This window comes from Bubalus kerabau, chromosome 1 (genome assembly GCF_029407905.1).
Source record: "Bubalus kerabau isolate K-KA32 ecotype Philippines breed swamp buffalo chromosome 1, PCC_UOA_SB_1v2, whole genome shotgun sequence".
NCBI lineage: Eukaryota > Metazoa > Chordata > Mammalia > Artiodactyla > Bovidae > Bubalus > Bubalus kerabau.
In genome coordinates, this window is record NC_073624.1 from 201192182 (window position 1) to 202345614 (window position 1153433).

Below are 1153433 nucleotides of genomic sequence, written 5' to 3' on the forward strand. Positions count from 1 at the left end.
CGTTTTTGAGATTGCATCCAAGTAATGCATTTCAGAGTCTTTTGTTTACTATGATGGCTACTCCATTTCTTCTAAGGGATTCTTGCCCCCAAAATAGATAGATAGTAGATAGATCGTAGATATAATGGTGTTCTGAGTTAAATTCACCCATTCCAGTCCATTTTTTGCTGATTCCTAAAATGTCGATGTTCACTCTGACATGTTTGACCTCCTGTTTGACCACTTCCTGTTTACCTTGATTCATGGACCTAACATTCCAGGTTCCTATGCAATATTGCTCTTTACAGCTTTGGACCTTGCTTCCATCACCAGTCACATCCACAGCTGGGTGTTGTTTTTGTTTTGGCTCTGTCTCTTCATTCTTTCTGGAGTTATTTCCCCTCTGATCTCCAGTAGCATACTGAGCACCTACTGACCTGGGGAGTTCACCTTTCAGTGTCCTATCTTTTTGCCTTTTCATGCTGTTCATGGAGTTCTCAAGGCAAGAATACTGAAGTGGTTTGCCATTCCCTTCTCCAGTGAACCACATTTTTTCAGAACTCTCTATCATGATCCACCCATCTTGGGTGGCCCTGCATCGCATGGTTCATAGTTTCATTGAGTTAGACAAGGTATCTTGCTGAGAGCTTTGAATTAGGGCCTTAGAATTTTCTAGAATATTTTGATTCTATATTTATGAATCTTCTATGACATACAGGGGTAATTGTGAATGTTAACAGCACAACATGTTCTGTATATTAACAAGGCCCTGATTCTCTCATAGTGATACCCTGTTCTGGGTATTTATTAAAATTTCTTGAGACATTTGAAAGACTTTATGCTTCTAGAAATTGTCACAGCTATTTAAACTGAAAATGTCTTAAAGTGAGTGAACTCTTCTGCTGTATTACACTAATTTTATGCTCTAGTCTAAAAAGTAATCTGTATATAAATTTTAATTCCTTTAGCATCTATCATATATTAACCCTCATCGCTGTTGTATCTTAGGAATACTTTTGAAGTGATCTTAAAATAAATTGTTGATAATATTAATGGAATTCTCTGATAGCATTTCCACCTACCCTTTTTGACATATTATGGAAACACTGATGACAATCAGGATGTAATTATCTAAAGCAGCAAGGGTTGCTGCTGGGCAGTCTACAATGTTTGATGATCAATCAGACAAAATAGGTATCAATTATGGAGACAATCATCTTGTGTTCATGGTTGTGAGAGCTGAAGAAGAACATCTTCATCTTGTCCTTGAAAACATTATGGGCACATGTTTCACAACTATGTTAAGCTCATAGACTACAAAATTACTTTATGGAGGCAAGTAGCAAGTTTCACAATTTATTGTCACTTTAAAAACAGTTGTTAAGCAGTCCCATGGTTATATATACACAGACTTTTCCTTTGTCACTAAATGAACTATTTTTTCATGTTCATAACATCATTTTTATGCCAATAATACTTTTAAATCAAGTTACCTGAAACATTAAAAAATAATCAGTAGTTAAAATCTTTCAATAATGAGGCCCAGTTTTTTAAATTAATGTTACAATGTGGCTTCCAATTTAGATTGTCACCTACCTGTTATGTAGATAAAGTACTGAAGTAGGTGGGGTAAGAAAAGTTGAGAAGTATAGCACTGATGTGTGTGGTATCATGACCAAAGTTATGACAATGGAGATAAAAGTTGTCAGACTGTGGAAAGTTTTGGAGATAAAGTCAACTGGATTTCCTGACAGATTGAGTGTGAAATGTGAGACAAAAAGAACTCCCAAGGATAAATTCCTGACTTGGGCTTGACCGACTAAAAGGAGATCATTTTTATTACCTGAGATGGACAACACAGTAGAAGGACATTTACAAGTAATATCAGGAATCCTTTGGTTTTGAAATGTCTATTAAACTTTAGGACAGAGGTGAATGTTTTAATCAATATACAAAAGCACAAATCATAAGTGAGAGGACTGGGAAATATAACTGTATTAAAATACAAGCCCTGAATACAAAAAGTTATTTTCAAATACACAGGAGATTTGTATTTCTAAAGAAGTGTTATTGATTCAGTTCAAAATATCTTCTAGTATCTTTCGTGGTTTACTTATGAACCCACGTGTGATTCCTAAGTGTACTGTTGAACTGTAAGTTTGGAATAATTTTTCAGATATAATATTTTCATGGATTTATTTACAGTTTAATTCTGTTGTAGTCAGAAACATAATAGGAATTGGGATAGGTAAACTTTTATCACCTTTAGTTTTACTCATTCACTGTCTCTGTAAAGGCTAACGCCCTTTTTAATACCTATTATTTTCAGTCTTATTTTGTCTTAGATTATTTAAATTTTCCAAAGAGTAACTGATGTAAGTAATTCTTACATTGCTAAAGTTAACTAATTCTAGGTGACAAGCTTGTGGTGTTATTCAACTTATGTCTATTTATTTCTTTTTATTACCAATTTCTTGAAAAGTTTTATAATAAAATACACCATAAAACAATATACATATACACACAGCAAGTTATACAGTAAATTTAAAGAATAATGAACACACAAATATCTAAAATATTTTAAAAAACAGAATATTATCATTTCCTTTGAATTTACCAATATTCCTCTCCTCAACTTTCCTAGGAATATTGTGGAAAGAAGCAAGTGGGATCTTAGTGGAATCATTTTCCCAAAAGAAACATTTGTTCAGAAAAATTCTTATACACTGGGACTATCCCTCTCTTACTGTATTTAGAAAATTTAGATGACCATATGAACATGACTGATCTAACTTTCTGGAAAAAGAGAAAAGAAACAGCAAGAAAAAGTATAAAAACCACATAGATAAGATTCCTGGTGCCTTAGGCAATCAACCTCCAAACACGTAGGAACAGCTGCCCTATGTTATCCAATTGGCTAAGCAACATGTTAGTTGACTTAAGATATAAGAGCTGGCCAAGCAGATATCAGATAAGTTGGCCCATACCAGAAGAATGATCTATCAATAATTGTAAGAAATCTTAATGATAAGGTCACTAAGTTTTGGGGTGGTTTGTTATAGAGCAAAAGTTGATTAGGCAATGGATCACCAATAGCATATGACAAGGTAGTAAAGTGATTCAGTTCAGTTCAGTCACTCAGTCGTGTCCGACTCTTTGTGACCCCATGAATTGCAGCATGCCAGGTCTCCCTGTCCATCACCAACTCCCAGAGTTCACTCAGACTCATGTCCATCGAGTCAGTGATGCCATCCAGCCATCTCATCCTCTGTCGTCCCCTTCTCCTCCTGCCCCCAATCCCTCCCAGCATCAGAGTCTTTTCCAATAAGTCAACTCTTCACATGAGGTGGCCAAAGTATTGGAGTTTCAGCTTTAGCATCATTCCTTCCAAAGAACACCCAGGACTGATCTCCTTTAGAATGGACTGGTTGGATCTCCTTGCAGTCCAAGGGACTCTCAAGAGTCTTCTCCAACTCCACAGTTCAAAACCATCAATTCTTTGGCGCTCAGCTTTCTTCACAGTCCAACTCTCACATCCATACATGACCACTGGAAAACCCATAGCCTTGACTAGATGGACCTTTGTTGGCAAAGTAATGTCTCTGCCTTTAAAGTTTTAAAGAAAGGCTTAAACCTTAGCTAGATCTTTAGCTCCAAGGAAATGTGTATGAGGAGGAAGGCTCTTGAATAATTAACAAACAAACTCAAGAAACATATTTCAACAGCTGCTACAAGAGAAAATCAATGTTCAGTTACGGTTAAAGAGAGATGTGACAACAGAGTGTTGAGCAAGTTTGGTACAGGAAGTCAAGTAAGAGAAGACTTATGTTCCCCATTTCTATACACATCCCTATTCTATCGTCAAGTGATAGGTACAAAAAAGGAGACCAGAATACCAATCAATGCCTTGACACTACAGCTACATCTCTAGACTGGCATTTGGGTAAGTAAAAAGAAGAAAGTATTTTGAGGCAACTTTGAAACATTGTAATGTTACCTCACTCAGTGGAATTTGCATTTAATTCAAGGGAAAATAAGTCTATCCGTGGGCTTACCTGATAGCTCAGTTGGTAAACACTTTGCCTGTAACATAGGTGACCTGGGTTCGATTCCTGGGTTGGGAAGATATGCTGGAGAAGGGATAAGCTACCCACTCCAGTATTCTCAGGCTTCCCTTGTGGCTTAGCTGGTAAAGAATCTACCCGCAATGTGGGAGATCTGGGTTCAATCCCTGGGTTGGGAAGATCCCCTGGAGAAGGGAAAGGCTACCCACTCCAGTATTCTGGCCTGGAGAATTCCATGGACTGTGTAGTCCATGGGGTCACACAGAGTTGGAGACAACTGAGAGACTTTCAATTCAATTCAGTTCTTAAAGGGTCATCTCAAGAGTTTTGTATTCAAAGGAATCCCTATTTGAGTGTGAAAACAACCCCAAATCTGTCTCTTCCACAGTCATTGAAGTAAGTTCATCAAGACCAGTAGATTTAATGTGTCTGGAGGTTTTGTATTTTCCCTATTTTGGGGCTCCAAAATCACTGCAGATGGTGACTGCAGCCATGAAATTAAAAGACGCTTATTCCTTGGAAGAAAAGTTATGACCAACCTAGATAGCATATTCAAAAGCAGAGACATTACTTTGCCAACAAACGTCTGTCTAGTCAAGGCTATAGTTTTTCTTGTGGTCATGTATGGATGTGAGAGTTGGACTGTGAAGAAAGCTGAGCACTGAAGAATTGATGCTTTTGAACTGTGGTGTTGGAGAAGACTCTTGAGAGTCCCTTGGACTGCAAGGAGATCCAACCAGTCCATTCTAAAGGAGATCCGTCCTGGGTGTTCTTTGGAAGGAATGATGCTAAAGCTGAAACTCCAGTACTTTGGCCACCTCGTGCAAAGAGTTGACTCATTGGAAAAAACCCTGATGCTGGGAGGGATCGGGGGCAGGAGGAAAAGGGGATGACAGAGGATGAGATGGCTGGATGGCATCACTGACTCGATGGACGTGAGTTTGAGTGAACTCTAGGGGATGGTGATGGACAGGGAGGCCTGGCGTGCTGCAATTCATGGGGTCGCAAAGAGTCGGACACAACTGAGCGACTGAACTGAACTGAACTGATGTCAGGGTACTTGGTAAATATTGCTTCACAGAACAGACTGTATGTAGGCAAATTTTGAACTGAATACAATTTTCTTATAACCTCTGTTTATATATGAAATGAAGTGAAGAGAAGTCGCTCAGTCATGTCTGACTCTGCAACCCCATGGAGTGTAGCCCACCAGGCTCCTCGGTCTATGGGATTTTCCAGGCGTGAATACTTAGTGGGTTGCCAGTTCCTTCTCTAGGGGATCTTCCTTACCCAGGGATCAAACCCGGGCCTCCTGCATTGTAGGCAGATGCTTTACCGTCCAAGCTACCAGGGAAGCCCATATAAATATAAATATAAATATATAAATATATATATATATATATGTATACACACACACACACACACACACACACACACACAAAATTCCACAAAATTGAGTTTGGAGACCACAGAGGCAACTCTCATTCCCTGCAATGATAGCAGAGCCCAACAGGAAGAAGAAAGACTCTGGCAGGGACTCAACCAAGGGAAAGCTATGGATTCTGTTTACTACAACCCTCCCAGCTTTTCCCTCTCTGTAACAATGTTCTGCTTCCCTTGCTATATGGGGACTTTACTTGGCTTGCCACAGTTGCAATACCTCTAACTGGAATTGTCTGATGATCTTAAATAAATCCATCTTTGCTGGAGAAATACCAGTCTATTTGTTTCAAGTGAACATCTTTTAGTTAATTAGCAACAAGTATCCTCTAATGAGTAGGAAACCCAGTGTTATAGAAACTACCTTTATCTGAAAAAAGTTCTTTAAATAACTTTTCATTATACAATAAAGCTATGTATTTAAATTTTTATTATTTTTAATAATTATTTATTCAGATAACTCTCTTCTCACTTTTATTTTCTTTGCCCCTTGCCCCTTTTGAAAGATTTCCTAAAAGAAACAAAAGAAGGGGAAGATACCTCAAGGTAGACATACACATACAAAATAAAGAATTTTTTTTTAATAAACTATGGGGATTATTTCGGAGAAGGCAATGGCAACCCACTCCAGTACTCTTGCCTTGAAAATCCCATGGACGGAGGAGCCTGGTAGGCTGCAGTCCATGGGGTCGCTAAGAGTTAGGCACAACTGAGCAACTTCAATTTCACTTTTCACTTTTGTGCATTGGAGAAGGAAATGGCAACCCACTCCAGCATTCTTGCCTGGAGAATCCCAGGGACAGAGGAGCCTAGTGGGCTGCCGTCTATGGGGTCGCACAGAGTCGGACACGACTGAACGACTTAGCAGCAGCAGCAGCATGGGGATTATTTCATTTTGCTGATTTTTCAGAAGAAGCATAAGAAGTAGACATACCTTAAATATCTTTTTGTTAATTCTAAAACTGAAAGAATTTAGTGACTCCATTTTTCTGCCACAAGTGACACATCAGGCAAATGATACATTTTACTGTGTCAAACCTAAGGGCAGCTGAATTCCACAAAGTGTCTTCTTGAATAGCTTTAAAATTTAATAACCTGATCAATGTGTTTCCCCGCTGGTTCAGACAGTAAAGAATCTGTCTGCAATGTAGAAGACCTGGGTTCAATCCCTAGGCTGGGAAGATCCCCTGGAGAAGAGAATGGCTACCCACTCCAGTATTCTTGCTTGGAGAATTCCATGGGCAGAGGAGCCTGGTGGGCTACAGTCCATGGGGTTGCAAACAGCTGGACATGACTGAGTGACTAAACTTTCACTTTTTTTCAACCTGATCAATAGTATTAACACCTAATGCACATATATATATATATATATATATATAATTTTTTTATGAGAACATGAACCATTAACTAATTCATTCACTCAGACAATAAACAAATATTTTGTTCAAAACCAGTTATGTTATGGAGTGAGAATAAAAAACTGACTGTGAGAAAAGCACTAGAATTCAGAATCCCATGGATGACATAAACACAGAAATGTATCACTTCAAAATTTCAAACTGAAATATTATACACAGATTTGAGATATGAAGAGGTGGTAGATAATACAATAGTATAGAATTGATACACACAATAATCTGGTAGAAGCAAGGTAGATACTCAGAGATGAGTGGAGACCTGTATTTATGGGAAGATACATTCAGGGCTTAGAGACTTGTTTGACAGGACTAGAGTACTCTGACTAGTGAGGGAAGGATGGGTATTTAGGGAATTTTATGGGGTTGTTGTAAACAATTCCATCATTTATCTATTTTTTTTAAATGGTAAACATTTATTGGAAATGGCAACCCACTCCAGTGTTCTTGCCTGGAGAATCACATGGATGGAGATGCCTGGTAGGCTGCAGTCAATGGGGTCGCATAGAGTCGGACACAACTGAAGCGACTTAGCAGCAGCAGCAAACATTTATTACATGGTATAAAAATGGGGATGACCTGAATGCTAGAATAATGATAGGACAGCCATGTACTAGACTGAGATGAACATCAGATTTGAAAGCGAATCAACTAGAATTTTTGCATTACATGTAGTCCTTTATTTGCCACCCTGAACCTGATGCTATTCAGCATCATAATATAGTGCTAATATCTGATATATCAAACATTACAATACAAGATAATGTAGCAACACTGATATTTTATTTTATAACTAACTGCCATTGTCTCAACTCTATTTTTGAAAAGGACTCTTTAGAACATGCTACAAGTTTCCCTTTACTCTAATTTTAACAATGGGAAATATCAGAGTTGTTTAGTCTAACTGGGAGAATGAAATGATGGGATATGATACTTAAGGGGGAGCAATGCTTATATAATGTCGACTAAAATATTTACAGTGCCCTGCCTTAATTGTCTTCTGGCAGAGGATTCTTCTCTAACTACATACAAACAGATTGTAGACAGGCTGTAACCAATCTTTACTCTCCCTTGTCTAACCAACTAAGGAATCCAATTTCTTGGTTTAATTGAGCTTGCCAACAAGCATAAAAAGTCTTGGCAGTGTTTGTGAGAAAATACCTCAGTGGAATTCAGATGAGATGGCCTACAAACATTAAGTTTCATTCCATTAACAAGCAAAGTATGTATTAGGCTTTCAAAGAAACATATGATATATCCTAGTTGGAGATTTTTAGTTTGGGCTAATGGGTGCATTAAGGTTTTCACAGGGGCACTGCAGGGGATGTGGTTTGGAGGGTAATAACATGAACTCAAGAGCCAAGATGCTTAGATCTGAATCATATCTTGTCCACTCATTTCCTCAGTGAAACTGAGCTAGTTATTTAAACTGGACTAGTGATTATTTAATCACTATTTGCCTCCATTTTCTTATTTATAAAATGGAGTTAATAATACCCTAGGGCTGCTAGGGAGATAAAATGAGTAAAAAGAATTAAGGCCCCTAGAACAGTGTCTGACACAGTAACACCATGTAAGTTGTATTAGTTATTTCTGTGTAATAACTTTACTATAAACAAAGTAGTTTAAAATATATCTACATTTATTACATTTATCATTAAATTGATATTTAAAAATAGTACAGACCTTTCAGAAACAGAAACGATTAAGAAGAGGAGGCAAGAATACACAGAACTATACAAAAAAGATCTTCACAACCCAGATAATCGTGATGGTGTGATCACTCACCTAGAGCCAGACATCCTGGAATGCGAAGTCGAGTGGGCCTTAGGAAGGATTACTACCAACAAAGCTAGTGGAGGTGATAGAACCGCAGCTGAGCTATTTCAAATCCTAAAAGATGATACAACTAAAATGCTGCACTCAATATGTCAGCAAATTTGAAAAACCTAGCAGTGGCAACAGGACCGGAAAAGGTCAGTTTCATCCCAATCCCAAAGAAGGGGAGTGCTAAAGAAGGTTTAAACTGAGGTACAATTGCACTTATTTCCCATGCTAATAAGGTTATGCTCAAAATCCTTCAAGCTAGGCTTCAGCAGTACTTGAATAGAGAACTTCCAGATATATGGGGTTTGGAAAAGGCAGAGGAACCAGAGATCAAATTGCCAACATCTGTTGGGTCATTAACATCTACTTCTGCTTCACCGACTACATGGAAGTCTTTAACTGTGTAGATCACAGCAAACTGTGGAAAATCCTTAAAGAAATGGAATACCAGACCGTCTTATCTATCTCCTGAGAAAAGTGTATATGGGACAAGAAGCAACAGTTATAACCTTGTATGGAACAACTGACTGGTTCAAAATTGGAAAAGCAGTACGACAAGACCATATATTGTCACTCTGTTTATTTACCTTAAATGCAGAGTACATCATGCAAAAGGCCAGGCTGGATGAGTTACAGCTGGAATCAAGACCGCCAGGAAAAATATCAACAACCTCAGATATGCAGATGACACCACCCTGATTGGCAGAAAGTGAAGAGAAACTAAGGATCCTCTTGGTGAATGTGAAAGAGAAAAGTGAAAAAAAAACTAGCTTAAAACTCAACATTCAAAAAACTGAGATCATGGCATCTGCTGTCATCACTTCATGGCAAATAGAATGGGAAAACGTGGAAGCGGTGACAGATTTTCTCTTCTTGGGCTCCTAAACCACTGCAGATAGTAACCGCAGCCATGAAACTAGAAGACACTTGATTCTTGGAAGGAAAACTTATGATAAACCTAGATAGCATATTGAAAAGCATGGACATCGCTTTGCCAATAAAGGTCTGTACAGTCAAAGATATGATTTTTTCAGTAGTCATGTACAAATGTGAGAGTTAGACCATAAAGAATTGATGGTTTTCAATTGTGGTGATGGATAAAGCTCTCGAGAGTCCCTTGGACTGCTAGGGGATCAAACCAGTCAATCCTAAAGGAAATCAATCCTGAATACTCATTTGAAGGACTGATGCTACCCGATGCAAACAATTGACTCATTGCAAAAGACCCCGATGCTGGGAAAGATTGATGGCAAAAGGAGAAGAGGGTGGCACAAGATGAGATGGTTGGATAGCAACACCGACTCAATTGACATGAACTTGGGCAAACTCCAGGAGATAGTGAGGGACAGGGAGGTCTGGCGTGCTGCAATCAGTGGGGTCGCAAAGAGTTGGACACGACTTAGAAACTCAACAACATTAAATTGAGCAACAATCCAGGAAAAACTAGGTAGGCTAGCACCAAAATTACCATATATTTTACTTTCATTTACATTTTATAAGATGAGATAAACACAAAGTGTGGTTCATTCATATATTAAAAAATAAAAATACTTATGACTTCTACATTAAAATCTTTTAATTCACAGATACCATAGGAATCCAGGCCAACTTTACTCTTAACATCTGTTAGACAAAGTTTCTCTGAAACATGTTCATTAAAAATAATGTTTCTCAAAATGTCTCACAGGAATAAGTATGCTTTAGATCTGATCCTTTATTTCTAAAGGATTTATATCCTATCATTGAGAACGCAGCCGATAATAAACAGTAGTCAATCCATCTTTTATATTTAATTATCACATATCAGTGTGTAAAATAACCTCGATGAAAGATACAATAATCCTCATTTATGTTAAGAATTCTTTGGACAGCTTACTGTCAAATGTAGCATAATAATGCTATTATTAATTATTAATATTATTACTTTTATCATTATTATTTGTTTTCAGTTATTCTCTAATCAGTCAGTCAGTTCAGTCTCTCAGTCATGTCTGACTCTTTGCGACCCCATGAATTGCAGCATGCCAGGCCTCCCTGTCTATCATCAACTCTCAGAGTTCACTCAGACTCATGTCCATTGAGTCAGTGATGCCATCCAGCCATCTCATCCTCTGTCATCCCCTTCTCCTCCTGCCCCCAATCCCTCCCAGCATCAGAATCTTTTCCAATGAGTCAACTCTTCGCATGAGGTGGCCAAAGTACTGGAGTTTCAGCTTTAGCATCATTCCTTCCAAAGAAATCCCAGGGCTCATCTCCTTCAGAATGGACTGGTTGGATCTCCTTGCAGTCCAAGGGACTCTCAAGAGTCTTCTCCAACACCACAGTTCAAAACCATCAATTCTTCAGCGCTCAGCCTTCTTCACAGTCCAACTCTCACATCCATACATGACCACAGGAAAAACCATAGCCTTGACTAGACGGACCTTTGTTGGCAAAGTAATGTCTCTGCTTTTCAATATGCTATCTAGGTTGGTCATAACTTTCCTTCTGAGGAGTAAGTGTCTTTTAATTTCATGGCTACAGTCACCATCTGCAGTGATTTTGGAGCCCCCCAAAATAAAGTCTGACACTGTTTCCACTGTTTCCCCATCTATTTCCCAGGAAGCGATGGGACCAGATGCCATGATCTTCATTTTCTGGATGTTGAGCTTTAAGCCAACTTTTTCACTCTCCATTTTCACTTTCATAAAGAGGCTTTTGAGTTCCTCTTTACTTTCTGCCATAAGGGTGGTGTCATCTGCATATCTGAGGTTATTGATATTTCTCCTGGCAATCTTGATTCCAGCTTGGGCTTCTTCCAGTCCAGCGTTTCTCATGATGTACTCTGCATATAAGTTAGATTAGCAGGGTGACAATATACAGCCTTGATGTACTCCTTTTCCTATTTGGAACCAGTCTGTTGTTCCATGTCCAGTTCTAACTGTTGCTTCCTGACCTGCATACAGATTTCTCAAGAGGCAGGTAAGGTGGTCTGGTATTCCCATCTCTTTCAGAACTTTCCACAGTTTATTGTGATCCACACAGTCAAAGGCTTTGGCATAGTCAATAAAGCAGAAATAGCTGTTTTCTGGAACTCTCTTGCTTTTTCCATGATCCAGCAGATGTTGGCAATTTGATCTCTGGTTCCTCTGCCTTTGCTAAAACCAGCTTGAACATCTGGAAGTTCATGGTTCACGTATTGCTGAAGCCTGGCTTGGAGAATTTTGAGCATTACTTTACTAGCGTGTGAGATGAGTGCAATTGTGTGGTAGTTTGAGCATTCTTTGGCATTGTCTTTCTTTGGGATTGGAATGAAAACTGACCTTTTCCAGTCCTGTGGCCACTGCTGAGTTTTCCAAATTTGCTGGCATATTGAGTGCAGCACTTTCACAGCATCATCTTTCAGGGTTTGAAATAGCTCAACTGGAATTCCATCACCTCCACTAGCTTTGTTCATAGTGATGCTTTCTAAGGCCAACTTGACTTCACATTCCAGGATGTTTGGCTCTAGGTCAGTGATCACACCATCGTGTTATATGGGTCGTGAAGATCTTTTTTGTACAGTTCTTCTGTGTATTCTTGCCACCTCTTCTTAATATCTTCTGCTTCTGTTAGGTCCATACCATTTCTGTCCTTTATCAAGCCCATCTTTGCATGAAATGTTCCTTTGGTATCTCTGATTTTCTTGAAGATATCTCTAGTCTTTCCCATTCTGTTGTTTTTCTCTAATTCTTTGCATTGATTGCTGAGGAAGGCTTTCTTATCTCTTCTTGCTATTCTTTGGAACTCGGCATTCAGATGCTTGCATCTTTCCTTTTCTCCTTTGCTTTTTACTTCTCTTCTTTTCACAGCTATTTGTAAGGCCTCCCAGACAGCCATGACCTCATAATTTATATCATTATTTAGTAAATAATTGCTTATGAATTCAGCTGTGGTGTGTAAATTAGAAGATAATATCCATTTTTAAAATGAGTATATTGTGATTCATTTAGGACTGAAGCAACAGATATTATCATGATCAACTTAAAACTTCAAAGATTTTCCTTCATTTCCGTTGCTTTAGTACAGTGTTTCAGTTCAATGCATGTCCAAAAACTAAGTATATAAAGTTTCTCTCTGAGTGACAAATGATGGCCTTGATCAGGAATAGCCATTCCTGTGTTCTGCCTCTCTATGGAAGTTTAATGATCCTGTATGGACATGAATTTAAGACAAGCTCCCAAAGAGAACAAATTGAAGTTTTCCTTCCTTACATTGGCATAAGGATCTATCTTTAATCAACAATACAGAATACTGTCATAGACAGCAGTTGTTAAAAAAAAAAAAAAAAAAAGAATTTCACTATGCATTGGCTGTAATCCAGCACTTTCTGAAAGCTCACTTTGGACTTCAGTATTAGCAAGAGATCAAGAGGGAATCTACATTAGTGTCTCCAAATGTGACTGTGAATCAGAAATAATGAGGGCGCTTATTAAATATATGAACTCCTACATCCCAGACCAGACATACATAATCAAAATCTTCAGGAGAAGAAACAAAAATCTATTTATGTGAAACATTTTATAGGAGATTTAGAAAACATTACAGGTTAGGGGACAACTTATTGATAGAAGGATACTTAACAAATTATGAAAGCTTTATAATTAAGTAAAAAGAAAGCAAAACACCTGAGGAATTTATTTTTTGATTCCTGTGAAAAAAATCCTGAAAATTAGATTTTATACTTATGCCTTTGGCATTTCACAAAATATCCACTTGAGGAATATTTTTGTATATTTTTGCAATTTCATAGTCACATACGCTACTAATTATACCATCCAATATCTCTTGATAATTTAATTCAGTGGTTAACATTAGTGATTCAATATGTAGCAAATATAGGTAAAATATGAACACATTCTACAGCAACAAGACAAAACTCAGTGTGATGATAAATGGATGGTGAGGCCATAGTAGTATAACTGAAGAGGAAACAGAAAAACAAAATATTCAGAAACTAGGTATTATGTATGAATTGTGTTTAAGCTCCTGTATTGCAAAAGAGTTGGACGTGAGTTAGCGACTAAACAACAACCACCATATAACATTATCTGACACCGGTATCTGGGACCAAGGTGTGGTCTCAGAATGAAAGCAAGGGAAAAAAAAAACAGCAGCAATGGGTTTCAATAAGCCTAAAAGAGTGATATCCAATGTAATGATATTGTTTAGAGAAATGAGCTATTGGAAAGCACTTTCTACTTTGCATTGGTATTTTATGTCTGGCCTAATACAGGAATTTTAAAATTTAGGTTAATATCTTTTGAAATCAAATTGTGTTTACACATAGCATGGTATATAACATTTAGGAATTGGGCCATGAATGTGGTTTGCATTTGAATAGACTATTCAATCTTTGAAAGGACAATACACCAGCTTCTTCAGGTAATACAAGCAATGAAATAAACTAGTAATCATTGTTGAAGTTAACCTTAACTGCTCTACAGAAGTTCTGGATTAGCATGTTACATGACCTGGCACATACAGAAACCTGTACTACAGTGACTCACACTTAAACCTGAGAACAAGATTGATGATGAATGAACCTTGTTCAAGAAAGAGCAACTGGTAACAGCAGTCTCAAAGAGGAATATCAGTTCTCCAAGTTTCTAAAGAACATCCCATTAAACTATAATCCATTGACCTGCTTGTTAATACTTGAAGGGAAATATGGGATCATTTTTTCCCCAAATAAATCAGTCAAACACAAATAATTAGTTAATCGATTTGAAAATTTTACCACTTCTATTCTTCCAAACCTTTGGCCACCTGATGTGAAGAGCAAACTCATTGGAAAAGACCCTGATACTGGAACAGATAGAAGGCAAAAGGAGAAAGGACAGCAGAGGATGAGATAGTTAGCATCACTGACTCAACGGACATGAACTTGAGCAAACTCTGGGAGACAGTGGAGGACAAAGAAGCCTGGCATGCTGCAGTGATGGGGTCTCAAAGATTCAGACACAACTTATTGAATGAGAAAAACAGTAATTCTTCCTTCATTTTATTTTTAATGATGGCCATGAATTTAAATATTTCAATCTTTGGTATTGTATCTGATTCTTCTGCCATGTGGCACAAGTTCAATCTGCCATATTAGTGCCTTTTTAACATAACCATCCAAACTATTCATTATGTTGCTGTACATGGCATTTAACTGTACCAAATTAGTTCAGCATGTAGGAAACAAGATCCAAGAGAGAATATATACCCTTTTGTTCTAGGTTTGCTGAGATATACCTGACATTTAAGGCATACAACATGATACTTTGATATATGTATATATTATAAAATGAATACCTCTAAAAGATTAGTTAACACATTCATCATCTCTTATAATTTTGGTGGGAGTGAACATATTAGATCTACTCTCTTATCAACTTTCAAGTATATAATACAATATTGTTAACTATAGTCATTCTGTGGGGCTTTCTCTGGTAGCTCAGCTGGTAAAGAATCTGCCTGCAATGCAGGAGACCCTGGTTTGGTTTCTGAGTCTGAAAGATCCCCTGGAAAAGGGATAGGCTATCCACTCCATATTCTTGGGCTTCCATGGTAGCTCAGACAGTAAAGAGTATGCCTGCAATGTGGGAGACCTGGGTTCGATCACTGGGTTGGGAAGATTCACTGGAGGAGGGTATGGCAACCTACAGCAGTGTTCTTCCCTGGAGAATCCCCATGGACAGAGGAGCCTGGTGGGCTACAGTCCATGGGGTTGGAAAGAGTCAGACACAACTGAGTGACTAAGCACTGCACACAGTCATTATGTTGAATATAAGATCCCTAAAACCTATTTGTTTTATGTCAGAAGTTTATACCTTTAATGAATATCTTACCATTTTCCATACCTCAGCTCCTAAAAACCACTATTCTACTCTCTGCTTCTATGAGTTTGGCTTCCCCTCCACCCAAGATATCACACATAAACGAGATAATATAGTTTTTTTCTCTTTGTCTGTCTTCACTTAACATGATATCCACAAATTCCATCTATGTTGTTGCAAATGTCAGAATTTCCTTTTTTAATGAGTGAATAATATTACTCCATTGTGAATGATAGTTGTTCAGTCATGCCTGACTCTTTGCAACCCCATGGACTGTAGCCAGCCAGGCTCCTTTGTTCATGGAATTCTCCAGGCAAGATTACTGGAGTGGGTAGCCATTTCCTTCTCCATTGTATGTATGGACATATATATGTATATTCCATTGAATTTATACATACTCACACACACACACACACACAGACACACACCACAATTACTTATTCATGTGTCAATGGACACAGGCTCTTCTCCAGTCTTCACTGTTGTGAATAATGCTGCAATAAACCTGGGGGTGCAGATATCTCTTCAAGGTAGTGATTTCATTTCCATGAGATACATATGCTGGATTACATGGTAGTTGTTATTTTTTAACTTTTTGAGACACTTCCATATTGTTTTCCATGAGTTGTACCAATTCACATTCCCACTAACAGCCTTATAGGGTTCTCTTTAATCCACATCCTCAAAAGCATCTGTATTTCTTGTCCTTTAGGAAACAACCTCTCCAGGTATGAGGTGTGGTTTTGAATCTCCCATCATTAGAGAAAATGAGGATCTTTCCATGTATGTTTTGGCTATCTATATGCCTTCTTTGGGGAAAAAAAAAATCTATTCAGGTTTTCTCCCCATTTAAATTTTGTTTTGCTGTTTTGATTGAATTGTGTAAGTTTCTTATATATGTTAGACATTAACCTCTTATCTGATAAATGGTCTGCAGATATTTTCTCCCATTCCTTATATTGCCTCTACACTCTGTTGATAGCTTCTTTGGCTCCACAGAAGCTTTTCAGTTTTATGTGGCCCCATTTGTTTATGTTTGCTTATTTATTAAACTTTTGATGTCATTCCAAAAAATTATTGCCAAGATTATTATCAGGAACTTTTTCTCTCTCTGTTTTCTTCTAAGCATTTGTGGTTTCAGGTCTTACATTTAAATCTTTAATCCATTCTGGGTTATTTATTTAGTAGTATAAATGGGAGTTCAATTTTATCCTTTTGCATGTAAATATCCAGTTTTTCCAAACCCATTTACTAAAACCCATTAAACTTCATTTCAAAGTGGCTATGGTTAGTCCTATGATATGAACAGGAGCACCGAGGAGACAAGCAGAAAATGAGAGGCAATATGTATCCTGCTTCCTATTCTTAACTATATTTGTTTGCACAAGCTTGTCTGTGCTGAGATTTGGGGATTATTTGGGGATAACCTAAGGCTATCTTCTGTTCAAGATTTCTACTAGGGCAGATCTAGTTCTACAGCTAGGGACTATCACTGGGGAAATCAAAGGCAAGGTTAATTTTAGTATCAATTACAAATTGGATGGTGTACTAGGCAGAATGATTGTTCCTCTGCACCAAAGATGTCCATGTCCAAATCCCCAAAACTTGTGAATATGTTCCCTTACATGGTAAATGAGACTTTGCAATGCCATTATGTTAGGGTTTTGCCATGGGGGGATTATCCATGTAGGCCTAAGGTAATTTAAGATTCTTTATCAGAGAAAGAGAGGAGCATCAGAGTGTGAGATTCAAAGATGCTATCATGCTGGCTTTGAAGATGAGTAAGGAGCCTTAAGGTAAGGAATGTGGGAGACTTCTAGAAGATGGAAAAGTCAAGAAAAGGGGACCAGCGAATAGCCAGTATCAAAATTCATTCCAAATATTGTATTTTACATTGACATCTTCAAGATACTTTCATTAAAGACATGAATAAGAAAAGTGTGTTGTTCTAGTTCCAGTTATCGATCGTTACATACTATACTACCATCAATAATTAGTGATGTAAAGTAATAACAATTGTATGTACATGGGATCTGTGATTTAGAAATGTGAACTTAGAAATGTACACAAGAGAGATGACTCTCTCTGCTCTGTGATACAAAGGACTCCTTGAGAACCCACAAATTTCTGGAGACTGGAATCATCTGGTGGTAGCTTCTTTGTTCACATATATATTAACAAGGCTGAGCTCACCTGGGCCTGTCACCTGGCATGCCTACACATGGCCACGACATGTGGTTGGGATTCCTCATAGCATCATAGCCTTATGGTACTAAAATTTGTTACATAGCAGATGGGGGAAGCTAGTGTTCCAGTGAATAAGACCTTCCACTGAAGGTCTTTCCTGATGTAACCTAGAAAACCACATAGTATCACTTAGGTCATACTCTATTGGTCAAAGAAGTCACAAATCCTATCCCAGTTCAGAGGAAAGTGACCTTAACTCCTACCTGGAAATGGAAGAAATGCAACCAAATACTTCACAGCAATTTTTCAAAATCACAGTCACTTATTTTCAATGATAATTTGGAGGTCCAAACCAGGCAAACAGCATGAGAATAAGAAATAAGAATTTAAGAAAGAATGGAAAAATATGGTTTACCATACAAAGATAATCGGAAATATGAGAGTCTTGTTCAAATATAAGACATTTCAGCAAAGTGGCTAGATAAATCAAAATTTATAGATACATAAAATGCAATTTCATCTCTACATATTCTTAAAATCTGTAAATGGGGAGATGGCCTCATTTATAATAGCAAAAAATTATCTACATGGTGAATATAAAAATCATATCCTTATTTCCCAGGATATACACATTTTAATTCAATATGGATTAATTAGCTAAATGTAAAAGCAACTTAAATAATAGAGGACAAAATCTTAATAATGTTCTAGCAGGGAGAGATTTTTTTGATGAAGTACAAAAAAGCAAAGTCCTTTCACAGAGGAAAATAAATTTGACTGTAATGTTTATAAACTATAAAGACCATCAAGAATTTTACGAGAACAAAATGACAAGCAAATAAAGGAGCAAAAATAGGAAAGGCAATTCACTGGGAAAAAAATCCACAAATGGCCAACACACATACGAAAGGTGATTTTATGTCACTAGTAATTAGAAAAATGCAAATTAAATCCATAGTCAGATATTCTCTTATCACCATTAGTATGGCATGCTTACATAATTAAACAGATAAACAGAGAGTTAAGTAATATACATATATTAAGCTATAAAAACTTGGATAAATCCTACTATTACTGAATCTCTGCAATAAAATTCACAAGTATTTTTATAATAATTTAATGTGCCCATGAAGTAAACAGATTTTCCCAAAGATACTCCCATACAGGAATGTAAAAAAGAAGCTGTAGTATGAAGATATCAGGAACTATTTCATTCTTTATGATGTAAAAAATGAACTCACAAATAATGATGACTTAAGAGACACTTTGATTTATCTTATGTAATAGAAACTCTGGAAGTAGATTCTATCCGGGTTTAGTCTAGCCCATCAATGAAGTCAAGGGTGTAGCACTTTTTGCTTTTGTGTTCTACCATCCAGGCACACATGTTTTTCACACTCACAGAAATAATACATGTGCCAATGCTCAAAGGATCATACCCATACCAAAGGGAAAAGGGAATATCAAAGGAATGCAGCTAAGAGACAATGCTTCTGTACACTTAAGCTTATTCTATTTATCCAGGAAAAAAAGGTTTTCTCAGAAACCCTGTGGCAAATCTCACTTATGATGCCCTGGGCAAAATCCAGTTGGAATTAGGCCAGGCAAACAAGTATTAGAGAAAGACATTGGGATAATTACTCTAATTGATGTTTTTGAACAGTGGTACTGGAGTAGACTTCTGAGAGTCCCTTGGCCAGCAAGGAGACCAAACCAGTCAATCCCAAAGGAAATACACCCTGAATGTTCACTGGGAAGACTGGCGCTAAAGCTGAAGCTCTAATACCTTGGCCACCCGATGCAAAAAACTGACTCTTTGGAAAAGACCCTGATGCTAGGAAAGATTGAGGGCAAGATGAGAAGGGGGATACAGAGGATGAGATGGTTGGATGGCATCACTGACTCAATGCACATGAGTTTGAGCAAACTAAGGGAGATAGTGGAGGACAGAGAAGCCCGGCATGCTGCAGTTAATGGCGTCACAAAGAGTCAGACACAACTTACTGACTGAACAACAAGCTCACTCACAGCATCTGCTTACTGTAGTATGAGGTAGAAATTAAATTACCCATGTTGATATGATAACTGATGAAATTAACTGGGTGACTTAAAAATCTCCATTTCTTTTGCACTGTATTTCTTTTAACACTGAATATCTTTAAGACATTTAAATAAGAGTTTATGGGATCATAGCAAAGAACGTGGATCTCGCCTAGCCTGTCCCCAACCCTAAATCACAAAGTTTGAATGAAATAATACCACCTCGCAAGACAATCATACACTTTCCTCTGATGATCAGTCAATAAAAGTACAAAATATAAAACCCACAGTTTAATTTGTGTTATAGTTTTTCTTCCTACATTAAGAAAATTAAAAAGCTACATGTTTATAATGGTATAATGTTTATACCTTCTTCAATATAATTAAACTGAATGCATTTCAATTAGATAGTTTATATTTTGTGTATCAGTATTCTTTTAAAGCTCAATCTGCAGGAAATAATTGAATTAAGGGTAGAAAGAGAAGATCTATTATTAATTAATGAAGATACTTTTAGTACTTATGAACATCAAGAACTACAACCATACAGATTGAGGCAGTGATTTAACTTACAGAACTATGGTTTAAGTAATTTAGCAGTTTTCTTTATGATTTTTTTCTTTTCTAACATAACCTCAAAAATTAACCTAAATCTTACTATTCACTATGAGTTAGTTTTGAAATATTTTATCATTTAATTACATACAGAATATAGAGAAGATCATTGAGGGCAAGATTCTATAAAAATTTCGGGGACTTTCATACATACATAGAGAGAATAAAATTTATTAAATTATTCTCTATGTTTGGTCAAATTTATTTTTCCCCATTAACTCTGTGTATATTTATTTACTTAGTATTATTTAGTATTTATCATTTAGTATTATTTATTTAATACTAAGCCTGAATGGCTTAGGGTTCACTTGCTCTTCTCCACTACACAAGAATCAACTTGCTCATTCAACTGTATTTCCCTTATAAGCAATTCTTTAATATGACAGTGGTGGGGATTAGAAAATGTATAAAAGGCTTGGAAATGGCTTTCACTCAGCAAATACACACACAAAAAATACAATAGTTTGACTGATGTGTATAGAGTAAATCTTCTGTGCTGGGAGCCAGCGTGAGGAACTCCGCTCATGGCAAAGGTCATGAGGAAGGAGGCCCGGCATACGCAAAGGCGGGATCGAGCCTCAGGAGTCCCCCTGGAAATTCTCGAGCATCTACCCCCAAAACCAGAGTTTGCCTACTTTACTGCTTTGTGCTCTCACCTACACCTCTGAATTTACAGGGGGGCTGTCCCCCACCACCTCTCTCTGAAAAAGAGGTAAATTACAGCTCCAGTTAATAAAGTTCCTGGGCGTGACAAGAGTGTTTTAGTTCACAACCGTGAGAGGCATGAGATGTTCTAAACTGTCTGAATACAGATTCCTTTGAGCAGTTAAAAGATTGATTAGAAATTGTATTGGTGAAGGGTATTTCACTTGTTGGGCCAATGTTTGCTGCTAAGTTTCCATATCCCTTACCTGCTGTGTCCCTGGCAGTGTATTGATTAATATAATTGCTGTAAGTAGTAGCTTTAATGTTTGTAACCTTGACCCTTGAGTTAATTCTTTTTCTTGATATAGCCCACCACACCTTTGCCCTATAGGAATGCAACTTTATCTAATGCTTTTGGAGGGTGGCGCCTGACTAATCACCTTTAGAGAAAAATAAGTTTTCTGAAGAAAGAGTCTTAAAATGTTAACAGGCCTCCAGGCCAGAAGATGATGCAAATCACCTAAACTTTTGCATATGATAAGTTTGCAGGAAGAAAGCCTGGCTTACTGCATGACTCTACCCCTTCCCCCATTATCCTCTATGCATAACTTAAGGTATAAAAACTACTTTGGAAAATAAAGTGCGGGCCTTGTTCACCAAAGCTTGGTCTGCCCCTGTCTTTCTTTCACTCACCTTCTGGCTAATTATTCAGCCTCTTTTCTCCATTGAATTTCCTCATTGAGCTATCCTTATTTAATCACCCTTTATATCCTTAATTAATGTTTAATTAAGCAGTTGTTTCCTGATCCTTGCCGAAGCCGTCCCCGCTTTGAATTCCCTGGATCCACTGGGGCTGGACCCCGGCACTTCTGTATATAGTTACTGATTATATTCATCAATAATCCCACAGCTTCCCATGTTTCAATAAAGATAAACAGGATCAATCAACTTCATTATGACTTCTGTGGGATGTTGGCATTTTTACTTTCTTTTCCCCTTTTTTCCATTTAAACAAATATTAAAATATTCAAAATTATGTTTTATAACTATATGGATATAAAGATTAATATATTAACATTACATATTAAAATACTGTTTGACCTAAAAGTTTAATATTTTCTTATAATTTTGAACTAAATTAAAGCATTTTGAGAGTTCCCATAAGTAATGAGCATCCTAGCCAAGATGTCTAAAGGCAGAGTTGACCCCAAGTCAGTAAGTAAACCTACTTTTTCCTTGAAATACTTTCTATTTTAATAGAAATTATGATAGAGGCTACTTAGAAGTTATACCAAAACTTGATTTTGGCAAAAATGTCAAATCTTCAAAATAACTCCCAGAATCGACCAGAAGTTGTAAAAATAAATGACTTGAAATCCATTCAATCTCCTGTATAACTTATGAGAGCATAAGAAAATAGAAAATGTAGAGGTGTAAGTATGACACAGTAGAATGGAAGTTGTTATGGATTTAAATATATATAATGAAGATAACTAAATTCTAACTAATGAATAATTATATTTTTACCTACTAAAAAAGTTCAGCCAATGAAAAATGAGAAACTGTGATTCCCTTAAAATGTGAATTTTATATTCCAATGGAGAATGATTATATATGCTATGAAGTTTTCACTTTTAGTGAAAAAGCAAAAACAAAACTTCTAACAGTAAAACTTATAGTAAAGAACTTCTAACAGTAAAAGGCAAATAGAGCCAAATTGCCATTCTTGGGGGGAAAAAATACCAAATAATATATGCCTTAAATAATGAATTGAAAGAAAAGTAATATGAAAATTGATGTGATAAAATAGATTATTTCCATGTAAGTGAAAATACCCAACTTGTTTCTTATAATTTTGCTACCTGCAATATTTTAATAAAGAATTTATTATGTACCATTACTGAACATGATCAAATCAACCAAAGTGTCCTATGAAAACAAGACTAGCATAATACACATTACGATATATGTTTATGCAATTCCCATTTGTTCTCACCTTAGAAATACTTGTCAGACAATCATGTCTTCAAAATTGGGTTTTTAAAATATTGTTTTCTATTATATCTTCAGACTCCAGAAGAGTGCATGAAAAAGTAAAACATGTTAAATAAAATATTTGGCATATGGATAAAAGCTGGATTATTCCCTAACTTGACTTGTCCACACTTGTGATTATATGGAAACTTTATTTACTAAACCAAGAGGTAACAATTACTGTGCAAACCACTTGTTTTATGGGAAGTTGAGTATTATGGTGGAATCCCAGGGATGGGGGAGCCTGGCGGGCTGCCATCTATGGGGTCGCACAGAGTCAGACACGACTGAAGCGACTTAGCAGCAGCAGCCGCAGAGTATTATGGTAGAAGCTATTAACAAAACATTATAAGTACTTTACAAAATATAAATAAACTAAAGGAATTAGCAAATATACTAAATACCACTACAATTCTGATAGATCTGAAAAACTGTCAGTAATGGACTCAACCGCATACTTTTTTGATTGAAGATATATTTCTGAGTAAAAGAGGAAATCAGACTATTTCAACATGACATATCAAGTGAGACACTGAACAGACAACCTCAAAGTAAGTGTTTGTGTCTGTGTGTAGGTTTGTCTTCCAGGGCAATAGCTAGCTAGCTAGATAATGGTAACATTGGCTACATTTATAAAGAACGAATTGCATCTGTATGATGCTTCTGATGTTTCAAAATGTCTATGTAATGATCAGGAGCTTAAAAATATAGATGACTTTCTCTATACACACACACACACACACACACACACACACACACACACACAGATATTTCCTGAGAAAATAAATCAGATATTCTAGATACCATGTGTATTATCCTACATCAATCTTATATGTTTATGAAATATTTGACAACATGCCATATAATAATATTTGCAAAGTTATCTTAAATGGGTTTGGGGAATGATTTTATAGATTGAAAACAGGCCCGAAATTCATAAAGAAAGGGTAATGACACGTATCATTGAATGGGATGTGGAGAATATCAGGGAGAAAGTTTTAAGGGCTAGTGTGAATGGTAATCTTCTTTAGTATTAAATTAATGATCTTGAAAGGCAAGGAAAGGGCACATCAGAGGGATGCATGAATGATAATAAATTGGCAGGTGTACAAAAGAGTAGAATAAACAGAGAAATAAATTGACCTAGAGAGGTTACAAATACAGTAATAAATATAAGAAAATGAAATTCCGCTTGGAGAAATGCAAATATGCCAGAAAAAATAATCACCCCAAATAGCAGTATTCATTGAACTTTAAAGAGGAGCACAAGTTAAAACTTAACAACTTTATAGGATAGCTAGTAAACTAAAAAAGAATTGTATCTTTGTGTGAATGTTTAGATTTCATTTTATCTAACAATATTCAACCCAGCTGCACCAGATTCTTCTCTAGAGCATCTACATCCACGATTGTTCCCTAATAATCAGTTGTCATCTAATCACGAAGTTCTGTCCAGCTCTTTGCAGCCCCATGAACTGTAACCACCAGCCTCCTCTGTCCATGGATTTCCAAGGCAAGAATATTGGAGTGGGTTGACATTTCCTTCTCCAGAGGATCTTCCTGACCCAGAGATCGAACCCATGTCTCCTGCATTGGCAGGTGAATTCTTTACTGCTGAACCACATGGGAAGCCCCTAATAATCAGCACCTCTTGGCAAGTACATTAATTAGAATTAAAGGCTTAGGTTCTAGGGCTTAAAACAAAATTAGGAAATATATATATACACACATATATATGTACAGAGAGAAAGAGACAGAGTGTGTTAAATGTGCCAAATTTCCTGCTTAATAGTTATGTTTTCACTTATTTTTCCCAACAATATTTTATGTTCATATGTAACAAAATAAAGTATCTGAAATTTCCATTTACTAGTTTACTCATAACTGATATTTCTGTGCTGAATGAAAGCTCTTTGATTTTTTAGACATATTTTTTATTTGTCTCAGAACTCTTTACCCCACTCCATATTCTATAATTTCCCACCTACTTAGAAAATAGATATAAAATGAATAAATGACATCTACTGAATATCTCCAAATGATACGTTAATCAGTAACAAATTTCCTTCTAAACTATTGTATGAAGGTTAATGTTAGTAGTTAAATTAAATGATTTGATTGTAAATCTCTCTTTCTGAAATATAGGTAATTACATAATTAAGACATTCTTCTTTCCTAAAGCTTGATCAATTTGTCCCATTTCTCAGAACTCCAAGGATTTAAGATGTCAAGTATTTTCCAGTGACTTGTTTATATACAGACTTTTTGATCCACTAATTCAGAATTTCTCAAGTATATAACAGATTTATATACATATATATAGTTATATATAAGTATATATAAACACATATATGTGTATATATATATTTTCAAATAGTTCTGTGATCTTAATATTTGTAAAAATGTGTGTATAGATACTTATATATTAATCATACCTTAATTAAGTGGTTTAAAAAAATGTGATGGTCAAGTTCACTTTTTCCTCAAGCATATCACGCCCAAACAGTCCTTTATAAGTAAACTTTCTTAAAAATTGAAAAAAAAACGAACAGAAGAATGCACAATTCAAGTGTATTTTTCAACAAATTTTTGCAATATGGAAATAGTTACAAATAGAATCAGATCAATAAACAGAACATAGTAACATATATTATTTATATATAATCATATACAATCACCTTCTTATAAAATCATTTAATTCATGACCTTCCCCACTATCCTTACATGCAACACCACAGAAAATTTTGCCAGTTTTTGAATATAAAAATTCATAGTATGCACTCTTTTGCTGTTGCATTAAAATAAAACTTTTTTTAATTAAACTTTTTATTTTGAGATAATGTAAATTAACACGTAGTTGTAAGAAATAGCTTAGGGAGGTTAGCTATACCTTTCACTTCGTTTTTTCAAATGGTGACACTCTACATAATTAAAGCACAATATAACAACTGGGAAATTGACAATGACACCACCCACCAAACTTATTTGGATTCAACTTTTCAATACAGTCATGTGTGCATGTGTGTGTGTGTTTATATGTGTGTATTTCAGTTCAGTTCAGTCGCTCAGTCATGTCTGACTCTTTGTGACCCCATGAATCACAGCACGCCAGACCTCCCTGTCCATCAACAGCTACCGGAGTTCACTCATACTCACGTCCATCGAGTCAGTGATGCCATCCAGCCATCTCATCCCCTGTTGTCCCCTTCTCCTCCTGCCCCCAATCCCTCCCAGCATCAGAGTCTTTTCCAAAGAGTCAACTCTTCGCATGAGGTGGCCAAAGTACTGGAGTTTCAGCTTTAGCATCATTCCTTCCAAAGAAATCCCAGGGCTGATCGCCTTCAAAATGGACTGGTTGGATCTCCTTGCAGTCCAAGGGACTCTCAAGAGTCTTCTCCAACACCACAGTTCAAAAGCATCAATTCTTCGGCACTCAGCCTTCTTCACAGTCCAACTCTCACATCCATACATGACCACTGGAAAAACCATAGCCTTGACTAGATGGACCTTTGTTGGCAAAGTAATGTCTGTGTATTTAATTCTCTGTAATTTTATCATATAGGCATATCCAAGTAACCATAGCTTTAGCCAAAATATAGTTCTAAGAACAGTTTCAAAATCATAAGGATACTCATGCTTTGATACCCCTTTGATAACTATCCTTTCCTATGGCATTCTCTTCCACCCTCTTACTTTCCACTCTCATTCCTATGCCCTGGGAACCACTAATCCCTTTTCTATCTCCATAATATTGTCAGTTAAAGAAAGTTACACACATATAATTGCATAGTAAGTAACTTTTAAGGTTCAGTATAATATCATTAGAACCATCTAAGTTACTAGGTTTCTCAGTAGTTTACTTCTTTATAATGCTAAGCAGTATTCTATAGCATGGATATATAATAATTTGTCTAAAAATTCACCCATTGAAGGATGTTTGGGTTGTTTTCAGTGTTCAATTATTATGAATAGAGGTTCTCTGAGCATTCACATACTGTTTTTGTGTGAACATAAGTTTTCAATTCTCCAGCATCACTGAACAAGAGTCTAATTGCTGGACCTTGTGGGAAGTGTATCTTTTGTTTTTTCAGAAAATGCCAAAATAATCTCCAGAGTGGCTATATAATTTAATACTGTCACTAGTGTATGAATGACTCATCTCTTCATATCCTTTGTAACACTTGATACTTTCATTATTTCTTATTTTGTCCATTCTGATAGGAGTGTAATGGTATCTCATTGTGGTTTTAATTTGCATTTTCCCATGACTAACACTGTTGACGTTATCTTGTGCTTACTTGCCATCTGTATATATATATACCTTAGTGAAATAAATGTCTATGTCTTTTGCTCATTTTCTTCTCGAACCATTTATTGCCTTAATGTTATATTTTATATAAGATTACATTGGTTTATACTTTTTATTGAAGTATAATTTACTGTATTAGTTTCAGGTATACAGCATAGTATCTCACTTAAAGTTTTAACAACAACAACAAAAAAGATGTATTTCCCTGTGCTGTACAACATACCCTTGTTACTTATTTTGTTTGTACATGGTGGTTTGTATCTCTCAATATCTAGCAGCCACTGGTTGGTTCTGTATGTCTGTAAGTATGTTTCTATTTTGTAATATACATTGACTCATTTTGTTTTTTAGATTCCATGTATAACTGATAGCTAGAGAAGGAAATGGTGACCCACTCTAGTATTCTTGCCTGGGAAATTCCATGGACAGAGGAGCCAGGCAGGCTATAGTCCATGCAGTTGCAAAAGTCAGACACGACTTAGCAATAACAACAACAAAAGTGATAACAGAGTGTTTGCTTTGTCTGACATATTTCCCTAAGCATAATGCTTTCTAGGTCCATCAACATTTTGCAAATTACAAAATTTCATTCTTTATTTTTTTAACCAATGAGTTTTAATCCATTGTATATGTACAACTGATATCACAGTGATATAACAAATCATAAGGGAACACTAAGAACAGTCAAATGCTAATAAATGAACAACCTAGAAAAAATGGGCAAATTTCTGGAAAAACATAATACAATCTTTCAAAAGTGTATCAGGCAGAAATAGCCACTCTGAACAGACCAATCACTAGTACTGAAATTGAATTTATAATAAATATTCTCCTATAAAACAAAAGTCTATGACCAGATGGTATCACAGGAGAATTCTACCAAACATACGTAGAGCTAATATCGATCCTGAAGCCATTCAACAAAATTGATGAGAAGGAAACATTTCCAAATTCATTCTATAAGACCACCATTACCCTGACACCCAAACCAGACAAAGACACTACAAAAAAAATTTCTGTCATTATCTCTAATGAATATAAATGCAAATATCTTTAAAAAATATTAACAAATCAAATTCAAAAATATATATAAAGAATCATACACCATGATCTAGTTTGATGTATTTCAGGGATGCTATAATGATTCAATATTCTTAAATAAACTGATGAGATACACATTAACAAGAGGAGAAATAATAATTACATGATCATCTCAATAAATGCAGGAACAGCATTTGACAAAATTTAGCATTCATTCATGCTAAATGACTGTTGTCATTTGATGTCAAAAACTGTCATCAAAGTTGGTAAAATGAAACATACCAACACAATAAATGCCTTTTTATGACAAGCCCACAGTTAACAACATGCTCAATAGTGAAAAGCTGAAAGCCTTTCCTCTAAAATCAGGAATAAGACAAGTATGTATACATTTGTATTTAACATATCATTGGAAATTCTAGCCACAGAACTCAGACAAGGAAAAGAAAAAGAAAAGTACTCAAATTTGAAGGGAAAAAAATAACCCTATCAGTATTTGCAGGTGACTGGATACTATATATGGAAAATCCTAAAGACTGCACCAAAAACAATTAGAATAAATGAATTCAGTAAAGTGGCAGTGGACAAGATTAGAATACAGAAATCTGTTGCTTCCCCACATGTTAGTAATGAAGTAACAGAAATAGAAATCAAGGAAATCATTTCATCAAGGAATAAAGTTCCTAGCAATTAGTACCTGTACCTTGAAAACTACAAAATGATGATGGAGGAATTTGAAAATGATACAAAGAAATGGAGTGATGTGTTGTTTGACTGTAATAATTAATATTGTAACAAGAATTAATATTGCTAAAATGTTCATATACCCAAAGCAATATATAGATTTAATGCATCCCCTATCAATACTCATGACAGTTTCCACAGAACTACAACAAACAATCCTAAAATTTTATGACAACACAAAAGCAATTGCCAAAGAAATCTTGAGAAAAGTTATTGAAGCCATCATACTCCCTGACTTCAGACTATACTACAAAGCTACGGTAATCAAAATAGCATATTACTGACACATATAAGACCTACAGATCAATGAAAAAGGACAGCCCAGAAGTAAAACCATGTGTTCATTGTCTATTTGTGACAAAGAAGGCAAGAATATACAGTGGAGAAAAAATAGTTTCTTCAATAAATGAAGTGGGGAAAACTGGAAAGCTACATGCAAAACAATGAGATTAGAAAATTATTTCACACCACATAAAAAATACACTAAAAATTGATTAAATACCTAAATGTAAGACCTGAAACACTAAAATTTCTAGAAGTGAACATAGGCAGAAAACTTTTTCACATAGTTTCTTTTTGGATCTGTCTTCAAAGGAAAAAAAAAAGGCAAAAATAAACAAATGGAACCTAATTAAATTTAAAAGATTTTTCACAGAATAAAACAAAAAGAAACTGTCAAAATGTATTTATTTTAAGTATCTTCCCTCCACAGGTATCTTGTTTCTTATTCAGTATGTGGCATTCTATAATGAACAGTTTCTTACTTTGAATAAAGTCTGAACATATAAAAAGGAGCTTCTCTGGTCACTCAGACAGTAAAGAATCTTCCAGCAATGCAGGAGACCTGGGTTGATCCCTGGGTTGGGAAGATGCCCTGGAGAAGGAAATGGCAACTCACTCTAGCATTCTTGCCTGGAAAATCCCATGGACAGAGAAGCCTGCTGGGGGTACAGTTCATGGGATTGCAAAGAGTTGGACACAGCTGAGACACACACACACACACACACACACACACACACACACAGAGGTACTTATTACATAACTTTTTGTGTGTGTTCAGAAATTCTTTGTCTAGTTCAATGTCCTGGATCTTCTTCTAATTATTTTTCCTTATATATTTTATAAATTTACACTCCATCCATTTATTAAGTAAGTTTTTCCCACAGAGTGCAGATTGAGAAATGTCTGTTTAAATTTCAGTTATTTCCCTGTAATACATTCTCATCATGATCTTACTAACTTTTACAAGACAGATGAATTCATGGGTTTCCCTTTTCTTACAATTAGCACAGTTTCAGATGATTACACTATCCAAATTGTTCTCTTATTTGTGAAACAATATCTATATATAGAATAATGCCAAAGCTTTGGGCAATGATATCTGTTTAAGATCTTAACTGAATCAGAATTCTGATTGTTTAAACCTCATTCTGGACTCTGTAATTTTCTTTTTAATTATGATTTTCATTTATGTCATTTTTAGCTTACATTTAGATCATGTTATCATGAAAGAAAGAGGGTGGAAAAATATGCATGTGCTCAAAGCTGTAAGATGTAGTTTGGCATCAACCACAGAAGCTCTTATGCTGGGCCTCCAGCTGCTCACAGTGCCCATGCAGTAAAACCAAACCAATTATCATAATAGAGCTCAACTCCTGTTAGTGTACTTTTTCTTAGAAATGAAATTAACTTGGAGAGATATAAGGGGGAAAAAGACAGTCTTGATTTAACAAAAAAGCAGACCAAGATAACATATGCATATATTCATGATTATAGTTAATATACATGAAGTGCTTGAATTTTATACATTGACTGTGTATATTGTTTGTCCAGAAATTCAGGCTAGGCATTCAAATCCCTGATTTTAAAACCCTCATTACTACAGAGTGTCTTATTAGAGGTGTTCTCTATTTCCTAAATGCAATATTGTCAAAGTTTGAGGAGTGTTTGGAGAGGGCAAAGCAATTTCAAGAATACTATCAATAATATACTTCCTCAGTTGCATTCTGAAAAAGTAGTAAAACATAAGATTAAAGCATTAAACAAAAAGAAATTTTACTTAATAATACTACTTCAGTACTTGGAACAAATATAAAGTTAATATGGCAAAATACATTATAATCACTTTGATATACAATTCAGTATGTTTGAAATAAATACTAATTACAATATTAGCAATTACTGTACCTTTAATAATATACAATTGGCCCTGCGATGAACAGTGATAGTATTTAGAAGCTACTACATAGCACATAATTACTATAAGTGTTTACTAGTTGCTATGCTACTAAGTCTTATGTTGAAGAGCTGCACACTAACAGAATTTATTTCTATATTTTATTAAGATTATTTATATCTTATGACCCCACTACTGGGCATATACCCTGATAAAAACATAATTCAAAAGGACCCATGTACCCAGGTTTCACTGCAGCAGTGTTTAACAATAGCCAGGACAGAGAAACAACCTAAATGTCCAAACACAGATGAATGGATAAAAAAGATGTGGCACATACATACATACATACAATGGAATATTACTCAGCCATAATGAGGAATGAAATTGGGTTAGTTGTAGAGATGTGGGTGGACCTAGAGTCTATCACACAGAGAGAAGTCAGAAAAACAAGTATTGTATATTTACACATATATGTTATATGTAGGAAAATGGTACAGATGAACCTATTTGCAGGGCAGGAATAAAGACACAGATGTAGAGAACAAACATGTCCAAAGAGGGGGCGAAAGGGAGGGTGGGACAAACTAGGAGAGTAGCAATGACATAATAACTCTACTATGTGCAAATTAGATAGCTAGTGGGAAGCTGCATTATAGTGCAAGGAGCTCAGCTCAGTGCTCTCTTATAACATAGAGGGCTGGAATGGGTGAGAGGGGTTCAAGAGGGAGTGGATATAGTTGTATATCCAGAGCTGATTCATACAGTTGTATAAGAAAAACAAATACAATATTGTAGAACAGTTATATTCCAATAAAAAAAAGAAAAGAAAACTGTAATATTATACAGTCCAGGTCAGTTCACTCACTCAGTCATGTCTAACTCTTTGTGATCCCGGGAAGTGCAGCATGCCGGGCTTCCCTGTCCATCACCAATTCACAGAGTTTACTCAAAATCATGTCCATAGAGTTGGTGATGCCATTCAACCATCTCATCCTCCGTCATCCCCTTCTCCTGACTTCAGTCTTTCCCAGCATGAGAGTCTTTCCCAGCATGAGGGTCTTTCCCAATGAGTCAGTTCTTCACATCAGGTGGCCAAAGTATTGGAGTTTCAGCTTCAACATTCGTCCTTCCAATGAATATTCAGGCCTGATTTCCTTTAGGATGGCTGGTTGGATTTTCTTACAGTCCAAGGGACTCTCAAGAGTCTTTTCCAACACCACAGTTCAGTAGCATCAATTCTTTGGTTCTCAGCTTTCTTTATAGTCTAACTATCCCATCCATACATGAATACTGGAAAAACCATAGCTTTGACTAGACAGACCTTTGTTGGCAAAGTAATGTCTCCTCTTTTGAATATGCTGTCTAGGTTGGTCATAGCTTTTATTCCAAGGAGAAAGTGTCTTTTAATTTCATGGCTCCAGTCACCATCTGCAGTGATTTTGGAGCCCAAAAAAAGAAAGTCTCTCAATGTTTCCATTGTTTCCCCATCTACTTGCCATGAAGTGATGGGACCAGAAGCCATGATCTTAGTTTTCTGAATGTTGAGCTTTAAGCCAACTTTTTCACTCTCCTCTTTCAATTTCATCAAGAGGCTTTTTAGTTCTTCTTCACTTTCTGCCATAAGGGTGGTGTCATCTGCATATCTTAGGTTATTGATATTTCTCCCAGCATCTTGATTTTAGTTTGTGCTTCATTCAGCCCAGCATTTTGCATGATGTGCTCTGCATATAATTTAAATAAGCAGGGTGACAATATACAGCCTTGATGTACTCCTTTCCTGATTTGGAACCAGTCTGTTGTTCCATGTCCAGTTCTAACTGTTGCTTCTTTACCTGCATACAGATTTCTCAGAAGGCAGGTCAGGTGGTATGTACTCCCATCTCTTGAAGAATTTTCCACAGTTTCTTGTGATCCACACAGTCAAAGGTTTTGGCGTAGTCAATAAAACAGAAGTAGATGTATTTCTGGAACTCTCTTGCTTTTTCGATGATCCAACAGATGTTGGTAATTGGATCTCTGGTGCCTCTGCCTTTTCTAAATCCAGTTTGAACATCTGGAAGTTCACGGTTCACATACTGTTGAAGCCTGGCTTGGAGAATTTTGAGCACTACTTTGCTAGAGTGTGAGAAGAGTGCAATTGTGCGATAGTTTGAGCATTGTTTGGCATTGCCTTTCTTGGGGATTGGAATGAAAACTGACCATTTCCAGTCCTGTGGCTACTCCTGAGTTTCCCAATTTGCTAGTATATTGAGTGCAACACTTTCACAGCATCATCTTTAAGGATTTGAAGTAGCTCAACTGGAATCCCATCAACTCCACTAGCTTTGTTCATAGTGACACTTCCTTAAGGCCCACTTGACCTCATTCCAGGATGTCTGGCTCTGGATGAGTGATCATATCATTGTGGTTATCTGGGTCATGAAGATCTTTTCGGTAAGTTCTTCTGTATATTCTTGCCATCTATTCTTTAACATCTTCTGCTTCTGTTAGGTGCATACCACTTCTGTCCTTTATTGTGCTCATCTTTGCATGAATATTCCCTTGGTATCTCTAATTTTCTTGAAGAGATCTCTAGTCTTTCCCATTCTCTTGTTTTCCTCTATTTCTTTGCACTGATCACTGAGGAAGGCCTTCTTATCTCTCCTTGTTCTTCTTTGGAACTCTGCATTTAAATGGGTATACCTTTCTTTTTCTCCTTTGCCTTGTGCTTCTCTTATTTTCATAGCTATTTGTAAGGCCTCCTCAGACAACCATTTTGCCTTTTAGCATTTATTTTTCTTGGGGGTGGTCTTGAGATCTGCCTCCTGTACAATGTCACAAACCTCTGTCCTTAGTTCTTCAGGCACTCTGTTTATCAGATCTTATCCCTTGAATCTATTTGTTACTTTCACTGTATAGTCGTAAGGGAAATGATTTAGGTCATATCTGAATGGTCTAGTGGTTTTCCCTACTTTCTTCAACTTAAGCCTGAATTTGGCAATAAGGAGTTCATGATCTGAGCCACAGTCAGCTTCCAGTCTCGTTTTTGATGCCTGTATAGAGCTTCTCTTCATTTGGCTGCAAAGATTATAATCAATCTGATTTTGGTGTTGACCATCTGGTGATGTCCATGTGTAGAGTCTTCTCTTGTGTTGTTGGAAGAGGGTGTTTTCTATGACCAGTGTGTTCTCTTGGCAAAACTCTGTTAGCTTTTGCCCTGCTTTGTTTTGTACTCCAAGGCCAAATTTGACTATTACCCCAGGTAGCTCTTGACTTCCACTTTTGCATTCCAGTCCCCTATAATGAAAAGGACATCTTTTTTGAGTGTGAGTTATAGAATGTCTTGTAGGTCTTCATAGAACTGTTCAACTTCAGCCTCTTCAGCATTACTGGTCGGGGCAATCCACAGACTTGGATTACTGTGATATTGCATGGTTTGCCTTGGAAATGAACAGAGATCATTCTGTCATTTTTGAGATTGCATCCAATTACTGCATTTCAGATTCTTTTGTTGAACATGATGGCTACTCTATTTCTTCTAAGGGATTCCTGCTCACGGTAGTAGATATAATGGTCATCTGAGTTGAATTCACCCATTCCAGTCCATTTTAGTTTGCTGATTGCTAAAATGTCGATGTTCACTCTTGCCATCTCCTGTTTGATCACTTCCAGTTTGCCTTGATTCATGGACCTAACATTCCAGGTTCCTATGCAATATTGCTCTTTATAGCAGCAGACTTTACTTCCATCACCAGTCACACTCACAACTGGGTGCTTTTGCTTTGGCTCCATCCCTTCATTCTTTCTGGAGTTATTTCTCCACTGATCTCCAGTAGCATATTGGGCACCTACCGACCTGGGGAGTTTCTCTTTCAGTGTCCTATCATTTCCCCTTTTCATACTGTTCATGGGGTTCTCAAGGCAACAATACTTAAGTGGTTTGCCATTCCCTTCTCCAGTGGACCACATTTTGTTAGAATTCTCCACCATGACCCATCTGTCTTGGGTGGCCCTACATGGCATATCTTGTAGTTTTATTGAGTTAAAGAAGGCTGTGGTCCATGTGATCCATTTGGTTAGTCTTCTGTGATTGTAGAGTCTCCCTCTGATGGATAAGGATAAGAGGCTTATGGAAGCTTCCTGATGGGTGAAACTGTTTGAGGGGGAAACTGGGTCTTGTTCTGATGGGCAGGTCATGCTCAGTAAATGTTTAAACCAATTTTCTCTTGGTGGACAGGGTTGAGTTCCCTCCCTGTTGTTTGACCTGAGGCCAAACTATGTAGGTAATGAAGATAAGGTCCTTCCGAAGGTTCCATGCATGCATTGCTACACTCAGTGCCTCGGACACTTCAGCAGGCCACCACCTACCCATGCTTCCACCAGAGACTCCTGGACACTCACAGGCAAGTCTGGGTCAGTCTGTTGTGGAGAAACTGCTCTTTTCTCCTGGGTTTTGGTGCAAACAAGGTTTTGTTTGCACCTCCAAGAGTCTGTTTCCCCAGCCCTGTGTAAGTTCTGGCAGCTCTATGGTGGGGTTAATGGTGACCTCCTCCAAGAGGGCTTATGCCATACCCAGGTCTGCCACACCCAGAGTCCCTAACCCTGTGGCATTCCACTGCTGACCCGTACCTCCAAAGGAGACACTCAAACACAGTTCTGCTCATTCTTTTGTGGGGTCTCTGGGTCCTGGTGTGCACAAGGTTTGCTTGAACCCTCCAAGCATCTCTGGTGGGTATGGGGTTTGGTTCTAAACACAATTTCACCCCTCCTACCATCTTTCTGGGGTTTCTTATTTGCTCTTAGACATGGAGTATCTTTTTTTGGGGGGGGGGGCGGGGGGGATCCAACATTCTCCTGTCAACAGTTGTTCAGCAGCAAGTTGTAATTTTGGAGTTCTAGCAGGAGAAGATGAGTACATTCCTTATATCATTCAACTGAATGGAAATAATTGCAAGTTTCTATTGTTCTTTATTGTTTCTAATGGTTCTTATAAGATCCACATATTTATCTGGACAACTTCTGCTTGGATAGATTAATATGATTTGTGTCTTGTTTTCAAGGATGGCAATGATTTTGTTATGTAATATAGAAGAGTATATTGTTTATAAATAGAGCAGGTTCTCTTATTACTGTCAGGGAAAGGTGTTGACAATATTTTACCTTATTTACAATTAGTTCACATCAAACATTTGAAATATGTAATAAATCTTTCCTGGATTGATTAGAACAAAACAAAATACTTGGTATAAAATTTAATTAAGACATTACATTCTGTATCAAACAGATAATAAGGAAATCAAAGTAAAATTGTTTGACACAGGGCATCACTTTAATCCTAGCCTTACACAAAGCATACATCCTACTCAACACCCACCACACCAAAAGTTTAGAAAGTTTTTCTAAACCTTTCAGGTACCCTGTATATGTTACAAAGGAACAATCAATAGTAGACCCCTTAATTGAACTCTCCAAACTTATAAACAAATGGGAAAACTTACACCTACTCTAGCACAGAACACTTTGCAAAAAAAAAAAAAAAGTAGCTTATAATGGTGTAATTGTTTAGAAAATCATTGTGAAAATTGTATAAAACATCTATCTCTAGCACCTTCATAGAAAGCTTCGGAGACAAAGCTTGTTTATTTCACTTAACAAAACAGTGAGACTTTCATCTTTTTTCTCCCTCTTTTTATTCTCTAAACACTTTCACCACTTGTTTCTTTAAAAATATATTCAGAATTATTGAGAACCTTAACTTATTAACTTAGTCACACAGCTTCCACCAGAACTGTCTGTCTGGAGACTGTATGTTGGAAAGTATAGTGATTGTTTTAAACAGATCACTGAAGAAAAACTAAACTTTGGCAAAGACTAATTCTGGAAAATCGGACACTGGATTTATGTGTTGCTTGTTCCAAAGCCACAATTTAGTGATTACTTAAAAAAAAAGACTGCATTTGCTTGAACAGACTTTTATTATGTATGCCTTTGGATTATAGTTTAATCATGTGCTACAAACAGATGATATTTCTATTATATTTTATTAATTTAGGGGAAGGCCTAATTCTTTATTGTCTCTGAAAGCTTAAAAATTATTTCAACTGGTACATTATTTACCAGGTGGTCAAGAAGTATTTCAAGTTGCTTTCTAAAAAAATTTTGTCTAGTTCTTTTGAATTGAGAAAATTTTCAGTTATTCAAACATTTATATCATCCCTTGATAAATCTCTGATTATTCCAGTTCCATGGCATAAATAAAATGACAGTATACTTATTTAAAGTTGGCTACAAGATACTCTTCAGGCAGCCAATAAATGTTGAATGATTTTATAAAGTTTATGTGACTTATTGAGTCAAACTGAAAACTACTTTCTATAGAATTTATGGTTTGCATTAAAAGAAATACACATATAAAACAAATGGAAAGCAATTTAGATATGAGTTTGACTGCTGTTTGTTGTTCAGTTGCTAAGCCATGTCCAATTCTGCACAATCCTGAAAAAATTTAACATGAAAGAGTTTCTTGAGAAACTGTGATCTGATCAACTTTTCAAAAAGTCATATCGAGGTGATCAATCTGTCAGATTCACCCTAATTATAGGGTAAATGTGCTGAAGCAGGCTTCATTAAGCTGTCCCTTCTATCATATTCTTTAATTACCAAATACTAAGATTCAGAAAATTATATGCCTTTAGCTTCTGGCTTCTGGGTTGGCAAGACATTGTTTAGACACATTACACACCTACAGCAAAACCAAGGTAAAATTAACATAGCCACTGCTCTATGGTTCACATGCTCCCTTTATCTTTCCATCCAGAGAAAACTCCATTCTAGGATGTCCTGATATCCAAGTTAGAATATAGAGTATACCCACTGCTTTGTAAAATGGCATTTTGCAAGACTGTTGTTGTCTGTTGCTGTCTGCCGAGGACAGCACCAAGCACTTTATACTTATCAGCTATTTAAACTTCATAATATCTCTAAGTTAAGTACTAGGCAACACATTTCAGATTTAAAATGAGGCTTACTATCTAGATCCCTGTCCTCCAACTAATGGGTGTTAATTTGAAAAATTCTTAACATGTATAAACCCCCTTCAACTAACAAAATACTATTCATTCACTTGTCAGATTATTGACATTTTAAATAATAGGGAAAATAGAAAAGGGAAACATCAGCAGATCAAAACTATACAATTAAAAAAAAACTGTAAAAGTGCTATGACTAGATCTTTAATTTTCTGATTCACAGGAAATCTGTTATATACAGTGAAACAAATAAAACCCTTTCATAATAACTGGTTCCAATTCTGATTCCATTGCTCTGTAACACACTGTCTTTGGCAAATCACCTAGACTCTGTCATCTTCAGTTTTCACATCTGTTTGATTAGCTTAATAACTATGTAAAATTTTGAGGACTGACCATAACCTAAATACAGAGATTGGAGTAGGGTAGCCCTCTCATAAGAAAAAGAAATATGAATTTAAAAGTGTTTCTGTATTCTCAAGAAAGACAAAACAAAATGCTCTTCTCCAAGACTTATGTGAATGACCATTAAGGTCCATTTAACATATGCATATAGTTAGATAAATAGATATAGACATAGATTATATTAGACATTGGTAGCAAATATATTTTTATATTTCCTATAAAAGTAATAGGAAAAGAAATCATTACATATAAATAAAAATCAATCATATAATCAAAATGAAAATATTTAAATGCAAAAAACATTATTTTCATATTTAAATAAGAACTGGGATTAGAGTCAGAGAATGTTAAAGCTGTATCTTAAAATATAAAGTCAAATAAATTAAAGCATAAAGTTTCTTGGAATATAAACAAAATGAATTTTAGAGACAATAAAATTATTTAATGAAGCTGAATCTAGAGATGGATGTAGAAAGTACAGTGAAATATTTTCAGAACTATAGAGAAATGAAAAGCATGGCTTCCTTTAAGATGAAAAATAAAGAAAAAGACTTACTCAAAGTAACCCAAATGTTTATCTTTCTTGCTTGGCAAAAATTGCTATATTGCTATGTTAGATGGGAAGAAAAATGAAAGACTGAATTTCACTTCTTATAAATAAAGAAAATATTTGAGTTATTGACTCTCAAACTTCCTTTCCCTAAAGAAGGCATTTGATTTCCTTCTTTGAATTTTGATATCTTTATGATTTTAATCAGGTTCAAGATAAATATTATACTTTTAAAATGTCAAAGCCCTTTGAAATAACTAGCTGATTTCTTACACAGTCAACTGCTCTGACCCATGTCTATATTATAATGATTATATTATTTACTTTGATTTAAAAATGAATTTCCTGTTAATGAAATTGAATGCCCTGCTCTATTTTTCTTGTGCTGGTTTAAAAAGTTGTAGCTTGGTTACATGAACTACATCCATGATGTTTTTACTACTTTAGCTAAGGCCCATTGAATTCTTTTCACAGAGTTTTATATATATGGAGATGATGAGTTCCTGTTTTTTCAGCTTGATGTAGGCTAGTGGTCACTATTTTTTCATTGACTTATCCAATCTACTTTTAAAGCATCAGTGTATCTTGGGCAGAATGTAGTTACTACAGTAGGGAGAATGAATAAACAAAATTCAAATAAAACTCAAAGTCTATTTTAGCATTCATAAAGATTTCAAAGTAATAGATTTTTTGGTAATGAACTACACCTTTCATAATATTCATGGGACAAAGTATTTTAACTATGTAATTATTGGAGTCTTAAATAAAAGTCAGACACAAATGACAACAAAATGACTTCAGTGAGCCTTACTACCTTGGTATAGTAAGGACTTTAGATTCATAAAGCTACTTTTCCTACTTTTTGTCACTTCAAAATGATAAATGAAAAGTTTGGACATCTCAAACTTTATTTATGTCATTCTATTTATGTCTGTTGTTATATCTGTATTTTCCTTTATAAAACATTTTTGTATAGATGCCTCCTCTATAATCTTTATAACCAGTTCATGAGGTAAACAGTTATACTGTTTAAAGTGATATAATTGAAGCACAAAAACTTTCAATGGCTTGATAACATTCATGTAGCTAGAATCAACTGAGAATCAAATCAAATCTCTCTCTGTATATACACTTGCCTTCAAGAACTATTTAGCTGACTCTCACAAATTCATATATGCCACAAATTCATTACCAGTCAGTTTAAAACATCTTCTAGTTTGTATTGTGATATCATTAAAAAGTAATGGATTATTTAGAAGTGTACTGTTTCATTTGCTAATGTTTGGGGGTTTTTAATTATCTTTTTTACACTGATTTTTCACCCCTTCTACTGAGGCCAAATGAAATGCTATCACTCTAGTTATTTGAAATATGTTCAAGCTTTCTCTATTCCCTATAATATAGTCAGTATTTGTAATTATCATTTGTACTTCTAAAAAACAATAGTATGATGTAGTCACTGAATGGCCATTATATAAAGCCAGTTAAGTTGTTTAAAGCTTCTGCTCATCAAAAGATATTTGAAGAGGGACACCACACAGTAAAGAAATGTACAATAAACATCATGTTTAACGAAGAAACATTAGAGCTTTCCCTTAAAAACTAGGATAAAGACATAACTTTGTAAACTAGTGTTCAGACATTGCTGTTAGATATGAGCCATAAGTAAAATAAGTAAAACATAAGAAGTTTAAGTTTGGAATTGAAATGTAAATGGAATTGGAACACCGCCATTATTACGGGCTTTCCTGGTAGCTCAGACTGTAAAGAATCTGCGTGTAATGCAAGAGACCTGGATTCAAGCCCTAGGTGGGAAAGATCCCCTGGAGAAAGGAATGGCTAACCACTCCAGTATTCCTGCCCACCAAATTCCATGGACAGAGGAGACTGGTGGGCTACAGTTCATGGGGTTGCAAAGAGTTGGACATGACTGATGATTAACACTTTCACTTTCATCATCATTATTACAGGTGACTATCACCTGCACAGAAAGTATAAGAAAATAATAGCTACATAGTGTAACAATAATATCTATGTAGTGTAGAAAAACAATGATAATTCCATGAAGAGTTTTGTACTAATGGGTTAGATATTTGGGGAAAAGCAGATTTATCTCACATCTTGTACTAGAATAAATACAGAAGCTGATTTAAATGTAAATTAGAAGGCTGGTGAGAAAGAGAGGAACATAAAAGACGATAGAAGAGAAAATATAAAGATGTAGTTCTTATGGTTTAAATCTATAAATGGGCATGTTCTTTTTTAAGTGTGACACCCAAACCTAGAATACACAGAAAAGAAGATGAGTGTATCTAACAAATTAAAAATAATTTAAACATTTTTCACAAAGTTTCTAAAATTAAGATTACTGTCTTGTACATGAGTTTGGGGTGGGGGGAGAAGGTGGGATGAATGGAGTATCATGGAAACATATATATATATATATTTTTTTTTTTTTTTTACCATATGTAAAATAGATAGCCAGTGGGAATTTGCTATATGACTCAGGGAACTGAAACCCAAACCAGGGCTCTGTGATCACCTAGAGAGATAGGATGGGGTGGGGGCATGGGCTTGGAAGGGAGGTTCAAGAGGGAGGGGACATATGTATACCTATGGCTAATTTATGTTGATGTATGGCAGAAACCAACACAATATTTAAAGCAATTACCCTTGAATTAAAAATAAATTAAAAGCAAAAAAGTTAACAGAAAAAAAGATTAATGTCCCTGTGTTCTCTGTATCAGTCAGAAAACAGAAAATAAAACACACAAATTATAAAGTGTTTTAAATATCTATTTTTCCTAATAAACTTCTGAATTCCATACAATTGCAACTGTTATAAGAAATTGACTAAATAAATCTCAGTTTTAAGGAGACAAAGTATATACAAATTTCTCAGTAACTTTGAAGATGATTAACAAAGAAGTAAGATTTTTCTCTGCAACTCATTGAGATAGGCTATAAAATTTCATAGGCTTCCCCAATGGCTCAGCAGGTAAAGAATCTGCCTGCAATGCAGGAGACATAGGAGATGTGGGTTCAATCCCTGGGGCAGGAAGATCTCTGGAGAAGGAAATGGCAACCCACTCCAGTATTCTTGCCTAGGAAATCCCATGGACAGAGAAGCCTGATGGGCTACAGTCCCACGGATCACAAAGAGTTGGATTCAACTCAGCACACACACACATAAAATTTTAAGAAGCAAAAAATATGCTAATACTTCTGGAAAAGACAAAATACAAATGGCATTAAGGGAGAATTTAGATAGATTCATACTATAACATAATCACACACTGTCAAAAGGAAATACATAAACTGAATGCATGTGTGTTAGTTGCTTAGTTATGTCTGACTCTTTACAACCCCAAGGATTGTAGCCCACCAGTCTCCTCCATCCATGGAATTCTGCAGGCAATAGTACTGGAGTGGGTAGCCAATCCCTTCTCCAGGAGATCTTCCCAACCTAGGGACTGAACCCCAGTTTCCTGTATTGCAGATAGATTCTTTATCATCTGAGCCACCCAGGGAAGCCCATATAAACTGAATAGAAGATGGTATTTTAAAAGGTCACTTTTTATAAGGACAAAAATAAATTTTACATTATTTGTTTATTCAATCTGTAAATATATATTGGACACCTTATAAATTCCAAGCTTCACCATCTACCTGACACTGGAGATATATCCACAAACCAAAGCTGCTAAAGAACTTACATTCTAGTGGAAAAAAACAGAAATTGAATAAATAAATATATGCTATATGACTTGGTGGTATGTACCATGAGAAAAAGTTTGCAAAGAGGCGGGGCAGTCATGATGATGCTAATGGCGGCAGTAAGGCTGTGTCAGGGCTGAGGCTGGGATGGTGGAGAAGGCAGAGAAGCTACTGGTGATGGAGGTGACTGTTGTCTTCAGGAGGTGGGGAAGTGTTGATTAGATTGAGGTGTGTCGTTAACTCTTTTATCAGTTGTTAGGGAAGACTGCCTGATAGGTGTCCTTTGAGCAGAGATAAAAGAAGGAAGTTAGCAAGACAGAGAGTAAAGTAGGACAGCAACCTAGTTGAGTTGTGCTTAGTGCTCATAAGGAACTAGAAGGAGGTTTGTGAGCCTGGAGGGAGAGGACAGAAGACAGGAGAGTATTGAAGAGTCAGTCAAACTCATAGTTAGCAAAGAAATGCAGTGAATTAGCAGATAGACAGCAGACGCACACAGGCATGCACATCTAGGATTCTTGCCTGGAGAATTCCATGGACAAAGGAACCTGGTAGGCTACAGTCCATGGGGCCACAAAGAGTTGGACACAGCAGAGGGACTAACACTGTCACTTTCTTTTTATTGCTCTTCCAATTTCTATCAAATCCTTGGAACACTGAATCTTCAAAACCTCAATTTTCTATTTCGAACACATTTTTTATTTCAAGAAAAATGATTATGGAACATGCACTAACACAAATGTATTTTTTTTTTAATGCTAAATCCCTCAATTTTAACAGCTTAGTCAATTTCAAAGGCATGAATTTGTGTCAAATCCTCGTAATTCTTTAAATAAATAATACATTTATTGATACTTTTATTCAATATTCATTTTAAATAAATCTAGAGAAAGCCAACAATGGCTCATGAGTCAATAACTAGCTTAGGTCACATATCTCATTTAGGTGGAATAAGTCAGATTTACATAAGTAAGCCCAAATTTCTGGCTCAGAATTGTATTTGATTAAATGGAACACTGCATATTGAAACAAGCAATTTTTAAATAGGATTTTTGGTGACTCTACTAAGGCTCTTTCACTAACGGTTTTCTCTACATCAGTCCATTTGGTAGCTGAGATAAGTCGATTTTATTTGGACTTGTTTTAAATTGATCTGCAATTTAGTCCAATTGAAGACCATGTAAAAGACAACAAATTTAAAGTTCTTAGGCTGAAAACTACCTTGATGAGAATTCTAGAAGACAAATGTTATTCCTCATTCTTCTGCCTGATATTAGGTCATTTATGAAAAAGATATATGGTTCTGAATCCACATTTCAGCAGACAAGCTCTGGTTAACCTTTTAATATCTGGCAAGGAGCATGAGGCATGTTCTCAACAATAGGAATAGTAACCTTTGAAATATACAGATATTACATTAATAATACATTAATGCATTCGCATCATAAAATTTAAAAAAATAGAAATAATACTGAAATAATTTTGAGCTCTACTAATCTGCCAACCCCTTATCCAGGCTAACCTATGTTATCAGTTGTTTTTTTTTTAATATACTTTCAGACATTATTTTATGTATTTGCATATAGTATAAATGTATAAATACTTGACAGATATATGATCAAATGCATCTCTGGTTGATTTGGGACTATACATCAGCCTAGTATGAGTATGAACTGACAATTATTTCAAGTTTCTTTAACTTTTTAAGGTTACTTTAAATATATTTTCTGCTTTTAACATTTATATAGGCAGTCTATATACAATAAGAAGTTACAAAGCAGATACAAGGATAAAAATATACTACAGGACTACTATTTTGTGTGAGTCTCAAATGCAAGTTTATTACATCTTACATCTTAATTGGTTTTAAAAGTAGTGCCAATGTCAACATCAAATATCATGTTCCTTATGCATACTTGCGCTTCATAAGAACCAGTATCATTTCTGTTCACTGATGTAAAAATAGCACCAGGCATATCAACTGTGATACTTGTATAAACTCAAGAGTCACTGTATGTTTGAATGAATGCACTGCAAAAATTTTTATAAATTAAATGATGTGGAAAATGACTCAGAATATCTTAAATGTCAAACTTACCTTGGTGAAATAATGTCAAAATAGTATCTATAGGAAAAAATCTATTGACTCTACAGCTCAAAACAGATTGACAACACTAATGATGTATAATTTTCTTCCCTTTAGGGTAGATTTGGACATGTGCCAGAATCATTAGACAAATGATATCCTGTTCACATCATCACATTAGCAGTAGTAGTACTACTATTATTATTATTATTATTATTTGGCTGCTATTGCAATACTTTGGTTCAGGTTTTCAGTCACATTTGCTTTAGGACCTTGGTTTCTTAAACCGTGTACAATTTCTACTCTATTATGTGAATAGCCATTTTTGGAACACAAAAGTGTCAAAAATAAAAATAGTTAACAAGTGTTATTATTTCATGAATAAGATAGCACTGATTTAATTAACTTGTAATGAAAAGTGATTAGGATATTGTTCAGTATATTAACATACTTTTCTCTTTTGCACTTCTATGTATGTTTTCCATACTCAGCACTCCAAAATGAAATAGCAATTTAATCACACTACATTCAACACTGAAAACAAAGATTCTTTATCATCCTGTTTCAATTTGATTCTCCTTAAAAACCACTATCCCATAATCAGTTTTTTTTTTTGTAAAACTGTTTTGCATTCAATTTCTGTTGACAACTACATTTCCAGTCTTTGGCAAACATAGGAGGTTTTACTCCCAAACCTTAAGATACTCTACTGCAATTCAGTCAAGGATACTTAAGGGTGTTACACAGCTCTTCACTCATTTCAAAGATGTCAGCCTTTCAGTTATCCAAACAACTGCATCAAAATACCTAGCCAAGTAAGGTAGATATTTCCTACAAAGTCCAAAAGCCAAATAAATGTTCACTGCTTTTTGACATCAACTTTTCTTTCAGTATTGAAGGGATAATCCAATATACTCCAGACTTTCACTGGCCCAGGAAGTTCAGTAAACGGATAAGTCCTTTTATTTTTTGTAGGGTGTCCCTCCCTCATCCCCATTCTCTAGGCATATGTTTTACCAAGTCATTTAGTTCAGTTCAGTTGCTCGTGTCCAACTCTTTGGGACCCCATGGACTGCAGCACGCCGTGCTTCCCTGTCCATCACCAACTCCTGGAGCTTGCTCAAACTCATGTCCATCGAGTCGGTGATGCCATCCAACCATCTCATCCTCTGTCATCCCCATCTCCTCCTGCCTTCAGTCTGTCCCAGCATTAGGGTCTTTTCTAATGAGTCAGTTCTTTGTATCAGGTGGCCAAAGTCAATTAGTGAAAGGTGTTTAGTCATGTCTGACTCTGCAACCCCATAGACTATACAGTCCATGGGATTTCTCCAGGCAAGAATACTGAAGTGGGTTGCCATGTCCTCATCCAGGGAATCTTCCCAACCCAGGGATAGAACCCAGGTCTCCTGTACTGCAGGCAGATTCTTTACAAGCTGAGCTACAGGGAAGCCTAAGAATACTGGAGTGGGTAGCCTATCCCTTCTCTTTTCTGGCAGAAAAAGGTTTATGTTGATTAAATCTTGTCTAAAAAGGATACTGGACAGTTGAGTAGCCACAAATTGACAAATTGCCATTACAATTTCTCTGTTCTTCACCATTTTAATTTCACTTCCATAGTCCCTGGCACCTTGATCTGTCCAGGAAGAAAATCATATAGCCATAAATGGAGATTCAAATTAATATTAACATTTCAGGTAGCCCCTTTACAAAGAGACTTTCCTTTTACTATTGATGTTCTTCCCATAGTTACCTGTATTTATCTAATTCAGTCTCAGACTTTGTTGAGGTTTCAGTTCAAACTGTCCCCTTATCCAAGAACCCTCCGGCAGCCCTATGTGAAATGGCACTTAACTTCATTCTGAAACTTTCTATTTATCATTGCTGCTGTGGGACTCTGTATAAACTTAGCTTTAATTTTGAAAACACCCACATAATTACAGTTGTTTCTGTGCATTTTAACCTTCTCTGGTGTTTCCTGTTCTCAATAACATTTAAATCACATCATTATGAAATGCATTTATGAAAGGTGATTACTTAGAAAGTATTAGTGAAATATTGCTAATACTTCAGAACTAATAATCGTTCATTAATTAAAATAACTATATAGCCCCTAAGTACTGATTCAATAGCTAAGAAGGAGCGTCTTTACAAAATACCTTGAAGTCTATATATTCCAAATATTCCCATTCATAAGCATTTCTAATTTTCATCTCCTTGCCAAAGAATTAGCACTGAAAAATATCTTTTAACAAAATATGGATTAGATGTGTAGGTTTTTGAACTTTTTCAAATGGCATTATATAGATGATAATGAGATACCATCTCACATCTGTCAGATGGCATTATAAAAGACAATAAATAACAAACGTTGGCAAGAATGTAGAGAAAAGGGAACCTCTTCGCAATGTTGTAGAGAATGTCAATTAGTGCAACCATTATGGAAAAACAAAAAACAGAAAGGAAGTTCCTTCAAGATATTAAAAATAGAACTACTATAGGATCCAGTAATTTGATCACTGGGTATTTTTTCAAAAAAATAAAATGGTAATTTAAAAGGATATGTGCATTTCTGTGTTCATTGCAGCATCATTCACGATAACCATGATATGCAAGCTATCTAAGTTCCCATGGATAGACGAATAAAATGTTAACTCTATGACACACAAACACATATATACACATACACACACACGATGTAATATTAGCCTAAAGGAATAAAATCTTGCCATTTGTAACAACATGGATGAACCTAATGGGCATTATGCTAGGAAAAATAAGTCAGACAGAGAAAGACAAATATCATATGATTTCACTTATGTGGAATCTAAACGTAAAACAAATGAACAAATATAATAAGACAAAAACAGAGAACTAACAGATAGAAGAAGGAAGGGGAGGGGGGGAAGAATGAAGTAGGTGAAGAAATTAAGAAGTACAAGCTTCCAGTTACAAAATAAATGAGTCATGGAGTTGAAATACATAGCATGGGAAATATACTCAATAATAATGTAACATCTTTGTACCATGACCAATGGTAATCAGACACAATGATCAGTTTGTAATGCAGGGAAATGTTGAATCACTATGTTGTGCACCAGGAACTAACATAGTGTTGCAAACCAATTATACGTCAGAAAACCAACCAACCAACCAGCTCATAGAGTGGTTACCAGAGGTAGGGAATGAGGGGAAGGGGAAATGGATGTGATAAGAAAGCTCAAAATGCATGTTTAGTTGCCCAAAAGAGCAGACTTTCAGTTACCAGATAAAGAAATACTAGTGATGTAATATAATTAACACCCCTGTGTCTTATACAGGAAAGTTGTTATCAGAACAAACCCTAAAAGTTCACACCACAAGGAAAACATTTTATTTTGTATTCATATAAGATGATCAGTTCAGTTCAGTTGCTCAGTCGTGTCTGACTCTTTGTGACTCCATGAACTGCAGCACGCCAGGCCTCCCTGTCCATCACCAACTGCGAGTCTACCCAAACCCATGTCCATTGAGTCGGTGATGCCATCCAACCATCTCATCCTCTGTTGTCCCCTTCTTCTCCTGCCCTCAATCTTTTTTTTTTAATTTTATTTTATTTTTAAATTTTACATAATTGTATTAGTTTTGCCAAATATCAAAATGAATCTGCCACAGGTATACATGTGTTCCCCATCCTGAACCCTCCTCCCTCCTCCCTCCCCCCTCCCCATACCATCCCTCTGGGTCGTCCCAGTGCACCAGTTCCCAGCATCAGGGTCTTTTCTAAGGAGTCAGCTCTTCGTATCAGGTGGCCAAATTATTGGAGTTTCAGTTTCAACATCAGTCCTTCCAATGAACACCCAGGACTGATCTCCTTCAGAATGGACTGGTTGGATCTCCTTGCAGTCCAAGGGACTCTCAAGAGTCTTCTCCAACACCATAGTTCAAAAGCATCAATTCTTCAGTGCTCAGCTTTCTTTATAGTCCAACTGTCACATCCATACATGACTACTGGTAAAACCATAGCCTTGACTAGATGGATCTTTGTTAATAAAGTAATGTCTCTGCTTTTTAATATGTTGTCTAGGTTGGTCATAACTTTTCTTCCAAGGAGTAAGTGTCTTTTAATTTCCTGGCTGCAATCACCATCTGCAGTGATTTTGGAGCCCCCCAAAATAAAGTCAGCCACTGTTTCCCCATCTATTTGTCATGAAGTGGTGGGACCAGATGTCATGATCTTAGTTTTCTGAATGTTGAGCTTTAAGCCAATGATAATGTTCATTAAATTTACTATTATTATCATTTCACATGTAATGTATATAAGTAAAATCATTATGCTGTATTCATGAAACTTATACACTGCTGTATGTCAATTATATCTCAATAAAACTGAAAGAAAACAAAAATACATTGTATGTATTTTTATGATTTTTTTTGATACTTAATATTATGTGACTGAGATTTGTGATTCTTGATGCATGTATCAATAGGTCACAGTTTTCCAATTGTTTAGAAGTGAACTGACTTATATCATACTTTATTTTGCCACTCTCCTGTGGATGGACACTATTGGTTTTTAAGTAAAACAGCATCACTTTTGCAAAAAGTATTGATATGAGTGTTCTTGTAATTGAACAGTCCACATAAATATAAAAGAGTATACATAGGTAACAATGTTATAACATTTTAGATGAATTTTCTGGTTGACATTTTAGTTAATTTTTGATGGTTGTGTTGTTTCTCCATTTTTATTGCAGACAGCATGAGGCCTCTTGCTCCCATTCTCTGTTGCAGTTTAAGACAGTTAGTCTGTCCTGTTTTTCTTGAGGGGACTTGTTCCTCTCCAATTCAGCTTATGTCACTGTTTGAAAATTCAGTTGTCTTATGATTTCAGAAGTTATATATTGTTTATTTGGCTTTTTCTCATAGTTAGAGAAGTAAAAACATTCAGTTTTATACATTCTGAGCAAAAAGTTGTAGCTCTATTATTAGATTTTAACAAAATAAAAATATTTGAGGTATAATTTTAAGATCAGATCGAATCAGCCGCTCAGTCGTGTCCGACTCTTTACGACCCCATGAATTGCGGCACGCCAGGCCTCCCTGTCCATCACCAACTCCCGGAGTTCACTCAGACTCACGTCCATCGAGTCAGCAATGCCATCCAGCCATCTCATCCTCTGTCGTCCCCTTCTCCTCCTGCCCCCAATCCCTCCCAGCATCAGAGTCTTTTCCAATGAGTCAACTCTTCGCATGAGATGGCCAAAGTACTGGAGTTTCAGCTTTAGCATCATTCCTTCCAAGGAAATCCCAGGGCTGATCTCCTTTAGAAAGGACTGGTTGGATCTCCTTGCAGTCCAAGGGACTCTCAAGAGTCTTCTCCAACACCACAGTTCAAAACCATCAGTTCTTCAGTGCTCAGCTTTCTTCACAGTCCAACTCTCACATCCATACATGACCACAGGAAAAACAATAGCCTTGACTAGACGAACCTTTGTTGGCAAAGTAATGTCTCTGCTTTTGAATATGCTATCTAGGTTGATCATAACCTTCCTTCCAAGGAATAAGCGTCTTTTAATTTCATGGCTGCAGTCACCATCTGTAGTGACTTTGGAGCCCAGAAAAATAAAGTCTGACACTGTTTCCACTGTTTCCCCATCTATTTCCCATGAAGTGGCGGGACCAGAGGTACTATTAACCATAATGACTGGTGATGAACCTAGAATTTAGGATAGTGGTGTCTGGAAGTTTTTTCTTTGTTTGTGTTTTATTTATTTTTAAGAGGTGAGAAGTCTGAGCCTAAAATGTCTTTAAGGACAGGTGAGTTTTACTCCTAGGGTTAATCAACTTGGTGGTGCGTTCAAATCTCTTAACAGTATTATTCTCTATAGTTTTAAATTCATCCATGTTTATATATCTTCAATGGTTCTACCTCAAAATAAATAGGAATAAAAATTTTCTATTTGATAATTAGATGATCATTATAAGATCATCTATTATAATATCATTATAAGATCATTATAAGAGATACCTGGAGTAACGGGCAAATTTGGCCTTGGAGTACAAAATGAAGCAAAGCAAAAGCTAACAGAGTTTTGCCAAGAGAACACACTGGTCAAAACAAACACACTCTTCCAACAATACAAGAGACAATTCTACACATGGATATCACCAGATGGTCAATACAGAAATCAGACTGATTATATTCTTTGCAGCCACAGATGGAGAAACTCTATACAGTCAGCAAAAACAAGACTGTGAGCTGACTGTGGCTCAGATCATGAACTCCTTATTGCCAAATTCAGACTTAATTTGAAGAAAGTAGGGAAAACCACTGAACCATTCAGGTATACCTAAAGCAAATCCCTTATATTTATACAGTGGAAGTGACAAATAGTTTCAAGGGTTTAGATCTGATAGAGTACCTGAAGAACTATGAACAGAGGTTTGTGACATTGTACAGGAGGCAGTGATCAAGACCATCCCCAAGAAAAAGACATGCAAAAAGGCAAAATAGCTGTCTGAAGAGGCCTTACAAATAGCTGAGAAAAGAAGAGAAGCTAAAGGCAAAAGAGAAAAGGAAAGACATACTCATTTGAATGCAGAGTTCCAAAGAAAAAGGAGGAGAGATAAAGATGTCTTCCTAAGTGATCATTGCAAAAAAATACAGGAAAACACTAGAATAGGTAAGGCCAGATATCTCTTCAAGAAAATTAGAGATACCAAGGTAACATTTCATGCAAAGATGGGCTCAATAAAGGACAGAAATGGTATGGACCTAACAGAAACAGAAGATATTAAGAAAAGGTGACAAGAATACACAGAAGAACTATACAAAAATGATCTCATCACCCAGATAACTGCAATGGTGTGATCACTGACCTAGAGCCAGACATCCTAGAATGTGGAAGTCAAGTGGGCCTTAGGAAGCATCACTACAAATAAAGCTAGTGGAGGTAATGGGACTCCAGGGGAGCTATTTCAAATCCTAAAAGATGATGCTATGAAATTGCTGCACTCATTATGTCAGCAAATTTGGAAATCTCAGCAGTGGCCACAGGACTGGAAAAGGTCAATCAGTTTTCATTCCAATCCCATAGAAAGGCAATGTCAAAGAATATTCAAACCACCACACAATGGCACTCATCTCACAAAGAAGAGAAGCTAAAGGAAAAGGACAAAAGAAAAGATATACCCATCTGAAAGCAGAGTAATGCTCAAAATTCTCCAAGCCAGGCTTCAACAATAATGTGAACCGAGAACTTCAAGATATTCAGTTGGATTTAGAAAAGACAGAGGTACCAGAGATCAAATAGCTAATATCTGTTGGATAATAGAAAAAGCAAGAGAGTTCCAAAAAAAAAAAAAAAAAAATCTACTTCTGCTTTATTGACTACACCAAAGCCTTTTACTGTGTGGATCACAACAAACTGTGGAAAATTCTTTAAGAGATGGGAATGCCAGACCACCTGACCTGCCTCCTGAGAAATCAGTACATGGGTCAAGAAGCAAGTTAGAACCAGAAATGGAATAACAGACTGGTTCCAGATTAGGAAAGTTGTATGTCAAGGCTGTATATTGTCACCCTGCTTATTTAACTTATATGCAGAGTACCTCATGCAAAATGCTGGACTGGATGAAGCACAAGCTGGAATCAAGATTGCCAGGAGAAACATCAGTAACCTCAGATATGCAGATGGCACCACCCTTATGGCAGAAAGTGAAGAGGAACTAAAAAGCCTCTTGATGAAAGTGAAAGAGCAGAGTGAAAAGCTGGCTTAAAACTCAACATTCAAAAACAAAGATCATTACATCTGGTCCCATCACTTCATGGAAAATAGACGGGGAAACAATGAAAACAGTGACAGACTTTATTTTCTTGGACTCCAAAATCACTGCAGATGGTTACTGCAGCCATGAAATTAAAAGATGCTTGCTCCAACCTAGACAGCATATTTAAAAGCAGAGACATTACTTTACCAACAAAGGTCCATCTAGTCCAAGCTATGGTTTTTTCAGTAGTCATGTATATATGAGAGTTGGAGTATAAAGAAAGCTAAGCACTGAAGAACTGATGCTTTTGAACTGTGATGTTGGAGAAGACTCTTGAGAGTTGCCTCGACTGCAAGGAAATCCAGTCAGTCAATCCTAAAGAAACTCAATCCTAAATATTAATTGGACAGACTGATGCTCAAGCTGAAGCTTCAATATTTTGGCCATCTGATGCAAAGCACTGACTCACTGGATAAGACCCTGATACTGGGAAAGACGCTGATGCTAGGAATGATTGAAGGCAGGGGGAGAAGGGGACAACAGAGGATGAGATAGTTGGATGGCATCCTTGACTCAATGGACATGAGTTTGAGCAAGCTCCTGGAGCTGGTGATTGCCTGGGAAGCCTGGCATGCTGCAGTCCATGGGGTTACAAAGAGTTGGACATGACTGAGTGACTGAACTGAACTGAACTGATACTTAATCTAATTATGCCTTAGTCCTTATTTTTATTACCATTTTAGATTGTGAGTCAAAAGGAGGCAAACTTTGTGTATTACTAATTATTATATCCCAACACCAGTGTATTTTGAATGTTTCTTGATATATTAATAAACAAAAAGTCATTTCATGTGGTATATTTTCTAAACTTTCCAGGCAAGGTAATTTCATTTCTAATTTAAGAAGTTGTTTATATATATATATATATATATATATAGGAAAATTCCAGTCTAGAAAATTTTCTAATCTTATTCCATTTCAAGGCTATTAAGAATTACAATGGCAGTGATTTACCTGTACATTCTGTTCTTGTAAAATGCCAAGTTGCTGGAGTTATTATATTAATTATTATTATGTCCTGATGTCCTGGTGATCCCCCTGAGAAATGAACTTTAGCATAATTTAATCCCTTAACTTTCTGATGAAAACATTTAGACTGCTGGAAATGGAAAATTACCAAATGTCACTCCAGTAGTTGTAGCCTTTAATTAGTATTTTGCATAAAAGCAATTTATTATCAGAAAATAGTTTTTCACACAGGATCATCACCATGAATAGCTGTATCATAGGGCTTCTAACTTTGTAAGGAAAATACATTTTAGAAAGTTATGAGTAAGTGTGTGTATGCTCGGTCATGTCCGACTCTTTGCAACCCCATGGACTGTAGCCTGCTAGGTGCCTCTGTCCATGGAATTTTCCATTTCCAGGCAAGAATACTGGAGTGGGTTACCATTTCCTACTCAAGGGTATCTTCCTGACCAAGGATCAATCCCATGCCTCTTACATCTCCTGCATTAGGCAGGCAGGTTGTTTACCACTAGGACCACCTGTGAAGCCCCTTTAGTCATCGTTTAGTTGCTAAGTCATGTCCAACTCTTGTGACCTCATGGAAGAGGGCTCCTTCTTCCATGCCAGGCTCCTCTGTCCGTGGAATTCTCCAGGCAAGAATACTGGAGAGGCTTGCCATTTCCTTCTCCAAGGGATCTTCCCAATCAGGAATCAAACCCAGGTCTCCTGCTTTGCAAACAAATAACTGAGCTATGAGGGAAGCCCCCTGCCAAGAATACTGGAGTGGGTAGCCTATTCCTTCTCCAGTGGATCTTCCCAACCCAGAATCGAACTGGGGTCTCTTGAATTGCAGGAGGATTTTTCACCAGATCTTCAGGTCTTCAGGGAAGACCTGAGTAAGATGTTGAAGAGGTATCAGTTATATAGAGGTATAAGAGGTATGAGTAAGAGGTATAAGTAAATTTGATATGCAAGCTTGAAAGAAGTACTTCATTGTAGATAAAAAGAAGTTCAGTATGAAGTTCAGTGGAGTTAATGTCAGTGATGTAAACATTCACAGAATATAGATAATTTTGCAACCAGGGTGAGAAATAAATCCTAGACAATATTATTATCAGAAAACTAGAAATTAAGTCAATAAACTTAGGTATTTAATATTTAATACTTGGTTTAGCATTTCCTTATAAACCTGAGTTTCCATTGTCTTTCCGATAGGCAAAACTCAAAAAAGATTCCTGTCCATGTTCAGGGTTTGAAAGACTCATTACTGTCAAGATATCATTTCTTCCAAATATTATCTATAGATTCAATGCTATTCCAATAAAATCTCAGCAAATTATTTGTGGATATCAACATAGTATCCTAAAGTTTGAGAGGCATAAGATCCAGAATAGCCAACACAATATTAAAGGACATAAACTAAGTTGGAAGACTGGTATCATGCTACTTCGACACTTGTTATAAAGCTAACAATAACTAAATAGTGGAATATTAGCAAAGTAATAAGCATGTAGATCAATGGAACAGAATAGAGAGCCCAGAAATGGAACAACATAAATATAATTTCAGATAAACAGATTTTTGACAAAGGAGCAAAGGCAATAAAATGGAGCAACAGTAGTCCTTTCAACAGATATGGGAAATATCTGTATACTTTCCTCCCGAATGTGCTGTGAACATAAAACCACTCTAAAATATAGTCTATTTAAAAATATATATATATTCTTACAGCCATTTAAGCATAAAATAAATGCTTCATTTTAAACCATTTTGATACTGTGATTTACACCTGAGATATTTAAGCAAACTGCTGAATAAAGGAGAATTGGGATAATAGGGTGTTTTCATATACAGCCAACCCTCAGTGTCCATGGGGTTTCAGACGCACTGGTGTACATCAAAATCTGCAGGTGTTCAAGTCCCTTATACAAAATGCCACAGTACAACTGGTTCTCCATATTTGTGGGTTTCAGGTTTTACATCCTGTGGATTCAGCAGATTTGGGAAGGAAATTTTGATTGGTGACTGGTTGAATCCATGGATGTGAAACTTGCCAATACAGAGAACTGATTGTATTTTATTGAAAAAAACATATATAAGGATACCCACACAATTCAAATCCATGTAGTTCAAGGGTCAACTGCATCTATAAATAAATAGAGCTAAAAATAAACAGATCTTGGCTATAAATCAAAATGAATTTTTAAAAAACCTATAAAATTTACTACTGGTATCATATACAAAATATAATATATCTGTGATTAGGAAATTAATTGAAAATACAATATTATAGGCAGACCTGGAGGTACTAGATTGATGAACCTTGGGTCTGCATGCAGTCAGTAAAAGATCATGCGGAGTAAAGATCAGAAGTAAAGGTTGGAGAAATAGATCAAGCCTCAGAGTTTGAAGTCAATTTAAGAAGGAAAATTACGTCCTTTAAATTTCTCTTATGTCCTTTAAAATTCTCTTGCTTAAGAAAGAAGCTAAAAATACCACAAAAGCTGAAAAAAAATTAATATCAATAGCTCTGAATGAACTTCAGGATATTGAAGAAGATTGGAAAAGAGCCAGGCTTTTTCTCAGAACCAAGATCTAACCTAAAATCTCTAGTGGCTCTTGACTGTACCAGTGAAAGCTCTCAGCAAGAAAGTCACTTCAAATTGCCATTGAGAGGCAGAGACAGAAAGAGACAGATTATGAAGGGGTGAAGGGGCATAAAAGGTCCCTAAACCAAGTGTTGTTGCTGTTGTTAATATGAAAGGTAATCAAATCATCTTGAAAAGTTTGACTACCCTGGAAAGTCTTGTTAAAGTAAGACAATGTTTTAAATCAGTTCCTCAAACTACTAAATTCTTTCTGCTAATTTCCATCAATTGATTACTATATTCCACAGAAGACAAAATAGTTTATTCCACATCCTATGAGGCAAAGGGTGAATATAATATTTAGATTTTGTTCTAAGGGTAATGGAAAAAATGCATGAGATTAGTAAGATTCAAAATGAAGGCTCCTAGTCTCTGGGTGTTTGAAGCTTCTGGTGATTACACATTTTTGCACACTATTCTAGCCCTTCCTCTTATCCTTCTATTTTTCACTTTTCTGCATTTTTTTTTTTTTGGTCATTTTCTCTTTTCTGCTCTAAGTTCTTAGGGAGAAAACACAGTCTCCTCCCGTAAAAGGTTCAATTCTACTTATGCCGTGGATCCCACCTTCCTTCTTCAGCTGCCTAAAGGATCTTCAATCTATTATCTACTTTCCACCTCTACTGTCAGTAGACATAGATCTCTACCATCTTAAAACAACAAAATAAAAACGTTTATTGTCTTAGACATTTTGTCTTTTGAGAAAAAAAATATTCCTTTGAAATGTTTCAAAATAATAATCTAAATTCATCGTCTCTAGATCTTCACATTAGACTCTCAACTTGGTAGTAGTTTACATATTTTAGAATCCTTGATGTGCTTCTGCAAACTCGGCCAGATGTTGGAAACCTGAGACCCATCCTTTATAGCTGATTAAGTTTTATCCTGGGTCACATTATTAAAATTCTGTGCCACTTCTGAACAACAACAACAACAACAAAAACTCTTTAACATCTCTACATATTATAATGCCAATTTATGTACATATCTATTTATGTTCTGATATAATTTCACTAACTGCAATTTAGAATTATTGTGGAACACTTTGTAGCATGAACAAAATTATTTGAGAGACATAACAGAACAAAAAGAAAATAACATCTTGACTATCCAGTGGTCTACATTTTTAAAATATCAATACTATGAGACATTTGAATGCAATGTGAAATCTAGAATCACCTCCCTCAAACTCTTTAGCTAAAACTATTAAATGTGTGAGAAACTTCCACCAAAGCTCATTCCATATTTTTTCCCACTCTTTATATTTCCCTTCTGTTCCTTCCCCTGAAGTGTTCAAACTACTTCAATACTCCTTAAATCTATACTCTTCTAATAAAAAGGACCCACATGTTGCCTATTTTAAAAACTTGAAACACTAATTGTGCTTAATTTTCTGTACCATGGTTAAAGACGTCCTACATCTCAGGGTGGAAAGTAAATATTTGTTGAAGAATTTTGCCTTGTTCTGGAAATAAACACTACAGGCTTCCTTTATCTTTTCAAATCAATTTTTTGGTATAGTGAGAAAAAGAAAAACTTGTCAGTATTATATATAAGAAGGTCACCAGAAATGTCATTGTCCCATTCCATCCAAAAAAAGACAAAAGGAACTGGGAAGCCTCTGACAGATTATGAAAAGGCTTCAAGGGGGACAGTGACACTCAATTTCCAATGATATCAGGAAAACTGTCAGGAGAACTAGCAAGAATTATCTTTAATAACAGAAGTCCAGAAATAATCTTTTAATAGAACAGAGCTGATTTGTCCAATATAATTCCTTCCATGGTCCCTTTACTACTCCCTGAGAATTATGACTGACAGCCCTCAGACCTCCCTTCTATTGAACCACTGATTATAACATTCTTTAGGCAGCTCTCATTCATATCCCTTTTTTGGTCCTGTTTTTTTTTCCTACTTTTTTCTCTCTTGGAAAACTTTGGAGATGAGTTCACCAAAAACCTTTTTCTCTCATTATATGAGTACTCAAGTTATACCTTGTCGAGATCTAATACAACATAAACTTTGACAGAAAGAGCAAAAGTTAAACTCCAATGATTACCATATGTTGGCATCTTATTTTATCTTGCTAAAATATGCAGCTCATTGGAAAACACTCTGATGCTGGGCAAGATTGAAGGCAGGAGGAGAAGGGGATGATAGAGGATGAGATGGTTGGATGGTATCACTCAATGGATGGCATTGAGTTGGATGGCAAACTCAATGGACATGAGCTTGAGCAAGCTCCAGTAGATGCTGAAGGTCAGGGAAGCCTAGTGTGCTGTAGTCCATGGGGTAGCAAAGAGGCAGACACAACTGAGCGACTGAACAACAAAAAGCTGCATCTTAAAGAAAAACAAATTTTTCACTGAGAGTTTCAAAATGACTTTTATTACTGGCTTTAAAAATTAAGAACTGTTTAGCTTTCAAAGCTATAGAATAATATATTTTTTAGTTTTTTAAAAAATTTGGTTTATAATTTACATAGATTTATAGACTACATTAGAAAAGAAGACCATGTGATTTTCCTGATAAAGGGGTAAGTCCTTGGACAAATTAGAATGAATTAATAACTCTGATTTTAAAACATGCTTATGGTGAAGTAAATTTCTCCTGGACCACCTCTGACAGAGTAGACAGCTGTGAACTCCAGACAGCACACGAAACTCAGCTTCTAAATGCGCTGAAGAGAAACCAGAAGCGGGTGATTCTGTGGCTGACATTTGGAGGAAGAGCATGGGAAGAGAGTATATTTCAAATTTCTGTCTTCTGGACTGAAGCCAGGCTTCTTTTAGATTAAGGCCAGACTCCAGTCAGATAACAAGAGACTGCTGAAACTCTTAACTGCCCTGAGGAAATAAACAGAATAGTATATAACCAAACCTCTTCTAGAGGTATCGAGAATCATAAAAAGACAAAACTAGAGAGGTGTTCAAAATCTGTATATAAACTCTTCCTTAATCTCCAAGCAAACCAGTGTCATACATTAGTAGGTAATACTCTAAAACGGCCAAGCTAAAGATGGAACAGAACTGAGATTTAAGCTGATGCCCAAATGCCCATGTTTAAAGTTTGAGTCCAGATAATTTAACACCTTCCTGGTGAAGAAGTCAACACTCTTCCAAAGAATACAACAGAATCCAGAATCTTCACAGCATGACATTTAAATTACATTTCTATATAATTAAATGTAACTTCTTCCCTCAGAACCCTGATTTTGGTCGATTGACTAATCAGTAGAGAGTTCATCTTGATTTACTAATATGAGGTATGTTCATAAACAAAGCTGTTATTCAAAGGAACACTTTATTATTTAACCAGTGGAATATTCAAGGAAGAGAGCAAAGGATATTATTTTGAGGATGAACAAAGGCCTTTATGTTTAAAAACTTTTTTCAAAAATGACATAGATTTAGCCTTTTGCCCATGAAAAGATTAGGCCATCTATATTTCCTATAAAATGTGTGTGATGTTTCTTTCCATAACTCTTGTGGATTTAAATATTATTTTCCAAAACTTGATCTCTCATAAAGTACTGCAGATTATATTCCTTTTAATACTAATTTACATCTTCATCTATGATAAAAATAATAATCCAACAGGAAAAATTTTCAAGTAGAGAACTTTTAATACTATGGAATATTGGGATTTCTTATTTCTGTCTAAAATATGTAATTAGCCTTATTAGCTACAGCTGATTCAAAGTAATAATTTACTGAAAACTATACATTCTTTGTGAGGGGAAAAAACAGTGTAATTAGAGCTATGTACCATTGATAAGAGCATTCTTAAACATATTTTACCTTTCTGATGATGGAATTTTAATAGTTTAAATAATTTAAATAGTTTAAATAGTTTAAATTAGTTTAAAATTGAAAAATAATGTTTAAATACAGACAGTCACATACTATAATTGAGGACTATTTTTCAAATAGAATTTAAAAGAAATGATTGAAAAGTGAAGGTTACTCATTCGTGTCTGACTCTGTGACTCCTTGGACTGTATAGCCAAGCAGGCTCCTCTGTCCATGGGATTCTCCAGGCAAGGATACTGGAGTGAGCTATCATTCCCTTCTCCAGGGGATCTTCCCAACCCAAGGATCAAACCCAGTTCTCCTGCACTGCAGGCAGATTCTTTACCATCTGTGCCACAAGCGTATTTGGTATATTCTGTTATAGATAGAAGCAAAGTTTAAAAACGGTCAATAAAAAAAGAATCCAGAATACAATATTTTTGATAGAGATATGATAAAGCTGAATGGGAAGCACTTTAACTGAAAAAAACCAAAAGGTAAACATGAACAGAAATTTATGAATATCAATGAGAAAAGCAATAAATGCTAAAAATGTGCTCTTGTACAAACCCACATACATATGCTCAATCACATATACAAGCAAAGACATATATACCTTGGCACCCTAATTCTCATGCTAATTCTTGACTGAGAGCAAATCTAATTTTCAAATTCACACTTTTATAATATTCATTTTGAGTAGATGTTAAAATAGATCTAAGTCAACCACATCAAAACATTATTTCAAGAAATAACATTTTGTTAACATAACAGTGTTACAAGATAAGAAATCTTATAATGTCATTCCTAGGATGAAACTTGTGTTATCTGTCTAAATTTTAATTAAATAACTGAAGAAAATGTTCACTTAAATTATTCAATAAAAATAGTGAAATAACTAAGCAACACTGAAAAGAACTGAAAATAAACACAAAACAATGATACAATTTTAGATATCATTATAAAGTTTCATTAATTAAAATGAGAGTTTTATAAATCAGATAATTTTCTTATCTCCAGATATTATCTTGAGAATATTAAAATTACATGCTAAAAATTTTAAGTTCCTATTTCTCTATTATAATGTCAATAAAATGTTGAAAATATATAAATCATTAAAATAATTTCAGAACTACATTATTCTTGTTCTCTAGAAATTAATCTTATGTCTAACTACAGAATTTTATTGTAAAGAAAGCATGCATCCATTTAGAGTTCCATTGGTTATGCAGTGACAATCTTGTTTCTTCCTTGATTTATTGTGGATTAAAGATTAATACAGAGTTACATAGTTCATGTACATCTTATTTCAAATCTAACGGACCTCCTAGCATTGGAGTATCCCAAAACTCATTTATTTAAACTGATTTTCTTATTTTTAATACCATGTACATAATGAGTACTAAAAAATGTATAACTCTAGACAGATCTTTTTGATGAACTTTAGCTTCATATATACGGCTGTCTATTCAACATCTACATGTGATTGCGGACAAATACCTTAAGTTTCACCTATCTAGAATCTTTCCACTCTCAAATGATGGTGGCTCCATTCTTCCTTTTCCAAACCACAAAAACTTTTGATTCACACTTCATCTTATTTGTTTCTCTCACCTCATGATTAATGAAGGAGGAAATCCCGTGGGCTCTAGCTTCAAAATATAATACATTTAAAATCTGACCATCTCTTTGACCACATTCATGTTTTACCATCTGGTTTTGAGAAAACTTCATTTTTCTTACAACAATTAACTCCTTACTATTCTTCCTATTTCTATCCCTTTCTCTCCTACTGCTCTTTTCAAGATCAAATATACACAAATTACTACTTCCTATTTTTGTCTTCATTGTCTTTGTCCACACTCAAACATTACAGTATATATATGCTGAGTTACATAGAAGGAAAAGAAGTTTATGTAGACTGTGTAAAAGATTTTTTTAAAAAACAGTAATTTCTACATTAATGCTAAAAAATTAAAAAATAATAATAAGTCTGGCTTATCAGCTTCTCTGACTCCATCTACACTGAATTCATTAAGGAGTTAATGTGCACTTTAGATGGAAAGATAGTCAAAACATTGAGAGTGCTGACTTTGCTCTGTTCAGAGAACTATCTTCTGAGTCACTGAGGAAAGAATGTGTGAGCTTTCATAGGAGGGGGGCTTCTATGGAATAACATACTTCTCCAGTTGTGGACTGAGGAGAGTTGGTGATGAGGACCAGTCCAAGCAATGGAGTCTAGATCTACATGCATTTTTACACGGAACAAACTATGATGGCAATTCTTTGAAACAATGAAGGAATCCAAATGTATGCCATTTATACAATATTTTTATCATTTCAGGAACTTTCATCCTCTAGGTCATAAACATGTCCCCAAACAACATCATTTCATTGTAGTCATAAAACAAACCACCCAAGGATAGGTTATATTAGAAAGTAGAATATTTCATCTTACTTAACTGCATAAACAGTGAACTCTGAGAAACTACCTGTCAAATAATAGAGATATTTATTGAAGTCCACCTGAGGAGGCTATCAATAAAGCAATATGCAACATAAATGTGAGACTCCACAAAAAATATGTTTACCTTACAGAATATATAATGATTAATTGAAGATTGAAAACTAAATAATTTTATATCATGTGGGTCCAAAGAAGAGAAATGTCACCAGGGCCCTGAGGCCTTTGGACATTTTCAATTAGCCCAAGGGGTCTGTCCATCAGAGGAAAGGAAGAAATACTTCAGCTTGTTCCATTTAACTTTGCCTCCATCATCACAGGTCAATTTACTTGAGATGTTTCAGGAACTTTACAAATTAGAGCTCAGAATTATTATTCTCTCCTCCTGTAAACAAAGAGGCTTTTACTGATTATCCCAGCATCTCAATTTAAAAGATTCTCTAATTTCAGACAGAGAGTGATAAATTAAGGACCTCGCCTGGTGGCTTTAGTGGAGGTGATGGAATTCCAGTTGAGCTATTTCAAATCCTGAAAGATGATGCTGTGAAAGTGCTGCACTCAATATGCCAGCAAATTTGGAAAACTCAGCAGTGGCCACAGGACTGGAAAAGGTCAGTTTTCATTCCAATCCCAAAGAAAGGCAATGCCAAAGAATGCTCAAACTACCACACAATTGCACTCATCTCACACGCTAGTAAAGTAATGCTCAAAATTCTCCAAGCCAGGCTTCAGCAATACATGAACCGTGAACTTCCAGATGTTCAAGCTGGTTTTAAAAAAGGCAGAGGAACCAGAGATCAAATTGCCAACATCCACTGGATCATGGAAAAAGCAATCGAGTTCCAGGAAAACATCTATTTCTGCTTCATTGACTATACCAAAGCCTTTGACTGTGTGGATCACAATCAACTGTGGAAAATTCTAAAAGACATGGGAATACCAGACCACCTGACCTGCCTCTTGAGAAACCTGTATGCAGGTCAGGAAGCAACAGTTAGAACTGGACATGGAACAACAGACTGGTTCCAAATAAGAAAAGGAGTATGTCAAGGATGTATATTGTCACCCTGCTTATTTAACTTATATGCAGAGTACATCATGAGAAACACTGGGCTGGATGAAGCACAAGCTGGAATCAAGATTGCTGGGAGAAATATCAATAACCTCAGATATGCAGATGACACCACCCTTATGGCAGAAAGTGAAGAGGAACTATAAAGCCTGTTGATGAAAGTGAAAGAGGAGAGTGAAAAAGTTGGCTTAAAGCTCAACATTCAGAAAACGAAGATCATGGCATCTGGTCCCATCACTTCATGGGAAATAGATGGGGAAACAGTGGAAACAGTGTCAGACTTTATTTTTCTGGGCTCCAAAATCACTGCAGATGGTGACTGCAGCCATGAAATAAAAAGACGCTTACTCCTTGGAAGGAAAGTTATGACCAACCTAGATGGCATATTCAAAAGCAGAGACATTACTTTGCCAACAAAGGTCCATCTAGTCAAGGCTATGGTTTTTCCAGTGGTCATGTATGGATGTGAGAGTTGGACTATAAAGAAAGCTGAGTGCCAAAGAATTGATGCTTTTGAACTGTAGTGTTGGAGAAGACTCTTGAGAGTCCCTTGGACTGCAAGGAGTTCCAACCAGTCCATTCTAAAGGAGATCAGTCCTGGGTGTTCTTTGGAAGGAGTGATGCTAAAGCTGAAACTCCAATACTTTGGCCACCTCATGCGAAGAGTTGACTCATTGGAAAAGACTCTGATGCTGGGAGGGATTGGGGGCAGGAGGAGAAGGGGACGACAGAGGATGAGATGGCTGGATGGCATCACTGACTCAATGGACGTGAGTTTGAGTGAACTCTGGGAGTTGGTGATGGACAGGGAGGCCTGGTGTGCTGTGGTTCAGAGTCTTACACGACTGAGCAACTGAACTGAACCGAACTGGTTGCTTAGATGGTACAGACTTCACCTGCATTTCAGGAGCCTGGGTTCGATTCCTGGGTCAGGAAGAGATGCCCTGGAAAAAGGAACAGCTACTTACTCCAGTATTCTTGCTCAGAGAATTCCATGAACAGAAGAGCCTCGTGGGCTACAGTCCATGGAATCATAAAGATTTGGACATGACTGAGCAACTAAGCACATACTCATGTAGTGATAATTCAATTCATATATGCGAACAGAATGGGAAGTAATGGCCATAGACAGTTTCCTAAAACTAAATACTCACTCAGACAGTTAGACAATATGTATGAATCAACCAGGAGCTGTGACATGAGTGCAGCCTGCTCAAAGCCATCTGCCTCTCCCTCTGACTATTCCTGCTCTGAGGATGAAGTGGAGATTCTCCAAGGGGAGAAGAAAATAAAGAGGGCTCATTACCAGGTATTTGCTTTCCCTTGCTCAAAATCATCCATTGGCTTCCTATCTCATTTAGGAAATAATCCTTACCCCTTCTTACATTAGATGGCCTTGCAAAGTATCAATTCTGACCACATCTACCTTCTTATTTTTCTTGACGCAGGGAATCTCTAAGATCAGTCCCCTCCCCTAAAATTTGCATTTTCCTGGCCCCTGCCTGAAGGACGGTTTTTCCTTCAGATTCCTTTATGTGTCTCCCTCATTTCACTCATGTATATACTCAAATATTGCTTGCTCTGAAAAGTCTTCTCTGACCTCTTCTCTACCTCTCACTTCCCAATCACTGTGACATTCTATATTACTCCCTATTGCTTTTTCTAATCTTTAATTTCAGTCAAGGCAATTATCGCTCTTTAATATTATATTCAGGCTAAAATTGTCTGTTTGTCCTTGACCCAGAATACAATGCTAGAACAAGGGTTCCCTTTGATGCTATTTTCCAAATCCCGGGTGCTAAGAACAATGTCTGGAACTTAGTATAATAAAAGTTTTTAATTAACTAACAGTTCAGGGATATGTTGAAAACGTATGAGGGAAGTTTCCCTACCTTATAGTAACATATTTAGCCTAACCTAGTTTAAATTTCATATTCTATGAGATGTAACTGCTTTCTGAAATTTACATCTGATTACAAAATATTTTTTGGAAGAATAGATAAGTCTGTCAATTACTAGCCCAGGGCCATCTTGCTCTGGATACTATTTCCTATTAAAAAATCAGTTCCAAGAAAATATACTAGAACTTTTCAAATTATTTTTTGATAGTTTTAAAAACTGAAATGTTAAATTTACAGAGAGGAATAAAGATAAAAAGACTAAACTATAAGCAATTTGTGATGAAAATGAAGTAGACAATAGCCTGATATACCAATTAGCAGTGTAGCCCGTCTTTAAGCTGTTATTTTTAAGATACTACCTGGTTATCATAATCAATAGCTACCTAAAGGCACTAGACATTGTGTAAAAAACAAAAGAGCTTAATGGTTTGTAATCAAATGATGAATATAAGACATATATTAAGACACTGAAAACAAATTCCAAACTTCATGATAAGTGGAAAAAATACATACTAGCATGGAGTGAGGAGACAGAAAATCACTATAGGCTGAGAGGGTCAATTGGCAGTAGAATAAGAAGCAAATAGAAAATCATCTGTGGTTTAGGAAACAGATGAAAGAAGAGTAATTCATCGAGGGGAAGAAGGGAGGAAAGATCACGTACAGTTCAGGCATAGCAAGTATGCAGTGCTGTTAACGAAGGGTAGTGCTTCTGTAGCAGGAAAGAGACACATCTTCAAAAGAAATGTTGGCTATATTATTAAAATGGCCCTTGTAAAGTTATGTACCCAAAAACACTTCCGAAAAATTTCTAAAAATGAAACTGCTGCTGCTGCTAAGTCGCTTCAGTTGTGTCTGGCTCTGTGCGACCCCATAGATGGCCTCCTACCAGGCTCCTCCATCCCTGGGATTCTCTAGGCAAGAACACTGGAGTGGGTTGCCATTTTCTTATAGTATTTAATCTTGCATAAAAAGAAACAAATTCATTTACAGATTTTCTTATATAATTAACTTTATTTAGATAGTTTTCTTTGTGCTGTGCTATGCTTAGTCAGTCATGTCCAAGTCTTTGCCACCCCATGGACTGTAGCCCACCAGGCTCCTCTATCCATGGGGATTCTCCAGGCAAGAATACTGGAGTGGGTTGCCATGCCCAGGGGATGGCATCCTCCTCCAGGGGATCTTCCCAACCTAGGGAATGAACCCAGGTCTCCCACATTGCAGGCAGATTCTTTACCATCTGAGCCATCAGGGAAGCCCCTTTTCTTAGTATTTGAATATATATTTGTTACCTCTGACAGCACCTTTTCTCATTAATAATAATACTTAATATATTTTAAGAATACAGTTGTGCTCTTATCATAGATTTACAATTTCAGGCAAAATTATCATAGAAAACTAGAAAAGCTTTATGAATTACTTTGTCTCAGTCATAAGTCAGAAAAATCTTTAAATTTTAATATGACTATAAAACTGTTTTCCAGAAGCTTTCCAAAGCTCTCATGTCTCCAGCAAATAGAAGAAAAATATTCGTTGTAGTATAAAATATCCTTGTCACAGCATGTTATTTGCAGGCTTGAGACCTACTATTTTTTCTCTGACATCAAACATAACATTCCAGAGGCAGAATTCTGTTCCCCTATCATTAGCATGAGACAAAGTCAAGTCTAATCCCAGGTCAAGACTTGGTTACCATTCCTAAAGCCTAGTGGTTTAGGTTCCACACTTTGCTGAACTCATATGTCCAGCTGATGTAGATTGGGGCACAAGTCTAAAATATGTGATGCAATCCTATTAACTTTATTATATTCATATTGGATTTTATGAAGATCTATTTTTAAATTTATAATGTCAGTAAACATTCAACTTTTGTCTTACACAGGAAGAAAAAATAATAATTCTGACATTCAGAATGGAGTTACACTACTGTGACTGGGATTCTTGATTAGAACAACAGCCAACCTCCCATGGAAGATGAATTCTTAAAGAGAATGCTAGAAGTACCTGGGTTACAGTATATTTTTTTTCAATAACATATACACCATATATCACACTGTTTGCTGACATATTTTGAAGTAAGTTATAAGTGTCTTTATAAAAATTATATCTTTGAGAGTAAATACAAACTAGAGCCTGTACTCACAGGTGAATATTAAATGATAATAATTATTCTAGTAAAAAATGTGTCCATTTCTAGATGCAAACACGAGAAAGGCTAGGATAGTCCCATCTTCTCTCTGTAAAGTGTTCACTGCTTAGGAAAAAGACTAAACAATTTTATATATGAGTATATTACAAAGTTATATGGGACTTAGAGATTTAGAGATTTACAAGTTGAGGTGATGGAGATATTCATTGCTCAGTGGAGTTTAGGTGTACTTAGAAGAAAGAACAGGCAGAAATGAGAAGTAAAAATGATTTTTTTTAAATAGAAAAAGAATGGAAGCAAAGAACAAAGCCACAGAGAATAGCTTATTCTTTCACATGCTTATTCAAACATTTCTGAATGCCATGTGCTATGTGCCATCCACGAGGATGTGAAGAGAAGAATCCCTACTCTATGCAGGCTATGGTGGGGAAAACAGTAAAAGACATAAAACACAGTCACAAATATAATTTAAAATACATTACTTATAAAATTCATAGTTATCACTAAAACCAAAATGCTTAAAAGAGAGAATAATGTGGAATAGAGGCTAGTTTTGAGTTGGATGGTGATTTAGTATCTTTCAGGAAATAGCATACAAATTCTGACCTGAAGGAGTTAAAGGAGGCGAACTTGCAAAGGAACAGGAAAATAACCCTTCAGGCAGAGAGGATAATTTCATATAGGCGCCAATCCCTGAAGAGGATATAAGAATCCTTATTATTAATATACCTAACAGAAGAGCTTCAAGATACAAGATATATTTCCAGAGGATAAACTGATAAAACTGTAAAGAGAGTTAAACAAATCCATAATTATAATGAACTATTTCAACATCACTCTCTAAATAATTGCTAGCGTAAAATGACATAAGAAAATAAAACCTTGAACAACATTATCATACAACTTGTTTAATTGGTGATTATAGAATACTCAACAATACCAATATTTTTAAGTGAACGCACTTAAAAGCTAGTTCATATTCTAGTCTGTAAACAGTCACAATAAATACAAAATGATACACATATACATAAGATGCTTATTGTACACAACTAAATTAGAAATAATAATATAAAGATAAGCTAGAAATTCTCAAGTATTTGGAAAGTAAATGATACACTTCTAAATAACCAGTGGGTCAAAGGAGAAATACAAATAAAAATTAGAAAATACCTTAAACTGAATGAAAAAGAAAACTAAGCACATCAAAATGTATGGGATGTAACTAAATCAGTAGTAAGAAGGAAATTGATAGCATTATATTACAAAAGGTCTAAAATCCATAACCTCAATTTCTATCTTGAAAAAAATGGAAGACTCCAAAATACAAAGAAAGAAATTAAAATCAAAGAATAATTATCTGAATGGAAATTATTGAATAGAAAAAATAATAATAGAAAATAGTCAACGAGAAAAAAGGATGGCTCTTAGATCAATAAATTGATCTACCTTTACTCAAATTGATTGAAAATAAAAACAAAATAAAGTACCATTGAAAGGAACTCTTAAGAGAGAGGGCATTAGTTGCCTCTACAAATGTTATAGAATAATAAAAATATTATGAATTATTTGTGACAAATTTGATATTTTAACTACATAAATAACTTTGATAGAGATAGTCCTTCAAAGTCTCAAACTACCAAAGTCCACTAAAGAAGAAATAATTTGAGTAGCCTTAGAGCTATTAAAATATTCCCAAAAAGAAAACACCAGAAATAATAATGACTTTATTAGTGAAATTTTCAAAAAACTTAAGGTCTAATTCTACATAAACTCCTCATGAAAATTGAATTTATTTTCTCTTATCTGTGAGTAAAGAGAGTTTTCATAATTCCCAACTAATTCTTTAGGCTAGTATTATGCTAGTAACAAAATCAGACAAAGATGACTAAAAGAAAGGAAAACTATAGACCGATATCCCTCAGAAATATGAATGCAAAAACTCTTAATTGGAATGTAAGTACAGATTAACATTTAAAAGCAATAAATATTACTGATTATATTAGCAAACTGAGAAGGTAAACCATATGGTCATTGCAACAGACTCAGAAATAGCATAGATAAAGTCTGACATTCATAAAGACTTTCATTAAACCAGAAATAGAAGGTTATTTTCTAAACCTCAGATAGGGCAATAATACTTTATGGTGAAAGACAATTTTTCATATAAAATTAAGTAAACAAGGATGTTTATTCTCAGCCATTCTACTTAGCATCATTAGATGTTTGATACAGTACAGTAGGCATGAAAAAGAAGTAAAAGTTATCCAAATTGGAAAGTAAAAAAAAAAACTCTCATTATTGACAGATGACATGGCCATATCATACAAAAAATCCTGTGTGGTCTACAAAAAGCAACTAGAATAAATAAACACATTTAGTAAGGTTGCAAAGTACAAAATCAATATAAAAAACTAAATTATATTTCTAAATGCTATGGATGAAAAATCAGAAACTGAAATGAAAAATTATTTATAATAAAATAAAAATTTTAAATAAATATAATCCTTTTAAGTATAATTATATCTAATTTGAAGAATATAAATTGAGTTAAATAGAAAAGATATGGTAATGTGACAGTTCGAATGTTTCCAGAATTTGCATTTTAAATCTCCAGTTGACTTAAGTGGCTGCTGTCTTCTATCAGCCAGAGAGTTCTCATTTTTTATTTCTATTTCTAAAATTTGATCCGTACTTTTTTCATACACATTCATAGAGCTCTATTTCTAACTGTATCCAGCTATTCATCAGTTACACTAAGGTTTCATTTTCAATTTGTAAATGAATGAAAATGGACAGCAGGAAAGGTGAATTTTCCTAATCATATCATTAAAAGTGAAGAGGATAAATCCTTAAGTTAAATATTTGCATTTTGCTGTGAAAAAAAGAAGATGTGAGCAGAAATACATACAAAGAGAGAATTTGGTTCCGAGACCAAGGACTGACCTTCAGGTAGCCTTATGGCATATGGCTGGCTCAAATGTTACCTGCAGTAACACTGACGGTAAGTGGTGGATAAATGAATACAACACCGAATCAGTCATTATTATGTATTAGACATTTTCAGACTGTTCATAAGTCACGTAGTGGCATATTTAAATTTATTTTTTTAAAGACTCACTTACATGTGCTAAGATTCTTTGTCTTATAGTATGCATACTAAAGAACTAAGTTAAGAAAAAATGATAAATTTCATATCTAGATATTTGTGTTCTTTGCACAGAACAGAGCACTCTATATAATGAGTTATAAATCCTAATGGATGTCATTTAAATCACAACTTATTAGGCTAAAGTCTTGATTGTGTGGATCACAACAAACTGTGTAATATTCCTGAAGAGATGGGAAGACCACCTTACCTACCTCCTGAGAAATCTGCAGGCAGGTCAAGAAGTGACAGAATCTGACATGGAACAACAGACTTGTTTCCTTTCAAACATACTTGAAAGGAGTATGTCAAGGCTGTATTTGTCACCCTGCTTATTTAACTAATATGCAGACTACATGATGCAAAATGCCAGGCTGGCTGAAGCACAGGATGGAATCAAGATTGCCAGGAGAAATGTCAACAACTCAGATATGCAGATGATATCACTCTAATGGCAGAAAGTGAAGAAGAACTAGAGAGCCATTTGATAAAGGTGAAAGAGGAGAGTGAAGAAGCTAGTTTAAAACCCAACATTCTAAAAACTAAGATCATGGCATCCTGTCCCATCACATAGATGAAGAAAAGGTGGAAACAGTGACAGATTTATTTTCTTGGGCTCCAAAATCACTGCAGATGGTGACTGCACCATGAAATTGAAAACAAAAACAAACAAACAAAAAGCACTTGTTCCTTGGAAAGAAAGCTATGACAAACCCTAGACAGTGTATAAAAGGGCAGAGATATCACTTTGCTGATAAAGGTCTGTCTTGTCACATCTATGGTTTTTCCAGAAGTCATGTACAGATATGAGAGTTGGAACATAAAGAAGGTTGAGTGCTGAAGAACTGATGTTTTTGAACTGTGGTGCTGGAGAAGACTCTTGAGAGTCCCTTGGACAGTAATGAGATCAAATCAGTCAACCTAAAGGAAATCAACCCTGAATATCTATTAGAAGGACTGATGCTGAAGCTGATGCTCCAATACTTTGGCCTCTTGAGGAGAAGAGCCAACTCATTGGAAATGACCCTGATGCTGGGAAAGATCAAGGGCAGGAGAAGTGGGTGATAGAGAATGAGCTGGTTGGATTAATGACCAACTCAATGGACAGGAGTTTGAGCAAACTCCAGGAGATAGTGAATAACAGGAAAGCCTGGTGTTCTACACCCCACAGGGTCACAAAGAGTTGGATATACTTAATGATGAAACCCACTGACCTGGGGAGTTCCTCTTTCAGTACCCTATCATTTTGCCTTTTCATACTGTTCATATGGTTCTCAAGGCAAGAATACTGAAGTGGTTTGCCATCCCCTTCTCCAGTGGACCACATTCTGTCAGATCTCTCCACCATGACCCGCCAGTCTTGGGTTGCCCCACGGGCATGGCTTAGTTTCATTGAGTTAGACAAGGCTGTGGTCCTAGTGTGACTAGATTGACTAGTTTTCTGTGAGTATGGTTTCAGTGTGTCTGCCCTCTGATGCCCTCTTGCAATACCTACCATCTTGACTGTGTGGATCACAATAAACTGGAAAATTCTGAAAGAGATGGGAATATCAGACTACCTGACCTGCCTCTTAAGAAATCTGTATGCAGGTCAGGAAGCAACAGTTAGAACTGGACATGGAACAACAGACTGGTTCCAAATAGGAAAAGGAGTATGTCAAGGCTGTATATTATCACCCTACTTATGTAACTTATATGCAGAGTACATTATGAGAAACGCTGGACTGGAAGAAACACAAGCTGGAATCAAGATTGCTGGGAGAAATATCAATAACCTCAGATATGCAGATGACACCACCCTTATGGCAGAATGTGAAGAGGAACTAAAAAGCCTCTTGATGAAAGTGAAAGTGGAGAGTGAAAAAGTTGGCTTAAAGCTCAACATTCAGAAGATGAAGATCATGGCATCTGGTCCCATCACTTCATGGCAGATAGATGGGGAAACAGTGGAAACAGTGTCAGACTTTACTTTTGGGGGCTCCAAAATCACTGCAGATGGTGACTGCAGCCATGAAATGAAAAGACGCTTACTCCTTGGAAGGAAAGTTATGACCAACCTAGATAGCATATTCAAAAGCAGAGACATTACTTTGCCAACAAAGGTCCGTCTAGTCAAGGCTATGGTTTTTCCTGTGGTCATGTATGGAAGTGAGAGTTGGACTGTGAAGAAGGCTGAGTGCTGAAGAATTGATGCTTTTGAACTGTGGTGTTGGAGAAGACTCTTGAGAGTCCCTTGGACTGCAAGGAGATCCAACCAGTCCATTCTAAAGGAGATCAGCCCTGGGATTTCTTTGGAGGGAATGATGCTGAAGCTGAAACTCCAGTCCTTTGGCCACCTCATGCAAAGAGTTGACGCATTGGAAAAGACCCTGATCTGGGAGGGATTGGGGGCAGGAGGAGAAGGGGACGACAGAGGATGAGATGGCTGGATGGCATCACTGACTCGATGGACATGAGTCTGAGTGAACTCCAGGAGTTGGTGATGGACAGGGAGACCTGGCATGCTGAGATTCATGGGGTCTCAAAGAATCGGACACGGCTGAGTGACTGAACTGAACTGAACTGAATGACGAAACAGGAGAAGGTAATGGCACCCCACTCCAGTACTCTTGCCTGGAAAATCCGATGGACGGAGGAGCCTGGTAGGCTACAGTCCATGGGGTTGCGAAGAGTCGGACTCAACTGAGCGACTTCACTTTCACTTTTCACTTTCATGCATTGGAGAAGAAAATGGCAACCCACTCCAGTACTGTTGCCCAGAGAATCCCAGGGACGGGAGCCTGGTGGGCTGCCGTCTATGGGGTCGCACAGAGTTGGACACGACTGACGTAGCTTAGCAGCAGCAGTGACAAAACAACAACAATAAATATCTAAAGTGATAGTATCTAAACTACATCTTATAAATGATTACATTGCATTTTTTAACATTGATTTAGGAGTTTACGGGGCATTCCAAAGCTGCACCTGTGGAAGTGAACTTAAAATGCATATTGTTCTAAAATATGAACAGATTGTTGTAACTTTTTTATAAAAGGAGAATTCAAAACTGTATTTTATAAGAGTGGAAAAATTCAATGTTATTAGGGGAAAGAGAAAGGTGCACGCTAAATACTATTTATCCATTTATTTAATTAGAGATATTTTTCTACTTGACATTAAATACTTTGATATATAAATTGAGGTTAAATCAAATCATCAGTAACTACCTGTCAGCTCTATCATGCTTACAGCTTAATTTGAAATAACATTAATTGCTTTAATTTGAAATAACATAGTGAATGTTCAATTTTATTTCAGCTATGCAAAATGTACTGTGTATACTTCTCTAGTTCATAAGTCATAAAGTGTTTATGCTATTTCTAAATGTGTTTAATGCTGCTCCTCTCCAGAGCTACAATGATTACAGTGTAGAGACAAGAGTAGTTACCTCTGACATGCAGAAGATTCTCCTTTGCTTCTTTTTAGGGATGTAGAGGAAGCAGACAGTTATACATCAACATTATATCTCCACTGGTAGTAAAGTATCTTTTATGTGACTATGATAAAATATAGGATTTTAAAATTAGACCAGCAGGAGTTATTTTACTTGTTTTTATAATGACAGTAGTCCTTATTTCAAAAAACAATAATTTCTTGCTTCAGCTGTTTTTGCCATTTAAATTTGACATCACTCTTCCCTTCATTTAAATTCTGCTATATGTATATTTTTCAGGATAAGTTTTATTTTGTACATACTTCTACAGTAGTACCGGGTCCTTCTCTACCCCATCGATGATGTTTATACTGAAATGTGCCTTCAGAAACTCAGCCTTGCTCCAGAGAGACACAAAGGCTTCAGGACATTTGATATAGAAGAGAAAAGCAGGAGTAATGTTTGTTCCTATGTAGATTTGATGTTGGTACATAGTAGAAAACCTCAAGAGATGATTAATATTTGGTCTCGGTTGCAGAGTGCTCATTTAAAATTTTGAATTATGTGCAAACTACATTTTACATACAAATATATCTCAAATAGTTCCCATTTGTGTTCTCTTCTATTAGAGGTCATTTCTATGTAAAACCATCAAAATTGCCTTTATAGGTCATGTCCATTTGACGGCCTCTAAATCCTTCAGTTCAGACGGTAAAGCGTCTGCCTGCAATTTGGGAGACCTGGGTTTGATCCCTGGGTCGGGAAGATCCCCTGGAGAAGGAAATGGCAACCCACTCCAGTATTCTTGCTTGAAGAATCCCATGGAGGGAGGAGCCTGGGGGTCTACAGTCCATGGGGTTGCAAAGAGTCGGATACGACTGAGCGACTTCACTCACTGAGTCTACTGTAGTAAATACAGTTGGCTGTAGATGAGTAAAGCAGACAGTGCTTCAGGTCCATCTTCAGACACTGCAGATCATTTCCCTCTGACCCTATCCTTAGAGTAAATTATATCATTTTTTTTTTAAAGTGGTTGTTGCTCACCAGAACTCTGATATTTATTTAGTAAATAACCTGCCTACTTCCTTTCATGCCTATTATACAATAGGAAAGGAAAAATAATCCTTTCCCTTCATGGCCACCCCCCACCCCGCACCTGGTCCAACTGTAAACACAGAAAGAGGAGAAACTGTTGTCAAGGAACTTCATCCATAGTTTCATTAACTTGTGTTTGACAATGTATCATTTTTTACTTGTGGGATGCTGCCTTAAAGATTAGGAATAGGAATGGAAAGAGGAGTAGAACATGACCAAGCAGGCACACTGCTTAATACTTAACAAGAATTATACAATGTGCCTAATAAAAATAACATGTAAATATTTTCCAAACCAAGGAATAATGCCTGAATTCAGTAGTATTTAACCATACCAAAACATTTGCTTTTTATAATCACCAGGCCATCTGGTTATTCTTTGTACATTTTCCCTCTGTTTCAATGGAATTCATTTTATGTTATCATGGCAAATTCGTATTAATTATTTGCTACTCTGGTCAAACATTTTTTTACTCTGGGAATCTTCCCTTCCCTTTTTTCTTCCGGAAAAAAGTTGGTCATTTTATTTTTTTTATTATATCGCCACAGTAGTTCCATTACAACATTAGCCAAATTCTGAATATCTGCCTTGCCTCTTAGTACATAAGCAGCTACTGGACAGTGAACATTTATCATTCATCTTTGCTTCATTAGCACCCAATAGCAACCCAGCGCATAGTGGCTGCCCCATCTTGCTAATGAATAAATAAATGAATGAGTGAATTCAGTATCACTCTGAGATAAAAGAAATAAATATTAAGTCAGAACTCCATAAACATTATGAATGTTCACTAAGTCATGTATAAGTTGGAGAAATTTTATCTAGTGTATAATAAATAATAATAATATGTATTACTGAGACTGAGAAGTTAAATAACTTCTCTTAAGATATGTATGTAATAAAGCACTGTCTGCTTTAGTCATCTACAGCCAACTGTATTTACTACTGTAGACTCAGTGAGTGAAGTCGCTCAGTCGTATCCGACTCTTTGCAACCCCATGGACTGTAGACCCCCAGGCTCCTCCCTCCATGGGATTCTTCAAGCAAGAATACTGGAGTGGGTTGCCATGATTTGGGAGAATGGCACTGAAACATGTAAAATATCATGTATGAAATGAGTTGCCAGTCCAGGTTCGATGCACGATACTGGATGCTTGGGGCTGGTGCACTGGGACGACCCAGAGGGATGGAATGGGGAGGGAGGAGGGAGGAGGGTTCAGGATGGGGAACACATGTATACCTGTGGTGGATTCATTTTGATATTTGGCAAATCTAATACAGTTATGTTAAGTTTAAAAATAAAATAAAATTAAAAAAAAAATAATAATATGTATTATATGACTGGCACAGTGCTAACTATATGTATTATGTCATCTAATTGCCACAGTTCATAAAGTATTAACTTCCATTTTAAATCTAAAGATACTCAGACTGAGAAGTTAAATAACTTCTCTTAAGATATGTATGTAAAGGCAATAAAATTAAAAAAAATAAACAAGTGGGACTACATTAAACTAAAACCTTCTGTACAGAAAAGGAAATCATCATCAAATGAAAAGGCAACCTACCAGTTGGGAGAAAATATTTGCAAATCATGTATCTGATAAGGGATTAATATATAAACTGTACAAAGAACTCATGTGATTCAATAGCAGAAAGCAAAAAAAAAAAAAAAATCTAATTTAAAAATGGGCAGAGGATTTGAATCAAAGTTTTTCCAAAGAAGATATTGCAAATCAAAAAGCACTATGAGGTACCATTTCACGCCAGTCAGAATGGCTGCGATTCAAAAGTCTACAAGCAATAAATGCTGGAGAGGGTGTGGAGAAAAGGGAACCCTCTTACACTGTTGGTGGGAATGCAAACTAGTACAGCCACTATGGAGAACAGTGTGGAGATTCCTTAAAAAACTGGAAATAGAACTACCTTATGACCCAGCAATCCCACTGCTGGGCATACACACTGAGGAAACCAGAAGGGAAAGAGACACATGTACCCCAATGTTCATCACAGCACTGTTTATAATAGCCAGGACATGGAAGCAACCTAGATGTCCATCAGCAGATGAATGGATAAGAAAGCTTTGGTACATATACACAATGGAGTATTACTCAGCCATTAAAAAGAATACATTTGAATCAGTTCTAATGAGGTGGATGAAACTGGAGCCTATTATACAGAGTGAAGTAAGCCAGAAAGAAAAACACCAATACAGTATACTAACGCATATATATGGAATTTAGAAAGATGGTAACAATAACCCTGTATACGAGACAGCAAAAGAGACACTGATGTATAGAACAGTCTTTTGGACTCTGTGGGAGAGGGAGAGGGTGGGATAATTTGGGAGAATGGCATTGAAATATGTATAATATCATATATGAAACGAGTCGCCAGTCCAGGTTCGATGCACAATACTGGATGCTTGGGGCTGGTGCACTGGGACGATCCAGAGGGATGGTATGGGAGGGAGGAGGGAGGAGGGCTCAGTATGGGGAACACATGTATACCTGTGGCAGATTCATTTTGATATATGGCAAAACCAATACAATATTGTAAAGTTAAATAAAATAAAATAAAGAGAAAAAAAATACACCAAAAAAAAAAAAAGGAAGAAAATACATGGATGGCTAACAAGCACATGGAAAGATGTTAACATTACTAATGATGAGGGAAGTACAAACCAAAATCACAATGAAATATCACCTCACATCTGTTAGAATGGCTATTATCAAAAAGACAATAAATCACAGGTATTGACAAGGATGTAGAAAAAACGGAACCTTGTACCTTGTTGGCGGGGATGTAAATTGGTGCAGCCACTATGGAAAACAAGATGGAAGTTTCTCAAAATTTAAAAATAGAACTACCATATGATCCAGCAATTCCACTTCTGGGTAAGTATTCAAAAATACTAAGTCAAAAAGATATATGTACGCTCATTTCATTGCAGCATTATTTACAAAAGCCAAGATGTGGAAACAACCTAAGTGTCCAACAATGGATGAATACAAAAACACAGTTGCATACACAAATATTATTCAGTCATAAAAAGAAGGGAATGTTGCCATTTGAAGTATGAATGAATCTTGAGGGTGTTATGCTAGTGAAAATACATCAAGAGAGAAAGACAAATACTGTATGATCTCACTTATATGTGAAATCTAAAGAATAAAAAAGAAAAAGAAAATAAAAATAAAACAAAATAAGTCAAAATGAGTGAAGAGTGTCAAAAGTTACAAACTTCCAGTTAGTAAGTTAGTCATGAGGATGTAATATACAGCATTGTGTGTACTTACTAAGTTGCTTCAGTTATAACCAACTCTGCAACCTTAGGGACTGTAGCCCACCAGACTCCTCTGTCCATGGGATTCTTCAGGTAGGAATACTGGAGTGGGTTGCCATGCTCTACTCCAGGGGATCTTCCTGACCCAGGGATAGAACCCACTTCTCTTACGTCTCCTGCATCGGCAGGCAGGTAATTTACCACTAGAGCCACCTGGGAAGCCCACATACAGCATGGTAACTACAGTTAATAACACTGTATTGCATATTTGAAAGTTGCTATGAGAATAGATCTTATAAGTTCTCATCACAAAAAGAAATTTGTAACTTGGTATGGTGACGGTGACTCCCAGATATTAACTAAATTTATTGTAGCGAACATTTTGTAATGTACACAAATATCTAATTGTTATATTGTATAACAAAGTTAAAATAATATATGCCAGGGGTGGAGGTGATTTAGTGGCTCATTTGTGTCTGACTCTAGCGACCTCATGGACTGTAAACTACCTGGCTCCTCTGTCCATGGGACTTCCCAGGCAAGAATACTGGAGGCGGTTGCTGTTTCCTTCTCCAGCCAATGTTCCTGACCCAGAGATCAAACCTGGGTCTCCTACATTGCAGGTAGTCCTGAACTGCACACAGATTCTTTACTGACTGAGCCACCAGAGAAGCCCTTAATATATGCCAGATATACAGCAATTAAAATACTCCAGGCAGGAATACTAGAGTGGGTTGCCATTTTCTTCTCCAGGAGATCTTCCCAACTCAGGGATTGAACCCGGGTCTCCTGAATTGCAGGCAGATGCTTTACCATCTGAGCCACCAGGGAAGCTCCATACTTGATATAACGTGGGATATATATCTCATACATACACACACATACATATATAATTTCCTATTCTACATATGTATGTAGATATCTATGTATCTACTTCTAAATTGAGACCAATCAGTCTGATTACAAAGCCATTATAGATTACAAAGCCATTTATTATTTAATAAAATAATTAAAGATGCTGAAAGCTATAATATTGTATTCACATTAGTAAATAAATCATGTTTTCATCACTGATTAAAAATCAGGTCACATGAAATATGAGCTTAACCTGAGGTAGAATCTCTCATTGGAGAAGGCAATGGCACCCCACTCCAGTACTCCTTGCCTGGAAAATCACATGGATGGAGGAGCCTGGTAGGCTGCAGTCCATGGGGTCGCTAAGAGTCGGACACGGCTGAGCGACTTCACTTTCACTTTTCACTTTCATGCATTGGAGAAGAAAATGGCAACCTACTCCAGTGTTCTTGCCTGGAGAATCCCAGGGACGGGGAAGCCTGGTGGACTGCCGTCTATGGGGTCGCACAGAGTTGGACATGACTGAAGCGACTTAGCAGCAGCAGAAGCAGAATCTCTCATTAGTACTAAATTAGTCAATTGAGTGTTTTCTATTAAGATCTTTCCATACATTCTCTTTCGTACCTGAATCAATGTATAGAAGATATGGAAGAGAACTAGGGACAGTATCACTACTTTATAGGTAAGTTATAATCCCATTGGTTAATTACAAGCTATTCAAATAAAACAATTAGGAATAATATAATATTCCCATATGCCTTGGACTTGCTTTTCATTCATTGCTCCCCAACCCTGTCAATTCTAGATCTTTTAATCTGTTCATTTTCTCTTCTCTTTTAGATCTAATAATGTTAAATGTAACTTCTTTCAGGATATGTTAATTCTTAACATAGGTTGCTGCTGCTCCTGCTGCTGCTGCTAAGTCGCTCAGTTGTGTCCGACTCTTAGCAACCCCATGGACTGCAGCCTACCAGGCTCCTCCACCCATGGGATTTTCCAGGCAAGAGTACTGGAGTGGGGTGCCATCACCTTCTCCATAACATAGGTTAGGATATATTAATATTTTTCCATAGCAACAATGTCTATAACCCAATGGAAGAATGAATGTACTACACTGTAATCTCCCTCATTTAGTTTTTTTTTTTCATTAAATCAGAAGTTCCATAAGATAAGCAGTAACTGCTCAATATTATATCCATAGCACTGAGAAAGTTCTATTAGTGAAGGAGAGTTGCATTACAGATTCATGTAGAAAATAAAATCTATGGGAAGGGGCAAAGGAAAACCAGGAGTCTCATCCAATAAAACCAGTAGTATGTTTGGTTACCTGGGAAAACAAAGAGCCAGATTACAAATGGTGTTGAAAGGTAGGGTTTAAAGTCATAGAGAGAGACTTTCATTATAGAGTGTATAGCATATAAGTAAACAATAAATTCTATATTTAAGTATGAATAATCTAGTCACCTAAAAGAAAAATTGATGGGAGCAGAGAAAGCCTGACACTAGATAAAAACATTAGACTTTCAGGCAATAGGTTCCATTTCATTATTACAGCTGATATTGAGAGAGTGTGGTGTGCTATACGTTTTACAAAACTCAATTCACTTACTGTGAGACTAGTTTTATTAGTCCAATTCTACATGCAAAGAAATATGTCACAAGATAAGTGTGATAAGGACTTCCTAAAATAATCTTCAATGATCCCCATCCCCCCAGCCTCCCCTCTACCCCAGCCACACACACAATATTCACAACCTCTGTAATCTCTCTCCTTGAGTTTGGCTTAGATTTGCTGAGTTTCTTCCAACAATGTCCATAACAACAAGTCAAGACAGAAGTGGTTGGATGTCATTCATGAGATTAGATTATATAACTGTATTTTCTGTTTTGCAGGCTCTCTTGTTCTCTTTGAATTATTTACTCTTGCGAAAATCAGCTGCCACGTCATGAGGCACCCCTGTGGAAAGGGCCATGTGAGTGATTTTGGAACCAGATACTTTCTCTATCCACAGAAGCCGTAACAATAACTGCAGCCACAGTCAATAGACTAACTACTGACTTCTGAGATATCCTGAGCAAGAACCACCCAGCTAAACTGTTTCCAGATTCCTGATCCACAGAAAAACAAAAAACAGAAAACAAAAAACTAAGATTTTTTTTTTCTTTTTTTGGTTAAGTATTGGGTTGAATTGTTACTCAACTGGTAACTGACATAGTAGATGAGAAGGAATTTAAACCCAGGCTCCTGAGTTTGAACTTTTCACTGTTTATCAAGATGACATTGAATTATAATTTCTTAAGGTGAAGAGGTAAAATTTATTTCAAAAGCTGAAATGTGAAGAAATATACATAAGGTCATAAAAGAAGGATGCCTACTATATAAAATTAATAAGCATGCTTATTTTTATTTAGATAATTTTTAAAATTAGAGAGATACAGTATTACCAATAAGCTATGCCAAGTTTACCACATACTGCCTTTATAGTATTTCAAACACAGCAGAATTAAAACTTGTTATTCTCTAACTTGAGCAGAGCAAGAGGAAGCATGAGAATGCTGACACATTCAGAGTAATGATAGTCATGTGGGAATTGAATGGAAAATGAAGAAGTCATCTTTGAAATGAATAGCTAATAAAGAAAATTCTTCAGCAACTCTGAATGTGACTACCCAAACTCTTTTAAAAGGTGATTTTTTTTTCCCTATAGTGTGAGACCTGATGATGCAATCAAATTCTGCCTTATATGTTAACTTCTGACTCAAGCCACTCATACTGACTTTGAGTGAACTGTACAGGCAGTGGGTAAAATGTATGTGTGTGTCCATGTATTTGTTGTGGGATCAGCTGATTTAAAATACATGTAAATACTGTTTGCATTCAAATTACCCCAGTTTACCTAAACGTCTATAGAAGCTTCCTGACAACCTCATTTTCCTGACATTGACAATTTCCTTTTTTTTTTTTTTTAATGAAAAGCAAGTGTTTTAGATCTAACTTAGGCTTGGATACGTTACAGCTATATTGCTGCTATTTAGATGTCTTCTTCAAATGTCAACATACATAAATTATATTATCTTATTATGTGATTAGATTACATATGATTTTTATATGCATAAATATAAATATTTTATCTTCATAATTAAATGTGAGTTACCAAAACAGAAGTTAGATGGCTATTTTAGTTTGTAAAACAAGTGAAACTTAACAATAAACTATGTGCTTTAAATTTCCTTGATTTGAAGTGCAGTTTATTCCAGGAGCAGTATTGTTCTACTCTACTTACTATTTATTTACTTATTTTTAATTGTGTTATAGAACATGGACCATGAGATCTATCCTCTTAAATTTCTAAGTATGCATTGAGGGACTGTTAACTGTAAGTACAATGTTCAAGAGTAGATCTCTAGACCTCTTCATTTTGTTTGAGTGAAGCTCTGTACAAATTGAATTATAGTCCCTCAGATTCATCTCCTCTCAGCCCTAGCCAACCACCATTCTACTTTCCTTTTCTATGAGTTTGCCTACATTAGATACTTCATTTAAGCAGATGAATCTTAAGGACATTATGCTAAATGAATTCAGCAAGTAACACAAGTACAAACCCTTCAATTATCATCATCTTTGAATCAACAAATTTCTTCCAATATTTTATCATAAACACAAAAGCGGCACACACACTCCCAAACCAAACTTCATACACAGGAAAACTTCAGAGACTCCCTTTTTATTATCCTATACCAAGTACTGAAAAACAGTCAGGATAAAGTCATCAGCAAGTCTTTCCATGTGATAGCTGTATACCTACAGTCTGAAAGAATGAATTTAGATGGTTCAGTCCTTGTATGTATTCTAAGATCTGATTCAGACCACTTCATGGTTCATCACTCCAGTTTTACTGATTAAGCAAACAGCTGAGCCTGCACCATTCCATCCTGTCTTACGATGGGGTAGAGACTAAGGCTTGAATGAGCATTCAATGGGCAGGTACTCTTCGTCATTTCAATAATATGTTGCAGAATATCAGTGTAACTTCAGACATATATTGAATGGAAGACAGAACCAGAGCTTAATCTTATAACTTAAAATACTAAAACACCAACAACAAAGGGCAGAAGCTAGAGAGGAGATACAAGTGCTACTGCACACATGCAGCTTATGTCATTAGACTGTAGCTCCTCTGCCCTACACCACTGCACCCATTTCATAAAAACTGAATTCAGGGGAGCACAAAAGCAATGAAAATCCACCACTGTCTGTTCTTTCTACCCTTTTTTTACTGTGTGCTATTTTTCTAATTGCCAGAGGGGGATACTAGAAACTAATAATAAGACACATAAACAAAAAAGAAAAACACAGCTGTTTCCTACCTTGCTAGGTCCTCTGGTTTGCATGCTCTCCTTTTCCCCAAACCCTGTCACAGTGGACATCTAGGAAAAAAGAAAGAAACAGTGGGCAAAGCCTCACAAGTTTCTTATTCTTTCTAAAGAAAGTATCATGAAAATTTTCATTTCTTTGCTCTCTTTAATATTTTCAAACATGTAAGCACAAAATTAGTTTCAGACGGTTGACTATTTGGAAAACTGACTGCTTTGCATCGAACTGCATTCTCCCAAATTCATACATGAAGCCTTAACTCTCAAGGAGATGGCATTTGAAGATGGGGCCTTTGGGAGATGATTGGTTTAGATGAGACCATGAGTGTGGGGCCTTCGCAATGGAATCATTACTACACCTATAAGAACAGGAAGAGACACTGGAGTTCTCTCTCTTCACCAGATGAAGACAGTGAAAAGGCCACCACCTCCAAGCCAGGAAGAGAGCATTCATCAGGAAGTAAACTGGCTCATGCCTTGGACTTCCAGCTATCAGAACTCTGACAAATAAATGTGTGTTGTTTAAGCCAAACAGTTCATGGTATTTTATTATAATGCCACAGATGACTAAGAAACTGCCTTATACTTTAGTGAAAAAAATGTTGTAGATTAGAACATTACCCCAAAGTAACTCATGTAATTTGCCATCTTTCAGTAAGTTTATTTTTAGTGTATTTAGTCAGAAAACAAAATGAAAACACCTACAATAGTACACATGTTCTAGATTCAATAGTTTTATTGTTAAAATTTCGTCTATACTACCAAAATTAACAGTAAAAAATAGATTCATTAAAACATGATTTTCTGTTTTCCTTACTTTATTCAATTTCCAAGTAAAAAATCTAATCAGTTAAGTAGCAGAAACAATTACATAAGAATACTTTCCCCATTTCATTTATTCAAAAATAATTGTATTCAAATCCAATTCTCTGAAATAGGTTAGTATTATTCTAAAATTCAATAAAGATGATGACTTAACACAGTTAACTAATACCAAGAAATATAAATAATGCCAATTTCCATTTTTTGTAGGAAATAATGTAACTATAATAGGTTTTACTGCATGCTTACCAATAACTAACTATATTAAAATTCTGATTTGTGATTTCTCTTTAGTCTAAACTTTTTCTCTACTTGATTCTTAATCACCTTAGTTTTTTATTAAAATATTGTTATCATTTTTCATAACTTTGGTATACTTTAGGTGATTTTTTCTGTCTATAATTTTATATTTATTGTCTTTGCCAAATGCAAAGATCACTCCAAATAAAACTTAATTTCTCATACACTTATTTTGCATGAATCAAATAAATCATTATAAAACCATGGCAATAACAGATCACTGAAATTTATAATATGATTAGTAACATAAGTGTTTAGTACTCAGATCAGTTCTAATAAGAATAGTTGAAATTTCTAATAATATAAACACTGATCACCATTTCCTCCCTTATAGATAGCTCAGTCAATAAAGAATCTGCCTGTAGTGCAGGAGACCTGGGTTCAATTCCTGGGTTGGGAAGATCCCCGGGAGAAGGAAATGGCAACCAACTCCAGTATTCTTGCCTGGAGAATCCCATGGATAGAGGAGCCTGGCGTGCTACAGTCCATGGGGTTGCAAGAGTCAGACACGACTAGGTGACTAAACCAAGACCATTTCCTCCAATTTTTCTGCTTCTTTTTTTTTCCCTTTTTGTTTCTTTGCTGCTTGTTTTGTCCCAGAAGGACAGGTCACACTAATCCTAGCAGAAGGTCCTAACAAATCTATCCACTAAGTCATTAGTTCAACTAAAACGCAGACAGGTAAACAATGGCTTCACAGAGGAATCTGTTACTAAGTCAGTTAGCTATGCTGATTAGCAAAGCATAGAGAGAGATATTCTTACAAAATTCCAGCAGAAAAGAGAACAAAAGAAGGACACCTTGCATGGTATTTTTCAAAACTTGCTTCGCTATACGTACAAGGACACAACCTTAAAAAACCTTATTTCAGTTATTTGAGACATTAAAGTTAATCATAGCTCATAGCAAATGATTTTAAGCTTGCACATATACTTATTCAATTGCAAATATATCTATATTTGTATATATATATGCACACATATATGTATGAGTGTGTGTTTGTGTACATATATATATGTATATATATATATCATACATACTCAAAAGATATATTTTCTGTCTAAAATTGGTGATGGTTCTGTCACTAAGTCATGTCCAACTCTTGTGACTCCATGGACTGTAGCCCACAGTGGAATTTTCCAGGCAAGAATACTGGAGTAGTTTGTCATTTCCTTCTCTAGGGGATCTTCCCAACCCAGTGATTGAACTTGGATCTCTTGCATTGCAGGTGATTCTTTACTGACTGAGCCATTACTTTCCATTAATCTTTATTACAAGCATCATATATCAATATTATGTTAAAAATGTGCAATCTGAACACTTGGCAGAAGGATAAATCCTTAAGTGAAAATACTCTGTTTTAATTAGCATAACTTTGATAGCCTGAAATACTTATTAATTTTAAAATATTTCACTTATGTAGTAGTTAGATATTGCTTATATTCTTGATTCTGGCTTTTTAGGCAACCCAAGAGGTGATAAATTTTGTAATTCAAACACTAAATGACATACCTCTCTATATATCCAAGATAGAATGGCATGTGGAAACCAAAAGAGGAATAGAACTGCTTTCCAGTCTTCCTGAACAAAATGTGCACATTGTGACTATTAGACTGGATTTAAATTCATGATCAAAGAACCAAATGCCTACTCAGATCCAACCGTATAAACATTTAGAAGGCACTTCCAGAGTGCTTAGAGACAATGACACCTGCAGACTTAAAAATTAATGAATTGCATTACGTCCACTGTATACTAGTCTGAGTTATTTAAAGAAGATCCTAAGACATGATTACTTGTGCAAGAAATTTGTTGGGGATGTGAGAAGGAAAGCACCTTCAAACCATAATGCAAGGCTGACACTTACAGAAGGGGAGAGAGAAAGATAGAGGAGTGAGTAAAAAAAAAAAAAAAATTTCAGACAATAGAAACTAAGCTTCAAGAAAGTTTTGGCTAATGCAACTAGTTTTCCTTCCCGAGTTAGCTATTGGAGAAGTTAACATCCTGCCCAAAAGAGCCTGCTTAATAGCTCTGCCATGTTCAGTCATGGCCTGAAATCTGCCTGGGGAATGTGTACCCACTGTGTGAAGGCAGCAAGGGACCCGGAGGTGCACAGGTGGGGTCAGTAAATTATGCTCCCCACATAGGAGACTGGAACAACACACTGTCATAGTCACAAGGTCTGAAAAATTATTAATCACCTATTGTTTCAAAATGCTGCCTATAATATATCAGGCCTATTTAATAGTTTGCTCTTTTGCTAATTCTCTATAACTGGGAATATATTCCAAGTAATACTGAGATAAAAAAGACATCATTTCTCTTGAAATTACTCTGCAATATTGCTGCAATTGTAATTAGAGACCTATCCAGATACTTCAGTGGTAACAATCAGATTATCCTAAAATTTATTAGGAGAAAAGATTGTGCAAGAGATTCATGAATGCTATAGGAAAACATAGAAAATACAAAAGATAAATAAAAAATGCTGCATATATAAAAATATACATTAAAAGATGAGTGACAAATTGTGTGTTATTACTAAGTATTAAACGAGTACATCAATGTAAAATTTAAAAGTACAAAATTTGTATTTAGAATATAAGAAAAGTCAGCATCTCAAATTTCTGTGAAAAGAGCGTGCAAGATAGCTAGTGTTAACATATATCACAATAGTACACTTGGAATAAAACTGAATCTAAAAATCAATTCATAACTGACTAAAACACTCCATAGAATTAGGAATGCATTACAGAAAAAAAATAGATAATACATATAAATAGGATTTGAAAAGTCTTCGTGAACATGATGCAAAACAAACCCTGCTCTTTCCTATAATAAATATTACTACATCAAAATTTGGAGGAAATGGCAAACCACTCCAGTACTCTTGCCTGCGAAATCCCATGGACAGAGGGATCTGGTGTGCTACAGTCCATGGGGTTGCAAAAAGTCAGAAACTTTTTATTTGTAAAAAGTTTCTGTTTTCCTGTAAGATTTAAAGACTGCTCCCCATTGAAATATTAACTGGAGAAACAAGGTCCCTCTCTATCCACTGATAACAGGCTTGAGTAGTTAGTCGCTCAGTTGTGTCCTAATCTTTGCAACCCCATGGACTGCAGCCCATCAGGCTCCTCTGTTCATGGAATTCTCCAGGCAAGAATACTGGAGTGGGTTGCCATGCTCTTCTCCAGGGGCTCTTCCCAACCCAGGGATTGAACCTGGGTCTCCTGCATTGTGAACAGGTTCTTTACCATCTGAGCCACGAAGGTAGCCAGGGATATCAGGCTTAGTCAATAAAGTTGGCTTTAACCACTGCCTCTGAGCAGTAGTAACGTATGCCTTAACAAAACGAGATGCATGCAATTGTTAGGAGTTGTTTTCAATCTGGATCCTGGAATAGGAAACATATGCACACAGGAAAAACTGCAGGAAGCTCACCCTTTATAGCTAGCCAGAAAGATGAAGAGGAAATAAAGTTTATTTTTGTAAGCTACCATTTTGGGTTTGTTTGTATTACATTACAAAGCAAAATAATCCTGGTGCATATGATTTGGAAGAGATAATCCTATCCATACAATTTCTTAAGACAAAATTATCTCTTCCTTATTTTATGTCTCAAAATTCTTTTGTCTCAATTAGATCTCTGGGTCAGGAAGATTCCCTGAAGTAGAAAATGGCAACCCACTCCATTCTTCTTGTGTGAAAAATTCCACAGACAGAGGAGCCTGGAGGGCCACAGCCCATGGGGTCGCATGGAGTCAGATGTGATTGAGTGACTAAGCACACAAAGCCCAGAAACACAAGATCTAATTTTGTTTTTTTTTTAATTTAAAAGCTCAGTGGTTTGGAAACTCCACACTGGCTCTTAAGGGGAAAATGTTGAGGTTAGAAAACTAGTGCTTTTTTGTTGTTGTTGTTGTTATTTTAAAAAGCATAATATTTATCTGATAACTAAAGGATTTGGAACACAATTAACAAGAGAGAGCAGGACTTCTCTGGGGGTACAGTGGCTAAACCTCCAAGCTCCCAATGCGAGGGGCCGTAGCTCCACAGTCAGGGAGCTAGATTGCATAAGCCATAGCTAAAGGTCGTTAACTGGAGGGTCCAGCATACCACAGAAAAGACTGAGGATCCTGTGTGCCGCAACTAAGACTTGGTGCAGATAAATAAACAAATAGGACACAACAATTTAAAAAACAACAACAAGAAAACAATACCGAGCATTTATATTTGGGCCAAAGCCATGAGTTTACTGTCATTTAGCATTTAGGGAGAAATCATAACAAATGTGTGGCTAACTTTCTAGGTTGCCTAAGTTCTAACACAGCATTAAATTGGATCTTTATTTTCCAAGGTACATTCCCAAAAGATGCACTATGATCAATGTTGTGGGGTCAAATGATCTTGGGAAGTACTGCTCACTACAATTACCTCTTGAAATTTTAAGTATCCACTGTTACAACTAAAGATCTTATCACCCTGAAGTAAAGAAAACTATTTGACTCAGAATTTCCTAGCTTATTGTCTTGGGATGTTCTTTAACCAATAACCTGTGTTATTCTTCTGCTAAATTGAATTTCCTGTAGCACATTTTAGAAAATGTGCAATTAGATGATATAAAGAAATAAGATGAAGTCTCATAATTTTAACTTCCCCAGAATTAGCTTCTCTGATTTGTATCTTAGACTCTTGATTTTTACATCTAGACAAAAAGTAAACACATATTTAATAATACATATATTGGCAAATTATAATAGATGGCTTTTTCTTATATTCTCAATATCCTCACTATAAAGAATATAACTATAATAAAATACTCTTGTAATAATAGAAATATTTTTAATGATGAACTTGTATATTTTTTAACACAAATAAAGAGTGTTGTTCAGCATTCAGAAAATGCAAGATCTAATTAAAAGCAAATTTTCAATAGTGTCCCTAGCAGGTTATATGTATATATTTTTTCTAAATAATAACTGCTCACTTAGAGCTCTGTTTTTACATATGTATTAATTCATAATGTTAATGAATTTTTAAAATATTATTAAGAACAAATTGTACTATTCTATCAACAGAGCCAAATTCTAGATCTAAAAAAAATTTGTATGTAACCTATTTTTTTTTTTTTTTTTTACTTTTTCTGAGCCTCTAATTCCTCACCTGCAAAGCTGGAATAATAATGAGATCTATCCCATAAGTAGTAATAATTGAAGAACACAAACATGTCATTGCCAGGGCACCCCAGTTCCCAGTTTCCTATCAACAAGAAACCATATACTTTCTTCTTTTTTCTTGTTCCCTGTTATAATGTTATTGTGGGGAAATGTCATGATGAAATCTATGAATCTAAGTTAAAATTTTTTCTCAAATCTCTCTTTCATTGTTCTTCTCCTAATACTTTTTGTTGTTGTTCCTATTGTTAGAGAGTTAGATGGGTATGATCTAACCCATCTCATTTTGTTACTATTATTGCAAATAATAAAGCAATAAACTATGAAAATTGTAATAATCATACCATTCCTAAAGTATTTTCAGACTCCTGTGTTCAAAGTACTGCTTTCCTCAATCTTTTAGATGACAGTCTAAGAGGTCTAAATTTATGTACCATTCATACTATTATCACTCAGTGATTTTTACATAAGAAACTAAAACCTATTTCCCTAACAATGCTCTCCTGTTCATTGAGTGGAAGATGCCTCAATCCTGCCTTTCTAGAAGGAATAAAAAGGGCCTTAAATCATTAAAGAACATGCTGAAATGATTTACATTAAAAGGATGATCAAGAATGGAATCTAAACCTCCTGATACCCATTGCTGTCTCAAGCTGTCTGCCTATTCTGCAGAAAAATGGTTTTACCTTAGCTAAATTGAAGTAAAATGCAGCTTGAGGGAGTCACTGCTCATGATTTCTTCTAAGTGTTCTAATATGCATCTGGCATATTTGAAAACTTTTAAACATTTCTTCCCTTTGAATGCTATTACTTATTAAAGTGAAAATTTTGCCAGCTAGATATCCCTGGTAGTTTATTTATCCCCAAGACACAGGTTGATGAGGCTGCATGTGGCAAAGCTGGTGTTCCACTTAAAAATATCAGAGAATTTACATGGTTGGGATATATAACTATTTCTGAGCATATAAACCCCCTGCTTCTATGTGTGGAAGCTCATAAAGAACATGTAGAAACTAACTGAATTGGACCCAACAGTGCTCTGCTGCTCTGTCATACATAATAATACAACATCATTTATCTTGATTGTTCCTCACAACAGAAACAATACATTTAAGAGGCACATGGGGATACAGAAAGGAATGAGATTTATGTTTGCATGTGTTTGTTAATATTGATGATTAAAAGCTAAACTGAGGAAAATAAAACTTGGAAAATAAAAATTTTACAGGCTCAGTTCAGTTCAGTTCAGTCGCTCAGTTGTGTCTGACTCTTTGCGACCCCATGAATCGCAGCACACTAGGCCTCCCTGTCCATCACCAACTCCCGGAATTCACTCAAACTCACATCCATGGAGTCGGTGATGCCATCCAGCCATCTCATCCTATGTCGTCCCCTTCTCCTCTTGCCCCTATCCCTCCCAGCATCAGAGTCTTTTCCAGTGAGTCAACTCTTCGCATGAGGTGGCCAAAGTACTGGCGTTTCAGCTTTAGCATCATTCCCTCCAAAGAATCCCAGGACTGATCTCCTTCAGAATGGACTGGTTGGATCTCCTTGCAGTCCAAGGGACTCTCAAGAGTATTCTCCAACACCACAGTTCAAAAGCATCAATTCTTCGGCACTCAGCTTTCTTCACAGTCCAACTCTCACATCCATACATGACTACTGGAAAAACCATAGCCTTGACTAGACGGACCTTTGTTGACAAAGTAATGACTCTACTTTTGAATATGCTATCTAGGTTGGTCATAACTTTCCTTCCGAGGAGTAAGCATCTTTTAACTTCATGGCTGCAATCACCATCTGCAGTATATTGTCAATTCTTCCTAATAAGCTATTAAAATAGTACATACTTTTATTGTTTTTAAAAATATATTATTGAGGAAAAGTTATATAAATGGCTGCACCCTCAAATTTAAAACACTAGAATTACTTATTAAGAATACTTTGGGAAAAACGCTTCCCAGTGGCATTCCTTGAAACACAGATAATCCTGATATATTTTTGATCAAAGATTTCACACTATAGCAGGAGACACAAGCTATGTAGATAACAACTACAACCCAAGATAGAATGTGGTAAGTGTTTTATTCAAAATTTAAATACAAGAGGGATTGAAGAAGATATGATTAACATTTGATAAGGCCATTTCTATGTAGTTTTACCAGTTTTATTAAGTTTATTTCACACAGATCTGATTTGCCAATAGTTGACATTTTTGAGAAAGTTACAAGGGAACATAACCAACACTGGAAGTGCTAAGTCCCGGACACAACATCAGCCAGGCTCATGATGATTATGCTCTTTAATTCTTGCAACAAAACTTTAAGGCTTTATTACTGGCTGCATCTTACTGATGAGGAAACATTGACCATAATCAAGTAGTTGGTCCATGATTAACAAGTGAGAAAATTTAAAAAAAAAAAAAAGAAGGCAGGATTCTTGGATGTGAAATCTTGTTCACCTTCTTGCCTCCTTGCCATGAATTTTTATTTAGGAAAAAATAGAATAATTTTATATTTTTCTTCCAAAGATTGACAGTTTCTGTTAAAGGAGCCCAAATATAAAGTGAAAAAGCTGTCACAGTTAATTATAAGGAAATGTGCAATTTTGCTATATTCATAAAAATATTATGAAAATAGTAAGTCCCAAAAAAGCAACAGAAAATAACTGACATATCTGTGGAAGACAGATTCTTAATCTTTTCTTAGTTTTTTATATGTAAACATACATACATATATGTGTGTGTATATTTATGGGCATACATGTGTGTGTGTGTATATATTAAATAGTTAGCTATGTATAATTTTCTTTCCTTAATGGGAATAAGAATTGCAGTTCATTTCATTCACTAGTTAGCGAAATTACTAGACTGACACAAGATAGAGAATAGTAAAATAGCAATTTGCAAATGCAAGTGAGCCGTGTATGGCCCCTGCCTTTCTTGTTAGTTGTATGATATATCAATGTTCTAATTATTCATGAAAATTGTATGCAATATTTATATGAAGTAAAAACTGAAACTTGCATCCCTATTTAAAATGAGCACATCTGGAGGACCACAATTTCACACACTGAACTCTTAGAATTTAAGATAAAAAGAGGAAGAGCAAGCAAGCAGAAGACACTTATACATCGAAAATAAAGAATTACAGAACCCAGATGAAACCTCAACTGGAAATCAGGTCTGTCTAAGTATGGTCAAGAAAAGGTATGAGTTGTTTAGTCAGAAACCTGTATGCACGAGCATCTAATAGGACTCTCAGAATGAACTCATCCTCAAAAATAAAGACAGCCAGATATGACAAGCATCACACATTCAGAAAGCCTCGATGATAGAAAGAGAAGAGGGATGCTGAGAATTGCAGTCAGTATAATGTGCTTTCCATCATGGACTTTTCTGTGGGTTCCAATGAGAAGAACCACTAAGAACTATAGATAACATTCTTATAACTCTGGAACACCTAAAAGCACATGCAGCAAAATGTTTATAATCTCGTAAAAATAATTTTATGCTAAAAGGAGAACATGAATCACAAATCCCAGTTAATTAGAAATATCACCCTGAGAATATTAGTACATTATTATCAAGACTCTTGATTAAGAACATATTCCCTGAGTGTCATAATAGGGGCACCAGCAGATTTGCATAGCCTGGAGTGTGCAGTGAAATCCAGCAGAGGTTCAAGTAGAATCAATGGCAAAAGCTGTGTAAAAATCACCTAATAAGATGGCTGACCAGATTTGTATTGCATTGGCCAAAAAGTTTGTTCAGATATTTCCTTACACTGTTACAGAGAAACCCAAACGAACTTTTTGGCCAAGCCCAAACATAAGCACATCTGAGATAATGCTGACCATTTTTGTAAGTATATAGTACAGGGAGAGTGAAAGTCACTCAGTGGTGTCTGACTCTTTGTGACTCCATGGACTACCATCTGCCAGGCTCCTCTGCCCATGCGGATTTTCCAGGCAAGAATACTGGAATGGGTTGCCATGCCCTCCTCCAAGGGATCTTCCCAAGCCAAGAATCGAACTCAGGTCTCACACATTGCTGTGGATTCTTTACGACCTGAGCCACCAGGAAACCCATGAATACTGGAATGGGTGGCCTATTCCTTCTCCATGGAATCTTCCTGAACCAGGAATCAAACTGGGGTCTCCTGCATTACAGGTGAAGTCTTCATCAGCTGAGTTACCAGGGAAGCATGTAGTTAATTTTTATTTGCAATGGGAATTTTAGAATATGATGGATTTTATAATTATAATTGTTTCAAGAGTGATATCAAAGGAGAGGCATGACATTTTTTGCTGTCTTGCTCTGCTTTTCAATGAATCAGAGTCTCCTACATTGCAGATGGATTCATTACCAACTGAGCTTTGAGGGAAGCCCTCTTTCAATGAACAGTCAAATAGAAAACAGAGAGATGGTAAAAAATATTGGTTTAGTCCAGTCCCTGAGAATATATGCATTTCTACTGATTTGGCAATTCATATATTTCAAACTCAATACTGTGAAGATGCCCAGAAAATTCCACATCCAACATCTGTGGTGATACTGTGCCCATGAGAGCCTTAAACTTCCCCTCCACTTGACTATACTTGAGGCATTGTTCTTCCTGCTTCTAGACCCCATATCTCTCTTTCCTAGAACATTTACTTTAGAAAGCATTTATTTGTAAATCATTTCAGTGCACCTCTAGATATAAATTGTTTTTAAGATTTCTTGCAAGTTTTATAACCCAGACGTGTCTTTCTCAAGGACTTGGAAGCTCTTCCTTTAAAATGTAATCATCAGGGAACACAGAACCCCTACCTTCCATGTCTGTGGGAAGACTAGGAGTCTAACTTTGGCAAATGACTTGCTCCAAGTTATAAAATTACCTCCTGTCATGAAAATAAGAGAGTTTATTTTTCTTTGGAGCAAAGCCAAATTATCAAAAAAGATGTCCTATGAAACTTCAACCTAGTTTTTAAAAACTCTCCAGTCCTACATTTCAAACTGCATTTCCACCCTGTTTCAGTAAACCTGAATAAAGTCTTCCTTTCTTGTTTAACTTTGTCCAATTTATCTTTAGCAGTTTTAGTTTTTACATCTAAAATATCAACTTAAACCCTTTTCCATATTTTTAAATCAGTATTCTTAATCATTTGAGATAATTATGGTCAAATTCCATTTATGGAATTTTGAAAACTTTTGTTTTATTTGTCCCACTTCTGAGCTTTCAGCCACATACAGAACTTATATTTTCTAAATCCTAGCAGGGAAGCATAAGAAAGGAGACTAGATACTGCACACTTTACAAATGCTTACCATTTCTTAGAAGATGTTTGCTATGTAAGGAAGTGTACAGAAAATGGATAAAAGATGTTTTAAAAATAATCTATAAATTTAATTGTGCATGCTATCTTCCCTTTCCAGCTGCCAAGTTAGATAAAGAACTGTCTAGTTTTGTAAATGCTTAAGGAAAGCACATTAAAAATGAATACAAACAGCCAAAGAGAAATTAAATGATGACTTAACCCAAATTTTTTAAAGCGTATTATTTCCCAAAGAGTCTCAAAATACTTGAGAAATTCAATGACTTTATGTCAGTATATCCACAATCTGTCTCATGAAACACTAGCCCTCCAAAATGCCTTGAAAAATATACTTCATTTGTCAAATAATTGTGAAAAAACAATGCATAATATATCAGCAATATGAATATTCAAATTGCACATTAGTTTATAAAGTCTGAGCATTTTGCAGTAACCCATGAGAATGTATAACTCAGTAATTCCCAATATATTTTCCTAAGAATTTTTCCAACTGTTTTAAGATTTTGTTTCTTGAGTTCATTTGATACAGAAAGCTAAAAGTACATACTGCATATCAAGTAAGTCTATATTCAGTTTTAAGACTTTTTTGTTGTTTTTTAAACTACATCTTGGTCACTATGATATTCAGGCCAGGCACAAAGATAAGCTGAGCATTCTTTCTACACTATAACCTGGATTTCATGCTGGAGAGCTACAATATGCATGAGTACATCATGATCCTGGTACGAAGAACATTAAAAAACACTAAAACTTCATTGATCTTTAATATCTCAACTGCATTTTTTTTAAAAAATAGTAGGACTTGGCTCTTTTTTAGTTTTAAAAGTGTATCTCAGCTCCTCATTTCTTGTAAAGAAAATCCAGGTGTATGCAAAACCTTCCAATCTCCCACCCATTGTCCAATCATCCAGTCAAGTTAATCTTCCCCAAAATAAATTTCCAATTTGTTTTTTATTTTCTTTCTTTACTGTTGCAAGTATTGCTTCCTCTGCCTAAAATCTCCCAGTTTCCCTTCCTGACACATTCCTATTTGTCCTTTAGGGCTCAGTGCCTGCATTATGATACTGCCTATGGCAAAATGGTGCTAACAATCCATCTCAACTTCCTTCTAATGCAAAGGCCTCCTCTGCTAGAGACTGGTGTAAATTACATTTTCCAGAATTTCGTAGCCTGGGTTGGCTAGAAGGGATCTATCAGTCAAACATGCTCTAAATTTGGAAGTCACAAGGGAGACAGAGAATTTACTTCTGATGTTATTTTTACTTGCAGATAAGGTCTGGGTGGAGTTTCCTGGAAAAACACCAGCAGCAGTTGTCATGTATAGTCATTGGCTTCATGGATGTCACAGGTACAGAGCCTTGGATCTGCTGATGAGGATTACAGGATAGAAACTGCTCCAATTCCTGTCTGCTTCTTGACTGCAGAGCAGTGACAGTTCTGGTTCCAGATACTGCTGAAACGTGCCAGTTGGGTCAGTTCCAGATACTGCTGAAACGTGCCAGTTTGGTCAGGCAGATTGACCATCATAGAAGAAGATGGAGTTCCTCAGTGGGTGAGGACTGGAGTGTGGCTTTGGAGCCATTCTTAAAAGCCCAATTTAACTTGCTTCCCCAGTTCTCCTAAAGTTTTAGCATGTGACCTAAGTACACAGCAAACACAGCTCTTTCTGTTTAAACCAGCCAAAGCAGATTCTGTTTTCTGCAACTGAGTCTTGACCTTTAAAAATGTCATATCCTCTGTGAATCCTAATTTTCTATTTCCTCACAGAACATCATGCATATTAATGGTTTTTTGTAAAGTGTATTTTTACGTCTCCCAACAGTGTCATCTTACTGCCTTGTATGACTGCTTCCTCTTCTGTGCTCTCTGAAAGGCACACGTCCTTGTGTCCTGCCTTTTCTCTGAGAGGCTTGCCATCTTTCCTAATTCTCCTGGGTTATCTTGCAACTCAGTTCCATGATGGGCTTTATCAGATTTTTTTTTTTTCCTTGTCACACCTCATGGCTTATGTGATCTTACTTCCCAAACAAGACATGAAGCTCAGCCTCCAGAGTGAAAGGATCACATTCGAACCCCTGGGCTACTAGATAATCCCCTGGATTATGTATTTAAAATATGCCTTTTCCTTGGTTAAGATGGAAGCAATTTCCTGTTAATTTCTATATTGAGTGAGATCATAAGACACTTTTGTTTGTATTATTAGAAAGTTATTTTTTTCATAATGATAAAATATTTCCAACATGCTATTATATTCATTTACAAAATGAAAAATGTATTATGATCATGTGCATAATTTACCTGGAATTTAATGCATGAGAGGAAATTATAAATTTTAATTAAAGATCTCTCATTGATTTGAGATCCCAAAATTTATCATGTGCCACAAATGACATCTACTCTGGACATTCTTTTCTACTCCAGTGGGCATCCAGCTCTTCAGATCTCACCACCTTGTTTTTCTTATTGTGATTGGATAATATGTTTAATGCCTGAGAGTTCATTACCAGTCTTACTCTTTAAAAAAAAAAAAAAAAAGTTCCATGCATTTTTGTTTTTATTTTTGTTCAGATGAAATTTTGAATTTAGTTAATTTTATAAAAATTAAATCTCATTGGAAGTATATTTATTTCAGAAATTAATATCAAGATTATGCCATCACCACATTCACAGAATAGTGTATTAGAAATTAAAGGAATTTACATGTTGAGTTTCCTTAAATTTTTTTATAATTAGTCCCAAGAAACAAACAAACAAAATATATATATATATATATACACACACATATATATCATTTTAAAATACATGCTTGTACACAAGCAAAGTCAAATAATTAACTGAACTGCAATTACTGCTTTTGTTTCAATGATTTCTTCATTTCTTTAACTCATAAAATAATAGCTATATTCTGGTTTCAGTACATTCATGTAGAAGATAATAGTAACCATTTTGGAGCCTATATCAGAGTGTAGAGTCACTTTTAATTAAACATTTGAAAATGTCACCATTAAACAATTGAAAAGTTACCTTCCATAAATCAAGAAAAATTAGCAATATTCTGAATTAGACTACCTGTACTCTACTTTAAAAAGAGATAAGAATGCATTTCATATTTTTTAAGAGATTTTAGTATCAAACAGTGGTGGATTGGAGTTTCAACTTTCTAATTATTATAAAATTTAGCCTCTAATGCTCCTAATCAGGATTAAATATATTGGCTACCTCATGGAGTTTCTGTGAAGAGTTATGTAATTAATGAACAAAACACTTATCATAGTGCCTGGTGTAGACTATCACTCAACAAAGGCAAACTGAAGATTGGATTTTATTGTGACTAATTTATACTTTTAAATACAGTTGACCCATGAACAGAGAAGGTCCACTTACACATGGAGGTTTGTGATAAATATGGTACTACAATATCACATGATCCACAGTTGTTTGGATCAAAACCAATGGACACAAGATATGGAACCAAGAACAGGGCCCACTAGAAAGTCGTACGTGGATTTCCAACTTAGAAGTGGGTCAAGTGCCCCTAACACTTGTGTTGTTCAAGGGTCAACTGTAGTGAAAACACATCTATGTATCTATTTGTTATCTATTTTTGCTAAAAAAATAGATTTGCTATTCTAAATATATACAGACCAGGTAATATCAGAACATTCACCTGACTGATAAGAAATCTATTATGTCATATTATTAATGTCCACTTGTTAAGTATAAGTGGTGGATGAAATGTGAAATCTTAAAACTATTTGCTGAGAGGCAGTTTCATGCGTAAAGTCAGTTGTTCTCATGTTATTGTGTTTTATATCTTCACGAATTCAGAAGTACAAGCCTCAACACATTTACCTAGTCACTCAGTCTGACTCTTTGCAACTCCATAGAGTGTAGCCCTTGAGGCTCCTCGGTCCATGGGATTCTCCAGACAAGAATACTGGAATGGGCTGCCATTTCCTTCTCCATCAACACATTTAAGAGGATAGAAATTATTTCCAGCATCTTTTCTGATCAGAACATTCATTATGAAACTGGACATCAATCACAGAAAGATAAATGAGAAAAGAACAAACACATAGAGACTAAACAATAAGATACTAAAAAAATCAATGAATCAATGATGAAATCAAAGAAGAAATCAGTAAATATCTCAAGATAAATAAAAATGAAAACAACATCACAAATTTTGTTGGATACAGGAAAAGCAGTTCTCAAAGGGGAATTCTACCAAACATACAAATAAGAACTTATACCTATCCTTCTCAAACTATTCAAGAAATCAAAGCAGGGGAACACTCCCAAATTCATTCTATGAAGCCTTCATCATTTTGATAACAAAAAATAAGACAAAGACATTACAAGAAAAGAAAATTACAGGCCAATATCTTTGATGAATATTCTTGACAGAATATCAAAAATCCTCAACAGAAAAACTGAATCCAACAATACGTATCAAGGATCATATTATTCTAGGGTCATGAGAATGATTTAACATATTGTAATCAATCAACATGGCACACTATATTCATTACTATATAAGAGGGAAGAGAAACACCAAAGCATGGAGTTTTAGAGAATTTACCTGAATTACTTTTATTATTTCTATAAAGTTTAAATCCTCTCTTTTTAAATGTAAATTATTTCACCATTCCACTTCTGTATTCCCAACTCATTTTTTTTCCCCCCAATCTAAGCTATTTTACATCTGTCTTTGAGGGTGAAGTTATTCTGCCAAGTACTAGGACACCAAGTTACTCTAACAGTTTCTCTCATCCATTAACAACTGGCTTGGGCTGCCTTGATCTGGCTTTCTGAAAATGTAATGGGTATGTTTGTTTTCCTTTTTTTATGCTCAGTTCTCTACAAATTTTCCAATATCTTTTGAGTTCAGTGGTTGCGTAATTAGACTATGACATCAAAAGGATCTAGATATGACTCCTAATTTAGTCAGCTACAAATGATCTAAACTTGAGTACAGTTCTTAAATGACATTATTCACTTCATGGAATGAAATTTGAATAAAACAATTCATATAAAAAGTTTAGCATAGATTTTGGCAAATATTGCCTTCAATTAACAATGGCAAGTTATTATTTACAAGACGTTTCCTATTTTCTATTTACCTAGAACAAAAGATATATTATTCAGCTCACTGGCTATCTTGTTTATGTTTTGCTTTTTTGTTTGATTGTACAAATACTTCTGGAGACGGGAATGGCAACCCAGTCCAGTATTCTTGCCTGGAGAATTCCATGGACAGAGGAGTCTGGCAGGCTATAGTCCACGGGGTTGCAGAGAATCAGCCATGACTGAGTGACTAATATAACACATAAATTTCAAATAGAATGAATATTAAAGCATAACTTGGTATTTCTATAACCAGATGCATCTCCCTGGAGGCCAAACGTTCAGTCCTTTTTATCACACATTTGCGATTTTATCTGAATACACAATATAATTTTACCACAATGAATTAATGAATGAGAGTTCCTGTTGCTGTATATCCTCAAGAGCCTTTGGTATTGTCAGATGTTGGTTATTCTAAAGTGATTGCAGTGGTATCTCATTATTTTTATGCTTATTTAACTGATAACATGGTTTTTTTATATCTATTTGTTATCTGCATTTGTTCTCTGTGAGGTGTTTGTTAAGGATTTTGGACCATTTTTAATTGGCTTGTTTGTTTTTTATTATTGAAATTTATAGTTTGTCATCTATTTTTTTTATCATAGTCCTTTTATCAGATATCTTTTGCAAATATAAGTAAAAGCATTAAGGCTAGAAAAAAAGGTCATCTCCATGGAGTTGTGAGTAGCTCCATTCAGTTAAGAGAGTGGGAAGCAAAATGGAAAATAATCTTTGTTAGGAGTGGAATAGGATGAATAATGGTTTGTGTATGTACATATGGAAATCTGGGAAGAGATATGTGAACTGAATGCCAGATTAAGGACTTAAGGTTTTATTCAGCAGGTGATGGAGAACAAAACAGGTTCTCAAGCAGGAACAGTGACTCACTTAGGGCTGAATCCACCATTTTATTTACAAGTACAATTAACTCTTGATTACCTTCTGTCTTGTTAATATAATGAAGCTTTTAAGCCTGGGTTGCTGAACACTGGCAGAGAAAATTACACAATTGTTGGAATTACCGCCACAAAAATTTATGTTCCCCAACTTTGGCAGTATCATCAGGAACAATGCCAGTGCTGCTTGCAAGTCCTTTATATACCCCTGGTCGACAGTTGTTTTTTTCTCCCCCAAAGACCATATGAAACTCTCATCATTAAGCTGTAGTCCTTCATACAAAAATTATGCAGCTCCATTTCTCACTTAACAAAGGTTTTAATGGAGCTTTTATTAAAAAATAAAAATAGGTTTTAAAATAATGCATCTATACAACATCAATTGTACCTTTACAAACTAGTGATCAAAGCAGTTTTAATTATCACCTCAAATAAGTTATTTTGAAGTAAAAATTGATCCTAGTTAATATGAGCAGAACCATTGCTTAGGTGCTTTGGCTATTTCATTTTTTATGTATAAGACCAGTTTCTATCAAGCGTCATAAATAAAGCAACTAAAAAATAAAACAGGGCAACACAGCCACCCTTGCCTCCTAGTTCTAGAATCCTTGGTATAAGAAGTAAACTGTCAGCAATGATTTCAAACATGCAATCTAGACACCAAATGAATGACAGAGATTTGCTACATCTCCACTATTCTGTGGTAAAGTACTTAAGCATTTTATTCAATACTATACACTTAGCTAAGCACCTAACAAAACCGTAATGCATTCTCCAATATACCAACACTGCAATAATTATCCTAAAATATCACCTAAAATATTTTAACCTAATAAGTTCATTTTTTCATCTTTCCAGGGTGAAGAGGCAAGGACAGGTGACATTTCAACTATAGATTTATAGTTTTATCACTGGACAATATCTAAATTTTAGTCACTGGAAAGCAATGACTAAAGAAATATCCTATATTTGTAGAAGATATATTATGTGCTCCTGGCATCAAATACTAAAATATTACAATCTATAAAAGAGGTGTACTGTGTTCTGCTTAGTAGCTCAGTCATGTCCAACTCTTTGTGATCCCATGGACTGTAGCCCTCCAGGTTCCTCTGTTCATGGGGATTCTCCAGGCAAGAATACTGGAGTGGTTTGCCATACTCTCCTCCTGGGGATCTTCCCAATCCAGGAATTGAACCAGGGTCTCCTGCATTGCAGTCAGATTCTTTATCAGCTGAGTTACCAGGGAAGTCCATAGAAGAGGTATAGGAACCCAACATACTCTTTGATAAATTCTTGGGAATGTAACTCACTTTTCTTCTTCAACATCATCTCAGTCAGTCAGAGTAGCTTGTATCTTATACACTGATATGATGGGGTCAATCAGTACCAGAATATCCTTTACCCCTGCTGATCCCCCAAAAGTTTACCCTCTTCACAAGATGACTACTTACTCTACCTAAATCACAATTCCTTTAGAAGCCTTCACCTGAAATATAAGGGCCAGAGTACCTGAAAATTACTTATAAGCTGATAAGCATCTACTAATTCATATAATTTAGGAGATGTCATCTAATTTCAGTTCAGTTCAGTTGCTCAGTCGTGTCCGACTCTTTGCAACCCCATGAATCACAGCACACCAGGCCTCCCTGTCCATCACCAACTCCCGGAGTTCACTCAAACTCATGTCCATCGAGTCGGTGATGCCATCCAGCCATCTAGTTTAGCAATACTTAAATAACTTGAGAAATAGGAGGGAAATGACTGTTATTAGAACCTACTACATAGAAAGTGCTTAATATCCTCATCAGAATTCCCTAAATTAGTATTATTGATAGCAGGAGGAGGAGCCTCCCAAGCATCCTCCTCCACACCACAGCCAGAGAACCTACTTATAATCAACACAAATATAATTATCTCTCTTCCTCTCAAGATAAAGTTTGTCTTGGTTTTTTTTCCTATTCCTAACTGAGAGAGAAGACAATACTAAGACAAAGGGCATGTAACTCTGCCTGTGAAAGGGAAAGAACAAGAAGTGACTAATGAGGCAAATTTTTCAACCCTAAAACCTCTACTATTCATTGGCTCCAAGTGGCTAAGAGGAAAGATGATAATGTATGGGTCAGAGGCTGTTTCCCAGCCCCCAGGAAATAGTTTGAGTCTAATGATGAAAATTCTCTGATATTTGCATTTTTTAAAAGTTCAAATTTACTTGGCAATCTAATGAAAAAATCATGTGCTTACAAACTTAAGACATTTCATATTGGGGAAATATGGTATTGATTGCTTACATTCCTCAAATAAGCAATAGTTAGAATATGGAAAATACGAGGTACAGAGTATTAACCACTCAGAAAAAAAGTGAATAACAATGAATTACTGAATTCATATCATTTCCAAAGAAATGTTGTATCTTTTCTTTGTTGTTGTTCAGTGGTTCAGTCATGTCCAACTCCTTACAACCCCATGAACTGAGCACAGCAGGCTTCCCTGTCCATCACCATCTTCCAGAACTTGCTCAAACTCATGTCCATTGAATCAGGGATGCCATTCAACCATTTCATTCATTGTTGAATCTCCTGCTGTCTCAGGGACTCTCAAGAGTCTTCTCCAACACCACAGTTCAAAAGCATCAATTCTTCAGCACTCAGCCTTCTTTATGGTCCAACTCTCACATCCATATGTGACTATTGGAAAAACTATAACTTTAACTAGATGGACCTTTGTTGGTAAAGTGATGTCCTGCTTTTTAACACACTGTCTAGGTTTATCATAGCTATTCTTCCAAGGAGTAAGTGTATTTTAATTGTGAGGCTGCAGTCACCATCTTCACTGATTTTGGAGCCCAGGGAAATGAAAATTGATACTATTTCCACATTTTCCTCTTCTATTTACCATGAAGTGATGGGATAAGATGCCATCCATGATCTTTGTTCTTTGAATGTTGAGTTTTAAGCTAGCTTTTCAAATCTCCTCTTTTACCTTCATCAAGAGGGTCTTTAATTCCTCTTCACTTTCTACTATAAAGATGGTGTCATCTGCATATCTGAGGTTATTGATATTTCTCCCCGAAATCTTGATCCCAGCTTGAGATCCATTCAGCTCCGCATTTCACATGATGTACTTTGTATATAAATAAGCAGAGTGACAATATACAGCCTTGACGTACTCCTTTCCCAGTTTGGAACCAGTCTGTTGTCCGATGTCTAGTTCTAACTGTGTCTTCTTGTCCTGCATACAGGTTTCTCAGGATGCAGGTAATGTGGTCTGATATTCCCATCTCATTAAGAATATCCCAGGTTATTATGATCCACACAGTCAAAGGCTTTAGCCTAGTCAATGAAGCAAAAGTAGATATTGTTTTGGAACTCCCTTCATTTTTCATGATCCAGTGTATGTTGGCAATTTGATCTCTGGTTCCTCTGCCTTTTAAAATCCAGCTTGTATATCTGGAAGTTCTCAGTTCATGTACTGCTGAAGCCCAGCTTGAAGGATTTGGGCATTACTTTGCTAGTATGTGAAATGAGTGAAATTTTGCAGTAATTTGAATGTTCTTTGGCATTACCCTTCTTTGGGATTGGAATGAAAACTGAACTTCTCCAGTCCTGTGGCCACTGCTGAGTTTTCCAAATTTGTTGGCATATCGAGTGCAGCAGTTTCACAGCATCATCTTTTAGGATTTGAAATAGCTCAGCTGGAATTCCACCAGCTCCACTAGCTTTGTTGGTAGTGATGCTTCCTAAGGCCCACTGGACTTCACACTCCAGGATGTTTGGCTCTAGGTGAGTAACCACACCATCATGGTTATCTGACTCACTAAGAGCTGTTTTGTATAGTTCTTCTGTGTATTTTTGCCATGTTTTCGTAATCTCTTCTGCTTCTGTTAGGTCCTTGCCATTTTTGTTCTTTATTGTGCCTATCTTGGCATGAAATCTTTTCTAGTAAGGTTTTCAATCAGTCTGTTAGGAAATTTTAAGGTGCCTCACAACTCTAAGAAGTGTTCTCTCACCAAGGAGGCTTTAAAATTCACTCAATAGCTAGACATTCTTTATGAAAAACTCCCTGCAAGTGACTTATGTAAACAGACTTGGGATCACCATGACCATGATAAATAGTGTATGCATCATAGTATTTAAACAATTCATTAGTGTCTGAGTCTATTTTGGAAAATTGAATATTTTTATATGCAACTAGGGTTCCTGTCTATTAACTGGAGAGATTATATAAATTATTTGAGAATCACAATGAATACCTAGATCCTAGAAGATGAAGATCACTGTCTATATTTAACATGAAAAACAAATTAAACTTTCTTTAGGCAACACTGTTCCCTGTTTATGTAATTCAAAATCTTTAAAAACCTATTAGCAATTATGGAAGTCGTTAATTATAAGGCATATAGTGTATAACTGAGCATATATTGTGAAATACATCTTAAGCAAAGAAATCTTCATAATCAAACACACAAAATATTTGCCAATTTTTTGTCCCAAATGTTTGAACTTTTTTTTTACTAGAACCTGCTAATATTCAATTATCTGAATTTTGTACTAAATCATCATCCAATCATAGTCATCCATATGAAAAAAACTACATAGAAATGTATATATGAATATATACAGTTCATACATTATTAATGAAAATATTAATAGATTTAGTTCTTTATCACTAGAATTTCTTCTAAGTAAACTTGTGTATTAATATTAATTCCTGTATTGTTTTGCTTTGCTACACGTTTCACATTAGTCTATATTAATTGTTGTCTATAAAAACACATTATTCTAATAACTATAAAAATAAGTGTTTGTGTTAATCTAGATGTTTGCTCTGGGAGTCTGAAATTAGAGATCTTTATATAGAATGCTACAAATGATTCTTCAGGATATTATAACCTGCATTGATCTGTTCTTGTTCTTGTAAATAGACACAGCTGTAAAGGTTAGAAGAAAGGTTCATTTTAAAATCCTTTAAGTAATTATTTTGAAAGAAGAATAGACAACTTACAAGAATGGACAAACATGCTATCCCTATCCAGTATGTATGATGAAATGTATATAACTACCTATCAATTTAACTGTATCTACTTGTCTATATCCATTTTTTAAATTGTTCCTAATTAAGCCATGCAAAACATAAAATGTAATACATGGTTTAGAAATATTCTGAGTAAATATATAATTGCTGATACTCATGAGATTTAATTCTGAAGACTTTCTTCTTTCTTGCTGAAAAGTAACTAATGAAATGGGAGTTGATATATATATATATATATATATATATATATATATTTAACTTAGCAGCACTGTTAACTTGACTGCATATTTTTTTGTAATGCTGGTGAAATTGGGGAAAGACGTGTGGCCCACAGAAATATCATTGTGGTTATAAATTTTGGATGCTTTTATACTAATACTTCTAGTTGTTAAATTTAATTATTATTTTAAGTCATGCTGAAAGAAAGATTAATTGGCAAATATATGAAATTTATATGGATATAACTATCTCTGCTTAAGATGAAAAAAGGAAAAATGCACCAGTGGATTCAATCTCTGTTATTTAACTCCTGAATTTCCCAGAAAATCAAGAACACACCACTCTCGCACAACACACACTCACATACTAAAAGGAACACACATTTCCATACACAAATCACATGATTTAACAAGTCTTTGTTCATTAAAACTTGTCCCTTCTTAACATAAACAATAATGACCCAGTTCTGATGGCTTTTCATAAGATTCAGTACGTCTGCATAAGTTTAAAAAGAGTTTGTTATATGTATTAACTTTATTAAATTTAGTAAATAAAAGTTCTTCAAAATTTAACATTGTGGTAAGAAAGATAAATTATGGACATCTTTTGATCATTCTAGTGATTAATTTTATGGATAATTTTTGTCACATGAGCTTTGATTGTTTACCATTTTGCCAATACATTAATGGGGGAAAAAGAAAGATTTGAGCTAAATGAATATCAATCATTTTTATATATTCTAGCAACTTTGATAAAAGATTATCATAAAGGATAATATTGAAGCCAATAAATGAGGAATTACTTGTGCTTTTTATTTTGTATGTTGATTCCCTCATCTACAAAAGATACCTGTGTTTTCCTCAAAAGATACAAGTATTAAACAGCATACAATGCATGAAAATATATTTCCCTTTGTCCATTCTTGTAAGTTGGCCATCTGTTCTTTCAAAATATATTGTCTCTTTACTACTTATTGGAGAGTGTTATAAGAAGTACCTTAAACAGAGAAGGAAAACATGAAGAAATAAAAAGAATATTGAAAGTAAAAAAAAAGCAACAAAATTCTGTAAAGCAATTATCCTTAAATTTAAAAATAAATTAATCAAAAAATAAAGGAAAGAAAAAAAATATTGATTTATTTAGCAAATATTATAAAGTGCTAGCCATGTTATCTGGCCATGTTCTAGGTGTTTGGACAGAGGTCTTGAAGAGTAGACTTACAATCAGTATTAATTATTAAAGTATACTGTATTAGGTATATTTGCAGATGCTTTTCTACTATGTGCTGGGCTTCCCTTGTGGCTTATCTGGTAAAAAATCTGCCTGCAATGCAGGAGACCTTGGTTCGATCCCTGGGTTGGGAAGATCCCCTGGAGAAGGGAAAGTCTTCCCACTCTAATATTCTGGCCTGGAGAATTCCATGTGCTGTATAGTCCATGGAGTCGCAAAGAGTCAGATACAACTGACCAACTTTAACTTTCACTTTTCAAGTAGTAAATTAGGAAGTTTCACCTGTATTTTATTAAAATATACTTAGATGAAATGTTGTAAATATTTATGACATAACAAGCCAAAACAAAAAAAAAATGAAAATAAACAAAAAAACAAAATCACTTTTAGGACCAAGGGATATATAATATTTATTTCATGGTTTAAGTAAAATATAGAGGAGACAATGGCACATTTTGACCTTCAGTCTGACCCTCACATTTCAAGGAGGCTCAGATTGTGCCTCATCACTGTTTTCCATTCTACAGCAAATTGCAATCCTGAGTGCAATTCCTCCACCTCCCCGAAGGCTTTGTCTCTGCTTTGCTGTGCCCCATTCTTCTCAATCTCACACTGACAAGTAAGAACTTAAAAGCCTGCCCAATTTACTCTAAGGGAGTTTGTCCATAACTGGAAAATCATGGAATCTGTGTAGTCTGTTGTGATATAGTACTTATCCATCATTCAAAGAAATTTCTTATTTAGTAGAATCACCACTGGTGTATCTTGGAAGGAGGAAATCTCCAAGCATCTCCAAGCAGGAGAATGTAGGCATGGATGATTGTTGGATAACAGGAAGTTTGTTTTTCTCCCCTGGGGCCTGTACCCTCTTTAACAAAGTAACAAGGAGTGTAAGATTTTCTGAGATTGCAGGAGTATGAAGCTCTATTGTTCTGAGCAGTTCCTTAACCAGACTCATCCTGATGACCAATCTGGCTGTGATTCTTTCAGCCTGAACTCTCTGACCTCTTGTACATTTTCGTCATCTGGTTCTCTACCCTTTTGCAAGAAATATTACTTTAAAGAATTGGTATTTCTGCTTAGGTTTTTGCAATACACAACTCCAACTAAAGCATTCCTTCTTATCCAGAGAGTGGATGAGGGAGAGATTCCAGATGGATGGCTAAGGAAAGAGTCAAGTGGTCATGATCTGAATTTAATGACTCATGAAAGTATAAATAGAGTGTATTTGAGATGACAGTTAATCCAACAGTACAAGTAAATAATTAGACTACATAAATCCTGACTCATATGGTACAGAATATGTGTAATATAGGTACACAGCAAAAGGGACATTTATCATGAAAAGCCTGATAGCTTTTTCTCACTCATTTCTAGACTCACCATTCTAATTTAAAAAAGGAATTTTATCTTCATTTTTGTCTCCATCAGTCTGCCTATGTGTGTGTATATGTACACACATGTGACGTGAAGTGAAAGTGCCTCAGTCGTGTCAGACTCTTTGTGACCCCATCGACTATACAGTCCATGGGATTCTCCAGGCCAGAGTACTGGAGTGGGTAGCCATTCCCTTCTCTGGGGGATCTTCGCAACCCAGGGATCGAACCTGGGTCTCCCCGACTGCAGGCAGACTCTACCAGCTGAGCCATCAGGGAAGTCTATGTATACATACACATATATTTATATGTATATATATAAATGTATATTTATATATGTATGTATATAATTTCGAAAATAGACATATAAATTAAAGCATATGCTATGGCCATAAAGAAGAGCTAGCACTTGATCCTTAGACATAGCATAAAAGTTGATTTATTTGGTAGGCATTTAAGTTGAATTTATATTAGGTAATAAAACTACTGCTACTCTAATGTTTTATTAACAAAGCTGATTTTATTTTTCAAGGTGCCTGGAAACATTGTGGTTTTCCAAGAATCCTTTTCTCAGCACTCCATTTTTCCATGAAAATATTTTTGACATGTGGTTTGGAAAGACACTGACTGCAACAACTATTTGCCAAGTAAACAGCATGCCAGAAATGTTCTGACATTCTGTCAACTGTGCTTATAAAGGATTCCCAAACAGATGTGGAAGACTGTTCAAAGAAACTCCCCAGTGAAAACAGTGTGATCAGTGGGTTAGAGGCTTCATTCTCATTCACTCTTCAGTTATTTACCCTCTTACCATACCCAAAAGGAAAATGCAAGATTAAAATAGACAATATACACAAAGTTCACCAGAACTAGTAATTTAACACCAAAAAAAAAAAAAAAAACCTCACTCAAAATTAACAGAAGATTGAGCTTGTTGTATGTTAATTGAATGCAGACACTATGGGCTATAAACAAGCTTATTTATGTCACCTGCCCTTGGTAGAAGCTTATAATTAAACTCTTTAAGGAAAAATACAGGGACATTGAATAACCATGTATTTTTCAGCATGACTATCTAGTTTATGAATAAATTGAGGGCTCAGCTTCTAGAGGTTCACAGATGTATTTTGAGTCACTTTTTTTTTTTTTTTTAACTCTAAAGCTTCGATTACCTAACTAAATTACTTATACAGCTAAGAAGAGAGTGGACCAGATAAAGGCCATCTTAATTTATGCTACTCTAACCCTAAGAGGGGGCTTCCCTGGTGGCTCTGTGGTAAAGAACCCATCTGCAATGCAGAAGATGAGGGTTTGATCCTTGGGTCGGGAAGATCCCCTGGAAAAGAAAATGGCAACCCACTCCAGTATCTTTACCTGGGAAATCCCATGGACAGAGGAGCTAGGTGGGCTATAGTCCATGGGGTCAAAAAGAGTTGGAAACCACTTAGTAACTAAACAACAACAACAAACCCAAGAGGATGGCATTTTAAATAAGGCATAATTTAAGTAGTAAAGAATCTGCCTGCAGTGTGGGAGGCCTGGGTTCAATTCCTGGCTTGGGAAGATCTCCTGGAGAAGGGAATGGCAACCCACTCCAGTGTTCTTGCCTGGATAATTCCATGGACAGAGAAGCCAGGTGGGCTATAGTCCATGGCATTGCAAAGAGTGAGCATTTCTGAGCAACTAACATTTTCACTTTCAATTCATTTGATAGTAGTGAAAACATGTGACTTATATGTTGATAGCAGCTTTATTCCTAACCGTCCCAAATGGGATGCAATTCAAAAGTCTAGAAAAAGCCATGAACAACTAATATACCCAACAATGCTTATTCTGAGTGAAAGAAGCCAGATACAAAATGTTACATCCTGTTTTATTTCATTTAGGTAAAGCTATCAAATAAATAAAACCACTGAATAGTGACTGAAATCAGTATGTTCCTGGTTATGAAGTAGAGGGAGTTTGCTGGCTTTGTGAATTTAATATAAAAGGATACTAGGGAACTCCTGAGATAAAAATGTTCTGTCTCTTGATTGACATGGTGGTAAAACAGATGAATACGTTTGTCAAAATTTATTCAATAGCACATTTAAAATGCTTGCATTTTATTTCATCTAATCTATACCTCATAAACATTTATTATTGAAAGTTAAAGTAATAAACAGTATATGTTTAAAATTATCCAAGAAATTTTAATAAGCTTTCAAGCAGCAAAGGTTGAATATCTAGATTTTAAAAGAGCAGAATACTCAAGAGTCACACAGACATAATTCAGAATCAGGTGAGGAATAATATTTCTTCTCACCAAAAATATTTAATGTTAACTATTTCTTTTATTTAGAGTAATAACTACTACTGTAGTTCCATCATCCTAAACATACCCTTGTGCAACACTTAAAACTCAAACACAAGGTAACACAAATTTCTATCCCAGATGTTCACAGTTTTACATTTTACATTTAAGTGTATAGTATGGTCTGAGCTATACTTGTCTAATATTTGTGGTTAACTTATTAGCATATGCTTGTCCTTGAAAAGGCTACCATTTCTCCATTAAAATGGCTTTGGATCATTGTCAAAAAGTTGACTGTATTTTTTAAGTCTATAAACGTCAGAAGGTAAAGTTGGTTGTCAGTGTTGTTCAGATCATCTATATCCTTACTCATTTCTGTCCTCTTATTCTATCAACTACTGACTGAGGTGTGCTCAAGTATGTAACTATGGATGTATGTGTTTTGCCTCAAATAATTTTGAAACTGTTAAGAATACAGAATAGGTCTTGTGTTTTTCCTTTTGAATTACTCTTCTATTTATATGTCACTCCCTCTTCATTGCTGATAATATTCCTTGTTCTGGATCCACCTGCCTGAAATGAATGTAGCTGCTCCCGCTTTTATTTATTTATTTATTTATTTTTGGTTATACATTTAAAGTGGTTATTGATAGGACTGAATATTCTCTGTCTAGATCTTGTCTGTTCCTTTTGTTATCATTTATTTTAGCATTTTTCCATTTGTTCTATTTGTTGTATATTTATATTTTTCCACTTTGTATGTTTTCTATGTTTTTAATTTTTTGTTTTATATCCTACTTCATCTCCCTTTTTAAATTACTCTATATACCTCTTAAAAAACACTATTTAGTGTTTAAACATATGTTTAAACAATCTACTATACAATCAAGTAAAATTATATTACTTCATGTGCTTGTAAGAATCTTATCCCAAATTTTTCTCTCTCATCCTTGGTATTATTATTCAAAAGTATGTTACATATGCTATAAATACACAATGAATTGTACTGCTTTGCTTTATTTTTTTTTTTTTTATTTTTTTTTTATTTTTTTTTTTTTACTGCTTTGCTTTAAATAGCCACTTTTAGAGCAATTACTGATAAAAGAAATATAAATTTATTCTATCTTTTAAAAACATTTTATTTTTATTTATAATTTCTTTATTTTTTCCTAGTGAAAAATTCAATGATTTTATTTTTTTAATTTTATTTTTAAACTTTACAATATTGTATTAGTTTTGCCAAATATCGAAATGAATCCGCCACATGTATACATGTGTTCCCCAGCCTGAACCCTCCTCCCTCCTTCCTCCCCATATCATCCCTCTGGGTCGTCCCAGTGTACCAGCCCCAAGCATCCAGTAGACTCATTTATGACCTGGGTCTGGGATTCCTATTAAGCACATGTTAAACTCTCTGAGGTATTGTTCCACAATTTTTATTTTATTTTATTATTATTTTTTTAATGCTCTGCTCTATATATTGTTTGTTTCCTTTCTTGTTTGTCTTTCACACTTTACATTCTTTTTATTTCAGCTGGGTTCATTTCTGTTGACCTATCTTCAAGTTCCCTGATAGCTCAGTTGGTAAAGAATCTGCCTGCAATGCAGGAGACTTCAGTACAATTCCTGGGTTGTAAGATCCCCTGGAGAAGAGATCAGCTACCCACTCTAGTATTCTTGGGCTCTCCTCATGGTTCATACAATAAAGAATCCACCCACAATGTGAGAGACCTGGGTTCGATCCCTGGGTTGGGAAGATCCCCTAGAGAAGGGAAAGGCTCCTCACTCCAGTAGTCTGGCCTGGAGAATTCCATGGACTGTATAGTCCATAGGGTCACAAAGAGTTGAACACAACTGAACTACTTGCACTTTCACATCCACAAATTCACTTATGTTTCTTTGATGTGTTAATCTAATGCTGAGCCCACGAAAACCTTTCTTTACCTCTGTTATTGTGTTTTTTACTTAATGCACTGTGTTTACTGGGTTTCTATCCTACCTGGTGCCAGTTACTTATTTAAAGCCAGATAAGTTGTATGGTTCAGTGGATACAGAGTTAAAAATTTTTATGATTCTAAGTGAGCACATATTTTCCTCTAAGTCTATAGTATGAGCATTTGTGTTATTCTTATCAGGAAACGAGATGGAACTGAAGCTTGTTGTTTTTATGGTTACACTCAGTAAACTAGAGATACCAAATTTCTTCTGTGACATTTTATTTTTCAGATGGTTCCTCTTAATATCTCCTCCGCTCTTTGACCTGAGTTCTTTCCCTGCACTGTTGTCTACGGTGATTCATGTGGAAAGCCTGAGAGACAGTTCAACTCCTTTTTATCTGTGGCCACTAGCCACACTCTTATCAGCCACACTCAGCCTTTGTTAAAATATTTTCTAGCTGAGTCTTCTCTATAGCTTAAATCTACCCAGCAGCATCTGCCTCAGTAATACAAATGCCTGGGCTTCATTTTGTCCAGCAGGTACCTTTCTTTTACTACATTATAGCTTAGTATTTGCTCTATGCTCTCCATTCTCTTAAGGGTTAAAGAAAAGTCCCTTTCAGTTTTCCCGTCTTTTTTTTGTTTGATCATAAGGTGGAAATAATAGTCTTTCCAGCCTTATGTATCTCTGAGCTGAGCCTGGACAGGGATATTTTTGAGATAATTCAGGTGACAGTTATGTACAGACTGGATTGAGAACCTAAATATTAAAATATTCCTCTCAATCAGAAAAGAGAAAAAACCCTACATAATCTGGGCCCCAACCTTATTTTTCTCACTTTGTCTCCTCTCATATTTACTCCAACTTTAAGATTACTAGTTACAATGAGCATTTCTTTCTTGGAAAACACAATTCATGCTCCACCCTAAAAGTCTTTACTCTGACTATTCACGACTCTACAGTGCTGGTCATCAGTGTTAAGACTTGCTCTCACCAATTCACAAGAACAGCCCATTTCCTCATTTGGGAGTGATAAATTCTATTAAGAAGTTAATGCCATACTGAATCATTCTTTACTCCCTCTTGCTTTTTATTCTTCTTTTCAGAAGTTGATGAGAAAGAACTCGGAAGTTTTTAGGTTGTGAGACTAGAGAAAAATGCTATTTTAAGAAATAGGCTTTAAAATAAGGAAATACAAAAGTACATAACTGGTGATTTTCCATTATTGTTTGATATCTATTCATTATTACCACTCAGTTCAGCTCAGTTCAGTCCCTCAGTCGTGTCCAACTCATTGCAACTGCATGGACTGCAACACGCCAGGCCTCCCTGTCCATCACCAACTGCTGGAGTTTACTCAACTGATGTCCATCACATCGGTGATGCCATCCAACCATCTCATCCTCTGTCATCCCCTTCTCCTCCTGCCTTCAATCTTTCACAGAATCAGGGTCTTTTCAAATGAGTCAGTTCTTTGCATCAGGTGGCCAAACTATTGGAGTTTCAGCTTCAACATCAGTCCTTCCAATGAATATTCAGGACTGATTTCCTTTAGGATGGACTGGGTGGATCTCCTTGCAGTCCAAGGGACTCTCAAGAGCCTTCTCCAACACCACAGTTCAAAAGCATCAATTCTTTGGTGCTCAGCTTTCTTTATAGTCCAACTCTCACATCCATACATGACTACTGGAAAAACCATAGCCTTGACTAGATGGACCTTTGTTGGCAAAGTAATGTCTCTGCTTTTGAATATGCTGTCTAGGTTCTCATGGCTTTTATTCCAAGGAGCAAGCGTCTTTTAATTTCATGGCTGCAGTCACCATCTGCAGTGATTTTGGAGCCTCCAAAAATAAAGTCTCCCATGGTTTCCACTGTTTCCCCATCTATTTCCCATGAAGTGATGGGACCAGATGCCATGATCTTAGTTTTCTGAATGTTGAGTTTGAAGCCAACTTTTTCACTCTGCTCTTTGACTTTCATCAAGAGACTCTTTAGTTCTTCTTCACTTTTGCCATAAATGGTGGTGTCATCTGCATATCTGAGGTTATTGATATTTCTCCTGGCAATCTTGATTCCAGCTTGTGCTTCTTCCAGTCCAGCGTTTCTCATGAGGTACTCCGCATATAAGTTAAATAAGCAGGGTGACAATATACAGCCTTGATGTACTCCTTTCCCGACTTGGAACCAGTCTATTGATCCATTTCTGGTTCTAATTGTTGCTTCCTGACCTGCATACAGATATCTCAAGAGGCAGGTCAGGTGGTCTGGCTTCTATCTCTTTCAGAATTTTCCAGAGTTTGTTGTGGTCCACACGATCAAAGGCTTTGGCATAGTCAATAAAGCAGAAGTAGATATCTTTCTGGAACTCTCTTGCTTTTTCGATGATCCAGCAGATGTTGGCAATTTGATCTCTGGTTCCTCTGCCTTTTCTAAAACCAGCTTGAACATCTGGAAGTTCACAGTTCACATACTGTTGAAACCTGGCTTGGAGAATTTTGAGCTTTACTTTAATAGTTTGTGAGATAAGTGCAGTTGTGCGGTAGTTTGAGCATTCTTTGGCATTGACTTTCTCTGGGATTGGAATGAAAACTGACCTTTTTCAGTCCTGTGGTCACTGCTGAGCTTTAGATCTATGTTATCCTCATTTATGTACCAATTATCTTCACTCATTGCAACTAAAATTTGATGAAGCCAATGATCTTAGTTTATTTCTTTATTGATTCACTGCTTTATCCTTCATGTACAGCTTCAACTTGATCAGCATCAAGTACATAGTTGAAAGTTTATACTCACGTTAAATATAAATGGCATATTTCATTATTTTAAATGTGCCATCTGAATGTCAGAGACTATGCCAGATAAGGACTAATTATAATATTAAATTCAAGGCTCTGTCTGTAATTAAGAATTTAGTGTCTAATTAATGTGAATAACATACAACAGAATGCATAAAACCAAGCTGGAGAAATTTGGGTGGAATTCATGAAATTTTCCCTGAAAAGAGTCCTGAGGTAAAGCTAAAGTGTCAGAGACCATATGACATATTCTTCCTGTAATGTTTCTGCACATGCAAATCAGGTTAAATCACCATTTTAGCAAGAGTATAAATTCTAACCCACTAGATTTCACTACAGGGGCGAGCATCATTTTCAAAGCACGCAGAAAATGGAAAATTAAGATTTTACTCTAGATTAGATCATTAAAAAAAATGGTGAGATTGATCTAATGCAAATTTTACCTCCATAAAACTAAGTAAAATTCCTCATAGAATCCTTCAAAATCCAGACTTATCATAATCCTCAATTATGAACTTTCTCATTCAGATCCCCTGTCTTTGCTATGCTGCTTTCTCTATTATCTCCCCATCTATGACATAAACGCTTGAGAACACTCTTTGTTCCTTGTGCTCACTGCCTCCAAACCACATACCATGGAACTGGGGAAGAGAGTTTCTCTTCCAGTCTCACTGCCTTGTCAGCTGAACTCTAAGTTCCAAGATTAGTTTGTTTTTCCTTCTTCTTGTTTGAAGAATTTTTTCTCCCTTTCCCTTTTCTCAGTCTCTAATTCTGTAGTTTCTAGTTCTAATCCCTCACTCTGTTTCAAAATAAGCCCAGACAACAGTCATCTGAGAATTCTCAGAGCGGAGAGAGCAAAAGTATAAGTTAATACATGTCTTTGAATTATTTGATAAGACACGCATAAGAAGGTGAACTCAATGTGACAAGCCATTAGGGGATTTTGCAGGTTTATGAGGGAGATTAGCACAGCAAAAGCAGTGTTTTAGGAGGATTAGTCTGGCATCAGAGGGCTGTGTGTATACGAGGAGGAAAAGCTCTGTTCATAGATAAGTTCTAAGCAGTTACCATGGATCCCATAGCAGGAAGTAGGGTAGTGACAGAATTTGATGAGAGAGAAAGAACTACAAGTTTCTATGCCAGGAGACTGAAAGGATGAAAACACTATTTTAAGAAATGCATATTAGAATAACGAAGTACTGAAGTAAATGTGTAGTATGGTTTCCACTGTTCTTTCACTTGTATCTATTTGCTTTTCTCTGTGATACCAGAAGGTCCCTGTAATGACTTAACAATTTTTGTAAACTTATCTTCAAAAAAGCCTAACAATAATGATCATTTTAGTGGCATAACTGTACATTTTTACAGTGTGATATCGCAATTTAAGTGATCCGTAGGCACAATGCTAGCCTTGAGAATGAATATTGATTCTATTTAACGTATTATTCTGCTATACGCCTGAGCTCTACAAGGCTCAAAACAGACTTGCTAGACTGGATTATAAAATCCAGCTTTAGGAGATTAACTATTAAAAGAAATTTTATGGGATATGATATAGCTCATAAATACTAGTAATATATTACATGTAAAAGAGCAAATGGTAAGTTAGCTGGCTGCTAAATACAAATGTAATTCTGTGAACTAAATATTGGTGAAATCTGCCAGGAAAGCAGACACTTTTGTTGTTCTCTGCCCATCGCACCCCAAAACTGAGAACTCAAAGTTAACCTATTTGATTATCCAAATGGCTTTTAAGTGTTATATTTTAAAAATAATACCCAGAGTAATGTATAATTTAATATTCTTTCTGTCAAGTTAGAAATATTTCCTAAAAGTTTTTAATATACCCTAGTGTTTGGAATAACAAAATACTGTACTAATTTTCTAATGATTTGTATATGAAAAGACATTGAAATAAATATTAAAAGTCAACAATTCTCTCCATTTTTCACTGAAGTATTTCTATCTATTTATACACACTTTTTCTTTATACCATTCAAATTAAGATGATAAATTCAGTCAAAGGAACACAAATATTATTTCATAATGGATATGACAAGGGTAATTATATTTCAAACCTATTGTTTGGTAATACTATATACGTGCCATGTATTTCTGCATGTGTAAATAATAAGACATAGTACATAAAATTGTATATATTATGAAAGAGAGACAAATATAGTTTAGACAGGCAAAATTGGCCCCAGGTTTGCAGTCTGGTCTTAACATGAAGTAGCCGAATATTTTTCCTGTTTTGTATATATGTATTAGGAATAGATGATTGCACTTAAGTAAGTGTCTCAGTTCAGTTCAATTCAGTCACTCAGTCAGGTCCAACTCTTTGTGACCCCGTGGAATGCAGCACACCAGGCTTCCCTGTCCATCACCAACTCCCGGAGTTCACTCAAACTCATGTCCATTGAGTCAGCGATGCCATCCAACCATCTCATCCTCTGTCGTCCCCTTCTCCTCCTGCCTTCAATCTTTCCCAGAATTGAGGTCTTTTCCAATGAGTCAGTTCTTTGCATCAGATGGCCAAAGTATTGGAGTTTCAGCTTCAACATCAGTCCTTCTAATGAATATTCAGGACTGATTTCCTTTAGGATGGACTGGTTGGATCTCCTTGCAGTCCAAGGGACTCTTAAGAGCCTTCTGCAACACCACAGTTCAAAAGCATCAATTCTTCAGCACTCAGGTTTCTTTATAGTCCAACTCTCATATCCATACATGACTACTGGAAAAATCGTAGCTTTGACTAGACGGACCTCTGTTGGCAAAGTAATGCCTCTGCTTTTTCATATGCTGTCTAGGTTGGTCATAACTTTTCTTCCAAGGAGCAAGCATGTTTTAATTTCATGGCTGCAGTCACCATCTGTAGTGATTTTGGAGCCCAAAATATAAAGCCTGTCACTGTTTCCCCATCGATTTGCCATGAAGTGATGGGACTAAATGCCATGATCTTAGTTTTCTGAATGTAACTAATGAACAGATTTTGAAAACAGTACATGCTTCAGTGTGTCAAATAAAAACAAATCTGGAATTAGAGAGTCTAAGTAAGTGTCTACAGCTGCCTATTTCTTACTCTCTGCTTCACCTTAGCTAAATTACAGTCAGGTTTCTCTCTTCTACCAGGTCCCTGAACTTCCAAGTCTGAGCCCGTGCTAGAATGGAGAACACTCTCCCTTTAGATTGCATCCCCCAAATGTGGTCTCCTTAGCAAGAAACGTTTCCTATCAGACCCCTCATCACACTGCTCGGGATCCCTGCTTCCCCACTTTTCCCTTATACTGCTGCTAAGTCACTTCAGTCACGTCCAGCTCTGTGCAACCCCATAGATGGCAGCCCACCAGGCTCTACCGTCCCTGGGATTCTCCAGGCAGGAACACTGGAGTGAGTTGCCATTTCCTTCTCCAATGCATGAAAGAGAAAAGTGAAAGTGAAGTCATTCAGTTGTGTCTGACTCTTCGCGACCTCATGGACTGCAGCTTACCGGGCTCCTCCATCCATGGGATTTTCCAGGCAAGAGTACTGGAGTGGGGTGCCACTGCCTTCTCTGAAGTACCTGGATAATTTCTTTTATAGGAAAGGATAAACAGCTATTTTGTGGGTTTGCTTTTTGATGTGCTGTGATCCTGAAATCAAAGTGTTCTTCATATTGCTATAGTCTTTTGAAAAACAAAATCTCTCCTTCTCTAATTCCAGATTTGTTTTTATTTGACACACTGAAGCATGTACTGTTTTCAAAATCTGTTCATATTTGTACTGTCTCATGCTTTTAGACAATTAATGACTTTGAATAAACAGTGTCCTTATGCTACAGTCTGTGGCAACTTGAAAAAATATTGTCACTTTACTAATAATGGAGTTAAAGCTACAGCTGTTTCTTCTCAGATCTTTTTTTCTCTTAATACAGTCAAGTAACAAGTTGATTTTAAATGCTACCATTTCTAATGTCAGGTTCCAAAGTAAGAAAAGAACTGTTAAGATGGGCAGGTTGAATGGTGCACCCAGAGCATTACTGTACCTCAGATGGTGGCTTGGTAACAGGAAAGTTACCATTTAATCAGAATTTCCCTATAATCCAGGATATAATACATAAAGAAGATAATGCAAACTCTAGGCAGTTTCTGTAAAATTATCTTACTACTAATTTTTCCAATATTATGATAAGAACTCCTTTAAGTTTTCAATTTCCTAGGGAGGTGGCAGCCATTATTTCCTTTGAGAATTATATTAAATTTACATCAAATTTATTCAAATGTATTTTTTTATAATGAGGAGACCCCAGTCTTATTTCTGGGTCAGGAAGATCCGCTGGAGAAGGGATAGGCTACCCACTCCAGTATTCTTGGACTTTCCTTGTGGCTCAGCTGGTAAAGAATCCACCTATTGCAATGCAGGAGACCTGGGTTTGATCCCTGGGTTGGGAAAATCCTCCGGAGAAGGGAAAGGCTATCAATATTATGGCCTGGAGAATTCCATGGGCTGTATAGTTCATGGGGTCGCAATGAGTTGGACACAACTGAGCAACTTTCACTTTCAGTTTGTTATATCCACACTACTGAATAACACTGAAAAGTTGATCAGTAAAAATTTATTAACAGAGCTGCACCTTTCCTAATGAACACTTCATTGGAAATTGAGGGTCCAAAATCTGTATAGATACAGTACAAAATCATTTTGATGAACTGCCCTAGTTTTTATGGATTTTAGATCTAAAGCAAAAAGAAAGCTGTGACTCATCCCTTAAGCAATGTTAACAGGCACGTTTATAAGCATCCAGCTTCAGAAGCTGAAGCTGATAGACTGCTCTCAGCATTCGTGATTCACCCTGAAGTCTCTGTCGACCCCAACAGCCTCATCACCACCACTACAAGCATAAACTCCCAGGCATCTTATGAGTTAGGGAAGGCCTCTCTTTCCACAAATGTAATTTTAAGGATCATGTATCTTTTATTTCTTAGAAGTGACAATTATATCCAAGAAAATCATTCTGTAATTCCCTTTTGGTCCAGTGGTTAGGACTCCACACTTCCACGGCAAAGGGCACAGGATCAATCCCCAACTGAGGAACTAAGATCTGACATGCCTAGTCACAGCCATCAAACATAAGAGAGTCCCATCAAGATTATCATTTACATTTGGGCTTCCCTGGTAGCTCAGATGGTAAAGAATCCATCTGCAATGCAGGAGACCTTGGTTTGATCCCTGGGTTGGACAATTCTCCTGGAGGAAGGCATGATAACCCATTCTGATATTCTTACCTGGAGAATCCCCATCGACAGAGGAGCCTGAAGGGCTACAGTCCATGGAGTCACAAATAGTTGGACATAACTGAGTGACTAAGCACAGCAAATTTATATAAAATCAAATTTAACCACTGAATTTTAAATATATTGAAACAGCATAATTACATTTAGTAAAATTAAAATAACAAAATTCAATATTTAGTAATAATAATTAAGAACCCTGTTATTATAATTTATAATATACAAAATAATTATGCCTTGCTTTTAAAGAAACCAATTCTTTACTATATTCTGATAGTTAATTTCCTGATATCTTATTTTCTATGGAAATGGTAACCATATTGGGAACTATTTATTGTTTCATTATTCAGTTTCAGTATTTCAGTTCTTCAAATACTTATGAATAAATTTTAAATTTTAGAAGCTACATTTTCCAATTGCAATTATTTTAGATAAAATTAAATATACTTTCTAAACTAAAGAGTCAATCTCAAAAGTATTCACCTATTTATAGGTGCAAATATATTATAGTTTTTCACTAGGAGTCATTATATTTTGGGGAAAAAAACAAAACTACTTAACTTCTTAAATATGTACATCTCATCAATGTATTTCTCATTGAAATATTGTTTAATTTAAATTTTAATTTTTTAGAGTTTCAGTAGATTTGGCTCTTCTAGTTTATTAAATGATGGATGTTGTTTACAACACAAATATGCCATAATCTTTCACTATGCAACCTTAAATAGAACTTTCTTATACTGGATGGATAAGAAAAGTAAATGACTTTTAAATATACATTTAAATTACAGACAACCTGAATATAGGATTTATAGTTAAAAACAGTCTCCTAGATATTGTTTCAACTTTCTACATTGAAATATTTTGGTAACAAATCTCTGGAGACTCTGAAATTTTTTTCTATCAATAATAATTTTTTCATAGATATCATTATTTCTGTTTTATTCAAGTAAGTTTTGATTACCTTAACATTTTAAGAATATTGTTCATATATACAATGAGTTTTAATTATTGAATAATTTATCATATACTTTTAGCTAATATGTAAGATAAATATAATAATTTAGTTTGTAATATTAATGTTTCCTATTAGGTCATGCCTGATTAGTACATAAAGCATGTCAATATTTTTAATGCCCTTTAGATATTTATTTTTATTGGCAAATAGTAGACATAGTGTTGTTTTAGTTTAAGATGTACAACAGTGATTCAAAATTATTATAAAATATTGAGTACTTTCTCTGTGCTGCACATTACATCCTTATATCTTACTTATTTTATATCTAAGTTTGTAACTTCTAATTGCCTTCCTTGATCTTTCCCTTTCCCGAACCACTCTCCCTCTGAATACTACTAGTTTGTTTTCTATGTCTGTCTCTGTTTTGTTACATTAATTTGTTCTATATTTTAGATTTAATATGTAAGTGAAAAATACAGCATTTGTTTTTCTCTTAAATTACTAAGCATAATACACTCTATGCCCATGCATGTTTCCACAAATGGCAAAACTTCATTTTTTATGGCTGAGTGATATTCCATTGTGAATGTTTATATCTATATCTATATATCGTTATCCATCCATCTGTATTGATGGACACTTAGGTTACTTCCATATATTGGCTACTATAAATAATGCTGCTGCAAACATTGGGGTGCACATATCTTTTTGAATTAGTGTTTTCAGTATTTTGGGGATACATATCCAGGAGTGGAATTTCTGGATTATATGGTAGTTTTAGCTTTAATTTTTGGAGGAGTTTCCATACTGCTTTCCATAATGCTTATAGCAGTTAACATTCCCACCAACAGTGAATGGTTTCCCTTCCCCCACATCCTCACTAACAGTTATTATTTGTTGTCAGAATAACTATCATTAAAAAGACAAGTGTTTGCCCAGCAGTGGGATGGCTGGGTCATAAGGCAGTTCTATTTCCAGTTTTTTAAGGAATCTCCACACTGTTCTCCATAGTGGCTGTACTAGTTTGCATTGGGTTCCCTTTTCCCCACACCTTCTCCAGCATTTATTGCTTGTAGACTTTTGGATTGCAGCCATTCTGACTGGTGTGAAATGGTACCTCATAGTGGTTTTGATTTGCATTTCTCTGATAATGAGTGATGTTGAGCATCTTTTCATGTGTTTGTTAGCCATCTATTTGACTTCTTTGGAGAAATGTCTATTTAGTTCTTTGGCCCATTTTTGATTGGGTCGTTTATTTTTCTGGTATTGAGCTGCAGGAGTTGCTTGTATATTTTTGAGATTAGTTCTTTGTCCGTTGCTTCATTTGCTTTATTTTCTCCCATTCTGAAGGCTGTCTTTTCACCTTGCTTATAGTTTCCTTTGCTGTGCAGAAGCTTTTAAGGTTAATTAGGTCCCAATTGTTTATTTTTGCTTTTATTTCCAGTATTCTGGAGGTGGGTCATAAAGGATCCTGCTGTGATTTATGTCGGAGAGTGTTTTGTCTATGTTCTCCTCTAGGAGTTTTATAGTGTCTGGTCTTACGTTTAGATCTTTAATCCATTTTGAGTTTATTTTTGTGTATGGTGTTAGAAAGTGTTTTAGTTTCATTCTTTTACAAGTGGTTGGCCAGTTTTCCCAGCATCACTTGTTAAGAGATTGTCTTTTCTCCATTGTATATTTTTGCCTCCTTTGTCAAAGATAAGGTGTTCATAGGTATGTGGAATTGAAAGAGACACGTGTATCCCAATGTTCATCGCAGCACTGTTTATAATAGCCAGGACCTGGAGGCAACCTAGATGTCCATCAGCAGATGAATGGATAAGAAAGCTGTGGTACATATACACAATGGAGTATTACTCAGCCATTAAAAAGAATACATTTGAATCAGTTCTAATGAGGTGGATGAAACTGGAACCTATTACACAGAGTGAAGTAAGCCAGAAAGAAAAACACCAATAAAGTATACTAACGCATATATATGGAATTTAAAGATGGTAACGATAACCCTGTATGTGAGACAGCAAAAGAGACACAGATGTATAGAACAGTCTTTTGGACTCTGTGGGAGAGGGAGAGGGTGGGATGATTTGGGAGAATGGCATTTAAACATGTATAATATCATATATGAAACATCGCCAGTCCAGGTTCAATGCATGATACAGGATGCTTGGGGCTGGTGCACTGGGATGACCCAGAGGGATGGTACGGGGAAGGAGGTGGGAGGGGGATTCAGGAGGGGGAACATGTGTATACCTGTGGTGGATTCATGTTGATGTATGGAAAAAAAAATACAATACTGTAAAGTAATTAGCCTCCAATTAAAATAAATAAATTTATAATAAAAAAAATAAAATGACAAGTGTTAGGAGCTATCATTGGAGAAGGCAATGGCACCCCACTCCAGTACTCTTGCCTGGAGAATCCCAGGGATGGAGGAGCCTGGTAGGCTGCAGTCCACGGGGCCGCTAAGAGTCAGACATGACTGAGCAACTTTACTTTCACTTTTCACTTTCAGGCACTGGAGAAGGAAATGGCAGCCCACTCCAATGTTCTTGCCTGGAGAATCCCAGGGACGGGGGAGCCTGGTGGGCTGCCGTCTATGGGGTCACACAGAGTGGGACACGACTGAAGTGACGCAGCAGCAGCAGCAGGAGCTATCACATTGTGATTTTGATACGCATCACCCTCACGACTAGTGATAGTGAGCAGTTTTTATATGCCTATTGGACATCTATATGCTTTCTTTGGAAAAATATCTATTTTTAGTTAGGTTTTTTTTTTTGACATTAAATTGTATGAACTGTTTATATATTTTGAATTATTAATCCCTTTTCAGACATATCATTTGCAAAAATTTCTGTCACTCAGTAGGTTGTCTTTTCATTTGTCAATGAAATCCTTGCTGTGTAAAAGCACGTGAATATAATTAGTCCTCTGTTTATTTTTGCTTTTGTTTCCTTTGCCTAGGGAGACAGATTCTTAAAACATTGCTAAGGCATGTCAAAGGGTATTCTGCATGCATTTTTTTTTTTTCTAAGAGTTTTAGGGTTTCAGCTTTTAAGTATTTAGGTCTTCAATCGATTGTGACTTTATTTTTGAATGCAGTATAAGAGTGTTTTCTAATTTCATTATTTTACATATAGCTCTTCAGTTTCCCACACTCTTTATTGAAGAAACTGTCTTTTCATCATTGTATACTTTCACCTATTCTGTCATAGATGTATTGACTATATGCATATGAATTTATTTCTGGAATCTCTATACTGTTCTATTTATTTATGTGTCTGTTTTTGTGCCAATACCACTGCAGCTTTGTAGTATAGTCTGAATTGCTTTTGTTCTTTTTTCCCAAGGTTGCTTTGACTATTTAGGATTTATTGTTATTCCACACAAATTTGTTCTATTTTTGTGAAAAGAAATGTCATGAGTATCTTATCTTAAAGAGATTGCATTAAATCAATAAATTGCTTTGGGTAGTATGGACAATCTAGCAATATTAAAACCTATGCTTTCCAGGGGGCACTAGTGGTAAAGTACCTGCCTGCCAATAAAGGAGATATAAGAAACCCGGGTTCAATCCCTGGGTCAGGAAGATCCCCTGGAAAAGGGCACAGAAACCCCCTCCGGTATTCTTGCCTATAGAATCCCATAGATAAGAGGAGCCCGGTGGGCTAGGGTCCACAGGGTCACAAAGAGTTGGACACTACTGAAGCAACTTAGCACACATGATACTCAACAAAAACACTGCTAAGAAGGAAGTTTACAGCCATACAGCATACCTCAAGAAACAAGAAAACTCTCAAACCCATCTAAAAGGATTAGAAAAAGAAGAAAGACCAAAAGTAGCAGAAGGAAGTAATTATTATAATAGAGATTAGAGAGGAAATAAACAAAATAGAGACCATGAAAGTGAAAGTCAACTCAGTCGTGTCTGACTCTTTGTGTCTCCATGGAATTCTCCAGGCCAGAATACTGGAGTGGGTAGCCATTCTCTTCTCCAGGGGATCATCCCAACCCAGGGACTGAACCCAGGTGTCCCGATTGCAGGTGGATTCTTTATGACCTGAGCCACAAGGGAAGTCCAAGAATACTGGAGTGGGTAGCCTATCCCTTCTCCAATGGATCTTTCCAACTCAGGAAATGAACCGGGATCTCCCGAATTGCAGGCAGCCCTCTGCATTGCAGAGACCATAAAGCAAGCAAGCAAGCAAGCAAAAAAAATAAAATAAAATAAAATAAACAAACAATGAAACTATTTTTTGAAAAGATAAACAAAATTGATCTGTCTCTAGGCAAGCTCATTAAGAAAAAAAGAGAACCCAAATAAACTAAGAAATGAAAGAGAAGAAATTACAGCCAATATCACAGAAATACAAATAACCAAAAAGAGTATCGTGAACAGTTAGTTATATGTCAACAAACTGCACAACGTAGAAGAACTGGACAAATTTCTAGAAACATACAATCTTCCATGACTGAATCAGTTCAGATTATCTAGTATTACCAGTATTAAGATTGAATCAGTAATCAAAAAACACTCTGCAAACAAAAATCCAGGACTAGACACCTTCACAGAGAAATCCTGCCAAGTATATAAACTTCACACCTATTCTTTTCAAACTATTCCCAAAAAATTGTAAAGGAGAGAATACCCTCAAATTCATTCTATGAGAACATCATTGCTACTGCTAAGTCACTTCAGTCGTGTCTGACTCTGTGCAACCCCATAGACGGCAGCCCACCAGGCTCCCCCGTCCCTGGGATTCTCCAGGCAAGAACACTGGAGTGGGTTGCCATTTCCTTCTCCAATGCATGAAAGTGAAAAGTGAAAGTGAAGTCACTTAGTCATGTCCGACTCTTAGCGACCCCATGGACTGCAGCCCACCAGGCTCTCAGTCCATGGGATTTTCCAGGCAAGAGTACTGGAGTGGGATGCCATTGGAGAACATCATTACTCAGATATAAAAAAATGGACAAAGACACTACCCAAAAAATTGCAATCTAATATTAACAGCTCTGATGAATATAAATGAAAAACTCCTCACCAAAATATTAGCAAACCAATGTCAACAATGTATAGGACTTCCCTGGTTCCACAGTAGATAGGAATCCACCTCTTGTGCATGGCACACAGGTTTGATCCCTAGTCCAGGAAGATTCCATATGTCTCATAGCAACTAAACCTGTGTACCACAACCATTGATGCCTGCATGCTCTGGGGCACATAAGCCATGACTACTGAGCCTGAGTGCTGCGACTACTGAAACCCGAGCATCTAGAGTCTGCGTTCTGCAAAAAGACAAGCCACTTAATAAAAAGCCCACGTACCACAACAAAGAGTAGCTCCCGCTGGTCATGAGTAAAAATTTTACCACAAAATCAGGAATTAGACAAGAATGCCCACTCTCCCTACTTCTATTTAACATAATATTGGAATTTTTGGACACTGAACAAGGAAAAGAAAAGACATCCAAATTGGAAAGGAAGAACTGTCACTATTTGCAGATGACAAGATACTACATATCAAAAGCCCTAAAGTTTCGACCACAAAAAACAAATGAATTCAATAAAGTTTCAGAATATAAGATTAATATAAAGAAATCTGTTGCTTTTCTGTACCCTATCAGGATATATTAGCTATCAGATATATTATCAAGATATATTAACTATCAGAAAGATAAAAGAAGAAAACAATCCCATTTATTATTTCATCAAAACAGAATAAAATACCTAGAAATAAACTTAACCATGAGAGTGAAAGGCCTATAATCTGAAAACTATAAAACACGGATGAAGGAAACTGAATATGACACTAATAAATGCAAAGATATTAAATATTTATGTTTTTTGATCAATTCCTAAATAGGACCATTTCTGTAGACTTTGTCCTTTTCTGTGGTGGTGACTTAGTCGCTAAGTCATGTTCAACTCTTGTGACCACATGGACTGTGGCCCTCCAGGTCTGGATCCATGGGATTCTTGAGGCAAGAATACTGGAGTGGGTTGCCATTTCCTTCTCCAGGGGATTTTTCCAACCCAGGGATTGAATCCAGGTCTCCTGCATTGCAGGCAGATTTTACCAACTGAACTACAAATTTACATACAGTCACAATGGCACCCCACTCCAGTACTCTTGCCTGGAAAATCCCATGGATGGAGGAGCCTGGTAGGCTGCAGTCCATGGGGTTGCTAAGAGTTGGACGCAGCTGAGCAACTTCACTTTCACTTTTCACTTTCATGCATTGGAGAATGAAATAGCAACCCACTCCAGTATTCTTGCCTGGAGAATCCCAGGGAAGGCAGAGCCTGGTGGGTTGCAGTCCATGGGGTCGCTGAGAGTTGGACAGGACTGAGCAACTTCACTTCACTTACATTATTACAAAATGGCTGCTTTATAAAGTACATTTTTGGAGTTTCCCCAGCAGTCCAGTGGTTAAGACTCAGCATTTCCACTGCAGGGGGCACAGTTTCAATCCCTCGTCAGGGCACAAGATCCCAAATGCCACATGGTGTGGCCAAAAAAAATATTTTTAGTAAATAAAAATAAAAAACATGTGATTCATATATAATTTCAATGTCAAAAATTGAAAAGGTAGACTACATTATGCATTCACTATAAAATAAAGCATGTTAATTTAAAAGAAACTATTATCAAAAGTATTGATTTGATTACTAGTATTTATGACTATTTTGTTTACTTAAACTTCTTATAAGAATTTACTTAGACCTCTATAAAAATTCACCTAAAATTTCTTTAATAATATTGACACTTCTTTCCAATTGAATTTCTCAAATTTTCTATATATTTGAAAACAATAAAAACTATAGAAATAGAAAAATAAACAATTTAATATTTGGTAACATACAGCTTTTCAGACTTTATTCATCTGTATATTGTTTTTGGCTGAAAAATGGGAAAATACCTCACAGATGTCGGGATACTTAACTTCTAAAGATTTTAGCATGCAATTACTAAAAATAAGAATAGTATCCTGCATAACTTTTTAAATTACCATATATATTAACAGTATTTTTCAAAAGTCATTTACTTCATAGTCTACATTCAAATCTCCACAATTTTCCCTAAATTGTCCTTTATCATTTAATTACATGAACCAGAATTCAAATAAGATGTGCATATTGAACTCAATCATCATGTAATTTTCGACCCTTCAGATAGCCACACAAGTACATTATAACATAGGCAATAAAGACAAATAGATCAAAATAGAAACTGAAAAAAAAAAATACCCATATAGATATTTTGTCTATGACAAAAGTACAATAATGGGAAAGGATTTATTTTAAAAAGTGGTTCTGGGTCAATTGTATAGTCATACGCAAAAATCAATCTTGACCTTTATCTCAAATATATACTAGCATAAATTTTAGACGAATTATAGATATCAATGGAATGATGAACAGTAAGGCCTTTGGAATCAAATACCGGAAAATTCCTCAGTGTTATAGTATACAGGTTTTATAAGTAAAATCCCAAACAATAATTCTATCATAAAAACTCATAAAATTTACCACATTAACTCTAACAACTATTATTTATCAAAAGACAGCAAGAGGTGAGAGTGAAGTGTAAAGGGAGAGTAACATTCAGGACACATGTATCTAAATGTAGTCCATTCTGTGGTGTGTGGGGCACCAGCATTCATTACACCAACTGCTGAGAGAGATAATAGCTGATATTGTCCACCTTAGTCTCCCCTCCTGGCAACTGTCCTCAGCTTAAGACAACAATGTTGTCTAATATCAGACCTCCTCTTATCTATCCTGCATCCAATGACCTGACACAGCGGTGTAAAGTTTTGGTTCTCATGTTTTGATTTGTTAATACTCGGCAGAGACATTCCAGTTCCAGCAGTCCAGATGAATCGTCTGAAACCTTTTCTGTGACTTCATCATAACACACTTTCTGCTCCTCAGTCCTGCTTCCTTCACCCCCCTGCGTTTTTGGTCCTGGGACCAATCCACCATAAGTTTCCTGCCCGCACCTCTACTCTAGGGCCTATTTCCCAAGCAATCAGACTTGTGACGAAGGCAAAGTATTTAAAGTTATGTAAAGATTTTCAAGTTGGTAAGAAAAAGATCACACTCTATTGGAAAAGGCACTTCGTAAAAGGAGATACTCAAACAGCTAAAGAAAATGCCTAGGATTTTTAGTTATCAGAGGAATTCAAATTGAAACTTGGTATTTCTTCAAACACAGAATCATGGCTACTATGAAAAAGGCAAACAATACAGTATTAGAGAATCTGTGGAAGAAGTGGAGCTCTCAAATAGTGCTGAATAGAGTGTATAATGGTACAGCTATTTTGGAAAACTGTTAGGTAGCATCTATTAAAGTTGTAACCAGCAATTCTTCTTTTGGAATAAACTCAATGGAATTATGCACACTGAAAAAGATACTCAATGAAAGAATGTTCCTAGCAACAGTATATGCACTAGCAAATCTCAGGGGGTAAATAGCATGGTGTGTTTCCATAACAATACTATACAGCAAGAAAAAATAACAAAATACTGTCACATGTAACAATATAAGTGAATTCAAACACTAATAAAGTCTATGTTTCTGTTTAGATATAAAGTTCAAAAGTACACAGCACTAATCAATAAAATTAGACATCACTAGACAAAAACTGTATTTGGTATACTATCATAAACCACAACTCTGGGAGGTAAACTCAGCAGCCTTACTACCAGAGGAGGAAGAATTAATTTGCCATGGAGAGCACAGTAAGTATAAACAGCAAACTCACTAGGAAAGGAATGAGGGAAACATGCAACTCTGCCATGGGATCACCATCGAACTTGGGATACCAATGGCATGGGGTAAGTGACACAGCGTGCAGAATTTTAATGGGGTTTCCAGCAAAGGAAGGAACCTATGAAAGGCAAAATAAGCCATTCTCATACATTTTGCTGGGAAATTCTGTATGCGTACAAAGAGGATCTGAGAGGACTAAGAACAAAGTAAAAGCCAAGACAGAATTTGAAAATGGTTGAACTCTGGGTGCAGTCTCCAAACCTCGCAGAGTTTCAACAGTAGAGAGTGGAATCCTTCCAGTTTCAGAAAAAAATAGTAACATAAATTCTGCCCCAAATAATTGGCTTGCCTCTATGATGTGGGAAACTTCTGAGAAGCAAAGCAAAAAAATAAAACTAAGAATTAAAATAAAAAACAAAGCATAGACATGAGCAATACACACACACCAAGGAGGAGACAGAAATTCAAAAAGAAAATTCAGAATCCACAATTGCCATAACACATTGTCTCGAATGAGTAGTTTCAATTAAATATTAAAAGGCTGGCAGAAAAAGTGTTATCTGTATTTAGGGAGTCTCACTAGAGAAATAAAAAGTCATTTTAACAACGAGAACAAAATGCATTACCTATAAAATCCTGCTTATTTTAGGACGAAAGAGCTGATATTGCAAAGCAAGCTAAGTTGTGATGGACACAAATTGCTTTCTTCTGACTGATCAGAAAAAGCAGGGGGGAACCACCAAAGATGCAGAAATAAGACATGATTAAGTTTCAGTGCATTAGAAAAGGATGAGTGAGAGCTCCCTTGAGAGTATGAAATACCTGAGTGCCTCAGATACAAGGCAGGTTTGTACCCACCTGCCAACTCTTTCACAGGCTTCAGTGATGCTCAAAAATTGTGGGAAGGGGAAGAGAATCAAGAAAGTATCCTGGTGAGACACAGGTGCACCAGGCAGGACAGAGTTCTAGAGGAGAACAGGAAAACCAAGTAAATTTTTAAGGTATTCATGGTATGGCAGATGACTGAGTGAAGGCTCTGCTGAGAGTCAAATGGCTCCTTTTGTACATCATGTGAGGGCAGAGCAAGAACATGAAAACACTCTACATTCCATGCCTTACACTTGGTGTGAGGTTATTGACAATCTGCAGTGAGAAGGGCAACCAGTTTCTGATGTCTGAGTGACAACTGTCTGACATTAGCCCTTTCTGAGCCAAGGACATCCCATCAAGTTCCTTCATCTGCCTCTTCCTAATTCCCTCTGTCATTAACTGACATCTCAAATAACCCCATGCATAAGCAATACTTAGGAGATGTTATAATAAATTTAGAAAAAGGAGTTCCCTTTCCGGCAGACCTTCAACTGCCAGTCATAGGTCAAATATAACAAATTGGTTGAGAACTCACATGCAGTGTAATCCTTCTGTAATTAACGTATAAATACTTTCCCTTCTGTAATCCGGCCTCTTCTCCAATTATCCTGCCACCATCAACCTCAGGATAGTGAAGTCCCTCCTCCGGGAGTCTCCGCTGATGTGAGACACTGATACATTCATATTGTTCACGTTTGGTGCTTGCCACTTCATTAGCATCGTCATCTGGTAAATTCACAGATTGTGAAGTGAGAGGTGACTTTGGGGAGGTCCCTTTAGGATCAACCAAAATACCATCGACCTTTGGAGCAGAGGTCGAAGAGCTGGAAGTGACCTTCCTAAGGTACAGGAATGGGGGTGGTGGAGTAAAGTAGGAATATAGGGCAGAAAACCTGAGACAAAACATCCAGCCCTCAGAGCTCAATGCTGATAAAATGGAGCTTATAATCCTATGTTCAAAAATAAACTGAGCTACACACGAAAAGATAACTAAAGCAACCACAAAATCTAGACCCAGCTAAATTACAGAATAGATGTGACTGAAATCCCCACTCTAGTGAGAAGAATAAACATGACCCTGGGGCCTCAGTACTATTTATCTCACCCCTGCTGTCTTTATTTTCCACAAAATGTCCAGTATATAATCAAAAAGTATAAACCATGTGAAAAAAGCAAGAAAATGTGACCCATTATTAAGAGAATGAATAGTCCATACAAAGTGATCAGTCAATACAGCTAGACTCAGGAAAGAGATTTAGAACTATTAGACCAGAACATTAAAATAGCTAGTGGAAAATTTAGACAATATATATGCACAGGGAAATTTAGTCGGGTAGAAATCTAAAGAAAAGAATGAAACATAAATGCTAGATGTGAAATTATGATTATCAGGGATAAAAATTCACTCAGTGGGCATAGTATTATTTTAGACTTGAGACAATAGTGAATGTTAAGACATATCAATAGAAATAATCCAAACTGGAACGAAATGAAGAAAAAGAGTGCAAAAATATTTTCAAAGTCTGAGATCTGCAAGATAATATCAAACAATCCAATATGGGTTAATGAAGTGCCAACATAAAATGTGGCAGAATAACTATGTGAAGAGATAATAAATTAATACAAGATGTCAACCCACCTATCCGAAGAGCTCATGGCTGTCCAAGCATGATCAATGCAAACAACCACAAAAGTAACGAAAACAAATTTAAAAAACTATACCTAGCACAAAATAATCATACTGCTAAAAAACAAAACCTTCAGAACAGACAGAAAGAGAAAGAAAAACATCAGATTCAGTGAAAAAATACAGTAGATACAGTGAAAGAATCTTAAAAATTATGGCTAAGGCAAAAGACAAAAGAATTAAACATTTAGGGATGGAAAGTGTGAGTGAAAGTGAAAGTCGCTCAGTAGTGTCCGATTCTTTGTGACCCCATGGACTGAATTCTCCAGGCCAGAATACTACAGTGGGTGGCCTTGCCCTTCTCCAGGGGATCTTCCCAACCCAGAGATCAAGAAGTGTAAATCCTGTCAATCAAGCAATTTTTGTTAGCAGAATTATCAAAAGGAAAACATTTGAATTTAAATAAAGGCATTCAGAAATGTAAAAATACTTGCTCTAAATACATTTTTATGTTGGTTGAAACAAAAGCTGTAGTTAAAAATCAAGTATTATGGTAATAGTGGAGAACATGAAAATGAATAGATATGCTGATAAACATAAAGGACTTACGTAAAATCTTAGTCATGTCCGACTCTTAGTGACCCCATGGACTGCTGCAGCCTACCAGGCTCCTCTGTCCATGGGATTTTCCAGGCAAGAGTACTGGAGTGGGGTGCCATTGCCTTCTCCCAATTTTAACATAAAGATAAAAATGGTATAATATTGGGCATATAGAAGTGAACTATATAATATTAATCACGATAGCACAAAGGGTGGAAGGTGATAATTTAAGCACTAATGAACCAAATTGACCTAGCTGACCTTTATAGAACACTGAAGCCAATGTCAGAATACATCTTCTTTTCAAGCACACATAGAACATTCAGGGGCTTTCTAGGTTTTAATCTTCTAACTATTTTAAATTCTTCTCTTTAAAAATATTTTTAGATTTAAAAATTGAGTGTGCAGTATTCTCCAGTTATCCAGCAACACAGAATATCTTCTTTAGTATTTCTTAACCTTCCTATATGTATTAATGTAACACACCTTGGATCATTGACCTTTTGAAATTCTCATCTGATTTTTCCTAAAAGAAGTTACAAAGGAACATAAGAACACCTTGACACACATAATCACAGAAACATATGCATTGCCTTCAATGAACCGTAGAACAGAAATTCAGTCTATTGAACAGAAGTAGCTGAAGAGATGCCCTGGAAAACCCTGCAGCAATTTTTCCAGAGCTCTCATTTCCTTCCCCATCCCCTAGGCATCACTAGCAATGTCTTGGAAGGTACAGGAGGTTAATTACATCTCAAGTGATTATTTCTCTCCTCTTCTGTCTCTCCCTTTGGCTAATGCCTCATGATTCTTTTACAAGACTCTGCTGACATCATGAATGTCAGACAGTCTAGACATCAGCTTGAAGCTTCATTAAATCATGGTTTTACAATCCCAAGTTGTTTTTGAAGTAGCCAAAGCTTTTAATGTTTACAAACAAAACACATTCTTTGTACTCAAAATTCCTGGAATATATGGAAAATGTTTACCAAACACAGTGATTTTCAGAGAGCTACATATTTTGTGTTTTGTGGGCCTATCTTTTTATTCACTTGCTTAGGTGAAAAACCGTTCCACCGGTGCCACCTTCCTGCTAAAACTGTGGAGAGTATTCTTATCAGTGAGAGTGAGGAATGGAAACTAAAATAGTGCATGCAGGAAGTTTGTATACATTTGAGATGAAGGTAACTGTCTAGATTTTAGGTGTTATTATGTCCTTGAATGTTCTTAAATAAGGATGTAGCAGCTTTCTATAATTACACATTTATTCCTCAGGACACTTATAATAATTGCCAAAAAGCATATAACCCTTTTTAAGAACATCAGTAATTAAACTCAAGATTCCCATAAAAATCACTGCAATTATTTTACTTTGGATTAGATGTTCTGAATCCCTCCCCAAATCACTGAACAACTCACAGAAGGATGATCTAAATATTTATTATGTGTTAAGAGTTAAGCCACTGCTGATGTTTCTAGTTGAGGAGGATTAGTACTTGGTCTAGGTCATCCACCGAAGTTCTGGAAAAAAGTGTAATGTAAAGAGTTAGCACAAGTTAACATGGCAATACTCAACTGACAGCACTGAACTTCCTCACATATCAGCTAAAAACACTTTCTTCCTTAATCAAGAGTAAAGATATTATGTCATAATATATCTCAAGCTTCAGTGATGTTATTCATCAACCAAGCATATACTTATATATTAATAACATAATTTACTTTTAGCTGCCAAACAGTATATTATTTTGCCCTTTAAATATGATAAGGAGCTTAAAGAATACTGTCAATACAGATAGTCAACAGTAAACAAGTTCCCAGAATTGCAAAATTAATTTTTGACTCTTAGAATTACATAGCTTTTAGATAGCAAAAAAGACATAATCTATACTATACAACACAAAAACACAAGTGTTATATATTATATTAATCAGTGAGTTAAACAAAACACCACCAAAAGACCAGAGGGTCTTCTGGTATAAACTGGACAGTTAGCTGACTCTGAATCAACTTTTGCCAATCACCTACAAACAGAGTAACAAAATAAAGATGTTTCTACTCCTTTTTATTTCCCTTTATATTTGTTAATAAGTATAGAGAAGGCGATGGCACCCCACTCCAGTACTGTTGCCTGGAAAATCCCATGGACAGAGGAGCCTGGTGGGCTGCAGTCCATGGGGTCGCTAAGAGGGGGACACGACTGAGCGACTTCACTTTTACTTTTCACTTTCATGCATTGGAGAAGGAAATGGCAACCCACTCCAGTGTTCTTGCCTGGAGAATCCCAGGGATGGGGGAGCCTGGTGGGCTGCCCTCTATGGGGTCGCACAGAGTCAGACACAACTGAAGTTACTTAGCAGCAGCATAGTAGCAAATGATACCAGGAGACCATTAATTGGAAATATTTTATACTGGTGATCTAGTTCCCAAAGTAGGGGATTTATGTACAAGTAGAGACAAGATGAACATCATGATAGTACATTCTGGAGACTGAAATGTAAATTTCTAGTAAATTAAGGGATCACAGAAGCAGAAAATGGAAGCAAATAAGAACCTAGATACTTAGTCCATTAGAAATGGAATAGAGCTTTCTAGACAAAGAACCAAACAATGAAGTGATGGCCCACAGCAAGGTAGCATCCCTCAGTGTTGTATATCTCAAGTACCTCATCCTAAGAGGAGGGTATTAAAAAAGTGTAAACATCAAGATGCACAAGGGGAAAAAAGTACTGCAAGCCAAGTGACAAGACACATTATCATGAAGTAAAGAATCTACCTGTAAAAAATGAGCACTGAAACTCAGCAGAAGCCTGTGGGGCTTCTATACACAGATTTTCTGTTCAGCCTTCATGACCTTCCCTGAGCTCCAAAGGGCAGGTTCAAACAGTTGCTAATCAAGGAAGGAGAGTGGTGCACTAACAAGGGGAGAGCAGTCACAAATGAATAGTGTAGACTAGGGACAGGATCATGGTTTAGTCTCAGCAGAATATCTTCGGGCTCTTCTGCAGAACTAACCCCCCCAACATATAGACCATGCTAAATCCCTAATGAAGAATTCTTCAGGGAAGATAGGGAGACCACCTGAGGCTAGATTCAAGGAAACATAGAAGCTTATCAGATCACCTGAGGCCAGATTCGAGGACTACTGGTATCTGCACAAACTCTGATCCTTATCAGCAACCAAGCCCTTCAACCACTGCTATAAAGTGAAAGTGAAAGTGAAGTCGCTCAGTCCTGTCTGACTCTTAGGGACCCCATGGACTACAGCCCACCAGGCCCTCCGTCCATGGGATTTTACAGGCAAGAGTGCTGGAGTGGGGTGCCATTGCCTACTCCGTTAACAGCGGCAAGGCATATTATATTTACTTGGAGCTGGTATACTTGGTGACAGTTTTAGTGCCCTCAGACACTGCGTGCTTGGCCAGCTCCCCAGGTAGCAGCAAGCGCAAGGTGGTCTGGATCTCCCTGGATGTGATAGTCGAATGCTTGTTGTAATGCACCAGGCGCAATGCCTCGCCAGCGATGAGCTCGAAACTCCTTACCAAATAAAACTCCTTACCAAATCCCACAGGTTGGGACAATTTGCAAAGGGCACAAGATGTTCCCCTGCCAGGCAAAGCAATAAAGGTATTTCTTTTCACCTTGCCCAAAATTCTGTCTCAAAGGTTCAATTCAGCACGAGTGTAGAGTACTACCTCAGTCCAATATCAACACATAAAAGCTGTGAAAATGTCACTGAATCATAAACAGAGTGCAATAAGGATATTCTATATCTTTCTCGTAGAAATAACAAGCTGATTTTACACTTGTCTGTGAATACAAATATTTGGAATATGCAAATATAAATTGACTTTCATTACACTTAATTAAATGTATCATTTAATTACAAGTCCTCCAGGCATACAAGTTTTTAGGAAAAAACAAGTATGGACAAACACACAGCTCCATTACTACAGTGGAAGTGCTCAGGTATGCTGGAGAATGGGCTATAAGCCATGAGTTATCAGTGTGTTGTGGGCATTAGTGTGTTTTATAGAGGAAATGAAGAATGCCATTTAATCTGATGGACCGTTTAGAAAGGATAAAGAATTCTGTCTTTCTCTCTCTCATGCATGCAAACATATTTGTTTTATATAAACATGTATGTCTTATGTTTAGGCTGTACTTGTCTATTTGTGCCTTATACAGTAGGATAAGAAACAGGGATAAAAGGAGAAGGGGTCAGGAGTGGTTTTACATGACAAGACTATGCTAGAATCTCATCAAAGAGACCTCTTCCCTGTAGTTCTTATCATGACTGAGAACACTAAATATTGTATCACTGACAAATTATCCCTCAGTCTCTGAACTGTTATTCTCACCAATATCTGCCCTTTGCCATCTCTTCACTCTTCCAGGGTATCTCCTCATGGTAGGAAGGATGTACTAAAACTCTACAGTACCTTTCAGAGCCCCTAGCCTAAACATGCTCTTACCAGATGCACCTTAGACCAAAGCACTATTGCCCACCCACAGCTTTTAAATGATTTGTGAACCCAGAAATCTTCCTATAACTTAGCAAGAAATGTGTATAACCTATTTACCTTGGGAACTTCTGACTTACCTAGCAGTTTTGTTTTTTTTTTTTTTCAAAGCATACGTTTTAATCACTTTATTCTTTCTACTCCAAATTATGTAAGACACCACTAACATATTGCAAGTTGCAATCTATCTCAGTAACCAGGATAAGTTGAAATCTGCAGGACTCTAAAACTGGGTAAAAGGCATCAAATGTAAACCAAGTTTGTTTCACTGACAGCACAAAAATAAAGCAAAGCAAAATAAAATAACTGCAATCGTCTTCATTAGTCACATGCATAATACAATGTTTATGAAAAAGCAGGGATTCCTTGGTGTCTCAGCTGGTAAAGAAACCACCTGCAATGTGGGAGACCTGGGTTCGATTCCTGGGTTGGAAGGATACCCTGGAGAAGGGAAAGGCTACCCATTCCAATATTCTGGCCTGGAGAATTCCATGGACTGTATAGTCCATGGAGTCAGAAACAGGTGGACAAGACTGAGCTACTTTCACTTTATGAAAAAACAATACTTATAAAAGAGAAAAGACTCTGACAAGGACGGTGCTGAGTTATGGTTTTGTTTCATGGCAATGGGTAGCCTGTATCAATGAAAATAAAATTAACATACTTGCTGTGATTACTAAAAAGTCTGAGCTTATATTTCAACAATGGATGGCCAACATTGTTTTTCAACTTTGTTGAAATATTTTCATCCTCTATCAGATTTTGCAGATAGTATCTGTTACACCAGAGCTCTGATCCTTCATTACAAACTCCCAGTGGACTACATAATTTCATTATTGAGGTGTCTTTCTTCTGTTTCTTTTACCATTCCGTCATTTTGTACCCCACACACCCTCCCACCAAACTCATCCATATTAACCAACTTTACTCATAAAACATTAAATATGCTGCCACGGAATTATGTTTAACTAAATTAAGTATATCTGCTTTGGTACATTTATCAATTTCATTTATTTATTAAGTTCTGTTTTAAAAACATGCTAAATTGAGGTATTAAATATGAAGCTGGTTCTCTTACCTGTGTAAAAGAACAGTGTACATACAGTTCTGGAGGCACAGATTTCACGACTATCCCACAGCAGCCTTTGACCACAGCCAGCTAACCCCACGTGCTCAGACATATGAATGGCAACACAGACGCTGGAAGCGTCTTCCCCTCAGTTCACCTGGGTCTGCTCCAGTTCGTGCCCTCTCTTCTCATTTCCCTCAAGTGCGACACCTGACACCCTACTTCATATTTTGACAGCTGCTTCTATTGCCTTCACTTTGGGCAAACATTTTCAAATTCTTTTCGGTCTAAGGACATCAGTTTTCTCACTCAGCTCTTGACTCAACTTTCCCTTAATTTGGATGGCCTCATTACAGGTTTATCTCCAGTCTCATTCTCAAGTTAAGTACAGAGAAGTTCACCAGACAAGACAGAGTGGGAAAAATATTCAGAAATGCAGGAAAACTATTGAGACTATGTGTCAGATATTCCCTCTTTTTATTTCTTTAGAAGATCTCTCAGACAACCCCTTGACACACAGAGAAACACACACAGTATCTAGTTAACACTGTGGTACTGCCTCCGAAACGCTCAACCGCTAAGTACTGAAGTTAATTTTTATGTTTGCAGGTGGGGGCAGGTAGGCTGTCACATGAGACTGTGAGTTCCTAAAGGGTAGAGGATTCTTCAGTTTTGCTCCCTTTACAATATTCTCTGCCTAAGCATTACTACATATGTATGCAATTAAGTTGAAGTCTGACCATTCAGGGACAAAGGCACAATCTGCATTTTCACAAGATATACCTCCCCACCCAGAGACAACAAAAAATCTGCAAAACACAGCTGAATAAATGAAGGATTCTGATACAAAAACACACAAGGGCTCAAACACACATTAACCTTTAAAAATAAATAAATAAACCAAGACATGGTAACAATGCGGAATCTCTAACCTAACTGAAAATTTTAAAATGTTTTCATATGTGTCGAATTTTGTTATGCATTACTTATTTTTCCACAATTGTAATAGAATAGTTAAAAACCTTTCTCTATATTTTTTTTTTTTTTCGTCCCCTTGGAGAAAGGTGAAGAATGAGCTAGGCAAAAACCTGTTGTGAAGTGAAAGTCGCTCAGTCATGTCTGACTCTTTGTGACTCCATGGACTATACAGTCCATGGAATTCTCCAGGCCAGAATATTGGAGTGGGTAGCCTTTCCCTTCTCCAGGGGATCTTCTCAACTCAGGGATCAAACTCAGGTCTCCTGCATCACAAGTAGATTTCTTTACCAGCTGAGCCACCAGGGAAGCCTTAGAACACTGGAGTGGGTAGCCTATCCCTTCTCCAGTGGATCTTCCCAACCTCAATAGATAATTAAAGGGCAGAAGAAACTAGAATCTTGGAGAGGGATGAAGCTACATAGGAGAAAAGAAGGGAAATTTTGAATTTCAAAAAGAACGAATTGAGGTCCAGCCTGAGATGTGTTGCTCTTTGTCTGACAGACAGCATGGGTTTTCTCTTTTTCTCCCTTACTCAAAAGATAGGCATTCCATAGTCATACTAATTTTAAATTTCTTTTTTTTTTTTAATTTTATTTTATTTTTAAACTTTACATAATTGTATTAGTTTTGCCCAATATCAAAATTTCTATGATGTGATTTTGGAAAGTGCTTTTATAAGTTTATTCTTTTTTTTCTTCTTCCTCCTAATTCTGAGCTATCTTTGGAGACCCACATCCCGATAATACTTACACTGCCTATGGGAAAAGATGGTAAACATTTTTTCTTTTTTTTGGTATATCTGGAACAGAGGACAGAAATATAGTAGATGTTAAATAAATATGAATTGGAATAACTTGGCAGACATTTCAGATTTCTTTTCTTCAAAAGAAAAGAAAAAGGAAAAAACAGCCTTAGATATGAACTCTATTTTTTATTAATGTGCTTTTCTTTCCAGAAACATTCAAAATTCTGGAAAAAGCAGAGTCTGTCTAAGAACAATATGTGAGAACTTTTCTACTTTGTTATAAGGCTGTACTCAGGAGAAAAATATTAGACAAAACTCATTTTCAAAAGCAGACAGAGTTGTAAGTTTAGATTGAATTTAAAGGAGTGAACTGAAGTATGTGATTTTTCTTCTTTGTTACCAAAGGAATTTTTTCAAACCAATAGAAAGAACTAGGTAAGTTATTCACTACAGTACTCCATATTTTTTAATGAATATGGCAAGTCAACATTTCAACATACTATGTTAGAAGTGGCACTGCCGTGAATACTTTCTAATTTTTAGTCAAAGTACTCAACTATTTTACTTTAGATCTAACACTTAAAAGAGCAGACATCTAGAAAATAGAATATGTCATTTTATTTCATTAGAAGAACTGGCTCATTCCACTCAATTTATATAATTTATTTTTAAATGAGAATTATTGATCCCCTGTCAACATTCATATTTCATTTGGGAATGTTTGATCATACATTTGATCTGAAAAAAAAGAAAGCCCATCATTTAAATATGCATTGGCTATTGGAAAAACAACATATCAAAGACAATAGCAAAAGTACACACACAAAAAACCTAGTCTTTTCATTTACTGAGTTTTGATTTCAATATTATTTATTACAACATATATATTTGATACTATTTTCTATCATTATATGACCAAATAATTACTCAATATAATAAATGAAGACAACTATAAAAAATGCTGAATCAAAAATTAATTGAATAGCAAAAGAAACATTAATTAAAAAAAAAATGAGTTCCAAAATGATAAACACGATTCTGTAGATCGTGATAAACTTAGGCTGGTGTTTCTTCTTTGGAAGGGTTTGTGATTAAATTAGCTTTTACCGATAAGAGAATAATAGTATATATGTGCTGTGGCTGTGTGTGTATATTTTTATGAAGGTTTATTTCACATATTCTACTATTAATTCAGCAAATGTTTATGAATATATACTTTCTGAGAAGTTATTATAATATGCTTTCTGAAATAAAGGAACTTAGAATTTATAAAGGGAAAGGTGGAATCTTAAAAACTGTGATCTAACATGCTGCTGCTGCTGCTGCTAAGTCACTTCAGTCGTGTCCGACTCTGTGCCACTCCATAGACGGCAGCCCATCAGGCTCCCCAGTCCCTGGGATTCTCCAGGCAAGAACACTGGAGTGGGTTGCCATTTCCTTCTCCAATGCATGAAAGTGAAAAGTGAAAATCATTCGCTCAGTTGTATCCGACTCTTAGCGACCCCGTGGATGGCAGCCTACCAGGCTCCTCCATCCACGGGATTTTCCAGGCAAGAGTACTGGAATGGGTTGCCACTGCCTTCTCCGGTAAGGTTTAACATACAGTATGAGAATTTTGGAACTGGAATTCAGAGACAGCATGATACATGGGAAACAGTTCATGCTCTGAGTCCAGATCTATCTTTCAAACTGACTCCAACCCTTGATAATGGAAAGTTGGTGAATAAATTAATCTATGTCCTTCAGTTTGTTTTTCTATGAAATCAAAGAGATTTCAAAACAAATTTAACAGGGTTACTGTGAATAAGGGCTTCCCTTGTGGCTCAGCTGGTAAAGAATCCACCTGCAATGCAGGAGATCTGGGTTTGATCCCTGGTTTGGGAAGATCAGGGCTTCCCTGGTGGCTTAGAGGGTAAAGCGTCCACCTGCAATGAAGGAGACCCGGGTTCAATCCCTGAGTCAGGAAGATCCCCTGGAGAAGGAAATGGCAACCCACTCCAGTACTCCTGCCTGGAAAATCCCATAGATGGAGGAGCCTGGGAAGCTGCAGTCCATGGGGTCGTGAAAAGTTGGACATGACTGAGCAGATTCACTTCACTTCACTTTTGGGAAGATCTGGAGAAGGGAAAGGCTACCCACTCTAGTATTCTGGCCTGGAGAATTCCATGGATAGTCCATGGGGTCGCAAAGAGTCGGACACAACTGAGTGACTTTCACTTTAGTTTACTTCACTTCATTTTACTGTGAATAAGCTTTCAGCATATATTGATTGAATATTATTTACAACAAATGGTAGAAATTATTTGGTTCATATGAATTGTGTGTTTTTACTTTTTCTTAATGCTTACCAAAATATTTGTACTCCCTTTCTGAATTTTGTCTTTCGTCGGTCAGGCAACTATAAAGATGGCAACTGTGAAAGAATCCACCTGTAAAGCAGGAGACCCAGGTTTAATCCCTGAGTCAAGAAGATTCACTGGAGAAGGAAATGGCAATCTACTCCAGCATTCCTGCATGGAGAATTCCATGGACAGAGGAGCCTCGTGGGCTTTAAAGTCCATGGGGCTGCAAAAATCAGACATGACTGAGTGACTAACACACACACACATGGTTTCTGTATGGCTTCCCTCCTGGCTCAGTGGTAAAAAATCTGCCTGCAAAACAGGAGAGGTGGGTTCCATCCCAGGGTTTGGAAGATACCCTGAAGAAGGAAATGACAATCCACTCCAGTATTCTTGCCTGGGAAATTCCATGGACAGAAGAGCCTGGCAAGCTACAGTCCATGGAGTCACAGTCACAAAGAGTCAGACAAGATTTAGTAACTAAACAAAAACAAATAATTCATAATTGTACAACTGAAGAACTATTAAGTGAGGTCATCTCCATGATTACCATCCAGATTAAATAACTACAAAGCAGGAAGAAAGTCAAACCCATCTGAGAAAAAAAAAATAAAAAAGCAAAATATATGATGTTATATATCTTCTCATACATCATAGGTAGGTTTTAAAATTATGAAAACAGTCATTTTGATGGAGTAACAGAATACAATGCTTCCTGGAAATGAAAGCAATATTTCTGGTGAGGGGGTATATCTGTTATGGAAATAATGATCTTCTCACTCATATCTGAGAATGTAATGTGCTATTATTGCAGAAGAGTAGTCTAGAGAATCATTTCTTTTCTCAGACTGTCTATTAGAATTCTTCTTAATTAACCCAGTTGTTGTTCCCATCCCTTTCAGAATAATACTTTCTATCATTCAAACACTGCAGGTGTCCCACACGCAGAATAACTCCCAGCTTGGCCCCTCACCTCTGGTATCACTTCCTCTAACTGAAATGGGGCTTTCAGCAGAGATAACTTAGTGGACTAGTACCTCAGTGACTGTTGATATCTACAGACACTGAAGAGTAAAAGAAAGGATCTAGAAATGATTGGAGAAGACACACCATGGAAGAGAAAACAAATGGTTGCTGCTGCTGCTGCTGCTAGGTCGCTTCAGTTGTGTCCAACTCTGTGCGACCCCATAGACGGCAGCCCACCAGGCTCCCCCGTCCCTGGGATTCTCCAGGCAAGAACACTGGAGTGGGCTGCCATTTCCTTCTCTGATGCATGAAAGTGAAAAGTGAAAGGGAAGTCGCTGAGTCATGTCTGACTCTTAGCTTCCTCATGGACTGCAGCCTACCAGGTTCCTCTGTCCATGGGATTCTCCAGGCAAGAACACTGGAGTGGGTTGCCATTTCCTTCTCCAATGCATGAAAGTGAAAAGTGAAAGGGAAGTCGCTGAGTCATGTCTGACTCTTAGCTTCCCCATGGACTGCAGCCTACCAGGCTCCTCCGTCCATGGGATTTTCCAGGCAAGAGTACTGGAGTGGGGTGCCATTGCCTTCTCCGAAATAAAGGGTTAGGTACAGCCAAAAATGATGAAAACACCACCACTGCCAACTTCAAAATGATAGGTCATGGGAATAGAAGCTACACAACCCAAGTAGTAATAGTCTCATTTGGCTCATTTATTTCTTTGCAAGGGCTTCAACCCCTGATTAATTTTTTTTTTACATAGTATTACTATCTCACCCTATCTAATTTCTATGTCCTTCTTCACAAAGTCTAATAATGGGTGTTTCAAACTAGGGTTTCTGTCTTGAACATATAGAGAGTAATGTGAAATAATATGTAAGCTTTTTTAGGTTATATGGAAAAGGCACGAACAATTAACTAATGCTGCTGCTGCTAAATTGCTTCAGTAATGACTAACATCTTAAACACTGTAAGAAAGACAAAAGATTGTAACCATAAACCAGATCTGAACTTACTTCATTCCCATTCACTCTTCATTCATAAAATGCATTATTAGATTCTCCAGGATCATAAACTATACATTTATTATTAAAGGAAAGAAGCTTTGTAAGGAGAAGAAAAATGGGAGGCAAAAGGCAAAATAATAAATATGAGTTGAGATGATAAAGAGCTATTCAAACATGAAGGCAAAAAATTCCTTCTCACAGAACATAGGACAAAGACAAAGCTGCAACAACCCTTGCAAAGAGGCCAGTGCTAAATAATGAACAAATAAGGCAGTGAGAGAAGTAGATGAGCATGGGAATAAAACAATACTCTGTAAACATAATTTTTAAAAGACATCACCTTCAAATTAAAAAACCTGGAAATGTGGGGAACCTAGCCTTTGAAGAAAGTTGATTTTCCTGCCAGCAGATGGATTAAGATATGCATCCACATGTGAAAAATTACAGTGACTGGTAGGTAAGGCTTTTAATAAAAATGTAAATTATATTCCTAAAAACAAGCAGAACAGAGGCAATGTTTCTTTTAAACAGGCAAGAGAAACTTACTGAAATGACAACAGCAAGCAGAGAAAAAAAAAGAAACAATTTTTGAGTAAAGCAGATGAAGAAAAGGAAACTCACTCAATTACATTCCATGTAGTCGGTTTGGTAAGTGAAAATTATGAAATAATAAGGAAATAGCTAAAGTGAAAGGAATGCATTCTAAACTGATATTTGGGAGGATTGAAGTAAACTATTTTATACAGAAAAATTAAAAAAGTAATTAACACTCAATAAAAATATAACATTTAATGTACTGAATATCAGTTAAGTTCACTTGCTCAGTCATGTCCAACTCTTTGAGACCCCATGGACTGCAGCACGCCAGGCTTCCCTGTCCATCACCAACTCCCAGAGCCTACTCAAATTCATGTCCATCATGTTGGTGATGCTATCCAACCATCTCACCCTCTATTGGCCCCTTCTCCTCCCGCCATCAATCTTTCCCAGCATCAGGGTCTTTTCCAATGAGTCGGTTCTTCACATGAGGTGGCCAAAGTATTGGAGTTTCAGCTTCAGCATCAGCCCTCCCAATGAATATTCAGGACTGATTTCCTTTAGGATGGACTGGTTGGATCTCCCTGTGGTCCAAGGGACTCTCAAGAGTCTTCTCCAACACCACAGTTCAAAAGCATCAATTATTCGGTGCTCAGCTTTCTTTATGGTCCAACTCTCACATCCATACATGACTACTGGAAAAACCATAGCTCTGACTAGATGAACTTTTGTTGGTAAAGTAGTGTCTCTCACTATTTCCATTGTTTCCCCATCTACTTGCCATGAAGTGATGGGACCAGATGCCATGATCTTAGTTTTCTGAATGTTGAGTTTTAAGTCAACTTTTTCACTCTCCTCTTTCACTTTCATCAAGAGGCTCTTTAGTTCTTCTTTGCTTTCTGAAATAAGGGTAGTATCATCTGCATATCTGAGGCTATTGATATTTCTCCCAGCAATCTTGATTCCAGCTTGTGCTTCATCTAGCCCAGTGTTTCTCATAATGTGCTCTGCATATAAGCTAAAAAAGCAGGGTGACAGTATATAGCCTTGACATACTCCTTTCCTGATTTGGAACCAACTGTTGTTCTATGTCCAGTTCTAACTGTTGCTTCCTGACCTGCATATAGGTTTCTCAAGAGGCTGATCAGGAGCTCTGGTATTCCCATCTCTTTAAGAATTTTCCAGAAGCTTTTGATTTTAATTAGATCCCATTTGTTTACTTTTGCTTTTATTTCCAATATTCTGGGAGGTGGGTCATAGAGGATCCTGCTGTGATTTATGTCAGAGACTGTTTTGCCTATGTTCTCCTCTAAGAGTTTTATAGTTTCTGGTCTTACATTTAGATCTTTAATCCATTTAGGTTTATTTTTGTGTATGGTGTTAGAAAGTGTTCTAGTTTCATTCTTTTACAAGTGGTTGACCAGTTTTCCCAGCACCACTTGTTAAAGAGATTGTCTTTTCCCCATCGTATATTCTTGCCTCCTTTGTCAAAGATAAGGTGTCCATAGGTGTGTGGGTTTATCTCTGGCCAAAGAACTAAATAGACATTTCTCCAAAGAAGACATACAGATGGCTAACAAACACATGAAAAGATGCTCAACATCACTCATTATCAGAGAAATGCAAATCAAAACCACAATGAGATACCATTTCACGCCAGTCAGAATGGCTGGTATCCAAAAGTCTACAAGCAATAAATGCTGGAGAGGGTGTGGAGAAAAGGGAACCCTCTTACACTGTTGGTGGGAATGCAAACTAGTACAGCCACTATGGAGAACAGTGTGGAGATTCCTTAAAAAACTGGAAATAGAATTGCCATACAACCCAGCAATCCCACTGCTGGGCATACACACTGAGGAAACCAGAATTGAAAGAGACATGTGTACCCAATGTTCATCGCAGCACTGTTTATAATATCCAGGACATGGAAGCAACCTAGACGTTCATCAGCAGATGAATGGCTAATAAAGCTGTGGTACATATACACAATGGAGTATTACTCAGGCATTAAAAAGAATACATTTGAATCAGTTCTAATGAGGTGGATGAAACTGGAGCCTATTATACAGAGTGAAGTAAGCCAGAAAGAAAAACACCAATACAGTATACTAATGCACATATATGGAATTTAGAAAAATGGTAACGATAACCCTGTATGTGAGACAGCAAAAGAGACAGATGTATAGAACAGTCTTTTGGACTCTGTGGGAGATGATTTGGGAGAATGGCATTGAAACATGTATAATACCATATAAGAAACGAATTGCCAGTCCAGGTTCAATGCAGGATACAGGAAGCTTGGGGCTGGAGCACTGGGATGACCCAGAGGAATGGTATGGGGAGGGAGGTGGGAGGGGGGTTCAGGATAGGGAACACGTGTACACCCATGGTGAATTCATGTTGATGTATGGCAAAACCAATACAATATTGTAAAGTAATTAGCCTCTAATTAAAATAAATAAATTAAAAAAAAGAATTTTCCAGAGTTTGCTGTGATATATTTCCCTTTGCCTGAAAAATTCATTTTCATTCCAAAAGACAACAGAAATTCTTTTTTTTTTTTTTTTACATTATTTACATTCTCCTTTGTCTGTTCTTCAGGAACACTTTATGCATCCATCCATTTGAACTCATCAAGTTGCTATGGTTGTTTGCATACTTGCTCCTCTGTGCTCCTGGGGAGTACTATGAACACAGAAATCTTAGTGAAATGCCTATGCAGTGAATATAGAGGAAAGTGAATGGTGCATTTTGCTGGATTATGATCTGATAAATAAATTGTGAAGAGTGAATAAAGCATCCGTTACTTTGCTGGGTCTGATGACAAAGATTCTTAACTTTATGAATGAACAGTAACTGATAATGACTCCTTATGATCTATCTATCAAATTGATTGTTCCTATGTATATCCTTTAAATTCTTTAGTATCAATTTAAATACATTATCCATTATAAAACATTCCCTATTTGCTCCAGTGTTTTATGACATCCCATGTATGGTTGTTAACAGTTTATATCCTTAAAGAAATGCTTTAAAACTTTTCCCATTCTCATTTCTTTTTCAACTAAATTATGATAAATATCCTAGAAGGCATTGGCTGTCTCTTTAAGAAAGAGTCCTGTTTGCTTACAAATTAAACTTAGTGCTTTACCTAGAACTCAATAATTGGCATCTTCTATTCATTTGAATAAATGGGCCATACGTCTAACATTCAGAAAAATCAGAAAACATTATTTGTAAAGAAAATAACTGTGCAGGAACTCATAACTCTCTTAAGAGAGAGAGTGTGTGTGTGTGTGTGTGTGTATGAAAAGAAATATTTTAAAAATGTTTCCTCTCCTTTTGCTTTCACTACTTTAAGAAATATAGAAATGTTTTCTTCTAATGAAGTTGGATATGAGATTAAGGTTTACTGGGAGATCTATTGTCTCTGGTGTTTTTTATTTTTTCTCCCTATTAGTGCCTTGGACTAAATCTGTAGTAAGAAGCAACTTGAGAACTGTCTTTATTGGAAAATTGAGGTCAAAATCCACCTAGACCTCCTGCAGATACACTTCACTAGGCCCTGTGATTATATTTAGACTTAGAAGCCATTGGGAATTTACTGTGCGGCATGAAAAACATTAAACTCTTTCAGATGCTTGCTCTACATCACATTTTGCAGTTAAAAAACAACTACTTCTTGTCAGATCCAAGTATATAGGTGACCCTTAAATTTTAAACCAAATTGTAGAGGTTTCAATCTAGAAATTGCTTTGATTTTCTATACAAGATAATACTTTTGCCAGCTGATTTATTTTAAATGACACAAATTTAAGGTGAGCAAGCAGTTTGATACCACAGAAATTGACACACAAACAGCGTTATTTTCCAAAATCAGAATATAAAGGTTATCATATATGAAGACTAAAAAAAAGCTGAAAAGTCAGATATAGGCAAAAGAAAAATTAGAAATGAAACAAGAAACAATTGTTTTATTGTATCAAAAAAATGGCAACCCACTCCAGTGTTCTTGCCTGGAGAATCCCAGGGACGGTGGAGCCTGGTGGGCTGCCGTCTATGGGATCGCACAGAGTCGGACACGACTGAAGCGACTTAGCAGCAGCAGCAGCATAGAAGCAGAAAATCAGCAATGGAAGGATTCTTAGAAAGAATGAAGTACTAGCCCTTCATCCACAGGGGAAAAAAAAACACACTGAAGACACTTAAAATTAACAATTTTCCCTGGGGCGTATAGATAAAAAATGAAAGGGCATGAATTTAACACCTTGAAAGTGAAAGTCGCTCTGTCATGTTCCACTTTTTGCAAAGACTATACAGTCCATGGAATTCTCTAGGCCAGAGTACTGGAGAAGGTATCCTTTCCCTTCTCCAGGGGATCTTCCCAACCCGGGGATCAAACCCAGGTCTTCTGCATTGCAGGCGGATTCTTTTACCAGCTAAGCCGCAAGGGAAGCCCAAGCATACTGGAGTGGGTAGCCTTTCCCTTCTCCAGGGGATCTTCCTGACCCAGGAATCAAACCAGGGATTCCTGGACTACAGGCAGATTCTTTACCAACTGAGCTATCACGAAGCCCATGAAATCAGCACAATTCTAATACAATACAAGTACAGTACAATTTGTATAGTACAGTTAGTGCATTAGCACAGTGCCTGGCTCAGGCATTAGCAAAGATAAGAATGTGGTTTCACAAGCCAGACTTTGTGTGTCCCTAACCAGTATTCTGTCATCTAGTCGCTAGGTTACCTTGGGCAAATTGCAGACCCTCTCTGTGCCTTGGATTACTATGTGTAATAAGGAGAGGAGCATAATTTTTATTATAGCATTATTGGAAAAATTAAATAATACACACAAAAATGCTTAGAAGGGTTCATGACACATAAAATAGGCTAATAAAAATTACCTACTAATATATAGTAAAAGTTATTATTGAGATGTTATACTATTTCTTGGCATCTACCTGTTGTGAAGTGTGTCTTTTTTGGTGTCTTATTTTTCATGAGATAAATATTAAGGATATTTATGTTTCCTCTTATCAAAACCGGTCAAGAGATATAACCTAAAATGTCAATCGGTAATAAAAACTTGAATATATTCCAATAAATTAATTTGTATAATATTTATAGTTGCTAATGGCTTAATATATTTCACTTGCCAGATACAGGTTTCAATTTAAGAATCAATCTTTTAACTACGTATACTGTAGAAGAAATGTGGACAAAAATATAGGATACTATGTAGGATCAGTAGAGTCTAAGTATACATTAAGGTCTTACCAGGTGGTAGGTTGCTTTTTCCATCTGCGAGTAAAACTAAGCACTGTGAATAGATAATAATCAATTTCACTTGAAGATTCTAATATGGGACTTCTTTCCTAATATGGCAACATGTGACCAATCTTGAAATAAAAGAAATTCTATGCAATATGATCAACCAATTGGTCTATATAATAGAATATTTTTTAAATGAAAGCAAAAAATTGACTCACAAAGTCTGTATATATATTTTGTATATTTTAATAGGTGTATGTGAGTATGTGTATTTAATCAAACACATACAAATCATCATATAATCAAACACAGAAGAGTTTTTCTTCATCTAAAAAGCAAGAGAGTTCCAGAAAAACATCTATTTCTGCTTTATTGACTATGCCAAAGCCTTTGACTGTGTGGATCACAATAAACTGTGGAAAATCCTGAAAGAGATGGGAATACCAGACCACCTGATCTGCCTCTTGAGAAACCCGTATGCAGGTCAAGAAGCAACTGTTAGAATTGGATATGGAACAACAGACTGATTCCAAATAGGAAAATGAGTACTTCAAGGCTGTATATTGTCACCCAGCTTATTTAACTTCTATGCAGAGTACATCATAGGAATTGTGGGCTGGAAGAAGCACAAGCTGGAATCAAGATTGCTGGGAGAAATATCAATAACCTCAGATATGTAGATGACACCACCCTTACGGCAGAAAGTGAAGAAGAACTAAAAAGCCTCTTGAAAATGAAAGAGGAGAGTGAAAAAGTTGGCTTAAAGCTCATCATTCAGAAAACTAAGATCATGGCATCCAGTCCCATCACTTCATGGGAAATAGATGGGGAAACAGTGGAAACAGTGTCAGACTTTATTTTTCTGGGCTCCAAAATCACTGCAGATGGTGACTGCAGCCATGAAATTAAAAGACGCTTACTCCTTGGAAGGAAAGTTATGACCAACCTAGACAGCGTATTAAAAAGCAGAGACATTACTTTACCAACAAAGGTCCATCTAGTCAAGGCTATGGTTTCTCCAGTGGTCATGTATGGATGTGAGAGTTGAACTGTGAAGAAGGCTGAACACCGTAGAATTGATGCTTTTGAACTGTAGTGTTGGAGAAGATTCTTGAGAGTTGCTTGGACTGCAAGGAGATCCAACCAGTCCATCCTAAAGGAGATCAGACCTGGGTGTTCAGTGGTAGGACTGATGTTGAAGCTGAAACTCCAGTACTTTGGCCACCTGATGCAAAGAGCTGATACATTGGAAAAGACCCTAATGCTGGAAAAGATTGAGAGCAGGAGGAGAAGGGGACGACAGAGGATGAAATGGTTGGATGACATCACCAACTCAATGGACATGGGTTTGGGTGAACTCTGGGATTTGGTGATGGATAGGGAGGCCTGGTGTGCTGCAGTTCACGGGGTCACAAAGAGTCTTACACAACTGAGTGACTGAACTGAACATACAAAAGCAAAACCATCAAACCTAATTCATTCTGGAGACTTCACTATAAAACATAAGTATTTTTCAGTCACAGCAATATGAAAGTTCATAGTATTTACATTTTAATAGATCTTTCATTGAAATTGCTTTTTCAGAAACATTCTTTTATTTTCTCTGAAAGCAGTGAGGAAACAAGTGTGTTATAAAATAATGAAAGTCTAGGCTGCATTGCTAATAATTTCAGACAGTCATTTGACTTTTTTTCTTATATACCATTAAAATATATATTTTTTTACCTCCAAATAAAACAAGCAATATAATGGCAGTGCTCACTATTTTGTTTTATTTTTTCTCTTTTTGAGTACCTACCTTCTGTGACCAACATTGTTCCTCTGTGCAAAGTACTAAATGATAGCAAGAATAGGATTCAATTTGAAATATTATTAACTTTAGCAGTCACACCAAATAATTTAAGTGATAAATACCAAGTCCTATTAAAGTGACAGAATGAGAGTTTCTATTTATTACCTAACTGATACACAAACAAGTCTTAAAGGACTATACTTTGGGGTGGGAAGCAAGGAGGGAGATGATTAGCTACGTAATGTTAGAAGAAGCTGAGTGAGCATATAATGGCAGTGTCTATTTAATTATAATATAAAAGAAAGGGCATTTTACACAGTGGACATGATTATTTCCATCCCATTGGCAAAATGATTATTCTCTTAAACTAGAAGATATTTAAATTTGTAATCATAAAATGCCCATACTTTCAAATACAGGTTTCATTTAAGTTGAAGCTTTTTTAGATCTGACTTCCCATGAAGTGATACGTTGGCCAAGCAAAGCCCAGTATTTTAGATTATATGATAGTTATATTGCCCATTCTGTAATTTAAAGTGGGATTTGTTTTTCTTCATAATTCTTGAGAACTTGGTTGACGTGACTAGACCTCTGGGAAAGTGTTCAGTTTGCAGACACACATGTTTTGAGCTAGACCCAAAATTATGACGTATTCACCAAGGCAATACCACAGAATGGGTCTTATGAGACAGTCAGCTGTTCTTCCCCAGGAAACTCAAGACATCCCCACTGATTGAATGCTTGGTTGTTAATTACTTGTGTTTTAAATGTTTTCAGAGATCAGATCAGATCAGTCACTCAGTCGTGTCCAACTCTTTGCGACCCCATTAATCGCAGCACGCCAGGCCTCCCTGTCCATCAACAACTCCCAGAGTTCACTGAGACTCACGTCCATTGAGTCAGTGATGCCATCCAGCCATCTCATTCTCTGTCGTCCCCTTCTCCTCCTGCCCCCAATCCCTCCCAGCATCAGAGTCTTTTCCAATGAGTCAACTCTTCGCATGAGGTGGCCAAAGTACTGGAGTTTCAGATTCAGCATCATTCCTTCCAAAGAAATCCCAGGGCTGATCTCCTTCAGAATGGACTGGTTGGATCTCCTTGCAGTCCAAGGGACTCTCAAGAGTCTTCTCCAACACCACAGTTCAAAACCATCAATTCTTCAGCGCTCAGCCTTCTTCACAGTCCAACTCTCACATCCATACATGACCACGGGAAAAACCATAGCCTTGACTAGATGAACCTTTGTTGGCAAAGTAATGTCTCTGCTTTTGAATATGCTATCTAGGTTGGTCATAACTTTCCTTCCAAGGAGTAAGCGTCTTTTAATTTCATGGCTGCAGTCACCATCTACAGTGATTTTGGAGCCCCCAAAAGTAAAGTCTTCCACTGTTTCCACTGTTTCCCCATCTATTTCCCATGAAGTGATGGGACCGGATGCCATGATCTTCGTCTTCTGAATGTTGAGCTTTAAGCCAACTTTTTCACTCTCCACTTTCACCTTCATCAAGAGGCTTTTTAGTTCCTCTTCACTTTCTGCCATAAGGGTGGTGTCATCTACATATCTGAGGTTATTGATATTTCTCCTGGCAATCTTGATTCCAGCTTGTGCTTCTTCCAGTCCAGTGTTTCTCATGATGTATTCTGCATAGAAGTTAAATAAGCATGGTGACAATATACAGCCTTGACGAACTCCTTTTCCTATTTGGAACCAGTCTGTTGTTCCATGTCCAGTTCTAACTGTTGCTTCCTGACCTGCATACAAATTTCTCACGAGGCAGATCAGGTGGTCTGGTATTCCCATCTCTTTCAGAATTTTCCACAGTTTATTGTGATCCACACAGTCAAAGGCTTTGGCATAGTCAATAAAGCAGAAATAGATGCTTTTCTGGAACTCTCTTGCTTTTTCCATGATCCAGCAGATGTTGGCAATTTGATCTCTGGTTCCTCTGCCTTTTCTAAAACCAGCTTGAACATCAGGAAGTTCACGGTTCACGTATTGCTGAAGCCTGGCTTGGAGAATTTTGAGCATTACTTTACTAGCGTGTGAGATGAGTGCAATTGTGCCGTAGTTTGAGCATTCTTTGGCATTGCCTTTCTTTGGGATTGGAATGAAAACTGACCTTTTCCAGTCCTGTGGCCACTGTTGAGTTTTCCAGATTTGCTGGCATATTGAATGCAGCACTTTCACAGCATCATCTTTCAGGATTTGGAATAGCTCAACTGGAATTCCATCACCTCCACTAGCTTTGTTCATAGTGATGTTTTCTAAGGCCCACTTGACTTCACATTCCAGGATGTCTAGCTGTATGTGAGTGATCACACCATCGTGATTATTTGGGTTGTGAATATCTTTTTTGTACAGTTCTTCTGTGTATTCTTGCCATCTCTTCTTAATATCTTCTGCTTCTGTTAGGTCCATACCATTTCTGTCCTTTATCGAGCCCATCTTTGCATGAAAATGTTCCTTTGGTATCTCTGATTTTCTTGAAGAGATCCCTAGTCTTTCCCATTCTGTTCTTTTCCTCTATTTGTTTGCATTGATCACTGAAGAAGGCTTTCTTATCTCTTGTTGCTATTCTTTGGAACTCTGCATTCAGATGTTTAAATCTTTCCTTTTCTCCTTTGCTTTTCACTTCTTTTCTTTTCACAGCTATTTGTAAGGCCTCCCCAGACAGCCATTTTGCTTCTTTGCATTTCTTTTCCATGGGGATGGTCTTGATCCCTGTCTCCTGTACAATGTCACGAACCTCATTCCATAGTTCATCAGGCAGTCTATCTATCAGATCTAGTCCCTTAAATCTATTTCTCACTTCCACTGTATAATCAATAATGGATTTGAATGTTATACTGAATAACAATTATGTATTGTGAACACACACCAAAGTATGGAAAGCTAGTTGTAAAAGGTCAGCAATAACAATAGTAGTAATCATAAATAACCAACAGTTGAAATGTACTGATGCTTTGCAGAGATTGGGCTTCCCTGGTGATTCAGCTGGTAAAGAACCCACTGCAATGCAGGAGACCAAGATTCAATCTCTGGGCTGGGAAGATACCCTGGAGAAGGGAATGGCTAGCCACTCCAGTATTCTGGCCTGAAGATTTCCATGGACTGCATAGTCCATGGGGTCACAAAGAGTTGGACACAACTGAGCGACTTTCACTTTTACTTACAGGCATTATTGCTTAAGAGAAGTACATTATTATGATCTTCATATTTTTGATGAATACATTGAAACCAAAGAGATTTCAAACTAATTTTCCAAAGTCAAACAGCTAAATGGAAGTGATCAGAAGTGAAACCAGGTAGTCTGATGAGAGGGCTATTCTATGAGTCACCGTGCAATACAGATTTATTTTGTTTGCTAAAAGGGAAGACTCATTTAAGATCATGACAAACCCATTGTGTTCAGCACCTGGCACAGGATCTTGAATCCTGAAGAACACGAACAATTTGTCAGATGGAATCAAAATCTGATTTCAAGATCATTAGGACCAATACCTCAGAAGTGAGTAAGCTGACTAAACAAACAACACTTTAAGTAAAAAATCAGTTCCAATAAGATTTTTATGCCCTTCAAAATAACCAAAAAGTTAAGATATTAAGTTCTGGGTATTTAGCAAGCACTTTCCAATGGGTATAATATTTCCTCTATTTCTCTTATGGGGAGTGAGTAGTAACTTTATAACTGTATTATAATAGCTTTTAAAAAGGATTTTGAATGGCCATCAATACTTATAAATCTGATTAATGTGTCTCTCTACTTTTCATTTTTGTTTTTCCATAATTTAACATACCATTTTAGATAGTCTATGTATAAGCTGTTCACCCCATTATCAAAGGAAAAGAACATAAACGTTATTTATTAACAAATGATATTGTATTATTGTCTTAACCCAGAAACGTCTTAGACAAACAATCCTGCCAGGTAATTATTTCATAAAGAAAGAACACAGATGAGCTATTCCAAAAGTTAATCAATTATTTCTAGTAGATACTTTCTAATTAAAATATCGAAATATCAATATTTAATATGAATTTTGTTGGCAGTATTATTATTATGGAGGAAGATGTATGACTATAACAACCTTTATGTTTTTTTGAAAACTGAAATCATTCCTGGCTAAGCTATATGGCATAGAACTTTTATCATAATTTTACCTATACATATAAGCAGATTCTATACAATTACTTGAAGAGAATATTGACCCTATCCTTTCCTCCTCTTTGTAGAGTTGACAGTGGTCTTTTGCACAGTTTTGTTGGTCTCCCACTTACACAAGGGATCACTGACCTCAACTCCAGTCAATAGTCAATTGAAGGATGTGTGCTTTTACTCAAAGAAGAGCTGCTCCTCAGTCACCTGTCACCCCATCTTATCCCAGGGTCAGTTGAGAGAAATCATCTTGAAAGTAGCTTGAAATGTTTCACATTGTACCTATTTAGATCATTAAAAGGGCAAAACTATCATTCTCTCAGCCACTGGAAGCATTACTAGTCACTTTGATGTTATGGCACTAGATCATGCTAAAAGTCAGAACAAGAAATCATACCATGAAATGAATACATAAATATGCCATATGGATTTTTTAAGGGGGAAATCTAATCTCTTTGTTGTCAGGTCCCCTCTCTGTGGCCCACTCTGGAAACCTGTAGAAAAACCATAAGCCTTGGAGTATCCTAGGGTGGGGAAGCAAAGTGTGAGGAACCTCTGTTGCTCAGCCCTCTGCTGGGGTCAGCTCTGACTAGGAGAATGCATAAGGAGGGGTAGCCGATAACTCCGCCAGCAGGGGAGGTGACACTAGCCAGGATGCTTGGAGAGGAGGTACCTGAGGCCAGCTGTCCTCTGGGGCCCATGGGAGGGTGATGCATCAGGGGTGAAAGCCCAGTTTGGGGCTGGGACAATGCAGGCCCTTCTTCTGCCAGTAGTCATTGCTCCTTTCCTTACATTCATTGCAACACATTTTGTTTATAAGACAACTGGGATAAATTCCCTGTAAAACAAGAAATATGAGTTTTTTGAGCAATCACTCTGTTTATATCTTTTAGAGGCTCTGGGTTACATCCCTGGGCAGTTTTCTCCTTTTTCTGATTGCCTGTGAGAATGTGAGAGCCTAATTTTTGACTCACACATCAGAGCATATGGGTCATTATGACATGATTTTTAAGCATTTCCTCTGGATTTCATTATAAACAGCCATCAATTTTTTAAATGACTAACTTTACTTTTTGCAATCGTGCATGTTATGTACTCTTTTAAAGTGCTATTTTTCCTGAATATGTGTATAGGATATCAAGTCAAGTGCCATTATGATCTTATTTTATAATCTGTCAATGGATTTGATCACAAAGTTCTCATCAATCTAAAATCCCCAACTTCATCCTCTTCAATAGCTGTGAATTCTTCTCTGAGGCATCTAGACTTATTTTCCATGATGCTTTCTAAAATTCTTACCAAAGGGTGACAAGGTTCATGATTAGAGGCCATCCATAAACTCTAGAGCTTTACTTTCATTTGGTAGATGTTAATTCTGAGACTGAAAGGTAGAGAAGGAAGGAGAATCTGTCATTTGCAGTCAGAAAGATGCTTTTCTGAGATAGCTTGGTGAGCTAATCACATGATACCCAGGCTGAACATTATGTTTAGAGCAGACAAATCTGAAATAGAAACAAAGCTCTCCATGACTACTAGCGCTCATTTGTCCTCACATGCAGGCCAGATGAAATAATAACACAGTATCCAGATCATCTTTTACTTTTGCAATCACATGTTACCAGACTCAGTACTGCCATTGTTACATCCAATACCATGAATAAAAACCAAATGCTCAAAATTTATCTACTTTTTTTTTTTTTTTTAATTTGTGGCCACGGGGTGGGGAGTGAGTCATTAAGAAAAGGTACCTACAGGGTCCAGTGAGGTAATGAAATAAGTAAACTTGCCAGAGTCTGTGGTTAAATGGAAAGAGTTCAGGTTAAAATGGATCTTTGGGTGATTGATGCCATCTGGAAAAAAGAACCCTAACATGGCTGATTATCCTGCCAGAAATATGGCAATTTTTAAAAGATATCAAATAATTTTAAAAGTATTTTAAAAATTAAAGTGCTATGCAGCCCAAAGAAAACAGCCTGCCAGTCTGTGAATTTTAGTTTAAAATGTATATAAATATTCCAAAGGACAGCCTGTGTTTTTAAAATAAAACCTAGAACATTTTGAAAATAGCACTTGTATTTAAACTGCACAGCAAATCATGAAGAGCTTAAAATATTTGTATTTGTGTAGCCATACATACATTCAATAATTCATTAGGTTACACAAGTCTGTGCAATGTTGGAGGAAAGAATGAAAATCATCTACTCTGGAGAATATTGAAACATTATCTAATAATAACAATGATGCAAGAGCATATGTTTAAAGAGATATTTAACCCTAATTTAGCATATTCTAAAGAGAATGATGATTAAAGGAAATATTGATTTGATTAAAGCTTGGATGTTTCACTCAATAAAAGTGGAAAAAGAGAGTAGTTGGGAATAATAGATATTGTCTCTGCTGCCTTTTGGGGTATATATTACTATATTTCACATGACTAGGAAATCTATCCCCAACCAACCAGATATATATAATCCAGATTTCGATTTACCAGTTTAACTAGGTCCAAAGTAAAATCATATGTTGACTTGATTTATTTTTTCTCATTTCCTGATCCTGCTATATATCATGCAACATTAGACAAGTTAATTTGAATGCTTCCGCACTGAACACTATTTATTAGGAAGTACAAATTCTGTGACAATAAGGTCTCTTTATCATTACTATTTAATTCATTCACTTACTTTTTAACCCACACTGCTTTAAAAATTATTTTCGACAGTATGGAGGTTCATCAAAAAAACAAAAACAGAATTAAAATATTATTCTTCAATCCCACTACTGGGCATATATCTGGAAAAAACAACAATTTGAAAAGATTCATGTACCCCAGTGTTCACTGAAGCACTATATACAACAGCCAGGACATAAAAGCAGAAGAAATTCATGTCTCTGATTTTATTTTTGAAACTCATAAAAATAGAGATCTTTACTACAACTCCTCAGAGAATTAATTCTATGCAATACACCTCCTTTATAATAAATATACAGATAAAATGCATAATTTCTTGTCACATCTGCCAATATAGTCCAGAGCTATCATATCAGCATAGAAACCATGTGCTGTAGTAAGTCACTTCAGTTGTGTCTGACTCTTTGCAATCCTGTGGACTGTAGCCTGCCAGGCTCCTCTGACATGGGATTCTCCAGGCAAGAATACTGGAGTGGGTTGCCATGTCCTCCTCCAGGGTACCTTCCTGACCTAGGGACTGAACCCACATCTTTATATCCCCTGCACTAGCAGGTGGGTTCTTTGCCACTAATACCACCTGGGAAGCCCTGGAGTAAATCATGGAGTAATCAATACGGCAGAGCATACACAATGTACTAATACACTGTTATAAGATGACTTATACATTTCTAATGGCATAGCTTCACCTTGAGTGAAGAGCCTAGAATATATAGAGCAGGGCTCCCCAACTTCAGTACTATTAACATATTGAGCTTGGTATTTATTTGCTGGGAAGAGCTGTGCACTAAATGTTGTTTATCAGCATTTCTGGCCTCAACACGCTAGATGCCAGCAGCTTCACTCTCCCAATAGTGACAACCTAAAATGTACCTAAATATTGCCAAATGTTCCCTGTGGAGGAAGGCAAACTCACCTATGATTAAGAAGCACTGCCCTAGATGAATAGAATGATTACACAGAATCCTCCACAAATAGTATTTCTTTCAATTGAGGCTTTGAAAGCTATTACATGGCTGTCAAGACAAGCTTATTCTGTCTCAGCAGTAGCTAGAGTACAGGTGTTTCTCAGAGATAATAGTGTCAATAAGTGCAGAGATTTAGACTTGAAAAATTAACTGCATGGATGGTGGCTAAGGGAAAAACACTTACCTGTTTAGTACAAATTCATCACCTCTTCTTGAATATCCAATTAAAGACATTCACAGCCTTTCTTATAGATAAACTTGGTTGTGTGGCATAATTGTAGCCAATAGAATGTGAGTGGAAGTGGAAAGTACAATTTCTTTGCAAGACTTACAAGAAGTAGCCCTTCTTACTTTTTTCACCACGCTTCTATTTGATGCAGAAAATGATGATCACCAAAAAGGCGGTGAAGGCCCATGATGGAAAAAACCCTAGTGCTTAAAAGACAAGTGTAGAAAAACTTACAGTCAACTAGGGACGCCAGTGCTGGATTGTGTTGCAAATAAAATTTTAGTGTGTTTGAGTCCATACACAATGTGGGTCTGTATATCACAATGGTTTAAATTACGCTAAATAACACATACACAATAGCTTTAATAGCCGCTTCCGAACATATGAAATATAGACATGTGCATGCCTTTTCATGGTTTTTACACATTAATTTATCACATGGATATTTTTATGTGGCATCATGCAAAAATAAGTTTCATAACTAAGATTTTTAGCCTCAAGGGTATTATTTCAGAATGCAGATGACACAGCTAGACAACATAGGACATGAACACAACAGAAAAAAATAGTAAACAACGAAACAAATAGATTATACAGCACAAAAAATCTAGAGCTAAAAGTTACAAAACTCCTCAGTTTTATGACTATCAACTTCCAGTCAAAGAATGTTGAAATTCAAGCAACTGGCTTTTATTTTTAAATCTCATCTCCTTTATGAAGTCTTTTATAAATTGATCCCTCTGTCCATATGATTTACTGACTAGTGTTTCTCACTGACCGTGTATCAGTGGCAACCTTGTATTTTTGACAATACTTTGTCCTGTAATCCCAAAGAAAGGCAATGCCAAAGAATGCTCAAACTACCGCACAATTGCACTCATCTCACACGCTAGTAAAGTAATGCTCAACATTCTCCAAGCCAGGCTTCAGCAATACGTGAACCGTGAACTTCCAGATGTTCAAGCTGGTTTCAGAAAAGGCAGAGGAACCAGAGATCAAATTGCCAACATCCGCTGGATCATCGAAAAAGCAAGAGTTCCAGAAAAACATCTATTTCTGCTTTATTGACTATGCCAAAGCCTTTGACTGTGTGGATCACAATAAACTGTGGAAAATTCTGAAAGATATGGGAATACCAGACCACCTAACCTGCCTCTTGACAGATCTGTATGCAGGTCAGGAAGCAACAGTTAGAACTGGACATGGAGCAACACACTGGTTGCAAATAGGAAAAGGAGTACTTCAAGGCTTATATTGTTACCCAACTTATTTAACTTATATGCAAAGTACATCATGAGAAATACTGGGCTGGAGGAAGCACAAGCTGGGATCAAGATTGCTGGGAGAAATATCAATAACCTCAGATATGCAGATGACACCACCCTTATGGCAGAAAGTGAAGAACTAAAGAGCCTCTTTATATATAAAAGCTTTGATTATAGCGTCCCCATTAAGGAATACATGTGATAATACAATATGTACCATAAACACTAATAGTTGAGGTAAATTTATTGAAAACCACACACAGTATAGTCTCTTCCTCCAACTATACCACCTCTCAAAAAAAAATTTTTTTTTTTCAAAAAATTTTGAAATAAATTACTAAAATCCAACCAGTATGTTTGGATATTGGTAAAACCATACCCCTTTTACAGGGATCTTTCTGAACTTTATGGGCCTGGTAACCTAGAAAAAATGCTCTTGTTTTGAGAACAGGGACATAACATATTGAATTCATAAAATTCATAGATAGCTGTATTGTCCTGAAAAAGCTATAGCTTCCTAAACATGTATGTAGTATGTAAACTGAAGTCTCTAAGTATCACCTAAAACCTGAAATTTCTTGTAACGCTATTAAAGGATTACCAATGAAACTGGAAATAAGAATTTATCCCTAAAGTTAATGAACTGAAATGTGTTTGTGTCTGTCATGATTTGGCTCTTGTGGAGTCTGGATGAAGAGTCATCCAACTTTTCTGTAAACAGCTACCTGGTCAAAATTTCAGGTGTTGCAGGACATTTCTTCTCCATCACGACTACTTAACTCTGCCATTCCACTGCGAAACCAGCCATAGACAGTAAGTAGCCAATGAGTGTGTGGCTCTATTCCAATAAAAATCTGTCTACAAAAACCCAGGGTGGACCGGATTTGGCCTGTGGGCCAGTTTGCTAACACTAAATCTGTCATATTTCCAAGTTTCTGTATCCATATGAGTTTTGTCTTATTCTTTTGCTTTCTTATTCTAGAACAATGAGTCATTTTACTTTAGATATCACTACTCTCTTTTCCTTGACAAAAATGCATTCTTTATTCCTTGCATACCCTTTATATGAAAAATATACATCCCGTTTTCTTCCCTTACCTTGTATACAAAGTTGTTTCCCTTCACCTTTACTCTTTCTAGGCTGAATGCCAAATAATTGATGCTTTCAAACTGTGGTGCTGGAGTAGACTCTTGAGAGTCCCTTGGATAGCAAGGAGATCAAACCAGTCAATCCTAAAGGAAATCAACCTTGAATATTCAATGGAAGGACTGATGCTGAAGTTGAAGCTCCCATACTCTGACCACCTGATGCAAAGAGCCAACTTCACTGGAAAAGACCCCGATGCTGGGAAAGACTGAGGGAAGGAGGAAAAGGGGGCAAAAAAGAATGAGATGGTTGGATGGCATCACTGACTCAGTGGACATGACTTTGAGCAAACTCTGGGAAATAGTGAAGGATAGGGAAGCCTGGAGTGCTGTAGTCCATGGGGTCACAGAGTCAGATTTGACTGAGCAACTGAACAACAACAGCTGTATTTTTACAAATTGATAACATATTTTAACTATATGTACTTCACTTTCCAGTTAAAGCTAGGAAGTAGGGAATTGTGAACTATCATATGTTAGCATCCTACAGTAGATTAGCAAGTTTGATAAATACATTAATTATAAAACTTATATTTTAGAGACATGTTTTTAAATAATACAACTTTTAAAGTGTATAACATATTCATTAAAAGACTCACACATCTTTTGTTTCTCTAAAAATATCAAAAAGTCAAAAGTAGACAAATTTAAATTTATGTTTGGCAATTAATGCCTGTGAAATCATAGTATATTATCTTATTTGGAAATAATCTAGATATTCAATGAATATTCATTTTTTTAGTTTAACTTAGTATAAACCTTTATTTTTTACATTTATTTACATTACATATTTTTAACAACAATGCTTAGATTAGATATCAGTTAGCCATCATCTTAGCTTTCTCGTTGACAAATTTTGTAACATAAAAATGAAAATGGATAGATTCCTAAGTATTTTATTCTTTTTGTTGCAATGGTGAATGGAATTGTTTCCTTAATTTCTCTTTCTGTTTTCTCATTATTAGTGTATAGGAATGCAAGGGATTTCTGGGTGTTGATTTTATATCCTGCAAATTTACTATATTCATTTGATTAGCTCTAGTAATTTTCTGGTGGAGTCTTTAGGGTTTTCTATGTAGAGGATCATGTCATCTGCAAACAGTGAGAGTTTTACTTCTTCTTTTCCAATTTGGATTCCTTTTATTTCTTTTTCTGCTCTGATTGCTGTGGCCAAAACTTCCAAAACTATGTTGAATAGTAATGGTGAAAGTGGGCACCCTTGTCTTGTTCCTGACTTTACGGGAAATGCTTTCAATTTTTCACCATTGAGGATAATGTTTGCTGTGGGTTTGTCATATATAGGTTTTATTATGTTGAGGTATGTTCCTTCTATTCCTGCTTTCTGGAGAGTTTTTATCATAAATGGATGTTGAATTTTGTCAAAGGCTTTCTCTGCATCTATTGAGATAATCATATGGCTTTTATTTTTCCATTTGATAATGTGGTGTATTACATTGATTGATTTGTGGATATTGAAGAATCCTTGCATCCCTGGGATACTATAAGTAAAAAAAATAAAATAAAATAAAAATGAAAGTGAAAGTGTTAGTTGCTTAGTCATGTCTGACTCTGTTACCCATGGACTGCAGACTGCCAGGCTCCTATGTTCATGGATTTCCCAGGCAAGAATACTGGAATGGATAGCCATTTCCTCCTCCAGGGGATCCAGGGATCAAACTTCGGTTTGTCATATTGCAGGTGGATTATTCACCATCTGAGCCACTGGGGAAGCCTCAACATGAGTTTATTTTTGACTAGTAAACTCAGGTATAAAAACTTGTATATTTGTATTATATTTAATATTGAGAATGAGTGTGTATATTAAATCAACAAACTTAAATTAGCTTTTATTTATCAAAGATTATACCAGGTCATGTGAACCTGAGAAAAATTTTGGTTAGTTTCTATATTTCTGGGTGTTTTAGGAATACTTAATCTATATAGGTATTTATTTTTAGGCCAATTCAATGGAACTGATTTTAAAATATAATTATACATAATATACATATGTACATAAATACACAAAAACATATAGCAGACATAAGCTAAAATTTTAGAGCCTTCATCTTTAAATTTTAGTCATGTCTGAGGTACAAAAATGCAAAACTCAAAGAATAGCTGGATCTAAATTGTGCTTCTGGCTGACAGACTAACAAGTTAAGACTAACTGCTCAGATGGCCAAAGTGTTATGTTTTGTGTTTATATTGGACTATAGTTGATTTACAATGATGTGTTACTTTTAGATGTACAGAATGTGGTTCAGTTTATATATATACTTGTGTATATATATATAGGTATATATATATATGTGTGTGTGTATATATATAGGTATATATATGTATACACATATACATTCTTTCTCAAAACCTTTTCCCATTTAGGTTATTATAGAATACTGAGCAGAGTTCCCTATGCTATACAGTAGGTCCTTATTGGTTATCTATTTTAAATATAGTAGTGTGTATGTTTTGACCCAAGTCCTGTAACTGAAGATTCTTTATCTACACATTGTAAAGATTCTTTTAGAGAGAAACTATTTTTGGAGTCATTTGTCTTTTAGAAACCTCTACCTTTCAATCAAAGATTGAATTCCACACTGTCTCCTAGAAGTTCGAGATCTCTCTTTACAAAGATGCCCCTTAAAGTTGGCCAATCTAAATTCAAGTTTCCCAAAAGTGGCTGTTATAAATGCAAATTATCCAAAAGTTTACCCATATTCCAAAGAGGCACAAGATTCTGGCCCATAATAGGTATACCTCCAGGAAGCAGTTGTTTTTGAAAGAGATGAAAAAAAAAAAGTTTTAGACTGAGTGAAATCCATTTTTTTGCCTTTAGAATCCCTAGACGTCTTAACCAATGAGGGCACGTGTTTTCCAATAGCTGTCCCAAGACATAGGGAATCACATGTTTCCCAGACCACCTTTAGGACAGGATAGAAAGAAACTTCAACAAACAAAATACAAGTATGCTCATTGAAATCAGAGAGCTCTAAACACAAAGAGAGTGGACCTCTGACTGAAGAGAGACTTACCCTCCAATTCCAGGGTTGGGGAGAAAGCAGTGAGAGGAATGGGCTGTGAGGGCATAGGTACCTGGTTGCTCACTGTCCTCTGAGTCATTGGGGGTCTTCTTTCAACCACATTTCTGATGCCAGAAACTGTCAAAAATCCAGAAATGGCAAAATTAAAAACCCAGATTGAGGAATAGTATTTAGTGCAAGTTTACTGTGCCTATAAGAACAGTTTGTGAATGAGGAGCCTTCAAAAATAAAAACTTCATGACCTCAAGGGCATGAAGTTATAAGGTTTATAGAGTGAAAATGAGGAAGTTGTTTACCCTTTCCAATGATTGGTTATTAAAATGGACTCTTCAGACAGCAGGGGATCAGTTAAAAGTGATCAACTCATATCAATTTGGGGAAGATGAGATAAGTCTACTTTATGATTTTTCAGAGGTTTTTTACAAGGAATAACATAAATTATGTTCCTGTTCATGAAATAAGAAAGATTTAGTTTTGTGTATGTGTTTAAAATGTTCTTTTATATTCAGAAAATTCTCAAGTCCAGTTTCCATTTTGTATTCAATTTTAACATCAGTAATCTAAACTATATTAAAGGACTGTTCTTTGATTCAATTTTATTGTGTTTATATTTGTTATTTTTAATATTCTTAAAAAGATTTTGTAGACATTTCCTTTAAAAAGGTCTATCTTATTTTCCTTGAAAACATGTTACCAAAGTCCATGATTCAATTATAAGTAAAAAAATAATGCTAATGGTACACAACAAATAACACCTTTCTGTGCTTAACTAATTAGCATCATGTAATCATAGGAATTAGATATCCTTGATGATTTCTACTTGTGGGAAGCTGCAGTTTACATGTTACTTCAGAATTTATTACGTTAATTTGCATTCAGGTATGCACCTAACCTCAGAACAAGGCATAGTCTATTATATAGTTTACATGCTGCAGATACTTATCAGTATTAAAACAGAGAACACAAGTTACAGCTGACATATGGAAACATTGTTGCAAATATTTTCAAATCAAATCATATTAAAAACCATTAGTTTTCTTTTGTGATACATCCTGGGTTACTTATGAGATTTGCTATAGACAGAAGTCTATACAATTGGCATATTTGTGTTTATACTTTTGTGTTTGCTTCTGAGAGGACAAGTTGGAGAAACAATTCAACACTTTATATTGCATTTCACAGATATAACTGTTACATTAAAAAAATTTCCACATTCTATGCATGTTTTAAAGTTAACAGTTCCCTGGTCATGAACAAAAAAGAGAAAAAGGATACCAAAAATGATTGTATGAAGGATTTTTCCCAATAATTTCAAAATATTGTGAAGTAATTAGGCTTTAATTAAAATAAATTAATTAATTAAAGAAAGAAAATAAACCAAAGTCATGCTTATTTTTTTCCCCCTTGTGGTATTAATAGACATTGCTTACATACACTGCTACTTTTCTTTAGGTCATAAATAATTTTAGGGAGATTAAGCTTATAAAAATTATTTGCATATTTGAAATAAATTGCTTTGTAAACAATATCAATGAAGGTTGTTGCTGAACCATGAAAGATGCGGGAATTCTTTGCCTTCAGAGGAGAAGAATTCAATTCAGGGCCAGAGACGAGGCTTGATCGCTCAGAGTTTTTGTACAATAGAGTTTTTTTAAAGTATAAAAGGGATAGAGAAAGCTTCTGATATAGACATCAACAGGGGGCAGAAAGAGTACCCCCCTTGCCAGTGTTAGCAATGGAGTTATATACTCTCCAATTAGTTATTACAATGAATCAAAAGAATGTCCAGAGATTGCAAAGATCTTACTAGACCCACTCCCACAGACCACATTTCAAGGTAACAGGATTGGCCAGAAGGCCCTCAGGAAGGAGAAATTGTCCTCAAGCAGGATACATTGCTACTATCTAATCCTTAGTACAGAGTTCAAGATTTAGTCCCTTAAATCTATTTCTCACTCCCACTGTATAATCATAAGGGATTTGATTTAGGTCATACCTGAACGGCCTAATGCAAAGAAATAGAGGAAAACAACAGAATGGGAAAGGCTAGAGATCTCTTCAAGAAAATTAGAGATACCAAGGGAACATTTCATGCAAAGATGGGCTTGATAAAGGACAGAAACGGTATGGACCTAACAGAAGCAGAAGATATTAAGAAGAGGTGGCAAGAATACACAGAAGAACTGTACAAAAAAAAGATCTTCATGGCCCAGATAATCACAATGGTGTGATCACTGACCTAGAGCCAGACATTCTGGAATGTGAAGTCAAGTGGGCCTTAGAAAGCATCACTAAGAACAAAGCTAGTGGAGGTGATGGCATTCCAGTTGAACTATTTCAAATCCTGAAAGATGATGCTGTGAAAGTGCTGCACTCAATATGCCAGCACATTTGGAAAACTCAGCAGTGGCCACAGGACTGGGAAAGGTCAGTTTTCATTCCAGTCCCAAAGAAAGGCAATGCCAAAGAATGCTCAAACTACTGCACAATTGCACTCATCTCACACGCTAGTAAAGAAATGCTCAAAATTCTTCAAGCCAGGCTTCAGTGAACCGTGAACTTCCAGATGTTCAAGCTGGTTTTAGAAAAGGCAGAGGAGCCAGAGACCAAATCGCCAACATCTGCTGGATCATGGAAAAAGCAAGACAGTTCCAGAAAAAACATCTATTTCTGCTTTATTGACTATGCCAAAGCCTTTGACTGTGTGGATAACAATAAACTGTGGAAAATTCTGAAAGAGATGGGAATACCAGACCACATGATCTGCCTCCTGAGAAACCTATATGCAGGTCAGGAAGCAACAGTTAGAACTGGACATGGAACAACAGACTGGTTCCAAATAGGAAAAGGAGTACGTCAAGGTGGTATATTGTCACCCTGCTTATTTAACTTCTATGCAGAGTGCGTCATGAGAAACGCTGGACTGGAAGAAGCACAATTTGGAATCAAGATTTCTGGGAGAAATATTAATAACCTCAGATATACAGATGACACCACCCTTATGGCAGAAAGTGAAGAAGAACTAAAGAGCCTCTTGATGAAAGTGAAAGAGGAGAGTGAAAAGGTTGGCTTAAAGCTCAACATTCAGAAAACGAAGCTCATGGAATCTGGTCCCATCACTTCATGGGAAATAGATCGGAAAACACTGGAAACAGTGTCAGACTCTTTTTTGGGGGGCTCCAAAATCACTGCAGATGGTGACTGCAGCCACGAAATTAAAAGACTCTTACTCCTTGGAAGGAAAGTTATGACCAACCTAGATAGCATGTTCCAAAGCAGAGACAATACTTTACCAACAAAGGTCCGTCTAAGGCTATGGCTTTTCCAGTGGTCATGGTATGGATGTTAGAGTTGGACTATGAAGAAAGCTGAGCGCTAAAGAATTGATGGTTTTGAACTGTGGTGTTGGAGAAGACTCTTGAGAGTCCCTTGGACTGCAAGGAGATCCAACCAGTCCATTCTGAAGGAGATCAGTCCTGGGTGTTCATTAGAAGTACAGATGCTGAAGCTGAAACTCCAATACTTTGGCCACCTCATGCAAAGTGTTGACTCATTGGAAAAGACCCTGATGCTAGAAGGTATTGGGGGCAGGAGGGGAAGGTAACGACAGAGGATGAGATGGCAGATGGTGTCACCGACTCGATGGACATGGGTTTGGGCAAACTCCAGGAGTTGGTGATGGTCAGGGAGGCCTAGCATGCTACGATTTATGAGTAGCAAAGAGTCGGACATGACTGAGTAACTGAACTGAACTGACCTGACCTGAACAGAGTCCAATCCAAGTTGTTAGTTGTATAATCATCTGTTCCAGGCTTAAAGATAAAAACATTTTATGTGACTAAGACTAAGGAATGTGGAGGAAAAAAAAAAGTTTGTCCTTTCCTCCTCCAGAATTCTAGACCCTTATCTCCACTTTGAGAGCCCCAGACCCCTTTCTCCTCTTTGGGGACCCTGGACTTCTTATCAATCTGCCTAGGAATTGACTCACTCATCAAGTTGAGCAAGCTTACTTGAGAAGAAAAACTAACAAAAAATTGATAATTTGTCCCTTTTGTTCATAATAGCAATCAAATGTGGGTAAATGAGAATGCTGCATGTAAATATATAAAATACATGTTCTGCTTTCCAATAACTACTATTTTTTAAGCCATTAAAAACCTCATCTTTCATATAGAATTTTTGTTTTCCAGTAAGTCCAATCTTTGTATTTTGAGCCAAGAAATTTTGCTAGTTATGTGATTATACAAAAACGGAAAAGAAAATAGTTTTAAAATGACTCCAAGGTTTTAGGCTAAATAACTAGTGGAATGTTTATATTGTTTTAAAAAATAAGGTGAGAAACAAGCTGTTGAAAAGAAAATATGAGTTAAGTTTTGAAATAAAGAGTTTGAAGTGATGGTGTTACACCCTTACATAAATTTATGCACAAAATAAATATGGAACTACTGTTTCAGTAAGAGGCTTCGGTTTATCATTATAAAGTAGGAAAAACTATATAAACTATAGTTTATAGTATAAAAACTATAGTATACAGTAGTATAAACTATAAAGTAAGCTCAGACTTAATGCATGATCTGTTTACCAAGAAGGAGAATACAGAAAAGGAATAGCTGTAATTCAAAAACTCAGCTTAGTGTTTGCATGTAATTAAAGATTGAGATCTGGAGCCAGCAAGAGGAAAAAAAAAATTGTATCTAGAGAAAAAGCAGAAAACAATATCATTATTGTTTTAATTAATATTAACAATATTGTTTAAATTAATATTAATGCATAATATTAAACTATTCTGTCCCCACTATTCAAAAATAATACAATGAACTCACTATCAACAGAACATATACTTTCAATAATTTGTTTTATTCTCTTGGTCATGGGGAATACATACTCATTTTCACTCATGATTCAAAAGCAAGACTCAAAAAAGATGCGCTAGATTAGAAGTGAAGGTGAGGTCTAGGGTAGAAATAAACCATCTGGCTTTATTATCCCCACATTGGTTTGGTTCTGCAATTGCTGACTAAATATTCAGTTTATGGACTGTACAGAACAGGAGCAACAGACACAGTGGCTAGTCTAAAGACATCACAAGCTCATGCAGGAAGGAGACATGAGGTCATATTGTTTCTACAGTAGGATGAAGCACTATATTAGAAGGGCTGAAATTAGGGGCACGAAAGTTAAGTTGGGATATGAGCAAATGATTAAAGTGTCTTACACTGTATGAGGAAGACTTTTTAAAAGGAAGAACTAGAACTGAGCATGAAGGACGTGTGGAGAAGAATGCATGGATGTTTTAATCACTTCCTATCCGTGCATTTAGTGAAGAAGGGATACACCCCCTAGGGTGACAGGGATGACCAAATACGCAATATCCAACAGTGCACAGAAGAAACAGCAGGTTGGGCTAAGTCACTTCAGTTGTGTCCAATTCTTTGTTACCCCATAGACTGTAGCCCCCCCAGGCTCCGCTGTTGATGGGATTTCTCCAAGGAAGAACACTGAAGTGGGTTGCTATTTCCTCCTCCAAGGGATCTTCCCCACCCAGAGACAGAACCTCTGTTTCCTGTGGTTCCTGCTTTGCAGGCAGATTCTTTACCGCTTGAGCCACCAGGGAAGATCATCAGCAATGGGTTAGTAATCACATGTACTTAGAACTTGGGGGAAAGGATACAAACCATGTGTTTGTATGCCCATGTGTGTCCCAACCATGTGCATATCCTGGAGCCACACAAGGGTTACATTTGGGAACAGAGTGAATGACTGGGAGCTGTGGAAGGCAGGCTTTGTGGCATCAGAGGGTGAGGGGACCCCTGGCTCCTGTGGCAAGGTACGGTTGATTTATTTGGATAGTTCTGAGGGTTGGCAGAAAACTTAACCCCACTGCTTTGGAATAAGTAAAAATTGTGCCCAATCTCTTTGATAAGGAGGTTGTCTGACTATAAGTCTTTACAGGTAGGGGCATAATGGAGAGATGAACATGTAGTTAGGCCATCTGAGACCCCCTCCTGGATTCACCAGATGTCAAGGCAGCACATAAAATTGAGTCTCATCTCTTGTCCTTACATTACTATAGAGAGAGAAAACAGAATCACAATGTGGTGATGGAAACATGCATGACCAGTGCATGAAAGACCGAGGCAGTGCCATCTGACATATATTTTAGGAAAACCCAAAGAACAGTGGAGCAAAAGAATGTGGTAAGACAATATTATTCCTGACAGCCTCAGTGATAGGTATGAATTTTCTGTCAGGGATTTAACACCTTGTTCATCTTTATTGAGGAATAAAATTTCTTCAAATAATTTTAACCAATTTTTTTGTGCTGGTATTCAAGTAAACAGTTGGCATCTTAATTACAGCCCAGAGTAAGCTTTACATTTTATAAAGTGATATCAAATTAGTCTATGATCAATAGGGGCTTCCCAGATGGCACAGTGGTGAAGAATCTGCCTGCCAATGCAGGAGATATAAAAAGTAGGGGTTTGACTTCTGGGTCAGGAAGATCCCCTGGAGAAGGAAATGGCAACCCACTCTAGTATTCTTGCCTAGAAAATTCCATGGACTGAAGACCCTTGCAGTCTACAGTACCTGAGGTTGCAAAGAGGTGGAAGCGACTAGCACATACATGATGATATACTTTAACTTAGTATTTCTTTACATAATTATCAAAATACATACATTAGCTTATCTTTTCATTCAACTGATCTGAATTTATGAGTTTATTGTACTATAACACCTACATAGCTCAAATTAAAGATTATAATATTAGTGTCTCAGAAATTCTGATTTAAATAAAAACAATTTTCTATATTACCTAGGTTTATTCATAATGCAATTCTAACCAATGTCAAATTAAATTACCTAAAAATCTAATTTGATTTTCTTTGTCTAAAACTATGAGTCAGAAAATATTTTTTGCAAAAGATTATATTGGATTGGGCTTCCCAGTTGGCACTAGTGGAAAAGAACCTGCCTGCCAATGTAGGAGACATAAGAGATGTGGGTTCAATCCCTGGGTTGGGAAGATCCCCTGGAGGAGGACACGGCAACCCACTCCAGTATTCTTGCCTGGAGAATCCCATGGATAGAGGAGCTTGGCAGGCTACAGTCCATAGGGTCACACAGAGTCGGACACGACCGATATGATTACAATCAATTCTTAGGAATACTCTTTACTAAGAAAAAAAAATCTACATATAGTGTTACTACATTTGGTGTGCTTCTCTGACAGCTGTGAAGATGAATAATATCCTCATGGCTTCTCTATACTGGGGCATATCTGCTCCTGATTGACTCCAGGGGTGAGACAATAGTACTGATTCCTGTCAGATGTTCCAGAAAGCAATTCTGAGCACTGAGGAGCCTGTCCTTTCATCCAGGCCTGTCTGGAGAGCACATAGAAAAGATTAATACAAGGCAGGGGAAGACAGCAGAATGCTCAAGGATCCTCAGGGAGTGCGAGGGGGCTTGCCTCACTTGCTGTGTCATTTAGCTACTGCAGGAAGCCAGGCCTTGTCATCTTGGAAAAAGTGTCTCACTCCACAGCAACAGAATTATAAACTCCCTGCCATTCTCAATAATAGGAAGAGTGAGTGGTTGAGAGGCTGCTCTTTAATCTGATAGACATCACCACCTGTTATTTACCTAATGCCAAAGGAACTCTCTAGTCCATGTCTTTAAAAGCCCTTGAGGGCTGGTTTACAGTGACTGGAGTGACAAATTTATTCTGTTAGTAACAGACCCTGGACACCTGGAAAGTGCCTTTGGAAAAGTGTGAGGGACTCTAGTGAGCCAGCCTTTTCCTTGCAAAGGTAGAATTAAATTTCAAGATATATATCTTTTTTTTTTTTTTTTCTGTTAATAGATGATGTGATCATCATCTGTAAAGTACATTTAGTCATTGAGGAGTTCCATTACTACATTTCTCATTAAAAATAGTACTCTATGTGTAGTGTGTATGTAAACCTTATTTTTTGTGCTAAATAGAAAGTTTCAATATCCATGCTCTAGTACTCTTGCCTCGAAAATCCCATGGACGGAGGAGCCTGGTGGGCTGCAGTCCATGGGGTCGCTAAGAGTCGGACACGACTGAGTGACTTCACTTTCAGTTTTCACTTTCATGCATTGGAGAAGGAAATGGCAACCCATTCCAGTGGTCTTGCCTGGAGAATCCCAGGGACGGGGGAGCCTGGTGGGCTGCCGTCTATGGGATCGCACAGAGACGGACACGACTGAAGTGACTTAGCAGTTAGCATGTATGATGCTAAAGCCGAAACTCCAATACTTTGGCCACCTCATGTGAAGAGTTGACTCATTGGAAAAGACTCTGATGAGTCGGACACGACTGAAGCGACTAAGCAGCAGCAGCAGCAGCAGAATCATGAGAAGAAAAAAACAAACAAACAAACTCTGAAGATATATTTTTAAGATGCCCCATGTATTTAATAAAATATGTCCTATGTGTTGTAAATTATATTTTCAGATCTTCTCTAGTCAAATCCTCTCTGCTCCATATCAAAGCAGTGAAATCATTTTGAAGAAGCCAAGTCCTTGACATAACTTGAAACATTATCTTAATGCTCACAGATAAAATCCTTAGATACTCAGCCTTTTAAGTTTAGTATTAAAGGCTCGCTTTGTCTCTGACTAAATAAGAAACCTAAGTTCATTTTTACAAAAGATACATATCTGCAAGAAATTCATTTAAAATATGTAAAACTCATTTAAAATATATTAAAATATTTTTTAAAATTATCACCCCCAGGCCAGGCCTCATCTTTAGCCAGTGTCAGTTAATTCTACCCACTCACTCAGCTGAGAATCTGTAATACTTTTAGTTTCCATTTGATTCTAATTTACTAGTCACAGAAAATAATGGCAAAATACAATAACTACAACATTATCCACTTATATCCACTTATATCACTTCTTATGCAGCAGAGACCATTAGCTTAAAAAGAGCATTTTGTATTTAAAAGCATATGTAAGGGTAGATTTGCATATGGAAGAGCTCATGGGCTCTACCCTTGACTTATTCATATTATCAGCTTCTGGCCTCCTCTTTGGCCAATGCCAATTAATTCTACCCATATACTCAGCTAAGAATCTGTGATGGTGAGAGAACTAAAGTAAGACAAAGGGACTTTGGAGAAGAAAAATGTCTGGTAAGAAAGCGGATGGTCTCCCTGCACAGTGAATGATAGTTCTCCTTCTCCAGCTTCTCCTTGAAACTTTCAGAAAAGCCAATATAAGGAATTTGGAATTGACAGGCACACACTGCTATATTTACAGATAAACAAGGACCTACTGTAAAAAAATAAATAAAAAATTTAAAAGACAAAATTCAGAAGCTTTTTCCATAAATGTTATGTACGAGATATAGCTGAAAGATGTTCTCAAAATAGCTATAGGCTGAGACAAAAATATCAAAAATATTTTTTACAATGCATGATTGAATTGGTGGGCAACTAAGAGAAATACTAGAGTACTGAAACCATGAGAAAATAGGAACTCCAAGCCAGCAGTGGAGTTAGCATTCATTCCAGAGAACCTAGGATTTGGACTTAATAGGACTAAAACCTTACCATAAGCCAGGAAATAGACTCTGACACACTCAAGAAAGTTTGCCCAGCTAAAGAATTCATGATGACGCACAGATCTGCAGAGATAACTATGTCATGGAGTGAAATCAAAGTCAATTTACAGATAATGGATATACTCACTTGTTTCAGATTTAGCCTGAATGCTGCTGCTGCTGCTGCTAAGTCGCTTCAGTCGTGTCCGACTCTGTGTGACCCCATAGATGGCAGCCCACCAGGCTCCCCCACCCCTGGGATTCTCCAGGCAAGAACACTGGAGTGGGTTGCTATTTCCTTCTCCAATGCATAAAAGTGAAAGTGAAGTCGTTCAGTCGTGTCTGACTCTTCGCAACCCCATGGACTGCAGCCTACCAGGCTCCTCCGTCCATGGGATTTTCCAGGCAAGAGTGCTAGAGTGGGGTGCCCCTGCTTTCTCCTTAGCCTGAATACAGCACAGCAAATGGGAAAAAAAAAAATGTAACCACAAATTCACTAGCATTCTCTTAGGAGCTAAAATTCTCTTCATATGTATTTAAAGCAACAGAAACAACACAAGTCAAAAGAGAATAATAAAAGCCAATACAGAAAGGATGGAACAATTTCAACTGATCTATGTTGGCAGTGTCCTTAGGTAGTTGGCAGAAATGCAAATCACATTTGGAGAAATGGACCTTGAATCCTAAAACAATCTGCACATATTAAGTTTGAGACCAGATAAGTTCAGATCATGAGCTCAGTTCAGTTCAGTTGCTCAGTTGTGTCCGACTCTTCACGATCCCATGGACCACAGCACACCAGGCTTCCCTGTCCATCACCAACTCCCAGAGTCTACTTAAACTCATCTCCATTGAGTTGGTGATGCCATCCAACCATCTCATCCTCTGTCGTCCCCTTCTCCTCCTGCCTTCAATCTTTCCCAGCATCAGTGTCTTTTCAAATGAGTCAGCTCTTTGCATCAGGTGGCCAAAGTATTGGAATTTCGGCTTCAACATCAGTCCTTCCAATGAACACTCAGGACTGATCTCCTTTAGGATGGACCGGTTGGATCTCCTTGCAGTCCAAGGGACTCTCAGAAACTGTCAAAAATTAGTAAACACGTGAAGAAACACAGCTGACACAATATTAGCAAAACAAATATCAGATTTTTATGTAGGAAACTGCACATATATTGAAATGATCAGATGTATCTTTTAAAAGACTTTTACATATGGTAAGAAAAATAAAAGATTCAGAATGTTTGTATTGCACCAAAAGAATAAGCATCAAAAATAAGCAATCTAATTTGAGAAAGAACCCAAAGGAAATTGTAAAAATTAAATACGTAATATTTAAATTAGAAATCCAATGAACTAGGAAGTAGCACAGGACAAGCAACTTAGAATACCTGTGAATTTCTTAACAAATCTGAAATTATCCAGATAAAGGCACAAAGAGAGATGAAACTGAATAAGAGAAGGAAAATGATCTGAGATAAAGTTTGAGACATCTACCATATGTCTAATAAGGTTTTCAGAAGGGAAAATAAAAAGGATGGGAACGAAGTGATATTTAGAATAATATCTGAAATATGCTTAGAATTGCTGAAAGACATCCAGCCTTAGATTTGGTAAGTCTGCTAAATCCCAAATGAGATAATAAAAACCTAGTTTGAAATAAAACCAAAAGCACTAAATGTAGAGAGAAAACATTAAATTCTATCAGAAAGACAATCTACAAAATGAGAAGTTGGCTAATACAGATATTCTAAAGTAAAACAGAAAGCTATCATACACAGGACTGCCACCTCAAATACAATTTTCAGTACAAAACTACATTCCCAGTGAAGCAATTTCAGAAATGAAAATAAGGTAACTACATCTTTAGACCAACAAAAGTTAAGGAAGTTTACTACCAAGAGATCCCAGCTAAAAGAGGTTCCAAATTTGTAAAGAAGAAAAATCAGGAGGAGGAGCTAAGATGGCGGAGGAGTAGGACGAGGAGAACACTTTCTCCCCCACAAATTCATCAAAAGAACATTTAAACGCTGAGTAAATGCCACAAAACAACTTCTGAATGCTGGCAGAGGACATCAGGCACCCAGAAAAGCAACCCAAGTCTTCGAAAGGAGGTAGGAAAAAAATATAAAAGACAAAAAAAGAGACAAATGAGGGAGGGACGGAGTTCCGTCCCGGGAAGGGAGTCTTAAAAAGAGAGAGGTTTCCAAACACCAGGAAACCTTCTCACTGCCAAATCTGTGCCGAGCCTTGGAAGCACAGAGGGCAACATAACAGGGAGGAAAAATAAATAAACAATTAAAACCTGCACATTGCGAGCCCTATGGTAACTCACCCAGCGGAGAAGCAGCGCAGAGGCCTGCATCCGCCATTAGCAAGCGGGGGCTGGGCAGGGAGGTGCGGCGCGGGCTGCATCGCAAGGATCTGGCCTGAATATCCCGAGAGCTATCTGAGTGAAATAATTTGGGCTAGCAAACCAGACTGTGGGATATCTACCACGCGAAAAGCCAGCCCTATCCTAAGACACCGCCAGGCCCGCACATGGAACAAAGGACTGAACAGAGATAGCCGGCTGCAGACCTTCTCCCTCTGGTGACAGGCAGCCAGAGCCGGAAGGGGGCAATCGCAGCCCCAGAGAGACATTATCTATAAAACTGTAAGCAGGCTTCTTTGCTAACTAAAACTTCTTGGGGGTCTGGACGGTCAACATCTGCCTGAGAAGGTGCGCCGGTTGCACTCCTAAATAACCGAGCAGCGGGGAGGCGATAAGTTGCAGCAATTGTGTGCGCCAAACACCTCATCACCTGAGCTGCTCGGATCTGGGAAGAGCACAAAACGCAGGCCCAACTGAGAGTCTGCGCCTCTGAGGAATACCCGAGTGCCTGAACCTGAGCGGCTTGGACCTGAGAACTGCAGGCAGCCCAGGGCTGGCCTCGGATGGTTCCCTGCGGAGCAACATAGAGCCTGAGCAGCGTGGGCAGGGAGGCTGCATGTGCCGTGAACAGGGTGGGCAGACCCAGTGTGGCTGAGGCACTGCGAGCACACGCCAGTGTTGTTTGTTTGCAGCATCCCTCCCTACCTCCCCACAGCGCGACTGAACAAGTGAGCCTAAAAAAAAAAGTGTCCTCCATCGTCCCCTTTGTGTCAGGGCAGAAACCAGACACTGAAGAGACCAGCAAACAGAAGAAGCTATAACAGAGGGAACTGCCTTGGAAGCTACAGGCAATAGATTAAAACCCTGTGGTTACTACCAACTACATAGGAAGGGGCCTATAGATCTTGAGAAATATGTCAGACCAAGGAACTAGCCAAAAATGAACTGAACCCACAATACTCGCAACAAAACCGGAGAAAGTCCTAGATATATTTTTATGATCATTCTTTCTTTCTCTTTATTTTTATTTTTTAATTAAAAAAAATTTTAAGTCCTCTATTATTCCTTTAATTTTCACTTTTATAACCGATTACTTTGCAAAAAAAAAAAAAAAAAAAAGAGAGAGAGAGAGAGAAGACGACCCTATTCTTTTTATTAAAGCAAACTTCATATATATGTTTTTTATAATTTTTTGACCATGTTTTTTTTCTTTTTTTTCCCTTCTTTTCTTTAACATTGTATTTTTGAAATTCCAAACTCTACTCTAGATTTTTAATTTTAGCATTTTGGTATTTGTTATCAATTTTGTACCTATAGTTTTTTTTTTTTTTTTTATAATTTCTGTGACTCTTTTTCAATTTTTCTTTTTCTCTGTTTCTTTCTCTTCTTCTTTTAAATAACATTGTATATCTGAAATTTCAAACTCTACTCTAGATTTTTAATTTATGCTTTTTGGTATTGGTTATCAATTTTGTACCTGTATTTTCTTTATAATTTAAGTGACTTTGTTTGTTTTTGTTTGTTTGTTTTTCTCTCTCTTTTTCTTCTTCTTTTTTTAACACTGTATTTTTGAAATTCCAAACTCTACTCTAGATTTTTAACTTTTGCTTTTTGGTATTAGTTATCAATTTTGTACCTATATTTTCTTTATAATTTTCGCAACCTTGTTTGGTTTTGTTTGTTCGTTTTTTCTCTCTTTCTTTTCCTTCTTCTTTTCTTTAACATCGTATTTTTGAAATTCCAAACTCTACTCTAGATTTTTAATTTTTGCTTTTATGTATTTGTTACCAATTTTGTACCTTTAAGAACCCAATCTTCAGTACCCATTTTTCACTAGGGAGCGAGATTATTGGCTTGACTGCTCTCTCTCCCTTTGGACTCTCCTTTTTCTCCACCAGGTCGCCTGTGTTGCCTCCCTAACCCCTCTCTACTCTACCCAACTCTGTGAATTTCTGAGTGTTCCAGACAGTGGAGAACACTTAGGGAACTGATTACTGGCTGGATCTGTCTCCCTCCTTTTCATTCCCCCCTTTTATCCTCTTGGCCACCTCTGTCACCTTCCTCCTTCTTCTCTTGTCTATATAACTCCATGAACAACTCTGAGCAGTCCAGTTGTGGAGTGCACATAAGGAAGAGATTACTGGCTAGCCCACTCTCTCCTCTATTGATCCCACCTCATCTCAGTCGGGTCACCTCTAACTCCCTCCTCCCTCTTCTCTTCTCCATGAAACGTGGTGAACCTCTCTGGGTGACCCTCACGGTAGAGAAACTTTTCATCTTTAACGTAGATGTTTTATCAATGGTGCTGTATAGAAGGAGAAGCTTTGAAACTACTGTAAAAATAAGACCGATAACTGGAAGCAGGAGGCTTAAGTCCAAACCCTGACTCCAGGGAGCTCCTGACTCCAAGGAACATTAATTGACAGGAGCTCATCAAATGCCTCCATACCTGCACTGAAACCAAGCACCACACAAGGGCCAACACGTTTCAGGGCAAGACATTAAAAGCAAACTCTCCAGCAACAAGGAACACAGCCCTGAGCTCCAAGATACAGGCAGCCCAAAGTCACCCCAAAACTATATACATCCCATAACTCATTACTGGACATTTCATTGCACTCCAGAGAGAAGAAATACAGCTCCACCCACCAGAACACCGACACAAGCTTCCCTAACCAAGAAACCTTGACAAGCCACCTGTACAAACCCACACAGAGCGAGGAAATGCCACAATAAAGAGAACTCCACAAACTGCCAGAATACAGAAAGGACACCCCAAACTCAGCAATTTAAACAAGAAGAAGAGACAGAGGAATACCCAGCAGATAAAGGAACAGGATAAAAGCCCACCAAACCAAACAAAAGAGGAAGAGATAGGGAATCTACCTGATAAAGAATTCCGAATAATGATAGTGAAATTGATCCAAAATCATGAAATCAAAATGGAATCACAGATAAATAGCCTGGAGACAAAGATTGAGAAGATGCAAGAAAGGTTTAACAAGGACCTAGAAGAAATAAATGAGAGTCAATATATAATGAATAATGCAATAAATGAAATTAAAAACCCTCTGGAGGCAACAAATAGTAGAGTAACAGAGGCAGAAGATAGGATTAGTGAATTAGAAGATAGAATGGTAGAAATAAATGAATCAGAGAGGATAAAAGAAAAACGAATTAAAAGAAATGAGGACAATCTCAGAGACCTCCAGGACAATATTAAACGCTACAACATTTGAACCATAGGGGTCCCAGAAGAAGAAGACAAAAAGAAAGACCATGAGAAAATACTTGAGGAGATAATAGTTGAAAACTTCCCTAAAATGGGGAAGGAAATAATCACCCAAGTCCAAGAAACCCAGAGAGTCCCAAACAGGATAAACCCAAGGCGAAACACCCCAAGACACATAGTAATCAAATTAACAAAGATCAAACAAAAAGAAAAAATATTAAAAGCAGCAAGGGAAAAACAACAAATAACACAAAAGGGAATTCCCATAAGGATAACAGCTGATCTTTCAATAGAAACTCTTCAAGCCAGGAGGGAATGGCAAGACATACTTAAAATGATGAAAGAAAAAAACCTACAGCCCAGATTATTGTACCCAGCAAGGATCTCATTCAAATATGAAGGAGAAATCAAAAGCTTTTCAGACAAGCAAAAGCTGAGAGAATTCAGCACCACCAAACCAGCTCTCCAACAAATACTAAAGGATATTCTCTAGACAGGAAACACAAAAACAGTGTATAAAATCGAACCCAAAACAATAAAGTAAATGGCAACGGGGTCATACTTATCAGTAATTACCTTAAACGTAAATGGGTTGAATGCCCCAACCAAAAGACAAAGACTGGCTGAATGGATACAAAAACAAGATATATTGTCTGCAAGAGACCCACCTCAAAACAGGGGACACATACAGACTGAAAGTGAAGGGCTGGAAAAAGATTTTCCATGCAAATAGGGACCAAAAGAAAGCAGGAGTAGCAATACTTATATCAGATAAAATAGACTTTAAAACAAAGGCTGTGAAAAGAGACAAAGATGGTCACTACATAATGATCAAAGGATCAATCCAAGAAGAAGATATAACAATTATAAATATATATGCACCCAACACGGGAGTGCCGCAATATGTAAGACAAACGCTAACAAGTATGAAAGGAGAAATTAACAATAATACAATAATAGTGGGAGACTTTAATACCCCACTCACATCTATGGATAGATCAACTAAACAGAAAATTAACAAGGAAACACAAACTTTAAACGATACAATAGACCAGTTAGACCTAATTGATATCTATAGGACATTTCATCCCAATACAATGAATTTCACCTTTTTCTCAAGCGCACATGGAAACTTCTCCAGGATAGATCACATCCTGGGCCATAAAGCTAGCCTTGGTAAATTCCAAAAAATAGAAATCATTCCAAGCATCTTTTCTGACCACAATGCAGTAAGATTAGATCTCAATTACAGGAGAAAAACTATTAAAAATTCCAACATATGGAGGCTGAACAACATGATGCTGAATAACCAACAAATCACAGAAGAAATAAAAAAGAAATCAAAATTTGCATAGAAATGAATGAAAATGAAAACACAACAACCCAAAACCTATGGGACACTTTAAAAGCAGTCCTAAGGGGAAAGTTCATAGCAATACAGGCATACCTCAAGAAACAAGAAAAAAGTCAAATAAATAACCTAACCCTACACCTAAAGCAACTAGAAAAGGAAGAAATGAAGAACCCCAGGGTTAGTAGAAGGAAAGAAATCTTAAAACTTAGAGCAGAAATAAATGCAAAAGAAACAAAAGAGACCATAGCAAAAATCAACAAAACCAAAAGCTGGTTCTTTGAAAGGATAAATAAAATTGACAAACCATTAGCCAGACTCATCAAGAAACAAAGGGAGAAAAATCAAATCAATAAAATTAGAAATGAAAATGGAGAGATCACAACAGACAACACAGAAATACAAAGGATCATAAGAGACTACTATCAACAATTATATGCCAATAAAATGGAAAACGTGGAAGAAATGGACAAATTCTTAGAAAACTACAACTTTCCAAACCTCGACCAGGAAGAAATAGAAAATCTTAACAGACCCATCACAAGCACAGAAATTGAAACTGTAATCAAAAATCTTCCAGCAAACAAAAGCCCAGGTCCAGACAGCTTCACAGCTGAATTCTACCAAAAATTTAGAGAAGAGCTAACACCTATCCTGCTCAAACTCTTCCAGAAAATTGCAGAGGATGGTAAACTTCCAAACTCATTCTATGAGGCCACCATCACCCTAATATCAAAACCTGACAAAGATCCCACACAAAAAGAAAACTACAGGCCAATATCACTGATGAACATAGATGCAAAAATCCTTAACAAAATTCTAGCAATCAGAATCCAACAACACATTAAAAAGATCATACACCATGACCAAGTGGGCTTTATCCCAGGGATGCAAGGATTCTTCAATATCCGCAAATCAATCAATGTAATACACCACATTAACAAATTGAAAAATAAAAACCATATGATTATCTCAATAGATGCAGAGAAAGCCTTTGACAAAATTCAACATCCATTTATGATCAAAACTCTCCAGAAAGCAAGAATAGAAGGAACATACCTCAACATAATAAAAGCTATATATGACAAACCCACAGCAAACATTATCCTCAATGGTGAAAAATTGAAAGCATTTCCTCTAAAGTCAGGAACAAGACAAGGGTGCCCATTTTCACCATTACTATTCAACATAGTTTTGGAAGTTTTGGCCACAGCAATCAGAGCAGAAAAAGAAATAAAAGGAATCCAAAATGGAAAAGAAGAAGTAAAACTCTCACTATTTGCAGATGACATGATCTTCTACATAGAAAACCCTAAAGACTCCACCAGAAAATTACTAGAACTAATCAATGACTATAGTAAAGTTGCAGGATATAAAATCAACACCCAGAAATCCCTTGCATTCCTATACACTAATAATGAGAAAACAGAAAGAGAAATTAAGGAAACAATTCCATTCACCTATGCAACGGAAAGAATAAAATACTTAGGAATATATCTACCTAAAGAAACTAAAGACCTATATATAGAAAACTATAAAACACTGGTGAAAGAAATCAAAGAGGACACTAATAGATGGAGAAATATACCATGTTCATGGATTGGAAGAATCAATGTAGTGAAAATGAGCATACTACCCAAAGCAATTTACAGATTCAATGCAATCCCTATCAAGCTACTAATGGTATTCTTCACAGAGCTAGAACAAATAATTTCACAATTTGTATGGAAATACAAAAAACCTCGAATAGCCAAAGAGATCTTGAGAAAGAAGAATGGAACTGGAGGAATCAACCTGCCTGACTTCAGGCTCTATTACAAAGCCACAGTTATCAAGACAGTATGGTACTGGCACAAAGACAGAAATATAGATCAATGGAACAAAATAGAAAGCCCAGAGATAAATCCTTGCACATATGGACACCTTATCTTTGACAAAGGAGGTAAGAATATACAATGTATTAAAGACTATCTCTTTAACAAGTGGTGCTGGGAAAACTGGTCAACCACTTGTAAAAGAATGAAGCTAGAACACTTTCTAACACCATACACAAAAATAAACTCAAAATGGATTAAAGATCTTAACGTAAGACCAGAAACTATAAAACTCCTAGAGGAGAACATAGGCAAAACACTCTCCGACATACATCACAGCAGGATCCTCCCTGACCCACCTCCCAGAATATTGGAAATAAAAACAAAAATAAACAAATGGGACCTAATTAAACTTAAAAGCTTCTGCACAACAAAAGAAACTATTAGCAAGGTGAAAAGACAGCCTTCAGAATGGGAGAAAATAATAGCAAATGAAGCAACTGACAAGCAACTAATCTCAAGAATATACAAGCAACTCCTACTGCTCAACTCCAGAAAAATAAATGACCCAATCAAAAAATGGGCCAAAGAACTAAACAGACATTTCTCCAAAGAAGACATACAGATGGCTAACAAACACATGAAAAGATGCTCAACATCACTCATTATCAGAGAAATGCAAATCAAAACCACTATGAGGTACCATTTCACACCAGTCAGAATGGCTGCGATCCAAAAGTCTACAAGCAATAAATGCTGGAGAGGGTGTGGATAAAAGGGAACCCTCTTACACTGTTGGTGGGAATGCAAACTAGTACAGCCACTATGGAGAACAGTGTGGAGATTCCTTAAAAATCTGGAAATAGACCTGCCTTATGATCCAGCAATCCCACTGCTGGGCATACACACTGAGGAAACCAGAAGGGAAAGAGACACGTGTACTCCAATGTTCATCGCAGCACTGTTTATAATAGCCAGGACATGGAAGCAACCTAGATGTCCATCAGCAGATGAATGGCTAATAAAGCTGTGGTACATATACACAATGGAGTATTACTCAGCCATTAAAAAGAATACATTTGAATCAGTTCTACTGAGGTGGATGAAACTGGAGCCTATTATACAGAGTGAAGTAAGCCAGAAAGAAAAACACCAATACAGTATACTAACGCATATATATGGAATTTAGAAAGATGGTAACAATAACCCTGTGTACGAGACAGCAGAAGAGACACTGATGTATAAATCAGTCTTATGGACTCTGTGGGAGAGGGAGAGGGTGGGGAGATTTGGGAGAATGGCATTGAAACTTGTATAATATCATGTATGAAACGAGTCACCAGTCCAGGTTCGATGCACAATACTGGATGTTTGGGGCTGGTGCACTTGGACGACTCAGAGGGAGGGTATGGGGAGGGAGGAGGGAAGAGGGTTCAGGATGGGGAACACAGGTATACCTGTGTCTGATTCATTTCGATATTTGGCAAAACTAATACAATATTGTAAAGTTTAAAAATAAAATAAAATTGAACTAGAAAAAAAAATAAATAAATAATAAAACAAGGAAAAAAAAAAGAAAAATCATTTGATAAAGTTATGAGACATAGAAAGAGCCAAAAAACTATATCCAAGGAAACTGACAGTAAAGGATATTTTAAAAGCAAGACAGAAGTAAAATATAAAATAAGCATTCTTAGACAAAAGTCTATTATAGATTAAATAAAACAAGTGAGTGATCAGAGTTAAAGCTTTCATAGGGTGTATATATTTTAAGATTTTAAATATATTGATCAAATTGAGACATGGTTAAGTGTCTAACTTAAAAAACTAAATTAAAATTCGTAGTTAAATCTAAACTTAATTAAAATTGATAACATTTGCTTTATTATTCAAAATAATGATTTTAGATATCACAGAAGCAAAGAATAATATTTGCAGACAGTTTTTATTAAGAGTAGCATTCATATATTGATGCTTTTAAAAATAAATGTATAAAAAAGTTTTATTAAACTATGATTTCCTTTCATTTGTTAATATGACTGATTATATTATATAAGTCTATACCAGTAATATCTTCTTTTTTAGGCTAAAATTTGCTTCATTATTTTCATAATATATCCACACATGTATATAAAGCTATGTTGTAGTTTAATTGCCCGTATAAGTATGGGTTTATTTCTGGACTGTCTATCTTTTCACATTGCCTTATGTGTCTGTATTTATGTCAGTTCAATTTGATCACTGTAGGTTTGAAGTATAGTTTGAAATTAGGGAGTGTGACACCTCCAGGTATCTTCTTTCTCAAGATTCTTTTGACTATTCAGGATTCTTTGTGCTTCCATAAAATTTTTAGAATTCCTTGTTCCAGGTCTCTGAAAAATGCCAGTGGTATTTTGGAAGGAATTGCACTGCATGTGTAGATTGTCTTGGGCAGTATGGTCATTTTAACAATATTAATTCTTCCAATCCATGAATGTAATATATTTTTCCATTTGTTTGTTTAATCTTCACTTTCTTTCATTAGTATCATATAGCTTTCTATATGTTTTTAACCTCCTTACAGGTTTTTAACCTCCTTATTTAAATGTCAGTTTTTCGCTGAGTTGTGTCCAACTCTTTGCAACCCTATGGACTGCAGCACACCAGGCTTTCCTGTCCATCACCAACTCCCAGAGTTTACTCAAAATCATATCCATAGAGTTGGTGATGCCATCCAACCATCTCATCCTCTGTCGTCCCCTTCTTCTCCTGACTTCAATCTTTCCCAGCATCAGGGACTTTTCCAATGAGTCAGTTCTCCACATCAGGTGGCCAAAGTATTGGAGTTTCAGCTTCAGTAACAGTCTTTCAATGAATATTCAGGACTGATTTCCTTTAGGATGGACTGGTTGGATCTCCTTGCAAACAAAGGGACTCTCAAGATTCTTCTCCAACACCACAGTTCAAAAGCATCAATTCTTCGGTGCTCAGTTTTCTTTACAGTCCAACTCTCACATTCATACATGACTACTGGAAAAACCCATAGCTTGATTATATGGACCTTTGTCAGTAATGTCTCTGCTTTTTAATATGCTGTCTAGGTTGGTCATAGCTTTTCTCCCAAGGAGCAAACATTTTTTAATATCATGGCTGCAGTCACCATACGCAGTGACTTTGGAGCCCAAGAAAATAAAGTCTGTCATTGTTTTCCCATCTGTTTGCCATGAAGTAATGGGACCAGATGCCATGATATTTGTTTTTTGAATGTTGAGTTTTAAACCAGCTTTTTCACTCTCCTCTTTTACTTTCACAAAGAGGTTCTTTAGTTTCTCTTCACTTTCTGCCCTAAGAGTGGTGTCGTATGCGTACCTGAGGTTACTGATATTTCTCCCTACAATCTTGATGACATTTGTATTACCTCATTTAGCACTTACAGTAATTCCATAAGTATGTCCTATTTTATCCCCATTTTACAGATGAGGAAACTCAAAGAGATACACTAGCTTATGCAGATGTTTTAGGTTCAGACTATGAAATGTGATTAGTCAGTGGTATTTTGGCTAATTTATACTGAATCACTAATTTATACTGAATCCCACCACACATATACAGTTTATAGACACTTACACAGATTCTTTCTTTCCCTCAAACACATACAAACACACATTCACACACATCTCTATAGCCCAAACAATCATCTACTTTTTGTTAAGTATTAACATTGTTCAGCTATGTAACCTCAAATGAGATGTGTATTATCAATACATTTTCTGGGACTTCAGCCAAAATATGACATAAACATAGTGTTAAAGAGCCTTAATTAACTATTTAGGTAGAAAAAGTACAAACATCTGCAGAGTTTGTTCTACTAATGCTATTCTTAAATCAGATCATTTATTGACAATGAAGAAAAAGATATCCATACAAGGGATATATCATCTTGCATTTGAGACCTACAATCAGAAAAATCATGTGTTGACTCAAATAATCATCACTGCTAACGTATGCAGTAATAGCATATATAGGGAAAAACACTGTGCTAAGTTTCCAAGTAAACAAAATATTTTCTGAAATAATGAGTGCAAAATATCATACATATAATAGCTTTGTAAAATTACTAGTCATTAAATATTTGTTTTGAATCGCATCTGAATGTATATTACAAAGAAAATTTAGCCCCAGGAAATATCAAGAACAAGTTCATCCATGCAACATTTGAAAATTTCCCTCTTGCGCATTAGCTTCATTATCACACGTCATTCTCCATGTTAAAGAGCTTATGTTTTATTCCTTAGTCAAAGTCTCTACCATTTCTCATTCATCTCTGAATTTAATTCAGTCAAGTATTCAGGACAGCACTGGCTTTTAACATAGAATAGGTTTATATCATCCTGCAAACGATTGAGTTATGCCAGTGAAACTAGTTTTTTTATTCAATAACAATAGTTAAAATGTGATTTAACAACACCATATTATTTTGTTTCTGCCCTTTTAGAGTATATGATTTACTCACTTTCATTGTCATTTAGATTAGGTCTAACTATACCCTGAACATTTGATAGCTCTTGTAAATATCTTTAGAACTAGTGCAGACTAAATGGATAACAAATTAATAAAATATTCTAACTTGTAGACACTGTCTTCAAGAATTGATTTTACTATTTTCTGTTTGAACATTTAGAATAATGGAACATATGCATTCCTATTCTATAATTAAATATAATTTTAGAATACTCATCCACAACCTCAAAACTGGAAAAGAAAGTGTGGGAAAATTTTGAGCCATCAGTAGACGATCTTAACTAGCATGGTTAGTACCTGTGTGCATGTCCTCTTTGAGGAAGGAAAAAATCTATTTCATTTATGTAGATTATACACACTGAATACAGTTGAAAACAAATGATTTTTAAACTAACTAAACCTCCTTATAAGTCTTTGAATTTCTCCCTAATTTATTTCAACAAGGAAAAACCTTTTATATCTTATATCTGACTCATTATATTTTAGACATCAGTTTAAATGACCTCTCTTAGGAGGAGGTTTATAATCTTATAATCCAATTTTATAATACAGTGTAAAGGAGTTTTCCAGAAGGTCACTCAGTCATGTCAACTCTTTGACCCTGGACTATACAGTCCATGGAATTCTCCAGGCCAGAACACTGGAATGGATAGCCTTTCCCTTCTCCAGGAGATCTTCCCAACCCAGGGATCGAACTCAGGTCTCCCATGTTGCAGGCGGATTCTCTACCAGCTGAGCCACAAGGGAAGCCCCATTAACTGTCAAATTACCCTAATTAAAAAATTCCTGTATATAATTTAGGGGATTCCCCAGTGGCTCAGTGGTGAACAATCCACCTACTGATGCTGCAGATGCAGGAGACACAGGTTTGGTTGGGAAGATCTCCTGGAGGAGGAAATGGCAATACACTCCAGTTTTCTTGCCTGGGAAATCCCATGGAGAGAGGAGCCTGGCGGGCTATAGACCATGGGATCACAAAGAGTCAGACATGATTTAGTGACTGAACAACAACAACAATATATAACATTTCTATCTGATTTAACATTTTTATTTGTATGATTATTGTGTTCTTCTATCTTCTGAAATGTAAGCTACAAGAGAGAAAGGACACTTTCTATCTTCTATATCACTATTTCCTCAATGCTGAAAGAATACAAAACTAATCGGATCTCACTACCAGTGAGAGTGAACAAGAAAATGCTGATTAATTTCATGTCTGTCCTATTCTAGACTGGAATAGATGTTGCTTGGAATATAATTTCATCACTGTCTTTATCTATTTTCTTGGAAATACAAACTCTGGCTTTTTTTGGTTAGGCTAAAATTCCTCTGCCATAAATCACTATTGATGTGGCTGTTACTTAGATCTCACATTTACTCTAAAAAAAAAAAAAAAAAAATTAACAAGAAAAAACACCTTTGACCACTCTGTTCAATTACTTGGCATCTTTTCATACTTTCCTCATTTTCAATGGCTTAAAACACATTTAAATATCACCAATTATCTGCTACTTGGAAGAGAAAAGAGAAAGCTGAAGACAAGCTACATTGGAAGTTATCTGGCATCTGAGTGCTATTTAGACTATGAACTCTACTTTTAGTTAGAAAATATTTTAAAGGCCAGCATTACACAACTTCACAACTTTGAAGTTTTTAAAAGATCAATAAGCAATAGTGATACTATAAAGGTATTACTTGTATGTTGTTTACTCTGCACTAAAACTCTTCAAAGTGTCTTATAAACATTAACTTATTTTAATATCAATAGCTATCCTATGAAGTTGGTATAATTTGCACATCCATTTTAGAGATAAACAACTTGAAAAACAGAGAAGAAATATAATCCACCAAGTGTTAAACAATTAATGTCTGATATAATCTGAATCCAGGATCTGTGGATTTAGCAGAAGAGAAGAGATATGATGGAACACCTTCATCCAATTATACAAACAAATTTTATACCAACATCATGAAATCCTGTTTAGAGTATCCAGCATTTGTCATTATTTTGGCTTAAAATTTAAGTGTCTTTTTTTGGGGGAAAAAAAAATAAAACATTTTCATAATGAAAGCATTATTGAAATCAATTTATACAAGACATATTACAGTCATCCTGAATTAATGTATCAGTAATATTTTATGTAAGGAAATATATATGAAATAACACTAAAGAGAATAATAAATCTGGCAGGATACTTGAGATGTTTTATAATGTTAACACTGAAATTCTCACAGTTCAGGTGGAATATTGCAAAAGAAAAACAAAAATTAAAAAAGAAATTTTACTAATTAACAGTATTCATTTGGCATAGCAGACTATGTTCAGCTGGCAAGTCACATCTCTGCAAATTTGAATAGCATGTTCAGTAGGTAGGTATTGGAAGCAGAATTAAAATAAGAGGCCATATATTCTTTTGACAGCACTCGACATGTGAGGGCTTCCTCAAATTATCAAACTACATGCCTTCTGTAAACCATCATTCAAACTTATTGGGTTATTATTTTGTTGACCCATCATTCTAAATAGGGCACAGGGACTAACAGCTGAAAAGTACTTAACTTCTCAGAACATATGTGCATTTTGACAGAGGCCATGACTTATCTATATTAAAAGAGTAAATATATGGGCAGTTAGTTGTTTAAGCTGGAGAAGGTAATGGCACCCCACTCCAGTATTCTTGCCTGGAAAATCCCATGGACGGAGGAGCCTGGTAGGCTGTAGTCCATGGGGTCGCTAAGAGTCAGACACGACTGAGTGACTTCACTTTCACTTTTCACTTTCATGCATTGGAGCAGGAAATGGCAGCCCACTCCAGTGTTCTTGCCTGGAGAATCCCAGAGACGGGGGAGCCTGGTGGGCTGCCGTCTCTGGGGTTGCACAGAGTCGGACACAACTGAAGCGACTTAGCAGCAGCAGTAGCAGTAGTAGATGTTTAAGCAAATGGGATATTTATTGGACATAAAGGCTTTGTGACCCTCAGATTATTAATCTGAGTCAACTGCCTCCAACATCTCCATGATAAATTAAAAAAAAAAAAAATCACCTGATTTTAAAAGTGAGCAAGTAACCACTTTAGTATAATAAAGAGTAACAAGGTAATATTCATCTGGTCCATATTAGGATGTATATACATTCAAATTAAAATTGTCCAGCAAAATTGCAGTTCACTTCAGGTTATGATATAACCATATAATTATGCTATTATATATTTTGTCCATGGCAGTTGAAAAGAAAGATATTTTAATCCTAAAATGCATTAGTCTCTTAACATAGACACACAGTAACCTAGATATGGAAGATGGTTTAAGTTAATATATGTGGCTGTCTTCATAATCACATTAAAACTTTTTTATTTTTGTCATGATTATTCTACACTCAGACTATTTGATTTGTTCTTTTGACACACTCCTAAAGGATGACATTTACATACAAATTTAGAATGCTTCCTCATGAAAAGAAAAAGTAAATGCCAAAAGTCACATTGAAACCTTCACTATTCATAGTCAAGTTCTAAATGAGCTCCTAGATATTTTATCTGAGAGATATTAGATAGATACCAGTCAACGGTTGGCAAAGCACAAAGGAATTTGGAAATACATGTCCAAATACTAATCTAAGTGTTCCTGACATTGTCAGAAAACTTCATTCATAATACTTCTAGGAAATGACTCAGCTTATGTAAAATAAATGTAAAGCAAATTACTTTCCGCTCATATAGTATTATATGAATCTTATTTTACAAATGAGGAAATCTTTGAGAAAATGTCACTGAGCAATGTTTAATATCTGAAATTTTTTGAATGTTATCCTTGAACAAGACTGAATATGCTGTGATCTTACCTGACTCCAGATCTTAACATATTGTGATTTAATTTTTAATCAATGTCTTCAGGTTCTTTTTTTATGACTATAAAACTCTAATTGATACATTTCCATGAACCACTAGGATGAAATGCAAAATTCAGGTAAGTTAAAATTATAAAATATAATCCTTTCTAAAAATGTGTAATTTTTAAACTTTTAAAAATTTGAAGTAACTTCAACTCAGGGGAAAAAAAAAAAACTGCTAAAAGGCACAAAAGATTCCATTTATCTTGTCTTCATTCTTCAAATTTTATAATATAACAATGCTTGCTTTTCCATTTTCTCTCCCCTTACCTCTTTTTCTCTCTATTAATCATTCCTGATATCAGTCAGTTTCATTAATCTTTGCAAAAGACAACCAAATCTTTGGCATTACTATGGTTCTCTATTGTTTCCTTGGTTTAATTATCTTTAATTACCTTTCTTCTGCTTTTGGATTTACTGTGTTGTTCTTTTCTAACTTAACATGGATGCTTAACTTATGAGTTTTTACCCTCTCTTTTATGTTAATAAAAAATTCAGACTTAAATTGAAGAAAGCAGGGGAAACTACTAGACCATTCAGGTATGACCTAAATCAATTCAGGTATGACCTAAATCCCTTATGATTATACAGTGGAAGTGACAAATAGATTCAAGGGATTAGATTTGATAGACGGACTGTCTGAAGAAATATGGACAGAGGAAGTTAGTGGCAACCAATACCATCCCCAAGAAAAAGAAATGCAAAAAGGCAAAAATGTTTGTCTTGAGGAGGACTTACAAATAGCTGAGAAAAGAGAAGTAAAAGGCAAAGGAGAAAAGGTAAGATATATTCATCTGAATGTAGAGTTCCAAAGAATAGCAAGAGAGATAAGAAAGTGATAAATGCCAAAAATAGAGGAAAACAATAGAATAGGAAAGACTAGAGATCTCTTCAAGAAAATTAGAGATACCAAGGGAGCATTACATGCTAAGATGGGAAAAATAAAGGACAGAAATGTTATGGACCTAACAGAAGCAGAAGATATTAAGAAGAGGTGGCAAGAATACACAGAAGAACTGTACAAAAAAAAGATCTTAATGTCACAGATAATTATGATGCTGTGATCACTCACCTAGAGCCAGACATCCTGGAATGTGAAGTCCAGTGGGCCTTAGAAAGCATCACTACAAACAAGGCTAGTGGAGGTGCTGGAATTCCAGCTGAGCTATTTCAAATCCTAAAAGATGTACTCGATACGTCAGAAAATTTGGAAAATTCAGCAGTGACCACGGGACTGGAAAAAGTCAGATTTCATTCTAATCCCAAAGAAAGGTAATGCCAAAGAATGCTCAAACTATTGCGCAATAGTACTCATCTCACATGCTAGCAAAGTAATGCTCAAAATTCTCCAAGCGAGGCTTCAACAGTACATGAACTGAAAACTTCCAGTTGTTCAGGCTGGATGGAGAAAAGGTAGAAGAACCAGAGATCAAATTGCCAACATCAGTTGGATCATTGAAAAAGCAAGGGAGTTCCAGAAAAACTTCTACTTCTGCTTTATTGACCATGCCAAGGCCTTTGACAGATGTGGACTGCAACCAACTATGGACAATTCTTCAAAAGATGGGAATATCAGACCATCTTACCTGCCTCCTGAGAAACCTGTATGCAGGTCAAGAAGCAACAGTTAGAATGGGACATGGAATAACATATTGTTTCCAAATTGAGAAAGGAGTACGTCAAGGCTGTATATTGTCCCACTGCTTATTTACTTTTATGAAGAGTACATCATGTGAAATATCGGGCTGGATGAAGCACAAGCTGAGTCAAGATTGCTGGGAGAAATATCAATAACCTCATATACACAGATGACACCACCATTATGGCAGAAAGCAAAGAGGAACTGAAGAGCCTTTTCATGAAAGTGAAAGAGGAGAGTGAAAAAACCTGGCTTAAAACTCACTATTCAAAAAACAAAGATCATGTCTTCCGGTTCCATCACTTCATGGCAAACAGATGGGGAAACAATGGAAACAGTGACAGACTTTATTTTCTTGGGCTCCAAAGTCACTGCCAATAGTGGCTGCAGCCATGAAATTGAAAGACACTTGCTCCTTGGAAGATCTATGACCAGCCTAGACAGCACATTAAAAAGCAGAGATATTACTTTGCTGACAAAGGTCCATCTAGTCAAAGCTATAGCCTTTCCAGTAGTCATGTATGGATATAAGAGTTACTAATGAGGTGGATGAAACTGGAGCCTATTATACAGAGTGAAGTAAGCCAGAAAGAAAAACACCAATACAGTATACTAATGCATATATATGGAATTTAGAAAGATGGTAACAATAACCCTGTATCAGATCAGATCTGATACAGGGTTATTGTTACCATCTTTAACCCTGTATACGAGACAGCAAAAGAGACACTGATGTATAGAACAGTCTTATGGACTCTGTGGGAGAGGGAGAGGGTGGGATGATTTGGGAGAATGGCATTGAAATATGTATAATATCATATATGAAACGAGTTGCCAGTCCAGGTTCGATGCACGATACTGGATGCTTGGGGCTGGTGCACTGGGACGACCCAGAGGGATGGTATGGGGAGGGAGGAAGGAGGAGAGTTAGGATGGGGAACATATGTATACCTGTGGCAGATTCATTTTGATATACAGCAAAACCAATACAATATTGTAAAGTTAAATAAAATAAAATTTAAAAAAAAATCCTGGGGGTGGGGTGGGGAAGAACAGGGAGCAGGGAGAGTAACTTTACAGTGGAGAAATCCGATGAACATTGCCTCAGTCACGTGATCAAGGTTACCATCAACAGTGAAAGGTCATATTGATGATATGTTTCCTTTATCTGGTGTGTTGAAAATTGTGCTTTATCTCATACTTTTCCTCACAAAACCCATCAGTCCAGTCTAAGTATGAGAGAAACACCAGGAAAATTCCAGTAGAAGGACATCCTGCAAAACACTCTTGAAAACTGCCAGGGTCAACAAAAACAAGGAATGCCTGAGAAACTGTCACAGTCGAGAGGAGCCTAAGGAGACGTGATGACTAAATGTGATGTATCCTGACTGGGAGCGTGGAACAGAAAAAGGACATTACTAAAGAAATCTTAATAAAGCAAGGACTTCAGCTAAAAGAGACATATTGTTATAATGCAAGATGTTAGCCCCAGGGGGAAACTGAGTGCAGGGCATGTGGGAACTCTCTGTAGGATCTTCTCCATTTTTCTGTAAGCCTAAAACTTTCCTGAAAAATAAAGACTGGTTTCAAAGAAAAAAAGAGTTGGACCATAGAGAAAGCTGTGCACTGAAGAATTGATGCTTCTGAACTGTGGTGTTGGAGAAAATTCTTGAGAGTTCCTTGGACTGCAAGGAGATCCAATCAATCCTAAAGGAAATCAGTCCTGAATATTCATTAGAAGGACTGATGCTGAAGCCAAAATTTCAATAATTTGGCCACCTGATGCGAAGAAATGACTCACTAGAAAAGACCCTGATGCTGGGAAAGATTGAAGGCGGGAAGAGAAAGGCATGACAGAGGATGAGATGGTTGGATGGCATCACTGACTCCATGCACATGAGTTTGAGTAAGCTCCAGGATTTTGAGATAGACAGGGAAGCCTGGTGTGCTTTAGGGATCACAAAGAGTTGGATATGACTGAGTGACTGAACTGAACTCAATTAAAAATATGTGTTATTTAGTTGTTGGGTGCAGTGACAAATTTTTAATTGTATAGTTCAAGTTGGCTACACTACTAATGAATTTTTTGTCTGCTCTACCTATTGGGTAATAAGGGATGTTTTAAGATGTATCATATGATAGTGAAGTTGTCAAATTTCAATAATTCTATCAGTTTCTGCTTTGTTACCTTGAAACTATCTTGAAACCCTGAAAGTAAATTATAAATTTCCTATCTTCCTTCAAAATTGATTTTTAAAATATATACTATATCTATCACTGAGAAGCATTTACAAATGTAGCTGGTATTGCACCCAGCATTTTTGGTAGTGCTATAATATGATGTTTCTTTGCTTTTGGACTTCAAACCCTGAGTACAGGAGAAGGCATTTCAATGGGTATATATTTATTCAGTGTTTTTGCATCCTATTTTCACAATTGAGATTTGTCTAAAATTTTTCCCTTATTAACTTATTTTTGTTTGTTCTTAGTGCCAAAAAAAAGTAACTTAATAAAATGATTTAAAATGCCTTCTCCCTTTCTCTTTGCTCTAAAATATTTTCTGTAATGTAGATACTATCATTCATTTGAAGTTTACAGTCTTCACTATACATAAAAACTTAATTAGTATTGTCTGATTAAAACACTGGGGTGGATTTTTGTATATTTATCACTATCCACATCTTCTAGCATCTCAATCCTGGAAGACTTTATAAAATGAGAATGGTATATTTTCATTATAACTTTTTCATTTATGTGAATTTTATAATCATGATTTTTCATTTACTTATATATTTTATGAGATTCTTAGGTTGCAATCATTTTTTTATAATTTTAACTTTCCCTTGGATTTTCATTTTTATTAATTTTTTCCTTTTTATAGCTGATAGTAACAGTGAAAAACATTTGGTAAATGCAAATAACAATTTCTTTTCATAATTCATATTTGCATCCATTTGTCATCTTGCTGCAGTACAATGTCAAAACTTTAAAAAAGTTCATGGATGGTGAACTGCCTCAGTCTTAAGAGACGTGAAAATATATCTGCAGTTTACTGTTTTGTTTGTTTAGCTAGGTTTGGGATTCCACAAGCAAAAATGTGTTTCTCTCAGCTCTGTGAAGTTTATTGCAATGGTAAAAGCATGAACATTGGAGTCAAGATGGCTGAGTCTAATCCCAGGTCTGCCAGTTTCCAGTGGTGGGAGTCTTAGGTTACTAATTTTACTCCTCTCCGTCTTACGTTAACTATGGTGGTTTAGTCACTAAGTTGTGTCTGACTCTTATGACCCCATGTCCATGGGATTCTCCAGGCAAGAATACTGGAATGGGTTGCCATTTCCTTCTCCAAAGGATCTTGGAGATTCCTTGAATCAAACCCAGGAATGAAACCCAGATCTCCTGCATTGCAGGCAGATTCCTTACCAACTGAGCTACAAGGGAAGCTCAAGACTGTGTAAGAGGCTATAACATTTAAGAACACAACAAGCTACCATGAATTATCAGCTCTATGAAGAATCCCTGAAAGAACTTATCATGTTCATTGTTGTTTTAAAAGGTTTCCTAGGTACACAAATTAGCCAAATCATCATGTAAGTATCATTTTTGCAGGTGAGAAGGAATACATTGTTTATGTAATTTCATAGCAAATCAAACAACTGAAAACCAGAATTCTAAGTTTTTAGTTCACTACTAGGTCAATGCCTTCAACTCTCCAACTTGGATCAAAGTTCAGTTTCTTACACTTTACTTTCAGGGAAGGCAGGGGGTAAAACACACCAAAAAACTCAATCCAGAATATAAGTGAAGTATAGCCTCCTGTCATTTTTATAATACAAGTGACAAAAAGAAATGAATTTGAGACAGTTCCAAATCCTATATTATATGTTTTCTTCCAGATTTTAATATGTTCTGGGTAAAGTTACCCACAGACAGCATTCAAAGGTCCCTACAATAACTGTATATTGACTAATAGTGTTCCATGCTGTCTCCATTGTTCATACCATTGACATGTTACAGTAACTGGGCTATAGTAGGTTGAGGACCAGGTCTACTGAACTTGGGCCCTCTCCCACCCAGCTGCTGAGGAAGGGTGATCAGGCTGCAGTGTAGATGCTTCAAATTCCTCAGGTTCACCAACAGGATTATTCTGCTCCCATCATGTCCTGGTTTGCTGATCTAGCTGGAAAGGCAGAAGATCTTTTAAACAGAGTTGATCAAAGAGCTGCAACAGCTCTCCATGGAAAAGAGAACACCAGAAACATCATTTATAGAAAAAATACTGACTATTCTGAACTTCACCAGCAAAATATAGACTTATCAGATGGATCTAAAGCTACTTACATTTCCTCAGCAGCTGATAACACTGGAAATCAAAAAGCCACCATCTTATCTGGGACTGCAAATGTAGAAGTAGGATCTAAGACTTTGGGGGAGACCTCCCATCCTGTTGAAAATGCATCTGCTCCTAGGCCTTCATCCCAGTTTGTTCAAAGAACAACGTCAGAACCTGACAATGAGCTGTTATTTGATTTTCTTAATAGTTCCCAGAAGGAGCCTACTGGGAAAGTGGAAATCAAAAATGAAAGGGCCAAAATCCCTGTTTTGCAGAGTTCTCAGACATTCATCATCAGTTCTGTGAACATCAGTATAACCACCATCAAAACCATTGAAAAAAATCCTTCTGGGAGCCAAAACCACAGTAGTTAGTTAGGCCTCTGTTTGTTTTAGAGCTAACCAAACTGGATGTGTCATCATAGCCTAAAATGTTCTGGTGACATGTGTCATCCTGTGGGAGGATGAGAGGGGAGGCACTTGTTACCTCCCTGTTGGGGAAAGAGTAGACTCTCTGAAATGTGTGATATGTTCATACATTATGTGGTATGTTCTCCCTTGTTTATACGTTAACTGTAACATGTCAATATTTATTGTACCTCTCCCATAATGGTTTTGACCAATAAATACATCCTTTGACTTTATTTATGCAGGCTCATCATTTAGCTTAGTAGGCTTATCTTTTAGAATTTTGGACACCATAAACTAGAGCTGTTATCCAGCTTTTGTTTTGTATTTTTGGAATACTCTGAAAACAGACTTTTAAGAATTTATCATCTAAATTCATACAAACTAAAGATACCATTTTCATAGTTAAAGAGTAAAAGGAAAACTTAACATTTGGCTGACTGCCCAGTAACAGTTGGGCTTCCCTGGTGGCTCAGTAGTAAAGAACCCGCCTACCAATGCAGGAGACACATGTTTGATCCCTGGTTGAGAAGATTCACTGGAGAAGGAAATGGCTACCCACTCCAGTACTCTTGCCTGGGAAATCCCATGGGCAGAGGAGCCTGGTAGGCTACACTCCATGGGGTTCCAAAGAATCTGACGCTATGTAGCTTCTGAGTACACATGTACCCATAACAGTAAGTATGCTCTTATTTGGAGTAATTCTCTTGCTATTGTATAATACATAGTATTTTGATACATTACTTGATGATCTCATTGAGTTTTTTAGACTCATAATCAATTGTACATGGTCAGGGATATCCCGCCTTTTCTTTTTTTAAAGTTCCCCACAGAATGCATGGACTGACAACATTCTAATAGGTAGGTACTCTGCATATCAGTGCTTCCCCTAAATAATTTATAGTCAGATTAAGATTCCAACTTAAGAAAATTCCCTGAAGACCAGCATTTTTTCAAGGTCTGCTGCTTTTGTCATTAAATTTCAACAAACATGAATAAGATGGCATTATCTATTAAAAAGACTTATTTTTCTATCTGCTGCAGCTGCTGCTGCTAAGTTGCTTCAGTCGTGTCCAACTCTGTGCGACCCCATAGACGGCAGCCCGCCAGGCTTCCCCGTCCCTGGGCTTCTCCAGGCAAGAACACTGAAGTGGGTTGCCATTGCCTTCTCCAATGTATGAAAGTGAAAAGTGAAAGTGAAGTCGCTCAGTCGTGTCCGACTCTTAGCGACCCCATGGACTGCAGCCTACCAGGCTCCTTCTTCCATGGGATTTTCCAGGCAAGAGTACTGGAGTGGGTTGCCATTGCCTTCTCCGATTTTTCTAGCTAGATAGCCATTATTTTTTGCAGTTAGAAAATACATAATCTAGTTTATTTCAACAACTTTTAATATAGTGGTAGTATAAGGTACATTGAATCTTCACAAGAGAATTTCAATAAATCTTACTTCTCCTTAGACAGTAGCCCCCATGATAGACCATATATTATTATTTATTACATATTTTATAACCTAAGTATAGCTACTTATAAAGCTGATCTCTCACAGTTAAAACAGTGCTATAATACATCTGTGAAGAGATTGGGTCTAGCACTTAATTCTAAAATAAGGTCCTTCACCTTCACTCATGCCTGAAGTTCTAACAACGTCATTGACTTCTTTCGTGTAAAGCTTTTTTGTCCAAGGATGACATCTTAGGGTATGAAAAGCTATACCACACTCATAGCATAAATTTCATTGGCCAGATTTGCACCAAACATGTGCTATCTGTATTATTTTCTAATTGTACACAGCAACGTACCTTGAAATCCTAAATTCAAAGAGCTCGTACTTCTTTTTCTCTGGAAAACAGGCCTTGATTATGCTTTCATAGTGCTTGAATTTTGAAACACAGTTGGCTCGCTTACCCTTTTTCTATAGGAATTTTTTCTGCCCCTTGGTTACAATTTATTCTCATAAAGTTCATTGATAGACTTTTCACTCCCTGCTTTTCATCACTTCCACTAGAAAATAAACAAATCCTCCATACAGAAACATAAGTATAAATTTTAATACAGCATGCAACCTCAGATAACTCAAGCCGTGGAAAGATTCGACACATTAAGATACATCAATCTGAGCAAATGAATTAATAGGACCTTTTCCTTAGAGATTTGAAAAGCAGGTATAAAGAGACCTTATTATATCTATGAATATGCTGATGGAAGTTGCCATAGTTAAGATACTTTCCTTAACCAACCACAAATCCCTGGGTTATCAAGTAAACGTTTTATCATACTCATTTTAAAATATAACAATGAGAGCCGTGACACACAGACTTCTCAGTACTATCATTCTATTTTCATATCATCCTGTGGATTTCTGTTCCTGTAGTTAAGTTAGGTACTTATCTCAACATTGATTGTTTCAGTTTGTTAGGGTAATTATAATTTTATATAAAAATATGAAATATGATTATAAAAAGAAAAACAGATCCTTTGCATGAAAGTAAAATTAAATGCTTTAAAAGGACTGTACAAAGGTAAGTCACTTAAAATAGTAAAATGAAAACTATCTGTTGAATTTTGTATGTTAATGTACGCAAGTTTCTAACATGACTTTTGCAAAAATATAAAATGACCAGAAACCACCTGTTACTTAATTCAGTAATGAGGCTCTAGTATGTTGATAAGACTGTTTCCAAGAATACTACAAAAAATTTTGTGAGTATTAAGAAGATAAAGTTGGTATAAGATTACTAGGTAAGCTATAAAACAGAGTCAACATCTTAAGGCACATTAAGATCATAATCTTTTGCCAGGAATTTCCAAGTTAATATGCAATTTTACCATATCTAGGGCTTCCCTGGTGGCTCAGATGGTAAAGCACCTGTCTGTAATGCAGGAGACCTGGGTTCGATCTCTGGGTTGGGACTATCCCCTGGAGAAGAAAATGGCAGTCCACTTCAGTAGTCTTGCCTGGAAAATCCCATGGACAGAGGAGCCTGGTATTCTACAGTCCATGGGGTCACAAAGAGTCAGACATGGCTGAGCTACTTCACTTTCACTTTCAGGTTTTAATTAAATAATAAACAGCAAAAAACCAAAGCACATGTTCCTAAGAATTAATTAATACTGGGACAGGGCCTATAATTGGAATCCTAGTATGACACTGAAAGAACATGCCACCTCCACGTATTTTCAAGTCTATAATAGTTTTATTAACACATGTAGGAGATGGAACTCTAAGTCTGGGGAAAGGATCACACAGAAAACTCTACAATTACACTGCTCTGCACAAATCTTTAGAAACTTGCTCCTTTTCAAAGAAATCCAAACTCAGATTTTCAAACTGGTTTATACAAGAAACACTGAAAACTTCTTTAAGGACACATTAATAAGAAGTCTATACTGGAAGACTGGCAGACAAATATAATTCACTTGCTGTGTGTCAAGGTAATTTTCTTAAAAATATGTATGTATTAATTTTATGATTTCTTCATTGGTAATGGATAACCAAGTTGTCCAGGCCATAAAGAGATAAGCACTCTACCACTCTATTAGAATCCCAAAGAGTGGGAAAGCATATAAAAGATGCAATGAAATTTACATTCTTTCATTTTTCAATTATCTTGACCATTTAACAGTTACATGGCTTTGGCACAAAAGCAGGAGTTCTGGCCTTCCCATCAATTAGCTGTGGTATTTTAATAAGTACAAATTAATTATTTTAATTTGATTTGAACAGGATTCTAAGGATTGAATCCTAGATTGAATATTCTGTAGTCTTGTATTTCTAAATTCTGCAGTATTGTTGAAGGTGGTAAAGAAGTTCTTTAAATAAGATTTAGCAAATGTATTCAAAAGATTAGACTCTATAACTCAAAATTCAGCATTTGCATTTCATTTCCAATATTTTCTGGTTATTGACTTGGTGGCAATACTCAGCATTTCTGAGTCTCAGTTTCCCTCACTTATAATTGAGGAAATAATGATATGCATTGAAGATATAGTTTGAAGATCCTAAAAATGCACATTGAGTAAACATTAACTTTGGCAGTTATTATTTAAATACTTCAATAACAGTATTAATAGGTAACAGAATTATCATTATTGAAGGGTTAAATTTAACCCTGAGAAGAAGTTTCATATTTTATGAGTCTTTTTCAGCTTGCATTTCTGAAGTATACTGATTGTTGCATAGGTTCTTAAAGATCTAGGACAACTACTTCATGAGGCCACTAGATTACACTCATTCTTGATAACTCTGTGATGATAATCTAGGAATTTTCCTTTTTTCATATCATCACTCTTTTCCCACTCTAATGGATTTTTTCTATGGCATTGTTGAAGACCTCATGCAGAAGAGAGAAATAAAAAACAGAAAGAATCTTTAGATGGGTTTTATGTAGATCAGATTAATGAATTCTAGCACTTACAGAGGGTGAAACAATATGACACAAAGACCTATTAGACAGGGACAATGGAGTTATAAGGGAGATGGTAGTCAAGTGAAATATGAAATAAATTGTGTATCATTTTCAGAGCATGCCTATAGGTATTAAGAGCTCCTTGGAGGAAACATATTATCATGAAGTGTTTTTCTATTTTTTGAAGTTTTTTAGCATAATAGTCTTAAATGAAAAAAAAAATTGTTTCAAATCTTTTCAAGGTATTACAACAGACTGTAATTCTACTTAGAAAACATTTGTATTATGCATAATATAAAGGTCCAACTTATATCCAAAGGTGAACCTGGATTATTTCTATCTTCTACTGACCATAGACCTTTTCCCTAAAATTTCTCTGGCAGATGGCCAGACTTTTTGAATGCTAAAAGTGACACTTCTCTGTTTAGTAAAATAAAAATTTTGGCTATATCCATTGATTCACATTTTGGCTTCTGAGATATATCTACTTTCCTTACTATATGAAAGTATCCCAAATGGTTTATGCAACATAAAACCACAACAATATCCTAATTGACTACTTTGGTACACATGAATCTTACTACATAAGGGCTGTTACAAAAATTCATATTCACTATTGGAAAATAAAGCTAAAAGAAATCTTAGTGATCGATTAGACCAGCTCTTCTTTTGATAGAGGAAGACACTGAATTCCAGATGTGTGAAACCACAAATTGTGCACTTTTACAGGCAGAAGTTAAGAAGACCAATCTCTTTCCTCTCTTTTTACTGCTTATATTTACCCATCCATGCCATATGAAAGGTTATTTAAAAGGGCTAAGGTTCATATACAGATGAAATAGATGGAAATATACTCACATGACCATTAAAAGAATTCAGATAACACTTCAATTTTCAGTTAACTGAAATTTTAAGGCTTTATTTTCACATTTTTATATCAGATATACCACAATTTCTGAATTTTATCTTTAAAACCTGAACGTGGGACTTTCAGTTCAGTTCAGTTCAGTTCAATCGCTCAGTCATGTCTGACTCTTTGCAACCCCATGAATTGCAGCACACCAGGCCTCCCTGTCCATCACTAACTCTCTGAGTTCACTCAAACTCATGTCCATTGAGTCAGTGATGCCATCCAGCCATCTCATCCTTTGTCGTCCCCTTCTCCTCCTGCCACCAATCCCTCCCAGCATCAGAGTCTTTTCCAATGAGTCACCTCTTCGCATGAAGTGGCCAAAGTACTGGAGTTTCAGCTTTAGCATCATTCCTTCCAAAGAAATCACAGGGCTGATCTCCTTCAGAATGGATTGGTTGGATCTCCTTGTAGCCCAAGGGACTCTCAAGAGTCTTCTCTAACACCACAGTTCAAAAGCATCAATTCTTCGGCACTCAGCTTCTTCAGAGTCCAACTCTCACATCCATACATGACCACTGGAAAACCATAGCCTTGACTAGATGGACCTTTGTCAGCAAGTATTGATATTTCTCCCAGCAATCTTGATTCCGGCTTGTGCTTCTTCCAGCCCAGCGTTTCTCATGATGTATTCTGCATATAAGTTAAATAAGCAGGGTGACAATATACAGCCTTGATGTATTCCTTTTCCTATTTGGAACCAGTCTGTTGTTCCATGTCCAGTTCTAACTGTTGCTTCCTGACCTGCATACAGATTTCTCAAGAGGCCGGTCAGGTGGTCTGGTATTCCCAACTCTTTCAGACTTTTCCACAGTTTATTGTGATCCACACAGTCAAAGGCTTTGGCATAGTCAATAAGGCAGAAATAGATGTTTTTCTGGAATTCTCTTGCTTTTTCCATGATCCAGCAGATGTTGGCAATTTGATCTCTGGTTCCTCTGCCTTTTCTAAAACCGGCTTGAACATCTGGAAGTTCACTGTTCACGTATAGCTGAAGCCTGGCTTGGAGAATTTTGAGCATTATTTTACTGGCATGTGAAATGAGTGCAATTGTGCTGTAGTTTGAGCATTCTTTGGCATTGCCTTTCTTTGGGATTGGAATGAAAACTGACCTTTTCCAGTCTTGTGGCCACTGCTGAGTTTTCCAAATTTGCTGGCATATTGAGTGCAGCACTTGCACAGCATCATCTTCTAGGATTTGAAATACTCAGCTGGAATTCCATCACCTCCATTGGCCTTGCTCGTAGTGATGCTTTGTGAGGCCCACTTGACTTCACATTCCAAGATGTCTGGCTCTAGGTGAGTGTGAGTGATCACACCATCATGATTATCTTGGTCGTGAAGATCTTTTTTATACAGTTCTTCTGTGTATTCTGCCTTCTCTTCTTAATATCTTCTGCTTCTGTTAGCTTCAAACCATTTATTCCTTTATTGAGCCTATTTTTGCATGAAATGTTCCCTTGGTATCTCTAATTTTATTGAAGAGATCTCTAGTCTTTCCCATTCTTTTGTTTTCCTCTATTTCTTTGCATTGATCGCTGAAGAAGGCTTTCTTATCTTTCCTTTCTATTCTTTGGAACACTGCATTCAGATGCTTATATCTTTCCTTTTCTCCTTTTCTTTTCCCTTCTCTTCTTTTCACAGTTATTTGTAAGGCCTCCCCAGACAGCCATTTTGCTTTTTTGCATTTCTTTTCCACAGGGATGGTCTTGATCCCTGTCTCCTGTACAATGTCACAAATCTTCGTCCATAGTTCATCAGGCACTCCATCTATCAGATCTAGTCCCTTAAATCTATTTCTCACTTGAATTGAACCTGTTAATCTTTATTCATATAAACTATCTGAATTTTATCTGAACTCTGATTCTGTCTTCCTTTATAACTTATGACATGCTTTCTAAAATTACATCACTATATTTGCTTGAATCATGCCCTTGAATAAAGATTGAATCTTGGAGAACAACACTAATCCTTTCACTAGATGTTTCAATGAATAACTGAATCAGATAAATTGCATATTCAAATAGAATCCAAAAAAATGCTTTGACAAGAAAATGGATGAAAATCAAGCAAACTTCATTAATAAATCTTGCATTAGGTTTGGAGACACTGGAAACATTTCATAGTAAGATATGTCACAACACAAACTGGGCATTATATTAGTAAAATATTGAAAATGGTTTTAAAGAATCAAAGAATGATATTTAGCATGAACTACAGATTTATTTACCCTGGAAAAGGGCATGGCAACCCACTCCAGTAGTCTTGCCTGGAGAATCCCATGGACAGAAGAGTCCCATGTGTGGGCAACAGTCCATAGGGTCACAGAGTGGGACACGACCGAAGTGACTTAACACACACACATGTCCTTATATAGAAAATTGTAACATTTATATTAAGAATAAATTATAGAAGAGAGAATTAGAAACATTCGTGCATGTTTGTCACTGGGATATATTCTCATTTCCAGACTCCCATAGACATCTCAAGCCCTGAATCTCCTATTTAGCTATCAATGGCAATTATTTGTCTGTGTCAAGAAAAAGATATTGGAGTAGAATCAACATTCAAATCAACCCTTTTTAAAAATTCTGATAAATGAAATTAAATTTCATTATAGCAAATATAAGCCTGTTTTGTCAATTCTAAGATAGAAAATACAACTTTTATTTTCTATCAATTTACATAATTACACATATGTGAGAAATCCTTGTCTTTCCTTTTCCCCTTTCTCCCTGTCTTCAACTCAATTTTGCTTGTCTTATTATATCTAATAAAAATGTTGCAGTAGACTATTTTACTGCATTAGACAACATTTTACTGGAGAAGTTCATTTTAAGCAATAGATGTTATATTTGACTTTTGTTCAACACAATGATTTTATTACTACTTCTAGTTTTGAGGAGGAGAAATGTGCCTGTTTAAAATCTGTCACCCCTAAATATACAGGGCCCTGAAATAATACAGTGTATTAAAAGTTTCTTCAAAAATAAGATACTGCTATAAACCTTAAATCAAATGTCACATTCTTGTGTTTAAAAGCAAATGGTTGTGCCCTCGATGGTATAATGAATATTAAGTAATGCTGGGAAATCAACCGCTGCCTATGAAAACGTAGCAACTGTCTACATCCCAGGGGACAAGTGACAATTTATGCCTGGCAAGCACTGCATTAATTTTACTGCCTATGTATCTCCTGGGAGGTAACTGGCAAACTACCACATTTTAAAAAAGCACATGTAAGTTTCCTCTGATCCACATCCTTTCTTGTTTACAGACATACTTTTCAGTCTGTCAAATTTAAGAGCAAAGCAACCAGAATCTGAGATATCCAAGGCCAAATTGTATTTTTCCTTTTGGATAAGAACTGAATACCATCTTCCTATGTTCTCTTCAAAATGTTTTTTAAAAGGCTGACTTTTCAGGGAATAGACTATACCTTGTTAGGACCTGTTGTAAACAATGATTAGATATATGAGATAGATTCCATATTCCTATCATTTTTTTTTATCTTGACTATTGCAGTATCTCTACTGATGTGCCAACCCATTTCATAACATTGGCAGAATACTTTATCAAAGATGCAACCTGTATTATGCCATGGTCTTCTTAAACTCCTCCATTGTTTTCCTATATATAATTCCAGCTCTATGCCTCTTGTGCCCCAATGACACTTGTCTTTTTTTCCATTTCGCAGTTAAAATTTTTATCTATGGTAATAGGGTACCATGTATAGTCACTCTCTCTCATGCGTGTGCATGCTTTCTCTCACACACACACTGAAGGTGTGTTTGGTTTTAAAAGGATTCTCTATTCGGGTAGCTTACCTCAATGATTAACAATTTACATTTAATCTTGGATTTTGAAAAGCTCTACTCTTCTATATCAAGCTTAGTTTATAAAAATAGATGGAGTAAACAGAAAGATGTAAACTACTCATACTGTCACATCAGTAGGACATGATGTAAAAGACACCAGAAGGGGGCTTCCCTGGTGAGACAATGGATAAGAATCCACCTGGCAATGCAGGAGACACAGTTTCCATCCCTGGTCCAGGAAGATACCACATGTCATGGAGTAACTGGGTTGGTGCACCACAACTACTGAGCTTGAGCTCTGGAGACCATAAGCCACAACTACAGAGCTTGCACGCGGAGTTACTGAAGCCGACATGCCCTGGAGCCCATGCTCTGCAGCAGTGAGAGGCCTGCACAACACAACGAAGAGCGGCCCCCATTTGCCACAATTGGAGCAAGTCCGTGCAACAGCTAAGACCAAGTGCTGCAAAAATAAATATCTATAAATCAATTTTTAAAAACAATTGAGTATATACTTATGAGTACAACTGATTCACTTTTTTAAAAAGACACTAGAAGTCATGACAATAATTAAAAATTCTAATCATGGTCAAACGCATTATTGTTCCTCAAGATGTCTTTGCAATGATACCTTTCAGAATGGAAAAGTGGGAAAATAAAGGAGTTTGCCTGCATATGAAATGTCTATAGATACTATTTATGAGTATGCTACTTTACTTTTGAAACTAAGCTTCCTAATCTGAAAAATGAATCATGCTAACAAATGCTCTTTTAGGTTGTTGTGAAAATCAATGCTGTTTAATAAAAATAATTGTTAGTTCTTCACAAATAACAGGCTTCCCAGTGGTGCTAGTGGTAAAGAACCCATCTGCCAATACAGGACATGCAAGAGACATGGGTTTGATCCCAGGAAGATCGCCTAGAGAAGGAAATGGCAATCCACTTAAGTATTCGTTCCTGTAGAATCCCATGGACAGAGGAGCCTGTGAGCTACATTCCATACGGTAGCAAAGAGTCAGACATAACTGAAGTAACTTAGCACACACTACACCTGACAAAAAAATGATATTCATTAACTACAACTGATACAATTGATTAACCATAACTTAAATTATTGATGGCAGAATTAAGATTAAGGTAGCATATAAAATCCTGAAAGATGATGCTGTGAAAGTGCTGCACTCAATATGGCAGCAAATTTGGAAAACTCAGCAGTGGCCACAGGACTAGAAAAGGTCAGTTTTCATTCCAATCCCAAAGAAAGGCAATGCCAAAGAATGCTCAAACTACAGCACAATTGCACTCATCTCACACACTAGTAAAGTAATGCTCAAAATTTTCCAAGCCAGGCTTCAGCAATAAGTGAACCATGAACTTCCTGATGTTCAAGCTGGTTTTAGAAAATGCAGAGGAACCAGAGATCAAATTGCCAACATCTGCTGGATTATTGTAAAAGCAAGAGAGTTCCAGAAAAACATCTATTTCTGCTTTATTGCCTATGCCAAAGCCTTTGACTGTGTGGATCACAATAAACTGTGGAAAATTCTGAAAGAGATGGGAATACCAGACCACCTGACTGGCCTCTTGAGAAACCTATATGCAGGTCAGGAAGCAACAGTTAGAACTGGACATAGAACAACAGGCTGGTTCCAAATAGGAAAAGGAGTACGTCAAGGCTGTATATTGTCACCCTGCTTATTTAACTTCTATGCAGAGTACATCATGAGAAACGCTGGGCTGGAAGAAGCACAAGCTGGAATCAAGATTGCCGGGAGAAATATCAATAACCTCAGATATGCTGATGACACCACCCTTATGGCAGAAAGTGAAGAGGAACTAAAAAGCCTCTTGATGAAAGTGAAAGAAGAGAGTGAAAAAGTTGGCTTAAAGCTCAACATTCAGGAAACTAAGATCATGGCATCTGGTCCCATCACTTCATGGGAAATAGATGGGGAAGCAGTACAAACAGCGTCAGACTTCACTTTTTTGGGGCTTCAAAATCAGTGCAGATGGTGACTGCAGCCATGAAATTAAAAGACGCTTACTCCTTGGAAGAAAAGTTATGACCAACCTAGACAGCATATTCAAAAGCAGAGACATTACTTTGCCAACAGAGGTCCGTCTAGTCAAGGCTATGGTTTTTCCAGTAGTCATGTATGGATGTGAGAGTTGGACTGTGAAGAAAGCTGAGCACTGAAATATTGATGCTTTTGAACTGTGGTGTTGGAGAAGACTCTTGAGAGTCCCTTGGACTTCAAGGAGATCCAACCAGTCCATTCTGAAGGAGATCAGCCCTGGGATTTCTTTGGAAGGAATGATGCTAAAGCTGAAACTCCAGTACTTTGGCCACCTCATGCAAAGAGTTGACTCATTGGAAAAGACTCTGATGCTGGGAGGGATTGGGGGCAGGAGGAGAAGGGGACGACAGAGGATGAGATGGCTGGATGGCATCACTGACTCAATGGACATGAGTCTGAGTGAACTCTGGGAGTTGGTGATGGACAGGGAGGCCTGGTGTTCCTTTTTCATGGGGTCACAAAGAGTCGGACACAACTGAGCGACTGAACTGAACTGAACTGATGCTGTTCACTTGCCTTCTGTCTGTAGAAAACTACTAGTCAAATATTTAGTTCCTTGTCAAGAACAATTGTAAAGTATCTGTCTGTAATGCGGGAGGCCTGGGTTCGATCCCTGGGTCAAGAAGATCAGCTAGAGAAGAAAATGACAACCCGCTCCAGTATTCTTGCCTGGAAAATCCCATGGATGGAGTAGCCTGGTGGGCTATAGTCCATGGGGTTGCTAAGAGTTGAACATGACTGAGTGAATTCACTTTCACTTTCTTTCAAGAACTATAGATAATATTCTGATTAAAGTCCTTTGAGCTGTTTTGCTGATACTTAAAACTCATATCGGTAGAAGTTAAACATATGCTACCCACAAGCACATAGACCCCAGGCCAGCTGGAACCAGAAAGCTGATGATGCTGACTCTAGATTACCTAAGCACTAAACAAAATCAGAAAAATGTCCACAAGCTGATCACGCCCTGTACTTTAAACACCATAAGACTCTTCATTATCTGTCCAAGTAGTGAAGGACACACAGTTTTGAGGTTCTGCGGCTGTGGCCTTTTTTGCCTGGCAAAGCAATAAAGCTACTTTTTTTCTACTTCACCCAAAAGTCTGTCTTTGCATTTCTATTTGGCACAAGCGAACAGATGCTGAGTTTTGGCAACATAATCAATTTAACAATGCAACTATGCTGTGCTGTGCTAAGTCTCATCAGTCTTGTCCAACTCTTTGTGACCCCATGGACTGTAGCCCCACAGGCACTTCTGTCAGTGGGATTCTTCAGGCAAAAATACTGGAGTGGATTGCCATGCCCTCCTCCAACAATGCAAGTATATACATCTTAAAAGAGACTCACTTAAATGTAAAAAAAAAAAAAGAAATTAAAACATTAATGGTTGGAAACATGTATGCCAAAAAAAAATTAGATAAAGTATTTTAATTAGATTTTAAAGGAAAAAATAAAACAAAAATATTTTGTAAGTTAAAAATACTAGGACATAAGATATAAAAATGATCAATTTCCAATCACCAAATAACAGCTTCAAAATACATGAAGCTAAAACTGACAGGAAAAAGAAAAAAGGCAAATCCATAATAATAGAAGTAGATGTTAGTACATTTTTCATAGTAAATTATAGTCTACACAGATAGAATATCAATTTAGAAAGATGTATTTGAAGGTATAAAGAGATTTTAATTTAATTGATATATGTAGAACACCAGATAACTGTAGAATACACATTATCTTTATGTGAAATTTGAACATTTACCAAGATAAACCATATACTAGGCTATAAAATCGGAGAAGGCAATGGCAACCCACTCCAGTACTCTTCCCTGGAAAATCCCACGGATGGAGGAGCCTGCAGTCCATGGGGTCGCTAAGAGTCAGACACGACTGGGCGACTTCACTTTCACTTTTCACTTTCATGCATTGGAGGAGGAAATGGCAACCCACTCCAGTGTTCTTGCCTGGAGAATCCCAGGGACGGTGGGGCCTAGTGGGCTGCCGTCTATGGGGTCGCACAGAGTCAGACACAACTGAAGCGACTTAGCAGCAGCAGCAGCAGGCTATAAAATGTTTTAACATAGTTCAAAGAATTGAAAATATAAAGAACTGTCCTCTGATTATACTATATTTAAACTAGGATTAAATATTTTAAAGACAAACAGAAAGTTCTCCTACATTGTAAATCAGCAGTATACTTCTAAATAAATGATGAGCAAATAATAATTAAAAGTAATAATTACATTTTTTTTTTTTTACTGAATGGTACTAAAAAACAGTTTTAATACATGTGGGAAACATCTAAAGCAAAGTTTACAGGAAATCGTATAGTACTAAATGTACATTTTAGAAAAGAAGAATATCAATGATTTATAATAGAGTACAAGGAGTTAGAAAACATGGAAAAATAAAGAAAACAGCAAAAATCTGTAACATTAAAATAAAATACTGAGAAAATCCACAAAATCAATGTTATTTCTTTAAAAAGCTAATAAAATTATTAATTCTCTAGTAAGAATGATAAAGACAAAAAAACAAAAGGTAGATAGAAACAATATTAGGAATGAAGGAAGATCATCACTACACATTTTTCGAATACATATTGAACAGATAGGAACAGTACTTTATGCAAAACTTTATACCAAAAAATTTTGAAATGTCGGTGAAATAGCTGAATACCTTAAAAAGCACAGCATAAAAATTACATAAAAAGATGAAAAAGCTGTCTTTCCCTTGATTTATGTCTTTCCCAGCATCAGGGTCTTTTACAGTGAGTCAGTTCTTCACATCAGTCCTGAATATTCATTAGAAGGACTGATACTAAAGCTCCAGTACTTTGGCCACCTGAGGCAAAGAGCTGACTCCTTGGAAAAGACCCTGATGTGGCGAAGATTGAAGGCAGGAGGAGAACGGGACAATAGAGGATGAGATGGTTGGATGGCATCACTAACTCGATGGACATGAGTTTGAGCATGCTCCTGGAGTTGGTGATGGACAGGAAGCCTGGCATGCTTCAGCCCACGGGGTCATAAAGAGTTGGATACAACTGAGAGACTGAACTGAACTAATGGTCACATAATCTAGAATCTCCATTCTTTGCAATGACAGGCATATAGTAAATATTTGTAATAATAATATCTTGACATGGAATGAAGAAAAGAAGTGACTAGTAATTGAGAGGCAAAATGATGAATATAAACAGACCCAGATAGAATGCAAACTTTAAAGTTAGCAGTTAAAGATTTCAAAGTAACCATGTTTAACACACTCGTGGTGGATTCATGTTGATGTATGGCAAAACCAACACGATATTGTAAAGTAATTAGCCTCCAATTAAAATAAATTTTTATATTAAAAAATAAACTTAGCTATTTAAATGTTCAAAAAAAAATTAGATTTTTCTAAAAAAAAGCAAGCAAACACAGAAATGAACCATGTCTTTGGAAGCATACATTTAAAACTTTTTGCCAATTTGAAAACAGAAATGAAATGTACACATTCCTTGAAAAAAATTATTTATTATAAGAGTAAAGTCCAAATAGTGTTTTATCTACTAAAGATAATAATTTATAATTTAAAACTTCTCAGAAAGAAAGCTCCAGACACAAATAGTCCAGTTCATTCTAAACTAATGAATTCTTTCAAACATTCATGGATGATTATTACCATCCACATAAATTTTTGAAAATCCAGAAACAGAAGAGTATTTATACTATGAAACTTATTTATATGAAGTTCAGGAACAAACTATTCAATGATAATAGAATTGAGCTCTATGTATATACACAGATTAAAAAGTATACACATATTTTTTAACATGCCCAGTAGAACACATATAAAATATGGGCAGTAACTGTAGAACAAGGGACTTGAGTCAGGATAGCCTTGATTTGATTGGTCTAGCCCAACTTATCAGGACATTTAGGAACCAACTGTCACTGGAGACCATAGATTTTCAGTGGCATAATTCCATAAGATTTTGTGGATTTTTTTTTTTTTCTTTTCTGAATGTGTGGCTTTCTCTTGCATTGCTCAGCACTTCTTACATAAGGAATGTAAGACTAATGTTTGTATTGATCCAAAGCTGAATAGGTAAAGACAGGTGCTCTGGAATATTAATGGATAAGACAAGGAGGGTTATTAAAGTGACCTGACTGGGCTAGACCAGAGAGGAAAGAAAGGAAACTTAACTGGGATGAATCATCCAAAGACAAGAGCTCTCAATGAGGAGGAAATGTATAGAAAGACTTGAGTACTTTCTGTAGTATGGATCCCAACTACCTCTGCAACTGAACTCCGATAGGGTTCAGTTCAGTTCAGTCGCTCAGTCATGTCCGACTCTTTGCGACTCCATGAATCGCAGCACGCCAGGCCTCCCTGTCCATCACCAACTCCCGGAGTTCACTCACACTCACGTCCATCGAGTCAGTGATGCCATCCAGCCATTTCATCCTCTGTCGTCCCCCTCTCCTCCTGCCACCAGTCCCTCCCAGCATCAGAGTCTTTTCCAATGAGTCAACTCTTTGCATGAGGTGGCCAAAGTGGTGCCTTGGCCTTATTCCTGCTAAATGACAAATGGCAGGGCATTCCTTCCCTCTCTGCCTCTATTCATGTGGTTCTCTATTTCAGGTAGCAATCCCCTCCAAAATACTCCCTCTTCTACAATTATGGGCATTTCTTTCTCTCAAATCTATGTGATGATTAAGTCCTTCTCTGTCTAGGACAGTGTGGGTGGGCATACAGTATAGGCCTGCAATAAATGGATGGTTAGATGAATATAAGTATGAATACAAGTGCAAGAGTACTCTTCATTTTCTTTTTTCCCTTCTTTTTATTTTCTGTGTGGGTGGTCCTTACTTTAAGTAATATACTTAATAATTAAGCTGAAATTCTCATTTCCACTAGGGAATATTTATGAAATAAAAATATGTGGTTAAAAATGAGAGAAAAATGAATTTACAAAGCAATGTTGCTGCACTTTGAAAACATCTTTATGTTTTAATTAGATCTCACATAAAAGCTGAACTACTACAGTGTTGGATATTATAGTTAACACTCTCATTAAAAGAGTTATTAAGCTCCTAATTACATGGGTTTATGTTTAGATATCAGTAAAAAAAAAAAAACACAAATTGTATAATCTGAAATAAACTAATTACACGTGTACATCCATGCATGAGCATGCCCCTTTCATGTTGTGTCACCTTTCTGGAATGCCCTTTCCCACCTAACATGGCAACTAAAACCCTACTCAAAATTTAAAGGTGAGTCTCAAAATCGAAAATTCATAGATTTCTCTGATCTTCCCTTGATTTTCATATTTAAACTCTAAACAGTCTTTGTCATTTTAAGTTTTACAGATGGGCTTAAATGTTCAGCAACATTAGTGTCTGGCATGGAATTTAGGAGAAAAGTATCTGGAAAATAATTTAATTTTAGGACTTCTAAGTATATGTATAAATTAATTTGTATAATAATAGTATCACTAACAACAAGCACTTTGCAACATCTTCAGTCACCAAGTCATGTCCAACTGTTTGTAACCCCATAAACTGCAGGACGCCAGGATTCCCTATCCTTCACTATCTCCTGGAGTTTGCTCAAATTTCCCAGGTGAGGCTAGTGGTAAAGAACCCACCTGCCAATGCAAGAAATGTAGGAGACTCAGGTTTGATCCCTGGATTGAGAAGATTACCTGGGGTAGGAAATGGCAACCCACTCCAGTATTCTTGCCTGGAGAATCCCGTGAACAGAGGAGCCTGGAGGGCTATGGTCCGTGGAGTTGCAAAGAGTCGGACATGGCTGAAGTGACTTAGAACACACACACATGCCCACTGAGTTGGTCATGCCACCTAACTATCTTATCCTTTGTCAGCCATTTCTCCTCTTGGCTTCAATCTTTCCCAGCAATAGGGTCCTTTCCATTAAGTCAGCTCTTTGCATCAGGTGGCCAAAGTATTGGAGCTTCAGCTTCAGTATCAGTCCTTCCAATGAATATTCAGGACTGATTTCCTTTAGGATTGACTGGTTGGATCTCCTTGCCATCCAAGGGATTCTCAAGAGTCTTCTCCAACACCACAGCTTGAAAGCATCAATCCTTTCGTGTTCAGCTTTCTTTATGGTCCAACTCTCACATCCATACGTGACTATTGGAAAAACTATAGCTTTGGCTAGACGAATCTTTACTGGCAAAGTGATGTCTCCACTTTTTAATATGCTGTGTAGGTTTGTCATAGTTTCCCTTCCAAGGCGCAAGCATCTTTTAATTTTGTGGCAACATACTGGGTAACATATTTGTAGTTCTCATTAAAAAAAGAAAAAAAAAACATAAATTGAAGGGTTCTTATATCTTCATTCAATAAATGATGAAACTGATTTAGAGAGAGAATGAATACTATAGAACTTGTAACAGCACCAAAGCCTGTATACTTCTCACCACTTTTTAATGCTCTTCTAGAATCCAAATGTGGCTTCTTCAAATACTATACACATAGATTGGTTCAGGATGGCAGAGCAGAAGGCATGTGCTTACCTCCTCCAATCAAAATCACAACTAGCTGTTGAACAACCACCATAGAGAGGATGCTGGAACTCACCAAATATTTACACATATATTCTTGTGGAATTGAAATTTTGCAATCACGAGGTTTTTTATAAAAGAGAAACAAGAGGTCCAGGGTTAGAAAGATTTGAAAATGCTACACATGGGATGAAGTGGCTAAGAGCTAAGGGATGCAGGTGCCCTCTAGAGGCTGACAAGACAAAAGAACAAATTCTCTCTAGAGCAAGGATCCCCATCCCCCGGGCCATGGACCAGTACCTGTCCCTGGCCTGTTTGGAATCAGGCTGCACAGAAGTGGGTGAGCAGTGGGTGAAACTGAAACTATCCTTCTACCCCCATCTAAGAAATGCTGTCTCACAAAATGGGTCTCTGGTGCCCAAAAAGGTTGGGGACTCTTGTCCTAAGCATTCACAAAGAACTCATAAGATATCCTGATGCTAGTCCAGTAAAGCCTGTCATTTCTGACCTCCAGAATTTTAAGATAATAAATCTGTGTTGCTTTAAGCTACAAAGCTTGTACCATTTATTAGGGGTAAACAATTCCTAGAGTGACTACTGTGTTTTCATTAAGTATATGAGGCTAATTCTCTTTTTCCTCCACAACACATGTGCAAAATTTTGTTATTCTGTTCCCAAAACCAGTCTCAGACTCTAGTGTGACTTAGAAAGTTTTCAATCCTTCAAAGTTGTACTGATCATGTGAGCTGTAGCATTACATTTTAAAAAAACAATTGTTATGAAATGAAAAATGGTTCCAGTAGTTTATATAATTTTCAGAAAATAATTTACGCCTGAAATCAACATTCTAAATCAATTAACTCCAATAATATTTTAAAATAATATATAAATATTTAAAAAATAATTTTAGGGAGGTAAAGCATAGTAAACAATGTAAAATAAAAATTTTCCAAGGCTTCTTAAGGGTTTTGTCCCCAAATTAAGCTTCTATTTATAAAATGTTACACAAAAAAGTCATAATATCTGAGAAGCTGTTGAATAATTAATTATGACAAAATATGCCAATGTGTTTTCTTAGTACCTGTCTTTTCTGTTTTATTCAAAGATCATTTAAACTTAATTTGATGTTATTTGTTTTTGTTGTGGTTGTTTTTTCTACTATGTAGCACAGAGAATTTTATTTAATATCTTGCAATAACCTATAGTGAAATATAATCTTGAAAAAATCATTATGTTGTACAACTGAAATTAACACAGCATTTTCAATCATAGTTTCTTCAAATGAAAATAAAAGAATTTACTACATATTTTTATGGCTTAATAGCTTACCTTTTTAGTCCTGAACATTATTTCATTCCCAGAATATACTAGAGTATATTTTTCATTCATCTACTAAAGGGCACCTTCATTTTATTCATCAATTTGATGTTATTTGAATTAAATAATCATAACATTAGAAGTCACATACTTGCTTTCACATCTTAAAGTTTCCATTATTATAGTTTTCTTTAAAAGTCAATATATTTTCAAACTCATCCTTTATAAAAATATTCAACATTTTAATCACAACATAAAAAATTTAAGATTTGTTGCAATGGCAACAAAAACAAAAATAAATGAGACTACATCAAACTTAGAAACTTTTCCACAGCAAAGGAAATCATCAACAAAATAAAAATTTACTGAATAGGAGAAAATATTTGCAAATCATATGTCTTAAAAAGAGTTAATATTAAAATATATAAAGAACTCATAGTCATCATTAGAAAGCCTACAGGTAACAAATGCTGGAGAGGGTATGTAGAAAAAGGAACCCTCCTACACTGTCAGTGGGAATGTAAGTTAGTATGGATACTATGGAGAATAGTATAGAAGTCCTTTAAAAAACAAAAAGAGAGTTACCAAATGATCCAACAATCCCACTCTTGATCATATATCCAGAGAAAACTCTAACTGAAAAAGATGCATGCACACGAGTGTTTATAGCACCACTATTCACAACAGCCAAGACAACTCACTTCAGTTCAGTGGCTCAGTCGCATCTGACTCTTTGCGACCCCATGGACTGCAGTACGCCAGGCCTCCCTGTCCATCACCAACTCCCGGAGTTCACTCAAAATCATGGCCATTGAGTCGGTGATGCCATCCAACTATCTCATCCTCTGTCGTCCCCTTCTCCTCCTGCCTTCAGTCATTCCCAGCTTCAGGGTCTTTCCCAAAAAGTCAGTTCTTAGTGTCAGGTGGCCAAAGTATTTGAGTTTCAGCTTCAGCATCAATTCTTCTAATGAATATTCAGGCCTGATTTCCTTTAGGATGGACTGGTTGGATCTCCTTTGAGTCCAAGGGACTCTCAGGAGTCCTCTCCAACACCACAGCTCAAAAGCATCAATTCTTCGGTGCTCAGCTTTCTTTATAGTCCAACTCTCACATCCATTCATGACCACTGGCAAAACCATAGCTTTGACTAGATGGACCTTTGTTGACAAAGTAATGTCTCTTCTTTTTAATATGCTGTCTAGGTTGGTCATAACTTTTCTTCCAAGGAACAAGCATTTTTAAATTTCATGGCCGCAGTCACTATCATCTGCAGTGATTTTGGAGCCCAAAAATATAAAGTCGGACACTGTTTCTACTGTTTCCCCATCTATTTGCCATGAAGATATGAGATCAGATGCCATGATCTTAGCTTTCTGAATGTTGAGTTTTAAGCCAATGTTTTCACTCTCTTCTTTCACTTTTATCAAGAGGCTCTTTAGTTCCTTTGCTTTCTGCCATAAGGATGGTGTCATCTGCACATCTGAGGTTATTGATATTTCTCTCGGCAATCTTGATTCCAACTTGTACTTCATCTAGTCCAGCATTTCTCATGATGTACTCTGCATATAAGTTAAATAAGCAGGGTGACAATATACAGCCTTAATGTACTCCTTTCCCAATTTGGAACCAGTCTTTTGCTCCATGTCCAGTTCTAACTGTTGCTTCTTGACCTGCATACAGATTTCTCAGGAGGTGTGTAATGTGGTCTGGTATTCCCATGTCTTTCAGAATTTTCCACAGTTGATTGTGATCCACACAGTCAAAGGCTTTGGCATAGTCAATAAAGCAGAAATAGATGTTTTTCTGGAACTCTCTTGCTTTTACAATGATCCAGCAGATGTTGGCAATTTGATCTCTGGTTCCTCTGCCTTTTCTAAAACCAGCTTAAACATCTAGAAGTACACAGTTCATGTACTGTTGAAGGCTGGCTTGGAGAATTTTGAGCATTACTTTACTAGCATGTGAGATGAGTGCAACTGTGCAGTAGTTTGAACATTCTTTGGCATTGCCTTTCTTTGGGATTAGAATGAAAACTGACCTTTTCTAGTCCTGTGGCCACTGCTGAGTTTTCCAAATTTGCTGGCGTATTAACTGCAGCACTTATACAGCATCATCTTTTAGGATTGGAAACAGCTCATCTGGAATTCCATCATTAACAATCTTTTAGGATTGGAAACAGCTCAACATGGAATTCCAACACTAACTTTGTTCATAGTGATGCTTCTAAGGTCCATTTGACTTCCCATTCCAGGATGTCTGGCAGTAGGTGAGTGATCATACCCTCGTGTTTATCTGAGTCATGATTATCTGGCCAAGACAAGGAAGCAGCCCAAATGTCCTTTGATGGCTAAATGGATAAAGATGTGGTATATATAAACACAATGGAATACTGTCCATCCATAAAAAAGAAATAATGCCATTTGTAGCGACATGGACCTAGAGATTATTATATTAAGTAAAGTAACTCAGACAGGGAAAGACAAATATCTTATGATGTCACTTATATGTGCAATCTAAAAAATAATATGAATGAATTTATAAAATAGAGACTTACAGAAATAGAAAACAAACTTATGTTTACCAAAGGGGAGGGGATAAGGGATGAATAAATTTGGAGTTTGGGATTAGTAGATTCAAACTACTGTATATATAAAATAGATAACTTTAAGAGCCTCCATAGCACAGAAAACTATATTCAATATTCTATAATAAATCATAATAGAAAATAATATGAAAATATGTGTGTGCATATATATATATATATATATAGATAGATAGATAGATAGATATACTTAACAGTCCAGAATAACCACAAGTTAGGATTCACTATGATAAGGAACAAAAAGTGGATATAGCATTACACTAGAGGAAAGATAATGAAGTATCCTTTGGAGGTGTTGATTTTCATCTTCTTATAAGATCTGGAATTGTAATATGCAACATAACATTGAGTAAAATGAATCTCAAGGACAAAAGAAAATGCTAATCCTATGGCATCTTTTTATCACACATTAATTCTGAGTAAAATTTTGATTGTAAACATACAATTGTAAACATACAAAGGTGAGATTTCTCAGGAAGTAGATTGATAAAGTAAGGCTACCAAGGGAGAAATTTGACTTCAATCCATTCTACCAAATAAACTGAAATAAAAGATGTGAAAATTTCAGAATATAAAATTTATCCTAAAATAGAATCTAGTTGCTGGAAGAGAAACCAAAATAGAAACCTTTATTTCTTCAGCCAGATTTTATATTTGCATAAAATATCTAAATATGATTTTTAAATAAACCTCATAAATCATTAGACTATTATAATTCTTACAAATAAATTCTATGAATGTACAAGACTACAAAAGCATGCACACATTTGAAAAGGAATATGGATTACATAGGCATTCTTGATATAAAGGACCTCTTTTAAAGCTACTTATATATTGCTTTTGTTGTTTCTTGTTGTTCAGTTGCTAAGTTGTGTCCAGCTCTTTTGCAACCCCATGGACTGTAGCCTGCTATGTTCCTCTGTCCATAGGTATTTCCAAGCAAGAATACTGCAGTGAGTTGTCATTTCCTTCTCCAGGGGATCTTGCCAACCTAGGGATCCAACCCACATCTCCTGCATTGGCAGGCAGATTCTTTATCACTTTGTCACTTTAATTTATAAAGTCTAAATTACTTTAGTTAAAAATCAAGTTCTAAGATTCTAATTTTGTGATATGTCAAGTATTTTACTAATTACTATTTCACTATTTACTGATAAACAGTCCAAATCAAATTCATTTATAATTAAAGATAACCCTAACAAAGTTGCTAATCTACTTATAATGAATATTTAATAAAATATGGTTTTCAAAAGTACATTATTATATAAAGTTAATGACCATTTAGGCTATAATTTTAAATGTTTTATTCTTATGATGTGGGGTATTCCCTGATAGCTCAGTTGGTAAAGAATTTGCCTGCAAAACAGGAGACCCTGGTTCGATTCCTGGGTCAGAAGGATCCACTGGAGAATGGATAGGCTACCCACTCCAGTATTCTTGGGATTCCCCTGTGGTTCAGCTGGTAAAGAATCTGCCTGAAATGTGGGAGACCTGGGTTCGATCCCTAGATTGGGAAGATCCCCTGAAGAAGGGAAAAGCTACCCACTCCAGTATTCTGCTCTATAGAATTCCATGGACTCTATAGTCCATGGGGTTGCAAAGAGTCAGACCCGACTGAGAAACCTTCACTTTCACTATCATTCTTATGATTTAGAGTTTTAATGACTTTAGTTTTCAGAAGACAGCTCTGATTGGAAATAACAGTAATCATAGTAGCCAACCCTTCCATAGACAAGGCAGGACATTCCTGTACTTTATTTGTGGCATTTGATATTGAGAGATAACAAGCAATTAGGTTTGTCAGATTTTGCCGAATTTTGTTAATACTTCACACTAGTCAGAATGGTCATCATCAAAATATATACAAACAATAAATGTTAGAGAGGGTACGGAAAAAAGGAAGCCTTCCAGCATGGTTGGTGGGAATGAAAACTGGTACAACTATTATTAAAAACAAAACAGAGGTTCCTTTAAAAAACTAAACATAGAATTACTATATGATTCAACATTCCCACTCCTGGGAATATATATCAGGAGAAAACCATACATCAAAAAGACACATGTACCTCAGTGTTCATCAGAGCACTCTTTACAATGGCCAAGACATAGAAAAAATCTAAATGCCCACCAAGAGAGGAATGAATAAAGAAGATGTGGTACATGTATACAATGGAATACTATGCAGCCATGAAAAAGAACAAAATGCTGCCACTTGCAGCAATATGGATGGACCAGGATGTTATGATACTAAGTAGTAAGTGAGAAAGAAAAAGAAAAATACCATATGACACCACTTATATGAGGAACCTAATAAAAAAAAATGACACAAATGAGCTTACTTACAAAACAAAAACAGATTCTGAGATCTTGAAATCAAACTTACAGTTACCAAAGGGAAAACATTAGGAGAAGGAATAAGTTATAAGATTGGGACTAATTTATACACACTGATATATATAAGATGGGTAACTATAAGGATCTACTGTATAGTACAGGGATTTTTACTCAACATTCTATAATAACCAATATGGAAAAAGAATCTGAAAAAGAATGGATAGGTATATATGTTTAACTGGTTCATTTTGCTGTATACCTGAAACATTAAAATGTATACATTTAAGAATTGAACCACTAATGAACTGAAAATCCCTTATTAAACTAAACACGCTGGAATATATTTGCTAAATTCTATTCTTTATGTTGGAGAAGGCAATGGCACCCCACTCCAGTACTCTTGCCTGGAAAATCCTATGGATGGAGGAGCCTGGTAGGCTGCAGTCAATGGGGTCGCTAAGAGTCGGACACGACTAAGCGACTTGACTTTCACTTTTTCACTTTCATACATTGGAGAAGGAAATGGCAACCCACTGTAGTGTTCTTGCCTGGAGAATCCCAGGGACGGGGGAGCCTGGTGGGCTGCCGTCTATGGGGTTGCACAGAGTCGGACACGACTGAAGTGACTTAGCAGTAGCAGCAGCATTCTTTATGTTTTAATTTGAAGGCTAAATGAGAGTCAAGTGAAAATATGGATTTGACTTTGGCTAAAAATTATTCTTTCATTATAAGAGAATACACAAACACACATATCTAAATTCAACATATTTTATGTTGGGTTTGATTATACAAAGATTATTAATAGCTTCTTCCAAAATGGGAAATTTCAAGATAGTAAGTAATTAATCTGAGTCACATAATAATATAGAACTGTGTCATTTGCTATCTCGAAGTATCAAAAAACCCCAAAACAAAATATAATGTTTAAATGTTTAGAACTCAGAAGCCCTATTTCTTTAACTCAAGAAGCCATTTCTTCCAACATACTAAAACTTTCAACAGTTTAAGAATAGGAATCTATGATCTACTTATTCAATTCGTAAGATTAGGTTGTGACAATTACATAAGTAATTGTCACATAACCATCTGAAAGTTTTGGTCAGTCTGCCAAACAGCTCTTAAGGGAGAAAACTTACTTTCATTTCCTCAAGCTTCCATTTGAGAGCGGCAGAAGTGCCTAGGGCAAATTAAGAAATAAAACACTGTTCTCATCAGCTTCAAGGAATCTGTCCTGGGTTCTCCCACTATTTGCTACTAGGGTCAGAACTAAAATGTGTCTCAAGGGAAATGCAGAGATCAGATCAGATTAGTTGCTCATTCGTGTCCAACTCTTTGCAACCCCCTGAATCGCACCATGCCAGGCCTCCCTGTCCATCACCAACTCCCAGAGTTCACTCAGACTCACGTCCATCGAGTCAGTGATGCCATCCAGCCATCTCATCCTCTGTTGTCCCCTTCTCCTCCTGCCCCCAATCCCTCCCAGCATCAGAGTCTTTTCCAATGAGTCAACGCTTCGCATGAGGTGGCCAAAGTACTGGAGTTTCAGCTTCAGCATCATTCCTTCCAAAGAAATCCAAGGGCTGATCTCATTCAGAATGGACTGGTTGGATCTCCTTGCAGTCCAAGGGACTCTCAAGAGTCTTCTCCAACACCACAGTTCAAAAGCATCAATTCTTCAGTGCTCAGCCTTCTTCACAGTCCAACTCTCACATCCATACATGACCACAGGAAAAACCATAGCCTTGACTAGACGGACCTTTGTTGGCAAAGTAATGTCTCTGCTTTTCAATATGCTATCTAGGTTGGTCATAACTTTCCTTCCAAGGAGTAAGCATCTTTTAACTTCATGGATGCAGTCACCATCTGCAGTGATTTTGGAGCCCAGAAAAATAAAGTCTGACACTGTTTCCACTGTTTCCCCATCTATTTCCCATGAAGTGATGGGACGGGATGCCATGATCTTTGTTTTCTGAATGTTGAGCTTTAAGCCAACTTTTTCGCTCTCCACTTTTACTTTCATCAAGAGGCTTTTTAGTTCCTCTTCACTTTCTGCCACAAGGGTGGTGTCATCTGCATAGCTGAGGTTATTGATATTTCTCCCATCATCTGGATTCTAGCTTGTGCTTCTTCCAGCCCAGCATTTCTCATGATGTACTCTGCAGAGAAGTTAAATAAACAGGGTGACAATGTGTTCAACCTTGACGAACTCCTTTTCCTATTTGGAACCAGTCTGTTGTTCCATGGCTAGTTCTAACTGTTGCTTCCTGACCTGCATACAAATTTCTCAAGAGGCAGATCAGGTGGTCTGGTATTCCCATCTCTTGAAGAATTTTCCACAGTTTGTTGTGATCCACACAGTCAAAGGCTTTGGCATAGTAAATAAAGCAGAAATAGATGTTTTTTCTGGAACTCTCTTGCTTTTTCGATGATCCAGCGGGTGTTGACAATTTGATCTCTGGTTCCTCTGCCTTTTCTAAAACCAGCTTGAACATCAGGAAGTTCACGGTTCACATATTGCTGAAGCCTGGCTTGGGAATTTTGAGCAGTACTTTACTTGCGTGTGAGATGAGTGCAATTGTGTGGTAGTTTGAGCATTCTTTGGCATTGCCTTTCTTTGGGATTGGAATAAAAACTGACCTTTTCCAGTCCTGTGGCCACTGCTGAGTTTTCCAAATTTGCTGGCCTATTGAGTGCAGCACTTTCACAGCGTCATCTTTCAGGATTTGGAATAGCTCAACTGGAATTCCATCACCTCCACTAGCTTTGTTCGAGGTGATGCTTTCTAAGGCCCACTTGACTTCACATTCCAGGATGTCTGGCTCTAGGTCAAATATCACACCATCGTGATTATCTGGTTCGTGAAGATCTTTTTTGTACAGTTCTTCTGTGTATTCTTGCCATCTCTTCTTAATATCTTCTGCTTCTGTTAGGTCCCTACCATTTCTGTCCTTTATCGAGCCCATCATTGCATGAAATGTTCCTTTGGTATCTCTAATTTTCTTGAAGATATCCCTAGTCTTTCCCATTCTGTTGTTTTCCTCTATTTCTTTGCATTGATTGCTGAAGAAGGCTTTCTTAGCTCTTCTTGCTATTCTTTGGAACTCTGCATTCAGATGTTAATATCTTTCCTTTTCTCCTTTGCTTTTCACTTCTCTTCTTTTCACAGCTATTTGTAAGGCCTCCCCAGACAGCCATTTTGCTTTTTTGCATTTCTTTTCCATGGGGATGGTCTTGATCCCTGTCTCCTGTACAATGTCACGAACCTCAGTGCATAGTTCATCAGGCACTTTATCTGTTAGATCTCATCCCTTAAATCTATTTCTCACTTCCACTGTAGAATCATAAGGGATTTGATTTAGGTCATACCTGAATGGTCTAGTAGTTTTCCCTACTTTCTTCAATTTAAGTCTGAATTTGGCAATAAAGAATTCATGGTTTGAGCCACAGTCAGCTCCTGGTCTTGTTTTTGCTGACTGTATAGAGCTTCTCCATCTTTGGCTGCAAAGAATATAATCAATCTGATTTCGGTGTTGACCATCTGGTGATGTCCATGTATAGAGTCTTCTCTTGTGTTGTTGGAAGAGGGTGTTTGTTATAACCAGTGCATTTTCTTGGCAAAACTCTAATATATTAGTCTTTGCCCTGCTTCATTCCATATTCCAAGGCCAAATTTGCCTGTTACTCCAGGTGTTTCTTGACTTCCTACTTTTGCATTCCAGTCCCCTATAATGAAAAGGACATCTTTTTTTGGGTGTTAGTTCTAAAAGGTCTTGTAGGTCTTCATAGAACCGTTCAACTTCAGCTTCTTCAGCATTACTGGTTGGGGCATAGACTTGGATTACTGTGATATTGAATGGTTTGCCTTGGAAACGAATAGAGATCATTCTGTCGTTTTTGAGATTGCATCCCAGTACTGTATTTCGGACTCTTTTGTTGACCATGATGACCACTCCATTTCTTCTGAGGGATTCCTGCCCACAATAGTAGATATAATGGTCATCTGAGTTAAATTCACTCATTCCAGTCCATTTCAGTTCGCTGATTCCTAGAATGTCGACATTCACTCTTGCCATCTCTTGTTTGACCACTTCCAATTTGCCTTGATTCATGGACCTGACATTCCAGGTTCCTATGCAATATTGCTCTCTACAGCATTGGACCTTGCTTCTGTCACCAGTCACATCCACATCTGGGTATTCTTTTTTTCTTTGGCTCCATCCCTTCATTCTTTCTGGAGTTATTTCTCCACTGATCTCCAGTAGCATATTGGGCACCTACTGACCTGGGGAGTTTCTCTTTCAGTATCCTATCATTTTGCCTTTTCATACTGTTCATGGGGTTCTCAAGGCAAGAATGCTGAAGTGGTTTGCCATTCCCTTCTCCAGTGGACCACATAGCAGGGGCTGCATAAACCTGCTGTTACCAGGAGTTTATTTCCACTCTTGGTTTTCTTTTAGGCCTGTTTATGCTGCCCTCAATAACAGCTTCAATATATCAATCTTTAGAGTACAGAGTCACAGGGGATGATAAGGCCCTGCATTGCCATAATCCTGAAACTTGTGGTAACATGTGCCCCAGAAATAATTTCTCATGAAGTGAGAGGACAGTACAATCCTGTAACCACAGATCCCAAAACAAGTGACTCAAGATTGACACAGGTCTTGGTTATTATTTTTTCCTTCTACGTACATGCCTGGAACAAATACAAAAGCTTTTTATCCTTTCTGATAGTTTTATCTTTAAAAGTTATTGATATGCTTGCTGGAAAATAGGCCTTCTAGTAACTATTTTGACTGTTATGGAAAATTCAAGTCACCAAAGAGACAAGGGATGATGATAAAGGCAAATACTGAAGAGTATGTTGTTGTGATCAAAACTCAACTCTCTTAATAGTGAAAATACTGGATTTCCTTAAGTAATCCAAGTCTGATAAAGACAACGTGAAGCACAGTAAATTATTTTGGTATGAACATCTTTGCTGTCCAGACAGATTATTAAAAGGTAAAGAAAAACCTTTGTGTACAATTTCATGTTAAGAACATATCATAAACTAATAAAACTTTTTGTTTAACAGAAAAAAAACACAAAATTCTAATTTTTCTAAAACTTAATTAAATCCATTCAAATCTGAGCCAGTTTGACCACACATAAAATGCCTTTCCCAAGATTCTTTTTCCACAAACCTACAACTTTTTAAAATATCCTTTCAGATTTTGTCCTGTGTTTTACATCTTTGATATTCTGAAACAGTCATTTATTTACCTTACTTTTTATACAAAGTCACTTCTTTTACCCTACAATTTCTAATAGTTTTAACTAGGTATTTACTAGAACTCTTAATCCTTAGAATCTTTAATTCCTAGTGAAAACTAAGAAGTAAATAAATGTAGACTGTTTGTTACACTAGCATTCTGTGAATTTTAAAATTAATAAATATATGTCATAATTTGCAAAAATATATTCTTCCTCATAGTAAATTTTCTTATGTACAGAAAACATGTTTACTAATAAAATCAAATGCTTTAATTCCTATGTAAATGGAATCAGAGGTGGATAAAACTCTATTAAAGCAGTCAATGTGTCAATATTTTATCTTATTTGAAAACGATCTAGATATTCAAAGACTCTCATTTAATTTAGCTCAGTGAGACTTTCAAATTTCAAATTACCAAAAAGACTGGAAACTATTTATATATATATATATATATAACATAAAGCATAATTATTTTTGAAATGCTCATTTATAAACTTTTCAGGACTGGAAAAGGTCAGTTTTCATTCCAGTCCCAAAGAAAGGCAATGCCAAAGAATGCTCAAACTACCGCACAATTGCACTCATCTCGCACGCAAGTAAAGTAATGCTCAAAATTCTCCAAGCCAGGCTTCAGCAATATGTGAACCGTGAACTTCCTGATGTTCAAGCTGGTTTTAGAAAAGGCAGAGGAACCAGAGATCAAATTGCTAACATCCGCTGGATCATGGAAAAAGCAAGAGAGTTCCAGAAAAATATCTATTTCTGCTTTATTGACTATGCCAAAGCCTTTGACTGTGTGGATCACAATAAACTGTGGAAAATTCTGAAAGAGATGGGAATACCAGACCACCTGATCTGCCTCTTGAGAAATTTGTATGCAGATCAGGAAGCAACAGTTAGAACTGGCCATGGAACAACAGACCGGTTGCAAATAGGAAAAGGAATATGTCAAGGCTGTATATTGTCACCCTGCTTATTTAACTTATTTGCAGAGTTCATCATGCAAAATGCTGGGCTGGAGGAAGCACAAGCTGGAATCAAGATTGCCAGGAGAAATACCAATAACCTCAGATATGCAGATGACACCACCCTTGTGGCAGAAAGTGAAGAGGAACTAAAAAGCCTCTTGATGAAAGTAAAAGTGGAGAGCGAAAAAGTTGGCTTAAAGCTCAACATTCAGAAAATGAAGATCATGGCATCCCGTCCCATCACTTCATGGGAAATAGATGGGGAAACAGTGGAAACAGTGTCAGACTTTATTTTTCTGGGCTCCAAAATCACTACAGGTGGTGATTGCAAGCATGAAGTTAAAAGATGCTTACTCCTTGGAAGGAAAGTTATGACCAACCTAGATAGCATATTGAAAAGCAGAGACATTACTTTGCCAATAAAAGTCCGTCTAGTCAAGGCTATGGTTTTTCCTGTGGTCATGTATGGATGTGAGAGTTGGACTGTGAAGAAGGCTGAGCGCTGAAGAATTGATGCTTTTGAACTGTGGTGTTGGAGAAGACTCTTGAGAGTCCCTTGGACTGCAAGGAGATCCAACCAGTCCATTCGGAAGGAGATCAGCCCTGGGATTTCTTTGGAATGAACGATGCTAAAGCTGAAACTCCAGTACTTTGGCCACCTCATGCGAAGCGTTGACTCATTGGAAAAGACTGATTCTGGGAGGGATTGGGGGCAGGAGGAGAATTGAACGACAGAGGATGCGATGGATGGATGGCATCACTGACTCGATGGACGTTGAGTCTGGGTGAACTCCGGGAGTTGGTGATGGACAGGGAGGCCTGGTGTGCTGCGATTCATGGGGTCCCAAAGAGTCAGACACGACTGAGCGACTGATCTGATCTTATCTTATATAATTTACTTATTAACAATTGTGTGTATTCATAAAAAGTTCACAATTAATCATTGTCTTTCTTGCTGACAAATTTTATATCAGACATAATATGAGCTTATTTGACTTTTAGTAAACCTAGGCAATAAGTTGTATGTTGACATTACATTTATTATTGATAATGCTAAAAGCATGCCTATTTTAATTAAGCCAAGAAACTTAAACTAGCTTTTGTTTATCAAAGATTATTCTAAGCTACATGAACTTTTAAAACATTTTGGTTAGTTTTTATATCTCTGAGAGTATACTTAGTTTATATAGCACTGCTTTAAGTCAATTAAATAGAGCTCTTTACAAATTAAGAGCAATACCAAATTGGCAATATCATTCAGAGGTGGAAAAATATCACAAATCTATAACACATCTACATAGATGTACATAAACAAATACAAACAGAGAACTTAACAGCTTTTCTTTTAAAAATCACAGCCATGAGACAGGTACGATAATGCAAAACTGAGCTTATGAAAGAGCATCTGCATAAGAATTGTGTTTCTGGCAGAAGGAATCAGTTAAGGTTACTTTCTCAGATGGCTTAAATGTTTTACAAATACTTTTGTTGTAGATTTTAAGGATTTTTCATTCATCTAGTTTCCAAGTAGCCTTTCACTTTTTTTCCCCTACTAGGTTTTCAGTTTTCCCTTGGCTGTTTAAAGAGAATAACCGGTACTAGTTTACTGGAGAAGCCCTGGAATCTCATTACCTCTGGAAGGTGCCAACAAGGGCACCACTAACTTGGCGAACTTTTGTTTAAAGTCTTATGGCCTCTTCAGAGTATAACAAAATTTAGATCAAGTATTAATAGACTTGAGTATTCAGGTAAAGAGAGAGAGAGAGTAGAGTAGTAACAGTCATATCAGATTTTTAGTTTTAGGTACCTCTTATGTTTTGTTAGCTTTTTGCAATAAATCTTCCAATGAATCTAGTTTGGAATCTTGAAGTCTTTTGAAGGCTCTAGCTTGTCAGTTAAAACAGGCATCCCATTCTGTTTGGAGAATACTTGCTTTCAAGTGAACTTCTTAAATGAATAATCTTCTCTAACTGCAACATTCCCCATCATGACCATTGCAATTCTAGGCTGTCTTAGTAAGATTTTGCAATTTTTGCACATATCTACAACTTCCAATGGTGTAGGTAATGGCAACCCATTCCAGGATTCTTGCCTGGAAAAATCCCATGGACAGAGGAGCCTGGTGGGCTACAGTCCATGTCATTGCAAAGAGTCAGACATGACTGAGTGATTGAGCATGTACACACAGTTTCTAAGACCCCAGTTCTTAGACAGAAAACGTGCAAGTGTGCAGGAGGTTACACACTTTATTCTTTATAAACCAAGGAATCTATTTCTTTAGCTAAGCTTTGGATCTCCTGGAGGATTAATGCCTAGGAAGGATATGCCATTGGGCAGGGAATTTTGTGGTGCTTCCCAATGTACGTAGTTGCAGGGAAATTTTCTTTAGGGTGCTGGGTGAAAATGAAGTGAAAGTGCCTAGCCAAGAATACTGGAGTGGGTTGCCATTTCCTACTCCAGGGGATCTTCCTAACCTAGGGATGGACTGTAACCCAGCAGGCTCCTCTGTCCATGGAATCTTCTAGGCAAGAATACTGGAGTGGGTTGCCATTTCCTTCTCCAAGGGATTGCTAAGGTAGTGCAAATCTAACTTATTCAGTGACCAACTTAACAGAGCAAAGGAGTCTTAAGAGTTATCACCTACAAAAAAAGTATAACAGCTTTTAAGTGCTCAACTAGTGCTCGCCAATTTTGTATCTTTGGTTTCCAAGAATCTCATAAGCAATAGATATGTTATTACTTTCATGAGAAGATTTCATCATAGAAGAAGACTTCCTACTCATTTCTAATAATCAAACTCAGGCCTACTTAGATTTTAATGTGTCATTGGTCAAAAAAATGCCAAATTTCTTTTCTCATCTCCTTGAGTTCCCTAGCAGTTTATGCTATAGACTTACCTCCAAGATTTGTGAGTCCTCTCACAGCTGCTATCTTGCTTGCTTTAGACTGAGGGGTGAAAGTGAAAGTTGTTCAGTTGTGTCCAACTCTTTGAGACCCCATGGACCATAGCTCACCAGGTTCCTCTGTCCATGGAATTCTCCAGGCAAGAATACTGGAGTGGATTGCCATTCCCTTTTCCAGGGGATCTTCGCCACCCAGGGATCAAACCCTGCACTGCAGGCAGATTTTTTACCATCTGAGCCACCAGGGAAGCCCAAGACTAAGGAGTACCCATTATTTTCTCTTGAGTTAATCCTCCTGAATTCAATCAGATATACAGTTTCTAGATGTCTGAGCACAGTTTCTGAGACCTGTCAGGACCTACCTCCCAAAGGCACTTGCCTTGCAGACTAGTCCTGCCAAAATCCCAATTTTAGCTCACTAAGAATCATTGTAAAATCCTGGAGTCTCTCACACATCAATATTTACCCTGTGAAAATTCTGGGGTCTCTCACATCACATTTTATACCTGGAAGGACTAAAACAAACTAGAAGAGCTCAGAATACAAAATAAAGTGTACTAGAGATTCCAGAGAGCAGCTGAAGAGGCAGTCAACCAAAGGGCTCTGCAGTACCTACAGCTGTGTGTAGGAACCTACCCCAGAGTCTGTAGTAGCTGTCTTCAGGTCCTTTATTCATTTATCCATAAACTGAGGGAGTACAATGCTCACAAGCAGCATAGTGGAGCTCTGTTCTCCAGGATTTGGGGGCAACAGAAAGTTTTAAAGTGGTTAAGATGCAATATGGAAATAGGGCATCATTGCCTAGAAGGTCAGAAGTTTCATGAGAAGGTCAGCAGGTCCTATTTCCCAGAGGAAGGTAAGCTAGCCACAGCTGAGATGGATTCTGATTGGCGTAGATTAGGTTTTTGACAGGTGTTTACCATAAGCACAGATTCTGGGACAGCCTCCATTTTCTGGGTCCTGATATACAACTTAATGGCACCGGCCCCATGTGTAGAAGATCTTCTAATGATTCTCAGTGCTCTTTTAATCTAGAGGTTAAAAGAACCTGAGTAATTATCCTAAGAACCATTTCAGTGGCATTGGAGTAAGATCAAATCAGTCAATCCTAAAGAAAATCAGTCCTGAATATTCATTGGAAGGACTGATACTGAGGCTGAAGCTCCAGTACTTTGGCCACCTGATGCGAAGAACTGCTGCTGCTGCTGCTAAGTCGCTTCAGTCGTATCCGACTCTGTGGGACCCCATAGATGGCAGGCCACCAGGCTCCCCATCCCTGGGATTCTCCAGGCAAGAACACTGGAGTGGGGTGCCATTTCCTTATCCAATGCATGAAAGTGAAAAGTGAAAGTGAAGTCGCTCAGTCATGTCTGACTCCCAGCAACCCCATGGACTGCAGCCTGCCAGGTCCCTCCGTCCATGGGATTTTCCAGGCAAGAGTACTGGAGTGGGGTGCCATTGCCTTCTCCGGATGCAAAGAACTGATCAATTGGAAAAGACCCTGGGAAAGACTGAAGGCAGGAGGAGAAGGGGATGACAGAAGATGAGATGGTTGGATGGCATCACCAACTGGATGCACATGAGTTTGAGTAAGCTCTGGGAGTTGGCTATGGACAGGGAAGCCTGGCATGCTGCAGTCAGACATAACTGAGCAGCTGAACTGAACTGAGACATGCGAATTTCAGTGAGATACAGAAATCTGCAGAAAGCTACTGCACTATCAAAGTTTTTGAAAAACCATTGTGCTGATAACACAAGAGAAAGAAGGCTTAGAATTATTAGTAAGTATTTTCTCCAAAAGACACATTATTTTTACTTAACCAGCATGGTTGTTTGGAAAGACTCAGGTACCAAGAGAGAAACCTGAAAGTGGTCTTATAAGGACTTAGAATCACATTTATTGACTTAAATGAAATTGTGTTTCTGTGCTTCTTATATTTTGAATATGCGCCCACATGAGACAGTGATTGGACACACTGCTTAGTATTTTTATTTGTGGTGAGAGCACCAAATGATTTTGCCTGCTTTTCTAGGACAAGTTCCACACTATGCAGGGCAGTTTCAATATTAAGTTTGATCATCTAAGATGGCCATTAAACTCATAGACCAAATCTGAAAAACATTTGTAAGTATTTAGTCACTCCTGAATAGCTTTCACAGCTAGCTAAATCATTTTCTCCAAGTGGTAATTGTTTCATTGTCCCAAGACATTTAAACCTATTAAAGTCTAATGGCCCAAGACTTGCTTTTCTTATAAAGGTGGAAACTTTTTTTTGATGCTCTAGCTTTTTCTTTATTAGTGTTTAACTGGCTAGCAGTTTTACAAAATACACAATTATGCCTATCTATAAATCACAAATCAAATAAATTCATGAAGTCATAGGTTTGGAAAAGTTCTATTTTTGGTTCCGTATTGACTTTACTGAAAATGTTTTATATATAGAAAAATAGCCATTTTCATGTTCAAATGCAATAAGGTACAATCAAGTGAGCTGAAAACCTACATTTAGCAGTGGTATTTTTGTGGTTTATTTTACTACTAATATTTTTAGTGTGTACTTAGCAGATTTTTGTTTTATTTTGATAAAACCGCTTGTCACAATCATGAAAAAGTGGTACCCTCTGGATAGCATTTTATGATTTTTGGTAATTATCTCTCTTGTAAGAGTGTAATATGGTACAGACTTTCTTATTTTCATTTTTCCTCACTATGGACCACTTTGTTATCGATCCTGTGAAAGGACAATGTTATAAATGGTACTTAGGCAGTTAAAATGTGAAAGAAAACATGACAGAACACTGAATGAATGAAAAAACAATGTTGGTAATTACACTGAAAATCTACTTAGATTCTCCTTTTATAAAGTTTAACTTGAGATGTTTTAACTTTTTAAGTACCACTTGGACAAATATCAAGAACACAGAAGAACTATAAAAAAAAAAAAAAAAAAAGATCTTCATGACCAAGATAATCATGATGATGTGATCACTCACCTAGAGCCAGACATCCTGGAATGTGAAGTCAAGTGGGCCTTAGGAAGCATCACTACGAACAAAGCTAGCAGAGGTGATGGAATTCCCATTGAGCTATTTCAAGTCATGAAAGATGATGCTGTGAAAGTGCTACACTCAATATGCCAGCAAATTTGGAAAACTCAGCAGTGGCCACAGGACTGGAAAAGGTCAGTTTTTATTCCAATCCCAAAGAAAGGCAATGCCAAAGAATTCTCAAACTACCACACAATTGCATTCATCTCACATGCTAGTAAAGTGATGCTTAAATTCTCCAAGCCAGGCTTCAGCAATACGTGAACCATGAACTTACAGATATTCAAGCTGGTTTTAGTAAAGGCAGAGGAGCCAGGGATCAAATTGGCAACATCTGCTAGATCATGGAAAAAGCAAGAGAGTTCCAGAAAAACATCTATTTCTGCTTTATCGACTATGCCAAAGCCTTTGTCTGTGTGGATCAAAATAAACTGGAAAATTCTGAAAGACATGGGCATTCCAGACCACCTGACCTGCCTCTTGAGAAACCTGTATGCAGGTCAGGAAGCAACAGTTAGAACTAGACATGGAACAACAGACTGGTTCCAAATAGGAAAAGGATTATGTCAAGGCTGTATATTGTAACCCTTCTTATTTAACTTATATGCAGAGTACATCATGAGAAATGGTGGGCTGGAGGAAGCACAAGCTGAAATCAAGATTTCCAGGAGAAATATCAATAACCTCAGATATGCAGATGACACCACCCTTACAGTAGAAAGTGAAAAACTAAAGAGCCTCTTGATGAAAGTGAAAGAGGAGACTGAAAATGTTGGCTTAAAGCTCAACATTCAGAAAACTAAGGTCATGGCCTCTGGTCCCATCACTTCATGGCAGATAGATGGGGAAACAGTGGAAACAGTGGCTGACTTTATTTTTCTGGGCTCCAAAATCACTGCAGATAGTGATTGAAGCCATGAAATTAAAAGAGCTTACTCCTTGGAAGGAAAGTTATGACCAACCTAGACAACATATTAAAAAGCAGAGACATTACTTTGTCAACAAAGGTCCATCTATTCAAGGCTATGGTTTTTCCAGTGGACATGGATGGATATGAGAGTTGGACTATAAAGAAAGCTGAGCATTGAAGAATTGATGCTTTTGAACTATAGTGCTGGAGAGGACTCTTGAGAGTCCCTTGGACTGCAAGGAGATCCAACCAGTCCATCCTAAAGGAGATCAGTGCTAGGTGTTCATTGGAAGGACTGATGTTGAAGCTGAAATTCCAATACTTTGGCCACCTGATGTGAAGAGCTGACTCATTGGAAAAGATCCTGATGCTGGTAAAGATTGAGGGCAGGAGGAGAAGGGGAGGACAGAGGATGAAATGGTTGGATGGCATCACTGACTCAATGGACATGGGTTTTGGTGGACTCTGGGAGTTGGTAATGGACAGGGAGGTCTGGCCTTCTGTGGTTCATGGGGTCGCAAATAGCCGGACACGACTGAGTGACTGAACTGACTGACTGAGCTCAAATATTGTCTTTTAAGAAAAATGTAAAAAAAAAATCACACTAATATTAACCAAAGTGCGTATATGTATGCTAAGTTGCTATAGGCAGGTTCAGACTCTTTGAGACCCTACGGACTATAGCTTGCCAAGCTCCTCTGTTCATGCGGATTCTCTAGGCAAGAATACTGGAGTGAACTGCCATGCTCTCCTCGAGGGAATCTTCCAGACCTAGGGACTGAAGCCACATCTTATGTCTCCTGCATCAGCAGTGCATGCTAAATCACTTCAGTCTTGTCTTACTCAGTGCAACCCTATGGACTATTGTCTGCAAGGCTCCTCTGTCCATGAGATTTTCCAAATAAGAATACTGGAGTGTTTTGCCATGCTCTCCTCCAGAGATCCTCCTGACCTAGGGATCAAACCTGTGTCTATATCTCCTGCTTTGGCAGGCAGGTTCTTTACCCCTAGCGCCACCTGGGAAGCCCATTAACCAAAGTAGTAAATATGAACAATGAGAGAAACAGAGTTCAAGGTAAATGCTACACCTCTGTATTTGTCCTGAAGAAAATAATCAGGAAAAATGCATATCTATTCATTTTTTATGGGTTGATCATTTAAATTCTCATTAATAAATTTATCAATTTTGAGTGAAGACTATATACACTCTAATTATATCCATTATGTTTTATTAGTAGAGAAGAACAAACATCAAATCCAGCATTAGCTTGAATTGTAAGGTATATTTATGAAAAATAGTTATACCAAAATTTTTAGAGCATTTTCTAAATCTTACTAGGCTGCTCAATTTGAATGAGTATTATGTTGTCTTAAGCTTACATTTTCCCTAATCATTCACTAGTCAAAGCTATGGTTTTTCCAGTAGTCATGTATGGATGAGAAAGTTGGAACATAAAGAAGGCTGAACACTGAAGAATTGATGCTTTTGAACTGTGGTGTTGGAGAAGATTCTTGAGAGTCCCTTGGACTGCAAGGAGATCAAACCAGTCAGTCCTAAAGGAAATCAATCCTAAATATTCATTAGAAGGACAGATGGTGAAGCTGAATTTCCAATACTTTGGCTGCCTGATGTGAAGATCCAACTCATTATAAAAGATCCTGGTTCTGGAAAAGATTCAAGGCAGGAGGAGAAGGGAACAACAGAGGGAGAAATGGTTGGATGGCATCACTGACTCACTGGACATGAGTTTGAGCAAGCTCTGGGAGGTAGTGAAAGACAGGGAAGCCTGGTGTGCTGCAGTCCATGGGGTCGCAAGGAGTCAGACACAACTGAGTGACTAAAGAACAACAAATCATTCACTGTTTTGGTGTTTGGGGAAAAAAGCATAAAGCATATTATTTTTAGCCAAATTCATTATTTTTTAAATTACTGCTGCTACTGCTAAGTAGCTTTAGTCGTGTCTGACTCTATGCAACCCTATAGACGGCAGCCCACCAGGCTCCCCCGTCCCTGGGATTCTCCAGGCAAGAACACTGGAGTGGGTTGCCATTTCCTTCTCCAATGCATGAAAGTGAGAAGTGAAAGTGAAGTTGCTTAGTCGTGTCTGACTCTTCGCGACCCCATGGAGTGCAGTCTACCAGGCTCCTCCGCCCATGGGATTTTCCAAGCAAGAGTACTAATTGTTATTTATTCAACAAATGTTTACTTATGTTTTTGCTAAGAGGCAGTTATCATATTGTCACCAAACTCAGGTTTGGCTGCTTGCTACTCAAGAGACAAGTGCTGATGTAAAGGAAAGGTGGGAGGTTGGCACCATGGGTAGAAGGCAGATAGATGCATGTCCAAGAATCAACTTCAAAGACTCTGCTAGACTGGGAAAGTACTTTTAAAGGGAGAAAGGAGAAGTTAATTTCAGTCAATCATTTGAGGAGGGAGTCAGAGTCTTCCTTATCTTCCACCATGTGGAGAATTTCTTCTGCTTGGTTGGTGGTGAGGTAACAGGGCAGTGTTCCAAGAATCTCATACTCAGCCTGAAGTTACCATCCTCTGCTTATGTGGGGGCCCTTTGCTGTTGTTCAGTCACTCAGTCATGTCTGACTCTTTGTGACCCCAAGGACTACAGCCCAGCAGATCTCCCTGTCCCTCACCATCTCCCAGAGTTTGCCCAAGTTCATGCCCATTTCATTGGTGATGCCATCCAGCCATTGCATCCTCTGATACCCTTTTCTACTTCTGCCTTCAATCTTTCCCAGCATCAGGGACTTTTCCAGTGAGTCAGCTGTTCACATCAGATGACCAAACTACTGGCACTTCAGCATTAATCTTTCCAACGGATATTCAGGGTTGATTCCCTTAAGATTGACTGGTTTGATCTCCTTTCTGTCCAAGGGACTCTCAGGAGTCTTCTCAGGGGGCCTTAGGTTCTGCCAAAGGACTCAAAGATATTATGTATATCTTGAGGAGGAACCAGGACCCTCTTTTATGACTGCTCCTCCATTGTTTCTGCATTCCCTCCCTTCTCTTACAGGCAACTGTTTGAATATGCCCTTTGGAGCTCAGGGGAGGTCAAGGAGAATGAATGAACAAGAATCAGGGGACATGAAAAGGATCTGTAACTGTGAGGGCCCCATAGGTTCTTGCTTGGTTTCAATATTAAAGATTGAGTATATATTGATGAAATACAAAAGAAAATGCTACCACTTAAAATTAGTGATAAATCCATTATGAAGTAAAATAGCTTTAATACAAAAGTATTTCAATAATTGTAGACCAAGGCAGTTTTCACTTCATGGTCAGAAAACACTACTTTGTCTGACAGAGGAAATACAAACTACGATTTCATAAAATTTTACTCTGGTGTTTGAGGAGCCATAACTGAGACTTTGTGTGAAAGTTTGCATTTTTTTAAATAACTGGTTCAGCTGTCATAATCAGGAAGAACTATTACTAACTTTGGAAACTCCAGATTTAAACGATGTTTAGGAAGTTAGACTTGCTTCCAATACCACATCATTATAACAAGGTGAAAATTTCTAACATATGGTACAGCTCCTAAATGAAAATTAATCCTAACAATTGCTATTTTTCAATGTTTGAAAATCTCACAGACAGGCCTGACAAAACAATACAAATTGAAGAAATCTGAGGAGAAGTTGCATGAGTCACAATGTGGTGAAAACTGATATAGCAGACAACCACATATTTAATGGGCCTTAATATCCAGATCCAATAGAAACAAGTAATAAAATTTCAGCTAAAATTCCCATGATGTCTTCATCAGACTGTGATTCTAAGGAAATTTCTGAGTTGAAAATAAAAGCTGTATGGATATCAATTAAAACTGAAAAAGTAATTATCGTTTGAAATGGCCAGGAAATCCCTAATATACTTAAGCATTTTGTTATTACTTTCTCTTTAGGCCCATATTCTTGAAACCAAGCAGGGCCCTGCAAGATCCTTCCAGGTGTCAAGCCTTTATGTGTCTCCCATTTCTTTCTTATGTGAAAATGGCTCCAGCCTTCTACAACTTCCCTGAGTTTCAAGGGGCAGATTCAAACAGTTACTAATTAGAAAAGTGAGGAAATGCAGAAAAAAAGAAAGCAGTCACAAACAACAGTGCAGTGATTAAATAGGGTCCAAATTCCTCCTCAATGGTTATACATGGCATTCTGACACCTATCTTTTAGTTCGTCTATAAGAACAAAGGCCCCCACCCAAGTGCAAGATGACAACTTTAGGTCGAGCACAAGTTTCCTGGAACACTGTCCTGTTACCTCATCACCAACCAATCAGAAGAAACACATGCACCCTGCAACCCTCATCCAAATTTTATCTTTGAAAACTCATCCCTGAAAACCACTGGGAGTTTAGATCATTTGAGCATGGGCCAACTGTACTCCTTGCTTGGCCCTTGCTATAAACCTTTCTCTGCTCTAAACATGGAGGTTTTGGTTTGTTTGGCCTTACTGTGCATGGAAAACACAAATTTGGGTTCAACAACATTCTTTATATATACCAAATATCCATTGGCATATCCTACTCTAATCATAAATGTAATTGGTCCAATACTCTCATTTCAGTAATGTAGCAGTAATTCAGTAATTTCAGTAATGTAGACAGTAATGTAGCAAAATGCTCTTGTAAATACCATAAAATAAATCTCTACCTGCTGCTATGACTAATGAGAAAACAGTCTGTAGCTTGCTATGTTACACACACACACACACACACACACAAATTTTATGTATGTAATACAGGACAGAGGGGCAGGGCATAACCTTTAAACGAATGAGATAACCATAGGACATGATCAAATCTGGTTAGAAATAGCAAGGTTCAAAATGGTGGAAGATTAGGTCTCCAGTGGACTTTGAACCTCATTATGCAGTCACTGTAAATATGTTAGCATCTGAATGACACACCATTAGCACCATGACAGTTCTGAGGTCAAACAAAAGCCAAAAGGTGGGTGGTGGCCCAATTCCTGGAAAGCCCAGACCCCTCCCTGAAATAGTTGGAATAATCCTCCCATTAATTAGCCTATGAAATTACCTAGCCCATTAAAACTACCCATGCTATATTTCAGGACCACTCTCATCTTCTGAGAGAGCTAGTCATTAAGACAGTATGGTACTGGCACAAAAACAAAAATATAAATAAATTTTTAAAAAACCTATATATATATAAATGGACTAGGATAAAAAGCCTAGAGATAAAACCACACACCTATGGGTCACCTAATCTATGACAAAGGAGGTAACAATATACAATGGAGAAAAGACAGTCTCTTTAATAAGTGGTGTTGGTGAGGTAGAAATTGTTAGGCAGTTAGTGTGGGAACTCTGAGACCTTGGCCTGTTTCAATAAACATCCCACTCCATTAACCTGAAACTATACCCTTTGTCCTAATTCCTGGCTCTCAAAGGAATGTGTCCTTGGTCTGATAAATTATCAGCACTCAGATCCAGGAAAGGGTAGTAATTCACTTCTGTTCCATATGCCTGAAGGAGAAACAACTGGTGATCATTAATCTTTAGCCTATACATCTGGTCCACTGTAAAATGGCAGGGGAATCATGAGAAAAGGTTGTGGGATGGTGACTTAATGTCGAAGAAAACTAAGAATCTGTGGATCAAAAGAAGCCATAAAGATGTGAAGTTAAACATAGTGACCTTTAAGCAGATTGGTTATAAATGACATATGTTAAAAGTAAGAACCAATCAAAAGTGTAAAAATCAGTACTAGTAAGGATATAAACTGCTGTAAGTCCTGCCTTTTGGGGGAACTTCACTCTCTCTCAGTATCTATGCTGAAAGCTTTGTACTTTCTCTCTGAAATAAATCCTGTTTGCCTGCTACCATGAGTGTTTGTGTGTTTGCAAAGTTCATTCTTTGGCTTGGCAAACAAGAACTCGGATTTCCATTTCATTGGGAAAACTGGACAGCTATGTCTAAAATAATGAAATTAGAGCACTTCCTAGCACCATACACAAAAATAAACTCAAAATGAATTAAAGATGTAATGTTAAGACTGGATACTAGAAAACTCTTAGAGGAAAGCATAGGAAGAATACACTTTTACATAAATACAGCAAGATCTCTTTTGACCCACCTTCTAGGGTAATAAAAATAAAAGTAAACAAATAGGGCCTGATTAAATGTAAAAGCTTCTGCACAGCAAAAACAAACAAACATAAACAGATGAAAAGACAACCCACACAACGGGGGAAAGAGACTAATCTCTAAAATATACAAACACCTCATGAAACTCAATATCAAAAAAAAAAAAAACAAAAAAAACAATGATCAAAAAATGGATGGAGGACCTAAATAGACATTTCCCTGAAGAAGATATACAAATGGCCAAGAAGCACACAAAAAGATGCTCAACATCACTAATTAAGAGAGAAATGAAAATCAAAACTACAATGAAATATCACCTCACACCAATCAGTATAGCCATCAAAAAGTCTACATACAATAAACGTTGGAGAGGGTGTGGAGACAAGGGAACCCTCCTATACTGTTGGTGGGAATGTAAATCAATACAGCCACTATGGAGAACAGTGTGAAGGTTCCTTAAAAAAACTAAACACAGAACTATTGCATCATCCAGAAATTCCACTCCTTGGCATATATTCAGAGAAAATCATTGTTCCAAAGGATACATGCTCCCAATATTCACTGCAGTGCTGTTTCAACAGTCAAGACATGGAAGCAACCTAAATGTGCATCACATATGAATGAATAAAGATGTGGTACATATATAAAATAGAGTATTACTCAGCCTCCAAAAAGAATGAAATAATGTATACCTGTGGCAGATTCATTTTGATATTTGGCAAAACCAATACAATATTGTTAAGTTTAAAAATAAAATAAAATTAAAAAATGAAATAATGTCATTTGTAACAATATGGATGGACTTGGATATTACACTAAGTGAGGTAAGTTGGACCGAGAAAGACAAATATATGATATTGCTTAGATATGAAATCTTTAAAAAATGATACAAATGAACTTGTTTATGAAACAAAAATAGACTCACAGGCTTAGAGAACAAACTTAAGGTTACCAAAGAGGAAACGTTGAGAGGATGGATGAATTGGGAGTTTGGAATTGACATACACATATTACTATATTTAAAGTAGATAACAAGGACCTTCTGTATAGCACAGGGAACTCTTCTAAATATTTTGTAATAACCTAAATGGGAAAAATAATTTGAAAAAGACTCGATACATGTACATGTATAGCTGAATCACTTGGCTATACACCTGAAACTAACACAGTATTGTTAATCAACTATATTCTAATATAAAATGATAAAATAAAAAATAAAATTAATTTTAAAAAGCACTGATTCTCATGTTGAAACCCTGAATCCCCAGCCTGAATGTGACTCTATTTAGAGCAGGGACTCTAGAGAAGTAACTAACGTTAAGTGAGGTCATATAGTGGGGCCCTGACTCAAAAGATTTAGTGTCCTTATAAGAGATACCAGAGAACATTTTGTGTGTGTGGATGTATGACTATCTATGCAGTAAATAAATATCTATGTGAGGACATGATGAGAAGGCAGCATTATATAAATGAGGAAGAGAGCCCATCTCAGAAATTGAATTTGGTGGCACTATACTTACAAACTTCTAATTTTCAGAAGTGTGACAAAATAAACTTCTGTCCTGTAAACCACAGTGGTGTTTTGTTAAGGCAGCCCAAGCAAACTAATACACTGCATATCACTGATTTTCATAATTGCTCATATGTTCTTGCTATTTCAAACATAGTTCCTTATTCATTTCCAATTTTTCATTGAACTATGATTTTTAACTTTCTAGCTCTATCCTTCCTAGTAATATAGAGAAACATGCTCCATGACAAAGTTGTCAGTATTAGTGAGTAGTTTTAGTCATCTTTTAGAAAATCCCTGGAATTATAGCCATATCTCACAGAGACATATCTGTGATAGAAGATAAAAATATCTATCCTCTCCAGACATTCCATGTTGTACATTTCTATGGCACTATATATTTTATAAACACATGAATAAATATCATCTAAAATTCCCAGAATTTAAACCTATTCCCTGCCTTACTCTATATATTTATAGAAACAAAAAATATAACAAGGCACAATTCTTAATTGTATCAGAGAATCAATCGTATCCTTAGTGTACTCTCTGACTACAAAGAAAAACTTGAACAATCATACATTTCAATTTATTGGATTAGCTTTGTGTAGTACTCAAGATATTAGTGTGATATTCTCATTTGTATATGCATGCTTAGTTATGTCTGATTCTTTGGGACCCCTTTTGGATTGTAGATTGCCAGGCTCCTCTGTCCATGGAATTTTTCAAGCAAGAATACTGGAATGGGTTGTCATTTCCTCCTCAAGGGATCTTCCTGACCCAGAGATCGAACCCTCATCTCCTGGGTCCCCTGAATTACAGGAGGATTCTTTATCACTGAGCTTCTCACAGTCTATTATTCCCCTTTGTATCATTATATTATCAATAGTGAAAAAAAATTGCAAATAACAAAAAGGACTGTAAAACATGCTCCTAAGTAAAGCATTATGGAAATGATAAATCACAATTGACATAATACAATAAGGCCATATAAAATTGCATAAATATATTTGAGGTGTGGCAAAGAGCTACAGGTAAGAGTCAGGCAGAACTGCTAAGCAGAAAGGAACTTTGAGATCTTCAGGTTAAAAAGCTTCAAGTTACAGATGTATTGGTCATTCCCCATTTGTCTCTTTATGTCCTTCTTCCAGTCTTCTTTACCTTGTTCCAAAACTCAGGATGTTGCTTTCTATAAACAAATACAAAAATATTTACCCTTTAGATTTGGTTATGTTTGAACAATGAGTTCTTAGGATTCAAAGGGTAGGAGGAGAGAGCTGTTGGGGTACAACTCCCCTCCTGCTGAGGTAGCTAGTTGTCAATGCAAGTGTTACTAGTGTTATTCTACCAAAGGCTAGGAACCCTGTATAACCATCCGATAGCTCTCCCCACTGGCTCCTTCAAGCCTAACTTCCCATACTGTTAGCCCTGGGCCTATTCATTCTTCCCTGTTGGTTTCTATTATTATTATTATTTTTACTTTACAATATTGTATTGGTTTTGTTATCTTTTAAAAATACCTTATTAAACTCATGCCAATTGCCCCCTTTTTAGTGCACTGTTCTCTGCTGGAAAATGAACTGATAGGAAAATTAACTCTTAAGAGATAAAAGTGCAAAGACTAACTTATCTTGGTCATATTATCATTTGCTTGTGATCTTATAAAAGCAAGAAGCATTAGCATAGCTATTATAAAGGCTGCTCCTCAAATACTGGATCAAAAATAACATTCAAAATTTCTGGTTTACCATCTGAGCCACAAAGGAAGTCCTTTAAGAATACTGGAGTGGGTTGCCATGCCCTCCTCCAGGGGATCTTCCCAAACCAGGGATTGAACCAAGGTCTCCCACATTGCAGGCAGATTTGGCAAAACTAATACAATTATGTAAAGTTTAAAAATAAAATAAAATTAAAAAAAAAAAAAACACAAAATTTCTAGTTTAAGATAAAACCAAGAGTGTTCTTATTTGTTCCACTGCATTAAAATGTTAGGCAAAAAGAAAACACAAAAACTGTAAGTATCAGTCTATTCTTCAGACAAGTCTCAAGAAGTTTCATAAGTGCCTTTTTATTGTACACTCCACTAGGTATCACAGGTTCTGGAAATCTGATCACAGTGACTCAGGTAAGTGGAAGAGCCTAAGCTAGAACTAAGTTCTTTATGCATTTGGGCTCTGTGATTCAATCTAGGCACTAATAAGCATAGATGATAAGCCACATGTTTTTCAGAAACTAAAGTATGTTGCCACATGGGATGATGAAAAGAGAAATCTGGAAAACAGACATGAACAATAAAATGAGTGGATTGGCAAATTTTACAAAAGCAGCAAAAGTCCTTGATGATAATAAAATGGTTAGGTTCAATACTTCTTGTTGCATATTTATCTCAAGGAAGCCACAAGGAACATGAACACCAATCCTAAGATTCCTAGTGAAGAGTGAGAGCCTGGGAAACTGTGTTACACACAGTTCAACTGAAACCACAATGGTTATGAGGAGGTTTTCTGGAGAAATAACAAGGACAATTAACAAGAACACACTGGTGGCCTTAATTTTCCAACATCATTGCCAAAAGCCACAAGACAAACGTGTGAGTGGCAATGGCTATTCTCCTCTACTAAGTTTTAACTAACAATTTAGCAATAATTTGTTACCAAAACAGCTCCACTATTCAACCAAAATTTTGAAAGAATAGTGGTTTCATTTCATAAACCATGTCACATCATTATCAAGGCAGAACCTTTTCATTTTTATAAACTTGATTCATTTCCACAAGGAAAAAACAGATTACATATAGTAATTATAATCATCAACATTTATGGAAAACCAATACATGACCTAATGAAATGAATTTTTAAATTCCATTATACACTTTCCTTGAGATATAAAGGTAATAAACTCAACTCCTTTTATCTCCTTCTAAGCTTCATGTTTCTTTACAAAGTTGTTTATATTCTAATTTTTATATGTCTGCTCTAGGAAGGACTGTAACTTTAGTACTCTGACCACCTCAGTTGTGTAACTATGTGATAGTTAATGTATGTAAACATCAGGAAATGTAACATTATAGCAGAAAGCAGAGGAAAGCCTGCTAAAATGTCAAAATTGGGTATTTTTCTTTCCTTTCTAGAATTGAGGAATTCAAAGAATGAGCTATCAGATTTCTGTTCATCAAGTCATAGTTAAAGCCCAGGGACCTAGAATTGTTTAATCCATACCAGATGTGAGGAATAAAGTTAGAAATAAAGAAAAAGGAGTCTGAATCCTGCATTCCTATAATTAAAAGAAAATGGAAATATTTTTTTCCTTTGTATTAGGGCAAAGGAAAAAGTAATACACACTTAAAACTGTGCAAGGAAATTTCAAATTTATGACACTAACAATTATTCTGCTTCAATAATATACCTGTAATCAAGATAGACTGTTTTTTAACAATTACTTCATGTTATCTGGTTTACATACCCCTTTTTAAAAGCTGTTGATCTAAAAGCTTTTCTTAGGATCTAGTAATACTAATACAAACTTTGAAACTGTTCTGATCCTTTTCTGATGTTTGCTTTTAAGATTTATCATTTCTTCAGATTTCTGAAAATATGTTCAGAATGTAACTACAATGTTACTTTCATGATCACCTATGCTTGGTCTCTTCAGTTCAGTTCAGTTCAGTTCAGTCGCTCAGTCGTGTCCGACGACTCTTTGCGACCCCATGAATCGCAGCACACCAGGCCTCCCTGTCCATCACCAACTCCCGGAGTTCACCCAGACTCACATCCATCGAGTCAGTGATGCCATCCAGCCATCTCATCCTCTGTCGTCCCCTTCTCTTCTTGCCCCCAATCCCTCCAAGCATCAGAGTCTTTTCCAATAAGTCAACTCTTCGTATGAGGTGGCCAAAGTACTGGAGTTTCAGCTTTAGCATCATTCCTTCCAAAGAAATCCCAGGGCTGATCTCCTTCAGAATAGACTGGTTGGATCTCCTTGCAGTCCAAGGGACTCTCAAGAGTCTTCTCCAACACCACAGTTCAAAAGCATCAATTCTTCAGCGCTCAGCCTTCTTCACGGTCCAACTCTCACATCCATACATGACCACAGAAAAAACCATAGCCTTGACTAGACGAACCTTTGTTGGCAAAGTAATGTCTCTGCTTTTGAATATGCTATCTAGGTTGGTCATAACTTTCCTTCCAAGAAGTAAGTCTTTTAATTTCATGGCTGCAGTCACCACCTGCAGTGATTTTGGAGCCCCCCAAAAATAAAGTCTGACACTGTTTCCACTGTTTCCCCATCTATTTCCCATGAAGTGATGGGACCGGATGCCATGATCTTCATTTTCTGAATGTTGAGCTTTAAGCCAACTTTTTCACTCTCCACTTTCACTTTCATCAAGAGGCTTTTTAGTTCCTCTTCACTTTCTGCTTGGTCTCTTAGTTGTGCCCAACTCTTTGCAACCTCAAGGACCATAGCACACCAGATCACATAGCTCACCAGGCCTCAGTGTCCACGGGATTTTTCAGACAAGGATACCAGAGTGGGATGCTGTTTTGTTTTCCAGGGGGTCTTACCAACCCAAGGATCGAGTCCCCTGAGTCACTCACCTGTGTTGGCAGGCAGGTTCTTTACCACTGAACCATCTGGGAGGCCCCATTTCAATACTGCCGAAAATGTTTTTTTATTACTTCTTAATGGCTGGTATGAATCCTCTCAACATGTTTTACTTAAGTTTTAAAACATGTTCTTTAATCATTTCTTTAGCACTTTTGTTCTTTTTATTCAGGTTTACTCTCTTCGTTTGAAACTTGTACCACAAAACTTTTAATTCAAGTTTCATTATTTCATTAGATCAATATTTCAGCTCAATAATTTCTTTAAATTTTTTTATTAAAAAGTTTTTTCTACGGTATATTTATACTGAGGTATATTTCATTGAATGTTTTACATCTGACACCAAATGGCAAAGTTTTGAGTTCTAAATTTTTTTCTCTTTTAGTGGTAGCCCCCACTCCAGCACTTTAGCCTAGAAAATCCTATGGACAGAGGAGCCTGGTAGGCTGCAGTCCATGGGGTCGCTAGGAGTCAGACACGACTGAGCAACTTCACTTTCACTTTTCACTTTCATGCATTGGAGAAGGAAATGGCAACCCACTCCAGTGTTCTTGCCTGGAGAGTCCCAGGGAGAGAGGAGCCTTGTGGGCTGCCATCCATGGGGTCACACAGAGTCGGACATGACTAAAGTGACACAGCAGCAGCAGCAGCAGCACTTTTATTAGGGAATATTTCATGCAAAGATGGTCTCAATAAAGGACAGAAATAGTATGGACCTAACAGAAGCACAAGATATTAAGAAGAGGTGGCAATAATACACAGAAGACCAGTACAAAAAAGAGCATCATGACCCAGATAATCACAATGATGTGATCATTCACCTAGAGCCAGACATCCTGGATGTGAGGTCAAGTGGGCCTTAGGAAGCATCACTACAAACAAAGCTAGTGGAGGTGATGGCATTCCAGTTGAGCTATTTCAAATCCTGGAAGATGATTCTGTGAAAGTGCTGCACCCAATATGCCAGCAAATTTGGAAAACAGCAGTGGCCACAGGACTGGAAAGGATCAGTTTTCATTCTAGTCCCAAAGAAAGGCAATGCCAAAGAATGCTCAAACTACTGCACAATTGCACTCATCTCACATGCTAGTAAGATAATGCTCACAATTCTCCAAGCCAGGCTTCAGCAATATGTGAACCATGAACTTCCACATGTTCAAGCTGGTTTTAGAAAAGGCGGAGGAACAAGAGATCAAATTGCCAACATCTGCTGGATCATTGAAAAAGCAAGAGAGTTTCAGAAAAACATCGATTTCTGCTTTATAGACTATGCCAAAGCCTTCGACTATGTGGATCACAATAAACTGTAGAAAATTCTGAAAGAGATGGGACTAGCATACCACGTGACCTGCCTCTTGAGAAACCTGTATGCAGGTCAGGAAGCAACAGTTAGAACTGGACATGGAACAACAGACTGGTTCCAAATAGGAAAAGGAGTTCGTCAAGGCTGTATATTGTCACCCTGCTTATTTAACTTATTTGCAGAGTTCATCATGCAAAATGCTGGGCTGGAGGAAGCACAAGCTGGAATCAAGATTGCCAGGAGAAATAGCAATAACTTCACATGTGCAGATGACACCACCCTTATGGCAGAAAGTGAAGAACTAAAGAGCCTCTTGATGAAAGTGAAATAGGAGAGTGAAAAAGTTGGCTTAAAACTCAATATTCAGAAAACGAAGATCATGGCATCTGATCCCATCACTTCATGGGAAATAGATGGGTAAACAGTGGAAACAGTGGCTGACTTTATTTTTCTGGGCTCTAAAATTCTTGCAGATGGTGATTGCAACCATGGAATTAAAAGACACTTACTCCTTGGAAGGAAAGTTATGACCAACCTAGACAACGTATTAAAAAGCATAGACATTACTTTATCAACAAAGGTCCATCTATTCAAGGCTATGGTTTTTCTAGTGGTCATGTATGGATGTGAGAGTTGGACTGTGAAGAAGGCTGAGCACTGAAGAATTGATGGTTTTGAACTGTGGTGTTGGAGAAGACTCTTGAGAGTCCCTTGGACTGCAAGGAGATCCAACCAGTCCATTCTAAAGAAATCAGTCCTGGGTATTCATTGGAAGGACTGATGTTGAAGCTGAAACTCCAAAACTTTGGCCACCTGGTGTGAAGAGCTGACTCATTTGAAAAGACCCTGATGCTGGAAAAGATTGAGGACAGCAGGAGAAGGGGATGACAGAGGATGAGATGGCTGGATGGCATCACCAACTCAATGGACATGGGTTTGGGTGTACTCTGGGAGTTGGTGATGGACAGGGAGGTCTGGTGTGCTACGGTTCATGGGGTTGCAAAGAGTCGGACACAACTGAGTGACTGAACTGAACGGAATATTTAAATTTAGTAGTCATGATATAACCAAAACAGATCTTTCAAGAAAATTGCATCTTTTGTTCAAAGGAAATTTTGTTTTATATTATTCAGACCCAATTTTTTAAAGACCATTTTTCATATATTGACTTTCTTTATATAGGCTAGAAGAAATATTAATTCAAAAAATTGAGGTTATATTTACTATTTTGCTGGACATTTTACTGTTATTCTTGATATTTACAATGTGATAATTTTCACATTGCTAACTTCTTGACTTATATCCAACAATTTATATCCAAATAAAGCTAGGATTTATTTGAAAATCACACTGTTAAAGCTGAGATGTAAGTATTCCATGTGTAATGTGTTTTGGTGCTTTACCTCATTTCTTTAGAGCACTTAAGATATTACTCTAAGGGATAGTATTTTGATATCTGTCTATCTATCATCTATGTAATAGCCCAGAATGTGACACAACTTCATTTCAAACACTCTCTCTGTAAGTTTTTTAAAAAGTAAAATAACAAAACACTATAAATGTCAGGACTGTGTCCAGTATATTTAGGCCCTGTTAATGACTGCCTCTCTACCCTAGCAATAGAAAGTGCTCATATTCCAACTTTATATGTGTTGTACCCTGCAGCATTTAAAATCTCCCAACTCTAGAACTGGACTATGTTTTAAACAGGGCTTTGAGGACTATTCTGAAATCAGAAGACATATACGGCTCTGACAATAAATAGAGTCCAAACCCAAAATATGGCATATAAACAATCTTAGGCTTATATAATAATGCAAGATAATAGCAGAATTTGTATATTTTAAAGGATGCTGCTTTCATACTTGCCAAAGGCACACCAGATATCCTGCAGTAGGTGAAAAGAGAATAAACCTTGGTTCATCTAGACAATGGAATATTATTCATCACTAAAAAGGAATGAGCTATTAAGCCATAAAAAGACATGGAGGAATCTATAAGAGAAAGAAGCTAATCAGAAAAGGCTACATACTGTATGATTCCAACTATATGAAATTCTAGAAAAGGGTAAAACATAGTTGCAATTAAAAGATCATTGGTTGCCAGGGTCAGGGTGTGTGTGTGTGTGTGTGTGTGTGTATGTAGATGAACAGGCAGAAGGCTGTACAAAGAGACTCTATGATATTATAACAATGGGTATACATAATACATTTGTATAAATTCACAGCATGTACAATACCAACAACGAATGTGTGTGTGTGTGTGTGTGTGTGTGTATGTGTGTGTGTGTGCAGTCATGTCTGACTCTACAGTCTCACAGACTGTAGCCTGATAGGCTTCTCTGTCCATGGACTTCTCCAGGCAAGAATATGGGAGTGGGTTGCCATTTCCAACTTCAAGGGATCTTCCCAACCTAGGAATCAAACCTAAGTAACCTGTGTCTCCTGCATTGGCAGGCTGATCCGTTAGCACGAGCACCACCTTGGGAAGCCAAGAATACTGGAATGGGTTGCTATACCCTCCTCCAAGGGATCTTTTTGACTGACGGATCAAACCCAAGTCACCTGTGTCTCCTGCACTGCAGGCAGGTTCTTTACCTCTGAGCCACAGGGGAAGCCAACAGTAGATGCTAGGGTAAACTGTGGACTGTGCTCAATCACTCAGTCGTGTCTGACTCTTCGTTACCCCCATGGACTGTAGCCCACCAGGCTCCTCTGTCCATGGGGATTGTCCAGGCAAGAATACTGAAGTGCATTGCCATGCTCTCCTCCAGGGGATCTTCCCAACCCAGGGATCAAACCCAGGTCTCCTGCATTGTAGGCAGATTCTTTACCATCTGAGCCACTAGGTAGTTAATTATAATGTGCCAATGTAGGCTCATCTTGTTGTGTGTGTATACGCACACACACACACACACACACCCCTCTCTGGTGGGTGCTGTTGATAAGACTGGAGGATATGCATAGGTAGGGGGAGGGTGTATATGTGAAAACACTGAACCTTCCACTCAATTATGTTGTAAATATAAAACTACTCTAAAAATAAAGTCTTTTAAACATTTTTTAAAAGATACTGATAAGGGTTCTGTCTGAAATTTGGCTTAGAACTTGAGGTGATTTGTAAGAGTAACTACACTGTTTTATGAAAGTAACATGGTCATCCATTTGGATGCCTTTCCAGCCCCTAGAAAAAATGTATAGTCACCTGAGGAAGAATTATCCAACTCAGTATTTTTAGATGGTTACTACATACTTGAAATCTAGCCATCTTAGAAGAAAACATCCTTGCCAATATCTGGGTGTTGTGAGTTATTGTAGATAAGAGGAGCTGAAGAAAGAAACTCAACTAAAATATAAGTTCTTCCTGCAAAGGATGAATAATCAGGAACATCATAGGACAGAATGGTCTTCCACGGGACACAGGCATTTGGCAACATCTAGAGATATTTTTGATTGTTGTAACTAGGGCAGAGAAGGAAGGGGAAGATTATTTGCATGTAGTATTTGGAGGCCAGTAACACTACGATGGCACCCCACTCCAGTACTCTTGCCTGGAAAATCCCATGGACAGAAGAGCCCGGTAGGCTGCAGTCCATGGGGTCGCTAAGAGTAGGACAGGACTGAGCGACTTCACTTTCACTTTTCACCTTCATGCATTGGAGAAGGAAATGGCAACCCACTCCAGTATTCTAGCCTGGAGAATCCCAGGGACAGGGGAGCCTGGTGGGCTGCCGTCTATGGGGTCGCACAGAGTCAGACACGACTGAAGCAACTTAGCAGCAGCAGCAGCAACACTACTAAACATCCTACAATGAACAAGACAGCTCCTCACCCCAACCACAGCCAAGAATTATTTGATCCAAAGTTTTAATAGTGCCTAAGTTAAAGAACTTCTGCCATAGACAAAAGAAAAAATCATCACATTACTAGAGAAGAACAGAAGAACATGGCAACATGATGACACAATCAAAAGCAGAATGATGTTTTAAGTCAGAATGTGGGGTGCAATTCACATTAACAGAAGAAATGTGGGAGCAAACTCACTAGGAATGCCTAGCAGAAAACAAAAGGATGACCTCACTGTGGCACAAATAGAGGTCAGAGATCTTAGGAGCATTCTGTATAAGAATTTTTTGAGCCCAACTGTTTACCATAGATTACCTCCAGGCTTCTTGACAAAGGCTCAAATGATTTAAAGGTAAAATCCCCATTGAAAAATCAATAGCTCCATAGATAACTATAAAATGAATGGTGCTAAATATAACCAATCCTTAAACTTATCTGGAAAGAGCAGAAGAAAAAGAGGATATAGTGTAACTGTGTATATTCTTCTACTTTTTATGCTCTTTAAAACTGATTTTATTTTTTCCTGAAAAAGTAATAAATCTATACCATCTTTTTCTAACTTTACAATCTGTGAATCATGAATCATGTTAGCCAATGTATCTCATCAAAAAAGACATAGCGATATATAGCTATGTATGTGTATACACACACACACACACACACACACACACACACACAGTGGAATTCTTTACCTTCTGAACTACCACTTCCATTTAAAAAGTACAATTAAACATTACAGTGGAGGACAAGATGGTGGAGGAGTAGGTAGACATGGAGTACCTCTCTTCATGGATACATCAGGGATACACCTTCAGACACAGAAGTGCATGCAGAACACCAGCTGAGAGCAGACAGGAGTACCTGATCAGTGGAAAAGAATATATAGACCCACACAAAAGTTGGTAGGACCAAGGAGCTAGGGGGAAAAACAGGAGTGTTAGTAGGACTGGACCTGCCCTCGGTGGGTGGGCGAATTGAAGCAGGGGTCTGATTCCAACACCGGGGTAATTGCCTGAGTCAGAGGAGAAACATTTGTGGCTGAGAGTAAAACAGCTCATCTGTGGCAGCCTAAATGGAATGAGAATCAGACAGTCCTTGCCACCGCATACATACCCCAGATGGCGCAGTGGCTGGGAACTGGAGTTTAGGGACTGTGGAGCAATCCTTGGGCAAGGGCTGCTGTTGACTGCAGAGAGATGGATGGAGGGGATGTGAAGGAGGAGACTGTGGTGGGAAATGCCTGTGGAGGAAAGCCGGCAGCCATGGAAGCAAGGCGATACTTGTGAGTCACGTCTAGGGGGTGGAGCCATCACCATAGCCTCTCTCTCCCCACAGGGCAGCATTGGCAGCTGAAAAATAGAGAGGCTGGCCTATCAAACGCCTGACAGGCTGAACTACAGAGTAGGACCCCACCCAGGGTGCCTATTTAAGTGCCTGATGTGCCCATCTACAGAGTAGGACCCCAGCCAAGAGAGCGGGGTGGGGGTGGGGGGTGGGGGCATGGGGGTGCCCTCTATGTGCCTTATACACTGAGCAACAGAGAAGGACCTCAGGCAAGGAAGCCATCTAAGTGCCTGAATGGGTGGAGCTATGGAGAAAGACTGGCCAAAAAGGCCTTCTGATTGCCAGTTACAAGAGGCTCGAAAAAAGACTCTGATAGGGCCCTAACATCTGCAACGGAGGCAGTCCATGTCCCTTGCACACTTGACGCCACCAGGGTCCCTGCAGGCCAAGGAGCTGAGCCATCTTTGTGTTCAACTCGCACTGGGGCAGATCTGCCATAAGCAAAAAAAGTCTTGCGCCTATGCGTGCAGGATCACTTCAGCAGTGTCCAACTCTTTGCAACCCTATAGACTGTGGCCTGGCAGGCTTCTCTGTCAGGAAGGGGGGTTCTCCAGGCAAGAATACTGGAGCATATTGGCCAATATTTGTTGCCATACCCTTCTAGAGCACTATATTTCTTGCTGCCCTAGCCGCCAACTCCCCTGAGTACCTGGTGCTGCCAGAACTCCTGCAACCCAAGCAGCTGCACCACTTCCACAGCTGGCCCTCATAAGGGCAAACCCAAGTCCTCCAGGGCAGCTTCAGGAGCAAACTCCAGTGGATGACCCACATGCAGAGGTGGAAATAAAACCACCATTGAAACCCAGGGGTAGTGTGACTAAGGAAGAAGACCCAAAACCCTACCACCAGCAGTACAAGCTGCAGATTAAATCCACACAATCAACTAGGCAGACCCTGTGTCTATGGAATATATAAAAGGTCATTGAGAGCTCCTACAAAAGAAAACACACTAGTTCTGATAGCTGTGGACATGGAGGCAACAACACAGAGGAGTAGGACCAGATTAGAATATGAGCTACCCCCACAGCAGGTCCAGAGATCAGCACAGTGTTAGAGGGCATCCTAGGGAGGTGAGGTGGACTTTGACTCCCAGTGAGGGAAAGCACTCTGATAGCAGTGACTCAAGAAAAACATTTATTATTCTTATGTTTTGACTTGTTCTATAGATTTTGTTGGATTTTCTTTTTTTTTTAATTTTATTTTTAAACTTTACATAATTGTATTAGTTTTGCCAAATATCAAAATGAATCCGCCACAGGTATACATGTGTTCCCCATTTTTTTTTCTTTTTCTCTCTCCTCTGTTGTAGTTGTCAATTTTATTGGCACTATGAAATCCAGTTAATTTTTTGAACTTTTTTTTGTCTTTTATCCTCAATCACACTTTTATTGTTGCTAAAAACCTCTGCCTCTATGCTTTTTGCAGTTCTAAGAGGCGTTTTTTGTTTTTCTCCTTTTTTAATTTAATTTTTTAAACCTATTATTATTTTTTATACATTTATTCTTTTGTTTGCTTTTCCTACTGTTCTTTTCCCCTTGCACTTAATCTTTAATGTATATAAATCTTATTCATCTACCTCTATTTAACTTTGCATAGCTATTCTTTCTTTCTTTTCTTTATTTCACTTCCTCTCAACATATTTGTTAGTTTTATTTTCATTGCTTTACTCCCCAATTGGCACATTGCTTTAGTTTTGTTTTCCAGTTTGTGCTTTAGTTATTTTGTTTTGTTAGATATAATTTTCGGTTTCCTTTGTTCACTAGGTCAATCTACTCTATTTTACTTTTGTTGGGCTGTTTTGATTTTGCTTATGGGTGTATATGTATATGTGTATATTCAGTCACACTTTTTATTGTTGTTATAAACCTTTGCATCTATGTTGGGCTTTTGCAGTTCTGTGGAATTTTCCTTTTTTTTTTTTTTCTTTCTTTTTCCATTTTTTTCTTTTCTTTTTTTTAATTTTAACTTTTACTTTTTTAAAACCTGTTATATTTTTCTAAATTTATTCCTTTGTTTGCCTTTCCTAGTGCTCTCTTCCCCTTGCAGTTAATCTTTCATATATATATATATATATATATATATATATATATATCTTCTTCATCTACCTCTACTTTGCATATCTAATTTTTCTTTCTTTTCTCTCCTCTCCTCTCAACCTATTTCTTAGTTTTGTTTTCATTGCCTTATTCCCCATTTGGCACCTTGCTTTAGTTTTGTTTTCCAGTTTGTGCTTTAGTTAGTTTTGTTCTTAACTGGTAAATAAAATTTTTGATTTCTTTGTTTGCCAGGTCAATTTATTGTACTTTATTTTTGTTGGACTGTTTTGACTTTTCTCATGGCTGTATATGTATATGTGTATATTCCATTATTTTAATTTTTATTTGCCTGATTTTGTAACTGCCATTTGTCTGTGGTTCATCTTTGGTTTCTTGTTTTGGGATATTTCTTTTAATCTCACTTAATGTCATAACAAACCACTTGTGAAATCTTTTTTCCTGACCAGAGATCAAGTCCTGAGCCTTTGGGGTGGGAACACTGACTCCAAGATCCTAGGCTACAAGAGAACTAACACTATAGGGTATCAAATAGTGATAACTCACACAATGGAAACCACTGGAATACAAAACCTAACATCATCCAAACACCAATAGCACCCTATGCAGGACACCTCACCTAAACAACAAAGGAAACAAAAATACAAACCCAATCATTAGCAGACAGGAGTACCACCTCACTCAGCCTTGCCCATCAGAGGAAAAACAAACAAACAAACCAACAAAAACTCAGCACAAATATCACCCTATAAGAAGCTTACACAAACCACTGGACCAACTTTAGAGGGCAGAAACCAAAAGGAAGAAAGAATTCAACCATGAAGCCTGGGAGAAGACCTCAAATACAATAAGTTAAAAGAAATAATAATGAAAAGGCAGAGAAATATTACACAAATGAAGGAAGAAACTAGAAGTTCAAATAAATGGAGAGGAAATAGGCAAACTATCTGCAAAAGAATTCAGAATGATGATAGTAAAAATGATCAAAAACCTTGAAATCAAAATGGAGAAAAAACAAGAAACAATGAACAAAGACATAGAAGAATTAAAGAATAAACATGCAGAGACAACACAATTACTGAAATTAAAAATACTCTAGATGGAATCAATAACAGAATAACTGAAGCAGAAGAATGAATCAGTGAGCTAGAAGATAAAATGGTGGAAATAACTGCTGAAGAGAAGAATAAAGTAAAAAGAATGAAAAGAATGGAGGATAATCTCAGAGACCTCTGGGACAGTATCAAACACACCAGCATTTGAATTACAGTGGTCCCAGAAGAAAGAAAGGGTATGAGAGGATTTTTGTAGAGATTATACTTGAAAATTCCAACATAGAAAATGAAATAGTCAATCAAGTCCAAGATGCACAAAGAGTCCCATACAGGATAAACCCAAGAAGAAACATGCCAAGACACATACTAATCAAACTAACAAAGACTAAACACAAATAAAGAATATTTAAATCAGCAAGGGAGAAGCAACAAGTAACATACAAGGGAAACCCCATAACTCAACAGCTGATCTTTCAGCTGATACTCTGCAGGCCAGAAGGGAATGGCAGGATATATTTAAAGTACTGAAAGGGGAACATCTACAACCAAGATTACTGTACCCAACAAGTATCTCATTCAAAACTGATGGAGAAATAAAAAGCTTTTCAGAGAAGCAAAACTTAGAATTCAGTATGACCAAACCAGCTTTACAACAAATATTAAATGGATTTATATAGTCAAGAAATACAAGAGGTGAAAAAACATCTACAAAATCAACCCCAAAGAATTAAGAAAATGGCAATAGGAACATATATATCAATAATTACTTTAAATGTAAATGGATTACATGCCCCAACCAAAAGACACAGACTGGTGTATGAATACAAAAACAAGATCCATATATATGCTGCCTACAAGAAATACACTTCAGATCTAAAGACACATATAGACTGAAAGTGAGAGGATGGAAAAATATATTCCATGCAAATGGGAAGCAAAAGAAAGCTGAAGTAGCAATCGTCATAACAGACAAAATAGACTTTAAAATAAAGAAGGTTACAAGAGATAAGGAAGGACACTACATAATGATCAAGGGATCAATCCAAGAGGAAGACATAAGGCAATGGCACCCCACTCCAGTACTCTTGTTTGGAAAATCCCATGGACGGGGGAGCCTGGTGGGCTGCAGTCCATGGGGTCGCTAAGAGTCAGACACGACTGAGCGACTTCATTTTCACTTTTCACTTTCATACATTGGAGAAGGAAATGGCAACCCACTCCAGTGTTCTTGCCTGGAGAGTCCCAGGGACGGGAGAGCCTGGTGGGCTGCCGTCTCTGGGGTTGCACAGAGTCGGACACAACTGAAGTGACTTAGCAGCAGCAGCAGCATGCACCCAACATAGGGGCATCTCAAAACGTAAGACAAACACTAACAGACATAAAAGGAGAAATTGAAAGTAACAAAATAATAGTAGGAGACTTAAACACCCCACTCACACCAATGGACAGATTATCAAAACAGAAAATTAATAAGGAAACACAAGTCTTAAATGATAAATGAGATGGATCTCATTGATTTCTTCAGAACATTCCATCCAAATGCAGAAGAATACACCTTCTTCTCAAGTGCACATGGAACATTCTCCAGGATAGAGCACATATTAGGTCACAAATCAAACCTCAGTAAATGTAAAAACATTGAAATCATATCCAGCATCTTCTCTGACCACACCCTATGAAACTAGATATAAATTACAAGGAAAAAAAAAAACTGTAAGAAACACAAACACATGGAGATTAAACAACACGTTTCTAAATAACCAACAGGTTACTGAATAAATCAAAAGGGAAATCAAAAAATTTCTAGAAACAAATGACAATGAAAACATGACAACTCAAAACCTATGGGGTGCAGCAAAAGCAGTTCTAAGAGGGAAGTTTATAGCAATACAATCCTACCTAAAGAAACAAGAAAAGCATAAAATAGACAACCTAACTTTACACCTAAAACAACTGGAAAAAGAACAACAACAACAAAATCACAAGATTAGTAGAAGTAAAGAAATCACAAAGATATGAGCAGAAATAACCAAAAAGAGAAATATTTGGCAAAACTAATACAATTATGTAAAGTTTAAAAATTAAAAAAAAAAAGAAACAATAGTAAAGATTGATAAAATGAAAAGCAGGTTCCTTGAGAAAATAAACAAAATTGACAAAACTTTAGCCAGACTCATCAAGAAAAAAACAGGAGAATAATCCAATCAACATAATTAGAAATGAAAAAGGAGTTTACAACAGACAATACAAAAATACAAAGGATTATAAGAGACTATTATGAACAACTATATGGCAATAAAATGGATAACCTGGAAGAAATGGACAGATTCTTAGAAAAGTTAATTCTTCTAAGACTGAACCAGGAAGAAATAGAAATTATGAACAACCCAATTACAAGCACTGAAGTTAAAGCTGTGATCAAAAATCTCCCAAAACAACAAAAGCCCAGGACCAGAGGCCTTCACAGAAGAATTCTGTAAAACATTTAGAGAATAGCTAATGCTTATCCTTAGACTGTGGAAAATTCTGAAAGAGATGGGAATATCAGAACACCTAACCTGCCTCTTGAGAAACCTATAGGCAGATCAGGAAGCAACAGTTCGAACTGGACATGGAACAACAGACTGGCTCCAAATAGGAAAAGTAGTACATCAAGGCTCTATATTGTCACTCTGCTTATTTAACTTATATGCAGAGTGCATCATGAGAAATGCTGGGCTGGAGGAAGCACAAGCTGGAATCAAGATTGCCGGGAGAAATATCAGTAACCTCAGATATGCAGATGACACCACTGTTATGGCAGAAAGTGAAGAGGAACTAAAAAGCCTCTTGATGAAAGTGAAAGTGGAGAGTTAAAAAGTTGGCTTAAAGCTCAACATTCAGAAAACGAAGATCATGGCATCCGGTCCCATCACTTCATGGGAAATAGACGGGGAAACAGTGGAAACAGTGTCAGACTTTATTTTTGGGAGCTCCAAAATCACTGCAGGTGGTGACTGCAGCCATGAAATTAAAAGATGCTTACTCCTTGGAAGGAAAGTTATGACCAACCTAGATAGCATATTCAAAAGCAGAGACATTACTTCGCCAACAAAGGTCCGTCTAGTCAAGGCTATGGTTTTTCCAGTAGTCATGTACGGATGTGAGAGTTGGGCTGTGAAGAAAGCTGAGTGCTGAAGAATTGATGCTTTTGAACTGTGGTGTTGGAGAAGACTCTTGAGAGTCCCTTGGACTGCAAGGAGAACCAACCAGTCTATCCTAAAGGAGATCAGCCCTGGGTGTTCTTTGGAAGGAATGATGCTAAAGCTGAACCTCCAGTACTTTGGCCACCTCATGCAAAGAGTTGACTCATTGGAAAAGACTCTGATGCTGGGAGGGATTGGGGGCAGGAGGAAAAGGAGACGACAGAGGATGAGATGGCTGGATGGCATCACCAACTCGATGGACATGAGTTTGAGTGAACTCCGGGAGTTGGTGATGGACATGGAGGCCTGGCATGCTGCAATTAATGGGGTTGCAAAGAGTCAGACTTGACTGAGCAACTGAACTGATTTGAACTGAACTGATCCTTCTAAAACTCTTTCAAAAAACTGCAGAGGAAGGAATACTTCAAAATTCATTCCATGACGCCACCATCCCTGATACTAAAACCAGACAAAGACTACACAAAAAAAGAAAACTATACGCCAATATCACTGATGAACATAGATGCAAAAATCCTCAACAAAATTTTAGCAAACAGAATTCAGCAACACCTCAAAAAGCTCATACACCATGATATAGTTGAGTTTATTCCAGGATGCAAGGATTCGTCAATACATGCAAAATCAAACAATGTGATACACCAGATTAACAAACTGAAAGATAAAAATCATATGATTATCTCAATAGATGCAGAAAAAGCCTTGGACAAAATTCACCACCCATTTATGATTAAAACTCTTCAAAAAAATGGGCATAGAAGGAAGCTACCTCAACATAATAAAGGCCATATATGATAAACCTACAGTTCAGTTCAGTCACTCAGTCATGTCCGACTCTTTGTGACCCCATAAACTGCAGCACACTAGGCCTCCCTGTCAGTCACCAAATCCTGGAGTTTAACCAAACTAATGTCCATTGAGTCAGTGATGCCATCCAACCATCTCATCCTCTGTCATCCCTTTCTCCTCCTGCCCTCAATCTTCCCCAGCATCAGGGTCTATTCAAATGAGTCAGCTCTTCACGTCAGGTGGCCAAAGTATTGGAGTTTCAGCTTCAACATCAGTCCTACCAATGAACACTCAGGATTGATCTCCTTTAGGATGGACTGGTTGGATCTCCTTGAAGTCCAAGTGAGTCTCAGAGTCTTCTCCAACACCACAGTTCAAAAGCATCAATTCTTCAGCTCCAGGCTTTCTAAGCCTGCAGCAGACATTATTCTCAATGATGAAAAACTGAAAGCATTCCCCCAAAGATCAGGAACAAGACAAGGGTGTCCACTTTTGTGACTATTATTCAACATAGTTCTGGAAGTCCTAGCTACAGTATTCAGAGAAGAAAAAGAAATAAAAATAATCGATTGGAAAAGAAGTAGTAAAGCTCTCACTGTTTGCATATGACACGATACTATACCTAAAAAAACATAAAGATAGTATCAGAAAATTACTAGAGCTAATAAGTGAATTTAGCAAGGTTGCAGGATACGAAATCAATACACAGAAATCACTTGCATTTCTATATACTAACAATGAAAAATCAGAAAAAGAAATCAAGGAATCAACCCTATTCACCATTGCAACAAAAAGAATTAAATATCTAGGAATAAACTTATCTAAGGAGACAAAGAACTGTACACAGAAAATTATAAGACACTGATGAAAGAAATCAAAGATGACATAAACAGACGGAGAGATATTCCATGTTCCTGGGTAAGAAGAATCAATATTTGGAAATGAAATACTACCAAATGCAATCTATAGATTCAATGTGATCCCTATCAAATTACCAATGACTTTTTTTCCAAAGAGCTAGAACAAAAAATTTCACAATTCATATGGAAACACAAAGGACCTCGAATAGCCAAAGCAGTCTTGAGAAAGAAGAATGGAGCTGGAGGAATCAACCTTCCTGACTTTGGATTATACTACAAAGCTACAGTCATCAAGACAGTATGGTATTGGCACAAAAATGGAAATATAGACCAATGAAACAAGATAGAAAGCCCAGAAATAAACCCATGCATCTTTGGGTACCTTATTTTTGACAAAGGAGGCAAGAATATACAATGGGGCAAAGACAGCCTCTTCAATAAATGGTGCTGGGAAAACTGGACAGCTACGTGTAAAAGAATGAAATTAGAACATTCCTAACACCATAGACAAAGATAAACTCAAAATGGATTAAAGACCTAAATGTAAGACCAGAAACTATAAATCTCTTAGAGGAAAATATAGGCAGAATACTCGATGACATAAATCAAAGCAAGATCCTCTATGACCCACCTCCTCCTGCTGCTGCTAAATCGCTTCAGTCGTGTCTGACTCTGTGCGACCCCATAGATGGCAGCCCACCAGGCTCCGCCGTCCTTGGGACTCTTCAGGCAAGAACACTGGAGTGGGTTGCCATTTCCTTCTCCAATGCATGAAAGTGAAAAGTGACAGTGAAGTCCCTCAATCATGACCCCATGGACTGCGGCCTACCAGGCTCCTCCGTCCATGGGATTTTCCAGGCAAGAGTACTAGAGTGGGGTGCCATTGCCTTCTCTGATGACCCACCTCCTAGAGTAATGGAAATAAAAACAAAAGTAAACAAGTGGGACCTGATTAAACCTAGAAGCTTTTGCATAACAAAAGATACTATAAGCAAGGTGAAAAGACAACCCTCAAAATGGGAGAAAACAATAGCAAATGAAACAACTGACAAAGAATTAATTTCCAAAACATACAAACAGCTCATACAACTCAATATCAGAAAAACAAACAACCCAATCAAAAAGCGGGAAAAAGGCCTAAACAGACATTTCTCCAAAGAAGACATACAGATGGCTAGCAAACACATGAAAAGATGCTCAATATCGCTCATTATTAGAGAAATGTAAATCAAAACTACAATGAGATATCAGCTCACACCAGTCAGAATGGACATCATCAAAATGTCTACAAACAGTAAAGGCTGCATAGGGTGTGGAGAAAAGGGAATGCTCTTGCACTGTTAGTGGGACTGTAAATTGATACAGCCACTATAGAAGATGGTATGGAGATTTTTTTTACAAAAACTAGGAATAAAACCACCATATGTCCCCGCAACCCCACTCCTAGGCATATACCCTGAGGAAAGCAGGGTTGAAAAAGACACATGTATCCCATTGCTCATTGCAACACTACATACAATAGCTAGAACATGGAAGCAACCTAGATGTCCATCCACAGATGAATGGATAAAGAAGTTGTGATACATATACACAATGGAATATTACTCAGCCATAAAATGGAAAGCATTTGAGTCAGTTCTCATGAGGCAGATGAACCTAGAACCTATTATACAGAGTGAAGTGAGTCAGGAAGAGAAAGATAAATATCATATTCTAATGCACATGTACAGAATCTAGAAAAATGGAACTGAAAAATTTATTCACTTGGAAGCAATGGAGAAACAGACATAGAGAACAGACTTTTGGACATGGGGAAAGGGGAGGAGAAGGTGAGATGCATGGAAAGAATAACATGGAAACTTACATTATCATATATAAAATAGCCAATGGGAATTTCCTGTATGGCTTATGAAAGTCAAACAGGGGCTCTGTATCAACCTAGAGGGATGGGATGGGGAGGGAAATGGGAGGGAGTTTCAAAAGGGAGGGGGTATGTGTATACCTACAGCTGATTTATGTTGAGGTTTGACAGTAAATAACAAAATTCTGCAAAGCAATTATCCTTCGATTTAAAAAATTAAAGTGAAAATAATAAGAAATTAAAATTCAAAAATATAAAAGACTGAAAAATTAGCAGTTTCATGGAGTCAAATTCATGTGTAAATACCCAGAAAATGATGGAAACCTGGGGTAGAGTGACAAATCATGGTTACATTTTTTATTGATTTGATAAAAATCTGTACATGTGCAAATAGAAGAAATTTAATAAGAAATTAAATTTTTTTTCTTTCTTTCTTTCTTTTCTTCTTTCTCTATTTATAAGAAAGAAAAAGGGAACTTCATGAAGACATACCATAAACAAATTGCTTAATGACAGTACTAAATAGAAAAATCATGACTAGTGAAAAAATGTGACATTAAGTACAGAGGAATAAGAATGAGGATAACAGCATTTTTCTTGTAGGCAACAATACAAAGTAGAAGAGGGAGAAACAGTTATCTCAAAAATACTGAGACAGAAAATCTATAGATCCAAAAGCCTTTGTCAGGAAGAAGATGATAATATCTGGGATGAATGACTCAATGTAAAACACTTTTCCAATGAAGAGTAACTAGAAACACTTGAAACTGAATGATAGGCTCATAAGTGATCAAAAGGGCCAACCTCAGAAACCAGGATAAGCCAGAATTGTGTCCAAGAAGATTTTGAGATTATCTACCTCAAATAATAGAATTAAGAACTAACATTTCCACTGGGAAGACTCAATTGAGGGAAACATTGAAATGGTCAAAAATGAAGTTTATACATGAGTTACTTTCACTTCAGGACGTTAAACGCTTTCATAAAAAGTAGACAGGCGAACATTAAATTGTAAGAAAATCTTTCTTTTATATATTCAGTTCAGTTCAGTCACTCAGTCGTGTCCGAATCTTTGCGACCCCATGAATTGCAGCACGCCAGGTCTCCCTGTTCATCACCAGCTCCCGGAGTTCACTCAGACTCACGTCCATCGAGTCGGTGATGCCATCCAGCCATCTCACCCACTGTCGTCCCCTTCTCCTCCTGCCCCCAATCCCTCCCAGCATCAGAGTCTTTTCCAATGAGTCAACTCTTTGCATGAGGTGGCCAAAGTACTGGAGTTTCAGCTTTAGCATCATTCCTTCCAAAGAACTCCCAGGGCTGATCTCCTTTAGAATGGACTGGTTGGAACTCCTTGCAGTCCGAGGGACTCTCAAGAGTCTTCTCCGACACCACAGTTCAAAAGCATCAATTCTTCGGCACTCAGCCTTCTTCACAGTCCAACTCTCACATCCATACATGACCACAGGAAAAACCATAGCCTTGACTAGATGAACCTTCGTTGGCAACGTAATGTCTCTGTTTTTCAATATGCTATCTAGGTTGGTCATAACTTTCCTTCCAAGGAGTAAGCATCTTTTAATTTCATGGCTGCAATCACCACCTGCAGTGATTTTGGAGCCCAAAAAAAAAGTCTGACACTGTTTCCACTGTTTCCCCGTCTATTTCCCATGAAGTGATGGGACCGGATGCCATGATCTTCATTTTCTGAATGTTGAGCTTTAAGCCAACTTTTTCACTCTCCACTTTGACTTTCATCAAGAGGCTTTTGAGTTCCTCTTCACTTTCTGCCATAAGGGTGGTGTCATCTGCATATCTGAGGCTATTGATATTTCTCCTGGCAATCTTGATTCCAGCTTGTGTTTCTTCCAGTCCAGCGTTTCTCATGATGTACTCTGCATATAAGTTAAATAAACAGGGTGACAATATAGAGCCTTGACGTACTCCTTTTCCTATTTGGAACCAGCCTGTTGTTCCATGTCCAGTTCTAACTGTTGCTTCCTGACCTGCATACAGATTTCTCAAGAGGCAGATCAGGTGGTCTGTAGGCCCTTAAAAATTTAGACCAAAGCTGAATGAAAAAAGTCAAAATGTATGGACCATTCACCAAAAAAAGGATGCAAAAATCCCTTAAGTGGAAAAAATACAAATCCATTCTCACTAAGACTAAGAAAAAGTAAAACAACAGATGCATTATTTCTCACCTATATGATTGGCAAAAATACTAAATTCAATAATATATTCTATCAGTGAGACTGGAGAACATAAATTATTTCAGATTATGGCTGGTGGGAATACCTAACAGTTCAAACTCTAAACAGTATAATTTGGTATATCAAGTAAAATTAAAGATACACTCATGTGTTTGACCTCCTAGGATTATAATCCAAAAGTACACATTCACAAAGAATAGAGAATATAGGCACAATGCTTTTATAAAAGTATTATTTATAATATGAATAGATAACTGAATCAATATGGTAATTGGCCTAAACACTTCTCTCAACTAAAGTCATCCAAAATCACTCATAGGGCGTATTGAATGGGTCACAGAAGTAAAGGAGATCAAAAAAGGCCTGAAAATTCCTGCTTCTAAATCCCAACCCCCAGCTCTTTCTACCTCTATATAAAAGGACTCATAGTCATACAAGTGGTATCTTGCATACACTTTTGGATGATTCAGTTACACCCTTCTGTTCTTAGAAATGTATAAGAGAAGCAAACACTGATACCTGACCTTTCCTTTTCTTTCTGATATTCCTCTTCCAATATTTCACCATCTGGAAAGCCACATCTTCCTACTTCTTTTTTTTTCCTACCTCTTCTAATGTGTAAACAATATCACTTCCATTCCTTTTTTCTTCCTAAGATGATATTCTCTCCTGTTATAGATGGAATGGCTGCAGATTCTGGGTGGGGATGAGGTACAGAGAGACACTGACATATATTGGTTCAATATTTTCAAAGTTCTACTTGCACTGAACTTAGTTTGTGAAACAGAGTACTGCCTATATCTTGTATAAGATTGGCAGTGCCAGAAGAATAGAGAAAACAGACAGGCTAGGGCATACTGTTTGCTTTTCCTGTTTGGTTCCCACAATGTGTAATCAATTTTTGATTATTAAGGTAATTTTCTATGACTTGTGACTATTATAAAAGTTACCATGGTGACTTTCAACTTATTGAGCTTGTCATCTAAAAATGTAATTTCCTATAAATGTGGAGAAGGTAAGGACTTCTGGTTTCTAAAATTCTTCTCTATTATTTGTGATTTTGAAATGAAGAGGATATTAGAAATGGAATTTTTGAATTGTTCATTCAATAATAAGCAGATGCACTTTAATGATCACAATCATCATTATATTAAAAACACATATAATAAAGTGAGATTGGTACATTGTTCTGTAAATAGATAGATAGAAATCATATGCTCTTGTACTTGGTGCTGAGATACGTTTAAAAAATTTCAGATAGAGCTTAATAATGACAGTCTGGTAAATCTAAAAACTCCTTTTTAGAGTAAACTATGTGATCAATGATAAACGCTCAGGTGCTATTCTTGTGGCTGTGGATGAAATGCAGCATCTTCTGTGTGCTTAGTAGCTCAGTTGTGTCTGACTTTTTGCAACCCCATGGAATGTAGCCCGCCAGGCTCCTCTGCCATGGGATTCTCCAGGAAAGAATACTGGAGTGGGTAGACATGCCCTCTTCTAGGGGATCTTCCCAGTCCAGGGATTGAACTCAGGCCTTCTGCATCGCAGGCAGATTCTTTACCATCTGAGCCACCAGGGAAGCCCAAGAATACTGGAGTGGGTAGCCTATCCTTTCTCCAGGGGATCTTCCCAACCCAGGAATTGAATTGGGGTCTCCTGCAGTACAGGCGGATTTTTTACCAGCTGAGCTAACAGAAGTGCGTTATTGCAGTAAGGGTATGACCTGCATTTCTGAATGTATTTTATTATATTCATATCATCACTAAAACATATATATCTTTAAAACTCTACTAATGAGAGTAGCTTAGTCACTAAAAAGAAATTAAACTACTCTCCATAGGCTTTTAACTGAGTCAACTTGTCCTAAAAAGCAAAATTTAAATCTTATCAGGTGTTTACTTTTTAGTTGAATTGGTGATATTGCAAGATATTTTAACAAAGCCTTGTTTTATTTGGTCATGAAGGCCACTATTAATTTACCTGAGAGTGTGTATGATTCATGCAAGTTCTTTAAGTGTAAAAGATAAACCTATTTTTAAAAGCACATATGTGACAATCTCAAATACTATCCACAATATAGTTTTCTTCAAATGGTAGACAAAAATTCCACAGAAGGATCCTGTCATGTGTGCTTCAGTCATGTCTGACTCTTTGCAACTCCATGGATTGTAGTCCTCCAGGCTCCTCTATCCATGGAATTCTCCAGGGAAGAATACTGGAGTGGGCTGCCATTTCCTTCTCTAGGTAGTACCCTTAAATGAGTTCTAAATTTAATCTGAACAAAGTACAAAAAAAAAAAAAAAAACTCTACTATGTTTCTAGCCTTCAAAGGAAGCCAAAAAAATAAATAGATAAAAGGAAAATAGGGCTTAAAAATAAGTTCATCCTATGGTTCTCAAATATGAGAACTATCAACATCTGCCTCTGAGATAACTGCAGGACTATCTTAAAGAATTTAGAGGTATTGGGATTACCTAGGTAGCTAACTACTTACCTATATTCAGAACAAACACACATCTGTCCATTTTTTCTCGTTGAAATCACACAAAAGAAACATAAATAGACTGACCATGCCAGGATGGAACTATTTTATGTACTTTATATCCTCAAGTCTCAGTAGTAGTATGACAGTAATGATATGAATATGCTTTCTTGCAAACAAGAACATGCTAACACAGAATGATGCAGTAGTTACGGGCACTGACCCTCCACCAAGTCAAAAATCCAGGAATTATTTATAGTCCACATTCCAGTACACTTGGTTCCTTCATATCTGCAGTTCTGTATCCAGAGATTCAACAAACTACAGGTCCTGTAGTTCTGTAGTATTTTAGCAAATACTACAGAACTACATTCCTACATAAGTAGACTCATGCAGTTCAACGGCATGATATTCAAGCGCAAATTGTTTCTAAATTTCTCCTTATTAATAATTATAAGATATGTCACAACTTCAAAATCTTTTTAATTATGCAAAGCATATTAAACTTGAGGATATAAAGTTTGATTTCATTTATTGGTACTACATGAAATGCTGATTAGTTTTTTTTCTTTTTTAGATAGACAAGATTTTTTAGAGAAATTTTATGTTCACAATAAAACTCAGAGAAAGGTACAGAGATTTCATGTATATCCCATCCCCCACACATGTATGCAGAGCCTTCCCCTTTAGCAACGTTCCCCAGCAGAGTGGCACATTCCTCACAATAGATGAACCCACACTGACGTGTCATAATTACTCGAAGTTCACAGTGTACCTTACCTCTTGATGTTGTACATGTTATGGGTTTTATACCCATCATTATAGTATCCTAAAAGTATTTTCACTGCCTTGAAAATTCTCTGTGCTGAGTATTCATTCCTCTCTCCTCTATCTCACTCTCGGCAATCACTAATATGTTTAATGTCTCCAAAGTTTTGCCATTTCCTGAATGTCATAGAGTTGGAATCACAAAGTATGTAGCTTTTCAGATTGCTTCCTTTCACTTAGCAATATGCATCTAAGGTTTCTCCATGTCTTTTCATGGTTCAATAATTCATTTCTTTTTAGCATTGATAAGTTCTTTGGATTTTCAATTAAAATTTTTAAATGAAAAACTATTTTAAGTCACTGTATCTATAATGGAGAACATTTTTAAAATTGCCATGAATGAGAAAGTTACACACTATAAAAATAGCATGAATTTAAAACAAAGGCACAACACTGTAATATTAGATTCAATTTTCAACATGTTTAAAACTAAAGAGCTGTCCTTATCACACTAAACAGATAATTTTCCATATTTAAGTTGGTATGTGTTAGTTTGTAAAAGGACTAGAATTTTATAGCAGAAGTATTAAACTATTATAGTTGTAAATGTAGATTTTTAAAAAATTTTATTTCATAGTGCACTTAGTTATACTGGGATTGAGGAAGAAAATGAGAAGCATATGATTTTGAATCTAAGCAGCATATAAACACGTACTTCTATAGGGAAATAAAAAAAAATCAAGTCACCATATGCCACAGATATTCAAATTATTAGTCATCATATGGAAAATAAGAGTAAGAAACAAATGCCAAAAATGAAATTGGTAGCATGTTAGAATTTTTACTCTCTTTAAACATTTAACAAAATCCACTGGGGTGCTCTTTAATATATATAACTTTGCAAAATACATGTTATACTCCATTCCCTGAAGAAACATACCTGTTATTGGAGAGATAAGGTATCTTTTTTTTTACCAATTAACAGACTGTCAAAGCTTATTATTGTTTTTAACAATTAACAGACTTTCAAAGCTTATTATTTCCATATGATTCAGCTTCAAACAAGCTGTACTAAAAACTGAAAATGAAAGAAAAAAATATTTTGAGTATCCATTGTGTGCCAAGTCCCTATTTGCAAGGTAAACCCAAAGAAGCCAAACAAAGGCACTGAAAACTGAACTGATGTTGAGACTAACCATCATTGCAGAAAATGATACAGAATTTGCACTCTGAAGTTCAGCTGATTGCATGTAAAAACATAAAATAAATATCTTCCATATGATTTTAACAGAAGCCACAGTCATTCTTTGGATTAAAAATATGTCAAACACAATTTAAATTACCAAAAAAGAACTGTTTCACAAGGAAGCAGATAACCCACAGATGCCAATCTTATGATGACACAGATGTTCAAATTTTAAGAAAAAGACCTGATGCAGCTATTATAACTGATCTATGAGGTGAAGATAAACACTAAATGAGTGGGATGATGTGTGTGTTAGTTGCTCAGTCATGTCCGACTCTCTGCAACCCTATGAAGAGTACCCCACCAGGCTCCTTTGTCCAGGGGATTCTCCAGGCAAGAATAATGGAGTAGGTGGCCATTTCTTCACTTCCTGCCATAGGGTGGTATCATCTGTGTATCTGAGGTTATTGATATTTCTCCCAGCCATCTTATTTGAGCTTGTGCTTCAGCCAACCTGGCACTTTGCATAATGTGCTCTGTATATAAGTTAAATAAACAGGGTGACAATATACAGCCTTGATGATTCCCTTCCCAATGTGGAACCAGTCTTTTGTTCCATGTCCAGTTCTAAATGTTGTTTCCTGACTTTCATACAGATTTCACAAGAGACAGGTCAGATCGTCTGTATTCCCATCTCTAAGAATTTTTCACAGGTTGTTATGATCCACACAGTCAAAGGCTTTTGGTGTAGTCAATAAAGCAAACGTAGATGTGTTTCATTTTTTTTTTTTTTTAGTTCTCTTGTTTTTTCCATGATTCAATGGGTGTTGGTAATTTGATTTCTGGTTCCTCTGCCTTTTATAAACCCACCTTGAATATCTGGAAGTTCTGGGTTCACATATTGTTGAAGCCTGGCTTGGAGAATTTTGAGCATTATTTTGCTAGCATGTGAGATGAGTGCAATTGTGCTTTAGTTTGAGCATTCTTTGGCATTGCCTTTCTTTGGGATTGGAATGAAAACTGATCTTTTCCAGTCCTGTGGCCACTGCTGAGTTTTCCAAATTTGCTGGCATATTAAGTGCAGCACTTTCAGAGCATCATCTTTCAGGATTTGAAATCGCTCAACTGGAATTCCATCACCTCTACTAGCTTTGTTCATAGTGATGCTTTCTAAGGCCCACTTGACTTCATATTCCAAGATGTCTGGCTCTAGGTGAGTGATCACACCATCATGATTTTCTGGGTCGTGAAGATCTTTTTTGTACAGTTCTTCTGTGTATTGCCACCTCTTCTTAATATCTTCTGCTTCTGTTAGGTCCATACCATTTCTGTCCTTTCTTGTGCCCATCTTTGCATGAAATGTTTCCTTGGTATCTCTAATTTTCTTGAAGAGATCTCTAGTATTCCCCATTCTATTGTTTTACTCTATTTCTTTGTATTGATCACTTAGGAAGGTTTTCTTATCTCTCTTGCTATTCTTTGGAACTCTGCATTCAGATGGGTATATCTTTCCATTTCTCCTTTGACTTTAGCTTCTCTTCTCTTCTCAGCTATTTGTAAGGCCTTCCCAGTCATTTTGCCTTTTTATATTTCTTTTTCTTGGGGATGGTCTTGATCACTGCCTCCTGTACAATGTCATGAATCTCCGTCCATCATTCCTCAGGCACTCTGTGTATCAAATCTAATCCCTTGAATCTATTTGTCACCTCCACTATATAATCATAAGGGACTTGATTTAGGTCATATCTGAATGGTCTAGTAGTTTTCCCTACTTGTGTCAATTTAAGTCTGAATTTGGCACTAAGGGGTTCATGATCTGAGCCACAGTCAACTCACAGTCTTGTTTTTGCTGACTGTATAGAGTTTATCCATCTGTGGCTGCAAAGAATATAATCGATCTGATTTCAGTATTGACCATCTGGTGATGTGCAATGTCATCTCTTGTGTTGTTTGGATGAGGGTGTTTGCTATGACCAGTGCGTTCTCTTGGCAGAACTCTGTTAGCCTTTGCCCTGCTTCATTCTGTACTCTAAGGCCAAACTTGCTGTTACTCCAGGTATTTCTTGACTTCCTAACTTTTGCATTCCAGGGCTTCCCTGGTGGCTCATAGGTTAAAGCATCTGCCTCCAATGTGGGAGATCTGGGTTCGATCCCTGGGTCGGGGAGATCCCCTGGAGAAGGAAATGGTAATCCACTCCAGTATTCTTGCCTGGAGAATCCCATGGACAGAGAAGCCAGGTAGGCTACAGTCCATGGGGTCGCAAAGAGTCGGACACGACTGAGCAACTTCACTTTCCCCTATAATGAAAAGGACATCTTTTTTGGGTGTTAGTTCTAGAAGGTCTTGTCGGTCTTCATAGAACCGTTCAACTTCAGCTTCTTTGGCATTAGTGGTTGGGGCATAGAAATGGATTATACCATGATACTGAATGGTTAGGCTTGGAAATGAACAGAGATCATTCTGATATTTTTGAGATTGCACCCAAGTACTACATTTCAGACTCTTTCATTGACTATGATGGTTACTCCATTTCATCTAAGGGAATTTAATCCACCCAATATGGTCCATTTTAATTCACTGATTCCTAAAATGTCGATGTTCACTCTTACCGTCTTCTGTTTGACCACGTCCTATTTACCTTGATTCATGGGCTTAACATTCCAGGTTCCTATGCAATATTGTTCTTTATAGCATCGGACTTTACCCTCACCAGCAGTCACATATACAACCGGGCATTGTTTTCACTTTGGCTCCATCTTTTCATTCTTTCTAGAGTTATTTCTCCACTTTTCTCCAGTGCACATCGGGCACCTATTGACCTGGGGCGTTCATCTTTGAGTGTCATATCTTTTTGTCTTTTCATGCTGTTCATGGGGTTTTTAAGGCAAGAATACTGAAGTGGTTTGCCATTCCCTTCTCTAGTGGACCATGTTTGGTGAGAACTCTCCACTATGACCCATCTGTCCTGGGTGGCCCTACATGGCATAGATCATAGTTTCACTGAGTTAGACAAGGCTGTGGTCCATGTGATAAGTCTGATTAGTTTTCTGTGATTGTGGTTTTCACTCTGTCTGCCCTCTGATGGATAAAGAAAGTCACAGTAAAGCCAAAGAGCAGAATCGTGATGACAAAGTAAAAAATCAGTAAATTTAAAATTAGATAAATAGAAATTCAATCTAAAGAAGAGAGAAAAAAAATTGTGAAAAATAATGAACAGAACCTCAAGGAACTATGAAACAATATGAACAGCTCTATTATATATCACATTGGTATCTCAGAAGGCAAGGAGAATAAATAAGTGCAGAAAATATCTGAAGAAATAACAGCCAAAGATTTTCCAAATTTTGTGAATGACAAATTTGTAGATTCAAGAAGACTGGTGAATGAATTTTATAAACATTTGAAGAATTTATAAAATGAAAAACACAAATACATTTTAAATAAAAAATATGCAAGTAAAATGTATTAATATAATGTTTAACGTTTGGAAGAGTTAGCACATGGAAGATGTTCAGTTCAGTTCAGTCGCTCAGTCGTGTCCAACTCTGCAACACCATGGACCGCAACACACCAAGCCTCCCTGTCCATCACCAACTCTCAGAGTTTACACAAACTCATGTCCATTGAGTCGGTGATGCCATCTAACTATCTCATCCATTGTTGTCCCCTTCTCCTCCTGCCTTCAATCATTTCCAGAATCAGGGTCGTTTCAAATGAGTCAGCTCTTTGCATCAGATGGCCAAGTTTTGGAATTTCAGCTTCAACATCAGTTCTTCCAATGAAATTCAGGATTGATTTCCTTTAGGATGGTCTGGATGGATCTCTTTGAAGTCCAAGGGACTCTCAAGAGTCTTCTCCAACACCACAGTTCTAAAGGATCAATTCTCGTGTGCTCAGCTTTATTTACTTTCCAATTCTCACATCCATACATGACTCCTGGAAAAACTATAGCTTTGACTAGATGGACCTTTGTTGGCAAAGTAATGTCTCTGCTTTTAATATGCATCTAGGTTGGTCATAACTTTCCATCTAAGGAGTAAGTGTCTTAATTTCATGGCTGCAGTCACCATCAGCAGTGATTTTGGAGCCCAAAAAATAAAGTCTGACACTGCTTCCATTGTTTCCCCATCTATTTGCCATGAAGTGATGGGACCAGATGCCATGATCTTAGTTTTCAGAACCTTGAGCTTTAAGCCAACCTCTTCACTCTCCTCTTTCACTTTCATCAAGAGTCTCTTTAGTTCTTCTTCATTTTCTGCCATAAGAGTGGTGTCATCTGCATATGTGAGGTTATTGATATTTCTCCCAGAAATCTTGATTCCAGCTTGTGCTTCTTCCAGCCCAGCGTTTCTCATGATGTACTCTGCATAGAAGTTAAGTAAGCAGGGTGACAATATACAGCCTTGACATACTCTTTTCCTATTTGGAACCAGTCTGTTGTTCCATGTCCAGTTCTAACTGTTGCTTCCTGACCTCCATACAGATTTCTCAAGAGGCAGGTCAGGTGGTCTGGTATTCCCAGTTCTTTCAGAATTTTCCACAGTTTGTTGTGATCCACACAGTCAAAACTTTGGCATAGTCAATAATGCAAAAATAGATGTTTTTCTAGAACTCTCTTGCTTTCTCAATGATCCAGTGGATGTTGGCAACTTGATCTCTGGTTCCTCTGCGTTTTCTAAAACCAGCTTGAACATCTGGAAGTCCATGGTTCACATATTGCTGAAGCCTGGCTTGGAGAATTTTGAGCATTATTTTACTAGTGTGTGAGATGAGTGCAATTTGTGCAGTAGTTTGAGAATTCTTTGGCATTTGCCTTTCTTTGGGACTAGAATGAAAACTGATCCTTTCCAGTCCTGTGGCCACTGCTGAGTTTTCCAAATCTGTTGGCATATTGAATGCAGCACTTTCACAACATCATCTTTCAGGATTTGAAATAACTCAACTGGAATTGCATCACCTCCATTAGCTTTGTTCGTAGTGATGCCTTCTAAGGCCCACTTGACTTCACGTTCCAGGATGACTGGCTCTAGGTGAGTGATCAAACCATGGTGATTATCTGGGTCATGATGCTCTTTTTTGTACAGTTCTTCTATGTATTCTTGCCACCTCTTCTTAATATCTTCTGCTCTGTTAGGTCCATACCATTTCTGTCCTTTATCGAGCCCATCTTTGCATGAAATGTTCCCTTGGTGTCTCTAATTTTCTTGAAAAGATCTCTAGTCTTTCCCATTCTACTGTTTTCCTATATTACTTTTCACTGATCATTGAAGAAGGCTTTCTTATCTTTCCTAGCTATTATTTGGAATTCTGCATTCAGATGGGTATATCTTTCCTTTTCTCCTTTGCTTTTTGCTTCTCTTCTTTTCTCAGCCCTTTGTAAGGCCTCCAAAAAAAGCCATTTTGCTTTTTTGCATTTTCTTTTCTTGAGGATGGTCTCAATCCATGTCTCCTGTACAATGTCATGAACCTCCATCCATAGTTCATCAGGTAGTCTGTCTATCAGATCTAGTCCCTTAAATCTATTTCTCACTTCCACTGTATAATCATAAGGGATTTGATTTAGGTCATATCTGAATTGTCTAGTGGTTTTTCCTACTTTCTTCAACTTAAGTCTGAATTTGGAAATAATGCATTCATAATCTGATCCACAATCAGCTCCCAGTCTTGTTTTTGCTGACTGTATAGAGCTTTCCACCTTTGGCTGCAAAGAATATAATCAATCTGATTTTGGTGTTGGCCATCTCATGATGTCCACATGTAGAATCTTCTCTTATATTGTTGCAAGAGGTTGTTTCCATGACCAGTCTGTTCTCTTGACAAAACTCTATTAGCCTTTGCCCTGCTTCATTCTGTACTCCAAGGCCAAATTTGCCTGTTACTCTAGGTGTTTCTTGACTTCCTACTTTTGCATTCCAGTCTCCTATAATGAAAAGGACATCTTTTTGGGGTCTAAAAGGTCTTGTAGGTCTTCACAGAACCGTTCAATCAGCTTCTTCAGAATTACTGGTTGGGACATAGACTTGGATTACTGTTATATTGAATGGTTGCCTTGGAAATGAACAGAGATCATTCTGTCATTTTTGAGATTGCATCCAAGTACTGCATGTTGGACTCTTTTTTTTGACTATGATGGCTACTCCATTTCTTCTAAGGGATTCTTGCCCACAGTAGTAGATATAATGGTCATCTGAGTTAAATTCACCCATTCTAGTCCATTTTAGCTTGCTGAATTCCTAAAATGTCAACATTCACTCTTTCCGTCTCCTGTTTGACCACTTCCAGTTTGCCTTGATTCATGGACCTAACATTCCAGGCTCCTATCCAATATTGCTCTTTGCAATATCAGACCTTGTTTCTATCACCAGTCTCATCCACAACTGAGTGCTATTTTTGCTTTGGCTCCGTCTCTTCATTCTTTCTGGAGTTATTTCTCCAATTGAGGATGCTAGTTCTTAACAAAATGATGTGTAAATTCAGTGTAAACCCTGTTAAAATCCCAGCAAGATTTTTAAAATAAATATGGGCAAGCTTATCTTCAAATTTATGTGGAAACACAAATGAATTAGAATGGCTTAAACAATATTGAAAAAGAAGCATCAAGCCAGAGAAATCGCACCACCTATTTTTAAGACATAGTCAATATCTACAACAATCAATACAGCATATGATATAAGAGAAATAAAGCGTAAATCAATGGAACAGAATAAGGAGGCCACACATAGACCCAAGCAAGTAAGACAAGCTTCTTTTGAAATGATAATTCAAAAGCAACTCAGTAGAAGAAGAATAACATTTTTATAAAATTGTGCTGGAACAACTGGACAACAGTGACCAAAAATCCATTTGAACCTTATACCTTGTACAAAAATCAAACAGAATCACAGATAAATCTAAATGTAAAGCCATAAAACCTTTAGAAGAAAACATAGGAGAAAATCTTTGAGACCCAGAGTTAAGTGCCAAATTCCTAGATATGACACAAAAGGCACCATTCATAAAAGAAAATAGCTGATATATTTGGTTTCATTAATATTTAAAACCTTTTAATCTACCCAAGACCCTGTTGAGAGAATGAAAAGACAAGCCACCAACTGGGAGAAAATATTTGCAAATTACATATCCAACAACTAACTCACATCTAAAACATACAAATAACACTCTGGATAAAAAGAAAATAATCTAATTTTTATATGGGCAAAAGACTTACATAGGTAATCCAAAAAAGACATGCAAATGACATCTGCATAAAAAGATGTTCAGCATCACAAACCGCTAGGGTAATGAATATTTAAACAGCCACAGGAGTCTACCACATACCTACTAAAGGCTCTTAAAAATACCTATACTATCAAATACTGGTGAGGATGCAGGGAAACTACACTTCTCATACATTAGTGGGAATATAAAAATGGTTCAATCACTATGGAAATTAGCCTGCAGTTGTTTTAAGAAGATAACACATTACCATCTAACCAAACAATAATATTCTCAGGAATTTATACTAGAAAGATGAAAACATATTCACATAAAACCTGCACGCTAATGTCATAGAAGCTTTATTTCCAATCCCAATAACTTGAAATAACCCAAATGCCTTTAAACATATAACACATTTAACTGTTCCACATCATACAATGGAATACTCCTCAGCAATAAAAGTAATAAATGATATATGCAATTTGGCTCATAAATCTGGCTCAATATTATAGGAATCAGGCTTAGCTGAAAATGGCAATCTCAAAAGTTTACATACTATATGATTCATTTTGTATAAAATTCTTGGAATAAAAGAAAAAAAAAAAAAGAGTGCACAGCTATTTCCAGAAGTTAACTGCTTTGTGGGACAGAACATTTATGTACCATGACTTCAGTTATGGACATACAAAAATCAACATGTGTAAAATATAGCCTTATACACAAAAACATGCAAAATGTGAGTACTTAAAAAAACAGTGAAATCTGAGTAAGGTCTGTTCTGTAGTCTGATTTATCATATTGTTCTCATCAGTCCCCTTATTTGATAATGTACTAGAATTATGTTGGGGAAGATGCGTGATGCGTACAGGGGACCCCTCTGGACTGTGGACTGTTTTTGAAACTTCTTATGAGTTTATAATTTTTACAAAATCCAAAAGATTTTTTTAAAAAGCTTAGCTCAGCTAGTATCAAACAACATAAATTTAAAAGAAAAAAAGGAATCCTACTATACTCATCACAATCATAGAAGCTTTATTTCCAATCCCAATAACTTGAAATAACCCAAATGCCTTTAAACGTATAACACATTTAACTGTTTCACATCATACAATGGAATACTCCTCAGCAATAAAAGTAATAAACAATATATGCAATTTGGCTCATAAATTTACCTATGAGCATCAGTACATGCAGATGCTCATAGGTAAAGAAACCAAATTTCAAAAGTGAATGATAAATTATTTTGCTATTTATGTCAGAGGCTATGTTGGGTTTATTTATCCATGTCTTCTTACTCTCACAATCTCCATCATTTTAGGTATTATGATCTCTGTTTTCAAGATGGGAGAGCAGACTCTGAAAACACTCAAAGTTGCTAACCAGCAATAAGGGATTTACCAGGCCTAATGTACTGAAGTCCATTTTGTCCAAATAAGTAATTTTGTTTATATGCCCATACATTTTCAATGCACCTTCTTAATTAATCAAGGGCATCATATACATACTGAGTATAATTTTATCCCTTATTGTTTCCATATAAAATCAGAGGAATGTAATATGTTACTCCTTTCCGGAATGTATCATTTCAATTATTAAAATGGAAGAAATTATCATGTTGAAGCTAATTTGTATCAATAAAGGTACATTAGGTTACAAACAGCAGTAAATGTCTCAGGCTACCTGAGGCAAACCAAGAATTTACTGAATGGTTAGTGGGGATGCTTAATAAATAAAAAAAAAAAAACACAGGTAAAACAGCCAGGCCTTTCAAAAAAAGAGGAACTGAAGCAAGGCCAGTAGTAGAGGCTCATGGGCCTTAATGTGAGTTGCAAAGGAAAACCCACCACTAACCACCACAAACTCTTCTATTTTGATTTCTCCAAGTTATTAGTGCAGATTGATCCAACATAGACTAATGTTTACCACTAGGTCAATCAGGGAAGCCAATCAGTGAAGTAATGACTTCATTTGGCTAGCCTGACTTGCCCTCATATTTGTTCTGAAGGCAGAGCCTCTTATCAAAGGAAGAAATAAAATCATTGGCAGATCAAAGCAAAAGCAACTTAACCCACCTCTTGTCTTCTATGAACTTATACACACACAGGTATACATACAGTTGTTATACATATTATTTATTTATGCAATCTCAAGCTTTAATAATTTCAGTAGGGTAAAAGCTACAAATAATGAAGAGCATCATTTGAAAGTTGAACTAATAATATTTTAATTTCCCTTTTCCTATATAGTTTTGTGAATTTTCCATAATACTTTTTAAATTTTTATTTTTTGTTTCTGCCCTTATGATTGAAGATGCTGGAGTAACAAAGAAAGATTAACATTAATTAAGATTAACATAACATGTAAATCACATACAAATATTTAAACATACAAATTACATTTTCCAAAAATTTGTAGCTTTTACAGCTCTAAAGTTATTAAGCTTAAAACTGAATTATGACCTGAATATACACATATTGATTGTCTCAGATATTTTTACACATTTCATCATTTCTAATATAAGAAGTGTTTGTGCACCTACACCTACATAAGTCCAGAGAAGCCAAGGCGGGGGGGGGGGGTGTTTTAATTGCCTTGGGCTTTATACAGTAGCTTTTCCTCTCTCAATAGTAAGAATGTCTGTCTTTCAGCCAAGTAACTGTGCAAGTGAGTATGTAAAAGGGAGATATGAGGAAAAGTTTATGTTCATTTAAAGAAAAAGATATGGAAAAATAACTTCGAGATAAATGCATGGACATGAGTACATGGGAGAAGGGGTATTACAGTGTGTACTAAATTCAGCAGTGTCCATACTTGTTTGCATCATGTATGTGTTCATGGATGTGTATGCAGGGGAAGGTAATAAAATTGGAGTTAAGGACAATTATCCGGGCTAGAGAACAAGGCTATCAGCCAGGTGTTCAAGCCCTGTTCTATGTGAACATTTTCTCCAGAGTTTGGCATCACATTTACCAGAACAACTGAAAGGAGCCACAGAGAATCAGGTACATAAGCCTTCCGGCCAACCTTACCTTGATTCTGTGGTGTTCACAGGGACTGCTGGGCTCTCATGAGATCATAGGAATGTGCTGGACATCATCGTTTGAAATCTTCAGGCCACTGGGTCTGTGTCACTGTATGAAAAATGAATCGGAGAAGGGAATCGACTCAGTGAAGAAAGCAGCTTTTCATACTTTAGTGACAAGTGTTTATTGTCACTATAGTGACAAAATTGTTGTCCAATATTAAATTAAAATATTGCCTCAATATTTCCAGTATGATATAGAAAATTGAGGGAAATTGATAGGTTCTAATTGTGACTTGTGGAGCATGGGAGAAGAGTTCTTCATTTATTCCATTAACTAAAAAGACACACTCTCATTTACTGTAGTATGAACCTGGCTTTGCAGCTTTGTCTGTATTTAATTCCTCTGCTGTTCAATTAGAATAACATGATTGATGCTGTAACAAAGAATAAGATGTAAGAAAAGTGACCCTTCATAAAAAGATATGGAGGTCCTCCAGGAAGCAATGCATTAAATTAAGTTTTCAAAAATGGTTCATGGCATAAGTGTCAGTGATATCTGCCACTTTTGAAGAGACAGCCAGAACTACTGGCTCATAGTATACAAGAAGGGAAACTTTTTCCAGAAAAAAATAAATTAAAAAAGGATTTGATTAGTTGTTTATTTCAAGTAGTTACACCTCCTCAGTAGTCCCCTCCCAGGTATGAAATCACTAGATAGATACTGAGATCTCACTCACACCCAGAGAAAGGGTAGAACCATGACGGGCCTGCACACCAACCCTTGCTCAGGATAGAAGGTCTGCCTCGGTTCTACTCTGTGCCTTCTGGGATGGAGGCAGGCCAGGGAGTAAACCTAGAGGGCACAGGACACTGGTGACCTCTGGTTTATCTAGGAATGCTTGGCCAGGTCTTCTCTGCCCCGCTGAACTGCTTGCCATTCAGTCACTCAGTCATGTCTGACTCTTTGTGATCCCATGGACTGCAGCACAACAGGCTTCGCTATCCTTCACTGTCTCCTGGAGTTTGCTCAGATTTATGTATATTGAGTTGGTGATGCCATCCAACCATCTCATCCTCTGTGGCCCCCTTCTCCTCTTGCCCGCAATGTTTCCCAGCATCAGGGTCTTTTCCAGCGAGTAGCAGAATTGCTAGTTGGGTATTTTGTCCTATCCCTTCTAAGGGAGTGGACAGGAGACATTCTCACTGGTTTGTCATCAACCAAATATTCCACAATATTCCACAAGCAAAGACAGCAAGGAAATCAAACCAGTCAATCCTAAAGGAAATCAACCCTGAATATTCACTGGAAGGACTGATGCTGAAGCTGAAGCTCCCCAGTACTTGGCCACTTGATGTGAACAGCCAACCCACTGGAAAAGAAATTGATGTTGGGAAAGATTGAGGACAGAAGGAGATGGGGGTGACAGAGTGTGAGATGGTTGGATGGCATCATTGACTCAAGGAACATGAGTTTAGTGTCCCAGACTATCCAGGAGATACTGAAAGACAGGGAAGCCTGGCATGCTGCAGTCCATGGGGTTGTAAAGAGTCATATATGGCTGAGTAACTAAACAACAAAAAAATATTCTACTTCCAAGAATATATTACTCTGAAGGAAATTATTCATTACAGTGATTATGGGACTTTGGGAGGCATCGCTGGTGGATGCCACCTTTTCTCAGAATCCTGTCTCCTAAATATTCTTGACATGATCTCTTACCCCTCCAGTTCTCACCCCTTCTGTGATCTAGTCCATAGCAGTTTCAGTTTCGTCCTTTTCTCACTTGTAGTGGTGGAGATGATATACTGTTGTTCATTTTTCTTTAGTTTGCTTAAGGACATCTTGCTCTTCTATATGGTGAGATCTGCCTTCCTCTCCACTCTCTTCAGGAGAGCAGTGGATAATATTAGAATGGGTTCTCTGCTCTTTGGGTGGTGTGCTGACAAAGATATATAAACAAAGGTAGGTACGATGGCTGCTTAGAGATGAAGCCCCTTCAATAGAGGCTGGCCTCTTTCATTTCCTCTCTTTTTAGGGGTGAGAATCAGTGTCTTTGCATGAGTATGTCTTCATGCCAAAATGTTTTTCTTTGTGGCAACCAGATGTGGCCGTCTTGATCATCTTCTTCCTTCTCCTGTTTTTCCCTTTTCTGTCCCCCTTTCACTTTAGCCAAGCCAAGGCAAGATGGAAAGCATAGCAGCTAAAGCCCTCATTGATCCCATGTTCCACATGCTTCTGAAGGTGCTCTAAGCTGGGGAAGATCCGGTAGCAGCTCATGCACTGGAAGCCACTGTCCAGGGCTGCCAGCCATTCAGGTGTCTTGGCCCTGGAACATTCCTCCAAAGCTCGAGGCTCTGGTGGACTTTCAGCCCTCTCCCTTTCATCTTTGGCTTGGGTATCCAAACTGGATTCACTGTCAGCCAGGAGCTCCATTGTAGTCACTTGAGAGGGGGTGAATGTTGTATGGATTTTTTCAGGAGAGGTCATTTCTTCCATCTGTATCTTCTTTGTGGGGGACTCCAGTCCTTCCTCTGTATCCTGTAAGGAAGCCACACCCTTTTTCGTTTGAACGTGCATGTAGTAAATTTTCATGACTCTTTTCTTTTTCGTATGTACTGATGACAACGACTTATTATTATTAACCAAATTAAATGGAGAAGAGACTTGTGAGCAAGGGGAAGAAGTCTCTCCTTGCTCCAAATCCAGGACTGGAGGCATCTCAGTGGATCCAAGACAAGTAACATCTTGACATGATTGTTGGACTCCTAGGAAAGAAAATTTCAAACGTAAGAAAACTAGGATCAAGTATGTGAAGTCTATAGAAGTTGGTGCACTGGGACGACCCAGAGGGATGGTACAGGGAGGAAGGAGGGAGGGGGGTTCAGGATGGAGAACACGTGTATACCTGTGGTGGATGCATTTTGATATTTGGCAAAACTAATACAATTATGTAAAGTTTAAAAAATAAAATTAAATTAAAAAAAATAAAAGTTATAAAGAAAGTACTACAACAACAACAAAAATAAATAAATAAATTTATATTAAAAAAAATAAAGCCAAAAAAAAAAAAAAAAGAAGTTGAGATGGCCGTGAAAATACTTCTATCTGGGCATGTGGAGTAAAAGTGCATAATATGGGATATTTCAGAATGCTGTGTGTGGCATTTTATATTTGGACTTCATGTATGCCATAAATATCTGGGAATGAGAGTATGATGTATGTATGTTCTGGGGCATACATGGCATGTCTAATGGTGAAAGGGGATGGTCAATGGGTGTCTACGTGTAGTATGCAGTGTTTCAGTATACATAAACAAGTTCAAGAGTGGTACATGTTCTTATTGTGAGATAATAAGACTTTGAGGAAGTGTATGTGACTTCTCAGAATGTGTCTTTCTAGGAAGGACTGAAGGTTTTGTGGGTGAAATGATGATTAGATTAGCAAGACTGTGTATGAAAGTGTATTCCCTTCAGGGCATATGAATTTTCTTGAGTTTGACCTAGCATATAGTGAGTTAAAAGAGGTCATATGTGTAAAGGGACATGAATTATTTATGGGATCAGTGTGTAAAGATGAATCTGAAAATGACTGGGTGAAAGAATGAGGTATAAATGTATAGCTGTGTAATGTTATTAGAGAATGGGAAAGACAGACGGAGGAATGAAGTTGTGTGTATCTGAGAGCAAAAGAGAAAGGAGAAACAGGGCCATACTTGGTATGAAGGACTCTGTGCATGCTGTTTGAGTGGGTATGAGGGCATGAGTTTGTGCTGATCTAAGGGGGAAGGTTCTGATTAAGTTCCCATGTGCATATCAGCACTGCCCCCTACCTCACTCACAGCTATCCCAGGGTTCATATGATGAAAATCAGTGCTGAGAAGCTATGTCTTATTCTTGAAGGCACGCTCCCTATTTGTCCCTTGGCACAGATTTCAGTTCTAGTCCCTCTGCCCTGACTTTTCTTGTTTTCAAAGAGAAAGTAAAGTAAACAGGGATTAGGCTAAGCAATTCAACTGCACCCCCTTTCCAAGCTCAGAGTCCCCCTTTGCATCTTCCTTACCATCCTCATCAGAAAAGACAAGCTCGCATTCAGAGGAGACGCAAGAGAAATATCCTGTGGAGGCAGAGGAAGTTTCTCCTATTATCTGACTACAGGCTGGGACCATCACAAATGATTCCGGCTGAGGAGGATCCTCCTGAGTCTTCCAGGATTCTATGGGATTGAATTAAAGAAAAAAAAAAAAAAGAGAAGTGACATTTTCTGGGATCTGTGTCCTTTGAATGGATATTACATGTTAAACATTTCTACCACACAGGAGTTTTGCTTTCATAGATATTGGGGTCACTATCCTGTGTGAAACTCCACTTACTCCAAAATGTAAATAAACAACTATCAAAATGGTGTGAGTGGTGCATGTCAGGGATGTTGTGTGTCTTGTATATGATATTTCTAGAGATGTATACAGAACATCAAAAACTTAGGCCCATGCCTGAAATACAGTATATAGTCATGAAAATTTGGATATTATTAACTCAATTTTCCTCATCAGAAATTATTCCATTAGGGGATACAGGATACATGTTTTTAATTATTCTGCATATATGTCTATCTCTATATTTACATTGAAATCTATATTGATATACATATACAGAGATATACACACACACACACATATATGGAAAGAGAGACAGATACATATAGATACTGTAAATTAAAGAATGTCTCTCGCCATCTAACCCTACAAGGATTAGCCATTAGCCATGGCAGTTGCTGACCTTTAACATATCCTAAAAGGAGTTCACAGTGGAGATCAGAAAAGAGACACTGCGCTGCAGGTCCTCACACAGTTATTTTAATGACAAAATTTTACAAACCCAGTGTCTTGCATCTTCTCACACCTAGAAAAGCACTAAAATCATTCATAGAGATATGCGCTCCTCACGACTATTAGCAACCTTCTTGTGACAGGAAGAAACTTTTTACCAAGATGTGTGTTTGACATTTATGTATCCTCTTCACCAAAAGCACATATATAATGACCATCCTCCACCTCTCCCTCCGAGTTATCTGTCTCCTGATCTATAGTTCTCAGGAAGGCCCCAGGAAAACAACTCATATGCTGTCAGTTGTTGTGCTTTTTTACTTTCTGTCAACAATGTCATTTTTGTTTCAGAGTTCCCTAGGAATTGACCATGGTGTTGCTGTTGCTGTTGCTGTTAAGTTGCTTGAGTCGTGTCCAACTCTGTGTGACCCCATAGACAGCTGGCCACCAGGCTCCCCCGTCCCTGGGATTCTCCAGGCAATAACACTGGAGTGGATTGCCACTTCCTTCTCCAATGCATGAAAGTGAAAATTGAAAGTGAAGTCGTTCAGTCGTGTCCAACTCTTAGCAACCCCATGGACTGAAGCCTACCAGGCTCCTCTGCCATGGGATTTTCTGGGCAAGAGTACTGGAGTGGGGTGCCATTGCCTTCTCTGGGCCATGGTGTTGGAGATGTTCAAATGAAGACTTCATAGACTATGAACAACTTCATAGACTTGCCCTAGACTCCTAAAAATGCATTTCTACATTTCTCTTCAGTTTGTAACCTTTCCATTCATATCCTTTAAGAATCTCTTTCAAAGAAGACAAGGGACACCTATGTGGTACATTTCTTCCCACTGATCAGAAACAGAGACCTTAAGCACCCATTGAGAAAATGGGTTAACAATGGCTATGATTGGCTTCTCTGCTGGCTCAGCTGGTAAAGAATCTGCCTGCAATGTGGGAGACCTGGGTTGGATCCCTGGGTTGGGAAGATTCCCCTGGAGAAGGGAAAGGCTACCTACTCCAGTATTCTGGCCTGGGAATTCCATCAACTGTACAGTCCATAGGGTCGCAAAGAGTCAGACATGACTGAGTGGCTTTCACTTTTACTTTTCATGGCCATGGTTGAGCAAAGGAGCTCAGTCCCAATTCTAGACCATCAATGCTGACCCACTGCCCTGATTCCTTCTCAGCACCTCCTCTTTCCCACATCTATACCACTATGAATAAGTCTGTCTACAGAAGAGGCACAGGAGATGTCATCTCAGTCTGAATCCTCTGCTGTCTGGCTGTGGCCATGGGTCAAACTCCAGACAGCAGTTTCTTCTTCTGAGCTCATGATATGTACAATAACACACATGGCACTTATCGTCATGAAATTCATGGTCTAGTTTTTGTCCAAAGTTCCAAAATCCAGGTATGCAAATATATTTGCTGGAATCATATGGCTGATTGCCTATAAGTGGCCTATACTATTTCCTTCACTTTATGAGAGGCTCCATTTCTTGGATGTTGTCAGGTACGTGCTATTCCTACTCTGTTTAATAGAAGAATAAATTCAGTGTATGTACATAAGTAAAGCACATCAGATTGTCAGCTATGGATTATCATATAAAAATCTTATTGCTTCCTGAAAGAGTTAGAATTCACAGAAAATAATCTACTGACATCTATTTCTACTCCCCAGCTCTACCTTTCACTTATTTGTTCTTGTAGAACCTTACTCAGAGACCTGAGTTGCCAGAACTTTGGGGGAACTGCTGGGTCCTAAGGTTGAGTAGGAGACTGCAGCAGGATATTCAGGATTGAGTCCAGACTTTTAACTCCCAACATTGGCTACAGCTCCCTTCTCAGGAACTAACTTGGTCATCAACTAGCAGGTCATCACTTGGCCTAGTCAGTGATGTCACTTTCTCAGTGACCTCTGCCGACAGGGCTCTGACTCAGCTCTTCATTTATACTCACCATAATCATAGCCTATCTTGAAACCTCATCAATTTAAAGATGAATTCTAGGTTCTTGGAATTTCCCCAAATAAATTTTGTATTTCTTGAATCACCTCTATCAATGATCTAAACATATCAAAAATATACCCAGTCACTTTTCTTACTTCCTCTTAATCTAAGTTTCCAATGGAAAGGACTATACCTTTAAATATACAAGCCTCAGCAAATAGGTAAATTCTTGTTTCAGATAAAATAACAAACACATTAAATCACTCCCTCTGTTTAAATGTTTTAATTAAGATTACAACAGAATTTTTATTTCTCAAATATATCTACTTTGTCTCTTAGGTCACTGAGGATGTCTGGTGGGTCATGTTAGTGTGGGAATGGGAAAATATGGTGTGTATGCTATAATTTTTAGAATTGCCTTGTACGTCCTATTGAGCACAGTTTATCTTTTTCAACAATTTTACATAGTGAATGTGGGGATGAGTAATGGTCATTGTATGTGAAAGTAGCATGAGTATGATGTGTTGGTCACACTGCAACAGATGGTGATTGCAGCCATGAAATTAAAAGACACTTGACCCTTGAAGTAAAAGCTATGACAAACCTAGACAGTATATTAAAAAACAGAGACATTACTTTGCTGACAAAGCTCCATCTAGTCAAAACTATAGTTTTTCTAGTAGTCATGTATGGACGTGAAATTTGAACCATAAAGAAAGCTGAGCGCTGAAGAATTAATGCTTTTGAACGGCAGTGTTGCAGAGGACTCTTGACAGTCTCCTGGACTGCAAGGAAAAGGGACTGATGCTGAGGCTGAAGCTCTAATACTTTGCCCATGTGACGTGAAGACCCGACTCATTGGACAAGACCCTGATTCTTGGAAAGACTGAAGGCAGGAGGAGAAGGGGACAACAGAGGATGAGATGGTTGGGTGGCATTACTGACTTAATGGACATGAGCTTGAGCAAACTCCGGGAGATAGTAAAGGACAGGGAAGCCTGGCATGCTGCAGTCCATGGAGTCACAGAGAGTCAGACACAACTGAGTAATTGAACAACAAAGGCAGTACGTCTCTCCTGTATCATGAATGATCTATGTGTCATGTACTATTAAAGATCAAGTAGTTATCTATTTGTTTGATTTATATGAGAGAGTGTGTAGGTATGAGTAATTTTGTGAATCCTGCCAAGACCATCAAAGTGTTACACACTGACCGTATGAAGGATACATGTGAGGGAGATCATGTGAGCCTCTAGCTTGTGGAATTATCTGAAGGGATCAAGGAACTGGGAACAGACAGGAATTTTAGAAGGTATCATATGATGCTTTGAATAATACTTTATTTTTCATAGCTTTTGACTTTAAAAAGTCTTAATTTCACCCCTTTTTGGTTGAAGAGTAACTGTTTCTTAAACACACTATTTTACATTGTTGACATTAGGTTTTTATTTCTATCATCTGAATTACTATAAGAAGCTTAAAGTCTGACAATATCATCATTCCTGTGTAATTATTCTGTATTCCTCTCTAGTTTTGGTAAGGTCTTTGCTACTGGGATTCTGATTTTGTGGTACAGTGTACCAAGGTACGGATTTTTCTTTTTCCTATTCTGTAATGAGCTTTCTAATAATGTTTGATTCCCAAGGATTTAGGTCTTTCATCAGTTCTGAAAAGTGCTTAGCCATCATCCCTTTGATTATCTGTCTTATTTTCTTTGTTTTACTTATAAAATTTTATTCAGAAACCTCAATACATCATATTTTCACTTTTTACCCTCTTTTGTCTGAATCCTTCCTTTATAACTCCATCTATTTCTCTGACTTATATTGTAGGTAATCCTTCAGCTCTCTCATCCTGTTCATCAGTTTTCATCTATGTCTAATTTGCTGTTTCACTCATATACATATTTTATAAGTTTTAGAAGATTTTTTAAATTTCTACAACTACTATTTGGCTACTTTGTAATTTTTTTTTCTTGATTGGGTTTTGTATTCTTACAGTTTTAATAATTTTGAACATTGTTAGTTACTATTCTTACAACATTGTTCAATTAAATTATCTTTATGATTAAAACTTGCTGTTCATATTAGAATCTACCTTAGAGTTATATTTTATAGTTTTAGAATGTGAGTTCATTTTCAGCAAGTCATTATCTATATGACTCTTCAATGTGGTGGACTGACAATCGAGAACTCTTATATTTTCTACTGTAGAATAGTACTAGTGTATTATTAGCAACAATTTAGTATTATATTAATTCTTCACTCTGAGGTTTAACTAATTATATAACAATTGTGGACATTGTGCCTTGATAAATGACATTTTCCCCCTAAAGATATGCACAGGGTTCCTCACCTGCCTCCCAAAAAAGTGAAAAGTATTTTTGATGAGTTCCTATGATGGAACACAGAGACCTAGACTCCCAAATAAGAGAGAAAGAAAAGACTATGACTGGATCTCAAGTACATAATTCCCCCAGGGGCTATGTAGAAATGTTGAGCTGCATTCCTATAGATATGCTCAAACACCCATTGCTCTGATCTGCCTATACTCTAACATTCTTCCTTTATCCTTACCAGCAAAGAAGGGAGTATAAAAAGAGGAGTCACAGGACAAGTATTCTGATTCAGAGGACATGTCTCTTCCTTCATGGTTCAGGGCACTGGACTCCGAAGAGTACACTGATGGTAGATCATATTCATGTAATTTTGAGATTTCTAGAACATGGAATAAAAGTCATAAGAATATTAGTTCCATTCTGTTCTTATATATTCTTCTCCCTAATCTACTTCACCCACCAACTCCATGGAGATACTTATTAGTACTGAATCTTCAACATGGGTGGAGAATTGCCAAATTTCAGTAATCTGTGCTTCCATCTGGCTCCTGACAGCAAAGCACCACATATTCATTAACCTTGGTTAAGGTTTTTGGTATCATTTATCTCCGTCTATATTTACCTATGGATTCTATCTCATAGAGATGTACAACCTCAAACAAAACAGTAGGCAAGTTTTTTAAAATTAACTATACTCAATTATTTTGTCACTGTTTCAACATTAACCAACCTCAGTGCCACTGGCTAACGTGTGTGTGTGCTAAGTCACCTTAGGCATGTCAGACTTTTTGTGACCCTATGGAGTATAGCCCCCAGGCTTCTATGTCCATGGGATTCTCCAGGCAAAATACTGAAGTGGGTTGCCATGAGCTCCTCTAGGCGATCTTCCTGATTCAGGGATGGAACTTGCATCTCTTAATCTCCTGCACTGGCAGGCAGATTCTTTACCACTAGTACGACCTAAGAAGCCAGGTGGCTTCATTTCAGTTCAGTAGGTCAGTCGTGTCCGACTCTCTGTGACCCCATGATCTGCAGCACACCAGGCCTCCCTATCCATCACCAACTCCCAGAGTTTATTCAAATTCATGTTCACTGAGTCAGTGATGCAATGCAACCATCTCATCCTTTGTCATCCCCTTCTCCTCCTGCCTTCAATCTTTCCCAGCATCAGGGTTTTTTTCAAACGAGTCAGCTCTTCGCATCAGGTGGCCTAAGTATTGCAATTTCAGCTTCAACATCAGTCCTTCTGATGAATATTCAGGACTGATTTACTTTAGGATGGACTGGTTGGATCTCCTTGCAGTTCAAGGGACTCTCAAGAGTCTTCTCCAACACCACAGTTCAAAAGCATCAATTCTTTGGCACTCAGCTTTCTTTATAGTCCAACTCTCACATCCATATATGACCATTGGAAAAACCATAGCCTTGACTAGACATAGCTTGTTGGTAAAGTAATGCCTCTGCTTTTTAATATGCTGTCTATGTTGGTCATAATTTTCCTTCCAAGGAGCAAGCATCTTTTAATTTCATGGCTGCAGTCACCATCTGCAGTGATTTCAGAGCCCCCAGAAAGAAAGTCTGTCACTGTTTCCATTGTTTCCACATCGATTTGCCATGAAGTGATGGGACCAGATGCCATGATCTTAATTTTCTGAATGTTGAGTCTTAAGTCAACTTTTTCAGTCTCCTCTTTCACTTTCATCAAGAAGCTCTTTAGTTCTTCTTCACTTTCTGCCATAAGGGTGGTGTCATCTGCATATCTGAGGTTATTGATATTTTTCCTGGTGATCTTGATTCCAGCTTGTGCTTAATCTAGCTCAACGTTTCTCATGATGTACTCTGCATGTAAGTTAAAAAGTAGGGTGACAGTATACAGCCTTGATGTACTCCTTTTCCTATTTGGAACCACTCTGTTGTTCCATGTCCAGTTCTAACTGTTGCTTCCTGACCTGCATAGACATTTCTCAAGAGGCAGGTCAGGTGGTCTGGTATTCTATCACTTTCAGAATTTTCCACAGTTTATTGTGATCTACAGAGTCAAAGGCTTTGGCATAGTCAATAAAGCAGAAGTAGATGTTTTTCTGGAACTCTCTTGCTTTCTCGATGATCCAGTGGATATTGGCAATTTGATCTCTGGTTCCTCTGGCTTTTCTAAAACCAGCTTGAACATCTGGAAGTTCATGGTTCACGTATTACTGAAGCCTGGCTTGGGGAATTTTGAGCATTAGTTTACTAGCATGCAAGATGAGTGCAATTGTGCCGTAGTTTGAGAATTCTTTGGCATTGCCTTTCTTTGGGACTAGAATGAAAACTGACCTTTTCTAGTCCTGTGCCCACCACTGAGTTCCCAAATTTGCTGGCATATTGAGTACAGCACTTTCACAGCATCATCTTTTAGGACTGGGAATAGCTCAACTGGAATTCCATCACCTTCACTCACTTTGTTCATAGTGATGCTTCCTAAGGCCCATTTGACTTCACATTCCAGGATGTCTGGCTCTAGGTGAGTAATCACACCATCATGATTATCTGGGTTGTGAAGATCTTTTTTGTACATTTCTGTGTATTCTTGCCACTTCTTAATATCTTCTGCTTCTGTTAGGTCAATACCATTTCTGTCCTTTATTGTGCCCATCTTTTTATGAAATGTTCCCTTGGTATCTTTAAATGTCTTGAAGAGATCTCTAGTCTTTCCCATTCTATTGTTTTGCTCTATTTCTTTGCACTGATCACTGAGGAAGGCTTTCTTATATCTCCTTGCTATTCTTTGGAACTCTGCATTCAAATGGGTATATCTTTCCTTTTCTCCTTTGCTTTTTACTTCTCTTCTTTTCACAGCTATCTGTAAGTCCTCCTCAGACAGCCATTTTTTCTTTTTGCATTTCTTTTTCTTAGGGATGGTTTGGATCCCTGTTTCCTACCTGTTTCCTATACAACGTCACGAAAGTCCGTCCATAGTTCATCAGGTACTCTATCAGATATAGTCCTTTAAATCTATTTCTCACTTCCACTGTATAATCATAAGGGGTTTGATTTAGGTATACCTTAATGGTCTAGTGGTTTTCCCTACTTTCTTCAATTTAAGTCTGAGTTTGGCTTAAGGAGTTCATGATCTGAACCACAGTCAGTTCCTGGACTCATCTTTGCTGTCTGTATAGAGCTTTTCCATCTCTGGCTGCAAAGAATATAATCAGTCTGATTTTGGCGTTGACCATCTGGTGATGTCCATGTGTAGTCTTCTCTGGTGTTGTTGGAAGAGGGTGTTTGCTATGACCAGTGCATTCTCTTGGCAAAACTCTGTTAGCCTTTGCCCTGCTTCATTCTCTATTCCAGGACCAAATTGCCTGTTACTCCAGGTGTTTCTTGACTTCTTACTTTTGCATTCTAGTCCCCTGTAATGAAAAGCACATCTTTTGGGGGTGTTAGTTCTAGAAGGTCTTGTAGGTCTTCATAGAACCATTCAACTTTGCTTCTTCAGCATTACTGGTCAGGGCATAGACTTGGATTATTGTGATATTGAATAGTTTGCCTTCAAAATGAACAGAGATCATTCTGTTACTTTTGAAATTGAATCCAAGTACTGCAATTCAGACTCTTGTTGACCATGATGGCTACTCCATTTCTTCTAAGGGATTCTTGCCCACAGTAGTAGATATAATGGTCATCTGAGTTAAATTCACCCATTCCAGTCCATTTTAGCTCACTGATTCCTAAAATGTCGAGATTCACTCTTTCTATCTCCTGTTTGACCACTTCCAGTTTACTTTGATTCATGGACCTCACATTCAGGTTCCTATGCAATATTGCTTAGCAGTTTAACTCTCAATATTTACCAACCAGAAATATGTCATAAGGGGAAAATATATATAATATAATATAATATTCATATCACTGTTTATAGTAGCCCCAGAACAAAAAGAACCCAAATGCTTCAATGGAAGATATACATCAAGAATGAAGAAACTAAAATCCCAGGCAACAAGAAGTTCACAAATATAGAAATGAGTGAAACCAGTCACAAAGTATAAATTGTACACTTTTATTTACATGATTTAAAAAAATAAAGATAATTAGTCTAGAATTTTGGAAGTCAGAAAAATTATCACTCTTTACCTACCAGGATAAAAATAGAACACCGAGATTTTGAGTGCATGTGGAATATTGTTAGGAAATGAATGATGAGGATAGCTAGTGCAGATGGGTCTGTATATGGATGAATGTGCAAGCCCTGGATGTGATGTGGTCCTGAACTAGATGACCCCATCTCAAGACTAGATCTTGAGGATACCACTACGTTTTGCCTGTTTTATTCATTTTTATTTGGAGAATGATTGCTTTACAATGTTGTGTTGGGTTCTGCTGTACGACTGTGTAAATCAGCTAGAAGTATACATATGTCCCCTCCTCTCTGAACCTCTTTCCCACTCTCCACCACATTCTAGCCCTCTATGTTGTCACAGAGCACAGGTTTGGGCTCCCTGTGTTATATAGCATCTTCTCACTAGTATCTATTTTACATATGGTAATATATATGTTTCAATGCTGCTCTCTCAATTCATCCCACCCCCCTACCTTCCCACTCTGGGCCCACAAGTATGTCCTCTGTTGACATCTCTACTGCTGCCCTGCAAACAGGTTCATCAATACCATTTTCTAGATACTATATATATATATATACACACACACACACACACACACACACACACACACACATATTAATATATGATATTTGTTTTTCTCTTTGACTTACTTCACTCTGTATAACAGGCTCTAGGTTCATATACCTCACTAGAACCAACTCACATTCATTCCTTTTTATGGCTAAGTAATACTAAATGCACACATATAAATATACATATACCACAATTTCTTTATCCAATCACCTGTCAATGGACACCTAGGTTGCCTCCATGTCCTAGCTACTGTAAATATTAATGCAATAAACACTGGAGGTACATGTGTATTTTTGAATTGTGATTTTCTCGGGTATATGCCCAGTAGTAAGATTGCTGGGTCATATGGTAGCTTTATTCTTAGTATTTTCAGTTCTCCAGAGTGCCTGTATCAATTTACACTCCCACCAACTGTACAAGAGAGTTTCCTTTTCTCCACACCCTTTCCAGAATTTACTGTTACTAGATTTTTTTTGATCTTGGCCATTCTGACCTGTGTGAGGTGATATCTCATTGTAGATTTGACTTGCATTTCTCTAATAATGAATGAGGTTGAACACTTTTTCATGTGTTTATTGATCATTTGTATGTCTTCTTTGGAGAAATGTCCATTTGTCTGTTTTAAACTGATACTGCTTTCACATCTTCCTCATGATGTAACATGCCCTTGGAAATATTAAATTCCTTTCATGGGTATGAGCTATCGCTCAAAGCTTTAGGGTAGGCTCCAATTTGTCTTTCTCCTCTCATGGAGCGATGATTACTTCTCATAGTAGTTACCTGTCTACTGTGAACCTCCATAGTAACCAGAACTACTTCATTTCTCTTCCCCTCCCTTTTTTTAAAAGAAAGAGTCCAACTTGCTCTTCAAGTCAACCATTTGGTTTAATGGTGTTTTGCACATGTTGTTTGGATTCTTTTTTTTCCTTAAAAGAATTCTTTTAAGGAAAAGAATTTTCCTTTCCTTACATTTCACAGAGGAATGCCCCCATATTACATTTTCATAATCTGAGAAAATAATTTGTCTTTATTCCTGAGTAAATTCTATATGACTTTATTCTCTCAACCCTGCATAACCAGATTTATTTAAATATTTTCCCCAATTTCCCCCTCTACTTTATGAGTCACACTTTCTTCTTCATTAATAAGAGAAAGTACTATTGGAAAATGTATAAGAACATCACTTATTTAACCCTCACTCTTAGGTAGAAGTCAAATAAAAGGAAAAATATTTTTGAAAAATAATTATACTAATCAACCACTACATATGTGACAGTAACTCAAGAGTGATATGGTATAGGTAGCTCAAGTCCAAAGCAGCAGAGACAAAGACCTGATCATCTAACATTTCTCTTTAGTCTCAGACCACCTGGAGTCCCAGAAAGACCAGCTTACATGCATCTTCCTCTCCCTCTTTCCCTTCCTCCCTCACCGCAAATAGGAAATGTGATTCTTTCCTATTTCCTAAAGAAGGAAATGTCCTTCTTTCTTCAGAACACAGTTCCCTATGCTCAGTAAAGAGGTTTAACACATACCTCTTGACATCTTTGCAAGCCTAGAGGAGTATGTTCTTTCCACGTTTCCTTTTTTGTTTCTCTTTCATGGTTCAACTCTTTGGAGAGTGATTCAAATCAGGTAACTTTCTTCCTGAAATTCTGTAGCCAGAGAGTCAGCTGATAATGACAAAGAATCAAATTAGTACATTCAAGAACAACTCATTTGAAAGTCTGTCTCCTCACCAAATCACTGTCCTGACCAGTACTTCAGAGGCATTATGATGTAAGTCATAAGTCACTAGGATCTCAGCAGGATTCTATGACCTATGAGTTACATCCTTACACTCCAGGGCTCAGCTAGTATTCACTAGATGGCAAGACTATGGCAGCCCATTGACTAGGGTGATTCCTTTTATCCAACAAAAACTCTACCATTAACTTGAATTTTTATTTTTTGCACCTGATATCAAAGCTAGAGGATAGATGACATGGATTAAATGAAGAAAATATTTTGTGTTTCCAGGGTGATAACCACATTACTGATTTTTCCCAGAGCTGAGGATAAGGCCGTATCTGAGAGCACTAGGCTTAGAACCATGCCTGTCTCACAGATATGTCTACTAATACATATTGTATTAGTGTACTACTGAACTTATGTCAAATATAAATTACATGTGAGGTGTATGTTGCAATGTAGGTGTAGATGTGAGAATATCTCATAATTCCACACAATTCTAACATTAATAAATTTACTCCACTATTTAGAATACTATCGTGAATTTTTAAAAGCTACTGTCTCATGCTACTCTTTTCTTTTTCACTTTCCCAGAGGTATAGAGAAAGAGGAAGCCCCTGTCTTCACACCCTACTGGCCCTCCCCATGAATCATGTCCTTGTGAAGCCTGAAGGTCTCATGTTCTAGGCTTCTTGTTCCAGGCCTCAGTCTATGTCATCTAGAAATAGCTGGGCTCTGTACAGGATTTGAACTCTACAGTGAGCTCCATTCTACCTCCTGCTTACCTCTGAACATGCCTCTTCTCCTAGAGACAATAAATGTTTACTTCCAAGTTCAGCAGTTACAACAGAATAAGCCCAGAATCAAGCCTCCCTTCTGTGTTCTTTGCCCCCAGTAAACCATACCCCTGAGAGTTCTCTCACTTACCATGGGCTCAGCCTTCTCATTACCACTGAATGTTAGGCACATTTACCAAGAAATTCCTAGTCTTGTTAACTATCAGAAAAAGGAAACACAAAGGTTAGATATTATCTTACATACATCAAATTGATAAAAAAAAAATAAAGCAAACTATACAAATGATTGTTAAGTACATGGTGAAAAAGGAAACCTTATGACCTAAAATAAGGTAATGATCTGTGTACTTGTGTTGGAGAATAAATCAGATCAGATCAGTCGCTCAGTCGTGTCTGACTCTTTGGGACCCCATTAATCGCAGCACACCAGGCCTCTCTGTCCATCACCAACTCCCGGAGTTCACTCGGACTCACGTCCATTGAGTCAGTGATGCCATCCAGCCATCTCATCCTCTGTCGTCCCCTTTTCCTCCTGCCCCCAATCCCTCCCAGCATCAGAGTCTTTTCCAATGAGTCAACTCTTCGCATGAGGTGGCCAAAGTACTGGAGTTTCAGCTTTAGCATCATTCCTTCCAAAGAAATCCCAGGGCTGATCTCCTTCAGAATGGACTGGTTGGATCTCCTTGCAGTCCAAGGGACTCATCTTATAAAATCAAATAAGCTATAACCCATGATATGGTAATCTCATTCCATATAGGAATCTTTACAAGGATAATAATCACAGGATTCAACTAGTAGGGAGTTGAAATTTTAGTCTCCAACTTAAGAATGGATAAGCAAAACATGGTAGGTATATACTTTCTTACTTCTATCTTCAGAATTTTAAGAATAGAAATCAAGCCCATTAAGATATATGCCTGTAGAGTGGGGCATCAAGAAGGAACTGTTGATCACAGATAAAAAGAAAGTATAATTCAGCAAAATAATTACAAGTAATCTTAAACAGGCTAGTGACTAAGGAGAATTATTAACTCAAGAGTCAGTCATTTTTAAAAAAGGAAAAATAGAAAAAATAATCTGTCCCCCAAGTAAAATAGGTCAGATTAGGTCTAGATTTAAGAGAAAGACTTGTTCTAAAGATTCCTTACTGTATTAGTTTCTTATTGCTGTTGTAGCAAACTATCACAACTCAGTGGCTTAAAATACAAATTATCTTAAAGTTTTGGAGGTCAGTAGTCCAAAATGAGTTTTATAGCTTAAAATCAGGATGTTAGCAGGATTCATTTTATCTGGAGGCTTTAAGGGAGAATGTGTTCCCTTTCCATTTTCCAGGCTTTAGAGGTGGCCTGCATTCCTTAGCTATTGTCTCCTTCCTTCAACTTCAAAATATATAACTCTACATTCTGCATCCACTGTTAACATCTCCACTCTATTACTCTCCCACTCCCCTCTCATAGGGAAGGATCCTTGTTATTATACCAACCCCAAAAGGTAATTCATGATAATCTTCTCATTTTAAAATTCTTAACTTAATCCCATCTGCAAAAGCTCTTTCCACATTTTGATACTTAAGATAACATATTCAGAGATTCCAGAGATTAGAATGTTGACTTTTCTTTCCAAAGTAGATGAGGAAGAGGGAGTTCTTTAGCTACCAAGAAACCAAGGGAGAAACAGACTGCTAGAGTAAATTCACCTATAGCAAAATATACTAAGGTACAAATATAAATCTCAAATTAAACAAGAACAATAGGGAAAAATGTAGATATATGAGTAAAACAAAGCAGAATGAATAAAGAAACTTTGTTTGAAATTTAACATAGTCCAAGGAACAGAAGAACAACTACATGAGAATCTTTCATACTATAGAATTTAAGCAACTAGATTCAGTAAAATAAGAACTCTTAAGACAAGCTGATGAGTCAATGAAAAGGAATAAAAATGGAGAATTAAGAGCAGAAGAAAATAAAATGTCTCTAAAAGGTCAAACAGGATAAATAAATCATAACCAGAAAAGCCAGAATAAAGTTTCAAATTGAAAAACTGGCATAATGATTTTAAGTGTAAAGCAAGAGATAAGTATATAATTAGAAGACAATAGATTAAAAAAAAAAGACCAACTGATATAACACAATAATGAGATGAACAAATGAACCAGAATTATTCAAGATAGGATACAGTAAAATATCCCTAGGATAAAGGAAAAACTGAAATTACAAATGAACAGGGTATTTATATATTTTCAGGAAAAAACATAATATAAGACAACTTCCAGAAATGTATAACCTCACTACATTTTTTTTAATTGTAAAGAATAAAACAAAATTCTTCAAGTATTTTAATAGAAAAAACGAGTCATTTTCAAGTGGTAAATATTTTACAACTGGCTTTGTTGTTCAGTCACTAAGTCATAACTGACTCTGCAACCCCGTGGACAGTAGCACTCCAGGTTCCTCTGTCCTCCATTGTCTCCCAGAGTTTGCTCAAATTCATGTCCATTGAGTTGATGATGCTGTGCCTCTCTAACCATCTCATCCTCTGCCATCCCCTTCTCCTTTTGCCTTTAATCTTTCCCAGCATCAGGGTCTTTTCCAATGACTTGGCTTTTTGTATCAGGTGGCCAAAGAGTACTGGAGCTTCAGTTTTAGCATCAGTCCTTCCAATGAAAATTCAGGGTTGATTTCTTTAGGATTGACTGGTTTGATCTCCTTGCAGTCCAAGGGACTCTCAAGTCTTCTCTAGCACCACCAGGACCAGGGCAAATCTGGCTTTACCCTTCTACAAAGCAACATCTATACTTGACGATAGTGGAGAACTATCCACAGATATTGAAACAAAGAAGGTGTCACATTGCTTTATTATTTGCAGTCAAGTTGTGTAGGCAGACACTGTCAAATGTGTCAAAAAATTTTTCAGAGAATATGTGTTATATGAGATATTATTGGAAAAAAGTCTTAACTCTGTAACACAATTAAAAAATGAATGAAAATACTATGAAAACATTAAAAAAATGCAATACTTCACGCCAAAGAACAGTAGAATATTGGCAGCAAACATCTAGTGGTGGAGGTGAGAGTGGAATGGGGACTGACCCAATTATATTTCCAATTATATTACACTATGCTCTATGGATCAGTTTGGATTTGAGAGCTTTCAAGCACTGGTCAAGTTCAACTGCTCTAGACTTTGTCACCTGTTCTGTCTTACCACCTGCCCCAGCACTATCTACATTTTGATACTACGTCTGTATAATGACTCTTATCTCTCTTCTTTGGTCAATTTGTTCTTCCTGTTTTGAAAATTAATATAACATCTGGGCTTGACTGTTACTGCATTTAGTCATTTAGTACAGTGAATGGTTGGTGGTTCAACTTGTAAGTTTTCTAGGTCAGGAAATTCAATGTATACATCACTGTACAGCCAGTTCAGCATGGTAGTGAGTGCCCAGAATCCTCTTTCAAGTAAATATGTGTATAACACTGGAGTGGGTTGCCATTGCCTTCTCCAGTGCATGAAAGTAAAGAGTGAAACTGAAGTCACTCAGTCATGTCCGACTCTTAGCGACCCCATGGACTGCAGCCTACCAGGCTCTTCCGTTCATGGGATTTTCCAGGCAAGAGTACTGGGGTGGGGTCCCATCGCCTTCTCCGATATATATATATAATTTCAGTTTGATTTTTTATTACTTATATAAAAACACTAAAGTTATGCTAAATGTTCAAGAGGGCTTCCCTGGTGGCTCAGACAGTAAAGAATTTGCCTGCATTGCAGGAGACCTGGGTTTGATCCCTGGGTTAGGAAGATCCCCTAGAGAAGGGAATGGCAATCTAATCCAATATTCTTGCCTGGAAAATTCCTTGGACAGAGGAGCCTGGCAGGCTACAGTCCATGGGGTTGCAAAGACCTGGACACAACTGAGTAACTAAGACTTTCTTTAAATAATATAAATCTAGGGAAAATAACTTGAAAACTTTGGATAAATAGTTTGGCATTTCTTTCTCTGAGTATCTTTTCTTTTTAAAATATTTATGTTTAATAATAAATTGTCACATCTTTGAAAGTTTCTGGTTTTTAAAGAAAAGTAATAGTCTTGATAAACACTTTCATGTGATTGTCCTGTTGTAAAATACCAGGTGGAATTTATGTGATAACTAATTAGATTATAATTATGTATAACATTAATAGGCCAAAAAACAACCAGAATGTCTTTCTGTACTTTCCTGTTCTGAAAGTACTGAAATATATTCAACAACATTACTGATCTATTTAATTTGGTACACTATCCAATTACAGTGAAATGTATATGAATATAATTATATAACTTATGACTGCCTAATGAGGTACTCTGTCCTGAAGACATTATCACAGGTCAGTCAAGGTATTTATTTATTTTTCACATATGCCCTGTAACATTTAAAGGTAACTCAGGTCATGGCATAAATTCTTTTATATGGACAGCTACAATTACATATTGAATTGATCTAAGTCAATGATAAATTGCTTCCTATTAAATTTTTAATAGGAAAAGAAGTCCTCTTTAATATGTAAACCAAAATTTAACTCCTGTAAAGGCTATATTTATGATCTACCTTGTTAATTGCTATATTTCTAGTATTAGCAGCAATAGACATTTTATTGTAACAATAGGAATATATTACACAAAGATATGTATTAACCCATAAATGAGTAAAGATGAATGAATTCATGGTCAAAAATGTGGTTAGCTTTTCTCTGGCTTTAATTAGTTAACTTATATTAAGTGAAGAAACAATGTATCTCATAATACCCTTCTAACAACAGCTTTGAAATTCATTTAGACACATCATTTCTTCTCATAAATGAGTGCTACTGGTTATGATTTATAAAGAGGAAACATTAAGAAAGCCTCAGACAGTTAGGCAATCTTCTTGGCCATATGACTAGTAGCTGTGGAATTTCTATACTTAGTTAACATAAAGTGAAATGAAATTTGTCTTTCCTTGACCTAGGAGAAACTGTATTCTGTTTTGGATGCTGACCTGAATAACACAGTGTTACTTAGAGCCATTCCTTATTAGGTTAATATAGCAGTGGAAATTTTGACTCAATAAATCAGCTCTGAGATTTTTAATAATCCTTAACTTTTTATCACTCCCAAACAGCAGATTTTGTAGAGGTCAACAACATTGACTAGAATAGCACCTGCTTGATGCCAGCTCTCAAGAGGAAGCTTAAATAACAAACTTCACACTCTACTGTAACATCCAATCTTTAACAAGTCTCTCTACTGAAGCAAAGCTGTCTGTAGAGAGGTGTGAGGCTGAGTACAAGAAAAACAGAAAGTGCCAAGAAGGCTGAGTTTTTTCACTGAAGACTCAATTGTTCCAAATGATTTTTTCCTAGGACAACTGGTGGAAGGTAGAACAGAGACAGAGGACTGGGTCGGCAAGGAACATATTAGATAGGGCTAATATCCACAACCCTTCTCTCAATCTTCTGTTTATAATTCTGCCACATTTCTATACTGAATGGGTGGCTTGAAAGGAAGCAGAAAAGCGAGGTTAGTTCCTGCAATGACATGACCTGAGTCAGTTTTATGAATATAAACAGAGTAAAGAGCATGGGCTTTGGAGAAAGCTCTTAGTTGAAACTCCAAATCTGTCAGTTAGTACCTATTGGAGACTGGGCAAGAACGCTGAATTTTCTATGCTCCAACTTTTTCATCATAGAATGATAGCAATCTATAGAGTTGAAGATTATGTGATAAAAATCTTAATATACATCCTGGATTATTGTTAGCACGTGATAAATATGTTGAAAAGGTGACTCTGTGTTGAGCATTTTCACATAAGATGGTATAAGAAATGATAAATCTAAATTAAATCAAAATGTCTGGTTTAACACTAAAAATCTGGTAAATCCAAACAAAGGACACTTGCTACTTGGAAGAAAAGCTTTGATAAACCTAGAGAGCATATTAAAAAACAGAGACATTACTTTGCAGACAAAGGTTCATCTAGTCAAAGCTATGGTTCTTCCAGTAGTCATGTACGGAAATGAGAGTTGGACTGTCAAGAAGGCTGAGCCTCAAAGAATTGATGTTTTCGACCTGTGGTGTTGGAGCAGACTCTCCAGAGTCCCCTGGACAGCAAGGAGATCCAACCAGTCCATCCTAAAGGGAATCAGTCCTGAATGTTCATTGGAAGGACTGATGCTGAAGCTCCAATACTTTGGTCACCTGTTGTGAAGAGCAAATTCATTGGAAAAGGCCCTGATGCTGGGAAAGATTGAAGGCAGGGGGAGAAAGGGAAGACAGAGGATGAGATGGTTGTATGGCATCACCAACTAATGGACATGAATTACAGCGAGCTCTGGGAGATAGTGAAGGACAGAGAAGCTTGGCATGCTGCAGTCCATGGGGTCACAAGGAATTGGACACAACTGACTGACTGAACAACAGAGGACATTAAAAATAGCTGATTTACTTTCAGCACTTACTCTGTTTAAATATTTTCACATCCTGCTTAATTTTAAAGATGGAAGACATTTTAGTCAATTTCCTTTCTTTGTTCTCCTATATTAATCCAAAATGACAATTCTCATTTGCCTTTTACAATCTTATGAAAGAACTGCATTTCTAAAATTCTCTTGAAAATTTGCATTGTGCTACTTTGATGAGTATGTTTCTGTTTTCATTTAAATGCACTTTAAAATAGGTGCTCTGAGAAATCAGATGCAAAATGTTTTATCTGTTATCTGGCAATGGCTGTGTTTTACTATCTTTAGTGCTAAAAACATCTCTTTCTATGGAGATAAAAAGATATTTAGCATTTAATTGTCTCAAATCACCTGCAGTTAAGTCTCTTTTTGAGAGTTTGCAAAACAGGAAAAAGTAATGTTGAACAAGTTTTTAATAATCTAAATCACCACAGGAGTAGTTTCTAACAGATGATTTCCAAATATACATCTTTTAAAAGAGAAATCATTACTAAAGGCCTGGTGTTAAAACTAAAGATTTCTTAGGAATCTATTTTATTTTTATTTTACTTTATTTTTAAACCGTAATAAAAACAATTTTATTTTATAATTTTTATCTGTATACCCATAATGAGTTACTACCTTAGTTTTGCTAAGAATAACTTCTAACAAAAGTGTACTATTTTATTCTTCCAATTCTATCAAGATGTAATTGACAAAGAGAACTGGATAAATTTAATGTAAACAGCATAATGATTTGACTTACATACATCATGAAATGATTAGCACAATAAGTTTGGTGCATATCCATTATCACATATAGACACAAAATTGTAAAAAAAAATATAAAAAAGTTTTTTTCTTGAGATGAGAACTCTTAGGATTTACTCTTTTAACAATTTTCATAAATAACTTAAATCAGTGTTAATTATATTTATCATGTTGTACATTACAATCCTGGTATTACCTTATAAATGGAAGTTCATATATATTTTGATTATCTTCACCTAATTCCTCCTTTCCTTAATCCTCATTTCTGGTAACCTCAAAGCTAATCTCTTTTCCCATGAGTTTTTTCTTTCTTTCTTTTTTTTTATTTAATAGGATTTTCCATTAACATATATTTAATAAAAAATAATATCTACTCTGGCTCTCTTCTTCATTGTAAGGGGAAGAGTGGTGAGGAGGGGCTGGCACTCTGCCCACCCCTAGGCATCCGGACAAGCCCTGCCTCCAAGGCTCCCCTCTACCCCCCATTTTCCAACAGGCTGTGACCTCCATACAGATGGTTCAAAATTACAAGTGCTTTAGGCCCTCCCTTGAGCTACCCCAGCCCCCCACATTGGGGGAATGGAGGAAAGGGACAGTGATGATGGACAGGGTCGAGAAGAGGGATGACAATGAGGCGGCCTCACTGCAGCTGGTCACTGCGGAACAAGTCCTCCACAGCCGGGTCAGGCAGCAAGGTGCAGGGGTTGCTCAGCGTGCTGAGCCCCTCCAGGCCCAGTGGCTCCATGTGCAGCTCCTCCTCCAGCCCCAGCCCCAGCCCCAGCCCAGCTGCTGACACCTCGAAGCCCAGCACTCAGTCCAGGGCCGCTGCAATCTCCTTGTAGAAGCCTGGGGAGGCATCTCCTGTGAGGATGATGTTAGGCCCTGAGCCATAGTGGGAACAGTGGGTTACATTCTGGTGGTTGAGGGCATGAGGGTCCTGGAGGTCACTCACTGTCCTCTCACCCCCTAAGAATTCAGGCTCTTTGGAAAAGCCAGGAGGATCCAGCACCAGCTGGTTGATGGGTTCTCCATGCTGAACTGCTCCAGGTTCCCCAGGCTGAAGTCACTCATCGATTGGTGGTAAGACAGTTGCCCACGCTCACTGGGGCTGGCTGGGTAGAGTGTCCCCTACTGTAGCTGCCTGCCCAGGGGCTGACACCCTGAGGGCTGCACTGAGCAGGCCTGAGAGGGCAACTCTGGCTGCTGCAGAGGCTTTGGGGTGGGTGGCTGGGTGGGCAGAATGAAACCTGGGAGGCTGTAATGGATATGGAGGCAGCTGCTGGTTGGTGGGCAGCTTACTGCTATCCAGAGGGACACCCTGAGTGATGGAAGACAAGGTGAGTGACATTGTTGGCAAAAACTGTTTGGGCAGTTGCTGTTGGGACCTTCTGGCACAAACTATGGGGACTGAGGGGCACATGGCCGTGGTGGGGGAAGGCCCTGGGGGCAGAAGCTGAGTAAGGCAGGGGTGGGGGTGGGGGTTGGCGGGGAGGGCAGAACCAGAGATGAAGCAGAAGAGGAGGAAGAGGAGGAGGAGAGGGCCAGGGCACTGAGCGAGGGGTGACCCAGGGAGGTGGTGGGCAGTGCATGGTGGGCCAAGGAGGAGGCAAGCAGTCATGAGGGGTGACTGTGGGAGCCCTGGAGCTGGGGCTGAGGACTGCTCAGGGAAGCTTGGAGTTTGGGATTGCTTAGGGAGGACTGCAAGGATGGGTGGCTAAGTGAATGAAGTCCTGGCACATCATAGCCCAGGCCCAGGCCCCCACTGATGCCCAGATGGGTCATGGTGTGGGTCAAACTAGAGGGACTGTTGCCCCCACTCAGGCTGAGACATGCTGTCTCCTCTGGGTCCCCCACTGATGCCCATATGGGTCATGGTGTGGTCAAACTGGAGGGACTGTTGCCCCCTACTCAGGCTGAGACAGGCTGTCTCCTCTGGGTCCATGGGGTGGGCAGTGATGGGGTGAGGTCAGGTAGAGAGCCTCCTGTGTCCATGGCAGGTAGGAGGACAGGCTGGTCAGGAGACAGGGAGATGTTAATTCCAGGGACTTCACAGGACCAAAGTCTGGAGGAGGATTAGGACAGCTTCTTAGCATCCCATGGTTTCAGCAAGTGCTTACCATCTAGCAAGTTCTTCTCAATAGACAGGACTTTGGAGTCCATCTAGCCATCCAGAAAACCTCCACGGCTGATCAGCAGAACTCTAGTGGGTGCAGGGCCTGGATAAGTGTCTGGAGGGCTGGGGTTCATCATTCTTGTGTGAAGGACAGAGTCAGAGCTTGTTTGCTTAAGTGCAGATGGTAGTCGAAACAACTGCCCCTTCTCTGCAGAGAAATTGCCCCAGGGCATTGTCCTCCACTAACTGGACTCCGGGGAAGGGGAAGGAGATAAATAGGACAATAGGGAGAGCTGTCAATGTGGCGGGGATAGTGGTGAAGTGGGGACACCATCCTTCGGGGATCTCGCTGCACCTGTTCCACCAGCCCGTGGTGCCTAGTGCTCCAAGATGAATCCAGAGGGGAGTGGAAGGGACCCTGGAACTCAGCCAGGCCACAGCCAATCTGGTTCACGTTGGGCAGAGAGCCACTATAATGGGAGCTCCTTGTGTATGCCAGCCACAGTTTTTGGGCCTGTAACTGAATGGAGCCAAAGTCCATCATCACCTCCTCGAAGGCCACCGTCTCCTCGGCCTGACACTGCTTCTGCAGCGCAATCTTCTCACTAAACTTAAGCAGGTTGGAAGCTGAAGCCGTGGCCGAACTGGCCCATTTGCTCCAAATGTCACCATCTTTCTCCCCCTTCTCTACCCACCACCCTCCAATACAAGCCTCCACCTCCGCCATGGGCCCCAGCCCAGCTCTTCTAGCCATAGCTGCTGCCACCTTTGAAGTTTTTCTTTCTTTCTTCTGAAGTATAATTGACCTACAACACTAAGTTATCTCCTGGTTACCACATATTAGTCTGATATTTCTAACTATACAAAATGATCACCATGATAAGTCTAGTTATAATTTCTCAACATGCAAAGAAACTATATTTACCATATTCCCCATATTGTACATTTCATACCTATGACTATTAACTGAAATTTCGTGCTTCTTAATCTGCCTATTTCTCTCCCCACCACCCCTCCTCTCTGGCAACGACCTATTTGTTCTCTGTATCTATGACTCTGTTTCTGTTTAGTTATGTTTGTTCATTTATTTTGTGTTTTAGATGCCACATACAAGTAAAACCACGCATTATTTGGCTTTGTCTGACATTTCACTTAGCATAATACTGTCAGTCCATCCATATTGTTGAATGGCAAGATTTCATCCTTTTGTATGGCTGAGTACTATGCTACTGTATATATGTGTGTGTGCATGTGTGTGTGTGTGTGTGTGTGTGTATATATATATATATATATATATATATCTTCTTTATACATTTGCACTTGGGGTGCCATATTTTGACTATTATAAATAATGGTCCTATGAACATTAGGGTATGCATGTTTTGAATTAGTTTTTTTTTTTTTTTTAAATCAGATACATACACAGAAATGGAATTGGTTAATCACATGGTAGTTAATCTTTTTGGTTCTTTTGAGGAAACTATATGGTTTGCTATAGGGGTTGTACCGATTTACATTACCGTCAATAGCATACAAGTGTTCCTTTTTTGTCATATCCTCCCCAACATTTGTTATTTTTGGTTTTTGATGATAGTTATTTTGAGAAGGGGGAGAAGATAATTCATTTTGGTTTTGATTTGCATTTCTCTGATGATTACTGATATCACGCATCTTTCCATGTGCCTGTTGGTTATCTATATGTCTTCTTTGGGAAAATGTCTTTTCATATGTTCTATCATTTTTTAATTGGGTCATGAGTTTGCATGTTTGACTTGTATGAGCTGCTTAAATATGATAGATTAACTCCTTATTGGTCATGTCATTTACAATTAATTTTCATTCAGTAGATTGCCTTTTCATTTTGTTGATGGTTTATTTTGCTATGCAAAAGCTTTTAAGTTAAATTAGGTCACATTTGTTTATTTTTGCTTTTGTTTCTTATGCCATAGGAGACAGATCCAAACAAAGAAGGCTATGATATATGTCCAAGAGTTTTCTGCCTGTGTTCTCTGCTGGGAGTTTTATGGTATCTGGTCTTATATTTAGAACTTTAACTCATTGTCAGTTTATTTTTGTATATAGTATGAGAAAATGTTCTAATGTCATTCTTTTATGTGTAACTTTCCAGTTTTCTGAGCACAGTTTTTGGAAAAAACTGTCTTTTCTTCATTGTGGATTCTTGCCTTTTTTATTGTAGATTAATTGACCATAAGTACATAGGTTTATTTCTGGACTCTCTTTCTGTTCCGCTGATTAAATGTCTGATTTTGTACCAGTACCACACTGCTTTTATTACTATAGCTTTGTAGCACAGTCTGAAGTCAGGGAGCCTGATTCTTCCAGTGTTCTTTCTCAAGAATTTTTTGGTCTCTGGGATATTTTTTGTTTCCACATAAGTTTTAAAATTATTTATTTTAGTTCTCTGAAAAATACCATTGTTATTTTTATTAGGGCTGCATTGAATCTCTAGATTGCCTTGGATAGTATTCTAATTTTACCGATATTAGTTATTCTAATCCATGAGCACAGTGTATTGTTTCATATGTATGTGTTATCTTCAAGTACTTTCATCAGTGGCTTATAATTTTCCAAGTACAGATTTTTTATCACTGTAATTAAACTTATTCCAAGGTATTTTAATTCTTTTGATGTAATTATATATTATATTTTAAAAATTTCTCATTCTGATATTTTGCTTTAATATATAGTCAATAAATACATGACAGATTTCTATATATTAATTTTGCATCCTGTAATTGTACTGAAGTCACTGATGAGTTCTTAGACATTTGTAGGGTTTAAGAGGATTTTTTATAGTATCATATCACCTGCAAACAGTAACACTTATATTTCTCCTTTCCAATTTGGATTATTTCTTTTTCTTGTCTGACTACTGAGACTCAATTCAGTTCAGTTCAGCCACTCAGTCATGTCTGATTTTTTGCAACCCCATGGACTTCAGCACGCCAGGCTTCCCCATCTATCACCAACTCCTGGAGCTTGCTCAAACTCATGTCCATTGAGTTGGAGATGTCATCCAACTATCTCATCCTCTGTCGTCCCCTTCTCCTCCTGCCTTCAGTCTTTTCCAGCATCAGAGTCTTTTCCAATGAGTCAGTTCTTTGCATCAGGTGGCCAAAGTATTGGAGTTTCAGCTTCAACATCAGTCCTTCCAATGAATATTCAGGACTGATTTTCTTTAGGATGGACTGGTTGGATCTCCTTGAAGTCCAAGGAACTCTCAAGAGTCTTCAACACCACAGCTCAAAAGCATCAATTCTTCAGCACTCAGCTTTCTTTATAGTCCAACTCTCACATCTATACATGATTACTGGAAAAACCATAGCTTTGATTAGAGGGACCTTTACTGGCAAAGTAATGCCTCTGCTTTTTAATATGCTGTCTAGGTTGGTCATAGCTTTTCTTTCAAGGAGCAAGTATCTTAATTTCATGCCTGCAGTCACCATCTGAAGTGATTTTAGAGCCCAAGAAAATAAAGTCTCTCACTGTTTCCATTGTTTACCCATCTATTTGCTATGAAGTGATGGGACCAGATGCCATGATCTTCATTTTCAAAATGTTGAGTTTTAAGCCAACTTTTTTCATACCTGTGGTGGATTCATTTTGATATTTGGCAAAACTAATACAGTTATGTAAAGTTAAAAAAAAAAAAAAAAAAAAAAAAAAACCAAGAGAGTTCCAGAAAAACATCTACTTCTGCTGTGGCTAGGACTACCAATACTCTGCTGAAGAAAAGTGGCAATATAGGCATCAGTGTCTAGATCCTGGTTTTATAGGAAATGCTTTCAGCTTTTCACTTTTGAGTATGGCGATAGCTCTGGGCTTATTGCAATGTTCTATATAATCTTGAGGCATATTTCTCTTTGTACTCACTTTATTTTTTAAATCACAAATGGATGTTGAATTTTGTCAAAAACATTTTATATTTATTGAGATGGTTGTATTTGTTTTATTCTTCAACTTATTAATGTCTTGTATTACATTGATTTTGCTTATGGAACTATCCTTGCATTTCTGGTATGAATCCATTTGATCAAGGTGTATGATCCTTTTAAACTATATTTGAATTTGGCTTGCTAATATTTTCTTTAAGATTTTTACATCTATGTTTCTCAGTGATACTGGCCTGCATCTTCCTTTATTTTTTATATCTTTGGTTTAGTATCAGATAAATGCTGACCCTGTATAATGAGTTATGAAGCATCTGTTCCTCTAGATTTTTTGGAATAGTTAGAGAAATATTGGCATTAACTCTTTGATAAATGTTTGGTAGAATTCACTTGTGAAGTTACCTGGTCTTGGAGTTTTTGATAGTTGGGATTTTTTTTTAATCACTAATTCAGTGTGATTGCCGGTAATTGTTCTGTTCATATTCCTGATTCAGTCTTGTGATATTGTGCAGTTCTTGGAATGTGTCCATTTCTTCTCTGTTGATCATTTCATTGGCATATAATTGTTCTTAGCAATTCCCTATTATCCTTTGTACTTCTGTTAGTTGTAACCTCTCTTTTTACAATTCTTTTTTTTATTTATTTTTATTTTTTTATTTTTAAACTTTATAATATTGTATTGGTTTTGCCAAATATCAAAATGAATCCACCACAGGTATACATGTGTTCCCCATCCTGAACCCTCCTCCCTCCTCCATCCCCATACCATCCCTCTGGGTCGTCCCAGTGCACCAGCCCCAAGCATCCAGTATTGTGCATCGAACCTGGACTGGTGACTCATTCCATATATGATAGTATATGTATTTCAGTGCCTTTCTCCCAAATCATCCCACCCTCTCCCTCTCCCCCAGAGTCCAAAAGACTGTTCTATACATCAGTGTCTCTTTTGCTGTCTCATATACAGGGTTATTGTTACCATCTTTTTAAATTCCATATATATGCATTAGTATATTGTATTGGTGTTTTTCTTTCTGGCTTACTTCACTCTGTATAATAGGCTCCAGTTTCATCCACCTCATTAGAACTGATTCAAATGTATTCTTTTTAATGGCTGAGCAATACTCCATTGTATATATGTACCACAGCTTTCTTATCCATTCATCTGTTGATAGACATCTAGGTTGCTTCCATGTCCTGGCTATTATAAACAGTGCTGTGATGAACATTGGGGTACGTGTGTCTCTTTCAATTCTGGTTTCCTCAGTATGTATGCCCAGCAGTGGGACTGCTGGATCATAAGGCAGGTCTATTTCCAGTTTTTTAAGGAATCTCCACACTGTTCTCCATAGTGGCTGTACTAGTTTGCATTCCCACCAACAGTGTAAGAGGGTTCCCTTTTCTCCACACCCTCTCCAGCATTTATTGCTTGTAGACTTTTGGATCGCAGCCATTCTGACTGGTGTGAAATGGTACCTTATAGTGGTTTTGATTTTCATTTCTCTGATAATGAGTGATGTTGAGCATCTTTTCATGTGTTTGTTAGCCATCTGTATGTCTTCTTTGGAGAAATGTCTATTTAGTTCTTTGGCCCATTTTTTGATTGGGTCATTTATTTTTCTGGAATTGAGCTGTAGAAGTTGCTTATATATTTTTGAGATTAGTTGTTTGTCAGTTGCTTCATTTGCTATTATTTTCTCCCATTCTGAAGGCTGTCTTTTCACCTTGCTAATAGTTTCCTTTGTTGTGCAGAAGCTTTTAAGTTTAATTAGGCCCCATTTGTTTATTTTTGCTTTTATTTCTAATATTCTGGGAGGTGGGTCATAGAGGATCCTGCTGTGATGTATGTCGGAGAGTGTTTTGCCTATGTTCTCCTCTAGGAGTTTTATAGTTTCTGGTCTTACATTTAGATCTTTAATCCATTTTGAGTTTATTTTTGTGTATGGTGTTAGAAAGTGTTCTAGTTTCCTTCTTTTACAAGTGGTTGACCAGTTTTCCCAGCACCACTTGTTAAAGAGGTTGTCTTTAATCCATCGTATATTCTTGCCTCCTTTGTCAAAGATAAGGTATCCATATGTGCGTGGATTTATCTCTGGGCTTTCTATTTTGTTCCATTGATCTATATTTTTGTCTTTGTGCCAGTACCATACTGTCTTGATAACTGTGGCTTTGTAGTAGAGCCTGAAGTCAGGTAGGTTGATTCCTCCAGTTCTATTCTTCTTTCTCAAGATAGCTTTGGCTATTCGAGGTTTTTTGTATTTCCATACAAATTGTGAAATTATTTGTTCTAGCTCTGTGAAGAATACTGTTGGTAGATTGATAGGGATTGCATTGAATCTATAGATTGCTTTGGGTAGTATACTCATTTTCACTATATTGATTCTTCCAATCCATGAACGTGGTATATTTCTCCATCTATTAGTGTCTTCTTTGATTTCTTTCACCAGTGTTTTATAGTTTTCTATATATAGGTCTTTAGTTTCTTTAGGTAGATATATTTCTAAGTATTTTATTCTTTCTGTTGCAATGGTGAATGGAATTGTTTCCTTAATTTCTCTTTCTGTTTTCTCATTATTAGTGTATAGGAATGCAAGGGATTTCTGTGTGTTGATTTTATATCCTGCAACTTTACTATAATCATTGATTAGTTCTAGTAATTTTCTTATTTGTACATCTCACTCATTTTCCTTGATCAGTCTGTCTAAAGCTTAACAATATTGTTTATTTTTTTCAAAAAAAATAGCTTTTAGCTTCATTGATCTTTTCTATTGTATTTGTAGTCTTCATTTATTTTTGCTCTCAATTATATGATTCATTTCCTCCTACTAACTTGTGTTGGGTTTTGTTGTTGTTGTTGTTTTGCTTTCTTTTTCTAGTTCCTTTAGATGTAAGGTTAGAGTTTGTTTTGTTTTGTTTTGTTTTTAAGATTTTTCTTGTTTTCTGATGTAGGCTTGTGTCACTATAAATTCTCATTTTAGAACTTTTGCTGCTTCCCAAAGATTTTGAGCCACTGTGTTTTCATTTTCATTTATCTTCAAGTATTTTTTTCATGGACCCATTCATTGTTTAGTAGAATACTGTTTAGCCTCCACATATACTTGTATATTTTGAAGTTTTTTTTCTTCTTTTTGGTTTCTAGTGTCATAGCATTGTAGTCTGAAAAGATGCTTGTTATTATTTCAATCTTCTCAAACTGACCAAGAATTATTTTGTAGTGTCTCATGTAATCTTGCCTGAAGAATGTTTCAAGTGCAAGTCAATATGAATTCTGTTGCTTTTGGATGGAATGTTCTTTTCAAATCTATTTGACCTAATATATCACTTACACCAGTATTTCTGTTTTGGCTTTCTGTCTGGATAATCTGTCCATAGATGTGCATGTGGTGTTAAATCCCTTACTATTATGGAATACTGCCTGTTTTTGCTTTATGTTTGCCGTAGTGCTCAGTTGCTCAGTCATGTCTGACTCTTTGTGGCCCCATGGACTGTAGTCCACCAGGCTCCTCTGTTCATGGAAGAATTCTGTTCTAGGCAAGATTTGCGGAGTAAGGTGTCATTTCATACTTGAGACGATGTTCCCAATTTCAGCACTGAACTTGCATCTCTTGCATTGGAAGGCAGATTTTTTATCACTAGGCACCACAACATTTGTTTTGTTTATTTAGGTGCTCATATGTTGGTGGTCAGAGAAGGCAATGGCACCCCACTCCAGTACTCTTGCTTGGAAAATCCCATGGACGGAGGAGCCTGCTAGGCTGCAATCCATGTGGTCGCTAAGCGTCAGACACAACTGAGCAACTTCACTTTCACTTTTCACTTTCATGCATTGAAGAAGGAAATGGCAATCCACTTCAGTGTTCTTGCCTGGAGAATCCCAGGGACGGGGGAGCCTGGTGGGCTGCCGTCTCTGGGGTCGCACAGAGTCGGACATGACTGAAGTGACTTAGCATAGCATAGCATAGCATGTTGGTGGTATGTGCGTGTGTGTATATATATATACACACATACACATACACACATATACATACATACATACACATATACACACACAGTTATTATATCTTCTTGGAATTATCCCTTGATAATTATGTTACATTCTTCATTGGTTTTTACAGTCTTTGTTTTAAAGTCTATTTTGGCTCATATAAGTATTGCTACTTTGACTTTCTTTTTGTTTACATTTCCATTTGCATAGAATAACTTTTTTCATTCCCTTACTTTCACTGTGGGTTTTTAGAGCTGAAATTAGTCTCTTGTAACTAGCATATATATGGCTTTTGCTTTTGTGTCCATTGAGTTCTTATGTCTTTTTATTGGAGCGTTTAGTCCATTTATATTTAAAGTAATAATTTATAGATATGTACTCACTGCCATTTTGTTAATTGTTTCAGGGTTTTTTTCATGACTTTCCCTTGTTACATTCTTCTCTTCCCTTTTTCTTTGCTTGTGATTTGATGATTATCTTAATGGTTTATTTAGATTCCTTCCTGCTCTTACTGTATTTATCTTTTACAGAATTTTAGTTTGTTATTACCATGAATGGCAATATAATTAAATGGCTACATTTTCCTGAGAATTTTATTATTATTTTAAATATATATTGACAGTTATTTTTCAAACAAAAAGCATGGAGCTGCACCAGTGAAATACACTTCATGATAAGTACAAATGAGAACAATGAGATAGCTGTAATGCAAAACTTGGTTCATAGAGGAAACACTTTGGAGCATATTATTAAAAACCTTAAGTATGTGCTCAATTTTTGAAAGGCTTATGTGCACATAAATTGAACACACTAAAAAAAAGACAAGAACCAAACATCTCTATAACCTTTCCAAAGATATTTAGTCAATATATATGTTTAAGTAATAGGTTATGAGGAAATATAGAAAATACTCTTTAGATGAAAATGTTCAGAAAAAGAGTATACTAATAAATCATGAGCTATAATTCCCCCAAGACAAAAATTTTAAATTGCTAGTCTATTTACCACTTGTTTGTTTCTCATGAAGTTTGAAGAGGTACCTATAATTGGTATTTCTCAGTGATCAAGCAAAGAAATATAGAAATACAATAGAATGGGAAAGACTAGGCATCTCCTCAAGAAAATTAGAAATACCAAGGGAACATTTCATGCAAAGATAAGCACAATAGAGGACAGAAATGATATGGACCTGACAGAAGCAGAAGATATTAAGAAAAGGTGGCAAGAATACATAGAACTATACAAAACAGATCTTAATGACCCAGATAACCACGATGATGTGATCCCTCACCTAGAGCCAGACATCCTGGAGTGCAAAGTCGAGGGGGCCTTAGGAAACATCACTATGAACAAAGCTAGTGGAGGTGGTGGAATTCCAGTGGAGCTATTTCAATTCCTAAAAGAAGATTCTGTGAAAGTGCTGTACTCAATACGCAAGCAAATTTGGAAAACTCAGGACTGGAAAAGGTTAGTTTTCATTCCAATTCCAAAGAAAGGAAATGCCAAAAAATATTCAAACTACCACCCAATTGCACTCATCTCACATGCTAGGAAAGTAATGCTCAAAATTCTCCAAGCAAGGCTTCAACAGTATGTGAACCATGAAATTGCAAATGTTCAAGCTGGATTTAGAGAAAGCAGAAGAACCAGAGATCAAATTGCCAACATGCATTGGATCATAGAAAAAGCAAGAGAGTTCAGAAAAAACATCTACTTCTGCTTTATTGACTATGCCAAAGTCTTTGACTGTGTGGACCACAGCAAACTGTGGAACATTCTTAAAGAGAAGGTAATACCAGACCACCTGATGTGCCTCCTGAGAAATCTGTATGCGGGTCAAGAAGCAACGGTTAGAATCAGACATGGAACAACAGAGTGGTACCAAATTGGGAAAGGAGTACATCAAGACTGTATATTGTCACCTTGCTTATTTAACTTATATGCAGAGTACATCATGAGAAACACTGGGCTGGATGAAGCACAAGCTGCAATCAAAATTGACAGGAGAAATATCAATAACCTCAGATATGCAGATGCCACCACCCTTATGGCAGAAAGTGAAGAAGAACTAAAGAGCCTCTTGATGAAAGTGAAAGAGGAGAGTGAAAAAGTTGGCTTAAAGCTCAACATTCAGAAAACTAAGATCATGGCATCTGGTCCCATCAGTTCATGGCAAATAGATGGGGAAATAATGGAAACATTGACAGACTTTATTTTTTTGGGCTCCAAAATCACTGCAGATGGTGATTGTAGCCATGAAATTAAAAGACACTTCCTCCTTGGAAGATAAGCTATGACCAACCTAGACAGCATATTAAAAAGCAGAGACATTACTTTCCCACAAATGTCCATCTAGCCAAAGCTATCATTTTCCAGTGGTCATGTATGGATGTGAGAGTTGGACTATAAAGAAAGCTGAGTGCCAAAGAATTGATGCTTTTGAACTGTGGTGTTGGAGAAGACTCTTGAGAGTCACTTGGACTGCAAGGAGATCCAACCAGTCCATCCTAGGGGAAATCAGTCCTGAATATTCATTGGAAGGACTGATGCTGAAGCTGAAACTCCAATACTTTGGCCACCTCATGCAAAGAACTGGTTCATTGGAAAAGACCCTGATGCTGGGAAAGATTGAAGGCTTGAGGAGAAGGGAATGACAGAGGATCAGATGATTGGATGGTATCACCGACTCAGTGGACAAGAGTTTGAGCAAGCTCCAAGAGTTGGTGATGGACAGGGAAGCCTGGTTTGCTGCAGTCCATGGGGTTGCAAAGGGTCAGGGAGGACTGAGCAATTGAACTGAACTTGGGACCATGCTCCATCTTGACACTTCCTTTCACATTATTCACTGGTTTCTTTGTCAGTATTTTGGCTTCTTTCTCTTATTGCTCATTAATAATAGTTCCTTCATGCTCTCTATCTTACTGACATTATCATTTAAAAATAAAGTGTCTTTGGAATGATTTTCTTATAAAACATTCTCTGATGACTTAACTTCAATAACATTTTGTCTTGTAAGTTTTGGACCTCTGACTGTATCTTTTATCTTTTTTTTTTTTTTTTTGACAAAATCCATCAAATCTTGTTGAAAAGAAGACAAACCTTTAATTTTTTATTCATAGATTTTTAGTCTGATAATAACTTGAAGATAACATTTTTAAACTTTGTATATAATACAAGTACAAAGTAAAGTACTTTTAGAGATGAAGAGATGATTGTTGACAGACTTGGAGAAGATTCCAAACCCTTTAATTTCTCTGAAAAAGAGGCAAAGTTTTCTTGCTTTTTGCTTTTCCTGTTCTACAGTTTCTTAATTTTTAAAATTTTTACATATGCCTAAAATTTCTAGGGGCTTCCCTGTTGGCTCAGATGGTAAAGTATCTGCCTGCAAAGCAGGAGACATTGGTTCAATCCCTGGGTTAAGAAGATCCCCTGGAGAAGGGAATGGCTACACACTCCAGTACTCTTGCCTGGAGAATCTGATCGACAAAAGAGCCTGGAGAGCTACAGTGCATGAGTTCACAAGGAGTTGAACATAACTGAGTGATTAACACTTTCTAGCCATAACTCTCTCTCTCTCTCTCTCTCTCTCTCTCTCTCTCTCTGTCTCTTTCTCTCTCTGTATATATATACAAGCTCTTCTGAAAATTTTCATTTACTTCTTTACTTCAGCTTTCTCCTGTCACCTCCCACATTCATGCAAAGGAGTCACTAGTTTATATCTCCAGCACTCATAGCTCTAGTCTCTCTTTGAAATTCTAATTTAAGTGAGCAAAGCACCACAAGAGATGTTAATGGGCAAAACAAAGCAAAATATATACACTGTCAGATAAAACATGCAAGTATGAGCACAAATAATAAAAGACTTCATTAAGGGGAACTACTACAACAGAGAAAATGCTCTTACCATCAAATTTATAAATATCTTAAAAGTCAGATAGAAAGGGAGTTTTTTTTTTTTTTTTTTTTTTTTTTTAATGAGAAAAACAAAACTAGCAGGAGCTAGGTGTGAAGCAGTGGGATGAGGCAGTGGCAAAATCAGAGAGTTGAGCAGCAAATGTTTTTCTTTGTAGTTCCTACTCTTGGGAGAGAGAATAAAGGAAGAGACATTCTTGTTACAGTGCTTACATAAGCTCAAGAGCAAGTCAAAGTTCAAAGGAAAGAAGAAAAGCCTAATTAAATGTTGGATAAGTCATATTAGTAGGCATTTTGCTTAGACTGTTTGGTGAGAATGAACAGTGATATTAATTTCTTATTAAGCAAATAATATTCAGATTCTTTAGAGGAAAATTTTAGTGCATCCGTCCCCAAACTTTTTGGCATCAGTGAGTGGTTTCATTGAAAACAATTTTGCTGCAGGAGGGGATGGTTTCAATATGATTCAAGTGCATTACGTTTATTGTGCACTTTATTTCTATTGTTACTACCTTATGATATATAATGAAATAATTATACAACTCACCATAATGCAGAATCAGTGGAGAGGCTATAAATACAGATAAAACTTGACTCACTTCCCGCCGCTCATCTCCTGCTGTGTGGCCTGGTTCCTAACAGGCCATGGATGGGTAGTGTCCATGGTCCGGGGATTGTGGATCCCTGATTTAGAGCATCCGTCTCTGGCATTCTCGTGGTACTCAAAGGGATCATCGCAAGGGGTGTAGCTAAGTCATATGAAGTAAGGTGTTTTCCTGGAACAAAAAGAGGTAGGGAATTCTTAATCATCACTGCTTTCCAGGTGCACAGGGATCAGGTAAAGTTCAACACTGCCAAAACAAATACCAAGTTCTGTTTTACCTCATGGACTACTATTTTACTTCATTAAAATATTTCATTTTTCTAGCTTTTCCATTCTCAACAGTAATATTACTAAATGATCAGCAATTCTGACCAGCAGTCACTCAGAGGATCTTTGAAGTGATTGCCCTTGATCAAAAAGGGGTCCAAATGGAAACATACAACGTATGCTTGAGAAAAATTATTGGCACTTTCTCACCCTCTACCCTCTTTCTGTCAATCACTGTTACTTGTACAATAACTTTTGATTTTGGAAGACTGCTAAAACATCTCCAGGGGAAAAGTCCAAAATACTTTTCTACAGTCAGATATCTCACTCTACAATGTACCAGTCAACATCCATATCGCTTTTTTTCTGTCCCAACCTCTTTACATTCCTAAAACCCCTTTCACTGTGCCTTCTAGAATGCTCTGTTACCCGCAACTCCCTATGCAACCTCAGATTCTTTTTAATCTGTCCTGTGTTCCTCACCCTGATGACATTGCTTCCCCTGTGTTCTCTCAAGTAGCTGCTTTTTCTTTCATAACTGAAGTTCCTATAGCTTGAATAGTTCCAGGGGAAAAATAAAAGCTCTCTGTCAGCATATTTATCAGGTTAACATTACATTTATAAATTAACCTATGCATAATTAATACCTTTTTATATTAAATCTACATAGCCAAAAATACCAAAAGAATTTTTTTTAAGTCTCCTTTGGTTCTGTCAGAGCATTTTAATTTTTTTCATATACGTTTTACATCTTTGTTGATTCAAAGGTATTTTCTTTTCCATCGCTGTCTTAAACAGGGTATACTTTTCAATATACTGACTGTGCCTATGTGCTCAGTCTCTCAGTCGTGTCCAGCCTTTTGCAACTTTTAATTTTATGTAACCATGGTGATCATATGGGGCTTATCTTTGGATACAATATGGTGAATTTTACTGCCACACTTTTAAGACTGAATAATACTTGTTTTCTCGGAATAATCCCACCTGGTCATAATGTATTGATCTTTGAAATGATAGAATGCCTTGACTTTTCCTCTTAGTGCATGCATTTTTGTTCACCTGTATCCATTATATAATTTAGCTCATTGGTTCTCGTCCTTTCATGATCAATTTTTTACTTGACATTTTCAGTCAATACTATTATTGTCTTATTTTTCTTAATTAATGCTTTTCATATTATTCCCTATATTTCTTCTGGTCCTATAAATTTACTTTAAGATTGCTCATTTTATTACCTTTTGGTAATAGTGGTTGCTATACTACAACACATTTTTATTTATTTTTTCTTAATGTATTTTTTTCCTAGGAACACTGACTGGTTGGCCTAGTAATTTGAAGATGAGGTTGTTTCCAAAGGGAGAGAGCCCTTCTGAAAAAGAGAGTTTTCCATGAGGTGGTCACTATCTCTCGTTCTGTTGTGCACACCATAGTTGGGGGTCCCAGAATAATCCTGATGTTGCCCCACTATTCCTAGTCAGCACGAGCCTGGATGATGTTATTTTCTGCATTAGAAAAAAAAAACACTGTGGCACCAATCCACAAAACTCAATGATAAGAAGACAGTTCAGTTCAGTTTAGTCACTCAGTCATGTCTGACTCTTTGCGACCCCCAATGGACTGCCACAGTCCAGGCCTCCATGTCCATCACCAACTGCCGAAGTCTACTCAAACACATGTCCACTGAGTTGATGATGCCATCCAACCATCTTATCCTCTGTTGTTCCCTTCTCTTCCCACCTTCAATCTTTCCCAGCATCAGGGTCTTTTCCAGTGAGTCAGTTTTCACATCAGGTGGCCAAAGTATTGGAGTTTCAGCTTCAGCATCAGTCCTTCCAATGAACACCCAGGACTGATCTCCTTTAGGATGGACTGGTGGATCTCCTTGCTGTCCAAGGGACTCTCAAGAGTCTTCTCCAACACCACAGTTCAAAAGCATCAGTTCTTTGGCACTCAGCTTTCTTTATAATCCAACTCTCACATCTATACATGACTACTGGAAAAACTATAACCTTGACTAGACGGACCTTCATTGGCAAAGTAATGTCTCTGCTTTTTAATATACTGTCTATGTTGGTCATAGCTTTTCTTCCAAGGAGCAAGCATCTTTTAATTTCATGGCTGCAGTCACCATGTGCGGTGATTTTGGAGCCCCCAAAAATGTCACTGTTTCCAATGTTTCCTCATCTATTTGCCATGAAGTGATGGGACCAGATGCCATGATCTTAGTTTTCTGAATGTTGAGTTGTAAGCCAACTTTTTCACTCTCCTCTTTCACTTTCATCAAGAGGCTCTTTAGTTCTTCTTCACTTTCTGCCATAAGGGTGGTGTCATCAGCATATCTGAGGTTATTGATATTTCTCCCAGCAATCTTGATTCCAGCTTGTGTTTCTTCCAGTCCAGCATTTCTCATGATGTACTCTGCATATAAGTTAAATAAGCAGGGTGACAATATACAGCCTTGATGCATTCCTTTTCCAATTTGGAACCAGTATTTTGTTCCATATCCAGTTCTAACTGTTGCTTCTTGACCTGCATACAGATTTCTAAGGAGGCATGTCAGGTGGTCTGGTATTACCATCTCTTTAAGAATTTTCCAGTTTGTTGTGATCCACACAGTCAAAAGGTTTGGTGTAGTCAATAAAGCAGAAGTAGATATTTTTCTGGAACTCTCTTGCTTTTCCAATGATCCCACTGATGCTGGTAATCTGATCTCTGGATAGGAAGACAAGGACATACTTAAAACCTTTTTCCAACCACACATACACATATCCTTTGCCCTGTTCCACTCCTGGATGCTGTTTTAGCAGACACACTGTTACCCAACCACCTTGTATTCATCACCCTTGATGTTTATCATTTTCATGAGTTTAACAAACCATAAGCCTCCTTAGGCCTTCTGCATCATGTCAATAATGGAGACAGTGTGAGATTTTGAGGAATCAGAAATCTCAATGCACTTTTTCTACCAGTAATTTTTTAATCATTATACTGATCCAAAGCAATTCAAATATGAAAACTGATTTAGGAAATGTAATGAAACTCCTAGCACTTGCATTTAAGCACTAGTGCTATGTTTAAAGTAAAGGAGTGACTTAGTTTAGTATTTTACATGGTTTAAAAAGATAACAAGATCAGAACTATACAATTTCAGAGTCTCTAGCCATACTCTGTAAAAGCCATAGATAAGCTCATTTGGTCTCCAGATAGCCTTCAGATATCCCCTAATGGCTATCTTTCCTAAAAATTTAAGGAAAAAGTACTAAGTTAGTTCATATTGCTACTATTGCCATCTACTAATATTCTCTGATGGAAGTACTTTTTCTCCCCAAATACAAGTATCCAGTTTGCAGGACTTCCCTGCCAGACCAGTGGTTAAGACTCTGAGCTTCTACTGTAGGAAATATAGGTCTGATCCCTGATCAGGAACCAAGATCCTACATGTCATGTGGTAGGCAAAAAAAAAAAAAAAAAAAATGTATCCAGTTTTCTTGGTGACTCAAGGGCTGTTAGAATATTATTCCTGACACACTTTATCTGTTTTCATAGTTGTTCTGCCCTCCCTAGAATGTTGCACATCTATTGCTTTCTAGAACCTATTTGACTAGGGAATGCCTGCTTCCTTCCCCACACTATCAGTGAGGGAGCTTTAAAACTTATTTAATCTATAGTTTAAAAATCAGTTATAAATCATTTATAATTTATAAATATATATAAATTACATATATATAATTTATAAATATCAGTCTATATGTCCCCTCATTTAATTTCTATTTCTACAGCTACAGTTCATTTATAATTAGTCTAATATGGCTTATTGGAATCTGTGCTTTCTTATGAGGTACAATTGATAATGGGGTGTTTACTAACAAATATCAGCTGAGCCACATTCTGGATGACTTGAGTTCTGTTCTCTCACCTGAAATTGAAATATCCTGTCCTGGGATTCTCCCCACATACTGGGGATAAGGTGTGGGATGGTGTCCCCTTCCTTTAGTTCAGAGCAGATCTCTTAAGATAATGCTCTGCCCAAGAAAAGCAACCCTGTCATTCAAGTTGGCCTCTTTCTCTCTTCCACCAGCAACAATTTCCAGGTCAAAAAGAAACACAAAAAATAACAGCACGTTAATATGAATTCACAGGTGAGTTTGGGCACTTCACTTGGAAGTCATGATGTGCCTGCCTCTGCTAGTTCCAGGTTTGTGTCCTCATTCTTCTCCCCTTCAGTAGTCATCATTCTTGCTTGCTGTAATATCTGGATATTTATATGATACTGGTGGTCTTCTGCGACCTTCCCCCACTATTCCTGCCTTCACCCCTACCAAGACCCTTATTTAATTGGTTTGCAACATGACCTGAGCATTGCAATTTTAAAAAACCCACCGACCAGATGATTCTAATATGTGTTCAGGGTGTCTAGTGCTTCACTAAGTTTTTCTTCCATTCTGCATCTAAACCCAGTTCTGAGACCAGATGTAGGTTCTTTCTCAGAGATCAGAACCAACTACATAAATAGTGGCATACTGTGCAAAATTAAAATACAGAACCCCTTTTTAAAAACTGTTAAGAATTTCAAGACTGTAGAAACAGAGTATGGAATCAAGCATGGTTTCCTTCTAGGCATGGGGCCCTGGTCACAGATCATTGATTGAGCTAGTCCTGCCTGAAGTCTAGTGGTAATACTTAAGAGGTTTCCCTCCTGTGGGTTGTATTTTTTCTTCATACTTCTCTGCTTCCCTACTCAGGCTCTTTTGTCTACTCATCTATTACTACCCACTCCAGTACTCTTGCCTTGAAAATCCCATGGACGGAGGAGCCTGGTAGGCTGCAGTCCATGGGGTCGCTAAGGGTCGGACACAACTGAGCCTCTTCATTTTCACTTTTCACTTTCATGCATTGGAGAAGGAAATGGCAACCCACTCCAGTGTTCCTGCCTGGAGAATCCCAGGGATGGGGGAGCCTGGTGGGCTGCCGTCTATGGGGTCACACAGAGTCGGACACGACTGAAGTGACTTAGCAGCAGCAGCAGCCCCCACATCCTACCTGATTTGGTTGGTAAAGGTGGTATTAAGAGCAATTTGAATGTGGTAGTGTCTTCTATCTCTTTCTTTGGATACCCACTTTCTTAAGTGTTATTGTCCTCTTTTTCTTATTTTGTTATTACTAGGAAATTTTAGGGATATTTTTAACATATAGCTTTTCCACATTTTTACCCAGAAGATATTTTTGCAATTTTGATTTTACTTTAATGTAACCTGTTACATTTAAGCAATGAAAGCATGCTTTTTGATATGAAAATTAACCAGGACAAAGAGAATGAGAAAATGATCCTACAGCTGTTCTTATATAAGCCACAGTTATTCTTAAAACAAGTCTCCCATTGTGTGCTAAAGAAATTTGAAGTATAAGGTAACTACTAGATACTTAACATGTATACAAAATTCTGTATGACTTTTGGGACTAATTTTCCTCTTGCCACACTTGCCCATTTCAATTATAGCTCCCTCCCCTTCCCTGTACCTTCCAATAACTTAAGTAAGGGACAACATAGGATTCATGTCTGGAAAGAGATACAAGAATCATAGAAACAGAGTCCATAATAATCATGACATCCTTCAAGATGAAAGCAGTTTTGACTCTGGGGTCAGGCTTGGAACTGAATTTCAGGACCTAGCATTTCCTTTCCCTCAGAAAGATGGAGCTGTCAGCACCTCTGACAGGTCCCTGCATCTTAACACTCAGCTGACCTTGCCGTGCGGTGGATTTACAATACTCAGTGAGTGGGGAAGGAGCCAACACCACTGTGATATAGTGCTACGTCAATTAAAGTGGGAGAAGTCTGCTCATTCTGGATCTCAGAAAGACTTATCTTCTAGATTGGAGCTGAAGTTTATATGACATGCAGATGTAAAATCTCTGGGAATTCAGCTGCCAGAGGCTGAGCAAGAACACACTGAAAAGGAAAATAAAGGCCTGCTAATGTATAATAGTGAGCCTAACAGGTTAATGTGATTCTGGTAGATGTAGGGCAATCCCCTTGCTGATATGATTGCTGAAACAGTTCTTTTCTCTCTTTTTAAGCATGTTCTTTCAATTCTTCAAAGCCAAGCTCAAGTGCAATGCTTAAGTAAAGTTTTTCCTAATGGAATCTAACACTATTTTTTCTTCTCTTCTCTTGTTGTTGATTCTGCTGGTGTGTGTGTGTGTATATATATATATATATATATATATATACACACACACACATACACACACATACATATATATATAATGTATATATACATACATACACATACGTGTATTCTATCCTGTTAAATCACTCATTTTTGTATGTTAAAAATACATATAAAAGGTATATGAATGGTTTAATACATGCGAAGTTTATATGATGCAAAGAGCTGACTCATTGGAAAAGACCGTGATGCTGGGAAAGACTGAAGGCAGGAGGAGAAGAGGATGACAGAGGATGAGATGGCTGGATGGCATCACGAACTCGACATGAGTTTGAGCAGGCTCCAGAAAATGGTAAAGAGACTGAACAACAACAAATATATGCACTCTTTGTCACACCAACTAGAATGCTTAATCCCATGGGCAAAATCACTGTACAAGCCCTATATAGTCATTTTGTTCCTAATTATGCTGAATGCAATGCTGTGACCCTATCATTCAACGTAAAAGTGGCTGTTGTTGGATATATGAAAAGTAGAACAGTTTGTCAATTCTGAATAAAGAATTATTTTAAGTAAATATACTCCTTGTGAATTTAGAATAAACTTAGTGAAGCTAACTTTTCTTAACCAGATTTAACCCCTACTTTACACCTGTTTAACTATACAAAAAGGTAAAGAGTAGGGCTCCCCTAGTAGCTCAGTTGGTAAAGAATCTGCCTGCAATACAGGAGAACTGGGTTCGATCCCTGGGGTGGTAAAATCCCCGGCAGAAGGAAATGGAAACCCACTCCAGTACTCTTGCCTGGAGAATTCCATGGACAGAGGAGCCTGGCGGGCTACAGTCCACAGGATTGGAAAAAGTCAAAAACGACTGTGCGACTAACTTTCACTTTCTCTTTCACAAAAAGTAGGAAAGGAGTAAAGAAAAATTAGAAACACAGTAAAGCATGACATTGTGAGAGATAAATGGAAACATCTCCTTCATTTCCCATGCCAATAATTTGAACCAAGTCTCAGAGGTTAATTTTTTTTTCTACTTATATGGTAGACGTATGTTTTAAATGTCCATCCAAACACAGTTCCCTAGGAAAATTTTTTCTTATAAGAAACAAGGCAGATCTTTGGATAGAAATTTAATATGAAGTAACAAACCAGTCAATACCTTTACTAAATACCATAGATCCACCTTGTGGTAAAAGTGTGTTTCCCAGGGCAAACGTAAAGGGATAATGAATTCTTTTTCCTAACTTTAGCACAATGGCAAATTTAGTCACTTGAATTCTAGTTTTTATAAGAGAAAATACACCAAATATTTTCTAAATTTGAATTCTTTAAAAAATATCATGTTTAATAAAGAAGAAATAACATATTCAGTTACCAGGAATTTATCAGGAAATGGGATGATTGGATAGTTTTAACAAATACAAGAAAGGTATCTTTAAAAATATGTCTTTTAAGAGATTTCTATATATTAATTTTGAGTCCTGCAACTTCACTGAATTCACTGATACACTTTAGCAGTTTTCTGATAGTATCTTTAAGGTTTTCTATATATATTATCATGTTATTTGCAAACAGTAACAATTTCACTTCTTCCTTTCCAATTTGTACATCTTTTATTCTTTTTTTTCATCTCTGATGATTATGACTAGGGCTTCTAAAATTATGTTGAATAAAACTCCTGTCTTACTCCTGAGCTTAGAGGAAATGCTTTCAGCTTTTCACCATTGAGTATGATATTAGCTGTGAATTTGTCACATTTGGGCTTTATTATGTTGACGTTTAGTTCCACCATGCCTACTTTCTGGACAATTTTTATTAGAAATAAATGTTGAATTTTATCAAAAGCTTTTGCTGCATCTATGGAAATGATCATACAGTTTTATTTTAAAATTAGTTAGCATGATATGTCACATTGATTGATTTGAGAATATTGAAAAATCCTTACACTGTTGGAATAAATTACACTTGATCATATTTTATGATCATTTTAATGTATTGCTGGATTCGGTTTGCTAGTATTGCTAGTATTTGGTGGAGAAAAATACATTGTTGGTGGGGATGTAAACTGTTGCAGCCACTGTAGAAAACAGTATGAAGTTTTCTCAAAAAAATGACAAATAGAACTACCATATGAGCCAACAACTCCATTTTGGGATATATATCCAAAAGAACAAAAGCACTAACTGGAAAAGATACATACATCCCAATGTTCATACAGCATTATTTACAATTGCTAGGACATGGAAACAACCTACGCACCCATCAACAAATGAATGGGTAAGGAAGATGTGACATATATATAATGGAACACTGCTCAGCCATAAAAAGGAAGAACTCCTGCAATCTGCAGCAACATGCATGGACTAGGAGAGCATTTTCCTAAGTGAAATAGGTCAAATGGGAAAAGACAAATACTGTATGTTATCACTCATATTGGAAGCTAAAAAATAAAACAAACTAATGAATAAACAAAAAAAGCAGCAGAATTACAGATATAAAGACAAACTAGTGGTTACCAGTGGGGAGGGGGAGGGGCACTAGAGAGTGGGGAAGTGGGCGATTCAAACTCCTGGGTATAAGATAGGCTCAAGTATGTACTTTACAACATGGGGAATACAGTTAATCATGTGTCAGATCAGATCAGTTGCTCAGTCGTGTCTGACTCTTTGCGACCATATGAATCGCAGCACACCAGGTCTCCCTGTCCATCATCAGCTCCCGGAGTTCACTCAGACTCACGTCCATCGAGTCAGTGATGCCATCCAGCCATCTCATCCTCTGTCGTCCCCTTCTCCTCCTGCCCCCAATCCCTCCCAGCATCAGAGTCTTTTCCAATGAGTCAACTCTTTGCATGAGGTGGCCAAAGTACTGGAGTTTCAGCTTTAGCATCATTCCTTCCAAAGAAATCCCAGGGCTGATCTCCTTCAGAATGGACTGGTTGGATCTCCTTGCAGTCCAAGGGACTTTCAAGAGTCTTCTCCAACACCACAGTTCAAAAGCATCAATTCTTCAGTGCTCAGCCTTCTTCACAGTCCAACACTCACATCCACACATGACCACAGGAAAGACCATAGCCTTGACTAGATGAACCTTTGTTGGCAAAGTAATGTCTCTGCTTTTGAATATGCTATCTAGGCTGGTCATAACTTTCCTTCCAAGGAGTAAGCGTCTTTAAATTTCATGGTGACATCTGTAGTGATTTTGGAGCCCAGAAAAATAAAGTCTGACAGTGTTCCCACTATTTCCCCATCTATATCCCATGAAGTGGTGGGACCGGATGCCATGATCTTCGTTTTCTGAGTGTTGAGCTTTAAGTCAACTTTTTTACTCTCCACTTTCACTTTCATCAAGAGGCTTTTTAGTTCCTCTTCCCTTTCTGCCATAAGGGTGGTGTCATCTGCATATCTGAGGTTATTGATATTTTTCCCAGCAATCTTGATTCCAGCTTGTGCTTCTTCCAGCCCAGCGTTTCTCATGATGTACTCTGCATATAAGTTAAATAAGCAGGGTGACAATATAAAGCCTTGACGAACTCCTTTTCCTATTTGGAACCAGTCTGTTGTTCCATGTCCAGGTCTAACTGTTGCTTCCTGACCTGCATACAAATTTCTCAAGAGGCAGAACAGGTGGTCTGGTATTCCCATCTCTTTCAGAGCTTTCCACAGTTTATTGTGATCCACACAGTCAAAGGCTTTGGCATAGTCAATAAAGCAGAAATAGATGTTTTTCTGGAACTCTCTTGCTTTTTCTATGATCCAGCAGATGTTGGCAATTTGATCTCTGGTTCCTCTTCCTTTTCTAAAACCAGCTTGAATATCAGGAAGTTCATAGTTCACATATTGCTGAAGCCTGGCTTGGAGAATTTTGAGCATTACTTTACTAGCATGTGAGATGAGTGCAATTGTGCGGTAGTTTGAGCATTCTTTGGCATTGCCTTTCTTTGGGATTGGAATGAAAACGGACCTTTTCCAGTCCTGTGGCCACTGCTGAGTTTTCCAAATTTGCTGGCATATTGAGTGCAGCACTTTCACAGCATCATCTGTCAAGATTTGGTATAGCTCAACTGGAATTCCATCACCTCCACTAGCTTTGTTCGTAGTGATGCTTTCTAAGGCCCACTTGACTTCACATTCTAGGATGTCTGGCTCTAGGTCAGTGATCACACCATCGTGATTATCTGGGTCGTGAAGATCTTTTTTGTACAGTTCTTCTGTGTATTCTTGCCATCTCTTCTTAATATCTTCTACTTCTGTTAGGTCCATACCATTTCTGTCCTTTATCCAGCCCGTCTTTGCATGAAATGTTCCTTTGGTATCTCTGATTTTCTTAAAGATATCCCTAGTCTTTCCCATTCTGTTGTTTTCCTCTATTTCTCTGCACTGATCACTGAAGAAGGCGTTCTTATCTTTTCTCGCTATTCTTTGGAACTCTGCATTCAGATGTTTATATCTTTCCTTTTCTCCTTTGCTTTTCACTTCTCTTCTTTTCACAGCTATTTGTAAGGCCTCCCCAGACAGCCATTTTACTTTTTTGCATTTCTTTTCTATGGGAATGGTCTTGATCCCTGTCTCCTGTACAATGTCATGAACCTCATTCCATAGTTCATCAGGCACTCTATCTATCAGATCTAGGCCCTTAAATCTATTTCTCACTTCCACTGTATAATCATAAGGGATTTGATTTAGGTCATACCTGAATGATCTAGTGGTTTTCCCTACTTTCTTCAATTTAAGTCTGAATTTGGCAATAAGAAGTTCATGGTCTGAGCCACAGTCAGCTCCTGGTCTTGTTTTTGCTGACTGTATAGAGCTTCTCCATCTTTGGCTGCAAAGAATATAATCAATCTGATTTCGGTGTTGACCATCTGGTGATGTCCATGTGTAGAGTCTTCTCTTGTGTTGTTGGAAGAGGGTGTTTGTTATGACCAGTGCATTTTCTTGGCAAAACTCTATTAATCTTTGCCCTGCTTCATTCTGTACTCCAAGGCCAAATTTGCCTGTTATTCCAGGTGTTTCTTGACTTCCTACTTTTGCATTTCAGTCCCCTATAATGAAAAGGACATCTTTTGGGGGTGTTAGTTCTAAAAGGTCTTGTAGGTCTTCACAGAACCGTTCAACTTTAGCTTCTTCAGCGTTACTGGTTGGGGCATAGACTTGGATTACTGTGATATTGAATGGTTTGCCTTGGAAACGAATAGAGATCATTCTGTCATTTTTGATATTGCATCCAAGTACTGCATTTCGGACTCTTTTATTGACCATGATGGCCACTCCATTTCTTCTGTGGGATTCCTGACTGCAGTAGTAGATATAATGGTCATCTGAGTTAAATTCACCATAACTATAAATTGAAAATAACCGTTAAAATTGTATAAAACTTAAAACAATAAAATAGACTTCTTCAGGAAAACAGTCTTTTCATGAGAAAATTAACAAATTATTTGAAAAGGAAAAAAGCAAAGAAAGGAAGAAAAATATAATGTGAAGTAATTCATGTTCATATAATTCACAAATGCAAGTTGTGGATATCAAAGTATTTTACATACACATAAACGAGGAGGGGGAAGAAAGTAAGAAATTCACGTTGAGTATAAGCAGAAGATATTAAGAAGAGGTGACAGGAATACACAGAAGAACTACACAAAAAGATTTTCACAACCAAGATAATCACGATGGTGTGATCACTCACCTAGAGTCAGACATGTGGAATGTGAAGTCAAGTGGCCCTTAGAAAGCATCACTACGAACAAAGCTAGTGGAGGTGATAGAATTCCAGTTGAGCTATTTCAAATCCTGAAAGATGATGCTGTGAGAGTGTTGTACTCAATATGCCAGCAAATTTGGAAAACTCAGTAGTGGCCACAGGACTGCAAAAGGTGTTTTCATTCCAATCCCAAAGAAAGGCAATGCCAAAGAATGCTCAAACTACCACACAATTGCACTCATCTCACACACCAGTAAAGTAATGCTCAAAATTCTCCAAGCCAGGCTTCAGCAATATGTGAACCATGAACTTCCTAATGTTCAAGCTGGTTTTAGAAAAGGCAGAAGAACCAGAGATCAAATTGCCAACATCTGCTGGATCATAGAAAAAGCAAGTGAGTTCCAGAAAAACATCTATTTCTGCTTTATTGATTATGCCAAAGCCTTTGACTGTGTGGATCACAATAAACTGTGGAAAACTCTGAAAGAGATGGGAATACCAGACCACCTGACCTGCCTCTTGAGAAACCTATATGCAGGTCAGGAAGCAACAGTTAGAACTGGACATGGAACAACAGACTGGTTCCAAATCTGGAAAGGAGTTCGTCAAGGCTGTATATTGTCACCCTGCTTATTTAACTTACATGCAGAGTACATCATGAGTAATGCTGGGCTGGAAGAAGCACATGCTGGAATCAAGATTGCTGGGAAAAATATCAATAACCTCAGATATGCAGATGACACCACCCTTATGGCAGAAAGTGAAGAGGAACTCAAAAGTCTCTTGATGAAAGTGAAAGAGGAGAGTGAAAAAGTTGGCTTAAAACTCAACATTCAGAAAACGAAGATCATGGCATCTGGTCCCATCACTTCACTGGAAATCGATGGGGAAACTGTGTCAGACTTTATGTTTTTCAGCTCCAAAATCGCTGCAGATGGTGACTGCATCCATGAAATTAAAAGACGCTTACTTCTTGGAAGAAAAGTTATGACCAACCTAGATAGCATATTGAAAAGCAGAGACATGACTTTGCCAAAAAAGGTCTGTCTAGTCAAGGCTATGGTTTTTCTAGTGGTCATGTATGGATGTGAGAGTTGGATTGTGAAGAAGACTGAGTGCCAAAGAATTGATGCTTTTGAACTGTGGAGTTGGAGAAGACTCTTGAGAGTCCCTTGGACTGCAAGGAGATCCAACCAGTCCATTCTGAAGGAGATCAGATTTCTGGGATTTCTTTGGAAGGAATGATGCTAAAGCTGAAACTCCAGTACTTTGGCCACCTGATGCGAAGAGTTGACTCATTGGAAAAGACTCTGATGCTGGGAAGCATTGGGGGCAGGAGGTGAAGGGGATGACAGAGGATAAGATGGCTGGATGGCATCACTGACTCGATGGACGTGAGTTTGAGTCAACTCTGGGAGTTGGTGATGGACAGGGAGGCCTGGTGTGCTGTGATTCATGGGGTTGTAAAGAGTAGGACACGACTGAGCGACTGAACTGAACTGATTTCCAATGAAAAAGGAAAGTTATTATAATTTAGATTGAATTTTCATAATAATTTCTTTACACCAAAATATGAAATGCCTATAAGTGAGACAACTTCTTAATAGTGATTAAGTTAACTCTGGACATTAGAAAAAGTCATGAAAACAGTATTAAATCTATTTTACATATTTTCTAGGATATTATAAATTAATACAGCAGGACATGCTAAAATTAAACATTTACAGTCTAGAATTATTTTCTTAAATATATAACTCATTTTAAAATGTCAACTAAAATATTATTATGCAGATTTAAAGTCATTTACCAAAAATTACTTTTTTATTAGCATTTTACGCACTTTGGGTACTAAACTGTTATGGTGTATTTCTGACCTTTTATGTTGAGTTCATAGTATAAATCCTAAGCTAAAAAGTCTTTACAGATACTCAAAATGCATGTTATACACACCATTTTGGGAATCAACAAGTAATTGTACTTTTTAAAAAATGACTTCAATAACTCATTCCAAAGAAATTGCTTCATTCTAATAATAGTGAATTTTAGAAAATATGTGCTGCATTTGTTCTGAATTAAAATGTTCTTCTGGTGTTTACTTATTCTTTCTTACTGTTTTCCCTAAGGATACTTATACAGTAATGTGTTCACTTATACTGGTTTACCAGAAGGAGGAAAAAAATGGGTAAAAATATACAGTATATTTTACGACCAAAACCTCCAAGATTCTTTCAAATACTGCTGCAGGGAGGCATAACCATTTTTCTTTTTGTGGTAAAATGGAAACATGCGCTGTTTTCCTTCACACAGAGCAAAATATCCATGGTCCTTTTTTCTTTCTACTGATTTCCAAAAAATTTTCCACCACTACTCATGAACACACGAAGTGGTTCTAGGGTTGTGCTAAGGTTAACCCATTATTTCATTCTCTGTTTGCTGAGATTAGTGTTGATTATTTAATTTAGAATGTTACTTTAAAAATATGTACAGAAAAGTTGCTTTCACCACCATACCGGGGATATAAATAAACATGGTAAAAACTGGAAGCAACCTATGTGTCCACTGATGGATGATGAATAAACAAACAGATGAGGTGTATATATACATACAGGTGTGTGTGTGTGTGTATACATATACATATATATATATATATATATATATATATAATGTAATATTAAGTCATAAAGAAGAAGGCAATCAGGACACATGCTATACCACAGATGAACCTTGCAGATATGTATTTATATAAAATAAGTCAATTACAATAAAAATTTCTTTGAAGGACATAAAGTAGTCAAATTCAGAAACAAAAAATAGAATGATAGTTGCCAGGGGCTGGAGGGAGGGGGATAAGGAGTTACTGTTCCGTATGTAGTTTCAATTTTAGAAGATGAAAAGATTCTGTGGATGGAAGGTGGAGACAGCAGCATAACAGTGTTAATGTAGCAATGCCACTTGAATGCACACTTAACCAATGGCTAAGCTGAAAAGTTTTATGTGATGTATATTTTACAACAATTTTTTAAAAAAAATGTTAAGTGCTCTGAAAATAAATGAGTATGCTGACCTCATGAGTTGTATAGTTGGATTTAAAATCGATCTTTGGAGTCAGAGTTATGTTTGAACTTTTTACCACAGAATGACTGTATGTTCTTAGCCTTGATGGTCTTCAATAGCAAGGGAATACGTATATATTTATTATTGTGCTGCCCTGCTACATAAATGAGAAAACATCCAGCCATTTCTCTCACAGGGTAATCTACAAGGCAAATTGTAATATGAACTATTAGGTGATGACGAGACTATATTTGCTTTATGCAGACTACTCTTTCATTGATTCAAACTGGATCATATACTTTCAGCCAAAATGAACAACTGTAGCTGGAGCACAGATGCTGATTTAAGAAGTGTGTACTTTGTATTCCTAACAATAGACAATAAACATAGGAATTAAGTAAGAAATCTGTGCTAAAGAACTGATGGCAAAAAAAGGAAGCCACAAAATTCTTAAACTAAAACTAGACAAAATCAATGCCAGATTTGCTCAGGGAAACTTGGATTTTATGCCTACACACACACACACACACACACACACACACACTTTATTACTAAAAAGTTATTTGCAAATAATATATCAAATAAGGGGTTTATACACAAACTACACAAAAGACACATACAACTCAACATCCAAAAAAAAAAAAAAACAGATAAAAATGGGAAGAGGATCTGAATAGAAATTCTTTCAAAGAAGACATAGAGATGGCTAACAAAAACATGAAAAGATGTTCAACATCATTGCAGGCAGATTCTTTACCATCTGTGCCACCAGGGAAGCCCAATAATACAGGTGTGGTAGCCTATCCCTTCTCTAGGGGATCTTCCTGACCCAGGAATCGAACTGGGGTCTCCTGCATTGCAGGCAGATTTTTACTAGCTTACCAGGGAAGCCTGATTAAAGTCACTCAGTCATGTCCAACTCTTTGTGACCCCATGGACTGTAGCCTGCCAGGCTCCTCTGTCCATGGGATTCTCCAGGGATGAATAATGGAGTGGGTAGCCTTTCCCTTCTCCAGGGGATCTTCCCAAAACAGTGATTGAACCCAGGTCTCTTGCATTGCAGGTGTATTCTTTACCACCTAAGCCACCAGGAAAGCCCAAGAATACTGAAGTGGGTGGCCTGTTCCTTTCTTCAGAGGATCTTCCTGACCTAGGAATTGAACTGGGGTCTCCTGCATTGCAGGCAGACTCTTTACTAGCTGAGCTATCAGGGAAGTGCAAGTCAAAATTACAATGAGGTATCACCTCACACCAGTGAGAATGGTTATTAGAAAATGTCTACAAACAACAAGTGTTGGGGGATGCAGACAAAAGAGAACTTTCATACACTATTGCTAGTAATGTAAATAGATGCAGCCTCTGTGGAAAATAGTATGGAGACGCTTCTAAAATTTATAAATATAACTATTATTATATCCAGCACTTCCACTCCTTAGCATTTATCCAAAGAAAACAAAAGTACTCAGTAAAAAAGATACACACATCTCCATGTTCACTGTGACATTATCTACAATAGCCAAGACATGGAAGCAATTTACGTGCTCATCAAGAGATGAATAGATAAAGAAGATGTGACATACATATTCAGTGGAATATTACTCAGCCATAAGAAGGAATCAATCTTGCCATTTGTGACATGAATGAACTATAGGGTATTATACTAAATGAAATAAGTCTGACAGAAAAAGACAAATACTGTATGATTTCACTTATACATGAAATATAAAAAATAAATGAACAGAAACAGAGTTAAAGACACAGAAAACAGTTGGCTGGCAGAGAGGGAAGGAAAGAAATAGGTGAGACAGATGAAGAGGTACAAACTTCCAGTTTCAAAATAAATGAGTCGCAGGTATGAAATATACAGGGGAAAATATAATCAATAATTGTAACATCTTTGTATGCTGACAGAGGGTAAACTAGACTTATCCTGGTAATCATTTTGAAATGGATGGAAATATTGTATCACTATGATGTGTGACAAGAACTAATGTGCTATATGGGTCAATTTTATTTCAAAAAGAAAGAAATGCAAAGAAAAATAGATGATATTTGTGGTCACCAGAGGGAAGGAAAATTGGATGAAAGCAATGGAAAGGTACAAACTTCCAGTTATAAGAAAAATAAATATTAGGGATGTATGCAATAATATGATAAATACAATCAATACTGCATCATATTATATATGAAAATTATTGAGTGAATCCTAAAATTTTTCATTACAAAATAAATAACTTTTTGTATTTCTTCAGTTTTGTATCTATATGAGTTGTTGGTTATTTAACAAATTTTTTGTGGTAAAAATTTCATGGTGTATATAAATCAAAACATTATGCTGTACAGCTTAAATTTATACAGTACTATATATCAATTGTAGCTCGATAAAACTGGAAAAAATTACAATAAAAATTTTAAAAATTAAAACTTTTATAATTAAAAATTTTTATAACAGAGAAAAATAAAGCCATCATTATCATAAGTCATGAATGCTTTACGTTGGAAAAAATATAAATCATGGCATCTTAGAAATATGATCAGGCATATTAGATTATAAGATGAACAATATGAAGTAAAGCTGAAAATCTGCACAACTTGCCCTTTACAAAAATTTGCCTATTCTGACAGGGCATATTAATTTATGCTAATTTAATTGTGATCCATGCAAAGTACAGAAGAGTTAGGTGAATCACCATATTTTCTTTTGTTTTGTTGGTAAAAGAGCTCTCCCAAGTCAACAGAAATACTATATTTATCTTCTCTAGCTAATAGATTATTTTGTTTTTAAAATCAAGATTCTGTATATTTTAATTACACATAGAATAATTATGATTTAATAAAAAGAAAAAAGATCTTTTAAATAAGTAGCAGGTAATATTAACTGCTGCCAGGTACCCAGTTAAATGATGCTGAAGCTGAAACTTGAATACTTTGGCCACCTGATGCAAAGAGCTGACTCATTAGAAAAGACCCTAATGTTGGGAAAGATTGAAGGCAGGAGGAGAAGGGGAAAACAGAAGACGAGATGGTTGGATGGCATCACCGACTCAATTGAAATGATTTTGAGCAAGCTCTGGAAGATGGTGAAGGATAGGAAAGCCTGGATTGCTGCAGTCCAGTTCGGTTCATTCACTCAGTCATGTCCAACTCTGCGACCCCATGGACTGCAGCATGCCACTGCAGTCTGTCCATCACCAACTCCCGAAACTTGCTCAAACTCATGTCCATCGAGTTGGTGATGCCATCTAAACATCTCATCCTCTGTCATCCCCTTCTCCTCCCACCTTCAATATTTCCCAGCATCAGGGTCTTTTCCAATGAGTCAGTTTTTCACATCAGGTGGCCAAAGTATTAGAGATTCAGCGTCAGCATCAGTCCTTCCAATGAATATTCAGGACTGATTTCCTTTAGGATTGGCTGGTTTGATCTCCATGCAGTCCAGGGAACTTTCAAGAATCTTCTCCAACACCACAGTTCAAAAGCATCAATTCTTCGCTGCTCAGCTTTCTTTATAGTCCAACTCTCACATCCATACATGACTACTGGAAAAACCATAGCTTTTACTAGACAGACTTTTGTTGGCAAAGTAATACCTCTGCTTTTTAATATTCTGTGTAGGTTGGTCATAGCTTTTCTTCCAAGGAGAAAGCATCTTTTAATTTCACCAGATGTGGTCACCATCTGCAGTGATTTTGGAGCCTAAATGATTCAGTCTCACTGTTTCCATTGTTTCCCCATCTATTTGCCATGAAGTGATGGAACCAGATGCCATGATCTTAGTTTTCTGAACAGTCCATTGGGTTGCAAAGAGTTGGACATGACTGAACAACAACAACTATTCAGCTAATCAAACAATGAAAGTATATTCAGTTAAACCTACAGGAAATTACAAATGTAAGTTTTTACAGACTGTTTAAGTACATTCATTTTTCTCCTTATGAGGCTAAGAGACAAAGATTAAATCCCCTCTTTAGAAGACTAAAGACACTTAGATTTCAGAGATTCACACATATGATGAAATTGTTGCATTTATTGTTATGTTCCTTTTAATCAATAGCTTATCTATTAATATGTTCTATTAATGACATGAAATTGTGTGCTTTGAGCTATCTGCATGCTCTCTCTGGTGTTTCTTTTCATCAAATTCCCTCTTAGCCAAACTCGCATCTTTCTGAGTATCTTTGAGTGACATATACAAGGACAGAACAATACTGTTCTTAACTAGACCAGCAGGAACGCAATGCTTCTATAATGCTTTCTAGACAGACTTCACCCATCTAGAAAGAATGAAAACAAATTCAAAAACCTAGAGGATAATACTGTTTTGTTTGCCTTTTTTTTTTTTTTTTTTTTCTCTAGCAGAATAGGGACTGGTATGATACAGTGAGGCATCTGCCTTGGCTGTAAAATTTAAGGGTATGCCAAAAAGCTTGGCAATCAAGATAAATAATGCTTAAAGTGATAGTTTAAAAAACTAAAACTGATGCAAAAATCCATGGGAAACAAAATATCAAGATTTCCAATAAAGATCAGTAACAATGCCTCGTAGAGCCATATTAGACCCTGAACCAAAGCAAAAAACTAATAACATCAATCTTCTTTTTTGAATTAATTTTGATTTTTTTGTCCATTTAAATTTTGCACCCAGAGGCAGGTGTGTCCCTTACCTCATCCTCATCCCACCACTGTTTTTGCTAGTTAGCTCAAAATTCATCAGATGGTAAATAAGTTGAAAAGCCCCTTTGTGAGCAGTTGACTTTCAACAGGGTAAGAGAACCTTGGGCAGTTTGCCAACAATAGCAAAAGTAGTTGATATTGATACTATCAGTCTAAGAGAGGACATTCCTTCTTTCTGTTTTTCCTCCATTTCCCACCTTCCTTCCTTCTCTTTATATTCCCTTGACATTTTCTCCCTCAAGACACAAATAAACAAATCTGATCTTGCTTTTTATATTCAGAGATAAATCAAGGCATGACCTCTGCTCTTAGACCTAGGCTCTTAGTCTTTTGTTACTAGGTTATTTTTTAATTGATAATTGGTCCAAGGACAGTGAAATCCCAAGTGACATAAAAAGTTTATTATTTATCATGGACCTCACTTTTTTCCCCTTTAGCTAACAAGTAGCAAAGGAATCTATGTATATTAGTTGAAATGTTACCATTTACTGCACTAAGCAGCATTTCAAATGGCTTAGCTAATGTATAGGATATTACATGGCCAGCTTTACCATGAACGAATGAAAAGACAAGGACTTATGGGAAGTTCTATTTTAGAGAGTACTATGAAATAATGACCCATAGGTTGGCCCTAACAGCTTTAACATTCCTCTTAATTTGCTCAGCTTTAGACAGTCTTTTTTCTTAACTAGAGTTCCCAACGTCTCTTTTCTCAGAACATTTACTTTAGAAAATTTGTAATTATAATTTTTTTTCTAACCCTCTGAGATATAAATTTTTCTCAGTCTCTTGCCATATTACAACTCAGAAGTATTTTGCTCAAGGACTTGGAAGCTCTCTTTGAAATGTAATCATGAAGTAAGAAAGTACCTGCATGGACTGATTGTGTCCTCCCAAAATTTGTATGTTGAAACCCTAATCTTCCCTCCATGGGCCTGTATTAAAGATAAGCCCTTTAAGGAGGTTATTAGGGTTAAACAGAATCATAATCATGAAGCTTTGATACAATATAACTGGTGTCCTTATAAAAAAAAAATACCAGAGATCTCAAATCTCTCTCTCTCCCCACTTTATGAGGATACAGCATTCACGGTCATCATCTGCAAGCAAAAACGAGAGTCCTCTCTAGAATCCACCTCTGCTGACACCTTAATCTTGGATTTCCTAGCATCCAGAACTGTGAGAAAATAAATTTCTGTTGTTTAAGCAGCCCAGCCTCTGGTATTTTTTTTATGGCAGTCTGAGCAGACTGAGACAGTGCCCTCCCTATGGGGTGGTTGGAGCCTATCATCGAAGGTTCAAACACAGATGTCCAAATTCTATTGGCCAGCATCCTTTCTAACCTCTTCCACTCTTTTTCCACTAACTCATTATAGTGCTTAAAAATTCTTATGCTTTTTGTCTGAGGCAATTTGAAGTCAATTTCTCTCCCTTACCTGCAATAGCATTGGATAAAGTTTTATTCACCTGTTTAACTCAGTCCAGTGAATTTTTTTTTAACAAAATTAATGGTAATCTTTACACTGGTAATAAATTACACTGGTATAATGGTAATAAATTACACTGGTAATCTGTGAGGTGAAGAACTGACTCATTGGAAAAGACCCTGATGCTAGGAAAGATTGAAGGCAGGAGGAGAAGGGGATGACAGAGGATGAGATGATTGGATGACATCACTGACTCAATGGACATGAGTTTGAGTAAGCTCTGAGAGTTGGTGATGGACAGGGAGGCCTGGCATGCTGAAGTCCATGGGGACACAAAGAGTTGGACAAGACTGAGTGACTGAACTGAACTGAATCTGTTTATTCTCTGCAATCTTTTTGCCACTTTTTTTTTTACCAACAGTATCAGAAAATCAGAGATACCAAAGGAACATTTCATGCAAAGATGAGCTCGATAAAGGACAGAAATGGTATGGACCTAACAGAAGCAGAAGATATTAAGAAGAGATGGCAAGAATACACAGAAGAACTGTACAAAAAAGATCTACACGACCCAGATAATCACGATGGTGTGATCACTGACCTAGATCCAGACATCCTGGAATGTGAAGTCAAGTGGGCCTTAGAAAGCATCACTACGAACAAAGCTAGTGGAGGTGATGGAATTCCAGTTGAGCTATTCCAAATCCTGAAAGATGATGCTGTGAAAGTGCTGCACTCAATAGGCCAGCAAATTTGGAAAACTCAGCAGTGGCCACAGGACTGGAAAAGGTCAGTTATCATTCCTATCCCAAAGAAAGGCAATGCCAAAGAATGCTCAAACTACCGCACAATTGCACTCATCTCATACGCTTCTAAAGTAATGCTCAAAATTCTCCAGGCCAGGCTTCAGCAATATGTGAACCGTGAACTTCCTGATGTTCAAGCTGGTTTTAGAAAAGGCAGAGGCACCAGAGGTCAAATTGCCAACATCTGCTGGATCATAGAAAAAGCAAGAGAGTTCCAGAAAAACATCTATTTCTGCTTTATTGACTATGCCAAAGCCTTTGACTGTGTGGATCACAATAAACTGTGGAAAATTCTGAAAGACATGGGAATACCAGACCACCTGATCTGCCTCTTGAGAAGTTTGTATGCAGGTCAGGAAGCAACAGTTAGACCTGGACATGGAACAACAGACTGGTTCCAAATCGGGAAAGGAGTTCGTCAAGGCTGTATATTGTCACCCTGTTTATTTAACTTATATGCAGAGTACATCATGAGAAATGCTGGACTGGAAGAAGCACAAGCTGGAATCAATATTGCTGGAGAAATATCAATAACCTCAGATATGCAGATGACGCCACCCTTATGGCAGAAAGTGAAGAGGAACTCAAAAGCCTGTTGATGGAAGTGAAAGTGGAGAGTGAAAAAGTTGGCTTAAAACTCAACACTCAGAAAACGAAGATCATGGCATCCGGTCCCACCACTTCATGGTAAATAGATGGGGAAACCGTGTCAGACTTTATTTGTTTGGGCTCCAAAATCGCTGCAGATGGTGACTGCAGCCATGAAATTAAAAGACGCTTACTCCTTGGAAGGAAAGTTATGACCAACCTAGATAGCATATTCAAAAGCAGAGACATTACTTTGCCAACAAAGGTCCGTCTAGTCAAGGCTATGGTTTTTCCTGTGGTCATGTATGGATGTGAGAGTTGGACTATGAAGAAGGCTGAGCACCAAAGAATTGATGCTTTTGAACTGTGGTGTTGGAGAAGACTCGTGAAAGTCCCTTGGACTGCAAGGAGATCCAACCAGTCCATTCTGAAGGAGATCAGCCCTGGGATTTCTTTGGAAGGAATGATGCTAAAGCTGAAACTCCAGTACTTTGGCCACCTCATGCAAAGAGTTGACTCGTTGGAAAAGACTCTGATGCTGGGAGAGATTGGGGGCAGGAGGAGAAGAGGACGACAGAGGATGAGATGGCTGGATGGCATCACTGACTCGATGGATGTGAGTCTGAGTGAACTCCGGGAGTTGGTGATGGACAGGGAGGCCTGGTGTGCCGAGATTCATGGGGTCGCAAAGAGTCAGACATGACTGAGCGACTGATCTGATCTGATCTGATGATTATTCTAAACATATATGAAATTTTGTTACTAAATTTGTCTATAATTTTTGTGGTATTTCCATGAAGAGAAATATCTTCCTAAAAACACTGATTTCTGATGAGCTTGTTCAATTAATCTTATGTACACAAATCTCTCTTTTTCAAATATGCTGGTGTACCCCAATGTTCATCACAGCACTGTTTATAATAGCCAGGACATGGAAACAACTTAGATGTCCATCAGCAGATGAATGGATAAGAAAGCTGTGGTACATATACACAATGGAGTATTACTCAGCCATTAAAAAGAATACATTTGAATCAGTTCTAATGAGGTGGATGAAACTGGAGCCTATTATACAGAGTGAAGTAAGCCAGAAAGAAAAGCACCAATACAGTATACTAATGCATATATATGGAATTTAGAAAGATGGTAACAATAACCCTGTATACGAGACAGCAAAAGAGACACTGATGTATAGAACAGTCTTTTGGACTCTGTGGGAGAGGGAGAGGGTGGGATGATTTAGGAGAATGGCATTCAAACATGTATAATATCATATATGAAACAAGTTGCCAGTCCAGGTTCGATGCACGATACTGGATGCTTGGGGCTGGTGCACTGGGACGACCCAGAGTGATGGTATGGGAAGGGAGGAAGGAGGAGGGTTCAGGTTAGGGAACACATGTATACCTGTGGTGGATACATGTTGATATATGGCAAAACCAATACAATATTGTAAAGTTAAAAAATAAAATAAAATAAAAAATAAAAAAATATGCTGGTGGTTTTGTGCTGCACAATGATTGATGGAAAACAATCACTTAAGTTTTCATAAAACAAAGTTTTCTATTTTCTAGAAAAATATGTTTTTTAAATAAAAGAACTGGTTTTTTTTTTCCCCCATAAAAGCTTGCAGTATGTTGCCAGAAAAACTGTTTTCCCCAGACAATCTCTGTTTTAGAATTCAAAGTCTAGTTTTCCAAAAAGCTTCAGTCTTAGATAAGCTGGTTTAATATATTTGTCTTCCCCTTTCAGTTTTCTTTAAGATTAGCTATCCCACTAGGTCATAAGAAACACAGACACTGCAAATTATCAATATGTTTTCTATTGCCTGATGAGCTGCAATAACGATAGTAATAGAGAGATAGGGGGAAAAAATGAAGGAAAAAGAGGAAGAAAGAAGAAGAAGAATGGGAGAACACTTTTCTATGTTTTCTACCACATGAGGGAAACTATAACTCAACACACACACACACACACACACACACACATACATATATATATAATTACAAAATAAACATATACAGCTATTGTATAAAAATTGCTACATTTAAATATAATTTCAGATTTACTTATATCCCAGTAAATGTAAAGATATATCAGCATTATATGAGGGATATCAATGTATCTTCAAACAAAGATAAATGCTTCAGAACAAAAGTGACTCAGCAAATGCACTTTGTTCAAAAGAAAAATAAAAGACAAGTTTACCAGTGGAACCAATCAATGAACAATGCTGCAACAGTGAAAAGTGAGTTATTGCTTCTGTGAGTACACCTAACATTTTTACTAACTTCCAAATGTATAATAATGACATTTCAGGAAAATTATAACACTTAGAGACAGATTTTTAAAAGAGAAGTTATTCCCTGAGCCCATCTCTCTCTCCAGCTATCATGATAATAAAAATCCCCTGCCCATGGCACCATTTAGCTAGCTCAACCTTCCTACACATTCAAGTAGATAGAACCAAGTATACATACATGCACACAGTAAACTTGCAATATCTTGCTTGGTTTTATAGTAAAGCATGTTTTCAATTTCTATTAAGCTATTTTCTTCTATATAGAAAAAGGAAAGAAATATAAAAGCAGTGAAAGAAATATCACATAGTTCTCACCTTTATAATTCTATTAAATTCATTTTATTCACTGAGGTAAATCTTTTCAGATGTATGAATTTAAAAGTAGTTAATATATTTAGGTGTGTATTACTGTTTGAGAAAAAGATCATATGTCTTATTCATATATGTATTATTTTATATAGCACTTAACTTTAGAATATACATAATTTTCTAATCTTACATTTTATAAATATCAGCAATAAGCACGTCTCACTTTCATATGTTGCTCTTAATTTGAGAAATTTATAAAAGCAATGGACAATATTGTAAAGAATCACATATACAGAAATGTTCTCTCTTTTTCACATCTCATGATGCTCCAACATCCAGGTCCCTATTTAGCTTGTTTTTTTTTTTTAATCTGGTTCATAGTCCTCCTACTCCACGTATATCAGAAATACCGAGAAGGACTGCCAAGCATGCAGATGTATTTGCCCAATCCCTGAAGAGTTTATTTGATAACAGCTCAGCGATTCTTGCTGACTTTCAGCAGAGCTACCTTAATTAAACAGTCTTTGACAGGTCTGGGTAAATTTCCAAATAATATAACACTTTTCCCCTAAAAAGTAAAAACAAAAATAAGTAAAACAAATGAGCATAATGTTGCTGGCATGTGGAATGAGTGCAATTGTATGATAATTTAACATTCTTTGGCATTGCCCTTCTTTGGGACTGGAATGAAAACTGACCTTTTCCAGTCCTGTGGCCACTGCTGAGTTTTCCAAATTCACTGGCATACTGAACGTGGCATTTTAGCAGCATCATCTTTTAGGATTTGAAATAGCTCAATTGGAGTTCCATCACCTCCACTAGCTTTGTTTGTAGAGATGCTTCCTAAGGCCCACTTGACTTCACAATCCAGGATGTCTGGCTCTAGGTGAGTGATCACACCAATCATGGTTATCTGAGTTATAAGATCTTTTCTGTATAGTTCTGTGTATTCTTGCCATCTCTTCTTCACATCTTCTGCTTCTGTTAGGTCCATACCATTTCTGTCCTTTATTCTGCCCATCTTTGCCTGAAATGTTCCCTTGGTGTCTCTAATTTTCTTGAAGAGATTTCTAATCTTTCCCATTCTATTGTTTTCCTCTATTTCTTTGCATTGATCACTGAGGAAGGCTTTCTTATCTCTCCTTGCTATTCTTTGGAACTCTGCATTCAGATGGATGTACTTTTCCTTTTCTCCTTTGCTTTTCACCTCTCTTCTTTACTCAGCTGTTTGTAAGGCCTCCTCAGGCAACCATTTTGCTTTTTTTTGCATTTCTTTTCCATGGGGATGGTCTTGATCCCTGCCTCCTGTACAATGTCATGAATCTCCATCCATAGTTCTTCAGGCACTCTGTCTATCAGATCTAATCCCTTGAATCTATTTGTCACTTCCACTCAATAATCATAAGGAATTTGATTTATGTCATACCTGAATGGTCTAGTGGTTTTCCCTACTTTCTTCAATTTAAGTATGAATTTGGTAATAAGGAATTCATGATCTGAGCCACAGTCAGATCCCAGGCCTTGTTTTTGCTGACTCTATAGAGCTTCTCCATCTGTGGCTGAAACGAATATAATCAATCTGATTTCAGTATTGAACATCTGTTGATGTGCATGTGTAGAGTTGTCTCTTGTGTTGTTGGAGTGGGTGTTTTTGCTATGACCAGTGCATTCTCTTGGTGAAACTCTGTTAGCCTCTGACCTGCTTCATTTTGTACTCCAAGGATAAACTTGCCTGTTACTCCAGGTATCTCTTGACTTCCTACTTTTGTATTCAATTCGTTATGATGAAAAGGTCATCTTTTCTTGGTGTTAATTCTAGAAGATCTTGTAGATCTCATAAAACCATTCAATTTCACTAGATGGTACTAAATAATATATGGAAATTATACCAAAGAAACAACATTAGCTCCTGGGGATCAAATAGGTGTTGGACTCTGTGCTGGCATGAAAGGTTAAAAAAAAAATGTAGATGGAATCTAAATGGAACATGATATCCAAAAAAAAAAATCCAGTATTAAGAAATCTGCATTTTCACATACCACTCAGATCATATGCTGCATATAAACACTTCCTTTGAAGGCTACCTTTGATTCTTTTTGCATGGACATTTTCTTTTAAAAATCATTTTTTTTTGGGAGGAAGAAATGAGAAGCTGGTACAAAGAAGTGAAGAATTTTCCATAATCTGGCCTCCTTCATCAGCATAGTCACACAACTGCATTAACCTAGTGAAGATGCTACCTTCACTGGCAAAGATTGCTTATACGTAAAAGTCTCCTGTGACCTTAGAAAAATCAATCTGGATTTCTCTTTTCTTTAGTAATAATCCTCCCTATTCCCCACTCTGAAAGTATCTTTATTTTAGTATTTGGACCATATTTGTATCTGAACAAAGAAATTTAACAAATCCTAAAAGATGTCCTGCGCAGATGTGAGAGTTGGACAATCAAGGTTGAGCACCAAAAAATTAATGCTTTCAAATCTCTTGAGAGTCCCTTGGACTATAAGAAGATCAAACCAGTCAATTCTAAAGGAAATCAACCCTGAATATTCATTGGAAGGACTGATGCTGAAGCACCAATACTTTGGTCACCTGATGTGAAGAGCCATCTCATTGGAAAAGACCCTGATGTTGGGAAAGACTGGGGGCAGGAGGAGAAGGGGATATCAGCAGATGAGCTGATTTGAGAGCATTATCAACTCAATGGACATGAATCTGAGCAAACTCCAGGAGACAGTGAAGGACAGAGAGCCTGGTGTGATGCAGTTCATGGGGTTGCAAAGAGTTGTACATGATTTAGTGACTGAACAACAACAACAAAAGGTTAGAAAAAGAAAAGCCATTGAATAACACCCACAAAATATACTGAGCAAGGATAAGCTGTAGTAGCTATCACGCCTTTCGTCTGCTTCCCTATGACCGTTTTAACTTCAAAGTTCTGTTAGACCCTTTGATTAGATTTGTTTTTTTTTTTTTTTTTTTTTTTTTCATTTTGAATTTTTTTTTTTTTTAATTTTATTTTATTTTTAAACTTTACATAACTGTATTAGATTTGCCAAATATCAAAATGAATCCGCCACAGGTATACATGTGTTCCCCATTCTGAACCCTCCTCCCTCCTCCCTCCCCATTCCATCCCTCTGGGTCGTCCCAGTGCACCAGCCCCAAGCATCCAGTATCGTGCATCGAACCTGGACTGGCAACTCATTTCATACATGATATTTACATGTTTCAATGCCATTCTCCCAAATCTTCCCACCCTCTCCCTCTCCCACAGAGTCCATAAGACTGTTCTATACATCAGTGTCTCTTTTGCTGTCTCGTACACAGGGTTATTGTTACCATCTTTCTAAATTCCATATATATGTGTTAGTATACTGTATTGGTGTTTTTCTTTCTGGCTTACTTCACTCTGTATAATAGGCTCCAGTTTCATCCACCTCATTAGAACTGATTCAAATGTATTCTTTTTAATGGCTGAATAATACTCCATTGTGTATATGTACCACAGCTTTCTTATCCATTCATCTGCTGATGGACATCTAGGTTGCTTCCATGTCCTGGCTATTATAAACAGTGCTGCGATGAACATTGGGGTACTCGTGTCTCTTTCCCTTCTGGTTTTCTCAGTGTGTATGCCCAGCAGTGGGATTGCTGGATCATAAGGCATGTAATGTTAGTGAGAAATCACTTATTTTTAAGAAAAAGAGAAAGGCTTGCTGTTTCACAATAGTGAAGGCTAAGAGAAAAATATACTGTTACAAAGCTGAAAGTAGCAAAACTATAGAAACAAAAGTAAATAAAAATGAAATAGAGAAGACTTACTCAAATCATATTTTTTGAGCCACATCACAGAAGGAAACACTCAAGAACATTCTACAACTTTTGTGTCAATATTAAGCTGTGAGTCCTATGATCCAGTGGGATTGATTTAAAATTTCAAAGTGCAAAATAACTTTATAATTATTAAGCTTTACTTTTGAATTTTACTGAAAAGTTTTATTTATGGTTTAGATGAACACCTATCTTTAGAATCTTTAAAGAAAAAACAGGGTTGGTAGGATCACATTTTCATCTCTGTTATAGAAGTACACCTGTGGCGGATTCATTTCGATATTTGGCAAAACCAATACAATAGTGTAAAGTTTAAAAATAAAAAAAAATTAAATTAAATTTAAAAAAATAAAATAAATAAATAAATAATAAAACTAAAAAAAAAAAAAAAAGACGTACTTTTCTCCTAACTTCGAGGAGTAAAATCTATCATTAGGAGAAATACTGTCAAGACCAAATGAAAATTTATAATTTAGGCATTTAATAAATTTGTTGCAAAAACCTCATAAATGGGAAAGCTCTTTTTATTAAAACTGCAAAATCTAAGTACCTAATAGACATTTACATTTTTTTAATTAAAAGATAATTGCATTACCATATTGTTCTAGTTTCCACCATACATCAACATAAATCAGCCACAGGTATACATATGTCCCCTCTCTCTTGAACCTTCCTCCCATCTCCCACCCTATCCCAATCCTTTGGGTTGTCACAGGGCACTGGGTTGAGCTCCCTGTGTCACAGAGCCTAATAGACATTTAATGAAAATGAGTAGGTTTATTGATACATCTTAGTTCCTAATCTACCATTTTTATTGCCATTCTTGATATTACACAGGGAATTTATTATTTACTTAAAAAGATACATGAAAGACATTTCCCAAATGAGTATCACGGCCTACAGAGAAGAGCTATACTCTGATAAATTGTGTCATAAAGCACATTCTCCTTAAGAAACTAAATTCCTCCCTCCTTACCCTGGGCTAGTAGCTTTTATCATACCACTGAAAATATCTACTCGTGAAGATTTGTTTTTTGCGAAATCATTTTATATTACATTCAACTGGCAAGTGATAAAATTCTGAGAGTAAACATGCTAAAATGCTATTATTTCTTTACTATAATTCTAATAATTTAACAAATCTAAACAGTCTTTGATGTTTCAGTAAGCATTTTCTTCTGATAACATTTTGTTGTTTTTGTAAGAAATGAGACCTCTGCCAGGTGCTGAAGATGTGATAGTAAAGAGACAAAAGTCTTGTAAGGAGTTTTCTATTTATTTATTTATTTATTTTTTTACTCTATTAGGAAAGTCATAATCAAGGTAAAGAAATAAAACAGTGCACCGGCTATGATAGCAGTTAAAGGGAAAAAAGCAGAACAACAATATGAAATTTTTGGAATAGGATTGAAGTTATAGGTGGATTAGCCAGGGAAAGCTTCTTGTGAGTAGAAGATCTGAACAAAGAGAGGCAGCTAGTGATATTGACAAACAGGGGAAAACATACTATAGCAAGAGAGAACAGCCAAGTCACTCAGTGTAGTGGAGCTGAGAAAATCAAAGAAGAGGAGTAGGAAGTTAAGTCAAGGAGGTAAAGGACAGCATGGCTATATAAGATCTAAGAAGTCAAGATGAGTGGGTTTTGAACAGACAGATGATCTGAGACAGCCAGAAGTTAGAAATGGAAAGCAAATCTCTCACAAAATTGAAAGCAATAATGGCCAGCACATAAAGGAAACAGACATTGTGCAAATATGATCTAAAAAGCAACTAAAAAGTAATGGGGCTTCCCTGGTGGCTCAGAGAGTAAAGAATCCACCTGTAATGTGGGAACATTCGATCCCTGAGTTGGGATGATCTCCTGGAGGAGGGCATGGCAATCCATTCCAATATTCTTGCCTGGAGAATCCCCATGGAAAGAGGAGCCTGGTGGGCTGCAAGCCATGGGGTCATAAAGAGTCAGACATGACTGAGCGACTGAGCACAGCAAAAAGTAATAGATCTAAATAGTATAAGGGGGCTTCGCTGGTGGCTCAGTGGTAAAGAAACTTCCTGCCAATGCAGAAGACACAGCTTCAAACCTTGGTCTGGCACAGGCAAAAATAAATAAATAAATAAATTTAAAAATATAAGAAGGATTAGAGAAAAAATTTAGATATGGAAAAGAAGCAAAGGAAATTCAACAAGTACAAATTCAGAGCTCTTCCCCACCTCACCTGTAAAAAACAAAACAAAACAGAATATGGGATATATATCTTTTAGAAGAAAATAACTTTCTAGAAATAAAAAAGGAAGAAAAGAAGATTAAAATATACATATTAAAAGGCATACTATGTTCTAAATAAAATGGATTCAGAATGGCTAATGCTGAAACATATTCTTAAAAAAAAAAAGTCAGTGGAATCTAAAAATAAAGGATTTGGGGAATAATGTGGCAAAACCTGTTTGACTTAGAAAAGTGCAAATGGTAAGATGACCTCAGATTTCCACTCAGTAATATCCAAACAAGTAATAATAATAATCCAACAAGATACTCAGGGAAATAAAATGTAAGTCAAGTAGCTTATTTTCACATGTCTGCCCTTCAAATTTAGGAGCTTCAGAGGGTTTTGAGTATGCAAGAATTCATTTTCATAAGTCTTTCTCAAAAAGACTATTAGAGAATAAATTTCAGACAATCAAAAATTGATTTGAAAACCACTGCAAAAGACTGACAAGAATCAGTGCATTTAAGTATAGGACTATCTATAAAACAAATGTAAGTATTAGAATTAAAACAAAGAATACAAATATGGTACAACAATGGAAAGAAAAGAATGAAAAGTTATTTTTACGTAACATAAGTATTGATTAACTGTTGCTAATTTCTAATTTTCTCCATCCAACAGTGATCAGTCTTTTCTCTTTATCCTGCTGCTGCTGCTGCTAAGTCGCTTCAGTCCTGTCCGACTTTGTGCGACCCCATAGCCTGCAGCCCATCAGGCTCCCCCGTCCCTGGGATTCTCCAGGTAAGAACACTGGAGTGGGTTGCCATTTCCTTCTCCAATTCTTTTTATCCTAGTAGGTTGTAGAACATAACCATTTTCGATATGCTTTAATGAAAGCGGGAAAGAAAAACACTTTGCAACAGGCCATTGCACGACACATACAAGAATTCTTAAAATGTTCTTTGGTTACTCAGTTCAGCTCAGTTGCTCAGTCATGTCCGACTCTTTGTGACCCCATGAACTGCAGCACGCCAGGCCTCCCTATCCATCACCAATTCCCGGAGTTCACTCAAACTCACATCCATGAAGTCGGTGATGCCATCTAGCCATCTCATCCTCTGTCGTCCCCTTTTCCTCTTGCCCCCAATCCCTCCCACCATCAGAATCTTTTCTAATGAGTCAGCTCTTCGCATGAGGTGGCCAAAGTATTGGAGTTTCAGTTTCAACATCAGTCCTTCCAAAGAACACCCAGGACTGATCTCCTTTAGAATAGACTGGTTGGATCTCCTTGAAGTCCAAGGGACTCTCAAGAGTCTTCTCCAACCTCACAGTTCAAAAGCATCAATTCTTTGGCACCCAGATTTCTTCACAGTCCAACTCTCATATCCATACATGACCACTGGAAAAACCATAGCCTTGACTAGACAGACCGTTGTTGGCAAAGTAATGTCTCTGCTTTTCAATATGCTATCTAGGTTGGTCATGACTTTCCTTCCAAGGAGTAAGTGTCTTTTAATTTCATGGCTGCAATCACCATCTGTGGTCATTTTGGAGACCCCCAAAATAAAATCTGACACTGTTTCTGCTGTTTCCCCATCTATTTCCCATGAAATGATGGGACCAGATGCCATGATCTTAGTTTTCTGAATGTTGAGCTTTAAGTCAACTTTTTCACTCTCCTCTTTCACTTTCATCAAGAGGCTATTTAGTTCCTCTTCATTTCTGCCATAAGGGTGGTGTCATCTGCATATATGAAGTTATTGATATTTCTCCCAGTAATCTTGATTCCAGCTTGTGCTTCTTCCAGCCCAGCGTTTCTCATGATGTACTCTGAATAGAAGTTAAATAAGCAGGGTGACAATATACAGCCTTGATGTACTCCTTTTCCTATTTGGAACCAGTCTGTTGTTCCATGTCCAGTTTTAACCATTGCTTCTTGACCAGCATATAGGTTTCTCAAGAGGCAGGTCAGGTGGTCTGGTATTCCCATCTCTTTCAGAATTTTCCACAGTGTATTGTGATCCACACAAAGGGTGTGGCACAGTCAATAAAGCAGAAACAGATGTTTTTCTGGAACTCCTGCTTTTTCCATGATCCAGCGGATGTTGGCAATTTGATCTCTGGTTCCTCTGCCTTTTCTAAAACCAGCCTGAACATGTTCAAGTTCACGGTTCACGTATTGCTGAAGCCTGGCTTGGAGAATTTTGAACATTACTTTACTAGCATGTGAGATGAGTGCAATTGTGAGGTAGTTTGAACATTCTTTGGCATTGCCTTTCTTTGGGATTGGAATGAAAACTGACCTTTTCCAGTCCTGTGGCCACTGCTGAGTTTTCCAAATTTGCCAGCATATTGAGTGTAGCACTTTCACTGCATCATATTTCAGGATTTCAAATAGCTCAACTGGAATTCCATCACCTCCACCAGCGTTGTTCGTAGTGATGCTTTCTAAGGCCCACTTGACTTCACATTCCAGGATGTCTGGTTCTAGGTGAGTGATCACACCATTGTGATTTTCTGGGATGTGAAGATCTTTTTTGTACAGTTATTATGTGTATTCTTGTCACCTCTTCTTAATATCTCTTGCCACCTCTTCTTAATATCTTCTGCTTCTGTTAGGTCCATACCATTTCTGTCTTTTATTGAGCCAATCTCTGCATGAAATGTTCCCTTGGTATCTCTAATTTTCTTTTTCTTTTTTTTTTTTTAATTTTATTTTATTTTTAAACTTTACATAACTGTATTAGTTTTGCCAAATATCAAAATGAATCCGCCACAGGTATACATGTTCTCTAATTTTCTTGAAGAGATCTCTAGTCTTCCCCTTTCTGTTGTTTTCCTCTATTTCTTTGCATTGATTGCTGAGGAAGGCTTTCTTATCTCTCCTTGCTATTCTTTGGAACTCTGCATTCAGATGCTTATATCTTTCCTTTTCTCCTTTGCTTTTCACTTCTCTTCTTTTCACATCTATTTGTAAGGCTTCCCCAGAGAGCCATTTTGCTTTTTTGCATTTCTTTTCCTTGGGGATGGTCTTGATCCCTGTCTCCTGTACAATGTCATGAACCTCTGTCCGTAGTTCATCAGGCACTCTATCTACCGGATCTAGTCCCTTAAATCTATTTCTCACTTCCACTGTATAATCATAAGGGATTTGATTTAGGTCATACCTGAATAGTCTAGTGGTTTTCCCTACTTTCTTCACTTTAAGTCTGAATTTGGCAATATGGAGTTCATGATCTGAGCCACAGTCGGCTCCCGGTCTTGTTTTTGCTGACTGTATAGAGCTTCTCCATCTTTGGCTGCAAAGAATATAATCAATCTGATTTCGGTGTTGACCAGCTGGTGATGTCCATGTATAGAGCTATTCCATGTTCAAGGTCAGGAGGGGCAGCCCTGAGGATATACCCCTTGTCCAAGATAAGAAGCAGTGGCTGTGCTTTGCTGGAGCAGCTGTGAAGAGATACCCCAATCCAAAGTAAAAGAAACCCAAGTAAGTAAGATGGTAGGTGTTGCGAGAGGGCATCAGAGCGCAGACACACTGAAACCATAATCACAGAAGACTAATCAATCTGATCACATGGGCCACAGCCTTGTCTAACTCAACGAAACTAATGCCGTATGGGGCCACCCAAGATGGACGGGTCATGGTGGAGAGGTCTGACAGAATGTGGTCCACTGGAGAAGGGAATGGCAAACCACTTCAGTATTCTTGTCTTGAGAATCCCATGAACAGTATGAAAAGGCAAGATGATAGGATACTGAACGAGGAACTCCCCGGGTCAGTAGGTGCCCAATATGCTAATGGAGATCAGCAGATAAATAACTCCAGAAAGAATGAAGGGATGGAGCCAAAGCAAAAACAATACCCAGCTGTGGATGTGACTGGTGATAGAAGCAAGGTCCGTTGCTGTAAAGAGCAATATTGCATAGGAACCTGGAATGTCAGGTCCATGAATCAAGGCAAATTGGAAGTGGCCAAACAGGAGATGCCAAGAGTGAATGTTGACATTCTAGGAATCAGCGAACTGAAATGGCCTGGAATGGGATATAAAGAATTTGCCTGCCAATGCAGGAGCTGAAGGCTTCAATCCCTGAGTTGGGAAGATCCCCTAGAGAAGGAAATGGCTGCCCACTCCAGTCTTCTGTTCTGGAAGATTCCATGGACAGAGGAGCCTGGTGGTCTACAGTCCACAGGGTCGCAGAGAGTCAAACACAACTGAGCACACAGCACACACCCTGAAAGAGCCAGGCGGCAGCCATGGTTGAGAGTTCAATGGAACTTTTGAAGTGTTCCCTGGAAAATGATTGGTTTGGGGCCAAGACCTCTAATCATGCAAAGTATAGAGTTTCAGAGACAAGAAATAAAACATCCTGTGGTAAGTCAAGGGGAATGATGCTAAGTGGGACAGCTTCTGCTCTGCATCTTGTATTCTTCCTATTAGAGACAAAGTGTAGTATTAAAGTACTTGCTAAGAGGACTTCCTAAACTTGCAGAGTAGTGCTTGTAAATTGGTGTTTTAACTTTGTCTTCTCTCGTTAATTCCAATACAATAGGAACTTTTGAGTAGTGGAGAATGTGCCAGAAAAGTAGATTCCATGATCCTAGGTACACTTCTTTTGAGGGAAAGCATGTTCCCTGATCAGGTCTGATATGATATCCCATGCTGACAGACTAAACATCCTGTTTGGATAATGGTGCTAACTGAAGCCCTGTAAAGATGGAAAGCAAATTCATAGTCAGAATATGTCTTTCCTATTAGAATAAATATATGACCTTTCCAGAATGAAAGGCTTCAAAGAATAAACTTGTCACTAAGTGGACAATAGGAATTCAAAGGAATGAAATGGCTATCCACTCCAGTATTCTTGCTTGAAGAATTCTGTGGACTTAGGAGCCTAGTAGGCTGCAAAAGGGGTGTCACAAAGAGTCAAACACAACTGAGCAATTAACATAGTTTCAGCAGCAACTAAATGAACCTTTCTGAAAGGGAGCCCATGCTTTTGGGCCTACACATAGCCTCCTCTCTGCCACCATGGCCACTTTAGTTTTGGGTTGAAACACTTGCTCAGTTCTGAAATTGGACAAGGAAAAAAGTAAATTTTCATTGGAAAGCCACCACTCAACTTTTAAGACATCTATCCTTACCTCCTTCTGCTGGTACAAACTGAAGGGCACCCTTGTTGGCTGCTCATTTCTTTTTCTCTTAGTGATGGCATATTCTGTTAACCATCTCCATAGCACTCCAGTCAAATTCATCTAGTTTCCACTCCTGCCCTACCACTGTATGATAACTGTATCCACCCAGCTCTTGGAGGTTAAGTGCTCCTATGTAGCCTCTGTTCCTTTCATGATTCCATCACCCCCAGCGTTATTTATGAGCCTGGGTATACCCCCTTGACCTCGCCATGAACATCATAATCCGATAGGTTTTCCAAATTTAGTATCTACTCCAGCTTGCCCACTTCTCTGAAACTTTTAATACTTTCTTCCACCAAGTGTCACTGCAATTCTGCCATTTCTACTTCACTTAATATGAACCACCAGTTTTTCCTAATGTCCTTACCAGGGCCCTAAAAGATGATGCTGTGAAAGTGCTACACTCAATATGCCAGCAAATTTGGAAAACTCAGCAGTGGCCACAGGACTAGAAAATGTCAATTTCATTCAAATCCCAAAGAAAGGCAATGCCAAAGAATTCTCAGACTACTGCACAATTCCACTCATCTCACATGCTAGTAAAGTAAGGCTCAAAATTCTCCAAGCCAGGCTTCAGCAATATGTGAACTGTGAACTTCCAGATGTTCAAAACATCTGGCTTTAGAAAAGGCAGAGGAACCAGAGATCAATTTGCCAACATCTGCTAGATCATTGAAAAGGCAAAAGAGTTTCAGAAAAACATCTACTTCTGCTTTATTGACTATGCCAAAGCCTTTGACTGTGTGGATCACAATAAACTGTGGAAATTTCTGGAAGAGATGGAAATACCAGACCACCTGACCTGCCTCTTGAGAAATTTGTATGCAGGTCAGAAAGCAACAGTTAGATGTGGACATGGAACAACAGACTGGTTCCAAATAGGAAAAGGAGTACGTCAAGGTTGTATATTGTCACCCTGCTTATTTAACTTACATGCAGAGTACATCATGAGAAACGCTGGACTGGAGGAAGCACAAGCTGCAATCAAGATTGCCGGGAGAAATATAAAAAAAATCTCAGATGTGCAGATGACACCACCCTTGTGGCAGAAAGTGAAGAGGAACTGAAAAGCCTCTTGATGAAAGTGAAAGAGGAGAGTGAAAAAGTTGGCTTAAATCTCAACATTCAGAAAACTAAGATCATGGCATCCGGGCCTATCACTTCAGGGCAATTAGATGGGGAAACAGTGGAAACAGTAGCTGACTTTATTTATTTATTGGCTCCAAAATCACTATAGATGGTAACTGCAGCCATGAAATTAAAATTGCTTGCTCCTTGGAAGGAAAGTCATGACCAACCTAGATAGCATATTAAAAAGCAGAGACATTATTTTGCCAACAAAGATCCATCTAGTCAAAGCTATGGCTTTTCCAGTAGTCATGTATGGATGTGAGAGTTGGACTATAAAGAAAGCTGAGCACTGAAGAATTAATGCTTTTGAACTGTGGTGTTGGAGAAGGCTCTTGGGAGTCCCTTGGACTTCAAGGAGATCCAACCAGCCCATCCTAAAGGAGATCAGTCCTGAGTGTTCATTGGAAGGGTTGATGTTGAAGCTGAAACTCCAATACTTTAGCCACCTGATGTGAAGAACTGACTCATTGGAAAAGAATCTGATACTGGGAAAGATTGAAGGCGGTAGGAGAAGGGGACAGCATGAGTTTGAATAAACTCTGGGAGTTAATGATGGACAGGGAGGCCTGGAGTGCTGCAATTCATTGGGTCACAAAGAGTCGGACACGACTGAGTGACTGAACTGTACTGAACTTACCAGGGTATTTAGACTTATATCCTTGGAGATTGGTCCCAAATAAATAAACTCAGAATACAATCCCACTTATACTCTACTGGCTCTTGCTGGTTGGTTTACAATTCTTATAGTGTATAAGATATCTTAGGTTATAACTTAATCCTAGTTTAAGGCCTAGAGGCCAGAAAAAAAGGTGGGATTTAATCTTAAGTGCCATACACGACTTGTAGAGAAGTATTTACACCATTTTAAGGCAATGAGAGAATTCTACCTCTTAATAGGCAAGTTTATACCACTTCTGCAGGCTCAAAGAACTCAGAGGAATCTGATAACTTGTTATTTTGGTGGACATCAATCCATTCCCATTCTTTATATCTGGGTCCCATTTTTTCCCCAACCAGGATTCTGATCTTAGAAAGCAAATCCTGAGACTTGCTTTGTTGAGAATTTAATATCTTTTGGAAACTGGCTTTTCTGATAATTAGGACCTGGGACCTATTCTCAGCTTGCTCGTCTCTCCTACTATAGGAGATATTAGCCTCTGCATGTGCTACCAAGGAAGACTTCCAGCTTTTACATTCAGCTTGCAACTGACAACTAATCACTCTCAGGTTTTTCCAGGAAAAATAATAATCTTTCAAAGCAATGATGAAAGTGGATGTATGTGTTTACTACAGTCTCCTCCTGCCACCTCAGAATATTCATTTATACTAAATATCTTCTCTTTGGGCCAAAGTTATATGGTTTTATTTATTTCCCTATCAGGGCATCTGCTTTAATATAGGAAGCATTCAAGGTTATGGCATTCCATCTACTTTATAGTTGTACCAAATCAACTTTAATTAAATCAATTGATTTAATTACAATCAAATTCTGGACCTAATTTTTTAGCATGATCTTCTCTCTTGCTTCAGGAGATGAGACTATCTTTAAATGTTGCCATAGATACCTTCTGGCTTTTAGAGCTTGCTATGAGTAAAGGCTTGACTGCACCAATCTGGTATTATTTGTCTTCAAAACTGTGATGGCAGTTAACAAAAGCCAGCCAAGGCTTTAAAATCACCATTGCCCTTACATCTTTCAATTACCAGAGCTATTGCTGCTGCTGCTGCTGCTGCTGCTAAGTCTCTTCAGTCGTGTCTGACTCTGTGCGACCCCATAGGTGGCCTCCTACCAGGCTCCTCTGTCCCTGGGATTCTCCAGGCAAGAATACTGCAGTGGGTTGCCATTTCCTTCTCTAATGAATGAAAGTGAAAAGTGAAAGTGAAGTCGCTCAGTCGTGTTCGACTCTTAGCAACCTCATGGACTGCAGCCTACCAGGCTCCTCTGTCCATGGGGTTTTCCAGGTAAGAGTACTGGAGTGGGGTGCCATTGCCTTCTCAGAGAGCTATTGCAAACTGCTAATTACTCTTCTGTTTAAACATCATCCCAGTTTACTACTCATGGAGTTCATGGCAAGAAAGATGGTAAAGATGGTCCAGAAACAGTCAATGATTATTACCTCTCTTTACCCATACTACTGAAAAAGGTTCCTTGTTACTATCTGACTAATGAACAAGTTAACTCCAGAATAATATTTCACAATTCTGTTTTGTTGGGCCACTTCCTTTACAACCACCTTGATGTGGTAGGAAAAACCCTCAGGAAAAAGAACAGAAAGATTTAGAGGGTTGATGTAGAAATGTATTGTCCCATATGTTTACTGTCCACAGTAGCTACTGAGAGTTGAGCTGAAGTTAAATGTGGGGGTGGGCGGTGGACATCAATAATCAAAAGTGAAAAGTGAAAGTCACTCAGTCCTGTCCAACTCTTTGGGACCTCATGGACTATACACAGAAAGAAAGAAAGTGAAGTTGCTCAGTCATGTCCGAATCTTTGCGACCCCATGGATGAGTAGCCTGCACTAGGCTCTTCTGTCCATGGGATTTTCTAGGCAAGAGTACTGGAGTGGGTTGCTATTTCCTTCTCCAGGGAATCTTCCCAACTCAGGGATCGAACCCAGGTCTCCTGCATTGTAGACAGATGCTTTACCGTCTGAGCCACCAGGGAAGTCATCATGGACTATACAGTTCACGGAATTTTCCAGCCCAGAATACTGGAGTGTGTAGCCTTTTCTTCTCCAGGGGACCTTCCCAACCTAGTCAGTGATCAAACCTAGGTCTCCAGCATTGCAGGCAGATGCTTTACCAGCTGAGCCACAAGGGAAGCCCAAGAATACCGGAGTGGGTAGCCTATCCCTTCTCCAGTGGATCTTAACCCAGGAATTGAATGGGGTTCTCCTGCATTGCAGGCAGATTCCTTACCAATGGAGCAATCAAAGAAGCCCCCAAATCAAAAGTGCTTCCTAAAATCATTTAATCATTCTTCTTTAAAAGGTAATTCTAATGAACTGCTTGAACATGTTTACCCTCTGCCTACTCCATAATTTTCCAAAGAATACATCTTGTTTTTCAGTCACTCAGTTGTGTCCAACTGTTTGCAGCCCCAAAGACTGCAGCATGCGAGAGTCCCTGTCCACCACTATCTCCTGGAGTTTCCTCAGACTCATGTCCGTTGAGTTGATGATGCCATTTCATCCTCTGTAGTCCCTTTCTCCTGCTGCCTTCAATCTTTCCCAGCATCAGGGTCTTTTCCAGTGAGTCAGCTCTTCGCATCAAGTGGGCCAAAGTGTTAGAACTTCAGCTTCAGCATCATCCCTTCCAATGAATACAGGGTTGATTTCCTTTAGGATTAACTAGTTTGATCTTTCTGCTGTCCAAGAGACTTTCAAGAGTCTTCTCCAGCACCAAAGTTTGAAAGAATCAATTCTTTCATACTCAGCCTTCTTTATGATCCAACTCTCACACCTATACATGATTACTGGAAAAACCAAAGCTTTGACTATACGGACCTTTGTTGGCAAACTGATGTCTCTTCTTTTTAATATGCCGTCTAAGTTTGTCAAAGCATTTCATGACTGCAGTCACCATCCGCAGTGATTTTGAAGCCCAAGAAAATACAGTCTCTCACAGTTTCCATTGTTTCCCCATTTGTTTTCCATAAAGTGATGGGACCAGATGCCATGATCTTAGTTTTCTGAATGCTGAGTTTTAAGCTAGCTTTATCATTCTTTTCTTTCACCCTCATCAAGAGGCTTTTAATTTCCTCTTCATTTTCTGCCATTAGCATGGTGTCATCTACATATTGAGGTTATTGATATTTCTCTTGGTGATCTTGATTCCAACTTGAGCTTCATCCAGCCCAGCATTTCACATGATGTACTCTGCATAGTTAAATAAGCAGGGTGACAGTATATACAGCCTTGATGTACTCCTTTCCCAATTTTAAACCAGTTCATTGTTCCATGTCCGGTTCTAACTGTTGCTTCTTGACCTGCATACAGGTTTCTCAGGAGGCAGGTAAGGTGGTCTGCTATTTCCATCTCCTTAAGAATTTTCCAGTTTCTTATTGTCCATACAGTCAAAAGCTCTACGGTAGTCTATGAAGCAAAGGTAGATGTTTTCCTGGAATTCCCTTGCTTTTTCTATGATCCACTGGATGTTGGCAATTTGATTTCTGGTTCCTCTGCCTTTTCTAAATCCAGCTTGTACATCTGGAATTTCTTGGTTCACTTACTGCTGAAGCCTAGCTTGCAGGATTTTGAGCATTACATCTAAAGATAAAATATCAATTTGAATATTTATTTAATCCATTGTTTATACTCATTTTCATGATCGGTTCAATCACAGAGATAAATCTATGACATTTGAGCCAGTCTATACCAAGATACAAATGTCCTATAAAACCATATTTGCTGCAGCATCTTAAATGATTTAACCTAGGGTAGATTTTAGTTATACTTTATCCTAAAATGAGTTTTGAAAGAAGTCTTTTTTAATATTAAAAGTCAATCCAAATCATCCCACCCTCTCGGGGAGGGAGGAGGGAGGAGTGTTCAGGATGGGGAACATGTGTATACCTGGGGCAGATTCATGTTGATTTATGGCAAAACCAACACTATATTGTGAAGTTAAAAAATAAAATTAAATTAAAAAAATAAAAAGTCAATCCAATCAACTTGCTTCAAAGTGTAGTAGTAATGATATTACACAATGATGAGTAATACACTGACTAAATTTTGAAAGTTCTAATGGAAAAATAGTAAAACTGAATAAAGAGGTGAAATCTAAATGACTGTATCTGGAGTGAGAGATAGTGAAACATCAGTGGAGAGTTGAGGAGGAGAAAAACTGAGTTTGCTTCATCATTCTTAGCTATGGTTTGAGCCATTTTTTCCCAAAAAATTCAGCTCCTTTTTCGAAATTCATTTGACTCAGTTCTAATGAGGTGAATGAACCTAGAGCCTATTATACAGAGTGAAGTAAGTCAGACAGAGAAAAACAAGTATTGTATATTAATGCATATATATGGAATTTAGAAAGATGGTACTGATGAACGTATCTTCAGGGCATCAGTGGAGACACAGACACAGAGAACAGACTGTGGACAAGGGTGAGATTAGGGGAAGGGTAGAGTGAGATGAATGGAGAGAGTAGCATAGAAGCATATATACTACCATGTGTAAAATAGACAGCCAATAGAAATTTGCTGTATGACTCGGGGAAATCAAACTGGGGTTCTGTACAATATAAAGGGGTGGGAAAGAGTGGGAGGTGGGAGGGTGGTACTAATTCATGTTGATGTATGGCAGAAATGAAATCAATATTGTAAAGCAATTCCCTTCAATAAAAAAAAAAATTAAAATTCAGCTCCATTTTCAAGATTAATAGAAAAAGTAATTGAAACTATTCTAAGATTAGTAAGTAAATTTTGGAGGGAGAATAATCTTATAATTATAGTATAAATATCTTCTTACTGGTAGACAAAGATATATGCAACTTATAACAATAACATCATTTTCATAATGATTGGATCACAGAGCAGAGTTTAAAAGTGTACATCAATACTATGGAGTCAGATAATCTTTTTTGCAATAATCATGAAAATAAGTTATCAATATTCTCTACCACGGCCTTCTTAGCCATACACTATATCCTTCTGTGATGACAAATGGTGAATATCTACTTTCTCAATTGATATTTAATTTAAAAGGAAAGTATTTTATTATCAGTAAAGAAAAAATTAGTATGCTTACACAATCTGGGTTTCATAAATTAATAACATTGAAGAAATTAGAAATTATAACTTTTGTACTATTTTCTTTAACACATAGCTTAAGAATATAAGTGAAAAAGACTATATGTTAAATGGAACAACATATAGTTAAAATTTAAACCAAAAAGGAAATTCACAAGACCTTAATAAAATTCTTGCTTCCTAAAAATATGATTTTCATTAACATAATCTACACAAATGTATTCCTTCACTTTCTACTATTTTTTTTTGCATATTATTTTCTTATTTCCCTAGAAACAGTACAAGTTATCTCAGATCAAGATAACTGTTGTCTCACATTTGCTTCGCTCACTTGTTGACTTTCTCATTGATTTTCCATCTGGCCCAACACAGTGTTTTCATAAAAGTTTAGAGAAAAGATAAAAGGAAGCATTTTATGAAATTCTCTTAATACCCTCACCTGCTTATGATGTAGTGAGCCTTGAATCAAAGGAAAAGAGGAAAGGATAATTGGATTCAAGTAAGAAGAAACAATGAATTAGAGATGACTCATGCTATCTTTGGAAAACACACATAAATTTAATGACAGTTGATGAAGAACTGTGAAGTATCTAAAAATATGAAATATAAATATTTACAACACAGAGAGCTGCTTCAAAACTGCAACCCCCTCTACTGTGCCCAAAATGATTTTGGGCCACTCTTCTCAACTGTACTTTCCATAAACCCACAAAGAAGATGATGCAAAATCCTTATTTTTATAAATCATCACAGCAAACCTATTACTTATATTTTACAGATTAAAAAATATATATACTCAGAAACATGTGTTAAATAACTTTTCCTAAAACTGGGGTTTCTAACTCTGTCTTTATATATTAAAACCTTCAATCTCATAATATTTGCTCCTGCTTCCCACAAATATATCAATCTCAACTCTTTATCTCATGTGCCCATACACTATTTGTCGTTCTCTTTCTTCCTTTGAATTCACTCCACACACTCAATTACCTTTACAGGTGATGTCTCCACTATAAGGATTTTATAGTACAAATTTCCCTTTGCCCTAAGGGAGAGAGTACACAGAACTCAGCTTTGTATATACTAGCATCAATCATTTCCCTTATGCCATTTTAAAGATAAAATCAATTTACCTTTTGAAGTAACCCTAATAGTTTGATAAATTGTTAAATTTACAGCAAAGACAGAGGATTAGATCTTTTTTTCTGAAGTATTTGGTGTATTATTGAACTCTATCCAGAGCATCTTTTCTATTGAAGAAAGTATCTGTGCCATAATCTGTGAATTCAAAATAACAAGCATAGTGCTGGCCCCAGAGCTTGTTAAATAGCTTCCCCAACACACACACACACACACACACACACACACACACACATATACACCATACACACAAAGCCGTATAAGCTTGCTACTAACCAAAAGCCTATCAAAATTCAACTAGAAAAAAAAATGGAATCCTTTTTAAAAATTAGCCCAATATTTGACTTGAAAAATTAAAAGCTAAAGAAAATTTACAAGAGATAATGATATAATTAGTGTCCTTGGATAATTAGTTTTCCAAATTTAAGTTTATACCTACAAGCAACACAGAAATTGTTTTCAAATTTTTATTTGAAGGCTCTATAATAAAAAAGAATTGCCATTTTATTTTCTTTGCCTGTATCATTATGAAATCTAAAAATATGAATGGACCAAACACAGCAAAACTCAAAGCAGATATCCCAAATAAGTAAATTGAAAGCAGGGTTGTCAAATGAAAAACAGCTCTGATGAAGGTCCCTGCATCAGATCTATGTATTTCCATATTGCATAGGAATTAGTGGATATAAAAGGACAAATATATTAAGGTTAATTGACAGAGTCATATTCAGAAACAGATTTATCTTTTTCTCAATCTAAATCCTTTCTTCTGATACAGTTTGTAAAGGAAAGATTTTGGTGGCATCTGTCCTTATGGTATAGCAGAGAACAACTCAATTGAGCTTGTAAAACTAAAATATTTTGTTCCTTCAAATTTTACATCTACATGCTTTTATAAAAAAAAATGAAGCCAAACAGATAAATTTGATTAATGAAAATATTACCCAAATCTACAAAATATATTCATACGTAGATATATAAGATTTTAGATCGTAAGGTTAATTGGTGACACACGAAATATATATCCATCCATACCATACAAACATCAAGCTAATGAAATCTTTTCTTCTCTGGTTCTGGTCTTTCTATCACTTATACCTGTGATTAAATTTTTAGGATGGCAAAGTTCTGAGAATCACTATATCATAGAAGGAAGAATTAATGAAGAGATAAGACAAAGTGATAGAACAGATTTTCTTAAAGTGCATAATAGCAGGCAAGCAAGAGCACAGTTTGAAGAATTAGCCAAGGAAATAGTAAGATAGATCAAAATAATCTTAGGTGGAGAGCATCAATTTAGAGAAAATTAGACAACTGAATGGTCCTCCTTGTGGCTCAGTGTTAAAGAACCCACCTGCCAATGCAGGAGACACAGGTTCAATCCCTGAATTGGGTGAGAAGATCCCCAGGAGAAGGAAATGGAAAACCACTCCAGTATTCATGCCTGGGAAATCCCATAGAAAGAGGACCCTGGGTGGGCTACAGTTCATGGTATAGAAGAAATGAAAATATGAGACAAATACAGAAACCCTTGGAAAAAGATCTAAAAAGAGTGTGATGACTTGTTTCAAGAGGAAATTTGATTATGTGAAAATGTTAATGATGTAATATCTAAAAATTAATAGTAAAGACAAGATAAGCCTCCTTGCTTCTCACTTAAGTTAAGGTGGTATTAGAAGACTCCTTATTTAGGCTTATACTGTATGGGAAATGGAATTAACAGGATTAAGAGTAATTGTAGTTCTGTCTACTAGATCTAGACTTCCCTGGTGGCTCAGATGGTAAAGTGTCTGCCTACAATGTGGGAGACCTGGGTTCGATCCCTGGATTGGGAAGATCCTCTGGAGAAGGAAATGGCAACCCACTCCAGTACTCTTGCCTGGAAAACCCCATGGATGGAAGAGCCTGGTAGGCTACAGTCCGTGGGATTACAAAGAGTTGGACATGACTGAGCAACTTCACCTCACCTATCAGATCTAATCCTTTATTTTCTGGCTTATCTTGGTAGATTGTACCTCTCCCAGAATGTTTGGATGCCCCTTAGAAAATGTACACTAGAAGAAAGAAGCTGTAGTTTTTTTTTTCAAACCAACCTTCACTTCACTTATGGCAGAAAGCAAAGAAGAACTAAAGAGTCTCTTGAAAATGAAAGAGGAGAATGAAAAATCTGGCTTAACACTCAACATTCAAAAAACTAAAGTCATGGCATCCAGGCCCATCACTTCAGGGCAAATAGATGGGGAAACAGTGGAAACAGTGACAGACTTTATTTTGGGGGGCTCAAAAATCACTGCAGATGGTGATTGCAGCCATGAAATTAAAAGATGCTTACTCCTTGGAAGTAAAGCTATGACCAACCTCGACAGCATATTAAAAAGCAGAGACTACTTTGCTGACAAAGGTTCATCTAGTCAAAGCTATGTTTTTTTTCCAGTATGGAAACATCCATACAGTCATGTATGGATGTGAGAGTTGGACTATAAAGAAAGTTGAGTGCCAAAGAATTAATGCTTTTGAACTGTGGTGTTGGAGAAGACTCCTGAGAGTCCCCTGGACCTCAAGGAGATAAAACAAGTCAATCCTAAAGGAAATCATTCCTGAATATTCATTGGAGGGACTGATGTTGAAGCTGAAACTCCCATATTTTGGCCACCTGATGTGAAGATCTGACTCCTTAGAAAAGACCCTGATGCTGGGAAAGATTGAAGGCAGGAGGAGAAGGGGATGACAGAGGATGAAATGGTTGGATGACATCACCGACTTAATGGACATGAATTTGAGCAAGCTCTAAGATGGACTGGGAAGCCTGGCATGCTGCAGTCCATAGGGTTGCAAAGAGTCAGACAAGACTGGGGGACTGAACTGAACTAAACTGAACTGGAGTGCAGCACTCCAGGTTTCCCTGTCCTTCACCATCTCCCAGAGTTTGCTCAAAATCATGTCCACTGAGTCAGTGACCCCATCCAACAATCTCATCCTCTGATTAGTCTGATGCTTTATGAAATTACCAACATGTCATTTCCCTTAAAGAAAGCAGTCAGTATGGAACAGACTGGGTTAGATCACCAGGGATATACCAGGTTACACCTAAAGGAACTCAGTGGCTTTGTTGCCCTGGCTTCCACCACTATGCATAGGAAGATATACCTTAGGATTCCCTTGAGTTTGAAACAAGTGTGCCACTTCATATATGACTCCAACAAATTTACCTTTAGTACAAGCCTGATGGATCAAGAATTCTGTATTCCATTTGTATGACCATTTAGCAGCTAGCTATTTTTTAATTTTGCCTTCTGCAGAATTGGAAGATGTAATTGCCCACATCAAAGTCTTAATAAAATTCACCCAACAGGCCTTAAATGATAGTAATCAGGCTATTAACCTACTTACTGAATTCTGATGTCTTTATGATAAGGAAAGCAGTATTACAAAATTCCATGGGCCTTAATATCCTTAACAGCATCTCAAGGAGACATCAGCACCACAATTCAAACTAATTGCTATGCTCTACACCAGATGAATATTCTGATATGACCCATTTAACGACCCACATGGAAACATTTCTGCCTGCAGTGATTCACTTCCTAGTCTTGGTGATTTTTTGATCTTTTAAGGAGCTGGTTTGGTTCTGGAATCTCATGGTTTAAATCTCTAGTTATGATCTCATTAACACTACTAGCTATGTTCCTTATATCCTGTCAATTTTGTAAGACAGAACTGTTGTTTCTTGCTTTATCTACTGTGTAACTAGTTCTTGGACAAAATCAGCAATGGCTAAACATCTTGAAGTCATTGATCACACATATAGCTCTATATGGATTGCATAATCGTATATAGACTATATATATATATACTATGCTATGCTATGCTAAGTCACTTCAGTCATGTCCGACTCTGCGCGACCCCTTAGACGGCAGCCCACCAGATTCCCCCATCCCTGGGATTCTCCAGGCAAGAACACTGGAGTGGGTTGCCATTTCCTTCTCCAATGCATGAAAGTGAAAAGTGAAAGTGAAGTTTCTCAGTCATGTCCGACTCTTAGCGACCCCATGGACTGCAGCCTAACAGGCTCCTCCATTTATGGGATTCTCCAAGCAAGAGTACTGGAGTGGGGTGCCATTGCCTTCTCCGATATATATACTATAGACATAGTCATATATAGTCCAACTCTTTGAGAGCTTCTGGACTGTAGCCCACCAGGCTCCTCTGTCCATGGGATTTTTCAGGCAATGCTGGAGAGGACTGTGATTTCCTCCCTCTGTGTCTCCTGCATTGCTGTCAGATTCTTCATCTGCTGATGTGGATAGCTGACTCGTGGGAAAAGACCCCAAAGCTGGGAAAGAATGAAGGTAAAAAGAGAAAGGAGTGGTAGAGGATGAGATGGTTAGATAGCATCACCAACTCAAAGGACATGAGTTTGAGCAAACTTTGGAAGATACTCAAGCACAGTGAAGCCTGGCAAGATGCAGGCCATGGAATCAAAGAGTCAGACACAACTTAGTGACTGAACAACAACAAATAGCTCTATAGAAAATTGCAATAGGACAACTCTATACATGGGAAGAAGCATAAAGAGACAACATTTTCTGGATCATAAGACTAGTAAGATAGGATTTAGAGAATTTTTAGGTTATTAACAGGGCTTAATCCAAATACAGCAGATGGATGGCCTATCAACTAAATTCTCCCCTGATTTAGGAATAAACCTTCCTAATGCCATAGGAAAATTGGTGATGAAATGTCTCCTAAACCTTAGTCAAATTTAAGACCAAAAGAGGGGCAACCATAAACAAAATAACAAACAGTGTCACTCGTCATTCCATTATACAAACAGTTAAGTCACAACGCACTGCAGTCTCCCATCTCCACCACCCGTGCAAATCCGAGGTAAATTCAAGATGAACAATGGGATTAAACTTTCTGTGCTTTGTATATACAGACCCCGAGGTAGTTGAAATGCATATCTAAGGAAGAATTTGACTCCAAATTCTTGTATCTTCCAATACATAGAAAATCATTATAATCATTAAATTGAGATATCTATTCTTTGTGCTTAGTAGTAATCTTTTAATAAAATGTATGTTAGATAACATGTATTTTCCAAAAAAAAAAAAAAAAAGAAAATACACACACACACACACACACACATTACTCCCCTAGTTCTTTGAAGCAGTTTTCTTAAATTTACTGAGAAGCTGTTTCCTGGGCCTCATAAGATTACTGAGTAAAACTTAACTCACAACTTTTATGTTGTATATTTTTCTTTACATTGATGAAAGTGTTTCTTATGACAAAGTTGAAGAAGTCTCAAACGAGTAGAAGCAGGGGAGTGTAAGAATGGACAAAAATGGGGAAGGCCTAGATAGAGTTGAATCTAGAGCTGAAAGAGTCACAGTGAAGAAGAGGGTTCCATAAGAAGTTTGGAGCTAAGGAACATTAATCATTTCTTCCTTGAGGGATACTAATTTTATAATATATTAATAAAATTTGACAGAATTTGCTTTGAATTTTGTTTAAATTTTGGAAATCAAGCATTACTTAAATTTTGCAATATTTTTAACTAGTTAGAAAAAACAGTAATATACCTTCCAAAAGAGAATTTTATTGTAAAAACTTAGTCTTAATTCTGTTATTGAAAATATTATATGAAAAGACAGTCATTAAGATTATTTATAGATAATACAAATACTATTTCCCTCTTTTTCTATCCCACATAAACACAAATATATAACGAAATAAATAATTAAATATTTCATTTATGTGTTCCTCAGAGAAATCTTGTAAGTATAGAAATATATGCATTTTTAAAAGTTGATTGCAAATATTTCTCTGCTTATCAATTGCTAAGAAACATCGCATTACTTTTATAAATATCACATTAAATTTAGACAGATTTCACTGTGTTCTGGCTTTGGCAAGGCTCCGGGCAAAACATTTTAGAATCAGAAAGTGTGAATTTTATTTAAGTGGATTAGGGCAGCTTCAAAGGTGCTGTGATTTTCTTTTGTGACATTTCTTGCAAATTATCAGCTTTTTCTGAGTTTCCAGTGGTGGTTGGATGGTGATGGTAAACAGAAAAAAAGGGTCCTGGAAATATCAACTAATTTTAGGGAAAATAACAGCAGATGCTACAAATAAAAAATCTTTACAAATCATTTTAGTAGTTCTCAGTGTTAGTTTCAAAGGGGAAAAAATAACAAAAAACACCAAAAAACTTGGTTTTCTATAAAGTATAGTAAAATCTCTCAGTCGTGTCCAACTCTTTGCGACCCTGTGGACTGTGGCCTACCAGGCTCCTATCTCCATAGGATTCTCCAGGCAAGAGTACTGGAGTGGGTTGCCATTTTCCTTCTCTAGGGGATCTTCCTGACCCAAGGATCAAACCCGGGTCTCCCACATTCCAGGCAGACGCTTTAACCTCTGAACCACAGAAATAAAGTATAACCAGTGTGTAAATACATAACTCTAAACTCTGAAACTACTCTAAAAAGTAAAGTCTATTAATTTTAAAAATAAATAAAAGTAAGTGGCTTCTCCAGATTCTATATATCTCTTTCAGTGATTCTACAAATAGTTCTGGAAATAGAGATTTATTTATAATTTACAGAAGTCATTATATAAATATCTTGCCTCTGAGGTTTTCATTAGGAATGGGTGGTGGTGGTGGTTTAGTCACTATTTCGTGTCTGACTCTTTCTGATCCCATGGACTGTAGCCTGCCAGGCTCGTCTGTCCTTGGGATTCTCCAGGCAAGAATACTGGAGTGGGTTGCCATTTCCTTCTCCAGGAGTTCTTCCTGACCCAGGGATCAAACCTGGGTCTACTGTACTGCAGATGGATTCTTCACTGACTGAGCCACCAGGGAAGCCCTAGGACTGGGTATTTAGAAAGAAATAGAGAGGACTGTTTTGCAATATTTTTCAAAAGAGCTTTCAACTTACATTTAACTTTCATATGTGTTTTGTTCAATTTGTTTCTAGTTGAAAATTTATGTCATTTGTTGAAATTGCTCTAAACTAACAGATTATTGGTTCACAGTGTTTTCAGTATTTTTTGGGTAATTTATTTGAGAGTGGATGGTATTTCTCACTCATCCTATGGGGCAAACGATTCCAGGCAACTTTCAGTCAAAAAAAAGTCAGGTGAATTATGAAAAGTCTGGTGGCTCAGAGGTTAAAGAATCTGCCTGCAATGACGGAGATTTGGGTTTGATCCCTGGGTTGGGAAGATCCCTTGGAGGAGGGCATGGCAACCTACTCCAGTATTCTTGCCTGGAGAATCCCCATGGACAGAGGAGCCTGGCAGCTACGGTCCATGAGGTCACAAAGAGTCAGACATGACTGAGCAACTAACACTTTAAAACACGCTTATCCAGTTTTAATGAAATTTAAAAATCATACATATGGACTCATGAGTGAGCTTAGGACAGTATTATGTCTTTGAGCTTCAGTAGGTCCTGTGATTCTGAGATATTATTAGTTCTCGTGCCTTAAAAACACACAAAAAAATTAACAGTCCTCTAAAACATGTTTAAGGGGGAATTCTGCTGGATAGCATGGAGATGCCCTAAATGATATAGTTGCCTACAACCTAACACAAGCAAGTTAAAGGAGAAAAGGAAAATTTCTGCCAAGAAATAATATAGGCCACTTGTGTTTGTGATGATGTCTACTATTCTTGGCACAACTTGCTGCCAAAAATCATTTAGAAAATCACGATTACTAAACTGACAAGAGCCTAAGAGTATTACAGCCATATTGCTTAATTTCATCATCAAAAATGTCAGTAACCTGCTCTGGAATATATTGTCGTAGTAACTTTATATCATACTCTTTCTTTAGTTGTTTAAACTTTTAAGCAATTGAGTAAATAATAAAAAATATAAAGCATTCAAGGAATGTAAAATGTTATTTAAATAGATAACTAATTGACCCCCTCAGGATATTATAATTAATTTCTTTAAATAAATTAAAACATAATATAATTCATAGTTGGGTCCTTAAATACCCTAAGATATAGACATTTCATTAAAATATTTTGTATTTTTATTAATGTTTTGGTCTTTAATAGTAATAGAAGAACTATCTATTGATCTTTACCAGTACTAGAAGAAGGATTATCTATTGGCTTATGTTTTTAACTAAAATATGAGACTTTTCAGAAGAATATTCTATTACTTGCATAAATTATTCAGAGAGGATTTTAATATTAGTTGTGTAAAGCTTCTCAAATTGAGTTACATTAAACTTTGGAGTATGTGTCAAGTATATGTGCATAAGTTCTTATAGGACAAACAAAGCGTATTTAATTAGAACATGAGTCTTATTCAAAGATTTACAGAGAAAAACTGAATGTACTTTATAAAAACCTCTTGATGGATATATTAGGGTAATAAAATGTGTCACTCTCTGGAGAAAAATGCAAAGATTTTAAGGGTAAATACAAAAGTGCAAAGAAATGTTATTCTCAAAGCAGGACATTTCCAATCCCAGACCAAGCTCCTGGCTCTGTCCTTTCAGGTAGGAAGGGAGCCTAGCTTTATTTTGAGAGGAAAATAATAATGGTAATATTATTGATACCCCGTCCTCTTAAATAAGTCTTAGGAAATGAGACATCATTGGCTGTAACATGAAGAAGGGATAATGAAATTGAATTTACTCATTCAATTATGTATTCCTGCACCCAAAGCATAGGTGCTGAGAATCTATGTATCTTGTGAATTTTGTAAGGAAAAAAATAATCTTGATCTCTCTTTTTATAGAACTTACATTCTAATTGGCCTATACTGTGGCATAAAGGGATATAATCACAGAAGCCTTTCAGTCAGTTAAGTACCACTTCAGAATATAATTATGTATCTGGGGAGAAAAAGGAACATGAATAACACAAAGAATGCTGTCTCTTATGTTATTTACTGTCAGGACTTTCTCTTCAAGACCCTTTCTTCTCAGACATGTGTAATGCCAGACACAGCTACACACATTTTTAATAAAGCAGATAGTACAAACTCAAACTCACCAGCTATTAGAGTCTGGGTTTTTCTTGCTGCTACTATACATTTCTGAATTTATGAGCAGTAGTATACTAGTCAATAGTTAACAACTAGCTCTCTGGGGGAAAAGGTACATAGCTATATACCTACAGATATCGGTTTATAGAGGAATATTACAAAAGTGTACTAATGTAAAGGATATGAAGCACACAATCTACAATAATAAAATATATTCATTATTGTAATGTCCATATAGACAATTAATTCTCAGAATGTTTTAGTTGATTTTTTCCAACCCCTTAAAATCGTTGCCAATTTATAGCTTCAATTGATGAACCAGTGTAGTTACAACATGAATGTTGCTTGATATTTTTCTTTAATGAGTAAAATGAAAGTGAAATAATATATATGTTGGAACTTCACTCATTTGTCAGTTATGTAAGCTACTGTTTGCTGAAGGGTTCTCCAATACTGAATAACATTTCCTCTTTTTTGTGTGTGCTATAAGAGAAACTATGACAAATATAGACAGTATATTAAAAAGAAGAGACATCACTTTGCTGACAAAGGTCCATACAGTCAAGCTATGGTTTTTCTTAGAGTCATGTACAGATGTGAGAGCTGCACCATTAAGCAGGTTGAGTGCTGAAGAATTGACACTTTCGAATTGTGGGCCTGGAGAAGACTCTTGAGAGTCCTTTGGACTGCAAGGAGGTCAAACCAGCCAATCCCAAAAGATATCAACCCTGAATAATCATTGGAAGGGGAATGATGCTGAAGCTGAAGTTTCAATACTTTAGCCACCTGATGCAAAGAGCCGACTCATTGAAAAAAGACCTTGATGCTGGGAAAGAGTGAAGGCAAAAGGAGAAGGAGGTGGCAGAGAATGAGATAGTTAGATAGCATCATCAACTCAATTGACATGAATTTAAGCAAAATCTGGGAGATAGTGAAGGACAGTGGAGACTGGTGTGCTGCAGTCCATTGGGTCTCAAAGAGTTGGATATGACCTAGAGACTGAACAGCAACAATACATAATGTAACACTTATAGACACCATGCACTAGGAAGTTTAATCTGCATTATTAACATTATCCCTGTCATTTTCTAGAGAAAAAACAAAGCACCTTTCTTCCTATTTCAAGCATATAGCATGATGTCACTGAATCACAGTTAGTTGGGAAAAGATACAGTTACCCACAATTTTGCCGTATTTCTTCCTAAGTGAAAATGCAAAGGAATAGAGGAAAATAATAAAATAGGGAAGATTAGAGATCTCTTCAAGAGAATTAAAGATACCAAAGGAACATTTCATACAAAGATGGGCATAATAAAGGACAGAAATGGTATGGGCTTAACAGAGGCAGAAGATATTAAGAAGAGGTGACAAGAATACACAGAAGAACTATACAAAAAATATCTTCATGACCCAGAGAACCATGATGGTGTAATCACTCACTACAGCCAGACATCCTGAAGTGCAAAGTCAAGTGGGCCTTAGGAAGCATCACCAAGAACAAAGCTAGTGGAGGTGATGGAATTCCAGCTGAACTATTTAAAATCCTAAATGATCATGCTGTGAAAGTGCTTCACTCAATATGTCAGCAAATTTGGAAAACTCAGCAGTGGCCACAGGACTGCTGCACAATAGAACTCATTTCACATGCTAGCAAAGTAAGTTAAAATCCTCCAAGCTAGGCCTAAACAGTACATGAACTGAGAATACAAATGTACAAGCTGAATTTAGAAAGGGCAGAGGAACCAGAGATCAAATTGCCAACATCTGTTGGATCACTGAAAAAGCAAGAGAATTTCAGAAAAATATCTACTTCTGCTTCATTGACTACACTAAACCCTTGACTGTGTGGATCACAATAAACCATGAAAATTCTGAAAGAGATGGGAATACTAGACCACCTTACCTGCCTCCTGCAAAACCTATATACAGGTCAGGAAGCAACAGTTAAAATTGGACATGTAACAAGACATTGGTTCCAAATTGGGAAAGGAGTATGTCAAGGCTGTATATTCTTACCCTGCTTATGTAATATATATTTAACCTGTATATTTAACCTATATGCAGAGTACATTATGTCAAATGCCAGGCTGGATGAAGCACAAGCTGGAATCAAGATTACTGGGAGAAATATCAATAACATTAGATGTGCAGATGACACCACCCTAGTGGCAGAAAACAAAGAGGAACCAAAGAGTCTCTTGATGAAGGTGAAAGAGGAGAGTGAAAAAGCTGGCTTCAAACTCAACATTCAAAACACTAAGATCATGGCATCTGGTCCCATCACTTCATGGCAAATAGATGGGGAAACAGTGGAAACAGTGACAGACTTTATTTTCTTGGACTCCAAAATCATATAGATGGTGATGGCAGCCATGAAATTAAGACACTTGCTTCTTAGAAAAACTATGACAAACCTAGACAGCATATTAAAAAGCAGAGACATTACTTTGCCAATAAATGTCCATTGAGTCAAGGCCATGGTTTTTCCAATTGTCATGTACAAATGTGACAGTTGGAATATAAAGAAAGCTGAGCAAAAATTGATGTTTTTGAACTGTGACATTTGAGAAGACTCTTGAGAGTCCCTTGGACTGCAAAGAGATCAAACCAGTCAATCCTGAAAGGAATCAACCCCGAATATTAATTGGAAGGACTGATGCTGAAGCTGAAGCTCCAATACTTTGGCCATCTGACATAAAGAGATGATTCACTGGAGAAGACTGGGAAAGATTGAAGGCAGGAGGAGACGGGGTAGAGGACAAGATGGTTGTATGGTATCATCAACTCAATGCACATTAGTTTGAGCAGGTTGAATGGTATCACCGACTCAATAGACATGAGTTTGAGCAAGCTCTAGGAGATGGTGAAGATAGGGAAGCCTGGCATACTGCAGTTCATGGGGTCACAAAGAGTCAGACATGACTTAGTGACTGAACAACAAGAACTACCAAATGGATTGATGCAATGAATATAAATAACTTCACAATCATAGATGAGAGAAAACCACCCTAAAATCAGAAAGCAGTAACTTTTGAGTTAATTATAACTTTTATAATTTAATTTTTAATGATAGTTGTTTTAAAAATGGCTTGCAAAGTTCCTAAAAATTTAACAATCTGCTCTTAAGAGTGCTTGTGAACCAGCTTTAGCATAGCACTGCTCATGAGCTTCTAGTAAGTCCCAAACACCTGTACACCCATAACACCCTTCCCGGTTTGCTACGAACTTCCCAGATTTTACCACTGAAAGTCCCAGATTCCAAGAAACTCTTTAGTCATAGACAAACTGGGACACTTGGTTATCCTAACCCATGGACTATCCAAAATTGTTATATAACTGTCTCGTCACTAATAGAGCTGGATACTTCCTCTGAATTTAGAGTGCTTACAAATTCCTTTCCCTTCAGTACTCATGTCCTTTGCCCCAGCTGTTTGCTAGGATGATAGACTCTGTAAGATAAATTATTGCCATGGTCCCAGACACTGTCAGATTTTGAATAGCACAGTTTTCTACTCTTCACTTCATATTTGTTGTAATTCAGGGACACACAGCCTAAGTTCATCATCTCCCTCTGGTTTATTAAAATCAAGTCTTCAGTATCATTAAGTCCTCTTTTCTTCATATAAATGAGGTCTCCCAATATTCACCTGAAAGAGCAATTCTGAAATTAAATAAGGTTATGTTCATATAATGCCTAATAGAGTTGTTCATTAAGTAGTAACTATTAAAATAGTTATTCTCAGGATTATTCCCAGTTCCTTCTTGAACCAAACATTTACTTTTCCTGGCAGCCTCTGCTGAGAGCTAGCTTTATCCCACTGTTATTTTTCAAATTTAACTCATATTCACATCTAGAAAGAACATGGGACTATGGCTTGCCAGAGTGAGCAATACTTCCCACCTTGATATTATCATGTTAGCTGGAAATCTAACCTAGGAAAAAGAGTGTAAAATGTGGGTAGTAAAGAATTCTTCATTTTTTCTCTCTTTTTTTTTTTTTGTAGGAAATTGTTTACAGAGCTAACTTGAGAGAGGATCTAAAAGCCAAGCCATTTGTCTAGAGTAGAGGTCAGTAAACCTTGGCCAGCCAACATTGTGCTGTTGTAAATAGTTTTATTGGAACATAGCCCTGCCAGTTCATTTACATATTGTCAATAGCTGCTTTGCACTACAACAGTACTTTGGGTAGTTGTGACCCAGACAAAACGGCCTATAAAGTCTGTATATTCACTGTCAGGCCCTTGATAAAGAGAAAATATTTGCCAATTCTCAATGAAGAAATACTTTAATAGTTTTGCCTGGTTAGGGGTAGATGATCTGGGATGGGGAAATGCTGGTCTCTAAATCCTTGCTTTTCAAATCAGAAAGAGGACATGCTCTTGCTCCTTCCCCAAATAAAGGCACATAGGCTATTGCTGTGAACGCATTTACCTAGAATGCACGGGAGACCAGGGCTAAGGCTATTGCTCGCTTTAACAGAATTTTCTAAAACCAAAGCCAGAGAGAGTCTTAAGAGCCTGCATTGTCAGATATTGATATGTTTATTCTGAAAATGCTGGGATGGTTTCTGTTTGCCAGGCAGCTTTCGGAACACCATCATCATTTTCCAAAAATTGTATCTGAATTTGCTGACAGTGAATGATTAACAAGTCCTATCGCCCTGAGCCAAAATTAAATTTGCTCTTTCATGAAAAAAAAAAGTCATCTTGTGTAGAGGAGTAATCATGAGTATATGCTAAGAAATTTTTATCATAGGCTGAGATTTCTACAACAAAATGAAGTATAATAACTTGTCAGTGAAAAAAATGTGTTAATTATACTGTCATTCTTCAATTGTGCTTCATTGGAAAGTTGTTAGAATTAGAACCATTTCCTTCTTAGTTTTTACGTATTTTTCCTTACATTTTCATAAAATAAAACCAAATCATCATGATTATTAATTTGGGGAAGTATGCTTTAATTGATAGGGTATAAATTAAGTTAGACTATCTGGATTATTACTCTTCAATAGTTTTTTTTTAAGTATATTTAAATAAGAAAACACATTCTTGCCTGCTGCACTGGTAATATTAGGTGTATGAATGGGGAAGCTCTCCCAAGATTGTATATCATGACTAAATTTTTTGAAAGAAAGTCAAAAGTCTCTCTTGTTGAGTAGCTGTCCTTTAAGGGTTTTCCAGTGGAAATGACAGAATTATTGAGCCAGGCCCTGGAAAGGGGTATGATTCCACCCTTCACAGAGATATGAGAAGAAAAAAAGCCTAGGATAGAATGACAGTCTACCTAACAGGCAGATCTCTTTTTCTGCCTCAGTGCACAAGTGTGGGGATAAAGGTGGGGGAAGCAAGTTGGTTGGGGTGTAGGGCCAGGCCTGAAGAAGTCTGCATAAGCTGTCATCACCATTCAGGGCTCTACCATTCACAGCCACCTCTAATCACCACAAACACACACATATTCATGGCTTCAAGAAAATTAAAAGTTAGCTAAAATAGTCACTCACAAGTACTTCCCTTGTGGCTCAGATGGTAAAGCATCTGCCTCCAATGCAGGAGACCCAGCTTTGATCCCTGGGTCAGGAAGATCCTCTGGAGAAGGAAATGGCAACCCACTCCAGTACTCTTGCCTGAAAAATCCCATGGATGGAGGAGCGTGGTAGGCCACAGTCCATGGGGTTGCAAAGAGTCAGACATGACTGAGCGACTTCACTTGGTCTTGGTCTAGTCACTCACAAGTCAATCTGAACTCAACACAGTTAAATACTGACTAATTTTCCTTCTTTCTGACTTGCACAGCCCAAAGCATGATCCCAGTGGAGCAGACATCCATCTTTATATTGTTACTCTTGACTGGGATTTAAGCAAAGTCAGTTTTAACTTATAGCACAATCTCGGGGGTGCAGGGTGGGAAGAAACAATAGGGCCTGATGAAAACCATAAAGGAAATGGATCATCCATTCTCTGCTTTAGTGCTCATGTCGTCATCGATGACAACAGAGGAAAAATAAAAGCTTTTATCTTTCCTGTTAAAAACATCCCCAATTTTGAGGGCCAATAATGTCCTATTTGAAAAGTATTCCTTCACCTACAGAAGAAAAATTAAATTCTCTTTACTGAAGTACTCAGGAATTCTGATTACAGCTTCATTTTAGCAATTATTACCCTGTGTGACTGATATGTAATGAGACATATATATGATTCGATTACAAGTGAGAAGGAGGCAGGGTTTGGGAACAGCAGCACTTGATAATTTATTTCTGAGAACCAACTCGCTATCTTTTGTTTTGATCTCTGTAAATAAACTTTCTCATTCCCCTAAAACAAAACAAAACAAAACAAAACTCTATGCAAACTGTCTAACAGTCGTAGATTTTTAAGCAAAGCACTAGTGATTTAAGATCTTTAAAACTGAGCAGAAAAATTAACACAAAATGAGATTCACTGAGGTTATTTTTCAAGGCAAAATGTTATTAAATTAGTGAATGCTTGTTTATACTAATAAGTACAACTATGCTGATCATGCACTATCAATGTGGTATCTTTATACCAACAATTTGATGAATGTTTGTTGAATGAGTAAAGAAAGAAACTATAACATGCATGATAAATATTTAGTGATATGAAGAAGGCAAATCATGTGGACAGACCTTTCTCAAGAGACTACATTTTAGTTCCCAAGTCAAATACCTATCCTGTGTAGAGGGGTAATATTCTAAACATTAAATTGAGGTTAATTTTTTCTTTAAAAAATATTGTGAAAGATTTAAAACATTGAGAACAATGACAATAGTTTAAAAAAAAGAAAAAATGTCCATAAATTCATCATGCAGCTAAAACTGTATTTGTCTCCTCAGAAGAATAATTTCACTGAACATTAGACATTTACATGTCTATGTTGAGATAAAGATAGATTTCACTCATTGTAACTGCTGAATATGTATCATAATTTATTTTTCATTCCTCTATTAGATGACTAGATGATTTCCACTGAATAAGGTTTGTAATTCTAAAAGAATTTTTTCACTGCAATGTGATCTCTGAACACATAGATCCAGTAGTATCTATTGATCAGGAAGAGAGAAAGTGATGCTTAGAAGAAAAAATTAATAATTGCTTGGACTTAATATATGACATTGGAGAAGGCAATGGCACCCCCACTCCAGTACTCTTGCCTGGAAAATCCCATGGCGGAGGAGCCTGGTAGGCTGCAGTCCATGGGGTTGCTAGGAGTCAGACACGACTGAGCGACTTCACTTTGACTTTTCACTTTCATGCATTGGAGGAGGAAATGACATCCCACTCCAGTGTTCTTGCCTGGAGAATCCCAGGGACAGAGGAGCCTGGTGGGCTGCTGTCTATGGGGTTGCACAGAGTCGGACACGACTGAAGCTACTTAGCAGCAGCAGCAATATATGACATATTTTAAAAGCTCTTGTCAGAAATAATGGTTTAAAGAAAAATTCATGTATTTGCAAGATTCAGAGCTATGGAACTGCAAGGAGGGCCTTGGAGAGATTAAGAACCCATACTCTGAGAACTATAAAACACTGATGAAAGAAACTGAAGATGATGAAAAGAAATGGGAAGATACCCCATTTTCTTAAACTGGAAGAATAATGTTAAACTGTCCATACCACACAAACAAACCTTAAGATTTAATGTAATCCCTATCAAAATATCCATAACATTTTTCATAGTATTAGAATGAGTAATTCTAATATTTACATGGAACCACAAAAGACCCCAAACTGACAAAGCAACCGTGAGAAAAACAACAAAGCTACAGGTGTCAAACTCCCCATTTTCAGACTATACTACAAAGTTACAGTAATCCAACTCTTGAGAGTCCCTTGGACTGCAAGGAGGTCCAACCAGTCCATTCTGAAGGAGATCAGCCCTGGGATTTCTTTGGAAGGAATGATGCTAAAGCTGAAACTCCAGTACTTTGGCCACCACATGCGAACAGTTGACTCATTGGAAAAGACTCTGATGCTGGGAGGCATTGGGGGCAGGAGGAGAAGGGGACGACAGAGGATGAGATGGCTGGATGGCATCACTGACTCGATGGACATAAGTCTGAGTGAACTCCGGGAGTTGGTGATGGACAGGGAGGCCAGGTGTGCTGCGATTCATGGGGTCACACAGAGTCGGACACGACTGAGCGACTGAACTGACTAACTGACTGACAGTAATCCAAAGAGTATACTATTGGAAAAAAACAGACACACAGATCAGTGCAACATAATAGAGAGGCTAGAAAAACTCACACACAAATAGTCAAGTAATTTATGATAAAGAATGCAAACTACACAATTGGAAAAATAGTTTCTTGTGTTGCTTGGAAAAGTCAACAGCTTCATGGAAAAGCATGAGGTTAGAACATTTTCTCACACAATATACAAGAATAAACTCAAAATAGATTGATGAGCTCAATATAAGACTGGAAACCTTAAAACTCATAGAAGAAAACACAGGCAGAACATAATTTGACATAAGATGTAGCAATACATTTTTTACTCTATCTTCTCAGGCAAAACAAACAAAAACAAAAATAAACAAGCAGACTCTAATTAAATTTTGCACAGCAAAGGAAACTACGGACAAAATGTAAAGACAAGCTACTGAGTAGGAGCGTGTCTACAAATGATTTATCTGATAAGGCGCTAATACATAAAATATACAAAGAACTCAAACAACTCAATATAAAAAACTGGCAGTTTCTTGGTGGCTTAGTGGTTAAGTTCTGGGCTTTCACCATCACAGCCCAGGTGCAAGCCCTGGTTGGGCATATGAGATCCCGCAAACTGCTCGCTGCTAAACAACAACAACAAACACCCAAAAGCAAATATATATATATACACACACACACACACACACACACACATATGTACATGTATATATATATATACACACACAATTTAAAAACGGGCAGAAGACCAGTATAGGCATTTTCCCAAAGACCCACAGATGAACAATGGGCACATGAAAAGATGGTCAGGATCATTAATCATTAGAGAAATGCAAATCAACAACCACAGTGAGATATCGTCTCCCGCCTATCAGAAAGGCTATCTTCAAAAAGACCACAAATAAAAAATGCTGGTGAGGACATGGACAAAAGGCAACCCTTGTGCACCGTTGCTACCAATGTAAACTGATGCAGCCACTGAAAAATCATATGGTGGGTTCTCAAAAAACGAAACAGAACTACTATAAGATCCAGCAACTCCGCTCCTTGGTGTATTCACTCCTAGGTGTATCCACTCCTTAGTATATTTCCAAAGAAAATAAAACCACTCATTCAAAAAGACATACGCACCTCAACATTTACAGCAGAATTATTTCCCATCGCTGAAATATGGAAGCAACCTAAGTGCCCATCAACAGATGGATGGATAAAGAAGATGTGTATGTGTGTGTGTGTGTATGCACACAAATATACATCCAGATGGAACATTACTCAGCTGTCAATTAAAGGCGGGGGAGGGTGGCTTCCCAGGTGGCACTAGTGGTAAAGAATCTGATTGTCAATACAGGTAGACATAAGAGATGCAGGTTTGATCCCTGGGTCTGGAAGATCCCCTGAAGAACAGCTCCACTCCAATATTCTTGCCTGGAAAATTCCACAGACAGAGGAGCCAGGCAGGCTATAGTCCATGGGGTCAAATAATGCAATTTTTCTACTTGAAACAACATGGATGGACTTGGAGGGAACTGTGCTTAGTGAAATAAGTCAGACAGAGAAGGAAATACTTTATATTACCGCATATATGATAAAATAGAGATAGACACACTGATATAGATAACAAACTATCAGTGGAATACCAGTGGGAAGAGTTATGAGGGAGGGGAAAAATTGGATAAAAGATATAGAGGTACAAAATACTAATTATAAAATAAATAAGCCACGAAGATATTGTACAGCATAAGGAATATAGTTAATATTCTACAATAACTTTAAATGGAGTATAATCTATAAAAGTACTGAATCCCTGTTGTACACCTGACATGTTGTATATCAACTGTAACTTTAAAAAAGGGACACGAAAGAAAAGAAAGGGACAGGAGCAGTCTCTCTAGAAGCACACACTGAGTAAAGGCCATGTGAGCACACAGAGAGAAACGTTGTCTGTAAGAAACTGTATGCTTTCAGGTTGACCTTGGACTTCCCACTGCGAAGGGGCATTTATGAGAAATAAATGCCTGCTGTTTAGATCACCCAACTGATGGTGAGAGGGTGCGCTTTCTTTCAATGACAATCTGAATACCTCTGCATCTCTTTTCCATATTTTTGATGAACCTTCTTTCTTGATTGTTACCATTCTTTCTATAAAGGACATTCCCTTGTTAGGGCCTGAGACTGTTCACTTTGACTGCTTACTGAAAAAAATAGCTAAGCAATGTTTGCTGACTAAATTTCATAGAAAATATTCTGAAAACACTGTATTTGGTTCTTTTTATTGTGCGTAACAATTTTTTTTTTTCTTTCACGTCTTACATCTCCTCAGAGCAGCCACATTTTTGGTCTTGGATATCTGGACTTTCCTAGAACCTGAAGGGAGTATTTGGAGTTCTGGGATATCCTAGAATGGCTTTAGTACTTCAAGAGAGGCAGGAATAATTTAACTACAGAAAGAAAGCGAACTAAATGTCAAGATTAAAGAGGAAGTAAGAAGATTCCTAGAAAAGCAAATATCTTTTTTAAAAAATTCCCTCATTGCACCCAAAGAACACAGAGCACCTGTGAGGAACAAAATAGATACCTGCAATCTGAACACTATGCTCCTTACTCTTAAGAGCCATGACCAAGGGTCAGCAACCTGGCATAGCAATGACATTGACAAATTAACATTTCTGGGGCTCCTGCTTTGGAACAGATTCACTTGGCTTGAGCCCCTCATCAGTGACCATAATGGACTGAACAACTAAAGTTCTTCCACATTTCCTGCATTACCTAATCCCAATCTTTGTGTTGGAAAGGTGGCTCTGAGAAATTACTAATATTTCATATTCTGCCAAAGGTGATGAGAGGGTAGCTGGGTTAAATTCAAGATAGAAAAGTAAACAGAAATTACCAATTACTGTCACTTTGATTACGGTAGCACACCTACCTCACAGCGTCATTATTGTTTACATATTTTATATATAGTAATGTGTATCTGTTAATCTCAAACTCCTAATTTATCCCTCCTTCCCCTTTCCCCTTTGGTAGCCGTAAATTTGTTTTCTATGCCTGTGAGTCTGCTCCTGTTTTGTAAATAAGCTCATTTATTACTTTTTAGATTCTACATATAAGTGATACAATATTTGTCTTTGACTCACTTTATTTAGGAGAAGGAAATGGCAACCCACTCCAGTATTCTTGCTTGGAGAATCCCAGAGACAGAGGAGCCTGGTGGGCTATGGTCTATGGGGTTGCACAGAGTCGGACACGACTGAAGTGACTTAGCAGCAGCAGCAGCACTTTATTTAGGATGACAATCTCTAGGTGTATCCATGTTGCTGCAAATGGCTTTATTTCAAGATGAGAAATTATGAAAGAAACAAGACTGTGTCTAGGATCTTTCTATTCACAGAGATTTGCAGTCTTGATACTTAAATTCAAATACTATTTTATAGCAGGCTATATTCTTTAAGAGGTAAACAGCTTTTTATACATGAAAGTTTATATGATCACTGTGTGAGGAATGTAATTCATATAATATAAGGTTTTAAAATGCATCATTTTAATGTCACCTTACAGCTGCTAGTCACATTATTACATACTTACAAAGCTATGTCTTTATCACATTTTTAAGAAATGAATCCTAATCATAACTTGCAATCCTGAAATATAAAAGACCCAAACATGTGCAGAAACATAAAAGAAACCAAATTTTATGAGTGTACAATATAAACAAACCTCCACTAAGGGCTTCCCAGGTGACTCAGTGATAAAGAATCTGCCTGCCAATGCAGAAGATGGGAGTTCAATCCCTGGGTTGGGAAGATCCCTTGGAGGAGAAAATGGTAACCTACTTCAGTATTCAAGTCTGGAAAATTCCGAGGAGAGAGGAAGCTACAGTCTTTGTGGTTGTAGAGTCAGATGTGACTGAGCAACTGAGAATGCTCATGCATACTGTGGTACTACAGAACCTGTCCCATGGAACTAACTAAAGGACTGCTGTGCTCCTATTTTTCCCTTTGACTTGGGTCTTTTGACTGACATCCTTTACTAAACAACATTTAAGAATGCAAAGCAATGTAGGCACCCCCTGCACTAAAAAAGGTTATTTCCATGAAATAACACACTTGGCTCCATTTTTATTTTCTTCATTACTTCATGTGAAAATATGCAATGTAATACTGAACAATTATTTAAAATATTAAATGTATGTCTACTTTGTTTCCATGTCTTAAATATAACCAAATTATAGTTCAAAAATTACACTTTTATTGTATAAAAATGGCCAAACACACCAGCTTAGGAGTCTGATAATAAACTTGTGTTTTAATCATAGGTGAAGCATATTAGAAATCATAGATGTATTTGTGGTATTTATTTTAATGTTAACAATTCAAATCCAAGATAGGATGTGTTATAAATCTTTGTTTACCTATTTTCAACTTTTTTCTCTCTATAGTATAGCAGCAGAGAACGTAATGGCAACCCACTGCAGTATTCTTGCCTAGAGAATTCTATGGGCAGAGGAGCCTGGTGGACTGCTGTCCATAGGGTCACAAAGAGTCGGATATGACTGAAGTGACTTAGAATGCATACATGCATTGGAGAAGGAAATGACAACCCACTCCAGCGTTCTTGCCTGGAGAATCCCAGGGACAGAGGAGCCTGGTGGGCTGTCGTCTATGGGGTCACACGGAGTCGGACATGACTGAAGTGACTTAGCAGTGGCAGCAGCATAGTATAGCAGGAAATATTATACATTCTTCTACATAATACCTAACATACTACATTTCTTATTTTTACTAATAAAACTTCAGTTGCTCATATAACAAGAATTGTTCCTCTCTGCTCTCTCATGGTATCTTTGTTGTATATTGTTCAGTCACTAAGTCATGTCCAACTCTTTTAGACCCCATGAAGTGCAGCATGCCAGACCTCTCTATCACTATCGCGCTGAGTTTCCTCAAACTCATGTCCATCGAATTGGTGATGCCATCAAACTATCTCATCCTCTGTAACCCCATTTTCCTCTTGCCCTCAATCTTTACCAACATCAGAGTCTTTTCCAATGAGTCAGCTCTTTTCATCAGGTGGCCAAAGTATTGGAGTTTCAGCTTCAGCATCAGTCCTTCAGTGAATATTCAGGACTGATTTCCTTTAGGATGGACTGGTTGGATTTCCTTGCAGTCCAAGGGACTCTCAAGAGTCTCCTCCAACACCACAGTTCAAAAGCATCAATTCTTCGGCACTCAATTTTCTTTATGGTCCAACTCTCATATCTGTACATGGCTACTAGAAAAACCATAGCTTCGACTAGATGGACCTTTGTCAGCAAAGTAAAGTCTATGCTTTTTAAAACACTGTCTAGGTTTGACATAGCTATTCTTCCAAGGAGCAAGCATCTTTTAATTTTGTGGCTACATATAATGTCATTGTTGCATATACTGTTCTTATATACATAGTAATCATATAACGGCTTATGTCTGCAAAAGGACCTCCAAAGGGCAGACGATTGTTTTCCATTAAAATTTTAAATTTTTAAAATAGCTTTTATTATAGCATGCCCCATTTATATATACAAGTGATAGCACTCAGCAGTGGATATAAACAGTTAAATTTTCAGAGAAAAGTGAAAATCAGCTATTAGCATTACTTCATTGTGAGAAATCTCTATTGCATATTAAAGACCTCAGAAATGTGATTATAGGATTGAAATAAAAGAACTTCAAGGGGAAAAAATCCTATTCTGTGACCTCCAAACATTTCTTGTGTCTGTTGTACTTCTTATTTTCTAAAAAATTCCTAACAAGACTATATATTGTGAATGTCTAATCCAAATGTAAATTATGAGACAGTGTTTGAATCTTCTGTTGGTTTTTCAGCATTCAATGCATACCAGATTGATATCAATACATATTTCTTACAAATGGCCAAATATAGATGTTATGCCCAGGTGTGTTAATTACTGGTGGAAAATCAAAAAATATTTCCTATACATTCTTCTTTAAGAAGAATATATGATAATGACAGACAAGAATTCATTTAATTAAACCAAGACTTTAGTAATTTTAGGAAATTTTTTTAAGGTTAAACAACTTTATTATTTGCTATTATTCTCTTTCTATATTTTTAGTTATAAGACTGGCTTCCCTGGTGGCTCAATGGTAAAGAATCCACCTATCAATGCAGGAGATGTGGATTCGATCCTTGGTCTGGGAAGATCCCACACGCCTCAGAGCAGCTGAGGCCATGTACCACAACTATTCAGTTTGTGCCCTAAGCCTGGAAGCAGTGATTACTGAGCCTATGTGCTATAACTACTGAAGCTCATGAGCGACTGGAGCCTGAGTTCTGCATCAAGAGAAGTCACTGGAAAGAGAAGCCTGTGCATCACAACTGGAAGTAGCCCCCGTTCTTCCACAAATAGAGAAAAGCCTGTGCAGCAATGAAGACCCAGCATCATCAAAATAAATAAATAAAATTTGGAAAGAAAGACATATTAGTTTCAAGTCAAAGGTACACTCTTTGTTTCTATCTTTCATCAGTTCTGCCTCATCTTTATTTCCTTCTTTTCCAAAATAATGGAATTATAGATTTCAAAGCAATGTCTTTCGATCTCAATTTATGCTGTGGGTAATTAGGAGATAAATGATCCTGCAGTTCAGTTGCTTAGTCATGTCCAACTCTTTGCAACCCCACAAACCTCAGCACTCCAGACCTCCATGTCCATCACCAATTCCCGGAGTTCACCAAACTCATGTTCATCAAGTCGGTGATACCACCCAACCATCTCATCCTCTGTCATCCCCTCTCCTCCTGCCCCCAGTCCCTCCCTGAATCAGGGTCTTTTCCAATGAGTCAGCTCTTCATATGAGGTGGCCAAAGTATTGGCGTTTCAGCTTCAGCATCAGTCCTTCCAATGAACACCCAGGACTGATCTTAGGTCACTATATTTTTAGCAAATCAGCAGAAACAGATAGTTACATAGTCACTGGGAGGTACTTTGTACCAGGTACAAATTCAAAGAGGTCATAATGGATTTTTGCCAAAAAGTTCTAAAAAGCAACAACTACAGTTTTAAAATAGCAAATAAACCAATAATAATGTTATTTATGAGATAATTCTACTCATTGTGGAAGAATAATTTTAAAATGTTCTCATGCAATGTATCCCCCCGTGTGATTTCTTGGTAAGATTTTCTCTTCTATAATGGTTGTCACTCATCTAGAGCCAGACATCCTGGAGTGTGACATCAAGCCTTAAGAAGCATCACTGCAAACAAAACTAGTGGAGGTGATGGAATTCCAGCTGAGCTATTTCAAATCATAAAAGATGATGCTGTTAAGAGTGTTGCACTCAATATGTCAGCAAATTTGGAAAATGTAGCAATGGTCACAGGACTGGAAAATGTCAGTTTTCATTCCAATCCCAAAGAAGGGCAATGCCATAGGATGTTCAAACTGCCAGACAAGTGCACTCATTTTGCATGCTACTGGGGTATGCCTTTGTTGGCAAAGTAATGTCTCTGCTTTTCAATATGCTATCTAGGTTGGTCTACTAGCGTGTGAGATGAGTGCAATTGTGCGGTAGTTTGAGCATTCTTTGGCATTGCCTTTCTTTGGGATTGGAATGAAAACTGACCGTTTCCAGTCCTGTGGCCACTGCTGAGTTTTCCAAATTTGTTGGCATATTGAGGGCAGCACTTTCACAGCATCATCTTTCAGGATTTGAAAGAGCTCCACTGGAATTCCATCACCTCCACTAGATTTGTTCATAGTGATGCTTTCTAAGGCCCACTTGACTTCACATTCCAGGATGACTGGCTCTAGGTCAGTGATCACACCATCGTGATTATCTGGGTCGTGAAGATCTTTTTTGTGCAGTTTTGTGTATTCTTGCCACCTCTTCTTTGCCAACAAAGGTCCATTAACTCAAGACTATGGTTTTCCCAGTGGTCATGTATGGATGCGAGAGTTGGACTGTGAAGAAAGCTGAGTCCTGAGGAATTGACGCTTTTGAACTGTGGTGTTAGATAAAACTCTTGAGGGTCCATTGGACTGCAAGGAGAGCCAACCAGTCCATTCTAAAGGAGATCAGCCCTGGGTGTTCTTTGGAAGGAATGATGGTAAAGCTGAAACTCCAGTAATTTGGCCACCTCATGCGAAGAGTTGACTCATTGGAAAAGACTCTGATGCTGGGAGGGGTTGAGGGCAGGAGGAAAAGGGGACAACAGAGTATGAGATGGCTGGATGGCATCACCGACTCGATGGACTTGAGTTTGAGTGAACTCCGGGAGTTGGTGATGTACAGGGAGGCCTGGCGTGTTGCAATTCATGGGGTCGCACAGAGTCGGACACGACTGAGCAACTGGACTGAACTGAACTGAGGTATGCAGAAAATTTGGAAAACTCAGCAGTGGCCACAGGATTGGAAAAGTTCAGTTTTCATTCCAGTCCCAAAGAAAGGCAATGCCAAAGAATGCTCAAACTACCACACAAATGCACTCATCTCACATGCTATTAAAGTAATGCTCAAAATTCTCCAAGCCAGGTTTCAGCAATACATGAACCAAGAACTTCCAGATGTTCAAGCTGGTTTTAGAAAAGGCAGAGGAACCAGAGATCAAATTGCCAACATCGGCTAGATCATGGAAAAAGCAAGAGAGTTCCAGAAAAACATCTACTCCTGCTTTATTGACTATGCCAAAGCCTTTGACTGTGTGGATCACAATAAACTGTGGAAAATTCTGAAAGAGATGGGAATACCAGACCACCTGACCTGCCTCCTGAGAAACCTATATGCAGGTCAGGAGGCAACAGTTAGACCTGGACATGGAACAACAGACTGGTTCCAAATAGGAAAAGGAGTACGTAAAGGCTGTATATAATCATCCTGATTATTTAACTTCTATGCAGAGTACATTATGAGAAACACTGGGCTGGAAGAAGCACAAGCTGGAATCAAGATTGCCAGGAGAAATATCAATAACCTCAGATATGCAGATGATGCCACCCTTATGGCAGAAAGTGAAGAGGAACTCAAAAGCCTCTTGATGAAAGTGAAAGAGGAGAGTGAAAAGTTGGCTTAAAGCTCAACATTCAGAAAATGCATAAAAATCATGGTTAAAGTTTAGTAATTCAGAATTTTAAAAACATCATAGTGAATAAGGAAGAAATTTATCTTGATAAAAGATACTTGTCAAAAAAATCATATAATGGTAATGTCAAAAGATGTCTCAAAAGTTAGGAGCAAGACATAGACACCTTCATCCTCTTCAACATTGTTGTAGAAAACTTTGGTGTTGGGGTCTTTTAATGGACCAGAACCTGGCAGTCTGGAGTCGACAATAAGAAAGAAAGAGAGAGAGAAAGAAAGAAAGAAAGACACAGAGACCCAAGCTCTGATGGAGCAAAGGTGCTTTAATGATCTTTCTGTGAGTATATATAGGCTGTTGTATAAGAAATTTCTTTCGACAATGATAAAGATCAGAAAACCAAAGGTACAGCAACGGTTACCAAGGGAACAAGGGATTAATAATGGTCACAAGGTCAGCAGACAATCCATATCTCAAGAAAGAGGATCGAGACTAAGCAGTTTTGTTCTAAGGAGAATGTTTACTGAAGGAGATTCAAGCCTGTCTCATCCTATGACCTCAGTCCTGGGAGTGGCCTGCCAGTTCCACTGGTTTCTGACACAGAAACTGATAAGGACTGGAGGATTTATGAGAAAGCAGCAGGCAGGAATCCTCCTGTTAAACATTCCCTGACACTTTGGTAATACAATAAGATAGAGAGAATGAGAGAGAGATTAAAAACTAGAATAAATCAAAATAAAGGTATTGCTAATTAAATATATTATATATTCATATGTCAAACCATGAGAACACACAAATTATTACAAATAGCAAGTGACTTCAACTTTATACATATGTAAGTTTATTACACAAAAATCAATTATTTCTCTATAAAAAACCTTCAGGAAATAGATATTTTAAGGTTATTAAAATAGAAATAAAAACTGTAAATCACCTGAAAATAAAATGAACAGAAGTCATGAAAGAATAATGAAAACCTTTTTAAATGTTATGGAAAGACACCAAGAAAGACTTAAAACATAGGAATATTTTTAAGGAATATACTATCTTTAGGGATTTCCCTAGTGGCTCAAATGGTAAAGAATCTGCCTGCAATGCAGGAGATCTGAATTTGATCCCTGGGTCAGGAAGATCCCCTGGAGAAGGGAATGGCAATCCACTCCAGTATTCTTTCCTGGAGAATTCTATGGACAGAGGAGCCTGGCAGGCTATAGTCCGTCAAAGTCACAAAGAGTCGGACACGACTGAGTGGCTAACACCACCACCAAACTATCTTTAATGGATGGAAAAACAATACAATAAAGATAGCAACGTTTATAAAATTAATCCTATCAACATCTGAATTGACGTTTTCATAAAATTTAAAAAGTGCTCTCCAAATTCATAAACGTAAAATACTGAGAAGAAAGAAAAGTACATTCTATATCAAAATTTTTTTTTTTCATTTTTGTCAAGTTTTAAACTATATGCTACTACTACTACGTTACTTCAGTCATGTCTGACTCTGTGCGACCCCATAGACGGCAGCCCACCAGGCTCCCCCGTCCCTGGGATTCTCCAGGCAAGAACACTGGAGTGGGTTGCCATTTCCTTCTCCAGTGCATGAAAGTGAAAAGCAAAAGTGAAGTTGCTCAGTTGTGTCCAACCGTCAGCGACCCCATGGACTGCAGCCTACCAGGCTCCTCCGTCCATGGAATTTTCCAGGCAAGAGTACTGGAGTGGGGTGCCATTGCCTTCTCCAAACTATATGCTACTGGCATAAATATAAATACATATACCAATGGGCAAAATAAATATTCATTCATTTTTAGAAGCTTTGTAGATGGAAGCTGGTGTTACAAATAAATAATGCTAGAAAACTGAAAATAGTAAAGTTGGATTACTGTTTTACTTTACAAAAACAATTAACCATGTAACAATCATATAACACAAGAAAGGTTGGGCAAAAAGAGCTGATTTAATAACTGTGGCAAACAATATTTTCACAGTATGCCATAAGACTGAAGACAAAAAGAACAGTACATAAACACTGGACTCTAGAGGATAAATTTACTTTTCACAAGGGCAAGAGCTAACGTTTCCAGAACTACTGTATGTCTATGCTGCTGCTGCTAAGTCGCTTCAGTCATGTCCGACTCTGTGCGACCCCATAGATGGCAGCCCACCAGGCTCCTCTGTCCCTGGGATTCTCCAGGCAAGAATACTGGAGTGGGTTGCCATTTCCCTCTCCAATGCATGAAAGTGAAAAATGAAAGTGAAGTAGCTCAGTCGTTCCGGACTCTTAGCGACCCCATGGACTGCAGCCTACCAGGCTCCTCCATCCATGGGATTTTCCAGGCAAGAGTAGGGTGCCATTGCCTTCTCCTTGTATGTCTATACTAAGGTTGAAAAAGAAAAACAAAACATTTTTAGGTGTGTGGAATCAGTTTATCATTACCATCAACAGATAAAGATGCTACAAATAAGTAAAGGGGAGGTGAAGGAGGATAAGATGACTTTTTGGGGTGAATTAGAGTCAAAGATCGGAGAAGGCAATGGCACCCCACTCCAGCACTCTTGCCAGGAAAATCCCATGGAGGGAGGAGCCTGGTGGGCCGCAGTCCATGGGGTCGTTAAGAGTCGGACAAGACTCAGTGACTTCACTTTCACTTTTCACTTTCATGCATTGGAGAAGGACAGGGCAACCCACTCCAGTGTTCTTGCCTGGAGAATCCCTGGGGTGGCAGAGCCTGGTGGGCTGCTGTCTATGGGGTCTCACAGAGTCGGACAAGACTGAAGTGACTTAGCAGCAGCAGCAGAGTCAGAGATAACAGTATTCACTAAACCTTATGATTATATGCATGAGGAAGTATAAAAAAAATATTTTTAGGTGTGTGGAATCAGTTTATCATTACCATCAACAGATAAAGAAACTACACATAAGTAAAGGGGAGGTGAAGGAGGATAAGATGACTTTTTGGGGTGAATTAGAGTCAGAGATAACAGTATTCACTAAAGCTTATGATTATATACATGAGGAAGTATCACAAAAATCTACACTGAGCAACTCAAAAAATATCAATTACTTCTAAAAAGCATCAATGTTATGAAAAACAAGGAAACACCGAGAAACCTTCACAGATGTTAAGAGAGTCACTGATGCCACCCAACCATCTCATACTCTGTCAGCCCCTTCTCCTCCTGCCTTCAACCTTTCCCAGCATCAGGATCTTTTCTAAGGAGTTAGTTCTTTGCATCAGGTGGTAAAAGTATTGAAACTTCAGCATCAGTTCTTCCAATGAATATTCAGGACTGATTTCCTTTAGGATGGACTGATTGGACCTCCTTGGTGTCCAAAGGACTCTCAAGAGTCTTCTCCAACACCACAGTTCAAAAGCATCAGTTCTTCAGTTCCCAGCTTTCTTTACAGTCCAATTCTCACATCCATACATGACGACTGGAAAAACCATAGCTTTGACTAGACAGTCTGTTGTCGGCAAAGTAATGTCTAGGCTTTTTAATATGCTGTCTAGGTTGGTCATAGCTTTTCTTCCAAGGAGCAAGTGTCTTTTAATTTCACGGTTGCAGTCACCATTGGCAGTGACCTTGGAACCCAAGAAAATAAAGTTTGTCACTGTTTCCATTGTTTCCCCATCTATTTGCCATGAAGTGATGGGACCCGATACCATAATCTTAGTTTTTTGAATGCAGAGTTTAAGGCAGTATTTTTACTCTCTTCTTTTACTTTAAATGTTAGAAAAGCTAGCAATGAATTATATAAAATGTGAATATTATTTTTGCCTAAGTCATTTGTGTAGAAACAGTGTCAGCAAACATATTTATTTAGTAAAATTACATTATGTGAAATATGAACTCGTTATACAACCTAACTTCCCATCAAATGAGAATTCTTTAACTGGGTTATAAAACTAATTGAATGCTTTCTTTTTAGGGATTTTTTAAAATGAAATTACAATATTTTTTTCTAAATAACTGACAAATATTTCTGGAGTTAATCAAAATATCTACTTTCATAAAATCAACAGAAAACCTGTAGAATTAAATGACAATGATCATGTCTTTAGCAATTTTCTCTTTATCCTATTTATTAACACAATATTTCACTTTGAGAAACAGGTGCTGATGAAACAAAATTTATGAAACAAGGCTTGATATTGAATTATGTTTTTAATAATCAAGACAAGAACTACATAGCTAATCCAGAACAACAGAGTCTAAAAGTAACCTCTGTTTGTATTTGTTTTATATCTCTCATTTGAATCATGCATGTATGTATGCATACATGTGTATGTGCATATGTGTCCATGATAGGATTGTTTAATAATAATGTTTATTTCATGAGCAGCCAGTTAATGGATATAGATAATAAACTATATTGGGATTTTAATTGGCTATCAGCCTAAGGCACATAAGAACTAAACTTCATATTAATTATTAATTTTCTATAGTTAAGTCAATAACCTCATTTCTTTTACATACTTCATTTATCAGGTAATCATATTTTCCCAATTTTGATTATTATAGAATCTCTGTGCTTTAGTACAATCATTCATAAATTTTAGGATGCATTTAGCATGCACCTGGAGCTTGTGTTAAAACGCAGTGTGTCAAGACCCATTTTCAGAATTCCTGAATCAATAGGCCAGGATAGACTGTGAGAATGTGAAGTTCTAACTAAGTAGTCATTAGCTGATAAAGATGCTAGAGGCACACTAACCATACATTTTTATTGTATCTGTTGGGTGTTTCTGTTTCCAGTATTAAAAGCAGGTGTTTCAAGCTTGTTTTTCTTTCTCTTGACATCCATTGTAGCAAGAAGGAATTACAAAATGGTACTTCCAAATACTTTCTTTAAAATGAATCAACATTTAAAATGAGAGTAGATTTGCAAAGTAAGACTGCTATGTTTACAAAGGTCATTCATTTCTCAAGAATTCTAAATCAAATTAACCATCGTTGGATAAGACATCTATTTATCTCTAGAACAGTACATTTTGTAAATCAATATATGGTTGAGTAAAGTATGAATCAGAGAGCTTCTGAGACAAAACAGGATTCTTCTTGTATATTGTCCTGCTTCACCTGGTGAACAATGAGAACCCATAAGTTCCCATGAACAATGAGAAACATCTGCTAAATAGTAATTTCAAAATGTCCCCATGGACATTGCTTTCTGAGTGGTATATAAGAAAGCTTTGATCAGATGCAGCTTAACTGAAAATAAAATATCCTTTTTGCCAAAAAGGCATACTTTGGGATGGCAAATTCTGTAGAATAGGAAGACATTTAATGATTATATTTAACAGGAGTCCGTGTTATATATGTATTTGGGTAGAACATTAAAATAATTATTTACAGCTTTACTTTGAAGTTATCAAATATAGTTTTTTTTTGTATCCAGTCTACATATTTTTTAAGCAAAGGAGGGATATGATGGACTATACTCTTTAAATGATTAATACATATTTTAAAAGGCAGCTTAACAAAGATGTGCCATGTTTTTTTAATTTATATTTCTAAAATATATATCTGTAAATGGATTGGTATCACATTTATGCTATTGTTTTTATCATTTTTGTTATTGTTAGTGATCTAATGGCATGGATGAGGCTATCACATCATCAGAGTCATAATAATTATATTAAAAATACTTTTTTGTTGTTAAGGTGATTTGTTAATATCATTTTTATACTAGTTTTACAACAATATGGAAAGAAATACAGTTTTCCCAAATACCCCCATCCCCATTTATGCATAGCCTCCCCCATTATTCACTTCATTCGCAAGAATTATACTTTTGTTTTTCTACCATAATGAACCTACACTGACAGAGCATAATCACCCAAAGTTCATAGTGTACCTTAGCATTCACTTGCAGTGATGTACATTCTATGGGTTTAGACAAATGTATAATGAAATACACTCTTCATTAAAATGCCATACAGAGTATTTTAACTCACTTGAAAATATTTTTATAGCTCCAAGATTTCATCAACTGATAGCTTATGATCCAAAAAGTTCAAGTATTTATCTACTTATGGCATTTCCAATAATTTGATGGAAATTATCAAACCCTGTGTAGAAAGATCTTCATCTAATAAGATGAATGCATTTCTCCTTGTCATCTCCTTTGAAAGCTTATGTAATATTTGAAATTATTGCAAATGATCATGAACTCATTGGAAAATATAAAACTAAAATACTAGTTTAGCTATGCATTGAGACTTTCAAATGGCTGTTTCTAAAATTTATTATTAATAGCAGCTATTTTTTATTAGATTTTGTTGGACCATGGTGCTACTTCATTTTTTTCTGAGAATTCTTTTTCTTTGTATTTTCTTTATATTTTAAAGTTTATAACTGTGAAATTACATAAAGTTTCTCAAGAATGGCATTTACTTGGAGTTTCTGTCCAAATTCTTTTCATATGCTATTTTAAAATACCCTTATAATCTTTTAAATAAACAAGAGGAAGGTATTATAATTCTCATTTTGTAGGTAAGGAAAAGGGCTCAGAGAGTGATGTTACCATCACTTGAAGTTCTACAACCAATAAAATTCATTTATCATTGAACACAAGCATACCTTGATTGTACTCATTGTACAAATAAATTAAGGCAATAAAGTTTGGAATATTTTATTTTCTACCAAGTAACAAAAATACAGTGATTATCTTGGAAATACAATGTTGAGTTTAGTTTTCATTCCTGCAAAGAAGCAACACGTAGTTCCTCAAACTCCTTGAGTCTATGGTATCAAGAGAAATTGATTCTAGAAAGGGATGAGGGGAGATCTCTGTCCTACCTTGGTCTTTCACTTTCATTTACCTTAAAATCTAACTACATTTTGATTTCCCTCTGCTTTTGTTTCATGGTACCTTATGGTTTCCTATTCTTCAGATTTTGTCTGACATAAAATTTATGATTATTCTGACTTTTGCCTAAAAGGAAAGAGTCTCTGGAGATATTCTATCTATCTCCTTTGACTAGTAGGTTAGTGTTTCTTTCATTTCAACTAATTTCCATTTCAGAATACACATTTAACTTCATCAAGTCCTAGATTGCCATTTGCTGTTCCAGAAAAACATCTATTTCTGCTTTATTGACTATGCCAAAGCCTTTGACTGTGTGGATCACAAAAAACTGTGGAAAATTCTGAAAGAAATGGGAATACCAAACAACCTGACCTGCCTCTTGAGAAACCTTTATTCAGGTCAGGAAGCAACAGTGAGAACTGGACATGGAACAACAGACTGGTTCCAAATAGGAAAAGGAGTACGTCAAGGCTGTTCCAAATAGGAAAAGCAGTACGTCAAGGCTGTATATTGTCACCCTGCTTATTTGATTTATATGCAGAGTACATCATGAGAAACGCTGGGCTGGAAGAAGCACAAGCTGGAATCAAGATTGCTGGGAGATATACCAATAACCTCAGATATGCAGATGACACCACCCTTATGGCAGAAACTGAAGAGGAACTAAAAAGCCTCTTGATGAAAGTGACAGTGGAGAGTGAAAAAGTTGGCTTAAAGCTCAACATTCAGAAAACGAAGATCATGGCATCTGGTCTCATGACTTCATGAGAAATAGATGGGGGAACACTGGAAACAGTGTCAGACTTCATTTTTTTGGGCTCCAAAATCACTGCAGATGGTGACTGCAGCCATGAAATTAAAAGACGCTTACTCCTTGAAAGGAAAGTTATGACCAACCTAGATAGCATATTGAAAAGCAGAGACATTACTTTGCCAACAAAGGTCCATCTAGTCAAGGCTATGGTTTTTCCAGTGGTCATGTATGGATGTGAGAGTTGGACTGTGAAGAAAGTTGAGCACCAAAGAATTGATGCTTTTGAACTGTGGTGTTGGAGAAGACTCTTGAGAGTCCCTTGGACTGCAAGGAGATCCAACCTGCCTGTTCTAAAGATCAGTCCCGTGTGTTCATTGGAAGGACTGATGCTAAAGCTGAAACTCCAATACTTTGGCCACCTCATGTGAAGAGCTGACTCATTGGAAAAGACTCTGATGGTGGGAGGGATTGGGGGCAGGAGGAGAAGGGGACGACAGAGGATGAGATGGCTGGATGGCATCACTGACTCAATGGACGTGAGTTGGAGTGAACTCCGGGAGATGGTGATGGACAGGGAGGCCTGGCATGCTGCAATTCATGGGGTCACAAAGAGTTGGACACGACTGAGCGACTGAAATGAAAGTCAGTAGAAAGTAGCATTTTGCAGGTGTTCAACTGACTTAAAGGGCTTCTCTGATAGCTCAGTAGGAAAAGAACCCACCTGCAATGCAGGAGATCCCAGTTCAATTCCTAGGTCGGGAAGATCCCCTGGAGAAAGTATAGGCTACCCACTCCAGTATTCCTTGGCTTCCCTAGTGGCTTAGCTGGTAAATAATCAGCCTGCAATGCAGGAGACCTGGGTTCAATCCCTGGGTTGGGAAGATCCCATGAAGAAGAGAAAGGCTACCCACTCCAGTATTCTAGCCTGGAGAATTCCATGGACTGTACAGCCCATGGGGCCCCAAAGAGTTGGACATGACTGAAAGACTTTCACTTTCAACTGACTTAGACATTGACATTGAAAACTTTGGTTAAAGACAGAATTTGTATAGGCCCATTAAAAAAAAATCTTCTTTTGACCTTCATACTATTTCTCTTCTCAAATCTATTGAGTTTTCCATCACTATTATCCTAGCAAAAACCCAGGTATATTCATTCAGCTGACAAATATAACCAGAGTTTGAACTTTTAATACATACACTCATGAAAAAAAAAGTGAATGAGACAAAAATAATTTTACTATTTCTATGGCTGCTCGATTTTCCTAAGATATATATGTTTTATTTAATGTTTTGAGTCCAGGAGCCACTGCTGATTAAATCATTATTGTATCATTTGTTCATTTGCTACTTTTCCATGATTGACTTAAACTGTTGTTTCTAAAACTTTTGTTTTTTTCTTAACAATTTTCTTTCTGGTGGTTGATCTCCTAAAATCAGGCAAGTGCCACTAGAATAGTATATGCCTTTGTTCACAAGGTTTTGAGCTATCTGGGACAAATCAATTATACTTGGATCATTTAGGTTTTAGAAACTTAACAATCTCTTCCAACTTGTTCCACTTGCCATCCTAGAGTTTGGGTAAAACAGGGTGCAATGAGCCAAGTATTGCCTTGGAAGAACTCAGAAGATTAAATTCCACTTTAATCAAGATGGGACTTACTTTTGCTTTCTAAGCAGTAATCCCAGAGAGGAAATGACTGAGAATAAATCTAGTGTTCAGGTAAAAATAAACACCGACCAACAGAAGGCAGGAAGACTCAAATTACTCCTGATGATTGACAGCATCAGCATCAAGCTGCTATTGACCAAGGATAGAAAGGTTTTTTGTAAACAGAACCTCAGGAAAGAGATAAGAAAGAATAAAAGTAATTAAGGAAAAGTAGTATTTAGCTGTTTCTTTCCTTTGCCAACATCTACTGTTCAAATTAAAACCATTATTCTCTTTCCTCTTATTCTCATTTTCTATGTTTCATGCTTAAAATTCAAATGTGATGTGTCTCAAGGAAGAAAATCAGGCTGAGCTGTTAGGAAAGGAAAGGAAAAAGTTGCTAACATGATCCGATGCAACTAATGAGTTGTTAGGATGAGAAATTATATAAAGAACTGACTTTCTTTCCAGGCTTCTTGTATTCCAGATCAATTCTTTACCACTAACAGGCTTTCTCCACTGTTCTCCTTCCGGAGAATCCTGAACTGTGAGAAAGCAAGAAAAGTATATTGGCCACAAGGCTAATTTGCTTTCTGCATATCTGCAGGAAAAAAAAAAAATTCTTTATACTTAAAAAATGTTTCCCAGAGACATCCTGGGTGGTCCAGTGGTAAAGAATCTGTCTTCCAATGTAGGGAATATGGGTTCAATCCCTGGTTGGGGAACTAAGATCCCACATACTATAGGGCAACTAAGCCTCCACATCACAACTAGAGAAGACTGCACACTGCAACAGAGAGTCCACATGCTGCAACAAAGAGCCAGCACAGTCAAAAAAAATGTTTTTCCAGAATCAATAAATATAATGTATATGTGTGAAATAACTGCAAACCAAATACAACAGGTTTTCACAGCTTAAAAATATCATATTGATAAATTAACAACACCATAATACAGAATTCAGCCTGCGGTGGTGAAAGGGCAATAGGGATCAGAGCCTATGGAGGCTAAAGGGAAAACAAGATATTTCTAGAAGATTAGAAATTATGTTTGAGGTTCAGAAATGATCATGGTCATTACAATGTGGCCATTAAGTTTTTAGAGCTATAGAGATGGCTATCAGAAAGACCTAAGATTTTTCTCAACCTTTAGGCAAATCAGGTATCTGGGCTTTACAGATCACTGGAATTCTACAAATGAATGAAGTATTTATAAATAATATTTCAGAAATAGATTACCAAATATATGCCTAAACTGGTCCAGCTGATGGCCCAAATTTCTCCAAAATAAATCAACTGTGTTGGCTTGATGCTCTGTAACACTTTGTGCTGTTAAAATTTGTTTAGGTTTTAGCTGAATTCCAAGTTACAGATTGATTCCTAACAGTTGGGCTAATGGAGAAAAGAAACTGGTGACAGGGAAGGTCTGAGCAATGGGGAGAAAGGGACCCCATTGATGTGAAAAAAGGCAATGTATCTTACAGGTGGGTGGTTTGACTACTTCCTAAGTTGATTAAGAGGAAGACTTAAAGGAAAATCACCATTATGCTCTAATATTTTTTATTATGCTAGAATTGAATGGTTAAAATTTTAAAATACCTGATTAAAAAATTTAATTCCTGATATTTTATTTGGAATGGTAAGAGGAAAAGTCCTATACTACAATGACTTATTTTTCCTTTCCCCTGTACTCATAGTGGAAAATTCCAAAACTAACATGGTCTATAAAACAGTACAGATATAGATCGTATTTTTATACTGAATCATCAAGCAAGGAAAAAAGAGACAATAGACACTGTCAATGAATTTTCACAAGTACACAAATTGAGTTGTTCATATTACAGAAAAATACTGTATTATAATGTATATTTATCATATAAGTATAGCTGGTAAAGAGCTTAAAACTATTTATTATTTTGCATCCTAAAAAGACTATAAGCTAATCTTACAGCTACCTGAAACCTGTAATTTTGAATGACATTCACAGAGAATACAACACTGAAAATTTTTTTAGATACTAATCAGTCAGAGATGCATGAGGCTTGCTTGAAATTCTAAGAAATTCACTATTTTGAATTTTTAAAGGTAAAAGCAGTAAACTTTCAAGCAAATTTTGCTTGTAAGCCTGAGATGAAATTATATGCTATATTTTTGCCGTACAAAAGCAGGTTTCAGGAACACAGCCATTTGCTCTTTTCGAAGGCATTCCTAGTTTTACAATAAAGTCACACAACTTATGTTTTGCCCTGTATGGTATTTTGAGTTTACTATCAAAAGAGTCTTAGAGAATACATTTAATTAGATCCCACTGTGACCTTTTCTTTCATCAGAACCTTCCATGTATAATACACTTTAATACTGGAGTTGCATACAGATTCAGCAACTAAACATATGAGCATTAAATATATATGCCTGAAGACAAACCAAACTTATGCATTGTGACAACCATTAAAACTGTGTTACATTGCTTTCCTTTCTAATCACTGTAAGCTGGAGCAGTAGGAAAGGGGATACTGTCATGGCTGAGAACCGGATTTTCCTCTATTTCTACAGAGGTGTATGACAGCTCAAACTTTATGAAGATCATGAGTCACTTTAGGTCCAATCCCACATATTTTTCCCTTTTTTCCTTGGCTTTTAGACCATATTCCATCCATATTTCATAACTTTTGAGTGCTCTGCTTGTTTTATTTAAAAAAAAAACTGAATTCATTCTTTCTGGGTTTCCATAATGCTGTTCACCTCTTCTTCTCAATATGACAACTAGATATATTCTTCTAGATCAGCATTATCCAAAATGATGTGATAAAGCTGTCCTATGCAGATTAGTTCTGAGATCTGAGTTAGGAAAGACTGAATTCTAGATTCTCCTCTTTTAGATCTGAGTTAGGAAAGACTGAATTCTAGACTCTACTCTCTTAGAGAGTCACCATATACATTCCCCATTAAAGATTTATTTAATTTTCTCAGAAAATTAAAATTAAGAAGAAGTAAAATTGCTATATAAATACATATTTATCAAATTTATTTGATCATAATTATTTTCCATAACACACATGAAAATCTTAGGGAAAGATACAGTGACAGTAAATACCATCTCAGATTCTAATCTCATGAACAGCTGCAACTCTTGACTATTGGCCTCTTACATGCAAACTATTCAAAAGGTATACTATTAACAAGAAGATAGTATTCAGAGCAGAGCCAGTATTCTGAATTATAGACTTAGAGAAAACTGTGGTTTTAATTCCTTCATATCCAATAAGCATAGGCTGCAGTGACTCAGAGATTTTCCACCAATACATAAAGTTAAATGAAGACCTTTGAAAGCTTTCCTTATTTTATAGGTATTACAATAGCCAACACTTTCTTTGTCACTCACCTGGAGATTTTTTCTATACAAAAAAGAAGAGACCATATAAAAATGGAGTATAATAAAAACTTAACAACCAACAGAATTGGACCTCATCAAGTTAAATGGCACAGTTTGAGCAAATAAGCTATGTAATACCAAAAAATATTTTTAAAATAAAAAACACTTTTAAGGTAGTGGAATCCAGCTGCAGATAAACAACTTCCTGAAAACTGCCCCTTATAAACATATAGATAGTTAAAAGATTGATCTTGAATGGCAGCTCTTCTTCACAAATATGTCTCTGAGAGCTAGAGATTCTTAAAGAGGCTATAGTATATTTAAGCCAAGAGTCTTTCATGCTAGAATCTTATTTGACTATAGCCATAATATATAGAACATAGACATGACACAACACACATACACACACGCCTACTGTGTATTTCAGATTAGTAGTTTTTTTGGTATGTTCAAAAATATTTCCTTTTTATGTTAATGATAGTCTATTCCTATTTTTCACTATAGTGGAGTCTAGCTATGAGTTCTCTTTATATAAAAATAAAGACTATGTTGAGCACCTTTTCATTCTTTAACATGGTAAGCGCCTTCCCATTTCAGGATCTTCAAGACTCTTCTCCCATTTTTACCAGGCTTCCCTTACTCTTTTTTTCAATTTTTAGCATAAATTTTCTTTTTAAGGACAGTTTTCTCCAAATTCTAAAGTTAATCTTGGCACCTTGTTTTACTCCTTCATTGCACACTCTTATTTTTTTCTTTTGTAATACTTGTTGCAACTATAATTAACTAATTATTCCCATAATTATACATTTTGTGGTTATCTAATTATCTAAAGTATTTACATTAAGTTCATAATTATGATCCCCAGTTCTTAGGATACCAAGCATATACTATGTCACCAAGAATTTTTTTTTAATAAATAACAGAAGGGAGTAATTATGGTACCTTTTAGTTTTAGTCTACATGAACATATTTATGAAGGTATTTCATTGTAACATTTACACTTTATCATCCTCTGCTATTTCAATTTTATCAGAGTGTTCAGTAACCTTCCTGTTCTTTCCTCAGACAGTTCTTGGTAGGTAAGATAACTTAGACACTCAGGATAGTTCCACCTTCTTGCTAGTACTAGTCAAATGAAATTATGATCCCCATGTCCTTTGTCAGAAAGGGCCAGTACAATAGTATTATTCTTCTCTGCTTTGCACAATTTTCCAGTTAACTCAAACAGGAGTTTCTCTCTCCTATCCATGAGAATAGACGTCTCCTAGCAGTTCTGATGGAGACGGCCATCTCCTACCAGTTCTGATGGAGACAGCAATGGCAACCCACTCCAGTAGTCTTTCCTGGAAAATCCCATGGATGGAGGAGCCTGGTAGGCTACAGTCCATGGGGTCGCAAAGAGTTGGACATGACTGAGCAACCTCACTTTCACTTTCATGCACTGGAGAAGGAAATGGCAACCCACTCCAGTATTCTTGCCTGGAGAATCCCAGGGATGGGAGCCTGATAGGCTGCCGTCTATGGGGTCACACAGAGTCAGACACGACTGAAGTGACTTAGCAGCAGCAGCAGTTCTGAATTCTTTTTCCAGTTACTCTCTAAAAATTATACTTTTTATAATTGCTGAGAACTGCTGAGTCCAATGCAGAAAATCTGAGATTGGGCAAGACTTCAAACTTAAGGATAAGCATCCTGCAAAGCTGGTTGTCAGTGGTTTGTATAAATTATTAATGTTTATGCAAAAAAATGATGAGATAGATGGCTCTGCTGATGTCTTTAAAGGAGACAAACTGAAACACAAGAAAGAAATACAAAACAACCCAATCAAAAAATGGGCAGAAGATCTAAATACACACTTCTCCAAAGAAGACATATACATGGCCACAAAGGATATGAAAAGATGCTCAACATCACTAATGATCAGAAAGCTGTAAATCAAAACTACAAAGAGGTATCATTTTTCACTGGTCAGAATGTCATCATCAAAAAATCTACAAACAAAGCTGAAAAGGGCACACAGGAAAGGGAATTCTCCTACATTGTTGGTGGGAATATAAACTGGTACAACCACTATGCAAAACACTGTGGAGGTTCCTTAGAACTAAAATTTCCTTAGAACTAAAAACAGAACTGCCATTTGATCCAGTAATCCCACTCAAAGTCCCACACAAAAAAATTTAGTTTCCCCAGAGAAAACCATAATTTGAAAATATACATTCACCCCAATGTTTATTGCTACATATTTACAAAAGCCAAATCATGGAAGAAACCTAAATGTCCATTGGCAGAGGAATGCATAAAGAAGATGCAGTACATATATACAATGGAATACTAGTCACAAAAAAAGAATGAAATAAAGTTATTTACAGTAAAAAATGATGGACCTAGAAATTATCATACTAAGTGAAGTCAGACAGAGAAAGACAAATATAATATGACATTACTCTTATGTGGAATGTAATTTAAACATGATATAAATGAATTTACTTAAGAAACATAAACAGATTCACAGATTTTGAAAATAAACATACAGTTACCAAAGGAAAAACATGGCAGGGTAGGGATAAATTAGGAGCTTGGGATTAACATACACACACTACTACATATAAAATAGATAACCAACAAGGACCTACTGTATATCACAGGGAACTCTACTCAATATTTCAATATTCTATAATAACCTCTATGGGAAAAAAATCTGGAAAAGAATGGATATATGTATAACTGAATCACTATTCTATACTCCTGAAAATAACACAGCATTGTAGATCAACTATATTTCAATAAGATTTAAAATAATTTTAAAAAAGAAATAAAATAATAATTCTCAAAGCTCCTCAGATAAAATGACCAAAAGATTCAGGGCCTGAGGGGTATGAGTGTTAATTGCTCAGTTGCATCCAACTCTTTGTGACCCCATGGACTATAGCTTACCATGCTCCTTTGTCCATGGAATTCTCCAGGCAAGAATACTGGAGTGGGTTGCCATTCCCTACTCTAGGGGATCTTCCCAATCAAGAGATCAAACCTGGGTCTCCTGAATTGCAGTCAGATTCTTTACCACTGAGCCACCAGGGAAACCCTAATAATGCACTCATATAATTACCAAAGAGGTGACTTTAGCAAAAAATATGAAATTAAGTACAAAAACTGGCATATAATAGACATAGATGAGTAGAATATAATTCATAGTTCATAAATAAAATCATACACTTATGGCCAATTGGATTTTGAGAAGAGTACCAAGTCCATTTAATGGGAAAAAAATGGCTCTTCAGCTAATGGTGTTGGTATAACTGGATTTGATATTTGGCAAAACTAATACAATTATGTAAAGTTTAAAAATAAAATAAAATTTAAAAAAAAAGAAAAAAAAAGAATTAAATTGAATTCTTACACCATATAAAAAATTAATCCACAATAAACAATAACCTACTTGGAAAAGCTAAATTCATAAATCTATTAGAATAAAATATAAGGGTTAATTTTCATTATTTTGATTTGGCAATAGAGTCTTAGATGTGATACTAACAGCATAAGCAACAGGAAAAATAATAGATAAACTGGACTTCAAAAGTGTAGAAAAATTTTGGGCATCAAAAGACCTTATCTAGAAAGTTGAAAGAAAACTTAGGAGATTGTGTCAATAGGAAATATTTGCAGATCATGTAACTGATAAGTGCTTAATATCAAGGATTGTAAAGAACTTATAAAATTCAACAACAAAAAGAACAACTCAATAAAAACCTGGGTAAATGACTTGTTTAGATCAATGAAGTTATACAAATGACTGAAAACTCAAGAAAAGATGTTCAACATCATTCATTAGTCATGAGGAAAATGCAAGTCAAAATCACAAGGAGATACCATTTCATAACGACAAGTATGGTTGCTATTTTGCTTAGTCATTCAGGTGTGGCCAACTCTCTGTGACCCTTTGGACTATAGCCTCCCAGACTCTTCCATCCATGGGATTTTTTAGACAAGAATACTAGAGTAGGTTGTCACCTCCCTTCTCCAGTGGAACTTGCTGACCCAGGGATTGAACCCATGTCTCCTGTATCTCCTGCACTGCAGGCGGATTCATTACCTGCTGAGCCATCAGGGAAGTCCTACAAGTATCAGATCAGATCAGATCAGTTGCTGACTAATGTCCAACTCTTTGCCACCCCCTGAATTGCAGCACGCCAAGCCTCCCTGTCCATCACCAATTCCCGAAGTTCACTCAGACTCACATCCATCGAGTCAGTGATGCCATCCAGCCATCTCATCCTCTGTCGTCCCCTTCTCCTCTTGCCCCCAATCCCTCCCAGCATCAGAGTCTTTTCCAATGAGTCAACTCTTCGCATGAGGTGGCCACAGTACTGGAGTTTCAGCTTCAGCATCATTCCTTCCAAAGAAATCCCAGGGATGATCTCCTTCAGAATAGACTGATTGGATCTCCTTGCAGTCCAAGGGACTGTCAAGAGTCTCCTCCAACACCACAGTTCAAAAGCATCAATTCTTCGGCGCTCAGCCTTCTTCACAGTCCAACTCTCACATCCATACATGACCACAGGAAAAACCACAGCCTTGACTAGACGAACCTTTGTTGGCAAAGTAATGTCTCTGCTTTTCAATATGCTATCTAGGTTGGTCATAACATTCTTTTCAAGGAGTAAGCGTCTTTTAATTTCATGGCTGCAGTCACCATCTGCAGTGATTTTGGAGCCCAGAAAAATAAAGTCGGACACTGTTTCCACTGTTTCCCCATCTATTTCCCATGAAGTGATGGGACCAGATGCCATGATCTTCATTTTCTGAATGTTGAGCTTTAAGCCAACTTTTTCCACTCTCCACTGTCACTTTCATCAAGAGGCTTTTGAGTTCCTCTTCACTTTCTGCCATAAGGGTGGTGTCATCTGCATATCTGAGGTTATTGATATTTCTCCTGGCAATCTTGATTCCAGCTTCTGTCTCTTCCAGTCCAGCGTTTCTCATGATGTACTCTGCATATAAGTTAAATAGACAGGGTGACAATATACAGCCTTGATGTACTCCTTTTCCTATTTGGAACCAGTCTGTTGTCCCATGTCCAGTTCTAACTGTTGCTTCCTGACCTGCATACAAATTTCTCAAGACGCAGATCAGGTGGTCTGGTATTCCCATCTCTTTCAGAATTTTCCACAGTTTATTGTGATCCACACAGTCAAAGGCTTTAGCATAGTCAATAAAGTAGAAATAGATGTTTTTCTGGAACTCTCTTACTTTTTCCATGATCCAGTGGATGTTGGCAATTTGATCTCTGGTTCCTCTGCCTTTCCTAAAACCAGCTTGAACATCAGGAAGTTCGCGGTTCACATATTGCTGAAGCCTGGCTTGGAGAATTTTGAGCATTACTTTACTAGCGCGTGAGATGAGTGCAATTGTGCGGTAGTTTGAGCATTCTTTGGCATTGCCTTTCTTTGGGATTGGAATGAAAACTGACCTTTTCTAGTCCTGTGGCCACTGCTGAGTGTTCCAAATTTGCTGGCATATTGAGTGCAGCACTTTCACAGCATCATCTTTCAGGATTTGGAATAGCTCAACTGGAATTCTGTCACCTCCACTAGCTTTGTTCATAGTGATGCTTTCTAAGGCCCACTTGACTTCACATTCCAGGATGTCTGGCTCTAGGTATGTGATCACACCATTGTGATTATCTGGGTCGTGAAGATCTTTTTTGTATAGTTCTTCTGTGTATTCTTTCCATCTCTTTTTAATATCTTCTGCTTCTGTTAGGTCCATACCATTTCGGTGTAAACAAAAAATGGAAAAGAACAAGGGTTGGCTGTGAAGTGGAGAATCTAAAGACCTTCTATTATTACATCGCTGCTAGAAGTATAAAATGGTACAGTCACTGTGGAAAACTGTTTAGCTGGTTCTTTGAAAAGTTAAATATACAATTGGTACACAATCCTGTACCTCTATTCCTAGACATATACCCAAAAGAATTGAAAAGAGGGACTGAAGGAGATATTTCTCTATCAGTGTTTATTTCAGCATCATTCACAACAGTTAAAAATTATAAACAACCTAAGTATCTATCAACAGATGAATGGATAAACAAAATGCATATATCCACACAGTAGAGTTTTATTCAGCCTTAAAAAGACATGACATCTATGGTGCTACAAAATGGATAAACCTTGAAAACATGGGTGAAAGTAGCTGGAGACAGAATGACAAATATTCTGATTTCACTGATATGAAATATAAAGAATAGAAACATTCAGACAGACAGAATGTAGATTAGAGTTTATGAAAGACTGAGTTGAGAAGACACTAGGGAGTTATTAAATAATGATTTTTCATCACCCCCCCCCAATAAATCTGAATGGTTACAGAATTGCTCTTTGGGGTAATGAAAAAGTTTTGGGAATAGATAATGATGATAGTTACCCAACACTGTGACTATAATTAATGTCATTGATTATTTTTAACTAAGAAATAGTTGAAAAGGAAAATTTTATGTTATACATATTTTACTACAGTTTAGTTAAACTAATATAATTAAAAGGGCTTCCTTGATAGCTCAGTTGGTAAAGAATCCGCTTGCAATGCAGGAGACCGCAATTCGATTCCTTAGTCAGGAAGATCTGCTGGAGAAGGGATAGGCTACCCACTCCGGTATTTTTGGGCTTCCCAATAATATAGTTAAAATATATTAAATAATATAATAAATAATAAAAATAATAAAGAATATAATTAATGTAGATTAATTTTTTACTAAGATCATGCATATATTGAAAAAATTCTACTGAAAAGCAAAGAGTGAGGGGGGTGGTCCTAAGATGGCAGAGGAATAGGACTGGGAGGCCACTTTCTCCTCCACAAATTCATTGAAAGAACATTTAAATACTGAGCAAATTCCACAGAACAACTTCTGAATGCTGGCAGAGGACATCAGGCACCCAGAAAGGCAGCCCATTGTCTTCGAAAGGAGGTAGGACAAAATATAAAAGATAAAAAGAAAGACAAAAGAGGCAGGGATGGAGATCCATCCCAGGAAGGGAGTCTTAAAAAAGAGAGAAGTTTCCAAACACTAGGAAACACTCTCACTGGTGGGTCTGTGGCGAGCCTTGGAATCTCAGAGGGCAACATAACCGGGAGGAAAAATAAATAAATAATTTAAACCCACAGATTAGTGTCTAATGGCAACTCCCAGTGGAGAAGCAGCCCAGATGCTCACATTTGCCACAATCAAACAGGGGCTAGACAGGGAAGCATGGGCTACATTGCTTAAGGTAAGGACTGGGCCTGAATGCCCTGAGGGCAACCTGAGGAAACTAACTTGAGTTAGCAACCCAGACTGTAGGATAGCTATCCTGTGAAAAGCCCTAACCTAAGACACTGCCAGGCCTACTCACAGGCCTACTCACAGCAGACAAAGGACTGAGCAGAGCTAATCGGCTGGGGACGGGCCCATTCCTCACCAGAGACAGGCAGGGGAGGGCAGCCAGAGCTGGAAGGGGGCAATCACAGACCCAGAGAGGCATCCTCTACCAAACTGCAAGCAGGCTTCATTGCTAACCAAGACTTCTTGCAATTTTGGATGGTTGACATCTGCTGGGAGAGTTGCAGCCAGAGATCAGCTCCCCAAAAGAGACACATGGCACACCTGAGAAGGTGCACCCATTGTACACCCAGAAAACTGAGTGGCTGGGACTGGGGAGGTGATAAGATGCAGCCTCCAACTGGTGGTGACTGTGCTCACCAAGCACCTGGTCACCTGAGCTGCTCGGAACTGGGAAGGGCACAAAATGCAAGCCAAACTGAGTCTTTGCCTTTGTGGAGTGCCTGAGAACCTGAACCTGAGCAGCTTAGATCTGGGAAGTACACACAACCCAGAGCCCACCTCAGACCATTCCTGGCAGAGCAACCTAGAGCCTGAGCAGTGTAGACTGGAAAAGCACACATGCCGTGAGCGGAGGCAAACCCAGTGTGGCTGAGACGATGCGAGCACTCCCCACACATGCCAGTGATATTTGTTTGCAGTGTTCCTCCCTCCTCAGAGTACGACTGAACAAGTGAGCCTAAAAAAAGTGACCACCACCGCCCCTTGTGTCAGGGTGGAAATTAGACACTGAAGAGACCAAGAAACAGAAGAAGTTAAAATAAACAGAGGGAACCACTTTGGAGTGACAGGTACAATAGATTAAAACCCTGTAGTTAGCACCTTCTACATTGGAAGGGGCCTATAGATCTTGAGAAGTATAAGCCAGCTCAAGGAACTATCTGAAACTGAACTGACCCCACACTGTCCACAACAGCTCCAGAGAAAGTCCTAGATGTATTTTTACTATTATCATTTTTTTATTTATTTAATTTTTTAAAATTTTAAGTCCTCTATTACTCCTTTAATTTTCATTTTCATAACCTACTATTACCTTGCAAAAAAAACCCTATTTTTAAAGCAAATTTCATATATATATATATATATATATATATTATAATTCTTATGACTTTGCTTTGTTTTTTTTAATATTGTATTTTTGAGAATCTAACCTCAAGATTTTAAATCTTTTCTTTTAGGTATTTGTTATCAATTTTTTACCTTTAACAACCCAATCTTCAGTACCCATTTTTACTTGGGAGCGAGATTACTGGCTTGATTGCTCTCTCCCCCTTTTGACTCTCCTTTTTCTCCACCAAGTCACCTCTATCTCCTCCCTCCCTCTTCTCTTCTCTACCCAATTCTGTGAATCTCTTTGTGTGTTCTGGGCTGTGGAGAACACTTAGGGAACTGATTACTGGCTGGATCTGTCTCTCTCCTTTTGATTCCCCCTTTTATCCTCCTGGCCACCTCTGTCTCCTTCCTCCCTCTTCTCTTCTATTCTCTTCTCTGTATAACTCCATGAACATCTCTGAGCAGTCCAAACTGTGGAGAGCACATAAAGAAGTGATTACTGGCTAGTTTGCTCTCTCCACTTTTGGTTCCCCCTCTTCTGCTCCTGATCAGCTCTATCTCCCTCCTCCCTCTCCATGTAACTCTGTGTACCTCTCCAGGTGTCCCACACTGTGGAGAAACTTTTCATCATTAACCTAGATGTTTTATCATTGGTGCTATATAGATGGAGAAGTCTTGAGGCTACTGTAAGAATAAGACTAAAAACCAGAGGCAGGAGGTTTAAGTCCAAGTCCTATGAACACCAGAGAACTCCTGACTCCAGGGAACATTAATTGATAGGAGCTCATCAAATGCCTCCATACCTACACTAAAACCAAGCACCACCCAAGGGCCAACAAGCTCCAGAGCAAGACATACCAGGCAAATTCTCCAGAAACACAGGAACATAGCCCCGAGCTTCAATATACAGGCTGTCCAAAGTCACACCAAACCCACTGACATCTCAAAACTCACTACTGGAAAATTCATTGCACTCAAGAGAGAAGAAATCCGGCTCCAACCATCAGAACACAAATACAAACTTCCCTAACCAGGAAACCTTGACAAGCCACTTGTCCAACCCCATCCACAGCAAGGAACCTCCACAGTAAAGAGGAACCACAAACTGCCAGAATATGGAAAGACCACCCCAAACACAGCAATATAAACAAGATGAAAAGGCACAGAAATACCTACCAGGTAAAGAAACAGGATAAATGCCTACCAAACCAAACAAAAGAGGAAGAGATAGGGACTCTACCTGATAAAGAATTTAGAATAATGATAGTGAAAATGATTCAAAATCTTGACAACAAAATGGAGTTACAGATAAATAGCCTGGACACAAGGATTGAGAAGATATAAGAAATGTTTAACAAGGACATAGAAGAAATAAAAAAGAGTCAATATATAATGAATAATGCAATAAATGAGATCAAAAACACTCTGGAGGGAACCAATAGTAGAATAACAGAGGCAGAAGATAGGATAAGTGAGGTAGAAGATAGAATGGTAGAAATAAATGAAGCAGAGAGGAAAAAATAAAAAAAAGAATTAAAAGAAATGAGGACAACCTCAGAGACCTCTGGGACAATGCTAAACACCCCAACATTCAAATCATAGGAGTCCCAGAAGAAGACAAAAAGAAAGACCATGAGAAAATACTTGAGGAGATGATAGTTGAAAGCTTCCCTAAAATGGGAAAGGAAATAGTCACCCAAGTCCAAGAAACCCAGAGAGTCCCAAACAGGATAAACCCAAGGAGAAACACCCCAGGACACATATTAATCAAATTAACAAAGATCAAACACAAAGAACAAATATTAAAAGCAGCAAGGGAAAAACAACAAATAACACACGAGGGGATTCCCATAAGGATAATAGCTGATCTCTCAATAGAAACTCTTCAGGACAGAAGGGAATGGCAGGACATACTTAAAGTGATGAAAGTGAAAAACCTACAGCCCAGATTACTGTACCCAGCAAGGATCTCATTCAAATATGAAGGAGAAATCAAAAGCTTTACAGACAAGCAAAAGCTGAGAGAATTCAGCACCACCAAACCAGCTCTCCAACAAATGCTAAAGGATCTTCTCTAGACAGGAAACACAGAAAGGGTGTATAAACTCGAATCCAAAACAACAAAGTAAATGGCAACAGGATCATACTTATCAATAATTACCTTAAATGTGAGTGGGTTGAATGCTCCAACCAAAAGACAAAGACTGACTGACTGGATACAAAAACAAGACCCCTATATATGTTGTCTACAAGATACCCACCTCGAAACAAGGGACACATACAGACTGAAAGTGAAGGGCTGAAAAGAAGTATTCCTTGCAAATAGAGACCAAAAGAAAGCAGGAGTAGCAATACTCATATCAGCTAAAACAGATTTTAAAATAAAGGCTTTGAAAAGAGACAATCAAGGACACTACATAATGATCAAAGGATCAATCCAAGAAGAAGATATAACAATTATAAATATATATGCACCCAACATAGGAGCACTGCAATATGTAAGAAAAATGCTAACAAGTATGAAAGGGGAAATTAGCAATAACACAATAATAGTGGGAGACTTTAATACCCACTCACACCTATGGATAGATCAACTAAACAGAAAATTAACAAGGAAGCACAAACTTTAAACGATACAATAGACCAGTTAGACCTAATTGATATCTACAGGACATTTCATCCCAAAACAATGAATCTCACCTTTTTCTCAAGTGCACATGGAACCTTCTCCAGGACAGATCACATCCTGGGCCATAAATCTAGCCTCGGTAAATTCAAAAAAATTGAAATCATTCCAAGCATCTTTTCTGACCACAATGCAGTAAGATTAGATGTCAATTACAGGAGGAAAACTATTAAAAATCCCAACATATGGAGGCTGAGGGAGAAGGCAATGGCACCCTACTCCAGTACTGTTGCCTGGAAAATCCCATGGATGGAGGAGCCTGGTAGGCTGCAGTCCATGGGGTCACTAAGAGTCGGACACGACTGAGCGACTTCACTTTCACTTTCCACTTTCATGCATTGGAGAAGGAAATGGCAACCCACTCCAGTGTTCTTGCCTGGAGAATCCCATGGACGGAGAAGCCTGGTAGGCTGCAGTCCATGGGGTCTCACGGATTCGGACACGACTGAAGCAACTTAGCAGCAGAAGCAGCAGCATGGAGGCTGAACAACATGTTGCTGAATAACCAACAAATCACAGAATAAATCAAAAAAGAAATCAAAATATGCATAGAAACAAATGAAAATGCAAACACAACAACCTAAAACCTATGGGACACTGTAAAAGCAGTGCTAAGGGGAAGGTTCATAGCAATATAGGCTTACCTCAAGAAACAAGAAAAAAAAGTCAAATAAATAACCTAACTCTACACCTAAAGCAACCAGAAAAGGAAGAAATATAGAACCCCAGTTTTAGTAGAAGGAAAGAAATCTTAAAAATTAGGGCAGAAATAAATGCAAAGGAAACAAAAGAGACCATAGCAAAAATCACCAAAGCCAAAAGCTGGTTCTTTGAGAAGATAAATAAAATTGACAAGCCATTAGCCAGACTCATCAAGAAAAAAAGGGAGAAGAATCAAATCAACAAAATTAGAAATGAAAATGGAGAGATCTAAACAGACAACACAGAAATACAAAGGATCATAAGAGACTACTATCAGCAACTATATGCCAATAAAATGGACAACTTGGAAGAAATGGACAAATTCTTAGAAAAGTACAACTTTCTAAAACTGAATCAGGACGAAATAGAAAATCTTAACAGACCCATCACAAGCACGGAAATTGAAACTGTAATCAGAAAACTTCCAGCAAACAAAAGACCAGGACCAGACGGCTTCACAGCTGAATTCTACCAAAAATTTAGAGACAAGCTAACACCTATCCTACTCAAACTCTTCCGGAAAATTGCACAGGAAGGTAAACTTCCAAGCTCATTCTATGAGGCCATCATCACCCTAATACCAAAACCAGACAAAGATGTCACAAAAAAAGAAAACTACAGGCCTGTTATCACTGATGAACATAGATGCAAAAATCCTTGACAAAATTCTAGCAAACAGAATCCAACAACACATTAAAAAGATCATACATCAAGATCAAGTGGGCTTTATCCCAGGGATGCAAGGATTCTTCAATATCCACAAATCAATAAATGTAATACACATTAACAAATTGAAAGAAAAAACCATATGATTATCTCAACAGATGCAGAGAAATCCTTTGACAAAATTCAACATCCACTTATGATAAAAACCCTCCAGAAAGCAGGAATAGAAGGAACATACCTCAACATAATAAAAGCTATATATGACAAACCCACAGCAAACATCGTCAATGGTGAAAAATTGAAAGCATTTCCCCTAAAGTCAGGAACAAGACAAGGGTGCCCACTCTCATCATTACTATTCAACATAGTTTTGGAAGTTTTGGCCACAGCAATCAGAGCAGAAAAAGAAATAAAAGAATCCAGATTGGGAAGGAAGAAGTAAAACTCTCACTGTTTGCAGATAACATGATCCTCTACATAGAAAACTCTAAAGACTCCACCAGAGAATTACTAGAGCTAATCAATGAATATAGTAAAGTAGCAGGATATAAAATTAACACACAGAAATCCCTTGCATTCGTATACACTGACAATGAGAAAACAGAAAAAGAAATTAAGGAAACAATTCCATTCACCATTGCAATGGAAAGAATAAAATACTTAGAAATATATCTATGTAAAGAAACAAAAGGCCTATATATAGAAAACTATAAAACACTGGTGAAAGAAATCAAAGAGGACACTAATAGATGGAGAAATATACCATGTTCATTGATTGGAAGAATCAATATTGTGAAAATTATACTACCCAAAGCAATCTATAGATTCAATGCAATCCCTATCAAGCTACCAACAGTATTCTTCACAGAGCTAGAACAAATAATTTCACAATTTGTATGGAATACAAAAAAACCTCGAATAGCCAAAGCAATCTTGATAAAGAAGAATGGAACTGGAAGAATCAACCTGCCTGATTTCAGGCTCTACTACAAAGCCACAGTCATCAAGAAAGTATGCTACTGGCACAAAGACAGAAATATAGATCAATGGAACAAAATAGAAAGCCCAGAGATAAACCCACGCACCTATGGACACCTTATCTTTGACAAAGGAGGCAAGAATATACAATGGATTAAAGACAATCTCTTTAACTAGTGGCTCTGGGAAAACTGTTCAACCACTTGCAAAAGAATAAAACGAGAACTCTTTCTAACACCATACACAAAAATAAACTCAAAATGGATTAAAGATCTAAACATAAGACCAGAAACTATAAAACTTCTAGAGGAAAACTTAGGCAAAACACTCTCCGACATAAATCACAGCAGGATCCTCTATGACCCACCTCCCAGAGTATTGGAAATAAAAGCAAAAATAAACAAATGAGACTTAATTAAAATTAAAAAGATTTTGCACAACAAAGGATACCATAAGCAAAGTGAAAAAACAGCCTTCAGAATGGGAGAAAATAATAGCAAACGAAGCAACGGACAAAGAATTGATCTCAAAAATCTACAAGCAACTCCTGCAGCTCAATTCCAGAAAAATAAATGACCCAATCAAAAAATGGGCCAAAGAACTAAATAGACATTTCTCCAAAGAAGACATCCAGATGGCTAAAAAACACATGAAAAGATACTCAACATCACTCATTATCAGAGAAATGCAAATCAAAACCACTATGAGGTACCATTTCACCCCAGTCAGAATGGCTGCGATCCAAAAGTCAACAAGCAATAAATGCTGGAGAGGGTGTGGAGAAAAGGGAACCCTCTTACACTGTTGGTGGGAATGCAAACTAGTACAGCCACTATGGAGAACAGTGTGGAGATTCCTTAAAAAACTGGAAATAGAACTGTCATATGACCCGGCAATCCCACTGCTGGGCATACACACCAAGGAAACCAGAATGGAAAGAGACACATGTACCCCAATGTTCATCACAGCACTGTTTATAATAGCCAGGACATGGAAGCAATCTAGATGTCCACTGGCAGACAAATGGGTAAGAAAGCTGTGGTACATATACACAATGGAATATTACTTAGCCATTAATAAGAATACATTTGAGTCAGTTCTAATCACGTGGAAGAAACTGGAGCCTATTATACAGAGTGAAGTAAGTCGGAAAGAAAAACACCAATACAGTATATTAATGCATATATATGAAATTTAGAAAGATGGTAACATTAACCCTATATGTGAGATAGCAAAAGAGACACAGATGTATTTAACAGTCTTTTGGGCTCTGTGGGAGAGGGCGAGGGTGGGATGATTTGGAAGAATGGCATTGAAACATGTATATTATCATATATGAAATGAATCGCCAGTCCAGGTTCGATGCATGAGACAGGGTGTTTGGGGCTGGTGCACTGGAATGACCCAGAGAGATGGGATGAGAAGGAAGGTGGGAGGGGGTTCAGGATGGGGAATACATGTACACCCATGGTGGATTCATGTCAATGTATGGCAAAACCACTAAAATATTGTAAAGTAATTAGCCTCAAATTAAAATAAATAAATTTATATTTAAAAAATGGAGAAAAGAAAAACAGAGGGAGAAAGACCTAGTCCTTGTTCTTTCTTTCTAGGGAAATTGTTAAATATTATCTCACAGATGTTTACAGTATGAAAAATATGTTAAACTTAGGAAAACCCTCAAAAGCTGATCACAAGAGTGAGTGTGTATTTAGAGTAGGAAATGCATCACAACAAGTTATACCTTGTAAAAAACTGACAAATGTCACAAAAATCTATACACATTAATTGACTACTTGATACATACATCTCTATTTTTTTTCCTTTTTCTTTATCTCTTAGTAGAAGTCTTAGGTGGCATGGTGGTAAGAGCCCGCCTACCAGTGCAGGAGATACAAGAAATGCAGATTCAATCTCCAGGTTGAGAAAATCCCCTGGAAAAGGAAATATCAATCCACTCCAGTATTTCTGCCTGGAAAATTCCATAGTAAATAATAATTTGTAAGCTATTTTCTATGGAGGAATAGCAAGATGATTTAGTGTTTTCTGCTTCATTTCTGTATTGGAAAGCTCAGCTCTGTGATAAGAGTTTTCATTTCCCAGGAGCTTCAATATCACTTCAGAGAATTTTTTTTTCAGCAATTGTAGTTTACATTTGCTCACCACCACCAGAACCTTCCTGTCTTGCATGTAAATGTATGTCCTAAGAGCCATGCTCATTAATCCAAGGGACTTAATTTGTGAAAAGTGAAAGTAAAGTCGTTCAGTCATGTCCGACTCTTTGTGACCCCATGGATTGTAGCCTATGAGGTTCCTCCATCCATGGAATTTTCCAGGCAGGAGTACTGGAGTGGGTTGCCATTTCCTTCTCCAGAGGATCTTCCCAACCCAGGGATCAAACCCAGGTCTCCCCCATTGCAAGCAGATGCTTTTACCATCTGAGCCACCAGGGAAGCTTATAAATGAAAGTCGCTCAGTCATGTCCAACTCTTTGTGAGGACTATACACTCCATGGAATTCTCCAGGCCAGAGTACTGGAGTGGGTAGCCTTTCCCTTCTCCAGGGGATCTTCCCAACCTGGGGATCAAGCCCAGGTCTCCTGCATTGCAGACAGATTCTTTACCAGCTGAGCCACACTTAATTTGTATTTCACATTAATTTCTGAGCTTCCTCAGTAGAACCTTATGTGGGTTTCTTTGCTACATCCTCCCCAAACACTTCAGTCTCTCAGAGATTTCAGGGTCTCACAGAAGGAAAGATTTCAAGAAAATGCTAAATAAAGCTCAAAGTGAAACTAAGCAGGACTCTGTGGGGCCACTGAGGAAGCAAGCCTTTCCAAACACTTGCTAATCATGGAAGGGATGGCATGCAGAGACAAGGGAAGAGAAGCAAAGAAACAGTAGTGTAGTTTGGGGAAGGGTCCTAGTTCTGCCCCAGGGATACACATAACAGCATCTTTTAGCTCTTACAGAACTAAACTCCCCACCAAATGGAAGATGTTCTAGAGAGAAAGTCAGAGTTTGATAACCTCAAAACTCATCAGGAGAACACATGAGGCCAGATTAAAGGAGTCAAGCTCTGGACACACTCTGATCCTTATCAGTTACACAACCTTTGAACTACTGCTACAAAACTCCTCATCAAATCCTCCTGTATTGGGACACACAGCTTTTCAGGTCTTAAGTGCCCCTGTGCATGGCAAAGCAACTAAAGTTTTTCTTTTCTACTTCACCTGAAACTCTGTCTCTGAGATTCTCTTCAGCACCAGTGCACAGAGGCCAAGCTTTTGATATCAAAATTGACCATGGCAAAGCACTTAGTCAAGCATTTTTAAAAACTTCATTCATGTAAGATTCACCCTCACAATGTTTCAAAATCCATATACCATTTTTAGGCTACTCACTTACCATTTGTTTTCCAGTTTTTTATTACTCAATCATTCATGTTAGCCTGGCCTAAAACAATTCTATTCAGAAAGTCACAGGTTTGAATTGCAGTTTATATAATTTCCCCCATCCTGCAATGGACATTAAAATACATTTATATCTCAAAAAAGATAGGGAAAAAAAGAGTCCTTCTGGGTCTGGCTAAAATTGTCTGATGCCCTGTGTGCCATTGTATTAGATGATGAAACAAAGTAAGTTATAATGATTATTTGGGAAGTTATTGATACAGGAGTAAGAAATTTCAGTGATGAAAACTACATGGAAATCTTGTTATTTTCCAAGGCCAAAGTAATTACCCTTTTTATTGCAGTGAAGTAGTGAAAACAGCTATGCCTGCATTAGTTTTCTTTTTTCTCTACAAGTGCCTTTTTTTAGACAAGAATAATACTGTTCATTAGATTATAGCAATGCTTAGTGCACTCAGAAGTCATTTTAATCAAGTAAAACACAAAGAGTGAAATTAAGTAATAAAGCAAGTAAGGGAGCCAGGCCCAGGGTTAATGAGGGACAGAAAAAAGATCTTGTTTTGGTCACTTCCTCCATGAATCCATAAAAACTTTCCACTAGTCAGTCTCCACAGGTAGACACAACCATCTTATACTTCCTATACTTTATTTCTTACCTTTTTCTCCTACAGTGCATAAGCTTCTGGGAGCACAGAAGAGGCCTTAGTTTCATACACTCCTGTACCTTGGTATCATGTCAAGTATTTGGTACTTCTTTAATATTGTTGAATAAATGGCCAGAGAGGGATAAATAAATAAATAAATAATTTATATATATATACGTATATATGAATGGACACAAAGATAAATTATTTTAACACATCTTATTAATAATCCTTAATAAAATGGAGAGTATTCCTAAGGTCAAAGACTCCATTACAAAAACGTAATGAATACACATTGAAGAGGATGAAAAAAAATAGAAATTTTTTTTTTAATTTATAGAAGACAGCATTGCTGCTGCTGCTGCTTCTGCTGCTAAGTCACTTCAGTCGTGTCCGACTCTGTGCGACCCCATAGACGGCAGCCCACCAGGCTCCCCCGTCCCTGGGATTCTACAGGCAAGAACACTGGAGTGGGTTGCCATTTCCTTCTCCAATGCATGAAAGTGAAAAGTGAAAGTGAAGTCGCTCAGTTGTGTCCGACTCTTCAGGACCCCATGGACTGCAGCCTACCAGGCTCCTCCATCCATGGGCTTTTCCAGGCAAGAGTACTGGAGTGGGGTGCCATTGACTTCTCCGAGAAGACAGCATTAGTATACATTTAACTTGGTTTTAAATCAGTTCAGTTCAGTTCAGTCACTCAGTCACATCCGAGTCTTTACGACTGCAGGAACGACAGTACGCCAGGCCTCCCTGTCCATCACCAACTCCCGAAGTTCACTCAGACTCACGTCCATTGAGTCAGTGATGCCATCCAGCCATCTTATCCTCTGTCATCCCCTTCTCTTCCTGCCCCCAATCCCTCCCAGGATCAGAGTATTTTCCAGTGAGTCAACTCTTCGCATGAGGTGGCCAAAGTACTGGAGTTTCAGCTTTAGCATCATTCCTTCCAAAGAAATCACAGGGCTGATCTCTTTCAGAATGGACTGGTTGGATCTCCTTGCAGTCCAGGGGACTCTCAAGAGTCTTCTCTAACACCACAGTTCAAAAGCATCAATTCTTAGGTGCTCAGCTTTCTTCAGAGTTCAACTCTCACATCCATACATGACCACTGGAAAAATCATAGCCTTGACTAGATGGCCCCTTGTTGCCAAAGTAATGTCTCTGCTTTTCAATTTGCTATCTAGGTTGGTCATAACTTTTCTTCCAAGGAGTAAGCATAAGTAAGCGTAAGTAAGTTTTAATTTCATGGCTGCAGTCACCATCTCTAGTGATTTTGGAGCCCAAAAAAATAAAGTCTGACACTGTTTCCCCATCTATTTCCCATGAAGTGATGGGACCAGATGCCATGATCTTCATTTTCTGAATGTTCAGCTTTAAGCCAACTTTTTCACTCTCCACTTTCACTTTCATCAAGAGGCTATTTAGTTCCTCTTCACTTTCTGCCATAAGGGTGGTGTCATCTGCATATCTGAGGTTATTGATATTTCTCCCAGCAATCTTGATTCCAGCTTGTGCTTCATCCAGCCCAGCATTTCTCATGATGTACTCTGCATAGAAGTTAAATAAGCAGGGTGACAATATACAGCTTTGACGTACTCTTTTTCCTATTTGGAACCAGGCTGTTGTTCCATGTCCAGTTCTAACTGTTGCTTCCTGACCTGCATATAGGTTTCTCAAGAGGCAGGTCAGGTGGTCTGGTATTCCCATCTCTTTCAGAATTTTCCACAGTTTATTGTGATCCACACAATCAAAGGCTTTGGCATAGTCAATAAAGCAGAAATAGATGTTTTTCTGGAACTCTCTTGCTTGTTCCATGATCCACAGGATGTTGGCAATTTGATCTCTGGTTCCTATGCCTTTTCTAAAACCAGCTTGAACATCTGGAAGTTCACGGTTTATGTACTGCTGAAGCCTGGCTTGGAGAATTTTGAGCATTACTTTACTAGTGTGTGAGATGAGTACAATTGTGCGGTTGTTAGCATTCTTTGGCATTGCCTTTCTTTGGGATTGGAATGAAAACTAAACTTTTCCAGTCCTGTGGCCACTGCTGAGTTTTCCAAATTTGCTGGCATATTGAGTGCAGCACTTTCACAGCATCATTTTTCAGGATTTGAAATAACTCAACGGGAATTCCATCACCTCCACTAGTGTTGTTCATAGTGATGATTTCTAAGGCCCACTTGACTTCACATTCCAGGATGTCTGGCTCTAGGTGAGTGATCACATCATTGTGATCATCTTAGTTGTGAAGATCTTTTTTGTACAGTTCTTCTGTGTATTCTTGCCACCTCTTCTTAATATCTTCTGCTTCTGTTAGGTCCATACCATTTCTGTCCTTTATCGAGCCCATCTTTGTATGAAATGTTCCCTTGGTATCTATAATTTTCTTGAAGAGATCTCTAGTCTTTCCCATTAACAGTTAATTTTTAGTTTCCTGACTTTGTCCCTTTCCTAATTGTCCTCTGTGTTCCAATTTGCCCTCTACTCACTGCCCAGTGTCTTCTGCTACAACCTAAAGGTCTATAGAAGATCTAAAGTTAGTGATGCAGCAGGTAAGTGTGAGATGGTCGTGGACATGAACCTTCTTTGCTCAGCCTGGGGGTCTGTACCACTACATGTGTTATTTAAGGCCTCACCAATTGAGTGTGACTAGGACTTGGGTAGTGATATAAATGGATACAGTGCATCAGGCAACAATGTGCCCACTTGGATAATAAATAATCCAAATTTAAACAACTGCTCCTCAGTAACTACCAAAACACTGTCATGGAAAAGTACAGAGCTGATATCACCAAAATTGTGATTTGTTATAGATAAACCAAAAATCATAACTCGTTAAATTTAACACATATTAAGTCTTCACAATTACTTATTTAGTAACACCATAAAGGCCAGACAAAACACAGTCACAGCTCCACTTTGTCCCTCCAGCCTCCAGTTTGTAAATTATGGTTTAAATATATCTCAACAAAATTTAAAATTTTATAAGAATATTTTTAACATAGCAATGGTTCTAGAAAGCTTTGTGGTTAGAGTACAAAATATTAATACATTGAAAAATATATTAAAACAGGGAGAGGATTAGTCCCCAAAATTATATTATACTGATTTTAGACTGCAAAACTCTTGCATACAGGGACTAGCGACTTGTATGTTTTACATGATACATTCTGACTCTTCCTTTCTCCCTCACTCTTCAAAAAAAGTTAATTATACACCTTGATTCATGGTATTGATCTGTTTATCTAGTCAATTTTTTTAGTATAGTTTACCCTTTCCCCACTCCAATTCCTTACCGCCCTAAAATAGTAAACCAGTCTAATGTATTTGGTGCATATACTGGTCTGCTCTGTATTCTAACAAACTGAACTGTTTTTGTTCTTATCTTTTTAAAGGACAGAACGATTTTTTTCTATAGATCCAGTTGTTTTTAGTTTCCTACTAAGCATGCTGTTTTCCACATGTGTGATCATCTAGTCTGTTGCCTAGTGTATCTCTGTAGTACTCCACAGAGTGCACTCACCAAGTATATTTACTCATCCTGAAGTTACAAATGTCCACAGACTCTCCAACCTGCTGAACCATAAGCAACACTGCAATAAACAACTTTTGTATGTTCCCTTGTGCATTTACACAAGAATGTTTTAGGCCTATATGCCCAGAACTGAGATTGCCAGTTTATAGGGTATATGAAAGGGCCTCCCTGGTGGCTCCATGGTAAAGAATCTGCCTGCCAATGCAGGAGACATGTGTTCGATCCCTGTGTCAGGAAGATCCTCTGGAGAAGGAAACGGCAACCCACTCCAGTATTTTTGCCTGAGAAATCTCATACAGAGAAGAGCCTGGGGGTTACAATCCATGAGGTCACAAAGAGTTGTACACAACTGAGTGACTAAACATCAACAACAATCCTTAAGTTTGTTTTGTCAATGTTCTAATTTATTGAGTATAGACAGCTTTATCATTAGCAGCTCAATATTTATTCATTATGTCTTGTTCATATCTCAGATACCTCTAATTATAATTTTCTATTTGATTTATCAGTCTGAGAGATGTGTGATAAAATGACTGATTTTTTATCAACTGTCTTCTGCAGTTAATCTGTTGTTTTACAGCTTTTGAGGCTCTGTACTAACATGTATACATATTTATGACTGATATATTATCATCTTATATTATTCCTTTTTAGTAGGTAATGAATTATTAACATCATCCCTCACAGAAATGAAATAATGGCTTTGCACACGATAAACCTTCAATAAAATTTTTAATTGAATTGGGTTAGCACTGAATGAGATAATGCAGCTGGTTTTTAAGAGTGGACAAAATGAAATTGGAGGCCTATAAATGAATTAGCATTACCAATAGGATATCATTCTGCTCTTGAAATTTCTCTGAAATTGAATATACCTAAGGGTTCAAAAAGCTTATTTATTTTGAGGTTTAACCTAAGATATTACTGAGTCTATGAAACTAGGGTTAGAACCCAGATCTTCTAGTTCAGTTTGAAAAAGAAAGAAAAAGAAAAAGGGAAGCAAGCAAGAGAGAAACTAGGAGTCATACGCATGACTAAGATTGACCAAAGACTGAGAAAATCAGATATGGAAGGATCAAGAAGAGAGATTGAAAGAGATAAAAAGAGAGAGAGAATGAATATCCCCTATCTTTGACCAGTTATTGTATGTCAGGCAGTGTTATATATTTTTCACATATATTATTTTGTTAACGTACACATACATACTTGGTAAAACCATTTCTAACAAACAAGAACGACAACTTCTGATAGACAATGCAGATCAGGCTCTTTCCAACATAGCTCTGATATTTATGGCTTAACTCTTCACAGTCAATTTGATTCAGAATGAGGACATGAGTTTTCATAAAGCATAAGCAGGTCTATTTTTAGCAGATTTTTACAAATGTTTTACTGCATTTCTAGCAGAAATAATGTACCCAAGAATTATGTCACTGGTTAGTACATTTTAGTGATATTTCTACTCTGCTGCTGCTACTGCTGCTAAGTCGCTTCAGTCATGTCCGACTCTGTGCGACCCGTAGACGGCAGCCCACCAGGCTCCCCCTTCCCTGGGATTCTCCAGGCAAGAATACTGGAGTGGGTTGCCATTTCCTTATCCAATGCATAAAAGTGCAAAGTGAAAGTGAAGTCGCTCAGTTGTATCCAACTCCTAGCAACCCCACGGACTGCAGCCTACCAGGCTCCTCGTCTGTGGGATTTTCCAGGTGAGAGTACTGGAGTGGGTTTATAATAATAAACCTTATTATAAAACCATCCTCAAATGCCTAACTAATAGCTACATGTGGAAGAAATGTACATAAGAAAAAATTCGTACCTATTGGTAACAAAAATATTTTCTGACATTATGTAATTACAAAAATTATACTATCATGGCTGCCTAAAATATAAACAATGAAAAAATTTTAGTATATTTATGTCATTTACTATGTTATAATTTTCATTCTTTGGTTTTCAGGTTCTTAATCAGAAGTCCATGAAAATTTAGGGTTTTCTACTGACATTGGTTTTCAACTGAACTTCTCATTAAAATCATCTTGAATTGGTTTTATATTACTTCAACTGGGAAAGTCATAAATAGTAAATGGGTTATAATACACGAGTTTTAGGGATTTTTAAAAAAAAATTATTTGCAAATGCTATGTGTGTGTACATGTGTAATGGTGAGGGGTTATTTAAGGAGTAAGATCTGCTTTGATTAGTGACATATTGGACTGTTGACTGGGAGAAGGCAATGGCACCCCACTCCAGTACTGTTGCCCGGAAAATCCCATGGATGGAGGAGCCTGGTAGGCTGCAGTCCATGGGGTCGCTAAGAGTCAGACACGACTGAGCGACTTCACTTTCACTTTCCACTTTCATGCATTGGAGAAGGAAATGGCAACCCACTCCAGTGTTCTTGCCTGGAGAATCCCATTGACGGAGAAGCCTGGTAGGCTGCAGTCCATGGGGTCGCACAGAGTCGGACACAACTGAAGCGACTTAGCAGCAGCAGCAGCAGGACTGTTGACTTTGTTAATATGAGATATATATATATAGCTTCAAAGAAGCTAAGCTAAAATAATTAAAAATCATTTAACCATTAACACTTTTCAACACATTATTTATTGTAAATTAATTCATGAGTGTTTTTCAAAGAGACAACGTTCAGTATAGTTATTTCTTAAGCAGTCAATATTCATGGTTGAATGACAATGTTTATTACTACAACTTACTATCAAAAGAGGCATTCTATTCCAATTATACAAATAAATACTTTATACATGAGTTTGACTTGAGATATGCAAATATGACATATTCTTTTTATTTTGTTTAAAAATAAATTCACACTAAAAGATAAACAAAATCATATGCCTTGGTTCATAAAAGACTATACAACAATTTATGAATGTGGCATGATTTTTAAGATCGTCATCTGGAGATAAGAAATTAAACCTCTTAAAAATGGTAAGTTGTTATAGTCACTTGAAAAGAAGCTGGCCCACAAACAACATTGATTATGTTTCAAGGTTTTATTTCTTGAAATTGTGACTAACTGTTACATGCAGAAAAATCAGGCATTTCGGGAATCAATAACATTTTTAACATTATGGGAAAATAAAAGCACACAAGATGTGCATGTGTGCTTAGGCACTCAGTTGTGTCCGACTTATTGTGACTCCATGGAGTAGCCAGGCAGGTTGCCCTGTGAATGGAATTTTTCAGGCAAGAATACTGGAGTGGGTTGACATTTCTTCTTCCAGGGGATCTTCCAGATCCAGGGATTGAACCTGCTCCTCCTGTGTCTCTCCCATTGGCAGGAGGATTTTTTACCACTGTGCCACCTGAGAAGTCGTGCGGCACAAGATGTGACTCATCCTTTAAAAAGTTATAAAGCTATTTCCTCATACATATAAATATGTCTTTACAGCTGGACTTAATAATCAATAAGTGAATTGTGAAAGTAAGTTGTGTTGTCTGTTTCCACTTCTGAAGGATACTTGTAGAAACATCAAGTTCAAAATAGTTAAAATAATCTATGTTATAGCTCTATACAATAAATTATAATGAAAGTGCCATTATTGTTGCTGTTGTCCAGTTGCTAAGTCGTGTCTGACTCTTTGCGACCCCATGAACTTCAGCACGCCAGGCTTCCCTGTCCTTCTCTATTGTCTGGAATTGTCCTTCACTATCTCACAGAGAAGTCCATTGAGTCGGTGTTCCCATCTAACCATCTCATCCTCTGTCACCCACTTCTCTTCCTGCCCTCAATCTTTCCTAGCATCAAGGTATTTTCCAATAAGTTGACTCTTTGCATCAAGTGGCCAAAGAACCAGAGCTTCAGCTTCAGCATAGGTTCTTCCAATGAATATTCAGGTTTGATTTCATTTAGGATTGGTTAGTTTGATCTTCTTGCTGTCCAAGGAAATATCAAGTGTCTTCTCTTCACCACATATCGAATGCATCAATTCTTCGGCACTCAACATTCAGTGATCAAATCTCATATCTTGTACATGATTACTGGAAAAGCCATCAGTCCAGTCAGTTCAGTTGCTCAGTCATGTCTGACTCTTTTTAATGACCCCACAGACTGCAGCACACCAGGCCTCCCTGTCCATCACCAACTCCTGTAGTTTACTCAAATTCATGTCCATTGAGTCAGTCATGCCATCCAACCATCTAATCTTCTGTTGTCCAATTCTGCTTCTGCCTTCAATCTTTCCCAGAATCAGGGTCTTTTCAAATGAGTCAGTTCTTCACATCAGGTGGCCAAAGTATGGGAGTTTCAGCTCATCAGTCCTTCCAGAGAATATTCAAGGCTGATTTCCTTTAGGATGGACTGGTTAGATCTCCTTGCAGTCCAAGGGACTCTCAAGAGTGTTCTCCAACACCAGAGTTCAAAAGCACCAATTCTTTGGCACTCAGCCTTCTTTATAGTCCAACTCTCACATCCATCCATGACTACTGGAAAAACCATAGATAGCCTTGACTAGATGGATCTTTGTTAGCAAAGCAATGTCTCTGCTTTTTAATATGCTGTCTAGGTGGGTCATAACTTTTCTTTCAAGGAGTAAGCATCTTTTAATTTCATGGCTGCAGTGATTTTGGAGCCCCCAAAAAATAAAGTCTGCTACCATTTCCATTGTTTCCCCATCTATTTGCCATGAAGAGATAGGACCAGATGCCATGATCTTAGTTTTCTGAATGTTGAGCTTTAAGCCAACTTTTTCACTCTCCTCTTTCACTTTCAAGAGTGAAACCTTAACCCTAACCCTTATGCCAGAAAGCCAAAAGGGTGGTATCATCTACATATCTGAGGTTATTGATATTTCTTTCAGCAATCTTGATTCCAGCTTGTGCTTCATCCAGCCCAGCATTTCTCATGATGTACTCTGCATATAAATCAAATAAGCAGGGTGACAATATACAGCCTTGATGTACTCCTTTCCCAATTTGGAACCAGTCTGTTGTTCCATGTCCAGTTCTAACTGTTGCTTCCTGACCTGCATATAGATTTCTCAAGAGGCAGGCCAGATAGTCTGGTATTCCCATTTCTTTTCAAAATGTCCAGTTTATTGTGATCCAGTCAAAGGCTTTGGCATAGTCAATAAAGCAGAAGTAAATATTTTTCTGGAATTCTCTTGCTTTTTTGATGATCCAACAGATGTTGGCAATTTGATCTCTGGTTCCTCCGCCTTTTCTAAAACCAGCTTGAATATCTGGATATTCATGGTTCCTGTACTGTTGAAGCCTGGCTTGGGGAATTTTGAGCATTACTTTGCTGGCTTGTGAGATGAGTGCAATTGTGTGGTAGTTTGAACATTCTTTGGCATTGCCTTTCTTTGGGATTGGAATGAAAACTGACCTTTTCCAGTCCTGTGGCCACTGCTGAGTTTTCCAAAGTTGCTGGCATATTGAGTGCAGCACTTTCACTGCATCATCTTTTAGGATTTGAAATAGCTCAACTGGAATTCCATCACCTCCACTAGCTTTGTTTGTAGTGATGCTTCCAAGGCCCACTAAACTTTGCACTCCAGGATGTCTGGCTCTAGGTGAGTGATCACACCATCATGATTATCTGGGTCATGAAGATCTTTTTTTGTACAACTCTTCTGTGTATTCTTGCCACCTCTTATTAATATCTTCTGCTTCTGTAAGGTCCATACAGAGCATTCTGTAATGTCTATTATTGTGCCCATCTTTGCATGAAATGCTCCCTTGGTATAGTTCTGTGTATTCTTGTCACTTCTTCTTAATATCTTATGCTTCTGTTAGGTCCATAAAGAGCATCTTTAATGTCATTCATGGTGCCCATCTTTCCATGAATATTTCCCTTGGTATCTCTAATTTTCTTGAAGCAATCTCTAGTCTTTCTCATTCTATTGTTTTCCTCTATTTCTTTGCATTGATCACTGAGGAAGGCTTTCTTATCTCTTTTTGCTATTCTTTGGAATTTGCATTCAAATGGGTATATCTTTTCTTTTCTCCTTTGCCTTTCACTTCTTTTCCTTTCACAGCTATTTATAAAGTCTCCTCAGACAACTATTTGGCTTTTTGTATTTATTTTTCTTGGTGATGGCCTTGATCCCTGCCTTTTATACAATGTCAGGAACCTCCGTCCATAGTTCTTCAGGCACTCTATCAGGTCTAATTCCTTGAATCTATTTCTCACTTCCACTGTATTTCAAGTGTATTATATACATTTTCACTGTAAGAGATTTGCTTTTGGTCATACCTGAATGGTCTAGTGGTTTTCCCTACTTTCTTCAATTTAAGTCTGAATTTGGCAATAAGGAGTTCATGATCTGAGCCACAGTAGCTCCCAGTCTTGTTTTTGCTGACTGTATAGAGCTTCTGCATTTTTGGCTGCAAAGAATATAATCAATCTGATTTCTGTTGTTCTTAGTAATGCTTCCTATGGCCCACTTGACTTCACACTCCAGGAAGTCTGGCTCCAGGTGAGGGATCACATCATTATGATTATCCAGGTCATTAAGAGTTTTTTGAACAGTTCTTCCATGTATTCTTGCCACGTCTTATTAATCTCTTCTGCTTCTATTAGATCCTTGCTGTTTCTGTCCTTTACTGTGCCCATCTTTGCATGAAATGTTCACTTGATAGCTCTAGTTTTCTTGAAGAGATCTTAGTCTTTCCCAATCCATTGCTTTCCTTTTTTTTTTTTTTTTGGTTGTTGTCGTTGTTTTGCATTGTTCACTTAAGAAGGCTGTTTTACCTCTCCTTGCTATTCTCTGGAACCCTACATTTAGTTGGGTATATCTTTCCTTTTCCCCTTTGCCTTTTGCTTCCCTTCTTTTCTCAGCTATTTGGAAGGCCTCCTCACACAATCACTTTGCCTTCTTGTGTTTCTTTTCTCTTGGGCATGGTTTTGGTCACCACCTCTTGTATAATATTACAAATCTCTGTCCATAGTTCTTCAGGCATTCTGTCTAACATATTTAATCCCTTGAATCTATTTGTTACCTCCACTGTATAACCATAAGGGACTTGATTTAGGTCATATGTGAATGGCCTAGTGGTTTTCCCTCCTTTCTTCCATTTAAGCCTGAATTTCGCAATAAGGAGCTGATGATCTGAACCATAGTCAGCTCCCGGTCTTGTTTTTGCTGCCTGTATAGAGCTTTTCCATCTTTGGTTACAAAGAATATAATCAATTTTATTTCAGTATTGATCATCTGGTGATGTCCATGTGTCTAGTCATCTCTTGTGTCATTGGAAGAGGGTGCTTGCTATGACCAGTGTGTTCTCTTGGCAAAACTCTGTTAAAATGGCCATATAATTTGTGATACACAGTGGGACAACTTAGAGAGAGTGAATATTATCAGTATTATTGATAATAATTACACGGGGGTAAAAATTGAACCTGTCCCAACAAACTGGCATGTAAGATTAACTAAACTACAGTGAACTTTGATTTCTTCCTATTTACCTCTTGTTTTTCTAGGAGAAAAAAACATGTGTCTGTATATGAAGCTCTTGGACATTCTCTACAGAAAGATTCAGGATGGCAAACTGGTTTCATTTCAAGTGTCACTTATTGATGTAATGCTTGGAGCACTGGACCGACTGAAAGGCCATGCTGGAACTTTGCAGTAATGCATGCCTTGCCAGTTTTCAGTGGAAGAGCTAATGCTACAGGTGTGGAGTATTTTCTGACTTTCATGAGGGTATGTTTTACTAGTTTAACACTTTATTTTTCCTCATGCTTCATTGGTTTCTTGACAAAATAAGTCATAATAAAAACATACCAGTATTTTTCTATATGATCTACATTAACAGTCTTCAAAACAACTCCATATGATGGATTAACATTACTGTTCCTATTTTATCAATAAGAAAGCTGAGATACTGAGAATTTTAAAAACTTCCTGAGGTTGCATAACAATCAGTAGGCCTGAGATCTAGACTCCAGACAGTCTGGCTCCAGATGCCCTATATATAACCAGCATGTTACAATTCCTTTAGGTACTGCTTGACATACTTGGAACTCTTGGTTATCAATGTCCATAATACAATTAAAAATCTAGTTTGAACAGTATATGACAACATATAATTTATATTTCAACTCACTTTAAAACTAACAAAATTCTGTGATCAGAAAAAAAAAAAGAAAGGAAAGGAAATACTGAAGTATGGAAAAGACTAGAAAGTCAGAGTCTACACAGAAGCCTTAAAATCATCTGAATTTTTTAATCCCTTTTGCTTAAAAGAATTACTTGGTTCACGTCTGTAACCACAGTAATTAGAAGGACATGTTTGACATGAGAAGATGCTCAACATTATTCATTATTAAAGAAATGCAAATCAAAACTCCAATGAGATATCACCTCACACAAGTCAGAATGACCATCAGCAAAAAATTTACAAACAGTGTTACAAACAATAAATGCTAGAGAGGATGCAGAGAAAAGGGAACCTTCCTTTCCTGTTGGTGGGGATGTAAATTGATACAGTCACTATTAAGAACAGTATGAAGATTCCTTAAAAAGCTAGAAATAAAACTACCATATGACCCAGCAATCCCACTATTGGGCATAAACCCTGAGAAAACCACAATTCAAAAAGACACCTGTACCCCAGTATTCCCTGCCACGCTACTTACAACAGCCAGGGCATGGAAGTAACCTAGATGTCCACTGACAAGTGAATGGATAAGGAAGCTGTGATACAAATAATCAACAAATATTACTCAGCCATAAAATGAACACATTTGAGTCAGTCCTAGTGAGGTGAATGAACCTAGGGCCTCTAGTTCCTCTAATGAGGTAGATGATCCTGTTATATAGAGTGAAGTCAGAAAGAGAAAAACAAATCTCATATATTAACACATATATATAGAATCTAGAAAAATATTACTGGTGAACCTATTTGCAGAGAAAGAATGGAGATGCATATGTAGAAAACAGACTTGTACACACAGTGAGGGAAGGAAAGAATAGAACAAAATTGCAAAAGTAGCATTACATTATCATGCGTAAAATAGACAGGGTAAAGTTGCTATGTATTAATAACACAAGGAGCCCAGCCTGACGCACTGTGATGACCTAGAGTGTGGGGTGTATATTCTCATTATCTTCCTAAGAGCAGGAAAGCTTCATGAGAGCAGGGACTTTCAGGGTTGTTTTTTTATCCCCCACCACTGCTCTAACCTCTAGAGGCTTTCCAGATGGCACTAGTGGTAAAGAACCTGCCTGCCAATGCAGGAGATATAAGAGACCTGGGTTTGATTCCTGGGTTGGGAAGAGCCCCAGGAGAAGGGAATGGCTACCCACTCCAGCATTCTTGCCTGCGAATCCCATGGACAGAAGAGCCTGGTAGGCTACAGTCCATGGAGTCGCAGTCGGACATGACTTAGCAACTGAACAACAATCAAGCAGAGTGAAATACCATGGGTGGTCCCTAGTAAAAACCCTGCCTTGAGATATGCAGTCAGTTCTTAGATTGTATCCAACTAGTGGTCTGATTAAAATCTGACTTGAAAATATGCAATGTTCCATAACATTTTACAATGTTAAGTCCATGTTTTCATTCCTAGACTGGTGTTATATTGTTTCAATGTATTAATAAGGACCATGTAAAAGCAGGGAAAGTTAAGGTCTTAAAGCTTCTCAAGTTATTTTGTCTTTTTTCAATCATTTCTTCAATCTGCTTCTAGAATATTTCATCAAATTATTATCCCCAATGTTGTGATGCTCATTAATTACTTAATTAGGGCTTCCCATAGGGCACTAGTGGTACAGAACCTGCTTGTAAATGCAGGAGACTTAGGAGATATGGGTTCAATCCCTGGGTCAGGCAGGGCATGGAGAGGGGCACAGCAACCCACTCCAGTATTCTTACCTGGAGAATCCCCATGGACAGAGGAGCCTGGTGGGCTACAGTCCATAGGGTGGCACAGAGTCAGACACAACTGAAGTGACTTGGCACACGCACTTTTAGAATATTTCATCAAATTATTACCCCCAATGATTGTGATGCTCCTTAATTACTATGAATTGAAGGGAGTATCTAATAATATTTTCAAGTTTCCATGTTAAAATACTTTTAAGAAAGATGTGCACTTAGCAGAAAAGTCCAAAGGATGTTACTACTTAACAGAATTTGTGTATGGGTAAATGACATTAGTACTATATTTCAATCTTGGCAATTTAGAGAGGTTGATCCAGCTATTGGTTATTATCTCCATGGTTTAAGGCTATGTCAATTAGCAGACTATGATTCAATGCTAATATTCTAATAAAATGAACAGATTTTCTTGACATATATTAGCTCTTGAGAATAAACTAAAAAGCCCAGGAAATAAATCTAATTCACTCAAGAGCTCCAATCAAAGAACTCCCATGTGGTCAATTATCAAAATCAGAGTATTTCTTACAGGGATCAGAGAGGGAAATTTTTCTATCTCATACTATTTTGTAACAAGTATATATTGTTTTGCAATTTAAAAATGAAGTAAAGATGATTAAATACAAAAAAAAAATGTTTTAAGACTGTAACTAAATTATGACTGGTACATGCAAATTAATTGCTCAGTTGATTACCTCATGCAACATTCAATAAGGTAGATCCTCTTAAAAGTTCCAATTTATAGGGGAGTTAAACAAATCACACAGTTTGTATATAAATAACCTTTCTGATATCTATTTGCATAATTGAGAAGTAGAAAATTTTCCTGAAGTAGAGTGGCTGAGTCCAAAGTTTATAAGTTTTAATTGTCTAAGTTATCAGCAATTTTGGCCCTCCAAAAACTTTAATTCTATTTACACACCCATGATCAAAGACTGCTTGCCTGCTTTCTTACAACATGCATCATTGGTCTTTTTGATTTACCAAACTGAAAAGTGAAAGCAGTACCTAATTCTTCAAAGTCTATTGCATTTATTTTATTCTTGGTAAGGTTGAACATTCTTTCAGATGTTTGTTGTCAATTTATAATTTATTACTGAAAGCCAATTTCAAGGGAAGAAATACAAATTATCAAAGGTACAGGCAGAATTCATTTTTTTTTCCAGTCCTGGAAAGAAATTTCACTTGTGGGATTGTATCTTTAATAAATGGATAGGGTAAAACATCATAACTGACCCCATGAATTGTATTGTGAAAACTGGTATTGAAATGTTTCAGTGATCGACTGGGTGCAGTTCATGTGATTTGAAGAAAATATAACCTCTACACAATTTTAAATTCTAATCCAAAGTTATGGGGCTTCCCTGGTGTCTCAGACAGTAAAGAATCTGCCTGCGATGCAGGAGACCGAGGTTTGGTCCCTGGGTTGGGAAGATCCTCTGGAGAAGGGTATAGCAACCCACTCCAGTATTCTTGCCTGGAGAATCCTCAAGGAGCCTGGTTGGCTACAGTCCATGAGGTCACAAAGACTCAGACACTAATGAGCAACTAAGCACACAGCACAATCCAAAGTTATAGATAATATTTCTGAAGTGAAATCAGCCACTAGCTATTTTCTCTTTATTTTTCTCTGAATAGTCTAAAACTCGCATATGAGTTCCAGCTCTACCTCCAAGGAGAAATATCAGTGTGGGCTCCTTACTTAACTTCTGCAAAACTTGGTTTTCTAAATTGCAAAATACAGTATAAATCACATGATCTCAATAGATTCAGGAAAAAGTATATTACAAAATTCAAAACACTTTCATGGTACACACTCTCAACACATTAATTATCGAAGAAATTTACTTCAACATAGCATAACAAAGGCTATATATGACAAGCCCACAGCTAACATCACACTCAACAGTAAAAAATTTCAAGCTTTTTCTCTAAGATCAGAAACAAGTAAGGATACCTACTTTTGTTACTTCTATACAATGCAGTACTAGAAATCTTAGAGCAGTTATTCAGGAAAAAGAAATAAAAGACATCTAAATCACAAAGGAAGAAGTAGAATTATCTCTAGCTATAGAAGACATGACATGATCTTCTACATATAAAACCCTAAATACGTCACAAAAAATCTAATAAACAGATTCTTAAAAGTTGTAGGACCGAAAAGCAACATGTAAATATTAGTTGTATTTCTATATACTAAGAAAAAACTATTTGAAAAGGAAACTAAGAAAATAATACTATTTACAACAGCATAAAAAAAAAAGAATAAACTTAACCAAGGATGTAAAAGACTTGCACACAGAAAACTAGAAAATACTGATGAAAAAATTTTAAAATTCATCAAAACTCAAAAAATTAGTATCATTTAACTAGTAATGATTGGAACTCTTGTTCAAAACTAATTTCCATTATTGTATGTGACTAAGCTTTTTAATTTCTTCAATGGCTGCTTTAATATTACTAACATAATTAATAACTCTAGGGAAAATATAAAATAATGATGAGTCTAAAGTTATAGAAAGAGAAAAGGAAATCATAAGAAAATTTTAATCGACTACTTATAAAGTTAATTTAAAATTCTCCTTTCTAGAAACTAAAACAAAGTTGAAATATAATTAGTGTATTGCTTACTTATAGAAACAAAATAAATACACTCCAAAAACAGAGCTCAAAATAGTTTTTATGTTTGGCACCAGATAAAATTAAAGCAGGCATTTTGAGAGGATTAGTGACAAATTTGAGGAAGCAGGTCATATTGCTATGAGTATCCATACAATGTAGACCACACTTGATTCATTTCAGAGCAATGTTGGGTATCCAGGGAAATGAAAAGGTATTTTAAAAGTACCATGCACCCATTGTGTTTTAGAAACTCACAAATATTTCTCATGTTTAATCTTAATAAGTATCACAAAAATTGGAAAATGCACATTAAAAAATAATCTTAGAAGTTACTCAAGCTAGTATAGCAATGAGTAGAAGAGACAGCATTCAAATCCATCTCTGAAATTATTATAGAAGGTATTATAATCAATGTGTGTTTTATAATTTTTTTTAACTTGCCTCCCTGAAGCTCATTTATTAATATTTATAATCCCTTTTTTCATTTAGAGAAGCTGATAAATCCTCATTTCCCTTCATTCCCTACAATATTCCTATTTAGAGGAATTGGACTGTCTTTTACATCAAATAAATCTACTGTACTACTGGAAATATAAAGCTGTTGGAATAAAAACAGTTGTCATTGGGCAGCTATATGACCCTGAACATTTAGTCTTTCAGGGTTCATTATCCTCAAATATAAAATATTGAAAATGATGTTGCTCTCAAGGAGACACTGCAAATGTTTCTTAGCCAATTACATAGGTGACACATCTTTAATCAATTGTAATGATTAAATATATGCAAATGTTCTGAATAATATATTGTTTCAGACCAGAATAACTAATTATTACTATTTTCAGATTATTTTACTGGTCAAAGATGGTGTTATCTGTCTCATTTAAAAATGAGTTCCAATTAGGTGTGTTCATGTAAACACCAATTTTTCATTTCTTATAATAATTAAAGATAAATTAACATGCATATAAGATTTACTAGGTGACCCTCAGTCCCCTTCTATATGAAATTCTATCAAATAATTATTTCTTCAATACTTCTATCTCAGAACTTAATACTGGTAGATGAAGTGAAATAATAAGTGAAATAATTTGGTGGCCTCTGTATAGTTTACAAAGATACATCTACCAGTCAAAGATACATCTTTTACAAGCTTTCCAACGTTTCTTCTGGCTTTAAAATCAAGAACATAAGATATGAAAGTTATACCAACATTTCATTTAATTCTACATAGTGGACTATTGTCCTACTACCCCAAATGACAGCCCCAGTTCTGTTTCCAGACTTTCTTGTGTCTATCTCTAACCCACACAGATTGTATGAAGCTTCAAGTTCTCTTTTGAGAAAGATGATAGTTAAAATATTTAACAACTTGCATGACTTATCACTACCCAATCATAAGTGATATCAAATGCAAATAACCAGACCCTGTGAACATACACTTGATGGATGAATTCAGTATTGCTCCAAGGCACTTTGGTCCTGGCTTTTCCTACTTGATGCATACTTCTCATTCCAGCTCTTCTGTTTAAGTACCAAGCTATGCCATATAGATAAACCAGGGAGAGTGAATGTGTGGGCCAAACAAATAGAATTGGCAGGTTTAAAATAGCACTTTAAAGTACTAAGAAGTTAGACAATTTTCTTGATCTGTATCCCTAAGTGAGAAAATTGTTAACAAAAGTAGGCACTCAATTGAGAAACTAAAATGGAAACAGATTATGATTTAAAATATTTTAAAGTAGGCTCAACTGAAAATATCTAAATAGAACTCTGCCTGGCAAAGAGAAATATATTTATTTTCAATACAGGTTTAAATGACCAATGGTGGCATATTTAAAGAAAGACCAAAGATCAACCTCCTGCTGCTGCTGCTGCTGCAAAGTTGCTTCAGTCGTGTCCGACTCTGTGCAACCCCATAGACAGCAGCTCACGAGGCTCCTGCGTCCTTGGGATTCTCCAGGCAAGAACACTGGAGTGGGTTGCCATTTCCTTCTTCAACACATGAAAGGGAAAAGTGAAAGTGAAGTCACTCAGTCGTGTCCGACTCTTAGCGACCCCATGGACTGCAGCCTACCAGGCTTCTCCATCCATGGGATTTTCCAGGCAAGAGTACTGGAGTGGGGTGCCATTGCCTTCTCCGAAAGATCAACCTACTTTGAAGTAAATATTGAAATTAGGGGTAAATAAAATCTTCAGAAAGAAAAAGAAATCTTACCAAAAGTAATACAATTGTGATTTTTTTACTCAGAATATAGGAATTGAAATGTGTTTAGGCTAAACTGTGTTCTGTATATCAGGTGTTGTTCATGTGCTATTTATGTGATTCTCCTAATAACACTATCTTAAGGGAAATCCTAGTCTCCATTTTACAAGTCAAGAAACTAAAGTCCTGGAACTCTAAGTAACTTCTCTAGGAATTATTAAATGGCAGAGATAGTGAAACGAAGAAGATACTCAGGCTCCTGAGCATGTGAGCCTTTCTGTCAGCCTCCATGACCTTCCAGAGTTCCAAAGGACATGTTCAAACAGATGCTTATCGAGGAAGGAAGGGGATGCAGAGACAAGGGAGAAATCAAGAAACAATAGTGCAGCCTTGGCACAGGATCCTGCTTCTGCCTCAAGGGACACACATAACAGTATCTTTTGAGTTCTTTATGCAACTAAAGTGTTAGCAGCTCAGTTGAGTCCAGCACTTTGTGACCCCATGGCCTGGAGCTCACCAGGCTCCTATGTCCATGGGATTCTCCAGACAAAGAATACTGGAATGAATAGCCATTCCCTTCTCCAAGGGATCTTCCCAACCCAGGGACTGAACCCATATCTCTTATGTCTCCTGCATTGGCAGGTGAATTCTTTACTATCTGAGCCAGCAGGGAAGCCCCCGCCCCCAATAAATAGAAGATGAGGCAATTCTCATTCCAGAGAGGTGGCCATGGTTTTTCATCCTTGAGAACCAAAGAGGCTTTATCTGGAGAATACCTGTGGACAGATAATAGGAGTACAGGCTCTGCACACATTCTAATCTTATCCAGCAACCCCACCTTTGAACCATTGCTATAAAGTGAAAGTGAAAGCAAAATCACTCAGTCGTGTCCGACTCTTTGAGACCCCGTGGACTGTAGCCATTCACCAGGCTCCTCTGTCCATGGGATTCTCTAGGCAAGAATATTGGAGTGGGTTGCCATTTTCTTCTCCAGGGGATCTTCTTGACCCAGGGATCGAACCCAGGTCTACTGCACAGCAGGCAGACGCTTTAACCTCTGAGCCACCAGGGAGGACCCTGGTGCTCAAAACTATAGAACTCCTCATCAAATCCTCCCAGGCTGGGACATAGTTTTTCAGGGTAGGCACCTGCTGTGTCACCCTTTGCCTAATAAAGCAATAAAAGTATTCTTTTCTACTTCACCAAAACCTCTGTCTCTGAGATTTGATTTGGTACCAAAACACAGAGATCAAGTTTTCAGCATCAGTAGGACATACTTTTTCTTTACCTTCTGCAGCAGAATTTCTAGAAGTATGTCTGGACAGAAAGTACTTTTCACAATCCACTGGAATGGGAAGAAAAGAACAATTACTGCTAGAGGAAATACATGTGGATATATCTAACATCTGAGGGCTTCACCTGGCTAAAACTGAGTCCCAAGAGAGTAAACACAGAAATATCCTCACCCGTAGAAAAAACTTCCTGTTAAATTATGTAATTAATCATTGAACTTACCTCTTTAGGATCCAAAGGATCCTTCCTCTCTTACCCATCCCAGAAGGTTATTGAAATTGCTGTCACTCGTGACTTGTCACTATAAAATCACCTATTTATATGTTGAAACATTCATTAACACTCACTAACACTGTCTCTGTGTTTCAGAAAATCATGGTATCCATGGGAAATCCAGGCTTTTGCAGTAGGTGGCCAACCAAATATTCAGTGCCCCCTACCCAGAGCAAATTGGCAAAGTCCTATAGAAAAGATTCATCACTGTCCTGTTTCTCTTTAAGTCACAGATCTCTAATAACTACAAAGATTATCAGCATCTTGAACAAAGGCCTTGAACCAGAACTTTCTTTGGATTCATTCTCTCTGAGCATAAAAACTCATAGGTTCAATCAAAGGCCTTATAGAATGTTACACTCTGAAATACTTCTGGAATATTTTGGAGAGTAATGTTGTTGCCAGGGGGTACTGATAATAAACTGCGCATTAGGAAGGCAGGCAGCATACTCTTAACTGTTCCATGACTGGCATGGCTGGAGCGTGTCTTTTCTAAAGAAAGCTTTAACTCCAAGTGAAGCAATAGTCTGGTTGTCACTTGCATCTATCTGCTGCACATCCAAACCGTTTTTATTTTGGCCTTCTCAAAGCAAATCACCTTTTGCAAATTGAAATAACAGGACAATGCTTTTCAGTCTCTAACTGTACTTCTTCTAAGTATTTGATGTTATTTGCCCAATTCCCTTCTGTGCTGCTGAAGCTGGATGACTGAGCCAGACACTGTCAGTGAATGACCGACCTTGGGTTTTGCAATCAAGGTCTGAAGTAAGGAAGCAGTTATCACCTGATAAGAGCTGGAATGTCAGGACCAATGTGATAAGCAAAGAGTGGAGATGTAAGAATCAAGCTTCAACTCCTGGGCAAGGTCTAACTTCGAAGGACCAGAGAAAGAAAGTGAAAGATCACAAAGTCAATAATTTAGTAATACAGAAAACAAATGAAAGCAAAATAGGTTCAGAAATAGCTAATACTATTGCTGTGTAATTTCTCCCCAAACTGACTGAACTCAGCAACCCTCCTTTTGGAATTTCTAGGTGATTTTGGATTTCTAGGTGAAAAAAACACCCTAACTCTTGGCATATGCTTCAGAGCTTTCAAGCCTTTCCTTGGAGGTAAAGCGACATATGTGTCAAGTTTTTTAAAGCTCTTTAAAGTTATCATGATTGCCTTCCAGACATTCCTCTTTTCAGAGCTTGAGGTTGGTTTTGGTGCTGATGGGGCACAAATATACTATCTCCACTGTGTATTCTGATTCCCATCATGGGTTCAGTTCAGTTCAGTTGCTCAGTTGTGTCTGACTCTTTGCAACCCCATGGACTGCAGCACACCAGGCCTCCCTGTCCATCACCAACCCAGAGTTTACCCAAACTCATGTCCATTGAGTCGGTGATGTTATTAGAGATGAAGTCACTAGTGTGGAAACACAAAACCACTAGCATTCCAACAGACAATCTATGGCACAGGAAAGATGATACAGGCCTAGTAGAGTGTACTCATGATTTGGTTTGGTCTCTATGAAGAATTCACTGTTTCTCCTGACGGATCAGATGATATCCTTCATGGACGTACAGGATGCACACAGTCTGGACCTTGTGAATTTGGAGGTTTATCTTTCTTCAAAGCATCATGAGGCTTTCAAGTCCACCACAGTGTAAAAGTTCAGGATCAAATAACAACCACAGGATGTTGAAATCACACATCCACTCTGTCTCCTCTTTTACACACACTTGATTTAGAGATGAAGTGAAGTCAGTCAATCGTGTCCGACTCTTTGTGACTCTTTGTGACTGTAGCCTACGAGGCTCCTCTGTCCATAGGATTTTCCAGGCAAGAGTACTGGAGTGGGTTGCCATTTCCTTCTCCAGATTTAGAGATGAGGATTTAGTAACTAATGGACCAACCTAAGACAAGCCTTGGGCCTATTTACTCACAAGTTGACAACAGACCCCACTGCTGGTGCTATTTGTGGTCATAATAACCCCTTATTGGAGAAGGAAATGGCAACCCACTCCAGTATTCCTGCCTGGAGAATTCCATGGTTGGAGGAGCATGGCAGGCTACAGTTCACAGGGTCACAAAGAGTCAGACATGACTGAGTGACTATCACTAACCACTTAGAGGTACTGGCTTCATAATCACTAAGATTTTTACCAGTTTCACAAATTGTGAAGTAGACTGATTTCTATTAATAGAATTAGAAATCTTGAGGACAAAAAAGGATCAGGGCAGCCATTTTCCAATTGAAGCTACAATCCGATAGCCAGAGGGCCTCTCCTCTATCTTCTGAGGAGATTCTCATCTCTTGAAGGGCAGACTGTGCTGAAAACCAGCCCAAGATACCATCATAACCAGGACAGAATTGCAAAGGAGACTGAATGCACAGTCATTTTTCAAATTCAGACTCTTAACAGAGAAAGAGTAGAACTAAGAAGTCTAAGTTAGGAATATTTGTTAGATGAACCTGAGAATCTTGACCCTCCAGATTTTTATCTGAGTCTTTTGCATTTGTAGGAATAGCTTCACTTCATCCAGTGATCAACAAATTCTTGATTGGAAACTGTACAATGACTTCAGAGGAGGCAGGTGCCTCTTACAAAAATACATGGTCTCTTCTAGATCTTCCCCAGTTGATCTCATTACAGTCAGGCAATATTGTCATGCATTAGCACTGCTGAAGTGGTAATGCAAGTCTCTTTTCCAGTAAGAAACAGCTGGCATGCCAAAAAGTGTCCATACTTGGCTAAGTTGTACTATCAGGAAGCAAGTATACACATACGTAAGTGGATCTAGAGAGGCAGACTGGAAGATGAAATAGAATATAAGATTCAATGAAGAAGAATTTTTTTATCATGAGTTCATGCATGTGTCCATGCTAAGTTGCTTCAGTTATGTCTGACTTTGCAACTCTATGGGACTATGGCCTGCCAGGCTCCCCTGCCCATGGGATTCTCCAGGAAAGAATACTGGAGTGGGTTGCCATGCCCTCCTCCATCTTTCCAACCCAGGGATTGAACCCATGTCTCTTGTATATTCTGCAGTGACAGGTGTGTTCTTTATCACTGGTGCCACCTGGGTACCCCACCTACTCATAAATTGCTATGCAGTGTTCTGACAACACCTAGAGCAAGTTCTAATCATTTGCTGGTTTGACTCCTTGGAGCAATACAAAACAAAGACCTTCAAGAAATAAGTGGAGATACTGAACTTCCTTGGTACAGATGTGATAAACAAAGTCAGAAGAATGGGAGGTAGCAATATATGGCTGATCACTGTGTGAATTTAGAGGAGATAAAGTCTCTGATTTGATCTTTCCACATTTGTAAATGAAATCTACAGAAGTAAACTATAAACTCCTTGACAGCAGATCTATGTTTTCATTCACTATCATATCTCCTACTTCTTATAAAATAGCATAATCATTTGTTGATTGGGCAGATGAAGAAATAGGATTACCATGAGAAGTCAACTGACACAATATATGAAAGGGAAAGCAAAATCTGGCACGTAAATCAGCTCACTACATGGAAGGTTATCCTTCTTCACTTCACCTTCTTCACATCCCTCTTCACTGTCTCATAATCTCTCTCCATCTCAGTCTCCATAAAGAGAACCACATGCTCTGCCCTGTTTGGAACAATTATTATCTTCTGCCTTGTCTGTTAGAATGACTTTTTATCTATTAATCCTTGCTTCTCTGCCAATGTCTACAGGGCTGTCTGCTGGGATAAGCTTTCTCAGTCTCAGATCTAATCAAGCTAGTACTTGCTTTCCACTTACTTTAATACAAAGACAAAATACTTCATCTGGAAACCAATGCCCTTTATTGGTACAGAAGAAACTGTGTGGGCTAAGAAGTGGCACTCATCAGTAACTCTGGCTAAATTTAATGTCTTAAATTCATTCCCTTATCTATACAAATTGTATACTACAGCGCATAACACAGAGGCGTCATAGTGAAGAATAAGATGGTTAAAATATGGGAAGAACCCAAGAGTGATAGGCATCAGATTAGCTTTAAATATACACGTATTCATCTCTCTAGTTACACCTTCTGTCATTTCTCTTCAACTCAATATGAGAATCACTCTAAGTATTTCGTTTGAGAGATGAAGCTGCCTAAGTCAATCTAGTTACTATCTACAAAATAATTGTTTCTTTGCATTGTTCATGTTGCCCTTTTCCTCTAGAATATACCAAATTCCTTCTTTACCATAAAATTCTGTTGTGTCTTAGATTATTCCCCAGCTGCCCCATTAAAAAGTAGTGTTTTCCTTTCCCTATTCTACAAAACATACTGGCTAATTCTGCTACAGCTTTGAGACTACTATAAAGTAATTGCAAGTGCTATTGCCCCTCATCACACTGTGTACTCTTTGAGACACCAATTTAGTTATTTCTATATTCCTCCCATATCTTAGCAGATTCTGGCTCACATACTCATGCCTAGTAGATATATCAGTGTGATTGAGTGAATGAATTTTTTAAAAAAGCTCAAATTTCATCACTTTAGAATAAAATTTTTAAATATTTAATGAAAAAGATCACTTTGACCAAAACTTATGGGTAAAATACCAAGTATCCTTCATAAACTAATAAAATGAAATCAGTACCATGAAATGAGAGTGCACCATATCAGAAGATATGGTATGAATAAATTGTTATCTAGACACTGATGAAGTTTTTCCCAAAATCCTCATGAAAATTTTAGCATTATGCAAAAAGGAAGAAAGTACAAATGTTAAAAGAGAAGGAAACGATCATAACTATGAAGCTTTAAATTGGTTTATTTTTAATATTTATGTTTACCACTTTCTAAAAAGAGTGACTCTCTTTTATTAACTCATTGACTCACATCCATATGCTTATATTTTGATTAACAGGTCCATTGTAAGAGGAAATAAGAACGAAAGGTTTAAGACTGAGAATTATGATCTGTACTGAGTTCCAGTCCAGAAGAAATAAAGAGGAAATGTAAGAATACTAGATGTAGAACGTATCAACTGATGTGATATACATCATTATCCCTTAAAGTTTTACTGCCACATGCTTAGCAAGCTTTCTCAAAATTTGAGTTTTGAAAAGAATTCTTAAAAAAAAAATGCTTCAGTTGGCAGTGAAATAAATTCACTTCTTGAATTATTATATGGGGTCATCAATGCAAAGAAAGTACATGATTAAAAAAAGGCACTTTGAACATTCAGTTAAAGGTGTCCTTATTAAAAATGATATAAAGGATTCTGACAGAGAAACTGATTGGGCCTCCTCAGATCAATGCATGATAAAGAATTTTCCACATGTAAAGAAAACTTCAGTTCAAAGCAAAGTAAGCAGATTGCAAGTACATGGAGCATTATCTATTTAACAAAATATACAGAGCCTTTCAGATCTTTTAGATGGTGTTAACTGCTACAAATCTGGACAATTTGTAAAACAGACTATAATTGGACTTTGCACAGCACTTTAAGGAAATAGGCTAAGTGCAATATATTTTAACTGTTAGCAATTAAGAGAAGTATAAAAATATTAAATATTCTAAACTTGCTTTCCACAGTCACATAGGAAAAAAAATACATGAATTAAATAAAAAATACAGAAGTAATAGATTTTCTTTTTTTTTAATTTAATTTTATTTTTAAACTTTACATAATTGTATTAGTTTTGCCAAATATCAAAATGAATACCTATGGCGGATTCATTTATATTTTCTTTTTTAACCCTTTCTAATTTTAGAAGTAATAACTGTACTGGTTCCATGATAAAAATATTAGTGCAAAAGTAAATTCTGTGTATTAGACTACACAGAAGAACTATACAAGAAAGGTCTTAATGAACCAGATAATCACAATGTGTGATCACTCACGTATAGCGGGACAGCCTGGAGTGTGAAGTAGCGAGCCTTAGGAAGCATTACTATGAACAAAGCTAGTGGAGGTGGTGAAATTCCAGCTGAGCTATTTCAAATCCTAAAAGATAATGCTGTTAAGGTGCTGCACTCAATATGTCAGCAAATTTGAAAAAGCCAACAGTGACCACAGGACTGGAAAATGTGCTTTCATTCCAAACGCAAAGAAGGGCAATGCCAAAAATATGTTCAGTCATTTCAGTCGTGTCCAACTCTTTGTGACCCCATGGACTGTAGCCTGCAAGACTCATCTGTCAAGGAATTCTCCAGGCAATAATACTGGAGTGGGCTCCCATGCTCTTCTCCATGGGATACTCCTGAAATAGGAATTGAATCCACGTCTTCTGTGGCTCCTGCACTGAAGGCAAATTCTTTACTGCTGAGCCACCATGGAAGCCCCCAAATGTTCAAACTACTATACAATTGTGCTCATTTCACATGCTAGCAAAGTTATGCTCAAGCTATCCTTTATGCTTGGCTTCAGCACTACATGAACTGAGAAATTCCAGATGTGCAAGCTGGGTTTCAAAGAGGCAGAAGAACCAGAGATCAAATTGCCAACATTCGTTGTACCATGAAAAACCAAAGGAGTTCCAGAAAATCATCTACTTCTGCTTCACTGACTACACTAAAGCCTTTGACTGTGTGAATCAAAACAAACTGTGGAAAATTCTTAAAGAGATGGGAATACCAGACCACCTTACCTGCCTCTTGAAAAACCTGTGTGCAGGTCAAGAAGCAACTCTTTGAACCAGACATGAAACAACAGGCTGGTTCAAAATTGGGAAAGGAGTATAAGAAGGCTGTATATTCCCATCCTGCTTATTTAACTTTTATATGCAGAGTACATCATGTGCAATGCTAGGCCCCATGAATCATAAGCTGAATCAAGATTGCCAGAAGAAATATCAACAACTTCAGATATATAGATGATACCACTCTAATGGCAGAAAGTGAAGAGGAACTAAAGAACCTCTTGATGAAGGTGAAGAGTAAAGTGAAAAAGCTGGCTTGAAATTCAACATTCAAAAAACTGAGATCATGGCATCTGGTCCCATCACTTCATGGAAAACAGCAAGGGAAAAAGTAGAAACAGTGGCAGATTTAATTTTCTTGGGCTCCCAAGTTAATGCAGTGACTGCAGCCGTGAAATTAAAAGACACTTGCTCCTTGGAAGAATAGTTATGACAGACCTAGATAGTGCATTAAAAAGCATAGACATCATTTTGCCAGCAAAGGTCTGTATGGTCAAAGCTATGGTTTCTCCAGTAGACATGTATGCATGTGAGAGTTGGACCAAAAAGAAGGCTGAGCCCTTTCAAACTGTGGTTCTGGAGAAGACTCTTGAGAGTCCCTTAGACTGGAAGGAAATCAAACCAGTCAATCCTAAAGAATCTTATCAACCCTGAATATTCATTGGAAGGACTACTGCTGAACCTGAAATTCCAATACTTTGACCACCAAATGCAAAGAGCCTACTCATTGGAAAAGGCCCTGACACTGGGAAAGACTGAAGGCAAAAGAAGGGGGTGGCAGAAGATGAGATGGTTAGCTAGTACCACCAGCTCAATGGACTTGAATCTGAGCAAACTCCAGGAGATAGTAGAAGACAGAGGAACCTGGTATGCTTCAGTCTGTGGGCTTGACAAGAGTTGGACACAACTTAGTGACTGAACAACAAGTTAGTGTATTATCCTGTGCTTTCAAATAATGTAATTGTGGTTTTAATTAGAACTCTTTCAATGTATTACAGAGGTTACCCTTTCTGTTATTATTTTAGGACTGTTGCCTACACTATGTAGATGTAGACCTCTATAATCCTACCAGTCTCAGCTATCAGATTTTCTTTATATACGGTGCTTTGTCCTATTTTGTGACCTAAGATAAAATAAGAATAGAAGCCCTTATTTTTCATTTCCATTGAACTCCATATTACAACTGTGCATACAGATTTCCAAGTGTGCATACTTCTTCCCTGACTGACATTCAATGATCAATTTTTCCTCTAAATCTACTGCTCAGTAAATCCATTAGCCACAGACATTTACACTCCTTCCTCTTTTATTTCCTGTGTGAACTAATCTCAATCATTTTCTTCAGATCATAAGCCTTTTGGGGAAGGTACATAATTTCTTTGCTTCAAAGCTGTTAAGGCCCAGATATATCTGCAGCTTCACACACAACAAATCACTTAGATCAACATTTAAAGTATGTTTTTAAAGCTAGTAAGACATGAGACCTGCATGCTGAAATACAATCTAATCTAAAGCAGGTGAACTGAACTCTGGAATGGATATTGTGTACCTATCTTTTCTAAATGTGCAAATCAAACTACCTGGGCTACTCAAATATTTTCAGAAAAGTATCATCTGCCAAAGTAAAAATGATAAACTGATTCATTTTAAATAGAGAGTCTATCTACCACACTTTGTGATCTTACCTATTTTGAGTCATGAGAGGAGCCTGGTGTTTGTGCATCAGTCATATGATGAGGGTCATATACTTATTAACTATATAATTCTCAGCAGTGGGTACCCATTCTCATTACACTCTCTCATAGTCATGAAACTGTGTGTTGGAATCCCTAAGACATTCTAGCCCCCTATGAGCAACTGTGGAGACACAAAATCAAATCTAGTCTGCCACAGATCTCTGCCCAACCTATATTTAAACTGTAACTCTGGATAGTCGAGAGAACTGGGCTTCCACAGGGTTTGCCCAGGATAGTTAACCCTCATAGACTCTTCCCTTCCAATATACCCCTCTCCAGAGACAGAGCTACTGTAAGTCTTTTGGGTCTTCCACACACTAATAGTGATGCTTAAATCAAATCGGTCCACTGGAGTTCCTTAAGAAGATATATGCTTCTGTCCAAGCTATAAAGAATTTTCGGGAGGTATACCCAAGTTCACAGACATAGAACTGTAGGGTACAAATGACTCAATAGTATCTCACAATGTACCTTTACTTCCCTGAGCCTACCAAACTAAAGAACTCACAGACTGGGGTAGTTTAATATGGTGGCATAGGAAGAGCCTGAATTTACCTCCTCCCTTGGGCACATCAAACATACAACTACATATGGATCAGTTCCCTCTGAAAAAAACCTGAAAACTAGGTGAATACAACAAAGAATTAAAAAATATATCAAGAGGGCTAGGAGGAACAGAAACTACTCTCACCAAAAACTCCCAGCCCCCGCATTGTGTCTCTCAGTAGGAAGGAGTCTCATCAAATGAGTGCTTTTCCCAGAAGAAAGAGGGGTTGGGGACCCACATCATGAATCCTGGCCCCTAGGATCTATACTCAAGAGACAAACTCTCAAAATGTCAAATTTAGAAAACCAATAGGACTGATGTCCAACAGTTCCAAAGTGCTGTAGGAAACTGAGACTCCTTCAAGGGGTGAATGTAGTCTCACTCATGCCAAGACCAAGAAAATCACAGCAATATGAAACGTGCCAAGACTATGTAGGAAAGGAGGTCATTTGCAAACCTAAAAGCATTGGCTAGAGAGGAAAGCACTAGTGAAAATGCTCATCCATGCTCCTCATAGACTGAGGGATTGTCAGACACCACCATCACCATTCCCCTCTAACCTGCTAGCAAAGGAGGGTGAGCTCAAACTCAGGGACAAGTGATTGCAGCACTATGTGGCCACCCTGCTGATGCCAGAAAGCTCTGGTAGTTGCAGCCCTCCCCTGCTCCCTGGCTGGGGCCAGTGGGCACAAATAGCCATAGCATTCTCTTGTTCCCTAGCTACTGTCTGCAAGTATGAACAGCTGTGACAGTACCCTGCTCACTGACTGGGGCTGGGAATCATTAGAAGTCACAGCATTATTCTGATCGACTATCTGTCGACCACCAACTCCCGGAGTTCACCCAAACTTATGTCCATCGAGTCGGTGATGACATCCAGCCATCTCATCCTCTGTCATCCCCAGCCTCAAGCAGAGTTGACATTCCCCTGCCCCCTGACAAGGATTGGTGGCTGCAGGCAGTCTTAGCATTCTCCCACTCCTAGCCTTAAGCTGATTCGCATACAAGGACAAGGCACGCTCCTCTTGCACGTCTGGAGCCCACAGGCACAAATCATATTCCTTTTGTCTTTCTGAAACAAGAAGCCAAGCCCTTCCCATAAGGCCCAGGCTGCCTAGCTAAAGCCAGCAGGCATGCTCAGTCCACAAAAGGGTATCACATGATCACTAGGCACTGGTGCTCAAGAGTGCTGGTGTTTCTGAGCTCTGTGGCACTTTAACAATCAGAAAGAATTATTCATGAGCCACTACTCCCAGCACACTGCACAGACAGCAGACTGAAACACAACCCCAATCTTCCAGTGATAAAGGCTTATTTATTTGGTCTGGAGTTTCATCAGGAGGGTCAGACTTCAGACTTCTCGCACATCTAGAGGCTAAAGAGGTAGTCCTGGGGAGACATCCTCTGTGAGAACCCACTTAGCCTACCACAGCTTGACAAAACTCCCCTCAAAAGAAGATTATACATTCATCAAAAACCTGAGTTTTGGCAAATGTCACCCAGGACACCTCCAGATCTCCTGGTCTGGAGGACAGAAGGGATTAACATTGTAGCCCCATAAGACACCATATATTTAAAATACATTAAAACCTGCCATCTGAAGATCTAGCTTTCAATTAGCCTGAAATTATGTGCTAAATGAGATTCCCTCCTTGGAACACTGACAGGTTTTGGCACACTCTCAACCACAGAGGCATGTCAAGAAACAATCAAGTAGTATAGATGTGTACAAAACACATCTCAATAAATTTAATGAGACTGGAATCACTTCCAATTATAACAGTATGAAACCAGAAATTACAAAAAAATTTGGAAAAAAAAAAAAAAGCAAACACATGAGACTAAACAACATGCTACTAAAGAATCAATGGGTCAATGAAGAGATCAAAGAGGAAATCAAAGAAATACACCTTAACATACTGAAAAATGGAAACACAACATTCTAAAATATATTAAACACAGCAAAAGCAATTCAAAGATGGACGTTCACAGGCCTATCTCAAAAAGCAAGAAAAATCTCAGATATACATTTCAAATTTACACCTCACTAAACTAAAAAAAGAAGTTCAAAATTAGCAGAAGGAAGGGAAAATAAAGATCAGAGAAAAAATAAGTGAAATAGAGACAAAAAAAAAATCAATGAAACTAAGAGATAAATCTTTAGCTAGATTCATCAAGAAAAGAAGAAAGGAGGGATGGTCCCAAGATGGTGGAGGAATAGGATAGAAGACCACTTTTCCCCCCACAAATTCATCAAAAGATCATTCGAACGCTGAGCAACTTCTACAAAACTTCTGAACACTGGTGGAGGCATCCAGTAAGGCAGCCCATTCTCTTTGAAAGGAGGTGGGACAAAATATAAGATAAAAAGAGAGACAAAAGAGTTAGGGATGGAAACCCACCCTGGGGAGGGAGTCATGGAGGAGAAGTTTCCACATGGTAGGAAACCCTCACATAGGCGAGTCACAATGGCTACTATTAAAAAGTCTACAAACAATAAATGCTGGAGAGGGTGTGGAGGCAAGGGAACCCTCTAACACTGTTGTTGGGAATGCAAACTAGTATAGCCACTATGGAGAACAGTGTGGAGATTCCTTAAAAACCTGGAAATAGAACTGCCATATGACCCAGCAATCCCACTGCTGGGCACAGACACCAAGGAAACCAGAACTGAAAGAGACTCATATACCCCAGTGTTCATTAAAGCACTGTTTACAACAGCTAGGACATGGAAGCAACTTACATGTCCATCGGCAGATGAATGGATAAGAAAGTTGTAGTACATATACACAATGGAATATTACTCAGCTATTAACAAGAATGCATTTGAGTCAGTTCTAACGAGGGGAATGAAACTGGAGCCTATTATACAGAGTTAAGTAAGTCAGAAAGAAAAACACCAATACAGTATATTAATGCATATATATGGAATTTAGAAAGATGGTAACAGCAACTCTATATGCAAGATAGCAAAAGAGACACAGATATAAAAAACTGACTTTTGGGCTCTGTGGGAGAAGGCGAGGGTTGGATTATTTGAGAGAATAGCATTGAAAGATGTATGTTACCATATGTGAAATATATGACCAGTCCAAGTTTGATGCATGAAATGGGGCATTTTTAAAGCCAGTGCACTGGGATAACCCAGAGGGGTGGGATGGGGATTGAGGTGGGAGGGGGTCCAGGATGAGGGGACACATGCACACCCATGATTGATTCATGTCAGTGAATGGCAAAACCCACAATAATATTGTACAGTAATTAGCCTCCAATTAAAATAAATTAATTAATAATAAAAAAGAAAGAACCCGGATAAAATATATGAGAATGAAAGATAAGTTACAATTGATACCACAGAAATATAAAGGATAATAAGAGACAACTATGAATAATTGTGTGGGCTTCCCTTGTAGCTCAGCTGGTAAAGAATCTGCCTGCAATGCAGGAGACCCCAGTTCGATTCCTGGATCAGGAAGATCCCCTGGAGGAGGGCATGACAATCCACTCCAGTATTCTTGCCTGGAGAATCCTCATGGACAGAGGAGGCTGGCAGGCTACAGTCCATGAGGGTCCCAGAGTTGATCACAACTGAGTGACTAAGCACATGAACAATTATGTAGCAACAGACTGAACATCCTAGAAGAAATGGATAAATTCCTAGAAACTGATAACCTGCTCAGACTGATTCATGAAGAAATAGAAAACCTCAACAGGCTGATTACTACTAAGACAATTGAATAAATAATCAAAAACCTCCCAACACACCACCAAACTGGTGATATCTACCAAACATTTAAATAAGAATACCAATCTTTCTCAAACTCTTTCATAAAATAGAAGAGGTGGGAACATTTCCAAATTCACTTATAAGGTCAGGATTATCCTGATATCAAAATAGTCAGAGATACGAAGAGAAAAGAAAATTTCAAGCTGATATTCCTGATAAACATAGATGCAAAAGTCCTCAACAAAATATTAGCAAACTGAGCACAATGATTCATTGAAAGAATTGTATATCTTGATTAGGTGAGAATTATTCCTATGATGTGAGGATAGTTCACAATCCACAAGTCAATGTGACACATCCCACTAACAAAGTAAAAGCTAAACATAATACAATCATCTCAATACATTCAGAAAAAGCATTGGGTAAAATCCAACTTTCATTTACAATATGATCTATCAACAAGGTAGATATAAAAGGCACATACCTCAACGTAATAGAGGCCATATATGGCTAACATCATACTCAATGGTGAAAAATTAAAAGCTTTTGTTCTCCTCACTCTTATTCAACATAATACTGGAAGTCTTAGCCAGAAAAATTAGGCCATAAAAATGGTGGGTAAGGCATCAAAATTGGAATGAAAGACAAAACTGTCACTGTTTGCATATGAAATGATGTTATAACATAAAAACCCTAAAGACTTCACCAAAACACTGTTAGAACTAATAAATGAATTCAGTAGATGTGTAGAAAACAGAATGATATATATTAGTAACAAAATTTTGGGTTTTTTTAAAACTAATAATGAGCTATCAGATAAATTAAGAAAACAAAATTGTGAGAAATTGCATCAGTAAAAATAGATTCATAGGAATAAATTTATCTGAGGAAGTGAAAGAGATGTACTCTGAAAACTGTGATACACTGATGAAAGAAATTGATGAGAGCACAAACAAATAGAAAGACATACCATGCTCATAGATTAAAAAAAGTAATACTGTTGAAATGTTCATACTTACACAAATCAATCTAAAGATTCAATACAATCGCTCTTAAAATACCAATGGCATTTTCCACTGAACTAGATAGATCAAAGGATTCTCATTTTTTTTTTTTATGAAAACTACAAAAGACCTCAAATAGCCAAAGAAATCTTGAAAAATAAGAAAAAAGTTGGAGGTATCATACATCTTGATTTCCCCTATCCTACAAAACTATAGTAATTAAAACAACATGGTACTGGCAGAAAAATGGACACATAGATCAATGGAACTAAATGAACCCAGAAATAAACCCATGCATATACAGTTGATTAATTTTTTTTAACAAAACAGGCAAGAATAAACATGAGAGAAAAGACAATTTCTTCATAAATGGTGTTGGGAAAATTGAACAGATACATGCAAAAGAATAAATCTGGAGCTCTACCTAACATCCATACAGAAATAAATTCAAAACAGATTAAAACCTTATATGTAAGATCTGCAATTATAACATTCCTATAAGAGAACAAGGCAGGAAGCTCTTTGAGATCAGTCTTAGTGAAAGTTTTTAGACCTGTATCTTTGGCCAAAAATTAGAGGGAAAGAAAGAAAGGAACATAAACAAATGGGACCACATCAACCTTCTGTAAAGCAGAAGAAACCACCAAAAGAATGAAAAGACAACCTGCTGAATGCGGGAAATATTTGCAAATCATATATCTGATATGGGATTAATATCTGAAACATATGAAGAACTTATACAACTTAATATCAAAAATAAGCAATAGAATTAAAAATGGACTGAAAATCTGAATAGACTTTTTCTAAAGAAAACACACAGACCAACAGGTACATAAAAAGCTATATAAAATGACTAATCATCAGGGAAATGCAATTCAAAACCACAATAAGACATTACCTCACACCTGTCAGAATGGCTGTTATCAGAAGGACAGCAAATAAGTGTTGGGGATAGTGTGGAGAAAATGAAATCTTTGTGCACTGTTGGTGGGCATATAAACCGGTACAGCCACTATGGACGTTGTTATAAAGGCTCCTTAGAAAATTAAAAATAGAAATACCACTCAATTCAGCAATTCTATAATACTTCTGGGTATTTACTTGAAAAAAATGAAAACGTAATCCAAAAAGATATACCCAACTCTGTGTTCACTGCTGCATTGTTTACAACAGCCAAGATATGGAAACAAGCATCCATTGATAGATGAATGGATAAAGGTGTGTAAAATATATATACTTGTATATGTACATGACTACTGGAAAAACAATAGCTTTGACATTATAAACCTTTGTTGTTAAGGCAATGTCTCTGCTTTTTAATACACTGTCTAGGTTTGTCATAGCTTTGAGAGTTGGACCATAAAGAAGGCCGAACATCAAATAATTAATGCTTTTGAACTGTGGTGCTGGATAAGACTCTTGAGAGTCTCTTGGACTCTGCAAAATCAAACCAGTCCATCCTAAAGGAAATCAACTCCAAATATTCACTGGAAGGACTGATGCTGAAACTGAAGCTCCAATACTTTGGCCACCTGATGGGAAAAGCTGGATCCCTGAAAAAGACCTTGATACTGGGAAAAATAGAAAGCCGGAGGAGAAGGGGATAACATAGGATGAGATGGTTGGATGACATCACCAACTTGATAGACAAGAGTTTGAGCAAGCTCTGGGAGATGGTGAGGAACAGGAAAGCCTGGCATACTGCAGTCCATGGGGTCACAAAGAGTCAGACATGACTGAGTGACTGAAGAACAACAAACATAAGTACATACATATGTACACGGGCTTTCCTGGTGGTTCAGATGATGGTCAAGAATCTACCTCCAGTGCAGGAGACCGGGTTCGATCCTTGGGTTGGAAAGATCCCTCCCAGGAGAGAATGGCTACCCACTCCAGCATTCTTGCTTGGAGAATTTCCATGGACAGAGGAGCCTGGCAGGTGACAGTCCATGGGGTCACAGAGAGTCAGAAATGACTGAGCTAATAACACTGTCACTCTTCACATATATATATGTGTGTGTGTGTGTGTATACACACACACACACACACAACATACACAATGAAATATTACTCAGCCATAAATAATGAAATCTTGCCATTTGAAATAACATGGATGGATCTAGAGTGTATTCACCTAACTAAAATAAGACAGGGGAAGACAAAGAGAAATCCCATATGATCTCACTTACATTTTGAATCTAAAAACAAAACAAACTAAACAAAACCAGACTCACAGATATAAAGAAGGGATGATTGCCAGATGGAAGGGAAATGGGGGTGTGTGCAGGCAAAGTAGATGAAGGGAATAAAGAGATACAACTCTCTAGTTATAAAAAATAAGCCATGGGGATATAATGTACATCATTGGGAATATAGTCAAAATTTTAATAACTTTGTATGGTGACAGACGGTAACTAGACTTATCATGGTGATCATTTCATATTACATGGGTAGTTCAATTTGTACATTCAGAAAGGGCAGGTACATGATAACTATTTCAGAGCTCAGTTCACCTGTTTTAGATTAGATTGTGTTTCAGCATGTCAGGCCTCAAGTCTTACCAGGTTCACAAACATACTTCAAATGATGATCTAGGTCATTTGTTGTATGTGAAAGCTGCAGATGTATCTGGGCCTTAACAGCTTTGAAGCAAAGAAAATATGTAGCTTCCTCAAAAGGCTTATGATCTGAAGAAAATGAGATTAGTTCATATAGGAAATAAAGGGACTTTAAATGCAGCTGATGGATTTACCAAGCATTTCATATTACTATTACACCAGAAACTAATATAATATTACATGTCAATTATATTTCAACTTAAAGAACTCAGGTATTAGGATCCCAGCTTTAGTCAAGTCATATGTATGTGTAGGCATTTCATGCATACAAAAGTAAGTAGGAAGAGAAAAAAATCTGGAAGTTTCTCTCTTAAGGTAATGAGTCATGTTCCAGAGAGTATGAAGGCATTGTGATTTTACTGTGATTAAATTGACCCTCTGAACGGACACTGTCATCAAAAGTTTCCAAACCTGCTGTCTTTAAAACACTGCCGGACTGGTTAGTATTACTAGAGTCTCAACCTTTTGCATTAACAAAGTGGATAAGGATTCCATTCTCTTCTTTCAAGCTTGCTTTTGTATTCTACTGAAATAAACTCCCCATCTTGCTATGGAATCCTAATTGAGCCCAACTCTTTCTAGTTATGTGGGTTTAAAAAAATAATTGTGTAATCTGTTTAAAACTTCTAATCTCTTGTCCAAGGAAAAGCTCAACACATGTTCCCTTTACAAATATTTCCTCTACTACTAAGTTGAAAACAGGAAGGATTATAAAGAGTGAAAGTCTCAAATTAGAACACTTTGGAACACCACACACAAAGATAAACTAAAAATGGATTAAAGACCTAAGTGTAAGAAAAGAAACTATAAAACTCTTAGAGGAAAACATAGGCAGAACACTCAATGACATAAACCAAAGCAAAATCTTCTATGACCCACCTCCTAGAGTAATGGAAATAAAGTAAAAAAAAAAAAAAAAAAACAAATTGGACCTAATTATACTTAAAAGCTTTTGCACAGTAAAGGAAACTACAAACAAGGTGAAAAGACAACCCTCATAATGGCAGAAAATAATAGCAAATGAAACAAGTGACAGAAAATTAATTTCCAAAATATATAAGTACCTCATTCAATTTAATACCAGAAAAACAAACAACCCAATGAAAAAGTAGGAAAAAGACCTAAACAGACATCTCTCCAAAAACATACAGATGGCTAATATGCTCAACATCACTCATTATTAGAGAAATGCAAATCAAAAAACTACAATGAGATACCACCTCACACCAGGAGAGAATGGCCATCATCAAAAAGTCTACAAACAATAAATGCTGGAGAGGGTGTGGAGAAAAGGGAACACTTTTGCATTCCCGGGGGGAATGTAAATTGATATGGCCACTATGGAAGATGGTATGGAGATTCCTTAAAAAGCTAGGAATAAAACACCATATAACCATAATCTCACTCCTAGGCGTATACCCTGAGGAAATGGAAATCAAAATTGAAAAAGACCCATGTACTCCAGTGTTCACTGCAGCACTATTTGCAATAACTAGAACATGAAAGCAACCTAGATGTTCATCAACAGATGAATGGATAAAGAAGCTGTGGTACATATATACAGTGGATTACTACTCAGCCATAAAATGGAACATATTTGAGTCAGTTCTAATGAGGTGGACGAACCTAGGACTTATTATACAGAGTGAAGTAAGTCAGAAAGAGAAACATAAATATCGTATACTGACACATATATATGGAATCTACATGGTACTGATGAATTAATTTTCAGGGCCGTAATGGAGAAACAGACATAGAAAACAGACCTGTGGATATGGGGGGAAGGGAGGAAGGAGAGGATAAGAGGTATGGAGAGAGTAACATGGAAATTTACAATACCACATGTTTGGGCTTCCCTTGTGGCTCAACTGGTAAAAAAAATCCACTTGCAATGCAGGAGTCCTGGGTTCAATTCCTGGGTTGGGAAGATTCCCTGGAGAAGGGAAAGGCTATCCACTCCAGTATTCTGGCCTAGAGAATTGCATGGACTGTAAAATAATAGTCAGTGGGAATTTGCTGTATGACTCATGGAACTCAAACAAAGTTCTGTGACAATCTAGAAGGGTGGGTTGGGGAGGGAGACGGGAGGGACATTCAGGAGGGAGGAGACATGGGTGCACCTATGGCTGATTCTTGTTGATGTATGACACAAAACCATAAAATTCTGTAAAGCAATTATCCTTCAATTAAAAAAAATAAAGTGGCAAAAAATATTAAAAACTGGAAGTCTCTTAATTGAGTTGCAGACCAGTGCTTTTGGAAGGCTATTGCTTCTGTGCAACCTGTGTTCAAACACTCTTTTGAACAAGACATGGTTGGCTTCTCTGCAATGCACTTTGGGATCTGGAATCCACAAAATTTCTTGTTGTAGGTTATCTGTTTCTAGTTCAAACTCTTCCATTCATAGCTGTTCACATACAACTCTCACTAATGGACTTGTTTGTCCAGTAAGTCCTCGGGTTGGATACTTGCAGCGTGATTCATCCAAGGTATAAGGGTTTATTTTATCATTTCTGCTTCCCTGGGAAACCCCTCATATCCAAGACTCAAACACTGGGATAACAATAAAGTCTACACCACAGCCACTTCCTGAGACATCTCTCTTCTTTTCCTTGGTTCTAGCTGAGCAGACTGCCCTTCTGCTGCTCTTAAGAACTTACACAGAAGCTTTAAACCCAGTTTCCAACTGCTATAACCCCATTAGCGTGGAATAAGACTTATTTTCAGATATGGATTCTGACAGCCAACTTCAGGAAAGTGGAAGAGCCCCTAAAAGCCTGTTATTTTACATCTTAGAAAGAAGAACATGTCTCCCTCTATAGAACATTTCTATCCATGGCCATACCCCTTAAATAACTCCTCAGTGATGAGAGTAGTTCTGTCTCACCTCATCATAGTGGCAGAACAGGACAGAACAATTCCCAGCCAGTCTGATTTTAAATTAACATTAGTATCAATGAATGCAATGCATACACTATTTTGTTCCACTTAATTAAAGCACCATTAACTATATTTCCAGGTTATTAAAAATTTCTGTGCTTTATGCCCCTGGGAGAAATAGCTACAAGGATCGTTATGACACAGAACACCAAGCTTGGGTCTAGAGATCACACACAGTGAATCTTGGCTTTAAGCCTCTGCCTGTGAAGTTGGGCACTTTTTTGTTTTGTTTTTTAAAACTTCATATGACAAAGATCTGCTTGAAACTGGTTAGACCAACCCTTCTTCTCTGTAAAAATATAAGAACGAATCTAGTTTTAGGTGCCACTCCATCTCAGATGGTTTAAACAGAGCCATTCAATGCTTATTTTGTGTTACTTTGTAATAAATTAATCTTAGTCTCAAGAACAAATCAAAATGATTCTGAGTAAAATATTGAGGGTTTATTTTTCCTTCAATCAGTAGACTAAAAGCCAAAAAATAGAAAGCATTTTAATTTTCTAAATACTAAATTGCATGGTAGTAAAAACTACAAAACTGTAGAAATTACAAAGATGAGATTATCTTCAAAGGAGACTGATGGCAATCACACTGGTAGAAAGAGAAGACTAACATAGAGCCTACACGAAGCCATGTACACACTCCAGTAGAGAATGTGCACACATGTTCACTACCACACTTGTATGTGGGAGTGAGTCCTGTCCCACCCAAGCCCCCAAGGTCTTTGTGAACATTGAGGTGGCTTTTTTCTCCCAAACCTGAAATGTCCATCACCATATTATGGGTATGGCAGGATACATGCACAGCCAGCTAAAGAGAGGAATTACATTTTAGAAGCTTTTCCTGATCCTTAAAGGTCCAATGCATATGCTCTGATGGTGGATTTTAAAAAGGTTTTCTTTAAAGAAATGTTTCTTCAAAGAAATGTCATCTGCTCATTTGATTGAGTTGGAGGAAGATACATTAGGAGCTTGGGCTTAACATATACACATTACAATATATAAAACAGATAATCAACCAAGTCCTACTGTAGAGAACGGGGACCTCTACTCAATATTCTGTCATACCCTACATAGGAAAAGAATCTGAAAAAGAATGAATATATTCATATGCTTAACTGAATGACTACACTGTACATGTGAAACTAACACAACACTATTAGGCAACTATGCTCCAATAAAGTTTTTTAAAAAGATAAGAAAAGGGTTTTCATATATGAGACCTTTCACATAAATATACACTAAATTATCCCAAGTAACCCCCTGAGCGCATGATTCCTCCACCGCATAAGTGAGCTGTAGAGTGTAGTTGTTCAGATTTCGTGGTAGCATGCAAAATTTCTTCTTTGTGATGGGAAGTTCTTTTCTGTAATTGTCACAGAGGCAACTTCTGCAGACTCAGCAAAGTCTGTGCTTAAGGGAACCTGAGTCTGCAGAATCAGGGAATGGAAATTGTTCTCAGATTCCTTCAAGAAATAGGAATACTTCAAGTTTTCTGAGGAAGGCGATTTTCAGAGGGAGATTTTCATACCAAAGATGAGGATGAGAAATATTCAGGGGGGACCAAGGAAAATAGGCCACAGAAGACCAAAGTGAACCTGTGGGGCTGTGAAAGCATGTTTCACGCCCTCTAAGAGCCTAAACTCAGTGCTCCTTCCACCACTCCTGAACTCTTTTTGAAGCACACAGAAGGAATTAGGCCACAACTGATAACTATACTCTCTTGTTTAGCTCTGAGATGCTGATATGATTGTTCACTTAAAAATAACAACAAACACACAGTTTAAACATCTTTCTGGGTCAGTAGTGTGAGTTCTCTTAAGGGAGGCTGAAGAAGAGGTGGTACGTGTCTTCAGTCGCCTAGCTGGTCACCCTCCCCACTGGGCTGTGCCCCTTCGTGTGCACTTCCAGTTGAACCAACCAGGGGAGCAACTGGTTCCCCAAGCAGGAGAGGCCACAGGGTGGTGGTCTGCTTCTTCCCCTCAGCGTTCACCCAGACATACCACTCTGGGAAAGACAGGACTGCTCACAACACATCAACCCTTCACAACATTAACAAATAGATCATTGAGGAGAGATTTGGAAAAGGTTATGTATTCTTTTCAAGCCACTAAACTTAGTAAATAAACCCACCAGGATATGCCATTCAGCATGTAACAAGTCTGATAAAGAACAGCAACCCTTCTTGTTGCTTCTTCCATCTTCCTCTCTTTCTACTGGTTATTTTTCCAGCATATACAAGGTGCTCTGGGATTCCAACTCTGGGATTCCTGGCTCTGCTTCACTACCCGGGTCTCATTTTCTTACCCTCCTGTTTATCCCGTATTTCTTGAAACAATCATCCATACTCCCCATCTCTGTTTCCTTCAATCTTTCTGCATTCAATTAAAACCCCTTACAATCTGATATCCTCCCTTTTCTCTACTCACTCTTCTGACTTAGGTCATCATGGAGCTCCATATTATCTAATGCAATAAACTGGTGGGGGTAGAACTTTATTTTTGTAATTGGTCCACTATCAAAATTCTCTAAGGCCTGCTGCTGCTGCTGCTAAGTCTCTTCAGTCGTGTCCAACTCTGTGCGACCCCATAGACGGCAGCCCACCAGGTTCCACCATTCCTGGGATTCTCCAGTCAAGAACACTGGAGTGGGTTGCCATTTCCTTCTCCAATGCATGAAAGGGAAAAGTGAAAGTGAAGTCGCTCAGTTGTGTCCGACTCGTTGCGACCCCATGGACTGCAGCCTACCAGGCTCCTCCGTCCGTGGGATTTTCCAGGCAAGAGTACTGGAGTGGGTGGCCATTGCCTTCTCCACTCTAAGGCCTGAGGGTCCCAGATATTTTTTTTTTTTTACCTTTGTGAATTTATGATGTTAGTATCCTTTGTATTTGCTGTGTTCACACTGGGACCCCAGAATTAAGGCCTTGGCCTGTGCTCTTTGCTCTGTGGTTTTATCCAGGCTCCAGGTTTTCACTATACCACCCATGTACTAATGAATCAAAACTCTAACATGCACATTCTGTCATGATCAGACTCACGTATCCAGGATGTTCTACAGGACCATACATTAACCTGTACACATTCTTATTCATCAATTCATCATTTTTCATCTTAAGTCTTCCTTTCTTTTATAATCTTGTACAGTCTCTGGTTTAGTCCTCAATCTCCAATATAGTCCATAAATACTTTTAATGAATGAATTCATAATGTTTAACAAAAATCAGCAATGGCTTGTATAAATTAATCATATGAACTAAAGTAATTTATGTGCTTACCCAAAAAAATCAAGCTAACTAAGTGTATCTAATATATATGAATATGTGTATCTATGTGTATATGAATATATAGGATACACTTAGCTTGATTGTTTTGGGTAAGCATGCAAATTACTTTAGTTCATATGATTAATTTATACAAGTCATTACTGATTCTTGTTAAACATGAATTCATTCATATACATAGGATCCACAAGATGATAGAGTAGAAGGATGTGCACTCATCTTCTCCTATGAGAACTCCAAAATTACAACTAGCCACTGAACCACACCATCGACAGGAGAATGATGGATCCCACCAAAAAAATATGCCCACATCCAAGGGCAAAGGAGAAGCCCCAACAAGATAGTTGGAAAGGTGAAATAGCTTTTAGAAGCAAATCCCATACCCACCAGAGATGGTCCGAGGGCTCAAACAAAACCTTGTGTGCACCAGGACCCAGGGACCCCACAAGAGGCTGAGCCAGACCTGCCTTTGAGTGTGTGAGTATCTCCTGTGAAGGCACGGGTCAGCAGTGGCCTGCTGCGGGGACAGGTGCTATGACTGAAGCAGACCTGGGAGGCATGGTGATTGAGCCCCAACATAAAGCCACCAAGCAGACACACCACAAACTGGAGAACAATTATACCAAAGAAGTTCTTGCACTGTTGTGAAAGTTCCAGGGTCCACAAGAGAGTTCCTAACCTGGGGATCTGGCAGATGGACTGAGAATCCCAGGGGATTTGACTTTGAAGGCCAGTGGGATTTGATGACAGAACTTGCACAGGACTGGGGAAACAGATTCTTGGAGGGTACACACAAAACCTTGTGTGCACCAGGAACCCGGAAGAAAGGAGCAGTAACCCCACGAGAGACTGAGCCAGACTTGCCTGTGAGTGTCCAGGAGTCTTCAATGGAGGCGTGGGCAGACAGTGGCCTGCCAGGGGGTCAGGGGCACTGACTACAACAGTCCTGGCATAAGTCCTTTCAGAAGGAGATTAACAATGTTACCCCTACCATAGTTTGGCCTTAGGCCAAACTACAGGGAAGGAACACGGCCCCATTCATCATAGAAAACTGGATTAAAGATTTACTGAGCATGGCCTCCATGAGCCAAGGAATGTTGGCAATTTGATCTCTGGTTCCTCTGCCTTTTCTAAATTCAGCTTGAAAATCTAGAAGTTCATGGTTCACATACTGTTGAAGCCTGGCTTGGAGAATTTTGAGCATTACTTTCCTAGCATGTGAGATGAGAGCAATTGTGCAGTAGCTTGAGCATTTCCACAAACTGTGGAAAATTCTTAAAGAGATGGGAATACCAGACCACCTGACTTGCCTCCTGAGAAATCTATATGCAGGTCAAGAAGCAACAGTTAGAACTGGACATGGAACAACAGACTGGTTCCAAATAGGAAAAGGAGTACATCAAGGCTGTCTATTGTCACCCTGCTTATTTAACTTATATGCAGAGTACATCATGAGAAACGCTGGGCTGGATGAAGCACAAGCTGGAATCAAGATTGCTGGGAGAAATATCAATAACCTCAGATATGCAGATGACACCACCCTTGTGGAAGAAAACGAAGAGGAACTAAAGAGCCTCGTGATGAAAGTGAAAGAGGAGAGTGAAAACGTTGACTTACAGCTCGACATTTAGAAAACTAAGATCATAGCATCCAGCCCCATCACTTCATGGCAAATAGATGGGGAAACAATGGAAACAGTGAGAGACTTTATTTTGGGGGGCTTCAAAATCACTGCAGATGGTGACAGCAGCCAGAAATTAAAAGACGCTTGCTCCTTGGAAGAAAAGTTATGACCAACCTAGAGAGCATATTAAAAAGCAGAGACATTACTTTGCCAACAAAGGTCCATCTAGTCAAAGCTATGGTTTTTCTAGTAGTCATATATGGATGTCAGAGCTGGACTATATATTTGAACTGTGGTGATGGCAAAGACTCTTGAGAGTCCCTTGCACAGTGAGGAGATGAAATTCATCAATCCTAAAGGAAATCAATAGAGAAGGCAATGGCAACCCACTCCAGTACTCTTGCCTGGAAAATCCCATGGGTGGAGTTGCCTGGTAGGCTGCAGTCCATGGGATCGCTAAAGTCGGACACGACTGAGCGACTTCACTTTCATGCATTGGAGAAGGAACTGGCAACCTACTCCAGTGTTCTTGCCTGGAGAATCCCAGGGATGGGGGAGCCTGGTGGGCTACCATCTATGGGGTCGTACAGAGTTGGACACGACTGAAGCAACTTAACACACACACATACAAAGGAAATCAATCCTGAATATTCATTGGAAGGACTGATGCGGAAGCTGAAACTCCACCTGATGCGAAGAACTGACTCATTGGAAAAGACCCTGATGCTGGGAAAGGTGGGAGGAGAAGGGGATGACAGAGGATGAAATGCAGGATGGCATCACCAACTCAATGGACATGAGTTTGAGCAAGCCCTGTGAGCTAGTGGCGAACAGGGTAGCCTGGCATGCTGCAGTTCATGGCATCGCAAAGAGTCAGACATGACTGACTCAAAGAGTCAGACATGAGCGACTGAAGTGAACAGAACTAAATGTATACTCATAGCTCATAAGATTCAAACCATAAAATCACTAACAAGTCTTCTGTGAAGCATTTTGTGCCCCATCTACCACTCTGCCACCAATAAACTATAGAACACTGGAGAAAAAAAATTATAATCTATGTATGCTACGATGTGTGCTAAGTTGCTTCAGTCATGTCCGACTCTTTGTGACCCCGTGGACTGTAACCCACCAGGCTCTTCTGTCCATGGGATTCGCCAGGCAAGAATATTGGAGTGGGTTGCCATTTCCTCCTCCAGAGGTTCCTCCCTACTCATGGATCAACTGGTATCTCCTGCATTGGCAGGCAGGTTCTTTACCACTAGCAGAACCTAATACCTCACAAATAAAAATAGTAGAACTGATCACATTATAACCAGTTTAGTTTCTTATGTGTGTGTCTAACTATAATTTGAGTTTCCTAAAGGCTAACTTTATACACATATAGTTTCATCTTATCTGTGCCTGCCATATCTGGCACTTGATATTTTTGGACAAGTAATAGAATCTAGTAGACCTACTTTTAGTGTAAGATGTCCTTCTCACTTTAATTTTTATATAAGATTCTTTTAGAAGATGAACTATTTTCTTATTTATTTTAATTGGAGGCTAATTATTGTATAATATTGTGGCTTTTGCCATACATTGACATGAATCAGCCACAGGTGTACATGTGTCCCCCATCCCGAACCCCGCTCCCACCTCCCTCCCCATTCCATCCCTCTGGGTTGCCCCAGTGCACCAGCTTTGAATGTCCTGTTTCATGCATCAAACTTAGACTGGTCATCTATTTCACATATGGTAATGTACATGTTTCAATGCTATTCTCTCAAATCATTCCACCCTCACCTTCTCCCACAGAGCTCAAAAGTCTGGTCTTTATATATCTGTCTCTTTTGCTGCCTCACATATAGAGTTGCTGTTATCATCTTTCTAAATTCCAAATATATGCATTAATGTACTGTATTGATTTTTTATTTCTGGCTTACTTCACTCTGTATAATAGGCTCCAGTTTCATCCACCTCACTAGAACTGATTCAAATGCACTCTTTTGAATAGCTGAGCAATACTCCATTGTGTATATGTACCACAGCTTTCTTATCCATTTGCCTTCCAAGTCTTAGCTATTATAAATAGTGCTGCGATGAATATTGGGGTACAAGTGTCTCTTTCAATTCTGGTTTCTTTGGTGTGTATGCCCAGCAGTGGGATTGCTGGGTTGTATGGCAGTTCTATTTCCAGTTTTTTAAGGAATCTCCACACTGTTCTCCATAGTGGCTGTACTAGTTTGCATTCCCACCAACAGTGTAAGAGGGTTCCCTTTCCTCCACACCCTCTCCATCATTTATTGCTTGTAGACTTTTGGATACCAGCCATTCTGAACAGCTTGAGATGGTACCTCATTGCGGTTTTGATTTGCATTTCTCTGATAATGAATTATGTTGAGCATCTTTTCATGTGTTTGATAGCCATCTGTATGTCTTTGGAGAAATGTCTGTTTAGTTCTTTGGCCCATTTTTGATTGGGTCATTTATTTTTCTGGTATTGAGCTACATGAGCTGCCTGTATATTTTTGAGATTAATTCTTTGTCAGTTGTTTCATTTGCTATTATTTTCTCCCATTCCAAAGGCTGTCTTTTCACCTTGCTTATAGCTTCCTTCGTTGTGCAAAGCTTTTAAGTTTAATTATGTCCCATTTGTTTATTTTTTATTTTATTTCCAGTACTCTGTGAGGTGGGTCATGGAGGATCTTGCTGTGATTTACGTTAGAGAGCATTCTGTTTTCCTCTAGAAGTTTTACAGTTTCAGGTCTTATATTTTAATCCATGTCGAGTTTACTTTTGTGTATGGTGTTAGAAAGTGTTCTATTTGGTTTTAAATGTCTTTTAATTAGTATTTACTAAGTCACCCATGGTGCTTAAAAGATATACATAAATAGTAACAGCACCTATTCAAAGACAACCACTTTGTTGATGAATGGCGAGCTATTAAATACTGAAATGAATGTAGTACAATTCGAGACACAAGAAAGCAAATCTTAACTATTTCAGGAGATTTTTCAATTGCATACCACAGATTCTGATGGACAATTCCAGGCATTTTTCTTTTCCGTCAGTTCAGTTCAGTCGCTCAGTCGTGTCCGAATCTTCGGACCCCATGAATCGCAGCACACCAGGCCTCCCTGTCCATCACCAACTCCCGGAGTTTACCCAGACTCATGTCCACCAAGTCAGTGATGCCATCCAGCCATCTCATCCTCTGTCGTCCCCTTCTCCTCCTGCCCCCAATCCCTCCGAACATCGGAGTCTTTTCCAATGAGTCAACTCTTCTCATGAGGTAGCCAAAGTACTGGTGTTTCAGCTTTAGCATCATTCCTTCCAAAGAAATCCCAGGGCTGATCTCCTTCAGAATGGACTGGTTGGATCTCCTTGCAGTCCAAGGGACACTCAAGAGTCTTCTCCAACACCATAGTTCAAAAGCATCAATTTTTCAGTGCTCAGCCTTCTTCACAGTCCAACTCTCACATCCACACATGACCACTGGAAAAACCATTGCCTTGACTAGATGGACCTTTGTTGGCAAAGTAATGTCTCTGCCTTTCAATATGCTATCTAGGTTGGACATAACTTTCCTTCCAAGGAGTAAGCGTCTTTTAATTTCATGGCTGCAGTCACTATGTGCAGTGATTTTGGAGCCCAAAAAAATAAAGTCTGACATGGTATCCCCATCTATTTCCCATGAAGTGATGGGACTGGATGCCATGAACTTCGTTTTCTGAATGTTCAGCTTTAAGCCAACTTTTTCACTCTCCACTTTCACTTTCATCAAGAGGCTTTTGAGTTCCTCATCACTTTCTGCCAGAACGGTGGTGTCATCTGCATATCTGAGGTTATTGATATTTCTCCCGATAATCTTGATTCCAGCATGTCCTTCTTCCAGCCCAGCTTTTCTCATGATGTACTCTGCATATAAGTTAAATAAGCAGGGTGACAATATAAAGCCTTGACGTACTCTTTTTCCTATTTGGAACCAGTTTTTTGTTCCATGTACAGTTCTAACTCTTGCTTCCTGACCTGCATACAGGTTTCTCAAGAGGCAGGTCAGGTGGTCTGGTATTCCCATCTCTTTCAGAATTTTCCACAGTTTATTGTGATCCACACAGTCAAAAGCTTTAGCATAGTCAATAAAGCAGAAATAGATGTTTTTCTGGAACTCTCTTGCTTTTTCCATGATCCAGCGGATGTTGGCAATTTGATCTCTGGTTCCTCTGCCTTTTCTAAAACCAGCTTGAACATCAGGAAGTTCACAGTTCACATATTGTTGAAGCCTGGCTTGGAGAATTTTGAGCATTACTTTACTAGTGTGTGAGATGAGTGCAATGGTGTGGTAGTTTGAGCATTCTTTGGCATTGCCTTTCTTTGGGATTGGACTGAAAACTGACCTTTTTTCAAATTTGCTGGCATTGCCTTTCTTTGGGATTGGACTGAAAACTGACCTTTTTCCAAATTTGCTGGCATATTGAGCACAGCACTTTCACAGCATCATCTTTCAGGACTTGAAATAGCTCAACTGGAATTCCATCACTTCCACTAGCTTTGTTCGTAGTGATGCTTTCTAAGGCCCACTTGACTTCACATTCCAGGATGTCTGGCTCTAGGTCAGTGATCACACCATCGTGATTATCTGGGTCGTGAAGATCTTTTTTGTACAGTTCTTCTATGTATTCTTGCCATCTCTTCTTAATATCTTCTGCTTCTGTTAGATCCATACCATTTCTGTCCTTTATCGAGCCCATCTTTGCAATAAATGTTCCTTTGGTATCTCTGATTTTCTTGAAGACATCTCTAGTCTTTCCCATTCTGTTGTTGTCCTCGATTTCTTTGCATTGATCGCTGAGGAAGTCTTTCTTATCTCTCCTTGCTATTCTTTGGAACTCTGCATTCAGATGCTTATATCTTTCCTTTTCTCCGTTGCTTTTCACTTCTCTTCTTTTCACAGCTATATGTAAGGCCTCCTCAGACAGCCATTTTGCTTTTTTTGCATTTCTTTTCCATGGGGATGGTCTTGATCCCTGTCTCCTGGACAATGTCATGAACCTCATTCCATAGTTCATCAGGCACTCTATCTATCAGATCTAGGCCCTTAAATCTATTTCTCACTTCCACTGTATAATCATAAGGGATTTGATTTAGGTCATACCTGAATGGTCTAGTGGTTTTCCCTACTTTCTTCAATTGAAGTCTGAATTTGGCAATAAGGAGTTCATGGTCTGAGCCACAGTCAGCTCCTGGTCTTGTTTTTGCTGACTGTATAGAGCTTCTCCATCTTTGGCTGCAAAGAATAAGATCAACCTCCAAGAGTCACTGGCAGGGGGGTGATAGTGTTACCAACTGGAGTGTGCCCTATTTCTCAAATGAATTAGAGTCAAAATACATCAAAAAAAGAAAAAAAAATGAGAATCACAACATATTATTTTCATCTGCAAATATATGTATGTATGTATATTTTTACATACACATACATATATATAATTTTATAATATTTTCTAAGAATGTATGATCACCCAAAATAAGCTTTAAACCTACAATAATTATCACAGCATTTTTAATTAATAGTGAAGAGTGGGTGAATGTAAAAGTTGCTCAGTTGTGTCTGACTCGTTCTTTGAGACCCCATGGACTGTAATTCATGGAATTATCCAGGCCAGAATACTAGAGTTGGTTGCTGTTTCCTTCTTCAGGGGATGTTCCCAACCCAGGGATTGAACTCAGGTCTCCCATAACGTTGGCAGATTCTTTACCAGTTGAGCCATGAGGGAAGCCCAAGAACACGAGTAGGGAGCCTATCCCTTCTCAAGGGCCTCTCACCAACCCAGGAATTGAACCTGGGTCTCCAGAATTGCAAGAGGATTCTTTACCAACTGAGCTACAGGGAGGCCCCATAAGCTATTTCTATAGATGATATCTGAATCCCTATATCAGTTTTGTGAACGTTGACCATGATTATCAGTTCAGTTAAGTCCCTCAGTTGTGTCCAACTCTTTGCAACTCAATGGACTGCAGCACGCTAGGCTTCCAATCCATCACCAACTCCTGGAGCTGGCTCAAACTCATATCCATCAAGTCAGAGACCATCCAACCATCTCATCCTCTGTTGTCCCCTTCTCCTCCCACCTTCAATCTCTCCTAGCATCAGGGTCTTTTCCAATGAGTCCGTTCTTTGCATCAGGTGGAGTTTCAGCTTCAGCATCAGTCCTTCCAAAGAATATTGAGGAATGATTTTCTTTAGGGTTTCATCTCCTTCCTGTCCAAGGGACTCTCAAGAGTCTTCTCCAACACCACAGTTCAAAAGTGTCAATTCTTTGGCACTCAGCTTTCTTTATAGTCCAACTTTTACATCCATACATGACTACTGGAAAAACCATAGTTTTGACTAGATGGACCTTTGTTGGCAAAGTAATGTCTCTGCTTTTTAATATGCTGTCTAGATTGATCATAGCTTTTCTTCCAAGGAACAAGTGTCTTTTAATTTCATGGCTGCAGTCATCATCTGCAGTGATTTTGGAGCTCCCAAAAATAATCTGTCACTGTTTCCATTGTTCCCCCATCTATTTGCCATGAAGTGATGGGACCAGATGCCATGACCTTAGTTTTCTGAATGTTGAGTTGTAAGCCAACTTTTTCACTCTCCTCTTTCACTTTCAGCAAGAGGCTCTTTAGTTCTTCATTTTCTGCCATAAGGGTGGTGTCATCTGCATATCTGAGGTTATTGATATTTCTCCCAGCAATCTTGATTCCAGCTTGTGCACCATCTAGTCCAGCATTTCTCATAATGTACTCTGAATATAAGTTAAATAAGCAGGGTGACAATATACAGACTTGACGTACTCCTTTTCCTATTTGGAATCAGTCTATTGTTCCATGTCCAGTTCTAACTGTTGCTTCTTGACCTGCATACAGATTTCTCAAGAGGCAGGTCAGGTAGTCTGGTATTCCCATCTTTTTAAGAATTTTCCACAGTTTGTTGTGATCCGCACAGTCAAAGGCTTTGGCATAATCAGTAAAGCAGAAGTAGATGTTTTTATGGAACTTTCTTGCTTTTTCAATGATCCAATGGATGTTGGCAATTTGATCTCTGGTTCATTTGCCTTTTCTGAATCCGTTTTGAACATCTGGAAGTTCATGGTTTACTTATTGCTGAAGCCTAGCTTGGAGAATTTTGAGCATTACTTTACTAGTGCATGAGATGAGTGCAATTGTGTGGTAGTTTGAGCATTCTTTGGCATTGCTTTTCTTGCTTTGACTGTATGGACCTTTGTCTGCAAAGTAAGGTCTCTGTTTTTTAATACATTGCCTAGGTTGGTCATAGATTTTCTTCTAAGGAGCAAGTTTCTTTTGATTTCATGGCCATAGTCATCATCTGCAGTGATTTGGGAGCTCAAGAAATAAAGTATGTCACTGTTTCCATTGTTTTCCCCATCTATTTGCCATGAAGTTATGGATCAGATGCCATGATCTTAGTTTTTTGAATGTTGTGTTTTGAGCCGGCTTTTTCACTCTCCTCTTTTACTTTCATCAAGAGGCTCTTCAGTATTTCTTCACTTTCTGCCATAAGGGTGGTGTCATTTGTGTATCTGAGGTTATTGATATCTCTCTCCTGGCAATCTTGATTCCAGCTTGTGTTTCATCCAGCCCAGCATTTCTCATGATGCACTCTGGATATAATTTAAATAAGCAGGGTGAAAATATAAAGCCTTGACATACTCCTTTCTTTATTTGGAACCAGTCTGTTTCTTTATTTGGAACCATGTCTGGTTCTAACTATTGCTTCTTGACCTGCATACAAATTTCTTTATACACAGGTTAGGTCATCTGGTATTCCCATCTTTTGAAGAATTTTCCACAGTTTGTTGTGATCCACACAGTCAAAGGCTTTAGAATAGTCAATAAAGCAGAAGTAGATGTTTTTCTGGAATTCTCTTGCTTTTTCTATGAACCAAATGATGTTGACAATTTGATCTCTGGTTCTTCTGCCATTTTTAAATCCAGCTTGAACATCTGGAAGTTCTTGGTTTATGTATTGCTGAAGCCTCATTTGGAGAATTTTGAGCATTACTTTGCTAGCATGTGAGATGAGTGCAAAAAAAAAGAGCAAGATGGAGGAGTAGAAAGACATGTGCTTATCTTCTCCTGCAAGAAATCCCCAACTGCAACTTGCTGCTGAACAATAACAACAGGAGAGTGTTGGATCCCACCATAAAAAGATACCCCACATTAAAGGGTGAAGGAGAAGCCCCAGCAAGACAGTAGGACAGGCAAAATCACATTTAGAATCAAACTCCCTTGGCCAGAGATGCTTGGAGCGCTCAAACATAGCCTTGTGCATACCAGGACCCAGAGACCCAACAGAGACTGAGCCAGACCTGTCTTTGAGTGTGTCAGTGTCTCCTGCAGAGGTACAGGTCAGCAGTGGCCTGCTGCAGGGACAGAGGCTCTGGGTGCCAGAGATTTGGGTCGTAGACCATGTGGCATAAGCCCTCTTGAGGAGGTCACCATTAACTCCACCATAGAGCTGTGGAGCAGAAGACCCACAAACTGCAGAACAATTATACCAAATAAATTCTTGCACTGTTAAGAAAGTTCCAGGACCCACAACACATTTCTCAGCCTGGGGATCTGGCAAAGGGATTGAGAGTCCCCAGGGAATTTGACTTTGAGGGCCAGTGGGATTTGATTACAGAACTTACACAGGACTGGGGATACAGACTCTTGGAAGTGACACAAAAAACCTTGTGAGCACCAGGACCCAGGAGAAAGAAGCAGTGACACCATAAGACATGAAGCCAGACTTGTCTGTGAGTGTCCAGAAGTCTCCAGTGGTGACCATGATTATGACAACTTCTTATCATATGGATCATATTTACTTATTCTACAATAATCATTTTAAGTCAAATGGCAGACTCCTGCCTATATGATTTCTATTTTTAAGTTATCTAAAGAAAACACAGTTAACTATATGGCAATCTAAAGATTTAATCAGCAATCTGTGATTCCCATAGTTAAAATACCAAACGGACAGAAAATTCATTTAGTGAGGTGGTTCAAATGGTTTCATGTTCTGAAAAGTTCTACTTATTTAAAATTTCTGTTTTATTTGTTGTGGTCAATAACCTGAGAACTGTTTCTGAATGATTGAGTAATTTCATAATCTTAAATATTTTATACAGTGATTTAAAAAACACACTCCAGGAGCAAGTGACTCATTATCTGCCTTAATAACAAAATTAAAGAGAAGCCAATACTTTGATTGGCAAATAAAGTTAAAATTTTATTATTTAAAAAATATAGCTGTCACATTATTAAAAATATTTATAGCTTCAGAAACTATCAGCCAACTATTTACTGATAGAAATTGATTTTTCAATGTTTACTGCTCAGAATAGACATAGGTCAAATCCCTCTGGATTTAAAAAACAAAAGTAGTCATTCGTGGCATCCAGTAAGAACTTCTCTTGGATATTCACATACCTCTACAAGATTGCATATCTGAGTCACTCACTGACTTCTAGTGTGAGTTGTTCTACAAAATAAAAACATAGAAAGTCATTATTTGCTATACCTCAAATCTAAAATATGCCACATATATTCAGGTCATTAATCTCAGTCCCATTTGTGTAAAGAAGAGGGAAAAAAAAAAAGATTTCCATGGCTGTAAAATGTTTAAGCATACTTGATTACTTAACTTTATGAGAGTCAAACTTTTCTGAACAAAGTTACTCAATGCTATATGGAAATACGGGCACATAACAATATTCTGAGCATTAGATAAGGTCAGAAACTATGGGTCCTGATTTCAGGAGTGTGAGTAAGTATGGCAACAGTGGTACAAGCTAACTTTATTTTAGCATTCTACGTGGACATTAAGCAGCACATGACTACACCATAACTCTATATACATAAACAGTCTATTACATTGCTGGGACTGCCAGATTTTCATTTCCTACTGTCTAGACAGCCAGTCTAAACACTGTATTCTGATGCCTCTGTGGAGCATAATTCTCCAAAGACTTCTTAAAGATCCTGGTAGTAACTATATTAGACACTATCATTTTATTGCTTTTCTCTGCTACAATTTGTGTTCAGAAAAACAAAATATAGGATTCCTTAGGAGTAGGGAAAAAAAAAATCCAATCATTCTTTAAGTTGTAAAATCAATAAAGTCTTAACAACCAATCACCCACTCTCAGTCCAAAACCCTCCAGATGGCTTTTAAACTGTGTTCAGCAGTCAGGCTGAGTAGTTTTTAGGAGAGAAGGTATTACATTTTCATGAAATACAGAGTGTATAAAAAGTTTCCTGAGAGAGAAACCCCTAGAATTAAAATAAGTGTTTTTCATAGATTATTATAATATTCCATGTACTGATGAGCCTAAAAAGAATGTTTTGAAAAAAATAAGAAAAGAAAAGAAAGTGACACTGTCTTCAGTTTTAACTCCACAGGGCATAGTCAATTATAATCCATTTTAAACCAAAACTAGAGGAAATCAGTTAAATCTGAGGTTGAACAAAATACACCCAGGACAGTCAGCCAAATTCATGCAGGGCTCCCAAGGAAGTGCTTAATATCAGAATATAACAATAATCAGATGGAGAAATCAATCTGGATAAACGTCAGAGAAAGACCAAGAGTCAGAAAGAAATAGAATCCAGGTCAAAGACTTGTTCAAAAACATTCACAAGAGAATAACAAGACACCAAAATAATGTGAGCAAGAATTTGACATCAGGAGAACTTTCTAAAGTTTAGGAGAGCAGATTACATGGAAGTTATTAGTCTCTGTTGGCCTTCCTAAAAAATTATGATCTATTTACATGCAGCATTTTTTTTCTAAATCCGTATTATAAACCAGAGTTCTTGAAACAACAGTATTCTCAGAAAGTTTCAAAGATATTGAATGAAAAAATGTATGAATAACAGATATAAGCACCAAAATGGTGCTTAATGATACATGGCTCAGCTCACTTGTGAAGATGTAGAACTTCCAAGTAAACCTTAGCCTGCACCCTGAAGAGAGAAGTAGGTATGGAGCAGTACAGAGTAGAAAGGAAACAGAAAATCATCAACTAAGAGCAGACAGATCCTGACATAGGTTTTGCCAAGTACAGTTAGAAGGACAAAGCACCTGGGTTTACAGCATATAGAGTAATCCAGCTCTTTACAATGTCGCACAGGCTAATCTCCCACACACCGTCCCCACTGGAAGCTGCATCAGTCTGTCACTGTTTGTGATTTCATACTGCATTCTCTCTGCTAAACACAAGCATGATATTATGCATTTTAAAATATATATTTTAATAGTATAAAAATTATAAATTCACACGGCTTTAAGAATTCAGCTTCACCTATTACCCCCATCCCCAGAGAATCAAACTTTCAAAAATCTTAGAATGTCTTATGTCAGAGGGTTAGTGATGAAAATTCATATAATATTTATAAAAAGCCAAAAGTTGTTACAAAGTATCCCTGTGTTACTTTAAACAGACTTCATTGTAATATAACTTACAGAAGTAAGATGCATCAGTTTTAAATATACTAATTTTATTTACATAAATTAAATGATTTGATCAAAGATATTAATCTATGTAATCAAGAAATGTCTAGTTTTAAGTGTACCCTATTATAAATAGAATTGTTTTCTTAATTCCATTTCTAGATTGTTCATTACCAGTGTACAGAAATAAAATTATTTATTTCATTTAACTATATCAGGACTTATTTTGTTTTCTAGAATATGGTCTATCCTGCTTAATGTTCCAGTGTGCGCTTGAAAATAATATATCTCCTGCTGCTGTTGAGTGGAATGCTAAACATTTATCAATCAAATCCTGTTAACTGACAGTGCTGTTCAAAGATTCTTTTATCCTTAATTTTTGCATTATTTCTATCAATTTCTAAGACAGGAATGCCAAGGCTCCAATAATTGTTCAGTATTCTATTTCTCCTTTTCCTTCTTCATGTATTTTCAAACAACTATTACTAGGTATCTATTTATCTAGGATTTTTATGTAATGATAAAATCACCCTTTATCATTATGAAGTATCTCTATCTCTAGGAATATCCCTTGCCATGAAATCTAATTTGTCTTATATTTATATAGCAGTTCCAGCTTTCTTAAGATTAGTGTTTACATGGTTTTTCTTTCTCCATCCTTTTAACTCATCTCTGTTTTTATATTTAAACAAATTTTTGTTGAAAGTATATAATTATGTCTAGACACTTATCAGCTCATACTTTGCTGCCTTTTAATTAGAGAGATTGTATCATTTGTAAGATCACTTAATATGGCTGGTTTAAATCTACCATCTTGCTACTGATTTTCTGTATTTTATATTTGCTCTTTGTTCCTTTTCCCCTCTTTTCCGCTGTTTTTTAATTACCTGAGTGTTATTTAGAATTTTGTTTAACATTTGCTTTTGACTTATTAGCCAAGCTTTTTCTTTTAATATTTTTAGGTTTTTCTAGAGTTTGTTGCTGCTGCTGCTAAGTCGCTTCAGTCGTGTCTGACTCTGTGCGACCCCATAGATGGCAGCCCATCAGGCTCCCCCATCCCTGGGATTCTCCAGGCAAGAACACTGGAGTGGGTTGCCATTTCCTTCTCCAATGCATGAAAGTGAAAAGGGAAAGTGAAGTCACTCAGTCGTGTCTGACTCTTCGCGACCCCATGGACTGCAGCCCACCAGGTTCCTTCGTCCGTGGGATTTTCCAGGCAAGAGTACTGGAGTGGGTTGCCTTCTCCTTCTCTAGGGTTTAGAGTAGCATTTTCACTTATCATGGTTGGAGGGAAGAATATGTTTATTGTCTTGACTATGGTGATGGTTTCATAGTGGTTTCATATACATTTATGTATCAAACTATACACCTTAAAATGTTTCATTTATTTCATGTAACATACACCTTACTAAATCTTATATTTTAATAGAGTTATAAGTCTATCACATGGTAATAAGTGTTATACTAGAAAAAATTATCCCTAACATAATAACATCTATATTACCTATATACTAAGTAATATTTCTGAGTTTCTATCCTGAGAAATTGGAACACATTTTTAATATTCATGCTAAATCTCTGAAGCATCACAAATAATTTCTGAGTCACTGTTGCCTCTAACTATCATAACCAAAGGGGAAACTTGAAAAAAATAACCATAAATTCACAATCTAAAGGAACTGAAAAATTAAACATTCATCTGTGAACAGTCCGTTCCCAAATTTGTTTTCTTATCTACAATTAGATTGATCTGTTCCATTTTCCCCTTATTTTGCCTCAGTTATGCTATAGAACATAAGTTAGCTTTTTTTTTCCCCCTGTAAAGTACATAGAGTAAATAGTTTGGAACTTGAAGATCATATACATCCTGTCTCATACTTTTTTAAATAGGACTTTAGAAGTGTGAAAACAATTCTTACCTTGAGGGCTGAATAGAAATGAGCTGCAGGGCATAGTTTGCAAATACCTGCTTTATATTAAATTTTTTATTTATGTTCTTTGGGACCTCATCAATTGCTATGGACCATAAGCACTCCAAAGGCAGACATACAATAATTGGGCATGGTAATATAAGCTCTGCATGCTTCCTTCGTACATTTCTCCCAAGCATATATGAGCTAATTATTCAAAATCTTTTGCACCTACTTAGTTGGCAGACAGTGAGAACTGACACATTGACATTTTACAGGCTTACTTGAGTTCTAGGTTTGGCTTCTATGTATTTGTAAGTTAATGGAAAACTTGAGAAACCCTGAACTAAGCTAAAAAAGTCAACCATTTTGTACATGCAGACATATTGTAAGCTAAATGGAAACATTTGATTAGCATAGTTGTTTCATAAATTAAAATCCATAATTTCCCAAATAAATATCAAAATAAATGAGGTACAGTGAGTCTTTTTTTGGAAATGACATAATGTTTTAAATTTTGCATTAAGGGTATATTTGGAAAGGCTGACAAAAATGTGCAAAACATTTATTCCTATAGTGCACAAGTAGTTTTAAAACTGTCTCACCCAACCTCATTTGATTTGGGTAAATATGTTGGTGTTATTATTCATATATTCAGCAGATGTTTATTGAACATTTAACCTGTCTACGTAGAACAGAATGGAAAACAAGACCGGCATGGTCTTACCATGATGGAGTCTTTTGTCTATAAGACTGAGAGGTGGTAACAAAGATATAAAAACCAAAATAATTGCAGACTATTAAAAGTGAAGGAAATAAACATGACAACTTCACACAGATAGAGTAACCTCCAATATGAAAACAAGGAGATAAAGTTGGAAGAAAAGGCAAACTTTGAGGACATAACCCAAATCCCAAGAGGACAGCAAGTGAAAAGGTATCAAATGGAAGTAGTCTAATGTGTTTAAGGAATTATTAAGAGGTCAGTTATCTGAGGTGGATGTCCATGAACACAAGGCATGAAATAAGACTGATGAGGTAGTATGTCTCACACTGCTACCTGTAGACAAGACTGGAAGAGGAAACAGTGAACACAAAAGGGTCAGCAGAGACTCAATAAACCATTTCCCTTGAGGATGTTATTCCTCAGATGAGAAACAACAGTGGTTGAGAACAGGATAGTGGCAGAGGGATGAAAGGGAGTAAATGGACAGGCAGACCTGGAGCAAAGGGAAGACTGATACTATAGTCCATTTGTAAAACTGTAGCAATGATCCAAAGGAGAGACCTCTGAGGCAAAAACAAGAAGAAATAAAAATTCAAAGTGCTTTAGAATTTAAATTACACAATTTAATTAGCAGATGGCTTCCCTGGTGGCTCAGATGGTAAAGAATCCTCTTGCAATGTGGGAGTCCTGGGTTCAATCCCTGGGTCGGGAAGATCCCTTGGAGAAGAGCGTGGCAACCCACTCCAGTATTCTTGCCTGGAGAATCCCTACGGATCAAGGAGCCTGGAAGGCTACACAGTCCATGGGGTCGCAAAGAGTTGGATATGCATATATTTCTAGCAGAATAAAGAAGAGGGGGGAAGTTCTTTAAACTTATACAAAATTTAGAACTGGAGTTTAAAACAAATCGTAAACTCATCCCCTTCTTAAGGTTTTCACTCATCAAATGTAAGTATTTGCCACATAACATGCCATATGCCAGATCCTGAGAATATAGAGATACATATTTTTGATATCTATGAGCTTACATTTCTGTGAAATTGTTTAGTATTTTTCCATGTATATTTTCTGCTGTATATTAACCAAGTAAAGGAAAGAGATGTTTTAAAAGTGTGCAAGGGCTCTTCCTATTCTTCCTCTTCCACTTTCTTTCCTTTCTTAAATTAATCACTTGTCCAAATGCTAACTGAAGCAGAGCACAGTATATCTACACTAGGGGTGCAGATGCCACGGGGGCCTGGTACAAGATGTTGGAATTTTGAGCAGGATGACAAAGACATCTACCTAAGAGTTAGGGAGGAGCTGGGCAGTGTGACATGGCAAGTCAGAGCTAGAAGAGTGTATCTATGCACTGAGGCAGTCCAGGCAGGGAGTTGGATCTTAAGCAAGATGAAGACAGAGTCTGCACTTGAGAGCATTCTGGTACACAGTATTGAAGTCCAAGTGCAGAAGGTAAAGCCACAGAGGTATCTGCAAAGGGAACAACCCTCTGTGTGGAATCAGAGCCCCAGCAGAATAAGGATGGAATGCATTCCAGACCAGCTAGGAGGTATCTGAGAAGGGTAAGGAAGGATTCTATGTTTGGGGGCAGCCAGATAGAGAATTCAGAACGCATAAGGAACAAGCAAGGCACTCATATGAGTAGGCAGTATGGTATGAGATTTCAGAGCCTGAGAAGAGTAGGGAAAGCATTTTCATAAGGCAGTAACAGCCCAATGCTGTGAGAGCCAAAGCCAGGTGAAACTAGCCAAACCCTGGTTCAAATCTGGTTCGGAGTAGAAGTGGCCGTGAAGATGGGAGACTGGTTATATACATGGGAACTGATTGACTAAATATATTAAGGAACTAGGGGCCAGGATTCTCATTCTCAGAGAAGAAATGGAAAGAGAAAAAAAGGAAATGAAACTTAAGGTACTGAATTAAAATTAGAAATGTCAGTATGAACTCATGCCATACAATCTTTATAGAGAGATGTAGAATACATCTAAAAGGACATATAACCTGCCCCCAAAACTGTAGCTCAAGAAAGGAACTGCTCACAAAATGCATGTACCCATACCCACACCTACACACACCTACATATACACAGAGCTCTGTCTAAGAAGCTGAAAGTAGGAACACCCTGAAGGCAGAGAGCATATCTAGCATACTGATTGTAGCTTTTGAATATATTCTCCTCTAAGGGAATTAGGGTTCCTTGGAGATACAGCTAATTCCACTGCTAGACCAGAGAAAGTATGAAATAGACTTGGAATCCACTGCTGTGCCAGAAAGCAAACAAGTGCTTAGAGAAAGACAGTCATGACAAAAGAACACAGAAGCAAGTTTACAGGGGTTTCTGCTGGCCAGGTCAACAACCACATGACTATCATTGAAAAAATTAAGCACAGGATGATAAATCACTTAATAAGATGTCATAAATTTATAGAAATATAAACAAAAATATATAAACCTAAAGTGTGAAATCCCTTAGAAGAGTAGCCATCCTGGTCAACAAAAGAGTCCAAAATGCAGTACTTGGATGCAATCTCAAAAACGACAGAATGATATCTGTTTGTTTCCAAGGCAACCCATTCAATATCACAGTAATCCAAGCCTATGCCCCAACCAGTAATGCTGAAGAAGCTGAAGTTGAAAGGTTCTATGAATACCTACAAGACCTTTTAGAACCAACACCCAAAAAAGATGTCCTTTTCATTATAGGGGACTGGAATGCAAAAGTAGGAAGTCAAGAAACACCTGGAGTAACAGGCAAATTTGGCCTTGGAGTATGGAATGAAGCAGGGCAAAACTACTAGAGTTCTGCCAAGAGAATGCACTGGTCATAGTAAACACCCTCTTCCAACAACACAAGAGAAGACTCTACACATGGACAACACCAGATGGTCAACATCAAATGTATACCTGTGGTGGATTCATTTTGGTATTTGGCAAAACTAATACAATTATGTAAAGCTTAAAAATAAAATAAAATTAAAAAAAATAAGATTGATTATATTCTTTGCAGCCAAAGATGGAGAACCTCTATACTGTCAGCAAAAACAACCTGGGAGCTGACTGTGGCTCAGATCAGGAACTCCTTATTGCCAAATTCATACTGAAACTGAAGAAAGTAGGGAAAACCACTAGACCATTCAGGTATGACCTAAATCAAACCCCTTATGATTATACAGTGGAAGTGAGAAATAGATTTAAGGGACTAGATCTGATAGAGAGAGTCTCTGATGAGCTATAGACGGAGGTTCATGACATTGTACAGGAGACAGGGATCAAGACCATCCCCATGGAAAAGAAATGCAAACAAGCAAAATGGCTGTCTGGGGAGGCCTTAAAAATAGCTGAGAAGAGAAGAGAAGCTAAAGGCAAAGGAGAAAAGGAAAGACATACCCACCTGAATGCAGAGTTCCAAATAGCAAGAGGGATAAGAAAAACTTCCTAAGTGATCAACACCAAGAAATAGAGTAAAACAATACATTGGGAAAGACTAGAGATATCTTCAAGAAAATTAGAGATACCAAGGGAATATTTCATGCAAAGATGGGCTTGATAAAGGACAAAAATGGTATGGATCTAACAGAAGCAGAAGATATTAAGAAGAGATAGCAAGAATACACAGAAGAACTATACAAAAAAGATCTTCATGACCAAGATAATCATGATGGTGTGATCACTGACCTAGAGCCAGACATCCTGGAATGTGAAGTCAAGTGGGCCTTAGAAAGCATCACCACGAACAAAGCTAGTGGTGGTGATGGGATTCCAGTTGAGCTATTTCAAGTCCTGAAAGATGATGCTGTGAAAGTGCTGTGCTCAATATGCCAGCAAATTTGGAAAACTCAGCAGTGGCCACGGGATTGGAAAAGGTCAGTTTTCATTCCAATCCCAAAGAAAGGCAATGCCAAAGAATGCTCAAACTACCGCACAATTGCACTCATCTCACACGCTAGTAAAGTGATGCTCAAAATTCTCCAAACCAGGCTTCAGCAATATGTGAACCGTGAACTTCCAGATGTTCAAGCTGGTTTTAGAAAAGGCAGAGGAACCAGAGATCAAATTGCCAACATCCGCTGGATCATGGAAAAAGCAAGAGCATTCCAGAAAAGCATCTATTTCTGCTTTATTGACTATGCCAAAGCCTTTGACTGTGTGGATCACAATAAACCGTGGAAAATTCTGAAAGAGATGGGAATACCAGACCAACTGATCTGCCTCTTGAGAAATTTGTATGCAGGTCAGGAAGCAACAGTTAGAACTGGACATGGAACAACAGACTGGTTCCTAATAGGAAAAGGAGTATGTCGAGGCTGTATATTTAACTTATATGCAGCGTACATCATGAGAAACGCTGTACTGGAAGAAGCACAAGCTGGAATCAAGGTTCCTGGGAGAAATATCAAGAACCTCAGATATGCAGATGATACCACCCTTATGGCAGGAAGTGCAGAGAAACTAAAAAGCCTCTTGATGAAGGTGAAAGAGGAGAGTGAAAAAGTTGGCTTAAAGCTCAACACTCAGAAAACTAAAATCATGGCATCTGGTCCCATCACTTCATAGAAAATAGATGGGGAAACAATGGAAACAGTGTCAGACTTTATTATTTTGGGCTCCAAAATCACTGCAGATGGTTACTGCAGCCATGAAATTAAAAGATGCTAACTCCTTGGAAGGAAAGTTATGACCAACCTAGATAGCATATTCAAAAGCAGAGACATTACTTTGCCAACAAAGTTCCATCTAGTCAAGGCTATGGTTTTTCCAGTGGTCATGTATGGATGTGAGAGTTGGACTGTGAAGAAAGCTAAGCGCCGAAGAATTGATGCTTTTGAATTGTGGTGTTGGAGAAGACTCTTCAGAGTCCCTTAGGCTGCAAGGACATCCAACCAGTCCATTCTAAAGGAGAACAGACCTGGGTGTTCATTGGAAGGACTGATGCTAAAGCTGAAACTCCAATACTTTGGCCACCTCATGCGAAGAGTTGACTCACCGGAAAAGACCCTGATGGTGGGAGGGATTGAGGGCAGGAGGAGAAGGGGACGACAGAGCATGAGATGGCTGGATCGCATCACTGGCTTGATGGACATTAGTTTGAGTAAACTCCGGAAGTTGATGATGGACAGGGAGGCCTGGCATGCTGTGATTCATGGGTTCACAAAGAGTCAGACACAACTGAGCAACTGAACTGAACTGAACTGAACTGAAAGTGTGAAAAGATATGTAAATAGTTTTGAAGTACTTCACCACAAAATTCATATTGTTTTTAAAGGAGTAAAAAGACCCTTTACAATAGAGAAAGCAGGCAAATACTTCCTTAATCAATAATCAAGTAGTAGTATTTTAATAGGGCAAATCAAAATTACATGCCGTTTGGTAGACTGAAATAAGAATAGCAGAGCAATACTCCTTCTGATATTCCTCCCAAAGGTACATAACATGAACCCAGTTATAAGGAAATATGACAAGAACAAAAATTGAAGGACATTCTGGAAAGAACAAATAAACTGGTCTGTAATCTTCAAAAGTCTCAAAGTCACCAAAGCCAGAGAAATGGCAAGAAACTATTCTAGACTGAAGGATAGTAAAGAAACTTTACAACTAAATGCAATATGTGATTCTAAACTGGATCTTTTGTCATGAAAGTGACTTTATTGAAATCACTGATGAAATTTGAATAGGATTTATGGGTTGGATGGCAGTGCTGAATCAATATAAATTTTCCCAATGAGTAGTCTGAAATGTAGAGCATCAGAAAATCAGTTACTTTCAAATGATTCAGGAAGGAAATATTCTTTACAGTACTCACAACTTTTCTGTAAATTTGGGCATATTTCAAACATTCTTTTTAAAAGTGGCATCAAATTCAGTGTTGTGGTTTTGATTTCAAATCATGATCCCAACACTGTAAATATACGATTTAAAATTTTTTAATTAAAAAGTGGAACAGCCGATTTTGATTTAATAACAGTTTCTATGTTTACTCAGTTAATTCATTTATTTATTTATGTTCACTTTACCTATTCATGCAGCAATTTAACAACTAATCTGTATGGCACAGTATGGGATGTTCAGATGTTTATGTATATTTTTCATTTATTAATTATAATATCTCTGCACATTATGAGTTATTATTCTAATCTGTACATGGAAATAATGCTCAGAGAATTTATCTGACTAATGCCACATAAAATACAGGAGAACCTGAGTTTAAGTCAAAGCCTAAAAAGTTAACACTTGACTCAATTAAGACATTTAAAGACAAATCATTTATCTTGATTAAATGGCTAGTTAATTAATAATTGTTCAGTTCAGTTGTTCAGTCATGCATGACTCTTTGTGACCTCATGGACTGCAGCACATCAGGCCTCCCTGTCCATGACCAGCTCCCAAAGTTTACTCAAACTCATGTCCATTGAATTGGTGATGCCATCAAACCAGCTCATCCTCTGTCGTTCCCTTCTCCTCCCACCTTCAATCTTTTCCAGAATCAGGGTCTTTTCAAATAAGATGTGGTGTTATACAAAAACACCTTAAAACTATGGTATCATTAATCTTCTTTACTCAGTATTAACTGTTTCACAGTAACTCCTAATGCAGAAATGTGATCAGGAAAAAAAAAAAAAAACATAGAGAAACTAAAATGTTTATTATTATGTGAAAGTATACAATCTGAAAATTCTACATACTTATGAGACCAATTTGATGACATTGTGAAAAATGTAACAATCAGTTCAGTTCAGTTGCTCAGTTGTGTCCGACTTTGCAATCCCATGGACTGCAGCACGCCAGGCCTCCCTGTCCATCATCAACTCCCGGAGATTTCTCAAACTCATCTCCATTGAGTTGGTGATGCCATCCAACCATCTCCTCCTCTGTCATCCCCTTCTCCTCCTGCCCTCAATCTTTCCCAGCATCAGGGTCTTTTCCAATGAGTCAGCTCTTTGCATCAGGTGGCCAAAGTATTGGACATGGAGACAGTACGATGACCAATGCTTGCAAAGGGTTGGTGGGGAGGGAAGAATGAATGGATGGGGCAAAGGGGATATATAGAGCAGTGAAACTACTCTGCATGATACTGATATCAGACACATACTATTCGTTTTTCCAAATGTGTAAATGTACAACACCCAGAGTGAACGCTAATATAAATGATGGCCTTTGGGTGTTACTTTGTCAGGGTGGGTTCAAAGACTTCCCTAATGTACCACTCTCATAGGGGACATTGATAATGGAGGAGAATATGCATGGTGGTAGGGGGAGAGGGATATGGGAAACCTCTGTACCTTCTACTCACTTTTACTGTGATCTTAAAACTTTTCTAAAATCAAGTCTATTAAAAGATTATGATCAGAGACCCAACATAGACCTGATACTTCCGCCTCATATGTGCAGCTAGCTGCTAAATCCCAATAATCCTGAAAATACTGCCAACATGAACCAGACAAAGACACCTACAGAGATGAGAAGATTCCCAACAAATTCTCCAGAAAAGTAGGTAAGTATCAAGGTCATACTGTGAACCAAAGGAGACTCAGTTACCACAAACAAATGTCCTTAAGGACTTTTTGTCTCTCCTCTGAGCAAGAAATTATGATGATATCAATTTTTTTCAGGCAGTAAAAGGGATTGCTTGCCACTGAAAGCATTAAGAACATAAGAATGACTACATTTCCCAGGGAGAATATGCAACAACATGTCTGAGCTAGAGCTCAAAGACAGCAGGAATAGATGGAGGGCCTGGGGATGAGGGTGAAGAGCAGTGTGGGGCTGTGAACAGATCCTTCCCTTGTTACCCACTGACATTCAGTAAAGTGGCAGGAGAGATCGCAGTACTATTGTTGTGTGAGTTCCTGGGAAAGCTGAAAAGAGATAAAGAATGGAACCAAACTGTTCGGGGGACAGAAGTTATAGGAAGTCAGTAAATTTGCACAGGATGGGAAATTGTGCCTCCCTAAATCTCCAAAAGTCAGGAAGGTCTCTAGAGTCCTTGGGTTGTATAAAAAGTGGCCCACATACATCATCAGATTGCCCTATCAACACATACCTGATGGAGGGTGAGGCCAGGGAAGAAGCTGAAAGTAAAGCTTGCTCATTCAAATTTTCAGTTTTTCTAAATGTGCTTGAAGAATTGTTGAAATTTTCTTCCTATGCCATTTGTGCAATGAAATTATTGATCATATGTGTATAATATTAATATGCATATATTGCTAACATATCTGGAGAAGGAAATGGCAACCCACTCCAGTACTCTTGCCTGGAAAATCCCATGGACAGAGGAGGTTGGTAGGCTACAGTCCATGGGGTCGCAAAGAGTCGGACATGACTGAGCGACTTCACTTCATTCACTTCACTCACTTCATACTTTATCATTAGAAAAGGAAATGGCAACCCACTCCAGTATTCTTGCCTGGAGAATCCCATGGACAGAGGAGCCTGGCAGGCCACGGTCCACGGGGTAGCAGACAGTTGGACGTGACTGAAGTGACTGAGCATGCACACTAACATATCCACACTATCACAAATATATACTCATTTTTTTTATACGTGTAATGTACATCTACATGTAGGAGATATATACAGAGAACATAAATTCTCACTTTATGATGAATTAGGTTCCACAACAAGGACTCAAAAGCACTTAAAAAGGTGTGTGCCACAACATAAAACATAGACCTTCCCTCCTTCATTCTTTATAACACAATACAGTTTCTTAAATTAGGAATAATATCATTATTTCTTTGATTGAGGACTATATAAAGCTGGCTAATCTCTGTATCTTTAAACAGGAGAATAACACTTACATTGGTGGGTTTAGAGAAAAAATTTCATAAGAGACTGGCTAGGAGATAGCAGAGTCTCAACTCCCATCCCTCCTTCCTGGACTAGGTAGAGAATAATCAGTACTACTTAAATCATAACCATTGTTCTTTTTGTGGGAAAAGTATGGAAATATAGATTCCCATTAGTTTAATGTATATGATAAAACTATATTCCATTACAGTGTTTGTATGTATGAATTCCATCACAAGTGAAAGTGGAGGTTAAGAAAATCCATGAATAAAAACTTTAAAAAATATACCAGCAGGAAAATTGTTTTAAAATGAATTTTACCCTGTCACTCACTTCAACAAATAATTATTTTGTGTCAATCCAACACTGCATGCCAAGTAGCATGAAAAGTCTCTTTCCTAAGTGTTTTGATGTGAGAATAAATTAAGAAGGACAGGGAGGAAGGGAGGGAGGGGGGAAGGGAGGGTGAAAGCTAACTAAAGGAAAGAAGCTCTAGTTGATAATTTGAAAAGTACTCTTTAACTTTGCTTTTATGGTACTTATAAATTATATGATAACTTTAAAATCAGAATTGTTATTAATTCAATAAACCTAGAAATTCTATAGGCTCACTAGGCAATGATATAAAAAAGAAATCTGAATTTTTTAAAAAACACATTAGAAAATTGAAAACACAGGCAGTGTGTTAAATAGTGGGTTAAGTAGGATTAGATTGAACAAGATTGAGTAGGGAACTGAGAACAAAGGAAGTCACTGTTTATACGTGTTCACCTCTACATGTGTAACAATATCCACACTGTCCATGCAAGCTTGCATTTTGGAAACATGTATCTTTTAAATAATATAGACACAAAAATCTTATTCCTTAATCAGAAAACAGACCAAACCAACAAAACTCCAACTTGGCACACTCTCTGATATCACATCCATTTCATTCCCCTTGCCTTGCAGGCCCACAGGGCAATTTCCCCATGCAACAAGCCCATCACTGATATCTGTGTGGCAGCAAGTGATATTAGAAGACTGTATAAATTCTAGTAATGGCAGATGAACGGTTATAAATCCCTGCTGAGTCATTATCTATGTCCATCTTATAGAGATGCAGAGACAAGGACCATGGCCAGTGACTGTGTTAAGTTTCTGGCTCCAGTTCAGTAATTCTACAAAAGACAAACTCATCTTGTTTCTTGTACACAATATCAGAGGGTAAGAAAAAACTCTACCACAATAGGTATGCCTATACACACATGCAACCTAAATGTTAGCTGGGGCATTTCCAGACTTCAAAAGCAAGGTAAACTTATTGTGAAACTCTGTGCATAAAAACTTAAGCCTCATCAAATTTCTGCTAGGCCCTGAGAATTACCCCTGCATCCAATTTCTATAGTTTCACATATGTTTCTCTTTCACTTTATGCTTTTACATTCATCTCAAATATAGACATCTGCAAGGTTTACAAAAAGGATACATTTTAGTAAATTTTACTAGCAAAGATAAAGTATGGAGAAGGTGGTTACAGCCACCTGCCCTCTAAATACACAGACTCCTCTCTAATCTCTCTCTTTCCTACACCCTTTTCCCACTCAGGATTCAAAACAGAAATTCTTATCACCTAGCGCACAGATTCATGCTCTTCTCCATAAACCCCAGTATTATCTGACACTCAGGCTCACAACGACTCAAATTCTATCTCAAATGAGCTTACCAAGAAATCACTCTCAAATAGTATGCACTGTAGGGGGAATTCTTATAAGGAGAATGCTCTCAAACTTATTACCTTTTACAGATGTAAAAGTTATACATACTTACTACAAGTATAAAAATCTGTACATGTGTGACAACTATCAGGAACTTTAACTAACAGATTTCACAAAGTGCTGAGCAGAGTCAGGAAAGAAGTTTAACTCATGACTTCTCTCTCCAGTGAGTTTACTGACAAAAGTGGCCTGAAATTTGGTGACCTTCTCTTCTCAATTTATCCCTTTTGGAAGCTACATTTACTCAACTTTTTATTTCCAGAAACACTGAAGATTAATAATCTGAGACCATTCTCTCTGGACAACATATATTCATCAATATCATTAACACCTGGCTGAGTGCACATGGCATTAAAGGAAAACCTATAATGGCCATGATGTTCAGATAGTTTCTTTGACATTCAGTAGTCATAATGTCGGTCACTCAGTTGTGTCCAACTCTTTGCAACCCCATGGAGTGTAGCCCACCAGGCTATCCATGGAATTCTCCAAGCAATACTGGAGTGGGTAGCCATTCCCTTCTCCAGGAGATCTTCCCCACCCAGGGATCAATCCTGGGTCTCCTGCATTGCAAGCAGATTTCTTTACCGTCTAAGTCACCAGGGAAGCCCTTCCTTGACATTCAAGTGTTTATAAAATATAGTTCCAATTCATCTCTCAGCTGCTACTGCTGCTGCTAAGTTGCTTCAGTCGTGCCCAACTCTGTGTGACCCCATAGATGGAAGCCCACCAAGATCCCCTGTCCCTGGATTCTCCAGGCAAGAACACGAGTGGGTTGCCATTTCCTGCTCCAATGCATGAAAGTGAAAAGTGAAAGGGAAGTCACTCAGTCATGTCTGACTCTTAGCGACCCCATGGACTGCAGCCCACCAGCTCCTCCGTCCATGGGATTTTCCAGGCAAGAGTACTGGAGTGGGTTGCCATTGCCTTCTCCCATCTCTCAGCAATTACTACCAAATAAAATTAGTGTCACATTAGAGGGTGATCACCGTTACTTTGGAATCATGCTTTCATGAGATTGTTCTAGAGTAATACTACTGTCCCCCTCTGCCCTATCCCTAGCCTCTAATCCCAATTGTTAAATTTGGAGGAAGAAACTGAGTATACCTTAAATGCAACTAAGAGCCCTTGTTTTTCCATGCTACTCAGTCTTGCTGGTACAAACAGCCTGTTCCAGAAAATAAGACTTGAAATTATCCAGTCATACAATGGTTGGAATATGTTTAGGAGAGAAGTAAAGCATTAGGAAGCCAGCTGTCAGTGCTGTCTAAAACTACATTCTCCAGTTGGCTTCATATGTGTAAAGCAGATAATGTTACACTTCTTTCTCTCCCTCTCATGACCCTCTTCTTATTTGTTGATGTGTTTGAAACTCTCGGAATCAGAGTAGAATATGAAGACAAGACTTACTGCTCTCTCCAAAATGCCAGCATGTTATAAAGTAGATTTATGAAAAAAAAAAATACAATTTACTGTGACTGTCATCACTGAGCTGATGTCTGGTCCTAAGCACCCAAGAATTTTCAAAGTCTACAGGCTCAGTAAATATAATATAATTTATTTACAAACCAAACTAACTTCATATGCTTTCCAAGCACAGACTACTCCTCTATTGGATATTTGCCATGTTTAGTCATCCAGGGTATTCAGATCCATTTTGTGTTTAGAGAATTTCCTAAATTCTAAGTTTGGGGGCTAGTATGCTCTTCTTTGGGGGTAATAGGCTGACAAAGGTCCCTATAGTCAAAGCTATGGTTTCTTCACTAGTCATGTACAGATATGAGAACCTGGCCAAAAAGAAGGCTGAGTGCTGAAGAATTGATGCTTGCTTTTGAGTTGTGGTGCTGGGGAAGACTCTTGAGAATCCCTTGGACTGCAAGGAGATCAAACCAGTCAATCCTAAAGGAAATCAACCTTGAATATTCACTGGAAGGACTGATGGCGTCCATCAGTAAGGAGGTGGCTCTAATACTTTGGCCATCTCATGTGAAGAGCCAACTCACTGGACGACTCTGATTCTGGGAAAGATTGAAGGTAAAAGAAGCAGGTGGCAGATGGATACAGCATCACTGACTCAGTGGATATGAGTTTGAGCAAACTCTAGGATACAATGGAAGACAGAGGAATCTGGCATGCTACAGTCCATGAGGTTTCACAGAGTTGGACATGACTTAGCTACTGAACAACAACAACAAAGGCTCTTCAATGTTGAACCAAAACCATCAGCCTCTAAGCCTGGTTCTTTAACTCTCCTGAAATGTTGTAACTTTTGCAATATCCTTTAATTGAATCCTTTGTGACTTGAACTACAGTAGATTCTGTTAAATACATCAAAGAACCAGAAAAAATTCTAATTTTTTCCAGGTAGCGTTATAGAGAATTACACTATCCCTGCCAGCTATAGCAGTATTCATTAACCTGAGGCTTTGCTCCTTATGTGCAGCCGCTCAGCTGTATCCAACTCTTTGCAGCTCCATGGACTATATAGCCCACTAGGCTCCTCTGCCCACAGAATTTTCCAGGCAAGAATACTGGAGTAGGGTATCATTTGCTACTTCAGATTTGCCCCTTATAATATCATTAAATTCAAGAGAAAAGCTTTTAACTAAAGGTCAATATATGTTAGATGTTATTTTTACTTTTCAAGTCTTAGAAGAATTTCCCATCTTCAAAAAGTTCTGCAAACCCTCGTTTGTTATTCAAACTCTGAAAGCACAAACTGCCTACACAATGAGATTGTTCTTACTGAATATAGATTGCTTTTCTATGAGAATAGAGGGAGCTAATCTTATATTCAGTGTGCACTATGGATTATACATGGAGATAAATGCTTTATTTTACATTATGTCCTTTGACTTAACCATTTTAACTCCAAAAATAACAAGAGTTTTCCATTTTTATTTTATAGGTAAAGAAAGCAAGGCTCACAGAAATTTAATTTTCCAACAGTCATACAGGCAGGACTCACACATGTCTATGTGATTTCAGTTATTTTCTTTCACTATAGTATACAATATAGATCTCATTTTTAGATCCATCTTATAAAATACTGAGTACTGTGTCAGGCATAACATGTTGTATTTCAGGCAAAAGCCTCAGGGCAAGATGGTTCCCATGGAAACATGCAAAGTAGAAAAGGAAAAAAAAAAAAAAAAAAACCTGAAGCTTGAATGAACTCACATAAGGAATAGGAGAGGCCTGGTTGGTAGGTCCTTAGCAGCTGGCTTCTAAATGTACCACCTGACGCATAACAGCTTCATTCATAGAGAAGATTGTCTGCATTATTCTAACAATGGCCACTAGAGCAGTTTTTTCAGTGGCTAGCAGCAAGAAACCAGAATTAGAGCTAGATATTTATAAGCCATAAACAGACATGAGGTCACTTCTCATTATGTTTTGAGAATAGAGAACAATTGATGTTTGGGATTCTGATCATCAGTAGCAGAGATCAGCCATTGAGTCCTAAAATCATAGCAGAATAAAACACTCTCCGACATAAATCACAGGAGGATCCTCTATGACCCACCTCCCAGAATATTGGAAATAAAAGCAAAAATAAACAAATGAGACCCAAATAAAATTAAAAGCTTCTGCACAACAAAGGAAACTATAAGCAAGGTGAAAAGACAGCCTTCAGAATGGGAGAAAATAATAGCAAATGAAGCAACGTACAAAGAACTAATCTCAAAAATATACAAGCAACTCCTGCAGCTCAATTCCAGAAAAATAAACGACCCAATCAAAAAATAGGCCAAAGAACTAAACAGACATTTCTCCAAAGAAGACATACAGATGGCTAACAAACACATGAAAAGATGCTCAACATCACTCATTATCAGAGAAATGCAAATCAAAACCACAATGAGGTACCATTTCGCACCAGTCAGAATGGCTGCTATCAAAAGTCTACAAGTAATAAATGCTGGAGAGGGTGTGGAGAAAAGGGAACCCTCTTACACTGTTGGTGGGAATGCAAACTAGTACAGCCACTATGGAGAACAGTGTGGAGATTCCTTAAAAAACTGGAAATAGAACTGCCTTATGATCCAGCAATCCCACTGCTGGGCATACACACCAGGAAACCAGAATCGAAAGAGACACGTGTACCCCAGTGTTCATCACAGCGCTGTTTACAATAGCCAGGACATGGAAGCAACCTAGATATCCATCAGCAGATGAATGGATAAGAAAGCTGTGGTACATAAACACAATGGAGTATTATTCAGCCATTAAAAAGAATACATTTGAATCCGTTTTAATGAGGTGGATGAAACTGGAGCCTATTAACAGAGTGAAGTAAGCCAGAAAGAAAAACACCAATACAACAAACATGGACCTACTATATCACTATTGTGTGTGAAATTTGAGAAGATTGTGGGCTCCTTATGGGTAATATGTATGCTTCTAATGGGTTTTCACATAACTTTTAGATTTTCTAAGTATCTATTAAGTTTCCACATAGGTATAGGTGTCAAAATCTGGGAATCATATTGAATGCTCAGTCATCATCATTTCAAATGGTTACATAAAGGTAATATTGAAGGAGAGATATTTCTAATTTATTCTTATCATCCTACATTCAATATTACCTTTATGTAGACAGGTCCCAATCACTGATTTTATATTGATAGCCTTTTCCCTCTACTTCTGTCTTTATTGTGATCTCTGCAAAATTGCCAACACAGATCTCTAATCTAAGACACATATTTGCCTCTTCTAGGTATACACAATACTCTAATTTTATGCTGTATTAAATAATAAAAGTGGTAATAATAGGGACAAATTCAAGAATATACACACAGAAATTATTTAGACCAGGGATCAGCAAACTTTGTTCATAGAGGTTCAGAAAAATACTCATATTAGACTTTGCAAGCCATACAGTCACTGTCACAACTACTCAAGTTTGTGGCTGTAGCTCAAAAGCAACCATGGACAATAAACAAATGAGTGTGGCCATGTTCCAATAAAAGGTTGTCAAGTAGATTTAGTCAGCAAGCCACAGTTTGCTGACCTCCAATTTAGACACATGTACAAGAACACTGCAGCTATTTAACTGTAATAATTCAAATTTAGAATGCTTTCACTAGGGATGAAAGATTAAAATCAAAAGTGCCAGTTATCCCACATTTAAAGACTACAAAAACATAATCAATTACACACAATCCCTAAGGGTCTAACACGGGTCAATAAAAGCTGCTCTACTCAAGTCATCCACACCTTCCTCTCTTGTGACTCCCCACTGCTACTTTACACTCCACCTCCTGACAAACTGAAGGGGAGCATGAAATAAAAAAGGAGGAGATATATAACATAAATATAAACACTTTCTACTTTATGGGAACTAAATGTCAGTGGTGAGAAAAAGTGTCCCTCTGGATATAGTAAGGAAGCATTTCCCATCTCTTCAAGTCAAGTTTCATGGTAGGAATGTCCAGCTTGAAAGTGAAAGTTGCTCAGTCGTGTCCAACTGTTTGTGACCCCATGGATTACACAGTCCATGGAATTCTCCAGGCCATAGTATTGGAGTAGGTAGCCTTTCCCTTCTCCAGGGGATCTTCCCAACCCAGGGATCAAACCCAGGTCTCCTGCACTAAAGGCGGATTTGTTACGGTTTGAGCCACCAAGGAAGCCCAAGAATACTGGAGTGGGTAAGCCTATCCCTTCTCCAGCAGATCTTCCTGACTTAGGAATTAAACCGGGGTCTCCTGCATTGCAGGCAGTTTCTTTACCAGATGAGCTTCCAAGGTCAAGCTTAAGCCCTCATAAACATCTGAGGTGCTAAAAAGAAAGGAAGATGATCACTTCATCCCTGGCTGGATAACTCATGTGCTGTAGAATCCTGAATTCCACCCTGTGATATTAATACAATTAGAGGGAGTTTGACCATAGGGAGATAGTTCTTGACATATAACACTTGCAATTTGAGATAGTATGTAAACATTGAAGGTAGCTCATGGTATAGCTCAGCTGGTAAACAGTGAGCTCGTATACATTTCTAGTCCATAAATTTCTAGGGCTTGAAACTTCTTGGAAATTCTTGGATTAAAAAAATGAATAAAGGAAACAATTATAACATTCTTGTGAAAAAATACATTCCTCCTCCACATCTCAATCTTCATTATTAGAAGCCTTCACTCAAAACCTGCAGAAAATGAACTTGGCACTTTTGTGAAATAGGCACAAACTTCAGAAGAGGCAGTAAGCACAAGAAAACCCCAGAACCATCAAGTCTACTGTGTAGGCAATTTACCCAAGAATGACTTGAACATATACCACCAGTGAGATTGAAGGAGAATAAACCAATACCCTCTGAAATGTTCCTCAGTAATGAAAGGGAATTGTATGAAATGGAACACTATTCCCAAAGAAACTCACAAACTTCCTACAAAAAGTCAATCACACTGATGACCGAGGTAGAACCCATCAGCAGAAGACAAACTCTGACAAATTGATATTTCTCCATGATCAATGGCACTAGTGGTAAAGAATCCGCCTGTCAGTGCAGGAGATACAGGATACTTGGGTTCAATCCCTGGGTTGAGAAGATTCCCCGGAGTAGGAAATGGCAACCTGCTCCAGTATTCTTGCCTGGAAGATTCCATGGACAGAGGAGCCTGGCAGGCTACAGTCCATGGGGTCGCAAAGAGTCAGACATGACTGAGCACACACATGCAGGCATGATCAATATAAACTTGTTTATAATAAGAACAATATTTTTCAAGTCTGTGTGACTCCAAATCTGATAATAGCTTAAACATGAGAGATGCAGTCATCATAAGTGTCCATGCTTTCCCTCTCAACTTTAAGCAGAGATACAACTCAAGCCTATGATCAGGAAAAGAAGGAAGATAAATCTAAATTCAAATTGAGACTAAATTCTCATATTTAGAGGTTTATTAATTAAAGAAGAAATGAAAATTCTTCTGTTAAGGGATATGAAGTGCATGCTAAGTCACTTCAGTAATGTTTGACTCTTTGTGATCCATGGACTGTAGCCCACCAGGCTCCTCTGTCCATGGGACTATCCAGGCAGGAATACTGGAGTGGGTTGCCATACCCTCCTCCAGGGGTATTTTCCCAACCCAGGGATTGAGCTCACATCTCTCATGTCTCCTGCATTGGCAGGTGGGTTCTTCACTAATAGCATCACCTGGGAAGCCCCTAGGAATGTGAAGGGACATAGTTTTTATGTCGTGCTTAGAAATAAAAAATTAATATATTTCATATTTATTCATAAAAGATCAACTCAGTATATAACCCACAGAATGATAGTCAGTTAACTGGAATATTCAAACCAATTATAAGACGATCTATAGAATGCTTGTTTCAAAACAGGTAAAATTTCAGCTATAGTGAACATTTATATATATTCACACATATATTTTATAGAGGCAACCATCCCAGAGTATGGATCCCTATAATGTATACTTCTTTAGTGTGCTCCTTCAAAAAAGTAAGAAAATTTTGAATATATTGCTATTCCACACATTTATCATGAATTCTAGAACATCCAGGAGGAATTTCCCAGAAAATATTCATTTATGTATGTCATCTAAAACTCAGATAAGAGTCAAGGAGCAGTCGTTGGGATCTAAACATGCTTGAAGTAGCACTGCATTTTCAAACAATAGAAAAAGCTTATTCTGTGACTATATAATAAAGGCTATGATAGCATCATCATATACCAAGGTGATGGTATAATATAGCCATTGGTTATTCACTGTTCAATAGGTCACAGTCAAGTTTCTTCAATTACTATGGGATCAGTTACTCAATATGAGAGCAGTAAAGAAACCAGACCTTTTAAGTACCATGTGAGTATTAAGTACCTTGTCTCATAAAATCCTTTAACCAAACAGTTCTGCTTTTATGAGCAATGTTAATTCCAAACACTGCAATTTACTGCCCTTAGAACATGACATAAAATTATATATGGTACCTAGCAAGGAAATGAAAGATTTTATAACACAATTTTATTCTTTCTATTAGTCAAGGGAACAATTTTAACATAAAGTATTATGCTGAAGGCATCTAAGAACAAAATAATCCTATGGTAAAGAATGAGAGGTACATAAAAGCAAAACTACAATCTTCCTTTTCAACAACTCATTACTGTATGAATCTATGACAAATATGGGTATTCTAGAGATTTGAACCAAGATATAAGTCTGGGTTCCAAGAGAAGAATAAAGAACATAATATATTGGGTAATCTAATAAATGAATGTCTTCTGAATACTTAGCAGAGATACACAGAATACAAAGCAAGAAAAAAAAAAAGCAAACAGCTTTAGATACAAATGTGATGCCACATGATACAAAAACATTGTAATGATAATATATGGCTATTAGCACGAAGCTTTCAATTAAATGTGGTGGATCAAACTTCTGTTTATAAAACTATGTATTTAAAAGACATAAAGACTTATGGACAAAAGGAAGAAGAATGATGACAAAAATGACAGCAAGTTAAAGGTATGAAAAAAATGATAGCAGAACTTGCCTGGTGGTACGGTGTATAGGAATCTGCCTGTCAGTGCAGGGACATGGGTGCAATTACTGATCTGGAAGATTCCACATGACATGGAGCAACTAAGCCTCAACTACTGAGCCTGCGTGCTGCAACAAAGCCCGTGTGCCTAGAGCCTGTGCTCCCCAACAAGAGAAGACATCATGACGAGAAGTCCATGCATTGCAACAAAGAGTAGCCCCTGCTTGCAGCAACGAGAGAAAGCCCGCATGCATAAAAGACCCAGCTGAGTCCAAAATAAATAAATAAATAATAAAAATGTTTAAATATAATTTGTAGTTTCTTAAAAGAAATGATAGCAGCTTAAAGTTTTAGAAAATAGGAAGCAGAATAGCTAGAGATGACTGGTGTATCATAATAGGAAAAAAAATGTATATATATAAAATCACTTGGAGATCAGTAAGCCAATCAGAAGCAAACTCATAGCTACAGCATCATTTGGGGACTGGACACTCCTGAACCTCTGAAGAAATGGTGTGAGTTTTGTCTCAAAGCAGAATTTCTTGAAAACCTATATACATATAAGCATCATAAGATTTTTTTTTTCCCAACTCCACCCAGCACAGGACTACTTATCATCCATCATGGCAGACACTTAGAAACTCAATCAATGAAAGTTAGATTTAGGAATTTTCTGGATTTGGAGATCCTGGTCACAACTGAGTGTGAAGCAGTTATACTAAAATATGATGATTTATTATAAATCTAGACAGTGAAGTGGGAAATGTTCCAATTCTCTATGTATATGTGTGCTTAGTTGCTTAGTCCTGTCTGACTTTTTGTGACCCCATAGACTGTAGCCAGCCAGCCTCCTCTGTCTGCAGGGTTCTCCAGGAAGGAATACTGGAGTGGGTTGCCATTCCCTTCTCCAGGGGATCTTCCCAACCCAGGGATCAAATCCAGGTCTCCAGCACTGTAGGTGGATTCTTTACCAGTGGAGCTACCAGGGAAACCCTCCAATTCCCAAGGCAATTCCCCAAATAGATTTATCTCCCAGGCTGGAAAATGAAACATTTCTAAAATATCTGACTGACCCATAATAAAATTAAAAAATTAAAAGTAGTGTGATTATGTCAGGACCTGTCATGATAAATTGTATCTTGTCCACCATGGCCCTCCCTATATTGTGGACAGAAATATTGAGTATGTGATTTGATTTGTTCAATGAGAAGTGACTAGAGGTAACACTTTCCAACAGAAGTAAAGTCATGTCCTAATTTAACATATTTATTTTTCCTTTGTTGGGATATCTGGCAGACCTATCAGCCTAGATAACCACAGTAAAGACAACACTGAGCAGCCACACGAGAGCAGCTTTGGACAAGTGGCATGAGTAAAATAAGGATATGGCTTGCAAAAACAGAAATAAAAAAAGAAAATGAACAGCAACCAAAAAAAAAAAAAAAAAAAAACACAGAGCCACACCAACTCATAATACTTCAACTCACAATATTTCAGAATCTAATGATAAAATTAAAGATATAAAAAATTCCCAGAGAGGTAATAGCTATCACACTAATAATTACTTTTGTGAAAGGCATCAGAGTACTCAGCTAACTGTAATACTGAGAGCTAGAAGACAGTGAATCAATGCTTTGATAATCTTGGTGGAAAATTATTTCAAAACTTGAGGTCTATTTTCAGCCAAATTATCCATAAAACATGATAGATACAGTTTTGGACAGTATCTCAGAAAAACCGTATGAACCACAAACCAAGAAAAGCTTCCAGAAGATGCATTCCACCAAAATAAAATAAAAACAGAAAAGAGAAAGACATGGCAGTGTACAATAAAGAATTTGACCTTTTTCTCTGGTTCCTGAAAGGGAGATTAAATCCTTGGAAGGTTTTAAGTATTAAGAATGCCTAAGTTAATCATGAACCCTTATGTCATATATCAGTTTATGCTAATGAGATGAGTCCTGGGGGCTGGTCAATAAAAAGGCCAACTATGCAATCAAAGTTGAGACTTTGAGACAGCCCAAACTCCAGAAAGGGAAAGGGTACTGGAAAGCGAATTCAATCATGTGGTCAGTGATTCAATCAATTATGCCTACTTAATGAAACCAGAAAAAAAAAAAAAAAAAAACCACTCTGTACACCAAGGCTCCCTGGAACTTCCCAGCTGGTGAACACTTTGATGTGCTTGAACAGTGATGAACAATGAGTCGCGTGGAATCCCATGGGAAGAGGGAATGGAAGCTCTAGGTTTGGGCTCACCCAAATCTTGCTCATTTTATCCTCTATAATTAAAATTTAATTGTTAGCAAAAAGGACTTTACTGAATTCTTTGATTGATCCTAGCAAATCATTTAATCTGAGGGTATCCTGGTAACCCCTGAATCTGTAGACAAAGTTACAAATGATCTGGGGACCCCAAAAGTACAACTGGTAACTGAAGTGAGGGCAGTTGGGCACCATGTCCTTTAAGTTGGGGGGGGGGGAATCTTTGTTAACTTTGAGGAGTTATCAGAATAGTATTATAGTATAGTATTTGGTGTCACAATGGTACCAAGGCTGTTGCTCCAGAGTTATAGCCCTGCCCCTCTCTTGAAAGGAAACCAATTACTCTAATCTAAGATTCAGGAGGAAGCTGCAAAGAGAGTAAAACAAGAACTGGTTAGAATCAACAAGGTCTAAGATGGCAGACCTTGAACGTCATTAGATGTTCACTGAAATACATTGGCACGCCAGATGACACATCCACCAGCATCACAAGAGTTGACAATTGCCACAGCTGGAAAAGTCCATGCAGGGACTCACAAGAAGAGTTGCCTCAGTTCCAGAAGATCAAACCAGTCAATCCTAAAGGAAATCAACCCCGAATAATCACTGGACAGATTGATGCTGAAGCGGAATCTCCAATACTTTGGTCACTTGATGCGAAGAGCTGACTCACTGGAAAAAGACTTTGATGCTAGGAAACATTGAAGGCAAAAGGAGAAGAGGGCAGCAGAGGATGCGATGGTTAGACAGCATCACTGACTCAATGCACATGAGCAAACTCTGGAAGATAGTTTGGAGATAGAAGGACAGGGAAGCCTGGTGTGCTGCAGTTCATGGGGTCGCAAAGAGTTGGACACGATTTAGCAACTGAACAACAACAATCAGTTCCAGTTCCAACCATGCCTTTGTTCTCAGATAACTCGTGAATATTCCTCCTACTGTTTCCCATCCACTCACTTTTACCAGATTGTGCTATATATTGGGTTTCTCTGCCTGAATTGGGTTGAGAATTTGATCTACTTCCCACTTCTTCATTATTTGGGCACTGAATTAAAGTCTGTGCTGTTCCAGTCTCAGTTTTTATCACTGGCTGCATAAATCTGATCAGAAAGAAAGGCTCCCTGGCTGAGACAAAGGGTCTTGGCCTGGACCTCAGTGCGGGTTTAGTCAACCAGTTACAATTCCTTGTAACATGAATACAAGAAATTCAATAAGTCTAAGTAAGAGACAATTAGATAATTCCAAGGTTGCTAATGTGAGGAAGTTCCAGGTTGGTAGCTTGAAGGTTTAAAAAGAAAGCATTCCAGAGCAAAGGATGAAGGAGGGCTCCTAGAAAAACTAAACTGAGAGATGACCTGATGGTTTGGATCATATACAGAGAATATTTTTGATTCCTTAATAGATTGTGATTGAATTGTTGAAAGCTACATTAAAAAATAGCAAATAATAAAAAGCAATTATTTACTATAGGTAAATCATAAAATTATAGGGAATGAAAAGCATAATATATTATGTGTCTCAGCTCTAAATGATAAAGGCATTAATCATCTCTCAATCATTTTTTAGAAATATGGATAGTAAAAGTTTGATATGAGGGAAATAAGTGCCTATCTACTGCTTTATTAAGTCAATATGTATTCTCCAAAATTTTAAATTTGATACTATAAAGCAAAATATCTAGATATATGAAGGTACAAACCATAAATGGTGAGTAAAAGAGTAGAGAATACGTTAAGTCAAGGATGATCTTAGAGCCTGGGTCTCTGTAAACATTCAAATTTACTGGGGATTCAGAACTTGTAAGTTTTCCATTTAGAAAAGCAACAAGTTACAAGTATAATAAATATTGTGTAACATATTCAGTGGAGTTTTTGGAAGCACCCTATAACATCTATATTCAAATTTCTTAAGAAAACCATTTGAACCCTCCTCCCAGGATGGGGAACACATGTATACCTGTGGCGGATTAATTTTGATATTTGGCAAATCTAATACAGTTATGTAAAGTTTAAAAATAAAAAAAAAAAAAAGAAAACCATTTGAATGTTCACGGTTCTGCTGCTGCTAAGTCGCTTCAGTCATGTCTGACTCCGTGTGACCCCATAGACAGCCGCCCGCCAGGCTCCCCTGTCCCTGGGATTCTCCAGGCAAGAATACTGGAGTGGGTTGCCATTTCCTTCTCCACAGTTCATGGACTGCTAAATATATATACATATGGTTTCCTGAAACTTTAGACAAAATATGGAATTAGTTTTTAAATATCTTTTGTTTTTCTAAGCTTTTTGAAAAGTAGAATTGTAGAGAAGAATTTCTTACCTGCTTGAAACTTTTATTTTTAAAATTATGTATATCCTATTATTTGCTAATATACAGATCTTAAAAGATAAATAAAGAGTAAATAATGATATTAGAAAAAATGGAAATGGTTTGGCCACTCATTTTCAGATAAACATGCAGGCTTATAAAATAGAGTTGGTGAAGAGATTCAAGGAAAGGCAAAAAAAAGAAAGGTTTGAGTTTTGTGACCTTGAAGTTAAAGGGAGCCAGATAAAGAGCAAGCTAATTTAGTTAGTGTAAAGGATATAAAAATACAAAAATTTGAGTGAAAGATACATTTTTAGAGTAATATAATAAATTATATTTATCATCAAAGAAAATATATTACAAGTTAAACTATATTATATTAAACTTATAAAATATTTAAATGATCAATATATAAAGACCACCTGAACAATTTTACAGAGGTTGAGAGGAACCTGGTTTCAATGAATATTTCTTTACTTAATGATCTTCTTGTATCTAACACAAAGTGCTGTTTAGAAGACTAACAAAAATGAAGTATGTGAGAAGAGCACTGTAAACTCCATAATGTTGCCAGATATTATCTTTATGATGTGTCTATGGATTGCCGAGGTTGCCAACTGGTTCAGTTGTTTTCTTTCCCTCTTTAGCTCCATAATGAGGAAAGGATTATCTGAGATGTGTGTCTGGATGATGTCCCAGTGCCAAGGAAAAGGACTTTGAGAGTAGTATCATTCTTAACAAAGTAGCACAGGGTCTCCAAGAGGTTTCCCAATGTCAGGGTCAATAAATCCCTCTTGAGTGGTGTGTTATCAGATATGTGGAATGACCCCTGTTCCCAAAGGAATTTCTAATTTGAAAAGTAATTTGAACAGATTCTTTCTTACTAAAGAGCCTTGTTTTCAAGGTTGAGCACAGTGTGGGGAGACTAAATTTTTGTGTGTAAACAAACCCGATCATTAATTTGAACGCCATGCTCTAATAATACATAATTGATGGTTTATACTCTTTCTCTTTGAGCAGTTGTTTCCCCCAAGTATGCCCTGCCCCTTGCTGTGTTGTCTGGTCCTTGATCATCTTGTTACAGTAACAAGAAGCAAGCCTACAGAGAGAGCATCCAGTCTTTCCTTCCTGCTGAGCTTTCGAAGCCAGCTTCTATAAAAATGTATGTTACATGTAGAAAAAGATTTTCATAAGCTGTGAAAAGCATGCCTTGAAAATAACATTCTAAGTGAAATCACTGTTTTATTTTCCTAGATCAAAATAACAAATTGTAATTCAGAAAGGAAAACAATTCTGCGTTCTCTATAAACCACCATTCCTCTCTTTCTTTCCCCTGTATCTCACATATTGAAGTCTCTATTAAGGGCAGTAGAGTTCAGCCCACCTCCTGCAGCAGGGAGACAGGAAGACATCCCTTACAAAGACAGTAAGAAAGTGCCGGCATGAGTAAAATAGAGCAACAGAGAACATTTGTCTGATCTTCCTCCTCTTTTCCTTATATTTTCTGCTATCCTCTTCCTCTCTTCCATTTGCACCCCTCAGGACTTAAAAACATGAAGGTATTACTGTGGGAAATACAGACTATTACCAATGCAAATTCAGTGAAGAAATATGATCATGGATTGCTTACATCCCCAAGGACTATCCTATTAACATGAACAGCAGCGTAAGAAAAGCAAAACAAAATCAACTTTCTTCAACATGATTTTACAAAAGTAAAAAATCCAATGCTAAAAACAATCTTATCTGCCAATACTCTGCTAAATTTAGCATCTTATTTTATTTCTAGAACAAATTCCGAGTGTTACTTTGCATCATATTTCTTCATTCCACAGTAATATTTTGTGTTGTGTCTATTACACGCCAAACACTTTTCTATGCACTAGGGATTTAATAAAACAGACAAACTCTGTCATGATAGAATCTGTGTGCTTAGGGGAAAGATTAGACAACACAAAAGGCTTAAACAGGTTTAGGTAGTATGCTTGAAAGTAACAAGTGTTTTACAATGAAGCAAAGCAGGTTGATGTGCTAGAAAGGAAGGGAAAGAGCAATAGGACTTGAGTCAGAGAAGTAAGGAAGCTCAGCTCATGGTGGGCCTTGCAAAGGAATCCTTATGACTCTTGCTTTTAATATGAATCAAAGGAGACAGCCACTGGGCTGTTAAACAGACGAGTAACATTATCTAAACTAAGAATTTTTAAAAGATCACTGTGACATGAAATCATTATAAGGAAAAAAAAAGTTATACCCACAGTTTCTTCTTCTTTTTAGAAGCCTCAGGAACTAAATTCTTTATAGTGTTAAGTTGAATATTATGAACTAGATCAGCAGACTGGATTTACAAAATCTGGAGGAAAAAGTTTTGGTCCAAAACCAAAAAGAAAAGGCCGAGCAAGCAAATTATTTAGAAAAGCATTCCAGCAGTTTCAAGAAATGGCTTGAAGAAATTAACCACCAGTGGAAACAACCCTTATCTGCTTTCTTCCTAAAGAAGCCTCCTGTTTATTTTATTCCTCTCACATCACTCATCCATGGTGGCTGCTGTTCAGCCAGGCTTCACACTCTGAACACACCTGCTATGAAGAACATTCTGTGCTCATGCCACCTTAGAGACACATTATTTCCTCATCTCTGCTTCAGCCCAACTTAATTCATTTACTGCAGTGCCCTTTGATGTAGTCATTTTTCTGAAATGCTGTTTTAGAGACTCCTCACTTCTATTCCATAAGTGTTTTGAAGTACTTCTTGTACTTTAACCTCTTCATAAATGTTCTTCAAGGTTGAAGGATCTTAATTAGGGCCAAATCAAATTGCTAATGTCTGTGATAAAGAGCCCCTTCATGGATCACAGCCTTGTCATGGTGAAGGGGCTTGCTTAACTCAAGGAAGCTCTGAGCCATGCCCTGCAGGGCCACCCAAGACAAGACAGGTCATAGTGAAGAGTGTTAACAAAATGTGGTCCAACGGAGGAAGAAATGTGGTCCAATCCAGTATTCTTGTCAGGAGAATCCCAAGAACAGTATGAAAAGGAAAAAGATATGACACCAGAAGATGAGCTCCCTAGATCAGAAGGTGTCCAATATGCTACTGGGAGAAAGTGAAGGGAAATTACTAACAGCTTCAGAAAGAATGAAGTGGCTGGGCGAAAGCAGAAATGACACTCGATTGTGAGTGTATCTGGTGGTAAAAGTAAAGCCTGATGCTGTAAAGGACAGTATTACATAGGAACCTGGAAGGAATATTACTAGGTCTATGAATCAAAGGAAATTGAATGTGGTTGAGCAGGAGATGGTGAGACTGCACATCGACATCTTAGGAATACTGCTAACTGCTACTGCTACTGCTAAGTCACTTCAGTCATGTCCGACTCTGTGTGATCCCATAGACGGCAGCCCACCAGGTGCCCCCGTCCCTGGGATTCTCCAGGCAAGAACACTGGAATGGGTTGCCATTTCTTTCTCCAATGCAGGAAAGTGAAAAGTGAAAGTGAAGTCACTCAGTCATGTCCGACTCTTAGCGACCCCATGGACTGCAGCCTACCAGGCTCCTCCATCCATGGGATTTTCCAGGCAAGAGTACTGCAGTGGGGTGCCATTGCCTTCTCTGAAAATGGACGGGAATGGGTGAATTTAATTCAGCTGGCCATTGTATCTACTACTGTGGGCAAGAATGCCTTAGAAGAAATGGAGTAGACCTCACAGTCAACAAAAGAGTCCAAAATGCAATACTTGGGTGCAGCTTCCAAAACAACAGAATGATCTCAGTTCATCTCCAAGACAAACCATTTAACATCACAGTAATCTAAGTCTATGCCCCAATCACTGATGCTGAAAAAGCTGAAGTTGACCAGTTCTATGAAGACCTCAAAGACCCTCTAGAACTAACACCAGAAAAAGATGCCATTTTCATCAAAGGGGATTGGAATGCAAAAGTAGGAAATCAAGAGACACCTGGAATAACAGGCAAGTTTGCCCTTGGAGTACAAAATGAAGCAGAGCAAAGGCTAATAGAGTTTTGTCAAAAGAACACACTGGTCATAGCAAACAACTTTTCCAAAAACCCAGGAGACATCTCTACACAAAGACATCACCAAAGGCTAATACCAAAATCAGATTGATTATATTCTTCACAGCTAAAGATGGAAAAGTTCTATACAATTACAAAAAAACAAGATATGGAGATGACTGTGGCTCAGACCATGAGCTCCATATTGCAAAATTCAGCCTTAAATTGAAGACAATAGGAAAAATCACTAGGTCGTTCAGGTATGATCTAAATCAAATCTCTTATGATTGTAAAATAGAGGTGACAAACAGATTCAGGCGATTAGATCTGGTAGACAGAGTGCATGAAGAACTACAGATGGAGGTTCATAACCTTGTACAGGAGGCACTGACCAAAATCATCCCCAAGAAAAAGAAATGCAAGAAGACAAAGCGGTTGTCTGAGGAGGCCTTACAAATAGCAGAGGAAAGAAGAAGAATGAAAGGCAAGGGAGAAAGAAAAAGATATACTCAAATGAATGCAGAATTCCAGAGAATAGCAAGGAGAGATAAGGTCTTCTTAATAGCAAGGAGAGATAAGGCCTTCTTAAATGAACAATAGAGGAAAACAATAGAATGGGAAATACTAGAGATCTCTTCACAAAAATTGGAGAGATTAAGGCATGGGAAAAAAAAAAAAAAAAAAACAGAAATGGTAAGGACCGAACAGAAGCAGAAGAGATTAAGAGGTGGCAAGAATATACGGAACTGTACAAGAAAGGTCTTAATGGCCCAGATAACCACAATAATGTGGTTACACACCTGGAGCCAGACATCCTGGAGTGTGAAGTCAAGTGGGCCTTAGGAACAATTATCATGAACAAAGCTAGTGGAAGTGACAGAATTCTGGTGGGGCTATTTAAAATACTAAAAAATGATGCTGCTAAAGTGTTGCACTCAATATGTCAGCAAATTCGGAAAACTCAGCAGTGGCCACAGGGATGGAAAAAGTCAGTTTTCATCCCATCTCAAAGAAGGGCAATGCCAAAGAATGTTCAAACTACTACACAGTTGCATTCATTTCACAAGATAACTAGGATATGCTCAAAATCCTTCAAGCTGAGCTTCAGCAGTACATGAATCAAGAACTTCCAGATGTACAAGTTGGATTTAGAAAAGGCAGAGGAACCAGAGATCAAATTGCCAACATTAATTGGATCATAACGAAAGCAAGGGAATTCAGGAAAAACATCTACTTCTGCTTCACTGACTATGCTAAAGCTTTTGACTGTGTGGATCACAACAAACTGTGGAAAATTCTCAAAAAGATGGCACTATCAGATGACCTTACCTGTCTCCTGAGCAACTTGTAGGTGGGCCAAGAAGCAACACTTAGAACTGGACATGGAACAACTGACTAGTTAACAATTAAGGAAGGAGTAGGACAAGGCTGTATATTGTCACCCTGCTTATTTAACTTCTATTGATGTACTCTATGATATAGAGTACATCACGCAAAATGCTTGGCTGGATGAATCACAAGCTGGAGTCAAGACCACTGGGAGAAATATCAACAACCTCATATATGCAGATGACAATACTCTAATGATAGAGAGTGAAGAGGAGCTATAGAGCCTCTTGATGAGGGTGAAAGAGGAGAGTGAAAAAGCTGTCTTGAATCTCAACACTGAAAAACCTAAGATTATGGCATCCTGTCCCATCACTTCATGGCAAAGAGATGGATAAAAAGTATAAGGAGTGACAGATTTTTTTCTTGGGCTCCAAAATCACTGTGGACTATGACTTCAGCTATGAAATTTCCTTGTAAGAAAAGCAATGACAAACCTAGACAGCATATAAAAATGAGAGGCATCACTTTCCCAGCAAAGGCCCATACAGTCAAAGCTAGGGTTTTTCCAGTAGTAATGTACAGATGTGAGAGCAGGACCATAAAGAAGGCTGAACAGTGAAGAAGTGATGATTTCAACTTGTGGCCCTGGAATACTCTTGAGATTCCCCTGGACAGAAAGGAGATCAAATCAATCAATCCTAAAGGAAATCTACCCTAAAAGTTTTAGAAGGGCTGATGCTGAAGCTCCAATACTTTGGCCACCTGATGTGAAGAGTCGACTCACTGGAAAAGACACTGATGCTAGAAAAGATTGATGGCAAAAAGAGAAGGGGCAGCAGAGAAAGAGATAGTTAGATTGCATCACCGACTCAATGATGTGAATTTGAGCAAACTTTGGGAGACTTAGTGGAGGACAGAGGAGACTGGCATGCTATAGTCCATGGGGTGAGAACGAGTGGAACACAACTTAAAGACTGAACAACGACAACAAAGGATAAACACACACAATTTTCTACTCTTCTACGAAATGTTATAGGAAATTAAACTTGTTCATTAACTAGTTAGAAAAGTTTTTATATACTGCTTAATACACCTACATGCAATCACCATCCTAGTTTTATACTTAAAAATGATGCACTTCTAGCTCTTTTAAAGTTCACAGTCCAGTGAAGTATAAAGACAATAAACAGGCAAGTGCAGATCAGAGAGATACTGGCAGACAAGAACTTGTAGGACTAGTACCTCCCTCACGTTTGACAGAGGGGAGTCAGGAGTTGTCCAGGCAAAGAATACAATTCTAAGTAAAACTGAAAATACAGGTTAAAGACTGAAAAAGTTACATGAGACATCAGACAGCTTAAAGAGTCTTTGGACTAAATTGTGCTTCCCTCCAAAACTCTTAAGTTCAGTCATAACCTCAAATGTGACCATAGTTGGAGATAAGGGCCTTTGAGAGGGCAATTAAAGTTAAATGAGGTGATAAAGGTGGAACACAAATATAATAGGAGTGGAGTCCTTATATATATATATGAAAAGACACCAGGGCACATGCACAGAGAAAAGGCTGTGTGACAACACAGAGAGAATGCTTGTTTGCAAGTCCAGGAAAAAAGCCTCAATAGAAACCTAACCTGCCGGCACTTTGACCTCAGACCTTCAGTTTCCTGATCAGTTAGAAAGTAAATTTTCAGTGGTATTTTGTTATGACACTCTGAGCTGACTAAGACAACAAGATCAAAGACAGCCATGATCAAGGACAGTCAATAAATAAAACTGGGGCATAGGGTATGGTGAGGAGACTCGCAGAATGAGGACTGGCTAGCTGCAGCTCTGATAAGGTTGGCAGTTGTCAAATCAGGAAGATGGTCTGTAAGTCTGGACTGAAGCCTTCGATAGAAGTCAGACCAAAACAAGTTTCAGTTCAGTTCAGTTCAGTCGCTCAGTCGTGTTCAACTCCGTGCGACCCCATGAACCGCAGCACCAGGCCTCCCAGCACCAACTCCCAGAGTTCACCCAAACCCGTGTCCATCGAGTCAGTGATGGATCCAACCATCTCATCTTCTGTCATCTCCTTCTCCTCCTGCCCCCAATACCTCCAAACATCAGGGTCTTTTGCAATGAATCAGCTCTTCATATCAGGTGGCCAAACTATTGGAGTTTCAGCTTCAAAATCAGTCCTTCCAAGGAACACCCAGGATTGATCTCCTTTAGGATGGACTGGTTGGATCTGCTTGCAGTCCAAGGGACCCTCAAGAGTCTTCTCTACCACCACAGTTCAAAAGCATCAATTCCTCAGTGCTCAGCTTTCTTTATAGTCCAACTCTCACAACCATACATGACTACTGGAAAAACCATAGCTTTGACTAGACAGACCTCTGCTTTGTAATATGCTGTCTAGGTTGGTCATAGCTTTTCTTCCAAGGAGTAAGAGTATTTTAATTTCATAGCTGCAGTCACCATCTGCAGTGATTTTGGAGCCCCCAAAAATAAAGTCTCTCACTGTTTCCATTGTTTCCCCGTCTATTTGCCATGAAGTGATGGGACCAGATGCCATGATCTTAATTTTCTGAATGTTGAGTTTTATCCAACTTTTTCACTCTCCTCTTTCACTTTCATCAAGAGGCTCTTTAGTTTCTCTTCGCTTTCTGCCACAAGGGTGGTGTCATCTGCATATCTGAGATTATTGATATTTCTCTCGGCAATCTTGATTCCAGCTTGTGATTCATCCAGCCCAGCGTTTCTCATGATGTACTCTGCATATAAGTTAAACAAGCATGGTGACCATATACAACCTTGACGTACTCCTTTCCCTATTTGGAACCAGTCTGTTGTTCTATGTCCAGTTCTAACTGTTGCTTCTTGACCTGCATACAGATTTCTCAGGAGGCAAGTCAAGTGGTCTGGAATTCCCATCTCTTTCAGAATTTTCCAAAGTTTATTGTGATCCACACAGTCAAAGGCTTTAGAATAGTCAATAAAGCAGAAGTAGATATTTTCTTTGGAACTCTCTTGCTTTTTGAATGATCCGACAGATATTGCCAATTCGATCTCTGGTTCCTCTTCTATTCTAAATCCAGCTTGAACATCTGGATGTTCACTGTTCACACACTGTTGAGCCTGGCTTGAAGAATTTTGAGCTTTGCTTTGCTAGCATGTAAGATGAGTGCAACTGTGCTGTAGTTTAAACATTCTTTGGCATTTCTTTTCTTTGGGATTGGAATGAAAACTGACCTTTTCCAGTCCTGTAGCCACTGCTGAGTTTTCCAGATTTTCTGGCATATTGAGTGCAACACTTTCACAGCATCATCTTTTAGGATTTGAAATAGTTCAACTGGAATTCCATCACCTCCACTAGCTTTATTCATAGTGATGCTTCCTAAGGCACACTTGACTTCACATTCCAGGATGTCTGGCATCTATATTTGTTATCACAAAACGTCCATTCTTAATTATCTCTATAACAACTAAACAAATTAATATACCTCTAAACAAATTAATATACCTATATACAATAAACAGTATGATTAATATTTTGAAGAATTTGCATAAAGATGCAGAATAAACAACACTCAGACAAAATAAAAATGTTAGAATCATCTGGATTGGCTCTCTCATTTTACAGACAAAAATGAGGTTGATGTAAAATAAAAAGTTCAGGGATTTCCTTAATGCTGTAAGGTCATACAGTAGTAAGAATTTAAGAGGGCTTGTGCTTCCAATATCCATGCTCTGCTTATGAACTCCATAAATGCACACACATTCCAACAATTCTTATAATTTTTACCACTAAATGCTAAGTGCTGCACTGTAGAGACTGAATATTTTAGGAACTGCGTAATCTGACTCTCTGTTTCACAGATGGCAGAACTAAGACCCATATATTTAATTAGGGCTTCTCTCATGGTTCAGATGGTAAAGAATCTGCCTGCAATGCAGGAGATCTGCTTTCGATCAGAGGGTCAGGAAGATCCCCTGGAGAGGGGAATGGCAACCCAAGTCAGTATTCTTGCCTGGAGAATCCCATGGACTAGAGGAGCCTGGCAGGCTACAGTCCATGGGGTGGCAAACAGTTGGACACAACTGAGGGACTAACACTTCCACTTTGCATACTTAACTGATGGGACACAACATGGAAGAGTAACCTCCTTATAAGCACAGAGCCAGAGTGAGGTATATTGCCTTACAGCCTTGCTAGTAATACAATGCCTGGTACAGAAAATAGTGATGCAGTAAGGATCATGGCATCTGGTCCCATCACTTCATGGGAAGTAGATGGGGAAACAGTGGAAACAGTGTCAGACTTTATTTTTGGGGGCTCCAAAATCACCACAGATGGTGACTGCAGCCATGAAATTAAAAGATGCTTACTCCTTGGAAGGAAAGTTATGACCAACCTAGATAGCATATTCAAAAGCAGAGACATTACTTTGCCAACAAAGGTCCGTCTAGTCAAGGCTATGGTTTTTCCAGTGGTCATGTATGGATGTGAGAGTTGGACTGTAAAGAAAGCTGAGTTCCAAAGAATTGATGCTTTTGAACTGAGGTGTTGGAGAAGACTCTTGAGAGTCCCTTGGACTGCAAGGAGATCCAACCAGTCCATTCTGAAGGAGATCAGCCCTGGGATCTCTTTGGAAGGAATGATGTTAAAGCTGAAAGTCCAGTACTTTGGCCACCTCATGTGAAGAGTTGACTCATTGGAAAAGACTCTGATTCTGGGAGGGATTGGGGGCAGGAGAAGAAGGGGACGACAGAGGATGAGATGGCTAGATGGCAGCACTGACTCGATGGATGTGAGTCTGAGTGAACTCCAGGAGTTGGTGATGGACAGGGAGGCCTGGTGTGCTGCGATTCATGGGGTCTCAAAGAGTCGGACACAACTGAGTGACTGAACTGAACTGAACTGAATTGAAGGATTATGTGGATAGATTAAACAATCATAGGTTGCATAATCTGCAGAAAAAAATAAGCTAACTATACAATTTGGTCTGTTTTTAATTATCACCATGTACCATTAATTCTAAACAACTTCAATGATAAAATATCATGAAAAGAATCTTACTTGTCAACCTCCTAAACAATGTTGAAAATAGTATTTAGTTTTTTGCAGTGTGTCCATAAGCTTCAAATTTACACATATTTATTATTTATCCTTTAATAGGCATCATGTTCTACATAGAAGGAAGTTTAGAATATTCCCAGTTATCCAGCTCCAAAAGGAGTTTCTGATGCACCTGGAATCATTTTATGTATCAAGAACAATTGATACTATACTCAGCTATTAAGATGGTAAAAGTACATCTTGGTTAACAACTTGCCTATAAAGATGATTTGAGTATGTTGATTTCTGCTTTTATTGGCTTTCATTATGCAACACATATATTAATTTATTATACATAATATATATAAGAAGGGAAATTCAGCAAAAAGTTAAGCATTTTGCAGGGATAGGAACATTTTATTGTGAAATATTGAAAGAAATACTTGAAAATTTTTATAAAAAATAATATCTACTTTTTTTCTTCAATGTGTTTACCACAATGGCTCATCTGAGCTGAGCCTGGTGAAAGTAATGCATGTCAAACCACGTGTCTTCTCCTTCCCACTCTCTCTATTCTATCAGAGGATAATCTGATAGAACATATAAGTAGCCCCCAGTGCCTGCTGTATGTGTATACACAAGACAGTTTTTCACACTACTTGAAAAAAAAATTCCAGTTTGAATTCAGGATCAATAACTTAATTACCCGACTTAGGGCTTCCCTGGTGGTTCAGTGGTAAAGAATCTGCCTGCCAATGTAGGAGACACAAGTTTAATCCCCGATCTGGCAAGATCCCACATGCTGTGGAGCAACAAAGCCCCTACCCCACAAATACTGAGCCTGTGCTATAGAGCTCGGAGGTCACAACTACTGAGCCCACCTGCCACAACTACCGCAGACTGTGCACCCAGAGTCCATGCTCCTCAACAGGAGAAACCACCACAATGAGAAGCTCTTACACCACAGCTAAAGAGTAGACCCCACGTGCCACACCTAGAGAAAAGGCCATGCAGCACTGAAGATCCAGTACAGTCAAAATAAATAAATAAATTTATTTTAAAAAACTATCCCACTTATTAAAAAACCCTAATCTTGAGCCAAGCAGTCTTATGTTATTATGAAAGTGAAAGTCTCTCAGTCATGTCCAGCTCTTTCCAATCCCATGGTCTATACAGTCCACGGAATTCTCCAGGCCAGAATACTGGAATGGGTAGCCCTTTACTTTTCCAGGGGATCCTCCCAACCCAGGGATAGAACCCAGGTCTCCCATATTGTGGGCGAATTCTTTATGAGCTGAGCCACAAGAGAAGCCCAAGTATACTGGAGTGGGTAGCCTATTCCGTCTCCAGGGGATCTTCCAGACCCAGGAATCATACTGGGGTTATGTTATTATGAACTCACTCAATTTAGCTATGTCAATGGACACCCCAAGTCTATTAATGGATTATCCAGACAGGCTCTTCATAGCAGGAACTTTTAGACTTTGTAAACTCCATAAATGCTCTAATGCTACATATAAAATGTTATATATGTGCAAATCTTTTTGACAGAAGATCCACATCTCTCACAAAACTCTAAGAGGCTGTCAATCTAGTGAGTTGAGAAGTGAAAACCACATCAGTAAGTATTTATTCCTGTATTCAAAGAGTAAGGAAATTTTATTTATGAAATCTAGGGCACATGGGATTTGCAGTTTTTCTAGTCATCTGTTCAAAATAGTTCATAAGCAAGTTTCTAAAGAATGAATATCTTGAAGACAATGGAAATAAATCAAATTTTCTTCAAATAAATATCTATCAATGTTTCATGGTGAGGAGCTATTTATTATGTAGAGTTAACTAGATAGACAGACAGATGTGAGTACAAAAGATTGTGTGCTGAGTCCAGATGTATGTTAATCCCTTATAGGATACAAGAAAGAAGTGGAAAACCTTTGACTGTTTCATCATGGCAAGAGCTGTCACTAAAATCCTGAGACATTAAGTGTGGCTTCTGAGGTCTTTATGAGGACTCCATTCCACCCCAGGGTAGAATCTGTGCTCTAGAGGCAGCGCTGACTGAGAGTCAGTTCAAACTCTTTGATTTAAAGATACATTGTTTTATAATTAATAGACATTAGAACTATTCTTCCTCTTGTTTGAGCAAAAATGCTACTGCTATTTACTTAGTACCTGGACAACTTTCTTTGGTTTCTCTGAATGACTGGAAGTCAAAATAAAAGAAGGAAGAGAGCAAAGAAGGAAGGAAGACTAGTACATGGTTTTTTGTTAAAAGAAACAAAATTAAATGCCCTATACAATACAATCATTCTTACTGTTCTATGTTTAATCAGCATAAGGCAATTTACCAATAACTAGGTTCATACCAGGAGAAGGCAATGGCACCCCACTCCAGTACTCTTGCCTGGAAAATCCCATGGATGGAGGAGCCTGGTGCGCTGCAGTCCATGGGGTCGCTGAGGGTTGGACACGACTGAGTGACTTCACTTTCACTTTTCACTTTCATGCATTGGAGAAGGAAATGGCAACCCACTCCAGTGCTCTTGCCTGGAGAATCCCAGGGACAGGGGAGCCTGGTGGGCTGCCATCTCTGGGGTCGCAGAGAGTCAGACAAGACTGAAGCGACTTAGCAGCAGCAGGTTCATACCAAGTAGAGAAAATTTAGCGTCCTAAATGCCAAAATCACTTATATTATTACAAATCCTAAATCCACAACTTAAAGACTTTAAAATTCAATAGAGTGAGGAGTTACAGCATCCTACATGTGATATTCTGGTTGAAACAAGGGGAAGAAGGCAAAAGCGAATAAAACATCATCCCTTCCCATGTTCTTTTAGAACAACATCTGAAAGATTGTATTCTAGTGAACAAAAAGACAGGCAATATACAAGTTTATTTTTTCCTCTTTTGAAAATGAAAAATAAAAGCGAATAATACAATATTCAATTTATCACTCGGATTTAATAGAGGCTAACTTTTTTACATATGTAATTTATTTTTAAGAAATAAGATGTTAGATATTTTTCAGAATTCCCTTCTCTCTAAAACCAATAGGCCCTACTTCCTTCAACTCAATCCCTTCCCATCAAGTCACAGTTCTGAACTTGTGCACATTCTTCCATGAATGCACTTATATCAATATCAATATATGGTATTGCTTTGTGCAGATATACAATGAAAAGCATAGCTTCATTTATTTTCTAGAGAAAGTATTCTAGCCTTCTGTTTCATTATCATTTATCTATTATCAAAATGTCAGTATTTGTTAAAATTTTGTATCTTAGAAAATGAGTTCTTCCTTGTCTGAATGATTGTTATGTGGACAAAAGTTAATCCACATAAAACATAAAAGTGAACAAAAAGATTTAATAGAATATAAGCTTTACACATCAAACTAAATTTATAAAATTTCAGATTGTGATAATTACTTTAAAACATTAAATTTAAAAGATAATAATGTTTCAAGTGTTTCCCAGTGTGTTTTTCTAAAAAAAAACTTATGATAAAATAAATCTACATTTATCTCTTTGCATTTGACTTACTCTATACTCATTTTGTTTTCATTATTGCCTCTTTATCAAATTTTCAGTAAGTCTTCCTTAACCTGATACTCAAATCATTCTCTTTTGAAACTCAATTAAACACTCATGTAGATTTTCTCTTTTTCAATTGTAAACTGCCCCATGTCTGCTATAAGTTTATCAGTAGCTTTGTTTGTAATTTACACTTAATACCACTTTCATTAACTTTCTAAACATTTCCAATTTGCGATTAGTTCCCACTGTCTTTTGTGTTCTACATAAAATATTAACCATACTGGATTATGAAGAAATAAATCAAGATTATTACAGAATATATAATTGAAATTAGATTTACTTTATAATCATCAAATTCATCATTAAATAATTTCAAAAATGCTATGTTCTCAAATACTAAGATAGCCTAATGCTCCCCTCAGCCTGACAAATTTCTTCCTCACCATGGGTCCCCTGACTCCCTTTTCTTAGAGCTCTGTCACATCTGTAATGGATAAATCTCCATCAAAAGTCTCCTTGCAGGTTCAAGACTCAGTAAGGTCTTTTGCAAGTACCTGGAAATGATATCTTTAAAATATAATCATCCAGGAAGATCTAACAGTCTTTGGGTGATGGTAGGTGCCTAACTTCAAGGGACACCTTGCTCCAAATTGTAAAACTCCTGCTATCACAAAGATACCAGCTTACCTTAAGAAAAGAAAGAAAGTTAAGTCGTGTCCAACTCTTTGCAACCCCATGCGACCCCCTGCCAGGCTCCTCAGTCCATGGAATTTTCCAGGCAAGGATACTAGAGTGGATTGCCATTTCCTTCTCCAGGGGATTTTCCCAACTCAGGGATCAAACTCAAGTCTCCCACACTGCAAGCAGACTCCTTACCATCTGTGCCACCAGGGAAGCCCATAAGCTCACCTTAGGACAAGTTCAGTTAGCAAACTGAAATGACCTGTGTTCTCCACATCCCATTCCAGCTCTTAAAAAGTCTCCAACCCTCGGTATACTTATGCCCTTTATATGTATACCTATGGCTGATTCATGTTGATGTATAAGAAACCAACACAATATTGTAAAGAAATTGTCCTCCAATTAAAAATAAAATTTAAAAATCTCCAGTCTTCAACTGAGTTAAGCTCAAACCCTTTCCTCTACGGTAACAGTTTTGAACAAAGCCTTCCCTGCCTGTTTAACTCATGTGATTCAATTTTTCTCTGACAATGCTTTTTCTATTTTATTCCCTTAATTGCCAGAACTCATATATATAATGAATACTCAGCCAACCATAAATTCCTCTACTTCAGAATTAGACAATTTGGGAGGGTCCCATTGATTTTTACAAAGCAGTTAAGAAATTTTGCAAAGTACAAAGCTTCATTATTAACATATTTACTGTTTAACTTTAATAGATATCGTGCAGTTTTATCATTCAAACTGCAAAATTTGATTTTTAAGAGCAAGGGCCCTGCTTTACTTTTTTCTCCATCATACTTAATACAATATTGGCTGCATAAAATATTTCTAAAAAATGTGGTCCTGTTATGTGATTATGGCTATTTGATTCCTAAATTTCTATCCCTGAAAAATAGCTGAAATGTAATTACAAGTAATATTAAATTCAAGGTATTTACTTGTGTTTCAGACAACACAGATGCACAAAGAGTGATGGCGAAAAAAACCCCTACATACCCAATTGTAGAGGAGAGCTAGTTTAATAAATTATAATAACACATATTTAGTGGGATAATCTGCAACATATATGTCAATATATTTGATTGGATAAATGGTTAATTACAGACTTGGGGTAGGAAATACACAAGGTGAGAATGTGTTATCTTATTACTACTGAAAAGGGAAGCATCTAGTCCAAACAGCGTAGAATCCAGCTGAAGGGGCCAAAGATGGAACACATCAAGTAGCCAGATAAAACATTAGTTAATTAATGCAAATAATTCAACACACTAGGACTAAAACAAGCTTTTTAGTTCACAGAAATTTTTCTAAAAAGACAAGGAAAGACAGAAATCCAAAACTCCAACTAATTTTATAAGGAGTAAATAGCACCAACACCTTATTCTTAAAATTGACATGTAAAAGACAATAATTAAGCATTTATCCAAACTTTCTTGCATAAATTATTCAGTGACCAATTAACTTAGTTTATAAATGAAAATGATTATTTACAGACAAATTCCAATCAATACATGTGCAATGATGAAAATTTTAAAATCATAATATTTAACCACTAATGACATAATTGATTTAGGCAATATTTATCGATAGATTATGCTAGTACATTATCAGATCAGATCAGATCAGTCTCTCAGTTGTGTCCGACTCGTTGCGACCCCATGAATCGCAGCACACCAGGCCTCCCTGTCCATCACCAACTCCTGGAGTTCACTGAGACTCACGTCCACCAAGTCCGTGATACCATCCAGCCATCTCATCCTCTGTCGTGCCCTTCTCCTCCTGCCCCCAATCTCTCCCAGCATCAGAGTCTTTTCCAATGAGTCAACTCTTCACATGAGGTGGCCAAAGTACTGGAGTTTCAGCTTTAGCATCATTCCTTCCAAAGAAATCCCAGAGCTGATCTCCTTCAGAATGGACTGGTTGGATCTCCTTGCAGTCCAAGGGACTCTCAAGAGTCTTCTCCAACACCACAGTTCAAAAGCATCAATTCTTCAGCACTCAGCCTTCTTCACAGTCCAACTCTCACATCCATACATGACCACAGGAAAAACCATAGCCTTGACTAGACGGACCTTTGTTGGCAAAGTAATGTCTCTGCTTTTGAATATGCTATCTAGGTTGGTCATAACTTTCCTTCCAAGGAGTAAGCGTCTTTTAATTTCATGGCTGCAATCACCATCTCTAGTGATTTTGGAGCCCAGAAAAATAAAGTCTGACACTGTTTCCACTGTTTCTCCATCTATTTCCCATGAAGTGGTGGGACCAGATGCCATGATCTTCGTTTTCTGAATGTTGAGCTTTAAGCCAACTTTTTCACTTTCCACTTTCACTTTCATCAAGAGGCTTATGAGTTCCTCTTCACTTTCTGCCATAAGGGTGGTGTCATCTGCATATCTGAGGTTATTGATATTTCTCCCAGAAATCTTGATTCCAGTTTGTGTTTCTTCCAGTCCAGCATTTCTCATCATGTACTCTGCATATAAGTTAAATAAACAGGGTGACAATATACAGCCTTGACGTACTCCTTTTCCTATTTGGAACCAGTCTGTTGTTCCATGTCCAGTTCTAACTGTTGCTTCCTGACCTGCATACAAATTTCTCAAGAGGCAGATCAGGTGGTCTGGTATTCCCATCTCTTTCAGAATTGTCCACAGTTTATTGTGATCTACACAGTCAAAGGCTTTGGCATAGTCAATAAAGCAGAAATAGATGCTTTTCTGGAATGCTCTTGCTTTTTCCATGATCCAGCGGATGTTGGCAATTTGATCTCTGGTTCCTCTGCCTTTTCTAAAACCAGCTTGAACATCTAGAAGTTCACGGTTCACATATTGCTGAAGCCTGGTTTGGAGAATTTTGAGCATCACTTTACTAGTGTGTGAGATGAGTGCAATTGTGCAGTAGTTTGAGTATTCTTTGGCATTGCCTTTCTTTGGGATTGGAATGAAAACTGACCTTTTCCAGTCCTGTGGCCACTGCTGAGTTTTCCAAATTTGCTGGCATATTGAGCACAGCACTTTCACAGCATCATCTTTCAGGATTGGGAATAGCTCAACTGGAATCCATCACCTCCACTAGCTTTGTTCATAGTGATGCTTTCTAAGGCCAACTTCACTTCACATTCCAGGATGTCTGGCTCTAGGTCAGTGATCACACCATCGTGATTATCTGGGTTGTGAAGATCTTTTCTGTACAGTTCTTCTGTGTATTCTTGCCATCTCTTCCTAATATCTTCTGCTTCTGTTAGGTCCATACCATTTCTGTCCTTTATCGAGCTCATCTTTGCATGAAATATTCCTTTGGTATCTCTGATTTCTTGAAGACATCCCTAGTCTTTCCCATTGTGTTGTTTTCCTCTATTTTTTGGCATCACTGAAGAAGGCTTTCTTATCTCTTCTTGCTATCTTTGGAACTCTGCATTCAGATTTTTATATCTTTCCTTTTCTCCTTTGCTTTTCGCTTCTCTTCTTTTCACAGCTATTTGTGAGGCCTCCCCAGACAGCCATTTTGCTTTTTTGCATTTCTTTTCTATGGGAATGGTCTTGATCCCTGTCTCCTGTACAATGTCACGAACCTCGTTCCATAGTTCATCAGGCATTATACCAATAGATAAAATGTTAGTTGAGATCAAGACACCACCAATTGAACCCAATGATGATTCTCAGCCTCTCTAAGTTATAACAAGCAGATATCGCACACTGGATAACTACACATAACATAAGTTAAAGACACCACCACTTAAGTCTTTTGCCACAAAGAAATGTCTAACCTAAATGTAGTTAAGACTATAGCTGAATTATAATGCAAAAAATACAAAGGACCATTTTCTTTACTGAATCAATGGCATTATAAAATTTGGCATATATAAAAATTGACAGCAGAAATTGCTCTATTTGAGGGACACAATGATAAAATATTATATATGGTCCTTTTAAATATCAATCCAAAATTTAAAAGATAATTTTGATAGGTGTGATAGTTGTACTGTGCTCATATGAGAAAATGTCCCTATATTTTAGAAGTATACACTTTATATATAATACAGATACTGAAGTATATATTAAGATTATACAACGTCTACATTGGCTTCAAAAATATCTCAGCAACAACCGAAAAAGTGAAGGATTCATACCATGACCTCTAAAAGGTAAATTCTTCGGCATCATATGTTGATAAACAATAAACTGATATTTAAATCCATATCTGTCTGGTTTTGTATCCAACTGTTCTTTGAAATGCTATGCTGTCACTACTCTTTTTACCCCAGGCATAGCCCAAACAGGTCTTATGCACAGATAGAACACAGAGTTCAAGTAAGGAAAAAAAGAGTTAAAGTCACTTGTTCCAGCTGTTTGTTGATCTGGAAAACTAAGTCACTTCCATTTAAACCCCATTTGCATTATAGATCTCAATAAACTTTTAAAAAATTGCCACCAATTAAGAAATATTATTTAAAGGAGACTGCCAAATTGGCTCCTTTTTATTCTACAGCAATTATACTCGTGGGATGATACACAGTTCCTTCAATCCTTCTTTATCTCTGCAGCTGCATTCTACACAGTTATAAATGCTAAGAGAAATGGACAGCAAAAACCCTCGGCTCCCCACAAGGCATCACACCTGGTTCCCAAAAAGTCCTTTGGAAAACACAGAGCATCTAGGTCACATTTCATTTATCATCATGTTGCTCAAAAGAAAAAAATGGCACCCAGTCCATTTTACATAATCATAAGAGAAAGGATGGATACTGCATGAAAAAGAAATGCTAATTATAGAAAGAAAGCAGGTTGCTTCTACTTATTTCAATGAAGCTGACCACTCAGCCTCACAAAAGCAACTCCTACACCAGATTTCCATGACACAGTCCTTCCACATATCAGTATCCTTTAAAAACTGAGTCTATCAAAATAAAGGCAAGCATCAATCTCTATCCATTAAAAACTAAAATTTAATAAGTGGATGATCTAACGCATATATATGGAATTTAGAAAGATGGTAACAATAACCCTGTGTACGAGACAGCAAAAGAGACACTGATGTATAGATCAGTCTTATGGACTCTGTGGGAGAGGGAGAGGGTGGGAAGATTTGGGAGAATAGCATTGAAACATGTAAAATATCATGTATGAAACGAGTTGCCAGTCCAGGTTCGATGCACGATACTGGATGCTTGGGGCTAGTGCACTGGGACAACCCAGAGGGATGGAATGGGGAGGGAGGAGGGAGGAGGGTTCAGGATGGGGAACACATGTATACCTGTGGCAGATTCATTTTGATATTTGGCAAAACTAATAGAATTTTGTAAAGTTTAAAAATAAAATAAAATTTAAAATAAAAAAAAGCAAATGAAATAAAGACTAAAAAAAAGTAAAGCAAAAAAAAAGAAAATGAATACAAGTTATGTATTCTTAAGCTCTATTACAGAGTTTCTATGATGTGTTCTTGGTCTTTTAAAATAGAATAAGTTCACACCACTTGAAATCCAAATTTTCAATGAGCCTGATATCTTTCACACTGATTGTACCACAAAAAGTGACATTTCCTTAGCAAAGAGCACATTTAGCACACACAACTAATTTCTAACCTATTTGTCTCTAAGCTCTAATTTTTCTTTTTTGGCATTGATAGGTAGAATAGGAAAAAGGAGTCCAGAATGGTGGCAGCTAAAAGACAAAGAGGGGGAAAGCCCACAAAAATAGAATAAAGGGAGGTTGGAGGACCGGAGTAGGACCTCAGGTAAAATAAACAGCCTCTTGGCTAGCCCAATTTACCTAGGGCAGGCTCATGGGGAAGAGAAAAAATATGTAAAAAGAGGAGCCAAAATTGAACTGGAGGCCTCTCTTCTCTTTGTGTCTTTTGGGTCAGCATGCCCTCACGCCTCGAGGATGTTTTTTTCTTTACTTTCTAAATGAAACTAAGTTGTAACACAGAGTCATAACATTGGTCAGTCCAAGGTCTGTCACGCTGGTCCTTCTGAGGGCTGTAACGGTGGTCTGTCGGTCGCTTCAAATTTTTGTTGCAACGAGATAGAACCGAGGAAATTACGAACTCCCCCGACAGCACCACAACATATCCTGAATCCATTCACCTCCTTTGCAACCCTCCTACCAGAATTCCAGTCTCACCATTTTTCACTAGAGCTGTCAAAGTAAATCCCTAAACTACCTACCTGCTTCCAGTCTTACTCTCCTCCAAATCACCTTCCAAAGTAAGATTAGAGTGGTTTTCCAGAAAGCAAAACTGTTCGTAAACTTCTCATTAACCACCAGATATGATGCAAGTGATTTATCATGACATCTATGATCCTTTACGATTCTAGCTTTGCCAACTTTTCAACTTCACATCCTACTCCTCAGCCTGTACTCTGCACTGAAATTATCCAAAATCACTTCTACTTTCTTGAAAAAACTAGGTAGTCTAAAACCTCATAAACTGGCTCCTTTCTACTCACTTTTTCAGCTTCTCCCAGACATAAACACTGATCTGTTTCCACTGAGCAGTGTCCTGTGGGACTCTCTCCAGATACTATTAAATACATTCTGCTTGTTCTCCTAATTCATTCTGTTAATAAATCCTGCAACAAGTCTTTGATTCTCATCCTACTTTAGCTTCTCTACCCTCTTTCTCCAAACCAGAACCTGCCTTGTTCCCCAATTCTGTCCAAGTTACAGCATGATTTAGGTAAAAGAGAGAGCAAGATTCCCCAAAGAAAACTTTTATTGACAGTTTCAAGAATTTCCACCCCCCACCATCATCATAAGCTACAGAAACTCAAAGTCTCAAATTAGGTATCATCTTCTTTGAGAAGTCTTCCTTAATATCTCCCATGGAGCAAAACCTTGATTCTCTCTGCTTCCAAAGCATGGCTTTTATACTTTTATAATTTAGGTATGTATTTTCTTGTCTGTCTTTGCTAGACTGCAAACACTGAGAGGGCAAAAGCCCTCTTTTATGTCTGATGCCTAGGCAGGGAGTGAAATAAAAGTGGCGTTTTCAAGTATTTCTGGGATTAACTTGAAAAAAAAAATTATGATCACCTTTTACTCACCATTCTCCTTCTTATGCTCTTCACCTCAAGTCTGGTGCTACAAGTGACTTTGGTTCCAACATGAAGAACTATATTTAAAATGAAAAATGAAAAAATATATATATTCAAGAAAACTCTCTGGACTCTGAGAGGAAGTCAAAGATGGGTCAATATTTGTTTCATAAATGACATTAAAGATATTACTTCAGTACTTTCTATCATTATAAAAATACATTAGTATATACAAAGTTTCCCACTCTGTCTCATTTAACAGAAGCTCTCCAAAACATGGGTATTAACAATATGGAAATACACAAAACATTACCTGTAATGACATACAGCTAACTAGCCTTGGGCGATGAAGCCTTAGAGTATTTTCACAAAGGATGGTTGTTGTTGTTGTTGCATGTACAAACCTCACTTCCTTAGAATATAGACACTAGTAATATGAGAAACTAATATTTACACAGTTGGCAGTTTTTAAATTGCTAGACTCCAGCTGAAGAATGTTTGTCATCTGTGGCCTCTATATATTAGAGCCTGATTCTTTACCAAAAGGAAAACACTTAAGAAACATATTATAGCAGCAGACACTATGGAAACTGAAAGTGTTAAAGGCCTATTAATAATATCTTTACCGCTTTGTTTCTAGTCAATCTATATTCCAAACAGAGCAACATAAAATTTATTAACATGCTGTCAAATAAAGGGTTTAACTTTGAATTCAAACATTGGTTTGAAATTTTGTATAATTAAGAAGACTTTTAAATTTCCAAAAGCCAAGCTAATAGGCTAAAATATTCAAGTTTCCTTAGGTTAAATGATCTCTCCTTTTTATTCACTGATGTGCTTTTTCCATTCTAAGCAAAACTGTTATCTACCTCTTGAACTCTTGGGAAATGGGAGCTATACACACTCAAATTGACAATAATGGGTTTTGATCTCCTGATGAAACAGGCCAACTGAAAATGTGCTCTGGAAGCAAAACGCTCCCACATGTGAGGATCACCTATATCAGGGTTAGAGAGGTAGGCTGGACCCAGACAGATGGGAGCATTTCTTTTCACTCTATATTCCTGATTTTCTTCTGCTCTGATAAACCTGCTCATGCTATTATTTCTACTAGTTCCACTTCTGTGATTCCTGGGTTCTTAAGTCTCATCAGTTCTACAAAAAGCATCACAATGACACATTAATGGGTTTGCCACTTCAACACCCTGGAGTACAAATGTTTCACACTTTCACAGGATTTGTATCTAAATTTAGCAAATATGATCAAAGTACTCATAGTGAAAATTATACTTAAAGTACCTCAGGAGAGCTCCACTTTCAGATTATCTTTCAAAAATCTTCTCCCACTCAGAAAGATCACTACTCTTGAGCTGAACAAGAGTAAAGAGATTCTAAGAACCCCATCCCAATATATGTCACTAGTCACATGTGATTACTCAGCATTCAAAATGAGGCAAGTGCCAAAGGCTGAAGTGAAAATTTTCTTGAATATGTTTGACTCAATGAAATAAATTATTAAAATTAATTGTACCACCTCAAGTTTCTGGCTCAGGATATAAGGAGCCTAGAAGTCACCAGGTAGTGCCAATAACAGGTAAAAATCTGAAATACTAAAATATCAGTAATTTTCTTAGACTTGTCAGAGATGTGAGGTCACAGAACAAACCACTAGCCCCCACTTTGGAGAGACAAACAACAAATACAAAGAATCCTAACCTACTTGAAGGGAAACCCCTGAGCAGTAAACTTTGCAGGAATCAGCACCAGGTAGGAAAATGCTGGATGATCAGCATGGATAAGGCAGAATTAAAAGTTTCAAGAGGGCTAGTCATGGGGAGATGCCCACAGTTTTGTGAGTTTGACCCTCAGGACTAGACCAAGTTCTCACAATGAATATCTGAGAAAAATTCAACAAAATTTGTAAGGCATACTAAAAGGTGAAAAAGCATATGAATCAGAGTCAAGTAAGGCAGGGATGCAGGAATTAACAAACCAGAAACTTTAAAAATGTATTATCAATGCACTCAGCATTTTAGTGGGAAAATTAGTTAATGTTCTAGATATATGATGTAACCAGGGAGATGGGAATTCTAAGATTCAGAAATGTTGGAGATCAAAAACCCAATAGAGCCATGAAGGATACTTTTGAGGTGCTCAATAATAGCTTGGACATGCCTAAGGAGAGAATCTCTGAACTTCTGGATATAACAATAGAAATTTCTAAAACTGTAAAGCATATTAATCACAGTTTTTTTTTTAATATACATTTCTGGTTTAGAATAGCTATTATCAAAAAACACAAGAGATAAAAAATGCTGGAAAGGATGTGGAGAAAAGGGAGTCCTTGTGTACTATTGGGGAGAATGTACATTGGTATAGCCAGTATGGAAAACACTAAAGAGGTTTCCAAACAAATTAAAAATAGAATTACTATATGATCCAGCAATCCTATTTCTGGATAAAAAGGAAATGAAATCACTATCTCAAAGAGATAGTAAACTCCCAAACACCCCCATGTTTGTTGCAATATTATTCAAAATAGTCAAAACATGGCTATCAAGTTAGAAATGGATAGAATAATACATATGCACCATTTATCATTCAGGTATGAAAAAGGAAATTCTGCCATTTGCAACAACATGAATGGAACTTTAGGACATTATTCTAGGTGAAAGAAGTCAGACAAAAACAAGCACTGTATAATATCATTTTATATGTGGAATCCAAAACTGTTAAGTCCATAGAAACAAGGAGTAATTTGATGGTTACCAGAGACTGGAAGATAGGAGAAATGTGGAGATTTTGGTCAAAACCTACAAATTTCCAATTATAAGATGAATAAGTTCCGAGGATATAACATACAGCATGATGACTACAGTTAAAAATATTTCATTATATATTTGAAAGTTGCCAAGAAAGTAGATCTTAAATTTTCTCCCCCAACACAAGCAAAAGATAATTATGCTAGGTGAGGAAGTTTAATTAGCCTCATTTAGGTAACTATTTCACAATATATGCTTGTATCAAACCATCACATTGTATACCTTAAACTTATAAGATGGTGTATGTTGATTATATCTCAAAGCTGGGGACGATGTTATATTTAATATTTAAAAATTAAAATGTATGTCCAAGATTTAGTACACTGACAACATAAATCCTGGCAAGAATGTGGAGGAACAAACCTCTCATTACTATTAGTAGGAATGCTAAATTGTACAATCTCTTTGAAAGACAGAGTGTCAACATCTCATATTAAAACTGGATTATCTTACAACAAAACAATAATTTTTGTGCAATTCATTGGAGGAAAGAAATTTTGTCACTCTGTTCTAGATGTCTAGAAGTAACCTGCTTGAAAGCAGAACAGTTTTAGGTATAAACATATATCCATATGATATGTTAGTAGATTGATTCCCTGGTAGCTCAGACGGTATAGAATCTGCCTGCAGCGCAGGAGACCCGGGTTCAATCCCTGGGTTGAGAAGATGCCCCGGAGAAGGCAATATCTACCCACTCCAGTATTCTTGACTGGAGAATCCCATGGACAGAGCCTGGTGGGCTACAGCCATGGGGTCACAAAGAGTCAGATATGACTGAATGACCAACACTTAACTTTCACTTCACTGGGTTGATTAATACTCATTAAAATAATGTTTGCTTATTTTAAATTTCAATGTATAAATTGATTTCAATTCACTGCATCTGATAATGATGAAGTAACTTGAAGTAAACACACTTATCAAAAATAAGTAGAGAACAGCAACCAAAGGATTTGAGCAGGTTAGAATTCTGGAAGGAACAAAAGCTCAGTGAAATGAGCTTGGCATAGAAGTGAACTATACTTTTCCCACAGGCATGTGCTGATTCCTAAGTTGCATACAGCAGAGAGGCTAAAAAACCAAGAAGGAAGCAACAACTAGAAGGATTATAATATGAGGTCAGCCTTCAGCAGCCTCATGAAGTTGGAGAACCAAAAGTTAAGAACTCAGGGCTTCTAATCAACCAGAAATTCTGAGGCCATTATTTCAGAAAAAAAGAAAGTACACTAAGACAAACAAACAGAAACTACTGTGTCGCTAAGGCATTCACTTATTTATAAGCAGCTTCGTGGTCAAGAGGCTAAGAAGGTAAGGAGAATGCTGGTTAAGAAGAGCACTTTGGAAAGTTTCATGGAGCAGGGTTAACACAAATTAGGAATTAGAGTTGGCCAAGAGAGAGTGACTTTGGCATACACCTTAAATTTCCACATAAGACTCTGGAAGTGCTACAGGTTACAAATAAGTAAAGACCTCAGCATGGGCCTACCCCAACAAAAGTCTTGATCCTAATTGCACAAGTTCAATCTCAAACTGAATTACAGTAATTCACTCCTATTCTACCTACATGTCAGGCTTTCCTGGTGGCTCAGTGGTAAATAATCTGCCTACAATGCAGGAGACCCAGGTTAGATCCCAGGGTCAGGAAAATCCCTTGGAGAAGGGAATGGCAACCCACTCCAGTATTCCTGCCTGGAGAATCCCATGGACAGAGGAGCCTGGTGGGATACATACAGTCCATGAGGTCACAAAGAGTCAGCCAGAACTGAGCACTAACACACACTACCTACATGTCAGAAAGCAACTGGAATTCCTTTCTGGTAAGGAATAACACTGTCCGGTGTTTCTAACAATCTGTGCAAACTTTCATAAGCAATGTTTAGTATGCAATCAAAGATTGTGCTGTACTTAGTTGTTCAGTCATGTCTAACTCTTTGTGACCCCATGGAATGTACCTCGCCAGGCTCCTCCATCCATGGTGCTTCTCCAGGCAAGAATACTGAAGTGGGTTGCCATGCCTTCATCCAGGGGATCTTCCCAACCCAGGGATCAAACCCAGGTCTCCTGCATTTCAGGCAGATTCTTTACCATCTGAGCCACCAAGGAAGTCCAATACAAGATTACCAATTATATAAAGTAAAACTCAAATGAATGAAAACACCAAAGGGATAAAATTCCAAAGATTCAAAGGTGATCCAGGTATTAAACCTCTTACACATGAATTTTAAAATAATAGTGATTAATATATTTTAAAAGATTAGAAGACTGAAATTTAATACACAAACTATGTTTACTTTAAATAAGAACCTCATGGAAATTTTTTAAATAAAATATTATATTTAAATATAATATATTTCAAAAATTGCTAATAGGAGATTAAGTACAATAGAAGAGAGGTGACAGAGTAGACAGGTAAATAATAAATATTTAGACTGATGCATGGAGAGTACTGAAGGATGGAACATATATGATATAGCTGATATGCGCTAATAAAAATGACTAGTTGAAGACCCAGTAAGAAGAAGTTGGGGGCGAGTGAGGAAAAACGAAATAGAGGTATAGGTACAAAAAAGTTTTAAGTAATAAGATATTTAAGTCACAGATGTAAAACTCTCAAGAAACTAGAAGGCTTTCTTCTGTCTCATTATTCTTTGAAATTCTGCATTCGGTTGGTTCTATCTTTCCATTTCTCCTTTGCTTTTTGCTTCTGTTCTTTTCTCAGTTATTCGTAAGGCCTCCTTGGACAACCATTTTGCCTTCTTGCACTGCTTTTTCTTGGGAATGGTTTTGGTCACTGCCTTCTGCACAGTGATATGAACCTCCATCCACAGCTCTTCAGGCACTCTGTCAAATTAATCTCTTGCATCTATTCGCTACTTCCAGTAGAAAAAAAGCAGGGTAAATATAAAGAAAGCAACACCTAGGCACAGCACAGGAAAACTTTTGAAATCCAAATACCAAGAGAGAATCTTAAAAACAACCAGAAAAAAAACTTAAATCCTACTGTCAAAGGAGCAACAAATATGATTGACAAATAAGATTTCTGTTTTTCAACAGAACAATGGAAGCCAGAGACAATAAAAGACATGTTTTTGTGTTGAAAAGAAAATAATTGTCACCTTAGAAATATATATTTAGCAATATTAAATGGTGAAATAAAGACATTTTCAGGTAAAAAAAAAAAAATAGAATTACCACTAACAAATTAAAACTAAAAGAAATTGTAAAAGAGATTTTTAAGCAGAAAGAACCTACTTCAGCTAAAAACAAAACAAAAAAGTGCAGAAAGTAATGAACAGTATACAAAGCACACCCTTGTCTAAAATGATGAAGGTAATGATGATGATATTGGTTTGCGAGTTTAAAGTGTAGAATTATAATTCATGTCAAGAATAACACAAAAGAATAGTGGTTTAGCCACTCCTTTTAGGAGACAAAATGGCATTCTGTATAGGAAGTGGTAAAAGTACTAATTTGTCTTAGATTCTATTAAACCAAGATTTCAAACTGTAATCTCCTAGGTAATCATTAAAGATGAGTTTATTTTACAAAATTAAAAGGCTAATAAAGGACAAAAATGAAATGATTAAAAACAACTTAAACTCTGTATTGACCTAAAGGTAAGAAAACAAAACAAAACAAAACAAAAAACAGAGCATTAAGGAATTCAGGGGGAAATTTTAGATAGTATATGTAACCCAAATATAAGAGCACTTTATTCACTCAAGGCCAAAGATTTCCAATTATTTGGCAGTCAGTCCCTGCTAAAGTTGAACATAAGGATATTCTATGAACTAGTAATTATTCTCATGTCAGAGTCACATATATCCCACAGAAATGTACATGCACTTTTGTCAAAAGACACACAAGGAAGCTTTATTATTTTCAATAACATTTTTGCAATAGCTGAAAACTAGAAACAATCCAAATATTCATCAACAATGAAATAAACTGTGTATAAAAATCTATTAAATTAATTACTCTGCTGCAGATAAAATGAACAAACTACTGCTAGAGGAATCACATAGCAAAATTTCATAAATAAAATGCTAACTTAAGCAAGCCAGACACAAAAGAGTACATAATGTACAACTACACTTGCTTCGAAAAAAAGTCAAAACAAAGACATTTAAAATCAGGATAATGGTTAATTTGAAGAGGATGGAGCAGGACTAATGGGTAAAGGTATCAAGAAGTTTCTGGTATGCTGGTAATGCTCTTTGTTGATCTGGATGGTGATCATGTGGGATCTCTTTATGAAAATATAAATGACATATTCTTTTATGAATGATGTTATACTTCAATATATGAATCATCTTTCAATGTAAATAGGTCATGAGAGGCTCTCAATGTAAAACAAATTTCAATATGTGGAATTTTAGAAATTAAACAAAATGAACTTAAAACTTTTAGCCAGTTTGTAAACTTCCTTATTCTTAAAATAGCATTGTCTCACATGTTATCAAAACAAACAAAATTATTCAGGTCTATATTTCCAATATTGATGTTTTCTAACAAAATGCTTGTGTATCTTTCTTTTCATCTATTTCTTTAGCAACTATTCATTACCTTTTCTGTGGGAAACTTCAGCGGCTTCACAGAAAACAAATGTGTAAATAGCATAATAACAATCCATGTTATATGAAATAAAATGAAGAAATTGAAAATTTCAATTTTGATTCAATTGAGGATTTTAAATTATATTTTTTAAATTGAAGAAAGTAGGGAAAACCACTAGACCATTCAGGTATGACCTAAATCAAATCCCTTATGACTATACAGTGGAAATGACAAATAGATTCAAAGGATTAGATCTCATAGACAGAGTGCCTGAAGAACTATGGACTGAGGTTCATGACATTGTACAGGAGGCAGGGATCAAGACCATCCCCAAGAAAAAGAAATGCAAAAAGGCAAAATGGTTGTCTGAGGATGCCTTACAAAGGCCTTCTCTTCTAGCTGTGAATAGAAGAGAAGCAAAAGGCAAAGGAGAAAAGGAAAGATATACCATTTGAATGCAGAGTTTCAAAGAATAGCAAGGAGAGATAAGAAAGCCTTCCACAGTGATCAATGCAACTAAATAAAGGAAAACAATAGAATGGGAAAGACTAGAGATCACTTCAAGATAATTAGCGATACCAAGGAAAAATTTCATGCAAATATGGGCACAATAAAGGAAAGAAATGGTATGGACCTAACAGAAGCAGAAGATATTATGAAGAGGAGGCAAGAATACACAGAACAACTACACAAAAAAGAACTTCATGACCCATATAACCAAGATGGTATGAACACCAACCTAGAGCCAGACATCCTGGAATGAGAAGTCAAGTGGGCCTTAGGAAGCATCACTACAAACAAAGCTAGTAGAAGTGATGGAATCCAGTTGAGCTATTTCAAATCCTAAAAGATATGCTGTGAAAGTGCTACACTCAATAATCCACAAAAGTCAGCAGTGGCCACAGGACTGGAAAAGGTCAGTTTTCATTCCAATCCCAAAGAAGGGTTATGCCAAAGAATGTTCAAACTACCACAAAATTTCACTCATCTCACACGCTAGAAAAGTAATGCTCAAAATTTTCCAGGCCAGGCTTCAACAGTACATGAATGGTGAGCTTCCAGATGTTCAAGCTGGGTTTAGAAAAGGCAGAGGAACCAGAGATCAAATTGCCAACATCTGTTGGATCATCAAAAAGCAAGAGAGTTCCAGAAAAACACCTACTTCTGCTTTATTGATTACACCAAAGCCTTTGACTCTGAAGATCACAACAAACTGTTGGAAATTCTTTAAGACATGGGAATACCAGATCATTACCTGCCTCCTGAGAAATCTGTATGCAGGTCAAGAAGCAACAGTTAAAACCAGACATGGAACAACAGACTGATTCCAAATAGGGAAAGGAGCACGTCAAGGCTGTATATTGTCATCCTGCTTATTTAACTTATATGCAATGTATATCATGCAAAATTCTGGGCTGGATAAATCACAAGCTGGAAGCAAGACTGCTGAGAGAAATAGCAATAAACTCAGATATGCAGATGACACTATTCTTATGGCAGAAAGTGAAGAAGAACTGAAGAGCCTCTCAATGAAAGTAAAAGAGGAGAGTGAAAAACTTGGCTTTATTTTTTTTTAAACTTTACATAATTGTATTAGTTTTGCCAAATATCAAAATGAATCTGCCACAGGTATACATGTGTTCCCCACTCTGAACCCTCCTCCCTCCTCCCTCCCTATACCATCCTTCTGGGTCATCCCAGTGCACTAGCCCCAAGCATCCAGTATCGTGCATCGAACCTGGACTTCTAAGATCGTGGCATCTGGTCCCATCACTTTATGGCAAATAGATGGGGAGACAGTGGAAACAACAACAGAATTGATTTTGGGGGGGGCTCCAAAATCACTGCAGATGGTGACTGCAGCCATGAAATTAAAAAATGCTTGCTCCTTGGAAGAAAAGCTATGACCAACCTAGATAGCATATTAAAAAGCAGAGACATTACTTTGCTGACAAAGGTCCATCCAATCAAAGCTATGGTTTTTCTAGTAGTCATGTACAGATGTAAGAGTTGGACTATAAAGAAATCTAGCACCGAAGAACTGATGGTTTTGAATTTTGGTGTTGGAAAAGACTCTTGAGAGTCCCTTGAACTGCAAGGAGATCAAACCAATCCATCCTAAAGAAAATCAGTCCTGAATATTCACTGGAAGGACTGATGCTAAAGCAGAAACTCCAATACTTTGGAAACCTGATGTGAAGAACTGACTCATTGGAAAAGACCCTGATGTTGGGAAAGCTTGAATGCATGAGGAGAAGGGGACAACAGAGGATGAGATGGTTGGATGGGATCACCAACTCGATAGACGTGAGTTTGAGTAACCTCCAGGAGTTGGTGATGGAATGGGATGCCTGCCATGCTGCAGTCCATGGGGTTGCAAACTGCTGGGCATGACTGAGCGACTGAACTAAACTGGACTTATATGAAATGGACATGAGAGGAAAATGTGCTTCCAGGTTTTCTGTTCTGCTCCTTTCTGATGCTGTATCAATCATTTCTTCCAAGGATGATACATCCTGTCCATTTAGGAAATTATATTCAAACTGGTTAGCAAATTTTATGTTAGTTGTTATTGAGTTACAGAATAACTTTTTGAGGTATAAAAAAATTGTAAAATTCAAAATTATTTTTTGTTTTTTAAATGAATTTATTGAAATAAATCTATTATGTCTTCCTGCTAATAACATTTGAGAAGGAGAAATAAAACAGAAAACATATGGTGAAGAGTTCACTTGTCAAGAAAACAATCCATAACATTCTTCATGAACTGCTTAGCCATACTTCATCTCAGACTTCATGGGTAGTACACATTTGAGTTCAAGACTAACACCTACATGACTATTTAATAGCAGCCTGCAGGGTCTCCTGAGATGGGATGGAAGAGGTCAGGTTGCATTTCCACTGTACCATCTTTCACAGCGTATGTTAAGTCCAAAATATCCTAGGGAAACATTAAGCCACTTGTTCTACAATTGGAAAAGGGAAAAGGTGTATGCTCCATCTCATAACAATACCCTCTCCAAAGCTCAAGGTCAACTTATAACCCTTGCTAAGTGTTAAAGTACAGCTACATCAGCTTTCAAATCCCCTAAATCACATAATGTGTCTCTTTATAGAGTGGGAAAAGCACTATGGGTCTGTGGAAGAGAAAATGTGCTGGATTGAGACGTAAAATCTATCTGAAATTGATTTGAAACTCTTAGCAAATGATTCCTGAAGTGAAATGAAATCTGGAAAGATGTACTTATGAAAATTTGAGGATTCATTTAGAAAAGAGATTCTGTTATACTTAGAAAATCACATGCCCTCACATCCTACGCTATACTCTGCAATAGCTTTTACATTTCATATCTAAATGTACTATCTTATTTTCAATAAGTCAATTGAACAACATTGGTTGAGGGTCAGTCTTCTGGCTGTTGTTATCAATTAAGGAGCTGACAAAATCTGCGGATGTTATAAAATAATAAAGGCATTAAAGCACTCTAATATAGTCAATATAGAACATTACAAGGAAATCTTTGTTCAGGTAAATTATAGGCAGGATAAAGAGTATACCCAAAGATCAAAAAATAAAAATGTATCTGTAGTATTTGGGAGATAGTGATACAAAAGCCTGTTGGAAGTGAAAGCTATATGTTTCAGAACTAAGTTATAAAGCATAATGAAACATTAGAGTACAAGGTATGGCAAACCTCGAATGTCAGAATAAGCATTATGAACTGACTCTGCACTCATTTCATTGGACGAGGTTGGCTTCAAAGTATTAAATAGACTAAAAAGAGATGAAAGAAGCCAAAAAATGGATGAGCCAGCTGGAACATTTGTTGAGTTGATTCAGGCGTGTGGTCTAGAATACTATTAATAAAAATGGAGAAAAAGAGACCTGTGGAAAATTTAAGACAAACTGCTTAGCAGCTGAAAGGAAAGACAGGGAGCACAGCCAAATTTACTAACCATGCATAATATAGCCTTCATTTGTGCTCAATATTATGAATATAGTTAATAATATCACAAAGGTGATTTTTAATAGTAATGACTAACTAAAAGCACTTAACTGAAAAGACTAGCTGTGCATGTTCGTGTCTCTATGCATGGACATTTCAAATTACACAGATCAATAGGAAATCTTAATATGGATAGGAAAGCAGAGAAAGGCTTAATGTCTTAATTTCAGTCCTTTCACTGAGATAAATGATTTTTAAAGGCACATACTGAAATTTTAGAATGTTCTTATGACAAAATAATCATAAACAATAACAATATTTATGCTGTCCTTACCATATACCAATAACTATGTTAAACATTTGAATAAATAATTTAATATATTCCTCAAAAAATCCCTTTGGGGTAATATCTATACTTAACTTCATATTATAGGAAACAAAATTGATGCTGAGAGAGTCAAGAAAACTGCCATGGTCATAGAGTTGCTAAGCAGGAGAACCTGAAGAGATAGACATAGGTCTATCTGTTGACAAATTCTGCCCTTAAATATAGGCATTGTCCTAAAGCAATCTTTTATCAACCTTTCACAGCACTCTTTGTAATGTATTATACTGTGCTAAATTGCTTCAGTCGTGCCTGACTCTGAAACGTCCTGGACTATACCTGCCAGGCTCCTCTGTCCATGATATTCTCCAGGCGAGAATACTGGAGTGGGTTGTCATGCACTCCTTCAGGTGATCTTCCAATTTCAGGGACTGAATAATGTCTCTCATGTCTCCTGCACTGGCATATGGGCTCTTTACCGCTAGCACCACCAAGGAACATTTCACAGACCATATGACATGAGTTAAGATACCTGAATATTAAACTTTGGTCTGTTACTACTGGCTCTGTGACTTTGGGCAAGTCAATTAATTCATCTTTATGATTCACAATTTCTCTGTATAAAAAATGAGAAAACTGGGGGACTCAGATTCCCTTAAAAATAACATTATAAGGTTAAGTAATATATAATGTGGTGGTGTTGGAGAAGACTCTTGAGTGTTGGAGAAGACTCTTGAGAGCCCCTTGGACTGCAAGGAGATCCAACCAGTCCATCCTAAAGGAAATCAGTCCTGAATATTCATTGGAAGGACTGATGCTGAAGCTGAAACTCCAATACTTTGGCCATCTGATACGAAGAACTGACTTATTGGAAAAGACCCTGATGCTGGGAAAGATTGAAGGCAGGAGGAGAAGGGGACAACAGAGGATGAGATGGTGGGATGGCATTGCTGATTCAATGGACATGAGTGTGAGTAAGGTTCAGGAATTGGTGATGGACAGGGAGGCCTGGTGTGCTGCAGTCCATGGGGTTGCAAAGACTCAGAAATGACTGAGTGACTGAACTGATATGATTAGATGATATTTATCATATAATTAAGTTTTCAGAACTGCAACAATTTATAATTTTTACTTATTCTGATTTTAGTATTCGATCAATAATAATTCCTCATTTCCATTTACAGTCAGAGAGTTGGGATGCTTGTTGCTTGTTAGCAGCCTTAATTATAATTACTCAGCTTTGTAGTTGTTGATAAATACTTATTTGCTTTTAGAGCACTTTATTTTGCCCTGCTCATTCTGTCTGTTGTATATCGTATTCTGGATAGCACTATACAGAAGAGCTTAGCATCTTTACTCTCAGCATTAATACTCAATCATGAGCTTTCGTTGAAGCTTCTAATATTACAGCAGTAAATCCATTTAGTACATAAACACATTTAGAAAGAACATATTTAGCATGGATTACACTTGCACTCTACAATTAAGATTCAATCCCTTCCAGAAAATTATAACTATGAGAAAACTACATGGTGAGATTGGACAAAGTTAAATTATGGTTTTTAATTTTAAAATCACAGATATGGATACATACACACATATAAAAGATATTTTTGCTTTTCCACATCTGGTAGTAATCTGAGTCACAACTTGCACTTGCTTGAATTTGGCAGCAACTGTTTCTTAAAATGTTAAGCATAAGCTCTCTGGATATATTCTAAAAGATAATATCAAATACACTTAGGTAATTAAAGTGTAAATGAATTACTAGGCTTCCTTGGTGGCTCATTGATAAAGAATCTGCCTGTCAATGCATGAGAAGCAGTTTTATCTCTGGGTAGGAAGATACCCTGGAGAAGGAAATGGCAACCCACTCCAGTATTCTTGCCTGGAGAATCCAATGGACAGACGAGCCTGGTGGGCTACAGTCCATAGGGTCACACAGAGTTGGACACAGCTGAAGTGATTTAGCACATAAAATAACTAATATATTTTCAGTTCAGTTCAGTCACTCAGTTGTGTACGACTCTTTGCGACCCCATGGACTGCAATACACCAGGCCTCCCTGTCCATCACCAAATCCCGGAGTTTAATCAAATTCATGTCCATCACGTCTGTGATGCCATGCAACCATCTCATCCTCTGTCATCCCCTTCTGCTCCGGCTCTCAATCTTTCCCAGAATCAGGGTCTATTCCAAGGATTCAGTTCTTCGCATCAGATGGCCAAAGTATTGGAGTTTCACCTTCAATATCAGTCCTTCCAATGAATATTCAGGACTGATTTCCTTTAGGATGGACTGATTGGATCTTCTTGCAGTCCAAGAAACCCTCAAGAGTCTTCTCTAACACCACAGTTCAAAAGCATCAATTCCTCAGTGTTCAGCTTTCTTTACAGTCCAACTCTCACATCCACACATGACTACAAGAAAAACCATAGCTTTGACTAGACGGACCTCTGTTGGCAAAGTAATGTCTCTGCTTGTTAATATGCTGTCTAGGTTGGTCAAAATTTTCTTCCAAAGAGCAGGTGTCTTTTAATTGCCTGGAGCAGCCCCCATCTGCAGTGAGTTTGGAGCCCCCCAAAATTAAGTCTGTCACTGTTTCCACTGTCTCCTCATGTATTTGCCATAAAGTGATGGGACCAGATGCCATGATCTTAGTTTTCTGAATGTTGAGCATTAAGCCAACTTTTTCACTCCCCTATTTCACTTTCATCAAGAGGCTGTTTAGTTCTTCTTCACTTTCTGCCATAAGGGTGGTGTCATCTGCATATCTGAGGTTATTGATATTTCTCCCAGCGATCTTGATTCCATCTTATATTTCATTCAGCCCAGCATTTTGCATGATGTACTCTGCATATAAGTTAAATAAGCAGGGTGACAATATACAACCTTGACGTACTCCTTTCCCTATTTGGAAACAGTCTGTTGTTCCATGTCCATTCTAATGGTTGCTTCCTGACCTCCTTACAGGTTTCTCAAGAGGCAGGTCAGGTGGTCTGGTATCCCATCTCTTTCAGAATTTTCCACAGTTTATTGTGATCCACACAGTCAAAGGCTTTGGCATAGTCAATAAAGTAAAAATAGATGTTTTTCTGGAACTCTCTTGCTTTTCCCATGATCCAGTAGATGTTGGCACTTGATCTCTGGTTCCTCTGCCTTTTCTAAATCCAGACTGAACTTCTATAAGTTCAAGGCTCATGTACTGTTGAAGCTTAGCTTGGAGAATTTTGAATATTACTTTACCAGCTTGTGAGATGAGTGCAATTGTGTGGTAGTTTGAGCATTCTTTGGCATTGCCTTTCTTTGGGATTGGAGGCCACTGTTGAGTTTTCCAAATTTGCTGGCATATTGAGTGTAACACTTTCACAGCATCATCTTTTAGGATTTGAAATAACTCAACTGGAATTTCATCACTTCTACTAGGTTTATTCGTAGTGATGCTTCCTAAGGCCCACTTGACTTTGCATTCCAGGATGAGTGGCTCTAGGATGGTGATCATACTATCGTGGTTATCTTGGTCATGAAGATCTTTTTTTGTATAGTTCTGTGTATTCTTGCCTCCCCTTTTAATATCTTCTGCTTCTGTTAGCTCCATACCATTTCTGTCCTTTATTGTGCCCATATTTCCATGCAAAGTTCCCTTAGTATCTCTAATTTTTTTGAAGAGATCTCTTAAGTCTTTCCCATTCTGTCGTTTTCCTGTTTCTTTGTATTGATCCCTGAGGAAGGCTTTCTTATCTCTCCCTGCTATTCTTTGAAACTCTGCATTCAAATAGGTATATCTTTCCTTTTCTCCTTTGCCTTTAGCTTCTCCTCTATTCACAGCAATTTGTAAGGCCTCCTCAGACAACCATTTTGCCTTTTTGCATTTCTTTTATTGGGGATGGTCTTGATTCTTTTCTCCTGTACAATATCATGAATCTCTGTCCATAGTTCTTCAGGCACTCTGCCTATCAGACCTAACCCCTTGAATCTATTTGTCTCTGCCAAGTATAATCGCAAGGGATTTGATTCAGGTTGTATCTGAATGGTCTACTGGTTTTCTCTACTTTCTTCAATTTAACTCTGAATTTGGCAATAAGGAGTTCATGATCTGTGCCACAGTCAGCTCCTGGTGTTGTTTTTGCTGACTGTATAGAACTTCTCCATCTTTGGCTGCAAGGAATATAATCAATCTGATTTCTGTATTGGCTATCTGGTGATGTCCATGTGTAGAGGCTTCTCTTGTGTTGTTGGAAGAGGGTGTTTGTTATGACCAGTGTGTTCTCTTGGTAAAACTCTATTAGCCTTTGCCCTGCTTCATTCTTACTCCAAGGCCCAGTTTGCCTGTTACTCCAGGTATTTTGCCTGTATCAATTTTCCTTTTAAGAAGAAAATAGATAAATGACTACCACAAGAACAAAAACATAGCCATAAATCTGGTTCAGGTTTTCCAAAAATATCAGAAGTAACAATATTTGATTCTTGCCAAATAAAAGTATTCAACATTCTTCATTATGATACCCCACAATACAGGTATATCTTTTTCAATCACATGCAGTTAGTAGATATTTTAAAAATCTCCATCTTTGAAATACAGAAAGCAAAGCAGCATCAAGTTAAACATACATTTCACTTGCACCAATTCAGTTCTGTGTTTCAAAAAGATCCTCAGTTCAGTTCAGTCACTCAGTCGTGTCTGACTGTTTGAGACCCCAGGAACCGCAGATCACCAGGCTTCCCTGTTCATCACCAATTCCCGGAGTCCACCAAAACCCATGTCCATTGAGTCGGTGATGCCATTCAACCATCTTATCCTCTGTTGTCCAATTCTCCTCCTGCCCTCAATCTTTCCCAGTAGTAAGGTCTTTTCCAATGAGTCAGCTCTTTGTATCAGGTGGCCAAAGTATTGGAGTTTCAGCTTCAACATCAGTCTTTCCAATGAACACCCAGGACTGATCTCCTTTAGGATGGACTGGTTGGATCTCCTTGCAGTCCAAGGGACTCTTCTCCAGCACCACAGTTCAAAAGCATCAATTCTTTAGCATTCAGCTTTCTTCATAGTCCAACTCTCACATTCATACATGACCACTGGAAAAATCATAGCCTTGACTAGACAGACCTTTTTTGACAAATAATGTCTCTGCTTTTAAACATGCTGTATGCTGCTGTTGCTGCTGTTGCATCAGTTGTGTCTGACTCTGTACAACCCCATAGACGGCAGCCCACCAGGCTCCCCCGCCGCTGGGATTCTCCAGGCAAGAACAATGGAGTGGGTTGCCATTGCCTTCTCCAATATGCTGTCTAGGTTGGTCATAACTTTCCTTCCAAGGAGTAAGCGTCTTTTAATTTCATGGCTTCAATTACCATCTACAGTGATTCTGGAGCCCAGAAAAATAAAGTCAGCCATTGCTTCCACTGTTTCCCCATCTATTTGCCATGAAATGATGGGACCTGATGCATTGATCTTAGTTTTCTGAATGTTGAGCTTTAAGCCAACTTTTTCACTCTCTTATTTCACTTTCATCAAGAGGCTCTTTAGTTCTTCTTCATTTTCTGCTATAAGAATGGTATCATCTGCATATCTGAGGTTATTGATATTTCTCCTGTCAATCTTGTTTCCAGCTTTTGCTTCTTCCAGCCCAGCATTTCTCATGATGTACTTTGCATATAAGTTAAATAAGCAGGGTGACAATATACAGCCTTGACATACTCCTTTTCCTATTTGGAACCAGTCTGTTGTTGATGTCCAGTTCTAACTGTTGCTTCCTGACCTGCATATAGGTTTCTCAAGAGGCAGGTCAGGTGGTCTGGTATTCCCATCTCTTTCAGAATTTTTCACAATTTATTGTTATCCACACAGTCAAAGGCTTTGGCATAGTCAATAAAGCAGAAATAGATGTTTTTCTGGAAGTCACTTGCTCTTCCGATGGTCCAGCAGATGTTGGCAATTTAATCTCTGGTTCCTCTACCTTTTCTAAAACCAGCTTGAACATCTGGAAGTTCATGCTTCATGTATTGCTGAAGCCTGGCTCTGAGAATTTTGAGCATCACTTTAGTAGCGTGTGAGATGAGTGCAATTGTGCAGTAGTTTGAGCTTTCTTTGGCATTGCCTTCTTTGGGATTGGAATGAAAACTGACCTTTTCCAGTCCTGTGGCCACTGCTGAGTTTTCCAAAGTTGGTGGCATACTGAGTACAACACTTTCACTGCATCATCTTTTAGGATTTGAAATAGCTCAACTGGATTTCATCACCTCCACTAGCTTTGTTTGTAGTGATGCTTCCGAAGGCCCACTTGACTTCACATTTCAGGATGTCTGGCTTTAGGTGAGTGATCACACCATCGTGATTATCTGGGTTGTGAAGATCTTTTTTGTACAGTTCTTCTGTGTATTCTTGCCACCTCGTCTAAGTATCTTTTGTTAGGTCCATACCATTTCTGTCCTTTATTGAGCCCATCTTTGCATGAAATATTCCCGTGGTATCTCTAATTGTCTTGAAGAGATCTCTAGTCTTTCCCATTCTATTGTTTTCCTCTATTTCTTTGCATTGATCACTGAGGAAGGCTTTCTTATCTCTCCTTGCTATTCTTCAGAACTCTGCATTTAAATGGGTATATCTTTCCTTTTCTCCTTTGCTTTTCACTTCTCTTCTTTTCACAGCTATTTGTAAGGCCTCTTCAGACCACCATTTTGCTTTTTTGCATTTCTTTTCCTTGGGGATGGTCTTGATCCCTGTCTCCTGTATAATGTCATGAACCTCCATCCATGGTTCAATCAGGCACTCTATCTATCAGATCCAGTCCCTTAAATCTATTTCTCACTTCCACTGTATAGTCATAAGGGATTTGATTTAGGTCATACCTGAATGGTCTAGTAGTTTTCTCCACTTTTTCAATTTCAGTCTGAAATTGGCTATAGGAAATTCAAGATCTGAGCTACAGTCAACTCCTGGTCTTGTTTTGGCTAACTGTATAAAGCTTCTCCATCTTTGGCTGCAAAAGATCCTAGTCAGCTAAAAATACCAATTTAAATAGTTGGAACAACCTATGTCTCTTTACCTAAGCTTAGGCACGAGATGGAAGACAGAGATTTTCTGGTGTCTCCTGAGTTTTTTTCATTGTGCATCTCAGCAGAAGCACTCACTGGATTATATGTAATGTGAGTGTACAAAAGTATATATTGTATAACATGTGCTCAGATAGTAGCTTAATACTTAATATTAAGTATATATAATACTTAATACAGTGTCAACCAACACAGAAACCAGCAGAGTAATAGTGTTCTGTTGCCAAGATGCCTATTGAAATTTATAAGGAAATCCAGAAAACATGCGAGTGAGAACAGGTCTGTAGAGAGTATAGTGATCTGGAGGGATCAAGAGACCCTTTCAGGTTTCCAATGAGGTAAAAACTTGATGTAATGATACTAAGATATTGACCTCTTTTAGCATTCTCAAGTAAAAGTGGAAAGCAGATGCCCATAATAATTTACACATCTTAATAAAGAGATTCATGTTGGTTTCTAATGTATTCACAAATTATAATAAAGATTAATTTATATACTTAAAAAAGTAAAATCTAGAGCTTTACACATACTTTTCATTTTGTCAGTATAAAGGTATTTTTGTTGAGAAAAACAAAACTCTAACAGTTTACTAGCTAGACCTGTAATTTTTAAATATTTAGATTTTGAAATGTGGGCCTCTGTTTGTATTTTGTAAAACAGAACTTACGAATTATGGGGGCAGGCGTGTTTTTCTCGTGCCATTTTTCAATCAAAAGCTATTCAGAGAAAGGAAAAATGCATGTGTTTTACACATGTATTTAAACTAAACTAAAGATCCTCTTAATGAAAGTGAAAGAGGAGAGTGAAAAAGTTGACTTACAACTCAACATTCAGAAAACCAAGATCATGGCATCTGGTCCCATCACTTCATGGCAAATAGATGGGGAAACAGCAGAAACAGTAACGGACTTTTTCTGGGGGACTCAAAAATCACTGCAGATGGTGACTGCAGCCATGAAATTAAAAGACTCTTGCCCCTTGAAAGAAAATTTATGACCAACCTAGACAGCATATTAAAAAATAGAGATATTACTTTGCCAACAAAAGTCCATCTAGTCAAAGCTATGGTTTTTCCAGTAGTCATGTATGGATGTGAGAGCTGGACTATAAAGAATGCTGAGCACCAAAGAATTGATGCTTTTGAACTGTTGTGTTGGAGAAGACTCTTGAGAGTCCCTTGGACTGCAAGGAGATCCAACCAGTCCATCCTAAAGGAAATCAGTCCTGAATATTCATTGGAAGGACTGATACTGAAGCTGAAACTCTAATACTTTGGCCACCTGATGTGAAAAACTGACTCATTTGAAAAGACCCTGATGCTAGGAAAGATTGAGGGCAGGAGGAGAAGGGGACAACAGAGGATGAGATGGCTGGATGGCATCAAGGATTCAATGGACATGGGTTTGAGTAAACTCTAGGAGTTGGTGATGGATAGCGAGGCCTGACATACTGCTGTCCATGAGGTCTCAAAGAGTCAGACACAACTGAGCGAGTAAATTGAACTGAACTGAAGAAAGAATCTTTTTGATCCACCACCATTACTAGAACACAACTCAGGATATAAAGTTAGTAACAGATATAATAGTAGAGACAGCAGAAATCAGTATTTGATCTTTACTTTCATTTAACTATTTTTAGAATTTGTTCACATTGATTAGCATTCACCTATGAATGCAGGAGGAATATTTTTAATTTAAATATATATTTCTTCAAAAGAGAATTTATATAAATGAAACCTTATATTGGCAAGTGAGCCTATTCAATATAGATTTCTAAAATGAGATACTAACGCTATGTAAAAATAATTTTATATCTACAAATAGTGTTTAGAGATTCAGTTGTTATTACTGTGTGATCCTTTTACTGTAATTATGGTACTGGTAACTTGTTATGAAGCTGAAGGCACACTAAAAACTTTATAATGCTCTCTGGAAAAAGTGTGTGATAGATCCCCTTGACATATGATTAAATGTCTATAAAAATAAAGTCACATAAACCTTCTACTTCTTTAAAATCAGAACAGACCCATTTGCCAGAATAGTGATGCTTTTCTAACTCACATGTAGACATAGTATCTGCCCCACATATTGGTTTACGTTTTGTAAGACAATGGAAATTGCTGATGGGAAGGATTTCAGTACACCAGCACCCACGTCCACCAGAGAACAATTCAAAAGGAGTAGTGATCAAGCAATATTACATATATTCAAAAATTTTGCACCTAGAAATACTTACTAAACTCATAACTTGAGGAGAAAAATTGAATCAATTTGTATAATTCAGCTATTAACAGATATAATAAAAGGATATTTGGTTGCTTCTCATTATCACTTACTTGAAAAGTAATAATTTGGCTCAGAATTAAATGACATGATGAATCTCAAATGTTAGTTCAGGAATTTGCCTAATCACAGATTCCTTTGTGGAACACAAACATTACTGTAGGATTTGGGCCATAAAAGGATGGAATTTTTTTTAATGGCTACTTCATAAATAATGCTTTTTTCTTTAAAGTGCTTTGGTCAAACTGGAAGCTGGATTGTCCTGCTATCTATCTGTGGTACCTTCATAATAGCATAACGTCATGAGAACGCAGTATGCCTGGTACATATAAACAGTAACTTTCTGTTTGTGTATTTAGAGAGAGATCTCTACAGTTGCTCCTTGGGAAAAAATAGTTTGGAAGATATTAAAAAGTAATGGATACTTGCTTTGGAAGGGATGACTTTCCAGCAATACATTTATATGAAACTCTATAAAATTAAAGTGACCAATTTCTAATTACATCCATATAGCAATTGGAAAGAACTATTAAGTAAAGCCACATAGAGGAACAATGCCTCTTATTGAAATAGTGAAAAGCAATGTGAAGTCCAATAAACATCCTATACTTGTGGAGAATATGATTCAATTTAATTTTTAATATCTTGAAGGTGTTTGTTCTCTTCTCCACCAGTTTCATAAAGGCTGCAAAAAGATGAGTGCTCAAATAAGGGCTTCACTGGTGGCTCGACGGTAAAGAATCTGCCTGTCAATGCAGGAGACATTAGAGACTTGGGTTCATTCCCTGGGTCTGGAAGATCCCCTGGAGGAGGGCATGGCTACCCACTCCAGTATTCTTGCCTGGGAAATCCTGTGGACAGAGGAACCTGGTGGGCTGTAGTCTCTAGGGTTACAAGAATCGGACATGACTTAGTGACTCAACAACAAATGCTCATGCAAATGTCATGTGCCAAAAATGGCACACAGCTCATTTTGTCTTCCCCAAGTTCATTCTTATATTTCTGTAAATTGCTTGTAGTGTCTTTATTCTTGGTATATTTTAATTAAGGGAATAACAGATGGTTAGTTTTATGTGTGCCATTGTTGCTGGTTATAGCATTGCATTGCACTTCATCTTAAAAAAAAAAAAAAAAAAGAATATACTTGGATCCTTGGATATAAGTGAACAAATATTTAAACACAGAACAAAAGAAACCTTGATTTGAATTCATTTTTTGATGTAACAGAAATAAAGTGGACAAGTATTACACAGAAGTGATAGTTTCAGCCACTGTCATGATTCTGCCTGAAGAGAGGCTGTGGGTGAAAGGCTCGGTTAGATTAACTGTCCTGCCGCAGACAACCTGCCCGACCCAGGAATACAGTGAAACCAGGACAGGACACTGACTGTGAAGCCACAGTCAATCCTATGAGACTTTCCATGAGAGGAAAATATTGGGAATAATGACAGAAACTGTTCAAAAATAACTAGTGATAACAGAAAAAGAAAACCCAGTGAGCTGAAAAAAACATAGTGTGGTTGAACGGTAGGTAGTATTTGCATGGGGTGTGGAGCATGTATGTGTGTGTTTGGGTCTGTGTCTATGTTTAGGGGCCTGCTGTGTGAGTCAGTCTGTCAGATATGTGTCTTCTGTGAATTTTCTACTCTACTATTATACATATATTGGGAATATGTGGCCATTCTGCTTTTGGTCTTTTGCTAATACCAAATTAGTCTTAATGTTTAAGCACATATCTTTGAAGTTATTCTTTATGACTCTATGCTACCTGGAAATGAATTTCTATCAGAAAGTATTTAGAAAAAAAATAAAAATGTTCTTATTTCATAATATCTGATATTTTCTCTATTATAGCCAATAAGATCATGCATGCTCTCTTCAAATATATAGGATACTTTTTTCCCTTCAGCTGGTTCCATTTCAAGAGAAAAAATACACTAAGACTACTGTGTTTAGGATTTTCTTTTTTAGAGTTGGCATTTTCTTAGAAGAGAAATAAGTCTTCTTTAACTAAAGTTCATGCAATTACAATATGTTCACGGAGAGACCTGAACCAATGCACTTCCAGAGTGAAACTAAAAGGGAAAGAGAAATGGAACTTTTTGTGGTTATGTAATTTGAAAGGTGGAAATTAGATCAGAGTAGCCTAATAAAGAAAGGTTGGAAAGGAATTCTGGGAAGAAATGGAGACAGACTATGTGTCTGGGCACTGTGTAGAAACTGAGCTAAGATAAGGAAATGTCTGGGGATGGCAGAGGCAAAAGGGAGACACAGAAAGTAAAATGATTCATACAATTTTTAAGTTGATACATATATTTTCCCCCAATTTCCTCTGTGAAATGAGTAACACCTACACATCACCCTGATGATTTTAGAGTGAACTCACTGGGGAAAACTTAAATTGGTCCTAAATTTGAAATATGAGTTTGTAGAGGATGAAAGGCAGTGAAAGTGAAAGTGAAGTCGCTCAGTCGTGTCTGACTCTTTGCGACCCCATGGAATGTAGCCCACCAGGCTCCTTTCTCCATGGGATTCTCCAGGCAAGAGTACTGGAGTGGGTTGCCATTTCCTTTCCCAGGGGATCTTCCCGACCCAGGGATTGAACCCAGGTCTCCCGCATTCCAGGCAGACGCTTTAACCTCTGAGCCACCAGGGAAGCAAATATCTAAAATACATATGTTCTGCAATGTTTTTTTTTTCCAGTTTTATTAAGGTATAATTGACTTAAAATATTTAGTAAGTTTAAGGTGTACAATGAGATTATTTCATATATATGAGCATGTGTGACTTTACATGTATGTTTGTGTGTGTGTGTGTGTGTGTATATATATATATATATATATCAGAATGTTACCACAATAAGGTTAGTTAGCATATGCTTCAGCTCGTAAGACTTTGTGGTTGCAATTGTTATGGTGAGAAAATTTAAGTTTCACTCTCATAGCAACTTTCAAATATATTATCAGAAAACTACTACAGCTCATCAATGAATTTGGTAAACTTGCAGGATACAAAATTAATACACAGAAATCTCTTGGATTCCTATACACTAACAATGAAAGATCAGATCAAAAAATTAAGGAAACAGTCCCATTTACCACCACATCAAAAATAATAAAATACCTAGGAAACCGAGGCAAAAGACTTGTACTCAGAAAACAGCTGTGGTGTGTTACGTGCATGCGTGTGTGCACTCAGTCATGCACCACTCTTTGCAACCCCATGAACTCTAGTCTGCCAGGCTCCTCTGTCCATGGAATTTCCCAGGCAAGAACACCAGAGCAGGTTGCATTTCCTATGCCAGTGGTTCTTCCTGACCCAGGGGCCAAACCCACAACTCCTGTGTCTCCTGTGCCTGCACTGGCAGGCAGATTCTTTACCACTGAGCCATCTGGGAAGCCCACTCAGAAAACCATAAGATACTAATGAAAGAAATCAAAGATGACACAAACTGATGGAGTGATATGCCATATTCTTGGATTGGAAGACTCAATAACATGAAAATGACTATGCCAACCAATGCAATCTACAGATTCAATACAATTTCTATCAAACTACTAAGGACATTTTTCACAGAAATAGAACAAAAAATTTACAATTTGTATGAAAATACAAAAGACTTCAAATAGCCAAACCAACCAGGTTCTATATCATGTCAGAGGAGATTAGAAATAGACATAGAATGAAATCATTTGTAGCATGGAGACTGGATAAATAACTTTTGGTTTAGTCATATGCTAAAATATATTTATACTATGGAAATAATAAAACATAAATAAATAAATCATGCCCACTCATAAAAGTGGGTGAATCTTAGGGAAAGAATGATGAGAGAAAAAAGCAAGTTAGATGATATGATACAATTCCATTTTTGTGAACTTCAAAACCATGCAAACCAAATAATATTCTGTTTAGAGATACAACCATATATGGTAAATATTTTTAAAAGTATTAGTTAAGACATTTAGTGAATTTTTATCACTGTGAGTGGAGAAGGATGCGATCTGGAAGGGACCTTCAAAGACCAAAGAATTTGGATAGTTTCCTGTGTTCCTTTTTCCTTTAAGGTAGATAATGAATAAAAGGGAGCTTGCATTGTTATTCTTTATATTGAATCATAGGTCATAGATATTATTTTGTATATATTCAAATTTCACACTGGCAATTTTGAAAAAATCAAAATAAAAAATTAAGGATATCATAACTAGAAAATAATTAATATGTAGATTTTTAAATATTACTGGAGAAGGGAAGAAGATCAAAGAAGGAACTCCAGCGAAAGTCAAAAAAAAGGAAAGCTAAAGCATGAAAAAATAAATAAGATCTCAGAAAACATAAAGTGAAAATATGCAAGGTTTCCTTTGGATTAAGGAAAAGAGCTGTCAGGGAATGGCAAGAAAACTGGTGGCTTTAGGGTGGGGTGGAAGAAGCGAGCCTGAAAATAGACAAGCCAACCTGAAGGAAATATTGTTCAGTTAATCAGTTTATGAGGTCTGCTTTTGGTTTCTTTTATTTTAGTCCATTAAGATTTTTAAAATAGCATATCCTCAATATTTTATGTTTGAAAGGCAATTGTTTGTCCTGTGGAAGAGAACCGGAAAAAGTTCAGAAACAGGAAGAACAGTGAAGGGCTTAATATCATTGCAACTTACTTTTCACATTTAATGCAGACACTGTTTTCTAGTGTTTATGTTAAGACTGTCTACAGAAAATATACTTCTACAGTGTGACTGGAATCAAGATCGCCGAGAGAAATATAAATAACCTCAGATACGCAGATGACACCACCCTTATGGCAGAAAGTGAAGAGGAACTCAAAAGCCTCTTGATGAAAGTGAAAGTGGAGAGTGAAAAAGTTGGCTTAAAGCTCAACATTCAGAAAACGAAGATCATGGCATCTGGTCCCATCACTTCATGGCAAATAGATGGGGAAACAGTGGAAACAGTGGCTGACTTTATTTTTGGGGGCTCCAAAATCACTGCAGATGGTGATTGCAGCCATGAAATTAAAAGATGCATACTCCTTAGAAGGAAAGTTATGACCAAACTAGATAGCATATTCAAAAGCAGAGACATTACTTTTTCAACAAAGGTCCATCTAGTCAAGGCTATGGTTTTTCCAGTGGTCATGTATGGATGTGAGAGTTGGACTATAAAGAAAGCTGAATGCTGAAGAACTGATGTTTTTGAACTGTGGTGTTGGAGAAGACTCTTGAGAGTCCCTTGGACTGCAAGGAGATCCAACCAGTCCATTCTAAAGAAGATCAGTATCGGGTGTTCTTTGGAAGGAATGATGCTAAAGCTGAAACTCCAGTACTTTGGCCACCTCATGCAAAGAGTTGACTCATTGGAAAAGACTCTGATGCTGGGAGGGATTGGGGGCAGGAGGAGAAGGGGACAACAGAGGATGAGATGGCTGGATGGCATCACCGACTCGATGGACGTGAGTTTGAGTGAACTCTGGGAGTTGGTCATGGACAGGGAGGCCTGGAGTGCTGCAGTTCATGGGGTCGCAAAGTGTTGGACATGACTGAGTGACTGAACTGAACTGAATGCCATAATTTCAATCTAGGCCTGTGTGATAATCACTGTTTGCTAACTACCTTGCTTCTCATTTGGACAAATACATGCAACTTTTCTTAAAAACTGAGACTATATCTTATCTTGAAGGCTAATCAATGATACAATACTTTAAAATATGAGACATCAGCTTCTGAAAGTACATTTGCATAGAGATGTACTTCTGTTGGCTTTTTATTTATTTTTTAAATAAAAACATTTTTAATCTTACAGTATAGTATCTTGAAAAGTGCAGCAGTACAGTATTATTACAGTACAACTTTTTGCCTCAGTCCACTCTCTCAATTATTTTCACTTTTGCTTTCATTGTTATCATTTGGTGCTTCTTAACTGTATCACTGCTTTTATGCTTGCTTCTGGACTTCCTGGGCTTGAAATAACGATATGTGTTGCTTTTTAAAAACAGTAAATTGTTATGTTGTGCGAGGATAATAAGGAGGTGACCTGTTGGAGTCGACTTGCAATCTCCAACTGCCAGCCAGAAAGAAACCTCAGCCCTACAACCACAAGGAACTGCATTCTGCCAGTATCTGAATAAGCTTGTAAGAGGACCTCTGGCTTCCAAAGAGACCACTTCACTGGCTCCAACTTGATGTTATTCTGGTGATACACTAGGCACCAGACCCAGCTAACTCATACCCATTCTCCTTTGGATTGCCGAATCACTCTTCTGGTAGAAAAGGAATCCCAGATTATAAAGCCTGAGTTACTTTAAAATGTCTCAGCTCTTTCTCTTATAACAAAGGAAAGGTGATTATAAGATACCACATTATAAGGTACCATATTTTTTAAAACTTCATTTATTTGTTTATTTCTGGTTGTGCCAGGTCTTCATTCCTGTGTGGGATTTCTCTAGTTGCCGAGAGTGGGGGCTACTCTCTAGTTGTGTGCAGGCTTCTCATCGCAGTGGCTTCTCCTGGTGCTGAGCACAGGCTCCAGGGCTCACAGGCTTCAGGTAGCTGTGGCACAGGGGCTCAGTAGTCGCAGCTCCTGGGCTCTAGAGCACAGAATCAACAGTTGTGGCACATTGGCTTAGTTGCTCCACAGCCTGTGGGATCTTCCCAGATCATGGATCGAAGTTATATCTTCTGCATTGGCAGGTGGATTCTTTACCACTGAGCCACCAGGAAAGCCCACAAACATCAGATTTTTAATGACATACCATCCTTTCTTCTATTCATAAGATAAACCTTAAAAAAATGCATTCCAGAAAGACTCCTTTTTAGCTACCATTGGGTTCCATGACTATTACCAAAGGAGCATGGGATGGCTATTGTTGGCACAGACCAATACAATTCATTCCATGGTGATGGATACATTGACATCCAAACACTAGTGTTTCAATCCATGTTAGATGTCTCTCAACATGGAAAACCAGAGAAATGGCTATTTAATGACTACCTTTCTAGGGGTCTTTTCTCAGGGTTGTGCAAGCTAAGGCTGCTTTTGGCAACCATTTGTCTTACCCTAGAGCTTGGGATAAATTCTGAATGTCTTGTGGTATGGATTAAGGAATGACAGGAGGAGAAGGGGACGACAGAGGATGAGATGGCTGGATGGCATCACCGCCTCAATGGACGTGAGTTTGAGTGAACTCCCGGAGTTGGTGATGGACAGGGAGGCCTGGCATGCTGCAATTCATGGGGTCGCAAAGAGTCGGACATGACTGAGCAACTGAACCAAACTGAACTAACTGAGGAAAGGGGAAATGTATAAAATTATGAGCTTATGCTGCTGCTGCTGCTAAGTTGCTTCAGTCATGTCCAACTCTGTGAGACCTCATAGATAGCAGCCCACCAGGCTCCCCTGTCCCTGGGATCCTCTAGGCAAGAACACTGGAGTGGATTGCCATTTCCTTCTCCAATGCATGAAAGTGAAAAGTGAAAGTGAAGTAGCTCAGTCGTGTCCGACTCTTCGCGACCCTATGGACCGCAGCCTACCAGGCTCCTCTGCCCATGGGATTTTCCAGGCAAGAGTACTGGAGTGGGTTGCCATTGCCTTCTCTGCTATGAGCTTATAAGAGAAGGTAATTACCCTCCATCTTCCAATCATTCCCAAAGAACAATGCTAAGGCCTGGAAGATTTGCTGGAACGAAGTACAGGTTTCTGTTTCAGTGAAGGAACCTCATTCCTCTGGTACTTTTCTTATCAGTTAAAGGATACACAAACTCCATGGACATCAAGATTTTGGTGCTCAGTTTTTATAGGCCCTTTATGGAAATGATAGCTGCCCAGCACCTCACAACGAGTTCTATAAGAAGTTGCAATCTTCCTGCATAAAAGAGAAGGTCACCATTACCATAAAAACTTTTTGAATACAGCACTTCCACTAGAAAGAGTTGAATGGATTTGTTCCAGCTGGCTTATTTCCCAGGCAATCCAGAATAAAATATAATCATTTTCTGAAAATTCTTCCCCAAGGTTTCATCAAGTATAATTTTCTGTCTATTAGCCTGTCCACATGTTGAATAGGAATAGAGTTCGATTATTTGTCATTCCTTCATCCTAACCTCCTATTCCCTGTTTGACTTTGGCATCCAAACTGAAGTTTATCATTCTCCATGGGGGTGTGTCAAAACTGTCTTTTTTTTTTTTAACATTTTGTTCTGGCATTACATAATAAGCTCTGTGAGGATAGCAGAGTTGTATTCTGTCATCACCAATGACCTCTCTAAGAACATGGGAAGATGAGTGGAAAATCACCCAATGCAAAGCCAATTTCTACTCAGGTCCATTCAGATACAACCTAACATTTTTTGGCTCCCCTGGTGGCTCAGCAGTAAAGAATCCACATGCCAATCCACATGGAAAATCCCATGGACAGAGGAGCCTGGCAGGCTACAGTCCAAGGGGTTGCAAGAGAGTCAGACATGACTTAGTGACTAAATGACAATAGCAAATCATTTTCTCATTTAGGTGAAAGTAATGAAGAAATTTATTGTCTTTTTTTATCCCTTAGTCAACCTGGAGAAGGAAATGGCAATCCACTCCAGTACTCTTGCCTAGAAAATTCCATGGATGGAGGAGCCTGGTGGGCTACAGTCCACGGGGTCACAAAGAGTCAGACACGACTGAGCAACTTCACAACGATCCCTTACTCATAGATTTCCAAGTATCTGGGAGCCCTGCCTGGGAAGACAGTTTTATTTGCTCCCTCAATGGGCCCTTCTTTCAATATACCAACTGAGAAATCTTTAATTTGATCTGCCTCAAAGTTTCACCTGTTGGTGATCACTAAAGCCAGTGATGCAGGGAATGATTTTCTGAAGTCACAATTAGCTCTAATAGTTTCAAATGCTGATGACGGTGCTTTCTGTGTAGATACAGATCACTCCTACCCTCCTCAAGCGTTGTGAGTACAGATGGCAATGATCCCAGTTCCTGAAATGCACATGGCCACACTGTAGTTACACATGTCAAGGTTTAGGTGCTGATTTCTACACAAAAGCCAACAACTTCATTTGCAACTGCATTTCCTCACACAAATTCTAAAAATTCGCAGACACCTTAAACTCTGTCTTTTTAGTTCTTGCTTTTTTTCTTCCCCCTACAATTTCACAACATTATGATTTTGTCATGTTGGGCAGGAAGCTATGACTTGACTCTAATTTAATATTTTCTCACATTGGAGAAGGAAATGGCAACCCACTCCAGGGTTCTTGCCTGGAGAATCCCAGGGACGGGGGAGCCTGGTGGGTTGCCGTCTGTGGGGTCGCACAGAGTCGGACACGACTGAAGTGACTTAGCAGTAGCAGCAGCCATTATCAATGACCTTTCTTTTTCAGTTAGCTTCCCTCAAAATTAATTCTTTATTAGAAGTCACCTCATTCTCCCACATAAATTGATAAATACCTGCCCTAAACCACTAGTTTTCCAGGTATGCCTGAATGCTGGGATGAATACAGCATTGGCTGAAGTTAGTGATCCCCCTTCTTCCCACTCATGAGATTAGAATCTTAAATATCCCTTTCCAATATGTACTATTTTTCACCCATTTCCCCATATTGATTGTTAGTAAATTTTCTGAAGAATAAATGTGACCAAGTGACTATTTTTAAGAATATCAAAGAATAATACTCTCCCATATGTATTTCTGCATTGCTGAAAAGTTTTTTAAGAGTACACTGTATTTCTGTCCTTTCAAAAAATATAAAACAATATATGAAAAAGGATAGAATACTTAGAAATAGGGAAGAAATGCAGCTGCAGGATATATGCAGACTGATGACAGATGCTGAGTGAAAAGAGGAAGTTGAACTTTGGTACTGAATATGTAGTTTCCTATGATTCCGAGTGGAAATCTACAACTGATCAACAGAAATGAGCCTACACCTTTCCCCCCCCACCCCCATCTCTTTCCCCACCCCCATAACTTCCTCACAGGACCTTCTTTTCAGGTCAAAATCTCTATATTCTTCATCTAGAAGGACTATTTCCTTCTTTTCTCTTCAAACAAAAGGTTCTGCATTTGTGCAAACCCTGAAAACATATTTATGATGAAGAGAATGTAGTGCTCTAACCTCCCATGAGACTGTCCTTTAGTGGCGCCTTCTGGAACAAATATATTCAGGGAACAGCAAGATTTACCAAAAATAAAAATAAAAACACAGAATGGCAAACTGACCTGAGTTTTCTGCCCTTCCATGAAATTGTTTCTCCTAGGCAACTTGAAAAACATTAAGAAAATGAGGAAAGAGACTACCAATCAAATGCAAACTGGAAGAAAATCACATGCTAGAGCTAAAAGCAATCTTAGCCGTTGAAGTACATGGCATTAATGTCCCTTAATTCTTTACCTTTCCCTTATCCATATATTTCACATATGACTTGGCAATACTTTCTCCCATGAAGGATACAGAAGATATTTCACCAGCTTTGGCTTTGGGGCTTGGCACATGATCTGCTTGGGTTAATGGAATGTTAACAGAAAATACATTTCTGCTGTTGTACCCACTCTCTTTCACATCTGCCAGAGCAGAGGAACCAGCTGGGGCTGGCTAAGGAGGAAGATTAGGGGATGTGTGGAACTGAGCCATCCATGGATATATAAGCCTAGAACAGGAGACCCTCAGGTGACGTATAGACTGTGAACTAGGTAAGTGCATATTGCTGTGGAGTACTGAGCTAATGGGGTTGATTTTGGCATTATATTAGTTGATACCATGTCCAACAACTTCAACTTCTTCCGTTAATAGAGGAGAAAACTGAACCCCAAAAGTGGAAGCAGATGAAGAGTAGTGTCAGGGCTGGAAGCTAGGCCCTGAAACAGAACCTTGAAGATCTGAGTATTTACTCCAGGCCACATGCACCGGCCACATGGACATTGGAAAGTCAATTCGTTTCTCTGAATCTCAATGTTCTGTTTGAAAATGAAGGTAAAAGGTATCTGAAATAAAAACTAGAAATTGTCTGTTTTAAATAAGGTATTTGATAAGAAGCTCAAGGTTAGTGCTTAATGAATGCCAAGTGCATTATGAAAACTATTTACATGATGCAACTTTATCTCATTTAATCTTTTAGATACCTGCCTATTAATAAGATAGGTGCGCACTCATTTGTTAAAAAAAAAACAGGTGATTATTGTGTGCTTACAGAGCCAGATTCTATGGACATTTAATGAACAAACAAATTCTGGCTAAGGGAACTTTAATAGCCTACCCAAGTAACTTAACCTCAAAAAACTTGGCATGTTTTTATTAATCAGTAGGGAGCCTGCTGATTGTAGCTCAGGAAAACTGTTAACTATTATAAAATAACTTTCTGCTACTGGTCACCCATAAACATGCTAAAAAGTTATTCAAATTAGAGTGTCTGCCTAGAGCTTTGATGTGAAAATTTTTATTAGAAACATCTTTGTTTTTACTATCCAAGGTGTCTTGATATAAATGCCATGCCACCTGCCATTAACAGTTACTCTTGTCTCTAATTACAACAACATTCCATCTGCTCTGGAAGATGACTACTCTTCTTCTCTCTGGGCACTCCCAAGGGCATAAGCTGCTTTTCAAATGTGCCACATGACCTGTATTTTGATTCAAATTACACCCAACATACCTTTAAAACTCAGTAATATGCATCTTTAGGTTCAACTTCTCAGCATAAGAAGGACTGACTCCGTGTTAAGGTATCCCATAACACTTCTCAAAATTGAACACATCAATATAAACTTGTGCAGATCTGGGGAACACTCATAAGAGAAAAACACATTTATTTGCACCAACAAATAATATTTGGGGAAAACATGAGGTCAGTGCCCTAAATCACTAGGAAAGCTTATCAGCTATAGAGAATCTTGCTCTGAGTGAGACTTATACCATGAAAAAAATTGAAATTTGTGTGAAAGCAAATAATTTCTCTGCTTCAAGAGTATTGAGTTAAAATTTCATTCCTGGCTTTCTAATTGCATTATCGTTGGGGTTATTCAATTACTAAGTTGCGACCACATGGACTGCAGCACACCAGGCTTCCCTGCCCCTCACTATCTCCCAGAGTTTGCTCAAACTTATATCCATTGAGTCAGTGATTCCATCTAACCATCTCATCCTATATCACCCCCTTTTCCTCTTGCCCTCAAATTTTCCCAGCATCAAGGTCTTTTCCAGTAAGTTGCCTCTTCACATCAGGTGGCCAAAGTATTGGAACTTCCACATCAGTGCCTCCAATGAATATTCAGGACTGATTTCCTTTAGGATGGACTGGTTGGATCTCCTTGTAGTCCAAGGGACTCTCAAGAGTCTTCTCCAACACCACAGCTCAAAAGCATCAATTCTTCATGGATAAGCCATCCTTATGGTCCAGGTCTCAAATCCATACTATAACTGCATTATGGTTATATATATGAGAAGCATGTTCTCTAAGATGAAATCTCATGTAATTTCTTAGGGTCTTCACAAATTTTAGTTAATCAAGATTAGAGTAAATCGATCAGATCATGAAAGGATTAAGATAATTTGCTTGTATTCCATCTCAAAATCTCTTTCCCAGTAAAATATATTTGATACAGATTCTTCTGTGCATGCTAAGTCACTTCAGTTGTGTTCAATTTTTTGCAATCCTATGGTCTGTAGCTCACCAGGCTCCTCTGTCCATGGGATTCTCCAGGCAAGAATACTGGAGTGGGCTGTCATTCCCTTCTCCAGGGGATCTTCCTGACCCAGGTATTGAACCCACATCTTGTATGTCTTCTGCATTGGCAGGCAGATTCTTTATCACTAACACCAACTGGGAAGCCCATAGATTCTACTAGCATGTCTTAAAATTTACAATATTCCAAAGATACTGGAGGATGATGCTGGAGGAAGGTAGTGGAACCCTACCAGCATCTGAGATGACTTCCCTCTGGGCAAGGTTTCATTCTGTTTATTTTCATCACAGTTACAAATTCAGGACACAAAGAAATGAAGGGGCAAGGAGTAAGGACTTCCTCTTCACCTTCTTATAAAGTTTTGTAGGTGTATGTGTTCTTGTTTTTGAATAAAAGCCCTTAAGTCATAATTTCTGAACAAAAATGGGTTGTAGACAAGAACTTTTCACACATTTCATATTCTTTTCCTTATTGAAATATTTAAAATGTGTACTGTGGAAAGAAGCATACATTTGGAGAGAAACTCTTTGATAATTTGCTTGTTCTGGTTAAATAGTTTAATAGTATATATTATGTATATATACTTATATAAATGTAACAGTATATATAATTATATATATAAAAGTAGGTTAGTAGTAGTATATGTGTGTATTTATATACTATATATATACATGTATATAAATAATATATATGGACAAGGCAGTATTCCAGTTCACAAAGGAAATTTGAACTTAAAAGGTCATTAACAGACAAAATACATTTTCTTACTGAAAATATTAATACACATTATGAAAGACAACTCGGGCTTTGCAGTAGTATCTGAGGCAGGACACAGATGGGCCCCAGGCTGAGCAGTTGGAGTTCATCCCCTGTGGACAAATACTCCAAAATAGCAGGAGTGAGAGAAGAGTTGAGCCCTGCGCAGATGAAAGACCACATATTCATCATTCTCCATGTCAAGAAGACCTTCCCAACTACATGTATGCAGAAAAGCTCCCTGGAGGTCAAAAAGGGAGAGGGCATTAGCTCATAGTAGTGATGTCAATCAACCCATAGGCCTCTTAGCTAGAATTCATCTTGGCTAAGAGATGCACACTCACAAATGGGAGGACCCTGAGAAAAACAAAATCCATCTGGTTCTGGACTCAGAACCAGGTAAAGCAAAATGACTGGCCAAAGAAACCCAGAAGATACACCCCACAAAAGTGATTCAAACCACAAGTGTGAAACTCTGAGTCTGCCTGTAAGTCTATCCACAGGTGCACACTTTCCTCCTAATAAAGGTTTTACTACTTTCTGTCTTGATGTGAAAATTCATTTCTACACAGCTGAAGGGCCAGACTCTTGCCCCTGGTCCCTAGGATTCACTGTTCTCACTGCCGCAGTCTGACTTCAGTCCCTGGCCAGGAACCAATACCCTGTTTCAAGGGGCTGCAGGCTGAGGCCACCCATTTGCATTTTGTAAACTCTAGGAAGTACTTTCTAATCCTCTGGCTTTATTTCAAACAACACAAAACATTCACTGTGCCAGATTAAGTCATAATTTATATTCACAAATAAAAAAGTGTTCCTGAAGAAATGTATTTTTCAGCATTATAGAAATAATTGAGAGATGAAACCATAAGATATTTCGAGTGTATAATGGGATGATTTGATAAAAATATTTGAAATGGAATTCTTTTATGGTTAGGAAAGTGTTTACTATGCTTAATCTCCACTCAAATCAACTTCCCTTTAATTTGAGGTTCAGTTCAGTTCAGTCACTCAGTCGTGTCCGAGTCTTTACAACCCCACGGACTGCAGCATGCCAGGCTTCCCTGTCCATCACCAACTCCTGGAGTTTACTCAAACTCATGTCCATTGAGTTGGTGATGCCATCCAATCATCTCATCCTCTGTTGTCCCCTTCTCCTCCTGCCTTCAATCTATCCCAGCATCAGGGTCTTTTCAAATGAGTCAGTTCTTTGCATCAGGTGGCCAAAGTACCGTTGTTTCAGCTTCAATATCAGTCCTTCCAATGAATAATCAGGACTGATTTTCTTTAGGATGGATTGGTTGGATCTCCTTCCAGTCCAAGGGACTCTCAAGAGTCTTCTCCAACACCACAGTTCAAAAGCATCAATTTTTTGGCACTGAATAAAAGCATATGCTTGACGTTTCATGTTCCTTAATATCAAAAAATATCTTCATGACCCAGATAATAACGATGGTGTAATCACTCACCTAGAGCCAGACATACTGGAATGTGAAGTCAAGTGGGCCTTAGGAAGCATCACTACGAACAAAACTAGTAGAGGTGATGTAATTCCAATTGAACTATTTCAAAACCTAAAAGATGATGCTGTGAAAGTGCTGCACTCAATATGCCAACAAATTTGGAAAACTCAGCAGTGGCCACAGGACTGGAAAAGGTCAGTTTTCATTCCAATCCCAAAGAAAGGCAATGCCACAGAATGCCCAAACTACCGCACAACTGCACTCATCTCACATGCTAGTAAAGCAACGCTCAAAATTCTCCAAGCCAGGCTTCAACAGCGCATGAACTGTGAACTTCCAGATGTTCAAGCTGGTTTTATAAAAGGCAGAGGAACCAGAGATCAAATTGCCAACATCCGTTGGATCATTGAAAAAGCAAGAGAGTTCCAGACAAACATCTATTTCTGCTTTATTGACTATGCCAAAGCCTTTTACTGTGTGGATCACCACAAACTGTGGAAAATTCTGAAAGAGATGAGAATACTAGACCACCTGACCTGCCTCCTGAGCAATTTATATGCAGGTCAGGAAGCAACAGTAAGAACTGGACACGGAACAACGGACTGGTTCCAAATCGGGAAGGCTGTATACTGTCACCCTGCTTATTTAACTTACATGCAGAGTACATCATGAGAAACACTGGGCTAGATGAAACACAAGCTAGAATCAAGGTTGCCAGGAGAAATATCAATAACCTCAGATATGCAGATGACACCACCCTTATGGCAGAAAGTGAAGAGGAACTAAAGGGCCTCTTGATGAAAGTGAAAGAGGAGAGTGAAAAAGTTGGCTTAAAGCTCAACATTCAGAAAACGAAGATCATGGCATCTGGTCCCATCACTTCATGGCAAATAGATGGGGGGAAACAGTGGAAAGAGTGTCAGACTTTATTTTTCTGGGCTCCAAAATCACTGCAGATGGTGATTGCAGCCATGAAATTAAAAGATGCTTACTCCTTGGAAGGAAAGTTATGACCAACCTTGATAGCATATTCAAAAGTAGGGACATTACTTTGCCAACAAAGGTCCATCTAGTCAAGGCTATGGTTTTTCCTGTGGTCATGTATGGATGTGAGAGTTGGACTGTGAAGAAAGCTGAGTACCGAAGAATTGATGCTTTTGAACTGTGGTGTTGGAGAAGACTCTTGAGAGTCCATTGGACTGCAAGGAGATCCAACTAGTCCATTCTAAAGGAGATCAGCCCCGAGTGTTCATTGGAAGGACTGATGTTGAAGCTGAAACTCCAGTACTTTGGCCACCTCATGAGAAGAGTTGACTCATTGGAAAAGACTCTGATGCTGGGAGGGGTTGGGGGCAGGAGGAGAAGGGAATGACAGAGGATGAGATGGCTGGATGGCATCAGTGACTCGATGGACGTGAGTTTGAGTGAACTTTGGGAGATGGTTCTGGACAGGGAGGCCTGGCCTACTGCGATTCATGGGGTCACAGATTTGGACACGACTGAGTGACTTAACTGAATAGCAATTAAAATTAAATCAATAAAATTTATATTTTAAATTGCATAGGCAATGTACATGCTTTTTATTTTTCTATGAAAAATAAAGGAAATTATCTTATTCAAAGCATACTGCAACAAAGAGCGAAATAAAAATGCTAGAAAATTCTCCCTTTTCATGCAGTGAAATAAATGAAATTTCTACCTGGAAAATGATGATCTCATTAGCATCACTGTCATAGATTAATGGCAGTTTTTTGTATGTACCCATTGATAAAAGACTCTTTCTGGCTTTTAATAAAGTACTGTTTGTTCCATAGAGGATTTTATAATCTCCCAATCTAATTCTTTTTAGAGTGGTTCAGTTGTTTTTTCCACTAGAGTAATTTCCATTCATTCTCCAAACAATAATAATCTAAAGTACACTCTAGGTAGCACTGTAGACTTAGATTATTAATGGACTTTTAACTGTCCAAGTTTTTTTTTTTTTTTTAAACATAGCAATTATCAAGGGTTAACTATTTTATTCCTTGACCAGAGAGAAACATTTATGTTATGAACACTTTTATTATACAAGAATGCAGTACCTCCCAATACCCTGTATAACTTAATGCTATTGGTTGAATATTTTTCCAAACCTTCAGTTCAACTGAAATTATCAGGATCAGCTATTCATCAAGTTTGAGATACTTATTTTTAAAAGCAGAAGCTATTCAGATTGTACAAGGTGGACAATGTCATTTGTTCTTCAGTTTAAAAATCAGTGAAAAAAAAGTATTTTTCATGTCTTTTTGCCTTCTTTATCTCTCTTTATCTGTTCAGAAGAAAAATTAGTATTCTCATTAGGCACTATGTACCTCAGGAAAAGTAGAATCCCTTGACAGATGTGCTGCTGCCGGATAAGGGGAGATGATGGACGAAAGTCACTTTACAGAAAGAATTTTCCAAAATAAGCCAGAGGAAGACATCCAGGATCTATTGGATGAGCTGCTGAGAAGATAAGGCCACAGCCCTGTGCCTTAAAGGAATGAGACCTGGGAACAGCAGGCAGTTGACAACCAGATTTAATGAATTTAATCACCTCCTACTTCAGGAACTCTGAATTCACTGAAAGGACAGTGAAATGGATTTATTCTATTAAACTTTAATTTAATAAAATGTCGGAGGCTTTTGCTGCTTACAGGGAGAAACTCTGTTTAAACATTCACGCATATCAGAGGTGACAATCAGTAGGACACTCATCAATCAGGAAGAACATTAGTAACTGCATGAATTCAGAATCCTTGAGGTGCCCTGAATTATACCAGGTACTAATCCTTCAGAGAGTGAATCATGGAGACTTGGGGATGTCTGATATAACCAAAACTAATACAGTTATGTAAAGTTTAAAAATAAAATAAAATTAAAAAAAAAAAAAGAGGTTAGTGAATATCTACCAGGTTCAGTGCTTCTTATCAGTGCCTTCTAAATGAATATAAGCCCCATACAGCTTTTGATTTTGTACATACTTATTCCTTTTAATAGATAATGTTCAGGTTCTTTTTGACTAATGTCTATTTCTTCCTATCCTCCTAACCCTGATGCATTTTTAAACAGGCGATAGTTCATCTCACTATCAAATTACAGCACTTGGATACTATACCCTTATGTTTTCCTCTCACTTCATATTTTGAGATTAACTTCCACAATGACACCATCGTCAAGGAATATAAAGTGATCCCCCTGTAGGTTGCATTTTCATCACTGATACCACTTTTTCTCACCATGGAGTTTGCAGATCACAACCATTCTCGCTCCTGCAAATGGTGATTATTAAACTCACAAGAAATGTTTAATCAACTTACTTCACAGGCCAAACATTAAATCTTATGTAGAAAGATATATCGGAGAAGGCAATGGCGACCCACTCCAGTACTCTTGCCTGGAAAATCACATGGACGGAGGAGCCTGGTGGGCTGCAGTCCGTGGGGTCGCTGAGTCAGACACAACTGAGTGACTTCACTTTCACTTTTCACTTTCATGCATTGGAGAAGGAAATGACAACCCACTCCAGTGTTCTTGCCTGGAGAGTCCCAGGGACGGGGGAGCCTGGTGGGCTGCCGTCTATGGGGTCGCGCAGAGTCGGACACGACTGAAGCGACTTAGCAGCAGCAGCAGCAGAAAGATATATAATAATCAAAAATCAATATAAACATCTACACTCCCATCATCTTTCCACACTCACCTTCATCTTACCTGGGGGAACATTTTACTTAGAATATTTTTCCTTTCATCTGCTTAATATGTTAATATAATTAATGAGGACAGTATGTGGGGACAGGGAAGAGAACCAGAATGTGAATACTCATATGTCATAATTCCTCTTACACACATACATCTTGAATATGATTATATAAACTGACTGAGATACTAAAACTTGAAGGGGCCTTGCATGCCACAGATGTTGAACGTGGATTTATGAGAAAAAAAAAAAGAAAGGAAAATAGTTCTGTCTAGGAAGAGCTCTCCATCCACTAATACCTCTGCCCTTCTCAAGCTATCATGGCTATGTCACACTGTGTAGTCAGCCACAGGTATGGCCAACTATCAGAACCAGAAAAGAAATATAAATGAACTAAATTCCTTCAGACTTGCAGAAGATTTTTGTGCACATTCTAGAAATGGTACTATTCTTTCCTCTTTTAACCTAGGATGATAGAGCGAGCACATAGCTAGAAGAAAAAAAGAGCTTTACTGAATTTAGTCAATAAATGCTTTTCAGTACCTACTATGGGCTGATGCTAAATCACTTGAAATCCCTTTGAGAAGTAGGTAAAGAACAATACACCAGGTACTGGTTAGCCATTAGAGATGCTAGACAGAAAAAGATGATTATAATACAGTATTGATAAGTACTAAGATGGGGATAAACAGTTAGGCTATTAGCTATCAGAGTAACACAGGAAGACAGCCCATGCAAGGAGAAGGGATAACTTTGGAAGTTTTCTGGAGTTACTGTTGCTGAGCTGAGTGACTACCAGTTAGTGCCTCAAAGGGAAGGTAGAAAGGATGCTCCAGTCAATGGAGGTTTGAACTTTTTAAAGGAAACAGGCTGTAAAGTTGTAAAGGGCAAAGGAGGATCTGAATCTGAACTCCCTGGTTTAGCACCTATTGGGCCTGGGCAGATGACTTTTTTCTAAGTATCTATCTACCCATTGGCAGCCTTAGAATGAGAGAGTGAAAAAGAGAAAAAAAAAAAAAAAAAAAAAAACAATGTTTAGCAGCACTTAGGTACTTACACTCAGGAACTCTATACATCTGGAGCAAAAAATATCCAAGTTAGGTAATGATTATTGAGGTAGAAAAGAAAGTTGAACATTAAAGGACTCTGCTAGGAATTACTAGTTGTCGCAGGTTGTAATTTACAGAAGCAGATACCAAGCCGAGTATGGGATACAAGATGTTCATAAGGGATCAAAACATATGAAAGAAATGGTGAAATAGGATAAAGCAGAGGAAGAAGTCAAACTGCAAGGCAAGCCCAGAAAGCCCTGGCCAGCCCAGCAGAGGATTTGTGAGTGAGCAGTGCCTTTCAGAGTTACATACATGGGCCAAAATGGCCATGTCTTTATCTCTTTGCCTCACTCAGTTACAAGTGGACTGTCCCAGGAAAGACATGACGTCAGACAAGGCAGCTCCCAGCTCCCATTTGCTGAGACATAAATTTTCTGCATTTGGGCAGCAAGTATTTCCTTGAAGGGGGATCTAGGAGGCACATCTCTGCATCTATTGCAACAGTGTTCCCTAAAAGCATGTCCTCCCCCTGTTCTGGGTGAAAGCAAGATGGCACTTCTCAGACCCTGACAGATGGGCTGTGCACCTGATTATTTGTGGATAATGAAGACCCTACTTGCAAGTCTTCTGTTTCTCTCCTGCACCAAGGAGACTGTATGTTCCATATGGCAGAACCAAAGGGCAGAGGAGCCACCCTCCACCTGCATTGAAGACCAACTACATGGACATGATTCCGAAGAGTTCAACCTTCAGATGTAATACAATGAGGAATTGTGTAATAAGCTCTTCAGGACGACGGTGACATAATTAGATCTGCCTTTAGAAAGATCAGTTTAGCTACAATATGCAAAATTTTGGAAAATCAATGAGGCAGACAACTCATTAACTACTACTGTTGGAGTGAGACAAACAGGATAACAAAAGATTTCCAGTCAAAGAAAGAAAGTAAAGCCAACTAGGGCTAACTATACTACTGATGACAGGTTGGATGAAGGTCAGAAAATGTAGTTTGTGAGGCTGGGGTCTCCTACTGTATTTCCCATAAGATCGGCTTGATAAAACAGTAAGAGCATTTAATGTTAACTAAATGCCTTTGTGCACTAGTCACTCTGCTACTCATTTTGCATGCATTGCCCCCTTAGCCATCACAGTCCTCCTATCTGCTTTGCTGGCAGAAACCCAGCTTTATGAAGGAGCTAATTTTTTTGTGAATCTTTAGGGGCCTTGCCTATCTCCAGGGCTAGATGTTAATCAGTCTATGCCAGTCACGATAATTTCATTTCCCTTATCATGTCTCAGAGAAACAAGACAAAGAGGAAAGTCTAGTGAGAGGCTTCTGGAATTGTTTTTCTCATAACTAACAAAAGGGAAATAAAATAGGGATTCACTTGTTCCTACCTTTGCCATTGCCATGTGATGTCTCTATGTTGGGAGCTATTTGTATTCTCTCTGGGCTGAAAGAGGGAAAGTCTAGAGACTCCCAGAGAGAGTAACCAGGAACCCTCACACCATGGAGCAAAGAAGGTAACCAACTCTGATACAGCCGACCTTGGGACTTCCAATTATGCAATACCGCACATTCACATTATTCTCTTTGTTTAAGCCACTTTTAGTTTATTCAGTGATTTCCACCTAAAGGATCCTAACTGATACACCTGTTTTAGTGTTAACAATGTTTGGTGGAGGTAGGAGAAGGAGCAAGGAATGACCCAAGTTCCCGAAACCTACCAGAAAGAATAGGAAATCCTTTCACAATTTTGGTAGTCACCCCAATGGAAGGACTAAAAGTTTAAATGCAAGTATTTGAGAAAACAATTTGCTTTTTTCACTCTCTTTTTTCCTGAGACTTGAGCTCAGGCTTTCACAACCTCATGTTTACTTCTCATATGTAAGACACCCTTTGTTTCATGGGATTTTAAAGTCACTTCATGCTCTGGCCCTTAAATATTTCTCTGGCTCCATTCACCACACTATGTGAAGAGTTGTCCTTAGCTCCAAATGTAACTGGTCAAGAACTGACTACAAAAATTAAGTCTTTCACTAGTGACTGGTGTGCAATTCTGTAACACCCAATAGTCATGCTCTGTAGATCACAGGACTGGGAATGGCAGTTTCTGTGGCTGCAGATTTTTGAAGGACTATGTTCTTTTGAACAGAAGACCCTGCAACCAGATTCTCATATTCTGTCTTTTGTTTCCACAGTCTCATCTGCTGTTCAGTCTCATCTGTTTTTCCATCAGGATAAAATTGTTTATTTGTTTTTTTCCTTCAATAAATACAACAAATAGTATAACCTTTAGAAAATTCATTCTTTTTATTTTCACTTTATAGGATATAAGGCAAGATATCCCTGAAGAATATATGGAACTGGGAAAATTATGTGTTCCAAACCAGAAAATAAATCAAAGAATATTAATCAAATCTTAACTTGAGCCCAATCTTATTTTGCTGATTTTCTTTTGGTTCTACATTAAGCACAAAGATATCAATGCATTCTTTTAGCATGATGTTATGTATCCCAAAATGAAATACTGCATTAATTATATATTAAATTCTTCTACTTGGGGTTTACATCCCATGCTTCTTAAAGACTTTCCTCAAACACTCCCTCTCCTGCATCAATAATTTCTCATTTCTTGGTGGAATATTACCACCAGCATACAACTAAGCACTAATATTGGGTTTTTAAAAACTAATCAAATAAAATCTCCCATGACCTTGATCTAAATTATCTTCCTACCACTGTTCCATTCCTTCTCAATTCATTGTAAATTTTTTTGATAAAGAGTCATGTCATAAGATCTTTCATATCCAATTCAATCAAGTTTTCATCCCTTCTATTCCAGAGGAAAAACCTTGTCAGGGTCACAAAAACAAATATCCGGTGGTTACAGTTCATTACTTAATCAGATCTTTCCACTGCTTTCTACATAGCTGGTCACCTTCCTTACTAAAACTTTCTCATCTCTTAACGTCTAGGACCCTATGTGCTTGTAACTGAGCATCTGAACTGTTAGCTGTTTCATCTCTTCTTTGCTGCTTCCTCTTCTCTTCAACTACTAAATGTCCTGGGCTCTCTAGGAACTTGATTACTATGACTTCCACATCTGTACCTCAATATCCAAATATGTCTTACAACTCCAGAATCATATATCCAACATCCACTGAATATTTGTCCACAGGCATTTTAAAAAGCATCTTAAGATTAACACAGTCAAGATAGAACTCTTGATTCTCCATAGAACTCAACTACCAAACTAGCTGTTTTCTCAGGTTAACTTTTTTGAATAAATAACTCCATCCAATTTAAGCCAAATTTTCAGGGATTTTTGTTATTGCTCATTACCCATCAGAATGCTCACTGTCAAATGTACACATATAAATTATCAAGATATCATGTACAATTTGCCTTCAGAATATATCCTAAATCTGTTTTGTTTTCCATTTCTATTATGTAAACCATCATTGTTCAGATTATTCACAGCACTCTAGCTAATCTCTCTACTTCCATTCTTCTTTCTACACAATAGCTTTTTGTTTTTGTTTTGTTTTTACTCATTAAATTTACTGAAATGTGATCTACATTCGATAAAAAAGCACCTATTTTAAGTTTACAATTTGGTGAGTTTGTCAAATGTATACACCCATATGTTCATCAACCCTATCAAGATACAGAATATTTCCATGATAATCCCCTGCCAGTCTTCCTTGTTTGCATTTTATCCACCCTCACCTCTGGCTTAGGCAATAACTGACATGCTACTACTATGGATAAGGTTTACCTATTCTGTAATAGTATACACTATAATATACTGCAATAGTATAGAGTGTGTTCTTTGTGACCTAGGTAGCTCAGCACATTTTTTGATATTTGTAAATGCTGTGTGCCTAGTAGTGTCAATTTATTGTTTGGATATAACACAACTATTTTAAGAAAACATCAAACAAAATTTTTGTGATCTTAAAGGATAAAACTACTAAATAGGCTATAATTAAAAACATCATCACATGAACTGCCCAAAATTAATGCAACTTAAGAGCCCAGGGAGATGATGCTAGGGAATATACCAAACAAACCATTCATTCTAAAAATCTCATAATCAAAAGGCTGTATACTTCTGAGCCCATTCTTCAATATGGAAGTACTAAGATAGAGTAATTAAACATAATTAATAGATAAATAGTGAATTTGAGGGGAAAGAGATTGTTTTTCAGGATAATCACTTATAAGTAACAAGCTAAAAATGGCATAAAATTCCTTGAAATTTCCTACATAACATTACAAAGTATCTGAGGGATCCACACTGGAGAAAATATGCCCTCCCAGTTAAGGAATGGAAAGTTAGTCATAGGGCATTTCCAACTCATGTAGTCACTATTACTGTAGTATTAAGTAGAAAGTCCCACTTTCCAAATGAAATTGCTCCTATTATCTTTGATAAATGATGTGTGTACTTCAAAGTCTGGATAACCATAAAGGAGTCATCCCCATAAGATGCTTCCATTTAACGTGAAATCAGATGAAAGGTGTCCCAAACAACTGCTTGGTATCATTTTTTCAGTGAAGCATTAATCAATTTTATGCTCCACTTGTTGAATGTGCTCTTTGAAAACACTTTGTTCCATTGTTTGGTGAATTATTCTACAAATTTCAATATGATTGTTGATTGATAATTTATTCAAGTCTTTTATATCCTTGTAATTTTCGGCAGAAATTTCAACCATAACTGTGGATTTGCCTAATTTTGTTTATAGACTTTTTCAATTTTTGCTTCATAAGTTTATGAATCTCTATTATTAGAGTTTCAGAATTATTATATTTTCATGTTGAGCTGACACTTTTTTTCTTTATGAAATGCTCCTTCTCATCTTTATTAATACTCCTAGTTTTCAGGACTTCGCTGTATATTTTTCCATCCTTCTCTTAGACAATCTGCAACTTCATATTTAAAATTTATTTTCTTGAAACAACATACAATTGGATTTAGTTTTTAAATGCAGTATAATATCCTTTGGCATTTATTTGAAAAGTTTAGCACATTTATAATTAATCTAATAATTTATTTGGCTGTTTTTAAGTATGATCTGGCTATTTGTTTTCGATTTATCCCATATATATATTTTTTTTTAGTTTTATGGTTTTAACACAAATATAATGTGCACACAAGCTGTCTATTCATTTTCTTTGCTGTGCAGACTGGCACTGGGATTGGTGACTGATGTCCAGTCAGGCTGCTCTTTCCACACTGGCTCTCAGTTTTTTGGAGGAGATGATGTGAGCAATCACAGCACACTAATGTGTGTTGCACATCAGCAGCATTTCAAGTTCCTTGACGCTGTGGATGAGGAACTGCCAGAAGCCCCTGGGCAGCACGTGCTTTGTCTTGTTTCTCCAATAACCAATGTTGGGCATCAAGACCTGGCCCCCAAATCTTCTGTGTGCCTTACTGCCAATTCCACTGGGTTTCTGCCAATTCCATTTAATTCTGACATAATCGGTCTGACTGGCACTGGATGGACTTCTTGCTCCTCTTTTTGGTAATCTTTGACTTCATGAGAGGTCTGAGGGTGGCCATGATGCCAAAGAAATGACTACCAGCTCCACAGGCAGCACCAAGGAAAAGAGTGTGCCATATTTTTTGTTATTTGCCTCTGAATTCTGACTAAATATTTTCATTATTTTTTCTCTACCATGGTCTTATCTTACTAGCTTAGCTACAATTTTTAAGTTTATACAGTAGAAGCTCTAGGATTTGCAATATGCATCTTATCACAGTCTTTCTTCAAGTAATATTATGTCTCTTCAGTATAAAAGGAATATTACTATTATTCCCACATCTACTTTTTACTTTTATTGTGAAACAACCTACATCTACCTATGTCATAAGCCCCACAAATATTTTTTTTAATTTAAACAATAACATATTTTAAAGAAACGGATGTTCTGGGCTTTGTGCTGGTACTATCTTAGTTCACATTTCCTGAACATGTGAATTTTTAACAGAAAAGTTGCTAGACAGTGTTCTTGGGAAGTTCGCCTGTAAGAATGTGAGAAAGGCAAGAGCTGGTAGAAGGAGAAGCTGAATCACAATGTACAGTTTACCTTTGAACAATGAGAGAGTTGTTGAACAACCCTCCACACAGTTGAAAATCTGAGTCTAACTTAAAATGGCCCTCACTCTGTGTGGTTCCTTCTTATATACTGTTCTGCATCCATAGATTCAACAACCTGAATACTATAGTATTTATGACTGAAACGTATTCAAATAGAAGTATGTGCATGCTCAGTCACTTCAGTCATGTCTCTTTGTGACCCTATGGACTGTAGCTCACCAGGCTCTTCTGTCCATGGGATTTCCCAGGCAACAATACTAGAGTGGGTTGCCATTTTCTCCTCCAAGGGATCTTCCCGACCCAGGGATTGAACCTGCATCTCTTGCATTGGCAAGATTATTCTCTACCACTGAACTACCTGGGAAGCCCAATGTATATGTATAGAGAGTGACAATAGCTCAGTCGTGTCTGACTCTTTGCAAGCCCATGGACTATAGCCCTCCAGGCTCCTCTGTCCGTGGAATTCTCCAGGCAAAAATATTGGAGTGCATTGCCATTTTCTTCTCCAGAGGGTCTTCCTGACCCAGGGATCGAACCCAGGTCTCCTGCATTTCTGGCAGACTTCTTACAGTCTGAGCCACCAGGGCATTTGTATATCTATAACTTCTCTTTATACCATGAATTTCTAAAAAGCAGGAACCATCTCATTTCCTTTTGATCTTTAGTGATTAGTAGGGACAGTTATCAGGTTATGTTTAAGGCTTATTTTCTGACTTTGATAAATCTATGTTACTCATATGTCACCCTTAATATAAAATGACAAAGCTAGGTTTCTAATCTTATGTTTTTTATATGCTGGTAGCTTGCCAGTATCAAGATTCTGGTAGTGATGAATTAGTCATGTTAAGTGGCAATCCTATTTTACACTCATAGAACACTATACTTGAATGTTATAGCATGCTTCACAAATGTAATGAATTGGATATATATTTAGCTCTTTACTATTTTTTGCTCTAGTTCTACAAGGATAGAGTCTATGTATGTTCTATTGATGACTACAAATCTTATACCTAGTACAAAGCCTTGCCCTAAGAAGACACTCAATTTTTTAAGAAATTATACACTTCCTTATGTGCACTCCACAACTGGACTGCTCAGAGATGTTCACGAATCAATATAGTGAAAATGAGTATACTATCCAAAGCAATCTATAGATTCAATGCAATCCTTATCAAGCTACAACGGTATTCTTCACAGAGCTAGAACAAATAATTTCACAATTTGTATGGAAATACAAAAAACCTCGAATAGCCAAAGCGATCTTGAGAAAGAAGAATGGAACTGGAGGAATCAACCTACCTGACTTCAGGCTCTACTACAAAGCCACAGTTATCAAGACAGTATGGTACTGGCACAAAGACAGAAATCTAGATCAATGGAACAAAATAGAAAGCCCAGAGATAAATCCACGCACATATGGACACCTTATCTTTGACAAAGGAGGCAAGAATATACAATGGATTAAAGACAATCTCTTTAACAAGTGGTGCTGGGAAATCTGGTCAACCACCTGTGAAAGAATGAAACTAGAACACTTTCTAACACCATACACAAAAATAAACTCAAAATGGATTAAAGATCTAAACGTAAGACCAGAAACTATAAAACTCCAAGAGGAGAACATAGGCAAAACACTCTCTGCCGTACATCACAGCAGGATCCTCTATGACCCACCTCCCAGAATGTTGGAAATAAAAGCAAAAATAAACAAATGGGACCTAATTAACCTTAAAAGCTTCTGCACATCAAAGGAAAGGTGAAAAGGCAGCCTTCAGAATGGGAGAAGATAATAGCAAATGAAGCAACTGACAAACAACTAATCTCGAGAATATACAAGCAACTCCTACAGCTCAACTCCAGAAAAATAAATGACCTAATCAAAAAATGGGCCAAAGAACTAAATAGACATTTCTCCAAAGAAGACATACAGATGGCTAACAAACACATGAAAAGATGCTCAACATCACTCATTATCAGAGAAATGCAAATCAAAACCACTATGAGGTACCATTTCACACCAGTCAGAATGGCTGCGATCCAAATGGCTACAAGTAATAAATGCTGGAGAGGGTGTGGAGAAAAGGGAACCCTCTTGCACTGTTGGTGGGAATGCAAACTAGTACAGCCACTATGGAGAACAGTGTGGAGATTCCTTAAAAAACTGGAAATAGAACTGCCTTATGATCCAGCAATCCCACTGCTGGGCATACACACCAAGGAAATCAGAATTGAAAGGCACGTGTACCCCAATGTTCATCGCAGCACTGTTTATAATAGCCAGGACATGGAAGCAACCTAGATGTCCATCAGCAGATGAATGGATAAGAAAGCTGTGGTACATGTACACAATGGAGTATTACTCAGCCATTAAAAAGAATACATTTGAATCAGTTCTAATGAGGTGGATGAAACTGGAGCCTATTATACAGAGTGAAGTAAGCCAGAAAGAAAAACACCAATACAGTATACTAACGCATATATATGGAATTTAGAAAGATGGTAACAATAACCCTGTGTACGAGACAGCAAAAGAGACACTGATGTATAGAACAGTCTTATGGACTCTGTGAGAGAGGGAGAAGGTGGGAAGATTTGGGAGAATGGCATTGAAACATGTAAAATATCATGTATGAAACGAGTTGCCAGTCCAGGTTCGATGCACGATACTGGATGCTTGGGGCTGGTGCACTGGGATGACCCAGAGGGATGGAATGGGGAGGGAGGAGGGAGGAGGGTTCAGGATGGGGAACACATGTATACCTGTGGTGGATTCATTTTGATATTTGGCAAAACTAATACAATTATGTAAAGTTTAAAAATAAAATAAAATTTAAAAAAAAAGAAAATATATAAAAAAAAGAGATTATACATATGAAAATGTTGCATTTGCAGATCTATAAAACACTGTTATAGAGAAAAATACAACACTTCATATATTCATCACAGAAGATAAATTTTTGGCAGATTGCTTTTGGTATGAACTGCCAATTAAAGAAAAAATCAGTGATTTACATTGAAGTAGCACTTTAAAAAGAAAGAACCAGGCTTCTCTGAGAAAAAAGCATGTAGATATTGAGGCTAAGATTCTGAGCTAAAAGAACAGTCTTTGTGAGGACCAGGTGTAGTTACTGACCAGTTATTAAAATTCCTAAATATTCCAAATATTTAAAGTCCTGAATGCCTTCAGTCAGAATTTAGTCCCAAACAACCACATACTTAGAAAACATATAGATCCCAAGGAAATAAATGTGACTATGATAAACACAGTTATTTTCTGAAACAAATACCAACACTATCCAAACAGAAGAAAAAAGGCAAAGCTCTGTGGAGGATTTTTAAAGTAATACATTTGGTAAAAGGAAAACAAGAGTTGCTTACTAACTTAGCAAATGATAAGAGTACTAAAATGTTAGTGGATAAGAAAGTGGTAAGGATTATTACATGTATTAATATGCTGTGTTAAATGTGTTATATTTACTTTTCTTCAGAAATGCAAAAGAAAATTTTTAAATGAATTAATTTCAGACTTAGTCAATTTCTTGTTGTTAATCATGAAAATCAGCTGAGCTCGGAATTGTCCATTCATCCCATATCCGTTCATTCCTCAACTGAGTCTCTCCTTCAGTTGACAACGAATGAAGCTATGTAATACTGGTTCCTACTAAGAGTATATTTGAGGAAACCGGGTCTTATAAACTAAAATCAATGTTTGGCTTACATTATGATAGGAACTCAAACCTCCATTAGTCAAAGGACAGTTATAAATACAACAAACCCATCAGGGCCTCTGATAATTGATGACTCAATATGCTGAATTAAATAGGGATGACTCACAGTCCAGTAAATCATCATTACTGTGAGCAAACCAGGCTGTAACCTTTCAGTCTTCTTAGAAGAAACTGCTTATTGATCATAAACAAAAATCACAGAATTTGGTATAAACATAATGAAATGAAGAGGGAAGTATTCTTCATGTTAAAGGCAGTTGACACTGCCATGGACCTTCTTTTGAAGTAATTAATATCTACTTTAATGGGATTCTCTCCCACAAGAAACATTTTCCAAATCCTGAAATTTACTGTGTTCATTCCCTTAGATGTGTGGCAGGATTTATTTTCTAGAATAATGGCTTTAGGCCCATAGAGCCTTCTTCCATTTCGGACTTATAACCTCCTTGTTCTTATTTCTTTCTTAGCTTATGATTAAATGGACTAGCACATATAAATCTCCACAATTAATCATTAATTTCTTTTAGGCATTTTCCCTGTGCAGCTTCAAAGTAGTTTTCAGACATGTAATATTAAGTATAACCATTTGCCTTTCAAAAATACTAAGAAAAATATGTCCATTGCTCTATCTTCAAACATCTAGATTACAGTTTTTTTTCCATGAAATTTCTTTTTACATTAGAATTTCATATCAAGTAACAATAGATGTTTTAATACTAAAACAAAGAGTTGAAAAAAAGGTTTTATAAAAACTACATTTTAATAATGACTATACATGGCTCAGTATAGGCTGAGATATGAATGGAAGTCTCCCTTTACTACCTCAAAACACAAATATTATGAATAAAATAAAAATGCTTCATAGGAAAAGATAATCAGCTTATTAATTAATTGCCTTCTATATAAGGTTTAATTACAAACTGCTGCTACTGCTAAGTCACTTCAGTCATGTCCGACTCTGTGCAACCCCATAGACGGCAGCCCACCAAGCTCCCCCGTCCCTGGGATTCTCCAGGCAAGAACACTGGAGTGGGTTGCCATTTCCTTCTCCAATGCATGAAAGTGAAAAGTGAAAGTGAAGTCGCTCAGTCATGTCCAACTCTTAGTGACCCTATGGACTGCAGCCTACCAGGCTCCTCCATCCATGGGATTTTCCAGGCAAGAGTACTGGAGTGGGGTGCCATTGCCTTCTCCAAATTACAAACTACATCAACTTAAAAAATAATTTATATTTTAGGCAGAAATATATCCTATGAATATGTAATGTGAGCTCAAGTTTTTGTGTTAAATTGTAGAAATATTATCATTTGTAGAAATGAATATCATTTGTTAATGTAGAAATGTAGAAATATTTGTTAATAAATATTAACACTGTAAGGAAGACATCTGTTTAAACTTATAAATTCTAAAAATGGGTCAACAATCATTATTTTTAAAATCTTGAACAAGAAACATATTATTATAATTAGCTTTTTTTTGCCATGACATATAGTATATTTGATTTAGCCTTAGGTATAACTGTAGAATAAATATAATACTTGAAGATTTAAATATAGTATTATAAAATATAATTTGAAATAGTATAGAGAATATTTGATGAGCATGAAATAAACACAATTACCCTTATAAACCAATCAGGAAAAAGGATAGAAAGATAAAATTATCAAAATTCAGAATGCAAGAAGAATATTTTTATAGATTCTTTGGACTTAAACTAAGAGACTTTTAGGATCAACTTTATACCAGTAAACTAGATTACACAGATAAAATGGAAAAATTCTGTAGAAAACCTACTTACCAAAAATGACAAAAGTTGATACAGAAGCTTTTAGTATCATTGTAAATACTACAGAACTTGAATTAATTAAAGAAATCTTTCCACAAAACTCATAGCAGTCCACTGGTGAATTCTATCAAACTTGCAAAAAACAAATACTACAACTTCATACAAAAAACATGTTTAAAGATTGTAGAGGAAAAAACACTTCACAATTTATGTGGCCATCATAACCCTATACAAAAATTTGATAAATACATTTCAAGAAAAGATTATACAGATTGAAAAAAAATGTAAGATGCATATTGAGTTCTAAATTTAAAACGAAAGCATGTCATGACCAAACTGGGTTTATTTCTAGAATTCAAATTTAGTTTAACATTTCAATATCATATAATACAAGATATTAATGGAAAGAAGAAAATTTACATTTATCTCAATAGTCACCAAAAAACCCTCTCAAATCACATTCATGATGAAAAAGAGAACTAAAAAATAATTCATTCACTCTGCAAAAACTTATTTAAAAATGCAGCTAAGACCATATATTATGGTGAAGTATTGAATTTTCCCTCCTAAAGATCAGTAACACTGCATACATGTCACATATACTGTGGGTTCTACACAATGTAATGCGATGATAAAAAAAATAAATAAAAGATCAGAAAGGAAGAAAGAAAACTGTCTCCATATTTGAAAATGACGTAACTGCCATTTAATTCTGAGCAGATAATTCTTCTAATTTCCAAATCAATTACTTCAACTAATGAGATAGAAAGGTTTCCAGGTATAGTCATTATTAAAAAAAAATCAATTATATTTTTATATAATTGCAAAAAACTGGAAAAATTTTGAGTTGTATTAACAACATTGTCATATAATACACTTGGATAATTTTCTTTCAAAAATATAAACACTTTTCACTGAACATACTACTTAGACAAAAAGAAAAGTAGAGATGTACTTTTTTTATGTATTAGAAGGCTCACTATTCCAATCCCAAAGAAAGGCAATGCCAAAGAATGCTCAAACTACCGCACAATTGCACTCATCTCACACACTAGTAAAGTAATGCTCAAAATTCTCCAAGCCAGGCTTCAGCAATACATGAACCATGAACTTCCTGATGTTCAAGCTGGTTTTGGAAAAAGCAGAGGAACCAGAGATCAAATTGCCAACATCTGCTGGATCATGGAAAAAGCAAGAGAGTTCCAGAAAAACATCTATTTCTGCTTTATTGACTATGCCAAAGCCTTTGACTGTGTGAATCACAATAAACTGGGAAAAATTTCTGAAAGAGATGGGAATACCAGACAACCTGACCTGCCTTTTGAGAAACCTATATGCAGATCAGGAAGCAATAGTTAGAACTGGACATGGAACAACAGACTGGTTCCAAATAGGAAAAGGAGTACATCAAGGCTGTATATAGTCACCCTGCTTATTTAACTTATATGCAGAGTACATCATGAGAAACATTGGGCTGGATGAAGCACAAGCTGGAATCAAGATTGCAGGGAGAATTAGCAATAACCTCAGATATGCAGATGACACCACCCTTATGGCAGAAAGTGAAGAGGAACTCAAAAGCCTCTTGATGAAAGTGAAAAAGGAGAGTGAAAAAGTTGGCTTAACGCTCAACATTCAGAAAACAAAGATCATGGCATCTGGTCCCATCACTTCATGGGAAATAGATGGGGAAACAGTGGAAACAGTGGCTGACTTTATTTTTCTGGGCTCCAAAATCACTGCAGATGGTGACTGCAGCCAGGAAATTAAAAGACGGTTACTCCTTGGAAGGAAAGTTATGACCAACCTAGATAGCATATTCAAAAGCAGAGACATTACTTTGCCAACAAAGGTCCGTCTAGTCAAGGCTATGGTTTTTCCAGTGGTCATGTATGGATGTGAGAGTTGGACTGTGAAGAAAGCTGAGTGCCAAAGAATTGATGCTTTTGAACTGTGGTGTTGGAGAAGACTCTTGAGAGTCCCTTGGACTGCAAGGAGATCCAACCAGTCCATTCTGAAGGAGATCAGCCCTGGGTGTTCTTTGGAAGGAGTGATGCTAAAGCTGAAACTCCAGTATTTTGGCCACCTCATGCGAAGAGTTGACTCATTGGAAAAGACTCTGATGTTGGGAGGGATTGGGGGCAGGAGGAGAAGGGGACGACAGAGGATGAGATGGCTGGATGGCATCACCGACTCGATGGACGTGAGTTTGAGTGAACTCTGGGAATTGGTGATGGACAGGGAGGCCTGGCGTGCTGCAATTCATGGGGTCGCAAAGAGTCGGACACAACTGAGCAACTGAACTGAACTGAACTGATAGTTGAAAACACAAATCATGCCAAAATGCAATACAAATCCAATCAATAATCCTAGCTGTTTTGTAAAACTTGACAAGCTAATTCTAATTTTTTTAATTTTTATTTTATTTTTTTCTTCAATAAATTTATTTTTAATATGTTTATTTATTTTAATTGGAGGCTAATTACTTTACAATATTGTATTGGTTTCACCATACATTGACATGAATCTGCCACAGATGTACATGTGTTCCCATCCTGAACCCCTCTCACACCTTTCTCCCCATCCCATCCCTCTGGTCATCCAAGTACACCAGCCCCAAAGATCCTGTATTATGCATCGAACCTGGACTGACGATTCATTTCACAAATGATAATATACATGTTTTAATGCCATTCTCCCAAATCATCCCACCCTTGCCCTCTCGCACAGAGTCCAAAAGATGTTCTATGTATCTGTGTCTCTTTTGCTGTCTCATATACAGGGTTATCATTATCGTCTTTCTAAATTCTATACACATGCATTAGAATACTGTATTGGTGTTTTTCTTTCTGGCTTACTTCACTCTGTATAATAGGCTCCAGTTTCATCCACCTCATTAGAACTGATTCAAATATATTCTTTTCAATGGCTGAGTAATATTCCACTGTGTATATGTACCATGGCTTTCTTATCCATTCATCTGCTGATGGACATCTAGGTTGTCTCCATGTCCTGACTATTATAAACAGTTCTGCGATGAACACTGATGTACACGTGTCTCTTTCAATTCTTGTTTCCTCAGTGTATATGCTCAGCAGTGGGATTGCTGGGTCGTATGGCAGTTCTATTTCCAGTTTTTTAAGGAATCTCCACACTGTTCTCCATAGTGGCTATACTAGTTTGCATTCCCACCAACAGTGTAAGAGGGTTGGTTCCCTTTTCTCCACACCCTCTCCAGCATGTATTGCTTGTAGACTTTTGGATAGCAGCCATTCTGACTGGTGTGAAATGGTTCCTCATTGTGGTTTTGATTTGCAATGAATGACGTTGAGCATCTTTTCATGTGTTTGTTAGCCATCTGTATGTCTTCTTTGGAGAAATGTCTGTTTAGTTCTTTGGGCTATTTTTTGGTTGGGTCAGATAGGAAGAAAGAAAAATGAATTAAAAAAAATGAGGACAATCTCAGAGACCTCTGGGACAATGTTAAATGCCCCAGCATTCAAATCATAGGAGTCCCAGAAGAAGAAGACAAAAAGAAAGAGCATGAGAAAATACTTGAGGAGATAATAGTTGAAAACTTCCCTAAAATGGGGGAGGAAATAGTCACCCAAGTCCAAGAAACCTAGAGAGTCCCAAACAGGATAAATACAAGGAGAAACACCCCAAGACACATATTAATCAAATTAACAAAGATCAAACACAAAGAACAAATATTAAAAGCAGCAAGGGAAAGACAACAAATAACACAAAAGGGGATTCCCATAAGGATAACAGCTGATCTTTCAATAGAAAATCTTAGGCCAGGAGGGAATGGCAGGACATACTTAAAGTGATGAAAGAAAAAAACCTACAGCCCAGATTACTGTACCCAGCAAAGATCTCATTCAAATATGAAGGAGAAATCAAAAGTTTTACAGACAAGCAAAAGCTGAGAGAATTCAGCACCACCAAACCAGCTCTCCAACAAATGCTAAAGGCTCTTCTCTAGACAGGAAACACAACAAAGGTGTATAAACTCGAACCCAAAACAACAAAGTAAATGGCAACAGGATCATACTTATCAATAATTGCCTTAGATGTAAATGGTTTGAATGCCTCCACCAAAAGTCTAGCTGAATGGATACAAAAACAAGACCCTTATGTCTACAAGAGATCTACCTCGAAACAAGGTACACCTATGGACTGAAAGTGAAGGGCTGGAAAAAGATACTCCATGCAAATAGAGACCAAAAGAAAGCAGGAATACAGCTCAACTCCAGAAAAATAAATGACCCAATCAAAAAATGGGCCAAAGAACTAAATAGACATTTCTCCAGAGAAGACATAAAGATGGCTAACAAACACATGAAAAGATGCTCAACATCACTCATTATCAGAGAAATGCAAATCAAAACCACTATGAGGTACCATTTCACGCCAGTCAGAATGGCTGCGATCCAAAAGTCTACAAGCAATAAATGCTGGAGAGGGTGTGGAGAAAAGGGAACCCTCTTACACTGTTGGTGGGAATGCAAACTAGTACAGCCACTATGGAGAACAGTGTGGAGATTCCTTAAAAAACTGGAAATAGAACTGCCTTATGATCCAGCAATCCCACTGCTGGGCATACACACTGAGGAAACCAGAAGGGAAAGAGACACGTGTACCCCAATGTTCATCGCAGCACTGTTTATAATAGCCAGGACATGGAAGCAACCTAGATGTCCATCAGCAGATGAATGGATAAGAAAGCTGTGGTACATGTACACAATGGAGTATTACTCAGCCATTAAAAAGAATATATTTGAATCAGTTCTAATGAGGTGGATGAAACTGGAGCCTATTATACAGAGTGAAGTAAGCCAGAAAGAAAAACACCAATACAGTATACTAACGCATATATATGGAATTTAGAAAGATGGTAACAATAACCCTGTGTACGAGACAGCAAAAGAGACACTGATGTATAGAACAGTCTTATGGACTCTGTGAGAGAGGGAGAGGGTGGGAAGATTTGGGAGAATGGCATTGAAACATGTAAAATATCATGTATGAAACGAGTTGCCAGTCCAGGTTCGATGCACGATACTGGATGCTTGGGGCTGGTGCACTGGGACGACCCAGAGGGATGGAATGGGGAGGGAGGAGGGAGGAGGGTTCAGGATGGGGAACACATGTATACCTGTGGCAGATTCATTTTGATATTTGGCAAAACTAATACAATTATGTAAAGTTTAAAAATAAAATAAAATTAAAAACAAAACAAAACAAAATAAATAAATTAAAAAAAAAGAAAAGATAAAAAAAAAAAAGAAAGCAGGTGTAGCAATACTCATATCAGATAAAATAGACTTTAAAACAAAGGCTGTGAAGACAGACAAACAAGAACACTACATAATGATCAAAGGATCAATCCAAAATGAAGATATAACAATTATAAATATATATGCACCCAACATAGGAGCACCGCAATATGTAAGACAAATGCTAACAAGTATGAAAGGGAAAATTAACAATAACACAATAATTGTGGGAGACTTTAATACTCCACTCACACCTATGGATAGATCAACTAAACAGAAAATTTACAAGGAAACACAAACTTTAAATGATACAATAGACCAGTTAGTCCTAATTGATATCTATAGGACATTTCACCCCAAAACAATGAATTTCACCTTTTTCTCAAGCACACACGGAACCTTCTCCAGGATAGATCACATCCTAGGCCATAAATCTAGCCTTGATAAATTCAAAAAAACTGAAATCATTCCAAGCACATTTTCTGACCACATACTACATTTTCTGACCACAATGCAGTAATATTAGATCTGAATTGCAGGAGGAAAACTATTAAAAATTCCAACATATGGAGGCTGAACAACACGCTGCTAATTCTAAAATTTAAATGAAAACATGAAGGGCTTACAATGACCTAAACAATTTTGGAAAAGAAAATAAAGGGCAAAGTTAGAGGACTAATGACAAGGATTTAAAGTTTAGTGTAGCACTATAATAATCAAGACAAAGGCATTGGCCTAAAGAGAGGCAAATAGATCAATGGAACAGAAAAGTGACCAGAAATGGACCTATATTTAAAATTCCAATTGAATAAAAGTAATTTAGCAGTGTGTGGACACAAAATCTTTAAAACAGACGATGCTGAAGCAAGTAGATATCAGTATTTGGGGAGAGTCGACAAAGATCTTGACTCAACTCACATCAAACTCAGAAAGATAAATTTAAGGTGTACTACAGGCACTGGCCAGACAGTCTAGAGATTAAGACTTTGCCTTCAAATGCAGCTGGTGGGGAGGTTCGATGTCTGGTCAGGGAGCTAAGATCCACATGACCTGAGGCTTAAAATTCAAAATATAAAAAATAGAAACAAAGGTTTCCCTGGGAGCTAAGTGGTAAAGAATCTTCCTGCGAATGCAGAGACACAGGTTCAATCCCTATTTCCAGAAAATCACACATGCCACAGAGCAACTCAGCCAGCGTGCCACAACTCCTCAGCCTGCACTCGAGCCTGTGGTCTGTGACAACAGAAGCCAATGCAATGAGAAGCCCCCACACTGGAACTGGTGAGGAGCCCCAACTGGAGAAAAGCCTAAGCAGCAACAAAGACCCAGCACAACCGAAACTAAACAATTAAAAAAAAGAAAAACAAAACAATATTGTAACAAATTCAATACAAACTAAAAACAATTCACATCAAAAAAAAGAGATGTACTACAGTTCTTTTTTTTTTTTTTTTTAAATTTTATTTTATTTTTAAACTTTACATAACTGTATTAGATAAGTTAAAACTATAATGCCCTAGATGAAATGATGTGGAAATATATTTATGACATGAGAGTAGGTAAATATATCTTTAATAGGACACAGGAAAAGAATAATTTGAAAAGGAAGAGAATAAACTAACCATCAAATTTCTTAAAAAGCTGTTAATCATAGGATACTATACCAATTGAAGTAACAACCGCAGACAAGGACAAAACATGGCAAACATATATCTGATAAAATTGTGATATCCAAAATGCATAAAATAATTCTATAATATGATGTTTAAAGCAAATAATCCAACAAAAAGCAGGAAAACTACTATAGATACTTTACAAGGGAAGGTATATGAATGCTAAATAATCCTATGAAAAAATGTTCAATTCTTTTAATCATAGAAATTTAAATTAAATCTACTACACACCCACTAAAATGGTAATTCAGTTCAGTTGCTCAGTCGTGTCCAATTCTTTACGACCCCATGAACCACAGCACGCCATGTCTCCCTGTCCATCACCAACTCCCAGAGTTCACCCAAACTCATGTCCGTTGAGTCAGTGATGCCATCCAGCCATCTTATCCTCTGTCGTCCCCTTCTCCTCCTGCCCTCAGTCTTTCCCAGCATCAGGAACTTTTCAAATGAGTCAGCTCTTTGCATCAGTTGGCCAAAGTATTGGAGTTTCAGCTTCAACATCAGTCCTTCCAATAAATACCCAGGACTGATTTCCTTTAGGATGGACTGGTTGGATCTCCTTGCAGTCCAAGGGACTAAGGCTAACTTTATTTAAAAAATTTTAAAAGACCAACAACTCAAGAATTGTCAAGAATGAGAAGTACACAAACTCGCACACATTTGTGGTGAAAGTAAAATAATTTTAAAAATCTTTGAAAAACTGCAGTTTCTTTAAAAGTTAAACATATACCTACTTTATGACCCAGAAATTCTAATCCTAGATATTTATCCAAAAGAAATGAAGATGTATGTTTACAAAAAAACAAAAAACTTGTACAAAATATGCATAGAAATGTCCATAGCCAAAACCTAATAAAAACAGCCCAAATGACCATCAACAGAAAAATACATGAACCAATTGACTGTGGTGTGATTATATTATGGAATACTATCCAGCAACAAAAATGAACAAATTATTTACACATAAAACAACATGATTATATAAGTAATCTCAAAGACATGTTGAGGAAAAGATGTTGAATACAGAAGAGTATATTCTTGATTCTATTTATATATAAACTTAGAAGACTCAAAACAAATCTATAGTGAAAAAAGTCAGAGAAGTGAGTGGATATTGAGTCTCAGGGATTTGAAAATTTCTGAAATGATGGAAATGTCATGTATCTTGACAAGGTTGTACATTTATCAAACTCACCAAATTATTAATAAACACTAAGATCTGTGCATTTTCTACGATTGATGAACCTATAATGACACATCACAATCACCCAAAGTTCATCAGAGTTCACTCATGTAGATTCTATGGGTTCGGACAAATGTATAATTACATGCATCCATCATTAAAGTATATTAAAATACAGAGCATTTTTTACTGCTCGAAAAATTTCCTTGTTCCATGTAGTCATCTCTACTCCAAATCCTTAACAACCACAAATCCTTTTACTATCTCTATGGCTGTGCCTTTTTTTTTTTTTTTTTTAAGATAAGGAGTAATAGAAAATTTTGTGCTTGTGGGAGTTATTAAACAAATAAGAAAAACAAAATAATGATATAAGGCAGAGTTGGAGACAGCTCCTGGAGTGATATCCTTAGGCAGATAAGGCAAGATGTACTCTAGCTCACTGGAGAAGGCAATGGCACCCCACTCCAGTACTCTTGCCTGGAAAATCCCACAGACGGAGGAGCCTGGTAGGCTGCAGTCCATGGGGTCGCTGGGAGTCGGACACGACTGAGCGACTTCACTTTCACTTTTCACTTTCATGCATTGGAGAAGGAAATGGCAACCCACTCTAGTGTTATTGCCTGGAGAATCCCAGGGACGGGGGAGCCTGATAGGCTGCAGTCTATGGGGTCGCACAGAGTCGGACATGACTGAAGCGACTTAGCAGCAGCAGCAGCAACTCTAGCTCACAAGTAGAAGAATTTCCTTTGGCCATAAGTAAGTACTCGTGGATCATCTGTGATAACAGATGGAAAGTCACACTATGTAAGTGTAGATACCTGTAGATGGTAAGACTAGGAGTGGGAGTCTGGAAGTTTTCTCCTGACAGCTTCAGATGGCACAGTGGAGTAGTAATCAAAGTCAACCTCTGAGAATGAGTTGAGAGGACACGTACTAATGATATGAAGAGAAAGAAGAATATATGAGTGGAAGAGTGAAAGAGTTTTAGAAAGCATTAAAGGCTTATTTGCTCTTCTTGTTCATGAATTTATAGTGGAATGAAGGTGTGTAGTTTTATTTTCTTTCCAATCATATCCAATTTCATTCTGTGTGTGTGTGTAAACTTGAACAGTTAGATTTAGTCATAGATGTAGTTAAGCCAAGATTTCCCAGGTGGCTCAGCTGCCAAGAACCCACCTGCCAATGCAGAAGATGTAGGAGACACAGTTTCAATTTCTAGAAAAGATCTCCTGGAGTAGGAAATGGCAACCAGCTCCAGTATTCTTGCCTGGAAAATTTCATGGACAGGGGAGCCTGGCAGGCTACAGTCCATGGGGTCACAAAGAGTTAGATATGACTGAGCAACTAACACTTTCACTTTTCATATTTTTAGCTAATATATATAAAGCATTTATTAGATGCCAAGCAATGTAAATGTGTTATAAGTATGTGTGTGTGTGTGTGTATATATATATATATATGTTTTAACTCAATTAATTCAAACATTATGAAGTACATGTGATTTTCATCCTTATTTTACAAATGACAAAACTGAAAGACAAGGTTAAATAATCTTAGCTAAGATCACAACACTAGTAAGTGTTTATATTTAGGATTTCATGCCAGAGAATCTGGCTCTGTAGACCTTATATTTATCTATAAGCCAATAAATGACAGTAATGACAAATAGTAATTTTTCATTTGTGTATGTGTGGTCTGTCTTAATAGAGTCTCATTTTCATAAATTAAATGTTGACCTAAAATAAATAAAAAAAAAAAAACACAAAAAATTTAACTGAAAAAGAAAAAGATGCTCACTTAGGGAATTTCTACAACAGTGCACAGATTGAGAAAATTATGTTGTTCTACTTTAATTCTCAGTCTTTAACTGAACACCTGGATTTATCACTTTACATTTTTGAGGATGAAAATGATGTATTTAATGAATTCAGTGATTTCCTCTTGGCAGATTTTAACTATTGAACAATTAAAAAAACATTCATTTTTTACCTGCTAATCACAGCTATTAGGCAGAACAGAAATACTTACCACTCCAGAAACACAATTAAGGAATATTTTTGACAATAATGCTCCCAAGCTCATTCTGAAGGTTCCAGAAAAACATCTATTTCTGCTTTATTGACTATGCCAAAGCCTTTGACTGTGTGGATCACAATAAACTGGGGAAAATTCTGAAAGAGATGGGAATACCAGACCACCTGACCTGCCTCTTGAGAAACCTATATGCAGGTCAGAAAGAAACACCTAGAACTGGACAGGGAAAAACAAACTGGTTCCAAATAGAAAAAGGAGTATGTCAAGGCTGTATATTGTCACCCTGCTTATTTAACTTCTATGCAGAGTACATCATGAGAAATGCTGGGCTGGATGAAGCACAAGCTGGAATCAAGATTGCTGGGAGAAATATCAATAACCTCAGATATGCAGATGACACTACCCTTACGGCAGGAAGTGAAGAGGAACTCAAAAGCCTCTTGATGAAAGTGAAAGTGGAGAGTGAAAACATTGGCTTAAAGCTCAACATTCAGAAAACGAAGATCATGGCATCCAGTCCCATCACTTCATGGCAAATAGATGGGGAAACAGTGGAAACAGTGGCTGACTATATTTTTCTGGGCTTCAAAATCATTGAAGATGGTGATTGCAGCCATGAAATTAAAAGACGCTTACTCATTGGAAGGAAAGTTATGACCAACCTAGATAGCGTATTCAAAAGCAGAGACATTACTTTGCCAACAAAGGTCTGTCTAGTCAAGGCTATGGTTTTTCCTGTGGTCATGTATGGATGTGAGAGTTGGACTGTGAAGAAAGCTGAGTGCTGAAGAATTGATGATTTTGAACTGTGGTGTTGGATAAGACTCTTGAGAGTCCCTTGGACTGCAAGGAGATCCAACCAGTCCATCCTAAAGGAGATCAGTCCTGGGTGTTCATTGGAAGGACTGATGTTGAAGCTGAAACTCCAATACTTTGGCCACCTGATGTGAAGAGCTGACTCATTTGAAAAGACCCTGATGCTGGGAAAGATTGAGGGCATGAGGATAAGGGGAGAACAGAGGATGAGATGGTTGGATGGCATCACCGACTCAATGGTCATGGGTTTGGGTGAACTCTGGGAGTTGGCGATGGACAGGGAGGACTGGCATGCTGCAGTTCATGGGGTCACAAAGAATCGGACACGACTGAGCAACTGAACTGAACTGAACTTACTCAGAATAAAGTCCAAAGTGCTAAAATCACTACAAGATTCCACAAAACCTGACATAACCCTTACAACAATGTGCCCCATCTCCTGTTACTCTTCCCTCACTCATTCTAAGCCAAACAACTTTTCCACACTTGACACAGGGTTCTCACTCATATATTTTCCTTTCCTGAAATCATCTTCTCACAGATCACACAAACCTGGCTCCACAAATTCCTTTGGATCTATGTTTAAATGTCACCTTATCAAGTGCTCAATAAAATAGCATCTTTACAACCCTCTCTTTCCAACCTTCGTCATTTCCTATTCCCCATATACCACTGTATTTTTCTCCAGATATTTTATTAACATAATATTTTGCCATTTGCAACAACCTGGATAAACGTGGAGGGCACTATGCTATATGAAATAGGTTGAACAGAGAAAGACAAATACTGTATGATATCACTTATATGTGGAATCTAAAATATACAGTAACTAATGCCTCACAGATACAGAGAACAAACTAGTGGTTACTACTGGGGAGAGAAAAGAGCAGAGGGGCAACATAGGGGTAGGGGAGTAAAAGATACAGACTTATGTATAAAATATGCCACAAGCATATACTGTACAATATATATCCAATATAGCCAATATTTTATAGTAACTATGAGTAGAATATAACATTTAAAAATTCTGAATCTCTATATTGTACATCTGTAACTTGCCACCTCTCAAACTCTGAAAAAAAGACATATTCTTGATATTAAATTTGATATCTTGATATTAAAGTTGATATTAAATTTGAAAAGGCAGAGGAACCAGAGATCAAATTGCCAACATCTGCTGGATCATGGAGAAAGCAAGAGAGTTCCAGAAAAACATCTATTTCTGCTTTATTGACTATGTCAAAGCCTTTTACTGTGTGGATCACAATAAACTGTGGAAAATTCTGAAAGACATAGGAATACCAGACCACCTGACCTGCCTCTTGAGAAATCTGTATGCAGGTCAGGAAGCAACAGTTAGAACTGGACATGGAACAACAGACTGGTTCCAAATAGGAAAAGGAATATGTCAAGGCTGTATATTGTCACCCTGCTTATTTAACTTATATGCAGAGTACATCATGAGAAACGCTGGACTGGGAAAAACACAAGTTGGAATCAAGATTGCCGGGAGAAATATCAATAACCTTAGATATACAGATAACACCACCCTTATGGCAGAAAGTGAAGAGAAACTAAAAAGCCTCTTGATGAAAGTGAAAGAGGAGAGTGAAAAAGTTGGCTTAAAGCTCAACATTCAGAAAACAAAGATCATGGCATCCGGCCCCATCACTTCATGGGAAATAGATGGGGAAACAGTGGAAACAGTGTCAGACTTTATTTTTTTAGGCTCCAAAATCACCACAGATGGTGACTGCAGCCATGAAATTAAAAGACGCTTACTGCTTGGAAGGAAAGTTATGACCAACCTAGATAGCATATTGAAAAGCAGAGACATTACTTTGCCAACAAAGGTCCATCTAGTCAAGGCTATGGTTTTTCCTGTGGTCATGTATGGATGTGAGAGTTGGACTGTGAAGAAGGCTGAGCGCCGAAGAATTGATGCTTTTGAACTGTGGTGTTGGAGAAGACTCTTGAGAGTCCCTTGGACTGCAAGGAGATCCAACCAGTCCATTCTGAAGGAGATCAGTCCTGGGATTTCTTTGGAAGGAATGATGCTGAAGCTGAAACTCCAGTACTTTGGCCACCTCATGCGAAGAGTTGACTCATTGGAAAAGACTCTGATGCTGGGAGGAATTGGGGGCAGGAGGAGAAGGGGACGACAGAGGATGAGATGGCTGGATGGCATCACTGACTCTATGGATGAGAGTCTGGATGAACTCTGGGAGTTGGTGATGGACAGGGAGGCCTGGCTTGCTGCGATTCATGGGGTCACGAAGAGTCAGACACAACTGAGTGACTGAACTGGACTGACTGAACTGATCTGCCTATTTCCATCAGAATGCAAACACTGCCTTTTCCTATGTATTATTTATTATATGCCAGTTCTAAGAATAGTACCTTGGCCTAGTAAACAGTGATTAAATATTTTTTGAATCCATTAATTAATTCTGGTAGTCTGTCTTCTTGAAATTCTAAAAGATTTGTTTCTTCTAAAATTAATATACTTCTCAAGTAATTAAACATACTATATTCTCTCAAATTTCTTCTACTCATTTAATTGTGTAAACCTTCTGTTACTGTGTCTTTGTCACTCCTAGTAAATGTTGGAATTTTAGCCATTAATATGAACAGAACAACAGATATTCAAATACATTGTTTTCTCAAATAAAACACAGGAATTAAAAACAAAAGTAAGGTTAATGTGCATGTTAATCATCTTACCATAAGAGGTCACACATTCATTTATAAAAATCTATTTATTTGTGTGCTAATGTAATTGGAAGAAAACACACAAATGAAACAGAACAGTGGCAACAAAATCATTACTCCCAGTTCCACAACTTCTGAGGAGTTATTCTGAACATATAAAAAATATTTCTGCTGCAATCCAACCAGGTTCCTAAAAATCTCTTTGGGTTAATGAGTACTCTCTTAACTTCTAAATTTTAGTAGGAAGCTTGGTAGAGATGGTCTTTATTGAAGAAAATATCTCAAGAAGGGTCCTAATGGTCAACTGCTGTATATCATAAAGTGACAATAAGGGGGTTGAAGGCAGCTAGAAGGGGAGAATAAAGGTCTAAACAGAATTGGCTGAGAAGATGGCTGTAATTTGGATAAGGAAGGAAAAAGAAAAGTGGGATCTAATCAAAGAGAAATCTCCCCTTGTGCAATATCAAATGTGAAATTTTAGGTTACTATCATATAAATTATAAAGTAAAATGAGTGCTGGCACTTGAGCTAGACTAAAATTCTCCACCATCTCTCCTTAGTTTTCGTAAAACATTGTAGACTTGGAAAGTCTTGTGCTGCTTGTGCTTTGGCAAGAACAGAAGAGGTGTAGTGTTCAGTCTGAGGAGAAAAGCTGTAAAGAATATCAGGTCCAGGGGACAAGATGCAGACAGATCAGTGACCATGGGCAAGGGGAGCAGCGGGGAGTGAGTAGAAACACACACTTCACAGAGACTCTGGAAAGGAGCTGGTTTTTCCCACAATCTGAAGGAGATAAGAGTGAGGTTATTCAGGGTGACAAAACAAATCCAGAGGATCTGGGAACTCCCAAGCAACTTAAGTTTGGCTTATACAGAAGACAGGCTTACACACTGAGTCCTCCAGTTATTCCAATGTTTGGACTTGGAAAAATAATAAACAGATTGCATTAGCCTACTAACTCACAAAACTCCTCTTACTGAAATGCACAGTACTTCCATGAAAAGCTCTCAGCTTTTATTTAATTTCTTGACAGTTTGTCTTCCTCTTTCTACAAAGTATGTGGCTCTCCTTTTCAGTTTTGCCTGGACTTACAGAGAGTTCCAAGTTAAATTTTACACTGAAGCAATGAAAACGCGGGACATAATATCCACTCAATATTAGTTGAACGAGTGAAGTAGATAACAGCAAGATATTAAAATGGATGTATCGTAAATTCAAGGATCATGGCTCTGCAGGAGAAAGTACAGATGGCCTAAAAGTTTTGGATTATAAGAAGACTCAAGAAGTAATTTCTCAAAAGTTGGGATAACTGCTTCCAGAAGAGACTGAAAGGGAATACCTTAGGGTGTCTTTCAGTAATTTAATATCTAGATTATCTCAGCCAGAATCTCTAGTGAAAGTGAAAAGTGAAAGTTGCTCAGTCATGTCTGACTCTCTATGCCCCCATGGACTGTACTGTCCATGGAATTCTCCAGGCCAGAATATTGGAGTGGGTAGCCTTTCCCTTCTTCGGGGGATCCTCCCAACCTAGGGATCAAACCCAGGTCTTCCACACTGCAGGCGGATTCTTTACCAGCTGAGCCACAATGGAAGCCCAGTATCTCTAGTAGGTAACTTTGGCAGATCTTTTCTACTGTGAAAGATTTAAATCTCAAAGAGCCTCCTCACACACACAAAAAAAGAGGCTGCTTTTCAAATTTTGTTTGAAAGAAACCCTTTTCTTGCTGCTTTCTTTTGGTTCTTGCTTGTTCCAGTTGTTTTGATTTTCTCAGTAAAATTGCATTATTTTACTCAAGAAAGCATTTGAGTGTTCAGATTATATCACACATGCTGGAGAAAAAAAGATATGCAAAGGAAAATCTATTGGCAAAGACCACTTTTATTTCACTATGCCTCTTTGTCTACTCTCTAATGGCTTTCTTCTTTGATGGAGGAGTTTAGGAATTTAGAAAAGAAACTTTGTTTTTCCTTTCTTTTTGGTGGGGAAAGGGTGGTTAGGGTGCATTTTTAACTGAGAAAATTAGATGGTTTTATTCTCAACCATCTATTAATTGTTCATGATAATTTTAATACCTACCTATGGTGTTATTATTTGGGAGGACACTAATACAGAACATTAATAATGTAAATGTACAAATAGAATCTTCTGACATTTGAAGTTCAAATACATTATATATTTTCTTTTTTTTTAATTTTTTTTATTTTTAAATTTTATATAATTGCATTAGTTTTGCCAAATATCAAAATGAATCTGCCACAGGTATACATGTGTTCCCCATCCTGAACCCTCCTCCCTCCTCCCTCCCCATACCATCCCTCTGGGTCGTCCCAGTGCACCAGCCCCAAGCATCCAGTATCGTGCATCGAACCTGGACTGGCAATTCATTTCATACATGATATTTTACATGTTTCAATGCCATTCTCCTAAATCATCCCACCCGCTCCCTCTCCCTCTCCCACAGAGTCCAAAAGACTGTTCTATACATCAGTGTCTCTTTTGCTGTCTCGTACACAGGGTTATTGTTACCATCTTTCTAAATTCCATATATATGCGTTAGTATACTGTATTGGTGTTTTTCTTTCTGGCTTACTTCACTCTATTTTCATCTAAAAGAAGTGTTAGGCTACCTAAGTGGATATGTGAGTTTTGTATAAAACAAACACAAAAAAAAAAAAAAAAAAACAAAAAAAAAACCCTCAATTAAATACAGATGCCTCAATTAGATACACTTGGGAGACCAGAGGGCTTCCCAAGTGGCTCAGTGGTAAAGAATCTGCCTGCCAATGCAGGAGATGTCTGTTCAATCCCTGGGTCGGGAAGATTCTCTGGAGAAGGAAATGGCAACCCAACCCAGTATTCTTGCCTGGAGAATCCCATGGACAGAAACGCTTTATGGGCTATAGTCCATAGGGTCTCAAAGAGTTAGACATGACTGAGTATGCACGCACAGGATACCAGAAGGGGAAGCTCTCACAAGAGGAAGAAGAAAATATTTTTTTCTTTTCTGGCAAGAACTTAACCAATAAAGAGACATGCACCCTGTTTTCTACAGCCCTCCCAACTTCCCCTTCCTCTCTAAGAAAGCATTCTTCTTCCGTTGCCATGGAGGGACCTGCACACGGCTCACGAAGTTTGCAGACCTCGCAATTCTCTTCTGAATCCAAATCAACCCATCTTTGCTGGAGGAATAACTGATAGTCAGCTTGTTTTAGGTCAACTGTTTGGTCTTCCTTAATTACTATATGTACTTTCCTTCTGTAAATGATGATTTCTAAAGGAGGCAATTTCATGACTAAAACAGTTTTCATAAATTATCATGCAGAAAAATACATCTTCCATTTTATACTATAACTGAACAACTATTTTATCTCAAAAACATAATATCATTTCAGAAAATTTTAATGGCATCTTTAAAAGGAAGATGAAAGATTAACTCAACATTGAAACCACACATTTAACAAACATAGTAGCTTTCAATGTTTTGTAAGCATAATTAAGGAGCATGTTTTGCTTTTTGAAATGTATTTATTTCCTGTCTTCATGTTTCCTAAACGAATGCCTGCATCTACTTTTGGAAAGTAATAATTACTCCACCAAATGGCACTTTTCCAGTGAAATCTCCTATTATCTTTCAAATCTAGTTCTTATGTTCTTCTAGTTTCATTTCCTTTTAATTGAGTAGAATTTCCTGATATGAAAGAGACCTCACATACCACTATTACTACTACCAAATAATAATAAAATTTGAAATGCTATAATATTGGCCATGTGTGTTCAAAGAAAAAAATGAATTTCAATTTCCACCTTAGAGTGTGTACATGTGCACAGAAAATCACCTTCAACTGGTGCTGCATGAAGAACTGATTACAAGAGCAAAAAACAAGTAAACTAAACATGTAAACACAAAGAAGTGAATAATTAAAACTGCATAGGGAATTACCAGGAGATACAAACAGCAATGTGGAAAGATCTTTAAGATTTATTCTTGAATAGTACAAGTTCAGGCTGTAAAACATTATATAAATTATGATGCCATTCATAGAAATCACATATATACTCATACCAATATGCACATCAATAAAGTATTTCTCTATTGGTATAGGTATCTATGCCAAAGGTTACAGTGGTCCCTTTGGAGACTGGATGGGGGTGGGCAAATGGTAGTAAGTGGGAAATTTTATACAGATCATTTTTATGGTAATCAGATCAGATCAGATCAGATCAGTCGCTCAGTCGTGTCTGACTCTTTGCGACCCCATGAATCGCAGCACGCCAGGCCTTCCTGTCCATCACCAACTCCCGGAGTTCACTGAGACTCACGTCCATCAAGTCAGTGATGCCATCCAGCCATCTCATCCTCTGTCGTCCCCTTCTCCTCCTGCCCCCAATCCCTCCCAGCATCAGTGGCTTTTCCAATGAGTCAACGCTTTGCATGAGGTGGCCAAAGTACTGGAGTTTCAGCTTTAGCATCATTCCTTCCAATTATAAATATATTTTAAAATAAAGTGAAAACTGTATACTTCCTCATTTTATACCTAAGTTCCTTTCCCTCAATTTCTAAGTATTCAAAATTAAAGTGTTAAGAATGTTACTGTAATGTATATCAAAATCCCAGAGGTACCACCTCACACCAGTCAGAATGACAGTCATCAAAAAGTCTACACATAACAAATACCACAAAGAGTGCTGAGCAAAGGGAAACCTCCTACGCCATTGGTAGGAATATAAATTGGTGCAGCCACTGTGGAAAACAATATGGAAGTTCCTCAGAAAACTAAAATTAGAATTACCATATGATCCAGCAATCCCAGTCCTGGCATATACATGGAAAAAACTATAATTCAGAAAGATGCATGCACCCCTTTGTTCATAACAGCATTATCCCCAATAGCCAAAATATGGAAACAACCTAAATGTCCATCAACAGATGAATGGATAAAGAAGATGTGGTGTACACACACACACACAACAGAATACTACTCAGCCATAAATAATGAATAAAATAATGCAATTTGCAGCAACATGAAAGCAACTAGATCTTATCAAACTAACTTAAGCAAGTCAGAAAGCCAAATCCCATATGATATCACTTACACGTGGAATTTAAAATATAGCACAAATGAACCTATCTACCAAACAGAAACAGACTCACAGATGTAGAAATTAGACTTGTGGTTGCCAAGGTGGGGAAGGGGAGGGAGAGTGATAGACTGGGAATTTGAGGTTGGTAGATGCAAACTATTACATTTAGAAAGGATAAATAAGGTCCTACTGTATAGCACAGGTAACTATGTCCAGTCTCCTGGGATAAACCATAATGGAAAATCATTTTGAAAAGTGCATGTGTGTAAAACTGAGTCACTTTGCTGTACAGCTGCTGCTGCTGCTGCTAAGTTGCTTCAGTCGTGTCCGACTCTGTGCAACCCCATAGATGGCAGCCCACCAGGCTCCCCCATCCCTGGGATTCTCCAGGCAAGAACACTGGAGTAGAGAGCAGTAAAATATTGTAGATCAACTATACTTCAATTAAAAAAAAAGAGTATTTCCTTAGGTTATGGTGACATATTGCATATTTCCTTCCTGATAATCTTCCAAAGAAATTGTTAATGCACTAAATGATATTCACTTGTGCAGCCTTATTTTCATGTTTCATTAAAAAGTTACTCTAGGGGCTCCCCTGGTGGCTCAGTGGTAAAGACTCTGCCAGCCAATGCAGGAAACATGAGTTCCATTCCTGATCTGGGAAGATTCCACATGCCACCAGGCAAACAAGCCCATGTGCCGCAACTCCTGACTACTGAGCATGTGCTCTAGAACCCGGGAACCACAACTACTGAGCCCATGTCCTGCAACCACTAAAGCCCATGTGCCTAGAGCCTGTTCTCTGCAACAAAGGAAGCCACAACAATGAGAAGCCTGAGCACTACAACTAGAGAGTAGCCCCCTCTCTGCAACTAGAGAAAAAGCCTGTGCAGCAACAAAGACCCAGCACTGTCAAAAATAAATAAATTATGACAAACAGAGACTATAAAACATACTCTATGTTTTATTTGCATTCAATATAGGAACAAAAAATGATTCAGAAAAATATATCAGGTTGGCAAATTGACTATTCAATCTGTACATTAAGTAAAAAGCACTTTTCAGATGTTTAAATACTTCCTCAGAAAAAGTGAAGGGAGCTAACAGAGCACATGTTTCCATGTTGTAGAAAGCTCACTGTGGTTGGTTAAATTGTCACTTACAGATTAGCTTTATTTTATGATTAAAAAGACTGCCATAACTTGTAAAATGTGGACTACCCTCTCAGTAACAGATGACACTGCATACCATAATGTGCTCTATTTTTCACCTCTGCTGCTGCTGCTGGTGCTAAGTCACTTCAGTCGTGTCCGACTCTGTGCAACCCCATAGACGGCAGCCCACCAGGCTCCCCAGTCCCTGGGATTCTCCAGGCAAAAACACTGGAGTGGGTTGCCATTTCCTTCTCCAATGCATGAAAGTGAAAAGTGAAAGTGAAGTCACTCAGTCATGTCCAACTCTTCACGACCCCATGGACTGCAGCCCACCAGGCTCCTCTGTCCATGGGATTCTCCAGGCAAGAGTACTGGAGTGGGGTGCCATTGCCTTCTCCATTTTTCACCTCTAAATGTCAAATTATCTCAAATACATTTATTAATAGCTGTTATTGCATGCATTCGTAACTGGCACAGGACCTAAAATGTCTCTGACTTGTTAGGGAAGTGTACACATCTATGGGGACCTACATTTTATATGGAAACCCATAAATCTACTTTCTTAAATATTTACTTTTTAATTTTATGGTGTATTGATTTCCTCTATTAAAGCCTTTGAAATATCTGAATCTTGTCACCACAATCAATGAATAAACATCTCTTTAGGGCTTCCCTGGTGGTTCAGACAGTAAAGAATCTGCCTGCAATGCGGGAGACCCAGGTTTGATTCCTGGGTTGGGAAGAGCCCCTGGAGAAGGGAAATGGTAACTCACTCCAATATTCTTGCCTGGAGAATTTCATGGACAGAGGAGCTTGGCAGGACAAGAGGAGCTTGGCATGGACAGAGGAGCAGGCAGTCCATGGAGTCTCCAAGAGTTGGACACAACTCAGAACCAATGAAAAAACATCTCTTTAGCTATGCTCAAACCAAAAAAGAGAAAATGCTTTCTTAGAATCAGCATAAATTAACGAGTCCCCCAAACTCTGGTGCCTATTAAGAAAAAAGATTTGAGACCTCAAATTCCAATGTTCCCTTTTTCCAAAAAACAACTGATAAAACACCCTAAGGTGTGCACAAATGAGGTACTGATTAATTGTACTAACCAACACATTAGAATACAACAATGAAGTGTAAAAATCTCCAAAGTCAAATCTCTTATATCATCTATAAATGCACATTATCTTCCGGACCACAATCACAATCAGTGTGATGAGATGTTCCCAACAGGAGACGTATAGAGGTTTTTCCATATCATTACCAATCTTGGGTATATGTTTACAGAAAGGAATAGACATGAGTATAGTAGAATTCATTAAAAAAAAATTAAATGTTCACAGGCTATGACTCAACTGTTATTTTGCTCTTGGAGATGGGTTGAAAATTTTATTTCCTAAGTTTTGCATATAATTTGGGCTTCCCTGGTGGCTCAGACGGTAAAGCCTCTGCCTGCAATGCAGGAGACCCGGGTTCGATTCCTGGAGATCCCCTGGAGAAGGAAATGGCAATCCACCCCAGCACTCTTGCCTGGAAAATCCCATGGACGGAGGGGCCTGATAGGCTACAGTCCATGGGGTCACAAAGAGTCGGACATGATTGAGCGACTTCACTATAGTGACTAATATCTCCAACACTTAAGGCTTCCCTGGTGATCTAGTGGTTAAGAATCCACCTGCCAATGCAGGGGACATGGGCTCAGTCTCTGGTCTGAGAGGATCCTACATGCCTCTGAACAACTAGGTCCACAAGCCACAACTACTGAAGCCTAGGAATTTTAGAGCCTGTGCTCCACAAGAGAAGGTACCGCAAGGAGAAGTTCAAGAATCTAAATAAAGAGTAGACACCGCTCACCGCAAGAGAATGTCCATGCTCAGCAAAGACCCAGCACAGCCAAAAATGAAATAAACACATTTAAAAAAAAATAAACAAAACAAAATCTCCAACACTCAATTCATGGCGTGATGAATTGGTACATTTCTAATGTCTTGTGGCAGAATCAGACAGTTGTGTACACTCTCATTCATTCTCCCCAGCCTCTGTAATGTCCCATTACCAAGTTTAAGGTGGCAATGTGCCCACCCAAGGGACTACATTCCTTACCTCCTTATGCTGGTGTGGCCAGTTGGAACAAGAACAAATATACCAAAATATTGTGTGAACACATTTTAGCAAGTTTTCTTAAGGAGGAAGTGACCTTTTTATTAATCATGCTGGTTTGCATTCAGTTAGCCAGTCCATTCTAAAGGATATCAGTCCTGGGTGTTCTTTGGAAGGAATGATGCTAAAGCTGAAACTCCAGTGCTTTGGCCACCTCATGCAAAAAGTTGACTCATCGGAAAAGACTCTGATGCTGGGAGGGATTGGTGGCAGGAGGAGAAGGGGACGACAGAGGATGAGATGGCTGGATGGCATTACTGACTCGATGGACATGAGTTTGAGTGAACCCCGGGAGTTGGTGATGGACAGGGAGGCCTGGCATGCTGTGATTCATGGGGTCGCAAAGAGTCAGACAGGACTGAGCAACTGAACTGAACTGAGACATACTTTAACCATTGTTCTATTGTGCAACTGTATGTGTTATTTTGTTTGGGAGTAGAAATAAAACCTTTGTATGGCAGGGAAGGAGTAGGATCAGCTTTAGTCTTTTCAGGAATTAAACCCACATTTGTTACAGCAGATACATATGCTATGACTTCCATATACTTACTATTTTTACCTTTCATGATGTTTGTTTTCTGCTTTACTAGGTAAGATCTGGCTTCTATTCCACCAGTTTTTCCTGTGCTACCCTTTTTTACCCTTTGTTCCAAGCTAATTGTGTTCAGGTGGTCTGACATCCTATTTTTATGCCCCTTTGCACTGCTTTGCCCATGATTTTGCCCCCTTTACCAATTTAGTCACCCTTCAGATATTATTCCTAAGTTTACTTCCCTCACTGAGTAAGATCCACTGGATACATGGTCTGGACATATTGCATACCTTTCTGCATAGAACTTAGTATAGCTGTACTTTTTTTTGTTAACTGGTGAAATTACATGTTCAATATATTTCTCTCCAACTAGATTTTAAATTCCATTAAAATATCATCTGCATCTTTTTTGGTAATCTGTTTTTTCCTAGTGCTCAACACAATTCATGTTCCAGAGTGAACACTTAGTAAATAAAGAGAATTTCTTATCTATGTTAATAAATCTGATAATTACATGAAGTGGGGCCAGCAAGGAGAGAGGTGCATGCAAATGTAATACACCTGTACTCTAAAAGCAACTGCAAGGAAGCAGAGATTACCTACACTGATATTCTCAACTCTAAAAGTATGTATAAGTTGTACTTTTCAATGGAACTGAAGATTGTTAATAGATTTTGCAAAATTAATACTGAATTGTGAAAACAGCAAAGCTATCCTCTTGAAGAGGATGAAAGAAGATCCAGTGAAAGACAAGTGAAATTACTTGGAAAGTAAACCTAAGTTGAAGAGAATAAATAAATTTAATTCAAGGAAAATTTTGGACTTTTTTCTGGTCTGTGCCCCATATTCCCTAGCCTCATTCCCTTTATAAATTACTACCAGTTATCCTGCTAAATAGCACTCCTGGTTATGTCACATCTTTGTAAAATCTTTTAGAGGTTCTCCATAGACTAGAGCAGATATATCACTGTGTACTATTAAGAATACTCACAAAATGAAGAACTATAATTTTTATCATTCATTCTTAATGGATTTTAATGTTAGATGTTTGGAGAGTAGCTTTCTATTTACAGTTTTAATTCACAGCTCAAAGCAATCAGCATGTATTTTAAAAGACTTTGAAAGAGTCCAGGTATCTATACTTTAGTGCCTCACATTCACAAGAACTGGCAATCTGATTCTTAGCTGGATTATTCTCATGTACAATGTCTTCATTTTCAGGAGTTGAAATCGTGCGTGACAACTAATTTTCTTCATTATGTTACAGGATACTCTAAGTATTACCAAGAGAGATTGCAGAGAGTAAATCAATTTAAGTGTGAAGAACAATATAATGAAAATTTAGTTTCAGAACATACTTTGGGAATAAACACCTACTCTTTTAATTGTTAAACATAATTTGTCTGTGGTTGTTGGGGGTTCCAGTACAAGATGGTGATGCAGGAGTCCCAGGAGGCTCTTGGACTCATCTCTTTCCACAAACACACCGAATCTGTAGCTACATATTGAAAAACTTCCTCTGAAGAAAAGCTAAAAATCAAGCAACTCATTTCCATAGGCTAATAAGAGAAAGCCCACAGTGAAGCTGGTGGGAGAGGGTGGAACACAATCTCACCATAAACGCCACCCATAGGGCAGAGACCCACAATCTGGACCGAATTCAATCAGGAGCTTTTCTCCCTGTGGAACAAAGGGTTTGAACCCCACATTGAGCACCTCAACTTTTAAGACCTGCAGCTGAGAAACAAGTCCCTAAAACATCTAACTTTAAGAACCCACCTCCACAAGACTACTACAAACTAAGAAATGCTTTTAAATGGCTCATTTGACTCACCTGACCAAGGGCTCAATGCACAGGCTGCCAACCCAGAAACTTCAGATTTCAGTGAACAAGACTCCAGCCTTGCTTGCTAATCTTAAAGCATCAGCCTGAGGGGCAGGCATCTAATTGAGTTCACATCCAGGGACCTGCTGGCTGGTGGCACTGCCTTCGACAGTCCCTCTTCCTTGCTCTGTTGCTCTGTCCAGTGGGCACCATCTTTTTTTTTTTTTTTTTTTTTTTTTTAAGCATTGCTTTCTGGGTCCTCTCCAACATTCTGCTTTGGTGTTTTTTCCCCAGCTGGAGCCACTTACATGCTCCACCCCCTGCCTCCCTTTACCTATAGCAGACACCTTTTTTTTTTTTTTCCCCCTAATTCTAAGCTTTTTTCTTTTTCTTTTTTCACTGTGGTGCCTTCTACACTCTCTCTATGCCTTTCTCCTAAACATAAATACCTCTCAGAGGGGAGTTTAACACACATCTAGTGCCCCCAGTTTGGGGAGGGGTGGGGTGGGTGGCCGCTCAGGGGACATCCCTTAATTGCTTGGCTCTGGAGGCCAGGGGGATATATGATCCTGGGCTCAACCAGAGAACCATTTCTTGGCCAACCACCACCCTCGGGCACTGCACAGAGACCAGAATCAAAGACCAGTCTTTCTGAGGAAAAGGCCTACTTACCTCTCCTGGAGCTTTGGCTTGAGGGGCAGACTTCTGGTCCAAAGCACAGCTTACCACCTAGGAAGGGCCTGGGTGGGGGAGGTCTGTACGAAGACAGTTATACAGGCAGTCTTTGTGCTCTCCCTCTGCCTTGCTCCAGCTCCCTGGTGTGTCCCCTAAAAGAACTTATCTCCTTGCCAAACAACCCAAGTTTTCTGCCTGGTACCAGAGAACACTTCTACATTGCCTTGGCTCTGGTGGCCAATGGGGCTTATGCTTGTGGGTCCCACAGGATTTCAATCAAGGGAAAAGGAGTTCTTAAAGGGCTACCGCCCACAGGGCACAGCAAAAGGCAACAGAAACAGGAGATCAGTCTTTCTATGAAACGACCCTGTTCGTTTACTAGCAGGTTTTCTGAGAGTCTCTCACAAAAGACTCATCTAAGGTTTGAGTGTAATCCTTTCCAAAGACCTCAGAGGACCGGTGCTATGTCTTCCACTCTCCAGAGCATCCCAGACATATCCATAGTTAATAATACTCTATTGCATATTTAAAAGTAGCTAGGAGAAGGGGTCTTGCAAGTTCCCATCACAAGAAATAACTATGTGTGCTGACAGATGTTACCTAGACTTATTGCAGTAATTATTTTGCAGTATACACAGATATCAAATCATTATAATGTATACCTGAAATTCACATAATTTTATCAATTATATTCCAATTAAAAAAAAGAATAATTTGTGGGAGCTGCACACTACTTACTGGTGATAGCAATGATCATAAATACAGGCTCCAGCTGATGAGTTGCAAGTAAGGATGAGAACTTTGTGGGCACTCAATGAGCCCTTGTTGATAAGAACACTGTTTTTGCTCCAGTATAATTGCCTAGTCATTTTTACATACAATGATGGAAGTTCTCAGCAGATCTCTGACTGAGGACTCATTAGATATGATTAATGGCCTATATAAATATATATACACACATATACATAAATTATCTTCTTTTAGAGCAGAATTTCAAGAAGACAATTTATAGGACATCCTTATTGATAAAATAATTAATTTTTTTTCTTTTCCAGCAATGTCCTCAGTATTTTAAAACTAACTTCAGATAGCATAACTAGAATATTAAAAAATAACCCTTGACAAGAAAGTTCTGATGAAAAATATATCAATTCTTCTTCAGAGTTTAGGGAATAGAAAACACAATTTTATACCACAAAATATTTGAAATTTTAGTATTCCAGAAGTTCTGAATTTGTATGACAAAAGCTTACCTATGACCAAAGAAAACTTATCTTCCAGGTAATGAAAAGCAAATCAAATGAGCAACTACAAATAATACAAACAACACATTTATTTAGAAAAATAAACTGAAAATGCTGTTTGTGTAGTACATTTCCCCATGAGGCATAGATAAATGGCTATAAAAATCTCTTATATGTCAAATACAAATTACAAATGATTTTGTTAAGTAAGAGAACAAATAGATGTTCAACACAGATGTTTAGTGTACAGTTCACTGTATTTGACTTCTTCACTGTTAATGATATAAAATGATCCTCACTAAAAAAAAAAACAAAAAACAATTTTTGATCCCTTTTTCATTCATTCAACCACCCTGATGCTTTTTCATTATTATTCTGTAGTTCTTTAATCTGAGACAAGTCCATTTTTTTATAACTAATTTTTTTTATAGAAGAAAGAGAAATCAATGCCTGGAGAATTCTTACATGTTTCCTTTTTGGACTCCTGCAAGAAACTGTTTGTTGTGGTCTCAAAACTCATGGGACCATCTGTGCAAATAACAGCACACATCATTACCCTGAATGGAAGTGACAGTGCAAATAGTAGAAGTGCATTGGGAAGTAATCAGTAAGAACTGACCTCCCCTCTCTCAACCAGTATGGAGTGAAGGATCGAATGCAGAAACTTTTCAAGCAATTGACAACAATACTCTTACACCATTATGGCTTTGAAGGTGTACACAAGATGACAAATGTCCTCTCTCTTTGCAAACAACAACATTCTGTCCTTATACTGTTCATTGCGGCAATATTCCTCTGTTCAGTTTTTGTTGTGTATGTTTTTGTTTTGTTTACATATTTTGAAATGCTGAGTAATTCTAGCTATAGACACCTATTTCTATACTTTCACCTTCCCAAATGTTACATCAATTTATAATTTACTGGCTTAATTACTAAATATAAACTTTGGGAGGTTCACATCTGGGGATAATTTCAATGATAAAGTGAGATGAATTTTGTTTGTTTGCTTTTTGGTTTTTTGTAGGCTTGCTTATTTAGTCTTTTTCATTTCTTTTTTTTTTTTAATCTTCTTGGTAATTTCTGAGTGAAGACATTTAAGGCTGTGGCTTTTTTTTTTTTTTTTTTTTGCCCCCAGGGCTCTGCTCATGGCTGTCAGACTAGAGGCAGATAGTTTTAAGCAGACCATATCAGTGATCATTTGTGCTCCAAGTTGAGGGGTTTGCTGCTCCAAGATGGACAGTTTTCTGGTTATTTCAAAATTAGATCTGGCCTCAAGAAGTCATAGTGATGAATCTGAAGTGAGAAAAATGAACTGACATGCCTCCAAATAAAGGTGTTCCTTCCAACCTGAAGGAGCTGTCAGAAAAAGAAAACAAAAGACAAAATATCAGTTTAAATAGCAAGTATAGTTTAATAAAGCATATAAAAATTATTTAAAGTGAAGAAATAATTTGTTAGTAATATGCAATTTAAAGTTCTTTGAATTATTAAGGATTTTACTTTAAAAGTATAATCATATTTTGAACATAAATTCCATTTAAATCTTATATATAAAAACAATATTTGATAACAGTCATCAAAATTTAGTAGCACCATGTTTATATTTCAATTAAAAGATCTCTTACCTCTGACAGTTTTTAAAACTTAGGATAAATTTGTCCACTTGTACAAAGTTCTCAAAATAGTTCATAAATTTAAAGACAATAAACTTTTCAACATGCATCACCCTCAAAAAAGAGTTAATCAAGAAATCAGACCTATTAAGGTAGGACCTTCATTTTCAATTACCAAACAGTATTTTCAAAACATTTTGCCCTATGTAATGTTTCATTGAATTTATATAGTCTAAATATATTATCAAACTGCCAAAAGACACCCTCTTTCATGATATACCACAACTGCCCAAGAACTAGCCTTTCTTTAGAATCTATGGTACCTTCAAATTAGCACCTTAAAATAACGTATATCCACATTTGTAATTAATGAATAAATTTTTCTGAAAACATTAGAAAATAAAACCTAGCTATAATTTTCACCCTGCCCTCCTGACATCAAACAGGCTCAGCACCACTAATGTCGAGCAAGTATGGTCTTCTCTTTACATTATGATGTAATAGAGAATATTTCTGCAATAATTTATTATAATAGATCCCAAAAGTTATTAAAATAAATCTTGGGCCATAATTGAATAGCAAATTATTAGAAATCTCAGAGACACAGAGTAATGGTTTTAAGTGTATTTTTAATCCCTTAAATCCATCTGAGACCCCCCTGTTTTAAACCTTTTCATTTGAGGGTAGGTGAGGCCCATGTTCAAGATATTTTCTCCAATACACAGACATACATATAGACAACAGCATAAATCTTTTAGTTCTTCTGTGAGAGACCCTTAATCATTACCATTCTATTGGATGAATTAGAATTATTTTCATTTTTACTCTCAACTACCAAGATACAGTTCCACAATGAAATAATTTAAATAATCAAAATGAAAAAAATAATGCTCTCACTCAACTCTAAGATTAAAACTAAAGAAGTCACCCAACATTATTAGTAAATGTGTGTTGAGGACTTAATCTGGCTCATCATTAAAGGCGTTTTATGAAAGAGAAATCATAGAAAACAAGCTTTCGTCATGTAGTTGTTTAAGATGATGCGAGACTGTATCAGTACAGAGGAGTGGAGAAGGCTGGACTGAACCGGCCTAACCTGTACTCCGTGTAACATGGCTTGTATCTGCCTGTGTCATTTTGTATCGCCTAGAAATATAAATCCTTTATATATGTTTTTCTTTTGCTTATATAGAGGCAATTAGCATTCAAATAATTACTAATGTATTAGCAACAGTTTACAATAATTAAACTTTCAGTTTTACTATTAAAAGTATGCAAAATACACAAAGGTGACTTTCTACAAATATATAGGAACATAATTCATGTACTTGGGACCAAGACAAAAGTCAGTGTACCAATTATATTGTCATAGCTCTGTGATATCGGAGAAGGTGATGGCACCCCACTCCAGTACTCTTGCCTGGAAAACCCCATGGATGGAGGAGCCTGGTAGGCTGCAGTCCATGGGTCGCAAAGAGTCGGACATGACTGAGCAACTTCACTCACTTTTCACTTTCATGCATTGGAGAAGGAAATGGCAACCCACTGCAGTATTCTTGCCTGGAGAATCCCAGAGACGGGGGAGCCTGGTGGGCTGCCGTCTATGGGGTCACACAGAGTCGGACACGACTGAAGCGACTTAGCAGTAGCAGCAGCTCTGGGATATAGAACTCCTTAGTAGGCTATATCATTATTTATTACAGCCTATTGAAACTGGTAAAACAATCTATCGTTCATTCTAAAATATGTATTCACCATCCATTGTATATCAAATATGCTATAGGAATCAGAGATACAAAAATGTAATCTCCTGCCCTCAAAAAGATTAGTACCAAAAGGTAATAGTCATAGTAAAAGAAGAGTTGTGTCATAAAATATATTTAATGAATGGGAGCATGCAAGTAGAAGCCTACAGAAAAAGGCATTTGAACTGAGACTTGATGGATGGGTTGGAGTTTGCAAAAGTGATATGTTGCTATTTATTATGAAATGTAAGTATTGCAGATGGAGGGAACTGCATGGGCCAAGGTGCAGAAGCAGGGGAGAGTGTGGTACCTTTAATATTGTATAGCATAGAAGTGGAGGGAGAAAATATGAGGCTAGCAGGGGCCAAAAATGTCTTTTTATTCTATGTGAAAATATTTTTACCTTAAATGTAATAGGAACGATTGGAGAATTCTGATGAAAAGAGTGGCTGGAGGAAATGTGGAAAGTACAATGCAAGGGAAGAGGGATGCATGTGGCAGACATTTACAGGAAAGCAATGGCAAAGCCATCAGCTGAAAGCAACAACTAATAATTCCAGTTGCAGATGCTTTTTTAGTGGCAAAATGAAGAGAGAAAAATAACTCATTCTTTCTTACTTCATTGGGACAGGGTTTCATTCATTTTCTACCTATTTACGATAAGAGCAAACATTATGAAACTTTCCTTGTTCCACCAAGTTTTTCATGGAAGCAGATACTGCCTCTGAGCCCTAAGTGATCATACATTTTAAGTAGAGAATAAAATCTTAGACATGTACTAGAATAACTGCTACTGCTACTGCTAAGTCACTTCAGTAGTGTCCGACTCTGTGTGACCCCATAGACGGCAGCCCACCAGGCTTCCCCATCCCTGGGATTCTCCAGACAAGAACACTGGAGTGGGTTGCCATTTCCTTCTCCAATGCATGAAAGTGAAAAGTGAAAGTGAAGTTGCTTAGTTGACTAGAATAACTAGTACATGTCTAAGTCCTCAATTAGATTTTAAGATTGGGTATTAAGGAACACATTTAAGTCTTGCTGAGTTTTGAAGATGCATTGCCAATATCCAGACCTTTCACTGTATGCTATTAGATATCAATTCAATCTGTTAATCTCAGACTCAAATATTTCCTCCCACTAAAGAAAACCCCAAACAACATTTTGTGTATAATTTCCCAATTAAAAATTTTCATCAATTTTCATTATTACAGGTCTTAAAATACAAACATTTTTAAATCTCAGCATTCTCTTTTTTTTATGTTTGCTTCAAATATGGAAACATGTAATACACCATCACAATTATACAAGTTAAATAAATTTACTCAGCAGTGAAATATGAAGCATAAATAACATATACCAAAATCTTGTATAATCAATAAATTGAAGTGCTCATGGAAATGCTTTCTGATCCATTCTTCAGATTGGTGGGTTAATTGCTTCATTCTTTTTAAAATTTTTAGGCTTTGAGTCATTAAATGTCAAGTTACTTTATGTAAGTAGCATCTTAAGTGACTGAGAACATTTCTATGCAGCAAGGACAAGACTTTAAAATGTCAATGACAGCAAATAATGCTAAGAAAAAATTGAAAATATTACAAAAATTTTGTCCAAACAGAAGTGTCTCATGCTTCTATATCTATGTGAAACTTGTAATTTTTATGATTCTTTCTTATATATTTCTTAAATATAATACATACATTTTATATAAATATGTACTATTCTAAAATATATTTTATAAAATAAATAAGCATTTATATATAAATATATATTGTGTACACATATATATAATTTAAAATATTTTACACTGTGGGATAATGTGTCATGTTTCATGAGTCTGCTTAATTTTAAGTAGTAACTATGAAGAGATCAAAGTCATTTCAATAAAATCTGTCTTATTTCCCCAAAACTGTTAAACTCATAGCAGCAAGATAAAGTCAAATAAAGATGTATGAAGTACCTATTCTAGGGAAGATATTAGGCCAAGCATGGAAAATTGAAGATAAAAACTTAGATTTCTCTTATATCTAAACATAGAGCTAAATACTTTCACATATTATTTAATCATTATATCAAGCTATGAAATAGATAGTGGTGGTCTAATCACTAAGTCACAACTCCATGGACCGTAGGCCTGCTAGGCTCTTCTGCTCATGGAATTCTCTAGGTGAGAATACTGGAGTGGGTTGACATTTCCTTCTCCAAGGGATCTTCTGGACCCAGGGATTGAACCCGTATCTCCTGCATTGCAGACAGACTCTTTACCGCTGAGTCAGCAGGGAAGCCCCTAATGAAGTAGATGGTCTAACCAATTTCCAAGTATGGACATTCTGGCTCTGGTGAGACTAAATCAAGGTCAGCACTACAACCTGAAGCCAAATTCACTATCACTATCACTATAGAGATGATTATTTGTAAAACAGAGTAGGATCCACATAGACTGAAATATTTGCTATCTGACCCTTTATAGAAAAAGATTGTCCATCCTGGTTGAATCTAACTTGTCTGTTGTAGTATTACTTATGAATCTAACTTCATATTTTCCAAATGGATTGCCAACTATTTTAACTATGGTTACTGAATTATCTAAATCTTATTGTATTTTGATATGCTATTGTTATCGTTAAACAATTCACATACATACATGATGTATGTCTGGACACTAGTCATCTCCAGTATACATTTCAGATTCAGATGTCTTTTTCTTTTAGCAAAATTTTAAAATTCTATGGGTCAGCATGGGATTTATAAACTAATTGGGGCAGAATTGACATCTTTATTACAATATTAAAGTATTAATAGGAGGAACTTATTGGATCATCACAACTATTTAGACTTCCAGTTTAGGTTGCTCAGTACTATTTTCTTTATAGGCATCTTTAACATTTCTTGTTCAATTTATTCCTACATAGTATATAGCTGTTGTTTCTATTTTAATAGAATATCTTAAATAATATTTTGTGTTAATTACTGGTATAGAAGACTATGTTGAATTTTTAAATATCCTTATATCTAGCTAATTTAATTACTTTCTCTTATTGGTACTAATACATGAAGTGAAGTGAAATGAAAGTCGCTCAGTCATTTCCAACTCTTCACAACCCCGTGGACTATACAGTCCATGGAATTCTCCAGGCCAGAATACTGGAGTGGGTAGAGGTTCCTTTCTCCAGGAGATCTTCTCAACCCAGGAATGGAACACAGGTCTCCCACATTGCAGGTGGATTCTTCACCAGCAGAGCCACCAGGGAAACTAATAGGTTTTCACCAATCCCCTTGGATTATCAAGATAAGTAATCATATCATCTATAAATACTGTTTCATCTTCTTTTCAAAGTTTAGAACTTTTGTGGTTTTTATTTTTGTCTTTTTTCATTTGTTTAGAATCTCTAGTAAAATGTTAAAACAGTGTCAGTGATAGAAGTGGTTCATAAAATTTTTTTATTATTATGCCTATAATATGGGAAAGTCTTGACTGCTTTTTGTTTTCTTCTCTTGTTATTGTTTTTTAAAATGTTTCTTGAGGCTTTTGGTTATTTATGTTTTTCTATAAAATTAACTGTTCTACCTACACTGAAACATAGAAACTCTTTAAGTGCTTTTCCTTCTGATTCCTAAAGTTCCTCATTTATTTTTTTCTTCCTCATCTTCAGTGGCATGATAGACTGAGTAGTTGTGTTCCTCCAAAATTCATTACATTGAAACCTAATCCTCAATCTGATGCCATTCGGAGGTGTGGCCTTTTGGAGGTGACTAAGTAATGAGGGCAGAACCCTCACAAATGGGATTAGTACACTTTTTTTTTTTAACTTTACAATATTGTATTGGTTTTGCCAAATATCAACATGAATCCACCACAGGTATACACGTGTTCCCCATGCTGAACCCTCCTCCCTCCTCCCTCCCCGTACCATCCCTCTAAGTCGTCCCAGTGCACCAGCCCCAAGCATCCAGTATTGTGCATCGAACCTGGACTGGCGACTCGTTTCATATCCTCTATGATCCACAGCGGGATTAGTACTCTTACAGAGAAGACGACAAAGAGCGCTCACCAATTCTGTCATTTAAGAAGTACAGGGAGAAGTAGTAACCAGGAATTGGGCTTTCACCAGACTCTGAACCTGCAGATGCCTTGATCTTGGATTCCTGGCCTCAGGTTGTGAGAAATAAATGTTTGTTGTTTAGACCACCCAGTCCAGTATTTTTGTTAACCCCAGTCCTAACTTTTTAGACATTTGGCAAAAATAATTATGTTGACATTCTTTTCAAAATAAAACAAATTATTTTTAATCAAATCTTCTTTCATAGTTTGATAATTTTTGTTAATTTTGTTTTTGTTTTTATTAGTTTTTCTTATCTACTTTTCTTGAGATCATTTTATTATTCTTTTTTCAATTTTCTGAGTTACACTATAGCTGTCATTTTGAATTTTATTGCATTGTTAAGTCAGAGAATAAGGCCTGTTTGGTAATTCAAATTCCTAATATTTGTGTTTTCTAATATGAATGGAGGGATGGCAAAATATTTTTTCCTTCTTTATGAAAAGAAATATGACCTTGAGAGAACTTTCTAGCTTAGTTTCCATGGAAACCTATGTCAGCTGTATTATCAGGCTACATTGCTTATCATAAAAATAAGCCCTGATTTGTAAACTGAATCTGGTCTGGGGGGGCCTGTGGATGACTATAAATACCTTGTGGAATTTGAGTGAGGTACATTTTTGTAACTGGTGATATTTTTTTGCTTATGGGCTATTATAAAAGATACCGACTCCTATTTGGGACATGGAAAATATTAGAATAGGTCTCATCCTTACCCATGATCTTATATTTATACCTGAGCTGTCATTTCACAGTGCTGGAGAAAGACTTTAGCCCTAGACACTTGTGGGAACTGCCATGTTAAAGAATCACCTGATTGTGCCCAACTAATTCACTTTGTTTATTGCATTATAGCCTTCTAATGGAACCATTGTCAAGTGTGGCCTATTAGGGTCATGTGAGACTGACTGTCCAGTTGAGCATAAAACCAGTACTGAGTATTGTACACATGGAGGTTCTTTTTCATCCATGCATTTATAAAAATGTAATTGGCTTCCATATTCTGTGATGTATAGAAGGCTAAGCATAGTCAGGAGAAGGTTTAAGGGAAAACTGTGTACCCCCTGCATCTTGTCCTATAGTCTGAAGATGTAACTAACACCTGAGTCCCCTCTGGATGATGCCAGAGTTGTCTTAGTCATGATATGCCTACAATAACAAAGTCTGATGCAAGGGAGAATTTTGAATGAGATTAAATAACACTCTTTAAGAAAGAATTAATAAAAATGAACAAGCCACTATAGCAAAAGAAGTTGGACAGAGTTTTGTTTTTTTTTTTAATATGTGCAAAAAAAAATGTTTCAAAAACCTTTTAATGATAAGAATTCTGAGGCAATCTTTTTCTCAAAAGATAGGTAAGCAATGTGTTACCTGTTTGAAAGAGAATGTAGATGAAGCATTCTAGTACATAGATAAAAAGACCTAGGTGGGCTTTTAAAAACATTATGTGACATTTCCTCTCACTCATGTAGTACGCTTTATATTCTGCCCATGTATTGGGTCCAAGTTATAAAAAGTTGAATTGTTTTAGTTATTACACAGATACACATATAACTTGGTCTAAAGCAATTAAATTAGGAAAAGCCAGTTATGGATGTACTTCATTGTCATCTTTATGTTTCATTAAACATCTAGCTAGTTTGGCATAACATTTTAGTTCATGCTTCACAAACTATGAATACTGAGAAAATTACCTTGAAAATGTTTATTCTGATATGAAGAAAATCATACTGCTAATTCCAGCATCATGTTTTACATTGGCACAACTAATTTCTTCTTATGAATTATCTATGGCATTTTCTAAAATACAAGTGTGATTCTCTGATAGCTTTCCTGTTTTTCATATCCCAGAGCAGTGCAGATACTGACTAAGAAATCTGTAATTCCATGAACAGGACACACTGAACAAACTAGGTACTGCTGGACTTACTGGGGATATTTAGTAAGTACATGTGTGCCTGACAAAGCAACAGTTTAGAGAGGCGACACTCAAGCCTTTAGGACCAGATGTCATTTTCTAAAATACCCGATACCCTAAAATATCATGCACCTCAGAATTTCCCTTCTCATCTGAGCTAGTGTATCAGACATGACATCCATAATACTATTTCTAAATTACTAAGTCTAGTTCCAAAATATGCAGAGTCCAGTGAAAAATAGAATGAATGTCCCTTGTGCAAAAAGCAAGAACAAAAGCTCTGTCCTCTCCTCCCTAGTCTTTCTTTCTTTCATGTGCTATATACTGTCATGCTCTTCTGAGATAGGTTGAATGCAGACTTGCACAAGCTTTGCCCTGCAAATAAGAGCACATCACATGGCTGCCAGTGTTTTGGCCTCCACCAAGCCAAAGGGCGGCAATGATCTTGGCATGTCGGAGCAAGTGGGTAGCCTGGAGCTCATCCTGGTGGGTGGTGAATGTAGAACCACACCTGAGGGAAAGCTTCAAGCCCCAGAACATTCTCTATTATCCTATCAGACTTGACTTACGCAACACAAATTCAAAGATAAAAATTACAAGACAATGACTGCAAAGCATTAAACCCAAGCTTAAGGCGGTATGTGGGCACATTGCGGGGGCAGGATGCTTCTGAAAACATGGCCCTATGCAATTGCAATGGTCACACACCCATGATTGAAAGTTGTCCCAAATGGACAGTTTCATTGGCCCCACTCCAAGCTTAAGGAGTTAAGCTTTGAAATTCAGAATAGCCCCAAGCACATGTCTAGCTTTGTCTATTACTATGTTCTGTTATCTTCGTTTTTTTCTTCAAAAGCAATTACATAAGAACAATGCACATACCTATATAAGGATTTACATAAAATAAGCTTATTTACATAAATAAGCTAAACATATACTTAAAATGTTTACAGGACATGGCAACATCTTAGCAAATGGTCACTTTATTGTAAGTAAATTATTAGTGCCCACTTGCTAAGATGGTTTTGTTTTTTTTTTTTCATAGAAAAATATAATCTTTATTTAGTGTGTAAACTAGCCATGCAAACCTTACCTTCTGAAATAAGGACATACTTTGTAAAATTCATGTATAATATATAGTGTTAATGAAAATCACTCAGTCGTGTCCAAGTCTTTGCAACCCCACCTACTGTAGCCGGCCAGGCTCCTCTGTCCATGGAATTCTCCAGGCAAGAATACTGGAGTGTGTAGCCTTTCCCTTCTCCAGGGGATCTTTCCAACCCAGGGATCAAACCCAGGTCTCCCACATCATAGGCAGATTCTTTACCAGCTGAGCCACCAGAGAAGCCCAAGAATACTGGAGTTTGGTAGCCTATCCCTTCTCCAGTGTATCTTCCTAACCCACAAATCGAACTGGGGTCTCCTGAATTGCAGGTGGATTCTTTACCAGATGAGCTACCACAGAAGCCCATAATATATAAGTACTGGACAACTGAATATGGGGAAATTCTCTAAGAAAATTAGCAATAAATATAAATAAAAATATAGAAATTTTCCTATCCAAAGAATATCTGCACCCACACAGCATAAAACACTTTGTTATCATGTTAAACTTTAGATTTCTTTTTTCACATGTGTTTATCTATGTAGAATCCTATCAGTTTGAAAAGGATGTTTTTCAATTATTTTACCAATTAATTTAATTCAGTTGAAATCAATTTTATGACATAGTTTTTAATAATGTTGGAAATTATGTGTTCTGAAAGATATTATTTATAATAGTGAAGTTACTATAATGTGGTAACGCTATAAGATATTAATGAGATATTTACAATTATTTCAATATATGTATATCATAAAAGACTTTCAGAAATATATCTTAAAAGCTTACCTTAGACTGTGGATAATTTTGTCAACCTTTTGAAAAAAAAAATTATTACTTCTATATAAATGATACAATTAAATATCATAATTAAAGTCTTCCTTAGGAAAAGAGTAAATTGTGTGAAAAAAAAAGTACTTTTATTTCATCCTTTCAGTCGAAGGTGGAAGTATTACCTTGAAGAATACTTTCTACAAATATTTTTCCTCTGCTCATTATGGGCACAAACGAATCACTAGATTACTCAAGATTGCCACCAACTTGGCTAATGCTAAACTCTGCATGGATTGATCAACTAGCACATTCTTGCAAATTCTAAACACAGTGCCTGGTATGATGTTATGATTTTGGAGTTTGAGGATCATAATTAAATTCCATACCACAGTACTTTTAATGACAAGAAAGATTTTGAGACAAAATTTCCTCATCGGTCAAAAAAAAAAAAAAAAATCACATAGCATTGTTAGGGGAAGCACACCGATTGAAACTGCCCACCCTGGCCAGGTACCATAGTAACCATTTGCATGAGTTGTTTTATGACAGAAGATCCTGATAAGGAATACGAAACTAATAAGCCACCACCAACTGGAAGAGTTCGGGAAAGATCTAAAGGAGACACCGCATGTCCGTCCACTTCCCAGAATCCCTCTCGCTAGCATCCATCTTGACTGAGTGATGCGTGCACCACCAGGAAAGACTCTGAATTAGAATGATTGGCCAAAGACCACCCGGAAACTAATCCCATCACCATAAAACCCGAAACTGCGAGCCACGCAGCAGAGCAGTTCTCCTAGGTTCCCTTACCCTACTGCTCTTCACCCGGGTGCCCTTTCCCAATAAAATCTCTTGCTTTGTCAGCACATGTGTCTCCTCGGACAATTCATTTCCGAGTGTTAGACAAGAGCCCAGTTTCGGGCCCTAGAAGGGGTCCTCCTTCCAGCAACAGCATGAATGCCATTTGCAGCAGCATTGATAGACCTAGAGATTATCCTATTAGGTGAAGAAAGACAGGCAAAGACAAATATCACATAGTATCAGTATCACTTATACGTGGTGTGTGGGTTAGTCACTCAGTTGTGTCTGACTCTCTGTGACCCCATAGACTGTAGCCTGCCAGGCTCCTCTGTCCATGGAATTCTCCAAGCAAGAATACTGGAGTAGGGTGCCATTTCCTTCTCCAACTCATATGTGAAATCTAATTTAAAAAGTGATACAAATGAAGTTATTGACAAAGCAGTTCCAGATATTGCAAACAAATTTATGGCTACCAGATGGGAAACGTGGAGGGGAGGGATAAATCAGGAAGTTGAGATTAACAAGCACACAGTACTATATACTTATATATCTAATATGTAGTTACTTACAATACTATATATGAGATAGATAACCAACAAGGACCTAAACTATAGCACAGGGAACTCTACTCAATATTCTGTAATAATCTATATAGATAAAGAATCTGAAAAAGTATGAATAAAAGTATATATATGACTAAATCATGTTGTACAACAAAACTAACACAATATTGTAAATCAACTATATTTTAATAAATTAAAAAAAATGGAATGACATTAACATGTACCTCCCAGAGTTGATAAAGAAAATACATGAGAACGTAGGTAAAAATGATTTTACAACATTGACATATTTCCTTTCATAAAAAGAATCATTGGACAAATATACTTTGGGGCAGATAAGTCCACAGGAGACTTGCCATCATCTGGTGCTCCACCTCCCACAGCTGGATGAGGCCAGAGCAGTGGATTTCTCAGGAAATAAAACCAGAGTCAAAATAACCATCCTTCTGCTCTTATTAACAACAATGGCCATTTTTGCAACCAAACTGTTATAAATGTTTTCTAATATGTAATTACTTTAGGGCAATAAAGTGCATGGTGAAAAAATACAGAAGTGTAAACAAATGCTTAAGGAATCAATATAGAAAAAACAGTCAGCAGTACCCTTAGTCTTTTGCTGTGAACACAGAAAAGCACACTAAATGAGGATATATACTTCTTAATCTGACAAAGTTGGGGGGCGGGTGGAATTTAACTCTAAAACCTGAATGTTTACTTACCCTGGCTCCCCTTGATCTACACTAATGGTGTTCAGAGGACAGTATTGTTTTTGTGTTTATATTGTTTTATTTTGTTTTTAAAAGTTCTCTGCTTTCATAATGTTTTCATTAGCCTAGGCTAAACAGGAATATCACTCATGCTAATGATTTTGAATTGTTTTTTTCAAAGCCAAGAAGGTTTTAAAACCCCTCTTCTTCCTAAATCCCTTTTTTCCTGCCCCTCCTTTTAATTTCATTTTTTTTATTCACTGACTTGCTGCTTAAAGAAACAGTTGCAGCCAGATTGGAGAGCACTGTGAAATGAATGGCTGTGGCATTTATCCCTTCTTTTGGCAAAACTCCTTTGTGTAAGTGCATTAAAGCCTGCTGAAACTAATGTTAACACGTGCACATTTCACCAGGTTTCCCTGGAAATGAGGCATGCTGGAGGAATGGCCTGATTTTTTCATGGTGGAACGAAAGTATCTTCAATCAAAACAAAATTAAAATGCTAACACTGCTCCCTCCTCCTTGCTTAAACATTCTGTCAAACCACATTCGTTTCAGGTTTTTAATTTATTACATGAAACAAGTGATACCAATTCTTCCCCCTCTAATATCTGCTGATGTTTTTCAACAATTAAGTTCTCCAGACAAGCAATAAAATGCTGCTCTCATTTTTATGATATGGCAGTTCTTCTGGCTTTTAAATAAATAATAGGATGCCGTCTGTGAAACAGCAAGTGGGACTTAATGGGTTGCATTTTTATTAACCTCATATAATCAGTTAACTAGTCTTTCTTCCCCAAGCACAGGTAGGGTTAGAAGTCAAGGACGGGGAGGTTAGCCATTAAAAATCTGCTGAATAAAGCAATTTTATAGTCTGAACAGGAAATCAGAGATTCTCTTGGGTTACTAAGGTTTCTGAAGTTACTGGGATTCCTAGGTGGTGCAGTGGTAAAGAACTCACCTGCCATTGTAGGAGACGCAAGAGATACAAGTTCAATCCCTGGGTCAGAAAGATACCCTTGAGAAGGAAATGGCCATCCACTCCAGTGTTCTTGCCTGGAGAATTCCATGGACAGAGGAGCCTGGCAGGCTACAGTCCATGGCATCACAAAGAGTGTGACTGAGCATGCACATGCGTGCATGCAGGCTGAAGTCACTAGACTTGAAAAAAACATCTAGTTACCCATGCTCAGAGGCTACCTCTAGTCTCCATCTCCCTTTTTAAAACATTGTACTCAAAAGAAAATAAAAGTAAAGCAAAATAAAATATATTCTCTTTAAATGTTATTTTTTATCTTCCAAAATGCTTTGCATTTTAGGCACACAGGACTGAATACTATAAGCTCAAGGATAGGCAAAATGTCTTCCACCAACTATAATAAAATGGTATTTCTGGAAAGTTTTTGCAAATGCAGCATATGGAATTTCTCTAACTTTTTTTTCTGCTCATCTTGAGAGGAGTAAGAGAATGTTACAAGTTTTTTAATTGGAAGTTATCTAGGATATTTTTCACTTAACTTGAGAAAAGGTCAATTTCCTATTACCTTTACTTCAATCTTGCCACCATTGGGAACTAGAAACTGAGTATCCAAATGTATACACTCACATTATCAATAGAAAACAGATGATCCTTAGTAAATGAGACAAGTAACTGAAGGACAAGCTGTCTTCACTGCCATTAAACTTGAAATTAATCAGAAAGATGTCCCAGGTACCCTAACACTATTTGCCATGATACTTCACAAATACAATTCAATGACATATCTCTTTAATTCTAAAAGACATAAACTATACTATCAAAGTATCACTAACGTATTATATTTAGAATTCAATTATTCTTTCAATAATGACTAAACCAAAAATAGTCTCAGTATTTGGCTTTCAAGGCACTTTTGAAGTCTAATATATTCTATTCAAATATTCCCTCTTTCACCTCAGGAAAAATGTACAGACAGCATGTATGATTTCTGCACTTTCAATTCTGCATTGTCAGTGGAATTCTAACTTTAGTAGAGGCCCAGAAGCCAGTGTGCTTCTGGATAAACTGGATTCAGGGGTGGAGATGGGTGTAATTTTAAAAAGGCCTCATGGTATGTACAATAAAAACTTAGAAGCTTGAGGCAATTTAGTGTGAATATAAACAGCCCCGTACATTTCAACAGCCTCCAGGTTCATCTTTAATAAAATATGTGCAATGTTTAGTATCCTTGGCATTACTAACATTCTAGTCTGTATAATTATTTCTTCCGGGTCAGGAGGTTATGTTGTGCATTATAGGCTATTTAGCATCATCTCTGGACTCAGGGTCATTCAATGTCTTAAAACAAAAAGCTAAATGGTGTTACTTTGTTCATTCACCCAACTTAAAACTTGTGAACTCCTACCCTCCGCAATTAACTGCAATGAAGCTACTGTATATTCTTTCATTAATAGCAATAAGAATTGCAGTTAAAAATTGTTCCACTTGAACAAGTAGATAATACTACATAATACTTGTTCTTACATAGAACAATGTTCTATACTACTCATAATAGTATTTTAGAGAGCTAAAATAAAAGTTACAATTTTTAAGAGCTGATAGTAAAATTTTTATTTCATCCCCCCCACCCCATGAATTCATCATCCCTCCATTATTTAGCCTGGCCAACAAAGACAGGTTTGACTACGATGTTCCAGTACCAAGCAACGTCTTGAATTTTACACAGTATTGTCAGTCCCATTACAGAAACATTTATTGGAAATGTTCATAGGTGCATGAATGGCTCAAGGCCTTTGGAAAACAAAGGTGAAGATATTAAAGGAAGTACCAAATGATTTTTGAGCAGAAATTAGAGAACAATGACCTCTGCCTGAAGGAATTGTGGGAGACTTTGAAGTCAGCTTCCTTGTTGTTCAATAAGAGAGGGAAAATTATTCAAGCAACACAGGGACAGAGTCAAAAATGCATATAAAGAAATGGTGAGAAATCAATGTAATTAAAGTCTTACCTCCAGAAAGGGTAGCAATAACAGGAGACAAAGCCAGAAGGGGGAATGTTAGCAAGTAAGTAACAGAAAGAGACCCTTCAGTGTTTTAAACTGGAAGGTGACCTGGTCATATCTGCAGTTTAGAAGGATGGCTCTGCAGGTGTATGTAGAATGAAATGGAATAGAGTAGACCTAAAATAAGAGATAGGGTTTGCTGTCCATTAAGGAGGTATTTCAATTGAAAGTGAGATATTGAACTGAAAAAAAATCGCACAAGGGATTGAAAACAGAGGAAGAGATTCAAACAAAATTTAGGATGTAGAATGGACAGAACTGCAAAATGATTGGAGTTGAAGAAATGAGGGAGATTTTTCTCTACTGTCTCCTGTGAGGTGACTTGGATAGATAGTAATGTCATTTTCAGAGATAGGAAAAGAGGCAAGGAACAAATTTTAAGGAAATGCATTGTTAACCGTAGAGAGTATGTCATTGCACTAAATACCAAAGCAACATGTATCACAAAGAATATTTACTGTATTCCTGTGTAAATTGTAGAAATGTTTGTTAAGGTGGGAAATCTGGTTTCTTAAATCACAGGCTCTCCAAAAGGAACTTTACTTGTTGATATTATTTATATTAATTATAGGGGATTCCACTGGGAATCTTTAAACTTTATTTCCATGAATGTAATGCCTTAATACTGTACAGTTAGGGAATGTGCTGGGAAACGGCACTTGAAACAGTAGTGTGGCTCACTGGAGGGAAGAAAACTGCTGATTAATACACGAGCATTCTCTGACATTAAATTAAAGAATTTAATGAAATTAAAGAAATTAATTTAAATTAATTTAATGCAGCCATGAAATTAAAGACACTTGCTTCTTGGAAGAAAAGCTATGACAAATCTAGATGGCATATTAAGCAGCAGAGACATTACTTTGCCAAAATAGGTTCATCTAGTCAAAGATATGGTTCTTCAAGTAGTTATGTATGGATGTGGGAGCTGGACCGTAAGGAAAGCTGAGCGCTGAAGAATTGATGCTTTCAAACTGGTGTTGGAGAAGACTCTTGAGAGTCCCTTGGACTGCAAGGAGATCAAACCAGTCAGTCCTCAAGAAAATCAATCCTGAATATTCACTGGAAGGACTGAAGCTGAAGCCCTAATACTTTGACCACCTGATACAAAGAGCTGACTCATTGGAAAATACACTGATGCTGGGAAAGATTGAAGGCAGAAGGAGAAAGGGATGACAGAGGATGAGCTGGTTGGAATGCATCACCGACTCAATGGACATGAGTTTGAGCAAGCTCTGAGAGATGGTGAATGACAGGGAAGCCTGGAGTGCTGCCGTCCATGGGGTCACAAAGAGATGGACATGACTCAGTGACTGAACAGCAAATCCTCTAGACAAATAAATGGTATGGACTTACCCCTTAAAATAGGCAGATGTACACCTATGTAATCTTTCTCTTCCAATTTATAAATTCATAGACAGCCTTCTAATTTCATGATTTTTATATTCATGAATTCCATTCCTTGCATGGAATTCATCTTGTACAACCCTTGATTTAGGGTTGTACAAATTTAATCATAGCAGGTATTATTTTTAAAAATCAAATATATATATATATATATGGAGGTATAGCTTTAGCGTAAATAGGGAATATTCTTTCTTCCAAATGAACTCATATAGATCACGGTTTTACAACCCTGTACTACTGACATTTTGGTTGGATCATTCCTCACTGATAGTAGGGAAGGGGAAAATGTCAGGTGCACTGTGAACCTCTGCTCACTAGCATTAGCAACCCCCAGTTCTGACAATCTCAAATGTCTCCAGGATTTGTCAAATGTCTACTGGAAGGCACATTCACTCCATTTGAAAACCACAGCTATAGAAAATGACTAGTACTTTTGTAAAATTCCCACAAAAGAATGTCTGATGTAATTGGCCTCTATTATCAATAAGTTTTGCATCCTCAGATTCAACCAACTTCAGACTGAAGATATTTTAAAAATTCAAGAAAGTTCCACAATTTGAACTTGCCACACTGGTAACTATTTACATGGCATTTGCATTGCATTAAGAGTATTAAAAATCTAGGGATGATTTAAAGTATATGTTGGGGGGGGGGGGTCATGCCTAGGTTATATACAAATAGTATGCCATTTTATATGAGGAACTTGGGCATCCTTGCATTTTGGTCTCTGTGATGGGGGGATAGGTGTCCTGGAACCAGTCTCCTGCAAAGATACTAAAGGATAAACACAAAACTATGAGAGAAATCTAAATGACCTGGGGCAAAGTGATATCTTTTAGATACAAATCAAAAGTATAACCCATGAATTGTTCTTCTTTCCAAAGAAAAATCTTTTCATGGGAAAATTTTCTAGAACAGAAACAGCTAAGGCCAGTGTTTAGATCTCCTATTTTGAGGGGGACAACTCAATATTTTCTCCTGCCTCCCTATTCTCATTGTAAGAGTGAAAATTTTCAATTTTTCATGGATGACTGAGATTTAGACAATAAAGTTATTATATAACAGCAGCTGCTTTTTATCTTTTTTTTCATCTTCCTTTTTACAAAATCAACTTTCCCTTTAAGAAATTAAATCCTCAAACTTGAGTAAGGAACAAAGGGATATCTTCATATCAACAGGAAATACATCAACTAAAAAAGAAGTGAAGTATTATAAAAGTTAGTTAATAATTGAATATAGTTCCATCTGCAATATAAGCAAGTTTGTGCTCTTATGGAAAATGTTAACTGTATTTAGTACTGTAATGGGAAATCTGTAACTTATGGTCAAGTTAAGGGATATATTGGGATCAGATACAAAAATCTGCTAATACTCATACAATACAGTTACTGAAAATTTAATAGAAAGCCCGTTTTTCTCTTCTCTGCCATTCCTTTGTCCCCAGTCTTGCCCTGTAGAACCAAGTATTTTGTCCCTCTCTTTATTATCATTCATATCTTTTAGTCTTATTTTCAGTATACTAGAAATCTATTTGCTCCCTGTATTTATTTCTTTGTTTCCTGATATATTATCCATTTCATTCTGTGGGCCACTCCTCCCCTTAACTCTTAGCAGGTAGTCTGAGAGAAATAGTGTTTTTCCCTTTAACATAGAACATCTGATTTTTTAGCTAGGCAGTTGGTCATGCAGAATAAATACTATCCTGATGGTATACGTGGCCATCGAACAAAGCTGGAAGAGGATGGAAGCGAAAGTACTGAGTGGCAGCATTTGGAAAACTTTTTAAAAGAGAAGTTGCCCCATACTGTTGTTAATGCTTCTCCCTTTCCTCAAACCTGTTACCTGGAATGTAGATTTGATGGCTGGAGCTCTGGCTGTACATTTACACAATTAGTATGAACATGCTATGTCAGAGACGCCCAAAAGCAATGCTGAAAGGAAACTCAGTGTTGCCTTTGTAGACCAGGAGTGCCATATCAGCCCTCATCTGCCTCAAGACTTGTATATAAGAAACAAACTTGAATAATGCTTTGTTTCTAAAACTGTTGTGATTTGGAGACACTGTTTTTCACATAGGAATCTAACTTTAACAGATATGGGTGAGAATCTACTCTGAATGGAGCACATGATCTAAGTCTAAGTTAAAAAGTTGATCACATTTCTCTGTTTCAGAGGGAGACATTTACTACACCAGTGTCTTGTAAGAAGGCATACTTAGAGCTATCTCAAACTCATACTTAGCCAGAAAAATGTTGATAAGTGAACTATAAAGATGCTATCCCTCTCACAAAACCTCTAAGTATATTTTGGTTTAAATATCAAAATTCATATGACCTTGGGGCATAGTAAAAACATCACATTGCTGTTGTTTACTCAGTCACATCCAACTCTTTTTGACTCCATGGACTGCAACATGCCAGACTTCCCTCTCCTTCACTATCTCCTGGAATTTGTTCAAATTCATGTCCATTGAGTTGGTGATGCTATCTAACCATCTTATTCTCTACCACCCTCTTCATCTTTTGCCTTCAATCTTTCCCAACATCAGGGTCTTTTCCAATGAGTTGGCTCTTTGATCAAGTGGCCAAAGTATTGGAGTTTCAGCTTCAGCATTAGTCCTTCCAATGAATCAGTTCAGTTCAGTTCAGTCGCTCAGTCATGTCCGACTCTTTGCGACCCCATGAATCGCAACACGCCAGGCCTCTCTGTCCATCACCAACTCCCAGAGTTCACCCAGACTCAGTCCAACTCTCACATCCATACATGACCACATATTCAGGGTTAATTTCCTTTAGGACTGACTGGTTTGATCTCCTTGCAGTCCAAGGGAATCTCAAGAGTCTTCTGCAATACCACAATTCAAAAGCATCAATTCTTCAGTGGTCAGCCTTTTTTATGGTCCAACTCTCACATCCATACACGATTACTGGAAAAACCATAGCTTTGACTAGATGGACCTTTGTTAGCAAAGTGATGTCTTTGCTTTTTAATACACTGTCTAGGTTTATCATAGCTTCATAAGCAGACTACATATGACTTCCAGGGGTAGCAATGAATGACCTCACAGTTACACAATTGAGACATATATGTAGGGAACCATGAAGCTTCTTCACAGGCAATAAATGCTATAACTAGAACAGTCTGATGTGAGTTTAACAGATTCTGGGATTTGTGATCTGTGGAAAACCATGGTGTCTGGTGCTAACTGCAAAATGCCTTTTGTGATGCAGCATGATGCAGGAGCTAAACAATCTTCACTCACTCATTCCAACCATTCCTTCTGGGTCCACTGCACAAATGCCAGAATCACAATGTCTTCTGACCAGTTTGTGAGAAAGAGAAAAAGAAACTTTGTAGCTTATCAAGGTATAACAAAATAAAAATTATAAATAATACAAGGAAACACTGATTTCATTAAAAAGCAGTCTTCCATTCTCAGTCACTAAAAGCAGTTCACATAGAATTAACTCAGCACTTGAACTAATACTACTTAAAGAACATAGTCCCTCTGTTAATTGTATGTTCAGATAATTGACTGAGCACAAGAGGCACAGTGCAGATCACAGCATTGAGTTTTCCCATCTTGTTTAAATTTGTGAAGATGTAGCAAGTAGATGTATAAAATGTTCTCATACTTGTTTTTCAGTGCTAATGTATTATTTTATTTGAAATAATACATGGACATTGAAAATGCTCGGAAAGTTTGAACAGTAAAAGAAGGGGTAAAATATCACTCTTTCTGACACTAAAAGACAATTGATATTACGGCTTTGGCATATTTTATTCCAGTTTTTAATTTTTTCCTTAATTGAACCAGTTTCTATTGCAAAATGTTTTTTTTAACATATCAAAAATCTTTGCAAAATTATTTAATGGCTATATAATATTTTAAGGTAAAGCTATGTTCTCTGTCATTTTTAAAGTATATAAGTCCTTAATATAAAAAATACTAATACAAAAATAAACTCAAAATGAATTAAAGACCTAAATGTAGGACAGATGCTATTAAAACTCCTAGAGGAAAACTTAGGCAGCAAACTTATATAAATTTCAGCAATATTTCTTTGGATCTATCTCCTAAAGCAAAGAAAATAAAAGCAAAAATAAACAAATGGGATGAAATAAAACTTAAAAGTTTTTGCATAGCAAAGGAAACTATCAAAAAATCTGTATTGAATGTTGAATGAGAGAAGATACTTGCAAATGATATGAGTGGTAAGTGCTTAATATCCAACATATATAATCAGCTCATACAATTCAACATCAAAAAAAAAAAAATAAACGACCTACCCTTTAAAAAAAATGGCAGAACTGAATGCACATTTTCCCAAAGAAGACATGCTGATGGCCATCAGGTGCATGAAAAGCTGCTTGACATCATTACTCATCAGGAAAATGCAAAGCAAGACCACAATGAGCTATCACCTCACACCTGTCAGAGTGGCTATCATCAAAAAGAACACGAAAGCAATTGTTGAAGAGGATGTGGAGAAAAGGGAACAGTGCCACACTGTTGGTGGAAATACACATTAGTACAGACACTGCGAAACACAATATGGAGGTTTCTCAAACAACGAAAACCTGAACCCCAGAATTCCACCACTGGGTGTATATTCTAAAAAAAGAAAAACACTAATTCAAAAAGATGCACACAACCCAATGTTTGTATCATCATTATTTACAACTGTCAAGACAAGGAAGCAACCTAAGTGTGCATGAACAGATGAATGGATAAAGAAAAAGCAGTATGTATGTATGCATATATATATATATATACACACACACATATACACACACACACACATACATATAGAAAGAAATATTACTCAGCTATAAAAAACGAATGAAGTGTTGCTATGTGCAGAAACATGGATGGACTTGGAGGGCATTATGCTAAGTGAAATATGTCAGAGAAAGACAAATACTGTATGATATCACTTATACTGTTCACGGGGTTCTCATCACTTATATGTGGATCAAAAAAACACAACACACTAGTGAATAAAACAAAAAAGAAGTGGACTCTTAGATACAAAGAATAAGCTAGTGGTTATCAGTGGAGTAAGGAGAGGGAGAAGAGGCAATATAGGGGTAGAGGGAAGACAAGGGGATTATTATAGGATTATATGAAATCATGTGTGTGAAAATTTTGAAAGTTACAAAGCACTGTAAAATTTAAAGAATCTTTCACTCAATAAAAAAAGTACTTTAAGTACTAATAAGTATCTTGGACATAGGATTTCAAACCAAAATAAACATTAATAGAGACTTCACATTAGTTCCAGGACAAACTTTGAAAGAGTAAAATAAGAAATGTGTTTCACAAATATGTTTGTGAAATACTGCATACAATTTGTTCCCTGTTGTAGTATCTTAAAAAACAATAACATTGATATGTCAATAATCATGCTTTAAAGAAAACTAGCTGGTTTTCTTCTCATTTTCTCAAATTATTTTTATGACAAGAGCTTTTTCATATCACTTATTTGTGTGTGTTACATACTCTAGGAAATACTATAATAAAGAACGTTTAAAAAAACATGTTAGAGTGAGGCCAAAATTAGCCACAATCTAGTTTTTAAATATCCCAATAAAAGTATATACCCTATACTTCTTAAAATGCTTTTAGAAATAATAAATGTTAATATTAACAAATGCAAAAAAGACAAAGAAGCAATCAAAAACATTTCCCCAGTGGACTCTAAATTCTCTCATAAGAAATCACCACGACAAACATGGAATGAACCCGATTCTAGGCATTTCTCAAATCACATATATAAAGATGTAAAGACATACAGCTAAGTAGGTATATTAAATAAATGTTAGTGGACAGGCTGATAGATAAGTAAATGACCTTTAACTTTTGCATTATGCTATATTTAAAAGTTATTTTAATAAAATTAATTTATTTTTAACCAAAGCAATATAAACTTGGAGACCCTGAAAATATTGGTAAGATACAAGTAAATTTTTCTTTCACAGATAAAATATTTTATAAACAATCTCTGTAAAGTTCAGATAAAATTTTGATAAATAGTAAGAGTTTCACATCATCCTTAGACTAAATAATTTAAACTACTTCAGACAATGTACTTGTACTTCTAGCATTAAAGATGAAGAAATTAGTTCACTTAGCTTTTGTTCCACTTCTACTACATTCAAAAGTGTTGGAATAAATTTTTTAAGACCCGGTATGGTCTTGCAGTGTGTGGATTATAGTCTTTAGTTCCAGGATGTTTTCCTCTTTACATCGAGTATTTTTGTGTTCTTCATATTCTTCAAAACTCCAGTCATGCTTCATTTTACTTTGACTATTTTCACATATAGTCAATTTTATCTTTATTACTTTCTCTTTCCTTTAAGTGATTCTTTCAAGCCTGTATCATAACCATAATCTCTAGTTGGGTTTCAATAGTTTTATGTTTTATAATATCTTTATCTTGTCACTCCTTTTTAAAAGAGAGGTCACATTTCTTTGCAATTTCTTTGAACTTGAAGAATTTTTGTCTAATATCTTGTTTTCCCCCTACAAGTAATTGTCCCATATTGTGTGTTCTTTAAGTATCTTTCTCTTCTCTTGTAGTTTCCATTTTTAAGGCCATGGATTTTATCTCCCCACTTAGGAGTTATGTTCAAACCATGACAGCTTGTGTGATACATACTGTCACATGAACATATAATGCAACAAAAAGGAGAAGGGGCACCAACTTTGATTTCTTTTGTCCTGAGTAACCTCTTACTAAGTTGGCTATTTCATTTTGACACAAGCCCAGCCCCATCCTCACTCCTCCAATTATCAGCATTTAAGCAGTGCTAGCTGGGCATCCCTGGTGGCTCAGCCAAAAAAGTATATGCCTGCAATGCAAGGAGAGCTAGGCTCAATCCCTGGGTTGGGAAGATCTCCTGGAGGAGGAAATAGCAACCCACTCCAGTATTTCTGCCTGGGAAATCCCATGGGCAGGGGAGCCTGGTGGACTACAATCCATGGGGTCACAAGAGTCAGATACAACTTAACGACTAAACCATCTCCACCACTAGAGGGGTGTAGCTCATTGATCTGGTGATTGCTGCTTCCTCTCCTCTCTTCACCCCTCTTGACATCCAGGACTCTCCTTTGCATAGAAGTTCAGTTACAGACAATAAAAATGACTACCATGTTTTCTCCATTAGCATCATGTTCACTGCCATGTTATGAGAATGAATTAGCTTTCTACACAGATGTCTCCTAACTCTGTATAATCTTAGAGCTCAGATGTCCTCATTCTACTTCAGGGATGAGGAGATAAACTGCCCTCACTGCAACACCTGCTTTTACTTCCTGACCCAAGGATTGAACCAGGCTGTCCTGCATTTGCAGGCAGATTCTTTACCATCTGAGCTACAAGGGAAGCCCCACTCCCCCTTTTTTTTTTCTATGTAGCTTCATCTCTCAGGCTATTCTCTGGCTCACATTTGGTAGTGGTCAGAGCTACTGGCAGCGTGTTCTGGTTGTTGCCAATACTTGTACCACTGATGCTCTCAATAGATTTTGAAGAAGGAAAACAGGTTAAAACTTTTCTTTTTTCTGCCTTCCATAGCCGGAAAACTGACTCCAGGCTTATAATCCTTAAAACACTGCAGGTTTATTTAAGGTGTGTTTAAGGATAGTTTGAGTATCGTCAGAATTTGTCTCTGTTTGTTTTTAACTTGGGGTTTCCCTGGTGGCTAAGCAGTAAAGAATCTGCCTGTCAATGCAGGAGACACAAGAAACCTGGGTTCAATCCTTGGGTCACGAAGATCCTCTGGAGAAGGAAATGGCAACCTACTCCAGGGTTCTTTGGAAAGTTCTGTGGACAAAGGAGCCTGATAGGCTACAGTTCATGGAGTTGCAAAGAGTCAGACAAGGCTTAGTGACTTAACAACAACAACACAAATAATTTTTAACTAAGTCAGCAAACATATCTAGTACACTTAATCTAGACCATGAACTATGCAAGGTAGCAGAAATAGAGAAATGAGGTTTTTTTTTAATCTTACAGTCGAAGACTTCACAAATCCAGCACTGAAGATAGACATGTAAATAAGCAGATAAGATGCAGTGTGTGTGCGCGCGTGTGTGTGTACATGTGTGTATTTTAATGACACAAATACACCAATAGAGGTATGGGAACTAAGAGGAGGGAGCAAAGGAATTGCCTATTACTGCAAAGAGAAGATGATATCTGAACTGTGGCTTAAAATATTAATAGGAATTTACCAGGCAGAGGTAGACAGGAAGAAGTAGTTATTGAGAAAACTGTCTGCAAAGAAAAGCATGAAGGCATAAGATATCTTCGTTGGTTTGAGGACACTCAGTGACATTTTCTTTCTGGAAGAGTGGGTGTGTATAGGGAGGATAGAACTGAGTTTGAATAAGTAAACTTGGGACAGAAATGTTAAGGACATTAACTTTTAACATAGAGAAATTAATAGGGGATGATGGATGACTTAGTTTTGAGATTCTAATGAAGTAGGAAATGCAAGGCTGACCTTACATAGCACGCCTCTCTCAAGCTCTAGATCCTACTTTGCTAAGACGGCAGTTTCAGTCCAAGGGGTTTTGTCATCAGAGCTTCAACTCTGTCCTCTCAAGCACAGCCCACTCATACAGAGCAACTCTATTATGTCTTAAGCTCGTTTTATTCTCAGATGCCATAATATGAAAAGTGTTCCATTCCATTATTTAATTAGCTCCGCTGCAATATATAAACAGCAGGTACAGTCACTCAAGACCACAGTGGTAGGCAACGTCTAAGCAGGGGAAGGAACTGGTCAAACCTGTTTTTGAATTATTTTGTTACACTTCACTTAAATTTGCCAATTATGGCTTCCTTTCAAATATTCTTTGAATTTAATAGAAGTCCTAAGAAACATAACCTACAGGAGCTCTTACTGCAAACCTTTAATTTCTTTCAAACAATTTTGGCAATCTTTTTTTTTTTTTTTTTTTTTGTAATTTCCTGCTCATAAAACCTCAGGTGGTTATTTTGAATGAAGTTAATTCTTTTCCCCATATTTGTTGAGTATTAAACCAGGATAATGAGTTCTTGAGGTTTTTGCTTCAGCTTCTTCAAATGTACAATTAAAGGCAGATCAGAAAGTAAATATATTCAATTCATTCTATAGCAAAATAACTGAAAATTTCCAAGGACTGAAAATAAGAGAAGCCAGGGACCAAATATTGTACTATGGATAAATATACTATAGAGAAATCTCAGTATGGGGAGAACATGACATAGTAAAATGAGTAGTAATATTAAGGAAAGAACCAATAAGTTACAATAGCTAACCCTTGTTCTTTAAAACCTTTTATAGAATGGTATTATAGGATTTTACTATTCTGAAAATACTAATCTATATTGACCAGAAAAAAAAATATGGTGAAATTAACTGTATTGAGTGGACACCTCCTTTTATAAGTTCACTTATATGTGTCTATATGACAAATCCACAGAAACAAAAATCCACAGTGTTGGCTAGGGCTAAGAATGGATAGGTGAAATGATATTTAATAAGCATGGGGTTTCTCTGGGGTGATAAAATGTTCTGAAATTCATTGCGGTAATGTTTACATAATTTGGTGAATAAATTAAAAACCACTAATTGTATACTTCAACATGGTGATTTTTATGGCATGTGAATTATATCAATGAAAAAAACAAGGTAACACAATAGAAGATTAGGAAAGGAGTTGAATAGACCCTTCACAAAAGAGGAAACCCAAATGGCCAAAAGATATGTCTTTTTTTTTAATGCTTAACTTCATTAAGCAGCAGAAAAATGCAAATAAAATGACACCAGTACATATCTATTAGAATAGACAGAGCAAAAGAGAAGTAATGCCAAATTTGGGGAAAGATGGGATACAACCTCTACTCTCATATTCTGACAGTGCATGCGTCCTAAGTCACTTACGTCATGTTCAGTTCTTTGAGACTCTACAGACTGTAGCCCACCAGGGTCCTCTCTCTATGGGATTCTCCAGGCAGAAATACTGAAGTGGGTGGCCATGCCCTCCTCCAGGGGATCTTCCTAACTCAGGGATCAAACCGATTTCTCCTGCGTCTCCTGAACTGGCAGGCAGGTTTCTTTATCACTGAGCCAGTTGGGAAGCCCATTCTGACAGTAAGTATACTTAAACACTTTATAAAAACTTTTTGAACTATCTACTCAAGCTGAACAAACAGATACATAAAACTCTTCAATTCCATTCCTAGGTAAGGACCTACTATACAATAGGTTTACATTGATAAAAGCACAGGTACTAAAATGTTCATGTGTGCTCAGTCATGTCCAACTCTGTGCAATCCCAAGGACTATAGCCTGCCAGATCCTCTGTCCATGGAATTTTCCAGGCAAGAATACTGGAGTGGGTTGCCATTTCCTATTCCAGGGGACCTTCCTGACCCAGGGATCAAACCCACATCTCCTGCATTGGCAGGCAGATTCTTTACCACTGCACCAACTGGGAAACACAAAATGTTTATAGTATCACTGTTTATAATAGCCAAAAAAATGAAAACCTCACTATTAATGATGTTTATCAAAACTGAATGGATATGTAAATTGTGGAATCAGTTCAGTTCAGTCACTCAGTCATGTTCTACTCTTTGCGACCCCATGAGCTGCAGCACACCAGGCCTCCCTGTCCAACTCCAGCTCCCACCCAAACTCATGTCCATTGAGTCAGTGATGCCATCCAACCATCTCATCCTCTGTCATCCCCTTCTTCTCCTGTCCTAAATCTTTCCCAGCATCAGGGTCTTTTCCAGTGAGTCAGCTCTTCACATCAGGTAGCCAAAGTATTGGAGTTTCAGCTTCAACATCAGACCTTCCAATGAACACCCAGGATTGATCTCCTTTAGGATGGACTGGTTCGCTTTCCTTGCAGTCCAAGGGACTCTCAAAAGTCTTCTCCAATACCACAGTTCAAAAGCATCAATTCTTCGGCACTCAGCTTTCTTTACAGTCCAACTCTCACATCCATACATGACTACTGGAAAAACCATAGCCTTGACTAGATGGACCTTTGTCAGCAAAGTAATGTCTCTGCCTTTATAATATGCTGTCTGGGCTGGTTATAGCTTTCCTTCCAAGGAGTAAGCGTTTTTTAATTTCATGGCTGCAATCACCATCTGCAGTGACTTTGGAGTCCAAAAAATAAAGTTTCTCATTGTTTCCACTGTTTCCCCATCTATTTGCCATGAAGTGATGGGACAACCGGATGCCATGATCTTAGTTTCCTGCATGTTGAGCTTTAAGCCAACTTTTTCACTCTCCTCTTTCACTTTCATAAAAGTATGTAACAATGAGAATAAAAACTGAAAGCTACATACAACAATATGGATGAATCTCACAGATATAATGTCGATTGAAAGAAATTATAAAAACCTATGTTCTTATCTTCTCTTGTATACAAAATACAAATCAGAAGAAACTAATCTGTGCCACTGAAAATCAAGAAAGCAATGACTTAGAATGTGAGAGATACTGACTGAAAAGGAGCATACAGCAGCTTTGGAAATAGTCTTCATGATCTACTTCTATATCTCAGTTCAGTGCTGGTTACCCAGTATGCTTAGTTTGAGAAAATCCATTGAGTCATAAACTAATAATCCATGGATGTTAATGTAAGTATATTGTAATTCAGTTTATTTTTATGGGTAAAGAGGCTTTTTAAAAAAATAAAACAAATTTCTTGATTAAAAGATTCTTTTCATAGCCAATTCTTTTCATAAAAATTGTTTTCTTAAATGAATATAAAGATGAAAAGACAAAACTTTAAGTGCTCTAAAAAAAATTCCCCCAGAGTTGGATTTTTTCAGTTTATATAATGCAGTCTGCTGAAGTTGATCTATTCTAAACAGTCTCTCACCACAGTGACAGTCCAAAATCAACAGCTTTTATTTATACATGTAAGGTCCTTCCAGGGTACATTTGAATCATCAAAGACAGACAAAGATGTGTTTAATTTCACTTGAGTCTATTTGGTTAAATCTTCACTCTTTGAACATCAGTAGAGTCATGTGTGATATCTAATGGAAAATATTTCAGATCATTTGCTTTAGCAGATGGCCATGTGACACTGTGTGATCTATTATTTATATTTTAAAGACATTTCATTTTAGAACTATATAATTTTGTTCTCTGTTTTCTTCCTTCCTTCTTAGGTATATACCCAATACATAAACGGGTTTACAAAAGTATAGGAACTAGAATATTTATGGCATCACTGTTTATTGTAGGCCAAAACTGCAAACTTCACTATTAGTGATGCCTATCAACAGTAGAATGGATAAATAAACTGTGGTATATTTCCATAATAGTAGTATATAACAATAAGAATAAAAATCAAAAGCTGTGTACAACAATATGAATTAACCTCACAGACATAATATCAATTGAAATAAGTTCAGTTGTTCTTGAAACATTCATGAATTTTCAAGGTTTAATTATTTATGCCTGAATAATATTCTGGTTGTATGTTTGTGTGTGTATGTATCACAATTTGTTTATCTATGTATCTGTCAGCACTTAGGCTATTTTCATGTGTTAACTATGGAATCACACAGTGCACAATTTACATGACAGTGTAAATATCTCTTCGACATAATGATTTTGTTAGTGGATTTGCTGGGTAATATGGCCTTTTTTTTTGCTGAAACTCCAATAGTTTGACCACCTCATGCGAAGAGTTGACTCACTGGAAAAGACTCTGATGCTGGGAGGGATTGGGGGCAGGAGGAGAAGGGGACGACAGAGGATGAGATGGCTGGATGGCATCACTGACTCGATGGACGTGAGTCTCAGTGAACTCCGGGAGTTGGTGTTGGACAGGGAGGCCTGGTGTGCTGCGATTCATGGGGTCGCAGAGTCGGACATGACTGAGCGACTGATCTGATCTGATATTAAAACTCTTCTTGATATAAAATTTAAAACAAATGTTAAATTTGTTACTTCTCAGTACTATTGTAAAACCCATCCAACAAATGTTAAATCTATTTGTTGAATGTGATGAATATTTGACTAGAAAAGTTAATGTGTCAGAAACAACAGTTTTACAGTCAGAGTATTTCATGTTTACCTCTTCCAAGTTTTCTTTCCTTGATTTTCTTTAAGAAGGGAACTTAAGTTCAGGGATGTAAAACAATTTGTGGGAATAATGGACTTAGTGAAAGTAAAACAAATTTATCTCATATGAAGTATTAATATTTACTCTACACCATCTCTTCAAAACAAACTGCATTGAGAAGCATGGGTTTTTTTTCTGTATATATCCCATCACCCACCCAAATAAATTATGAACATATCCTATTCCAATAACAAACAAATGTGTTCCTACAGTTATCCTCATAAGGGCATCAAAGTTACTATCTGCACTAAAATCTACTGGACTTAAGAGGCCAGCACCACTCCCCTACCATATTAAGTAGTTCCTGGGGAGTAGAGGTTGAAGAAGTAATGATCCTCTGAGAGGAGGTATTTGGAATATATTTGTGCCTAAACTTACCCACATTTATATATGACATCCCACATTCCAGAGTCACACCATTTTAGCTCCTCTCCTTAAATCAGAAAAGCTGTCAAACTATACAGAGTCATTGTTGAAGTAACTTTTTAGTGCATATGAAATCATTTAGTATTTGTCCAACCAAGGGAAAATGAAACAAAGCAAACAAAAAGTGAAAACAATTGAAATTAAAGTTTTAAAAATGTTTCATTGGTAAAAATCAAGTTCCTGGTAACAAATTTTGGTGGAAAATTATGCCTTCTCCCATGATATGCTTCAGGACAAGATAAAACCAGAAACATGGAAAAAATATTCAGGAAACAGCAAAAATAATATATAGAACATGACACAGGAATCACAAATCTTTCAACATTGTCTATATATAAACAGTTCCTTTTATAAACAAAAATTAAGAAGCACTAATACCAAATTGCATTAAGTTTAAATTCTAATTTCTGAGCTTAAAAGAAATGCAAACATTAGTTTGCAAATGTTAAGTTATAGCTAATGAACTAACATAAATGAACCAGCAACCTAATAGTTTTCTTTTATTAAACCAGGATAATCAAAATCAGAAAAAGTAAACACAATGAGATATGTGCCATAGACATTTCAAGTATTAAGTGCATTGTTAAAGTTTTCTTTGATAATCTTTTCTAATATCTTTGTCAAAATTCACTCATAGCCAAGGGGAGTCTATGCACTAGTAGATATATAAGATTGTTTTGAATTTCTTATTGTTTTGATTTTCTGTTCCAGCACTTCTCTTTCCTATGCAGCTGATAAGAAAAAACATAAGTACCAAGAAGTTTAGCAGAGCAATCTAAGAGTATGCACATAAAAACACCCACTAGTGTATGCTGACACATAAGTTGCCCAGAGATAGTATCTTTTAATGGTACTTAATTTTTTTACTTTCCTACATTTTCTTTTCTTTGCACCCAGTGGACAACAAATAAAGATGAAAAGTATGGAAAATAAAAATAAGGTTTAGATCATTCAAGTGTTTTGACTGAAGCCTTGCAATAAGTTGCCTACGACACAAAATTTGAAAAAAATTGTTATTACAGACATGAAAAGTACTTTCAATCAGCAAGAATTTGTACGTACTAAATCCTGCTTACCTTTCTCTGAAAAGTGGACATGATACAGTAAAGTCTTTATTAACTGTAACCCCAAGAGGAATAATTACATTTTGTTCTAGAAAGTAATTTCAAAATCAGTCAGTAATTGCTCCTGTCTCTAGGAAAGGAATATATGAGGATATATATTTCTCATCTAAAGAAAAAGCATAGCACATTTTGCCTAAATTTTCTACTTCCATTATATTATTAAACCACTAGTCATAGATAATGCCTCTGAATTTTTCCTTACTAAGGGATCCCATTATCAGAGGGGATGGTGTATTTTTCTACCATACTGGTGAACTGTTCAACACCATATGCATATTCTGTTTACACAGTCATACCTTAAGGAAAAGGAAATAATTAAATTGAACACATGGAAGAAATCAGAACACTTGGAATTTTAATATAACACCATATCTTTAAAATAAATTGAATATTAAATAAGCCCTCAGAAACTAGGATATTATTGGGTATATATTTTTAAATACATATATAAACATATAATTTAGTTTGTAGATAGTCTTTACAGAGACAGATCAGTTAAAATAAGACAATCAAGTTAAAACTCATTTTACACATGACTATTGTCCTTATAAAAAGGGAAATTTTGAAGGCAAACATGTGCACAGGGGAAAAGCATCATGTGAAAATGGAGGCAGAGACTGAGTTGATGCTTTTTTAAGTCAAGGAATTCTAAAGATTTCCAGAAAACCATCAGAAGTTAGGAGAGTCATGGAACAGGTTCTCTTTCACAGGCCACAAAAGGAACCAAGCCTACCAGCACTTTGATCTTTGACTTCCAGCCTCCAGAACTATAAGAAATTAAGTCTTTGTTATTTAAGCCACCAAGTTGGTGGCACTTCCTTACAGCAGCCATAGCACGTTGCAATACCATGCTATATTCTGGTTTCCATAGTTATATAATGTCTCTTTTCTGTTCCAAGATCCCTCATAATTACATCCAATCATTATGTCTCCTAAGGATGCTTTTGGCTGACCCTGATAGTTGAGAAATAATAGATATTTTATAGGATGCTCCACTATTTGCATTTGTGTGGTATTTTTCATATGACTAGATTGTGATTATGACTTTGAGAAGGAAGACCACAGAAGTAAAGTGCCATTTCCATCACATCATAGCAATATGAGTTTTACATACTACCCACATGATTTATCAGTGTTGATGTTGACCTAGATCACTTGGCTGAAGCTGTTTTGTTAGTTGTCTCCAATGTAATGTACCTCTTTTCTGCCCCCTTTACATTAGTGTGAACTCTTCCTCAACAACAATGAAACAAAAACAACACCAATTGAAAAATGGGCAGAAGATCTAAATAGATATTTCTCCAAAGAAGACATACAAAGGGCCAATGAGCACATTAAAAAGATGCTCAACATTAATAATTACTAGAGAAATGCTAATCAAAACTACAACGAGATACAACCTCAAACCACCCAGAATGGTCATTAAAGACTATAAGTAAAAAATGCTAGAGAGGGTGTGGAGAAAAGGGAACCACCCTACACTGTTCGTGGAAATGTAAATTGGTACAACCACTATGGAGAACAGTATGGGAAGTTCCTCCAAAAACTAAAAATAGAGTTGTCCTATGATTCAGCAGTCCCACCCCTGGGCATATATCTGAACAAAACTACAATTCAAAAAGATGCATGCAATCCTATGTTCATAGCAGTGCTCTTCACAAGACATGGAAACAACCTAAATGTTCATCGACAGAGGAATGGATGAAGAAAATGTGGTATGTATACACAACAGAATATTCCTCAGTCATAAAAAAGAATGAAATAGTGTCATTTACAGCAACATTGATGGACTTAGATATTATCATACTAAGTAAAATAAGTCAGAAAGCAAAAGATAAATACTACATAATATCACTATATTTGGAATCTAAAATATGACACAAATGAACCTATCTACAAAACAGAAAAAGATTCATAAACAGAGAATAGACTGTAGTTGAAAAGATGGAGGGAATGTAGGGGAAGGATGGATTGGGATTTAGGGGTTAGTAGATGTAAACTATTATGTATACAATGGATAAACTGAATTTATACTGTATAGCACAGGAAACTATATTGAATACCTTGTGATAAACCATAATGGAAAAGAACTTTTAAAAGAATGTGTATGTATAACAATCACTTTACTGTACAGCAGAAATTAACACATCATATATCAAATATACTTCAATTAAAAATATGTCTTCCTACTCTTTGGGAAGGGAATCACTGTTCGTTATTTATATTTCAGAAGTTTTAAGTTATGTTCCTCCTCCTTGAAGGCATAGTATTTATATAACTTTTTGAAATTATCCTTCATAAGAGATATGCCTCTTCTCCACTTTTTATTTGAACATTTATTTGTATCAATATAGACTCATGAAAGTTTATTTCATACTTTGAGTTATAATTCAATACTACTTTCTTTGTGACCCAAATTTTTTGACCTTTGGCCATTGGAATTCTTTGTATTCTTTTAATAGATCTGTATTAATGTAATATGTGTGTTTCAGCATGTCGTTACTTTCTGGCACTAAAAGATGCTCCAAGATCATGTTGTGTATTTCCTGTCCTAGTCTTAAAATGAGCCATTCTCAAAGGATTCCTGATTTATTTTTATAAGAAATCAAAATCTGGGTACTACATTTGTACTAAAGTGGGTATTTGTACTAAATCTGGGTATTCATTTGTACTAAAGTGTCTTTGCTTTTAGGCTACTTTGGATGACGGTACAAAGAAACATATCTATTTGTATTTGCATACACATATATCTATAATTATGCTATTTCTATATGTAACCATATGTGCATTTGCAATAGCTAAATATGAGCTCTGAATGATGTCTCCAATTGCAATCTATTACCACATGTATCATTCTAGGCTTCTCCAGTTGCTAATCTGTAAATTCATTGCAACACTGAGAAACCTGGCTCTTAGCATCCACCATTCATTTACTTAACTGATCAATTCACTATACATGTATAGTAGCATCAGAATCAATTTATACTTCAGTGGGAAGCATCTTATTAACTACTGTTCTGTGCGTATGTGCAGTTCTTGGAGGCTCCACTCATATCCAGAGTTCCTTGGTCAGTACCTTTTAACTCCATTCCCTTAAGAGAAATTGTTTTATACATTTGTAATACAGTTAGATTCTCATCATATTCTGTACTTCTTCCTGGGATTTCCCATACCCTTAAGTAACATTAAATTTGCATATATTATGATTCACTTTGTGTGCTATAAAATTTTACAGGTTTTGACAAATGCATGTCATTTGTTGACCATTACAATATCTTATCTAAAAAGAATAAAATACTATGTTTCAACTATTCAACCCACCATCCCTCCCTGTGAGCTCTTGTCAACCAATGAAAATTTTACACTCTATTTTTACCTTTTTGAGTATGACATATAATTGAGATCGTATAGTAGATGCCTTTTTCAGATTTTGGTTTTCTTATTGTTGAATTTTAAAATTTCTTTGTATATTTTGAATACAGCTCTTTTATGAGATAAATGTCTTGGTAAGACAGTGAAGTAGCTCTAAAATTATTGGAAAGCTAAGAATTACATGTTATAAAGGAAATTTAAAGAATGATGCTATAAAAATCAATGGACAACTCTCAATCATTGCATTTTCTGCTTATATTCAAAAGGATGTTTGAAAGGAAATATGCTCAAAAATAAAAATACAATAAAGTTATATCTTCATAGAAAAATATACTTTTTTAGACTAAGCAAAAGAAAGATACCATTTTCCATATCATTTTTCATGTTCTACAACAGAATAAATTCCTTGAAGAAAAGATTAAAAATGATAAATAGTAAAATCAAATAGCTAATATACATGAGGCCTATAATGAGAGAGTCATTTTCTAGGCAGGTTGATAAGAAGTCTGCTGCTGCTGCTGCTAAGTCACTTCAGTCGTGTCCAACCCTGTGCGACCCTATAGACGGCAGCCCACCAGGCTCCCCCGTCCCTGGGATTCTCCAGGCAAGAACACTGGAGTGGGTTGCCATTTCCTTCTCCAATGCATGAAAGTGAAAAGTGAAAGTGAAGTCGCTCAATCGTCTCCGACTCTTAGCAACCCCATGGACTGCAGCCTACCAGGCTCCTCCGTCCATGGGATTTTCCAGGCAAGAGTACTGGAGTGGGGTGCCATTGCCTTCTCCCGATAAGAAGTCTAGGGGTCCCCAAGGAGAGAGGGGTCTGGAATTCTCAAGGAGGAAGAAAGGACACATGTTTTTTTTCCCTCTACATTCCTTAGGATTATATAACAATGTAGCCTGCCTGAGGACAGTCTCTGGATTAAAACTTCTGGCTAATTCTGTTATCTTAAAATGTAAATTATGGAAATAGGTCTGGTGAGGTCTTTACAACCTCCAGACATCCTTTGGATTCATTGGAGAGTATATAACTCCATTGCTAACACTAGCAAGCGGGTACTCTTTCTACCCACTTCTGATGTCTATGTCAGAAGCTTTCTCTTTGTCCTTTATACTTTAATAAAACTTTATTACACAAAAGCTCTGAGCTATCAAGCCTCATCTCTGGCCCCGGATTGAATTCTTCTCCTCAGGAGGCCAAGGATCCCGGTGTCTTTGCGTGATTCAGCAACAACCTTTCAATAATACAGAGCATCTAGTAATTGTAAGCCTTGGTACATATTTGCTCTTATTATTGTTTTCATTCATTATGAAATCAATATTCATACAAAATACCACAATTTGAGAGTATAGAAAACTTTGCCTAATACATTTCTTAATAAATGTAAACCATTTCCATTATTTTTACATCAAACTTGATTCAAAATAAGAACTCAATACATAACCACAAATATTCAGTTTAAAAAACTACTAGAGTGATGTGCTAATGAAGTTATCAACAATGTAACTACATTAAAATATATTTTTACATTCTAAGTTTATAAGTAATTATTCCTCCTCTATATACGTAGTACATCTTAGGTTAACAATAAATTTTTACTCTAATGCACTTGTCAAAATTTTTATAAAATGATTATAAATATGAATACCACAGTTTTCTTCCTATTTAAATCTAGAGACTAGAAATATCATTTTTGTTTTATGTATATGATTCATTAAAATTCTTCAAACTCAGAACTGTAAGAGGTTTATATTTGCAATTAGTTAGATACCATCAATTCTCCAAGCCTATGATCTCAATTTATCTGACATCATTCTACAATTATTACTTTATTATTTAATCTTACAAGAGAAATACCATGATCTTATAGTTCAAAAATATTAATGTCAAAGCAGTTTTTATTATTATTCATATGATGATAACCAACAAAATAATTAAAATGATTAAGTTATTATTTGCAAGCACTATTTATATTGTTCTATACAGCAAAAGAGAAGAACTAATGGGTCAAATTTTTGCCCATAGCCAACTTTTCCTAACTGATGTTTGTTTTTTTTTTAATTGTAATGAACTGTAAGCAAATTAAAATTCAGCTGATTTTACCTAAAATTGACTAATTAATTTCTGGTATTAACAACTTGCCTTCAGCTCTTCTGGTTGTAAGAAAGAGACACATATTTTAGAATGCTTTACTTGACAGGGGTTAATTGTAAACTGTAAAAGGAGATAAAGAAACAGGAAATCTGCTCAATAAGGGTGGCCCTCAATAGTCTATATTCATGAAGGCTAAATGCCTTTTTTATTTTTTTGCTTCCACCTGTTTTAAAATACAAACAATAATAGTAGTAATATAATTCAATAACTAATATTTATTGAAGACAAAAACTTTGCTATCTGCCATATGTCTGCCTTAAAATAAGCCCAACAACTTCATTTTGAAGATGAGAAAACAGAGTTAAAAAAAGAATACAGAAACCTGCCAAATTAACATAACTAAGAAATTCCAGACCCAGGATTTCAACCCAACAGTTTATCTTCATCAAGTACCAAATTACTCTATTCTCAACTTTCTATAGTAAGACGTTCTAAATAGGTTCACTCTATACCTCATGGCTTCTGATTACAGAAGCAAGAGGTTTTGACCTATATATTTTGATCCTGCCCTTAGTCTTTTTATCACCAGTGGTATAAAGTTAGTAATAAGTAAGATTAAAGATTGGTTTCTTCTGCTGAGGAAAACAACTCATTTGCTTTTTACTTATGTCAGGAAGACTGAAATATAAGATCATTTCTAAAAACATTCTGGTTAGTAAATGTCAACTTTAAGGTAAATCAGAGTACATATCATTAAGTAACTAAATAACTTTCTACTTAAATGGAAATAACAATAACCCTGTGTACGAGACAGCAAAAGAGACACTGATGTATAGAACAGTCTTAGGGACTCTGTGGGAGAGGCAGAGGGTGGGAAGATTTGGGAGAATGGCATTGAAACCTGTAAAATATCATGTATGAAATGAGTTGCCAGTCCAGGTTCGATGCACGATACTGGATGCTTGGGGCTGGTGCACTGGGACGACCCAGAGGGATGGTATGGGGAGGGAGGAGGGAGGAGGGTTCAGGATGGGGAACACATGTATACCTGTGGCAGATTCATTTTGATATTTGGCAAAACTAATACAATTATGTAAAGTTTAAAAATAAAATAAAATTTAAAAAAATAAATAAATAAATAAATAAAATAAAATAAAATTCAAAAAAAAAAATAAAAACGGAGGTTTGAAACCCTCTGTGGCAAATGAAAAAAAAAAAAAAAATAGATGGAAATAGTAATAGTATACACCTCTGAGACAAGAATGAAGGGGACAAGGCACACCCATTAAAAGAATGACACAATTAAGGATACAGCAAAAACTGGTTACAACATACTAGGCCCAAGAGGGCAGAAGATTCAACTTCTAGTGGCCTTGGCCCTCATTACATGCTTATTTTAATATATTAGCATACGATAAGTCACAGACCCACAGGTATCATGACAGTTCCAAGGCTGACCATAAAAGGCCAAAAAGTGGGCAGTGGCCCAATTCTTGGAGATCCCTGCCCCTTCTCCAAAACAGTTAGAATATTCCTCCCACTTGATAGAATATGAAATTCCCCAGCCCATAAAATCTAACCACCCCCAAAATACCCAAACCCTGGGGCCGCTCTCAACTTCTGAGATAGACTCACATGCTCGAATTAATATCTTACTTGCAACAAATAAGAGAAAAGCTAACTTCCTATGGCCTTATTTCCAACCATATTACTCTATTGAAATTATACTTTCACAAGTGACTGATTGTCAGATCCAAAGATCATTTCTTATTTTCTATGCTCCTGGACTTCTTCTAAAGCATTTAATTTGTTTGACTCACTTTTTCTATAACCTTCTGTAACCTTCTATAACCACTTTCAAGTCTAACCTGCACACCAATATTTTACAAATGCTCTTTTTATCACATCACTGGTCTGCTGAAAACCATTAACATTTCTTCGTTTATTTGTGGGAAAAGAAAAAAGTCCTCAGCATTTCATCCTTCATTCTCCATAACCTTATCTTCATTTGTCTTTATAATATTATCTGAATGAAAGACACAAAAAGTCTTACTTTGTGATCTGATTTCTTTAGCAGCATTTTGCCAATTCTCTCTGAGAAAATATATGTGCATGCTAAGTTGCTTCAGTCATGTCCGACTCTTCGTAACAGTATGGAGTATAGCCCTCCAGTCTCCTCTGTGCATAGAATTTCCCAGGCAAGAATACTTCAGTGGGTTGCCATTTCCTCCTTCAAGGCATCTTCCTGACCCAGGGATTGAACCTGTATTTCTTACATTGGCAGGTGGGTTCTTTACCACTGAGGCACCTGGGAAGCCCCTCTTTAGATATATGTCAAAACCATACTCATAAAAAATTGATGATAGGACTTAATAAATATTAAAAATTCCTGTTCTATGAAGACACTATTGAAAGAATTAAATGATAAGCCCCAGCATGGGAGACGTCAACACATCTCTTTCAGAATCAGACAGGTAAAGTGTGGAAAATAAATTGTATGTGGGAAATATTTAATATAAACAACAAATGTATGGAGAGAAAGAAAGGAGAAATCTGTCTCTCAAAAAAAGTACATTGCTCTTATGTCAATAAAACACTTAAAAATGTCATATAACTTACCAGAAAAAATTTACAAAATTTGAAATATAAATTTGTATCTTGTATGCTCTGATAAATGGAAAATTAAAAATAAGAATTCAGAAATAGCCTGTGGCAAAGATGAACTGTTTATAAATGAAGAAATATACTTACAAAAATTATTTAGCTCAAAGCTGAAATTAAAAGTATAGATTCTAAAAATCAAGGAAAATCAAAATAACTGATGACCACAGTAATAAAGCACAGTAAAATCTGTACTCAGAAAAAAATTATGGTCATGAACATCTTGAATTATAAAGAAGAAATAATAATTGAATAAAATACTAATTTGGGGGAAAACTAACAAAATAAACCAAAAGTAACAAATAAGAATGAAGGAAAAAATGAAATGGAAAACCACATGTACATGCACAAACAAAATGTCTAAATCTAGGTTTTTTTTCTTTTAATATGCCAAAAAGCAGAAAAGACATCTACAAGTTTAAGTTTATAAAATAGATAATAAAATAGTTCATATTTGGAATGAGAAAGAAAAATTTAGTGAAGATTTATGAAGAGTATAAAAATAGGAGATTAGGACATATAATTCTGTGGGAAATAAAGAAAAAGGAAAGAAAATGCCTGAAGAAATGGATTATCATCTATATATGTGGTATATATATATTTCTCCAAATTAGAAAACTTGATTAGTCAGATTAACAGAAATAATTAGAAAGATGATTAAAATAATCAAGATCTATCAGTAAAGAGCATCAAAATAGAGGAGATTAAGGAGAAATCTGGCAGAATCCAAGACAATTCATATCAACAGGAGAGATACAGATGAAGGAGTTCTTATAACTAAGTATTCTTCTAGCAAAGGGAGTAATTCTCTTAAGGGAATAAATGTGGTTTACCCAAGTAAAGGGCAGAAATGGAAGAAACTGAAGGCATATTTTCTAAAAGAGGCAAATCAGAGTGGATTGCTTCAGATTTCTTATCTAGAGTATGCTGAAGTTGCATGTGTCCAATAATTAATCAGATGACATATTTAAATACTTAATGAAGACAACATCTATGGATCTGACAGCAGGATAGATGACAGCCTCCAGTTCAGAGAATTCTTCACTATTTGGCCCAAGGGAATCAATTTAATCTCCTCAAAGTAGTAAGATTGCACTTATTTTCCTGAGTGACAGGGTACCCCTGGCCTGAAGTTTAAACGTGACTGCACATTAGTTGAAACTGACATTGATAAAGTCAGATTTCATGAAATTACTTTGCTTGGTTCTTTGATCATTTCTGCAGATCAGGATGTACAGAACAACTGCAGGACATTGGAACCAAAGAGAAAGCTTCAGATAAATCAAACTCTCAAAAGCCTGTACAACAGGTAAATTAAGGCTGCTGTTATCGTTTAAGTCTCTAAGTCATATGCTACTCTTTTGCATTCCATGGACTGTAGCTTGCCAGGCTCTTCTGTCCATGAGATTTCCCAGTCAAGAATACTGGAATGGGTTGTCACTTCCTTCTCCAGGGTATCTTCCCAACCCAGGGATCAAACCCAGGTCTCCCACATTGCAGGTGGATTCTCTACCGACTAAGCCACCAGGAAAGCCTGAATACCCAGCTAGGAAAACTAAAACTAAGGGGCAGTTTCTATTGTGTCCATCTCAAGAAATGAATAAGCTCCTACCTTCTGCAACTCAAATTCTACAGAAACTCTAACTGGGATCAAATTGCCAACTTGGCCAGGAGAGGAAAGGACATTCTGCCAACAGTGCCTTTCAGACCTCAGCCCCTCTTAGACCACAACCCCCTTAGATCTAACATCATTGATGGTAGGTTAGTTCCTCAAAGCAAAATATATTGCTGTGCAAATATATGAGGAAATGCATGGTGGGCAGGCAAAAGCAAATATCCATTCCATACATACACCCTGTGATTTCATGATTCAGATATGTCCATTCTGTTTAAACACAACCATGACCATCCAAGGTAGCCTATTTCAGACAGCTCTGTTATACATTTTTCTCTTAAACTCAGCAGAATTTCCTTTGTTTATAGCTTTCATCTTTCACTTTGAATTCCACCCTCACAAAGCTCTCCAATCAATAATTCTCTGTCTTCGATATCAAACATTTGAAAGCAATTTCAAAAAATTTTAACTAACCACTGATCCAAACATCCAATGCATGTATCTCTACCTTGTCTGAGGAATTGGGGAAACTGTTTAAAAGGCCTTGAAGTTTAAAAGGCCTTGAAGCTGTATCTCCCCAGTAGTGCCAAAAAAGGAGCTAAAATGGACATGACATTTAGAGACATGTTTCTAAGCTCTAGTGATCACCGCTTCCTTTTCTATTTTTTGTTTGTTTGTTTGTTTCTTTAAATCAATGTAATATTCGCTCGATCTTTTGATGCAAGTAACATCAAGCTTACTGATGATGAATGTGTGGATTCTATCTTCTTTTAAGATTATAAAAGTAACACTTGCGCATCATAAAGCTTCCATTATCTTGCCCATTCCACAGAATGTTATTGAGATATTTCCTCAGTACTCTAAGAATGGAATTGTTTAAGACTCAGAAATAAGCACTCTCTTAAAAGTTCTCAGCATCATCAAAGCTCAAAAGTCTAAATGGGAAGAAACCCTAAAAACTGGTTCCACATCTTTCGTAGGTGAAGTGGATGACAAAAGTCATTTGTCTATGTTACTTACTAATGGGGAACGAAATTCAGCTGTCAAATCATGTTTTTTCTTCTACCCACTTTCACATTACTTTCGGTGAGTACTTTTTCTTGCTTGTACCATTACAAATGCCTTTTCATTTCTTAAATATATTTTTACCTATTTACTGAAACACTGCTGCTAGCTTAAAAATAATATTAGTAGGTAGCATTTATTTAACCTTTATTACATTCTGAGCATTATTGTTAACTGTTGACACATAATAACTCATTAATGCTCACAACAGACAACATGTTGTTTGCTTACCTGTTATCACACAGCTATTGTGTCCAGGGTCAGAATTTAAACTCAGGTGGTTTAATTTTAGATCTTGAATTCATAAAGATTACAAAATACTGCCACTCAAAGCTCATCTGTGAGTATATCACTCAGCTACTGAAATGGGCTACCATATTTATATTTATACATACATATATATATATATGAGCCATCATATATTTAGATATATATACCATATATATCGGAGAAGGCAATGGCACCCCACTCCAGTACTCTTGCCTGGAAAATCCCATGGACAGAGGAGCCTGGTGGACTGCAGTCCATGGGGTCGCTAGGAGTTGGACACGACTGAGCAACTTCACTTTCACTTTTCACTTTCATGCGTTGGAGAAGGAAATGGCAACCCCCTCCAGTGTTCTTGCCTGGAGAATCCCAGGGATGCAGGAGCCTGGTGGGCTGCCGCGTAGGAGGTCGCACAGAGTCGGACACAACTGAAGCAATTTAGCAGCAGCAGCAACCACATATATAAATTATATATATATATATATATATATATATATATATACACACCCACACACATGTATATATATAGGCTTGCCAGGTGGCTCAATAATAATGAATCCACCTGCCAGTGTAAGAGGCACAAGAGACGTGGGTTCAATCCCTGGGTCAGGAAGATCCCCTGGAGAAGTAAATGGCAACCTACTCCAGTATTCTAGCCTGGGAAATCCCATGGACAGAGGAGCCCGGCAGGCTACCGTCCATGGGGTTGCAAAAAGTCAGACATGACTTAGCGACTGAGTACACACACACACACACACACACACACACACAAATACACTCTCTTTAACCCTGGAAATGGAACACTGACTTCATAACTTCATTTTTCAAACTGCTATTCCTATCCCACTTTCCTGTCAACTTTGTTAAAAAATCTCTAATGTACAAAACACTACAATCTGCAAGTCTGTTAGTAGCATCACCACTTTCTTATAATTCAACCCTTCCTTTAGTCAAGATTATTATGTTACTTTCAATATGTATCTTCCTTTAGTCAGAAGGCCCCGAAGATCCTTTCTGATTCCTAACTCTGTACCCTGAGACTTCAGTTTCTGGTGTGTTCTTGCCCTTTATCACCACCAGCCAAGTCTTATCCAACTTTCTGGTCATATCTCAAGTATAAAAAAATCCATGACTGTCTCTTAATAATTCACTGGGCCCTCATCTAGACTTATCTACTCTTTTCATATCTTCATTTCAGTTTGCCTTTAATTATAACCTTAAAAAGACGACATGACTGAGCACAGATGCATGGACACAATCTTAAGAAAATTTTGAGTGTATTTTCCTACTTAGATTGAAAGAGAATTGAAAGCAGGAATCATGATGCACTTCTTTTCCAACACCTGATATCATGATGGACATGTGCCTCAGTTCTTCATGTAAACTTATAAGACTTAATCCCCAAATGACCTTCAGTAGGAAAATACACCATTTGATGAACTTTAAAGTAAAATATTATTACAATTTTTTTAAAAATCAGGATTTTATTTTTTTAACCCTATCATATACTGAGGACTAGCACATTTAAATTTCTAAACAGTAGTATTCTTGCCTGGAGAATCCCAGGGACAGAGGAGTCTGGTGGGCTGCCGTCCACAGGGTCGCACAGAGTCGGACATGACTGACACGACTTAGCAGCAGCAGCAGTTTTTCTTCAGCAATTTCAATAATTAGTTGAAAAATTGTTTATCCTGGAAACTACAAATTACATAAGATACATATCAATAGGATATGTGTTCAGAGAAGGAAATGGCAACCCACTCCAGTATTCTTGCCTGGAAAATCCCATGGACAGAGGATCCTGGCAGGCTACAGTCCATGGGGCCATGGGGTCGCAAAGAGTCAGACAGGACTGAGCAACTTCACTTTCACTTTCACTTTAGTGTTATGATGACGGAGTAACAGGGAGAGATTTTGACAACTAGCCAGAAAGCCAATGCTTCCAGAAACAAAGCCAATGTTTCCAAAGCAAAAACTTCCAGAACATCTGTCTTCAAATGACTAGAAACAAATGAGTCAAATAATATTTAAATTACTGTGTATATTAAAGGTAAGTTAGACTGTGTTTATGACAATAACATAAGAGATAACATGTAAAATCTTCAGATTTAAACCCTTAAGAATTTTTCTAATGTTGTCTATGAAAACGTGCTTAACGTTATCGTGCAGTCGCTCAGTCGTGTCTGACTCTGCGACCCTGTGAATTATTGATTTAGCATTAATGCTTAGATATATGTAGTCTACAATGTTTTCAAAGAGGAAAAGAGTTTTAAATACACCTGTAGTTAAATATTAGTATTTACCCTCTGTGGCTAAGCCTTTGACACAGCATCGCCACTTGGTAGTGGCATATACAACAGAAATACTGGACTTTTTTTTTTTTCTTTTAAATAAAGGTAAGTAAAATTTAAGCTGTAAAATTATAAAATTAAATTTAAGCAATGTTGACAATAAAATGTTCTCTGATTTCACTTCTCTCACTTGCCTCAAATAAAAGTAAATTTTAATTCTAGCATTTCTAGATTGCTACATATTCTCTCATAGTCCCTAGTAATTCTTTCCTTTGTTCTCAGCCCACTATCCACACGAGCCTTCTTTCAGTTCCTTTAATTTCCTATACACGTTATCTTCTAACACAAAGATTTTTTATCACATTTCATTTATCTGTCTGACATGTTATTTACTAAATGAATGACTCTTTTATTCTCAGACCTGGGCTCAAATATCATTTCCTCATATAAGCTTTCCCAAAATTTCATCTTAGATAATATCTTCCAAATGTTTCATAAGAACTTTGTATTCTCCTCTCATACTATTACTAATGTTTTAGATGAAATATTCTCTGAATGCCAATTTCTCTCACGATTCCATATTTTCCACATTGACAGCTACTTTTTTAGCTTACTACCAGTCTCTGGCATATACTAGACGCATATAAAATGTTGGGAGGATGAATGAATTCACTAAACGATGAATTTTACATGAAGGAAAATTGCCTAAAAGAAATGTGATATTTTAGCATTTGTTCTCTAAAACTAAGACAAATATCTTCCTGGGAGAGAATCACCAGTATTTGGCTCAGGGAAGAAAATATTTTTCAATCTTGGCTGTTTTGAAAATATCATTTTCTTTCCAATCTAAACATGCTGTGAAACTTACATGACTGATTAAAAATATGTGAAAGGAATAAACCTATTTTTCTATTTCAATATGTTGCTCTCATAAAACAAACATTATTGATTGGTGCTTGATAATTCCACCTACCCTAAAAGTGTAATCATTCAATAATATTAATATATTTACCAATGGTATCCCACATAGAGATTTGATAGTGTGGGAATCGTTTACATTTTAGAGTTATTGAATAAAAAGTAGAAAACAAATGATGGCAATTTATGGTAAATCAATTAACTTTGTATAATTCTTAAGAAGAGTGATTTTTTAAATGTGGGGAATAGATTATACCAAATGTAAATTTTTTAATCTCTTTAAATAAATATACCTGTGATAGCTATATTTTTGTTAATCTGAATAATCCATGGAGCAACATGAATAACAAATATCACTTTAGGAAATATTTGACAAATTCTTTCTCTTTTTTCCTTTCATTCCTTTCTTCCTCCCTTCCTTCTTTCTTGTAAAATACAGTAAATTCCTAGGTTCTAAGAAGCACCTGATTCTATTTACACATTTTGCTGTATTTCTTGGCTAAGTTATACCTAACAATTTAATATCAGATTGCATATCTACAGACATCCACTGTGGCTTTTTAGGTGGCCAATAGGTTAGTTTCCTTAACATGTGAGACTGTTGTTTTATAATACTGACATCTCCCTCTGGTAGTCTTACAACATTTTGAGAATCACTGATATGATCTGGTCTACCAAGACTGGAAGCATTTTCTAAAAGATTAAACTATTCACATAAGATACAATAGAACCTGGTTAAAAATTCAGCCTACATATTTTACTCTGCCCTGAAAAGGGGCATTGGTTCTTAGCAGATAAAAAGTTGGAATGCTTAATTTGCTGATGAAATTAATTTTTTTTTTAAGAAAATGTGAATGTACAGAGAATGACTAAGATCTTCTAGTACAGTAGTCCCCAACCTTTTTGGCACCAGGGACTGGTTTCATGGAAGACAATTTTCCATGGACCAGGGTAGGGAGGGGTCATTCTGTGATGATTCAAGTGCAATACATTTGTTGTGCACTTTATATCTCTTGTTATTACATCATCTCCATCTTAGGTCATCAGGCATTAGATCCCAGAAGTCGGGACCCCTGTTCTAGCAGCACAGTAGGTTGACAGGTAAATATAAACTATAGACATCTCTCTAGCCTCACACATATGAGCAGTCTCTAAGGCAAAATCTGTATCTATAGGTGTTTTTTTAGTTTCTTTTTTTAAAAAAATAGGATTTTAAATATGTATTTAACTTATTTTTCTCCTAATGATAGCAGGTATCAAGTAAGCTTGAAATCACAATTTCTCTTCAATACTCAATGAAGAAATTAATCTGTCAGCAAATCTGATAGAGTAACTTATCTCAAATAGATCTGACTTAAACACTAAGGTTTTAATATTTTCATCCAAATTTCAAAAGAACATTGCTCTGCTTCCACTTCCCAGAAGAAAGGTTCTCTTATTCAATAAAGATGCTGGACAGTAATTTCCATCAAAATAATTTCTCTTGGGCTCCAGGTGAGGGGGAAACAATTTACTCTCATTTATTTTGAATTGCAGCTATGTTAAGCCAGTGTCCCCATACCATCATTCCTGAAGACCGGTTTCCTTCCTGATTCATTTTCTGTTACAATGGCTCTCAACTCTGGCTGCACCTTTAACACTTTCAGGTGCTTTTTTAAAAATACCATTATCAGAGTCCCTCCCCAGATAAACTGAAGCCAAATTTCTGAGGCTAAAACCTAAGCAGCTTTTTTTTTCTTTAAACTTCCCATGTGCTTCTAATGCCCAATGAAGGCTCCAAACTCTTAATCCAGTGTTTCATCTAAAAGAAATTAGTCAAAGGTAAATACCAAGGAGTTAAGGAAAAACTGTCAACAAAACCAGCAAGTTCTAGATTTACCTCCCAGTCGGTTCAAGAAATCCTGTTAAGATATGCTTCACCAAACAGTGCATATAAATTCCTGTCATGGCTCCAAATTTCTTATTTTCCTCAGAGACTGGAGGGTACATTTCAGAAAATCAATTTTAACTTCAGAGGACAGTTGTTTTCCCAGGTTCAAATCATGCTTAAGTACAACAGGGACAGGACTTGGAAGCAGACATCATTTGCCTCACTAACTTCATGCCAAAGTCAACTATACTTATGGTTGCCTGGACCATGGAAATCACATTCACCAAATATTTCCATACCGAACACTAATGGAAATGATCCAAAGGAATGAAAAGTAAAATAATTAAGTAGAAGAAAAATTACTTTTAGAAAAGACTTAACCAGCCTCAATACAAACTTCCAAAGATAATAAAATTCTGTTAAGTTTTAATATTTCACTGCCTCCAAACCTAAAACTATGGGTGTAAGTAGGCTAAACACAAAACCTACCAAACAACCAACCAACAAAAACCTTCCACAAATACAACAGAGGTCATCAAAACAAGAGCTGGTAATCAGAGAAAGAGAAGGCTTATTAAAAATATTCTACAAGGCCTGACTTGGTATAGCTCTATCTACTACCAAAATGAAAAGTACAGGGAGAGAGGGGTGATTTCACAACATCCTGAAAAATTCTACTAAAAATCCATATCTGGAAAGAGCACAATGTGAATACATGGAGGCAGCTCAAAGAGGAACAAAGACCTCAGTAAAAGGATAATCGATTGACCATTGTGGTTTTGTTTTTCCTGCTGGAAGAAAAGCAGAGAGAAAAAGCAGAGACATTTCAGACAGGCAGAGGTAATAGCCCATGGATATACAAGAACTTAGTTAAATACAAGTACAGAGAAAAGAGATTTCTGGGGAAAGTATAAAATAGAAGAACCTGTCGAAAAAATCTTCAATCCACTCTAAACTAAGTGTTGGGACTTTAAAATCAAATTATGAATCTCATCCTATTACACTTTTAGAGATTAGAAAAAACTTTAGAGGAAGACAGAAGCAAATAGGGTTTAAAACTACTTAGGCAACTGCTGTTTGGTAAACACTGAGACTTCTAGAATTTTCACCAAATTTATAGATGCTATTTGAAGCTTGAAAAATTTCTAACATGAATTAGGATACATCTTTTGCAAAGTGAATTGGGTTATCAGTTGAGTTCAGTCACTCAGTCGTGTCCGACTCTTTGCGACCCCATGAATCGCAGCATGCCAGGCCTCCCTGTCCATCACCAACTCCTGGAGTTCACTCAGACTCACGTCCAGCGAGTCAGTGATGCCATCCAGCCATCTCATCCTCTGTCGTCCCCTTCTCCTCTCGCCCCCAATCCCTCCCAGCATCAGTCTTTTCCAATAAGTCAACTCTTCGCATGAGGTGGCCAAAGTACTGGAGTTTCAGCTTTAGCATCATTCCCTCCAAAGAAATCCCAGGGCTGATCTCCTTCAGAATGGACTGGTTGGATCTCCTTGCAGTCCAAGGGACTCTCAAGAGTCTTCTCCAACACCACAGTTCAAAAGCATCAATTCTTCAGTTCTCAGCCTTCTTCACAGTTCAACTCTCACATCCATACATGACCACAGGAAAAAACAGGACAATGATAAACAAGGCACAGTTCAATTTTTCTGATTAGATTTATGCCTGGTCTCCATTGATTCCCACTCCTCCCCATTTGCTATTTCCTTCTCTCAGATAAACACAGAACGCACACAGAGACTTGCTGTGGCTTTGAGAACAGATAAATAGGAGTGACACAGGACCACAAAGAAAGCGCTTACAAAAATATGCAAACAATATCAGTGCACATAGGAAGTGTGGGCCAAATTCTCCATGCTAAAATGAGCTAGGTAAAAAGTAACAGAAGCTCTATTTTAGAAGAAAATTAATGAATAATTTACATTAAAAATGTTAATAGAAAAGATAATTATAATAAACCAATTTCTAAGAGATAAAATCATGAAACAAGAGAAAGACATGAAAAGGGAGATTGAAGAATGAGTAAACAAATATTGGGTCGATGTTACACTATTACTAAATTCAGTTCAGTTCAGTTCAGTCACTCAGTCGTGAAATAAGATTACAAGAGGTTGTTAGTTGCCAACCTCACAAGTTTCCTGGGTGAAATCTGAAATTAGCTTCCATATATGGAGAACAAGGAGAGACCAAAGAAAGAGGCAGTCTACTTTGAATTTGTAGGTGGCCATTTTAATAAGTAAGGGAACTCCCATATGAGGTTTGTCATGGGCAGTCATAACATGAGTAGATCTTCCTTATCTGCCTGCCAGAATCTTAAAAGTTTATGTCAAGGCCTTAACTGGGTTTAGTCATGTTTACTGTCCAGATGTTCTTAACAATACATTGCTCTCTTCAGGCTGTGACCTTGAAAATGGTTCCCACTGTGGAAATGGTGAGCAGAATGTAAATTCCAAGGACATGGGAGGGAGAGAAGAGCCACTGATTGCCCAGATCCACCAGCAGCCAGGTTCTCTCACTGACCTCCTCCAACAGAGATACATGTTTGAATATAAGCATATAACAACACTTGAAAAGAGATATTAAGGGGGGGGGGGAAGATGGAATGCTACACAGAATAAACTCTTCCCTCCAAAAATGTCTCTATTCCAATTCTAGGAACCTGTCAATGACAGGTTGTTACATGACAACAGGTGGAATGGGGGATTTACAAATGTGATCAAATTAAGGCTCCTTTGATGGGGAGATTTACCCGGTTTATCTGGAAGCCTTCAATGTAGTCACAGGGGTCCTTATAAATGGAAGGTTATGACAAATAAGGAGACATAATAATGGACATAAAGGATGGAATGATACAACTGCTGGATGGAAGAGGATCATGAACAAAGGAATGTGGGCTCCACAACCTGAAAAAGGCAAGAAAATGGAATCTCTCTTAGAGCACAGAGAGAACCAGTCCTGCTGATCTTAACTTTAGCTCAGTGAGACTGACTGTGGATTTTTGGACTCCAGAGCTGCAAGAAAAATTTGCATTGTTTTAAACTGCTAAGTTTATGGGAATTTCTTAAAGCATCAACCAGTGGGTTGCCATTTCCTTCTCCGATGAATGAAAGTGAAAAGTGAAAGTGAAGTCGCTCAGTTGCGTCCGACTCTTCACATCCCCATGGACTGCAGCCTACCAGGCTCCTCCATCCACGGGATTTTCCAGGCAAAAGTACTGGAGTGGGTTGCCATTGCCTTCAACTAAAGCATCAATAGGAAACTAATACAGATGGAAAGAAGTTTAGGTGAATTCATTTTTAAACTTTCCTTAAAGAAACTAATAGGCATTAAATATAGAAATAAATCAAGAAATAATGCTTTCAATCTATTTCATCAAATTATAAGAAGAAACCAAAAATTTAAAATAAGAAAATATTAACCAATACAGTGGTCAACTGGTAGGTGGCACTGAAAAATGAAAGATCTTAACTTAGAATTTTATGTATACTATTAAAAGTTTTAGATATAATAGCTAATTTAAATAACACATTATAAACTTTCTAAAATACCTAAAGGAAAATAGGCACAAATCAGACATATACATGTGTGTGTGTATGTGTACACATGAACACACAAATACAAGACTAAACTATAAACAGACAAATATAAGGAAAATAAAATAAAAATGAAAAATATTGAAAATAGAAAAAAGCATTAAAAACAAAGCAGACATTACAGAATTACAAACTAATTCACATGTCATATCAATAAAAATTAATTCAAGGGCTTCCCAGGTGACTTAGTGGTAAAGAATCCACCTGCAGTGCAGGAGAATGGGGTTCTAAACCTAGTCTGGGAAGATCCCCTAGAGAAGGAAGTGGCAACCCACTCCAGAATTCTCACCTGGGAAATCCCATGAACAGAGGAGCCTGTCAGGCTACAGTTCATGGGATAGCAAAAGAATCGGACACAATTCAGTGACTAAACAATTCATTCAATTGTAATAAAAGAAAAAATTAATGTATTTTATCAAAAAAATCTTTACATGTTGCTTGAAAGAAATGCATTAAACACTATGATTGAGAAAGTATAAAGGTAAAAGAGTAAATAAAGGCATAATAGACAAATGCTAACATAAGGGTATAAAAATATCTTAATAAAAGCAGAAAATGCACTTGGTAAAATGTAACATTAATTATTAGGAGAAGGCAATGGCATCCCACTCCTTGTACTCTTGTACTCTTGCCTGGAAAATCCCATGGATGGAGGAGCCTGGCGGGCTGCAGTCCATGGGGTCGCTAAGAGTCGGATGCGACTGAGCGACTTCACTTTCACTTTTCACTTTCATGCATTGGAGAAGGAAATGGCAACCCACTCCAGTGTCCTTGCCTGGAGAATCCCAGGGACGGGGGAGCCTGGTGGGCTACTGTCTATAGGGTCGCACAGAGTTGGACACGACTGAAGCGACTTAGCAGCAACAGCAGCAGCAACAGCAGCAACGCTAATTATTACAGAAGAAAACTTAGGAAAAAGAGAGAGGGAGGGAGGGAACTTTTTAAGTATAATAAGTATCTATAAAAACCACAGAGAAAACATCAAACTTAATGGTAAAACAATGAATACTTTCCCTCTGATATCTGGAAGAAGACAGATATACATCCAAACACCACTGCTGTTCAACTTTGCCCCTAAGGCCAAACTTTTAACATAATTGAAGAAATAAAACTTGTAAGTATGGGGATGGAAAAAATAAAATTTTCATTATTCACAGGTGATTTCATTACAAATATAAAAAATATGAAATAACATTAAATTGTAACAATCAATAAATTACTTTAGCAAAACCACTGAATGTATTAACATAAAATGATTGTATCTATATTTAAAAAACAAATAAAAAAGAAAATTAATTAACAAAATATGCTATTTATTTTTGCTATTGTTGTTCAGTAGCTAAGTCATGTCTGACCCTTTGTGACCCTATGGATGGCAGCATACTAGGCTTCCCTGTCCTTCACTATCTCCTGGAGTTTGTTCAAATTCATGTCCATTGAGTTGGTGATGCTATCTAACCATCTCATCCTATGTCGCGCCCTTCTCCTTTTGCCTTCAACCTTTCCCAGCATCTGGGTCTTTTCCAAAGAGTTGGCTCTTCACATCAGGTGACCAAAGTATTGGAGCTTCAGCTTCAGCATCAGTGCTTCCAATGAATATTCAGTGCTGATTTCCTTTAGGATTGACTGATTTGATCTCCTGGCAGTCCAAAGGACTCTTAAGAATCTTCTACAGCACCACAATTTGAAGCATCAATTCTTTGGCACTCAGCCTTCTTTATGGTCCAACTCTTACATCCGAACAAGACAACTGGAAATACCATAGCTTTGCCTATATGGGCCTTTATACTAGAAGCATAATCTATCAGATGTGGAAGAATATATATCTAAGGAAACATGTTCAACACTCTTATATCTACAATATTATGAAACAAATTTAAAAAAAACAATCAGAAAGATTATTATGTCTTGAGTTGATATACTGCATGCCAGAAACACCAATTTTCCTCAAAGTAATCTGTATATTGAATGAAATTCCTTGAAAATCAAAGGAATGTTTTTTTGAGAATATGGGAAAACTGATTCTAAAATTTATGTGGTAATAAGAAAGGTTAAGAATAGCCAAGGCAAAAATAGGTACAGAAGCCAAGGACTTAACAATACCATCTATCAAGACCAGAGCTGTTGTGATTAAAGTAGTTTGTTATTGGAACACGCATACAGAATGAGCAAAGGAGCAGAGAGGCCACAAACAGACCAACACACTTAGAATCAATGGATTTATGATAAAGGTGTCAGTGAAGTACATTAGAAAAAGTATTGCTCCTTCCAATAAAGAATTGAAATGTGAAAACATGAATGCAAAAATTTGCAGAAGGTCTGTAACTTATTTATAATGTTCAAATGGCAATTGTCTTTTTAATCAGCACCCAAAATACAAAAGCTAAGAAAGACATATTAGGTAAATTTGAAGTGTTAACATTTTTAAAAGATTAAAATTATAAGTTTACAAGGGTAAAGCTGACCAATAGCTTATGGTTTCACAAATTACCCAGAGAAATGGCCACTAAGAGAGGAGGGGGGAAAAATGAATTAGGGCACAACTTTTCTTATGTTTAAGTAGAGACATGCCCTTAAGAGATGAAAAAAGAAGACGTAAGTACCTTAAGTATTCAACGACATTATCATTATTTTGGGAGTAATAATGACCAAATTGCACTCATCTCACATGCTAGTAAAGTAATGCTCAAAATTCTCCAAGTCAGGCTTCAGCAATATGTGAACCATGAATTTCCAGATGTTCAAGCTAGTTTTAGAAAAGGCAGAGGAACCAGAGATCAAATTGCCAACATAATCCACTGGATCTTAGAATAAGCAAGAGAGTTCCAGAAAAACATCTATTTCTGCTTTATTGACTATGCCAAAGCCTTTGACTGTGTGGATCACAATAAACTGTGGAAAATTCTGAAAGAGATGGAAATACCAGACCACCTGACCTGCCTCTTGAGAAACCTGTATGCAGGTCAAGAAGCAACAGTTAGAACTGGACATGAAACAACAGACTGTTTCAAAATAGGAAAAGGAGTACGTCGAGGCTGTATATTGTCACCCTGCTTATTTAACTTACATGCAGAGTACATCATGAGAAAAGTTGGGCTGGATGAAGCACAAGCTGGAATTAAGATTGCCGGAAGAAATGTCAATAACCTCAGATATGCGGATGACATCACCCTTATGGCAGAAAGTGAAGAAGAACTAAAGAGCCTCTTGATGAAAGTGAAAGAGGAGAGTGAAAACGTTGGCTTAAAACTCAACTTTCAGAAAACTAAGATCATGGCATCTGGTCCCATCACTTCATGGGAAATAGATGGGGAAACAGTGGAAACAGTGTCAGACTTTATCTTTTTGGGCTCCAAAACTACTGCAGATGGTGACTGCAGCCATGAAATTAAAAGACGCTTACTCCTTGGAAGGAAAGTTATGACCAACCTAGACAAGCACGTTAAAAAGCAGAGACATTACTTTGCCAACAAAGGTCCGTCTAGTCAAGGCCATGGTTTTTCCGGTATTCATGTACGGATATGAGAGTTGGACTATAAAGAAAGCTGAGCACTGAAGAACTGATAATTTTGAACGGTGGTGTTGGAGAAGACTCTTGAGAGTCCATTGCACTTCAAGGAGATCCAACCAGTCCATTCTAAAGGAGATCAGTCCTGGGTGTCCATTGGAGGGACTGATGTTGAAGTTGAAACTCCAATATTTTGGCCACCTAATGTGAAGAGCTGACTCATTTGAAAAGACCCTGATGCTGGGAAAGATTGAGGGCAGGAGGAGAAGTGGATGACAGAGGATGAGTTGGTTGTATGGTATCACCAACTCAATGAACATGAGTTCGGGTAGGCTCTGGGAGTTGGTGATGGACAGGGAGGCCTGGCATGCTGCAGTTCATGGAGTGGCAAAGAGTTGGACATGACTCAGTGACTGAACTGAACTGAACCGAATGACCAAATCATTAGGCTACCATTCAATTAGTTAAACTTTAAATATTGAATATTATATGGTGGTTTAGTTGCTAAGTCAGGTCCAACTTTTGCGACCCCAGGGCCTGTAGCCTGCCAGCTTCTCTGTCCATGGGATTTCCCAGGCAATAATATTGCAGTGGGTTGCCATTTCCTTCTCAGTTGATCTTCCCAACCCAGGAATCCAACCCAGTCTCCCGCATTGCAGGTGGATTCTTTACCAACTGAGTTACAAGGGAAGTCCAAGAATCCTATAAATTATAATATTGCCATTTAAGACTGTGAGTATATTTGCCACAAAACAGCTTAGTAGATCAAGATTCTGCCATTTCCAATTTTACTTATCATATAATTTTTAAAATTTGCTTTAATTTTTCTTCTAATTTATCCAATGCTTATTGAAAAATCACTTGCAAAATTCAGGATTTTTAGAAGGTTGACAACTGAAACATTCAAATACATTTTAGACACCACTGTCTTATTAAATTACCAACTTCTTATAGTAATCATTTTGCTAATGATAGGAAAAGCAAAGAAATTTCTATGGCTAAAATGGAATACAGAAAAGATTTCTTAGCACTTCCACTGATATGCTTAAAATTATGGTATTGGTGTCATATGTACACATAAAATAGACCAGCTTTGTGGCTTGGTTATTTATTAACTTGATTTCTGTGCCAATCATGAGTTTCAATATATTGTTATAAGAGGCTGACTTTTCTATATACAGCTCACACATAACAACTGCTTTTATAATATTTTCTCTCAGACTTAACTTGGACAAAGAAATGTAATCTCTTCATTCTACATCTATGTAAAGTTTTGAGATCTTCAAATTCAGTCTTGTCATTAGATTGCAACAACCTTTTGATGCATATTTAGATATAAGTAACTTTGGGAGTTCAGATCAATATTCATATTTCAACATTACTAGTTTTATAAAAATATCTAATAACTCAAAACACAGAAATCATGTTTCATAAGCACCTTAAAGAAGTATTGTTCTTGATGCATACTTAGCATAGAAACTTTAATTTTAATTAATGTCATTTGCTAATTTCTTCTGTAAATATGTTTTAACAAAATTATATAAATTGTACTACTTGATTTCGATAGCTCAGTTGGTAAAGAATCCACCTGCAATGCAGGAGACGTGGGTTCAATCCTTGGGTTGGGAAGATCCTCTGGAGAAGGGAAAGGCTACCCACTTCAGTATTCTGGGCTGGGGAATTCCATGACTGTTCAGTCCATAGAGTCACAAAGAGCTGGACACAACTGAGCTACTTTCACTTCACATACTACTTGTTGGGCATCCCAGGGGGCTCAGTGGTAAAGAATCCACCTGACAATGCAGGGCACAAAGGTTTCATCCCTGGGTTGGGAAGATCCCCTGGATGAGGAAATGGCAACACACTCCAATATTCTTGCCTGGGAAATCCCATGGACAGAGCAGCCTGGTGGGCTACAGTCCATGGGGTCACAAAGAGTCCAGCACAACTAAGCAACGGAGCACATATGCCAGCAGTACCGCCTACCACTCACCTCTGTTTGTTTCTATTTATATTTATGTTCCCAAGGGACATGAACGATGTCTTATTAGTCTTTTTATTCTTTGCCAGTACCCAGAAGAGCATTCTTATAGTATGTAAATAACATCTTTATATGCAGGAATTAATGAAGTGGCACAAATATTCAAGAAACCAGATCTCTGCAAAGATTAGCAATTGATCCAGTCAGTGCCTTCTACTTGATCTTTGCTTATCTCAATGAGGGCCCTCTCTCTCCTCAGTGCTTTTTGCTAAGCAGCCTCTTACAGGAAGGATGTTCCTGCTCAAAACTGTAATTACTGGGACTGAACACAGATCAGTCAGTCACACTCTGATGAGAGAATATTGCAGAAACCAGTAAGTGAGAAACCAAGCACCACACTCAGAGAGTTGGAGAACTCAGGTTTACTACACGGGTGGGCCCAGAGGAGTTAACACTCCAAGTTCTGAGCCCCAATCGAAGGGGTTACAGAATTTTTATGGACAGACTATAGTGGGCAACACTAGCTGCTAATAGGCTGGTTTAAGCTAAGGGGTTTCATGCACATGGGAACAGCAGTCGAGATGGGGAGGGGGATCCCTGACCTTTACATGGACAGGCATGATTAAGCAGGTTTGCAGGGGCTGGGCAATTGCCAACAGCAGGACAAGGGTGAGTGAGACAAACTCCTGTTTCTGGTATTGTAAGTCCCCACTTTCTGAGACTACGTGACCTACGTGATCCAGATTTGCAAGGAGTAATCTGAATTACAGAGGCAGAAGGAGCAGGAGGTTATATAAAATTTTAACTTTTCCTCTTCAATAAAATCAACTTGGTACACAGGTGGCTCAGATGGTAAATAATCCACCTGTAATTCTGGAGACCTGGGTTCAATCCCTGGGTTAAGAAGATCCCCTGGAGAAGGGAGTGGCAACCCACTCCAGTAACATTTCATGTACAGAGAAGCCGGACGGGCTACAGTCCTTGGGGTCGCAGACAGTCAGACACGACTGAGCGACTAACACATTTACTTTCACACAGACGCCTACCAAGATTATAGGCCAAATTCTGAGCTCTGATTTTAAGATGTGAAATCTAAGATATGCTGTGAGCCCATGACTTCTTACAATTGCTTGTTTTAGGTTCAGCTATAAGAAGTCACTACTAGAACTTCCTTGGTTGTCCAGTGGTTAAGAACCCACCCGCCAGTGCAGGGGACGCGGGTTCCAGCCCTGGTCCAGGAGGAGTCCACATGCCTTGGAGTAACTAAGCACGTGTGCCACGACTACCGTACCCTACAGCCCATGCTCTACGTCAACTGCAAATTGGCACTTACCAAGAGCATTGCCAATTACCGAACAACAAAGGCGTTTGCCGTCTGCCTCTACGGAGATTGAACCCCATGCTGCTATAGCTGGTGACCTTCAACACCCCCTGAGAGAGTTCAGGGTGGACTGAGGCACTCTGCTCCAGGGAATCTGGTGGGAAAAGTCTTTAGATAGTTGGATATTTTTAGGAACAGATTTTATGATCTCCATCATTGCATCTCCTCATATCTAGAGAAGCACTAAATCCCTTCATAGTGACATCAGATCCTCACGACTAACAAAAAATCTTTTATAAATTGAGCACTTCATGGCACTGACCTCCCCCTTCACCAAAACCTTATATATTGACTTTCCCCACTGCCGCTTTGAAGCAGTCTCTCAGAACTGTCTGAGATGCTGCCTCCTAGGCTGCTGTCCTCACTTTGCCCCAAATAAAACTTAACTTGCAACTCTCAAGTTGTACATCTTTTTTTAGTTGACATCTGCAACAAGAAAAACCAACACAATGAGAAACCCACACACCGAAACCAGATTAGCCCCTGCTCGCCAGAACTAGAGGTAGCTCATGTGCAGCAACAGAGACCCAGCGGTGAAGCCAAAAATAAATAAATGTTTAAAAAAGAAGCCACTACTAGTTTAAAAGGGCTTACTAACATATGCAAAATCATTCCCAGTGTCAAATTAAGATGGTAGAGTAGGAAGCCATAGAACTCTTCCCAGGAACACATGAAAAATATATCTACATGTGCAACAACTCTCACTGAAAACTAACTGGAGTCTGGCAGAAAAAACTCCTGTACAAACTAGGCTATGAGAAAGATCCACTTGGGTCAGAAGGGAAGAGAACTAATCAGCTCATAATCTGTTTTCTTCTGAATCCCTTCCAGGGTCACAGATTCAGAGAACGTCCCTGGGCAGTGTATGATTCAAGCTACCTATGGGGAGCCACAGCCCTGGGTCTGACAAGGGGAAGACAAGTTCCCTTGGCTGGTTGGATGTCTGGTAGACTCGTAAGAGGACTGTGGGAAGCCTAGATTTCACTCATGAAAATGAAGTCTTGCTCACTCCTAAAGTAGGGTGGAGAGGGCAGATTGAAACCTGTGAATGGCTGACTGATTTCCTGTCATGGGCCCAGCATGCACCCCAACCTGAGTTGACAAACACTCCAGTCCTGCTGGCCTTGGATTGCAGCCCCACACTAAAATGAGGGCTGTGACAAATAAGGAAAAAATTGAGCCATGAGACATTGAGGTTGGTCAAGCTGCAAACAGCCTCTGAACAGGTAGGGGACAGCCACTACTGGCAATTGCACAGGTGGTATACCAGAGGCAGTCTGGATCTCTGATGTCACTCTGACCCTTGCCAAATACTCTTAGTGAATATGAGCAGAATCTGTGGGGCTCCTGTGCAAAGAAGCCCTTCCATGCCCGCCTCATTTGTTATTTGTAGGAAATATGCTTAAGCCTCAATGACTTTCCCTGAGTTTTCCAAAGTGCTTTCCAAAAGGATTTCAAACAGTTGCTAATAAGGGAAGGGAGGGGATGCAGAGAGCATCCCCTAGGAGCAGTCTAGAAATAATAGTGCAGCCTTGGGACAGGATCCTGGTTCCCCGCAGGGGATGCACGTAACAATATCTTTGAGCTCTTCTGCAGAAATAAAACCCTCACCAAAAGGAAGATGTTAACCACTTGATTAACTTGATTGAAGTATTCTTCATTCCAGAGAGAAGGTCACAGTTTGATAACCTCAAGGACCGCCTGAGGCCAGATTAAGGGAGTGCAGGCCTAATCTTTATTAGAAACACTTTCAGATCCTTATTAGAAACACTTTCAGATCCTTATTAGAAAACTCACCTTTGAACCATTGCTGTAAAACTCCTCACCAAATCCTCTAGGGTGGAGACACACAGTTTTTGAGGGCACAAAACTGCTATGTCCCCCTCTGCCTGGCAAAACTCTAAAGCTATTCTTTTCAACTTCACTCCAAACCGTGGCTCTGAGATTTGATTCGGCACCGTGTACAGAGGCCAAGACTTTGCATCAACACCAGCCTCTCCTGCTCCAGCCCTGATTCCTTCTGGGACAAGGGTGCAGGTGCTGGGAGGGGGAATAGCATAGGCTAAAATGAAATTGAGGCAACCTGGACCCAACCTTCAGGGCTTCTGCTCCAGCAACTTGGACAGGTTCAGCTAGAACAAGAGAGGGGGCTCAAACAATTTAAGAAATGAAAGAATTGTGGCAACTATGAGTATTTGCCAGTGAACAACAAGGACATTTGCCATCTGCCCCTGTGGAGAATTCAGGGTGGAAAGTGAGGCACTTTGTGCTCTAGGGAAACTGGTCTTTAGATAGCTGGATATTTTCAGGAAATGACTTCATGATCCCAATCCTTACATCTTCTCATATCTAGAAAATTACTATATCCCTTTATCAGTTCCTTGTGACTAGCAGAAAACCTTTTGTAAAGTAAAGGCTTGATTGCACTGAACTCCCCCTTTACCAAAATCTTATATACTGACCTTTCCTTGCTACCTCTTTGAGCAGTCTCTCAGAGCTACCTGAGTTGCTGTCTCCTGGGCTATCATCATCATTTTGCCCCCAAATAAAACTTAACTCTCAACTCTCATATTGTGCATCTTTTTAGTCAGAAACTAAAGTGGTTTAGCAGAAACCACTGGGATACAAAAAACCATAAGCAAATTGGACAACCTAGAAGAAATGGACAAATTTCTAGAAATACCCAACTTTCCAAGACTGAATCAGGGAGAAATAGCCAATCTGAACAGTATCCCTAGTAATGAAATTGAATTGGTAATTTAAAAATTCCCAGCAAACACAAGTACAGGATCAAATGGCTTCAGTAGGGAATTCAACCAAATGTATAAAGAAAAGCTAATGCCTATCTTTGTCAAAATCTTCCCCAAAATGGAAGAGGGTGGAACACTTCCAAATTCATACTATGAGGCCAATATTACCCTAATATCAAATCCAGACAAAGACATTAGAAAAAAGTTACAGGTCAGTATCTCTGATTAATATAGATGCAAAAATCTTCAAGAAAATATTAACAAATCTAATTCAACAATATATAAAAGGGATCATAGACAGTGATGGAGTTGGATTTAATACAGGGGTACAAAGATCATTCAATATTTGCAAATCATTTAATGTGATACACCATGTTAACAACAGGAAGGATAAAAATTGCATATTTATCTCAATAGCCAGAAAAAGCATTTGCCAAAATTCTACATCCATTTAAGATAAAAACTCTCATTAAAATTGGTTTAGAGGGATGAAAAGTTGGTATAGAAGTTGAAATACATATTTTAACACAACAAAGGCCACTTATGAAAAACCCATGCTAACATTATATTTACTGCTGAAAAGGTAAAAACTTTTCCTCTAAAATCAGGAACAATGCAAGGAAACCCACCTTTGACACAGTAGCAGAAGGCTTAGCACAGCAATCAGACAATAAATAAAAGGCCTCCAAATTGAAAGAGAAGAGGTAAAATTGTCACTGTTTGCAGATATGATACTATATACAGAAAGCTGTAAAGTCACCAAAAAGTTATTAGAATAAATATATTCATTAAAGTTGAAAATACAAGATTAATGTACAGAAACATGATGCTTTTCTAAACACTAATAATGAACTATCAGAAAGAAAATTTAAGGAAACAACCCCATTTACATTCACATCAAAAAAATTTAAAAAATAGGAAAAAACATAACCAAGGAGATGAAATACCCATACCCTTAATAAAACTTTGATGAAGTAATGGACAATAATATTAAGAAATGGAAATATATCACATGTTTCTGGATTAGAAGAATAAAAATTGTTAAAAAGTACATACTATGCTGATGAGGGACAGGGAGGCCTGGAGTACTGAGGTCCAGGTCTCAAAAGAGTCTGACATGACTTGGCAACTAAACAACAACAAAACTATCTAAAGCAATCTACAGATTTAATGCAATCCCTGTTAAAACTCCCAAGGCATTTTTCACAGAATTAGAAAAAAAATCTTAAAATTTATATGAAACCACTAAAGATTCTAAATTAATCTATAACAAAGGAGACAAGAATATATAATGGAGAAAAGACAGTATCATCAATAAGTGGTTCTAGAAAAAATGAGCAGCCTCATGCAAAAGAATTATATTAGAATATTTCCTCACATCATATACAAATATAAACTTGAGATGGATTAAAAACCTAAAATGTAAGACCTAAAAACATAAAACTTCTACAACAGAATGCAGGCAGGATACTCTGACATAAACTGTAACAATATTTTTTTGGATCTGACTCCTAAGGGTAAACAAATAAAAGCAAAAATAAACAAATGGAATCTAACTAAACTTAAAAGCTTTTGTATAGCAAAGGAAATTATTGACAAAATGAAAAGAAAACCTACTGAATGGAAGATGGTATCTGCAAATTATATGATTGATAAGGGGTTGGTGTCTAAAACATATAAACAGCTCATACTACTTATATAAACTTATATAAACAGCTTATACAACAATTCCCCCACAAAAAAGCCCAGTTAAAAAATAAGCAGAAGGCTTGAATAGAAGGCCAACATTATTCATAAGAAGATATACAAATGGCAACAGGGCACACAAAAAATATCATGAATCATGAGAGAAATGCAAAGAAAAACCACAAGGTAACACCTCATACCTGTCAAAACTGGCTATTATTAAAATACACAAGTAGCAAATGTTGGCCAGAACATGGAGAAAAGGGAACCATAGTATAATGTTAGTGGTATTGCACGTTGGTGCGACTACTATGGAAAACAGTATGGAGGTTCTTCAGATAACTAAAAATAGAACTGCCATATGATTCAGCAATTCCACTGCTGGGTACATATCTGAAAAAAAAATGAAATCGCTAATATGAAAAGATAGATGCACTCCAGTGTTCATAGTAGTATTATTTGCAATAGGTAAATTTTAAAGCAACCCAAGTGTCCATCAACAGATTGATGAAGACATTGTGTTTATATACATATATATGTATGTATACACAATAGAATATTGTTTTTTAGTTGCTAGGGCTTGTCCAGTTCTTTGCAACACCATGGACTACAGCCTGCTAGGCTCCTCTATCTATGGGATTTCCTAGGCATCATTACTGGAGGGAGTTGCCATTTCCTACTCCAGGGAATCTTCTTAACCCAAGGGTTGAATCCTGTCTCCTGTAAGTCTCTTGCATTGCAGGTGGATTCTTTACTGCTGAGTGATCAGGGGCCACAAAATAGAATATTACTTAGCCATAAAAAAGAATGAAATTCTGCCATTTGCAACAACATGGATGAACCTAGAGAATATCACACTTAGTGAAATAAGTCAGACAGAATAAGAGAAATACCCTATGTTATTACTTACACGTAAAATCTAAAAAATAAACAAATTTATGTAACAAAACATATTCACAGATTTAAAGAACCAACTAGTGGTTACTGGTGGGATGAAGGAAAGGCAAGAGGAAGAAAAAGGTTATGGGATTTAGAGACACAAACTGCTATATGTAAAATAAATAAGCAACAAGAATATTTTGTACAGCACAGGAAATGTAAGTCTTTTTTGTAATAACTCTAAATGGAATATAATCTATAAGACTCTTCCATCACTAGGCTGTACACTTGAAACTAATATTGCAAATTAACTACACTTTAATAAAATCAATAAAAATACTAACTTTGTCTGTGCCATACTACTGAGCAGTCTTCATTTCTCTCTTAAATTTTTGGGCACAATTTACACATTAAAACATGAAGAAAATAAAACTATAAACATAGTAAGCAAAAAAGAAGCATTCCCTTGCTTTCAGTCATGATGATGATATCATCCAGTTTATTAGGTACACAAAGTTGGGAAGCACTCATCAATAGTATGAGTTGAAGAGTCTAAAGCAAAGTTCTGAGGATTAAAGTAGACTGTTTGTGAAGTAATATTGTATCAAATAATTTCTAAATATAATACTTTTTTAATAAAGTGAAGACATCTAGGTTGGAAAATCTAGGGACAAGGCTGGGCAGACACCCTCATTTTATCCTCACCCTCTAACTGAATGACAGTTATTTTTGTCTATTAAATCAAAAGGAACTTGTGAAAGTTGCTCAGTCATGTCCAACCCTTTGCGACCCCATGTACTATACATGTCCATGGAATTCTCCAGGCCAGAATACTGGAGTGGGTAGCCTTTTCCTTCTCCAGGGGATCTTCCCAACCCAGGGATCAAACCAGGGTCTCCTGCATTGCAGGTGGATTCTTTACTAACTGAGCTATTACAGAAACCCAGGAGCTTGCAAGATGCATAGTTGATAAGCTGACTATTTAAACAAGAATGTCAATCATTCTTCATTATACTTTTTATGAATGATTGTATTTTCTATAAATACAAGTTTTTTTTCTTTTTTTTCTGGTCATTTTTTCTTCTCGGTTGATTCTCTATATTTTCTTAATATCTAGTTTGTACACTTTTTGCCCTAAGAAGCATTATCAAAGGCTTGGTTTCTTTTGTGTATTCTCTAGTTCCTAAATCAATCTCTATGAATTGTTTTTAAAAAGTGTACAATACATTGCCAAACATCAGTATTGAGTTAGTGTATGGGGGTATAATATCATTATTTGCCTAGATAATCTAAAATTCAAACCTTTAAAAAAACACATTTTATTTATTCTGGGTATTCAAAATTGCTTAATAGAATCAAATACTTTCTAAAGCAAGATTTACCTTTTGAAATGTATGCATGTATTTATTGCATATAACCATTAGAAGCTGTACTAAAAGCACGACTATTCAGCACTTACTCATATCTCCCAAACAATTTTAATCAGACATCTGGTTGAATGTATTTTAATCATTTGATCTCTGTTTTACAGGAGAAATAAAACAAAACACAGCCCCAAATTCTGGCTTTCAGGAGAAATACAACAAAACACAGCCGGTGTTGTTATCAGTTGTTATACTGCCTCTCTTTTTTCTAAGCTATTTTAAGTCATGAAGCTCGGCATTATGTCCTATACAGCTAAGCTAAAGCAAGGATGAAAGTGAAAGTGGTAGTCGCTTAGTCGAGTTTGTCCAACTCTTTGTAACACCATGGACTGGACTGTTCATAAATTCTCCAGGCAAGAATACTGGAGTGGGTTGCCATGCCCTTCTCCAGGGGATCTTCCCTACCCAGGGATCAAACCCAGGTCTCCTGCATCACAGATTCTTTATAGTTTGAGCTACCCAGGAAGCCAAAGCAGGCATAGAAATCTTGAAACACAAAAGGATTTTAAAACAGAAAAAGTAAATCAATATTAAAATTCAGTGCATGCTAACGATTCTATCTTTGAAGTGTAGAAGATGGATTTTTAATTTTTTTTTCTCCTTTTCATGTCTCTCAGACTATAGAGATACAACTCTTCAGGTATGAGTACATTAGAAATACCAGCAAAAAGAAAGGTTATAAACCCAAGTCTTAACCTTCAAGTAGTTACTTGTTACTTTTATGGAATTTATAATATTACTTTTGTTTTTTTTTAGATTTCTATGCTCTGCTGTATCAAGTTGCTTCAGCTCTGTCTAACTCTTTGCAACCTGATGGACTATAGCCTGCCTAGCTCCTCTGTCCATGGGATTCTTCAGGCAAGAACACTGGAGTGGGTTGCCATTCCTTCTCTAAAGGATCTTCCCGATCCAGGCATCAAGCCCATGTCTCTTACCTCTCATGCACTGGCAGGAAGTTTCTTTACTATTAATGCCACATGGGAAGCTCAGCCACAAAAGCAATCAAGAAATAGATTTTGTGAGAAATAGTGTTGATTTTCTCAAATAATTATTTTTAAAATAATAATATTTTCCTAATAAGTCAAGAGTTGGTATACATGTGTTTGGGATACACAAACATTTAACAATGTCTAAAGGAGAGTACATGTATAAATGGGGAAACTGAGGCACAGGTAATCAAAAGGAAAAAAAAATTTTTCTGAACTGAAAATATAAGATATTGAGTCAGATCAGATCAATCGCTCAGTCGTGTCTAACTCTTTGCGACCCCATGAATCGCAGCACGCCAGGCCTCCCTGTCCATCACCAACTCCCGGAATTCATTCAGACTCACGTCCGTCGAGTAAATGGTACCATCCAGCCATCTCATCCTCTGTCGTCCCCTTCTCCTCTTGCCCCCAATCCCTCCCAGCATCAGTGTTTTCCAATGAGTCAACTCTTTGCATGAGGTGGCCAAAGTACTGGAGTTTCAGCTTTAGCATCATTCCTTCCAAAGAAATCCCAGGGCTGATCTCCTTCAGAATGGACTGGTTGGATTTCCTTGCAGTCCAAGGGACTCTCAAGAGTCTTCTTCAACACCACAGTTCAAAAGATCAATTCTTTGGCGCTCAGCCTTCTTCACAGTCCAACTCTCACATCCATACATGACCACTGGAAAAACCATAGCCTTGACTAGATGGGCCTTTGTTGGCAAAGTAATGTCTCTGCTTTTGAATATGCTATTTAGGTTGGTCATAACTTTCCTTCCAAGGAGTAAGCGTCTTTTAATTTCATGGCTGCAGTCACCATCTGCAGTGATTTTGGAGCCCAGAAAAATAAAGTCTGACACTGTTTCCCTATCTATTTCCCATGAAGTGATGGGACCGGAGGCCATGATCATAGTTTTCTGAATGTTGAGCTTTAAGCCAACTTTTTCACTCTCCACTTTCACCTTCATCAAGAGGCTTTTGAGTTCCTCTTCACTTTCTGCCATAAGGGTGGTGTCATCTGCATATCTGAGGTGATTGATATTTCTCCCGGCAATCTTGATTCCAGCTTGTGTTTCTTCCAGTCCAGCGTTTCTCATGATGTACTCTGCATATAAGTTAAATAAACAGGGTGACAATATACAGCCTTCACGTACTCCTTTTCCTATTTGGAACCAGTCTGTTGTTCCATGTCCAGTTCTAACTATTGCTTCCTGACCTGCATACAAATTTCTCAAGAGGCAGATCAGGTGGTCTGGTATGCCCATCTCTTTCAGAATTGTCCACAGTTTATTGTGATCCACACAGTCAAAGGCTTTGGCATAGTCAATAAATCAGAAATAGATGTTTTTCTGGAACTCCTTTGCTTTTTCCATGATCCAGCAGATGTTGGCAATTTGATCTCTGGTTCCTCTGCCTTTTCTAAAACCAGCTTGAACATCAGGAAGTTCACGGTTCACATATTGATGAAGCCTGGCTTGGAGAATTTTGAGCATTACTTTACTAGCGTGTGAGATGAGTGCAATTGTGCGGTAGTTTGAGCATTCCTGGGCATTTCCTTTCTTTGGGATTGGAATGAAAACGGACCTTTTCCAATCCTCTGGCCACTGCTGAGTTTTCCAGATTTGCTGGCATAATGAGTGCAGCACTTTCACAGCATCATCTTTCAGGATTTGGAATAGCTCAACTGGAATTCCATCACCTCCACTAGCTTTGTTCGTAGTGATGCTTTCTAAGGCCAACTTCACTTCACATTCCAGGATGTCTGGCTCTAGGTGAGTGATCACACCATCGTGATTATCTGGGTCGTGAAGATCTTTTTTGTACAGTTCTTCTGTGTATTCTTGCCATCTCTTCTTAATATCTTCTGCTTCTGTTAGGTCCATACCATTTCTGTCCTTTATCGAGCCCATCTTTGCATGAAATGTTCCTTTGGTATCTCTGATTTTCTTGAAGAGATCTCTAGTCTTTCCCAGTCTTTGTTTTCCTCTATTTCTTTGCATTGATCGCTGAAGAAGGCTTTCTTATCTCTTCTTGCTATTCTTTGGAACTCTGTATTCAGTTGTTTATATCTTTCCTTTTCTCCTTTGCTTTTCACTTCTCTTCTTTTCACAGCTATTTGTAAGTCCTCCTCAGACAGCCATTTTGCTTTTTTGCATTTCTTTACCATGGGGATGGTCTTGATCCCTGTCTCTTGTACAATGTCATGAACCTCTGTCCATAGTTCTTCAGGCACTCTATCAGATCTAGGCCCTTAAATCTATTTCTCACTTCCACTGTATAATCATAAGGGATTTGATTTAGGTCATACCTGAATGGTCTAGTGGTTTTCCCTACTTTCTTCAATTGAAGTCTGAATTTGGCAATAAGGAGTTCATGGTCTGAGCCACAGTCAGCTCCTGGTCTTGTTTTTGCTGACTGTATAGAGCTTCTCCATCTTTGGCTGCACAGAATATAATCAGTCTGATTTTGGTGTTGACCACCTGGTGCTGTCCATGTGTAGAGTCTTCTCTTGTGTTGTTGGAAGAAGGTGTTTGTTATGACCAGTGCATTTTCTTGGCAAAACTCTATTAGTCTTTGCCCTGCTTCATTCCATATTCCAAGGCCAAATTTGCCTGTTACTTCAGGTGTTTCTTGACTTCTTACTTTTGCATTCCAGTCCCCTATAATGAAAAGGACATCTTTTTGGGGTGTTAGTTCTAAAAGATCTTGTAGGTCTTCATAGAACCGTTCAACTTCAGCTTCTTCAACATTACTGGTTGGGGCATAGACTTGGATTACTGTGATATTGAATGGTTTGCCTTGGAAATGAACAGAGATCATTCTGTCGTTTTTGAGATTGCATCCAAGTACTGCATTTCGGACTCTTTTGTTGACCATGATGGCTACTCCATTTCTTCTGAGGGATTCCTGCCCACAGTAGTAGATATAATGGTCATCTGAGTTAAATTCACCCATTCCCGTCCATTTCAGTTCGATGATTCCTAGAATGTCAACATTCACTCTTCCCATCTCTTGTTTGACCACTTCTAATTTGCCTTGATTCATGGACCTGACATTCCAGGTTCCTATGCAATATTGCTCTTTACAGCATCGGACCTTGCTTCTATCACCAGTCACATCCACAGCTGGGTATTCTTTTTGCTTTGGCTCCATCCCTTCATTCTTTCTGAAGTTATTTCTCCACTGATCTCCAGTAGCATATTTGGCACCTACTGACCTGGGGAGTTCCTGTTTCAGTATCCTATCATTTTGCCTTTTCATACTGTTCATGGGGTTCTCAAGGCAAGAATACTGAAGTGGTTTGCCATTCCCTTCTCCAGTGGACCACATTCTGTCAGATCTCTCCACCATGACCCGCCCATCTTTGGTTGCCCCACAGGCATGGCTTAGTTTCCTTGAGTTAGACAAGGCTGTGGTCCCAGTGTGATTAGATTGACTAGTTTTCTGTGAGTATGGTTTCAGTGTGTCTGCCCTCTGATGCCCTGAGTTTCAAAAAACTTCAAATTAAATAAATCAAGAGGAGATTGGAAAATAAAAAGGAATCAGATTATTTGACTAATGAGTTCGTAGCATCTATCCACCCCAACAGGGCTTCCCTAGTAGTTCAGCTGGTAAAGAATTCACCTGCATTGCAGGAGACCCCAGTTAGATTCCTGGGTGGGGAAGATCCACTGTACAAGGGATAGGCTACCCACTCCAGTATTGTGGTCTGGAGAATTCCATGGACTGTATATTACATGGGGTTGCAAAGAGTCGGACACGACTGAACGGCTTTCACTTTCACTATCCACCCCCACCGCACACAAGTTTTAAATAAGGAATTATGTAGTTAAATGCAACCTTTAAGTATACTTGAATGTATTTGAACTATGGTTAAAAACTCTGTTCCATATAAATAAATAAATAAATGTATATATTTTTTTCTCAAATGAAAGGAAACATTGAAAACACTGTGAAATAAAAAGAGACACACAAAGAAAATCATTGGTAATAAGGACTTGAAAGAAGCCTTTTAACCAGCTCAGGAAAACTGTGGGAAGTCTGGGTAATCAGGATGGACGCTTAAGGTTCTGTGCCAATTAGAGCCTGAAAGCTATAGCCGCTTCCTGGTTGCATAATAACAAATTTACTGAGGAGATAATTTGTGAGAGAACTGAGCACAGGTCTAATGCTGTTCATGATTATAGACCCTCTTGAATACTGCATGAGAAATTTCAATAATTTTCAGTAATACAGGTAGAAACTTAACACAAGTTCTATAATGAAAATAATAGTTTAGTGGAACAGTGGGATCAAAGGTGATTACGAACTTGTACCTGTTAATACAGAGCAGTATTTTGAATGGATGGCCAAAGGAAATTGGGTCTAACGACTCATAGCATAATATGCTTTCATTTCCAGACTGACCTTGCTGGAAATTCAGAACAGACACAAACACACACCCTGGGCAATTGTGTTTCAGTGTTGCTGTTGTTGTTTAGTCACTAAGTCGTGTCCAGTTCTTTGTGACCCCATGTGACCCCAGGCAAGAGTACTGGGGTGGGGTGCTATTTCCTTCTCCAGGGGATCTTTCCGATCCATTGCTTGAACATGCATCTCCTGCATTGGCAGACGGTTTCTTTACCACTGAGCCACCAATGAAGCTCCTGCCCTGTGTTTCAGTGTACCAGGGCAAAAGAAGAGCCCTGCTAATGGAGCATATTAAAGGCAATTACATTTGCCTGTCTTTTCTGTTACTGATGCAACTCCAGGAATTATTATTAATAATCATGGCTCAATCGGTAAAGAGACTGCCTGCAAGGCGGGAGACCAGGGTTCAATCCCTGGGTCGGAAAGATCCCTTGGAGAAGGAAATGGCAATCCACTCTAGTATTCTTGCCTGGAGAATTCCATGGACAGGGGAGTCTGGTGGGCTAAGTTCACAGGGTCACAAAGAATTGCACATGACTGAGTGACTAACACTTTCACTTTCTCCAGGAAAAGTAAAAAATTCCATAGGATCAATACAGCCTCTGTGTGCAACTGCAAGCTACCAACATGACCTGATTGGATACGGAGTTGAGAAAAGATGTGCACAATCAACTTTTACAAGAAGGTGTGAGCCAGCCACCCACAGAGACAGCAGCAGTCCCTAAATTTTGTAAGAACAGCAGTCCCAAATAATCATATACATGACTTCCCTGGTGGCTCAGACAGTAAAGCGTCTGTCTACAATGCAGGAGACCCGGGTTCAATCCCTGGGTTGGGAAGATCCCCTGGAGAAGGAAATGGCAATCCACTCCAGTACTATTGCCTGGAAAATCCCATGGACAGAGGAGCCTGGTAGGCTACAGTCCATGGGGTCGCAAAGAGTCGGACACGACTGAACGACTTCACTTTGGCTTCTTGTATAACTTAAAAGCATTTAAATGACATTTATGAAAATGACTCATCCACCATTCTTGATCTCTATATTCAAAATCTATAACACATTTTAGTCTATTCTACACTATAAGTGTGCACTATCCACATAGATTTCTAACTTTTCAAGGGAAATATTCTATCAGATACATGCATAAGAATTTTGTTAGGTTCTAAGACCTGTTGAATTATCAAGTATCTTTTATTTCAACTTTTCCACACATGTTGTGAAACCTTAGTGTCATACTTTAAACATGGTTGAAGAATTTACATTTGATGGTAAATTGTACTAGTGTATAATTTATGTTTTAATGGTATGCCCAGCCTCATAGAAGATAAAAGGATTAACTCTAATCTCCATATGAACAGCTTGCAGTCTGAGTAAGGATAAGGATCAGTGAGCCTGGAGGCACTAAAAGAGCAGAGAATTCTCTGCTAAGCAGAGAAGTCAAGTTTAGATGATACAGTAGCACTAGTAAAAGCATCTCAGGGTAAATACTCATTTATTTTCACATTTATGAGTTATAACTTTGACTCCCTAATTGATAAACCCCCCAGATAGCTTACATTCCATGCTCCATCATCCCTTCTTAAACAGTACGCTCATGGTTTTCACTGGTGCCAAACTATCCTAGCTTTCTTTGTACATAGGTTATAATTTCTTTTTTATCTCCTTGCTCCTTGTCTTAACCTCATGTCTGAAAAGTCAATCATTCCCAAGTGTCCATCCATGGCCCACTGCTCTTCTATTTGTAAATCTTCACAGACTGATACTTTATCTATTCTTATAATTTCACCCTTATGTAAATGACTCTCAAATCGATGTGTTCATCCCAGAAATTTTCCCAAGCTTCAGGTTCATCTACTTATTTTTTCAGCTGGACAACTACTGCTGAGTATTCCACAAGCCCTTCATGGTCTGTATGACCTTAAATGTTGCATATCTATTTGTGCCTCTTGTGTTTTCCACCTTGGTGGTACTGTAATTAACTCTGTTACCTACCTTATAGTCCTGAGAATGCATCCTTTAGAGAGCTGCTTAGGAGATCTATCAGACATACAAAGGTTTCCATTCCATTCTATTGCACCAAGTAGTCCATTGTCACCGTTAAAATGGTATATTTCGCTCGATTGGAAAGAAGTAAAATAATTTCTAAAAATAAGCCATTACTCAAAACCCTGAATGTATTACTCAAGATAGTTTATAGAAATAAAAATAGTCCTGGTTGGCACATTATATTCAAGTTAGGGAAGAAAAATGGGAATTGTAGGATAAACCCCACACACATGGCTTCCTTTTCACTTCCTTGGCAGTTCTGAGGTACTCTGAGGAGCCCATTTGGGTCTCCATAGCAAAGACTGAAAGCTACCGGATGATAGAAAAATAGTTCCTTTCTTGGAACAGCATGCAAAGTCCTCCATGACTCAGTGCTCCTCCCCTCGTTACCTTTCACATCCCAGCAGTATCAAACTGATGGCATTTTCCCCAGATGTCAGGCTGTTTCTCATTTCCCAATTTGCTTATGTTACCCCTTGATAAAACTACTCTTTGAGCCTCCTCACTCCTATCATGTGGCCATTTACTTTGCAGCTTTAGGATTTAAATCAGATAATATTTCATTCATTCAATTATTCAGTCAGAAAAAGAAGATACTTGCTCTCATGGAGTCTTAAATTTTGTGGTGGATGCTAGACAGACAGTAAGCAAACCAACATGCAAACCCCAGCTAAGAGTGAACTGCTTGAATCACCAAGCAGTGATGATTAATGCCATGATTAATGCCACGTTGACCACATACTAGACCTTCTTGACCTTTAAGAAACCATGAATGAACACAATTGTCATGCACAGTGCTACATGCTTTCGTATATCCACTCATGTTAAAGCTCAAAATTAAGAAATAAAAGTTATTCTGACACTGGTAGATGAGGCGATAAGGGTTCAGAAAGATTTACAAATTTACCTATGGCCACATAGATGGAGAGAGTCAGAATCTAAATACAGCTCCAGAAATGTCCAATTTCAGAAACCATCCATGTTCATGATAATATTGGCTTTCAGGTGATATAAAAAAAATAATAAAGGCTCCATCTTTATTTGAAATCAATTCATATGTTTAAATCGCCTCCATCAGAAATGGATTCACTTAGTTCTAGGAAGCTTAGAGAAATTTTACATTGTAGCACTTTACAATTCAAAAGAACTTAATCATAAGCAGGGAATCTGCAAAATAATGCTCTCAGAGCCCCACTGATTTTAGCAATAGGAGAGAACAGTCTCCTGCCGCATCTGTTAGAATGAAATGGCTTAGAGGCGGTAGAGGAAAAGCATAAATGATGTACCGAACACCTGGTATTTGAGGCATTCTTTGCTGTATAAGCACCAAATTAAAGCTTCAGTTATTCATCCTGAAAATGCTTCTATCTTTACAATAAGATTCTCAAATAATAGATGTGAACTTCAAACGTAATCACTAACAAATGATTTAATAGTAATACATGGCTGTTACAAGAATATAGTGAGAATAAGCAATGTTAAAAATAAGGCACTTGAGAACCCAGACTGCAGGTTGCTGCTGCCCAGATGTAGAAAAACACTCCAGTTTGACAGACAGATAAAGCGTTTTCCTTTAGAGTCTGAATAAATGCTCTTCTTGAATCTGGCAACATGAATTCCCAAGAGAAAACAAACCCAGCAAATCTCAGGTTCATAGTTGATTTCAAATTATCCCCTTCCATTTATTGCTTATATAGTGCAGCCATATGGGAATTTAGTATAATCTGGACAGGTATGATTTGCCATCGGTGTGAAAATATCCCCTTAAGATCACTTCCTAATTATGTCATTAAAACTTAATAACCTAAAAACTGCCTCCTTGCTGGACAAGGGGAAAAATCATTTTGCTCTTTTTGAGTCACATTTTTTACATGCAAAATGCTTCCAGCCTCCTCTAAGAAAATCCATTTTGAAAAAAAATTTTGCTTTTATTGCTGCTATCTCAAAATATTATAGCCTGTTTAAATACTTAAATTAGTTTATTTTTAGGTCAGAGACTGTTACTTTGCTAATTTAATTTTCTAAATTACAAAAGCAAATTACAATAAATAATATTTAAAAAATTAACTCACTTTCCATATATAGCTATAATATATATTTTAAATTTTATTTTCATGCCATACCCTTTTTATATATAAATTGACCAAATAATACATGTTATTCTATATCAGAATTTCTTCATATGATGTTAAATTATAAACACTGATCCACACTGTCAATAGAATACTGAATAGAATATTCATTGAAAAAATATTCTGCAGTTTACTTAGTCAACTTTGTTTGTAGACATTTAGATAATGTTTAGATTTTCTCCGCCTGTATTATTACCTGTCTGCTTGATCTTTAAGAGACTCCATGCATTTTAAATATTAAAGTTTTCTTAATGATTCTAGAAATAAACTATGGAAACCTCTACTAGTGAACTTATTTTCTATGTCTCCATATTTTAACATGGATCATCATCTGAAGCCTTAGCTTTATTTGGATGCATCAAACAACACTCCTTTATTTTTAAAACAATATTTACTATTATTTAAATAGTATTTAATATTTGCTATTGCTAAGTCACTTCAGTCGTGTTCGACTCTGTGCGACCCCATAGACGGCAGCCCACTAGGCTCCCCCGTCCCTGGGATTCTCCAGGCAAGAATACTGGAGTGGGTTGCCATTTCCTTCTCCAATGCATGAAAGTGAAAAGTGAAAGGGAAGTCGCTCAGTCGTGTCCAACTCTTTGTGACCCCATGGACTGCAGCCCAACAGGCTCCTCCATCCATGGGATTTTCCAGGCAAGAGTACTGGAGTGGGTTGCCATTGCCTTCTCCGATTTAATATTTACTAAATATTTAAAACATATCTACTACATAGTCATCACAGCAATTCTGCAAGGCACAATTATTCTTATTTTCCAGATAAACTATTCAAAGTGTTTAAGCAATGTTCTCATAGCTTGTTACAAGGGGTGTCTGCATGGCAGTACAAGTGATAAGTATTAAAAGAAATTAACAATACAGGTTTGTGGAAAGGAGATGGAATTTTGTCTCAAATATATTCGGTTTCTGTTGCATGTAGGATGCCCAAGCGCAGTTATATGGTAGGAAGATGAACACACATCTGGAATTTTGAAGAGAGGGTTCCTCTGAAGACACCAATTTGGAAGTCCTTAGCTTGTAAATGAATTTCAAACCATGGAACTGAAAGGGTTATCCTGGTAAAGTGCAACATGTGAGGCAAAGGCAGGCAAGTACAGAATCTTGGAGCAGCAGATACATTTGGCAAGAAGAAAGGACTTGGGGAAGGAAAAGGAGAAAAAGAAATGAAGCAATTGTGGGTGAAGTCTTACAAATCAAGGAAGGAGACACTTTCAAGGACAGGACACTGATAACTCAGCAATAAAGGCAACATTGGTGATCTTGGTTAGGGGAAGTTTCAGTGGTATTCTGAACTGAAGAGGACTTCTAGTGGATTGATGAGCAGCTATCTTATTAACAGGAAGAATTTTTTAGAGAACAAGCATGAAAAATAAGAAATCTACAAACTATTGTAACAGTGTTCCCACTGAGTGGGTAGAAGGATGAGTCAGTTGCCATGGAGATCTCAAAGGGGTCCTCTGAATATGCACAGACTGAATTCACCCCTGTTTATGGAAATTTGGCCTATAAAGTTTCCTCCCCATAAAAAGTAGACATATCAGTCAGAACAGTCAATAGATATCACTTTTCCATTAGTGTATGTCCCCAAAGACTAAAACCAACAGCAGGTACTACATTAAAATTTACTGTGTTCAAGTCATCTGTGGGCTTCCCTTGTGGCTCAGTGGTAAAGAATCTGCCTGCAGTGAAGGAGATTCAGGAGATGCAGGTTTGATCCCTGTGTTGGGAAGATCCCATGGAGGGGGACATGGCAACCCACTCCAATTTTTTTGCCTGGAGGATCCCATGGACAGAGGAGCCTGGTGGGCTACAGTCCATGGGGTTGCAAAGAGACACAACTAAAGCGACTGAGCCTGAAGCCATTGTTAAATATTAAAAGTATTAAACTACAAACCATGAAACATTAAGAGATACTAATTTATATAAGAATCAAAGTACTAAGTTACAATGGGGACAGCTACCTTATTCCAACGGCAGGCCATTTCTTTTTTGCTAAGAACCAAGAGAATGGTAGAAGTCTAGTTTTGTTACCTTAAATACCTTTTATATATCTTAAAAAAAAAAAATCAATAAATTGTAGGGCATTGTGGAAAGCTGGGCAGACATTCGTGTTCCCCAACTCCCCCGACCCATCGTGTGACCTTTTAACAGCTCAGCCCTAACCTCCACCTCCAGCTGCACTGCCAACGGAAGGCTCAAAGAGGAAAAGTGCATCTGTGATTTCTTGACACCCACAGATAATTACTATACTGTTTGAATCTGAAGCAGATAATTCTTTGTTCTGCTCTTCTTTTGTTTAGCAAAAAAAGAACTATTTACATCTCAACTTTCTTTATGTTTTACATTCAAAGCATTATCAAAACTACAGAGATCTCACGAAGCCCACGGCATTCTCTTATTCACTATATTCAGTACTGAAATGGGTAAAAGACACTTTTAATTACATAAAATGAATAAATTTAGTGCCAAGTATCAAGATGTGTGTTTAGCATAATAAGCCTTCCTCTTTCCCAAGAATCCCCAAATGCTGATATTACCAGAGCATATTCAACCTCTCGTGTTTCAGAGTGGCTAGATTATAGATACGCTGCAAGTGGAACTCACTGGCTTCCTCACTGAGATGACAGAAGTTCCTCTGTTTCATCACTGTGTTATTCATTCAAGGAAAAAATAATTGAACACATTTTTTGTTCAATAGTTTTTAGGACCTGAACACTCAGAAGAGTGAAGTGAACAGGAACTCACAGTCCAGAAGAATTCCACAGGAAGGACAGAAGGTGCTTGCTACCCAGAATGCTCCTGCTGGGTGCCTGGATGGGATAAGGGGGCTCCCAGAATGTCTGGTATGAGACTGGGCCTGTGGTTAGCTGCAGTGTCTGAAGATGTTTTTTATTATAAAATTACTAAATATAAATTTCTGTTCAGTTCAGTTCAGTTGCTCAATCGTGTCCAACTCTTTGTGACCCCATGAATTGCAGCACGCCAAGCCTCCCTGTCCATCACCAACTCCCGGAGTTCACCCAGACTCACATCCATCGAGTCAATGATGCCATCCAACCATCTCATCCTCTGTCGTCCCCTTCTCCTCCTGCCCCCAATCCCTCCCAGCATCAGAGTCTTTTCCAATGAGTCAACTCTTTGCATGAGGTGGCCAAAGTACTGGAGTTTCAGCTTCAGCATCATTCCCTCCAAAGAAATCTCAGGGCTGATCTCCTTCAGAATGGACTGGTTGGATCTCCTTGCAGTCCAAGGGACTCTCAAGAGTCTTCTCCAACACCACAGTTCAAAAGCATCAATTCTTCAGCGCTCAGCCTTCTTCACAGTCCAACTCTCACATCCATACATGACCACAGGAAAAACCATAGCCTTGATTAGATGGACCTTTGTTGGCAAAGTAATGTCTCTGCTTTTGAATATGCTATCTAAGTTGATCATAACTTTCCTTCCAAGGAGTAAGTGTCTTTTAATTTCATGGCTGCAATCACCATCTGTAGTGATTTTGGAGCCCAAAAAAATAAAGTCTGACACTGTTTCCACTGTTTCCCCATCTATTTCCCCAAGACACAAATCTGGTCAAAGGAGAAAAATTAAAAAGCTTTCCCCCTCAAAGCTATAAAAGGCATTAAGTAATAAAATAGCCCATACAGATCAGTGAGGAGATATATCTAGACCTATATCTCTACATAGAAAATTCTTGACAATCTAAAATAAATTGATTCAAAAAAATTAACAAAAAAGTCATAAATTTGTTTTTTTTCTTTAACTGGAGAATAAACTCTCAATTAATGTAAATATAATGTGATCATATCCATCCCTAGCTTTTACAAATATTAACAATTTTGAAATATAAGTACATAAGTATTAATATTAAATATTAAAACAATAATTTTTAAGCACAGCCTCTGAAGGGCAGCAAACATGTCATAATTTGTTTGTGTTTCTCCAGTGCCTGCACAGTACCTGATATAATATAGGTCAGACTTTAAATCTGTTGAAAAGCTGTGAAACTGCTGGAGCCAGTGGAAGTCTCAGGCAACTAAATGTCCAATATTTTGCATATATGATACATTTTCAGGATATTGTCTATTCCCTTTAATTGCAGGATGAAAGACAAATATAGTGCTTTGGGTACAAGAGATGTTATTGCTAGTTACTAGTTCTGTAATGATATTAAAAAACTGTCATTAATTAGCTATCTTAATTTTATGACTCCTTGTTTTCATTTCACGCCATGTGAAATAGAGCACAATAACATCACAGTTTTAGAGAAATGACCTAGACATTAAAACAACTTCCTCAGAAGGGAGATATTTGACATGAGTAAAAGGGACTTATTTGACAAACCAGTCAGAATAATTGCAATTAAATACTCATTATATGACATTAGACTAGCCTAGGGAATCAACTGATGTTTCAGTAGAGTTTGTTGATGAAAATTACTTTCTTTAGGAAAATAAAAATATTTGATCTTTTTTACATACCTTTAAAATTGAGAATAGTACATTGGGATTTTGATTTTTTTATCATAATTAATGCAATGCACACAAAATAGTTTTCAAGATTTTTTTCATCTGTTGATGCCTTAAGTCCTCAAATTTGGAGATTTTGTATCATCTTGTTTCATGGACAAAATGGCAAAGACAACAGTTAACTCCTTTGAATACTCTGTGCTAAGACGTTTCATTGAAATCTGCTTACTCCCATGGAAAACTGAGAGGAAATTATATACGCTTCATCCACACAGTTCTTCCCCCGCTCCTTTCGTCAAGCTTATAAGGTGTACTTAATACAATATACTGATATTTAAAATTCTTAATATACAATGAAGAATTGCATGTGCAAGTCATCATACCAGAAGAAATGGATGACAAAGTGATATAACACACTGTTCTTTTCCTACTTGTTTAAATCCAGTGAACTAGACCTGCAAGTAACAATTCAAACAACAAATAGTATTGTTCCCTGGTCCCAGAATCTGATCTCCCTGCTCCCATGCCAGTGCCACTGAGTGGCAGAACTGTCATCAGGCCCCAAAGCAGAAAACTGGGAACCTCAAGGACTACCTTCTCTTCTTAACCCAAAATATGAAACATATTTGAAATACCATGGATTCTACCAAGTTAATACAGCTTTTATAGCTGATCCCTCCTTATTTCATCTTTCACATTACCAGCAGACTTTCCCCCTGACCCAAATTAAAGCTTGATCATATTATACCCTATTGTCAACTCTGCACTGGCCTAGAGGATGGAATCCTAGCTCTTCCTGGTAGTACCAAGAGCCCTCTTGTGGTCTGACATCCACTCGCTATTGTTTCTTTCTTCCAGTGCCTCCTGGTACCTAGTGTCTTTCAGCTGCATCAAACTGCTGGAAGTCCCTGAATATTCTGCTGTTTTATTCTTTCTACTCTGATTGACCAAACATCTGAATGGCCTTAATCCCTGCATCTTAATCATTTTTTTCAACAAATATTTACTGAAAGACCTAGTCTGTGCCAGGTTCATGTGTGCATGTGTGCTCAGTCATTCAATTGCTCTCAACTCTTTGGACTGTGTCTGACCCTATGGGCTGTAACCCGGCAGGATCCTCTGTCCATGAAATTTTCCAGGCAAGAATACTAGAGTAGGTTGCCATTCCTTCCACCAGGGGAGCTTTCCAATCCAGGGATTGAACCTGAGTCTCCTGCAAAGGCAGGTGGATTTTTTTTTTTTTTTTTTTTAAACTGCTGAGCCACTTGAGAAGTCCCTGAACTATATCTTGGGAATAAAACAAATCACTTAAATGTGAAACCCTCAAGGAGATCACCATGAAACCAAGGATAAAATTGATCCTTTCATGATCTCATCTTCTTCCCTTTCATACTCACTCTACTTCAGCCATCTGATCTCCCTGCTGACCAAAGAGCTCAAGTTGGCTCCCACTTCAAGCCCTTTACACATGGTTTCTTTCATTGGCAATACTCTCTCTCCAGAGTAGTGCCAGCTCTTGTCCCCTTATCTTATTTGATTCTCTGTTCAAGTATCTTCTCACAGTGGTCTGTTCTAATAATCCTTTTCAAGCTAAAATGATGATTTGCTCCTCTGTTGCTTAGGTTTTCTTTTCTCCCCAAATATTTATTGCTGCTGCTGCTGCTAAGTCACTTCAGTCGTGTCTAACTCTGTGCAACCCCATAAACGGCAGCCCACTAGGCTCCCCCTTCCCTGGGATTCTCCAGGCCAAGAACACTGGAGTGGGTTGCCATTTCCTTCTCCAATGCATGAAAGTGAAAAGTGAAAGTGAAGTCACTCAATCGTATCCAACTCTTAGTGACCCCATGGACTGCAGCCTACCAGGCTCCTTCGTCCATGGGATTTTCCAGGCAAGAGTACTGGAGTGGGTTGCCATTGCCTTCTCTGATTTTTTGCTACAGATATTATATTATACATTTATTTTTCAATGGAAATTCCATGACAGATGGATCTTATCAATTAGTCTGCTGCTATTCTCTCAAATCTTAGAACTGTGTCTAGTCTGTGTAGGTTCCTCATATATTTGGTATAAATGAATTATACAGATATTTACCTATACCCTGAAATGGTAAACTAGGATGATGGAGTGAGATGAGGTATTAACAATTGAAGGTTATTGTAGTTCCCCGAGTGATGGGAATTTCCTTTTTCATATTGATAAAGTTTAAAGAATAGGGTATTTGGAAAGTTTAAAGAAGAGGTAAAAAAATCTTCTTGCAGTTCATTTAGACAAAAGAATAATAAAGGAAAAAATATTTTAAAATCCATCACAAAACTGTTCAAGACTGGGAAAATGCTTGACCTAAATATAGAACAAACATAAAAATACAGTAAAAATATGCACAGTAAAGACATTTCTGTCACTTGCAGTCAATTATTTAGGAATTTTATTTCTAATTTTCCAAATTTTCATTGTTTGATAGCTCCTTGACCAAAATGTGGAAAAGAGAAATGAGGACAGATTATCCTCCATCTCTCAAAAATCTATTTCTACTACAAGTTGATAAAAACCAGAAAAAAAATCTGATAGACATTGATAATTCTTTGAATTCTTATGAATTAAAGCAAGTGAGAATCTTGGGAGAATTAAGTTTCTTACATATGTAGAAGAAAGATACATTATTTTTTTGCATTTGGAAGAGATGAAAATAATAATGTATCAAAAGATAACCTAGTAAACTATAAATTTGGGTAGGAAAATGGCAAAATAAAGATGAAAACAAGAATTACGGTGGAAGCAAAAAAGAGAGGAAAAATGTAAAACACGTAGCGACTCAAAACTTGAGTTCTGAGTCTGGTGCGAGGCCCCATTTAGTAGATTAGGAGACAGGAGGCAAGAGTCACCTTCTTGTAGCTATAAATAATTATTTTGGACCCCGTTGGAAAAATGAAATATCAACAAAATAAAGACTTTAACAACTATTCTCACTTTTGTGCCCATATTTAAGCAATTAATCAATAAAACCCTCTACTATATACAGAACTTTGTACAGGGTTTTTCCACTTTTTAATTAGAATATGCCATGATGTCTTCCAAATTAAGACCAACCATGGCAGTTATTTCATTTTACAGGAGTTTTATACAATCTTTTGGGATTTCCAATCAATTACAAAATAGGTATGTCATTCTCATCTGACATCACCTCACATAAGAGATCAAGAAAAAATGATTTTTTAAAGATATTTGATTTAATCTGTGTCATTAGTTTCAATTAGAATGTTTCCACAAATAGAAAGTTGAGAGTATGTAAATTACTTTCCATATAACTGTCATGCTATTTTCGTAGTCTCATCTAGAACTGGGAACATGCATTTCATGAGACAATACTGGCTTTTGTGGTTGCTGTTGTACAACATGTCTCAAATCAAAGCACTACTTGCAAATGGATTTAATGAACATAAAAATGTTCCCATCAGCTACAACCCAAAATATCATCATTTCTACTCTCTCTCCTTTTATGATTATAATTACAATAGAAGAATTGAAAAAGGCAACACATTTTTTGTTATTTTTGTGACAGTAAAACTGATAATTACCTTGATAGAGTTAATTTATTGTATAATGCTTAATGACATTTAATATATAATACAAAAGCTCAGAATAAAATATTTCCTACAATCCATATGGCATCACATATAGTCAAATTAATGAAGCCAACATGCATATAACATCATGATTGTCTATTATCATTGTCCTTATGAGTCCGATCAATCAAACTCACCAGGTATGAAATAACAAACTTTAAAGCTATAAGGAAGCATTAGATATCACTTTGTGCATACATAATCCAAGACAATCATATAATGTTGCTGTTTTCAGTCCCTAAATCCTGTCTGACTCTTTTGTGATTCCATGGAATGTAGCCTGCCAGGCTCCTCTGTCCATGGAATTTCTCAGGCAAGAATACTGGAGTGGGTTGCCATTTTCTTCTTCAGGGCACCTTTACCGACCCAGGAACTGAACCCACATCTCTTGTGTCTCCTGCATTGGCAGGCGGATTCTTTACCACTAGTGCTACCTGGGAATCCCAAAGCATATCTCATTTAAAAATTAAATTGAAACTATAATGTGACTGAAGTAACAACAAAAATCTTTAAGATACCTTTCACAATTGGTCAAAATAATGCACTGAAAAATTGAAAACCATCAAATATATTTCCTGATATGTTCCTGATAGGCAGTCATAGACACACACCATTAATATTTATCCTCTAATCTTATCCTCCCATCTATAGTATTTTCATTTTCTCCTCTCAATCGAAAATCATATGCCTTTCTCAGTGCTTCTCTTCCTAACCTCACAGCATCTAGTACATGCTTCTATTAGGGTGTACCTTGGAGGTACTGTTTATAATCCTCTGTTGTCCTATTAGTCTCCTACAATAGATTGTAAAATTCTTCAGGGCCAGAACCAAGTTTAATTTGTAATACTTGTGGAGGTAATATTTGTTGCCTAACAAAAGCTGAATCCTTATACATAATTCCTTGATAGTAGAGTTCTGACTCGGAGAAGGCAATGGCCTTTTCCAGTACTCTTGCCTGGAAAATCCCATGGACGGAGGAGCCTGGTGGGCTGCAGTCCATGGGGTCGCACAGAGTCGGACACAACTGAGCGACTTCACTTTCACTTTTCACTTTCATGCATTGGAGAAGGAAATGGCAACCCACTCCAGTGTTCTTGCCTGGAGAATCCCAGGGACGGGGGAGCCTGGTGGGCTGCCGTCTATGGGGCCGCACAGAATCAGACACAACTGAAGCGACTTAGCAGCAGCAGCAGCAAAGTTCCGACTACAGTTTAGGTGCACCCATAAATAATATGTAGTCCAGAGAAAGACATCTTTCCTGGACCAGGATAAGCCAAGGATTGTAGCTTAGCATTGTAGTTCTCTTCTGTTACCAGTGGTTAGTTTAGGCATAGTTGTTAGACATAATGCTGCTCAATTAGAAGTGAGGGGCAGCATTTTAAGTAGCTTCTGGAAAAGATTATTTTAAGCCTTTAAAATAAAAAAAGTCAAGAATGAGTTGACTACTCCCCTTCTTTGGAGACTTATTATTCCTCATGTCAGGTCTGCAGCTGCAGAAATAATTTAGCAACCATGAAGGGAGTTTGCCAGAGATACCAAGAACAGAAAACAAACAACTTGTTTCTTGTTTATATCATTTACCTCCTGAATCACCACCCCTGGAGTCATATATCTTCTTGGTATGAAAGATAAATGATTTTTTAATTAAACTTGATAGACTGGAGTTTTTTGTTATTTGTGTTAACGTCTCCTATGTAAATGTCACTTTTTTCACTTTACTAGGCCCTAAAATATGTTAAATGAATAATAGACTATAGTTTCAATTAGAATGTAAACATCAGACTGGAAAAAAAAAATTAAGGCCATGTTTTTTCTAGTAATCATGTATGAATGTGAGAGTTGGACTATAAAGAAAGCTGAGTGCAGAAGAATTGATGCTTTTGAACTGTGTTGTTGGAGAAGACTCTTGAGAGTCCCTTGGACTGCAAGGAGATCCAACCAGTCTATCCTAAAGGAGATCAGTCCTGAGTGTTCATTGGAAGGACTGATGTTGAAGCTGAAACTCCAATACTTTGGCCACCTGATGCGAAGAACTGACTCACTGGAAAAAGACCCTGATGCTGGGAAAGATTGAAGGTGGGAGAAAGGGACAACAGGAGATGAGATGGTTGGATGGCATTACCGATTCAGTGGGCATGGGCTTGAGTAAACTCTGGGAGTTGGTGAAGGACAGGGAGGCCTGGCGTGCTGCAGTCCATGGGGTCACAAACAGTTGGACATGACTGAGCTGAACTGAACTGAACACCTATGTAAATGTCAATTTTTTCACTTTACTAGGCCCTAAAATATGTTAAATGAACAATAGACTATAGTTTCAATTAGAATGTGAACATCAGACTAGAAGAATCTAGCAAAAATCTTATCTTTTGCATTCTGAAATATCACCAGCAATATGAACTTCCAATAATCAAAGTTCTATCAAGTGTAATGTACTACAGAGATGATGAGTTGAATCCACAAGGCATTTATCTCTTGTCTTATTAAGAATTCTAGACTATGGAAGGAAATAAGCAAAATATTCAATTTCTATCACTTCAAATTTGTAGTACTGAGTGTAAGTTACAGATTAAATGTAAAAAGCAAATCCCACTTAGAATTTCCATCTTGATTTGTGTATTAAATGATAAAATATTATAAGTTGTTATAAATTTTCCTTCCTGATATTCAGCTTTAATGAATACTCTCTTGACTCTAAATAGTATGGTTCATTTTTCAAATGAGAAGCCTGGAGTCATGGAGAACTTCAGATGCAGGAGGATATTATACCAAGAAAACATCAAACATTGCTCATATCAGGCCCTTTTCAAGTCAAATGCCATCATCTTTCTAGGCAAGAATAAAGAGACTGCATATGTGCCACACATCATTGCAATCTTGTTTGCAGCCCGTGACTGAGTAGAAGACTGAAACTACACAGGTGTAAGAAACAGCTTTGTGCTTTCTATGCAGATCTATCCCCCACGAGTTTATTAATCAAATCATTATTTTTGTCAGGTTACCCATGGATTCCCTCAGAAGTTTTCAAGAATAAATGATCAAAGATAACTATAGAAAAACTCAGAAAGAAAGATTAAACCAGAAGTAAACTATACACAACTACAATATTCCCTTTACATTTTTTTTTCCAAAAAATAAAGGAAGTTCTAGGAAATCTTAAAAAAATTTCCCTCTGGCTAAAAATATAAACAAGCATAACCCAATAGTTACAACTCCCTTATTTCCCAAAAAGTGAAGGAGACAAGAAAGAGTTGCAGCTTAAAGTGTTCATATCTTTGACCTAATGACTGTACAACAGAAAAGATGTTTGAAATTATTAGTGACGAAAAACTTTAGTCAGATGTTCTTCACCAAACTATAATACTTCAAGTTCAAAATAATTGTCGAGGAAAGGTGAAGCAATTATAGAAAGTATTGTTAGGCTGTAAGTTCAGTGATGAAATGAACCATGTTCATCTCCCTCACGTTCAACTCTCAGCACATTACCTGGTGCAGATAAAATTCTCAGGAATCACAATTCATTCACTCACGCACTCATTCTACATATCCATCCACAACTAGGTATTAAGCCTTACATTCATCCCAGGAATTAAGCCATCACCAGTGATACAGGCAGAACACATGCAGTTTTGTCTTCAAGGAGTGGTAATTGATGATACAGTTAGGAAAGGAAGAAGAACAAAACATAAATACTGTGAGGAAGTGCTAATGCGCAGTAGGTGACTGGTGGTTGTAATGGAAATATATAAAAATGTAATGAGAGTTAAAGTAAAAATGGTGGAATTCATTTAGATTCAAAGGACAGGGGGAAGTTGGTGATGCTTTCTGAGAGGACCAGTCATATTAGTGGGAAGACAGATCTCTGCTAGCCACAAAGTCAAGGAAGGGGAAGGATTTGGAAAGGAGCTGAACAAAGAAGGAGCCTGATGAAACTTTGTTGAATGAACGTCATGGGAGAAGATGATGACTGAGAAGACATCCCATTTGTGATCAATATTTCTCCATGTTGGAATATTTCTGGAGATGTTTTCTTACCAGGCTCTCCCAGTTTTTCTTTTTGTGTTTAAAATCTGTGATAGGCATGTAAGAAGTATTGGTGCCAACCTCAAAAACAGTGCATTTTCTGGAATAGCCACAGAATAATAATAAAAGGAAAAACAACAAGCAGTTTATTTTGCTTTTCATACATACCACCACTGCTTTCATCTGCTTTTGCTCTGTTTTGATTCTTAACATGGTAAGAAGAGCATAACACAAAATGAGATTGTATTGGCTCAGAAATGAAACTGAACCTCAAGGTGAGTAAGTGTTGGTTACTATACAATACTCCTAAATGGAAATCATATTAAACAGTATATGAAATATTCCCATAACTAAGAGTATTTTCACTTAATTTTAGCTTCTGAATGCATCTAGGACATGTTATTTACAGCTTGCTTATTACTCAATTTTTGTCATAAATATGTGTGTGGGTGTTTATTTTTCATTGACTTTCAAAGGATATAAACATGAAATACTAAAATCAAAACAGCTTCCACAATGCCTTGTGACAGTCATAATAAAGTCCTATAATTTATTTTTAAAGGAAGAACATGTAGAATTCAAAATTTAACAAGGTTGCTGCTTACAGATCAGACTTAGGAAATCAATTTAACTTCTATACTCCATATCCCAAATCACTTCTGGCAAAAGCCAATTCTTATCATAACACTTTTTCAGAAAACTCAATTATTTCCAATTACGTATTTTACATTCTGTACTTCTATATTTGATTTTAATAAAAATTCTAACAAGTTCCTTGACATTAATCATTGACTATAATAATAACTCCTGCTATTTACTTCCATGGACACTCCTTTTCATGAACTTAATATTACTATCTATTTTAACAGACATATATAACACAAAGAAGAAATTGATTACCTGAACAAAATAAGACATTAAGCCAGAGAATTGGTTTTTTAAAAATAGTTTTCGAATCATAATATACCAGTAATGTAAACCAAGCCCTTGGGCACTAGTATGGTTCATGAATCTAGGAAATGTATTAAAATTTTGGCTGAAGAGCAGTTTTTGATATAACCTAGGCTTTGATATAGGAGAACAGCTTAGAAAAAGATTACTTATTGAAGTCAAGGTATATTCAAAAGCTTTTATATCATTCTAACCATAGTCATACTTATTAAGTGTAGTTGTATATATTGAAATTCTACAACTTTCATTGGACCTACATTCTATGAATTCAACCAACTATTAATCTCAAAATTATACTGCATATGAAAAAGGGGATGCATTACAAATAGACAGTTTTATGACAGAGAGAAAATTACTAACAAGAAGTGCTAGGTTCTAACCCACTATGGAGCTGAGGGAACCTCAGCAAGTAACTTACTGCCTTTTCAACTCAGATTTTTAATCTGTAATATTGATGGCTTAATCATATAAGTTTCAAGTTAAAACATTCAAAGATTCTTTTTTAACATTCTGAACTGCCATTTATATACTATCAATGCTTTTATATTCCAGTGGAAAGGAAAACAAGTAAATGAGCACAATAATTGCCGTTGTGACAGGCAGAATAAGGGCTCCCCAAAGATGTCTATGTCCTAGTCTAAGAATCAGTGAATATGTTAGGTTACATGGAAAAGGCAAATAAAGATTGCAAATGAAGTAAAAGTTGCTGATCAACTGACCTCAATATGGGAAATCATTATTATCCACGTGGGCCCAATATAATCAAAAGAGCTCATGAAACATGCAAAAGAGAGATAGAAGAGCCAGTATCAAAATAATACCAAGTAAGAAAAACTCAGCAGGCCATTCTTGGCTTTCAAGATGGAAAAGGGCTATGAGTCAAGGAATGGAGGCTAACTCTACGAGCTGAAGAAGTCTGGAGAATTCTCTAGTCTCCAGAACAAAACATATCCCTGCCGACTTATTTTAGTCCAGTGAAAATGACTGCAGACTTCTGACCTTTAGAATGATAATATATTTGGGTGGTTTTATGCTACTATTTGGGATAATATGTTACAAAACCAATAGAAAACTAAAATTGTAGTAATACATGCTAGGAATACACCTGTAGTCATAATGAGAAGAGCATACCTACTCCTCTCATGAGCTACTATGCATATGGTAGGGCAGCCTACCTGGCTGAGTATTTAAAATACTTCTAATGTAAATGCATTTAGGAAGTTCATATGCTTTGCTGCTGGTCACATGCCCACATTATAAGTAATTTTTTTCCCACTGGATATATGGGCAGAGTAACAAGGGTCTATGAGATTCTCAGTAACTGACAATAATTTTGAGACTCCCTTAATTTCTCCAAAATTATAAATTTTAAAAAAAGGACCCTTTGCAAAATAAAGTCAATGAATTTAATTATATACTTATAAAATGTACCACTATGGTAAATTCAGTTATATTAACTTAGTATATAGGTAAAATTTACTACATTTGAAAACAATTTTCTCCTTTGGCAAGAATTCATATGTATTTCTGATTATGTAGTTTATATGATTATGAAACCATTATAGTCAACTGTCAACCAAAATGGTTAATGGCTGCCAAATAATTTCTAAAAGAAATTCTAAATATCCAAATTTTAATGGAAAATTCTATCTAATGTAGGATGTGGGAATATTTTAATGTGTGTAATGTCATGCAGGAAAGATCTCTGATGGTAAGGGTGTCTTTGGTCTGTGAGAGTATTCAAGGGCCCTGCGCACCACTCCTTATTGTCTTTCTCATAGACAAACATCCAACTTCTTTTACATTATCAGCCTGTACTCTGATTACAACTGAGTCTGTGACTCCCTATCTAGTTACCCATTGACAAGCTTAGAAATAAGAGAAGGAAATTGCCTTCACTTTGTGTTGAGCCTTCAGTGACTACAGTTGAATCACTTCTATACTTGCCCTGATATTGACCCTCCAACACATGTCACATCAAATCTCATTTATGCCTTACTTTCTAATAATGAAATAAAACATACTTATTGAAAAAAAAATTGAAGACAAATGAAGAATATTGAAGAAAAACATACTTAAGAAGCCAAGGGTTCTAGGTTCAGTTCTGCATGTTTAATTGAGAATTTGGCCCAAATAATCTCTGAATTCTAAAACGTGTCTGTCTGTGCCTTCTAGAGTCACAGTAATACTGAGTCTTGCTTAACAACTGAGGGCTAGCAGAAATTCTCACCTTTAGGACTTCCTCTAGCCCCAACTTCTTCAGGATAGATCGCAACTACTTGGAATTTGGAGGTATATAGGCTAGTAAGGCGGAGAACCCTCTCCAGTGTTCTTGCCTGGAGAATCCCAGGGACAGGGGAGCCTGGTGGGCTGCCCTCTAGGATGTCACACAGAGTCGGACATGACTGAAGTGACTTAGCAGCAGCAACAGGCTAATAAGGATTAAATTGAGGTATGTGTCCATTTAAGAGATATTCCAGTGTGCCATCTCCTCTACAATTCATCATTGTAGTCTGCTTTTTTTTTTAAATAAACTTGATTCTTCCTGAAAATTCTGAAATTCTAGAGTCTATTTGGGGCAAATGCCTGAAAGAATAAAACTGTACAAAGAAATACAAATTGTAAATCTTCCTTCCAAAATAAAGGTTGGAAAAATTCCACTATCACAAGAGCAAGAGTATCCTTGTTTCTAGACAGCTGGGATATTACTTAATAGTTATTTGTTTCTAGAGGGACATTTTATAAATTTAAAATCGTTAAGTATATCAACTTGTAACAAATCATTGTGAATCTAAGAATAAACCATCACTAAAGCCAGTGCTGTTTAAATCAGGCCATTGTCCTGTTTTTGAGATATCAGACTAAGATCACATGGTTTTATTTGAATTTTGTGGATTAATAAAAATTGTTTATTTTCAGTATAAATTTCTACAAGTAGAGATTATCACACACAAGATTAGATGTAATTATAAAGAGCTTTTGAAGGGAATGCTAAAGGCTGGTAATTAATACTTTGAACAGATAATGATAAAAATTCTCCCCTGGAAAAAATCTCACTGCAAGTGTTGGCATTCTTTGCAGATGACTAGTCAAAAATGGCCTGAAAATACTATTATAACTAAATGCTAACTTAAACTGAATGTGTTTGATAATGTCCATGTACCATCTTTAATTCTGTTTTCTATTTTCCCAAACTCTTAAAAATCTGAAGCTATGCATGTACACTTAGTTTAATTCTCGTCTCCTTCTGAAATAGATATGTTTAATACAACCGATAATAACATCTCCTAGTGTTCACAGTACTCGAAAATGGCTCCTTGTACCTCATAAAATCATGAGTGTCTCCTTTACCCTATCCATTTTATTTCCTTAGTAATAATAACGGCATTTTTAGCTTTTCCTATCTGAGGTTTATTAGAATACTGGCATAGTCAAGTAAGGAAGTTTTAAGAACATTTCATTTCAAGTATCGTAAGGAAATCATTTCCTGACAATTAAAATCTAACCAGGAGCTCATAAGTGCTGTTGTAAAAGAAAATGACCCTTCTGACAGAAGAAAAGATGGGTGTTTTCAACCATTCTGTTGAAAACTTGAAGTAAATGATAGACATGATTAGAACACTGGTTGGAATTTTATAGCTTTTGATACACTCATTATCTAAAAAAAAAAAAAAAAGTCTTTTGTCTTTCAAACATCCTAAGATTAAAAGCAAGGAATGGACAACATTGTCAACATTGACCACGTTTCTTGCAGTAAATGCCTCACTGGGAAAGGTGAACGATTAATCCTGATAGTTACTAAATTCAAGAAGAGATTTTGCTGAGGATAAGAGATGTCTTTACTGCCATCAGAAATGCCCCCAAAATAGATGGTTGTCATTTGATAATTTTTTTTTTAAATCAAGACTAAAATCATTAAAGTGAAAAATATTAAACATTTTCATAGATGCTGATTCTGTGAAGACAAACACACTTCCTCCTGTTCTTAGAAGCTAAAAACTGATCAGTAACCAATAGGTAACTTTAGTCTCCCTGGGCCATTGGTTTACAGCCTATGATAAGAATCTATGCCCGGTGATGCCACAAGTATATCTAATTCTGATATGCAACAGAAATGCCCCTGACAACTTTTCATCCTTTGTTTCTCTCAAGATTTTAATCAGAGAGAAAAAACCTCCATTTATTAAGAACTGAAGTTATTTCCTTTAACTTTCCTTTTCTTCTTTCCCTTATCAAAAATGGCACAGTAACTCATAAGTACTACAAACAAACGATTTTCATTTGATGGCAAAATGGAAATTTCCTGCAGCTGTTTCACAAATATCCTAAGAGAATCATTTGCAGCCTATAAGGAGCCTTTATTAGAAATAAGGAACATAGCAGGCAAGCAGATTAAATGGCTCTTGCCCTAAAGCTGCATCTGCTTTTAAGTCAATAAAATATTCAGATTGTTTAAAACTATAGAACATGTGGCATACAATAGTTTCAAGTGAATACAACTTTGCTAGGATAATCCTTTCCTTAAAGTTGCTGGAGAGTTTTAGGAAAATAAGGACTCACTCTTTGGAACTTCTTAGGCAGCCAGTGTTGCCCTCTTGTCTCGGATTTTTACAAGGTTGCAGTATACTGGAAGGTTCATAGGTCTTGAAACAGATCAGAATTATGGTGAAGTCACAACTCTGTCTCAGGTAGAAAACCTGCCTGCCAATGCAGGAGCCACAGGAGACGCGGGTTTGATCCCTGGGTCGGTAAGATCCCCTGGAGGAGGAAATGGCAACCCATTCCTATAGTCTTGCCTAGGAAATCCCATGGACAGAGGAGTTTGGCAGGCTACAGTCCATGGGAGTGCAAAAAGTCGTACACCACTGAACACACACACACAAACACAACTCTGTAACTTAATAGCTGGGAAACCTCGGGTAAGTAACCTTTACCCTTCCAAGTCTCAGGGTCTCAGTAACAAGGGAATGACCATCTCTCCTAAAGGAGATCAAGACAGTTTTCACATTCTGCTCAGCTTAACTCAACTGTAGACAGGGCTCCAGGCTTCCCTGTCCTTCCCTATTGCCTAGAGTTTGCTTAAACTCTTTTGTCTATTGAGTTGGGAATGCTATCCAACCATCTCATCCTCTGTCGCGTAATTTTTAAATTACTTTGAATCACTGTTTCCTTATACTGGATGCTTGGGGCTGGTGCACTGGGACGACCCAGAGGGATGGAATAGGGAGGAAGGAGGGAGGAGGGTTCAGGATGGGGAACACATGTATACCTGTGGCGGATTCATTTTGATATTTGGCAAAACTAATACAGTTATGTAAAGTTTAAAAATAAAATAAAATTAATTAAAAAAAAAAAAAAAAGGGTCGTACATAGGGTTATAGAAAACAATTTAAGAACCAACCAGATTTACTGATGTTTTGCCATGCTGCTAAGTCACTTCGGTCGTGTCCGACTCTGTGCGACGCCATAGACGGGCAGCCCACCAGGCTCCCCCGTCCCTGGGATTCTCCAGGCAAAAACACTGGAGTGGGTTGCCATTTCCTTCTCCAATGCATGAAAGTGAAAAGTGAAAGTGAAGTCGCTCAGTCATGTCTGACTCTTAGTGACCCCATGGACCACAGCCTACCAGGCTCCTCTGTCCATGGGATTTTCTAGGCAAGAGTACTGGAGTGGAGTGCCATTGCTTTCTCTGATGTTTTGCCATAGATGATTGAATTCCATCCATCTGTCTCTCTCTTATGAAATAAAATATTACAGAAATAAAATACCCAAATAACTAATAATGGTTGTTCAGTAAATATTACTTTTTTTCCTATCTCCCTCTCTTTCCAAGCACACAGTTCTTCTCAGAACAGAGTTCCCTGAAAATCCCAAATGTCTTTTTTCCCCCCAAAGATCAGGTATATGGGTATGATACGGTTGTTAAACAACTTTTGTTTTTTATGTAAGAACAGATTCAAGGAATCAAACAGCAAGTTATATTCCTGGCCTCTGCTGAGCTGGTCTGCACATTAGCGCCGTTACAGTGATGGGGCTTTTTGACAGCTGCCTCTTGGCCAGAGGATCCAGAAGATCTCCAGCCCAAATACAGTGCCACTCACACCAAATTCCAAGCAGAGAGGGCAAATACTTTGTTCCCTAAGCCAAACTGCAAGTTTTCTCTTTAGAAACAGATACAATTATGGCACAGGAATATCAGAGAGCCATCTCATCAAGAAGCATGGGGATGGCATGGACAGTAATAGTAAATGTAAAATCTCAAAGACTGAGAGAGTCTGAATGTGATCTGAGTTAACCCAAAGAAATCCCCCTTTCCCAGAGGCTCTCTGAGTGAAAAATAAAGCACAAATCACTCTCTAACAGTTTGATTTTCATGAGTATGAAAATGGCTTTTTATTCTCTAGTAAGATCATTCCGAAGACTATTTGGAGCCATTTTTACACCCATTTTAATTAGATTCCATTTCTCTGAACATTGCTACATGACTCTTAAAGGGGAATGATACAAAATATGTGAATTTTTAAATAAAAGTGCTTTTTCAAAGGTGAGTTTCCTGTTATGGAATAAGTAATCAGTGACATACCAAGATCTCTGTTGAAATATTTGATAATTTTTTTGAAATGCTTTACAACTTTTTTCGATCCATATCATCTTATGACAGGCTCCAGTTCAACTTATTAACTGGCAGTATTTATTTCTAAGAGTAATTACAACCATATCAGAAGAGAGCACTGCAAATTATTTGTAAGTATTAATATTAATAGTTAATGTATACTTTGAATATTTTTAATGATTATATGTCCTTATTGTAAGCTTATGCTCTAAATGTCAACAATAACTTATTTCTTTAGCCAAAGAGCATAAAAACAAAGGAATAATAAAATTTAAAGTTTGTTAAATTTAGTGAAGGATATAAGCTGATCATGAAAAATAAACATAATTAATAGAAAATTAATCTTGAAGTAGTTATGCAGAATATTATTTTTCTAAATTTTGAAAATTGACTTCTACTTCCTTTACATAAAAATGAAAGATATATACAGACACTTAAAGCTTGTTTAAAGCACATGTGGAAAATACCACAATATATTTGAGCTTGTTATAATTAATTAACATGACTTGTAGAAAGAAGAATTTCAGGGAGGCCATGAAGACTGTAAGATTTCTAGCAATGTCAGGATATTATATTTTATACTTTAGCTTAAATACATCATCAGAAAATATGAATAACAAATGACAGTGAATTATTGTCATAAAATTAGGATAATATTCTATATTCATATTTAACTTAGAATTACTGATTCCTTGTATATTACAGATACTTAAGCAATATTCTTAAAATGTTTGCACTTCTACTTTGGGTTTCTCTCACAATTTAATATGAAGTTTTACTTTTCACTTTTTAAAACAACGATGCAGTAAATCACAGAAACTTTGAGTGGCAACGTAATACACAGAAGACATACATTCCCCGCTTTACATTGACCTTAAGTACATCTCTAGCTCAGGGATTATCTTTTTAATGCTGCATTAACCAAAACAAGATTTTAGTGCTCCACATAAGCCCTTTAAAATATAGATTTCTAAGTACATTCTTCTCTTGCTTATATGGGAAAAGGAAAATCTAAATACACTCCATATGGATTTCATGCTGCTGCAATTAGGATAAAATAATATCAGATGTATCATTCTCTGTATATTATTATTTAGTGGTTCTTAAAATGCTGATATCCTAGAATCACTTGGGTAATTTAAAAATAGTCTAATATTGAGCTGACTATGAGCGATTCTGATTGAACTGGTTCAGGATAGAACATGTTGTAAATCTTCCCAGGTGATTCTGATATTTGGCCAGCACTGAGATCCACACTGGTATAGCACAAAAGCAAAGGAACAGACTCAGGACATCTGAAATATTCCTTAGCACAGTGATGCTCTACTTTCTATACCATACAGCTCTAAGAAATTTTAGAACATATATTCTGGGATTTCTTCATCTCTCCATCTGGAAAACATCAGTTTTTTCTTTGGTACCATTAGCACTCCTTTTTTATAAAAACCCTGCATTTATTCTGATTTGCAATAACATCCCCAGATCAGCAAAGGAGATTAAAAAGAATCTCAAGCCAATGGAGTCAGTCTCCCACACTTGTGAAAATCCTGCTTTCCACAGCACTGTCTGCTCAGAAGCTATATATAGGCATCTTTTATCCTCTCTACCACCTTCACTGGTGTTTGTTTCCTCTCCTTGTTTTTGGTTTTTTTTGTTGTTGTTGTTAAAGAAGCTATTTTCCTAGGAAGTTCAGAAAGGAGTGTAAGAAACTGTGTTCTTGTATTAGCTTCTGTGTTTGAATTCTCACACTTAAAACAAAACAAAACAAAACAAAACTTCCACAGTTCTGTTTGCCTATATAAGCCCAGATGCATTGTTAGTATTTAACTCAATATAGAAAACAAGTTAAGATACCTAAAGGTAATATATACTACCAGTTCCAATTCCACTCCTCTGTTGTTTAAAGGACTAGTGTGTATCAGCTGCTGTTTATATCAGTCCTTAGGTTATAAGTATAGCTTCCCTCATTTCATGGATTAGGAAATTTATGAGGTCTAACTTTTATAACCTAAGCTAAGTAAATGTCACACATCTTAACCATCAGCAAGAAAGCTCTCACACACACTGAACCAAAGATACAAAAATAGTCTTTTCAAATTTCATTCCAATCTCCCCAAGCATTGCAAGGCACAATACATTAAATAAGAGCCATGGCAAAAGCTATAGGAAACGGTAATCAATAAAACAGTTCACAGCAGACTGTTCACTCCATGAGTTCTGTCAACAAATATATTGAGAGGACTGCTCATCTTTATCAGAATGATTTTATCAAGCACAACAGAACATTCTGGATTCAGTTCACAGAATAAATGCTCTAACAGAAAACATGGGGGTTCAGTTTTCTAGGCTTAGAAAATAAATTTTATGTTAAGTGCTGAACTGAACCGTGGAAAAATAATTAGAATTTCCTCAGTGAGAAGAAAATTTATACAACTTGTATATTTACTCCAGTAAGTGGAGCCAGGTTTAGGGTGGCTTAAGGAGAAGGAAAAAGCAACCCACTCCAGTACTCTTGCCTAGAAAATCCCATGGATGGAGGAGCCTGGTGTCCATGGGGTCGCAAAGAGCGACTTCACTTTCACTTTCAAGGAGAATGCTATCTATAACATTCCAGTTGCAAACAGTATTTACCTCTTTTTTCTTTGAGTCTGGCAGTGTAGTCCTTGCTGCCTGAGAGTACTGAGATGTCCCCGACTATACCAGCGTAGTGATCTGGTAGAGCTTAGGTAAGATGGATCCTGAATGCATGCAGTGAAAGACAGTATAAACCTAACTAAAAGCCTCCTTCTCATGAGAACATTTACAAGACACACCTGACTTTCAAAAAGCCCTCTTTATACAACACACCTGAGTCACAAATTTCTCATACCAGCCATCTACATTCCTGGGAAGGAAAATGTCTTTCTTCCACATTGCTGTCAAAGTAGAGTGTATCTTCAAATTCAAAAAGATATGTCAAATAAAATAGCCACATGCTACATAAACTTAGTTTAAACAGTAAAAAATACAACTCAACCTTCACGTATTAAGTGTATAGCCTTCATTTTATTCCATTGTATTCGGCTCACTTGTTAGATATGAGATTTTAATTGCTTACCTTTTTTCAATTTTCTTTTTACTTCCCTTCCTTCTCTTTGTCTAGCACTTTCTGAGTATGTTATAAACCTTACATTTCTAGCTCACATTTTCTTGCTTATTTCTTCTCTGCCAAGATCCCATTTCTCATGCATCAATATGCAGCAATCTGCCTTCTACTGGAAACTGCTTAAGTACCCAAGAATACATTTCATATCAAGTGAGGAAACTTCCAGTTCTCTACATGAATTCGAATGAGTTTACTTGTCCTACTAAGAAGTCTTAGTAGGACAAGTAAAGACAAGTAGTCCTTAGTAGGACAAGTCTCTTCACTTCTCTTAAGTGAAGAGACTGGATTTAATCATTGTAAGTTTCTTTTACTCTAATATCCTTTTTTATTTTTTAGTGAAAGTAGATAATAAATAATTGCCTTTCAATAATATTGTTAATTTAAGAGATAATATGCATTGAAATTCATATTTGTTTAATTAATAGTTGGGTATTTTTCCCAAAGGCATTTTTAAGTTTTATACTTTTGAATTTTCACCTGTGTTGTACCCATTTTACTATTGTGGGTTTTTAATATTTTATTTGTAATGAAAAGATTGAGATAAATAGTGGAAATCAACTGAGCAAGATTTAAAAAAGCTCCTCTCTTGAAACAGAGAGGATAAATTATTTCAGTCTGGGCTCAGGAGAAGGTACAGTAATAGGAACTGAGTAAGGCCTGTTAGGGGAGAAAGCAATGGCATCCCACTCCAGTACTCTTGCCTGGAAAATCCCATGGACAGAGGAGCCTGATGGGCTGCAGTCCATGGGGTTGCTACGAGTCGGACACGACTGAGTGACTTCACTTTCACTTTTCACTTTCATGCATTGGAAGAGGAAATGGCAGCCCACTCCAGTATTCTTGCCTGGAGCATCCCAGGGACAGGGGAGCCTGGTGGGCTGCTGTCTATGGGATCACACAGAGTCGGACACGACTGAAGCGACTTAGCAGCAGCAGCAGCAGCAGCAAGGCCTGCCAGGAGGTTGGCCATTTTGACTACTTGGCAGGAACTCCCTTAGATTAGGTTGAGCTCCCTTAGATTAGGTGCCTTGGAAAGGCTTTTAGTCCCTAATTAGCTCCCTAGATTAGCAGTCTCTGAAAGGTTTTTGCTAGAACTGAACTGCCAAGCCCACATTTAAGAATTTTAAACAGAAGATTATCCTGAGTCTTGAAATTTTCTGGATTGAGATAAAACAGTGAAAAGAAAATTTCTCTGTTGGTATTTGCAGAATTGCTTTTGAACTGTGGTGTTGAAGAAGACTCTTGAGAGTCCCTTGGACTACAAGGAGATCCAACCAGTCCATCCTAAAGGAAATCAGTCCTGAATATTCATTGCAAGAACTGATGTTGAAGCTGAAAGTCCAATACTTTGGCCACCTGATGCAAACAGCTGACTCATTTGAAAAGACCCTGATGCTGGGAAAGATCGAGGGTAGGAGGAGAAGGGGACAGCAGAGGATGAGATGGTTGGATGGCATCACTGATTTAATGGACATGAGTTTGGGTAAACTCTGGGAGTTGGTGATGGACAGGGAGGCCTGGTGTGCTGAGGTTCAAAGACATGGTTGCAAAGACATGGACAGGACTGAGGGACTCAACTGATACTGATACTGATCTGCAGAATAGTCTGGCAGCTGAGGTAAGAGTATGAGTGATAAACAGGAGGCAATGTAATGTCAGAATGTAGGTGATAAAAGCCTCTCTGAGGAGAGTGTGATTGAGTATGGCATTCCCACACACACCCCCACACCCACACACACAAACTGGCAAAAAATTCAAATCACTTGGGTAAAAGAAAAGGAGCAAAGGAGAAGTAGGGTCCAAATCCAGCTTAAATCCAGCTGAAAATTGGAGCTTTGATAATTAGAAGATCTACTGGGAAATCATAAAGAAGAGCTAGGCTTCCTTGGTGGCTCAGACAGTAAAGAAACTGCATGAAGTGCAGGAGACCCGAGTTCAATCCCTGGGTCAGGAAGATGCCCTGGAGAAGAGAATGGCTACCCACTCCAGTGTTCTTGCCTGGAGAATCCCATGGACAGAGGAGCCTGGTGGGCTACAGCCCATGGGGTTGCAAAGAGTCAGACACAACTGAGCAACTTTCATAGAAGAGCTATTTTAATACTAATTTTCTGTAATACTGATAATAAAGCCACTCAGGAAAAAATAAATCTATTAAAAAAGAATATCAGTACTATATCTAAAATGTTAAGCAGAATGTAGTCATTATTTGACATAACTATAAAGTTTTGGAAAACAAAGGTGAGAGAAATCCAAATATTCCATTTTTGTCCTTAAGAGTGACTTGAATTGTTGGAAAATAATTGTTTTGGATGATAATTTTGGACTATTAGCAATATTTACTTATACTTAAGTCATAAATCACTGTGATCAAATTACTTTTGGTTCTTAGTCTTTTGAGGAGGTACCATACCATTTCAGTGTAGTCAAGTATATCACACTCTGTTTAACACAAAATAAGAGTTAATACTTAGTCAAATTTTAGTAATATCACCGACAATGTTTGTAACCACAAACACAGACATTCCTTTTTTTAAACAAAAGCTTGATGATTTAATCTCTTATTTGACCAAACATTTTTAGGAGTTATAAAGGCCCAGTGGTATTAGACTTTAATTAATTTGATAAATTATATTATAAATGAATTTACTCTTGTACTATTAAATATTATCATAAATAATTAAAATTAAGCTATACTTGTCAAAACAGTTTAATAAACTGGACTCAATTGTAGTCACCTTGAATTTCTAGCATGTTCATTTTCTAATTCACAAAATCTAATAAGTCAAGAATGAGATTTCTTCATTTGAACTAAGAGGGTTCTAAGAAAATTATTAGGCTTACTTGAAAATAGTAACTTAAAAAACTATGTAAAATGAAAATGAGATGAATAAAATATCATTAGCATCAAACTAGGCAAAGACAACTCAATCCATGATTAATATGGAACATGGTAATTTGGTAAGAAGTATAAACTGATCTACATTTGTGTGAGGTTTTACTATTAGCAAAATACTTTCACATTCATTAAATCATTAGGGCTTTATAACAACATGTTGTAAGGTATCCTTTAGAGGAGAAATACAAGGACTTCCCAGGTGGCTCACCATTAAGGAATCTGCCTGCCAGTGAGGAAGAAAAAGATTCAATCCCTATGTTGGGAAGATCCCCTGGAGTAGGAAATGGCAACCCACTCCAGTGTTCTTGCCTGGAGAGGAGCCTGGAGGACTATAGTACATGGGGGTCACAGAGAGCTGGACACGACTGAGCATACACACACATAGAAAAAAGTTTAGGAAATTGGGTGCTAGTGGAGGATGGTTAGTCTATCAGTATTACTCTGGTAGAAATAATACGTGTGGTATCAGGCAATTTGGGGAACAAGTACCTCATGAAGGTATAAACAAAATAAGGCAGAGGAAATGCACATCAGGAAAGAGACATGAGCTGGAAAATAGTGGGAATTTGAGCAAATAAAGCAGAAGAATGATGGAACTTTTTATGTAACTCACTCTGTGTCAGCAGAGCTTTCATCCTATGCAAATAATATAATGGAATTTATTATTAATTTTCTTTCTTTCTTTCTTTCTTTTTTTAATTACCAAGACATAAAGTAAACAGTAATTAGGTATGCTGCCATACATAATTTACTTAGCACCAACCTAGAGGAAGAGTTTGGGACGTGTTTCTGATGTATGCAAAGAATAAGGTGGAATGATTTGGTGATTTTTGTCTGTTCATTTGTGCTACAGGTTACAGACTTCTTGAATCCTAAAATTGCCTACCTGTGTTGCTTCATCCATTTTACCTTTCAGCACTGCTGTCTAAGAAGAATGGAAGCTTATGGTTCTGATGCCATAGACATTCACTTGGGGTTTGAGAAATTGCAGCATCCTTCTGCTGATCTTAATCTTCTTGCCTCTTACTTTGTACAGGAGGACTGGGTGAGCCCAGAGTACACACAGGGAAGTGGATAGTGACTCAAGAACTCTGTGCTGTGTTTAGTTGCTCAGTCATGTCCGACTCTGCATGACCCTATGGACTATAACCCACCAGGCTCCTCTGTCCACGGAATTCTCCAGGCAAGAATACTAGAGTGGGTTGCCTATTAGGTAGAAAATAACACAGTTAATCTTCATTTGAAAGCCAGCTTCAGACCTAGTTAAGCAATTTGACCAAGAACACATGGGAAATGGGAAAATTGAACCTCAAATCTAGATCTTCTGGTTTCAAATTTACATTTTTATCCTATAAATTAACATTATAAACATGACATGTTACATTATCTATGACAAATTTCTGTAGTAGAATGTCATATTTTTTTTTACTAGTTGGGGTAAATAAGTTGTCAAAGGTTGATCTATCGTTATGAGGATAGCTATTCATATAGTATCCTAATATACTGAAAAATTCTTCATTCAAAAATTGCACTCCTCAAATGCTTAAATAAAACATATATGTTGGCGAATAATCTCAGAATTCAATTATGGTAGCTAGTCAGTCAGTTCAGTTGCTCAGTCATGTCCGACTCTTTGCAACCCCATGAATTGCAGCATGCCAGGCCTCCCTGTCCCTCACCAACTCCCGGAGTTCACCCAAACTCACATCCATCGAGTTGGTGATGCCATCCAGCCATCTCACCCTCTCATCCCCTTCTTCTCCTGCCCCCAATCCTCCCAGCATCAGAGTCTTTTCCAATGAGTCAACTCTTCACATGAGGTGGCCAAAGTACTGGAGTTTCAGCTTTAGCATCATTCCCAGGACTGATCCTTAGAATGGACTGCTAAGGTTGAGATAAAATCTACCTGTCATCTTCATAAATGCTGTCAATTCCCTCCACTAAATTTTTAGCAAGGCTGTTAGAGTCACATCTTTTCTCTCCTTCTTTGTTTAAACTGACATGGCATTGTAACTTATGGTGAGATTAAACAAATGTCAAGTAATATGAAAAGGAAAGAAAAGGAAGTCTGTAATATATTCACATTATACACATGCCAAAAAATTACTCCTTTGGAAACCATGATTGAAATGACTGGTACTCACCCATATGTGGATATCCTTTCCTTTCTTGAGGATATGGGGATGACAGAAAGGGCTACCTGACTAGTTTTGGCCAATGACACAAACAAGGACTGAGGAAAAGGAACAGCTAAGGTTCTGCAGTCTTCTCTTCTTCTGTCGTGGTGATTTTGGAAGAGGATGCATGGCCAGGTGCTGGAGACACATCCAACCCAGCCTGGATCACTGAATGGCCACCTGAGGTACACCTGCCCTGGAGAGTCTGAGGGAATCAGGGTAAACTTGGAGTAGACGAGAAACAGCTCAATGCTTCTGTGATACCAGTTGTTTGCTACCACAGCATGCACTCGTCTATCTTGCCTTATGTTTTTACTTTCTATCTGCCAGCATCTTTCAAGTAAGTTTCACTTGAATGTCTGTAAGCTTTATAGATGACCTGTGCACAGTGCAGGGGCTGTGCTTTGAGCAGTCCTGAGAAGGGGTGAACAATGTGGGCTGTGGAAGCTGACTTCCTGCCTTACAACCCTGCTGTGATCACCGCCTGGCTCTATGACCTTGAACAGCAGTGGCACAGTTTCCTCATTTGTACAATGTAGATAATAATACAGTGTCTAAGACATTGCATTTTTAGGAGGGAAAAATGATACTATGAGGGAAAAATAACACAAAAACACACAGAAGAATGACCCAAGGCAAACCATTGATAAGGGCTAGATAGCATGTATTGTCAACATCAACTCTAACCTACCCAAGGGCACATGATGTTTTATTTAGCTGACCCCAAATTCCCTTTGGTGGTTAGGATAATTGACAACTACATCATCAAATAGTTGAAAAAACCTATCTATAGTCTAATAACAAAAGGATGGAAATGCTTTTATTAGAGCTCTAATGCACTGGTTCTTTAGATAGATCCACAGAGTGGATCTATTAGCTGTCAGGGTCAATGTTAAACAGATGAAACTCCTAAATGAAATACCAGTAATGGAAGTGACACAGGTATTGTCAAATGGTATTACTACTATAAAATCAGAGCTTGTTAGGAGAAAAATAATCCAGAATAATAGACAGCCTTTGAACTTAAGATAAAAAACCAGAAAGGCAACACCTCTGGTATAACACATGAGAAAATGAAGCTTGAATTATTCAACAGCTCATTCATTTTGATGGTAGGGAAATTGCCTGAAATCCCTTTCACATTCTGCAAAGATCAAACATATTAGGAATGTCAAAATAATATTAGACATCCCCTTTCAAGAGTCAAAATAACTCCTCAGAACAAAGGAAAAAAAGGGCAAAGTTCAGGGCTCTAAAGAACGTAATTAAATGCTGATATTGTGGGGGAAAAAACATGGAAGTCCTGCTGGTACTATTAATAAAATGCCAGCCAGTCATTTACTAAGGGGTCAGTTTTGGCAAAGCACTGAAACTGAGGTCCTGGATTTCTTCACTTTTAAATCAGGTTAATAATTTCTATTTTATACATTCATATGAGAATTAGAAAAAACTAATGTATGTAAAGTTTCAGAAAACATTAAAAATATTAGTTTATCCATCTTTGATCAGTCTGGAAGTCAGAAGTCATAAGCAAAGTTTCCTATGTATTTTGCTTGGTCTTCACATAGTTCTATATCCCACGTTGATCTAACTATGTTGTTTTTTTTTTGTTTTTTTTTAATTTAATTTTATTTTTAAACTTTACATAACTGTATTAGTTTTGCCAAATATCAAAATGAATCCGCCACAGGTATACATGTGTTCCCCATCCTGAACCCTCCTCCCTCCTCCCTCCCCATTCCATCCCTCTGGGTCGTCCCAGTGCAACAGCCCCAAGCATCCAGTATCGTGCTTCGAACCTGGACTGGCAACTCGTTTCATACATGATATTTTACATGTTTCAATGCCATTCTCTAACTATGTTTTAAACAGAATACTGTTTGCAGAGCTTCTTTATGTTCCACTCTGCTGCTGCTGCTGCTAAGTCACTTTAGTCGTGTCCGACTCTGTGTGATCCCGTAGACGGCAGCCCACCAGGCTCCCCTGTCCCTGGGATTCTCCAGGCAAGAACACTGGAGTGGGTTGCCATTTCCTTCTCCAATGCATGAAAGTGAAAAGTGAAAGTGAAGTTGCTCAGTCGTGTCCGACTCTTAGCGACACCATGGGCTGCAGCCCACCAGGCTCCTCCATCCATGGGATTTTCCAGGCAAGAGTACTGGAGTGGGGTGCCATTGCCTTCTCTGTTCTAGGTTTATCCAAAAGGACCAGAATGATAAATCCAAGTGCTTCCAATGAAATAACACCCTTCATAAGGGATGCTCCACTAAAATGCAGCTAATGCAGTTTTATGGGCTCCCCTGGTGGCTCAGTGGTAAAAAAATCTGCCTGCCAATGCAGGAGATGCAAGCTTGATCCCTGGGTCAGGAAGATCCTCTGGAGAAGGAAATGGCAACCCACTCCAGTATTCTTGCCTAGGAAATTCTGTGGATAGAGTATGGTCAGCTACAATCCATGGGGTCGCAAAAGAGTCAGACATGACTTCGCGACTAAACAACAACAATGCAGTTTTATGTTCAACACTGCTGCTTGCCCAAATGGCAGTATCACACCTATCATTACTTCAGAATCAGGCGACTTACACAATTCTAAAATCGTGAAAGGTTTAGTCTAAAAATTTGAATACAGTGTCACAGTTCCATATGGACTCAAAAAATGTCTGTGATGTTGCAACAGTATCTAGTAAACGTCAGATTCTGTGTACTTTAATTATGTGATATGGAATTTTATTGCTCATAAAGCATTTCCTCACTTAGAAAACATCACTAGGTACAAATGCACAACCATGCAATCTTTTGCTACAAATTCGAGTGTACATTACAGCATGTGAAACTGGGGAAAAACCAGAGAAACGGGAAAGAAACCCGAACCAGGACAAATACAAGACATTGCGTTATTGCCTATATTCCATGGGAAAAAATTCAGTCAAGGCAGTGATTCAAGCCTTGATTACATCATTCCCAGAGCAATTACATGTGGAACTACTCAGCCTTTTCTTCACGGAGCATCCAAGAGCTATAATTAGAACATGCAGATAAAACCTCCTGCAGAGTTTCAGAGACTGTGTAGCTACTGTTTTTGGTGATGTTAAAAGCAACTACTGATTTGTCTAAAGAAAGCCATATAATGTACAGTGCCTTATTTCTTTATTCATTAAGCAGTAAGATGCAGGCATAATTCAAACCCAAGATTTTTCAGGTTAATTAAATCACTTCAGTTAATGGCAGACATTTTTTCATAGACTATTATTAAACTAATAAGAGGAGGTATGAATATAATCAGACTGAAGAGTGAGGAATTTCTTTTCTTCCATGCCCTGTATTTTTTAGCAGGTATTTTATATTTAGCTTAAGCATGGCCTAAAAAAATCAGTTTTATTTCCTTTTATAACTCCTATAACTACTGAGAGATGGAAGAGAACTTTGGTCAACTTTCTTTTCTTTTCACCACTTAGCAGTGGAGATACAATAACCTCTCATCACAAAAATGGGACCATCTGTGTTTAAACTAACAAGACAAAATTTTTCCTTGTTGTTCAGTTGCTAAGCTGTGTGTGCATGGACTGCAGCATGCCAGGCTTCCCTGTCTTTCACCATGTCCCAGAGTTTGCTCAAATTCATGTCTAGTGAGTCAGTGATGCTATCTAACCATCTCACCACCTCAGCCTCTGCCTATTTTTCTTATTCCAATTTAATTAATGGATATAGGTTTTTGAGCCATATGTTCTACCTTTCACTATAAAGAGATGTGGTCATAAGCAGTACTACCACTTTACATTTTGTAGAAACATTATCTTCCAAAGGAGTATGGAGGTCAGCTTTTTGGTATACTATTCCATGTAGTAGAATAAAAGAGTTAAAATCATGATGTGAAAAAAGACCATGGCCTTAAAGATTTGGGGGGAAAAAAATCCTACTTTGGTATATTCAGGAAGAAAAAATATAGACCATGTTTTACGATGATTTAATAAATGACGTGCAGAACTTGCATTTCAGAATTTAAATTTCAAAAGCAAAAGTTGGCTGATTACGAAAACTGCACTGCCACTTATGACACTTTAATTGCAAGTTTCCAGGCAAATATTATGACACTCTATGTTAATTACTTTCCATGTTTTACAAGTTTATATATATTTAGAGGCATGACTAAGTTCCAGGGAATGTTAAAAAATTATTGGGCAAAAAAACCCCTATTGGCCCAATATATTCTATTCTATACATTAGTGAAAAAATAAATAAATAAAAAGGAACATATGGGACAAAAAACTAAAAAGAATGGCCAACGCCTGCTGTAATCTACCATTTAATGTTGACTAAGTGATAGACTGTAATAAGAGAAGAAGGTCAGCAACTGTAACTGTCTTAACGCTGAGGCTGAACTCAGCTTTACAGGCCAATAACTTAGAAATGTGTTAAATAAAAACAGGAGTTGTGGTTTTGGCATATGTCACTAATCAAACATAAAAATATGATCTTTTATGAGGTAGCTTTGTCTAAAATTTGAGGAAGAGAGATGGCTTTGAACCTCAGAGACTGTGTCTAAGCATCTGGCTCAAATATCCTTAACCAGCAAGCTTAAATCATCCAGCTTATTCAACTTGCTTTACTGCAAATGAGTTATCTGCTCCACGGATGATATGCGGCTGTTAGTAAGCTCAATTTTGAGGTCCAGGTTGGTTCCCAGACATCACAAGGTTCAAAGTCTCAAACTATAATTATGAGGTCACAGTAATTGGCCGTGGAAGAAAGAGGGCCTGAAGAGAGAAAAGAGCAAGTCTTCTACGACTATAATATCAAAAGGCCTAACACCAGATGGACATTTGAAAGGATGTAAATATTTAAATCTAGAAAGGTGATTAAATCCTGGGTTTACTTATAACAAGCCTAAATGAACACATTAAAACATTAAGAATATATGTGTAATTCTGATATTCAATAAGTCAATTATTTGTTTACCTGGCACACATTTATTAAACATACAGATCATACAGTTAATACACTTTACATTCTGGTCTTTGATTATTGGTCTTGTGTTCTCTAAGTTTCTGAAAAGTTGAATTTATTCTGCTTGCATTATCTTCATGTCCAACACACACACAACAAAAATCATGCAGAGTAAATTTTCAACATGATATCTCTATTTTTTTTTCCTTATTTCATTGTTCCTTTAAAAAATAAACTTATTTTCTTTAGGAAATTATGCCTAAAATATATTATCACTTTAAATAGGAAGTTGTTCAAAAATAGTATTCCAAATTATTATGATATAACTTGAAAAAGGCAACAAAGAAATATGATTGAAGAGTACCTCTCTGCAGCAGCAAAAATTGAAGTTTTGAGATCAAAACCCAAATATTCAAAAGTATTACAGTATTCCTTTTTAAGTTGCATAATAATCAAATCTCCACCAAAGATGACTCCCTCTACTCCTGCCACTTTATGGACACATTTTGCTCAGGCACTTACCTTTCATCATGATTCTAAGGGAGTAAACCCATTTCTCACTCCAGGGCAAATCACACTATCAGTCCAAATCATGGTAGTTAAGAATTGGGTAAGTATCACCTAAGCTGACAAATTAAAGAGAAGCACATTTATTGGATATTAGAAGGAAAGGATTTCCTCTCTCCCTTCTATAGAATAACAAAGAACCCTGGCATATTTCACCTCTGAGGGGAATCAGCTTAAGGCGAATGCTAAAAACATCCTGTTCCGGAAACATCTGTATTTTCCCGTACGATTCTCCTATAAAAGAGGGACGCCCTCGGGGAGGCAGAGAGCCTGATGATGCAGGAGGTGAGTCATCCCACTGCTTCAGTGAGCTGGTTTATGGAGCGTCCGGGAGGCCTGCTGAGAGTGAGGGGGACCTTCAAGGGCTGGCATGCACTAGATCATCCTTGAGGGGCCAAAATGGAAGCACACCATATGAAAATGTGTACAGTCCTATTTAGTACCTGGATTATGATATTTAATTTGAAGCATTCTGACTTATACTCACAGTGATCTCCAAACTCTGTCAAGAGTTGCTATCCATTTTGATGTAAATTACCATGGGATTGAGTGAACCACTGCTTCATTTTAATTCCGAGGAACATTTGGTTTTGTCATTATTTACCATTGTTTATTGACATATATTTCCACAGACCAAATCTTTCATTACATATATAGGTGGACATAGGATCATAATTGTATAGCATAGAAAATAAACCTTCTTGTATCATCCTCAGCATTTAATTATGCAAAACTAGTGACATACATCTTTAGAAAAAAATAATAAAATAGTCCTTCAGTATTAAAATTTCTTATTAAAAAGCATGACATTGAAGTTAAGAGTATGGCATGTTATTAATGCATAGATGAGTCAGGCATGAATAAAATGAATCTAATCCCATATCTTATAGTAAATCAAAATCTTTGACATCTACAGTTTGTAATGGGTTAACTGAAAAAAAAATGATATATTCAGTTTTTTCATTATTCTGTGGTTTCTGATCATGTAACTTTTTAAACAATGAATACTCAGGATATAAACAACGTACTGCATACTTACCAGGTGATTTTTATGTCACTCTGCTGAATGCAGGATAAATATATTTGGGCTTTTTATTGCTTGAGTAGAAAGTGCTCATTACTTATTATTTTATGTTTATAATATAGAAAAATTAAAAAAAAACACAAAAAAACAAAAAAAAATTCTTTTAAATGGCATACATCACACTGTTGTAGTGGTGGACTTCCTCAAGATCGTCTTCTGTGGTTTTGGTGCAGTGGGAGGAGGCACAGTTGCAGGTCTGAGGGGGGGGAAGCTGTTACTGTGGCTTATTCCCAGCCCCCCATTTTCTAGTGGAAAAGGAGGGAGATGAGGGGGAAGTGGGTGGGGAGGGCCTTGGGGAGGAAGCTTTCCTGGTGGGTGGACGGGTTCACTGTGTAAGTGGACCTCCCTGTTCTTTACGTGATACCTGGTGTCACAGTCAGGACAATAGCCATGGTACTGGACTTTTTCATTAAACCTTACTCGTTCCCGAGGCCCAGCTTGGGGGCACCTGTCTTTTTCGGGTCTGTGCATCAGAGGCTGCCCGGGAGCCTTTTCCAAGTTACTGCTGGGTTTGCAGTAGATGTCTCCGTTGGGGATTTTGGTTGGTGCCCCAGGGAAGCCTCCATTTCGCAGAAGGGTGCCATTGGTCTTTACCGGATTGACAGTGGGCACCACTCGCTGGGGGTCTTCACACTTCACGGGTGTCAACCGTGGAGGAGGCGCTGGAGGGTTTGGCTTTCTCAGGACCGTGAGGATAGCAGATGGGTGGGCTGGGGGCTTAATGAGGGGGGCATTGGCCTGCACTTTGATCTTCTCTATGCTGGAGGCTGTTGTCCCGCTTGAGCTACTATTCAGGGTGTCCGTTTTGGAACTGTCAGTCATCTCATCCTCCAGCTGTAGGTCAGAGGTCAGGGTATCAATCTGGTCAACCACCTGGTAAAAAGGACAAGGTAATCATGTTGAATAATGACCCGAAGCAAAATATACCACAAGTGTCTTCCTATTTCATAATCAAATATGGGAACAGGGACTAATACTGAATGGTGAATTCCATTGTTCTTAAATTTTCATTCAACAAATTTAGAATATCTACCAGAAGAGCACAAACTATTTGATAACATAATGATTTTACATGTCTAGAATATGTTATTTATGTATATGTTCTATCCCTGACTCTGCTGTATCCAAAGAGAAAATCTAATACAGAAACGTAACTGATTTTTAAAACTGATTTACAATGTTAGGTTCAGGTATACAACAAAGTAACTTGATATTTTTAAAGGTTACCCTTTATTTAAATGTATTATAAAATATTGGCTATATCCCCTGTGTTGTACAGTATACCCTTGTAGCTTATTTATTTTATATGTAGTAGTTGATGCCTCTTAATCACTTACTCCTATTTTCCCCTCCCTTACCCTTCTCCCCACTGGTTATTAAACTGATTTTAAACAGAGGAGGGAGCTTTCCTTCTGACTTACCCTGTAGAAAGCATAGGAGAACATTAATCTCATGCTAAAATGAAACAAAGCCTGATAATCTGCAAAAATCAAAACTTTTCTAGAGATTATCAGAGAACTGAGATCACAAAGTAACCAAATAAACTGAACTGTAAAGAGCTCCAAACCCTGTGAGGGTAGACAGGACACAAAGACTGTTCCATCTTTGGCCAATCACAGGGCAAAGATGTAGTATACAAAAGTGAGTAAAGAAAACAGCCAAGACATTAAAGAGCAATTAAAGGCAGGGGACCCCAGACACAATGTAGCCTGTTCTCACTTGGTGCCCCTTTTTCCATAGGCTTCTCTGAGGGCAGGGAGAGACTGCAAAGGGTCCCTCCTGGGCACAAAAATTCACCCATTTCCCAGATCCTTCTTATACAACAGAAGCCTTCAGCACTAGGGGGATGGCAAGAAATCCTCTAAACTCTAAGACATAGGCAATGATCTGCTGCTTCTAGGCTGGAAGAAAGAGTGTCTATGTCCTTGGTGAAGGAGGTGAAACATTCTCTTGGATCCAGAAACCTACACTACTTTTGTCTGCTACCACTTGGGGGAAGGATCCAACTCATAGCTGCTCAGTATATGCCAAAGACACAAGACAGAATCAGGAAGTCAAGTAAGACTGCAGGCCCATCACACCACAATGCAGGATCAACCCCGAGTGTAAGAGAGTGCTTGTGAAGACATGGAGTTCTAGGCCATTCCTTTCTAAGGCAAGTTGGGCAGGGCCAGTGGAGAGCCATGGAGTTAAGGAATCCAGCACCTCCTACGACCGGCCAGCTTAGAGTCTCTTCGCTGTTAAGTCATGGTCTGGGATAGCCCCTGGGAAACATAGTCTCGGCTCAAATGCTCAATTTCAGAGCCAGGAAGTTTGACCCTCTGTCATTTACACTCTCTGAAGTCACAGATCTTAGAGACCATTCTCACAGCTGCCGTCCATGTAATATTATGTTTAACGATGAAGGAAGCTATGGGTGACTTTAGAAATAATTTATTTTCAAATGGAATGAGTCCCTTCATCTCATGTTTCCATACTTAGGCTTTTTCCTCCTCTCTGACTCAGGCTGAAGTGTGTTCAACTGTGAAGTTAGCCCTTTGACACAAGATTGTGCTCAAAATGAAGACATCATAACCAACCAGAAGGTAGAGAGGACACGGAGAATCTACTTCTTCCACACGTGAGTCTTCTGTGATTGGTTAATACTAGTACCATGAGAGCCAGGCCTTCAGTTTTAGCTCCTGAATCCATTCACTTCTCTCCATCTTCCTTTCTTTGATCCCAGTCTGAGCCTTGCCTCCCCTCTCAGTTCTATAATCTCAGTGATCTTTTAAAACACGGAGTTGTGTTTTTGTCATTCCCTGCTTAAAACTTTCAATACCTGCTCATTTCTTCTGTGATACATATCAATTTAGCATGGTGTCCAGGGGCTTGCAAAGTCTCAGTGTTGTTCTGGTAATTGTTGAATAACTGGCTCTTAGGGATATGTGTGAATCCTGATTTAAAGAGTTTGCCAATTTCCATGGTGTGGTCTCATGCCACGGTTAACTTCAAGTGAGTAAGGCAGCATCACTGAATGTAAGACTGGGAAGAAACATGTAAGTGTGTATCATTATAAATAGTTTCCACCATACCAGTAAAATAGACATAAACTCAGGAGTACAAACACATATTAAAATGTAGTAAAATAATTAGGAATGACTAGAATTAGACAAAAACTTTTCTTTTTAACGTAATGTATTTAATATAGGTTTGTATACTTCAATTTTCAATAACAGTTATTTCACAAATGGCTCACAAGATTTCTGAAAATAAAACAATTAGCCCTTTTTAGCCAGTATGAGACAGTACTCCTAATGACCTTCAATATGTTGTTGTATGTGTGTGTGTGTGTGTGTGTGTGTGTGTGTGTTAGCCATTCAGTCTTGTCTGAGTCTTTGCAATCCCATGGACTATAGCCCACCAGGTTATTCTGTCCATGGAATTCTCCAGGCAAGAATACTGGAGTGGGCTGCCATTCCCTTCTTCAGGAGATCTTCTCCACCCAGAGATCAAACATGAGCCTCCGGAATTGCAGGCAGATTCTTTACCACCTGGGCATCAGTTGTTGTTGAGTCACTAAGTTGTGTCCGACTCTTTGCAACCCCAAAGACTATAACACACCAGGGTTTCCTGTTTTTCACTATCTCCTGGAGTTTGCACAAACTCATGTCTATTGAGTCAGTCATGACATTCAATCACCTCATCCTCTGTTGCCCCCTCTCCGCTTGCCCTCAGTCTTTATTAGCATCAGTATGTTTTCCAATGAGTTGGCTCTTTGCATCAGTTTGCCAAAGTATTAGGGCTTCAGCTTCAGCATCAGTCCTTCCGATGAATAGTCAGGGTTGATTTCTTTTAGAATTGACTGGTTTGATCTTCTTGCTGTCCAAGGGACTCTCAACAGTCTTCTCCAACACCACAGTTTGAAAGCATCAATTCTTTGACTCTCAGCCTTTTATATGGCTCAACTCTTATACCATACATGACTACTGGAAAAACCATAGCTTTGGCTATATGGACCTTTGTTGGTAAAGTAATGTCTCTCTCTCTCTCTCTTTTTATCTCTTCTTTTTAATTCGCTAAGTTTGTCATAGCTTTTCTTCCAAGGAGCAAGTGTCTTTTAATTTCATGGCTACAGTCACCATCTGCAGTGATTTTTCAGCCCAAGAAAATAAAATGTGTCACTGTTTCCACTTTTTCCCCATCTATTTGCCATGAAGTGATAGGAATGGATGCCCTGACCTTAGGTTTTTGAATGTTGAGTTTAAGCCAGCTTTTCACCTTCATCAAGAGGCTCTTTAGTTCCTCTTCACTTTCTGCCATTAGAGTGATTATCATCTGCACATTTGAGGTTGTTGATATTTCTCCCAGCAATCTTGATTCCAAATTGTGATTTATTAAGCCCAGCATTTTTCATGATGTACTCTGCATATAGCTTTTAAATAAGCAGGGTGATAATATACAGCCTTGATGTACTCCTTTCCCAATTTGGAACCAGCCTGTTATTCTATGTCCAGATTTAACTGTTGTTTTTTGACCTGCATACAGATTTCTCAGGATGCAAGTCAGGTGGTCTGGTATTCTCATCTCTTCAGGAATTTTCCAGTTTGTTGTGATCCACATAGTCAAAGGCTTTAGAGTAGTCAATGAAACAGAAGTAGATTTTTTTTTTTTTAATTCCTTTGCTTTTTCTATGATCCAATGGATGTTACAGTTTGATCTCTGTTTCCTCTGCCTTTTCTAAATCCAACTTGTACATCTGGAAGTTCTTGGTTCACATACTGTTGAAGCCTGCCTTGGGGAATTTTTAGCATTACTTTGCTAGCATATGAAATGAGTGCAGTTGTATGGTAGTTTGAACATTCCTTAGCTTTGAGAACCCTCTATATTCAACTCGAATAATATTCCCTTTCTTTTCTCACACTTCTTGATATTCTTTTGGATCCTCATAATTGCCAGTCTGCTTCCCACCCTAAGGAATTTGAACATACTACTTTTTCTTGAAATGCTCTGACTTCTCCTCTTTGTCTAATTAACTCTTACTTTTTATAAAAATCTTAGCTCAGGAGTTAAACTTGTGAAGTACATTTTCCCCTCCTACTGCAATTTCCCTTATTGGTCTAGTTAATTTGTTAAATATTCACAACAAAACATTTCTTTCATTTAAAGTTATCACATATTTTTTATATTATTTGTTTAGTAGTAGCTGAGCATTGGAATATTGTCTTCTCTCTAGATCTCAATCTCAGTGAGACTGAGGATCTTGTTGGTTTTTACTCTTGGATCCTAAAGACCAAATATGTGAATGGTATACAAAAGGGACTCAACAAAACTTGTATGAATTCACTGAGGTTGTTTCTTTGATTCAACTGTGAGCAAAAGCACTTCTTTTTCTATTTGATTTTTGAAGGTGTTACTTTAAAATTCATAATCACTGAATTCTAGAATCAAATCAGGGGAAAATGACTTAGCTATAAATGATACACAGAGTTTAGTTCAGTTACTCAGTCATGTCTGACTCTTTGCAACCCCCCACAGACTGCATGCAGCATGCCAGGCTTCCCTGTCCATCAAAAACTCCAAGAGTTTTCTCAAACTCATGTCCATTGAGTTGGTGATGCCATCCAACCATGTCATCCTCTGTCGTCCCCTTCTCCTCCCGCCTTCAATCTTTCCCAGCATCAGGGTCTTTTCCAATGAGTCAGTTCTTCATATCAGATAGCCAAAGTATTGGAGTTTCAGCTTCAGCATTATTCTTTCCAATGAATATTCAGGATTAATTTCCTTTAGGATGGACTGGTTGCATCTCCTTGCAGTCCAAGGGACTCTCAAGAGTCTTTTCCAACACTACAGTTCAAAAGCATAAATTCTTTGGCCCTCAGCCTTCTTTATAGTCCAACTCTCATATCTATACATGACTACTGGAAAAACCATAGCTTTGATTAGATGGACCTTTGTTGGCAAAGTAATGTCTCTGCTTTTTAAATGATGCACAGAGTAGGTATCACATTCTCTAGCTCTTGGCCAGATATCATAGAAATTCAAGTGGAAGGACACCTAAATATCATGATAGATAGATGAACATCTTGGCTCATGTGTACTGTGTACTGTTTAACCCAGAGTGGTTACCTACCTAAGCCTTTTTTTTTAATCTTCAGCAAAGGAGAGAAAGCTAGTCTACTGTGAGGAAAGTGAAAGTGATTTTCAGAGCTAAATACACTGCCTGGGGCCCTAATGGTTCAGTAGTTCCTGACTGGTCTTTATCTGTACAGTGCTATTTCCCAAATGCCTAAAAATGCTAATAGAACAACAACAACAACAGAAAAAAAAAAAACAGAAACAAGCAAAATAATGCCTCCATGGAACAGGGTATCGAGTGGAATGGGCTGACATCAATGAGGTTCTCAAACAAGTAACTATAAAAGCACAAATGCCCCAGGTGCTTTGAAAGATAAATACAAGCTATTATAAGAGGAAATAAAACCATGTGAGAAAGTGGGTGAAGCATTCCTGAAGGATGAGTTATAGTGAACTTGTAGAACAGGAGTGATTCTAGAAGTCCATTTAGGAAAGAGCCTCATCAAGATACTTGGATAGAAGAGAACCCTTGAGTGTGAGCAATTTAGAGAGGACTCCTGGCTGAAGGACACTTTGAGAGACAAGGCTGGAGAGTTGGATAGCAGCTATGCTGTGAGAGTCCTAGTTATGTTGTGATAAAGGACTACATATTTTTTAAAGGGTTTCAGAAGTGAGAGAAGCAATATTCAAAGAAACAATGAATTCAGTTTTTCAGAACTAATTAAAGAAGTATGCAGAGTCTCAAGCAGGAAAGCATAAGCGAGCACACAACCAGAGATACTACAGTGAAAATACAGAGCATTAGAAAGTAATGATTAAAGTTTTACAACAACAAAATAAAACACCAACTATTTACACAACAAAATTTAGACTGACAGGAGATTTTCACACAAGCAATTGAAGCCTCAATAAAATTTAGAAACATGTTTCCTACTGAAAGAAAGAAATTGGATATGGAATATAGTGTAACTTTTCTGTAAAAGTGAGAGTGAGATAGACATTATCCATCAGAGATGAAAAATAATGAATGAAATAAAATTGAAAGCTCATGTACACACACACACATACACACACTCAAACAATGGGATAAAAGTTACAAAGAAGTAATTCACATAAGTAAGCTCCAAATTTTCAAAAATCATACCCTCAGTCTCACAAGTAATCAAGCTAGTGCAAACTGAAGAAAAATGAGAAAGTATTATTTTCTTCTGAGTAGTTTAGGAAAAACGAAGCAGTCCGATGGTTCTACTTGATGAGGTGAGTAGATGGGAACTTTGTATATTGCCAGTGGAAATGCAAATTCAGTGCATTGGGAAACTTTTTGACAATGTCTTATAAATTGGATAAGGTTCATACTCTATGGAATAGGTCTTCTAGGAACAAAGTCTGGACTATTCTGGAGAAATTCTAAGAGATGTGCATAGGCTTGAAAAAGCACAAGGATAGTTCTTGTATTTTTTTTTTTTCCTTTTTTGGTTTGTTTTGCCATTGCAAAAAATTGGAAGCAACCTACATATCTGTTAGTAAGTGATAAGGTAAGTAAATATAAACTAGTTCAAATGAAGTAACTACAGCTATACGTATCAACAGTGATAAATCTCAAACACCTTCATTTGAGCACAAAAATGTTAAAAAAAATCCACTAAAAGTATAATATATACTGTTTATATGTAGAAGCACAGATATTTTAGTTTATACAACATGAAATAACTGATATACATTAAGTTTAGGCAAGAAGGAAGAGGAAAGACTGTCAGGAGACATCAGCTACATCGATGAAATATTTTCTTTTAAAACTTCACATAAAGTAATTATGATAAAGTGTTAACATTTGTTAAGTTCAGGTTATATTTGATATAGTATTTATTTTATGTCATGTGTAAAGTCTTATAATTGAAGATAAAATAAATATTTATCACTACTTAAATAAATTTAGAAAGAAATAGAAGTATTTCTCAGAGCTGCCATGTGGATAACACATTGAAGGCTGCTGAAGTTTATTTATTTGGTGAGTTAGAGGATATTGCAGCCAAGTGAAAGATGAATAAATCAACCCGACAAGGGATACACTGTATCCTTATAATTACACTTCTATGTTTTGCTAACAGAATTTCAAAGTATCATATTGCAACTAAAGGAATTATAACCACAGGCATGATGGGATTAAGGGGAAAACAAAATAAAAGAAAGGAGGACTAGAGAGACATGGTGCAGATATATAGAGGAGAGAAGGCAGCATGACATCAATCAAAAATATAAGAACATCCACACCTAAACATCAGGAGCAAAGGAGAAATGTGTATCTCGAACTTGAAACTGAGTCATCTGTCCAAGTGGAATCTATTTATGGGAGTGAAACAGCAAGACTTAAAGAAAGGATAATGCATTCAGTGATCCCAGGAAGTTTTCTTTCTTGTTGGAAAATAAATATGAAGGTTATAAACTTGCTTAAAGATTCGTACTAAAAATTGAACCATTTTTTGAGGCAGAAGGCAGTATATGCTTTTGAAGGTATTTGTGTCAATTTATACCCTTTTCTCTGAAAGTAAATAAGATTTAAAAATAGCAATAATCATAATTCATCATCAAGCCTGATCAACAGAAAATAAGCTAAAACTATAATGCAATTTTTCTTCTTTTTATGTGGGGTCAATTTGGTTTGACAAATATTTATTGTACAAATATTATTAATCTGTTACTATATGAGACACTGAGGATTAAGACATGAGGCTTCTAGTTTAATAGATACTGATCATATGTACTTAGTGCCTTCCTTTGCAAATCATATTCAAATGAGAGTAAAGAAATAAAAGCAGTAATAAATTCAGAAAATCTTCTCGAATTGTGGTCTAAGTGTGATCAGAGATTTTTATAAGTACATGAAAGTGAAAGTGTTAATCACTCAGTCATATCCCACTCTTTGTGACCCCACGGACTGTAGTCCGCCAGGCTCCTCTGTCCATGGGATTCTCCCAACAAGAATACTGGAGTGGGCTGCTATTCCCTTCTCCAGGGATCTTCTCAATCCAGGGATTGAACCTGGGTCTCCCACATTGCAGGCAGGTTCTTTACTCTCTGAGCCACCAGGGAAGCTCGTATGAATACTTGAGTGAATGAATAAAAAGGTGGTAAAAGCACTGATGGAGTCCCAGAAGGATTCCAAACTTGAAAATGAAATAGAGAGACAGTAGGAGCGAGAAATAATGCAAAATTTAGGGTGTGAAATTGCTGAGTGACTATCTTTCACAATGGAAAATAGTTTGTGTCAAATGGTGCAACAAGACTGGCAATGTGCTAACAGCTTACATCCCAAGATAAACTGAAATTCTTGCTGTAAAGAGACTGAACAATGTCTCTGGATAAGAAGGCCCTAAATGTGATTGGTAGCATCTCAAAACTAAGCTCTTCTCCCTTATTTTTATCACAATAATAATATTAAGTTTTTCCATTGGGAAGGTGGTAGAAATGGGGCAAGAGCAGCTAGCCTGTCTTCTAAAGTACTGCATGCCATCTGACATATTCACAATCTTCAGTCAGCATCCTGCCTTTTCCTGTATGTAGGAGAGGCTGATAAAACATCTTAATAATTCCAACATCCCAAAATAGAAGGACTAAGATGAATGAACAGATCAATATTACGATAAAGTGATAAAGTGACTGTTATTAGTTAATTAAGAGAACTTTGTAGTAATTTTAATTAGTGTACTAGAAGAAGTTTGAAAATATATTGCAGCTATAAAATAATACAATGTTATAAAAGAAGAGACATAAAATAAGACACATTTGAAGTATAAAACATAAATATAAATATAAAGAGATATTTTTAAGAAAATTTAAAAGAATCTAATAAATATTCCTAATCATAAATCAAAAATATTTTTTCAAGGAAAATGTAAGAAAAGATTTAAAGGCATGGAACACAAGAAAATGAATCTTGCAGCTTCAATGACTGAGAAGTTCTAGTAAAAATGGGGGGAAAAAAGAAAAAAAAGTGGGATTGCAATAATGAAAAAAAAGAGGAAATTTCACAGTTGACAATGCTAGGAGCTTCAGATGGAAAGAGTCAATTGAGTGCTAATCAGGATGAATGAAAAAGAAAACAAAGTCAATAACTTACCAAATAAACACAGAAAACCCAGAAAGAGGTGATAATTAAATAATCATCACAGTGTCTTCTGGATGAGTGGAGGGTGAAAGACATTTTACCAGTAACCTCCAAAGGTCTGCGGCAAAAATAATTTTAACCCTGATTCTATAGTAACTAAATCAACAATTTATTATAATGAAAAATTAAAATGTTTAGATATTAGGACAATTTACTTCTCTTGTGTCCGTGCTTTAAAAGTTAAGGATATTCTATAGCTCAGTAAAATGGAATCCAAGAAAGGAAGAAAGCACAGGATGCAAGAAACATAATTAACACAGAAGTGTGAAAACAAATTTAAAAAATTCAAGAATGATAACTATACTAGAGTCCCCAAAGTGACTATTCTAAGCTAAAACAGGAAATCAGAAGACTTCAAGAAAAAAATAATGAATTACATTCAACGGTCAAATAACTGGAAAGTTGTCAGCACATCAGTGATAGGGAAAAGAAAACTATTGCAGTGAGTGATGAGTATAATGGATGTAAAAAGAGAATCCATTTGAAACTTAAGCTCTCTTTTGAAAGATTCAGGTTTAGAAATACAGGTGTAAATTTATTTCTTTGTGAGTTCATTAGCAGTGTTTCATTCTACTTTTATTATTGAGGTGCTGGTTACTGAATGAAAGGAATGTTTCCTTGTGAATATTTAACAAATATTTTGTGGCACCATCCAAAAAATGCATAAAGTTAGCTCCTTGACAGAGGATGCACATGGACATACATATTTTAGTAGGTTAATTTCTTTTTAAGTCAAATTGTTTTGTAGCCATGGAATGAACAGCATGTAGAAAGTCCAGGTCTAAATATAAAACTCTAGATATGATTTATCCAAAAATGTTAATGGGTCTTGGCAGCCTTAGAAAATTACATAAGTATCAGTTTATCACAAATAACAGTTTATGTTATTTAAAGCACTTGATCCAAAATTAGTAACTACAATTTGCAAAAACGAAGATGTTTAATTTTTTTAACTTATAATACAATAGTACCTGGTTTCATTTAAATCATTTCCTCATAGAACTGCAAGCATTTTTGAAGGGCTGTTGGAGGAAGTAGAAATCCCCCAAATTATCACACACAGTTTCTAAATGTCATCTACCCACATGCTTGCTGTTTAGAATAAAGAAACATAAGACAACTGAGAACCAAGCGATTAAGTGCTATTAATGCACAGCTCAGCCCTAAGGCACTAGCTGTGATGATCACTTCATGTAAGTCTCATGTTTACTTGCCTGTTAGTTTTAGTGAGTATTTACAACTTTTCTTTCCTCTGTAACATTACCCACAGAATATGACAGTTGAAATGCATTGCTAACTTTAATTTCTGTTTTCATAAAGTACCTTGTTATTTTAATGGGCAATATGCTTGTACTAAGGTTTCTTATAAAATGTGGAAAAGGAAACATCCCTCATCACAATTGCTTCAGCAGCTTAATAGATATAAAAGACTCATCCTCTTGCCTTTTGTAGTACACACATCAAAATGATTCCATTATGTTAATAATGTAAAGGAGGAAGCTGTAACTCAAGATAATGGACCTGTAAATTTAGCACATGCTTAGACCTCTCAATCTCTAATATCTTTCTGTATTTGTAAAAGTGCAAATGAATAAACTCAGATTGTGTATTACATTCTTTACTGATGATAAACTAGATCAATACAAAATATTCTGTAAGCATCATGAGTAAAGCTGTAAGAATAAAATTCTTTTCTATCCAACCCATTGTCTCTTTCATTTAATCCAGTTTTTGTACTGAAGCCAGACAGTGCTTTCCTTAAGTCTGTACATATAACATAAATTATTAAACCTTAAGTGGTTCCCTATCGCTCTTTGGATAAAGACTAAATACTTAATAAAAACATGATCTGGGTCCTGCTTTATACATCAGCCTGCCCCGTGCCCCTGCTTTTTCTATTTCGTCCTGTGCTTAGAAGATGCTAAGCTGGATCTTTGTATAAGTCATCCTCCTGCAAGACCTGGTTATCCTTCACTGTCTACACAAAACACACACACTCATAGGCAAACATATTCATATTCACACATATTTTTCCTTATCCTTCAAAAATTAACCCTTATTTCTCGTCTTCAAGGAAAGCTTCCCGATAGCCCTGAAGTCCTGCAACACAGCCTCGAGCTCCTGCATCTGTGCTTCACAGTATGAAGTGCACTAACAAAGTGATGGATCATGTAAATAGCTCTTTAATGCCAGTCTCCATGGTGAAAATGTAAGGACCCAGAGGGCACAGCATCCTGTGCCATTATGCCCAAAACAAAATATATATATATTGAATGAAAAAAATCATGACATAAATAAATAAAGCAAAGATACTATAACAAAATACTTTTACATTAGGTTGCTACTGCTTATGGTTTGGTGTATATTTGTAAACTTTTGAGGTGATTGATTCAGGTTGGAAATAAACTAAGTTCATGAGACTGCTAATCTATTTCTTATCTTAAAAATATAAGGTATTTTCTATTAGAGGAAAGACCCTGCAATGATATATTAAAGTACATTTGCAAGATTACTAAAGGATATCATTTACCAATATCAGTATTAAAATATTTATATACACATTAAAATGACACTTTGACATATGTTTTTACTTTTTATCAGACACTGAGTTTACTATATAATGTAAAGGAAGAGAAAGTTTGTAACTTAGACTAATATTTGTCCAAGTTATCTTATAATCTATATGAATATTAAATTACTTGTCAAAAACATCAGAAAAAATCTATTACTCCTTTCTTGATATCTCAAACACATAATTACAGAAATGACAGCATTTATTGAACTTTCAATATTTCTAGAAATGCTGATGTTGATAACATAGCTGAATTCGAAGGTATGGCAATTGGACATAATTATAATTTGGGCTCTCATTAGCTGTATGATGGTGAAACTGGGTCTCCCTTCCTAATATTAGTTCTCCCACATTGTTAATTAAAAGAAAAAAGATGAAAGAAAGAAAAATAGTCTGTGGTATCTGTGCGCCTGTTAGAGTACGATTACATATAAAATATTTTGAGAGGAGAGAGGAAGAACAGTTAATTCTGCCAGAGAGGGAGAAACAATGTCAGAAATAGGAGTATTAAACTTCTTTGGTGGCTTAGCTGGTAAAGAATCTGCCTGCAATGCGGGAGACCTGGGTTTAATCCCTGGAGAAGGGAATGGCTACCCACTCACCTGGAGTATTCTTGCCTGGAGAATTCTATGGATAGAGGAGCCTGGCGGGCTACAGTCCATGGGGTCCCAAAGAGTTAGACACAGCTGAGCAACTAACATACTTTGGAAGGATCAGGTAGAAAAAGTGGAAGATAATTCCAGGCACGATAAAATGCAAAGTAAAGGAAGTGGAGTCGCTCAGTCGTGGTTGACTCTTTACGACCCCATGGACTATAGCCTATCAGGCTCCTCAGTCCATGGAATTTTCCAGGCAAGAGTACTGGAGTGGGTTGCCATTTCCTTCTCCAGAGGATCTTCCCAACCCAGGAATAGAAACCGGGTCTCTTGTACTGCAGGCAGACGCTTTACCAGCTGAGCTACCAGGGAAGCCCTAAAAAGTAAAGGAAAGGGGGTTTGAGAATCAATTGAGATTTCCAGTAGAAAGCTGTAATGTGGTAGATGGAAAGGGGTATGGTTTGTGCATGTGCTGTGTGTGTATTGACACACATTTGGGGGCATGTTTAATAGATGCAGAGGTAAACTAGGAAAAGCAGAAAGCGCATAGAGACAGAAAGAAAACAGGATGCAGGTGAGGAAGTGCTGCAAACCAAACGGTCTTCAATACCATGCTAAATAATATAAGTTGGCCTTTACTTGAAAGTTAAAGGCAAAGCTGAAACAGAAAAGTGATGTGAGCAACTATGATTGTAGCCTTGAGGAAATGGAAAGACAGTGCCATAAAACAAGTCATTAACAAAGATTATTCTTGTCATAAGCAAACCTAGGGGAAATTATTGAAAATGATTCAAATGGGAAGGTTACATTACATTATTTTTGCATTAGTGAAAAAAAATCTGAAAATCTCTAAAGCCCATCTTTATTTTTTTTTAATTTTATTTTATTTTTAAACTTTACATAATTGTATTAGTTTTGCCAAATATCAAAATGAATCCGCCACAGGTATACATGTGTTCCCCATCCTGAACCCTCCTCACTCCTCCCTCCCCATTCCATCCCTCTGGGTCGTCCCAGTGCACCAGCCCCAAGCATCCAGCATCGTGCATCGAACCTGGACTGGCAACTCATTTCATACATGATATTTTACATGTTTCAATGCCATTCTCCCAAATCTCCCCACCCTCTCCCTCTCTCACAGAGTCCATAAGACTGTTCTATACATCAGTGTCTCTTTTGCTGTCTCGTACACAGGGTTATTGTTACCATCTTTCTAAATTCCATATATATGCGTTAGTATACTGTATTGGTGTTTTTCTTTCTGGCTTACTTCACTCTGTATAATAGGCTCCAGTTTCATCCACCTCATTAGAACTGATTCAAATGTATTCTTTTTAATGGCTAAGTAATACTCCATTGTGTATATGTACCACAGCCTTCTTATCCATTCATCTGCTGATGGACATCTAGGTTGCTTCCATGTCCTGGCTATTATAAACAGTGCTGCGATGAACATTGGGGTACACGTGTCTCCTTCCCTTCTGGTTTCCTCAGTGTGTATGCCCAGCAGTGGGATTGCTGGATCATAAGGCAGTTCTATTTCCAGTTTTTTAAGGAATCTCCACACTGTTCTCCATAGTGGCTATACTAGTTTGCATTCCCACCAACAGTGCAAGAGCATTCCCTTTTCTCCACACCCTCTCCAGCATTTATTGTAAAGCCCATCTTTAGAATGTCTTTCCCAACTTGAAAATATCTAGTCTAACCCAATTATGGTAGAAACATGCGGGGCATTATCCTTGGTTTAACAAAGGTATGAAAGCATTATCATATTCCCCCCTGTGCCCGAGTTCTACTCCATTCTTAATGGAGTAAAGGGAGTTGCATTTTAAAATATAACACCTTCATGTCTGATTTAATGAGCAGAATATATGAGATGAAAGAGAGGGGATTTAAAATTTGGAATTCTTTTATAATAGGCTTCTCAAGCATCTGTCTTCATTGTCACAGGCCTCCAGAGATATTTTATAAAAAATAATTTACCCATAATTTGAAAAACAACAAAAAATCTTACCACAGAGAGTCAACAGCCGTTTAAATCTGCTAGGACTTTGAAAATTGATCTTTCACAGCTGTCATTTTGTTGAAAAATATGTGAAAGACTTCAGCATGGATTTTTTTTTTAGCAAGAACAGAGTATTCATAACAAAAGCTATTCCTACTGTTTAGTTCTAACAAAAAGATATGCAAAGGTACCAGAAATACACATGTTCTATATATGGTATTAAAATAAATGAAACGTAGAATATTTTTCTAATACTTTTAAAATGTTAAGGCAATGAACATATGAAAACTTCTCCCATCTGTGAGTCTGAAATATTGACTACTTTTCATTTACTAAATTATAAAACAGTGCCTTACAAATATACCTCAAATATTATATTTTATGTACAGTCAGGATAAGATTCTGGCATACTCTATATACTATAACCACATTTACATTTTTGCCTTTAACCAGGTAAACATTGGTTGCCATATAAACTTCACTGTTTATCTTAACAATTATGCTTTCATTGGTTAAAAAAAAAAATATATATATATATATATAAACTGAATGCAAAGAGCTGACTCATTTGAAAAGACCCTGATGCTGGGAAAGATTGAGGGCAGGAGGAGAAGGGGATGCAGAGGATGAGATGGTTGAATGGCATCACCGACTCAATGGACATGGGTTTGGGTGGACTCCGGGAGTGGGTGATGGATAGGGAGGCCTGGCTTGCTGAGGTTCATGGGGTTGCAAAGAGTCGGACAACTGAGCGACTGAACTGATACTGATATATATATATATATATGAAAGCCCTCTAGTGGCCAAAATTGTAGATAGTTCTACTGTACTTGGGCTTCCCAGGTGGTGTTAGTGGTAAAGAACTTGCCTGCCAATGCAAAAGTAAGAGACTCGAGGTTCTATCCCCGGGGGTCAGGAAGATCCTTTGGAAGAGGGCATGGCAACCCACTCCAGTATTCTTGCCTGGAGAGCTCCATGAACAGAGGAGTCTGGTGGGCCACAGTCCATGGGATTGCAGAGTGAGACATGACTGATTGACTACTTTGTTGCTGCTGCTGCTGCTAAGCCGCTTTGGTCGTGTCCGACTGTGCAACCCCATAGACGGCAGCCCACCAGGCTCTGCGGTCCCTGGGATTCTCCAGGCAAGAACACTGGAGTGGGTTGCCATTGCCTTCTCCAATGCATGAAAGTGAAAACATGGACTGCAGCCCACCAGGCTCTTCCGTCCATGGGATTTTCCAGGCAAGAGTACTGGAGTGGGGTGCCATTGCCTTCTCCAGACTGACTGCTCTACTTGGTCAAATTTCCATTGCTGTTTAAAAAACAGGGAGACTTCCCTGGGAGTCCAGTGGTTGGGACTCTAAGCTTCCAATGCAGGGGGCACAGGTTAGGTCCCTGGTCAGGGATCTAGTGTCCTTCATACTATGTGCCATGGCCAATAAACAAACAAACAAATAAATAAAAATTATTAGCCTATTTGTTACACTGCTAATCTAAAACCCAGAAATATTGTTTCTTCTTTCAAAACTACACTTTCTTTTTTACCAGGGTCTAAATTAATGAAAAGATGGACTAATTGTGCTACTTAACATCATTAAGAAAGGAATTTTTAAAAATATGCCATATAATACAAAATTATTAGGCAGTGTGAATAAAATGTGCTGAAATTTCAAAGTTTAACTGGCAGAAAAAATTAGATTTTGCATATGGATTTAGAACACATATAATCCAAGAATTAGAGAATGATGACTAAATATTACAGGTAATTTGTAATATCTAGCCATTTAGGCATTTTTTTCCAGAATGCTGGTATTAACCATATGTTTACATAATAACGATGTAAATAATACATTTTATGTACATAAAACATAATTATGTTTACTTAATAACGATGAGGAATGCTTATAAAGTAATGTCGCATTTTCAGATATACCACAAAAACAGTTGTCAAATTTAACCGAGGAAGGCATGTGAGTACACTGCAATAAAGAAGGGAATTCTGTGGACAGTAGAAGATATGACTGTCTAAAGGAAACACAAAGAGGGCACTGTCTTGACCTTTTGAAAGATTTTAAGAGGGAGAGAAGAGTGACTTTATTATATAAAGTTTACAGATTTTTCAAACATACACACACAAAGACCATGCAAACCAAATCTGTACACAGGGATTAGCCAGCTTACACCACACCATTTTGAGAGCCCCTGGCACAAGAGACTCTATGTCATTATACCAGTCCAATTTAGAATTAGTCTCTTTTTGCAACTTTGAGAAAACCTTTAGACAAACAGTTCTGAAAATGAATATACTTGAATTAGCCTTAAACAATAAATGAGGGCATCTTACTTGCTGCAGGGTCAGTTTAGCTCTTAAAGTGTTCTCTCAACCTTTAATTGCCTCATTATATGTAGAAAGAAGTGTCCCTTGAGTTATTCTTCCCAGTACCAAGCGGATCTTATGGAAGACAAGGATTTGTCTAGCTGTCAATATATTTGTTAGTTTAATGTATGCTTCACGAGTTAATTTTTTTTAAGTAAATCAAGTCCCCAACTTCAATGTTTATTATTACTAAACAAAGTTCAACTGTAGTCCACCTCAGAAGATGTTGCAACATAAGGTTGTCATTGCATGTTACCGAAGGACTTTTTATTACAAGATGTTTCAAAGCATTGCTCAGCAAATAGTGCCAAGACACAGATAGGTCACTTAGATTCAGTGGTCAAAAACAATACAGTAATAATCCAATTCTCTAAAATATAGGGGAGTACTCTATAAGGATGTTAATGTGTATATTAGAGAGCGAAGAGTATTTTAGAATCTCCTTCCTCATTAACAAATAAAAGAAAAAACAGTAAAAATGCTTAATTTCATAAACAGAATAAATAAATATAAATAAAGAGGCACAGCCCACAGTCTTAAATTTGAAACACTGAAATAAGCAAAAGAAATAGAATTTTAACTCAAGTCAGTACAGATCTTTAAACTGGTCTCAGTGCCTCAGGATGGTACCAGTGAAGTTAACAATAGTCTTCAAGTTTTCCAAATTGTGTCAAATATGAAAAAAAATAGATGTGGACGCTGAGTGGGCAGAACTGTAGAAGAGAAGACAGTGAAACAATAAGTAAGCAAGGGGCTGAACTCTAGGAATAATACGACAAAAAAAGGGCAAATGCAAAAGCCTTGAATGTAGTAGGAGTATGAAGCAGAACACGACATTTACTTTTTCTAAAAAGGGAGAGCAACAATTGCAGGATCCCTATTCACCCTTCTCCTGCCCCCACTGCCCTGGCCTTCAAGGTATAGAATTGTGATTAGAACATGAAATAAGCTCAGTTTTCATACTGGGGCTTGCTTGGGAAGATAAGTCAGACTTAAGACATGCTAGGAACATAGTTAGGAAAAGTCACCCATACTACTTGAGGCCATTGGAAGTTCAAAGCAGAGCTACTTAAGTTAAGCAAGACAAAAAGAACTGGCATGGTGACTCTATAAAACGCAATTGTGGCAAGAAAAGAAGCAAAAGAGTACATTATGCAAAAGACAGGTAAAGAACTCATTTTGGAAGAAATCTGCCCTGAGTGCTTTCCGTGCTATAGAAACACTCAGTGAAATAAAATAAACAAACAGAAGAATAAAACAGAAATGGAATTGAAGACCCAAAGAAACATGGTGCATTTCCAAATACAACCATTACCAAACTCACAAGTAAAATGCAAACAGCAAGCTAGAGAATAGACATGAATGCAATGCAATTACTGACAAAAAGGGAAAGCTTGACATGATCTCTGTGACTGCGGAAAGGAAAATCTGGAGTTTCAGATAGGCTTGTTTGGAATATTTTCAGCATCTGGGGTAAAACTAAAATACCATACAATGAAATATTAAATAACTGTAATTTCAAGCTAATAAACTATTTTAAAATGTTTACAGAATTTCTGGAAAACTCAGCATCCACGTCAGAAGGAGGCAGAGAAGATGGACAAGTTCCAGTCCCCAGTCTCTAACCCGGGCCCATCACTCTCCTTTTCCCACCCTAGTGTTCCTTATACCATGAGTACCTCAAATACATAGGTGTGCATACCCCAGGCCATACTTCCAAACTCTGTCCAGTCTCTACAGATAGTTAACATTTGACCAATAAACCTAAAGATAAATAAGTCTGTGTGTTCTTAGTCACTCAGTCGTGTCTGACTGTTTGTAACCTCATGGGCTGTATGTAGCCCGCCATGCTCCTCTGTCCATGCGATTCTCCAGGCAAGAATACTGAAGTGGGTTGCCGTCCCCTCCTCCAGGGGATATTCTCAATCCAGAGATTGAACCCAGGTCTCTCGCTTTGTAGGTAGATTCTTTACTGTCTGAGCCACCAGGGAAGCCCAAGAATACTGGTGTGGGTAGCCTATCCCTTGTCCAGGGAACCTTCCTGACCCAGGAATCAAACCGGGGTATCCTGAATTACAGGTGGATTCTTCACCAGCTGAGCTACCAGGGAAGCCCCAAATAAGTCTAAAGATAAATTTATCAGTGGTATGGTCTATATTCAGAGAGCTATAGGAAGCTACCACACTCCTTGAAATGTGTTTGGAGCTCATGGTAGAGGAATTCCAGGACTAGGGTGCTGCAGTATGTTCCACATGGGAGATATGGACTCTGACTGCACATGGCTGCCTGGGTCTCCTGCAGCAGATAGAGGAGGGTGGGGTTGGGGAGCTCTAATGTACGGTGTTCAAGGCAGGAGTCTGTCTTGCTCGGATCTAAAGATAGTGTTGACTGCAGAAATTAGAGAGAAAATAACAGTAACTGCGAAGGAAATTCAAAGCTGATATACAGCACAGAGAATATTGGTTTTCCTAGGAAGTAAACATTATTACAGAACAGAAGGAATAACACACTCAAAATGCCTAATTTCTCTGAAAGGAAGAAACTACCAAATTTGGCTGTTAAACTATGCAATATGCTGCAGTGAAATCTGTTGGTGAATGATTGCCACTAAGGAATATCCAGCATTTTAAGGATAGACATCAAGGAGAGGTTGCAAGTTAAATGCAAGGAAGAAAAATCTGGTATCAGAAAAGTCTAGTATCAGCCTTTATCAGGGCAACATCAAACAGAAGAGGGAAAAGCAGTATATACAAAGTTCTGAGGGAAAGAAAGTGTGAGCCAAGAATGTCATTCTCAGCCAAGTTGCTATGCAAGTATAAAGATAACAGAAGTAACAACCTCATATCTCAAGTACCCAAAAAAGATAGCAAACACCAAAATTCACCAGTCCAAAAGATGGCAGGGAAGGCAGTGGTGAAAATGAAAGCCTTAGTTGCTAAGTCCTTTCCAACTCTTTGTGACCCCATGGACCGCAGCCCGCTAGGCTCCTCTGTCCATGAAATTTCCCAGGCATGAATACTGGAGTAGGTTGCCATGCCCTCCTCCAGGAGACGTTCCCAACCCAGGGATCAAACCCGGGTCTTCTGTATTGTGGGCAGATTCTTTACTGTCTGAGCCACCAGGGATTAACTCAGTATTCCATGGCCAGGTCCACACATTTTGAAAGACAAAAGTACATTCAGTTCAGTTCAGTTCAGTCGCTCAGTCGTGTCCGACTCTTTGCCGCCCCATGGACTGTAGCACGCCAGGCTTCCCTGTCCATCACCAAATCCAGGAGTTTACTCAAAATCATGTCCATTGAGTCAGTGATGCCATACAACCATCTCATTCTCTGTCATCATTACCAGAATATTAAAAAGAAATTTAAAAATTACATTACCAGAATACTGAAAAAAAAAGTCCTTCAATATAAAGATAATGGACAGAGATTCTCAAGAATATAAGAACACACAGATTACAAAATCTCTTGAATACATCTTTGAAAACAAACACAAAACAAACAAAAATTACTTGACACTATACTTGACAGCATGGGCTCATATCAAACATGGAAAAGTATTTCAAATCCAGTTTTGCTTTTTACATTTCATAGTCATTAAATAATAAAACCATAATTTAAAATAAATTCATAAATTATACAATTTATGTAAATTCTAAGAACACATTTAGACTACATATTATCATGAGTACCGATGCTGTTAAAGTTCAAAAGCATGTGTAGGGAGAGCAAGCAAGAGCTTCAGGAGGAAAGAGGCGTTTGGACTGGGAGTAAAGGACTCAGAAGTTTGGGGGTATCTGTGTATTTTAAATAGGAAAAAGAAGTTCTCAGGCAAACATGACAAACAAGGATAAATCTGAATCATTTGTACCAGGTGCTTATTTTTTATTTTTTATACTTTCTTTCTATATGCTTAATACATTAATAATTAAAAATATTTAAAACTGCAAAGCCTGCAAAATGTATTAGTGTGCTTTACCATGTAGCAGTTTTGAACATTTTAACTATATTTCAAGTGATGTTATCAAAATGCAGATTCTCTATTAAGAAAACAAACAAGAAGAGCCCTGTGGCAAGCTTCTTCTGCAGTAGCGTCTCTCAATGAAAAGAAATTAGTCACAAAATATGTTTCCACTGATATCAGATGAGTTAAAATATATTGATAACAATGAAAACTGTTCATAAGAAATATGATCTCAAGTTTAAAAATAACTATAATATATATATTTGGTGACCAAAAGATAGAAGGTTCACAAGTACACTGTAAAATTCTTGCTTTGCCTACAAGGATGACATGTATTTATATTGTCCTTAAACTAGCTTCGTTGCATCAGGATGAGTTTAGTAATGAAGCACTCTAATGTAGAGTTCTTTGCCCTCCTCATGAGTGAGTGATCTCGAGTTCATTCACATTCAGTTCTAGGTGCAACAAGGGTGTCTTCCTGCCTCCACTGCATGGAGCTGATGCATGTCCAAATAGTAAGATGCCCTATTTGGACTAACCCATGTTTTCAGGCTGCAGTATGCCATTAAATGTTTAACAAGCAGCTCTCCAGGGGAGGGAAAGCCTCTGATTTGTGTCATTTACCAATTTCCATGGTGTAAATACTACTACAAACAGGGCTAATTTCAAGCTACCAATACAATATCACTGAACAGAGAAGGTGTGAAAGCAAGGGGCCCTCACAGCCCTGTGAGCTGACTCCAGCAGCCACTGCCCAGTGTCATTCTGCAAGCTGCCTTGTATCTGTAACTTAGGTCATATTGTAGCTCCAATCTGATTACAGTGAAGTTTAATTTCTCAAATGGTTTAAATCCGGGTTGGCAAGAGGAGTGCTAATTATTTCTTTCCTTTAAACATCAAAATATATAGAGGTCCAATATATGGACCATTTCCAATTTACCTTTATGTCTCTTTAAGAAATACAGTAAATCAAACACACTAAGCACTTAGCAAATAAAAATGAATAGATACATTAGCTTTTGAAATGTTATAGGGATATTTCCATATATTTAATATATATATATGTATGTATATATATTAATATATACATAAATAATAGCATGCTTTGCAACCTTCTTTCAAACATGTCGGCCTTTTGTTAAAAAATCATTTGGCTGTACTAAAGTAAATGAAGACATTTCTCATGCTAAAGCTCTGGGAAATTAAAAATAGCAAATATTCTTTTATTACTAGCCTCAAAAATTCCTACTGAAAGCATTTGGATCTGCTTTCTTCACAGATATCTGGTAATCATATTATATATGTAGACTGAGATTGAATGAAATACATTTCCAAACAGTTTAGGACTGAAACATTAAGCACAAAATATTGCATATGTATTGTAGAAAGTCTCTTCCTTTTGTAAGTAAGCAAGAAATCTCCAGAGGACACACTTGTTCAGCTTGAGGTGCAAGGAAGGCATCACAATTGAGAGACTATTTAATTTGCTTACACTTGTTTTATACCAGACACAAAAATTACATATGTGGCTATTTTAAAAATTGGTAAAAAGCTACTTTGGCAAACTGTCAACTTAAATATGCCCCTTTTACAGGCTACCTGCAGTCACAATTACACTGAATTTTAGATGTTGACATTTATATTTACAATTATTTTCCCCATTCTGTTATGTTTGATAAGTTACTTAAACTCCCCCCCCCCCCAAAGAGTAATTACTACCATGAGAAAGTCTTTCTATTTTCTTTGGAGTTTAGTGTGGCAAAGACTATGAAAACATTTTTTTATCCAAATAATAGCTACCAACCACTCTTGAACCTCACATCTATTAAGAAAAGAGGTGCCATAAGAAGTGGAGAAGACTCCTGAGAGTCCCTTGGACTGCAAGGAGATCCAACCAGTCCATTCTGAAGGAGATCAGCCCTGGGATTTCTTTGGAAGGAATGATGCTAAAGCTGAAACTCCAGTACTTTGGCCACCTCATGCAAAGAGTTGACTCATTGGAAAAGACTCTGATGCTGGGAGGGATTGGGGGCAGGAGAAGGGGATGACAGAGGATGAGATGGTTGGATGGCATCACTGACTCGATGAACGTGAGTCTGAGTGAACTCCGGGAGCTGGTGATGGACAGGGAGGCCTGGCGTGCTGCGATTCATGGGGTCGCAAAGAGTCGGACACGACTGAGCAACTGAACTGAACTGAAGAAGTGGAGAGACAACTGAGCCAAAGACAAGCAAACACATAACCTTAAATCGGCTACCCAGTTTAATTGCTCAGTTGACTTCTTCTTTCAGGATGCCCAATGAGAGCCTAATTGCAGATTTTCAGTCAACAGAAATTAAAGTACAATGAAACTCCATCATAATGTGGTAAGCAGCATTCAAGAGAGTTATTCGTGTAAAAGGTGGCAGTGATATTACAAGGATAATGAAAAGAATTGGACAAGTCTAAATAATTAGACGGTTTAGAATACTACGGGTCTAGCTGTGTGTTCCAAATCTGGAATTTGTGACCAAATTGGTTCCAAGCTGGAATTTGGCACCACTACTCTGTCTTAAATGTAGAAGGAGGAAAAATATTTAGTACCAATTCTATTTGGGATCTCCTGTATAGTGACAGAAATTCAGTCATCTTCTGATTAGCTGTCATTTGTCTCAACATCCCCATGGAGAGTGCTGGGAAGGATGAATAACATGAATATGAGAACTCTCCTCAATTTTCCTGACTCCCCAAGGTTGGGGGCGGGGGAAGGTCTCACTCTTCCTTCCATATCCAGCCTCCTCATTAGACCGCTTTCCTTTAAAAATGTGGGCTGGGTTAAGAATAAAAACCAATCGTCAATCACTAGCATCCAAATTTGCATTATCATGGGGCATGTAATTGCACGGTTTGATTGTACTCTGTTCTCCAATACTAGAGGATTGCAATGGACAATCCCACATATCATATTCCTAAGCATGTAGATTTTATATTAAATAAAGAAATGTTAGAGGAAAACAAAAATTAAATTGATCCTAAATTATTATTAATCTACCTAATATACTACTTCTCTTGCTCTTTCCTCTCCTTTTCTAAATTTATTTATATAAAAGCTTCTAAATATATTAATATATCTGTAATAAATAGCTTATCTTCCTTCTGTTCTTTCCTTTACATACTAAAACTATTAAGCACCATAAAAATCTCTTGTAAAAAGTCAATTTTGAATTGAAAAAAACCCATCCATTGAAAATGCCTGTCAACATTATAAATATCTATCTTTTTGATTTGTACAAGTAAATTTGACAGACTGATGTCAACAAGCCAATATACAAAATCACCAACAGAAATTGAATATTTATATTATTAAAGATCACATTATTAAGTATTCATCATTATCAGAGACCACAGTTAACAGAAATAATAAATAAGTATAAAGTTATAAGGAAAGGATGGAGTGCCGTCTATCAGTGGAAAATAAGGGGGAAATGTGAACAATCAGAAGCATATCTCTTTGTCTTATAAAGCTTCTGAAGTTTTCTGTTCTACAAGCTTTCTGTCTACACTCAGGCTCCATTGATGGCTCAATATAACTTGTTTTTTTTTTTCCCCAAGCTTTTCTCTTTTTCTAGCATCAGATCTGCAATACCTATTCCCTTATCGTGTTCATCGTCATGACCCACAAAGGAAATGGAAAAGTTCACAAATAAAGATATATTTCTTATAAAAAATAATACTGCCCAACCTTGTCATTAAAATATCATTTTCTAACAAGAATAGCAAAAGTAAAAAGGTTTATAATAATTGCTGTGGCAAGCATGTAATCCAAAGCAGGTATTTTATTTAGACAGTTTGGTGGCCATTGTTTGAAAAGAGAACACAGAAAGGTTGCTTGGTCTCAGCATAAGCAGCTGAACTCCTTACATTAATGTTACTGACCTGAGGCATCATGAAATCTTCGTGTGGAAGCATGTGGCACAATAATTTTGGTGAGTAATTTTAAATTAATCAAAATAAAAATATCCCTCAGGAGAAGGAAATGGCAACCCACTCCAGTGTTCTTGCCTGGAGAATCCCAGGGATGGGGGAGCCTGGTGGGCTGCCATCTCTGGGGCTGCACAGAGTCGGACACGACTGAAGCGACTTAGCAGCAGCAGCTACCTCCAGGAATTTATCCTATCTGTGTATGCATGTATTTATACATATAATTTAATACTTTCATTTAAGTACTATTTATTACATATGTATATATGTGTAACTCTAAATATATCCCCATCATGTATATGAGCATGCTAATCTAAATATCACTAGTTAAAGCACTGTTTGCCAGAAACAAGTAAAAGAACAAAAGCAAATTCTCACAAACTGAAAGAAGCAAAGCGAAACAAAAACACAAAACATAATGAAATGTCCATCAATGGGAAACTGAAGTATACAGAGTGCAGCTGAATAAAACTGATGTAGAAAGGTCTGATGTACTGATATGGCTGACTAAGAAAGATCAAGAAGCTGTATTTTTAAACAAGAACAAAAATACAGAATGGTACATATGGTGGGATTCAGTTTACTATGAAAATCCCCGAGGAAGACTCTAAGTTGGAGAGTAATATATGCTTTTTCCATAATCTTAACACAGGAAGTTTTATACTTCTATCACATTTTCCCTTCAGCCTTGGAATAGATTCACTGTTTGACGAAGTAGCAGATGAAGTAATTAGCTTGCTTCTAAAGTCCATGTTGTATATATGGTGAAATAATGCAAATATGCACATATATAAATAACAGAATCACATTCAACTCTAAACGATGCTAATATGATACAATGTCAGGGGAATAGTGATCAGTGAGTCTAGATTTATACATAGTATATTTATATGCTCACTCCTGAGCATATGGACACCGAACAGACTACATATTTAAACCTACCTCCCAAGATCTTTTGTTATGCTCAGTTTGCACACATAGCTAAACTCCATAATTCAAAGGAGTTATGTTGGAAATCCTCTGAAAATAATACACTTTTGAAAAAATGAAGGTATACATGTGAAGGTTTTATAGAAGGATAAACCATTTGTGTTGAGACAGTGGGACTGATAATGTTCTGGGATTTTGGAGTATAAAGAAAAATGTACTTGGAATGTAAAGAAAGATATTTTTTATATATCTTTGCATTTAAATTTTCACCATGTGTATATGTCATTTTTTTTTTTTTTTATCACAACACATCCTTAGAGAAATAAAAGTGAAGTGAAGTCGCTTAGTCATGTCCGACTCTTCGCGACCCCATGGACTGTAGCTTACAAGGCTCCTCTGTCCATGGAATTTTCCAGGCAAGAGTACTAGAGTGGGTTGCCATTTCCTTCTCCATTAGAGAAATAAAGCTATCTAGAAATAGGACAAAAATAAAGAGATTTAGGAAGGGGCACTGTAGTCAAGAGTATTGAATGCCATCTATGTGACTTAGGCCTAGGTTTATGATGAATGTGCTTCCATAAATAATTAAAATCAAATGTACAACCTTACAGATAAAAAGCCAAAATCAATGTAATCATTTAATGTTTCTAGTGCTGAGTTTCTCTCTTGAGCCCCTTACTGACAGCCATAATAAGTGATATTTCTCATACTTAGGTGCTTCTCATGGTTGCCTGACTGCTCGAACCACCTCTACTCTTACATCACTTTATTCTTCAGGTCACAATCATGTGACATTTTTCAAAAATGAGAAATTCCTTGGCCTAAACCTCTTCCGTTGCCCCTATGCTGCTGCTACTGCTGCTAAGTCGCATCAGGCGTGTCCAACCTTGTGCTACCCCCATAGATGGCAGCCCACAAGGTTCCTCTGTCCCTGGGATTCTCCAGGCAAGAACACTGGAGTGGGTTGCCATTTCCTTCTCCAATGCATGAAAGTGAAAAGTGAAAGTGAAGTTGCTGAGTCTTGTCTGACTCTTCGTGACCCCATGGACTGTAGCCTACCAGGCTCCTCCATCCAAGGGATTTCCCAGGCAAGAGTACTGGAGTGGGGTGCCATTGCCTTCTCCGTCAGTTGCCCCTATGCATCATCTAGGTAAATTCTAAACTTTTAAACAAGGCCATGAACTGTCCCCTAACATATTCCCCTTCTTCTCTCACTAAAAGAATATTTGAATGTGAACTGTGACATACAGTGGATACCTACCCAATGGAACATAAATGGTATGTTCAACTTCCAGGAAATACCTTTAAGGGAGGAGTTTTTGATCTGCTGCCCTTTCCTCCTTTCTGATGCTTGAAATGTTGACACAATGACTGAAGCAGCCATCTGGGACCACAAAATAGGAGATGAACATTAAAGATTCACTGGACTGCCTATCTTATATGAGAGATAAATTGATTCCTCACTCATTTAAACTCCAGCTATGTGGAGAATTAGCCCCTCAGAGTTAAGTCTGATCAGAACGAGCACAAAACATCCTTTATGATTTCATTTCTACCTATCTTTCTAACTTCATTTCTCATCACTCCTACAACTGCATTCTACATTGAAACTACATCTATCTACCACTCCCCATGTTATTTCCTATGTCCGCATATTAGTGTAAGTTGTTCCCTTTATCTGAAATGTCCCCTACTTCTACTCAGCCTCAGCTCCTTTTCATGGGAAGCTAGCCAAAGCACTCAACAGAAGACAAAAACAGTCTCTCCTTGGCCCCTCACCATATAATCTGTTTGACATGTAACAGTTGTTTCAGAAAGTTCAGACAAATCTTAGAGCTGAAGAAAGTCTTCTTAATTTATCATCCACTCTCACTGGTCTAGGAGGGGAGAAACAGGTAGAAAGAATTTAGAAGAAATACTATGGAGATAAAAAGTGAACCTCAAATATCATTATGAATATCCTTACAGAAAGAGAGAATGTACTGCATCCAGTGAAAAAGAATATTGTTCTATGAAAATATGTAATAAAAAATGAGAAAGGCCTCTCATATACTAAACACTTAATTACCACATTTCAAACTCCACTAAAAGGATTAGAAGATAAAATTCCAGAAAATAGGATAAAATGGCTGAAATGAAAAATAGGAAAAAAAAATGATAAAAACATTGTAGCGTCAATCTGGGACATTCTATAATCAACTTCTAAGAATCATCAGAAAGAGAGAAGAAAGATTGTGAAGAGAGAATTATCAAAAACAAGACGTGAGTACATCTCAAAACAGTGAATTATACTCAGTAAATACTCACTGAACTATGCATATAGTCATTCTTTATCTCATGTAAAGCCAGTCATAATCACTGACCACAAACTACTGGGTAGGCCAAAAAGTTTGGTCAAATCCAAATGAACTTTTTGGCCAACTCAATACTTGCCAGAATGTAATTCTAGGCACTGGAAAGAAGAGATGAGTAAGACAATGTTTCTGCTGTTCATGATCTTATTCATTAAAGAAGAAAGATATAAAAAATCATAACTACAATATGATGACATAATAAACATTTATAAGACCTCTTCCTGGGAGTCCCAGGTGACTCAGTGGTAAAAGATCCACCTGCCAGTGAAGGAGCTGCAGGAGACATGAGTTCGATCCCTGGGTTGGGGAGATCAGTTGGAGGAGAAAAGGGCAACCCACTCCAGTATTCTTGTCGGAATAATCCCATGGACAGAGGAGCCTGGTGGGCTAGAGGCGATGGAGTTGCAGAATTGGACATGACAGAGCTACTGAGCATGCATGGAAGAATTCTCTAGAAGAGTGCAGAAGGAATACATAGCCCATCCAAGTTGGAATTTCACAACATAATATTTATGTGTTACATTTATGAGTTAATACGGTGGTGTTCCTTACTTTTCATTTTATTTTGAATCATTTCCCATAAAATGTATTTTGGTATTTAATTTAATGTTAAAAAAAACCTTTATAATTTATGTAATCCAAATGTTATTGAGCAAAATCAAGTAATTCCATTGCTTTTTAAATTGTGTAACATATATACAGATAAACATAAAAACCCTAGTATAGGTCAAAAGTTTTTTTCAAAGTGAACACAGCCAGGTGACTAACACAGAGACCAAGAATCTGAATATTCAGTTCAGTCAGTTCAGTTGCTCAGGCATGTCTGATTCTTTGCGACCCAATGGACTGCAGCACGCCAGGGCTCCCTGTCTATCACCAACTCCGGAGTTTACCCAAACTCATGTCTAATGAGTGGTGATGCCATCCAGCCATTTCATCCTCTGTCATCCCCTTCTCCTCCTGCCTTTAATCTTTCCCAGCATCTAGGTCTTTTCAAATGAGTCACCTCTTCACATCAGGTGGCCAAAGTATTGGAGTTTCAGCTTCAACATCAGTCCTTCCAACGAACACTCAGGACCGATCACTTTTAGGATGGACAGGTTGGATTTCCTTGCATCCAAGGGACTCTCAAGAGTCTTCTCCAACACCACAGTTCAAAACCATCAATTCTTCGGCACTCAGCTTTCCTTATAGTCCAACTCTCATATCCATACGTGACCACTGGAAAAACCACAGCCTTGACAAGACAGACCTTTGTTGGCAAAGTAATGACTCTGCTTTTGAATATGCTGTGTAGGTTGGTCATAACTTTCCTTCTAAGGAGTAAGCATCTTTTAATTTCATGGCTGCAATCACCAACTGTATCGATTTTGGAGCCCCCAAAAATATAGTCAACCACTGTTTCCCCATCTATTTGCCATGAAGTGATGGGACCAGATACCATGATCTTCGTTTTCCGAATGTTGAGTTTTAAGCCAACTTTTTCACTCTCCACTTTCACTTTCATCAAGAGGCTCTTTAGTTCTTCTTCACTTTGTGCCATAAGGGTGGTGCCATCTGCATATCTGAGGTTATAGATATTTCTCCTGAAAATCTTGATTCCAGCTTGTGCTTCATCCAGCCCAACATTTCTCATGATGTAATCTGCATATAAGTTAAATAAGCAGGGTGACAATATACAGCCTTGATGTACTCCTTTCCTGATTTGGAACCAGTCTGTTGTTCCATGTCCAGTTCTAACTGTTGCTTCCTGACCTGTATACAGATTTCTCAAGAGGCAAGTCAGGTGGTCTGGTATTTTCATCTCTTTAAGAATTTTCCACAGTTGATTGTGATCCACACAGTCAAAGGCTTTGGCATAGTCAATAAAGCAGAAATAGATGTTTTTCTGGAACTCGCTTGCTTTCCTGATGATACAGCGGATGTTGGCCATTTTAATCTCGGGTTCCTCTGCCTTTTCTAAAAACAGCTTGAACATCTGGAATTTCACAGTTCACAAATTGTTGAAGCCTGGTTTGGAGAATTTTGAACATTGCTTTACTAGCATGTGAGATGAGGGTAATTGTGCAGTAGTTTGAGTGTTCTTTGGCTTTGCCTTTCTTTGGGATTGGAATGAAAACTGACCTTTTCCAGTCCTGTGGCCACTTTTGAGTTTTCCAAATTTGCTGCCATATTGAGTGCAGCACTTACACAGTATCATCTTTAAGGATTTGAATGAGCTCAACTGGAATTCCATCACCTCCATTAGCTTTGTTCGTAGTGATGCTTCCTAAGGCCCACTAGACTAAGGCCTACATTCCAGGATGTCTGGCTCTAGGTGCGTGATCACACCACCATGATTATCTGAGTCATGAAGATCTTCTCAGTATAGTTCTTCTGTGTATTCTTGCCACCTCTTCTTAATATAGTCTGCTTCTGTTAGGTCCATACAATTTCTGTCCTTTATTGAGCCCATCTTTGCATGGTATGTTTCCTCAGCATCTCTAATTTTCTTGAAGAGATCTCTAGTCTTTCACATTCTATTGTTATCCTCCATTTCTTTGCACTGGTCACTGAGGAAGACTTTCTTATCTCACCTTGCTATTCTTTGAAACTTGCATTCAGATGCTTATATCTTTCTTTTTCTCCTTTGCCTTTCACTTCTCTTCTTTTCCCAGCTATTTGTAAGGCCTCCTCAGAGAGCCATTTTGCTTTTTTGCATTTCCTTTTCTTGGGGATGGTCTTGATCCCTGCCTCCTGTACAATGTCATGGACCTCCATCCATAGTTCATCAGGCACTCTGTCTATCAGATCTAGTGAGAAATAAATCTATTTCTCACTTCAACTGTATAATCATAAGCGATTTGATTTAGGTCATACCTGAATGGTCTAGTGGTTTTCCCTAATTTGTTCAATTTAAGTGATAACCAGCACCCAAAACATCTTTGGGCCCCTTCTGGTCACTGCCCTCTCCCAAGGGAAATGACTTCCCTGACATGTAGTAGCATGGATTAGTTTTACTATCTTTGAACTTCATAAAAATGGCATTATATCCCATATGTACTCTTGGATCCAGCTTCTTTGGCTGAATATTATATGATAAGATATTTCTACATTGTTGGATATACAGTTTTATTTTAAATAAAGCTTTTTTATAAATAATATTTTTAGATTTACTGTATATTTGAGAAAAAAATGCAGAGAGTTTCAGCCTGATTTTCCCTATTATCAGAATCTTATATTAGCATGGAGTATTTGCCACAATTAACAAACCAACATCATCCCACTGTTAAATAAACCTTTGCTGTTGTTGTTGTTTAGTCATTAAGCTGTGTCCAACTCTTAGCGACCCTATGGACTGTAGGCTCCTCTGTCCATGGGATTTCCCACCCAAGAATACTGAGAATTATTTCCTTCTCCAGGGGACCTTTCTGACCTACAGATTGAACCCATGTCTCCTGCATTGGTAAAGAACCATCAGGAAAGCCTGTTAACTAAAGCTTATATTTACTGAAATTTTCTGTTTTTCCATTACATTTTTTCTGTTCCAGGGTCCTAAGACCCCACATCATATACAATCATCATGTCTCTTTAGGCTTTCTTTGTTGTTCCAGTTTCTCAGATTTTTCCTTTTTCCTCATGAACTTGACAGTTTTAAGGATTATTAGTCAGGTATTTTATAGAATGTCACTCAACTGGGATTTATCTGATGTTTTTCTCATGGTTAGTCTGAGGAAATGTGATTTCAGGGAGAAGACTGAAGAGGTAAAGTGCCCACTGACATCAAATGATATAGACGGTATTTAATATCAATATGATTTATCACTGTTGGTGTTAATCTGAATCACTTTGCTTTACATAGTGTTTCTCAGATTTCGCCACTGCAAAGTTACCCGTTCCCCCCTCTTTCATATTACAAAGAAAGTAATACATATGCAAAAATAACAGGCTTATTTAACATAACATGACAGGCTATGACTCCCAAGCACAGCATTTTAACTAATACACTACATAGAAACCTACAAGGAAATCACACTTACCACAGATCCAATGTATGACATCCATGTAGAATATCAGTCCAAAAAGCACAGACACACTATAAATGTGTTTCTTACAGAATCATCTAAATTATCAAAGCAGTTAATTAACTCGATCTTTAGATCAGTATGCCTCTATAGAAATAGTCTTAGACTGAGCTGATATAAGGCTGAGTGAAAGAACTAGACAATAACTATATAGTTCATACAAGGATCATCTGAAGATCTGGGTTAGTACAATTTGGGATGACTCTTTTCCTTTTTCATTCTTTTTACACATGTAGACCTAATTACAGATTTTCTAAAGAAAATTTCCAAAAATACACACCATATCATATTAAAAGTTGACATTACAGAAGAAAATACAGAACGCTGAGGGAATTTATTCACAGAAGATTAGAACATTTAACATCATTTAACGTATTAAGGAATACCTCATTAAGAACATAACAAATAAGTTGTTGCTATCTAAGAAGACAAAATTTCTAAGTCCAGTGGGACATATGCCTGAAGAAAAATATTAACCCTTTCTGTCATTTAATGAGTAAAACATTCTATTACCCTGACAACTCAGAAAGCAACATACTATATTTCCTATATACTATACTGTAAACTATAAATACCCTCAACTCCTAAATGCCATTCAGTAATTTAAATTATTTTCCCAACGGCCAGTGGCTGAAGTTACATTTGTTCACTTTATGTTTAAACCCACTTTTCATTCTCCTTTTTGAACTGAAGTAAAAATCAGACACTGGATAATTCATATCTCCTGTACACTCAGTAGTGATAGAAACGATAGTGATCTTCAAACACAGATTTTGCTGTCATCATTTGTCCCTGAGGCAAAATGACTCTTGATCTTCATGCTAACTTTAAAGATGTGGTCTGCCCTGACTGTTATACACCACAAATCTGAATAATCAATTTAAATCAGCAAGAAATACACTGAAACCTTCCTAGAAAACTTATGCTATTAAAGTTCAATCAACTTAAAACAGATATTCATACTAAAACTTCAAAAGAGTAGGAGAAAACTATATTGAGCTAGAGCTAAAATGTTCCCCAGGCAACTTTTTTTCTACATGATCCAGTGGTGTGCTGGGAGTCAGTTCATATTGGCTTATGAGAAGCACTTGCTAAATATTTTGGAATTTGTGAACCTATTGTAAAACACAGACATTTTAAAAATTATTCTGTAAAATTACAATTAACCATACTAAAAACAAAGGTAATAACTATTCAAAACTCTTCAATCAGAGCTGTGCTATTATATATAACTTTGTGGTCATTTACATCTATTGTGTGTGGCGAAAAAGTTCTACGTAACACATAATTATATGTTACTGTGCATCTTTTCCCAATTCCATATTCACTAACATCGAGTTAGTAGCCTGAAGTAAGTCATCATGGGAATATTTAAACCATGCAAGTTAGAAAATAAGCAAATGTCATAAACCAGGGTTTTGCTTCCACATCTCAGAGAACTGGCTGTTAAACATTCATCAGCACACCACCAACCAAGCACATATTTAAATCTCCCCCAATTTTGCTAATTCTCTCTGCACCCCTTTCCTCAAATTTCTTAGTGTTGATTGTCTTTAGAGATATTTGTTTTGGGTCAACTTTCAGCTTTGTACATAACACTGATTCATTTAAAAATAATAAATATTTTTATCCTTTTGAGAGAAAAGTAGAAAATTAACACCATTCCCCAAAATCATTTATCAGTGAGAGAGTGTCTCTGTGAATTTCAATTTTACAAATTGTTAATGTAAAGAAAGGTTTGAGAGCTTAGTGAATTTCAATTTTACAAATTGTTAACGTAAAGAAAGGTTTGAGAGCTTACTGTTGGTAGACAGAAGTGGGTTTAACCCTTCTTACTACTTACTACCAGAAAAGGCAACGGCACCCCACTCCAGTACTTTTGCCTAGAAAATCCCATGGACAGAGGAGCCTGGTAGGCTGCAGTCCATGGGGTCCCTAGAGTCGGACATGACTGAGCGACTTCACTTTCACTTTTCACTTTCATGCATTGGAAAAGGAAATGGCAACCCACTCCAGTGTTCTTGCCTGGAGAATCCCAGGGATGGGGGAGCCTGGTGGGCTTCTGTCTATGAGGTCGCACAGAGTTGGACACGACTGAAGCGACTTAGCAACAACAACTACTTACTACACTGGGAACATAATCTAAGCTTGAGTTCTTGCTTCCTAAAAAAATGTGGTAATATCCAATGTTACAGAGTTTTTGTAACAGCACCATGAGATGATATATGTGAAGTTATCATAGATGCTCAGTAAATGTAAGCTACTTTAGGCTCACACAGGCTTGGCAACATATCAACACATGTGAAAATGGAAGCTATGATTCAAAAATAGTTAACAGGTGCAAGGTAGATTAACATTTTCTAAATTGTTTGTCTATTTATACTGAGTATTAGCAAACCAAACCTCAGAGGAGTTCCACATATAAGAAGCCAGTATATATGGCTTCTCTGGTGGCTCAGATGGTAAAGAATCTGCCTGCAATGTGGGAGACCCAGGTTCAATCCCTGAGGTCAGGAAGATCCCCCGGAGAAGGGAATGGCTATCCACTTCAGTATTCTTGCCTGGAGAATTCCGTGGACAGAAGAGCCTGGCGGGCTACAATCCTTGGGGGTCCAAAGAGTTGAACAGGACTAAGCAACAAATACTTGCACTTTGCTTTCATCTATCTATCTATCTAGCAGCGTTCCTAAAAGTTCTAATATTTTTTTTGATTTTCCAATTTCAGTAAATTGCTAACCCATTTCTCTCCAAAGTACTATATCTAATAGTGTAATGAGTTCTCTCAGTTCTACCTGTGTCATGTGACTAAATATGTATTTATTACTGTTTCATTTCTCTGGGAGTACCTAAGTCAGGATCTCAGTACTTCTCTACAAACAAAATTATGTAACCTGGGAATTTCCTCATGCTGCTAAGTCGCTTCAGTCGTGTCCGACTCTGTGTGACCCCACGGACTACAGCATAGCACCTGTAAATATCAGTTGTTTCTAAAGTACTTTAGGAAATGATATTGAGATGAAGCATGACACTTGGATGCTTTTAAAAAGGCCTGCAACATATCCAGGCTATAGAGAATTTAAAATAATGGTAAGTTTTTAAAGAGGGTTCAGAAGTCAGTCAAAAGCAATTATAGATTATACACTTATCTATGGATAACTCTTTTAGAAACAAATTATTATTAAAGAAATAGCCTGAAGGGTGGCATTATAATGTATGTCAGTAAGTTAAAGCTTCACAGTTAAAGGAATCAGTTAAATGCAGTCTATCAAGCCACACACCAAGAGCAGATGAGCTTACATTTTTGGTATAAGTGATTAATTATACTAAAGTGCAACTACACAAAGAAAAATTTCTTGGCAGGGACTGATACTTATTGCCCAAATATAAAGTGAATCTGTTTGTGAATTCTTTTTTTAAAGTATCTCTTTGAAAATGAAGTAGATCATATATCTGTAATCTTTTAATTGTCATCTACTTGAAGGCTAGAAAACACCACAAAGTTCTTTTGCATCAATGCTTTTTTGCATGATTGATGCCAAGACACATACTGGACAACAGTTGAATAAGAGGGGGCAAAACATGTCAATATAGTCAGTATTTCTTTCTTAAAACTTCTCATCCCATGCTTTCTCTGTCAGGGCTTTATTCTAATTCTTTCCTTAATCTTAAGTTCATATGAGATTAATATGAATTATTTATAATTTATTTCAGAAAGTATTTAATATAAATTTTATTATTATTACTGTCATTCTATAAAATTTCCAGGACTGAATATCTCCTATTATGGCAGCTTCAGGGACCTGAAACTGTCATCCACCTAGAGACTCACTGCCTTTTCTTGCCATAGCATGCTACCCCTATTCTCTGTAAACAAAACAAAGCAAAATGTAATGCCTGCTCCCTGGTGGCTCAGTGGTAAAGAATCCTCCTGCAATGCAGGAGGTGTGGGTTTGATCCTGGGTCAGGAAGATCCCCTGGAGAAGGAAATGGCAACCCACTCCAGTATTCTTGCATGGGGAATCCCATGGACAGAGGAGCCTGGCAGGCTACAGTCCATGGGGTTGCAAAGAGTCGGACATGACTTAGCAACTAAACAACAACAACAGTTCTGTTGTCGTGTTTCTGTTGGTCTTTTCACTGCTAATTCATTCTTGTCTTACTTATATTTGAATAAGTCATTTCAATTCTTGTCTGTAACATTGCTAGATATGCATTTTATTATAATTTTGTTCCTCAGGAGCCCAAATCAAGGTTTTAATCACTTCTCAACTGTTGATAAAGCCTCTGGTCAGCAGTTTCATAACCATTCCTCACCCCATGTCATCAATCTTATATATCATTGCCAAGTTTCTCTTCTAAAAGAAGCTCTTACTGCATCACCTTCCATATCCTAAATATTGAATTCATCTCAATGACTGCTAATTGCATCCATGCATTTCACACTCTGTGCATCATCCCAGAGGTTTCTCACCCTTCTGCTATACATGCACTAAGCTTCAAACAGTTGTCTGAGCTTTCTTGACTTACAAATTTGCTAATGATGTGTCCTTTACCTGGACTGTCCTTCTCTTGCATGCTATAAAATTCTCCAAATTCTCCAAGCCTGTGCATTCATTCTTTGATTCATCTAGCAAAGAGGGATACATTGATGACTAAGATGATCATTTTTCCTATCCTTATGAAGTTCCAGTATGGAGGCAACAAAAGAAAATTTTAAAAAGATCTTACATGTAAATGGCTGCAATTGTAAGAGGTACCAAGATGGAAAAGTTAGTGGTACTATTTTCTAAAAATGAATAAATGACACAACTGAAAATTTTTGACATTTTCTTTATCCCTTACAACCACAAAGATTAACAATCATTCCATATTTATCACTTTGTGGTCTGTATTATACTTATTTGCAATCTGAACTTATCTTCCTATTTGGGGGATTGTAAGTAACTCCTATTTCTGCTTTATTGACTAGGTCAAAGCCGTTGACTGTGTGGATCACAATAAACTGTGGACAGTTCTTAAAGAGATGGGAATACCAGACCACCTGACGTGCCTCTTGAGAAACCTATATGCAGGTCAGGAAACAACAGTTAGAACTGGACATGGAACAAAAGACTGGTTCCAAATAGGAAAAGGAGTATGCCAAGGCTGTATATTGTCACCCTGCTTATTTAACTTATATGCAGAGTACATCATGAGAAATGCTGGGTTGGAAGAAGCACAAGCTGGAATCAAGATTGCTGGGAGAAATATCAATAACCTCAGATATGCAGATGACAACACCCTTATGGAAGAAAGTGAAGAGAAACTAAAAAGCTTCTTGATGAGAGTGAAAGAGGAGAGTGAAAAAGTTGGCTTAAAGCTCAACATTCAGAAAATGAAGATTATGGCATCCGGTCCCATCACTTCATGGGAAATAGATGGGGAAACAGTGGAAACAGTGTCAGACTTTCTTTTTCTGGGCTCCAAAATCACTGCAGATGGTGACTGCAGCCATGAAATTAAAAGACGCTTACTCCTTGGAAGAAAAGTTATGACCAAACTAGATAGCCCATTCAAAAGCAGAGGCGTTACTTTGCCAACAAAGGCCCATCTAGTCAAGGCTATGGTTTTTCCTGTGGTCATGTATGGATGTGAGAGTTGGAATGTGAAGAAAGCTGAGCGCCGAAGAATTGATGCTTTTGAACTGTGGTGTTGGAGAAGACTCTTGAGAGTCCCTTGGGCTGCAAGGAGATCCAACCAGTCCATTCTAAAGGAGATCAGCCCCCTGGGTATTCTTTGGAAGGAATGATGCTAAAGCTGAAACTCCAGTACTTTGGCCACCTCATGCGAAGAGTTGACTCATTGGAAAAGACTCTGATGCTGGGAGGGATTCGGGGCAGGAGGAGAAGGGGATGACAGAGGATGAGATGGTTGGATGGCATCACCGACTCAATGGACGCGAGTTTGAGTGAACTCCGGGAGATGGTGATGGACAGAGAGGCCTGGAGTGCTGTGATTCATGGGGTCGAAAAGAGTTGGACACGACTGAGTGACTGAACTGAACTGAACTGAAGTAACTACCAAAACATCTATTCCTCTCAGGTAAATAATCTAAATCAGTCATTGTCCCTACACTGGACAGTAAGACATAAAAGGGGAGACTACTGGGCTATTTCCAGGAAAAAATGTCCTCTGTCTTAAGAAAGATAACCATGAGATTACATGGTATATTTTCCTTCTTCTGGTCACTGATATTCAAGATGTAATGCCTGGAAGTACAGCAGATAATTAGTCACCAGAATGAGTTCAATACCAAAACCAAGGATGACACAATGGTGCAATAAAGGAAGATTGGCTCTTGATGATATCTCCAGGCTGCTGAATGAACCAATTCTGTGGTACCCACAGACAGACCTATCTCAAAACTTTTTATTAAGTGACTTTCAAATTTCCCCTTCTGTTTAAGCCAGCAATTTGCAGCAAATAGTGACATATTACAATACTAGACTGTAAACATGCTGAGAACGGAGACTGGTGTCATTTTTTGCTGATAATAGCTGATTAAAAATATTAGCTTGGAAAATTAAAGTTGGATTTCAACTAAAATATTTTTCATGTATATTCTATCTCTGTGTGTATATGTGTGTGTGTCCAGGTTGTTAAGGACTACATTATTAGGTTTAAAGTCTCAGCTCAATTAGAATGTGTTTCCTGTGATGCTATAACACACAGGTTGAACACCTACAATGATATAAGAAGACAAAGAGGAAAAGTACTCAACTTTGTTAATCTTATTCTTTAGTAAAGAAAGGATTCATGTCTTGTCTCCATAACAGGCCATAAACACAGTCAAGTAATTTGCAATTTTAAACAAAAAAGGTCTAAGTGTCAGAGAAGTTGAAAATATTGAAAACTCTCCAGAGATGACAAGACATATGAATGCTGGCAAGGCACCAAGTCAGAAGAGAGCTACAGGGATACATATGTGATTTTAGTCAACAGCTGGCTTTGGATGAATAGGTTGTTGAGATGAATCTTTTTTACTGTAAATGAAAGTCAGGGAAGAAGGCTTTCTAACAAAGGTCTCATTTCAAGTAATATAAATTACCATATGGCTTATGAACTCAGAGTATAAACCAACAGAACCAGTAACTTATTTCACTATATGAAATGCCCTCAATGACAACGGTCTAGCTGAGAAATACAGGCATCACCCATTACTCAAAGAAACAAACAGGAGTGACTTTTCAAATGCCAGGTCAGATGAAGAATGTGACTATGCACCATAAAGAATGAGGTAGGCCGGGCTCTCAGCTCAAAAGTTTATGAAATATTTGACCCAAGAGACAACATTCAATGAGAATATAAATGCGATTCAATTTTCTGTTGACTCAGGTGTAAATGAAACAGCAGGCTGTCAGAGATTCTGGAGGGCTCTGCCTGCACCCCCTGGGTGCATTACCCTGTACCACCTATCTGCCTTACACATCTTTAACTCCCATCAGGCTCTTTTATTAAGAACATGAGCAAGATTAAACATCATTTGTTATAATATCAGCATTTGACATTTCCCAAGCTTCTTATTCTTAGAATACTCAAACACTGCGTTTTGCCTCTTTCCCAGAGCAGCCTCACTAAAATATCAGAATTCTACAGATGACCAATATTCTATATACTGGAGTCAAATAAAAATAATAGCCAATGTTTATTAAGTGGATTCCATGTGCCGGAATTAAACCAAGCACTTAATGTACATTATCTCCACGAATACTCATTATGAGACAGTTATTATCATCTCTATTCCCCAGAAGTGGAAATTGGAGATTAGAGAAGTTAATAACTCTCACACACAGCTAGTAAGAGAATATGTAGCTTTGGAACCCAGGTCTCTGGGTTCTATGGCCTTGGCTAAAATGGTTTAGCTCTAAGGACACCTCCTCCTCCACCCCCCAATGATGGTCAGTAGTAAAGGATCTGCCGGCAGTGCAGGAGACACAGGAGACGTAGGTTCGATCCCTGGATGGAGAAGATCCCTTGGAGGAGGAAATGGCAACCTACTCCTAATTCTCTTGCCTGGAAAATTCCATGGACAGAGGAGCCCGGTGCAGCCAATGGGCCACAAACAGGTGGACATGACTGAACATGCAGCACAAGAATACCTCACCCTCAACTTCATCCAGATTTACTGAAGCCCTATTTGAAAAAGGGTTTCAGTAAAGCTGCCTGCAATCCTTAGGTTGGGAAGACTTGGGTTCAGTCCTGAGGTTGGGAAGATCCCCTAGAGGATGGCATGGTAACCTACTCCAGTATTCTTGCCTAAAGCATCCCCATGGATAGAGGAGCCTGGTGGGCTACAGTCCATGGGGTCACAAAGAGTCAGACATGACTGAGCAACTAAGCACACATATCTGGAAAAGAGATCACCTGCTTAGCTTATAGTGAAGAAACATTGGTGGCTGACAGGACCAAGACTGGTTAGTGAATGTGCTGTCCCAACCAGCCAGGTGAGAAATAGCAACAGCCTGAAGGATCAAAGGAAAGGATAAACAGTAGACAAGTTTGGGAGGTAGCACAGGCAAGACTTGCTGAATTAGGAGATGTGGAGGAAAGGAAAATTAGGGAAGGCACCGGCTTTCCATTCTGGGGAAACAGGTAGCCAATATGAGACTTACATAAGAGGGAAGGACTGAGGTGGTCGGGGACAGGAAGCGTAGGGAACCAGATGGACACAGTATTTGACATATTGGCTTTGAGGTTCTGGGCATAACCCTTTCAATATGATCAATATGCAAAAGGACATCATCCCTGAGGTCAGGATAAAAACCACCCTGTGGTTCAGATGAATTCTCTCATCAGATCTGTGAGGGAGAGTGAAGCTACATACGGATGATGTGTCCCTGGCACCTTTTCCAGGAGAAAACAGTTCTCCAGAGAGAACAGCAACACCTTCTTATACTTGCTGTTTTTATTTGAAAGGATGAAAGTCAACTAAAGCAGAAGCAGGCTTCAAGTGTTCCCACATGGCCAGAGGCACATGGATGGATGTCGTTTTCCACTCTCAAGGCGTGCATAGTGGTCTCATGCAGAAACACTGCTTGAGGATCATTCCCCATGTCATTCAGGACGGTGTGACGCTGTAACAATGCTCCTGGAAGTGGGGTGCTCCTCTCCCAAGCATAGAAAAGCCGGAGAACTCAGGAGGAGGAAAACCAATTTTTTTCTCTTTTGCATATATTTTTTCAAGAACTACAGAGTACTTATATGTACTCTTGCTGCTCATCTAACTGTATTATAATTATTAGTTTTGTCTGTCTCAGTCATTAATCTGTTAGCTCCACCAGACGAGGTACTGTAACTTTTTAATGGTTGAGTCTGTGGCCATTACACATAGGCCTCAATAAACATTTGGTGAACGAATGAACTGAGGAGCTTGTTTGCATACAGAGAAGACAGGTCATATTCTGCTCAGCCTCGGTCTAATTTTAAACTAGAGGAAAGTTCTGTTTAGCTCCCTCACTCTCACTGGCTGTCTGCTTTTGTTTGTTGCTACCTTTTTGCTCCCTTCCCACCTCCATCGCTAGTCTGCTCCTCCTGCTGCCAAGGCACTTGCCTTGCAATGGCCTCTTTTTTAAAAAAAATTAGGTAATGGCTATTTCTCTTATTTGCTGCCTCAAGGCTCTGCAGGAAGTCTGCCACATCACTGAGAGCCAATTCATAGACAGACAATTCTCAGGATGGCCATGTGAAAACAGCCCAACCAGTAAGCTAGCTCTCCCTAAAGGGTTAAAGCCCAGTAGTGGTTTTATGGGTGAAACATTCAGGGAGAAGAACAGAGGAGATGAGCTGTGTTTTGTGATGTTTTGCCTTGGTATTTTTCTTGAGTTTTTTTTTATATTAGTGATATCATTTGACAGTATTCTTTGTCTACTTTTCAATAAAGAAAGAGTTGGCTCAAAGTTTTCCTTTGAAAAAACAGCAGGACAATTCAGATTCTACCTTTGGCCCCACCTAGCATTCCATGCAAATTCATATGTCAGCCTCTAAAAGTTATTCCTGCTCTCTATCCACATGTAAATGATTAGTACCTAAATAAAACACACTTTTTCTAAGGATATACTGCCTTCAAAACTGCCACTGCTCTGATGAGAAATTACAGTGTCACCGACTAAACCATACATGGAACAATTGACTGGTCCCAAACTGGGAAAGGAGTACATTAAGGCTATATTTTGTCACATTGATTATTTAACTTACAGGCAGAGTACATCATGCAAAATGCCAGGCTGGATGAAGCAGAAGCTGGAATCGAGATTGCTGGGAGAAGTATCAATAACCTCAAATATGCAGATGACAGAAAGCAAAGAGACACTAAAGAACCTCTTGATGAAGGTGAAAGAGGAGAGGAAAAAGCTGGCTTAAAACTCAACATTAAAAAAAATAAGATCATGGCATCCAGTCCCATCACTTCAAGGCAAATAGGTGGGGAAACAACGGAAACAGTGATAGACTTTATTTTCTGGGCTCCAAAATCACTGCAGATAGTGATTACAGCAGTGAAATTGAAAGACACTTGCTCCTTGGAAGAAAAGCTATGACCAACCTAGACAGCATATTGAAAAGCAGAGACATTACTTTATCGACAAAGATCTGTCTAGTCAAAGCTATGGTTTTTCCAGTTGTAATACATGGATGTTAGAGTTGGACCATTAAGAAAGCTGAGCTTTCTTAACAGAAGAACTGATGCTTTTGAACTGTGGTGTTGGAGAAGACTCTTGAGTGTCCCTTGGACTGCAAGGAGATCCAACCAGTCCATTCTAAAGGGGATCAGTCCTGGGTGTTCATTGGAAGGACTGATGCTAAAGCTGAAACTCCAATATTTTGGCCACCTGATACAAAGAGCTGACTCATTGCCAAAGCCCCTGATGCTGGGAAAGATTGAAGGCAGGAGGAGAAGGGGATGTCAGAGGATGAGATGGTTGAATGGCATCACCAACTTGATGGACATGAGTTGGAGCAAGCTCCGGGAGATGGTCATGGACAGGGAGGCCTGGTGTGCTGCAGTCCATGAGGTCCCAAAGAGCTGGACACGATTGAGTGACTGAATTGACTGAACTGATGTAGCATTAAGAGGACTACCTTCAGGAAACCATGTGTGTCTATTTCATGTTTCTCCTTCTTCGTAGATTCAGATACATTAATGTCATCAATGTACACATTTTTGGAGTATTTACAGGTCACAGATTTAATTCAGTTACATTGATTTAAACTGACAATGAGAATATTTTAAAGGAAAGAATGAGAACCTGAGAAGTTACCATTATTTTAGGGCTTTGGATTTTGAGCATATGCAAAGCATTTCTATACAATTTTTCTCCAATCTTAATCTAGTCAGTAAACCTTCAGAAGAAAATAGAATATCATAACATATCAATGTTATGTTAAGCTAGGAAGCAAACTGTACTTTTTACTCATTTGATGTTTATTTCCAGTTTTTATAATCGTCTTAATATAAAATTGATTATATTTAAGTTTTCTCTCCAATCATATGATATAAACAAATACTATAACTATAGTAAACTAAAATTTTAAATTTTAAAATAAAAATAGATTAATTGAAGCCAAAATCATAAATAAAGCTTATATTGATTAAAAGTTCATCATGTTAAAATGGCTAAGCACCAAAAAATAAGTTACTTACTAATGATAAATGTCATTCATTGTTTGTTTTGAGTTAGTTGGAAGCACAGATTTTGAATTAAATCACTAGACAGTGAAGTTTGAAATAAAATCTGTTATTTTCCAATAACAACGAAGCAAGAGTTATCATGATTTTAGAACTCCTTGAACTGAACTATACGGGTAAGACCTTGACTTTAATCCAGTGAAACAAAAGCCACAGAGCCTCTGAAATAACATCTTTCATTAGTATTGAAGCATTTGCCACTGATGAAATAGTCCACTATAAGAAATAGAGGAAAACAACAGAATGGGAAAGACTAGGGATCTCTTCAAGAAAATCGGAGATACCAAAGGAACATTTCACGCAAAGATGGGCTTGATAAAGGACAGAAATGGTATGGACCTAACAGAAGCAGATATTAAGAAGAGATGGCAAGAATACACGGAAGAACTGTACAAAAAAGATCTTCATGACCCAGATAATCATGGTGGTGTGATCACTGACCTAGAGCCAGACATCCTGGAATGTGAAGTCAAGTGGGCCTTAGAAAGCATCACCTCGAACAAAGCGAGTGGAGGTGATGGAATTCCAGTTGAGCTATTCCAAATCCTGAAAGATGATGCTGTGAAAGTGCTGCACTCAATATGCCAGCAAATTTGGAAAACTCAGCAGTGGCCACAGGACTGGTAAAGGTCATTTTTCATTCCAATCCCAAAGAAAGCCAATGCCAAAGAATGCTCAAACTACCGCACAATTGCACTCATCTCACATGCTAGTAAAGTAATGCTCAAAATTCTCCAAGCCAGGCTTCAGCAATATGTGAACCATGAACTTCCTGATGTTCAAGCTGGTTTTAGAAAAGGCAGAGGAACCAGAGATCAAATTGCCAACATCTGCTGGATCATGGAAAAAGCAAGAGAGTTCCAGAAAAGCATCTATTTCTGCTTTATTGACTATGCCAAAGCCTTTGACTGTGTGGATCACAATAAACTGTGGAAAATTCTGAAAGAGATGGGAATACCAGACCACCTGATCTGCCTCTTGAGAAATTTGTATGCAGGTCAGGAAGCAACAGTTAGAACTGGACATGGAACAACAGACTGGTTCCAAATAGGAAAAGGAGTTCATCAAGGCTGTATATTGTCACCCTGCTTATTTAACTTCTATGCAGAGTACATCATGAGAAACGCTGGACTGGAAGAAACACAAGCTGGAATCAAGATTGCTGGGAGAAATATCAATAACCTCAGATATGCAGATGACACCACCCTTATGGCAGAAAGTGAAGAGGAACTAAAAAGCCTCTTGATGAAAGTGAAAGTGGAGAGTGAAAAAGTTGGCTTAAAGCTCAACATTCAGTAAACGAGGATCATGGCATCTGGTCCCATCACTTCATGGGAAATAGATGGGGAAACAGTGGAAACAGTGCCAGACTTTATTTTTCTGGGCTCCAAAATCACTACAGATGGTGACTGCAGTCATGAAATTAAAAGATGCTTACTCCTTGGAAGGAAAGTTATGACCAACCTAGATAGCATATGCAAAAGCAGAGACATTATTTTGCCAACAAAGGTTCATCTAGTCAAGGCTATGGCTTTTCCTGTGGTCATGTATGGATGTGAGAGTTGGACTGTGAAGAAGGCTAAGCCCTGAAGAATTGATGCTTTTGAACTGTGGTGTTGGAGAAGACTCTTGAGAGTCCCTTGGGCTGCAAGGAGATCCAACCAGTCCATTCTGAAGGAGATCGATCAGCCCTGGGATTTCTTTGGAAGGAATGATGCTAAAGCTGAAACTCCAATACTTTGGCCACCTCATGCGAAGAGTTGACTCATTGGAAAAGACTCTGATGCTGGAAGGGATTGGGGGCAGGAGAAGAAGGGGACGACAGAGGATGAGATGGCTGGATGGCATCACTGACTTGATGGATGTGAGTCTCAGTGAACTCCGGGAGTTGGTAATGGACAGGGAGGCCTGGTGTGCTGTGATTCATGGGGTTGCAAAGAGTTGGGCACGACTGAGCGACTGATCTGATCTGATCTGATGGGGGTCATAATTATAAAATGAAGAAGAGAGCTTGCCCCTTTTCTTACTAATCAGATAGAGAGATAGAAAGATAGATAGAGGCAGAGTTATTTCTATGATAAATTTTACACCACAGACTCCATATATTTGGTGGATGTGTGTTGGATGTGTATATTGGAGAGAGTGTGTGTGTGTGTGTATGAGTGTGTGTGTGTGTGTGTGTACATGAAGCCAGAGACAGTTCAGAGCAGTAGTTCACAGTTAGATTGTGGAGTCAGACTGGAGATGCAATGGTTGCTAGTCCCAGCTTCACTGTCTCCTGGCTGCGTAACTTTGAGAAGGAGCCTGACCTCTCAGCAAACCTTGTCTTTATGTGGGATTTTAAGAGAATTTCATGGACTTGTTGGAATTAAATGAGGACTTAAACAGGAAGTCTTGGCACAGTGCCTGGTTCACAGTTTTATCTTTCAGTGATTACCATTATGATATTCTTCTAACTTCTCTGTCATAAATTTTCCTAAAAATATTGGGTCAAATAGTGTTCAGACAGCTTTTTCATATATGTGTGTTTGAAAATAACACATTGCTAATAACTTTATGGATGACTTTGGTAAAATAACCTGTCTGTTGTGCTATTTCTATATTAAACATTTCTATATTTTAAAAAGGTTACTATGCTGCCTGCTAACACTGGAGGAGGAGTTAATGAATGATTAATCAATCAGGCTGAAATTTCTAAGAAAGAGGATGACATAATATTATTACAGTATCTCACTTTTTTTTTTTTTGCCTTTATGTGTTACTTTGCATTCATTTCAAAGCAAGCCAACAAAAAAACTGCTAAATCAGGGTTTCTTTTGAGAGATTCTTTTTTAAAAGTGTGTGGGATAGAATCAGTTGAAAGCAGCAAAAAAAAAAAAAAACAAAACAGGATGACATAAAGGCAGAGGAAGTAGATTCATCTAATAGGAAGAAAAGCCAGGCAACACTCAAATGGTAAACTGCTTTCCTTCAAATCTATTTCTTTTCATGCTCAGTAGAAAAGGAGTATTCCACGTTATTATTACATCAATCAGTTCAGTCACTCAGTTGTGTCCGACTCTTTGCGACCCTGTGGACTGCAGCTCGGCAGGCCTCCCTGTCCATCATCAACTCCCAGAGTTTACTCAAACTCGTGCCCATTGAGTCGGTGAAGCCATCAAGCATCTCATCCTCTGTCGCCCCCTTCTCCTCCCACCTTCAGTCTTTCCCAGCATCAGGGCCTTTTCAGATGAGTCATCTTACATATGTACATATAAAATTAGGGCTCTGAATTTGCCCCAGTTTTAAAATATCTGCTCTTACTTTATTATGGTGATATATAAAGGATATACAAAGATGAGGTCTTTTTCATTTGGAATCTAGTAAACCCCTGTGAAATTTTGTTTTAAATAAATCTTCATCATCTGCCTATTCTATTGTCATCTGCTTCTTCATTTAATGTTTGGATGAGTCAATCCAAACATTAAATATCTGTGTATTTGTGGGTGAACACTGACCATTAGGAAAACCATAGTTAAACAACTGGGGGGGGGGGGGGTGGATGGGAGACTTCTCTTTGTCACAATATACCAGACTAGATCGACTAGAAAACCTGAAACTTTTCTAAAACACACATTCAGATTTGCTCAAAAAGAAAAGGGACTATCCAGGTGCCAGAAACAGAAAAGTAAGCCAATGCAAGCTGGCACAGAAACAAACCCTTTGCAAGATGACTGTCTAAGTAATCAAGTGGTTTGAGGCTTGGCGCCCACAGAGATCACAGATAATGAGGTAGCGACACCGGCATCAAAGCAGGATCTGAGAAGAGCTGAATCTCTGCAAAGAGGCAGGCAAGAAAAAAATAACCATCTCCTTAAAAGTAGGAGACAGGGACATGCTTCTGAACCACAGGTCAAGGGAAACAAAGTGGTCTTTTTGGTAATTTTTAAAACACTTTACCTGGGTTTTGGATTTAAACATATAGCATCTGAACAACATGGTTGTCCCAAACCAGGGAACTATAAAAGCCTATCTAGACGTGGGGCTTTCCTTGTGGCTCAGATGGTAAAGAATCTTTCTGCAATACAGGAACCTGGGGTTTGATCCATGGGTCAGGACGATCCCCTGGAGACAGGAAGGGCTACCCACTCCAGTATTCTTGCCTGGAGAATCCCATGGATAGAGAAGCCTAGAGGGCAACAGTCCATGGGTCGCAGAGAGTTGGACACGACTGAAGTGACTTAGCAGATGTCCAGCAGTGAGCTAGTGATAGCACAGAAGCCTCTGGAAAAAACAGAGGCCAGTCAGACCATAGGAGATGTTAAAGATTTAGATGACTTTATAATAAAAAAGTGACAAGATACATAAAGAAACAAACCACTAAAACTGGGAGCACAGAGTACACCATCAGGATTAGAAACCCAAACACTTGATATTAACAACAAAAGATAAATGGTGAGGGACTTCCCCCTAAGGTTCAATAGTTAAGACTATGTTCCCGATGTAGGGTGCACAGGTTTGATCTGTGTAGCGGAACTAAGATCCCTCACGTCATGAGAACAACCAAAATAAAAATAAATAAAATTCTAAAAGGTAAATTATGAAATAAACACATTTAAAGTTACTAAATATTTAAAAACAAACATACCATAAGATAATGCATATAAAAGTAAATAAGCTTATAAGCAAATTAAATATCAAACTAAACACAGTTAATGAGGAAAACCCCAATACACTGGCAACCTGGGGCGAAGAGCTGACTCATTGGAAAAGACCCTGATGCTGGGAAAGATTGAGGTCCAGAGGAGAAGGGGTTGAGAGAGGATGAGATAGTTAAATAGCATCATTGAGTCAATGGACATGAATTTGAGCAAACTCCAGGAGATAGCAGAGGACAGAGGAACCTGGAGGGCTGCAGTCCATAGGGTCACAAAGAGTCAGACACACATTAGCGACAAAATAACAGCAATGAGGAAAACAGTTAACTAGAGAAATACATGAAGGAACAAAGCAGAAAAATGTAAAGATTTTTAAAATATTAAAAATTTAAGAGATGTAGAGAGAATAGGAAGGAACAAGGTGTAATAAAAGTTCTGAGAGAGAGGGAGGGAAGGAGACAATATAAATGAAAATAAAGAAAACGAGAATAAATGAGTAGTTAAAGGAAGAATGGCTGAGAGTTTTCCAGAATTGCTAAAAAACACAAATCCTCTGACAGAGGGGGAAATGAGATGTGAATGTGATTTGAAAATAAAATGCAAATCTGAGTCATCATAATGAAATGACCAATGACCAAAGAATACAGAAGATCTTAAAAAGAGAGAGAAAAAAACAGATTAACTTCTAAAGAATCAAAGTTATGCAGACGGCTGATTTTAGACTGTTCAAATGCCATAGTCGAAACCAGAAGATAAGGGATTAATATTATTAAAAGGCTGATTGGAAGTAACTATTTTTCGTAGAATCTTATGCCCAGTAAATGATCTAACATGAAGGAAAAAACAAATATTTTTCAAAGCAAAAACTATCAGCTTCTTGTACCAGGTGTTCTTAAGAACTAGAGGACATATTTTAGGAACATGGAAACTGACCCAAAAAGAACTGAGACGCAATGGTAAGTGAAGGTATCGGGAAGCATCAGAAAATATAAATAAGCCCTGTCAGTATAACAGAGTATCAATAATAATGACCTCTTTAGGGCATATAAACCATAATGGATCTAAACTATTGAACAATAAAGTAAAGAGCAGAATTAAAACATTCTAAGATCCTTTTTTGGTCAAGAAGCTTATAGAAACTCTGCTAGGCATTTAAATTTGCATTTTAGAAACATATATTGCATAAAGCAAGCATGCATGCAAAAAAGTAAATGTAGTTTCTAAAGACAGGGAGGCCTGCTGTGCTTCGATTCATGGGGGTCGCAAAGAGTCGGAGACGACTGAGCGACTGAACTGAACTGAACTGAAAGAGCAAGAAAACAAGTGTGGACTTCAAACAAGTTGAAGGAATTCAACAATGAAAGTCAGGTTCCTGCCTTTAAGATGCTTACTGTTGGTTAGGAAAGACACAGATATAACTTCACAAAACAAAAGATAAAAATCTGCTTTATTCTAGAGAAATCCAATCTCTTTTGCCTACACTTTAAGTCCTTCCCCCTTTACAGCCTTAGGCAGGTAAAGAGTTCCAATAAACTTACATGTTTCCTAGACTTTAAAAGGCACAAGTTCTGGGCTTTGCCAAAAGCACATAACAGAAACAATCCATTATTCAACATATGCGGAGAGAGTTCTAACAAGTGTCTGCACACTTGCCAATACATGTGCTTTATATTAAGTCCACCCCACTCAGTCTCACTTATACTTAAAAAACAACCATCTTGAAAGTAAAATAAATGTAACCAGAAAAATGTTTACATGGTTCCCATGCATACTGTTTTCAGAAAAAAAGATATGCATCTTTGTTCCCTTGCTGTCAGCACAACAGTTTCTGAAAGCAAAAAAACGTGAAGTGAAAACAGGAGGGCTGCGAATAAAAAACAAAGCATCCAGGCCTGACGTTCAGCCTTCTAGGGAACAATCCATCTTCGTGTGTAAGGAACACAAATTCACAAAAAGATAACAGAACAACTGAAGAAATGATTATAAGGTCCATGTTGCTGCTAAAAGAGGGTATATAACCAGCAGAATCAGGACAACAGAAAGGTGCTATAGTTAAGAAATGTAATTGTACTAAGAGTAGATCAAGAGATATTGTTTTAAACAACAACAAAGCCCACTTACAGTTCTTTTATTTCTTTTAAGAGAGGGACTAAAAAGGAAAAAAATGGATCTGTGAGCTTTTGACAAATCTGTCTTTAACAATAAGTCATTGAGCCCATAAGAACTGGACTGAGATGCTTTTAAGCATCAGGATGTGTGCCATTCAGAACATTCCTGGGGAGGAATAACTTGGAGATACATCAGAGCAAAATGCTACCTTTTGTAAAAGCAGCGGTGCGTCTCTCTTCTCTTGTTTTGATGTACGGTAAGCCAGCACTATATTTAAATAATCTATAATCCTTCCCAAAGTTCAGGAATGAAAAATGATGCTCTCAGGAACATTATTTTTAAAGGGTACTGTGATAGGGCATCATACTTTTCTCCATCTGCTCATTATAATTGATAATGTACATCAAACACTCTTCTAATGTATTAGTTACAAGTCATATTTTAGACCTGTACTATTTGCAGTCCCAACTTACTACATGATGTTAACAGACTCTTACAAGATGATAGTAATGAAACCACTTAGGAATCCAGCTATGATATCTAATATAGATATACAAAACTCATCAATCAGCACTTATTAAATATCTATTTCAAACAAAAAGTGCTGAGTATTAGGATCACATGTGGATTATGTGTTCAGGAAAACTGGGTACTAGGTCCACATCAGACACGTTAAGCTACTTGACTTGGGCTTAACCCTTGTATGTCTCTGTTGTCTTATCTGCAAAATGGGGGAAATGATAAGTGAAAGACTTGCATATCTCATAAAGGAGAAATAAGTTGAAAATCAGAGGATAGAACATAGTGAAACTGGGTAATGACTATAATGCAGTATTATGAATGAACTATGCCAGCATGCAGGTAGTGCCCAGGGTACAGGTAGCAGGCCACCTGTGTAGGTATTCCTCTATACACGAACTCTCGCAAAGAGTCGGACACGACTGAGCGACTGAACTGAACTGAACTGATACATGAACTTAATACTATGATGCAACTTCCATTTAAACATTTTCATTTGAAGAGACATCTAATTTCTAATTTCTTTCTAAAGTTCCATACTGCATTTATCTCATCAAAGGGAAATTATATCTGAACAGAGTTCTAAATAAATAACACTTTCTACTTTATTGCCAATTTATTTTTTATGTTAATGTAAAAACTCATGTTTTATCTTTTATTCATTAAATTATGGAAAGCAGACAAACACAAAAATTACAATGGATTATAAACTTCTGAATTTGATTTTCAGTCTGCCTTATCACAAAAGTATGGTCCAAGACATTAAATTTCTAGGGCATGATCCAGTTTGTCTCTTATTAACAGCATTATTAAGAAATAATTTACATAAGATAAAATTCACCATTTAAGTGGAGAATTCTTTTAGCAAATGATCTTTAGTAAATTTACAGATTTGTGCAACCATCACCATAAATGTCAATTGCCCCCCAAAAACCTCTCATGATATTTTGCAGTCAATCCTTATTATAACCCCTAGTCCCAGGTCACCAATGCTCTACTATCCTATTCTATTGCTTTGCTTTTTATGGATATTTCATATAAGTAACATCACACACTATGCGGTCTTTTCTATCTGCCTTCTTTTACTTAGCATACCTTTTTTACTTAGCATTTCTTTTTCTTGGCATACCTCAGAAAAGGAGTTTGTAAATTTTTTTTGCTCAATAATATTCTGTTAAATGCATAGTTCATATTTTGTTTATCTAATATCAGTTGATGAACATTTGAATTATTTCCATTTTGGGTTATTATCAGTAGTGCTGCCTTGGACATCATAATCCAGTTTTATGGATATATGTATGTGTGTATACATACACACACATACACACATCGTGCTTACTCAGCCTTGGGGAAATTGGTTCTAAGATACACAAACCATACATTTAGACTTTCCAGGTGCTCCCTTGTTCTAAAGTTTCCAGGTGAAGAGAGAGAGAATTTGTAAAGTGGTTAAGAGCACAGATTCTAGAGTCTGGTTCCTTGGGGTCTGTAAACCAATTTGACTTCATATATTCTAAATTAGGAGGGTTCTTCATTAACTTCCTTGGTTTCCTTCACTGTAGAATGCGGATAATGACGGTGGCTCCATTATGAGTTTATAGTGAGAGTGTGAGTCACTCAGTTGTTTGGACTCTTTGTGGCCCCATGGACCCCATCACCAGGCTCCTATGTCCATGGGATTCTCCAGGCAAGAACACTGGAGTGGGTAGCCATTCCCTTCTCCAGGGGGTTCTTTCCAACCCAGGTCTCCTGCATTGTGGGCAGATTCTTGATCATCTGAACCACCAAGGAAGGCCTTATATTAAAGATAAGATGATGCAAAAGACACTTAGCAAAGTGCTTACTAGATGTTAACTATTATAATTAAAATTGTGCACTAAATCATCATTAAATATTTTTTGATTTCCCTGGTGGCTCAGATGGTAAAGCATCTGCCTGCAATGTGGGAGACCCAGGTTCGATCCCTGGGTCAGGAAGATCACCTGGAGAAAGAAATGGCAACCCACTCCAGTACTTTTGCCTAGAAAATTCCATGGATGGAGGAGCCTGGTGGGTTACAGTCCACGGGGTCATAAAGAGTCGGACACGACTGAGTGACTTCACTTTCACTATTGCTGTTAAAACAAAATGTTTAGAAGATTTTTGAATCTATTTTCCCACTCAACCAGTCAATCTTAAAGGAAATCAGTCCTGAATATTCACTGGAAGGACTGATGCTGAAACTGAAGCTCCAATACTATGGCCACTTGATGTGAAGAGCTGATTCATTAGAAAAGACCCTGATACTGGGAAATATTGAAGGCAGGAGGAGAAGGGGATGACAGAGGACGAGATGGTTGGATGGCATCACCAACTCGATGGACATGAGTTTGAGCAAGCTCTGGGAGATGGTGATGGACAGGGAAGCATGGTGTGCTGCAGTCCATTGGGTCATAAAGAGTCAGACACGACTGAGTGACTGAACAACGTCAACAACACTTTCCCACTAAGAGATGCAACTCTTAATTTTGATTAATACAGTATAATTATCAAGCACAGACACTGCCCGTTTTTATATGACGTATAGCAAAATACCTATTTTCCTGTCTGGCCATTGCCATATAGTCATTGGATAGGGAATATTATCTAATGACCTCTTGCTTCAAGATCTCCTGCTGGATTCAGAGAAAAAGTAGCAGAGTTAAATTTACCATAGAGAAACCATACTTCCTGCTCTCACACCCTCTTGAATGTAGCATTAGACTCATGACAGAAGGAAGAGAATAAAAAATAAATAGCTTAGGATGGAAGGACACGTGTACACACATGGCTGATTCATTTCAATATATGATAAAAGCCACCACAATATTGTAAAGTAATTAGCCTCCAATTAAAATTAATGAATTAATTTTAAAAATAACTAAATAGAAAAGGCAATGGAATGGCTTCTCCAGCTTAATTTATTTAACAATATATAGTGCATATTATGGGCCAGGAACAGTTCTGAATTCTTTAAAAACAGTAACTCATTTCATCTTTATAACCAACCTATTAAATAGTATCTATTAGCCTCAATTTTGGATGAGATAATCAAGGCACAGAAAAGTTGAGTAATTTAACCAGGATCACACAGCTTGTAAGTATAAAGCTGAGTTTCAAACCAAGCCACCTGGGTGTAGTGTTTGGTTTACGCCACTATGCTTTGCTACTCCTTTTGCTAGAAGACAGAAATATCTGACTGAACTGGATGTATCCTCAGAAAAGACAAGTAGAAGCACAATCAGTTTTGTTTGGCACATAGACCCATTTCCTTCAATCAGACTATTTGGCTTACAAGATAGCATATTAAAAAGCAGAGACATTACTTTACCAACAAAGGTCCATCTAGTCAAGGATATGGTTTTTCCAGTGGTCATGTATGGATGTGAGAGTTGGACTGTAAAGAAAGCTGAGTGCTGAAGAGTTGATGCTTTTGAACTGTGGTGTTGGAGAAGACTCTTGAGAGTCCCTTGGACTGCAAGGAGGTCCAACCAGTCCATCCTAAAGGAGATCAGTCCTGGGTGTTCATTGGAAGGACTGATGCTGAGGCTGAAACTCCAATACTTTGGCCACCTCATGTGAAGAGTTGATTCATTGGAAAAGACCCTGATGCTGGGAGGGATTGGGGACAGGAGGAGAAGGGGACGACAGAGGATGAGATGGCTGGACGGCATCACCAACTCAATGGACATGAGTTTGGGTGAACTCCAGGAGTTGGTAATGGACAGGGAGGCCTGGCGTGCTGCAGTTCATGGGGTCGTAAAGAGTCGGACACGACTGAGCGACTGAACTGAACTGAACTGAAGCCACAGAGAAACACTTCTTGCAAAGATAAGTGAAACAAGGTAAGTTATATTCCACTTTCAGTTTCATCTTAAACTCTCATCCATTTTATGTAAACATAATGCTGAAAATGTTAAGCTTTTCAAGTTCACAGAAAAGGTTCTTTAAACATTAGAAAGGCTCCCTAAGCTGACCATATGAACATACTCTTTGTAATCAATTCTTCTCACTGTGAATTGACAGAGTAGTACACCCTCTGTGAGAAAATATCCCAAATTTTTAAAAATCTAGTGTGATTTATATCATTCTTGGAAGATCATGGTTCATATAAACATTTTAAACTCTTGAATTACACAATTATTAGGTACATGCTTGTGAAAGAGAAACCTACAGATAAATTAAATGCAGCTATAGTAATATTTTAAAGGCTTTTTAAAGTTCTGATGTATATAAACTAAATTTGTTCAATGCAGCATTTATTAAACTATTACAATAATGGAATCTGCTTTTTTCCCTCCATAATAGCTTTTTTACCTATACTGACTGGAAAATGCTAAGAATTGCTCCAGACATCTAAGCAATCCAAAACATGTTAATGCAATCATTCCCTATTCTTCTGATGAAACCTTATTCCAATACAACCTCTGAGATCTGAGTTATGAGAAAGATGACAGTTAATGACATATGACAGCATGAATAAGTGTCAAGAAGATAATAAATAGAGTAACATTTATTAGTATTATTAGGGGCTTATCAGGCCCCAAACATTATGTTCTACATTTTTATCTTATGGAATGCTCAAAACAACTGCAAAAGGCAAGTATTAATTTGTTAATTCTCATTTTACAAACGAAGAACTAAGTAACATACCAGAGCACACAGATATTAAGAGGTGAGGCTGGGCTTCAGATTTAGGCATTCTAAACCCAGAATTCATATTTCAGCAGTTATACTCAACTGTCTTCCACAGGGTCAGGGTCGCAGGCAATCATTTCACTTACACGTGTAGAATCCCTAATAGTAGGAATAAACTAGGAAATAAATATTACATAAACCTACCTAGCAAAATCTAGGAAGGCAGATATGATTTATTCATCACAATGTGTTTATGTTAACTCTCGATACTTTTATTATTCTAATACCTTTTCACTTTCACACGTCTCTTCTCTTTAGTAAGTAGTATGATGATTAGAACTTTTTTCTTTCTTCACTGTCCTAAAGTAAATGCAGGGACAGCACATTTTCAAATGGTGATATATTCTGTAAATACTAGAAAACAACAAAATGGATCTGCAGTCAAACACTACTTCCTATTACTTTTCATTTTTCTATCAAAGGATCATTCATACATTAATATCTCATTCTAAGATATAAAATGTGTTGTTTGTGAGCAAGCAGTACATTTTTTTATTGTTTTCTTTCTATTGCATACTTTTCAAAGTGCTAACATTAAGTTTCTGCAAATCAAATTCTATTTTGACATACAGTCTTTTAAGTGCCAAAAAGGAAATCATGCAAGAAGCACTAAATTTAAAGACTACAAAAAGTTGTGAAAATATGGAATGCCAAGTTCTAAGAAATGCACATTTTTCATGCTTTGTTCTAAGAAGACAGTATCAGAGTAGCATGTAAGACATTTCTTCAGCTCTCTGTAGCTACTTTATTTCTTGGTAAAGTCTTTAAAGCATCTGAAGATGCAAAAAAGAGGAACAAATGGGTCTATAAAGAGAGTTTTCTTCTTTTTTTCTTTCATTACATAATTATTGTGCCATGATTTTTCTAGATGTCAAGGATCCAGTAATGAAAAGGACAGACAAGTTCACTGCCCTGAAGCTTCCTTACATTTGACAAGCAGGAGTCAACAAATAAGAAAGCAAATGCATAACAAGATCTCACAGAGTAGTAAATGCTGTGGAAAAATCACAGATAGCACTATGAAAGACAGGAGTGTGCAGGCGAGGGAGTGAGAAGCAGGCACACAGTCAGCCAGAGCCCAGGCTGGGTGGTCGGCAAAAGGACCTCTGAAAAACATAACATAGAAACTGGTGCTAAAAAGAAGAGAAGCAGCCAGCTATGTGCATGCTAAGTGCAGAGGCCCAGAAGAGGGAATGAACTTGGGCAGCCCAAGGAACCCAAAGAATAGCTTGTGAGGTAGAGTGCCAGGCAGGGGCACCAGACTCTAATAGAATATGACTTCTGGGCTCAGAATAGATCACAGTGGATGGATCACAAGGTAAATAGCAAGGTCAAGAGACTGAAGGAGCTCTCAAAGAAATGGGGAGCCACACAAGTATTTCATGTGAGATGACACAACCTTTTACATTTCAAAAATTATACTTGTGCTGCTCTCAGGAAAACAAATTATTGGAGGGCAAGGGAAGAAGCAAGATCTGGTTAGAAATTTGTATGAAGGCAATCTAATGAAAAGATGAAGATAGCTTAGATGGGCATAGTGGAGATGGTGCAAAGAAGGATTTAAAATGTACTTTGGAGGTAGACTTGACTAAACTTTCTGAAAAAATGGACATGAGGGGTGAATGAAAGGGAGGAAGCAAAAATGATGCCAAGAGTTCTGGCCCAGGCAACTGGTTAGATGATAGAAGAAATCGTGACATAGAAGAAACCAAACAAGAAAGTTCTGGGTCTGAGCATTGATTCTTAAGTTTTGCTTTTGATATCTAAGTACCTGTTAAATAGCCAATGAAGATGACTGAGTGGGTTCAGGGAAAAGTTTAGAGCAAGAGATAAAAACTTGGCAGTCACTCACATATACTTGGTGTTTCAATCTATGGGACTAGATGAAATCATCATGGAGTTGGTGGTGGGGAGGAAGAGGACAGGATAGGAGGGAAAATAAAAGAGTGTGAGAGAAACACAAAGAGTGGGGAGAGAGAGAGAGAGAGGAGACCATGCATCTGCAAGTGAGCACGGATGGATAAACAAGCCCTCAAACTAAACATCTGGGCAATGTAACATTTAGATGTTAAGGAAGCAAGGATTCAGCCAAAAACACTAAGGAGGAACAGCCAGTGAGGTAGAGGGGAAATGTAAATTCACCTCTTCCATGCACAGAACCTTGACAGATAACCTTCTAACAACTGCAGCCAAAAAGCACTTTCTGGCATTTTTCACCTATAGCATTGCTCCTAGAACTACTTATTTGCTTGCTAAGGTTGGATGTAAACAATACTTTTCTAGAATAATTTCCACAGTGTTTTAACAACAAAATCAAGCAACACCATCTCATAAGCACAGGCCCCTGCAGGTTATCAATCCCTGTGCATATCTGGGGGAGAACTGCAACAGAACCATGAACCTGACCTTTCTGTTTCACCACTGCACCTGCTGGCCTTGCTGTTACTGTGTTCCATCATTTTTCACTCTTATCACATTCAAGGCCATATCTTGTGATGAATAAATTTAAGATAAGTTTAATTCCCTGTTTCCTTCTGGATGAGCACAATCTTGTAAAAGTTCTCATAGGTATTTCTCCTATTCTTCCTTTCATTTTGCTAACAAAATCAGAAGACTTTGCCATGGCTTGCTAATTCCCTGTGTGCTCCTTCAACAGAATTTCAATGATTATTAATACTTATTTTAGTTTCTGAGCCACTTGGATTTTAGCTTCTATTTTAACCATCCATCCTTGTTTCATAAACTCAATTAATTACTTTATATGGTCTCTCTGATTTACCTCCAACTCACTTGTCTTATCTTGTTTATTTTTTAACTCTTCTGGTAGATGCTGAACATATCAAGGGCAGAACTGTGTCTTATTAATCATCACATCTCTTATTTCTAGCATGGTGCCCAGTACTAAATGCATGTGCAATTAATGTGGAATGAATGGATGAATTAAATAATCTACTAGATTAGTTCAAATTGTTCTCTATTGAGTTTGACAAAAATGATTAAGATGTAAAAAGACTGCTTTATTATATTTTAAATAAGACCCTTAGGAAAAACTTTCCTGTTGCTGAGATTCATCAGTGCCCCAAATTTTCCTACCTTCCTTCTATTTGCATATGTAATTTTCATTAGTATGCTAAGTGCAAGCAATTCTGAGTGACAACAGCTACTCAATTGACATTTGATTTTTTTTTTCTTTTTATCTTCAGGAACTACCAGTGTGTTTAAACTCAGTAGCAACATTAAATGTTGGATTTTCTCTTTTGCTCAATGTAGCAAAAATTCTTCTATTTTAAAATTCGAAGTACCTACAATTATTATGGAAAGACACCACACACTTTATATTACTATTTTACTAGTCAACTTCATAATTACTTCAACAGTGATTTCACCATTTTTAATCAACTGCACTCTGCTGAAACAGTTAAATATTAGAAATTAATATTTTTTATAGAAATTTTATGAAGTTTGAGAAGTTCTATGACAGTGTGACAAGTACACCAGATGTCTAGAGGCTGCAAATACTTCATTAAAATGAGACAGATATTGTTTCAACGTAGATTATCAAGATTTTATTTCAATTAAAAGATGCTGAGCCTATAGTGCCCCACTTTTTCTGTAAAATTTATGTCAATAGAATACACAGAAGCTAAATCCTGAATCCTCTGGTCCATTTAGTCAGCTGAAGGTCTTGGGAACTCCGATTAAATAAATGACTTGCAGAATATTAACAAGTAAATTAACATTAGAGTTAGAATTTGAAAAATCTCCATTCCTGTTCTCATATCTTCACCACGTAATTTGTTCTTCAATTTGTCACATAGCAAAATGGTGAATTCACAAGATATATAAAGAATGAAGGGAAAATAAAAGCAGAAATTATAAATATTTCTTCATAGGTCTTATCTATCAGTATAGACATAGACAGATTTTTAAAATCTCTTTATCCTAGCTTAGTCAACAACTTCTTACTTTCCTTCAGTATATTTTTACATTTATATAATGCTGTATACTTTCTAATTTAGTTACCTCTAAAGTAGAATTTGATTAAGAAGTTAAATATAGCTAAATTCCAAATAGCATTGTCTCTTGTTTTCTAATTAGGGCACATAAAGAAAAAGACTTAATGCATGACACAGATCCTAACTGTGAAAAACAGTACGATTGCTACAATCTCACAAATGAAAATAGTTTACTAAGTTCTTGAAGTCATTGTATAGGAATGTAGCAAGGTTATTTAATAGGCTTTCAAGTACAAAACCAATATCACTCAGAGGAATTAATTTTAGAGTATTCCCAAATGATAAATGCATGTAAGTGTTTAAAGAAAAACAGTAATTGTAAACATGTCAATATATACTCAGTATTTGATATTATCCAACCATCTTTTATTTTTGGTTTTAGATAGAATAAATTCAGTCTTCAAATTAAATAACTGACTGATCACAACCATCTCTCAGATTTATCTAGATGTGGAAAAATTTAGTTTCATATTTAAATGATAAGTAGAGTCCTATATAGATAGAAATTATGAAATTAAATTATTGCTCCAGAAGCATCAGTGGTTAATGATGCTTAATATGGGTTAATACACCCATAATCTTTCATATATAGAAAAACAGACACCAATGAAACCTTTATTGTCAGCCTTTTATGGTAGGAAACAGAAAACTGCAACAGAAGAACATTTCTGACTTTACATGTTTTCACTTTAGGAATACAAAGCTAGTAAAGGTAACAGTCCTTCTATGGTCACATATGGTGAAGGCAGGACTATCCCTAAATTGTTAATGAGTCTTATGTACCCCAAAAATCAACTCTCTTTAAAAAAATGAGCATTAATTCAATATTTGATTATAAATAATATCATTTATATAATCTTGTTTTTATTTTCATGGTGAAACTTACTACTTTCCTATAGTTGTTGTTGTTGTTGTTGTTAAGTCGCTTTAGTCGTGTCCGACTCTGTGCGACCCCATGGACGGCAGCTCACCAGGCTCCCCCGTCCCTGGGACTCTCCAGGCAAGAACACTGGAGTGGGTTGCCATTTCCTTCTCCAATGCATGAAAGTGAAAAGCGAAAGTGAAGTCTCTCAGTCCTGTCTGACTCTTTGTGACCCCATGGACTGCAGCCTACCAGGCTCCTCCATCCATGGGATTTTCCAGGCAAAGTACTGGAGTGAGGTGCCATCGCCTTCTCCGTTCCTATAGTTAATAAATATAATTATCAAAATTTAAGCTAGTTTTGTTCATAGAAAACATGGATGTTTTAACATGACACCTTAAAATTTAAATTTTGCAATTTGAAAAACATCAAAAATGTTCCTCCGAATATTTTAAAAATGTTACAAAGAAAACATTGCTGAATTTCATGATACTATTATACATATTTTCCTCTATGGAATTTCAATATAAAACATAGACTAAAAATATGACAATTTCTATGGTGATAATTAGTGTGTGATTGTTAATTGTGTTACTATGGTCATTATTTAATAACTTTAATATTCGAAGAGATCTAACTGGTAATTGTATCTTGTATGTATATTCCAAATAACAAATGATACCATGGACTTGTGTGTTTCTTAGAAATGCAATTATGTGTTGTCTAAATTCCTGTAAACATCATGGCAAAGCAGTGCTGACCTTCTCGGGCCTTTCCTGGTGTCCTGTTCTCACTGTCTGCCTGCAGCACTGTTTCCCTGTTTCATCATGTGGGGAGGTGGGAGTAGCTAATGGAGCTTCTGTTAAAAAAATTAGAGAACTTTTAAAAATAATGTATTTACTTTAGACTTTCCAAAACACACTGAACTGAACAGGTACAGGAGATGATGAAGTGGGGAGTGGGGGATTGATCAGTCAATATGAAAGCATAGGCTGTACTGATGAACACATGAATGGAAGAGAAGAGTTAACATATGAAGTATGTATATGGAGGAAATGCACATGAAGGACTAAATAATGTGAATGAAAACATTCAACAATGGGACAGATCAGTCAATCAATCAAGACTTCAAGAACATTCCCTGAGAATCTATTCTTCCTGATTATAGAATACTAGAGCAAGTCACTAGAAACTTTCTTTAGATTAACACATTCATTAATCAATACTGTTTTAGTATTGCTGCCCAACATATTATTAACATAGACAAATGAGGACCACCTCTGGAAACAGTAATCAGAAGAGACATGTGCTTAGTTGCTCAGTTATGTCCAACTCTTTGCAACCCCATGGACTGTATTCCACCAGGTCCTCTGTCCACGGGATTTTCCAGGCAAGAATACTGGAGCGGGCTGCCACGTCCTCTTCCAGAGGATCTTCCTGACCCAGGGATTGAACCTGAGTCTTTTGTACCTCCTGCACTGCAGTTGGATTCTTTACCTACTGAGCCATTGAGGAAACCCCTATCAGAGAGATGGGGCAGTCAACCACGTCACAAAAGCCGATATAAATACTCCCAAGTAGTATGGTGGTACAGAGCAGCCTTTGGAAATGAGAGAGCTATCCTGAAATATCTGAAAGGACGACTTGTCTCACAAAACCTAGGCTTGTTGTATGAGGTGCCAATGGACTGAACCAACCTCTGAGAAACATACTCCAGGTCATGGGAACCAAAGATGATGCTACACCTGAGTGATCAATCTGGTTACAACAGAGGCAGAGTGGTCTCTTGGCCATGACACTGTCAGGACTCCAAGTATTAGAGGGCAGTGAGGACAGAGTCCATGGCCTGAGAGGTCTAAGTACTAAGCCCATGTGCATGAGTTACAGTCAGTCCCCAAGTGTGCAGTCCCTCATTCCTGCCTTAAGCCTTTGGTAACATGTTCCCCAAACACTGCAGTTGCTATACTTAAGGACATGGGTTTCAGTCATCCACTTTGCAAAATCATTCATGCATTCTCTCACTGCTTAAAGAGCACTATGCTTGGTCAGTACTAGGAATGCTGAGATGAATGAGAAAGACCCCTCCCTCAAGTAGCTCAAAAGAACCAGCTTGGGGCCATGTTAAGGAAAGGCACACATTTCTCAGCTTCCTTCTGCTTCCTATGCTATTACCAGTTTTCTTCATCAATAAGATCTTTGAAAATTTAGTAGAGGAAAAGCAAAAGTATACACATGAATAAGCTCAAGGCATTTAACATTATCAGTCATCCATTTATAAGGAATGTCAATTCATGACATACTCACTGAGCACCAATTATATGCCAGGAGTACTTCTAGTTGCTGGTTAAAATAAAAAAAGAAAGAAAGAAAAACAAAAACACCAGACCACATTTTTATTACATATACACAGATTAGAAGAAACATTTTGTTAACAATGAATTATAAAGTTTGGAAGCAAAACACTTAAAATTAATTTAAAAACCTAATGAATAGTATTATGCAAGCACTATTTGTTACTTAGTATTGAAAAATTATATGATTCAAACATTTAACAAAGTTAACAGTCAAAAAATAAGGAGAGCAATCAAATGTTCCAACCACATTTCACATTAAAGCTACATGAATACCCTTAACAATGTTGTCAAAAATCAGATTCATAAAGTTATAATGCTGCAGTGGAAAAGCAAAGAAAAGATAAAAATCACCCTATGTTAACACTTCTGATGAAAATTATGCATCTCTGTTCTCCCCTTCTACCCAAAGAATGTTTACCCCCCAAAACCATTAAAAAAAAAAAAGTCCTTAAGGACCTACGAAAGGAATAGAGACTTTTCCATTGAACACTACTGTTTCATTCGTCATTCCAAGACACTGGGGACTGGTGGTAGAAGTATGGTGGCCACAGTTACACTCACTAGCTGTGTGGTCTGAGGCAAAGTACTTACTTCTCTGCTTTCTCTTTTTTCTCTTCCCTGCTGCTGCTGCTACTGCTGCTAAGTCGCTTTAGTTGTGTCCGACTCTGTGCGACCCCATAGATGGAAGCCCACCAGGCTCCCCCGTCCCTGGGATTCTCCAGGCAAGAACACTGGAGTGGGTTGCCATTTCCTTCTCCAATGCATGAAAGTGAAAAGTGAAAGTGAAGTCGCTCAGTCGTGTCTGACTCTAGCGACCCCATGGAATACAGCCTACCAGGCTCCTCCGTCCATGGGATTTTCTAGGTAAAGTACTGGAGTGGGGTGCCATTGCCTTCTCCATCTCTTCCTTGCAGGGGAGGTAAAAAAAATAGTTGATCCTTGAACAACTGGGAGGTTAGGGGTATCTACCCTCTTGTAGTCAAAAACCCATATAACCTTACAATCTTCACTCTTTGCTCAGTTCTGAATCTATGGATTCAACCAACCACAGATCACATGTTACTATAGTACATTTCTATTGAAAAAGATATTCATGTTAGTGGATGCACACAGTTCACACCAACGTTGTTTATGAAACAACTAGATTCATAGGGTTAGTGTGAAAATTACATGAACTAACACATGAAAAGGATTTAAGACTTTTTAAAGCACATAATAGGTGTTTACGTGTATTAAATTGGAAGAGCACTGCAGCAACTATGCATGTTGAAATCTTTACTGACAGAGGTTCTCAGAACACTCTAAATGAAGGGGGAAAAAAGGTGCAAATGAACTTATTTACAAAACAGGAGTCACAGATGTAGAAAACAAACTTATGGTTATCAGGGGATAAGGGACTGGGGGGGGGGAAGATAAATTGGGAGATTGCAATTGACATACACACACTCCTATATATAAAACAGATAACTAATAAGAAACTACTGTATAGCACAGGGAACTCTACTCAGTACTCTGTATTGGCTTATATGGGAAAAAATCTAAAAAAGAGTGGATATATGTACATGTATAACTGATTCACTTTGTTGTACTCCTAAAACTAACACAATAATGCAAATCACCTATACTCCAATAAAAATTTTCAAAAAATAATTCTGAACCAAGCACCTAAGCTTTGGCATTCATCAACCCTGTGGACTGTAGCTCACCAGGTTCCTCTGTCCTTTGAATTCTCTAGGCAAGAATACTAGGGTGGGTAGCCCTAGTATTCTTCAGGGGATCTTCCCTGACACAGGGATGGAACATGGACCTCGTGCATTGCAGGCAGATTCTTTACAGTCTGAACCACTAGGGAAGCTCCTGTCATTCATTAAGCTGGATCAAATATTCCCCCAGGCAATACAACAGCAAAGCTGCAATACTTGGTACCTATATATTCTTTTTTTTTTTTTTTTTGTACAGTTTTTCTGTGTATTCTTGCCACCTCTGCTTAATATCTTCTGCTTCTGTTAGGTCCATACCATTTCTGTCCTTTATCGAGCCCATCTTTGCATGAAATGTTCCCTTGGTATCTCTAATTTTCTTGAAGAGATCTCTAGTCTTTCCCATTCTATTTTTTTCCTCTATTTCTTTGCATTGATCACTGAGGAAGGCTTTCTCATCTCTTCTTGCTATTCTTTGGAACTCCGCATTCAGATGCTTATATCTTTCCTTTTCTCCTTTGCTTTTCGCTTCTCTTCTTTTCATAGCTATTTGTAAGGCCTCCCCAGACAGCCATCTTTTTTGCATTTCTTTTCCATGGGGATGGTCTTGATCCCTGTCTCCTGTACAATGTCACGAACCTCCGTCCATAGTTCATCAGGCACTCTATCTATCAGATCTAGGCCCTTAAATCTATTTCTCACTTCCACTGTATAATCATAAGGAATTTGATTTAGGTCATACCTGAATGGTCGAGTGGTTTTCCCTACTTTCTTAAGTTTAAGTCTGAATTTGGCAATAAGGAGTTCATGATCTGAGCCACAGTCAGCTCATGGTCTTGTTTTTGCTGACTGTATACAGCGTCTCCATCTTTGGATGCAAAGAATATAATCAATCTGATTTCGGTGTTGACCATCTGGTGATGTCCACGTGTAGAGTCTTCTCTTGTGTTGTTGGAAGAGGGTATTTGCTATGACCAGTGTGTTCTCTTGGAAAAACTCTATTAGCCTTTGCCCTGCTTCATTCTGTATTCCAAGGCCAAATTTGCCTGTTACCTCAGGTGTTTCTTGACTTCCTACTTTTGCATTCCAGTCCCCTATAATGAAAAGGACATCTTTTTTGGGTGTTAGTTCTAAAAGGTCTTGTAGGTCTTCATAGAACCATTCAACTTCAGCTTCTTCAGCATTACTGGTTGGGGCATAGACTTGGATTACTGTGATATTGAATGGTTTGCCTTGGAAACAAACAGAGATCATTCTGTCGTTTTTGAGATTGCATTCAAGTACTGCATTTCCATCTCTTTTGTAGACCATGATGGTTCCTCCATTTCTTCTAAGGGATTCCTGCCCACTGTAGTAGATATAATGGTCATCTGAGTTAAATTCACCCATTCCAGTTCATTTCAGTTCACTGCTTCCTTCACGACCAAGATAATCACAATGTAATCACTCACCTAGAGCCAGACACCCTGGAATGTGAAGTCAAGTGGGCCTTAGAAAGTATCACTAAGACAAGCTAGTGGAGGTGATGGAATTCCAGTTAAGCTATTTCAAATCCTGAAAGATGATGCTGTGAAAGTGCTGCACTCAATAAGCCAGCAAATTTGGAAAACTCAGCAGTGGCCACAGGACTGGAAAAGGTCAGTTTTCATTCCAATCCCAAAGAAAGGCAATGCCAAAGAATGCTCAAACTACTGCACAATTGCACTCGTCTCACATGCTAGTAAAGTAATGCTCAGAATTCTCCAAGCCAGGCTTCAGCAATATGTGAACCGTGAACTTCCAGATGTTCAAGCTGGTTTTAGAAAAGGCAGAGGAACCAGAGATCAAATTGCCAACATCCGCTGGATCATCGAAAAAGCAAGAGAGTTCCAGAAAAACATCTATTTCTGATTTATTGACTATGCCAAAGCCTTTGACTGTGTGGATCACAATAAACTGTGGAAAATTCTGAAAGAGATGGGAATACCAGACCACCTGACCTGCCTCTTGAGAAACCTGTTTGCAGGTCAGGAAGCAACAGTTAGAACTGGACATGGAACAACAGACTGGTTCCAAATAGGAAAAGGAGTACGTCAAGGCTGTATATTGTCACCCTGCTTATTTAACTTCTATGCAGAGTACCTCATGAGAAACGCTGGACTGGAAGAAACACAAGCTGGAATCAAGATTTCCGGGAGAAATATCAATAACCTCAGATATGTAGATGACACTACCCTTATGGCAGAAAGTGAAGGGGATCTAAAAAGCCTCTTGATGAAAGTGAAAGAAGAGAGTGAAAAAGTTGGCTTAAAACTCAACATTCAGAAAATGAAGATCAATGCATCTGGTCCCATCATTTCATGGGAAATAGATGGGGAAACAGTGGAAACAGTGTCAGACTTTATTTAATTGGGCTCCAAAATCACTGCAGATGGTGATTGCAGCCATGAAATTGAAAGATGCTTACTCCTTGGAAGGAAAGTTTTGACCAACCTAGATAGCATATTCAAAAGCAGAGACATTACTTTGCCAACAAAGGTCCATCTATTCAAGGCTATGGTTTTTCCAGTGGTCATGTATGGATGTGAGAGTTGGACTGTGAAGAAAGCTGAGTGCTGAAGAATTGATGCTTTTGAACTGTGGTGTTGGAGAAGACTCTTGAGAGTCCCTTGGACTGCAAGGAGATCCAACCAGTCCATTCTGAAGGAGATCAGTCCTGGCTATTCTTTGGAAGGAATGATGCTAAAGCTGAAAGTCCAATACTTCGGCCACCTCATGCGAAGAGTTGACTCATTGGAAAAGACTCTGGTGCTGTGAGGGACTGGGGCCAGGAGGAGAAGGGGACGCCAGAGGATGAGATGGCTGGATGGCATCACCAACTCAATGGACATGAGTTTGGGTGAACTCCAGGAGTTGGTGATGGACAGGGAGGCCTGGCGTGCTGCAGCTCATGGGGTCACAAAGAATTGGACACGACTGAGCAACTGAACTGAACTGAACTGATATATTCTTTCTCACAGTGAAGTGCCAAAATCTAAGTGTGCTGCCAGAATTCCCCAGCTTCATAATTGACACCACTTTTTCCATTTTGACAGTATAGATTCTGTCTTGCTATTTGGCAAAGACTGTTTGGCTTTGCATAGTGGAAAAACCTATTACTAAACCACTCCAGCCATAACTTGTGGTCTAATTCAACAACAGAGCCCTTTTATCAAACACAAACTAAACGAGTCCTTCCTTCATTTCCCTCATGTATTTTAGACACAGTCTCAGACTAGGCTAACAGCAAAATGAAAAAGGTTTGAAAATTATCTGTTAAATACTGGAGTAAATCATTAAGCTATATTTCAATTACCCAGAGTATCATTACCCAATCTAGAAGGAAAATGTCTAAACTTTATACTTGGAATCACTATCAGGAAACAACAGAAGATGATGTGAATTTGTTAGAGGAAAGAGTACCAAACTTGAATTCTTGACCAATGTGCATTTACGTTTTTCACATTCCCAGAATTAATCAGTGTCCACAGTCTGTTTTGATAACTCTGTCTTGAGTATTTGCTTATCCTTCCAACAAGATGGAGAAATGCCCACAGGATGAGAACTGAATTGTTGAACAGGTTACTCCTGAATCATGGGTTTTACACAGAATGTGTCACATTATCGTGTCTCCTTTATAATCACTATCATATGCATTTGTACAATGTGTCACGTGCACAGGGTCACAGTCTGGTTACAGAAGAAAAGATGTCTCTGTATGAAACCATCAGATTTATCTAGGAATTGAACATACACCTATAACCCACAATCTACAAATATCCATCAACTGAATCCCTGTGGATGAGTACTCTGCGAAGGAAAGCATCATTCAAATTCTAGTCAGTATGCAACTGGCTGCACTCAAAGCTCCTCTAGGGAAGCAATAAACTTACTCATTTTCATAGCACCAGAATCTAAGAATCAAAGGAGATTTGTTTATTGGCTGAACAAACTTAATTAAATCTCACCTCTTAGGCTAAGTAGCAGAGGGCTATTGATTCTTAGTCCAGATTTCTTAAATTAAATCATGTGTCTGGATATAAAGACTTAAAATGCAGGGTTCTGTTTCATTTTTAACAACCATCACTTAGATGATGCATTACTGCCTTAAAGAAAAAGGTATTTATTAAATACAGCATATAACTATGGTGTTGGAATTGCACCAAGAACTCCAGAAAAGCCCACAATATAAATGTTTTTAAAGCTGAATTTAAATCAATAATAGATCATACATATAAATTGATCGTATGAATTAAATAAAATGTTCACATTTTGGATTACGCTTATTTATTTTGTCCTAAATGAAAGGTAAAATGCATGGTCTAAGTAACGTTCATGTAAATAAGTTGGGAATATCACAGGGAGATTTAAATCATGAAATTTGGTATTATACTTATAGCATTATGGGGGAAAATAAAACTAAAGCATGACCTTTCACAGGACAATTTAAGATAAATATTCCAAGATTTAAGAAAAAATAAAATAGAAAAAAAATTTTGTAAAATTTAAAATTTAAATCATTTTCAGCCTAAGTGCTATCAGAAATATAAAATCCAACCATACAATCTAATATTTCTCATTTACAAAATACCAACACTAACTTTAACTGTGCATTTTATGATTATTCAGTAAATCAGCAAATAAACAACAAAATATGATCCTTGTTTTAAATTTCATGCTTAATTAGTAGATTTCCTTCACTGTATTCAGACATCAGTTCAGTTCAGTTGCTGAGTCGTGTCTGACTCTTTGAGACCTCATGGACTGCAGCACACCAGGCTTTCCTGTCCATCACCAACTCCCAAAACTTGCTCAAACTCATGTCCATCAAGTTGGTGATGCCATCCAACCATCTCATCCTCTGTCGTCCCCTTCTCCTGCCTTCAATCTTTCCCAGCATCAAGGTCTTTTCCAATGAGTCAGTTCTTCACATCGGGTGGCCAATGTATTAGAGTTTCAGCTTCAGCATCAGTCCTTCCAGTGAATATTCAGGACTGATTTCCTTTAGAGTTGACTGATTTGATGTCCTTGTAGTCCAAGGGACTCTCAAGAGTCTTCTCCAATACCACAGTTCAAAAGCATCAATTCTTCGACATTTAGCTTTCTTTATAGTCCAACTCTCATATCCACACATGACTACTGGAAAAACCATAGCTTTGACTAGATGGACCTTTGTCAGCAAAGTAATGTCTCTGCTTTTTAATATGCTGTCTAGGTTTAATATGCTGACCCAGACTTGCCTGTGAGTGTCCAGGAGTCTCCAGCGGAGCTGTAGGTCAGCACTATACAAACATGGGCAGAATGTATTATACCCATGCTCCGTGTGTAACTTCATGGGTAAATAATAGCATTATATGTCTTTCAGTCTCTGCCAACATGCTCACTGGATGCTTTTCTCATAATCTTCATAAAATATGTACAATGCTCATATATTTTCCTTCTATAAGAATTTAGTTTAAGTTTCAGAAAATAGTACAAAGCAAACTTTATTTTTTTTATTATTTTTTAAATTTAATTTTATTTAACTTTACAATATTGTATTGGTTTTGCCATATATCAAAATGAATCTGCCACAGGTATACATGTGTTCCCCATCCTGAACCCTCCTCCCTCCTCCTTCCCCATACCATCCCTCTGGGTCATCCCAGTGCCACCGAGTAAATTCCACAAAACAACTTCTGAATGCCGGCAGAGCAAACTTTAATCTATAACTTAAATAAAATGAAAATGTAAGTTCTGTAACTTTTCAGGATCAAATATGATCATGTCACCTCAGTATTCAATTAAATACATACATGCATTCATACTCACACTAAAAAAGAATTGGATTGTGTGGAAGTAATAGTATATGCATATTTTACTGAATAATGCAATAGAAAATTGCATTTATTATAAGCATTTTAGAGCACAAAATTACATATTTTTAGAATAATATGTATGTATTGAAATGTTTTTGTTTGCTTTAAAGTATATATATGAACTGTAGTTAATATCATCTCAAAACTAAAATCTCATGTTGCCACTTCAAACATTCAGGTTTAAATAAAGGGAGAGTACAGCTTTGAAAAATAATATTTCAAGGCAGTTTAATTTTGAACCAGTTACCTTTGTAGTGAAGGGAATTTATTCATTTGGCCCTAGCAAACAGATGGACAGTGATGGAGGAAACCAAACTCCACCACAAATCTACACATTAAATGGGAAGAAACTGCTTTACCAACTGTCTTTGCAGCTTAGCTGTTCAAGGTGCTAAAATGGGCCTGTAACACATGCCCACACACATCTGGGATTAGATTGTACAAATACACCTGAGGGTAAACGTCCTTATTTATGGAATTTGAGCAAAGCAGAGGCCAGGCTTCAATACCCAAAGACACTAGGTCTTCATGGGGCCTGAGATTTGGAAAGCTAAGTACAATGTGAAAATGTAATTCTGACTTACTTCACTCTGTATAATAGGCTCACCAATACAGTATACTAACGCATATATATGGAATTTAGAAAGATGGTAACAATAACCCTGTGTACGAGACAGCAAAAGAGACACTGATGTATAGAACAGTCTTATGGAATCTGTGGGAGAGGGAGAGGGTGGGAAGATTTGGGAGAATGGCATTGAAACATGTAAAATATCATGTATGAAATGAGTTGCCAGTCCAGGTTCGATGCACGATACTGGATGCTTGGGGCTGGTGCACTGGGACGACCCAGAGGGATGGAATGGGGAGGGAGGAGGGAGGAGGGTTCAGGATGGGGAACACATGTATACCTGTGGCAGATTCATTTTGATATTTGGCAAAACTAATACAGTTATGTAAAGTTTAAAAATAAAATAAAATTAAAAAAAAAAAGAAAAAGAAAATGTAATTCTGAGACTTTAATAACAGAACTGAAACTGTGGAAGTTTCTCCCAGTTTAAACCATTATTCTAGGAATAGCCCAGGGAAATAGGAAATAAAATAAAGATTTCCAGATAATAAAAATGAGGAATTTTTTACTACTCTGCTTTTTAGTCATATGAGTAATGTAGCATATATATCCAATACCTATCTAATTGCAAATAAACATTTTTAAATCACTTTGAGTATTTCAGATTTCACCTAGAGAAAAGAAAATGATTTCGTAAGATATACATAGCTTTGAGCCATACTATATCTATATCTGTCTATCTATGTTTATTTCTAAAATACAAAAGGCAAAACTTCAGCAATTTTAGAAAAAAATTATATAATTATAACCTTGAAATATAAATAGATTCTTAAACAAGACTCAAAAAGCACAAAGTATGACGCAAAATGGTGATAAATTTGACTAAAAAGTGTCAAAAGAGATACTATAAACGATGTTCCAAATAATGAAAAAATTATAAACAGATATTTTCAAAGCTATATCATATGAAGTACTCAAGGATAGCAAAGAAATCCTTCTAAAAATCAATACTAAAAAGATGAATAATCCAGTAGAAAAATATAAATTATGTAAAAAAATTTTTAATAAATGTGAAAATCCAAATGGCCAATGAATATTTGTAATCAAGGAAACAATGATTTAAAATATTAATTAAATACATTTTAATATCCTTAATAATGAAACTTGAAAATCTATAACTGCCAATCAATGGGTGAGTGCATATATATATAATGGTATGTCTTTATAATGGAATGCCCTATATAGTCTATAATGGAATAATATCCATCAGTAAAAATGTATAAACTCTAAGCAGAAATTTTAAGAAACATATGAAAAATTATTTGCACAAGTGTATATGACACAAATCATACAGAATTCAAAGAATGATGCATATTATGTGTAAATTTGTACATAAGGAGAAAACATATACAATATATAATAATAATTGATACCAAATTCAGGATTTTGTCTATATCTAGGTACAGAGAAAATGAGAAAGGAAAGGAAAGGGGGATTAGGAAGGTTTATTCAAGGGTTTTAAACCATATTTGTGATATTTTATTACACTTCTATAAAATTTTAAATTAGATACACTAAATGTCTAGGCTTTTCAGCATAATCAGGCTCTAGTTTAATGAAAACCATGCATCTTCACTTCAAGTGTTTTAACTGCACCCTCAGGCAGGTATACAGAGCTCACACTCTTACCGCAGTATTCAGATAAAGTGGAGTTTACTGTATCTAGTAAGAGACAAGAAACTTTCCCAAAAAGTTCCAGCAGATGCCTTCTCACATCTCATGAACATAAATCAAGACTACAGCTTTAATCAGTCACAGTGGTCAATGGATTAAAAAAAAAATTACAAGACATCAAAAAGGGGGTATCAGGTAAATCTATTATGTGACAGGTAAAGAAATAGATAAAAGTACAAGTCATGAGACTTTTCTGTATTTCAATGGCTAATTCAAAGCAAAGCCAAGTAATTGCTGACACTTCAGAACAAAGTCATCCTTAACACAGAAGAAACTTCTTAAATTTTCACAATAGCTACCCATCTTTGACCTTGCTATGAGTATCTCAACTTAAAAAGGGTACTCATAAAATATTACATGTTGATAAAAAATATATATTTAATGATGGAAACACTGAGTTAAGTTGCAAAGGTAAATTCTTTGAATTAGGACTACTGTTGAAATAAAACAATACTGTGTTATGCTTAGTCACTCAGTCGTGTCCGACTCTTTGTAACCCCACAGACTGGAGCCCACCAGGCTCCTCTGTCGTTGGGGATTTTCCAGACAAGAATGCTGGAGTGGGTTGCCATGCCCTCCTCCAGGGGATCTTCCCAACCCAGGGATTGAACCCAGGTCTCTCACATTGCAGGCAAATTCTTTACTGCCTGAGCCACCAGGGGAGCCCTAAAGCAATATTAGAGATCTAGAACACTTTAAAGTATTTATATGAAAGATAAACACTAATTGGTGAAAGAAAAAGATTCTTAAAGGGAAATATCAAATTCACATTACGACACTTTGAGAATAAAGTGATTTCTCACATTACTAATTTAAAAAGGAAATCACAAATATAGTAGCTATCTTAGGTTTTTGTAACTATTCAAGAGTTTAATTTTTTAAATTATTAATTTAATTTATTTAGTTATCTCATGCTATTCCAGAAAACAGAGTAAGACATCTTTAGAAGTTAGCATTTATCACTGAGACTATGGAATATTACACAGAAAGCATATTAATAAAATATCAATAATATAACACAATATGTCCACATGCCCTATAAAATAATAATAATCATGAAAATCCAAAGTTAATTATTAGCTAAGATATATACTGTCTCATTTAAATAATAATTTATGGTCTACCAAGGGTGAATCACTAAAAGAGTGGGCAACAAAGAAAAAGGAAAGATATATAATGTGTAAACTAGTTGAGTTTCAAATTACTTTTGAAGCAATCATTGCAAAAGATTATGGTTCCATCATTTGCTAAAAGCCTGTTTCCCTAAAGCCACAATATAAAAAATTATTACTTACTATGATTCAAACACTTCATATAATATATTGGTTGATATAATATATGTCAAAACAAAATAAAATAAAACAAAATATAACAAACTGGCTGGTCCTGAACATAGCATTTTATAATTTGGTCATGTCGATTGTCAATTTAGTCAAGAACATTTACTAAGCATCCACTGCATTCTAAAAGTTATTTTGCGTTTCACTCCCCAGGTATACAAGTATTTTTTCATTTTAATAAGTAGAGTATTTTGATGTGAAATTTATATTTGAAAGAGAGTGTTTTAGAAGTAGCATACAGATGTCAAGTGAGGTAAGTGTGTTACCCAAATTTATAGTAGAGGGGAATGATATCTTCATTAGTATGTATGCTAAAACTATAACATAATATAATGCCTTGGTTATGCTAGTTTATCTTCCCAGACATTTTGATGATGAAAGTGATAGATGTCCAAAATACCATATAAAGTTTTAAGCTGTCGTACTGCATAAGGAAAAAAACTCTGATAGCAATCTTAGGATTCCTTTTTCTCTTAAACACATCAAATGGAAACATAAGCTACTCTTGCAAAATTGTTTTAGCTTAAAGAAGACACCATTCTAAAACTTTTATTTTATCTTGTTTTTTTTAAAGAATCAAGATAATTCATTCAAAACACTTTTTATACAATTTGCAACAGTATTAATCCCTATGAGTTTACTATTTTAAAATAAAAATACTATTATTAGACTGGTATTGAAATAGTTTGGAACACTATTAGATTAAATCTAAAGAATACAAAATACATATAACCAGTGAGGATCAGAGAAGCTTTCTTCATGGTCTACTACTATGTATCAGAACTTTGATGAATAATTATGACTATATATACATATATACTCATTTTTATTCATAGTAATAATAATACCTAATCTTAACTGAATGGTCATTATGAGACATGGACTTGAACTTATAGTCAAGATCTTGTTCTACCTTCACCAAACAATTCACAATTTCTCCTTCTCCATTTTACAGTTACATAAACTGGAACCTGGGAGGTGGCAGATCTAGAAGTAGCTACATACTGATATGAACTCAGACACATTTGACCTCAAACTGGCCCCCAAACAGTTCAAGCATCAATTTCAGCTGTTGAGAATTCTAGGTATATTAGTTACCTCTCAAAAGTTTGAAGATCTCTGAAAAAAGTAAAATTTTCTAAAACTTTAACACTGAATCACTACAAAATAAGCATAAAAGTATTATCAATAATTACAGACTTAGGATAAAAGAAAACATTGGGCTTCCCTGGTGGCTCAGAGGTTAAAGCATCTGCCTGCAATGCGGGAGACCTAGGTTCGATCCCTGGGTCGGGAAGATGCCCTGGAGAAGGCAATGGCAACCTACTCCAGTACTCTTGCCTGGAGAATCCCATGGACGGAGGAGCCTGGTGGGCTACAGTCCATGGGATCGCAAAGAGTCAGGCAAGACTGAGCGACTTCACTTTCACTTTCACTGACAAGATTCTTGAGGTAAATGGGAAGATGAGGCAAACCCCTCTCCAGCCATTCACTATTTCCTAGTAAAAAAAGTTGTGTCCCAATTAGTTCAGGACAGAAAAAGAGCAGACGGATAGAGTAACATAGGCACAAACTGCCATAGGCATTTAGAAGCAAGAGAAGAGCGCAAAGGGGCAAAATCAAGAAACTGTCTGATCTCAAAGGATGCAGGCGGGGAGAGGCTGGGACATGAGGGTTTGCTCAGGTAACAGAATATTTGACAATGAGATTTATTGTTTGTTTATATTCTTTTGAGAGGAAAACATTCTAACGGTCGTGTTTTCTCAAAATCATGACTTAGAATATGGAGCAAAAATAATAGCTGAAAGGACCATGAGAGAGAAGGTATCTCTTAAAAATGTACTAAAAGGGTAGATAATGTTTTCTAATCACAAATGAAAATGGTAAGTAAAGAGGGCAAGAGGAAACTTTTGGAGGTGATCGATATGTTTATGGCATTGATTGTGATACTAATTTCAAGTATATGATACAAACATATACTTATCTCCAAAATCATTAAGTTGTATACATTAAATATATATATATGTATCTTTTTCTAAGTCAATCATGTTTCAATAAATTGTTTACAAACTACTAGCTGATGATCCTAGATAAGAAATCAAATAAATCAACTATGAATCACAGAAACGGTTTTGAGTAGAGAAGGAGGACATGATTACTATCATATGGATAAGGGAAAATTATTATTAGCTTAAAGTTATCTTTTGGTAGGCAAATTAAGAACCCAATCCCGTTTCACTTGTTGCCATTTGGCCAGTTAGTCTAAGGATCACCACCCTAATTCCATAGCCTCAGACTAAACCAGTGTAAATGGCAATAAAATTTGTATTGTGCTGGACATTCCTATATTTTGAAAACTTACAGATATTTTCCTTAGAATAGGCTACATTACATTCAACTGGTAAGGGGAAGTAGATAGAGATGGGAAAGAGAGTAGCATCTGCAAAGGTGAGAAAGTTGGAACTAATAACCAACATTCAGAAAATTAGGCATGTTCCTGGTCAGTTGGAGCATACATTTTTTAAAGCATAAGATACATTTCAGAAAGTGTCTTTAGTAAAGAGTCTTGCAAAATTAGGCAAATGAGCTTACTTTTTATTCTTTATTAAAATACAAAGCTTAGTTATTTATTCTATAATAACCCTATGAAGTGGGTTTTGCTATTATCCATATTTTATAGAGGATAAAACTGAAGCCAAGAAAGGCTAAACAATTTAAGGCCACACTGCTAGGAAATGGTAGAGCCAAGAGTCTAATCCAGGATGTTTACTGGGACTTCTCTCTTTAGTAAAATAACATTATTAGAACTGGGTTTTAGTATAAATAACATATGGATCCTATGTTAGACATAGAGGGAAGGACTAGATTGTCCAAATATTTTCTAAAAGAGCAAAATAAAGGAGAGCAAAAGATAAATATCCTAATATTTAGGCTGAGAGTTGCTTGACATATTACATTCAAGATAATTTTGCACATATCAATTTAAAATGTATTTTTGTATTTCATTTCATCTTGGAGAGCAAACTTCAAGATAACAGGATACCAGAACTGAAGGTAATGTGTTAACATGTACCTGAAACATATATGTACATCTTGAAATACTAATCTGAACTGTAGCTGAAATTCTCAATGAAATGTAAATAATTGGAAAGACAAACAAAAATTAAGCTTTATTTTCAACCAAAGAGAAACACCCGGTCAGTTCTTCATTTTCTGAAACTAGCAAAATGTTCTTAAGACTGTTATGTACTGATGTGTGCTGCGGTCTACTGACTTAAAATTTAAATAGTTAAAAATTAGACCTCCTTCAATAAACCATCAAGCACAGGAGTGGAATTGACTTATCTGTCTTGTTTTTATTTAGCATTGCAGAGTCCATTGATTGTTAAGCTGTTTCAACAATTGAATCTTTCATTTTTCCATGGGGGAAAGGTAAACACATTGTTGTTTTATTTTAGAGAATACTTTTAAGAGACTGAGGATAGCAGTAGGCCAATATGGTGGGGTGGAAAGGCCAGGAGCTTGGATTCCACCAGGGAGCGTTTCAATCCCACTCTGCCCACATCGTGATGGAAATGACCTCTGCTTCACAGATCTCCCTCTTTACCAGGGCACTTCCATCCTGTAGTGAAATCACCTATTCTCATGTCTCTTTCTTTTGGTAGATACAGTACAGGACAGAGGGGACCTTGTTCATTTTTATACTTGCAGCATACAATGGTTGGTCTATAACAGATACTTAATGTCAAGTTAGATCCATAACCCAGTCAGGATAACCTTTGAAACTTGCAACAAATTCCTGGAATGCCTGGGTTAAATGCCTAAATTGATTACAGCAGCTAGGCCAATGGGTCTGAGTATCCTCCCTAATATTAGGCAACTCGTGGATGGCCTCCAGACAGAGTGCCCAGTACTTCAGAGGTAGTTTCCATTTGAACAACAAATAACATCATTCTGATATAATCCACCAATCTCCAGAGTTGTCTTTGTGCCAGGCAACTAATCTTTAGCCTTGATAGTTCAACATGTCCAAATGTCATGAGATTTACAAACAACTGCAATGCCATTCTTGACAGTTATTTCATCTTTGACACAATTATTTTATTTTTGAAATCTGTTTCCAGTCATATGCCACGAAGTAAATTCCTATTTTCTCAGAACAAATACTCACCAAAATGTACAGGCTAAAGAAAAACAAAAATAAAGTCTCCTCTTGTGAGCTGGCCTAGTCCCTGTCATGCTTAATAAAGTATCTTCTGGAGACAAGTGTGACTCATTGCTTCCTACCTGGCTTGCCAGGCCCTGGCAAGTTTTAGAACCCTCAGATGGAATGGCAGATTGTATTTTCTAAGCATGGTGATACATACACGTACACGAACACATATCCCTTCCTGCACACTTCAATAAAAACGTGATGGCAATCCCCCAGTGAAATGTGAGGTCTAGGGTCTCTCTGTCTTCAAACTGGGTGGACTTTAGTAACTACCTTAATCAATAATATGTAGGGGATGTGGTGCTTAATGATTTCTGAGGCTAGGTAATAAAAAAGCAAAAGGACCTCAGACTAGATCACCTTCTGACTTAAGACACTTGCTCTTGGAACCCAGCCACCATGTTGTAAGGAATCCCAGGCTAAATGAAGCGGTCCTAGGTAGGCATACCAACAATAGCTATAGCAGGCTCCCAGGGCCAGCTCTGTGCGTGGATGAGACTTAAGTAGTCCCAACCTCCAATGTGTGAATCTTCCAGCTGAGACCCATGGAAACCACCAGAGGTAATGGATGAATATGGCTGTTTTAAGTCATCAAGTTTTGGAAATATTTGTTATTCAGCAACAGATAATGAAAATTGATTTGGCAGGATGCCTAACTTTTGGAATGTCCATTTACAATTAGATTTAAGACCATCTTAGATCTCTCACATTCTATGGGCATTTTTTAATTGAGAGACGATCTGGAAATAACCATTCTGAATTTTATATTCCCATACTAAATATCACCAATTATGGAAGAAATAAGAAAATGAATCAGAATGTACTGTCCTAAATATCTTAACTGTTTGATCAAAAACTCAAGATTATTGTTTAAAGGCCTCCACAGTATGTCCCCATCCATTTTGTCACAGGTATTTCTCCACAGAGTTTGTTCTCACTGGTTATTTTTTAAAATGTAGTTCTTTCCATTTTTAATGACACATGAATATTTTTGACAGAAAATGCACAACACTGTAAACCCAGGTACACTTTATTCTCTCACAGTGAAATCTTCCCCATTTATTTGATTTGATTTTTTTATTTTTTTTAGTTTTCTGAATGTTGAGCTTTAAATCAACTTTTTTTTTAAATTTTATTTTATTTTTAAACTTTACAAAATTGTATTAGTTTTGCCAAATATCAAATCCATTCAAAAGTTTCTCTGAAACACATTTTTGTTCACTCAGTTTTCATTCTTAGATTTCACTCCTCATCCCACCTTTAACCTATGGCCAACTCAAACCTATGGTTCTTTGCCCAGTCACCCACCAACAAATACATCAAATAGTCTACAAACTTGTCCTAGAATGTGCCAATCAGAAGATCTCCTTCTTATCTGCTAAATAGCACACTCCTGAAGTCAAAATAAGTCAATTTACTTTTTTAATATGGGCTTCCCTGGTGGCTCAGATGATAAAGAATCTGCCTCCAATGCAGGAGACCTGGGTTTGATCCCTGGGCTGGGAAGATCCCCTGGAGAAGAGAATGGCAACCTACTCCAGTATTCTTGCCTGGAGAATCCCCGTGGACAGAGGAGCCTGGCTGGCTACAGTCCATAGGGTTGCAAAAAGTCAGACATGACTGACTATGCTACTAAACATAGAACCTTTTTAATTGTTTGCCTTTTCTTATATGATTCAGTTTTCCCATCTATAAAATAGGGATGATAATTGTACCTTGCTCCAGAGTTGCTGTATTAATTGAAAATATAAGCATTTTATAGGTCAGTATATACCTATAATTCTTATATTTACATCTTATATTCATATTTGTATTCAGGCTTTTAGCGAGTAGGTTTCTTCCTCACTGTACCATTGTGTTCAATTACTCAATATTCATTATATGTGATTATCCACAGTTGGAGAAGGTCAGGATGTTAAACCATTAAATTATTTATTGACATTAAACATATTCAAATTCAAAGGATGCCTACTGTTTAAAATGCAGCCATAAAACTAGAAAAATCAGCCTCTTCCGACATTCCATATAGATTTTAATTTTGACAGACTACATGAAAATTAGGAAACCAAGATACAATTGAGGGTATAATTAGAACAAAAAACAAAATTTTAGAAACTAGAACTTCCTCTGCTCTAAGTTCAGTGGACAGTCTTTTCCCCAGGAATACTGTAGCCCTTTCTCTCAAATTTAAAGGGGTGAAGAGGTGAAAGGCAGGCAAAAAAAAAAAAAAAAAGTATGCTTTGATAATCTCTCTGGACTCAAAACTCCATAAATGATTTTGAAAACCAAGTCAGGTTTGTGATTTACACTTCAGTAATATGATGATGAAAGTCTAAGTAACTAAAGGTGATAAGAAGTGACATAAAATAAAAAGTTTATGAACACGGTGCTTACTTTTGTGAAAGAGTTAATCTTCATTTGAATATTCCTAATACGTATTGATAAAAGACTTACTTGCAATGTCTAAAGAAGAATTAAAAAAAAATAGGTATCACAGTTGTAGGAAAGAATCTTATCAGTATTCTAAGATTTTTGGAAAGTTAACACTGAGGTGTTCTATCTTAAAAATAAATGATGTACAATTTATCACAAGGAAATTTACTGTGGAAGAGTGAAAAGGCTTGGATGTTAAGGGTTTTTAAAATTTATTTTCAGGGGAGCAATTCTATATACGAGGGAAGTTGTTAATAACATCCTTGGGGAGGGAGGAGGGAGGAGGGAGGAGGGTTCAGGATGGGGAACACATATATACCTGTGGAGGATTCATTTCGATATATGGCAAAACCATTACAATATTGTAAAGTTAAAAAATAAAATAAAATTTAAAAAAAATTTTCAAGAGTCTACTATTTTAGAAGTTTGCATAAAATAATTATTCAGATATATAAGACTAATCCAAAACTGGGAAAAAATTGTGTGGATACTGGTGTTCATATTTGTAGTGTGTATCACAGAGAACAACTAAATGCTTTCAACAAACATAATTATGTTATGGGTTCATTTTCTTAACATATTATACCACATAAACGTGTTTACAAAGATTTATAAAAAGTCGGAAAATACTGAAGGTAAATGTTCAGTGAGAAAACTTTGTTTTTGTTTTTGTGACATGCAGTCTGGCATGTGGGATTTTAGTTCCCTGACCAGGGACTGAACCCCGGCCCCCTGCATTGGTAGCACAGAGTCTTAATCACTGGACCACCAGGGAAATCCCAAGTGAGGAAATAAAATAACTAAAGCACATGTATAATAGGAACACAATCAAGCCAATTTACATATAGCATAATAACTACGGCAAAATATAAAAGAGGTCCTATGGTTTGTGGCTGTCTGACTGACTTTTTCCATATTTTCTGTTATTTTACCAAATATTTTATAAAAAAAATATATTTTACAATGAAATATTTTAAAATTAATTTTCCTTTTTTTTCTTATCCTCACTTCCCTCTTTCTCTTTATTCTATCTCTTTTCTTCATTCATAAGTTGGCATACCAATTAAGAGTTTGGTTTCTGAATTCCTCAAAAATTGCATTTAAATTATACCTCAAGTCACTTTCTACTGGGCTTTCCACATGGCACTAGTGGTAAAGAATTCACCTGCCAATGCAGGAGACTTAAGAGACGCGGGTTCAATCCCTGGCTTGGAAGAACCCCTGGAGGAGGAAATGGCAACCTATTCTAGTATTCTTGCCTGGAGAATTCCCATGGACAGAGAAGCCTGGCGGGTGACACATCCATAGAGTCGCAGAGTCTGGGACGACTGAAGTGACTTAGCATGCACATACACTTTCTACCAGTGTGAGTTTATGTAAGTTGGTAATGTCCTAGTTTTCTAAATCTGTACAAATTAGCATAACAATAGCATTTCCATTTCTGATTGCTGGAAAATTAAGTGAGACAACAATAATAAAACTCTTGGCATGGTGCCTACTACTACATGGCCATTACTTAACAGATGAGACCTGTTACTCTGCAGTTTCCGGCCTGTCATTCCTCCTTCTGTGTCCTTATTTACCTCTCTTTTGAGAAGTTCCCTGGTGGCTCAGATGGTAAAGCGTCTGCCTACAATTCAGGAGACCTGGGTTGGATCCCTGGGTCGGGAAGATCTCCTGGAGCAGGAAATGGCAACCCATTCCAGTATTCTTGCTTGGAAAATCCCATGGACAGAGGAGCCTGGTAGGCTACAGTCCACGGGGTCGCAAAGAGTCGGACACGACTGAGCGACTTCACTTTTGGTTCTCTTTAAGAAGTTCAATATTAACAAAAGCAGAAGGAACTTCAAATATTATCTAACTAAAGCAAACATTTGTGTGTTCTTTAATGTTGCTCTGACATGTGTAAAAAGATTTGAGAGCAGTTCCAGGGAACAGTGTTTCCTAAAAACATCATGGAGAGGTCAGTGTTTCAGAACAGAAGAAACCCACAAAATGAAAACTTATCTGGAAGAAAACAGTGGTACTATTTCTTTGTTCCTAAATGATTTTCTCAAACCTGAACTAATGTGCTAATCAAGTTACTGTCCATTGTGAACATGGATGGGCCAAGGTCATCCTCTAAACCTCAACAATACAGTTTCTCAAGCTTCGACATTTTTCAGTTTGCAGCCTTTGCTGACAGAGATTACATATGCTAGTGACTTCTCAATATGAAAACTGCAGGAGTTTAAACAAGGACATTTGAGATGAAAATACAATACCTTTTGGCTTGGATTTCTTTGTTAAATATTTCAAAGCACATCCTTGGAACACACACTGCTTCTGTCTGTACACATAGCTATAAATAGTTATGTGTGAATCATATTAGCGTGAAAGCACAAGAATATCCCATTATTCACCCATTTTGAACCATTTCCTGGAATTCACCCATGCTTATAAAAAAAAAAAAAAAAAGAATCTTCCAGCATAAGTAAACCAACTTTTTAAAAAACAGTGTCTGTATTGGAGAAACATAAGAAACTGAATGCATACAGAGAGAGGAATAGAGAGAAGGATTATAAGGAACTGGCTTAGATGATTATGGAAGCCAGGAAGTCCTGCAATCTGCAGTCAGTAAGCTGAAGATGCTGGAAAGTTAATATTGTAGTTCTAACTCCAGTCCAAAGGCATGGGAACCAGGACAGCCAATACTGTAGGCTTCAAAAGCCAACAGACTGGAGACCCAAGTAAAACCAATTGCTCAGTTCAAGTTCAAAAGCAGGAAAAGAGCAACATCCCAGCTTAAACAGTCACTGATATTAAAATTTAATAGTATTTTTCTGATTTCTCCAGGCAAGAATACAAGAACAAGTAACAGCATGATTAAGTAATAGCTCAATTTAGGATAATAATGGGAAAAGGACAGTGTATAGAAGTAGGCATTTTTCTTACTATCAGAAAGACTTTGTGTAAAAAATGTTAAGCTTTTTCTCTCAAAGGAGTCAATTCTGGGCATTACATTAGCTGTAACAAAGAATTAGCAAATTGAATCCAACAACACATAAAAAAGATCATGCATCACAACCAAGTTGGATTCATCCCAGGGTCACAGAAATGGTTCAACAATTTGCAAATCAATCAATGTGATACACCACATCCACAAAAGAAAAGATAAAATCACAAGATTATCAAAATTTAAAGACTTGGATATGACATGACCTCTAAAACTACTAGAAGAGAACAGAGGCAAAACATTCTCTGATATAATTCATAGCAATGCTTTTTTAGGTCAGTATCTCAAGACAATAGAAATAATAGCAAGAGTAAACAAATAGGACCTAATCAAACTTACGAGCTTTTGCACAACAATGAAACCATAAAGCAAAAAGACAACCTATGGACTGGGAAGAAATAGTAGCAAATGATGTGACCGACAAGAGTTTAATTTCCAAAATATACAAACAGCTCAGACAACAGCAACAACAACAAAAACTTCCCCAATTAGGCAGACGACCTAAATAGACATTTTTGCAAAGAAAATATATAGATGGCCAGTAGGCACATAAAAAGATGCTCAACATCACTTATTATTAGAGACTTGCAAAGTAAAACTATAATGAGGTACCACCTTATACAGGTCAGACTGGTCATCGTTAAAAAGTTTATAAATAACAAATGCTGGAGAGGGTGTGGAGAAAAGAGAACTCTCCTATACTGTTGGTGGGAATGAAAATTGGTGCAGTCACTATGGAAAACAGTATGGCATTTCTCAAAAAGCTAAAAACAGTTGCCATATGATCCAGCAATTCCACTCCTAGGCATTTATCAGAGAAAACTTTACTTTGAAATGATACATTCACCCCAATGTTCAGAGTAGCACTATTTACAATAGCTGAAATACAGAAGCAACCTAAATGTCCATCGACAGATGAATGGATAAAGATGAGCACACACACACACACACATGCGCGTGCGCACACACACACACAATGGAATACTATTCAGCCATAAAAAATGAAATTTGCAGCAACATGAATGGACCCAGAGATCAACTAGGTAAGATAAGTCAGAAAGAGAAAGACAAATTGCCACATAGTAGCACTTATAGGTAGAATCTAAAATATGACACAAAGGAACTCATTTATGAAACAGAAATAGACTCACAGACATAGAGAACAGACATGTTCCCCCTTTGCCAAGGGAGAAGTAGATAGGGGAAGTCTAGACTGGGAGTCTGAGATTAGGAGGTAAAAATTATTACACATAGAATGTATAAATAACAAAGTCCTATTGTATAGCACAGAGAGCTATATTCAATATCATATAATAAACCATAATGGGTAAGAATATATAAATCTATATAAACATATATATGCATGACTTAATAATTTTGCTGTACATCAGAAATAACACAACACTGTAATTTAACTATACTTCAGTAAAAGTCTGGCAGGCAGGGCTTCCCTGGTGGCTCAGACGGTAAAGCGTCTGCCTGCAATGCTGGAGACCCAGGTTCTATTCCTGGGTAGGGAAAAATCCCCTGGAGAAGGAAATGGCAATCCACTCCAGCACTCTTGCCTGGAAAATCCCATGGACGGAGGAACCTGATAGGCTATAGTCCATGGGGTCGCAAAGAGTCGGATACGACTGAGCGACTTCACTTCACTTCAGTAAAAAATAAATTTTAAAAAAGTTCTCGGAAAGAGATCTTAAAAAATGGGTCAATCAGAGGGTTAAAATAATTATGTTCCAATCTTCATTTTAGAAATTATCTCAAAATTACATATGTATTTTATAAAAAGTTATACATACACACACACCTATATACATTACTCACAATGAGGAATAAGTACATCAATCATTATCTTAATTTCATTAAATAAATTAAAGTTAGTAAAGGGAAGACAGCATTCAAGCCTTATAAGCTCTAGATTCTGCCTGCCTTTCCAAGTTGACTGCACAGATTAGATATATGACACTGGCCAAGTTATTTAACCTCATTAAATCTCTATTCTTCATCTGTAAAATGACAAGAGTAATTCCTATCTCAGTTTACAGGAAAGATTCTTTCAGAGAATATGTGTAATATAATTAGCATGGCACCTTCTTTTTCTTTGCCATCATGATGTAGAGGTGATATTACTACCATTAACATCATTGTCATCAGTATTAGCTAGTGAGTAATGGCACCCCACTCCAGTACTCTTGCCTGGAAAATCCCGTGGACGGAAGAGCCTGGTAGGCTGCAGTCCATGGTGTCGCTAAGAGTTGGACATGACTCAGCGACTTCACTTTCACTTTTTACTTTCCTGCATTGGAGAAGGAAATGGCAACCTGCTCCAGTGTTCTTGCCTGGAGAATCCCAGGGACGGGGGAGCCTGGTGGGCTGCCATCTATGGGGTTGCACAGAGTCGGACACGACCGAAGCGACTTAGCAGCAGCAGCAGCAGCAGTAGTTTGTTACTCCAGACAGTTCTAAGTCTGAAACTTTTCACTGTGCTCCTTCAAAAGTTTTACTAAGTTAGTGCAAGAGAAGGCTGATGCCTTGCCACAATGATATCAACAGCTCAAACACAAATATATTCATAGACAAGGCAGGAAATATTAGTAAGATAGCAGATAATGCTGTGAACTATGACCAGCTGGGAAGTAGAAGCCCAAAGGCTTTCAAATTCAATTTTTTTCTTCATGCAACTGAAACTGGAATTTAGTCCTCTTGCCATTTGACGTAATAGTAAGAAAGCATTTTTAAACAAGCATTTAAATTCGAAGTGATGAAACCTTCTGTATATTTAACAGTGTCAGAAGGAGACAAATAGAAGCATATTCAATGACCAGAAACAACTCTAGTTGACATTCTTTAAATCATAGACATCAGCTTTGGCAAATACCCTTAAGTTGATACAAATGCCCAGGGCCATCCATTTGCCCCTGTTCAGATATTGACACCAGAAAGAGAACAGGGTGTTTCTTTTTGGCAGACAAGAGGAATTCTAAAAAGTGTATTAAGGTTTTGTCCATGCAAGCTTTCTCTTCTTGTTCCCAGATTTTTTTTTTTTTCTTGCAGCCACTCATATGGGCTTTTGTTTCTATGGCTCAAACAAAATAGCTCCTATAAGGGCCATCAGCAGTCTAGGCTCCAAGAAAATATTCAAGTTTCAGTCCTCATTTGTGTAATAAGCAATGTGTAACAAATTTGATTATTCCCTACTCCATCTAATGATTTCTCTAGGCTTCTTAGACATCATTTTCCCTTGGTACGTCTACATCATGACCTACTCTTGATTTCTTTGCTGGTTTCTCATCATTTCCTAATAATTACAAATATTTGCACTTCCCTTAGGCTCAGTAATTAGATTTCTCCTCTCCTCCACCTACTCTTCCTCTCTAAATGAAACTCATGCAGTCCCATTAATTTAAATACCATCTATACACAGATAGCTTCTGCCCAAACCTTTTTCGTGAACTCCAGAACCATATACCTGACAGCCTATTTGATATGTCCACTGGGTTCTCAAACAAGCAACTCAAACTTGCCATGCACAAAATGAAAACTTACCATGCACTCTGATTTTCCTTCCCATAGTTTTCCCTATCTCAGTAAACTACTCTGTTTCTCTAGTTGTCTAGATCAAAAATCATGGGGCCATCCCTGATCCTTCTTTTTCTCTCAAATGCATATTTAATCCATTGGCCAAACCTAAACATTTAAAGCTATTCAGAATTAGTCACTTCTCATACCCTGTACCTCTTGTGTTATGACAGTTTATATATGGCCACAAATTCTTTGAGAGTCCTCCTATCAAGAGATAAAGTTTAGAGACTTCTCTGACTGTCCAGTAGCTAAGACTCTGTGATTTCAATGCATGGGTCCAGGTTCGACTTCTGATTGGGGATCTAGATCCCATATGCTGCAACTGAGACTCGGTGTCACCAAATAAATAATTTTCAAAAAAGAGAGATAAGTCGAAATCCCCAACCCTGGAATTTGGGGGCACTTTGTGACCGCTTTGACAACTACAATGTGACAGAAGTGATGGTGTGGCACTTTGTAGATCTAGACACTGGTAACTATCACTTTCGCCTTCTTGGGATACCTGCTGCTGGAGTTCTAAACTACTATGTAGGTAGTCTGAATACTGAATAGATCATGTAGTAAGACCCTGAGTAGGTAGAGGAAGCTGTCTTGGATCAACAAATAAGATACCAGCTGAATATCTCCAGATTACCCTTGTTTGCTCCTCATGAAGCAGAACTGCCCGGCAGAGAACCCTGCCTATAATCTTGGCCCACAAAAACGTGATGTATAATAAGATGGTTGATGTACAAGCCACTAAATCAGGGGTAATTTGCTCCAAAGTTGTAAATGCTCAGAACACTCATACTCTCCCAAAGTACCATCACCCCTCTCTTGAATTAATTTAAACTCTTCTAACTGATCTCTGCTTTCCCTGATTCCCAGCTTGACCTTTCCATCCTTCTCTCCACAAAGCAGTCACAGTAATCTTTTAAACAATACATCATTCTTCTCCTCAATGCCCTCCAATGGACTGCTATCTTGTAGTGGTTAATTCCTATCTCATGAAGACTAACAGCCAGGTCCTTACTTGGTTCTGACAGCCCTACATGATATGAACCTCCTCTACTGCTCTGACTTGACGTCTCACCATTCTTCCTGGTACCCAGTCCCTCAGCTGTACTGGCTTCACTGAAATTCTCTACAACACAGCAAGCACACTCCCCTGGCATTTCCTACTGCATTTGCATTTACTATTTCTCTGCCAAAACAGATTCCCTCCTTGTACCCACTAAGCTCACACTTTCATTTCCAGCAATTCTACGTAGTTCACCCCTTTTCCCCATCAATTCTCTGCTTAAACAGCATCTTTTAAGAGAAGATGTCAATGACCATGATATATTAAAAAAAAAATCCTACTACTGCATATTCTGTCATTTATTATTGTTTTATTCTTTTTCATAAGCCACATAACACAGTCTTCTACATTACCTATTCACTTGTTTTTCTTCTGTCTCAACACTTTTTGTATAATCTTATTGCATTCTTTGGAGACGGCAATGGCAACCCACTCCAGTACTCTTGCCTGGAAAATCCCATGGATGGAGGAGCCTGGTAGGCTGCAGTCCATGAGGTCGCGAAGAGTCGGACACGACTGAGCGACTTCACTTTCACTTTTCACTTTCATTCATTGGAGAAGGAAATGGCAACCCACTCTAGTGTTCTTGCCTGGAGAATCCCAGGGACGGGGGAGCCTGGTGGGCTGCCATCTATGGGGTCACACAGGGTCGGACACGACTGAAGCGACTTAGCAGCAGCAGCATTGCATTCTTAAAAGCAATATGTACTTAAAAAGCTATACATTTTAAAATCATTTAAGTTTACAAAAATACCATCATGTTTATAATCTTTGGGAATTCACTTTTCATTTAATATTTAGTAATTTATTACTAACATTTTGGAGAAGGAAATGGCAACCCACTCCAGTACTCTTGCCTGGAAAATCCCATGGACTGAGGAACCTGGTGGGTTACAGTCCATGGGGTCGCAAAGAGTCGGACACAACTGAGCGACTTCGCTTTCACTTTTACTAACATTTATCCATGTTGCTGCATATTGCTATGTGTATATATATATATATATATATATATACACATATATATATATACATATATATATGTGTGTGTATATATGCGTGTGTGTGTGTATTCATTTTGCCTGTGGTATGGTTTTGTGAATATACAACAAATTACTCATCTACTCTTGTCTTGATTGACACTTAGATGGTTTTCAGATTTTCTACTATGAATACTATTTTATGTGTCTTTCACTGCCTCTGTTTAAGAATTCTCCTTGGTAAAATACCTAACGGTGCAATTCCAAGGGTAATTTTTGATTGCGCTTTGTATGAGTCCATGTTTCTACTGAAAACCAGCTGCACTTCCTTAGTCCCTACATTATACATTTGGCCCAAATTTATTTTCCTATGCAGGACTTCTGGTGGTTGTCTTTTCACCAACTATGCTCCATTTTTACACCAATAGTACCCTAATTTTCCTTTGGTAAGTTCATTTCTTTCCCATTTTTGGAAGTTCAGGTGGCTGTGTCACAAAGCCAGCTCTAGAAATGAAACCGATAGGGAAGAACCATTCAGTACATCCCATCCTCTTGATCTACCGTGATCAATTCAAGAATAGCAGATATAGCATTTAGAGATGTTTGCTGGAGATTCTTGGAAAAAGTATTTTAATTGTCTTTTATAGAACTTCCCAAAGAGAAGTTTTCATCTTGATAAAGATTGAAAGCTTGTAAACTTGGGACTGGAGCAAATCCTGGGGATATAGAGTCAAGAAACAATAACAGAAAACCCATCTTGGTCACATCTTCACATCTTCTTTGTCACATCAAGTGGCTCATAAGCCATATCTAAACTGAATTCTATTTCTGGAATTTTAAGCCATCATGATATGAAAATCCCTATCATTTATTTATTTATTTAACCAGCTTTTGTTACCTGTCTCATACGAGTAATAAGATACCCTTAATTTCATCTCCAATTGTTCCTTCACATGAACACTCTACCCAGCTGTGTCAACCAGGTTCCTTATTTTCAAACACTCTCCTGACATTTATTATTTTCTATCTTCTTTCTAGCAAACTCTCACCCACATTTTAAAGCCCCATTTGTTCCCTTTTCTTTTATGAACCCTTTCCTGACCATGCTGGGGCATCATATGACACCATAGTAATTTTCCTGCTGTGCGTTTTGGGGGATAGTGTTCTGTTCTTGTCTTCTCTATTTTAGAGTCTTATGTTCCCATGGACATTTTCTGCTGTGCTGTAGTATGCACGTCCCCTTGTCCCACTAAGTACATGGACCATGAGTTTTATTTCATTACCTTTCCCAAGACAATAAATTCTTATTGAATGAACACATTAGGCAAAGCAGGTCCATGTTTTCTCCATTATCTGGTAGTCAAATTTTCACTCTAGTATCTCAGTTCCCAAAATGTAAGATTCTGTGTAACCCCATTATTATTATGACTAAAACAATGAACTTGTCTTAACATTTGCATAGCATTGGTCTCTTTTCAGCATATTACTCTTAGTGCTCTGAAAATCTGTGCACCACTCTTGTGAGTTTTTACAAGTATTAGATTTGCAAATTTATAAGAGAGATCATTTTTAAAAAGTACCTTAATGCTTATGAAAGATAAAGTAAACAAATGATTGAAAATAATGTTTTATGAGTATAAAACAGGACAATTTAACACATTTAAACTATTTATGTACATTTAAAAGCAGCAAGAAAACAAATGACCACAAAAGCAGGATAGTGATGAAAGAAATAAATAGAATGAGGCTGTTAAAATAAGAGAGAAATGAATGAATTCCATATGACCCAGAAAGAGAAACAAACATTCATAGATGGAGGCATCAGAAAGGGGACCTAATATCAGAGGTCTGAGAAGTGCCTGGTGATCCTATCGTCAAGTTTGCCAAGAACCAGTGATAAGAGCATTCCAAAAACTTTTATGATTTGCCTAAAATTAGCTAAATTCACTGCAGGTAACTTCTATGTAGATGGTTCTGAGAAGTTAACCTAGTAGATCAGACAGTTAAAGTATAAATCTTGTGTGCCAAAAAAAGCATGCAATCACTTAAAAAAATGCTTGTAGCGTTTGTAGTCTCTTATTACAAAAGAATGTGTAATTCTCACTTTCATAGTACACTGTTCAATCCAAAAGTAAAAAGCGCTATAGCCTATATGCTATGTTATACAACACAGACAATAAATCAACAAATATTGAACAATATTTTCTATTTAAACTGGTCCCTTCATTAGGTGGCAAAGGAAGTGGGGAGATGAGGGACAGGGGTTGATCTTTTACACTGCTTTTATATATATATATAGAATATTGCTATTGCTATTGCTAAGTCACTTCAGTCATGTCCGACTCTGTGTGACCCCATAGACGGCAGCCCACCAGGCTTCCCCATCCCTGGGATTCTCCAGGCAAGAACACTAGAGTGGGTTGCCATTTCCTTCTCCAATGTGTGAAAGTGAAAAGTGAAAGTGAAGTCGCTCAGTCATGTCCGACCCTCAGTGATCCCATGGACTGCAGCCCACCAGGCTCCTCCACCCATGGGATTTTCCAGGCAAGAGTACTGGAGTGGGGTGCCATTGCCTTCTCCGATACAGAATATTAGAAGTCATTTTTCCCTTGAATGACTTTATTTTGGTTTCTTTCAAGAATGATCTTTCCCATAAACATCTCATTTCCCTAACTGTAACCAATGACAGAGTACATCTATGATGACTGCTCTTTGGAACAGTAATTCCCCACTAGAAGCACAACTTTATCACATAGGGAGGCTTTAAAAGTACTGATCGTTTGGGTTCCATCCCAGCCCTATTGATCTAGACTCTCCCTGGGCGGTTCTTGGAGACATATATTTTTTGAAAGCCAGCTTATTAGGCCCAGGTATTTGCATTGCAGTCTATGCTCTTGCTGCACAGTGCCTGGTTCCATCAGCTTCTGTTTTTCTGGATTCCCGAGGTCTCCTAAAAGATGACTGCAATCCAGAGAAGCAATTACCTCAAAGCACAAAGCTTCTAATCACTTGTCCCACTGGTGCTGGTGATGCATGAACAACCACAGAAACAGTGGCGAGTCCCAATATATTCATTTAAACTAGAGTTTGTATCACACTGTATTAGAAATATATCGTGCAACTATATGAAGTCATGGCTGTCACATATGCTGCAGTCTCATCCAACAGACATACGAAGCTGAGTGGAAATGGGTGGAAAGAAGAATGAGCCTGCACAAGATAGGTTCTGGTCTCGAGGGCTCACACAGGGCTTTCTCCTAGAATTTTGTGAGCTGTCCTACCGATAACATCACACCAGGCTCTGTGAACCCTGTGCCAGGCAAATGTGATGGGAAAATCACAGTGGTGGGAAGGTCAACTGAAACACCACAGCAAGTTCCAGTCCCTCAGGTAAAAGGCTCTAGGAGGGCCAGACATGTCAAGGGCTAGACAGTCTGGGCTAATAAAATACCATAAACCCCTTGACTTAAACAAACAAACAACAACAACAAAACACACACACACATCTATTTCTGATAGCTCTTGAGGCTGAGAGGTCCAAGATCAAGGTGCCAGTAGGTCTGATGTCTTATGAGACCTTTCCTCCTGCTTTGCAGATGGCCAGCTACCTTCTTACTGCAGTCTCACATGAAGAAAAGAAGAAGTTCTCTGGTCCCTGCTTCTAAGGGCACTAATCTCATCATGAGAACAACTCACATGACCTCATCTAAACCTCACTCTCTCTCTAAGGCCCCACCTCCTAATACCCTAGCATAGGAGGTTACGGCTTCAGCATAACAACCGGGGATAGTACACAAGTATTTAGCCATTAATAGGGCCCCAGGCAAGTAGATTGTACTTCAGATGAAATGAATAAGACCAGTAAGCCAGCAACACAGACTGACCATACATTTGTAAGTTAAGAGCCAATGCTGCCAACGTGTAGCCACGAGAGTGCCATTACAAGCTTACAAAGCAGGCATGAAGTCTCCAACTTAGGATAACAGATGTATTCCTCTACATCAATTCACAAGATATGGTGAGCATGAAAGCATAACACTCACTGATCTGATAAGCTTGAAAGACCAAACACAAACTACTGAAAAGCTGTTTACTTAGAAATTATGCAGGAGTTAAGCATGCCTGAGGAACAACAACAACAACAAAAAACTGAAAGAACTTTGTGAACTATATAAGACAATCACATTTTTACCAATTTAAGAGTAATATATCAAAGCACGATACTGACTAAGGTAGGGTATGAACTCTTTACTGATTGAATTCACAGAGAATTGCTTCTGGAATATGTATGGAAAGTAATTCAACAAACTGTTAAAAGTATTGCTTCCCAGGAGAAGGAATGAGAGCAGAGAGAGAAAGACAGAAGAGGAGTCTTACTATAAAGTGAATGCCCTTTTAAAACTTATGTTTTATAGAATTTATACCTATAAACTACTTAGAAATTAGTCAGTTTCAAAACAAGAGATGAGTGCTTGAATTTCTCACTTTGTTTTTTACAGATGGATATAACTATGTTGTGAAATCAGTAATCAAAAATACTTCCATCAGTCAATAGCATATCTCAGCAAAAGATATTGTTCTAAATAGTCATGAGGGTCAAGAAATTCTAAATTGTTGGTGAAAATAAACGCCAGAAGAAAACTAAAACTCAAAAGGCTACAAAAGTTCACGTCAGTCAAGCTATTGTTCTGGTAACTTCCACTGGAATGGGATAAAAAGTCATACACCCCAGTCAACCACGCCACGTATTTAACACAGAATATGCCACAATCCATGTGTGAATATGCTAAAACAGTCCTGTCAAGATTCAGGGGGGGGAGAACTATTCGGAATAAATTGAAATGTCAAAATACTCTGAAAGAAGCCGATATGTGGTGCAATTGTACAGTTAATTGTACTTATAATAAGCCCGGTATTAAAAAAAAAAAAAAAAAAGAACTATCATGATATTTTAGAGGTGTTGGGTTTTAAGAAGCTATTAAGGAATGTAATGCACTTTAGAATTAACAAGGCTTTTTCACAGGAAACACTCTTCCTTTCTCCATCCCACAAATCCTTAAGTAGAGTATTATTTTAGCTTTATTGCATGTGTAAGTCTAGAGATTTGCTAGCAGTCTCACTCATAGGAATTAGTAGAGAAATGAATCAGAGTTCTGCTTTATTTCAAACACCTATGATCTTACCAGATCACATTTTGATGAACTGGAAATCTAGTCAAATAAAGCAGAACAAGTTCTTATTGAAGCTACTAATTTTGAAATGACTCTCCACATTTAGCTGAAGTTAATCATATCAGTCTAAATGGGCTAGTTTCAACATATGAAACATATAAAGAGTATAGAACCTCAAGATGTCATTTCATCTCAATGACATGTGTAATTACACCAGTTTACTACTTTTTCAAGGTTATACCTGGTGTTAATATATTTTTAAATGCTTTTTTTTTCCCCAGTCAACATCTGTTATATCACACATAAACTGAAAAGCTCAAGCTCAGCAAGGATTTTAGCATAAATATAAACATAAGCATATAAATGCATCATAAATACACTGCTGCTGCTGCTGCTAAGTCACTTCAGTCATGTCCGACTCTGTGCGACCCCATAGACGGCAGCCCACCAGGCTCCCCCGTCCCTGGGATTCTCCAGGCAAGAACACTGGAGTGGGTTGCCATTGCCTTCTCCTAGCTTGCCCCAAAACTACTACAATGCTATACGCCACTGCATCCATCCGGACCTAACTTTCAATTATAGGCAACTAACACAAGTCTCCAACCAATCTATCCTAAAGGAAACCAGTTTTGAATATTCATTGGAAGGACGGATGCTGAAGCTGAAACTTCAATACTTTGGCCATCTCATGCAAAGAACTTACTCATTGGAAAAGACCCTGATGCTGGAAATGATTGAAGATGGGAGGAGAAGGGAATGACAAAGGATGAGATAGTTGGATGGCATCACTGACTCAATGGACATGAGTTTGAGTAAGTTCTGGGAGTTGGTGATGGACAGGGAAGCCTGGCGTGCTGCAGTTCATGGGGTTGCAAAGAGGTGGACATGACTGAGCGACTGAACTGAACTGAACACAAGTCACTAAAGCTTTTTATGTTAATTTATACTTAGGGTATAAAGAGTGCTATTAATCAAAAACAAACAAATGACCAAATTAAGCCTGCATATTTTTGTTGATGTTGTAACTGAAGTTATTTAATTAATATTAAGCAAGAAGTCTAGTTCCTTATACAAATTATGTAAGAAAAATTGGAATATACTGACTATCATTTGATAAAGGAATTTAGATATGGGTTTCAAAAATGATTACTCCATTATCTCCCAGAATAATATGAGCTAATCTTTACTTAAAATGATAGATATGCAAAATCATATTCAAATTTACATATGGAACTAACATTAGAGTCTAGTGACAAGATACCAATTTGGTTTCCATATTTCCTACATTAAAAACACAGAAGTAGGCATGTCCTTGGTGGTGCAGTGGTTAAGAATCCACCTGCCAATGCAGAGGACATAGGTTTGATCCCTGGTCCTGGAAGACCCCACATGCTAAGGCCCTGCACCACAACTTCTGAAGCCTGTGCTCTCGAGTCTGTGCTCTGCAACAAGAAAAGCCACTGCGAGGAGAAGCTCATGCACTGCAATTGACTAGCCCCCGCTCATTGCTTCCAGAGAAAGTCTGTGTGCAGTGATGAAGAACCAGCTCAATCAAAAAAAAAAAAAAAAAAAGTAGATTTATCCTTTATCTAATCCTTCCAAATGTTTTTGTCCTTCCACAATTACATACTGTCTATATAAACAAAGAATTCACCTCCAAGTCATTATACCAATTTACTTCTTAATGGTCTTTTAATCCTTAGGTGGAGAAGATTTCAGTGTCTTTATTTTGTTTTGTAGAAGAATGGATTTTTATCTTATCATAGTTGAAGCTCTAATGAGGTAGAATTAACACATAAGATTGGAATGCTTTTAGAGTGTACAACATGATGATTTGATAAATGTACACACTATAAAAAAATTCCAACAATCAAGTTAGTTTGTACAGAAAATGGATTATTTTAAACAATATTTCTTTTGACTTCTGGTTTTTAAATTGTAAAAAAATGAAAACCATGGAAATGCTTAAATAACCTTAAAATTTTAAAAATGCTACCTGAATATGGTAAAATACCTCATTTCTAATGAGAAGTTCCTGTATTTTATGATAGAACTTCAAAACCTCTAACCAAAGACAATATACTGCCACTACTGAATTTGAAATGGCCTTTCATAGTAATAGGTTTCAAGTAGAATGAGTTCTAAAATGATCCTTCAGAAATACCATGTACAAGAATTCTAACTTTGAAAAACATGTTATTTCCATGGAATGGTAAATAATTTCTAATTATCAATAACTTAGTTATCAGATATAGTTTGTATTTTTCTAAGTATTTCATGAATTTAAATGTAATTATATATCACAATCCCTATTTAAGAATGAAAAAGAAACCACAGGAACTATAACTATATATATCCAAACTCATTTGCATGAGAAAATGCATATCTAGAACTGCCAGAGATTTTCCCAAAGTACTGGTCTTGGCATTGATTTTTTCTGGATCTGACTTTTCGATCAAAAACACAGGCAATAAAATAAAAAAATAATCAAATTTGTCTATATCAGACTAAAAAGTTTCTCATAGCAAAGAAAATAATCAGTACAATGTAGAGGCAATACAGAACATGAGAAAATATTTGCAAACCATGTATCTGACAAGGGATTAATATCAAAAATATATAAGGAACTCATACAACTCAACAGCAAGAAAAAAATTAACTAGATAACTTGATTTTAAAAATGGGCAAAGGACCTAGATGGACGTGTCTCCAAAGAAGTCACATGAATAGCCAAAAGGTACACCATGGACTGCAGCCTACCAGGCTCCTCCGTCCATGGGGTTTTCCAGGCAAGAGTACTGGAGTGGGGTGCCATTGCCTTCTCCAATATGGAAAGATGTTCAACATCACTAATAGTCAGGGAAAAGAAAATCAAAAAACAATAACAAATCACCTCACACATGTTAGGATGTGTGTGTATGTGCTCATTTGTGTTTAACTCTTTGCAACTCCATAAACTGTAGCCCACTGGGATCCTCTGTCCCTGGAATTTTGGGTGAGAATACTAGAGTAGGTTGCCATTTCTTCCTCTGGGGTATCTTCCCGACCCAGGGATTGAACGCGCATCTTATATCTCCTGCACTGCAAGAGGATTCTTTACCCACTGAGCCACTGGGAACACCCCAATGGTTATTATCAAAAAGTAAAAAAATAACAAGTATCGATGATGATGTGGACAAAAGGGTGTCTTTGCACACACTGGTAAGAATGTAAGTTGGTACAGCCATTATGGAAAACAGTGTAGAGGTCCCTCAGAAAAATAAAAATAGAACTATCACTTGATCCATCACCTTCTTGGGTATATATCTAAAGGAAATAAAACCACCCTCTTCAATAGATATTTGTACACCCATGTTAATCACAGCATTATTTATTGTAGCCAAGATATGGAATGTTCAGTGACTACTAACAAATGATTAAGAAAAAAAGCAGAAAGTGAAGAGGAACTAAAAAGCCTCTTGATGAAAGTGAAAGTGGAGAGTGAAAAAGTTGGCTTAAAGCTCAACATTCAGAAAACGAAGATCATGGCATCTGGTCCCACCACTTCATGGGAAATAGATGGGGAAACAGTGGAAACAGTGTCAGACTTTATTTTTCTGGGCTCCAAAATCACTGCAGATGGTGACTGCAGCCATGAAATTAAAAGACGCTTACTCCTTGGAAGGAAAGTTATGACCAACCTAGATAGCATATTCAAAAGCAGAGACATTACTCTGCCAACAAAGGTTCGTCTAGTCAAGGCTATGGTTTTTCCTGTGGTCATGTATGGATGTGAGAGTTGGACTGTGAAGAAGGCTGAGCACCGAAGAATTGATCTTTTGAACTGTGGTGTTGGAGAAGACTCTTGAGAGTCCCTTGGACTGAAAGGAGATCCAACTAGTCCATTCTGTAGGAGATCAGCCCTGGGATTTCTTTAGAAGGAATGATGCTAAAGCTGAAACTCCAGTACTTTGGCCACCTCATGTGAAGAGCTGACTCATTGGAAAAGACTCTGATGCTGGGAGGGACTGGGGGCAGGAGAAGAAGGGGATGACAGAGGATGAGATGGTTGGATGGCATCACTGACTCGATGGACGTGAGTCTGAGTGAACTCTGGGAGTTGGTGATGGACAGGGAGGCCTGGTATGCTGCGATTCATGGGGTAGCAAAGAATTGGACACGACTGAGTGACTGATCTGATGTATATTATTTAGCCTACAAAATAAAGAAATTCTCTTTGTCACTTACAATAACATGGATAAACCTGGAGGACATCACCCTAAGTGAAGCAAATCAGACACAGACAAACACTGCATGATCTTATGTATATGTAAAATAAAATTAAAATATAGCCAAATTATAGTAAGAGAGCAGAATGGTTAACAAGGCCCAGGGGTTGAGCAAAAGGGAAGATGTTGGTCAGAGGGTATGAAATTCTAGTTAAATTAATAAAATAAATAAGTTCTGGAGACCTAAAGTGCAGCATAGTTTGCAATAATGCACTGTGTCCTTGAAATCTGCTAAGAGAGTACATTTCAAGTGCTCTCTCCATACACAGAAAGGAGTAACTATGTGAGGTGATGGATTTGTTTTAGCTTAATGGTGGTAAACAATTCATAATATATACATATACCAAAACATCACATTCTCTACCTTAAATGTATATAACTTTTGTTTGTCAATAATAATTTAATAGAGTTAGGGGGTAAAAAAGCTAAGAAATAACTGGGTCAATTCTTTGAACTCAGATTTCCTGAAGTCCATATCTCTTTTTATCATATCAATATATGTTCAATTAATTGCATTAGCAATTACAATCTGAAGCAATTTATAGAAAAAGAGTGCAGATAAAATCAAACGGCATGTAAGCTGAACAAAAATATAAAGAGGAAGCAGAAAGTATTTATTTATTATACAGATAGTCTAGTCTAAGTCACTCAGTCATGTCCGACTCTGTGCGGCCCCAGAGATGGCAGCCCACCAGGCTCCCCCATCCCTGGGATTCTCCAGGCAAGAACACTGGAGTGGGTTGCCATTTCCTTCCCCAGTGCATGAAAGTGAAAAGTGAAAGTGAAGTCGCTTAGTTGTGTTCGACTCTTAGCGACCCCATGGACCGCAGCCTACCAGGTTCCTCTGTCCATGGAATTGTCCAGGCAAGAGTACTGGAGTGGGGTGCCATTGCCTTCTCCAATTATACAGATAAAAGTATTATATATCTAGACCCAGAACTATAAGAGACTCCAGAGCTGTTTACTGAAGTTTCTTTTTGGCCACCAGAACATAGGCTTTTCAGTATGCTATGGGAGGAGACAGAAAAAATGTGAGTTAAAACATAGTTCTATTTTACACCACTTAAACTGTTAATTTTCTATTTCATCACACTCTGAGGCTTGCAACAATATTTCTGGGTGCTTGGAGATTACATTCAGAGAATATGACTTGGCTGATGTAGAATTACTGACAAAGGAAAACAAGAGCTCACCATTTATAAAAATAATTTTTTTCTAAATGGGGAAACAACTGTGAAAATGGCCAGAATAATATTTTGTAAACTAAAATCTTGTTGTACCATACAGGGAAAAGAAAGTGACAGAGGAAACTCAAACGAATAAAATCTTACAAGTTTACCCAAACAGATTAAAATCTATTTTAATAAATAGGCCCTGTTATGAATATTTTCCAGCTGAAGGGCTGTGTCCCTCCAAAATTTGTATTTTGATGCCTTAACTCTCTAGCATGATGGTATCTAGAAGTGAAGCCTTTGAGAAAGAGTTAGGCTTAGATGAGATGATGAGGGTAGGTGCTCCAGGATGGAATTAGAGTCCTTAGATGAAAAGAAAAAGAGACAGAGCTCTCTATCTTCTCCATGTGAAGGTGCAGCAAGCCAAGAAGAAAGTCCCCACAAAGAACAAAATCTGCCAACCCCTTGATCCTAGACTTCCCAGGCTCCAGAACTATGAAAACTAAATTCCTGTAGCTTTAATATATCCAGTCTGTGGTGTTCTGTTAACTGCAACTGGAGCTGACTAACACAGGTAAAACACTGTGTTTCCCCAAACTGACTGACTTGTAGCAGCGGACAACTCTTTTCAAGCAAATCTTATATGGTGCCTCTGAGATAAAAGGGCTTGCCAAAATATGGAAAATCTGGAGCAGAGTGATATTAAATATTATTTGGAATGAGGGGGCCAATGCTCCTTTACCATGAATGAAGATATCATACTGTGAGTGCTGAGTTTCCTAAAACTGAAAGAATGAATGAATAAATGCTACATATTTATGAAGATTCCAAACTTGCCTAAGAAAAGCATAATTGACTTAGCAAGAATGGGGCTTCATCCTCTCTGCTGACATAGCCCTCCCTATATCGAGTGTCGCCAGCACGAGTTTCCGTGATGTAAGACATGCTGCAACTGCTTCTGCTGTTTTTGGTTAATTTTTTTGTGTTAATATTGCAATCTTCACTAAATTCATGAGACAATTATGTCACATACTTCTATTACGTTCCTTCCTTCTCAGTTCAATTCAGTCTCTCAGTCATGTCCAACTCTTTGCAACCCCATGGACTGCAGCCTACCAGGCTTCCTTGTCCATCACCAACTCCCAGAGCTTGCTCAAACTCATGTGCATTGAGTCAGTGATGCCATCCAACCATCTCATCTTCTATCATCCCCTTCTTCTCTTGCCTTCAATCTTTCCCAGCATTAGGGTCTTTTTCACTGAGTCAGTTCTTCACATCAGGTGGCCAAAGAACTGGAGCTTCAGCTTCAACATCAGTCCTTTCAATGAATATTCAGTACTGATTTCCTTTAGGATTGACTGATTTGATCTCACTGCAGTCCAAGGGACTCGTAAGAGTCTTCTCCAACACCACAGTTCAAAAACATCCTTCCTTCTAATCCCAACCTAACACAGTCTTTCAAGTTACAGAGTTTCAAGTTACAGAGCAACAGTAAAGTTGCTCTGGTTGAGGTGATGCAGGAAGACGGAAGTCTAGCTGTTGTGAGGCTTATGTGAAATAGTGTTCGTGAAAACAACTAACAGATGATCTGCAGCATAGTCCTTACTCAATGCTAGTTCTACTATTTATGCTCATCCAATTTTGTCCCCATTCAAGAAATAGAATTACCTCTCAGATTAGAGCCAAGCTACAATCTGAATTGCATTATCATTTTTCCCCTTACACCTGAATTCCTATATTACTATTCCATGGGATCATGTGTTCATTGAGCTAATTTTAATGAAGCCACCCAGTTCTATAATACTCAGTTTTGTTAAAAAAACAAAACAAAACAAAACAAAACAACCCTGACCATCCTACTTGCATACAACTGAATTTTTAAAATATTAATTGAGTATTTGAAATCCCTCTATGTTAAATTTGGTAATAATTTCTCCCTATAGTGCCAGCTAATCAAGATCTCATGAATGCCAAATTTGGCTCAAACAAATGAAAGAATGAATAAACAAACACTGTACATTAAAACATATTCTCTCAAAAGAATGCACACACATTATTGACATGAAGCCTCCCAAAGTGGGAATCTGCAAAGAAAACCTACAAAATCATATCTGGCAGTTGTGCCTACACACCTGGTCCCTTTCAAAAACAGCATTACAGAAACTTGATTTTAAAAATTTGATTTTAAACTTCAGTATGTTTTCTATCCTCTCTCAACTGTGTGTCATATTTCTCCTATGGATTCAACTAATCCAAGGAGAAGATATTGAAAGGGACAAAGCAAAACAGAATTTATTAGAATGTTGCCAGAGAAGTGATTTTAATTACAGAAAATTAACCAGTCTGATCACATGGACCACAGCCTTGTCTAACTCAATGAAACTATGAGCCATGCTTTGTAGGGCAACCCAAGATGGATGGGTCATGGTGGAGAGTTCTGACAAAAGGTGATCCACTGGAGAAGGGAAAGGCAAACCACTTCAGTATTCTTGCCTTGAGAACCCCATGAACTGTATGAAAAGACAAAAAGATAGACACTGAAAGATGAACTCCCCAGGTTGGTAGGTGCCCATATGCTACTGGAGATCAGTGGAGAAATAACTCCAGAAAGAATGAAGAGACAGAGCCAAAGCAAAAACAACACCCAGTTATGGATGTAACTGCTGATAGAAATAAAGTCTGATGCTGTAAAGAGTGATATAGCATAGGAACCTGGAATGTTAGGTCCATGAAGCAAGGCAAATTGAAAGAGGTCAAACAGGAGATGACAAGATTGAACATCGAGATTTTAGGAATCAGTGAACTAAAATGGACTGGAATGGGTGAATATAATTCAGATGACCATTATATCTACTACTGTGGACAAGAATCCCTTAGAAGAAATGGAGTAGCCCTCGTAGTCAACAAAAGAGTCCATAATGCAATACTTGGATGCAATCTCAAAAATGACAGAATGCTCTCTATTCGTTTCCAAGGCAAACCATTCAATATCACAGCAATCCAAGTCCTTGCCCCAACCAGTAATGCTGAAAAATCTGAAGATGTGTAACAGTTCCATGAACACCTACAAGACTTTCTAGAACTAACACCCCAAATAAGATAACCTTTTCATTATAGTGGACTGGAATGCAAAAGTAGGAAGTCAAGAGATACCTGGAGTAACAGGCAAATATGGCCTTGGAGTACAAAACAAAGCAGGTCAAAGGCTAACAGAGTTTTGTGAAGAGAATGTACTGTTCATAGCAAACACCCTCTTCCAACAACACAAGAGAAGACTACACATGTACATAACAAGATGGTCAATAATGAAATCAGACTGACTGTATTCTTTGCAGCAAAAGATGGAGAAGCTCTACATGATCAGCAAAAACAAGACCAGGAGCTGACTGTGGCTCAGATCATGAACTTCTTATTGCCAAATCCAGACTTAAATTGAAGAAAGTAGGGAAATCCACTAGATCATCCAGGTATGACCTAAATCAAAACCCTTACAATTATACCGTGGAAGTGACAAATAGATTCAAGGGATTAGATCTGATAGACAGAGTACCTCAAGAAACATGGACAGAGGTTCGTGACATTGTACAGGAGGCAGGGATCAAGACCATCTCCAAGAAAGGAAATGCAAAAAGGCAAAATGGCAGTCTGAGGAGGCCTTAAAAATAGCTGTGAAAAGAAAAGAAGTGACAGGCAATGGAGAAAAGGAAACATATACCCATTTGAATGCAGAGTTTCAAAGAATAGCAAGGAGCCTTCTAATTCTTGAAAACATTCACCAGTTGTTGTGGGTGTGGCATTAAAAATAAATTCTCTAAAGTAATGTGAACAAAGAAGATGGTGATGATTTCATGATTTTGCAGATACCTTATGAAGACAGTGCAGTGTGATAGTCATCTTAAAAATCAAGAGACCAAGTGATTTAAATAAAAAGCAGAAAAGATAAAGCATCTGCACAAGAAAACCAAAAAACTGCTGAAATGCAGGCCCGCATGAGTTATTATTCATAATCTTTCTCTCTTTGAAAAATTGTAAGTCATAATTTGAAGCATCTTTTCTTCTTGATTTGGGGGAGGGTCTCTCCACAAAGCAAAGACATAATGAGACCCTTGCAAAATACCTTACTAAAATCAAGTTATGATACACAGAAAGTAGTATGTAATTTACTATTTAGTAGTACTATGGAAACATTAAATGAATGTCATGATACTGTTCATAAGGAATATACACAATACTCTGGTCATCATGGGTGGAATTCCCTGGTGGCTCAGACAGTAAAGAATCTGCCTGCAATGCAGGAGACTGGATTGACTCCTCGGTCAAAGATCCTGTGGAGAAAGGAATGGCTATCCACGCTGGTATTCTTGCCTGGACAATTCCATGGACAGAGGAGCCTGGTAGGCTATAGCCCATGGGGTTGGAAAGAGTCAGACACAACTGAGCAACTAATACTTTCACTTTCTGGTCATTGCGATCTTTTTAACATCCCGAAACCATGGTTTAATAACAAGTCTATAAAATTTTGTCAGAATAATGACTTGTGTATGTACCTTGCATGATGTTTCATTTTTCACTAAGGTAAGAAAGGACTTCCCTTCTGGCTCAATGGTAAAGAATCTTCCTGCCAATGCAGGAGACACAGGTTCAGTCCCTGGGTTGGGAAGATCCCCTGGAGAAGGAAATGGCAACCCACTCCAGTACTCTTGCCTGGGAAATCCCATGGACAGAGGAGCCTGGCAGGCTACAGTCCATGGGGTCACAAAAGAGTTGGGCATGACTTAGCAACTAAACAACAACACCAAAAGGGAAGAAAATTATTTACCACTTATAAAAACCTGTTAACCTTCATTCTCCATGTTGTCTAAGTGTTGTGGAAATAGAAGTAAAACTGAGGCCGAAAAGTTTTGTATTATATTTTTACATAAATTACTTAGTCAAATTTGTCATGGACATACCAGTTAAAATCTCTGGACTACCTATAAAATGAGAGAAATAGATGAGTTCATAGTTATCTGGTCCATTCTCTGAAATGTGTGACCTCAGAGCACTGAAAATATTTAGTTAATATCATGAGTCTGGCTAGTTAAGAAGGCAAGCTCAGTACTTCAGTCTCCTCATTTGAATTCTGATCTTCCTTTCAATATCAATATGCAGTGGATGACTCTAAAAATCAATAGGAAATGAGTGCTAAAGAACTTCCTAAGGCATGACATGCTATGGAAATAAAACTATAATCCTGATAATTTATTAAAGATTCTTCTGCAAAATTTTCATTACTGTAAGATACATTTTGTCTAAGCTTAGAAAGTTGCAGAACAAATTTGCACATGATTTATTTCCACAAGTTTAGTCCAAGGTCAAGAAAAAAGGCTTTGTTTTATATATAAAATATAATAGCTTCTGAATGACAAGAATTTCCTAAAACTCTTTCTAACATAAAAAAGAAACTGGAACAGTTTTGTAGGACAAGATAGGAATAATTCACATGTGACCAGAAAATACATTTTGGACTTTCAAGTTTATTTTAAGTGATATAAATGACATGGATTCTGAATGGTAAAATTATAAATATCGTGTTTCACTCTATGCCTCCTTTTTCCATTTGATTCGGCTATATTCCAGATATCAATGTGATTTCCCCAAAGAACATATATACCTATCATTTGGTTATAATTCTTCTGTATTTTGTAGATCATTTTAATGTCATAATCAATGACTATCAATAAAAAGAATAAAGCCTCTAGTTCCCACAGCAGTCACCTGAAGCAATATAATGAGACTAGAAAGAAGTGTTTACCACTACTTCCCACTGACAATATCTGCAGCCATGGTAATGAAGGGAACCACCAGAGGTTTCTGGGAGACAGAAACTGAATTTCAAATCAGCATAATTCACGTGCTCTTATCAAAACAGTATACATATTGTATAGAAGGCCACTACTGCGAAGGCCATTGCCACTTTTAGTCTACGAATGTCACAGGGGATTGAGATCTGATGGGATGTCTGAGACTCATTTTTGTTTGTGACTCCATCAGCAGAAAAGTTTTCCTCTGGTTCTACAAAAGGGGGATAAATCCATGAAATGCTCTGGACATCCTGCACTGAGCTCTTGGTGGACATTTTCATCCATCCATCCAATCAAATGGTGTTGCTATTCAGTTGCTAAGTCGTGTCCAACTCTTTGTGACCTCAATACTTGTTAATAAGGCACAATGCTAGCAGATGAGAACCTGTTCTACCAAGTCAGAGAATTCACTAGTGTCTTCCCTCTGGTGATTCAGGCACCTTTTCCAGTGTGGCTAATGGTTCTCTCCATACTCCTGCACCAACACTGGGTCCACATCCAACAGCAATTTCTGTTACATATTTATCATATCCTACCCGCACAAGATGGAGAATGGAATGGCAATCCACTCCAGTATTCTTGCCTGGAGAATCCCATGGACAGAGGAGCCTGGCGGGCTACGGTACGTGGGGTCGCAAAGAGTCGGACACGATGAGCAAATAACAGTATGCTACACTACCCTCAGAAGAATGCACAGGTCTTACGTTTCACCAAAGGAAGCACTGGCTGTGGGTAGAGCATTCTTGGTTTACCACACAGTGACATTTGATATGGCTTCACTTTCAGTTCGACAGAAGAAGCTAACATGCACTGGCATGCACTCATGATTGCTAAGAGAATAACTTGATGAAGGAGCACTTATTATCCACATTTAATAAAGGATGAATTTGAATCTAAAGTGAAGTTAAATAACGGGACAAAAGTCACACAGCTAGTAAGCCTGAGAGCCAGCAATTTAACCCAAGTTCATCTGATTCGAAAAGTCAAATCTTAATGCAGCCTCCCGGAATAAACACAATATTGAGGGCTAATGAAAAGCAATGAAGATTTGAAACAATCAAGGCATCTGCCAAGTTCAGCCTTTCCCTCCTTTAGGCTGTATTGTGTTTTAAAAAATATGTTAATGATGAAAAAAAAAAAGGAGTGAGGATAAGAACAGAAAGAGGGATAAAATAAAAGAAGCATCTGTGTTCATCTATCATGCTGGGCACTTGCACAAGTATTAACCCAGTTAATCCTCTTAATAGTGTTTCTGTTTTCACTGATAGAGAAATCACCCTCTGAACAGCAGCACCAGGATTTAAAACCTGGCCTGTTTGACTCAAAGATGATACACTTGCAAACACCTATGTTTACTACATATATTGAGGTCCACTCACTCCTATCAATCCTAAACAACACAGAGGGTACTAGAACAATTCTTGCTCTCATAAGACTGGAAGAGAAGCAGAGCTGTGCTCTAAAACCTCTTTATTTACTCCTTTGGTAACTCACCTAAACCCTTTAGCTACTCACCAAACCCAGAAACTTCCTATATTTTGTGCCTGTAAAATAAACCCATAATTTAACACTTTTTCTGTTCCTTTCCATTTTCAGTTCAGTCAAATAACTTTTTGTTTTACAGAACCTCTTAGAAAAATTGAGATACAAAATATTCAAACCTAATTACTAAATCTGTAATTTCCCAACAAATTGTATAATGTCTTGAGTAAGCAGTGACAGAGGACTTTAGGTTTGAAGGTGCTTTTCCAGTGATGGGGACAAATAAAATAGCACAGAAAATGCCATATAATATCTCACATTCACGAGGACGCTTTTACGAATGGCATTGCATTCTCTCTATCAAGCACAGTCAGACCTCCTTATCATCACTTGTTAATGTACATTCTTTACTTTCCTCTCCCAAGAAACTTTGTTCTAATTTTTGCCAAATCCCCATAGGTATCCTTTCCAGGGCTGAAGAGTGTTGCAACTGTCCATTTCTATGAGGTGTTATAGTTTTAGTCCCTCAGGGTAGAATATAAACTCCAGCAGGAACTCCTCTCTTTTAATTCAACATTGTATCCCTAAGTGCCTAACAGCATTCCTATGCATAGTAGATGCTTCATAAGCATTTGCTGAAATAATTAATTTGCAGATGAACCAAAAGTTAGGGCAACACAAATCTGTAGCCATGGAACACAATAACATTTACTGGTTTTGAAACTTAATTAATTGGACCAATGTTGCATCCTAGCCACTTTAGCCATAAACTGCCTTGGCCCCTAATTCATTACTGATAAATGTCAGACTCACCAAGTGTGTATTCAGAATCTTTATACATATGAGATGCTACAGAAGTACAAAGACATACAGATTGTGATTACTCCTCTCAAAAAGTTCACAGTCTAGCTGAATAACTAATAAGTGGAGAGAAACTTGAGGAAGTGAAAAATGGCAGCAGTAACACAGGGATATCAGGAAGACAGTTCACTGAAGGTGACATAGCCAGAAAAGGTCTCAGGGTGGACTTAGGGGTACAGGATCCAGTGATCAGCGAAATATGTAATGGATGTGGATTAAAAAAGGTGGTTTCATACCACAGAAACAGAGAAAACACTAGCTATTATGAAGGAAGGAGAAGAAGCTTGCTTGACTCTTACAGAAGAAGAAGAAATAGTGGGGACGTTAAGGAGAAAGATCAGATATTAAGAAGTGTCTTAAAACTCAGACTGCAATTTCATTCTATGGGGTAGACCACAGAGAGTCACTTTCAATTTTTAATATTGGGAGGACATGTTGGAATTTATGTTCTAGGAAGATTATTCTAACAAATTTATCTTTTAAAGAATAAAAGTGGAAAAAAATACAAGTTTAGGCAACCTGGAAATATGAGGAAAATAGGTCAATACACTCTTCTAGAATGGTAATTTAGCTTTATTATTTATTTGTTATTTCTTTTTAAGAAACAAATGTGTATCGGTGTGTACATGGATGTGTATGTGTGTGTGTGTGTGTGTGTGTGAAGAGACAGAGAGAGAACCTACTATTTTGGTTCTTTTTTTTTTTAACACCAACTCTCAACCTTTTTATCACTCAGATATCAGTGCATTTAAAATTGGTTCAGTATATCAGAAGCTAATTTGTGTAAGTTAACTGAAAGCAAAAAGCATAGCAGTCACGCACCTGTTTATATCACTGTCTGTTGCTTACTTTTTAAGTCACTTCTTGGCCAAGTCAGATCACATCAGAATGTTAAAATCAATCCATGAAAAGATAACATGTGTCAGTTCAGTTCAGATCAATTGCTCAGTCTGTCCAACTCTTTGCGACCCCATGGACTGCACCACTCCAGGCCTCCCTGTCCATCACCAACTCCAGGAGTTTACACAAAATCATGTCCATTGAGTCAGTAATGCCATCCAACCATTTCAAACTCTATCGTCCCCTTCTCCTCCTGCCCTCAATCTTTCCCAGCAGTAGGGTCTTTTGAAATGAGTCAGCTCTTCGCATCAGGTGGCCAAAGTATTGGAGTTTCAGCTTCAATATCAGTCCTTCCAATGAAAATTCAGGGCTGATTTCCTTTAGGATGGACTGGTTGCATCTCCTTGCTGTCCAAGGGAGTCTCAAAAGTCTTCTCCAACACCACAGTTCAAAAGCATCAATTCTTCGGCACTCAGCTTTCTTTATAGTCCAACTCTCACATCCATACATGACTACTGGAAAAACCATAGCCTTTGACTAGATGGACCTTTGTCAGCAAAGTAATGTCTCTGTTTTTTGATATGCTGTCTAGGTTGGTCATAACTTTCCTTCCAAGGAGTAAGCATATTTTAATTTCATGGCTGCAATCACCATCTGCAGTGATTTTGGAGCCCCAAAAGATAAAGTCTTCCACTGTTTCCACTGTTTCCCCATCTATTTGCCATGAAGTGATGGGACCAGATGCCATGATCTTAGTTTTCTGAATGCTGAGCTTTAAGCCAACTTTTTCACTCTCCTCTTTCACTTTCATCAAGAGGCTCTTTAGTCCTTCTTCACTTTCTGCCATAAGGGTGGTATCATCTGCATATCTGAGGTTATTGATATTTCTCCTGGCAATGTTGATTCCAGCTTGTACTTCATCCACCCCAGAATTTCTCATGATGTACACTGCATATAAGTTAAATAAGCAGGGTGACAATATACAGCCTTGACTTACTGCTTTCCTGATTTGGAACCAGTCTGTTGTTCCATGTCCAGTTCTAACTGTTGTTTCCTGACCTGCATACAGGTTTCTCAAGAGGCAGGTCAGGTGGTCTGGTATTCCCATCTCTTTCAGAATTTTCCAGTTTATTGTGATCCACAAAGTCAAAGGCTTTGGCATTGTCAATAAAGCAGAAATAGATGTTTTTATGGGATTCTCTTGCTTTTTTGATAATCCAACGGATGTTGGCAATTGATTTCTGGTTCCTCTGCCTTTTCTAAATCTAGCTTGAACATCTGGAAGTTCACAGTTCACGTACTGCTGAAGCCTGGCTTGGAGAATTTTAAGCATTACTTTACTAGCGTGTGAGATGAGTGCAATTGTGCCTTAGTTTGAGCATTCTTTGGCATTGTCTTTCTTTGGGTTTGGAATGAAAACTGACCTTTTCCAGTCCCACAGCCACTGGTGAGTTTTCCAAATTTGCTGGCATATTGAGTGCAGCACTTCCACAGCATCATCCTTCAGGATTTGAAATAGCTCAACTGGAGTTTCATCACCTCCACTAGCTTTCTTCATAGCGATGTTTCCTAAGGCCCACTTGACTTCATATTCCTAGATGTCTGGCCATAGGTGAGTGATCACACCATTGTGATTATCTGGGTCATGAAGATCTTTTTGATTAGTTCTTCTGTGTATTCTTGCCACCTCTTCTTAATATCTTCTGCTTCTGTTAGGTCCATACTATTTCTGTACTTTATTGAGCCCATCTTTGCATAAAATGTTCCCTTTGTGTCTCTAATTTTCTTGAAGAGATCTCTAGTCTTTGCCATTCTATTGTTTTCCTCTATTTCTTTGCATTGATTGCTGAAGAAGACTTTCTTGTCTCTCCTTGCTATTCTTTGGAACTCTGCATTCAAATGGGTATATCTTTCCTTTTCTCCTTTGCTTTTCCCTTCTCTTCTTTTCACAGCTATTTGTAAGGCCTCCTCAGACAGGCATTTTGATTTTTTTTGCATTTCTTTTTCTTGGGGATGGTCTTGATCCCTGTCTCCTGTATAATGTCATGAACCTCTGTCTATCATGACACTCTATCAGATCTAGTCCTTTAAAATCTATTTCTCACTTCCACTGTATAATCATAGGGGATTTGATTTAGGTCATACCTGAATGGTCTAGTGGTTTTCCCTACTTTCTTCAATTTAAGTCTGAATTTAACAATAAGGAGTTCATTTTTTTTTAATTTTATTTTATTTTTAAACTTTACATAATTGTATTAGTTTTGCCAAATATCAAAATGAATCCGCCACAGGTATACATGTGTTCCCCATCCTGAACCCTCCTCCCTCCTCCCTCCCCATACCATCCCTCTGGGTCGTCCCAGTGCACCAGCCCCAAGCATCCAGTATCGTTCATCGAACCTGGACTGGCAACTCGTTTCATACATGATATTTTACATGTTTCAATGCCATTCTCTGAACCACAGTCATCTTGTTTTTGCTGACTGTATATATCTTCTCCATCTTTGGCCGCAAAAAATATAATCAATCTGAATCGGTGTTGGCCATCTGGTGAGGTCCATGTGTAGAGTCTTCTCTTGTGTTGTTGGAAGAGGGTGTTTGCTATGATCAGTGTATTATCTTGGCAAAACTCTATTAGCCTTTGCCCTGCTTCATTGTGTACTTCAAAGCAAAATTTGCCTGTTACTCAAGGTGTTTCTTGACTTCCTACTTTTGCGTTCCAGTCCCCTATAATGAAAATAACTTCTTTTTTGGGTGTTAGTTCTAAAAGGTCTTGTAGGTCTTCATAGAACTGTTCATGTGCCAAGGCCTAGTTTATTTCCAACTTCACTGATAAGAGACAATTCTAGGACAATTACCAAAGGAAAGAATAAGATTTGAGGGTTAATTATAATATTTGACCCTTTAAATTGATGCTACTCTGTCAACCACGGAGAGCATAAATAGCCTCAATTGACCTGTTTCTTTCTTTTTTTTTTTTAATAAACTTCTCAATGTTTCTATTAAAACAACTCTGATTTGACTAACATAAAGCATTTTCCTTTGACCAGCAATGAAAAATACACAATACTTTTAAATATTTTCTTTCTTGTTGACTACTTTTTAAAGACAATATCTTTATAAATTTCTTAAATTTCCAAGCCTTCATTGAGACAATTTACTTAAAAAACTGTAATTGACAGCTGGGTAAATGTTAAGGAGAAGATTATGAAAGAATAGTAACATAATGTAAACAAGTGACTAGAAAACATTGATGTGTCTATAGCTAAAAACTCACAACTATATATGGCTCAGGTAAGTTGCTAAATATTAAGAAATTTGATATATTTGCAGCTCGTTACTTAGAAGTAGCTACAGGTAATATCAATCATGCATGTCTGTCTGCAATATTTGGTGATAGAGTCATACCATCCTGGTTGCGTTTTTGAAAACAAGATTCTCAACTTGAAAAAAACCCCTACCTTCCTCAGTATCTCTTTAGACATAGCACTTTTATGATCAGCCCACAGATGCAGAGGAGACACATCCTAAATCTATAATTTATCATATTCATTTATCAAAAAACTTGGGGTTTTCATTGTCATTGTCCAGGATTTTTTGCTTTGCTTTCTTGTTTGCTTGTTTTTCATATCACTGAACTAAGGTCCCAAGAAAATGTAAATAAATGACTTCTCACCCACTGCCTATGTGGTTGCCTGCTTTGGTAAAAAACTAATAGACTCATTTATTGTGCATTTTAATCAATTTTTGAAGAGATCAAATAAATTATTATATCTACAGAGGACCAGATGGTTGGATGGCATCACTGACTCAATGGACATGAGTTTGAGCAGGTTCCAGGAGACAGTGAAGGACAGGGAAACCTGGCATGCTGCAGTCCATGGGGTTGGAAACAGTCGGACACGACTGAGCGACTGAATAACAACAAAAATTCTATCCCCATAGACATTCATATCTTTACCCTTTTTTGAGTGTAAGTCTCACAGCACGAGGATAATTCATAATTGTTGCAGAAATTTTTAAACATTTCAAATAAGTGACTACTTTGCTCATTTCAGTGACTGACATTCTGCTTTTCAAACAGCCTGGGGCAGAAAGCAAGAACCATTTTTTTTTTTTTTGATCAATTATGTTATCAGTTCAGATCAGTCACTCAGTCATGTCCAACTCTGCAACCCCATGGACTGCAGTATGCCAGGCCTCCCTGTCCATCACCAACTCCTGGAGTTTACTCAAACTCATGTCCATCGAGTCAGTGATGCCATCGAACCATCTCATCCTCTGTCAGCCACTTCTCTTCCTGCCTTCCATCTTTTCCAGTATCAGGGTTTTTCAAATGAGTTAGCTCTTTGCATCAGATGGCCAAAGTATTGGAGTTTCAGCTTCAACATCAGTCCTTCCAATGAATATTCAGACTGATTTCCTTTAGGATGGACTGGAAGGATCTTCGTGCAGTCCAAGGGACTCTCAAGAGTCTTCTCCAACACCACAGTTCAAAAGCATCAATTCTTTGGCCCTCAGCTTTCTTTACAGTTCAACTCTAACATCCATACATGACTACTAGAAAAACCAAAGCTTTGAATAGACATACCTTGTTCGCAAAGTAATGTCTCTGCTTTTTAATATGCTATCTAGGTTGGTCATAACTTTTCTTCTAAGGAGCAAGCGTTTTTTCATTTCATGGCTGCAGTCACCATCTGCAGTGATTTTGGAACCCCAAAAAATAAAGTCTCTCACTGTTTCCATTGTTTCCCATCTATTTGCCATGGAGTGATGGGACTGGATGCCATGATCTTAGTTTTCTGAATATTGAGTTTTAAGGCTACTTTTTCACTCTCCTCTTTCACTTTCATCAAGAGGCTTTTTAGTTCCTCTTCATTTTCTGCCATAAGAGTGGTGTCATCTGCATATCTGAGGTTATTGATATTTCTCTTGGCAATCTTGATTCCAGCTTGTGCTTCATCCAGTCCAGCATTTTTCATGATGTACTCTGCATATGAATTAAATAAGCAGGGTGACAATATACAGCCTTGACATACTCCTTTCCCAATTTGGAAGCAGTCTGTTGTTCCATGTCCAGTTCTAACTGTTGCTTCTTGACTGTATGTTCTTATAGATAATGCCAAAAGATAATCAGTATTGTAAAAAAAATGAAAATTGTATCATAATGAGGATGATCTACCTTCCCAAAGAGCCACATCTACAAATACTAGTCAAGGTTTTATAAAGAAAGATCACAGATAGGAGAGTCACCAGATCTTACATTTTTCTTCTCAGGACAGGCTGCCAGAGGCTCTGCACCCTGCTTAGGCAGACCATGATGGATGGATGGGATTTGGTGAAATATTCAGAACTTCCATGGTGGCTCAGACAGTAGAGAATCTGCGTACAATGCAAGAGACCTGGGGTTTGATGCCTGGGTGGGAAAAATCCCCTGGAGAAGGGAATGGCTACTCACTCCAGTATTCTCACCTGTAGAATTCCAAGGACAGAGGAGTCTGGTGGGCTACAGTTTATGGGGTGACAAAGAGTTGAACAGGACTGAATGACTAACACTTTCTTTTCTTCTGTTTTCTGCCTCACTTGGCAACTAAAATTATATCCCAAGAATTTCCATATTGTTTCCCTGTCTTTTCTGGGGTGGGGGGGATGAGGTGTATTTTCCCAGGAATTAATAAGGACTCAGTGATCTGGGAGTTTTTTGGCAGTCTTGGAAAATTATAATAGTTTAATTCTTTAGAAACATCTAAGGCTCCTTCATTGACATGATTGGATTTCAATGCTCACCCCCAAGACTCCCAAGAGTAGAGATGACATCTCTGGTCAAATCCTTGGTCACCTCCCATGGTGTGCTTTTGATTCAGCAGATCAGGCAGACAGTTGATCAATAACAGCAACTGTTGCTGCAAGTTACAAACACTGATAAGTAGACAGGGCTTGTAGATAAGAGCCTGGCTTGTGTACTGGAACAGGCTTCTGCCAGCTCCTGCTGTGCCAGGCAATAATCTTTTCACTTCTGAATGGGGCTGGACCTGTTGGTACACTGAGGGAAGCTCTGGCTGTAGGGAAGAGGGCAGGGAGACAAGGTCAGATTAACAATTATCTTTCAAAGGAAAACATTTCAGTAATTTCGCAATCCAACAGGTAATCTTTATCACTATGTACTGACTGAATATTAGCCATGGCTATATGATTGAAAGTGATGGTGTTTAGTTACTTAGTTGTGTCTGACTCTTTGTGACCCCATGGACTATAGCCCACCAGGCTTCTGTCTGTGAGCAAGAATATTGGAGTGGGTTGCCATTCTCTTCTCCAAGGGATACTCCAAACCCAGGGTTTCCTGTTTTGCAGGCCAATTCTTTACAGTCTGAGCCACCAAACATCTCTATATTTTAGGGAGTATGATGACAAATATTGACAGCCTTGCAAATAAAATTTTTTTTTACCAAATATGGATAAAGTGTTAAGAACATGGACTCTAGAACTGTGTTACAACATTTTAAATTTCAGCTTTTGCACTTATAAAATGGAAATGATAAAAATACTCCTTGTAGTGCTCTGAGAGTAATATATGGAAAGCACTTGTATAGCAAAGCTGGTACCGATCTACCTCAGTTGAAGAAGCTCATATCTTCATTGAACTACATTGTTGAGATCAACAGAAAACAGAACCTCGAGTGTATATTAAAGTACTCAAAAGGAAATTGATAAGAACACATCTTATTTTTCAAACTGTTTGAGAATGATATTTTCCTTCCACTTATATTTGGAAATTGAGGAAAAAATGGATGTGTAAGATCTACAAAAATCAAATCTGTAGTACCCAATGTCTTTTTATTTTCTTTTTAATAAAGCAAATTATTCATTACAAGTAGTCTAACATGGTCTTGATATTTAATGATTCTCTGACAAAATATATGCTTTTAGGACATTTCTCCACTATAAACTATATATCATGCAGCAATTTTTAAAAGAATGTAATTTAGAAAGAATGATATGACATCTTATTTTTATATTTAACAATTTTTTGGCCAATATTTTCTCCTAAAATCAAGTTTCATTGACTTATAGTATAAGAAGTGTAAGGTAAGATTTTTCACCCCACTTTATGACATTATGAAAGCCATGCCATATATAAGTTGTCAACTATATAATTATAAGGTGTTAGGGTTGAAAGAAACCCTACCAATGAGTTTCATATTAGGTGGAAAACACTGATCCACTCCAAATAAAAAGTATAATCAAAATAAACCTCATGGACAGAATACAATATATAATGCCATATATACTGATTATGTAATGAAATTAATTTTTTTTGCTAGAAAAATAACTAAAACATTTGGAAGAGACAAAGATTTTTATGGATACATCTATGTACATATGAACAAACATCTAGACATGCCACATGTAAGCAGTTAAAAGGAAGAAAATTATCTCGTCAACCAAAAAGACATGCAATGTTCCATTTAACGTTCCTAAATAAACCTCTCTCTGTCCCCTCTCTCCCATCCTCTCTGCTCAGCATTGCCTTCTTCTTGGGGACATTATTTCCCAGTATACTGGAAAAGTTTACTTGGAAACATCAAATTCCCAGCAAGCAATATATTCATACTGTCCTCAAGACATCAAACTGAGGAAACCCCTCTGAGATACTTCAGATATCAGATATCTCGGTGGGAAAATCACATACAGCCATCATGAGTAGTACCTGCTAGATTTCTGAAAAGGAGCAATGACTAGGAAATCAACCAGTTGGTGGGTCTTGTACTCAATGAGTCTGTGTGTGACTACTTTTTTTCAAGAAGTGAAATATAAAACTATACAAAACATGTCATATTGAATAAAATTGAAAATATAATTGTATTATGATTGTCATTCTATTTTTTAATTTTAGTTTCACATACACACATACACATGTAACACACACTCACACACAAGTGTGTACTGGGTTGTGAAGAAACAGGTATTTATTATGTTGAAATGGGCAAAAATGTTGGAAAGCTGCAGAAATAGGAACAGAAATCACAAAGTGGCATCCACTGGATAAGTTCCAGACTACTGAATATTTAAGGGTTGGTTTCTTTAAACTGAATTAGTTGCTAATAAAGATGAAAAGCTATTGATGTGGCTTCCTTTGAAAGGTCAAAAGATGTTCTTCTGGGGCATAGGCCTTGGAAGCTGAGTAACAGCTGCACCATTAGGAAAAGGCTGGGCTCTTCAAGTCATCAGCGTCCTTAACTCCTACCTTTTCACTTAGTTCTGTATCTGCTAGATAATATCATCCATCTGAATTTGTTCGCTCTGGTCTAGACTTTTGCTCCCACAATGATCATAGAGGTCTAAGGATTGTTACAGAAACTCATGATTTGGCCTGAATTATTCCACAGTCTGACAGGACACTGAATAGTGACTGTACCTGATCATCAAAGAAATGATTACCAAATCCTCCGTCTATAAAGCCAACATATGCTTTAGAGGTCCTCAGTTTAAACTTTCCATTTCACAGATGAGGAGACTGAGATACAAAGAGAACAAGTAAAATGTTGAAGGCCAAAGAGTTAGTAATTCCATGATTAGAAATAAGTTCTCACTCCTATCTTGATGCCCTTTCAATAACACATGACTGCCTTTAGTTAAATGATTTTCAGAAGTGAAAAGCAGTATAAACTGAAGCCAATGTGATGCACTATGTGTAAATGATCTATGAGTAATATGGATAGCGCTTCCCAGGTGGCTCAATGGTAAAGAATCCACCTGTCAAAACAGGAGATGCAGGTTTGATGTTTCCATCAGGAAGATCCCCTAGAGAAGCAAATGGTAACCCACTCCAGTATTCTTGCCTGGGAAACCCCATGGACAAAAGATTCTGATGGGCGACAGTCCATGGGGTCACAAGAATTGTACATGACCTGGAAATTAAATAACAACAACTCTATTCTCACTAATCTCATCTTTTGTTCACAATAATTTTCCTCCTTATCTCCATTATCCAAGTGTCAGTTCAGTTCAGTTCAGTCGCTCAGTCGTGTCTGACTCTTTGTGACCCCATGAATTGCAGCACGCCAGGCCTCCCTGTCCATGACAAACTCCTGGACTTCACTCAAACTCACGTCCATAGAGTCAGTGATGCCATCCAGCCATCTCATGAGCTGTCGTCCCCTTCTCCTCCTGCCCCAAATCCCTCCAAGCATCAGAGTCTTTTCCAATGAGTCAACTCTTCGCATGAGGTGGCCAAAGTACTGGAGTTTCAGCTTTAGCATCATTCCTTACAAAGAAATCCCAGGGCTGATCTCCTTTAAAATGGACTGGTTGGATCTCCTTGCAGTCCAAGGGACTCTCAAGAGTCTTATCCAACACCACAGTTCAAAAGCATCAATTCTTCAGCACTCAGCTTTCTTCACAGTCCAACTCTCACATCCATACATGACCACTGGAAAAACCATAGCCTTGACTAGATGGATCTTGTTGGCAAAGTAATGTCTCTGCTTTAGAATATGTTATCTAGGTTGATCGTAACTTTCCTTCCCAGGAGTAAGCGTCTTTTAATTTCATGGCTGTAGTCACCATCTGCAGTGATTTTGGAGCCCAAAAAAATAAAGTCTGACACTGTTTCCACTGTTTCCCCATCTATTTCCCATGAAGTGATGGGACCAGATGCCATGATCTTCATTTTCTGAATGTTGAGCTTTAAGCCAACTTTTTCACTCTCCACTTTCACTTTCATCAAGAGGCTTTTGAGTTCCTCTTCAATTTCTGCCATAAGGGTAGTGTCATCTGCATATCTGAGTTATTGATATTTCTCCTGACAGTCTTGATTCCAGCTTGTGCTTCTTCCAGTCCAGCATTTCTCATGATGTACTCTGCATATAAGTTAAATAAGCAGGGTGACAATACACAGCCTTGATGTACTCCTTTTCCTATTTGGAACCAGTCTGTTGTCCCATGTCCAGTTCTAACTGTTGCTTCCTGACCTGCATACAGGTTTCTCAAGAGGCAGGTCAGGTGGTCTGGTATTCCCATCTCTTTCAGAATTTTCCACAGTTTATTGTGATCCACACAGTCAAAGGCTTTGGCATAGTCAATAAAGCAGAAATAGATGTTTTTCTAGAACTCTCTTGCTTTTTCGATGATCCAGCGGATGTTGGCAATTTGATCTCTGGTTCCTCTGCCTTTTCTAAAACCAGCTTGAACATCTGGAAGTTCACGGTTCACGTATTGCTGAAGCCTGGCTTGGAGAATTTTGAGCATTACTTTACTAGTATGTGAGATGAGTGCAATTGTGCAGTAGTTTGAGCATTCTTTGGCATTGCCTTTCTTTGGGATTGGGATGAAAACTGACCTTTTCCAGTCCTGTGGCCACTGGTGAGTTTTCCAGATTTGCTGGCATATTGAGTGCAGCACTTTCACAGCATCATCTTTCAGGACTTGAAATAACTCAACTGGAATTCCATCACCTCCACTAGCTTTTTTTGTAGTGATGCTTTCTAAGGCCCACTTGACTTCACATTCCAGGATGTCTGGCTCTAGGTCAGCGATCACACCATCATGGTTATCTGGGTCATGAAGACTGGTGTAAATCAATTACTATATAGTGTACCTTCTAAAATATGAAGAATCCACATTAATTTCCTAATTCTGACAAATATATCTTGGTAATGAAAGATGTTAACATTAGGGGAAACTAGGTGAGAGGTATATAAGAACTCTCTGGACTATCTTTGCAATTAATTGTTCTCTAAAAACCTAAAATTAAAAGGTTTATTACAAATCATGAGAAACCATTAATTAAGATGTTATGAGAGTGCCATGTTAGTTAGCAGTAAAAACAGAAAAGGATAAATGTATCCTGAGGAAAATATCCCTTTATCAAAAAGCTACATCATCATAACTGTGTCCACACTCAAAACCTTGCAACAAGATGGCTGAAGGCTTATACCAAGGTCATGGCTAAAACAAAGCCCAGAGGTTGCTCCAACTCTGAAACACAAAGCCTCCTGTAAGATATAATACACACACACACACACACAGAGACACACAGAGTTTTAGCATTTTTGGAAGAAATGCCAATGATTTTAGTCTCAGGAAGACTACTTGAGTTTCAAGATAAGATTACTTATTCTCAAGATAAGATTACTTACTTATCTTTAATCTATGGTTTCATTGAATACTTACGAGTATGAAAAAAAAGAACAAAGGGTGAGGGGAAGTCTATATACATATTTAATATGTATATTGATACATAACAATCAATATACATATTGATTCAGAAAGAGATCAGAAGCATATGAAGAGGCCAAGATATCCTGGCAGAAATGCCTTTTCAGTTGAGGAATATGTCTATTCCCAAAGTAGCCCAACTCGGCCCTGAAAGTTGTATGACCCCATTTATCCCAGCAGGAATGCTCCTATGTTTGGATCCACAGTTATTACTAAAGACTAATGTTTGTTATAAAAAATGATTTTGTATATGAGGGTATCTCAGCACCTGAATCCTAGGAAACAGGTACTTTTTCAAAATGTCCTTAAGCCCTATATTTTAAAGCCCTATACCTACTGTGGCAGAAGACCACATTTTTTTTTTTTTGGCAGAAATATGGCAGAAGACCATATTTAATTGATCATCAGTAGTTTTTAGGAGTATAATGCATACTTTAGTGGGCATTTTGCTCTACACTGCTCATCAAAACCCTGTGCTTGTGACTAGAAATGAGACAGAGTTGGGAAGTATTGAAAAATGTTCAGACTTTCAAAAAACAGTAATTTATTGCTATATTTCTAGACTGTGCTACTTCTGCCTTACATCAAACTCTAAAGCAATCCTGTATAAGACCTCAAAAGAATTGTTTTATAAATTATTTATATGACACGTTATATATTATATATATTATCCATATTTATGGATCTGAATTCATTTGTTTGAACAGTATTTACTGCGTATCTTCTGTGTTCATGGCACAGTTCCACATGCCTACCCAGAACATACATTTGATTGGGGCTGGTAGATACTGAAGCATCAATAATAAAATTAATTACAGTTGTAATATGATAAATGCTACAAAGGAATATAGCACAAGATATTGGAGGATAGCACAAAGTAGGTATTAACCTTTTCTGGGGTCAAGAGAAGGCTAAGCTTTTTAGTCTGAGTTCTGAAGGATGGAAAAGAGTTGTTTGGGGGGGAGGGTGGGGTGCAGGATATCTAAGATCCAAGGCAGGAAGGAGTAAGACATGGGCAGAAAACAGGCCCATAGGACCAGAACTCTGGCTGCTCAGGGAGGTATGGTGCACAGGGCACCTGGTGAGAGAGGCTACAGAAGATCTTAGAGGACTGAGAAAGAATCTCGCCTTTATCCTCAGAGCCCATAATTTTCAGGTAAAAGTAAGCCCAAGTCTGTAAGACAGGTCAAGGAGGAAAGAGGCATTTTCACACTTATATTCAAGACAGATCAATTTGCTGCTTTGCACAAGATGGTGAGAGATGCTCCAGAGGGTCCTCAGCTGTGGCCCTGATAACAATTCAGGTCCCAGCTTGACAAAAAGTATGAACACATTCACTGTATGAATGTGCTTGGCTCATTCATGAAAACAACACTTCCATCACCATTTTCTGTCTAATGATCCACCACAATATGGAACACTGCTAGGTTCAACAAAATAGAAACTGGTTTCCAAGTAAAATAACAAGGGCATGGGTCTCTGCAGAAGCAGCTGTGTTCTCAGTTTTAGGAGCGATGTGCATGAATTTCAACCAGACATTTTGAAATAACAAAGATCCCCAAATGTAAAAGACAATAAACTCTAAACATGTCTCAGTCATCTCTCCCACTAAGCATAAACCACTCATCAAAAAAAACCCAAAATAAAGAAAACTTAATATGCTTGCAATTTTCCACAATCATTTCTGGAAAAAAAAAAAAAAAGCAAAAATAAAACACTACACACTTTGGGGCTTCCCAGGTGGCACTAGTGGTAAAGAACCCATCTGCAAAAGCAGGAGACACAAGAAACATCGGTTTGATCCTTGGGCTGGGAAAATCTCCTGGAGGAGGAAATGGCCGCTGCGGTATTGTTGCCTAGGAAATCCCATGGACAGAGAAGCCTGGCTGGTTACGTTACGTAGGGTCGCAAAGATTCGGACACAACTGCACTACTTAACACACAGAACACACACAGAGACACTTCAATTGCATTAGGCTGATATAATAATCATTGTTAAAAAGATAAACATTCAATTATACCAAACTGATAATTCAAAAGACTAATGAATGAATAATACAAGCACCTCATGCCTCATAACGTTTGTCTCCACACCTTCTGCCAACAAATACAGCTAATTTTTTGCTAGATAAAAAGACTGAAATCAATCGTAGTCTAAGATGGTTGTTCACAAAATTAATGATTATCAATCTCTTAAATTTTGGAATAAATGCCACTTTAAAATCTTTTTGAATAACAAGTGGTTATTGTTTATTATTCCTTGGTGTCTTTTTTATTTTAAGTATCTGGTCCTGATTTGAAATAGTTTCAGTCTTTCAGGGGAAAAAAGTACCATGTTCAAACAAATAAAGCTGCTGTGTGTTATCAATATTAGAATTTTTAAAAAATCTTGCTTACTTCAATAGGAAATATGTATGAGAGCCTGCATCTGTTCTCTTCTTGCTATAGAAATAGCCTCAAAGCTGCCTGTCAGAAATTTCACAAAATGCTAAAAATCATTCTGAGCTGCTCTTTCCTGCTTTCTCAGGAGTCCAGGTATTAAAAAAAAAAAAAAATGCCTTTTCTGCCCTTAGGGTCATAATTTAGCAATTTTCCTCCATACCAATTTTCTTTCTCTCTATTTCACTTCTCCTACTTTTTCACTATCTTCCTCCAGGGAACAAATTCACAATACAATTGCTAGTCAGCAGCCAACACTTTGTTCCAGCAGGGGCGCTAAACTCCACCACTCCAAACCTGGCTGCTGCTGCTGCTGCTACTAAGTCGCCTCAGTCGTGTCCGACTCTGTGCGACCCCAGAGACAGCAGCCCACCAGGCTCCGCCATCCCTGGGATTCTCCAGGCAAGAACACTGGAGTGGGTTGCCATTTCCTTCTCCAATGCATGAAAGTGAAAAGTGAAAGTGAAGTCGCTCAGCCGAGTCCGACTCTTCCCGACCCCGTGGACTGCAGCCCACCAGGCTCCTCCATCCATGAGATTTCCCAGGCAAGAGTACTGGAGTGGGGTGCCATTGCCTTCTCCACCAAACCTGGCTGAAACCCCTAGAAAAAAGGAATCTGTGAGGTATTTCAGAAGATTGATATCTCCAAGGAACCAGATTATTTGGGAGCACTTAGAAAAGTCTGGGAAACAAGAGCAACATTCTTTTTTTAGCTATAATTGCAACACATTAGTGTAAATGCTGAAGATCCTTTCAGTTTGCAAAAACACACTGTGGATCTATACCTTTCCACCACCACTCCCCTACTCCGGGCCCGAGGAAATTTAAACCACCAGTTCAGTTCAGTTCAGTTGCTCAGTCCTGTCTGACTCTTTGTGATCTTGATTTCAGCTTGTGCTTCATCCAGTTTCTCATGAAGTACTCTGCATATAAGTTGAATAAGAAGGGTGACAATATACAACCTTGACTTACTCCTTTTCTGATTTGGAACCAGTCTGTTGTTCCATGTCCAGTTCTAACTGCTGCTTCCTGACCTGCATACAGATTTCTCAAGAGGCAGGTCGGGTGGTCTGGTATTCCCATCTCTTTCAGAATTGTCCACAGTTTGTTATGGTCCACACAAAGGCTTTCGCATAGTCAATAAAGCAGAAGTAGATGTTTTTCTGGAACTCACTTGCCTTTTCAACGATCCAGTGGATGTTGGCAATTTGATCTCTGGTTCCTCTGCCTTTTCTAAATCTAGCTTGAACATCTGGAAGTTCATGGTTCATATACTGTTGAAGCCTGGCTTAGAGAATTTTGAGCATTACTTTACTAGAGTGTGAGATGAGTGCAGTTATGCAGTAGCTTGAACATTCTTTGGCATTGCCTTTCTTTGGGACTAGAATGAAAACTGACCTTTTCCAGTCCTGTGGCCACTGCTGAGTTTTCCAAATTTGCTGGCATATTGAGTGAAGCACTTTCACATATCATCTTTTAGGATTTGAAATAGCTCAACTGGAATTTCATCACCTCCACTAGCTTTGTTCATAGTGATGCTTCCTAAGGCCCACTTGACTGCATTCCAGGCTCTAGGTTGGTGATCACACCATCATGATTATCACCAAGCAGTGACCAAACTGTTAGCAGTGGAAACCTTTGTTCAGTCCATTAAATATCCAAAGTGGCATTTTAATAGTATATATTAATGTTTACAAATTCAAAATTGCAATTAGTATATGCAGTAAATTGAATTGATATATATTTTAACAACATACATCAATTGATGTATATTTTAGCAACATACTACACCAGGGGCTCCCCTGGTGGCTCAGACAGTAAAGCATCTGCCTGCAATGCAGGAGACGGGTTTGATCCCTGGGTCAGGAATATCCCCTGGAGAAGAAAATGGCAACCCACTCCAGTATTCTTGCTTGGAAAATTCCATGGACGGAGAAGCCTGGTGGGCTAGTCTTTGGGGTCACAAAGAGTCGGACATGACTGAGCGAGTTAACAACATAAAATTTTGAAGTGCTTTCACAAATGGATTACTCATGGATTTCATTGTGGTTACAGAACACTGACAAAATTCTACATCACAGAGAAATACAGCTGAAATCGCCGTTTTGGGTGACTTCCAAAATCAGAATATCCATCAATTAAACTAATTCAGTTGCTTGAAAGAGGGGTACTAGAAATCTTGTTGGAATTAGAAATGCAAACATTAATAACAGTTTACTTATATTTTCTAAATAGTAAATATTTAATGTGGCTGAAATCAATGAATAGACAATTCAGTGTCCCTTGTTCAGAGATGGGAATACCAGACCACCTGACCTGCCTCTTGGGAAACCTGTATGCAGGTCAGGAGGCAACAGTTAGAAATGGACACGGAACAACAGACTGGTTCCAAATAGGAAAAGGAGTACGTCAAGGTTGTATATTGTCACCCTGCTTATTTAACTTATATGCAGAGTACATCATGAGAAACGCTGGGCTGGAGGAAGCACAATCTGGAATCAAGATTTCTGGGAGAAATATCAGTAACCTCAGGTATGCAGATGACACCACCCTTATGGCAGAAAGTGAAGAGGAACTAAAAAGCCTCTTGATGAAAATGCAAGTGGAGAGTGAAAAAGTTGGCTTAAAGCTCAACATTCAGATAACTAAGATCATGGCATCTGGTCCCATCATTTCATGGGAAATAGATGGGGAAACAGTGGAAACAGTGTCAGGCTTTATTTTGGGGGGCTCCAAAATCACTGCAGATGGTGACTGCAGCCATGAAATTAAAACACGCTTACTCCTTGGAAGGAAAGCTATAACCATCCTTAGACAGCATATTAAAAAGCAGAGACATTACTTTGCCAACAAAGGTCCATCTAGTCAAGGTTATGGTTTTTCCAGTGGTCATGTATGGATGTGAGAGTGGGACTGTGAAGAAAGCTGAGCGCTGAAGAATTGATGCTTTTGAACTGTGGTGTTGGAGAAGACTCTTGAGAGTCCCTTGGACTGCAAGGAGATCCAACCAGTCCATTCTGAAGGAGATCAGCCCTGGTTGTTCATTGGAAGAACTGATTGAAACTCTAATACTTTGGCCACCTGATGTGAAGAGCTGACTCATTTGAAAAGACCCTGATGCTGGGAAATATAGAGGGCAAGAGGAGAAGGGGAAGACAGAGGATGAGATTTTTGGATGGCATCACAGACTCAATGGACGTGGGTTTGGATGGACTCCAGGAGTTGGTGATGGACAGGGAGGCGTGGCATGCTGTAGTGCATGGAGTCGCAAAGAGTCAGACATGACTGAGCAACTGAACTGAACTGAACTGTTCAGCAGAAAGTATTATTCAAAGTACCTTTTAACATTATATGTGTTTAAAAATGTCATTTAAAACATTCAATATATCAGAATAACTATTTATGGTTAAAAAAAAAATCAATATCATTCAAAAGTTCAAGAAAGACTTATTTCAGGCTGACTCCATATTTTACTTCAGTTTCATTACCAGGCTAACTGCGGTTACCTGCAAATGACTGGGGTTAAAGAACCAGTATCAGAACTGAAAGGTGATCCTACTTGGCCAAATTCAGCTCCTTCTTACTAATAACAGTGGTGGGTGGGAGGACCTTCCAATTTAACAATAATTACTTGTACCATGGATAAAATGATACATTTATGATGAGATGGGTAATTTGTGTATAATACTTGTTAGAGCATCCACTAAGCTTTACCTTGTATGTAGAAGGTATCCTTTGGGAAATGAGAAATCATGTATCATTACAAATGAAGCAAATATAACACTATACCCTGTTATTCAATAACACATTTTCCACAGTTGCCAAATACATGCCCAGAAATTGCAGGAAAAACTTTTATTTCAAGAATCAGTTTGGTAAAACAAATTAATACACTAATTATTGTATTTCATTTACTTTCAAATTTAGCAATTAGTAAATGTGTATCCTTTTAGGGTTTTTAAATGATTACTTTCTTAAAATTAAAGTTGAATCAAATAATGATTCCCACTGAAGCATGCTATCATGCTAAACAACACAGAAAACCAATAATCTAAAACTTTAAAAGATAGGAAAATATCTTGGTTAATAGGAGGCAGATAGCAGATAATTCTAGTGCTATGATTTAATTCATCAGTGACTAATAAAGCAGAGATGTACTTAGTTATTCAGTTGTGTCCGACTCCGCAACCCCATGGACTGTAGCCCACCAGGCTCTTCTGTCCATGGGGATTCTCCAGGCAAGAATACTGGAGTGGGTTGTCATTCCCTCCTCTAGGAGATCTTCCCAACCCAGGGATAAAACCCAGGTCTCCCACATTGCAGGCAGATTCCTTACCATCTGAGCTACCAGGGAAGCCCAAAGCAGAGAGAGATCCATTAAAATGTAAATATTACAATGTCATTTCTCATACATCAAAATTGCCATTTTTTCACACTTAACATTATTCTTTCCATTATTTGTGTGTGTATATATATTTATTCCCAGGCTTTTTTTTTTTTTTTGGTAAAACGAGAGAACGCCTTATTTGCAGAACCATTTGAATGAGATATGTTAGATATTAAACTGGAAAAGCAAAGTAACTTTGTAAAGTATGTTGTATAATGTAAAATATATGCAGTATTACAGCACTGGAAAAGGGGTAAGAACAATCAGTATTATGGGAATGAGTAAACACTGACATTTAAACCAATAGACTCCTAAGGAGATTCAAACAGAACTCTCTCGTGATCACAGAAAGGTCACAGTGTGTGACTGAAATTCTTTCAAAACAAAAAGTTTTAGAAATTATCTTAAGAGCATATTTTTTTCTTTATGATGTTAATCAATAGACAATAACTTATTGCTGAGATCTGCAACACTATTTTTAATTTTGAGGAGAAAAAGCAACAGACATGGTACCCTAATGGAACTCTTACATATGTTCATTATACATATATATGCAAACATGTACAAATAAAATTGATACAATGTAAAGTGAATACAGAAAATCACTTTGAATTCAAAAGTCATTACAATCTGATTCATTATTTAGATCCACATTTCTTACTAATTATTAAGTAAACCATATTATATATAAATTTAAAATAATTATGCCCTACCCTACAATATTCTGATACAGTTTTTGGTTCATTTACAATATTATCTCTAAAACTATACAAAAGTTCAACTACCAATAAAATCAAAATTTTTCATGCAAGAATTTTTCACACTATACATACTGATGTGCCTTGTTTAAAAATTGCATTTGTCTTCTTTTTAATTTTACTGGTTAGGGCTCATACTTAAAGGTGACAAAAACGTACACCTAAAAAAATGTCTATTTTTGAGATAAACTTTGGAAATACACAGAAAATGGAATGATAGACCCACTTGTATTGAGTAGGGAGAAGACAAAAAGTGAAAAATAGGAAGAGGTGAAATATATTTTCAAGTACAGAGAGTCAGACACATAACTCTACTATAAAATGATACACATTAAAAAAAAAAAAGATACAATAGAATAGCTTAAGTGCAGTCTAGTAAAGGACAGTTGGACTGGAGTCTACCCTAACCATCTCCATTCATTGCTATGAATAGCACATTTATGTCTAGCATGTATATATTCTCAAAGGAGGATTATTTGAATTTAACAGATAAGAGTAAAAACATAGTATTTTTAAAAAGATATTCAAAAACACAAGATCAACAGACCTAATGTTGAAAACCTCCAAACTCAGTCCTTGGCTCCTGTCTCCTCTCTCACTTACTTAGTGATTTCATCAGTTTCATGGCTTTAAATAGCACCCCTTTGCCAATAGCTAACAAATTTAAATCTCTAGTTCAGACCTCTTGCATGAAATTTTAAGTGATTTATACAATTGCTTATTAAGCATTTCTGTCTGTATTTCCAAAAAACACCTCGAGCTCCATCTGTTAAGCAACCTAGATGTCCATCAACAGATGAATGGATAAGAAAGCTGTGGTACATATACACAATGGAGTATTATTCAGCCATTAAAAAGAATACATTTGAATCAGTTCTAATGAGGTGGATGAAACTGGAGCCTATTATACAGAGTGAAGTAAGCCAGAAAGAAAAACACCAATACAGTATACTAATGCATATATATGGAATTTAGAAAGATGGTAACAATAACCCTGTGTACGAGACAGCAAAAGAGACACTGATGTATAGAACAGTCTTATGGACTCTGTGGGAGAGGGAGAGGGTGGGAAGATTTGGGAGAATGGCATTGAAACATGTAAAATATCATGTATGAAACGAGTTGCCAGTCCAGGTTCGATGCACGATACTGGATGCTTGGGGCTGGTGCACTGCGACGACCCAGAGGGATGGAATGGGGAGGGAGGAGGGAGGAGGGTTCAGGATGGGGAACACATGTATACCTGTGGCGGATTCATTTTGATATTTGGCAAAACTAATACAGTTATGTAAAGTTTGAAAATAAAATAAAATTAAAAAAAAAAAAAAAACAGAGCTTCTAATATTTCCCCCACCTGTCCCACTGAAACCTTCTTCATATTAGTGGAAGCAACTCCAAATTATGGAGCCAAAAACAATGAATTCACCTTACTCCTCTCTTGCTATTATAACCCACATCCAATCTGTCAGGAAACCTTGTTAGTATTACTTGCAAAATATACCAGAATCCAGTCACTGCTTACCATCTCTACTGCAACCTTTCTGATCCAAGTCATCTGATCATTATCTGTCACCCAGGCTATTGTAACAGTCCTAATTTTCTCTTTTCTGACTGTGATGTCCTACAGGCTATTCTCAACACACACACAAAAAATAGAATTATCCTAAAGAGGGAGGGGACATATATATACCTATGGCTGATTCATGCTGATGTATGACAGAAATCAACACAATATCATAAAGCAATTGTCCTCCAATTAAATAAATTTTTTAAAAATGAGTGAGCCAGAAAAAAAAAAAAAAAACAGAAACATAGTTTAGGTAATTTGCTTCTCTGTTCAACAGTTCGCATTGGTCCCTTATTTTACTCAGATTAAAGCTGAAGTTGTTACAAGGGCTACACTGGCAAGGCTCTAATGTCTTTTTGACTTTAGCTCCAGATAATCACGATAGTGTGATCACTCACCTAGAGTCAGACATCCTGGAATGTGAAGTCAAGTGGGCCTTAGAAAGCATCACTACGAACAAAGCTAGTGGAGGTGATGGAATTCCAGTTGAACTATTCCAAATCCTGAAAGATGATGCTGTGAAAGTGCTGCACTCAATATGTCAGCAAATTTGGAAAACTCAGCAGTGGCCACAGGACTGGAAAAGGTCAGTTTTCATTCCAATCCCAAAGAAAGGCAATTCCAAAGAATGCTCAAACTACTGCACAATTGCACTCATCTCAAATGCTAGTAAAGTAATGCTCAAAATTCTCCAAACCAGGCTTCAGCAATATGTGAACCGTGAACTTCCTGATGTTCAAGCTGGTTTTAGAAAAGGCAGAGGAACCAGAGATCAAATTGCCAACATCCACTGGATCATAGAAAAAGCAAGGGAGTTCCATAAAAACATCTATTTCTGCTTTATTGACTATGCCAAAGCCTTTGACTGTGTGGATCACAATAAACTGTGGAAAATTCTGAAAGAGATGGGAATACCAGACCACCTGATCTGCCTCTTGAGAAATTTGTATGCAGGTCAGTTAGAACTGGACATGGAACAACAGACTGGTTCCAAATAGGAAAAGGAGTTCGTCAAGGCTGTATACTGTCACCCTGTTTATTTAACTTATATGCAGAGTACATCATGAGAAACGCTGGGCTGGAAGAAACACAAGCTGGAATCAAGATTGCCGGGAGAAATATAAAAATCTCAGATATGCAGATGACACCACCCTTATGGCAGAAAGTGAAGAGGAACTCAAAAGCCTCTTGAAGAAAGTGAAAGTGGAGAGTGAAAAAGTTGGCTTAAAGCTCAACATTCAGAAAACGAAGATCATGGCATCCGGTCCCATCACTTCGTGGGAAATAGATGGGGAAAGAGTGGAAACAGTGTCAGACTTTATTTTTCTGGGCTCCAAAATCACTACAGATGGTGACTGCAGCCATGAAATTAAAAGACGCTTACTCCTTGGAAGGAAAGTTATGACCAACCTAGATAGCATATTCAAAAGCAGAGACATTACTTTGCCAACAAAGGTTCGTCTAGTCAAGGCTACGGTTTTTCCTGTGGTCATGTATGGATGTGAGAGTTGGACTGTGAAGAAGGCTGAGTGCCAAAGAACTGATGCTTTTGAACTGTGGTGTTGGAGTAGACTCTTGAGAGTCCCTTGGACTGCAAGGAGATCCAACCAGTCCATTCTGAAGGAGATCAGTCCTGGGATTTCTTTGGAAGGAATGATGCTAAAGCTGAAACACCAGTACTTTGGCCACCTCATGCGAAGAGTTGACTCACTGGGAAAGACTCTGATGCTGGGAGGGATTGGGGGCAGGAGGAGAAGGGGACAACAGAGGATGAGATGGCTGGATGGCATCACTGACTCGCTGGACGTGAGTCTGAGTGAACTCCGGGAGTTGGTGATGGACAGGGAGGCCTGGAGTGCTGTGATTCATGGGGTTGCAAAGAGTCGGACACGACTGAGCGACTGATCTGATCTGATCCTAGTCCCCTTCTCTCGCTTCCTCTATTCCAGTCACAAATGCTTCTTGAATACACTTGGCACAATCCTGCCTTGGAAAGTTTTCCCTGACTGTCTACATATCAGTATAAATCTTTTTCCATAGATACTCACATAGCCAACTCCTTCACCCTTTGAATTCTCTGCTCAAAGGACACTTTTGAAATAACCATCGTACTCAAGATAGGAACTTACGCCTGTCTCCATCCATCCTGGAACTCCAGATCTGCTTACACCAGTCTACATTTTCTTTTTCCACATAACTTATCCTTTTCTAAAATACTATACTAATTTACTAATTAACTTCTCAGTCATGTCTGACTCTTTGCAACCCATGGACTGTAGCCCACCAGGCCCCCTGGTCCATGGAATTCTCCAGGCAAGAATGCTGGAGTGGGTAGCCATTTCCTACTCCAGGGGATCTTCCTAACCCAGGTCTCCTGCATTGCAGGCAGATTCTTTACCAGCTGAACCACCAGATAAGCCGCTCTAAAATGCTGTGAAAGTGAAGTAGCTCAGTCATATCCAACTCTTTGCGACTCCATGGACCATAGCCTACCAGGCTCCTCCGTCCATTGGATTCTCCAGGTAAGAATACTGGGGTGGGTTGCCATTTCCTTCTCCAGGGGATCTTCCCAACCCAAGGATCAAACCTGGGTCTGCCGCATTGCAGATGCTTTACCCTCTGAGCTACCAGGGAAATGCTATATAACTTACCAATTTATTATGTCTACTGTTTACTATCCATCTCCCCTTTAAAATTTTGGTTCCAACATTGTCTCCATTTACTTATACATACCCAAACCCTGACAGCCTAGCACATAATAGGCACTCAATAAATATTTGTTGAGTTAAACTGAAATTAAAACAAAGAAAAAACCTTAAGAGATATATATGTTTAGGTTTTTAGGAACTACTGAATCTGATGAATAAATGTAAAGATTTCTGCCCAGAAATCCAGAAGATTACTCCATAAGGGCAGGAGAGGAGAAGAGGTGCTTTCTAGTTAAGCTTCTTCATTCCATTTGCAGCAGATCCCTGAGGACGACAACCAGAGATGAAAAGGAAAAGAAAGCGCAGGGAGAGTAACAACCTTCCTGTGACTTAAGGGACCCTGCTCTAAGTCAGAATGACCTGGGAACACTGAAAACAGAAGGTAGACACAATCTCAACCCACTCATTCTAGTTTATACAGAAAAGTTACTAGAATGACATCTGCCAAATGTTAATAATGACTTTTCTTTCTGGAGAATGCCCTTTGGAGTGAGGTTTTGCTTTTTTGTCATTATTCTAGTATGTGGATTTCTTTCCAAATAATTCTACAACACTGAAGGTGAATTCTTACATAAAATTTCTTCTAAAAGCCTATGCACATTTCCTTACAAAAATAATATTCTTATAGGAGAAAATTGAATAATTAAAATTACTTCTAATTTCCCTGAATGTAATATTATATGTTATAAGGTTTCAAGCATTCTATCCCGAGGTATGACTTGGACGATGAAGGTATAAAAACTGTCAAAATAAAAAACTAGAAATGTCAACATTCTGATTAGGTGATGTCATATGAAACCTAACAAATAACTAATTGACTGTTTTAAAGAAGGAAGAAAAGTGTTCCAAAGGAACTCTAGACAGATTTGCTGAAGAACTTATGTATAAGAAAGAAATAAGGAAAATATTTCCAAACTACAGTGTATTATCCTAACCAATAATGGCACGGCTGGATAATCATAGTGAGACTGATGTGGAGGTTAGTCCAGAGTGAGGGGATTTGGTAAGATGGTGTCTCTGGGTCCTGATCAATAAGATCTCATTGACTTTGACATCATATTATATAATCATCATTTAAATTCCATTCTCATGTTCTCTGATAATATAAAACTCAATCCACACTTTCTTTTTCAGAATACCAGAAAAGAAAACCCTAGCATATTAAAAAAGGAAATTTCTAATGGAGTTTTTTTTTTTTAATAAGTACCCTTTCAATTAACTCACTATAATAAGGTGACCGTGGATGTTTTCAATTCATTAGATGTCAGTTAACAACTCTTTTCTCACTGTCTTGTCAACTCACCATATAATGGCTTAGCAGAGTCACATCAATAAATTAATGATGCTTTGTAGGATATTTACATATTTAAAGATGTATGCAGAAATTAAATATAAGCTAGCATTATGAGTAGGAGATACTACTCCTTTTTCTTCTGTTTTCTCTTGGGTTCTTCTACACAAAATGTGTGCCAATTTAGAGGGTTCTGAAGCACCATTTAGATAGTGACAGCATGTTGCAAGACAAACTGCCTAAATAATTGAAAATACAAATAAGGCAGAAATCAAAAGATCCAAATTACTTCACCCAAAAATGAAGCTTTTATGAGAATGACCTGTTAGAGGGTGCCTATGTCCACTGACCCCTTTACTGTATTTAGGAATGACGTGCTATGGATGGAAGGGTGGACACCAGGCATATTCTTCTAGACCTCTACCAGCTCTCTTAGACCGCTACCTCACCTGCTTATTCTGGTCATAATAATACCAAAGTCAGTAGGGCATCACAGAGAAGAAACCAAGGAGCAATGTTCTCTTAAAGATCTGAACTGCTCCCACAAAACAATGATTCCCCATGGTTAAACTACAATTAAACATAGCAACCTATAGGTCACCATCAAACTACCATCACTAAAGACAGAAAGAAGATTCTTACATTCAAGAATGGTTCTTACTTGATAGTTTTATTTCCTTTAAACAGGGAAAAAAAAAAAAAAAAAGTGAACTCTGGGTTTTCATACATCTTTCTTATTCCAGCCAGTGTAATTGGAAAACATAGAAAAATGGAGCTAAGCAAAGAGAATGTTTGATCTGGAAGAAGGAGACTGTCAGTGTATTTCTTTTATACTTCAATTATTCTTCACCAACTGTATTTCTATTTCTATCTTCTGCTTCACTAAGCTATGCACTGTATGCAATGATGGAGGTAAAATTCTAAGATTGCAATGTGCTCTACTAAAGCCTCCTGCAGAATGTCTGCTAAAGTCATCTACTATTTTGGTAGTAAAGATTGCATGAAGCTCCTTGGCATACATAGGAAAACAGAAACTTCTGTCTTGATGCTGCCAGGGAAACTAATCCTCATTATTCAAATCTCTCTTTCACTTAAGGCTGTTTCTTTTTCCTCCTATCAAATTCCACCCTGCCACCCCTTTATTATGCTTACTTCCCCGGATTCCCCGCACCTCACTTCATCTAAAATCAAATGTTACACAACCTTGCTAAAGTACACTGTTTCACTGTTGTGGGGTTACCCAAGCATTAGTGTTACGCTATTTCCCTTCTACTTTATCTTTTTTTTTTTAATCCTCCAATTAAAAATGGATGAATTTTTAAAAGATAGTTAAGAAAAATGGAAGGAAAAGGAAAACAAGGGAGCAAAAGAGAAGGGAACTAAGACAATCGAGGGAACTACAAACAGAAAGTTCAGGGAGACATGATGAAAGAAGGACAAAAAGAGATTAGAAGTTGGAAAAAGGAAAGCTGGAAAGGTAGCAAAGTGATTCATCATTATTCGTAAGTAGTGAGGGCTTACTTAGGGGCAGGTTTTGTGCTAACTGCTTTATATGCAGCATTTAAGTTAAAAAAAATGTGAGTAGCATATTTAGAGGGATAAAATTCTCTGTTGTGAATTGAATGTACTTGGTTCCCAAATGGTCAATTTATGTTAGCTTGATATATACCAGGAAAAAAAAAAAAATATATATATATATATATAATATGTACATATTTTAAGAAATGTAAGCTTCCTAAAAATGAAATATTGTATAATAATATATTCCTTTCTTCTCATTTTATTCCAGCATACAAAACTCAATTTTGTATTAGTTTTATTTAATTTAAAAAGGCTAATATTAAAAAGAAAGGAAACCTGTAACATTGTGTTCAATATTTTCTGGTATTATAGCTAAGTGACTTTATCTACTTATATACTCTTAAAAGATGTATCACCATGGTAACTAGATCCTTTGACAATTATTCTATTTTAGTGTAAACCAATACAAAGGGGTTAAAAAATATCCTGTTCTTGAACCCTGAGATTCTTTTCCACTCTTAAAGTTTATCCTTTCCTCCCCTGTCATTTTGCAGAGAATGTTTAAGGATTTTTCTCTGTCCTATTTCACTCCTCATCAACCTGATTTGCAAGCAAGCAGTTCTCAAACCATGAAAGCTGATGCACTTGGTGACAGTGAACTCCCAGCAGGAATTTTTGCACTTAATTGAAATGGATAAATGTTGCAGGGTGTGTTATATATTCCAAAGGTTATTTACTGTGATTGCTGTTCTACAGAGAAAAAAATTAGATTTTTGTCTTAGAGGCAGGTATTAAAAAAAATAATAATAAGGCAAAAATAAAACTGAGGCCCTTGTCCTCTCTGTTCTGTACTGGATTCCTAAATCTCAGCTGGAAACTCAGATGCCTTCACAGAGCCCGAATTTCCATCGGATTGAGGGACTCTTCGTACTTTCCCTGAGGTACCAGTTTTCCCATTTTCTTCTTTTCATGGGCTCCTTGCCACTCACTGCTCTTTCATCTACCCTACCCTCAGATTATGGCAAAGTTGCCACAGAAAATTACTGTCATGATTCCTGTAAAATACTGCGGGGTACAGCAATTGCCATCACTCAGCTGCACTCAACTGAAGGGGTGCGTTCATGCTCATTTTGTGTGCGTGCATGCTCAGTCCCTCAGTGGTGTCTGACTCTTTGCGACCCCATGGACTGTAGCCTACCAGGCTCCTTCTGTCCATAGGGTTTCCCAGGCAAGAATACTGGAGTGGGCTGCCATTTCCATCTCCAGGGGATCTTCCCAATCCAGGGATTGAACCTGTGTCTCCTGCATTGGCAGGGGGATTCTTGACCACTGAGCCACCTGGGAAGCCCTAAAGGCCATTGTAGGTCAACAGCAACTGTATCAGTGGGTCTCCTCAACCAGGGCTCTCTCTTCTCATCTTTTTGGTTCTCCACAGTGCTGACGGTGCCAAAAGCTCAACATATTTTTGTTTCTCTTAGTGTCACATTTAGATTCCCTGTTCTGACCTCATCTCTCCATTATGCCAACAGCAGCAGCAGCAGTCTAGCAGCCCCAGGTGTACGAGAAGCTCAGTCTTGCCAGGCAAGAGGGGCTGGACACCCCATCACTATCATGGTTTCTGCACGTTTTTCCTATCTGACTTGTCTTTAAAATAATATTAACTTAATCCGCATTTTTTTTATTATTTACAAAAGGGTCTGTGGACTATCTGCTGATTTTCTTTCACTTCTTCATGCTGTTTCTGATTGGGCATATAGAGAGGGGAAAGGTAATTTCCATTCTTGTCTGTTTCCATTTCCAAGCTCCTGCATCTTTGGTGATGGACAGGGAGGCCTGGCGTGCTGCAATTCATGGGGTGGCAAAGACATGACTGAGTGACTGAACTAGTACTACTGATACTACTACACCCACAGAGGAGCCTGGAGGGCTACAGTGCTTAGAGTTGCAAAGAGTTGGACATGGCTGAGGCAACTAAGCATGTATGATCATTGAAGAGAGGAAGTGAAATGAGAATCCCTTAGCACCTCAGTTAATGTGCCTTTTCTCTCTTCTGCTAAAATGTCCCCAGCATCTAGAAACCTGCAAATAATAAGGTATCTGTCGACCCCGTCTGCCCTCTTAGCAGAAAGTTCAGGCAAATGAAAAGGGAGAAAGGAAACTCAATTTCAGTTTCCAGAACGTTCTTCCAGAGATCAGGGACCCATGACATAGTCCCAAGCTTTGTTTCCATTTGCATTCTACATCTAAAGTTGTTCAGACACTATTTTAGCTGTATTTCTCACTTCATGACTCAAAATTAGCCAGAGGCTACTCAAACTGTTATTTGCTAGCATGTTAATTTGATCAGAGTCTCTCAAGGCTCTTTGCTTCCTTAATCCTTTAAGACCAAGGTTAGCGAAGTACAGCCCATGAGCCAAATCCAGTCTGCCACCTGTCTCTACACAGCACATAAGCTAAGAACGGATTTTACAGATGAATATCAGCAGTCAATTTGATGACAGGGAACAATAACTTTGAACCACTATTAAGGAAAATACTATTCCCCCTCAAAGTCTAATAATTCAATTAGACTTGTGTTACAAATATTTGTACTCATTATTATATTTTGAATTTCATGAATCAAAATTTATGGAAAAGTGTTCGTTATATAACTATTTACATTATGTCCTTGATTTTATCTCTCAGCCTACAAAGCCTGAAACAGTTATCTGGCCCTTTATAAAACAGGTTTGCTGATCCCTGCTTTATTGAAACACAGCTGGAAACAGTCCATGAATTGCAAAGAAAAACTTCCACAGCAGTTTAATGCAAGACTTCTAGGAGCTTCACCTTATATACATTTTTTGTAACAGATTAAACTATAGACAGACAGATAGATAGATAGGTCTAAATATATACATATACATTTATCTCTATACAGTTTTTTCTGCTGGTTATAATGCTTATTGACTAAATATAATAAGTGGCAACTATGATTTTCTTACTAAAACACACATCACTCTTTTCAAATTGGTATTCATTACTAGAATTGATTGACTGCTTACTAAGTATTGGGCTCTATGAACTTCAAACCCTTTAGGTTGGCATTGTTTCTGTTTAAAGATAATAATGAAATGCAAACTCAGAAAAGCTATCCAGCTTACCTAAGGCACAGAGCTAGTATGCAGCATACTACATTTTGACTACTGAGCTCCCATTCCTAACCACACTAATGCATTGTCTCCACTGTGGTTTACTCTTTCTTTCTAGCAATGTCCTTTAACTATCACCAGCTTCTATTTGTCCTAAAGACAGCAATTCTTCACTGCTGTTCACTCTGCCCTCCAACACTCATTGAGAAGCAGTCACACTGGCATGGAGATTTAGAAGCACATCAATAGCTATGTCTCAATGCTAATTTGAACTTCTGGTACTCTGACCTTGTTTAAATCACAAAGTCCGGCATGGAATTTTGAACAAAGGCCAAGACCCAAGATCCAACTGAGAACAAGCTATGGCTGCCAGATCCAAGAGGTTTGATTCACTGCCCTGAAATTAGGAGCTTTGGGCAAGGGAACTGATTTACTGTATCTGCCACTTAGACACTAACCTGAATAGACTTTAGGGGCATATCATTGATCAGGGTGAAAACCTATATAGTTACAGGAAACACAAATAAATTGATCAGGAAAGTCAATGCTTTAGCAGTAGGTAAATCTACTTCAACCACTGACTCCCTCTGTGACACTGTCTTCACTTCATACTACCAGGGGGTTTTGATTCCCTTACTATTTGCACTTTGAGGATTACGATGTCACCAAGCTTTACTTCCCATGACCCTTGGGCTCTAAAGTCCACCTACACAGTGACATAATCTAGAGAAGAATGCTATCTGAGTAGTGGCTGGGTATGGGAAAATTATTCTGATACTGTCTACAGATCACACATTACTAATTCTCTTCAAAGGCTTATCTGGAATAGTTAGGATGATTCTGCTATAATGATGTCATTGGAAACTTAAGATATATAGTCTATAAACTTTTGGAAAATAGCTACTATATATTATTTCATCTATTACTTTATTTTGAGGTTTCTAAAATCAGAGCATTCCAAATTTTTAAGAATGTGATTTAACCAATTGATGCATTTACAGGCTTTAATATTTTCTGATTACCAGTCCCTGAAACACAGCAGAGGTGATAGAGGATGCAGTGGCTCTATTCCCAAAGATGGGCCCAGCCCAGGGAGGGGAGTGGAGCTCAGTGGAGCTCAGTGAAAGCACTGTAAGATGAGTAAGTGAAGGAGGGCTACAGTAATTCATGTTATTTCCTGGATTTGTTGCCTGAGTAGCAAATACATAAGGTACAGAAATGTATTCAGAAAGTCAAAAAGGGAAGTAAGTATTACATGATTATAATTAAATGAGTGAGTGAAAGTCGCTCAGTCGTGTCTGACTCTTTGCAACCCCACAAACTATACGGTCCATGGAATTCTCCAGGCCAGAATACTGGAGTAGGTAGCCTTTCCCTTCTCCAGGGGAATCTTCCCAACCCAGGGATCAAACCCAAGTTTCCTGCATTGCAGGCAGATGCTTTACCAGCTGAGTCACAGGGGAAGCCCAAGAATACTGGAGAAGGTAGCCTATCCCTTTTCCAGCAGATCTTCCTGGCCCAGGAATTGAACTGGGGTCTCCTGCACTGCAGGTGGATTCTTTACCAACTAAGCTTTTGGGAGATATATAGATGTGAAAGTACTTGTATACATGGATTTAGGAATAACAAGGGATTGAGGTAGCCTGATCTGTGTTCCCACTGGGAAAGGTGGGTCTGGGTGGGACCTGGTGTGTGAAAAGGGAACAGTTTGCCAGGCTTACACTGATGAGAAGAGGACGAGACCTCTCTTACCCAGGCACAGAAAGTCTCTGGGAGTACACTATATTTTCTTCACAGCTCATACCACAGCTGATCTTCTCCCTCAGAACAGAAAGACTAGATCTGGAATTGTGGACCTGATTGTCATCCAGTCCCTTCTCCTGCCAAGAATAAATTATATCAGATTGCTCTTTAGACCTAGCTTAATCTGCTGCTTTGCATGGGGAAATGCTTATCCCAAAATGCTATCACTTCTTTTTGAACACATGAAATTCTTTCAACAGGGAGTAAAGCTTATCATTACATAACAATCCATTCATTGCCTCATTAAAAAAATAAATAAACGTTATGCTCAACATCTATTGCACCAACGTGACCATCTGAACGGCACAGTGAGTCCTCGTCAAGGCTTATCTTTCAAAGTGCACTAATGACTTATAAACACCGATTCCTAACTGCTTCACGTATGTCCATTTGTCCACATTAGTTACTTATGGGTACAGATTTAGCAAGACAAGGCCCTCATGATACACAGCAGAATTTTCTACCCAGTGGTTAACTTTTAAAATGCAACATTTTAAATGTCAATGCTAAGGGAAAATCGTATGTTATTGAATTAGGTCATGGTTGCATATTCACAGTGGCCCATGGAACTGAAGAGTTTGAAGTGGAACATCCTCTTAGTAAATGTGTTTATTAATAATGAGCCATGTGCCAGAAAAAAATATAAGATGTCTTATAAAGATTTTTTAAATGGAGAAAGAGAACATAAATTAAAGGGAGGGGGGAATAAAAGAGAAAATCAATGGTAGTGGTAAAATTTACATTATTTTGTTTAAGTCTGGGTATGGAAGAACTGGCAGAAATAAGGAGCTATAATAAGCCGTGTAGTGTAGCTTGAGTCATTTAGCTTGCAAAGAGGACAGTGTGTAAATTTGAAGTCAACCTGATTTAGTATATTTAAACATACAGTGAGAAAGCTCACATTTACATATCACTTTTAAGTATATATAAAAACACCAACTATATTCATTTTCTTATCTCAGTAACTCTGCATTAGTGATAAGGAAGCTAAGTCTCTTTGGAAAAAGTGATTTATCATGGAAAGCTGCTTTCTGTAGACTATGACACCAAATGTTTTTAAGAAGATTTATATAGACATGAGAAGTAGAATTAGAGGACCTATTACAGGGAATCTCTACATGACCTTGTGAACAAATGGGACATTCCTTTATTATTGTATTTTTAAAATATCACTTTCAATACTAGGCTGAACCACATGGAACTATCATTCTGGAGGTCAAAAATGGTTACATATCAGCCATATTCACCCTCCTGATTTAGATATCAGTGAAAACAAAATGTGACAAGGATCTTGTGTTCACCCTCATTTAACTTTCTAGATTGTACATTAGACATGTTCTTACTTTATTAAGCAAAATGTACCAGCAAAGACACACAATTATCCTTAAATGCACTGAGATCCTTTTTCAGAACAGGAACTCAGTAACAACAATCTCTGGATTCTGGTACTGTGTTTTCTGCAGGGATTTTATGGGGCATATGTTGAAAACTATGTCATAGAGAAGGATAGGGCTTCCACACAAGTCAGCTTAACTGTGCTGATATCCCCATTCAAGCTGGTTTGGTGATACTGGGCAGGTTACATAAACATCTGTGTCTCACTTTTGTCATCTGTAAATTGAAAATGACTCTATCAATTTCTCTAACAATGAATGATACATAACTGAGCCTTTATCACTTTCTATTGTGGCTGGAAAACTCAGAGCCAGTTTGGAAATTCAGCTTCAGGAACTGAAGACTGTATGGTCTACATATTAATATTCTTTCCCCTGGTTTTCAGTAATAACTTTTTAAAATTTTCCTTTGCTTATACCTATATATTTCTTCTTTATTCTAATTTTGTGAGATAAAGTATTTTTTAATATTAACTCAAATTTTTATGGTACAAGTTAGATTTTAAGAAATCAATAAATTAATTCATAAATAATACACACTCACTCTGAAATGCTGGCTAAAGGTGATTTCTGCTAGAAAATATACATCATAATTAAGAATGTATATAAATTCAAGCATGATAAAGCTTTTTACCTCTACTGACTATAGGGAGTAATAACGGCAGTAAATTATGAAGCCCTCAGAAAAAAATCAGATTCAATTCAAAATAAATATTAAATAATAAAAAATTAATTAATGAGCTTTATGTTTAATAAATGTTATTATAAAGTTAAATGATATTAAACAGTATAAAGAGAAAAAAACATTTTCATTGACATCAGTACTAAATGGTGTTTAATATGTGAAAATAGAAATGGATTTTTGTACTTGTTTGTCCTACGGCCAAGTTCATAAATGCAATTCGAAACAGCATTTACCCCATTAGTAAAAGCACATTAATAATAACATTGATTATTAAATAACACACTAATCCTATATGTTGTAACTAAGAGATTCCATTGAAATATACTGTTTTTAGAGGCAATTACACCTAAAAAAGTTCCATATATTTTCCAGATACCAACTTAGAACAAATAATTAGGTCGAAATGATACATAAATGTAATGATGTGTTATTTTCTTGAAATGCTCAAACTATGAATTCTACCTCAAATAAGATAGTAACAAATAGGAAACTTAAAATCATTTTAGTGACCCTTTTGAAGGTAATTTAGAATAAGACAGCCTGGGATTCAAGTTCTATGACTCTGAATGAAGCCAAAAGGTAGATAAGAGTCTCAAAATATTACCACAAAAATGAGTCCCGTAAAGACAGGGAAGCTACCTGTGATTCTGGGTTGCTGTATACATATTAGAAAGAAAGTACATAGATTCCATCAGAGATAAATGGCAATGATAATAGCAATAATAAATCTAGAAATTTACAGAATAAAAAACCTGTAGTACTAAAGGTGTGTTCTTTATGATTATTCTAATAAAAGTGAATTATCTCAGTTGAGACATTATAGTCCATGGGGTCACAAAGAGTTGGACACGACTGAGTGACTAACATACTTTAACACTAACATATTGGAGACACAGATGTTTATGTAACCTGCCCAGTATCACCATATCACATATTTAACACACTAACATACTTTAACAATAGAAAATGGACACTTATTTTGAGAGCCTATTATTTCTATTTCCTGTTTCCTTAAACTCATTTTGCATTTATTGCATTTTCCCCTTATTCCCCTCACTAAATGTTGTCAATTTAACTTTGTATGATGCCCTCATTCTCTCTTCGGAACAGAGGTCTAATACCCCCAGATGCCAGGATTGATGTCTGTGGACAGCTTACAGCTGAGTCCCATCTAGGACTCCTCCTCAGCCCAAGGAAGTTGTCTTAGCCAAAGCTACCCTCCCTCCTGGAATCATCACCTACCCAAAGTCTAGCCAGTACGGAGGTACAAAGACTCTTGCCTCGAATCTAATATTTCTGAAGAGCCATACTAACTTCAGAGCCTTAGCTACAATTGGCTGAACCCATTCTTAGGACCACGGCACAGTTCTGCTTCTCCTTCTGCCTGCCCTTTGTCCTCAGATTCCCTCATAGCTGTTTCCAAAGGCATTTCCTCATCAACCTCCTACAGATAAATCTCCATCTCCTGAGAAACATGACCTATGATACTGTGAAGGAAAAGTATTATGTGCTATAATTCATTTTAAAAGAAATTAACCAAAATGGTAATCAGTACAACCTTTATGAATTTTCTTTTTTTAGAAGGAAGAGACAAACTCCAAATGGAGAAATAAGAACCTAAAGGTTTTATTATTTTTTTTAAATATAAATTTATTTATTTGGGATTACCATTCTCGGCATTGTATAGAGTATGATTAATTTTCAAATGTACATGACAACTCACATAAGATGCCCAATTGAGGAGAACAATAAAATGCAATGATGAAATTTCAACCCACATCAAAAGATATCCAATGTTAATGCACTACAAGTAGTCAAATACCATGTTTCAATTGTTAAAACACTGAACTGCCATGAACCGAAATCTGGGGGAAAGGATTCTCTCAGCCTGGGTTCTTTTAAAGGGAAGAAGATGTCATTTATTGACAAGGACTCTTTGCTTTGTTTCCTTTCTTCTGGCTTTTACTGCAATTTCAGGATGAGACTCAAACTTTGCTGGCAAAATTCTACTAAAATACTGTATATTATCATATGACAGTAAAAAAATGTAATTCTACTCTTTAATAAACTTATGGTGCTTCCATACATGTGATGCTTTTTAATAATAATGTTCAGGATTAACAGTATCTAGAAAAGATGCAGAGAACAAAAGGGATTAGTTTAGGGACTTATCTATAGAAGAGCAAAGCAAAAAGATTAGGTATTTTCAGTATAGAAAGGGAAAGCTGAAAAGGAGATACCAAGTGTGAAAAAAATAAGAATAAAAACATAAAATGTATTATTTTCAGTAATTCTTCAGCATACCAAATCTCCTAATATGTCACCTCCTTCTTACATCTGTGTTTTTTCTTTCACTGGATTATCCCTTAAATATTCAAAGCCTCTTGAATCTCATATCTTCCATCTTAAAAGACTCCCTCAACTTCTGAAAGAGTTGTATTTATATCTTGTATTTATGTTCGTCACTACTATTCCTAACCACCTACCTACTCCAGTCTGGCTGCCAACTCTACTGCCCAACGGAATTGTTCTGACTATGTGTCCTAGTGACCACAATGCTACCAAAACCGTTGGGTAACTTTCATCCTCACTTTACGCCACTTCTCAGCAGTCATTGGACATCCCTTCCATCTTTTAAAGGGTTCTGCTTTATTCTTCTGTGACACCAGGCTCTCATGGTTTTCTTTTTAACTTGCTGGCAGCTCCTTCTGTCTTTGGTCACCTCATACATGTATTTGTTCATTCATTCATTTATTTAGTAGAATGGAGTCTGGAGACACAAGAGTGAGCAATACCAGATGTGGTTCCTGCTATCACAGGGTCCTATACACCCTCTACAGCTTTACTCTGTACAAGTCGTTCCGCAGTATCACCACAGTGCTACACGTAGCTTTCATCTAGGTCTTCAACTATGCAGAGCTCTTCCTATCTCAAAGCTTCTACATGCATCCTGTCCTCTTCTTAGAAAGTTTTGCCCCAGCCAGCCCATCCCTAAAAACGGATTCCATGTTAATTCCTCAGAGAAATTTGCCCCGGTATCCCTCTCTCAATCAGCATATTCTCTTATTTTATTGTACACAACTTTTTTTTCCCCCTGTAGTAATAGAAATAGCTGGCACAGCATTTAAAATAATGACTCAACAACAGCAAAAAAAAAAAAAAAACAGCTGTTATTTCACTTCTGGTACAAAAGATGGTTTAGGTGAGAAATACAAATAGGTTCCTAAGAGATTTAAGTTCACTTGATTTTTGGCAAAACTAATACAATTATGTAAAGTTTAAGAATAAAATAAAATTAAAAAAAAATAAAATAAAATCAATCAATAAATAAAAAAAAAAAAAAAAGGAAAGACAACTGAGCTTTTTAATAATACAGGGTCATACACACCCAAGAACAAACAAGAAAGATTCAAATCCAGGCAAGTTGACTGCAGATTCTATGATTCAATAGGGTGATGCATCCTTTGTTCTATGGACACACAACTTTTCCTTTAGCCAAGTTACTCTATTCTCCTTGCAAGCACCACAGAGAGTCTCAAACTTTTGGAGTTCAGTAAGTCTTTGTAGATCTCATAGAAGTAATGCGGAGGAAGGTCACACATAGAGCAGAGACAGATAAGACACTTGTATCCAGTCTTCTGGTTCTCAGAAGAGAGCTCAGTCGATACCTCACGCTGGACCTTCTCTACAGAAATCAAGTAGAGAATTACTGAGACAGGCACAGAGCCATGTTCCACCTAGGAACACTCTCCTATTACCTACAAAGCATGAGCCATTAATATTCTGGAGTATTTCTCTAAAAAGAGAGCAATCTCTCAAAAATTCAGCTACTTTTATAAAGAAAGCTAATCCTTATTGCCAAATTCAGACTTAATTGAAGAAAGTAGGGAAAACCACTAGATCATTCAGGTATGACCTGAATCAAATCCCTTACGATTATACAGTGGAAGTGACAAATAGATTCAAGGGATTAGATCTGATAGATAGAGTGCCTGAAGAACTATGGACAGAGGTTCCAGACACTGTACAGGAGGCAGTGATCAAGACCATCCCCAAGAAAAAGTAATGCAAAAAGGCAAAATGGTTGTCTGAGGAGGCCTTACAAAAATCTATGAATAGAAAAGAAGCGAAAGACAAGAAAAGGAAACATATACCCATTTGAATGCAGAGTTCCAAAGAATAGCAAGGAGAGATAAGAAAGCCTTCCTCGGGGATCAATGCAAAGAAATAGAGGAAAACAGTAGAATGGCAAAGACTAGAGATCCCTTAAAGAAAATTAGAGATATCAAGGGAACTTTTCATGCAAAGATGGGCACAATAAAGGACAAAAATGGTATGGATATAACAAAAGCAGAAAATATTAAGAAGAGGTGGCAAGAATACACAGGAGAACCATACAAAAAAGATCTTCATGATCCAGATAATCACCATGATGTGAACACTCACCTAGAGCCAGACATACTGGAATGCAAAGTCAAGTGAGCCTTAGGAAGCATCACTATGAGCAAAGCTAGTGGAAGTGATAGAATTCCAGTTGAGCTATTTCCAATCCTAAAAGATGATGCTGTGAAAGTGCTGCACTCAATATGCCAGCAAATTTGGAAAACTCACCAGTGGCCACAGGACTGGAAAAGGTCATTTTTCATTCCAATCCCAAAGAAAGGCAATGCCAAATAATGCTCAAACTACCACACAAGTGCACTTATCTCACACAATAGTAAAGTAATGCTCAAAATTCTACAAGTCAGGCTTAAACAGTATGTGAACCGTGAACTTCCAGATCTTCAAGCTAGATTCAGAAAAGGCAGAGAAACCAGAGGTCAAATTGCCAACATCTGTTGGATCATCAAAAAAGCAGGAGAGTTTCAGAAGAACATCTACTTCTGCTTTATTGACTACGCCAATGCCTTTGACTGTGTGGATCACAACAAACTGTGGAATATTCTGAAATACCACCTGACTTATCTCCTGAGAAATCTGTATGCAGGTCAAGAAGCAACAGTTAGAACTGGACATGGAACAACAGACTGGTTCCAAATTGAGAAAGAAGTACGTCATGGCTGCATATTGTCACATATATTGCTTATTTAACATATATGCACAGTAAATCATGAGAAATGCTGGACTGGATGAAGCACAAGCTGGAATCAAGATTGCAGGGAGAAATATCAATAACCTCAGATATGCAGATGATAACTTACTAATTGTAGAAAGCAAAGACAGCCTCTTGATGAAAGTGAAAGAGGAGAGTAAAAAAGTTGGCTTAAAACTCAACATTCAGAAAACTAAGATCATGGCATCCGGTCCCATCACTTCATGGCATATAGATGGGGAAACAGTGGAAACAGTGACAGACTTTATTTTTCGGGCTCCAAAATCACTGCAGATGGTTTTTGCAGCAATGAAATTAAAAGACACTTGCTCCTTGGAAGAAAAGCTATGACCAACCTAGACAGCATATTAAAAACCAGAGACATTACTTTGAGTCTAGTCAAAGCTATGGTTTTACCAGTGGTCATGTATGGATGTGAGAATTGGACTATAAAGAAAGCTGAACAGGGAAGAATTGATGCTTTTGAACTATGGTGTTGGAGAAGACTCTTGAGTGTCCCTTGGACTGCAAGAAGATCCAACCAGAACATTCTAAAGGAAGTCAGTCCTGAATATTCAATGGAAGAACTGATGCTGAAGCTGAAACTCCAATACTTGAACCACCTGATGGAAAAAAATCTGACTCATTTGAAAAGACAGTGATGCTTGTATAGATTGAAAGTGAGAGGATGAGACAGATGGATGGTATCACCAACTCAATGGACATAAATTTGAGTAAACTCCGGAAGTCGGTGATGGACAGGGAGGCCTGGTATGCTGCAGTCCATGGAGTCACAGAGTTGGACATGACTGAGTAACTGCACTGAACTGATTTCAATACAAAAACTTTAATTAAAAAAAAGAATGTATATATGTGTACAACTGAGTCACTTTTCTGGACAGTAGAGACTGGCACAACACTGTAAATCAAGTATACTTCACTAAAGAATTTTAAATAAAAAGTGAATAAAGCCAAAATATTAAATTGCTATTTGGACACTTCCTAGGATATTTTTTTCACCATAGAAGAGTTTTTTCCCCCTCTCCATTTACATTTTAAATATAAAAAAATGAAAATCATATATTTTAAAAGGGAACCCACATGTGCCTGTGAAAAGCTTTTTTTCCTAGGTGAAAGAATACACATGAAAGGCTTAACAGTCTTCAGTCTTGAGTTTTTGAGGGCCTGCATGAGTGGGGAGTAGGCAGAGAGAGCAGGAAAAAAGAGAAACACAATTGTAGCTGTCTGGGCAGACTTCTGCTTCAACTGTAATGTTCTAATTTCTCTTATAGGGGAATGAAATGAATTCAGGGCATTGCTTGTATAACTAAAATAAAATCAATACAACATTAAAATTAATGTTTTCAAAAGAGCAAAAGTAGGCTACTCAAAAGGATTCAAGTCAAGAAAATCAACCTTGGTTTGTTCTCTGTCCTGTTTTCCTACAGACTATTCCAGCACAACCATGTAAGAGTTCAGTGCAGTCACTAAGTCATGTCCAGCTCTTTGCAACCCCATGGACTGCAGCACACCAGGCTTCCCTGTCCATCACCAGCTCCTGGAACTTGCTCAAACTCATGTCCATCAAGGTGGTGATGCCATCCAACCATCTTGTCCTCTGTTGTCCCCTTCTCCTCCTGACTTCAATCTTTGCCAGCATCGGGGTCTTTTCCAGTGAGTCAGTTCTTTGCATCATGTGGCCAAAGTATTGGAGCTTCAGCTTCAGCATCAGTCCTCCCAATGAATATTCAGGACTGATTTCCTTTAGGACTGACTGGTTTCCTCTTCTTGTTGTCCAAGAGACTCTCAAGAGTCTTCTCCAACACCACAATTCAAAAGCATCAATTCTTCAGCGCTCAGCTTTCTTTATAGTGCAACACTCACATCCATACATGACTACTGAAAAAACTGGAGCTTTGACTAGACAGACCTTTGTTGGCAAAGTAATGTCTCTGGTTTTTAATATGCTGTCTAGGTTGGCCATAGCTTTTCTTCCAAGGAGCAAGTGTCTTTTAATTTCATGGCTGCAGTTACCATCTGCAGTGATTCTGGAGCCTAAGGAGAGTATCCATTTTAAAATCATCCATGTAAAAGTATCCATTGCCAAAGATAACTCTGCACCAATTTTTCACTCCAACTCAGGGAAATCCCCAAGAAGCCTTCCCTTTGGGTTGTATTCACCTCAGGAGGATTTCTCACAGAATTTGCTAACAATAGAAATCATTTCTTGGTTATGATACAGTACCAGCAGGATGTTCAAAATGCCACCGGCCATTCTGTAGTCCTACCTGGCCAAGCCTGCTGGTAGGTACCATATGAGCCATATGGAAATTGCTAAAATAGGAAATAAAGCAGCAGGTTCTCAAGCCACCAGCTTCCCCTGCCATGGTAGAATTAGCATTAGTCTATGATGCAAAATATTTCTGCCTTTGAAATGCCCAATATCCATGGAATATCACCAATCCACGGTGCTACACCAAATAGTATTTCAACATATTCTGATTACCTTTTCACCTCTTTGGTGTCTGAAATAGCTACATTTTGAAATAAGAAAATGTACCCAGAAAAATATCCATACAGGCCATATTTTGCTCAGCAGAATTAACATTCTATAGACACTAATGTTGTGATAGGATGGTTTGAAGATGCAATGTAAATTCCTTATAACTGCTAATGTATGTCTGTACTTCCTCCCTGAGAGATAATATCAAGGGATCTTTTGTTCTAACATAAAAATGCTCAGACTTGAACTGTAATGTGGGGATAATACAGGGAAGCAATTGCACTAACAAGATGGACTTAGAGGAATGAAAATCACCTACCAGAAAATCCACAATAAGGAGAAAAACAGCAACAACTGAAGTTTAAAAGATGTTTAAGGTCAGGCTCTCTTGAACAAGAAATCCTTGAAGAAAGAAATAATACCAATATAAAATGTACAGAAATACCTCCCAACTGAATAAAACTGAAATAATCTGAGAAATATAAATGCCATAAAGGCAATAAATCTGAGATCTTTGCATAAACACATGGCATCCTTTGTTTCCATGGGTAAACTTTTTATATATTACTTAACACTGGTTGTGAAAATTCATGGTATTTACTGTGTAAATTAACATGCACATGGATGCAGCTTATGTCAAAGACTGGTACAGTATACTATTAACAGTTTTTTGGAGTCAGTGGATAAAATATTTTTAAAAGGAAAAAGATATCAGTAGGTGAGTGTATTCCTGATGTTGTTCACCCCAAGCAATTTCCATAGAAAAGTGCCATGTTCAGCTACATTATAAAAAATTCCTGTCATCCATGCCATCATCTGTATTATATAATCAGCATTATCAATCATATATTACTTTTTCATTGATTTAAAAAAAACATTATTTTAGAAAGACACTCCAACTGAAAATGGGATAAGGCATTCAGCATATTCTTCTTACTTAAAAAAAGAAGTATAGAGTCATAAGTATTTAAGAACTAGAAGGGGTCAGCATGGTGACAGCATAAGAAGCAAAGAAGAGTGAGATCTGAGCAAAGCCTGAAAGGTAGGCAACAAGAGATCACCATTGTGAGAGGTCTGTACTTCATGGCCATCATGAAGTCATTCAAAGGATACAAGCAGCATGGCCTGGATCTAAGCCTTAAGTAGACTGTTTAGAGAGTGCTTGTAGAAAATACAACCTCAATATCTTCCTAAGATCTTTTTTCTACTGCCAGAAACCAACCTCCTGCAGGATGAAATTCATCCATCCATCCCATACATCTGGGAAGAATGGTCAAAAGCAAGCATCCTAGGAGGAAAGGATTTTCATATACCAAGTTCTGCCAGAGATTCCCCAGGCTTATGGGAAGTTTTCCACCTCATTCTCATGATGGCAGACCTTTTTTTAGCTAATTGCAGAACCATAGCCATACAATTTTGATCTTCTATGGATTTGATCCTCTAGAACTTTTATACCCCTGATGCTCACAAAGCTGCAGAGAAATGCAGTTGTGTCAAATCAAAAAGTTAGGGAAATGGATATGGGAAGAAAAGGGATGTGTATCCTGAACACTATTTCTACATGGAATGGGGGTGAAGGGAACAGGTCGATGGAAGTGGATTCCAGGAATATATTCTGGGTAGTGCTGGAAGCCTGCAGAGCTGATCAGCAGATGCCTGGATCTAGGGCAGTGCTATGAAAAGTAAGTCAAAGTGCTAGCTGCTCAGTCATGTCTAACTCTTTGTGACTCCATGGACTGAAGCCCACCAGGCTCCCCTGTCCATGGGATTCTCCAAGCAAGAATACTAGAGTGTGTAGCCATCCTCTTCTCCAGGGGATCTTCCCAACCCAGGATCAAACCAGGTCTCCTGTATTGCAGGCAGATTCTTTACTGTCTGAGCCACCAGGGAAGCCCAAACCACAATAATAAAGCATCACCAAATATCTGCAATGATAAAAACTAATTTAATTGTGGGGCGCAAAGCTTCACAGATACTTCTTTCACCAAAGCTTTTCAAAACATCAGTTGTTCATTTCCTTGGAGGGCCTCCAGAAGGAATGAGTTTCCTTACTTTTCTAAAATAATCCAAAATGATGGGATGACACAACCTAGAGCAGTTTCCTTGGTTTCTGTCTATGTCTGCTGACATTGAACTATGTCAAAAAGATAATGCTATTTCTCCTCTGTTGCCTAGTTAATGGCAACCCAGTCTAGTATTCTTGCCTGGAGAATTCCATGAACAGAGGAGCCTGGCAGGCTGTCCATGGGGTCGCAAAGAGTCGGACATGACTGAAGCTACTGAGCACGTACACCTAGTCAATGTTTGAAAGGAATCTAAGTGTTTTCTACAGGATGAGAGGAAAATCTGAAAAAAATCAAATTGCCTCTTCAACACCAAAACTACCCATATAAATACACCAAGTGAGTGGGAAGTTGCTCGAAGTCTGAGTTCTCTAAATATTGAATTAACCTGACATAGGCAGAGATGGTAGGGGAGGGGCTATAACAAGAAATCCCACCAAGAACTGAGAAATAAGAGAGATAAGGTTTCCCTCTGAAAATTAAATTATAAAATTATCATATAATAGGTGAAAGAGAAACAAGCTGACTCATTTTGAAGAGTCACAAATGGCTCCCTGATAGGGAAACCTGATTATAATGAAACTAAAGCCAAAAATAATGCATCAGTCAAAGGGAAATCAGCAATGAGATTTGAGAAAAATCTAGAAGACAAACATTCTTAGAGTTCTGGTGCAAGGAAGAGAATGATTTTGCCCAAGGATGAGTTCTCTCTGGTTCCATGGACAAATAAATCTTACTTGCATGAATTAAGTTACCTTACATTGATGCCATTCAACCTAAACTGATTTTGTGCAACCAGTAAAGGTTTTTAAAATAGATTCTGGTCTGTCAACTAGATTGCCTTTGGGGAGAAATCAGCTAGCCAAAAAATAATGGTCCCTTTAGTAGTGCTATTTTCATTACACATTAATATGCCAGCATTCTGCTTGTTTCCATTAATTTCTGGGAGCTTGCATGCTGGATGCTGAGAGACAGACTCACATCTAGAATGCCAATAAATCAGGTTTCTGAGACTGTAAAGCTGAAAACCAGACCATATCATGTAATATCATCTTGCAAACATGATATTAAAGTTTCCAAACAAGTAGGGAAAACACAACCGATACATCGGCAGATGAGATAATTAAAGGCACACGGCTTCTGTGTGGCACAACCAGAACTGGAATCTGGCTCTGATTCCTTGTCCACCTTGTATCAGAAATGTATGTAACACACTAATTATCTATTGACTCTCTGTCTAAATTCCAGAGTGTGGGATAAGTAAGAATTCCCTAGGCATTCCAATTCAACACTGCTAAGCTGAATTCATAATTAAGTTATTTTTCAAACTTCCCCTCACCATCACCCAGTGCATCCTATCTCCTTCTTCACTGGCCATGTATGAGACTGTCTCTGAAAGTTTAAAAAAACAGTAGCATCATACCATGTCTAACACCCAATATGTGGGTACAGATGGCATTTCATAGGACATGATCCTTTTCTATAAATGACAGAAAGTGAAAAGTAAACCCTCAAAGATAGCAGGCTCTTCTGCACAACGATAACATGCCAGAGAGTAATTTTTCATCTTAGCAATTTCAACTTAGGAGCCCGTTTCAACTGTCAAGACTTATCCATCTCTCATGTTTCCCTTATGAACTGTATTCTCACATACATTAACAAGCTCCCACGGAAAGTCCTGAATGTTACTATTTAGTATTTAAGTAGCTTTCTGAGAACACAAAGTGTCCTGCCAATCATGGGTACTTTGCTACTAATACCATCTCTTTGGAGGCAGGCATAAATCATTCTCACTTTAACAGCCGAGAAACTAAGTTGGAGTAAGTTAATAACAAAACTGTTTAATTAATAAGCCCAGGTAGAATCAAAGATGTATTTACCCAGTTTGGGCCATTCTCTTGTGAGACTCTTTTAACCCTTCATGGACTAGCTCTTTTTGAAACTTTCTTTGGGGCTAATAGAAACCTCACTGATAAACTAGCTCAAATATATACATGGAGAAGGCAGTTTAAGGAACAGAAAACCGGGAGCCTTGTCATGTCAGAAACTCAGAAGGTCAAGCTGGAAAAAAAAACCCTAATGAAAGGACCTGAAATCCTGATAAGCTGTTAATAGATTAACTATTACTCAGTGACGGTACAAAATTCCAATTTAGGAGATTATTCACTATTACTGAACATTTCTGATTGAATAGATAAATAAAAACTGAACTGTCTTGATATTCACCTGACTAGTTCATATTAATTTCTTCCTAAGTGAAAGTGAAAGTCGCTTAGTTATGTCCGACTCTTTGTGACCCCATGGACTCGTCCATGGAATTCTCCAAGCCAGAATACTGGAGTGGGTAGCCTTTCCCTTCTCCATGGGATCTTCCCAACCCAGGGATCAAACCCAGGTCTCCTGCATTGGAGGCGGATTCTTTACCAGCTGAGCCACAAGGGAAGCCCAATTTCTTCCTGCTCTAACTCAACTACTATAAAGTAAAATCCTGATGCCTTTAACACTGAGGGGCTGCCCTGGTGGCTCAGAAGGTGAAGAATCTGCCTACAATGTGGGAGACCCTGGTTCAATCCCTGAGTCCGGAAGATCCCCTGGAGATGAAAATGGCAACTTCCTCCAGTATTCTTGCCTGGAGAATTCCATGGACAGAGGAGTCTGGTGGGCTACACTCCACGGGGTTGCAAAGTATTGAACATAATTGAGCCACTAACACGTTCATTTTCTTTAACATTGAAAGAAAACATAAACTCAACGGCCTCCAGTAGCATAAAATTGATGAAATTTTAATTTTACAATTTAAAATCCCTTACTCCCAGTAACATCCAGATGCTAGTACATTTAACTCCAAAGAATGACAGAAGAAACTGCATAGATAAAGAAATCCTCAGTGGGGAAGCCCTTCTAAGCTATTGTTTCCTGCATCTCCCACAGAGAATAAAATGCCTCAGCCACCTAGCACATTCTCCAGCATGTGACTGCATCTAATTGAAAAAGTCCAGTAGCCCAAGTGACTTGCCATCAATCTTCTGGTGGTCTCAGCCAGGCCTTCTGCTCTCAGAGGATCCTAGAGCATATGGTTGTAAACAGTCCTACAGATGTATACAGAGAACTCAAAAGAAGCCCAGGGGTTAATCTGGCCTACAGATGTATGATTATACCAGTGGGCCTGTGTTACTCATGAACCATGCAGTTAAAGTATTTACAAAATGAATACAAAATGAATACAAGAAACACAGAGTACACATGAATGTAAAAGATAAGGATTTATTGCACTACTGAATTTTGCCCACCAATTAGAAATTTGTTATCAAGATTCATGGGTATACGATATAAGACGAAAGTGAAAGTCACTCAGTCATGTCCGAGTCTTTGCGATCCCATGGACTATACAGTTCATGGAATTCTCCAGGCCAGAATACTGGAGTGGGTAGCCTTTCCCTTCTCCAGGGGATCTTCCTAACCCAGGTCTCCCTCATTGCAGGCGGATTCTTTACCAGATGAGCCACAATGGAATCCCATGATATAAGATAAGGGTTACGAAATCTAAATAAACAACAGCCTATTTTAGAGTGAGAGCTAGTTTCACCAGTATATATGTTCAATTTTACAAGTTTTATTTGACTGAGAAAAACAAATGATCACCATCCAATTTCATACAACAGAAGTTACCAGTTATACCGGGAGAAAGAAGCACATAATAATGAATATTGAAATTCAGATGATACTAAGTGTAGTAAGTCTCATGACATTTTAGTTTAACTAATCCACGGGCAGCATTTATACATTTACCATATTCACTGTTTGATACAGCAAACCACAAGCATAAAATAGCTTTCTCCCCAAACAAATGTCTTACTTAAAACCCATGATGATGATCCCTGCATATGGGGAAAACCTTCAAAACGTAAAAGTAAAATGTTTGCAGAGAGATATTATTCACATAAGGCACTGTTAAGACAGATTTTATAAGCATATTCCTTATATACTGGGAAAGCCTGAGCCTCTAAAAACAGGAATTTAATGATATAAAGAGGGATAATACCATCGTTTTAAAGCCTTTCCTTTCTACTGTAATTTCTAAAGCAGTTGAAACAGCCTGGATTACCATCTATCCAAAGGAAGCTGATTTTATCATATTGCAGCAGACTGCTACTGAAGGGGGCAAATTGTCATTAGTCTCCACATTTGCTCCTTTATGTTGCTATAACAATTGAAAACTGCATTCAATTGCACATTAAAAAAAAAAAAACTGCTTTCAGCACGTAGGGGTTTACATAATAGAAAGCCCAATTTTAAGTAGTCCAGGATGATGCAACAACTATAAGAAGTCTTGAATGAATACTCCAGACACCATCCATCTTAGTGTCTGGCATGCATCCTCCTGGTCTCAAAAGGACAACTTTTTCTTTGGGCATCACATCTCTATTCCAGGCAACAGGAAGGGGAGGGAAGGAAGGAAAAGGAGAAAACGAACGTACAGCATCTTCCCTCTTTTATAAGTGTCCCCAAAAGTGTTACCAATGACTTATATTTTGAAATGACTGAACTGAGTATGTCACTTTTTAGTAAGAGAAGCAGAAAACTGTAGTTATTTACAATGGGCACATTAAATCAAATGTGTCTCGAATCAAAAGTAAGATTCTGACATGAAGGGAGAAAGAGGCACAGGCAGTGGGTAGGCAACAAGCAGTAGCTTGCTGTTACAAATATACTGCTTTGTTGTCCAGGTATTTCTGTGTATAACCCAACAGAATATAGTTCTGAAAGTCTCAGAATAGGAGATTCAGTTTATGCTGATTATTTTTATCAGGCAGTGATTGCTGCCCCAATGACGCCCAAGCTCAAACTGCCATATTTAACACAAGAGAATGACTTTGAAACACTAATAGTCAACACACGTGCTTTTTCCTTTCTCCAACCCTCATCTTGCCAGTTTGAAAGAAAGGTCATGAAAGAACTGGACTTATCCTCATACCCTGTATTTGTAGAACATCAGACCATATCTCTTAATGAAATTTTTAAACGCTTTTTTGGAAATAGCTAATCCAAATACAGTCTAATATGTTTAAATTTTGGTTTGCAGGAATTTCTTCCAAAATACTATTACTTTTGTTCTTCCCTTCTAAGATAGGATAAAGATGGAAAGAGTTAAACATAAAGCCTAAAAACTAATTATTGTCAAAATTCCAAGTTAAAACAAGGACACAGGCAGTAACTAGAAGGTAATTCATATGAAAACAGCCCACAGTTTCTGGATAGTATGCATGTCTATCTGCTTCTTCATTTGTTTTTAAAGTATCATTGCTGAGAAATCAGTATTTTTTTTTTTTCCCCCTTTGGCTGCCTCAGGTCCTGGTTGCATCATGCAGGCTCTTTCCTTGTGGACTCTCCAGCTGGGTGCACAGGCTTAGTTGCTCTGTGTCATGTGGGATCTTAGTTTCCTGACCAAGGATCAAACCCACATCCCCTGCATTCCAAGGTGGATTCTTAACCACTGAACCACCAGAGAAGTCCCAGACATCAATATTTTTCAGTTCTCATGAACTTTATTACATGATATGAGTTTACAAGTAAATGTGACAAAACAAGATACATTTTGTGCCCAAGAAGGTGAAAATACATATGCATATTATAGAAATACACATACATATTTCAGAAGAAGAGTAGTAAGTTTTCAAAGTAGGTATTATGTATCAGTTTCAAGCAGATAGAGCAAATAATTCATGAATAAGTTTTACGTTATACAGTTTTTGAGATTACTCATAGAGAAAAGACTACAAATGGTTTCAACCTGTTTAAAATTTTACTCTGTAGTGATCTGTTATCAAAGAAAAATGGAAAATTCCCTGCCACTTTTTCCATTAAAATAAATGCCAAACGTATAACTGCCAAACATTTGTAACCTTTGTCCTCCAGTGATGGATAGCCTGATAATTCTTATGATGAACAGTCTTAAACTAAATTTTGAGAGGCAGGTTTTGGAATTCCAGCTTCAGCTACTCAAGCACTCTCCATCTGGTAAGTGAGGTGCAAAGGAGTCCATTTGGGAAATTCATTTATGATTGAATACCTGCCAAGCAGGAAGCAAAAACCACATTCAAACATGTTTAAAGTAACCTATTTCCTGTTAAAATGTCTTGCCCAAGACTTGGATTGTTTTTATTGCATTTGTTCAGGAACACTTTAATAATCAAATAGATTAGAAATTGTTTCTTTATTAAGCACTCCATCAGTGTTTCTTTAGACATAAGAGTTTCCAATTCAAATACTTCTGATGAGCCTCATTAAACTTATATTATCCTGAAACTCATTTCTAGGAGTCAGAAAAGTGTTTGGAAGGGGAGAAGAAAGAGAAGAGGAGAAGAGAGGGCAGAGAGGATTAATCAGGTGGAATTCTTTTTAACATTATTCTTGAAACCACTCCAACACAGCTTGATTCTCCAGATTACATTGCAAATGTTTAGAAAAAAATAATACTAAACTGAGAGAATTCCTAAAAACCCAGAGAGGTGCTACAATAATAGATGCCAACATCAGGCACAAGTGTTCCTGCCTTCTAAAATCAACCACTTCCTTCTGTACTCATGAGTCAGTGGGATCAGATCCTTGAGAATGCAGAGTGTTTCTTTGCCTACAGATCTATAACTGTGGGCCCTGTAAGATTTAATGTGACAGTGCAGGTAATCCCAGAGTATGTGAGTCTCTGACACTCACATTTAATAAGCCTAAGAAGCAGTAAGAAAAGGCCAGAGGTGCTGTCATCCACCTTGAGAGTCTAGGCTTTGGGGGACTGCATGGCTGTGCAGCAAGAAACTTGCTGCTGCATTTTTCTGAATTCCTGCCTGAGCTCCTCTTTAATGACCACATCATCATCTTCCTCCAGAGACCCTGCTATTCTTGGACCAAATGTTCACTGCCACATCAACCCTCTGAAGGGTGACTCACTGTTCTCCTTGTTCACTGGAAGCACTTCTCAAAAACGAGTAAGAGAGTTTCTTTTCAACATGTGAACACAGTAGTTCATGGCAGGCAGTCACCAGGTAGTAGGAGAAAAAGATTTTAGGAAGATCTCCACAGTGTCTTAAGGAACTTAGCTTCATGGATAAAAAACACCTGGTAAAAAAAAATTAAAGAGATCCATCTCTCTTGATTTGTCTCCACTAGGATATGATATGCCATGAGACCCCAAATTCCTGCTGCTTCGGATGTGTCGTCAATGACTTTTCCATCTTGAGATAATGGAACGGGGCTGGTTGTTAACGTCCAGCGGAATCAGCACCAAGGCCAGGGCAGACAGAAGAAGGGTGTGGGCAGGGGCCCTCAGCATCCTCTAAAAACCATTGTGTGGGCAATGGCTGGACTACTTTACAGTCTTTTCAAGGAAGTGGGAATCTTACTTGCATGACAATAAACGTTCTCAGTTCAGGAGATTATCTGAATACTCTGTCCTGAGTCCTCTCACCATACTTTAGGAACAGCGCCAATGGACTCCAGATTTCCCCTGCATTGGCTCTGTGCCTGTTATTAACTCTATTAGAGCACTCACACTATCAATAAACACATTTCTCCTACACCTAAAATGAGATCACATAAAATTATGCCACTTGGTAGAAATCATAAATGAATGAAATTATGTATTTTTTTAAAAAACACTTTAAATTCTTATAATGTGCATCATTTTAAGTACATGTTTTTCTAAATTTGCATTTTCTCTCCTTTTCCCTCCTTTCATTAAACATGAAATACTTTAGTCTCTAGAGTCTGAAATGTTATCTCAGATTTTTTATGACATTTACAAAAATTTTCAAAATTTAATTTTCTAATTTATTCTTAAACTTTCTTAGAATTGCTGGTGGAATTTGATGTTTTTAAGATTAACTGAATGTGCAACGATTAACTTTTTTTAACCTAGTGGCCCCCTAGTATTTATGTGCTTCAACATAACATGGAAATGTGAACCAGCAAAATATTTTTCACATAAAAAGATAAGTTGCAGGTTACTTTAGCTAAACATTTCACTAGTTAATATGAGAAGGCTTTTAAACGGACAGAAAGGCTCCTCTGCCTGCTAAAAGGAGACTTTTTGCCTAAGAAGAAATCACTTTTTTTAGACAAAATTTCATTAACTCTATAATAAACTCATAGATCATTGGTGCTAGGAAAAAATCGATTACTCATTTTATTAGGGTGAACCAGACTGCCAGTATGGAAGTGTTTGACCAAAAAAAATGGCAATATCATATGCTTCAAATAATAAAAAGAAAATTGCCTCCCAGAGGGGTTAACGGACTTGTCCAAGGTTAGTAACAAAGCTGGAGAAGGCAATGGCACCCCACTCCAGTACTCTTGACTGGAAAATCCCATGGATGGAGGAGCCTGGTGAGCTGCCATCCGTGGGATTGCTAAGAGTCGGACACGACTGAGCAACTTCATTTTCACTTTTCACTTTCACGCATTGGAGAAGGAAATGGCAACCCACTCCAGCGTTCTTGCCTGGAGAATCCCAGGGACGGGGAGCCTGGTGGGCTGCCGTCCATGGGGTTGCACAGAGTCAGACACGACTGAAGCAACTTAGCAGCAGCAACAAAGCTGGAATCCAAAGCAAGACCTCTGGTTTCCCACACCAGGTGGCCTTGAATTTTAAGCACACAGAGCCTCTTAACATACCAGTTTTCTTTTTATTACAGTTTTTGTTTTCTACCACTTAAAACACTCCTGTCACACATACAAGGCAGAATTAAAAAGATTTTCTGCCTGAGGAGTAACAAAGACAATACAAAGAATATAAGACTTGACTAGATACCGTATGGGGTTTAAATGGGTTAACTGTTACAATTTTAGTATCTGCTTTTGAAAACAGTATTTTTTGGATTTCTTTAAGAATTAGGAAAGTGACACTTTCAGTTGTACAATGTAAAAATAAATAAGAGCAGAAATATGAAGAAAAATAAGAATAAAGAGAACACATAAAAGAAAATTGATATAGACATTTTGATGCATACTCTGTTATTTAAAATTTTCTCTGCTTCTCTAATTATTTCCTTTTAAATGGAATCTATTGTTTGCTGGGAAAAAAGAGTTTGCATGACTTCTGATGAATATTGACAAAAATGTCCTTCGGAAATATTGTTCCAATTTACACTCTCATTAGCTTTATTTTGAAAATGCTTGATTCTCTCCTCCCTTGCACAGTGACTTTTTAAATGCACACCAGTCTTTCATTTCTTTTTTCTTCTTTTGTGAACCACTAGATCACATTCTCTGATATTTTTTATTTATAGAAATAAATGCAACATATAGAAATGTCTAACCAACATATGTGTTCTATATGTTCTAACCAACGTATAGAAATGTCAGCTTAATGTAAATGTCCTTTAAACTATAGAGAAGAATAGTTTATTAAATATATCCCCTTAAAATAGGGTTTAAAAATGTGGCAAATAACTTGTTTTTCATCATACCATCATAAATTAGACATTTTTAGAAGTTAATCTTTACTTATCAAGATTCCACATTATATATGTATGTTTATATGTGTGTATTTTAGTATCTCCAAGCCCTCCTTTTTTCTAGACAAAAGAAACATCTGGCACATAGTTAAACTTTTGATGGACATACTATCCTCTTTTCAGTTTCATCAGAGTAAATGTTTAAATCTATTTTCACTTAAAAGTTACTGATGATAGGATTCAGATGTAAGGTTCAATTAATTTACTTTATGTGATTAAGTTAAGTATGTCATTCACAAAGGCTAAACCCAATTCTGAATATTTATTCACTTAATTTATGTTAATTAAATTAATTTATTCTAATTAAGTTAATTAGAATTAATTTATTCTACACATTTCTACCTTCCTCAGTCCTTTCACATTTACTATATATATTCAGGAAAAATATTCTGTATTATTTCAAGATAACAACTTTAATGCTTCTATGAATAAATTTAAAAGCCTCTCTCCTGAATTCTCTGGGGGCAACTGCTCAATCTTCTCATCTTTCATTTCTAATGTAGTTCATATCATAGTTACTCACTTTGTTTTTTAAGCTTTCTTAGTTGTTATGTAAGAAAATATCATAAAATGAAAGCAAGAAATTCTCATCCTAGCACTGAATTCTATTCAACCTACAAGACAAACAAAGAAAAGAGTATAAAATGTATGCAGTTTAGCATGAACTCAAATAATTATGATTCTCTTCTCATGGACTGACTTTAATCAGCATGCTACAAGATCCATTCTTTTAAATAACAAAACATAACATTAAGGTATGTCCGTCAGTGAAATTCTCTATTTGAATTTAATGAGATTGACAGAAAGTATACATTTTTTGAGAGGGAATCTGCTTTTCATGTGGTGCATGCTTAGTCCTGTCCGACTCTTTGCAACCCCATGGACCGTAGCCCACCCAGGCTCCTCTGGTCCATGGAATTTTCTAGGCAAGAATATTGGAGTGGGTGCCATTTCCCTCCATGGGATCTTCCCAACCCAGGGATTGAACCCAACTCCTGCTTGGCAGGCAGATTCTTTACCACTGTGCCACCTGAGAAGCCCCAATGCATGCTGGGAACTGCTCTAAACTAAGAGAACACAGTAATATAAGACATATGAGGTGTTTACTCTCATGGAACATATACTCTGACTATAAGGAAGAAGATGCCCAGTGGGTAATATGCTCATTAAAGAAAAAAAAGATGGCACTTTTCTTATTAGATAATTATATTTGTAATTCTGTTTCCCTGCTAAATGTCATTTAAAAACATGGAAATTATGGTGATTAAAGAAACAAAAAATGAGCCATTAATCTTTATTTTCTGTATAATAACAGATCAGATACTAAATCAAATTTTGGGATTTATTGGTTCTCTTTAGTAATGGAATCCTATTTGAATATAATCAGCAAACGATTTCAAAATTTATTTTGTAAAAGAAATATTCTAGGCAAATTGCAACATATTTTACCTAATTCTATAAAAATGCTACAATCTAAAATTTTCTTTATCACTTACCAAATTCTGTGTATTAATGGAACTTGTATTAAGAAGATTTTCGTACATGCACAAAAGGATTTTTTAAAGTTATACTCCTAGCCATGTATTGGTTTCCACCTGCACTGAGAAAAGTAATATGCTTTCAATAATTTATAGGAAATATATTAATATAATGTAGTATTATTTAGATCTCTATTTTCGAAAAACACAAGATCTCCCACAGACTTTCAGAATTCTATAATAACACATGTACTTCTATATTAAAAATGGAACCAATATCTGTAATGATATCTTTTAAAATGCTGGTTAAGTGTCTGTGTTATTTTTGAAAATTATCAAATATTCAAAGGAAATAAGTTAGCCAAAGTGCTGTCTGCTAGGTACTTCTTTGTCAAAAAGTACTTCAGGTCATTGCCAAGTTCAGGAGTACTATACAGGGTGACTTTGAAGAGGATGTATGAAAACATTAATTCAATCAGTTCTCATACATTTTCTGTTGGTTTAAGAATCTGCCTGCAATGCAGAAAACCTGGGTTCAATCCCTGGGTCAGAAAGATCCCCTGGAGAAGGGAATGGCAACCCACTCCAGTATCCTTGCCTGGAGAATTCCAAAGACAAAGAAGCCTGTCAGTCTATAGTCCATGGGGTCTCAAAGAGTTGGACACGACTTAGCAACTAACACTTCCATCTACAGTAAAACAAGACAATTTTATATAACTGAATAGGAGATCAAAGTTTCTTACTGAAGAGTTCTTAATTGGTTTAGATTTCCTCACAATTTAAAGCTATCATCCTTTTGTGTAAACTCAGACATGAACATGAAAGTCGCTCAGTCATGTCCAACTCTTTGCAAACCCATGGACTATACAGTTCATGGAATTCTCCAGGCCAGAATACTGGAGTGGGTGGCCTTTTCCTTCTCCAGTGGATCTTCCCAACTCAGGGATCAAACCCAGGTCTCTGACATTGCAGGCAGATTCTTTACCAACTGAGTCATCAGGGAAGCCAAACTTAGTAAATCATCTCCCATCTTCAGTAAATGTTATAATGGTATTCTAACTCTATACAAAGCAAGCTTATTACTATATTTTTAAATTAAATGATAGCCCCTGCTCTTTTTTTTTTTTTTTTCTCTGCAACTCTGTTCAGGTATCAGTGCTTTTTAAAAATTACATCCCTTTTTCCATCAATTTTCTGAAGAAAGAAGTCACATGACCAGGAGCCAATAAAATTTTAATATGGTTAGAAATATTTCAAATCTAAGAGCTAAGTGTAGCAATATAAGCGTTATCTCCAATAAATACTACTAAATCAGTAGAGTGACCAAAAAAGCATTATGAACAGGAATTCAGATAGTGGTTCAGTAACTATCCCCATTTAGCCAAAAAAAAAAAAAAAAATTCAAGAAGTGTTACTGGCCAACCTAGTATTAAATACCGAGTATATCAGGACCTAGGGTTGTCAGTGAGTAATGGACCTTATTAGACATTATATTTATTAGTAATAACAACTTCAGAAAGCAGATGTTAAGTTCTCAAGCATTTTGGTACATACTGTCTATAATGAAACAACCCCAAATATGCATTGGTGCCATATTATTATTCTGCATATTTTAAAAATATGTTTCCCCAAGGGCATACAATGCAGTCTGTTATGAATAAGGTTAAAGTATTGAATAATTCTCCCCTTAAAATATATACTATGAATGTTGAGTATTAGATTCATTTAAAATGCACTAATCATTATAATATCGAAGGATTTCCAGGGAGCAGATAGAGCTTAGAAAAGAATGTCTCTGAAAGTCACTTAAATTAATTTATTATTTCTATTCTTTATTATCCATGCTTTGTCTGACTATGAGCAATAGTAGGCATCAAAGTAGTTCAAAAGAGTAGGCATCAAAGTAGTTTAAAAACTATAGGGCATTAATCAAATATAAGTAAATATAATATATAAAAAGTAAAAAGTAAATATAATATATAAAAAAATATATATGTAAAGTAAATATAATCAAATCCCTACAGGAAAGGGGAGAAAGAATGCTGTTCATACAAACATTGGAAATTCACTAACTGGATAATATAATCTCCAGAGTGAAAAATATATATATATATGTATATACACACACACATATATCAGGTAAAGCAGGCCTTATTTCTACATTAATGCGTGTTCTTTAGTATCTGAATAAACTAATTATAAGTACTCATATTTTTGAACACTATCTTATATATCAGTTTAGAAAAATTCACTTCAAACAGTAGCTTCGAATTTTTAAAAATTTCTGAATAGTAATAATTTAGTTAACTTTACAATTTAAAATTATTTTCTCTTCTATATATGCTAGAAGTTTTAATATTCTATATTAAATGAGAATAATATAATATATATATATATAATATATAAAGTAATATATACATTATTTAAAGGCTTCCCTGGTGGCTCAGATGGTAAAGAAACTGCCTGCAATGCATGAGACTTGGGTTCAATCCCTGGGTTAGGAAGATTTCTAAATTTTCATATTTGTTATTCCTAGAGATACCTTCATTATTTCTTAAGGTATCTTGAAGCCAATATATTTAGATAATGTTTCAGTATATTAAAATAAAATTATGTTAATTATTTAAATACTTTAAATTCTGTGTTCAAAGACACAGCTCTAGTTAATACAGCTTTTGGTTTTTTTTTTAATTTTAGCATGTGGGAGGATTCCTGTTCACATCCAAATTGCCCAACTAATATCTCGAATTTAGTTTTTAAAACTGAGGAAAATTCTGATCTTTAAAGACAGATGTTCAAGACACCCACTATTTCCCCTGACTAAAGTGGACAGGTTAAAATTACACACATGAAAATGTGTGTAATGAAAATGAAAATGAAAAAGACAATGTGTAATGAAAAGAAATGAAATGAAAAGAAATGCTCATAGTCAGACAAAGCATGAAAAGACAGACACAATCAAATCCCTACAGGAAAGGGGAGAAAGAATGCTGTTCATACAAACATTGGAAATTCACTAACTGGATAATATAATCTCCAGAGTGAAAAAAAAATATATATATATGTATATATACACACACATATATCAGGTAAAGCAGGCCTTATTTCTACATTAATGTGTGTTCTTTAGTATCTGAATAAACTAATTATAAGTACTCATATTTTTGAACACTAGAGGGAGTACACAAAAGAAAAAGAGGCCAAATACAAATATTATCTAGCTTCTGAATATTTTGCATAAAATCAGGTCTTCTCAACAAACTGCTTTCTTATTTCTTATGGACATAGTGGAATGATTAAAACATATTTAAACAATATCCAAAACCTCTTTTGCATGTCATTTTCCAGTTAATTTAAAATTTATAATGACTAATGGTAAGACAGGTACACAATGTTCAAAAAGCAGAAAAACATAGTAAATGCTGTAAAAAAAAAAAATATATATATATATATATATATACTTTCTCTACATTTTAGTTTACACACAATTAGAAGAAAGTAGAACTGCATCTAATGTGCTTCAAAGAGCTTAAAATGACAACTCTGATCTTTAGGGAATAATGAGCTCTGAAATCAAAGCCAGACTTGTCTGAAGGTGAGGGCCTAAAGTTACACCACATTCGGGGTTGAAATAGACAGGATGTCTCTAGAATTTCCATATGGGAGGGGTAATAAGGGAGCCAGTGGTTGGGTTTAAGAAAGGTGAGGACTTAATGAGTTAATGTTTTTTCAACATTTTGAACCTTACATGACACATAGTAAACATTCCTGAGAGATCCTTGGTCCATTTCAAGAATATGAACTGGGTTTAGTGTAGTGGGTTTAGTGAGGTGAGTAGATTACAAAAATCAAAGCAGGGGACCAAGAGCTGCCTCCAGCCAACCTACAACCTACCACCACATGAAAAGGCAGGAAGATAAAGCATCCAGGTAAAAAGTGTTTAGAAAGCATCTACTACATGTTCTTTCTCTCTAACTGATACATATGCATTGGAAAGTGAAAGGTAATCGTTTGATCTTTGAGAACTTTAATGAAACAAGACTTGGAAGAGCTTCGGTTATTCATAAATTCATTTAATGAGCACCTATTATATGATAGCCACTGCTCTAGTTCTCTGAGATATATAAAACAAAGGTCACTGACCTCTAGGAGTGAATATTCTAGATGTGGGAAACAAACAAACAATGAATAGTAGAACTAAGCTGTTTAGTATATCAGAAACTATCAAGAAAGAGAGAAAAGTTGAAATAAGAAAAGAAAGATAGAGGATGCCAGAGTATATAGTAACATACGGAGCCGCCAGAATCAGCTGTGGTGGGATAACACATGAGGGAAACTTTAATAAAATAACAGAGCAGTAGGGCAGAGTTAGCCATGGAAATGTGGATGACACATTCATGCCTGAAATAGCCAAGGTTAATGAAGCTGAAGCAGAGAGAGCCAAAAAACTAGTAAATGAGCAAGAAAGTGGAAGTCGGCATGAAAACAGGGGTAAAAGGAAATCTGGGGCCTTGTAACCACTGTAAGCACTTTGAGAACGGCCAATCATTCCACAGATTTGAGAACAACAATATGATCGTGGTTTACCCAGACTGCTGAGCTAAAAATGAGGGCTCAAGGAAGCAAAAGAGAAGAAAAATCAGGATGTTACTGAAGCAACTGAAGTGAGAGAGGATGTTGCTGCCATGGACTAGTGGGGTAGCAGCAGAGGAACTGGTCAAATTTTACAAATATTTTGAAGGTACAGCCCACCAGACTGTGATGAATTTGACTCTAACACACTCCGTTGACTTGGAAGAAACTACAAAAGCTAAGTTTTGAGGGAAAGAGAAAAAACAGTATTCCAATTTGCACACAAAAAGGTGAAGATGTCTCTTAAGACATTCAGGTAGAGATACAGAGAAGACCACTGATCTTATAAAATTAGAAGAAAGGTCTGGAGAAACCAGGGTTCTCTGCCATGGGGATTCTCCAGGCACGAATACTGGAGTGGGTTGCTATGCCCTCCTCCAGGGGATCTTCCCAATCCAGGGATCGAATCTAGGTCTCCCACATGGCATGTAGCATCTTTACCATCTGAGCCACCAGGGAAGCCCCAGGTAGAGTACAGGTCTAATCAAAGGGGGTTTAGGAAAGAGTAAGAGGAAATAGGTGATGGCAAATATAAAACTCAGGATATTCAATAAAAGAGAGCTAAGAAGTGGGATGGTAATTTTCAAGGCAAGTGGAGTCAAGAGAGGGCTTTACTATTATCATTATTTTCACTTTTACATTCATGGGAATCATCTGGGGAGAATGAACAAAAGATAATATAGGAGAAATAGGTGAGAATTGTTAGTGACTTTCTTAAGTAGATGAGAAAGAACAGGCTGTCATGCACAAGTAGAATTACTGAGTTTTAGTCCTTAACATCTTTAATAAGTATTACTCAGAATTGGATCCTCAAATTTAAGTTCCTCATCAGATAACAAGAGTAAGACTTTAAAAATGTTGCAATGAATATTACATGGTTACTAACTAAAAGAAAAAGGTTACTAATTTTTTTTAAGGCACAATCATGGAACGATTGTTAGGGAACCTAAGAAAACACAATTGAGTGGCATAGTGACCATAAACATGAGGAATCCGGAATTCAAGCTGGGTAAAAACTGTGATGTCAAGATTGTCTGGGATGGTCTCTGCTTTACTCCCCAAAGAAGAGGAGATAAGGCCAAGCTATAAAAATGGAACTGCTAGATATCAGCCTGGAAGTCTGGGTTTGTTCATTTGACATTTTAAGTATCAAGTATCAGGAGAATAGTGTGTGATCTTTTAAGCAGGGGAGTGGCCTGAAGAAAGCAGTGTATTAAGAAGATTAATCTGGTAGTGTTTAAAGAATGAACTGGCAGAGGAGAGGCGAACAAGAAAACAGATAGCTCTAGGGCTATTAAAACATCATCCATGAAATTCACAGCACAAGGATAGGAGAGGTGGCAATAGGAAGGAAGGCGGTCAATCTGAAACCCCCTATTTAGAAGAATTTACAAGACTTCCCAATGATTTCATGCTCCTGCTGTACCAGGAGCTTTTCTTTCACAGCCTTTAACTTGCCTTAAAAAATATTCTCTCTGTTATTTATTATTTGAATAATGTCTTCCTATTAGTATGTAAGTTCCAGATGTCAGGGGTGTTGTGTGTTGCTCAATATTGTGCTTTTATTCCCTAGTACACTGCCTTGCATATAGTAGCTATTTAAAGAATGTAGAAATTTAAACAAAATTTTTGCATAAGTGTATAATATATTGAGGCATAATCAAAGAAGCTTATGCAGCATATCAAAGAAGCTTATGTGGAAGGAGAAGAAGGAAAAGAGAAGTTTCAAGAACAAAAAAATGAAGAAGACAGAGAAGAAGGGAAGAACAAGAAAGGAAAGTGTGACAGATGAGGTAGAGGAGGAAGGAGAGACAAAGAGATTATACTGAAGTTAAAAGCATGTAAAATTATAGAGAAACACTGTCTCTGCTGACAACTGGGAAGCTGTACTTCTGGACAACGATCTAAAGGGAGAAGTATCAAGAGACCAACTGCATCTCTGCTCTCTATATTGGTGGATCAGCCAAAAAGATCATTCGGGCTTTCCCATAACATCTTGCAGGGGAAACTCAAAACAAACATTTTGGCCAGCTCAAGTTATCTCTCCATTTCAGCTTCCTCACACATAGGACAATTATAATGACCTAAAGGGATGACGGAGAGGATTAAGTGTGCTAACTCAGAACAGCTCCTGGTACAGATCAGATCACATCAGATCAGTCGCTCAGTTGTGTCTGACTCTTTTCGACCCCATGAATCCAAGCACGTCAGGCCTCCCTGTCCATCACCAACTCCCGGAGTTCACTCAGACTCATTTCCATCGAGTCAGTGATGCCATCCAGCCATCTCATCCTCTGTCATTCCCTTCTCCTCTTGCGCCCAATCCCTCCCAGCATCAGAGTCTTTTCCAATGAGTCAACTCTTCACATGAGGTGGCCAAAGTACTGGAGTTTCAGCTTTAGCATCATTCCTTCCAAAGAAATCCCAGGGCTGATCTCCTTCAGAATGGACTGGTTGGATCTCCTTGCAGCCCAAGGGACTCTCAAGAGTCTTCTCCAACACCACAGTTCAAAAGCATCAATTCTTCGGTGCTCAGCCTTCTTCACAATCCAACTCTCACATCCATACATGACCACAGGAAAAACCATAGCCTTGACTAGACGGACCTTTGTTGGCAAAGTAATGTCTCTGCTTTGGAATATGCTATCTAGGTTGGTCATAACTTTCCTTCCAAGGAGTAAGCGTCTTTTAATTTCATGGCTGCAGTCACCATCTGCAGTGATTTTGGAGCCCAGAAAAATAAAGTCTGACACTGTTTCCCCATCTATTTCCCATGAAGTGATGGAACCAGATGCCATGATCTTCATTTTCTGAATGTTGAACTTTAAGCCAACTTTTTCACTCTCCACTTTCACTTTCATCAAGAGGCTTTTTAGTTCGTCTTCACTTTCTGCCATAAGGGTGGTGTCATCTGCATATCTGAGGTTATTGATATTTCTCCCGGAATCAATCTTGATTCCAGCTTGTGTTTCTTCCAGTCCAGCGTTTCTCATGATGTACTCTGCATAGAAGTTAAATAAGCAGGGTGACAATATACAGCCTTGACTTACTCCTTTTCCTATTTGGAACCAGTCTGTTGTTCCATGTCCAGGTCTAACTGTTGCTTCCTGACCTGCATACAAATTTCTCAAGAGGCAGGTCAGGTGGTCTGGTATTCCCATCTCTTTCAGAATTTTCCACAGTTTATTGTGATCCACACAGTCAAAGGCTTTGGCATAGTCAATAAAGCAGAAATAGATGTTTTTCTGGAACTCTCTTGCTTTTTCCATGATCCAGCGGATGTTGGCAATTTGATCTCAGGTTCCTCTGCCTTTTCTAAAACCAGCTTGAACATCAGGAATTTCACAGTTCACATATTGCTGAAGCCTGGCTTGGAGAATTTTGAGCATTACTTTACTAGCGTGTGAGATGAGTGCAATTGTGCGGTAGTTTGAGCATTCTGTGGAATTGCCTTTCTTTGGGATTGGAATGAAAACTGACCTCTTCCAGTCCTGTGGCCACTGGTGAGTTTTCCAGATTTGCTGGCATATTGAGTGCAGCACTTTCACAGCATCATCTTTCAGGATTTGGAATAGCTCAACTGGAATTCCATCACCTCCACTAGCTTTGTTCGTAGTGATGCTTTCTAAGGCTCACTTGACTTCACATTCCAGGATGTCTTGCTCACACCATCGTGATTATCTGGGTCATGAAGATCTTTTTTGTACAGTTCTTCTGTGTTTTCTTGCCATCCCTTCTTAATATCTTCTGCTTCTGTTAGGTCCATAGCATTTCTGGCCTTTATCGAGCCCATCTTTGCATGAAATGTTCCTTTGGTATCTCTGATTTTCTTGAAGAGATCCCTAGTCTTTCCCATTCTGTTGTTTTCCTCTATTTCTTTGCATTGATCTCTGAAGAAGGCTTTCTTATCTCTTCTTGCTATTCTTTGGAACTCTGCATTCAGAGTTTCCTTTTCTCCTTTGCTTTTTGCTTCTCTTCTTTTCACAGCTATTTATAAGGCCTCCCCAGACAGCCATTTTGCTTTTTTGCATTTCTTTTCCATGGGGATGGTCTTGATCCCTGTCTCCTGTACAATGTCATGAACCTCATTCCATAGTTCATCAGGCACTCTATCTATCAGATCTAGGCCCTTAAATCCATTTCTCACTTCCACTGTATAATCATAAGGGATTTGATTTAGGTCATACCTGAATGGCCTAGTGGTTTTCCCTACTTTCTTCAATTGAAGTCTGAATTTGGCAATAAGGAGCTCATGGTCTGAGGCACAGTCGCCTTCATGTTCCTCTTCTTCATCATCACCATCATTGTTATCATCATGACCATCACTGCATTTCTTCTATAACTTGTACCATTCCACAGAGCAGTGGCACCATTCAAACCTCCCCTATATCTCTACGTACAAATACATATGACACTGTTGTTGTTTAGTTGTGAAGTCCTATCCGACTCTTTTGTGACCCCATGGACTGTAGCCCACCAGGCTCCTCTGTCCATGGGATTTCCCAGGCAATAATACTGGAGTGGGTTGCCATTTCCTTCTTCAGGGGATCTTCCTGATCCAGGATCAAACCCACACCTTCTGCAACTGCAGGAGGATTCTTTACCACTGAGCCACCAGGGAAGCCCATGATATTGTTAGGCAGCTCAATAATTTGGAGCCTTGTAAATAACTCCACAAGCTTCTCTATTCATCTGTCACAGCAGAAAGTGAAACAACTGTAAAAACCCCAGACATTTCAGAAAACTTAAGGACAGTAGTCCCCTTCAAATACAATTTGAAAACAACAAAAGAGAATAAGTTATTGAAATAGTGACAGACTTTATTATCTTGGGCTCCAAAATAACTGTGGATGGTGACTGCAGTCATGAAATTAAAAGACATTTGCTCCTTGGAAGAAAAGTTATGACAAACCTAGACAGCATATTAAAAAGCAGAGACATCACTTTGCCAACAAAGGTCTGTATGGTCAAAACTATGGTTTTTCCAGAAGTCATGGACAGATATGAGAGTTGGACCATAAAGAAGGCTGAGCACCAAAGAATTGATGCTTTCAAACTGTGGTGCTGGAGAAGACTCTTGAGAGTCCCTTGGACAGCAAGGAGATCAAACCAGTCAATCCTAAAGGAAATCAACCCTGAATAGTCACTGGAAGGACTGATGCTAAAGCTGAAGCTGCAATGCTTTGGCCACCTGATGTGAAGAGTTGACTCATTGGAAAAGACCATGATGCTGGGAAAGACTGAGGGCAGGAGAAGGGAGAGACAGAGGATGAGATGGTTGGATGGCATCATCAACTCATTGGACATGAGTATGAGTAAACTCTGGGAGACAGTGAAGGACAGGGAAGCCTGGCATGCTACAGTCCATGGGGTCACAAAGAGTCAGACATACTGAATGACTGAACAACAAATCCTTTTAAATTCATTTGAAACTTCTGAATACAATGCTCAAGATCAGGAAGTACCCATATTAGTTGCTACTTTATTTTCTAAGTCATAATATAAAAAAAGAGATGTCATATTATTGTTAATGTTTTTGCTGAAGAGTAAATAGGTCAAAAGTAATTCACTGCAGTACCTACTTATTTGAAGGATGAAAACTACAATGTCTGATCAAGCCACTGTTAGTTCTGCCTCAATACTGGTGCCCAAAACTGAGTACAACCCAACAAAAACAATGTTATCACAAAGAAGCAATCCACTCACAACAAGATCAAAAGTTTTATCATTTTCACTAGAAATTGAAGAAGAAGAGTCCACACATATACAGATACCAGGGGTAAAAAACTTGTGAAAAACTCCCTGGAAGATAGCTCGGCAAAGTGGATTGAAGACTTCAAAACTTTCACACCCTTGATTTCTAAACAAATGGGGGGAAAGTAGGAAAATCCAGAGCTTAGTGGTTAAATGCCTGAGTTGTGCTCTGTGTCCAGTCATGTTCAACTCATTGGGGCCCCATGCACTGTAGCCCACCAGGCTCCTCTGCCCATGGAATTTTCCAGGCAAGCATACTGAAGCAGGGTGCCATTCCCTACTCCAGAGGATCTTCCCAACCCAAGATTCCAATCAGTGTCTCTTGAGTCTCATGCATTGGCAGGCGAGTTCTTCACCACTGGTGCCCCCTGGGAAATGCCTGGGCTGCAGCACTAAAATGCCTAGCAATGAAGCCTCACTTACAAGTAAGGGACCTTGGCAAGGGGCTATATCTCTGACCTCTGTTTTCTTATCTGTAAAACAGTAACAACTCTACCTTCCTCACATGTCTGTTTTGAGAATTAGAAGTCCTAATATTAAGAAATATACTTAGAACAGTACCAGGCAGAGAGTAAAAATTTCTTTGCTGCTTTTATTGTCAAAGTTGTTCTTTTAGAGATCCTTAACAACCACAAAAACTTGTTAATAAATAGGCTGTTGAACATTCAGTTCAGTTCAGTTGCTCAGTCGTGTCCAACGCTTTGCGACCCCATGAATCGCAGCGCGCCAGGCCTCCCTGTCCATCACCAACTCCCGGAGTTCACTCAGACTCACTTCCATCGAGTTGGTGATGCCATCCAGCCATCTCATCCTCTGTCGTCCCCTTCTCCTCTTGCCCCCAATCCCTCCCAGCATCAGAGTCTTTTCCAGTGAGTCAACTCTTTGCATGAGGTGGCCAAAGTACTGGAGTTTCAGCTTTAGCATCATTCCTTCCAAAGAAATCCCAGGGCTGATCTCCTTCAGAATGGACTGGTTGGATCTCCTTGCAGTCCAAGGGACTCTCAAGAGTCTTCTCCAATACCACAGTTCAAAAGCATCAATTCTTCAGTGCTCAGCTTTCTTCATGTTCCAACTCTCACATCCATACATGACCACTGGAAAAACCATAGCCTTGACTAGACGGACCTTTGTTGGCAAAGTAATGTCTCTGCTTTGGAATATGCTATCTAGGTTGGTCATAACTTTCCTTCCAAGGAGTAAGCATCTTTTAATTTCATGGTTGCAGTCACCATCTGTAGTGATTTTGCAACCCCAAAAAATATAGTCTGACACTGTTTCCACTGTTTCCCCATCCTTTTCCACATTGCCGCTGCTGCTGCTAAGTCGCTTCAGTTGTGTCCAACTCTGTGCCACCCCAGAGACAGCAGCCCACCAGGCTTCCCCATCCCTGGGATTCTCCAAGCAAGAACACTGGAGTGGGTTGCCGTTTCCTTCTCCAATGCGTGAAACTGAAAAGTGAAAGTGAAGTCGCTCAGTCATGTCTGACTCTTTGCGACCCCCTGGACTGCAGCCTTCCAGGCTCCTCCGTCCATGGGATTTTCAAGGCAAGAGTACTGGAGTGGGGTGCCTTGCCTTCTCTGATTTCCACATTAGAGGACCTATAAAGTAACTTATAAGAGATTTATATAATGGTTATTATCTAATAGTACTCCAGAAAGCAGAAAACATCATTGCACATAACTTCATAATTTTACTTGACTTTGTCTATGTTAAAAAGACAGAAGGGCTTGTCTGGTGGTCCAGTGGTTAAGAATCCGCCTTGCAGTGCAGGGGATGCATGTTCAAACCCTGGTCAGGGAACTAAGACTCCACATGCTATGGAGCAACTAAGCCTGAGTGCCACAATTAAAGAGTCTGTGAGCTGCAATAAAGACCCAATGCAGACAAATTATATAAACAGATATTAGAAAAAAAAGATGGAAAGAAAATGTAGCAAGATTCTTAATATATTTATTTATGTGTGGCATTAAAGGCAATTTTTGTTTTCTCCTTTTTAGTTTTTTAGACTTTTCCCAAACTTTCTATATTATTCATACACTGTATTACTTAAGAAATCACCAAAAAATTGAAATATTTTCTTTAAAAAAACTAATACTCTCAGGATTTGAAAGAAAGAAAAATAGGTGGAACAGGAATTTTAGGGCAGTGAAAATACTCTATAGAACACCAAAATGATAGATATATATCATTACACATTTGTCCAAAGTCACAAAATGTCCGAAATTAAGAGTAAACCCTAACATAAACTACGGACTTTGGATGATAATGAAGTGTCAATGTGGTTTAGACACTAAACCACATCCAACTCTTTGCAACTCCATGGACTGCAACACACCAGGCTTCCCTGTCCTTCACTATCTACTGGAGTTTGCTTAAACTCATGTCCATTGAGTTGGTGATGCCATCCAGCCATCTCATCCTCTGTCAACCCCTTCTCCTCTTGCCCTTAATCTCTGTATATCCATCAATTATACCAATGTGCCAATCTGGTGGGGGACGTTGATAATGCAGGATGATACATACGTACGGGGACATGGGGATATAGGAATCTCTGTACCTCCTCCTCGATTTTGCTGGGAACCTAAAACTGCTCCCCCCCCCAAAAAAAAATCTTAATAAAATGCACAAATTAATCTTTTAAAGAAAAAAGTACCCTTCATTGTTACCAAACTTTGATTTTCAGCTTTATGTCAGTTATGTACATATTAATCAGAAATTAGTTAGCATATTATTGGAAATTTTCCCTTTTAATTTTAAAAAATTGCCCAAGCTATTTTTCATGAACTAGTTCTATAGAAGCTTCTGTAGTTTAATTTATTCGGGAAAATATGTTTTACTCAAACTTACATTCTATCTTTTTCTTACACTTTGTTTTAATTACCTGAGATCCTCAGAGCAGTAAAGGTAGAAAAAAAAAAAAATGCAGGTAACAAATTACTGCATTGGTTTTATTATCTATTACTTCACTATTGCCTGAAGTACACTATTTATTACTTTCAGTCTGCTTGAATTTCTTATCAGGTAATTCTCTGAGTCTTAAATAGTTTAATGCATTGGAAATAGAGAGTAAAGGATGGTTACTGGTTATTTTTATTTTCTCAGAACCATGCTGCTCTTTTAGTAACATACTAAGCCATCATGCTTAAGAAAAGAAAAACTAAAAAGCATTTTAGCAGGTAAATATACTTGTTTGAGAAGGCAGACTATTGAATAAAGTAGTAGAACTACACCTATAGCTGCAATTGAATTAACTATGAAATTTTACTCATTCACAATTTTAGAACTTAGAAAATACTGCAGAGATTATTCTCTGTAATTTGTTCAAGTAATGAATTTTATATGCATGGATTCATTAACCAGAAAATATTTGGTAGGATTTCCCAGACCAATAAACTACAGCACTTCATGTGGATAAGGGTAAAAACACTTAAAAACAAAAATATTTTATAGATAATTGTTAATTCTATTTTGTTATTGTTGTTAATTGTATTAATTCTGTTTTCAATGCCCCCCCGCAAATGGATCATTTCCTAAGGTTTTCAAACTTTTTAAAATTAAACTTAATTTTATTTCCTTTTATGACATTATAAGAAAAAAGATGAATGCTTTCCAATTGATAGTCACAAAGCTGACAAAACCTTCCCACTCATGGAGTCCCATCAGTCAGTCACTGTGGGGCAGACAAAACAACTCATCGTAGCCAGTTTCTCCATAACAGTCATGTCTACTCCCATGGCTTAGCTATATGTTATATACATATGTGTATGTCTATGTATATGTATATATACAGATATAGGTATGTGCACATATATTTAACTCATATGATAGTCTTGTTACTTAAAATCATAAAATGAAATAGTATGAAAAATTACCAAGGCTATAAACAGTCTAAATGAGAATCCAGCTAAAGCAGCAATGAATTTTGTTTCCAAGTAAAAAGCTACTTATTACATATTGCAATATCGCCCTAATCAACAAGATCTGTGATCCCATACTAACAGCAACACTTGATGCAAACCAAGTTTACCAGTGACTTCATAACAGAGCTTCCCAGGTGGTGTAGTGGTAAAGAATCTGCTTGCAATGTAGGAAACGTGGGAGGCTAGAGATGTGAGTTCGATCCCTGAGTCTGGAAGATCCTCTGGAGGAGGAAATGGCAACCCACTCCAGTCTTCTTGCTTGGACAATTCCATGGACAAAGGAACTAGGTGGGCTACAGTCCAGGGGTCACAAAGAGTTGACTTCTACTGAGTGACTGAGCATGCAAGCCTCTTCATAAAGAACAGGAAAAATGATATGAAGAGCTGTCAGATTATATGACAATGATTTTTTAAAAGCACTCTTTCTTCTGCATTACTTCATTAAGAAAAAAGGATCATTCCATACCTAATAAGCCAGAAATTGCTAATTTTACCCCTACAACTTTAGTGTTTCACTACTAATTTTTACTCTGTTTTTCAATGTGTATAAAAAAGCAACATGGAATTATCTTGCCCTCCAATGCTATTTCCCTTCAAGTCCTCCTTTCTACCTTTTCAAATCTTTTTCACATCTCAAAGACCCCAAATTTTCATTTTCAACTCTTCATTCCCCCTAAGAGCTTAATCATCATGAAAATCTCCACTGTTTATTTGTATTTTCTTTACTGGGGTATAGTTGTTTCATAAAATCTCCACTGTTTAATTGTAACAGTTGGATATGTGAGTTCCTGTATATGGCACTGATCCATGTTTGTTAATCATGACAATCTGAATAAACCATAAGCTTCTTCAAATTCATATCTTACCATCTTTTTTAAGCTTCTACCACTCTTTTCACCAAAGGTTTACCATACTACTAAGTGCATAGTAAGTATTGGTTTATAAATCTACATATTCTTATTCTCAAGTCTCTTTTCTTAGATCACAGTAAGAGTACCCACTAAAAGCAGCAATGTCTTTTCACAGTATTGATGCTGAAAGACAGGATAAACATTTTCCAAACAACTCTCTGAGTTCACTGAGATCAGAAGCTTCAAACTACTCATACTGGTAGCAATAAAAAGATAACATAGTATTTGGCACACAGTAACTACTGAATAAATATGTTGGATTATACTTAAGGCTTTTCCATTAGAGTAGAGAAGACCCAGAAACTCATATTACTTCTGAACAGTCAAGCTATTTGAGGTTTTACTAAATTCAGACCCTTAGACATCCCAATCCTCTGTAGAAATCCCAATCCTCTTCTCCTAATATTCAATCTAATTATAAATGGTTAAGTAACAATGGCTAATGATAAGAGATACCAATAGTAATGAAATTTTGTTACTATTAAAGAGTTCCAAGCACCTCCTATTCTATTGGAATCCATCCCACTACCTGAATTTTCAGATGACTGAAGTCCAGAAAACTTCTAAAAAGAAAATAAATTTCAAAACAACATCAAACAAAAGTCCAATATTGTTGGTGCAGAATTTATACAAAAATAAAGGACAAAATATTCAAAAAAAGAATACTGCATTTTAGATAGAATGAACAGGGGGAGAAACAAATACCATATGGTGAATGATATAGTAATCAAGTCATAATCACCTTCTTATTTCCAACTTCTGTTCCAAGCTAATAAGAGGTCTGTGCTAATTTATATCAAAATACATTATGGCCTAAAATTATACCATTGCCAATAAAAGAATTAGAATTCTAAATGCAACAGTTTGTATTTAATATATTCCTATGATAACCTGCCAGAATAGCAAATGTAACAACTGATGAATAGTGATATTTATATTTACAAATCATAAGTATAGACAATAACAGGTTTTTCAGTTACTTCCCCATTCAAAATTACATCATAGACATGTTCAGTCATGTGTGCAACATTATCTTAAAAAGATAAATGCTGGACAACTGCAAGATGTCATAGGTTAAACATGCCCTATAAATATTTTGTTCTTGAAATAACTCTTTCTCCTACAATATAAATGGCCAGCGTTTTGAGATTCAGACACAATGTATACAACTCCATGTGCAAACTTAGGATGATGATATCCTCCTCACAAAAGTAATTAACAATCACATCAAATCATTTATCATTCATAAAGTTTACTCCTGAGAGTGAAATCCTTAATCAATCAGGCCCCAGCACCCAATCAAAACTTACAAAGCATCAAGTCAACATTTCATCTTTAGATATGCCTAGAAGACAGATCTTTTAATTTAATTGGTTGTACATTTCTATGATTTTCTATTTCTTTTACATACCGGTTTGCTTGGTGGTGTTTTCCCTAAAAAAGAAAAATCCTCAAGCAAATGAAAACACAGAAAGAGTGAAAGGGAGAGAGACCCACAGACTCCCTGATTTACTTCTTTGTGATTTCAACCAAGATCTATGATGAGGTTAAAAGTTTCACAATACATCAACCTGGTCTGCAAGCATCTACAAAATAAGGATGCAAAGCAGAACTGGGACCATGTGCAGTTTCTTGTTATTCATTCTGCCTAAAATAGAGAGTGGAGTGACACATGGTAATATAAGAACTATTTGCCCAAAGATGCCATTTTCATTGACTACCTTTCTCCTAATCTCAGGCTCCTGGATGAAACAGTAAAAACGTTTCTGTGCTGATTTAAGTTTCCCACATCCCCCATCTTAGAAACCTCAACAACTGAAAAGCACAATTCTGCCAAAAGGAACTTGCAAAAATTTGTTCATTTTTTAAAAAACATAATAATGTTTCAAATGAAAACACAACCTGCCAAAGATGTCAAATAAAAGGGTAACAAAGAAACAAACAGCATCTTTAGAATTGAATTTCAATGCATAACCTTGCCATCTGCCAACCAGTTGTGAAGCAGTGATCCTAGAGAAGCCCTGAAACATGAACTAGTAAGTTTCCTCCTCGGATTGATCACCTGTATCACTCTCCGCTTCCAGGTTAGTAATTATATTGTCGATGGAGCAGCCTCCAAAAATGACACTTGCCATTGGCAAACCCAACCCTGTTGATAAATGGGCCATTTAAACAGACTTGCATTTGGTAACATCTGCGGAGTTCAGTTCACAGAGACAACGAGGAGATGGGAAGAAAAAAGGGGGGCTCTATCTTTACATTTGGATTGGAAATTGGACAAAAGAGGTCAGTTTCTAGAGTCCAGACATCCAAAGGACCCTCAGTCTCCTCCCACTTGGCCTCTAAAACAGGATTACAATTTTGGATCTAGACTATGCCCCACCCCTTCCCTTCCCACCGTGGCTACCACCTTAGAAGTTACCGCGGTAGCTCTCCTGCGACTAGCTAGGGGTGCGGATTCTCTGACGCAAAACAGCACCGGGCACCAATTCAGTAGCGGGGAACTAGTGGGTTGGGACAGCCACCGGCTCCTCCTAGAAGCCACCTTCGGGCTCGCGAGAGACCCCCACCGCCCCAGCCCTGCCCTCGCCTGGAGCTGCAGCGGGAGTTACGCATCCTCAGCCTTGACACTGCGCTTCTTTCTATCCGGATCAAGGCTGGTGGGGGTGAAAGGGTAGAAGAATGGGGGTTCGTGGGAGCGAGGGAGAACTAAAACAGTCCGGGTCCACAAAAGCTAGAACTCAAGTGGCCAGAAGCTGGTGCACCCGCATCACACACACACGCACACATACATGCGCACACACACACCCCGAAGCTCTCTGTGCCCCAGCTTCTATGCCAACTGGCGATAGGACGGGAAGAAGAAAGGAGGTGGGGTACCGGGCAGGCCCGGAGTTACTAAGGAGTGCAGCGGCTGCCTCCTGAACTGCGAAAGTGAGGAAGTCCCAGACCCTTCTACATCCCCACGTCTGAGATCTTCTGCAAGCAACCCCGGGTCGCTTTCCTTCCAGCAGAGTTAGGGGCTCGGGAAGCGGGGAGCAGAGCTGGAGTCTAGATTCTCCCAGGCTGCCCTCCCGGGTCTGGCTCAGGGCCGAAACCCGCCCCATCAGCCTTGGTCCAGGAAGGCTGCCAGGCAAGGAGAGACAAGCCTGGAAGAGCAAGAGGGCAGGAGAGAAACATCTTGCACTCTCAGGCCGGTGGCTGGTCTCTTCCTCTGTCGACACACCCCCAGTTAATCCCCTACTCTCGCTCTCTTTCTCACACACACACACACACACACTCACACATACACTTAGATAAGGAGGCTCGCATGTTTACCCCTCCCACCAGCCCAGGTCCATCGATTAAAAAAACACTAGTTGATTTCTTCCTGATTAAAAACAAGAAAGTGCAACAACTTCTCGGGAGTCGCAGGAGCAGAGCAAGTCTATCTGCAGGCGTCCTCTTTCTTTAGTTTCCTAGGAGTTAAGAAATCTGGCGGTCCCCAGTGAAAACGGACCCCTAGTGGGTAAAAGACAACGAACTCCTTCCCCAGCCCTCCACCCCCCAACCCCCGCCACCTCTCACCTCCTTAAGTTCCTTGGCCACGTCCTTCAGGTCGCCCAGGACTAATTCCAGATCCTCCACGATGATCTTGATCTGTTCCTTCACCTTGGTTTTGGAGGCTGCCGGCGGTCCCTCGGCTGGAGAGGACGAGGAGGGGGTCCCCTTGGACTTGGCTGACATTCTTTGGGGGCAAGCGAGGCAGGTCAGCACAGGCGGGCCAGCGGAGGCTGCTGCGCGCCCCGGTCCCCCCACATCCTGGACGCTCCCCGGGCAGCGGCGGGTGGTGGCTGCGCTCGGCGCTCGGCCGGGTGGCCGCACAGTGGTGGTGCTGCCATCGGCTCCCCGAGACACGGCGCTCGGCGCCGGGCTGCAGACGGGCGAACAGCGCGCCTGCGCCTCCGCCCGCCGCTCTCGCGCACACACGCGCTAGCTGTTCCCCGCCCGCGCGCCGAGAGGGGCGCCCGGCCGCCGGCCCGGCTGTCAGCTGCAGTCCCCAGGCACGTGCCTCCTCCGGGATCTCTCCGGAATACCTGAGCGTCTGGGAGCAGGGTCCTGCCCACCCTCTCGTCTAGATCCTGAAATGCCCTCCCTCATTTGATCATGCTCTGTGTCTTTTCACATCCAGCTTGGACTCCTTCTGTTTCCCCACCAGCAGGGACCAGGATCCCCACCACACTTTTTCTGATCAATTAATAAGAACCACAGGAGGGTCAGAAGTTGGATTTAGGGTTAGTAAAAGCGAACCTAAATGTTTATCCAGGGCGAGAGTATGTCCAGAAGGCCTCCAGTCACTCTCCTACTCCGCTAAGAGTTAACACAGACGTACAGGTTTAAAAAAAAAAAAGAGAGAGAGATGTCGGTAAAATTGACCCCTCACCCCCTGGAATCATGATATTTAAACAGTGTTCTTGAAAGAGGTAGCTTAATCCTGCTGATTCCACAAACCTAATAGAGGATTTATTAATTGCAAGTCCTCTCACCAAAAAATCCCCTGGGAGACTGTCTGACTCATCTTGGCACTACTTATCTGGGACAGTTTTTTGTTTTTTATACTGTCCTTCCTCTTCATGACCTATGCTGATGTATGTTTTGGGTAGAGGGGGAAATACACTGGACCTCCTGTTGTGAGAGAGAATAAGAAGAGTTTGCTTCCAACTTTTTTCTTTTTTGTTTTTGTATCTATTTCAAATCTTTTGCAACTAAATAAAGAGGAAATAACTTTTTGACTGCTCTATTAAAAAGATCTAGGGAAGGGAGTTAATAGGAAGCCTTGGGTTTCATTCTCAGTAGGTGGCTAGGATTCTCATTAGTTAAAAGTTCTAATTTCCTGAGTGGCAAACTCACGGGTTATTAGCTATTGACCTAGAGGGCTGGATTTACTTTGTTTTCTTCAGTGCACTTTACTCCAAATTACTATTTTAATAGGCTTCCCATTTGGTCATGCCTTAGCAGGCATCTCTCTTACTTCTCATACCCCAGGTTGTTCCAACATGCTTCCATACAAGAAGAAAATCTTGGCAGCTCCCCTCTTCCTAGTCCCTTAGGCCCCTCATATTCAGTCTCTTCATTCTGAATAATTCATCTTGATAAATCCTTGTAAGTCTTATTTGCAATATGGAAGGAAAAAAGAGACCACAGAAGAAAAATGGGAATTTAGAAGTAGTGTCAGGATAATAAAAAAAAATTAATTTAAAATTTAAAAATTTAAAATTCATTGAAAAATCAGAGGGAAAAGAAGAAAAGTAGAAAGCAGAGGCTGCTGGAAGAAAATTAAAATAAGGCAAGAATAACTAAACCAGTGTGCACTAAGTAAACTGGAGAGAAGAGGGAAGAAATAATTAGAAGTGTTAAATAAATAATATGCTTGAGTTCTCTAAGGTAAAGAGAATGTATAGTTTTAAATGACCATGTGTCTGCAGGTTCTTCTTTATATTAAAAGATAATCTTTAATTATACTCTTACTTAATGTCGGAAGAAGGATAAGTGATCAGAAATGGCAGGAAAGAAGGTGAGAAGGAGGGAAGGTGCTACTCCTTTATATCTGAATTTTTGACTCTCAATAGTAGACAAGTGAATAGAAAAGTCCTTAAAGTCCTTAAAACTCAGAAATAACAAAGTTAGGCAAGAATACTGGAAAACAGGAAAGAAGATGGTGTTTTGGTGGTTTTCTCCCACAGACAAAGTAAGTCTCATTAATATTAGAATATTTTCATGCTATGCTAAATCTCCTTCACTGACAATTAAAAAATTTCTTTTCTCCTATAATATCTATGAAATCAATCCTGAATATTCACTGGAAGGACTGTTACTTCATGAAGTTGAAGCTCCAATACTTTGACCACCTGATGCCAAGAGCCTACTCATTGGAAACGACCTTGATGCTGGGAGAGGTTGAAGGCAGGAGGAGAAGGGGACAACAGAGGATAAGATGGTTGGATGGCATCACTAGCTCAATGGACATGAGTTTGAGCAAACCCCAGGAGAAAGTGAAGGACAGGGAAGCCTAGTGTGCTGCAGTCCATGGGGTCGCAGAGTTGGACACCAATTAGCGACTGAACAACAGTAGAGTAGTGAGTCCAACTATTTTGGATCAAAATTGAATCATAATTATTACTGTAAAACATGCCATGCACATCCATATCCAAATTACTTTTAAGTAAAGGCTATCCTCCATCTATATATCTATCATCTATCAATCTGTAAATATGATATGGAGTTAACTGAAAGGAGAAAAGTTAAAATTGACTTCCAAATCCAAACTATAACAGCTAGACAGCCCCCAGCAGTGATGACTACCACTATCTATCAGTCATTAATCAGGTATGCATAAAATATTCCTAAAGAAGAAAGTTTTACAAAGAGAGTTAAAGATATTGAGGGGAAGGAGGCAGAATGAGAAGAACAGGATATAGTCAAGTCTATTCACTCTATTTTTTAATCAAACTTGGGAAAAATTGGGCTTCCTTTGTGGCTCAGCTGGAAAAGAATCTGCCTGCAATGCAGGAGACCTGGGTTTGATCCCTGGGTTGGGAAGATCCCCTGGAGAAGGGAAAGGCTACCCACTCCAGGATTCTGGCTTAGAGAATGCCATGGACTGTATAGTTGCAAAGAGTCAGACACATCCCGTTAATGCATCCTGTTCTTTCTCAGAGATTAGTATATATGATGTTTTAAAGCTAACTTATGGTGATCACACAGCAAAAATGACACCTAATAAAATTTCTTATGAATGTGTTCATAAATACGTTTATGTACTAGTGGTAGAGGCAAATGAGTACATACGCAAACCACATCACTTGTAAACATAGAATGCTGCTGCTGCTAAGTCGCTTCAGTCGTGTCCGACTCTGTGCGACCACAGAGACAGCAGCCCACCAGGCTCCCCCATCCCTGGGATTCTGCAGGCAAGAACACTGGAGTGGGTTGCCATTTCCTTCTCCAATGCATGAAAGTGAAAAGTGAAAGTGAAGTCGCTCAGTCGTGTCGGACTCTTCGAGACCCCAAGGACTGCAGCCCACGAGGCTCCTCCATCCATGGGATTTGCCAGGCAAGAGTACTGGAGTGGCATGCCATCGCCTTCTCCGATAAACGTAGAATAACAGACTGCTAATAGAAAAGTGTCTTATTTTTTTACAAATGACTTTGCAGCCAGCGTTTTATTCTTTCTGTCTCTTTAGTCAGTATTTTCTGAGTGTTGCAGCAGGAAGGATTGGATAATTATAGGAGATCATCTAATGGTGGTTTGTTCAGTTCCGGGCACTTATCAATATTCTCCTGTGTGTGTGTTTAATCTACTGAATTCAAGCTGTAATAATTAACCTACATGAGGAATGCTACAACACTGCCATACTTTTTAATTCATGAAGAACTCAAAAATATTCCCAAAATATTTTGTTGGCAGCACTTTTATTACTATACTATCATAATAATGTTCATTGTGTCTTTAAAAAGAGGATAATACGCATAATAATGGCAACACTGTTTTCATTTGTTTTTCTTTTGCATAAACTTTGTTTGTAAAATCCAGTGAAGTCATTAGAGATTTTTGAAAACATTAAGAAAAAAGAAAAAAAAATGGAGGAGTGACAACTTTGTTCCCACCAAAATAATGGAGTGAAAAATAATGGAGAACAATATGGATATCTATGAGAGAAAATACTGCTCGTGAAATGCAACAGAGGAAAATGAGTTAAGTTCTCCACATGCACACTAAGAAAAATACTGTACACGATATGCCTAGGCAGCGATTCTCAAAGGCACTAGAGCTTCTTACTGTTAAGAAGAAGTAATTCATCACTGCTGGAGGCTGACTAACTTTTATAGTTTGGATTTGGAAGCCAATTTTAACTTTTCTCCTTTGAGTTAACTCCATATCATATTTACAGATTGATAGATGATAGATATCGGAGAAGGCAATGGCACCCCACTCCAGTATTCTTGCCTGGAGAATCCCAGGGATAGCGGAGCCTGGTGGGCTGCCGTCTATGGGGTCGCACAGAGTCGGACATGACTGAAGTGACTTAGCAGCAACAGTAGCAGATGATAGATATATAGATGGAGGATAGCCTTTACTTAAAAGTAATTTGTGATATGGATGTGCATAGCATGTTTTATAGTAATAATTATGATTCAATTTTGATCCAAAATAGTTTTACTCACTAATCTACTGTTACAGTTCAGTTCAGTTCAGTCACTCAGTCGTGTCCGACTCTGCGACCTCATGGACTACAGCAGGGCAGGCCTCCCTGTCCATCACTAACTCCTGGAGTTTACTCAAACTCTTGTCCGTTGATGCCACCCAACCATCTAATTCTCCGTTGTCCCCTTCTCCTCCTGCCTTCAATCTTTCCCAGCATCAGGGTCTTTTCAAATGAGTCAGTTCTTCACATCAGGTGGCAAAAATATTGGAGTTTCAGCTTCAGCATCAGTCCTTCCAATGAACACCCAGGACTGATCTCCTTTAGGATGGACTGGTTGGATCTCCTTGCAGTCCAAGGGACTCTTAAGAGTCTTCTCCAACACCACAGTTCAAAAACATCAATTCTTCAGCACCCAGCTTTCTTTATAGTCTAACTCTCACGTCCATACATGACTACTGGAAAATCATATATCAGAGCTTGTTAACGGACCCCACTACCAGGGTGTCTGACCCAGTAGGTCAAGGGCAAGGGTCTGAAATTTGGGTTCTACTAAGTTTCTAGGCCAATGGAAAGGGTCAAACTCTGAAAGCCATTACCTAGAAAGACTGAAAGAAAACTTTAGGCTCCTTTTAGCCAAAATAAACCGTAAAGATCATCCAGTTACAAATCTTCATTTGATAGATGAGGAAACATGGTCTGGGGAGGTTAAATGGTACCTCATATACATCATATCTAGGGAATATAAATTGGAAGCTAGAACCTGATCATCTTGTGGTTCTAGATGCCTCAGACATCTTGTGGTTTTGTCTCTATTTGTCTGGAGAAGGTCTCCTTTTTAATGTATCCATTGCTTTTGGCATGATGGCTGTCTATTATAGAAGCATATTGGTGAAAAACAAATCTGATCTGGCAGTTAAAATACAAATACCCATTGTAGTATCCTGAGTAATTAGAGCTGTGTCTATTCCAATGTAGCTGATCAATAAATACTTAATAAGGAGATGAATGAATGAAGTATTGTCTATCTTGTGTGTTTTGAAACGAATTTAATTTGACAAATATTTAGCAAACGGTTAGTTTAGGTAAGAATCTATGCTATGGGGTAGATGTGCCACTAGGATTAGCAAGACACAGCCCCAGCAAGAACAATTAGATAATCCCACACATGACTCTAATATAAAATGCTTTTACCTCAGAGTATCTCTTTTTGCCCTCTTTCTCAACTACAGTCAGTTTACTTACTTACAAAGTTAATGTAGATTTAACATCGTTTCCCTTACTTTTTATTCATGAGACAGAAACTGAACTTTGCTTAACTGAACGAAGGAAGTTATCTCATAGCTTAACCATAGAAAGGCAAGAAGAGAAATATTTTCTAGTAGAACTGGAGCCAGAAATGGAGCCAGAGTCCATTGGGACTACTTATTTCTGTCCTTGTATCCCATCCCCTTTTAGTGGATTGGCTTCAGTTTCTCCCTAAAGTTGAACTTTGGTCAATGATAAATCTATATTCACATGTTATAACTCTGCAAGTAGAAAAAAAAAAAAGAGCTAATTACAGCAAGCTCCTAGGAGAGGACTTTGATAGGTCCAGCTTCGGTCATGGACATACACAGTGGCCAATCACTATGATAGGCTCAGGTGCAAAGCTACTATTACAGTGTGCCATTCTTAGAGAAAAGTCTGATATAAATAAATATATTTGTATATTTATTACCATGACTCTCCAGCAGGTGGCAGTAAGATGAGTCGGTCTACAAAAAAGGGTGTATTATGATAATTTTCTAATATATAGAAGTAAAGTATCTTTAGGAAGCAAAATTATTTTCAGATTCATACAAAGAAAGACATCATATGAATCAGCAATGGTTCTACCTGGGTCAGAGCTTCCGAAGTAGTGTTAGTGGTAAAGATCCAGCCTGCCGATGAGGGAGATGTAAGAGATCCTGGTTTGATCCCTGGATTGGGAAGGTCCCCTGAAGGACGGCATGGCAACCCACTCTAGTATTCTTGCCTGTAGAATCCCATGGACAGAGAAGTCTGGCCAGCTACAGTCCATAGGGTCATAAACAGGCAGACACAACTGAAGCAACTTAATATGCACATATGTACCACTTGGGTCAGTAACTGGTAATGAGGCAGTTCAATGACTGGCCAAACTTGGGTCAAGTTTCCTACACCTCTGGCCTATTTCTCCCTCAAAGGTGGAGAAAAGTTATCTACCATACAGCCTACAGATTCTTTTTGCACACTTGTAGATTGACATTTCTAAATTGCTTAGTTTGCATGGGGTCGCTAAGAGTCGGACAAGACTCAGTGACTTCACTTTCACTTTTCACTTTCATGCATTGGAGAAGGAAATGGCAACCCACTCCAGTGTTCTTGCCTGGAGAATCCCAGGGATGAGGGAGCCTGGCAGGCTGCCATCTATGGGGTCGCACAGAGTAGGACACGACTGAAGCAACTTAGCAGCAGCAGCAGCAGATTGACATTTCTAAATTGCTTAGTTTCGCAAAGCCAGCTGCACTCAAGAACCCCTTCATCCATTCTCATTTTACGGTCCCAGCTCTAAAGACCTGCAATATTAATATTGTGATATATATACGTGTGTGTGTGTGTGTGTGTGTGTGTGTGTAGGTGGTTATTCAGATGAACACAGCCCCTAAAACCCTTGGAATTTCCTGGGCAATAGTAACTGTGATAATGTTTGGTCTCTTGTCCTTTAGTTCCTGAAAATGCTACAAGGAAACTGGCTTTTGGATCTCACCCAAGGGAGAGTGCTGGTTGCCAAGAGAATCAACCATATGATTAGAAAGTTGGGACTTTAAATCTCACTCCCTGATTCCCAGAAAGAGATGAGGGGCTTGGGGTTAAATCAATCACCATTGGCCAATGATTTAGTCAGTCATGACTATGTAATGAAACCTCCATAAAAACCCAGAAGGATAGCTTTATGCACCCCTTTTTGGACAGCTTTCAAGATGGGGAACAAGACTGTTTCCAAGTGCTGGCCCCAGCCTCCAGGTGGACAGAAGTTCTTCTGTTCTGAACCTCACCCAATGTATCTCTTCATCCCACTGTTGATTTGTACCCTTCAACATCCTTTAATAATAAATCAGTAATTCTAGTGAGTAATGGGTTTTCTTGAGTTCTGTGAGCAGTTCTAGCAAATTCTTTGAACCTGAGGAGGGGATTGTGGGTACCTCTGAATTTTTGCCAGTTGGTCAGAAGTACGGACAACAACCAGGACTTGTGATTGGGGTTTGAAGTAAAGGGAGGGGTTCTGGAACTAAACACTTTACTTGTAGAATCTAATTCTACCTTCCAGTAAATAGTGTGAGCACTGAGTTGAATTTTCAGACATGCTGCTGGTATCCAGAATTGCTTGTTGGTGTGGGGAAACCTACACACATACACACACACACAAACACACACATGCACACGTGCATGCATTGGAATTGAGCCCATGAACTCATTTCAAGGACTCACTAAAACCGTAGTTGTTAAATTGCCCCACCATGTGTGCAAGCAAATACTGAAACTACTGTACCCTTTCACCTAAGTTTTAAGAATTTCTATTCATCCTGAAACCTTGGGACCCATGCCTGTCATCTCATTCCACCCAATCTCATTCTACCTCTCAGCTACAAACTGCTGGAACAAGGGAAAAAAGAACCTGAGATTTTCAATACTCCAGGACTCTTATAGACTTGGCCAAAGAGGTGTTCTAAAAACTTGGCCAGTTGCCACCCTGCACAGATTAACAGCTTTTCCACGGAAAGAGATTCAGCTACAACTAGACAATATCTGATCATTCTGTAGAGCCCAATACACCCTGCAAGCACTAAAATGACTGAAAGTTCTAGTCAACCATTCATCAGTTCAGTCACTCAGTCATGTCCGACTCTTTGCAACTGCATGAACTGCAGCACGCCAGGCCTCCCTGTCCATCACCAACTCCCAGAGTCCACCCAAACCCATGTCCATTGAGTCGGTGATGCCATCCAACCATCTCATCCTCGTTGTCCCCTTCTCCTCCTGCCCTCAATCTTTCCCAGAATCAGGGTCTTTTCAAATGAGTCAGCTCTTCACATCAAGTGGCCAAAGTATTAGAGTTAGAGCTTCAACATCAGTCCTTCCAATGAACACCCAGGACTGATCTCCTGTAGGATGGACTGGTTGGATCTCCTTGCAGTCCAAGAGACTCTCAAGAGCCTTCTCCAACACTACAGTTCAAAAGTATCAACCCTTCAGCACTCAGCTTTCTTTATAGTCCAACTCTCACATCCATACATGACCACTGGAAAAACCATAGCCTTGACTAGATGGACCTTTGTTAGCAAAGTAATGTCTCTGCTTTTTAATATGCTGTCTAGGTTGGTCATAACTTTCCTTCCAAGGAGTAAGCATCTTTTAATTTCATGGCTTCAATCACCATCTGCAGTGATTTGGGAGCCCCCCAAAATAAAGTCAGCCACTGTTTCCCCATCTATTTGCCATGAAGTGATGGGACTGCATGCCATGATCTTAGTTTTCTGAATGTTGAGCTTTAAGCCGACTTTTTAACTCTCCTCTTTCACTGTCATCAAGAGGCTCTTTAGTTCTTCTTCACTTTCATCAAGAGGCTCTTTAGTTCTTCCTAACTTTCTGCCATAAGGGTGGTGTCATCTGCATATCTGAGGTTACTGATATTTTTCCTGGCAATCTTGATTCTAGCTTGTGCTTCTTCCAGCCCAGCGTTTCTCATGATGTACTCTGCATATACGTTAAATAAGCAGAGTGACAATATACAGCCGTGACGTACTCCTTTTCCTATTTGGAACCAGTCTGTTGTTCCATGTCCAGTTCTGTTGCTTCCTGACCTGCATGCAGGTTTCTCAAGAGGCAGGTCAGGTGGTCTGGTATTCCCATCTCTTGAAGAGTTTTCCACAGTTTATTGTGATCCATACAGTCAAAGGCTTTGGCATAGTGCACCCAGTTAATTTTATATATACCTGAAGATCCTTATCCTTATTAAGTTTCAGGATTGTTTTGCCCCATGGAAATTAGTAAAAGGGGGCCAAGAAGCACTACTGTTTCTAACAAAGAGGACAGAGAAGTTGGCAGAGGCTGTACCCCTCCCTCTGCTTATAGACAGCCTCGACCTCAAGGAATATAAAGCCATATCCTGCCAGGTTGTAAAGTGGCACCAATATTATCCACTCTGTATGGCTAGATAGAGTGTGCAGTTTAGTCTCTCATCTGGGATAGAATGACCCAAATCTGCATACAATCTAGAACATCCTGTGTAATGATTAACTTCCAAAACTGTGAGAAAAATGAATCTCAGTGTTGAATGTACCCAACTTACAGTAGTGTGGTGTGGAAGTCCAAGATGACTAAGATTTAGCGTTTTTTTTGTTCTTCTAGCTTCATTTAAATATAATTAACATATAATATTGTGTAATCTTTAGATGTAGATGTGTTAATTCAATACATTTACATGTTGCTGAATGATTACCACCACAGAATTAGCTGACACCTCTATTCCATTACATAATTACAATTTCTTTTTTTGTAATAAGAACATTAAGATCCGTTCTCTTAGTACCTTTTAATTATAACATGCAGTATTATTAGCTAAAATCACTGGGTTTCCCTGGTAGCTCAGATGGTAAAAAAATGTGCCTGCAATGTGGGAGACCTGAGTTTGATCCACGGGTTGGGAAGATCCCTTGAAGAAGGGCATGGCAACTCACTGCAGTATTCTTGCCTGAAGAATTCCCATTAACAGAGGAAACTGGTGGGCTACAGTCCATGGGGTTAGAAAGAGTCGCACACAACTAAGCAACTAAGTATACACACATACCACTCTGTATGCGAGATCCCCGGAAGGTATTCAGCTTATAACTAAAATTTGTACCCTATGACCAACTTCTCCCCTAGCCCCTACCCTCTAACCCCTAGTAAACACCATTGTACTGTTTCTAGAGTTCAACATTTTTTAGAGTCAATATATAAATGATATTATACACTGCTTCCTCTGTCTGATGTATTTCACTTAGCATGATACCCCCAAGATCCATCCATGCTGTTACAAATGCCAAGATGTCTTGTTTTATCATGGTTGAATAATATTTCATTGTTTATGTACACCACATCTTCTTTATCTATTCATCCATTGACTGACATAGGTTATTTCCATATCTTCCCCATCATGAATAATGCTTCCATGAACATGACAGTATACATAATTCTTTGAGACCCTGATTTTACTTCCTTTAGACATATATCTAGAAGTGCGATTGCTAGATTACCCGGTAATTCTAAAATAGGATTTTGATATTGAGAAATGGGGCATTGCTGTGACAAATACCTAAAAACGTGGAAGCAGCTTTTGAATGGGGTAATGGGTAAAGGCTGAAAAGGTTTTGAGGTGCATGCTCGAACTATGGACATTTAGGCCATTCTGGAGGGGGCTGAGAAATAAAAAAGGAGATCAGAATAAAAAACCTCCATCTTCTAAGAGATTGCATAAATACTCATGAATATGATGTTTGTAGAAATATGGACATGAGGGGCCATTCTGATGATGTCTCCTGCAGACCTAAGGATATGTTATCGTGAACTGGAAGAAAGGCTATCGTTATTATAAAGTGACAAAGTACTTGGTTAAAGTATGTCAGTTCAAGTATTTTACAGAAGACAGAACTCATGAGTAATGAAGTTGGATATTTAATTAAAGAGATTTTCAAGCAAATGTTGAAGGAGCAGTCTGGTTCCTCTTGACTGTTTACAGTATAAAGCAAAAAAAAAGAAATGAATTGGAGGGATTTTTAAGCAAAAAAGGAATCAGACCTAATGATTTGGAAAATTCTCAGTCTGACTATTTTGCAAAAAAAAAAAAAACAAACAAACAAACACAAAAGCATATTCTGAAGAGAATACCCAGGGAAAGGCTGGACAATCAATCAAAGATATTATGGAATTATAAAAACTGAAATACAGCCACTGAATTGAAGGGGATAGAGATGGAACAAAATGAAAGAAGGGTGTCAGACTTAGATTCTACTGGGTTCGATCATATTTCAATAAGGATGGAAATATGTACTCTCTTTCAAGGAAATGGAAAGATCCCAGAAATCATGTCGAGATCATCAGGGTCACCACTGCGGATTTAATAGGCCAGATGGCTTTCATCCAAAGACGGGTATGAGACAGTCCTGCAAAGCAGTGGGATGGGGCAACCCAGAGTCTTGGGGTATGAACCCCTCCCATCAGATTCACGGAGAATCTCTGTGACAACTTCAGCGGGTACTGAAGGCAGAGCTGCTGCCACGGCAGGCCTGTAGTGTACAGCACTGAACCGAAATATGGTCCTACAGCACCAAGATGAGATGGGATTTACCTTGCTGGATTTTGGACTTGCTCGGAACCCATCATTCTTTCCTTCTTCCATGTTTCTCTCTTTCGGAATGGGAATGCCTCTCTATGCCACCACTGTAATTTGGAAGTACACTGACTTATCTGTTCACAGATTCACTGATAGAGAGTACTTTTGCCCCAGGAAGAACTGAAACAGAGCAGGACCCTCCTCTGGTCCATCCTCACCCCACCCTGCAGAGGCCACCATGTCCTCTACCTGCCTTTTGTCTGTTGACAAACTTTAGCCAAAGAATAAGCTTAATCAGAGAAGTGAGAAGATGTGGAAGCTAAGGAAAGCAGTCAAAATAGTAATAGTTCAGTCATTAAGCAAAGTCAAGGAACTTAGTTCCTCCTCAAGGGCTACAGATAATATTCTGAGCCATATCCTTTGAGCCATTTTGTAGATACTGAAACCTCCACCAGGTGGAAGAAGTTAATTGTATGATGACAAGACTGTAGCCATAACATAAACTGCTACGATTCTGGGAATACGCCTCAAAGAAGTGGGAAAAATAAATAAATAACCCTGAAACTGAAGACTAACCATACATAAATCAATCAAAATGACATTGATCAGACCACTGCATGGCCAATTTCAAGATGATTGTCAGAGTTGACTATGCTCTGTCTGATTGTAGCCCCCTCCCTTCGCCTATAGAAGCTCTTGCCCATTTGTCAGTGCAGAGAGTCGGCCTTTGGACACAAGTCTGCTTTTTCTCCTGAAATAAATCAAACTTTCCTTTCCACCAACCTTGCCTCTTGAGTATTGGCTTTAGAGTGGGAAGCAGCCAGACCCCACTTTTGGTAACAAAATTATACCTGATGTCTCACACATACCTGATTAATATAATATTTATATGAGACTTTAGACTTCAGATTTTAAATGATGCTGGAATAATTTAAGACTTTGGGGACTGTTGGGATGAAATGAATGTATTTTGCATTTCAGAAGGACTTGAATTTGAAAGGCCAGGGATAGAATGGTATGGAGTGAATGCTTACTTCCCCTCAAAATTCCTATGTTTATGCCCTAACCCTATGTTATAATATTTGGAAATGGGGCCTTTGGGAGGCAGTTAAGATGAGGTCATAAGGTTGAGCCTTCAAGATAGGATTAGTGGCCTTCCAAGAAGAGGAAGATTCTCTCTTTTCCCCAACTCTCCACTGTCACCTTTCTCTCTCTGTCTTTCTCTCCATCTACATGCACCAAGGAAAGGCCATGTGAGGACATAGCAGGAAGAGGAAGAATAAGCCAGGAGGGAACCTCTCACCAGGAACCAAATGTGCTGACACCTTGAACTTGGACATCTCAGCTTCCAGATTGTAAGAAGATAAATTCCTGTTCTTTAAGCCACACAGTCTATGGTGCTTTGTTACAGTAAGCAGAGCTCCCTGAAAAAGGTATTGTCCACCCCAGAGGAGTTCTACAATTACATGAAAGTGGTGGCATCTCTCTTAGGCAGTATGTGAGATAAGCTTTGGAGTTTGGCTAGTACACAGAGCATAGATATGTGCGAGGCCCTCTGGGACTTTGCAATTCACAAGGTATAAATTTGAATGTTAAAGTCTCCTGTGATGGAGAGAAAGGATTAGAGAGAGAGAGCAGAAGTCTGCCCAGGTAGGGTGATGGTTGCTTTGGATGTGCATATAGCCTAAGGGCATAAACTACATAGAAATAGTGAACCTAAATTGGAGATAATCCATAGGTTTTTAGGATTGAGAAGGACTTATCAGCCACATGATCTGGTAACTAATTTAATACATCAGTAATGAAGTTAAGCTTGATTTTAAGTTTGAATCTAAGTTATTCTCAAATGCCCATTCTAATGTTTTGAAATACAGCTAAAAGTCATGCCTAATCTGGTAAAGGTGCATTTTGATGGAATGAAGGAAAAATAAGCAAAATAAATATACCATATAGCATGAAGTCAAATGTCTATACATTGTTCTCCTAATGAGAACTGAAGTATGTATATAAATAATATACCATTCAAAGACCAAGCAGTATTTTCTAAAAGTTCATGTATAAAAATAGTCAACATCACAAAAGAAGCAGATGTTTGCACTCTAACAGAAAACACTGATTGTAGCAAGAGTTTAAAAAATCTCAGTATTTCAGGAATGGAAATGATTTAGAAGCTATACAATCCAAATATTTTAGTCTTACTGATAGAGATACTGTGTTTAGAGAAATTGTAGGACTAGCTGGAGAATCAACAAAGTCAACAGAGTCAACAAATGATCAGAATCAGACTTTCATACATGGACCCTTGAATGATACAAACAGATTAAGATAATATTACCTATCCTTAAACTAACTCTTTTTGAAAGCATTGTATAATAATGAGGTAGTAGAAGTTATTTTTCCTATCTTAAGAGATTCCTACATCTTAAGACATAATTACTAAGATCTCTTATACTTTAGAAGCTGGCTTAAAACTCAACATTCAAAAAACTAAGATCATGACATCCAGTTCCATCACTTCTTGGCAAATAGATGGGGAAAAAATGGAAACAGTGACAGACTTTATTTTCCTGGGCTCCAAAAGCACTGCAGATGGTGACTGCAGCCATGAAATTAAAAGATGTTTGCTTCTTGGAAGAAAGGCTGTGACAAACCTAGACAGTGTATTAAAAAGCAGAGACATCTCTTTGCTGACAAAGGTCCATATATTCAAAGCTAAGATTTTTTCAGTTGTCATGTATGAATGTGAGAGTTGGACCAAAAAGGAGGCTGAGCACCAAAGAATTGAAGCTTTTGAACTGTGGTGCTGGAGAAGACTCTTGGATAGCAAGGAGGTCAAACCAGTCAATCCTAAAGGAAATCAACCCTGAATATTCATTGGAAAGACTGATGCTGAAGCTCCAATATTTTGGCCACCTGATGGGAAGAGCTGACTCATTGGAAAAGACCCTATTGCTGGGAAAGATTGAGGGCAGGAAGAGAAGGGAACAACAGAGGATGAGATAGTTGGATGGCATCATTGACTCAACAGAAATGAGTTTGAGCAAATTCTGGGAGATAGTGAAGGACAGGGAAGCCAGGCATACTGTAGTCCATGGGGTTGCAAAGAGCCGGACACAACTGAGTGACTGAACAACAACTAGTACTTGAAAATATTTTGCCAATAATATCCTTTGGAAGAGAGCAATAATTAGAAAATGCTGGAGATTCTAGGAAAGTAAAATAGGAGACCTCCAAAGACAGTATCAAAATTAGAAAGAAAGCTGTCAACTAGGCAATACAACAAAAAATTAGTATGTAACTTTTCACAACACAGATTCCTTATTTTGTTTCAAAATTTAGGATGGCCACATAGGAAATATTTTAACCATCTCTTCCTAATAAAATTTGACCAAAGCCTTGATATCTCTGCTATTTTAATAATATATGTTCTGTCATTTTTTTTCAAATTTCTTTTTACATATGTACAAGCTGTTTTCCTTTTTTAGTAATTGTTCTAATCCACTGAAATTTTTTTCAACTCACTATGTATTTGTAAATGCTATAATTGAGAGGAAAAAATGCTTAATGTCAATAAATTTAAAGACAAAGTCTTTATTCTATAATAATATTCCATCATAATGACCATCTCCTATTTACCTTTAGCTTTTCATATAATTTTTGTAAAAACATTTTAGGATTATCATGTGTAAATTACTACTAGTTTGTATTTTCAGAAAGCTTAGCACTAGCTAAACTAATAGTTTAGCTGGACATTTGAAAATGGTTCAGCTCTTTCCCACATAGCACAGACATTTAATATCCCTCATTCCAGTAAATGCCAGTCATACCAGCTATCCAGACATCTAAAATGCCCCCTACGTGGTGGTACTGTTCTCTTTTAAACATACTATGCCTTTTTTTTTGTTCATGCTTTCCTTTGCTATGCAAAAGTTTTAAGTTTAATTAGGTCCCATTTGTTTATTTTTGGTTTTATGTTCATTACCCTAAACAATGGATCCAAAAAGATCTCACTGTGATTTATGTCAAAGATTGTTCTGCCTATATTTTCCTCTAAGAGTTTTATTTGCAAAGAAAGCAACTGACAAGGAATTAATCTCCAAAATATACAAACAGCTCATGCAGCTCAATACCAAAAAAATGAATAACCCAATCAAAAACTGGGTGGAAGACCTAAATACATATTTCACCAAAGAAGATATACAGAGGGCCAACAAGCACATGAAAACATGCTCAACATCACTAATTATTAGGGAAATGCAAATCAAAACTACAATGATGTATCACCTCATACCAGTCAAAATGGCCATCATCAAAAAATCTACAAATAATAAATGCTTGAGAGGGTGTGGAGAAAAGGAAGAGCACATTCCCCTGCACTGATGGTGAGAATGAAAATTGGTACAGCCACTGAAGAACCGTATGGAAGTTCCTTAAAAAACTAAAAATAGAGCTCCCATATGAACCAGCAATCCCATTCCTAGGCATATATTTGGAGAAAATCAAAACTTGAAAGGATGCAGGCATCCCAGTGTTCACGGCTATTTACAATAGCCAGGACATGGAAGAGACCTAAATGTTCACTGATGGAGGAAAGAAGATGTGATCTATATATACAATGAAATATTACTCAGCCATAAAAAGGAATGAAATAGTATCATTTGGAGAGATGTGGATGGACCTAGAGACTGTTATACAGAGTAAAGTAAGTCAGAAAGAGAAAAACAAACATCATATAATATTGTTTGTATGTGGAAGCTGGAGAAATGGTGCACATGAAATAATTAGCAAAGCAGAAATAGAGACACAGACATAGAGAATGGACTTACAGTTACTGAAGAGGAAGCAGGGGGGTGGGATGAACTGGGAGACTGAGATTGACATATGTACACTACCTACGTATAAAATAATGAGAACCTATTGTATAGCACAAGGGCAAAGGAGAAGCCTCAGTATGATGGTAGGAGGGGCGAAATTGCATTTAGCATCAGACCCCATACCCGCCAGAGATGCTCAGAGGGTTCAAACATACCTTGTGTGTACCAGGACCCAGAGACCCCATAAAGACTGAGGCAGAACTGTGTTTGGGTGTCTCCTGAGGAGGTATGTGTCAGCAATGGACTGCTGAGGGGGCAGGGGCTCTGGGTGCAGTAGACCTGGGTATAGCATAAGCCCTCTTGGAGGAGATAGCCATTAACCCACCATAGAGCCACCAGAACTTACACAGGACTTGGGAAACAGACTCTAGGAAGGCACAAACAGAAACTTGTGCATACCAGGACCTAGGAGAAAGGAGCAATAACCCCACAAGAGACTAATCAAGACTTGCCCATGAGTGTCTAGGAGTCTCTGGCAGAGGCATGGGTTGCCGTTGGCCTGCTGCAGGGTTGGGGGCATTGAGTGTAGCAGTGTGCGTGGGACCTTTTGAAGAAGGTCACCATTATCTTCATTACAGGCACCATAGTTGGGCCTCAGGTCAAAAAACAGGGAAGGAACACAGAAAATTGGATTAAAGATTTACTGAGCATGGCCCCGCCCATCAGAACAAGACCCAGTTTCCCCCTCAGTCAGTCTCTCCCATAAGGAAGCTTCCACAAGCCTCTTATCCTTCTCCATCAAAGGGCAAACAGACTGAAAATCATAATCACAGAAATTTAACCAATCTGATCACATGGACCACAGCCTTGTCTAACTCAATGAAACTATGAGCCATGCTAGGTAGGGCCACCCAAGATGGACAGGTCACAGTGGAGAGTTCTGACAAAATGTGGTACACTGGAGAAGGGAATAGCAAACCACTTCAGTATTCTTGCCTTGAGAACACCATGAACAGTATAAAAAGGCAAAAAATAGGAAATTGAAAGATGAACTCCCCAGGTTGGTAGCTGTCCAATATGCTACTGGAGATCAGTGGAGAACTAACTCTAAAAAGAATGAAGAAACAGAGCCAAAGCAAAAATAACATCCAGTTGTGGATGTGACTGGTGATGGAATTAAAGTCTGATGCTGTAAAGAACAATATTGCATAGGAACCTGGAATGTTAAGTCCATGAAACAAGGCAAATTGGAAGTGGTCAAACAGGAGATGGCAAGAATAAACATCGACATTTTAGGAATCAGCGAAATAAAATGGACTAGAATGGGTGAATTTAACTAAGATGACCACAATATCTACTACTGTGGGCAAGAATCCCTCAGAGGAAACGGAGTAGCCATCATAGTCAACAAAAGAGTCCGAAATGCAGTACTTGGATGCAATCTCAAAAATGACAGAATGATCTCTGTCCATTTGCAAGGCAACCATTTAATATCATAGTAATCCAAGTCTATGACCCAACCAGTAATGATGAAGAAGCTGAAGTTGAACGGTTCTATGAAGACCTACAAGACCTTCTAGAACTAACACCCCCCAAAATATGCCCTTTTCATTACAGTAGACTGGAATGCAAAACTAGGAACTCAAGAAATACCTGAAGTAACAGGCAGATTTGGCCTTGGAGTGCAGAATGAAGCAGGACAAAGACTTTTGCCGAGAGAATGCACTGGTCATAGAAAACACCCTCTTCCAAAAACACAAGAGAAGACTCTCCACATGGACATCACCAGATGGTCAATATCGAATTCAGAGTGATTAAATTCTTTGCAGCCAAAGATGGAGAAGCTTTATACAGTCAGCAAAAATAAGACTGGGAACTGACTATGGCTCAGACCATGAACTCTTCATTGCCAAATTCATACTTAAATTGAAGAAAGTAGGGAAAACCACTAAACCATTCAGGTATGACCTAAATAAAATCCCTATACAGTTAAAGTGACAAATAAATTCAAGGGATTAGATCTGATAGACAGAGTGCCTGATGAACTATGGACGGAGGTTCATGACATTGTACAGGAGGCAGGGATCAGGACCATCCCCAAGAAAAAGAAATGCAAAAAGGCAAAATGGTTGTCTGAGGAGGACTTACAACAGCTATGAAAAGAAGAGAAGTGAAAGGCAAAGGAGAAAAGGAAAGATATACCCTGCATTTGAATGCAGAGTTCTAAAGAACAGCAAGGAGAAATAAGAAAGCCTTCCTCAGTGATCAATGCAAAAGAATAGAGGAAAACAATAGAATGGCAAAGATTAGAGATCTCTTCAAGAAAATTAGAGATATCAAAGGAAATTTTGATGCAAAGATGGGCATAATAAAGGACAGAAACGGTACAGATCTAACAGAAGCAGAAGATATTAAGAAGAGGTGGCAAGAATGCACCAAAGAACTATACAAAAAAGATGTTCATGACCCAGATAACCACAATGGTGTGATCACTCACTTAGAGCCAGACATCCTGGAATGTGAAGTCAAGTGGGCCTTAGGAAGCATCACTACGAACAAAGCTAGTGGAGGTGATGAAATTCCAGTTGAGCTATTTCAAATCCTAAAAGATGATGCTGTGAAAGAGCTGCACTCAATATGCCAGCAAATTTGGAAAACTCAGCAGTGGCCACCGGACTGGAAAAGGTCATTTTCATCCTAGTCCCAAAGAAAGGCAATGTGAAAGAATGCTCAAATTACTGCACAATTGCACTCATTTCACATGCTAGCAAAGTAATCATCAAAATTCCCAAGCCAGGCTTCAACAGTACGTGAACTGTGAACTTCCGAACGTTAAAGCTGTATTTAGAAAAGGTAGAGGAACCCAAAATCAGATTGCCAACATCTATTGGATCATCAAAAAAGCAAGAGTTCCAGAAAAAAAATCTATTTCAGCTTTATTGACTATGCCAAAGCCTTTGTGTGGATCACCACAAGCTGGAAAATTCTTCAATAGATGGGAATACCAGACAACCTGACCTGCCTCCTGAGAAATCTGTATACAGGTCAAGAAGCAACAGTTCAGTTAGAACTGGACAAGGAACAACAGACTGGTTCCAAACCAGGAAAGGAGTATGTCAAGGCTACATATTGTCACTCTGCTATTTAACTTATATGCAGAGTACATCATGAGAAACGCTGGGCTGGATGAAGCACAATCTGGAATCAAGTTTGCCAGGCAAAATATCAATAACCTCATATATACAGATGACACCACCCTTATGGAAGAAAGTGAAGAACTAAAGAGCCTTTTGAGGAAGGTAAAAGAGGAGAGTGAAAAAGTTGGCTTTAAGCTTAACATTCAGAAAACTAAGATCATGGCATCTGGTCCCATCATTTCATGGCAAATAGATGGGGAAACAGTGACAGGCTTTATTTTGGGGGGCTCCAAAATCACTGAGGATAGTGACCACAGCCATAAAATTAAAAGATGCTTGCTTCTTGGAAGAAAAGTATGAGCAACCTAGACAGCTTATTAAAAACAGAGAGATTACATTGTCAACAAAGGTCCGTCTAGTCAAAGCTATAGCTTTTCCAGTAGTCATGTATGGATGTGAGAGTTGGACTATAAAGAAAGCTGAGCGCCAAAAAATTGATGCTTTTGAACTGTGGTGTTGGAGAAACTTTTGAGAGTCCCTTGGACAGCAAAGAGATCCAACCAGTCCCTCCTAAAGGAAATCAGTCCTGAATGTTCATTGGAAGTTCTGATGCTGAAACTCCAATACTTTGGCCACCTCATGTGAAGAACTGACTCATTTGAAAAGACCCTGTTGCTGGGAAAGATTGAAAGTGGGAGGAGAAGAGGATGACAGAGAATGAGATGTTTGGATGGCATCACCGACTCAATGGATATGAGTTTGAGTAAACTCCAGGAGTTGGTGATGGACAGTGAGGCCTGGTGTGCTGCAGTCCATGGGACCACAGAGAGTCAGACACGACTGAGGGACTCAACTGAACAGAATGACTATATAGTACAGGGAACTCTACTCAATGACCTGTGGTAAATGAAATGGGAAGAAAATCTAAGAAAGAGTGGATAGATGTATACGTTGTAACTGATTGCTGTATGGCAATGCAACATTGTAAAGCAACTGTACTCCAATAAAAGTTGATATTCAATAAAAACCCCTATGCCAAAAGTATGCAGGATCTAGTAGGAGGAAAAGTCTCTATCCTTTATTTTGAACTTTCAAAGAACAGTACAAATGCCTCACTGTGTCTCTTTTTCAGTAGTAGAGCAGTGGGCTCTGGTGGAAAGCTAATGGATTCGCAGCAAGACACCTTCAGTTTGAAAATCATGTTCTGCCACCAGCTATGTGATCACAGCAGAGAAAGTGCTCCACCATTTGCTTCTTTATCTGCAAATATGGATACAGTACCTATTTTACAAAGGTTGATTGAAAGTCAAGAGGGAGGATGCAGGTGGAAATGTTTCCTAATCTGTAAAGTACTGAGCAAATGTTAGTCATTGTTATCCTTTTTTGTGTTTGTTTTGACTGATGTTCACTGTGCATCAAGGAAAATGCTACCTTCGCTGTTCCAGAATTTGGCTGCTTTTCAGAATTGCTTGATTAAGTAAGTCTTTCTACAACAGCATTTTTAAAAAATATGTTTCAGCAGTTTCAATTAAAAAAAAAAAGGAAACTGCATAATATGCACCCCTCTTACACAAGTTAAAGTCAAATATCAGTAGGTAAAAAAAAACAAAAAATATATCCAATTAATTTTAATATCCAAACTTGTTTCTTTTGACCATGAAATTCCCAAATCCCCTTCTTTCTGTGTCTCTTCCTTTCCTGTCTTTTTTCCTTCTACTCTTCCAGCCACTCTTGCCCTTCCTTCCTTCTTCTTTTAACATAACACTTATAAGTATTCTGCTTAAAAAATTTCATGGAACACAACTTCTTAAGATCTACTTAAAATGTTTCTAGTGACTGCTACTGCTGCTGCTGCTAAGTCACTTTAGTCGTGTCCAACTCCGTGCGACCCCATAGATGGCAGCCCACCAGGCTCCCCTGTCCCTGGGATTCTCCAGGCAAGAACACTGGAGTGGGTTGCCATTTCCTTCTCCAATGCGTGAAAGTGAAAAGTGAACGTGAAGTCGCTCAGTCGTGTCTGACCCTCAGCGACCCCATGGACTACAGCCCACCAGGGTCCTCCATCCATGGGATTTTCCAGGCAAGAGTACTGGAGTGGGGTGCCATTGCCTTCTCCGTTCTAGTGACTACTTTTGATCATATTTTGCTTTTCCTAAGAATGGACTGGCAGCTGAATAGGAGGTCTTCTGTATTATTCTGTATAGGAGGACTTTACCAGGAATCATAGTGTGTGTGTTTCAATAATATTTTTATGCTGATGTATTTTTCCATATGACAACTTTTGTTCTGTATTTTTGTTTATGCTGTTGTTGCTCAGTCACTAAGTCATGTCTGACTCTTTGAGACCTCATGGACTGCAGCACGCCAGAGTCCCCAGCCCTTCACTATCTCCTGGAGTTTGCTCAGATTCTTGTCAATTGAGTCAGTGTTGCCACTCAACCATCTCATCTTCTGCTTCCCCCTTCATCTTTTGCCTTTAATCTTTCTCAGCATCAGGGTCTTTTCCAGTGAGTTTGCTGTTTGCATCAGGTGCCCAAAGTACTGAAGTTTTAGCTTCAGCATCAGTCCTTCCAGTGAATATCCAGGGTTGATTTCCTTTAGGATTGACTGGTTTGATCTTGCAGCCCAAGGGACTCTTAGGGTCTTCTCCAGTACCACAGTTCAAAAGCACCAATTCTTCAGCACTCAGCCTTCTTTATGATCCAACTTTCATATCTGTACATAACTAAAAGAAAAAGCATAGCTCTGACTATATGAACCATTGTCAGCAGAGTGATGTCTCTGTTTTTTAATACGCTATCTAGGTTTGTCGTACCCTTCCTTCCAAGGGCAAGTGACTTTTAATTTCACAGCTGCAGTCACTGTCCAAAGTGATTTTGAAGTCCAAGAAAATAAAAATTGTCACTGCTTCCACTTTCTCCCCCTTCTATCTGCCATGAAGTGATTGATGCTGTATTCATACAGAACTTTACTGTTTTCCAAGCATGTCCCAGTGTCACATCATGGTCTTCCTTTACTCTCAGGATAATCCAACAAAACTAAAGCAGGGAAGTACTGTTATCCTCAATTTACACATGAGGCTTACAAGGCTAAGAGAGTTATTCAAGATCACACATAGCTATACGGGGCAAAACTAGCAACAGAACCTGGAAGTCCTCATCCTTGCCCTCTGAGCTTTCCTCTACAAGGTAACACAACTTAACATTTTTGCCTTTCAGACTGTCAACTTCCAGATCTCTTTGCTATCTTTGCATGCCCCTCTCCCCTCCACACCCACCAAAAAACAAACAAACAAACAAACAAAAAACAGTGGGGCTTCTCTGGTGGCTCAGATGGTAAAGAATTTGCATGTAATGCAGGAGACCTGGGTTCGATCCATGGGTCAGGAAGATCCCCTGGAGAAGGGAATGGCACCCCACTCCAGTACTCTTGCCTAGAGAATTCCATGGACAGGGCAGCCTGGTGGGTTACAGTCCATGGGATCACAGAGTTGGAAAGAGTCAGACACGACTGAACAACTAACTCACACACACATTTTCTTCTCCAGGTCAGGAATGTGAAGGGTAGAATTTGCTCACTTACTTTTAGCTGCCTATAACTGAACCCCTATCTTTATTTGCTACAGGCTATTTGGGAACAGGAGGGAAAGGCAGAGAAGTTTATATTTGGTTTTGAAATACTGAAGGAACATCTCTTGCTCTCAAATTCAGACAAAGATTTATTCAAGAAATGTCAAAGACTGTAGCTCTTTCAGATTGTTTTTTAGCATAAGACTGCATCCTCAAAGGTTTGGGTTAATAATTCTGAAGTAGAACAGTATGTACTATATAACAATGGGACTTTTCTTGCCATAAGGGCATGGCAATGCTTTTACAAAAAGAAAGCCATATTCAAGTGGTGCCCATCTAGGGGCATAAAAGAGCTCAGAATACACTAATGCAACCAAGAAAACAATAGGGAAAGCTTTCCTATGGACTTTCCACCATGCATTTGACACACTGGCAGCTCAGTAACATTCCTGACATTTCTGAGCTTTCAGGAGAGCAGCCCATGAAGAGAAAGTGTGACTGAGGCTACTTCAGAACAGAACCATGCTGCAGTATAGGGGGAGTTTCAGACACCTTTCCTGGTTAGGCTGAATGCCAAGTAATCTATAGTCACATGACTTGATGACTGGAAATCTACACTATGTACCAAATTCTCAATAATGTAACCATTGGATTTAATTTGCTCCTTCCCCAGGATTTTTATTGTTTTGGGAGTCACAGCATAAAAATCAATAGGGAGAGGATATATGTATATATATAGCTGATTCACAATGTTGTACAGCAGAAACTAACAGAACATTGTAAAACAATTACATTCCAATACAAAAATAGCAAAAAAACCAACAACTTATGCAACATTGATTGTAGTAGGAATGTAAGCTGTTTCTTATTTATCTGCAACATATATGTTTTTAACCTTAAACATCGATGTAATAGATGTTTCACTAAATCCAGCAACACATGACCTATTATAAAGCTAATTTAATATTCTTTTGATTTTGCTATACTATATACATTCAGATCTCTTTTAAAGTCAATTTTGTAAGGATAACCCTGTTAAAGTTATAAAGTTAAGATGAGGTTCCATAGTATTTTCCACTCCATAGTATTTTCTACTGAAGTGATTCTGTGCTAACAAATGTGTACTGGATGGCAGGTGGGGGCTAAGAGGGTGAATGAATGGAAGCCGATGGAGGAATCATCAGAGTAAGAGTTTGAATTAATGAAACCAGACACACTGACCACTGTTGTTTGCAGTGATCTCTGCACAGGAGATACACTTGTATAGTGAATCTTGAGCTCCGTCGCCCTCTGCCTTTCCAGATTGGTTCAGGTAGTCAGGACTAGAGGAAAGCTATTTCCTTGTCTGGCATATTTCCTGTAGGACTGACCATGCCCCTTAGTCATAGCCCTTGACAAAGGTCTTCCTGGGTTCTATTTATATTATTCTATTTTCTTCTTCCCTTCAGGCCTCAGCTCCTTCTCAGGTTCTGCACCACTGCTTGGTTTCACTATACTCTAAGCCAATTTCTGCTGACTGTCCTTATGTTAAACTCTTTTCAAATTACCCAGTGGGAAAGCACTATGTTTTGGCTGACTCTGCCTTATATACACCAGAAGTCACACATGCCTGCACACATATGGGTGGCCAAGGAGTTAGGATCCCCTTTGTAAAAGTATAAAAAATATAGGAAGTTCTTCAGTCTAGGAAAAGAGAGACCTAGGGTCCCACACATTAATCCTAGATCCACTGTAGGAAAATAATGTGTGGGTGTTTTACAATCAAGTGTGTATCTGTTGTCTCATTCTCCCTAATGTGTTCTACTTACACATTAGGTTAAAAACAGTAGAATTTTGGCAAGTTTATATGGTCAAATGTTTTTACAGGTACACACAAAATTTTATATTTTTCTGGTGTTATTCTTTGTTTAGCTCTCACATTTAAGCTAGGAAAATAACTTTACCGTTATATACACCTTGTTCAGATTATTTTTCTAAGCAATGAGATATATTCAGAAACAGTTAGTATGTGTTTCTTCCATAAGCAGTAGCAGGCAAATCAAAGAGATTCAGCAACACAATCCTAGGTGGCAATAAATATATTTTCAATGTACTTGAATTACTTTTAACTCCTGTGCTTACAGGTTTCATAGCTTAGGCAGCGGCAGTGCTGATTAACTTGAAAGAACATATCTAAATTGCTTTGCATGTTAATTATTTTAGAAATTCTATTAGAAGCTCAAGTTTCTTTTCATGATGTTCTGGCTTATTCTGCTTATTTTTTTCTCATTTGGAGAGAGAGAGAGAGAGAGATGGAGACACTATGTATATATATACATACACAGACACATATATGGAGAGAGACTGCATCTCTATACATATATGCCCTCTCTCTCTCCATATATATTTGTGTGTGTGTATATATATATATATATATGTATAGTGTCTCTGTCTCTGTCTGTATGCCTGTCTGTCTCTGTCTCTCTGTCTCTCTCTCTGTCTCTCTCTCTCTCTCTCTCTCTCTATATATATATATATATATATATATATATAGTGTCTCAGAGTATTCTAGCTTTTAGACAAATCTTCAGCATGTTTTTGTACAGAGTTACATATTGTTGGAGCCCTCCAGCCTTCGTGATAATTCTATAAAATAGAAGTCTTGAGAAGACATGTTGGACTGATTCTCACTGAAAGGGTGGAGTGTTACTGATCATATCTTTCAAGAATTCTCCCAGTGCATCTGGTGAACATAAAAGTGTCTGTCCTTTGGGAAAATGTAGCTAAAGTTAACACTACAGTCGTCCCTCAGAATCTGCAGGGGATTAGTTCCAGGGGATTTGGTACCTACTATGGATACCAAAATGCAAAGATACTCAACTCCCTCATGGAAAATTGCACAGTATTGGCATGTAATCTATGTGTATCTTCTTGTATACTTTAAATCATCTTTAGATTATTTTTAATACCTAATACAATGTAAACGCTATGTGCTGCTGCTGCTAAGTCACTTCAGTCGTGTCCGACTCTGTGCGACCCCATAGATGGCAGGCCACCAGGCTCCCCTTTCCCTGGGATTCGCCAGGCAAGAACACAGGAGTGGGTTGCCATTTCCTTCTCCAATGCAGCAAAGTGAAAAATGAAAGTGAAGTCACTCAGTCGTGTCTGACTCTTAGCCACCCCATGAACTGCAGCCTACCTGGCTCCTCCATCCATAGGATTTTCCAGGCAAGAGTACTGGAGTGGGGTGCCATTGCCTTCTCTGAAATGCTATATAACTAGCTGTAAATACAATGTAAATGCTATGGAAGTAGTTGCTGGCATGTGTCAAATTAAAGCTTTGCTTTTTAGAACTTTATGGAATTTTTTTTCAAATATTTTGGATCCTCAGTTGTGGAATCATGGATGTGGAGGACCAACAGTACAGATGAGAACACTGAGGTAAAAAGAACTTAATTGCATATAGTCAGGCAAGAAGTAACAAAGTTCTAAATCAATCCCAAGTGTGACTGACTGCAAAATCGGTATTCTTAAGTACTAGTTTTGAATCAAGAAATAGGAACTCTTATTTATTATCTGCCATATATTTGCAAACTTGAAAGTTGTTGTCCCTTATTGATCTCAATTTTTCATCTGTATAATGAAAATACTTTATGATCTCTAATAAATTTTCTACCTGTATTATTCAATATATTCAATCAATCACTTACTTAAAGAGTTTGCATCAAGTGCACAGAAATTTTAAAGTACGTCACTAGATTACCTGGAGAGTTTAAATTAAAATAATTCACTTATTTGCATTATTTTTCTCATGAGATTCCTCCAGGAGACAGAAATAACTCATCATCTGCATTTTTTGCTTCTTTCCCTAGATTCCTTCCAGCACCAATATTACAGACACACACATAATTTTCTTCACTAACTGCTGGGTCACATCCTCTTTACCCTAATAATATTTTCTTTATTCTAGAGACAGAGTATACTTATTGAAAACCCTTTATAGCTTTATAATTGACTAACTGCTTTTCTCATTTTCCTTTCAGCTCTACAATAATAAAGCAATGAAAAAAAAAAAGAATACTTAAGAATACTTTCTCTGATGGTTGAAATCTATTACTTGGACCATAAATTTGATGTCAGAAAAACACAAGATCTTTTATGATCACACATTTTTATGTCCCTGGACCTATAAATGTTTGCCACAAAAGTATGTAAAATAATTTTGTGGTTTTATTTTTTGTGTTTCTAGAAGCCCTACATAGTCTACATGTCAGAAACAACTATTTTGACCATGATTTTCATTTTGTCCAGGGACTTAATTCATTTTACTAATTATTCAATATGTTTTCCTATACACCAACCCAGTGACATCTTATGATTATGCACTGATTTAAAACCTGTATGATACTTTCATTTTGTAAACAATATATGCTGCTCTTTATTGTCTTGAAATAATAATGCCAGAAAAGGCATCTATACTGAATTCATCTACACTGAATTATCATATTGTGTTCCACTGATCACAGGCTGGCTCCCCTAGAAAACCGTCTGCCAGGTGGTTTATAGGGTCCATTGTACTGGATATTTGTTATCCTAATAATCCCTTTCCTGTCCTTTCTCCCACTCTGTTCTACATCAAAGGGAACACCATTTTCTTGCCAGCTAGTTTCTCTTGCCAACTGGATTCTGGGTAGCTTTAAGCAATGGTTAAAAAGGGGAAGGTGAGAGCAATAAAGAAACCAGAGTATTTCTTTCTCTCTTAGACTCTGCAGCAACAACTTTGTCTGCAGCTGCATCCTCTCAGCTCATGCAGAACAAAAACCTCTCCCCTAGAGACCCAACTGCTGATGGCCACAGTTCTTGCCCTTTGAGTACTCTGCCTTCTATATCTGGTATCACTGATAGGAACAGAGTAAAGGGACAAAGTAGGTGATTACATAGTCAATCCCACCAACAGATCATAAGTGGAGAGGAAAGTATGGGAGATGCCATAATGATTACTCAAGAAAGTACGCTTGCCTAGCAACAAAATTGTGCAAGAGAAGTGTGAGTCATGCCCCCAAACAATAAAAATTGTGGAATGAGATCCACATACTACCCACTGAAGTCAATAAGTTAAGGATCCTTGCCAAGGGATTTTTCTGCCTGTAATAAGAACAGAAATATAGGGGAAAGGTGACATCATACTGAAAGTTGAGATGATTTACCACATTTTAGCATATGTTATCACCTTTTTGTTCATTTCCATAGGGCCATGATAGTCTGGGTTTCGCCATGTAGGGACCAGAAAATTCTCTCATCTGACATGGAGGCAGAGGTGAAGATGGAAGTGTGACATCTACTCAAGAATGAGTAAGAAGATGGTCTTCTTCCCCTCCCTACTTTTCCTTTGACTGTAAAAATGTAGCCCACTAAGTTCTTATGGTGGCAATCCCTTGTCTGCCCGTTTGTATCTCTGTACTAATAAACTCTTTCCTTACCAGTCACCCTGCCATTTGTTGAATTCTTTCTGCACCCAGACATAAGGATCTGTGCTCTACTGAGTTTTGAAATGTCTTCTATAGCTTCATCATTGCTTCTTCCTTCTGTCCCTTCTTCTCTATGTTAGTGATACTCCCAAATGTTATTAATCACTGGTTTGCCTCATTATCCCTAATTGATTTACCATCTCTTCTACTGGTTCCAAATAGGAAAAGGAGTACGTCAAGGCTGTATATTGTCACCCTGCTTATTTAACTTATATGCAGAGTACATCATGAGAAATGCTGGGCTGGAAGAAGCACAAGCTGGAATCAAGATTGCCAGGAGAAATATCAATAACCTCAGATATGCAGATGACACCACCCTTGTGGCAGAAAGTGAAGAGGAACTAAGAGGCCTCTTGATGAAAGTGAAAAAGGAGAGTGAAAATGTTGGCTTCAAGCTCAACATTCAGAAAACGAAGATCATGGCATCTGGTCCCATCACTTCATGGCAAATAGATGGGGAAATAGTGGAAACAGTGTCAGACTGTATTTTTTGGGGCTCCAAAATCACTGCAGATGGTGATTGCAGCCATGAAATTAAAAGACGCTTACTTCTTGGAAGGAAAGTTATGACCAACCTAGATAGCATATTGAAAAGCAGAGACATTACTTTGCCAACAAAGGTCCGTCTAGTCAAGGCTATGGTTTTTCCAGTGGTCATGTATGGATGTGAGAGTTGGAACATGAAGAAAGCTGAGCACCAAAGAATTGATGCTTTTGAAGTGTGGTGTTGGAGAAGACTCTTGAGAGTCCCTTGGACTGCAAGGAGATCCAACCAGTCCATTCTAAAGGAGATCAGCCCTGGGTGTTCTTTGGAAGGAATGATGCTAAAGCTGAAACTTCAGTACTTTGGCCACCTCATGCAAAGAATTAATTCATTAGAAAAGACCCTGATGCTGGGAGGGATTGGGGGCAGGATGAAAAGGGGACAACAAAGGATGAGATGGCTGGATGGCATCACCAACTCAATGGACGTGAGTTTGAGTGAACTCCTGGAATTGGTGATGGACAGGGAGGCCTGGCGTGCTGCAATTCATGGGGTTGCAAAGAGTCAGACACGACTGAGCAACTGAACTGAACTGACTGCCCATGCAAACAATTCCATGAATTTTATTCCCTCTGTTTAAAAGACCTAGTATGGTTTCTGTGTTTTTGGACTGGACTCATAGATTAACCTACGCTTACTCCTTTTGTATTCATCCACCAAGACTTCATTATATATCAAACTTGGGCAAGGCACTTTTTAAGGGTAAGAGCATATCTGTAAACAAGATAAAATACTTTCCCTACCCTTTATAAAAATTATAGTCCAGTGGGGAAGATAGATATTGTATAATAAATTATGTGTGTGATGCATATTATAAAAGATAAATTATATTATATTATGGGGTCAAAACAAGAGAACGTTAAACCTAAATGAGTCATGGGACTTCCCTGTCAGTCCAGTGGTTAAGACTCTGTGCTTCTGCTTCAGGGAGTGTGGGTTTGATCCCTCATGGGGGGAACTAAGATCCTACATGCCACAGGAAAATTCTTATGTTTGTGCCTTTTCAAATGAGATCTAAAATGCAGGAGAGTCTTGACAAGGTGTATATGATAAGAATAATATGTGAGAAGAAAAGAACTTACTGTAAAAAACATCTCACCTAAGTTACCTTCCCATTTGGAGCTATGTATCTGTGGAGTGGAGAAAAGGAGGAGGCTCTATTATGTACATTCTCCTATAACCTTTGAATAATGCTAACTGCAAGTATCTCATGTTCAAAAAGATCATTTAAAATTATCTTTAAATATCTGAAAGCCTCTCAGACAGAACTGATAAATAATTTTTCTAATTTAAAGTAATATCCAAAGAGAAGTACATGGCAGTTCACTGAGGTTTTTAGACTCTCTGGATAGTAGAGAGATTCTAAGTGCCCAAGTAGAATGAAGGCAACACACATATTTCAAATATTTATGTAAAAATGTGCATCTTAGATAACATATAACCCAAGGTGCTTAAATAATAATGGAACATAAATATATTGGCTGTCTGTGTAATCTTTAATTAAAAAATCTCCTGCAGCCCACAAGAAAGAAGCATAAGGTTTGCAATTGCAAACATAAGTGATGAAATATGTCCCCATGTCACCTTGTCCCTTTACTTAGCCTGAAAATACCGACTTATGTTAAATCAATTGTGACTTGCTCTAGTACTTCATTTTCCTTATTTTTTGGTGTGTGTACAATTTGGTGTAAAACACTTGTTAATTATAGGGTACTATTTGTGGCTATGAGGATGATATAAAATACATATCTTGCCCTAAGGAAATTTCTGTCTGAGAGATGGCAGGCAAGTGAATGAGTGCTTATGGTATCTTATGATACATCTCAAGAGAGAGGTTGGTACAATGTGTTAAGGAAACCCAACAGAAAGGGATCCAGCTAGACTTGGGAAATTAAGGTAGCTCCTTAATGATGTAATAGTTAATTAGAAGAGGAATCAAAGGCTTTTGGTGGAAATATACAAGCTATAAATAAACAGTTTTGATAACAAGATTGAAACCAAACAGTAGTTAATCTTCAAAGTAAGCCAGACAAAATGGCAATTTATTTAAGAGATTCAATTTATAATTATTATAAAAGACTATAACTTATATGGGCTACCCTGGTGGCTCGGGTGGTAAAGAATTCACCTGCAAGGCAGGAGACCTGGGTTCCATCCCTGTGTCAGGAACATCCCCTGGAGTAGGGAATGGCTACCCACTCCAGCATTCTTGCCTAAAGAATCCCATGGACAAGAAGCCTGGCAAGCTACAGTTCATGGGGTTGCAGAGTTGGACACAACTGAGTGACTAAACACACACACCCACAACCTATATATTAATACATTTACTGCTGTATACCCCCATCAGTGACACTTAAGGGTGATTGCTGATGAAAGAGATTTCAAAATACTCTAGGCTCAATTAGTGTTTTCTGAGAGTTAAGGCATAGGGGATGCTTTACCCTAAGGTCTCCTTATTCCCTTAAAAGAGTTACAATTAGAGCCATAATTAGTCAACTTCTCATTATTCTTAATTAAATTAGACATTATCCCGACATCAAAAATTATAATATACTCCAATTATGTGCCAGAGTAAGTTATTCATGTAATTGGCCCCACACTTAACATACAATTAAATGTGCCAAATAAAGCAAACAAACAAAGCCTCTCTGGAGCTCCCTGATTACAGAGTTCCATGTCTGCCCAAACTGCTCACTAGCTCCCTTTTCTCTGAACTTTGACTCTAAATAGCTCTCCCTGTCCTGCTGTATAAGAGGAAGTCAGGGAAAGTTTGGAGAGGCTCTAATTGCCTGGAGAATCCCATGGACAGAGGAGCCTGGCAGGCTGCAGTCCATGGGGTTGCAAGAGTATGACATGACTTAGCGACTAAACTGCCACCACCACCAATAAGCATCTGAGCTGTCTACTCATGGCCACATCCCCTCCTCTGTGTGGTGCGACTTTTTATTCGGATCCTTTGTTTCCTTGCACTGTCTTGTGGCCATGATGGCTGCAATCATCATGATGCCAAATTCTCCTCTCCTTTTAAAGCTTTCAGTTGATGATAGCATTTTCTCTTTTCTTTTGACAAAATACGTCATTCAACATGATGTCTGTCAACATTCTTAGTTTTCATTTCACCAACATTAAATTTTAACCTTTCTCCATATATAGAGAAAAATGCAGTTCCTTCTTTCTAAGATTAATTATTTTTCCTTGGCTCTTCCTCATAACCAGCTTTCTTGAAATCCAGCAAATGCTCTTGTGTAATTGTTCTGTATTTTTCTTCTACCTTTTATTTCCTTTATCTGTTGGCTCCTTTTTCTCTGCTTGTCTCTCTCTCACATACAATATATAGACATGTGAAGAATGTTTATACAAATGCCTTATAAATAAAGAATAGGAAGTGAGTGGTTGGGAAGCTAGGAAAAAGTGTTTTTAAGACTGAGACTTAACCTAAGCACTGAAGAATCAAGAACTTTTACTTGATCAGAGGTTCTCAAACATTTTTGATTTCAAGAACCCTTTATGGTCTTAACAGCAAATGAGGACCCCAAACAGCTTTTGTTTATGTATGTTAGATTGATCAATAAAAATCAACTGCATGTTAATATAAAAATATTTTTACAAAAAATAGCCACATTAAAAAGAAAGCAAAGTATTACTGTTTTACAATAATATGTAACACTACACTTTTTACTGTTTTTCCAGTTTCTCTAATGTCTGTAGAACATTACTGGTTTCTCATACTTGCTCTGCATTTAATCTGTTGTAGAGTGTTGTTTTGATTAATGTATGCAAAGAAAACCCTGCCTCACTCAGATATATAATTGAACAAGGAAAGATGATTCTAACATACTTTTCATATAATTGAGACTATTGTTTTTGATATTATGCTAAAACTCAGTAAGTAGTAAACTCCTAAAGGTTAGTTGTTATATGCAACCTGCACACGTCAATAACCTATTCTTGCCCTGTTTCATTAAAATCCACTGGCCTGCCTTGCACTTTGATGTTTTCCTCATGAATTGTAAATTTTACATTGTTTATTTGGAAGATATTTGCTTATAAAACTATGCAGATCTTTCAAATTTAGATACCTTCCATTATAAAATGTAAAATATATATATATATCATTCATTAATATTCTCACCAATATCATCAGAAAAATTTTCAAGCTTTATAAAGTGGTCCAGACTACAGTGGCAAATGAAAGTTATCCAAAATTCCAATTTTTCATGTAAATCTCAAATTTTATTATTTTTCTTTCTTGAAGTAATAGGCTCACTTTGTTCGTTTTCCAGAGAATATATGCCAAACACCCAACTCCGAATAATCATTGTTATTCTTTCAAATGAAAATGGTGTTAATTGGAAAATGAAGCTAGTTCAGCTTACAACTCAAATAATTGCACAATATTTTGAAATGGCCATTGTATATCAGCGTCCAGCATAAGTGCTTTAATATATATTTCTTTTTTGCCACAAAGAATATTTAAAGTTTGAGTAAGCAAAAGTCACAATTTAACAAAATTAATAACTTCATTGTTCTGTTAAAGACACTATTAAACAAGATATTCTCTCTCTCTCCCCCTTTGTCTCTCCCTATCTTTCTTGCTCTCTCTTTTAAATGCAATTGCCTGGCTGTGAAAAATTCAGTAATTATTTATATAGTTTGGTGCCAATGCCTTGATTGGTGCTAAGTTTATCTACTATTAACTTGCGTAAAATCAATGCAAATGTCAGCATAGTGAAAAAAGGTAAGTTATGTCAGAGTATGTTTTGAAAATAGTTTTGATCTCTGGACTCTCTCTGAAAGAGTCCTAAGAATCTCCACGGATCCCTGGAACAAATTTTGGGAATCACTACTGTAGCTCTAGAAGCTTAAAAGATAATCTGGTATTAAAAAAATACATATAAAGATTAGAACATCACATGTTTATCAACAACACCTAATTATGTACTCTCTGCTCCCTAAACATGACTTCTTCTTTTAGTCTCCTCTCCACTGAACCCTTAGACAAGTAAGGTAGATAATGAAACACCTGGAAACACAAGTCATGGGGGCACTGTGACATTCACTTGTCTCTGAGGTCCAGTCTGGTGGTAGAATCAGTAACATACTACTTCACTGTTACTGGTTTCAGTACACTGCTCTTCCAAATCTCTGGAACTGCAATGTCTAATATGATGGTCATTAGCCTAATGTGGTTATTCCAATTAAACTTAATTAATATTAAATTAAATAACATTAAAAATTCAGTTGCTCAGTTGAATTGTCATATTTCAAATGCTCAGTATTACATGTGGTTGGTGGATATTATATTGATTAGTACAGATAGAGAGCCTTTCCATTATTGTGGAAAGTTCTCTTAGGTAGGATTAGGGTGGACTATCTTACTCTTTTTATCCTCACCATAATTTACTGCTTTCCCGTTATCCTAGTGACCATCATAGGAGGAATTCTGTATCACCAGCTTTATAAACAGGTCTTTGCTCTGTTTTCATCTTTTGTTTAACATCAAACTCCATGAGAACACCTGACCCAATACACTAGACTCATTCTTTGATGTCCTATATTTCCAATATCCTTCACTTACAGGTCACTTCTTAAGCAACCCAAAACTGCTCCATTTCTAAAATCTTAAAATCTACTTTCTCATTTCTCAGATCACATATTCCTATCTTCTAGCTCCTACTTACTAATTTCCATCTCCCTTCTATTTGAACTCATTAACATTCAAGTTAATGGAGAAGACTCTTGAGAGTCTCTTGGACAGTAAGGAGATCAAACCAGTCAGTCCTAAAGAAAAGCAAGCCTGAACATTCATTGGAAGGACTGATGAGAAAGCTGAAGCTCCAATACTTTGACCACCTGATATGAAGAGCCAATTCATTGGAAAAGACCCTGATGCTGGGAAATATTGAAGGAAGGAGGAGAAGGGAGCAACAGAGGATGAGATGGTTGTTATAGTTTATATTTCCCTCTCTTTTTTAAAGTTACTATCAGTATAATAGGAGAAGGCAATGGCACCCTACTCCAGTACTCTTGCCTGGGAAATCCCATGGACGGAGGAGCCTGGTAGGCTGCAGTTCATGGGGTCGCTAAGAGTCGGACATGACTGAGCGACTTCACTTTCACTTTTCACTTTCACGCATTGGAGAAAGCAATGGCAACCCACTCCAGTGTTCTTGCCTGGAGAATCCCAGGGACGGGGGAGCCTGGTGGGCTTCCATCTATGGAGTCGCACAGAGCCAGACATGACTGACGCAACTTAGCAGCAGCAGCAGCAGCAGCATCAGTATAATAAATTCTGACATATAAAATATTTTTAATTCCAGTAGTTAAACTAATAGGACTTTTAGTTTAATCTCTCTCCTTCACTTTCTCTAAACCATCCTTCATATATGCAGCACATGTTTATATCATAGAAGAACAGAATTAAAAGTGACCCAAACAGTCTATTAGCCAGTTGACACCAGTTTTAGGCAAGCTTGAACTTAAAAGCAATGTCAAAAGGTTATTACATGTAAGCAATGGTATGGAAGTCTAGCCTCTATCATGGCAGAAATACACACACACACACACACACATACACACACACACTCTCCAGGTCCAAAACTAGGATCTGGGAGCCAGGAATTGACCTAGGATTTTTGCTCCATTTCTGAAGACAAAAGGCATATAATACCAAACTTTGGGAAAATTTAAACTAACTTGATGTTCAAACAGAAAAAGTGGAATAAATACTTGGGATCTGCCTATCTTTGATAGCCACCCCCCATTACTTTTCAGCCACATAATCTTTTTTATTTTTCCTTATCATAATTAGTGCTTCCTGTCATGACTTTATGTATGCATATGTTGTCTGTCTCCTCCATTAGAATATTAACTCTCTGAAGGCATCCCCTTTGATTTGCTCAAAATTCCTACCATCTAGAATAATATAACAGCTTTTCTGCTCAAGAAATATTTGAGTGAATGACCAAATACAGAACATAGTTGCTCTTTACAAAAGAACATACTGTTGCTCTTTACAAAAAAACCACACACACACACACACACACACACACACACACACAATAAAATTAAACTCTTCCATATGAGAAATAGTACATTAAATACTGAGAGACTCAATTCCTAGGCAGGTTGATAAGAAGTCTGGGGTCCCTGAGGAGGAGACAGGGGGTCTGTGGTTCTTGAGGAGGAGATAGGCGTCTGGAATTCTCAAGGAGGAGGAATAGACAAACATCTTTTTTTTTTTTCTACATTCCTTAGTCTTAGTCACATAACACATGTTTTTCTTTAAGCCTGGAACTGACGATTACATAACAGACAACTCAGTTTAAACTCTGTATTAAGGATTTTATAACAACAATCTATCCTGTTTGAGGACAGTTTCTCCTTCCTGAAAACCTGACTAATCCTGTTTCCTTCAGTTAAGTTCGGTTCAGTCTCTCAGTCATGTCTGACTCTGTGTGACACCATGGACCGCAGCATGCCAGGCCGTCCTGTCCATCACCAACCCCGGAGTGTACTCAAACTCATGTCCATTGAGTCGGTGATGCCATCCAACCATCTCATCCTGTCATCTCCACCCACATTCAATCTTTTCCAGCATCAGGGTCTTTTCCAATGAGTCAGTTCTTCACATCAGGTGGCCAAAGTATTGGAGTTTCAGCATCAACATCAGTCCTTCCAATGAACAGTCACAACTGACTTCCTTTAGGATGGACTGGTTGGATCTCCTTGCAGTCCAAGGGACTCCCAAGAGTCTTCTCCAAAACCACAGTTCAAAAGCATCAATTCTTCAGTGCTCAGCATTGGAAAAAACATTGCTTTCACTACATGGACATTTGTTGACAAAGTAACCTCTCTGCTTTTTAATATTCTGTCTAGGTTGGTCATAATTTTTCTTCCAAGGAGTAAGCGTCTTTTAATTTCATGGTTGCAGTCACCATCTGCAGTGATTTTAGAGCCTAGAAAATAAATAAATAAATAATAAAGTCTGCCACTGTTTCCACTGTTTCCCCATCTATTTTCCATGAAGTGATGGGACCAGATGCCATGATCTTAGTTTTCTGGATGTTGAGCTTTAAGCCAACTTTTTCACTCTCCTTTTTCACTTTCATCAAGAGGCTCTTTAGTTCTTCTTCACTTTCTGCCATAATGGTGGTGTTATCTGCATATCTGAGGTTATTGATATTTCTCCTGGCAATCTTGATTCCAGCTTGTGCTTCATCCGGCCCAGCTATTCTCATGATGTACGCTGCATATAAGTTAAATAAGTAGAGTGACAGTATGCTGCCTTGATGTACTTCTATCCTGATTTGGAACCAGTCTGCTGTTCCATGTCCAGTTCTAACTGTTGCTTCCTGACCTGCATACAGATTTCTCAGGAGGCAGGTCAGGTGGTCTGGTATTCCCATCTCTTGAAGAATTTTCCAGTTTGTGGTGATCCACACAGTCAAAGGCTTTGGCCTTGTCAATAAAGCAGAAGTAGATGTTTTTCTGGAACTCTCTTGGTTTTTCGATGATCCACCTGATGTTGGCAATTTGATCTCTGGTTCCTCTGCCTTTTCTAAATCCAGCTTGAACATCTAGAAATTCATGGTTCACATGCTGTTGAAACCTGTCTTGGAGAATTTTGTGCCTTATTTTACTAGCATGTGTACTCCAAGGCCAAAGTTGCCTGATACTCCAGGTATTTCTTGACTTCCTACTTCTGCATTCCAGTCCCCTATAATGAAAAAGACATCTTTTTTGGGTGTTAGTTCTAGAAGGTCATGTAGGTCTTCATAGAACCACTCAACTTCAGCTTTTTCAGCGTTACTGGTTGGGGCATAGACTTGGAATACTGTGATATTGAATGTTATCTTAAATACTGTTAATAATGTAATAATTACATTTATCTTTAAATGTATATTATGTGACTGGGTCTGGTAAAAATTTTTCTTTTGTTAAGTTCTAATCCTGTTATCTTAAAATGTAAATTGTGGGAGTGGGTCTAGTAAAATTTTTACAACTTTGAGACATTCTTTTGATTTATTGAACTCTTTATTGCCAAATTCAGACTTGAAGAAAGTCGGGAAAACCTCTAGACCATTCCGATATGACCTAAATCAAATCCCTTACAATTATACAGTGGAAGTGAGAAATAGATTTAAGGGACTAGATCTGATAGACAGAATGCCTGATGAACTATGGATGGAAGTCTGTGACACTGTACAGGAGACAGGGATCAAGACCATCCCCAAGAAAAAGAAATGCAAAAAAGCAAAATGACTGACTGAGGAGGCCTTACAAATAGTTGTGAAAGGAAGAGAAGTGAAAAACAAAGGAGAAAAGGAAAGATATACCTATTTGAGTGCAGAGTTTGAAAGAATAGCAAGGAGAGATAAGAAAGCCTTTCTCAGTGATCAATACAAAGCAATAGAGGAAAACAACAGAATGGAAAAGACTAGAGATCTTTCAGAAAATTAGAGATACCAAGGGAACTTTTCATGAAAAAATGAGGTCTATAAAGGGCAGAAATGGTATGGACCTAACAGAAGCAAAAGATATTAGAAGAGGTGTAAAGAATACACAGAAGAACTATATAAAAAATATCTTCATGACCCAGATAATCACGATGGTGATCTATCTATGTGATCATCAATCACATAGAGCCATATTTCCTGGAATGTGAAGTCAAGTGGGCCTTAGGAAGCATCACTGCAAACAAAGGTAGTGGTGATGGAATTCCAGTTGAGCTATTTCAAATCCTAAAAGATGGTGCTGTGAAAGTGCTGCACTCAATATGCCAGCAAATCTGGAAAACTCAGAAGTGGCCATGGGACTGGAAAAGGTCAGTTTTCATTCCAACCCCAAGAAAGGCAAAGCCAAAGAACGCTCATACTACCCTACAATTCCACTCATCTCACATGATAGTAAATTAATTGTCAAAATTTCCAAGCCAGGCTTCAACAGTATGTGAACATTCAACTTCCAGATGTTCAAGCTGGATTTAGAAAATGCAGAGGAACAAGAGGTCAAATTGCCAACATCTGCTGGATCATCAAAAAAGCAAGAGAGTTCCAGAAAAACATCTACTTCTGCTTTATTGACTAAACCAAAGCCTTTGACTGTGTGGATCACAACAAACTGTGGAATATTATGTAAGCAATGGGAATACCAAACCACTTGACCTGCCTCTTGAGAAACCTGTATCCAGGTCAGGAAGCAACTGGACATGGAACAACAAACTGGTTCCAATTAGGAAAAGGAGTCTGTCAAGGCTGTACATTGTCACCCTGCTTATTTAACTTATATTCAGAGTACCTCATTAGAAACTCTGGGCTGGAAGAAGCACAAGCTGGCATCAAGTTTGCCGGGAGAAATATCAATAACCTCAGATATGGAGATGACACCACTTTATGGCAGAAAGTTAAGAACTAAAGAGCCTCTTGATGAAGGTGAAAGAGAAGAGTGAAAAAGTTGGCTTCAAACTCAACATTCATAAAACTAAGATCATGGCATCTGGTCCCATCACTTCATGGCAAATAGATGGGGAAACAGTGGAAGACTTTATTTATTTATTTTTGGCTCCAAAATCACTGCAGATGGTGACTGCAACCATGAAATTAAAAGATGTTTTCTCCTTGGAAGGAAAGTATGACCAACCTAGACAGCATATTACAAAGCAGAAACATTACTTTACCAACAAAGGTCCTTCTAGTCAAGGCTATGGTTTTTCTAGTAGTCATGTTTCTTTCTCCATATATGGATGTGAGATTTGGACTATCAAGAAAGCTGAGCACCAAAGAATTGATGCTTTTGAACTGTGGTTTTGAAGAAGACTCTTGAGAGTCCCTTGGGCTGCAAGGAGATCCAGCAATTCCATCCTAAAGGAATTCAGTCCTGAACATTCATTGGAAGGATTGATGCTGAAGCTGAAACTCCAATGCTTTGGCTACCTGATGTGAAGAGCCGACTCATTTGAAAAGACCCTGATGCTGGGAAAGATTGAGGGTGGGAGAAGGGGACGACAAAGGATGAGATGGTTGGATGGCATCACCGACTCAATGGGCATGAGTTTGAATAAACTCCACGGGTTGGTGATCACAGGGAGGCCTGGCGTGCTGCAGTCCATGGGGTTGCAAAGAGTCAGACAGGCTAAGCGACTGAACTAATGAACTATCTATTTAAAAAGTATATAGCTCCCTTGCTAAAGACTAACGAGCGGGCCACTCTCCACCCCTTTTAATGTCTATGTCAGAAGCTTTCTCTGTCCCTTTGCTCTGTAATAAAACTTCTGCTACACCAGATCCCTGAGTGGTCAAGCCTGGTCTTTGTTCGGAAGCTAAATCTTCTTCGGAGGTCACAAATCTGACATCATTCACCATAAGCTATAAGTATTTTATATGTAGTTATTTAATGCTAAGAAAAACATTAAATATTAGGCCATATTTGTTTCATTTTAAAGAAAAGGTAACTGAATCTAAGAAAAGCTGAGTTACTGATATAAAATCTGATATAAAATTAGAGACATACTTCTAGTTTAATGGCTAGAGATTCTCCATGAACCTGCTCCTGCATGAAACTGAGGAAAATCATTTTCTAAGAAAAATCACTTTAAGTTTCTAGAAACCTTTTTAAGAGCATACAGCAAAAGAAGAAACATTTCTTTTAAAAATACATACTAAAACTCAAAAAGAAGAGTCTGTGATACTTGAACAAAGACCCATTTCTTCCTTCCTCCTTGGGGCTCAGAGACTGAGATTCCACCCATTCACGGTGCAGCCCAGAACAGGGTCCCTCTCCTGTGTCTCCCACTCAGAGGGCTATGGTCTCAGGAGCCGAGATCATCAGCATTTTTTATCCTACCCCCAGCTATATGTTGTTGAGACTAAGTCTGGGCAAGTGTGACTAAGAAATGGGGGGCGGGGTCACTTCTTCTGCAGTCTTCACCACAGCTGAAAACGCTAAGGCTCTCATTGCCCTTGCCTTGTTTGTATGCTCATTTTTAAAATGAATTACATTATCATCACAGTAATAAATGTATATAGTGGTAAAAAAAACTTTCAAAGTCTCATAGTTAAAAATAGAAGCTATTTTTCTTTTCACGTGATGAAGCTGTCATAAAAAATTCATTGACTGTTATTTAGCTAAGTATTTGAAGAGAGAGCATATAAACACCAGCAGTAGATCAGGGAGGTAGTAACTTCAATGACGTGGAGAAATGAATTGTTGCAGTAGGAAATCTCTGATTGAGAGAAAAGGCTGTGTGAGGGGTTCCAGAGAGCATGGCTGCCTGGGATATGAGAGGAGAGAAAAAGAGAATGCTAAAAATAAATTGTCTGCTTTGTTTTTTTGTCGTGGTTTAGTCCAAATGTTGGTGTTGAGCTCTTGGGTTAAGCAGAGTCCTTTTCAGCTCAGAGAGAGGAGATATAGGTTAATGCAGGTGACCTTGCCCCACTGTCTGCAACTGCTCAAAGCAAGAAACCCGTACAATCTTACCACATCTCCTGAATCAATCATCGGTCCTTATATATTCTCAGGAGATAGCTAGGTCCTTCCTTAACCAGAAAACCCTGAGGCAACCACATCAGACCCACAGTCATCTCAAGAGAACTGGTAGTGCCAGAAGGTTCCAAGCATGAACAGTATTATCATATTCTTAGATGAGCAGAATGACAAATATGGCAAGTGGGATTTAGAACAGCAATTCCCTAAGTGTGTTCCATACATCATTATCCCAGTAGATGCTCCTTAGGTGGGGGAGGAGGGGGAGTTTGGGATCTATTCCATCAAAGACCTTAAATTACTGAAAAAAAAAAAAGTTTATACCCATCATGTAAAATAAGCACATTAGATTATGGAATAAAAGTAACAGGTCCAACAAAATTCTGATTTTCCCCTGGTGTTAACTCCTGATGCTTTAAAAAAATATTAAATTCTGACATAATTTTCCTTCCCAGTTTTGCTGGTGTCCTAAACATGTATTTTATTTGCCTAATGGTTAATGGTTGTTCTGGCACAGGTTCGACAGCTAAATAATTTGGGGAAGTGAGGCATTTTCTCTAGAAGATCCATAATGCATGTGAGTATATTAATGAGTCTGACAGCTCACTCGAGAGGAAAATGTGCAAACTTAACACAGTGTTTCCAAATTGTATACCTTAGAACCCATTTTTGACAGTATACGTATTAGTATTCTATTGAACTAATGGTCTGCAGAAGATATTTGGATATCACTGCTTAGAGGACTGAAGTTGGACAAGGCAGGCATCAGGCCCTCACAAGCCCCATCGTATCCAACATTCTGCACAAATAGACATGATGGCACCAAAGATTAATCTTTTATGACATCTGTTCTCTTAACATGGAACATAAATCCTAACCGTCTAAATATACTTGCTTTTTTTTCCAGATAAAATATTTTCTGCACCTAACTGTGGGATAACATCAGTGGCGCTATTTTAATTGTCACTTGATATCATCTCAGAAGCAGCTGGCTCTGTTTTGAGTGTGATAAAATTGACAGAAGTTGTGTATGTGTAATGTGATTTGTGATTCTCTAAAGTTTTGACTTGTGTTCTTGAAGAGTGTTATGTGCCTCAATAGATGATAAATCACTCAAGGGATGTGAGATTCTAACAATCTGGTATTGATCAGATGAAGAGTAAGTACATGTGAATTAGGTGTAAATTGAAAGATAAGCAAAAATCAGTTCTCTTGGTTTAGAAATTTTATATGCAGTACTACAAGGCCTTTGCAAAGTATAACCATATGCTATACATAAACATTTTCTCTGATAAACATAATAAATACAGTGATCTCCTAGAGTAATGCCATCTTGGAAGATGAATTCAACTGTATTACGTATGTGTGTTAGTCGATTAGCTGTGTCCAGCTCTTTGTGACCCCATGGACTTTAGCCCACCAGGCTCCTCCGTCCATGGGATTTTCCAGGCAAGAATACTGGAATGGGTTGCCATGCCTTTCTCCAGGGGATCTTCCTGATCGAGGGATCAAACCCAGGTCTCCTGCACCATCTGAGCCTCTAGGGAAGATCCATATTATGTACTAATCACATGGTAATAATGGTGAACTGGGAGGTGATAGTGCTGGCTAACTCTGCTGGAGATATATTTTGAGATATTTTTCTAGTATAATTTATAGATATGTGTTGACTCATTGCTCTTGTTCCATTTTTCCTTGCTACCAATGGCATGAAATAAAAAGAGATGGCTAAGATTCAGAGTACAATCTATGACCTTGGAAAAAACACAGCCAACCTGCCCAAGTGAGAACTATAATACGGTTCCTTAACATAGAGCTTTGCCCAGCTGAGTCAATAAACTAAAATATATGTTTTCACAATGTACATGGTATAATTCTTAGTATCTCTTCTTCTGTCTTGATCATCAGAGCTAAATGGACATGAAAAAATCTAAACTCACTGTGTATCTCATCATCAAAAGAAGGCCTTATCAGTGCTTATATGTTTTTAAATGAATAATAACTAGTTGCTATTAAGTATTTGTGTGCATACTCAATCCCTTCAGTCATGTTTGACTCTTTGTGACCGTATTGACTGTAGCCTTCCAGGCTCCTCTGTCCATGGGGTTTTTCAGGCAAGAATGCTAGAGTGGGTTGCTAAACCCTCCTCCAGGGGATCTTGCCAACCCAAAATCTGAGGCTAATTTATTAAAAAAAAAAAATACACTTGCTTTGCAATTTTTTGATGACATATGATGTGAAACAGCTTTTCATATGCTTATTTGGCACCTATCTTCTTTGGTGAGGTGTCTGTTAAGATCTTTAGTCCACTTTATAAAAAAGGAATATTTATTATCTGGCTGCACCAGGTTTTAGTTGTCACATGTAGGATCTTCAGTCGTTGCTGTGAGATCTAGTTTCCTGATCAGGGTTAGAATCAGGGTCCCTACACTGGGAGAATGGAGTATTAGCCACTAGATCATTAGGGAATCCTTTGGTCCACTTTTTAATCAAGTTGTAGGTAAATTCTTTGTATATCCAAAATTTTAGGAATAAAAACTATTTAATGCCATCAGTATATGTTTCATCCTCTATTTTGTGAAGCAGGAGAGACTCTCCATTGTTTTTCTTAATTTTGCAAACAAAAAATATCTTAAAACACTGCCTAGAAAATTTCTTCCTTGTAAGCACACACCATTGAGCACTCAGCCCTCAGAGGTTGCTGGACTATTTCATTGGAATGGACTAAAGATAGGAAAGTATCTTGTGTTAATTAACATTTCTTTTATTAAGTTCTAGCATAAATAAAAAGAATCCTCAAATTGGGATAGATAGAATGTAAATCTGAATTTTTATATAAATAATATGCAATATTATGAAACATTTCATTAAACCTATCAAGTATTAATTAAACCATCTATAGACCATTTCTGGACAGAAATCATAAAGTTTTATCCCTTACTATAGACAAAAACATTGACTGAATATTGTATATAGGAAAAAAAGTCAAGTCTTATGTAATCTATCCCACAAAAAATATCTTTATTTCTGGAAAAAAAATTATGTATTTAGATAATACTCATATTTTTGAAAATATCAATCCTATACACAGTATAAAATCTAACACAATTCATGATACAAGGTATATACCACAAATATTAATAGACAACATTATTTTTCAGAAAAGTAAAATTTTTATTTACATGATTTTAAATATACTGTCTACTAAAGGTGATTATTTTTACATTCTCTATCCAAACATCCACTGGAATGCTAAACTGAGTAAGTCAGTAGAGAAAATGTGTATCATGTTTCTAACTTCTTTAGACATTTCTCAGAGTGAGAAAAAGAAACCTTCATCTGTCACCTTCGCTCTTTCTTTTCTTATCATTCTAAGTATCATCAGTTTAATGGATCTTGTCTAAACCATCCTTAAACTCTCTCTGCCACAATTACTTCTTGATTTAGCACAACCTGCTAATGGTCACTCCCAAGACCACCCCAAAATCTCTCCCTTGACAATGCTCAGGCCCTGCCAAAGTTCTTAGCCTTGTAGAGAATATTCTGTCATCTGACAGACCTATACAAGTATCTCACTCTCTAATTCAAAGCTCTGTTTTATTTGCTTATCCTCTCTTCTCACTTGACTTTGTTGTTGTTGTTGTTGTTTAACCTCTAAGTTGTGTCTGACTCCTTGCCACCCCTTGGGCTGTAGCCCACCAGGCTCCTCTGTCCATGGGATTCTCCAGGCATAAATACTAGAGTGGGTTGCCATTTCCTTCTCCAGGGGCTATCCCCAACCCAAGGATCAAACCCACATCTCTTGCATTGGCGGCAGATTCTTTACTACTGAGCCACCAAAGAAGCCATTCTCACTCAACTACAATTTCCAAAACAGTGCATGATTTCTTCTATATTTATTCTTATAAAATAGAATTTGACTCCATTTTTTTATGTTTGACCTGTCATCATTTTAGTTGCTCAAGTCTATTTGCTGTTGCCCTACAAGGGCAACCAAGATAAGAGAGTGTCTGTGAGCCATTCATCCTGTGAACTCAGTGGTGACCTCCCTGGCAAACCCCAGGCAGCATGTGGGCTCTCCCCCTGCTCCATATCCAAGTCACTACAAGTATCCAAGGCACTCTCTCTGCTTTGCTTTTGCTTCACTCCTTAAGGAACTTGAACCCTTCACCTTGGGAAATCCTTTCATGGTTTACTATCTTAGTAATAAATTCTATTTCACATCTATTGATATCTGTATATCATTTGTCCTGGCATCCATTATATATTCCTAGGGGGGTGGATTTATAGCAAGAGATGTTAGTCAGTCACACATATAAAATACTTTTTATACATTTATTTATGCCAATTAATTTTATCCTTGTCAACCATACATTTTTTTGGAAAATGTTAAAAGCATGCCTTAATTTCTTTTGTGTCCAATGCAGGTATTTATGTAACATTTTATATAGTAGATAATTTTATATTTATGTATAATAGATAATATATTATAAAAGTATCCATTATGTAATCATTTATATAAATGTATAATTAATGTCTATCTATACAAATATTCTCTGTCTTGCCAGGAAAATTATTAATACTAAAGGCTATTTTTCTATGATTAGCATATTATAATATATATTTAATAGACCATTTTTAATTTGGAGGTAAATGGATTTAATTAAAATAGAAAGAATGAGGAAAAAATATATTTCCTAAAAGTCTAAAAACTAATTATATGTCTTATATTTGACTGCCCAATACAATATCTGGGCAATATAATATTAATTTTTATTCATACAATATCTTGTTTTGCAACTTGTCTTAGTATATACATATGCTTCAAAGTCTCATCCCTCTTACAGGATATCTTTTCAAGCTTCCTTTTCTCATTTTGATCTCCTGATATGCTGATCATGGGTATAGCTCTGTGTGGATCAGCAGCCAGCTCTTTGCATTTACAACAAGGTTTTTAACCTCATCTCTTTTTACTATGAGTTACTATGATTTACAAATTATTTCCTATGAGAAAGTATCTTTTTATTGTTAGAATTTATGTCAGTCACACATTATTGCAGACATCTGGAAGAGAGAAGAAAACACTTCAATTCTATTTCAAAAATGCCTCAAAGCCCAAGCAACAGGATTCTATAGTCGAATAGCATAAAAGGGTAACAGAGAAAGAGGTAACAACACTCACTATTTCTCACTGAGATTATTAACACTGAGAGTATAATCACATATTTCATCTCATGTGATGAACATACCAATTATCCAGACTATCTTCAGTTAGGGATCAGAGATTAATTTTTTTTTTTGACATTCATGGTTTCAGTATTTTTCACATTTACACCAAACAAGGGTTTTGTGCAAATGTGACATCAAACTCAAATGATGATAAAATGACCATGGCACAAATATAAGCCCTTTCATGGATCACTGTCTTGTCATGGAGAAGGGGCTTGTATAACACAATGAAGCTAGGAGCCATGCCATGCAGGGTCACCCAAGATAGACAGGTCATGGCAGAGAGTTCTGACAAAATGTGATCCTCTGAAGGAGGGAATGGCAAATCACCACAGTATACTTTCTGTGAAAACCTCATGAACTGTATAAAAGGCCAAAAAGATATGATACCAAAAGATGAGTCCCCCAGGTCAGAAGGTATCCAGTATGCTATTGGGGAAGAGTGGAAGAGAATTACCAATAGCCCCAGAATGAATGAAGAGATGCCAAAGTGGAAACAATGCTCAGCTGTGGATGTGTCTGGTGAGGAAAGTAAAATCTGATGCTGCAAAGAACAGTACTATATAGGAACTGGAATGTTAGGTCCATGAATTAAGGAAAATTGGATGTGGTCAGGCAGGAGATGGTAAGAATAAACATCAACATCCTAGGAATCAGTGAACTTAAATGGACAGGAATGGGAATTTAATAAAGATGACCTTTATTTCTACTAATGTGGACAAGAACCCCACAGAAGAAATGGAGGAGCACTCATAATCAAAAGAGTCCAAAATATAGTTCTTGGGTACAATCCCTAAAATGATAGAATGATCTTGGTTCATTTCCAAAGCAAGCCATTCAACATCATAGTAATCCAACTCTATGCCCCTACCACCAATGCTGAAGATGCTGAAATTAATCAGTTCTATGAAGAACTAGAAGACCACCTAGAAGTAACACCTAAAAAAGATGTTCTATTCATCACTGGGGATGGTAATGCAAAAGTAGGAAGTCAAGATATACCTGGAATAACAGGCAAGTTTGGCCTTGGAGAACAAAATGAAGCAGGGGAAAGGCTAACTGAATTCTGCCAAGAAAATGCACTGGTCATAGAAAATACTCTTTTTTCAACAACATGAAACAACTTTACACATGGACATCACCAAATTGTTAATACCAAAATCAAATTGATTACATTCTTTGTAGCCAAAGATGGTGAAGCTGCATAGAGTCAAAAAAAACATGACCTGGAGCTGACTGTGGCTCAGATCATCAGCTTCTTATAGAAAAATTCAGGCTTAAACTAAAGAAAATCGGGAAAAACACTAGGCCAGCCAAGTACAACTTAAATCAAATCCCATATGAATGAGACAGTCAATTCCTAGGCAGGTTATTAAGAAGTCTAGGTTCTCCAAGGAGAAGAAAGGGGTCTGGGCTCTCAAGGAGGAGATAGGGATCTGGAATTCTCAAGGAGGAGAAAAGGACAAATGTTTTTTTCTACATTCCTTAGTAAGGATTATATAACAATAATGTATCCTGCTTGAGGACATGTTTCTCCTTCCTGAAAAACCTCTGGCTAATCCTGTTATCTTAAAATGTATATTATGGGAATAGTTCTAGTAGGATCTTTACAACCTTGAGACATACTTTTGATTTATTGTAATAACCAATTATACCTTGCTAAGACTAGGGATGGGGGGCACTCTCCATTCCACTTTCAATGTCTATTTTAGAAGCTTTCTCTGTCCCTTTTCTTACTTTAATAAAACTCTGCTACACAAAAGCTCTTGAGTGATCAAGCCTGGTCCCTGGTTCCAAAGCTAAATCTTCTTCTTTGGATATCATGAATCTAACATAGTTCACTACAAGCTATCATGAATTTGCAATTCACTTCAGTTCATTTGCTCAGTCGTGTCTGACTTTTTGTGTCCCCATGGACTACAGTAGCCAGGCCTCCCTGTCTACCACCAACTCCTGGAGTTTACTCAAACTCATGTCCGTCCAACCATCTCATCCTCTGTTGTCCCCTTCTCCTCCCACCTTCTATCTGTCCGGAGCATCAAGGTCTTTTCCAATGAGTCAGTTCTTTGCATCAGGTGGCCAAAGTATTGGAGTTTCAGCTTCAGCATCAGTCCTTCCAATGAATGCTCAGGACTGATGTCCTTTAGGATGGACTGGCTGGATCTCCTTGCTGTCCAAGGGACTCTCAAGTGTCTTCTCCAACACCACAGTTCAAAAGCATCAATTCTTCAGCGCTCAGCTTTCTTTATAGTCCAACTCTCACATCCATACATGACCACTGGAAAAACCATAGCTTTGACTAGATGGACCTTTGTTGGCTAAGTAATGCCTCTGCTTTTTAATATGTTGTCTAGGTTGGTCACAGTTTTTCTTCCAAGGAACAAGTGTCTTTTAATTTCATGGCTGCAGTCAACATCTTCATTGATTTTGGAGCCAAAAAAATAAATAAATAAAATAAAGTCTGTCACTGTTTCCACTGTTCCTCCATCTATTTGCCATGAAATGATGGGACCAGATACCATGATCTTAGTTTTCTGAATGTTGAGCTTTAAGCCAACATTTTCACTTTCCTGTTTCACCTTCATCAAGAGGCTCTTTAGTTCTTCTTCACTTTCTGCCATAAGGGTGGTGCCATCTGCATATCTGAAGTTACTGATATTTCTCCTAGCAATCTTGATTTCAGCTTGTGCTTCATCCAGTCCAGCACTTCTCATGATGTACTCTGTATATTGGTTAAATATGCAGGGTGACAAAACACAGCCTGATGTGCTCCTTTCCCAATATAGAACCAGTTTGTTGTTCCATGTCCAGTTCTAACTGTTGCTTCTTGACCTAAATACAGATTTCTCAGGAGGCAGGTCAGGTGGTCTGGTATTCCCATCTCTTGAAGTATTTTCCACAGTTTGTTTTCATCCAAACAGTCAAAGGCTTTGACATAGTCAATAAAGCAGAAGTAGATGTTTTTCTGGAACTCTCTTGCTTTTTCGATGATCCAATGGATGTTGGCAATTTGATCTCTGGTTCCTCTGCCTTTTCTAAAACCAGCTTGAACATCAGGAAGTTCACGGTTCACATACTGTTGAAGCCTGGCTTGGAGAATTTTGAGCATTACTTTACTAGCATGTGAGATGAGTGCAATTGTGTAGTAATTTGAACATTCTTTGGCATTGCCTTTCTTTGGGATTGGAATGAAAACTGACTATTTCCAGTCCTGTGGCCACTGATGAGTTTTCCAAATTTGCTGGCATATTGAATGCAGCACTTTCACAACATCATCTTTTAGGATTGGAAGCTCAACTGGAATTCCATCACCTTCACTAGCTTTGTTTGTAGTGATGCCTCCTAAGGCCCAATTGACTTCACATTCCAGGATGTCTGACACTAGGTGAGTGTTCACACCATTGTGATTATCTGGGTCATGAAGATCTCTTTTGTATAGTTCTTCTGTGTATACTTGCCACTTCTTCTTAATATCTTCTGCTTCTGTTAGGTCCATACCATTTCTATCCTTTATTGAGCCCATCTTTGCATGAAATGTTCATTTGGTATCTCTAATTCTCTTGAAGAGATCTCTAGTCTTTCCCATTTTATTGTTTTCCTCTATTTCTTTGCATTGTTATCTGAAGAAGGCTTTCTTATCTCTCCTTGCTATTCTTTGGAACTCTGTATTCAAATGGGTATATCTTTCCTTTTCTCTTTTTCTTTGGTTCTCATCTTTTCATAGCTACTTGTAAGGCCTCCTCAGACAACCATTTTGCCGTTTTGCATTTCTTTTTCTTGGGGATGGTCTTGATCACTGCCTCCTGTACAATGTCATGAACCTCCATCCATAGTTCTTCAGGCACTCCATCTATCAGATCTAATCTCTTGAATTTGTTTGTCACTTCCACTGTATAATTGTAAGGGATTTGATTTAGGTCATATTTGAATGGTCTAGTGAGAATTTGCAATAGAGGTAACAAATAGATTCAAGAAACCAGATCTAGTTAACAGTGTACCTGAAGAATTATGGACAGAGGTCTGTAATATTGTACAGGAGGTGGCAAACAAAACCATCCCAAAGAAAAAGAAAAGCAAGAAGTCAAAGTAGTTATCTGTGGAGACTTTATGAATATTGGAAGAACAAAGAGAAGTGGGAACAGTATATCCAATTAAATGCAGAGCTTCAAAGAATAGCTAGAAAAGACAAAAAAGCTGTCTTCAATGAACAGTGTTTAATAATAGAAGAAAACAACAAAAGGGGAAAGACTAGAGATCTCTTTAGGAAAATTGGAAACATCAAGGGAGCAGTCTGCCCATAGATGGGCACAATAAAGGATTAAAATGGTAGAGTCCTAGTAGATGCCGAAGAGATCAAGAAAAGATGGAAAGACTACATGGAAGAACTGTATAAAAAAGATCTTAATGAATCAATTACTATGATGGTGTGGTTAGTCACCCAGAGCCAGACATTCTGGAATGCAAAGTCAAGTGGGCCTTAAGAAGCACTGCAGTTAATACAGGTACTGGATGTGATGAAATTCCAGCAGAAATATTAAGATCCCTAAAGGAGGATGCCATCAAGGTTTTGATTCATTATGTCAGCAAATCTGGAATATCCAGCAGTGCCCATAGGACTGAAAAAGGTCAATCCTCATCCCAATCTCCAAGGGTAGTACTAAAGAATATTCAAACCACCAAACAATTGCACTCATCTCCCATGTTAGTAAGGTTATGCTCAAAATCCTCTGAGCTAAGCTTCAGCATTATGTGAATGGAGAACTTTTAGATGTTCAAGCTGAGTTTAGAAATGCAGAGATACCAGAGGTCAAATTGCCTACATTTGCTGGATCATAGAGAAAGCAAGAGAATTCCAGGAGGAAAAAAAAAACAAAAAACCTTACTTCTGTTTCATTGACTATGCTAAAGCCTTTGACTGTGTGGATCATAACAAAATGTTATGTTAAAGAGAAAACTGTTAAAAATATGGGAAAGCCAGACTGTCTTACCTGTCTCCTGAGAAACCTGTATGGGGGTCAAGAAGCAACAGATTGAACCCATTATGGAACAACTGATTGATTCAAGATCGAGAAAGGAGTACAACAGGGCTGTCTGCTATCACCCTGTTTATTTCACCTATAAGTTGAGCACATCATGAGAAATGCTGGGCTGCGTGAGTTATAAGCCGGAATCAACACAGGAGGCAGAAACTTCAACAACCTCAGATATGCAGATGATACCACTCTAATGGCAGAAAGTGAAGAGGAACTAAAGAGCCTCTTGATAAGGGTGAAGGAGGGAAGTGAAAGAGCTGGCTTAAGACCAAATATTAACAAACAAACAAAAAAAAACTAAGATCATGGCATCTAGCCCCATTACTGCATGGCAAACAGAAGGGGAAAAGGTGGAGGTAGTGATAGATTTCCTCTTCTTGGGCTCCAAAATCACTGCTGATTGTGACTACAGCCATGAAATCAGAAGACAATTGCTTCTTGGCAGGAAAGCAATGACAAACCTAGTGTGTTGGTAAGCAGAGATATTACTCTGCTAATAAAGGTCTATATAGTCATGGCTATGGTTTTCCCAGTGGTCGTGTATGGTTGTGGGAGATGTACAGTAAAGAAGGTAGAATGCCAAAGAATTGATGCCTTTGAACTGTGGTGAAGGAGAAGACTCCTAAAAGTCCACTGGACAGCAAGGAGATCAAACCAGTCAATCGTAAGAGAGATAACCATGAATATTCACTGGTAGGACTGATGCTGAAGCTGAAGCTCCTGTATTTTGGTCATCTGATGTATTTTGGTGAACAAACGACTAATTGGGAATGTCCATGACGCTGGGAACGATTGAGGGCAGAAGGAGAAGAGGGCGTCCAGAGATGGCTGGACGGCATCACCGATGCAATGAACATGAACTTGGGCTAACTCCGAAAGATGGTGTGGGACAGAGAGGCTTGGTATGCTGCAGTTCATGGGGTTACGTGACTGGGCAACCAAACAACATCAACAACAACAAATAAAAGTGCATCAGAGCCAGGAGACAAAAGTTACAAGTGGTGCCATAGCCTTGCAATTCTCGTCTTTCTTGAGTCTTGTTTAAAATCATTAACATTTTTTGTCAAGTAATTTCCCTTTTATTTGACTTTCATGGAACTCTTTCCAAAATAAATTTAATAACCCTATGCCTAAATAGTTATCTCAGAAACTGAAGTGTCATTTCCTGTCTCAGCATACTTATGATCAATTTTTTAAATGCAAATAAAAGTTACCTGCGGGCAAGTGAAATTGAATTAAAATTTATGAAAATACACCTCAAAGATTTTACATGTGTTGAAATATTTCACTTTCTAAATTAACTGAAACAAGTAGTCTAAACTTGCAAGGGGAAAAACTTGATAATGACTTACTGAATCATGATTTTAGCACATATCCTAATAAAGAAAACAATTGGTAATCTCTTAAGAAGAGACTAGTGTGTCAGTGAGTTTATTAGACAAAAATAACAATTTTATATAAATAATAACTTTGAGGGAGAAGTAAAGAGGAAATGCTTTCATTCTAAGAATGAGTCTTAGAAATGTTTAGGACGACTTGTGCCCTTTACTGACCTTCTATCCTGATAAGTCTTAAAGAAAGAATGCAGTACACTCAGATTGGTGCCTCTCTTCAAGAGTCCCCTCTTTCTATAAATGGCCCTATGCACAGGAGACATGTGTGTGCATGCATGCTCACAAGCTTCAGTCGTGTCCAACTCTTTGTGACCACAGGAAACACATTGACCCTTAAAGGTCACGTAACCTGGCTTCTACTCTCTCAAGCTCATTCCCTTAAAAACTGTTTCAGCCTGAGTCAACCAGAGAAATTATTTAAGAAATTTGAAAATTCATAATGTAACTAAAGATACTTGTTGGAGTAGAATTAACTTGCTAGTTAAGTTGGTGAAGTTGCTCAGTCGTGTCCAACTCTTTGTGACCCCATGGACTGTAGCCTGTCAGGCTCCTCCGTCCATGGGATTTTTCAGGCAAGAACACTGGAGTGGATTGCCATTTCCTTCTCCAGGGGATCTTCCCAACCCAGGGATCGAACCCCAGTCTCCCACATTGTAGGAAGATGCTTTTACTGTCTGAGCCACACTTCCTAAAGACAAGGTCCATGAATTTCTCTTGTTGAAGTCCCCCCAAAGTTCCTCATTTAATTTTTCTCTTGACCTGTGTTTTCCAGCTCTTTGATTCCTAATTTCTAGCCCCGCTATTTTACAAACAAAACATGTTGCTGTTATGGCTGTTACTTTGTCCAGAGTTGGTTTCTGTTGCCTACTGATAAAATGGAACTTTAAGTTATACAGATACTGTTACCAGAGAGTGAATTGTAGACAAAAGATCTTTAGGGACATGGTAGAATATTAGCAATGGAATATCAGGCCAAGGAAAACTGAAATATATTGAGTTCTTATTTTAAGATGGCAAGTATTCTATAGTACAAAAGGTCAAAATAAGCCAATCAGTTTCTGTTCTGTGATCCACTGACCATGAGTTCATTGAGGCTAAAACTCTGAAGATTTGAACAAATGACACTGTGGAAAATTTAAAGCAAATATTCCCAATAGTATTAAATAACAGAAAACAAAAGCTTCAAAGACAGATTTTAAATTCTGGACAGACTTCATGGAATCGATTCAAAATTCTAAGGGTGGTAAGAATAGGTCTAGTCCATCTACAAGTAGAAACTTGTGGTAGTTGGCTTCTGTCACTGTGTCCTGGAAGGGCAATGGCAGAACTCCGAGAAGTACATTTCCCTGATCTACTTTAACTAGAAGAAGAGATGAACTAGCCAGTGGTTAACAGTGTAATCAAGCAGTCAGGGCTTCAGATGAAAGATGGAGGATTAACAGCAATGTGACTGGAAAGAAAGGTTGTAAATTAACCTTTTGGGATGGTCCCTGAACTTGAATATATCTTTGCAAATGCTTGTCAAAAGAACCTTTCAAGAAGAAATTCTTAACAACCAAAAGGAACAAGAGGTCCTATTTTGTGGGTATCATTTATCTTTCCTTGTCATCCAGGTCACAGCTTGATCCTAAAAAAATGGCCATGGGGACAGGGAAGTAGACTATGCATGGGCATGATGACATAGACTTTCTTCAACAAAGTCAATCCTACCACTACTACAGATTATATTGTTATTGTTGAAACCCTGTTTGGCAGCAGGATATACAAGTTTTTAGCAACTCAACTAGTCTTGATACTCCTTTGTAGTAACGTGTGTCAAGGTAAGCTGCAAGTTACCTGGTGGCAGATAGATTCTACTAGATCCCATCCATTATGAAGTGCATAGTATATTTTTTTCTTGCCAAAATAAGTTTACATACTAATTTGAATTTACCTCTGACAGCATCATCTTTGTGGACTTACCAACTTCCCTATATATAATGATGATATTCCATACAACTGTACATGAGTGTAACACTTAAGAGGGACATAAACAAACTAATGGCTGCACATATTTGAGATTTACTGGTATTTTCATGCATTCCACTATCTAGAAGCATTGGAAGAATAAGAATGCCATATTGGGGCTTCTGCGGTGGTCTATGCCCTTGCTTCCAATGCAGAGGGCCCAGGTTCAATCCCTGGTTGGAGAACTAGATCCCACATGCTGCAGCTAAGAGCCCAAATGTCACAATTAAAAAGATTCCTCAGGCCACAGCTTAAGGTCCTACATGCTGCAACAAAGATTCTGTGTGCCACAACTAAGACCCAGTGGAGGCAAAATAAATATATATATTTTCAATAAGAGTGCCTTATTGAAGTCTTAGCAGTAGTGATAATCAGCTTTTCTGAGAAGTCAGAAAGTCATGTTTTGGCTGAGACTTGAAGGTTAGTAGGAATTAAGTCAGGGGGTTACCTGGTAGCTCAGCTGGTAAAGAATCCACCTGCAATGCAAGAGACCCTGGTTCAATTCCTGGGTCAGGAAGAACACCTGGAGAAGGGATAGGCTACCCACTCCAGTATTCTTGACTGGAGAATCCCATGGACATGGGAACCTGGTGGGCTACAGTCCATGGGGTCACAAAGAGTTGGACACGACTGAGTGACTAAGCACAGCACAGCACAGGAGTTAAGTCAAGTCCTGAGTAGAGGAAAAGAGTTTCATATTTTAGAAATAAGTAAAAATATCCCCAAATTCAGAAAACTAAGAACATGGCATCTGGTCCCATTACTTCATGGCAAATAGATGGGGAAACAATGGGAACAGTGAGAGACTTTATTTTTTGGGGCTCCAAAATCACTGCAGCTGGTGACTGCATCCATGAAATTAAAAGATGCTTGCTCCTTGGAAGAAAAGCTATAACCAACTTAGACAGCATATTAAAAAGCAGAGACATTACTTTGCCAACAAAGGTCCATCTAGTCAAAGCTATGGTTTTTACAGTGGTCATGTATGGATGTGAGAGTTGCACTATAAAGAAAGCTGAGTGCTGAAGAATTGATGCTTTTGAACTCTGGTGCTGGAGAAGACTCTTGAGAGTCCCTTGGACTGCAAGGAGATCCAACCAGCCCATTGTAAAGGAAATCAGTCCTGAGCATTCATTGGAAGGACTGATGCTGAAGCTGAAACTCCAATACTTTGGCCACCTGATGTGAAGAACAGACTCATTTGAAAAGACCCTGATGCTGGGAAAGATTGAAGGTGGGAGGAGAAGGGGACGACAGAGGATGAAATGGTTGGATAGCATCACTGATGCGATGGACATGACTTTAAGTAGGTTCTGGGAGTTGGTGATGGACAGGGAAGCCTGGCATGCTACAGTCCATGGGGTTGTGAAGAGTCAGACACAACTGAGTGACTGAAGTGACTAAATTGATCCCAAAATAGATAACAGCTTTGTGTGCTTGAGGAACTATCTGGTTGGTCTAATGGAGGTTTAGTGAGGGAAGGCTCTGGCCAGATTTTGCAGAGCCCTGGGGCCATATTACAGAATTTGGAGTGCCGGGAGCCGGCATATTGCATATTGAGTGCAGCACTTTCCACAGCATCATCTTTCAGGATCTGGAATAGCTGAACTGGAATTCTATCACTGCTGGAGCCAGCGTGAGGAGCTCCACCCATGACAAAGGTCATAAGGAAGGAGGTTCGGCATACGCAAAGGCGGGATCGAGCCTCAGGAGTCCCCCTGGAAATTCTCGAGCATCTACCCCCCAAAACCAGAGTCTGCCTACTTTCTGCTTTGTGCTTTCACCTACACCTCTGACTTTATGGGGGCTGTCCCCCACTACCTCTCTCTGAAAAAAGAGTTAACTTACAGCTCCAGTTAATAAAGTTCCTGGGTGTGATAGTGTTTCAACCTACAAATTCCTTTGGAAGTCCTCTAGCCTGCCTGAATAGGTTTTTCTGGCCACATGTGATTGCTCAGAGCCTCCCAACTGTGAGAGGCATGATATGTTCTAAACTGTCTAAAAATTGTATTGGTGAAGGGATTTTCACTTGTTGGGCCAATGTTTGCTGCTAAGTTTCCATATCCCTTACCTGCTGTGTCCCTGGCAGTGTATTGATTAATATAATTGGTGTAAGTAGTAGCTTTAATGTTTGTAACCTGGGACCCTTGAGTTAATTCTTTTTTTTGTTATAGCCCACCACACCTTTGCTCTGTAGGAATGCAACTTTATCTAATGCTTTTGGAGGGTGGCTCCTGACCAATCACCTTTAGAGAAAAATAAGTTTTCTGAAGAAAGGGTCTTAAAATGTTAACAGGCCTCTGGGCCAGAAGATGATGCAAATCACCTAAGCTTTTGCATATGATAAGTTTGCAGGAAGAAAGCCTGGCTTGCTGCATAACTCTACCCCTTCCCCCATTATCCTCTATGCATAACTTAAGGTATAAAAACTACTTTGGAAAATAAAGTGAGGGCCTTGTTCACCAAAACTTGGTCTCCCCATGTCATTCTTTCTCTCATCTTCTGGCTGAATTATTCAGCCTCTTTTCTCCACTGAATTTCCTCACTGAGCTATCCTTATTTCAGCCTCTTTTCTCCACTGAATTTCCTCACTGAGCTATCCTTATTCTATTACTCTTTATATCCTTAATTAAAGTTTAATTAAGCAGTTGTTTCCTGATCCTCGCCAACGCCGTCCCTGCTTCGAATTCCGTGGATCCACCGGGGCTGGACCCCGGCAAGTGGCGCCCGGAACAGGCTAATTTGAAGGTAGGTACCTCAGAAAAAGTGTTGAGAAAGTGTTGAATTGAAAAAGTGTTGAGAAAGTGTTGAAATTATGGGACAGATAGGCCCCCACCCAGGGTGCCGCGGACCCCCCTGTAAGACAGACAGGGCGAGTAGTGGTGGGAAGTGTTAAAGGGGTTTGAGAGAAAACCCGGTTTTTATTGAAAGTGTCAAAGGGGGTTGAGAGAAAACCCAGTTTCTAGAGTTAAAAGGCCAAAGAAAAGCCTGATCTTTTAAAAGCTAAAAGCTTTATCTTCTGTTATACTTAATTTTCTGACATGGGTAACACTGAAACTAAGAATGGCAACTCTTTATACAAGTAATCTTGAAACTGTTAAAGAGGCTACTGTTAATTTAGATACTTGGTGCATTGGAGTTCATCCCAAGTCCAAGAGAGGGTTTTTAGGGAGGGTGGTGCTACTTAATTTAATTAAATTTTCAGAAGACCACTCTGTTCCCTCTGAGTAGAAGGTTGAACAAAGAATAATCCACAGATTTTAGGTACAAGATACTCAGTAAACACAGTTGTCATCTGCAGTTGAATGCTGTGGGCAGTTGGGCAAACTGGCCCGAGACACCATCATATCAATACTTATCAGAGTGCGTGTAGGGCATAGAATATCTGCACACTGCTCCAGCTGCTGATTTTAAAAGTTCCTTTGAAGCTTACTTAAACATTTAGGTAATTGATTCATCATGACTGTTGGCTCTATAGCTCACGATAGGGAAAACTTATTTTGACTTGAAACGTTTGAACTCAGATGCAAATAACTTCAACCATAGAATAACTTCGTCTTAACTCCTGTGGAGCATTTGACTTAGAGTCATATAGCACCCTCAGGGGCCTGTCAAGGGCTGCCTGGCTGCAAACACACACTTTGAAGTGGCTGAAATGAAGGATGGGAGGGGGTTATTTAAAACTCTATTTCTGTCTTGAAGCTTGTCTCCTAAAACAACAATCTTAGTATTTATAGAGTTGATGCCTAGTTACTATTTCCGAGAGTAATTAGAAAGTGGGTTTTTTAAAGGAGCCTATTTAACATCTTTTTAAGGCTGGAATTTAATTGACCCTATTGCCATTCGTAATTATTTTAATTACAAGTATTTCATGTAACAGATTTTGAAGAAGTGCTAAAAGGCTGCAATGTATTATAAGCTAATGCAGGTTAGTTGTAGAAATAAACTTTCCATGAGTGAAAAGTTTGTGTGGTCACTGAAAAAAAGGCATGCATTATTTGCTGATATCATTCTTTATTGATATAATCGTGTATGGCAGTAACTCTTCATATAGTAGTTTTTCTAAAAACTATATTTTCACTCATGCCACACCTTAGATTGCAGGATTGAATCATGCAATTTAAGAAAGATTAAGGGAGCTTTCAGAGGCTCAGACAGTAATAGATTTACTTTGGGTATTCTCATTCAAAAGCCTATGCCCTTAACAGTCAATTATCCTACCTTTAACTCAATCTATAATTTGTGATAATGTAGTTTATATATTGGTGATAATGTATAATGTAACTTCTTTAATCTACTCTGTCTTGGTGATGAGAATAATATTTTGGAAGTGTAAGACATGTTTTCCTTTCCTTGCATAAGTTGCAAGGAGGTTAGTATCTAACACTTTTAGGATAGAATCTAGCTCTTTAATATGGTAACAATAGCAGAAACAAACTTTCTAATTTCTGCTTCATTTTTTTCTTGCCATGCACACAGAGTTTCAGATTTCAAACTGCTTGAATGAATGTGCCATGATATATCTGTGCCAAAGGCCAATACTGGGGCCTGTCTGAAGAAGTCAAGTCCTCTTGACTTCCTTACATCACAATCTGACATAAAATTTACATGGTATGTTTAATTGATTCATTGTCAGTCTTTCCTATTAGACTATGAGCTACATAAGCCCCAGTGTCAAACAGAATTTTTAATATATACCACTCAATTCATACTTAATGAATGTATAAATTGTGAATGAAGTACAGGTTCATTTAATTATTTAATTATGTAGCTTAAATTTTAGTTAAATGAAAAATTAGTACAAATTAGTAGTGATATGGCTTTTAAATAGTCAATAATATTTAAGACTAAGTTTGTGTCAATAAAGAACATACAATATCTACCTTTAAGGAAATAATCAATGGTTGTTCTGATCTGTGGAATCATACAAAAATATATGTTTACATATTTCAGATTTAAATAACAAAGTATATTAAAAAATGAAGGCAAAATATCAAATTACATACAATATATGATAGGGAACTATAGATATAAAATAGAACAAAAGCAAACAAAAGAAATCTCTTTGTGTGATTAAAATAAAATATTTTGTCATAGTACATTTGTAAGAATATGAATTGAATATTCAATATATTATGTACCTCAACGTATATATCACATAGCTTAAGAAACAATATATTAGCAGTACAGAGGAACCAGAGATCAAATTGCCAACATCCGCTGGATCATGGAAAAAGCAAGAGAGTTCCAGAAAAACATCTATTTCTGCTTTATTGACTATGCCAAAGTCTTTGACTGTGTAGATCTCAATAAACTGTGGAACAGACCACCTGACCTGCCTCTTGAGAAATGTGTATGCAGGTCAGGAAGCAACAGTTAGAAGTGGACATGGAACAACAGACTGGTTCCAAATAGGAAAAGGAGAACATCAAGGCTGTATATTGTCACCCTGCTTATTTAACTTATATGCAGAGTACATCATGAGAAATGCTGGGCTGGAAGAAGCACAAGCTGGAATCAAGATTGCTGGGAGAAATATCAATAACCTCAGATATGCAGATGACACCACTCTTATGGCAGGAAGCAAAGAGGATCTAGAGAGCCTCTTGATGAAAGTGAAAGAGGAGAGTGAAAAACTTGGCTTAAAATTCAACATTCAAATGACAAAGATCATGGCATCCAGTCCCATCACTTCATGGGAAATAGATGGGGAAACAGTGTCAGACTTTATTTTTTGGGGCTCCAAAATCACTACAGATGGTGACTGCAGCCATGAAATTAAAAGATGCTTACTCCTTGGAAGGAAAGTTATGACCAACCTAGATAGCATATTCAAAAGCAGAGATGTTACTTTGTCAACAAAGGTTCGTCTAGTCAAGGCTATGGTTTTTCCTGTGGCCATCTATGGATGTGAGAGTTGGACTGTGAAGAAGGCTGAGCGCTGAAAAATTGATGCTTCTGAACTGTGGTGTTGGAGAAGACTCTTGAGAGTCCCTTGGACTGCAAGGAGATCCAACCAGTCCATTTTGTAGGAGATCAGCCCTGGGATTTCTTTGGAAGGAATGATGCTAAAGCTGAAACTCCAGTACTTTGGCCACCTCATGTGAAGAGCTGACTCATTGGAAAAGACCCTGATGCTGGGAGGGATTGGAGGCAGGAGGAGAAGGGGACAACAGAGGATGAGATGGCTGGATGGCATCACCGACTCGATGGATGTGAGTTTGAGTGAACTCGGGGAGTTGGTGATGGACAGGGAGGCCTGGTGTGCTGGGATTCATGGGGTCACAAAGAGTCGGACATGACTGAGCGACTGAACTGAACTGAATGAAGTCGTAAGTAAATCCCTTCCTACAAACCTGTAAAAAAAAATTCCTCTTATATGTAAATAGATGACAGTTTTCTTCTTTTTTCCTTTTCTTAATTCATTTATTTATTATTATTAAACTATCCTGAATTAGAGTCTACAGAATATCCTTGGGAAAGTGGTAGTGAGTATTCTTCTCCTATTTCTGCTTTCAAAGGTAATTACTTTAGCATTTCACCAATAAGTTTATTTCATGAAGATTTTCATAAGCTAAAATATATACAGTTAAAAAATTGCTTTTTATTTCTGGTTCTAATCATGAATGCATGGTGAATTTTTATTGGGAAGATTTTTAATCTACTGAGGTGATCATAACAGTTTTTTTCCTTTACTCTCTTAAACCATCCTTGCATCTCTGTCAAACCACACTCATTTAAAATGTATTATTTTTATACATTGGTGGATTTAGTATGCTGGTATTCTTCTTTTCTTTGGCTCAAAAATAAGATTAATTTACCTTTCTTTTTCTTAATTTATATGGAATTTTTAACAAGAATATATGAGCTTCATAAAATTATCCAAAGAATGTACTGTTTTTCTTTTGTTACTTTAACAAATTACTACAAGCTTAGTGACTGAAAACAATATAAACTTATTATCTTATAATTCTATAAGCTAGAATTTTGACATGAGTTTCATTGGCTACTATAAAAATTCTTAAAGAAATGGGAATACCAGACTACCTTACATGTCTCTTGAGAAACCTGTATGCGAGATAAGAAGCAACAGTTAGAACTGGACATGGAATAATGGACTGGTTCAAAATTGGGAAAAGTGTACACCAAGGCTGTACGTTGTCACCCCGCTCATTCAATTTCTATGCAGAGTACATCATGCGAAATGCCAGGCTGGATGAATCACAAGCTGGAATCAAGATTGCTTGATGAAATATCAATAACCTCAGATATGCAGATGATAGCACTCTAATGGCAGAAAGTAAAGAGGAACTAAAGAGCCTCTTGATGAAGGTGAAAGAGGAAACTGAAAAAGCTGGCTTAAAACTCGACATTCAAAAAGCTAAGATCATGGCATCTGGTCCCATCACTTCATGGTAAATAGATGAGGAAAAAGTGGAAACTTAGCAGATTTTATTTTCTTGGGCTCAAAATCACTGTGGACAATGACTATAGTCATGAAATTAAAAGACATTTGCTCCTTGGAAGAAAAGCTATGACAAACCTAGACAGCATAGTAAAAAGCAGAGACATCACTTTGCTGACAAAGGTCTGTGTAGTCAAAACTATGGTTTTTCCAGTAGCCATGTATGGATGTGAGAGTTAGACCAAAAAGAAGACTGATCACCAAAGAACTGATGCTTTCAACCTGTGGTACTGGAGAAGACTACTGAGACTCTTGTGGACAGCAAGGAGATCAAACCAGTCAATCCAAAAGGTAACCAACCCTGAATATTCTTTGGAAGTACTGATGCTGAGAAACTGAAGCTCCAATACTTTGGCCACCTGATACAAAGACCCAGATCATTGGAAAAGACCCTGATGCTTGGAATGATTGAGAGCAGGAGGAGAAGGGGACAACAGAGGATGAGATGGTTGGATAGGATGGCCAACTCAATGGACATGAGTTTGAGCAAACTCTGGGAGATGGTAGAGGACAGGGAAGCCTTGCACGCTGCAGTCCACAGGGTCACATAATCAGAAACGTTGAGCAACTGAACAACAACATTATACTAATAGAATATTCTGAATTTGATTATTCATTTATGTTTAATGGTATGTTGTATATTTTTATATGTTTTTATATTACCAATTAGCATCCTTTCATTTCAGCTTGTAGAACTCCTTTCAGTTTTTTTCTGTCAGTCAGTGAAGGTGATGAATAACCTCAGCTTTTGTGTGTCTGGGAAAGTCTTTATTTCTTTTTTATTTCTGAGGAATAGCTTTGCTAAAAGAGTATTCCTGGTGGGCTATAATATGCTAGATAGAATATTTTCTTCCAGTACTTTGACTATGTCATTTTATTCTCTCCTTGGCTGTAAAGTTTCTACTGAGTAATTAACTAGTAGTTGTACTGGGGTTCCATTACAATTTACAAGTTTTTCTCTTCCTTAAGTGTATCTCTTTGTCTTTGATAAAAATATCAAGGAGGGTATTTTTATATTTATTTTGTTTGGTGATCTATGACTTTCAAGAATTTTCATATCAAATTTTCCCCTAGATTTGGGAATTTCCCAGCTATTATTTCTTTAAATAAGCTTTCTGCCTTCTTCTCTCTCTCTTTTCCTTCTGAGTCTCCAATAATTCTTAAATTGATACTTTTGATGGTACCCAAATATCACTTCTACTTTATTCTTTTTTATCCTTTTTTCTTGTTATCCTCCAATTGGATTATTTTAAATTTCCTGTATTTGATCTCACAGATTCTGTCTTCTGTTCGATATATTCTGTTTTTAATTCTCTCTATTGCACTATTCATTTCAATACTTACAGTTTTGAATTTCTATGACACCTCCATAATTTCTATACAGTTCTTTTTATTATGATTTCTATTTCTTTGCTGAAATTCTCATTTTGTTCTTATATTATTTTCCCAATTTTGTTGAACTCTCTTTCTATATTTTCATGTATTTCATTGAATTTTCTTAAAATAGCTATTTGAATTCTTTATTTGATAAAAGCAGATCTTCATGACTCTGGGTTCATTTACCAGAAGATTACTATGATCCCTTTGTGGTATCATGTTACTTTGATTTTTCATATTCTTTGTAGTTTTATGTTGTTGTCTTCATATTTGAAGGAGCAGTCACTTCATCCAGTCTTTACAGAGTGCCTTCAGAAGAGAAATACCTTCCATTGCCCCTGCTAGAGATGTTGAGGCTATCTCAGACTTCCTGTAGGATACTTGCCTCAGTCTTGCTTTCTGTCTTGTGGCAGAATGTTTAATATTGTGGACTTTCTCTGGATGATGCAATATACCAGGCCAAGTGCTGACAGTCTTTCTTGTTTTCTCAAACATGGTACTAAAGCTGAAATTTGTGGTCTCACCATGGTCCACAGATTCGACTGACTTTCTGTGGCTATTCCCTAGCTGCCTGTCAAAACTCTCTCTTGATGCTGTAGAGACTCTATGTATAGAGCTGACCACAGGGCAGGTGTGTACATGTGGTGAAGCATATAGAATGCAGAAGGTGGCCATAGGGCAGGTGGGGCATCCTCAAGTGAGGTAGGTCCAGTCACTTGTGGATTGCCTTCTTGATGGAATCCCCAGTGCAGTTAAGAACCACAGCCCCTTACAGGCATCCCTCATATTATTCTATTTTACTTTATTGCACTTCATAGACAATACATTTTTTTAAAAATGAAAGCTTTATGGCAACCTTACATTGGCAGATGAGGGTTAGCATTTTTTGATAATAAAGCATTTCTGAATTAAGGTATGTGTAGTGTTTCTTAAGCATAATGCTATTGCACACTTAATAGACTACAGTGTAGTATAAATACAGCTTTTTATGCACTGGTAAAGTAAAACATACATGTGACTTGTTTTACTGCAATATTTACTTTATTATGGTGGTTTGGAACCACACCCTCAGTATCTCTGAGACATGCCTTTAATATCCTCAGGAGTTCTATCTACCATTCTCCCTGCCTCTTTCCATCCCTCAGTCATGGTTCAGTGCTCTAGATGATATGAGACAGAAATTAGTCATTTTGGCAGCGTCCTGCAGAGCTGAGGAAGCCAGGTTTTCACTCATACACTTTCTCTTTCCTTGATTGAATAAATCATAGGCCCCAAAAAAGATGTTTCTTGATCCTATGCTGTACTTCCTTGAGGGAAGGGATGTAGGTAAAGTAAAAGTGTTTCTCCTGCCCACTGCAGTGGATCCAAACATATACAGATGAATCCTAACTTAAGATGGTTTCATTTGTAAGTGGAATCCCTGCTTAAAATTTTTCAGTTTTACGATGGTGCAAAAGCAACAAGTATTCAGTAAAAACTTGGCTTCAAACTCTGAATTAAAGGGCTAGGCTGATGACAATTGATACTCTCTTGTGATGCTGCGTAGTGACAATGAACTACAGCTCCTAGTCAGTTGCATGATCACAACAGTAAACAACCGATGTATTTATGGGCGTTCTGTGCCCATACAACCATTCTGGTTTTCACCTTTAGTACAGTATTCAATTAATTACATACATGAGATAGTCAACACCTTTATTAAATAATAGGTTTTGTGTTAGATGATTTTGCCAACTCTAGGCTAGTGTAAGTGCTCTGAGTATGTTTAAGGGAGGTTAGGCTAAGTTATGATGTTTGGTAGGTTAGGTGTATTAAACGCATTTTCAAATTATGGTTCTTTCAGCTCATGAGGGTTTACCAAGATATAACTCCATTGTAAGTCATGGAAGATGTGTAATTTTTCCTCCAACAAAATGTTGAAATTTCTTTTTTGGAAACCTGGACTTCCATAGAGGCTCTCTTGTTCATGAGTGATCATCTACATTAGCATTCCCCAGGGCCTCCTGGACCATAACTGAGAGGAATTGGAGCTGGTTTACAGGACACTGCAGAATCCACAGCCAGAACCAGGGGCCCTCTGCGTATTACTTGACCCAAAGATGGACAAGACTCCTCTTACATCCCTTCACATATGGTGACTAACCCCACAGTTTCTTCAAAGGCACTTTTGTTTGTGGATGCCAGATTTCATTGTTGATGAATGGAACACTAACAAAAGACATCTTATGCCACGGTGATTCTGACTTTACTGCCTGTACACCTATTTTAACTTTATTTTTTATAAACAACATATATGTAAATTTTACCTAGCATCAGTGCCTTCATTTTTGTTTGTTCATTTATTTATTACTGGTGGTTCTATTTCCTTTATATGTATTTCAATCATAAATATGTATGACTTGATATCTCTCTTGTTTTGTTCTATTTTGTCTATATTGTTTGATTTTCCTTACTATACTATTTTTTAGGATTGATTTTTTAAAACTTTAAATCTTCTTTTGGAAGTTACACACACTTCAAATATTTCAGTGGTTGCCATTGTATTTTTACCATAGATACATAATCATTCAAAGGTTAATCCTAGCCTACAAACTAGGATCTTGGAACACTTTAAATCTTCTCATATCTCTCTTTTTGGCTTATATGTTATTGTCCAATATGTTTCTATTGGTTTTTAACTTCTAAAATTAGATAATAGGATTGATAATTCATATTGTCCCAGATATTTACCAATTTCTTTGTTCATTATTGTTTGTACATCTCAGATCTTCCTTATTTAAAAAATGTTTTCTCATTTGTAAAGTAAACCCCTAGCATTTTATGTAATAATGCCTGTTGTTGGTAAGCTATTTCAGTTTATATTTGTCTGAAAACTCTAAATTACAGTACTTATTTGCAGGAACCAAAGTGCTCTTAGTTCTCATTATAGACAGAATCTGTGGCATCAGTCTTGCCATTTGGCCATTTTGGTCAAGCACATTGGTTTAAAATGTCAGTGCTTGATAAGGATGATAGGCAGACTGCACTAACTCAATCACAGTGGAGCCCTATTGAGCTCTCAATTTACTCTTGGGCCGTGTGTGTGTGTGTGTGTGTGTGTGTGTGCGCGCGCGCGCGCGTGCAGGCTCAGTCCTGTCCAACTCTTTGGGACCCCATGGACTGTAGCCCACTAAGCTCTTCTGTTCATGGAATTTTTTCAAGCAAGAATACTAGAGTGGGTTGCCATTTCCTACTCCAGGGGATCTTCTCTACCCAGGGATCAAATCCAAGTCTCTTGCATCTCCTGCAATAGCAGGCAGATTCTTTACCACCACCGCTACCTGGAACGTCTGCTCTTGGGCCATGGGACACAGGTGAACATTCAACCTCAGTTGTCTGTCATGAATTGGATGTCTTCTGATGCAGCAAGCCATAAATTCTGACATTACTGGGATTATCCCATAGTACTTGAAGTATTTGATGTGATATAAGGTGGTGCTATAAGTGAACAAGGCCAAGAGCAGATGGCTCACATTCTCAGTGTGTTCACTCCTGCTGTATTGCCCAAGAGCCTCAGACCACAGTTTTAGCCTCATATGGAGTTCTCTAGTTTAATAAGGAGGAACAATAACAGGCTTAACTTACAAATCTCTTTATACAGAAAGGCTGCGCTTGCTAGAAGTAGACTAGTGGAGTAGTACAGCCCAACCTAGGCTTGACCCTGAAGGATAATAGAGAAAACTTGCTTGTAGGTAGGAAATATTTTTTTTTCCCAGAAAGGAAATATATTCCAAAGTCTCATAGACACTTAAGCATCAGAGAATGAGCTAAAGAATGGTTTGCCAGGATGGTCAAGGATTTGGAAAGGTTAGGAATGGAGAATTGGTAAAAATTTGGAAAACTTTCCTCTCGGAATGAATCTTATGCTGACAAAATAAACTACTGTACAGGTATCAGTCAGCTTTTTTACCCAAGCATCTCCATAACTCACCTAATGAATTTATTGACAAAGTAGTTATGGTAGAAGGAATGGAGGTAATGGACAGAGGTAAAAACACAGGATAACCATCATCTAAGTTGACATTTTCCACCAATTTCACCTGATATAATATCAGCTATGTCTAACCTTAAGCCTTCCACATGGCCACATATCTGAGTAACAAATCACCTGATGGCAAATAAATTACTTCCTAAAATTTTTCCTGTCTTAATGGAGAGTTACATTGTATATAGTTTTTACTTTATTGCCCATCACACTTCTAAAAGTAGCAATATCTGTATTCTATGAAATATTTACCACCATATTATCTTATTATCTCTTCTGATCAAGAAACTCATGTTCAGAATGAAAGAAGCTCTTGTTCATAGGATTCATTAGCTTTACCATGTGTCTTATCACCTAGAAATCACCTAAACTATAGACTAGTGGACAGGAATACTGAAGACAGCTACAGTGCTTGTTTGGAAATACACATTAAAATGTTCCTCAGATAGCAGTACATGGTTCTGTATACTTCACTCCCCAAACCAGAATACGTGGGTCTGGAAACTTTGTAAGTTATCAATACGAGACTGCACCTCTCACTATCACAACAAAGACCCACTCACAGCATTGATTGCCCTGCAATAAATTCCTCTCTGCTCAAATTAGCCATAGCAGATCCTGTCTTATGTAAATAAGTGCCCTGACAGATATAGGGCCTAAAAATACATACACAAAGTATACTGATTAAATGTTTTTGGAATATGTGAATGGAATTTTATGAAACCTAAATAAGATAATGTATGCATACAGTTTTATAGTTAGTGTGACTCACTGGTCAAATTAAAAAAGAAAACATTTATTATTAGAAACTGTGAGCGCAAATCTGGGCACTGGGTACGTGACTCAACAGGATCTTCTTGAGCCTTTATTTCCTTACTTTCTTTACTTGAGCCTGAGTTTCTTTACAGTATTGGAAGAATGTTAATCTAGGTTATGTTTGTGAAAGGACTTGACTTAAGCACAAGGACCGTGTAACTTATATGTATCCAACGTCTACCATGTTATCTGACACACTGTGTCAATAAATGGTTGTCCAGTTGAATTGTAAAGTTTAGGCATCATGAACATGCTAATGATTCATTTAACAAATTACCTTAATAATACCCTTTATTTAATTATAAGGATCTAGATAAAGAGATGGAGAAGGCAATGGCACCCCACTCCAGTACTCTTGCCTGGAAAATCCCATGGATGGGGGAGCCTGGTGGGCTGCAGTCCATGGGGTCGCTAAGAGTTGGACACGACTGAGCGACTTCACTTTCACTTTTCACTTTCATGCATTGGAGAAGGAAATGGCCACCCAGTCCGGTGTTCTTGCCTGGAGAATCCCAGGGATGGCGGAGCTTGGTGGGCTGCCGTCTATGGGGTTGCACAGAGTTGGACACGACTGAAGTGACTTTGCAGCAGCAGCAGCAGCAGGAGATAAAGAGAAAATGTTTCTTGCATACAGGCAACAAAATGCCATCAGTTTTACTGAGTTAAGGCATAAGAAACTTACTAGGAAGTTGTATGTCCAGGGCTATATGTCAGCTGGCAGTTGAGTAAATCTGTGAGATCACCATGAAATCTGTGTAAGAAAGGAAGCAAAGACAAACAGGTTTAGACTAGTGGAGGGAAAGTTGAGATAAAACAGTGACAACTGAATAAAGAATTTATGGGATGACGGAAATGTAAAATGGGATATTTATTAAGGCCTTTTCCATGTAAAGTTTGGTATAAATCTTGTCTTCTCTTTTCTTGAATCTGACAAATAAAATCTACATAGCTCACTAATGATTTGGTAGTGGATTTAATTTCAGAGGCCATGATGAAACACCAAATCCAGTTTCACAGTTTGGGGAAGCAAGAAGCTGTTTAAGATATGACACTCACATATAGGATACACATTTAAACTGTTGTTTATGGATGGCCTCCAGAACACCTTCATAAATGCATGCAGATTTCTAATTAATAGAGCAATTGGGGGAGTTTATATTTTATAGCCATTAAACATAAAAAATTAGTGTATTTAGTATGTTTATTATAAAATATCTTCAATGTATAACATTGTTTTTAGTTTAATTTAATTAATAAAATAAAAATTAATAAAATAAATAAAATTAATTTGTTTACTCAATCCATTTTAAAGTATCTGAAATAATGGAAAAAGTGAGACTTTATTTTCTTGGCCTCCAAAATCACTGCAGATGATGACTACAGCCTGAAATTAAAAGACACTTGCTCCTTGGAAGAAAAGATATGACTAGCCTAGATAGCATATTAAAAAGCAGAGATATTACTTTACAAACAAAGGTCCATCTAGTCAAAGCTATGGTTTTTCCAGTAGTCATGTATGGATATGAGAGCTGGACTATAAGAAAGCTAAGTGCCAAAGAGTTGATGCTTTTGAACTGTGGTGTTGGAGAAGACTCTTGAGAGTCCCTTGGACTTTAAGGAGAGTCAACCAGTCCATCCTAAAGGAAATCAGTCCTGAATATTCATTGGAAAGATTGATGCTGAAGCTGAAACTCCAATACTTTGGCCACCTGATGTGAAGAACTGACTCATTTGAAAAGACCCTGATCCTGGGAAAGATTGAAGGCAGGAGGAGAAGGGGATGACAAAGGATGAGATGGTTGAATGGCATCACTGACTATGGACATGAGTTTGAGTAAACTCTGGGAGTTGATGATGGACAGGGAAGCCTGGTGTGCTGCAGTCCTTGGGGTCACAGAGAGTCGGACATAACTGAGCAACTGAACTGAACTGAACTGATGAAGACATAATTCATATACTATACAATTTACCCATTTAATGTGTGTAATTTAATGCCTTAAAGTATTTCATAGATTTGTGCAACCATCACAACAAAATTTAGAACATCTTTGACCTTTCTGAAAGAAACCACAAATCTTTTGCCTCCCCATGACACCTCTATCTGTCAGCAATAACTAATTTCATTATGTCTTTGTATATTTGTCTGTTCTGGATATTTCAAATACATTCAATCAGACAAGATGTGGTTACATGTCACTGTGTTTTTTCCCTTAGTATAATGTTTTCAATCATCTTTTTGTAGTGTTTATCAGTATTTCATTTCCTTTTATTGGCAAATAATATTCCATTGTATGGATATGCAACATACTATTTATCTGTTCTTTGGTTGATAGACATTTTGGTTGTTTCCACTTTGGACTATTATGAGTTATACTGTTATGAACATTTGTGTACACATTTTTGTGTAAATAACTGTTTTTACTATCTTGGGTGAAAGTGTTGACTCATACCGTACTCTATATTTACATTTTTGAGGAATTTTCACATTGCTTTCCAAAGTGACTGCAACATTTTGTTCTACTAAGAGCAATGTCTGAGGATTCCAATTTCTCCATATCCTCAACATCACTTGTTACTGTCTGTCTTCTTAATGATAGCTCCCATAATTGTGGGAGTGAAATGGCATCCCATTGTGGTCTTGATTTGCATCTTATTAATGACTAATGATATTTAGTGTATCTTCACATGCTTTTTGGTAATTCGATATCTTTGGAAAATATCGGTTCAGTTTCTTTTCTATTTTTAATTGAGCTATTTGTACATTTATTATTGAGTTGTTTTGGAGAAGGCAATGGCACCCCACTCCAGTACTGTTGCCCGGAAAATCCCATGGATGGAGGAGCCTGGTAGGCTGCAGTCCGTGGGGTCGCTAAGAGTCAGACACGACTGAGCGACTTCACTTTCACTTTCCACTTTCCTGCATTGGAGAAGGAAATGGCAACCCACTCCAGTGTTCTTGCCTGGAGAATCCCATGGACGGAGAAGCCTGGTAGGCTGCAGTCCATGGGGTCGCACAGAGTTGGACATGACTCAAGCGGCACAGCAACAGCAACAAGAGTTATTTGCACATACTAGATATAAGCATTTTATCAGATATATGATTTAGAAATATTCTCTTCCATTTTGTGCATGGTCTTTTATTTTCTGGATGATAACATTTGTAGCACAAAACAATTTTTTAAAATTTTGATGTGATTCAATGTATGTGTTTATTTTCTTTTTTTGCTGATGCTTTTAGTCTTGTGTCAAAGAAACCACTGTCTATTTTAAAGTTAATACGGTTTATCCCCATATTTTTTCCTAAGGATGGAATACTTTTATATTTAATTTTGTGATCTAGGTTGAGTTAATAGTTTTGTATGGTATGGGATTGAGGTTCAATTTCATTCTTTTGCATATGGTTATCCAGCTGTCTTAGTACTGTTTACTAAAAAAAATATCATTCCCCATTTAACTGTCTTGACACCCTTGTCAACTGACCAGAAATGTAAGAGTTTATTTCTGGACTCTCACTTCTGTTCCACTGTTCTATATATCTAATGTCAGTACCATACTCTCTTGATTACTGTAGCTTTGTAGTAAATTTTGAAATAGGAAAGTATAAGTCTTCCAACTTTGTTCTTTTTCAAATTGCTTTGGCTGTTCTGGATTCATTGTTTTTTTTAATATAAATATTATCTTTAGATTGTCAGTTACTACAAAAAAGAATCTAGGATTTTGATGCAAATTGCACTGAACCTTTAGATCACTTTGAGAAGTTCTGTCATCTTAACAATATTAAATTTTCTGATCCATGAACATGAAATGCCTTTCTCTTTCTTTAGATCTTCTTTCAACAATGTTTTGTCACTGTCAGTGTTCAAATGTTGAATTTCTTTTGTTAACTTTATTTGTATTTTGTTTTTTCATGCTATTATAAGTGAAATTATTTTAATTTTTTGAATATTAATCTACTATATAGAAATATTTATTTTCTGTATATTTATCTTTTATCCTGAAGTAAATCCTGTTAAGCTTGCTTATTATTCCTAATAATTCCAATAGAGTAATTAGAATGGTTATACACAAGTTCATGCCATATGTATATAGAACAAATTTTACTTCTTTCTAATATGGATTTGTTTTTCTTTATCTTGCCTAATTGCAAAGACCTCTAATACAATTTAGTTGACTCACTGGAAAAGACTCTGATGCTGGGAGGGATTGGGGGCAGGAGGAGAAGGGGACGACAGAGGATAAGATGGCTGGATGGCATCATTGACTTGATGGACTTTAAGTCTGAGTGAACTCCGGGAGTTGGTGATGGACAGGGAGGCCTGGCGTGCTGTGATTCATGGGTTCGCAAAGAGTCAGACACGACTGAGTGACTGAACTGAACTGAACTGAACTAATACAATTTTAAACTTAAGTGGCAAGAGTGGATCTTCTTGACTTGCTCCCAATTTTAAGTGAAAAACATTCAGTTTGTCAATATTTTGTGGCTGTGGGTTTTTGTAGATATCCTTTATCAGATTGAAGAAGTTGTCATCTAGTACTACTTTGTTGGGCATTTTTCTCATGAGGATATTTGCTGAACTATTTGAGGTAGTCATTTGTTTTTTATACCTTATCTATTGACATGGCATATTTTATTCTTTTGTTTTAAGCTATTAAAACAGCTTCAACTTTTGCAGTAAGTTCCACTTGCTCATGATATATAAACCTACTTATGAATTGTTGGATTTGGTTTGCTAGTATTTTTTAAAGTCATTGAATCAAGCAATAAATTAAAAGTATTCTACTATATATAAAGGGTAAAATTATGATGAAACTCATACATAATCCTTTTGTTCATGAGTTCCTTGTTCAGCTGGGGAGACAGATATCATTCAAATAGTCACACAAATTATTAATAGTTACTAATGAAAAGAAATATTATAAAGGGAAATAACATGGCTATCAGTTCAGTTCAGTTGCTCAGTCGTGACCGACTCTTAGCGACCCCATGGGCTGCACATGCCAGGCCTCCCTGTCCAGCACCAACTCCTGGAGTTTACTCAAACACATGTCCATTGAGTTGGTGATGCCATCCAATCATCTCATCTTTTGTCATCCCCTTCTCCTCCTGCCTTCAATCTTTCCCAGCATCAGGGTCTTTTCAAATGAGTCAGTTCTTCACATCAGGTGGTCAAAGTATTGGAGTTTCAGCTTCAGCATCAGTCCTTCCAATGAATATTCAGGACTGATTTCCTTTAGGATGGACTGGTTGGATCTCCTTGCAGTTCAAGGGACTCTCAGGAGGCTATATGTGAGTTTATAACAAAGAGAGAGATCCAAGTTGAAATATTTTCTTTTCCTATAATATAAAGGATATTTAGTTTCTAACTAGGAAATGAAAGAGCATTCTAGAAATTCTAGAAGCATTCTGGGAAGGACAATAGCATATTTGAGAAGACTACACAAATATGATCATTTTTAGAGAGATATGGAAAAATGCTTGAAACCTAGACAAAAGCCACATTATCCAGGTTCTTCTGAGCCATGTTTTTAATTTTCAATCTTACCCCAAGAGCAGTAAGAAGCTATTGATAAGTTTTAAGCAAGTGAAATAATATGATCAGATTTTCATTTTTAAAGGATAACACATCCTGCCTTGAAGAAAATGGACTGAAAGAAGGATTTAATGATAATCAGGAAGTTATTCTGGAGGCTGATGGTAGTAGTACAGGTAAAAGGTGCTGCCTGATATTATCACAGGCTAGTGGCAGAGGCGATTCGGGTATAAGGAACTGTAAGAGTTCTTTAGTTAATTTTATGGCCAAAGCTGTCTGTCACATACTAAGTGGCTAATACGTGTCAAGAACTACTTATCGTTTTAATCCCCATCACAGCTGTGTGAAAAGGGTGGTGTCACCACTCACTGTGTTAGAGGAGAGGAAACTTCAATTCACAGAAGTAAAGAACTTTTCCAATTTCATATTGTTAGGAGGCGACAGAGCTAGGATTTGCAAAAAAAGGAACTATGAAATAAAGATGAAATTATACCACTGGCTTTTTAAACAATTACTGCAATGTATTAAAATGTATAATTTGCAGAATTGACAACATTCACAAAATACTTGCACCCAGATTATTCAGATTTTAGAGCTTTATGTCATATGGAGATAATATAATGATAAGTAAGAAATATGTAAACATTTATACAAGGAATTGTATAGCACCATTGTATAGTACCAAAACTAAACCAAGCTTGCGTATCAATGTTCAAACTGTGTAATGAGGTGAATGGAAGAACTCCATTTAAGGAAAAATACTTCCAGAGTAATCTAATGTTTTCTAAAGAACATGTGTGTCATTGAGATTGATTTTTCATACTTCTGCTTTTACAATATGGTTTTAGTTGTTTTCATGCTTATAAATTAGCTAATACTATTATTTTAGAAGTGAATTATTCCTGGTTTTTGTTGTTTTGAATAGTACGTGTTGCCAGGGCAAATTTCAATAAGCAAGGAATTTATTTTATCACAAATTCTAGTTTATAATATTTTGATTTTACAAAATCACATTTTCAATGATGAAAACTAATTTTTACAAAAGAGCAATGAAAATTTTATTTAAAAATACATTAGGTTGCACATATGTTTGGAATAAAATTGTTGTTTTAAACGGTTTAATTAGAACAGTTCGTCATACTTACTGGAAACTGGTATAATGGCATTGCTTTAACCACCCAACTCATTCACACAAAAAACAGAATGTGAGAAACACTCTTTTGAACCTTTATTCTTCTGTGTCTTTCTGGGCAGTTTTATCTGTCTTATTATCTTCAAGGTACTTGTCACTATAAAACTGAGATATTCAGAAAGATGTTATATTAGGACATAGATAAAGATCAGCTCCTCAGTTGAGTAAAATAATGTCTATTAAATGTTTAGCATGTACAAGCTCTCTTTATCTATAAATTAGAAATTTCTCTGAAGAGAGTTTGATTTCTAATGTTGAATTTCTTATTCCATGTTTTGAGCTAAATGCCCACAGATGGCCAAAAGAGTGGGCACTTTGTCCAGTATGAGAAGAAACACACCGTAGTTTTCATAGAGTCACATTATCCGTGGTTCCTAGGGGGCTTTTCACTAGCAACTTGATTGCTTCGAGGTAACTATTCATATCCTGCTTTTCTCTCAGTGTGTCCTCCTATACTACATACTCGGAGAAAATTAGGCTATTTCATCTTTCTGCAAAACAACCCATATTTTTCTTGTTTGTTTTCAGTGGAGGATACCACTGCCATATCTCAACAACCCCACTTGTCCAGAGTCTTTCCAAACTTCAAGTAGTAGCTTTCCAAACATGCTAAACTTCCCATAACCCAAACCCTAATGGAGATAATTTTGTCTCTCTTCATATTTCCATAATAATTCTGTTTCTTCACTATGATCTATTATAGCTATTTATATACTTGACTAACTGATGTACTCTATGAGATTATAAACTCCTTTGTGGCCAATTCTTTCTTATTTTCATATTTTACCTCTTTGTCTCAAACAGTTCTTGGTGCATAGCACTGTCAAAATGAATTGCCTTTACAGAGTTACTGGTAGGCTCAAGCTCATGATGCATATAATGAGTGAGTGAGTGACTCATAGAGCCAACAGAAGGAGAAAAGCCTGCTGCTCCCAGCTTTTAATAGTGCCCTAGAGATGCATTTGGAGAAAGACTTCTTCTTATAGCAGTTTCTTACTTGTCAAAAGAAAAAAAAAAAAAAAAGGAAGTAAAGGAAAAAACCAAGGGAGTTAAGAATTTTGACCCAGAAAAACAGCAATGGCATTAAAACAGAACTGAGATAAGACTAAGAATGAAATAATCAGTGCATCTCCTCAATTAAAGCTGAGACTTTCCACCAAACATCTCTTTCACCGTTTCCAATGGAAATCTTTGATGCATAGCTTATTTTTGGAAACTAGCCCAACAAAGTAACTTTAAAATCTGAATTAAAAGTATTAAGTATATATCGTGGCTATCTGTTATTCTTTTCTGGAAAATCAGTGTCTTCGCTTCTTTACTGCACTTGTGAAATCACCTCCCACAACCTTGTGAGTTTTGATGGGATTAAAAGAATGTGCTTAAGTTCCAGATATCCACTCTTGTACTCAGAGTTCCTCCAAATGACCTAGACGTTGCCAAACAGGTTTTTGGAGAGGACCAACTAAAGAATCTGGCTGAGAGGAAAATTCCAGCAAGATCAAAATGCCAGAAGCAACCAGAGCAGGGGTGCTAATGTGGGTGTTAAGTGTTCAGGGCTAACTGTGCCGAAGTGCAAGGAGCATCTTCCATGGCTTTGTGGGAGGTAGCCTTATGTCTTCACCAAATATATTCGATGAAGGAGTTCGGGTAATTTTTCTAGATGACTTAATGATTCTATTCACAACCTAATATTCATTGAGCATGCTGTTTTCCATAATGCAGCAGATGACTTTTCTGTCCATATCTCCCTTAACAGTAGCTGCCAACTGACTTCCAAATAGCAACACCTGCTCTTTGCTTGAGGGTTTGCTGTGGCTGCCTGAGCCCTCTCTGTTTGTGTACAAAGAAGGTTAGAAATGCTGGTGAATCAATGGTCCACAGGAATAATCTTCAGCCATCAACTGCTAGGAGCTAGTTCTTAACACCCAGCTCTCTCCTCTCAGAGCTGACAATCACATGGGATTAAGTTACTACGGTAGCCTAATTAATAATGTGATACTTTTTTGGCTTCCTTACCTTTTCTCTGTCATTTCCTCACTCCTCTGTTCATGGTTACTGGGATCACTTCTCAAATAAACTATCTGCATATGACTCTTATTTCAAGTCTGCTCCTAGAACCTAAACTAAGACACTTAAATAATCAAAAATTGGTTTACATTGTTTAAACTCCAAACACTGACTTCCTTCCTTTATTAGTGAATTTGACATCTTATAAAAATGTCTAAGTCATTTTTATATGTCATATGCTAAGTAATAATCAAAGCTCTCATAATGTTTCTTTCTTTGTCTTTTTATGTCTTTGTTATTTTAATTTTAATTATTTAAAAAAGTGTGGACTTTGGAGTTAAGGTCAAATAACAGATTTAGCTTTCATTAAGTGTCACTGGATTATTTACTTCATTCTTCTGAATCTCATTTTGTTTTCAAAGAAATGATGGTACTTATAACTCTCTCACAGTGAAAGTATATAAAATAAATATTTCAGATGTCTACACTGTACCATTCACACTAATGCCAATCATATGTACTTTCCTTTCCTCCTCTTCTTACTTTGGTCTACCTTTTCCTCCTTTCCTTGATCAACCTTTGTTTTTCTTATTTAAATATTAATTGAACAAAAGTCAAAATACTCAATGAAATACAGTGTTGGTGAGGCAACTAACCACTCAGGAAACTTAGAAAATGTTGACAGTACATGTCCCGCAAACTGGCAATTCTGATTTTATATTTGTTGATGTTCTCACTAAATATAAGTCTCTACCTGAAACTCATTCAACAACAGTTGCCTTACACAAAAGCACATCCATCTAGTATAGATATAGCTCATTCAAGAGCTGCTTTTTATACCCACTACTTTTTGGCAGCTCGCACTTCACTCCATCTCACATACTCAGCACAGTTACCACACACCCTTAGCACAGAAAGTATTTCCCCCGAAGAATTTCCTTCCTTGAAGCACCATGTTCTAGACTTTTCCCTGCACTCCTCTCCCTCATCTTGGTCTATTCTAACACCTCCTTGAAGTCTGGACAATTAACTTGACTAATCTGATAAACGAGTTTAAGACAAAATACTCTTTCAAATAACATTCATGTCTTTATTTGGGTTTTATTAACTCTGAGGAACTATGAGAGTTTTAAGCATAGAAGAGACTCTTTCAGTTCAGTTCAGTTCAGTTCAGTCGCTCAGTAGTTTCCAACTCTTTGCGACCCCATGAATAGCAGCACCCCAGGCCTCCCTGTCCATCACCAACTCCCTCAGTTCACTCAGACTCACGTCCATCGAGTCAGTGATGCCATCCAGCCATCTCATCCTCTGTTGTCCCCTTCTCCTCCTGCCCCCAATCCCTCCCAGCATCAGAGTCTTTTCCAATGAGTCAACTCTTCGCATGAGGTGGCCAAAGTACTGGAGTTTCAGCTTTAGCATCAGTCCTTCCAAAGAAATCCCAGGGCTAATCTCCTTCAGAATGGACTGGTTGGATCTCCTTGCAGTCCAAGGGACTCTCAAGAGTCTTCTCCAACACCACAGTTCAAAAGCATCAATTCTTTGGTGCTCAACTTTCTTCACAGTCCAACTCTCACATCCATACATGACCACTGGAAAAACCATAGCCTTGACTAGATGGACCTTTGTTGGCAAAGTAATGTCTCTGCTTTTCAATATGCTATCTAGGTTGGCCATAACTTTCCTTTCAAGGAGTAAGCGTCTTTTAATTTCATGGCTGCAGTCACCATCTGTAGTGATTTTGGAGCCCCCCAAAATAAAATCTGACACTGTTTCCACTGTTTCCCCATCTATTTGCCAGGAAGTGACGGGACCAGATGCCATGATCTTCACTTTCTGAATGTTGAGCTTTAAGCCAACGTTTTCACTCTCCACTCTCACTTTCATCAAGAGGCTTTTTAGTTCCTCTTCACTTTCTGCCATAAGGGTGGTGTCACCTGCATATCTGAGGTTATTGCTATTTCTCCCGGCAATCTTGATTCCAGCTTGTGCTTCTTCCAGCCAAGCATTTCTCAAGGGAGCTAAATTTGAACATGAAGCTATTTTTCACATTTTAAACTCCTATCCCATAGTTGACTATTATTCCAGCAGAATATAATATAAGCTCTAAGACTCCTGGATAATAACATATATCCCATTCTCTTGACATTTTAGCAATTATCAACAGTCTTTCTGTCATTTTACACCTTGACTTTAAAAATGAGAATCTTCTTATTAATGATCTATATGACAAACACTTCAAAACACTGTTGTGTTGACAACATTTTCCCAGACAGTAAAAGTCAGAGAATAAAGATTCCCATACTCTAAGAGCATAGGTATTACTTTTGAAATTAAAGAATAGAAATAGGACATTGTTATAAGTTGAAGCTTATACATGACTTAATTTCCAAATAATTTTTTTATGCCCAAAACATCCTAATATAGTTCCAGAATGTTAATATAAGTGTATTTTAGGACAGTTAAGAACAAACTATACTGAGTGTGTGAAAACTGGGGCAACGCTTGAATACAAGGAGGATATTTGGATATGCAATGAGAAAGGAGATGGGCAGCCTAGGTTGGGAGAATCCCTGGAGCAGTAACTTAGAGACTGAGGGTACCTATACTGGAGAGTGGAGTGACCCATCTGAATGAAGCAGAGTTCCAATGTTGAGAAATAAAACACCTGAGTGTGGCCAGATTTTGCTTGTTTAGAGAGGTATGTGTGCCTACGGGTTATGATATTTTGTGTTAAGGTATACAGGAAGTCACTGGACATACATTGTATATATTTCTGGATCAAAACTTTTACTCATATCTAAGGGAAAGATAAATAACATCAAAACCAAAAACTAGATCAAGAAGATGTTGGAAGATTCAAATGTAACTCAGCAGAAAGACCTAAGCTGCAAACAGAGATTTGAGCTGTGTTGACCATAAAGAGGACAGAATACTAAAGAATAGATGCCTTCGAACTGTGGTGCTGGAGAAGACTCCTGAAAGTCCTGTGGACAGCAAGGAGATCAATCCAGTCAATCTTAAGGGAGATCAACCCTGAATATTCACTGGAAGGACTGATGCTGAAGCTCCAGTATTTTTGGTCATCTGATGAGAACATATGACTCATTGGAAAAGTCCCTGATGCTGGGAAAGATTGAGGGCAGAAGGAGAAGAGGGCATCAGAGGATGAGCTGGCTGGATGGCATCACTGATGCATGAACTTGGGCAAACTTCAGGAGATGCTGAAGGATAGGGAGGCCTGGTGTGCTATAGTCGATGGGGTCACAGAGTTGGACATGACTGGGCAACTGAACAACAACATCCTAATGGTAGCTAAAGACCAGACTGCATGTGAAATCATCAAACAAATTGTTTAGAGTAAGACAGCCAGAGTCTGGGGACAGACAGAACAAGAACTGCATATAAAAGCGCTTGAGAGTAATTTGTAGAAGTGTGGGGTGATCTAAGAGAGAAGTGTTGTGGGGGCTGTGATTTTAAAGAAGGAATTGTTACCACTATCAAATAATGTAGAGTTCAAATGAAATACAGACTAAAAGGTATCTTTTATATTTAATTCTTTGTTGTTGTTCATTTGCTAAGTTGTGTCTGACTCTTGGCAACCCCATGAACTGCAGCACGCCAGCTTCCCCTGTCCTTCCCTATCTTCCAGAGTTCACTCAGACTGACGTCCATTGAGTCAGTGATGCCATCCAGCCATCTCATCCTGTTTCCCCCTTCTTCTTTTACCTTTAATTTTAGTGATTAGCAATGTTTGACAGAGTAATTTCAGGAAAATGGTGAGTTAGGAAGCATGATTAGTTTTCTTTTCTTATCTCCTGAAAGTAGCTCATGTGTTGACTGAACTTTCTCTTAGGAGATACTCTCTGGTGCCCTAAAAGTGTCATTAAAAGTGCTTTCTCAACCACCCTGGTAATCTGTTGTTATGGTGATCTTTAACATATTACAGGAAAACCTGAAAAAAATTTTTTGGCCAACCCAATATATACCTGCTCAAGTTGACTATTTGACAGCAAAAAGTAGGGAGAAGATTTTCAGGAATGATCCTAATATGAGGAAACCAGCATGTGGAGCAATTTTTAAAGGCCCAAGGGCAAGGATCTTGGCATGAGCTCTATCAGGCATTGACAGGTCTGTCTCCAAGGAAAAATATTCCCCTCAAAATGGTTATAAGGATCCAAGGCAGAAAGAAATTACTTTCTTGGTTGGGGGGAACTCTTTCAGAAAAATAGGCAAATATATAGGGCAAGTATGATACTCATGAGCATTGTTAAGCTGTAAGTTTGAGAGCTGTGGTTTAGGCTTCTACTCCCTAAGATAACTTTAAGTTAGATATCCTGTTTTTCAAGTTAGAATCTAAAAATTTCATCATACAACTCAATGGCTTTCAAAGGTATATAATTTCTATTTTAAATACAATTGCTATGTCATTTTTTAAAATGTATCCAAAAACAGTACAAAAAACTGTTTTTGACAGGTTTTTTTTTTTTGCTGTCAAATAGTACAGTATCTCAAAAAACTAAAAATAAAACTACCATATGACCCAGCAATTGCACTCTTGAGTAAGTAAACGAAAAAAACAAAAACACTAATTTGAAAAGACGTATGCACTTCAGTTTTCATAGCAGCATTATTTACAGGATATGGAAGCAACCTAAGTGTCCACCAACAGACAAATGAATAAAGATGTAGCATATAAGGGAATGTTACTCAGCCATAAGCAGAATAAAACATTGCCATTTGCAGCAACATGGAAGGACTTGGAGGCCATTATGCTAAATGAAATAAGTCAGACAGAGAATGGAAAATACTGTATGATATCACTTATATGTGGAATCTAAAAAGTACAATGAACTAATGAATAAAAGAAAAATAAGAAGCAGGCTCACTGATACAGAGAACAAACTAGTGGCTAGCAGTGGAGAGAGGAAAGGGAGGAGGGGCAACATGTGGGAGGGGAGTAAGACATACAAACTACTAGGTATAATAAGTTACTAGAATATATGGTATAACATGGGGAATTTAGCCAGTATTTTATAATAACTATAAATGAAGAATAACCTTTAAAAATTATGAATCAGTATATTATATACCTGTAACTTATATAATGGGTCTTCCCCAGTGGTTTAGTGGTAAAGAATCCATCTACTAATGCAGGAGACATACGTTTGATCTCTGGGTTGGGAAGATCCTCTGGAGAAGGAAATGGCAATCCACTCCAGTATTCTTGCCTGGTAAATTGCATGGACAGAGGAACTTGGTGGGCTACAGTCCATGGAGTCACAAAAGAGTTGGACACAACTTAGTGACTGAAATAAAGAAACAAAACATATAATATTGTACAGCAGCTATACTTCAATAAAAATTAAAAAATAAAATCCAAAAGGAGTATAAATATAATCACAATGATACCATTATCCCATAATTCAGTTAAAGATATACAAACATACTTTTTTAATATTCAAAAAATCTGATTGCTTTTTCCTCAGTTAAATTATATTTTCATTCAATTTTACCTACAGATTTACATTCTCATATATTTTTATGCTTGAATGTGTTTATTAAACACTATATCATATTTCTCTGCAGTAAAAAGGCATCATCAAAAAGACATTTATTCAAAATTTTCTTTGAACATCAATTGTAAGTGTCTAAAATTTCTGCTGGAATTAATTATGTCACAATAATTATCATTAACAATTTTTCAGGACAATATTATAAATCATTGTAAGTAACAATTGTAAGGAGGAGAAAATGGCAAGCCACTCCAGTATTCTTGCGTGAAGAATCCCATGGACAGAGGATCCTGGCAGGCTGCAGTCCATAGGGTCGCACAGAGTCAGACATGACTGAAGCGACTTAGCACAACAATTGTAAAACATAAAAAAATAGAAATGCTACTGGAAATGAATCTACTAATGAGACAGATGGGAAGAAGGGTTGTGGTACGTTGATTAAAGAGGTTTTTCTGTAAGATCTGGGAGCATGACTGCATTTCTGGAAAATGTAATGTGCAATACTGGGGAAGGGGAAAGGAGTGAAAAAAAAAAAAAAGAAAGAAAGAAAGGAAAAGGTGATTACCTAAGAGTAGCTGGGAAAGGAGAACAGATATGTCCCCTTCATAGCGAGCATTTTCCCCGGAAAGAGAATACACAGAATTTGAGGCTCTGGAAATCAATTTCCTTAATCATATCCTTACACACACTTAAGGTCTCTCTTTATGTGCCCTCAGAGCCCTTCACTTAAAAAGCATTTCAAGTGAAAGAGTAAAACTGTCCTAAAAAGAGAGTTTTCTTTTCCAACTCACCCTTCCCATTTAGGAAATAAAGTCTGTCTTTTGTCAATAGTGTTTCTGGCACAGGAGATGTAATACATATGAATTGTTATTTCAAGATCCATTATAGGATTGTTTTTAACTTACGTAAAGGTATTAGGGAATTATTCCATTCCTTATTCCATTCTAATACTTGAATTTCTTTCCTTACTCAAGTGGCAACATGACTTTATTAAAAGAACTCTGTTGAAAAATCCACCGAAGGATTATGCAAAAGACTTGGGTAGACAAAACAAACAGGTGCCAGGGTTCCCATGGGCACACTGTTACTGCCATGCAGTAGAATTCTATGAAAAAGCAGGCATGGGAGTGAAGGTAGGAAGAAGGAGTGGGGCTGGGTTTTGAGTGGAGGTAAGAATCAGAAGGTTTTGGTATGAGTTTCCCTGGTGGCTCAGACAGTTAAGAACCCGCCTGCAATGCAGGAGACCTGGGTTCAATCCCTGAGTCAGGAAGATCCCCTGGAGAAGGGAATGGTAACTCACTCCAGTATTCTTGCCTGGAGAATCCCATGGACGGAGGAGCCTGGCAGGCTATATAGTTCAGGGGGTCGGGAAGAGTAGGACATGACTGAGAGACAAAGCATACAAACAAGTTCTCAAGAAAGACCCATAGGATTATACCTAAGTGTCAAGCTGCTGCTGCTGCTGCTAAGTCGCTTCAGTCGTGTCTGACTCTGTGCGACCCCATAGACGGCAGCCCACCAGGCTCCCCCGTCTCTGGGATTCTCCAGGCAAGAACACTGGAGTGGGTTGTCGTTTCTTTCTCCAATGCATGAAAGTGAAAAGTGAAAGTGAAGTCGCTCAGTCGTGTCCGACTCTTAGTGACCCCATGGACTGCAGCCCACCAGGCTCCTTCGCCCATGGGATTTTCCAGGCAAGAGTACTGGAGTGGGGTGCCATTGCCTTCTCCGCGTGTCAAGCTACTAGCCATGAAAACAGTTGAAGAGAAATATTTATCCCTTTGAAGCAAAAATCATGTAAAATGATGAGAAATTTGATATATAGCCACTGATATTTAAGACATTTACTTAGTAGCAAAATGAAGGGTGATCTCATATTTGGGGAATGACATTTAGGGTGAGGCTCCACTGTCAAAATGTATACAGAAGCCATTTTAAAAAAATAATTTTAATTTTTGTATGACTTTGTTGAACCTTGTTTCAATGATGTGGTGAAGAAAACATTATTGTCTAGTGTTTTTCCAAAGAGTAGCATAATAAATATAAGATGTTGCTGCTGACATTAGAACTCATGCATCCCACACTAGTAAAAGAAAAAAATTAAACAAAAAAAAAAAAAGAAGAAGAAGAGGTAGAGTCTAAGACACTAAGCAAAGGATGAATCATATCCTGTCCTCATAGAATTTTATGGCTACATTTGAATTACACAATTTAGTTATGGGAATCGGCCACTAGAAGTCTGTATAAATGTTTTTCGACTGAACTGTGCAGAACCAAAAAGGACAAACAGTCTCAAGAAGAGGAAATTGCTACATCTTCAGAGTAAATCCCTGGCATTTACTTAAATTTGAGCTCTAAATGTCAAATTCAACACAAGACAAAGTTTAGCTGTATTTAGGGTTTAATACTTGATAAACATTCTCAGCACAGACCCTGCTCACTGGAAGAACACTCAACACATCTTTTTAATGAATACATGAACTAATTAATGAATGAATGGTTGGTGTCCCCATCAAAACAAACAAGCAAATGAGCAAAGAAAGCCCAAACAAAAACCATAAAGTGCAGATAGGAACAAATACTTTATATTTCGAGATCTGTGAAAACCTATTGCTATTATATTAATTTTAGGAAATGAATTTATTCAATACCTGAAAGTGGTGATTTAAACATTTTTATTTTAATTGTATTTTCCTATTTTACTTTATTATCATGCATATTCTTAAAATTTATTCATGAGTTATTTTCCTCCATAAAGTATATATTCTAAAAGGTTTTATTTTGAAAGGACAAGTTAAACTAAAGACCAAAGATGTACTTCAAGCAAAGTCACTCTAGAGTGGGTGTTTCCTTTTATTTCATTTATGTGATATTTTTCCTTCTGCTTCTTAAAGATGGAGTGGAGCAGTCAAAGAAGTTTAATACCCCATGTTGTGTCTACTACAAAGATACGATAATTCACAGATGTGCAAATGAACTCTCAAATGTGAATTTTGTAGTTTTCCTGAGCTGAAAAGAAAGGAAAATTGCAACCAAGTTGAGCTGACAACTTATATGTGTTTTATAAACATTTTATAGTGTTATTAAAAACCTACTAAGAATACAGAATGAAAACACTTATCATATCATTTGGAACTCATTTTTTGGTAAAAAGGCAAAATAGAAGAGTGAAAAATCTTTTTCCCCTAGTCAGTTATTAGATAGAAAAATGATTCATACAACTGTTATGAGGATTAGCTTAGGAATAATTTCAGTGGACAAGGATGCCATCTAAGTGTAGGTCTTTCTACTGAATTGAATGAGGAGCTGAACTTGACATTCATTATCTTGTATATTCTGTATGTGGTTCATTGTTGTTGAGCCTCTCGGTTGTATCCGACTCTTTGCGACCCCATGGACTGCAGCATGCCAGGCTTCCCCGTCCTTCACATCTCCATGTGGTTCAAGGAGAACTGTGTTTATGGTATCAATATTACTGCATTCTCAGGCAGACTGGGGGTCCACTCTCACTAAAGCTTCACAGATATGGACTCAGATTTAGAAAAACATGAGAATTTAATGCTTGAAAAATCAAGTGCTCCTTGAAATGTATAGTTTTAGAGTTAAAATTAGTCATACTTTTATCTGAAAATAATGTCATACTTTGCCAAGTTCATGTTAATGTTATTTATTCAATTTCCAATTTTAAATTTCATTAATATATTGCTTCAGTGAATTACATACTATTCTTTTCCTGTATCTCCCAAACTCCAGTGTTAACATAATCATTTTATTTATTTTTTTTAATTTTTTAAAATTTATTTATTTTTTTTTAAATTTTATTTTATTTTTAAACTTTACAATATTGTATATGTATATCCACTATCAAATCATTTAAGTAGATTTTGGAAGTTAGTAAAGGTTTTATATGTGTTACTTTCTCTTCCTCTCCAACCCTAGCATTTAGTTATTCACCCAAATATTTACCAGATGTTGCCAGCTTATTTGGACATTAGTGCCCTGCAGTTCAAGTTGATTTCTCATCTGTGACCACTGTTGGGATGACTCTCTACTGCCCCTTGCTCCAGATGCTGAATCATCCCAACCTAGCTGCAAGTGAACAGTAATACCCAGCTGACACGTGTTATGTATCACCATCATCTGTTTCATCTTGTCTACGATTTTTCTTCCACAAATGAGCTTATATAAATATACAAACTTTTTATAAGAGTCCTTTCTCTCTGCCCATCCACATACAAAGAAAACATATTGTTTATATCATAATACTTGCTTTAAAAAATTAAGATATTTCACACACTCCAAACAACTTTATTTTACAAACTTCCAAAATACATCTTTCAAATCTGATATTTTGGCAAAGGATTTTTCACAATTAATTTTAAGTTGGCTTCCAGACATTGGTTTTTCCATAGGTAGCATATGGTTGTTAAACTGAATTATTTAAAGATAAAATCCACAAACTTAACCACCTGATTGTGAATTGAATTTGACTTAAGACTGTTGTATTTCTCTCTCTACATTTTTATTTGTGGATGTTGTGTGCACGTGTGCATGTGTGTGTGTGTGTGTGTGTGTGTGTGTGTGTGTGTGTATATATAGATATAGTGTTATTCAACTTGCTAAGTATCTTACCGGTCTAATAGAATATTTTATGACTAACAAAACTTTTGGCTCATAGGTTAATTTTAGTACTTACATGGTAAATCATATTTCAGAACTCAAATTTTAATCAGTCTTAAAATTTGTGTATAATTGTTGGGTTTTATAAGCAATTATAAAAAATGGTTATTCAAAACAATTACCATTTGAAAGTGAGTAAAACATCTGCCTACTGCTAATGTAAAATACTCCAGATGACATCTGAATGACAGGGGAACCCTGAGCATGCTTAGGCTTATAATGAACAGCTTCAAGAAAATTCCCCTGTAGTTGCCTTGAGCTTTCTAAATGTAATATTCTTGGGATTAACATTTTTCTATGTTTAAAATATGCCTGCAACATAAACTGTATCTACCACACCACAGAGATTGGACTGCATGTGCATTTTTATACACGCAAATTCTGACATGGAATTTCAGATGTGATAAAAGAGTACTTGGAATGCTCAGATGGTTAAGTGATATTAGAAAGGACCCAGGTATGGGAAGAAGAAAGAACAAGATTTCTAAGTGGAAGGGAGAATCACATTCAGTGGATAGCTACTTAATTTACTAAGAAGATAAAATAACAAGACAGAAACAGAACTAATTTCTATCAAAAATAACTCTAAATTGGAAAAAAAAATTCCAGTATAAGTTACCTACCAAATTTAGAATTTATTTAAGAATATGAACAAATTTAATGGACTCTGACTTGATCAGTTAATTAAATCTTATAAAATAGATACATACGCTCCTTCCTTTTATTTTGAAGTAAATGAAAATACTCATGAACATATGTTGAAATATAACCTCTCTATATAAAGATGAGGCCAACCTGTCTTTTAAGCTAGGAGTCAATTGCTGATTGGATAAAAAACCATGGTATTCTAGGAAACAAATCCAGCTGACTGTAACATCCCTGAAATCTCCTTTTCATCTCTAAAATAGACTAGACATGGACTTGCCCAGCATACAAAACACGACTTCTTGGGAAGCAACTCCTGACTGAGTCCATGATAGCATTAAAAAAATTCTGACCATCAGATCACCCTTATAATTATACTGCAAGAAAGATCAAATGTCTTTCCTTTTTGTGTAAATTTCCCTCAATCCAATATTTATTTGAGTCATTATATTGTCACTTAAACCAAAACTAGGACTTTCCTTATAGCACAGACAGTAAACTATCTGCCTACAATATGGGAGACTCAGGTTCCATCCCTGGGTCGGGAAGATCCCCTGGAGAAGGAAATGGCAACCCCCGCTCCAGTACTCTTGCCTGGAAAATCCCATGGACAGAGGAGCCTGGTAGGCTACAGTCTATGGGGTCTCAAAGAGTCAGACACTGAGCGACTAAACTAAAACCAAAACTAACTCAACAAATTAGACAGTTACAGCCAAAACTTACTATATGTATTCTGAGAACACATGGAAAGGAAAGGAAAAGGAAAGTGAAGCGCTCAGTCATGTCCAACACTTTGCGACCCCATGAACTGTAGCCTACCAGGCTCCTCTGTCCATGGGATTTTCCAGGCAATAGTACTGGAGTGGATTGCCATTTCCTTCTCCAGCGGATCTTCCCGACCCAAGGATCAAACCCAGGTCTCCCACATTGTAGACAGACGCTTTACCATTTGTGGCACCCCAAATTTTCCATTACTAGCTAATTATATATATTTGTGTGTGTGTATAATGATTATTATTTCAGAATAAGGACAGCTTATATAAAACTTGTCCTGTTATTTTTCTTCCCTAATAGTATTATTCATTTCTTGTTTCCCACTCTGGTTAAAAAAACAGTAAATTGAGTCTAATTCTCCATCATTGGTTTCATCCCAAACTGTATTATTATGAACATAAATGTCCATGTTTAAAAAATATTTAACATGTTCATTAATTAACATTATTTTAGAAACCTTTCAAATGAGAACTTTCTTCTATGTGACAAAAGTTATTTCTAAAGAATTTTTAAAATAAGTAAAAATTCAGAAAACATTGCCTATTATTTCCTTTATAATGGCAAAGCAATGGATGGAAACTTTCTTTAATAAACTCAGTGTGACATTTGCTGGTTAACAGTTAATGTTTCAAGTCATTGTGACCTCTGTTTTCTGCTCTGAAATTAGTGGAATGAAAACGTAAGAGAAAAATAAGTTTTATTTTTAATGGAACTGTTAAGAACTACTGCCAAATATATTGAAATATGGGCCAAACTGAGGTCTAATACTCAGGATGTAAACCATTTTAGATCTCAAACAGGACACAGAGAACTCCCAAATTAGGAGGCATGCCCTTGGTGGGAGAGAGGGGGAAACCAGTGGTACTTTCTTTGGAAAAATAAGGCCACTTGATAAATAAAGGCTACAGGATATTCTCTGTGCCCATGTAACACCATGGATTGACAAAGGAAGTGGGGTAAGATGAAGAATATCAGGAACACATTGTCTTTGCCTGAGGCTCTTGTCACTGCGCAAAGAGGATGGAAAAGCACAGTGAGTACATATCATTTCTAAAACTTCAACTCTCTGGCAACTAAGAAGTAAAAAACTAGTAAAGGACATGTGACATATAGGGTTCTGCTGGGAGTCAAAAATATCTTCTGCTGTCACTGAGTAGAAACATACCCAAGACAAGAATGTTACTGAATTTGTGTAACTGACCCAAATTCCATATGTATGCTTTTCCAGTGCAATACCCTGACTCAGACTCAAGCACTATTTATCGTTAAGCAGCAAGCAGGATCAGAAACATCTGTCATTCCAAGATTAGTAATCATCAGAAAGATAAAGTATGTGAGGTATGTAACATAATTACAAAAAATACTTAAGCAAAGAAATATAAAAATTTAAAAACACTCAAATATAGCAGTGGGAACTGTACTCAATGCTCTGTGGTAACCTAAATGGGAAGAAAATCTAAGAAAAAGTGGATATATATGTACATTTAACTGATTCACTGTGATGCACACCAGAAACTAACATAACAAAGCAACTATACTCTAATAAAGATTAGTTACAAAACATTGCAAAGACTATCAAACAAGAGAAATTATTGAGATAGAATAATATCTCTTTAAAATCAATTATAGACTACATACTTACATAATAAAAAGAAGCTCTAATGACAGTTAATTGGCTTCAAAGAAGATATGATGAGGCCATATAAGGACAGAACTGGCACAGCTCAGGAATCCAAGAAAAAGTAAAATTATATAGAAAATTGAAAAATAGCTGCAGTATTAAAGAGAATAGATATTACTGAAAAAGAAGTCAGTTATTTTGATAATGCTCAAACAAAACAAAATATGAATATGAAAATGAAATTGAAATGATTATACATGCATAGGAAGTATTTGGAAAACAAAAATAAATTTAAAAATAGTGCTTCTGGAGAGACAAAAATTTGCCAATCTTAGAGGTGAGAGAGAGAATTACTTTTAATTATATACTTTTCTCTTATTATTGAATAATTTTTTACCATTAAAAGTTTTATAATATAAATTTGCTATTGTGTGCATACCCCACTACATTATACTATATTCCTACAGACATTTGTAGCAAATTAAATTTGTACTTTATTGAGGCACTTTTTTAATGTAGACTATTTAATTGAAACCATACAGTACAATGATCGAGCACATCTAAAAATCATGTGATTAGAATTAGATGTAGATGGAAAAAGTTACAAGTGTGGAAGAGAGATCATAGAACATAAAAAAAAAATAATGAAATGAAAAAAGATTTCAAATGATCAGAGACCAGAATTATTAACAGCACATTTGGCCAGATGAAAAATATTATTTCTGTTTCCTCAAGAATACTAGATCAGCTAAAAACCTGCCATGAGATTGTTTTTTGTTTTTTTTTTTTAATTTGCATGCAACATTTCCGGGCCTGGACACAGCTCATTTCAGTGATTTGGGTCAGAGTACCAGTTATCAAGTTGCCTTCTTACACCATTGTTTTCATCATCTCTCTCTCTTATTAGTCACATTAGGACAGGACCATGCTTAAAGGATACAAAAATGTCAAGTGAAATGAAGACATCACTTTATTTGATTAAATGTGTACAAATTACATGATTTATATTATCTCATGAAGAAAAGGACAATTTAACCATTTAATCATTGTAAGCAAGTCTTTTAAAGTTAAGACAAAAAAAAAAAAACCAGGATATTCATGGATGACTGATACCGTGAGTACCCACCTGCAGTGCAGAAGACCCATATTCAATCCCTGCATCAAAAAAATCCCCTGGAGAAAAGAATGGCAACCCACTCCAGTATCCTTGCCTGGAGAATTCCATGGACTAAGGAGACTGTGTACAGTCCTGGGATCACTACTTTCTCTTGACTTTCAAATGTGACAATATTTTTGAGTTAATAATGGTAATTCAGTTCAGTTCAGGTGAACAGTTGCGTCCAACTCTTCGCATCCCCATGAAATGCAGCACGCCAGGCTTACCTGTTCATCACCAACTCCCAGAACCTACTCAAACTCATGTCCATCACATCGGTGATGCCATCCAACCATCTCATCCTCTGTCATCCCCTTCTCCTCCTGCCTTCAATCTTTCCCAGCATCAGGGTCTTTTCCAGTGAGTCAGTTCTTCGCATCAGGTGGCCAAAGCATTGGAGTTTCAGCTTCAGCATCAGTCCTTCCAATAAATATTCAGGACTGACTTCTTTTAGGATGGACTGGTTGGATCTCCTTGCAGTCCAAGGGACTCTCAACACCACAGTTGGAGAGTCTTCTCCAACACCACAGTTCAAAACCATCAATTCTTCAGTGCTCAGCTTTCTTTATAGTCCAAATCTCACATTCATACATGACTACTGGAAAAACTGTAGCTTTCACTAGATGGACTTTTGTTGATAAAGTTGTCTAGGTTGGTCATAGCTTTTCTTCCGAGAAGCAAGCATCTTTTAATGTCATGGCTGCAGTCACCATCTGCAGTGATTTTGGAGCCCAAAAAAGTGAAGTCTCTCACTGTTTCCTCATCTATTTGCCATGAAGTGATGGGACCAGATGCCATGATCTTTGTTTTCTGAATGTTGAGCTTTAAGCTAACTTTTTCACTCTCCTCTTTCACTTTCATCAAGAGGCTCTTTGGTTCTTCTTCACTTTCTGCCATAAGGGTGGTGTCATCTGCATATCTGAGGTTGTTGATATTTCTTCCAGCAATCTTGATTCCAGCTTGCGCTTCATCCAGCCTGGCATTTTGCATGATGTACTCTGCATAGACGTTAAATAAGCAGGGTGACAATATGCAGCCTTGATGTACTTCTTTCCTGATTTGGAACCAGTCTGTTGTTCCATGTCCAGTTCTAACTGTTGCTTCTTGACTTGCATAAAGATTTAGCAGCAGGCAGGTCACGTGGTCTGGTATTCCCATCTCTTTAAGAATTTTCCACAGTTTGTTGTCATCCACACAGTCAAAGGCTTTGGGATAGTCAATAAAGCAAAAGTAGATATTTTTCTGGAACTCTCTTGCTTTTTCGATGATCCAGAGGATGTTGGCAATTTGATCTCTGGTTCCTCTGCCTTTTCTAAATTCAGATTGAACATTTGGAAGCTCACGTTCAAGTATTGTTGAAGCCTGGCTTGGAGAATTTTGAGCATTACTTTACTATTGTGTGAGATAAGTGCAACTGTGCGGTAGTTTGAGCATTCTTTGGCATTGCCTTTCTTTGGGGTTGGAATGAAAACTGACCTTTCCAGTCCTGTGGCCACTGCTGAGTTTTCCAGATTTGCTGGCATATTGAGTGCAGCACCTTCACACCATCATCTTCCAGGATTTGAAATAATTCAACTGGAATTCCATCACCTCCACTAGTTTTGTTTGTAGTGATGCTTCCTAAGGCCCAATTGACTTCACATTCCAGGATGTCTAGCTCTAGGTGAGTGATCACACCATCGTGGTTATCTGGATCACAAAGATCTTTTTTACAGTTCTTCTGTGTATCCTTGCCCACCTCTTAATATCTTCTGCTTTTGTTAGGTCCATATCATTTCTGTCCTTTATGGTGCTCATCTTTGCATGAAATGTTCCCTTGGCATCTCTAATTTTCTTGAAGAGATCTCTAGTCTTTTCCATTCTGTTGTTTTCCTCTATTTCTTTGCATTGATATCTGAGGAAGGTTTTCTTATCTCTCCTTGCTCTTCTTTGGAAATCTCCATTCAAATGGTAAATCTCTTTACAAATATACTAACATGTCATTGTAAACTTTGAGTAGTTTGTATTTGCAAGGAGTGGCTCCCACAATGATAAACTCTGTTTTATTAACCTTTATGCTTGGAACCTTTGGATCAAGAACCCTTAGGAGGATCCTACCTTCTCAGTGCTCTAGGTGCTTTAGCTCCTGTAAGTCCTTTGCAGCACAGTTCCTTTCTTCTCTATGAGGGCCCTGGGCTTTTCCAGCTAGGTTGTGGCTGTCAGTTTAACCTTAATGCTTCAACTGATCAACACAAAATGTGAAAAATTTGAAATTATTTTACTTAGTTCCTAATTTTATAATTGGAGAAGGCAATGCAACCCAATATAGATATAGGCTCAGAAATGAATATGTAATTGCTACTTGTAATGCTTAATTTTTCCGATTACTGTGCTATATTTACTTCTGAAACAATCTAGATTTTTGTTGTTGTTGTTGTTGTTAGTAAAGAAAATTAGAACCAAACCCAATTTTGGGGGTAGGGTATATCATATTTCACTCGTTTGCTAAAATGTTTAAACTTGTAAAATACAAATTTTTAACACATTTTTCACTATTTGAAATCTCAAACAAATATTTTGGGGTATATTTGATTATGTTAATGTATTCCTATTTGGGGGACAGTTGGATATCTGCAGTAGCACTTTTAACCAAACAATTTCAATATTATTTTTATATTTTATTTTAAATTTTATCTGTGTCAATATCTCATGCTTACTAATAGTAAGATGATGAAATCAAGGAAAGTGTTCCTTTTATTTTAAAGCAATCATCATGTGTTTATCTGCCAGGTCTATCAAGTAAGCATACATTATAGATATAATGGTTAAAATCTCACCAATAATGATGGACAAAATTGAATCCACTTCTAATAGTTTTATTTAAAAGAAATTATGCCTCTAAAGATACATTATTCTTGCTGGAGCTCTTCCCTTAGGGCAACATTGATTTAGATGATTCATCTTCACTTTTTTCCAGTAATATGGAAGAAAACATCAGAATATAGATTGACAGTCCTTTACGTAATATTATTTCTATTTTTCGCTGACCTAATTTTCTTTCAGCTAATGAAAACGCCTAAAGTGGCTCAAATAAAACTCACTCAGGATCATTTGTAGGGAAATGAATGAAGTTTGTTCATGTTATAAACCAATTTCCCTGTTTATAGATTTCCTTTTCTGTTTTTCTTAATGGTCATTAGTAAGTGGAATCCAGCTTCAGGCCAGAATTCTATGTAGTCTTTCAGGCCTTCCCATTTGGCAGTGACAAGGCTTTGCATGGCAGGCTTCACTGGGGCAGCTGTCCTTCTCACACACTAAACTCAGTGCATAGGCAACGCACTGAAGTTTTTGGAGGCAGTTGCAGTGAAGGACTCCAGTCCCTCTGGGCCAGCCATGTTCATATGTATATCTCCATTCCTGGCTGTGAAATTCTATTTGGAGGCCTCCTTCTCGGGGGTCCTGGAGATGCACTTCTCAGGTGCTTCCACCATAAACTCCTTTATCCTGAACTTTGGCTGATGTAATTTTGCCACTTTGATTCAGTCATTCCTAGCCCTTCCCCTTCACCGCATCCCTTCAGCCCATTAGTCCACTGTTGTTTAGTCACTAAGTCATCTTTGACTCTTTGTGACCCATAGACTGCAGCATGCCAGGCTTCCCTGTCCTTCACTATCTCCCAGAGTTTGTTCAAACTCATGTTCATTGAGTCTGTGATGCCACCTAACCATCTCATGAGTCCTTTAAGAGACAGAATCCTTTTGCTGAGCCCTGCGTCCACCTGGTAGCATTCCCTGGGGAAAAATGAAATACTAGGGCATTGGCACCACTTTCGTCTCTTTCTTGTCCTGTCATAATAAGTGATCAAGTCTTGGTTGTTACTTTCAACTTTGTCCTAACTGACCACTGTACACATAGATGTCTAACAGTTAAGCATTTACCAAATTTTAAGTGATCATCAAACTTGTTTTCTCATTGCCAAAGATCCTTTATCTCAGTGATATATTCCTTGTTAAATATACCATTCTCTTCATCCAATAATCAGATCTTTTGAAAGTGCTTTTGAAGATACAAATAATTTTTGAGGCTTGAAGGATAATTAAAAAGGATCGAATTTTAAACATTGTGATAAATAGTATAAGGCTTGGGAGTATATACCTTGAAGAGCTGTTTTTCTTTCTTCTTTTTTTGTGGTAAGAACTCAACATGAGATGTACTCAATAAATTTCTGAGTGCGCAATACCGTATCCATAATGGTAGGCACAATGTTGAACAGATTTCTAGAACTTATTCATCTTACATACTGAAACATTATACTGTTGAAAATCAACTTCACCTTTTTCTCTACCCTTAGCCTCTGGCAACCATGATCCTCCTTTCCGTTTCTGAGTTGGACTATTTTACATACTTTCTATAAATAGAATTATGTAGCATTTGTCCTTCCATGATTGGCTCATTTCACTTAACATAAAGTCCTTTAGGTTTATCCCTTTTGTTGCACTGGCAGGATTTCCTTCTTTAAGGTTAAATAATATTCTTGTATTATTGTATGTGTGTTCTATGTATATACCACACCATCTTTATGAATTCATCTGTTGAAGAATATTTAGGTTGTTTCTATACTTTGGTTATTGTAAACAATGCTGTAATAAACATGAGAGTGCAGATAACTTTCTGAGATCCTGATTTCAAATCTCTGTGGTAAATACCCAAAAGGCTGGAATTTGATCCACATACCTGCATAGACACCTTCACTTCTATTGATAGTGTTAGCATTAGTTGCTCAGTCATGTCTTTTTGCAACCCCGTGGACTGTAGCCTGCCGGGCTCATCTGTCCATGGCATTCTCCAGGCAAGAATACCAGAGTGAGTAGCCATTCCCTTCTACAGGGGATCTTCCTGACTCAGGGATCGAACCCTGGTCTCCTGCATTGCAGGCAGATTCTCTACTGTCTGAGCAAACAGGGAAGCCCCCTCTAATGATAGTGGCCACTCCCAATTTCTTTAACAATTGCACTCAGCAGTGTAGCTAAATATCTGCATGTCTGCACAACCTCACCACATGTGTACTCCTTTCCTTCTATGTTGCAGAGATAAGCTGAGTTTGTAAATAACCCAAAGTAAAAGCTGAAATTGATACAATGACCCATGAGAATCTACTCATTCTGTCCTTGTTTGTCCCTGGATAATTTTCCCAACCTCTCCTCTTGCACCTTCCTCCTTTCTCCCATATGAAGCCACATGAAGACAGACTTCTGCTCCAGGACTTACACATGTTCTTCCCCCACACCAGGAATGCTCTTTCCCCAAAAATCTACTAGGTTGTTCCCTAACTTTTTCTCACAGGTTATTTCCCAGCTATCCATGTTATCTGCTGCTGCTAAGTCACTTCAGTCGTGTCCGACTCTGTGCGACCCCATAGAGGGCAGCCCACCAGGCTTCCCCGTCCCTGGGATTCTCCAGGCAAGAACACTGGAGTGGGTTACCATTTCCTCCAATATATGAAAGTGAAAAGTGAAAGTGAAGTTGCTCAGTCGTTCTCTGCTAAGTCCCTAATACCTAACACGTATGGGCATATATCGAAGGTGTTCAATAAATATTTGTTGAATAAATGAAAAGAATAAATATGCCTACAAACCAGGAAATCAAGAATACTCTTTGTAGTCACAAAGCTATGATGCTTTTTCACTGTAACTCCTTTGTTATTTCAACATAGATAAGTAGCCTGTTTCTAAAGTCCTTATAATGGTGGGATTAAAAGAGAGAGAAAATTCCTAAGTGGCTGTGACTAGGAGAATTATTCAGAATTGCAGCCATAGGAAGTAACAAATAATCCTGGATCTCTGTGTACAGCCAAGGCATTATTTTCAGATCACACCTGGCCTGGATGCAACCCTCTTCCTTTGTAAAGCAAGAGCTGAAAAAAAAAAAAATAATCTCCCACTTTGGCAGCATAGTTCAGAGAGAAATATAGCAAAGATCAGAGGGCATGGAGAACAGAAAGAGATAGCAAGAGCACACCAAATACAGAGGACATTCTTCTTAATGAGTCGCTGCAGGCAGCACTGGAAAAATAAGCAAGCCTCCTGCAATTTCTAGCACTCCACGGATTCATGGAATGATGAATAAAAACAATTGCTTCAAGTGTGAACCTTCAGCAGTTACAAAGGCTCCAAGAATGGTCTGTAGTTAGTGTAAACCTATTCCAGAGGAAGTGACTACTGAAATGCAGGTGGTTAGCTAACTTCTACCTGCTCTTGGCCACATATTAAATATTATCTCATTTATCCCTCACAACTTCATGCAGTCTGGTACTATTTTGCAAAAAAGAAGAAGATTACTTGAGAAAATTGGGTTTCTTGCTCAAAATTACAAGCTAGGAAATTGTGAGTTCAGAATTTGAACCTAGAAATTAATGCTAGAGCATACAGAAGAGCTGCCAAAGGGATGAACAGGGAAAACCAAGATCTGACCTAGCCTTGCCAGGCTAAGCATATCAATAAATACACATATATACATACATACATATATATATATATATATATATACACACACACACACACATATTTTTGTGTGGTTGTCATATGTGTACATATATATACATACACTCTTGTTCAGTATATCCCCAAGTTGGGATTTAATTATTTACAATTAATAGTTCTGTGTTACTCCTAACAGCCTGAGTAAAAGAATCAAAATTTTGTAAGTAGTTTTTCTAGAGAATTTTCTATATTTCCTAGAGGTTTTTTTTAAGCAACTTTGAGTTGTCTTTAGTATGAAAACAAGACTAAAAATACTAATTTATAACTAGTATTATGGAACACTTACTAAGGGTCAGGCACTGTGACAAGTGTTTTACACACATCACATTCATAAATATGCATAACAACAGTTATCATTTTTATTCCAATATTTCATATAAGTATGAAAATGCTGAGATGTAGAGTGATAGTCTAACTTATTCAAAGACATATAGATTCAAAATTAGTTCTGGCTAGCTTCAAAGTACTCACCATTCACCAACATGACAGGCTGCATAAAGAAAATAGACTATGCAAAGAAAAATAAACCAGTATAGTCAATTTATACCATGTTGAAAAAAGATGGTTTCAAGCAATCTTATTAAAGCACCATCTGTCTCTATAGCTTTTTATCAAAACCAAGTTGACATCAGTTTTTGTGTTAATGATTATCTACCATTGCTTTCCTTGTATGGTCCATTGCTCAAGTCTTTAGTTCTACCCTGTCTGAGAACCCCCTGGATTATTGGTTCACAGTTTAAATCAAACTCTCTTAGTCACGTCATTGAATGAGATATTGGCTATGGGTGAGCACAAGTCGAATACAGCTATGAATACGACCAAATGGATTTGGAATCTGAACCTGAGAGTGCATATTTATAGCTGATAAAAGTTCAGCTAGGTGGAGGTATTTTAAAAGGGAGGATCTTGAGATCTACTTGCTTAAGGATATTGAGATACAAAATGCTTATTGATGGTCTTTCCTGGTAGCTCAGCTGGTAAAGAATCCTCCAGCAATTGCAGGAGATCCTGATTTTATTCCCAGGTCAGGAAAATCCCCTGGAGGAAGGCATGGCAACCCACTCCAGTATTCTGGCATGGAGAATCCCCATGGACAGAGGAGCTCGGGAGGCTACAGTCCATGCGGTCACAAAGAGTCGTACACAACTGAGTGACTAAGCACACAGCACATGCTTATTGATACTCTGTGACTGGAAGACTCCTAAAGACTATAACAGATCCACTGGCCATGCATGTAAGATCGTTCACAAGACTGTATTGTATCACCATTTTAATTATAGTAAACCAAAGAAAACTGCGGAGAAGGCAATGGCACCCTACTCCAGTACTCTTGGCTGGAAAATCCCATGGACGGAGGAGCCTGGTAGGCTGCAGTCCATGGGGTTGCTAAGAGTCAGACACCACTGAGCGACCTCACTTTCACTTTTCACTTTCATGCACTGGAGAAGGAAATGGCAACCCACTCCAGTACTCTTGCCTGGAGAATCCCAGGGATGGGGGAGCCTGGTGGGCTGCCGTCTCTGGGGTGGCACAGAGTTGGACACGACTAAAGTGACTTAGCATAGCATAGCACAGCAAAGCAAAGGAAACTGGCGCATTAAATATTAGATTCTTTTTTCTTATGAGGAAGTTAATTCTGAGACTTTGAGAAATATTTTATTCCTGGTCAGCACCATAAGCTCCATATGCCTATTTTATTTTGATAAAACAGCCAGAAATATTTAGCACAAACATCTATATATCATAATATAACCCACATAAATACAAAGATTCACTTCATGAAACAGGATCCTATAGTGATTTCAGGGTTGCCAAATGAATTTTGATATGATTTTGATATTTATATGCACTCATTTACTCTATTTGTCTCCAGTTTATGCTAGTGTGCATTATCATAGAGCATTAACTCTGTGCTGTCACTTATTTTAAAAGAACATGTGAATGGTGATTAAAGTATCATTTAAAAAAACATGTTATACTTTGTTGCTATAAGAGAACATTTAATGATGAAAGGAAATAAAATGATGAAACAAAAACTGTTAAAGATACTACTGAAAGAACATCATACATATACATGAATTAATGTTTGTAAATAGGAATAATGATAAGTTCAATTCAGTTCAGTTCATTAGCTCAGTCATGTCCGACTCTTTGCGACCCCATGAATAGCAGCACGCCAGGCCTCCCTGTCCATCACCACCTCCCGGAGTTCACTCAGACTCACGTCCATCGAGTCAGTGATGCCATTCAGCCATCTCATCCTCTGTCGTCCCCTTCTCCTCCTGCCCCCATTCCCTCCCAGCATCACAGTCTTTTCCAGTGAGTCAACTCTTCGCATGAGGTGGCCAAAGTACTGGAGTTTCACCCTCAGCATCAGTCCTTCCAAAGAAATCCCAGGGCTAATCTCCTTCAGAATGGACTGGTTGGATCTCCTTGCAGTCCAAGGGACTCTCAAGAGTCTTCTCCAACACCACAGTTCAAAAGCATCAATTATTTGGTGCTCAGCCTTCTTTACAGTCCAACTCTCACATCCATACATGACCACTGGAAAAACCATGGCCTTGACTAGATGAACCTTTGTTGGCAAAGTAATGTCTCTGCTTTTGAATATGCTCTCTAGGTTGGTCATAACTTGTCTTCCAAGGAGTAAGCGTCTTTTAATTTCATGGCTGCAGTCACCATCTGCAGTGATTTTGGAGCCCCCAAAAATAAAGTCTGACACTGTTTCCACTGTTTCCCCATCTATTTCCCATGAAGAGATGGGACCAGATGCCATGATCTTCACTTTCTGAATGTTGAGCTTTAAGCCAACTTTTTCACTCTCCTCTTTCACTTTCATCAACAGGCTTTTTAGTTCCTCTTCACTTTCTGCCATAGGGTGGTGTCATCTGCATATCTGAGGTTATTGATGTTTATCCCGGCAATCTTGATTCCAGCTTGTGCTTCTTCCAGCCCAGCGTTTCTCATGATGTACTCTGCATATAAGTTGAATAAGCAGGGTGGCAATATACAACCTTGACATACTGCTTTTCCTATTTGGAACCAGTCTGTTGTTCCATGTCCAGTTCTAACTGTTGCTTCCTGACCTGCATACAGATTTCTCAAGAGGCAGGTCAGGTGGTCTGGTATTCCCATACCTTTCAGAATTTTCCACAGTTTATTGTGATCCACACAGTGAAAGGCTTTGACATAGTCAATAAAGCAGAAATAGATGTTTTTTCTGGAACTCTCTTGCTTTTTCGATGATCCAGAGGATGTTGGCAATTTGGTCTCTGGTTCCTCTGCCTTTTCTAAAACCAGCTTGAACATCAGGAAGTTCACGGTCCACATATTGCTGAAGCCTGGCTTGGAGAATTTTGAGCATTACTTTACTAGCGTGTGAGATGAGCGCAATTGTGCGGTAGTTTGAGCATTCTTTGGCATTGCCTTTCTTTGGGATTGGAATGAAAACTGACCTTTTCCAGTCCTGTGGCCACTGCTGAGGTTTCCAAATTTGCTGGCATATTGAGCACAGCACTTTCACAGCATCATCTTTCAGGATTTGAAAGAGCTCAATTGGAATTCCATCACCTCCACTAGCTTTGTTCGTAGTGAAGCTTTCTAAGGCCCACTTGACTTCACATTCCAGGATGTCTGGCTCTAGGTCAGTGATCACACCATCGTGATTATCTGGGTCATGAAGATCTTTTTTTGTACAGTTCTTCTGTGTATTCTTGCCATGTATTCTTAATATATTCTGCTTCAATTAGGTCCATACCATTTCTGTCCTTTATCGAGCCCATCTTTGCTTGAAATGATCCCTTGGTATCTCTAATTTTCTTGAAGAAATCTCTAGTCTTTCCCATTATGTTGTTTTCCTCTATTTCTTTGCATTGATTGCTGAGGAAGGCTTTCTTATCTCTCCTTGCTGTTCTTTGGAACTCTGTATTCAGATGCTTATATCTTTCCTTTTCTCCTTTGGTTTTCATTTCTCTTCTTTTCACAGCTATTGGTAAGGCCTCCCCAGACAGCCATTTTGCTTTTTTGAATTTCTCTTCCAAAGGGATTGTCTTGATCGCTGTCTCCTGTACAATGTCACGAACCTCATTAAATAGTTCACCTGGCACTCTATCAGATCTAGTCCCTTAAATCTATTTCTCACTTCCACTGTATAATCATAAGGGATTTGATTTAGGTCATACCTGAATGGTCTAGTGGTTTTCCCTACTTTCTTCAATTTAAGTCCGAATTTGGCAATAAGGAGTTCATGATCTGAGCCACAGTCATCTCCTGGTCTTGTCTTTGTTGACTGTAAAGAGCTTCTCCATCTTTGGCTGCAAAAAATATAATCAATGTGATTTCAGTGTTGACCATCTGGTGATGCCCATGTGTAGAGTCTTCTCTTGTGTTATTGGAAGAGGGCGTTTGCTATGACCAGTGCATTTTCTTGGCAAAACTCTATTAGTCTTTGTCCTGCTTCATTCCTTATTCCAAGGCCAAATTTGCCTGTTACTCCAGGTGTTTCTTGACTTCCTACTTTTGCATTCCAGTCCCCTATAATGAAAAGGACATCTTTTTCTGGGTGTTAGTTCTAAAATGTCTTGTAGGTCTTCATAGAACCATTCAACTTCAGCTTCTTCAGCGTTACTGGTTGGGGCATAGACCTGGATTACTGTGATATTGAATGGTTTGCCTTGGAAACGAACAGAGATCATTCTGTCGTTTTTGAGATTGCATTCAAGTACTGCATTTTGAACTCTTTTGTTGACCATGATGGCTACTCCATTTCTTCTGAGAGATTCCTGCCCGCAATAGTAGATATAATGGTCATCTGAGTTAAATTCACCCATTCCCGTCCATTTTAGTTCACTGATTCCTAGAATGTTGACGTTCACTCTTGCCATCTCTGGTTTGACCACTTCCAATTTGTCTTGATTCATGGACCTGACATTCCAGGTTCCTATGTAATATTGCATAGGAACAATGTAATCGGACCTTGCTTCTATCACCAGTCACATCCACAACTGGGTATTTTTTTTGCTTTGGCTCCATCCCTTCATTCTTTCTGGAGTTATTCCTCCACTGATCTCCAGTGGCATATTGGGCACCTACTGACCTGGGGAGTTCCTCTTTCAATATCCCATCATTTTGCCTTTTCATACTGTTCATGGGGTTCTCAATGCAAGAATACTGAAGTGGAATAATGGTAAAGTAATCATGAATCCATAGTGAACCTCTGAAAGTTTTGCTAAAGATCTCAAAGCAGTAAAAAGGACAAATATGAAAGTCCAAATTTATTTTATGGGATAAACTTTGAATCAAATATCATTATATAAATAGGAAAATACTAATATGTGCATTCATTATGGAATAGTCCATAAAATATGAACTGAATCAGATAAACCTGAAGCAGAAATTTAGTTTAAGTTGTAAGTTAACAAAAGGCAGGACCAGATTTTAATTCAAATTGGAGTTAGTACTTGGAACCAAGCTGACTTTGGTTATGAGTAAGGAATTCACCATTCAAATGTTCTTTTAAAAGAAGTGACAGCACAGATTTAATGCTCTATGATAATGCACAGTAGCAAACTGGAGACATTCAAACTAGAATATTTCGCATGTAGCACTTTTTCAGGGCAACAGCTATAAACCAGGAGGATCATCCCAAGCAACCTAGACGTTACAGTTACCTTATTTATGAGGTATGACATGGCATCTACTAGAAGGACCTCAACCTGATCCTCACTTGCTCCTAAATTCAATTTTTAAAATAATAAGTATCATGGTATGAAAGATGAAGGATTATGACAAGGATAATGTATTAAGAATTTAATGTATTTGTTCTTCAGTCTTTAGTTTACTGTAGTGCAGAGGTAGAAGAAATTAGGTTGCATCTACACACCGAGGGTTCTGAATCAAAGAGAAGGAAAAAGCTATGCATAGTTATGCACAACCAGTATTTATTAACTGCTACACTTGGCACTGAAACTGTATCATTTTCAAATGATGAAACAGTCACAACTGCGGACGAAACTGTATCAACAATACTATGATTAATCATTACTTGCAGTATTACTCTGCCTAGAAAAAATATTTTATGGATAAAGAAGGCAAGTTTCTCTCACCGGAATGACTAAAATGAGAAAGGCAGTACCAGCTGTGAGTGAATGTGTAGAGAAACCAAAAGTCACATACACTCTTGGTGAGTATGCAAAGTGATGTCATCATCTTGCAAAACTCATTAGGAAAATCATTTGGCATTATTTACTAAAGCTGAATACATATACTTATCTTTTGGTCCATCCATTTGTATGCTAACAAAAATGAGTACATATATTTACCAAAAGACAGACAAAATGTTTATAGAAGAATTTTTCATAGCAGCTGCAAACAAGAAACTGCTCAAATGCCCATCAGTAGGAGACTAAACAACAGATAAAAATAAATGTTGATATATTCACACAATGAAATATACCAGTGAGAATGAAGAAACCACCACTACTCTCAAAAGTATGAATCAATCTCATAAAAATAATCCTTAGCAGAGTAATACATTTACTAGCATGCATATGGTACGTTTCTATTTATGTAAAGTTGAAAGACAGGCCAATCCAATTGACGGTGTTAAAAGCCAGGATGGTTCTTAACTGCTCTGAGGCTGATGAGATTTTTTTACTTGATCTGGGTGCTCATTATGTGAGTGCATTCAGTTTTTTAAAAAATTAATTCTATTGCAGCATATTATTTTTGCACTTTCCTTATGTAAGTCAAATTCCAATAAAGAGGCATGATTCAGTGTTGTCAATACTAGTGGAAATGATAATAAATTTAAAATTAACAGAGTCTGAACTAATGATGTTTTAAAGCATACATAAGCATCAATTCTCTTTTAATGTTTGGGAAAATAATAGAATGCAAATATTGGGCTGGCCAAAATGTTGATTTGTGTTTTTCTGTAAGGTCTTATGGAAAAAATTGAATGAACATTTTGGCCAACTCAATATGTTCCAAATTTTTATAAGATAGTTTAAAAAGATTATTTCCATTCTAAATTTCCTTTAGAAAAGAATATATTCATATCTTAATAAAACTTGCAATTATAAAAATAAATAATATGACCCAATTTTTAAGCTTTCTTTGTGTGTAGAAATAGATATACACACACATTTAAGGCTGCAGTCCATGGGATTGCAAAGAGTTGGACACGACTGAGCAACTTCACTTTCACTTTTCACTTTCATGCATTGGAGAAGGAAATGGCAACCCACTCCCAGGGTCGGGGGAGCCTGGTGGGCTGTCGTCTATGGGGTTGCACAGAGTTGGACACGACTGAAGTGACTTAGCAGCAGCAGCAACAACATGTACATAATATGTATATATGAGTTTATAGTACTGATGACTTTCTCCCATATTTCCTTTTTAATAATCACTTGAAATGCTTTTTTAAAAAACTTATTTTAAAAATGTTCTAAAAATATAATTGCTACAGTTTTGGGGATTGTTTTCTAGACAGAAAAAATAATGTATTGAAAAGACACTCTGATTACTATTTAGTGGAAAAGAAAAATTATTGTCAATGGTTTCACCTTTGTTAGCCTATTAAAAATAAAGAATATAAAATACAATTTTATTCCTCGACTAAAGTTACTTAACAGGCTGTACTCAGTCATTCATAATATATTCAGAAATACTTGGAGTGACATTATGTTGAAAAAATTCTGGAAATGAAATTATCCTTCTCTTTTTGTTATAAATGTGTAAGGACCTACCTCCTGCATTCTAAACTCTCATTGTTAAAATATTTGCTATTTGTATAACTTAAATACAAAAATGCTATGTAAAATTATATTTTAGTTCATAAACTAGTCATATAATGACTTTCTTTTCATATTTTAATTTGATAAATAATATTTGTATTACATAATCACATTTTTCAATTTTATTTATATGATAATACATGGAAGTAAAATTATTAAAATGGAAGTAAAATATAATTTGTGTCTTATTCTATATGTTGTAATTGTACTTATTAGAACACATACCACTCACTAGCTGGCTAAATATTGAGTAATTACTCAATTGATATTTTAAACTCTTTATATTGTGTGCTATTTAGATGCTTGAGAGAATTATAGCAATATTTGTAGAAACTGGAATTTGGGAGTAGGTAAGAAATTTAAATTAGGAAAACTCAGCAGTGGCCACAGGACTGGAAAAGGTCAGTTTTCATTCCAATCCCAAAGAAAGGCAATGCCAAAGAATGCTCAAACTACTGCACAATTGCACTCATCTCACATGCTACTAAAGTAATGCTCAAAATTCTCCAAGCCAGGCTTCAGCAATACGTGAACCGTGAACTTCCAACTGTTCAAGCTGGTTTTAGAAAAGGCAGAGAAAGCAGAGATCAAATTGTCAACATCTGCTGGATCATGGAAAAAGCAAGAGAGTTCCAGAAAAACATCTACTTCTGCTTTATTGACTATGCCAAAACCTTTGACTGTGTGGATCACAATAAACTGTGGAAAATTCTGAAAGAGATGGGAATAACAGACCACCTGACCTGCCTTTCGAGAAACCTATATGCAGGTCAAGAAGCAACAGTTAGAACTGGACATGGAACAACAGACTGGTTCCAAATAGGAAAAGGGGTATGTCAAGGCTGTATATCATCACCCTGCTTATTTAACTTATATACAGAGTACATCATGAGAAACACTGGGCTGGAAGAAGCACAAGCTGGAATCAAGATTGCTGGGGGAAATATCAATAACCTCAGATATACAGATGACACCACCCTTATGGCAGAAAGTGAAGGGGAACTAAAAAGCCTGTTGATGAAAGTGAAAGAGGAGAGTGAAAAAGTTGGCTTAAAGCTCAACATTCAGAAAGTGAAGAACATGGCATCTGGTCCCATCTCTTCATGGGAAATAGATGGGGAAATAGTGGAAACAGTGTCAGACTTTATTTTTTGGGGCTCCAAAATCACTGAAGATGGTGAGGGCAGCCATGAAATTAAAAGATGCTTACTCCTTGGAAGGAAAGTTATGACCAACCTAGATAGCATATTGAAAAGCAGAGACATTACTTTGCCAACAAAGGTCCATCTAGTCAAGGCTATGGTTTTTCCAGTGGTCATGTATGGATGTGAGAGTTAGACTGTAAAGAAAGCTGAGCACCGAAGAATTGATGCTTTTAAAGTGTCGTGTTGGAGAAGACTGTTGAGAGTCCCTTGGACTGCAAGGAGATCCAACCAGTCCATTCTGAAGGAGATCAGCCCTGGGATTTCTTTGGAAGGAATGATGCTAAAGCTGAAACTCCAGTACTTTGGCCACCTCATGCGAAGAGTTGACTCATTGGAAAAGACTGTGATGCTGGGAGGGAATGGGGGCAGGAGGAGAAGGGGATGACAGAGAATGAAATGGCTGGATGGCATCACTGACCTGATGGACATGAGTTTGAGTGAACTCCAGGAGTTGTTGATGGACAGGGAGGTCTGGAGTGATGCAATTCATGGGGTCGCAAAGAGGCGGACATGACAGAGTGACTGAACTGAACCTAACTGAACTGAAGGAATTTATTATGACTTTTCCAAATTTAAATAATTGAATATAGGCTCAAAATGTGAAAATTCATTTTTCAGTCTTTCTTTAAGATTCAATTAGATTTAGAGAAAAAAAAGATATGCCTTTATGATAAGAAATGAAAATGACACTAATCCTGAAAACATATTAGTTACATTTCTGACTATACAAGTGGACAAGTATTTTAGATCTATCTTAAAATGACCAAAAAAAAAAGTATAGTGGAGATGGTTTGGGAGGGAATTCTCAACTAAAACATTTTAATGTCCTACAATAATTTGTAGTGTATCTCCTTTGTGAGAGCTAGGACAAGGGTGTACATGAAAAATATAAGTGAAAATTCTTGTATTTCTTAGATATAGATGTATGTTTACCTATAAAACATATCACATGAATACACACATTTACTAACTCCCTAAGATATTAATAATGAAGGATGCTGGAAAAGTTAAAAATAATTTAGTGTAGGATAATATTACAGGGCTGAAAACAGAGAATAAGCAAAAGAAGAATCAAGAGGATATTCAAAAAGACAGAAGGAAACAAAACCTTAGATTTCTAGTCCAAACTCTGAATAGCAGACTGATGAATTCATATGAATTCATGGATAAAGCTGAATTAGACTAGACGATAAAAACCTTGAGCACTACTTCCTTACCTTGCCCCAAAGAAACAAAAGGATAGCTTCCCCTAGCTTCCTCAAGAAGCAGCCCACTGGTCCCTTTCTCTGTCCACAAGCCCCTAAGAACCTCTTGGCCTTACTGTCCTCTTATCCATGGAGGATTCTATTACATACAGGAAATAAGAGATTATTGAAGCCATGCCCTTTTTCCTCTCAACTTTTTAATTTTGCTGTCTGTAGTGAGAGAAAGAAATTCATCAAACAAGGCATTTTCTTTAGTTTCTTCCTCAGTGACTAAGAGACAAAATTTTTACAATGGACATGGTTAGGGACTTTGATTAAGAAATGTGAAAATCATTTGTAGTCATTTGTATAAATAAATTAATGTGTTAATCCCTACCTAGTGAAGTCATTATTCTGAAGACTAGCTTGGAAAATATCAGGACCACCCTTACAGACTTCAGTATTAACAAAGTTAAAGTCTGGGTGTTTCACATATTTCAAGTCCATACAAATGCCTTTCCAGATCAGCAACACAGAATTTCTTCCCTAGCTATCTCAATTTTGAATTGCCTCATGAAGAAATGTTCTGCTTAGACAACTGATATTGAAGATTTATATGCTAAACACTTATTCCTCTAGACTCTGAGTTTTACACCTAAGTAATGACCAGAAAGCTATATTCCAAGCCTCTGTTGAGTTCTCCTATTGAACTCTTACTTAAGTCTTGGTCTTAGGTCTTTGGTGAGGTCTTCCATAAGAGAAGTCCCTGTGTATTATGTCTGCAGAGGCAGATTTATCGTGAACATGAAGAAGTTCAAACTCCAGGGCCTCTCACTTACTTGGCAACTTCCAAGGACCTGGGAGGGGCACTAACACTGGATTCATAAAGTTGAAAATTTTGGCAAAATTTGCAAAAGTAAAATATTTTATCAACAACCTGTTAAAACCACTTCCTGGGGCCATTCTATCTTCTCCTCTGACATACTTCACCTCTTATCTGGTGGTATTAGTGTGGCACCCAAAACACTCATAATGAAGAGTAATGTGGGTTGACAAGTATATTAATACTCCGTTAGCTTCAAAAAATCAACTACATTTACAATAGTATTACTGGTCACCAAAATGAAGGGATTTAGTGGGTTGCATTAGGTAGTGGTAGTGACTTTGTGGAAAAAGTGGCTGACTTTATTTTGGGGGCTCCAAAATTACTGCAGATGGTGACTGCAGTCATGAAATTAAAAGACGCTTACTCCTTGGAAGGAAAGTTATGACCAACCTAGATAGCATATTCAAAAGCAAAGACATTATTTTTCTGACAAAGGTCTGTCTAGTCAAGGCTATGGTTTTTCCAGTAGTCATGTATGGATGTGAGAGTTGGACTATAAAGAAAGCTGAGCACCAAAGAATTGATGCTTTTGAACTGTGGTGTTGGAGAAGACTCTTGAGAGTCCCTTGGACTGCAAGGAGATCCAACCAGTCCATCCTGAAGGAGATCAGTCCTGGGTGTTTTGGAAGGACTGATGTTGAAGCAGAAACTCCAATACTTTGGCCACCTGATGAGAAGAGCTGACTCATTTGAAAAGACCCTGATGCTGGGAAAGATTGAGGGCAGGAGGAGAAGGTGATGACATATGATGAGATGATTGGATGGCAATGGACATGGGTTTGGGTGGACTCCAGGAGTTGGTGATGGACAGGGAGGCCTGGTGTGCTGCGGTTCATGGGGTCACAAAGAGTCAGACACGACCGAGCAACTGAACTGAACTGAAGTGACTTTGGTGGGAAATCATGCTATTCCCAGCCATTGTGGCATACATTCTGCCAACCCTTCTGGTGTCAAGATACAAATCTGCAGGGCCTGAGGTCATTAAAGGACCAGCATTCAAAGAACAAGAGTCATGGAGAGGAATCGCAGTTTGAAACATATAGAGTCATAGCTAATTTTTCAGAAATTCTTCCAAACATAAGACAGGTAAAATTGTTACCAGAGAATTTTGTTCTCATGGGCGCCGAGTGCATATAGTGTTTCTACCTGCCAAGAAAAGATTCAACCAAACAGCATAAATAATGTAAGCAACCACCATACTTTATGTTTTTCTGTTTCATGAGAATGGAGGGAAATAGATTTGTGAGAATTTCCGTCTCTGCAGGAGACAGACTCACAATACTACTATAAATGGTTACTGAGTTGGCATGTGAAGTTGCATGTTTCATGTCTCAATGTTTCAGATATTATTTTGTATATCTAACACCTCTTCTTTTGCTAACTCTGGAAATTTTAGACAAATAGCATGTAGATTATATCCAAAGCAATAAGTCCTGATGTGGAAGAGATAAACCTTTCAGAGAAATAATGGATTCTTGGATCATTCAATAATCCAGTTAATGAACGTATTCCCAAATACACTGGGAAAATATTTAGACTTCTTAAATGATTTAACATCCTGATACCCCCAATGATTTAACATCAATAACTGACATTAACAAAGATAGTAAAATGTATCTGACACTGTTACCAAAGCATTGCTGACATGCTGGCCACTGTATTTGTTAGTGCTAAGCTGCTTCAGTCACGTCTGACTCTTTGTGACCCCCCGGACTGTAGCCTGGTGGGTTCCTCTGTCCATGGGGTTCTCCAGACAAGAATACTGGAGTGGGTTGCCATGCCGTTCTCCCGCGCCAGGTATTGAACCAGCGTCTCATGCCTCCTGCACTGGCAGGCAGGTTATTTACCACTAGCGCCACTCCGAAGACCCAACCAATGTATGCTGTCAGTTTAAGAAATATTTAAGATTAGTTTGCCAAAAAAATGTGAAATAGAAATTTCCTGAAATTTTACAGCTCATATATGAAAGAACCTTGATAGGGATTTCCCAAATTTGACAACAATTCTAAAAATGAATGATGTTACAAACAAGTTGTAAAGTTCAAATAAATTTCTTAAAACTACCACTAATAATGAAAATGTCCAATCATGTTATTTTCTCTACAGATAATGATATAATAAAACTATTATGTACAACTGAAACTCATATAATGTGTAAAATTATACCTCAATAAAAATGTTCTAGATGCTTGTTTCTAGAGTACACGGACAACAAATATAGGAAAAAAATTTAGCAAGTAGCTAATGTCTGTTGTACCTTTAAAAGTTTTCATTTCTGTGTGATTTATTTTTAACTCTAAAGAAATGTTTTCTTTTCTTCCTAATTATGTACTTGTAATTGCATATCCTGTTTTATTCAATTGGAGATAATATGTTTCAGGCATCAGAAAAACCTGCTTTTTGAGTTCCTGTGTTTCAGTAGCCTTTTCTGTTGCTAAAGAGGATGACTATGTAATTATTTTCCCAACAAAGATACTTGAGAATGGAAATTTTACATAAACAATGCAAAAGACCTCCCAAAAAACAGAAGTGGGTCATACTACTTAAATAAATATCCACAGGAAAAATTTCTGATGGATTGCGTAGATATGGGAACACTGGTCTATTCTGAGAAACTGGTATGAGTCATTGTTATTTATCCATCAAAGCTATAACTCATTATGTTTTTCTTCTTTCCTTGACTTCCAGGAAACTCAGAGGTAAGTTTTATGCTCAATAGCCATCGAGTTCCTTAGTTCAGTATTTTCTGGATGATTCTGTAGCCTATTTACCCCTAAATACCTTATAATATAACTTTCTCCCTCTCTTTTTCAGCTTTTATTAAATGGCTATATGGTTTATAAAATATTTTCTATTGAATACTGCCTTTAAGTACCTTTTTGAAAATTAGCATTATATAAAGACAACAGCTAAAAAAGAAAAGCCTTTAGAATTCTTATAACAATAACTGCCATTTATTAAACAGTGACTCTGGCCCAGTTCTGTTATAGAAATTATTTTTAATATATATATTTAAATATAATATTTAATATATTTTATTTTGTTCCAATAATTTCTAGATCGCATTATCTTTTACTGCCTTCACCAAACATGGGATAAATCTTAATAATGACCACTTTCTTAGGAATTGAATGTCACCCTTACAATTATTACACAACTTCTTTATTTAGTAGAATGGAGGGAATTTCACATGCACACACCTACAGGTGTGTGTGTGTACAGCCTTGTTAAGTATTTTAAAGGTACCAATTCCTCTGTGAAGTTGCACCTTGCAGTTCTGACAATGTGATGTTATTGCAGCAGTTTAATTCAACTATCTGCTTGGCACTTTGATGAAATCAGGGGAACTCATTGATGGGGAAAAAAAAAAATTACATTCCTAACTGGCTCTTGTGTGAGGCAACTATTAAATTGATGTAACTCTATGCTGTGAAGAATATTGGAGAGTCTTGGCAGCAAAGCCAGCCTAGGAGACTTGATTGATTTCCTGAACTAGAAAGCCAGCTGCCTTCCAGTTCTACTCTTTAGTAACAGTAGGTATTGCCTTCAGTGAAACAGATCATCTTCCTTGACTGTGCCCATTGTCTTTTCCAGAGAAAGATTTTAATATAGGCACAGAAGTGATCTCAGTGAGGGAAGCCAAACTATAAAAGGAAACTCTAAACACTATTTCTCCAGTTACACATCTGGAGGGTAACTATAGTCCATGATGACCAAATGTGTGTATGCTGGAGTGAAGAGTGGAAGCAAAAGCAAGTCTTTTGTCAGAATGCTGATCATGCTAACCATTCCTTTCTTAGTGATTAACAAGTCCTTTCATTGATGGAAAACAAGACACTAGGATTCCAGAACATTCTAAGAACCTTCATAGTATATGCTGTGACTACCCGGGGGACACAGTGAAAGAGAAAACAGAATCTTATTTGATGGGACCTTCTCAGTTACATGGTCTTTGCTTTCTCTTCCCTTCACATGATCAGAACAATATGACATATTGAGGGATATCTCTTGAGACCAGGAAACTTGTTCTTTCTCGTTATTTCAATTCCAGGTGAGAAAAATAGACCAGAGATATGAGGACAAAAATGCATGGGGTGAAAACATTAAGAGAATATTAATATTGCTTTTACTCTTTTAGTAGACTTTGTCCATTAGCACTGAATATAAGTGTCTCTGTGAATATTTTCATATTTTAGTCATTTAAAAGTTATCTTTTCTGGACTTTAACTTGAAGATAGTAAACTGATGTCAAGATGACAAAGTATCTCTGCCCAAAAAAGATGGGAAAAACAAATATTTACAGAAAACCAAGCATAGTAAAATTATACCAGCACAATGATTAGAAGGCAAGAAAAGAACTTAATAGAAGTTTCAAAATGTTGCTATGCCTTGATCTGGGGCAGTCTAAGCAGCTCTGAATTCTGCTCAGTTTGTGTTGGGAAGTGTGATGGGGATTAGATAAGAAAACAGTGCTTCCCCCTCCCCCAATATCACTAATCATTTCACTCAGGAGACTAATAGAAAACACAGCATGAGATTAGGGATTCTGGAAGAGGGAGGAGGTGGATATTTCCACTTGCCCTCTCCTGAGTCCCAGTAAAGGACAAGGAAAACCACTGTACTTTACCATTTTGATGATTCCCTAACAGATATCAAACTGTTAGGGGAAATCTAAACATGCCCACAAAATACTCAGAGCTAATTAACCACAATTTAATCAAACAGAAGTTGTAAGATGAAATACATAAGCAAGAATGGGAGAGCAAATTGGAAACAGGCATTGCTGACAGAGATCCTTCCCTCCTATCTCCTCAAACCCACCCCCAGACTTTTAATTCAATTGGCAAAACACATGTAATGCATGTATTTCTCTCCTTTATTGTTGGCAAATAGAAATGACTGTTTTGAGAGAACAACTGGCCAGGGTGAATGGGTCAACTTCTTTGAGTTGAGTTAGGGAAATTATCTGAAGTCAGGGGCCATTCCCAAACTGGACATGGATGCATCCCAGGCACTGTGAAATGAGTACAGGTCCGGGACATGTAACAAAGCTTGAATGCAATCAAATGCAGAGACCACAGATTCCTGCTGAACCCATCTGGGGCTCTGCAGCCTTCTCTACCCCCAGTCCATGTGCTACAGAAATTCAATTATCAACATGGATCTCAAAGGGAAGACAGATTTCAGATAAGGGATGAATCAAGTAGAACTTACTCTGCAGTTTTAGTACAAATAAAGGGTAATTGTCACATCACCAAGTTAGGTAAGAAGAAGATGAAGAAAAAAAGGCAGCATTTAGGTAACATTACTGCAGCAAAAACAGAAAGGAAATACAAGGAACATGGAATGTAATGACTAGAAGTGAATTTGTCTTGAAAGAAAACAGAGCCCAAGAATTTAGAAAAACTCAAAAACCTTATTGGTCCACAAACTGTCCCTAATAAGACACCAACTCTTAAAATACTAGGTTTGTACCTTAAGAGAGAATACTGAAATACAGTTTGAAATCAGAATTGTTATTAGGGGTAAAAAATTAAATCTATATTAAAGGATAAAAGTAAACTACTTCAAAAAAATTTTTTTTGTAAGTGACAGATGTAGAAGCAAAATTAATTAAGCTTTGTTAGATAATCAGATAATTTATACCAAATAAACTTATTTATATGTAGTCTAGGAACAATACTTTGGCCACCTAATGCGAAGAACTGACTCCTTGGAAAAGACCTTGAGGCTGGGAAAGATTGAAGGCAGGAGAAGAAGGGGATGACAAAGGGTAAGATTTGATGGACATGAGCTTGAGCAAGCTCCAGGAGTTAATGGACAGGGAAGCATATGTGTTGCAGTCCATGCAGTCACAAAGAGTCAGACACGACTGAGTGACTGAACTTAGGATTAATAGCCTGTTTCTCACTACATCTTTGAAAAAATAGAGTCACCATAGCTAACTAATATTTTTCAGTTTAAAAAATCAGTTTCTTGTAGACAGCATTCATCCAGTCTGTGTCTTTTGGTTGGAGCATTTAATCCATTTACATTTAAAGTAATTATTGATATACATGTTCCTTTTGCCATTTTTTAAATTGTTTGGGGTTTGTTTTTGTAGATCATTTTCTTCTCTTTTATTTCCTGACTATATAAGTCCCTTGGATTGTTGTAAACATTTGTTGTAAAGCTGGTTTTGTGGTACTGCATTCTCTTAGCTTTTGCTTGTCTGAAAAGCTTTTGATTTCTTCATCAATTTTGAATGAGATCCTTGCTGGGTACAGTCATCTTGGTTGTAGATTTTTCCCTTTCAGTACTTTAAATATATGCTGGCATTCCCTTCTGCCCTGCAGAGTTTCTGCTGAAAGATCAGTTGTTAAATGTATGGGGTTTCCCTTGTAAGTTACTTGTTGCTTTTCCTTTGCTGCTTTCAGTATTCTTTCTTTGTGCTTAATCTTTGTTAGTTTCGTTAGTATGTGTCTTGAAATGTTTCTCCTTGGGTTTGTCCTGTATGGGACTCTTTGTGCCTCTTGGGCTTGATTGACTATTTCCGTTTCCATGTTGGGGAAATTTTCAACTATAATCTCTTAAAAAATTTTCTCATCCCTTTCTTTTTCTCTTTTTCCTCTGGGACCCCTATAATTTGAATGTTGGTGTGTTTAATATTGTCCCAGAGGTCTCTCTGGAGAAGGAAATGGCAACCCACTCCAGTGTTCTTGCCTGGAGAATCCCAGGGATGGGGGAGCCTGGTGGGCTGCCGTCTATGGGGTCGCACAGAGTTGGACATGACTGAACTGACTTAGCAGCAGCAGCAGCAGAGGTCTCTGAGACTATCCTGTTTTTAAAATTCTTTTTACTTTATTTTGCTCTTCAGCAGTTATTTCCACCATTTGATTTTCCAGCTCATTGATCTGCTTCAGATATTTTGCTATTGAGTCCATCTAGAATATTTTTAACTTCAGTAACTGTGTTGTTTGTTTGTATGTTTGTTTTTTTATTTTTCCATGTCTTTGTTAATTGACTCTTGCATTTTCTCCATTCTATTTTCAAGGTTTTGGTCAACTTTACTATCATTATTCTGAATTCTTTTCAGGTAGTTTGCCTATTTCCTCTTCATTTTTTGGACTTCTGTGTTTCTAGTTTGTTTGTACATTTGCATAGTATATCCCTGTCTTTCATTATTTATTTTTAAACTTATCGTATTTGAGGTCTCCTTTTCCCAGGCTTCATGGTTGAATTATTTCTTCTTTTTGATTTCTGCCCTCCTAAGGTTGGTCCAGTGGTTTGTGTAAGCTGCATATATGGTAAGATTTGTGCTGAGCATTTTTTTTCCTCTGATGGACAGACAGGGCTGAGTGAGGTGATAATCCTGCATGCTGATGATTAGGTTTGCATTTTTGTGCTGTTTGTGGTTTGGATGAGGTGTCCCACAGAGGATTCTACTAGTAGTTGGGTGATGCTGGGTCTTGTATTCAAGTGTTCCCTTTGTGGGAGTTCTCACTATTTGATGCTCCCTAGAGATAGGAGTTCTCTGGTAGTCTATCTAAAGACACATATAGACTGAAAGTGAGAGGATGGAAAAATATATTCCAAAAATAGAAATCAAAAGAAAGCTGGAATAGCAATCATCATATCAGAGAAAACAGACCTTAAAATAAAGAATATTATAAGAGATAAGAAAGGACACTATATAATGATCAGGGGATCAATCCAAGAGAAAGACATAACAATTGTAAATATCTATGCACCCAACATAGGAACACCCCAATACATAAGACAAACACTAACAGACATAAAGGAGAAATTGACAGTAACAAATAGTAGGAGACCTTAATACCCCACTTACACCAATGGATAGATCATTAAAACAGAAAACTAATAAGGAAACACAAGTCTTAAATGATACATTAGGTGAAATGGATCTCATTGATACCTTCAGAACATTCCATACAAATGCAGAAGAATACACCTTCTTCAAAGTGCACATGGAAAATTCTCTGCAATATAGACCACATCTTGGGTCACAAATGAAACATCAGTAAATTTAAGAAAACTGAAATCATATCAACCATCTTTTATGACCACAACACTATGAGACTAGGCATCAATTACAAGAAAAAATGAAAAAACACAAACATATGGAGATTAAACAATACGTTTCTAAATAATGAACAGGTTACTGAAGTCAAAAGGGAAATAAAAAAATTCCTAGAAACAAATGACAATGAAAACACAACTCAAAACTTTGGGGTGCAGCAAAAGCAGTCCTAAGCGGGAATTTTATAGGAGTACAATCCTACCTGAAGAAACAAGAAAAACATCAAATAGACAACCTAACTTTACATCTGAAACACCTGGAAAAAGAAGAACTAAAAAATCCCAAAATTAGCAGAAGAAAGAAATCATAAAGATCAGAGAGGAAATAAACAAAAAGAGAAATGAAAGAAACAATTAATAAAATACGTATTAATAATTAGTTATTAAAATTAAAAATAATTTAAAATTAATAAAACTAAAAGCTGGTTCTTTGAGAAGATAACAAAACTGACAAACCTTTAGGCAACTCATCAAGAAAAAAAGAAAGAAGAATCAAATTAACAAAATTAGAAATGAAAAAGGAGTGGTTACAACAGACAGTGCAGAAATGCAAAAAATTATAAGAGACAATTATGAAATACTATATGGTAATAAAATGGATAGCCTGGAAAAATGGACAGGTTCTTAGAAAACTTCAATCTTCCAAGACTGAACTAGGAAGAAATAGAAATTATGAACAACCCAATTACAAGCACTGAAATTGAAGCTGTGATAAAAAATCTCCCAAAAAACAAAAGCCATGACCAGATAGCTTCACAGGAGAATTCTTCAAACATTTAGAGAAGAGCTAATGTCTATCCTTCTAAAACTCTTTCAAAAAATTGCAGAGGAAGAAACACTTAGAAACGCATTTTAAAAGGCCACCATCACCCTGATATCAAAACCAGAAAAAGACAACACACAAAAAAAGAAAACTACAGGCCAATATCACTGATGAACATAGATGCAAAAATCCTCAACCAAAATTTTAGCAAACAGAATTCAGCAACACATCAAAAAGCTCATAAACGATGATCAAGTTGAGTTTATTCCAGGGATGCAAGGGTTCTTCAATATACACAAATCAATCAATGTGATATACAATATTAATAAATTGAGAGATAAAAACCATATATAATATCAATAGATGCAGAAAAAGCGTTTGACAAAAGTCAGCACCCATTTATGATTAAAACTTTTCAAAAAATGGGCATAGAAGGAAGCTGTCTCAACATACTAAAGGCCATATATGATAAGCCCACAGCAAACATTATTCTCAATACTGAGGAACTGAAAGCATTTCCCCTAAGATCAGGAACAAGACAAGAGTGTCCACTCTCACCACTATTATTCAATATAATTTTGGAAGCCCAAGCTATAGCAATCAGAGAAGAAAAAGAAATGAAAGGAATTCATATGGAAAAATAAGAATTAAAGCTCTCACTGTTTGCAGATGACATGATACTTTACATGGAAAACCCTAAAGTTACTATCAGAAAATTACTAGAGCTAATCAGTGAATTTAGCAAAGTTGTAGGATACAAAATCAATACACAGAAATCACTTGCATTTCTATACACTAACAATGAAAAATCAGAAAAAGAAATAAGGAATCAATCCCATTCACTATTGCACAAAAAGAATTAAATATCTAGGAATAAACCTATCTAAAGAGACAAAAGAACTGTATACAGAAAATTATAAGATGCTGATGAAAGAAATCAAAGACAACATAAACAGATGGAGAGATATTCCATCTTCCCGGGTAGGAAGAATCAATATCGTGAAAATAACTATACTACCAAATGCAAGCTACATATTCAGTGTAATCCCTATCAAATTACCAATGACATTTTTCACAGAACTAGAACAAAAAATTTCACAATTCATATGGAAACACAAAAGATCCTGAATATCCAAAGCAGTCTTGAGAAAGAAGAATGGAGCTGAAGCAATCAACCTTCCTGGCTTCAGATTATACTGCAAAGCTACAGTAATCAAGACAGTATGGTACTGGCACAAAAACAGAAATATAGACCAATGGAACAAGATAAGAAGCCCAGAAATAAACCCATGTACCTATGGGTACCTTTATTTTTGACAAAGGAGGCAAGAATATGCAATGGGACAAAGATAGCCTCTTCAATAAGTGGTGGGGAAACTGGACAGCTACATGCAAAATGATGAAATTAGAACACTTCCAAACACCATACACAAAGATAAACTCAAAATGGATTAAAGACCTAAATGTAATACCAGAAACTATAAAATTCTTAGAAGAAAATATAGGCAGAACACTTGATGACATAAAACAAAGAAAGATCCTCTATGACCTATCTCCTAGAGTCATGGAAATAAAAACAAAAATAAGCTTTTGAGGTCCTTTAATGGACCAGAACCTGGTGGTCAGGAGTCGACAATAAGAAAGTAAAAGAGAGAGAGAAAGAAGCTGATATTCCTTGGTTTATGCAGAAAACCAAAAAAGCCCTTGACAAGGGCTTGTGTCGCTCACGACGGCACCGGGCGCCCTCTCGAGGGGGTGAAGGCACAGTGCGCCTTCTTGAGAGGGTCTTAGAAGCCCGGGCAAGAGAGTGAGCATGACGGGTTTCTACGCTCCAGAGAATTAGCCAGAGAGAAGAGAGAGAGAGAGAGAGAGAAAGACACGGGGACCCAAGCTCTGATGGAACAAGGGTGTTTCATTCAACATAGTGTGGGTATATATACTGTCTTAAAAGGTAGCTTTGTTCAGCAAAGATAAAGATCAAAAGTCCAGACTTACAAATTATCAAGGAAACATAAGGCAATCCATATCAAAGATAGAGGGTTGTAAATAATCACTTTTACTGTATGGTTCATAAAAAGGCAGAGGGTCGTAAATAGTTACTTATCACCATATGGAAAAACTAACGAAGGAAATGCATGCATTCCTCAGCCCCTGGAGCAGTTTGCCGCTCCTCTTATTTCCTGAATATTCAGGAATTAATAAGGAACAGAGGATTCATGACAGATCCAAAACAGTACACAGGAAGTCTCCTGTTAAATGCTTCCTGACAGTAAGCAAGTGGGACCTAATCAAACTTAAAAGCTTTTTCACAGCAAAGAGAACTATAAGCAAGGTGAAAGGAAAACCCTGAGAGTGGGAGAAAATAATAACAAATGAAACAACTGACAAAGGTTGATTTCCAAAATATACAAGAAGTTCATACAACTCAATACCAGAAAAATAAATAACCCAATCAAAAACTGAGAAAAAGATCTAAACAGACATTTCTCCAAAGAAGACATACAGATGGCTAACAAACACATGAAAAGATATTCAATATCGCTATTAGAGAAATTCAAATCAAAACTAAAATGAAATATCACCTCACACAGGTCAGAATCACTTCAGTTCAGTTCAGTTCATTCGCTCAGTTGTGTCTGACTCTTTGTGACCCCATGAATCGCAGCACGCCAGGCCTCCCTGTCCATCACCAACTCCTGGAGTTCACTCAGACTCACGTCCATCTAGTTAGTGATGCCATCCAGCCATCTCATCCTCTGTCTTCCCCTTCTCCTCTTGCCCCCAATCCCTCCCAGCATCACAGTCTTTTCCAATGAGTCAACTCTTCGCATGAGGTGGCCAAAGTACTGGAGTTTCAGCTTTAGCATCATTCCTTCCAAAGAAATCCAAGGGCTGATCTCCTTCAGAGTGGACTGGTTGGATCTCCTTGCAGTCCAAGGGACTCTCAAGAGTCTTCTCCAACACCACACTTCAAAAGCATCAATTCTTCGGTGCTCAGCCTTCTTCACAGTCCAACTCTCACATCCAGACATGACCACGGGAAAAAGCATAGCCTTGACTAGACGGACCTTTGTTGGCAATGTCTCTGCTTTTGTTTTGTTTTGTTTTGTTTTTTGTACTTTATAAATTTTATTTTATTTTTAAACTTTACATAATTGTATTAGTTTTGCCAAATATCAAAATGAATCTGCCACAGGTATACATGTGTGCCCCACCCTGAACCCTCCTCCCTCCTCCCTCCCCATACCATCCCTCTGGGTCATCCCAGTGCACTAGCCCCAAGCATCCAGTATCGTGCATCGAACCTGGACTGGCAACTCGTTACATACATGATATTTTACATGTTTGAATATGCTATCTAGGTTGGTCATAACTTTCCTTCCAAGGAGTAAGCATCTTTCCATCATCAAAACATCTATAAACAATAAATAAACCTGGAGAGGGTGTAGAGAATAGGGAACCCTCTTGCACTGTTGGTGGGAATGTAAATTGATACAGCCGCCATGGAAGACGGTATGGAGATTCCTTGAAAAACTAGGAATAAAACCACCATATGCCCCAGCAATCCCACCCGTAGGCATATACCCTGAGGAAACCAAAACTGAAAAAAGACACATTATCCCATTGTTTATTGCAGCACTATTTACAAAAGCTAGGACCTGGAAGCAACCTAGATGTCCATTGACAGATGAATGGATGAAGAAGTTGTAGTACATATGCAGAATGGAATATTACTCAGTCGTGAAAAGGAACACATTTGAATCAGTTATAATGAGGTGGAGGAACCTAGAGCCAGTTATACAGAGTAAAGCAAGTCAGAAAGAGAAGGAGAAATATCATATACGAACACATATGTACAGAATCTAGAAAAATGGTACCAAAGAATTTATTTGTATGGCAGCAGTGGAGAAACAGACATAGAAAACAGACCTATGGACATGGGGAAAGGGGAGGAGAGGATGAGATAAAATATGGAAACTTAACATTACCATATGCAAAATAGATAGCCAACAGAAATTTGCTATATGTTCAGGGAATTCAAACAGGAGCTCTGTATTACCCTAGAGGGGTGGAATCAGGAGGGAGATGGGAAAGAGGTTCAAGAGAGAGGGGACATTATGTGTACCTATGGCTGATTTATATTGAAGTTTGACAGAAAACAACAAAATTCTGTGAAGCAATTATCCTTCAATTAAAAAATGAATTAATTTAAAAAGGTAAAAAATCAGTTTCAATTATATAAAAATTACTCTTCTTACTTTGTCTTGTCTCACAAAGGGCGATTTACAACTAAAACGAGTTCATAAATGTTGATTTTGTGAATATACAACTGACATATAAATGCTTTCCAATAATTTCTGCTTATTCTTCCTTCTAGATGCAATAATAATACATGGTAACATGAGCAGAAGGAAGTTAGAATCATAGAGTCTGGTTCAGAGTTGTCATTAATAGATTGCCATCTTGAGAAAGGCTCCTAGGTTTTCACTTTTCTCTTACAAAATTACAGACATTTGACCTGTAAGCTGTCTTAAAGAAAATAATAAAAATTCTGTCTCTTTTCTTAGTTCTTCTAACACTTACATGCATGCTGAGTTGCTTTAGTTGTGTAAGACTCTTTGCAACCCCGTGAACTCTAGCCCGCCAGGCTCTTCTGTCCATGGGATTTTTCTGGGCAAGAATCCTGGAGTAGGTTGCCATTTCCTTCTCCAGGAGATCTTCCAGACCCAGGAGTGGAACCCAAGTCTCTTACTCTTAGATATGCTGGGGGCGGGGGGTAGTTAATGGTCCAAAATGCTCTAAGGAAGGTCTTCATTAGTGGGAATCACGCTGTTTTTAGAGTCACAGAACCAGTAATTTAGTTCCAGTTTTACCCCACCCTCATCTTATGATGTTGACAATGTTGTCACTTCTCTGGGCTTCTAAGACTTCCTAGATAAAAGAATGCAGTAAAATAAAGGCTTTCTTTTTTTCCCCCTCTTGCTCCTCCTCCTCTTCTTCTTATTTAACCTTTTAACCTTTAGCAGACATTGAGGTTCTTGAAAATGCACACATGTACAATGCTTTGCACATACTTTCAGTGGGTCTCTTTAGGGAAAAGCCCAGTTAGTCAGTTCACTCACTCAGTAGTGTGTGACTCTGTGACCCTATGGATGGAGCACAGCAGGTTTCCCTGTCCATCACCAACTCTCAGAGCTTGCTCAAACTCATGTCCATCCAGTTGGTGATACCATCCAATCATCTCAAGCTCTCTCATACCCTTCTCCTCCTGCTTTCAATCTTTCCCAGCATCAGGGTCTTTTCCAATGAGTCAGTTCTTTACATCAAGTGGCCAAAGTATTGGAGTTTCAGCTTCTTGAATGCTCACCTTCCAGTGAATACTCAGGGCTGATTTCTTTTAGGGTGGGCTGGATGGATCTCCTTGCAGTCCAAGGAACTCTCAAGAGTCTTCTCCAACACCACAGTTCAAAAGCATCAATTCTTTGGCTCTCAGCTTTCTTTATAGTCCAACTCTCACATCCATACATGACTACTGGAAAAATTATAGCTTTGACTAGATGGACCTTTCTTAGCAAAGTAATGTCTCTGCTTTTTAATATGCTGTCTAGGTTGGTCATAGCTTTTCTTCCGAGAAGCAAGCATCTTTTAATGTCATGGCTGCAGTCACCATCTGCAGTGATTTTGGAGCCCAAAAAAGTAAAGTCTCTCACTGTTTCCTCATCTATTTGCCATGAAGTGATGGGACCAGATGCCATGATCTTAGTTTTCTGAATGATGAGTTTTAAGCCAACTTTTTCACTCTCTCACTTCCATCAAGAGCTCCTTATTGCAAAATTTTGACTTAAATTGAAGAAAGTAGGGAAAACCACTAGACCATCCAGATATGATCTAAATCAAATCTTGCAACTATACAGTAGAAGTGACAAATATATTCAAGGGTTTAGATTTGATAGACAGACTGCCTGAAGAACTATGGATGGAAGTTGGTGACATTGTACAGGAGGCAGTGACCAAGACCATCCTCAAGAAAAAGAAATGAAAAAGGCAAAATAGTTGTTTGAGGAGCCCTTACAAATAGCTTAGAAAAGGAGGGAAGCTAAAGGCAAAGGAGAAAGGGAAGATATACCCATTTGAATGCAGAGTTTCAAAGAATAGCAAGGAGAGATAAGAAAGCCTTTCTCAGTGATCAGTGCAAAGAAATAGAGGAAAACAACAGAATGGGAAAGACTAGAGATCTCAAGAAAATTAGAGATACCAAAGGAACATTTCATGCAAAGATGGGCACAATAAAGGACAGAAATTGTATGGACCTAACAGAAGCAGAAGATATTAAGAAGAGGTGGCAAGAATACACAGAAGAACTATACCAAAAAGATCTTCATGACCCAGATGACCACGATGGTGTGATCACTCACCTAGAGCCAGACATCCTGGAAATGTGAAGTAAAGTGGGCCATAGAAGCATCACTGCAAACAAAGCTAGTGGAGGTGATGGAATTCCAGTTGAGCTATTTCAAATCCTAAAAGATGATGCTGTGAAAGTGCTGTACTCAATATGCCAGCAAATCTGATAAACTCAGTAGTGGCCACAGGACTGCGAAAGGTCAGTTTTCATTCCAATCCCAAAGAAAGGCAATGCCAAAGAATGCTCAAACTACCACACAATTGCACTCATCTCACATGCTAGCAAAGTAATGCTCAAAATTCTCCAAGCCAGGTTTCAACTGTATGTGAACTGTGAGCTTCCAGATGTTCAAGCTGGATTTAGAAAAGGCAGCGGAACCAGAGATCAAATTGCCAACTTCTGTTTGATCATTGAAAAAGCAAGAGAGTTCTAGAAAATCATCTACTTCTGCATTATTGACTATGCCAAGGTCTTTGACTTTGTGGATCACAACCCACTGTGGAAAATTCTTAAAGAGATTGGAATACCAGACCACCTGACCTGCCTCCTGAGAAATCTATATGCAGGCCAAGAAGCAACAGAACTGGACATGGAACAACAGACTGGTTCCAAATTGGGAAAGGGAAAAGCACATCAACACCAAATTAACAATTCCATGAACTGGATAATTTAAGGTCATTGTCAGATATTTAACGTATTATTCTAAAGTAACTAGAAGTATTTCAATTTGTGCTATCAGAAAATGTTTCCACAATGTTAATAATTTACCTTTTCCTATGCCTATTTCCTTGAATGTATATTTTTTTCATAAAGCTGGTCAGACATATATCATTTTGACAAATATTCTGTGCTAAGTATATCTTTCTAAAGATTTGAGTATATGAAATGAGAGGCAGTACAGTTCAGTGAATAAAAATTGTTTACTTATGAATCCATAGACCTGAGTTCTGCTTTGTGATTTCAAGAGTTCTCTGTAACTTTGAGTAAGTAACTTTATAGTTCTTTTCACAATAATATGATGAAACTCGCCTCCATTGTTTCTAAGCTGATTTCCTCCCCTGAATTTTTATAAGGAGTTAATAACCCAGGACTCATAAGACCCTTGGTTTTCATTTATGTGAATATGATACCGTTTGGAATTTTATCAAGTAGTTTACAGTGAACCCAATTTGTGTGAATTCCCAGGTTTGTTTAGCTGAGTGAGCTGCTCTTCTGGATCACCAGCAGCAACCCCTCAACCTGGTTCAACCTAGGCCAGAATGGCTTGCCCGGGCACGCAGCCCCAAGTTAGGCTTTTGGCCCTGCCTCCTGACAACTATGGTTGCCTCAGCCTTTCCAGAGATGAAGGTAAGCACTGCACACAGCTTCCATTACAAAGCCACTGGTGCTGTGGGGAGTCTGGTTCTACTTACAATTTCCAAATTTGAATGAACCATCCTGCTGTGGTGAAAGGGGCTTGGCTTTTTCCATGACATCCAGCTGGGGCTACATAAAGCAGTACCTTGCAAATATGGAGACTAGTGACCTGGGACAAATGGTGAGCAGCAAGCAAGAGGGGAACAGAAGGAAGAAGATAAATTTCTTGTCCTTCCTCACCTCAGACAGCTTCTCAGGCAATATTCGAAGTGACAGAAATCAGTTTTCTTTTCTTGTTAAGTAGCCTCAGTTGTCACCTTTTATCCATACTCCCTTCTCTGTGCTCATGGCCCTTTTCTCTTCCCTCTGGCTGTCCTGGAGCTGCAACATCCAGTCAAGTATAGAAAGTAAACTTTACTTCAGGGTCTGTATTCTAATTGAGGAGAGGTTCATAGAGATGGTAATGCCTACTAAGATCTTCCTAGGTATTTGCTTCTAGTCTACAGGGAGGCCTGAGAAAAATGATAGCGAGCAGAGCAAGCAGAGAAACCTGAGCAACAAGGCTTAATTCCAACTATGAAACTGAACTTCCCAGGTAGTGCTAGTGGTATAGAACTAGCCTGCCAATGCAAGGGATGCAGGTTTGATCCCTGGGTTGGGAAGATCCCCGGAGGAAGGCATGGCAATCCACTCCAGTATTCTTGCCTGGAGAATTCCATGGACAGAGGAGCCTGACAGGGTATGGTCCATGGGTAGCAAAGACTCGGATAGTAATCAAGGAATCTCCAAATGGTTTCCAAAATCTGTGACTCAAAAGTCACACTTTTATTATATTCTACATTAATCTTACCCTAATATTATTACTCTTTCTAGATTTTATTATTTGCTATTTATTTAGCAGAGGGGTATTTTACAAGGAGAGTAGAGAAAATGAAAAAGAAATAGGCAAAAAAAGAAGTCATTTGAGAAATGGAAAAACAACTACAATTATTAAACGAGAGGAAGATATTAATCCCACATACCTTTAGGTCTAATTTCTTTGGAAGCCCAAGTTAAACACATCATGCATCTACTAAAAATTTGATTTGAGATTATCTTTTAAAAACAGGACCATTCTAAAGCCCATTAATCTTTACTCAGTCGTGTAATAAATGATTGTATTGATCTGTGATGGACATGGAGCGTGCTATCCATATCTCCCTTCAGAGAAGGACTTCTTGCCACTGTGAGTGGGAGTCTCACTAGCAGAAACCCTTCAGCTACAAGCTAGCTTGGAAGCTGCCTCAGCGGCAGAAAGCAGACTTCAAGATCATGCCCTTCCTGATTCAGCACACTCTAGTGACTGACAGCGAGAGTTATATATATGCCTGGCCATTTTGTTCCAGTGAGAAACATGATGGATCGTTTGATTTCCAGAGCTTCCTGTGGGGTCAACTGAGGCATTAATAAAATGTTTAAGAATTTGAAAACTCAGATGCCAATCAAAACATTTTCCTCTAGAAGACTGTTACTGTGCCTCACCCTTTTATTTGATGGTTTGTGTGAAGGTAAGTGGTGGAGCGATCAATGTGAAAGTATTTAAATATTTTAGTAACTGATAAAGATATCCTAGGTCATCCTGCCTGAATATCAATACTTCTTTAAGTAAAAGTGGGACCATTGCTACAAGAAGTTGCTAGTATGGAAACAGATTTAGGGCAGGAATGCAATGCCCTCATTGATTTCAGATTTCTGCTAGAGGTAAAGCCTAGGAAAGACATAAAGTTTTCCACAATGGCAAAATTCCCTGTCCATATGATAGCCCTCTAATTGACCTAGGGCCCATAGGACTGTCTTTCTTACTGATGAAAAATACTTTTAGCTCTGTTCTGAAGAAGGCCTCTACCAGCTGCTTCAGCAAAGTATAGGCAGGAAACTGTCTCACACAAAGTAACTAAAAGAAAGTGCTTGACTAAGCTGTGAACATTTCCACTGAGAGACTGCCTTTCAAGTGACCTGCCTTCTACTTCTGGCTAACTAGAATCAGAATTAATACCAAACTACAGAGAGGGAAATAGAGAGAGAGAAAGAGGACCAGTGTGAGACAAAGAAGCAGAGAGAAAGCTGGAGAAAATCTTTCTCTTTTGGACTGAAAGCGTTTTGATCAGAGACCACATACTTTTTGACAGAAGAAATCTGAATCCTCAATATTAGACAACTGAGAACTTTCTAAACTAGGAGCCAGTCACAGTAAAAATCACTTGAATAAGGACAGCATTCTGTAGTTAGAAAGGAGATTATTCCAAGGAATTTGAGCAAATGTGCCTCTGTAAACTAGATTTACCTTAACAAAGAGCAGAAAACATAAAAAATATTAAATTCATATTCTAAGTAATATTTGGGAATATATTGTGTGTATTAAATTACACAATAAGAAAAATTACTTTAGGTTTATAACCCCAAAGTCTGAATATAAAATATTTCTAGGTGTGATTATATACTTATTCTCATGAGGTGAATGTGAACATTTTTCAGGTTAGTGTCACATCAAATGGTTAAACAAAATATGAAATGGCAGGAGTGGAGAGAAAACAAAAAAGTGAGAGAAAAAAAGCAAATATTTAGTGAAAATATTATCAAGTATGAATTCCTTTCTTCAATTTTTTTTCTTACATTTAAAAAGATGCAAATTTAAACTTAGAAAAAAAGGAAAATCATAAACTTAATCACAAAGGCAGGAATGAAAATTAAGAATGCCCTCAAAATAAGAAAATTAAGTCTTGAACTTAATGAAAAAAATATATATGTATATACACACATACACTGTGGGGAGACAGGAAATTAGCCATGATGGCCTTTTTAGGTTCTCTGGCCCAATGTTTTGTAAATAATGACTATGTTACAGTTGAGATCATTTATAGCACTGCACATGGACATCACGAGGTACTTGCTTGGTCACGGGCTACTTTGTGCTGTAGGGGTATGTGAACTCCACCTAAAAAAAAAAAAGCATTGGCATTACTGCTGCATCACAGCTGTGTAGGTTGGGTCAGCCATGAGTGGAGATGATATAGTGTGTCTAATGCTATGACTGCTGTGTCAGCCAGGAGAGAGGTTGTGTTGTGTTAGGTTATGCTATGACTGTTGCCCTGAGATGAGAAATGTGTCTGCAGTTCCTATGGCTCCTCGAGTCTTCTTCCAGCCTATTAGCTTGCACTTTGTCTACCATGGGTTCGATGACCAGTGCCCACAGTGAGATACAGTGAGACAACTGGCATCAGGAACAGGATGAAGAGCAACGCATATACATATATATATATATATTCTTATAAAAATGTACAATTCAAGATTTAATTTACTTATGAGTGCATTCCTGGCTACCCCCTCCAGTATTCTTGCCTGGGAAATCCCATGGACAGAGAAGCCTGGCGATCTACACTCCATAGGGTCGCAAAGAGTCGGACATGACTGAGCGATTAACACTCTTTCGCATATAGTTCTAAAGTTGACATTGCGGTCCTAAACAGCTTAAGAACATGCTTGAAAGAAACTAATTTGATGACTCACCATAGAAAGAACAGCTACTTATATTGTTAATCAAATGGGTTTAATCCTATAGATTCTATTCTGAGCAGATCTCTTCTAAGCCTACCCAACCATGTGCCAATATGTTCAGTAGCGAGTTACTTTGTTTGAATGTAAACTGATTTGTCTGTGAACTGCAACCATCAAATATCAATATATTTTTTCGAACATGTACCTGGAATTCTTAACGAAGTAAAACATGATTCATGCATTTTGGTTGCATTGCTAAGATATTTCAGGTACTGCCTTTTTCTCCCTGCATTGTAGGGAGAAAGCTTTGTAGCTCTCTGTATGACAGTAAAATACTGAAGTTAATTGTAGCTAATTTGTAGCTACAGTGGAACATTTCAAATGTGAAATGGTTTAACAACACTAATGATACTACAGAAAAATTTTACTGGTCTGTACTTATGCTTGCCATTCCTTTGGTGGAAATAAAAATTTGTGATTTCTGTTGTGAGATGCAAATAATTGTGGGAGAGATAACAGATTATATTTAATCTTTTTAAACTACATTTTTAAAATCAGTGAATTATGTGATCAGCTCCTTTCCAAAAGCAGATTTTTGATAAAAAGAAGAGAGTAAACATAAGTCAAGTGTAACTATCAAAATTTGTTAAAAGAAATTCTGTCTAATTAAAAAAACTTTAAAATTGTATTTTGAGTACCTTTATCAGAAACGTTGCCTTGAGAAAAATTATATTATAATTTATCATTTACTAAACATTTGCAGTTTTTAAAGATAAAACATCTTTCTATTTAAATCCATTTTACTTGTGAAATGTTTTAAACACACTTAAAGATTTATGTCAGATTTAAAAAGTGCCCATGTTTTGACATATTTGTTTCAGATCTTTTAATTTTAAAACTAATTATATAGTTTTAACAATATTTGCACCTTTAATGATTTAATTCCCTACTTCCCTTTCAAGAGTTAACAACTGTACTTAAGGTGTTTAGATTCTTCTTCTACCCATGTTTTTACACATTCACTACACCTCTGTGTTTCTATCAATTTATAGTATTGATTTGGATGTTTGCAGTGTTTACCATGACTAGGCAAACTATGCTTACCATAACAAAACATAAAAGAAGCAAGACAGCCTGCTTTCTCTCCATTTCTCTCTGTTGCTTAGTCGCTAAGGCATACTCAACTCTGAAACTCCATAGACTGTAGCCCTTCATGCTCCTCTGTCCATGGGATTTCCCAGGCAAGAATACTGGAATGGGTTGCCATTTCCTTCTCCAGGGGATCTTCCCCAGCCAGAGATTGAACCCATGTCTCCGGCACTGGCAAGTAGATTCTTTACCAGAGAGCCACCAGGGAAAGCCCCTCTCTCTTTAACTGACTCACCTTGCTATACATTTGAATCATTATAAATCAACTATACTTCAACAAACATTTTAAAAATAGAAAGATTTATCTACATATATTCATGTGGCTCTATTTATAATTAATTTTAACTACTAATTAGCTTTCCATGGCATGAGTCTACTTTAAATTTGCAATCAATCTGCTGTTTATGGGCAATAAAGTTAATTTTCAATATTCTACTGTCATACAGAAAGCTTCAGTAAACTTCATTGTTTACATTCTCTTACAAATATGTGTTATAATTCCTGTAGTCTATAGAGAAGAATCTATCTAGAAGTAGAAATCATGGGTTGTAGAATGTTTGTGTGTGAGTGTCTGTGTGTGTGTGTGCGTGTATTTTTGATGTTACTAAACATCCCCATTTTTGCTATATAAAGTAGTACTCATTTTCTTTACCACCAGAAATATATGAGGCGTACTACATCCTCAAAAAGGACTTAGAATTGCCATGCTTTAAAATGTGTGACCATACAATACAATGAAAATATGACAATTATGAGAACATCTCATTACTTTTATTTCTATGAATTTTTTACTTTGCAACTCTTTATTTGCAAGTGAGGATATTTCTATATGTTTGTTAGCCTTTATCTGTTCACATTCTTCCATAATTTTACCTGTTAGATTGTTAGTCTTATTTAGTAATTCTTAACATTTCTTGTAGATTCATCCAGGTCTTTGGTTAATAATAATTTCTAATTTGGTATTAGTTTTTTCATTTAACTTTTCTTTATGGTATTTTTGGTGTGTAAAAGTTGTTTAATGTATTAATTTTCTTGTTATAAAATCTATAAATTTGTCTTGCACAAGAAATCCTTACAAATCCTAAGGTTCTAAATATATGGTCCTTTTTTCTAAGGGCTTTTTTTTTTTTTTTTTTTACTTTGTACATTTAGATCTTCTCTATTGGGGACTTCTTTTTTGTAGAGTGCAAGAGAAATCTAGTATCTCTCTACCCCCACCCCCAGGTCCCCTGCTTGTGAATATTATCACTTTCCTCATTGACACTGAGTATTCCCCTCCTTGTCTTGCAACTGACATATATTCCATTTTGATTGGGACTCTCTGTGCTCCCTTCTGCCTATTTATTGGTTTAACTATGGTCTTTTCCAGAACTAGTAATAAACTTTTAGTTATTAAAGTTTCATAATAAAGTTCCTATTTTTTATTCTTCTTTACAATTGCCTTAGTTAGCTGTTCTTAGTCCTGTAATATAATATGTGAATTTTAGAATTAGTTTGTCAAATTTTAGATTGAATTTAAAATTGTCAAATTTTGACCAAGAAATTCACAACCAATAATCTTTTTAAAATTATTCTAAAAAATACTCAAATTAAGGTATGAAAAATCTCAAGAGGATGTAAAAATATCCTTTAACTTGAAATTTTTGTCACCTATTGGTGATTTGGATGCAGGACATTAGAATATTTTTTTCATTTATAGAAAAATCCCCAGGTTTGTTCTAGTGAACAAACCTTTTTGGAACTATGCAGCAGTAATAGCTTTGGTTTTAATTTTCAATTACATGTATCTACAATATTTTCCTTCTGAAAAATGTGTGCTCAATTACCAAACTATATGTTTTATAGATAAAGTAGTAAATCACTTTTCAAAGCAAAGTAATGAAACATCATATCTATTTAAAACCTAACCTAGGGCAAAACTGAAACACTACATACAATGTTTTGCATACAATTTGCACAACATTAATTTTATATTAAATTTTGTTTGTGGAGTATTTTTTTTACCTTTGTAAACTAATATTTGTTAATTCATCCCAGAAATTATAATTTTTATAAATCAAGTCAAACATGCTTTTTGCATAACGTTTCAGATTGGCATGTCACAGCCACTTTAAGTATTTTACTTTGAAAAATGTATCAAAAGCGTTGTCATCTCACACCCTATTGGGTTAATGTCTAATAGCAGTGATGAGGCATCTGATATGATCCAACAATTATTATATTTTTCTTGAAAATATGTTTTGCTTTCAGTATTTTGAACTGTTGCATGGACAGTCAGCTCATTAGGTACTGAGGATTAAGTAGTGAGCCAGATATCCACACTGAGGCTACATTTTAATATGAAAAACAATCATCAAATTAATTGCCCAATTAATTATTGAATTATAAACTCAACTATTATATGGAGCAAAGAGAGCTACCAAAAGGATCTATAAATTGTGACTCTGAAAAAGCTTACTTAAGATAGATTTAAGCAACCATATCTTTCAGAATCTTAAAGACCATGTGAAGAATTCTAAATTTTTTTCTGAACAATGGCAAGATATTGAGCAGATTCAAGAGCGAAATGTTACAGAATAAGTCCAGCTTCAGTATGAAGAAAGAATCAAGAAGGAACAAAAATGAATATAGTGGGACTAGTTAAGAGATTATTGCTGTGGTTAGGCAAGAAACAATGGTAACTCAGAACAGGGTCATGACAGCAAGGAGAGAAGAGAGATAAAGGAGATACTTATGAAGGAGTATTAAAAAAGATGCATTGTTTTAATAAGTATAAAGAGTAAGAGATGCTTTGCTCTTGGGATGCCTTTTGGGACTCTGGGGTGTGGAAAAAAAAAGTGTAAATGCTAGTGACGTTGATTGTGATGGAAGAAAATCAAGTTTTAGATAATATTTAATTGTATTGGTCTATTAAAAATCAAAAGAATGATATATACCTAGAACTAGGTACAAATGGTTTTGATATAAAAATAGTTTCAATAGATATACACCAGGGTCAATTTCAAATAGTGAAAACATTGAAATGTAAAGAAATGATTCTATAAAAGCTACCAGGAGGAAAAAAAAATAAATAAAAGGAGAAAGAGGGAGAATTACTTTACAATCTCAGTACAGAAAAAAATCTTTCTGTGACTCAAAATTCAGAATCCATAAAAGAAATTATCACCAACAAAAAAGGCCAATAAGTCACATATCCTTAAGCTATAAAGAATTTCAAACAATGGAAAAAAGAAGGAGAAAAAGAGAAATATAGGCAAAGGAGACCGTTTTTAATGAGAAAAGTTAAAATCCACAAATGGGTCTTAAACATAAGGAAGCACATTGATTTCACTCAAAAACAGAAAGGAAAATACAAGCCATCAGAGTGCTCACTTTTGTGGCACATATACCAAGAATTAAAGTGATACAGGAAAATTCTCATAGTTTCTGCATAAGAATGACATGCCAATTCATGAAGAATCTTTCTGTAGTAAAAACAGAGATGTCATCTGTAAATATCAGCTTGACAAAACTGCAAGATTTTTAAAACAAACTTGTTTTAAAATGTTTAAAACACTCATTTATTGTTCATGAAAGTACAAATTGGTACAGATTTTTATGGAGTACAATTTTGAAGTATCTATCAAAAATTATTTAGGCAGTCACCTTATCAGCAACCAATTCCACTTTTAAGATTGTTTCTTACACATATTTTCACATACACATAAACTAATGTATACACAAAGTTATTAATTGTGGCACAGATTATAGTAGCAAAGTTTATAAAGAAGCTAATTATTTATCAATTGTTGACACAAATATATTATAGTTAATCACACAATGTAATAGGATACACTGTACATATTCATCTAGGAAAACATTCAAGACAAATTTTTTAAGTAAAAAGGACAACTGTACAAGAGTATGTATGCATGCATGCATGCTAAGTCGCTTCAGTCGTGTCCGACTCTGTGTAACCCCATAGACAGCAGCCCACCAGGCTACCCTGCCCCTGGGATTCTCCAGGCAAGAACACTGGAGTGGGTTGCCATTTCCTTCTCCAATGCAGGAAAGTGAAAAGTGAAAGTGAAGTCGCTCAGTCGTGTCTGACTCTTAGCGACCCCATGGACTGCAGCCTACCAGGCTCCTCCATCCACGGGATTTTCCAGGCAAGAGTACTGGAGTGGGGTGCCATTGCCTTCTCCCAGAGTATGTATAGTATGGCATCATTGGTGTAAAACAGGAAAATAATATAATCACATTTGCTTTTATATACATAAAAACCTGTCTGGAAAGACACACAAGAATCTAACATAGAAATATCTGTTTATGGGTGTACTAGAATCGGACACGACTGAGCGACTTCACTTTCACTTTTCACTTTCATGCATTGGAGGAGGAAATGGCAACCCACTCCAATGTTCTTGCCTGGAGAATCCCAGGGACAGGGGAGCCTGGTGGGCTGCCGTCTATGGGGTCGCACAGAGTCGGACACGACTGAAGCGATTTAGCAGCAGCAGCAGCAGCCGGGCAAAGAGAAATAGGGTTGGAAGGACATTTTGTATTGCTTTTTTTTTTTTATCCTCTGATGTTTTAAACTTGTGAATTTTATTTGAAACATAAAGCATTTCAAGAAGACTGTTATATAATGAAGAGAAAAAGATGTCCTTGCTCTGGGTGATGAAAGCATTCTTTATTCTGATTGGTAATAGTCATTACAGTCACTAAAGTTGCTGATGCACAATAGTTTGTGTACCAAGGAAAGGTTATGATTCTGCAGAGGATCTAATCTTGCTAGAATTGATGGACCTGTCAATGTGTACTGTCAAGAAAAGACGTCAAAGGCTTGAAAAGCAAGGCTCTTACTGGACCACAGTATTACTCATTATTGCTGAAATTAACAACAGGCTCATTATTTAACATGTCTTCTTAAAATGACCAATGAAATTGCAGTGCAGGCATCCATTTTCTCACCTGAAGACTATGTATAAAGCACATTGTTGGGATTATAAAGGCAACTCAGTGATGCCCTCTGCTTTCAAGGAATTTATATTCTACATGGGCAGATAAGTCATGTATATAAATATATAAAACTACAAAGTTAGATAGAAAGGGTAAAAGGTTATGAGAGAAATAAAGTGTGGTAGGATTTAGAAGAGACAGAGATGACCTGCAGCTGGAGAACGAGAAGGGGAAGATCAAGGGCGATCTGGCAATGAGGTGAACTAGGAAGACCTTTCAGTGGATCTGTGTGCCAAAGGGCACTCCAGGTGGAGAGGACAAAATGGGCCAGAAGGACGGGGAGTGAGAAGAACAAATGGTTCAATCTGGTTTCTGTGTGCTGCTGTCTTTGTGAGTGCTAAATCGCCTCATTCATGTCCGACTCTTTGCGACCCTGTCGACTGTAGCCCACCAGGCTCCCCTGTCCATGAGATTCTCCAGGCAAGAATACTGGAATGGGTTGCCATTCCCTCCTCCAGGGGATCTTCCCAGTCCAGGGATTGAACCCTTGTCTCTTATGTCTCCTGCACTGGCAGGTGGGTTCTTTACCACTATCACCACCTGTAAGAATATGGTATTTGAAAGGTAGAATCATTAAACCCAGATTATAGGACCCCAAATTCAAGGCTTAAAGAGCTTTTATATTATGAGCTGGGAGGGTTGTGCAAGTTCAGGAGAATGGGAATGACAGTATGCACAAACAATTCCTTAGCAAGTCTGACCTGGCAACAGGCTTGTAGGATGGGCTGGAGGAAAGAGTTGATCATACAGAAAAAAGGACAATAAGAAAAAAAAAAAAAAAAGAACAAACAAGAAACTTTTGGAGAAGTCCAGTGAGAGTTATTACATGGAGAATGGAAGGGAATAGGTAAATGGTACTGCTTGGAGGTATAAGCAAATAATAAGGAATCAGGAAGCATCTGCTGTGTGAGTGAATGATAAAATGAATGAATGAAGTCAGACAAATGGAAGCAACAAACTAATTTGTCTTCTTATTCCTGGCTCAAGTTACTAGTCAAGTCTGCACAGAGTTTTTTTCACCAGATTCTGTTATCCCTGCCTGACACCATTAAAGGAAAGAGATAACCAACCTATTTTACTATAAGGGGAAGGAAAGAGCTTGGCTTTCTTCCTGCTCTTCTGCTCTTCCTGGTAGTTGCTCTGGCCAGTGGAGTAAGGCTGGAGTGCACTGCAGAAGGGCTGTAGCTTCATAGGTTGCATACAGTAAATTCTTAGTTACCTTAGAAGGAATTTGGTTCAGTTATTTTTCTTGTAGCCACAGACTACCAATGACTAGATATGTTCGACTCTATCAGAAAGTGAGAGGAAAGGAGAGATACTCTGATTCCTCTTTGACTACAAGATCCAATTCTGGATGTTCTTCATATATAAGTGGGAAAACAGGTGCCTGAGGATGAAAGAGGGCAAAGAAGGATGTAAAAGAAGGAAGCAAGGAAAAAAGTAAGTGAAGGAAAGAGAGAACGAAGAAAAAAGAATTAAGGAATGAGGGGAAGGATAGACGCAGGAAGAAATGAAGCAGAAAAGGAAGAAAGGAAAAACTAAATGTTTTTGAAATGTTTCTGTTGGAATATTTACAGACATTCATCCCTAACAATCAAATGAAGTAAGCATTATAATTTTTTATTTTTATGGATGAATCCCCTGGATGATGCTGATGGTGATCTCAAGCGTTCTTGTAAAGTTACTCTCTTGAGCAGCAGGTCACAGTGTAATAAAATTGCTTATGACAAGGAAATGCAATTATTGTGAGAATATGGACTCTTTGGGAAAATATTATAACAAGGCAATTTACACTTCCTTTTTAATTCAAATGTTATTGCTATGGGGAACTGCACTTTTAACAGTCATTGTCAGATCCAGTTTCTATGGAAATTTTAGGCTGCTACCATTGGACAAAATCAATGGTACCATGGGAACAACATCCTTGATAAAGACAAGTTTTTTTTTTCCCCAGAGGTGTGATTTGCTTTTTTCCTGAAATGTGACACAACCCACTGACAATTTAAACATTCCTCCATAGATATACACAATATAAACTATTCATGCTGCAGTTTTCAAAATTCTATAAAGAAAGGAATTATCTACCACAGTAATGATTTTTCAATTAAAGAGAGAAAAGGAAAGGAACATAATAATCAATATGCGCCATAGATTGTCTTAACCTAAACTCAGCCAATAAAACTACATCCAGTGTATAGATATGTTCTGTTTGTGGATTTTCCTCCCTTAAATACATGACAAGTCTCAGTCAGGCGGAGAAGCCCTCCCTCCTTCTTTGTGCTTTTCCATATTTGCCACTCGATCCCATAATTGATTTCATAGTATTAAGAATCATAGCTGCTTGCAGAACTTCTAGCCTTCAGTTTGCAACTGGCCATTGATTGGAGGGGAAAGCTTGCATGAGTAAGGTGGTAAAATGTATTTCCCTATTAAAATATGTGTTCTGTAATGTCAATGAAAAGATGTGTTACCTATAGAATAAGTGATATTTTTGTTCTAAGCAATTTTTTTTTTTCCCTGCATTGGCAGGCAGATTCTTTTTTTTTTTTTTTTTTTGTTCTTCAATTTTATTTTATTTTTAAAAATTTAAAAAAATTATTTTACTATGTGTTGTATAGTTGTATAACAATGATAAATAGGCTAGCTAGATCAGTTCTTGGATATCTGAAAGGTGATTTCATGATGATATACAAAATCCTGAGGTATTCATAGCCAATGTCTTATACATGTCCTAGTCTATAAAAGATGTAAGTGAAGTCACTCAGTCATGTCCAGCTCTTTGTGACCCCATGGACTATAGCTTACCAGGCGCCTCTGTCCATGGAATTTTCCAGGCAAGAGTACTGGAGTGGGTTGCCATTTCCTTCTCCAGGGGATCTTCACAACCCAGGGATCAAACCCGGTTCTCCTGCATTGGAAGCAGACGCTTTACAGTCTGAGCCATCAGGGAAGCTCAAGTCTATAAATGTCTTCAAAAAAAAAGAGGAGAAAGAAGGAGTCAAAGGGATTGGACCCAGTGGCCACTAGGGCAAGTGGAGTCCTATGTCTTTTCCCAAGTCTCCTGTTATCCCCCCTGATGTCTTCATTTTTATTGAGAGGAGAGGCTTTTTGGTATCAATCTAGTATCAACAGAAGAGGCTACAATACATGTTTCAGAACCATACATGGCAAACACTGCTTTACCTAGATGATAAATTCACTTGTTCTTTTTTGGAGTTGGGGGAAGGGGAAGAGGAGTGTTAACAGGTATTATGAAAAAGCTAAAATCATTCAAGCCATTCCTGATTCTTTGACTGATTCTTTGTTGATTCCATAAGGTGGCTCAGATCCATTTTGATCTGATATTTTAAAATTAAGTGTGAACCATTTAAATTTCCTGAGATATAATACAAATGAAAAAAAGAGATGAGTTAAATTAATCTCTTGTTTATATAACAAAACAGTTTTCTGTATTATTATTGGGACCGGTAAAGCTTTTTGCATACTTCAGATTGACTTGCATGGTTATTTGTTGCCTGCCTGTCCCAGAATCCTACTCCTGATAGAGTCTTCCAACATGTAAAGTGGGTGATCTCTTCTGCTACCCTAAGTGTTGATTTGGGAGATTGCTCTGCAAAGGTGAATGTGCCATCCTGCCAGGAGTTAGGGTGAGCTGCTCCACCCCACACAGTGCTTAATAATAAAGAAGATGTGACACATATGTACAATGCAATATTACTTAGTTATGAAAAGGAACAAAAGTGTGCCATTTGCAGAGACATGGATGGACCTAGACACTTCATACAGACTAAAGTAATTCAGAAAGAGAAAAATAAATATTGTATGTTAACATATATGTGGAATATAGAAAAATGGTACAGATGAACCTGTTTACAAAGCAGAAGTAGAGACACAGATGTAAAGAGTAAACATATGGACACCAAGGGACAAGAGGGGGTGGGAGGTGGGATAAACTGGGGGATGGGGGTTGACATACATACATTACTGTGTACAAAATAGACAACTAATGAGAACCTACTGTAGAGCACAGGGGACTCTACTCAGTGCTCTGTAGTGATGTAAATAGGAAGGAAACCCCCCAAAACAGGGGGTATAAGTAAATGTGTAATTGATTTACTTTGTTGAACAGCAGAAAATAACACATTATAAAGCAAACTATACTCTAATAAAAATTGAGAAAAATAATAAAGCCCAGGTTACCAAAGTCAAGGCAGGTGTTAGGACTCAGACGGACTAAGTTATAAACGAATAAGTATATTCAGATGTAAACACTAAGGATCACTGATCCCTCGACTCTTCCATCAACTACTTCAGCTGTTATTCACAGAAAAATTGTGCTTAACTAACATTCCGCTTATTCTTAGACCTATTTTGTTGGCTCTGTCCTCTCAGAGTTTTGCATAACTTGAAGTTTTATTCTAAAAACCTTTCTTGATTTTTGTTAGAAGTTATATTTGTTACTTGACACAGTAGCATATGTGCCCTGGAGTTCTGGTGATGCCAGGGTAGAAATAAAGCTTTGTGTCACTTCCAGTTCTTCTTATTGTCCCTGCTCAACCATATGTGCATGTATCTTCTTTGGATTTCTTCTGTCCCCAAAGGGCACACAACGTACATAGAACCCAGTTAAAACATCCTTCTCCATCCCTATCTAAGGAAAGGACAAATATGGATGAATGGCAAGACCAAGAAACCATCTGCCTCCCACTGCTGCCCAGAATTTAAACCATAATACCTTGAGATGCTGTTTCATCAAAGCTGCATTGGCCTTGACACAGAAGGCTTCCTGGGCAGTAGTCTTGGGTGGATAAAAAGGCTAATCAAGTTGCACTTTTGGAAAGAAAAATGGGAGCTCTGTGCAGTACTAGTCCATGTATCATCACTATTTTCAGGACAAGTGAAATGTCAAGGCTAAAATACCCCCCAGCTATCTATAAAATAATGTAATCCAGGTACATAGTCATGGCAGAGTTTTGAAATATTATTCAATTGGTTTTCTCCATAAGGAAAAATAAAAAAATAAATTTTTCTGCTCCACATTTATCAAAAACAAGTACTTAATTAAAAACTAAAAATATGGCAACAGTCTGGTATCCTGTCAAATTTAATCTATGTGCAACAGTCCAATCTATCCAACAAAAATGCATCGTACTGATATTGAAAAGCTATTTCAATCAAATACTTGTTTTTCCTTCCTTTGAGACTATTCTGCACTATATATTTGCTTTATTGAAAACTACAAGAGACAGTTTTTAATGTTTTGTTATTGCTAATCTTGTAAATTAACTCTTCTCTTCACAAAATGGAAAGCTATTGAAGATTAAAGATACTTTAATTTTTTTCAATGATTGTAAAAAGATGCATTCATATATATTATATAAAATTGAAACACAAAGACACAGTTTATGGAGTGAACTACTTTTGAAGAATTCATAAAACCTCAATTGTTAAATGGCTTCCCAGGTGGCACTAGTAGTAAAGAACCCTCCTGCCAATGCAGGAGACATAAGATACGTGGGTTCAATCCCTGGGTTGGAAAGATTCCCCTGGAGGAGGGCATGGAAACCCACTCCAGTAGTCTTGCCTGGAGAATCCCATGACAGAGAAGCCTGAGAGCTACAGTTCATAGGATTGCAAAGAGTCAGACACAACTGAAGCAACTTAGCATGCACACACATGTTAGAAGTTATTATTTTGACAGGAGGCAGAATTATAAATAATATTTCCACTTCTATACTTATGAATCATATTCAGTATCCCATTTACTTTATTTTTATGCTATTGAAGAAGATAAGATTTCTAGCCACCAAAGTACATTTTGAACAAGGGAAATGCTCTACAGTTTGAAATTATTTATTAGAAATTATTTTTTCAATCAAAGTTTAATTAATCTGGCTCCTTGATATCAGCTGCTTAAATGGGTTTTGAGAGCAGGGTGAGAAATAAGACGTACTTTCTACCTCCATTAAACTCTTAATGTAGTAGGATTAGCATAATTTTTTTTTTGAGGAAAACTATATATAAAGGCTGTCTTACGGGTTTTAAAAGTCATTAAAAAAAATTAGAACTTGGTACCAAACAAAGGTAAAGACTTTAGCATACCTCTGAAGAATTTTTTTTTTTACATATATTCACATATGTGAACAGATGATACAAAGAACTTGATCTTTATACCGATTGTGGGGGGAAAATATCCCCAAAAGAGCTTCATAACATACCAACAATATTCATATAACTTTTAGACCTACTGATCAGGCATTAAAAGGGAAAACCCCTGCTAAGGGTAGACAATTTACTTATTCTACTTTCAAAGACACCATGTTCATAAGACTCAGTGAGTAGGTCAAGTTTTCAATTCCAGGAATTATAAAAGAGGAAGCAAATAATGGGATGGTTTCCTGTTCTTCCTTATGTTTCTTCTCCAAGATCTTTTATAAGACTCCTACCACTTCAACCATGATCTGGCACTAGTAGTCATATTCTTGTCTTAGAAATTATTTGAGAATATTCAGTTCAGTTCAGTTCAGTCGCTCAGTCATGTCTGACTCTTTGTCACCCCATGAATCACAGCACGCCAGGCCTCCCTGTCCATCACCAACTCCCGAAGTTCACTGAGACTCACGTCCATCGAGTCAGTGATGCCATCCAGCCATCTCATCCTCTGTCGTCCTCTTCTCCTTCTGCTCCCAATCCCTCCCAGCATCAGAGTCTTTTCCAATGAGTCAACTCTTCGCATGAGGTGGCCAAAGTACTGGAGTTTCAGCTTTAGCATCATTCCTTCCAAAGAAATCCCAGGGCTCATCTCCTTCAGAATGGACTGGTTGGATCTCCTTGCAGTCCAATGGACTCTCAAGAGTCTTCTCCAACACCACAGTTCAAAAGCATCGATTCTTCGGCACTCACCCTTCTTAACAGTCCAATTCTCACATCCTTACATGACCTCAGGAAAAACCATAGCCTTGACTAGACGGATCTTTGTTGGCAAAGTAATGTCTCTGCTTTTCAATATGCTATCTAGGTTGGACATAACTTTCCTTCCAAGGAGTAAGTATCTTTTAATTTCATGGCTGCAGTCACCATCTGCAGTGATTTTGGAGCCCCAATAAATAAAGTCTGACACTGTTTCCACTGTTTCCCCCATCTATTTCCCATGAAGTGATGGGACCAGATGCCATGATCTTCGTTTTCTGAATGTTGAGCTTTAAGCCAACTTTTTCACTCTCCTCTTTCACTTTCATCAAGAGGCTTTTTAGTTCCTCTTCACTTTCTGCCATAAGGGTGGTGTCATCGGCATATCTGAGGTTATTGATATTTCTCCCAGAAATCTTGATTCCAGCTTGTGTTTCTTCCAGTCCAGCGTTTCTCATGATGTACTCTGTATATAAGTTAAATAAGCAGGGTGACAATATACAGCCTTGACGAACTCCTTTTCCTATTTGGAACCAGTCTGTTGTTCCATGTCCAGTTCTAGCTGTTGCTTCCTGACCTGCATACAGATTTCTCAAGAGGCAGGTCATGTGCTCTGGTATTCCCATCTCTTTCAGAATTTTCCACAGTTTATTGTGATCCACACAGTCAAAGGCTTTGGCAAAGTCAAGAAAGCAGAAATAGATGTTTTTCTGGAACTCTCTTGCTTTTTGATGATCCAGCAGATGTTGACAATTTGATCTCTGGTTCTTCTGCCTTTTCTAAAACCAGCTTGAACACCTGGAAGTTCACGGTTCACGTATTGTTGAAGCCTGGCTTGGAGAATTTTGAGCATTACTTTAGTAGCATGTGAGATGAGTGCAATTATGCGGTAGTTTGAGCATTCTTTGGCATTGCCTTTCTTTGGGATTGGAATGAAAACTGACCTTTTCCAGTGCTATGGCCACTGCTGACTTTTTCAAATTTTCTGGCATATTGAGTCCAGCACTTTCACAGCATCATCTTTCAGGTTTTGAAATAACTCAACTGGAATTCCATCACCTCCACTAGCTTTATTCATAGTGATGCTTTCTAAAGCCCACTTGACTTCACATACCAGGATATCTGGCTCTAGGTGAGCGATCAGACCATCGTGATTATCTGGGTTGTGAAGATCTTTTTTGTACAGTTCTTCTGTGTATTCTTGCCACCTGTTCTTAATATCTTCTGCTTCTGTTCAGATCAGATCAGATGAGTTGCTCAGTCATGTCCAACTCTTTGTGACCCCGTGAATCACAGCACGCCAGGCCTCCCTGTCCATCACCAACTCCCGGAGTTCACTGAGACTCACGTCCATCGAGTCAGTGATGCCATCCAGCCATCTCATCCTCTGTCGTCCTCTTCTCCTCCTGCCCCCAATCCCTCCCAGCATCAGAGTCTTTTCCAAATATGTCAACTCTTCACATGAGGTGGCCAAAGTACTGGAGTTTCAGCTTCAGCATCATTCCTTCCAAAGAAATCCCAGGGCTGATCTCCTTCAGAATGGACTGGTTGGATCTCCTTGCAATCCAAAGGACTCTCAAGAGTCTTCTCCAACACCACAGTTCAAAAGCATCAATTCTTCGGCACTCAGCCTTCTTCACAGTCCAACTCTCACATCCATACATGACCACAGGAAAAACCAAGGCCTTGACTAGACGAACCTTTGTTGGCAAAGTAATGTCTCTGCTTTTGAATATGCTGTCCAGGTTGGTCATAACTTTCCTTCCAAGGAGTAAGTGTCTTTTAATTTCATGGCTGCAGTCACCATCTGTAGAGATTTTGGAGCCCAGAAAAATAAAGTCTGACACTGTTTCCACTGTTTCCCCATCTATTTCCCATGAAGTGGTGGGACCGGATGCCATGATCTTCATTTTCTGAATGTTGAGCTTTAAGCCAGCTTTTTCACTCTCCACTTTCACTTTCATCAAGAGGCTTTTTAGTTCCTCTTCACTTTCTGCCATAAGGGTGGTGTCATCTGCATATCTGAGGTTATTGATATTTCTCCCAGCAATCTTGATTCCAGCTTGTGTTTCTTCCAGTCCAGCATTTCTCATGATGTACTCTGCATATAAGTTAAATAAACAGGGTGACAATATACTGCCTTGACGAACTCCTTTTCCTATTTGGAACCAGTCTGTTGTTCCATGTCCAGTTGTAACTGTTGCTTCCTGACCTGCACACAAATTTCTCAAGAGGCAGATCAGGTGGTCTGGTCTTTTATGGTGCCCATCTTTGCATGAAATATCCCCTTGGTATCTCTAATTTTCTTGAAGAGCTCTCTAGTCTTTCCCATTCTTTTGTTTTCCTCTATTTCTTTGCATTGATCACTGAGGATGGCTTTTTTATCTCTCCTTGCTATTCTTTGGAATTCTGCATTTAGATGCTTATATCTTTCCTCTTCTCCTTTGCTTTTCACTTCTCTTATTTTCACAGCTATTTATAAGAATATTGAGAATATTACTACAAGACAAAACCAGACCTTTTCCAATTGAGACCTCTGAAAATAATCAACAACTCTATAGTCATGTGAAAAAATATATAGACCTGGATGCCAGGAACTAATCATGTAAATTAGGGTACCCAGATTAGTTTACCCAGTTTATTTGCTCCTTCCACATTAACATGGATTTCTCCTCATTCCAGAAGTGATGGCTTCTTCAGTGAAAAAATAGAAACTGTTCAGCTGGAAGGAACCTCAGAGATAATTTTATCCAGTGCACACTTGCCTGCGTTGTAATGAGGAAACTGAAATCCAGGCAGATTAATCTCAGCTGGCAAAGCTCTCCTGGCCTCTATTGTGATGCTTTCCTAGTAGACATCATTCGTGATATTTGACTATAATATATGAAGGGATGTTTACCATAGACATACTGACACTCAAGTCGCAATTTCTCTCAGTGGAATAGTTCAGTTCTGTCGCTAAGTCATGTCCGAATCTTTGAGACCCTATAGACTGCACCACCCCAGGCCTCCCTCTCCATCATCAACTCCCAGAGTTCACTCAAACTCATATCCATTGAGTCGGTGATGCCATCCAACCATCTCATCCTCTGTCGTCCCCTTCTCCCCTGCCTTCAATCTTTCCCAGCATCAGAGTCTTTTCAAATAAGTGAGTTATTCACACCAGGTGGGCAAAGCATTGGCATTTCAGCTTCAGCATCAGCCCTTCCAATGAATATTCAGGACTGATTTCCTTTAGGATGGACTGGTTGGGTCTCCTCATAGTCCAAGGGACTCTCAAGAGTCTCCTCCAACACCACAGTTCAAAAGCATCAATTCTTCGGTACTCAGCTTTCTTTACAGTACAACTCTCACGTCCATACATGACTACTGGAAAAACCATAGCTTTGACTAGGTGGACCTCACTGGAATAGACCTCCCTCAAAAAACTTGAGAGAACCCTAACAATTTTAAATTAGTGAATCTGCAAAATTTTATTACAGAGGTATAGTTTACACAAAATTTGGATCCTCTCCTGTTGGCAGGCTACAGTCCATGGGGTCACAAGAGTTGGACACAACTTAGCAACTAAACCACCACTACCACCAACACCTGTTAATACAGAGATAGTACCAGAGTTTCATTTTGCTTTAACTTATGAAGTCTTTGTTGGGTTTGACTACAGTGAAGTCTACTTTTGTGGTGAAGTTCCAGTCAATTTAAATAATCTAGGCAGGATCAGGAAGGACTTCTCTTTTATAAAGTGCCCATTTCAAGGTAAATATTATCAATCCAAGTTTCTTCCTGTTTCACAGGAAAATATTTCTTACCACCAGTTTCTTTTTTTTAATGAAAAGAAAAACCCTATCTCATATCAAAGTGCCTTCAGAATTCACATATTTGCTGATTTAAATAAAAATAGCAATTTTAAAATGTGGGGTAAAAGCGGGTAGATGATGAACCTATATTTCAAGACTAACAGTTTGTCTCATATTTAGTGATATTTTAAATCATATTCAAACAAAACTTTTACTATATACAAATGAGATGAACTGCAAAGAAAGAAGTTCTTCCTATGTATTTCATTTTCTGGACTTTCTCATTGTTCATCCTCTACAAAGGAAGGAATCCAGGGGTATTTGTTAATAAGGTAATCCTGAAATGCCACTCTACAGCCAAGAAGAAAATATTTCTTTTCCCTACTTCCTATACTTAACAGTCCATTTTAGTTCCATGATTGAGTATATGAATTAATAACAAAATACTTAACATTAAGCACATTATGGTACGGCCTCAGTAAAACAGCAATAAAAACAAAAACAAGAACAAGGGTTGGCATACCTTCATGTAAATTTTTGAAACCACAAACTACAAGCATACAAATACAAAAGATTTCTTAACCATTTGAGGAAGAGCAAAGAGTACATATCCATATTATTTTAATTACTCTTGAAATATCTTAAAGGATTTTCACTCGAGGGAATTATTAAGGTTTTATTGAAGGAGCATCTCTTGCCCTTTGATAGTTACAGATAATATACCATATCTTAAGCAACATCAAACAATATAATTACATAATACCAAGGTATCCACTCCCTAGAAGACAGGATCCTAGATAAAAATACATGGGAGGAAAAACTGTATATTAGGGAAAAAAAAAAAAAAAAAAAGGTGTTTGAAGTGAAAAAAATCTATTCCATTCCAAAATAAATCCAAGATTGTCTTTGAGAAAAACTCAGACTTGTGGATGTGCAGTCACCTATCCATGACAAGTGTAGACAAGAAGAGACAACTTTTCAGAAACAGTTTTTTACAGTGCTGTAAAAAGTTTCTAAGGTTCTTTAATATGTTAATAAATATTCCTGCAGTAGAGGCTAAGAGTCTAAGTCCATTTATATTTGGAAAAAATTTTAACATCCAGAATCCCTTCTTAGGAGTTCTATGAAAGAATCAAAAATTCTGCAGCTAAAAAAAAAAACTTTTTGCTTTCTTTAATCTAGGATTTACCAAACATTTTAATTCTTGATCTTGTTTTTTTTTTTTTTTTGAACACATTTTATCATGACAGTAGTGGTATTCTACCTAACAAAACTCAAGAAAAACAAAATGGGAAGATTTCAAAAATTTTCCCAAGTTTCACAAAGTAGATTCTCAAGAAATATTCATTTCATGAAAAAAATCAAAGCTAAATATGGTGTTATAAACTAGCTTGACTATTGTGAGATTCTTTATTTCATATTCTGTTTTCTGTTTTTAACTAGTGAAGTGTAGATGACATGGATAAATTACATTTTTCTAACTTCTGCTTGTAATAAATATGCACAATCAATGCTAATTATATATCTGAAGGTAATATTAACTAAGAGAATACTAATACAATCTAAAGCCATGAACATTTTTGCTATGATATTCACAAGTACTTAAGTCAACTTAAAAATGATGGATTATCTAATCCTATCCTCAAATATTTGAAATTTCTCTAATCAATTCAGAATTCTAATGGGTATATATCCTCACTATAAAGTCAAATTCAAAGTTATTATGAAGGTTTATCTCAGATTCTAGAACTGTCATTTCCAAAAAAAATTTTTAATTCATATTTTAAGAATTAAATTCTACTTGTATTAGACTCTGGGGTCTATAAACAACACATTTCTCTCAGGCTCCTGCTCTTGATTTTGATCTATGTAAAATAAAAGAAACAGGGAGAGAGTGAGATAAATTGTCTGTGTCATGAATTCTGCCTTTGACATTAAAGAGCCCACTTAAATGCTTTGGAACTGATAGTTCTGTATTGGATTCACAATGTGATGATAATACTGTAGCATTATAATATTTATTTTCAGGTAGCTCAGATTTAAGGCTCTTTATTTTTTTAATGGACTATGCTAACAATCTGTAAGTCAGAGAGAAAAATTTTTTTAAAAACAGATTTGGAGGCTGAAGCTTAGGAAGTTATCTGAGACCTACTACTGGTAAAGAAAGCAACCACCCCTGTAATAAGTTAAAGAGTGGCGATAAAAATACCAACTCTATGAATTAAAATAGAGGCTTTAGAACAGTCCATTTAACTTACAATATGGTATACATTTTATGCTTGGTTAATATCTGAGCTTTGAAATAAGAAATTCAAAATTAAGTCACCCTTTCAAAGATCTGAAATTCTTTCCATATGAAATACTGAAGTGTGTTTTTCCAAAATTCAAATGGGCATAAATTTCTCTTTCCCCATACACTTTCCCTAAAGTGTAACACAATATGGTTTCTATAAAGTTATTCCTTCCAGTAAATAGGCATACATCCTGTGAAAACTGGTCCCTCTGAATTTTAGAGAAATACTGAATCAATTCCCATATCCAACAGATCACAATAGCTATCATTTAAAGAAAGTTAACTATGTATTAGGTAGTATGATAAGATAAAAAAAAATCTAAATAGGTACTGTCTTGTCATTTCTATTTTACAGTTGAGGAGAGAGAAATTCAGTTTGGTTAAGTAACTTTGAATTTCAAAAGTCAGTAAATGTCAGAGAATGACATTTTCTAATTTTGGAGTTCAGATTACAAGATTTACACCAGTCTGGTGCTCGCTATGAAAAGACCCAGGTAGGGTAGAAAAGAGTGACTGATTGAACTACTATGCCTATTGAGTTGATGATCTGTCATCCATGGTAGAACTCTGTAGATAATGAGAAGCTGGGATGATTTAATAAGGGTTAAAGCCACCGAGGTCATTCATTCAGAGCCGAGGCTGGGGCCAAGTCAAAGAGCTCTCCTCTTTCCTGAAACCTTTTGTGGGTAATACTGGTTGGGAATGAACACAAAGAGTCCCTTCTCCACAAGGCAATTAACAGCTCTGTGGGTAGTAAAATGGAGGCTAAAACTACTCCTGACCCCATCTCTGGCTGAGCTGTGTCAGAGACAACTCTCAACCTGAAGACCAGTATTTCCAATACACTGAAGTAGAGGTGGAACAAATAAAACCTATACCTGGAAGAACACCTGATCACATCAGAAACTCCAGATGTAGAGTGTTCAGACAAGTCATTTATCCCTGGCTGGGTGGCCTGAAGTGAACACAATTTTTCAATGATTTAATAAATACATTCCAGATAGAGTCCCAAGGACTTCTATAAAATAAACTCATTTATTTTAATTTTCATAATCATCCTATCAAGGAGAAACTGTTATCCCCATTATTAAGTAGCACCCCCAAAGTTTCTGAGCTACTAAGTGGCAGGGTAAGAATTCTAACCTGTATTTTTAACCACCTTTCAATGCTGCCTTCATTGCCTGACTAGCCTCAACCCACTGATGGCCCTGGAAGACTGATTGGTCTAGAAACACAATAACCCGTCTGCATAACACAGACCAGACTCACAACACTCAAGGTCCAAGCAGACTAGTTATCCTAGGTGCTCCCTGCTTCACAATGATTAAGATGTTATTTCAAGTAAGTATTTTGAACAAGTGCATTAGCATAGGCTGAAAAAAAGAGCCCTGATATAAGCAAGCTGTATCCAGTTACTGAGAAGGGTGAAAACAAAACCACAGAAACGATCACAGAAGCAGTAGTCATGAAGGTTGAGAGCATGGACTTGGAGCCAGATTGCCTGGGTTCAAATTCCACTAGCTGTAGGTTCACAAGTTACTTTGACTTGACTATTTGATTCTCACCTATAATTGGGAGGTCATGCTGCTACTGCTACTAAGTCGCTTCAGTCGTGTCCGACTCTATGTGACCCCATGGACTGCAGCCCACCAGGCTTCTCCATCCCTGGGATTCTCCAGGCAAGAACACTGGAGCGGGTTGCCATTTCCTTCTCCAATGCATGAAAGTGGAAAGTGAAAGTGAAGTCGCTCAGTCATGTCTGACTCTTCCCGACCCCGTGGACTGCAGCCCACCAGGCTCCTCCATCCATGGGGTTTTCCGGGCAACAGTACTAGAGTGGGGTGCCATTGTCATAACACCTATCTGTTTGGGTTATTATAAGGATTAAATGTAAATCATTTACAGATTTATATTTGATATATATGGTATTTACTCAGGATTGAATAAAGGTTGCCTACTGAACTTATTTCTGTATCAGATAATAAGCAGAACCCAGACAGTGCAAGAAGAGAAATATAACCCTCATCATTATCAGAAAGATGTTTTCCTTATCATACTGGGTCAAGAGATTTTTATCCGTCTGATAGAGAGAAACAACTGGAAATTAATATTCTCTTTTGTAGCTCTTTCAGTCTTGATTAAAAGTTTGTCCATGTTTGCTGTTTCAACTAATTTTTGTCATCTAAAGTGATTCCAAAATATGTGTCACACATATTTCCCAGTTTAGTACACATCACTATGCTATGTGATTTTTGCATATCCCATTAGAAAGGCTGTCTATTTTACCACCATTGGAATCTAGGTTGGTATTTGTCTGACAGATTGAAGCAGAAGTGAGGAATAATATTTACAATGCTAGATCTAAGAAGAGGTGGCAAAATACACAGAAGAACTTTACTAAAAGGATCTTCATGACGCAGATAACCATGATGGTGTGATCAATCAACTAGAGCCAGACATCCTGGAATATGAAGTCAGTTCAGTTCAGTTCAGTCGTTCAGTTGTGTCTGACTCTTTGCTATGCCATGATGTGTAGCACGCCAGGCCTCCCTGTCCATCACCAACTCCTGGAGTTTAACCAAACTCATGTCCATTAAATCAGTGATGCATTCCAATCATCCCATCCTCTGTTGCCCCTTCTCCTTCTGCCCTCAATCTTTCCCAGCATCAGGGTCTTTTCAAATGAGTCAGCTCTGCGCATCAGGTGGCCAAAGTACTGGAGTATCAGCTCCAACATCAGTCCTTCCAGTGAACACCCAGGACTGATCTCCTTTAGGATAAATTGTTGGATCTCTATGCAGCCCAAGGAGCTCTCAAGAGACTCCAATACCACAGTTCAAAAGCATCAATTCTTTGGCACTCAGCGTTCTTTAGTGTCCAACTCTCACATCCATACATGACTACTGGAAAAACCATAGCCTTGACTAGACAGATCTTTATTGGCAAAGTAATATCTCTGCTTTTCAGTATGCTGTCTAGGTTGGTCAGAGCTTTTCTTCCAAGGAGCAAGCATCTTTTAATTTCATGGCTGCAGTCACCATCTGCAGTGATTTTTGGAGCCCCCAAAAATAAAGTCAGCCACTCTTTCCACTGTTTCCCCATTTATTTGCTATGAAGTGATGGGACTGGATGCCATGATCTTAGTTTTCTGAATGTTGAGCTTTAAGCCAACGTTTTCACTCTCCTCTTCATTTTCATCAAGAGGCTTTTTAGTTCCTCTTCACTTTCTGCCATAAGGGTGGTGTCATCTGCATATCTAAGGTCATTGATATCTCTCCCAGAAATCTTGATTCCAGCTTGTGCTTCATCAAGCCCAGCATTTCTCATGATGTACTCTGAATATAAGTTAAATAAGCAGGGTGACAATATACAGCCTGATGTACCTTTTCTATTTGGAACCAGTCTGTTGTTCCATGGCCAGTTCTAACTGTTGCTTTCTGACCTGCATACAGATTTCTCAGGAGGCAGGTCAGGTGGTCTGGTATTCCCATCTCTTTCAGAATTTTCCACAGTTTATTGTGATCCACACAGTCAAAAGCTTTGGCATAGTCAATAAAGCAGAAATAGATGTTTTTTGGAACTCTCTTGCTTTTTCGATGATCCAGCAGATTTTGGCAATTTGACTGCTGGTTCCTCTGCCTTTTCTAAATCCAGCTTGAACATCTGGAAGTTCACGGTTCACATATTACTGAAACCTGGCTTGGAGAATTTTGAGCATTACTTTATTAGTATGTGAGATGAGTGCAATTATGCAGTAGTTTGAGCATACTTTGGCATTGCATTTCTTTGGGATTGGAATGAAAACTGACTTTTCCAGTCCTGTGGCCACTGCTGAGTTTTCCAAATTTCCTGGCATATTGAGTGCAACATGTTCACAGCATCATCTTCCAGGATTTGAAATAGATCAACTGGAATTCCATTACCTCCACTAGCTTTGTTCATAGTGATGCTTCTTATGGCCCGCTTGCCTTCACAGTTGAGCACCACCTGACCTGCCTCCTGAGAAATCTGTTTGCAGGTCAAGAAGCACCAGTTAGGATTGTTCCAGAAAACCATCTGTTTCTGCTTTATTGACTATGCCAAAGCCTTTGACTGTGTGGATCACAATAAACTATGGAAAATTCTGAAAGAGATGGGAATACCAGACCACCTGACCTGCCTCCTGAGAAATCTGTATGCAGGTCAGAAAGCAACAGTTAGAACTGGCCATGGAACAACAGACTGGTTCCAAATAGAAAAAGTACATCAGGCTGTATATTGTCACCCTGCTTACTTAACTTATATGCAGAGTACATCATGTGAAATGCCAGGCTTAATGAAGCACAAGCTGGAATCAAGATTTCTGGGAGAAATATCCATGACCTCAGATATACAGATGACACCACCCTTATGGCAGAAAGTGAAGAGGAACTAAAAAGCCTCTTGATGAAAGTGAAGAGGAGAGTGAAAAAGTTGGCTCAAAGCTCAACATTCAGAAAACTAAATTCATGGCATCCAGGCCCAACGCTTCATGGCAAATAGATGGGGAAACAATGGAAGTAGTGAGACACTATTTTTTTGGACACCAAAATCACTGCAGATGGTGACTGCACCCATGAAATTAAAAGACGCTTGCTCCTTGTTAGAAAAGCTCTGACCAACCTAGACAGCGTATTAAAAAGCAGACATTACTTTGCCAACATAGGTCCATCTAGCCAAAGCTATGGTTTTTCTAGTAGTCATGTATGGATGTGAGAGTTGGACTGTGAAGAAGGCTGAGTGTGAAGAATTCATGCTTTTGAACTGTGGTGTTGGAGAAGACTCTTGAAAGTCCCTTGGATTGCAAGGAGATCCAACCAGTCCATCCTGAAAGAAATCAGTCCTGAATATTCATTGGAAGGACTGATGCTGAAGCTGAAACTCTAATACTTTGGCCACCTGATGCAAGGTACTGACTCATTGGAAAGGACCCTGATGCTGGGAAAGATTGAAGGCAGGAGGAGAAGGGGGCAAGAGAGAATGAGATGGTCGGATGGCATCACCGACTTGATGGACATGAGTTTGAGCAAGCTCTGGGATTTGATGAAGGACAGGGAAGCCTGGCGTGCTGCAGTACATGGGGTCACAAAGAGTCGGACATGACTGAATGACTGAACTGAACTGAATGCTAGATCTTAAGAAGATTTGCAGTGCTCTGCTTTTTCTGTGTTGCGATGATGTGCTGAGACTACCATGAAAAGAAGCCAAGCTAGCCTACTAGGAGATTAGACCATGTGAAAGAAAAGAAAGAGCCCTTTCTGACAGCTTGCCAGGTACATCTGCCAGATATGTGAGTGATACCATCTTACCGTCCAACATAGCACAGCCCACACTTTAGCCAAATACAGTTCTATGAATGAGCCCAGGAAAAATCTGCAGAAGAACCAGTAAGAATTCTGAGAAATAGTAATGTATTGTTTTAAGCTATTATGTACTGGGTGTGAATTGAGCACATTAAATAATTAAAACCATATTTTTACAAAAGTCTGGAATTAAAGAATTTTTTTTAGAAATTTCTATGTTATTTCTAAGACTGGGTAGACTCCATGTATTAACAGAACCAAGTGTGTTTGGCATCTAGATGAGGTAAAATAGACAGACATTTTTGAGGAATAATATCCTTGCCAGGTTTATTTCAGTCTGATTTGATGCTCCAGTAAATAACACTTTCCCTTGAAATTCAGAAAAGCCATTTTCTGTATAAGGTATTAGACTTCCAGAAATATTTATAAAAAGAGCTTAGATTAAAGCACATGCCTGGGAGCTAAATGGTCTAAAATCAGTTCCTAAATAACTAGCAAGTGACCTCAGAAAGTGTATTACATAAGTGTTAGCAATTATAAACATTATATGTGGATACACATGCATATATCCAACACATGGAAGAAATAAGACTCATTGGGTATAATCATAGCACAACCTAATTTTTATATATCATTGTTCCGTTATACATTTCTTTTTCAGGGAATTCTTTCCTTGTCCACGCATAAAAATTCATTATCAAACCCATATCCTATTCTTCCTGAGTATATACCTAAGTCATAAAGTTTTCAAGTTTCTAGAAAAGAAAATGGAGCATGTAAACATAAAACAGGGATAAAAGCTAATATTAAAATAATTAATTTATAGAAGGAAGAGGGAAAAACATATAATAATAACACATTTAAATCCTTCATGTAAAGAGTTTTTCGGACTGGATTAACAAACAAATCATATTGGACTACATACTTTTATGAAATACTAATGCCAAGTGATACAGAAATTTTTTAATAAGATTAACCATGGTATGTTAGACAGATAATGATAAATATATTAAAAAATATCTAAATATGTGGCAGAAAGCATTGTATGGCAAAGAGGCATTTTTTAAAGAAGGTGGTACAAAATAAAATAAAACTTTACACTTTTATGTGTAGATAACATAGCACTGAAATGTAAAGAACAAAGACTTTTAGATGAGTAGAAAAAATTCCTGAGCCTTCCTGTCTTCTTAAAATGGGCGCCAAAGTGCTAAAAATATAAAGCATTAGATCAGTGTCTGTTGCATTTTTGGTGCTATTGATAAAAAGGAAATAGAGAAGAAATACATGATAGAGTTCAACTGTCCAAGAGTTTACTGTCTCATGTGAAGAGACAGTTCACATATTTATGCAATAGCTGAGTAACACTGACCTTCTAGTTTTGAATAATTTAAATAAATGCTGAGAACTGTAAGAGTTTCAAGTAAAATCAGACCAATGTGGAAGGGAGCAGGGAAAAAAAAGCATCATGAGGTAGATAAATGGACTAAAACTTGATCTTGACGAGTTGCCAGTCCAGGTTCGATGCACGATACTGGATGCTTGGGGCAGGTGCACTGGGCCGACCCAGAGGGATGGTATGGGGAGGGAGGAGGGAGGAGGGTTCAGGATGGGGAACACATGTATACCTGTGGTGGATTCATTTTGATATTTGGCAAAACTAATACAATTTTGTAAAGTTTAAAAAGAAAATAAAATTAAAAAAAAAAAAACTTGATCTTGAAGTAGAGAGATGAGAAGTACATATTGGGGGTGAGGGGAATATATTTGAAATAAAGTAGGTTTTTGTTTTGGGGTCATAGTTTGTAATTGCATTTCCTGATTGAATGCATGAATAACTCAGGTCTGCCTAGACTTAGAAAGATATTATGGTGATTTATTGATAGTCACAGAGATAGTTTTGGATCAGTGGGAATACAACAGTGGAAAGGCTTTATTTTATTTTTCTTCTATTACTGTCCCCAACTCCTTTCTTTCTCATCCCTTAAAACAGGAAGATTCTATGGAGATCAGATCAGTCTTATTAGTCTTATTAAATCAGTCTTATTAAAAAGTCTTACCTAGTCTAATGAAAAACTCCAACTGCATCATTTCATGTCTCCCATATCAGGCTTAAACCTTGGCTGGGAAAAGCAGTGCAGGATTTCTGCTCTCAACCTCTTTCTTTCCTCCCTCCTCTGGTGCTTTCAGTCACCATGGAGGGAAGAGGAATGAGCAAGTCTCTGATTTAAGTAGCTGCTTCTGTAGCTCCTCACCTGGTTAAACTGAGTGGTTCTGTTGCCTTTTGTGAGACCAGTATCCAAAATTTTACTATCTATTTGTGCACATGTGTGATTCATTTAAGGGCCTGGTCGGGGGATGTTTCACCCTACAAATCTTTGATGTAGGAGACCTACAAGCTTTTCAACATCCCGCTTTAACTTTTGCTCCTTGAGATAAAGTTTGCAGACGTGTACTCTGTGGGTCCCTACCTAGGTGGTGTGCAAGATTTTCTTCCGGCTTCTGCTTGGCACTTCCAGTACCTTTCAGCTCATAAGCTAGTTGGTACAGCTTACAACCTTTTGCTGCTGTGATGTTCCTGTTAAAGCTCCATTCACTTAGGTATGGCACAAGCCCAGCCACCTTTTTGGTAACCATGTAACTTGGAGGAAACTGATTTGTTATGTCATGTTGAATTTAGGAATATAGGCATTTCCACTGATATTTTCTCTTCACCTGCCAATTTTGACTGACTCTTTCCATTCTTCTCCAGTAGGCATGGAGAGCTGCTTAGAAATTCTATGCAGAAGCAAATGTATAAATGCATAATAAGAAACCAGTGTCGTGACTGAACTCTGTGTAATTTCCTGGAGTGGGGAACACCCATTTTACCTTGGAGAACATGAAAAAGCACAAAGCTATAGAATCTCCAAATTCAACTCTAATGACTGATAACCTATATGCCTCTCCTTTCCTACTCCCTCATCTATTATACAGATGGCGCCCATAGACAGTAAAGAGCGATGCTGGGCAGGACGGCAGCAGAGCCAGCCCGGCACCCAATTGCATTCATTTCTCTCTAGAGAAGAAGCTACTTGATGCTTTGTCCTCAAATTGGGGTGCTAGTCAAATTCTAGCAAAAAAGGAAAAATGTCTTCCTCAGCATTCTCTTAAGTTGTAACATCCAATCCTCAAATACCTTTTTCATTTTGTTTATTTTGTTCTGCTGTTATCTCAGATTTCTTTCACAGTGATTTGCAGATGTTTTACTTTCATGTGCCTTGGTCCATTTCTTAAAACCATTTAAAAAAATCTTTTAAAACTATACTTTCAAATCTTCATATAATATTGCTTAAGTGGCACTGCTCTTGGTAAAATGTTGGTTCTATATGTGGTTGCATAAATGGAAGAAAAAGTAAGTATCATTCATTCTTATCATGTTAGAGGTATTTAGTTGGTTCAAAAGAAATCCGTGCTCAAAATGGAGACAATATCAAGTTTTTATATACTTCCAATTTTATTAATAGCTAAAAATTTATATATGTCTCTTTGATATTAGGAAAAAAATGCAAAAAGAAAAAACCCACACAGTCCAGTTTACAGTAGCCTACATGATGGATCTATTTCCTAAAGAAATTGTATATTTGTATACATATACCATTTCTCAGGAACACATTGACAGCAAAACCCATCACTGAGTGGTCTGAACCATAGCTGATCAGTTGCAGCTTTACATGCAGTAAAATGAATAAGGGAAATTAAATATGATTTATTTTTATCATATTTCTCTTCAGTATCTAGTTGGTCCAAATTCAAACTGTAGTCAAAATGTTCTTTTGTTCCAGAGAGAAAAATATTAAACTATGAATCCGCTTGGTTAATTTATTTGGCAGCTTAAATAGTTTGGTTTATTCAATGGTGCCAATTTCTAAAAAACCTGATTCTGAAACATAAATGTTTAACAAACCACTTGTAGGACATCAGGAGCCATGTCCAAAATATTTGTTATTTTACTGCCAGGGTCTCAGTTAAATGAATGAATATGCAATCAGTCTATCTATCTACCTATTGACATGGAACAATTAATTATCCTTTTCAATTATATCTAGCTGTAAGCTTTTGGTTAATATACAAATGACCTAGAGATGAAGAAACATTTATACATGTCAGAGGTATTAATACTTGTCGTACTGTGGCTGATGCTATCTCCAACTCCTCATGTATTCATCCACAATATTTTTTTCATGTCAGAATGTAGTAGCATGGATGCAGTAGAGAGTAGGAAGGAAAAGTCTCTGGTTTCATAACATTTATCTTCATAAGGCTGTCCCTAACAATCATAACTCTGAATGGGGAAACAGACTATAAACAGATAAACATATGATGTGTTAAATACTCATGGAAATAAAGGAAAATGTGAGGGATATAGCATACTTGGGTTTGGCCAGAATATTAATATTTGTCATCTTAATGATCACCAAATAATTGATTTTACAATTTTAAACTAAAATTCAGTTCACTAATTCAGCATATACTTTATTCATTAATTCAGCAAATACTTACTGAAAGCCTAGCCCATCAGTGCCAGGCACTAGGAAGACAGTAGAAAGCAAAGTAAGACTTGTTTCCTGCTCTCATGGAGGTTACAGGTGAGTGTGCAAGAAAAATAGCAATTCAACAACTGCTTGGATAGGTACAATTTCTAATCCATTTACATGGTGACTCATAACTGTACACCATGTCCTTGAGATGGATAATAGTTGTTCTGTTTGTTTACTGCTATAATGCCTTAATAAACCACCTAAATACATGAGACATTATGAGGACTTAGAAAATAAACAGAACCTTGACTTGTGTTAGTTATCACATTAAAGCTACCATTAATTGCCAACATTCATTGGATCACAGAAAAAGCAGTGGAATTCAGAAAAACATCTAATTCCGCTTAATTGACTATGCTAAAGGCTCTGACTATGTGGATCACAACACACTATGGAAAATTCTTAAAGAGATGGGAATACAAGACCACCTTACCTGTCTCCTGAGAAACTTGTATGCAGGTCAAGAAGCAACAGTTAGAAATGGACATTGAATGATGGACTGGTTCAAAATTGGGAAGGAGTACATCAAGGCTGTATATTGTTACCTTGTTTATTTAACTTATATGCAGAGTACATCATTCGATATGTTAGGCTGTTTGACTCACAAGCTGGAATCAAGATTGCTGGGACAAACATCAACAACCTGGTATGCAGATGACACCACTCTAATGGCAGAAAGAGAAGAGGAACTAAACAGCCTTTTGATGAAGGTGAAAGAGGAGAGTGAAAAAACTGGCTTAAAACTCAACATTCAAAAAACTAAGATCGTGGCATCCAGTCCCATCACTTCATGGCAAATAGATGCGGAAACAATGTGGAAACAGTGATTGCATTTTCTTGGACTCCAAATCACTGTGGACAATAACTGCAGCCACAAAATTAAATGACACTTGCCCCTTGGAGGAAAAGCTATGACCCATCTCGACATCATATTAAAAAGCAGAGACATCACTGCCAACAAAGGTCTGTACAGTTAAAGCAATGTTTTTTCCAGTAGTCATGTATGGATGTGAGAGTTGGACCATAAAGAAGGCTGGGCACCAAAGAATTAATGCTTTCATATTATGGTGCTAGAGAAGCCTCTTGAAAGTTTTTTGGACAGCAAGGAGATCAAACCAGTCAATCCTAAAGGAGATCAACCCTGAATATTCATTGGAAGGACTGATGCTGAAGCTGAAGCTCCAATATTTTGGCCACCTGATGAGAAAAGCCAACTCACTGGAAAAGACCCTGATGCTGGGAAAGATTGAAGGCAGGAATAGAAGGGGACGACAGAGGATGAGATGGTTGGATGGCAGCACCAACTCAATGGACATGAGTTTGAGCAGATTGTAGGAGATAGTGAAAGACAGGGAAGTCTTGCATGCTGCAGTCCATGGGGTCACAAACAGTCAGACTCAATTTAGTGACTGAACAACAACAACAACCACAATTACACGGATCTATTCTTTCTTCAACTCTTCACTGGGTTTTAGTGATTGGAACCTTACTTGTTAGAATTGGCTTAAATCAGAAGCAGAGATTTTTAAAAATATGCATTAAAATATATATTCCTTTTAAACTATAAAATCTGGTTTTATTTTCCAAAACAAAAATATAGCAGAACAAAGGAAAAATAAATGATTTTTAAAAATCAAGTCATATTATGACAACCCATAGCTTATCTTGAGTTGTGACATACCTAAAATAGACATTGTGTTTCTAGTAAAATGGTGATCTTGGAGAATTTATTTACTAATAAAAACTTATTTTACTCTATGGATTTCTCTTTCATTTTATTGGCTAAAATATTTATTAGTGTCTACAGCTTCAGTAAATATTCACATTTTAGCAGGTAAACCTATATTGAATCTGAGAAAAGAAAGGGTAAAGGGTCAAAGTTATGGGTTTAATCATTTCACAATGAAGATGATGGAAACATTTTCAAGTTATTGTTACTTAGGATGAGTATTATGGTTGGAATGTTTATGTCCTGCCCAGTACCAATGTCCTACCAGCTACAGTTTTATAGTTATATTTCCTCCCATACTGATCTCAACCAGTATTACCAGTATTATTTTGATTCTGTTGTTTTATTATGCACACACACACTTTTAAAATACATTGTAGAATACATTTAAATACATTAAATACATTTTAAATATCTAAATGAATTGTATAAACAGTTACAACCAAAAGATTTACTGGTTTTGTAGCTTGTCATTGTTTCTTAGGTTCCACAGTTTTGTTTGCTTATATTTTGCTAAATTATATCCTTCTGTAATTCATTTCAGTTGAACTTATGGGTAATAAAATTTCTGAGACTTTGCAAATGTAAATGAATGCCAATATTTCACTGTTATATATGAGTGTATAATTCTACAAATAATACTAAGATAAAAATTATTTTCCTTTCACCTTTACAAATTTTAGTATGGTGTACCTTTTTTAAGCAAACAAAAGTATGACATGAATTCTTGTTTATTTTCTGTTTATTTTTCCTTGCCTAGAACCATTTATGATTTTTTTTAATCAACAAATGCTAATACTTCACCACATGTATCTGGTTGTAGTCCTTATCTGTTCAACAAATTATTTTTTCAGTATGGGAATAAAATTTAGTTTAGGTCTGGATTTTCTACTATTTTGTATGCACTTTTCACTTGCCAATCAGTTATTTCCTTCTTGATCATTGCTATGTGAAAATTGAAAGATCAGAATTCCTTTTTTATCTTTCCTTTTGTTTTTTTCAGTTATAGTCTGAGATGCTCTTAATCTTTTAATTTACCAATTCTGTCTTTATCTGTGATCATTTTATTATTCAGTCAACTGACTGAGATTGTAGTTCAAAAATCACATTTTTGTTGATTCCTTATTCTGAATGCTGAAACACTTAATACCTGAAAAGATAATTTTTATTTGTTTTAATTATATTTTTCCTGGTCTGTTAAATTGCTGTCTTTGGGTTTGGGTTCTCCTTCTTGCTGAGCTATGCTGATAGCATTATTCAAATTTTACATGAATCTTGATTGTCTATTTGCCTTTACATATGAGATGACCTATTAGTGATCTGTGAATTGTAGAGGTGTCTTGTGATTGTGGGACAGTATGGAAATAACTCCAGCAAGGGTGCTCCTCTTCTAAGCACTGTGGCTTCTGATTGTGTAGCTTTTGCCAATCACCCAAGGAATCTCCTCTTAGTGTTTAATGCAGCTATAGAGGTACAAATTTTTAAAAAAAAATTTCTGTAATGTCTAGTGGTTTGCCATGAATTCATGTCAAAGCGCAGCTTGGACTGTTTATCATTTTAAACCCTATCTACTCATTAGTTTTATAAATTTTTCTAATTTATACCTGGACTATTGAGATTATAGATTGTTGAAATGATTGGTGTAGTTTTTATGAGGAAAACAGTTCCTTTATTTTCAGTATAGAGTTAACAGTATATTAACGAGTTTCAGTAGATTTTTCCCCTTAGAGTAAGGAATGTATGCCTCCAAATTTCAAAGAGCAACACTTTTGTTATGTTTTTAAATTAGAAGGATGCATTTTTTTTTTTTTACTTAAGGTAGCAAAAAGAAGGTATTTTTAATTACACACATTTATGCCACATTCATGTTAATGACTAAATAAATAACTATTCACTCAATTTATAAAAAATTGAATACTGTACCAGAGATTATGTTTTTAATGCTAAATAAATCTAAGCCTCTTTGGATAATTTTAGAAAATATTTGGAAAATTATATACAAAATATTATGTTCTTATCTCTAATAACGTAATCAAGATCATGTATAATTACTTTCTTTTCCTTTATTTTGGTATTTTCTAAATTTTCTCAAATAGCAGCATATTACTTTTAATGCTAACAAAAATATTTTTAAGTACTTGCCCATAAACTGTAAGTTTTTAGAACTCCTGAGCAATTATTATATTTCTCCATAAAACATGAAGCAATTAAACAGTGCCACTCTAATACCTCAGGTCAAGTTTGATATCTCAACTGCTTTGTCAGGATTAGCACATTAAATAGACATCATAGTGAATTCAGCTGAAAGTGCATAGCTTTTATCACTTGTCTTTTCTTAGTCTATATCTGTCTTTTTCTTTGGCCATAATTGTAAGCTGATAAATCCCCAGTGCTAGCTGGCTTTGTATCTGGGTCTGAATCACTAAGTAGTGAGAGAGGTGATGAACAGCTTTCATCAGGGTCACTCACCAAGTACTTCAGGTTTTCACTGTGCTGGTCGTGCATCTCTGGGTCTCCTGTGCTACCAGTACAAAGACCCTTGGTCTTTTATTCAAATATGTTTCTTCTACAAAAGAACTACCACCCCTTCTCTAACTTCATATAAGGAATTCAGTCTTCTTTAAGAGTGATTCTGTAGTTTCAGAGAGGCTAAGAGATCTCACAATGATGGCATTGACCACAACCTTCTTCAATATAGACAAATTTCTAAAAACATACAAATTAAAAGATCTTATTAAATAGTTTAATGTTAGTGTCTTAGTCATCTTTCCTTTCCAAATCCAATACATAATCGAGTGCAAATGCCTATTGTCCTGAAATATCATGTAAACCCATTTCATCTTTTCTGTTCCTAACGATGCTGCTTTTGCTCAGGTCTGTGTCAAATTTCACTCACCTCCACTCTTTCATTGGTTTCTTCAATAATTCTTTTAATTGTAATACCACCCTTTCTTAATTTGTATTTTATAGAAGTTGTATCCTTCTAAACTACAATATGATTTTGGTTTGTGATCTCAATATAAGTTATATGACTCATAGAAGTGAAGAAGTAAAGTTGCTCAGTCATGTCCAACTCTTTGCAATCCCATGGACTGTAGCCTACTAGGCTCCTCCCATCCATGGAATTTTCCAGGCAAGAGTACTAGAGTGGGGTGCCGTTTCCTTCTTCAGGGGATCTTCCCAACCCAGGGATCGAACCCAGGTCTCCAGCATTGCAGGCAGATGCTCTACCATCTGAGCTACCAGGGAAGCCCCTGTATGACTCATATAACTCTTCATTTCATGTAGAATAAAATCCTAACTACTTGGAAGAATAGTCAATAGTCCGTACAAATTCACATCAACTTCACATCAACATCCTAGCCTCAACTCTACCTCACATTCTACTTCAGCTTGATATATTCTATATGGCAACTCCAGAGTACAAGGGGTCTCCCTGATAGTCCTTAAACATCTTTGACTACTGGGCATATACCCTGAGAAAATCATAATTCACAAAGATACATGCACCCCAATGCTCATTGCAGCCCTATTTACAATAGCCAGGGAGAAACCTAAATTGACAGATGAATGGAAAAAGAAGATGTGGTACATATAACATATACACAGTGGAATATTACTTAAGCATAAAAAGGAATGAAATTGTGTCATTTTATAGGAATGTGGATGGACCGAAAGTCTGTCATACAGAGTGAAGGAAGTCAGAAAGAAAAAAACAAATGTATATGAAATTTAGAAAAACAGTACCGATGAACCTATTTGCAGGGCAGGAATAGAGATGCAGACATAGAGAATGGACACGTGGACATGGTGGGGAAGTGGAGGGCGGAACAAATTTGAAAAACTAGCACTGACATACATTCACTACCTAGCTAGACAGATAGCTAGTGGGAACTCCCTGTATAGCACAGGGAGCTTCTCTCTGTGCTCTTGATGACTGAGAGGGTGGGATAGGGGGGTGGGGCGGGAGGGAGATGCAATAGGGAAGGGGTATATGTATACATATAGCTGATTCACTTTGTTGTACAGCAGAAACTAATACAACATTGTAAAGCAATTATACTCCAAGTTAAAAAGTGTAGTAAAAATGTTTTCAAAGGCAATTTTACTGTTCAACCACAAGGAAAGTATGCTAAATTATGAAAAGACTGCAACTAATATTTTTTCTAATATGTAGAAAGACAAATCTTTTTAACCTCCATTTCTTGTGTTAAGTAAACTGTCTTAACACACAGAGACTCAACCCTTATTCAAAAGAAACCATCTAGACTACTATTTGTAGCTATGACTGAATGGCCAGTAACAGAAAAATTATCCATCTTGGAACAACTATTAATACAAACTATACTTTTAATATCTATTCTTTAGGGACATCAGGAAACAACCAACTCAAAACTCATGAGGGCAAGGTCCTCGAAAGAGGGAAATGCACTGAGAGAAGGCCATTGTTTCTATTGATTTTTCCCTCAAGGAATTTATTGATTTTCCACATGAGCTGAATAAAAAGATCAAGGCTGAAAAACAAAACAAATCTTATGGCAGTATCACATTGTTATGGGCTAAAAACTATAGCATGATTTCAAGGAGAAATGACCTCAGAAAAGCCCTAGACTTTCTGTTGAGACTCATGTAAGGCTATGCTATGGGATAAGGGCAAACCTCAGTATTCACAAACACTAAAACTTAGCCTTAGCCATAAGTCAACTCAATCTCTGAATGGAACAAGGTCATCGGTCCTACTAAAACTTCTTTTTGGAAGCAAATTTAGAATATAACGTCATCCACAGCCTCTTCAACCTTTTTATAAATAACGTCTACCATAGAACCTCAAGTACCACACATGCCAGGGATAAAAAGCTTACCAAAATTCAAAGAGTACAAATAATAGAAAACACCTGTTAGATGATGTAAATATTGCTTTAAAAATATTATGATTAATATGACCATGAAATATATGATCAATTAGGTAATTTCACCAAAAATTACCAAATAGAAACCTAGAACTATAATACACAGAATCAGATTATTAATTAGGAATCATGTGAATCAGCAATCTTACCCAGTATCAAGCTTTATTAAATGATGCCAAGGATACCATCAAAAGGCAAAAGAGAGACTTGGTGGTCCAGTGGTTAAGACTTCATATCCACTGCAGGGGCACAGATTCAATTACTGGCCTGGGAAGCAAGATCTTCTGCCAGACAGCCAAAAAAAAAAAAAAAAAAAAAAGATAAAGAATATTCTGGAACATCAATAATGACTCTCACAGATCCTTTATTCCTTTATCAGACATGAGCCTCCATTTCATGGTGCCTCTAAATACTGTTCATAGGTGCCATCACACAATAGAGAGCATATCAAATCAGACTACTTTCATTTAGTACCCCCAGAGAGTTATATAACTTATGTGTCATCCTCCAGGGTGCCATTTTTCATTTTTTGGATTCCATTTTGCACAGATTATTCTTAGCTGAAGAGAGCTAGGTAGGGCATTTTAGAGAGAAAGTCACTTCTATCTGCTAAATACCATTAGTCATTTTACCTACAGACCTAGTTTACAAGGTTAAAATATATTACCTTACCTGCTTCTTTTTTCCTTTTTCAGAGGTATTATCCCAGTAAAAGGAGGGAAAGAATCATAAGCCAGATGCTTTACCCTTTCCTCTCAATTTCTAATAATAACAACTGAAATAAAAACAATACATGCTAAAATTTAACACTAAATAAACAAAGAAGAGAGGTGGATTAAAATTTATCAGTATATCATATAAACCAGACTAAAAATCAGGGAGAAGAGGAGAAAGAAAACACAAGAGAAGAATGTACAGTACATGCAGGGTGCACAGTGAGAAATTCGGAAATATCTTTTATTGGAGTCTTGGAAACAGAGGAAAAGATAGAGAATGAGCAGAATCAAACTTTGAAGAGGTATTGGTGGCTTCTATTGGTAGAATGTAATCAATGCAACACCTGTAATTCTTATAAACAACTCTGTAATTCTTATAAACAACTCAAGATCTTAAAAACTTGAAATAATAAGGACTAAAATGACTGAAATTTCAGAGAGTTGACGAACACTTAGAAGTAGGCTGTGGAACAAGTGTTCTCTTCTACTAGGGACATTTACTAATGGTTGTCACAGGCAGAGGTCTGAGGACAGAATACTAGACAAGGAAAAGGCAAATAATAGGAGATTTTAATAGCTGCATGGGGCTGGAGTGACCAGATTGAAAGTGAGAGGGTCCTCAAACATGTAACCTACCTACCTCTCTCAGTTCACTTCAGTTCAGTTGCTCAGTCGTGTCTGACTTTTTGTGACACCATGGACTGCAGCAACCCAGATCTCCTGTCCATCACCAACTCTGGGAGTGTACTCAAACTCATGTCCATCAAGTCGGTGATGCCATCAAACCATCTCATCTTCTGTTGGCCCCTTCTCCTCCTGCCTTCAATCTTTCCCAGCATCAGGGTCTTTTCCATTCAGTCAGTTTGTCGAAACAGGTGGGCAAAGTATTGGAGTTTCACCTTCAGCATCAGTCCTTCCAATGAACATTCAGAACTGATTTCCTTTAGGATGGAGAGTTTGGAACTCCCTGCAATACAAGGGACTCCCAAGAGTCTTCTCCAACACCACAGTTCAAAAGCATCAATTCTTCGGCGCTCAGCTTTCTTCACAGTCCAACTCTCACATCCATACATGACCACTGGAAAAACCATAGCCTTGACTAGACGGACCTTTATTGGCAAAGTAATGTCTCTGCTTTTTAAAATGCTATCTAGGTTGGTCATAAAGTTTCTTCCAAGGAGTAAGTGTCATTTAATTTCATGGCTGCAGTTACCATCTGCAGTGATTTTGGAGCCTAAATAAATAAAGTCTGCCACTGGTTCTACTGTTTCCCTGTCTATTTGCCATGCAGTGATGGGACCAGATGCCATGATCTTAGTTTTCTGAATGTTGAGCTTTAAGCCAGCTTTTTCATGCTCCCTCATTCACTTTCATCAAGAGGCTCTTCAGTTCTTCTTCATTTTCTGCCATAAGAGTGGTGTCATCTGCATATCTGAGGTTATTGGTATTTCTCCCAGCAATCTTGATTCCACCTTGTGCTTCATCCAGCCCAGCATTTCTCATGATGTACTCTGCATATAAATTAAATAAGCAGGGTGATGATATACAGCCTTGATGTACTCCTTTTCCTATTTGGAAACAGTCTGTTGTTCCATGTACAATTCTAACTGTTGCTTCTGGATCTGCATGCAGATTTCTGAAGAGGTAGGTCAGGTGGTCTGGTATTCCTATCTCTTTCAGAATTTTCCATGGTTTATTGTGATCCACACAGTCAAAGGCTTTGGCAAAGAAAGTAGAAATAGATGTTTTTCTGGAACTCTCTTTTTTGATGATCCAGCGGATGTTGGCATTTTGATCTCTGGTTCCTCTGCCTTTTCTAAAACTGGCTTGAACACCTGGAGGTTCAGAGTTCACGTACTGTTGAAGCCTGGCTTGGAGAATTTTGAGCATTACTTTACTAGCATGTGAGATGAGTGCAATTGCGCGGTAGTTTGAGCATTCTCTGGCATTGCCTTTTTTGGGGATTGGAGTGAAAACGGACCTTTTTCAGTCCCGTGGCCACTGCTGAGTTTTCCAAATATGCTGGTATATTGAGTGCAGCACTTTCACAGCATCATCTTTTAGGATTTGAAATAGCTCAACTGAATTCCATCACCTCCCCTAACTTTGCAGTGATGCTTTCTAAGGCCCACTTGGCTTCACATTCTAGGATGTCTGGCTCTAGGTGAGTGATCACACCATCATGATTATTTGAGTCATGAAGATCTTTTTGTATAGTTCTTCTGTGTATTCTTGCCACCTCTTCTTAATATCTCCTGCTTCTGTTAGGTCCATACCATTTCTCTCCTTAATTGAGCCCATCTTTGTATGAAATGTTCCCTTGGTATCTCTAATTTTCTTGAAGAGATCTCTAGTCTTTCCCATTAGATTATTTTCCTCTATTTCTTTGCACTGATCCCCGAAGAAGGCTTTCTTATCTTTCCTTGCTATTCTTTGGAACTCTGCATTCAAATGGGTATATCTTTCTTTTTCTCCTTTGCTTTTCCCTTCTCTTCTTTTCATAGCTATTTGTAAGGCCTCCCCAGACAGCCATTTTGCTTTTTGTATTTCTTTTTCCTGGGGATGGTCTTGATCCCTGTCTCCTGTGCAATGTCATGAACTTCCATCCATAGTTCCTCAGGCACTCTGCCTATCAGATCTAGTGCCTTAAATCTATTTCTCAGTTTCACTGTATAATCATAAGGGATTTGATTTAGGTCATACCTGAAAGGTCTAGTGGTTTTCCCTACTTTCTTCAATTTAAGTCTGAATTTGGCAATAAGGAGTTCATGATCTGAGCTACAGTCGGGTCCTGGTTTTGTTTTTGCTGACTGTATAGAGCTTCTCCACCTTTGGCTGCACAGTGCACTGAACGCTTCCTTTCTTCACAGAGACAAATTTCAAAATTTCACAAAGCAAGAAGCTAGATAGATGATCCAAAATCTTCTGAAGGACAAGAATGGTTGCTAAAGCCTTCTGGGATTGTGTATAAAACAATCTAGGTGAATTCAATCTAGTGTGAATCAAAAATAAATTGAGTCTTATTAAAACTGAAACCAGCTTTATTTAATTCAGTTCCTGCTAGATTGAGGTGATCTCCTCTCAGACTCCACTGAACATCACAACATCACACCTCTATATTTTTAGTGGAGGAGAAAATTATCTCTCTCCAATGGAAAATTTCATCATCTGAAACCTCTACCATTCTTTCATATACAATTTCCAGAATACACTGAAGAAATTAGACTTGTGAGATGAGGCAAGTGGCTATGCAATTACGAAGATAAACAAAGCCACTTACAGCTATCCTATACCCACAGAACCATTCTGCTTTCCACTTTCAGTACAGCATTCCAAAAATCACATGAGATAGTTAAAACTTTTTTTAAAATATAGGCTTTGTCTATATAGGCTTTGTTAGATGATTTTGCTCAACTGTAAGCTAAATGTAAGTGCTCTTAGCACATTTAAATCATATAGGCTAAACTCTAGTGTTTGGTAAGCTAGGTGAAACTCATTTTCATTTATGATATTTTCATTGTAGGAGGATTTTTCATGATGAAACTCCACTGTAAGTAGAAGATATGTAATTATGCTGAATCTCTAAGTAGCAGTTCTCAAAGGAGAGCCTTTCCAAGGTCCATGAGTGACAATTATTTTCAAACACTTAGCATGTAATTTGATTTTTTGCTCTCATTTTTCAGTTCAGTCGTGTCCAACTCTTTGCAACTCCATGAATTACAGCACACCAGGCCTCCCTGTCCATCACCAACTCCTGGAGTTCACCCAAACTCATGTCCATCGAGTCAGTGATGCCATTCAGCCATCTCATTCTCTATCATCCCCTTCTCCTCCTGCCTCCAATCCCTCCTAGCATCAGGGTCTTTTCCAATGAGTCTACTCTTCACATGAGGTGGCCAAAGTATTGGAGTTTCACCCTCAGCATCAGTCCTTCCAATGAACACCCAGGACTGATCTCCTTTAGGATGGACTGATTGGATCTCCTTGCAGTCCAAGGGACTCTCAAGAGTCTTCTCCAACACCACAGTTCAAAAGCATTAATTCTTCAGCACTCAGCTTTATTCACAGTCCAACTCTCACATCCATACATGACCATTGGAAAAACCATACCCTTGACTATACGGACCTTTGTTGGCAAAGTAATGTCTCTGCTTTTGATTATGCTATCTAGGTTGGTTATAACTTGTCTTCCAAGGAGTAAGCGTCTTTTAATTTCATGGCTGCAGTCACCATCTGCAGTGATTTTAGAGCCCAGAAAAATAAAGTCTGACACTGTTTCCACTGTTTCCCCATCTATTTCCCATGAAGTGATGGGACCAGATGTCATGATCTTCGTTTTCTGAATGTTGAGCTTTAAGCCAGCTTTTTCACTCTCCTCTTTCACTTTCATCAAGAGGTACTTTAGTTCCTCTTAACTTTCTGCCATAAGGGTGGTGTCATCTGCATATCTGAGGTTATTGATATTTCTTCCGGCAATCTTGATTCCAGCTTGTGCTTCTTCCAGCCCAGCGTTTCTAAGATGTACTCTGCATATAAGTTAAATAAGCAGGGTGGCAATATACAGCCTTGACGTACTCCTTTTCCTATTTGGAACCAGTCTGTTGTTCCATGTCCAGTTCTAACTGTTGTTTCCTGACCTACATATAGGTTTCTCAAGAGGCAGGTCAGGTTGTTGAGTATTCCCATCTCTTTGAGAATTTTCCACAGTTTATTGTGATCCACACAGTCAAAGGCTTTGGCATAGTCAATAAAGCAGAAATAGATGTTTTTCTGGAACTCTCTTGCTTTTTCCATGATCCAGCGGATGTTAGCAATTTGACCTCTGGTTCCTCTGCCTCTTCTAAAACCAGCTTGAACATTGGGAAGTTCACCGTTCACATATTGCTAAAGCCTGGCTTGGAGAATTTTGAGCATTACTTTTCCAAGGTGACATGACATGTGACAGCATTCTTGGCCTGAGGATAAATGTATATATGTTTATGTATTCTGTTGTTTAAAACTGTCTAAATTTTAACTAGTAATATGGTAAAAATCAAAATATATAGCTCATCTTATCAAAAGATTTGGCATTCTAAATAATTTTTATGAATGTACAGGGATTCTGAATTACATTTATGACTAAGATTTAGGGTTAAATCACTAAATGTACCTAAAATAAAAATCATTAACAGTAATTAAAAGGAATAACGATAAGTTTAAAAATATTGATCACTCAATGAGAAGGCAAAAATAAGGAAAAAAAGAACAAATGTTTTATAGAAAATAGTAAGATTCTTTAAACCTAAATATATTGGTCATTACAGTAGAAGTTTTAGAGCCCATAAACTTATGCTTAAGTGAAAGAAAAAAAGCAGTACCTAAAGTATGATTCCACTTATGGAAATAAAAAACCAAGAATCTATTGTGTGGAAGTTAGAATAACTATTGCCTTTGAGGTGTGTAATAATTAGCAGTACTGAATATCTACAGTGCTGGTGATATTCAATTTCCTTATTCCTAGTGGTGGTTTTTGTTTTTCCTAGTGGTGGTTTATGTAGTTATGTACACTGTGTAAAATTTCAATAAACTACACACTTTGTTCTATACACTTTTCTGTATCTTTATTATTTGTACATAAAATAGTTGATTTAAAGAAAATAGACTGTAATTCTTATTTGGTTTACTGGTGGCTGCTCGGCAATGGACTGGCGAGTGGCAGAGAGGAGATATCCCACATCCAAGGTCAGGAGTGACAGCCAAGAGGAGATATCCCATGTCCAAGGTAAGGAGCAATGGCTGCACTTTGCTGGAGCAGATAGGAAGAGATACCCCACCTCCAAGGTAAGAGAAACCCCAGTAAAACTGTAGGAGCTGTGAGAGGGTATCAGAGGGCAGACAGACTGAAACCACAATCACAGACAACTAGCCAATCTGATCACATGGACAACAGCCTTGTCTAACTCAATAAAACTAAGCCATGCCCTTGTAGGGTCACCCAAGACAGACAGGTCATGGTGGAGACTGACAAAATGTGGTCCACTAGAGAAGGGAATGGCAAATGACTTCAGTATTCTTGCCTTGAGAACCCCATGAGCAGTATGAAAAGGCAAAAAGATAGGACACTGAAAGGTGAACTCACCAGACAGTAGGTGCCCAAAATGCTACTGGAGACCAGTGGAGAAATAAGTTCAGAAAGAAAGAAGGGATGGAGTCAAAGAAAAAACAATACCCAGTTGTGGATGGGACTGCTGACAGAAGTAAGGTTCGATGCTATAAAGAGCAATATTGCATAGGAACCTGGAATGGTAGGTCCAAAAATCAAGTCAAATTGGAAGTTGGTCAAACAGGAGATGGCAAGACTGAACATTGACATTCTAGGAATCAGCGAACTAAAATGGACTGGAATGGGTGAATTTAACTCAGATGACCATTATATCTACTACTGTGGGCAGAAATCCCTCAGAAGAAATGGAGTAGCCATCATAATCAACAAAACAGTCCAAAATGCAGTACTTGGATGCAATCTCAAAAATGACAGAATGAATTTCCAAGGCAAACCATTCAATATCACAGTAATCCAAGTCTATGCCCCAACCAGTAATGCTGAAGAAACTGAAGTTGAACGGTTCTATGAAGACCTACAAGACCTTTTAGAACTAACACCCAAAAAAGATGTTCTTTTCATTTTAGGGGACTGGAATGCAAAAGTAGGAAATCAACAAACACCTGGAGTAACAGGCAGATTTGGCCTTGGAGTACAGAATGAAGCAGGGCAAAAGCTAATAGAGTTTTGCCAAGAGAATGCACTGGTCATAGCAAATGCCCTCTTCCAACAACACAAGAGAAGAGTCTACACATGGACATCACCAGATGGCCAGTACCAAAATCAGGTTGATTATATTCTTTGCAGTCAAAGATGGAGAAGCTCTATACAGTCAGCAAAAACAAGACTGGGAGCTGACTGTGGCTCAGATCATGAACTCCTTATTGCCAAATTCAGACTTAAATTGAAGAAAGTGAAAAAAACTAGACCATTCAGATATGACATAAATCAAATCCCTTATGATTATATAGTGGAAGTGAGAAAAGATTTAAGAGACTAGATCTGATAGAGTGCCTGATGAATTAAGGACAGAGGTTCATGACATTGTACAGGAGCAAGATCATCCCCAAGAAAAAGAAATGCAAAAAAGCAAAATGACTGTCTGACAAGGACTTACAAATAGCTGTGAAAGGAAGAGAAGTAAAAAGCAAAGGAGAAAAGGAAAAAATATACCCATTTGAATGCAGAGTTCCAAAGAGTAGCAAGGAGAGATAAGAAAGCCTTCTTCACTGCAAAGATATAAAGGAAAATAATTGAATGGGAAAGACTAGAGGTCTCTTCAAGAAAATTAGAGATACCAAGGGAACATTTCATGCAAAGATGGGCTCAATAAAGGAAAGATATTGTAAGGACCTACCAGAAGCAGAAGATATTAAGAAGAGGTGGCAAGAATACACAGAAGAACTGTACAAAAAAAGATCTTCATGACCCAAATACTCATGATGGTGTGATCACTCACCTAGAGCCAGACATCCTAGAATGTGAAGTCAAGCAGGCCTTAAGAAGCATCACTACGAACAAAGGTAGTGGAGGTCATGGAATTCCAGTTGAGCTATTCCAAATCCTAAAAGATGATGCTGGAAAAAGTGCTCACTCAATATGCCAGCAAATTTGAAAAATTCAGCAGTGGCCACGGGACTGGAAAAGGTCTGTTTCATTCCAATCCCAAAGAAAGGCAATGCCAGAGAATGCTCATACTGCACAATTGTACTCATCTCACATGCTAGCAAAGTAATGCTCAAAATTCTCCAAGCCAGGCTTCAGCAATACGTGAACTGTGAACTTCCTGATGTTCAAGCTGGTTTTAGAAAAGGCAGAGGAATCAGAGATCAAATTGCCAACCTCTGCTGGATCATTGAAAAAGCAAAAGTATTCCAGAAAAATGCATATTTCTGCTTTATTGATTATGCCAAAGCCTTTAACTGTGTGGATCATAATAAACTGTGGAAAATTCTGAAAGAAATAGGAATACCAGACCACCTGACCTGCCTCTTGAGAAACCTATATGCTGGTCAGGAAGCAACAGTTAGAACTGGACATGGAACAACAGACTGGTTCCAAATAGGAAAAGGAGTATGTCAAAGCTGTATATTGTCATCCTGCTTATTTAATTTATATGCAAAGTATATCATGAGAAAAGCTGGGCTGGATGAAGCACAAGATGGAATCAAGATTGCCAGAAGAAATATCAGTAACCTCAGATATAGATGATACCAACCTTAATGGCAGAAAGTGAAGAAGGACTAAAGAACCTCTCGATGAAAGTGAAAGAGGAGAGTGAAAAAGCTGGCTTAAAGCTCAACATTCAGAAAACTAAGATCATGGCATCTGGTCTCATCACTTTATGGCAAATAGATGGGGAAAGAGTGGCTGACTTTATTTAATTTTTTTTGCCTCAAAGTTACTGCAGATGGTGATTGTAGGCATGAAATTAAAAGACGCTTACTCCTTGGAAGGAAAGTTATGACCAACCTAGATAACATGTTAAAAAGCAGAGACATTTCTTTGTCAACAAAAGTCGGTCTAGTCAAGGCTGTGGTTTTTCTAGTAGTCATGTATGGATGTAAGAATTTGACTATAAAGAAAGCTGAGCACCGAAGAATTAATGCTTTTGAACTGTGGTGTTGGTGAAGACCCTTGAGAGTCCCTTTGACTGCAAAGAGATCCAATCAGTCCATCCTAAAAGAGATCATTCCTAAGTGTTCATGAGAAGGACTGATGTTGAAGCCAAAACTCCAATACTGTGGCCACATGATGCGAAGAGCTGACTCATTTCAAAAGACCCTGATACTGGGAAAGTTGAGGGCAGGAGGAGAATGGGACAACAGAGGATAAGATGGCTGGAAGGCATCACGGACTCAATGGACATGAGTTTAGGTGAACTCTGGGAGTTGATGATGGACAGGGAGGCCTGGCGTGCTGTAGTCCATGGACTCACAGTCAGACACGAGTGACTGAAATGAACTGATCTGAAACTTGCCCGTACCTGTATCTCTGTGTAGGACAAAGTTATGCCACTTGAGGTATTGCTTCAATACACCTTTTAGGAATTTCTATGTGCGTGGGGTTGGAAAAAAATACTTAGAACATTAATTTCTTCTTGTTATATTTTCTTTAAACTTCAGTTTTACTTGATCAAATTTAAACTTCAGCCATGTCACTGTGTTGTGTAACATAGAACTCAAAACAGCTTATCTTCTGATTGAGTTCTCAAGGCATATTTGCACAGTGATTGCCTCCTAGCTAGTTCAATTTTATATACATATATTTATTTTTTTAATATAAGATAATTGCTTTACCATATTTTATTGGTTTCTGACATAGCATGAATCAGCCATTTAGGTGTACATATGTCCCCTCCCTCTTAACCTCCTTCCCATCTCCCACCCCTTCCTACCCGTCTAATTACAAAGCCCTGGTTTAAGTTCCCTGACTCATACAGCAAATTCCCCCAGGTTATTTATTTTACATATGGTACTGTAAATGTTTCTATGCTACTCTCCATTTTTTTCCATCTATCCAAAATCTCTTTGCTGCCTACAACTCCAAGGGATATCAGTGGTCACTTAGCTATAAGACATGATTTTATATGAGGAAACTGAGGCCCAGAAAGGTTAAGACAATTATTTAAGGCCCCATAGCTAGTCATTTCCCCAGTGAATCTTCTGATCTACTTGATCCAGTTTCCCCGCCCTATCACATGATTACATCATTACTGTACCACTGGAAAGGTATCCATTATGTAATGGCTTCATTTATTAAATGTTTTCTTATAGACATTTTATCTGCTTCAACTACTTCATCTGTTCTTTTGAATCAGTGATTGTCATCTTTCCTTTTTTTTAATCCTGGGGACATATCACTTTAATTAACTAATAATTAGGAAACATATTCATTCATGGATATACTCATTCATTCATTCAACAAAAATATTCACTGAGTACACACTATGAATCAAGCAGATAAAAAGATCTCTCCCTTTATACAGCTTAAATCTCAATGTACATTAATCATTTGATTAATTGTAAGAAAATAAGATATTATATATAATATGTTGTATGGTGATACATGCTCTGGAGGAAAAATAGCCCATGGATTAACCTTCAAATATAGCAGTTTTCATGCTGCTTGAAACCTCTGGGTTGACTGTGGGACTCCTTTTGGAACCACCGGAGGGAAAGGCAGTTCAAAGAGCCAACCTCCCCAACCTGGCTTCATTCACATCACTTACTTTTATCTCTTTTAGATAAAATGTTGCCACATAAATTTTCATTTGAACAAAGCATGCCATAGATGAAAATGGATTCAATAGATTTTTCTGGTTCTGACACATTTTAGGTTTTCAAAGGGATAAATGATTATTTCAGGTTATACACCATTGTAGATTATTTATCACTAAAACTCATTTTTTGTATGGTACATTTCTGCTCCATAATTATAGGATGGATATAAGCAGGTAAGTTTATGGTGTTGGAGAAGGACAGCTTAAATCTCATTTACTTGACTCTGATAAGTGTTGAGTGACCTTCTTAAAGATAATGGGGAACCCTGCATGCATTTGTCTATATATAAGAAATAGAATCATTAGGTGATTAGGAGAATTACTATATTTCAGTGATGATTTACTTTTGTGAAATCCTGGTTGGTCATGTGGAAGCAGGTTAGTATTCTCAGGCTGAACCCAACACCCTCTCATTAGTAAATGATACCTCATTTCAATCAACTTCTTTGTCACTAATCTGTAGGTTTCGCCATTAAAGGTATGGAAGGCACTCAAAAATTACTTGAAAGAGAGCAGATGTATTTGAAAATGAGAAGCTATCAGGCTTGAACAGTAACCAGTGACATAAGAGAAGATCCTTTTTAAGCTAGGACTAATTGAATCAGAGCTGAGAACAGCTCCCATGATTGATGATAATGATGTCATTGATGGTGTTACAAAGGTTATTAAGTGCCCAAAGTGTTCAAGGAGTCACGTGGTACATGTCGCATTGAAAGACAGTACTATTACTATCTGAAATTTTTACTTTCCAAAACTACATAAGAAAGATAACAAAACACGCATATATAGGTTCATAAAAAAGATACTCAAATATCTTCTTAGCTTGCAAAGATTAAAAGGCTAGAAGTAGGATAATGAAAAAGAGGACAGGTAAAAAAAAAAAAAAAAAAAAAAGAGGACAGGTAGATGAAAAATGTTGGGTGTGTACCTGGTAAACACATTTGGGAAATGGAAAGGGATAGTAATGCAAGTAGAGATAAAATCCTAAAGCCAATCTAAGTATACAACAGTATGGTATATCTTAAATAATCAGTTCAGTCCATGCATCACTGTCTTTCATTTGAATAAAGTAAACTTTTATAAAGGTTTTGAGTAAGTATTAGGAGAAACATCAGCATTTTTGCTCTATTTCATCAGTTTTTTGGAGGAGGTAAATTGCTGTTATTTTTCAAAAAATGTTAACATAATCTATATCTTGATTCTTAAGTTTTAAAAGAAACTTTGTATATGAAATGAGCACAGACACAAAGAAGAGGTTTTTATTTGGAATATATTTTTTATTTTTATTCCAAATATATTTGGAATAAATATTGGAATAAACATTTTTTCCAAATATATTTGGAATACATTTTAATAGTATGAAGTATTAATTTGAAGTACAGAAGTAATAATTATCTAAAATTCAATCTGAAAAATATTCTCCTTGTTTCTGACTTTAAAAACTGTAATTCCTAATAATATTCTATTTCTGTCGGTCCTAAGAGCACCAAACTGAGTCAGTGAATATGTCTGAACAATTTCAAAAGTTTAACAACTGAGGGCTGAGGAGACAGGAAGATGGGGAAACAGGACATGATAAAGGAATGAAATTTAACAACCTTGTTATTTGGGTTTGTACTCCAAAGGGATATAGACAGAAGCCAGATAGCTGATTTAAAATTCAAGAAATTCTCAGAAAGGTATTGATAAAAAAGACATTTAAGAGCTGTAACTCTGTTGATTTCCAAATTATTTGATCAATTCTGTGTCTGTGTAATGATTGAACTTTCTTGAGAGCAGTTAATGCTCCTCAGGTGAGGGCCCCAGACCAGCAATATTAGCATCACCTGGGGACTTGTTAGACCCACAAATTCTTAGGCCCAATTCTAGAACCAATGAATCTACAACTCTGAAAGACTGAGGCCCAGCAATCTGTGTTTTCACAAACCCTGAAATTGATGCTGATATATACTTAAATACATACTTAAATTTGGTGGGCTTCCCTGGTGGCTCAAAAGGTAAAGCATCTGCCTGCAATGCTAGAGACCTGGGTTCTATCCCTGGGTTGGGAAGATCCCCTGGAAAAGGAAATGACAACCCACTCCAGTACTCTTGCCTGGAAAATTCCATGGATGCAGAAGCCATGGACCCCCAGTCCACGGGGTCACAGAGACAGACACGATTGAGGGACTTCACTAACTAATGAATACTTAAATTTGAGAACTGCTCTACAACAGGCTTTGGACTAAAACTAATTTTTGTTCTTGTTTAGTCACTAAGTCCTATCCAACTCTTTTGAACCCCATGGACCGTAGCCAGCCAGGCTCATCTGTCCATGGGATTTGCCAGGCAAGAATACCGGAGTGAGTTGTTGTTTCCTTCTCCAGGGGATCTTCCCAACCCAGGGAACAAACCTGAGTCTCCTGAATTGCAGGAGACTCCTTATTTTTTTTTAACTGCTGAGCCACCAGGGAAGCCTGCAGCTAATTTTAGGCACACAAAAAATCTCTTGAAGAAACAACTTCCTCATAAATCTCTAAATTGATTTACATCAATCTGAAAAAATACCTCAGACCAATTCTGAATCCCCATAAGGTCTTATGATTCCATCAACTACATATTCACCTTGCTATTCAGGTTTCCTGGAAAATTGCTTTACTCACTCTTTTTGTTCTATTTTCCACAGTATAATCAAGACCTTAAAGGTAGGCTTGCTAATTTTAAGCTCTTAAACACACACACCCTCCAAATTTGATGGGGGAGGGAGTGGTTAAAGAGATACAAAAATTTAGTAAGACACACAGGGATATATTTTGGGGGAATGTGACACAACCTGTTTGAGTTTTGCAATATTAGAATTGTATTGCACAACCTTGTTTTTCAATTTCTGCCAATTACCTATTTCGTACAATGAAACCCAATGTTGTGTCAGTGAAATATAATGTTCAAGTCAAGCAATACTTTATTGGAATTCTTTCTCCGTTTATTTTATGAGACATTGCATTTTTTTGTGAGAGGATTTGTTAACATAATAACTCCTTTCACATCTCTTGGGCAATGCGATGTGATGGGAAATAATGGCAAGGTGGGAATTTTAGCTTCTTTTTTTTGGATTTTAATGATGTGTATGTAATTTTATGGAGGAAAATCAGAACTTTGTAGTGTATTCTTGCTTTCCCCAACTCTTCTATAGTCTGAGTCAGGGAGATTGGGTTAAAACTATTTCAGTGCTTTGAGTCAAGTGAACTATTTGAAGTTTTCTTCCCTTTTGTCCTGTACAATCTAGGATGAGTCATAGATATGATGGCAGGACTACCACCAGACTGATGACGCTGGTGATTGAGAGAGAATCAAGAACAGAGAGAATCAAGATTGCACAGTCAAAAGTTTAGTGAAGGTGCAGAATCTGGGCTAATTTTTAACATACATTTATAACTTGCATAAAACAAATATATTAATAGATAACTGATTTGCTATAGTTTCATTGAGTTTCAGAATTAAATATTAAGTATCTAATGAGTTAAATCTAAGTAGTTAATTGAATCTCATCATAATAGTCAAGGCTCTGGAGGGATGGTGAGTAGTGTACTCTGAAATTATTGTTTTGGCAAAAAAAAAGCCATTAATATACTGAAAAACAAATACCATGCTGAAATTAACTTGGAAGAATCTTAAAAAAGTTCAGAAATTCAAAGTTTGAATACTGAATTTTAGACATTGAAAGTATTCATTTCAGATTATGCTACGCAATGAAATCTCACAGAAAGGAAAAATAGAAATGGCCATCTTTGAATGGTTCCTTTGAATACAGGAAAGCCTCTTTTCCCCCAAAGTTTTGTTTCTTCTTGATTTAACTGTGATTAGATTAATTAGCAATCTAGCACCCACAGAAGCTTTGTTCTTCCATTAATTATATTTTCCTGATCTTGCAACTATACACGCATAGTAGTGGCCTTGCCACATTAGATGAGACCTCTTCATTTTCTTGTCTCTGGGGCTCTGCATCATTGTAAATCATTTAGGCTAGTGTTTTAGGTGAATCTCTACCAATATTCATTAAACATTCAAATAATGTTTGAATGTCACAAGGATATGTGAAAATTAAATTGTATTTTTTAAAAGGACCCTGTAGATTTTGTTTTATAGAAGAAAATCCTGTGTGTGTGTGTGTGTGTGTATATATATATATATATATATATATATGACTGCTAAATATTTATTTCAAGTGATAGATAGCTTCTAAAGAATAACCATACCCTCACCCTCTAAGAAAAATAAAATAATTTAGTTATTATGTGACCAAAAAGTGAAAGACAGCATAGAACATCCAATTTACAGAGCATTTTAGTTTATGAGTTTGGGTTCTAATTATATCTTCTCAGTTGCATCTCAGTTCAATTAATACATAATGATTCAATCAATATATAATCACTATTTAACCAATAACCTCTAAGTACATAAACAGGCTTATCTTAAATGATAAAATTACAATAGTATGCCCCTTAGAAGCTTGTAATTCAAACAAAAAAGTCATATGCATTGATAAATTAGCACTATAACTAAGGAGGGAAAATTGTTTTTTAAAGAATTTTACTTAAGAGTACTAAATATATTTTAATCCATAATGGTTGGCCCTTATGAGTTATTCACTAACTTAACCCAGAGTTGATAACAAATCTTGAGTGAGAGTGAATTAAACCATGATAATAGTTATGTGAAAGAAAATTAAATATTTATAGAGTCCCTAGATTTTGCAGACACTGGACTATGAGCATTCCCATAGCTATTATTTAATCCCTAAACACTACTTTTTTTAGATAACTGCTGAGCCCACCCAATTGGGTAAAGGGCTCCTCTGAAAGTTCTCCATAACCCTGACTTAAATTACTTTACATGCTTTTTACCTCTAGCCGCTGCATTCAGTGGAATTGTCTCACAACAGTTACTACTATCTTGACGATTCAGCATACACAATTTTCCCTTCTTGAATCATGAATCTCCCTTTTCCTCTGCACTACTAAAAGTACCTTCTAGCTGCTCAAAGACCACTGCAGGGAACCTTTATCCCAATTATTTTCTACAAATTCACAATGTCAGTATTTCTACACAGTGCCTGGAGGTGATTTTTTTCAACACTTAGATTTAATTATCTAATAGCAAATGGAAAAGATGGAAAAAAATTATTTTTTATTCTGTACTCAATATAAGTTTTTAAAAAGTCATAGAATTTACTTTCTTAGAGTAATTTTAGGTTTACAGAAAAGTAAGCAGATGGTACATAGAGTTCTCATATACCACCTCTTCACCTTTCAGTTTTTCCTATTGTTAATATCTTGCATTAGTGAAGTACAATTGTTGCAAATGAGGAACCAACATATATTGTTAATACTATTATATCTATTTTAATAATATTATATTAATATATTAATTGTTATTAATTACATTATACATGATATATAACATTATATAATATATTATAAATTATAATATATATGTTAATATATAATATATAAATATGTACTATTATATAATTATATATATTATTAAATATAATACATTGTATTTATTATATATTTATTTAATAAATACATTATTAAACATAAATATGTTATATATTATAATATATACATAATATATATTATATATTTATATATTATATATGTAATGTATATATTATATATTATATAATTATAGTTACACATTACATTATATATAATATATCACATAATATCACATAAAATAATATAATATTAATATTAATAATGTTCATATGCATGACTATTATTAATGTTGATATATTATTTTTAATATATAAAGTCCAGAGTTACAGTAGGATTCTTGTATTATGTTATACACATAGTACTACAGATTTTGACAAATGTATAGTATTGTGCATCCACCATTATGCTATCACACAGAATAGTAGTACTGCTCTATAAATCCTATATATTCATGCTTCCCCTTATACGAATTCCTGATGTTCTTACATAGTCTCTCTCTATAATTTTGCCTTTTCAGATAGCTATATAGTTGGAATTGTACAGTATGTAGACTTTTCACGTTGAATTCCTTAACTTTCACATGCATTTAAGATTTCTTCTAATAATTTTAGAGTTTCACATTCACATTTAGGTGTAGGATACATTTTGAGCTACATGTTGGTCAAAGGTGTAAGATCTGTGTTTAGCAGTGTTTTTGAATGCAGATAGTGGGTGTTCAGTTACTCTAGCATCTCTTGTTTAAGACTATTAATTCTCCATCAAATTGCCACCACTTCTTTGTCAAAGAACAGCTGACTGTTCTAGGCTCTCTATTGTTTTCCATTGATCTATCTACTTTTCAACCTATATCACAGTCTCTTGATTACAGTAGCTTAATAGTAAGTCTTGAAGACAGAACATCTCACTCCTTTGACTTTTGCCTTTCCATAAAATCTTTCGACTCCATTGGTCACTGTTCACAAAATCAACTGCTGTGAGCTTAATTGGGATGGCAGTGTATCAGTCTATCAAACTGGAAAAAAATGAAGTTTTAACAATACATTATTGAGTCTTCCAAAACATAAACTTGGAATATCTTTCCACTTATTTAGATTTTCTTTGACTTCTTTCATCAGAGATTTGCAGCTTTTCACAAATATAACTTGAACATATTTTGTTAGACAAATATCTAAACATTTAATGCCAGTGTAAATGGTATTGTGTCTTTATTTTCAAATTCTAACTGTCCATTTTCAAATTCTAACTTCATTGCTGGTACATAGGAAAGCAATTATCTTTTTTACATTAATCTTATATACTACAACCATGCTATATCCACTTATTCAGGAGTTTTTTTTGTTAATAACTTTTGTATTTTCTACATTGACAATCATGTCACCTGTGAAAAGTTTTATTTCATGTAATTCAATCTTTATAAACTTTATTTCTTTTATTGTCTTACTGCATTAATTAGATCATTCAATATGATGCTGAATGGGTTTGGTGAGAGCAAAAATCCTTGTCTTGGTCCCAGTCTTAGGGAAAAAGCACATTCACATTGTTTCTCATCATTAAGTATAATGTTAGCTGAAGTTTTTCTTTGTACTGTTTTTGTAATTGAAATGCTCTTTATCATGTTGAATTTGGGCCAATGTTTTTCTGTACCTATTAAGTGCTATCATAAAACTTATCTTTTTTTGTCTACTGAGGTGATGGGTTACATTATTTTTTAATTAATGCATTTTTGAATGTTGGATAAGTTTTGGATTTCTGATGAATTCTAGCTAACATTTTGAAGAGAGATTATATAAATTCTCTACAATCTCTACCTGAAGATAGATGCAAAGGGAATTCTTCTTAACTCATTCTGAGGACAGCATTGCCATCTTCTTAGTCTCAGAGTCTCAAAACCAAGCACTCTTCAAATCTCCCCTCATTTTCCTGCTTCAACACTTCATGAAGCACATTAACAAAGTCACTCAGTCTTCCTAAAGTCAGCAGTCTTTTTCTTCTATCTCCAAATGTCACTGCTTGCATTGCCTTTTCCCATTCTCATTTCTTCTGTGATGTTTAGCCTTCTCAAAACTTTTCCAATGCCTACTTGGAGGTCTTCCTCAGCTCCTTGCCTCCTCCAATGATTCTTTCAATATCAGTGTAAAAATGCCTTACTGCACAATGCCAATCATGCCACTTCCTCTCTTAAAAACTCCCATAAAATAGGAATAAAAGTCAGACTGTTTGCCTGATATCTATGTCTTTTTACAATCTAGGTATGAGTTCTGTCTCTAAACACTGTTAATTCCTCTGTCTAGAGAGTCACCTCCCAGCCATTCGTTCAAAATCTGTTTAATTAATATTACCTTTTCTAGGAAACTTTCTCACAATGAATGTTTGCATGAATGAATGCATGAATAACAACAGTGGAAAGTAATATCTCCTCAGAAGACCTTTTTTTTTTCTCTTATGGCACATCTTCTCTTCTACTGTAATTACAATTTTAAAACTACATTATTTCCTCTAGTAGCCTGTGAGAGTCTTTAGAGAGGTTAATTTCTGCCATCACCAGTTACCATGTATCATCAGAATATCCAGGGTTATTATTAGAGCACAGTTTAAGTTTTTGTGTGCTGACGAGTCTTTTCAATACTATTTCAAGTATAGTACAAGGTCAAAGCCTCTCTTAGGAGATCTCTCTCCCTCTTCCCTGACCAACATAATTAAGAAAGCAATCCTCCTCCCACCTCAATCCTGGTTACTTTCTATTCCATGCCCATACCTTATTTCTCTCATAGTCCTATCACTCCAAATCATTTAATTTGTTTCTTTATTTAATTTCTTTTTATTCCACTCTAAACTGAAAGCCCTTTGAAAATATTGCCATGTATTCTATTCTTGCACTTAGGAGTATCTGACATATAGGTGGCAGTCATTAGCTATTGGATGGATGAATAATTGAATGAATATCTGCTTATGTAGTCTACTCGGGGCAAATTAGGAAATAGAAAATAATAAAAATAAATGATGGAGAAGGCAATCTCTTAGACATGGTGAATGAAAGATGGTCCTGTAATGAGGTATAGGTAGACTGAAGGGCTGCATTTACTGCATCAAGGAAGATAAATAGCCTCTAAACATGAGGCACTGCAGTGCTAACTACTTTCTAGGATGGCAGAAAGCCCTAGATGTGGCATGCTGTGGCATGGTACTCTTCATTTTACCTGCTGGTATCATTACTTCCTAGCTTAAGCCATAATATGAGCTGGTATTGTTAAATAAAGTCCAGCTGAGGCAAACCAATGGGAGGTGAACTGGCAAAGATGACAACAGTAACTGAGAATAAGGGATCCCGGGTACATAAGGGAAAGGTTTTGGAGGCTGTTTAGCTCCCAGAAAAGGATTTATTACTAAAATAATAAAGTGATACCAATACCAGAATTGCTATTCCACAAGGGAAGCATATACAATGCTAGACAACTTTTATTATCTAACTGAATCTAAACTGCTTAGTCTCATTTCCTTAAACTCCATGTCCCAGTGAACCAGTGGTCTTTAAATTTTGGTAGCATAAAAAGGAGCTTGTGAAGAATTAATACACATGTATGTGAATATGTGTGTGCTTATGCATATGAATAGGTATATACAGAGTAACTATACAGTTAAGATAGTAAAATAGATAATTTAAATCACAATAAGTTATGTATAGTCAATTCTCATTATTTCTGATAGTCACATTCTATAAAGGCACAGCAAACACTAAATTAGTGAATATACAATTATTACTCCTAAGGAAATGCAGAATTTGGCTCCTGTGGGCTTCCAGTCATGGTTTCCTGAGCTGATAATACATAACCTTGTTTTATGTGAGTTTCTGTTTGTGCATGCTCAGTCACTCACTTATGTACAACTCTTTTTGACCCCATGGATGGCCTGCCAGGCTCCTCTGTCCATGGGATTTTCCAGGCAAGAATACTGGAGTGGGTTACCATTTCCTCCTCCAGGGGATCTTCCCAAACCAGGGATCTAACTGTGTTTCTTGCATCTTCTGCATCTGCAGTCAGATTCTTTCCCACTGAGTCACTTGGGAAGACCATGTTTCTGTTTAAAGACATCTTATTTCATATGTATTGTTGGTTCTTTAACCTTGAACTCACGTTCAGCAGCACTGTAACTCATACCTAAATGAATCTTATCTGATACACATATTTCCTTCATAAGGCTCATCACAGTTTTCTTATACTTGGGAACACTAGACAGAGCTACAACATTATATTTGGAACCCATTTTAAAAAACAAAATCACAAAACAAAACAAACAAACAAACAAAAAAGGTGAAAAAGATGTCATTAAGTAATCTGTGACATGAATACATTTACAACATGAGAACCAAAAGAAAAAAGCAAAGTTATGCCTTGTTTGGTCTCAGCTGGGAATGCCAAGTTTTTCTCCACCCTGTGCAGATGGATGTCTATGAATGATCATAAATGCATCATGAATATTGAATTGGGGCTTACGAATAACCTTTACTGAGTAGGTGATTTCACAAAACAAAATCTACAAATAATAAGGATATGTATGTGTGGAGGCAGTGGAGGTTGAAGGAGGGGGCTTCCCTGGTGGCTCAGATGGTAAAGAATTTGTCTGCTATGCAGTTTCACTCCTGGGTCGGGAAGATCCCCTAGAGAAGGAAATGGCTACCCCACCCCCAGATTCTTGCCTGGAGAGTCCCATGGATAGAGGAGCCTGGCCAGCTACAGTCCATAGGATCAAAAAGAGTTGGATACAACTGAACTTGTGTGTGTGTGTCTTTGAATTCTGAGCGAGAAGGAATAAAAGGTGTATTTGAAAGTTGGCATACAAATAAAATAAGCAGCAGTAAAGTACTTTCCCTTTAAAATTCTGTTATTGATGAATTAAATAAGTCTTGCTTTCAATTTACTTACATATATAACTGGTTTAAGAGAAATGGACAAACTGTAACTGCAAAGCATATGAAATTAAAATTACCTCCAAAATTTCTCTTTACCTCCAGGAATGAAAATAAGTGGAAATGATAATAATAACACACATTTTTATCTCTAGCACTGCCAAGAACCTATCCAACCATTGTCAGTCTTTGTCAATTTTAAGTTCTTATGCCACTGAATTTCTCCTTTTTCAATACTTTGGATAGATTGTTATGACACATATTTCTAACTCAAGATGGTAATTTTAGAAGCTGGACTAGAGTTGTGAGTCTTAATAAATCATAAGGCAAGGACTAAAAAAAAAAAACCCAAATCAGTTCATAATGTAGATGGTGAAGTAAAAGGGATGGTTTAATGATGAAATACAAAGGCTTGACCTAGTCTTTGATTTGCGTGGGTGGTAGAAGTGAATCCTCTTATCAGTATAGTGAGAAAAAGTATGGAAGCAAAGAAGAGAGGTATCACTTACTTCACCATTGCACATTAACTTCAAAATTATTTAGAAAAATATAATGATACTATGAAGTCATATTAAAAATGAAAAAACAATCTTTGGAATGAGCTTTGGCAATTTCTTACAAAACTAAACATACTCTTACCAATCTTGCAATTATGTTTCTTGCAATTTACCCAAAGGATTTGAAAACATATGTCTACACAAAAATCTTCATGGATGTTTATAGGAATTACTCATAATTGAGTAAATTAGGAAGCAACCAAGATGTCCTTCAGTAGGTGAGTGTATAAACAAACAGTGGTTCATCTTGATGATGGAATATAACTCAGTGCTAAAAAGAAATTAACTATCAAGTCACGAAGACATAGAAGAAATTTAAATTTAAATGCATATTGTTAGGTGAAAGATGCCAACCTGAAAGGCTATGTATTGTATGATTCCAACCATATTACATTCTGAAAAAGGCAAAAATATGAATAAAGCAAAAAAAAAAAAATTGGTGATTGCCCAATGGCACCCCACTCCAGTACTCTTGCCTGGAAAATCCCATGGATGGAGGAGCCTGGTAGGCTGCAGTCCATAGGGTTGCTAAGAGTCCAGCATGACTTAACAACTTCACTTTCACTTTTCACTTTCATGCATTGGAGAAGGAAATGGCAACCCACTCCAATGTTCTTGCCTGGAGAATCCCAGGGACGGGGGAACCTGGTGGGCTGCCGTCTATGGGGTCGCACAGAGTCGGACACGACTGAAGCGACTTAGCAGCAGCAGTAGCAGCAGCAAGGTTGGTTGGGGGAGAGGTATAAATGGGCCAAGCACAGAGGATTTTTACATAGTAAAACGCTTCATATGATACCATAATGATGTGTATATCACTATATATCTGTTTAAACCTGGGGCTTCCCTGGTGGCTCAAACGGTAAAGCGTCTGCCTGCAATGCAGGACACCGGGGTTGTTTCCTGGGTCAGGAAGATCCCCTAGAGAAGGAAATGGCAATCCACTCCAGCACTCTTGCCTGGAAAATCCCATGGACGGAGGAGCCTGATAGGCTACAGTCCATGGGCTCGCAAAGAGTCGGACAGGACTGACCGACTTCACTTTCACTGTCATAGAATGTAAGACATCAGGAGTGAATCATAATGTAAACTATGAACTTTGGGTGATTATGATGTATCAATGTAGATTCATAAACTGTAACGAATGTACCATACAGGTGGGGGATGCTGATAATGAAGGAGGCAATGCTATTTGAGGGGGCAAAGGGTATAACAGGAAATCTCTGGAACCTTCCACTCAGTTTTTCTGTGAACTTAAGACTGCTCTTTAAAAGTCTCTAAAAATACTTTTAATTAAAAAAAAAAAGGAAGAATAATAAAATTGAGTGCTTCCAAATAAAGACATGCTTGCCCTAGGAAATTAAATTATTTCATCAGGAATTAGTTAGGGGTCATGTTTTTCTAGTGAGTTTACATAGATTCTCTAAAGAGAAATTAATTAATCAAGGAATTTAATTAATGCATCAAGTGGACAAATTCAGTCAAGTAATCCTCTTTAATAATATATCCCACTTAGAGACTCAATCTCTGTTGCTATCCAACAGTGATCTACACTTTGTAAGGATCAGTTAACATCAGAAATAAAATGGTCCACTCAAGGCTGAGTTGTAATTATCCATTGAACTAATCATTCTAAATTGAAAGCTGTGCAAAAACTACGCAACACAGGAGATGGTAGGAAAAAGTAAACACTATCAGACAAAGATGTAATATTACAATGCTTTGGTTCCTATTATGAATTAAATACATAAAGTAATTCTGCAGAAAGAACAAAGTCCAAAGCAGACACAAACTAATGAAAATCTTATTTGGTATATATCTGATCAAAAAAAAAAAAACAAAAAAACACTTAAAACACATACCTGTGCACATATATTACTCCTTTGTCAACTTTAGGAATCTTCAAAGAGTCATGAGAGGGAGAGAGCTGTATTTAAAAAATAAAATTTGGAATAAATAAAAGAATTGTAATAATATTAAAGCCTTACATTTAAAAAGATAAATAAAATTTGGGAAAAAAATTGAAATAAAATTTGAAGCATGGTAAAAACTTACCAAGGTTAAAAAGAAAAAACTTCATTTGATAATTACAGCTTAATTTTAAAACAATATATTAATGAATGATATGTATTGATCATTTATGTCAGACATTATTCTAGGTACTTTACAAAGAAATATTCCTTAAAAAGCATCAAATGTAGATATTCTTTGTATGTCAGTTTTATAGATAAGGAAACTGAGGTGTATAGAGGTTAATTAACATGCCCATGGTCCCAGGGTAGGTAACTGTCAGAGTCAGGGACTGAGTTCTAGAGCTTACTCTTTTACTGTTGTAGCCACACATTCAGGGAAACAAACTCACTCAGAAGAACAATGCAGATAGTGGAGTGCAGTTTATTACACCGGCGGGCCCAAGGCTGAGTCTCCTCTTAGCCAAGGACCCCGACCAACTTTTGTGAAAACCTTATACACCTTAAGTGTACTGCTCAAACCCATATCCCCAAATTCCTTAAACCTAGCCTGAAAAGTGTTAAAGGGAGATACAAAGAGGTTACAGCCATGATTCATAATCAGATGGGTCAGCTGGTTATACATTGCAGCCTACACCAATGGGTGCCATAAAGATTGCAAAGGTGATTGACTACGTAGGGCATTATTACACTGTTTTTGGTGATGGAAAACCTTGGTATGGAATCTGGTGTTCATCAGATTCCATCATCATATAATGGTATATTATCCCCATGGCTACCAGGCACATGGTCCAAAGCTCACTGAAAGTGCAAGAGTTTCAGTGGAGTTTCCTTCTTTTTCAAGATGGAGTCAGTTCAGCCTATTCCTTTCCTCCCTCATTACCACTACCAGGACTACAAAAATTTTCTCTGATGCACCAGGGAGCAAAAATGTTTTCTACTAACACTCTTAGCCAGGACATTCTACACTCAGTCTATGAACATCTAACTCTTCCAATGTCTTGGCATTCTTATTCTACCCATTTCCTCCTCAACCCCTTCCTTTATCCCTCTAACTCTTTTATCCTGATGACTTTCCAGCTTTCTTCCCCATCTTTTATAAGTGATTACCAGGAACTAAAATGCATTTTAGGCTTCTCCAGTGGCTCAGTAGTAAAAAGAATTTGCCTGCAATGCAGAAGACATGGGTTCAATCACCCCTGAGTCCAGAAGATCCCCTGAAGAAAGAAATGGCAACCCACTCGAGTATTCTTGCCTGGGAAATCCCATGGACAGAGGAAACTGGCAGGCGGCAGTCCATGAGGTCACAAAAGAGTCAAACAGGACTTAGCAAATTAAACAATAAAACAAATGCATTTTAGCCCCCAAATTAAGTGATTTTGTGGGTCCATATTGTACTATACAGTCTTTAAAAATCTATCAGGTACTTAATTCAGTTTCTTATTTTTCCTTAATAGGCGAGCTGATCACTTAGTGGCCTTTGGTAGGAAAAGTTTCCATGGTCTTATCCTAGATGTATGATAGTTACACATTAGATTAGGTGAGAGCAAGAAGCAATAGATAATTAGCACCAATCTAGAACCCACTATTCATGGGGTCGCTAAGAGTCGGAGACGACTGAGCGACTTCACTTTCACTTTTCACTTTCATGCATTGGAGAAGGAAATGGCAACCCACTCCGGTGTTCTTGCCTGGAGAATCCCAGGGATGGTGGGGCCTGGTGGTCTGTCGTCTATGGGGTCGCAGAGAGTTGGACACGACTGAAGCAACTTAGCAGCAGCAGCAGCAGAGCCCACTACTGAAGTTACTCTTTTAATAAAACAAGTTGAAAACTGGTATCATTTAGGCCAAATTTGGCTGAAAGAACTATTTTGTTTAGTCCACACTGTATTTTACACTTTTTAAAATTAGTTAGAAATGTTTACAAATCATAACATTACAAAAGGAAATCTGAATTTCTGGCTTGTCCTAAATAACTAAATCTGACAGTGTAGCCTTGATTTTTCAAGGCAATAATCAAATGATGCTGAGTAACAACTTATATTTCCTTTAGACAAGCTTAGGATTCTACATTTTTTGTTTGTTTGTTTCTACACATATCCCAGTTCACTCATTTATACCTTCTGGCCCCTCTAGGCAGCTGATACTGCAGACCCTGGCTCTTAAAATATTCATAAGCTGCACTACCACCCCTTAGGGTGGAAGAGAAATTAAGAATTTTCTAATTTGGTTTGTAACGGTAACTATTTTTTTTACCAATTATTTCAAACTGGTTCTAAAACTGACCTAGTCTGGAAATTCACTAATCCTTTTTTAAAGACCAAAAATTTAAATACATGACACTTAGAACGCTGAAATTGACATTCTTGTATAAAATAGGAAAATCCAGAGGTCAGCCTAGAAGACACTGTGACTACGTCAAATCCAGAAGAAACATTCCTCTTAAGGAATATCGTTCTGAAATAAAGTGAGCCAGTGAAGGACAACAATAATAAATTTTCAAGTTTTTCCATAGGGATAGAATTCTCTTTGTTTTCCCCAAATGTGTTTGTCTAAAAACCATGGTTGAACAGCAGCTGTCATATTTTTGAATGAGTAGAACTTAGAGGTGATAGCCCACATGATTAGAAGGGAAGCTAATATTTTAAGTAGATTGTATGGTAGAGATCCATAAAAATAGCAACATTCATGAGGCTGCTTTTATTTATATTTTGGATAGAATGATTAAGAAAATCTCAATTCACCTTTCTTTGCACAGGGAGATATTTTGCGGTTGTTAAAAAGATGCTCAAACCACTTACTTGGCACACCATCACACAGAATTTGGAATTACATTAATTAAGATGTGAAACACGATCCACTGTTAATTTTTTATTATTGGAAAAATTAAACAAAACTTTGAGTCACAACTGCTTCATAAGTAATACTAGAGAAAAATCTAAACTAATATATATATATATATATATTTTTTTTTTGTAAGTGTTGACTAAAAAATTAGACTAAGAAACTAGTCACAATCTGAAAATAGAGAACAATTTTATTTGGTGGAAATGTTAAGGACACCAACCTTGGGAGGCAGCATCTCAGTAGCCCAGAGAAAATGCTCTGAGGAGGCAGGAGAGGGAGTCAGACTATATACAAGTCTGCAACAAAGCGGGCAGGCAATCTGAACATCAAAGATTATGATTTAGTAAGGAAAAGCAGATACCAAGTTAAGGAATTTAGTGTTCTTCTATGTATAGGAAAATGCAAGCCTCTGAGCTCACTAAATTCATTCCTTTCATATGCAACTCAGCTTTTTGGGGCCAAATCCTGTTTCTTGATGGTTTATATCCTTAATTCCTTGTTCATCTTAACGCAAATTTGGTGAATGGCTGCTTCTTGCCGTGTCCTGAGCTCTTCAGCTATCATCTGGTGGCAGCATCTGCCGGATCGCAGGAGTTGTGTTCTCTCTGGGGAGCCTTCATTCACAGCTGGAGCCCGAAACTGCTGATGGCTGTGACATTTCTTGCCCACCAATATGGCAGGAAATATTTCATTTCACATAAGCATTTGCTAAGAAAATGAACACCAATCTCTGAACACAGTACCCAGACTACAAAAGGAAATGTACTGTATTTTTCTATATATACTCCATTTGTGCCTTTGTGTATGTATCTGTGCCTTCTGTGCTACTCACAGCACTGAGACAGGTAAGCGGCAAAGGGCCGAAATGAGCAGAGAGGCAGAGAGTTTGCTCTCAACTTTCATTAATGTAATCTATTAGGGTTTTGAGAGAAAAATATTAAAAAACTAAAGTCATGGCCACTTGGAGAAGTTACTGGGGTCTTTAGAACTCGTCACACAAAACAAAATAAAATTAAACAATTTTAAAAACTGTTGCTATTTCCAATCCACCATGCATTCTCCTGAGAGTCTTTAGAGAAACTACTGACCTCAGCATGCTCCTTGCCCTAGGACCAGCATGGTAATTTTAGGTAGTTAGAATAGTAAAGTGGCAACCCACTCCAGTGTTCTTGCCTGGAGAATCCCAGGGACAGGGGAACCTGGTGGGCTTTCATCTACGGGGTCGCACAGAGTCGAACACGACTGAAGCGACTTAGCAGCAGCAGCAGCAGAATAGCAAAAAAGGAGTCCAGAATGGCGGTGGCTAAAAGACAAAGAAGGGAAAAGCCCGTGAAAATAGAACAAAGGAAGGTCTGAGGACCTGAGTGAGAACCTCAGGTGAAGCAAACAGCCTTCCTGGCTAGCCCAATTTACATAGGGCGGGCTGAGGGAGAGGAGAAAAAACTGAACTCTATTCTCAACTGAACTCAACCTGCAGCCTAATCCCCTGGACAGGTTTGGAGCACTTTAACAAAGTCAGAGTTGGTTCCACCTTGAGGCAAGGGGACTGACATTTGTATTCTTGTGTTAGTGGTCTTTAACTGTGGGTTTTGGAGGGAGGAAGGACAATGAGCAATTAGTAGTACCCACAGTGTACTTACCCACAGCACCTGGGGGATGGGTTCACTGACTGTAGGGATTTGAGCAGGGCAGAGATAATGGACTCTCGAGAAGTCATAGTTGGAAACAGATCGCTGACAAAAATCAGTTCATCTTACATCTTCCTTCTGATACATGAGAAATGGAATATTTCCTGCCATGTTAGTAAACAAGGATGTCACAGTCATCAGCGATTGCAGTCCTCCAACGTGATAAGGTGACCCCTGAGGGAACACAGGAAGGAAAAGAATACCTGCCATCTAGCAATCATCAGACTACAGCCACTGCCTAAGGTGAGCCCCCAAGCAAACAGGATGTGAAAAATCCAAGATACTGGCCCCAGATAGCTGAGGTCTATATTAAAGGGATGGTTTCATGAGACCAGACTCATGCATCTTTCCACACATAAGAAAGCGCTAAATTCCTCAACTCAGGTTGTCTGGTTTTCTTTAATTAACAATAATCTCTTAATGTATAGACTACCTGCCTTTTGTTGCAAAACTTCTGTATAACCTGACTCCTCTCCTCATCTCCTCAGAGCAGTTCTCTAGGGGTTACTTGAAATGCTGTTTCCCAGGTTTGAAGTTCTAAAAATTTATGCCTAATAAAATATATCTCAAATTTAAAGCTGTGCGTAGTTTTTCAGTCAATATACATGAATAAAAATATCCCAATGGGAATTTACCCGGAGTATACAAAATATTACACTTTTAATTACAGTTAGGAAATCAGAAAATAAATGTTGCAGAGCTCTAAATTTGAAGCCATAGGAGAAACCTTTGTAAATTAGGAAGCACTACTTTTTTTAAGATGGAAGAAACCAAGACTCAAATGGTTTAAATACTCTAAGATTGCAGAGATTATATTAGTAGAGCCAAGAGTTGAGCCCAAATTCTATGACTCTAAAATGAGTTTTCATTATCAGTAGATAATAGGTTTCCTTTACAATAACATACTGAAAAATTAGCTTTTGAATTGCCTAAATAGAAATAATGATTTTTCTAGCTAAGATCATTATTTCAGACTATGCAAACAAATCATAGCTGATTCATCTTATTTTATTTGTTTTTCAAAATGGAATTTCAGAACCTATACTAACTGTTTTAAAGAATGTTGAAACTCCACATTTGAAATAATAGTTTAATTTTTGTTTATGTTCTACATTTATTAAAAACAAAACTTTATATTGTAACTTCAGTGCCCATTTAGGTCATCAGCTTGCTCTTGCTAATTATAAACAAGCCAATTGTTATGAAAGGAAGAATGTGATATAATATACATATTTTCTCTTGTGAAGAGAATCATCTTCTGGATAGTTAGACTACAAATTGACTTGGCAAGACAGAAAGTCAATGAAGGGCAATAAATAGACCCCATGGAAATATTTGCCTTAAACAGCCCAGTCTAAAATATTCATTTTTCAGATAATATGAAGATTGGATTAGCCTAGTTAGGAGTTGCATTTTCTAAATGAAATTCTGCAGTTGAAATGCCAAGGTTTGGTTTTTCTGTTTTCTGTTTGTTTACCATGCTATCATCCTTTTGAGAAAAATAAGCAGATTATTCACTATTTTCTGGATATATAATATGAAAAAGAAACCATTTCCATAGCGGAACTAAATTTTTCCCTGACTCATAGTATCATTACATGCTGGCAGAGTATTAAAAAGTAATTTAAGAATAAAAGATACAAATTATTGGCTCGTTGCTACCCTGCTTATTGAATAATATTGAATGTATTTCCTATTGAAACTTCAGAATCCTTACATGGAAAGATCTATGGAGAAACAGCTCAACTAACCAAACCAAAAAGATGAACACACCAAGGGCTCACCAACACTCACATGCATTGAAGCTACAGTCAAGTGAGTGTAAAGATAGAGAGCATACACTTCACTCACTATCTTTTTACTCAGTGTATTTAGTGAGTAAATATCTTCAGGTATAGAGTGTTACTGATGCTGAAAATTCCCTGCTTATTCTGAAAAGCAATGATCAGTTCAGTGACTTAGGGTTAGGTGAAGATGACAAGGGGTTTTGATACGAGTCTGGGGCTTCAAAGTAATCAGTAAATTGAGTGTCACTATAAAATGGAAACAGGAGGAAATGTTGATCTATTTCCTTTCCATATCCCAACACTATATTTCAGAAAAGAAATAAACATGGAATAGTATAAGCCCCATTTTACGCTGATTTTTAAAATCTAATAAGTTTGATTCTAGATTCTGAGGTCAGTTCTCTGTTTTAAAGAAACTATGATCAATATTGTAAAATAATCTTCCCAAGGAAAAAAACACCAACGGTTTTTTATAAGGCAAAATGACAACATGAGACTTTTGATGATAACTGGATAGAAATTGTATTTATTGGACCCTAGGCAAAATAACAAGAGAAGATGAGTTGGCAACAACGGGACTCCATGTTGTCAGCCTTCTATCTTCAGGCCACATCTAGGCCACATTTAGACTTTCAGAGTCCAGTTCCAAAGCTGCCCTTTCTATGAAGTTTTCCCTCCTCTCTTCACTCTGAAATAATCTCTCATCACAATTAGGTTTCTTATTCTGGGCCATCTCTTTGGCTATATCACCAATTTCTGAAAATCTAAGATAATGTCAATTTATCTTTATTACCCAGTGGCCACTCCAATATGTAATAATTGCCAAAAAAAAAAAAAAGATAGAATTTTGTAGAAGCAAACCAACTTCTGGAAAAAAGTAAAGCTCTGATTTGACAAATTAATAATATATACTCTGTCTTTCACAGCATGTTAAAGATCAGGAGGTAAGGTGATAATGACCAAGATAGTGGTAAGTACATAAGGGTCTAAAGAACACAGTATCATGGTTGCATTAGCATCATCATCACCACACCACCGAGTCAGAATCCCAAATATATTACAGAAGAAACCAAGTTGCTCTGACAAGTGAAGTGTAAAGAATTATTACTGAAATGTCATTTGTCTGTCAAGAGACACTGCTATTTAATCATTTCCTACATGTATCTCCTATTATGAGGTACAGTAGAGGGATTTCCTTAAAGTAACTTCAAGGAAAATGCTTATAGTTTCAGACTAATGCAATTTTACAGTTCTAGGCTGTTTCACAGAGTATAGCAGCTATTTCTCAAACTAATTAATAGAGGAGACTGTTTTACAGTCAAATCAGAATTGAACCATGAGAGAGCAGTTCAAAATTTTAGTTTCAGGTTATTAACTAATACAGTACAAGGTTTCTGGATTTTACTCCCTCAGTCCTTCAGTTCATTCTTCTTTACATCGTTTTCAGTGCTTAACATGCCTAAGGTTCGCAGTTAATGGCTAATTGAAAAGGAATCTATATGTATGAAGCCTGATGTGGAAACACTGGAAAGAAAGAGGAACACATAATTTCTACTTTCCAGGAACCTGAGAATACAGAGGACACAGATCCAACAAACATGTAAATACACATAAATAAACATATGCCTCCAAACAAACTTAAGGACCAGCATAGATAAGATGCTTTAGGAACATTATTGACTGATATCTCAGGGAAGGTATTGGCCGAAAAAATTGCACAGTCTAAAAGTTGAGAACTCTGTTTTATTTTGGAGAAGGCAATGGCACCCCACTCCAGTACTCTTGCCTGGAAAATCCCATGGATGGAGGAGCCTGGTAGGCTGCAGTCCATGGGGTCGCTAAGAGTCGGGCACGACTGAGCGACTTCACTTTCACTTTTCACTTTCATGCATTGGAGAAGGAAATGGCAACCCACTCCAGTATGCTTGCCTGGAGAATCCCAGGGACGGAGGAGCCTGGTGGGCTGCCCTCTACGGGGTTGCACAGAGTCCGACACGACTGAAGCGACTTAGCAGCAGCAGCAGCAGCAACTGAAGGCTTAAATCCAAAAGACAGTTTCTCAGATAGCTCTGAGCCACTGTTCCAAAGAAGTAAGGGAGGACCTCGGATATACAGTTTTTGTGACAAACTAGATAGTCAAAACATCAAAAGATTATTAAAGAAAAAACACCTCAAGATAATAAATTTAGCACTTTTCTATGTTTGGGAAGATACAAGAGTCTGGGCTTCCTAGCTGTCTAGGGCTAGTATCCTGTCTTTTTCTTTTTTCCATGTTGAATCCCCTCAGGGTATACAGTTGGGTGTGGCTGCAGTGACTGATGCTCTGAATGTCATTACATCCTTTGATTAAAGATGGCAGATGACATTTTTCATCCATGAAAGTATAATACAAATGCCAGAGAATCAGGAATGCAGAAGTTAAAGAGTTTAGTTCAATTTATTTTAAAAAGTAGAATGAATAATGTAAATCATGGGCTTTGGGTAATTATGATATGTCAACAAATGTTCATCAGCTGCAATAAATGTACCACTTGGGCAGGGGATGTTGATAACACATGAGGCTATGCATGTGTGGTGGCCAGGGCTTTCTGGGAAATCTCTGTACTTTCCTCTCAATTTTGCTATGAACATAAAACTGCTTTACACCAACAAAATATTAATAAAAGTGAACGAATGAGTAGAATGTACTGTCAAAAGCTTATCTAATGGAAAGAGGACTTAAAAGGGATAAATTAGAGTTGGAGTTTTGAAGTTACTTAGGATTGATCACTTAATTTTATCAATATGTAAAGGTAATGAGGATGTGTTTTTTGTATTACAAGAGGATTCTCCTAGTACCAACTTACTCTTTATTTTACCATGACTTGTTTTTACTGATGTTTTTCAAAGTTTATTGACTCGTCTCCCATAGAGATGACAATAGATAGACTTTCAGGATAAGTTCTATTTTTTTTTAATAAAAAATGTGCTCTTTCAAATAACTTTTTCTTAAAACAGAGGCCTAATAATTTACATAGTACCCTTTTAGAAATGTTTATTGAGAAGTCAACATGGTAGAGAAGAAAAAGTACTACTAAAGGAGAAGATGATCTTTCTTCTCATCAGTTATTGGTTGAACAACGAGACTATAAATTAAATTTTCTGGGCCTCAGAATTCTCTCCTAAAATTAATTAATATATCACTCTTTTCTTTCTTTTTCTCACGGTTATGTTTATGAAGTTTCAGGTAACATGTGGAAATACAAGAGATAAAAGAATCAGTCATGGCCTTAAAATTATTTGCTGCATAGAAGGTAAGCAAGTAAACACATTAACAAAGTACAGAAAAGGTTCATTTGAAGTTTTAAGAAGAGAAATTAATCAGTTATTCTGTGTGCTCCAATAAAAGTGACCACCGATTACCATGGATGCACACACAACACAGGGTTCCTAAACAAATGGCAAGGGGAGACTCATGGAGGAACTCAGGAAAAACTTTGTGGAGAGAGCATTACTTAATATTGAAGGAATGGTAGGGATAAAATAAGCATAGACGTGAGAGTAGGTGTGAAAAAGATGTGAGGGAGATCTGGAATAGTTTTAAACTGAAAATGAGCATGGTAATGCTGGAGTTCAAGGTAAAGATGAAAGATAAATGCAAAAAATAAGGGTGGAGAGTTAGGGGAAGGCTGGATTATGAGGATCAGTGTGTGCTAAATAATTCAGATTTTATATGAACGGCTTATTTATGGGAGGTCTTTGAAGGATTATAAATACCAGACTGACTTGATCAGTTTGCCTTTCAAGAAAGATCATTCTACCAAGCCTGAGGACGATAAACTGGAAAAGGACTGAACTAAAGCCAAGGAAATCAGTAATAAAATATGGAGTAGCCCAATCAAGGGATGTCAAGGGATATGAGATCATAGAAGGCAGTGAATTATAAGAGATACTGAGAAAACAAAACAGGAAGATGTAGATACTATTCCATATGAGTGTCAACAGAGAAAGGAGAGTCAAAGATGGCTGCCAGCCTCTTATTTGGGCCTTGTGTGAGTCAACGATTGACAAGTAACAACCACTAAATCTCTCTGGTGGATAACAGTACACAATTATTTCTTGCTTATACACGTGCATCTGTAGCTTAAGCACAACTGGACTTGACTCTAAATGTTAGGTTGGGTCCAGTCATCCAATGTACTTCACATGTCTCTCATCTTCCATAGACTAACACCTACCTAAATCATTTTCTTATCACAAAAAGCAGAAAGTCAGCCCAATGGCCTTTTAAGCCTTTAGGTCACATATACCAACATTGCATTGGCCAAACAAAGTCATGTGGTGGAGTGTGAAGTCAAGAAGTGGTAAAACAACTGTATCCACCATGGAGTCACAGCAAGGGTGTGTGTATATGACACCAATCCAAGAAAATGAAGAACTGAGGCCAGTGAGTCAATTTACCACCCAATCCCATGTGGGTGGTGGGTAACTTCTATGATAAAAAGCTAAAGAGAAAGAACATTATTTGAACATAGAAAAAAAATGGAATTTGAGTGTGGACATATTGCAATGCCTCTAGCACTTCAAATCATTGATATTTAGCAGGCGGTTTGGTGTGTGTGTGTGTGTGTATGTGTATATATATATATACACATACACACACACATATATATGGCTGCTGGGAGAATTATATCTGTGTTGGGAACACAAACAGGGAGTTGTCAGCACCAATATTTAGAAGACATTGTGGAGTGAATAATGAAGAGACTCTGGGGTAAAGAAGCACAACATTTAAGGGACATGTAGCAGCAGAAGACCCATAAAGGAAAATGAGATAGACAGTAGAGAAACAAAACCAAAGAATAAATTGATTTTATGTGCCAAAAGCTACATAGGGGCCCAGGGAGAAAAGGATTGAGAATTCTTAATTGGATTTAAAATTAAAAAGTGCATTAGTAGCCTTATCACAACCATTTCCAAAAACGTAAATAGAAACCCAGATTCATCTCAAAAAGACTACTTATTACCTCCCCGGTGTTCCACATTATCTCCTTTCCTCAACCCTACCATCACTTCTGTTTCCCTTCAATACAAAGGCAACTCTGCCTCTTGAACATGTCCTATATGGGTAGCCTATCCTTTCTCCAGGGGAACTTCCTGACCCAGGAATCGAACCAGGGTTTCCTACATTACAGGTGGATTCTTGATCTACCAGCTGAGCTACCAGGGAAGCCCTATGTTGATTCAACTCAGCATTTATTCCTTTTGTACCACTACAGTAACCACCACATCCTACAAAAGATTCCTAGCAGTCTCCTGCCTCCACTCTTATCCACATTGCTATTCATTTTCACATCACAAATAGACAGATTTGTGATGTGATAAGATTAAGGCAATCACAGTATACATTTCCCTATGTAAAATAGCACTCCTACCCCTAACACCCTGGAAGTCCTACACAGTTTGATCTCTGACAATCTCTTCTACTACTCTCCCTCCAGGTCAGTGTATTTCACCCAAATTATCCTTTATAAATCTCAGTGACAAGACAGTATGGTACTGGCACAAAGACAGAAATATAGATCAATGGAACAAAATAGAAAGCCCAGAGATAAATCCATGCACATATGGACACCTTACCTTTGACAAAGGAGGCAAGAATATACAATGGATTAAAGACAATCTCTTTAACAAGTGGTGCTGGGAAAACTGGTCAACCACTTGTAAAAGAATGAAACTAGAACACTTTCTAACACCATACACAAAAATAAACTCCAAATGGATTAAAGATCTAAACATAAGACCAGAAACTATAAAACTCTTAGAGGAGAACATAGGCAAAACACTCTTCGACATACATCACAGCAGGATCCTCTATGACCCACCTCCCAGAATACTGGAAATAAAAGCAAAAATAAACAAATGGTATCTAATTAAAATTAAAAGCTTCTGTACAACAACAAAAAAAAAAAACTATAAGCAAGGTGAAAAGACAGCCTTCAGAATTGGAGAAAATAATAGCAAATGAAGCAACTGACAAACAACTAATCTCAAAAATATACAAGCAACTCCTACAGCTCAATTCCAGAAAAATAAACAACTCAATCAAAAAATGGGCCAAAGAACTAAATAGACATTTCTCCAAAGAAGACATACAGATGGCTAACAAACACATGAAAAGATGCTCAACATCACTCATTATCAGAGAAATGCAAATCAAAACCACTATGAGGTATCATTTCACACCAGTCAGAATGGCTGCTATCCAAAAGTCTACAAGCAATAAATGCTGCAGAGGATGTGGAGAAAAGGGAACCCTCTTACACTGTTGGTGGGAATGCAAACTAGTACAGCCACTATGGAGAACAGTGTGGAGATTCCTCAAGAAACTGGAAATAGAACGGCCATACAACGCAATCCCACTGCTGGGCATACACACAGAGGAAACCAGAATTGAAAGAGACACATGTACTCCAGTGTTCATCGCAGCACTGTTTATAATAGCCAGGATATGGAAGAAACCTAGATGTCCATCAGCAGATGAATGGATAAGAAAGCTGTGGAACATATACTCAATGGAGTATTACTCAGCCATTAAAAAGAATGAAAGTGAAAGTGGAGAGTGAAAAAGTTGGCTTAAAGCTCAGCATTCAGAAAACAAAGATCATGGCATCGGGTCCCATCACTTCATGGGAAATAGACGGGGAAACAGTGGAAACAGTGTCACACTTTATTTTGGGGGGCTCCAAAATCACTGCAGATGGTGACTGCAGCCATGAAATTAAAAGACGCTTACTCCTTGGAAGGAAAGTTATGACTACCCTATATAGCATATTCAAAAGCAGGGACATTACTTTGCCAACAAAGGTCCGTCTAGTCAAGGCTATGGTTTTTCCTGTGGTCATGTATGGATGTGAGAGTTGGACTGTGAAGAAGGCTGAGTGCCGAAGAATTGATGCTTTTGAACCGTGGTGTTGGAGAAGACTCTTGAGAGTCCCTTGGACTGCAAGGAGATCCAACCAGTCCATTCTGAAGGAGATCAGTCCTGGGATCTCTTTGAAAGGAATGATGCTAAAGCTGAAACTCCAATACTTTGGCCACCTCATGTGAAGAGTTGACTCATTGGAAAAGACTCTGATGCTGGGAGGGATTGGGGGCAGGAGGAGAAGGGGATGACAGAGGATGAGATGGCTGGATGGCATCACTGACTCGATGGACGTGAGTTTGAGTGAATTCCAGTAGTTGGTGATGGACAGGGAGGCCTGGCATGCTGCAATTCATGGGGTCGCAAAGAGTCAGACACGACTGAGCGACTGAACTGAAATGAACTAAAAAGAATACATTTGAATCAGTCCTAATGAGGTGGATGAAACTGGAGCCTATTATACAGAGTGAAGTAAGCCAGAAAGAAAAACACCAATACGGTATACTAATGCATATATATGGAATTTAGAAAGATGGTAATGACAACCCTGTATGTGAGACTGTAAAAGAGACACAGATGTATAGAACAGTCTTTTAGACTCTATGGGAGAGGGAGGGGGGGATGATCTGGGAGAATGGCATTAAAACATGTATAATATCATATAAGAAATGAATCACCAGTCCAGGTTCAATGCAGGATACAGGAAGGTTGAGGCTGGTGCACTGGGATGACCCAGAGGAATGGTATGGAGAGGGAGGTAGGAGGGGGGTTCAGGATTGGGAACACATGTACACCCACGGTGGATGCATGTTGACGTATGGCAAAACCAATACAATATTGTAAAGTAAAAGAATAATTTAAAAATAATTTTAAAAAAAATCTCAGTGACCTCAAAGTTGTCCTTTTTAGGATTTTTGAACTAACTTCTGCCTAGTCCTATAGTTGGCTCTTCTGCTAGAAAACCAACTTCTGGAAGTCTGAGATAACATTTACTTGACATTCTCTGTTCACTGATTTCATATTGCTTACTTTCTAATAATTAAAGTTTTAGTTTAAATGAAGCTTTCTTTGAACATTGAAATGAGTTGCTTTATAGTTTTTTTCTGTCACAAAAACCTACTCTCATTTTCAACATTGTACTTGTCAGAATCTGAATTTTTTTTGTTCCTATTGTTATTTATTTTCTGTCTCCAAACATTTGTGCAGATGTATTCAGTTCAGTTCAGTTCACTCGCTCAGTCGTGTCCGACTCTTTGCGACCCCATGAATTGCAGCACGCCACGTTTCCCTGTCGATCACCAACTCCTGGAATTCACCCAAACTCATGTCCATCGAGTTGGTGATGCCAACTGGCCATCTCATCCTCTGTTGTCCCCTTCTCCTCCTGCCTCTAATCCCTCCCAGCATCAGAGTCTTTTCCAAAGTGTCAACTCTTCACATGAGGTGACCAAAGTATTGAAGTTTCACCTTTAGCATTAGTCCTTCCAAAAAACACTCAGGACTGATCTCCTTTAGAACAGACTGGTTGGATCTCCTTGCAGTCCAAAGGACTCTGAAGAGTCTTCTCCAACACCGCAGTCCAAAAGCATCAATTCTTCAGTGCTCAGCTCTTCACAGTCCAACTTTCACATCCATACATGACCACTGGAAAAACCATAGCCTGGACTAGATGGACCTTTGTTGGCAAAGTAATGTCTCTGCTTCTGAAAATGCTATTTAGGGTGGTCATAACTTTCCTTCCAAGGAGTAAGCGTCTTTTCATTTCATGGCTGCAGTCACCATCTGCAGTGATTTTGGAGCCCCCAAAATTAAAGTCTGACACTGTTTCCCCATCTATTTCCCATGAAGTAATGGGACCAGATGCCATGATCTTTGTTTTCTGAATGCTGAGCTTTAAGCAAACTTTTTCACTCTCCTCTTTCACTTTCATCAAGAGTTCCTCTTCACTTTCTGCCATAAGGGTGGTGTCATCTGCATAGCTGAGGTTATTGCTATTTTTCCCAGCAATCTTGATTCCAGCTTGTGCTTCATCCAGCCCAGCATTTCTCATGATGTACTCTGCATATAAGTTAAATAAGCAGGGTGACAATATACAGCCTTGATGTACTCCTTTTCCTATTTGGAACCAGTCTGTTGTTCCATGTCCAGTTCTAGCTGTTGCTTCCTGACCTGCATACAGATTTCTCAAGAGGCAGGTCATGTGCTCTGGTATTCCCATCTCTTTCAGAATTTTCCACAGTTTATTGTGATCCACACAGTCAAAGGCTTTGGCATAGTCAATAAAGCAGAAATAGATGTTTTTCTGGAACTCTCTTGCTTTTTTGATGATCCAGCAGATGTTGGCAATTTGATCTCTGGTTCCTCTGCCTTTTCTAAAACCAGCTTGAACATCTGGAAGTTCACAGTTCATGTATTGCTGAAGCCTTGGCTGGAGAATTTTGAGCATTACTACCCTGTTACATGTCACTTCCATAACTCTCAGACATGGAACTGGACCTTAGTGGATATTAGCAATTATTGTTGAATAAATGCATAGCATTTTGAAGTAACTTCATGAGTTAAAGAGTAAACATGAGAAAAAGAATTGGAGACTCTGAGGCTAAAAAAATTAATGCTAAATCTTGACCAAAACAAAAAGGAGAGATAATAAGGTACTCAGAGGGAAAAAACATTATTTATTTTTACATGCATGTATGCATTATGTATTTTATTGCAATGTTTTTAGATTTTTAAACACTGATGGGAGTGGAAGCTGAGAGAGCATATAAAGCAGAAAATGAAATAATAAAGGAGATCTGCTCATGAGGAACTGGAGATGGTACATTCAGAGTATGAATGAAATTATTAGACACTGATAGAAAATGGAAACTTCTTCCACTTAAACTGGCAAGAAGAATGAATATGAGTGATTGGTTTTTTCTTTGTAAAAACTACTATACCTACCATTGTATAATCTATTCTTTGCACTCGATATTAATGCATGTTTTCCTTCTCATTTTTACTTATGAAGAGGACTGTATGAAATTTTTTATTTATGAAGAGGATGTACTATACTTATTTATCTGATATATTTCTTTTACTTGAAAGTAGAAAGTTTGTTTTCAGTTGTTTATTATAAATCAGATTCAGTCAGTTCAGTCCCTCCGTCATGTCCAATTCTTTGCGACCCTATGAACCGCAGCACGCCAGGACTCCCTGTCCCTCACTAACTCCCAGAGTACACCTAAACCCATGTCCATCAAGTCGATGATGCCATCCAACCATCTCATCCTCTGTCATCCCCTTCTTTTCCTACCCTCAATCTTTCCCAGCATCAGGGTCTTTTCCAGTGAGTCAGTTCTTCACATCAGGTAGTCAAATTATTGGAGTTTCAGCCTCAATTATCAGTCTTTCCAATGACACCCAGCACTGATCTCCTTTAGGATGGACTGGTTTTGCAGTCCAAGGGACTCTCAAGAGTCTTCTCCAAAACCACAGTTCAAAAGCATCAATTCTTCAGGCGCTCAGCTTTCTTCACAGCCCAACTCTCACATCCATACATGACTACTGGAAAAACCTTGACTCGACAGACCTTTGTTGGCAAAGTAATGTCTCTGCTTTTTAATATGCTGTCTAGGTTGGTTATAACTTTCCTTCCAAGGAGTAAGTGTCTTTTAATTTCATGGCTGCAATTGCCATCTGTAGTGATTTCGGAGCCCAGAAAAATAAAGTCTGACACTGTTTCCACTGTTTCTCCATCTATCTGCCATGAAGTGATGGGACCAGATGCCATGATCTTAGTTTTCTGAATGCTGAGCTTTAGGCCAACTTTTTCACTCTCCTCTTTCACTTTCATCAAGCGGCTCTTTAGTTCTTCTTTGCTTTCTGCCATAAGGGTGGTGTCATCTGCATAGCTGAGGTTATTGATATTTCTCCCAGCAATCTAGATTCCAGCTTTTGCTTCCTCCCACCCAGCATTTCTCATGATGTACTCTGCATATAAGTTAAATAAGCAGGGTGACAATATACAGCCTTGATGTACTCCTTTTCCTATTTAGAACCAGTCTGTTGTTCCATGTCCAGTTCTAACTGTTGCTTCCTGACCTGCATACAGGTTTCTCAACAGGCAAGTCAGGTGGTCTGGTATGCCCATCTCTTACAACAAACCATATATATATATATATATATATATATATATATATGGAATAAATATATAAATCTTTATGCAAGTTTTAGGATATCTCAATGGAAAAAAACTACAGTTGATGTTCTTAAAGACTTTGAAGTCATGATACATATTGCAAAACTGACCTGCAAAATTGTTTCCAACTTATTACCTTCTAGTCTCATGAACAATAGGTATTATCTACTGAAAGTTTTGACAATTTGATGGATGAAAATTTGGACTTATTTTAAGGTATGCTTCCCTGATTTCTAGTATAGATGAAGTTTTTGCACAGAATATTTTCTTTTTTATTTCTTTTGTGAGTTGTTTTTTAATTTCAGCTGTCTAATTTTCTACTGGAACATTTGTCTTTTACAATTTCTGATAGTTCTTCATATGTTTACATGTTATTAAGGGTAACATAAAATTATTTTTTCACAGATTCTAATATATCATGGTAACATATCATTATACTATATATAACAAGCAGTAATGTATACATTATGTGCTCCCCTGCTTGCTCAGTTGGTGAAGAATGTGCCTGCAGTACAGGAGACTCTGGTTTGATCCCTGGGTTGGAATATCCCCTGGAGGAGAGCATGGCAACCCACTGTAGTATTCTTGCCTGGAGAATCCCCATGGACAGAGAAGCCTGATGGGCTACAGTCCATGGGGTCGCAAAGAGTCATACATGACTGAGTGACTAAGCACAACATCACAGTGTATACACTGTATTATGTATAATATGAATAGCAGGAATAATTAAAGTATAACACTCAATTGAATTTAAAATTCATCAGGGATGTTAAATTGTGCAAAACAAACAAACAGAAAACCTCTGCTTGTTGTGCTAGACAACCTTCAAAGATGACCAGGTTCTTACCCTAGAAATTGCAAATATGTTATGTTACCAGGAAAAAGGGATTTTGCACAGATAATTAAGACTACTGAACTTAAAACACAGGCCTAAATTAATCATATTAACCCTTAAAAGCAAAAAAGAAATTTTCTTGTTGGGAATAATAATATGTGGCAGTAAGGAGGTTGGAAAGAGCACAGCAGTGAGACAAATTTGCTGTGCCATTAGTGGCATGCTGAGCCTATGTGCAATAATAACAAAGAGACCTCTGGGAGGGAAGGGATCCATTCCAGCTGACAGCCCACAAGGAACTAAGGATTGCAGTTTTCTAAATGCATACATCTGAAGTCGTCCAACAATCCATGTCTCCCACAGCATCTAGATAAGAGTCCAGGCTAGCAACTGCCTTGACTGGCCATGTAAGTCCTAGATCAAAGACAATGCCTAAACCCCTCCAGACTCCTGACCTACAGAATTGAGAGAAAATAAATGTGTTGCTTTAAATCACTAAGTTTGTAATAGTCAGTAACAGCAGCAATTGAAAACTAATATAATTTAAAACAACAAAATAAGGTGTATAAATTCAGGCAGACCACTGAATTTTAAAATCTAAAGTTCATCAGATTTAGAACTACCTAATTTTATAAAATCACAGATGATCTAGAACAAATCTTATAGTAGAGAAAAACTTCCCAAGTTTTTAAATAAAAAGATAATATCAATTGTAAAGTTTTAATTTACAGGCTAGATTAACACTAGAAACTTGAAATTAGAATATTCTTGATATTTCTTAATTTTTTCTAAAATTATGAAAATTATTCAATGATCTCTTGCTGCTGATTACATACTTCTGACCATCTAAACTAGTAAGTGAAAGACTATGCTTCAATGAATGAAATATAGATAAAATGTAGAAAGTAAAAATTTCTTTGATACAAAATTTAAAAGGAGATAATTAAAATAAGCAGTCACTATAACTAATTTATTTTCCAATTTGTAATTCTTAAGATGTAGAAGAATTATTCTGAGATTGTAAAGCAAATAAAATAACTGCTCATACAATGATGAATATATGAGTATGTTATTTGATTAACAGACCCAACGTGTGATAAAATTTTCCAAATGTCATTGCATCCTACCATTGAATAACTGTATCATTCAACTCAAGAAGCTGCAAAACATTTCTTCCCATCTCTTTACAGACTTAGAAAACATGATTTAGAATACACACTTCTAATCCAATGATCTCATATTTGATGGTAGCCTAAAGACATCTTATTGTGTTCTTGTCAGAAGTATGTTCAATATGCCTGAATCCATCATTAAAAATGTTTGTGAAAAGTACAAATTGGCAAGAGGCAAGAACATAGCCCATCAATGTGGGATTACTTTGAAAAAGAAGGTCCATTCACTTAAAGATAATGATTTTAAATTAGAAAATGATATAAGGATATATTCTTTAACAGGCTTTAATTTGATCATTATTTCTAAGATCCTACCAGTATACTAACCATCTCCATACTGGTTGGATGAGTATGCATTTTTTTTTTCCCACTCTATGTCTTGTGCTTTTCTCTCAGAGCAATTCAGGAGTATATACCAGAGCAATGACTAACAGTCATTTCTTTCTTTTTTCTCTTAAAGTCAAGGATCTGAGAACACAAGTTTGACAAATAACATTTGTAATTATTTCTAGCAAGTTCAGTCTTAGGAGAAATACTAATGGATCAGGATAGTGATTATTTCAAGTAATTAATACAGGGTGACATTGAATGAAAATGATCTGACAATATCTTATAGCTAAAACATAAGATCACTGGAACAAAAACACTTTGAAGAAATATCTTTTAGTTCAAAGAGCTGCTAAAGTATTTAAATACAAATATTTCCATGATAATGATACTTAGAGAAAAGCATACAAGAACATTATTTTTATAATATAAACATGTTTTTGAATTAACATTATTATTTCTTATTCTATAGTAACTTATCCATCATTTAATCACTAGAACTTAATACTCAGGACATATGAGATGTCTGACATATGATTCTTGCATAAATTAATGAATGAATTGCTATAACTCTCTTTGTATTTTAAGAAATAAATTCTGTAGGTAATAGCCATTAGCAGAAAATACCATGTTGGACAAGTCTTCCACACTGTTGATTTTTGGACCTACAACTGGAAAATGAGCCAGAGATGAGAGAATAAGAACAAAAGGAAGATGACCAACAGGAGCAGTATACAACAAGGTCACAGGGTATCTGTTGAATGTCAGAGATCTGATTCTCACTTCTTTCTCTGCCACTCTATATTTGGTGATCTTGGTCAAGTAATTTAGCTCCTCAGGACTTATTTTCCTCATCTGAAAATAGTGATAATAATATTAAACTTATACGATTGCTGTGAAGATTAAATGTAATAACATCATCACTGCCTTGCACTTTGTCTAACATAAGGGGCTTCCCTGGTAGTTCAGACGTTAAAGAATCTGACCACAATGCAGGAAACCAGAGTCTGAGCCCTGAGTCAGGGAGATTGCCTGGAGAAGGGAATGGCAACCCACTCAAGTATTCTTGCCTGGAGAATTCCATGGACAGAGGAGCCTGATGGGCTACAGTCCACGGGGTTGCAAAGAGTTGGTCATGACTGAGCAACTAACACACATTTGTCTAACACATAAGAAGTTGAGAATAAATAGTAATTATTATGGATATTTTGAACTAAAGTAGCAAGAGTAGTTTTCAGCTTAGTTATTTTAGAATGAATATTAAGAAGCCATCTTTCATTTCTTTTCCTTGTTAAGTGGAATCCTTTCATTAACTCCTGGATCCTCACTGATTTTCATTATATCTCACTAATAGAAGATGAAACCAACCATCACTGATTGCATTATGATTAACTTCGCTAGTTGTCATTTTCAAACAGTGAAGGATGACATGGCAATGATATCCCTTAATTAGTTAAACATTTCTCATTTATAAACTTGAAAGGATATTCTATTTCAATGAATTTAAATGTGTTTTGACCCAATGAAGCTAATTCTCTTGTTCATGGACGTGGGCTATTTAAAACAGCATTTAATAGGGGGTTATCAGGTCAGGGAGAATTACCACTTTCCTCAAAGGCAAACCAAGTAGTTATATTAAAAAGTCTGTGTCTGCATCTATAGCCTGAATTACTTACCCAGTGGCAAAATAAAAGAGGGTCATAATCCATAGTGAAAACTGAGGAAATCTCACTAAGGTTAAAACAGTAAATTTTACTAAATTATTCTATTCACCTTCATTCTATTTCCCTCCACACTTTTTATCCCCAGGAATGGTTTAAATAGAATTTCGCCCCTCTACTGTTTGAAAGTTCTGCCTTATATTCTGCTTAAAATCTGCTTCCATGGAACATCTGCCTCAGACTCCAAATAGTGAAGAAGTGAAGAAAATATTTTACCTATAAAATATTAATCATTTTATTCACTCTAACTCATAAAATGTGCTTCATCATCTATAAATATATATGTATATGTGCATATGCATATAAATCTATAAGATACGTGTGTGTCTGTATAAAACTTTCAGATGTTTCTTATGTAGAAGGTGTAAAAAATACGGTGTTTGCAGAGAAGAGTTATTCCATGTAGATAACAGATTTCCAACCTAAATGCAGTTACACCTTCCCAGACACAAAATTCAACAGCAATTCATTAAGAGTAAAATAAACTATAAAGTAACATTTTTTAAAATGTGAATGCATCATCATAGTAAACAATGGTTTTCCTTTTATATATACTTCTTACCAAAATGGAATACATTGGAATGAAATAGCTCCTTGACTAGTTAGGAAGCAGTGATTAAACACAGCCTCACTGTAAAGCTGAACTTTGTATGAATTTATCAGGTTCTGATATGATGTTCCCAGATCCCTTCTAGACATAGCTTTAGTTTGGTGGAGTTAATTTCCATACAAAAATAGGCAAAACTAAAAGGAACAACAGAATGTGAAACTGTTTGACTCTGTAAGAATTCTGCATTGTTTCCAATTTTTTTGTGTCTAAAAATGTCACATTGTGATATTAGAAGCCTTTTGATTCAAATTTCTCAGATGGTAGTATTCCGATGAACTTACAATTAAATTGGAAAATCATGATTCTCAATTATTAACTGTGCATTAAAAACTGTCTACTCTTAACTAGTCCATTTTCCCCAGCTTTTCTGCTTGATTTATGTTTCCTTCTGTTCCTCTTTCACCCTTCTTTCCTTTCTTCCTTTCCTTATCCCTCCCTCCTCTCCCCCGTCTCTTCTCTCTCTCTCTAAATAAGACAATCAAAACACAAGCTTTATCTGGGGGATTTATGTTCTTTTAGTATGATAAAGTAGGATTCCTAAAATTCTGACTGCTTAAAAGATTTTGTTTTTTATATAAGTCTGCCTCATCTTGTTGAACTTATCTATTGGAAAAATAGTATAATTGTCTATCACTTGCTAAAAAGAGACTGTACTAAGCCTATTTAGCATCTATGCATGCTTAGTCACTTTGGTCGTGGCATGGACAGAGGAGCCCAGGCAAAAATACTGGAGTGTGTAGCCGTTTGTTTTCCAGAGGATCTTTGTGAACCAGGGATCGAACCCAGGTCTCCTGAACTGCAGGGGCACTGTTTACCATTTGAGCCACTAGGGAAACCCCCTTAGAATCTGTACCAAGTAGTTAAATAACTGCTTATATTTGCGACTATAATCTTTTTTTCCATTTCATTAGGCAAAACCCCCCAAATATTAGTTAAGTCACAATGCTCCTGTGAAAAAGTACTAATCAGTCATAGAACACATTGTTCTGCATGATATTCTCATAACATGAAGTGAAGTTATATATTTTAGATTATTTAATGCTTAGAAAATAGCATAACATTAAAAATTCAAATTTAATCAGTACTCATAAAAATGATAGAAAGTTTGTGGGAGAGTGTTAAAGTTTCACATAAACCTAGTCATCTTGGGATAAATGTACTATAATAAATGATAAATTTTAATGAGTGAAGCAATGCAGTTGGTGTAACATCTAAAAAACAAAGCAAAGACTAAACTTATATGGCAATTGATAGCTAATCTAAACCTCAAGGTCATGGGCATCGCTAATCACTGTTCTTTTCATGCATCACCTATCTGATCCTACTGATGACAAAAGCTCAGATAACTGCTTATAGTAAGTTCAGCAGGGCTCTGGTTTGGGCTATAGAGAGTGTATGGTATGATTAGGGTTTTATTGAGCTAGAGAACTACTCAACAGTGCAGAAGAACAATCCCATGAATTTATTCATCAAGGTGGCTGCATTACCAGGGAATGTGTTCAGATTCTTTGGCCTGTATTATATAGAGATTGAAATGTTATTTTTGCATCACAGAATTAAGATTCTTAAATGAATATACATTCCTCACTGTAACTTAATTCCTTTAGGATAGAAATATACTTTTCTGAAGTTTATGACAAGCACAAAATCAGGAATTCCAGTTAAGCACTAGCATTTAATGAGGATTTATTAAGGAATTTAATCTTGAATTAAGGAGTAATTTATCTGGAATATATTGAGAAATCTAGACAAAGTTAAAAGACAAATGTAATGATCTTGGTGATAAACTGTAATGTACAGACTGATTTATAAAGATTGCATGTGATATTATTTTGGTTTATATTGTAAAAAAGAAATGTTAATTAAAAAAAAAAAAAAAGCTACGTAAGAGAGTTTACCTGTCAGAACAATGAGGGCTACTTGTACCTCTCATTTTATTTGTCATAGAAACATGTTTATCTGAAATTTCTAAATTGCTCCTCTCTGTCAGTAATAATTTAATTAGTTAATTTAATCAATGATTTAATCACAGAAACTAATTACTTATGGATTATTATAAAGAGAAGAGAAAAGACTGACATGCTTAAAAGGTTTAACTATTAATTAAGTACCCTGCTTGCTCCCATGGTGAAGAATCTGTTCACAATGCAGGAAGACCTGAATTCCATCCCTGGGTTGGGAAGATTCCCTGGAGACAAGAATGACTACCCACTTCAGTATTCTTGAGCCTGGTAAATTCCATGGACAGAGGAGCCCGGCTACAGTTCATGGGGTCGCAAAGATCTGGACACCACTCAGAGACTAACACTTTCTCTTTCAGGTATTTGAGGCTTTTCTGAGGCACCAAAGACAGTCTGTATTTATATGAACAATCAGATCAGATCAGTCGCTCAGTCCTGTCCGACTCTTTTCGACCCCATGAATCCCAGCACGCCAGGCCTCCCTGTCCATCAACAGCTCCCGGAGTTCACTCAGACTCATGTCCATCAAGTCAGTGATGCCATCCAGCCATCTTATCCTCTGTCGTCCCCTTCTCCTCTTGGCCCCAATCCCTCCCAGCATCAGAGTCTTTTCCAATGAGTCAACTCTTTGCATGAGGTGGCCAAAGTACTGGAGTTTCAGCTTTAGCATCATTCCTTCCAAAGAAATCCCAGGGCTGATCTCCTTCAGAATGGACTGGTTGGATCTCTTTGCAGTCCAAGGGACTCTCAAGAGTCTTCTCCAACACCACACTTCAAAAGCATCAATTCTTTGGCACTCAGACTTCTTCACAGCCCAATTTTCATATCCATACATGACCACAGGAAAAACCATAGCCTTAACTAGACGAATCTTTGTTGGCAAAGTAATGTCTCTGCTTTTGAATGTGCTATCTAGGTTGGTCATACTTTCCTTCCAAGGAGTAAGCATCTTTTAATTTCATGGGTGCAGTCACCATCTGCAGTGATTTTGGAGCCCCCAAAAATAAAGTCTGACACTGTTTCTACTGTCTCCCCATCTATTTCCCTTGAAGTGATGGGACCAGATGCCATGATCTTCATTTTCTGAATGTTGAGCTTTAAGCCAACTTTTTCACTCTCCACTTTCACTTTCATCAAGAGGTTTTTGAGTTCCTCTTCACTTTCTGCCATAAGGGTGGTGTCATCTGCATATGTGAGGTTATTGATATTTCTCCTGGGAATCATGATTCCAGCTTGTGTTTCTTCCAGTCCAGAGTTTCTCATGATGTACTCTGCATATAAGTTAAATAAGCAGGGTGACAATATACAGCCTTGACATACTCCTTTTCCTATTTGGAACCAGTCTGTTGTTCCATGTCCAGTTCTAACTGTTGCTTCCTGACTTGCATACAAAGTTCTCAAGAGGCAGATGAGGTGGTCTGGTATTTCTATCTCCTTCAGAATTCACAGTTTATTGTGATCCACACAGTCAAAGGCTTTGGCATAGTCAATAAAGCGGGAATAGATGTTTTTCTGGAACTCTCTTGCTTTTTCCATGATCCAGCAGATGTTGGCAATTTGATCTCTGGTTCCTCTGCCTTTTCTAAAACCAGCTTGAATCTGGAAGTTCACGGTTCACATATTGCTGAAGTCTGGCTTGGAGAATTTTGAGCATTACTTTACTAGCGTGTGAGATGAGTGCAATTGTGCGGTAGTTTGAGCATTCTTTGGCATTGCCTTTCTTTGGGATTGGAATGAAAACTGACCTTTTCCAGTCCTGTGGCCACTGCTGAGTTTTCCAAATTTGCTGGCATATTGAGTGCAGCACTTTCACAGCATCATCTTTCAGGATTTGGAATAGCTCAACTGGAATTCCATCACCTCCACTAGCTTTGTTCGTAGTACTGCTTTCTAAGGCCCACTTGACTTCACATTCCAGGATGTCTGGCTCTAGATCAGTGATCACACCATTGTGATTATCTGGGTCGTGAAGATCTTTTTTGTCCAGTTCTTCTGTGTATTCTTGCCATCTCTTCTTAAAATCTTCTGCTTCTGTTAGGTCCATACCATTTCTGTCATTTATCGAGCCCATCTTTGCATGAAATGTTCCTTTGGTATCTCTGATTTTCTTGAAGAGATCTCTAGTCTTTCCCATTCTGTTGTTTTCCTCGATTTCTTTGCATTGATCACTGAAGAAGGCTTTCTTATCTCTTCCTGCTATTCTTTGGAACTCTGCATTCAGATGTTTATATCTTTCCTTTTCGCCCTTGCTTTTTGCTTCTCTTCTTTTCACAGCTATTTGTAAGGCCTCCCCAGGCAGCCATTTTGCTGTTTTGCATTTCTTTTCCATGGGGATAGTCTTGATCCCTGTCTCCTGTACAATGTCACGAACCTCCGTCCATAGTTCATCAGGCACTCTATCTATCAGATCTAGGCCCTTAAATCTATTTCTCACTTCCACTGTATAATCATAAGGGATTTGATTTAGGTCATACCTGAATGGTCTAGTGGTTTTCCCTACTTTCTTCAATTTAGGCTGACTGTGGCTCAGACCATGAACTCCTTATTGCCAAATTCAGACTTAAATTGAGAAATATAACTATGTGTATTAGTTGCTCAGTTGTGTCTGACTCTTTGTGAACCCTTGAACTCCATGGGATTCTCCAGACAAGAATACTGGAGTGGATTGCCATTTTGTTCTCCATGGGATCTTCCCAACCCAGGGATAGAACGCAGGTCTCCCACATTACAGGCAGATTCTTTACAGTCTGAACTACTAGGGAAATCCCCAAATAACTATAAGATAGTTTAAAACTTCCCAAAATTCAGTTAAGCATCATCATACTATGTATTTACATATTTTTTTCCTGTTGAGAACATGTAAGTTCTACTCTCACAGCAAATTACAATTATAGAATATTTTATACTATTGTCACCATGTTATATATCAGATGAGTGTGAAAGTGTTAGTCACTCAGTCATGTCCGAGTCTTTGCAACTCCTTAGACTGTAACCCTTCAGACTTCTCAGTCCATGAAATTCACCAGGCAAGAATAATGGAGTGGGTAGCCATTGCCTTCTCCAAGAGATCTTCCTGACCCAGGGATCAAACCTGAGTCTCCTGCATTGCAGACAGATTCTTTACTGTCTGAGCCACCAGGGAAGCCCTACTATAATCACCATGTTATACATCAGATGTGCATACTCAGACCTTATTAATCTTCTTTTTAATTTATTTATTTTAATCGGAGTCTAGTTACTTTACAATATTGTAGTGGTTTTTGCCATACATTGACATGAATCAACCATGGGTTTACATGTATTCCCCATCCTGAATCCCCCTCCTACCTCACTCCTCATCCCATCACTCTGTGTCATCTAAGTGCACCAGCCCTGAGCACCCTGTTTCATGCATCGAAACTGGACTGGCGGTTCATTTCTTATAAGATATTATAAATCTTATTATACATGTTTCAATGCCATTCTCCCAAATCATCCCACCCTCTCCCTCTCCCACAGAGTCCAAAAGACTGTTCTACACATCTGTGTCTCTTTAGTTATCTCACATACAGGGTTATCATTACCATCTTTCTAAATTCCATATATATGCATTAGTATACTGTATTGGTATTTTTCTTTCTGTTTTACTTCACTCTGTATAATAGGCTCCAGTTTCATCTACCTCATTGGAACTGATTCAAATGTATTCTTTTTAATGGCTGAGTAATATTCCATTGTGTATATGTACCACAGCTTTCTTATCCATTCATCTACTGATGGACATCTAGGTTGCTTCCATGTCCTGGCTATTATAAACAGTGCTGTGATGAATACTGTGGTACACATGTCTCTTTCAATTCTGGTTTCCTCTGTGTGTATGCCCAGCAGTGGGATTGCTGGGTCATATGGCAGTTCTATTTCCAGTTTTTTAAGGAATCTCCACACTGTTTTCCATAGTGGCTGTAATAGTTTGCATTCCCACCAACAGTGTAAGAGGGTTCCCTTTTCTCCACACCCTCTCCAGCATTTATTGCTTGTAGACTTTTGGATCGCAGCCATTCTGACCTGAGTGAAATGGTACTTCATTGTGGTTTTGATTTGCATTTCTCTGATGATGAGTGATGTTGAGCATCTTTTCATGTGTTTGTTAGCCATCTATATGTCTTCTTTGGAGAAATGTCTGTTTAGTTCTTTGGCCCATTTTTTTTTCATTGGGTCATTTATTTTTCTGGAATTGAGCTGCAGGAGTTGCTTGTATATTTTTGAGATTAATTCTTTGTCAGTTGATTCATTTGTTATTATTTTATCCCATTCTGAAGGCTGTCTTTTCACTTTGCTATAGTTTCCTTCGTTGTACAAAAGATTTTAAGCTTAATTAGGTCCCATTTGTTTATTTTTTCTTTTATTTCCATTACTCTGGGAAGTGGGTCATAGAAGATCCTGCTGTGATTTATGTCGGAGAGTGTTTTGCCTATGTTTTTCTCTAGGAGTTTTATAGTTTCTGGTCTTATGTTTAGATCTTTAGTCCATTTTGAGTTTATTTTTGTGTATGGTGTTAGAAAGTGTTCTAGTTTCATTCTTTTACATGTGGTTGATCAGTTTTCCCAGCACCACCTGTTAAAGAGATTGTCTTTTCTCCATTGTATATTCTTGCTTCCTTTGTCAAAGATAAGGTGTCCATAGGTGCGTGGATTTATCTCTTGGCTTTCTATTTTGTTCCATTGATCTATATTTCTGTCTTTGTGCCAGTACCATACTGCTTGATGATGGTAGCTTTGTAGTAGAGCCTGAAGTCAGGCAGGTTGATTCCTCCAGTTCCATTCTTCTTTCTCAAGATTGCTTCAGCTATTCGAGGTTTTCATTATCTTATAACAGAAAGTTTGTACCAATGTTTCTCCGTTTCCCCCACAGCCCATCTCCTGGCAACCACCATTCTACTGTCTGTTTCTATGAGTGCAACATTTTTGTTTGTTTATTTTAGATTCCCCATATAAATGATATTTTTTTTAGCATATTTCACTAACCATAACACCCTCAAGATCACTGTGGATGGTGACTGCAGCCATGAAATTAAAAGATGCTCACTCCTTGGAAGAAAAGTTATGACCAACCTATATAGCATATTAAAAAGCAGAGACATTACTTTGCCAACAAAGGTCCATCTAGTCAAGGCTATGGTTTTTCCAGTAGTCATGTATGGATGTGAGATTTGAACTATAAAGAAAGCTGAGCACCAAAGAATTGATGTTTTTGAACTGTAGTGTTGGAGAAGACTCTGGAGGGCCCCTTGGACTGAAAGGAGATCCGAATAGTTCATCCTAAAGGAAATCAGTCCTGAATATTCATTGGAAGGACTGATGCTGAAGCTGAAACTCCAATACTTTGCCCACCTGATATGAAGAACTGACTCCTTGGATAAATCTTTAATCAAATTTTCTGTTAATGGGCAGGGCTGTGTTCCCTCCCTTTTATTTTACCTGAAGCCAAACTATGGTGGAGATAATGAAGATAATGGGGACCTCCTCCAGAAGGTCCCATTCAGGCAGTCCTGCACTCAGTGCCCCCAGCCCTGTAGCAGGCCACTGCCAACCCACGCCTCAGTTGGAGACCTCTGGACACTCATGGGCAAGTCTGGGTCAGTCTCTTCTGGGGTCACTGCTCCTTTCTCCTGGGTCCTAGTGCACACAGGGTTTTGCTTGTGCCCTCCAAGAGTCTGTTTCCCCAGTCCTGTGTAAGTTCTGGCAGCTCTATGGTGGGCTTAATGGTGGCCTCCCCCAAGAGGGCTTATGCCATACCCAGATCTGCTGTACCCAGAGCCTGTCCCTGCAGCAGGCCACTGCTGACCTGTACCTCCACAGGAGATACTCAAACAGTTCTGGCTCAGTCTCTGTGGGACATTCTTCCCCTGAAGTCATTAAACATTTTATTTTATACTGGGGTATGAACAATTAAGAACAATGCTGTAATAGTTTCAGGTGAACAACAAAGGGATTCAGCCATGTATATACATGTATGCATTCTCTCTCAAATTCCCTTCCCATCCAAGCTGCCATATAACACTGAGCAGAGTTCCTTGTGCTATACAGTAGGTCCTTGTTGGTTTTTCATTTTAAATAGAGCAGTGTGTGCATATCCATTCCAAACTCCCTAACTATACCTTTCTGCCATCCTTCTCCTCAGTAACCATAAGAGTACATACAGATGGCCAGAAGGCACATGAAAATATGTTCTACATTGCTAATTATTAGAGAAATGCAAATCAAAACTACAATGAGTTATCACCTGACACCAGTCAGAACTGCCATCATCAAAAAATCCACAGACAATAAATGTTGAAGAGGGCATGGAGAGAAGGGAACCCTCTTACACTGTTGGTGGGAATGTAAATTGGTACAGCTACTATGGAGCACAGAATGAAAGTTCCTTTAAAAACTAGAAATAAAGTTTCAAATGACCCTGCAATCCCACTGCTGGGCATAGATCTAAAAGGATACAGGCACCCCACTGTTCATCACAACACTGTTTACAATAGACAAGACACCGAAATAAGTTAAATATTCAGTGGCAGAAAAATGGATAAAGAAGATATGGAACATACATATAATGGAATATTACTCAGTCATTAAAAAGAATAAAATAATGCTATTTACATTAACATGCATGAACCTAGATATTGTCATACTGACAATCTGAAATAAGTCAGAGTTGGAAAAATATCATGTGACATACTTTATATGTGTAATCTAAAAAGAAATGATACAAATGAATTTACAAAACAGAAACAGTCTGACAGACTTAGAGAACAAACTTATGCATGTTCAATTTTGATCTTGCAACTGCACTGAATTTATTTATTAGTTCTAAGAGGTTTGTTTGTTTGTTTGTTTTAATGGAATCTAAGGAAGTGACAACCCACTCCAGTGTCCTTGCCTGGAGAATCCCAGGGACAGGAGAGCCTGGTGGGCTGCCATCTATGGGATCTCAGAGAATCGGACACGACTGAATTGACTTAGCAGCAGCAGCAGCAAGGTTCTCTAGGGCGTCCCTGGTGGCTCAGAGGTTAAAGCGTCTGCCTCCAATGTGGGAGACTGGGGTTCTCTCTACATAAGATCATAGCACTTGCAAATTCTAATAGCTTTAATTTTTTTGTATTCAATGCCTTTTATTTCTCTTTCTTGTCTACTTACTCAGGCTAAAACTTCTAGTACTAAGTAAAAATGAGTGCTGGCAATGGTCCTCAATTTCTTGTTTCTAATTTTAGCAGGAAAGCTTTCACCCTTTAACTACTATGATGTTAATATGGGCTTGTACGATATAAATTTAATATGTTGAAGTACATTCCTTCAATACCCAATTTGTTGATAATTTTTATTTTGGAAGGATGTTGAATTTGTTCAGATACATATTTCTGCATCTAATGAGATGATCAAGTTTTCCTCATAGCTCAGCTGGTAAATAATCCTCCTGCAATGTAAGAGACCCTGGTTCAATTCCTGGGTCAGGAAGATACCCCGGAGAAGGGATAGGTTAGCCCCTCCAGTATTCTTGGGCTTCCCTGATGGCCCAGATGGTAAAGAAACCACCTGCAATACCAGAGACCTGGGTTCAATCCCTGGTTTGGGAAGATCCCCTGGAGAAGGCAATGGCTACCCACTCCAGTAGAGCTGCCTGGAGAATTCCATGGACAAAGAAACCTGGCAGGCTACAGTTCATAAAGCTGCAAAGAGTAGGACATGGCTGAGCGATTTCCACTTTCACTTTCAATGAGATGATCATGTGATTTTTATCTTTCATTCTATTAACATGATGTATAACACTTATCGATTTGTATATGTTGAACCACCCTGGCAACCCAGGGATAAATGCCACTTGATGATGGTGCATGATATTTTTTAATATACTGTCAAATGTGATTTGTTACTATTGTCTTAAAAAGATTTGCATCTATAGTTATCTGCAATATTGGCCTATCATTTTCTTTCTTGCAGTCTTTATCTAGCTTTGATATTACAGTAATACTGGTCTCATAAAATGAGTTTGAGAATCTTCCCTCCTTTGCAATTTTCTGGAAGAGTTTGAGAAGAATTGACATAAATTCTTTAAAAGTTCACTAGAATTCACAGGGAAACCATCTGGTCCTGGGCTTTTGTTTGTTGGGATATATTTGATTACTGATTCAGTCTCCTTACTTATAATTTATCTGTTTCAATATTCAATTTCTTCATCATTCAGTATTGGTAGGTTTTATATATCTACAATACATCTCTTCCTTCTAGATTATCCAATTCTGTGGTATACAACTTTTTCATAATAGTCTCTCATGCATTTTTGTATTTCTGTGGTAGTAATAGTAATGTCTCTTCTTTAATTTCTAATTGTATTTGAATTCTCACTCTTTCTTTCTTAATCTAATGTCTATAGACATTTATAGCTATAAAATTCCCTCTTAATCCTGATTCTTCTCTGTTCCATAAGTTTGGGTATGTTGTGTCTCCATTTTCATTTGTTTCAAGATTTTTAAAATTTCTTCTTTGAATCATTGGTTTTTTAGGAGTATGTTATCTTCCACAGAGTAGTCACTTTCTAGTTTTTCTTTTTTCTATTACTGATTCCTAGGTTCATACTACAGTGGTTGGAAAGACAGTTGATACAATTTCAATCTTCTTATATTTGCTAAGAATTGTTTTGTCATCTAACATATTAATTATCTTGGAAAATGCTCCATATGTGCTTGACAAGAATATAAATTCTGCTACTGTTGGATGAAATGTTATGTAATTGTCTGTTAAGTCCATCTGAGCCAATGTCCATCAAACCTAATAGTTTTTCAATATTTTCTTATTGATTTTCTATCTGGATAATCTATCCACTGTTGAAAGTGGGGTACTGAAATTTTCTCTATTACTCTATTACAGTATTTCCCCCTTTCAGTATATTAATATTTGCTTTATATATTATATGTAGGTGTTTCTATGTGGAAGGCATAAATACTAGTGATATTCTTCCTGATGAATTGATGATGTCTTTATATTATATAATGACCTTCTTTGTCTCTTGTTATAGTAACTGGCTTAAAATTCCTGTTGTCTGATAGAATAGCTACCTCTGCTTTCTTTTGTTTTCTATTTGCTTGGAATATCTTTTTCCATCTTTTCAGTTTTAGCATAATGTGTCCTTAAGGTTGGAGTAAGTCTGTTGTATGTATATAACTGGGGTCTTATTTGTAATCCATTCAGCCACTCTATATCTCTTACTGATAGGTATGAACTTATTATTGTCATTTTGTTAATTGTTTTCTTGCTGCTTTGTAATTCCTTTGTTCCTGTCTTCATCTCTTGATCTCTTTCTTGATTCTCTGTAGTGATATGTTTTGATTCCATTTTCTTTATCTTTTGTGTATCTACTATAATTTTTTATTTTGTGGTTACCTCATACTAGGTTAGGTTCCTTCACAAGATGTTACAGAAAAAAATGACTAAATTTTTGGCCAATCCAAAAACTTATGTAAAACCACTTATAGTTATAACAATCTATTTTAAGCTTATAACAACTTAACTTTGAACACATGTAAATGCTCAATATTTTTACACTCCTATAGATATTTTGGTTTTGATGTCATAATTTATGTATTTTATATAATATAGCTATTAACAAATTATTGTTATTATAATTATTTTAATACTTCTATCAACAGCACACATATCAAGTCATGATGTAGCCCACCCTAACTACAAACTTAGGCTTCTACAAACTCTAAGATTCTCCTAAATATGCATTTCTTCATGTAATTTTTTTAAAAATTGCTGTCTCTTGAAGTTAGGAGAGCTTTATGGGAAGTTGATTAAAGGGTTGTTTTTAGATTAATCTTGTACAAAATAATATAAGAAAAATCAGATGGAGGTTTGAAAATAGGAGAGTACCTTTGGAATCAGTTCAGTTCAGTCGCTCAGTCGTGTTCAGCTCTTTGCGACCCCATGGACTGCAGCATGCCAGTCCTCCCTATCCATCAACAACTCCCAGAGTTTACCCTTTGGAATAACTAGGAATATTCCAGAAGAAAGGGTTAAGGACATTTTTACTAAAGAAATAAATACAGCAAAACTTGAGTTAAAAGAACAAAGGGGATGATTTCTTCTCTTTGATTCTGGGGTGGTGGATTTTTAAAATATCAATACTGTACAGGAAAGAAACATCCAGTGCTATATAAAAACCTCATTAATGTTTCTGAGATATTATTTTTTCCAGTGGACTTTTATTTTCTCAGTGATATAACTAAACTTTCTTGCAAGTTTTAAATTAGTTAGATGATTTTTTAATATCATCATAAATATTCCAAAGCATATTCTTATTCTTACAATGGCAAACTTTGATTAGAGGGAGAAAGTCAAAAGAAAATAACGAAGAGAATCTAATAATAATAATTAACAGTCTAACAATGTGAAGGAGGACAATATTCTTTGACACAGAGGAGGATGTTTCATAATTAAAAGTCCAACCACTGAGCTGACAGAGATTATATTTTCATGCAGCCACTTCTCTCCTTTTATTTATTATAAATCATGAATACTAATGAGAAAAATTAATTTTTTCTATAACACTATGAAAGGTAAGTTTAGCTAACTAGATCTAAACTTTGGATGGTCTTTATGACCTATAAAATTATATAAAAATTATATTTTCACTTAAAAAATCAAGCTTAATGAATATATAACTTGTAAAGGTTTTGCTATAAAGTGACTGATACTGTTAGAATGAGTTTGTGAAATACTGAGCATTTATAAAGCCAAACACAGATTCTGCTTCAGAATTGGAGCATAGATAATCACCAAGCTAGCAGGAAAAACAAAATCAGCTCACTGCACATATAAAAGCTGGATGAAACAAATGTTTCTGCACATTTCACCCAAGTTCAAGACCCTAAAGCTAGCAATAAATCTAATCATTTTTGGTGGGGAGACAGAAAGGGAACAAATTCCCTACCATTCCCCTATAACGTCTTGGTTCAAAAGAAGTTCAGTGCTCAAGCTGAGAAGATTTAGGAGTGGTTCCACCCCAGTGGCTGGATGAGTGTCTGAAGACCAGCTTTGGGAAGCCCTAGGCTGAGGAGTAGAAAGCAGTGGCCTGAAGAAATCTGTGATATTCTTTAATGAAAGTCAACACTGCCTCCTCTCCCTCCAGTATTTCTGATCTTCTGTTATTCAGAAGGTGCCAAGAATGAAGTGAAAGATGACTTCTCTATATACAGAAAGAATGTAAATAGATGGAAAAGCAGGAAAGTCTCCACTAAGTACCTCAGCAAACACCTGGGAACCTACCTGCTTCTACAGCTATAGCTGGTCATGACAAAATTATCTTTCACCACTGGTTAGGTTGCCACCTCTTAAGCTACTCACACAAGTGAATCTGAGTCCCAAGAAGGCAACAAAGAAAAATAGCATTTTATATCTAGGCTCCCAGGAGCTTATTGAGGAAGATAAATCAGACCACAAATTAGAGCTTTTGGACAATCCAGACAAAAATTTTACTATTTAAGACTGGGGAAGAGCACATTTAAGGAAGTTCAAGTATACTATATCAAACATGGGGGAAAAATTTTCTGGATCTTAAAAGAACTTGGGTTTCCAAATGATTCAATAAATTTAAAAACAGCAGAATAACAATGAAAATTTTGAATAACCAAGTGTAAAAAATAATAATTTATAGCAAAGAGAAAAACACATGATATAATGAACAACAGGGAAAAGATAAATAGTTGAGAGACTAAGTCCAGAAGATCTAGAGAACAATGGATGTGGAAGTTGAAGGAAAGTAAATATTGCATTAAAAAGTATGGAGAGCTTTGAAATTAACAAAAGAAATTAAATACATAATAAAATTAACAATAGTAAGAAAAATGAACAAAAAACTACAATGTAAAATAAATAGCAGACTTACAGTAAGGAAGAGGATATAAGGCATATTTATCATTATCTTGAAAGTGAAGCATTTGAATTCCTCATTAAAATATAGAGATCATCAGATTATGTTAAAAAAATAAACACACAGCTATTTGATGCTTGAAAGAAACATAAAAATAAGGAGATAAAGAGAAAATGCAAACAGTAATAAAACAGCAGCAGACAAGGTGAAAGTTAAGGTTCAGAGAATTGATGATGAAACTGCAAAATATTTAATAATAAAATTTACAATTTATGAAAAAACCCAATCCAAAACTCTGTGCCACACAAAATAGCAGATTATATGTGAGGCAAACGCTAACAAAACTAAAAACAAAAAAACATAAACCTCGATTAAAATATGAGTATGAAACTAGAATATCCCTCTTCTTTTCTTGTACATATCTAGAAGGCAAAAATCAGTAAAGATTGCTATGATCTAAGTGTTTATGTCTCTCTGAAAATCACACATTGAAATCCTACATCTAATGTGGTAGTACTAGGAGGTGGAGGCTTTGAAGTGAGATTAGGTCATGAAGGCAAAGCCCGTATTAATAAGATTAATGTCTTTATAAAAGAGGCCAAGAGATCCCCCTCTCCCCTTCGACTTTATAAGAATACAGAGAGAAGAGAGCAATCTGCACTCTATTACCCTCGCTTGATCATGCTGACACCTTGACATAGGACTTCCAAACTCAAGAAATGTGAGAAATAAATTTTTACTGTTAATAAGCGACTGAGTCCATAGTATTTTGTTATAACAGCTGGGATAGAGGAAGAGAAGAGTATGTAAGAAATTAATTTTAAAAACCTATAATCTTGAACATGCACCCACATGCAAATATAAAACTTTAAATCCCTCAAATGGAGAATAAAGGTTTTTTTGTAATATTCATAAAACACAGAACATGAAATCGTTTTCCTTGGCATATAGAAACTATACAAACTAAAAGGTGAAATCATATACTAGATAATCTGATCGGAATCCAATAAATTTAGAACTAAAGAATAAAGTGTCAAATCATCTTAATCTATCAAAAATTAAGAAACAGACCCTTAGATAACCCACAGATCAAAGAGGAAATCAATAGAAAATTGCAGATCATCTCAAAGTCATTGAAAGTAGAATTCTTCATACTGAAAACCCATGAGACACAGTAAAAACTATGCTGGAAAATGTACATTTAATTCTTTCAATATTAAAGAAGAAAGACTATAAAAGAAAAAAATTAATTTACATATAAGCAAAAAGAGTAATACATTGAAAGAAATGACATTAATGAAGATAAAAGCTGAAATTAATGAAGCAATTCATAACCAAAATTAGTAGAAAGAATAAATTTAAAAACTGAATTGTTTGGTAATAATGAATAAAATCGTTAAACTTCTTGTTAATGAAAAGGAGTTAGAAGGGAAGAAAGGAGAGAAGAGAGAAAGTAACACATAACATTAAGAGAAAAGAGATAGAGAAAAGATGATTAAAGTAATACTTGCAAGTCTATGGCAATGCATTTGAAAAGTTCTAAAAAATGAGAGATTTCCTTATAAAAATATGTTACCAAAACTGACAATCAACCCCAATGGAAAATTTGAATAGATTAATTAACATAAAATTTCTGGTCCTTTCTGTTAAGTTTCTCAGAGCTTTTAAGAGAAGAATGATGGTGGCAGGAAAGGAGAGAAGAGAGAAAGTAGCACATAACATAAAGAGAAAAGAGATAGAGAAAAGATGATTAAAGTAATACTTGCAAGTCTATGGCAATGCATTTGAAAAGTTCTAAAAAATGAGAGATTTCCTTATAAAAATATGTTACCAAAACTGACAATCCCCCCTAAGGAAAATTTGAATAGATTAATTAACATAAAATTTCTGGTCCTTTCTGTTAAGTTTCTCAGAGCTTTTAAGAGAAGAATGATGGTGGCATACTACCCAATAGCTTTGGTTTGAGAATGTAGAGTCAGTTAGCAGTCTTTCCTGTAAACAGATAATATCCAGTATAACTGCAAATGTAAAAGCCACAACTGCCAGGATTCCAGGTAAAGCCCACAGCTGTAGCTCTTCAAGAGAAACCCTACCCAAGTGTACAGTGAAATGCAAAAAGCGGCAATCGGAAATACTCAGGCCATAATTCTTGTACATGTGTTTTACTTGTGTTTATGTGAGATTAAGGAGCCACTCAATTGTTACTCCAAATCTAGCTTGATTTAATTTTAAAAGAACTTGTTTTGATTCTTCGTTTTTCATTTATTTCTGCTCTAAACTTTATGATTTCTTTAAGTAATTTGGGGGAGTTTTGTTCTTCTTTTTCCAGTTATTTTAGGTGTAAAGTTAGGTTGTCTATTCAATGTTTTTCTTATTTCTTGATGTAGGATTGTATTGCTATAAAATTCCCTCTTAGAACTGCTTTTGCTACATCCCATAGGTTTTGAGTTGTTGTCTTTTCATTGTCATTTGTTTCTAGAAATTTTTTTATTTCCCTTTTGATTTCTTCAGGCATCTGTTGGTTATTTATTTTTTTTTTTTACAAGAAAAAAAAAACTGTAAGAAACACAAACACGTGGAGATTAAACAGAATGTTTCTTTCTTCTTCTGGTTATTCAGAAACATGCTGTTTAATCTCCACGTGTTTGTGTTTCTTACAGTTTTTTTTTCTTGTAATTGATACCTAGTTTCATAGCATTGTGGTCAGAGAAGATGTCCGATACGATTTCAATTTTCTTAAATTTATTGAGGTTTGATTTGTGACCCAAGATGTGGTCTATTTTGGAGAATGTTCCATGTGTACTTGAGAAGAAGGTGTATTCTTCTGGATTTGGATGGAATGCCCTGAAGGTATCAATGGGATCCATCTCATCTAATGTATCATTTAAGACTTGTGCTTCATTATTAATATTCTGTCTTGATGATCTGTCCATTGGTGTGAGTGGGGTGTTAAAGTCTCCTATTATTATTGTGTTACTGTCAATTTCTCCTTTTATATTTGTTAGTGTTTGTCTTATGTATTGAGGTGCTCCTATGTTGGGTGCATAGATATTTACAATTGCTATGTCTTCCTCTTGGATTGATCCCTTGATTAAGTAGTGTCCTTCTTTATGTCTTATAATCTTCTTTACTTAGGTTTATTTTGTCTGATATGAAGATTGCTACTTCAGCTTTCTTTTGCTTCCCATTTGCATGGAATATATTTTTCCATCCTCTCACTTTCAGTCTATATGTGTCTTTAGGTCTGAAGTGGGATTCTTGTAGACAGCACATATATGGGTCTTGTTTTTGTCTCCATTCAGTAAAGTTTAATAAAGCTAAAAGCTGGTTCTTTGAGAATATAAACAAAATTGACAAACCTTTAGCCAGATTCATCAAGAAAAAAAGAAGAATCAAATCAACAAAATTAGAAATGAAAAAGGAGAGGTTACAACAGACAATGTAGAAATACAAAGGATTATAAGGGACTATTATGAACAACTATATGGCAATAAAATGGATAACCTGGAAATAAATGGACAGGTTCTTAGAAAAGTTAAATCTTCCAAGAGTGAACCAGAAAGAAATAGAAATTATGAACAACTGTGGGGAGCGAGCTCCGCCCCGGCAAAGGTCTTGAGGAAGGAGGCTTGGCATACGCAAAGGCGGGATCGAGCCTCAGGAGTCTCCCTGGAAATTCTCGAGCATCTACCCCCAAAACCAGAGTCTGCCTACTTTCTGCTTTGTGCTTTCACCTACGCCTCTGACTTTACAGGGGGCTGTCCCCCACTACCTCTCTCTGAAAAAAGAGTTAGCTTACACCTCCAGTTAATAATTCCTGGGTGTGACAGTGTTTCAACCTACAAACTCCTTTGGAAATCCTCTAGCCTGCCTGAATAGGTGTTTTCCGGCAACATGTGATTGTTCAGAGCCTCCCAACTGAGAGGCAGGAGATGTTCTAAACTGTCTAAACACAGATTCCTTTGAGTAGTTAAAAGATTGATTAGAAATTGTATTGGTGAAGGGTTTTTCACTTGTTGGGCCAATGTTGCTGCTAAGTCTCCATATCCCTTACCTACTGTGTCCTTAGCAGTGTATTGATTGATATAATGGGTGTATAGAAATGTAAGTAGTAGCCTCAATGTTTGTAACCTTGGACCCTTGAATTAATTCTTTTCTTGATTGAGCCCACCTCACCTTTGCCCTATAGGAATGCAACTTTATCCAATGCTTTTTGGAGGCTGGCGCCTGACTTTAGAATAATCACCTTTAGAGAAAAATAAGTTTCTTAAAATGTTAACAGGCCTCCTGGCCAGAAGATGATGTAAATCACCTAAACTTTTGCATATGATAAGACTGAAAGCCTGGCTTCGATAAGGATCAGGAACTGCTGTCTTTGCATGACTCCACCCCTTCCCCCATAATCCTCTATGCACAACTTAAGGTATAAAACTACTTTGGAAAATAAAGTATGCCCTTTTTTGTTCACCGAAATTTGGTCTCCCCATGCCATTCTTTCTTTCACCTTCTAGCTGAACTTTTCCTCTGAGGCAGGGAAGCTCGTCAAGCCTACTAATTTTGCCTGGGCTTCTAAGATCTGACCGGGGAGGCCTTAGTGTCTCCTCTCTTTCGGGAGAACGGGAGGACGCCTGCGGCCTTCGTAGGTGACGTAAATTCCCTGCTTTGGAATTTTATTCAGCCTCTTTTCTTCACTGAATTTCTTCGCTGAGCTATCCTTATTTCACCACTCTTTATATCCTTAATAAACGTTTAATTAAGCAGTTGTTTCCTGATTTTCGCCGACGCCTTCCCTGCTTCGAATTCCCTGGATCCACCGGGGCTGGACCCCGGCAAACAACCCAATCACAAGCACTGAAATTGAAGCTGTGATCAAAAATCTCCCCCCAAAAAAGCACAGCACCACGCCTTCATAGGAGAATTCTGTCAAACACTTAGAGAAGAGCTAATGCCAATCCTTCTAAAACTCTTTCCAAAAATTACAGAGGAAGGAACACTTCCAAACTCATTCTACTAGGCTACCATCAACCTGACACCAAAACCAGACAAAGACAATACAAAAAACTACAGGCCAATATCACTGATGAACACAGATGCAAAAATCCTCAACTCAATTGTAGCAAACAGAATTCAGCAACACATCAAAAAGCTCATACACCATGATCAAGTTGGAGTTTATTCTGGGGAGGCAAGGATTCTTCAATACACACAAATCAATGTGATATACCATATTAATAAATTGAAAGATAAAAACTATATGATCATCTCAACAGATGCAGAAAAAGCCTTTGACAAAATTCAGCACCCATTTATGATTAAAACTCTCCCAAAAATGGGCATAGAAGGAACCTACTTCAATATAGTAAAGTCCACATAAGATAAGCCTATAGCAAACATTATTCTCAATGGTGAAAAGCTTAAAGCATTCCCCCTAAGATCAGGAACAAGACAAGGGTGTTCACTTTCACCACTATTATTCAACATAGTTTTGGAAGTCCTAGCTACAGCAATCAGAGAAGAAAAAGAAATAAAAGGAATCCAGATTGGAAAAGAATTAAAGCTCTCACTGTTTGCAAATGACATGATACTGTACATAGAAAACACTAAAGATAGTGTCAGAAAACAACTACAGCTAACCAGTGAATTTAGCCTTGTTGCAGGATACAAAATCAATACACAGAAATCACTTCCATTTCTATATACTTACAATGAAAAGTCAGAGAGGGAGGTATCAATCCCATTCACCATTGCAACAAAAAGAATTAAATATCTAACAATAAACTTACCTAAGGAGACTAAAGAAATGTACACAGAAAATTATAAGACACCAATGAAAGAAATTGAAGATGACATAAACAGATGGAGACATAGTCCATCTTCCTGGGTAGGAAGAATCATTATTTTGAAAATGAATATACTACAAAATGCAAACTACATTCAATGCGATCCCTATCAAATTACCAATGGCATTTTTCACAGAACTAGAAAAAAAATTTCACAATCCATATGGAAATGCAAAAGACCCCAAATAGCCAAAGCTGTCTTGATAAAGAAGAATGGAGCTGGAGGAATCAACCTGCCTGACTTCAGATTATACTACAAAGCTATAGTCATCAAGACAGTATGGTACTGGCACAAAAACAGAAATATAAACCAATGAAACAAGATAGAAAGCCCAGAGATAAACCCATGTACCTATGGGTACCTTATTTTTTTTACCAAGGAGGCAAGAATATACAATGGGGCAAAGACAACCTCTTCAATAAATGATTCTGGGAAAACTGGACAGCTACATGTAAAAGAATGAAATTAGAACACTTCCTAACACCATACACAAAGATAAACTCAAAATGGATTAAAGACCTAAATGTAAGACCAGAAACTATAAAACTCTTAGGCAGAACATAAAACTCTTAGGCAGAAACATAGGTAGAACACTTGACATAAATCAAAGCAAGATCCTCTATGACCCAACTCCTAGAGTAATGGAAATAAAAACAAAAGTAAGCAAGTAGGACCTAATTAAATTTAAAAGCTTTTGCACAGCAAAGGAAACTATAAGCAAGGTGAAAAGACAGCCCTCAGAATGGGCGAAAATAATATCAAATGAAACAACTGACAAAGGATCGATTTCCAAGATATACAAGCAGTTCATACAACTCAATACCAGAAAAATAAACAACCCAATCAAAAGGTTGGAAAAAGACCCAAACAGACATTTCTTCAAAGAAGACATACAGATGGCCAACAAACACATGAAAAGATACTCAATATTGCTCTTTTTTAGAGAAATGCAAATCAAAACTACAATGAGATATCACCTCACACCAGTCAGAATGGCCATCATCAAAAAGTCTACAAACAATAAATGCTGGAGAGGGTGTGGAGAAAAGGGAATGCTTTTGCACTGTTGGTGGGAATGTAAATTGATTCAGTCACTATGGAAGACAGTATGGTGATTCCTTAAAAAACTAAGAATAAAACCACCATTTGACCCAGAAATCCCACTCGTAGGCATATACTCTGAGGAAACCAAAACTGAAAAAGACACATGTATCCCATTGTTTATTGCAGCGCTATTTACAATAGCTAGGACCTGGAAGCAACCTAGATGTACATTGACAGATAAATGGCTAAAGAAGTTGTGGTATATATACACAAATATTACTCAGCCATAAAAGGAATGTGTAAGAGTCAGTTCTAACAAGGTGGATGAACATAGAACCTATTATACAGAGTGAAGTAAGTCAGAAAGAGAAAGATAAATATCATATTCTAATGAATATATACAGAATCTATAAAAATGGTACTGGAGAATTTATTTACAGGGCAGCAGTGGAAAAACAGACATAGAGAATAGACTTATGGGCATGGGGAGGTGGGAGGAGAGGGTGAGATGTATGGAAAGAGTAACATGGAAACTTACATTACCATATGTAAAATAGATAGCCAAAGGGAATTTGCTGTATGGCTCAGGAAACTCAAACAGGGGCTCTGTATTGGATTAGAAGGGTAGGATGGGGAGGGAGATAGGAGGGAGTTTCAAAAGGGAGGGGGATATATGTATACCTATGGCTGATTCTTGCTGAGGTTTGACAGAAAAAAAACAAAATTCTGTAAAGCAATTATCCTTCAATTAAAAAATAAATAAATTTAAAAAATCTACTCTCTAAACCTCAGGCGGGGGAAAAAACAAAACTTGCTTTGATGATGGTAGGAGGTAATATTCATCATCCCATGATGCCAACTGACTTATTAGTCTGTTCTGGGTAGATAAAAATATGTTACTATTGCTCTATGCTGTACTCAGTCCTCAGCTGAATAAAGCTGTAGGCCACTCATTGGAGAAGATAAACACTATTACTCATTATTGAAATTAACTAATTAAGCACAGCAAGCAAAATTTTAAATCTGTATTACCAGATTGGCACCACGTTCTAATAAGAAACAGTATTTGTAAATCTGTATTTTCTCTCAGACCCTAATTTGAGTAGCTATTCAGTGCCTCCTCCTACTTGCTCAGCAGCCATTACATTACCAGCAGTTCAGCACTACAGCTGATGAAAGAATATGGTCTCACTACCTCTCTAAAAACACATTCTAGGCCAAGAAAACAAATTTTAAAATATACACCTTGAAAAAAAAATGCAGCCACCATATTCAGGGACATCACTGTGCAATAGTCTCTGTCTATATTTATCTGTTATCAAACTCAATTTTGGTAATGCTTATCTCTACTATTTAAAATATATTCAATTTATCACAGGCATATATTTTTAAAGTGTTAACCAGTGTGGCATTAACACTTTTCTGTAATATCTACATAGTAAAACAAAATCATAAATGAGATAAAAATTTGGTACTTCAAGGACTTGACTAGCTCAAAAACTCTACTCTGGAGATCACACTGCTTGAAAACTGAGGGCAAAATAGTTTTTCTACCTGATAGAAAATTTTGAGTACACCCATAAAAAGTTCAGATGGTGACTGCAGCCATGAAATTAAAAGACGCTTATTCCTTGGAGGGAAAGTTATGACCAACCTAGATAGCATATTCAAAAGCAGAGACATTACTTTGCCAACAAAGGTTCATCTAGTCAAGGCTATGGTTTTTCCTGTGGTCATGTATGGATGTGAGAGTTGGACTGTGAAGAAGGCTGAGCACCGAAGAACTGATGCTTTTGAACTGTGGTGTTGGAGAAGACAAGCCGCTTGGACTGCAAGGAGATCCAACCAGTCCATTCTGAAGGGGATCAGCCCTGGGATTTCTTTGGAAGGAATTATGCTAAAGCTGAAACTCCAGTTCTTTGGCCACCTCATGCGAAGTGTTGACTCATTGGAAAAGACTCTGATGCTGGGAAGGATTGGGGGCAGGAGGAGAAGGGGACGACAGAGGATGAGATGGCTGGATGGCATCACTGACTCGATGGATGTGAGTCTGAGTGAACTCCAGGAGTTGGTGATGGACAGGGAGGCCTGGCGTGCTGCGATTCATGGGGTCGCAAAGAGTCAGACACGACTGAGCGACTGATATGATCTGATCTGATCTGATAAGAAGTTCTATAAGCAAAAATGTCCTTGATAGAAATAAACTAAGCTATACAGGTTTTTAAAGAAAATATCTGAGTTCTACCTTTTAGATATATTTAATAACTAAATATAACCAAGAGAGAGATCCTTAAGCCAGTATCTTTAAAAATTAAAAAATGAAACAAATTTATCTCCTTGGGAAATATTTCCCTAAAGAAGGAAATGGCAACCTACTTTAGTATCCTTGCCTGGAAAATTCCATGGACAGTTGTGCCCAGAGAGCACAGTCCATGGGGTTGTAAGGAGTCAGACACGCAACTGAGCGACAGAGCATGTACACATAGGAAGTATCAACTAACTTCACTTTTGCCATCTTGTCACTTATTTCAGAATGAGAAATACCTTAATTCTAGATAAGAGAAGGTAAAACTCAGTGGAAGAAAGTTTGCATACCTTTATGAAATTTTTTAATCTGCTAGATACCTTTAAAAAATCTAAGTTGTTGGTTACATTATAGGGTACATTCCATGTTGATGGAGTTGTGCCTGAATTTCTTAAAAAACTGTCCCTTTCCAGGGTATGTCTTACTGACATACTCTGCACAAATTTGGGATATTGTCTAGTGCTCTTCAATAAGCAGATAAATATACAGAATTGGGATTCTGAGAGCAAAATTTGGACTAGATTGGCTATTGTTGGTCAATTTAAAGGAGGCAGTGGAAGAGATGGGAGGACAAGATGGCAGAGATCTGATAATAAATGATGATTTTATTTTTCTATTTTCTGCTCTGTCTACAATGAACATGGTTATTATAAAATAAACTAGTAAAAATTTAATTTAAAACCTTGTACTAAAATTACTGTACTCATTTAAATTTTTAAGTTAATTTTAAACCTATTTTCAATCATTATCAATGTTTTTTCCATAAATACTTATATCTATGTTTGAAACATTTTGTGTCGGACCCAATAATCATATGAAATATAATTTTATTTTCATTAATGGGCCACCATTATTACACTTCAGTTATTAAACAAGATTTTATTGCTGTTATGGCTCAGAAATGGAAATTATCTATTTTCCTTTAGTCATATAAGATTCTGGGTCCTGAAAGTTAATCTTTGAAATATCCATACTGTCCCATGTATTCTAATGAATTATTTAAACATCTGAATCAATTATAAATTGTTATAGTTAAACATAAAAAATATTGGCCCCTTAGTATGCAGTAACTTTCCCAAAAGTAATTTGTCCTACGTAGAAAAAATTCTACTGTATTTACAGTTGAAAGATAATTAACCTTACACAACCATGCAAAAGCATTATTGTCTCCAGTTTTGGCAGAACTGTGTTTAATTCCCTTTTTTAACACACTTATAGTTAATTATTCTAATGATTAGTGGAAGCAAAAGTGATCTTTTTTTCTTTACACTGTCCCTCACTTTTATAGTTTCTATAAAAGTGATAAATCCATTTTGAGCTAAAGAAGTTTAGATATGGCAATATATCAGATATGATCATATAATTAGTATCATTTCACTTTTTAAGCAACCCTATGATCACTTCAGAGTATTGTAAACTGTAAACAGGAGTCATTATTAAGGTTTTGGTATTTAGCTGCAACAGAGTCATTTTAATAAGTAAAACAATATTAATTTAGAAAAAAAGAATAATTAAGGTAGTAAATTTTGGAAATTTATTATTTCCAAACATATCTCTAAATACACAAAATAGCTCCCCCAGGTTATCCTTTCAACAAGATTGCATTTTTAAATGCCACATTGTGATGAATAGATCAGTAGTTCCCACAATGGTCTTTATTTTCCCATAGCTTAGATCCTACTTAATTGAAAATAAGCCTCCGAGATTATGTTATTTACATAAATGTTGTTATTTCAAATCATGGTAACAGCCAATATCCAAAAATATATGAGGAAGCTTCCTAATTACCTAATCAATATAGTGGCAGAAGAAAAACAAATTTGCCATTTACTCACTTATAAAGTATTGAAAGGCTTTCTAAAGGTTGAAATATCCAGTTTCTATTTGAACTATTGTTAGTTCACACAGTGGTGCTGCTGCTACTGCTGCTAAGTCGCTTCAGTCGTGTCTGACTCTGTGCGACCCCATAGACGGCAGCCCACCAGGCTCCCCGGTCCCTGGGATTCTCCAGGCAAGAACACTGGAGTGGGTGGCCATTTCCTTCTCCAATGTGTGAAAGTGAAGTCGCTCAGTCGTGTCAGACTCTCAGCGACCCCATGGACTGCAGCCCACCAGGCTCCTCTGTCCATGGGATTTTCCAGGCAAGAGTACTGGAGTGGGGTGCCATTGCACAGTGGTAGTAGTTTGATAAACCAGACAGCAGTTAAATCAGTCACTTAAATGATCATAAGCCAGCAGTACTTGCAGGTCCAACTACTGTTTGTATTGCCCCTTTGGACACATATCTGTGCAGATGATTAAATATATCAGGATTGTTTGCCACATGGTACTCAAGACTTTGTCATTCTTCACAATGTATAGACTGGTGATCTCAGAGTGACTAATTTTTTGATAGTGAAAGTATACTATTATTTGGACAAGAAATATATCATCTCAATGATATATTTTCTTATGCCAATCACAGAAATCTCCTTGAAAGTTTTGGCCCAAAAAGAATTGCCTTTAAATTAATGATATCAAAAAATTTTCCATGTTAATATTCAAAAATAGTAATTTAGCACAATTCTGACTTCTGTATTTTACACGTTAAAAAAAAATTAGAGAATGATTATAGCACAGTGAATAGCAGAACAAATAGTGTCTTTTATTTTTATGATTATTTTTTTTACAAATAGTATCTTTTAAAAAATCAGAAGTTATTTTGACTGAACAATTGTTATTGCTGTCACTAAGTTATGTCTGATTCTTTGTGAGCCCATCAGCTCCTCTGTCCATGGGATCTCCCAGGAAAGAATACTGGAGTGGGTTGTGATCACCTTCTCCAAGGGATCTTCCTGACCCAGGGATCAAACCTGCATTTCCTGCATTGGCCGGTGGATTCTTTACCACTGAGCCACCAGAGAAACCCAATCAAACAATTATTATTTTACAAAGAAAGTAGAATATTTTGCTGTCTCATTAAAAAAAATTAATTTAAAACATATTATACTGAAATACTACATTAAATATTTTAAGAATTTAGAGAAATGAACCAGAGAGTGCTTTATTGGGATATAGCACTCAGTACTATAAGAAGCAGAGCTTGCTGAGTTTCATAGACCTGTAAACTGTGACTTCTCAACTACATACTGTTTAACAAGGGACAAGTTACTTGATATCTCATCCTCAATTTTACTATCTGAAAAATGGTAGTAAAATTTTTTAAATATTTGTGAAGTTGACTATAATTCAAATGCATAGTGTATGATCTGAATAATAAATGTTAAAAAGTCGAGTACTCTCCAGAAAGACTAGTAGATTCTGGGAGGCTGATAGCTGGGGAGAAGTAGGAAGAAAAATTGTGAACTAGTTAATAATATGGTGCAGGAATCATATAGGTGTCCATTTAGTTCTCTATCCCACTCTTCTGAGGGCCTTCCTTCAAGCAGTGATGGTGTAAACCTGGACAGGGAAAGGTATGTGGAATCACGATTTCTTTCCGCTGTCTAACTTATGTCATCAGAAGTAACAGATAACTATATTCAGGATGTTTTAAGGCCTGCAAGCATTTCCTTCCCTTTTATTCCTATAACCATCCAAGTGCTTCTCTGTATGATGTTTCACTTTTTCTCACTTTATTGGAACAACTTGGCAGTCATTCCATCCCTCCTAAAATATGAGGGTGCTATCTCATTCCTCCACAGGACTGGAAATGGTCAGTTTTCACTCTAATCCCAAAGAAAGGCAACACAAAAGAATGCTCAAACTATTGCACAATTGCACTCATCTCACACGCTAGCAAAGTAATGCTCAAAATTCCCCAAGCCAGGTTTCAACAGTACATGAACCATGAACTTCCAGATGTTCAAGATGGTTTTAGAAAAGGAAGAGGAACCAGAGATCAAATTGCCAACATCTGTTGGATCATCAAAAAAGTGACAGAGCTCCAGAAAAACATCTACTTCAGCTTCATTGACTATGCCAAAGCCTTTGACTGTGTGGATCACAATAAACTGTGGAAAATTCTGAAAGAGATGGGAATACCAGACCATCTGACCTGCCTCCTGAGAAATCTGTATGCAGGTAAAGAAGCAACAGTTAGAACCAGACATGGAACAACAGACTGGTTCCAAATCATGAAAGGAGTTGACATACATCAAGGCTGTATATTGTCACCCTGCTTATTTAACTAATATTCAGAGTGCATCATGAGAAATGCTGGACTGGATGCGGCACAAGCTGGAATCAAGATTGCCCGGAGAAATATCAATAACCTCAGATATGCAGATGACACTACCCATATGGCCGAAAGGGAAGAGGAACTAAAAAGCCTCTTGATGAAAGTGAAAGAGGAGAGTGAAAAAGTTGTCTTCAAACTCAATATTCAGAAAACTAAAATTATGGCATCTGGTCCCATCACTTCATGGTAAATAGATGGGGAAACAATGGAAACAGTGACAGATTTTTTTTTTTGGGTGGGGAGCTCCAAAATCACTGCAGATGGTGACTGCAGCTGTGAAATGAAAAGATGCTTGTTCCTTGGAAGAAAAGTTATGACCAACCTAGACAGCATATTAAAAAGCAGAGACATTACTTTGCCAACAAAGGTCCGTCTTGTCAAAGCTATGGTTTTTCCAGTAGTCATGTATGGATGTGAGAGTTGGACTATGAAGAAAGCTGAGCACTGAAGAATTGATGCTTTTGAACTGTGGTGATAGATAAGACTCTTGAGCATTCCTTGGACTGCAAGGAGATCCAACCAGTCAATCCTAAAGGAAATCAATCCTAAATATTCATTGGAAGGACTGATGTTGAAGCTGAAACTCCAATACTTTGACCACCTGGTGTGAAGAACGGACACATTTGAAAAGACCCTCATGCTGGAAAAGATGGAAGGCAGGAAAGCAGACAACAGAGGATGAGATGGTTGGATGGCATCACCGACTCAATGGACATGAGTTTGAGTGAACTCCGGGAGTTGGTGATGGACAGGGAAGCCTGGCATGCTGCAGTCCATGGAGTCACAAAGAGTCGGACACGACTGAGTGACTGAACTGAACTGAACCTCATTTCTCCAATATGAGAGTCCTACAATTCCATGTGATACCTTAAACTCTACTCTTTATCCACTTGCCTGTGATTGTATCTACTAAATTACAGTAACATGATGGGAGAACTCATAACATGGAATCTCTGGAATGCTGACTAAAAGGGTGAGGCTCAACTGGAACCCCTGCTAAATCTATTGATCACCATTTGTCTTTTATTTACCTTGACTTTATGGATACTTGAATGGATACAATCTACTATTTCCTTGATTCAAATCACCATAATCTTCATTTCTCAAATGGGCCAAGTTATAGCATTTTATATCAACCTAGAATCTATTATTTCTGCTAACATATACTTTTCCAAATATAATATATAGTATTTTTAAGAAATACTGTATGTACTTAATAACTAAATTTAATACACTTTTCTTTAACACCATAAACCTACATTCTGATCATCACTCCATCGCCTTTGTTAATATTTTATCCCTTGTGTAAAACATCTACTTCTTTATTTCCCAGAACTTTCTTTTATATTAAGAACTTCAATCAGGAAATAGCAGCTATGGCAATGAAAGGAAAATAGCTTCTTTAAATTGCAAAGCACTATTCCAATATTATAATTCATTCAAGGTACAAATAGTTAAATAAAATCTCCTCTAATTTCATGCTTCACCTAGGTGGTGGAAAATGCTGCAAAACACTTCTGAAAGTCACAACACAGTAATTCAAGCCCACTAAAAGATATCTGAATACTTTTTTCCTTCTCCCACACTTTACCATCATGACATAATAGGATTCATGCAATAATAGTGGTTTATATCTGAAATAAATGTAAAACATAACCTATTTAGGTTTAGATCTTAGTGTGTCTGAAGCCAAGAGGGATAACAAGGACACTGGAGGAATCTGAAGCCTCTGGTACCTTCAGCTACAGCAAACATTAAACACAAGCAAAGTCCAAACGAGGTTAATGTAAACCTCACATAAATGCCCATGTGTCTCAGGTTTCATTACTTGATAGAACACCTGTCTTCCAACAAAATAACAAGCAGGCTAAATGTTATTTAAAGAAAAAAAAATAGTGTAAAGAGACAAAGGAAGTGTTAGAAGCTGACAATTTTGGAATTATCAAATAGGGATTGTAAAATAACTATGATTATGTTATTTAAATATGTTAAAGTTTCTAATGGAAAAAGTAGACAACATGCAAGGGTGGATGGGCAGTATAAGGAGAGAAAAAAAATAAAAAAAAAACAAAATTAAATGTTAGAATCAGCACTAAAGAATGCATTGGATGGGTACATCAGTAGGTTGGACATGACTGAAGAAATAATCATTAAGTTTTAAGACATGTCAATAGAAAATTCTCAAACTAAAATTCAAAGTGACAGAAATAATATGATAAATAAATAAAGGAAGAGGTAGAAGAAATACTGGAGGTAGTAATAACTGAAAATTTTCTAAAATTAATGACATACCAAAACATAGATCAAGAAAGCTTAGAGAACATTCAGACAAATGGATATTGAAAAAATTTACATCAAACCATATTTGAATTATAGAAAACTAATCCAAAGACAAAGAGCAAATCTTGAAAGAGTTCAAAGGGGTGAGAAACACTTTACCTACAGAGGGACAAAAATAATAGCTACATCAAAATTCCCATCACAGAGCATGCAAACAAGTAGGGAGTGAAATATTTAAACTTTTGAAAGAAAAAAAATGCACCAACCCAGAATTCTATACCTACTAAAAATACACTTCAAAAGTGCAATAAAGGAGAAATAAAGATGTTCTAAGTTAAAAAATAACAGAGGGGTTGTGTCTCTAGCAAACAATCCTGTAATAAATGTTAAGAAGACATTTTTTCAGAGAGTAGGAAAATGGCATAGGTCAAAACTCAGATTTACATAAAGAAAGGAAAAGTGTCAAAGAAGAGCTCAATGAGGCAAAATCAAATTTTTTTGTATTCTTATTAATTGATCTAATATACAACAATTTGTCCAAATGAATAATAGTACCAAAGTAAGGGTTGGTTATATGATTTAGTGTCTGACTGTAGTATTATAAGGGACAGGGAAGAGATGTTGGAAACACTCAGTTAGAAAAAACCTGCACTATCAGTGAAACAGTATAGTGTTGGTTCAAACTGAATTACACTAGTTATAAAGGTATACTAAAAGCTCTAAAGCCATCATTAAAACAAGAAAAATGAAGCTTAATTGATAAGCTGAGAGAGGAGAGAAAACAGAATCATAAAATGCTCAAATAAAACTGGAGAAAGCAGAAAAAGAATGTAACATAAAAAATAAAGAGAACAAATGCTGTGAATAGAAATTAGTCACAAATGTTGTTGATATTAACATAAAACAATCACTTTAAATGTCAATAGTCTAAATATACCAATTAAAAGTCAGAGACTGCCAGAACGCATAAAAAAAAACAAAACCAATATGCAATTGTATCTTGCCTATTTAAAACATATATCAAATATATACAAGGATAGGCTTTCACTGTTATAATTAGAGACTTTAACACTCTTCTTTCAGTTATTAGCAGATCCAGTAGGAAGAAAATAAGTAAGGCTATATTTGAACTAAAAGTATCAAAATAGTTTAGCAGCATCTTAGAAAACTAAACATAGTCATCCACACAATTCAGTAATCATGACCCAATGTTTTTACTCAACTGAGTTTAAAACTCATGTACATACAATAACCTGTACAAGAATATTTATATCAGCTTTATTCATATGGCAAAAAAGCAGAAGGAACCAGGATATCTTTCAATAGGTGAATGGCTAAACAATGTGCAATACATCTGGAAAATGAAATATTACACTGTAAATAAAGAAACAAGCTATCAGATTACAAAATAATAATAATAATAATAATAGAAACTTAAACACATCTAAGTAAAAGAAGGAGGTGATGGAATTCCAGCTGAGCTATTCCAAATCCCGAAAGATGATGCAGTGAAAGTGCTGTACTCAATATGCCAGCAAATTTGGAAAACTCAGCAGTGGCCACAGGACTGCAAAATGTCAGTTTTCATTCCAATCCCAAAGAAAGGCAATGTCAAAGAATGTCCAAACTATCACACAATTGCACTTATCTCACATGCTAGCAAGTTCATTTCAGTTGCTCAGTTGTGTCTGACTCTCTGCAACCCCATGCACTACAGCATGCCAGGCTTTCCTATCACCAACTCCCGGGGTTTACTCAAAATCATGTCCATTGAGTCAGTGATGCCATTCAACCATTGCATCCATCATCCCCTTCTCAGCCTGGCTTCAATCTTTCCCAGTATCAGGGTCTTTTCCAATGAGTCACTTCTTCAAATCAGGTGGCCTAAGTATTGGAATTTCAACTTCATCATCAGTCCTTCTAATGAATATTCAAGACTGATTTCCTTTAAGATGGACTGGTTGGATCTCCTCCAAGTCCAAGGGACTCTCAAGACTCTTCTCCAACACCACAGTTCAAAAGACCATCAATTCTTCAGCTCAGCTTTCTTTATAGTCCAACACTCACATCTCATACATGACTACTGGAAAAACCATAGCTTTGACTAGACGGACCTTGTTGGCAAAGTAATGTCTCTGCTTTTTCATATGCTGTCTAGGTTGGTTGTAGCTTTTCTTCCAAGGAGCAAGTGTCTTTTAATTTCATGGCTGCAGTCACCATCTGCAGTGATTTTGGAGCCCAAGAAAATAAAGTCTGTCACGGTTTCCATTGTTTCCCCATCTATTTGCCATGAAGTGATGGGACCAGATGCCATGACTCAGTTTTCCGAATGTTGAGTTTAAGCCAACTTTTTCACTCTCCTCTTTCACTTTCATCAAGAGGCTCTTTAGTTCTTCTTCACTTTCTGCCATAAGGGTCAGATCATGAATGCATTATTGCCAAATTCAGAATTAAATTGAGGCAAGTAAGGAAAACCATTAGACCATTTAGTTATGACCTAAATCAAATCCCTTATGATTATACAGTGGAAGTGAGAAATAGCTTCATGGGATTAGATCTGATAGAGAGTGCCTGAAGAACTACAGATGGAGGTTCATGACATTGTACAGGAGGCTGGGATCAAGACCATCCCCAAGAAAAAGAAATGCAACAAGGCAAAATGGTTGTCTGAGGAGGCCTTCAAATATCTGAGAAGAGAAGAGAAGCAAAAGGCAAAGGAGAAATGGAAAGATATACCCATTTGAATGCATAGTTCCAAAGAATAGGAGAGATAAGAAACCCTACCTCAGTGATCAGTGCAAGAAATAGAGAAAACAATAGAATGGCAAAGACTAGAGATCTCTTCAAGAAAGTTAGAGATACCAAAGGAACATTTTGTGGAAAGATGGGCACAATAAAGAACAGAAATGGTATGGACCTAACAGAATATATTAAGAAGAGTTGGCAAGAATACACAGAAGAACTATCCAAAAAAGATCTTCACAACCCAGATAATCACCATGGTGTGATCACTCACCTATAGGCAGACATCCTGGAATGCGAAATCAACTGGGCCTTAGGAAGCATCTCTATGAACAAAGCTAGTGGAGGTGAAGGAATTCCAGTGGAGCTATTTCAAATCCTGAAAGATGATGCTATGAAAGTACTGCACTCAATATGTCAGCAAATTTGGAAAACTCAGCAGTGGCCACAGGGCTGGAAAAGGTCATCTGTCATTCCAATCCCAAAGAAAGGCAATGCCAAAGAATGCCCAAACTACCGCACAGTCGCACTCATCTCACACACTAGTAAAATAATGATCAAAATTCTCCAAGCCAGGCTTCAACAGTACATAAACTGTGCATTTCCAGATGTCCAAGATGGATTTAGAAAAGGCAGAGGAACCAGAAATGAAATTGGCAACATCCATTGGATCATCAAAAATGCAAAAGAGTTCCAGAAGAACATCTACTTCAGCATTATTGACTATGCCAAAGCCTTTGACAGTGTGGATCAGAAAAAACTGGAAAATTCTTAAAGGGATGGGAATACCATTCCACCTAACCTTCTTCTTGAGAAATCTGTATGCAGGTCAGGAAGCAACAATTAGAAGTGGACAAGGAACAAAAGACTGGTTCCAAATGGGGAAAGGAATATGTCAAGGCTGTGTATTGTCACTTTGCTTATTTAATTTCTATGCAGACTATATCATGAGAAATGCTGAGCTGGACAAAACACAAGTTGTAATCAAGATTGCTGGGAGAAATGTTAATAACCTCAGACATGAAGATGACAGCATGCTAGCAATGTTCAGGTCAGTTCAGTCGCTCCGTCTTATCTGACTATTTGCAACCCCATGAACCGCAGCATGTCATGCCTCCCTGTCCATCACCAACTCCCGGAGTCCACCCAAAGCCATGTCCATTGTGTCAGTGATGCCATCCAACGTCGGCCTCTTCTCCTGCTGCCCTCAATCTTTCCCAGCATCAGGGTCTTTTCAAACGAGTCAGCTCTTCGCATCAGGTGGCCAAAGTATTGGCATTTCAGCTTCAACATCAGTCCTTCCAATGAACACCCAGGACTTATCTCATTTAGAATGGACTGGTTGGATCTCCTTGCAGTCCAAGGGACTCTCAAGAGTCTTCTCCAACACCACAGTTCAAAAGCATCAATTCTTCAGCATTCAGCTTTCTTTATAGTCAAACTCTCACATCCATAGATGACCAACATAGCCTTAATGAGACAGACCTTTGTTGGCAAAGTAATGTCTCTGCTCTTTATATGCTCTCTAGATTGGTCATAACTTTCCTTCCAAGGAGTAAGCGTCTTTTAATTTCATGGCTGCAATCACCATCTGCAGTGATTTTGGAACCCAAAAAAATAAAAGTCTGACACTGTTTCTACTGTTTCCCCATATATTTGACATGAAGTGATGGGACCAGATGCCATGATCTTCATTTTCTGAATGTTGAGCTTTAAGCCAACTTTTCACTCTCCTCTTTCACTTTCATCAAGAGGCTTTTTAGTTTTTCACTTTCTGCCATAAGGGTGGTGTCATCTGCATATCTGAGGTTATTGATATTTCTCCCAGCAATCTTGATTCCAGCTTCTGCTTCCTGCAGCCCAGCATTTCTCATGATGTACTCTGCATATAAGTTAAATAAGCATGGTAACAATATACAGCCTTGACGTACTCCTTTTCCTATTTGGAATGAATCTATTAATCCATGTCCAGTTCTAACTGTTGCTTCCTGACTTGCATACAGGTCACTCAAGAGGCAGGTTAGAAGGTCTGGTATTCCCATCTCTTTCAGAATTTTCCACAGTTTATTGTGATCCACATAGTCAAAGACTTGGGCATAGTCAATAAAGCAGAAATAGATGTTTATCTGGAACTCTCTTGCTTTTTCCATGATCCAGCGGATGTTGGCAATTTGCTCTCTGGTTCCTCTGCCTTTTCTAAAACCAGCTTGAATATCTGGAAGTTCACGGTTCACATATTTCTGAAGCCTGGCTTGGAGAATTTTGAGCATTACTTTACTAGCGTGTGAGATGACTGCATTTGTGTGGTAGTTTGAACATTCTTTGGCATTGCCTTTCTTTGGGATTGGAATGAAAATTGACCTTTTCCAGGTTTTTTCTGGAAACTGACCTTTTCTAATTTTGATCTAGTATGATACTTATCTGTATGTATATATATGTGAACTTATCTGTATGTATTATAGTATGAATCTTATACTGAAATCACAATCACGGACAACTAGCCAGTCTGATCACACAGACCACAGCCTTGCCTAACTCAATGAAACTAAGCCATGCCCTGTGGGGCCACCCAAGATAGACAGGTGATGGTGGAGAGGTCTGACAGAATGTGGTCCACTGGAGAAGGGAATGGCAAGCCACATCAGTATTCTTGCCTCGAGAACCCCATGAAGAGCATGAAAAGGCAAAAAATAGAACACTGAAAGGTGAACTCCCCAGTTTGGTAGGTGCGCAATATGCTACTGGAGACCAGTGGAGAAATAACTCCAGAAAAAATGAAGGGATGGAGCCAAAGCAAAAACAACATCAAGTTGTGGATGGGACTCATGATAGAAGCATGATTCAATGCTGTAAAGAGCCATATTGCATTGGAACCTGGAATGTTAGGTCCATGAATCAAAGCAAATTGGAAGTGGCCAAACAGGAGATGGCAAGAGTGAGCATCGACATTCTAGGAATCAGCAAACTAAGATGAACTGGAATGGGTGAATTTAACTCAGATAACCATTATATCTACTACTGTGGGCAGGAATCCCTTAGAAGAAAAGGAGTAGCCATCATAGTCAACAAAAGAGCCTGAAATACAGTACTTGGATGCAATCTCAAAAATGATAGAATGATCTCTGTTCATTTCCAAGGCAAACCATTCAATGTCACGGTAATCCAAGTCAATGCCCCAACTAGTAATGCTGAAGAAGCTGAAATTTGATGGTTCTTTGAAGAACTACAAGACCTTCTAGAACTAACACCCCAAAAAGATGTCCTTTTCATTATAGGGAACTGGAATGCAAAAGTAGGAAGTCAAGAAACACCTGGAGTAACAGGCAAATTTGGCCTTGAAGTACAGAATGAAGCAGGGCAAAGGCTAATAGAGTTCTGCCAAGAGAACACACTGGTCATAGCAAACACCCTTTTCCAATAACACAAGAGAAGGCTCTACACTTGGGCATCACCAGATAGTCAACACCAAAATCAGATTGATTATATCCTTTGCAGCCAAAGATGGAGATGCTCTAGACGCTCAGCAAAAACAAGACTGGGAGTTGACTATGGCTCAGATCATGAACTCTTTATTGGCAAATTCAGACTTAAATTGAAGGAAGTGGAGAAAACCACTATACCATTCAGGTATGACTTAAATCAAATCCCTTATGACTATACAGTGGAAGTGACAAATAGATTTAAGTGACTAGATCTGATTGACAGAGTGCCTGATGAACTATAGCCGCAGGTTCGTGACATTGTACAGGTGACAGGGAGCAAGACCATCCCCAAGAAAAAGACATGCAAAAAGGAAAAATGGCTGTCTGAGGAGGCCTTACATATAGCTGTGAAAAGAAGAGAGGCAAAAGGCAAAAGAGAAAAGGAAAGATATACCCATTTGAATGCAGAGTGCCAAAGAATAGCAAGGAGAGATAAGAAAGCATTCCTCAGAGATCATTGCAAAGAAATATAGGAAAACAACATAATGGGAAAGACTAGAGATCTCTTCAAGGAAATTAGAGATACCAAGGGAACATTTCATGTAAAGATTGGCTCAATAAAGGACAGAAATGGTATGGACCTAACAGAAGCAGAAGATATTAAGAAGAGGTGGCAAGAATACACAGAAGAACTGTACAAAAAAGATCTTCATAACCCAGATAATCACAAAGGTGTGACCACTCACACTCACCTAGAGCCGGACATCCTGGAATGTGAAGTCAGGTGGGCCTTAGGAAGCATCACTAGGAACAAAGCTAGTAGAAGTGATGGAATTCCAGTTGAACTATTTCAAATCCTAAAAGATGATGCTGTGAAAGTGCTACACTCAAAATGTCCACTTTCAAAGTAATGCTCAAAATTATCTAAACCAGCCTTCAACATTATGTAAATGGAGAGCTTCCATTGTTGAAGCTGGATTTAGACAAGCCAGAGAAACCAGAGATCAAAATGCTAACATCCGTTGGATCATAGAAAAAGCAAGAAAGTTCCAGAAAACCCTCTACTTCTGCTCCATTGACCACGCTAAAGCCTTTGACTGTGTGGATCAAAACAAACTGTGGAAAATTCTTAAAGAGATGGGAATACCAGACCACCTGACCTGCCTCCTGAGAAATCTGTATGCAGGTCAAGAAGCAAGTGTTAGAACTAGACATGAAACAATGTGAAAGGTTGTTGTTGAATCATGTGAATACACCGGGATTCTTGGCCCCCAGAGGAGAAGAATTCAACCCGGGGCCAGGGATGAGGCTTGATCGCTCAGAGCGTTTGTGTAATAAAGTTTTATTAAAGTATAAAGGAGATAGAGAAAGCTTCTGACATAGGCATCAGAAGGGGGCAGAAAGAGTACCCGCTTGCTAGTGTTAACAATGAAGTTATATAATCCAAAGAATATCTGGAGGTTGTAAAGACCTCATCAGACCTACTCCCAGAATTTACATTTTAAGATAACACTGTCCTCAGGCAAGATACATCCTTGTCAAGACCAGGTTTACTCCCATAATTAACATTTTAAGATAACAGAAGGTTGAATCCAAAGACTGTCCTTAGGCAGGATACATTATTGTTATATAATCCTAAGGAATGTGGAGAAAGAAAAAAAGTTTGTCCTTTCTTCCTCCTTGAGAATTCCAGACCCCTCTCTCCTTGGGGACCCCTAGACTCCCTATCAACCTGCCTAGGAACTGACTCTCTCAAATGGACTGGTTCCAAATAGGGAAAGGAGCATGTCAAGGCTGTATATTTTGCACCCTGCTTATTTAACTTATATGCAGGGTACATCATGTGAAATTCCAGGTTAGATGAAGCACAAGCTGGAATAAAGATTGCAAGAGAAATATTAGTAACCTCAGATATGCAGATGACACCACCCTGATGGCAGAAAGTGAAGAGGAACTAAAGAGCCTCTTGATGAAAGTGAAAGAGGAGAGAAAAAAATCTGGCTTAAAACCTAACATTCAAAAAACAAAGATCATGGCATCCAGTCCCATCACTTCATGGCAAATAGATGGGGAAACAATTGGAATAGTGACAGATTTTATTTTCTTGGGCTCCAAAATCACTTCAGATGGTGACTGCAGCCTTGAAATTAAAAGACACTTGCTCAAAAAAAGAAGAAAAAAACATACTTAATGGAAGCTTAAAAAAAAAAAAAAGGACACTTGCTCCTTGGAAGAAAAGCTATGACCAACCTAGACAGCATATTGAAAAGCAGAGACATTACTTTTCCACCAAAGTTTGTCTAGTCAAAGCTATGGTTTTTCCCATAATCATGTATGGATGTGAGAGCTGGACCATAAAGAAAGCTGAGCACTGAAGAATTGTTGCATTTGACCTGTTGTGTTGGAGAAGATTCTTGAAGAGTCCCTTAGACTGCAGGGAGATCCAACCAGTCAATAGTCCTGAATAGGAAGGACTGATGCTGAAGCTCCAATACTTTGGCTACCTGATTTGAAGAGCTGACTCGTTAGAAAATACCCTGATGCTGGGAAAGATTGAAGGCAGGATTAGAAGGGGATGACAGAGAACAAGATGGTTGGATGGCTTCACCGACTCAACAGACACGAGGTTGAGCAAGCTCTAGCAGATGTTGAAGGACAGGGAAGCCTGGCACGCTGCAGCCCACGAGATCGCAAAAAATTCAGTTGTGACTGAACAACAAAATGAAAGAAATCTCTGAAAAGCTACCTTATTTATGATTCAAATTACATAATATTGTGGAAAAGATAAAACCATAAAGATAGTGCAAAGATCAGTGATTGTCATGGGTTCAGAGAGAGGAGAGAGGGAGAACAGGCAAAGCACAGTTATTTTTTTAGGACAATGAAACTATTCTGTGTGTTTTGTAGTGAACACAGACCTTATGCATTTGTCAAAACACATGGAACTTTAATAGCAGAAAGAATGAACCTTAGCTTATGCAAATATTAAAAAGTCACTTGGGATGTTTGATAAATCCTAGCAAAGCATGCAGAATGCAACAAAAGTATCTTACACTAGTACAATCTCACTGAAGGCAATATAGGAAAGGTGGTAACCTGAGTAAATTTGGAAATAAGTAGAGTATATAAGAGAAGGAAATGGCAACCCACCCCAGTGTTCTTGCCTGGAGAATCCCAGGGATGGGGGAGCCTGGTGGGCTGCTGTCTATAGGGTCGCACAGAGTCGGACACAACTGAAGCGGCTTAGCAGCAGCAGCAGAGTATATGAGACCAAAGGCAAAAGGAACTGTGTATAAGCACTGTACTCTTTTCAAAAGGTTGTTTACTACAGAGGTACAGATGAAAAATTCTGATATTGTTATTCATAAACACTGGAATTGAACAATTAAGAAAATAGATGACAGATAACAGGATCCAACTTTCTCATTGTTGGAGTGGAAATTTACAGATAAGCAAGAAATGAGGCCAGAATAACAATATGGTAACATACTAGAGTTGGGAATATCAGCAGACTTCATATCCATTTATTGAAGATATTTTATTTTAGATTGTTTTAGTGTTTATTTTTATTTTGGCCACATCGTGTGGCATGTGGGATCTTAGTTCCTTATCCAGGGATCAACCCTGCACTTCCTATAGTGGAAGTGCAGAGTCTTAACCACTTGACCACCAGGGAAGCCCCAGCAAACTTCATATTTATCTTAATATAGTTAAGAATGGCTTTACATGTAGAAATATTCACTGATATATGTAAATATATACATGGGTTAATACACAAACATCTTTCTTTGCTCTATCTGCTGACCTGAAAGAGTTTAGAAATGACACCCAATAGTAACAAACATATGTAGTGTCCAGATCTTGGTGCCTGATACCATTCTCTAATTTTAATAAATCCTTATAAATAACAAAATAAGAGATCTTTGAGAACTGTCTGATTCTAGAACTAGGCCTAAAAATATTCAAGAGCCTGGAGCATTTTATAATGCCAATAATGTCATAAAACAATGAAATACTCAAATATGCACCCATACACAAAAAAGTGAAGTATGTCAAAGGGGAATAAGAGACAACTGAAAGATTCCCAATAGCCCATATGGGAAACATTGAGCAATAATATTAATAAAGTAGGCATTATATATTGAGGGCTTTCCTGGTGGATCAGAGGTTAAAGCGTCTGCCTGGAAAGCGGGAGATCTGGGTTGGATCCCTGGGTTGGGAAGATCCCCTAGAGAAGGAAATGGCAACCCACTCCAGTACATTTGCCTGGAGAATCCCATGGAGGGAGGAGCCTGGTAGGCTACAGTCCATGGGGTCGCAAAGAGTCGGACACGACTGAGTGACTTCACTCACTTAGGCATTATAATCCTATATATATAAAAAAATGTTACACATCCATGCTGATATATAAAAATAATAACAAATGAGAAGAAAAAGTTTTCCGTGTAGAAGAATTTCAAGTAAATTATATAGATATTTCACTCTAAAAGTGACTTCTTTCTAAAGAGTACAGTATGAAAAGGAGAAAATAAAAGTGTAACTCTATAGTGCAAAAACCTGACAAAACCATCAATACTTTAGCCATGTGATCAAAGTCAATGTCAAAGGTCATAAATTATGTTGATATGTGCTGAAAATGGCACTTTACCTTGGTGACTTCGCTTTCCAAAATCCATAATCTCAGTCTAATGTGAAAAAGTATCAAACAGATTCCAATGAAAGGACATCCTACAACATACTTGATCGATACTCCTCAAAATTGTCAAGGTTTTCAAAAACAAGGAAATCTGAAAAGATGTTATACCCAAGAGGAATCTAAGGGAAGATTATCATTAACTGCAGTGTGATATCATGGATAGAATTCTGGAATACAAATGGGTATTAGGTAAAAATTAAGGACTGAATCATCTACAGACTTCAGCTAGCAATAATGTATCAATATTTTTTAACTGTTATAATTTTACCAATGTAAGACAATAGAAGTGAAGACTGTAAGAGGGTAATATATGGGAATTTTATCACTACTCAATTTCTCTCTAAATATTAGACTGTTCTAAAAAATAATGTCTATTAATAAATAAATGAATGAGGAACAGCTCAAGGCAATGTAAAGATAAATATTTTTCTTACAATTTAAATGAAAACAATGCATGTAATGGAATTTCCAGGTCATAATACTGGAGTGGGTAGCCTTTCCCTTCTCCAGGGCATCTTCCCAACCCAGGATTCAAACCCAAGTCTCCCACATTGCAGGTATATTCTTTACCAGCTGAGCTACCAGGGAAGCCCTATAAATATTAAAGTATTCTAAAACATAATGCCTATTAATAAAAAACAAGCAAATGGAGGGATAGCTCAAGGCAATGTAAATATTATTCTTACAATTTAAATGAAAACAGTGCATTTAATGGTAGCCCTTAATTTAACAACAGAGATCTACAAATTTAACGTACAATTAAATCCATGATGATAGGCTAAACAAACATGAACACAGTTAAAGATTTTGGATGTGTATAACCGACAAATTGAAATTATTGAAATTATGCTTTTAAGTCAAGAATATAGCTTAGTTGTGTTCCATTACAAACTTTAGTACCTGAAAATTGACCCAGAACAATTTAAAAACAATTCAGACATACTATATTATGGAATATAATTAAGCTTTAAAGAGGCAGTTTTAAAGATTCAATTAGAAGGCATCTGAGTATGTAAATTATGTGAGAAAGTACAGTATTCTAAGTAATCTCTTTCATATAAGACAGGAAAACAAGAGATTGTGAATATTAGAGTATTAACCACTTAAGGGATTTACAAGATGATGATTAGAGAATTCAAGAATTAAAATCAAACTGAGACTTAAGGAGCTCTAGGAAATAAATCTTATAAACTGGTGTCTAAGCATTCTGAGTTCTGCTGTTGACTCAAATGTTACAACAATTACTGCTGCTGAATGAACAAAGAATATGTTTGCTTTTATAACATCTTTTACAATACTTTAATAATTACTTTCATAACCAATTTTAACACTCAGAAAAAGCTTTTCAGAGTGACAAAAGCATCACATGGCAAAATATATCCCTTATCTCAAAAACAAAAATTCAGCATCTATCTAAAAACAAAAGTGCCTTTGAAGGGACAGTGGGATCCAGCACCATTTGCCAAGGGACCCAGCAGAAATCTTGGCCAACAGTGCATTGGGAAATAAGCAGACAGGATTTGGTCCTAGCTATGGATCTTGTAGTAGCTCATGAGCCAACTTCAGTTACTGCAAGCTGTGGTCTGGGAATCTCTGGAGACAACTAATTTAACTACCCACAGGTAAGAGAGCTTTTGTGGAGAAGGCAATGGCACCCCACTCCAGTACTCTTGCCTGGAAAACCCCATGGACGGAGGAGCCTGGAAGGCTGCAGTCCATGGGGTCACTGAGGATCAGACACGACTGAGCGACTTCACTTTTCACTTTCATGCACTGGAGAAGGAAATGGCAACCCACGCCAGTGTTCTTGCCTGGAGAATCCCAGGGACGGGGGAGCCTGGTGGGCTGCCGTCTATGGGGTCACACAGAGTCGGACACGACTGAAGTGACTTAGCCGCAGCAAGAGAACTTTTGAGGGAGTCCATATTTCTGGAGGAGAAGTATCAGCACTCTCTTGGGCCAAAAATAAATAAATAAATAAAATTGCATGTGTTGGAGTAGGTAAGGGAGAGTCTGACTTTGCTAGATCATATCTCCCCCAAGGTTGCACAGTTTAGTACCAGGAGAGATTATCTTTGGCTCATGGTTTATCCTACAGGTGGAAAGGAGAAGTAGCAAGTAAGTGCCCAGCTTCCCTAGCTGCATTGCAGATTGCCAAATGGGCTTATTTCTCTCTAGTCCCATTCAGAGCACTGATCATGAGCTAAATGAGTAGTGTGCAAGAAATAAAAGGGGGAAGAGAAGATAGAATTCTTAGGGAATATTAAAAGAATTTAGACACTTTTTGTCACTGATTCCATCAAGAATAAACTTGTTCATGAGGCACTGAGAATGCCTGACCCATTGATCCCCTCAACTGGCCTATGAGTACCACCAGTGCTCCAAGTTCCTCACCTACGCACATCCCACCCTGTAGCTAGCTCCCTGTGTTTGCTTCAGATGGCAGTTGTAACAGTAAACTTTGGAAGGCAGCTAGTGAATGCATGTAAAAAGCTGGCCAAATCTGCAGGCTAGGGAGAGATCACAAACTTGAGTTTTGGGAAAACAGAAGAGAGGCTGTCAGCACTCAGCCTGGTATATTGCAGGATATGAGCTTAAGAATCTTGCAACAAGAAAAAGCAAGAGGTGTGGAGCAATTGTATCTGTAGAAGGTCTAAGAAAGTCTGTCTAGTCAAAGCTATGATTTTTCCAGTAGTCATATATGCATCTGAGAGTTGGACTATAAAGAAAGCTGAGCGCTGAGGAATTGGTGCTTTTCAACTGTGGTATTGGAGAAGACTCTTAAAGATTCCTGTGGACTGCAAGGAGATCCAACCAGTCAGTCCTAAAGGAAATCAGTCTTGAATAGTCATTGGAAGGACTGATGCCGAAGCTGAAATTGCAATACTTTGGCCACCTTATGCAAAGAACTGACTCACTGGAAAAGACCCTGATGCTGGGAAAGATTGAAGGCGGGAGGATAAGGGGATGACAAGGGATGAGATGGTTGGATGGCATTACCGATTCAAGGGACATGACTTTGAGTAAGTTCTGGGAGTTGGTGATGGACAGGGAAGCCTGGTATGCTGCAGTTCATGGAGTCAGACACGACTGAGAGACTGAACTGAAACTGAAATGGGGTTGAAACAAGTCGGACATGACTGAATGACTGAACTGAACTGAAGAAAGCCTCAGAATCTCTAGCAGGGCTGAAGGAGGTTATTTCTCACCCCAAAGACAGTAAAGACTCAAGGAAGTGACTTCCACTTCAAGTGCAAAGACAGCAATGCAAAACTTATATGAAGAATCAAAGTAAAATAACACAATCAAAGGATCACAATAGCCACACACAAAGACATGAAAATCTGTAATATACCAGGTAAAAAATTCAAAATAGCTGTTTCAGTGCACCAGAAAAAACAAACAAAACGAAACAAAAAAAAACAAAATAGCTGTTTCAATAAAGCTCAGGGAGTTCCAAGAAAATACAGAAGGAGAACTCAGCAGTATCAAAAGAAAAATATACAAACAAAATGAGAAGTTTTTGAGATAGAAATCATAAAAAATAATCAAATAAAAATCATGCATTTGAAGGAAATATGAATGAAATGAAAATGCAAAAAAAAAAAAAAAAGAACATCAACAATAGAACTGACCAAGTGAAGGAAATATGAATGAAATGAAAATGCAAAAAAAAAAAAAAAAAAAGAACATCAACAATAGAACTGACCAAGTGAAGAGAAAAATCTGTGAGACTGAAGAAAGGCCTTTGAAATTATTTAGTCAGAGGAGAATAAAAATAATTTTTTTTTAATTGAAGAAAGCTTGCTTCATCTATGGGGTATCATTAAAAGAAAAAATATTTAAACAATTTGAGTTCCAGGAAAAGACAGGGAGAAGGTCAGAAAGCTTATTTAAAGAAATGATGACTAAAAACTTCCCAATGTGGGAAGAGATCTGAATATCCAAGTTCATGAAGCTCATAGGTCACAAAACAAAACCAGCTTACAGAGATTCCTTTCCAAAACACATTGTAACAAAACTATTAAAAATCAAAGACAAAGAGAGGATCTTAAAAGATGCAAAAGAAAAGAAGCTTATAACTTACAAAGGACCTCCCATAGGGTGTCAGCAGATTTCTAGCAGAACACTTATAGAGCAGGAGAAAGTAAATTATCTATTGAAAGTCCTTAAAGAAAAAACTGCCAACCAAGAATATTTTTCCCAGCAAAGCTGTATTTCAGGAATAAAGGAGAGACAAAATCTTTCACAGAAAAAATGAAACTTGAGGAAATCTATCACACCAGACTTGTATTACAAGAAATACTGAAAGAGTTCTTTTAGTTGAAATGAAAGAATACTAATTAGTAACATGAGATCATATGAAAACATGCAACACAATGATAAAGCTAAGGATACACTCAATTCAGAACTCTAGTACTATGATCTGATAGTGTTAAACACTTAACTATAGTGAAATGATTAAGGAACAAGAGTATTAAAATACCTTAACTACAGTAATATGCTAGTGAATAAACAATATGAAAAGAATTGAATTATAACATCAAAAAAGGAGGGAGCAAAAGAATAGTTTTTTATGGATTTGAAGTTGTTATCAACATAAACTAGACTGCTGTAAGATGGAACAATATTCCTTAGTGAAAACACAAAGAGCACAGGGGTAGCTACAGTTATATCAGGGGAAAAAAGAAGAATTTAAGCCAAAAGTTGTAACAAGAGACAAATGAGATCATGATATAATTTTAAAAGGGTCAATTCATTAGGAGGCTAAAATTGTTAATGTGTATGTAGTACCCAAGACTAGAGCACTCAAATAAGCCAAACAAATAATAACCAATCTGAAAGGACA

General features: G+C 37.3%; 2 protein-coding genes, 2 long non-coding RNA genes and 2 pseudogenes across 22 annotated transcripts; 1 reads left to right on the forward strand and 5 right to left on the reverse strand.

Annotated features, from left to right (window-relative positions):
* Positions 1-234634: 234634 nt before the first annotated feature.
* Positions 234635-237055, forward strand: LOC129629840 (uncharacterized). Its single transcript, XR_008703345.1, has 2 exons — positions 234635-235408; positions 236523-237055. It is a non-coding gene; the product is annotated as an uncharacterized LOC129629840 (long non-coding RNA).
* Positions 237056-240812: 3757 nt separating this feature from the next.
* LOC129629692 (protein FAM170A-like) lies at positions 240813-603311 on the reverse strand. Of its 19 annotated transcripts, none has more exons than XR_008703313.1 (10): positions 602634-603302; positions 525264-525331; positions 321001-321229; positions 299439-299507; positions 298316-298453; positions 292346-292486; positions 287067-287219; positions 284742-285772; positions 283011-283112; positions 240813-246407 (listed from the first exon to the last, which is right to left on the reverse strand). XR_008703313.1 is itself a non-coding variant. In XM_055549896.1 (10 exons), the coding sequence occupies exons 7-10, from the start codon at positions 298323-298325 to the stop codon at positions 285168-285170; spliced, it is 909 nt and encodes a 302-aa protein (XP_055405871.1). In that variant the 5' UTR covers positions 298326-298453; positions 299439-299507; positions 321001-321229; positions 385950-386129; positions 525264-525331; positions 601752-601816; positions 602634-603306; the 3' UTR covers positions 284823-285167. The 19 variants fall into 19 exon arrangements, 16 of the variants coding, with proteins under 16 accessions (XP_055405871.1, XP_055405899.1, XP_055405863.1 ...); XR_008703314.1 differs by having other exon boundaries at positions 284727-285772; XM_055549896.1 differs by lacking the exons at positions 240813-246407; positions 283011-283112 and adding exons at positions 385950-386129; positions 601752-601816 and having other exon boundaries at positions 284823-285772; positions 602634-603306.
* LOC129629690 (CREB-regulated transcription coactivator 2-like) lies at positions 307176-309320 on the reverse strand (annotated as a pseudogene).
* LOC129629830 (60S ribosomal protein L32-like) lies at positions 571057-571460 on the reverse strand (annotated as a pseudogene).
* Positions 603312-603951: 640 nt separating the features above from the next.
* On the reverse strand, positions 603952-702027 carry LOC129629845 (uncharacterized). Its single transcript, XR_008703346.1, has 2 exons — positions 701597-702027; positions 603952-605236 (listed from the first exon to the last, which is right to left on the reverse strand). It is a non-coding gene; the product is annotated as an uncharacterized LOC129629845 (long non-coding RNA).
* An 11259-nt stretch (positions 702028-713286) lies between these two features.
* Positions 713287-896607, reverse strand: PRR16 (proline rich 16). The gene is made up of 2 exons (XM_055550142.1): positions 896200-896607; positions 713287-714647 (listed from the first exon to the last, which is right to left on the reverse strand). Exons 1-2 carry the CDS (start codon positions 896356-896358, stop codon positions 713892-713894), a joined length of 915 nt encoding a protein of 304 aa, XP_055406117.1. The 5' UTR covers positions 896359-896607; the 3' UTR covers positions 713287-713891.
* Positions 896608-1153433: the final 256826 nt, after the last annotated feature.

Excerpts from the sequence above, each read along its gene's own strand:
- PRR16 (XM_055550142.1), bottom strand. The coding sequence starts at position 896,358 with ATGTCAGCCAAGTCCAAGGGGACCCCCTCCTCGTCCTCTCCAGCCGAG. Across the intron at positions 714,648-896,199 it reads TGGCCAAGGAACTTAAGGAG|GTGGTTGACCAGATTGATAC; the intron begins GTGAGAGGTGGC and ends CCTTTTTACCAG.
- LOC129629692 (XM_055549965.1), bottom strand. Across the intron at positions 287,220-292,345 it reads TTATACTCCCTTCTTTGCTG|AATCCTGGAAGACTCAGGAG; the intron begins GTAAGGATAAAG and ends TCAATCCCATAG. Across the intron at positions 285,773-287,066 it reads TGTCTTTTCTGATGAGGATG|GAGTCCAACAATCATGTCAA; the intron begins GTAAGGAAGATG and ends TTTCTTTCCTAG.